This window comes from Nomascus leucogenys, chromosome 18 (genome assembly GCF_006542625.1).
Source record: "Nomascus leucogenys isolate Asia chromosome 18, Asia_NLE_v1, whole genome shotgun sequence".
Taxonomy (NCBI): domain Eukaryota; kingdom Metazoa; phylum Chordata; class Mammalia; order Primates; family Hylobatidae; genus Nomascus; species Nomascus leucogenys.
Window position 1 is genome coordinate 61,460,062 of NC_044398.1, and position 952,495 is coordinate 62,412,556.

The 952,495-nt window shown below is 38.8% G+C and overlaps 4 protein-coding genes and 3 pseudogenes across 57 annotated transcripts; 5 read left to right on the forward strand and 2 right to left on the reverse strand.

Annotated features, from left to right (window-relative positions):
- Window positions 1–2,304: 2,304 nt before the first annotated feature.
- ZGRF1 (zinc finger GRF-type containing 1) lies at window positions 2,305–103,304 on the reverse strand. The gene is made up of 27 exons (XM_030798254.1): window positions 103,277–103,304; window positions 99,539–99,625; window positions 98,339–98,419; window positions 90,437–90,496; window positions 86,621–86,809; window positions 84,061–86,308; window positions 77,171–77,235; window positions 74,045–74,095; window positions 70,664–70,747; window positions 54,340–54,490; window positions 51,566–52,218; window positions 50,729–50,867; window positions 49,520–49,704; window positions 47,916–48,112; window positions 45,584–45,723; window positions 26,200–26,343; window positions 25,440–25,554; window positions 23,806–24,068; window positions 21,250–21,409; window positions 17,836–17,913; window positions 16,757–16,904; window positions 11,476–11,603; window positions 10,501–10,624; window positions 4,043–4,219; window positions 3,772–3,906; window positions 2,819–3,080; window positions 2,305–2,645 (listed from the first exon to the last, which is right to left on the reverse strand). The coding sequence occupies exons 2-27, from the start codon at window positions 99,557–99,559 to the stop codon at window positions 2,488–2,490; spliced, it is 6,156 nt and encodes a 2,051-aa protein (XP_030654114.1). The 5' UTR covers window positions 99,560–99,625; window positions 103,277–103,304; the 3' UTR covers window positions 2,305–2,487.
- Window positions 103,305–103,390: 86 nt separating this feature from the next.
- On the forward strand, window positions 103,391–125,708 carry LARP7 (La ribonucleoprotein 7, transcriptional regulator). Of its 5 annotated transcripts, none has more exons than XM_030798251.1 (14): window positions 103,508–103,665; window positions 105,056–105,111; window positions 112,530–112,733; window positions 114,168–114,268; window positions 114,712–114,795; window positions 114,906–115,070; window positions 115,161–115,254; window positions 115,323–115,673; window positions 115,771–115,915; window positions 117,618–117,769; window positions 118,540–118,658; window positions 121,161–121,320; window positions 122,180–122,271; window positions 125,369–125,708. In XM_030798251.1, exons 3-14 carry the CDS (start codon window positions 112,532–112,534, stop codon window positions 125,447–125,449), a joined length of 1,746 nt encoding a protein of 581 aa, XP_030654111.1. In that variant the 5' UTR covers window positions 103,508–103,665; window positions 105,056–105,111; window positions 112,530–112,531; the 3' UTR covers window positions 125,450–125,708. The 5 variants fall into 5 exon arrangements, with proteins under 5 accessions (XP_030654109.1, XP_030654111.1, XP_030654113.1 ...); XM_030798252.1 differs by lacking the exon at window positions 103,508–103,665 and adding an exon at window positions 103,984–104,025; XM_030798249.1 differs by lacking the exon at window positions 105,056–105,111 and having other exon boundaries at window positions 103,391–103,665.
- A 22,074-nt stretch (window positions 125,709–147,782) lies between these two features.
- LOC115831191 (translation machinery-associated protein 7) lies at window positions 147,783–148,175 on the forward strand. The gene has a single exon (XM_030798133.1). It carries the CDS (start codon window positions 147,812–147,814, stop codon window positions 148,004–148,006), a length of 195 nt encoding a protein of 64 aa, XP_030653993.1. The 5' UTR covers window positions 147,783–147,811; the 3' UTR covers window positions 148,007–148,175.
- A 9,654-nt stretch (window positions 148,176–157,829) lies between these two features.
- Window positions 157,830–158,288, forward strand: LOC100583401 (annotated as a pseudogene).
- A 25,032-nt stretch (window positions 158,289–183,320) lies between these two features.
- Window positions 183,321–873,048, forward strand: ANK2 (ankyrin 2). 50 transcript variants are annotated; one of them, XM_030799039.1, is made up of 51 exons: window positions 305,558–305,760; window positions 394,281–394,340; window positions 665,591–665,692; window positions 687,148–687,246; window positions 689,811–689,909; window positions 722,066–722,164; window positions 726,269–726,454; window positions 726,880–726,903; window positions 729,763–729,861; window positions 731,388–731,486; window positions 739,068–739,166; window positions 745,011–745,208; window positions 747,324–747,422; window positions 747,587–747,685; window positions 754,148–754,246; window positions 763,671–763,868; window positions 767,048–767,146; window positions 767,653–767,751; window positions 772,003–772,200; window positions 776,988–777,086; window positions 777,771–777,869; window positions 781,775–781,873; window positions 782,802–782,900; window positions 792,164–792,236; window positions 800,303–800,447; window positions 803,029–803,040; window positions 807,040–807,142; window positions 807,850–807,953; window positions 813,070–813,105; window positions 819,550–819,774; window positions 821,260–821,358; window positions 822,342–822,496; window positions 824,828–825,039; window positions 825,560–825,764; window positions 828,240–828,336; window positions 830,980–831,208; window positions 832,337–832,462; window positions 835,217–835,339; window positions 837,637–837,669; window positions 839,591–839,612; window positions 842,395–848,649; window positions 850,182–850,256; window positions 852,699–852,830; window positions 854,390–854,533; window positions 856,886–857,171; window positions 858,859–859,150; window positions 861,870–861,962; window positions 862,427–862,510; window positions 862,622–862,786; window positions 864,107–864,289; window positions 870,778–873,048. In XM_030799039.1, exons 2-51 carry the CDS (start codon window positions 394,320–394,322, stop codon window positions 870,790–870,792), a joined length of 12,135 nt encoding a protein of 4,044 aa, XP_030654899.1. In that variant the 5' UTR covers window positions 305,558–305,760; window positions 394,281–394,319; the 3' UTR covers window positions 870,793–873,048. The 50 variants fall into 50 exon arrangements, with proteins under 50 accessions (XP_030654897.1, XP_030654922.1, XP_030654932.1 ...); XM_030799037.1 differs by lacking the exons at window positions 305,558–305,760; window positions 394,281–394,340 and adding an exon at window positions 183,321–183,846; XM_030799036.1 differs by lacking the exons at window positions 305,558–305,760; window positions 394,281–394,340 and adding an exon at window positions 538,759–540,005.
- On the reverse strand, window positions 284,521–286,183 carry LOC100582387 (annotated as a pseudogene).
- Window positions 305,621–315,320, forward strand: LOC100582057 (annotated as a pseudogene).
- Window positions 873,049–952,495: the final 79,447 nt, after the last annotated feature.

The following is a 952,495-nucleotide window of genomic DNA, read 5'->3' on the forward strand; positions in this document are numbered from 1 at the left end:
ATTGAAGTATACAGGTATTCTCTATATCCTGCCCCTTGTAAAATTCATTTCTTTGGCAAACAGAAATCATTCTTTTTAGAAAAAAGCTCTTCCTTCCTTCCTTCCTTCCTTCCTTTCCTTCCTTCCTTTCCTTCCCTTCCCTTCCCTTCCCTTCCTCCTTCCTTCCTTCCTTCCTTCCCTTTCCTTCCTTCCTTTCCTTCCCTTCCCTTCCCTTCCTCCCTTCCTTCCTTCCTTCCTTCCTTTTTCTTTCTTTTTTTTTCTTTCTTTCTCTCTCTCTCTTTCTTTTCCCTCTGTGGCCCAGGCTGCAATCTACTCGGCTCGCTGCTGCCCCACACCACGGACTGCCTGGGACTACCGGCGCGCGACACCACCCCTGCCTGCTTTTTCTCCTTTGGCTGCAGGCGCGGTTTCGCCATGTTGGCCACGCTGGTCTCCAGCTCCTGACCCCGAGTGCTCTGCCCGCCTCGGCCTCCCGAGGTGCTGGGACTGCAGACGGAGTCTCGCTCACTCGGTGCTCGGTGTTGCCCGGGCTGGAGTGCGGTGGCGTGGTCTTGGCTCGCGGCAGCCTCCGCCTCCCAGCCGCCTGCCTTGGCCTACCAGGGTGCTGGGATTGCAGCCCCTGCCCGGCCGCCGCCCCGTCTGGGTGGTGGGGAGCGTCTGTGCTCCGCCGCCCCTCTGCCTGGCCTCCCCATCTGGGAAGTGAGGCGCGCCTCTGCCCGGCCACCCATCGTCTGGGAAGTGAGGAGCGCCTCTGCCCGGCCACCCATCGTCTGGGAAGTGAGGAGCGCCTCTGCCCGGCCACCCATCGTCTGGGAAGTGAGGAGCGCCTCTGCCCGGCCGCCCCGTCTGGGAAGAAGTGAGGAGCGCCTCTGCCCGGCCGCGCCATCTGGGAAGTGAGGAGCGCCTCTGCCCGGCCGCCCCGTCTGCGAAGTGAGGAGCGCCTCTGCCCGGCCGCCCCATCCAGGAAGAAGTGAGGAGCACCTCTGCCCGGCCGCCCCGTCTGGGAAGAAGTGAGGAGCGCCTCTGCCCGGCCGCCCCGTCTGGGAAGTGAGGAGCGCCTCTGCCCGGCCACCCATCGTCTGGGAAGGGAGGAGTGCCTCTGCCCGGCCACCCATCGTCTGGGAAGTGAGGAGCCCCTCCGCCCAGCCACCCATCGTCTGGGAAGTGAGGAGCGCCTCTGCCCGGCCACCCATCGTCTGGGAAGTGAGGAGCGCCTCTGCCTGGCCGCCCCGTCTGGGAAGTGAGGAGCGCCTCTGCCCGGCCACCCATCGTCTGGGAAGTGAGGAGCGCCTCTGCCCGGCCACCCATCGTCTGGGAAGTGAGGGGGGCCTCTGCCCGGCCACCCATCGTCTGGGAAGTGAGGAGCGCCTCTGCCCGGCCACCCATCATCTGGGAAGTGAGGAGCGCCTCTGCCCGGCCACCCATCGTCTGGGAAGTGAGGAGCGCCTCTGCCCGGCCGCCCCATCTGGGAAGTGAGGAGCGCCTCTGCCCGGCCGCCCCATCTGGGAAGAAGTGAGGAGCGCCTCTGCCCGGCCACCCCGTCTGGGAAGTGAGGAGCGCCTCTGCCCGGCCGCCCGTCTGGGAAGTGAGGAGCGCCTCTGCCTCTGCCCGGCCGCCCCGTCTGGGAAGTGAGGAGCGCCTCTGCCCGGCCGCCCCGTCTGGGAAGAAATGAGGAGCACCTCTGCCCGGCCGCCCCGTCTGGGATGTGGGGAGCGCCTCTGCCTGGCCGCCCCGTCTGGGAAGTGAGGAGCGCCTCTGCCTGGCTGCCCCGTCTGGGAAGTGAGGAGCACCTCTGCCTGGCTGCCCCATCTTCACGGAGGCCAGAAGCAATGTGGGGGCTGGACGTGGTGGCTCATGCCTGTGGTCCCAGCACTCTGGGGGGCCAAGGCAGGTTGATCACTTCAGGCTGGGAGTTCGAGACCAGTCTGGCCAACATGGCAAAACATATGAAAAGTACAATGGACGGACCAACCAACCAACTCAGTGACAACAAGGCAGGTCTACCCTGGAGTCATACTCTAATTTTTTCTATTTTCCTCCCTTTCTGATCCTTTATCCCACTTTCTTTTTCTTCCTCTTCCTTCTCCTTCTTCTTTGTCAAATAGAGGATTGAGTTATTATCACTGATCCATATAAAGTCCCTCTCTCATTTATTTTGGTTCCCACCCCCCATTTCTATTCCCCGACTTCCCATGTGCAACCTTCCTAATATGTTTGATACGCATCTTTTTGTTTGTGTGTATTTTTAGAAAATGTTTATTGTTTTTCTGTGCAAAAAAAAATTAATAAAAAAAAAGAAAAAAGAAAAAAGCTTATTTTTATTAGGATTTTACACTACCTTTTGTATACTTTTTTGAAGAACAAAATTTTTACATGTGTTTACTATGTTATTTAAATTTCATATTTTTAATAAGAGGGTCTATAGTAATAAAAATATAAAAAATATATCATGTAAAATGAGTCTGAATTTACATAAATACAAAATATTTACACCATGTCTTTTTGTGAATAAGATTTATCTTTAGATTTCTCTTTTTCACTCTTTTTCTTCTGTTTTTCTTCCGCTTGTTTTTCAAAATAATCTTTAAGGAGATGGTTCAGCTGTGGTTCATACTGGTTTGCATGTTGCAATCCATCTTCCCTTCCTTAAAAAAACATATGACATGAGACAACTATTCTTTATTTTACAGAGGTCCCAATATTACCATGTCAGTTACTTCCCCCAGCAGAGCTGTTTCTGCTTGAAGCACCCCAAGCATTAACCCATAAAAGTCAGTTTGAACTTGAAATGCATGAATTAAACCCATTTTTATTTTACCTTCGCAGTGTTGGATCACTCGTCCCCAAAGTTGATTTTTCCTCAAACAGGCTAAATTTCCCACAATCAACAAATGCCTCTTTCCTCTAGTCAATGCAACATTCATTCTTTTTTCTGAATCAATGAATCCTACTTGTCTTGTCCTTACACAGGACAGAATAACGATCTCCTTTTCAGCTCCCTGAAAAGCATCTACTGTGGACACCTGCACAGTTTTAATATCAGGATGGTGAAAGTCCACAGCACTGAGTAAATGACAAAGCTGTGGAGGAAAAAACAGCAATCATGTAGTAAGAGATTGCGAAGAACTTAAGCCTCTGAACCTGCTCAAAGCAACCACTGTAATTTAACTAATAGTAAATAATTTTCATTTTTATGACTCACATAGACTTGGCTAGTTTCTAAAATGATAGATAAATGACTAGATGACAATATTAATTATGACACAAAATCAAAAGCGATTTATCTATTGCTGGGTAACTCATTTGGATATGCTAATTTGGAGCTGATAAACTAATAACGAAACAGATAAAAAATACTAAAAGGAAAATCTAGTTAGAAGTAATTGGCTCATGTGTACATTAATATTTGGTATCTATCCTTGATTTACTGATAAAATATACTAATAATAAAAGAACATTTTTGATAACAGAGATTCAGTCCCATCTGTCTACAAAGCATACACCATATTTTCTTCCCTCTAATTTGTTTTTTGCATTTTTGCCCCAACAGCTGTAAACTAAATTTAATTAAACCTTGTTAGGTTTACGTTTAATTATACAGAAAAAAAGCCAGACCAAAAAAAAATCAGAATGTTTCTTTTTTAATATATTAATTACAGTACCAAAAGTTTTTCAGGCACCAAACCAACTACTATAAATGTAATATCAAATATGGTAATATGTAATTGTAATATTTAATATATGGCAAATACTGTAATACGTAATACCAACCTTGTACATCTGGGATTTGTATAATGTTATCACGCCAATCATGGAGCCTGCTATTCCACTTGCAATCAGTGATTGAATCAGCTTGAGTGTAAATGTAGCTTCTGCCACATTATGAAAGCTGTTATCTCTTTCTATCTGGAGTAAGAAATAGATCCTAAATTATATTTCCCAGAAAGGCTTTGGAAAAACCAAGTAAAATCATACAAACAACAACAAAATTAAACCAGGAACCTAAACCATGTTGACTGTCATCAACATTAATGTCATTTACCTGTTCTAGTCCTTTAACATTATAAAAACACAGGGTTGGTAGCCATTCCAATAAAGGGCTCCTCTCTATTTCTGTTACACCATTCATGAGGGCTCCTTTGTAAAACAGATCATTAGCAATAGCACTGATTGCAGGATGACAACGGTATTGAGTTCTCAATAGAATTGGCTTGTGACCCTAAGAAATTTAAATGAAGAAAAATAAAACATAATTTTTTTATTCTTCTAGGGAAAGAAAATTATATTTTTAAAATTAAAAATATTGCTATATTATGGTCTTAGGAGATGAATTACAACCATGATAGAATAGACTATAAATAAAAATATTTTTTAAGTTACTCAAAATATGTTCATATTAATTTAGAAAAATTAGAAAATATAAAAGATGTCAACCTTAGACTTATCTAGTAAGTTTGACTCCTAACATTATGGTTTTTTTTTTTGAGATGGAGTCACTCTGTTGCCCAGGCTGGATTGCAGTGGCACGATCTTGGCTCACTGCAACCTCCACCTCCTGGTTTCAAGCGATTCTTCTGCCTCAGCCTCCCGAGTAGCTGGGATTACAGGCACCCACCATCATGCCAGGCTAATTTTTGTATTTTTGTAGAGACGGGGTTTCCCCATGTTGGCCAAGCTGGTCTTGAACTCCTGACTCAGGTGATTCACCTGCCTTGGCCTCCCAAAGTGCTGGGATTACAGGCGTTAGCCACCATGCCCGACCAACATTATGCTTTTATAATATATCTGGAGTTGATCTAACACTAAATTGAAAAGCATCTCTTAAAAAATTAGGAGGTGTCGTAAATATCTCGTTAACTTTCCTCACTGAGTAAAAGCCATTTTTCATTCTGAATCTTGAAAGAAGTTTCAGATTTTATTAATGCATCATAAAATCCAAGTCCTATCTACTTTAGCGCTCTTCGAGCAAAAAGTTCTGTAGTAAATAATGCTCAGGCCAAGCGCAGTGGTTCACGCCTGTAATTCCAACACTTTGGGAGGCCAAGGTGGGAGGATCACCTGAGGTCAGGAGTTCAAGACCTGCCTGACAAACATGGTGAAATCCCGTCTCTACTAAAAATACAAAACTTAGCCAAGCATGGTGGCAGGCACCTGTAATCCCAGCTATTTGGGAGGCTGAGGCAGGAAAATCGCTTGAACCCAGGAGGCAGAGGTTGCAGTGAGCCGCTCAAATGTTAGAGAAATGACTAAATTATGGTATATCCGCACAACATAATACTTAGTGATCAACATATTTATGACAACAGTAATGATTACAAAACTAGTAGTAACAAGGGGAGATGATTTACTATTATGCAAAGTTTAAAAGGCAAGATAGAAGTTATATTTATGGTATGGTTTCAACTACGTACAAATACATATATTTGATACAGGCATATAACCCTAGGATAAAAGATGGAAGGAAAAATAATAAATATTACCAAGAGTTTTCTCTTAAGGGCAGTGAAGTTATTACAGATGTTTTTGTTTTGTTTTTACCTTTTTTCTTTCTTTTTTGAGACAGGGTCTCACTGTTGCTCAGGCTGGCCTCAAACTCCTGGGGCTCACACGATCCTTCTGCCTCAGCTTCCTGAGTAGCTGGGACTACAGGTGCCTGACACCCCACCCAACTTTATCTATTTTTTTCTTTTTTTTCCTTTTCTTTCTTTCCTTCCTTCCTTCTTTTTTCTTTTCTTTTTTTTTTTTTCTTTTTCTTTCTTTCTTCTTTTAAAGAGTCAGGATCCTGCTCTGTTGCCCAGGCTGGAATGCAGTGGTGAGATCATAGCTCACTGCAGCCTCGAACTCCTGGACTCAAATGACCCTCCCACCTCAGCCTCCCAAGCAGCTGAGATTATAGATTATAGGCATGAGCCATCACACCCAGCTTGCCTTTTCTCTTTTCTGTAGTTTCCACACTTTCTATAATGAGTAGTGATTATTTTTATTTCTTTTACTTTTAATAATTGTGAACTAATTCAAATATACAGAAAGCAAAGAAATAATATTATGTCCAAACTTACCACCCAGACTTGACATTAGCCATATTAAGTCATTTTTGTTTTGGCTCTCTTTTTTGTTAGATAAAATATGACATATATAGCTAAAGATCCTCCTTCATTGCTTTCTTCTACCACCTTTCCCAGAAATAACCCCAGTCCTGATTTTGTTTTGTGGACTCATCATACATGTTTTTATATGTTTATTGTATTAGTATGAATCTATAAATAATATATATTATGTACTTTTGAAATTCTCATAAATGGCATTTCACTATAATTATCCCTTTGTGCTTTGTTTCTTTCAATATCCACTATGTTTCTGAGAACTATCTATATGGATCAAGCTCATTCATAATAACTGTTTTTTATTCTACTCTGCGACTAAATCACTTTTTTGTCCATCCCTTATTTGCCCTTTTAGAATTCCCCCAAATAAAAACCTACTTCATATTTTAAAAGGCATTGACAATAGGTACATGAAAAAAGGGAAGAACAGTGTGCAGAGTACACTACCATTTGTTAAAACAGGGAGGGAAAATGTTATGTATTTGCTTACAGGCATAAAATATAACAAGAAAGTTACAAGAAAGGAATGACAGTTTCTTTGAAGGGGAGAGAACGAATGGTTGGGGGACAGAAGGAGAAGTCTTCACTATTTCCATGTTTTTTGGTTCCATTTGAATTTTGAATCATATGACTATATTACCTATTCAAAAATGTTTTAAGAATTTAGATAACTTTTTATTTAAAAAATTTTTTTAGTAGAGGCGGGGTCAGAGCTCTGGTACCAGAGCTGTTGTCGAACTTGTGACCTCAAGTGATCCTCCCACCTCAGTCTCCCAAAGAGCTGGGATTTACAGGCTGGAGCCACCATGCCCAGCCCTTTTTTAAGATAATTTTTTTTTAGTTAAGATTTTTTTTAAAAAGCCATTGAAAATGTCTAATACAAAAGAGGTTGGATACTGACTTGTCACAGAAGAGGTAAAAAGTTTTGCAATCAAATTCAATTACAATTAACAGCTCAAGACAACTGAAAGCTTCGTTCTTTGCAAAACAGAATATAATTCAACTCAAAATTCAATGCAACTTGAAACTCAATCTAGGGGGGAACTTCTTAATTAAGAAGGTAGAATAAAGCTGCCTTGTAGAATCCATTCTCCAATATATAAAGGTACAAAAAATACAAAAACAACAGCAAAGAAAATTCAGCAATTATGCAACAAAGAAAGATTTACAGCCAACCCAATGCCATAGACTTTAAAAAGTACTTGTCATTGAGAAAGAAACAAGATTCTGGGGTGGAAGTGAAAAATGCAGCATAGTGAGCCAGAATTCATATGATGGCAATGGTTTCTAAGAAGAATAATGAGAAAGGGAACGTGAACTTGGCAGTTTTTAGTAGAATTGAAGGCTCAAGAACTGTGTCCCTTTCCCAGAGAAGGGATACTCTTGGGCCTCAGATGTCCTATCACTTTGATGGGACACCACCATAATTCCAGGTACTGAGAAAACAGAGAATACAGATCTGAGAGAGTATCTGACATCCAAGCATGAACACCAGAAAAATGAAACAAGAATGGCAACTATACAGACATAGTGTTTATATAGTTGTATAGTTTCTATAGAAACAGTGTTCTCTCTCTCTTTCTCTGCCATGTGAGGACACAGCAAGAAGGTAGCATCTACAAGCCAATGACCAATGGAATAGAATAGAAAGTCCAGAAATAAACTCTTGTACATGTGCTCAACTGATTTTTGATGATTACATGGGAGAAAAGGATAGTCTTTTCCACACATGGTATTGGGAAAACTATATATCCACATGCAAAAGAATGAAGTTGGACCCTTATCTCATACCATATACAAAAATTAACTCAAAATGGATCAAAGACCTCAACATAAGAGCTAAAACTATAAAATTCTTAGAAGAGGCCGGGTGCGGTGGCTCACGCCTGTAATCCCAGCACTTTGGGAGGCCGAGGTGGGTGGATCACAAGGTCAGGAGATCGAGACCATCCTGGCTAACACGGTGAAACCCCGTCTCTACTAAAAATACAAAAAATTAGCCGGGCGTGGTGGTGGGCGCCCGTAGTTCCAGCTACTCGGGAGGCTGAGGCAGAAGAATGGCGTGAACCCAGGAAGTGGATGTTGCAGTGAGCCGAGATTGCACCATTGCACTCCAGCCTGGGCGACAGAGCGAGACTCTGTCTCAAAAAAAAAAAAAAATTCTTAGAAGAAAATATTGGGGAAAATTTTCATGACATTGGATTTGGCAATAATTTCATACCTATAACACCAAAAGCACAAGCAACAGAATAAAAAATAGGTAAATTGAACTTCATCGAAATTAAGAACTTTTGTGCATCAAAAAACACTATAAAGTGAAAAGACAACCAACAAAATGGAAAAAAAATTGCAAATCATATATTTGAAAAAGGATTAATTTGCAGAATATATTTTTTAAAAAAAACCTCCTATAACTCAACAACAAAAAACCAAACAACCCAATTAAAAAATAGGCAAAGGACTTGAATAGGCATTTCTTCAAAAAGGATATAAAAATGGCGAATAAGCACATGAAAAGATGCTCAAGATCATTAGTCTTTAGGGAAACCACAATAAGATACCCCTTCACACCCATTAGGATGGCTATGATATTCAAAAACCAACAAGAAGTGTTGGTGAGAATGTGGAGAAATCAGAACCCTTGTGCACTGCTGTTGGGAGAGTAAAATGGTGCCACTGCTATAGAAAAAAGTTTGGTGGTTCCTCAAAAATTTAAACGTACAATTATCATATGACCCAACAATTATACCTCTGAGTATGTATTGAACTGAAAGTAGGGATTTGAACAAGTATTTGCATATCAATGTTCACAGAAGATTTTTCACAAGAGCCAAAAGGTGAAAACAACCCAACTATCTATCAACAGAAATGTAGTACACACATGCAATGGAATATTATTTAGCCTTATAAAGGAATGAAATTCTGATACATGCTACAAGGATGAACTCTAAACACATTATGCTAAGTAAATAAGACAGACATAAAATGACAAATACTGTATGACTCTACTCAAATGAGGCACCTAGAATAGGCAAATTCACAGAGCTAGAAAGAAGAACAGAGGTTACTAGGGGCTGAGGGAAGAGGAAATGGGAAATTATTGCTTAACAGTTCAAAACTTCTGTTTGGGATAATGAAAAAATTCTGGAAATGGACAAGTGATGGTTGTACAACATTATGAATGTACTTTAAAGTAATAATAATAATATAGTACTGATACGTGCTGCAACATGAATGAACCTCAAAAAGTGAAAGAAGACAGACACAAAAGGTACATATTGTATGATTCCATTTATATAAAATATCCAAATCCATACAGAGAGAAAGCAGGCTGGTGTTTGCCAGAAGCTGTAGGGAAGAGGAAGAGGAAATGGACAGTTAACCGCTAAATGGGTAAGGATTTTATTTTGAAGTGATGAAAACATTTTGAAACCAGACAGAGGTAGTGGTTACACAAGAAACTGTGAATGTACTAAATGCTACTAAACTGTTCACTTTAAAATAGTTTCTGCTATATAAACTGCATGCTGTAAAGAAAAAAAAGTTTTTTTTAAGAAATTTAAAAAATGGTTTTATGTTAGATGAATGCAATGGTTTGAATGTGTCCCTCAAATTTCATGTGTTGGAAACTTCATCCCCAATGCAACAGTGTTGAGAGGTGGGACTTTCAAAAGGTGATTAGGCCATGAGGATTCTGCCTAATCCTCACAGATTAATGCCATTATCACGAGTGGGTTCCTCATAAAAGGATGGATTTGTGAATGGATTAATGCCATTCCTGGTATATGTGTGTGGGTTAATGGATGAATGCCATTATCACATGAGTGGCTTCCTCATAAAAGGATGAGTTTGGCCTCTCACACTCTCTTGCTCTTCTGCCTTCCACCACAGGATGACAATGAAGCAAGAAGGCCCCTGCCAAATGTAGGTCCCCAGGTCTTAGACTTCTCAGCCTCCAGAACTATAAGAAATAAATCTCTGTTCTCTATAAATTACCCAGTCTCAGGTTTTTCTGTTATACCAGCACAAAATAGACTAAGACAGTAAATTCCACCCCAATTAAAAAATGTTAATAATTTAAAATTATTTACAATGTGAAGTAGTGCTCCGGGTAGATAATAGAGACATTATAGGTTTTTTTGGTTTTACAGCAAAAGTTATATACTCCTACCCACTACTCAAATAAATAGGGAAAAAATTCCTTTTATAAAAGGGCACTTAAATTATAGGGTTCCACTTGTCTTTAAGATGAATACTTTCTACACAACTCCAGTTATACATTATTTTAAGGCAGGACTAAGTCTTCTAATATTTTCATTCTCTATCAACACACACACACACACACACAATGTAGAATCAATAAATGATAATTCCGTAAGAATTTAGCAGTATGTACCATTAAGCAAAGTCGATCAAAAAGAGTTTGTTCCAATCCATTTTCATGAGCTGCATCAGAACCCTGAATAGTAGGAGGTAGCTGTTTGGGATCCCCAACAAGAATCAGCTTTTCACACTCAAACCTAAAACAGAATTTCAAAAATTAATCTAAGCAATTAAAAAGGGTGCATTAACATCATTTATTGCACTGTTTGCCAAAATTGCACTTCGAAATATTCAAATGCCATGAAGTATCCTGAGTACTAATAAAGCTAGTAGTGCTATTAAGCGCATTAAAGGCTTTGAAAAGTTATGCAATAAAGAATCCTTTATATAATTTAGTTGCCCTCCCTGCACATAAAACCTAGTAGGTGCCCCCTGCCTCTGCATGGAATTAATATTTCACAAAGCATATTTGGGAAATGCTGGTTTTTAGAATCCATAAACTCTTAAAATTAAAGTCTTTCTTAGGAGTCATTTAGCTTAAACCCTTGTTTTAGAAGTGAAGTAAATTGGGTTCTTAGGGGCTAAATGTTTTCCAAAATAGGAGTAGGATATAGTGGGGAAAAATCAAAGTTTTATAAACAAACCTATATCTAAATCTGAACTCCATTATATTTTAGAGACCCAGCAAGTTATTTAATCCTTTCATGCTTCAGTATTATTAGTTTTTCTTTTTTTTTTTTTTTTTTTTTTTTTGAGACGGGGTTTCACTCTGTGTCACCCAGGCTGGAGTGCAGTCGTGCAATCCCTGCTCACTGCATCCTTGACCTCCTGGGCTCAAGCAATCCTCCCACCTCAGCCTCCCAAGTTGCTGGGATTTTAGGCACACACTACCATGCCCAGCTAATTTTGTATTTTTTGTAGAAATGGGGATTCGCCATGTTGCCCAAGCTGGTCTCAAACTCCTAGACTCAAGCAATCCACCTGCCTCAGCCTCCTAAAGTGCTAGGATTACAGGTGTTACCCCTGGGGAAAGAATCTTTTAGGTTACCTTGCAATGGGAAGGAGAGAGGTCGGTTCAGTTATCTGACTACACTCATCCAGCACAACTACAGGAAATTTAAGATCATTCATGCATGGGAATGGGCAGGCTGCACAGGTAACTCCAACTACTCGAACCTTTATTACAACAAAAATGTTATTAATTAACAATTATTAAAAGAAAATAAGAGAATGTATTTACCAAAGAACTTGTAGGCTAAAATTAGAGAGTGAGCTAGTCCTAATTTAATTCCTAGCCATCAGAAATCTTAGGTCATCATATCTCCACATTTTTATTATTCCTACATACAAAATGGAAATCAACAAATGTAGGTTACTTAAGCCACAAGCCCATTAACAAGAACAAATAAAAGACATATTTTGATATTCAGACGGAAAGTATCACAATATCAAGCATTTGTAAAATATCAAGGATGACGGCACATATTTTATCGTCTAGATGAGGTTAGACAACATACATTATATCAACACCAGCCAAAGTTCTTCACAAAGAACATTAAATATGCTAACGAAATATTCTTTGCTTAACCTTCAAGCACATTAGTTTTATTTATTTAAAAATGTAAAGATGACTAATTCTAAACAACAGTAAATAAAATGTACTCGTAGCCTGTAAGTATATTTGAATCTTGTAAGTTACACATTATAGCAGCATGCCATTACTCTCAAGGCAAAAAGCTTCACAAAAACTGATTTTTAATCTCTGGAATTAAATGTAAACAATAGGGAAATCTATGAATTTTCTAATTAGATGTAGTCACTGACCTAGTAGCCCGCTATCTATACACACATGTGTACATACACATATACACACGTACACACACACATCTGTACGTATACATATGTGTGTATAAACGCAAACACATAGATATACATGTACATATACAGTCATGTGCCACATAATAATGTGATGTTTTGGTCAATGATGGACCAGATATATGATGATGGTCTCATAAAATTATAATGGAGCTGAAAAATTCCCAGCCCCTAGTGACATCACAACCCTCACAGCACAATGCATTATTCATGTGTTTGTGGTGATACTGGTGTAAACAAACCTATTGTACTGCCAGTCACATAAAAGTATAGCACATACAATTACGTACAGTTCATACTTGATAATAAATGACCATTTTAGTGGTTTATACATTTACCATATTATACTTTTAATATTATTTTAGAATGTACTCCTACTTATTAAAAAAAAAAAAGTTGGCTATAAAACAGTTTCAGGGATGTCCTTCAGGAGGTATCCATAAGAAGGTATTGTTATCATAAGCGCTGACAGCCCCATGTGTCCTATTGCCCCTAAAAGCTTTCTAGTGGGACAAGGCTGGACGCGGTGGCTCAAGCCTGTAATCCCAGCACTTTGGGAGGCTGAGGCGGGCAGATCACAAGGCCAGGAGATCGAGACCATCCTGGCTAACATAGTGAAACCCTGTCTCTACTAAAAATACAAAAAAATTAGCCAGGCGTGGTGGCGGTGCCTGTAGTCCCAGCTACTTGGGAGGCTGAGGCAGGAGAATGGCGTGAACCCGGGAGGCAGAGCTTGCAGTGAGCCAAGATCGCGCCACTGCACTCCAGCCTGGGCGACAGAGCGAGACTCCATCTCAAAAAAAAACAACAACAAAAAACTTTCTAGTGGGACAAGATGTAGAGGTGGAAGACAGTGCTATATTGATGATCCTGACCCTGGGTAGGCCTAGAATAATGTGTGTGTTTGTATCTTAGTTTTCAACAATTAAAAAAAAAAGTTTTAAAGGTAAAAAAAGAAAAATTTTAAACAAAAAAGCTTATGAAATATTTTTGTATATACAAAATGTGTTTTAAGCTGTGTTATTACAAAAGAATCAGTTTTTAAAAATTTTAAACTTTATAAAGTCAAAATGTTATAATAAGCTAAAGTTAATTTATTATTGAAGAAAGAAAAAATTTTAAAATAAATTTGGGGTAGCTTAACTGTACAGTGTTATAAAGTCTACAGTAGGCCGGGCGCGGTGGCTCACGCCTGTAATCCCAGCACTTTGGGAGGTTGAAGCAGGCGGATCGCTTAAGGTCAGGAGTTTGAGACTAGCCTGGCCAATGTGGTGAAACCCCATCTCTAATAAAAATACAAAACTTAGCCAGGCGTAATGGCAGGTGTCTATAATCTCAGCTACTCGGGAGGATGAGGCAGAAGAATCGCTTGAACCCAGGAAGCAGAGGTTGCACAGTGAGCTGAGATCACAACCTGCACTCCAACCTCGACAGAGCAAGATTCCATCTCAAAAAAATTAAAATTTTTTAAAAAGTCTACAGTAGTGTACAGTAATGTCCTAGGCCTCCACATTCACTCACCACTCACTCACTGACTCAGCTACAGTGACTTCCAGTCCTGCAAGCTCCATTCATGGTAAGTTAACTATAAAGTTAACTATTAAAAAGCTATAGTATATATAGTTTTCTGAGGACTTCTAGAACCAAAACTTTGTGGTTATTATTTCTAATTTCTCCTTCCCTCCCTCCCTATACAGGCATATCATTTTAAATATTTTATACCATATTTTCAAAGTACATTTTCTGTTTAGATACAGAAATACCACTGTGTTATAATTAATTGCCTACAGTATTCAGTACATGCTGTATAGATTTGTAGCTGAGGAGCAATAGGCTATACTATGTAGCCTAGCGTGTAGTAGGCTATGCCATCTAGGTTTGTGTAAGCACACGATGATGTTCACACAATGACAAAATTGTAAAACAATACATTTCTCAGAATGTAACCCCATTGTTAAATGATATATGACTGTACTTATTCTCTTCTAACAATCTAAAGATCTATAAAATTATACTTCTTGATAGCAAGGGCAGTTCATACCAACTGACCATATCTTTTTTCAACAAACGGACAAAAAAATATGCTTTACAAATTAAATATTGCCTCCACAGATCCTACAAAATAAGAAAACATTACAACTGCTTTATTTTCTTTAATAATAAATAATATTCACCACACACAATAGCCCTGTATCAGTTAGGTTTTCTTCTTTTGTTAAAAACAAAAACAAAAATCTTAAAGCCACATTTGTATCAGAAATTCCACAGTATTTAAACATTCAGTTCTTTAAAAATGATCAAGCTTTGGTGCCACTCTGAAATATTATTCATTTTATTTAATTTCTGGCAACTATATCTACAAAACAATCTTAGAATGAGAACTCTAAAGTTATGTGTCAAGAAGCATTTTTTAAATTTAAAGAAATATCTAATACAAAAACCTAAAGTATTAAGTTTTCTTTAAAAAATTATGTTATCTTTTAATTTATTATTATGTTGCTGAGATTCTAACAGCAGAAAAGATTTTGTTACTGACCTAGCAAGTATTAATTAACTATAAAGCATTTTTTAAAAATTAGTTTTATCGTGAAGACATGTCACTTTAGAAATGAGTCAGGTCTTCCGGGCGCGGTGGCTCATGCCTGTAGTCCCAGCACTTTGGGAGGCAGAGGTGGGAGGATCACTTAAGGTCAGGAGTTTGAGACCAGCCTGGCCAACATTGTGAAACCCTGTCTCTACTAAAAATATAAAAATTAGCCGGGTGCGGTGGAATGTGCCTGTAGTCCCAGCTACTCAGGATGCTGAGGCAGGAGAATTGCTTGAACCCAAGAGGTGGAGGTTGCAGTGAGCTGAGGCTGCGCCACTGCACGCCAGCCTGGGTGACAGAGCGAGGCTCTGCCTCAAAAAAAAAAAAAAAAAGAAAGAAATGTGTCAGGTCTGAATGCCTGACTAGACCTTAGAAATATGTCAGAAAATTTCTAAAAAAAAATTCCTCTAAAATAGTTTTCATTTGTGAATAGGTGATACAAATGAGCAATAGGTGGTAACTGGGTTTTCGTTCAGAAAATCATTCAAGAAATCATTAACAATGATATATATGAATAATGATTCTTATATATCATTGTTATATTGGGTGAGTAAAATGATAAGTAGTTTACATAAATGACTAATTTGTATTAATTGAACACAGCCAAACTAAGCCTTTCTGGATTTGGTTAAGAAGAGAGTATAGAGTTAACTCTATAATTCAAATAACAGAAAGTTAGTCTGAAGTTTTCTGAGGACTTCCAGAACCAAAACTTGTTATAGATTGGTTATTATTTCCAGTTTCTCCTTCCCGCCCTAGGAAAGTACTATTACATATGCACACCCTTTGCCATGTTACTTGGCAGTGCTTCCCACCAGAGAAGTAGGGGAGTATATTTCCCTGCCTCACTGATGTTAGACTTGGCCATGTGACCTGTGCAAATGGAATGTCAGCAAACATAATATGAACTGAAGCTTTAAATGTGTTTCTGTGATCTGTCCTGCCCTTTTGCACTTCTGCCATCTGTTAGAAGATCATGCCATAGCAACTGTTCTCAGAATGAGAGACTTTACCCATAGCCTCAGGCCAAACCACACCACTTGACCTGTAGAGTCATAAGCTGTTGTCTTAAAGTACTGAGACTGAGTTTGTTAACCCTCATTATTTCAGCAATAGCTGATCAATATAGGGTCCCAAGTAGACTGATTTTCTCAACTGTCTAGCAGAAAGTTACCAATGTGCAAATGGCCCAAGAAGCCAACATCTTTCTTTTACTCCATCCCCATTGCTTTTCCCCATGCTCTCCTTTCATAGGAGGAAGCTGCTGATTGATTTTTTTCTCTTCCAACAGCTGATGCCCAGGCTTCCCTAGATCAAAACTTGATAAAGGAGATAGTGCTACCTGTTACAGCCTGGAATCTTGTGTGCTTAGTCTTGGCTCCCAATACCTGGAAGCTAGCATCTGAGCCTCCTGGATTCTTGGATACAAACAAACACTAAAAATCTTGGCTTTCTTGGACAGCATCAAACACAAATTTCATTTTTACTTTTTACTCAGGGTCAGATCCTCTCCATCACTGTTTCTCCTAGAATACAACTAATTTCATTTAATTTGTAAGGAATCTATTCCCACCTCTACACTTTCCTCTTCAAGCCTATAAAAAGAAAGTAAACAGGGAGAAGGAGAAAGGATGACTGGGTCATGGTGAGTTGGATCTATTCACGAATTTGAAGAACGCTTTGATGCAAACATAAAACATACACTGGGTAGACTATATCCAAGGATCCACATGCATGCACCTTAGTAGAATATAAACTATCACAGCAGTTTGTTTTATTTAAAGGAAATATTATTTCATCAACAGACATAAGAGAATCTGAATGGTATATATAAATCAAGAAACAAATTGAAGCTACTACTTCTTACCTGCTTCAGCAGGGTTCTATTGGTCCCCAGTTTATGCTGCTCAATGCTTTTTCTCACATACACTCTTTCCGTAGAAGTCAGGTCTTCTTTCATTAGTGCATGTAGTTCCTTTAACTGTTCACTTTCATTTTCTGAGCCAGCATGCAAGCTAAAGAATTAAGCTTTAGAATTTACTTTCTTTTTATAGGCTTGAAGAGGAAAGTGTAGAGGTGGGAATAGATTCCTTACAAGTTAAATGAAATTAGTTGTATTCTAGGAGAAACAGTGATGGAGAGGATCTGACCCTGAGTAAAAAGTAAAAATGAAATTTGTGTTTGATGCTGTCCAAGAAAGCCAAGATTTATATTAAAACACTCCTCTTTATTCCATTTTTCATAACATCACAGTAAAGCAAAATACAGATTTTCTTTTTTTTTTTTTTATTGTACTTTAAGTTTTAGGGTACATGTGCACAATGTGCAGGTTTGTTACATATGTATACATGTGCCATGTTGGTGTGCTGCACCCATTAACTTGTCATTTAACATTAGGTATATCTCCTAATGCTATCCCTCCCCGCTCCCCTCACTCCACAACAGGCCCCAGTGTGTGATGTTCCCCTTCCTGTGTCCACGTGTTCTCACTGTTCAACTCCCACCTATGAGTGAGAACATGCGGTGTTTGGTTTTTTGTCCTTGTGATAGTTTGCTGATCCCATTACTGGGTATATACCCAAAGGATTAGAAATCATGCTGCTATAAAGACATATGCACACCTATGTTTACTGTGGCACTATTCACAATAGCAAAGACTTGGAACCAAGCCAAATGTCCAACAATGATAGACTGGATTAAGAAAATGTGGCACATATACACCATGGAATACTATGCAGCCATAAAAAATGATGAGTTCATGTCCTTTGTAGGGACATGGATGAAGCTGGAAACCATCATTCTCAGCAAAATACAGATTTTCTAAGTTAACCAAGTAAAGATAAGCCTTTCTCCATTCTTCAAAAATCAAACTTAAGGTAAGAGTGATATAAAAGTACCATGCTTCCCTCTGACCATTCTGTGACTTCTGGAATTTTGCATTCTTACCTATAAGGTAAAATTGGTTTGGCAATCTTCCTAACACTCCCAACTCTGATAAAGTTTTCAAATCCAAGACCGAGAAGCCTTTAAATAAGAAAACAATATAGATTCTGATTATTTAGGAAACAGAATATAAAGTTTCATATAATAACTGTGTTACTACAACTAATTTTGTGTAACAGTATATTTTAATTATAAAATTTAATGTGAAATACCTAAACTCAAAGTAAATGCAAGTAGTTGGTTTTTTAAATATAATGCATTTTCTAGAGAATTTAAAAATATGCATTATTCCATCTTGAAGGCTCACTAAATGTTCATAAAATGCCAATGTTAGTATTTATCACAAATAAAATTGTCTCTAAAGACAAAATATAGAAAGCAATAGCTATCATATACTTAGCACCAAGATTTGTTAGGAAGAGCCTCTTTACGTATGTTACATTGTTTAACACTCACTACAGCTCTAGATGATATCTCCTCTTAGAGATGAGGACACAAGCTCAGAGGTGAGGTATCATGATTCAAGCCCAAGCAACTCTGTCTACATCCAAGGGTTATGACCGTTCCTTTACATACATTACCCTCCAGTTAGGGCTTTGTGAGGAAGGACCCCTCACCTACACTTCCCTTTTATATATCTTACAGCTCTAGCACTATGCTGGGAACACAGATGGAACTCAGTGAATACTCAACCCTCTGAAACTTCTACTACCTCAAAATGGGAATTTAAAGAGCTGGAGAACTAAACTATAGATCTCTAAAAACAATTTTCCAAAATAATTATGAAACAAACTAGTGTCAATACATGAACAGATTTCGATTTTTACATTTTTCACAGTCTTCACCTTGAAGAATAATAGCAACTTAACAGGCTGAAATACTAGTTTACAATTTTTTTTCCAATGCAAGTTTGGTTAAATCTATAATAATAAGGGATGAAGTCTCCTCAAAGTACTATCCACCCCATACTCCTTCATTTCTTCTCAAGAAACTGTTCCATCCATTACCATAGGAAAACATTGTCTGTTCAAGCACACAATGAGAAGGTTATTTCAGTGTGAAGAAATGTACGAAACCAGACTATAAGCAGTTGAAGCATAGATCCTAATTAGAGATTCACATTTCTCAGGTCCTTATCAGAGATTTAAGCATTAAAGAATCTCTTTTATAAGTTTCCTGTTAACTTTTAGTAGAGTACTTAACCTCCCTCCTCATTCTAACTTCTTGTTTTTTTGTTTTGTTTTTTAATATTGTTTTGTTTTCTAAGAGTCTACAGTTAAATTGTCATCTTGGGCTAAGCAATCTAAAGTTCCTTCCTGTGTAGTCTCCAGGTAACTCCTCATTGTCTTTATTAAAAAAAAAAAAAAAAAGTTGTCCTCAGCCACTCTTTTAAATTGCTTATGAGTGTATACTCGAAGAATCTTTCTGAAGGGAAATTTGAAAAGTATATTTAGAAGCTTAAAAGTTTTCATATTTTTTATTCTAGGCTTAGGATTATTTTCCTAAGGAAAGAATCAGAAATGGATACAGAGTTTTATGTTTAAGGATCTTTGTCATAATATAATTCATACTGGCAAGAATTTGGAAATAATTTACTGATCAAAAATTGCTTAATGTATGGTATAAGAAAATCATTGAATATAATAGAGTTACAAAAAATTATGTTTTCTAAGATTTTTTTTTTTGAGACAGAGTCTTACTTTGTCACCCAGGCTGGAGTGCAGTGATGTGATCTTGGCACAATGCAACCCCCACCTCCCAGGTTCAAGTGATTCTTGTGCCTCAGCTGCCCGAGTAGCTGGAATTACAGGCACGTGCCACCATTCCCAGCTAATTTTTATATTTTTGGTAGAGATGGGGATTTGCCATGTTGGCCAGGCTAGTCTTGAACTCCTGGCCTCAAGTGATCTGCCCGCTTCAGCCTCCCAAAGTGCTGGGAATATAGGCATGAGCCAACTTTTTAAGTAAGAAAAGCAGGACACAAACAACACATACTATTGAATCACAAATTTGGAAAACAAAATGTGTGCGTGTATATTTAAAAATCTGTAAATAAATATAATAAAACATCTGTGTAGTCTGCATATATTCTACCATAAGCATTAACTTGTATAATTATGAAAATTAATTTTTAAAAAGCTTAGGCTTAGAAATAATGACTGTTTCTCCTAATCAAACTTTGCCATTTATGTTGAAATTCAGATCATTAAACATCAGAACATTGGTGAAATATTGTAATACTTCTTTGCATTTTTAATAGTCTTATGCAATCACAAAAATCTTAAAAACAGATTGTCTTCTTTGCATTCCTCTTATTGAAATAAAAAACATAATGTACTTAAATTTGTTCAGCCATTTTACCATTTTACTATCGTGTTCATATAGGCAGATGAACAAGAGACTAATCTATAACTACTGATTCTAGAATTTGATTTTAGCCTACTTCTTTCTTTTTTTGAGACAGACTCTCCCGCTGTCACCCACGCTGGAGTGCAGTGGTGCAGTTTCAGCTCACTGCAGCCTCTGCCTCCTGAGTTCAAGCAATTCTCCTGCCTCAGCCTCCTGAGTAGCTGGGATTACAGGCACCTGGCACCAGGCCAGGCTAAGTTTTTTTGTATTTTTAGTAAAGACAGGGTTTCACCATGTTGGCCAAGCTGCTGTTGAACTTCTGACATCAAGTGATCTGCCTGTGTTGGCCTCCCAAAGAGTTGGGATTACAGGCATGAGCCACCATGCCCAGCCTGATTTTAACCTACTTCTAAGGTAACAGACCCAAGACTCCTAGGTCAGAGACAAAGGACTTTTACTCATGGCACAGAAAGCAGTATAATCATCAACATATCTGCATTGGTTTCCCTTGGTTCCCAGGTCACATGAGGAGACAAACAGCATCCAGGTAGATGCCTGCACGTGCCATGGGTTGAGGAGTAGGGCAAGAACACTGAGGCTGGGGATCCATTATCTTATAACAAGTAATAAGCAAGCCTGCTCTTTGTCCTGGAGGGAGACATTACTTCATCAGTCAAAGTTGCTTATTGCAAATAAACTGTGAGAAATGTGTTGGGTAAGAATGGTCAGGGACTTGCATCCTTAGCATCCCAGCAGGGATGCTCAGGGCCGCTGGCAGACTGCCTCCCCCAATAATACATCTCTAGCCCTACATGTTCTTGGCTGAACTTGAATTTTTGCATGAGTATCACTGTGCCAAAATTTCCAGTTCTGGTTTTGATTTTATCCTACTTACAAACTAATTAGCCCATTACTGTTTCATAGATGCTGGCTTCTGGGTCAGAGACAAAGGTCTTGCATTCTTCGCATAACCAGCAAGAGTACATGGACACTCAGGGCCCATAGTGGGTTGCCTCTCTCAACAATATCCCAAAACATTAGCTACTTAAATGCACTTGTCATGCCTACCCAAGAAGTACTCTGTCAACAGCCACATTAGTAGAAGAAGAAATCAGAAGTTTCCATGGCCTTGCATTTCCAATGGTGGGAGCTTCACTCTTTTCAAACAGCTGTACAAAGAACAAAATCACCACTGCCAGCAAATAACTCTTTCCTGCTCCAAACACACCTAATTATTTTAAAAGAAGAAAAAAATAAAAAGCATAAAATAAATAAATTTCTTTTTTCTTTTTTTTTTTTTTTTTTTTTTGAGACGGAGTCTCACTCACTCTGTCACCCAGGCTGGAGTGCAGTGGCACAATCTCAGCTCACTGTAACCTCCACCTCCCAAGTTCAAGTGATTTTCCTGTCTCAGCCTCCCAAGTAGCTGGGATTATCGGCGTGCACCACCATGCCTGGCTAATTTTTGGTCTCGAACTCCTGAACTCAAGTGATCCACCTGCCTTGGCCTCCCAAAGTGCTGGAATTACAGGCGTGAGCCACTGTGCCTGGTCAAACATAAATTTCTACAGGTATAACAAATATTTCATCCATCTCTCCCTCCTCCATTTAATTAATTAATGTGCTCAAAAAACATTGAGTGTTCACTATGTGCAAAGCACAGGGGATAAATAGATAACCAAAATACTTCCACTTTTAATGAGACCAGCACCTACTTAAAATGATAAACAAGGAATAATTAGAAATAATATGGTAAGTAATATTATTTTGGATCAGAGAAGGAAGAAAATCTATCTCTGTTTTCATGGAGGTGGGAGTACTTCCTAAAATTAAGAAGTAGAACTAAGACTTCCAGAATAAGATGTCCAGACTGCTTAGAGAAAGGGCCATTCCAGGCAAAGCCATGACAAAGCATGTAGCTGTTAAAATAACTTTTCTATATAACCTCTACCAAATAGGCAAGAGATGAGGCTGATAAGGTAGGCACAGGGGTAAATCACAAAAGCTCTGTTTGCTATAGCTAAACAAAGTTTGAATTTTATCTTAAAGGCCAGCAGATGTCATCTAAAGATTTTAAGCAATGGTTGTTTTGTTTTGTTTTGTTTTGAGACAGGGTCTGGCTCTGTTGCCCAGGCTGGAGTGCAGTGGTGCAATTGTAACTCACTGCAACCTCTGCCTCCCAGGCTCAAGCCATCCTCCCACCACAACCTCCCAAGTAGCTGGGACTACAGGTGCATGCCTCTATGTCCAGCTAATTTTTAAATTTTTTTGTAGAGACAGCATTTTGCCATGTTGCCCAGGCTGACCTTGAACTCCAGAGCTTAAGAGAGCTACCCTCCTTGACCTCCCAAAGTGCTGGGATTACAGGTGTGAGGCCAAGCAATGGGTTTGACTTAATCAGATTGTGTTTTAAAAAAAACAACTTCAATGAAAATATGAAGTAAGGCAAAACTAGTGGTAGATCAATTATAAAGTTGTGTGAGATAATTACAACAATAATAAATGTTAACTTTACTAAGCACCTCCCATGTGCCAAGCACTGTTCTAAGCCCTTTACGTATATTAACTCATTTAATCCTCCAACCCTATGAGGTGAATGCTAGTATGATCTCCATTTTGCAGAGTAGGAAATTAAAGATTAAGAGATGTATAACCTGCCCAAAATCATACAGCTAACAAATGATACAGTCAGAACGTAAATTCAGGGTTCTAACTCTAGAGCCCACACTCTTACCCGCTAGGCTATATGGAGGTATGATGAAGGCTTGGATTGAGGGGATACAAGTAAACGGGAGAAGAGGTACTCAATATGAAAGATGGATAGAAGCTAGAAGGAACACATCTCAGTGACTAATCTGATGGCGGGAGATGAATAGTGAGAGAATATGAGAAGGATTAAGAGAGTCACTTAATCTTGAGAGAAAGAAAAATCTAGGATCACTCTCAGATTTGATTTGGTCAACAGGGTGGATATGACATAATTCCTCAAAATAGGACAGAAAAGTAGGATTAGCTTTGGGGTGGAGGTCTATGAGAGAAAATGTGCTACCGAGGCAACAGAGTCCAGATAGAACTATTTACTGTAAGTAGGAGGAAGTAAATTGCCTTCACTGTGACAGAACCAAGCGGTAAGAATAGCTCTAAAATTAGGTAAATTAGAGAAGGAAGGCAGGACATTGAAAGCAGTTTCTGTTATGACCTCCATTTCCTCTTTTAGAAGCAAGATGAAGAGAAAGGGCAAGAATGAGGTTATGAGAAGAATTAAGGTTTGTAATCACTGATATGAAGGATAGAAGAGTGAGCTGACTAGGAATAAATAAAAGGTTTTGCTGATCAAGTTAAGTTTACTACAGGAGAGCAACATGTAAACACCTAGATCAATCTGGATACTTTGACCATAAGCTTATAATGCTACTCATTCATCAGATATGCTAATAAGTCTCCCTTTTAGGGTAGTCAGTTCTGTTCTCATCTAACAGTTTACCAAAGTGGGTACAGGTTTAAAAAGTCTACTTAGAGTTATTCTTGAACCTCATTTGACTAGGAAATTATAAAGGAGCAGACTGAGTTACAAAAACTTACAAATAGAAAACAATTACAATTATTTTCTTTCTTGCTTCTTACCATGTATGATCGTGATAGGGAGGGTATGAGTTTGCAGTTCCTTCACTTCTTCAGTGCTTTCATGTGATGCCATCATTTGAGCTATTTGAATTAGAGCTGTAGCTTGATCCTTGTTTAACTTGTGTACCTGAATCAACTCACTAGCTAACTTCAATGTTGCTCCTAGGCTGAGTAGTTCAAATTTTGTACTGACATTTGTGAAGGCTGGTGGGATAAATTTTCTCTTACTGACTCTTTTGTTACTAACTATAGTTGGCGAAGACCTAATAAAAATGAAGCAAATAAACAATTTTAAAAAATAGGGGCATTTGAAAAAGATGAGTAAAATAATTCATAACTTAGCCATCACTTTGTAGGCATTACAGAGAACAGTTTTTTATGGAAACAAACAGTAAGTGGATATATACTGTAAATGGATACATACTCCAATATCGAGGAGGGTAGAAGAGAACTGACGTTTGTTGAATACTTACTACGTGCTGACACTTTGCTGAGCATTTTACATATTACTTGATGAAATCTTCAAAACAACACTAGGAAGTAGTTAATTATCCCAAACACAGATACAAGAATATTGAATTTTTCCCCCCAATACCACACCACAAATAAGTGGCGGACTGACTTTAAAACCCATGCTCTATTATACAAACCTAACTTAGATAATTAATCTAGCCCTCATTTCAGGTAAAACTACATCACACGAATTGGTCTTATTTCTATTTCCATGAAAATTCATTTCAAATTGGATAAATAACATAATGAAATCAAAGGATATTTATTTTTTTACCTAGGACTTCATTGTAGTGAGAAAAATAAAACATCACAGATAGATAATAATATTCCAAATTGAAAACTGGACTTTTCCTATCATTTTTAATGCATTTAATATAATATCACTTCCAATTTTTTAAAAAGGGATAGGGTGCTTGAGAAATTCAAAATGAGATATGGCTATATCGAGAATAAAATCAGTAGCAATATACACACTGGATTCAAGCTATAAAATGATTCCTTTAAATGTTAAATAATTTGTAATATAAAAATACAGATAATAAAAAATAAAATCAATACTGAAATGATCCTTAAATTATCTCTTGACGAAGTGAAAAAATGTACAGTAACATTTATTAGCTCAAACCTTAATAAACAGATGAAAAAATGCATAATTCCTTTTCTCTCTTTTTTTTTTTTTTTTTGAGATAGAGTTTCATTTGTTGCCTAGGCTGGGGTGCAATGGCACCTGGCTCACTGCAACCTCCACCTCCCAGGTTCAAGCAATTCTCCTGCCTCAGCCTCCCAAATAGCTGGGATTACAGGCATGCGCCAGTATGTTCAGCTAATCTTGTATTTTTAGTAGAGACAGGGTTTCTCCATGTTGGTCAGGCTGGTCTTGAACTCCCGACCTCAGGTGATCTGCCCACCTCGGCCTCCCAAAGTGCTGGGATTACAGGCGTGAGCCACTGTGCCCAGCCCCTTTTCTCTTTTTAACTACTGACAGAGAATAATGTCATAGTCTGAAAAATACTTACAATTTTATTGGCAACATTTATATAATGTACTTTTATTGAATTTTCATATTTACTTCTGGTTACCATTTTTTAATACCAATGACTCAAAGGTAAAAAATGACTTACATTGTTAACAGGTACTGTGTTAGAGGTAGAGTAGCTGGATTAAAGTAGTCCTGAATGTTTTTCAAAGTAGTCAGTTCTGTGCTAGCATTACAAACCAGTAATGCATGGACAACCACTGTACAGAGGATGCAGAAAATAAACATTTGATGTAAATAAAATGGACCATAAAAACTCCGTGTTAAATGTCCACATAACTCAGAGTTCAGCTACTGAATTAAGCACATGACATAAAACAAACCCTTAAACACACACAGAGATCCCAAACTTATATTCATTAAATTACTATGCTATCTGCTCATTCATTTTATAATGGGTATGCATAAATTGCATAATTTAAATCATATTTGGACTTCCACGTATCAGCAAATGAACAAGAACACCTGTTTTGAGTTAGTACCTAGTAGCACAACTTCACAGCCAGCAGTTTCCTTTAATCAACATATCACTTGTGCCATAGAGTAGTGTTTGTATAATTTTTAAACACTTTCTTGCATTTTTTCCTCAATTACTTCACAGAAATATATGGAAAACAGAAAATCAGAATAATCTAATTAGAAAATTAGAACAAAACAATCTCCCATACACCATTCTTCCTCACAGAAATATCTATATATTCAACTTCACACACATTTTTAGGAACTCACTGTACACAATAGTTGAAACTAGAGTTGGGTCCTTTTTGTTGGCTTTAATCAAACAGTGCATCTTACGTCTATCATTCTTTTTAAATTTAAACTAAAATGAGCATAGTAATACTCACTGTTAGTGGGCCAATTAGAAGGGAAATAGCCTTTCAAAGGCAGTATTTCTATCTCATTGATAGATGACGGTCCAAAGAAAGCACTACATGCAATAAAAGTATCCAGCTCAAAGTCTACGGTTTTTGAAACCACCCAAAGATCATCTGAAAAGACAAACATTTTTAAATATTACACAGACATATACAGTATGGTTTTATATTTTTAGAAATTGTATATATTTGCATATGTGTGTACATATATCTATAGTACACATATACATACACAAGATGAGAAGTAAAGTTCTGGAAAGATATTCATCAACTATCAACCTAAAGGTTGGGAGTGCTCCTGAAAAAAAGAACAGCATCAGATTCTGCAATTAATACAGTACCTCTTGAATCACACAGAAAAAGACTAAAGAGATGGCAGAATTACAGGGTGAGGAAGAAGGAGGGCAGAGACATCACATGGGAAGATGAGTTTGCTACAGTGGAAATTCCTAGGTTTTGCATGAACCCACAGAAGGCCTAAGAAGGCAGGACATGGGCTAGCCCATAAGACTATCTTATTAGTCCGTTCAGGCTGCTATAACAAAATATCTTAAATGAGTAATTTATTAAGATGAGTAATATCTTAAATGAGAAATTTATTTCTCATAGTTCTGGAAGCTAAAAAGCCCAAAATCAAGGTGCCAGCAGAGCACCAGTGAATAACCAGTGAAGGCTCATTCTCACTTTGTAGATGGTGCAAAGGGGCCAAGGCACTCCCTTTAACCTGTTATAAGGCCACTAATCCCATGCAGGATTAAGTTATGCAGTGCCCACATGACTTAATCATCTCCCAAAGGCCCCAGCTCTTAATACATTGGCAATCAAATTTCAAAATACGTATTTGGCGGCGGGAACGGAGGGTGGGGAACACGTTTAGACCACAGTAACCACTTAACAAGCTACAAAAAAAGTAATATTGGATTCAGTTCAGGCTGAGAAAACCAACTGCTAGGGCATCAGCAATTGGAATAGTGCCAAAGATCAGATCAGTAAGGATATTAGCAGTTCCAGCAAGCTGAGAAATAATCACAAAACAGCAATATACTATCCCATTTTCACTTTCAGGAAAGCTGACCTTCCTCCTCTCTTGTAACTACTTAGTAATTAGTATGTGAATCTTGTGATATTAAAAGTAGGCACAGGGAAGAACAGGGTTTTTAAAAATGAGAAAGGTGTGGAAGCCCTGAAAGAGAGACTAAACTGGGCAGCGATCAAGACTTCAATACCCAAATGAATCTGAAATTTACTGGACAAAATCTATCAAATTGGATTCATCTTAAATTTTCTCTGCTGCAAATAGGAATGAGAGATTGAAGAAAATAAACTAAAGAGAACCTTAAGACTGAATATATCTAGTAATTATTTAATCATATGCATTTCACAATGGTAACCTATAAGGAACGAAAATGAAAGGTATTAAAGTAAGACTTTCACTTTTAACTGTATATATTTCTTTTCACCTTCATTTTTCATTGTATATATTTATGTATTACTTGCTTAATCTTTTTTACCCCCAAATGCTGGCTTGGAGATTTTTAATTTTTAAAAAATGATCTCAAATGCTTAATTTCTAAAAATGCAACCACTTCATGAATGTCTTCTATGTTATATACATTTAAAAAATAAAAACATACATAATGTTTCTGCACAAAAGTTTCCTTCAAAGGTCACATTATAAATTCTTTTTACTTACTGAATTAATAACATAATTCAAAATATGCAAAACAATGCTCAAAAAAACTTTTGAATTAAAAAAAAATAAAGATCTAGGGGATTCCTGATTCTGGTGTCATCTAAGATGCTGAATTAGTATGATTGTTGGCTTCCTTTCTGTAGAGAACAGAGAGAGAAGTGGAGAAAACATGGAAAACCTCAAGTTGGAAGGCCTGTTTTGTACTGAGGTTTGTGTCCCTGAAGTGATTTTGGCCAAGGGCAGAAGGCCTGTAGAGGAGGAGGGATCAAAGAGGGTGGGGAGGCTCTTGGGGTTCTGTTCTTGCTTCCCATCCCATCCTCTTCCCCATCCCCAATTGTACTGGGACAAATAGGGCCTACCCATCCATAAGGCAATTTATACTTCTGGTCCAGAAATCCTCTGGAGGAAAAAAAAAAAAAAAAATCAGGGCAGCAATACAAGCCCTGTGCCATAAAGTGTGGAGAAAAACAGATCACAGGCAGTCTCTACCTCACCTCCAAACTCCTAGCGCTAAAGAATTCTACAGTCTAAGAAATGATACATCTTAATGTTGCTTTTTCCTTTTAACCAGAGGTTTTAGACTTCACTTTAGGGATTGTTCTGCAGGTAGCTGTGGTTTTCCGGTGCCTGGGGCTCTCCACCCCATAGTTCAGTTACACCCTCAACTCCCTGAGCTCCTTGGAGCTGACCAGATTGGGATGGGCCTTCCCCAACATACACTGCCAGAAAGAAAAGCTCATAACACCAGGGAAAAATGAGTTCACAGGCCAAAATATTGAGACATTCAAGGAACACAAAGACTAAAAAAAAAAAAAAACTGGATTATACAGTCATATAGAAAAGGGAAAGCCAGAATAGATGGACAAATAATTTAAATTTGGCCTGATAAAGAGAGTAAAGAGGTAAAGGAAGATAGTAACAATGTAAAATAATAACAGCTGAGTGCAGTGGCACACAACTATAGTCCTAGCTCCTTGGGAGGCTGAGATGACAGAATTGCTTGAGCCCCAGAGTTTGAGACCAGCCTAGGCAAAACAGTGAGGCCTCAACTCAATAAATAAATACATATGTACATACATACAAGAAAACAGGCCAGGCACAATGGCTCACACCTATAATCCTAACACTTTAGGAGGCTGAGTCAGGGGGATCACTTAAGCCCACGAGTTCGAGATGTGCCAGGGCAACATAGCAAGACCCCATCGCTACAAAAAATAAAAACATTAGCTGGGTGTAGTGGCTTGAACCTGTAGTCCCAGCTAGTCAGAACGCTGAGGTGGGAGGATCACTAGGGCCTAGGAGGTCAACGCTGCAGTGAGCCATGATTGCTCTACTCCAGCCTGGGTGACAGAGTGAGACCCTGTCTCAAAAATTAAAAAAAAAAAAAAAAAAAAAGGAAAAAGAAATGAACAGAAATATTAGGTTGGAAAAATATAATTGACAAATAGCAGGATGAATACATTTGAGGAATCAATAACCGATTCAGATAATCATATTCATGATATTTCCCAGAAGGAAGAAAGGACAAAAATTCAGGAAATATAAAGGAGAAACTAAGAGATTTGGAAGACAGATTCAGAAGTGCTAATATTTAAATAATAAAAGACCTAGAAAGGAGGGAAAGAATAAAGAGATAAACAGGATGCTTATTTGAAGAAATAATGAAGATCCACTTCCCAGAAGTAAAAAAAAGACAGTGAACTTTAGATTTAAAAGGCCCATAATGTGCCCAAGAGGAGAAACAAGGAAAAACCCAGTTAGACACTGTATAGAGAAATATAAGACTATCAAAGTAATCAAGAAAATTCTAAAACTCCCAGCCAGAAAGAGCACATAACACATAAAGAAATAAGAATCAGAGTGCCGGCCAGGTGTGGTGGCTCACGCTTGTAATCCTAGCACTTTGGGAGGCCGTGGTGGGTGGATCAGCTGAGGTCAGGAGTTCGAGACCAGCCTGGCCAACATGGTGAAACCCTATCTCTACTAAAAATAAAAAAAACTAGCCAGGCATGGTGGTGGACACCTGTAATCCCAGCTACTCGGAGGCAGAGGCAGGAGAACTGCTTGAACCCGGGAGGCGGAGGTTGCAGTGAGCCCAGATTGCACCCCTGCATTCCAGCCTGGGTGACGAGAGTGAAACTCTGTCTCAAAAAAAAAAAAAAAAAAAAAGCCAGGCGTGGTGGTTCATGCCTGTAATCCCAGCACTTTGGGAGGCCAAGGCGGGCGGATTACAATTTCAAGAGATCGAGACCATCCTGGCCAACATGGTGAAACCCTATCTCTACTAAAAATACAAAAATTAGCTGTGCATGGTGGTGCGCGCCTGTAGTCCCAGCTAATCAGGAGGCTGAGGAAGGAGAATCACTTCATCATTCAGGAGGCGGAGGTTGCAGTGAGCTGAGATCACGCCACTGCACTCCAGCCTGGTGACAGAACAAGACTTCATCTCAGAAAATAAAATAAAATCACAGTGCCATCAGACTTTCAAACACTGAATACAAGATGACAACTAAGTATATTAAATGTTGGATTAAAATATGTGAAAGTGCCGTTTTTGTAGGTTGAAAGTATTAAAGGAAAAGAACTTAGAACCTAAAATTTTATATGTAGCCAAATTATCATCCAAAAAAAGATAGAAAATAGATCTATACTAACCCAGTGTTTCAAGATTTAGACTAGAACTACTCAAGGTAGGCTGTCCTGAACAGTTTGTTATTGGTCTGTAACAAGAAGCTTGTGCTAGAATATAATCCAATAAATCAACATAATGCTTCCTTCATTCAGAAAGCTTGCTACAAATAAAACAAAATACAGCTAAACTAAACAGCATGCTAATGATATAGGTGATTTACATTCTGGAGCAGCTCCTCAGCTCTCTTTGGGAACCAGTAAGTTTGTGGACCAGAACCAGACTACAGACTCCACCTTGAGTAGCACTAGTCTAGATTTTGTCAACTGGGGGCAGGGCGGGCAAGAGTAAGGAAAGGGATCGGGGAAGAACCAGGGGATGCAGGTGCTTTCTAAGTATCTGTTTTATTGGGGGCAGGGATAAGACTTAAATATCAACTTATTTTTTAAAAGTAAGAAATTATTTTAAAAAGCATAGTAAAATTAGAATAAACAAAAATAATTTAAGATTAAAGAAACTCATATCCAGGTGTCAATTACTATAATAAATTCAACTATTGGGCTTATTCTATTTACAAGTCACATCTTTAAAATTGAGACATACGCTGTTTATAAGAACACCTGTAATATAAGAAGAAAGACAAAAAAATGAAAAAAGACTTATGAAACTAATACTAGTCAAAATAAACAGCATATCTACATTAACAGATAGATTTTTAAGAAAAAATTATTAGAGATGGAGAGGATCATCTCTACATGATGATATAAGTTTACCCCAAAATTAGTAATAATTTAAAACAGATATGTACCCAATAAAATAGCCCTAATATATAAGACGCAAAAAGTAATAAATAGCAGAGAGAGAGTGCACCACAGAGGAAGTTTTCAACCCATCTCCCTTAATTACTTAGATAACTGCCATAAAAAGTTAGCAAGACTATATAGAAGATCTGAACAAGACAATTAATAAGCTTGATCTGATCATTAAAGAGTTCTGTATTCAACAATTAGAGAAAATGTATTTCTCTTGTACTGTGCCATTAAAAAAAAACCTTAATAATATCGCTTCTCAGTCTTTTGGCTAAGATCAAGTGTACAAAAACCTTAGTAGGCCAGTCGTGGTGGCTCACACCTGTAATCCCAGCACTTTGGGAGGCTGAAGCAGGCAGATTACTTGAGGCTAGGAGTTTGAGACCAGCCTGACCAACATGGTGAAAACCTGTCTCTACTAAAAATAGAAAATTTAGTGGGTGTGGTGGTGGGTGCCTGTAATCCCAGCTACTCGGGAGGCTGAGACAGGAGAATGGCTTGAACCTGGGAGACAGAGGTTGCAGTGAGCTGAGATCGTGCCACTGCACTCCATCCTGAGCAACAGAGCAAGACTCTGTCTCAAACATACATACATACATAAATTTAATAAATTTTAAAGAATAATATTATAAAAATCATAATGTCTACCTATTACATATTTAAGTCAGAAGTTAACAATAAGTTAAACTAGAAATTCCTTACATTTTTAATATTAAAACACATGCTAAATGACTCACAGGTTAAAAAAAAAATCATAATGGAAAACTTAAAACAAACAATTATAATGAAAAAAATACTTCAGCAAAAATAGAGGGGTAGGCCAGGCATGGAGGCTCACATCTGTAAACTCAACACTTTGGGAGTCCAGGCAGGCAGATCACTTGAGGTGAGGAGTTCAAGACCAGCCTGGCCACCATGGTGAAACCCTGTCTCTACTAAAAATACAAAAAGTTAGCTGGGTGTGGTGGTGGGTGCCTGTAGTCCCAGCTACTCGGGAAGCTGAGGCAGGAGAATCACTTGAACCCAGGAGGTGGAGGTTGCAGTGAGCCAAGATTGTGCTACTGCACTCAGCCTGGGCAACAGAGCCAGACTATATTTCAAAAAAAAAAAAGGAGTGGTACTTTAAGGAAAACTTACTGCCCTAATAATTATATTAGAGAAGAGAAAAGCCTCAAAATTAGCTAAGTATCAAGCTTAAGATGTGTAAAAAGAACAGTATACTATCCTAAACAAAATAGAAGAAATCATAAAAATTAGAGAGGAAGCCAATAACAATAACAATAAAAACAAAACAAAAACACATTGCTGATCTTCTGATCAATAAAACCAAGTCAGTTCTTCGAAAACAATAACAAAATAAGATAAACCTCAGGCAAGACTGGTCAGAAGAATAAAAACACAATACAGTGGTATCGGAGAATATGAATAAATTTAAGATAAAAATATTCAAAACTTCTACAGGGAAATTTGCAAAACTTTATTATAAGATGTTACAAAAAAATTTTAAATAAACAGAGATATAGCAAGTATATGGTATTAAATCTTTTTTTTTTTTTTTTTTCTGAGACAAGGTCTCACTATGTTGCCCAGGCTGGTCTCCTAACTCCTGAGCTCAAGCTATCCTCCTGTCTTGGCCTCCCAAAGGGTCAGCATTACAGGCATGAGCCACCATGCTCAGCCCTAAATCTTGGTATTTTAAAGATGTCATCCCTTCTCAACTTTATAGGTACGATTCCAGTCAAGATCCCAACACGTTTTTCATGAAACTTGATGAGATGATTCTAAAATATATATGAAAGAGTAAAGGACCAAGAACAGCCAGGTCACATCTAAGAACAAAGAGGGGAACTTCCACTATTTCATATTAGGATTTATGAAGCCATGGTAATTAAGGCAGTCTGGAACTGATACAACAATATACAAATTAACCTACAGTATAAAATAGGGAGTCCAGAACACACACAGCTACTTTAAACTTGATTATATGACAGAGGTAGCATCTCAGATCAGTGAGGAAAAGAGAGACTACTCAATAAAAAATGGTTACTATTCTAGCAAAATTGGTAATTAAAAAGAAATCCCCCAAGCGGAGACCGGTTTTCTCGTCGGATTGCCCATGCACTTGTTGCAGAAACAGCCAAGGCCCAGGCTGTGGAGAATGCTGAAGGAAGAGGACGCAGAAGCAGGACGACCCTGAAAGATTCAGCCTCTTCATCCTCAAACAGGCTGGAGTGCAGTGGCGTGATCTTGGCTCGCTACAACCTCCACCTCCCAGCCGCCTGCCTTGGCCTCCCAAAGTGCTAAGATTACAGCCTCTGCCCGGCTGCCACCCCATCTAGGAAGTGAGGAGCGTCTCTGCCTGGCCGCCCATCGTCTGGGATGTGAGGAGCACCTCTGCCCAGCCACCCCATCTGGGAAGTGAAGAGCGCCTCTGCCCGGCCGCCCATCGTCTGGGATGTGAGGAGCGCCTCTGCCCGGCCACTGTGCAACCTTCCAAGTGTGAAGTGACAGCCTTTGTTGTAGAATGAATGAAGACACTGGCACTGATTATAAAGCACCTTGGCAGCTATCTCAAGTCGTCGATGGTGGAGGTATTGGAATTATAGAAGAAAACAAATACACAAATTTGACTAAAGGCGATTTTGTGACTTCTATTGGCCCTGGCAAACCAAGGTTATTCTGGATGGAAATAGCCTTGAAAAGGTGATATATATATATATGAACGTATCTGATTTTTTTTCCCTGTATAATTCTTACTTTGTGCATTTGATATTCAGTTGTGTTTGTAATCGCAGAAAAATAAAGGCATATATTTTCTTTAAAAAAAAAAAGAAAAAGATGAAACTGGATCCCTACTTCATACCATATACAAAAGAAAAAAAAATCAACTTCAAGTGGACTGAAGATTTAAATCTCATAGCCACCAAAACAGCATGGTACTGGTATAAAAATAGGCACACAGACCAATAGAACAGAATAGAGAGCCCAGAAATAAAGCCAAATACTTAGAGCCAACTGATCTTTGACAAAACAAACAAAAACATAAAGTGGAGAAAAAACACCCTATTCAAAAAATGGTGCTGGGATAATTGGCAAGCCACATGTAGAGGAATGAAACTGGATCCTCATTTCTCACCTTATACAAAATTCAACTCAACATGGATCGAGGATTTAAATCTAAGACCTGAAACCATAAAAATTCTAGAACGTCAGAAAAACCCTTCTGACATTGGCTTAGGCTAAGACTTCATGACCAAGAACCCAAAAGCAAACACAATAAAAACAAAGATAAGTAAGTGGAACTTAATTAAACTATTAGTAAAAAGCTTCTGCACAGCAAAATTAACAATCATCAGGGTAAACAGACAACCCACAGAGTGGGAGAAAATATTCACAATCTATACATCTGACAAATGATTAACACTCAGAATCTACAAGGAACTCAAACAAATCAGCAAGAAAAAACCAAATGATCCCATAAAAAAGTGGGCTAAGGACATGAATAGACAATTCTCAAAAGAAGACATACAAATGGCCAACAAACATGAAAAAATGCTCAACATCCCTAATGATCAGAGAAATGCAAATCAAAACCACAAGGCAATACTGCCTTACTCCTGCAAGAATGCCATAATCAAAAAATCAAAATTAATAGATGTTGGCAGGGATGTGGTGAAAAGGGGACACTTTTACACTGCTAGTGGAAATGTAATCTAGTACAACCAGTGGAAAACAGTGTGGAGATTCCTTAAAGAACTAAAAGTAGAACTACCATTCGATCCAACAATCCTACTACTGGGTATCTATTCAGAGGAAAATAAGTCATTACACAAAAAAGATACTTACATGTTTATAGCAGCACAATTCGCAATTACAAAAATATGGAACCAGCCCAAATGCCCATCAATCAACGAGTGGATAAAGAAATTGTGATACACACACACACACACACACCATGGAATACTATTCAGCCATAAAAACGAACGAATAATGGCATTTGCAACAACCTGGATGGATCTGGAGACCACTATTCTAAGTGAAGTAACTCAGGAATGGAAAAATCAAACATCGTATGTTCTTACTCATAAGTGGGAGCTAAGTTATGAGGGTACAAAGGCCTAAGAATAATACAATGGACTTTGGGGACTCAGGGGAAAGGGTAAGGGGGGCGGTGAAGGATAAAAAGACTACAAATTTGATACAGTGTATACTGATCAGGTGACAGGTGTAGCAAAATCTCAGAAATCACTACTAAAGAACTTATTCATGTAACCAAACACCACCTTTTCCCTCAAAAAATTATGGAAATTAATAATAAAGATTTAAATGTCAAAAACCAAACTGTAAAACATTTAGTAGAAAATATAGGTGAGTAATTGTACAACTCAGCATAGGAAAAGATTTTTAAGATAAGATATAAAAAGCACTGTCAAAAAGAAAAGATTACTAACAAATATGACTATTCTAAAATTAAGAATTTTTATTTATCTGAAGATACCTTAAAGTGAAAAGACATGATCTGATGAGCAGATATTTACAATATACATAATCAACAAAGAATTAATATGAAGAATACATAAAGAACTTCTATAAATAAAAGAAGGTTATAAAGAACCCAATAGTAAAATGGCTAAGAAGAAAGACATGTAACTAAAAAACACGTGAAGACTATTTTAACATCACTGGTGAGCAGAGAAGTGTGAGCTAAAACCACAATGCAATCATCTTATACTCATTTGAATGGGTTGATCATAAGATCTCTTGTACTTAGAATGAGTACAAACTGATACAGCCACTTTGGAAATCAGTTTGGCATCACAATCTAAAGATGTGTGAAGTATGTTCACATGCTGTAAGACAGCATTTTCATTCCTAGAGTAATATTCAAAAGAAACCCATACATGTCTAAAAGACAGTACAAGAATATTCATAACACCCTGTTCACAATGGTAAAACTTAGAAACCCAAACAACAATGAAAACAATAAACAATAGCATGTTTACAAAATATTATACAACAGTCAAAACAAATAATCTAGACTCTAGATTTAAGAACAACAACATGGATAAATTGTAGCAACATACTAACCAAAAAAAGATAAATTCCAAAAGATTATATACAAAATGACATCATTTTAGTAAGGTCTAAAAAAACTAAAAATTTTATATAGCTCTTTAGGAATTCATTTACATAAATCTATACATAAAGGAAAGAAAAATGCTGGTGAGTGCGAGGATCAAAATGATAATTACCTTGGGTTTGGAGAGACAAGATGAGGTAGCGGGGTTAACTTAAATGTAGGTTGGTATAAAGGTACTAGATTTTGATTTGGTTTGTGGGCTCACAGATGCTTATTATATTATTTTAAAGAACTAAGTTACTAATTAAATAACTAAATGAAGGTGAGCTATGTGAGGACCAATGACTAAGAGTAGGTCACAAAATCTCAAATAATAATTAATCCAACTTAGTGTACCTAAGGTCCTTTAAAAACACTCACTGCTGGCCAGCACGGTGGCTCATGTCTGTAATCCCATGGGAGGCCAAGGTGGGTGGATCACCTGAGGCCAGGAGTTCAAGACCAGGCTGGCCAACATGGTGAAACCCTGTCTCTACTAAAAATACAAAAATTAGCTGGATGTGGTGGTGCGCACCTATAATCCCACCTACTCGCAAGACTGAGGCAGAATAATCACTTGAACCCAGGAGGCAGCGGTTGCAGTGAACCTAGATCACGCTACTGCACTCCAGCTTCAGCAACAGAGTGAGACTCTGTCTCGGGAAAAAAAAAACAAGCAAACAAACAAAAAAAAACACTCAATGTTCAAAGAATTTTATTTCCAAATATACAAAATTTGGGGTTCAATGTTGCCAAATTACATAGACAATAAAAGAAGCATCAACCAACTCATTATTACGTATTTTCAGTTTATTTTTGACATTAAATCAGAGCACAGTTGAATCAATATACTTACTTATATGATTCCAAGAACTAATTAAATGTTTCTCATATCCCTTTTAATAAAGTTTTTAAAAAGCCCTAACATTTGGGGGGAGGAGCCAAGATGGGGTGGGGAGGAGCCAAGATGGCCAAATAGGAACAGCTCCAGTCTACAGCTCCCAGTGAGAGGTGACAGCATGCTGGCAGTCGTCACAGCCCTCGCTTGCTCTTGGCACCTCCTCTGCCTGGGCTCCCACTTTGGCGGCACTTGAGGAGCCCTTCAGCCCACCGCTGTACTGTGGGAGCCCCTTTCTGGGCTGGCCAAGGCAGGAGCCAGCTTCCTCAGCTTGCAGGGAGGTGTGGAGGTGTGGAGGGAGAGGCGCGAGCAGGAACCGGGGCTGCATGCGGGGCTTGTGGGCCAGCTGGAGTTCCGGGTGGGCGTGGGCTTTGCGGGCCCGCACTCGGAACAGCTGGCCGGCCCTGCCAGCCCTGGGCAATGAGGGGCTTAGCACCTGGGCCAGCGGCTGCAGAGGGTGTACTGGGTCCCCCAGCAGTGCCAGCCCACCGGCACTGCGCTCGATTTCTCACCGGGCCTTAGCTGCCTTCCCGTGGGGCAGGGCTTGGGACGTGCAGCCCGCCATGCCTGAGCCTCCCACCCGCTCCACGGGCTCCTGTGCGGCCCGAGCCTCCCCAGTGAGCGCCACCCCCTGCTCCACGGCACCCAGTCCCATCGACCACCCAAGGGCTGAGGAGTGCGAGCGCATGGCGCAGGACTGGCAGGCAGCTCCACCTGCAGCCCCGGTGCGGGATCCACTGGGTGAAGCCAGCTGGGCTCCTGAGTCTGGTGGAGATGTGGAGAACCTTTATGTCTAGCTCAGGGATTGTAAATACACCAATCAGCACCCTGTGTCTAGCTCAGGGTCTGTGAATGCACCAATCGACACTCTGTATCTAGCTACTCTGGTGGGGCCTTGGAAAACCTTTATGTCTAGCTCAGGGATTGTAAATACAGCAATCAGCACTCTGTATCTAGCTCAAGGTTTGTAAACACACCAATCAGCACCCTGTGTCTAGCTCGAGGTTTGTGAATGCACCAATTGACACTCTGTATCTAGCTGCTCTGGTGGGGCCTTGGAGAACCTTTATGTCTAGCTCAAGGATTGTAAATACACCAATTGGCACTCTGTATCTAGCTGCTCTGGTGGGGCCTTGGAGAACCTTTATGTTTAGCTCAAGGATTGTAAATACACCAATTGGCACTCTGTATCTAGCTCAAGGTTTGTAAACACACCAATCAGCACCCTGTGTCTAGCTCAGAGTTTGTGAGTGCACCAATCAACACTCTGTATCTAGCTGCTCTAGTGGGGCCTTGGAGAACCTTTGTGTCAATACTCTGTATCTAACTGATCTGATGGGGACGTGGAGAACCTTTATGTCTGGCTCAGGGATTGTAAATGCACCAATCAGCACCCTGTCAAAACAGACCACTTGGCTCTACCAATCAGCAGGACGTGGGTGGGGCCACATAAGAGAATAAAAACAGGCTGCCCGAGCCAGCAGTGGCAACCTGCTTGGGTCCCCTTCCACACTGTGGAAGCTTTATTCTTTCGCTCTTTGCAATAAATCTTGCTACTGCTCACTCTTTGGGTCCACACTGCTTTTATGAGCTGTAACACTCACCGCGAAGGTCTGCAGCTTCACTCCTGAAGCCAGCGAGACCAGGAGCCCACCAGGAGGAACGAACAACTCCAGATGCGCCGCCTTAAGAGCTGTAACACTCACTGCGAAGGTCTGCAGCTTCACTCCTGAGCCAGCGAGACCACGAACCCACCAGAAGGAAGAAACTCTGAACACATCGAACATCAGAAGGAACTAACTCCGGACACGCCACCTTTAAGAACTGTAACACACCGTGAGGGTCCATGGCTTCATTCTTGAAGTCAGTGAGACCAAGAACCCACCAATTCCGGACACACCAGCATGAGCAATGCAGAAGACGGGTGATTTCTGCATTTCCAACTGGGGTACCAGGTTCATCTCACTGGGGAGTGTTGGACAGTGGGTGCAGGACAGTGGGTGCAGTGCACCGAGCATGAGCTGAAGTAGGGTGAGGCATCTCCTCACCCAGGAAGCACAAGGGGTCAGGGAATTCCCTTTCCTAGTCAAAGAAAGAGGTGACAGATGGCACCTGGAAAATCCGGGTCACTACCACTCTAATACTGCGCTTTTCCAACAGTCTTAGCAAACAGCACACCAGGATATTATATCCCGTACCTGGCTCAGAGGGTCCTATGCCCACGGAGCCTTGCTCGTTGCTAGCACAGCAGTCTGAGATCAAACTGCAAGGCAGGAGCGAGGCCGGGGGAGGGGTGCCTGCCATTGCGGAGGCTTGAGTAGGTAAACAAAGTGGTGGGAAGCTCAAACTGGGTGGAGCCCACCGCAGCTCATGGAGGCCTGCCTGCCTCTGTAGACTCCACCTCTGGGGGCAGGACTTAGCCAAACAAAAGGCAACAGAAACCTCTGCAGACTTAAATGTCCCTCTCTGACAGCTTTGAAGAGAGTAGTGGTTCTCCCAGCACACAGCTGGAGATCTGAGAAAGGACAGATTGCCTCCACAAGTGGGTCCCTGACCCCCGAGTAGCCTAAATGGGAGGCAACCCCCAGTAGGGGCAGACTGACACCTCACACGTCTGGGTACTCCTCTGAGACAAAACTTCCAGAGGAATGATCAGGCAGCAACATTTGCTGTTCACCAGTATCCACTGTTCTGCAGCCTCCGCTGCTGATACTCAGGCAAACAGGGTCTGGAGTGGACCTCCAGTAAACTCCAACAGACCTGCAGCTGAGGGTCCTGATGGTTAGAGGGAAAACTAACAAACAGAAGGGACATCCACACCAAAACCCCATCTGTATGTCACCATCATCAAAGACCAAAGGTAGATAAAACCACAAAGATGGTGAAAAAACAGAGCAGAAAAACTGGAAACTCTAAAAATCAGAGTGCCTCTCCTCCTCCAAAGGAACGAAGATCCTCACCAGCAACAGAACAAAGCTGGATGGAGAATGACTTTGACAAGTTGAGAGAAGAAGGCTCCAGATGATCAAACTATTCCCAGCTAAAGGAGGAAGTTCGAACCCATGGCAAAGAAGTTAAAAACCTTGAAAAAAAATTAGACGAATGGCTAACTAGAATAACCAATGCACAGATGTCCTTAAAGGGCCTGATGGAGCTGAAAACCATGGCACGAGAACTACATGACGAATGCACAAGCCTCAGTAGCCGATTCAATCAACTGGAAGAAAGGGTATCAGTGATGGAAGATCAAATGAATGAAATGAAGCGAGAAGAGAAGTTTAGAGAAAAAAGAATACAAAGAAACGAACAAAACCTCCAAGAAATATGGGACTATGTGAAAAGACCAAATCTATGTCTGATTGGTGTACCTGAAAGTGACAGGGAGAATGGAACCAAGTTGGAAAACACTCTGCAGGATATTATCCAGGAAAACTTCCCCCAATCTAGCAAGGCAGGCCAACATTCAAATTCAGGAAATACAGAGAACACCACAAAGATACTCCTCGAGAAGAGCAACTCCAAGACACATAATTGTCAGATTCACCAAAGTTGAAATGAAGGAAAAAATGTTAAGGTGGCCAGAGAGAAAGGTCGGGTTACCCACAAAGGGAAGCCCATCAGACTAACAGCTGATCTCTCGGCAGAAACTCTACAAGCCAGAAGAGAGTGGGGGCCAATATTCAACATTCTTAAAGAAAAGAATTTTCAACCCAGAATTTCATATCCATCCAAACTAAGCTTCATAAGTGAAGGAAAAATAAAATACTTTACAGACAAGCAAATGCTGAGAGATTTTGTCACCACCAGGCCTGCCCTAAAGGAGCTCCTGAAGGAAGCACTAAACATAGAAAGGAATAACCAGTACCAGCCACCACAAAAACATGCCAAATTGTAAAGACCATTGAGGCTAGGAAGAAACTGCATCAACTAACGAGCAAAATAACCAGCTAACATCATAATGACAGGATCACATTCACACATAACAATATTAACCTTAAATGTAAATGGGCTAAACGCTCCAGTTAAAAGACACAGACTGGCAAATTGGATAAAGAGTCAAGACCTATCAGTGTGCTGTATTCAGGAAACCCATCTCACGTGCAGAGACACACATGGGCTCAAAATAAAAGGATGGAGGAAGATCTACCAAGCAAATGGAAAACAAAAAAGGCAGGGGTTGCAATCCTAGTCTCTGATAAAACAGACTTTAAACCTACAAAGATCAAAAGAAACAAAGAAGGCCATTACATAATGGTAAAGGGATCAATTCAACAAGAAGAGCTAACTATCCTAAATATATATGCACCCAACACAGGAGCACCCAGATTCATAAAGCAAGTCCTGAGTGACCTACAAAGAGACTTAGACTCCCACACAATAATGGGAGACTTTAACACCCCACTGTCAACATTAGACAGATCAATGAGACAGAAAGTTAACAAGGATATCCAGGAATTGAACTCAGCTCTGCACCAAGCAGACCTAATAGACATCTACAGAACTCTCCACCCCAAATCAACAGAATATACATTCTTTTCAGCACCACACCACACCTATTCCAAAATTGACCATATAGTTGGAAGTAAAGCTCTCCTCAGCAAATGTAAAAGAACAGAAATTATAACAAACTGTCTCTCAGATCACAGTGCAATCAAACTAGAACTTAGCATTAAGAAACTCACTCAAAACTGCTCAACTACGTGGAAACTGAACAACCTGCTCCTGAATGACTATTGGGTACATAACGAAATGAAGGCAGAAATAAAGATGTTCTCTGAAACCAAAGAGAAAAAAGACACAACATACCAGAATCTCTGGGACACATTTAAAGCAGTGTGTAGAGGGAAATTTATAGCACTAAATGCCCACAAGAGAAAGCAGGAAAGATCTTAAATTGACAACCTAACATCACAATTAAAAGAAGTAGAGAAGCAAGAGCAAACACATTCAAAAGCTAGCAGAAGGCAAGAAATAACTAAGATCAGAGCAGAACAGTAGGAAATAGAGACACAAAAAAGCCCTTCAAAAAATCAATGAATCCAGGAGCTAGTTTTTTGAAAACATCAACAAAATTGATAGACCGCTAGCAAGACTAATAAAGAAGAAAAGAGAGAAGAATCAAATAGACACAATAAAAAACGATAAAGGGGATATCACCACCGATCCACAGAAATACAAACTACCATCAGAGAATACTATAAACACCTCTATGCAAATAAACTAGAAAATCTAGAAGAAATGGATAAATTCCTCGACAAATACACCCTCCCAAGACTAAACCAGGAAGAAGTTGAATCTCTGAATAGACCAGTAACAGGCTCTGAAATTGAGGCAATAATTAATAACTTACCCACCAAAAAAGGTCCAGGACCAGATGGATTCACAGCCAAATTCTACCAGAGGGACAAAGAGGAGCTGGTACCATTCCTTCTGAAACTATTACAATCAATAGAAAAAGAGGGAATCCTCCCTAACTCATTTTATGAGGCCAGCATCACCCTGATACCAAAGCCTGGCAGAGACACAACAAAAAAAGAGAATTTTAGACCAATATTCCTGATGAACATCAATGCAAAAATCCTCAATAAAATACTGGTCAAACCAAATCCAGCAGCACATCAAAAAGCTTATACACCATGATCAAGTGGGCTTCATCCCTGGGATGCAAGGCTAGTTCAACATATGCAAATCAATAAACATAATCCAGCATATAAACAGAACCAACGACAAAAACCACAAGATTATCTCAATAGATGCAGAAAAGGCCTTTGACAAAATTCAACAACCCTTCATGCTAAAAACTCTCGATAAGTTAGGTAATGATGGGACGTATCTCAAAATAATAACAGCTATCTATGACAAACCCACAGCCAATATCATACTGAATGGACAAAAACTGGAAGCATTCCCTTTGAAAACTGGCACAAGACAGGGATGCCCTCTCTTACCACTCCTATTCAACATAGTGTTGGAAGTTCTTGCCAGGGCAATCAGGCAAGAGAAGGAAATAAAGGGTATTCAATTAGGAAAAGAGGAAGTCAAATTGTCCCTGTTTGCAGATGACATTGTATATCTAGAAAACCCCACCGCCTGAGCCCAAAATCTCCTTAAGCTGAAAGGCAACTTCAGCAAAGTCTCAGGATACAAAATCAATGTGCAAAAATCACAAGCATTCTTATACACCAATAACAGACAAACAGAGAGCCAAATCATGAGTGAACTCCATTCACAATTGCTTCAAAGAGAATAAAAACGTAGGAATCCAACTTACAAGGGACGTCAAGGACCTCTTCAAGGAGAACTACAAACCACTGCTCAATGAAATAAAAGAGGACACAAACAAATGGAAGAACATTCCATGCTCATGGGTAGGAAGAATCAATATTGTGAAAACGGCCATACTGCCCAAGGTAATTTATAGATTCAATGCCATCCCCATCAAGCTACCAATGACTTTCTTCACAGAATTGGAAAAAACTACTTTAAAGTTCATATGGAACCAAAAAAGAGCCCACATTGCCAAGTTAATCCTAAGCCAAAAGAACAAGGCTGGAGGCATCACGCTACCTGACTTCAAACTATACTACAAGGCTACAGTAACCAAAACAGCATGGTACTGGTACCAAAACAGAGATATAGACCAATGGAACAGAACAGAGCCTTCAGAAATAATACCACACATCTACAACTATCTGAATTTTGACAAACCTGACAAAAACAAGAAATGGGGAAAAGATTCCCTATTTAATAAATGGTGCTGGGAAAACTGGCTAGCCATATGGAGAAAGCTGAAACTGGATCCCTTCCTTACCCCTTATACAAAAATTAATTCAAGATGGATTAAAGACTTAAATGTTAGACCTAAAACCATAAAAACCCTAGAAGAAAACCTAGGCAATACCATTCAGGACATAGGCATGGCCAAGGACTTTATGTCTAAAACACCAAAAGCAATGGCAACAAAAGCCAAAATTGACAAATGGGATCTAATTAAACTAAAGAGCTTCTGCACAGCAAAAGAAACTACCATCAGAGTGAACAGGCAACCTACAGAATGGGAGAAAATTTTTGCAATCTACTTATCTGACAAAGGGCTAATATCCAGAATCTACAATGAACTCAAACAAATTTACAAGAAAAAAACAAACAACCCCAACAAAAAGTGGGTGAAGGATATGAACAGACACTTCTCAAAAGACATTTATGCAGCCAACAGACACATGAAAAAATGCTCATCATCACTGGCCATCAGAGAAATGCAAATCAAAACCACAATGAGATACCATCTCACACCAGTTAGAATGGCGATCACTAAAAAGCCAGGAAACAACAGGTGCTGGAGAGGATGTGGAGAAATAGGAACACTTTTATACTGCTAGTGGGAATGTAAACTAGTTCAACCATTGTGGAAGTCAGTGTGGCGATTCCTCAGGGATCTAGAACTAGAAATACCATTTGACCCAGACATCCCATTACCAGGTATATAACCAAAGGATTACAAAACATGCTGCTATAAAGACACATGCACATGTATGTTTATTGCGGCACTATTCACATTAGCAAAGACTTGGAACCAACCCAAATGTCCAACAAGGATAGACTGGATTAAGAAAATGTGGCACATATACACCATGGAATACTATGCAGCCATAAAAAAGGATGAGTTCATGTCCTTTGTAGGGACATGGATGAAGCTGGAAACCATCATTCACAGCAAACTATCGCAAGGACAAAAAACCAAACACCGCATGTTCTCACTCATAGGTGGGAAGTGAACAATGAGAACACATGGACACAGGAAGGGGAACATCACACACTGGGGCCTGTTGTGGGGTCGGGGGAGTGGGGAGGGATAGCATTAGGAGATATACCTAATATTAAATGACGAGTTAATGGGTGCAGCACACCAACATGGCACATGTATACATATGTAACAAACCTGCACGTTGGGCACATGTACCCTAAAACTTAAATAAAAAAATAAATTAATTAAAATAAATTAAAAAATAAAAATAAAAAGCCCTAACATCTTAAAAATACGTTTTTTAGAAATGGTCTAATTTATTGTACAATTAGTTTATAATACATAGTACTATTATACTTTCAAAATTTAATATAAAATTCTTTAATATAAACAACTTATACAGCTGTATGTAATGGAGGTACAAGGCTAGACTGAATCACCAATATGATCAGATCAACTTACTTTTGCTATAAGCTGAAGAACTTTCCTTCCGACTCAGCTTAAGATAAAGTTTGGTTTTTGGTTCATTATAAAACTCAGGATTTACAGTAGTAAACTTCTTTAGTTTGCCATACTGTTTTCTCTGAAAATCAAATCCTTTTCTGAAAAGGGAATAAAAAATAAAAATTAATTGTAACATTAAGGTGCAAGTTTTTTGAAAATCTTTAAAATACAGTATGAAAAGAACCAGGGTTTTATATGTTTACCTACTTTCATACATGTATACAAAATATAAATATACCGTATCAAAGTAAGAAAATAACAACTCTCACAGAACTGTCATCAGTTTTAGAAGAGACTGAGATAGAAAAGTATCTAAAAGATAGAACACCTCGTGTGCTTTTCAAAATTTTTAAATTTAATTTTGTTTATTGGTATATAATAGTTACATATATTTTGGGAGTACATGTGATATCCTGATACCTTTACACATTGTATAATGATCAAATCAAATCAGGGAAACTGGGATATTCATCACTTCAAACACTGATCTTTTCTTTGTGTTGGGAACATTACAATTCTTCTCTTCTAGTTATTCTGATATATACAATAAATTATTGTTAACTATAATTTCCCTACTGTATTCCTTTTTTTTTTTTTTTTTTAACACTTTAACCAATCTCTCTTCATTTCCCACCCCCTTTTCTTCCCAGCCTCTGGTAACCACCATTCTACTCTCTTACTTCCATGAGATCTGCATTTTTAGCTCCACACATAAGTAAGAACATGCAGTACTTGTCTTTCTGTATCTGGCTTCTTTCTTTTTTTTTTGAGACAGAGTCTGGCTTTGTTGCCCAGGCTGGAAGTGCAGTGGCATGACCTTGGCTCACTGCAACCTCCACCTCCTGGGCTCAAGCCATCCTCCCGTCTCAGCCTCCCAAGTAGCTGGGACTACAGGTGCAGGCCACCACACCTGGCTAATTTTTGTAGAGACGAGGTTTCATGAGACGACGTTTCATCATGTTGCCCAGGCTGGTCTTGAACTCCTGCATGCAAGTGATTCATCCACCTTAGCCTCCCAAAGTTCTGGGATTACAGGCATGAGACCATGCCTGGTCTTTGGTTTATTTCACTTAACATAATGATCTCCAGTTGCTGCAAATGACAAGATTTCATTCTTTTTTATGGCTGAGTAAGATCCCATTGTGTGTGTGTGTGTGTGTGTGTGTTTATATACCACATTTTCTTTATCCATTCATCCATTGGTGGACACTTAGGTTGATTCCATATCTTGGCTATTGTGAATACTGCTGAAATAAACATGAAAGTGCAGGTATCTCTTTGATATACTTATTTCCTTTCTTTTGGATACATACCCAAGAATGGGATAGCTGGATCATATGATAGTTCTATTTTTATTTTTTTGAGGAACCTCATTTTCTAAACTATAAAATGGGAATAACTTATTCCCATATCTCCATCTTACGGGCTATTATAATAATTACATAAAATAATTCATGCAAAGTGCCTAGTTAGAAGAGGGCCTGGCATATATCAGCTCCGAATAAAAATCTTACTACTAAATCACCATGCAAATAGTCATTATATTTATTTTGAATAATCTAAACTTTTATAAGACACACTTCCAAAAAGTAGCATTCTATTATCCTATAAGCTATGTAGTTCAGACATGCAAATGATCACTTATTTATTATGCCACACTGCTAAAAATTATTCCTACAGTTTGTCGGATAGGGTTTCCCTTAGGATTGTGGAAAACAGCCCCGACTATATATAAAATAAGTTAGAAAAATAGCACCCTGCTAGTTATCCTGATATTGCTCACGTTGTTTGATGTTTAGAGGGAGCCGAAATAACTTTAAAGACTTATTCCCTGGCCGAGCATGATAGCTCACGCCCCTAATTCCAGCACTTTGGGAGGGTGAGATGGGAGGATCATTTGAGTCCAGGAGTTTGAAACCAGCCTGGGCAACATAGCAAGACCCCAACTCTACAAAAATTTCAAATTAGCTGGGCGTGGTGGTATGTGCCTGAAGTCCTAGCTACTCAGGAGGCTGGGGCGGGTGGAGAGCTTGAGCCCAGGAGTTCAAGGCTGCAGTGAGCTAAGGATCACACCACTGCACTCCAGCCTGGGCAACAGAGCAAGACCTTGTAACTATATAATTAAAAAAAAAAAAAAGACTTATTCCCATTTTGCAGGTTTAGAAACTGAGGTATTCCATCTTTTAAATAGTTTTCCTATCTTAATCTCTTTTAAAACTGATGATAGTTCTGTGAAGGCTGTCGTTCTCTTATATAATCACAGGCAATTATTTGATACTATAAAACATACCTCACCAAAAGCTGGCATTCCTCATAAAGTGGTATCTTTTGACTTCTTAAGTACAAGCCAATACTCTTAATATCACTTAAAACCATGCCAGGTTGAGCTCCTTCTTGTATTGAATATCCTGGAGTCACGTCCTCAAGCCATTTAAAGAATTGACATCGATCAGCTTTGGGTCCATCACATGTATAAAAGAGACGACCCTAAGGGGAAAGAAAAAAGATCAACATTTAGTGAAAAAAATGCTTTTATTTTTCAATTATTTTTGTGTTTGTCAAGGCTTCTATGAAGACTGCTTGGCATTACTGTACTCCAGTAAATTAGTCACTATACAACTTAGCTTTATTATTAATTTAAAATTTAAAACCACCTACTTTTCCATTTACTTTCTCTTTATCAAAAGATTACATTATTCTGAGAATAAAAGCTTATTTGAAAATTTGTTTTTCTGATTTAAAATGTTCACTATAAACAACCTGAAAACTGTCCAGAAACACTGAATATCTTATCCATTTATTTCTATCCTTTTTTCTCATTTATGTAAGTACACACACACCACAACCCAACAAGAACACATGTAAATTTTTTTTAAACGAAACTCAGATAATGATACATTTTCTACTCTGTAACCTAGCCCTTGTACCCAACAACATAGTATGAGCATGCAACTATGTCACCAAATAATCTTAAAAAGAAAACAAAGACTTTTAGTGGCTATATTTTAGTCCACAGTTATATCACTATTTATGAATTTTTGCTTTTGAATTTTAAACCTAAGCAAACCATAAGCAAAATTTTGCTTATGAATTTTAAACCTAAATTTAAATCCAAATTTACACACTTAGCTAACAATGCAGTGGGATATGCAAATGGTGGAAGCAAACTGTATTATGAATGAAAGCACAGTTCTACAATGAGTATAAGTCATCAATCAGCATACATTTTACTAACCTGACTTCCTCCATAATACATTATTAACAATATAAATTAAGTCAGCATACTTTTCTATTCCTCTGGCCTTATCTGTTGCTTGTACTGGGGATTACATGGTAGACTAGTTTCAACCTTCATTCCTTTCAGGCTCATTTCTGAATTCTCTAAGCTCTCAGGTTGGAACATATCCCCCTTCTCAGTGATCTCACTGTAACTTTAGCATATTCCTCCTATTTTATCAATTACAGAAGTATGTAAAATTTTCAGCTAGGAACAGTGGCTTATGCCTGTAATCCTAGCACTTTGGGAGGCCAAGGCAGGAGGATGGCTTGATCCCAGAAGTTCAAGGCTGCAGTGAGCTATGATCATGCTACTGCACTCCAGCCTGGGCAACAGTGAGACCCTCTGTCTAAAAAAATAATAATAATAAATAAAAATGCTATACAAAAAGTTCCTAAGCAACTTGAAGGTTAACCTTAACTCATATTTTTGTATCCTAGAGCACAAATCATTCTTTCAATAAAACTTTGAGAATTTAATGTATGTTAGGTACCAACATCTCAAATAGAAAGCTCTTAATCAAGACTCACTCTTTAAGTTTATCATGAAGTAATAGGTATCTAAACCCTTTATAAGACAAGTATTAGGTATGGTAGGGGGAGGGGAAGCAAGAATACCTTATTTGGACCTTCCTTTTTAACCATGACAAGTTTTGCAGGTTGACTATGATGACAGGATGGTACATTATTTTCTACGTTTTTCAGTTTCTCTCCCTTCAATGATGTATAAAATGATATGTCAACTTTTGAAAGAGCTTTGTGCAGGTTTTGTGCTAACCCAAACAGCAATATATTTAGATGTTCTACAAAAAAAAAAAAGAGATAGAGCAGAAAATTAAATACAAAATAATTTTGTTTGTATCACATATGTGCTGTTTGTAGCTAAATTTGAATAGCCTTTAAACAGAGTCATATATAATAGGAATATCCATTTTTAAAAGTTATTTTCTGCTAAATTTAACAGGTCATTTGTAACACTTCTAGTTAAAAAAAAAAAAAAAAAAAAAAAAGAAAGAAAAACTCTTAACTTTCAAAAGATAATACTGGCCAAGTGTGGTGGTTCATGCCTGTAATCAAAGCACTTTGGGAGGCCAAGGCGAGTAGATTGCTTGAGCCCCCTAGGGGTTCAAGCCCAGCCTGAGCCACATGGTGAGACCTCACTTCTGCTAACAATACAAAAATTAGGCCGGGCGCAGTGACTCACGCTTGTAATCCCAGCACTTTGGGAGGCCGAGGCGGCCGGATCACGAGGTCAGGAGATCGAGACCACGGTGAAACCCCGTCTCTACTAAAAATACAAAAAAATTAGCCGGGTGTGGTGGCGGGCGCCTGTAGTCCCAGCTACTCGGAGAGGCTGAGGCAGGAGAATGGCGTGAACCCGGGAGGCGGAGCTTGCAGTGAGCCGAGACTGCGCCACTGCACTCCAGCCTGGGCGACAGAGCGAGACTCCATCTCAAAAAAAAAAAAATACAAAAATTAGCTGGGTGTGGTGGTGTGCACCTGTGGTCCCAGCTACTTGGGAGGCTGAAGTGGGAGGATCGCTTGAGCCTGGAAGGCAAGGTTACAGTGAACCAAGACTGCTCCACTGCACTCCAGCCTGGGCAACACAGTGAGATCCTGTCTCAAAAAAAAAAAAAGATTGTAATTTCCCACTTTTAAAACTCAGTTTTGATCTGAAATTAGAATAAAAGTTACTGTCAAAAACTAGAACATATGAAAAATGAGGTATTTGGTATGAAAATTCACAATATAATGTATTAAACTCTCACAATTCTACTACTTACATGAAGCAGCAATCATGATACAATAAAAACACAACAGCCATACCTATGAGGCAAGATGTGAAAGTCTGCTTATAATGAGCAGGAGACTGAAAAACAGCTGGTATGTGAATTTGCCTTTGGGGAAGATAAGCAGATTTTATTTTCTGCCCACTTGGAAAGCATAGCTCAGAGCCACTTATCTCCTGCAATGGAATAATTCAAGTTATCATAGCAACTCCAGAAAAATACTGTTTACTAAAGAGTAAATTATTTTTCAGACATTTTTTTAAAATATTCATTTTTCTTTTGATTTCTAGGATCCTTGAAAATTACTTTCAAATTTTAAATAAGAAACCAAATATAGCAAGAATAGCTACGAATGGCAATTTTAACCCTAAATAAGAGTAACTTTTCTTATCTGCCCCTTAATAAGTTTTTATATATTTTTTGCTAGGAAAAATTTAACTGATGTGAATGGATCATTATGTATCTTCATTTCTGGTTATGACTATAATAAGGATTATTCGCAATTAACGTGAAATAAGATGCACCTTTACCCTAATGATGACTTAATCAGCAAACACAATTGACAGTCAAAAGTAAAAACAATCATTGTAATGGTAGTAGTGATGGAAACAAAAACAGGAGCTATCACTTATTAAGTACTGATAATGTACCAGACACTGCACCAGATACTTTCAAATAAATCATTTCATTCAATGTTCACTACTATTACAAGAGATTTTAAATAAAGGATGATGTGACTGTAGCTCAGAGTTAGGATCAAAAAAAAGCCATCTGTCCAAATTGCTCCTATGCAGTATATTTTGGTAATTCTTTTGTTGAAATTCAGACAATAACTATTGGAAAAATGCACCACAAGACCGGTACATTTCCTCACCTGTAAATCCTTTACACTGTAGTTGTAGCAGGTAGACCCTCCTAATACATTTTTAATTTCCTCTGTCTTAGAAGTCTGCTTTAAATTCAGAGAAAGTACTTTCTTTCTGGAAACCAAATCTTGACTGCTGAAATTCTGCTGCTGTTGATAGAGCATGCCTTTTATCATTTGCAAATGCACAGAGTCTAAAGAGCTTTCATTGACAGCATCACTCTGTCTTTTACTTGTGTCTCTAAAATGCATTCCAGAAACTGCCTCAGCAAAGAAGCCATCAGTTATTCTCTTATCAACTCTGTTTGGAGTAGTCACATTGCATTGGGATGTGTTTTGATATTTCAGCCACTTGCTCTGAGTAGATATATTATTGAGAAGTGAAACATCCCCTGGAGTCACTTCCCTAGATTCTTCAGAGAAAGAGGTTTCATTTTGGTCCTCAGGCTCAATGCTAAAAGAAAGAACTGCTGACTTTTCACTCAAGTTGAGCATGGGGGAGCCAGAAGACTCATATGTGTTAGAGTTGATCATATACGAATGAGAGTCTAAGTCAGGTGGCCCATCAGTAGGTGGCAAAGTAATAAGTGGAACCTGGGTTCTACTTAATAATGAAAGCCTTTGAAGGTTCTCATTCTCCAGAGAACGGGATTTTTTCATCCCTGAAAGAAAACAGAATGCTGATTAAATAAAAATGTTCTACTAGTTATCACCTAGGCTCTAGAAAACAGTGGGTATACAAAAGCACAAAGTAGCAACTTGCTCTGAAAAAAAAAATCATATTATTTGATTTCCTTAAAAAAAATTAATGGTTTTAACCTCAAAAAATAAAGATTTCAAAGCTTAATTCATATATACTGAAACATTCTTAGGGTTGATGAAGTCCCTCTTTTTCTTCTCCTCCTCAACTAACGATTTTTTTCCTAATTACTAAATTATGTTTATATAGCACTTAACATTTTCAAAGTACTTTAAAGCTAACAACAACAAAAAAATACATCATTCTCATTTTACAAATGAGATTACAAAGGCTTAGCAGTAGCATAACTACTAAGTGGCAGTCAGGATAAGAACCTAGACTAGTTTTTTATATCTACTTTACATTCTTTCTCTAGAGACTGAAGCTCATGGTTCATTTATATGACTATGTGATTGTAACTTCCTTTATATATTTTTACACTCATGAATTATTATGTTACCCTTCAGAGTAAAAAAGATTTTAGCTTTATTTTGATCTAATGGTGTTTGATAAGAGTATAATTCTGGTAAACTCATGGCAAATTCTGTCTGAAAGAGTTTAATGATTCCTTCTGTGTGTCAGCAGCTTTAGTGATATATTCCTAAAAATCTAAGAAGCAGTAAATATTTGTTGAATATATAAACAAATGAATAATACTGCATCAGAATTATGCAAGCTTATAGTTTTTACTTGACAATACTATGGATTCCTATTTTATAATAATGTACCTTCCTGACAGAGTTTCTATTTTGTTGGAAATACACTCTGGAGATCATCTAGAAAGTAGCAGAGCAGTAGGTGAGCCAATGAATATTCTTTTATAAAGTGCTATGTTGTAATTCTAACAAGTCGATCAAGTAACACTGACAGAAAAGTTAAAAATCCATTAAAGTAGGCCGGGCGCGGTGGCTCACGCCTGTAATCCCAGCACTTTGGGAGGCCGAGGTGGGCGGATCACGAGGTCAGGAGATCAAGACCATCCTGGCTAACACAGTGAAACCCCGTCTGTACTAAAAAATACAAAAAATTAGCGGGCGTGGTGGCGGGCGCCTGTAGTCCCAGCTACTTGGAGAGGCTGAGGCAGGAGAATGGCGTGAACCCGGGAGGCAGAGCTTGCAGTGAGCCGAGATCGCGCCACTGCACTCCAGCCTGGGCAACAAAGCGAGACTCCGTCTCAAAAAAAAAAAAAAAAAAAAAAAAAATCCATTAAAGTAAAAGATTCATGGTATAACTGTGAAAATCATCTACTGTTCATTACCATATCACTTGTTCTTGAATACCAACTCCCGTGTATTTGATTCTTCTCTACCTTGTTGCCTTCTACCAACTACAACCATAAAACCTTCTCTAACCCAACTACCAATTCATATTACAAAATTTTTTGTATCATCCATCCAAAATCAAAAAATTATCTACAACTCACCCCTCACCCAACATAAATTCAGAATCAGGGGAAGATATATTGATGAGATTATAAGAAAAGAGAAAAAAAAGAAATTTTAGTGAAATGGATCCTAGAGAATAGTATTATATTCAGCAAGAAGCAGAAGCTGACTCATAGTGAAGGGCCAAAATATATGAAAACCCAGAGTCCTAGGAATGCAAGGGTGGTAGCAGCAGTTGAAGAGTTCAGGATCTCAAAGCAAAAAGAGAAACTAAAAGGTTATGCTAAGGTCAACCAATGGCGTTGATGAGACACTTGCAATGAGTCATTCCTCTGGAACAGGAAGGGGCTGTAAAGGGGGGTCAGATGCTGGAGTTACAGCTGTGAGCAGTACTGACAATGGTAGAAGATACTTTCAGGGGTCTGTGTTGACAAAGTTGGGAGGAGAAACAAGAAGGAACTAGATAGCTAGAAGGAAATATTGTACCTGGAATAGCTATCTATGATAGAAAAAGTTCAAAGGAAGAAAGGTTATGGAAAGGCTTCAAGGGATATGACACTGAATCTGGTTCTAAGATATATTTAGTGTAATAATCTCTCAAATAAAAAACTTCATCTTAAATGAATAAACAGATATTAGAGCAATGTGGTAATGACTACCCTCCAAGTTGAGAAAATGAAGATCATCAGGTAAAGTTCTTGCTTTCAGGGACGTCTCAGAGAATTCTATCATGAAGTCTTCATCTCTTGAGTTCAAAGAAAAGGTAGAAACAGGGCTCAATGTAGAGACGTTTTGTTCTGGTGATGTCACCTATACAGAAAGAAGAATCAAAACTACAGACCAAAATCTTCTGATTTTTCCCTTTAGTTTGAATGAATTCTAGTCATCTATATTATAAAAATAATGATTTAAAGCACATTATGTAGAGCTATGGTGGGAGCAACAACTATAAAACTTCTTCCAAAAAGGACAGAATAAACTTACTAAAATCAACAAGAATAACAGTAAAATACAGAGCATAAAATCTTTCAGATTTATTTGAAGTGGGTCAGATTTTGATTTGGACTGGTCTGGGTTATTAGGATTTGGTCCTGAAGATCAATTGCCATTCTAAGGGGCTCAGGCCAAATTAGACCTCATGTTTATAGCTGTGAAAGTCTAAATCCCTGCAGACTCAAGGACTGAACAGTTTTCTCTTATGTCCTCAAGTCCATAGTTGATCTAAACTTCAAGACATTGCTCCCAAATGAAGTGAACTTGTTAAATATATCCCAGCTATACAGTTCATATGTTATTCTTGTTAGAACAGCATTTAATTTTGCTGCTGCTTCTTCCAGAAATTAATCATCTTAAAATCTAATATGATGATCAAATATACATACAATATATGTATTTGTATAAGCACAGAATAAAAGAATAAAATTTGGAAGAATACATACCAAATTGTTAGAGTGGCTTTTGATGGGAGCGAAATTGGGGGAAAAGCTCTTTTACTTATAACTTCATACTCTTGTAAATGATTTGAACTTGTTAAAATGAGTATGTTAGTGAGTGTATGATATTTTCCTTAATAAATGACAACAGCCAGGCGCAGTGGCTCACTCCTGTAATCCCAGCACTTTGGGAGGCTGAGGTGGGTGGATCACCTGAGGTTAGGAGTTCGAGATCAGGCTGGGCAACACAGTGAAATCCCGTCTCTACTAAAATACAAAAAATTAGCCGGACATGGCGGCATGCGCCTGTAATCCCAGATACTCGTGAGGCTGAGATAGGGGAACCACTTGAACCTGGTAGGCGAGGTTGCAGTGAGCTGAGGTCACACCATTACACTCCAGCCTAGGCAACAGGGCAAGACTCCTTCTCAAAAAAAAATGACAATGAAGATTCAAAGTTTATAAGCTTATATCTATAATTTACAACATTTTCTTGATTGGCTACTGGGTTCTGGGTGCTGTGCTAGGAAACAAAGATGTGAAAAAATACTCATGATCCCTGGACTCAAGGAGTTCAGTTCAGTGGAAGACAGACAAATGGGAAATTACAATCACCACCATAAAAATAGTTTTATTATATTTCTGAGTTCTTACTATATGCCAACACTATATATTTTTAACTTGTTTAATCCTTGTCACAACCATATGAGGTGGGTACTCTTATTTTCCTTATTTTACAACTGGGAGAAGTGAGAAAAGGAGCAGTTAAGCACTTAAATTTGCTTAATTCATCAAGCTTATAAGGGAGTTCAAATCTGGCCAGTCTAGACTGTATTACCTCTTTAATAAAAATAACAGTAACAGGCAGTACTTACTGAGTACAGTATTCTGCTCTGTTCCCCTACTACCCTCTCCAGAAACTTGCCAGAGTTCTTTCTAAAATGTAAGTTCGATTATTTCACTCCTCTGATCAAAACCCTCCAATGGCTCCCAATCTCTCTTTTAAAGTACGAGGCAGCTCTTACAAAATCCTATGCAGCCCTACCTTATCAGCCCTTTACCTCCTGTTTAACCTCACTGCCTATCACCCTCACCCTCACTCACTCCATGGCAGCCTCCTTGCTGTTTTACACACCAGCCATCATTCTTCTGCCCCAAAACCTTTGCTCTTGCTATTCCCTGTGCCTAGAATGCCTTTCCCCTAGATATCTGCATGGCTCTCTCCCTCTCTTCATTCAGATCTCGACTCCGGTGTCGTCTTATCAGAGAGGCTTACCTTGCCTAAAATAGAACTCCACTCCCATGTGCATTCCCTATCCTCCTACCTACCAGTGTCATTCTTCAAGCACTTAAGACACTCTGAGGTGCTGTATATTTATTTATTTTCTGTCTCCTTTAACTAGAATGTAAGTTCTATGAGGGAAAGATCGTGCCTGCTTTATTCACAAGCCTATCTCTAGACCAAGAACAGTGTAATATAACAGGCATTGCTCAAGAAATATTTGTCAAATGACTGATTAAATAAATATGCTCATTTTAAGGAGTTTGCTACATACATGGTCTCCACTTTCTTACCTCTCATTCATTCCTTTTTTTTTTTTTTTTTTTTTTTGAGATCAAGTCTCACTCTGTTGCCCAGGCTGGAGTGCAGTGGTGTGATCTCGGCTCACTGCAACCTCTACCTCCCAGGTACAAGCGATTCTCATGCCTCAGGCTCCTGAGTAGCTGGGACTACAGGCGTGTGCCACCACCCCAGGCTAATTTCTGTGCTTGTAGTAGAGACGGGGTTTCACCATGTTGGCCAGGCTGGTCTCAAACTTCTGACCTCAGGTGATCCACCCGACTCGGCCTCCCAAAGTGCTGGGATTACAGGTGTGACCCACCATGCCAGGCCTCATTCACTTTTTAAATGACTCTAAACTAATTCTTACCCTATTTCATTGAAATTGCTCTTGCCAAGGTCACCACTGACCTCCAAGTTGCTAAATGAAATGGACATATTTCTGTCCTCATTTTATTGGATGTCTCAATAATAATTCACATAACTCTCTCTATCCCAATTCTTGATACAAATATAACCCATTTTCTCCTCTATGCTCTCTTTAAATGAACCCATCCACTCTTATTGCTTTAAACTTTTCTTTGTGCAAATGACTCCACAAATATCTCCTCTAAATCAGACCCATGTACCTAACTTCTTACTTAGCATCTCTATTTGATGGTCTCACAGGTATTCTTTATTTATTCCTATGTATTCACCAAACCTGCTTCTCCCTGCTATGGAGAGAATTATGTACCCACGAAAATGTATCTGTTGAAGCCTTAACCTCCAATGTGATTATATTTGAAGACACGGCCTTTAGGAGATAACTAGGGTTAAATGAGGTCATAAGGGTGGGGCCCTTACCCAACTGAACTAGTTACCTTACAAAGAAAGACAACAGAGAATTCTCTCTCTTCAAATGCACACAAGAAAAGGACACGTAAGGACACGTAAGGACACAGGGAGAAGGCAGCTATCTGTAAGCCACGAAGAGAGGCTCATCAGAAACAGAATTGGCTGGAACCTTGATCTTGGACTTCTAGCTTTCAGACTGTGAGAAAATTAATTTCTGTTGTTTAAGCCATCTAGCCTGTCATATTTTGTTATGGCAACCCTAGGAAACTAATACACTTCCCCATCTTGCTTTACTCAATGAAAATTGCCTCAGTCTGTCCAGTTGTTTTTCTTCTCCCTTTCTTTCACCCCACTCCTTACATTTAATCCAGTAACATCCATGATTCTACCTCCAAGATTTGTCTTAAACCCATCAACTCCACTGTACTTTCACTGCCACAATCCCTACTTCAAGTCACTATCATCAAAGCATCCTCTTAACTGGTTTCTCTGCTTCTACCACTGTGTCCATCCAAGCTATCTTCTATATAGCAGCCAGCAAAAACTTTAAAAATATAAATTGAACCATGTCACTTCATGCTGCATCCTTCAGTGATTTCCCAGTGGCACACAAAATAAAAATCAAAGTTTTGATTTTTATTCTGAACCTGGCCTGAAGACTCTATGTCTATGTCTGGCCCAGCTGACCTGTCCAGCCTCATTAATTACCATTTTCTGTTTCATTCACCACAATCCAGATACCTTGGCCTTCTTTCACTTCCTCAAACTCACTCAACTTCTCAATCTCAGGGAATTTATACATGCTGTTTCTTTGCATGGTATGCTCAGTCCCTCACCGTTGCCAATGCTGGAGAAAGCTTCCTTTATCACCCATTTTATTTTATTATTTATTTATCTATTTATTTTAAGACAGGTCTTGCTCTGTCGCTCAGAGTGGAATGCAGTGCTGGGATCACAGCTAACTACAGCCTTAACCTCCCAGGATCAATTGATCATCCCACCCCTGCCTCCCGAGTAGCTGGGACTACAGTTGTGTGACACCACACCTGGCTAATTTTTAGAGATGGGGATTCCCTGTTGCCCAGGCTGTTCTCACTTGAACTCCTGGGCTCAAGCAATCCTCCTGCTTTGGCCTCCCTTAGTGCTGAGATTACAGGTGTGAGCCACCGTGCCCAGCCTAATCACCCATTCTAAAGTAGATTCCCTTATAATTTGAGAGTACTTTCACAGATTTCCTACATAGCAATTATCTCAATTTATTTGTTTGTTTGTTTATTCTCCTGATTAACATCTCCCTCCCCTGCTGACCTTTAAGGTCATATCTGGTTTGTCCTTCAATCTATACCCAAGTCTTACAAGTCTTCTGATCCACAGAAGGTATTCAATAAGTACTTTTGAATTCTTATTCACAAATTTTATATTCAACAGTAAATTTCAGTCTATTTTACACATGTTCTGCACATTTCTAACAAATATCATTTGTTACTATTGTTGGGACTCTTTTTCTATTATATTTTCTAATTGGTTAGGAAAGCTATTAATTTTTTTAAGTTTTTTGTTTTCGGTTTGGTTTTTTTTTGTTGTTGTTTTTTTTGAGACAGAGACTCGCTCTGTCACCAAGGCTACAGTGCAGTGGCATGATCTTAGCTTACAGCAACCTCCACCTCCCAGGTTCAAGCGATTCTCCTGCTTCAGTCTCCCGAGTAGCTGGGATTATAGGCACATGCCACCACGCCCAGCTAATTTTTGTATTTTTAGTAGAGATGGGGTTTTACCATGTTGGCCTGGCTGGTCTTGAACTCCTGACCTCAAATGATCTGCCCACCTCAGCCTCCCAAAGTGCTGGGATTACAGGTGTGAGCCACCACGCCCGGCCTAATTTTTCATGTTTATCTTGTCTTCAGGTCCTTTCTAAAATCCCTTCTAAACTTCTAAGTTTTAATTGGTTATTTTAATTCTATTTCTTCCTTTATAATTATGCATGTTTCATTTCCGTCATATTGCAAAGATCAAAACATCTTTAAATGACAAAGAAAGCAGTCATCTACATTTTGTTAGATTTTAACAAAAATTCGCAGGCCAGGTGTGGTGGTTCACGCCTGTAATCCCTAGCACTTTGGGAGGGTGAGGCAGGCAGATCACCTGAGGTCAGGAGTTCGAGACCAGCCTGGCCAACATGGTGAAACCCCATCTCTACTAAAAATATAAAATTCTTATGACTCACATTTTTCACATTTTAATATCTTTGAAATAGGGAAACGTTTTAAAAGTGATGACATTTTTACATCTCTATAGCACAGGCAACAGTTGTGACATAGTTATCATTGCCTGTACATGTGCAAATGTATGCAAATTAGTCATATTGTTCATCTTAATAATCACTTAAATATGAATTGGTCTGTGCATTGCTAGTACCAAACACGTTCTAAGTAATTTTGCTGTTTAAATGTCTTCAAAAGATTATACTATGATTTAGCCCTGAACAAAAAATTATTATGTTCATAGAAAGGCAAGAGAACAAAGCAGTGTAATACACAATTAAAAACTGTGCCCAACACAGCATAGTGGCTCACGTCTATAAACCCTGCACTTTGGAAGACAAAGGCAAAAGGATCGCTTGAGGATAGGAGACCAGCCTGGGCAACACAGTGAGACCCAGTCTCTACAAAACATAGATATACATGTTTGTGTGTATGTGTGTGTGTGTGTGGGTGTGGGTGTGTGTGTGTATTAATATATATATATCAAAATATATGTATGCTCAAATAAGCTTAAAAGCATTCTTTCAATAAATATAACGTTAGAAGTCTAAGTGAAGATTAAAAAGTTCCGGAGATCCATTTCAAAGCAACATAAATATACTTAACACTACTGAACTGGTTGAAATAGTAAATTTTATGATATATGGTTTTCACCACAGTAAATATTTTATAATGCTTTTAAAGTCTAGGATATAAAACATTGTGTAATGTTTAAATGACTGCTCTTCTTTCTTAGTGCTATATAACAAACTGGTGTTTTTACAGTGGTAGTATCTCAGAATTTGATAAAAATATAGAATTTTTTGTAAGCCCAGAGATTGCTACGTGCAAGCAATGTCACACTTATTCAACAAAGCACTTATCTGTTTGTAGATCTAATCATTTTGTTTTAGAACATTTTTGCAAACTCAGAATATAAAGCACGTAATCATAACTGATGTAGATAACAATAACTAGAAATAAAAATAATGGACATAAGTTTCTTTTTCAATATGGAATACCTCTAAATTTTGTTCTCCTCTCAAAAAATACAGAGGATGAGAAACAGAAACTCCATCTTTGATGAAACTAAGAAGCAATGGCAATCCTGAATTACAATATAATATTAAGAAGATGGGGAATAGTATAGACTTGGCAATATCAAGAAAATCCAACCAAAGCACCTAGTAAAGGAAAGCCCAATAAGAAGTAAACTGATTTGCCCCAATAACCATAGAAGGGCTCAGAAACTGAAGGCCACAGGTGTTGCTGAAAGTAGGATACAATGGACTAAAATATTTAATAGAAGATTCTAGAAAGAAAATCTAGAAAACACTGGGGGAAAAAGCAACAAAGAAATATTTTTTTTAAAAGTTTCATAAGACAAGTAGATTTGTATTTACAGGATGAAAAGACCCACTGAGTACACTGTATTGATGAAACCTGAAGGAAAGCACATGACAGTGAAATTTCAGAATATCAGGATTTTTTTTTTTTTTTTTGGAAACTGGGTCTCATTCTGTTGCCCAAGCTGGAGGGCACTGGCACAGTCTCAGCTCACTGCAACCTCTGCCTCCCAGGCTCCAGGGATTCTCCTGCCTTAGCCTCCCAAGTAGCTGGGATTACAGGCACATGCCACCACGCCTGGCTAATTTTTAATTTTGTGTAGAGACAGGGTTTTGCCCCGTTGCCCAGGATGGTCTCGAACTCCTGAGCTCAGGTGATCTGCCCACCTGGACCTCCCCAAGTGCTGGGATTATCCAGCACTTTGGGAGGCCACCATGCATGGCCAGGAATTTTTTTACAGTCATTAAAAGTTTCTGTGCCGGGCACAGCAGCTCACGCCTGTAATCTTAGCACTTTGGGAGGCTGAGACAGGCAGATCACTTGAGGTCAGAAGTTTGAGGCCATCCTGGTCAACATAGTGAAACCCTGTCTCCATTCAAAATACAAAAATTAGCCAGGTGTGGTGATGCACGCCTGTAGTCCCAGCTTCTCGGGAGGCTGAGGCAGGATAATCACTTGAACCCAGGAGGCGGAGGTTGCAGTGAGCCGAGATCACACCACTGCACTCCAGCCTGGGCACAGAGCAAGACTCCATCTCAAAAAAAAAAAAAGTAAGTAATTATACAGTAATTAAGCAGGATCACTTGAGGGCAGGAGTTTGAGACCCGCCCGGAAAACATAGGAAGACCCCATCTCTAGAAAAAGTTTTTAAAAATTAGCCAGGTGTGGTGGTGTGCATCTGTAGTCCCAGCTACTCAGGAGGCTGAGGCAGGAGGTTGGCTTGGGCCCAGGAGTTTGACGCTACAGTGAGTTATAATTGTGCCACTGCACTGCAGCCTAAGCAACAGAGTGAGACCTTGTCTCTAATAATAATAATAGTAACAGTAATAATAATTCTAGAGAGAGAAGGCACTGCTAAATTTAAATTACAAAGAAGTGGGCGCAGTGGTTCACTCCTGTAATCCCAGCACTTTTGGAGGCTGAGGTGGGTGGATCATTTGAGGTCAGGAGTTCAAGACCAGCCTGGCCAAGATGGAGAAACCCTGTCTCTATTAAAAATACCAAAAAAAAATTGGCTGGGCATGGTGGTGCGTGCCTGTAGACCCAGCTACTGGGGAGGCTGAGGCAGGAGAATCGCTTAAGCCTGGGAGGCGGAGGTTGCAGTGAGCCGAGATCATGCTACTTCACTCTGGCCTGGGTGACAGAGCCAGACTGTCTCAAAATGTACCCATACACACACACACTAAAAAAAAAAAAAAAAAAAAAAAAAAAAAAGAATAAAAAGAATAAAGCAGATCATATCCAAATTCTACACTAAGTCAAACTATCGATCAAGTATGAAAGCAAAAAAAAAAAACCATTTTCAACATGCAAAGTCTCCCAAATTTTATCTCCCCTTGCTCCCTTTCTTCAGAGGTTATTCAAAGATGTACTCCAGCATAACAAGAAAGGAGACATGGTGTTCAAGATGTAAGCAACTCATGCTAGGAAGGCGGCAATGGGCATTCTTAAGTTGTCAATTATACAGTGCATACTGAAGCATGCAGATGAAAAACCTGGAAAAAATGCCATAGGAAAATAATGGAACTGACACAGATTATGTGAAAAGTATGTGTGAATTCCTGTATTAAGGAGTATTTTATAAAGCTTTTTGAAGGTATGGAAAAACTTTGCCCCAGTATTCAAAAAACACTAAGCAAATTTTAAAAAGAGACAATTATAAACCGGAAAAACCCAAAGTTATAAAGGGAAGAAAATGTAATCATAGTATACCAATTGGCTCAGCAGTGAAAATATTAAAACATTTATAATAATGAAAACATTGAATATATATTTGTCTTAAAGTTATAATATAGCTATTAATATTATATGTGCCTGGAAGAATATAAAGGAGGGATTCAGAAACAACTAACTTTACTGTAGCCACTGTAATCATTAGCTCTTGTTAAAGACAGTGCAAAATCATAATAGTTATTAAAAGCATCAAGGTGCTTTTATTAATAATAATTTTCTTATTAATTAAAAACATTAAGTGAATACTTAAAGAGTTCGGAGCTCCAGAAATCACAAAAAACACTGACAAATCTGATTACATAAATTAAAACATTTAATTTTAGAAAAATCATAATCAGGCCAGTCACGGTGTCAGATGCCTAGAATCCCAACACTTTGGGGGGTCAAGGCAGGTGTATCGGTTGAGCCCAGGAGTTCGAGACCAGCCTGGGCAACATGGTAAAACCCTATCTCTATAAAAAATTTAAAAATTAGCAAGGTTTGGTGGTGTGTACCTGTAGTCCCAGCTACTTAGGAGGCTAAGGTGGGGGAATCACTTGAGCTTGGGAGACAGAGGTTGCAGTGAGCCGGTATCATGCCACTGCACTCCAGCCCGGGCAACCGAGTGAGGCTCCTTCTCAAAAACAAAAAAAATCAGAGTCAAAGCACTAATATACTGGAAAAAATGACAAAGGGTTAATTTTCTTAGTACGTAAAGAACAAAGAGCTCCTACAAATCAAATATACAAATAATACATAGAGAACCTCTATATCAAAACTGTAAAACATTACTGGAAGATATTGCAGCAGATTGAAATAGAGGGAAATATTTTTATAATATTGAAAATTTATCAATAACATATTATAAAAATGTTAATTCTCCCTAAAATTGACATGCGCAATGAAATTTCATCCAAATTCCCAGCTTGTGTGTATGTGTGAAAACCATTAAGCTAGTTCTAAACATATATGCAAATGTAAAAAAATGAGAAGAATAAGGTGGGAAGATTTAAAGATATGTAGAAAGCACATAGGCCAGCCACTGTGGCTCACACCTATAGTCCCAGCACTTTGGAAGACCAAGGTGAGAGGACTGCTTGAGTCAGGAGTTTGAGACCAGCCTGGCAATATAGCAAGACCCTGTGTCTAAAAAAAAAAAAAAAAATTAGCCAGGCATGGTGGTGTGTGCCTACAGTCTCAGCTACTCGGGAGGCTGTGGAGGGAGGATCACTTGAGCCCAGGAGTTTGAAGCTGCAATGAGCCTGTATAATGCCACTGCACTCCAGCCTGGGTGACACAGTGAGATTCTGTTTAAAAAAAAAGGAAGAAAGAAAGAAAACACATACTTTGTGACTTCTGAAATTGCAGACCAAAAAATCAGAAGAGAAACTAATAAGAGACCCTTAATATATGGACCCTTGATTCATGGCAAAGGAATAAAGAAAAGATAGCTTTTTCAATAAATGGTGCTGGGTCAACTGGATATTCATATGGAGAAAACATGTAACTTTACATAAAATGTATTCAATACATAAAAATCAATTACAGGTAAACTGCAGATCAAAATGTGAAATGTTAATTAATAAAGCTTGTACAAGATAATATGAGCGAATATCTTCATGATCTTGAGGTAGAGAAATATTTTTTTTTCTTTGATACAGGATCTCACTCTGTCACCCAGTGTGGTGGCATGATCATGGCTCAAGGCAGCCTCAATCTCCCAGGCTCAAGCGATCCTCCTACCTCAGCCTGCTGGGTAGCTGGGACTAGAGGCACACATCATGACACCTACCTAATTTTTAAATTTTTTTTTGTAGGGACAGAGTCTCACTATGTTGCCCAGGCTGGTCTTGAATTCCTTGCCTTAAGTGATCCTCCTGCTTCAGGCTCCCAAAGCGCTGGGATTACAGGTGTGAGTCACCTTGTCGTCCAGAGAAAGATTTCTTAAACAAGATACAAAAGCACTAATCGTAAAGGAAACAACAAATAAATTACATTAAAAATGATAAACTAGGGCCAGGTGTGGTGGATCACTCCTGTAATCCCAGTACTTTGGGAGGCCGAGGCAATCGGATCACGAGGTCAGGAGTTCGAGACCTGCCTGGCCAACATGGTGAAACCCCGTCTCTACTAAAAATACAAAAATTAGCTGGCGTGGTGGTGGGCACCTGTAATCCCACCTACTTGGGAGGCTGAGGCAGGAGAATCACTTGAACCCAGGAGGTGGAGTGTTGGGAAAAAGCTGAGTGTTGGGAAGGAAACTGAGGTAGGGCTTGCATGACTGACATAATGTCCTCTGGAATGTGTGTAGACTTGCTGGCTCCTTGCTTCTAGCCCTCCTAGGCTCCTATTCCCATTATCTCAAGTAGCAGAACATGTTCCTTATAAATGCTAAACCATCACAGCTGTAGATCATGTGCCTGCCCTTTTGAACTCCACATTCTCACCAACTGTTTCTCTGTTGGATTACCAATAAATAGCGTGGGCTCCCAGAGATTGGGGCCTTCGCAGCCTCCATGATCAGGATGGCCACCTGGTCCCAGCTTTACTTCTCAAACTGTCTTTTTCTCAATCCTTTGACTCCGCCAGACTCCGTCACCCCTACAACCTGGTGTTGGGTCTGATCACCCCAACAGCAGAGGTTGCAGTGAGCCAAAGTCACGCCACTGCACTCCAGCCTGGGCAACAGAGCAAGACTCCATCTCAAAAAAAAAAAAAAAAAGATGAACTAGGCCAGACGTGGTTGTTCACATCTATAATCCCAACACTTTGGGAGGCTGAGGTAGGAAGATTGTTTGAGCCCAGGAGTTCAAAACCAGCAGCAACCTGGTGAAACAACATCTCTTAAAAAACTTTTAAAAATTAGCTGGGCAGCCGGGAGTAGTGGCTCATGCCTGTAATCCCAGCACTTTGGGAGGCCGAGGCAGGTAGATCAATTGAGGCTAAGAGTTTGAGAACAACCTGGCCAACATAGCAAATTGTTAAGCTAGTTCTAAATGTATATGCAACCATACTAAAAATACAAAAAATCAGCCAGGCATAGTGGCGCATGCCTGTAATCCCAGCTATTCGGGAGGCTGAGGCAGGAGAATTGCTTGAACCCAGGAGGCAGAGGTTGCAGTGAGCTGAGATCACACCACTGCACTCCAGACTGGGTGACAGAGCAAGACCTTGTCTAAAAAAAAAAAATTAGCTGGGCATAGTGGTGGGCACATGTAGTCCCAGCTACTTGAGAGTCTGAGGCAGGAGGATTGCTTGAGTCCAAGAAGTTGAGGCTGCAGTGAGCCATGTTCATGCACTGCACTCCAGCCTGGGTGACAGAGTTAAGACTCTGTCTCAAAAAACAACAAAAAAAGAAAAATTTTTGATTCATCAAAGATACCATTAAGACTGAAAAGGTAAGTAAGGGTCAGGAAAGATATTTGCAAAGCATACAACTGACAATTGAGTAGGTATCCAAATTATATAAAGAATTCCAGAAAATTTTTTAAACGATAAGCACGTCAATTAAAAAATGAGGAAGAGGCCAGGCATGGTGGCTCACGCCTGTCATCCCAGCACTTTGGGAGGACGAGGCAGGCAGATCACCAGAGGTCGGGAGTTCGAGACCAGCCTGACCAACATGGAGAAACCCCATCTCTATTAAAAATACAAATGAGCTGGGCGCGGTGGCGCATGCCTGTAATCCCAGCTACTCGGGAGGCTGAGGCAGAAGAATCGCTTGAACCCAGGAGGCAGAGGTTGCAGTGAGCCGAGATCACGCCATTGCACTCCAGTCTCAAAAAAACGGAGCAAAACTCCATCCCAAAAAAAAAAAGGAAGAAAGCTGAACAGGCACTACATCAAAGAGGATAAAGAGATGGCCAATAGGCATACAAAAAAGGCCCCAACCTCACTATCAGGCAAGAAAATGCAAATTAAAACTACAACTGAAGTACCAATATATACCCACCAGAATAGCTAAAATTGAAAACCAAAAACAGTCAGCATCAAGTGTTGGTAAAGATGTAGAGTGATGGGCACTCTGATACACTCCTAACGGAAATGTAAATTATAAAAACCACTTTGGAAACCAGTTTGGCATTATGTACTAAAAGTAAATATATCCTATCCAGTGACTCAATGATGCTACTCCTAGGTAATATAACCAACAGAAGTATATCACGCATGTGCGTATATGTACATGTTCATGATGGTACTTGAATGTTCACAGCAGCAGTATCTGTAATAGTCCCTTAACACAAATAACACAAACATATGAAGAATGGATAAATTGGAATATATTTATGCAACAGAATACTACACCAGCAATTAAAATGAATAAATTATAGCCACAGGCAACAACATAAATGAATTTCAAAATTGCAATATTAAACAAAAGAGGGCAGACACAAAGAATACACTGTGTATGATTCTATTTATATAACGTTTTAAAAGCAAAACTAATAGATGGTTATAAGTCAAGACAGCGGATATCTTAGGGAAAAGTGAAAAGGGTAGTGATTGAAAAGGGGCAGAAGGAGACCTTCTGGGATGCTGATAATGCTCTATTTGTTAAAGGTGGAGGTTATATGAGTATGCTTTGTGGTGATTTACTTATTTCATATACGTATTATGCTATTTTTTCTTTATTTCTTCTAACATGTATTATGCTTTGACAAAAAGGGAAATTTAAAAAAAATCTCTTTGATGAAGACTGTTTCAAATACATGCTTATCATTCTCACCTCATGACCTCTATTTTCATCCCCAGAAATCTGTCTTTGGTAGCATCTAGAGGTACTCAGTGTCATATTTAAAGAGAGAAGGGAAATATCAGAAGAAAAAAAATCTATTAGATGTTAAACAGGTGAGTATTTTCTCTGTATAATCTACCTGTTTGCTTTTGTCACGAATTTACGGTCTTCTCTGAAGTGAAAAGTAATCTGTTAAACTCCCAATCTTAAAAAGGTAATACATCTTTCAAGTAAAATACTTTCATTATTTAGTTTTAAGATATTATGCTTCTTGTCAATTTACTGTACTCATTTTTAACTTATAACTGTACAAACAACTGTACTATTTTCACAAAATGTAGTATTAACATAAAGAAAATGATTTGGCAAAATGCAACTATAAAAATATTTTTACCTGCAAGAAGTCAATCTGCATACACGTGCTAGGTAACTCTGGTGTCTCTGTCATAAAGTTTTCATACTCAGTGCTATCTTGAGATAACTGACTGCATCCTAGCTGTGAGCTGTGTCCTCTGACCATTACACCACTAGTAGCTGATCCTTTTACTTGATGTCCTTGAAACTCAACAGGCTACAGGTAAATTATTAAAAATAAGAACTCCATAACTATATGTTGACATATATATTCACAAAGTAAACACACAGAATATAATACATAATTCAGCTTTTTATTACAGGAACTATTGTAAATAACTACCAGGAACTAATACTGAAAACTGGGAAATTCTCCTATTATCCTAAAACATACGTTACAGGTAACAAATTCAAAGTGCATCGATTTAACTGCATTTAAGTTCAACATTAAAAAGTATGATTTAGGCTGGGCATGGTGGCTCACGTCTGTAATTCCTGCACTTTGGGAGGCCGAGGCGGGTGGATCACTTGAGGTCAGGAGTTCAAGATCAGCCTGACCAACATGGTGAAACCCCATCTCTACTAAAAATATAAAAAATTAGCCAGGTGTGATGGTGTACACCTGTAATCTTAGCTACTCGGGAGGCTGAGGCCAGAGAATGGCTTGAACCAAGGAGTTGGAGGTTGCAGTGAGCCGAGATTACGCCACTGCACTCCAGCCTGGGTGACACAGAGAGACTCCATCTCAAAAAAAAAAAAAAAAGTAGGATTTATAGCCAATGAGGGGGAAAAAATGGATAAGTATAATTTTATTACAAGCATAAAGATGAGTATAATAATAATAGCTAATTAAACTAGAAATATTTAGTTGCTTCTCAATGCTTCCACTATATAATACACAACTATGCATTACATACAATACTATATATTATAGACTTACAACTTCATACTTCAATGAAGTTTTTCCTTATTTCTGTACTAATTGTACTGTAAGCCCCTTGTGAGCAGAGATGTTTTGCTTCATCTAGGTACCACCTATATTTAACACAGTACTTGGTATACAGGAAGCAACCAATAAATAGCCAGTAACGGAAAGGGAAGAATGAGAAAGAATGCAAACAGTATTTCTCTTTACTTAGGGGTTTTGTAAAATATCAGGCTCAACTGCAGGATGGGTGGTGGACTCTCTGCCTCTCAGTAGAAAGATGTGATATCCTACTGCTCTGAGAGCAAAGGCCTAAGAGTGTGATTCCAATGTAGACATGTTCCTTAGAGAGGCTCTTTCACTCAATCTGTTTTCAGGCTTCAAATTGCTTTCTCTGCTGCCCCCTGGAGGGCCCTAGGATTTTTTACTCCATATAAAGTAAAGCCTACCCAAAATGTGGAAAAATAAGACTGTAACAGAGTCAAAGGAATGTAGGTAAAGGATTAATTCATTTGACAAATGACAGTAATATATAATTTGAATATACTCCTATTCAAAAATGAAGAACTGTAAATCACTCATTTGAAAGAAAAATCTAATTTAAATGCCCCTTTAATAGGACTTTGGTGGAAAATATTCTTCTGAATTTAAAAATAAACATTGCAATAAAAATGTGTCTCAACTGTTAAAGATTCTATATATTTCTGCTTCTGCTTTGTCTGATGGGTAATGTATACTCCCCACAAGGAAACAGGTACATTGCCTCCCCCCCTCCCTTTTTTTTTTTTTTTTGAGACAGAGTTTCCTTCTGTCACCCAGGCTGGAGCGCAGTGGCACAATGTTGGCTCGCTGCAACCTCCACCTCCCAGGTTCAAGTGATTCTCATGCCTCAGCCTCCAGAGTAGCTGGGACTACAGGTGTGTACCACCACACCCAGCTAGTTTTTGTATTTTTAGTAGAGATGGGGTTTTGCCATGTTGACCAGGCTGGTCTCGAACTCCTGGCCTCAAGTGATCCACCCACCTTGGCCTCCCAAAGTACTGGGATTACAGGCATGAGTCACCATGCCTGGCCAAAATAGGTACCTTGCCTTCTATGCTGCCATGTAGCTCTCTTCCAGAGGTGTGTTGAGTTTTAGGAGTAGAACTGCTATTTACAAAACCCATCCATTTTTATGCTGTTGTCTTTGTTAATTTTTGATATAGAATAGGTAGCACTACTTAGATGCTGGTTACATATACTTCTATATACTCAGAAGTATAAGTGGTAGAATAGACTACAATAAGTTAAAGGGTAGAAAGATACTCATTTTATTCCCCACAGAGTATTCGTTAATTTTACTCTACATGGCTTTGTATCCAACCCCTAGTGTATCCTATGTATGGAAGGATAATGTAAATACTGTATTATTAGCTCATTAGTAGTACAGAGAAAGTTTAAGACCAAAAAGGGGGGCAGGAGTCATTAAATAGTTTTTCTTGTTCTTAAAACCAGACTCATTTATTATGCTACTAACCTTCTGCCTGTGAAAACTCTGATACTTTAAAAAAAAAAACAAAAAAAAAACAGAAAAGAAAATATAGTTGGTTAAAGAAATCGATGTTCTTCACAAAGTTTACCTTAGGGTCACAGGTTTTTCTCTCTATTTGTTTAGGAATAACAGCTAGAAAAGCAGTCTCTTCTTTACTTCCCAAGGAAGAGAACTAGGATAAAATATGAATAAGTTACCTAGTTAGCTAGAATAGTTTCACAGGTGGTTCATGATTTTGATGGAAAAATAATTGCAAAACTTAAGTTTGCCCTGTGAAAACACACTTGCCATCTCTATCTTGCTTCTCTCTACACACACATACAAGCTAGCTCTCCCTGGCAAAGGGGCACTTTGGCAGGTAAGTCACTATGCTAATTAATTTGAAAACTTAGCATATTAGAAAATTCTGATTCTAAATTTTTAATTAAATCTTTGAACACTAGAAAAAAATGCCAGGTATAACGGTGCAGTGGCTTACGCCTTTAATCCTAGCACGTTGGGAGGACGAGGCGGGTGGATCACCTCAGGTCGGGAGTTCGAGACCAGCCTGACCAACATGGAGAAACCCCATCTCTACTAAAAATACAAAATTAGCCGGGCGTGGTGGCACATGCCTGTAATCCCAGCTACTCAGGAGGCTGAGGCAGGAGAATTGCTTGAACCCTGGAGGCAGAGATTGTGGTGAGCTGAATCACGCCATTGCACTCCAGCCTGGCCAACAAAAGCAAAACTCTGTCCCAAAAAAAAAAAAAAGAAAAAGAAAAAAATGCCAGGTACATAATAAATCACCTTTCAAACCTAATACTATGTTAATGCAAATCATCTATTTTAAAATTAGTAAGAAATGAAGAAAAATTGAAAAGGTGTAATTGACTATTTGAAGAATGAATCATCTCCTAGCAATCACAAAACACAATACTGACAACAGCAACAAGTCATTTTTAGTTCCTCAAGTAACATACAAAATAACCATAATTTTTCATGACTTGGATAGGCACAGAAAATGAATTCAACTACAAAAGTAATTGTTTAAATGTTTAACAAATATGAAAAAAAAACACTTCCCCAATAGACCAAAGAGGTAAAGTAGTATATTTCTTCAAATAATGGTCACTTTAATAACACTTAAGTATAAGCACAACTGCCAACCAAGTAGCTCTTAAAAATATTCAACCTATATTTTAGAATTAGAATTTTCTTTTCTTTCTTTATTTTTTTTTTTTAGAGACAGGGTCTTGCTCTGTCACCCAGGCTGGAGTGCAGTGGCGCAATCGTTGTTCACTGCAGCCTTGACCCCTGGGATCAAGTAATCCTCCTGCTTCAACCTCTTGAGTAACTGGGACTACAGGCATGTGCCACCATGCCACCTAATTATTTTTATTTAAAAAAATTTTTTTAGAGCTGGAGTCTCACTGTGTTGCCCACACTGATCTCAAACTCCTGGCCTCAAATGATAGTCCTGTCTTGGCTTCCCAAAGTGTTGGGATTACCAGTGTGAGCCATTGTGCCAAGCCAGAATTACAATTTTCTAATATACGGTTTTCAAAATTAATTAGCATACTACCTTCTCTGCTAGAATAGCTCTTTTGCAATATGTAGTTAATTATACTTTTAAAAATGAGGCAGAAGTGGCATTAAGGGTATCTTCAGAGAACACGCTGTTTTGAAAGTTCCTTCTACCACCAACATACATAAAGAGGTTGTTTCAGAGAGTTGTAGTAAGAAGAGCCATTATAGGCCAGGCACATGCCTATAATCCCAGCACTTTGGGAGGTGGAGGTGGGAGGATTGCTTGAGGCCAGGAGTTCGAGACCAGCCTGAACAATGTAGTCAGACTCCATCTCTACAAAATAAAAAAATAAAAAATAATTATCCAGCCATAGTACTGTGCACCTGTGGTCCCAGCTACTTGGGAGGCTGAAGCAGGAGGATGGCTTGAGCGCTGGAGGTCAAGGCTGCAGTGAACTGTGACTGTGCCACTGCACTCTAGTCTGGGTGACAGAGTAAGAACCTGTCTGAAAAAAGAAAAAAACAAAGAGCCCTTACAAAAATACAAACGTACTCCTATCTTAAAGCTAAAAACAGATTTCCATAATTTTTATTGCAAAAGACTATTAAGACCTTTTCATTACTGTGGGATGACAGCATATTTTTACTGTCTTGTTAATAAGAGGGGGATCACACTATGTCATATTATGTGGTCCAGGCTGGACTCTATCTCCTCAGCTCAAACGATCTTCCTGCCTCAGTCTCCTGAGTAACTGAGATCACAGGCACAGGCCACTGCTCCTGGCTTCAACAGACTTTTTAAAAATATGTGATATTTAAGTGGCAACTCATTCTAAGGGAAAAAATAGTGATAGTGTTTATCTGTAGTTTATACTCTGTGATACCTGTCCTTAAAAAATTTTAAACCTAGGCCGGAGGTGGTGGCTCATGCCTGTAATCCCAGCACTTTGGGAGGCCGAGGCAGGCGGATCGCCTGAGGTCGGGAGTTCGAGATCAGCCTGACCAACATGGAGAAACCCCATCTCTACTAAAAAAAATACAAAATTAGCCAGGCGTGGTAGTGCATGCCTGTCATCCCAGCTACTCAGGAGGCTGAGGGAGGAGAATTGCTTGAACCCGGGAGACGGAGGTTGCGGTGAGCCGAGATCACACCATTGCCCTCCAGCCTGGGAGACAAGAGTGAAACTCCATCTCAAAAAACAACAATAAAAAAATTTAAACCTTATTTTTTCAAGTGAAAAAAAAAGACAAAAATGTGATCATTTGTAAGATAAATTTTGTAGTTGCCAATTGTTTATAATTTTATATGCATAATCTTGTTACATAAGAATGAAAAATGGCAAATAGCCATAATACAGGTGTTTTCTTTTTATTTTGTTCTGTTTTAGGCAACAGAGCTGTAGGGATAATTGTCAATGACTCATGGGTTTGGTAATGTTTGCAAGTTTGCAAAACTAACTTCATGGTAAAAAATTTGTTATTTAACCAAATTATATTGATCATATAGTACATTTATACTAAATGAATATCACTACAAATGATTTCAAAAACTGACAATATATAATACAAACTTAAATTTATTTATAAACTTAAAATTACATGCCATACCTATATATACAAATATAATTTGGCTAATTTTTTTTTTTTTTTTTTGAGATGGAGTCTTGCTCTGTCGCCCAGGCTGGAGTACAGTGGCATTATCTCGGCTCACTGCAAGCTCTGCCTCCTGGGTTCACGCCATTCTCCTGCCTCAGCCTCCCAAGTAGCTGGGACTACAGGTACCTGCCACCACGCCCAGATAATTTTTTGTAGTTTTGATAGAGATGGGGTTTCACCATGTTAGCCAGGATGGTCTCAATCTCCTGACCTCGTGATCCACCCGCCTCAGCCTCCCAAAGTGCTGGGATTACAGGCATGAGCCACCGTGCTCAGTGGCTACTTTATATTTTAAATAACTTACCTGCACAGACTGAAGTGGTTCACTTAGTTCAACTTCATCTTCTTTTAGTATCTTAGGAATAGAATATTAATTTTAGATAAACTAATAGGCAATAATAATTTAGAAAACAAAAATATAAATTTCTATTAGACTTAAGAAATACTAGGGCTGGGCGTGGTGGCTCATGCCTGTAATCCCAGCACTTTGGGAGGCCAAGGTGGGTGGATCACCTGGGGTAAGGAGTTCGAGACCAGCCTGGCCAACATGGTGAAACCCTGTCTCTACTAACAATACAAAAATTAGCCAGGTGTGGTGGCACACCCCAGCTACTCAGGAGGCTGAGGCAGGAGAATTGCTTGAACCCAGGAGGAGGAGGTTGCAGTGGGCCAAGATGGTGCCACTGCACTCCAGTCTGGGCAACAAGAGCAAGACTCTGTCTCAAAAAGAAAAAAAAAAGAAATACGAGAATACCATCACTAATATGAAATAAAAACTGGCCAGGCATTGTGACTCACACCTGTAATCCCAACACTTTGGAGGCTGGGGTTGAAGGATTGCTTGAGCCCATGAGTTTGAGACCAGCTGGGGAACATAGTGAAACCACATCTCTACAAAAAATATAAGTTAGTTAGGTGTGGTGGCATGCACCTGTAGTCCCAGCTACTCAGGAGGCTGAGGCAGGAGAATCACTTGAGCCCAGGAGGTCAAGGCTGCAGGAGCCAATCACGCTACTGCAGTCTAGCCCGGGCAACAAAGCAATAACATGTCTCAGAAAAAAATACATACATAAAAAGTAAAATCCCGATAAAACAGTATCGTCACTTAGGAAGAATTTAAAAAGCTCGCAACGGTACTAGTAAAAATGAAGTAAAATAAATATTCTAATTGTAAAACATTAAAATTTTTATATTTGAAAATATCATGGCCAGGCACGGAGGCTCATGCCTATAATCCCAGCACTTTGGGAGGCCAAGGTGGGTGGATTACCTGAGGTCAGGAGTTCGAGACCAGCCTGGTAAACAAGGCGAAACCCCGTCTCTACCAAAAATACAAAAATTAGCCACGCATGGTGGCGTGCGCCTATGGTCCCAGCTACCCAGGAGGCTAAGGCAGGAGAATTGCTTGAACCCAGGAGGCGGAGGTTGCAGTGAGCCGAGATCATGCCACTGCACTCCAGCCTGGGCAATAGAGCAAGACTCCGTCTCAAAAAAAAGAAAGAAAAGAAAATATCAAGAACCCAAGAAAGAAAGTTGTTCCTAGCCTTCCAAATAATTACTTCTACTTCTGGAATCAAATCTAAAGAAAAAACTTAAAATGCAAACAATGATTTATGTGTAAAAACATTTATTAAAGTGTTACTTATAATAGCAAAATGCTGGAAATTATTTAAATGACCAAAACAGAGAACTGTTTGTCCAAAGCACAAGATAGCCATCAGATGGATGGTAAATAACTTTTAAAAGGTATGTTTAAGAAGAATTATTAATAATGTAAGATAATACGACGATATTAAGGGGAAAGGATATAAAACTATATACATCAATCTAACCATTTTTTTTAACTGGACACACAAAAAAATCTAGAAACATTAATAAATATTCTGAGAGGTAGAGTAGGTTTTATTTTTTTCTTCACTGTTTTCTAAATTTAGAAAAAAAAAACCAAGATTATTAAAAGGGGAAAAAAAGGACCAGTAACATAGAGAATAAAGTAAGACATAAAATGGAGGCAAGTGAGGCCGAGCCTGGTGGCTCGTGCCTGTAATCCCAGCACTTTGGGAGCCTGAGGCGGGTGGATCACTTGAGGTCAGGAGTTGGAGACCAGCCTGGCCAACATGGTGAAACTCCAGCTCTACTAAAAATACAAAAATTAGCTGGGTGTGGTGGCACGCACCTATAATCCCAGCTACTTAGGAGGCTGGGGCAGGAGAATCACTTGAACCTGGGAGATGGAGGCTGCAGTGAGCCAAGATCGTGCCACTGCACTCCAGCCTGGGCGAAAGAGAGAGACTCCATCTCAAAATAAATAAAAACAAAAATAAAATGGAGGCAAGTGAAACATTCTACTTGCTTTTGCTCCAAACATGTCTGTAGAAAGACCAGTGCCATATAATGAAAGAACTGACCCTCCAAAAGTGCTAACAGCATCCCCATTGAGTGAGAAACACTCATCTAGATGATTTATCCTAGAATTTCAATTCATCTTAATAAGAACTATTATTTTTTATATAACTACCATGGTTCCCAAACTCTGCAACAAGGTACTCTGAGGTGGCACAATGAACTCACAGGAGCTCCACAAGGTGTTTTATATGTAGGGTAACAGTGTCACCTGACATCTGTCTGACACCTAATGAACTACTAACTCCAGGTCTGTTTCTACATCAAATCTTGCTACATTTCTTTCAATGACATTGCGCCTTTGTGAAGCTGGGTTCTGAGAAACTGCTGTGATAAAAAGCAATTATCATGAGAAAATCAATGTGTAACAAGAAATAAGGTGGTGTTACCTAATCTATTCCAAGGTTTGAGAAGTTGTATGGTGCCCAACAGAGGTACACATTCCATTAGTAACTGTGGGGTTTTGTTTTTTCTTTTCTTTTTTTTTGAGATGGAGTCTCAATCTTGTTGCCCAGGCTGGAGTGCCATGGCGTGATCTCGGCTCACTGCAACCTCCGCCTCCCGGGTTCAAGCGATTCTCCTGCCTCAGCCTCCCAAGTAGCTGAGATTACAGGTGCATGCCACCATGCCTGGCTAATTTTTGTATTTTTAGTAGAGATGGGGTTTTACCACATTGACCAGGCTGGTCTCGAACTCCTGACCTCAGGTGATCTGCCTGCCTCAGCCTCCCAAAGTGCTGGGATTACAGGTGTGAGCCTCCATGCCCAGACATGTAACTGTGTTTTTTAACAAACAAAATGCTTACAAAGTTACTAGGAAATACGTGAGTTGCTTAATACTATTAACTACATAATAAATGAAACTGTTAGGTATTTCTTTTGGCTGAGGAAAGCAATGAAAAATTACTGAGATACAGGAGGAGTCATGAACCAAGATAGCTTGGGACTGTATTACTGTAATTCTATTACAAATTATAGAACATTCTTATCAAAATAAAAAAACATACTCTTAGAAAAAAAACCTGTACCTGTTGAGAATCCTTGTGCAGATGAGGAGACTTTGGTGAAATTACTGTAATAAATGGTTTCCTCACTGTAATGGAGAAAAGAAATAATCATATCATTGTTATATATAGCAGTACTCTAAAATTTAACTTATTCCTAAAACCGAAACAAGGAATATAACTTAAATTTTAAGATCAGACAATCTTAGTAATTGTTCAATCTGGAATGTAGCACTTGAGGATTCACTGTACTGTTCTCTGTTTAGATTAAAACATTTTTATGATAAAAATTTAAAAATATTTATAATGAAAGCCTTTTTGTTTACTTTCTAAGTCAATGGTAGGAGTGTTTCCTTGTACTCCTTTTTTACACTAAGTAAAAAATAAATACTAACCCAATAGTTAATAACCTATACTAAAAATGCTAAAAATGAAGTACTGGAGAACTGTTAGGAACAAGAAAGTCAAGACTCCCAGTATACTGTTGCTATGTACAAACATAGAAAAGAAAAACAGAGTCGGGCATGGTGGCTCATGCCTGTAATCCCAGCACTTCAGGAGGCCAAGGCAGGCAGATCACTTGAGGCCAGGATTTCAAGACCAGCCTGGCCAACATGGTGAGACCTTGTCTCTACTAAAAATACAAAAATCAACCCGACATGGTGGTGCACAACTGTAATCCCAGCTACTCAGGAAGCCGAGGCAGGAGAATCACTTGAACTTGGGCGGTGGAGGTTGCAGTGAGCAAAGATCATGCCACTGCACTCCAGCCTGGGTGACAGTGAGATCATGTCTCAAACAAAAGAAAAAAAAACAGCACTTCATACTATTTCTAGTCTATCTTTCCATTTTTACTATGGCTTAAGAAAAAAATTCTATATTCTAAAAAATTCACTCAACAATTATTTTCCAAGTGCAGTGTGCCAGGCACTAGCGAAATGGCAGTGAACAAGACAAAAAAAAATTCCTTGAAAAAAGAGAGACACAAAAGACAAACGAATAACTAAACCAGATAAATTCAGATTATGATACAAAAGGGTATCTCATTGAACAGTGATATGATACAGAATGATTTTTAATACAGGAATTAGGAAAAGTTTCTCATGGGAAGTAACATTTAAGTTGAGATGAAGAAAAAACTCAGCTATGACAAGGGTAAAAGTGTTCGGGTAAAAGGCTGAATACAAAACGGCAGAAAAGTTGGCAAGCCTGCAGGATGGAAAGGAGTGCAGGGTGGCTAGTTTTGCCACCTTATCAGGTATCCATTTAAAAATAGAAATTCTTTTTCTTAAAAAAAAAATACATATTCAATAATCTCTTCTCTTCTAAAATCACAAAAAGACTAATTTTAAAGTAAAAATCATAGCTATAACTAGTGTAAACTTCATTTTTAGGCAATTGCTATTTATGATTTCATTATTTTCCTGCTAAAATTCAGAATAAAATAAAATAAAAAATAATTTTGGAACTTGACATTTCTAACAAGTTTTTTAAAAACACTGGATGAAAACTGATGTTTTCCTTTACTACCTTTGCTCCAGAAAAACATTCTAAATTAACATTTCTAAGCTATATACAATTATCTCACAAAAAATTTAGAGTTTTAACACTTTCACACATTCTAAACTGGTGGCAAAATTTATTCTTCTCTAATTTTGCTTTAAACTTCATAAAAGTATGTTATACTCTAGTGATTCAATCTTCTCAAACTGTCTCAAGCAACCAACTTAATCCTTTTTAGAGAAATATATTTGTATCAAAAAAGCGAATTTAGTCGATCATTACTCATGGATTCTGCCTACTCCCTAAAGTTTATTTGTAACCCCAAATCAGTATTTGCTATACTTTCATGGTCACTTGCAGACATACTTAGAACAGCAAAAAACGAATTGCCTGAAGCGCGTGTTCTCAAGGTAACACTCTGGCTTCTTGTTTTAGCTTATGTTGTAAACAAGTATCTTTTTCATGGTTGTTTAGTGCCACATTTTTCATTTTTGTGCTATTTATTGGTAATTTCACTACTTAAAATGTCCCCAAAGACGCCAGGTGCAGTGGCTCACACCTATAATCCCAGCACTTCAGGAGGCCGAGGTGTACAGATCACCTGAGGTCAGTTCAAACCAGCCTGGCCAACATAGCGAAACCCCGTCGCTAATAAAAAAACAAAAATTAGCTGGGTGTGGTGGCACGTGCCTGTTACTCCCAGCTATTTGGGAGGCTGAAGTGGGAGAATTGCTTAAACCCAGGAGGCGGAGGTTGCAGTGAGCCAAGATCGTGCCACTGCACTCCAGCCTGGGCAACAGAGCGAGATTCTGTGTCAAAAAAAAAAAAAAAAAAAAAAGTCTCCTAAGAATAGTGCTGTCTAGTGTTCCCAAGGGCAAGAAGACTGTGATATTCCTTATGAGGAAAGTGCATATGTTAGGTACATTTTTTATAGGTAAGAATTATATTGCTGTTGGCTATGCGTTCAATGTTAATGAATCAACAATATATATTAAATAAGGTTCTTTAAGCAGAAACATACATAAAACAAGGTTATGTATTCATAAATTAATGAAAATGTTCTGACCACAGGCTTGCAGGAACCTAACCCTGTATTTCCCATAGGAGCAAGGTTTACTATTTACTAATTATGTTTGCAGTGACTTCACAGAACTACTGCAAATAATCAGAATCAACTGTAATTTTCTTTCCAACTTGATGAGAGAAACCAGTGGTTTCCCAAAACTAATTTTTTTTTTTTTTTGAGATGGAGTCTTGCTCTGTCACCCAGGCTAAAGTGCAGTGACACAATCTCTATTCACTGCAACTTCCGCCTCACGGGTTCAAGCTATTCTCCTGCCTCAGCCTCCCCAGTAGCTTAGATTACAGGTCCCCACCACCACACCCAACTAATTTTTTATATATTTTATTAGAGATGGGGTTTCACCATGTTGGCCAGGCTAATCTTGAACTCCTGACCTCTGGTGATCCGCCCACCTCGGCCTCCCAAAGTGCTGGGATTACAGGCATGAGCCACCGTGCCTGGCTACTTACTTTTAATATTTTAGAAAATAAACTAACAATTATCTTCAAACTACATTTCAAAGAATCATTTTAGTAGGTACAATAAGTTATTTATATTTTTCTCAGGAATCACATGAGATACTCAAATAAAAGTTCAATTTTACCTTTTGAAAGTAGTGCATTGCTCATTTACATTCAAATGTATACATTATTTACTACTATATTCCTTAAAATACAATGCTGTTGCCAGTGTACCATAAGGAAAGTCAAAAGATCAATGACATACTAAAAGAAAACATTTACAACATATATCATAAAGGGCTAATATCTCTAAATTAAGAATTAAAAAGCCAACATCCATTAAAAAGCTGGACAAAAGGGTAGATAGAAAAGATAGTTCATGGAAAATATACACAAATTATGTTTAAACATATGAAAAGATGCTCAATTTCACCTGCAGTAGTAAAAACACAAATTTAAAATACACAGAAAAGGTGTATTTAAAGGAGTTCGAGACCAGCTTGACCAACATGGTGAAACCCCATCTCTACTAAAAATACACTATTAGCCAGGTGTGGTGGACACACCTGTAATCCCAGCTACTTGGGAGGCTGAGGCAGGAGAATCACTTGAACCTGGGAGGCGGAGTTTGCAGTGAGCCGAGATCACGTCACTGCACTTCAGCCTGGACAACAAGAGCAAAACTCCGTCTCAAAATAAAAACAAACAAATAAATAAAATAAAATACACTGAAAAGCCATTTCTCATCTATTAGATTGGCAAAAATTCAAAAGCTGGGCAATAAACTATTGGCAAGGCAGTGGAGAAACACCCAGTCTCATATATTACTGATGAGAATGAGAAATGATTAATTCCTATAAAGAGAACTTTGAAGTATCTGTAAAACTACCCATCTATTACCCATGTACCTAGCAATCCTAATTTTAGAAGTTTGCCCTGAAGACACATCTCCAAATGTAAAAAAAAAAAAAAAAAAAAAAAAATCCAGGCCAGGCATGGTGGCTCACATCTGTAATCCCAGCACTTTGGGAGGCCAAGGCAGGTATATCATCTGAGCTCAGGAGTTCGAGGCCAGCCTGGACAACATGGTGAAACCCCATCTCTACCAAAAATACAAAAAATTAGATGGGTATGGTGGCGTGCACCTGTAATCCCAGCTACTAGGGAGGTTGAGGTGAGAAAGATTACTTTAGTCTGGGAGGTGGAGGTTCAGTGAGCTAAGATCATGCTACTGCACTCCAGCCTGAGTGACAGAGACCCTATCTCCAAAAAAAAAAAAAAAAACTATACTTATACAGATATAGATAAGTATAAATATAAATTGAGGTTGAGGTTATTCATTTTCCCATTTGTAAGAGTAAAACATTGGGCATAATATTTTACTATTAGGAGACTAGTTGAATAAATAATAGTGCATCCACATGGCAGATTATAGAGCTATAAACAAATAAAATGAAGATGATTCCTATGAAGTGATATGAAGTAACTTCCAGGATTTTTTTTTTTTTTTTTTTTTGAGAGAAGTCTCGCTCTTGTCCCCCAGGTTTGAGTGCAATGGCTTGATCTCGGCTCACTGCAACCTCCGCTTCCGGGGTTCAAACGTTTCTCCTGCCTCTGCCTCCCAAGTAGCTGGGATTAAGGTGCCTGCCACCACGCCTGGCTAATTTTTGTATTTTTTAGTACAGATGGAGTTTCACCATGTTGGCCAGGCTGGTCTCGAACTCCTGACCTCAGGTGATCCGCCCGCCTCAGCCTCCCAAAGTGCTGGGATTACAGACGTGAGCCACCGTGCCAGGCCCCAGGATATATTTTTAAGTGAAAAATGCAAGGTGTTAAACCATATAAATTTGGTATTTTATTGAATATGGGGAAATAAGAATTTCTATATGGGGATATTTATTTTTACAAAAAGAACCATAAGTATATTGGTTGCCTAGAGCAGGTGGGTAGGAATGGGACAGAAAGTACAGGAAAGGAATCTGAGTATGTTTCTATATAGCTTTGACTTTTAAACTCAGTTAATATTTTACACTGTCAGAAATAAAAATAAATTGGGCCAGGTGCAGTGGCTCATGCCTATAATCCCATCACTTTGCAGGGGCCAAGGCAGGCAGATCTCCTGAGGTCAGAAGTTTGAGACCAGCCTGGCCAACATGGCAAACCCCGTCTCTACTAAAAATCAAAAAATTAGCAGGGTGTGGTGGTGCGTACCTGTAGTCTCTGCTACTCGAGAGGCTGAGGCAGGAGAATCACTTGAACCCAAGAGGCGGAGGTTGCAGTGAGCCAAGATCACACTACTGTACTCCAGCCCGTGCAACAGAGCAAGGCTCCATCTCAAAAAGTAAAATCTATCAATCAATCAGTCAATAGGGATGGACAAAAATAGCCCTCACACAGACTATAAACAATGAACTTAACTCCATTTATATAAAATAACATAAATCATGCTAAGGAAAAAGTAACCCAATTTTTGAACTAGTATTCTAACTCTATACACTCAACAGAATATATTCTGAAAACAAAAACTGCAAAGGATTTGTGAACTTTATAAATTTGTAAAGGTTTCTTACTAGCAGTAATATTGATATAACAATTTGGAAGCTATCTGGTATTGCAGATTTGAGAAGGTATACTGATACTGGGAGCCAGGATCCTTTCATATTGTGAGAGTATAGAAACACAATTATGGGGCTGGGTGCAGTGGCTCACGCCTGTAATCCCAGCACTTTGGGAGGCCGAGGCAGGTGGATCTCCTGAGGTCAGGAGTTCAAGAACAACCTGGCCAACACGGTGAAACCCTATCTCTACTAAAAACACACAAAAAAATTAGCTGTGCATGGTGGCAGGTGCCTGTAATTCCAGCTACTGGGGAGGCTGAGGCAGGAGAATCACTTGAACCCGTGAGGCGGAGCTTGCAGTGAGCCGAGATCGTGCCACTGCACTCCAGCCTGGGAGACAGAGCGAGACTCCGTCTCAAAAAACAAAAGAAAAAGAAATACAATTATGGGCCAGGAGTGGTGGCTCACGCCTGTAATCCCAACACTTTGGGACGCCGAGGTGGGCGGATCACGAGGTCAGGAGTTCAAGACCAGCCTGGCCAACATAGTGAAACCCCGTCTCTACTAAAAATACAAAACAATTAGCTGGGTGTGGTGGTGGGCGCCTGTAATTCCAGCTACTCAGGAGACTGAGGCAGAAGAATCGCTTGAACCCAGGAGGTGGAGGTTGCAGTGAGCCGAGATCGTGCCATTGCACTCCAGCCTGGGCAACAAGAGTGAAACTGTCTTAAAAAAAAAAAAAAGAAAGACACAATTATGGAACGGAGGAAAAAGAACTCTGTGGTATAGGATTGGAATTAGCAGTATCAATATGAACTCACTTTTTAAAAAAAATTATTCCCTAGTACCTGTCCAAAAATGAATAAGAATAGATTTAATTAGCTAAGCATGGTGGTGCATGCCTGTAAACCCAACTACTTGGAAGGCAGAGGCTGCACTGAGTCACTCCAGCCTAGGTGACAGAGTGAGACTGTCTCCAAAAAAAAAAAAAATAGATTGACATATACACACACATACGTACATATATATGAACATTTTTTGACATATATTCACTTAAATGTGCCAAGATATGCTTATATACGCATAGTTTATGGAAGGATGTTCTAGAAGAAAACTGTAGCTAATTCTGAAGGGTAGACTAAGGGATGTGGTTGGATGGGAACTTTTCATTGCTACTATTCTCTATTAATATTGGTTTTACCAAGTACATGTGTTACCTATTTAAACACTATGTAATTCTTTAATGTAGCACCCAGAGCTAATATCTTCTTTCTTTATAGCTCAAAGACCTATAAAGAAAACAATCCAAAATAGACATGCAATTCTAACCTTCAGGACTGCTATCTGGCTCATAGGTCTGTTGAGTTCCTTGCTGAAAGACAGTATTTTTCTTTTTCAATATTTCCAAGCTGTCTAAAGCAGTACTGTGTTCAGACAGTGACTTTAAAATAGAAATGGTATTTACTAATCCAGAAAGTTCTGAAGAATTTCTAGGATTCCAGTATTGTTTGCCTTCTCTGGCAGTTTCAACCTTAACATGGTCAGGGGGTGGACTTCTAATCTTTCCCAAATCTTCAGGTTCAGATATATGTGCTTCTGTGTCTTTGGAAATAAGATGGTTTTTTCCCAGTGGGTAAAACAAAGAATTGGAAGTGTGGGTATTTGATTTATCAAGTGCAATACATTCATAGTGATTCTGATTGGTATTTAATAGTTGGACACTGTTGTCACTACTAGAAGTTGAGGGTAAAATATGTTCATCATTTTTGTCTAAGTCACTTCCCAAAATAAAAGGCTGAGGTTGAGCATCTTCTGAAAATAGATTACTGTTCTCAGCAATCTGATTTTGATTATGAGGAATATGTAAATTCATGTTTATACCTTTAGATTTATTCGGGGGTAAAGCAAAATCACAGTTAATTCTGACTTCTTGAATAGGTTTATTAGCATCTTCTTTATTATCTATGTATACAGCATCAGTCCACTTGAAAGATTCAAAATTGCTCAATGTGTCACTATACTCCTCTATTTCTTTTCCCATGTTTTCAGCTTTACAAATTCCCATGTCAAAACCCACATAAGTTTTATCACAAAACTGTGATGGCAGAGTCTCTTTAACAGGAAATGTCACTGTAGGTTTGTCACTAACAGATGTTAAGAATGGCAAATGTTCACCCTCAATCTCTTCACAGTTTATATTCTCAGACCTCTTTTGAAAACATGAATTGCTATCATTAACCAAAATGTCCTTTACCCAACTCTCTGAATCCTGGGAAATTTTGTTGTTTTCCTGTGATTCCTCCTCAGTGTCACTGGTCTCAAAATTGTTCAGATTAAAAGTTACCTCCAAAAATGGTTGTGTTACATTACTCAGAGATTCATGAATAGTATTAAGACTTTCATTATCCATTTTACTTTCAGAAATCATGTCTGTAATATCATCAGAGATCCTAGAATTATTACTAGATTCAATTTGGAGATGTTTCAGTTCTGGCAGAGATGACTCCGATTGTTCATACTCCTTTTCCGGTGTTCCACATGTATTTATCTCCTGAGCATTTTCTTTCATGAGAACTGATCCTTTAAAGTACCCCTTGTCATTTTGATTAAAAGGTATTTTATTATCTTCTTGAATGTCAGATTCTGATAATGTACCATCATTTTCTGCACTGCTACAAGTAACCTGTAAGCTGTTGCTTTCATTAAATGAAGGAATTTCTAATTTTACTTCCTGATTCCAGGATTGATCATTACCGACTGACTTGTCTACATTATACTTTTTCCCCTCTTCAGCACATGTTTCAAAGAACTGTATATTTTTTTGTAATGAAAGGTCTTTCAAATTAGAATTTATATCATCTTCCTGGGCCTTGGGTTTCCTTTCTGTATCATTCCCATCCACAGTAGAAGAATGTATAGGTGAACTCTGTGAGGATAAATACATGGCCCACCGGCTTTTATTTCTCATGGTATTTTCTGATTGATGCTGGTAGTATAAATTTTCTGTGCTCTTCATCTCAGCACACTTTTCCTGTTGAATTAGGTACTTTGGTTTAGTAGCAATTTTTAAACTTCCTTGTGGTTGTTTTTGAGGAAAATGCTCTGTCATCTCAGAATTTAGTTCCTCACATGAACTAGATGATTCAGACTTCAGAAGAGCTAATATCTGTGCTTTGCTTCTGATGTTTTGTGAAACTCCTGAATAGTGAGATGCCAAACTATCTCTTTTCACAGGCTCATTGGTCAGTAAAGAGTCTGAAAGCTTATTTCCAGAATTGACAGGAGAGCAAAAATAATTTTCTTCACACAGCACTCCTGGGTTAATCTGGAAGGATGGAGAAAAAGCTGAAGAAAAATCCATGGCGTTTCTCTCTCTGTTCTTGTAAGCCACAATGTTCTCAGGGTCTGCCAGTATATTATTTGTATCTTTCTTGCCAACAGTAGGAAACAAAGGAGGCATGCTGTAGAATGGAGAAAAAATAGTAGGGCCAGTTTTCTTAGCCTCATGTGATGCAGCTGATTCACCACTTTCCGTAATAACCATTTTCTTTGGAACCTGACGTGGTCCTTGAAAACCCTGAAAATATTAAAATAAATGTTAGCTGTACCATTACCCATTAAGAAAATGTGAAATGAACTGGCTAAGAAAAAAAAAAGGAAAAGGATTGTTTCTGGTTTGCCTAAGGTAAAGTAATAATTCAGATTTAAAGTTTGTTAAAGTACATTCATTTGCAATAAGATTTTTCAAAGTAGGGTTTATTTCCTTTCTACCTAAGTATACTATGAAGTGCCCTTTGAATGTCAGAGTACAGTAACTTCCAAATTCACTACTTTTTGAGACAATTTTATAAATATATTTTGATGTATTATTTTCCACAGCAAAACTTACAGTAAACTTCCTTTTTAAGCCAGAGGGCTGACATCCAAGAGATCGGCCAGAGGATATAAATGTCCTTGAATTTAAGTCTGGTGCTTCTTTATTGACATTCTGCTTAACAACACCTATGGCTCCAGCAACTTTAACTTCTTCAACTGTGATTAAGTATCGATCACTTTCTAAGTCATCTCCAGGTTTCACCTGAAAGAATAAATGTCAAAATAACATACATCTAATTATTTGATTAGCTATGTATGTATTCCAGGATGCTCACTAGCACTAAGACACAATGGGTGTTCAATAAATAGGTGTTGAACGAATAAGTCAGTAATTAAAGTCTTCAATTATTTACTATTATGTACTCATTAATTATCAATAAGCACAAAAAAGGACAATAATATAATTTTAAAATTTCTCTAATTTGTTTATTCAACAACACATATTAGAGCTAGGTGTGGTAGCTCACACCTGTAATCGCAAGACTTTGGGAGACCAAGGCAAGAGGATTGATTGAGGCCAAGAGTATGAGACCAGCCTGGGCAAAATATTGAGATCCTGTCTCTACAAAAAATTTTTATTTTAAATTAGCACGGGCTGGATGGGATGGCTTATGCCTGTAATCCCAGCACTACGGACACCAAGAGAGGGGGATTGCTTGAAGCCAGGAGGTCAAGACCACCCTAGTCGACATAGCAAGACCCTGTCTCTACAAAAAACTTTTTAAAAGATCAGCCATGCATGGTGGCATGCACCTGTAGTCCCAGCTATTTGGGGGGATGAGGTGGGAGGATGATTTGAGACTAGGAGGTCAAGGCTGCAGTGAGCAGTTTTCACACCACTGCTCTCTAGCCTAGGTGACAGAGTGAGACCCTGTCTCAAAAAAAAAAAAAAAAAAAAAAATTAGCCAGGCGTGGTGGCATGTTCCTATAGTCTCAGCTACTCGAAAGGCTGAGGTGGAAGGATCCCTTGGGCCCAGGAGTTTGAGGCTGTAGTAAGCTATGATCACACTACCATACTCCAACCTGGATGACAGAGTGAGACAATGTCTCTAAAAACAAAATTAAATTAGTAAATAAATATTACGTACTGGGGACCTATATAAGGCCCCTTGTTACATGCTAGGGATACAAAGACAAACAAGAAAAAAATGCCCCCTCTCAAGCAGTTCACTTAGAATCCATACAACTAAGTGTAACTTTTCAAAAATTAGAGTTATTGCCAATTATATATCTTTAAATGAATAAGATACTCATAATTATCATAAATTAAACATTATTATAAATCATTACAGTTGCTTAATCATATTCCAAAAATGCATTTTAATCATGTTAATGAGCAAATGTAGTACTTGCCACCACCTCTGACTGCAGCATAAAAATAAGATTATCGCCAGACGCAGGATTACGCAGACCTGTAATCCCAGCACTTTGGGAGGCCGAGGTGGGCGGATCACCTGAGGTTGGCAGTTTGAGACCAGCCTGAATAACACAGTGAAACCCCGTCTCTACTAAAAATACAAAACAAATTAGCTGGGTGTGGTGGCGCATGCCTGTAATCCCAGCCACTCGGGAGGCTGAGACAGGAGAATCACTTGAACCCGGGAGGCAGAGGTTGTGGTGAGGTGAGATCGCGCCATTGCACTCTAGCCTGGGCAACAAGAGCGAAACTCCATCTCAAAAAAAAAAAAAAAAAAAAGTATCAGCCGAATTTGAAAATACACAAAATCTGTATCAGATTAATATTTTACTAATGAAATGATTTTTTTTTTTTTTTTTGAGATGGAGTTTCGCTCTTGTTGCCCAGTCTGGAGTGCAATAGCGCGATCTCGGCTCACCGAACCTCCACCTCCTGGGTTCAAGCAGTTCTCCTACCTCAGCCTCCCGAGCAGCTGGGATTGCAGGCATGCACCACCACGTCCAGCTAATTTTTTGTATTTTTAGTAGAGAAGGGGTTTCTCCATGTTGGTCAGGCTGGTCTTGAACTCCTCACCTCAGGTGATCCACCCGCCTCGGCCTCCCAAAGTGCTGGGATTACAGGTGTGAGCCACCACGCCCGGCCTGAAATGATTTTTAAGATGAAATAATAGTAGTTACCACCAATCAGACCATATACTAAGATACTGATTCTCCTAGACCCTTTTAAAAATATATAAAAGTACCATAACCACTACTGATGTCATGTAAAATTTCAAAATGAATACTATGGCCAAAAATCAACATCATCATCATCACAGTATGCATTTTAACACATTTAGAATCACTGTACTAGGCCAGGTGCGGTGGCTCATGCCTGTAATCCCAGCACTTTTGGAGGCCAAGGCACGTGGATCACTTGAGGTCAGGAGTTCAAGACCAGCCTGGCCAATATGGTGAAACCCCATCTCTACTAAAAATACAAAAAATTAGCTGGGCATGGTGGCACACGCCTGTAATCTCAGCTACTTGGGAGGCTGAGGAAGGAGAATCGCTTGAACCCAGGAGGCAGAGGCTGCAGTGAGCCGAGATTATGCCACCACACTCCAGCCTGGCCAACAGAGGGAGACTCCATCTCAAAAAAAAAAAAAAAAAAAAAAAAAAAAATCACTGTACTACTAAAACTGCTAGGCACTTTACAGAAATTATTTCTAACCTTCAGACCGACCCTGTAAAATCCGTCTGTGATCTACATTTTACAGCAGAGAAGTTAGACATAGAGAGTTTAGGTGGGCCAGGAAGTATTCAGAACTGGGAAATGAACCCAGAATGACCAACTTTAATATCCTAATTCTTCACTAAAATATGCCTTTAGTTCTCTTTCCATGCTTTTTCCTCTTTGAGAGGAAAAACACAAACTATGTATTTGAGAGAATACTTTATTTATGTATTTATTTTTAACTTTTAAGTTCAGGGGTACATGTGCAGGTTTGTTACATAAGTAAACCCGTGTCATGGCGGTTTATTATACAGATTATTTCATCACCCAAGTATTAAGTCTAGTACCCATTATTTTTCCTGATCCTCTTCCTCCTCCTACCCTCTCTCCGTCCTCCAGTAGGCCCCAGTGTCTGTTGTCCCCCTTTGTCCATGCATTCTCATCATTTAGCTCCCACTTACATGTGAGAACATGTAATATTTGGTTTTCTATGTTCCTGCATTAATTTGCTAAGGATAATGACCTCCACCTCCATCCATATTCCTGCAAAAGAACATGATCTCATTCTTTTTTATGGCTGTATAATATTTCATGGTGTATTTGTATCTCATTTTCTTTATCCAGTCTATCACTGATAGGCATTTAGGCTGATTCCATGTCTTCGCTATTATGAATAGTGCTACAATGAACATACACACACGTGTCTTTATGGCAGAACAACTTATATTCCTTTGGGTATATACCCAGTTATAGTACTCCTGGATTGAATGGTAGTTCTGTTTTTAGGTGAGAGAATATTATACTTAAATGAGAATATGTCACAAAAAATTTCCCACAGTAGACCTCTGCCTATGAAAAAATCATGTAGTAGAATTAGACTCTAGAATCACCTCCTGGGATCAAATCTCAGCCTTCCTACCACTGTAACTCTATGAACATGAGCAAGTTATTTAACCTTTCTGCACTGCACTCCTAATCTATAAAAATCAGGTTTTTTTTTAGATTATAAAACATCAGTTGTAGAGATTAAAGGAAACAATATCTAAAAGGTTTTAGCACAAAGTCTAGCTATAATGTTCAACAAATACTAACTATATTAGTATTAATATTATGACTACACTAACAATATTCATAAAGGAGGTATTTAAAGAGATTTTTAAATAATAACTTAAAAATAAGATAAATGCACTAAAATACCTCAAGGCATTTAAGAAACAGACTCTCCAAACATGCTCCTTTGTCATCAAATAAAATTGCCTGTATGAAAACAAAATAAATGTTAAAAAGGAACAACACAATTATGCTTTTCTTAAACTTCTTCAAGAGGAAATAAGTTATTGTTATATAAGTAATCATATAATGAAAGGATTACATTTGTTGAACTTGGATTTGAAAATGCATCCATTTTGAATGTTTACTATGCATCAGTCTGTATAAGAGAGTAAAGACATTCATAAAAGAAATTCGGGCAACCCGCTCGGGTCCCCTTCCACGCTGTGGAAGCTTTGTTCTTTTGCTCTTTGCAATAAATCTTGCTGCTGCTCAAAAAAAAAAAAAAAAAAGAAATTCAAGAACTTAATTCCTAGCAGGAGGATATTAGAATGAAACTGGGAAGAGGCTGGGCATGCTGGCTCACGCCTGTAATCCCAACACTTTGGGAGGCCGAAGCAGGTGGATCACCTGAGGTCAGGAGTTCCAGACCAGCCTGACCAACATGGCAAAACCCCGTCTCTACTAAAAATACAAGCTGAGGCAGGAGAATTGCTTGAACCCAGGTGACAGGGGTTGCAGTGAGCCGAGATCGCGCCACTGCATTCCAGCCTAGCCAACAGAGCGAGACTCCAACTCAATTTAAAAAAAAAAAAAAATTGGGAAGAAATTATAACTGAAACACATTAAAGGGGACAAACAGGAGACAAGATCATTTTAAGAGATTATTGCAATGGGATGGTATACAGGATAAAGGAGATGATTAGCACTTAAAATAAGATATTGACATTCGGGAGGATAAGACAATTATTTATGAGGTATAATGAATAAAACTTGTTAAATATGAGGGATAAGGGGAGAAAAAAGGATGCTAAGGTGATTACCATTTTCTAGCTTTTCCCTTATGTCTGTAGCCCTTTTTCATAGCAATTTTTCCACTAGCCCCTTTAATATTGGTGTTTCCATCAGTTTGGAAAACAGTTTGGCAATTCCTTGAAAGATTAAACATAAAGTTCCCACAAGACCCAGCAATTCCACTCCTAGATATATACCCAAGAGAAATAAACACATATGTCTATACAAAAACTTGCACATTAATGCTCATAGCAGCATTATTCATAATAGCCAAAAACTTAAAGTAACCCAAATGTATATCAACATATATCTGTATTATGAATGGATAAATAAAACATGACATATTGGGCTCGGTACACGGCTCGTGGTGTAATCCCAGCTACTCCAGGTACTCTGCAGGCTGAGACGCAAGGATTATCTGAGACCAGAAGTTCAAGATCAATCCAGGGAACGAAGCAAGACTCTATCTCTAAAAAATTTTTGTTATTAGCCAGACATGGTGGTGCAAGCCTAAGTAGTCACAACTACTTCGGAAGCTAAGGTAGAAGGATTGTTTGAGCCTAAGAGTTTGAGGCTACAGTGAACTATGATTGCACCACTGCAATCCAGCCTGGGCGACACAGCAAGACCCTGTCTATTTAAAAAAAGAAAATCATGCCAGGCACGGTGGCTCACACCTGTAATCCCAGCACTTTGGGAGGCTGAGGCGGGCAGATCACCTGAGGTCAGGAGTTTGAGACCAGCTTGACCAACACAGAGAAACCCCGTCTCTGCTAAAAATACAAAATTAGCCAGCCTTGGTTGCACATGCCTGTAATCCCAGCTACTCAGGAGGCTGAGGCAGGAGAATCACTTGAACCGGGGAGGTGGATGTTGTGGTGAGCTGAGATCACGCCATTGCACTCCAGCCTGGGCAACAAGAGCGAAACTCCGTCTCAAAAAAAAAGTTATATGGCAATAAAAAATAAAATATATATGAAGATACATGCTTCAACATGGAATAACCCTGAAAATATTATGCTAAATAAGACTTACTCACAAAAGACTACTTATTATATAATTTCATTGATGCAAAACGTCCAGAATAGGTAAATCTATAGAGACAGTAAGTAGATTTGTGTTTGCGTAGGGCTGGGGGCTGTGTACTGAGTAGTAACTGCCAATGAATATGAGATTTCTTTTGGTGGTGACAAAAATATGCCAAATTTAAATTGTGATAATGGTTGCAAAACTGTGAAAATACTAAAAATCACTGAATGGGTGAATCGAAAAGGGTGTGAAGTGTGAATTATATCTCAATGAAGCTGTTAAAAAAAATGGTATTCTTGTCCCTCTATTCTTTTAATTTGATACACCCTCCCTGAGTACTATCATCCATATAAATCAGATCATGCTATGCTCCTGCTCAAATCATTCCCATTTCTCTACAGCTCCTAAGAATAACAAAAGTTCTTTCCATAGCCAGTGAGGCTTATATAATCCCCTTTATCTCCATTCTCGCCCTTGCTCACTCCATTCCAACCACACAAATGTCCTTGTTATTGCCTTTCACTAGACATACATATGCATTTAATTTAGTGGTCTGTCTCCTCCATGTTATTTCCACGAAGTCAGGGATTTATTTGTTTTGCTCCCTGCTGTATTTCTTAGAACAGTGTGTAACTCACTCGGATGCTCAAAAAATATTTGTTGAACAAATGAATCCACTCCAATAGTTTCAAATACCATCTAAAAGCCAAAGACTTCCAATCTATACTAGTAGTCAGGAACTCCTTCCAGAGGTCTGGGTCTTTACAGCTAATTACATGAGTGTTTCTATGATACTTCAAATTTATTTATTTATTTTAATTTTTTTTTTCTTTTTTTGAGACTGAGTCTTGCTCTATCGCCCAAGCTAGAGTGCAGTGGCATGATCTCAGATCACTGCAACCTCCACCTCCCAGATTCAAGCGATTCTCAGGCCTCAATCTCTTGAGTAGCTGGAATTACAGGCACCCGCTACCATGCCTGGCTAATTTTTATATTTTTAGTAGAGACGGGGTTTCACCACGTTAACCAGGCTGGCCTGGTCTCAAACTCCTGACCTCAAGAGATCTGCCCACCTCGGCCTCCCAAAGTACTAGGATTACAGGCATGAGCCACCGCGCCCAGCCTCAAATTTACTATGTTCAGAATGGAACTAAAAATCTTGATTGTTTCCATTCACTTATTTTTCTTTTTGAAATATTTCATTTTGGGAAATAAATACACAAACCTAAAGTCATTCTGGATCCTCCTCTCACCTTCTATATCCAAGATCTAAGAGGCTATGCTTTCATAATTTCTCTATAATCATTCTTTTTCTCTATTGCCATTGCTAATGCCTGCTTGGTCAGACCTCCATTACTTTTTGTCTAGATTATTCTACAGCCTCTACTATAAGTCTCTGAAATCCAATCTTTCATCCTACACAACTTTTACACTGCTGCCAAACCAATCTTTCTAAAATACAAATATGGCTGGGCACGGTGGCTCACGTCTGTAATCCCAGCACTTTAATAGGCCGAGGCAGGTGGATCATCTGAGGTCGGGAGTTTGAGACCAACCTGGCCAACATGGTGAAATCCGTCTCTACCAAAAATACAAAAATTAGCCAGGTGTGGTGGCACATGCTTGTAATCCCAGCTACTCAGAAGGCTGAGGCCCAAGAATCACTGTGTCCAGGAGGCAGAGGCTGTAGTGAGCCAAGATTGTGCCACTGCACTCCAGCCTGTGACAGAGCAACACTTCGTCTCAAAAAAATAAAATAAAATACAAATATGATATGTCACTCTTCTCATAATTCTTCATTAGCTCCTAGGGCTCAGCATACAAAATTCTTCATGACATGCTTCCTGTCTACCACTTTAGCTTTATACTGCATCATTTCCCAATATGGGGCCTTCATTTCAGCTATATTTAAATGCTTATAGTTTCCCACATTTCGTATCATTTCATACATTCATGTTGTTGGGACTAGGATACAATCTTCAGCTCCCTTCCCCCTAACTTGGCAATTTTGTTTACAAAACATAACAAAAAATATATATATATGCTTCATCTGGAAAGACTTCTCTGAACCAGAGACAGATCTAAATGTCTCTACCTTGTAATCTCATAGAATCCTAAACAAACATATTATGATCCTTATGCCCTTAGTCAAAAATTAGATAAAAGTCCCTTGAAGACAAGAATTATAATAACAAACTACCATTCATTGTGTGCTCAGGATGTGGCAGGTACTTTGTTAAGGTCTTTACGTGTTTCTTATTTTAATCCTTAAGACAACTTTATGAAGCATCATTTTCCCCATTTTACAAAGAAAGAACAGAGGCACTGAGAGTACTCCCCCAAAATTATACATCTAATAAGCAAAGAGCCAGAATTGAAACTGAGGTCTACTTGACATTTGATGCTAACTGCTCTTCTACTCTGCATCCACCTATCTTATTTGACTTTTCCACTGTCTACCAGTAATGTTTGTTGGTTGATGACTTATTCAGTGGAAGATGAATAACTTTGACAGAATTTAGATAGAGAAAAGGCATAACTAGCAAGAGAAGAATATAAGCAATAGCCTGCATCTAAGATTGAGGGCGTTATTTAGGAAACAATGAGATAATTAACTTGCCTGGAACACAGAAACTTTCAGGGACTAACTTGAATTTATCTTGTTTTCCTATAACCTACTTGTGTGAGATATATAATGGGCACTCAACAAATGTATGCTATAGTTGAAGATAAAGTTGGATAATAGCACTAGCATGACCATAATAATTTGGAACCAAAAGACAACAAAAAGGATATGCAGAATCCAATCAGATGGCTTTTAAATATCTACAAGATTTTAAAGACACTGGATCTAAGAAAAAGGCAGAATATAAAAGAAAAAGTTATATAGAATAGCATCAGACACTGAATGAATTAGTTTGCGTATTTAAAAAAACATACGGATATGCAAAGACCTGAATATTCATCTATTTAAATTAGAAGAATTAATCACATGACTTGAACATAGCGGTATCAACTATGAGACCACCACCTTTAAAGAGCATAGAATTGGAGATCCTGTTGTTACTACAATTAAACACAAGGTTCGACACATCCCTTGGTGATGGTGTTCAGGTTATCCTGATTATCTATAGCCCTGGGTCTCAAATTTCAATCCAAAATCTTATTAGCAGCCTCAGTTCATTGATATGATAACTCCAGTTTACTTGGGTAACAAGTTTTTTACTCAACGTGAAAGTACCTTGTAACTCCTGAAACATTTAGAACTGGATATAGACATAATGAAGTAATTCAAACCAAAAATATTAACTTTTGAATTATGATCATGAATAGATTTTAGTTATTGGCCAATTTGACATTAGGTAATCCGATATTTAAAATATTTGAGCCAGGCACGGTGGCTTATGCCTGTAATCCCAATACTTTGTGAGGCCAAGGCGGGCAGATGGCTTCAGCTCAGGAGTCTGAGACCAGCCTGGCCAACATGGTGAAACCCCATCTCTACTAAAAACACAAAAATTAGCCGGGCATGGTGGTGGGCACTTGTAATCCCAGCTACTCAGGAGGCTGAGGCAGGAGAATCACTTGAACCTTGGATGCAGAGGTTGTAGTGAGCCAAGACTGTGCCACTGCACTCCAGCCTGGGCAACAGAGCAAGACTCTGTCTAAAAAAAGAAAAAAAAAAAAGCACTTAGTTTTTTCAACTTAAGTTGCTTGAACATTAAGCTAAAACCTTACAGAAAGTAACTGTTTAACTTAACTAGGTTTACAAATTTAATAGGATTACATAAATTGAACTTGAAGGCTTAAGGCAAAATTTAAAAAATTTGCTGTTTTAACAAATTAAATATTAAGAAATAGTAGGGCCAGGTGCAGTGGCTCAGGCCAGGCGCAGTGGCTCACGCCTGTAATCCCAGCACTTTGGGAAGCTGAGGCGGGTGGATCACCTGAGCTCTGGAGTTCGAGACTGGCCAGACCAACATGGAGAAACCCCCATCTCTACTAAAAACACAAAATTAGCCAGGTGTAGTGGCACATGCCTATAATCCCAGCTACTTGGGAGGCTGAGGCAGGAGAATCGCTTGAACCTGGGAGGTGGTGGTGGAGGTGGAGGTTGAGGTGAGCCGAGATTGCACCATTGCACTCCAGCCTGGGCAACAAGAGCAAAACTCAATCTCAAAAACAAAACAAAACAAAACAAAAGAAATAGTAGATAGCTTTTTCTCTACTAAAAAGCTTCCCTCAGTGATAACGTCACAATGACAGATAAGTAAAATAAGAACAGAATATGGGCCAGGCACAGTGGCTCACACCTGTAATCCCAGCACTTTGGGAGGCCTAGGCAGGTGGATTACCTGAAGTCAGGAGTTCAAGACCAGCCTGACCAACATGGTGAAACTCTGTGTCTATTAAAAATACAAAAAGTAGCTGAGCATGGTTGCAAGTGCCTGTAATCTCAACTACTCAGGAGGCTGAGGCAGGAGAATCACCTGACTCTGGGAGGCAGAGGCTTCAGTGAGCCGAGATCGCACCACTGCACCCCAGCCTGGGCGACAAGAGCAAAAATCCATCTCAAAAAAAAAAAAAAAAAAAACAGAATATGGTTATCTTTAATTGCTAGACTGAGGAGTAGGGGCTTCATTCAGGAGGCCACAGACATTGTCAATGTGTCCTATATAGAATTAGTGACTCAACTGTAATAAAGTTCTTTTTTAAAATTAGTAATATTTGGATCACCTGAGGTCAGGAGTTCAAGACCAGCCTGACCAACATGGCAAAACCCCATCTCTACTAAAAATACAAAAAATTAGCCGGGCGTAGAGGTGGCACCTGTAGTCCCAGCTACTTGGGGGACTGAGGCAGAACTGCTTGAACGTGGGAGGCGGAGGCTGCAGTGAGCCGAGATCATGCCACTGTACTCGAACCTGGGCAACAGAGTGAGATTCTGGCAAAAAAAAAAAAAAAAAAAAAAAAAAATAGAGACACAGTAGAATGGAGAATGGTTAGGACATGGGCCCTGGGGACAAAAAGCCTAGGTTCATATGTGGCTCCTCCACCTTCCAGCTTTGATCCTTGGGCAAGCTACTCCATCTCTCTGTACCCCAGTTTCATCTTTGGTAAAATAAAGATTAAAAGAATACCTAACTAGTAGGAGAGTTATGCAGACTAAGTAAGTTGATACTTTTAAAGCATTATGCCTAGCATATAATAAGCAGTTTATAACTTTTTTAAAACTTTTTTATTTACTTTTTTTTTTTTGTAGAGACAGAGTCTTGCTTTGCTGCCCAGGCTGGTCTAGAACTCCAGGTTTCAAGCAATCTTCCTGCCTCAGCCTCCCAACGTGGTGGGATTACAGGTATGAGCCATGATGCCTGGCCTTATCATTTATGTTAGGAGCATTCCAATTCCACTCTTGGAGTTATTTTAAAAACACACAAAAAATTATTATTAACAATAGTCACTCAGCCGGGAGCAGTGGCTCACTCTTGTAATCCCAGCACTTTGGGAGGCTGAGGCAGGCAGATCACCTGAGGTCAGGAGTTCGAGACCAGCCTGGGCAACATGGTGAAACGCCGTCTCTACTAAAAATACAAAAAAATTAGTCAGGCGTGGTGTCGGGTACATGTAGTCCCAGCTACTTGGGAGGCTGAGGCAGGAGAATCGTTTGAACCCAGGGGGCAGAGCTTGCAGTGAGCCGAGATCGTGCCACTGCACTCCAGCCTGGATGACAGAGTAAGACTCTGTCTCAAAAAAAATAAAAATAAATAACAATAGTTACTGTATTGTGCTACTGGATAACAGATCTTATTCATTCTATCTATTAATGAACTATTTTTATAACGCACAAATTAACCACTGTGATATGGGGATCAATTGAAAATCTGTTTTCATATCATTTCAGTGTATGGTTATATCTGACATTTTATCATGTACGGTTTTTTAAATATTCAATCAAAAATCGAGAACCTTGCTCTTGCACCCTGTAGTCAACTGCTTTGTACTCACTTTGTTTCCTAAGTGAGTGATCTTCAGAATTCCATCTTGCCACACTTTTGACTTCTTCATCTTTTGATGAGTATATAGGACCTTATTTCCAAAAATACGAAATAAATGGTTTCCATTTATATATATTTAATGTTACATATTTTATATATCCTTCCTACATACAAAATATATTTAAGGCACCTTTCATCAAAAAAAGGCACATACACCCATATCAATTTTTTAAATTTTAAAAACAAAAGCACAGATAGCATAACAATAACATTAAACATTAATTAAATGAAATTAAAAAGGGAAGGAAAGGAGAGAGAGAAGGAGAGGGAGGGAATAGGGGAGGAAATGGCAGGGGAAGGAAGAAAGGAGAGGAGAAATCTAAGGAAGAAACAAAAAAGATAAATGAGCATTGAAAGTAATTTGAGCTCCCCAGTCATCAGTGGGAAGGGAAAAAAATTACTGGATTACACAGTACTAATAATCTGTGCAGTTCTCAAAGTTTGGTCCAGAGACTCCTGGAGGTCTCCAAGACCTTTACAAGTATCTGTGAGGTCAAAACTATTTTCATGATGCTGTCTTTTCATCCTCACTCCTTCAGGGGTGCAGAATGAAGTTTCCCAGGATTATGTATATGCAATATTGTAAGATTCAATTGCAACCTGAATGTGGAAGAAACAAATATGAGAATCCAGTTGTCTTCCATTAAGCCAAATCATAAATACTTTTTACATTTCTGCTTTAACTTCAGTATGAAAAACATCAATAGACGTAAGACCCTATATACACAAGTTAGTTGGGGTCAATAATTTTCTAAAGTGTTAAAGAGTCCCGAGACCAAATAGTGTGAGAACCGCTGATCTATACAGAAGAGGCGTGCCAGTTCTTCAAGAGAAAGAAATTGTTTCCCTGTCTCACACTTTCAAAGATTATGTTACAAAGGACTTTGTCTAATACTTGATCTTAGCCAAAAGGCTGAAAAGTGATGATTTTGTGTAACAAATATGAATAGTAGGTAACAGATCCTAATGCTAAAAAAGGTATGCATTGTTTATTCGAAATTCAAATTTAACTGAGTAGCCTGTTTTTTGTTTTGTTTTTGCTAAATCTGGCAACACAGCAAGACGTTTGTGAAATGCCTTTAAAAGAAAGAAGGAAGAAAGGGAAAGAGGAAGGGAATTTCACCAAATTGTGAAAAATGGTAAAACTTACAATAAATTCTTGGCTTTCCATTATTTCTTCTGAAGTTATAAACCAGCTGGGTCCAGAAAATAGGAAATATTCAACTATTTATACCACCTAAAATTAAAAATGACATAAAATTTCAACCCTGATTTTTAAAAAATATCAAATATAATTTTTCTCAATAAACTCCTGACCACAGACATGAATCAAAGAGTTCCAAGATTGCCTAACTACCAAGGGAAACAGAGGTGTAATTATCTGTCACTGAGGACACAGTAAAAGTGATACTATGCTGTGAAACAAGAATTTTTTCACAAGCAAAGAAAAAACTAAGTAAAACACATAAACTAATTTGTAATCTGCAAACATTTTTCCAGATGCATAATATGTATCAGAAAACACGAATTTGTCCTCCACATGTTTGGTTCCCTATAGCCCAAATTCAATTTTTAAAGTTTTCTGAATTGCTACAGTCACCACAAGATGGCCCCCTGTGTTTTAAATTTTTCCTTTCATCTCTTAGCATCAATACACCACAGTATCTAGGACCAATTATATAGTACCTCTGCAAGGAAAAATCTTTCCAACACTGATGCAACAGTTACTGTAGTTGTTATGCTATTGAATAAAACTGTTTTTGTGGGCAAATTTGGAAATCTAAAATCACTGATGGTGATCAGTGAAGAAGTAAACAGAAATGCCAAAGAAACATACTTTCTTTTTTTTCCCCTAAGGTGGTTCTAAAGATGTGACCCCTGGACCAACAGCATCATCTGGGAACTAGTAAGAAATGATCTATTAACTCAGAAAGTCTGGGGTTGGGGGCCCAGCAGTCTGTGTTTTAAGAAGCCCTCCAAATGCTGCTGATGGACACTCAAGTTTGAGAATACAGACCTGAAAGACCTAGAAGGATTCAATAAAGCTGTAATTTGTGATTTGAGTTCAGTCCCTCTTTTACACATATAAAATATGCCACTTACATATTATTTATAAGTTACATATATTTATTCAGTACTTACTATTGTGCCAGATATTACGCTAAAGTATTTAAATGGAAACTCTATCCTCCATCTCAAGGAATTTCAGTATGGCGGGGTGATAAACAGTAATTTTAATAAAATAAGGCAGGAATAAGCACAGGAGGGGCACCCAGCTTGGTGTGGATCATCAAACAAGTCTTATTCAAGGAAGTAAAGTCTAAGCTGTAAGCTGAAATAACTATTAGTCAAGGGAAGGCCAGTGAAGGTCTTCCCAAACAAGAACTGCAGGCCGGGCACGTTGGCTCCCAGCACCTGTCATCCCAGCACTTTGGGAGGCCGAGACAGGCAGATCACCTGAGGTCAGGAGTTCGAGACCAGCCTGGCCAACATGGTGAAATCCCCATCTCTACTAAAAATACAAAATTAGCCAGGTGTGGTGGTGCGTGCCTATAATCCCAGCTACTTGGGAGGCTGAGGCAGAAGAATCACTTGAACCCAGGAGGCGGAGGCTGCAGTGAGCCGAGATCATGCCACTGCACCCCAGCCTGGGCGACAAGAGCAAAACTCAGTCTCAAAAAAAAAAATAAAAGGGCGGGGAGGGCGGGGTGGTGAAGTGCAAGAAAGTGACTGGCATCTTCCCTTGACTAATCAAGGTGGTCTGGAGAAACAATAGGTAAGGGATATGCAAATGAGATATGCATACTTGCTTCCTGACACAGGTCACAGGACAGAAACCAAACCTACAGAAGGATTGCCTTTCAGAAATATAACTCCTGGCTGGGTGTGGTGCCTCACGCCTGTAATCCCAGCACTTTGGGAGGCCATGGCGGGTGGATCATGAGGTCAAGCGCTTGAGACCAGCCTGGCCAACATGGTGAAACCCCGTCTCTACTAAAAATACAAAAATTAGCTGGGCATGCTGGCATGCGCCTGTAGTCCCAGCTACTCAGGAGGCTGAGGCAGGAGAATTGCTTGAACCCGGGAAGCGGAGGTTGCAGTAAGCAGAGATCACGCCACTGCACTCCAGCCTGGGCAACAAAGCGAGACTCCATCTCAAAAAAAAAAAAAAAAAAAACAACTTCCACATCCTATCTCCCTCCCCTCCAGCGTACATAAATTGCTGATGCCTAAGAATGCCAAGAAGATAATAGAGAGATCAAGAAAAACACTCCTGGGCTAGATATGCTGTGTACATAGATGAGAATACATGGTACAGACACAGTGCTGGGCATGTGGCAGTTACTAATATCAGATCTGTTTAATAGCTACCATTTATTCAGTGCTACCATATGCTAGAGACTGTTAAATGCTTTATTTGGAGGTTTTGTTTTTGTTTGCTTTTTAACTTTTCTTTTTCTTTTATAGAGACAGGGTCTCACTCTGTCACCTGGGCTGGAGTGCAGTGTTGCAATCATAGCTCGCTGCGGCCTCAAACTCCTGGGCTCAAGCAATCCTCCCAGCCTCCCAAAGTGCTATATTATAAACTACATTATATACATTATATTATGTTAATTATATACATTATAATTATTATGTAATTATATAACTATATTACTGTATTATATAATATATAATTATATGATTATTGTGTGTAATTATACATAACTATTTATTTATTACATACTATGTATCAGGCAGGAATTGGACGAGATACTTTACATATAGTATTTATCAGTCTCATAATCCTGAAGAATAAGTATTATTACAATTTACAGATTAGGAACCCAGTATTTACTAATTTAGGATTACTTATATGCTATTTCGCAATTGCAAGATAAATTCTCCATTATTTTCCTAAATTGAGATATTACTTCTGGAATGTACAGTTTAAAAAGAACTGAGAAGACTGAAACTCTTAAAGGATGGTTAAATTCGATTGTAGGAGAAAACCTCAAAAAAAAAGCTAACTGGATCTTTTAAAATTTAGAAGAGCTCTAATACTTATTCATAGAAAGTCAACACCCTTTCTTATCTTAGCATTAATCAGAAAAAATTATTTTAGACAACAGCATCATATATATTTAAGTGAGATGCAAAGATAAAAGAGTTTTTTCCAAGTGTTCATCTGTCCACGTCTACCAGACAATTTACCTGTTGACCGACTTCTAACAGGTGAAAGATTAATCTCCAAAGAAGTTTTTAAAGACCCCAGATGTTCTGTGATAATTATATACATACATACATACACACAGATATACGTACATACACACATATATATACATATACATTGTGCTACTATATGTACAGACACAATATATATATACATAAAACTCGGTGTTCTCAGTAAAGTATGAGCCATTATTCATTTAATTACAAGATATTTTTCCTTTTGTTTTTAAACAAGGAGTATTTTTTGAACCTAAACCTGAATCTCTAAATAGTTTGGATAACAAAGTTTTGGAATCACGAACTCAACATTGTTAAGAAACCATCCAGTCCAAATAAACAAAGGAAACCCATATCTCATTTGCCAAGATTCTAATAACCATAATCCTGTGTCACCAAATGACAATGGAGACTTGATCCTTTCTCAGTCCTAAATACGAACAGCAAAGCCCTCTTTGGTCCTCATACGTACTCGAAATTGCAAAGCAGGGCCTGGGAAAAACAGTGGAGAGGCACCACTTACTACAAGCAGTCCGAGTAGCTGTGACTGCGACCAACCCAATCCTGGTTCCAAACAGCATCCTTCCCGGTTCTCTTCTTACGGAGCAGAGTCTTTCGTCCCTTCGCCCCAAATCGCTCAAGTCATTCCTAGGAAATCCCGAGAAACACTTCACCTCACCTGTCAAATTGCACAAAATCCACTTTCGAATTTCTCCCGCGAAAGAATGTGACGTCATTAACGCGGGACCTCACCAGATGAGGACCCAAAACTTGGCCCGCCCACCTCCGTCCGAGCTAAAAACCTCCGCTTTCAAATCGCCAATCAAATTCTTCCTTGGCTTCGAGTCTCTCAGCCGGCCGCGCTCTCCGACGCCCAGCCCTCCCGGAACCACCTCGCCTGTGACGTAGGTGGCGCGCGCACTGCTCCCGGGCCCGTCTTTCTCAACTGGGACCGGAAAACATTGTCGCTCATCCTATGACGCGAGAGTAACCAAGACTATCAGGATCCGGAGACGGAAAGGGCTGAAGGCCGCAGTACTTGACCCTGTATTTTGGGAGTCGAACGGAGTAAGTTACAAGCGGCCTATAGGGTCGCACAGCTTGGGCGAAGTCTAATTAACTCTCCGTCCTTTTTCTTGCGGTCCACTCTATCATCTATCGTCCTTCTTACCCCGCCCCCCACGCACGCCCATCAGTTCCTTGGCCTAGTTAACTATGCGCACGCGCAAAAGTCTTCCGGCAGCACTTGTAGTTCCCGTTTTCAGAGAGTAGGGGCGCATAGGGGCCCGGCGTGGGGAGGTTTGGGGCGCGCCCAGCCTCTGACGGCGTCCTTGCGGAAGTACGGGTGCGAGAGAAGCAGTAGTCAGTAAAGAGAATGCCGTATTTCGCAGATTGGAGCTGAGCTGTGGCTGCCAGAGGATAGCGAACGTGAGGATTTATATTATAAAATTATCATCTTCTTTTGCAGGACTCTGCCATCGTCCTCAAAGAGTTAAAAATCCAGTTACGGAAGGGAACTAACACGTGCTAGATATGGCGTGCAGAGTGAGTTAGCAAAGAAACTTGAGAAAACAAATGAGGAGGCAGTTAATTAGATAGGACACGGGGTGGTGGCAGATCTCAAAGACTAAGATGCCATTTAATCTGGGCCTTGAAAATTTAATAAGGAAATTTAGACGAGAAGATTCAGACAAAGCAGAAGACACAGGCCACTACATGTTGAGGGACTTGAATTGTAAGCAGTGACCAGAACAATGATTCTTAACCTGTTGTGGCACACTTCTTTTGAAAACTTAAAGTTATGGATTAGCTTCTCAGGAAAACGTGCATGTACCTAATTAAAACATTTTGCGAGGCTGGGCACGATGGCTCACGCCTGTAATGCCAGCACTTTGGGAGGCCGATGCGGGCGGATCACTTGAGGTCAGGAGTTCGAGACCAGCCTGGCCAATATGGCAAAACCTCGTCTCTACTAAAAACGCAAAAATTAGCGGGGAGTGGTGGTGCACGCCTGTAGTCCCAGCTACTCAAGAGGCTGGGTTGGGAGAATCGCTTGAACTCGAGAAGTGGAGATTACAGTGAGCCAGGATCGCGCCACTGCACTGCAGCCTGGGCCGCTGAGAGAGGCTGCGTCTCCAAACAAACATTTTGCATATAATTTCCTTAGGAGAAATTACGAAATACTTTTAAATAGCAAACACACACAAATGACTTGGTGTCTTGTCTAACTCACTCTTCCAGGTTATCTATGTCTTTCGTGGTCTTTGAACTATTTCTCAACCGTGTAACTCGCTACAGCAACATGGAAATTAGGTTTGTCCAGTAAAGATGCAATTAATTATTGTCCTGAGCAGTATTTATTAATATTAATTTCAACGTTCCTGATTGCCTGTGTACCTGCTTTTTTAATTCTCCTTTGTACTGGTTTTTAACACTTAACTGGTTCCCTTATTTACAGTCAAGCACCACCTACCGACAGACCGCATGTATGACAGTGGCCCCGTAAGATTATAGGTGAGTAGTAGGCGATAGTAGCTAGGTTTGTGTGAATACATCATAGAATAACTACATATTCAATGATGTACTTACTCACCTGACTATGCATTTCTCAGAATGTGTCATTGTCGTTAAGCAACCCGTGACTGTGCTTAAATCTTTACCATGTATTCATTTTATATTTGCACAAGAGTCTTGATTTTACCTTATCTTTAAAATGTATCATTTACAATTTAATGGAGCCCACAAGAATTCTTGTCCAGCCAAAGTTGCATGGACTTCAGATTAAGAATTCCTGAGTCAGAACATAGAGTCCATGGTGATAAATTGCGGGAAATTCTACCAAAATTTAGACAATGTGAGATCAAACATACCTGGGACAAATTAGCTACCTTTGGCCAAGTCACTTAAACCTTTTTGAGTTTTTGTATTAAGAAAATGGAAGAAACTGCTACCTAGTGGGATTGTGAGGATTTACAAAAATGTATATAAAGTTACTGGTATTGTTACCCAGTCACTTTCATTCTTCATTTAAAGCCAGTTAAATGTTACTTTTTTTTTTTTGAGATGGAGTCTTGCCCTGTCGCTGAAAGCTCCGCCTCCCGGATTGACACCGTTCTCCTGCCTCAGCCTCCCAAGTAGCTGAAACTACAGGCGCCTGCCACCATGCCCGGCTAATTTTTTTCTTTTTTTTTTTGTATTTTTAGTAGAGACGGGGTCTCACCTTGTTAGCCAGGATGGTCTCCATCTCCTGACCTCATGATCCCCCTGCCTTGGCCTCCCAAAGTGCTGGGATTACAAGCATGAGTCACCGCGCCTGGCCAAATGTTACTTTTTTTATTTTTAGCAATGTTTTCATAAACTGCATGTTATGTTATGGGAAGGTGCTAAGGAATTTCTAATGTTGCAAGTTTTGACAGAAGCATCACAAAACCAGGTCTGTGTTTTAGATGGGTTATACATAGGCTCCTGTTGAGAATGGATGACTTACAGAACAGTTTATAAACTATTGGCATATTCTAGTGACAGTTGTAGCAGTAGTTGTAGAAAACACTGGATGGAGATGAGAGCCATTTCAAAAGTCAAAACTGATAGGATTTAACAAGAGATTGGATAGAATAATGGTTACTTGTGTTCTATATCTTAGCAATTTGAAGTGCTTTATTTACATTATTTTGGCTAATGCTAACAGCCTTATTATGTAGGTATGATTTTTGTCCATATTTTATAGACCACAGAGAGATAGGGTAACTTCCTCAAAATCCACACAGCTAATAAGTAGTTTGAATGGTTAACTTGGTGGAATATGGCATCCTTAAATAAGTTGAGGATGGTAGAAAGAACAGGTGTGGATAAGAAAGACAATGAGTTTGATTTGGAATGTGTGAAGTGACAATACACATACCTGTTATCACAGGACATTGAGAAGCACAGACTTTGAGGATCAAGACTAACAAAAGTATTGTAACTTCCTGATTTTCTGCAGTCAATATGTAGAGAAGCTAAATTATATCTTATGTTCCTTGCTGTTTAAATCGGAGGTAAATCATTCTGAACCTAAATACTTCAAGCCGCGGGGCGCGGTGGCTCACGCCTGTAATCCCAGCACTTTGGGAGGCCGAGGTGGGCGGATCACGAGGTCAGGAGATCGAGACCATCCTGGCTAACACGGTGAAACCCCGTCTCTACTAAAGATACAAAAAATTAGCCGGGCGCGATGGCAGGCGCCTGTAGTCCCAGCTACGCGGGAGGCTGAGGCAGGAGAATGGCGTGAACCCCGGGGGGCAGAGCCTGCAGTGAGCCGAGATCGTGCCACTGCACTCCAGCCTGGGTGAAAGAACGAGACTCCGTCTCAAAAAAAAAAAAAAAAAAAAAAAATACTTCAAGTCACAAAAATAATCCTTAGGAGAAAGAATGAAGGAGGGTCTCTGGGCTGAGAGATGAGAATGATAAGGAAAGCCTGGCTTCTGGGAAAATTGTGACTTTCTGCGCCTATACATTTCTGTCTACTATTCCTTAGATGTTGGGCTTTGACAAGGAAATGAATTGGAGAGCAGGTAGTCTGCCCTTTATAACTTAGTTTTTTCAAGACAGAAAATTAGCAGTGGAGCCTGCTGTAGTGATCATAGCCTACGTTTGTGTTTGTTCGTTTTTGAGATGGAGACTGAATCTGTCTCCCAGACTGGAGTGCAGTGGTACGATCTCGCATCACTGCAACCTCTGCCTCCTGGGTTCAAGCGATTCTCCTGCCTCAGCCTCCCGAGTAGCTGGGATTACAGGCATGGGCCACTACACCCAGATAATTTTGTTATTTTTAGTAGAGACTGGGTTTCACTTTGTTGGCCAGACTGGTCTTGAACTACTGACCTCAAGTGATAAACCTGGTTCGGCCTCCCAAAGTGCTGGGATTATAGGCATGAACCACTGCACCTGGCTTATTTGTATTTTATTTACATCCCACAACCTTAACAAAGAATTTGAAATGCTTAACACTTTACAGGTACTTTTAAATCTGTTTTTTTTATTCAACAAATACGTAGGTACTGATGAAGTTAAAGTTCCTGCCTTTATAGTGTCTACATTCCGGTGGGATAGATAGACAATAAAATTAAAATTCCAGACCGGGCATGGTAGCTCACACCTGTAATCTCAGCACTTTGAGAGGCCCAAATGGGCAGATCACTTGAGGTCAGGAGTTTGAGACCAGCCTGGCCAAAATGTTGAAACCGCGTCTCTACTGAAAACAAAAATTAGCAGGGTGTGGTGGCAGCTGCCTGTAATCCCAGCTACTTGGGAGGCTGAGGCAGGAGAATCACTTGAACTTGTGAGGGAGAAGTTGTAGTAAGCCAAGATTGTGCCACTGCAGTCCAGCCTGCACAACAGACTCCATCTCAAAAAATAAAAATAAAAAATAAAGTTACAATTCCAGGTAGTGACAACAGGATACAAAGATAAAAAATAGTGACTGAGGCAGTGGACAGAGTTAAGGTCAGCAGGGAGGGAATATTTTAGATTGAGCGGAAAGAGCTAAGTCTCTCTAAGAAGTGACATTTGCAGAGACCTAAGTGAACAAGGATGTAATTTATACAAATAATGGTAAGGAAGGTAAAGGGAGCAGCAAGGGCAAAGGCCCTGAAGTGGGAATGGCCTTAGCATGTTTAAAGAATGAAAAGATGATGGTTATGTTTGGACTGAGCCTGTTGGCAAGAATTGTGATAGATGAAGTTAGAGAGATCCCCAGGCCAGATTATATAGGGTCTAGTCAACCACAGTAAGGTTTTTGGACATTATTTTGAGTGTGATAAGAAACCTTTGAGCTGGGCACGGTGGCTCACACCTGTAATCCTAGCACTCTGGGAGGCCAAGGCGGGCAGATCACCTGAGGTCAGGAGTTCAAGACCAGCCTGGCCAACATGATGAAACCCCGTCTCTACTAAAAATACAAAAAAAAATTAGCCAGGCATGGTGGCACATGCCTATAGTCCCAGCTACTTGGGAGGTTAAGGCAGGAGAATTGCTTGAACCCTGGAGGGGGAGGTTGCAGTGAGCCGAGATCACGCCACTGCACTCCAGGCTGGGTGACAGAGTGAGACTCCATCTCAAAAAAAAAAAAAAAAAAAAAGGCCGGGTGCGGTGGCTCACGCTTGTAATCCCAGCACTTTGGGAGGCCGAGGCGGGCGGATCATGAGGTCAGGAGATCGAGACCACGGTGAAACCCCGTCTCTACTAAAAGTACAAAAAAGTAGCCAGGCGTGGTGGCGGGCACCTGTAGTCCCAGCTACTCGGAGAGGCTGAGGCAGGAGAATGGCTTGAACCCGGGAGGCGGAGCTTGCAGTGAGCCGAGGTCGCGCCACTGCACTCCAGCCTGGGCGACAGAGCCAGACTCCGTCTCAAAAAAAAAAAAAGAAACCTTTGGAGGAGTTTGTGTAAGGAATTGGCATGATCTGTTTTACGTATTTAAATGATAATTCTATCTGGAGAATCAATTATAAGGGAAGAAGATTAGAAGCAGGCAGACTAGAAATAAAGTTCTTATAGTTGTTCAGACAACGCAGTAGTAGCTTGGACCAGGTGCTTATGATGGAGGAAATGAGAATTATTCATATTTGGGATATATTTTAAAGTTAGAGCTAACAGAAATACTGATGAATTGACCATGAGGTGTAAGGAAAAGGGAAATTAAGAATGATTTTAGGGCTTTTGCCTTTTCAGCAATTTTATAATTGGTGTTTCTGAGATAGGGAAAATTGGTGGGAGGGGATTGTTAGCACTTGAGAGTCCTATTTTCACCATGTTAAGTTTGAGATATCCTTTAGATAAACTAGTGGAGGTGTCAGGTGGACAGTTGAATATTGGAATGGGGAGCTAATGAGAGAAGATAGATTTGTAAAGCATCAGCATAAAGCCAATGAGCTTAAAGCCAGGATCCTCAGAAAGAATGAGTGTGTAAATGAGAAGGAAGCCCAGGACTGAGTCCAATTTAGGCATCATGTAAAGGTGTAGAGCACAGTAGGAGAGGTAGGGTGAAAGAAAATTGAGAAGCTGAGATTGCAAAAGGAAATTGAAAAGGAAGAAAACCCGTTTGGAAGCTATATGAAAAAATATTTTCAAGGAGGGAGTTACCAACTGCATTTGCTGCTGAGAGGTCAAGTAGACAGTGGAGCTCATTGAGGAGCTTGTTTGCAGTTTCTCTAGAATGGTGAGGTGGAAAGCCTGACAGGATGGGTTGAAGTAAGAGCATGAGGTGAGGAACATGGTTATGTGGTACTCAATGACACCTCATTGTTTTTCTATTATTAATTCTGACCTATAGTTGTGTTTTATGTCTTAAGCTAGCATCACCTAAATATGTCATTACTTGTATAATTTCAAAATTGGTACTTGATTGATCTACTGAAACCTAAAATGCCAAAATGTACTTCTGTTGAGTTTGATGAGAATGCGTGTTTAGTTGGAGATTTGAGGTGAAATGCATTAAGGGCTTTGTACCCTCTTACTAGATATCACTTTGAAACACATTATCTATTTCTGTTACTATCAGCAGCATCACTGTAGCAGTTGGAGATTCTAACCAGCAGTCAGACTCAAGAGATGCAAATACTGTTTACCAAAGAAAGATACAAGGCAAAAGATAGGGTAGATGCAGCTTCTTCATCCCACCAGAGGCCACCAAGCCATTTACCCATATCTAGCAATTACCCAAATTCACTACTTTTTTCTCCCATTTACCCACAACAGGCATGTATGCCTTCCCTAGATAAGGACCACAGTGTATTTAGGACACTTTGACACATAAAAGTTTTAACCCCTTTTGCCTATCAATCTGTTGTTCTGGTCACATAGGCATAAGACCTCCATGCCATCTAATAGCTGCTCCAAACCAGGTGCAACATGGGAAACAGGTACAACACTCCCCATTAGTCTCTCCAGTTTCCAAGAAGACTGTATTATAGGAGACTGAGGTTACTCTCAAGCAGCCTGTATTATCCCAGGCCTGATATTAATCCTTTGCTCCTATACCACTAATGATTCAATTCATTCAACAAAATCTAGGCACAATTTATTCAACACATTTTTAAGTGACTCTGTGGCAGGGACTGACAATATATCAGTAAACAAAACAAACAAAAATCTCTGATTTCATTGATCTTACCATCTAGGAAGGACAAACAACAAAGAAATAAATTGCACAGTGGTGATAGTAATGTTAGAAGATGATAAATGCTATGAACAAAAATAAGGCAGGGGAGTTACTGTGTATGTATCCAGAAATTTGCGTTATTAAATATGGTTGTGGGAGGAGACCGCACTGAGGTGACATTTAAATAAACACTTGAATTAGGAGAGCAAGCCGTGTTATCTCTAGGGATATGTGTTTCAGAGAGAACAGGTTTAAAAGACCCTGTTAGACATTGCTGGGTTAGCTTCAGGAAGTGCAAGTACTGTATGGCTGGAGCTGACAGAGCAAAGGGGAAGAGTTACTGAAAGTAACTTGAGGAAGGAGGGGGTTAGAAATTGCTGCCCAAGAAATAAACACTGGAATGAGAAGGCCACTTGAAAAGGCTGATTTATGGCTGGGCGCGGTGGCTCACACCTATAATCCCAGCACTTTGGGAGGCTGAGGCTGGCGAATCACCGGAGGTCAGGAGTTCAAGACCAGCCTGGCCAACATGGTGAAACTCTGTCTCTACTAAAAATACAAAAATTAGCCGGGTGTGATGGCAGTGGTGCCTGTATTCCCAGCTACTAGGGAGGCTGAGGCAGGGAGAATCGCTTGAACCCAGGAGGCAGAGGTTGCAGTAAGTTGAGATCATGCCACTGCACTCCAGCCTGCACAACAGAGCAAGACTGCCTCAAAGAAAAGAGAAAAGGAGAAAGAGAAGAGAGAGATAGGCTGATTTCTACAACTTACCAGTTGAATTCTGCCCCTAGAAAGCAGAAATTAACATTTTAAAAATCAAAATTGCCAGGTGCGGCGGCTCACGTCTATAATCCTAGCACTTTGGGAGGCAGAGGCGGGCGGATCACCAGGACAGCAGTTTGAGACAAACCTGGCCAACATGGTGAAACCCCGTCTCTTAGTACAAATACAAAAATTAGCCAGGCATGATGGCATGTGCCTATAGTCCCAGCTACTTGGGAGGCTGAGGCAGGAGAATTGCTTGAACCCTGGAGATGGAGGTTGCAGTCAGCCAAGTTCGCACCACTGCACTGCAGCCTGCACAACAAGAGGGAAACTGTCTCCAAAAAAAAAAAAAAAAAAAAAGCGAATACAGCTTCTCTGGGTGGGGGGGTGTTGTGATGGAGACTGTCCACGTCCCTTAATCTTACACTTTTCACTTACTGACTTAAAAGTGCAGCTTAGGCCGGGCACGGTGGCTCACGCCTATAATCCCAGCACTTTGGGAGGCCGAGACGGGCAGATCACGAGGTCAGGAGATCGAGACCATCCTGGCTAACACGGTGAAACCCCGTTTCTACTAAAAATACAAAAAATTAGCCGGGCGTGTTGGCGGGTGCCTGTAGTCCCAGCTACTCGGGGGGCTGAGGCAGGAGAATGGAGTGAACTCAGGAGGCGGAGCTTGCAGTGAGCTGAGATCGCGCTACTGCACTCCAACGTGGGGGACACAGCGAGACTCTGTCTCAAAAAAAAAAAAGTGCAGCTTAGTGAGATAAAGGTGTAATTTTTTATATTATTCTAGGATAATCTAGCCCTGTGTTTTAAAAGGTACAAAGAAACTAAAGCTATGATCCCTAACATAGGAGGTACATTATGTTTTTAATTTATTAAATATAAAAATAAATTTTCTTTGTCTTCTGACGGCCAAATGTGAGTCCATTATTCTCTCAGACAATTAAAGGCTAATCTAAATATTTAACTATATTAGCTATTGTGGTTATTTAAATATTTACATCTTTTTCCATGTAATTCACAGGAATGGAAACTGAAAGTGGAAATCAGGAAAAGGTAATGGAAGAAGAAAGCATTGAAAAGAAAAAAGAAGTTGAAAAAAAGAAACGGTCACGAGTTAAACAGGTGCTTGCAGATATTGCTAAGCAAGTGGACTTCTGGTTTGGGGATGCAAATCTTCACAAGGATAGATTTCTTCGAGAACAGATAGAAAAATCTAGAGATGGATGTAAGTTTGCTTCAGTAAAGGAACCAATTTTTAGATGTGGTTGCCTTTGAATTTACTTATAAAATAGTATATTCCTTTTTTTTTTTTGAGATGGAGACTTGCTCTATTGCCCAGGCTGGAGTGCAGTGGTGTGATCTGAGCTCACTGCAACCTCTGCCTCCCAGGTTCAAGTGATTCTCCTGCCTCAGCCTCCCGAGTAGGTGGGACTACAGGCATGCACCACCATGCCCGGCTAATTTTTGTATTTTCAGTAGAGATGGGATTTTACTGTGTTGGCCAGACTGGTCTCGAACTCCTGACCTTATGATCTCCCCACCTCAGCTTCCCAAAATGCTGGGATTACAGGCTTGAGCCACTGCACCCAGCCTAAAATAGTATATTCTATAATGTGTATCTTCGTTTCTGCAAGTATGTTCCTTGTAATCTGTTCTGATTTTTATTTAGTGAATGACAATCTTCTAAATAAAGACTGTTGGTAAGAATTTAGGCTATATTAAATAAGCAATTTCAAATCAAAGCTTATAAGTATTTTGGGATTTAATTGCTTCAATAACCATTCATCGTGTGTAACTCGAGAGTGCATTTCACCTAGCTCAATGTTATTTTTTGTGGCAAGGTCTATCTTTTTTCCCTAGGCAAGAATGCAGTGGCTCCATGTCCACTCACTCCAACTTCTGCCCCCACCTCCACCCCCTCAGCCCCACCCAAGCAATCCTCCATCAGCCTCCCTAGTAGCTGAGAACACAGGCAAGCATCAGCAGGCCAGCTTTTTTTTTCTGGCATTTTTAAGAGATATGGGGTCCCACTATGTTGCCCAGGCTGGTCTTGAACTCCTGAGCTCAAGAGATTTACCTTCACATCTAAATTATTGAGATAAGAGGCATTGAGCCACCATCCCCAGTTGCTAAATTTCAAATAGCCAACCATGTGCTTGTTTCTAATAGGATGGGATCCAGGCATCCTCTTTGAATGTCTGGGTATTGCTAAGTAATAATTTGTGTTCAAATCTTAATCTGCAGTTACATACACTAAAATGCGTCATTTTAGGTCGCCAAATATGCAATGCCATTTAGACCCTCACACAATTTTTTTTTTTTGTTCATTTGAGTCTCACTCTGTCTGCCAGGCTAGAGTGATCTCAGCTCACTGCAACCTCTGCCTCCTGGGTTCAAGCGATTCTCCTACCTCAGCCTCGAGTAGCTGGGATTACAGGCGTGCGCCACTACACCCAGCTAATTTTTTGTATTTTTAGTAGAGATGGGGTTTCACCATGTTGGCCAGGCTGGTCTTGAACTCCCCCATCCACCAGCCTTGGCCTCCCAAAGTACTAGGATTACAGGCATGAGCCACCAAGCCAGAGGGGCAGGTTAAATTGTACCAAGTTGAATTGATCCTGCTGATACACTAACATATTAACTTTTTCATTTTCTTCAGATGTTGATATATCACTACTTGTGTCTTTTAACAAAATGAAAAAATTGACTACTGATGGGAAGTTAATTGCCAGAGCATTGAGAAGTTCAGCTGTTGTAGAGGTAAGAATTAAGAATAAGGCCGGGCGCGGTGGCTCAAGCCTGTAATCCCAGCACTTTGGGAGGCCGAGGCAGGCGGATCACGAGGTCAGGAGATCGAGACCATCCTGGCTAACACAGTGAAACCCCGTCTCTACTAAAAATACAAAAAATTAGCCCGGTGTGTTGGCGGGCACCTGTAGTCCCAGCTACTCGGGAGGCTGAGGCAGGAGAATGGCGTGAACCCGGAAGGCGGAGCTTGCAGTGAGCCGAGATCGCGCCACTGCACTCCAGCCTGAGGCACAGAGCAAGACTCCGTCTCAAAAAAAAAAAAGAAAAAAGAATTAAGAATAACTACTGTTTATAGTTTATAATTATAAAGAATGTTAACGTAATGATTATTATATGATTATAGTTTACAATTATAAATAATATTAGTTTGATTAATGTAACATACTATTTTAAAGCTTGATTTGGAAGGCACCAGAATCCGGAGGAAAAAGCCTCTGGGGGAAAGACCAAAGGATGAGGATGAACGCACAGTGTATGTGGTAAGCTTTAAGAACCCGGGTCCCCAGTCAGAAACTGGCACAGAAACAATATAAGTTAAAAATTTATTGACATTGTGAAAAACTCTAATATTGCGATTAATTTATAATAGGAGTTACTTCCCAAAAATGTTAATCACAGCTGGATTGAAAGAGTCTTTGGGAAATGTGGCAATGTTGTTTATATAAGTATACCACATTATAAGTCTACTGGAGATCCAAAGGGATTTGCATTTGTGGAATTTGAAACAAAAGAACAAGCAGCAAAAGCAATTGAGGTAGGTCCAGATCCTAAAAAAAAAAAGAAAAGAAAATACAACAAGTATTAAAATATATAAATATATAAAAACTTTTCGCAATCATTTCAGTTTCTTAACAACCCACCAGAAGAAGCACCAAGAAAACCTGGCATATTTCCTAAAACAGTGAAAAATAAGCCCATTCCAGCCTTAAGAGTTGTGGGTGAGTATTTTTCAATATTTAAATAGATGTAGTTGAAGTAAGATGAACTAATGATGGCACTTTTACAGAAGAGAAGAAAAAGAAAAAGAAGAAGAAAGGCCGAATGAAAAAGGAAGACAACGTCCAAGCCAAAGAAGAAAACATGGACACAAGCAACACCAGCGTCAGTAAAATGAAAAGATCCAGACCCACATCTGAGGGCTCTGACATTGAGTCTGCTGAACCCCAAAAGCAGTCCTCAAAGAAAAAGAAAAAACGGGACAGAGTTGAAGCATCTAGCTTACCTGAAGTCAGATCAGGGAAGAGGAAGAGAAGCAGCTCTGAAGATGCAGAATCCCTAGCTCCCCGATCAAAAGTAAAGAAAATTATTCAGAAAGACATCATTAAGGAAGCTTCAGAAGCTTCCAAGGAAAATAGAGGTAAAACTACAAGGTTTTAATTAGATTAAGTTAAGCTTCTGTTTCACCCATTTCACAGCCCCATGTCTTAACGGAGTGCTTTTTTATTTATTTCAAGATATAGAAATCTCTACTGAAGAGGAAAAGGATACTGGAGATCTAAAAGATAGCTCTCTCTTGAAAACAAAAAGGAAACATAAGAAAAAACATAAAGAGAGACATAAAATGGGGGAAGAAGTTATACCATTAAGAGTACTATCAAAGTAAGTCTGTGGCTTAAATTCTGTCATTGGCTTAATCCATCACCATTGCTAAAGTGCAATTCCAATTTATATTCAACAGAGTTGCATATTAGCAACAGTAATGGCCTGTAGCCAAGAACTGCAGTGTGGGCGTTAACGCAATTGCTGATTAAGTAGGAACCACCACACTCAAACATGGAAGCACTTATTTTTGTCATGTCACAGCAAATGCCTCCATGTTAAAGTAGAGGGGGCCCCTTAACAGATTTAAAAACAGCTTAAATATACGAGATACGGTCAATACAATGAAGTCCTTTTCCAACAAAAAAATAATAAAAACGTAAAAGGAAGACTTACCATCACCAAAACATGGAAGCACTTACTTCTTTAGTTTCAAAGCAAGTACATCCACGTTTAAGTGGTGGGGAGCCCAGTCTTGGAAAAACTTAGAATCCTTTAACCTCTAACAAGCTTAGTAACCTTAAAACACTATAACAAAAAAATTTTGTAACAAAAGGTGTGGTGGCTTGGAGACACCTCCACTGAAACATGGAAGCACTTACTTTTGTTTCACACAGCAGGTACCCCCATGTTAAAGCAAAGGGGATCCGAGAATGAGGTTAGCGTACTCTATGTTTCGGAGTAGTAAGTTGGATTCACTCCTACTAAAACATGGAAGCACTTACTTATTTTAAAGTTACAGAAAGCACTTCCATGTTAAAGTTGAAGGGAGCCCATCCACATACAACTTCTTTGGACTTGAGAGTAGTTAGACTGAGGAGAAAGAAAACAAAATGGCATACCTTTTGAAGAAAAAAATTTCTTTACCTTCCTGAACTAGTTCCCAAAGATTCCTGTTCTCCTCCAGAAGGGTAAAAGGCAGGAACTTCAGCCACTTCTATTTATACTATTCTTAACTCCTGAATTCCTTTTGCCTTTTTATCTCAGAGAATCATTACAAGGGCCTTTTGTTATTTTAATGTCTCAGCTCTCAGGGAATGTATGATCCTGGGTGGGTCTGGATCTTTTTTTTTTTTTTTTTTTTTTTTTTGAAGTATACAGATGTCAATGTTAACAGCTAAAACCATTACCACAAGATATCTTCCTCTTAAAAAAAAAAAAAAAAAAAAAAAAAAAAGAAAATCTCCTATCTGCTTGTTTGATGGCATAGATTAGGGTAACAATGAGTGCTCCCACTGAGCCAAGAAAGGCATTGTGTTTCTATCTGGAGGAACTCTGTTTGAAGAAGCATCTACATGTTAAAGTATGTAAATAAATAGATTGCTTCCACGGGGTGTTTTCTTCTACTTAGAAATTCTTTTTGATTCAAGTAAATACTAAGGAATGTTATCTATGAAATTGGAAGCAGTTTAACAAATCTTTAATCTCGCACTTTTCCCACAGAGATGACTAATTTAGTAAATGTTACTAGTTAAGGAATTAATGCTAAAATTTTACTTTTATAAATTAAAATACTTCAGACACTCAAAAATTTCATTGGAAATCTTAAAACATTTAATCTGAATATTGGGGGAAGAGGAACTCCCTTAGCTTATTTGCTAAATGTCTTTAGAACCTAGGAAATATTTTGAATATGTGTTTAAAGAAACAGGAAAGTTGGGTGGAGGAGTTGCTCCAAGTCATTGTGAATGTATATATTTAGATATTTCCATATTTACTTTTTATATTTAGTCATCTGTTATCACCATTTCTTTCCTTGTAGGAGCGAATGGATGGATTTGAAAAAAGAGTATTTAGCGCTACAAAAAGCTAGTATGGCTTCTTTAAAAAAAACAATATCCCAAATAAAATCAGAGTCAGAAATGGAAACAGACAGTGGAGTACCTCAAAACACTGGAATGAAAAATGAAAAAAGTAAAGATCACTGATAGTTTTGACAACATTATAATGTACTTATATATGAAAATGCTATCTCTGAGTTGTTATAAGATTAATTTTAAAAAACTTGATTATTCTATTTCATTATTAAAACAATTCTTGATTTGTGAAGTTATCCAGATGTTATTTACTCTTGATAAGAATATTTAAAAGGCTCATTTAAAACAATTTTTTAAATAACCTGAGTTTTCTCTACAGTTTTCGTTATTAAGAACATGAGTGCAGAGTTTGTAGACTGAGCAAGTTTGTAGGAATGAAGATTGTACTTTCTCACCTGTTAATTTCATTCTGTAGTATGCACCACAAGCAGGAACAAGTTAAAGCAAAATTCCTATAAATTCAAAATTAGGATACATTTTAAATTCTCATTTCTTGTAAAAATAAATGTTCACGTTTGAATAATAATGTATTTAAAACACAGTATCTTTTAACTTTTTTTTAACTTTATTGAGTAAGAATTTGCTGTTCCTTTGTTCAGGGAGAAGGGGCAAATTTAAAGGCTTTACGAATGCTCTTCTAGCAGTAACAATTTGCATGTAGAATAATAAAACTTTCTGAATTTTATTCATGATATTTTGAAATAAGCAGTATGACATATAACCTTTAATTGTTTATTTTAAAATTAAATACATTTTAAATTATTTAAATCTGCCTCAGGAATTATTCTAAGGTAGTCCTCCTAAGTATTAAATTGTTGTTAAGTGTAAGAGATTTAGTCCTGGTTGTTTTCCTTTTCTAATCAACAGCCAACAGGGAAGACTGTCGCACCCAGGAGAAAGTTAATGCAACAGGACCACAGTTCCTGAGTGGAGTGATTGTGAAGATCATTAGCACAGAGCCTCTACCTGGCAGGAAACAAGTCCGGGTAATGATTTTGAGCCCCTAGGGTATTTGTTCCTTTCTTCTCTTATTATTATTTCCCTGTGTGAAAATGTTTTGCATATGGAAGATAAATCAAGTTAGAATTTGTATCTCTATGGTAAACTACTGTACAGTTTTAATTCCATGGTAACTCTTAGGTTTAATTTTGAAGCAAAATCTAGAGGCTGAAATTCCTCACTGAATCAATTTTATAGTAAGCACAGTTTAAACATCCTTCTCTATAGGAAAATTGTAACTTTTGCTTATTTTTATTGGCATTGATTTTTTTGTATTACCTATGTGCTGATTATCTTTAAAATTTTAATCATAGAAAATTATAGAATATTTTTGAAAACCTATTAAAATTTTGCATGCATGTGCCAAAAAACCCATAGTTCTATATAATTTATGCTACCAATTGCTGTACATACAGGCTTATATTTTTTTGCTTTATACAGTCTATCTTCTATAGCCTTTTATACCACACTGATAAGCAATACTTTCTATTAGGGAAATTATATACTTTTATGTGAGAGTACCATATTTTATTTACCCTTACCCTGCCTGTCACCTATTTAAGTGAATCCTTTTCTTTTTAAAAAGTGTGAAATGCTCTGTAACATACCACATGTTTTAAGTATTTTCTTATACTGACATTCATCATCAGTTAGTATGTTGTTTTGGTTTTACATAGACTCATCAGTCAGGTTTTAACTTGAATACCTTTGAGGTGGTGGTTTGTTTATCTGTAAGCCCTCCTTATCTGAAATACTGTCCTACAATCCTATAGCTGTCACTAAGAAACAAATCTTGATTCTCTGCAATGTTGGTGAAGGATTTGGCCAAATCCAAATTGCTGTTACCAGCTTGCATTTCAGGAGACGGCTGAAAATTGAAGGATGTAAATACTGCTCTGATTAATCAGATCACAAAACATTTAATACAAAAATTGCTCAGAGTTATTTCTAATCAACTCATTACATAACTTCTGTTATTTAAATGGTAACTATATCAATTACAAATTTATCATTTATGATCATCAAAATCATAAAATCAATCCCTGCATTAATCCAGTTAGTAGTTACTTACATTTTGCTGAAACAAAAACTGAGCTGTGTTGGTGGTTACAGCTGTCTGTGACTTGCCCATGTGATTACCAGGCTAATTTGTCATTCTATGGGTTTTAAATTCTAAGGGTTTTAAATCAAGAGATTAGCCTGACATTATAATGGATATTTAGTATATATCTTTTGAGTTGTAGTAATTGAATATGCTCAAAAGTCAGTTATAAAACTCATTACTACTACTGAATACATTCAAATTTCAACAATACTGAATTTTTTACTTGCTTTGTATCTAAATTTGGTACTAATTAACTAGGTAAAGAAGTGGGAAAGACTAGCAAGTGTAAGTCTCTGCAGTTTTTTTTTTTTTAATTTGGCAAACAGTTACTAAATGCCTGTTTTGTGATAGTTTGCTGAATGTTGGGGTGAGTTAAGATCTAGTCCCTGGCTTCTAGAAACTCACAGATTTTATTGTATATTTTTTATTATTAACTGATAAACTTTTCTTATTCTATGATGAAATAACACTTCCAGGTATTGCTCAATTCTTTCCGTAATTCAAACATCTAAAAATTCAACGTCTGAAAATAATCTAAATTAGTTATGTCCTGAAATTTTAGGTCAAAACGAAAGGGAGGCAAGATAAATAAGATTTTTCCCCCCCATTTAGGAATCTCCAGTTACTTCTTTAGCTTTATGAATGGAAGTTGATGAATTAGGAATTAGTGTAACATTCCTGCATAAATGCATTGTATACTCTGTAAAACCTGCTGTGAAAAAAAAAAAAGTTGATTAAGAATGCAGGAATCTGGTTAATTTGCCCTCACAGCAGGCAGTGTAGGTAAAACTTTTCCTTGCTGGGTGACCACAACTTGTTTAGAAGAGGTTACTTAGGTATTTTTTTCAGAAAGTAAGAGCTCTTGAACAGTGTGGAAACCTAGTATTTTAGGTTTGGTTAAACTGTTTTTCATGAGTTGTTATTAAAAGTTGAATGATTTGTACACATATTTTAAAGTCACAGTGATTTTCTACAGGTGAGTAAAAACAAACCTCCCTTAATCCTTTTTTTTTTTTTTTTTTTAATTTTATTCCTTATACTACTCCCAGATGTGAATGCTTCCTGACTTGGGGGTTGAGGGACACTATTTCTGCTTTCTCCTCTACAAATCTGTTGTCCTTATAGAATATTCCCATTCTAGTGCAGATTTTAAGGATGTGATTTCAAGAAAATAAACTAAAATAAATTACTAGAGTTGATATTATTCAAATCTATTTTTAAGAACATGCTTTACAGGAAATGTTTGATACAGGATATTTGCTCGTCATTAGTCTGCAAAATGCTTTATTTACATAATATGTTCTGGCATAACCATTGGAATAGTTTTACAATTATTGTGAAACTTTTTAAATTTTATTTGTCTTTCTACTTAACCCCAATGCAGGATACTTTGGCAGCAATCTCAGAAGTTCTTTATGTCGATTTGCTAGAAGGGGATACAGAATGCCATGCTAGATTTAAAACTCCTGAAGATGCTCAAGCAGTAATAAATGCATATACAGAAATTAGCAAGAAACACTGCTGGAAACTCGAGATCCTTTCTGGTAAAACTTCATAGAAGTTTCCTTTTTTTTTTGTTACCATCCTTATTGTGGGTAATATATTTTCTGAGTTTGGCTAATGAAACTAGTTTTTTTGTTTTTTTGGTTTTTTGTTTTTTTGTGGTTTTTTTTGGTCTTGCTCTGTCACTTAGGCTGGAGTGCAGCGGTGTGATCTCAGCTCACCGCAACCTCCACCTCCCAGTTTCAAGCAATTCTCCTGCCTCAGCCTCCCAAGTAGCTGGGATTACAGGTGTGTGTTACCACGCCTGGCTAATTTTTATATTTTTATTTTATTTTTTGAGACAGAGTTTCGCTCTTTTTGCCCAGGCTGGAGTGCAGTGGTGCGATCTCGGCTCACTGCAATTTCTGCCTCCCGGGTTCAAGTGATTCTCCTGCCTCAGCCTCCCAGGTTAGCTGGGATTACAGGCATGTGCCACCATACCCAGCTAATTTTGTATTTTTAGTAGAGACGGGGTTTCTCCATGTTGGTCGGGCTGGTCTTGTCTCGAACCCCGGACCTCACGTGATCTGCCTGCCTTGGACCCCCAAAGTGCTGGGATTACAGACATGAGCCCCTGCACCAGGCAATTTTTATATTTTTAGTAGAGACGGGGCTTTGCCATGTTGGCCAGGCTGACTTGTGGTGATCCTCCCTCTTCGCCCTCCCAAAGTGCTGGGATTAGAGGTTTGAGTCACTGCACCTGGCGAAACTGATTTTTTTTCTATTGTGTAATATGTATAAAGTAGCATTAAATATATTCAAAAACTGTCCTAGTTCTACTATTGAGAATGTAATGCCTTGAATATGGTTTTTCAGATATGTTCTTCTTTTCATCCATCAGAGTTTTTGTTTGTTTTTAAGGTGATCACGAACAAAGGTATTGGCAGAAGATTTTGGTTGATAGACAGGCAAAACTTAATCAGCCTCGGGAAAAGAAAAGAGGCACTGAAAAGGTAATTGATTCATTTTTGTTTTTTTAGACTAAACTTTCCTTGAACGTTTAATGCCAAAGTCAGTACTAGGTAGTCATAAAATGATCGTAGTTTTGCTATTACCTAAAGAAGATTTACTGAGTATATATACTATGTTTTAGGTTGGGAGGGGAAAAGTCATTTCTCTAGATTTCAAAATGTGTGAAATTGAATTATTTTTCTCACAAGGATACATAATTTTAATTTAGATTTTTTCTTTTTAACCAGTGATATACTTTAACAGTCTCAATTTCTGGCTGCTATGTCTTGTAGTTTGGTGATAAATGATTATAGGAAGATTATCTTCATGGTAAAAACACAATGTATTTAGAATGTAGTTTATAAAGATAGGAGGCTCCATAGATAAGATGGAGAGACTTTATGCATAGTGTTTCCTATAGCAATGATAAGCTTTATTCCTCTTTCTCTAAGATAGTAGGTAATATAAACAAGCTTAAATAATTTAAAGCAAGCCCCTCTTTCAGTAATTTTATTTTTCTGTCACTTAAAATGATACTGGTCTGATCAGTAGTGGAATCACACCTGGGAATAGCCACTGCTTTCCAGCTTAGGCAACATAGCAAGACCCTGTCTCTTAAAAAGTTTTAAAACAAATTATTATACATGTAAAGATTAGTACATTTTAAAAGTGCCTGGAACAAAGTAGGGTACATAATACCTAATATTAACTATAGTCATCAAAATTTAGAAATGTATATTATAAAAGTGTAAGAAAAATGAAAAAGATGAACTTCTTTTTTGTTAGGTGAGCACTTTAAAAGTCTTATTTCCTGTAATCTAAGCTTGTTGATTTGGGGTCATATTTATACAAAAAAAAATAATAATAACTTAAAAAGCAAGTGTTTTTCATCAACCTTCTACCATTGCCCAGAATTTATCGTGATTTGTGGGGAGGTGTGAATTTTGTTTCCTTGAAAGGAGACTGAACTTGCTGTGGTGGGGAAGCCTCCTGTGCTTTCCAAGGATTCTTTCAGGGATATGAGGTGTTAATTTCAAAGCCTGTTTGAGATTATTCAAATGTTAAAATCACTAATCCAGAACTGGTAACTGAAGTGAAGTCACTTTGTTAAGTAATACCCTTCTAATTGGTGTGAAATTTCATTTAGATTTTATATATTTTTAAAAGTAGGAATAAATCATTTATTTTTCATTTTAAAAATTTAGAGCTCATCTTTGACTAGGAAGTTTTTTAAATTGAGTTGGAACACAACTCGGTTATGACGTCAGGATTGTCGTTAACACAATTTGTTAAGTAGCTATGGAAGTAGCAAGTTGACTCTTGTTGTGAAATGAAACGGAGGTTAACACACAAAGTAAGTACTGTGCAAAGCTTGTTGGAAAAAAGGAGTAGACCATAATTAGTTTCGCCAACTTGTTTGCTAGTTAATTCAGCCAATGATTTTTGAGTGCCTTGTGTTAGCCACCATTCTTGGAACCTGGGGTAAAGCCATGAATCACAAAGTCCTCTACTTTCATGAAGCTAACAGATAAACGATATAGTTTAGGTGATGACCAGTGCTAGACAGAAAAATAAAACAGTGTATTGCAGGAGAGCATTGTAACAGCTGAGGTTGTCTGGAAAACTCTTCTGCAAAGGTTATGTTACAGCCAAGACCCTTAGGGAAGTGAGTGAGTAAGCCCCCAGTAAAGTTTAGAAGTACAGCTTTTCAGGCAGAAGCAAAGAAAATGCAGAGACCGGAAGGGAATGCTGTTAGGGACTAGAAGACCAGTGTAGTTGGAGTACTAGGAGCATCTTAGTAATTAATGGAAATTGCTTAGAAAAAAAACTAGTAGAACATCAGTGAATCTGCCAAAAGGTTACATAAATACCTTACTGACCTGACAGCCCAATATTTCTACAGCAGTATTGTATTTGGCCCATAATTGAGTAAAAGTAAAAAAATTCTGGCGCTTAATATTCACGTTATGGGGCCAGGCGCAGTGGCTCATACCTATAATCCCAGCACTTTAGGAGGCTGAGGCTGGTGGATCACTTGAGGTCAGGAGTTGGAGACCAGCCTGGCCAACATGTTGAAACCCTGTCTGTACTAAAAATACAAAAATTAGCCAGCTGGCACGCATATGTAATCCCAGCTATTCGGGAGGCTGAGGCAAGAGAATCGCTTGAACCTAGGAGGTGGAGGTTGCAGTGAGCCAAGATGGCGCCACTGCACTACAGCCTGGGCAACAGAGCGAGACTCTGTCTCATAAAAAAACTAAACTAAAATAATATATTAAACACAAATTAAATTAGTGATGTCTCACAAAAGATCAAGAAGATGAAGGAAAGGTCTGCCAAAAGGGATGTCTCCTACTCATTTTGCTAGCCTAAATCTTTGTAGTATGCCCTATCATTTTGAACACATTGGTAAAAAATAGATAACAGCTACTAGAGACAGAATGAAGCTTATTTCTCTTTGGCTTTTAAAACATTTGAATTCTTTTCTGTATAAATTACTGATAGCAGGTAAAGGCAGAATTTATAAAATTTGTGAACAGCAACATGGGTATGATAGAGTTCTAAACTTCTTTGGATTTTAATTCACCTCAATGATGAATAATAGGTTTTTAGTTTAATCTAAAAGTGAATTCCTTCCAATGGCCATATGGTACCAAACACTTTAAAACTATTTAAATGAATACTCATTAGAATCTATATTTTTTAGAGAAAAAGATTTGCATTTACTCCAAAGTTTAATATTTTTAGTTTTTTTAATCAAGGAAGCTTTTGGAATATTTTAGACATTTTAAACAGCTTTCTTTTTTATTCTGTGTAATTTCATTTGCCTTCCTTAAAAATATTCAACAATTTATGTAAGGGTGTAAGAAATAGGAAATAGCCTTAATAACAGATGTGATTTGTAATTGATTTGACCTCAGCATAATTATCTCATTTGTCATCTTCTCGCTGTTTTTAAAAAATTTCCATTCAAGCTGATAGCTGTGAAATTTTTTCTAGTCATAGTTGTGTGTGTGTGTGTGTGTGTGTGTGTGTGTGTGTGTGTGTGTGTGTTTTGAGTATCCAATACATTTTAATTTCTGATTTATTTCTCTTTAGTTAATCACCAAAGCTGAAAAGATTAGACTGGCAAAGACTCAACAAGCGAGTAAACACATAAGATTTTCTGAATATGATTGAAAAAAAAAAAAAACAGTTCACCTCTTAATACTTCACAAGATACTTGAGCTGTTCTTGGGATATTCACTTTTATTATGGTAGCACTGCATAATTAATGTGTTTTTAATTAAAAGAAATATCTTTGTTCCTCAACTTGTAAATAAGACTTTTTTCTAGAGACAAATACGATGTATACCACAATTTTTTCTTAAATATTTTATTTGTTGAAATTAGATGTCAATGTCAGGTGATTTAGTAAATAAATGTGTTTTGAACATTATTTGGAAATGTGTTGATTTTGTTTTTATATTGTAAAAACAAAACATAATTGCAAAACTAACACTACATGAATATAAAGTTTAGAGAAATGTTTAACACTGAACTCTCCACTGTACTTAGTTTGTAACTTGCAATACCTTCAATACCTTTTCATGTTGATTTATACAGACATGTTTAATATTTCATTCTATTCATTCCACTTTACCTATCTGAGCTTCCATTGAACAATAGACCATAGGGATTGGTTCTAATTAAAATGTTAAATTTTTAAAAGAATTGAGCTTTTTCATAAATCAAGTTAAATGTTTTGTTTTGGTTAGACAAAATAAAATGTACTAGGTGCTATGAGCACAAGAAGGAAAAAATAGAGGAATCAACCTTAGGCAGAACTGAGCTCTGTTATTTTACTCAGGAAAATCACAGGAGTGAAACATTTAAAGCCTTCCCAGAATTGAACTTACTGGGTCCATACAGGACTGGCATCTTAATGTCTTATCAAAATCTCAAGGAAATACTCTGGACAGCCATGGAGTTAATTTCATTGGGCTACAAACCAAATCCTGGATCTGTCAGCTTTATCCAAAATTGAGGGTCTTATTTGGCCACCCCTTTCCATGATTGTGGGGAGGCTACAATCAGGATCTGTTCACTTCTGTGAGCCAGATATTTAAGGAGATTGGCCATCTCACTGGTTGGAGTGACAGCTAATTGCTACAAAGTTAGTGCCATGGCAAGTTCCCACTCACCCACTCCATGAAGTTTTTCTTTCCATGAAGGAAAGCTAGCATATGCATTTTCATGGAGGAGAAGGAAGATGTATAAATAGTTGCTAAGTCCTATTATGAGGATTATAACTAAAGATGCTCCAGTAGATCCAGAATATCAGGAGTAAATTAAGGTTTCAAGAATTCAATTGATGTCAGTGAGGAATGTCTTATGGCAATATGGAGATGTTACCAAGTAAAATTTCAGAAATCTTCCCGTTCGCAGTTTTTAAAACTATCATTCAACAAATATTTATTGAATATCTGTGTTTGGACATCGTAACACTTGAGAAACATTGAACAAAACAAAGATCCCTTATTCATGGAGTTTATATTCCAGCAGCAGATACAGTAAACAAAAATAAGTAAATTCCACAGTTTGTTAGAAAGTGACAAGTCCTAGGAAGAAAAAATGCAAGGGAGGAGAAACCCTATTAATTCTTTCTCTCTCTTTTTTTTTTTTTTTTTTTTGAGACAGAGCCTCCAGGCTGGAGTGCAGTGGCATGATCTTGGCTCACTGCAACCTCCACCTCCTGGGTTCAAGCAATTCCTTGCCTCAGCCTCCTGCGTAGCTGGGACTACAGGCGCATGCCGCCACTCCCGGCTAATTTTTGTATTTTTAGTGGAGATGGGGTTTCACCATCTTGGCCAGGCTGGGTTTGAACTCCTGACCTCGTGATCCACCCTCCTCGGCCTCCCAAAGTGCTGGGATTACAAGCGTGAGCCACCACGCCTGGTCCTCACTTTATGTTTCATAACATTTAATTAAGTCCTACAAAAAGCTATTGCATTGACAACTATCTTTTTAACTTCTCATTGAAGTAAATCATATGTACCAAAAGCTGTACAAAAAGTGTGCCAAAGATCTATGAAATTTTACAAAAGGAATGTACCTGGGTAACTGCACTTAAACAGATTACTTCAAGCCAAAGATGCATGTCAGGGGGGAAAAAAGGAAACACATTATTAGCTGGGCAAGTTGGCACATTCCTGTAGTCCCAGCTACTCAGGATGCAGAGGCAGGAGAATTGCTTGACGCCAGGAGTTTGAGACAAGCCTGGGCAACACAGGAAGACCCGGTCTCTTATTTAAAAAGTTAACCAGGCAGGCGGGATGCGGAGGCTCACGCCTGTAATCCCAGCACTTTGGGAGGCTGAGGCAGGTGGATCACGAGGTCAGGAGATCGAGATCATCCTGGCTAAGACAGTGAAACCCTGTGTCTACTAAAAATACAAAAAATTAGCCAGGCATGGTGGCACATGCCTGTAGTCCCAGCCACTAGGGAGGCTGAATTAGGAGAATCGCTTGAACCCAGAAGGTGGAGGTTTCAGTGAGCTGAGATCGTGCCACTGCACTCCAGCCTGGGTGACAGAGCAAGACTCCATCTCAAAAAAAAAAAAAAAAAACCCAGATGTGGTGACACATGTCTGTAGTCCTAGCTACTTGGGAGGCTGAGACTGAAGGATTGGTTAGTCTAGTAGTTGGAGGCTGCAGTGAGCTATGATGGTTCCACTGTACTCCAGGCTGGATCACAGAGTGAGACTCACTCTCTGAAAAACAAACTAAAATTGTATCAGCCTTGGAACTGATCAGAAAAATGTGATGGCCAGGCATGGTGGCACATTCCTGTAGTATCCTCTTCAGGAGGCTGAGGCAGGAGGATTGCTGGAGCCCAGGAGTTCAAGACCACCCTGGGCAATATAGTGAGAGTCTATCTTTTAAAAAAAAAAAAAAAAAAAAAACCCACAAATGGCCAGGCACGGCGGCTCACACCTGTAATTAATCCCGGCAGTTTGGGAGGCTGAGGTGGGTGGATCACCTGGGGTCAGGAGTTTGAGACCAGCCTGGCCAACACGGTGAAACCCCGTCTCTACTAAAAATACAAAAAATTAGCCAGCGTGGTGGTGCATGCCTGTAATCCCAGCTACTTAGGAGGCTGAGGCAAGAGAATCGCTTGAACTCAGGAGGCAGAGGTTGCAGTGAGCTGAGATCGTGCCGTTGCACTTCCAGCCTGGGCAACAAGAGTGAAACTCCATCTTAAAAAACCCCACGAAGAAACAGATTATTAGCAACCCCTCCTTCAGTCACTTCCCAAGGGAGAACTCAACAGAATGGATTAGTTGTATCCGATTTGTGCTTTATGTGAAAAGAATCATACATTTAGATGATCTTTGGTGTCATTGGTTTGCTCATTACAAGATTGTTCCTAAAAGAAAAAAAAAAAAAATCCATCAAAAAAAGACTATTTACATGATGGTATATTTATACAATGAAATACAATACCCAGCAGTGGTTATGATTGAAGTGGAGGCTGGGTGCCATGGCTCATGCCTGTAATCCTAGCACTTTTGGGAGGCTGAGGCGGACGGATCACCTGAGGTCTGGAGTTTGAGACCAGTCTGGTCAACATGGTGAAACCCCGTCTTTACTAAAAATAGAAAAATTAGCCAGGCATGGTGGTGGGCGCCTATAATCCCAGCTACTCAGGAGGCCGAGGCAGAAGAATCACTTGAACCCGGGAGGCGAGGTTGCAGTGAGCTGAGATCTTGCCACTGAGCTTTAGCCTGGGCAAAAGAACGAAACTCCATCTTAAAAAAAAAAAAAAAAAAAAAAATTGAAGTGGAAAAAAGATGTTCCAATTCAGTACATATGGTATTAGCCCATCTAGGTAAACATATTAAGGAGAATATATCTCCTTTTAAGAAGCATATATCATATATGTGCTGTTATATACATTAAACACATTTTAGAATAATATAGGAAATGAACAGTGGTCCTTTTTTTTTTCTTTTACCACATAGGATGTCCAAGTTTATAACAGTGGTTGCTTTGATGAAGAACTGAAGCAAAGATGGAAACTTTTTTTTAATTTAGTATTTGCGTCCTGTTTGTATATTTTATTAAAAATACATTATTTTATTTAATGTATTTTAAGTAGACAAATGGAAAGTTGAAGAATCTTTCAAATACAATCTTCATGTTTCATATGAAAGCCTTTGTTGACAACCACACAATAGGACGTTGGCCCTTGAACTTAAGGTGCACTGTTGAAAAAGTGTATGAAAATTCTAGGAGGAACTGGCAACCCACTAAAATTGTTCGTTTTAGCTTAGAATCGGTCCATTTTTGCAGTCATCATTTTCAAGCCCTTAAAATAAAATTGGACTGGTAATTAGTATGCATATGTATTACTCAGGAAATCCAAACAGTTTTAAGAGAAAGGAATGAAAAAAAAAAACAGAAAAGAATGTTTGGGAGCTTTAGCTACCATTACTAAGGAAACCAACTCTATTTGCCCTCTCTAGTTTAAAAAAAAAAAAGCCACAAAGTTTGATAAATAGGAAAAAAAGGCTGAATGAAGAAATGAAAATATACTTTTAAATTATCTCAAGTACTGACAAAAGTATAAAAATACAATGACCTGAAAATTCTAGTTAGAAATTACTTTCCCTATCATTTCAATCACTCAACAAAAATTTATTGTGGAAAAAACTAGAAAAAACGTAAGAACAAAAAAAAGGCATCAAAATTCTATACATACTATTACAGTTTTATAACTTCCTTTGTAAAAATTTTTCTTTCAAAAAGCATTCTCTATCCCCTCGAAGTCAGGTTTTTAATCTGTAAAACAGAGATAATATCTACCGTCTCATACACTCTTGGTAGATGGTAATCACTCAACTGCTAGTCCACTGCACCTACGTCTCTCTCTAAAATAGCATTCTTTTTTGGTTTTGATTTTGTTTTTGAGACAGGGCCTCTCTCTGTCACCCATGCTGGAGTGCAGTGGCATGATCATAGCTCACTGCAGCTTCGACTTTCTAGGCTCAAGTGGTCTTCCCACTTCAGCGTCCCAAGTAGCTAGGACTTACGGGCCCAAATGCACCATGCCAGGCTAATTTTTAAAATTTTTTGGCAGAGAGGCTATCCCTATGTTGCCCAGGCTGGATGATGACGATGATGATGATGATTACTATTATTATTTGTAGAGATGGGCTCTTGCTTTGTTGCCCAGACTGGTCTTGAACTCCTGGCCTTAACCTATCCTCTCACCTTGGCATTCAAGAGTGCTGGGATTGGCGGGGCGAGGTGGCTCAAGCCTGTAATTCCAGCACTTTGGGAGGCCCAGGCAGGTGGATCACCTGAGGTCAGGAGTTCGACATCAGCATGACCAACATGGTGAAACTATCTCTACTAAAAATACAAAATTAGCTGGGCGTGGTGGCACATGTCTGTAATCCCAGCTACTTGGGAGGCTGAGGCAGGAGAATCACTTGAACTTAGGAGTCGGAGGTTGTGGTGAGCCGAGATTGCACCATTGCACTCCAGCCTGGGCAACATGAGCGAAACTCTGTCTCAAAAAAAAAAAAAAAAAAAAGAGTGCTGGGATTATGGCCTTTATGACGCCCAGCCAGGCTGGGTTATTTTTAATAGCTGTTTAGTATGCCATTATAGGTATCCATCATAATTTACTAATTAATCTATTATTGCTTGGCTTTTTTTTTTTTTTTTTTTGAGACAGGTTCTCGCTCTGTCACTCAGGCTGGAGTATAGGGGTACAATCACACCTCACTGCAGCCTCAACCTCCTGGGCTCAAGTGGTCCTCCTGCCTCAGCCTCCTGAATAGCTAGGATTTCAGGTGCCACCACCGCCATGACCAGCTAATTTTTTGTAGAGATGGGTTTTGCCATGTTGCCCAGGCTGGTTTGAAATTCCTGGGCTCAGGTGATATACCTGCCTTGGCCTCCCAAAGTGCTAGGATTACAGGTGTGAGCCATCACACCCAGCCTTATTTTAATTTTTCTTTTTTTTTTTTTTTTTTTGAGATGGAATCTCACTCCGTCACCCAGCCTGGAGTGCAGTGGTGCAATCTCTGCGCACTGCAAGCTCCACCTCCTGGGTTCACGCCATTCTCCTGCCTCAGCATCCCGAGTAGCTGGGACCACAGGCACCTGCCACCACGCCTGACTAATTTTTTGTATTTTTAGTAGAGATGGGGTTTCACCATATTGGACAGGCTGGTCTCATATTCCTGACCTCGTGATCTGCCCACCTCGGCCTCCCAAAGTGCTGGGATTACAGGCGTGAGCCACTGTGCCCAGCCGACACCTCAGCTATTTTTTAATATAGAGATTTGGATAACGTCTAGTTTTGTTTTTTTTTTTTTTTTGTATTTTTAGTAGAGACGGGGTTTCACCGTGGTCTCGATCTCCTGACCTCGTGATCCGCCCGCCTCGGCCTCCCAAAGTGCTGGGATTACAAGCGTGAGCCACCATGCCCGGCCTGATAACGTCTAGTTTTACAGAGTGTGCAGAAAATTAACTTAGTTAACAGGTGCGATGTGCTTAGTACAATATCTGGCACGTAGCAAGTGCTTTATAAATGTTCATTGCTATAACAACGAAAATTGAAGCTGAGAGTGCTGGTACGTGCCTGTAGGCCCAGGTACTGTGGATGCTGAGTCAGGAGAAATGGTTGAGACCACAACTTTGATGCTGTAGTCCTCAATGATCATATCTGTGAATACCCACTGCACTCCAGCCTGGGCAACAGAGCTTGATTGATCCTGTCTCAAAAGAAATAAAAATAAAAATAAATTTTTTTAAAAGATGAGAAGCCAGCTGGGGTGGCTCACATTTGTAACCCCAGCACTTTCAGAGGCTAAGGTAGGTGGATTGCTTTAGCTCAGGAGTTCAAGACCAGCCTGGGCAACATGGTGAAAACCCATCTCTACAAAAATTTCAAAAATTAGCCAGACATGTTGGCGTGGGCCTATAGTCCTAGCTACTTGGAAGGCTGAGGCCGGAAGATTGTTTGATCCTGGGAGACGAAGGTTGCAGTGACCTGAGATTGTGCCACTGCACTCCAGCCTAGGTGACAGAGTGAGATCCTATCTCAAAAAACAAAAACAAAAATAGAATAAAACAAACAAAAACAGTTTCCATTAAGAACCAATAAAGGAAAAGGAGAAAAACAAAACTCAATAGTCTCAAATCTACATCAAAAGTCAATTTAGAAAACTACTTTAATATCTATAATATTGAATCACAATATTAAATAATTGTCATCCTTTATGCTTACTGTTGTGACTTAAATAGGAAATAAAAATCTCTCTTCTCCCTTGAAGTTGGAGAAACTGAGGATGGGCTAACTAGCTTAAACTATTTTTTTTTTTTTTTTTGAGAAAGGATCTTTCTCTGTCGCCCAGGCTGGAGTGCAGTGGTATGATCTTGGTTCACTGCAACTTCCGCCTCCTGGGTTCAAGGGATTCTACTGCCTCAGCCTCCCTAGAGGCTGGGATTACAGGCACCTGCCAATGCGCCCACCTAATTTTTGTATTTTTAGTAGAGACGGGGTTTTGCCATGTTGGCTAGGCTGGTCTCAAACTCCTGACCTCAGGTGATCTGCCCACCTCGGCCTCCCAAATTGCTGGGATTACAGGTGTGAGCCACTGTGCCCAGCCCTAGGTTAAATAGTTCTATTGATATTTCCAAAAGTTCAGATTCTTTCTGGAAAGGGAGGACTGCACTAGGAATAATCATAGAATCAAAACTTTCATGCGCAAGAAAGACACATGAGCATCATCTAATAAATATTCCTTCTTGTTACAGATGAGAAACAGGCTGGGCATGGTGACTCATGCCTGTTTACCCAGCACTTTACAAGGCCAAGATGGGAGGATCACTTGAGCCCAGGGGCTCGAGACCAGCCTGGGCAACATGGTGAGACCCCGTCTCTACAAAAACGCATAAAAATTAGCCGGGCGTGGTGGCACATGCCTGCAGTCCCAGCTACTTGCTACTTGGGAGGCTGAGGTGGGAGGATCACCTGAGCCAAGGGAGTTTGAGGCTGCAGTGAGCCGTAATTACACCACTGTACTGCAGCCTGGGTGACAGGGTAAGATGCTGTCTCAAAAAAAAAGGAAGGAAGGAAGGAAGGAAGGAAGGAAGGAAGGAAGGAGGGAGGGAGGGAGGGAGGGAGGAAGGAAGGAAGGAAGGAAGGAAGGAAGGAAGGAAGGAAGGAAGGAAGGAAGGAAGGAAGGGAGAGACTTAGAGCTGTTCAGTTCTCTTGCCCAAAGTCACAGGACAAGTGTAACAAACAGACTCATCCCAGATGTCAGAGTTAGGTGCTGAAGCCAGCAACAAGGAGAAACACCAAATAGTCAAATTTATCCTGAGAAAATATGCCTCGCTGGAAAAATGTATTCTTTAAACCCAGACAGAGCCAATTTTCCCACCATTATTAGAATGGTCCATATTCCTTTAGTTGGACAATAATATGCATATCATTTCAAAGGAAAAATGTGAATCTTTAAACCCTACATCACACTCAAATGTACTTTGATGTTCACTCTCAGAGAAGAATGTGAAAAATCAGGAGTTGGCCAGGCGCAGTGGCTCACACCTGTAATCACAGCACTTTGGGAGGCTGAGGTGGACAGATCACCTGAGGTCAGGAGTTCGAGACCAGCCTGACCAACATGGTAAAACCATGTCTACTTAAAATACAAAATTGGCCAGGTGTGGTGGTGCATGCCTGTAGTCCCAGCTACTGGAGAGGCTGAGGCAGGAGAATCGCTTCAACCCGGCAGGCAGTGAGCCGAGATGGTGCCACTGCACTCTAGCCTGGGTGACACAGCAAGATAGCATCTCAAAAAAAAAAAAAAAAAAGGAAAAAAGAAAACTGAGGAGTCGCAGCCGGGCACAGTGGCTCACGCTTGTAATCCCAGCACTTTGGGAGGCCGAGGAGGGCAGATCATGAGGTCAGGAGATCGAGACCACGGTGAAACCCCGTCTCTACTAAAAATACAAAAAAATTAGCTGGGCGTGGTGGCAGGCACCTGTAGTCCCAGCTACTCGGAGAGGCTGAGGCAGGAGAATGGCGTGAACCCGGGAGGCGGAGCTTGCAGTGAGCCGAGATTGCGCCACTGCACTCCAGCCTGGGCGACAGAGCGAGACTCCGTCTCAAAATAAAAATAAAAATAATAAATAAATAAATAAATAAATAAATAAAATAAAGACTGAGCAACAGAGTGAAACCTCATGTCTACAAAATTAAATATTAAAAAATTAGCTGGGTATGGTTTTGTGTGCCTGTAGTCCCACCTCCCCAGGAGGCTGAGGCAGCAGGAATCTGAGGATGCAGTGAGCTATGATCGCTCCACTGTACTCTAACCTGTGTGACAGAGCAAGACCCTGTCTCTAAAAACAATTAAATAAATAAAAATTAATAAATAACTATCATACTCTCTTCTCCTCCCCTCCCCCTCCTTCCTTTTCTTCACTTCTTTTCTTCCTTTTCTCCCTCTCTGTTTTCCTAGCTGTAAGGTTTTGCTTTTTTTTTTTTTTTTTTTTTTGAGACATGGTCTTGCTCTGTTGCCCAGGCTGTAGTGCAGTGGTGCCATCATAGCTCATTGCAGCCTCAGTCTCCTAGGTTCAAGTCCTCCCACCTCAGCCTCCTGTGTAGCTGGGACTATAGATGCATGCAACTACACTCAGATAATATGTTTTTTTTTAAGAGTCAAGGTCTCCCTATGTTGCCCAGATTGGTCTCAAGCTCCTGCACTCAAGCAATCCTCCGGCCTTGCCCTTCCAAAGTGTTGGGATTATGGTAAACAAACATATCTATTTATCTTGTGACTCCAGTTGATGGGCTTACAGGGCCACAAGAGGAATTGGAATAACGAGAACAGAGAGGAAAATACAAGAGTCATATGCATCCACTAGGGAGGAACGTACCTAGTGACTTTCTTTGGTTTTTATCCTTATCCTTCCTTTCTCAGCATCCCAGTTACACTCCCCCAAACCTGTCCTCATTTCCCAATACTTAAAGAGTTTTGGCCAAAAAGTTAGTGCCGACTCTTAAAACATTTTGAAGTAAATCCATGGGCTCTGCTTTTCAATACATTGCTCTTCTTAGCTCTTACAGTTCTTCACAGGTTTTGAAAGATTTCACTCTGAAATCATTACTTCCTAGGCTATCAAGCCTTGGCAAAATTCCTGCACTGATTTGCTATCCATTAACTCTGCTCTTGATTTAAATTCACCATGATAGCCCAGAATCGTATGGATCCCAGAGTGAACAATTATATCTCAGTATAGATGGATTTTTATGCATGTAGAATATTAAAATTAAAAAGAAAAAATAGGCCGGGCACAGTGGCTCACGCCTGTAATCCCAGCACTTTGGGAAGCCGAGGCGGGTGGATCACGAGGTCAGGAGATCGAGACCATCCTGGCTAACACGGTGAAACCACGTTTTTACTAAAAATACAAAAAATTAGCTGGGCATGGTGGCGGGCGCCTGTAGTCCCAGGTACTCAGGAGGCTGAGGCAGGAGAATGGCGTGAACCTGGGAGGCTGAGCTTGCAGTGAGCTGAGATCATGCCACTGCACTCCAGCCTGGGCGACAGAGCGAGACTCTGTCTCAAAAAAAAAAAAGAAAATGAAAAAAGAGAGCTCAGTGCTGGAAAGTATAGCATCACATTTCCTCTTTTATTTGATATCTTTGGCATATTTAAAATATTAAAAATTTTTAAAGCTGTATTGAGCTTTATTACTGCCCCAATTAAAGAAAATGAAAAGTGAAATTAGATACAGTTGCCTTAAATGAAGTTGATAGCAGATGCAAAAAATACAGCAAGCACGGACTTCCCTGGTTTGACTAGGGTTAAGTGGTACTGCCATTACAGGTCAGTGCTAGTGTAGTGGATTCAGAAATGTAGTACAGAAATACAGTGTTACGATTTGTTCAAGAAAATCTAAATTACTTTGCATGATAGAAATTGGTGTGTTGGCTGGGCATGGTGCCTCATGCCTGTAACCCCAGCACTTTGGGAGGCCAAGGCAGGTGGATCACGAGGACAGGAGTTTGAGACCAGCCTGACCACTATGGTGAAACTTTGTCTCTACTGAAAATACAAAAATTAGCCTGGCATGGTGGCACACGGCTGTTATCCCAGCTACTTAGGAGGCTGAGGCAGAAGAATCACTTGAACCCGGGAGGCAGAGGTTGCAGTGAGCCAAGATCGTGCCATTGTACTCCAGCCTGGGTGACAGAAATTCCGTCTCAAAAAAAAAAAAAGGAAAGAAAAATAAATTCGTGCGTCAGCTGCACGTGGTGGTTCAGGCCTGTAATCCCAGTACTTTGGGAGGCCTAGGCAGGTAGATCATTTGAGATCAGGAGTTCAAGGCCAGCCTGGCCAACATGGTGAAACCCTGTCTCTACTAAAAATATAAAAATTAACCGGGCGTGGTAGCATGCACCTGTAATTCCAGCTACCTGAGAGAGAGAATCTCTTGAACCTGGGAGGTGGAGTTGCAGTGAGCTGAGATCACGCCATGGCACTCTAGCCTGGGTGACAGAGTGAGACTCCATGTCAAAATAATAATAATAATAATAATAATTTGGTGTGTTGGCTGAGCCCAGTGGTTTACACTTGTAATCCACAGCACTTTGGGAGGCCCAGGCGGGTGAATTGCTTGAGCGGAGGAGTTTGAGACCAGCCTTGGAAACATGGTGAAACCCCATCTCTACTAAAAAATCCAAAAAATACGAAAATTAGCTGGGCATGGTGGCATGTGCCTGTAGTCCCAGCTACCCAGGAGGCTAAGGTGGGAGAATCGCCTGAGCCCAGTAAATCAAGGCTGCAGTGAGCTGTCCCACCATTGCACTCCATCCTGCCTAGCAAAAAAGAATTTGATGTGTCAAGGGCTATTTTCTAGCAGAAATAACTTACCTTAGAATGATTTTACACTCGGCCAGGCACTTTGGGAGGCCCAGGTGGGTGGATCGTGTGAGCTCTGGAGTCTGAGACCACCCTGGGCAACATGGTGAAACCCCGTCTCTACTAAAATACAAAAAATTAGCTGGGCCTAATGGTGCACAACTGTAGTCCCAACTACTCGGGAGGCTGAGGCACAATAATCTCTTGAGCCGCAGAGGCAGAGGTTGCATTGAGCCGAGACTGCACCACTGCACTCCAGTTTGGGCTACAGAGAGAGACTCTGTCTCAAAAAAAAAAAAAAGAAAGAAAGAAAAAGAATTATTTTACACTGTGATGCTGGGGTAAAAAGGGCAGAGAGTTGCTAAAGCACATTTGTACACAGACAACAGAAGAAAGATATAATAGTGTAAATAATTATTGTAGGCCAGGCATGGTGGCTCACGCCTGTAATCCCAACACTTTGGAAAGCCAAGAGGGGGCGGATCACGAGGTTAGGAGTTCGAGACCAGCCTGGCTGACATGGTGAAACCCCATCTCTACTAAAGATACAAAAAATTAGCTAGGCGTGGTGGTAAACACCTGTAATCCCAGCTACTTGGGAGGCTGAGGCAGGAGAATCGCTTAAATCCGGGAGGTGGAGGCTACAATGAGCCGAGATCGTGCCATTGCACTCCAGCCTGGGCAACAAGGTGAGACTCCATCTCAAAAAAAATAAATAAATAAATAAATAAATAAATAGGCTGGGCGCGGTGGTTCATGCCTGTAATCCCAGCACTTTGGGAGGCCGAGGCAGGAGGATTGCCTGAGGTCAGGAGTTTGAGACCAGCCTGGCCAACATGGTGAAACTCAGACTCTACTAAAAAAAAAAAAAATAGGGCCGGGCGCGGTGGCTCACGCCTGTAATCCCAGCACTTCGGGAGGCCGAGGCGGACGGATCACGAGGTCAGGAGATCAAGACCATCCTGGATAACACGTTGAAACCCCGTCTCTACTAAAAACACAAAAAAAAATAGCCGGGCGTGGTGGCAGGCGCCTGTAGTCCCAGCTACTCGGGAGGCTGAGGCAGGAGAATGGCGTGAACCTGGGAGGCAGAGTTTGCAGTGAGCCAAGATCGCGCCACTGCACTCCAGCCTGGGTGACAGAGCGAGACTCCGTCTCAAAAAAAATAAATAAATAAAAATTAGAAATAAAATATTATAAAATAGCCAGGTGCAGTGGCTCACGCTTGTAATCTCAGCACTTTGGGAGGCCGAGGCGGGCGGATCACGAGGTCAGATCGAGACCATCCTGGCTAACACGGTGAAACCCCGTCTCTACTAAACATATAAAAAATTAGCCGGGCATGGTGGCGGGTGCCTGTAGTCCCAGGTACTCAGGAGGCTGAGGCAGGAGAATGGCGTGAACCCGGGAGGCGGAGCTTGCAGTGAGCCGAGATTGCGCCACTGCACTCCAGCCTGGGTGACAGAGCGAGACTGTGTCTCAAAAAAAAAAAAAAAAAGAAAAAAGAAAAAAAATTAAATTAAATTCATCACAGGCTGAGGCAGGAGAATCACTTGAACCCAAGAGGTGGAGGTTGCAGTGAGCCAAGATCGTGCCACCGCATTCCAGCCTGGGCAACAGAGCAAGTCTCTGTCTCAAAAAAAAAAAAAAAAAAAAGTGTAAATAATTATCATGTATCTTATTTACAAAAAGTCTTGCTTTAAATAGCTTCTATTACCAATAAATTAAACCCATGGATTTTACTTCTTATAGCCATGTTAATTTGGGGTGTCAGCTTTTGTTTTTGTTTTTGTTTTTTTCATACGATGCTGTAGTTTTTATCACATCACTTCCTCATTTGTGAATATATTATTTCCCTGTGTACTGGTTGCCATATCTCTAGGCTTAGGGTTCTGTGCTTGCTGTCAACTCTCTAACCTCATTTTTTGTTATTCGCTAACATGACCTTCTTCTTAGGCCAAGTTAATTGGCAGATAGCACACAGCACATGACTAGCTAGTTCCTTTTTTTTTTTTTTTTTTTTGAGACAGAGTCTCACTCGGTCGCCCAGGCTGGAGTGCAGTAGCATGATCTCTTCTCACTGCAACCTCTGCCTCTCAGGTTCAAGCGATTCTCCTGCCTCAGCCTCCTGAGTAACTGGGACTACAGGCATCTGCCACCACGCCCAGCTAATTTTTGTATTTTTAGTAGAGACAGAGTTTCAGCATATTGGCCAGCCTGGTCTCAAACTCCTGACCTTGTGATCCACCTGCCTCGGTCTCCCAAAGTGCTGGGATTACAGGCGTGAGCCACTGAGCCTGGCACTAGTTCCTTTCTTTAGGCCCTTAGAAAGACCTGAAATGGGGCCCAGTGCGGTGGGCTTACACATGTAATCCAGCACTTTGGGAAGCCAAGGTGGGCAGATCACCTTAGGTCAGGAGTTTGAGATAAGCCTGGCCAATATGGTGAAATTGAAACCCCGTCTCTACTAAAAATACAAAAACTAGCCAGGCATGGTGGCGCACGCCTGTAATCCCAGCTACTCAGGAGGCTGAGACAGGAGAACCGCTTGAACCTGGGAAGTGGAGGTTGCAGTGAGCCGAGATCATGCCACTGCACTCCAGCCTGGGCAACAGAGCAAGACTCTGTCTCAAAAAAAAAAAAAAAGAAAGAAAAGGAAAAAGAAAAAGAAAGAAAAACTTGAAATGTCTTTCCTACTCTCTGCCAATCTGTATCTATCACTTCCTCCCAGTGTCGATCCAAAATTTAATTTTCTTCAGGGAGACATCCCTTTCTGACCACTTCTTGACTTCCTATTCTCTAATCACTTAAGCTCTGTGGTGCTTCTTAATGTGGTGTTTGTTAATTTCTTCAAGTGACTATTGTCTCTAACAGAACTGGGACTGATCCTTTGTTTCTTTGTTATCTGAGCTGAACTTAGCACATAATGGCACTCAATGCTGTCTTCAAGAGAAGATTCAGATGTTATTACCACTGCTTGTCATAAAAATCAGAATTTAGTTGTTTAATAAGCCATTGAAAAAGAAACATACAGAAAAATAGTAAAGCAGAAAAATGACCAGCAGTGGCTCGTGCATGTCATCCCAGCACTTTGGGAGGTTGAGGCAGGCCAATCACTTGAGTCTAAAAGTTTGAGACCAGACTGGGCAACATTGGTGAAACCTCGTCTCTACAAAAATACAAAAATTAGCCAGGCATGATGGTGCATGTCTGTAGTCCCAGCTATTCCAGAGGCTCAGGTGGGAGGATTGCTTGAGCCTGGCAGGTGGAGGCTGCAGTAAACCAAGATCTCGCCACTGAACTCCAGCGTGGGTAACAGAGTGAGACCCTGTCTGAAAACAAAAAACAAAAAACAAAAAAAAAAAACGACAAGCATATAGATAAACTGATACATGGAAATGTGTACACAAGCCAAGTGAAAAAAAGCAAAAGCCTCCAATCATTTATAAAGATAAAGCATAAATAAAAAATAAACACAAAATAAAAATATCAAATATCACAAAATAGTACATATACACTGATTTCAACTCAGTAAAATATCTATTGTGTACATTTACTTTGTACAATGTAAATTGTACTAGAGATGAAGATGACTTTTATCCTGTAAATTTGTTGGAATATAATAAAAATGAAAACCTAAAGCTGGGCGCATTGGCTCACACCTGTAATCCCAGCACTTTGGGAGGCCGAGGTGGGCGGATCACCTGAGGTCGGGAGTTCAAGACCAGCCTGACCCACACGGAGAAACCCCATCTCTACTAAAAATACAAAATTAGCTGGGCTTGGTGGCGCATGCCTATAATCCCAGCTACTTGGGAAGGCTGACGCAGGAGAATCACTTGAACCTGGGAGGTGGAGGTTGCGGTGAGCCGAGATCACGCCATTGCACTCCAGTCTGAGCAACGAGCAAAACTCCATCTCAAAAAAAAAAAAAACGAAAAGAAAAAGAAAAAGAAAACCTAGGAGATGAGTGACAAAAGTTGTGAGTTCTGGTTCTTTGGTATATATATATAGGAGTATATTTCTTCCCTCTCCCTTCCCTTCTTCCACAAGTCCACAAGAATTGATGAAGCATGTATTCTTTTTTTTTTTTTTTTTTTTTTTTGAGACAAGGTCTTGGTCTGTCACCCAGGCTGGAGTGCAATGGTGCAATCACAGCTCACTGCAGCTTCAACCTCCCAGGCTCAAGCAATTCTCTTACTTCAGCCTCCAGAGTAGCTGGGAGTACACAGGCATGTGCCACCATGCCTGGCTAATTTTTTAGTTTTTTGTAGAGAAGGGGTCTCACTATGTCACCCAGGCTGGTCTGGAACTCCTGGGCTCAAGTTATCCTCCCACCTCAGCCTCCCAAATTGCTGAGATTATAGGCATGAGCCACTGTGCCTGGCTCTAAAGCACCTATTCTGTACGCAGCATCAGAGGTAGATCCATTACCAGGCGATTATTCTAATACTCTTTAATGCTGGAGAACCACTGCACTAAGGCATAGAATACACTAGTTCAATGGTTTTCAAATTTTAGCATGCATCGGAATGACCTGGAGGGCTAGTTAAGCCTGTTGGCTGCATCCCAGGAGTTTCTGATTCAATAGGTCTGGGTTGGAACTGAGCATTCTCATCTCTAATAGGTTTCCAGGTGATGCTGACACACTTTGAGGATCGCTGCTCTAGTGTTTCTCTGATGCTATGTGGAACAAATTATTGCATATCATTTGGCTTCTTCTTGCTTAAGCCCCACATGGTATTCCCTTGTGAGCTAACCTATTGGCTGCCTCCAATGTACCTCCCCTCTGTTTACACTTAATTTTTCTTCCTCTACAGCTTCTATGTAAAAATATCATCATCTTGTAAAATAGAATTACTTCCTGTCTAACTTATCTACACCGAGAGAGAGCTATAATTAAAAGTTTTCCAGAACTGGGCGTGGTGGCTCACACCTGTGATTCCAGCACTTTGGGAGGCCGAGGCGGGTGGATCACCTGAGGTCAGAAGTTCGAGACCCGCCTGACCAACATGGCAAAACCCCGTCTCTACCAAAAATACAAAAATTAGCCAGGCATAGTGGTAGGCGCCTGTAGTCCCAACTACTCGGGAGGCTGAAGCACGAGAATCGCTTGAACCTGGGAGGTGGAGGTTGCAGTGAGCCGAGATAGCACCATTGCACTTCAGCCTTGGTGACAGAGCAAGACTCTGTCTCAAAAATAAAATAGAATAAATAAAATAAAGTTTTCCAGAGCGTTTTTTTTTTTTTTTTGAGACGGAGTCTCACTCTGTTACCCAGGCTGGATTGCAGTGGCGCGATCTGGGCTCACTGCCGGGTTCACGCCATTCTCCTGCCTCAGCCTCCTGAGTAGCTGGGACTACAGGCGCCTGCCACCACGCCCGGCTAATTTTTTTATGTTTTTAGTAAAGATGGGGTTTCACCGTGTTAGCCAGGATGGTCTCAATCTCCTGACCTCGTGATCCGCCCACCTCGGCCTCCCAAAGTGCTGGGATTACAGGCTTGAGCCGCCGCGCCCATCCCCAGAACAATTTTTTAATGACTGCTTTACTTACTATCAAAAGCTAATGTTTAATCCTAGCATTGTGAGACTCTGCACACACCTGAAGTGTTTGGTTTCATCATACCTCTAGCCTCAAACTACCTATCATTGACATATAATCTCTACTGATTTTATCCTTAACTTTGCAGTGGTCTGAAAAAGTAAGAGGAGACTTAAGACCTTGCTTATGTTGTTCTGTCCTCAAAGGTTCTTGAAAACTGACTTCACAAAGACACAGAAACTATAGCAAAGGGCATGCATACTAGTTTGAGAGTGTGTGAGCTATCAGAAGTGAGAAGAATGCTGTCACCACATGACAAATGTTCTTGCGGCAGCTGGGAAGGCATACATAGCTTCCAGTATGATACAGTATATTTTTGTCTGGAGTCACGTAGTCCCAGTCCCTGCCTTTAAATATCCAGGTTGCTCTTTGAAAGGACAGTCCAAATACCAGATCATTTAAGATTTCTAATTATTACATAAGCAATAGAGAATTACAAATCTGTTTCTTAAACTTTCCTATGTCAAGGTTGAAACCAGGAACAACATAATATGTTCCTCATTGATGGGATCTTATTTTGGCAGACTTACACAGTCTTTATTTCATACAGTATGATGTGTCTATATTTAGCTAGTTGTTCCTTTCTGGGCCCTTGAAGTAACTTTTTTTGGCTTTGCTGCCCTTAAAGGAAAAGGAGAGATCTATTAACATGAATGAGAACTGGCCACAAATGGGTTTTTAAAAAGCAATAGAATTCCTGAGATGAGGTTTAGGTTTTCTTCAATTGCCAAAATTAATGCGGTATTGTTGCTGACCCAGTGAAGAGGGTTAGCTCTCTACAAAATGATCAAATAGACAAATTTGTCTTCAGACCTCTAGGACTTCTCTATTCTGACCCCTTTACCTCCTTGGGTGGTGTCACCCTGATTCTCATATCCCCCACATGGTTGTATTTTTATTAAAATACTTTCCGAAATCTTCCATTACAAGACAGAGGTATCATTCATTCATTCAGCCAATATTTAACTTGCAACTATCAGGGACCAAGCATCAGTAACAAAATAATAGATCTACCCTCACTGAGCTTTTACTTTAGTGTCGGGAGATAGCAATAAATAGATGAATACATATATATGTATTGATTATATCAGATGATAATACAGACTATGGAGAAAAATAAAAAGAGGAAGGGTGTGATGGTTAATACTGGGACCTTGTGATAGTGTAAGTTAATACTTAATAAACTCCTGTATCTCCTATTAGTTCTGTCCTTCTAAGAGAGCCCTGACTAGTACAAAGGGTAATAGGGGACTGGGCACGATGGCTCATGCCTGTAATCCCGGCACTTTGGGAGGCCGAGTTGGATGGATCACCTGAGGTCAGGAGTTCGAGACCAGCCTGGCAAACATGGTGAAACCCACCTTTACTAAAAATACAAAAAAAAAAAAAAAAAAAAAAAAAGCCGGGTGTGGTGGTGCATGCTTGTAATGCCAGCTACTCGGGAGGCTGAGCCAGGAGAATGGCTTGAACCCGGGAGGTAGAGGTTGCAGTGAGCCAAGATTGTGCCACCGCACTCCAGCCTGGGCCACAGGGCAAGACTCTGTCTCAAAAAACAACAACAACAACAGCAACAAAAAAGGTAATAGGGAGTTCAAAGGGATGGTGTGTGTGATGTTGCAAGTGTAGTCAACCTGGAGTGGTCTTGGTTAGAAGACAGCATTTGAGCAAAGACCTGAAGGAGGTGAGACAGGGAGCTATTTGTAGTAGGGTTTGAGGGAAGACTTTCAGGCCCAAGGATAGCAAGTGCAAAGGCCCTGAGGTGTGAGTGTGCCTTCTTTGCTGAGATGCAATAAGGAGTTCGACATAGATGGTATGGCATGAACAAGGGAGTCGGTGGTAGGAGATGAGGCCAGAGTGCTGGAGGTCAAATGATATAGGGCCTTGGGGCTCACTGTAAAAAAATTTTATTTTGATTCTGAGGGAGATGAGAAACCATTGGAAGGTTTTGAGCAGAATGACATGGTCTAAAACAACTTAAGGTATGGTCTTTTCCAGGACTGCAAAGTTGTAGAGATAAAATAATGACTATATATATATTATTATGTGTAATATAATGGTAATAGAAACAGCCATCTTATATTGAACAATTAATATGTGCAGGCTCTGTGATAAACATTTTACAAGGAGATTCTGAAACATAATTTCAGAGATAGGAAGATACTTTTTGGTAGGGATGTCTTCCTCCTGAAATCACCTCACTTTCTCTCTTCCCCTGCCTACAGACAAGAGCAGCCAGGCAGTGCCCTGAATTTTGCTGGTGATGTGGGAGTTAAGCTACTCTTTAGTGACAAGAGGTAAAATAAGAAAAAGTTTTAGATTGCACTGTTCCAGAAATATTATTCTTACTGTAAACTCATCATTAAAGAGGAAACCATCATTGCTAAATCACAATTTAAAAAAATGCTGACCAACTTTAGCACTTCATATGCATTCAATGCTATGTGCATGGATTCCTTCTCCTGGATCTTAAGCTCCTTCTAGGATGAGGGCAATTTTTCCCTTTCTAAATTCTTTGCTGGAACCAAGATTTATATTGGGAGTCTCTGACACTGATGACTAATGCAAAGTCTGATATAACTTTGCTGTCAATTCAATCATGCTGGCTCTATGGCAGCATGCTGGAAAATTCCTGGGTCTGGGTTCTACTGGTCATTCTTTGAAATTCTCAGTCCTTTTTTTTTCTTTGCCATGCACTCAAGTAGACTCCATAACCTGGGATATGTGTAAGTGAATGACAGCACTGGGCACCATTTTTCTGTGTTGAAAGACCAGGGAGTGTTCTCTCTCCCTTGCAAAAATTCTCAGATATCTATGCTGGCAAAGAATTGAACTCATGTTTATTATGTGCTTATCTATTTAATTCACTTGCAACAAATACCCATGAGACAGCATTCTAGGCCTGATAAGAAACAAGGCCTTAAAAAACTATCTCCCTGGCACCGTATTAATCCTTTGGAATATATTATTTCATTTAACTTTTACAATTGGAGTTAGGTATTGTTAGCCCCATTTTGCCTAAGGAAATTGAAGTTTAGAGAAGTAAAATTGTTTGATGAAGTTCCTACAAGTAATGAAGTTAAGTGAAGTTAGGTGTAAGATTTCAAGTTTATCTGACATTAAAGCCCATGTTTTACCAGCACAAATGGTAACATTAAAAAAAAATAGATCACAGCAAGAATCACTAAGGAAAAAAAAATAGAATACCAGTATCAAGCACAAAGTCTATATATAGTTTCATTGTTCTGTGGAACGTTAAACATAATTAAACCATTTAAATTGTGTATTACTATGGCAAGAGATCTCTTTGATCTTTTATTGAGGCAAAAATGTTGCCCAAACACAAGAAAGCTCACTAAGGCAATACTGATTACTAGCAACCCTAAGAAATCAGCACTAGCTGGAATGTCTTGGGCATTTTTATTGTAGGGTTAGTACGGAAGAGTGGGAGTTGGGCCTTAGCATGTCTTAATGTGGGTCTCAAGGGCAGGATGGAGGAGGGAGGTAAAGGGCAGGCACTTGGTATTGGGCAGGGGTCCAGATGCAAGATGAGAAGCAACAGCAGCTGAGGACCCAGTAAGAAGACACATGTGCTTCTGAAACCTGTCCTTCCCCTTTAACCTTGACTTTCTTTATCCACTTCCTTTTGCATCCAGCATCAACCTTCCCTCACTTTGTTTTCTGTCCCCTAAACTGAATAGGTAAGGCTTCCTAAACACCTCTGAGGAAAACATCACAAATATATGAAACTTTACTTCAAAGATGCCGCATTTGTTTTTTTCCAAAATGAAAAATTGGGGTTTTCTCCATTTTTTTATGACAAGCAACATGGACAAGTACAGGATAAGTTCAAGGGACATATATTCATACATGTACATAGAAAAAAAGGACATAAAATGGTATATACTAGGAGTAGTGTTGTTGCTTGGATTTTTTTTTTAGATAGAGTCTCACTCTTGTTGCCCAGGCTGGAGTGCAATGGCACAATCTCAGCTCCCCACGACTTCCACCTCCCACGTTCAGGTGATTCTCCTGCCTCAGCCTCCCGAATAGCTGGGATTACAGGCATGTGCCACCACGCCCAGCTAATTTTGTATTTTTGGTAGAGACAGGGTTTCTCCATGTTGGTCATGCTGGACTTGAACTCCCGACCTCAGGTGGTCTCCCCGCCTCAGCCTCCCAAAGTGCTGGGATTACAGGCATGAGCCACTGCACCCAGCCTATTTATAACATTCTTAAGTAAACAGATGTTGCATTTTTATAATTATGAAAGATTATTTTTAATTTTAAAATATGCATAAATTATTACTTACCAATATTTAAGGTGAAAAGCCGACAAGTTGGAAAGACTGTTAGGACAGATGCAGCACCAAGATACTATTACAGATGCTCAAAACAATAGGTGAATAGTTAAGGAAAATCTATAGAGGATCTGGCATGGAGGCTTCTGTAAACCCACCTTAGCTCTGGGAAAGTCTGTGCAGTGAACTTCATGGAGTGCTAAGGGAAGAGTAAGACATCCACTTAGCTTGACAGATCAACTTAATTAAACTCTGTGATGGATGGGCCAACAATAGTCAAAGATAGATCATATTAATATCCAAGTAAATTCCACAGAAAAATGAATAAATGAACAGATGAAAGAAATTAGGTAAGAGAGTTAGTAAAACTGGCTCTCATCTATTGTACATACAATGTGCTAGATGCTGTGCTAAACACTCCACTACTGATCCTTAAATTGACTGCCAAGAAAGGTACCATCATCACCATCTGCATCATTCTTTTACAGCTGAGGATTTCTTTCATTTCTTCGTCTATTCATTTATTCCATAGAATTTTTATAGTCATCAAAAAGGCATGTTCATGAAAACTTTATGGGGAGAAAGGTTAAGTGAATAAGTCAGGATACAAAATTGTATTTATAGTAGAAATGCAAGTAAGTTTTTTAAAAAAATAAAAATAATCTGAGCATTAAAAAATTACTGGAACGAGGGGGAAGGGGCGGCAGGCGCCATGTCCGGCCGCGAAGGTGGCAAGAAGAAGCCACTGAAACAGCCCAAGAAGCAGGCCAAGGAGATGGACGAGGAAGATAAGGCTTTCAAGCAGAAACAAAAAGAGGAGCAGAAGAAACTCGAGGAGCTAAAAGCGAAGGCCGCGGGGAAGGGGCCCTTAGCCACAGGTGGAATTAAGAAATCTGGCAAAAAGTAACCTGTTCCTTGTGCCTGAGGAGATGGTGACCCTTTATTTCATCCGTATTTAAACCTTTCTATTCCCTGCCGTAACATCTTTTGCCACATATAGCTTGAATTAAGTGTTGTCTTGGAGCTGTTGTACATTTAAGAATAAACTTTTGTAAAAAAAAAAAAAAAAAAAAAAATTACTGGAACGAGATCCACCAGGAGTTTAGCAGTGACTGTGATTGAGTGGTGGGACTGAGTAAACAGTTTTTCCAATTTTTAACTTTCTGTATTCCTATGATTTTTAAAAGATTTGTGTTACCTTAGAAGTAAAATCAGGTTGGCCGGGCGCCGTGGCTCACGCTTGTAATCCCAGCACTTTGGGAGGCCGAGGCGGGCAGATCACGAGGTCAGGAGATCGAGACCACGGAGAAACCCCGTCTCTACTAAAAATACAAAAAAAAAAATTAGCCAGGCGTGGTGGCGGGCGCCTGTAGTCCCAGCTACTCGGAGAGGCTGAGGCAGGAGAATGGCGGGAACCCAGGAGGCGGGGCTTGCAGTGAGCCGAGATTGCACCACTGCACTCCAGCCTGGGCGACAGAGAGAGACTCCATCTCAAGAAAAAAAAAAAAAAAAAAAAAGAAGAAGTAAAATCAGGCCGGGGGTGGTGGCTCACGCCTGTAATCCCAGCACTTTGGGAGGCCGAGGCGGGTGGATCACCTGAGTTCAGGAGTTCGAGACCACCCTAACCAACATGGTTAAACCCCGTCTCTACTAAAAATACAAAATTAGTTGGCTGGGTGTGGTGGCTCACGTCTGTAATCCTAGCAGTTTGGGAGGCTGAAGTGGGTGGATCACCTGAAGTCGGGAGTTCAAGACCAGCCTGATCAACATGGAGAAACCCCAACTCTACTAAAAATACAAAAGTAGCCAGGTGTGGTGGCACATGCCTGTAATCCCAGCTACTCTGGAGGCTGAGGCAGGAGAATCGCTTGAACCCAGGAAGCAGAGGTTGCAGTGAGCCAAGATTGTGCCATTGCACTCCAGCTTGGGCAACAAGAGTGAAAACTCCATCTCCAGAAAAAAAAAAGGCCGGGCGCGGTGGCTCACGCCTATAATCCCAGCACTTTGGGAGGCTGAGGCGGGCGGATCATGAGGTCAGGAGATCGAGACCATCCTGGCTAACACGGTGAAACCCCGTCTCTAAAGAAAAAAAATACAAAAATTAGCCTGGGCGACAGAGCAAGACTCCAACTCAAAAAAAGAAAAAAAAAATTTAAATGACATGTTAAGAGAACCATATTGAGGGATAAAAATATCAGGTGCAAAACTGAATATAAAGTATGATTCCAATTATATTATGTTACATATATCTTAGATAATACATAAATTATAAATCAAAAGAAATAATATGTTAAGAATTTCAAAGTGAAATGAATATATGTTAAAATTTCAAGATTTTGGCTGGGTGTGGTGGCTCACGTCTGTAATCCCAGCAGACTAGGCTGAGCAGGCGGATCACTTGAGCCCAGGAGTTCGAGATCAGCCTGGCCAACATGGTGAAAATCCATCTTTACAAAAAATACAAAAATTATCTGAGTGTGCTGGTGGGCACCTGTAATCTCAGCTACTCAGGAGGCTGAGGTGGGGGGATCACCTGAGCCTGGGAGGTCAAGGCTGCGGTGAGCTGTGATGGTGCCACTGCACGCCAGCCTGGGTGACAGAGTGAAACCCTGTCAGAAAAATAAATAAATAAATATTTCAAGATTGTAATACCTTGGTGGAGATTTTTTCTTCACATTTTATTTTTCTCTTAAAAATATCTTCAGTGACTAGTACAATCAGAAAAAAAAGTTCTTGAAATATATGCTTCTAAAATCTACTAAACTGAAAGATTTCTCTGCTGTTATCATCCCAGCATGTACCACATTTACTGGCATTCTGCTAGCATGCAGAAATACTTGACAAATAAATATCTGAAAGGATGAATGAACAAATGAACAGATGAAATAAGATAGTCATGTGCATTCAGGCAACTTGGTTATCTTTTCCCCATGCCTCACATCCAATCCATTTTCAGATTTTGTCAGCCTTACCTTCATAAACAACACAAATCTGACCTCTCTCACCTTGAACACTGGTACCATTATAGTCTAAGCTACCATGCTTGCTCAACTGGACCATTGCAATAGCATCTTAACTGGCACTGCTACTTCTATTCCTGACCCCTACAACCTGTTCTCAATTAAAGCAGGCAGAGTATGACAGAACTTAATCACTCCTCTCTCCTAAAACTCCCAGTGACTTTCAGTGTCAAGCAAAAGGAAGTCTAAAGTCCTTCTAGTGGACCATCAGGCCTGTGTATCCACCGCCACCCCATATCCTCTGACCTCATCTTCTACTCGATCACAGCACTCCCATTACATTAGCTTTTTGTTCTTGTCTTAGGTTCTTTGCACCTGCTTGTCCTCTGCCTGGAATGCTCTTCCCCAAAATAACTGCAAGGCTTGCTCCATCACTTCATTTAGGTCCTGTGCAAATGTCAGCCTATCAGAGAGGACTTCTTAGATTCTCCTATTAAAAATAGCACCATTTCCCCTGTTCACTCCCCTGTTATTCTCAGTCCTCTTACTCTGCTTTGTTTTTCTTCATAGCCCTTATAACCACCTGATATGATGTATATTTACTTGTTTAACATCTATGTTCTCTCATACCCAATGGCCAGAATATAAGTTCTATTAAAACAAGAGCTTTTCCTTTTTTTTTTCTCTGTGACACATAAGATTAATTCCTTATAAAAGTAATTTTTTGAAAACTAAGACACAGGCCAGGCGCGGTGGCTCACACCTGTAATCCCAGCGCTTTGGGAAGCCAAAGTGGGTGGATCACCTGAGGTTGGGAGTTCGAGACCAGCCTGACCAACATGGAGAAACCCCTTCTCTACTAAAAATACAAAATTAGCCGGGCATGGTGGCATGCACCTGTAATCCCAGCTACTTGGGAGGCTGAGGCAGGAGAAGCGCTTGAACCCAGGAAGCAGAGGTTGAGGTGAGCTGAGATTGAGCCATTGCACTTGAGCCTGGGCAACAAGAGTGAAACTCTGTCTCAAAAAAAAAAAAAGAAAAGAAAAAGAAAAAGAAAAAAAAAAGAAAACTAGGACACAAATAATGTCAAAAGATTAATGATATGTTCTCCTCTCTAAATTATCTCAAAGATTGTAATAAGGACATCCTATCTTCATTTCCTTCTTTTTTTTTTTTTTTTTTTTGAGACGGAGTCTTTCTCTGTCCCTAAGGCTGGAGTGCAGTGGCGCGATCTCAGCTCACCGCAACCTCCACCTCCTGGGTTCACGCCATGCTCCTGCCTCAGCCTCCCGAGTAGCTGGGACTACAGGCGCCCGCCAACACGCCCAGCTAATTTTTTGTATTTTTAGTAGAGACGGGGTTTCACCGTGTTAGCCAGGATGGTCTCGATCTCCTGACCTAGTGATCCGCCCGCCTCGGCCTCCCAAAGTGCTGGGATTACAGGCTTGAGCCACCGCACCTGGCCCTTCATTTCCTTCTTAACCTCAACTTTGAAAGCTGAAAGGTTCCAAAATGTCCAATTGTTTTAAAATAATGTGTTAAGCCTAGCTGTACTAAGAGAATTACCAGACATCTGGTATAGAAATTACCATAATGTACCTTGCATACTAACTTATGAATATGTTAATTGCATTACTAAAATATTTTAATATATGGTTAACATTAATTTATAATGCCGATATTTCAAGACCACCTGGTCCCAATTCTGCCGCTGACACTAGCAGGTTGACCTTGGGCAACTTGCTTAAACCAGCTCTGTCCCATAGAAGCATAATGTGAGACACATAAGTAATTTAAATTTTTCTTTTTTTTTTTTGAGGTGGAGTTTTGCTCTTGTTGCTCAGGCTAGAGTGCAAAGGCATGATCTTGGCTCGCTGCAACCTCTGCCTCCTGGGTTCAGTCGATTCTCCTGCTTCAGCCTCCCAAGTAGCTGGGATTACAGGCATGTGCCACCACACCTGGCTAATTTTGTATTTTTAGTAGAGATGGGTTTTCACCATGTTGGTCAGGCTGGTCTCGAACTCCCAACCTCAGGTGATCCACCCACCTCGGCCTCCCAAAGTGCTGGGATTACAGGCATGAGCCACCACGCCTGGCCTAATTTAAAATTTTCTTTTCTTTTTTATTTGAGACGGAGTCTCGCTGTGTCGCCCAGGCTGGAGTGCAATGGCGCAATCTCGGCTCACTGCAAGCTCCACCTCCCGGGTTCACACCATTCTCCTGCCTCAGCCTCCTGGGTAGCTGGGACTACAGGTGCCCGCCACCACACCTGGCTAATTTTTGTATTTTTAGTAGAGACGGTGTTTCACCGTGTTAGCCAGGATGGTCTCGATCTCCTGACCTCGTGATCCACCCGCCTCGGCCTCCCAAAGTGCTGGGATTACAGGTGTGAGCCACTGCACCTCGCTAATTTAAAATTTTCTAGTAACCAGATTAAAGAACATGAAAAGTAACAGGTGAAATTAATTTTAATAATGTATTTCACTTAAGCCAATATATCCAAAATATTTCAACATATAATTAATGTAAACCAATGTTAATGAGATAGTTTAAAGTCTTTGAAATCTAGTGTGTGCTTTACACTTAGATCACAATTCCGACAAGCCGCCTTTTTTTTTTTTTTTTTTTTGAGACAGAGTCTCACTTCATCACCCAGGCTGGAGTGCAGTGGTACGATCTCAGTGGTAAGATCTCAGCTCACTGCAACCTCTGCCTCCCAGGTTCAAGTGATTCTTGTGCCTCAGCCTCCTGAGTAGCTGGGATTAGAGACACCTGCCACCATACCTGGCTAATTTTTGTGCTTTTTCAGTAGAGACAGGGTTTCACCGTGTTGGCCAGGCTGCTCTTGAACTCCTGACCTCAAGTGATCCACCCACCTTAGCCTCCCAAAGTGCTGAGATTACAGGTTTGAGCCACCACGCCTGGCCCAGACAAGCCACGTTTCAAGAGCTCAATTGTTACATGAGCTAATGGATATGACATTGGACAGTACAGACTCAAACTTCTGCCTCAGTTTTCTTATCTGTTAAGTATGTGTAATAATAGTATCTGTCAGCTGGGTGCAGTGGCACACACCTGTAGTCCCAGCTACTGGGGAAGCTGAGGCAGGAGGATCGCTTCAACCCAGGGGTTCAAGGCTGCAGTGAGCTATGATCTATCATGTCACTGTAGTCCAATCTGGATGACAGAGGGAGTCTCCATCTCTTAAAAATATATATATATGTGTGTGTATATATATATATATATATAATAAATCAATTAATTAAGAAAATGCCATCTGTCTCATATGATTGAGTTTGTTAATGGATACAACAAAGTGCTTACGACACACTCAGAATTTTAAAAGTAAAATGTTGTTGTCTGGGCATGGTGTCTCACGCTTGTAATCCCAGCATTTTGGGAGGCCAAGGTGGATGGATCATCTGAGGTCAAGAGTTCGAGACCAGCCTGGCCAACATGGTGAAACCCCGTCTCTACTGAAAATGCAAAACATTATCTGCAGTGGCACATGCCTGTAACCCCAGCTACTCGGGAGGCTGAGGCAGGAGAATTGCTTGAACCCTTGAGGCAGAGGTTGGAGTGAGGTGACATTGCACCACTGCACTCCAGCCTGGGCAACAGAACGAGACTCCATCTCAAAAAAAATAAATAAATAAAAATAAAAATAAAATAAAAAGCAAAACGTTGTTAGTGGCTGGAGGAGCTCAGTGGTCAGAGGCTGGGAACCATCTCACATCATTTCCTTAGCTTGCTTCACACAGGAAGATAACCCAAGACCCTCTGCAAGAGTGACCTGATGGTCTAGGGAAGAGTTTGTTGCCACTCAGAGTAGAGGAGATCTCATGACAGGAGGATGAGCAAAGCTGTAATCACAGGTGAACAAAGCTGTAATCACAGGTGAGCAAAGATCACAGGGGCACTGATAGCACACAATTGAAAAAGATCACAAGATTTGCCCAGTAAAACATTAATGATTTTGTTGAGACGGTTAGTGTTATATCTTTAATGACTGATATATAACCCTATCTTATTTTAGCTCATTTCTGCAATAGAAAGTGCCAAATAAGCAACTGCTCTTAAATTACTATCTTAATCTATTTGCAAACAATTCAGTAAAAAAAGTGTTTTTGGGCCGGGTGTAGTGGCTCATACCTGTAATCCCAGCACTTTGGGAGGCCAAATCTGGTGGATCACGAGGTCAGGAGTTCGAGACCATCCTGGCTAATATGGTGAAATGCTGTCTCTACTAAAAATACAAAAATTAGCTGGGCATGGTGGTGTGCGCCTGTAATCCCAGCTACTCGGGAGGCTGATGCAGGAGAATCACTTGAACCCAGGAGGTGGAGGTTACAGTGAGCCAAGATTGCACCACTGTACTCTAGCCTGGGCGACAGAGAGACTCCATCTCAAAAAAAAAGAAAGAAAAAAAGTGTTTTTATCTCCATTTTTCAGGTTGGGGATTCTATAGATGAAAATGAAAGGAAAATAGCTAAGTTACACAAAGGTTACCCAAATGGACAGAACAAAATTTTGGACCTGGGTTCATCTGTTTCCCAAGCTCATGTTATTTTCACTTACTAAAAAGTACCATAGATTGTGCTAGATATTTAAATCAAATAGAATTTAAAATGTGTCTTTTCACAATACCATGTCTTATCACTATTTCCTATATAGGCATATGTTCAAATATTAATTCCTCTTTTTGTGGATTTTATTTATTTATTATTATTTTTGAGACAAGGTCTTGCTTTGTCACCCAGGCTTGAATGCACTGGTGTGATCATAGCTCACTGCAACTTCAAACGCCCCTGTTCAAGAGATCCTCCTGCTTCAGCCTCTGGAGTAGCTAGGACTACAGGCATGCACCACATGCCTGGCTAGTGTATTTTGTTTGTTTGTTTTTGTTTTTAATGTTTAGTAGAGATAACGTCTTGCTACATCACCCAGGTTGGTCTTGAAATCCTGGGTTCAAGACATTCTTGCACCTTGGTCTCCCAAAATGCTGGGATTACAGGCATGAGCCACTGTAAGGCCTAGCCTTTTGTGGACTCTAGTTTTTAAAATGGTACTACATTTTATTTATTTTTTTTTTTTTTATTTTTTTTTTTTTTTTTTTGAGACGAAGTCTTGCTCTTTCACCCAGGCTGGAGTGCAGTGGCGCGATCTCGGCTCACTGCAGGCTCCGCCCCCCGGGGTTCACGCCATTCTCCTGCCTCAGCCTCCCGCGTAGCTGGGACTACAGGCGCCTGCCACCGCGCCCGGCTAATTTTTTGTATCTTTAGTAGAGATGGGGTTTCACCGTGTTAGCCAGGATGGTCTCGATCTCCTGACCTTGTGATCCGCCCGCCTCGGCCTCCCAAAGTGCTGGGATTACAGGCGTGAGCCACCGCGCCCGGCCGGTACTACATTTTATATATTAATGCCACATTTGTCAAGAGCCCAAAGAATCAGGAAGTAAGGAAGTATTCTGAGTAGGAAAAATAGTTGTCATAAAGTTCGGTGCCCTAGATTCAAGACTATTCTCTTTAAAAAAAAAAAAATTGTTTTTCTTTAATCAACCCCCAAGTGTTTGGACAAGACCAATCTCATAAGAATCTTAAGGGCCTCATTCTGAATCTATTGGTTTGCATTTTGCATGAAGTTACAGCAGTTCTCATGATGTGGCTTCCAACCTTGTAACAGATCAGAATGGTGTTAGAGGAAAATCAGCTGCTTCAGGCGGCATATCAATGACAACTAAGCAACAAGTGATTTCCTGTCAGCACGGAAGGAAACAAAAATTTTAAAGGAAAACTCAAGCCCTCCAAAGAACATTAGTAAAGTGTCATTTAGTAGGGCCAAATGGTCCTGGTATTTTGTAGAAGGCAGAGAGGTTCTAATAAATGTTCCTACATACGGTCGGGTGCGCCTGTAATCCCAGCACTTTGGGAGGCCAACGAGGGCGGATCACGAAGTCAGGAGTTTGAGAACAGCCTGGCCAACGTGGTGAAACCCCGTCTCTACTAAAAATACAAAAAAGTAGCCGGGCACGGCGGCGGGTGCCTGTAATCCCAGCTACTCAGGAGGCTGAGGCAGGAGAATTGCTTGAACCCAGGAGGCAGAGATTGCAGTGAGCTGAGGTCCTGCTACTGCACTCCAGCCTGGCCTGGGTGGCAGAGTGAGACTCCATTTCAAAAAACAAACAAACAAACAAAAAATCATTGTATGTAGGAATAGTTCTTTCTTTTTTTTTTTTTTTTTTTTGAGTCAGAGTTTCGCACTGTCACCCGGGCTGGAGTGCAATGGCGTGATCTCGGCTCACTGCAACCTCTGCCTCCCAGGTTCAAGCAATTCTCCTGCCTCAGCCTCCCAAGTAGCTGGGATTATAGGCACGCACCACCTCGTCCAGCTAATTTTTGTATTTGTAGTAGAGACGAGATTTTATCATGTTGGCCAAGCTGGTCTCCAACTCCTGACCTCAGGAAATCCGCCTGCCTTGTCCTCCCAAAGTGCTGGGATTATAGGCATGAGCCACCACAACCCGCCTACAATAATTAATATAAAAATATCTTGGGCCAGGTGCAGTGGCTCACGCCTGTAATCCCAGCACTTTGGGAGGCCAAGGCGGGTGGGTCACCTGAAGTCAGGAGCTCAAGACAAGCCTGGCCAACATAGTGAAACCCTGTCTCTACTAAAAATACAAAAAAAAAAAATTAGCTGGGCATGGTGGTGGGTACCTGCAATCTCAGCTACTTGGGAGGCTAAGGCAGGAGAATTGTTTGAACCCAGGAGGCAGAGGTTGCAGTGAGCTGAGATCGTGCCATAGCAGTCCAGCCTGGACAATGGAGCGAGACTCTGCCTCAAAAAATATATATATATATTTAGATATATATAAATATATATTTAGATAGATATATCTAAATATATATTTTTATATTATATATATTTTATATTTTATATTATATATATTTTATATATATAAGAGCTTGTAAGGAACCCCGTTAGCTACCATCAAAAGTCTCCATCCATCCATCCATCTATCCATCCATCCATCCAGCATCCATTCACCCATTCAATACTGTATTTAAATGGAATCTGTATCTAGGGAGCTTATGTTCAAGTAGAGGGGAGACATGTAAATCATCACAGTACAGTGACAGTATAGTACAATGACTGACACATAGTAGGTACTCAAAAGTATTTACTGAGTAAGTGAAACAATGCATAATATAGGTAAAATAAGAGCATAAAAGAGAGAAATTTTTAACATGGCAAAACCCTGTATCTACCAAAAAATTTAAAAATTAGGGGGCCTGGTGACATGCAACTATAGTCCCAGCTACTTGGGATGCTGATGTGGATGTCTTCAGCCCAGGTGGTCTAGGCTGCAGTGAGCTGTTATCACGTCACTGTGCTCCATCCTGGGTGACACAGCAAGACCTTGTCTTAAAAATAAACAAATAGTAGGCCGGGTGCATTGGCTCATGCCTGTAATCCCAGCACTTTGGGAGGTCGAGGCAGGCGAATCACGAGGTCAGGAGATTGAGACCATCCTGGCTAGCACAGTGAAACCCGGTCTCTACTAAAAATACAAAAAATTAGCTGGGCGTGGTGGCGGGCGCCTGTAGTCCCAGCTGCTCGGGAGGCTGAGGCAGGAGAGTGGCGTGAACCCAGGAGGCGGAGCTAGCAGTGAGCCGAGATCGCGCCACCGCACTCCATCCTGGGCGACTGAGTGAGACTCCATCTCAAAAAATAAAAATAAAAATAAAATAAATAAATAAATAGCTTGCTGCCACCAACATGGAGACTTTGTACCGTGTCCCATTCTTAGTGCTTAAATATCCCAACCTGAAGCTGAAGAAGCCACCCTGGCTGCACATACCATTGGCCATGACTGTGTATGCTCTGGTGACGGTGTCTTACTTCCTCATCACTGGAGGAATAATTTATGATGTTATTGTTGAACCTCCAAGTGTTGGCTCTATGACTGATGACCATGGGTATCAGAGGCCAGTACCTTTCTTGGCCTACAGAGTAAATGGACGATATATTATGGAAAGACTTGCATCCAGCTTCCTGTTTACCATGGGAGGTTTAAGTTTCATAATCCTGGACCCATTGAATGCACCAAAGATCCCCAAACTCAATAGATTTCTTCTTCTATTCATTGGATTTGTCTGTGTCCTATTAAATCTTTTCATGGCTAGAGTATTCATGAGAATGAAACTGCCGGGCTATCTGATGGGTTAGAGTGCTTTGAGAAGAAATCAGTGGATACTGGATTTGCTCCTGTCAATGATGTTTTAAAGACTGTACCAATCCTCTAATATGACATGTGGAAAAGAATGAAGAGCAGCAGTAAAGGAAATATCCAGTGAAAAAAACAGGAAGCATATTGAAGCTCGGACTAGAATTTCTTGGTATTAAAGAGACAATTTTATGACAGTATTTTTTTTCCTGCTGTCCTATTGCTATACCAATTATGTTCAGTGGCATTTTCTTCTTAGTTTTTCATTTCTTACTCCATATCTACAGCTATAATATCAAATAATTATTTTTTACAACCCCCGTAACATTTTTTGGAGATGACATTTCTGATTTTCAGAAATTAACATAAAATTAAGAAGCAAGATTCCATAAGCTGAGAACTCTGGACAGCTTATCAGCTTTACCTGTGGTGCTTTGCCTTTAACTAGAGTGTGTGATGGTAGATTATTTCGGATGTGTACGTAAGACTGTTTCCTGAACAATAAGATATATGAAAGGAGCAGAAATAAATACTATTCCTAATTAAAAATAAGTAAATAAAAATAAATAAATAAGGCCAGGATCGGTGGCTCATGCCTGTAATCCAAGCACTTTGGGAGGCTGAGGCAGGCAGATCACGAGGTCAGGAGTTCAAGACCAGCCTGGCCAACATGATGAAACCCGTCTCTACTGAAAATACAAAAATTAGCTGGGCATGGTGGTGGGCACCTGTAATCCCAGCTACTCAAGAGGCTGAGGCAGGAGAATGGCTTGAACCTGGGAGGCGGAGTTTGCAGTGAGCCAAGATCACGTCACTGCACTTCAGTCTGGGTGACAGAGTAAGACTTGTCTCAAAAATAAATGAAATTAATAAATAAATTAATTAATAATAAAATACATAAAGTAGACTGGTGTGGGGTGGGGCTGGGGGTAGCAGAGCCCAGAAGAGGGATCTTGAGCTGTGTTTCATAAAAGTAAGGGAAGCATTTGAATAATAGGGAGCAAGATATTTGAAGGCAAAGTGGTGGTGAAGAGTAAGACATACTCAGGGCCCTGTGTGTAGTGCTGGAATGGCTGGTCATGAGGCAGAAGCCACAAGTCAGGACCAGATTGTGAAGAGCTTTGTGTATTAAGCTGAAGAATTTGGATTTTATTGAATCCAGTGTATCCAATCCAAGCATTTACTGAATACTTGGAGTGGAAGGAGAGGTGCCACCTGTAGATTTTTGTTTTAGAAAGATCATTCTAGGATAGATCACAGGATCAGAGTCAGAAAGACCACTCAGGAAGTCCTAGTCCATCTTTAAAATGAGGGGGTGTGGGACTGGGGTGGATGGTGAGAGTATGAATAAAGACAGTGGCAAATGCAAAGACAGAGAAGGGAAGTACTACAAAAGAAGTTGGTATGAGGAGAATTCAGTGACTGTTGTGGGGAAGATTGGAGGGAGAGAAGGAGATTAGGATAATCCCTAAAATTCTAGATTTCATGTGAAAACGCAGAGAAGCAACTGAAGCTGGTTTTGGACACACTGAATTTGAAACGCTTAATGGGTCTGAATAGTTCACTTCTGGAGTATGTGTTATCCTCATCCTGGTCTTTTAGCATTATTATTCTTCATATCTCCATTTGCATGGTTCAAAAAAAAAAAAAAAGAGCACCGAGAAGGAAAGAAACTTTATTTTTTATTTATTTTTATTTTTTTTAGACGGAGTTTTGCTCTTGTTGCCCAGGCTGGAGTGCAGTGGGGTGATCTCGGCTCACCGCAACCTCTGCCTCCCGGGTTCAAGTGATTCTCCCACCTCAGCCTCCCAAGTAGCTGGGATTACAGGAGTGTGCCACCACACCTGGCTAATTTTGTATTTTTAGTAGAGACGGGGTTGCTCCATGTTGGTCAGGCTGGTCTCGAACTCCCAACCTCAGGTGATCCGCCCGCCTGGGCCTCCCAAAGTGCTGGGATTACAGGTGTGAGCCACTGGCGTCCGGCTGAAGGAAAGAAATTTTAAAGGACACAAACTAAAATGTTCCTTGCATGTTCAACTGAATAAAATATTGAGGTAATTATCTTAAAAGTTAACATATAAAGTACTTTTAGCAGAAACAGGAAAACAATTGTTTAGTTATGGGGTCTAGACATTGTTTTCTTTGTCACTGGAATAAATTACTCTCCATTTCTCTCCTGTTCTCTCTGATCTATTTTCGCAAAGTCACATTTATGTACCATCTGCAAACCAATGAAATTTGCTATTCAAATTTTCCTAGTTGGCTATAAATATTCTGCTCCCATTTACAGATCCTTAGATCATATTTTAATTTACAAAAATCATAAAGGGTCAAACACACATTTTCCCATCTAAAAACCTATGTCTAACATTATTTTCTCTCCTTATATTCCCTCCATGATCTCACCAAAAGCTAATACTTTGAAAGAAAGACATTCTATCATATGGCAGAATTCCTTTTTTTTTTTGAGACTGGGTCTTGCTCTGTCACCCAGGCTGGGGTGCAGTGACACAGTCACAGGTCACTGCAGTCTTGAACTCTGCCATTAAGCCATGCTTCTGGCTGAGCCTCCTGAGAAGCTGGGATTACAAATGCAAGCCACTGCACTTAGCTCATAATTTATATATATATATATATATATATATATATATATATATATTTGTAGAATAGTTTTATATTCTAGCTTCCTCTTTTAGAAAAGTGCTTCTTGGCTGGGTGCAGTGGTTCACACCTGTAATCCTAGCACTTTAGGGGCTGAGGCAGAAAGATCATTTGAAGGCCGGGCGTGGTGGCTCACGCCTGTAATCCCAGCACTTTGGGAGGCCGAGGCAGGTGGATCACGAGGTCAGGAGTTCGAGAACAGCCTGATCACCGTGGTGAAACCCTGTCTTTACTAAAAATACAAAAATTAGCCAGGAATGGTGGTGCGCACCTGTAATCCCAGCTACTCAGGAGCCTGAGGCAGGAGAATCTGTTGAATCTGGGAGGCAAAGGTTGCAGTGAGCCAAGATCGCGCCATTGCACTCCAACCTGGGTGATACAGTGAGACTCCTACTCAAAAGAAAAAAAAAAAGATAGTTTGACCTCAGGAGTTCGAGACAAGCCTTGGCAAGATGGTGAAACCCTGTCTCTGCCAAAAATACAAAAAATTATCCGGGCGTGGTGGTACATGCCTGTGGTTCCAGCTTCTTGGGTGGCTGAGGTGGGAGGATAGCTTGAGTTCAGGGGGTCGAAGCTACAGTGAGCCGAGATGTGCCATTGTACCCTAGCCTGGGTGACAAAGTGAGACCCTGCCTCAAAAAAATTAAAAAAAAAAAAAAAGGAAAAGTGCTTCTTGACAGAGTACTATCTCACATTTCCTGCAGCTTTTTACAAAGCTGTTTGAACAATTGTGAGGTTCAAAGTGTCCTGAATTTGCAGTTTTCCTCATCTTTCCTTTTCCTTCACAGTTTCCTAACTCCTCTGAATAGGCAATATCATCTTAATCCACTAAGATAAATTTGTCCTTCAAAAGGAAGTTGTTCTAAACACCAGAGCAAGTCCATAGAAGAGTACTTTACCCTTTTGATCTACTCAAATAGCTGGTTTTCACTTTGGCTCTTCATGTACCGAGCATGCTGCCCTGAGGAAATGGAAATTACCCCAGTGGAGAAGAAGGTCAGAAGCCTCTTCTAGAGATTTCATTCAATCTAGGATTACTATTCTTGTCCCTTAAGGTCAACATAAATAGTGTTGACCAAATGATTAAAATACATACAAACACAGTGGTATTTCCTAACTTTATACATTTCCTATTCGAAAGACTGTCCTGGGCCGGGCGCGGTGGCTCACGCTTGTAATCCCAGCACTTTGGGAGGCCGAGGCCGGCGGATCACGAGGTCAGGAGATCGAGACCACGGTGAAACCCCGTCTCTACTAAAAACATACAAAAAAAAAAAAAATTAGCCGGGCATGGTGGCGGGCGCCTGTAGTCCCAGCTACTCCTAGAGGCTGAGGCAGGAGAACGGCGTGAACCCGGGAGGCGGAGCTTGCAGTGAGCCGAGATTGCGCCACTGCACTCCAGCCTGGGCGACAGAGCAAGACTCCGTCTCAAAAAAAAAAAAGACGTCCTGGGCTTCACCCAGGGCCATATTAATGTGAAGTTACCATTACACTCCTGAATGCAAAAGTAGGCCCATATTAATTTCAATGCAATCTTTGAAATCTTTGCAATCACTTGTATTTAGTTTCTTTCTTTTTTTTTTGAGATGGAGTTTCTCTCTTGTTGCCCAGGCTGGAGTGCAATGGCGCCATCCTGGCTCACCGTAACCTCCGCCTCCCAGGTTCAAGCGATTCTCCTGCCTCAGCCTCTTGAGTAGCTGGGATTATAGGCATGCGCCACCACGCTCGGCTAATTTTTTGTATCTTTAGTAGAGACAGATTGTCTCCATGTTGGTCAGGCTCGTCTCGAACCCCCAACCTCAGGTAATCTGCCCGCCTCGGTCTCACAAAGTGCTAGGATTACAGGTGTGAGCCACCGTGCACGGCCTGTATTTAGTTTCTTAAAATATATTGTGATAGAAGATGCTGTGGCCGGGAGTGGTGGCTCACGCCTGTAATCCCAGCACTTTGGGAGGCCAAGGCGGGCAGATCATGAGGTCAGGAGATCAAGATCATCCTGGCTAACATGGTGAAACCCTGTCTCTACTAAAAATACAAAAAATAAGGCCGGGCGCGGTGGCTCAAGCCTGTAATCCCAGCACTTTGGGAGGCCGAGGCGGGCGGATCACGAGATCAGGAGATCGAGACCGTCCTGGCTAACATGGTGAAACCCCGTCTCTACTAAAAAAAATACAAAAAATTAGCCGGGCGTGTTGGCGGGCGCCTGTAGTCCCAGCTACTCGGGAGGCTGAGGCAGGAGAATGGTGTGAACCCGGGAGGCGGAGCTTGCAGTGAGCAGAGATCGCGCCACTGCACCCCAGCCTGGGAGACAGAGAAAGACTCCGTCTCAAAAAAAAAAAAAAAAAAAAAAAAAATACAAAAAATACGCTGGACGTGGTGGCACGCACATGTAGTCCCAGCTACTTGGGAGGCTGAGGCCAGAGAATCACTTGAACCCGGGAGGTGGAGGATGCAGTGAGCTGAGATTGTGCCACTGCACTCCAGCCTGGGTGACAGAGCAAGACTCTGTCTAAAAAAAAAAGAAGCTGAGCGTGGTGGCTCATGCCTGTAATCCCAGCACTTTGGGAGATCGAGGCGGGCAGATCACCTGAGGTCGGGAGTTCGAGACCAGCCTGACCAACATGGAGAAACCCCATCTCTACTAAAAATACAAAATTAGCCAGGCATGGTGGCACATGCCTGTAATCCCAGCTACTAGGGAGGCTGAGGCAGGAGAATTGCTTGAACCCTGGAGGCAGAGATTGCAGTGAGTTGAGGTCGTGCCATTGCACTCCAGCCTGGGCAACAAGAGTGAAACTCCGTCTCAAAAAAAAAAAAAAAAAGAAAAGAAAAGGAAAAAAGAAAAAGAAGATGCTGTGGTGTCTGAGGTTAACACAGTAGCTGGGACGATAGGCCTGGCTAAATTAGAATCTTCATACCAGACACCACAGCATCGTCCATCACAATAAGGAGAATCCTTGAGACTAGGAGGGCTGCAGTGTGCTATACCAATCACTTGTCTGCACTAAGTTCAGAATCAACATGGTGACTTCCTGAGGGCAGAGGACAACCAGGTTACCTTGGTAGGGGTGTAAAGGCCCAGGTTGGAAAGAAAGTAGGTCAAAACTTTCGTGCTGATGAGTAGTGCAATTGTGCCTGTGAATAGCCATTGCACTCAGCTTGGGCAACATAGCAAGACCTGTATCTTAAAGGAAAAAAAAGATTATAATTTATACTACTCTACAATAAAAAGGAATGAACCAGCCGGACGCGGTGGCTCATGCCTGTAATCCCAGCACTTTGGGAGGCCGAGGCGGGCAGATCACGAGGTCAGGAGATCGAGACCATCCTGGCTAACACAGTGAAACCCCGTCTCTACTAAAAATACAAAAAATTAGCCGGGCGAGATGGCGGGCGCCTGTAGTCCCAGCTACTCGGGAGGCTGAGGCAGGAGAATGGCGTGAACCCCCGGGGGGCGGAGCCTGCAGTGAGCCGAGATCGCGCCGCTGCACTCCAGCCTGAGCGACAGCGAGACTCTGTCTCAAAAAAAAAAAAGGAATGAACCACGGATGCATGCAACAACTAGAATGAATCTCCAGGGAACTTTGCTGAACAAAAAAAGCCAATCTCAGATGGTTACATATTCTATGATTCCATTTATATAACATTTTCGAGATATTACTTTGATAATTTAAAAATTTATTTTAAGGGCCATGTGCGGTGGCTTACGCCTGTAATCCTAGCACTTTGGGAGGCTGAGGCAGGTAGATCACGAGGTCAGGAATTCAAGACCAGCCTGGCCAAGATGGTGAAACCCCGTCTCTATTAAAAACACAAAAATTAGCCGGGCGTGGTGGCAGGCTCCTGTAATCCCAGCCACTCAGGCGGCTGAGGCAGGGAATTGCTTGAACCCGGAAGGCAGAGGTTGCAGTGAGCTGAGATCATGCCACTGCACTCCAGCCTGGGCGATAGAGCAAGACTCTGTCTCAAAAAAAAAAAAAAGCACATATATTAATATTCATAAATGCATGGAATATTATAGAAGAATCATAAGAAACTGGTAATAACAGAAAACCTTGGGAAATTTGGTGACAAAACGGTAGAGGGTCAGGAGACTCACTTTTTACTGTACTCCTTTCTGTATCTTTTGAATTTAGTACCATGTTAATTATCTACTTAAAAATAAATACAGTCCATATGCGGTGGCTCACGCCTGTAATCCCAGCACTTTGGGAGGCCGAGGCAGGCGGATCACCTGAGGTGAGGGGTTTGAGACCACCCTGGTCAACATGGTGAAACCCCGTCTCTACTACAAATACAAAAATTCGCCGGGCATGGTGGTGGGCGCCCATAATCCCAGCTATTCGGGAGGCTGAGGCACGAGAATCACTTGAACCTGGGAGGTGGAGGTTGCAGTGAGCCGAGATTGTGCCACTACACTCCAGCCTGGGCAACGAAGTGAGCCTTCATCTCAGAAAATAAAATGAAATTATATTAAATGCAATTTTCATTTATTTTTTATTTATTTATTTATTTTTTTTTGAGACGGAGTCTTGCTCTGTTGCCCAGGCTGGAGTGCAGTGGCGCAATCTCGGCTCACTGCAAGCTCTGCCTCCCGGGTTCACGCCATTCTCCTGCCTCAGCCTCTCCGTGTAGCTGGGACTACAGGCGCCCGCCACCACGCCCAGCTAATTTTTTTTTTTTTTTGTATTTTTAGTAGAGACGGGGTTTCACCGTGGTCTCGATCTCCTGACCTCGTGATCCGCCTGCCTCGGCCTCCCAAAGTGCTGGGATTACAAGCGTGATCCACTGCGCCCGGCCTAAATGCAATTTTCAAAAAAACACAATAATATGAAACATAAAAGACATTTAAGTTTTCTTTATTTAAACTTCCTACTTAATCTTCACAGACTATTAATGTATTTGGAAACAGTGAACGGCTGTGAATTATAAATCTTTTTCTCTAGTCTCAGTGAGATTTGTCAAAATTCTTTTGGTAACAACTGAAGGGATATGTGATTAGAAGATAAGGGTCTTGTCAGGAATACTTCATACTGATTCGTGATGCAAAGCTGGCCCTGGGCATGCTGTACCTGGCTGCCAATTGTTTGTTGTTTAATCACTAAACAACAGCTAACTAAAAATGGGCCAGGAGCGGTAGCTCACGCCTGTAATCTCAGCACTTTGGGAGACTGAAGCAAGTGGATCACCCGAGGTCAGGAGTTTGAGACCATCCTGGCCAACATGGTTAAACCCCGTCTCTACTAAAGATACAAAAATTAGCTGGGCATGGTGGTGTGTGGCTGTAATCCCAGCTACTGGAGAGGCTGAGGCAGGAGAATCAATTGAACCCGGGAGGCAGAGGTTGCAGTGAGCCAAGACTGTGCCACTGCACACCAGCCTGTGTGACAGAGCGAGACTCTGTCTCAAAAATAAATAAATAAATGAAAGGAGTTAGGCATGTGTCCTCCAAGTGCTAAGTTTTATCTAAGGGACCATAGACACTGCAGCTTCCGTATGCTGCTGTAATCACCTTAGTTTGGCTTCTCATCCTTTGTGGCCAAAATGTATCCTGTGTGGTGATGAGACACAGGAAACTGGTGCCAGGTCCTCCATGGCGCTGCTGCTGTGTTCCCTGTCCAGTGTCCTTTCTGGAAACTAAATTTGGTGCTGACTAAGCCTGTGGTATCTGTGAGCTTGAATAAGTGGAACCTGAAATCCACTCTGGTGGTCTACAGCATGACAATAAACTAAAGGACTGCAGCACTTAGCCAAAATAATAACGAGCTACTTATTCAATCATGAGGGAATACAAAAATACGAATACAATCTTTTATAAACTAGTGATAGAATTTAGCTTTATTGTGCTATGGTTACTCAGTTAACGGGCAAACCCTCTGCAACACTTGTCAGTTACAGATTCCTCATAGCAAATAAGTGGCTGTAGGGAAGAAAGTCACACAAGCATTTGCAAAAATTTTAATTAGAAAAAAGTCTATAAAAAATAGGTTTCGCAGAGTTATGCTTTATGGGCCAAACAGGTTTCAGTTCAGATTAATTTAATCAGGCTTCCTAAATTTGTTTTTTACCTCTTTCCATTCAACAGAGCATAAATATTAAATGCTTATATAAAATACATTTCATTTGAATGCTTTAAATACAATACAAAATTTGAGCACAAAACAATGCATTATGGCCTCATGAAGAAATTTACAAAACATTGTAATGAAAAATTAACAGCTTCAAGTTAAGTAAATAGTACTGTACAAATGCTTGTCCAACAAATGCCATTTTAAACAGAGGAAGAAAACGCGACCAGTCTGGGCAACATGGCGAGACCCTGTTTTTACAAAAAATACGAAAATTATCCGGGTATGGTGGCAAGCACCTTTAGTGCCAGCTACTTGTGAGGCTGAAGTGGGAGGGTCACTTGAACCTGGGTAGCAGAGACTACAGTGAGCCTACATGGCCCACTGCACTCCAGCCTGGGCAACAGAGCGAGACCCTATCAAGTAATGGATAACCCCACAAGACTGCCTTATAGCCTGATCATGGCACCTGGCAATTTGTAGAAAGCAACACTTATAACCCATTTTATCATTCCTGATTGAGCTGTCTGTGCTTTCACATGAGTTTTGAGCTTATTCGTCATCTTGTTGATCTTTCTTTCCAGCCTGGCGGATCTGGCAAACTTGACCATCATATTGACCGCGGATAACTCTTGCTTCATATCCTGGATCTCTGCTTTCATCTGCGACTCCTGCTCTGCATCTTTGCGTTGCACCCTGGACATAAAACAGAAGGATGGGAGTAGGATCTGAAGGACACTGCACCCAAACAGGAATCTGAGCACCAGCAGCCATGCCCAGTGGTTAGCCTTGGCCATGCCCATGTCAGATGCTCCTGGTGGCGTAGGCACCGTTAGCTATGGTAGCTCCATGGGGATCATGTTGGCATCCACCTATATAGCAGCTCTGAAATGATAACATTATAGAAATGATGGACAAAGTGGATGCCAGGGTTTGAGAAGAAGTGTTTATAAAAGGGCAACACATGAGGTCCTCCAGGTGTTGAAACTGTTTAATAACTTGCCTGTGGTAGGTGGATACACGAATCTACAAAGGTGATAAAATTGTATAGAACTTAGTACACACACTTGCAAGTGGGGACAAATGAGTATAAGTAACACTGGAAAAATATGAATAAAACTAGTGGATTGATAACGTAAATATCATGGTTATGGTATTACACTATAGCTTTGTAAAATGTTAACATGGGGATAACTCGGCAAAGTGTGCAAGGGATCTTGCTGTGTTATTTCTTACTACTGCATGTAAATCTACAATTACCTCAATAAAAACCTCAACTCAATAAAAAATGTCAGGAACCCATAGCTTCTTTATATCAATATTGCATCATCATATAATTTTTTTGTTGTTGTTATTTTCTGTTCTTGTTTTTGTTTTTGTTTGAGACAGGGTCTCTTTCTGTTGCCCAGGCTGAAGTGCAATGGTGCAATCATGGCTCACTGCAGCTTCCATCTCCTGGGCTCAAGCGATTCTTTCACCTCGGCCTCCTGAATAGCTGGGACCACAGTGGTACGACACCATGCCTGGCTAATTTTTAAAATTTTTTTGTAGAGACGGGGTTTTGCTATGTTGCCCAGGATCATCTCAAACTCCTGAGCTAAAGTGATCCTCCAGGCTTGGCCTCCCAAAGTGCTGAGAGATTACAGGTGTGAGCCACTATGTTTCATATAATATTTTAATTATTATATATTTGTTATGTAAGGTTTTTGTAGGGTATCAAATATTATAAAAATGAAGTTGATTTACTGATATGGAAACATGCTATATTGTAAAGTTAAAACAAAGGACCTTGTCAAGTAGCATGTATAATATAATCCCCAAAATACACTTGTCTTTGCAAATACATGTGCAAATACATTTGAAAGGATAAAAAAGAAGCACTTTACAGTAGTTACCTCTAGGGCATGGGACTACAGGAATAGGGAGTGAAGGACACTTATTTTTCACTTTATGTGTAATTCTTTCTTTCTTTCTTTCTTTTTCTTTTTGAGACAGGGTCTTACTCTGTTGCCCAGGCCGAAGTGCAGGGGCATGATCAGGGCTCACTGAAGCCTTGATCTCCCTGGGCTCAGGTGATCCTCCCGCCTCAGCCTCCCGAATAGCTAGGGCTGCAGGCATGCCCCACACCCAGCTAATTTTTGTATTTTTAGTAGGGATGGGATTTTGCCATGTTGCCCAGACTGGTCTTGAAACTCTGGGCTCAAGCTACCTGCCTTCCTCAGCCTCCCAAAGTGCTGGGATTACAGGTGTGAGCCACTGGGCACAGCCCATTTTATATGTAATTCTGTAATGTTTGTATGCTATTTACCATGAGCATGTACTACCTTTATAATTAAAATTCTACAAAAATTTCTAGCTTAATAGCAATCTAAAATTTTAATTAAATTTTGTAAAACATTGGGACATACTTGTAAATATGAGGGTAGAAAATGTCTGCAACAACTTCAGGCAATAAGGTAGCAACATGTTGTCACCTAAAGACCAATGTGTTCTTCCAAATTTGGCTGCTCTATAAACTCTGTTAGTTTGAAAAAGCCAAAAAAGACTGAAAAAGGAGAAAAATAATTCTTTTTAAAGTGCTTATGTTAAAAAAAATGCCCAGTTCTAGTGCTGTTTCCATTTGTGATTTCCTCAAATCATAAACAATTATCATTTATTTAATGCCTATATTCATAGAACATGTGCTAAGGTTATAAGTAAGCATATGATACCACCCCGACTTGAAGATGTTAATAACATAGCTACTGGGAAATAGGACATACGCATAAAAGATAAATGACTATACAATAGGCTGGGAGCGGTGGCTCACGTCTGTAATCCCAGCATTTTGGGAGGCAGAGGTGGGGGATCACCTGAGGTCAGGAGTTCGAGGCCAGCCTGATCAACATGGAGAAAACCCGTCTCTCGTAAAGATATAAAAATTAGCCAGGCATGGTAGTGGGTGCCTATAATCCCAAATACTAGGGAGGCAGAGGCAGGAGAATCACTTGAACCCAGGAGGCGGAGGTTGTAGTGAGCCAAGATCGTGCCATTGCACTCTAGCTTGGGCAACAAGAGCAAAACTTCATCTCAAAAAATAATAACAATAGATCGGGCGCGGTGGCTCACACCTGTAATCCCAGCACTTTGGGAGGCTGAGGCAGGCGGATCACAAAGTCAAGAGATCAAGACCATCCTGGCCAACATGGTGAAACCCCATCTCTACTAAAAATACAAAAATTAGCTGGGCGTGGGGGTGTGTGCCTGTAGTCCCAGCTGCTTGGGAGGCTGGGGCAGGAGAATCACTTGAATCTAGGAGGTGGAGGTTGCAGTGAGCCAAGATCGTGCCATTGCACTCCAGCCTAGCCACAGAGCAAGACTCCATCTCAAAAAAATATATAAAATAAAAATAATAATAACTATACAATATAGCATAAGTATTATGTGTATTATATAAGTACTACATATATAAGTAACATACAAGTATTATGTATATCATTTGGTTGCTATAGACAGTAAATTATCCTAGGATGAGGTAATAGCAAAAGTACAGGAAAATCCAATCGTGCTTTGGCAGAAGATAGAATAAATTTGGGATTTTATTTAAGACTGAGTAGACTGATTCAGCTGAAGAAAGGTTTATGTAGAGAAGAGACAGGAAATAAAGTTGGAAAGGAAGGATGGAGTCTTAATGTGAAAAGCCTTGAACATCAGCCACCTGACAATCAGTCTATATTTAATATGAATAAAACTTGGTTCAAGATCCATTTAAGCTAGAATATCTAAATTTCAGACTATTGATTTGTTCTGTGTAGCTGAAACTCCTACCCTTTTAGTTGATTAGTATTAAGATTGTTTTGGACCTTATTTATATTGATTTGAAATGTTTTTTTGGGAGTGGGCCCAATTCTCTTTAGAGATTTATTACCCAGCTGGGCGCAGTGGCTCATGCCTGTAATCCCAGCACTTTGGGAGGTCAAGGCAGGCAGATCACGAGGTCAGGAGTTTGAGACCAGCCTGGCCAACATGGCGAAACCCCGTCTCTACTAAAAATACAAAAATTAGCCAGGCATGGTGGTGGGTTCCTGTAATCCCAGCTACTCGGGAGGCTGAGGCAGGAGAACTGCTTGATCCCAGGAGGCAGAGGTTGCAGTGAGCCAAGATTGTGCCATTGCACTCCAGCCTGGGCGACAAAAGCAAGACTCCATCTCAAAAATAAATAAACAAATAAAAAATAAAAAAAAAATTAGTTTTTTTTTTTAAGAGATTTATTACCCCTTTCAATTTTGCACAGATGCTAGTCAGGTGAAGAAGACAGGTGAAGGTGTTCTAGGCAGATGGAACCCAGGATATGTAAGGCCAGAGTCACAGGCAAGACTGTCTTCTAAGGAGGGAGAATGGCAGGAACACAGCATGAAAGAACAGCAGAAGGAAACCAGCTCAAAAGGCCAGTTATGGAAAAGATTGGAAATGTCATCAAAGTGGGGCTTGGGTGGGGGCAACTAATAGCTTGAAACAATTTTATTATACAGACAATGGATCCAGTAATATTTGCTTAAAATATTATTTGAATGGCTGAATAACATTCTATAAAACATCTCAATATGTGGAAGCTTCATAGTGTATGTACTCAATCCTCTCTTTTAGAATATTTAGCTGATTTCCAGGTTGTTATTGTTTATTTATGTTTTATCTGTTATAACCAGTGCTACAATGGAAATCTTTTTTTTTTTTTTTTTTTTTTTTTTTGAGATGGAGTCTCGCTCTGTCGCCCAGGCTGGAGTGCAGTGGCGCGGTCTCGGCTCACTGCAAGCTCCGCCTCCCGGGTTCATGCCATTCTCCTGCCTCAGCCTCCTGAGGAGCTGGGACTACAGGCACCCGCCACCACGCCCGGCTAATTTTTTTTGCATTTTTAGTAGAGACGGGGTTTCACTATGTTAGCCAGGATGGTCTCGATCTCCTGACCTCATGATCCACCCGTCTCGGCCTCCCAAAGTGCTGGGATTACAGGCTTGAGCCACCGTGCCAGGCCTACAATGAAAATCTTTGCTGGGGTCCATGGTCACCATGTAGACCAGCCTGGTCAACATGGTGAGGTAGAGGTTGCAGTGAACCAAGAATGCGCCATGGCACTCCAGCCTGGGCAAAAAGAGCAAAACTCTGTCTCAAAAAAAAAGAAGAAATGCTGAAAGATTATTTTACTTATAACCGTAAAATTTATTTTAATTTATTTATTTATTGAGACAGAGTCTCATCCTGTCTCAGAGGCTGGAGTGCAGTGGCAGCATCTCAGGTCTTCACGGCCTTCATCTCCTGGGTTCACGTGATTCTCCTGTCTCAGCCCTCCAAGTAGCTGGGATTATAGTCGGGTGCCACCAAGCCCGGATAATTTTTGTATTTTTAGTAAAGATGAGGTTTCGCCATGTTGGCCAGGCTGGTCTCCAACTCCTGACCTCAGGTGATTCACCCGCCTCGGCCTCCCAAAATGCTGGGATTACAGTCATGAGCCACCACACCCGGCTTTTTTTTTGTTTGCTTTTTTGAGACAGGGTCTGGTTTTGTTGCTGAGGCTAGAGTGCAGTGGTGCAATCGTAGCTCATTGCAGCCTCAACCTTCTGGGCTCAAGCGATCCTTCAGTCTTAGCCTCCTGAGTAGCTAGGAGCAGGAGGCAAGCACCACCACACTCAGCTAATTGTTTTTTTGAGACGGAGTATCCTTCTTGTCACCCAGGCTGGAGTGCAATGGCACGATTTCAGCTCATTGCAACTTCCACCTCCCAGGTTCTGGCCTCCCAGGTTCAGGTCCTGCCTCAGCCTCCCGAGTAGCTGGAATTACAGGCAGCTGCCACCACACCTGGCTAATTTTTTTGTATTTTTAGTACAGACAGGGTTTCACTATATTGGTCAGGCTGGTCTCGAATTGCTGACCCCAGGTGATTGGCCCTCATTGGCCTGCCAAAGTGCTGGATTACAGGTGTGAGCCACTGCACCCCACTAGCTAATTTTTTTTTTTTTTTTTTTTTCTGAGACGGAGTCTCACTCTGTCGCCCAGGCTGGAGTGCAGTGGCGCGATCTCGGCTCACTGCAAGCTCCACCTCCCAGGTTCACGCCATTCTCCTGCCTCAGCCTCTCCGAGTAGCTGGGACTACAGGCGCCCGCCACCACGCCCGGCTAATTTTTTGTATTTTTAGTAGAGACGGGGTTTCACTGTGGTCTCGATCTCCTGACCTCGTGATCCGCCCGCCTCGGCCTCCCAAAGTGCTGGGATTACAAGCGTGAGTCACCGCGCCCGGCGCTAATTTTTTTTTATGTTTAATAGAGGTCAGGTCTCACTGTGTTGCCTAGGGCAGTCTCAAACTCATGGCCTCAAGTGATGCTCCCGCCTCAGACTCTCACAGTGTTACGACTACAGGCTTGAGTCCCTATGCCCAGACTCTTTTTAATTTTTTTTTTTTTTTTTGTGAGACAGAGTCTCACTCTGTTGCCCAGGCTGGACTGCAATAGCAAGGTCTTGGCTCACTGCAACCTCCGCCTCCCGGGTTCAAGTGATTCTCCTGCCTCAGCCTTCTGAGTAGCTGGGATTACAGGCGCCCGCCACTATGCCTGGCTAATTTTTGTATTATTATTATTTGAGACAGAGTTTCACTCTTCTTGCCCAGGCTGGAGTGCAACGGCGCTATCTTGGCTCACCGCATCCTCTGCCTCCTGGGTTCAAGCGATTCTCCTGCCTCAGCCTCCTGAGTAACTGGGATTACAGGCATGCACCACCACGCCTGGCTAATTTTGTATTTTTAGTAGAGACGGGATTTTTCCATGTAGGTCAGGCTGGTCTCGAACTCCCGACCTCAGGTGATCCACCCGCCTCGGCTCCCTAAAGTGCTGGGATTACAGGCATGAGCCACTGCACCCGGCCTTTTAAATTTTTAAATAACTATCAGTCTTAGGAATATCTTCCCTAATGCAAAAAGTATATCAATATTTAGAAGTGCTTTTATTTCAAAGCAAAGGGATGCAGATTTTATCCTGAAGCAATAGAAAGCCATCAGAGCTGTTTAAACAGGAGAGTTTTTAAAAAGAAAGTTACTCTGGCTGAAATTATGCTGGGTCTTCCAGGATAGGAAGAATTCTGGGGTCATTATTAAGAAACTACAACAAAACCCTGCAAGAGTGGCTGAAAGCCTCGACTAAAGCCAAGGATACAGAAAAAAATGAAGCAGGAGATTACCATATTAGAATTCACTGGGTGTGGTGAGTCATTATAGAACCTGAGAGATGTAGAGAGGTCTAGGATGACACTAAAGTTTCTAGCTTGAGTCATTTGGTTGATGGTAAGAATCTCCATCTAGGCTAGGAACGAAGAGGATGGAGCAGGTTTAGAGAATTTGTGTAGATGGACACATAGGTAGGATAGATGACAGAGAAGGGTTGCATTTCATTTTAAATCTCTCATATTTTAGGCACTGTCACTCAGCGTGAAGTGCAGTGGCACGATCTCAGCTCACTGCAGCCTTGATCTCACCTGTTCAAGTGATCCTCCCACCCCAGCCTCCCAAGTAGCTGGGACGACAGGTGTGTGCCACACGCCTGGCTAATTTTTGTTTTTTGTTTTGTTTTGTTTTGTTTTGTTTTTAGACGGAGTCTCACTCTGTCACCCAGGCTGGAGTGCAGTGGTGCGATCTCGGCTCACTGCAACCTCTGCTTCCTGGGTTCAAGCGATTCTCTTGCCTCAGCCTCCTGAGTAGCTGGGACTACAGGTGCTTGCCACTATGCCCGGCTAATTTTTGTTGTTGTTGTTGTTTTTTGTTTGTTCGTTTGTTTGTTTGAGACAGTCTTGCACTGTCACCTGGGCTGGAGTGCAATGGTGAGATCTAGGATCACTGCAACCTCCACCTCCCAGGTTCAAGTGATTCTCCCACCTCAGCCTCCTGAGTAGCTGAGATTACAGGCTCCTGTCACCACACCCAGCTAATTTTTTGTATTTTTAGTAGAGATCTCGAGATCTGTCCGCCTCGGCCTCCCAAAGTGCTGAGATTACAGGCGTGAGCCATTGTTCCTGGCCTAATTTTTGTATTTTTAGTAGACGGAGTTTCACCATATTGGCCAGGCTTATCTCGAACTCCTGACCTTGTGATCCGCCCACCTTGGCCTCCCAAAGTGCTGGGATTACAGGTGCGAGCCGCTGCACCCAGACAATTTTCGTATTTTTTGGAGAGATGAGGTTTTATCATGTTGCCCAGGCTAGTCTTGAACTCCCGGCCTCAAGTAATCTACCTACCTCAGCCTCCAAAGTACTGGGATTACAGATGTAAGCCACTGTGTCCGTCCCATTAGAGGATTTTAGGGAGAGATATTAAATGATTGGGTTTATATTTAAAGATAATTTTGAATGACCTGCTAAGAATAGGTGTTAGAGTTATAGGTGACTATTACAATAATCCAAGAAAGAGGGGACTGGTGGCTTGGACTTTTCTAAGCAGTGGTGGTATGACTGGGAAATAGGTTCTGGGCATACTTTGAAGACTTGGCCGACAGAATTTTCTAACAGACTGGATGTGTGTATGAGAGAGAGTAGTCAAGGATGACTCCAAAGTTTTGGGGTGAGCACCTGGAAGGATGCAGTTGCTATTTATTGGGATGGAGAAGGATGCTAGAGGAGTAGTACATAGCTTTACACATGCTTAGTCTGAGATGCTTCCCAGATTCCCAGATATCTAGGTGGAGATGGAGAGCAGCCAGTTGGCAAAAGGGGAAGCTGCAGGGCCAGACATCTGATTTGGGAGTTGTCAGCTATAGATGCTATTTAAGATCATGGGAATGGCTGGGCGCGGTGGCTCACGCCTGTAATCCAAGCACTTTGGGAGGCCGAGGGAGAGTGGATCACCTGAGGTCGGGAGTTCGAGACCAGCCTGACCAACATGGAGAAAACCTGTTTCTACTAAAAATGCAAAATTAGCCGGGCATGGTGGCACATGCCTGTAATCCCAGCTACTAGGGAGGCCGAGGCAGGAGAATAGCTTGAACCTGGGAGGCAGAGGTTGCGGTGAACTGAGATCGCGCCATTGCACTCCAGCCTGGGCAATAAGAGCGAAACTCCATCTCAAAAAACAAAACAAAACAAAACAACACAAAACAGACAAACAAACAAAAAAATCATGGGAATGTGTGGGATTAGCTGTGGAGTGAGCATAGACAGAGAAAAGGGGTCCAAGGGCTGGGATTATGGATTTTAAAAAAGCAGCCCATGAGGCAGAAGGAAAACCAAGACAGTGTGTGGAGTCCTGGAAGTCAAGTGAAGAAATTTATGTCAAATAAATTTTTTTTGAAGATAACTCAGACAAGAACTGACCAAAATTGACCAAAGCAACAAAGACGGAACTGGAGGTCATTATGTTAAGTGAAACAAGCCAGACACAGAAAGACAAGTATTGCATGTTCCCACCCATAAGTGGGTGCTTAAAAATGTGTATACATGCCGGGCACGGTGGCTCACGCTTGTAATCCCAGCACTTTGGGAGGCCGAGGCGGGCGGATCACGAGGTCAGGAGATCGAGACCACGGTGAAACCCTGTCTCTACTAAAAATACAAAAAATTAGCCGGGCGTGGTGGCGGGCGCCTGTAGTCCCAGCTACTCGGAGAGGCTGAGGCAGGAGAATGGCGTGAACCCAGGAGGCGGAGCTTGCAGTGAGCCGAGATCGCGCCACTGCACTCCAGCCTGGGCGACAGAGTGAGACTCCGTCTCAAAAAAAAAAAAAAAAAAAAAAAAAAAATGTGTATACATAAACGTAGAAAGTAGAATGGTAGACAATGGAGATTTTGAAGGGCGAGGGGGTGGGAGGGGGCTGGAGGATGATAAGTTATTTAATGGGTACAATGTACGTTATTTGGGTGATGGATACCCTCACAGTCCTGAATTGACCATTATGCAATGTTTGCATGTAACAAAATTGCACGTGTACCCTCATAAATTTTTACAAATAAAAAAAAATCCAAAACAAAATAGACCAAAGTATATGACAACATGGATCTGAGTGGCAACCCTGACAAGAATAGTTTTGGTGAAATGGTAAGGAGGGAACCTGAAGAGTGGATTTAAGGCAGAAATAGCAAGTACAGACAACATTTCAGAAAAAGTTTTCTACACGTGGAGCAGAAGCATAGAATTACAGAGGGAGGGGGATGTATGCTTATGGGAATGAGCCAGTAGAGAGGGAAAATAGATGATACAGGGGAAAGTGGGAGCCAGAGGGAGAGAGAAGAGGGAGAGTACTTACAAGAATAATGCTCACAAGTAAATTTGCGGAGATCTGATCAAGTGCCAAGTGGAGGGCTTGGCCTCTCATAAGAACATGCACAATTCATTCATGGTAAGAAGATAAAAGGCATCATTCAGCATATGGGCAGATGAATATAATGGTGATGAAACTATGTGGAAGCTCTCTTTTCATTCCCTCTGTTTTCTTGGTGAAATAACAAGGTCATCAGTTGAGAATGAAGAATCCAGGCCAGGAGTGGTGGCTCACACCTATAATCCTAGCACTTTGGGAGGCCGAGGCAGGTCGACTGCTTGAGGTCAGGAGTTCAAGACCAGCTTGGCCAACATGGTGAAACCCCGTCTCTACTAAAAATACAAAAATTAGCCAGGCATGGTCACGTGCACCTGAGATCCCAGCTACTCCAGAGGCTGAGGCATGGGAATTACTTGAACCCAGGAGGTGGAGGCTGCAGTGAGTCTAGATTGCTCCACTGCACTTCAATCTGGGCAACAGAGTGAGACCCTGTCTCAAAAAAAAAAAAAAAAAAAAAATTCAGGGGCAGCACTGGAAGTTTGAGGAGAGAGTTGTTAATGTGTTAATGATTGTCTTGGAAAGTGGGAGAATGAATTTATTAAGGAAATATGAAGGATTACCACACGCCAACAAGGGCCCACTTGAAATTAATGTCCAGCAGCACTGAGACCTCTCAGCATTTTTCTCCAGGTATACATTGCATGGGTGCAGGCTTAGAGTAGATGGAAAAACGGACATAATTGAGATTTCATTTTGCCAGGTGAGTATGGCAGAGGGAGAAAGAGGCAAGTTGAAGTACATACAAGGCAGTGGTTGTAATAATATAATAGTGGTTCATGGAATCCAAATTGAGTTAGGAGGAGGATGGGGACGTGCAATGGAATAGGGATAGTGTGAAGATAGTAGGGCTGCAGGGTTGGAGGTTTTAGTGGGGTTACAGCGTTACTGGAGATAGGGTAGTATAGGAAGTCAGTTGGAAAGAAAGTAAGTGATGACCAGAGAATGGAATGCTTGATAGTGTGGTCATAGAGAGGGGACAAATATCAATAATGAAAAACCCTAGGGTATGAACATGGGAGTAGACAGTGGACATCTGGGGTGGGGTGGAGGTCAAGTCATTGCAGGTTAACAGGGGCATTGTCTAATTGTCTATGTGGATGTATTTTATTTTATTTTATTTTATTTTTAAGATGGAGTCTCATGCTCTCACACAGGCTGGAGTGCAGCAGCATAATCTTGGCTCACTGCAACCTCCACCTCCCGGGCTCAAGCCATTCTCCTGCCTCAGCCTCTCGAGTAGCTAAGATTACAGGCATGCATCACCATGCCAGGCTAATTTTTGTATTTTTATTTGAGACGGGGTTTTACCATGTTGGCTGGGCTGGTCTCGAACTTCTGACATCAAATCATTCACCCGCCTTGGCCTCCCAAAGTGCTGAGATTGCAGGTGTGAGCCATTGCACCCGGCCTATGTCGATTTTTAAAAAATCAACAAGAATTATGACAAGGATATTGCTGAAGAAAAAGAAAGTAAGATTTTTAAGGTCTTCAGGAAATGTAAATGTCTGTAACAAAGAGAAGTTGCGGTGGTCTAGTATGATTTTCAAAGCAGCTGGATTTTTTAGGTGAAGAGGTAGGGACAAGAGTCTAGACGTATCAGTCATAAGCAAAGATGAAGCTCATCCCAGGGTCTGAGAGAGAAGGAGGGCTATTGGAAGATAAACAGCCACCACCCAAGAGGGCTTCAGAGACCACTACAGTAGTCTCCATTTTGCATAGTTTCCTAGTAAACCCAAATGATGCCTTTCCTGGAGCACTCTTCACTGTTGTGGCAAGCAACAAGTGAGACTGAGACTTGAGTCATACCTCAACAAGCCAAGGAGTGCCAAAGTTTTCCAGCAAACCACCAGAAGCTAAGGAAAAAGCATAGAACAGATTCTCCCTCAAAGTCCTCAGAAGGAACCAACCCTATTGTTACCTTGATCTTGGACTTCTGGCCTCCAGAACTGTCAAAGTAAAAATTGAAATACTGGCCAGGCATAGTGGCTCATGCCTGTAATCCTAGCACTTTGGGAGGCCAGGGTGGGCGGATGGCTTGAGCCCAAGAGTTTGAGACCAGCTTGGGCAACATGGCGAAACCCCATCTTTACAAAAAATACAAAAATTAGCTGGGCATGGTGGTGTGTGCTTGTGGTCCCAGCTTCTTGGGGGACTGAGACAAGAGAATCGCTTCAGTCCAGCAGGTCGAGGCTGCAGTGAGCCTAGATCTTGCCACTGCACTCCAGCCTGGGTGACGCAGTGAGACACTTACTTAAAAAAAAAAAAAAAGAAAGAAAAGAAAGAAAGAAAAAAGAAAATACTTTCCTACCTATAATATTGCATTATATCTCTACCCATATCTATCAATCTCAACATCTGTCTCTATATCAACCTATTATGTATCTATTTAAAATGTTATTCTTATGTTCATTTTTTCATTAGTTTGGATTATGTACCCCAGGACACGAGAGATTGAAGACCATAAATTTAGATTTCTGTGTGCCCACTTATGATACAGAGCACTCAGGAGCCATAGCAGTATTATCAGTACTTACTTGCCTCACTAAGCTTTTCTTGATTTTCTGATATGATATAAAGGTTTTCTTTTTTTTGTTTGGTTTTTTTTTTTTTTTTTTTTTTTTTTTTGAGACGGAGTCTCGCTCTGTCATCCAGGCTGGAGTGCAGTGGCTCAATCTCGGCTCACTGCAAGCTCCGCCTCCCAGGTTCACGCCATTCTCCTGCCTCAGCCTCTCCGAGTAGCTGGGACTACAGGCACCCGCCACAACGCCCGGCTAATTTTTTTTTTTTTGTATTTTTAGTAGAGACGGGGTTTCACCGTGGTCTTGATCTCCTGACCTCGTGATCCGCCCGCCTCGGCCTCCCAAAGTGCTGGGATTACAAGCGTGAGCCACCGCGTAACCACCTTTATCTTCAGTCTCCTGTTTTTAGTTAGATATCATTACATAATATCTATGTAATATATCATTACATAATATTACATAATAATGTAGTAAGGACTACAGTATTGAGTATTTACATTGAGCATTTTCTTTTCTTTTTTTTTTTTTTTTCAGACGGAGTCTCACTCTGTTGCCAGGCTGGAGTGCAATGGCATGATCTTGGCTCACTGCAACCTCCGACTCCCAGGTTCAAGTGATTCTCCTGCCTCAGCCTCCCTAGTAGCTGGGATTACAGGCATGTGCCACCACGCCTGGCTAATTTTTGTATTTTTAGTAGAGACAGGGTTTCACCATGTTGGCCAGGATGGCCTCAATCTCCTGAACTCGTGATCCACCCGCCTCAGCCTCCCGAAGTGCTGGGATTACAGGCGTGAGCCACCGCGCCTGGCCTACATTGAGCATTTTCAATGTCTATGTACATTATCTCATTTGCTATTCACAATGATCCTACAAAGTAAGTAATATTATTGCCCTTTCACAGGTAAGGAAACTAAAGTATGGAATTTTTTTTTTTTTTAGACGATGTCTCACTCTGTTGCCAGGCTGGAGTGCAGTGGTGTAATCCCGGCTCACTACAACCTTCGCCTGCCGGGGTTCAAGCGATTCTCCTGCCTCAACCTCCTGAGTAGCTGAGATTACAGGCACGAGCCACCACGCCCAGCTAATTTTTGTATTTTTAGAAGAGGCAGGGTTTCACCATGTTGGCCAGGATGGTCTCGATCTCTTGACCTTGTGATCCACCGGCCTTGGCCTCCCAAAGTGCTGGGATTACAGGCATGAGCCACCACGCCCGGCCTTTAGAAATGTTAAGTAGATAGCATCTCAGTGCTAGTTATCGATGTCAGTTCACCATCTTAACCATCAAGCTACACTGTCCCAATAAAAATTGTCACATTGGGAGACTTGGAGGAATGCTTGCAGAGATTATACTTTTAGCCGGGCACGGCGGCTCACACCTGTAATCCCAGCACTTTGGGAGGCTGAGGCGGGAGGATCACAAGGTCAGGAGTCTGAGACTAGCCTGGCCAATATGGTGAAACCTCGTCTCCACTAAAAATACAAAAATTAAGCCAGGAGCAGTGTCTCATGCCTGTAAGCCCAGCACTTTGGGAGGCCGAGGCAGGCGGATCACCTGAGGTCAGGAGTTCGAGACCAGCCTGACCAACATGGAGAAACCCCATTTCTACTAAAAATACAAAATTAGGTAGGTGTGGTGGCACATGCCTGTAATCCCAGCTACTCCGGAGGCTGAGGAAGGAGAACCACTTGGACCCAGGACGCGGAGATTGAGGTAAGCCGAGATCAAGCCATTGCACTTCAGCCTGGGCAACAAGAGTGAAACTCCGTCTCAAAAAAAAAAAAAGTGATTCTCCTGCCTCAGCCTCCCTAGTAGCTGGGATTACAGGCATGCACCACCACACCCGGCTAATTTTGTATTTTTAGTAGAGATGGGGTTTCTCCATGTTGGTCAGGCTGGTCTCGAACTCCCGACCTCGGTTGATCCTCCTGCCTCGGCCTCCCAAAGTGCTGGGATTACAGGCGTGAGCCACCGTGCCTGGGAGCTAGTTTTCTTTTTTTTTTTTTTTTTTTTTGAGACGGAGTCTCGTTCTGTCGCCCAGGCTAGAGTGCAGTGGCGCAATCTCGGCTCACTGCAACCTCTGCCTCCCGGCTTCACGCCATTCTCCTGCCTCAGCCTCCCGAGTAGCTGGGACTACAGGCACCCGCCACCATACCAGGCTAATTTTTTACATTTTTAGTAGAGACGGGGTTTCACCATAGTTAGCCAGGATGGTGTCGATCTCCTGACCTTGTGATCCGCCCGCCTCGGCCTCCCAAAGTGCTGGGATTACAGGCGTGAGCCACTGCGCCCGGCAGCTTTCTTTTTTTTTTTTCTTTTCTCTTTATCTTTTCTCTCTCTCTCTCTCTTTAACATTTGGAGGTCAAGCCAAAAGAGGACTGAGAATTGATCATTAGATTTCGCAGCATGGAGGTCATTGGGAACCTTGCCAGGAGGAAGTTTGGTCACGTAGGTGGAGGAAAGCCTGAATGGACTACGTTCAACAGAGAACGTGAAGAGAGGAACAGGAGATACTGAAACTTTGTAAAGGCTCTTCCTGAAAGGAGATGTACAGAACTGGAACACTAGTTGAGGGAAGGGAGGCTGCGGTAAAGGAAAGTTTTGCTTTGTTTTGTTTTTGAAGGTAGGTGTATATTTCTACGGAAATCTATAAGAAAGGGAAATTGATGATGCCTAAGAAAGGGAACAATCTCAGGAACGTCATTTTATCTGTAAAAAGCCATAATTCCACCTCAATAGGACAGCTGAGCCAATGAAGAAAGACAGTAATCAGGTTTGGAAGGTGGTTTGCATGTCCATGGAAGCTCTATACCCCTGGGAAACAGTGAGGCAAAGAAAGTCGGCCCCTGTGCGGGATTTATGACTCCCGCCATAGCTCTTGCGCAAAGGTCTGCAAAACATGGTCCGTCTTTTAAGTTCTTCACAGAGCTACAAAAGAGGTGCTCTCTGCCTTGGTGAGGGATGGGGCCAAGTCCCTACCCTGGACGGTAGCTGGAAGATGTTTTCTCACAGTGAAGAAGGTGGGAAGGGAAGAGGCTGGATGTCGAGGGAGGGGGAAACGCCCAAAGCGTGAAGGACACACCGTTTGGGACACTTCATCCATCAGCCCACATCCGACAGGGGTTGAGGTCCCGGTGGCATTTCACACCACATTCACTCCGTAAATGAATTCCCCCTTATCAATAGGGAGTAGTTGGCAGAACAAAGAATGTGTGCGAGTGGAGGCTAGAGGTGGGTGGGTGTGTGGGTGCCTTAGCACAACGCCAGCGGAGAGACAGTGCGGATAGGAAATGTGTGTATAGCATGAATGAAAAGAGCCGAGAGTGAGTGTGGAGATGGGCAGGGAAGAGCTGGACGCGCCCCAACAGCCAGGGGCCTCCCAAGGGAACGTCCGCCAGTGATGCGGGAGCGCCCGCGGAGGAGCCTCCTTCTCCCCACCCACCTCCCGAACTCCGGCAGTCAGTGGTGCATATAGACATATTTCTGGGAGCTGTCCATGAGCTCATCGCTCTCCTGGCGATAGCGGCAGCGGCTAGGGGAGCAGCCTCCTTTCTGCCGGCGCCGCCGCTAGAATAAGCCGGGCAGCTCGCACTTTCAGACCACACGCGCCGGGCGCGGCGCTAGGAAGGCGCAGCTGCCTGCCCAGCCCGCGGCCAAGGTCGCGTCCGACCCCGGCCCGCCGCGGCCGCGAGTCCGCCGGCCGGGATGTAGGTGGCGCGGGAAGGGACTTCGGCTGGGCGAGCAGAAGGCACAGCCGCCCCTTCTACTCTGCGGCGCAGGAGCCGGGGCGGGTCCGCGGGGCGCGGCGGCTGCGGAGACTCCGGGCTGGCGCGGGCCGCAGGCCCTACGCGGAGGAGACCGAGGAGACGCGGGAGACCCGGGCGTGACAGGAGGAAGAAACCCGGAGCCGCAGGAAGATGGCTTCTCCCACCTCCCCGGCCCCGGAAGGCGGGGCCTCCACCCCGCCGAACCCGCCGCGGATTCGTCAGGTGGGTGCACAAAGTGCGGGAGGGGCGCCGGCACCCCATTGTCCTTGCGTCCCCCAAGGGCGGGGACCTCAACCCCAATGCAGCGGCTCCCCAAGGAGCGGGGCCGACACGAGCCGACTTGGCTACATCGCCCGGCCCAGGACCATTCTCTAAACCTCTTTTCTCAGTCTCACTTCACACAGACACACATACAGACACACACGCAGACAGCCCTAGAAAAATACACGTCTTCCAAAACCAGACGTGTAACTTCTGAACGCACGCACACTCACACACACGCACCCCGCAAACTCATCCCTCCCACCCCGCACAGAGGCACACACCCAGCTGTCACATGACCCACTGCAGAGCTATACCGTTAGAAGAAACCAGGGTGCCCCAGGGGGAAAGGTACCCCAGACCCAAACTCCCCGAGGACCTTGAGAAGGATTCCTGGAAGCATTTACTTCCATCCATAGGAGAGCAGGAACCTCATCTAGAGGTTACTCACCATTTCTCAACTTTCGGGCAAAGCTTCACCCAACAACTGCAGCCTTGTATCCTGCATTAGCTATGTAGTACAGAAAACATGTGTTCCTGTTCTCTCCACGTCTATAGAGACACAAACAGCTTCCCCCAGCACTGCAAGGAGGAATGCACGTTTCTTTGACTGTTTGAATAAGCTCCGTTTTCTATTTGTATGGTAATATTAAAACAAGGGAGTACTCCATCTGGTTGTGATCTGTGATTTGGTATCTAGGTTTTTTTCCCCACGGCTACCATTGCCAGGAACTATAGCACTAGCACTTTAGGTTATCACAGTAGTAGCGATTGTGCACTTGCTGTGTTCATGGTAGTGTATGAGTGTGAGAATATGATCCATTGACTGCAAATAGGAAACCTCTTTACCGAAGAGAATTGATTCCTATTTAGAAATAGGGCTAAAATTGGTTGATGAATACTATCTGTGCAGGAAAATAATGCCCAACAGAATGGTCTTTCTCCCTGGTAGTGTGGAAATTTTGAAAAATAAAAGAGACTCCAGGATTAATGAAAACATGACAGTAGAATTGATTGATGCCTAAGAAGGTCTTTGCCACGTTTGAATTTTAATATGTGTAGGTAGTGTTATATTAGGGACAACCTTTGCTTATGGGCATTTTTTAATGCAATGACTAAAAAGTAGTGTGTACAGTTTTTGTGGCAATCTGCGTCCCAAAGAAATTGTTAGGGTTTTAAATCCTTATAGGATCTAGGACTCTAATTTTATGACAATGCATTTTTTATTGCACTTGGAGCTATTGTTTTTTTATTATTTTCTGGAAGAATTGTGATAGCAGATATCATTAAATCTGTATTTGTGATAGTTATGCATTCAAGAATGAAGGTGAAATTATTGTTATTTGCAATATAAATAATATTTTTAAGCAAAAAATTATTTTTATATTTGGCTAAATATATATGTATGCACACATATATAAACATTGAGGAAGTGAAATTTGTTAATTTATTAATAAACAGGATATGTGCACTCAAACATTTCTATGAAATCTTATTCTGTAAAGCACTTTTATTGATCTAGCAAATAATACGTATGAAATAGTTATAGAAAAAATGTGCATGGAAGGTCATTGTTATTTTGCAGACTAGACACCCTATTTAGAGAAGCTTATAATTAAAAGCTGTGTAAAATGACACAGTGCTGCAACATTCAAGTTATTGACTGGTGTCCTCTGTTCAGGCTTTCATTTATATGACCTTACAGTAGCACTGTTTTAGTGATTGGTGCATTAATTTGCATAGGATGTAGAAATAGGTTGCTGGAATTATTGGTCCTTCCTGTCTACCTGATTCATCCAGTCAGGTGGAACAGAAGTACTGACAACCTCTGGCTGCAGAATCACCATTTGCCTGAAAGTGATTTTGAGCAAATTAGAAATAGAAAAACGGAAGGGATAACTGTGTTGTTCTACTAAGTGGTGAAATGTTTTAGGCCCCATTCACATTGTATTTTAACTGTGTCGCTGTTTCCTGGACATATTTTCCCATGTTCATTAATAATTCTTTTTCAAATCAATTCTGGATTGAATTGGAATTAAATTAAAATTGGAATTGTTTTACTCTTTCTGAACCATGTAAAAATTCAGAAAAAGTGTAATTGAGAAAAGCACAGAAGTCCAAAGGAGTAAAGATTTTAATGTGGATTTTTGCAACAAATCTATTGGTCATACTATTAATTATATAATGGAAATTTAGAAATTAAAATATTTTAGAAAAGCTTTTGGTGAATATAAATATAGCTGGCAAATTAGTATATTTAACTACTAATTTCAATGAAACTATGCTGTGTGGGGATTCATTTATTCGACAGACATTTATTCAGCATAAAGTAATGTTTCATGTTCTAAAGATAATGAAATGAAGAGGACAAAAACCCTACCCATTAGCAGGTGTAGGTATTTGAAGCATCAAACTATTTAAAATTTGAATTACTTATAGGGTCCTTTCCACGTTATTTAGACAAAATAGTTATTTATCAACTTTTTGTTTTGATCACTCCTCTAATAATGAGCCTAAATAATACCTAATTTGTATGTACCTAAAATGTCACTGTAGGATTGAATTCATTTGCATTTATTTGCTATATTTCTGTTCTCATTAATTATTTCATATATTATTAGAATTACATATCACAAGCTATATATGTTATTTTTTACAACTTCATATTTTGAACAAAGATTTTTTTTTTTTTTTTGAGACAGAGTCTTGCTCTGTCGCCCAGGCTGGAGTGCAGTGGTGCAATCTCGGCTCACTGCAAGCTCCGCCTCCCGGGTTCACGCCATTCTCCTGCCTCAGCCTCTCCCAGTAGCTGGGACTACAGGCACCCGCCACCACGCCCGGCTAATTTTTTGTATTTTTAGTAGAGACGGGGTTTCACCGTGGTCTCGATCTCCTGACCTCGTGATCCGCCCGCCTCGGCCTCCCAAAGTGCTGGGATTACAAGCGTGAGCCACCGCGCCTGGCCTGAACAAAGAATTTTTTTAAAGCTTTTGGAAAATGCTCATGTAGCGTGAAATATCTAAAGTGGTCCAGTACCTTCACACAGTGTACTTAAAATCTAGGTTTCCAAAAATGAGAAGGACAAGGAAAAATGACCTTTAAGTTCATTCTGCTAAGGGAGAGATAACTTTATCAATGTGCCATCTTTTCAGGCTTCTTAGACATTAGGTATTTCCCTTTTTTTCTTCTTCTTGTAAGAAAAGGAGCATCTTTTCCGTATTTTATATACAGGATAAATAAGTTACAGAAGTTTCACCTACTTTTTCCAATTCGTAAGTCAAATTATTTATGAAAATAGAAAGATTTCGTGGACATCAGCCCGTATTTATTCTTCATTCATTTTCTAACTTTGTAAAAGAAAAGATGAAGAAATGGTTGTTTGGCAACTGAAGTTTGAAATAGTTTTTCTGTATATGTCATATACATTAAAGGACCCATATGACTCTTATGGCCATTTCCAGAGAATTTAAATCAAAGCTAAATGAGTACTTACTCAGATTATGACATACAAGATATATTGAAGGCCGGGCACGGTGGCTCATGCCTGTAATCCCAGCACTTTGGGAGGCCGAGGTGGGAGTAAAACCTGAGATCTGGAGTTCGAGACCAGCCTAGCCAACATGGTGAAACCTGGCCTCCACTAAAAATACAAAAATTAGCTGGGTGTGGTGGCGGGCACCTGTAATCCCAGATAGGAGGTTGAGACAGAAGAATTGCTTGAACCCAGGAGGCGGAGGTTGCGGTGAGCTGAGATTGAGCCACTGCCGTCCAGCCCGGGTGACAGAGCGCAACAGTCTCAAAAAAGAAAAAAAGAAAAGATATATTGATAGCATCTATCTGGACCTTACCATCTTTCTGACAAACGCTGATGGGTGTTATCGTGGCACTGATTGCTGTGAGACTTGGAAGAGCTGTAAGACGGTCTATCATTGGTGCCAGAAACCTTCAGTGTCATTCTCTTGTTTCTTCATCAATCCTTCCCCGTGGTCTCTGGGTATTGGTATCATATCATTTATGGCACCAAACTAGTGTTCCTTCATTCTTTGCTGTGGAAACATTGAGACCTTCCATGTGGTAATACTGAAATATTTACAGTGAGCCAAGCATGGTGCTGAGCGAGACATAGTTTTCACAACAATCCTGTGAAGGAGATATTATTCCCATTTTCTAGACAAGGAAACGTGGGTTTAGAGGAACTGAGCTACATACTCAAGTTCATAGCTAGGAAATTGGAACTTAGGGATTTAAAATGTGGTCTTAACGATGCCTTACTTTGCAATCACTGTTATTTACTGTCTTCTTCTAATTTTCAGGGTTTGTGACTATTAAAGAACTCCTCTGCTACTCCTAGCTATCTATAATTATTCTCATGGAGTTCTGCTTTGAGTTACTTGGATTTAACTATAGTATTTACAGTAGAGTTGAAGTAATTTTCATTACTCAAATCCATCAGGAGAATAGCTTGGGCCGGGCCAGGTGACTCACGCCTGTAATTTCAGCACTTTGAGAGACTGAAGCGAGAGGATTGCCCGAGGTCGGGAGTTCAAGACTGGCCTGGCCAAAATGGTGAAACCTCATCTCTACTATGAATACAAATAAATTAGCTGGGCTTGGTGGCGGGCGCCTGCAATCCCAGCTACCCGGGAGGCTGAGGAAGGAGAATAGCTTGGACTCAGGAGGTGGAGGTTGCAGTGAGCCGAGATTGCGCCACTGCACTCCAGCCTGGATGACAGAGCAAGACTCCATCTCAAAAAAAAAAAAAAAAATGCTTGAATTCCATTTTCACTTCTGTGTTCTCTAAAAGAACATTTTTCCAGCATCATGGTTGCTCAGAGGAGAGACTAAAGCTTTCAGTTACCTTTTGCCTCCACTGGGAGCTCCTCAATTATTTCTGCTGTTTCTATGATGGTCCTGAGAAAAATATTTCTGAGAATGAATGGGTTAATGGAGAATCTTTTTGAACAGGTTATATGTATATGTATATATGCTTACATTTATATTTATTTTTTATTATAAATAGAGGTGATATTTCACTATGTTGTCCAGGCTGGTCTCAAACTCCTCAGCGCAAGTGATCCTTCTGCCTCAGCCTCCCAAAGTGCTAGGATTATAGGTGTGAGCCACTGCGCCTGGCCAGGCTTACATTTTTAAAGGATTTTTCATTCTTTCTTTTTTTTTCTCTTAAGAGTTGGGGTCACCAGGCATAGTGGCTCACGCCTGTAATCCTAGCACACTGTCTCAAAAAAAAAAAAAAGTCGGGGTCTCTCTGTACTGCCCAGGCTATGGGCAGTGCAGTGGGGTGCAGTGATTATTCACAGGTGCAGTCATTCTGCATTATAGCCTCAAAGGCCTGGGCTCCAGGAATTTGCGACCAGCCTGGGCAACATGGCAAAACCCTATCTTTACAAAAAATACAAAAATTAGCTGGGTATGGTCGTGGGTGACTGTACTCCCAGCTACTTGGGAAGCTGAGCTGGGATGATTGCTTGAGCCGGGGAGTTCAAGATTGCAGTGAGCCGTGATCATGCCACTGCACTCCAGCCTGCACGACAGTGAGACCCTGTCTAAGAAAAACACAATAGGCCGGGCGTGGAGGCTCACGCCTGTAATCCCAGCACTTTGGGAGGCCGAGGCGTGTGGATCACCTGAGGTCAGGAGTTCGAGACCAGCCTAACTAACATGGTGAAACCCCGTCTCTACTAAAAATACAAAAAAAATTAGCCAGGTGTAGTGGTGGGCACCTGTAATCCGAGCTATTTGGGAGGCTGAGGCAGGAGAATCGCTTGAACCCGGAAGACAGGGGTTGCAGTGAGCTGAGATCATGCCATTGCACTACAACCTGGGCAACAGAGTGAGACTCTGTCTCAAAAAAATAAAATTAAATAAAAAATAAAATTAAAAAAAAAAAAAAGCACAACAAACAAATGCCTGGGTTCAAGCAATCCTCCTGCCTTAGCTACTCAGGTAGCTAGGACTATAAGCCTGTGCTACTGCACCTGGCAGTTTCTTCTATTATTAATTGCATTCTTTGTATATTTTTGTCAAGATGTTGCATACATACACACACACACATATACATATTTATTTTTATTTATTTATTTATTTTGAGTCAGAGTCTCACTTCGTCCTCTAGGCTGGAGTGCAGTGGCGCAGTCTTGACTCACTAAAACCTCTGTCTCTCGGGTTCAAGCTATTCTGCCTCAGACTCCCGAGTAGGTGGGACTGCAGGCGTGTGCCACCGTGCCTGGCTAATTTTTGTATTTTTAGTAGAGATGGAGTTTCAGTATGTTGGCCAGGCTGGTCTCGAACTCCTAACCTCAGGTGATCCACCTGCCTTGGCCTCCCAAAGTGCTGGGATTACAGGTGTGAGCTACCGCACCCAGCCAAGATGTTTTATATATATATATATATATATATATATATATATATATATATATTTTTTTTTTTTTTTTTGAGATGGAGTCTCTCTCTGTTGCCCAGGCTGGAGTGCAGTGGCGTGATCTCGGCTCACTGCAAGCTCCGCCCCCTGGGTTCACGCCATTCTCCTGCCTCAGCCTCTCCGAGTAGCTGGGACTACAGGCGCCCGCCACCACGCCCGGCTAATTTTTTGTATATTTAGTAGAGACAGAGTTTCACCGTGTTAGCCAGGATGGTCTTGATCTCCTGACCTCATGATCTGCCCACCTCGGCCTCCCAAAGTGCTGGGATTACAGGCATGACCCACCGTGCCCAGCCAAGATGTTATATTTTTAATTTTTATTTTATAAAAAGTATAGAGGATACCCAAATAAAATCAGAATGAAGGAGAAGACATTACAATTGATACCATAGAAATACAAAGGATCAGCTGGGCACCTGTAATCCTATAATCAGGCCTGTAATCCCAGCACGTTTGGAGGCTGAGGTGGGCAGACCATCTGAGGTCGGGAGTTTGACATCAGCCTGACCAACATGGAGAAGCCCCGTCTCTACTAAAAATACAAAAATTAGCTGGGCGTGGTGGGGCATGCCTCTAATCCCAGCTACTCAGGAGGCTGAAGCAGAATTGCTTGCACGCGGGAGGCAGAGGTTGCGGTGAGCCGAGATCGCGCCATTGCACTCTAGCCCGGGCAACAAGAATGAAACATCGTCTCAAAAACAAAAAAAAATTTGTATGGGTTTTTTGTGTGAAGCATGTTTTTATTTCTCTTAGGTGTGCACCTAGGAATATAAATTTTGGATTATATAGTAAATATATGTTTAACTTAATAAGAAACTGTCCTGAGGCAGGCGGATCACGAGGTCAGGAGATCGCGACCATCCTGGCTAACACAGTGAAACCCCGTCTCTACTAAAAATGCAAAAAAAATTAGCTGGGCATGGTGGCGGGCGCCTGTAGTCCCAGCTACTCGGGAGGCGTGAACCCGGGAGGCGGAGCGTGCAGTGTGCTGAGATCACGCCACTGCTCTCCAGCCTGGGCGACAGAGCGAGACTCCATCTCAAAAAAAAGAAAAAAAAAAAGAAAGAAACTGTCAAACTATTTTCCAATGTGACTGTGTTGCTGCTTTTACATTCCTTCCAACAATGAATTAGAGTTCTTATTGCTCTGCATCCTTGTCAACATTTGATGTTGGCATTTTTTTGTTTTAGTCATTCTAATAAGGGTGTAGAGACACTTCTTTGTGGATTTAATTTGTGTTTCCCTAATGACTAATGATGTTGAACACTTCTTATGTGCTTATTTGACATCCTTATGTTTTCTTTTCTTTTTTTTTTTTTTTGAGATGGAGTCTCGCTCTTGTTGCCCAGGCTGGAGTGCAGTGGCGTGATCTTGGCTCACCCACAACCTCTGCCTCCCATGTTCAAGTGATTCTCCTGCCTCAGCCTCCCGAGTAGCTGGGATTACAGGCACCTGCCAGCAGCCCAGCTAATTTTGTATTTTTAGTAGAGATGGGGTTTCTCCATGTTGGTCTGGCTGGACTTGAACTCCCGACCTCAGGCTATGTACCCGCCTCGGCCTCCCAAAGTGCTGGGATTACATGTGTGAGCCATCGTACCCACCCGACATCCTTATATTTTATTTATTTATTTATTTTTATTTTTATTTTTTGAGACAGTGTCTCACTCTGTTGCCCAGGCTGGAGTGCAGTGGTGCAATCTCGGCTCACTGCAATCTCCATCTCCTGGGTTCAAGTGATTCTCCTGCCTCAGGCTCCCAAGTGGCTGGGATTATAGGCATGTGCCATCATGACCAGCTAATTTTGTATTTTTAGTAAAGATGGGGTTTCACCATGTTGGTCAGGCTGGTCTTGAACTCCTGACTTCAGGTGATCCACCCGCCTTGGCCTCCCAAAGTGCTGGGATTACAGGCGTGAGCCACCATGCCCGGCTGAAAAGATCATGTTTTATCTATTAAATTGCCTTTTCATCTTTATCAAAATTCAGTTGACATTGACGTGAGTCCATCTCTGGACTTTATCTTCTGGGTTTCAGTATTTTGAATTTTTCAGATTTTCTGTATGCATTATGTAGATTTAGAAAATCTTAACAGCATTAATATGCTTTTAGCTTGGCTTTAAAATTTTTTTTTTTTTTTTTTGAGATACTGTCTTGCTCTGTTGTCCAGGCTGGAGGGCAGTGGTGTGATGTTGGCCCACTGCCATCTCCACCTCCTGGGCTCAAGCAATCCTTCTGCCTCAGCCTCCCAAGTAGCTGGGACCAGAGGCACATACCACCATGCCCGGCTAATTTTTGTGTTTTTAGTAGAGATGGGGTTTTGTCGTGTTGGCCAGGCTGATCTTGAACTCCTGGCCTTGAGCAATCCACCCACCTTGGCCTCCCAAAGTGCTGGGATTACAGGCATGAGCCACCGCACCCAGCCTTAAAACATTATTTATACAATTTCCCATTTAAACGTCATATGAAGCTACAAGACAAGTACTCATTTCTAGAAGGAAGGCTGTTTATGAAAGTGAACTGCATACAATAAAACTATATCAAAAAATCAAGTGAAAAAAGACAAATTAATATGTCACATCTCATACCCTACTTGATGAATACAGAGAGTTCCCAGAGGCTTTAAAAAAACAATTTCTAGCCGGGCGCGGTGGCTCACGCTTGTAATCCCAGCACTTTGGGAGGCCGAGGCGGGCGGATCACGAGGTCAGGAGATCGAGACCACGGTGAAACCCTGTCTCTACTAAAAATACAAAAAATTAGCCGGGCGTGGTGGCGGGCGCCTGTAGTCCCAGCTACTTGGAGAGGCTGAGGCAGGAGAATGGCGTGAACCCGGGAGGCGGAGCTTGCAGTGAGCCGAGATCGCGCCACTGCACTCCAGCCTGGGCGACAGAGCGAGACTCCGTCTCAAAAAAAAAAAAAATTTCTAAATCAGCTACGTTGAATATGAGCAATAAGATGAGAAATAAATAGGGACTTTAAGCTTCATTCACTACAAGGTTTGGAGACGTTTAGCATTTTATGTTTTTATAAAGGGTTATTATATGGGTAGATTATGGTATATTAAGGAGCTAATTATCTGTTTCTAGTGACACGTATAGCCTTGAGTTCACTAGCCTGTAAACCTAGCTTTTATTGCAAGGATATATAAATAGTTTCAGTTATCAATTGCTACATAACAAACCCCGTCAAACATAGTGGCTTCAAACAACAATAATCATGTGTTTTGCTCATTAATCTGCAATTGGGTGGGGCTTGGTGAGGATATGAGGAATCAGCTGGGGTGACTAGAAGGCTGGAGGTGACTCCATGACTGGGGCAATAATCATCTAAGATTTGCTCAGTCACACATCTGGTGACCAATACTACCTGAGGGTGTCGGCTAGAACACCTATATAAGTCCTCTCTGTGTGGATCTTGGCTTCCTTGCAGCGCGGTGATTGGGTTCCAACAGTAAAAGTCCCAAGAAATTGTGGCAGAAGTAAAAGGCATCTTTAAGACCTAGCCTTAGAAATCGCAGGTTTCTTTTGTCGTACTCTTGGTGAGGCAGTCTCATGGCTTCACCTAGATTCAGTGGTAGGGGACGTACATCCCACTATTCCATGGGAGGGATGGATATTAACATCATATTGTAAAAATAGCATGTGGGAGGGATATTGGCCACCTTTGAAAATATGATCTACCACAGAGTGAGAACTAGGTTAACACAAATAAGCTGGTATCAAACAAGACTTAGCACAGTATTTTTGTCATTGGATCAGGAGGTAACACAGATGTGATAAGAACTAGTTACAAACATTTCACAGGAAATATTTCCTTACTTAAATCTTCATAAATCACTATATGCAAATGCTATAGTTTTGCTGTTTACCTTCCTTTTGATTGTTCAGTCGCCTTGTACTCGGGCTCTGTGCTTTGAGTTTGGAGAGTGTTACACAGTACCACCCTTAGACACAAGCTCTAAGCTCTAGAACTTCTCACTCTGGGCTCCTTCCCACCATACTTTTTCCCACTGAATGAGGAGGGCATGACACCAGGGGACTTGCTCACATAGGGCCCACACTTTCTCTTTGCAGCTATGGGAGGTGGAGGTTTTAGTGAGCCGAGATTGCGCCACTGTGCACTACAGCCTGGGCAACAGAGCGAGACTACCATCTCAAAATAAATAAATGAATAAATAAATAATAAAATGTACAAAATACATTTTGCTTGGTACCTGGCAGTTGGTTTATACTAAATAACTTTAACTATTGTTGTTATATGATAAATGCACAATAAATGTCAGCCTCTTCCCTTCCCCAAGGACAGCACTACAAGGAAGGACAGCCATTTGCCTGGGGATTAGACACAGAAGTCAGAAATGAGGCTTGCACAGCCCCCCTAGTTCCTATCTGAGTAACTCTGAGTAAATTATATAATCTCACCAAACTTTAGTTTTATAATGTATTAAATGGCAATAACCATAATTCCATCTCACAGGTCCATTATTATTATTATTTTCTTTTTTATATATAGAGACAGGGTCTTGCTATGTTGACCAGGCTGGTCTCGAACTTCTATCCTCAAGCAGTCCTCCAACCTTGGCCTCCCAAAGTGCTGGGATTACACCTCAGTTGAAAACTTTTCTTCATTTAACTCTGTTCTTTCCTTAGCTCACTGTAGGTTATTTAGCTTCAGGGTGTTATTAACACGTATGATTTGTTTTTTGTTTTTGTTTTCGTTTTAAATTTCAAATTTTATTTTAAATACAAGGAGTAGATGTGCAGATTTGTTACACGGGAATATTGCATGATGCTGAGGTTTGGAGTACGGATCCTGGCACCCTGGTAGTGAGCATAGTACCCAAGAAGTAGTTTAACTACCCCCAACAAGTACCATTTCTGTTCACTTTTCAGATTCCCTCCTTCCTTATAATTCTTGACAGTAACTTAATATCTGTAGCAACTTGGAAAGCAGATAATCCATATTTTAGATTTCAGATTTGTTAAGTGATTGCACAAAGAGTGTAAGTAACTTGCTCAAAATTACCTAGCAAACAAGTGGCAGCCTGGGCAAGGCCCTAATTAGTAATAATTTGCTCTTTAATCCATGAAACTTTATGGCATTTCAAACATGAAGACAGAAGTTACCAATTACATTTTCAGTTTTAATCATCACTCGATGGAAGACATACTAATAATGTAATCCTCCCTTACATTTCATTTCTACATTATAGAAGGTAGCTGTTAAAATTAGAAACCAAATTAATAATTTCAGATGTCACCTGGAATATAACCAACCCTTGGCAATAATTTTAAAAGATACATTCTTCAGATTTTTCATTGATTTATTATTTTGAGGCAAGGTCTCACTCTGTCACCTAGGCTGGAATATAGTGGCATGATCTCAGCTCACTGCAATCTCCACCTCCTGGGTTCAAGTGATTCTCCTGCCCTAGGCTCCTGAGTAGCTGAGATTACAGGTGCATGATGCCACACCCAGCTAATTTTTTTATATTTTGTAGAGACAGGGTTTCACCATGTTGGCCAGGCTAGTCTCGAACTCCTGACCTCAGGTGACCCACCTGCCTTGGCCTCCCAAAGTGTTGGGATTACAGGCATGAGCCACCACGCCCGGCCGTATTCCTCAGATTTTTCAAAAACAAAGTTATAACTCTATAAGTTATGTTTAATTTGAAAAGCACTCAGAATATTTTAAATTTTTTTCTAAGAAGGACATTAGATCTACCCCTACTCTCAAGAATCTTAGAATCATATAGGAGATGATGGGCTAGTCACGGTGGCTCACGCCTGTAATCCCAGCACTTTGGGAGGCCGAGGCAGGTGGATCACAAGGTCAGGAGTTCAAGACCAGCCTGGCCACGGTGGTGAAACCCCGTCTCTACTAAAATTACAAAAAAATTAGCTGGGCATGGTGGCGGGCGCCTGTAGCCCCAGCTACTCGGGAGGCTAAGGCAGAGAATTGCTTGAACCCAAGAGGCGGAGGTTGCAGTGAGTCAAGATCGAGCCATTGCACTCTAGCCTGGACAAGAAGAGAGATACTCCATCTCAAAAACAAAAAGGAATATCATAAGGGCAATAATAGTGTATAAAATACCGTGGAAGGACAGAGAAAAGTTTATTTTGGTTGAAGGAAATCATATTAAGTTTAATGAAAAAGTTGAAATTTGAGTGGGATATAGGAGAATGGCTTTAATTTTGATAGGTAGAGATTGGATAAAGAGCTTTTCAGATCCAGAAGGAGCAGCATAAAGAGACACAGAGAGATGGGAAAATATTGGAGGGCAGGCAGAATGGTTAGTGATCAATAGTAATGGACTAAAGAGCAAATGACAAGGAGTTACTAGTGAAAGATAAAACTGAAAAAATATTTGGTAGGCTGGGCATGGTGGCTCACACCTGTAATCCCAGCATTTTGGGAGGCAGAGGCGTGTGGATCACCTGAGGTCAGGAGTTCGAGACTAGCTTGGCCAACATGGTGAAACCCTGTCTCTACTAAAAATACAAAAATTAGCCGGGTGTGGCAGCAGGCATCTGTAATCCTAGGTACTCGGGAGTCTGAGGCAGGAGAATCACTTGGACCTGGGAGGCAGAGTTTGCAGTGAATTGAGACTGTACCACTGCACTACAGCCTGGGTGACAAAGTAAGATTCTGTCTCAAAATAAATAAAAAAGAAAATATATTTGGTATAATATCATGGATGGCCTTCAGTTTACTAAAGAATTTGTTCTTTATTCTGTAGAGAAAGAATGAATACCCCTGAAAGGTGTTGGCACCATTAGCCACCTTCCTCCCATCCCCAGATAAAAGCCACTTCCAAATAAAATCATCATCATCATCATCGTCATTGTCGTCATTGTCATCATTATCATCTAATCATGGATGTCATATTTTCACAATCTTATTTAAAATCCAAATACAACTTTTAAAAAATTGCCATTTTCATCAGTTCTATAATATACAATTTAATAAAAACAATATTTTTGGGGCCGGGTGCAGTGGCTCATGCCTGTAATCTCAGCACTTTGGGAGACCGAAGTGGGCGAATCACAAGGTCAGCAGTTTGAGACCAGCCTGGCCAACATGGTGAAACCTCGTCTCTATTAAAAATACAAAAATTAGCTGGGCATTGTGGCGGGTGCCTGTAATCCCAGCTACTTGGGAGGCTGAGGCAGGAGAATTGTTTGAACCCGGGAGGTGGAGGTTGCAGTGAGCCGAGATCATGCCATTTCTCTCCATCCTGGGCAACAGTGTGAGACTACATCTCAAAAAAAAAAAAAAATATATATATATATATGTTTAACCTCTAGACAGATCACGGCATGCCATGCCCCCTTAGAATCTCTGTCTTCCAGGCCGGGCGCGGTGGCTCACGCTTGTAATCCCAGCACTTTGGGAGGCCGAGGCGGGCGGATCACGAGGTCAGGAGATCGAGACCACGGTGAAACTCCGTCTCTACTAAAAATACAAAAAATTAGCCGGGCGTGGTGGTGGGCGCCTGTAGTCCCAGCTACTCGGAGAGGCTGAGGCAGGAGAATGGCGTGAACCCAGGAGGCGGAGCTTGCAGTGAGCCGAGATTGCGCCACTGCACTCCAGCCCGGGCGACAGAGCGAGACTCCGTCTCAAAAAAAAAAAAAAGAATCTCTGTCTTCCAATCAGATTGCCTCCATTAAGTCCCTCCTAAATAAAGCTTCTGGAACTGTCACTGCATGCAGGGTTTTTAATTGAAGGAATAATTTATTTCAAAGGCTGAACAGTACTAGATTTAAAATCATAGTTCTGTTAAGATACTTTGTGTGAATGTAATTTGTAGAACACTCAGAAAAAAAAAAGAATATTATGATGGATATTGCTTAACTGGTTTGGCTCATTTGTGCACAGAATCTTGACTAATATCCAGATATTAAGCCAGGTTTTTTTTTTTTTGAGACAGAGTCTCAGTCTTGTTGCCCAAGCTGGAGTGCAATTCCAAGATCTCTGCTCACTACAACCTCTGCCTCCTGGGTTCATGCCATTCTCCTGCCTCAGCCTCCCAAGTAGCTGGGATTACAGATGCCTGCCACCACACCCAGCTAATTTTTGTATTTTTAGTAGAGACATGGTTTTACCATGTTGGCCAGGCTAATCTCGAATTCCTGACCTTGGGTGATCCGCCCGCATCGGCCTCCCAAAGTGTTGGGATTACAGGTGTGAGCCACCATGCCCAGCTGCCAGATATTTTTTATGACAATACTTGGAAGAGGTTCTTTAATTTAGGACTTTATGAAAGTAATAATGGAATTTGTAGGAAATAACATTCAAAGAATTCAAAGAATTTAAACAGATCTCTGCAATTATTAATACTATCCCCTGGGGTTTTGATATTATTAGTTCTATCCCCTGGGGTTTGGGTATGAAATTCTGTGCCTCTTCACTAGCAAGTCTCAATCCTGTCTGGATTTTCTTTCTTCCATATGTAGCCTGATCACATTCTGAATTCCACATTGTTCTTTCTCTTTAATGTCTATGCTGAGGTTGCTAACATCCTTGTTTTAGGGCCATTATTATTATTTGTACATTAATCTTATTTGCTGCAAATGTGATTACATTTAACTTAAAGTAGTAAGTTTGTTCATCTAATTTTGGGGGTTTTGTTTGCTTCTCTTGCTTTACGGTGTAAAACTTCCATACATACCTGTTAGCCTGATAAAACTTCCATTACATACCTGTTAGTTAGCCTGATAAAAATGTCTCTCTAGCCAGTGTCTTCTGTCTTGAATATGTGTATTTGGCCATGATCATTGCTTAGTGAGCTGTGGGTGATGAGAAGGATATTTTAAGTTACAGATTCACAGGTCATTTCTTGATTAGGGTTTGGGCTGAAAACAGAACCCTTTCAACAGAAGATTGGCACTTCTGTATCACATATGACAGAAGCAGATCCCTTGAAGATATACCCAAATTTAGAAAATTGGAGATGGAAGAGCAGCCCAACAAGAAGCCTAAGAAGAATCAGTCATGCTCCTTGAGAATAGCATTGCATACCCTGAAGAAATTGGAGGAAACGTGAAGACCTGGGTGATTGTCAAGTGCTACATCTGGAATTTATTTTTCCTTTATTTATTTATTTATTTATTTATTTATTTATTTATTTATTTATTTTTTGAGACACAGTCTCGCTGTCGCCTGGGCTGGAGTGCAGTGGCGCGATCTCGGCTCACTGCAGGCTCCGCCCCCCGGGGTTCACGCCATTCTCCTGCCTCAGCCTCCCGAGTAGCTGGGACTACAGGCACCTGCCGCCTCGCCCGGCTAATTTTTTGTATTTTTAATAGAGATGGCGTTTCACTGTGTTAGCCAGGATGGTCTCTATCTCCTGACCTCGTGATCCGCCCGCCTCGGCCTCCCAAAGTGATGGGATTACAGGCGTGAGCCACCGCGCCCGGCTATTTTTCCTTTTAATGAAATTAAGCAAACATTCTTTTGTTTTACCTGAGCAGGTCTAAAAACAGTTTCATTCTTTTAAATGCTTTATTTCACTAGACTAATATACAAGTTATTTGTCTCAACAGTTTTCCTTGATAATGAATGGTATCTTGCCAGGCACTTGGTATTAAAAGCCAGACTCTTGGAAATGTGGTTCTTCAAATCCATTAACCTTTATTCTACTCTTATCATAATAAATGTAGAAGCAGCATGTCATTTTTCTGCAGTGTATTATCTAATATATATTGGGCTTGTGTGACCTTTTTTTTCTGATTGTCCTAAAAGATGCGCTTATTAAACTATTTTCCTACAAGTTTTATTAATACTGAATTTCTCTTCCGCTATCTGTCTGCGCTTTAATTTCATAAGGTTATTTTGCATTAGTTCATTATGGAATTGAGCAAATCAAATAAACTTTTTCTGAGACTGCCCAATGTAATGAATGATAGATAATAATGAACATGAAGGAAAATGATAGATGCATGGTATTTTGATATTCCTTAAATTGTGTGAGCTTGTAGATTTCAGAGTAATAGACATATTTAATATAAATTATAAGGACTAATCACTTCATAATGCCAGTTTATAAGGAAAAATGTTTATTTTATGAATTTATACCACTGAGCTAAACATAATATCTAACAAGCCAATATGCTTTAGTGCTATTGCCTATCCAAGATAGTTACCAAGTATTTGTATAGCTTTGCTAGAAGTGCTTAGACAGTTTTTTAGACAACAATGAATATTCACTTTAAGAAAATATATATTTATAAATATAAAAAGCTAAAATGTACAAAGTACCAGGGCTATTGACTAAATCAGACTGATAATTGGATAAGAGACCTTGTATGCCAACTTAGAAAATCTTCTCTCTCTTTCTGATAAAAACTTGGATGATTATGTAGCTGACTTAGTTCTTTCATCTGACAGTACAAAATGTTTTATGCATGAATGCCTCTTTTATAGACACCTTCTTCAGTTATAAAAGAGAACCAGGAACACACATCCACTTCTAAACATTTGCATTTTCACATATTCTTGCCTTCCTCCTTCCTGTTTCAGAGAAGAATTATCCTGACCTTGATCACATTCTCTCCTGCCTGTTCTAGGACTTTCCTCTGTTTAGAAGGTGTTGTTGTTTTCCGCAATTCTTTTGTCTTCACTAGTTATAGAGATTGGGGCAAGGCTGAGCCTGACAGTGAGGTTAAAGAAACCCAGTTGATGGGGAGACAAGGATGCTTTAGTTAAGTATTTAGTAAGTGGATAGCCCTCATCCTATTAGACTTCTTAATTTTTTTTTGTTTTTCGGACAGAGTCTTGCTCCGTTGCCCAAGCTGGAGTGCAGTGATGTGATCTCAGCTCACTGCAACCTCTGCCTCCCAGGTTCAAGCAAATTTCCTGCCTCAGCCTCCCGAGTAGCTGGGATTACAGGCACCCACCACCACGTTAACTAATGTTTTTATTTTTCATAGAGACATGGTTTCACCATGTTGGCCAGGCTGGTCTTGAACTCCTGACCTCAGGTAATCTGCCTGCCTCGGCCTCTCAAAGTGCTGGCATTATAAGCGTGAGCCACTGGGCTTGGCCTACTTCTTAGCAGTTTTTATTTATTTTTTATTTTTATTTTTGAGATGGAGTTTCACTCTTGTTGCCCAGGCTGGAATGCAATGGTGCAATCTCGGCTCACCGCAACCTCAGCCTCCCAGGTTCAAGTGATTCATCTGCCCCAGCTTCCCAAGTGGCTGGGATTACAGGCATGTGCCACCACGCCTGGCTAGTTTTGTATTTTTAGTAGAGACGGGGTTTCTCCGTGTTGGTCAGGCTGGTCTTGAACTCCTGACCTCAGGTGATCTGCCCTCCTTGGCCTCCCAAAGTACTGGCATTACAGGCATGAGCCACTGCACCCGGTCGCATGAGCCACTGCACCCGGTCAGCAGTTTTTATTCTGTTGACCATTTCCTCCTTCCTGAAGCTCTTCTCATTAGGACTATAGATTACCATTCATATATTCAACATCTGAAATAAAGATGCTTATACTAACTGAGCTTGAGTGTGTGTCAAGCTCTGTGACAAATTCTTTACATGTATTATTTCATCCTCCCATCCATTTGATGAGATAGGACAATAATCACTCTAATTTAAAGAAACCAGGCTTAGTAGTTTGCTGAAGATCATGCAGTCAAGGAAATGGTAGAGAAAGGGGTTCACATCCACACGTGTTAGATATCAAAGCTTGTGTCCTTAAACAGTGCATGTGATACCATCTCCTCATGCCGGGTATCATGTTGGGGCCTAGAAGTACAGAGGTGAAAACACCCCAAATACAGAGGGGAAAACACTTAGTACTCAGGGAACTATAGTACAGTGGAAAAACCAACTAAGCAGATAGAATGTGATGATTTCAATAAAGAAGGTATAATTCGGCCGGGCACGGTGGCTCAATCCTGTAATCCCAGCATTTTGGGAGGCCAAGGCGGGCGGATCACGAGGTCAGGAGATCGAGACCATCCTGGCTAACACGGTGAAACACCGTCTCTATTAAATATACAAAAAATTAGCCAGGCGTTGTGGCGGGCGCCTGTAGTCCCAGATACTCGGGAGGCTGAGGCAGGAGAATGGCGTGAACCCAGGGGGCGGAGCTTGCAGTGAGCCGAGATCGCGCTATTGCACTCCAGCCTGGGCGACAGAGCGAGACTCCGTCTCAAAAAAAAGAAGGTATAATTCAAAGCAGTGGACGCCTCTGCTTGGGGACTTCAGCAAAGGCCTCAAAGAGGAGCTGGTGCTTGAAGGAAGAGTAAGAGCTTGCAACCTGACTAAGATAGAAAGGGAATATCAGAGGAAACAGGAATTGCAAAGGCTTGGAAGTAGAAAGCATATGGCATTTTAGGCATTTTAGGGAGTTATCAGAAGTTCTGAATGGCTGGAGCACAGTTTTGGGGGAGGTGGCAGGATATGCGACTGGTGAGTTAGTCAACAGCTGGATCTTAAAGAGCTGTACTTATTATCATGACTCGTTCATGGTTTTCCTACTAGTGTTCTTTATCATTCTCCTCCATCACTTCCTCTTCCTTCACTTGTTCTTTAAACATTAATGTCAACCAGGGTTCTACTTTCCTTCTCTGATTTTCATCTCACATATTTATATTTCTTCCCAGACCAATTATCCACTCCTGTAGCTTCCATTTCCACCATATGCTGATGTCTCCTCAACAGTATCTTTAGTGTAAACCCCTCTGTTGACCTGGTACTTTCATCTGACTTCCATAAATCTCTTCCTTTATGTCTTGTGGGTCCTTCAAACATAACATGTTTATAAAAGTCTCACTATTTGGTGTCTACCCTCGAGTGCTGTTTTTGGTTTCTTTTCCTCTCTCCATCTTTTCTCCAATCTTTCTTTTTCTGTCCAAGTTCAGAACCACATTGGGTCTTATATGGACTATATTATAATAGTGTCCTAATTGATCTCACTCTCTGCAGTCTCTCCCATTTACAAACTCTCTTGTATACAACTAACACATCTGATCCTGTCACTTCCTAATGGAATCAGTTATAAATTTCCCTAATTGCTACATTATGATGTATTGAGTGTAGAACAATGCCTGTCATATTGCCTGAAATATAACAGGTGCTCAATGAATAATTTAATCTTTTAAAATTTAAATTAAAGTCTTACGTGTGTGGACTAGATAGAAGGAAAACATAGAGTTTGGTTTTATAATGTGCTTTTAATAATTAAGGTATTTCTTTTTTTTTTTTTTTTTGAAGCGGAGTCTCGCTCTGTGGCCCAGGCTGGAGTGCAGTGGCGCAATCTCAGCTCACTGCAAGCTCCGCCTCCTGGATTCACGCCATTCTCCTGCCTCAGCCTCTCCGAGTAGCTGGGACTACAGGCGCCCGCCACCACGCTCGGCTAATTTTTTGTATTTTTAGTAGAGACGGGCTTCACCGTGGTCTCGATCTCCTGACCTCGTGATCCGTCCACCTCGGCCTCCCAAAGTGCTGGGATTACAAGCGTGAGCCACCGCGCCCAGCCTTAATTAAGGTATTTCAAAGCACTTGACTGTGTAACGTATAACTCAAATATTTCTTGCCTAGAGACTGTGTTGGCAAATGGAAAAGTTATTATGCATTTTAAAAAAACCTTACATTGGCCATGACTATTAGAGGACCATCAAGGGAATAACGGTTCCATGATTTAGAAGTTTTGCCTAGCTGTTGTTTTTTTTGAAAAGTACTATGGAATGATCTCAGTATTTAGGAAAATCCTCCACTCCATCCCCACCAGCATCTATTGGCTTCTTTTATTCTCTTGCTGCAGAGAAAATAGAATCCCTGGATCCCCAAGGTTCAGAAGCCCATGTTTGCCAGCTACTCTCAGGGTTGTGTACATGAAAGGTAGGAGAGAGGAAGGATGCTGAAGAAGGGGAGGGAGAGAGATGGAGGATTCCTTTGTGTTTCTTGGAAGAAGGGTTGCTATTGTGACGAAGATAATGGAGGCTCCCTTATAATCTTGGAGCTGATTAAAAGTTTGGCTGCCCTAGCCAGGCACGGTAGCTCACACCTGTAATCCCAGCACTTTGGGAGGCCAAGGCAGGTGGGTCACTGGAGGTCAGGAGTTCAAGACCAGCCTAGCCAACATAGTGAAACCCTGTCTCTACTAAAAATACAAAAAAATTAGTGAGATGTGGTGGCATGTGCCTGTAGTCCTAGCTACTTGGGAGGCTAAGGCAGGAAAATTGTTTGAACCCAGGAGGTGGAGGCTGCAGTGAGCTGAGATTGCACCATTGCACTCCACCCTGGGTGACAGCGCGAGACCTCATCTCAAAAAAAAAAAAGAGCTTGGCTACCCTGAAGACTTCGGCACTGTCTCTACACGCCTGGAAAAGGTCTGAGATTTCAATTTGGAGTGGGAGAAGCAGAAACTAAAGGAAATGATTCTAAAGTTATTACTCTTTTCAAAGGGGAAAGTGATAATGAAATTGTGAATCCTGAAATGAAAGTGCCAGGATTTATTGTGTCTAGCTAGGAACTCATATGCAGGTGTGATGAAAATGGCATCATAAGCATTGGTAGAAAAGATATCAAAAGCAATTCATTGTTTGAGTAAGTGAGTCACCTGGGATCACACTAATCCAAACTCATGGTATCTGGAGGAATCTTTAAAAGTGAGTTTCTTCTAGAGGAAAGATGCAAGCGTCAGAGAGGTAATTTGCATATCTCACAAGCATTATTATCAGACTTCCATTTGTTATCCTTCTCAAATTTAATAGGAAAATATGTAACCTCATAAAAGGTTTTATTTTATTAACTGTATTAAACATCTACAGGCTTTTGACTCTGCAGTCACATTATTCGAGCCATTTCTAAACAGCTGTCCACATTTGCTATGTTCTAAATTGTTTCAAGGCAGGCAGAGACAGCTCCAGCCAAGATAGTTTGCAATTTATCTTGTGTTTGTATTTTCAACTTTCTTTTAATTCATCCTTACCTCTAGCCCCCAAAGCATATGAATTTAGACCACCTAACAGTATGTCCTTGTCTCACTAACTCTCTCTGCAAATGATAAAGTTGTGGTCCAGAGTCACAGCTCTTTGGTGTAAGATCCTGCCTAAAACACACACAGGCACACATACCCCCATACACGAGTGCTCACATGGACATACACACACACCTTTAGGGTGTTTCCACTAACTGTGGCTTAAATCATAAGTGCATTCACTGTTTACCTAACAGGAGGCCAGAAGTTGTTAGTCCCAGGATTGTTGGCTCAGTGGCTCAATAGTGTCATCGATGATTGAACCTTCTCTGATCCTTCTACTTTGCCATCCTCAGGTGATAGCAGTGTCATCCCTTCTGGTCATGAGATGGCTGCCACAGTTCCAAAAATCACATCTTCATGTAATGGTGTCCAAAGCAGAAAGCAAGGTTGGAGGAAGGTGTCAGGTGGTGGCAAAAGGTCTTACTTATGAGGGAGGTAAATCTTTCTTAGTAGCCATCTTGCAGACACTTCCTTTCTTCTAATTATTAGAACTGGGTCATGTGCTTACCCCTAGAAAAGGCCATGTGCTTACCCCTAGAAAAGACCATGTATGATGGCTCATGCCCGTAGTCCCATCTACTTGGGAAGCTGAGGCAGGAGGATCACTTGAGCCCAGGAGTTTGAGGCTGCAGTGAGCCATGATCATGCCACTGCACTCCAGCCTGGGTGACAGAGACTCTGTGTCAAGAAAAGAAAAACGAAAAGAAAAAAAAAGAGAAAAAAGTTCTCTAGAAATGAAGGAAAGAATGCCATGTATTGAGGCTGGGCTCATTGCCATCCAACGAAACCAAGTTTTGGTTGGGAGACATTAGAGAAATATGTAGCCAGTCAACAACTTCTGATACACCTACACAGCTGGAACTAGATTGAATCATAGATCTCATGAACCTGGAATTAAGTTACTGGTTACTCGCTCCTGTTTACTGAATCTTATGTTTAGTTTCATTACTGCAGTGGCAGGGAGGAAAAGTAGTTTTCAAGTTCTTTTCCTTGAACTCCTTGCTTCAAGTGATCCTCCCACTTCAGCCTCCTGAGTAGCTAGGATTATGGGTGCAAGCCACCACCCCTGGCTCCTCAAGATTTTTTTTGTGTGGGGGGAGGGGGGTGGGCAGGATGGAATCTCAGTCTGTCACCCAGGCTGGAGTGCAGTGGCATGATCTCGGCGCACTGCAACCTCTGCCTCCCGGGTTCAAGCAATTCTCCTGCCTCAGCCTCCTGAGTAGCTGGGATTACAAGTGACCACCACCATGCCCGGCTAATTTTTGTATTTTTAGGAGAGATGGGATTTCACCATATTGGCCAGGCTGGTCTCGAAATCCTGACCTCAGGTGATCCTCCCTCCTTGGCCTCCCAAAGTGCTGGGATTACAAGCAGGAGCCACCGCCCCTGGCAAGATCTTTTTTTAATTAGCTGTCTTGTCAAGGACTTGATGTAAATTTCCTGGTTAATGTTTTTACGGTGATCAAAAGCATTGCCACCTAAGAGCATTTCTTTAGAACCTAACAACAAAGGTCACAGTTAGATGATGATCACAGGAACAAACAAATATGGTTCTTGACAACTGATGAGAATGTGCTTTGACAGAATTTATTCTTTAGTTGATATGATATATGCATTACATTACTAAAATTATACTGGGTTTACATTTTAAAATATCAGTAAAGACAAGGATTATAATTTTAGACCCTGGCCGGGCGTGGTGGCTCACGCTTGTAATCCCAGCACTTTGAGAGGCCAAGGCGGGCGGATCACGAGGTCAGGAGATCGAGACCACGGCGAAACTCCGTCTCTACTAAAAATACAAAAAAATTTAGCCGGGCGTGGTGGCGAGCGCCTGTAGTCCCAGCTACTCGGAGAGGCTGAGGCAGGAGAATGGCGTGAACCCGGGAGGCAGAGCTTGCAGTGAGCGGAGATCGCATCACTGCACTCCAGGCTGGGTGACAGAGCGAGACTCCATCTCAAAAAAAAAAAAAATAAAATAAATAATTTTAGACCCTAAAACATTGAAGGGAATCTGTTAGACATGCTCTGTATCATAATTCCTACAATAACTGTTCTCTCATCTTTTCAGTTTGAGTACTAATGCTAATATAGGAAAAATCTTTTTTTTTTTTTTTTTTTTTGGGGGACAGAGTGTCGCTCTGTCACCCAGGCTGGAGTGCAGTGGTGCGATCTCGGCTTACTGCAGCCTCTGCCTCCCGGGTTCAAATGATTCTCTTGCCTCAACCTTCAGAGTAGCTGGGACTACAGGCACATGTCACCATACCCGGTTAATTTTTGTATTTTTTTTTTTTTTTTTTTTTAAGACGGAGTCTGGCTCTGTCGCCCAGGCTGGAGTGCAGTGGCATGATCTCGGCTCACTGCAAGCTCCACCTCCCGGGTTCACGCCATTCTCCTGCCTCAGCCTCTCCAAGTAGCTGGGACTACAGGCGCCCGCCACCACGCCCAGCTAATTTTTTTTGTATTTTTAGTAGAGACGGGGTTTCACCGTGGTCTCGAACTCCTGACCTCATGATCCGCCCGTCTCGGCCTCCCAAAGTGCTGGGATTACAAGCGTGAGCCACCGCGCCCAGCCTAATTTTTGTATTTTTTGTAGAGACAGGGTCTCACCATGTTGGCTAGGCTGGTCTTCAACTCCTGACCTCAGGTGATCCACCGCCCTCGGCCTCCCAAAGTGCTGGGATTAAAGGCGTGAGCCACCATACCCGGCCAGAAAAATCTTAAAAATGTGAGATTATTGATTCATTTGACAAATATATTTTGGATGCCTAATATGTGTCAGGCAGGTTAAAAGTTTTAGGAATGCAACAGTGACAAAAACAAAATCCTGGCCCTCATGGAGTTTACATTCTAGTAAAAGAAAGGAAGAAAATAAAGATATAAACATATAGACACACACACACACACACACACACCATCTCATACCCATTAGAATGGCTACTATCAAAACAAAACAAAACAACCCAGAAAATTACAAGTGTTGGAAAGGACATGGAGAAACTGGAACACTTGTGTGCTACTGATGGGAATAAATAATGGTTTAGCCACTGTGGAAAACATTATGAATGTTCTTTAGAAATTAAAAATAGAATTGCTCTATGATCTAGCAATCCCACTTCTAGAGGGATAAATATACTTCTGGGTATATACACAGCACAATTGAAAACAGGGTCTCAAAGAGATATTTGTCCACTCATGTTCATAGCAGCATTATAGTCAAAAGTAGAAGCAAGCCAAATGTCAGAAGAATGGATACACGAAATGTGGCATATACATACAGTGGAATATTCTTCAGCCTTAAAAAGGAAACACATTTGGCCAGGTGTGGTGGCTCACGCCTGTAATCCCAGCATTTTGGGAGGCTGAGGTGGGTGGATTGCCTGAGCTCAGGAGTTCAAGACCAGCCTGGGCAACAAGGTGAAACCCTGTCTCTACTAAAATACAAAAAAACTTAGCTGGGCATGGTGGCAGGCACCTATAGTCCCAGCTACTCGGGAGGCTGAGGCAGGAGAATCGTTTGAACCCAGGAGGTGGAGGTTGCAGTGAGCCGAGATTGCGCCACTGCACTCCAGCCTGGGCAACAGAGCAAGACTCTGTCTCAAAAAAAAAAAAAAAAAAAAGGAAACAAATTCTAACACATGCTACAACATGGATGAGCCTTAAAGACACAGTCTTTTTTTTTTTTTTGAGACAGAGCCTTGCTATATCGCCCAGGCTGGAGTGCAGTGGCGCCATCTCAGCTCACTGCAACCTCTGCCTCCCGGGTTCACACGATTCTCCTGCCTCAGCCTCCCAAGTAGCTGGGACTACAGACGCGAGCCACCATGCCCGGCTGTTTTTGTATTTTTAGTAGAAACAGGGTTTCACCATGTTGGCTAGGCTGGTCTCGAACTCCTGACCTCAAATGATCCTCCCGCCTCAGCCTCCCAAAGTGCTAGGATTACAGGCGTAAGCCACTGCACCTGGCCAAAGACATTGTCCTAAGTTAAATAAGCCAACCATGATTCCAAATATGCAAGGTACCTAGAGTAGTCAAATATACAGAGGCAGAAAGTAGAATAGTGGTAGCCAACGGCTGGAGGCTGGGGGAATGGGAAGTCGTTGTTTAATGGGTACAGAGTTTCAGTTTTGCAAGATGAAAAGAGTTCTCGAAGACTGGTTGCACAACAATGTAAATGTGAAAATGGCAAATTTTATGCTACATGATTTTATCACAATTTAAAAATATAAATAAATAATAAAAATTTAAAATATCAGGTAGTAAGAAGGATTATGAAGAAGACAAAACAAGGTAGGTGCACAGAGCACTTGGGGTGGGGTGGGTAGATTTATATTTGGTGGTCAGAGAACACTTCCCTGATAAGCAGCAGTCAAGCAGAGATCTGAAGTCTGTGAAGGAGGAAGCACACATCTGGGGAAAGAGCATTTCAGCAGATGTTAAAACAAATGCCAGTGGTAAAAAGTGGAACCAGTTTGGTGTGTTCTAGGAATAGGAAGACAGCCAGTTGTAGCTCAAACATTATAGGAGAGGAGAGTGGTGGAATAAGGTCTCAGAGAAGCGGTGATGGACAGATCATGTTTCGAGTTATGCCTGAGGATGTATAAAGGCATCCTGGTATGAATAAAATGTAGGTATTATATTTCTCTGTAATTGTAGACATAGTGTCTGTTTGTTTGAAGGCAGATGATTCTGTTGACTTACCTCAGACATATTTTCACTCTCTGTACCTCTCTAAATTAGATGAACATTTGTATTGGAGATAGAGTCTCCAAGCTGTATTCAGTATTGTTCTTCTTCCCACCCCCACCTTGCCATTTTTCTAAGGGAATAGATTTCCAAAATTTTCAAGTTGCAGAATGAATGCTGTATTTATAGTTCAGAGCTAAAATTTAAGCTTATTGTAAGAATTCTCTTATTGCAGGAGGCCGAGGCAGGCAGATCACAAGGTCAGGAGATCGAGACTACCCTGGCTAAAACAGTGAAACCCCATCTCTACTTAAAATACAAAGAATTAGCCGGGCGTGGTGGCGGGCACCTGTAGTCTCAGCTACTCAGGAGGCTGAGGCAGGAGAATGGCGTGAACCCGGGAGGCGGAGCTTGCAGTGAGCCGAGATCACTGCCACTGCACTCCAGCCTGGGCGACAGAGGGAGACTCTGTCTCAAAAAAAAAAAAAAAAAAAGAATTCTCTTATTGCAAAAGTAAGTTTAAAAGGTATGGAAATCAAAGTAAAACTTTTAATTTCAGAATTATCAATAATTTATTGGAAAATACGTAATAAAATGTTCAGTGTTTATAAATATGTATCTATAGCTTACTATGAACTTTATATATAAAATTATATAATACATGTATAATTCAGAGATTAGCTGTAGTATGCAGAATAGTTATGGTTAAAATACTATATTCTATGTTGTTTAACTCATATTTTTATATGGAACTAGAGAAAAGTCCTCTCTTAATTATGGCATAATGTGTGATATTGGAGAGAACATAAGATTTAGCCAGCAGAGCCAGGCGCGGTGGCTCACGCCTGTAATCCCAGCACTTTGGGAGGCCGAGGCAGGCAGATCACAAGGTCAGGAGATCAAGACCATCCTGGCTAACATGGTGAAACCCTAAAAAATACAAAAAATTAGCCGGGCGTCGTGGCGGGCGCCTGTAGTCCCAGCTACTCGGGAGGCTGAGGCAAAAGAATGGTGGGAACCTGGGAGGCGGAGCTTGCAGTGAGCCGAGATCACGCCACTGCACTCCATCCTGGGCTACAGAGCGAGATTCCGTCTCAAAAAAAAAAAAAAAAAAAAAGATTTAGCCAGCAGAGATCAGGTTCAAATACACTGAATATTATTGACTAGATGTATAGTCTTTGGAAAGTTATAAATCCTCTCTGAGCCTCAGTTTCATCACTTGAAAATAATATCACAGATTATGGTTGCTGTAAGGATTGAAATATTGTAAATAAAGCATATGGTATACATCCAAGTAATTTTTATAAAATTACAAATTAAACAACCTAATATTACACCTTAAAGAACTAGAAAAAGAACAAATTAAGCCCAAAGTTAGTAGAAGGAAGGAAATAATAAAGACTAGAAATAAATAAATAAATAAAACTAGAAAGATAAAAAAGATCAATGAAACCAAGGGTTGGTTTTTTGAAAAGATAAACAAAATCTACAAACCTTTAGTGAGACTAGGAAAAAATAGAGGATACCCAAATAAAATCAGAATGAAGGAGAAGACATTACAATTGATACCATAGAAATACAAAGGATCGGCTGGGCGCCTGTAATCCTATAATCAGGCCTGTAATCCCAGCACGTTGGGAGGCTGAGGTGGGCAGATCATCTAAGGTCGGGAGTTTGAGATCAGCCTGACCAACATGGAGAAGCCCCATCTCTACTAAAAATACAAAATCAGCTGGGCGTGGTGGGGCATGCCTCTAATCTCAGCTACTCAGGAGGCTGAAGCAGAATTGCTTGCACGCGGGAGGCAGAGGTTGCGGTGAGCCGAGATCGCGCCATTGCACTCCAGCCTGGGCAACAAGAGAGAAACTCTATCTCAAAAGAAAACAAAAAGAAAAGAAATACAAAGAATTGGCCGGGTGCGGTGGCTCATGCCTGCAATCCCAGCACTTTGGGAGGCCAAGGAGGGCGGATCACAAGGTCAAGAGTTCAAGACCAGCCTGTCCAATATGGTGAAACCCCGTCTCTACTAAAAATACAAAAATTAGCTGGACGTGGTGGCAGGCGACTGTAGTCCCAGCTGCTCCGGAGGCTGAGGCAGAGGTATCCCTTGAACCCGGGAGGCGGAGATTGCAGTGAGCCGAGATTGCGCCACTGCACTCCAGCCTAGGCGACAGAGCGAGACTCTGTCTCAAAAAAAAAAAAGAAATACAAAGGATCTTGTGAAACTACAATGGACGATTATAGATCAACAAATTCGAACTTAGAAACAAATTTGATAACCGAGAAGAAATTGATACATTCTTAGACACACACAATCTACTAAGACTGAATCATGAAAAAATTTGAGGCTGGCACAGTGGCTCACCCTTGTAATCCCAGCACTTTGGGAAGCTAAGGTAGGATGATCGCTTGAGACCAGGAGTTCAAGACCAGCCTGGGCAAAATGGAGAAACCCTGTCTCTACTAAAAATACAAAAAATTAGCCAGGCGTGGTGACTTGCTCCTGTGGTCTCAGCTACTCTGAAGGTTGAGGTGAGAGGGTCACCTGAGCCCCGGGGGTTGAGGCTGCAGTCAGCTGGACTCCAGCCTGGGTGACAGAGCAAAATTGTCTCCAAAAAAAATAAATAAATAAAAAGTAAAAAATACATACATATATATACACAGAAAATTTGAGCAGATTGATAATGAGTAAGGAGATTGAATCAATAAAAATTTTAAAATAACAACTGTTGGTGAGGATGTAAAGATGTAGTGAAAAAGAAACCCTTGGTTGCGTGTGGTAGCTCAAGCCTGTAATCCTGGCACTTTTTTGGCACACACCTGTGGTCCCAGCTACTCTGGAGGCTGAGATGGGTGGTCTACATCAGCCCAGGAGTTGGAGATCAGCCTGGGCAATATAGTGGGACCCCATTTCTACAAAAAATTTAAAAATTAGCCAGGCATGGTGGCACATGCATGTGGTGCTTAGGGGATGAGGCGGGAGGATAGCTTGAGTTCCAATGTCAAGGCCTCAGTGGGGCATGTTTGCCCCACTACACTCCAGCCTGGGTGACAAAGGGAGATCTCTCTCAAAACAAACAAAACAAACAAACAGGAACCTAGTAAACAGTTGGTTGGGATGTAAATTAGTACAGTCATTATGGAAAACAATATGAAGTTTCCTGAAAAAAATTAAAAATAAATCTACCATATGATCTGTCAATTTCACTCTTGGATAGATATCCAAAGAAAATGAAATCAGCGGCCAGGCGCGGTGGCTCACGCTTGTAATCCCAGCACTTTGGGAGGCCGAGGCGGGCGGATCACGAGGTCAGGAGATCGAGACCACGGTGAAACCCCGTCTCTACTAAAAATACAAAAAATTAGCCATGCGTGGTGGCGGGCGCCTGTAGTCCCAGCTACTTGGAGGCTGAGGCAGGAGAATGGCGTGAACCTGGGAGGCGGAGCTTGCAGTGAGCCGAGACTGCACCACTGCACTCCAGCCTGGGCGACAGAGCGAGACTCCGTCTCAAAAAAAAAAAGAAAATGAATTCAGTATGGTGAAGTTATAGATGCATGCCTATGTTCATTGCAGCATTATTCACAATAGCCAAGCTATGGAAGCAATTTAAGTGTCCATCAGTGGATGATTAGATACAGAAAATCTGGGCCGGGCACGATAGCTCAGGCCTATAATCCCAGCACTTTGGGAGGCCCAGGCAGGTGGATCACCTGAGGTCAGGAGTTCGAGACCAACATGGCAAAACCCTGTCTCTACTAAAAAATGCAAAAATTATCCGGGCATGGTGGCGCATGCCTGTAGTCCCAGCTACTTGGGAGGCTGAGGCAGGAGAATCACTTGAACCTGGGAGGTGGAGGTTGCAGTCAGCCAAGATCGCACCACTGCACTCCAGCCTGGGCAACAGAGAGAGACTCTGTCTAAAAAAAAAAAAAAAAAAGGAAAGAAAATCTGGTATATATGCACAACAGAATACTATTCAGCCTTTAAAGAAGAAGGAAATCCTGTCATTTGCAGTAATACAAATGAACCTAGAGGACATTATGTTAAGTGAAATAAGCCTGGCACAGAAAAACAAACACCGCATGATCTCACTTATATGAAAGCCAAAAAGTCAAAAACATAGAAGCAAAGAGTAGCATGTTAGTTATCAGGGGTAGGGGTTGGCAGAGAGGGCAAGGATTGGGAAGATGTTAGTCAAAGGACATGAAATTTAAGAATAAGCCTGGCCAATATGGTGAAACCCTGTCTCTACTAAATACATAAAAATAGGCCGGGCACGGTGGCTCACGCTTGTAATCCCAGCACTTTGGGAGGCCGAAGCAGGCGGATCACGAGGTCAGGAGATCAAGACCATGGTGAAACCCCGTCTCTACTAAAAATACAAAAAATTAGCCGGGCGTGGTGGTGGGCGCCTGTAGTCCCAGCTACTGGGAGAGGCTGAGGCAGGAGAATGGCATGAACCTGGGAGGCGGAGCTTGCAGTGAGCCAAGATTGCGCCACTGCACTCCAGCCTGGGCGACAGAGCGAGACTCCGTCTCAAAAAATATATATATATATATTTTTATATTTATATATTTATATTTTATAAATATAAAATAGTTTATATTTATATAAAATAAATATTTATATAAAATGAATATATATTTTATATAAATATATAAATATTTATATAAAATTAAAAATATTTTATTATATATCTATATGTCTATATATCTATATATCTATATATATATGTCTATATATCTATATATCTATATATCTATATGTCTATATATCTATATATCTATATATATATAAATTAGCCAGGTGTGGTTGTGCGTGCCTGTAATCCCAGCTACTTGGGAGGCTGAGGCACGAGAATCGCTTGAACCAGGGAGGCAAAGGTTGCAGTGAGCTGAGATTGCGCCACTGCACTCCAGCCCGGGCAACACAGCGAGACTCTGTCTCAAAAAAAAGAAAAGAAAAGAATAAGTTCAGGAGATCTATTGAACATCATGGTGAACACAGTTAATAACAATATATGTACATATGAAAATTGCTGGCCAGGCGCAGTGGCTCACACCTATAATCCCAGCACTTTGGGGGGTTGAGATGGCGGATTGCCTGAGGTCAGGAGTTCAAAACCAGCCTGGCCAACATGGTGAAACCCTGCCTCTACTAAAAATGCAAAAAATTAGCTGGGTATGGTGGTGGGCACCTGTAATCCCAGCTACTTGAGAGGCTGAGGCGGGAGAATTGCTTGAACCTGGGAGGCGGAGACTGCACTGAGCCGAGATCGTGCCATTGCACTCCAGCCTGGGCAACAAAGTGAGACTCCATCTCAAAAAAAAAAAAAAAGAAAAAGAAAAGAAAATTGCTAGAAAAGTAGACTTTAAGTGTTCTTACCATACACACACACAACAGGATAAATAGGCTAGGCACAGTGGCTCATGCCTGTAGACCCAGCACTCTGGGAGGCTGAGGTGGGAGGATTGTTTGAGATCAGGCATTCAAGACCAGCAGGGCAACATAGTGAGACACTGTCTCTAAAAAAAAAAAAGGGCAGGCACGGTGGCTACGCCTGTAGTCCCAGCATTTTGGGAGGCCGAGGTGGGAGGATCACGAGGTCAAGAGATCGAAACCATTCTGGCCAACATGGTGAAACCCCGTCTCTACTAAAAATACAAAAAAATAAAAAATACAAAAAAAATAAAAAATACAAAAAAAAATTAGCTGGGCATGGTGGCTCGTGTGTGTGGACCCAGCTACTCGGGAGGCTGAGGCAGGAGAATCGCTTGAACCCAGGAGGTGGAGGTTGCAGTAAGCTGAGATCACTCCATTGCACTCCAGCCTGGGCAACAGAGTGAGACTCCATCTCCAAAAAAAGAAAATAAGGAAATAAATAGAAACTTCGCCCCAAAAAATATACAATTAATAATGTCATTCAGATGGGAATCAGTCACACACTTATGATGTCTCTAGACTCTATCTAGAGGGAATTAAGGGTGGAAAGGCAGAGGCATTGGAGGAAACTGTCTGGAAGCCGCATTTGCATAGTAAACATACTGTTTTAGTTAGCTTATATTTTTATTTAGGGCCTCCTGGGGATAAGGGTACCACCGGGCATCACTATGAATTTAGTTATTTTGAAAATTATAGTGTACTCGAACATTCCAAAATCAGAGAAAACGCTGTTATATATATTTTAGTAGTATATATAGTGACTAGCTAGCTGGGCTTGGTGGCTCACTCCTGTAATCCCAGCACTTTGGGAGGCTGAGGTGGGTAGATCTAGATCACTTGAGCTCAGGAGTTTCAGACCAGACTGAGCAACAAAATGAGACCCCAATCTCCACAGAATACAAAAATTGCGGGGTGTGGTGGCACGTGCCTGTAGCTCCGAGCAATTTCAGAGGCTGTGAGGTAGGAGGATTGCTTGAGCCTGCGAGTTTGAAGCTGCAGTGAGCCATGATCGTGCCCCTGCACTACAACTTGGGCAACAGAGTGAGACCTTGTTTCCAAAAAAAAAAAGTATATATAGTAACTAATATATACATGTTTTGTATGCATATAATACTCAAAGTGCAGAAACAAGGTCTCACTGTGTTGCCTGGGCTAGAGGAGTGCCTATGTGGCTGTTCACAGGCACAATCATCGCACACTACAGCCTTTAATTCCTGGGCTCAAGCCTTAGGTTCTCAAGTAGCTGGGACAACAGTTGTCTGCCACCATGCCTGGCTCAGGTATTTTCATAAATATTTCATATGCTGTGGTATACAAGTACCAGCTCATAAGAGCCGATGGTTAAAATATCAGGAATTCTATAAGCTAGTAGACTCATGTTGGTGGCTTGAAATCAGGTAGGAAATTGGTAAATGCTACAAAGCTTTCTTATTCCCAGGCTGGTTAAATATTTACCAGCACATCACTGTGTGTATCAGCTCATTTTACTCTCACAATGACTATAAAATGGATACCATTATTATTCCTATTTTACAGATGTGGGAACTGACAGAGTAGGGATTTTTTTTTTTTTTTTTTTTTAAGAAACAGGGTTTGGCTCTGTTGCCCAGGCTGGAGTGCAGTGGCATGATCATAGCTCACTGCAACCTGAAACTACTCAAACTACTGGGCCCAACCAATCCTGCTTCCCAAGTAGCTACATTACCATACCCAGCTATTTACTTCTTTTTTTTTTTGTAGCGAAGGGAGTCTCCTTGTGTTGCCCAGGCTGGTCTCAAACTTCTGGCCTCAAGCAGTCCTTCCACCTTGGCCTCCTAAAGTGCTGAAGTCATAGGCCTGTGCTCAGCCAGAGTAAGGATTTTTAATTGTAGCAGTCAGGTTCTTGAGTTCATGGTCATAAAGTCTTTGCAATTTTGCTATGGATTGCTCCAAAAGAGGTATTCTCTCCTTACACTATTTTCTACAAAACAGAATCTAGCCTCACAATTGAGTGTTGGGATGCACTCTTAGAAGGGATGCACTCTTAGAAGTCATCTACTTGGGTCTTCACCAACACCAAACAATGTGGTCTACCCTGGACTAGAAAGAGCATGAATCTATGCTTCTAAATAGCACTCAGTGTTTCAGGCTGGGCGTGGTGGCTCATGCCTATAATCTCAGCACTTTGGGAGGCTGAGGCAGGCGGATCACGAGGTCAGGAGTTTGAGACTAGCCTGGCCAGCATGGTGAAACCCCGTCTCTACTAAAAATACAAAAAAAAAGGGCCAGGCACGGTGGCTCACGCCTGTAATCCCAGCACTTTGGGAGGCTGAGGCCAGTGGATCACTAGGTCGGGAGTTCAAGACCAGCCTGGCCAAGATGGTGAAACCCCGTCTCTACTAAAAATATAAAAAAATTAGCCAGGTGTGGTGGCGGGCGCCTGTAATCCCAGCTACTCCAGAGGCTGAGGCAGAGAATTGCTTGAAACTGGCAGGCAGAGGTTGCAGTGAGCCAAGATCCCGCCACTGCACTCCAGCCTGGGCAACAAAATAAGACTCTGTCTCAAAAAAATAAAAAAATAAAAAATAATAATTAATTAATTAAAATACCAAAAAAAAAATTAGCTGGGGATGGCGGCATGTGCCTGTAATCCCAGCTACTCGGGAGACTAAGGCAGGAGAATCGCTTGAACTCGAGAGGCGGAGGTTGCAGTGAGCCAACATCGTGCCACTGCACTCCAGCCTAGGCAACAGAGCAAGACTTGGCCTCAAAAAAAATAATAATACATAAAAAATAAATAAATAACACTGTTTATATCTCCCTGAGACTTGGATTCCTCACCTAAGTATAAATAATTGGGATATGATTATATATGAAGTGCCTCCCACATGTAAAATCCTAGTTTAACCAAAGCCTATCCAATTCTGCTTCTTTGTCCTGGTATTTGGAGGTCCGATATCTGCTCCATATGTAGCCCATAGCTCTACTAGTGACAAAGCATTAGTTCATGAGTAATTTTACTCTAGTTATTTCATACATGTACATATTTTTTAATAGAAATTATGTAAGTTTATGCTAATAACTTACCATGACTTTGCAAATTAGACTTCAAGCTTCTGCGGAAACTGTTTTTTTCACTGATACAGACCCAGCATCCAGCTCAAATTAAACATTTGTGGAATGAATTAAGGAAATTTTCTTCAATTCAATTCAACAATTCAACTTTGATTCAAATCAACAAGAATTAACACCATAGCTATAGGTTAAATATATTGCATAGAAAAGAAAGGAAAAACTGAAGACAGAGACCAATTTTGTTTGTTTGTTTGTTTTTTGAGATGGAGTCTCACCTTGTCACCCAGCCTGGAGTGCAATGGTGCAATCTCAACTCACTGCAACCTCCGCCTCCTGAGTTCAAGCAATTCTCCTGCCTCAGCCTCCTAAGTAGCTGAGAATACAGCCGCCCGCCACCACGCCCGGCTAATTTTTGTATTTTTAGTAGAGATGGGGTTTCACAATGTTGGCCAGGCTGGTCTCGAACTCCTGGCCTCAGGTGATCCACCCGCCTTGGCCTCCCAAAGTGCTGGGATTACAGGTGTGAGCCAACACATCCGGCTAACAGAGATTAATTATATGATGTGGTGTGTGTGTGTGTAAAATACATATTTGCATATATATATATATATATATATATATATATATATATACACATAGTATATCTGTGGAAGGAAACAGAAGGAATAGTAACATTGATTTCCATTAGAGATGAAAAGTGTGAATTCAATTTTAAGCCTACTCACAGTCTCTCCTTAAGAGAACAAGATGCCTACTTTCTAATCTTTTGGAGAAGGAACTGAGCTCCCTAGCTGGCTTACTGATGGGACTTGACAAGTGCTGAAAAATATTAACAGCCAGGCGCAGTGGCTCACGCCTGTAATCCCAGCACTTTGGGAGGCCGAGGCGGGTGGATCACGAGGTCAGGAGATCGAGATCATCCTGGCTAACACAGTGAGACCCCGTCTCTACTAAAAAATACAAAAAATTAGTCGGGCTTGGTGGCGGCCGCCTGTGGTCCCAGCTACTCGGGAGGCTGAGGCAGGAGAATGGCGTGAACCTGGGAGGCAGAGCTTGCAGTGAGCCAGGATGGCACCACTGCACTCCAGCCTGGGCGACAGAGTGAGACTCTGTCTCAAAAAAAAAAAAAGAAAAGAAAAATATTATCTTTAGCTTGGTCAGTAGTGGGAGCATTTCTGCTATTCCCTCTTTCTAGTTAAATTCAGGGCCAAAATGTATTCTTGGGATGGCTTAGAACCTTTCCTTTTCCTGTGTCCAGAGTCATTAATAGTCAAAAACTACTTATTGGAGAAAGTATACTGTGAGGATCCCTGTTAGGGGTGTATAAAATCGATGAAAGGCAAGTTGCCTGCTATCAAGTAGCTGGAATCCCCACGTTGGTGAGATAGAGATGGGTTCCTCATCATTTTTCTTTGGGGATTTCAAGAAGTGGTTCTCTTATATTCTGATGCCACGTATAATAACAATTTATATCATTAAATGTTTTCCCATTATCAAAAGATGTTCATGCTTATTTTAAAAACAGAAATAAGAAGTAATACAGAGAAAAAGAAAAAAAACTTCCATTGTTTTGCAACCCAAAAATAACCACAATTTTTAGGAGACATTTGTTTCCATTTTTACTTTTATAGTATTTTGTTGGTGTGTGTAGGAAGTAATCTGGGCGTTTTGCCCAGTTTGGTTTAATTTTTGTTTATTTGTGAAGTGTCTTAGATTGCATTACACTTATTAGATCATTACTGTTATTAGCTGTTCCTAATAATACATCATAATGTGATCTTATCAATCTAAAATTGAAGCAATAAAAAGTTCATTCCCTAGAGCAATTGCACATGTTGCCTCAATTATGAAGAAATGATACACGCTGGAAATATAATTCTAACTTCAGTGAATTTAAAATTCTGGCTGAGTGAGTGGCTCATGCCTATAATCCCAGCACTGTGAGAGGCTGAGGTGGGTGGATCCTTTGAGCCCAGGAGTTTGAGTCCAGCTTGGGCAACATAGTGAAACCCTGTCTCTACAAAAAATACTGAGGTGAGAGGATCACTTGAGCCTGGGAGGCAGAGGCTGCAGTGAGCTGAGATTGTGCCACTGCACTCCAGGCTGGGTGGCAGAGAGATACTCTGTCTCAAAAATAAATAAAATAAAATAAAATAAAATATAAAATTCCCTGGATGTGGTTCTTTAATCATTTCTTCTCTGTGCACATTGCTTAAGTGTTAGATCAGACTGGGTTCCTTCATATACCCCAATACGTTGCAGCCTCTTCCACCTCCCCAATTTTGCTTATCTCTTCATCTTCCTGTCTCTACCTGTCAACATTCATCATCTTCAAGGACTGCCACCCATCTTCCCACAAGAGGGCTTTCCTTGTTACACTGATGTCATTCACATGACACCAGTGAATCTCTCATTTCCCCAAACCACTGAAGTATTACTCTCTGTACCATTCACGGGGTATGTATATTCTATTTCTTTTTTTAAATTGTGGTAAAAAAAACATACAGAATTTATCAACTTCACCATTTCTAAGTGTACAGTTCAGTAGTATTAGGTATAATCACATTGTTCTGCAACTAATCTCTAGAAATTTTTCATCTTACAAAACTGAAACTGTACTCATTGAACAGCTCTCCATTTCCTCCTCATCCCAGCCCATGGTAACTACTATTCTTTATATTTCTATGAATTTTTCTACATAGGTGACTCGTATAAGTGGAATCATTCAGTATTTGTCTTTTTGTGATTGGTTTATTTTATATAGCCTGTTATATTTGTAGTCTACTTAGGTAGACTATAATTCACATAGTCTGTGTTCCCAGAATCCTGTTCTTTCTTTTAGGTTTCGGGACAGAAATAAAACCCATCTATGACAAGTGCCTTTCAATTAAATCACTGTATTTTTATAATCCCTTGCCTAACTTAATAACCTAATAGCTGCTAAATTTATCTTAAATTTAAATTAAAAAACAGAACCAGGGCTGGGCACGGTGGCTCACGCCTGTAATCCCAGCACTTTGGAAGACCCAGACGGGCAGATTGCCTGAGCTCAGGAGTTTGAGACCAGCCTGGGCAACACAGTGAAACCCCGTCTCTACTAATATACAAAAAATTAGCCAGGCATGGCGGCCTGCACCTAAATAGTCGCAGCTACTTGGGAGGCTGAGGCAGGAGAATTGCTTGAACCTGGGAGGTAGAGGTTGCTGTGAGCTGAGATTGCTTCGCTGCACTCCAGCCTGGACAACAGAGCAAGACTCCGTCTCAAAAACAAAAAAAAGAAAAATAGAACCATAAAGTTTTAGAGAATTTAACAAATCAGTTCTCTAATATTACAGATGAGGAAATTGAGTACAGAGAATCAGGTATATAGAAGCATGTGGCAGATCATTTTTCATTCCCCTTCACAATGGCAGATTTTAGACATCTGCCACTCAGGGAAGAGATTTTTTGTTAGAGAGGCATTTCCTTGCAATAACACTATTTCAGTAGGTGCTGCATGTGTGGTAAGGTTAATGCTCATTCTGCAAATCCTTTTTAGAGGTAACATTCGTGACTGTATCATTTTTCTCCTAAACACTGGTTGGGGGGCTGTCATGTAGTGAGATTGCTGATTGCATCACTAGACCACTAGTCTTGGAGGAGCTCAGCTGAAGCTGGAGAGAAAGAGAATGGAAATGGAGAGAAAGAGAAATAGTGACAGTAATTCTCCCTTGAAGGAGCACAATTACATTGTTCTCATGACTGGCTTTGGTAGTGGTAAGTAGTGGTGGTGGTAGTGGTGGCTTTTTTTCAGAAAGTCCCTCTAGTGTTTTTAAGACCTTGGGCTCTGAAGCTGCATGGTTTGAGTTCAAATTCCGGTTCTGAATCTTGCTCAGCGTGTGACTTTGGCCTGGTTACTTCCTCTCTAACTATCAGTTTCATTGTCTATAAATTGGGGTAATATGTTTAGCATATTGCTGTGGTGAGAATTTATGCATACAAAGTGCCGGGCACATAGCAAATAGTTCATATTCACAAACATGAGTTATTTTTCATAACTAAAAGAAAAATGCTAATACTCTATGATGCTCGATTTAATAACATTAGACTATTGTATGTCCAGGAAATATATAAGTTCTCTCTGTAAATCTGCTGCCTTTCATTGCAGCAAATCTTTGCGTATACGTGCATATAGAGCACATGGTTTGTATTTTATTTCTATGAAATGTAAATATCCACCCATCCTCTATCTCAATTATCAGTTGCTGCATAACAACCATTCTAATGTTCAGGGCTTTAAAACAGTAGCTATCATTTATTTGCTCCCGATTCTGAGATTTGTGCAGGACTTGGCAGTTTGCTTCACATGGCATCAGCTGGAGCAGCTTGAGTGGGGTTGGATGATCCACTTCCAAGGTGTCCCATTCACATGACTGGTATGTTGGTGCTAGTTGGTGGAGTTTGATGGGAGAAGGGGTTCAGTTCTTGCTCAGCTGAGTTCCTCAGTTCTTGCTGCCAGCTGGGTTCTTAGTTCTCTTACATGTGGCCTCACCATATAGATGACTTGGGCTTCTTCCTAGCTTGGTAGTCGAAGGAGTTGGACTATGTATGTTAGGATTTTCTTTCATTTGTACAAAAGGAGGAAGCTCAAGGTTTCTTAAGACTTAGGCCTGGAACTGGCACAGGGCAACTTTAGCTGTATGCTATTGGTTAAAATGTGTCAGATTCAAGAAGAGACGGCAGAAGGATGTAAATAGCAGGAGATTTGGTTCATTGGGGTACATCAATAGAACAAACTACCACACCATTCATCTAACATAAATATTTAGCAACCTTGATGTATAAGAGAATACTCGTTTACTAATTCCACAATTATGTACTGAGCATCTGTCCTGTGCCCAGGTTTATAGTAGGCACTGTGGATACACAATTGAATAAGACATGAGGCTGGGTGCAGTGGCTAACACCTGTAATCCCAGCACTTTGGGAGGCCAAGGCGAGCGGATCACCTGAGGTCAGGAGTTCGAGACCAGCCTAGCCAACATCGTGAAGCCCCGTCTCTATTTAAAAAGTACAAAAATTAGCCGGGTGTGGTGGCGGGCAGCTATAATCCAAGCTACTCAGGAGACTGAGGCCAGAGAATCGCTTGAACCCGGGAGGCAGAGGTTGCAGTGAGCCAAGATTGCACCACTGTACTCCAGCCTGGGCAACAAGAGCAAGAGTCCATCTCAAAAAAAAAAAAAAAAGATAGGCAAGATCCTTGCCCAGGTGGAGCATACATCAGGTAATTAAGCAAGTGATTTCAGTAGTTCCTTACTTAACAGGTGCTATGAGAGTAGTAAGGGCTATATGCTGCAGGTAGCTAGCAGGAACCTTAACCTAGTCTGCAGGTTCAGGAGAGTTCTGAATTGTGAGTTAAAAACTACATTCTAGCTCTTCCTCTGGGCTGCCTACAGAGGTGGCAGCCATCTCCTCCTCGGCATCATGGTCGCCCTCAGAACCCTTGTGAAGCCCAAGATCATCAAAAAGGAACCAAGAAGTTCATCCGGCACCAGTCAGACCCATATGTCAAAATGAAGCGTAACTGGTGGAAACCCAGAGGTATTGACAACAGGGTTCATAGAAGGTTCAAGGCCCAGATCTTGATGCCCAACATTGGTTATGGGAGCAACAACAATGACAAAAAACAAACAAACAAACAAACAAAAAACAAAAAACAAAGCACATGCTGCTAGTGGCTTCTGAAAGTTCCTGGTCCACAACATCAAGGAGCTGGAAGTGCTGCTGATGTGCAACAAATCTTACTGCGCTGAGATCGCTCACAAAAAGCAAGAACTGCAAAGCCATCATGGAAAGTTCTGCTCAGCTGGCTATCAGAGTCACCAACCCCAATGCCAGGCTGTGCAGCAAAGAAAATGGATAGCTCATATGCACGTTTTGTGTTTAAATAAAACCGTAAAATCTGCCAAGAACACAAAAACAAACAAACAAAAAAACTCCTACATTCTAGAAGAGGCCAATGTAAGGAGAGAAGCAGAGTTAAAATAGGCAAAAAAGTCTGATTTGTCTGGATATTTAATGGTTTGATGCACTTAGAAGCATGCCACTGCGCCCAGCTGGAATGAATGCTTTTAAAAGATATTTCTAGGCCAGGCTCTGTGGCTCATGCCTGTTTAATCTCAGCACTTTGGGAGGCCGAGGCAGGTGGATCACGAGGTCAGGAGTCAAGACTAGCCTGGCCAACATGGTGAAACCTCGTCTCTACTAAAAATACAAAAATTAGCCGGGCGTGGTGGCTCGCACCTGTAATCCCAGCTACTCGGGAGACTGAGGCAGGAGTTTCACTTGAACCAGGGAGGCGGAGGTTGCAGTGAGCTGAGATTGCACCACTACACTCCAGCCTGGGTGACAGAGCAAGACTCCGTCTGGGAAACAAAAAGAGATCTCTGCCCACCCATGCTATGCTGAATTACCAATTTACTGATGTTCCCTTAGATGAGAGCCGGGCTCAGTGGCTCACGCCTGTAATCCCAGCACTTTGGGAGGCCGAGACGGGCGGATCACGAGGTCAGGAGATCGAGACCAGCTTGGCTAACACGGGGAAACCCCGTTTCTACTAAAAATACAAAAAATTAGCCGGGCGTGTTGGCGGGCGCCTGTAGTCCCAGCTACTCGGGAGGCTGAGGCAGGAGAATGGCGTGAACCCGGGAGGCGGAGCTTGCAGTGAGCCGAGATCGCGCCACTGCACTCCAACCTGGGGGACAGAGCAAGTCTCAAAAAAAAAAAAAAAAAAAAAAAAGATGGGGGAGGGAGAAGCAATTTCCTCCTTGCTCCCCTCCTATCACTCTCTGATAAATCTGTGTTGTGCTCTTAGCTTTGTCAGTGTAGAGCTAACTTTTAATACTAAAAGAAATAAATATTTAAAGACCAAGACCAGGCTAGGCAACATGGCAAAAACCCATCTCTATTAAAAATAGAAAAATTAGCCAGTCTGTAGTCCCAGCTACTTGGAGGCTGAGGTCATAGAATCTCTTGAGCCTGGGAGGTCAAGGCTGCAATGAACTGTGATCACACCACTGCACTCCAGCCTGGGCAACAGAGCAGAACCCCGTCTCAATACATAAATAAATAAATAAATAAATAAATAAATAAATAAATAAATAAAATAATAAAGTTAAAAATCTTTGTTGCAGGCGGGTTCTTCTAACCTATTTCCATTTCCAAATTCTCCACATCAATCTGGTCTTTCTAAATGTGGTTAGCTATCAGTATTTTAGTTGAAGTTCTGTTCTGATGAGGAAAAAAAAAAAGAGGAAAAGCAGAGAAAAATGACCATTATCAAAGAGTCAAAAGTATTATTCTCTTTTTTATTAGCATTATTTATTTATTTATTTTTATTTTTACTATTTTAGAGACAAGGTCTTGCTCTGTCTCCCAAGCTGTAGCAGTGGTGTCATCATAGCTCATTGTAACCTCGAACTCCTGGGCTCAAGCAATCCTCCTACTTCAGCCTCCAGAGTATCTGGGACTACAGGTGCATGCCACCATGCCTGGCTAACTTAAAAAAATTGGGGGCAGCTGGGTGCGATGGCTCACACTTGTAATCCCAGCACTTTGGGAGGCCGAGGTGTGCGAATCATGAGGTCAGGAGTTCAAGACCAGCCTGTCCAACATGGTGAAACCCTGTTTCTATTAAAAATACAAACAAGTAGCTGGATGTGGTGGTGCGTGCCTGTAATCCCAGCTACTCAGGAGGCTGAGGCAGGAGAATTGCTTGAACCCAGGAGGTGGAACCCAGTGAACCAAGATCTCGGCATTTCACGTCAGCCTGGGTGACAGAGCAAAACTCCATCTCAAAAAAGAAGAAAAAAAAAATTTTTGTAGATGCCAGGCACAGTGGCTTACATCTGTAATCCCAGCAGTTTGGGAGGCCAAAAGTTCGAGACCAGACTGGCCAACACGATGAAACCCCATCTCTACTAAAAAATACAAAATGAGCCGGGCATGGTGGTGGGCATCCATAGTCCCCGCTACTCAGGAGGCTAAGGCAGGAAAATCACTTGAACCCGGGAGGCAGAGGTTGCAGTGAGCCGAGATTGCACCACTGCACTCCAGCCTGGGTGACAGGGTGAACTCTGTCTCAAAAAAAAAAATTTTTTTTAATTTTTTTAGGAACAGAGATCTCACTATGTTACCCAGGCTGGTCTCTAACTCCTTGCCTAAAGTGATCCGCCTGCCTCAGCCTCCCAAAGTGCTGGGATTACTGGTAGGAGCCACCATGCCTGGCGAAAGTATTATTCTCTTAATGGATATTATCACATACTACAACCATAGTTTTTCTAGCAACAACTGTTTATCACGTGCTTCTATATGCAGAGATCCAGTTTTGCCTTCTTCACCCAGGCAGAAATTCTCAGGAGAAAGAGATTAGGTCAACTCCCTTCGATTCATTGAGCTGACTATTTCCACTAGGCTTTTCTCTAACCAACAGGCTTCTTTCCAGCAAGCCCAAGCATCCCTTCAGTTGGCACTCTTCAGAGAGCTCCCTTTTCGTTGCACAGCCATCCTGACAAAGCAAAGCCTGCTCTGTCCATGCTGCCTCTTAGGGCTGGACCTGGGCAATGTGGTCAGGATCGATGGGCCCTCTTTAGCGATAGGGTGACAGAGCAGTCAGTCTGTCATCATCATAGTCAGTGCTTTTATGCCTGTGTCCATACAGACGCCTAGTGTAAGTGTTCCTCATCAATTTTGTTTTGGGTATAACTAAAACTTTTTGTTTGTTTTTCTTTCCACTTGGATTTCATTATTCTTCATTTGAAATGACTGGTTTATAAATCTTTAAAATTGGCATCGGGTTCAGGGTAAGGTGTGGTGGCTCATGCTTGTAATAGCTACTGGGGTGGCTGAAGTGGGAAGATTGCTTCAGCTCAGGAGATAAAGACCAGCCTGGGCAACATAGTGATACGCCGTTTCTTAAAAACAAACAAACAAACACAATAAAATTGGCATTGGGTTCAAAACCCTTATCAAAGCATTCTTCTGATTTATTGATATAAACAATCATAGTACTGTTTCAGTTACCAGATGTTGAGTACTTGGCCCCTTTATTTGAACAGGTTACTGTTTAGAGAAGAGAATGCACACTTAAATAAAACAGGGCTGGGAGTGGTGGCTTGCACATGTAATCCCAGCGCTTTGGGATATTGAAGTGGGAGGACTGCTTGAGACCAGGAGTTAAAACCAGTCTGGGCAACATTTCCAGCCAAATTTTTAAAAAAAAATTAGCTGGGCACAGTGGCATGTAACTTAAGTCGCAGCTACTTGGGAGGCTGAGGCAGGAGGACCTCTTGAGCTCAGGAGGTCAAGCAGTTCACTACTGCACTCCAGCCTGGGTGACAGAGCGAGACTCTGTCTCAAAACAAAACAAAATACTAAAATAAAATTAAAATAAAATATGATAAGTGCTACACAGACTTGGGGAAGACTTCACAGAGGTGAAATTCACTGTGTTGGCACAATGTCTTCAAACTTTTCACTGAATTCTGTGTGTGTGTGTGTGTGTGTGCGCGTGCGTGTGTGTATTAGGAGGGCTATGGAGTTGGGTAAGTGGAGACACACCCTAGATAAGATTGGTTAAGGTAGGTTGTCAGAAGGGCCCTGTTTGCCTTGATAAGTAGGAGTTTGAGCATTATATTTTAGACAATGGTTATCCATAATAGATTTGCAAATAGAGGAATAACGTAATCAGATTTACTTTGTTTCTTTTTAAAAGAAAGTAAAACTAAAACTGAAGAAAAGTCCCCTAAAATGAAATGCCAGATAATCCAAAATTCCATTACAATCATTTATAAACAGGTTTTAGGAGATTTCAATCCTCATTCCACATCATCTTCTTTTTTTTTTTTGAGACAGAGTCTTGCTCTGTTGCCCAAGCTGGAGTACAGTGGCACAATCTTGGCTTACTGCAACCTCTGCCTCCCGGGTTCAAGCGATTCTCCTGCCTCAGCCTCCTGAGTAGCTGGGATTACAGGCACCCGCCACCACTCCCAGCTAATTTTTGTATTTTTAGTAAAGACGGGGTTTCACCATGTTGGTGAGGCTGGTCTCGAACCTCTGACCTCGTGATCCACTACCTCGGCCTCCCAAAGTACTGGGATTACAGGCGTGAGCCACCGCGCCCATCCTCTCATTCCATATCTTCTGAGATCCATCAGGACTACCAAGTTAGGCCAAGGCCCAAATGTTGACTCTGATACTTGGCATGAAGAATATGGAATTTTAATCTTCTTCAGACTGTAAAAGAAAATCTTTTCCTATATTAGCTCAATACAGTGTGTAGTCAATGACGGAGTTATTAGTGAAATAGCTTCTTCTACAGGCTGACCATTTTAATGGTGTTTTATATAACCTTTCCTTTTTGGGGACAGAAACATGAAAGTGCGGGCAGTTTACTTTGGCTGATACCTGACAATTTCATTATGGTAGAATCCAGAATAACCTGCCTTGTTCATTCTTTTAATTATTATTTACATGTTTTCTTTCAGTTCTACAATATTGTTTTTTAACATTAAAAGAAAATATGTCTTTTATAGTTCTCTCCTCTAAAGATAACTTCCTTATATGTATATTGCTTAAACTAACACATGCAATTAGGTTGGTGCAAAAGTAATCGTGGTCTTTCTCTCTCCTTTCTTTCTTTCTTTCTTTCTCTTTTCTTTACTTTTTTTTTTTTTTTTTTTTGAGACAGAGTTTCGCTTTTACTGCCCTGGCACAATCTCGGCTCACTGCAACCTCTGCCTCCCAGGTTCAAGCTATTGACCTGCCTCAGCCTCCCAAGTAGCTGGGATTACAGGCGTGCACCACCACACCCAGCTAATTTTTTTGTATTTTTAGTAGAAACGGGGTTTCACCATGTTAGCCAGGCTGGTCTCCAACTCCTGACCTCAGGTGATCTGACTGCCTTGGCCTCCCAACGTGCTGGGATTACAGGCGTGAGCCACCTTGCCTGGCCTCTTTTATTTTCTTTTTTTTTCTCCACGCAGGCTGTACTGCAGTGGTGGATCCAGCTCACTACAACCTCTGCCTGCCGGGTTCATCCAATTCTCCTGCCTCAGCCTCCCAAGTAGCTGAGATTACAGGCATGTGCCACCATGCCTGGCTAATTTTTTTTGTATTTGTTTTTTTAGTAGAGATGGGGTTTTGCCATGTTGGGCAGGCTGGTCTCGAACTCCTGACCTGAAATGATCTGCCCACCTCGGCCTCCCAAAGTGGTGGGATTACAGGCATGAGCCACCAGGCCCGGCCATTTTGGCCATTACTTTCAATGGCAGAAACTGTGATTACTTTTGCACCAACCTAATAGAAGTTTATTATTCTGTAGCTTTTGTTTCTGATTGAACATCTCAGATAAAATAGCTCACATAGATAGACTTAATGGATACAGAATATTAGACTTCATGAATAATTCTACTCTGGGAGATTTCCATTGTTTCCAGTTTTTCACGTTACCTATGATATTTCCTTAGGATATAATTTTTTTTTTTTTTGAGATGGGGTCTCACTCTGTTGCCCAGGCTGGAGTACAGTGGCACAATCTCGGCTCACTGTAGCCCCCACCTCCTGGGTTCAAGCAATTCTCCCACCTCAGCCTCCCGAGTAGCCGGGATTATTGGGGCGTGCCACCACACCAGGCTAATTTTTTGCATTTTTAGTAAAGATGGGGTTTTACGATGTTGGCCAGGCTGGTCTTGAACTCCTAACCTCAGGTGATCCACCCACCTCAGCCTCCCAAAGTGCTGGGATTACAGGCATGAGCCACCACGCCTGGCCAAGATAAGATTTTAAAAGTAGAATTTCTGGATCATACTAGAGCATCTTGAATTTTAGTATATGTTGTCAAATTATCCTCTACAGTTTTGGCACAAATTTGTATTCCCACTTACAGAATATGAGAGTACCTGCTTTAGCAAATACTTGCCAACATTAAGCTTTTTCTCTCATTTTTATCTTTCCCAATATAATCGTCAAAAAGCATTTCAGTGGGTTAACATGTATGTCTTCATCTGTCATCAGGTTAAACATATTTTTGTAAGTTTATTAACCATTTATATTTCCTTATTTGTGAATGTCTGTTGACAGTCTTTGTCATTTTCTATTGGTGTTTCGCTCTATTGATTTGTAAGCCCTTTTTCTCTATTATGTCATATGTGATCAAGTAATTTTTTCTCGGACTGTAATCCTTTGAATTCATTTATCATATTTTTTTCTTTATTATTCATAAGCAGGCAGTCAATTTATCAGTCTTTTTCTTCCTTCGTTGATTACTTCTTCCTTGACTAATTCTATTTATTTTTTTTTTTTTCTGAGATGGAGTCTTGCTCTATCGCCCAGGCTGGAGTGCAGTGGCGCAATCTCGGCTCACCGCAAGCTCCGCCTCCCGGGTTCACGCCATTCTCCTGCCTCAGCCTCTCCGAGTAGCTGGGATTACAGGCGCCCGCCACCACGCCTGGCTAATTTTTTGTATTTTTAGTAGAGATGGGGTTTCACCGTGGTCTCGATCTCCTGACCTCGTGATCCGCCCGCCTCGGCCTCTCAAAGTGCTGGGATTACAAGCGTGAGCCACTGCGCCTGGCCTTTTTTCTTTTTTCTGAAGACTAATTCTAAAAGAAAAGTATTGGCCGGGCGCGGTGGCTCACGCTTGTAATCCCAGCACTTTGGGAGGCCGAGGCGGGCGGATCACGAGGTCAGGAGATCGAGACCACGGTGAAACCCCGTCTCTACTAAAAAATACAAAAAAATTAGCCGGGCGTGGTCGCGGGCGCCTGTAGTCCCAGCTACTTGGAGAGGCTGAGGCAGGAGAATGGCGTGAATGCGGGAAGCAGAGCTTGCAGTGAGCCGAGATTGTGCCGCCACTGCACTCCAGCCTGGGCGACAGAGCGAGACTCTGTCTCAAAAAAAAAAAAAAAAAAAAAAAAGAAAAGTATTATATACATTCACCTATTATATAGGTCACAACACAAACACATCACATAAACACATCAAACATAAATTCCGACATAAAAACTATCATTCTTTTTTAAATCTATTTTTATTTTTTTACTTTTTAATTTTTATTGGCACATAGTAGGTGTATATATTTATGGAGTATATGAGATACTTTGATATAGGCACGCAATGTGTAATAATCACATCAAGGTAAATGGGGTATGCATCACCTCCAGCATTTATCCTTCTTTTGTGTTACAAACAATCCAATTATGCTCTTTTAGTTATTTTTAAATGTACAATAATTTATTGTTGTCTGTAGTCACCCTGTTGTGCTATCAAGTACTAGATCTTTTTTTTTTTTTTTTTTTTTTTTTTGAGTCAGAGTTTCGCTCTTGTTGCCCAGGCTGGAGTGCAATGGCGTGACCTCAGCTCACTGCAACCTCCGCCTCCTAGATTCAAGCGATTCTCCTGCCTCAGCCTCCTAAGTAGCTGGGACTATAGGCACCCACCACCACGCCTGGCTAATTTTTGTATTTTTAGTAGAGATGGGGTTTCTCCATCTTGGTCAGGCTGGTCTCAAACTCCTGAGCTCAGGTGAACCGCCTGCCCTGGCCTCCCAAAGTGTTGGGATTACAGGCGTGAGCCACTGCACCTGGCCCCAAGTAGTAGATCTTATTCATTCTATCTAAATATATGTTTGTATCCATTAACCATCCCCACATCTCTCCCTTCCCCACTGGCTGCCCTTCCTGGTCTCTGATAACCATTTTTCATTCTATTTCCATGAATTCAATTGTTTTTAATCATTCTTGTTGTTGTTGTTGTTGTTGTTTTTTCAGTAATCCTGTCCTCTCACTCAACTACCATCCCCTTATATAAGCCCTTTAAAGGAATCCACTATATTTTCAATTCTCTAGTGGCTCTTAAAGAGATTTTGGAAGTTCTTAGATAGGATTACATATATTTAGGATGACAATTAAATTAGCAAGTATGGCCAGCTTTTATTGATCATTAAAATGTACAAGAACTAGAACAATTGAAAAATTATATTAATATTAAGAGTAATTTTCTAAATATATTTAAAGAGAACACTATATATGTTTAATTTCTATTAAAACTGCTTTCTTAGCGCTTACATATGATACAAACAAAAAAAAGTTCAAATGTTGTTTGGATTGTGGTGGCAGAGTTATCTTGGGGGTTAGAAAATGCCTAACCCAGCTACTCAGGAGGCTCAGGCAGGAGAATTGCTTGAACACAGGAGGTGGAGGTTGTAGTGAGCTGAGATTGCACTACTGCACTCCAGCCTGGGCAACCGAATGAGATGCTGTCTCAAATTTAAAAAAAAAGAGAAAAAGAAAATGCCTTTTTGAATACAGACCTCCTCCTAACATGCATAATTTTCTGGATAAAGAAAGCTGTCATTATTTTCTTGTATTGAAGTGATACAGATGATGTCCTCCTTAGCTTATCACATGTTTTAGTGTTAAATAATATTTGGTTTCATCTGCAGATTTGCAAAATAGAAACAAACAGTTAACACATTAATCTAAAGGAATATCTTCATTTTAATAACTTCAAAATGGTTTTGAATTATGTATTAACTTACATTTTAATCATGCATAATAGGAAAGCCGGATGAAGCTTATTAAAATTATTCCTTGACGTATTCAATGATAAAAAAGACATGCTTTTGTGATTTTTCTGCAAATACTTCAAATATATTCAAATATCCAATTTTAAGCAGTAGAACTAAGGCTGTAACTGTGGTCACGCATTTACAAAATCCCTAAAACAAATTTCAATTTGTATTATATTATTTCAGGAATTAAGCACAGTTAACAATGGTATCAGACTCACAGCAGATGACATTACCTTTGCATTTTTCTAAGAAAGAAGGGAGCAACACCAACCTTATCTCTTAAGGTTGAGGAATTCCTAACAGTGTAAGTCATAATGAAGAGTATCAACATCCTGAGGTGACACATTCTTTGCCCAAAACTCTGTGGGGATTTTCAAAGTGGGAAATTCTTTTGTGTCTTTGAAACCAGGCAAATCAAAGGAATTTATTTTAATCTGGCTTAAATCCAGGCCAGTGAGTGGCACTAATAAGGAACAAACACATTAGCACCAAAAGGAAATGATCATTAGAAAAGAAATCTTAATCTGTCCATAGCCCACAGGCTGAGATCTCCAAAGCCTTGTCACTGGACTTTAAATGTAAAAATCGCATTCAAATGTGTAAAATGATAATGTACAAGAATATTTACATGTGAAAATTGGTGCTTTATGTGCATAATTGGTTAGCTGAATACTTTTTTGTTGGGAGTAGGGGGTGGCGTTCTCCTAGGAACTCTTGAGCTAGTGAAAGAAAAAGGAAAAGTTTTATGTGAAAGCACTACATTTAAGAGTGGATTCATTTTTCAAATTCAAAGTTAAATATTAAGTTCTGACAATTAAGCAAATTGGTTCTGATCTGATTTATTTTAATGGTGATTCTCTAATTTCTGGTTTTACTTTCTGGAACATCAAGAATATTGAGAATTAAAAGAAGGTGGGAAAGAGTGACAGGACAGGAGTAACAGAAGACATTAAATACCAGACTTTAACCCTCCAGTATCCTAGGGTTGGAAAGGAGAAATATTGTGAGTTAAAAGTGAGAAGTTGGTAAGGATTTCTGAATATGTGATGACTGCTGGGGTTATCAAAATAATCCTAGCAAAATGGGTTTATAGTTTTCTATTCTAGAGAGTTCCTTGAAATGTCATCAGATGTATATTTACTAATTTTTTCATTGATAAAAGGATTTGGCTATCATCTTAGAATATAATGAGTTCTACATTAGCTATTGAGATGTAGTAAAAGCTGTTTTCATACATTTTTTGTTAGGCATCCTCCAAGTGATTCAATATCTGCAGTGCATCAGGAAAATGTGGTGATTAATATTGTATGATGTAGAACACGAAGAGCTCTTCTTTCAAGGAGCTACCTTAGGCAAAAAACAAAGTTTTAAAATCTGGAACTGAACACCACCAAATGTGCCTATACAGACAAACATGCTTACCATGTAATAATTGTTATACAGCAAATTAAAGTCATTGTGGGTTTTATAGAGTAAATATGGCACAAATGAAAAATCAAATTCAGGGTCCTCAAGCAGTGGTAGATCTAATTCAGTCTTGTTAGACTTGAGCCTCCTGTGGAAATGTAGAGAACGTCCTCATAACAAGCCTAATGGAACATATTTCTTTTGGGAATGTGAGTGACCTGGTGTCCTTAATTCCTGGAGAGGTCTAGCTCAATGACATATTATTTTCACCTTTACCTGCTTTTTTTCTAGCATGCTTTATGTTTATCTTATGGCTAACCTATAAGGCTATGCTAATTTTATGCACAGACAGCACATTCCTGTTTGACCTTATCTCCCTTCCTCTAACTCCTGCAGCTGTTGGGCCTAAAGGTCCTCACAGTGTAATTTTGTGCTGGATGTGGTCTGAGAATGGATGAATCCAAGATACCCAAATACATATTTTATGGTCCCCTGAGGGAAGGCAATTGAAAACCAGTTGATTGGAGGACATTTTGAAACACACCCATGCTTTTAAAATGCTTTGAATTATTGGAAACAAGAATTGCAGATATTCAACTTAGTAAACAGCAGCTGGAGGTAGAGATTGTCCTTTAAAATAAAGTCAGTGGACGGACCTATGATTTTATTTATTTATTTATTTATTTATTTATTTATTTATTTATTTTGTAGATGGAATTTCGCTCTTGTCACCCAGGCTGGAGTGCAATGGCGCAATCTCAGCTCACTGCAACCTCTGCCTCCCGGGTTCAAGCGATTCTCCGGCCTCGGCCTCCAGAGTAGCTGAGATTACAGGCGTGTGCCACCACGCCTATCTAATTTTTGTATTATTAGTAGAGACAGGGTTTCACCATGTTAGCCAGGCTAGTCTCGAACTGCTGACCTCAGGTGATCCACCCGCCTCGGCCTCCCAAAGTGCTGGGATTACAGGCGTAAGCCACCGCGCCTGGCCTGACCTATGATTTTAAGTCATCTTTGATCAAGCATGCATCCTTCTATGCTACCTGTACATTGAGCAGTTATCACCATCTGTAATGTTACCAGTGATATCATTGGTAAAGTATGGGAGGAAAAGTCTGAGTCTCAAGAGTAACATGCATGTAGGGGTTTCAAGTCTCTGGTGGGAAAAAATGTCTCGAATGACTTTGTACTCAGGCATAAAAATAGATCCATAGATATTAATGGCAATCACTTGTTTATGGACCCAACTTTGGAATTTTGGGAGGAAAGTTATATTCAGAAAATGTATGGAAACTCATGAGCTCTTTACTCCAAAATTTTTCAGAGTCAGCAGTCACCAACGCTGGAGGGCTTATGAGAGAGATAGTCTCCTAATGAATAGTTACTGGATTGAGAACAGTCACAGCAATGTTTCCTAGGATTGTACCATGATGTTTGTGGAAAGAGAGAATAATGAAGCAAATTTTAGACATTGAGATTTATCATAGAACATCACAGTTGCTAAATTTTGGGATTATCTAGCCGTAGGAAACTTTTTTTTTTTTTTGAGACAGAGTCTTGCTCTGTCACCAGGCTGGAGTGAGGGGCGCCATCTTGGCTCACTGCAACCTCTGCCTCCTGGGTTCAAGCCACTCTCCTGCCTCAGGCTCCCGAGTAGCTGGGATTACAGGCGCCCACCACCACGCCCAGCTAATTTTTGTATTTTTAGTAGAGACGGGGTTTCACCATGTTGGCCAGGATGGTCTCGATCTCCTGACCCCGTGATCCACCCGCCTTGGCCTCCGAAAGTGCTGGGATTGCAGGCGTGAGCCACCGCTCCTGGCATCTAGCTGTAGGTAACTTCTAACACATTTTCTTACATACTTTTTTTTCTTCTGAGACACGGTCTCTGCTGTCAGGCTGGGGTGCATTGGTGCAATCACGGCTCACTGGCTGGGTGCAGTGGCTCAGGACCGTAATCCCAGCACTTTCAGAGGCTGCGACGGGCAGATTGCCTGAGCTCAGGAATTTGAGACCAGCCTGGGCAACATGAGGAAACCCCATATTCACGAGAATCGCTTGAATCTGGGAGGTGGAGGTTGCAGTGAGCCAAGATCGCCCCACTGCACTCCAGCCTGGGCGACAGAGTGAGAGCCTGTCTCAAAAATAAAAAAAAAAAAAAAGATTGTAATATTGTATTTTTACATACCTTTTCTATGTTTAAATGTGTTTAGATACACAAATACTTACCATTGTGTTACACTTGCCTACAATATTCAGTATAGTAACATGCTGTACAGTTTGTAGCCTAGGGAGCAATAGGCTATACTGTTACGGGAAAGGGGTCCCGATCCAGACCCAAGAGAGGGTTCTTGTATCTCGTGCAAGAAAGAATGAGAGGCGAGTCCCTAGAGTAACGTGAAAGCAAGTTTATTAAGAAAGTAAAGGAATAAGAGAATGGCTACTCTATAGGCAGAGCAACCCCAAGGGCTGCTGGGTTGCCTATTTTTATGGTTATTTCTTTCCCTTTTTTTTTTTTTTTGACACAGTCTGCCTCTGTCATCCAGGCTGGAGTGCAGTGGCGCAATCTTGGCTCACTGCAACCTCCACCACCTGGGTTCAAGCAGTTCTTCTGCCTCAGCTTCCCGAGTAGCTGGGATCACAGGCACGGGCCACCATGCCCAGCTAATTTTTGTATTTTTAGTAAAGATGGGTTTCACTATGTCAGTCAGGCTGGTCTCGAACTTCTGACCTCAGGTGATCCACCTGCCTCTGCCTTCCAAAGTGGTAGGATTACAGGCGTGTGCCACCATGCTCGGCCTAGAAGATTTAACAAGATACAGAAACGGAACAAAGAAGGAAGCAGCCACCTCTCTGGTAGCTATTTAATGCATCATCATAACCCAGTTTTCCTGCTTCTCTATCCCTAAATTATTATGCTACATGGTACTATCTTCAGTCCCCAAAACCAACCCCAACCTCTCCCTCCAAGGAAATGTGGCAGTGTAAAAGGTGACCAGGCTTGCAATGTGAGGGAAAACTGCTAGCATTTACAATGCCATATACCAGCGGCAAGCGACCCGTGAAAGAGAAGAAACACTCGGCCCTGAATTTTTAAAATATAGTAGCACAGTTAATAGCACTGGAAATCAGAAAGCTGCAGTCCAGTCCTGGCTCAGCCATTAACTTGCTAAAGGACTAGGCAAATATGTAAATCCATGAGGTTAGACTAAAAGGCGAGTTAAGGCACTGCCAGTTTGGTGATTCTAGAACTTTTCATAACAGACTTCACTAAGTTCAAAGAAAGAAGATATCATTGTGGGCAGGAAATGTCAGGGAAAACTGTGTGGAGGAGCTGTGGATTGGATTAGGCCCTAAAGGATGAGAAGGATTAAGTAGCACGGGGGGAAGGGATGGAATCGGAGGGGGAAGGGGTAAGCAGAAGGAAACAGCTTTAACAAAAATGTAGGAACAGGAATGCACCCAGAGATATGCTAAGGTGTAGAGGGAGTTCCCACCAGATGGCAGAGATCTTATCTCTAAGGTAGGAAGTGAGATCCAGCTGCATAAAGAATCCCAAAGGAGGTGTTAAGGACTTAAGAAGTGGGGGAAATTTTTGGACCATTTCTTATAGGGGATGTGGAGGATGTGCTGGAGTCTCAACAAGGGATGTTGCAGCACAGCTGGGAAACCCTTTTAGTGTAGCCTGTGAAATGTTAGTGAGTTGATTTTACTAATTTTACTATCAGTACAAAGAATAGGGAGAAAGTAGCTTGGAGCATGCTCTGGCGTTTTTGCTAGCATTCCCAGGACTTATTAACCAAGGATAAATGACCACTGAAGCCAGTAGTTCTTATACACATGGCACAACCTGATCCCCACTCCCAGAAATTAGAGGTGTTTTTATGAGAAACTCAAGGGAGAAAGGAGTCCATATTCTCCACCGGACACTGTGTTAGGAGGCTCACACTGGGCTCCTTGTCCTCACTGGATTACTAACATCACTCTCTGCTCTTTACCATTTGCTTCAACTCCATAAACCCTCCTTGAGAGATGTGAGTAGATGCCTGTGCAGGGCAAGCACTCCACTCACCCGGTCCCTTGGCTGGGGACGAGGAGGAGACAAGAGAGCAACTCTGGGGCATTAAATGTTAAGCAGCAAGTGCCTCTTCTTTCTAGTTCAATCCTTTTTCTCCCCCTCTTCAGCTTTTGTTTTTGTTTTTTAGAGACAGGGTCTCTCTCTGTCTCACTGGCTGGGGTGCAACAGCAGAATCCCGGCTCACTGCAGCCTTGATTTAGTAGCTGTGCCTATAGACACATGCCACCAGGCCTGGCTAATTTTTTTTTTTTAACTTTTTTTTGAGAGAGGGATCTGGTGATGTTGCCCAGGCTGGGCTCAAGCAGTCTTCCCACTTCTGTCTCCTCAAGTGCTGTGATCACAGGCCAGAACCAGTGCGCCTTGCTCTTCTCTCCCCACCTCTTTGTTTGTTTGAGACAGAGTCTCTCTCAGTCTCCCCAGCTGCAGTGCAGTGGCAATCACTGCAGCCTCCAACTCGTAGGCTCAAATGATCCTCCTGCCTCAGCCTCCTGAGTAGCTAAGACTACAGGCATGCGCCACGATACCTGGCTAATTTTTGTATTTTTTGTAGAGAAGAGATTTCATCATGCTGCCCAGGCTGGTCTTGAACTCCTGGGCTCAGGTGATCCTCCCACCTCAGGCTCCCAAAGTGCTGGGACTACAAGTGTGAACTTTTGCTCTGGCCTCCCACTCTTCTAAGCAACACCTCCTGGCTATGCTGTCTCTATGACCACTGCCCTTCATTTCATGAATATGCTGTTCAGGAACCTTACAATAAGTCTGGTCTCTCCCTCTTCCCAGGTCTCCATCCCGTATTATTTTCCTCGAGCCTCAGGCCATTTCCTTCAGAGAGCACATCGGTGCCTCCCAAAGCCTCACCAAGGTGCTTCTCCCGGACTCAAGGAATGAGTCTTGCTTCATCTGCTGATATGGAATAAATGTGTATGCAGGTGGTAGGAAGAGTTTTGGAGAAATCTCCAAACCCATAGATATTACAGTTGAGCGCACTAGATAGCTGGATACATATACAGACATGCATCACTTAACAATAGGAATACATTCTGAGAAATGCATCATTAGCAATTGAATAATTGTGCAGACACCACAGAGTGTACCTACACAAACCTGGATGGTAGAGCCTACTACACACCCAGGCTACATGGTATTGTCAGAGGCATTTGAACCAGAGCAACACCATCTTGAACAGAGGCTGCATAAAGTGAAGCTGAGACCTGCAGGGCTGCATTCCCAGAAGGTTAAGGCATTCCTAGTCACAGGGTGAAATAGGATATTGGCACAAAATACGAGTCATAAAGACCATGCTGATAAAGCAGTTTGCAGTGAAGAAGCCAGCCAAAACCCACCAAAACCAAGATGGCCGTGAGAGTGACCTCTGGTTATCCTCACTGCTACACTCCCACCAGGACCATGACAGTTTACAAATGCCATGGCAATGTCAGGAAGTTACCCTATGTTGTCTAAAAGGGGAGGCATGAATAACTCACCCCTTGTTTAGCATATAATCAAGAAATAACTGGCTGGGCATGGTGGCTCACCCCTGTAATCCCAGCACTTTGGGAGGCCAAGGAGGGTGGATCACTTGAGGTCAGGAGTTTGAGACAAGCCTGGCCAACATAGTGAAACCCTGTCTCTACTACAAATACAAAAATTAGCCAGGCGTGGTTGCACATGCCTGTAATCCCAGCTACTTGGGAGGCTGAGGCACGATAATCACTTGAACCCGGGAGGCAGAGGTTGCAGTGAGCTGAGATCACGCCACTACACTCCAGCCTGGGCCACAGAGTGAGACTCTGTCTCAAAAAAAAAAAAATTGTATTATTGCATGGGGATATATAAAACAGCTTTCCAGCTGTTCACAGGTTGTCTCTTCCACTAGACTGGGAACAGCTTGAGGACAGGACAATTACTATGGCATGTCCTCTGCCTGGCATAGTAATTAGTCCCCAGTTAACGTTGGTTCACCTGCACTGAAGCCAAAGCCCCTTTCTGGGCCCCGGTTTCCTTTTGCCATAAAATAAAATATTTGCACCAGATGATTTCTAACATCCTTTCCAGTTCTAACATCCTATGGTTGATCTGAAGCTTCTTATAAATCAAAAGCAGAGGTAGCGAACTGTTAGCTTGTGAGCTGAGTTGGGTCCACATTGTTTTTGTTGTTTGTATTGTTATGAGTCTTTTTTTGGGGGTGTGTATTATGTTAAAAACTTTTAATGGGTTCCAGGGGCTAAAAGTCTTCATATTAAAGTATAGATTTTTAGCTTATCTCCAAAAAACAGGGCCCACTGAGCCTGCTTTCCCTCAGGCAGCCATTGGCTAGAGCACTCTCATGTGGCTGCCACCTGCAAACTCAATTTAAGGCCCCTGTTCCCCAATCTCCAGGCCACAGTATATATTAACTTTATAATCCCTGCTCTAAAGTTGCCCAAGAAAACTTACTAGAAAGTGAGGCAGTAGAAGGGAGAGTGAGGGGGTCATGTAAAGACAAGAGTGGAGATTTGAGGAGATGAAATACTGGAAGAACACATTCTAACCTAGTAACGGTGGTCACCCCTAGAAATAGAGACAGGGGAGGAGGGAGAAAGATGAAGAATTTTTACTTTTTTACCTCAAACTCTTATATCCTAATAATCCACCAGTTGGGAAAATCCCAGATGAAGACTTAAAGGCATATCATCTTAGAAGTAGCTAATATTTATTTTGCCAGGGTTTAAAGTCTGATAGTGGAACACTGTATATGCCTTGTGGCAAGAATGACTTCCTGCCCTGCTTCCGCACCTCAATCCTGCCCCCCTCCAATCCCCTGGGCCCCATCATTAACTTATTAAGAAACTGGATTGTCCTGTGTCAAGTTTCACATTCTGGATATGTCTCATTGCTTTCTTGTGTTAACTTGTTTCACTGTCCTGCCACACATGTTTTTAAAGACTGAATTATGACCTTTCCAATGAATTAGTTAACTGGTAAGGGCTTCATGGAACTATTGTTAGTTGGCTCTGTATTGTCTCACGTGCCCATATGAAGAGACCACCAAACAGGCTTTGTGTGAGCAACAAGGCTGTTTATTTCACCTGGGTGCAGGCGGGCTGAGTCCGAAAAAGGAGTCAGCAAAGGGTAGTGGGATTATCATTAGTTCTTATAGGTTTTGGGATAGGCGGTGGAGTTTGGAGCAACGTTTTGCGGGCAGGGGTGGATCTCACAAAGTACATTCTCAAGGGTGGGGAGAATTATAAAGAAACTTCTTTTTTTTTTTTTTTTTTTGAGACGGAGTCTCGCTCTGTCGCCCAGGCTGGAGTGCAGTGGCGCAATCTCGGCTCACTGCAAGCTCCGCCTCCCGGGTTCACGCCATTCTCCTGCCTCAGCCTCTCCGTGTAGCTGGGACTACAGGCGCCCGCCACCACGTCCGGCTAATTTTTTTTGTATTTTTAGTAGAGACGGGGTTTCACCGTGGTCTCGATCTCCTGAGCTCGTGATCCGCCCGCCTCGGCCTCCCAAAGTGCTGGGATTACAAGCGTGAGCCACCGCGCCCGGCCTAAAGAAACTTCTTAAGGGTGGGGGAGATTACAACGTACATTTATCAGGGTGGGGCAGAAACAATTTACAATGGTGGAATGTCATCAGTTAAGGCTATTTTCACTTATTTTGTGGATCTTCAGTTGCTTCAGGCCATCTGGATGTATACGTGCAGGTCACTGGGGATATGATGGCTTAGCTTGGGCTCAGAGGCCTGACATGTATCATGCCAATAATAATAGAAATGTTTTCTTTTTTTTTTCCTTAAGCAAGTCAAGTGAAGCAGTGGGAGTGGAGAAGGAACAAAGAAATCTGTAACTGGTTATAATCAATTAGTTGTAAACACCACTGCACTTGGACTAGCCTTATTATTATTAAGACACAGTCATTGGCCGGGCGCGGTGGCTCATGCCTGTAATCCCAGCACTTTGGGAGGTCAGGAGATTGAGACCATCCTGGCTAACACGGTGAAACCTAGTCTCTACTAAAAATACAAAAATTAGCCGGGTGTGGTTTCGGGTGCCTGTAGAGGCTGAGGCAGGAGAATGGTGTGAACCCGGGAGGCAGAGTTTGTAGTGAGCTGAGATCACGCCACTGCACTTCAGCCTAGGTGACAGAGCGAGACTCAGTCTCAAAAAAAAAAAAAAAAAAAAAAAGACAGTCTCACTCTGCTGTCCAGGCTGGAGTGCAGTGACTTGATCATAGCTCACGGCAACCTCAACCTCCTAGACTCAAGTAATGGAATGGTCTTCTAATGTCAGAAGGATTGAGTTTTGGCTTTGTTTTCTAGAACTGAAGCCTGAATTAGAACCATTTACTCCCCTTCTTTCATGCAACTCTCAGAACATTTAAGAGGACAACTTGAGACAGGAGGATCATTTATTCCTAGGAGTTCAAGGCCAGCCTGGGCAACACAGCAAAATCCCATCTCAAGAAAAAAAATGCAAACAAAAACAAAACAACAAACAAAGAAAACAGCCTGGCTCATGGGGATAACATGGAGCAAAATGATCTGTTGTTCAATCCTTCAACCTAGTGTGTTATTGAATTTTGCTCTACAATACACTGTGTGCTCCGACATAATTTATTTGACAATATTTATCTATATGACAAATTAGGCCATTAGGGTTCGGTGGCTCATACCTGTAATCCCAGCACTTTCAGAGGCCGAGTAGGGTGGATCACTTGAGGCCAGGAGTTTGAAAACAGCCTGGCCAACATGGCAAAAGCCCATCTCTACTAAAAATACAAAACTTACCTGTATTTTTGTATTTACATGGTGTCAGGCATGGTGGCGGGCACCTGTGATCCCAGCGACTCGGGAGGCTGAGGCAGGAGAATCACTTGAACCCAGGAGGCAGAGGTTGCAGTGAGCCAAGATCAGGCCACAGCACTTCCAGCCTGGGCAACAGCATCAGACACAGTCTCAAAAAAAAAAGACAAATTATTTCTTGTCTATAAAACAAAGGTGGGCATGTTTATTTATTTTTATTTTTTTGAGACAGAGTCTCACTCTGTCACCCAGGCTGGAGTGCAGTGGCAGGCGCCTGTAATCCTAGCTACTCGGGAGGCTGAGGCAAGAGAATCACTTGAACCTGGGAGGAGGAGGTTGCAGTGAGCCAAGATCATGCCACTGCACTCCAGCCTGAGTGACAGAGCAAAACTCCGTCTCAAAAAAAAAAAAAGTAAGAATTACACTTTCTCTTTTATTTAACAACTGTAGTGAAATAGAATGAACTCAAATTGTGGTTTTTCTTTGCCAATGAAGAAGAGTACAGTGAAGACTGAATGTAGGAGTCAGTGTCAGAACGCTGTAGAATTGTGTGTCAAAACACATACTTTGGAGATTTATCCCTTCCTGGTATCTACTTGGCAGGATGTGAGGGTTGAAGCACTTGGCTCTCTCAGGTTGAGCATTATAGGATACAAAATCTAGCTGGGGTTTATGATTTCACCAGTTCAGTATTTTTGGTTCGGAAATAATTTGGTTATCAATTCACATAGAACTAACTAATCAGGCTTTCCGGGAATAGATTCTCTGTAATTTATAAGATACTGCTTTATAACCCAAAATGGGAATCAATTTATTAGTGGTGGGATTGTCTTTCCAATGTCTAGAATAGTAATGTTTATCTGGTATCCAAGTACTTGCTAAACCAAATTAATAATCCACATGTTACTTGGGAGAATTGGTTATGTACATAGGGAGTTGTCTGTGATGGAAGCTGAGGAACTATGAAAGCTTTGTGATTATGAACACTCAAGTAAGAGATTTTTTGAGCTCGGTTGGAAAAATATTGAAAAATTAGATCTTGTGGCTCATGCGTGTAATCCCAACACATTGGGAGGCCAAGGCGGGTGGATCACCTGAGGTCAGGAGTTCGAGACCAGTCTGGCCAACATAGTAAAACCCTATCTCTACCAAAAATACAAAAATTAGCCCTACCTGGTGGTGGGCATCTGTAATCCCAGCTACTCAGGAGGCTGAGGCAATAGAGTCGCTTGAACCCGGGAGGCAGAGGTTGCAGTGAGTTGAGATTGCGGCATTGCATTCCAGCCTGGATGACAGAAGGAGACTCTATCTCAAAAGAAAAAGAAAAGTTAGATCTTAGGAAATTTTCCTAGAACTCATGAGTGCCATCACTTAAAAAAAAATTGTTCTTACATCACCCTGTAATTCCCAAATTATATCATTTCTCTCAATGACAGCAGTGACTTTTCTTTTCTTTTCTTTTCTTTTTGAGACGGAGTTTTGCTCTTGTCACCCAGGCTGGAGTGCAATGGTGCAATCTCGGCTCACTGCAACCTCCGCCTCCTGGGTTCGAGCGAGTTTCCTGCCTCCGCCTCTCAAGTACCTGGGATGGGATTACAGGCGCTCGCCACCACGCCTGGCTAATTTTTTTTTTGTATTTTTAGTAGAGATGGGGTTTCATCATGTTGGCCAGGCTGGTCTCGAACTCCTGAACTCAGGCGATCCACCTGCCTTGGCCTCCCAAAGTGTTGGGATTACAGGCGTGAGCCACTGTGCCCTGCTGACAGCACTGACTTTTCTTATCAGTAACTGTCAAATAGTATTAACAAAAGTCTACATTGATGAATCACCACGTGCTAGGCACATTTGCAGGTATTTTACACATATTAATTTATTTGATCTCATAAGAATCCTGCGAGGTGAGAGCTAATATAATCTCCTGTTTTATAGATGAGGAATTAGCATAGAGAAATAAAGTAGTTAACTTTTGGACAGTTTATCATTTATTTAATAGGTAATCCATGGTTTATGGATTATGAGTTCTTGTAAATTTAAATCATGAAGCTTTTGAGTCATGAATCTCTTATACTTCTCTTCACTTTGCCTGCTAGATTTTAGGGTGAATCTTTTGTGTTTGTAGTCATATCATTATAAAACAGGAATAAAGAAAGGCTGTGGATTGAGAAGTGCTATACGTAAAGGAGAAAAATGTAAAAGCCTTCTTAATTTTGGGTTGTAATCCTTCTAAAGATGGATTTTTTTTTTTTTTTTTTTTTTTTGAGACGGAGTCTCGCTCTTGTTTCCCAGGCTGGCGTGCAATGGCGCCGTCCCGGCTCACTGCAACCTCCACCTCTCAGGTTCAAGCGATTCTCCTGCCTCAGCCTTCCCAGTAGATGGGATTACAGGCATGTGCCATCACACCCGGCTAATTTTGTATTTTTTTTTTAATAGAGCCGCGGTTTTTCCATGTTGGTCAGGCAGGTCCCGACCTCAGGTGATCCGCCTCCCTCAGCCTCCGAGTGCTGGGATTGCAAGCATGAGCCACTGCGTCCGGCCAAGATGGATTTTTTTTTTAGGTGTACTTTTTTGAGTCACACACACATTCTAACATTAAATTAGAAAAATGGAATTATTTTTCCTATTTATAGTCAATTGTAAAATTTCTTCATTTTATTTTTATTAAGTACTTCATAATACACTGCATAATCTTTCAGCGGGAGTAGATGAGCATAGCTGAGTTATTTTCTCATCAATCAGGAAATGCTGTCTATTTTTATTTATTTATTTTTTGAGATAGAGTCTCACTCTGTCGCCCAGGCTGGAGTGCAGCGGCTCGATTTCGGCTCACTGCAACCTCCGCCTCCCAGGTTCAAGCGATTCTCCTGCCTCAGCCTCCTGAGTAGTTGGGATTACAGGCGAGCAGGCGCCACCAGGCCCGGCTAATTTTTGTATTTTTAGTAGAGACGGAGTTTCACTGTGTTGGCCAGCCTGGTCTTGAACTCCTGACCTCACGTGATCTGCCCACCTCAGCCTCCCAAGCTGTTGGGATTACAGGCGTGAGCCACCGTACCTGGCAGAAAATGCTTTCTAATCAATCTTCTCCAAACCCTTTGACAGATACTGTAGTAACGACGCCACGGATTTGCCCCTTTCCGTCAAACTCTGCTAATAGGGATACTGGCTAACTCTTTTTTTCCTTGCCCCAGTTAATGAACTTGTGGATGTGTGCAGTGGCCACTTTGGGGATGAGGAACCTAGTGCCCATGATGGTGATTCTAGGGAGAATTTCGAATCACATAGCAACATAGTTATATAGTGCAGAAACCTTTTAGGACCTTTATAGGTGACCTATCTTCCTATGGTCCTTTTTATATTTGAAATACGAGCCTAAATATATTTTACTCTCTGATTAAATGTTATTTCTCCCTAGTTTTTCTATTTTTGATTTTCATTTAAAAAATACTATGGATTAGGTCTACTATCAGAGCAGTCTTTACAAGATAGCTTTTTTTTAAGAGACAGGATCTCGCTCTGTCACCCAGTTTAGAGTGCAGGGGCGTGATCATAGCTCACTGCAGCTTCAAACTCCTGGGCTCAAGTGATTCTTCTGCCTCAGCCTCCTGAGTAGCTGGGACTACAGGCACATACCACTGCACCTGGCTAATTTACTTTATTTTTTGTAGAGACAAGGTCTGGCTTCATTGCTCAGGCTGATCTCAAACTCCTGGCTTCAAGCAAACCTCCTGCCTCACCCTCCAAAAGCCCTGGGATTACAAGCATGAGCTACCACGCTGGGCCCAAATCTTTCTAATTACCACATTTGAATAGCTATTTTCTTTACCTTCCTAGGAAGTGTTTTCAGACTATAAGAATAAAGACAGAAGTTGCATGAAAATAAGCATCCTCTTTGCTCTGTTCCTTGGTGGTAAATTCCATCTCAATAGTGTTGAGAGGTGGGGGGGTGAGTAAATCAGCATGTGAAAAGTAAGCCATTTTCTCTTTTACTCTCCCATTTTCTGATTTTGATTTGCTTCAGTGGCATCATTCCAGCATTCTCCTGTCCTCTAGACTTGGATATATTTGATTAATAATGATTATTATGGCTGTATACATTGTAGAGGACTTTGTACTTTTCAAAGTGCTTCTACATTCATATATATATATATATATATATATTTCCCTTTCCTTCATCATCTGCATATCAATTCATCACCAAGTTCCAAGTGATTCCATAGCTGTAATGTCTTTTAAATTCAACTACTTAATTTCAGTAGCTGACACTATAAAAATCACAGCATAGTAGGGCTGGAAGGATCCTTAGAAACCACTTAATATGAGCTTCTCATTTTATAGATGTAGAAACTGAGATCTAATGTGGTTGAGTAACTTTGGCAAGATTATAGTTACCCCCTACCCCAGGCTCCTTGACCACTACTTTCAAGGCCATAAATCAATGGTTGACTGCTTGGTTTCACCCCCACCCACCTGCCAACCCCAATTACATTCCATTCTGTATAGAGTTGGGAGAAAAATATTTTTCAAATTCCATATTCTTTTTTTTTTTTTTTTTTTTGAGACGGAGTCTCGCTCTGTTGTCCGGGCTGGAGTTCAGTGGCGCGATATCGGCTCACTGCAAGCTCCGCCTCCCGGGTTCACGCCGTTCTCCTGCCTCAGCCTCCCGAGTAGCTGGGACTAGAGGGGCCTGCTACCACGCCCGGCTAATTTTTTTGTGTTTTTAGTAGAGACAGGGTTTCACCGTGTTAGCGAGGATGGTCTCGATCTCCTGACCTTGTGATCTGCCTGCCTCGGCCTCCCGAAGTGCTGAGATTACAGGCGTGAGCCACCGTGCCCAGCCTCACATTCCATATTCTTTTTTTTCTTCATTGTATTCTTTTTTTTTCTATTTATTTTATTTTATTATTATTATACTTTAAGTTTTAGAGTACATGTGCACAACGTGCAGGTTTGTTACATATGTATACATGTGCCATGTTGGTGTGCTACACCCATTAACTCATCATTTAGCATTAGGTATATCTCCTAATGCTATCCCTCCCCCCAAATTCCATATTCTTAAAGGTGGGCTCTTTCCTCTAGACTTAATAGGACTTCTTATTTTTTAATATATTAAATCAAAAGTCCGTTAAGTGGGTTTATTATGTATTTATTCTTTGTTGTTTTTTTTTTTGTTTTTTTTTTTTTGAGATGGAGTCTTGCTCTGTTGCCCAGGCTGGAGTCCAGTGGTGCGATCTCGGCTCACTGCAATCTCCACCTCCCAGGTTCAAGCAATTCTCCTGCTTCAGCCTCCCGAGTAGCTGGAATTACAGGCGTACGCCACCATGCCCAGCTAATTTTTGTATTTTATTAATAGAGACAGGGTTTCACCATGTTGACCAGGCTGGTCTTGAACTCCTGCCCATGTGATCCGCCCGCCTTGGCCTCCCAAAGTGCTGAGATTACAGGCATGAACCACCACACCTGGCCAATGTGTTCCTTCTTTATAAAGTAAACACATGCATTTTTATAGTAAATGAATTACATTTGAATGTATGTTGTTTTTATAATGTCCTGAAATTTTGGGCATACATATTTTATTTACCCAGTATGCTTGAAATATCTTGAATTAGAAACTGTGCCATTTATTTCTTTTGTAAGCCTTTCTATGGTGTCTTAAACCGTGTTGTGAGTTGGTGCTCAATAAATAAAAATAAAGTTCTCGCCTGGCACCGTGGCTCATGCCTGTAATCCCAGCACTTTGGGAGGCCGAGGTGGGTGGATCACGAGGTTAGGAGATCGAGACCATCCTGGCTAACACGGTGAAACCCCGTCTCTACTAAAAACACAAAAAATTAGCCCGATGTGGTGGCACGCGCCTACAGTCCCAGCTGCTCAGGAAGCTGAGGCAGGAGAGTCGCTTGAACCCGGGAGGAGGAGGTTGCAGTGAGCCCAGATCACCCCACTGCACTCCAGCCTGGGCTACACAGTGAGACTCCGTCTCAAAAATAAATAAATAAGTAAATAAATAAATAAAAATAAAGTTCTCTTCCAAGTTAAGTGCAAAGACAGTGCTTGGAAATATTTCTTTCAATAATAAATGCCTACACAATGCTTGTCATCTTCCTCTACTATACTCATACCGTTGCATGAAAAATACCATATTTTTTCATGCAATTGCCTTTTTTTCTCATGTCATTCTATTCTCCTATAAACTCCTTGAAAGAAGGAACTGAGCCTCCAGTAGGTTCTGAACAACACAGTACGTTCTTAAGAACTATTGATTTCGTCTAACTGCATTGGCTACACCAAGTGTTGTAGGAATATGGAGAAGCACAGAGGAAGGAATAATTAACTTTTCTGCAGGTGATGTGGTGCTAGAGAAAGCCATACCAATATCTGAGTTGACTCTTGAATTTGCTGGGCATGGGGAACAGACATTTCAGGTAAATTACCAAGGTGCGGAGAGTTCCAACATTTTAGATGTAACTTTGTCTAAGATGCCCCAGTCAGTCGGTGTTTTGCCATATTGAAAGCTCAGAACTCAAAGGGCTATTTATTTGAATTTCAATTGGTTACTCAAGTTAAAACAAATGTTTTCTTAATATTTGATTAAGTAGATCATTGGAACATAAATAAATTCAAGAAAACATGTTAGATAAAAGAAAAATTAGTAAGTTCAAATGTCTACTCTTAATAAAACAAGGTAATTTGGTGAATCAGTAACCTCTATTTTAAAATTGCAACAAGGCTTTATAATACGATCCTACTGATTTTTTTACTTTTTCAAGAATTTGAAACATTTAGTGACAATGTTTAAAAATCAGTTTAAAATATTAATCAAAAAAAGTAAAGGCATGTGAATGCTTTTCTAATTTTTTTGTTGTTGTTATTTTAGACAGAGTCTCACTGTCAGGTAGGCTGGAGTGCAGTGGTGCGATCTCGGCTCACTGCAACCTCTGCCTCCCGGGTTCAAACGATTCTCCTGCTTCAGCCTCCAGAATAGCTGGGACTACAGGCCTGCGCCACCATGCCCGGCTAATTTTTTAATTTTTGGTGGAGAGTGGGTTTCACCATGTCGGCCAGGCTGGTCTGGAACTCCTGACCTCAGGTGATCCACCCGCCTTGGCCTCCCAAAGTGCTGGGATTATGGGCGTAAGCCACCGCGCCCGGCTTCTAAATATTTTTGACACTATAACTTGCAATGTATTTTGTTTTTAATACTTAAACGTGTTTCGTGAAAACTATTTTTATGTTTATGCTTCTGAGCTTCTGGTGCCCCCTAGTGGCAATAATTTACTGTTAAAACCTTACGTTTTGCAAATGCTATTACTTGATATAGTTTAATTCTAAATTCAACGTTTCACTGGGGGAAAATTAAATTGTAAACGATGGGAAGACAGTGCTAATTTGGATCAGTGTAAAGTAATAACTCCTAGAAGCATTGTTGGAACATGTGATGAATAATGATTTAAGAAATAAGAGTGGGGGCTGGGCGCGGTGGGCTCACCACAGCCTTGACGCCCCCAGGCTCAGGTGATTCACTCACCCCAGCCTCTTGAGTAGCTGGGACTACAGGCATTAGCCACCACACCTGGCTAATTTTTTTTTTTTTTTGTATTTGAGACGGAGTCTAGCTCTGTCGCCCAGGCTGGAGTGCAGTGGTCGATCTCCGCTCACTGCAAGCTCCGCCTCCCGGGTTTACGCCATTCTGCTGCCTGAGCCTCCATAGTAGCTGGGACTACAGGTGTCCGCCACCACAGCCGGCTAATTTTTTTGTATTTCTTTTAGTAGGTACAGGGTTTCACCGCGTTAGCCAGGATGGTCTTGATCTCCTGACCTCGTGATCTGCCTGCCTCGGCCTCCCAAAGTGCTGGGATTACAAGCGTGAGCCACTGCGCCCGGCCTTTTTTTTTTTTTTCCCCGAGACAGAGTCTCCCTCTGTCGCCCAGGCTGGAGTGCAGTGGGGCGATCTCGGCTCACTGCAAGCTCCGCCTCCCGGGTTCAGCCATTCTCCTGCCTCAACCTCTGGAGTAGCTGGGACTTCACAGGCGCTGGCCACCGGGCCCGACTAATTTTTTTGTATTTTTAGTAGAGACGGGGTTTCACTGTGGTCTTGATCTCCTGATCCGCCCGCCTCGGCCTCCCAAAGTGCTGGGATTACAGGCGTGAGCTACCGTGCCCAACCATATATAGCATTTTCATTGATTTATTTGGGGAATGGTACCTCCTGGTTGTCCTATATCTCTCCCTGGATCTCTCACTCACATCTCTCTCACACTTACAGTTTAACATGATTCCCAAATATCTTCTTTCTGGCTTTTTGTTTTGAGACGGAGTCTGGCTCTGTCACCCAGGCTGGAGTGCAGTGGTGCCATCTCGGCTCACTGCAACCTCCGCCTCCCCGGTTCAAGCAATTCTCTGCCTCAGCCTCCTTAGTAGCTGCGATTGCAGGGGCCCGCCACCATGCCAGGCTGATTTTTTTGTATTTTTAGTAGAGACGGGGTTTCATCATCTTGGCCAGGCTGGTCTTGAGCCACTGTGCCCGGCCCCCTCTGGCTTTCATGATTATTTTTCCTTCCACCATTTTTTCGTCCCATTGACCTCTTTTCTATTTGCTAATCTATATCTCTTTCTGTTCTGATGCTCTCTGTATTTCTTTTTTTTTGAGATGAAGTTTCATTCTTGTTGTCCAGGCTGGAACGCAATGGCCTGATCTTGGCTCATTGCAACCTCTGCCTCCTGGGTTCAAACGATTCTCCTGCCTCAGCCTCCCAAGTAGCTGGGATTATAGATGCCCGCCACCAAGCCCGGCTAATTTTTGTATATTTAGTAGAGATGGGGTTTCACCATGTTGACCAGGCTGGTCTTGAACTTCTGATCTCAGGTGATCTACCCGCCTCGGCCTCGGCCTCCCAAAGTGCTGGGATTACAGGTGTGAGCCACCACACCCGGCCCAATTTCTTTATATTATTTATTGCCTTTCCTTTGTATTTTGTAACTAGTCTCCTTGAAGAGTTATCTTTTTTTTTTTTTTTTTTTTTTGAGACAGAGTTTCACTCTTTGCCCAGGCTGGAGTGCAATGGTGTGATCTCAGCTCACCACAACCTCTGCCTCCCGGGTTCAAGCGATTCTCCTGCCTCAGCCTCCCGAGTAGCTGGGATTACAGGCATGTGCCACCACCCTGGCTAATTTTGTATTTTTAGTAGAGACGGGGTTTTTCCATGTTGGTCAGGCTGGTCTTGAACTCCTGACCTCAGGTGATCCACCCACCTTGGCCTCCCAAAGTGCTGGGATTACAGGGGTGAGCCACCACACCCGGCAATGCTAGGTATTCTTTTAAGCACTTTATAATTCTCAACAATGTATGAAGTAATTGTTATCTCTACTGATGAAATTGAGGTACTGAGATATTAAGCAGCTTGACATAATTGTTCCTGCTGAATATACCTCTCAAAAAAATGAACATTTTTCTATGTAACTACATCAAAGAAAAGTGACAATTTCTTAATATCGTCTAAGATCTAGTCTGTGTTTAAACATCCGCAATTGTCCCTAGAATGTCTTTACAGCTAAATTGTTCAAATCAGGATATAAGTAAAGTTCACACATTGCTTTTGGTTGTTTGCTTAGGCCTCTTTAATCTGAACAGTTCTCTTCCTCATCCCTTTTTTTATGACCTTGCCTTGACCTTGCCTTGTTGAGATGGAGGACCAATTGTCTGCAGAACATCCCCTTTTGAATTTGTAGGATCAAAGCTCTATTTCACTGTTAGCTTGTTTTAGCTCATTTCTGGCTATAGGTGGTCTCAAGCATCCTGTTTGTTTGTCCTTAATCATGTGATATCTTATAACATTTCTTTCTACTCACTTAGCTCTTCTAAGTTCATTAAAACCCTGGCTTGCCTTTTACCTTCTAATACTACATACCACTGTGTTCTGGAACAACCCCCCCCCCCCTTTTTTTTTCTCCTCAGGACTTCTGACATGTCTTTTTAGATAGTGTATGTCTGAGAACTCTAAAATTCTTAACTCTGTGTTATCAGGGTCTGTCTTTCCCCCAACTTCACTGTTCTACATCAGCATAGTACTACCCCCTAGAGGAACTTCTGAAAATTTGTGACATTTTTCATTTGTCACAGTGACAGTGACTGGGGGCTGTACTGGCATATATTGACCAGAGGCCACACTTGGAATCATCCTCAACAACTAAGAATTATCTTACCTAAAATGCTAATAGTGCCTAGGTTGGGAACACTATGCAGTCGATCCTAGTTAACTTACTCTCAGCATGACTGACACAATGTGATACACCAGCACATAGTAGGTGCTTAATAAATATTTGTTGCAGCCGGGCACAGTGGTTCACGCCTGTAATTCCACCACTGTGGGAGGCTGAGGTGGGCAGATCACGAGGTCAGGAGTTCGAGACCAGCCTGGCCAATATGGTGAAACCCTATCTATTAAAAATACAAAAATTAGCCAGGTGTGGAGGTGCACGCCTGTAGTCCCAGCTACTTGGGAGGCTGAGGCTTAAACCTGGGAGGCGGAGGTTGCAGTGAGCCAAGATTGCACCTCTGCACTCCAGCCTGGCCACAGAGCAAGACTCTGTCTCAAAAAAAAAAATTTGTTGCATAAATGAATGCATTTTGAAATTTGACTTTTGTAAAGCAGACTATTTTGCCACAAAAAAAAAAATTCACAAAAGTTAACTATTTTGTTAGAAATCCTTTAATTACAAGTGAGAAACATTCAGCTTATACTGGATTATGTAATTGAAAAGTCCAGGGGTATCTGCCTTCAGAAATTGCTGGATCCTGAGGGTCAAGTGGTATTATCTGTACTTAATCTCCTTTAATTTTTTGACTTTTTTTTTGAGACGGAGTCTCGCTCTGTCGCCCAGGCTGGAGTGCAGTGGCACAGTCTCGGCTCACTGCAAGCTCCGCCTCCCGGGTTCACGCCATTTTCCTGCCTCAGCCTCTCCCAGAGTAGCTGGGACTACAGACGCCCGCCACCACGCCCGGCTAATTTTTTGTATTTTTAGTAGAGACGGGGTTTCACCGTGGTCTCGATCTCCTGACCTCGTGATCCGCCCGCCTCGGCCTCCCAAAGTGCTGGGATTACTAAGCGTGAGCCACCGCGCCCTGCCTAATTTTTTGACTTTCTACTCTGGGTATTGACTTCACTTTCTGAAAGGCTTTCTCCTCAAGGTGGCGCCTAGCAGCTCAAGGCTTATATCCCTCTACCCTCAAGCCCAGCAGAAAAGGTAATTCTCTTTACTCAACAGTTTAAACCCATACTTTAATCTTACTGGAGTTATTTGCAACATCTGTGTGTCTCTAAACCAATCACTGTGCCCTGATGAGATGGGGTACATTGGTGAGTCAGGCTGGATTGTGTCTTTTCCCTCACCCAAGGCAGGAATTGAGTTAGCCCACCTGATCCAGATGCCTTTATCAGAAGAGGGAGTGGATGCTGAGCAGGAAACAAACAACACACATTTCCACTGCACAAACCATCACTCTACAAAATATCAGAAAAATATCCATTCAGTCACTATCACCTGTGCTAGGCACAGATTTTAAAAGTATAATTATGCAATGTAATTTTAATGTAATTATACAGTATCGCTCATATATTTTGAATATCTTATGATGTAAAGCATCATTTCTTTCTTACCACAAAACTAGAAACTAAGGGATGTTCCAAACAAAATTGAATCCTTTAATTAAATTCCACAGGTATTTCTTAAGCCCTACTTTTGGTATCAAATTCCTAGTAAAATAATTGCAGAGCAATTCAAGATAGTATGAATCAAAATGCTAAATTTAATCTGACTTCTAAAATGAGGTGCAGACAGTATGTTCTGCCAGGCACGGTGGCTCACTCTTGTAATCTTAGCACTTTGGGAGGATGTGGTGGGCAAATCACTTGGGGTCAGGAGTTCGAGACCAGCCTGGGCAACATGGTGAAACCCCATCTCTACTAAAAATACAAACATTAGCCGGGTGTGGTGGCATGTGTCTGTAGTCCCAGCTACTCGGGAGGCTGAAGCAGGAGAATCGCTTGAACCCAGGAGATCAAGGTTGCAGTGAGCTGAGATTGTGCCACTGCATTCCAGCCTGGCACTGGGTGTCAGAGCGAGACCCTGTCTCAATAAATAAACAAATAAATAAGACGTGGTACAGCAGTACCCTAGGCCCGCTAGGCTTTGCCTATGGGGAAAGTGAATGGGCAGCAGGCAAATAATATTTATAGACAATGTTATCTCTCTGAATGTATGTTATGAGTATGTAGATGCTGTTGTTAAAAATTAAATGTCTATTAATAGTATTTTTGGCCACTGTTATTTAGCAGATACCAAGAGAAACTCTTTTTTTTAACTTAAAAAGGACTTAATTGCCTCAAAAAGGCTGGGATTTCGGATTCAGGCAATCAAATATTCCTGTTACAGAGATACCTTTTCCCATCTCTCTCATCCTCTTCCAAGTCTGAAATACCTCCCTCTGCCTTTTACTGGAGAAAATCAGAGGAAGAAGAGGGTATGGCTAGAAAGGCAGGTGAAGGAGAAAACAAAGGGAGAAGGAGACAGGGAGAGGGAAAAGAAGAAGAAATATAGGAAGACGAAGTTGATATGCAAGATTTGTTGAGTGGCTATTGTTTAACAGGAAAGGTCATGTGGGCATGAGGGGGCGTTTCACTTTATGTATTGTCCTTTATGTTTACATTGATATTACTCCATAATCAATAGGCAAATACATTTCAGTCCTCATCCCAACTGAACTCAGAAGCATTTGGATACTATTTTTCATGCTTTCTTTCTTGGAATTGTCTTTTTCATTTTTTTGAGATAAGGTCTCACTCTGTCACCCAGGCTGGAGTGCAGTGGCACTATCTTGGCTCACTACAACCTCCATCTCCTGGGCTCAAGAGATCTTCCCATCTCAGCCTCCCAAGTAGCTGGGACTACAGGCTCATGCCACCATGCCCAGGTAATTTTTGTATTTTTTGTAGCGATGGAGTTTCACCATGTTGCCCAGGCTGATCTCACACTTCTGGGCTCAAGCAATCTGCCCACCGAGGCCTCTCAAAATGATAGGACTACAGGCATGAGCCACCGCACCCAGCTTCTTCATTACATGTTGTAATTTTATTTTCTCCTGTAGCAGGAGAGAATACCTGTTTTTCTAGTTACTCTTTAAATGGTGTTTCCCAAAGTTCCGTGTTTTGCTCTTGACAAAACAAACAAACAAACAAAAAACCTCATTCTTTGTGTTCTCAGAGATCAGTTTATGCTGATGACTCAAATTTATGTTGCCAGCCAAAAATTTTATTTGAATTCCAGACTTACATTTCCATCTGATTTATGGATATTTATACCCAGATGTCTTGTAATTATCTCAAAAGTTTTGGACCTGAGCTAATCTTTCTTTATGCACATGACCTGCCTTTGTTCAAAAAGTATGTCAAAAGAGAACCATTTGGGTTCTTATTATTTCAGTTATCTATTGCTACAATAATGCTGCCTAACAAATCACCCCCAAAGCTCATTGGCTTAAAATAATAATAATCATTTATTATGACTGGCAGCTGGTTTCACTTATGCATTATGAGGTTACATGGCTCTGCTGAGCATGACTGGGCTTTCACATGTTGGGGGGCAGCTGGCTATAGACTGGGTTAAGTTGAGCTTGGTTGGATAACTGGGTTCTTCTTCATATGTCTCATACACGCATATTTGTCATGTCCCTGCAGCAGTCTAGCCTGAGCATTTTTTCAAGCAAGCTTGTGGAATATGCTCATGGTGATCATAGAAAACTAAAAGAGATTGGAAAGACTCAAGAACTTTTTCAAGTTCCTGCTTTCTTCAAGTTTGCCAATGTCACACTGGCCAAAGCATACCACATTGCCCAGCACAGAGTCAGAGTGGGGGAAGACTAAATAGAATTATATAATAGGTTAAAGCGTATACATACTGGAGCCCATTTAATTGAGGCCATTAATGCAATCAGTCTACTGTATTTATCGAAGTTAGACTTGGAGTCAACCTTGGTTTCTCTGTTTTTCTTACTTTTTATGAAGTTGGTCATGTCCTCTTCATTCTTCCTCAGAAATAGAATCATTCCTTTCCATCAGTGCCCATCAATGCTGTATAATTCCGAAGAATTTAACCATCACTCTTGTGCTAGTCTATGCTTCAACTGGACTGGGCCAAGGAGTGCCCAGATTAAACATCATTTCTGAGTTTGTGAGGGAGTTTCTGGATGAGATTGGCATTTAAATTGGTGGATTAAGTACAGTAGAGGGCCCTCCCCAGTGTGGGTAGGTATCATCCAATCCATCCAGAGATTGGAAAAAGGCAGGGGAAGGAGGAATTTCTTCCTTTTTGCTTCTTGCCTACTGCCTGATTGAGCGGAGACATCAGCTGTCTTCTGCCCTTAAGTTGGGATTTACCCCAATGGCACCCCTGGTTCTCAGGCCTTTGGGCTTGGACTGGAATTTATACCACTGGCTTTCTTGGCTCTCTAGCTTGCAGATGGCAGATAGTGGGGCTTCTCAGCCTTCATAATGACGCAATCTAATTTCTCATACTCAATTTCTTCCTCTTTCTCTTTATATGTACACTGTCCCACTGGTTCTGTTTATCTGGAGAGCCCTGACTAATACAACTCTCCTGGATTAGTACAATAGCCTTTGCACTAGTGGGTTTTCTTCTCTCCCCTTATCAAGTTCTACATCAAATCACAATAAAACTGGTTTAGTTTCTGTATGAGCCCTGCAGATCCTCATCAGTTGGTCTCTCCCTTCTCAGGCAGCCCGGACCCACAACTCCAGAGATGTTTAAGCCCTCCCACGGTGTGCCACAATGAGGAGCTCCAGGGAATGTGGACAGGCGTGAGCCACCGTGCCTGCCCTTCATTGTTTTGTTTTAAATCACCATTAATTACCTTTACATTTCATTAGTGGTTATCAGATTTGTGTGCATTAGGCTGAGTGTGGTGGCACCTGCCTGTAATCCCAGCACTTTGGGAGGCCGATGAGGGTGGATCACGTGACGTCAGGAGTTCGAGACCAGCCTGGCCAACATGGTGAAATCTTGTCTCTACTAAAAATACAAAAATTATCAGAGCATAGTGGCATGTGCCTGTAATCCCAGCTACTTGGGAGGCTGAAGCAAGAGAATCGCTTGAACCTGGAAGCAGAGGTTGCAGTGAGCTGAGATTGTGCCATTGTACTCCAGCCTGGGTGACAGAGCAAGACTCTCTCTCAAAAAAAAAAAAAACAAGTGCATTATAATCATCTGGCAGGCTCATTAAAACAGATTTCTGAGGGCCATTCCTAGATTTTATGATTAGGTAGACTGAGGGTGGGGGCCAAGAACTGCATTTCTTACTTTCCAGCCCCACACTGATACACTGATGCTGATAGTCTTCTGACTGCACTTTGAAAACTACCTTATTTATAAATACAGTCCTAACTCCTCAGCATAGCAAAGACCTCCATAACTCAACCTTGGTTGTGAAGAACAGGGGATTCTGCCAGGAAGTAGTGACAATGCAGAGAGCACTGTGGGGCAGAAAAAAATGTCTCTTCCTTCTTCCATTTTGAGTGTGTGGCTGGGGCCCCTGTAACAAAAGACAGATTAACAAAAGAAAAGCATACACGTTTATGTATTTATTATTTTTTTTTCTAGACGGAGTTTCACTCTTGTTGCCCAGGCTGTAGTGCAACGGTGCGATCTTGGCTTACTATGACCTTTGCCTCCCGGGTTCAAGCGAATCTGCTGCCTCAGCCTCCCAAATTGCTGGGATTACAGGCGTGAGCCACCACACCCGGCCACATTTATTTGGTATAAGTTTTTGTGACAGGACGCCTTCATAAGGAAATGAAGACCAAAAGAAATAATTAGAACTAAATGTTTTTATGCTGAGCTTGATGAGGTGTGGAGGTCATGGAGAAATATAATAGGAGGACAAAAGGGCATGATCTAATGGGAATAAGCTGGGGAAACTTAACAAGGCTTATTTGCTCAGATTCCTCTTGGTGTCCTGTCTCTTCAGAGATAAGGAAGCCCCTTTCCTCTGGGTACAGAGTGGGCATCTTTCAGATGGGGCTCTTATGAGCTGCTTCAGGAGAAGGTCAGAAAATCCTTCTTGCACATGCTGCTTCTCAGAGTCCTTCAGCCTCAGATATTCAATGTGCCAAGGTGCCTATATTAGTCCATTTTCACGCTGCTGATAAAGACATACCCGAGACTGGGTAATTTATAAAGAAAAAGAAGTTTAATGGACTCACATCACAGTTCCTCGTGGCTGGGGAGGCCTCACAATCATGGTGGAAGGCAAAAGGTGTGTCTTACATGGTGGCAGACAAAAGAGAATGAGGACCAAATGAAAGAAGTTTCCCTTTACAAAACCATCAGATCTCGTGAGACTTATTCACTACTATGAGAACAGTATGGGAGAAACCGCCCTCATGATTCAATTATCTTCCACTGGGTCCCTCTCACAACACGTGGGAACTATGGGAACTACAACTCAAGATGAGATTTGGGTGGGAACACAGCTAAATCATATCAGTGCCTTATTTTGGAGTAGCGTATCCTGAACCCTGTGAGCCCCAACTCAGCCATTCCTCACTGGAGACTCACCTGGGACGCATGTGAAAAAAAACCCACACCTGGATTACCCTCCTGAAATCTGGCTTAAATGAATATCAAGAAATAGTCTGAAGGGAAAAGAAGGTACTAAAGGCAAACAGCCTTATTAGCTAGTATAGCATTACCTAGGAGAAGAAGTGTGTGTTCAAGAGGGGAGTGTTGAGGCCCTTGCTGTTGAGTCCCTTTGGTACCCTCGGCAGGATGGGTTTTGTAAGCAGGTTATGCCTTCAAGTCCATCTTATTAGCTGTTGGTGCAGTTGCTTTCTTCCTCTGCTACATTTGTAAATTGATGAGGTGCTCCATTCTTTCACTTCCACTTAAGGGGTAGGAGGTGATGGTACTGGGGAGCATGTGTTCTGAGGCTGTACAAGAATTATGTGGAAGCTTTGAAAAGACACTTCTCAAAAGAAGACATTTATGCAGCCAAAAAACACATGAAAAAATGCTCATCATCACTGACCATCAGAGAAATGCAAATCAAAACCACAATGAGACACCATCTCACACCAGTTAGAATGGCCATCATTAAAAAGTCAGGAAACAACAGGTGCTGGAGAGGATGTGGAGAAATAGGAACACTTTTACACTGTTGGTGGGACTGTAAACTAGTTCAACCATTGTGGAAGTCAGTGTGGCGATTCCTCAGGGATCTAGAACTAGAAATACCATTTGACCCAGCCATCCCATTACTGGGTATATACCCAAAGGACTATAAATCATGCTGCTATAAAGACACATGCACACATATGTTTGTTGCGGCACTATTCACAATAGCAAAGACTCGGAACCAACCCAAATGTCCAACAACGATAGACTGGATTAAGAAAATGTGGCACATATACACCATAGAATACTATGCAGCCATAAAAAATGATGAGTTCATGTCCTTTGTAGGGACATGGATGAAACTGGAAACCATCATTCTCAGTAAACTATCGCAAGGACAAAAAACCAAACACCGCATGTTCTCACTCATAGGTGGGAATTGAACAATGGGAACTCATGGACACAGGAAAGGGAACATCACACTCCGGAGACTGTTGTGGGTTGCGGGGAGTGGGGAGGGACAGCATTAGGAGATATACCTAATGCTAAATGACGAGTTAATGGGTGCAGCAAACCAACACGGCACATGGATACATATGTAACAAACCTGCACATTGTGCACATGTACCCTAAAACCTAAAGTATAATAATTAAAAATAAGTAAATAGATAAATAAAAATAAATAAATAAATAAATGCCACTAAAAAAAAAAAAGAATAGACATACAGATTCCTATTGCATACATACCAACTGAGAACCTCCAGGATGAGGGCTTAGGATCTGTATTTTAATTTAGTTTTATTAATTTTTAAAGTGTGGTCGGGTGCGGTGGCTCATACCTGAAATCCCAAAACTTTGGGAGGTCAAGGTGGGCAGATCACTTGAGCCCTGGGGGTTCAAGACCAGCCTGGGCAACATGGCAAAACCCCATCTCTAAAAAAATGCAAAAATTAGCCAGGCGTGGTGGTGGATGCCTATAGTCCCAGCTACTGAGGTGGCTGCGGTGGGAGGATCACCTGAGCCCGGGATGTTGAGGCTGCAGTGAGCCGTGATCATGCTGCTGAACTCCAGCCTGGGTGGTGGAGTGGGACCCTGTCTTATTATTAGTTTAAAAAACACAGAAAAATATAAACAGGAACACAAAATTGGCCCATGTTTCCTTTATGGAGATAACCCATATTGACATAAAAAAGCCAAAAACACACATGGGTTTGGAAAATTCACATAGCATTGAAGATATAAAACAAAGTAAAAAGTAAAAACTTCTGTCTTCCCACCTACCCCTAGACTCTTTCCTAAAAGATTATTACTACTTTTCTGTGTTTTTACCTAGGTAACAATTTGTGAATCCACTTTTTTGGGGAAAATCTCCCCCATTAATTATCATGGTTAGCCAGATTTGAGAGATGCTGCTCTGAGGAAATAGACACATTAATGCACTCAACTTGTGCCAAGACAGGCTTCATTAGCCCAGCCTTTATGTGGTAACAGGTACAATATGTATTTCCATTCCATCAGTATCCATCCAGTAAATCTTTATCCGCCTAAGTAAATTTTATTTTATTTTAATTAATTTATTTTTTTGATACTGAGTCTTGCTGTATCGCCTAGGCTGGAGTGCAGTGGCAAAATCTCGGCTCACTGCAACCTCCGCCTCCCAGGTTCAAATGATTCTCCTGCCTCAGCCTCCCAAGTAGCTGGGACAGGTGCCCGCCACCACACCCAGCTAATTTTTGTATTTTTAATAGAGTCAGGGTTTGACTATGTTGGACAGACTGGTCTTGAACTCCTGACCTCGTGATCTGCCTGCCTCGGCCTCCCAAAGTACTAGGATTACAGGCTTGAGCCCTCCCAAAGTGCTGGGATTACAGGCTTGAGCCACCGCACCCAGCCGTAAATCTTTACTGTGGTAAGTGGTGTAAGAGACAAAAATTAATCGCAGCCCTAGTCACGCCCTTAAGAAAGGATCTTCTATCCACGTATTGTAAGATATAAATAACTAACTACCGCTGGGCACGGTGGCTCACGCCTGTAATCCTAGCACTTTGGGAGTCTGAGGTGGGTGGATCACGAGATCAGGAGATCGAGACCATCCTGGCTAACACAGTGAAACCCCGTCTCTACTAAAAATACAAAAAATTAGGCAGGTGTGGTGGCAGGTGCCTGTAGTCCCAGCTACTCGGGAGGCTGAGGCAGGAGAATGGCGTGAACCCGCGTGGCAGAGCTTGCAGCGAGCCGAGATTGCACCACTGCACCTTCAGTCTGGGCGACAGAGCAAGTCTCCGTCTCAAAAATAAATAGCTAACTAACTAACCGACTAACTAACTACCATAAGCCTGGAAGAAATGAAGCTCTCATAGAGGTTTAAGACATTGCCATGGGCAGCAGAAAGAGGACCAATTCATGAGTTCTGGTGGGCAGGCAGCATTTCAATTGCCTTTAAAGGATAATAAGTGAAATGGTAAAGAAAGAGGGGTGGAAACGGGAGGCCAAGTCCAGTCCAAGGAATAGTGTGAGTCAAAGTGTGAGACCACCACATCATGGCAGGAGGCAGGGGCTTAAAAACTTACTGTCCCGTTAAAGATTTGGAACTGTTTATAGACAATGGGACACTTTGAACGTTTTTGAGAAGAGATTTAACAGAACAAGACTGATGCTTTGAAAAATAATACTTGTGGGCAACAGGTTCACAGAGAATCAGGCCTCTGGAAAATAATTTTTAAAGACTCAACTGAAATTTGTACTGATATTCAACACAGTCTCTCCACCAGTTTCCCCCCTTCTCGTGGGTTTTGTACAGCAGGAGTGTGATGGATGCTTTTGTGTTTGGATCAACTGGAGGTGGAGAGGCCAGTTACTGATAATCTGCAGCATAGACAGTGAAAGAGAAAAGAGAGTAGGGCATAAAGAGATGTTCCTAAGGTAGAATCAGAACTTGGTGACCAGAGGGGCCAGTAAGAGAGAAAGACAATTAAAATGGATAATTCCTAAGATTTCACCAAAGGTGGTAGCTTATGACTGTAATCCCAGCACTTTTGGAGGCCGAGGCAGGTGGATTACTTAAGATCGGAAGTTCGAGGCCAGCCTGGCCAACATGGTGAAACCCTGCCTCTACTAAAATACAAAAATTAGCTGGGTGTGGTGGCACGTATCTGTAATCCCAGATACTTGGGAGGCTGAGACAGAATAGCTTGAACCCAGGAGGTGGAGGTTGCAGTGAGCCGAGATTGGGTGACACCCAGCCTGGGTGACAGAGCTAGGCTCCATCACACACACACACACACACACACACAAGAAAAACAAATTCTAAGATTTTAAGATTTCTAGGCTAATAGACCAGGTGAGTGTTGGGTATCGTTAACTGAGAAGGGAAGGTAGGAAAATGGGCAGGTTGTAGGGTAGAGGTTGCTCAGGGAGTTTTGTAGGAAGATGGAAGTGTATCACTTTAAGTTTGAGTTATACTGGGAGTATTCATATAGGGAGACCTAGCGGACATGAGAAATTAGGTCTGAAGTTCACAAAATTGGTCAGAGCCAGGTATATAGGTTTGAGTAGTTGTAGGTCTATAAGGACTGACGTCTTGGAGGAGGATGGGATTGCATGAAGGCTGTGGTTTTCCACACTTTCGCATGTGTAAGAATCTCCTGGAGGGCTTGTTAAAACCTGTTGCAGCCCGGCCACCCTTGGAGTTTCTGATTCAGTCTGGTTGGGGCTCAATAATTTGCAGCTCTAACAAGTTCCCGGGTGGTGCTGATGCCATTGGTCTAAGGACTACGTTTTGAGAAGCACCAGCCTAGGGAACATGTAGTGAGAGAAGAGAACTAAGGGTAGGATTTGGGGGAGTGTTCTGGTTAAGAAGGAAGTGAAGGAAGAGGAAGTAGTAAGGGATACTGTAAGGGAAGAAAAACATCCTTTCCCTTCTACCCTCCTAAGTTCCCAGCTGGGGCCCCTGTAACAAAAGATTAGCAAGAGAAAAACATACAAATTTATTTAATATAAGCTTTATATGACATAAGAATTCTCATATAGAAGTGAATACTAAAACAAGCAGAGTCAAATGCTTATTTACTGAACTGGACAAAGAGCGGTAAATTCTGAAAATGTGATAAGACAAAAAGGCTTGAGCTAGGACAATTCATGGTGGAAAAGTAAAGGAAGGGAAGAGTGAGTTTGACAAGGTTTGTACAGATTTTTCTCAGCCTTAACTCCCCATCTCTCTGGTAAAAATGTTACTTTCCTTCTGGAGTAGGGAGCACATCTTCCATATGGGAATTTTATTTCCTGTTTTTAGGAAGAAAAAGGAAAGGTCAGAACCTTTCTTGCACTTGCTGCTTTTTAAGTGTCTTTAGCTGAAAATAACCCTTGTGCCAAATTGGCATACTTTAGGATGTCATATTCCACTACTCTTCAATACTTACAGATTTGTCTTAGAGTTTTCATCACATTGTGATAAAAATAGTTGCACATTAAATATGTACATTATGCACATGTATTTGCACATTAAGTAGGCACCTATCAGGGACACAGTTAGGAAGTTTCAGAAGAAAACTAGGGAAAGAGAATGCTGTGAATCCCATATATTTGGTCTTTCTAGGAATCCCTCTCACTCTGTTTAATCCCTGAATGGCTTTCATTTGAGAGTCACCCATTTCACACATCCCTCTCATTAACTGAGCAGCTTTTACTCATCCTTGAAACAAAAAAGTCAAACCAAATTTATATCCTATGAGTTGTTTCTAAAAATTGAAAGGATTTTAATTTTTCAAACTATAAGAAAAATAAAATAATATTAGTAACACAAATAACTCAGTGAATGTTGGCATAATATATTCTTCTTAATTTAGTTAAATTGTTTCCATACACAGTTTTGTTTGGAAGAGTGAGCTACAGCTGATGGGCAATATACATATGTAAGGCTTACATGTGCAAAATCACAAGCGGGAACTAGCTCACCAAGTAAATTTTAATTAATTAATTTATTTGTTTATTTTTATTTATTTTTATTTTTTTGAGACAGAGTCTTGCTCTGTCGCCCAGGCTGGAGTGCGGTGGCGCGATCTCGGCTCGCTGCAAGCTCCGCCTCCTGGGTTCACGCCATTCTCCTGCCTCAGCCTCCCGAATAGCTGGGACTACAGACGCCCGCCACCACGCCCGGCTAATTTTTTGTATTTGTTTTAGTAGAGACGGGGGTTCACCGTGTTGGCCAGGATGGTCTCAATCTCCTGACCTCGTGATCCACCCGCCTTGGCCTCCTAAAGTGCTGGGATTACAGGTGTGAGCCACAGCGCCTGGCATGTAAATTTTTAAAAAGCCCTGCTAATAAAGATACTGAAAAATATTCAAAGTAGTTTTAAAAAAACACATCTATAATCTTTTTTTTTTTTTTCTTTGAGACAGGGTCTCGCTCTGTCACCCAGGCTAGAGTGCAGTGGCACGATCTCGGCTCACTGCAACCTCCGCCTCCCAGGTTCAACCGATTCTCCTGCCTCAGCCTCCTGAGTAGCTGGAATTACAGGCATGCGTTACCACGCCCGGCTAATTTTTGTATTTTTAGTATCGGTGGGGTTTCACCAAGTTGGCCAGGATGGTCTTGAACCCCTAATGTCAAGTGATCCCCCTGCCTCGGCCTCCCAAAATGCTGGGATTACAGGCATGAACCACCGCACCTGGCCCTGAAATGTGACTTCTAATTAACTATCATTTGAACAAGCATCTGTGGAGGATACAATGAAATCCATGTGTAGCTAAGGGTTGGGGAGACTGGGATAGAATAACGCACAGTCCTTCTCCTTAAAGAGTTTGTCATCTCTCGCTGCTCTGAAGCAGGTAGGTTGATATCTGTGACTTGCTTGCCCCTTGTGATGATGGTGTCAATTCGAACCAATTGCTGACAAGGGGCGCCAGCCCGCAATAGGATTGTTACCTAGATTATTCGTGTTTGTGTTTAGGGGAATGTGGAATGTGGGAGTGGCTGTTAGATAACCACCCAGTACACCATTGGCTGCAACTACTTTGTTTGTTGAATTTTTTTGTCTGGGGGAAATTGAATGTGTAATAACTTCTGACTTCTCAACATCATCATTTATAGGCAGTACTAGTGCTTTCCACTGATTTCTGACGTGCTGAGCTAGCTTAAACTACCTATTCTTCACATCACATTGGACTTCTAGGGAAATGTAATTTGCACCAAAGTGGTCAGGAATTTGTCCCTGTGCAAGTTTACTATTAGGTTGGTGCAAAAGCAACTTTTAAATATGTCATCATTCAGTTTGAGTGATCCTGCAACCCTTATTTGTTAGTGCTGTTTTCTGGGAGTGCCGAGCCACTGTCTTGGTGAAGTCCTGGTATATTTTTTAATGTACATCCTATAATATATATGTGGGATAAGTAATTTTTTGGATAATTCTGCTTTTTAAAAAAAAGCCACTTTGGCTGGGCACGATGGCTCACGCCTGTAATCCCAGCACTTTGGGAGGCCGAGGCGGGCGGATCACAAGGTCAGGAGATCGAGACCATGCTGGCTAACACGGTGAAACCCCGTCTCTACTGAGAAATAGAAAAAATTAGCCAGGCGTGGTGACGGGTGCCTGTAGTCCCAGTTACTTGGGAGGCTGAGGCAGGATAATGGCGTGAACCCAGGAGACAGAGCTCGTAGTGAGCCAAGATCGTGCCACTGCACTCCAGCCTGGGTGACAGAGCGAGACTCCATCTCTAAAAAAAAAAAAAAAAAAAAAAAGGCCACTTTATTCTTATTGACAAAGAAGTACATAGATTTCTCATTTTCTTCTTATTTACTTACACAATGATCTCAATTATACAAATGTATGAGAGGACTCCTCAGATATTGTCCCTGGATTTAGCACTTTCCTCAAAGTTCTGGAATGTGGAGTACTCTAAATGTTTTATGGACGCATTCACACACATTTTAATTTCAGGACTGTTCAATTGTCTTCTTGCCTTCACCTGAACATATCCTAAAGTAGGAGGAAAATGAAACCTTTATGATAGAGCCTGACATTCTGGTTTCCAAAAACAAGGGGTTTCTTGCAGGGCATCATTATTTCCTTTTTCCAGGAACTCTGCCAGAAGATGGCATTGTGCTCTGAGCCCCCTCCACTGCACTGTCAATAGAAGCCAGTGAGCCAGGTGTGGTGGTTCACACCTGTAATCCTAGCACTTTGGGAGGCCAAGGTGGGCGGATCATCTGAAGTCAGGAGTTCAAGACCAGCTTGGGCAACATGGTGAAATCCTGTCTCTACTAAAAATACAAAAATTAGCCAGGCTGGTGGTGTGTGCTTGTAGTCCCAGTTACTTGGGGGGCTGAGTTGCAGTGAGCTAAGATTGCGCCACTGCACTCTAGCCTGGGTGACAGAGTAGACTGTGTCTCAAAAAAAAAAAAGTCAGTGAAAACTCTGCAGCACTGGGAAAGCCCATTATCCTCAGCAAGGCTGACAGGAAATGAATTTGCTTGTGCATCTCCAATCAAGGGCAATGCCATTAAGGTCTGCAAAACTACAATATCGCAGTCTAAAGATTTTTAAATTCTATTGCTGGCACACCAGTAAGACGCTTTTGTTTCAATTAGACCAAGGGCTGGAAACCTAAGTAACAAAGACACAGTGATTATGGTAGAAAACAGTTATAATTATGAAAGAAACAAGTGAATTCTAATATATGTTGAGTTAGCTGTAGAATATAGGTAACTCTGTATAGTATAATATTAATTTAATGTATAATATGATTCATATATAGAACAATAGCATATAATTATTGGATTAGTCTGTTCTCACACTGCTATAAAGATACTACCTGAGACTGGGTAATTTATAAAGGAAAGAGATTTAATTGACTCCCAGTTCCAAATGGCTGGGGAGGCATCAGGAAACTTACAATCATGGCGGAAGGGGAGAGAGAGCAGGTGTGTGAAGGAGGAACTGTTAGACATGCATAAAACCATCCGATCTCGTGAGAACTCACTCACTATCATGAGAACACCATGAGGGACACTGCCCCCATGATCCAATCATCTCCCACCAGGTCTCTCCCTTGACATGTGGGGATTCTCAGGATTACGATTCAAGATAAGATTTGGGTGAGGACACAAAGCATAACCATATCAATTATATAACTATTTGGTATGCTTTAATGACCATAAATTGAACCATTTTTAATTTTTGATAGTATTTTCTTTTTTAAAAAATATTATTATTTTTTGAGACAAGGTCTTACTCTCATCATTCAGGCTGGAGTGCAGTGGTGTGATCACAGCTCACCGCAACCTCCACCTCCTGGGCTCAAGTGATTATTGTGCCTCAGCCTACCAAGTAGCTGGGACTGCAGGTGCACATCACCATGCCTGGATAATTTTTCTTAGGGAAAGGGTTTCACCATGTTGCCCAGGCTGGTCTCAAACTCTCAAACTCCTAGGCTCAAGGGATCTCTGCCTGCCACCATACCTAGCTAATTGTTGTATTTTTAGTAGAGACGGGGTTTCACCATGTTGGCCAGGCTGGTTGTGAACTCCAGACCTCCGGTGATCTGCCTGCCTACCTTGGCCTCCCAAAGTGCTGGGATTACAGGCATGAGCCACCACACCCAGCTGAAAAGTAAACTTTCCTTATTGAATTTCTGACTTCCGTTTCCACTGTCAATGGTAACTAATCGTGTTTTATATATTCTTTAAGAAAGAAAAAAAGAAAAATTGTCTAAAAAACAGAAATAAGCTCATATTCTTCATTATTTTAATATTAATTATTAATAATATGAAAGAGATTGTCAATTGTAAAGCATGGCCTTATTTGCATCCTGATTTTTAAAAATCATAAAAAACACACAGACTCTTTTTTTTAAGGTGCTTATTACATAAGTATGTTCATTTTATAAAAATTCATCAAGCTGTCTACTTATAAATATTGCAACATAAAGTTTACTTATAAGTATTTATGACAGAAGCAACAAATTTTAACAGTGACTATTTTTGATAATATTAAGAAATTGTTAATTTTTAAAGTGTGATAACAGTATTTGGGGTTTTTTTATTTTTTATTTTTTTTTATTTTTTGAGACAGAGTCTCACTCTGTTGCCCAGGCTGGAGTGCAGTGGTGTGATCTTGGCTCACTGCAACCTCTACCTCCAGGGTGCAAGTGGTTCTCCTGCCTACGCCTCCCGAGTAGCTGGGACAACAGGTGCATGCCAACATGCCCAGATAGTTTTTGTATTTTTAGTAGAGACAGGGTTTCACCATATTGGCCAGGCTAGTCTCGAACTCCTGACCTCGTGATCCGCCAGTCTCAGCCTCCCAAAGTGCTGGAATTACAGGCGTGAGCCACCGCACCCAGCCTGGGTTAAGTTTTTAAAAGTCTTTATATTTTAAGATATATATTGAAATGCTTACTGATAAAATCTAGGATTTTCTTCAAAATAATCTCATATGTGTTTCTGGAAAGGGGATGGGAATAGAAGTGAAATGCTGGCCATGATTTGCTAATTCTGAAGGCAAAATGATTTGAGTCATTATACTATTCTCTCTACTTTTGTTTATATTTCATTATACTATTCTCTCTACTTTTGTTTCTATTTACCTTTTTCCATAAGAAATTGAAACATATTTTCATAAAATATTTTCCAACCATACAAACAGCTATACAAACAATAGTAATGGAATCAAATAGTGCTTACCTATGTGCCAGGCACTCTTTAAGTCCTTTACATATATTAACTTATTTGATCCTTAGTATACCTCTGTGAGATATTTATTATTTTTATCCCCATGCTACAGGTGAAGAAACCAGATTAAAGGCTGGCCTCGGTGGCTCACGCCTGTAATCCCAGCACTTTGGGAGGCCGAGATGGGTGGATCACCTGAGGTCAGGAGTTCAAGACCAGTCTGGCCAACATGGTGAAACCCCCGTCTCTACCAAAAATACAAAAATTAGCTGGGCATGGCGGCAGGTGCCTGTAATCCCAGCTACTTGGGAGGCTGAGGCAGGAGAATCTCTTGAATCTGGGAGGCAGAGGTTGCAGTGAGCTGAGATTGCACCACTGCACTCCAGCCTGGGTGACAAGAGTGAGACTCCATCTCAAAAAAACCCAAAAACAAAAAACCAGAATAAGTAGCTTTTCTTTTCTTTTTTCTTTTTGAGACAGAGTTTCACTCTGTTGCCCAGGCTGGAGTGCAGTGGATCGATCTCACCTCACCACAACCTCCATCTCCCAGGTTCAAGTGATTCTCTTGCTTCAGCCTCCTGAGTAGCTGGGACTACAGGCGTGCACCACCATGCCTGGCTAATTTTTGTATTTTTAGTAGAGATGGGGTTTCACTATGTTGGCCAGGCTGGTCTTGAGCTCCTGACCTCGTGATTTCCCCCGCGTTGGCCTCCCAAAGTGCCGGGATTACAGGCGTGAGCCACCTCGCCTGGCCTAAATAGCTTTCCTAGGGTCGCAGAGTTACTTTGTGGAGCCACATGCATTCATGTGAACACGTGTATTCACTTCTTAGCTTAAGAAACAAAACCTATTTAACATAATGGAACACTACTTGTATGTTGGGTTGGAACATGAGATTGCTGTTTTTGTATGTCATAAATGCATCAACATTGGCAGTGTCACGTGGTTTAACCCACTATCTCTTTCCAAGTGTATCCTCCATTAACTCTCCAGGTAACAACTCTCATCATTCCCATGCATTTCTTTGAACTTGTACTTCATATGAATGTATACCTAACAATAAATATAATTGTTTCTCATGTTTTTAAATGTCTTGATAGCATATTATTGGCATTTTGGTGACTTGCTTTTTGTCTTCAACTTACGTTATGAAATCTATTTATGTTGATATATTTTTATTTTATTTATTTATTTATTTATTTTTTGAGACAGAGTCTCGCTCTGTCACCCAGGCTGGAGTGCAGTGGCGCAATCGGTTCACTGCAAGCTCCGCCTCCCTGGTCCACGCCATTCTCCTGCCTCAGCCTCCCGAGTAGCTGGGACTACAGGCGCCCACCAACATGCCCAGCTAATTTTTTGTATTTTTAGTAGAGACGGGGTTTCTCTGTGTTAGCCAGGATGGTCTCGATCTCCTGACCTCATGATCCACCCGCCTCAGCCTCCCAAAGTGTTGGGATTACAGGCGTGAGCCACCGTGCCTGGCTTATGTTGATATATTTTTAAAACGTATTGTGGTATACTCATACTCTAGCATACTATACAATAGTGAAAATATATGAACTAAAGCTAAACTACATGCTTAGTATCCATTCATGGTATGAGTAAACTAATTTATGTAACCAGCTACCTACTGATGGACATTTTGGTTGTTTCCAGTCTTTTCTTGTGATAAGCAATGCTTCTACAAATACATATGGCATACTTAAATGAGTATGTTAAAAGCATAAACTCCTATAAACGATGGCAGTTAATATGCTTTTCTTTTTGAGATTAGGTCTCCCTTGCAGTACAGTGGTGCAATCATGGCTCACCACAGCCTCGATCTCCCAGCCTTAATCGATCCTCCCACCTCAGCCTTCCAAGAAATTGGGACTACAGGCACGTGCCACTACCCTGACTAAATTTTTTTTTTTTTTTTCAGGCAGAGTCTCGCTCTGTCGCCCAGGCTGGAGTGCAGTGGCGAGATCTGGGCTCACTGCAAGCTCCGCCTCCCGGATTCACGCCATTCTCCTGCCTCAGCCTCCTACAGGCGTCCGATACCATGCCCGGCTAATTTTTTGTGTTTTTAGTAGAGACGGGGTTTCACCATGTTAGCCAGGATGGTCTCGATCCTGACCTCATGATCCGCCCGCCTTGGCCTCCCAAAGTGTTGGGATTACAGGCGTGAGCCACCGCGCCCGGCCCAGGCTGGTCTTAAACTCTTGGGCTCAGGCAATCTGCCCACCTTAGCCTCTCCAAGTGCTGAGATTATAGGCATGAGCCACCACTTCTGGCCCTACACTTTTAATTTAATGGATAAAAATGCAGAGCTAATCATCTTATTTTGCTTTATGAACAGATTTGATTGGATTTTATTTTATCCTTTCTGAAAATTTTCCAAGTGGTGCACACTAATTCTCATGAAAGATTCTCATTTGGTCATACAGAAAAATATATTTCCTCTTAAGAGCAATTATAAGTGTTGATAGACAAAGCCAACAGTACTTTGTGGTTGAGCTGGAAAATGTTTACTCAGTTTGATGCTGTGGCCAATAAAATAAAACAAGAGGAAAATACCAGAAGTATGGGAACAGAGGGAGTCTTTAAAATTATAATATATTATAGCAAGTCACTTTAATGTAGCTTCGGTGAAACAGCTGCTTGCTCTAGAGAAAATCCATTTGGAAGGTTCTGTGCTTGCAGGCTGTGAATGCAAATGATGGAAGAGTTTGTACATCTGGGTTGTTTGTGGGAATATTTAACCTTTTTCACTGCTTACTCTTGGTGCTTCTTTTGCTACCTCCCCTTGATCCTTAATATGTGTGCCTCAGTTTGGATTATTAACAACCCTTCCAATGACTCTCAATGAATGGGTGAAGCTCTTGGCAGTAGTGGCTTTTTCTTTTCTTTCTTTCTTTTTATTTATTTATTTTACTTTTTGTTTGTTTGTTTGTTTTTGAGACAGAGTCTTGATCTGTCGCCCAGGCTGGAGTGCAGTAGCATGATCTTGGCTGGCTGCAACCTCTGCCTCCTGGGTTCAAGTGATTCTCCTGCCTTAGCCTCTCGAGTAGCTGGATGACAAACGCCTGCCACCACGCCGAGCTAATTTCTGTATTTTTAATAGAGACGGGGTTTCACCATGTTGGTCAGGCTAGTCTCGAACTCCTGACCTTGTGATCCACCCTCCTCGGCCTCCCAAAGTGCTGGATTACAAGCGTGAGCCACCACACCTGCCCTTTTTGTTTTTTTAAAGAGACAGGATCTTGCTCTGTTGCCCAGGCTGGAGTGTAGTGGGTGCGATCATAGCTCACTGTAACCTTGAACTTCCGAGCTCCAGCAATCCTCCTGCCTCAGCCCCACAAAGTGCTGGGATTAGGTGTGAGCCACTCTGCCAGCCTGGTGTTGCGTTTTGTTTTTATGTTTCTGAGACAGTCTCTTGCTTTGTTGCCCAGGCTGGAGTGCAGCAGTGTGATCTTGGCTCACTGCAGCCTCTGCCTCCTGGATTCCAGCGATTCTCATGCCTCAGCCTCCTGAGTAGCTGAGATTACAGGCACGCACCACCATGCCTGGTGAATTTTTGTATTTTTTTGTAGAGATGGGGTTTTGCCATGTTGGCCAGGCTTGTCTCAAACTCCTGGCCTCAAGTGATCCGGCTACCTCAGCCTCCTAAATTGCTGGGATTATAGGCATGAGCCACCACACCCAGCCTATTTTGAAATGTCCTAGAAACTTTTTATAATGTTGACCAAAACATTTTGCTTTACAAAATCCATCCTTCTACTTCCTGCTGACAGGTTTGATGAAAAAAAAAATTAAAAAAAAAAAAAACAACGAAATTCATCCTTCATTGTGTGTAAAAATATATGGCAATATCAGGTGTGGGTGTAGATCTCCATCATTTTGTGTGTGAAAAAAAGAAAAGATTTAGAAAGCATCAGCTTGTTATATCAACTAACCACCAGAATTTTTTTCTTTTTTTTTTTCTGAGACAGATTCTTGCTTTGTTGCCCAGGCTGGAGTGCAGTGGCATGATCTCGGCTGACTGCAACCTCTGCCTTCCGGTTTAAGTGATTCTCCTGCCTCAGCCTCCCGAGTAGCTGGGATTACAGGCGTGCGCCACCATGCCCAGCTAATTTTTGTATTTTTACTAGAGACGGGGTTTCACTGTGTTGGCCAGGATGGTCTCAATCTCCTGACCTCCTGCCCACCTCAGCCTCCTAAAGTGTTGGGATTACAGGTGTGAGCCACCGTGCCTGGACACCACCAGAATTTTTAATGCCTTTGGTCATCTGTGACAAATAAGAGTAAAATCAGACTTTTTTTTTTTTTTTTTTTTTTTTGAGATGGAGTCTCACTCTGTTGCACAGGCTGGAGTGCAGTGGTGCGATCTTGGCTTAGTGCAGCCTCCACCTCCCAGGTTCAAGTGATTCTCATGTCTCAGCCTCCTGAGTAGCTGGGATTACAGACACGCGCCTCCAGGCCTGGCTAATTTTTGTATCTTAAGTAGAAATGGGGATTCGCCATGGTGGCCAGACTGGTCTCCAACTCCTGGCATCAAGTGATCCGCCCACCTTGGCCCCCCAAAGTGCTGGGATTACAGGTGTGAGCCATCATTCCTGGCTAAAATCAAACATTTTTCTTCCTGCTATTCAAGTCACATATATATCTTGCAAATTAATTTATTTCTATTTAATCTGATAGGTACTGTTTTGGTTTAAATTTTGTTAAATATGCAATGGCAAAATTAAAGTAAGATTAGATTAAAAATCACTTGTCAGCCTTTTGGCTAAGTTCAAGCATAGATTAGATAAAAAAGACAAAAATACATAGTTGACCTTCAAAGTTCTTCACATGTAAAGACCTCAAACTGTTTCAAAATTACCTTCTGCTACTCCCCTTGATAAATCCTCTATTCAGGGTAGACTTGTGTATTACTTGTTCTTAAAATATGTTACATCAGGCTTTTTTGTTTGCAAGGAAGAGATTCACTCAGATGATTTTAAGATAAAGGGGTTTATTGTAAATACCCAGGACCCAGGCTTTGTTTTCTGGTGTCTTCTTAGAGGGTTGCTGTCTTCCTTTTTCCCTCTCATCAATCCTCTCTGCATTCTCTACTATAAATTCTGGAGGGAGATAGTCTGGACTAATTTCCATTGCCCCAGTAGGAAAAGTCCTTTGAGTAAGTCCACTCCATGGGTCAAGCTGTGGAGAAGCTGCCCTTGGGTCAGGCCCACTCTGTTCCAATCAGTGGCCACTTCTGTGTAAAGAATGAGTAGCACCACTGTCATGCGTAGGCAGTTCAGTTGGAAGGGGGGCACTTTCTGTGTGACCCTGGGATTGTCATATCCAGACCATGTCTGGAGCATCTCACCTCTCTGCATTTGCTGGCACCTCTCCTTTTTGTCCATAGATTGTTCTCCATGAATTTACACATATTCTGAACTTAGCTGAAATCTTAATGGGTTAGGCAAAGCCTGTCTCAAATGCCAGTCTCCTGACATCCTCCATGTATGATCATTATACGATCATTAATGATTAGTGAGTCATTACAGAGGACACATATTATGTACTACCCAATATATTTTTTAAATTATTAATATTATATACTTCATCATCTCAAATACAGCATAAACTCTCTGAGGGCAGGAACCATATTTTGTGTATTTTTATTTCCCTCAAAGTGTTTAGGGAATGGATTCTATGTAATAGATTATGGTTTGGTGCCTTCCGCCATCTTAAAAAAAATCACATTTGCTTTTAAGGAAAAAGTAATGTATACTTATTTGCAAGAAAACAATACTCTCATAAAGAAATTGTTGTGCATGGAGGGTGCCCTTATACAATTATTATACTGTGGTAAAATGGAAAGTTCAGAAAGGACTCAAAAAGGGATTTGAGGGAAAAATCCCCAAGTCTTAGATGAGCTGAAGCCTGAGGTTCTTAGCTTACTAGAAAATCCTTAAGCATTAGAAGACTGGAAATAAAGGTAGCTGGGAGAAAGGCATCCTGAATAGGAAGATCAAAATGAAGGTTTAGCTAAAGTGGTACCTGATGACTAGTTTGTTAGAAATTCTTAGAGGGAAAAGGCCGGGCACAGTGGCTCACGCCTGTAATCCCAGCAGTTTGGGAGGCCGAGGTGGGCGGATCACCTGAGGTTGGGAGTTCGAGACCAGCCTGACTAACATGGAGAAACCTCATCTCTACTAAAAATACAAAATTAGTCGGGCATAGTGGTGCGTGCCTGTAATCCCAGCTTCTCCGGGGGCTGAGGCAGGAGAATCTCTTGAACCCGGGAGGCGGAGGTTGTGGTGAGCCGAGATCGTGCCATTGCACTCCAGCCTGGGCAACAAGAGCAAAACTCCGTCTCAAAAAAAAAAAAAAAGAAAGAAATTCTTCTTAGAGGAAGAGCGCAGAGGACACCATCTAAATCAGCAGATCACATGGCTACCAGGGCCAAAGTTTTGATTTGAGACCAAGGAGGTAGAGAAAGGCCTTGGAAAAAAAGACTTTTTTAACAGGCTGTAGGAGCACAAAAATAAGCATACTCATATTTATTAACTTAGAATTGAGTTTATTATGGAGAGGAGAAGAAATATGGGCTAATAAGGACAATAGTGACCATTGATGGCTTTAAATCAGTGATTTAAAGATGGCCAGTGATTTCCCTCAGGGATATGTAGTATATATCCTCAAGTTCCTATATATTCTAGTAAATCTGTGCCCTTGATCTCTGTGTTAGGGACCAAGTAGTTGGAATTGGAGAAGGTATGCTGCTAGAGAGGAAGGAAGAATAAGGGATGGGAAAGAACATGAAACAAAAGGTGGAAGACTTGAAGGCAAAACCTCTCTCTCTTTGCATCAGAGAAATGTGAAACTAAACCAAAACGAAATATCACCTTATATCTGTTAGGATGGCTACTATTAAAATAAAAACAAAACCAAAAACATACACACCAGAAAATAACCAGTGTTGGTGAGAATGTGGAGAAATTGGAACTCTTGTTGGCGGGATTGTAAAAGGGAGCAACCACTGCTTTTTTGGAAGCAGCATTAGAGAGTTATCCAAGATGGTGATAGCAAAGGATTCACTGAGGAGCTCCCCAGGTACCAAAGGATTAGATTTCATTTCTTCTATATGGTAGAGATAGCTTGCTATAGTGGACTACATAGTTTATCATTGTAGAAAAAAGAGAATAAATAAGAGAAGACTGATTTAGACATTTTTGGAAATAAGAAAGGTGATAAAATATTAAATTAACTTCTACTTACAAGAAGGAATTAATGGATTCTTTGTTTATTAAAATGACCACTAGTCAATAAAAGTAATCTGTGCTTGATAATGTACTAATTTGTCTTCATGAAATTTCAGGGCTCCCACCAATTAATCTTGAAGTCTACCTTGTTGATTTCTGAGCCTGATGACCAGATTTCTAGCAGAGTGAGGGGACTCACAGAAGGTCTTTCTTTCTAGTCAGGGGCCCCATTAACTTTTCTTTTCTTTTTTCTTTTCTTTTTTTTTTTTTTTTTTGAGATGGAATTTTGCTCTGTCGCCCAGGCTGGAGTGCAGTGGCATGATCGTGGCTCACTGCAACCTCTGCCTCCTGGGTTCAAGCAATTTCTCTGGCCTCAGCTTCCCAAGTAGCTGGGATTACATGTGCATGCCACCATGCCGGCTAATTTTTGTATTTTCAGTACAGATAGGGTTTTACCATGTTGCGCAGGCTGGTCTCGAACTCCTGGACTAAGCGATCCACCCACCTCAGCCTCCCAAAGTGCTGGGATTACAGGCATGAGCCATCACACCCTGCCCAACTGTTCCTTTCTTAAGGGGTTTCAAAGGTGGGGAGAAATAAAACGTAGCTTTTCTTCTGGGAAATGTTACATGAGGACTATTTCAGTAAAGTATAATGTCCCTGTATCATTCAATCTTACAGAGTATTTGAGCAGTCTTTCTAGCTCGCAATTTTAAAGAGGGTTTTGAGAAATTTGAGCACTTGTCTAAGAAAGACAGTGCTCAAAGGATGTGGGAAGAATTGTGAAAATATCTGCATCTCTTTATTTGAAGAAAAATTCTATTGACAAGTTTATTTCATATGGCTTCAGAAGGCAGAAGTTGGATTACTGGGTGGAGGCAGCAGGGAGTAGATATCTACTTAAAATAAGAACTTTCTAACATATGAGAGTGGAATTGGACACCTTGTGAAGCAGGGAGGACCCTGTGCTTGGAGTCTTTAAGCAGAAGCTGCTGAGCCACCTGTCAGGAGTATTGTAGAGGGGATTCCCACAGTAGGAGAGGATTGCCCAGATGACCTCAAAGTTTTCTTGAGTCTGAAGGAGCAAGGTAAAGCTGTAGATTTTTGAGCAGCATATATAGGGGTACATATTCGTAAAAAGGTTTCACCTTTTTCTAGGAGCATCTTAGGAACCAAGATCACAAATGTTGGAAAATCAATGTGGAGGTAAAGAAAGCCTCTTACTTCTTCTTCCTCTTTTTTTTTTTTCTTGAGACAGTCTCGCTCTGTTGCCCAGGCTGGAGTGCAGTGGTGCGATCTCGGCTCACTGCAAGCTCCGCCTCCCGAGTTCACGCCATTCTCCTGCTTCAGCCTCCTGAGTAGCTGGGACTACAGGCGCCCGCCACCACGCCCAGCTAATTTTTTTTGTATTTTTAGTAGAGACAGGGTTTCACCGTGTTAGCCAGGATGGTCTCGATCTCATGACCTTGTGATCCGCCCACCTCGGCCTCCCAAAGTACTGGGATTACAGGCGTGAGCCACCGCGCCCAGCCTAGCCTCTTACTTCTAAAGCAGCCTATACTTTGTTAGATAAAAGAAGTAAAAATATTAAAATCTACTTAGATAGAATTCCCACATCTTTATGAGTAACAGAAATAAAGGGAATATATGTATATTGGTTCTTTAAAAGACAAGTTCCTAATAACATTACAGATAGATTGTATGTTAGTAGATGCTGGTAACTACTTTTACAGAACATAAACCACATTTTGTTCTTCAACACATTCTTTCTTTTTTTTTGAGATGGAGTTTTGCTCTTGTTGCCCAGGCTGGAGTGCAATGGTGTGATCTCAGCTCACTGCAACCTCCGCCTCCTGAGTTCAAGCGATTTTCCTGCCTCAGCCTCCCGAGTAGTTGGGATTGCAGGCATGTGCCACCACACCTGGGTAATTTTGTGTTTTTAGTAGAGACAGGGTTACTCCATGTTGATCAGGCTGGTCTCGAACTCCCGACCTCAGGCTATCCGCCCGCCTCAGCCTCCCAAAGTGCTGGGATTGCAGGCGTGAACCACTGTGCCCTGCGACAATACATCCTTATATTTAGTTCCTTTTTTAGTAGGCACTGATGTAAATTTTGCATCAGGTGGGATATCAGAATTGGACCTAGTGACAACTAAACATCTGAAGGATTTGAAAGCATTCTTACTGTACAAGTAGTATTGCCATGGAATTTGAATCCTTTTAGTGTTAAAAAGGATCCACAGTCTACAATGATCAGCATTGTTGATAACTGTAAAATGGTTACTAGGGAAGGATGGTTGTCATTTTAGGTGTTTGGTGTTTACTGTGGGTCTCATAAAAATAAATATTTTATGCTAACTATAGCAGAAAAATATTTTGTCGGATACAAGGTTTATGAGAAACTAATTTCATCTGATACAAGATATGTAAGAAATATAGAGATGCTACACATTCTATAATTTTCCATCTTCCCTGCTTAGTTGAGTTACTACTATTTTAGAAACATGGAAAAACATGGACCCCAAAGAAAGGAGAGGGATAGAAAAATTTTGCCCTATTATAAAGGAAGATGTGAATTTTATTTTCATGGTATGCTATTTCTTTTATTGTTTTATTATAAAGCTGAAACATGCTCATTATAGCATCTTTTGGAAATGAGTGCATTATTTTTAAACCTCCCATCTGCTACCTCAAAACTACATTTCTTTTTTCTTTTTTGGATAATATAAACTTACAATTCCTTTTGATCTGAAATTTTAAAATAAAACCAGAAGAATGTGGTTTACTTCAAGGAGAATTTCAATTTATACTACTAAAAACTTATAGGTATTAAAAATGCAAGAAAAACTTAAAATTAAATTTTGAGATCTTGTGATGCTGTTTGTTAAATCATTTTGTCAAAGAAATTAAAACAAGTTGTAAATAAGTAAAGTTAAGGTTTTTAAAAGTGCTGACTTGACCATTATTAGATTGCTCCATGCACCTATGCATGTAACAGAATTGCACATGTACCCCATAAATTTGTACGAATAAAAAAAGGCAAATCTAAACATGCTTCTTTAAGAAATTAAGGTTTTAATGTGAAATTAGTTATATGAAAGGCCAGAATAATATTTATATTTTTCAGAGAATTTAATGATACTAAGGCATATTCGTTATCAAATAATAATTTAGAAAAGTAATAAGAAAAGTAGATTTTATCATTGTTATTTAGTCTGCAAACCCCTGTTAATAATTTTGTCTTATTATGTCATTACGTACTAACAATTAAATAGGAATTATTATTTTTTTTTTTCTGAGATGGAGTCTCGCTCTGTCGCCCAGGCTGGAGTGCAGTGGCGCGATCTCAGCTCACTGCAAGCTCCGCCTCCCAAGTTCCGGCCATTCTCCTGCCTCAGCCTCTCGGAGTAGCTGGGACTACAGGCGCCCGCCACCACGCCCGGCTAATTTTTGTTTGTATTTTTAGTAGAGATGGGGTTTCACCGTGGTCTTGATCTGCTGAGCTCGTGATCCGCCCGCCTCGGTCTCCCAAAGTGCTGGGATTACAAGCGTGAGCCACCGCGCCCGGCCTAGGAATTATTTTATATTTTGGTTTATCATATTACTGAATAACCAAATGATAGAAACTTAAAGACTGAAATGTACTAAGAGATGATTTTGTTATATACTATCTTTCATAAATGAGAAAACTAAAGTTCAGATAGAAATAAAATAATTTTCTTTTCTTTCTTTCTTTTTTTTTTTTTTTTTGAGACAGGGTCTTACTCTGTCGCCCAGGCTGGAGTGTAGTGGTGCGGTCTGGACTCACTGCAACCTTTGCTTCCAAGGTTCAAACGATTCTCGCACCTCAGCCTCCCGAGTAGCTGGGACCACAGGCACGTGCCACCACGCCTGGCTATTTTTATTGGTAGAGATGGGGTTTCACCATGTTGTCCAGGATCTGGAACTCCTGAACTCAAGTGATCTACCTGCCTCGGCCTCCCAAAGTGCTGGGATTACAGGCGTGAGCCACTGCGCCCAGCCGATAATTTTCTCCATTGAGTAACAAGCAGCTCCTCAGCACCCCATAATCACATTTTATTTGGTTTATAGAGTAACTAATTGTTGAATTTACCCCCATCCAGTGTGTCGGAAGACATTTTACAATGCAAACACAGAACTCTGAAGTGCTTTTGTGACAAAATGTGAATTTCAATTTAAGATAAGCTATAAAAGATTATGAAAATCCTTTGGAAAGTTTTCATGCAGTTAATAGTTTATTTGCACAGATTTCTAATTTGGATGTCTTATAAAATTTGTTGATGTGTATTAAGATTTTGTTTGTAAGGATTTGATGTCCTTAAAGTAGTATTTTGATAGACAAGTCTTCCTGTTTGGAAGAAGAATCAGATCATTTGTTGGGAGATAGTTGATTAAGTGATTAATAGAAGCAGAGTATGTAGTTATCTTATTTGTTTATTGCTGTGTCTATTCCTAGCTAATAAAGTAAAATAATCCCATGACAAACCTGGAAAAGCAATTTAGGTATGATTAAGTCAACAAGGTCTAGTTTGTTTGTAGCAAAGTACAATATGTAAACCTAAATTTATGCTTAGTGATTTTCAGGCATCAAGTTTAATTTCTTTCATCTATATGAGTTGGTCACTCTGTTTTCTTTTTTGAGCCAAGGGAGGTACTGAATGCAGAGATAAAGAAGCACTTTCTTCTGCCATTCCCCCTTCTCTCCCTCCTCCCCAAACTATTTTAACAGAGAATCAGTATTAAGTGCTTTCATCAAAGAATAAACTTGCTGCCAGCAGTCTCATTTGCCTGCCAACATAAAAGTTTGGCTATAGATTTTTGATTTTAGGGTAACACAGCTTTTTCCAGGAGGAGGCAGTGACAGAAATGGACTCTAGGCAACTGTGAGCATAATAGAATAGAATGAGCCTGGGCTACAGAGTCAGAGAATAACTAGATTTGTCTCCTAGTCCAAAGATGATAACATGTTTGTTATGAAAATCAAATGAGGTAATGAATGTCAAGCAACAACAGCAGTATCTGGTACATGCTGCATAATTTTTAATTTTCCCTCTCTCCTCTACAAATCTAATTTGACTTCTTTTGGATTCCCTTGGAGACTAAACTTTGCAATAATAGAAGTAGGGACAGAGAGCACTGGGCAATCCCAGAAGCCATCTTATCTGTAGATGTTATTTTCCAATAAATGTAGAAGAGGGATTGAGATTACCACTCTCCACTGTGCCCCATCCCTAACACCCACTCTAACTGCAGTGTAAATCCAATTAAACTAGATTCCTTGGAGATTCATGTTTGGATATATTACTCAGAGACTTGACATGATGATAACTAGCCCTTCATTCCAGGGAAAGGTAACCCAAGAGTGGCCCCAGTTGCTCACAGAGTCTCAGTGCTCAGGTAAAGTGTATAAATATTTCTCTCAATGAAAGATGAACAAGACCTACAGACCTTAAAGTTAGATAAATGTCAAGATCCAGGTACAGGATTAGAAAGGAGAACTAGATAATTTTTTTTTTTTTTTTTTCCGGAGACGGAGTCTCGCTCTGTCACTCAGGCTGGAGTACAGTGGTGCGATCTCGGCCTACTGCAACCTCTGCCTCCCGGGTTCAAGTGATTCTCCTGCCTCAGCCTCCTGAGTAGCTGGGATTACAGGCGCCCGCCACCATGCCTGGCTAATTTTTGTTTTTTTTAGTAGAAATGGGGTTTCACAATGTTGGCCAGGCTGGTCTCGAGCTCCTGACCTCGTGATCCACCTGCCTCAGCCTCCCAAAGTGCTGGGATTACAGGCATGAGCCACCGTGCCCAGACTTTTTTTTTTTTTTTTTTGAGACAGGTTCTCACTCTGTTGCCCAGGCTGGAGTGCAGTGGTGTGATCATGGCTCACTGCATCCTCAACCTCCCCAGCTCAGGCGATCTTTCCACCTCAGACTCTGGGAGTAGCTGGGGACTATAGGTGTACACCACCATGCCCAGCTAATTTTTGTATTTTTTGTAGAGATGGAGTTTCACCATGTTGGCCAGGCTGGTCTCCAACTCCTGGACTCAAGTGGTCCACCTGCCTCAGCCTCCCAAAGTTCTGGAATTGCAAGCATGAGCCACAGCACCTAGCTGAGATGAATTTAAAAAAAAATTGTGATGAAATATACATATCGTGGCTGGGTGTGGTGGCTCACACCTGTAACCCTAGCACTTTGGGAGGCTGAGGTGGGCAAATCACCTGAGGTTGGGAGTTCAAGATCAGCCTGACCAACATGGAGAAACTCCGTCTCTACTAAAAATACAGAATTAGCCAGGTGTGGTGGTGCATGCCTGTAATCCCAGCTACTCGGGAGGCTGAGGCAGGAGAATTGCTTGAAGCCAGGAGGTGGAGGTTGTGGTGAACTGAGATTGTGTCATTGCACTCCAGCTTGGGCAACAAGAGCGAAACTCCGTCTCAAAAAATATATATATATATACACATATATACACACACACACACACACATACATATCGTAAAACTTACCTTTTTAACTATTAAATTTGTTTTAACTTAAATAGAGATGGGTTCTCACCATGTTTTTCAGGCTGGTCTCGAACTTCTGGCCTCAAGCGATCCTCTCACTTTGGCCTCCCAAAGTTCTAGGACTACAGACATGAGCCACCACGTCTGGCCACCTTCTTTTTTTTTCTTTTCTTTTCTTTTTTAAAATAAAAACTTTATTTCAAATAGGTCCCATGGTATGTGTGATACAACAAAGGCCTGTTGTAACAAGCAGTTTCATTTCAAAGCTGCATTGAAGTACAAATCTGAAAGTGTTTAACAATGATCAATGTCTGCTAAAATGTATATTAAATTGATCAACATACCATTTTTGACATTATTATATATGCAACTCTTTAAGTAGAAGAAGTTAAATTTTCATCACAAAAAGCGAGGATCACCTGACAGTTTCTACAAAGGTAATGAGCTGTGAAATGTATTCCCTCATTTGGCTTTGAAAATACACCCCCAGTTTACTAAGAGAAATTCTGACTTTGCCTAACTGTGTTATTTAACTGTAATTCTTCACTTGTCATCTACTGTTGGCTTCATGGCCACTCCTCTTCCTATCTGATCCCAACGAATTAAATGCTAATGTTTCTCAACTCTTCTGCTAAGGGCAATTTTTTCTCCTACTTTTGTGCACACAGGATTAGTGAGAAATATTTTACCCAAATCATCTTTTACTGCACTCTCTTCTTCCTGTAGACAGAGATCCTATGTTTACTATGAGAACTTCATTCATGGACAGCTTTTGTACTTTTCCTGCTTTTTTGCCTTCTTCTATACATACACCTAGAAGCTGTCTAAGCAGTAAATAGGACATTTCTGGTCCTGTGACGATCTTAGGTACAGCTCCAACTGCACCAAGCACCTGCCCTGCCATTCTATGAACTTTGGGTAAATTTTTGCTCCAACTCCAATAAGACTCCTCTGGAGCAGTGTACTGAGGATCATTGTGTTCTGCAAAAAGTGATACAAGTGTGGAAATGATTGTTTTACAGTGAGTTTTCCTTCAATATTTTTGGGAACAATACCAAGTCTGACTCCTGTCTCCTGGACCACCTTTAATACACCTTTTTAAATACTGCCACCAGTTGTACTCCCTGGTAATATCATCAATATCACAGCCAGGTTTGTTAACATCAAAGGACCTAATAACAATAAGTTGGGGTTCTGAAGTAAAGTCTCTTGGAGGTACTGAAATTTTCTTTACTATATACTCACGGACAACTTCAGGATTGTATTTCAGCTTAGCAGAAATGAAAATAATAGGAGGCTCTTCTGCTACTCTACTTTATATTAATACAATTAAAGGATCTGTTCATACTGTTCTTTAGCCTGACTTTCTTTTACCAAATTAATTTTATTTTACAGAATGAAAGTATGTTTCAGCTTCATAATATCTATGGCAGCCAGGTGTTCAGAGAAGTCTGAGGTTGAGGACAAGATTCATTGCTGGCTATCAACAGAAGGGTCACATCCATCACTGCTGTACAGTTCAACAAAGTAGCCATCAAAATATCATGGCAGGACAGTCAACCAAGGAAACATGTCTGACTAGTTCAAAGTTCCCTTTGGTCCCTGGAATGTCTATAGGAAACTCATCAACGTGTACTACTTCCACAGAATCTGTAACATCCTGGCTGAGGAAACTTGAGTCATCAAGTTTATAAATCTTGGCATTTAGTGTGTCCAAACTTGATAGTAATATTTCTTTACAGTTCATTTTTGAACCTGACAGTGTGCATGACAGAAATAGTTTTTACAATTATGGATTTTCTTTTTTTTTTGAGATGGAGTTTCTCTCTTGTTGCCCAGGATGGAGTGCAATGGCATGATGTCAGCTCACCGCAACCTCCGCCTCCCGGGTTCAAGCGATTCTCCTGCCTCAGCCTCCTGAGTAGCTGGGATTACAGGCATGCACCACCATCCCGGCTAATTGTGTACTTTTAGTAGAGATGGGGTTTCTCCATGTTGGTCAGGCTGGTCTTGAACTCCCAACCTCAGGTGATCCTCCCGCCTCGGCCTCCCAAAGTGCTGGGATTACAGGCATGAGCCACCACGCCCAGCCACAATTATGGATTTTCTATGAGCAACATGATCAATTGTACCTATATTAGTTGTGGCTCATCTGCTTGATAACTTTGTGTAAAAGTAGAGTCCACTCAGTAACATCCTCATGCATAGCATGGTATCTTTAGCCCCACTGGTGTACCACAAGGGTGTGGTAGTGCCAGGACTGGCCATCTAACTTACTCAGGTTGGTACCATTGTCTTGGCTTGTCCATGGTAGGTCTGATGGTGCCTAGAGCCCCTGGTGTGGAGCTCATTTTAACCATTTTAAAGTGTACAGTTCAGTGGCATTAAGTACATTCACAGTGTTGTGCAACCATTACCGTTATCTGTCTCCAGATCTTTTTTCATCTTGCAAAACTGAAATTCTATACCCATTAAAAAATAATTCCCTATCCCCCAGTCCCTGGCAACCACCATTTGCTTTCTGTCTGTTTGAGTTTGACTACTTTAGGTACCTCATATAAATGGAGTCACACTATTTGTCCTTTTGTGACTGGCTTATTTTGCTTAGTGTAACGTCTTCAAGATTCACCCACGATGTAGCAGGTGTTAGAATTTCCTTCCATTGTAAAGCTGAATAATGTACCATTGTATGTATATACCATATTTTGTTTTATCTATTTGCCCATTGAAGGACACTTGTGTTGCTTCAATGGGCAAATGGCTATTGTGAATAATGCTGCATGAACATGGGTACACAGACACCTGTTCGAGTGCCTGCTTCCGATTCTTTCTGGTATGTGCCCGTAAATGGAATGGCTGGATCATACCGTAATTCCGTTTTTAATTTTTGAGGAACCTCCATACTGTTTTCTAGGGTAGTGGCACCATTTTATATTTCTACCAGCAGTTTATGAGAGTTCCAACTTTACATCCTCTCCAACATTTTTTCCTTTCTTTTAAAATTTTTATTTATTTATTTTTATTATTTTATTTTATTTTTTTGAGATGAAGTCTCACTGTGTCACCCCGGTTGGAGTGCAGTGGCACGATCTTGGCTCACTGCAACCTCCGCTTCCTGTATTCAAGCGATTCTCCTGCCTCAGCCTCTCTAGTAGCTGGGATTACAGGCTCAGGCCACCATTTCTGGCTAACTTTTGTATTTTTAGTAGAGACAGGGTTTCGCCATGTTGGCCAGGTTGGTCTTGTAACTCTTGCCTTCAGGTGATCCGCCCGCCTCAGCCTTCCAAAGTGCTGGGATTACAGGAGTGAGCCACCGCGCCCGGCCCACCTTTTTTTTTTTTTTTTTGTAAATAATGACTAAAATGTGTAAAGCAGTAGATTAATCCTTAATAACATGAATTCTGATGTACAACACATAACCTGTCTCAGTTCCTCGCCTAGGATTCACTCACACAGAAGGTTCTTGTTGAAAGAATGAACAAGAATCCACACACCACATGTAAAATTAACTACCTATAGAAAATAATCTAGGAAGCAATATAACACAGCTTATTCATCCATCCATTCATTGGGTCAATGAAATGGAGTATATGCCATGCACGATGTTAATTATTAGGAGTTCAAATTTCAGCAAAATGTGGAGTCAAGACAAATGTGGTTCCTTCTCTCCAAGAGCTCATATTCTGGCCTCTCTCGAGGGAGGAAGGCTGAGTCAGCAGGATATGATAGACCAATTAAAGTATCCTTTAAAAACACCTAACCCTTCCACTCTTCAGACTACATTTTTTCAATACACATTATGATTAGCAATGCTACCGTATTCTAGTTTTGCCAATATGCATTTTGTTTTACAAATTAGTGTATGTACATAGTATATATACTAGTATAGTGAGATATAGTACAAATCTAGCATGTGTGTGTGTGTATGATATATTTATATCTCACAGGAATTTACTTCATATAATTCAGGCCCTCTGGAGTTCTGGGAGTGAAATAAGTCCTAATAGCTGTAAGGTAGTCATTGCATGTAATGAATTAACTTCTCTCTGCATCTAGAATGGTACCAGTTGTTTGCCATCGTTGGGAGAATTGAGAAATAGTCACTCAATTTTTTGTGCTCTGTGTTCAGATGAAGAACCCCTTTTGAGAAAGTCAGCCTCACTGGCTTTTCTTTTCTTTTCTTTTTTGAGATGGAGTTTCACTCTTGTTCCTCAGGCTGGAGTGCAGGCATAATCTTGGCTCACTGCAACCTCCGCATCCCAGATTCAAGTGATTCTCCTGTCTCAGCCTCCAGAGTAGCTGGGATTACAGGCGCTGGCCAACGCAGCCAGCTAGTTTTTTGTATTTTTAGTAGAGACGGGTTTCACCATGTTGGCCAGGCTGGTCTCAAACTCCTGACCTCAGGTAATCCACCCACCCCGGCCTCCCAAAGTGCTGGGATCACAGACAGGAGCCACCGCACCTGGCCGGCTTTTCATTTTTAAATGAAGTAATAAAATTGAGCTTCTGAACCTGCAAAGCTGAGAACTATTCATTGCACTATGGTAATGACAGAATTATGTAGGACACCAAGGTAGTCAGTTAACTCTACAGTGACATTACTGCTTCTGCCTTCTGTGTGAATTCAAAATGAGGAGGGCATATATTGGCAACTGAATCATAGTCTGATTTCCTTCCTGTAGAGGTGGGGAGAATGGGCTTATTTTTTTTGTGTGTGGGATTTATGTGTCTTAAATGCAAATTGTTCCTCAGTAGTCAACAAAATGCTGTAAAAGTCATGCTGTCATTTTGTTCATTATAGTGAAGACATGCACTGAACTGCTTTCCTGGAGGTAAATGTATACATAGTGCCTTGCTCCTGAGGATCTGCATTACTCTTTGTACTTACTTAAGAACTATTTATTGAGATCCTACCATGTCCTTATTACTGTGCTTTGTCCTGATAATACAAAGGTGAACTGATCCTGTGGTCTAGTGGTGGTGGGAGACAAATGAACAGGCAATTATAATTGCTAAGTGTTAATAAATGACGGAGAAGGCACAGGATGCTGTGGTTACACAAAAAGAGACTCCTAACTTAGGCTAAGGGGATTAGGGCAAGGCTTCCTGGAGGAGCTGATAACTAAGTTAAACCTGTGAATTGAATGGGAGTCAGCTAAGTAAAGAGAAAGAAAAGTCTTTCTTGGAAAAAAGAGTACATAGAAAGTTCTAGCATGGGTAAGCATGCAAACTAAGGAAAATAAAAAAAGATGAGTGTGGTTTGAGATCAGATTGTGAGGGTAAGAGATGAAGCAGAGAGATAGCAGGCACGCTCTCAACTAGGATGTTATAAACCCTCTTCAGGATTCTATTCAGAGAGCAATGAAGATCCATTAATGCGCTTGAAGAAAGGTGTATCATAATGAAATTTATGTTCTGGAAAGATAACTCTAGCTGCGTTACAGAGTATGATTAAGGGGAGGGTGAGGTGAAGGTCTGGGAGACCATTCATGATTTTTTTTTTTTTTGCAATAATTCAATAATGAGAAAAATTTATAAATTTGTGTGATATTTTGCAGGATCTGGTGACTTTTGTTGTTATAGGATGTGGGGGAAAAGGGTCACTTCCTGGTTTCCGGTTTGGGCCACTAGGTGAGATGGAGAAACAGGAGGAGTGGCAGGTTTCTTGAGGAAGATGACAAGTTCAATTTTAGGTGGTTTAGATTTGAGGTATTTGTGCAACGACCGAGGAGACTTTCAGGCTGGGAAGTTTAGAGGGAGATTGGAGGACACTGTTGTTCATATTTGAATTGCTGCTCTTTTTGCCAATCCTCCTTTAGGATGCCTCTGTGCAATTAAGAATTAATGAATTAGAGATATTTCCTGTGGAATTGGATCCAAAAAGTACAAAAGGAAGGAGCATGCAGCTTGCTGCTTCTTGGGAGCATAACCGGCTGAGGGTGCACTGTTTTATCATTTTCCACCAGCAGCATAATGCTTGCTCCTTCCCATTCATTTCAATATATGTATTTATATTTTAAATACGCAAATTTACATGTTCACAGATAAAGTCCTTGATGTATCTGTTGATGTGCTTATCTCTGGGAAGTGGGATTAGGTGGAGGAGAGGGGCATTATTACTTTATATAACCTTATATTGCTATGCTTTTTTTGCACAAAGCAACTTACTTTTATGAAAAATATTAAAATTATTAAGTAAATAATTGAGTAGAAATTTTGAGCAAATTGGGTTGAAAAAAATACTTGAAGTGACAGGCAATGTAGACTTTTTTTGAAGAGCAATACAGACAACGTAGGAGTTAAAACAAAAACAAAAACAAAAACAATACGCCTCAAACTATATGGGGCAATCTTCCTGCCCATGATTCCTCCCGAGGTGATACGTTAGGAATTGTGTGCAAATGATTTTTGTCATCCAGTTGCTACTTCTTATTTATTCTTCTGTAGCAATCATCCAACATTACGTCTCTTATCAAGACTGATGCTCAACTGGTACTCACCGGTAGGCTGCAGTGGTTATTTATAGCCTGTGTCTGTTCTGATTGGTCTGATTACTGGCTGTTATTTTAACTGCTTTTTTAGTGATTTATATTCTCTGACACCACTGATTTAGGAAGCCTGTCTTGACATCTGCCTCTTCCTTGATCTCCTTTTAAGTTTCTCCAGTATTCCCTGGAGAATATCTATCATAGTAGTAGATATATAGTAGTAGTTATCTATATAGCATCTATAGTAGCCTGAATAATGGTCTTCAAAGGTATCAGGTCCTAATTCCAGGAACCTTTAAATGTTACCTGACTTGGAAAAGGGTCTTCGCAAATGTGATTAAGGATCTTGATATGGCAAGATTATACTGGATTATCCAGATGGGCCCTAAAAGCCTACTTTATAAGCGATAGGCAAATGCCTTTATAGGAGGCAGGCAGAAGGGCAGATTGACACAAGCACAGAAGAGAAGGCTAGGGAAAGGAGGAGTAGATCGTGATTTGAAAAATGGAAGCCTTGAAGGCTGGAGTAATGGGTGTGGCCACAAGTCAAAGAATGTTGGCTGCCACCAGAAGCTGGAAGAGGCAAGGAGCAGATTCTCCCTCTAGAGCTTCTGGAGGGAGCACAGTCCTGTCGACATCTTGATCTCAACCCTGTGAAACTGATTTCAGAATTTCTACTTGCAGAATTGTGAGAGAATAGATATCTCGAATATTGCATGGAACATACTTATACTAAACAATATATTATTGTTTATCTAAATTCAAATTCAACAAGGCAGGCCTCTTGTCTTTTATTTGGTAACCATATATAGAGACTATGTCTTAATCTCTGTATTGTTTAGCATGTTTGATCAGTGGATGTTTGTTGAATAAATAAATAAAATGACAATTTTGCAAAGAGTTAAAAAGTATTTTTAATATTGAAATTTCCAAATAGTATAATAGACAGAGAATAGTATATTGAATCCCCTTATAACCAAATAGTATAATAGAGAGAATAGTATAATGAAGCCCCTTATATACATTGCAGCTTTTATAATCATTGACATATGACCAATCTCACAGTTTTTTTTTTTTTGTTTTTTTTTTGAGATGGAGTCTCGCTCTGTCACCCGGGCTGGAGTGCAGTGGCGCGATCTCGGCTCACTGCAACCTCCACCTCCTGGGTTCACGCCATTCTTCTGCCTCAGCCTCCCGAGTAGCTGGGACTACAGGCACCTGCCACTACGCCCAGCTAATTGTTTTGTATTTTTAGTAGAGACGGGGTTTCACCGTGTTAGCTAGGATGGTCTCGATCTCCTGACCTTGTGATCCGCCCACCTCGGCCTCCCAAAGTGCTGGGATTACAGGCATGAGCCACCGTGCCCAGCCAATCTCACAGTTTTTAAAACAATACTTTATTCAAGAGAAGCAGCTCTGATGGTATAGTTGTTTGATTTTCTATGAGCATATGTATGAGTGTATGAAGGGACAGGGCTATGGTGGCATTAGCACTGCATTTCAAGATGCTACCTCCTTCAACAAAAATTGAGGAAATCGAGAGTGATGAGCATTTGCATATAGATAACATGAGAACAAAACACAATGTAACTCATTGAGGGAGCTTGTTATAGAATGCCAGAAGATATCGAGGACATGGATGATATTTTCTAAATATAAATTGTAACATGTGAGGTGGGAGGATTGCTTGAAGCCAAGAATTCAAGACCCATATAGAGGACATGGATGATATTTTCCAAATATAAATGCAAATATAAATTGGAATATGTGAGGCAGGAGATTGCTTGAAGCCAGGAGTTCAAGACTCATCTGGGCAACACAGCAAGACCCTGTCTCTACAAAAACAACAAACAAAAAACTAGCCAGGCATGGTGGCACACGCACCTGTAATACTAGATACTCTGGAGGCCGAGGCGGGAGAATTGCTTGAGCCCAGGAATTCAAGGCTGTCGTGAGCCATGATTGTGCCACTGCCCTCTAGCCTGGCTGATGAATTGTGACCCCTTCTCAAAAAAAAAAAAAAAAAATTGCAACCTGGACACAAAAATCGTGCCTCACAGAATGGTGAAGAACCAATCAGAACGGTTAATCAGAACTTTATTCTGAACACCCAGGAAGAATAGGTTGGAGATGTAGAAGTGACTAGCACTGAGGAAGGGTGTGACCAGATCATCCCTGAATGCGAAGTAGCCATGGAAAGGAGGGCTGGGCTGAGTCAGACCACTGTTTGTAGGAAAATTAGGCCTCAAAAAGTCGAATGAAAGACACATATAATTGCATCATGAGGATGTTGAAAGACAAGCAGGTTCCAGAGAAATGGGAAATTTTTTTAAAAAATGAAATTTTACAACTAAGCTTCATATGTTTTTATGAAATGAGAGGAAACCAGAAGGCATTTGCGGCAGTTGTTATTGGTTGCCTACCTTTGTACCAGGTAACGTGAACCAAAATGGGCCAGGCCAACAAGTCAGTCAACATATCATTTTTGGTGCTCGCTATGCACCAGGCACTGATCTAGGCACTGTCGTAAATAAGCTAGACAAGGGTTCATTTCTTCAAGAGCCAATGTTCCTGGGGTGGTGTAAAACAAGGGTGTAGGGACTGTGATAAAGTAAATAGGCATGCAGATTTTTTTTTTTTTTTTTGAGACAGAGTCTCACTCTGTTGCCCAGGCTGGAGTGCAATGCTGCAATCTCAGCTCACTGCAACCTCTGCCTCCCAGGTTCAAGCGATTCTCCTGCCTCAGCCTCCTGAGTAGCTGGGATTACAGGCACGTGCCACCATGCCTGGCTAATTTTTGTATTTTTAGTAGAGATGGGGTTTCACCATGTTGGTCAGGCTGATCTCGAACTCCTGACCTCGTGATCCACCTGCCTTGGCCTCCCAAAGTGCTGGTATTACAGGCGTGAGCCACTGTGTCTGGCCACATGCAGATTTTTGTATCTTCATTTTTAAATTTTTAAGCTTTTAATTATTATGGGTACAAAATAGTTGTCTATATTTATGGAGTAGATGTGATATTTTGATACAGGCATACAATGTGTAATAATCACATCAGAGTAACCAGGGTATTCATTACCACAAGCATTCATCATTTCTTTGTGTTAGAAACATTCCAACATTCCTCTCTTTTAGTTATTTAAAAATATACCATAAATTATTGTTGATTATAGTAACCCTATTATGTTATCAAAACTAGATCTTATTTATTCTCTCTAAATATATTTTTGCACCCATTAACCATTGCCACATTTCCCCCCCTCACACTACCCTTCCTAGCCTCTGGTAATGATCACTCTACTCTCCATTTAATTGTTTTAATTTTTACCTCCCACATATGAATGAGAACATGTGAAATTTGTCTTTCTGTGCCTGGTTCATTTCACTTAACATAATGTTCTCCAGTTCCATCCATGTTGTTGCAAATGACAGCATTTCATTCTTCTTAGGCTGGAATACCACTCCACTGTGTGTATATATACTACATTTTCTTTATCCATTCATCCACTGATGAATACTTAGGTTGATTCCAAATCTTGGCTATTGTGAACAGTGCTGTAATAAACATGGGAGTGCAGATATCTCTTCAATATACTGATTTCAGGCCAGGTGTGGTGCCCATGCCTGTAATCCCAGCGCTTTGGGAGGCTGAGGCAGGAGGATTGCTTGATCCCAGGAGTTTGAGACCAGCCTGGGAAACATGGCAAGACCTGGTCTCTACAAAAAAATAAAAAAAATAGCTAGGCATGGTGGTGCATGCCTGTAGTCCCAGCTACTTGGGGATGCTGAGATGGGAGGATTACTTGGGCCCAGGGAGGCTGAGGCTGCAGTGAGCTGTGATGACGCCACTGTACTCCAGCCTAGGTGACAGAGTGAGACCTTGTTTCAAAAAAGAAAAAAATGAAAAAATATATATACTGATTTCCTTTCTTCTGGATGTATACTTAGCAGTGAGGTTGCTGGGTCTTATGGCAGTTCCATTTTTAATCTTTTGAGGAATCCTCTTTTCTTTGTTTAAGAGTGTGCTGGGAAAACAAAATGAGTCTTCGGGGGAATAATCTGGGTCTTGGGTGGCCCGTTTCCAACTCTCTTCTATCGGATAAAGCTGGTGTTTATTAGCATGGCTTCCAAGGCCCTCTCTGATGGAGCTCTCTTTTAACTACCTCTGCATCCTCATGTCCTGCTGCTCCATACATCTCCATTAAGCAGGGTAGAGCTGTTTCTAGTCTGTAGGCACACTGTGCTGTGCTGCAACTCTGTTCCTGTCATTCTTTCGTAGGGGCCTTCCTGTCTCCTATCACGGTTGCTATTAAAATATCTGAAACTCATTAAGTGTCAGTTGAATTGAACTGAATATGACTTCATATTGTTTTTAAGGAACTAAAAATCTGCTTGAGGAGACAAACATGTATGCAGATACCTTCACAGAAGTGCATTTAAGTCTCATAATGAGTTCACAGTTTTAGATGGTAAGGAAGAATATGGCAGAACACTGAAAATGGGCAGAACAGTTATTATTCTTTGAGGAGAGCTGGAGAATGGCAAAGGTTCTGGATGATGGTGAATTTTATCCATGTTTTTAGAAAGGGGGTAAAATTTGGATTTTGATGTATACTTAGGTTTCATATTAGTCCTCAGCAACATTTAGACTGAATTTTAAAATAGGTGGTTTGTGAGTACTCAGATTAGGGAGAAATAATCAGTAGGAATAAGTTTGGGTTTACAAAGAGCAAACGAGATCAAAGAAACCTTGGTCTTTTCTTTGATAGGTCTCCTAGTTAATAAAGAAATGCTGAAAATCCACTATTTCAACCTGGCCTTGGGCAATTCCCCAGAAACAGCATTTGGTTGCTTTGTTATAGGACTTGGCCCTTTGCTCTTTGTCAGACTGTGGGTGAGACCAAAAAAAGACATGTTTACTAAATTTGCAGATGACTAAGTTTTAATGCTTTGAAAAATAGAATTGGGATTTATAATTGGGCTGAAATGATAAACCAATATTGAAAAGATGAAATCTCATTAGGATTTATATAACCATATATATATAAATAATTCAGCATTCATATGCTTATGTTCAAGAAAATGAAGGTCTATTTTAAGAACAGTCAGTGAGAAAGTTCTAGTGATTTTACTTGACTGCAAGCGCAATGTGAGCCAATAGTGAAGAGTACTGCCAAGACATGGGGATACAAATCTACACTGCATTAATAACAGCTGAGTGTCCAGAGTAAGGGAAATAGTCATCCCACTTCTTTGTGATTCTCAGACCACACACATTTGGAGCCTGAGTCCTTAGATCTGGGTTCCCTATTTCAAGAGGAAATATTGACAAAGTGGAGCATATCCGGAAGTGGGTGAGCAGGATGATGAAGACAGCAAAAATCATGTCAAATAGGAAATGGCTGAATAAAGTGGGAGCATAATTACTCTCTCCCATTATGTGAAAGAAGGAGTAATCAAATATTATGTCACTCCAGAGAGCAGAACTAAAACCAGTGTGGCTGGAGAATTTAAAGAAAGCAAATTATGATACAATACAAAGAAGAAATACAAACTTCAGCTCTTAAAATTTAAGTGGGATTAAGTATTAGTTGTCAGTATTGTAGGGACGATAATTCTTCCCAATTCAATTTTAATGAAAACTCAATAGAAAACAAGAAGACAGAAACACCTGTGATATTTTTGTGGGGCTGGGGGCAAATTCCAAAAATCACCTAGAAAAATAAATAGACAATGATGACTTTGAAAATTGGAAAGAGAAGGTTGGTTCATCACTAGGCTATAATGATTAAATGAAAATGACACTGGTACAGACAAATCAATGGAATAGTTATTTCAGAGATAGACTCTGATATATCAATAACTTAATAGAAAACAAAAGAGGTATAACAACTGGGGACATACAGACTATTTATTTATTTATTTATTTATTGAGACAAATTCTTTCTCTGTTGCCCAGACTGGAATAAAGTGGTGCGATCTCAGCTCACTGCAACCTCTGCCCCCCCCCAGATTCAAGTGATTCTCCTGCATCAGCCTCCCGAGTAGCTGGGATTACAGGCGTGTGCCACCACACCTGGCTAATTTTTTTATTTTTAGTAGAGACGGCGTTTCACCACGTTTGCCAGGCTGGTCTTGAACTCTTGAACTCAGGTGATCCACCCACCTCAGCCTCCCAAAGTGCTAGGATTACAGGCGTGAGCCACTGCGCCCGGCCCAGAGAAACTATTTAATAAATTTTCTAGGACAATTCATTTGGCAACTGGGGAAAGACAAAACACTTCAAAAAAACTTCCTGGTAGTTCAAATTAAATGTTAAATGGTTAGAAATAAATAAATAAGGGCCGGGTGCGGTGGCTCACGCCTGTAATCCCAGCACTTTGGGAGGCCGAGACGGATGGATCACGAGGTCAGGAGATCGAGACCATTCTGGCTAACACGGTGAAACCCCGTCTCTACTAAATATACAAAAAATTAGCTGGGCATGGTGGCAGGTGCCTGTAGTCCCAGCTACTCCGGAGGCTGCGGAGGAGAATGGTGTGAACCTGGCAGGCAGAGGTTGCAGTGAGCCGAGATCGCGCCACTGCACTCCAGCCTGGGCGACAGCGCAAGACTCCGTCTCAAAAAATAAATAAATAAATAAATAAAAATAAATAAAACCAGGCCAGGCGCGGTGGCTCACGCCTGTAATCCTAGCACTTTAGGAGGCTGAGGCAGACAGATAGCATGAGCCCAGGAGTTCGAGACCAGTCTGGGCAATATGGTGAAACCCCATCTCTACTAAAAATACAACAACTGAGGTGGGAGGATCTCCTGAGCCTGGGAAGGTCAAGGCTGCAGTAAGCCATAATCACGCAACTTGCACTCCAGCCTGGGTGAGAGTGAGAGCTCATTTCAAAAAATAAACCAAAAACACAAAAATTAGAAAAATTAGAATCGAGTATTAGAAAATCCCTGCATTTGGGGAGAAATGTTCTGTTTTATTACATTTTACTGTAAAACATTTCAAATATTAAAATAAATAGAGAGGTAGTATAACAAATACCTGTATATTTCTTATCTGGGTTTGCCAATTGCTAACATGTTGTCATATTTGCTTTATTTTTTAAAGCATTTGGAGGTAAATTATAATGTTGCTTTACCATTATGTTCTTTAGTATCTCTAAAGTAAAGATATTTTAATTTTTTGTATATATATATATATATATATTTTTTTTTTTTTTTAGTAGAAATGGGGTTTCACCATGTTGGCCAGGCTGATCTCGAACTCCTGACCTCAGGTGATCCACCTGCCTTGGCCTCCCAAAGTGCTAGGATTATAGGTGTGAACCACTGTGCCTGGCCAAATAAAGATATTTTTCTTAGCTAAGCACAATACTTTTATCATGATCACAGCTACAAAATTAAATAATTCTCTGCTATCTTCTGATACCCAGTATACATCCAGATTTCCTCTGTTGGCCCCAGTGTGTTTTCCAGCCAAGTTGCTGAAATCAGGATCCAGTCAATGACCTGCATGATTCTTAATATGTGGTGAGCTATGGCTTATATTTCTCTGTTAGTTGAGAAAAGTTCTGTTTCCTTCTCGCTTATTTTTTTTTATTTTATTTCATTTTATTTGAGATGGAGTCTCACTTTGTCACCCAGGCTGGAGTGCAATGGTGGGATCTCAGCTCACAGCAACCTCCGCCTCCCAGGTTTAAGCAATTCTCCTGCCTCAACCTCCTGAGTAGCTGGGATTACAGGCACCCGCCACCATGCTCGGCTAATTTTTGTATTTTTAGTAGAGACGAGGTTTCACCATGTTGGCCAGGCTGGTCTCGAACTCCTGACCTCAGATGATCCACCCCCTCGACCTCCCAAAGTGCTGGGATTACAGGTGTGAGTCACCATGCACAGCCCCTTCCTGCTTTTTTGTTGTTATTTTGTTACATTTCTCGCAGAAGAGACTGGATCAATTTTCTTTTCTCTTTCTTTTTTTTTTTTTTTTTTGAGATGGAGTCTCGCTCTGTCGCCCAGGCTGGAGTGCAGTGGCGTGATCTCGGCTTACTGCAAGCTCCGCCTCCTGGGTTCATGCCATTCTCTTGCCTCAGCCTCCCTAGTAGCTGGGCCTACAGGCGCCCGCCACCACGCCCGGCTAATTTTTTGTACTTTTAGTAGAGACGGGGTTTCACCGTTTTAGCCAGGATGGTCTCAATCTCCTGACCTTGTAATCCACCCGCCTTGGCCTCCCAAAGTGCTGGGATTACAGGCGTGAGCCACCACGCCCGGACACGAGACTGGATCAATTTTCTGGTAGAATTCCACCTTCTGGATTTATATGATTGTTTCCTTCTGGTTTCATTTAAATTTTAGGTAACTCTCTGCTGTACTTCCTGGAGACTGGAAATTTTGATCTAAAGTTGTTACTGATGTCAGGTAAAACATTTTTGTCAAGTGTATTTCATGGGTGATGCTGTGAACATTACATCCTATCATATCAAGAGTTGTACAATACTTAGTTGTGTTACTTTTTATGATACTAAGATCGATCTTTAGATTAATGGTAAATGGGAAAATTACTAGATCTCTCTATTATAAAGTTATGATTTTCCCCCCTTGAGACAAGTAAATATTCTGTGTGTTAAGAACTCAGCAGCAGATTAGTATCCAGTGCCTTTATCAACCTTACACTCAGTGCTGTTGGCACCCATTGCTGACTCTTGTCTGAACCAGTTACTCCATTACAAGTTGCAAAATGGTGATTTTTCCAATTGTTAGTGTTTTTGCTTTCATTAACTAAGATTCTTCTAATAGAGTTCGCCTTATTAATTAGAGCTATGTGTTACTCTGGCCGGGCGTGGTGGCTCACGCCTGTAATCCCAGCACTTTGGGAGGCCGAGATGGGCGATCACGCGGTCAGGAGATCGAGACCATCCTGGCTAACACGGTGAAACCCCATCTCTACTAAAAATACAAAAAATTAGCCAGGCGTAGTGGCGGGCACCTGTAGTCCCAGCTACTCAGGAAGCTGAGGCAGGAGAATGGCGTGAACCCAGGAGGCGGGGCTTGCAGTGAGCCGAGATCACACCACTGCACTCCAGCCTGGACAACAGAGCAAGACTCCGTCTCAAAAAAAAAAAAAAAAAAAAGAAAGAGCTATGTGTTACTCCAAAATAGAGTTCCATTTGGAAAAGAAAGAATCCATACTTAACTCTCTCTCAACTAATTTTTGTGTAAGGAATTGGTATAATAGTTACCTCAATGAGGGGCAAATATGTCTTTTCATTCTGGGTTGAGTATCATTAGGACTTTTATATATTCAAGTGTGTCAATCAATTATAGTATTCTTTATGATGCTGTGATAGATTGTATTTACCAAAGCAGGATACACCAATGTATTCAGTCTCACATGGTCTTCCGTGATATTGACACATCTCCATTGCTTCTGCCTGGCACTCTCTTGGGACACATGCTTTTAGTGAAATCCAACCACCCTGAAGCCATCATGTTAAAAGACCATAAGGAAAACAACATAAGAGGTACACAGAGATGATTAAGGAGCCCTAATTATTCCATTCCTCAATGTTCCAGTTCAGGCACCAGACATGTGAGTAAATGAACCCTCAGAAGATTTCATTCTCCAGCTTTTGAGGTGCTCAAATGATGCTAAGTGGAGTAGAAACCAGCTAACCCTCTGAATCCTTCCCAGACTACAGATTTGTGAGAAAAATAAGTGTTTTAAGCTAAGTTTGGCATGACTTTTTACATAGCCACAGTAACTAGAAAAGATGCTTTGGTGAAGCTGGCCTTTGGGGGCTTCTCCACGTTGATTCCTGTCCTTTGACATGACCCCACTTCTCTTCAGTAATTTCCTTGCTTTCTGATATAAGACAATGTGCTAAGCTCATCTTACACATTCTCTGCCTTGTATTTAAAATCAGCCTTTTCCCCAAAGAGCCCTGGTTCTTTTTAGTGAGGAATGGTATTTAGAGTTTAAAATCTGGTCATTGGCTGGGTGCGGTGGCTCACACCTGTAATCTCAGCACTTTGGGAGCCTGATGTGGGTGGATCACAAGGTCAGGAGTTCGAGACCAGCCTGGCCAACATAGTGAAACCATATCTCTACTAAAAATAAAAAAATTAGCTGGGCATGGTGACGTGCGCCTGTAGTCCCAGCTACTTGGGAGGCTGAGGCAGGAGAATCGCTTGAACCCGGGAGGTAGAGGTTGTGGTGAGCCAAGACTGTACCACTGCACTCCAGCCTGGGCAACAGAGTGAGACTCTGCCTAAAAAAAAAAAATAAAAATCTGGTCATTATGGAAACTTTCAATGGAACAAAAACAATGGAAAAATTACAAATGATGACAATAAAACACTTCAACATGTTTCCCAAAAGCAGAATTTAAAGGCAAACAGTGAAGCTCAACAGAATAGACAAGAAACATATTAAAAATTCAGTAAAAATAAAAATCAATGTGGACAAGCAATTCTTAAAAGACAGAACGCTGATGAATAGTAATCATTGAATCATTTTCAACTTTCTATACTATTTTTCCTTTACCAAATTATATTTATTTATTTATTTATTTATTTTTTGAGACAGGGTCTCACTCACGCTGGAGTGCAGTGGCGTGATCCTGGCTCACTGCAGCCTCGACCTCCCAGGCTCAACCCATTCTCCTGCCTCAGCCTCCTGAGTAGCTGGGACCACAGGTGTGCACCACCATGCCCAGCTAATTTTTCTATTTTTCATAGAGACAGAGTCTTGCCATGTTGCCTAGGCTGGTCTCAAACTCCTGAGCTCAAGCTGTCTACCCATCTTGGCCTCCCAAAGTGTTAGGATTACAGGCATGAGCCACTGCACCCAGCTAGATTTCCCTTAAAAGAAATAGGCCTCAATGCTGACAAGAATGCAGTATGAGTGACTCGTCCAGGTTAGAAGGTCAACTCTGCTTTCTGTGGTAATTTAGTGGCCCAGTTTTCTTCTGTTCATTTGCTCTGCCATTCCCCGTTAAAGCTGTGTGGTTAAAGTGAGGTCACAGGCAAATCTGTGTTCTAGCTTGCATAAAGGAAACAAAAGAAGTTTCGGGCAAGCAATGTTCTTTGAGGCAAGAAAGGAGAAATTCTGCTCAGAAGGCCACACTGAGTTGCAAGGGAGCTTGGGAGCTGTAGTCTTTGGGCAGGCAGATATATATCTTGCCTAAACACTATTACTTTGAAATAAGATTGCATCCTTTAATTCAATAGTTCGTTTTCTTATAGTCTTTCCTAAGGAAATAAATGAGTTTCAGAAAACAAGTGTTAATTACCTAATGGACAATAACTCAGCCAACGAGAGAAATATTCAGTATGTTATTTACTGGAGAAGGAAGCTACTTGAGAAGCATCTATATAGTTTTATTAAAGGGTGTTAGAGGCCATGATGAGGAGTTAAATGAGGTGGAAAATGACTGGAGAGTGTTTTTTTGTTTTTTTGGTTTTTTGTTTTTTTGGTTTTTTTTTGAGACAAGGTATTACTCTGTTACCCAGTCTGGAGTGCAGTGGCATGATTGTGGCTCATTGTAGCCTCAACCTCCCTGGGCTCAGGGGATCCTCCCACCTCAGCCTCCTGAGTAGCTGGGACTACAGGTGTGTGACACCACTCCAGGCTAATTTTTAAATTTTTTGTAGGGACGGGGTTTCGCCATGTTGCTCAGGCTGAGAGAGTTTTAAGTAAGAGAGAGAACATTCTGCTTGCTCTATGGAGGACAACTGGAAGCTGTTGCTGTAGTCCAGGACACAAGTGATGATGGTAGCCTGTGCTAGAGTTTAGGAGTAGTGACAATCTTTTGTATATTAAACCTTTGTTAACTCTATAGATTTTGGAAGGAACAGTTTGTCGATGAGGCCACATTTCGCACTTCACTTAGCTCATAATATAAGAAATGGTGGCAAAAGATCACTGTATGGGGGGTGTTCGTAGGTACCTGAACAGTGCTATTTTTAAACTGCCAGTTAATTTTAGCTAGAGAGATCAGCAAAATTCCAAGAAACTAAATACAAAAAGACACCTTTTTTTTTTTTATGATGGAGTCTCAAAGTCTACTATTTTTAGTAGAGATGGGGTTTCACCATGTAGGCTGACCAGGCTGGTCTTGAACTCCTGACCTCAAATGATCTGCCCACCTCGGCCTCCCAAAGTGCTGAGATTGCAGGTGTAAGCCACCACCACTGGTGAGAATTCACTTTCTTTGTCTACTTTAACTGCATTACTTTGTATGTATTTGATTTATCAACTATATTTCAGATATTTGTGTGGAAACAGCATATCCCTAACAAGATTATAAACCCATTGAATATCATGCACTTTGGTATCATTTTCAGAGACTTGAACATAATAGGTGTTCAATTAAATAGTGAGTGTAAAAGAATTAACTCTGTGATATTGTGATATATAAACAAGCACATACATTAATATTCATCCCTAGTTTCTGACACAGAGCTCATAAAACCTTGGTAATTTCCTAGATAATGAGGAGAGATTAGCATAATTTGCTATTCGTAAGGCCCTTTCAACCAAACCTGAGTTTATGCTAATGAGGTGACTCTTGGTGGGGGCAGGGGCCTGCCCTAGATAGCTTCAGGATGGGAGCTCTTTGCCAGAGAAACCAACTTTGTGATGAGAGGATTTAAACTTTCAGATCCACCACACCTCCATAGAAGGGGGGGGCTGAAGATTGAGTCAGTCTCCAATGGCCAATGATTTAATCAACCATAGCTCTGTAATGGGACCTCCATAAAAACAAACCATTAACAATAGGATTCAGAGAGCTTCCGAGTTGGTGAATGTATCCACATGTTGGGACCACATCAAACGCCACGGGGACAGGAGCTCCTGCACTCTGGACACTTGGAGACCTCACCTTACATGCCTTTTCATCTGGCTGTTCATTTGTGTACTTTATAATATTCTTTGTAACAAACTGGTAATAGTAAGTAAAGTGTTTCCCTAAGTTCTGTGAGCTGTTATAACAAATTATCAAACCTAAGGAGGAAGTCAGTCATGGGAACCCCCAATTTGTAGCCAAGCTGGATGAAAGTGTAGGTAACCTGGGTACCCACTACTTGTGATTTTTATTTGAAGTCGGGGGCAGTCTTGTGGGACTGAGTCCTTAACCTGTGGTGTCTGCGTTAACTCTGGGTAGTCAGTGTCAGAATTGAATTAAATTGTAGGGCACTCAGTTGGTGTCTGCAGAAAATTGGGAAATTTCTTGATGTGAAAAACACACATATCTGGTGTCAGAGATGTTCTGTTTCAGTAGAAACAGTAGTAGACTTGAACTGTTTTACTCATTATATAGCTTATTTCCAATGGAGAACAAACGAAACAAGTGCTCGTGGAATCTCATATTGAATTCCACAGTCACAATCCTAGTCATCTCAGGGGAAAATATCACACACTTGGTACAAAGCAAATAGATGAGTTAAATATTATATATTAAACGACAAATTTATTATGATATTAGTAATTATATAATTATTAGATTGAATTATTTCCATAAAAAAAGAACATGCAAATACTATTATATTGATTACAATATCAAATAATGATATTATAGCCTTAATTAACATATAAGAAAATGGCACAATTCACTTTAAATATAAGGGAGAAAGACAAAATAATGAAAACCAAGGGTTTGCATATTTTGTGATTATTTTATAGGAAACAGCTAATTATTAAACTAAGGAAAACTAAAATTATATATTTATTTTTCTACTTAAGAAGTGTCTTGGCTGGGCACGGTGGCTCATGCCTGTAATCCCAGCACTTTGGGAAGCCGAGGCAGGTGGATCACCTGAAGTCAGAAGTTCGAGACCAGCCTGGCCAACATGGTGAAACCCTGTCTCTACTAAAAATACAAAAATTGGCCAGGTGTGGTGGCACATGCCTGTAATCCCAGCTACTTGGGAGGCTGAGGCAGGATAATCACTTGAACCCGGGAGGGGGAAGTTGCAGTGAGCCAAGATTGTGCCACTGCAGTTCAGCCTGGGGGACAGAGCAAGATGGTGTCTAAAAAAAAAAAAAAAAATGTGAATTCTCCTCTCTGCTAGGGGAGCATTATATTTTTTGTAATTTTAGAATTACATCATTTCTGGTCACAGCTGTCTAAGCGGGCTATGATTTTGCTTCATAAAGTCTTATTGATTTTGATTATTCTTACCTTAAAGATTACATGTGCTACCATTTATCCTAATGAAATTAAGATAAAACCTGATTTTGTTACCAGCCTTTAGATTCAGTATTAGACACAGAACATTTTATAAGGATCATTGATAAGGCTCTTACTTCCTTGTCTTATCACAGAAGTAGAATTAGAAGCTCTGTAACAAATATTCAACCCCTCCACCATTTTGATAATCTGTTTTTGGACTAGGTATATAGCAGGTGATCAATAAATGATTATTGAATGAATGAATGTAAGCCTGAATGGATGCTTCTGACTTCCTCTCTGCTTATCTGCCTATCCATCTAGGACTGTACATCTATTTCTGTTGGACTATATGTGAATCCTCTCAAAATAGAATTATTGTATATTGCACTGAGTCTAATGGTTACCTCCCTGAGATTGCCCATGAACTAAACTCAGTGGTGACTAGCTTAAAACACACACACACACCACCTACCAATATTTTATGACTTAAACATATATATGTATATATGTGTATATAGATATATATAAACTCTTATATAAAAGATGATCTACTGAAAGGCGGTGGGGTATGGTGGTGGTAGTGATTTATAGATGAAATCACTCCCACGGCATTGGCATCTTGGCAGTAGCTCATTCCTCAGCTTCCCTGAACTAGGCGTGGAACTCCAGTTACTTCCCATATATCTGATACATTTAGGCTGCAACAAATTCAAGGGCTTTTCTTGCTTATTTTTTCCCTTCTTTTAGAACAGAAGAAACCAGAAAAAAAATATTTTGTGAGAAAACAACAGTTCCTTACTCTGTACCACCTGCTTAAATGCAAACCAAAGGCACCCAAATGATGCAACCCAGGAGTGTGGAAGAGGCTGGCGGATGGGCTGTCACGTCTGGCTGATCTGATGTCAGAGCAGATCATGTGGTGCTCTGTGGGCAGCTGGGACTGGCCCGCCGAAAGCACATGGATTACAGTCTGAGGCTGTAATGGGAAAGTCGGTTCCTGGGCTGCTGTCTCATAGACATCAGCTTGCAGGGAAGCTGGGGGCTCTCCGACTTGCCCTGCTCCGGGGCCCCTCCTGCTGCGTGACTCACAGGCATATTGCAGAGAGAAGCTGCCGCTCCCAGTAAGTGCTTAAAGAAGGTCTTTATTCAGAGCATTTTGGAAGCGGGGAGGAAGTGTTTGTGTTGATAGGGGGTGCTGGAAGCCTTTGTAAAACCCCCTCCTTGGATCTGGGCTGGGCAGCGGCGCTTTCCATGCCATTCTGGAGTTCAAAGGCAGCGCTGATGTGCTGGTTTTGGTTTGTTCTCCATGTGATGTGTTTTTCTGATTTGCATTTTCTCTTTCTGTAATCGTAGGGCAGATTTTTAAGATCTGGTTAAAGTGAATTGATTTATATCAGATTCCCAGCCCCAGAGTGGACTTGGTGTTCCCTGTATGATAAGCAGGGAGAGGGGCAAGAGGGTGGTGGCTCTTTTGGTCAGAATCACTGCTTGTGTTAAGACACTGGCTGTGTCTGTGCCGGAGAAAGTGGTTGCCACCCCTTCTCTGCATTGGGTGAGTAGGTGGTGTGAGAGAAAGCGGGGGTGAACCAGCAGTAAAGAGATTTAATTAGTTTTTGGTAAACAGCAGTGCTATTAGTATATTGCCTTTTTTTATAGTCAAAATTTATATTAAATAGTGTCAGCTGGCAGAACAGGTGCTGGCAGTGGAGGAATGATGGAGTTCTTTCTCCCTTTCCCAGCTAGTGAATTGTCTTTGCTGCATTGAAAGCCCAATTAAGGAGTAGAGAGAAATGTAACAGATGCAGATTTCTGAGCACTGTTTTTTGTTTGTTTGTTTGTTCTTTGGTTTGGTTTTTATTTTTTATTCCTAAAAAGCATCACATTCCCACACTCATGCATCAGGAATGATTCTCACCTCGACGATGTCTTAGGTGTGGCATTTTTGGAGAGCAAAGGAATAAATTCAATAACATCTTTCTCTTCCTTCTAAGCATACAACATTAAGTTTGCTTTAGAGACTGAAAATAAATGTGTGTGGTTGGAAGGAGATATAAAGGGGAATTTAGAAGGACAGATTGTTTATTTGCCCTGGCACTTTTCTGTGAACACTTGATAGAGTTCTAGGTCAAGGTGTATGGTGTCCCCTTGAGGGATAATAGGCAAATAATTAGGTTATGTCTTTAAGCATTGGAAAATCTTTATTTTTTTAAGGAAGAGAACCTAGTCTTTTCTATGAATCTCTGCGCAAACCATAGACTTTGTGGCCAAACACTGATGCCAGAAACCCTTAGGCATTGAAGAAACTTTTGGGTGAGAAAGATGATGGTATGAATGCAAAGAAAATATGCTTAGATGAGTTTTGTCCTTTTTTTTTTTTAGTCTTTTGCAGTATATGGTTTAAGTCACAGAACAACAAACAACAGAAGAGAGCATGCCCCACCCAGTGTTGTGAACATGGATGATTCCCCTCCCATTCTATTCCACTGAACTGCATACACACTAGCGCAGAGACAATTCTAATTCATCTTTTGAACCCTGTATGTTACAGGTACAAGCCATATAAAATGAAGACATAGACAAATGGAAGATCCTCCCACCCCACCCTACTTTCTCCTCCTTCCATATTGTTGAGTGAAGCTATATTCATCTTGGAAAGCGTCTCCATCACTGCTTGTATTTTGTTAGCCATTTCGTGTAGACGAGCACGGTGTGAGGAATTCAGAGGTAGTCTTCCTGATCTGGCCCTCCGTCTCTGCCTAGACCACACCCCCTTTTTTGGCTACATGCCTAAAACTCTGTCTGAAGGGGAGTGTGATAAAATGATGCCCATCCTTGGGCACATGGATTCCTCAGTCACAAAACTGAAGAGCCCTCATTTCTCTGCAGACACACATTTCCTGCTTCTCAGGGTGAAGATACCCATTTAGGGGGGTTTTAGAATTCCTTTTCTTTAAAGATTAACACAGTAATGTGAAAAGAAATGGAAGAAAATTATCCATTTTTCCATCTCACTCACACAACTCTGTTTAATGTCCTGTATTCTCTTCCTGTCTTTATCATCACGTTAGGCTAGCTATGTTTAATGCAGAGGGGCTATCCACACTCCTTCAGATTTCTACTTTTCAGGGAAGGCACCTGTAGTTACAGACTTAGAACTGGACCAGACCCTATTAGGACTGATATTTCAGCCATACTTCACAGAGGGTAAAGCTGGCCAGAGTTACACATCTGATGAGTGACAGAGTTGGGACCAGAACCCAGATTGCCTGACTGCCCAGTGCTCCTTCTGCAATCATGCAACCTAAGGAGAGAACATTTTCTTTAAAAATTAGGTGTTTTTTTCAATTTCTTGGTTTTTTTTTATTTTATTTAGAATGCTGTGTAATTATTAGCATGGTAAAATGACTGTAATTTCACTGTCTTTCCCGAAGAATGTCTTCCAATAGATTGGAAAGTCAATTTTGTGTTTTTAATTAGAGACAGGTTCTTGCTATGTTGTCCAAGCTGGACTCAATTCCTGGGCTCAAGTAATCCTCCTGCCTTAGCCTCGCAAGTAGCTGGGATTACAGGCATGAGCCACTGTGCCTAGCTTTGCCTTTGTTTTTCTGTTTGTTTTTCGAGATAGGGTCTCTCTCTGTTGCCCAGACTGGAGTGCAGGGGCATGATCATAGCTCATGTAACCTTAAACTCAGGCTCAAACAATCCTTCAGCCTTAGACTCCTGAGTGGCTGGGACTACAGGTGCATGCTGCTATACCAGGATAATTAAAAAAAATTTTTTTTTTTGAGACCGAGTTTCACTCTTGTTGCCCAGGCTGGAGTGCAATGGCACGATCTTGGCTCACCGCAACCTCTGCTTCCCGGGTTCAAGCGATTCTCCTGCCTCAGCCTCCTGAGTAGCTGAGATTACAGGCATGCGCCACCATGCCCGGCTAATTTGTTTTGTATTTTTAGTAGAGATGGGGTTTCTCCATGTTGTTCAGGCTGGTCTTGAACTCCCGACCTCAGGTGATCCGCCCCTGTTGGTCTCCCAAAGTGCTGGGATTACAGGCGTGAGCCACTGCACCAGGCCCCTTAAATGTTTTTTGTAGAGATGGAGTCTTGTTATGTTGTCAGGGCTGGCCTGGAACTCCTGGGCTCAAATGATCCTACTGTGTTAGCTTCCCTAGCAGCTGGGATTACAGGCATGCACCATCACACCTAGTTCAGATTGGAAAAATCTTTACAGAGAAAATTAAGTTCTGTTTTCTTAGGAAAGTAGCATATTTATATTCTTTGTGGGTCATGTGATGAGATCTCAAAGACCTGATTGTTATAGTTTTCTAATCTTGGCTTTCTGAGAATGTAGACCACCCTAATTTTTTTTGTTTGTTTTTTGTTTTTTGAGACTGGGTCTCAGTCTGTCACCCAGGCTGGAGTGCAGTGGTGTGATCACAGCTCATGTAACCTTGAACTCTTGGGCTCAAGTGATCCTCTCACCTCAGCCTCTTAAGTAACTGGGATTATAGGCAAGCACCACTATGCTGTCTTCTACCCTAATTAATAAGGGGGATTATTGTTCAGTTATGGCAAATCACATACCACGAGAACATTTAGAAGCTTCATTCTATTTGGGTGGTTTTCTGAGTCATAGAATTTTTTATTTATTTATTTATGTTTTTGAGACAGGGTCTGTCTGTCACCCAGGCTGGAGTACATTGGTGAAATCTTGGCTTAATGCCACCTCCGCCTCCTGGGCTCAAGCCATCCTCCTATCTCAGCCCCACCAAATAGCTGGGACCACAGGTGTGTGCCACCACACCCAGCTAACTTTTGCATTTTTCGTAGACACAGGGTTTCATCTTGTTGCCCAGGCTGGTCTCGAATTCCCGGGCTCAAGCAATCCACCCGCCTCAGCCTCCCAAAGTGCTGGGATTACAGGCATGAGCCACTGCGCCTAATGTTCTCTCTTTATACTAACCTATTCATGGTGACATATTTAAACACTATTTAAGGGGCCAGGCACGGTGGCTTACGCCTGTAATCTCAGCGCTTTGGGAAGCCGAGGTGAGAGGATCACGAGGTCAGGAGATTGAGACCATCCTTGCTAACACCGTGAAACTCTGTCTCTACTAAAAAAAAGCCAAAAAACAAAAATTAGCCCGGCGTGGTGGCCTGTGCCTGTAGTCCCAGCTACTCAGGAGGCTGAGGCAGGAGAATCTCTTGAACCTGGGAGGCGGAGGTTGCAGCGAGCCAAGATCACGCCACTGCACTCTAGCCTGGGTGACAGAGCGAGAATCCATCTCAAAAAAAAAAAAAAGAAAAATAAAAATAAAAAAGAAAAACAACAACAACAACAAAAAGCCATTTAAGGCCGGGCGTAGTAGCTCATGCCTGTAAATTCCAGCACTTTGGAGGCCGAGGTGGGCAGATCACTTGAGATCAGGAGTTCGAGACCAGCTTGACCAACATGACCAAACCTTGTCTCTACTAAAATTACAAAAATTAGCTGAGGGTGGTGGCATGCGCCTGTGGCCCCAGCTACTTGGAGGGGTGAGGTAGGAGGATGGCTTCAAACTGGGAGGCGGAGGTTGCAGTGAGCCAAGATTGCAACCTGCACTCCGGCCTGGGTGACAGAGTGTAACCCTGTCTCAAAGAAAAACCCCGAAAAAATAAAAACAAAACAAACAAACAAAATTTAAAAGATGTTTAATTCAAAATAAAATTTCAGATTAATGTTTTCCCTGTTGAGATCAATGCTAGACCTACAAGAGATTAAAAAAAAAAAATTGTTCATTGAATGATAGAACAAATATATAGAACATTGCAATTCTTGCTTATGAGAATAATGAGATTTAAAAGGTAATCCAACATTATGCTATTCCATAATGTTATTAGAATGCCCATCTGTTAATTATTCAATCTTATTTTGGTAAGGGTAAGACTGCCGCGTATTTGCTTAAAATAATGCACATATGAATAAATGTCATAGATAATTCACCTGTGTTGATGCTATTTGTAAAAGCAATAAACACAAAATTAGATTGGGTGTTGTTTAATTACAATTTTTGGAAATCTCAAATTCAATACAGAGGCTCTCTGATTATATCCTGGATATGCAATAGTCAGTTTCTACTGGTTGAGTGAGGGTATCTCTTCATTGTAGACATTTAACTATAGTGATATATTAGGAGAAATTAGTTCTGGTGGCTTTGAGTGGTTTCAAAAAGAATAATTGGGACACTGTTCTAAACAGCCAGCACTCTCTAGCTCAGAAACAAATGACTGCATGTGTGACATTTCTAAATGGTGACATCTTCAAGGAACCCTCTAAATGGTTACTTATTTTAAGCTTCAGGTTATGGAGGAAAGAAAAAATTAGGCAGGGGATATTAGTTGTTAAGGGTCCTAACATGAACAGACAGAAACTCCAAATAAAGATATCATTTATTTCCAAAAGATGTAACTAAGAGAAAATGCAAAAAAAAAAAAAAAAAATGCAAAGTTCAGTAAAGTGAATAGCTGCTGTACTAATTGTAAATTTCACTCTTTGAGATCTTGGGTGCCTTTAACCAATTCCATTTAGGCAGAAAGCACAAGCAAATATCTCTTGTTGTAAACAAAGCAACAAATTTAAGTTAATGCTAATGCGTTCACAGCCAGAGCCAAAAGTTTTTCAGGGTTATTATAACACACTGGGCTCTCAGCCCATCCATCTAAATGTCCAAAGTACACTAAAGTTATGGATCAGCCCATTGTATATACCATCCCACATGAGAGCCAGATGCTACTGTTTACTGTGCTAGTGACTTAGCCAGATTCAATGTGAAATCTGAGATTATTGTTTGGGGTCCATGGAAGTTATAGATGGATTTTTCTGATCATGGATTTAGGCTTCTATACTTCAATCTGTTTTGATTAATGCCGATTTTTTTTTTTAAGGACAATCTTTTAAACCTAATTATACCCTAAACTTTAGACGGAGAATTTCCTTGTTAAAATTGTTTTCATTTATTGTCTTTGGACCTTGGATGTGTTGTAGGTCTTCAGCATCTATCTATCTATCTATCTATCTATCTATCTATCTATCTATCTATCATCTATCTATCTAGAGGGAGACAGGGTCTTGTTCTGTCACCCAGGCTGGAGGGCGGTGGTGTGATCATAGCTTACTGCAGTCTCGAACTCTTGGCCTCAAGCAATCTTCCAGCCTCAGCCTCCCAGGTAACTAAGATTACAAGACTACAGGAGAATGACAGGACTACAACCATGACCAGTTAATTTTTTAAGTTTTACTTTTCTGGAGACAGGGTGTTCTGTTGCCCAGGCTGGTCTTGACCTCCTGGCTTCAAGCAATCCTCCTGCCTTAGCTTCCCAAAGTGCTGGGATTACAGATGTGAGCCATTGCACCCTGCCTTTAGCATTTTTTTTTGTTGTTGTTGTTAGATGGAGTCTTGCTCTGTCACCCAGGCTGGAGTGCAATGGTGCGATCTCAGCTCACTGCAACCTCCGCCTCCCTGGTTCAAGCCTTTCTCCTGCCTCAGCCTCCCAGGTAGCTGGGACTACAGACATGCGCCACCACACCTGGCTAATTTTTGTATTTTTAGTAGAGATGAGGTTTCACCATGCTGGCCAGGCTGATCTTAAATTCCTGACCAGGTGATCCACCCGCCTCGGCCTCTCAAAGTGCTGGGATTACAGGTGTGAGCCACTGCACCCTGCCTTTAGCATATTTTTATTCTTTGTTTTGAGCATGGAAAAGAAGCTATGGAATTCTATTGCATAGCAACCACACTAGAAAATGTAATTATAATGCAGATTTTAAGATGATTTGGTAAAAAAAAAAAACAGTTCTGTATATATTGATTTAGAAAAAGACTATCCACTGTCTTAAGAAAATGTGGCACATATACACCTTGGAATACTATGCAGCCATAAAAAATGATGAGTTCATGTCCTTTGTAGGGACATGGATCAAGATGGAAACCATCATTCTGAGCAAACTATCGCAAGGACAGAAAACCAAACACCACATGTTCTCACTCATAGGTGGGAATTGAACAATGAGAACACTTGGACACAGGGTGGGGAACATCACATACTGGGCCTGTCATGGGGTGGGGGGAGGGAGGAGGGATAGCATTAGGAGATATACCTAATGTAAATAATGAGTTAACGGGTGCAGCACACCAACATGGCATATTATACGTATGTAACAAACCTGCATGTTGTGCACATGTACCCTAGAACATAAAGGATAATAAAAAATAATAATAAATTTAAAAAAAGAAAGAAAAAGACTATCCACTGTCCTCAGTTGGAAAGAAAATTTCATCATTCAAGACCCAGTATTATCAGATTTTGTTGACATAGTTAGATCCCTTATCCCTTAACCCTATCTGATTTGGTTTATGTCCTTTTCATCCAATTAAACTGGTTTTTGAGGAAGTATCACAAGTAATGATAATACTACCAATAATACTACCAATACTACAAAAGCAACTGTTGTAGGGGAGGAAAGATTTCTTTTCCTCATCCATTGCTAAGTTCATGGCTGAGGCACCTACAATAAAAGACAGATTAACCAGAGAAAATCATAAACCAAATTCATTTAATTAATATGTTTACATGGCATAAGAGCCTTCAGAAATGAAGACCCAAAGAAACAGGTAAATTTGTACATTTTTGTGCTTAGGTTTGATGAAGAGTAGACAGTTGTGGAAAAGTAAGATTGGACAAAGGAGGTGTCATCTAATGGTAATAAACTCGGGGACTTAGCTAGACCTGTGTATTCATATTTGTCTCTGTGTCCCTGTGCCTTTGGAGATAAGAACATTCCTTTCCTCCACGTATAGGGTGGGCACCTCTCCATGAGAGCCTTAATTACTTATTTCACAGGAAGGTCAAAGAACTGTGTTTTGGCTTACTTCAGGGGAGAAAGGCAAGAGAAGGTCAACGAGTAACTTTTCTGCTTCTACTGCTTCCTCAAATGCCAAAGTGCCATATTTTGGGGTAGCATGTCCTGAACCCCATCACTGCTAAATGCTGAGCACTTTCCGCATGCAAGACCCTGTACTAATACTTCGTTTATTTATGGACATTTCATAGACGGTAAGATGAACTTGCCCCAAATGTGTGACTTGTCATTTGAGAATCTAGTCAGTCCAGACTTTCTAAGTCTAAGGCCTATCTCATAACCTGTTGTTACTGTTCTGACTGTAAATTTCTATACAGTTGTGTAGTCTGTTTTGCTTCAGACTTCAAAACCACTTGTGACATCTGTACCAAACACAGTGACAATGGTCTCACTGCAACCTGAAAAGCCAGTTGTCCCTGGAACAGCAGTAACACTGTCCCTTCCAACAGTAACTTTTGAAGAATCTTCAGGTGCAGCTATTTGTCTTCCATCTGTGAAACTTTTTGTTACATCTACTGGGACCACATCTGACAAGCCTGTTATTGGCACTCCAATTCAAATCAAACTTGCCCAGCCGGGCCCTGTCCTTTCACAACCAGCTGGGATTCCATAGGCAGTTAAAGTCAAGCAACTAGTAGTTCAGCAGGCTTCAGGAGGCAATGAAAAACGGGTGGCCACACTTACACATTCCTCAGCATTGACCATTCAGAAATCTGGATAGAAGACGATGCCAGTGAACACCATAATACCTACCAGTCAGTTTCTTCCATCTTCCATTCTAAAGCAAGTTACTCTGCCTGGAAATAAAATTCTGTCGCTTCAAGCATCTTCTACTCAAAAAAATAAAATAAAAGAGAATGGAACAATATGCTTCAGGGATGAAGATGACATCAATGATGTGACTTCTATGGCAGGGGTCAACCTTAATGAAGAAAATGCCTGTATCTTAGCAACAAACTCTGAATTGGTTGGCACACTCATTCAGTCATGTAAGATGAACGATTTCTTTTTATTGGAGCTCTACAAAAGAGAATTTTAGACATTGGTAAAAAGCATGACATTACAGAACTTAACTCTGATGCTGTGAACTTGATCACCCATGCAACCCAGGAACAATTATGAGGCCTTCTAGAAAAACTGACTGCAATTGCTCAGCATTGAATGACTACTTACAAGGCAAGTGAAAATTACATCCTGTATAGTGATACCAGGTCACACCTCAAATTTCTTGAAAAGCTGGATCAATTGGAGAAGCAGAGAAAGGATTTAAAAGAAAGAGAAATGTTACTTAAGGCAGCCAGGAGTCATTCTAATAAAGAAGTTCCAGACCAGCAGAGATTAAAGCAGAAAGCCAATGAGTTACAGCAACTGGAACTTGAACAGATACAGCATAGAGATGCTAATCTCACAGCTCTTGCAGCTATTCGACCAAGGAAGAAGAGACCACTAGAACTTGGAAGTGAGGGCTTAAAAGACAACCTTCTTGCTTCTGGGACATCCAGCCTGACAGTCAGCAAACAGTTGCTTCGTCCAAAAATCACAAGAATCTGCCTCAGGGACTTGATATTTTGTATGGAACAGGAACAGGAGATGAAATATTCTCGAGCTCTATACCTGGCCCTTCTGAAGTGACCACTCCACTCTCTATCCAGATCCTTGCAATTTACTGCCAAGGAAGACACAAAGAGCATTGTTGCACTGTTCTGAAATTTCAATTCCTGGAACATAATCACCAGTACGAAAGAGCAAACAAATGGAAAAACATTTCATGCTCGTGGATAGGAAGAATCAATATTGTTAAAATGGCCATACTGTCCAAATCAATTTACATATTCAACACTATTCCTAAGTGACAACAATATTTTTTACAGAACTAGAAAAAGCTATTCTAAAATTCATAAGGAATAAAAAAAGAGCCTGAATAAACAAAGCAATCCTAAGCAAAAAGAACAAAGCTGGAGGCATTACACTGCTCATCTTCAAACTATACCACAGGCTACAGTAACCAAAACAGCATAGTACTGGTACAAAGAGACACAGAGACGAATAGAATAGGTTAGAGAACACAGAAATAAAGTCGCAAACCTACAACCATCTGATCTTCAACAAAGCCTACAAAAATAAGCATTGGGGAAAGGATTCCCTATTCAATAAACACTGCTGGGATAACTGGCTAGCCATATGCAGAAGACTGAAACACGACCCCTTTCTTTCACCATATACAAAAATCAACTCAAGATGAATTACGGACTTTTTTTTTTTTTTTTTGAGACAGAGACTCACTGTGTCGCCCAGGCTGGAGTGCAGCGGCAAAATCTCGGCTCACTGCAACCTCCGCCTCCTGGGTTCAAGCAATTCTCTGCCTCAGCCTCCCACGTAGCTGGAATTACAAGCGCCCACCACCACGCCCAGCTAATTTTTGTATTTTTAGTAGAGAGGGGAGTTTCACCATCTTGGCCAGGCTGGTCTTGAATTCCTGACCTCACGATCCACCCACCTCGGCCTCCCAAAGTGTTGGGATTACAGGCGTGAGCCACCGCGCCCAGCTGAATTAAGGACTTAAATATAAAATCTGGAACTATAAAAACCCTAGCAGAACACATAGGAAGTATAATTCTAGACACAGGCTCTGGCAAAGATGTCATGACAAAGATTCCAAAAGCAATTGCAACAAAACAAAAAATTGACAAATGGGACCTAATTAAAGTAAATAACCTTTCCACAGCCAAGGAAACTATTAGTGGAGTAAACAGACAACCTCCAGAATGGAGGTTTGCAAACTATGTATCCAGCAAAGGTCTATGTATCCGGCAAAGGTCTAATATCCTGAATCTATAAGGCACTTAAAGCAAAAAACAAACAACCCTATTAAAAAATGGGCAAAGGAGGCTGGGTGTGGTGGTTCACACCCGTAATTCCAGCTCTTTGGGAGGCGGAGGCAGGTGGATCACTTGAGGCCAGGAGTTTGAGAACAGGCTGGCCAATATGGTGAAACCCCGTCTCTACTAAAAGCAAAACAAAAATTAGCCGGGCGTGGTGGCACCTGTAATCCCAGCTATTTGTGGGGCTGAGGCATAAGAATTGCTTGAACCCAGGAGGCAGAGGTTTCAGTGAGCTGAGATGATGCCACTGCATTCCAGCCTGGGTGACAGAGCAGGACTCTGTCTCAAAAATATAAATAAATGAATGAATGAATGAATAAATAAAGTGCAGTTTAAATCCAATGTTTGTTTGTTGGTTTTATGTCTAGATAATCTGTCTAATGCTGAGAGTAGAGTGTTTAAGTCCTTAACTATTACTGTATTAGAGTCTATTTCTCCCTTTATATCTGGGTGTTCCAGTGTTGGGTACATATATATTTACAATTATATTTATTGTATCCTCAGGCCTGGTGCAGTGGCTCATGTCTATAATCCCAGCACTTTGGGAGGCGAAGGCAGAAGGATTGCTTTGAGACCAGGAGTTAGACTAGCCTGGGCAACATAGTATGAGCCCATCTCTACAAAAAAAAAAAAAAAAAAAAAAGGAAGGGCAAAGGACATGGAGAGACACTTCTCAAAAGAAGACACACAGGCGGCCAACAGGCATATGAAAAAAATTCTCAAAACTAATCATTAGAGATATGCAAATCAAAACCACAATGAGATACCATCTCACACCAGTTAGAAGGGCTATTATTAAAAAGTCAGTCCTGGGCGTGGTGGCTCACACCTGTAATCCCAGCACTTTGGGAGGCCGAGGATGGCAGATCACAAGGTCAGGAGATGGAGACCATCCTGGCTAACATGGTGAAACCCCATCTCTACTAACAATACAAAAGCAAAATTAGCTGGGCGTGGTGGTGGGCACCTGTAGTCCCAGCTACTCAGGAGGCTGAGGCGGGAAAATGGTGTGAACCCGGGTGGTGGAGCTTGCAGTGAGTGGAGATCACGCCACTGCACTCTAGCCTGGGTAACAGAGTGAGACTCTGCATCTCAAAAAAAAAAAAAAATTAAAAAAAGTCAAAAAATAACATGCTGGCGAGATTGCGGAGAAAAGCGAACACTTATCTACTGCTGGTGGGAATGTAAACTAGGTCAGCCGCTATGGAAAGCAGTTTGAAGATTTCTCGAAGAACTTAAAAGACAGCTACCCTTTGACACAGCACCTCATCACTGAGTATATAACCAAAGAAACATAAATTGTTCTACCATAAAGTCATATGCACACATATGTTCATTGCAGCACTATTCACAATAGCAAAGACATGGAATCAACCTAAAAGCCCATCAACAGTGGACTGGGTAAATAAAATGTGGTACATACACAACATGGAATACTACAGTCATTAAAATGAATGAGATCATGTCCTTTGTAGCGATATAGATGGAGCTGGAGGCCATTATCCTAAGCAAATTAACACAGTAACAGAATACCAGATGTTCTCATTTATAGGTGGAAGCTAAACATGGAGTACAAATACACATGGACACAAAGAAGGGAACATTAGACACTGGGGCCTACTTAAAGGTGGAGTGTGGGAGGAGAGTAAAGATTGGTACTTTTGGTTACTATGGTTATTACCTGGGTAACAAAATAATCTATACACCAAACCCCTGTAACACACAATTTTTTTTTTTTTTTTTAAGACTGAGAGGTGACAACGTGCTAACAGCCCTCGCTCGCTCTCGGCACCTCCTCAGGCTACAGCGTCCACTCTGGCCGCACTTGAGGAGCCCTTCAGTCCCCAGCTGCACTGTGGGAGTCCCTCTCTGGGCTGGCCAAGGCCGAAGCCAGCTCCCTCTGCTTGCAGGGAGGTGTGGAGGGAGAGGCGCTGGCAGGAACTGGGGCTGTGCGTGGCACTCGCAGGCCAGCATGGGTTCCAGGTGGGCACGGGCTCGGTGGGCCCTGCACTCAGAGCGGCTGGCTAGAGCTGCTGGCCCCAGGCAGTGAGGGGCTTAGCACATGGGCCAGCAGCTGCGGAGGGTGCGCCAGGTACCCCAGCACTGCTGGCCCACCTGTGCCGTGCTTGAATTCTCCCCGGGCCTCAGCCACCTCCCCACAGGGCAGGGCTCGGGACCTGCAGCCCACCATGCCTGAGCCCCCACCCACTCCATGGGATCCCGCATGGCCCAAGCCTCCCCAACGAGTGCTGCCCCCTGCTCCATGGTGCCCAGTCCCATCGACTGCCCAATGGCTGAGGAGTGCGGGCACGCAGCATGGGACTGGCAGGCAGCTCTGCCCACAGCCCCGGTGTGGGATCCACTAGGCGAAGCAAGCTGGGCTCCTGAGTCAGGTGGGGACATGAAGAACTTTTATGTCTAGCTAAAGGATTATAAATGCACCAATCAGCACTCTGTGCCTAGCTCAAGGTTTGTAAATGCACCAATCAGTGCTCTGTGTCTACCTAATCTAGTGGGGACTTGGAGAACTTTTATGTCTAGCTAAAGGATTGTAAACGCACCAATCAGCACCCTGTGTCTAGCTCAAGGTTTGTAAATGCACCAATCAGCGCTCTGTGTCTAGCTAATCTAGTGGGGACTTGGAGAACTTTTGTGTCTAGCTAAAGGATTGTAAATGCACCAACCAGCACTCTGTGTCTAGTTCAAGGTTTGTAAACGCACCAATCATCACCCTGTGTCTAGCTCAAGGTTTGTAAATGCACCAATCAGCACCCTGTCAAAATGGACCAATCAGCTCTCTGTAAAATGGGCCAATCAGCTCTCTGTAAAATGGACCAGTCAGCAGGATGTGGGTGGGGTCAGAAGAGGGAATAAAAGCAGGCTGCTGGAACCAACAGCGGCAACCTGCTTGGGTCCCCGCTTGGGTCCTCTTTCATGTTGTGGAAGCTTTGTTCTTTCACTCTTTGCAATAAATCTTGCTGCTGCTCACTCTTTGAGTCCATGCCGTCTTTATGAGCTGTGACACTCACCGTGAAGGTCTGCAGCTTCACTCCTGAAACCAGCGAGACCACGAACTCACTGGGAGGAATGAACAACTCTGCACACGCCACCTTTATCAACTGTAACACTCATGGTGAAGGTCTGCAGCTTCACTCCTGAGGCCAGTGAGATCACGAACCCACCAGAAGGAAGAAACTCTGGACACATCTGAACATCCAAAGGAAAAAACTCCAGACGCACCATCTTTAAGAACCGTAACGCTTACCGCAAGAGTCCGCGGCTTCATTCCTGAAATCAGCGAGACCAAGAACCCACCAATTCCGGACACAAGACAGTCTCATTATGTCATGCAGGCTGGAGAGCAGTGCCACAATCTCAGGCCACTGCAACTTCTGACTCCCGTGTTCAAGCAATTCTCCTGCCTCAGCCTCTTGAGTAGCTAGGACTACAGGTGTGAGCCACCAACACCAGGCTAATTTTTGTATTTTTAGTAGAGACGGGGTTTCATCATGTTGACCAGGGTGGGTTCTAAATCCTGGCCTCAAGTGATCCGCCTGCTTTGGCCTTCCAAAGTGCTGTGATTACAGGCATGAGCCACAGCACCTGGCCTGTAAGACGCAATTTACTTATATACCAAACCTGTACATGTACCCCTGAACCTAAAATAAAAGTTGGAAGAAAAAAATAGATTTTGCATCATTTTACAGTCACAAAATTATTTTATTTTGCCCAGGAAAGACTATTGTTTCTTCATATTGTGTACTGTGCGCTTACTAAAACTTTGTTGATATGGATAAAAGCAGAGTCATTCAAATTGTAAAGTTATTTGTAGAGTAGTACTGCAGAATTTTAAATACCTCATCCCGATATTGTATGATATTCAATTTCAGAATAAACTAAGTCCTGTAAGAACATTTGGCCCAGATGTTACTAAAAATAATTGTTGCTCTAAAATTTCACACAGAGAATAACATTCCATGGTCTTCTACTGTTATGCACTATTGCTTCATTTTTCCATTTGGGATTGAAAAGGAGAAATTTAGAAAAATATTTTAAAAGGGTATATATTCTTGCTTTATAACTTCCAATATTCTGCTTCAGTTAAATCTAAATTGTTGTAAAGAGACAACTGTATACTTGTGTTTCAGCACTCATCTGTTTAAATTATTTAGAATTTAAGTTGGAAAGAGACAAGTCCACCTAAAGACAGATGGTAGGTAGCATACTATATGTTAGGACATGGAGCTAGTACAAGTAGGTTGGAAGGACAGAAAGTGATCTGTGGCAGCTGGATGGGAAGACTAGCTTTGTTGGACATGGGACAGTTTGAAAGGTGATCTTACTTTCAGTTTGAAGCACAAGAGAAACAGAAAGAGTCTTGGTTGTTCTGATAGTGAAGGAAATTCCTTAGACGTTCTACTGAAGAAAGCCTTGGAATATAGAATTATAAAAAGTTTTAAACAGAATAAGCCAAACATGAGGTAGTGGGTAAGGGGAGGAAATAATACGCTGAAATGCCAATCTTTAGACCACAGTAGCTCTAAAATCTAGAGCACTAGAATATTGGATTGGACAGACAGCTGGCTGGAGATGTCTGATTTTAGAGATGTCAGGGCAATTTTTGCAAGATAAATCTGATAGGTCAAAATTAGAGTAGTTTAAGCAGTGACTACTCTCATTTACATTTAATGATTAGTTTTGGTGATACATGATGCACCTAGGTGCCTATATATTTTTTCTTTTAATTTATGTATGATTTATTTATTTATTTATTTTTGAGAGGGAGTCTCACTCTGTCCCCCAGGCTGGAGTGCAGTGGCGCCATCTCCACTCACTGCAAGCTCCTCCTCTTGGGTTCACGCCATTCTTCTGGCTCAGCCTCCCGAGTAGCTAGGACTACAGGCGCCCGACTCCACGCCTGGCTGATTTTTTGTATTTTTAGTAGAGACAGGGTTTCACCATGTTAGCCAGCATGGTCTCGATCTCCTGACCTCGTGATCTGCCCTCCTCGGCCTTCCAAAGTGCTGGGATTACAGGCGTGAGCCACCGCGCCTGGCCGGAATGATTTATGTTTTAAAATACATAATAGACTGTCCCAAATTCAAAAGGTACAAAAGGATAAATAAGTCTTTATCCCTGGTGCTCCAGTTCTCCTCCTCGGAGACAACTGCTGTTTTTAATTCCATGTGTGTCTTCCGAGTATATTGTATGACTATATATACATAGATATAACTTTTAAAACACAAATTGTAACATACTACATATACTATTCTGTGCCTTTTTTCATTTAACATGTCTTGAAGATTATTCTCCGTCAGTACATACAAAGTTGCCTTATGCTTTAAAGAAATGTTTTATTATGAAAAAGTTCAGACATACACAAAACTAGAACGTATAATGGACCCCCAGGTAGCCATTACCCAGTTCAGAGCATATATCAATATTTTGACATTCTTACTATGTATTAGATGATATTAAAAATTATTAACTTTGTTAGGTGAGATAGTGGTTTGGTGGTTATATTTAAAAAATGTTCTTAGAGAAGCATCTTGAAATATTTATGACTGAAATGATATGTTCTCTGAAGTTTGAGATTTACTTTAAAATATACCAGAAGAAAAAAGTATGTGTGGAAGGAATAGCTTGAACCAAGGCCGAGGCGGGTGGATCACGAGGTCAGGAGATCGAGACCACGGTGAAACCCCGTCTCTACTAAAAATACAAAAAAATTAGCCAGGCATGGTGGCAGGTGCCTGTAGTCCCAGCTACTCAGAGAGGCTGAGGCAGGAGAATGGCGTGAACCCGGGAGGCGGAGCTTGCAGTGAGCCGAGATTGCACCACTGCGCTCCAGCCTGGGCGACAGAGCAAGACTCCATCTCAAAAAAAAAAAAAAAAAAAAAAAAAAAGAAATACATTTGCCAGTCTGGTTCTATCTATAGCTCTCCCTTTTTTGGAAGTATTTAAAAATGAATTTTAGATATTATGTAATTTCACCCATAAATACTTCTGTATGTATTTGTAATATTATAAGGACTTAAAGAAACACTACAAAGCCATTATCACATCTCAGAAAATTAACAGTAATTCTTAGTATAATCCAATATCCAGTCCATTTTCCAATTGCTTTGATTTTCTCAAAAATGGCTTTTTGCAGTTGCATTGTTTATGAGTCAAATTAGGTCCACATATGGCATGTCTTAGGTCTTTCTTGATCTTTAATAATCAGACATTAAAAAAAACAGATCTTTAAAAAACAGACACTTGTTCCTTTGAGAAACTGGCTTATCCGTTCTGTAGAAGGCCCCACCTTCTGGATTTGACTGGTTGTTTCCTCCAGGTGTGGTTCAACTTGTTCCTCTGTCCCTTATATTTGAGTCTTGATTAGATTCAGGTTCAGTATATTTGCCAAGCCTCCTTCATAGGGGGTGCTTGCTCTGCTCCTCCTGCTGTATCATCTCAGGAAGCCTGTATGTCTCATGTTTCACTCTGAGTGATACTAAGATTTAGGAGAGTATTTGGGTGGTGTCAGCCTCATCTGCCATCAACATTTCACTTGATATTTTTGGCATGCAGTGATTATTAATGACTGAGTCCATTATTCCATTAGGGATTACAAAACGGTTTTCAAATTCCTACATTCTGTTTATACTTATTACTTGGAATTGTTCTACAAAGAAGTTTCCCTCATGACTTTTTGATAAACCAAAGTATACAGTTGGCTTATTCTTTTTAACAACCACATAGCATTTTATTGTACTATAATTTAACTGGTCATCTATTATTTAAAGTATTTGCTCTTTTTGGTTTGTTTACATTTTTTTCCAACTGTATTTTCTTGTATACTTATGCATTTATAGTGAAGAGTAAACTATATAATTTTATAGTTATATTTTAATGGAAAAATAATTATCAGGCTTTTTCACTCTGTGTGTATGTATTTAGTATAAATATAAGAGGCCAGACCTGTATTTTAACCCTTGGTTGGTTACTTATTTATCACATGATGATGGGGAAATTATCCTTTCTTTTTTCTTTCCTTCTATTTATTCTTTCTAAGCCTATTCTCTTTTTTTTTTTTTTTTTTTTTGAGACGGAGTCTCGCTCTGTCGCCCAGGCTGGAGTGCAGTGGCGCGATCTCAGCTCACTGCAAGCTCTGCCTCCCGGGTTCACGCCATTCTCCTGCCTCAGCCTCTCCGAGTAGCTGGGACTACAGGCGCCCGCCACCACGCCTGGCTAATTTTTTTTTTTTTGTATTTTTAGTAGAGATGGGGTTTCACCGTGGTCTCGATCTCCTGACCTCGTGATCCGCCCACCTCGGCCTCCCAAAGTGCTGGGATTACAAGCATGAGCCACCGCGCCCGGCTTAAGCCTCATTTTCTTAATTCATATACTGAGAATAATAACCAATTTCTGGAATGTTTTAAGGATTAAATTAAAAAACTATCAAAATGCTTGGTAAAGTTCCTAACATAGAGTAAGTGCTCATTAAAATGAACTTTCTGCTAAAATTTGAGGAATAGATGGAATAGCACATGCAAATTCTGTTGGATAGGGCTTAGCAAACAGATGTTCAATAAGTAGTGCCACTTTCCTCCATTTCTTAATTTTTCCCCAATCTTAGTATTAATGAAGATTACTTTTTTTCCCTAGGCTGTTTTCAGGAGTAATAAATAAATAAACCTTAGGTGCCCTGAGTTTTTTGCTGTGAAAGGTCATTCTGTTGGCCTTTATGGAGACTTAGCTGGAATTGCTGGGTCACAGCTTTCTATCCTGGGAGGCTGATATGGTTTGGCTTTGTGTCCCTACCCAAATCTCATCTCAAATTGTAATGCCCACATGTTGAAGGAGGACCCGATGGGAGGTAACTGGATCATGGGGGCAGTTTCCCCCTGCTGTTTTCATGATAGTGAGTGAGTTCTCATGAGAGCTGATGGTTTTAAAGTGTGGCACTTCCTCGCTGTCTCTCTCTCCCTCCTGCCACCTTATGAAGAAGGTGTCTTGCTTCCCCTTCTGCCATGATTTTAAGTTTCTTGAGGCTTCCCCAGCCATACAGAACCTCTTTTATTTATAAATTACTCAGTCTCAGGTAGTATCTTTATAGCAGTGTGAGAAAGGACTAATAAAGAGAATTGGTACCAAGGTAGTGGGGCACTGCTATAATGATAACCTGAAAATGTGGATGTGACTTTGGAACTGGGTAACAGACAGAGTTTGAAAGAGTTTTGAGGGCTCAGAAGAAGACAGGAAGATGAAGGAAAGTTTGGAACTTCCTAGAGACTTGTTGAATGGTTTTGACCAAAATGCTGATAGTGATATGGACAATGAAGTCCAGGGTAGGGTGGTCTTATAGGGAGATGAGGGACTTATTGGGAACTGGAGTAAAGGTCACTCTTGCCATGCTTTAGCAAAGAGACTGGCGGTGTTTTGCGCCTGCACTAAAGATGTGTGAAACTTTGAACTTGAGAGAGATGATTTAGGGTATCTGGGAGAAGACATTTCTAAGCAGCAAAGCATTCAAGAGGTGACCTGGTTTTTCCTGAAAGTGCACAGTGATATGTGCTCACAAAAAAATGACTTGAAATTGGAACTTATGTTTAAAAGGGAAACAGAGCATAAAAGTTTGGAAAATTTGTTGCCTGACCATATGGTAGAAAAGAAAAACCCATTTTCTGGGGAGAAATTCAAGCCAGATGCATAAATCTGCATAAGTAATGAGGAGCCAAATGTTAATCACCAAGAAAATACGGAAAATGTCTCCAAGGCATGCCAGAGACCTTCAAGGCAGCCCCTCCCATCACAGGTGCAGAGGCCTAGGAGGATAAAATGGTTTCATGGGCCAGGTCCAAGGCTGCTCTGCTCTGTGCAGCCTTGGGACAGGGCACCCTGCATCCCAGCAGCTCCAGTTCCAGCTGTGGCTAAAAGGGGGCCCATGTACAGCTCAGTCTCTTGCTTCAGAGGGTGTAAGCCCCAAACCTTGGCAACTTCCATGTGGTGTTGGGCCTGTGGGTACACAGAGGCAAGAGTTGAGGTATGGGAAGCTCTGCCTAGATTTCAGAGGATGTATGGAAATGCCTGGATGTCCACACAAAAGTCTGCTGCAGCTGCAGGGATGGAGCCCTCATGGAGAACTTCTGCTGGGGCAATGCAGAAGGGAAATGTGGGTTTGGAGACCCCACACAGAGTCCCCAGTGGAGCTCTGCCTAGTGAAGCTGTGAGAAGAGGGCCACCATCCTCCAGACCCAAGAATGGTAGATCCACCAACAGCTTGCACTGTGTGCCTGGAAAAGCGCAGGCACTCAATGTCAGCCCATGAAAGCAGCCTCAGGGGCTGTACCCTGCAGAGCCACAGGAGTGGAGCTGCCCATGGCCTTGAAAGCCCACCCCCTTGCATCAGCATTCCCTGGATGTGAGACATGGAGTTAAAGGAGGTTATTTTGGAGCTTTGAGGTTTAATGACCTCCTGCCTGGGTTTTGGATTTGCGTGGGTCCTGTGGCCCTTTCTTTTGACCAATTTATCCCATTTGGAATGGGAACATTTACCAAACGCCTGTACCTCATTGTATCTTGGAAATAACTTGCTTTTGATTTTACAGGCTCATAGGCAGAAGGGACTTGCCTTGTCTCAGGTGAGACTTTGCACTTAGACTTTTGAGTTAATGCTGGGATGAGTTAAGACTTTGGGGGACTATTGGGAAGGCATGATTGGTTTCAAGATGTGAAAATGACATGAGATTTGGGAGGATCCAGGGGTAGAATGATATGGTTTGGCTTTGCGTCCCCACCCAAATCTCATCCTGAATTGTAGTCCCCACATGTTGAGAGAGGGACATGGTGGGAGGTGGATCATGGGGGCAGTTTCCCCTATGCTGTTCTTATAATAGTGAGTGAGTTCTCATGAGAGCTGATGGTTTTAAAGTGTGGCACTTCCTCATTCTCTCTCTCTCTCCTGCCACCTTGTGAAGAAAGTGCCTGCTTCCCTTTCCCCTTCTGCCATGATTGTAAGTTTCCCGAGGCCTCCCCAGCCATGCAGAACTGTGAGTCAATTAAACCTTTTTTATTTATAAATTATCCAGCCTCGGGTAGTATCTTTACAGCAGTACAAGAATGGACTCATACAGAGGCCCTGCTGCATACTGGGAAATGCCTGCTTTTCAGGCAGTCCCAATCTGGAAAGGCTCAGGTGGAATGCAAACAGCACTTCATTTAACCCTGAGTTGTGGAACTAGAGTGAATGTTCCTCTCCTTCTCTGTCTTGGCCTTCCTACCTCATCCTTGGTTTCCAGTTCATTTTTAGGATTAGAAAGTTATCCTAACAGGCTGGGCGCATGGCTCATGCCTGTAATCCCAGCACTTTGGGAGGCCAAGATGGGTGGATCACCTGAGGTCAGGAGTTCAAGACCAGCCTGGCCAACATGGTGAAACCCCGTCTCTACTAAAAATACAAAAAATTAGCCAGGCATGATGGTGCATGCCTGTAATCCCAGCTACTCGGGAGGCTGAGGCAGGAGAACAGGTTGAACCTGGGAGGCAGAGGTTGCCGTGAGCGGAGATCATGCCACTGCACTCCAGCCTGGGTGATATGCTAAATTATCTTTTCTAGTAACTCACAATACTACCGTTTCTCCTGTGCCTTTGGTATTTCACTTTCTCATAGGTTCTTCATCTTTGTAACATCTCAGGCCTTAGCTTTAGTCTTCAACTTTCCCTTATCAAATAATGGCCAATTTTTCCTCTTTCCTCTGTGGATTTCTGGCATCTTCTCTTCTGTTCCTTTCTCCCCTCCTTTTGTAATCTTTCCATTCTCAGAAGGACCATCTGTCCATGAAGACATTTTGCACCCCTCGTTTGGTAACACTTTGTCCATGCGATGGATAAGGCTAGCCTTTCTCAGCATTACCTCATTTCTTTTTCCTATGTTTCTAGGTAATAGCTGACACACACTGTACTTTCATTCACAGGTCCCAGTTTTAAAATATACAGAAGGCAGAAAGGTTAAGTGATTTGCAAATATGTGCTGAAGATAATATACTGTCAGCACTGTAGACTGGAAAAGAACAATTGGCTCCCTGATGCTCAGGGTCAGGCTTTTTTTTTTTTTTTTTTTTCAATGAAATCTGCTGAAGGAGCATACACATATTTTAGTGACAGCCTGGAAAACAAAAGACATTTTTGGTCATTCTAGTGCATTCCTTCTGTCTATTTTGATGTAAGGTTATTATGAATATGTGCTGAGTCTTTAAAGAGTAGATGATACCAAATATTTTGACAAATTCGAATGGTTTTCCTAACGTATTAAGGTGTGGTTTGGATAAAATGAATGCCATTCTGTGTATTAATTCAGAGTTGGAGCATCAAAAACTGTCACAAAATGGTACTGCTTCTCAAATAAAAGGTGAAGTGTAAAGTAAAGGAAAAACATCAAAGAACAAGGAAGAGCCTTATTTTTTCAATTGTTTTACAATTAATCCATGATAAGTCAGTTCAGATTTCAATGACCAGCTTTAAGGCAATAATGATCCATGTCTGCTCTTTATCCTGGGTATAGAGATTTTTTGATTGAAGGATGACTTTAAAGAGAATTATATGCAACAGTTGAAATTTTGCCTTGCACGTTCTGTGTACCACATTTCTCCTTCAGGGAAAAACCTCTTAAAAATGCCTATTTGTAATCTTTCTTGGCCAGGTTTGTACTCTTGTATATGTTGAGCTATGGCCTATTGTTTCCATTCATTTAATAATAATTGTTGTGATTCATTTGATAATAATTTATTAAGCAACTACTATATGCTAGGTCTTGTGCTATGTGCTGGAGGTACAAAGATGAGTAGGACATGGTCCTGGTCCCTGTCCTTCCTCTAACAGCAGGCTTTAGATCAAACATCTCTGCTTGAATTAACAGGGTTTCCTAGTGTGGTTTGTAGATCAACTGCATATTCAGCTACTGAATCAGAATCTCGGGATGGGCTTAGGAATCTGCATTTTCATCTGATGACTCTTATGCACTGGCCTAGGACATGGTAGGAATGAGGTGGTTAATAGGGAGATACAGTGATACAGCTCATTCCTCAGAGACAGCTTCCATTCAGCTTTAATATTTCTGGGAGTTTCCTCAGAAGGGGAACAATTTGCCTGGCTTGAAGTTTCCTCTGCAGGTGGCAGGCTGAAGTGCTACTGTAAATTCTGGAATGGTGCAAATTCTGTCCTCCAGAAAATCAGTTCTGGATCAAGGGGCAGATTCTGGGTTAGGTTGGGAGTGCTGGATGTGGGGATAAGGGCCACAGGCTTGTATACCCAGAGGGTCCATAATATAGCCCCTGGAGTGTCCAAAGAGGAAAAATATAGCCGACAGCTAATACCATTAGGATTCATTTAGGGAGGGAAAAATGCAAAGATAAAACAATAAGAGTTAACACATATACAATGTCTTATATGCGTAGGTGCTGTGCAAAACACTTTACATAAATTAATTAATCCTAATAATAATCCTATAAGGTGGGTCTAGTAGTATCCTCATTTTACAGATAAGGAAACAGAGAAGTTAAGTAATTTGCTCAAAGTCACACAGTATAAGCCAGGATTCCAACCCAGGGAGTGTGATGCAGAATGTAAGCTCGTTCAGCTGCCTCTTAGAAACATCATCATTTAAAATGAAGAAAGTACAATGGGGGTTTAAACTCACATCTTTCCTACTGTTATACTTGAGTATCCATATCTTTCAGTGTTTCACCAAAATAATACCCTCCCTTCCCCATAGGCTACACAAGGAACACTTCTGGAAGTCCTGACAACTGCCCTCTTGAATGCCTTCAGGGCTGGTTTCTTCTGTTTTAGAGAAGAAATTACACCCTTCCTTTTGCTGTTACCTTGTAATCTAGATGCATATGAAAAGCCCCTTTACAGCAGATCTGGTCCTTCACTGCCTGAAGTGAAGACTGGATGTACTATTTTTAGAGACAAAGCCACAACATCTTAGTCTTTAAGCAAGTGTGTGATACAAGAAGACTCACAGTGCATATTTAGAAGGCTGAACAACTTTTCAGTTTCTTTTTTAAAATTTTAATTGCAGATTGGGTGTCTGAAGGCTTTCATGTTGTATGTTCAGTAAATATGGGTCATTAATAAAAAGTTGAAAAAATGTTAACAAGAGAAAATATATTTGAGGCGAGTCAGGGAGAGTTATGTGACTTGAGTTCTTTTTCAGAGCTATGTAACATTATTACATATTGAGCTGATGATAGACATCTGGCATGCAAACAGATCTGAAGGTGTATTTAATCAGAAGGAAATCTGTGGACTGTGAGATGGTTCTCTCTTATTCTGTAGAATGAAGAGCGAGAGGCTGCCATTTCTTGGAAATTATGCCCAAATGGCCTGACAAGTTTGGCTTTATCCTGGCTTCCTTGTTTGGAGAATTAAACCCACAAAACATTATCTTACTGACCGAATCATTCTTAGGTATAGGTTTGCTCCATAAACTCTTACTCTTTCATTCAACAAATACTCTCGCCTAGCTGTGTCCGCACTTGTAGCCCTACCACAGGGCAAAGTTACTTCTAACTATGGACAGATACATAAAGTTCTCACAGAAATGACTGTCGACCCCACTGAAAATCCAAAAACAAATTATTTTTATTAATTTAATTATTTTCCCATTAAAAATAATACGTGCTTCTTATTAAACAAATCCAATAGAAGAAGATTTCTTTGAAGAGGTGAATGATCTTCACCCAAAATTATTTTCTTTTTCTTTTTCTTTTTTTTTTTTCGAGATGGAGCCTCTTGCTCTGTTGTCCAGGCTGGAGTGCAGTGATATGATCTCAGCTCACTGCAACCTCTGCCTGCCAGGTTCAAATGATTTTCCTGCCTCAGCCTCCCCAGTAGCTGGAATTACAGGCGCTCACAACCACACTTGGATAATTTTTGTATTTTAGTAGAGATGGGGGTTTCACCGTGTTGGCCAGGCTTGTCTCAAACTCCTGACCTCAGGTGATCCGCCCACCTCAGCCTCCCAAAGTGCTGGGATTACAGGCGTGAGCTACCATGCTCTGCCCAGATTATTTTCAATGTTGACAAATATCTGGTGCTTCTCTTAAAATAACATTCCCACTGAAGAAAGCAATAGTTTAAATCTCTGAAAAATAGAGTAATGATTCGTAAGAGTTATTCCTTTACCTTAATCCAGTGGTCCCCAACCTTTTTGGCACGAGGGACGGGTTTCAGGGAAGACAATTTTTCCAGGGACTGGGGGGCGAAGAATGGCTTCAGGATGAAATTGTTCCACCTCAGATCATCAGGCATTAGTTAGAGATTTTCATAAGAAGCTTGCAACTTAGATTGCAAGGGTGCATGTGCAGTTCACAGTAGGGTTCGTGCTCCTATGAGAATCTAATGCCACCACTGATCTGACAGGAGGTGGAGCTCAGGCCTAAAACTCGCTGGCCAACTGGCCGCTCAGGCCCTGCTGTGTGGCCCGGTTCTTGTGGGGCCACGGACTGGGGATTGGGGACCCCTGCCTTAATCTATTAAGCAATTATATTAGTTTCTTGTTGCTGCTGTAACAAAGCTCTATTTAAGACAACACACATTTATTATCTTACAATCTAGAGATCAGAAGTCCCAAATGGGTTTCACTAGGCTGAAAGTGAGGTGCCCGCAGGGCTGTGGGATCTCTGAAGGCTCTAGGGAGAATCTGTTTTCTTGCCTTTTCCTCTAGTTGCCTGGGGACAACCGTCTTCAAAGCACATCACTCCAACCTCTGGTTCTGTTGTCACATCACCTTCTTCCTCTTTGACTCTCTTTCCTTTCTCATATAAGAAGCCTTGTATTACATTGAGTCCACCTGGATAATCCAGGATAACCTCCCCATCTCAAAATCCTTAATTTAATCACACATGCAAAGTCCTGTTTGCCATATAAAATGACATTTAAGGGTTCCAGGGATTAGGAGATGGACGTGTTTGAGGAGTTGGTGTTATCTAGCCTTCATGGAGATGTACAACTCAGATTTGCTAAAAGATTTTGTGTGCTAGAAATTTATATTAAGTTAGCACTTCTTCCTCAACTCTCTTTTTCTGTTTTCATCCCAAGTACCCAAAGCTCTATTAAGATCTCACATTTGATTTATCTGAGAACTCCCAACAGTGGTATGAAAAGGCTGCGAGAACAACATTTTCCAAACTGAAACTCTAGTGGCCCAGCAATGTTAGGAGGTGTTCTATGTTAAAAAGTGTTCTGGGGCCGGGCGCGGTGGCTCACGCTTGTAATCCCAGCACTTTGGGAGGCCGAGGCGGGCGGATCACGAGCTCAGGAGATCGAGACCACGGTGAAACCCCGTCTCTACTAAAAAAATACAAAAAAATTAGCCGGGCGTGGTGGCGGGCGCCTGTAGTCCCAGCTACTGGGAGAGGCTGAGGCAGGAGAATGGCGTGAACCCGGGAGGCAGAGCTTGCAGTGAGCCGAGATTGCGCCACTGCACTCCAGCCTGGGCGACAGAGCGAGACTCCGTCTCAAAAAAAAAACAAAAAAGTGTTCTGATTTAGATAAGATTAAAAAACAAAACATTGCATGTGCCATTCCACCCACCTTCATCTTTAATATACATTAGCATATGGAAAAGGTACTGAGAATTCTATTGTCTGTGACCCAAGTGCGTTTTAAAATGAAATTTTTTTCTTTTTCTCTCTTTTTTAGAATTCTTATGGATTACCTCAAGGAATACCAATGTATTATGTTTGAGAAATGTTGCCCTTAATGTATTATAGTTTTTCATTCTAAAATTTAACTAGGTTACCCTGAAAAAATAAATACAAAAGGCATATAGGAGCTGATTCTAAATATCATCTAAATGACAGTTCTATTTAATCTTCCTTCTACCTATGCAGAACTTAGGTTTTTTTGGACTTTAAAACAATTGACTCTCAAAACCTAATGCTACGAAAACCTTGGTTCTGTAAATAAATATTTAGAATAATGTTACATGCATACAACAATTTTGTGCTAGGCAACACAAAATTGTTCTGAAAAAGTAAGATAATCGTTTGAATGTTTTTCAAGATGTGTGGAAAAATTTACTATTGTGACTAGTATGTCAGACTCACAGGATTGGAATATATCTTAAAAAGCTGTATTCACCATTTCCCTATTTTGAGAAGGTAAAGTGGTCGAGAATGGTACTTAATAACTTACATGATTCACCTGACAGCTCCCGACAATGGTGTGAAGAGGGCCTTCGCCTTCTCGCCTGGGTTCATGATTGGACTACCCTTAGCATAGGTTGGCAATGCAATCTTTGCCAGATAAGACTTTCTTTGTGGCCGGGCGCGGTGGCTCACGCCTGTAATCCCAGCACTTTGGGAGGCCGAGGTGGGCGGATCACGAGGTCAGGAGATCGAGACCATCCTGGCTAACACGGTGAAACCCTGTCTCTACTAAAAGTACAAAAAATTAGCCGGGCGAGGTGGCGGGCATAGTCCCAGCTACTGTGGAGGCTGAGGCAGGAGAATGGCGTGAACCCCAGGGGATGGAGCTTGCGGTGAGCCGAGATCGCGCCACTATACTCCAGCCTGTGCGACAGCGAGACTCCGTCTCAAAAAAAAAAAAAAAAAGACTTTCTTTGCACCTTCCTTGTCCCTTTCTTATGACACCGATTATATTTTATCATACATTATTACTTACATGTTATGGCTTATCTGCCCAAAGTAAAGCTCTTGAAGGCAAGGGCCGTAACTGTACCCCTCATGAGGCCTGGCTTTTCCCTTAGCAGGAACTGTGCCAATGTTTGCAAATGAGTGGCTTAGGATGGAAATTTTAGCAATATCAGGCGTGTACTTCAATCATCCATCAGTTGATCCATCCATGTACACTTTTTTCTACTTAAAGTTTAAGAAACTCACAAAAATATATGTAGAACAAGGAGAAAGCTAAATCAAAATAGGTAAAATACCTAAGGCAAAGGAAAGACAAGGTTTGGAAAGTAAAATGGATTTAGGAGTAAGCCTAGTTCTTAAAAATATTTGTCATAAAATTTCATGCATCTGTAGGGGGAGGACATTGTTTGGTATTAAGCTTACTAGGAGCCAGTGAAGAAAGCAATTGGTTATTTGATTTTTAGTATCCATAAAATTATGATGTCAGTTGCTCACATGAATCATAGCTATTCCTAGAACCAGAATCAATGAGAAAATCCTCTCATGGGATATCAGAAGGAGTTTGCTGAGTAATATAAGGAATAACGTAAAAACATATTCAACTCATCTTTACACCAAGCATAGCAACATATTTCAGAGAGAAATTTCTTATATCAGCCTTGGTTTATATGATAGTATCCCCACTGTGATGACGTAACTTAAATAAGAAGTACAGCTGTAGAAAGGAGTAGACATTGATTCATAAAAATTCTACTATGCTAACAAAATTGCAAAACACTTATCAAACCTTTTTATTTTGGTAAAATCTGTACTTAAAATATGAGTATAAAAGTTCACTAGCAAGTAAAAGAATGTGGAGTAATGCAACATATATTGCCTAATTATTAGAATAAATAAATTGTATAGTATAATCAATTTTCTGAGGTTGGGGCTCAAATATTGATGAACATTACATACTTAGGTGTTTTTTTTTTGCCTTTTCCCTGTATATATAACTTCAGGATGCAGCAAATAGGACTCCTCTCTCTTGATCTCTTCCTGTCTCTGTGGTTCTCCCTTTCTTTTCAGTCTCATCAAAGGGCCTCTGCTCGCCTTTTAGACATTCGTTGTTTATTATTGTGCTCCTTTAAGTTTCTTTTCTTCTTTCCCTGGGTAATCTCATTCATCCTCATGTTTCAATATATGTTGATGATCCCTGCATCAGTCAGAGTGAGGCTAAGCTGCTGTAACAAAGAGGTAGATGGGTCGTTTTGCCCATGAGGTCATCAAAAAACTCAGTTTTCATCTCTCTTGTTGCTCCACCATTCCCTAATGTGTTATCCTTATCTACAAAATCCGGAGTAGTTCAGCAGCACCATGTCTGTGTTCCAATATCCAGGAAATGAAGGTCAAGACTTCCCTCCTGAGGAAGTGGTAAAGAACTCGTACACAACAGTTGTGCTGAAATTACATCGATGAGGATATAGTCACATGGCCATATGTAGCTTCAAGAGAGGCTGGGAAATCAGTAGTCATATACTCTGTAAAAACTGTGAGTATAATAACTTCAAAGAAGAAGAGGAGAAGGGATACAGGGACAAAATTATGGTCTCTGCTCAAATACCTTCAGCCTCCACTCTCTGATACTCCAGGTCTACAGATCTGGCTGCTTTGTGATGTCTTCTGTGTGCCCTGCAGACACTGCAAACTCAGCATGTCAAAACAAAACAAAAACTCAACTAGTCATTTTCTTCTAAGTTTGCTGCTCCTACCACTTTTCTCTCTCTCAGTGGTATTGTTACTTGGTTGTTCGAACTAGAAATCTCAATCATTCTTGATTCTTCTTTATATCTTACTCTCCACAGAAAATTTGTCACCAAGTTCTATTTAATGCTTGAATCTATCCTGCTACCACTGTCTATGTCTATTGAGACCCTAAAAAACTCTATCTTGTATTATTTCAGAAGCCTCCTAACTGGTCTTCAGCCCAAAAATTGTTTCCTTAGGTGACCTGTCCTCTGCACAGCTACCATATTTGTCTTTCTAAAGTACATATGGGATGATTTCATTTTAAAATATCTGTAATGACCTTCCATTTGCCACTGTGTATCTTCTTTAAGTATGATTTTTAGAAATTGACCTCCTTTTCCCCCTTAAAATAAAGCCTATCTAAACCCCTTCAATACATAAAAAAATAAATAAATGCAGAACTTCTTGTATGGCATTGTCCTTAGAGGGTAGTTTGAAAATTGCTGGCCTATAGGATTTTGATTTAGGTTACTTGCTAGTAACTAGAAGGCCCTTCACAGTCTAGTTCCAGCTGACTTTCCCAAACTTACCTGTAGCCAGAATTCTCATCATCTTCCCTGCTCTAGTCACATTGCATTGCTTATTTCTCTCACACATGTCTGGCACTTGTAGGTCTATGTTTGTTCCTGTTTCTTCAGTAATGAGTGGTGTCTGCCCATCATTCACTGAGCACACAATGACTCACCTGAAAGAGCATGTGATTTGGAGCAAGGCAGACCTGGATTAAGAGCTCATCTGTGCCTTAGTTTCCTCATCAGAAAAATAGATTATTTTATTTTATTTTAATTAATGTATGTATTTGAGACAGAGTCTCAGTCTGTCACCGAGGCTGAAGTGCAGTGGCACGATCTTGGGTCACTCCACGTCCACCTCCTGGGTTCAAGCAATTCACCTGTAGCCTCCATCTCCTGGGTTCAAGCGATTCTCCTGCTTCAGCTTCCCAAGTAGCTGGGATTACAGGTGCACATCACCAAGCCCGGCTAATTTTTTATATTTTCAGTAGAGACAGGGTTTCACCACATTGGTCAGGCTGGTCTCGAACTCCTGACCTCAGGTGATCCACCCGCCTCGGCCTCCCAAAGTGCTGGGATTCTAGGCGTGAGCCACCACACCCGTCCAGAAAAATGGATTTAAAAAGAGAATTACATAAAGTACCGAGGCCATAGTAGAGCTTCAAAGTGTCAGTTCCTTCCTTCTCCTTCTCAGAGTCACTTCTACTCTGTAATTTTTTGCGTGAGTACAACAAGAAAAAATAGTTTTCTCCAATCTGTGTTTTTATAGCATTTTATAATGCTTCTGTTATATAAGTTTTATTATTATATTTATTTATGTTTTTGGTTGTCTCACCTGCTGGACTTTGAGCTCCTTGAAGGTAGGAGTCTTGACTTACTCACCTTTGATCCTTAGTGCCTAGCAAAAATAGACATGGAATAAATGCCTATTAAACTGAATTGCATTGAATCGAACTGAAATAAATTAAAGTAGAAAAATAAAGGTCAACCCATTTCCTTGGGTTTGACTTACCTTCCCCAAAAGAATGGAGTTAGAGTTTGATGAATGTGCGAATGCTGTTTTGTAATAGAAAGGAGCAGTCTTCTGATTCTGAACATAAATAGCAACTGCTGGGCTGTGAAACAATCTGCAAAATTGCATTTATCCTGGAGTGTTTTGTTTTGGCATCAGTGGGATAGAATGTAGTTTCATAGTCCATGTTTATTGAACCATGTAAGGGATTTACAGGAGCATCTGCATGGAGGCCAAAGTTAAAGTGGGGCACTGTCCCAAAAAAGTGACATGTAAGACAAATTGATGTATTCAAGCATTCAGAGTTGACAACATAATCTGCTATTTTTATAGAGGACATTTTGGCAGTAGGTGTAGGGTGTTTATATATGTGACAAAACCAAGCTTAATATCCACTCCCCTCAATCCTCTTACAAATACCTCTTCTTTACATCTCTATTTCTTTTAATGACATTAAAAGAAATACCAGTCTTTGTGTTATTCAAGTTTCCAAGTTTGAAATCTTGAAATTCTCTTTTTCTTTTCTTGTGTCCACTTCAATTAATAGTTGCCTAAGCCCAATCAATTCTATAGTAGTTCTTACATTCTCTCTCTTCCCCAGCTCTCTTCACTGCACATACCTGGCTTATTACTCCTTTCTGGATTTCCATTTCTCCTTCTTCTTTGATATCTCTTACCTGTCGAGGCTAGTTAATATGCTGCCTCTAGTTTATAGTTCATAAAGAAAAGTAGCATGTGTCTAGTCATAGATCTGTTCAGAATACTTAGTTTCCTCATTGCTGTCCAGAAATGTCTAAATGTCTCTAAGATCTATCTTTAACTTACTTTTCCAGCTTCATCTTTTGTTCACTTCTTCTAATCCTTATACGGATTTGATGGTTTAATCAAACAGGGTTGTGATGGTTAACTTTACATGTCAACTTGAGTGGGCGAAGGGATGCCCAGATAGTTGGTGAACATTATTTCTGGGTGTCTCTGTGAGGGTGTTTCCAAAAGAGGTTAGCACTTGAATCAGTAGACTGAGTGAAGAAGATCTGCCTTCACCAATATGGGCGGGCATCCTTCAATCTGGTGAGGACCTGAATAGAACAAAAAGGTGAAGGAAGGGTGAATTCTCTTCTTGAGCTGGGACATCTATCTTCTCCTATCCTTGGACATCAGAATTCCTGGTTCTTGGACCTTTGGATTTCAAGATTTACACCACTGGATCCCTCACCCCCACTTTCATTCTCAGGTCTTCAGCCTCAAACTGAGAGTTACACTATCAACTTCCCTGTTTCTCAGGCCTTTGAACTTGGACTGAAGGGCATCAATTTGCAGATGGCATAATGGTGGGACTTCTCGAACTCTATAGTCATGTGAACCAGTTTCCATAAGAAATTTCATCTATCTATCTATCTATCATCGATCTATCTATCTATCTATCTATCTATCTATCTATCTATCTATCTATCTATCTATCTATTTTGTCCATCCATCCATACATCTGTCTGTCCATCCGTCCATCCATCCACCCATTCATCTATCTGTCCATTGTATTAGTTCTGTTTCTCTGGAGAACCTTGATAAGTACAGGGGTTAAGAGTTGTTGTTCGTTTGTTTTTGTTTTTTCATAGTGCCTCCAGTTTTTTAACATTGCCTGTGCTAGTCTTTTTTTTTTTTTTTTGAGACAGAGTCTCTCTCTGTCTCCCAAGCTGGAGTGCAGTAGCACGATCTCGGCTCACTGCAAGCTCTGCCTCCCAGATTCACACCATTCTCCTGCCTCAGCCTCCCAAGTAGATGGCACTACAGGTGCCCACCACCACGCCCAGCTAATTTTTTGTATTTTTAGTAGAGACAGGGTTTCACTGTGTTAGCCAGGATGGTCTCGATCTCCTGACCTCATGATCCACCTGCCTCGGCCTCCCAAAGTGCTGGGAGTATAGGCGTGAGTCACCGCACCTGGCCTGCCTGAGCTAATCTTTTTGCTTGGGATGCACGAGAATGCTTTAGTGACTCTTCTTTGATCATTCATCTCTCCACCATCTTCTGCTCATTTCTTTACATTCACCCTTAAAAAATTTAGTTTCAACTCTGATGTATACGTTGATACTTCTGAAATCAGCAACACCATGTATGATTTCGTTACTTGAGGGACATTACTGAGGTTTTATGGGACCAATAAATAGCACTTGTCCTCCATACCTGAGGTCAGAACCAGTTGAAGGATACACTAGGAGTAAGACAGATGAAGACCAAAATGCTGTCTTCATTAATAATAGAGCTGAAACCAGAAAACATGGCTTATAGTTGTGGAAACTGGACTTCCTAATACTGAATCTCAAATTAGATAGGCCACTTTGAGACTTAAGGAAGGTGGGGTAGAATATAATGCACCCGTTGTTAATAATTGCCATCCAAAGATAACGAGGAGAGGAAATCTCAGTGCTTTCCATGTCCAGCTTTTGCTCCCAAGTTCCCCAGTCAAACTCACATGGGGAGGAGTGAGCGAGGAGGTGGAGTGAGACCAAGGTAGTGACACTTCTGGACATCCCTCCACATGGAGGAAACTTTGGGAGTGAGAAGAGCATTTCTCCCATACCTTCTCTGGCTATCTTCCTGAATATCCCACCATCACCTTAAGTCCACACTCATCACATTCTCCTCAAAGCTACTTTCTTCTCCACTTGCTAGGTTTCACTAGAATTTTGTGTCAGTTTTGATTCACCTTCCCTCATGTGCCATAGAGTTGAATATTAAAGTACAATTACTTTTCTTTTCTTTTCTTTTTTTTTTTTTGAGACAGAGTCTTGCTGTGTCACCCAGGCTGGAGTGCAATGGCATGGTCTCAGCTCATTGCAACTTCCACCCCCCAGGTTCGAGTGATTCTCCTGCCTCAGCCTCCCGAGTAGCTGGCACTACAGGCGCATGCCACCACACCTGGCTAATTTTTGTATTTTTAGTAGAGACGAGGTTTCACCATGTTGGCTAGGCTGATCTCGAACTGCTGACCTTGTAATCCACCTGCCTTGGCCTCCCAAAGTGTTGGGATTACAGGCCTGAGCCACCGCGCCTGGCCACAATTACTTTTCTTTAAAATACTTCTTTTACTTGTCCCTTCTTCAACAGTGCTATCACAAACCTATGATGAAACCTAAGCACCCTGAATAGGTTTGTCCAATCTGTCAGTGTTTTCCTTTGCTTCTAGTTTGCTTTCTAAAGAAGGCTGTTCATAAATCTATTGTATCTTAGACTAGATAGAAACTAGAATTTAAGTCTTCCTCTATTGCTCTAATATGTATTATCCTTTTTACAACATTCTCCAACATGTAACAGGACTTTAGAAAATATGATGGTTTTGGAACACATCATGTTCATTCCTATATGCACTTTTGCCCAGTGGACTTTTTGCCTGAAAAGCAAACCCTTGACTCTTCATATTCTTCATCTTCCAACTCAACTTCCACCCAGATGGCTCTCTGTGTACTCTAGATCACACCTCTGAGATTGTACTTAAAAGTCATTATTTAAAATTAGGAACTTGGTTGTTATCAAATTGCTTGTGTTTCTTTTAAAAAATCTCTTTCCAGCTTATTTTGAAGGAATTCTTATACTTTTTATGTCTGTCCACCCTTTCCCAACATTTCTAGTATAGGCTAAACACATAGGAAATAATTAGTAAATTGTGTGGCTTGATCAATAGAGAATCTTAGGATAGCATGAATTATTTAATATGTTTGAAGTTAAATATCTAGGGTAAGATATAAGTCTTAAAAAACAACAAACATTTCTTCTATGTTTCCTAGTTTAGAATTTCCTTAAATGAACAGATGTTTACACGTATCCTATTTAAAATTCTTCTGATGCATTCCTTGTTGGATAATAATACCCTTTTCTTCGGTGAATCCCAAGTGAGAGTATTGGAATGGAATACTGACAGGAAAAAAATGTTCTCAAGATAACACATGGCCTTAATCAAGAAAGCATCAGAAGAAATGAAGCAGGAATTTGGAGAAAAGACAGATCGTCGTCTAGGCTCATTGATTTTAAAAGAAAACATTCGGGTGCATGTAATATTTAAAGTCACTTTGTGGACCTTCCTTGTTGGAAATTTGTTGCTGTTGTTGTTTTGGAGACAGGGTTTCACTCTGTTGCCCAGGCTGGAGTGCAGTAGCATGATCATGGCTCACTACAGCCTCAACTGCAAATGTGTGCCACCACATCTGGCTATTTTTTTTTTTTTTTTTGAGACGAAGTCTCGCTCTCTCGCCAGGCTAGAGTGCTGTAGCGTGATCTTGGCTCACTGCAACCTCCAACTCCCTGGTTCAAGGGATTCTCCTGCCTCCGCCTCCCGAGTAGCTGGGATTACAGGCTTACACCACCACACCCGGCTATTTTTTGTATTTTTAGTAGAGATGGGGGTTTCGCTATGTTGGCCAGGATGGTCTTGATCTCCTGACCTCTTGATCTGCCCGCTTCGGCTTCCCAAAGTGCTGGGATTGCAGGCGTGAGCCACCACGCCCGGCCTTTTTTTTTGATTTGTAGAGATGAGGTCTTGCTATGATGCCAGGTTTGTCTTGAGCTTTTGGGCTCAAAACAATCCTCCTGCCTTGGCCTTCCAAAGTTCTGTGATTACAGGTGTGAGCCACCACGCTCAGCCTAAAATGTTCTTGATTTATAATGACTCCTATTTATCTCTGATGTGTATAAAAGGAAGTTTCTTTAAAGAAATTATTTTAAAAAAAAGATCTTGTCTTACCTATATCCACACAATTGTTTCCTTTAAGTAAATACAGAATAACTTGAGAAAGGTTCATTTCCTAAGCTTTATTGTTCTTAAATTTCAGTTATTAAAAAATTAGCTAAGTATTATAAATTAGCTAACCAGTGAGTCTTCCATCTTTATGAGTATTTTGGACAGTTAAGAATGGGGGAAATCTAGGAGAAATTGGAAATGTTTCTTAATTCACAAGGTTTGAGAATTGTGGAGAGGATGCCATTTCTAGGAACGGCCACAAGATGGTGTAGAAATAAATGCATTAAACATACATAAGTGTCATTCATTCACTCAATGAACAAACGTTTAGTAATCTCCAACTACATACTAGGAATAATGTTAGGCATAAGAGTTATTGAAATGATTTATTTATAGTTCCTGTCCTCAGGAAGCCTATATTCTAGTATAGGGAGATGTACCTGTAAGAAAATAAAGACAATAGCGCGCGTTATAGGGACTATAATAGAACTATAGATGAGGAGGAATGGGGACCCAAGGGAAGAAGTGGGCACTTCTATAGAGAAGGGGTGAGGAGTGTGGATTTGTAAAGAAAGCACAGAGGAAATGATTCCTAAACAGAACCTTATAAACTTGGTAGGTGGTTACTAGGAAGGACATTGTGTAGATTATAGGATTGAAGGTTGTGTGGCTTAGAAATACAGGACGGATCTTTCGGAGGAAAATACGTGAGTGAAAGACCAAAAATTGACGAAACAATCTGGCATGTTTAAGGAACTTTAAGAAGTTTAATTTGATTAAGGTGCATGGTAGAGGAGGAGACTGAAGATAATGCAGGCCAGATAATGAAAGCCTGACGTGCTGTGGTGATATGATAGCCTTGTTTTAGGGATATCACTTTGATAGTAGTATGGATGATGGCAGGGAGGCAGGGACATGAGCTGGGAGACTATGGTAGCCTCCAGGTGAGAGATGATGAGGGCTGGTACTGTGAAAATGAGAGGAGGTTAAATCCACATGACTTAGTGACTACATGGCTGTCTGAATGAGGAAGAGGTAGTATTCTCAGAAGACATTAAGGGTTCTAGCTTAAGGGAGTGTGATAGATGATTGACCAACATTGGAACTGCAGGAGGAAGACTGGCTTTAGGAGGAAAACATTATAATGAGTTCATAGTGGAGATGTAGTTTGAGGGTTTGGCTGAGGACGGGTAGTCCAGAGGTGACAGCTGGGGTGATGAAAGGGAATGGGAGAAACACTGTTCCAGAGAGAGCTCAATGTGGAAGGAATGGAGTAGAATGGGAGGCAGGGTGGTATGATTTAATTTGGGTTATTTAAATCTTTGTGTTTTTTTTTTGACTGGGTGTTACAGAATTAAGTTGAGGACGTATATAGTCAGACCACAAAACATTTTAGTTTATTATTTCTAAACATTAAGCTCCAATGACACAATGCAATATTAGCATCCTAATATTCTTTCTCTTGATGTAGACCTTGGAAAAGATAAATTGCACTGTTAATAGGAGTACTTCTTGTTGTTTTTGTGACAATTAAATGCCTGGAGCCAGGGCTATGTATTTACAGAAGGACTCACCTCTGGCCTTGTGCAGTTTATGATTCCTGGTGGGTGGCACTGCCTGCTGGGATCACCTGGACAGCAGCACTGCTGGCCCAGAGCTGTGTTCTTCTGTAATCTCTCACTGTCCACCAGTCTGTTCATACTGAAGTGTTGCCAACACTTCTGCTCTATTGTCTTTGTTCATTGTCAACATCTGCTGAAACAACTTTCAGTTATGCTAAATTGCCTGCCTGGGCAGCCTAATCTATAGCTATTGATTATGGTAGTACACTGACAATAGGTTGCATAGGTTTTTGAGAGGTAAATTTATTTCTCTTCCCTGCACCTCCCCAATTGGCCCTATATTTTTAGAGCACAATTTTGTAGAATACAGTCTTTTTCCCCCTGAATGTATATATCAAGTTATAGCAGAAATACCTGTAATGATAGTAACTAATACGTATCTAGTATTTACTATATGCCAGGTATTGTCCTAAGTTCATTACATGTATTAACAATGCTATGACTTAAGTACTATTGTAGGTGACAAAAGTAGAGGTGCAGGAAGGTTAAGTGACTTATCCAAGGTCTCACATTTGGAGAGTGACAGAGCCAGTGTTCAGAATCAGGCAGGCTTGCTCCAGAGTCCATGTCTGGATACAGCTTGATGTGATGGGGCAGCGTTACCTGGAATGTCCTCCCCTTAGGATTTGGGCTGCCCACCTTTGGTCTTTATGTTCCTGCTGTCATTTTAATGGTCTTAGGAGAAACATGAGAAGAGTGTCATATAATTCCATTTCTGGGACTTAATTTATGTTTCATGAGCAGTGGTGAGTGAAGTTTAGATGTGGGTGCCCGCCCAGGAGGTGAGTGAATTCATGATCCCTGGACTTCTGTTTGGCTTGCTCATTTCTATTTGGACTCCACATAGAAATAGATTATTGTATCTTAGGACTTTACATTTTTGGACTGTCATTTAGATGCTTGATTTTGACTATGTCTAATATTCTAAGTGAAATTACATCCTTATACAACTTGTTTTTCTTAAGCTAAATAGTCCTAAGGATACTTTTTTAATAGTGAAAGTACAGCAATTTATTGCAAAGCAAAAGTACACGCTCGAGGAAGGGGAATTCAGGCACACTCAAGAGAGGGAGTCGCACCTCAAGAATACTTTTAATAAAATAATTTTTATTCAAACCAATAGTTCCCAATGTCTTACAGCTCTTTGCAGGCAAGCTATACTTCTTCCTATATCTGTGCCCTGAATGCTTCTTAAAAAGAATTTTTTAAAAGTGTATTATTGGCCGGGTGTGGTGGCTCACGCCTGTAATCCCAGCACTTTGGGAGGCTGAGGTGGGCAGAACACTTGAGGTCAGGGGTTCGAGACCAGCCTGGCCAACATGGTGAAACCCCGTCTCTACTAAAAATGCAAAAATTAGCTGGGCATGGTGGGGCACACCTGTAATCCCAGCTACTCAGGAGGCTGAGGCAGGAGAATCACTTGAACCCAGGAGGCAGAGGTTGCAGTGAGCCAAGATCACGCCCCTGCACTCCAGCCTGGGTAACAGAGTGAGACTCCGTCTCAAAAAACAAAAAAGTGTATTATTAAACTATTACTCAGATACTTGCTAGAATGGTAAGGAAAGACTTTAGTTAGGAGTTGGACTAGCTGTCACAACTGTTATAATAGGGGAGAGAAATTGGGGTCAACTCTTAATATAGCAAAGCCAGTTGAAGACTTACAGCCAATGAGCAGAATTAGGGGGTCAGGGTTGGAAAATTACTGAGGAGACATCAAGGATCAGGGGGTTGTTGCCAAACCAACTTAACAGGAGCTTTGCAGAAGACAGGGCAAGGTAATCAAATATCAAGGATGGAGAGTGAAGAACATGATCAGATATCAAGAGTGGGGGATTCTTTCTAAACTGACTTAGCAAGATTCTTGCTAAAACTGGGCTATGCAGGTCTGGCAAAGATGGAGCCAAAGATGAGGCTTAGTTGAGAAGACAGCTCAGGAGAGCCTGATTAAAGTTTGATCAAGAAGAGAGTCTTTGTCAGTAGGAGGAGGAAAAAGAAGTTTTTCAAAGAAACTTTAAAAGACAATTAACAATAGCCATGTGGATGAAATTCAGTTCTCTAAGAAGGCTGAAATGGAGAAAACTATTGTAAGACTTGTTGAGCATTCACGGTTTTAAAAGTTAGGCAATATCAAGTCATCAGTTTATGTAAGGTTGTTTACCTTCAGAGTCACCATAAACATGTTATGCCAAATGTATTCTCTCTTTTAATGGCCCTAGCACCAAGGACAGGTGTTCATGAAGATTTCACAGGCATATTGAAAAACTACTGGGAAATACTCATCTAGTATTTTCTTGTACATCATTTTTAAATTTACAAGCGCATACTTGCCCGTAATTCCGCATCATGTATATTCCAAGCCTTTCACACATTCTGCAAGGCTCTAGTCAGGGTTTAAAAAGAAATAACATGTTACTATGCTGCAATGATTCACCTCCTGCTGATGAGTCACCTCCTACTGATTAGAAACAGAGTAAGAGAATGCTACCAATCTGAGTTGGCTGGGCTTGAAGTATCATAAAATATGCAGGGGAAGGGTCTGGATACTAAGGGATCCAGTGCTTCTGAAATTTTAATGTGCACAGTAATCAAATCATTCAGGATCTTCTTAACATGCAGGTTCTGATTCAGTGGGACTGAAGTAGGACCTCAGATTTTGTATTTCTAATGAGCTCCTGAGTGATGCTAATTCTGCTGGTCCTAGGACCATACTTTGAGTAGCAAAGACTTAACTCAATAGGAAGTAGAACTAAGTGCTCTTTTGAGCTCTTTATTTACTTCTGTCCACTAAAAGTAAGATTGAATAGTTCCTAGTTTCAAAACGTATATATATGTTCTTGTCACATTGTAAAGAAAACCAAAATTTTAAATTTATTACTTCCAGACCATGGAAATGACTGTTGTTTCAAGGAAATTTAGTGCATTAGTTAAAGGTGTCACTGATTCATCAGTTCTAGTATCCTTTGTAAAGAGGAAGTGTTTTTTGAGTACAAACTCCTAGGAAGTGACAATATTATTACTGACAATAACATTATAATTGATTATAATATTACTGACAATATTTTTACTCACAAAAATAAGGTTAGTAAAAAATAGAACTATTACATCTGTTTTTTTTTTTTTTTTTTTTTTGAGACGGAGTCTCGCTCTGTCGCCCAGGCTGAAGTGCGGTGGCGCAATCTCGGCTCACTGCAAGCTCCGCCTCCCGGGTTCACACCATTCTCCTGCCTCAGCCTCCCGAGTAGCTGGGACTGCAGGTGCCCGCCACCATGCCAGGCTAATTTTTTGTATTTTTAGTAGAGACGGGGTTTCACCGTGTTAGCCAGGATAGTCTCGATCTCCTGACCTCGTGATCCGCCCGCCTCGGCCTCCCAAAGTGCTGGGATTACAAGCGTGAGCCACCGCGCCCGGCCTAGAACTATTATATCTTGAGCACAGACTACGTGCTAGGCATTCTTCAAGTTGCTTTTTATACGTTACCTTTATAAGCTCTTATATCAACCTTGCAAGGTAGATATTATTAAATAATTTTTGATTGATGAGTGAGAAAACCATAGTTCAGAGAGTTAAGGTATCTGTAGTGAGAGAAGAGAAATTTGAACTTGGGTTTCCAAAGTTGTGCCTAATCTATTAGAACTAATTTGGTGGTAGCAATGGAAATAATATCAAAGTTCTTTATTTTCCCAAAAGGATTCTGTTCTTCGCATTCTTAGTTCATGCATTGACTGAAACAAAGGGAAAGTTAGGAGAGGAGACCGACTTGGCAAAATGTTTCTGTCTAGGACTATTGCTGTGAGTAACATCTTTGAGGACAAAGATCAGTCAGAGACTGCTTAACTCTCTTATTTTCTACCTTGAAAATTTCCCTTTTGTTGACCTCCTTTTCACATTGTAGGTGGCTAATCCTTTTTTCTCTTTTCCCCTTTTGCCCAAACTATTTGACCATTCAACAACTGTTGGATTCGTGTGAAAAATATTCTCAGTAGCTTTTATTGGTTAATGTCCTGGGGACATGGGTCTCCTCCCATAAAACCTTTGTGAAACAAGTCTCAATGAAACAACGAAAGCAAGGTTTCAGACCAAGTTCTTCTGTACCTACAAACATTTATTTATTTATTTTTAAAATTTTTTTTTTTTGAGACGGAGTTTTGCTCTGTCGCCCAGGCTGGAGTGCAGTGGCGCGATCTCGGCTCACTGCAAGCTCCGCCTCCCGGGTTCACGCCATTCTCCTGCCTCAGCCTCTCCTAGTAGCTGGGACTACAGGCGCCCACCACCATGCCCGGCTAATTTTTTTTTTATACTTTTTAGTAGAGACGGGGTTTCACCGTGGTCTCGATCTCCTGGCCTCGTGATCCGCCCGCCTCGGCCTCCCAAACTGCTGGGATTACAAGGGTGAGCCACCGCGCCCGGCCACAAACATTTATTAGCAAGAAATTCAGAAGAGTAATACAACTTGTTTGTGCGGTTACCTCAAAAATCCTTTGGCACTCCGTACTCTTCCTAGAACTTTCCATGAAAACCTTGCTCTGAGGCAGACACAAGAAAAGATTACATTAAAAGGAGATTTAACTGCCCTTAGGGTGTAGATTAAAACCAGTGTATATAACCAACCACAGCATCCCCGCTAATGATGCTGAAGTCTTTGGGAGTAAATGATGAGCAATGTGTCAAGCACAGGTTTAAACGGTCACTTGGCCCTTCCTTGGCAAAACAAAAGAGAGAACTTGGCTTTTTCCTTAGTTGTACTTTCTCAATTAATTGTATTTTACATAAGATAATTATGATTGTTGCAATATTTACATTAGAATACTATGTCTTTTAAATTCCTGGTATTCTTACCAAAACCTCCTTCTGGATTTGGGAAGGATGGGAGTTGCTGAGCCCCGTTAGGCATATGTTTTACTGATCTACCTGGTCTCCGCTGCTGCCTCCTGTGTCCAGGAAAGCTCCAGCCCTCAGGGAGGAGAGCTGTCCTGTATCTAAGCTTTTACCCCTCCATTATCTCTTTATTTGTTGCCAGCTTATATGGCTAGAAGCCAGATAATTTAGTTCTGCTTCCTGAATTCTCTTTAATAAAGCTTCTGTTCAGGAGCAAGTCTGTGTGCAGTAGGCATGGGGGCAGCTGCATTGCCTCTTAGCTGTGACCAGCTTACCCAAGCCACAGCTTCTGTCTAGGGCCCCCCTCATGTGGCTGATTGCAAGTTAGATTGTTAAAGAGGGTTAGCACATAGAGATTTGTTTCCTGAATTGATAACCTTTATTACCTGGAAACCGATAATAGAAGGATGATGTTTGAGTTGTTTACTAAACTTGTCTTGGTTTCCATGATGTTTGTTTGCTTTCTAACTCATGTGAACACACTAGCTGATCACTGCTCTGCCAGCAATACAGTGACCATTCTCTACTAAATAAGGGGTATTGTTGCATCAATTGGATGGTATGGACCAGAAAATCTGATAACTCTAGTGAAAGGAGGATTCATACCATTGTGTCATTATTAGAGTGTTCTATAACTGAGAATAAAACATTTATTTGATTAAGTGTCATTTACTGTGCTTCCTTTTCTAGTCAGTTTCTCATCCACACTGTCTTTGGAGCCAGATTTACCATTTAATGGGACCTAAGTTTTTACTGGATGTTTAAAAACAAATTCTTTCTTTTTTTTTTTTGTTTTTGAGATGGAGTCTTGTTCTGTCGCCCAGGCTGGAGTGCAGTGGCATGATCTTGGCTCACTGCAACCTCTGCCTCCCGGGTTCAAGCGATTCTTCTGCCTCAGCCCTCCGAGTAGCCGGGATTACAGGTGCATGTCACCATGCCAGGCTAATTTTTGTATTTTTGGTAAAGACGGGGTTCCACCATGTTGGTCAGGCTGGTCTCGAACTCCTGACCTCGTGATCCACCAGCCTTTGAACCCTAGAAAAAAACTGAGAAGCTTATTTAACTCTACCCACTCAGCTACTAACTGGAAAAGACACTTGAACCCTCTAGGCTTTAAATTAAGTATCTGGAAAAATGAAGCAGTTGGAAAAAATAATTACTAATATTTTTGGGTCTAAAATTGTATCACCATCTTATTTTACAAAATAAAGAAATATTTGCAAAATTAGAGGCTTGCTTAATTAGTGGGTTTAATGAGTACTAGTGGAATATATTAAAAATTAACATTTTAAAGTGGAAAAATTTTAATATGACTTTTTTTTTTTGGTTGTAAGTCTACCTTTTCAGGGTTGGGTGACTGGGGCTATTGTAATTTGGGGCCCTTAGCCATAGGAGCTGCCAAAGGGTACAAAAGAATTGCTTCACTGTTAATTTTGCTGGACTTTTCTAAGGGTAAACAAACTTCCTTTGACATGTACAAGTTTCCAAAGCTGTGCTTTCCTCAGGGAAGGTAGTTAAAGCTAAAAGAGGCAAAGCTTTTAGATTTAATTCAGTGGGTGAACATGAAAGCCATGCATAAATCTTAGAAGAACTATGCTTTGCTGAGAGGCAAAGAATTGTCTCTACACTCTGATGTGGGGATATGCAGGAGGAGCCCAGGAGGTCCCTGTGAGGGTGCAAACCAATTAAGTAAGTCTTGAACCGAAATTGCTTTTTATCATCTGGGTGAGAAGCCACAGATTTAAAGAAAAGGGCTATTGTTTTACAAAGACCTAATTAGCTGGGCTACACTCAAGCTCTTGGGTTTTTATCTTATTAGAGAAAGGAAAGGTTGAAATTGCTTATGGGCTACTTCCTGGGTTGGAATTCCTAGGAATTTGGAATTTCTGAATCATTTTCTAAGGAATACAGAATTCTTCCTAAAGCCGTGTGTATCAGACTAACTGTATTTTCCGTTGAGACTCAAACTAAAAATGCAGTCGCTCTGATCTACTGAAGGTTGTCCTAAATATCTTCTTTACTACAGGCATGCTAGTACAAATACGCTTTAGCCTTCTCAAGGACGTAGACTTTGGAATAAATAACATGTGGGTTTAAAACTCAGCTGTGTAAAATCTCAGCTGTACACCAAGTGGCTATTTGCTTTGAAGCAAGTTACTTGAACTTATATATAAAATTGGGTATCTACAGGAGTATTGAGAGTATTAAATAAAATTTAGTGACATAGTGTCTCAAGGGACCTGAAAGGGCTTCTGACTCTTACATGGTATAATGTTTTAAAATGTGGCACTTTCAGTGTGACAATATTTTATAATAAACATGAATTGCACTAATTCTTCTTTGTTGAAGACAAACAGGCAAGCAACAAAAATGTGGCTAGATAGAGAGAGAGAGAGAGGGAGAGAAACTCTCACAGTTTATGCGAGAGTCACAGTTATGTGGGAAAATGTAGCTAAGAAGACTTTTCCTTATTCTTTAAGAGCATCAAAAAATGGCACCGAGTCCAAACCTTGGCTCATAGACTCAAATCTATAATGTGCCATACTGACTGAGTGCCTGGGGCAAGTTCTTCAACTTCTCTGCCTCAGTTTCCTCTTCTACAAATTGTGAAGATAGTGGTACCTCTAGGGTGGTTGTGAAAATGAAAGGGAAATAAAAGATGTTAAAGAAAGTATCCAGCATGTACTCAGAGCCCAGTAAAAGTTAGTGATCACCATTACCTCCACCACTGTATCAAACTGCTGAGCATTCAATTTTAAAAACAGGAAGGAAGAGCTTTAGTGCAGTAGTGTTTGACAGATTTAAGATACAATATCTTTCCTTAAAGTAAATTTATTTCATTATTTTTTAGCATCTAATTATTGCCCTTTGATTTGATAAAGAGATATAGATGGTTTGTCCCACGAGAACAGTTCTAAGCTACACTTTTTGACATGTTAATCTTCTGTGTGAAGGCTGGACTTCATTATTTCTAGAGTGTTCCTGAACAAGGCAGATCAGAGCTTTAATTTTTGGAATGTTAACAAGGGCAGCTGTATGCCAGAGTTCTAGTTGTTTTTATGAGATTTTTAAAAAAGCACAGAAAGGAAACTAGTGAAAAAAAAGTTTATAGACTCTGGTTTGAATCCAAATCCTTTCAGAAGTGTTCTCTTCATATTAGATGGCAATAAAATTAGTCATTTAAATACTCAAATGTGTGCTTTTATGATTTATAATTGTATTCTTAGATTTTTTTGCAATTATTTCATATCTTTGATTTGGAAAACCTTTTTAAGGCATGAGATAAATGTTTTTTGTATAAATGAAAAAAATTAAGCTGGGTGTGCATGCACCTGTATTCCTGGCTACTTGAGAGGATGAGGCGAGATGGAGTGCAGGAGTTTGAGTCCAGCCTGGGTGACATAGCAAGACTCTCTCCCTTAAAAAAAAATGAAATGAAAGCCATTTATTCTAGAGGATTCAGGAAACTCCAGAGTTTGAATTTTCCTATAAAGGCAGTCTTTATCCATAAAATATGTTGTGCACCCTTAGTGATGAAGTAAAGTATTTGAAATCTATTAAATGCTTTGCCATTTTATAATTTGTTCTAATCTATGCTTATGTGTCTGTCTAGAACAAAGGATTAGGAAACTAACTTATTTCTTTCCCCCAAGCATGCTGTATTTTTTTCTTTGTAAAAATGATTTTTAAGATATTTTAATTTAAGTTATAGTCAGTGTGACTATAGTCAGTGTGATATTTAATTTTAAGTTATAGTTGGTGTGATTATAAATATGAAAATCTGAAGAGTCAATAAGATGCAATAAATTCAAAGATTAGATTTCAGCATTATTTTAAAAATTACAAAATATTGGTTCTTGGAAATTCTTACATCATTTTGTAGAAAACATCTAACTTTAGAGTATCTTTTTTTTTTTTTTTTTTTTTTTTTTGAGACAGAGTCTCGCTCTGTCCCCCAGGCTGGAGTGCAGCGGCGCAATCTTGGCTCACTGCAAGCTCCACCTCCCGGGTTCACGCCATTCTCCTGCCTCAGCCTCCCGAGTAGCTGGGACTGGCAGGCGCCCGCCACCACGCCCGGCTAATTTTTTGTATTTTTAGTAGAGACGGGGTTTCACTGTGTCAGCCAGGATAGCCTCGATCTCCTGACCTCGTGATCCGCCCGCCTCGGCCTCCCAAAGTGCTGGGATTACAGGCGCGAGCCACCTTGCCCGGCCTAGAGTATCTTTATTATTATTTTTTTTGATGTAGTGATGACTAACCAGTCAATTCCATATTGTGTATTGTGAGGACAATAATGAAATATTTGTGAACTAAAGATGGTAAAAAATTAAAAGATAAAATACTATTATTCAAAGAATTACTAAGAGATAAAAGATGATACAGTCAGGAATTTCTGAGAGCCTTACATTTAGGTGGGAATACATGCAACCAAAAAATTGTCTAAATGTAGAGGTCACAGAAAGAATAAAGAGATTAGGCAGGGTATTATAGAGAAGAGCCAAAAATTTTTTGTAGAAGGAAGAAAACAGTTCAAAATAACACAGAAAGATCAAAATAAGGGTTCTGGTTAATGCATGAATAAAATGTATTCATTTAGCATTCAAAAAAGAGTGTGTTCCATTGATTCTCGGTGCCATCCCTTATCACTATGACCTTATGACATTTTGGAAAAGACTAGTAACATTTTCATTAAATGGTAAGGATTTTTATTTTTATTTTTTGAGACGGAGTCTCGCTCTGTCGCCCAGGCTGGAGTGCAATGGCATGATCTCGGCTCTATGCAATCTCCGCCTCCCAAGTTCAAGCGATTCTCCTGCCTCAGCTTCCCGAGTAGCTGGGATTACAGGCGTCTGCCACCATGCCCAGCTAATTTTTGTATGTTTAGTAGAGACGGGGTTTCACCATGCTGACCAGGCTGGTGTCGAACTACCGACCTCAGGCGATCTGCCCACCCCGGCCTCCCAAAGTGCTGGGATTACAGGCGTGAGCCCCGGCGCCCGGCCAGTAAGGATTTTTAAAGTATTTTAAAAAAACGTTTACTTGGTCAAAGGTGATTCATTAGCTCATACTATGTTTTGATATAATATAAAAGCAACGAAGTGCTATGATGATGGCACTTTGAGTGGCTGTTAAGAGTAGAAACCAGCTGGGTGCGGTGGCTCAAGCCTGTAATCCTAGCACTTTGGGAGGCTGAGGCGGGCGGATCACGAAGTCAGGAGATTGAGACCATTCTGGCTAACACGTTGAAACCCCGTCTCTACTAAAAATACAAAAAATTAGCTGGGCATGGTGGTGGGCGCCTGTAGTCCCAGCTACTCGGGAGGCTGAGGCAGGAGAATGGCGTGAACCCGGGAGGCGGAGCTTGCAGTGAGCCGAGATCGTGCCACTGCACTCCAGCCTGGGCGACAGAGCGAGACTCCATCTCAAAAGAAAAAAAAAAAAAGAGTAGAAACCAGAGATTTATTGGTCTTAGAAATAGCATTAGTGCAACATGTGGATTATGTGTACTCTCATCTACCCAATGGTATGAGCACTTCATCTGCTGTCAAAGTAATGGAGAAAACTCTGGTTTAGTGTTAGAAGTCACAATCTTCTCTAGTACAAGTCATGAAACTTAATGTCGGCAGTTTTAAAAACTGCAGTAAAGAAATTAACCTTCTCACCTTTTATTTTATCACGTAACTTTTTGAAAGCTCTATTATTATAATTACAGTGAATTTTGATTTATATAATACCAACCTCACAAATGCAGAAATTCTCAATGATAATGTTTATGGTTTTAAAATGTTTATTCAGGTTTTAAAGACTTCTTCTTTTAACAAGATTTCTGAGTATGTGAAAAGCATTACTATGCCATATAAAGAAAGATTTATTTTAATAATCTCACTGTACTTACTGCCAGTTTTATCCAGAAAAATAGATGAATAAACTGCTTACAAAACAGTTAGGGAAAACAACATGTGGTGTGGAGGTATGGAGGTAGGGAACATGGTGAGTCACATGAATGAAATTTTGTTGCAGTTAGAATTTATAAAAGATGTGGTGATAGAAATTACTATATCTAATCTAATTATATAACCATTAGAAAAATGTAAATATTGTTATATACCTGAGATTTATCTCCAGCCATATATACTTGAAAATTAAAGATGGATAAATTTCATACATTTCTGTGCAGCTTTTTTTTTTTTTTTTTTTTTGGGGGGTGGAGTCTCGCTCTTTCTCTCAGGCTGGAGTGCAGTGGCGCAATCTCCGCTCACTGCAAGCTCCGCCTCCTGGGCTCACGCCATTCTCCTGCCTCAGGCTCCGGAGTAGCTGGGACTACAGGCGCCCACCACCACGCCCGGAGAATTTTTTGTATTTTTTAGTGGAGACGGGGTTTCACCGTGTTAGCCAGGATGGTCTCGATCTCCTGACCTCGTGATCCGCCCGCCTCGGCCTCCCAAAGTCCTGGGATTACAAGCGTGAGCCACCGTGCCTGGCCTCTGTGCAGCTTTATAAAGATCTATTTTTGGTAAGGATGGTCTACTAGGTTTTTTATGTATTTATTCCAAAAATTCATTGCTCTAAGTTCTAAAGAAATTAAGTCCTCTGTTTTTTCTGTAGCAATGTGAGTTTCAATTTTTAAACAATGTTTTGTGTGAAATAAAGATTAATTACACACACACACACACACACAGCCTTACTTCACTTTGGTGTCTCACTGTGCTACATATATGCAGCATTCTGTTTTATTTATTTTTATTTATTTATTTTTTTTTGAGACAGAGTCTCGCTCTGTCACTCAGGCTGGAGTGCAGTGGCGGGATCTCGGCTCACTGCAAGCTCCGCCTCCCAGGTTCACGCCATTCTCCTGCCTCAGCCTCTCAGAGTAGCTGGGACTACAGGCGCCCACCACTACGCCTGGCTAATTTTTTGTATTTTTAGTAGAGACGGAGTTTCACCGTGGTCTCGATCTCCTGACCTCGTGATCCGCCCGCCTCTGCCTCCCAAAGTGCTGGGATTACAAGCGTGAGCCACCGTGCCCGGCCAGCATTCTGTTTTAATAAGAGTCAGCACTACTGTTTTTCTTAAACACACAGCAGCTATAGCTATCTTTTCAGTTGGGGTGCAGCATACAGTGCAGCAAAGGAAAATATCTTTTGGAGTACAGAATACTCTTAATTAGCAGTTACTGGGCATCTACTTTGTGACTGTAATTTATGTCCTCTTATCTCCTGCAAATCCTAGACAAGAAAAAAATCCTTAAATCAACGTGATACAATGGGTGCTGCTTATCAACTGCTAGGTAAGAACATCAAAATCTGGATCACAGTAGAGGTTATAGTAAGGCTAAGATCTTAGTCAACATATGGGAAGGAACCACTTATGTGAGAGTATATAATGACAATAAAGTGAGTGAGTGACTAAACCCCCACTATGTAATAAAAATAACATGAAGTTGAGCACTCTTCAGGTACCTTAAACATAGTTATATTTTCATAACAAACTAAAAGACAGCATTGTTTCTTTTTATTCTTTCATTGTGAGACTTGGTTATTGCAGAAAAATGATAAAACATTAACAAACCACAAATAAGCAAAATGAAGATAATAAAGTTTACTAATCATGTAACTACCCAGAAATGAAAAGTTAATTAATCAATGTTAACATTGGTATAAACTTTTTGTATGTTTTTTCTCGTGGTTTTTTTTTTAAAGGTAGTATTTTGCAGTGCTACTGATGTGAATTTAAAATTTTTTCTTAGAAGTGATTTATGACTGAAGAAAAACTCTGTGTTGGTCCTGCTCAGATTCTTTTTTTCCTTTTCTCTCACAATTCTACATTGTCTACTGATAATCTTTTGGGGTGATGTATTAGTCTTATTCTGTGTCTGACTAGTTATTTCCTCGTATCAATCTTTTAATATAAATTATAGATAAATCTAAGTTTCCAAAATTACTTCATATTTACTTTTCATGTAATTAAAAATTATTTGTATTTCTATAGGTCTATTTCCTAGACTCATGCAGTGCTCTGTTTCTAGTTTCTTCTTGAATAAACTCTAAAAATTATTATGTATTGTCTGTAAGGCAATTCTTTCTACTTTCTTTTTTTTTTTTTGAGACGGAGTCTCGCTCTGTCACCCAGGCACCCAGGCTGGAGTGCAGTGGCGCAATCTCAGCTCACTGCAAGCTCCGCCTCCCGAGTTCACGCCGTTCTGGCTCAGCCTCTCCGACTAGCTGGGACTACAGGCGCCTGCCACCATGCCTGGCTAATTTTTTGTATTTTTAGTAGAGACGGGGTTTCACCGTGGTCTCGATCTCCTGACCTCGTGATCCGCCCGCCTCGGCCTCCCAAAGTGCTAGGATTACAAGCGTGAGCCACCGCGCCCGGCCAATTCTTTCTACTTTCATAATGACCTTCTATTTTGAGGTCTTACATTTTTTTTTCCTTGAACTCTACCTGGTTATGTTTTATCTGCATTGAAAGTATTTTCTTATCTTCCCTAAACACTTGTGTTTCTACCTCGTGCTCTTATTTTATAAAGGCTATTGCTTTTTAAACTTTTAAAAGAATTATATTAAGATGTTTGATCAGATTTTTGTCTGTTCTCTGGTAGCATTTTTCTGGTGAATACTCTTCAGTTGTCATTTATGCCTTATGTTTTTTCCTCCTATTCTTTTAGTATTATGATTTTTGTATAGGTTTTGTTTTTTTAATTGAGATATAATACATATATAATAAAATTCACCACTTTAAAGTGTATAATTCAGTGGTTTTTACTGTATTCACAGAGTTGTACAACCACCATTACTATTTATTATGATTTTCATCCTGCTAAAAAGAAACTCTGTTAGCAGTAGCTCCCCTTTCCCCGCTACTCCCTCATCCCTGGCAATCATTAATATACTCTTTGCTTCTATGGATTTGCTTATTCTGGGCATTTTATATAAATGGAATCATACAATACATGGCCTTTTAAGTCTGTTTTTTTTCATTTGGCATAATGTTTTCTAGATTTATCCATGTTATCATGTATTATTATTTCATTTCTTTTTGTGGCTGAATAATGTTCCACTGAATATAGCACGTTTTGTTTATTCATTTATTAGTTGACAGATATTTGGATTGTTCCCACTTTTTGACTATTATGAAGAATGTTACTATAAATATTTGTGTACAAATTTTCATGTGGACATAACATTTTCATTTCTCTTGGGTGTATACCTATGAGTGTAATTGCTGGGTCATGTAGTAACTCTATGTTTTACCATTTGAAGAACTGCTAGAGTGTTTTCCAAAGAGGCTATACCGTTTTACATTTCCATCAGCATAATATGAGGGCTCTAATTTCTCCATATCCTCGCTAACATTTGTTATTATCTGACATTTTGATTTTATCCACCCTCTCTGTGTGAAGTGATATATCATTGTGTTTTTGGTTTGCATTTCTTTAATGACAAATGATGTTGAACATTTTTTCATGTGCTTGTCAGTCATTTTTATGTATTATTTGGATAAATGTTTGTCTTAGTCTGTATTGCATTGCTATAATGGACTACCACACACTGGGTATTTATAATGAACAGAAATTTATTTGGCACATAGTTCTAGAGACTAAGAAGTCTAAGAGCATAGTGCCGGCATCTGGTGGGGCCTTCATGCTGCATCACCTTATGGTGGAAGGTGGAAGGGCAAGAGGGTACATGAGAGAGAGCAAGAGACAGAGAGCAAATGAGCCAAACTCACTTTATAACAATCCACTCTCACAATAATGAATCCACTCCAGCGATAAAAACATTAATCTGCTCCTGAGGGCAGAGCCCTCATGGCCTAATCACCTCTTAATGGTCCCACTTCTTAATACCATCATTATAGCAATTAAATTTCAATGTAAGTTTTGGAGGGGATATTCAAACCATAGCAATGTCTATTCAAATTTGTTGCTGATTTGTTTAAATTTATTTATTTTTCTGTTATTTTAACTCTATATTACTTTCATTTAAAAAATTAGGGTATAATTGACAAAATGAAAATGATATATATTTACAGTGTATAATGTGATGTTTTGATATATATATACACACACATTGGAAATTGTTAAATCAAGCTAATTAACATATCCAATATTGCCCATTTTTAAGTTAAACTATTTGTATTTTTATTATAGAATTATGAGTTTTTATATGTTATGGATACTAAATCTTTATCAGAAATATGATTTACAAATATTTTCTCCCATTCTAAGAGTTGTCTTTTCAATTTCTTTTATTTATTGTTTTTTTTTTGATACAGGGTCTCACTCTGTCACCTAGGCTGGAGTGCAGTGGCACGATCATAGCTCACTGTAATCTCCAATTTCTGGGTTCAAGCAACCCTCACCACTTAGTTCCCTGGGCAGCTGGAACTACAGGTGTGTGCCACCATGCCCAGCTAATTTTAAATTTTTTATTATTTTTGTAGAGACAAGGTCTTACTATGTTGCCCAGAATGGTCTCAAACTCCTGGCCTTAAGTGATCTTCCTGCCTTGGCCTCCCAAAGTGCTGGGATTACAGGCATGAGCCACCACATTTGGGCTCAATTTCTTTCTTTCTTTCTTTTTTTTTTTTTTGACAGGCTCTCACTCTGTTACCCAAGCTGGAGTGCAGTGGCATGGTCTTGGCTCACTGCAACCTCCACCACCTGGGCTCAAGTGATCCTCCCACCTCAGCCCCGCAAGTTGCTGGGACTACAGGTGCATGCCACCACACCTGGCTAATATTTGAGGGGAATTTTTAGTAGAGATGGGTTTTTGCTATGTTGCCCAGGCTGGTCTTGAACTCCTGAGCTCAAGTGATCCACCTGCCTTGGTATCCCAAAGTATTGGGATTACAGGCTTAAGCCACCACACCTGGCTCTCAATTTCTTAATAGTATCTTTTGACATACAAATTTTTAATATTAACAAAGCCCAATGTATTTATTTTTCTTTTGTTGCTTGTGCTTATGATTATTATGATTATTATTTTATTATTTGAGACAGATTCTCAGTCTGTCACACAGGCAAGAGGACAGTGGTGTGATCTCTGCTCACTGCAATTTCTGCCTCCTAGGTTGAAGTGATTCTCATGCCTCAGCCTCCTAAGTAGCTGGGACTACAGTCATGTGCCACCATGCCTGGCTAATTTTTGTATTTTTAGTAGAGACAGGGTTTCACCATGTTTGCGAGCTCATCTTGAACTCCTGGACTCAAGTGATCCACCCACCTTGGCCTCCTGAAGTGCTGGGATTACAGCCACTGTGCCTGGCATATTATTATTATTATTTTGTTTGTTTGTTTTCTTGAGACAGAGTCTTGCTCTGTCACCCAGGCTGGAGTGCAGTGGTAAGTTCTGGGTTCACAGCAACCTCCACCTCCTGAGTTCAAATGATTCTCCTGCCTCAGCCTCCCTAGTAGCTGGGACTACAGGTGCCCGCCACCAAACCCAGCTAATTTTTATATTTAGAGATGGGGTTTCACTATGTTAGCCAGACTGGTCTTGAACTCCTGACCTCAAGTGATCAGCCTACTTCAGCCTCCCAAAGTGCTGGGATTACAGGCATGAGCCACCTCACCTGGCCATATTATTTTTTAATAATAACAAATTATTCTGCAGTCATCTACAATGCTTGCACCTTTGGTGTCATATCTAAGAAACCCTTGCCTAGTTCAGGCCATGAAGTTATACCTGTGTTTTTGTTTAAGAGTTTTATAATGTTAGTCATTACATTTAGGTCTGTGATTCATTTTCCACTTTAAGTTAATTTTCCATATGGTGTGAGGGAGGGATCCAAATTCACTTTTTTGCATATGGATATTCAGTTGTCCCAACACTATTCCTTGGAAAGATTGTATTTACCTAGTGAATGCTCTTGAAATTTTTTATTGAAAATCAAGTGACCATAGACACATGAGTTTATTTCTGGACACTATGCCACTTATCTATGTGTTTATCCATGCCAGTATCACACTGTCCTGTAGTAAGTTTGAAATCAGGAAGTGTGGTTCTCCAACTTAGTTCTTTGTTCTTCTTTTTCAAGATTATTGTAGCTATTCTAGGTCCCTTACAATTCTATGTAAATTTTAAAGATCAGCTTGTCCATTTCAGCAAAAGAGGCATTGGAATTTTGATAGTGTACTGAATTTGTAGATCACTTTGGGTAGTATTGCCAATACAATATGAAGTCTTCCAATACATAAACATGGACTATCTTTCCATTTATTTAGGCCCTCATTGATTTCTTTCAACAGTATTGTGCAGTTTTCAGTGTACTTTTTAAAAATTTATTCCTAATTTAAATATTTAATAAAATAAATAAAAATATTTGCGTTTGATGCTATCACAAATGGAATAGTTTTATTAATTTCCATTTTGGGTTGTTTACTGCAAAGTGTTTAGGAATAGGACTGATATTTGTATATTGATCTTATATACTGAAAACTTGCTCAATTTATTAGCTTTTAGTTTTTTTTTTCTTTTTCTTTTTTTTTTTTTTTTGAGATGGAGTCTTCCTCTGTTGCCCAAGCTGGAGTGCAGTGGCGCAATCTCGTCTCACTGCAATCTGTGCCTCCTGGGTTCAAGCCATTCTCCTGCCTCAGCCTCCCGAAAGACTGGGACTATAGGTGCACGCCGCTATGACTAGATAATTTTTTGTATTTTAGTAGAGATGGGGTTTCTCCATGTTGCCCAGGCTGGTCGCGAGCTTCTTGAGCTCAGGCAATCCACCTGCCTTGGCCTCCTAAAGTGCTGGGATTACAGGCATGAGCCACCACACCCGGCCTTAGTTTTTATTTTTTAAAGTCGGATTCTTTAGAGTTTTCTCTGTAAAAAATTGTGTTATTTGCAAATAAAGATAGTTTTCTTTCTTCTTTTCCAATACGAATGCCTTTTATTTCTTTTTCGTGCCAAATTGCCATTGCTAGAGCCTCCAGTACAAAGTTTAAAAGTAGTGGTGAGAGCAGACATTATCTTTTTTGAATATGTTCAGGCTTTCACCGTTATGATATTAGTGGTGGGTTTTCCATAGATGCTCCTTATCAAGTTCAGGAATTTCCTTGCTATTCCTAGCTTATTGAACGTTTTTACTTAGAAAGGGTGTTAGATTTTGTTAAATATTTTTCTTTTTTTTAATATTTGCTGCCTTTCTTTTTTTTCTGTTTATATTTTTTCTTTTCTTTTTTTTAAATTTTATTATCATTATACTTTAAGTTTATAGGGTACATGTGCACAATGTGCAGGTTTGTTACATATGTATACATGTGCCATGCTGGTGTGCTGCACCCATCAACTCGTCATTTAGCATTAGGTATATCTCCCAATGCTATCCCTCCCCCCAGATTTTGTTAAATATTTTTCTGAATCTGTTGAGATGATTGTGTAGTTTTTGTTTTTATTCTGTTGATATGGCATATTACATTAATTAATTTCTGTATATTAAACTGACCTTGTATTCCTGAGATAGACTCCACTCGGTCATGATATAGAATCCTTCATATGTACTACTGGATTTGGTTTGCTAGTATTTTATTGATGGTTTTTGCATCTGTATTTTTTTTTTTTTTTTCCGAGACAGAGGTCTCATTCTATTACCCAGGCTGGAGTGCAGTGGTGCAATTGTAGCTCACTGTAGCCTTGACCTCCCTGACTCAAGTGATCCTCCTGCCTTAGCTTCCTTAGTAACTGGGACCACAGGTGCACACCACCATGCCCCGGCTAATTTTTAAATTTCTTTTGTAGAGATTGGGTCTTGCTACGTTGCTAGGCTGGTCTCAATCTCCTGGGCTCAAGCGATCCTCCTGCCTTGGCTTCCTAAAGTGCTGAGACTATAGGTGTCAGCCACTGTGTCCAGTCTTGCATCTGTTTTTTTTTTTTTTTTTTTTTTTTTTGAGATGGAGTTTTGCTCTTGTTGCCCAGGCTGGAGTGCAATGGCGTGATCTCGGCTCACCACAGCCTCTGCCTCCTGGGTTCAAGCGATTCTCCCGCCTCAGCCTCCTGAGTAGCTGGGATTACAGGCATGCACCACCATGCCCAGCTAATTTTGTATTTTTAGTAGAGACAGGGTTTCTCCATGTTGGTCAGGCTGGTCTCGAACTCCCAACCTTAGGTGATCCACCCAACTTAGCCTCCCAAAGTGCTGGCATTACAGGCATGAGCCACCATGCCTGGCGCATCTGTATTCTTAAGGGTTATTCTTCTTTAGTTTTCTTTTCTTGTAATTCTTTGTTATGCTTTTAGTATCAGGGTGATACAGACATCATAGAGTGAGTTTGGGAGTGTTCCCTCCTCTTCTATTTTTTGGGAGAGTTTCTCAAGAATTGGTGTTTTATCTTATTTAAACATTTGGCAGAATTTACCAGTGAAGCCATCTGGTCATGGGCTTTTCTTTGTGTGAAGTTTTTTTTTTTTTTAATTACTGAATCAACTTCCTTAGTTGTTATGCATGTATTCAGATTTTCTATTTCTTCTTTTATTATTTTGGTTGATTGTATCTTTCTAGGAATTTTTCTATTTAATCTGGGTTATCTCATTTGTTGGAATGCAATTGTTCATAGTGTTTACTTGTAATCCATTTTTATTCCTTGTGAGATTGGTAGTAATGTTTACTCTTTCATTTTCAATTTGAGTAATTTGAATTTTCTCTCTTTTTCTTTATTGATCTAAAATAAAATTTGTTAATTTGTTGATTTTTTCAAATAATCAACTTTTGGTTTTGTTGATTTAAAAAAATTCTCTATTTAGTTTATTTCTGCCCTAATATTTATCATTTCCTTCCTTCTGCTTGCTTTGGGCTTAGGTCACTCTCCTTTTTCTATTTTTATAAGTTGAAATGTTAGGTTATTGACCTAAGATCTTTTTTTGTTTATAAAATAGGCATTTACCATTGTAAGTGCACCCTGCTTTCACTGCATTTCTTAAGTTTTAGTATGTTGTATTTTCATTTTATCTCAAAATATTATGTAATGTCCCTTATGACTTATTCTTTGACCCATTGGTTATTAGAAGTATTTTGTTTAATTTCCACTTAATTTTTTAATTTTCCAAATTTCCTTCTGTTATTGGTTTCTTTTTTTGTTGTTTGTTTTTTGAGATGGAGTCCCACTCTGTTGGTTGCCCAGGCTGGAGTGCAGTGGCACGATCTTGGCTCACTGCAAGCTCCACCTCCCAGGTTCACACCATTCTCCTGCTTCAGCCTCCCGAGTAGCTGGGACTACAGGCGCCTGCCACCACGCCTGGCTAATTTTTTTTTTTTTTTTTTTTGTATTTTTAGTAGAGATGGGGTTTCACCGTGTTAGCCAGGATGGTCTCGATCTTCTGACCTCGTGATCCGCCTGCCTCGGCCTCCCAAAGTGCTGGGATTACAGGCGTGAGCCACTGCGCCCGGCCCGTTATTGGTTTCTAATGTTATTCCACTTTGGTTAGAGAATATGCTGTGTATTATTTCATTCCTTTTAAATTTATTAAAGCTTGCTTTGTGGAATAATACGTGATTGATCCTGGAGAATGTTCCATGTGTGAAAGTGATTTAATAAATAAACATTTGAGAAAGTTTCCAGCTTTAATTTTGAAGATGGTAAATATTGATAGATATAATTCACACACACAAAAGCTCTTGGGGTTCTCAATCTTTTTTTTTTTTTTTTTTTTGAGTCAGAGTCTCGCACTGTCTCCCAAGCTGGAGTTCAATGGTGCCATTTCGGCTCACTGCAATCTCCGCTTCCTGGGTTCAAGCAATTCCCCTGCCTCAGCCTCCTGAGTAGCTAGGATTACAGGCACCTGCCACCATGCCTGGCTAATTTTTTGTATTTTTAGTAGAGATGGGGTTTCACCATGTTGGTCAGGCTGGTCTCGAATTCCTGACCTCAGGTAATCCGCCCGCCTCAGCCTCCCAAAGTGCTGGGATTACAGGCGTGAGCCACTGCAACCGACCCACACTTTTAAAAATTATTAAGCCGAGGTGGGCAGATTACGTGAGGTCAGGTGTTCGGGACCAGCCTGACCAACATGGTGAAACCCCATCTCTACTGAAAATACAAAAAATTAGCTGGGTGTGCTGGCAAGCGCCTGTAATCCCAGATACTTGGGAGGCTGAGGCAGGAGAATCACTTGAACGTGGGAGGCAGAGGTTGCAGTGAGCCAAGATCGCACCACTGCACTCCAGCTGGGTGCGACAGAGGAAGATTCCATCTCAAAAAAAAAAAAGTGTGAATAGCTCCTAACACCAAAACGTTTGATAACCACTGACCTAAAGGAATGGTGGGAAATGACTCTGGATAAAAATTCAACTCAGAAATGTTTGCTTGGTGAATGAATATGAATTTTCTTCTGTAATCAGTGGGAAATCAGTGGAGGTTTTTAGAAGGAATTAGTAATTATATCGATTGCATCCCCAGGGCATAGAGCAATGCCTTGTACTTAGTAGCTCAGCAAATATTTGTCGGATGGTAGTCAGAAGTATGGACTGAGAAACTGAGAGACTAGCGGTGGAAACACTAGTTTGTTTTTAGAATTCTAGGCAAAAATGCTTAGATGAATGAAGGCCATTCTGAGAAATTATGTACCAATTCCCTAATTACTTTTTTTTTTTTTTTTTTGAGACTGAGTCTGGCTCTGTCGCCCAAGCGATCTTGGCTCACTGTAACCTCCATCTCCTGGGTTCAAGCGATTGTTGTGCCTCAGCCTCCTCAGTAGCTGGGATTACAGGTGGGCGCCACCATGCCCGAGGTTTTTGTAGTTTTAGTAGAGATGCGTTTTGCCATGTTTGCCAAGCTGGTCTCAAACTCCTGATCTCAAGTAGTCCACCCATCTGGGCCTCCCAAAATGTTGGCATTATAGGCTTGCACCACTGCGCTCCGCCTAATTATGTGTTTTGGGACAGGGTCTTGCTCTGTCACCCAGGCTGGAGTGCAGTGGTGCCATCATAGCTCACTTCACCCTTGAACTCCTGGGTTCAAGTGATCCTCCTGGCTTAGCCTCTTGAGTTGCTTGGACTACAGGCATGTGCCACCATGAAGGCTAATTACATTTATTTGTTTATTTATTTTTTTGTGGAGATGAGAATCTCACTGTTTTGTGCAGGCAGATCTTGAACTCCTACCCTCAAGTGATCTTCCCACCTCAGCCTCCCAAGGTGTTGGGATTACAAGTGTGAGCCACCACGCACGGCCCCTAATTACCTTTAATTTCTGCTGTAATCATTACAGCAAATGTGAAATGTTTCCTGGATATTTCTGTGGATATTTCTGGATATTTGTGTGTGTGTGTGTGTGGTTTTTTGTTTGTTTGTTTGTTTTAGGAGACAGGGTCTCACTCTTCGCTCAGGCTGGAGTGCAGTGGTGTGCTCATAGCTCACTGCAGCCTCGAACTCCTGGGTTCAAGCAGTCTTCCCACTTCAGCCTCCCAAGTAGCTGAGACTAGATGAGCGCATCACCCTCCCCGGCTAATTTTTCTTTCTTTTTTTTTTTTTTTTTTTTTGTAGAGACAAGGTCTCACCATGTTTCCCAGGTTGGTCTTGAACTCCTGGCCTCAAGTGATCCTCCTACCTTGGCTTCCCAAACTGCTGGGATTATAGATGTGAGCCACCACGCGTGGTATATTTGGGATTTTTTTTTCAGTAGAACATTCAATGTCTTACCAACAATTTAATGTGGGTTTTGAATGAATATAATCAATCCGTTTTCAATGCTTTTATTCAGATAAGTTTGTAGTTTGAACAAATAGAAAGTCAAACATATATTCTGAGTACAAAACAGCTTCAAGGCATTCACTGCAGCGATAATCACAGTATCTCTTCTTTAAAATAGGAAATCCTGCTTGGGATTTCTATGTACTTTAAAATGTTAATTTAAATCAATGTAACTTTGCATATACTGTGGGAGTATTTTGAGGTTACACACTGGATTCCAGCAGAAAGCAGCTGGCACACTCAAAATAGGATAAATTAGGGTGTTTTTATGTAGGAAGTATTTACAGAGGTAAATAAAGCGGGTAGGAAACTGCAGGGATGGAAAAAGCAAAAAAAAAAGAAGTATGTGTGGAATGTAGGGCACAGGTTTAGGCTCTAACTTTGAGATAGGATATACCCCTTCCTCTGACCCTATAGGAAAGTGTTAAAAAACAGATGTAGAGATGGATATATTGCCATCAAAAGGTGATGGTAAGGCATTTACTGCTTGTCTGAGACTAGGCTAGAGCTCTTTCCCTGATTCTCACTGTTTGCCCAAGGCCTGTTATCTGGTAACAGAGCAAATTTATCCTCATCTTGGAGCCAAAGAAGAAGTAATTTTTATCATTGCAGGGAAATATCACACCCAATCCATGTGTCATGTCTACTATTCTAATATTCTAATATTCATTTTCCTGTGCACATCAGATACCACAAAGTGCAGGTTCCAGGATCACTGAGGTACCCCTGTCTCCATTAGTAGAGATAATTTGTTGCACTGATAGATAAAAAGTATAGTGTAGCTGTACTGAAAATGACATGGAACTGCTTTCTCAACCCATAATTTTTTTCGCCCAACAATCTCTTCTCCCTTCCTCTGAGCAGATGACTTTCTCCCCCTTAATTGAGATAAATAAGACCTTCAGAACAAAACTCTATTCCTTTCTCCCCATCTTCACCTTTCTCCCTTTAGTTTCAGGGATTAGGTGTTCACCTGGGCTCTGTAGTTCTCATTTCATTCTTATTGCTATTCTACTTTATCATCTATTTCCTCTCCCTTCTGTATTTTCTTTTCTTTTTTTTTTTTTGAGACGGAGTCTTGTTCTGTCGCCCAGGCTGGAGTGCAGTGGTGCAGTCTCGGCTCACTGCAAGCTCCGCCTCCCGGGTTCACGCCATTCTCCTGCCTCAGCCTCTCTGAGTAGCTAGGACTACAGGCGCCCGCCACCACGCCCGGCTAATTTTTTGTATTTTTAGTAGAGACGGAGTTTCACTGTGGTCTTGATCGCCTGACCTCGTGATCCACCCACCTCGCCTCCCAAGTGCTTACAGCGTGACCCCGCCCCCCCCTGTATTTCAACCTCTTTCCCACATTGCCTCCTATTCCTAAGCCTGTAAGACGTTTTCATCCTAAAATGTCAACAGCAACCAGAATGCCCTCCTAAAGTGTCAACAACAACCAGAATGCCCACCACAATAATTAAAGGAGAATGTTCTGCTATCTGCACATCAGTTCTATTGCCTACTGCCTTTCTCTCTCTCTCATGCTCTCTGTCTTTTTGAGATAGCATCTTACTCTGTCATCCGGCTTGGAGTGCTGTGGTATGATTATAGCTCACTGCAGCCTCAAACTGCAGGGCTCAAGTGATCTTCACATCTCAGCCTCTCAAAGCCCTGCGATTACATGCATGAGACACAGCACCTGGCCCCTTATCTCTCTTTTCTTGCTCAGTCAAGCTTCTTTAAAGTATGAGCTACAAAGGACAAGATACAGAATTTTCAGAGCGCAGGACAAATGAAAATGAATGGTTACTTGTTCAAAAATTATTAAGAATTTCAAGATGGCAACCCCAGAGTATTAAACAACTCATGGGGACTGGGGCCCTATGTGACTGCATAGGTTGCCCATCACAAAGCTGACTCAGAATCTACACTTCTCTTTTCTACTTACTGAACTCCCATTCCCTCCTCACCCACTGCAATTTACCTTTTACCTCCCTCTTAATGCTGAAGGTAAAACCTCCACCTTGGATTCTCCACCTAGCTAATATCGTTAAATATTTTTCAGTTCTTATATTTATCTTTTTGCATTAACCTAATCTTCTCATATATTTCTATCTCCCATCCGTAATCATGGTTGCTAAAAAATTACTTGTTGAATGAATGAATGACCAATCTTTGACTCCTGTTTGTTGGATTCTCAGGGTCCTGACTATCTTATCATTTTATGCCATACATCTACCCTAGTTAGTCCCTCCAGGTTTACATGTAAGCTTGTGAGTTTGAAACCTACATGTAAATTGATGACTTCAAACTCTATATCTCTAGTTTTTTCCCTAACTTTAGACTCATATCGTCTATCTATCTATCTATCTATCTATCTATCTATCTATCTATCACCTTTTGCCTCTGAGAAATCTTCTTCTGGCTGTCCAATTGATACCTCAATCTCAGCATGTTCAAAACCAAACTCATTACCATCTCCTACTTGAAACTTTCTCTTTCTGTTGTGGTTTTTTTATTTGTTTATTTATTTAATTTATTTTTTCATTTTTTTTTTGAGATGGAGTTTCGCTCTTGTTGCCCAGGCCTGAGTGCAATGGTGTGATCTCAGCTCACTGCCACCTCCGCCTCCCAGGTTCAAGCAATTCTCCTGCCTCAGCCTCCCTAGTGGCTAGGATTACAGGCATGCGCCACCACGCCCAGTTAATTTTTGTATTTTTAGTAGAAGGGGGTTTCACCACGTTGACCAGACTGGTCTCAAACTCCTGACTTCAGGTGATCCACCCGCCTCGGTCTCCCAAAGTGTTGGGATTACAGGCGTGAGCCACTGTGCCCAGCCCTGATTCTTATTAATTTTTTGTTTTTTAGACAGTCTCACTCTGTCACCCAGGCTGGAGTGCAGTGGCGCAATCTCGGCTCACTGCAAGCTCCGCCTCCTGGATTCACGCCATTCTCCTGCCTCAGCCTCTCCGAGTAGCTGGGACTACAGGTACCCGCCACCATGCCTGGCTAATTTTTTTGTTATTTTAGTAAAGACGGAGTTTCACCGTGGTCTGGATCTCCTGACCTCATGATCCGCCCGCCTCAGCCTTCCAAAGTGCTGGGATTACAAGCGTGAGCTACCGCGCCCGGCCCCTGATTCTTATTTTTAATGGTATATCTAGGCACAAAATGCTAGGAAGGACTCATTGAGGGAGGAATTTATATTTTCTAACCAATGTAAGGAGCTCAGGAAAAATATCAAATTTGAAATAGAACTTCAACTTTGAATAAACTTGGAAAGATAAAAATGAGGTGGAAGTTGCATAAAAGATGAAATGTTTTTTCTTCTGAAAAACAAAACAAAACAAAAAACAAAAAACTAGGGATGGGTTGGAGTAAAAGGATTCCCTGCTCTTGATATATAATTCTCATGTGAGTCCCCCCACCAACATTGAGTGGGACTGACTTGTGAACCTACAGGATATTGCTGAAATAATGAAGTTTGACTTCTGAGGCTCAGTCATAAATGATATTGTGGCTTCCATCCTGTTCTCTTGGACCACTAGCTCTGGAGCCAGCTGCCATGGTGTATGACCTGCACACAGCTCTATGGAGAGGTCTATGTGTTGTGGAACTCAGGCTTCTAGAAAACAGCCCGTGTGAGTGGCCCATCTTAGATACAGATCATCTATCCCAGGCAAGCCTTCAGATACTTGTAATCCTGGCCTACGTGTTGATTCCTGACCCCAATACAGAACCACCCAGCCAAGCCACTCCTGAATCCCTCATCCACAGAAACTGTGAAATAATAAATGTTTGGGTTTCTAAGCCATTATGTTTTGGGATAATTTGTTACATAGTAATAGATAACTAATGCAGAGGATTTTTCATTAGATATATTTTTGTATGTATTGAGTTTTGGAACCATATATCTATAGTTTGAACAGTATAACTAAAAGCAACCACAAAGGGAACTCTGAAAATAAAATCCTTTCCTGAATTCTCCAATGATTTCCCATTACATTCTTATTTAGAATTAAATAAGAATTCTTTGCACTTATCTACCCAGTGTCTATGTGATCTGGCCCCTGCTTCCTTCTTCTGTGTCTCCAGCCAGGAGACATTAATGTTGGTTTCCCTTGACTTCCGTCAATGGTCTGACGTTTCTGAATTCCAGGAATGACAAAGATTATGTTCTCGAAGCAAAACTCTAGCTGCACACCATAAAGCAGCTCTTCAGCAAAAGTGATATGGCCTTCATGTTTTTAACCCAGTAGGACACACACACACACTCTCACACACATACACACATGCTCTCTTACAGCTTTATAGAGGTAAAAAGTAAACAGTATATATTTAACATATGTACTTTGACAAATTTAAAATGAAATTTGAAACCATCAGTATGCTCAAAGGAATGAACACATCTTTTATGCTTAAAAGTTTCCTCCAAGCCCTTTCGTAATCTCTCCTTCCCTCTCACCTCATCCCAAACTAGTTATCTAGACAGATTATAGAGTATTTCCATCGTTACAGAAAACTTATTGGAAAGGGCTTATGTAATTCTTGTAAAGAATACCTCATTTTGTTTGGTTGTAGCTAATCTACCAGTTGTTACAAAGTCAATGAGCATTGGAACTAGTAGTACCTGCGAACACTTCTATCTATTGACAGTTACTGATGACATAACTTTTGAGTTTTAGAGCTCTTTCTGCTGGATCAGCTGAGGTATGTCAAGTTCATACCATTGTGCAGAGTGTGAAATGCCAATAGTAAAGCATCCTCTTCCTCTAGGAAACTAATTAGAGAAGTTAGCTCTGGAGATTAAAAGAAAGATTCATAGTCTTTGATTGAGGTAGAGGAAAAACAAAAAAAACCTCAACTTGCTCCTTCCATTTACTTAGCAGATGGAAGTGTGTCCAGAAATTCTTCTGTGTCGTCTGACCCTTTTTTCCTTTTCTTCTTTTCTCTGTTTGATTATTTAGACCAGGGGTTGGTAACTTCCTTATAAATCCCTCAGAGATGAATGGAATTAGGAAAGGTCTCGTCTGGTCTCTTTCACCTTCACTTGGAGTCCTAGAGTGAGAGGAAAATGGGATAATACAGTCTCTTCTTAGAGAATCCCTCAATTGCTTGTTTCTTGTTACGGAAGTTTATTGTTAAAATTACATGTACAGCCGGGCGCGGTGGCTCACGCTTGTAATCCCAGCACTTTGGGAGGCCGAGGCGGGCGGATCACGAGGTCAGGAGATCAAGACCACGGTGAAACCCCGTCTCTACTAAAAAATACAAAAAATTAGCCGGGCGTGGTAGCGGGCGCCTGTAGTCCCAGCTACTTGGAGAGGCTGAGGAAGGAGAATGGCGTGAACCCGGGAGGTGGAGCTTGCAGTGAGCCGAGATTGGGCCACTGCACTCCAGCCTGGGCAACAGAGCGAGATCTGTCTCAAAAAAAAAAAAAAAAAAAAAAAAAAAAAAAAAAAAAAAAATTACATGTACAGATAAGCTAAAAGAAGAAAGTAAAAATGATGACTATGCTTCTTACATAGAAATAATTGCTAATATTGTAGTCTAAACTGAATTCTCACTCTCTTTTATAAAAATGAAAAAATACTACACATTTTAGTACTTATGTTACTATAAAATAAACATATATTATCAAGTATCTTCTATAGAACAATTTAAAATAACTAGTGGGCTGGGTGTGGTGGCTTATGCCTGTAATTCCAGCACTTTGGGATACCAAGGCGGGCAGATCACTTGAGCTCAGGAGTTCGAGACCAGCCTGGGCAACATGGTGAAACCCCGTCTCTACCAAAAATATAAAAATTAGCCAGGCGTGGTGGCATGTGCCTGTGGTCCCAGCTACTTGGGAGGTGGACTAGGAGATCACTTGAGCCCAGGAGGTGGAGGTTGCAGTGAGCTGAGATTGTGCCACTGCACTCCTGCCTGGGCAACAGAGAGAGACCCTGTCTCAAACGAAAAACTAATGGAATTGTATACTATTGTTTAGCTGTGTCAGCTGCTAAATATTCAAAGTCTTTTTTTTCGAGAAGCTTTGATCCTTGATTTTTTTTTTAAAGACACTTTTATTCAGCATCATGATCAGACTATTACATTTAGCAATCAACAGCATGGGTGCAAAAAAAATGCACATTAAAACTCTTTATTGGAATGCTTTACACTTTCCACAGAACAGAAACTAAAATACAATTAGTCACAAACACAGTTTTTGAGTTTTTTGCCCATACACACGAGCCACTGCCTCAGTCAGTGATGATTTCCATCACTTTGATTATTCAAACTGTTCAAAATAAACTTTTAGGTGATGTTCTTCAGTGTCTTCTTTAATGTCACCAACAAATATCTTTTTCACAGTTAAGTGGCACCGGGTTTTTGAGAATCTTCTCTTGAGACCGCTCTCTTTGGTTCCACAACTATCCCATCCACCTTGTGTGGCTTTGCATTCACGGCTGCCATCTACCTCCTCCACAGTGGCATACGTGACAAACCCAGAGCCCCTGGAGTGCTTGGTGCTTGCATGTCTCCTTACCACACAATCTGTGAGCCTTCTCCACTGCTCAAAAGGGCTCCTCAGGCTCTCATCGGTTGTTTCAAAGCTCAGCCCTCCCATGAAGAGCTTCCGCAGCTGTTCCGGCTCTTTAGGACATGACGGCCCTGGGAAGAGAGACTTTAACGAGGCTTCCTCAGCGGTGTCCACGGGCAGAAAGCAGCCCTTGATTTTTTTTTTAATAGCCCTGTATTTAAGGACAAATATAGATAAGTAATTCCTAGCAATGTTAGAGTCAAGATTGCCGTTTACAAAAGGACGAAAATTAAGTGCCTCTGAAGTTGCTGAAATATTTAGCTGGGAGGGGTGGCACATGCCAGATACTTGGGAGGCTGAGGTGGGAGGATTGCTTGATCTCAGAGTTTGAGTTCAGCCCAGGCAACATAGAGACATAGTCTCTTAAAAAAAATTATTACTAGTTTAAGATGCATTTTTTTATTTTGAATTCTGAATGATGTTTACTAACTTGGAATGGATGGAAACTTGATCTGGGGGTGGGAATGTGCCAGCTGTTCAATGATTCAGAAAAATAAGAATGTTGGTTCAGGATCAGAATCAAAGGATGCCATATCTAATTGAAACTTTGAGAAAATTTATGTAGGCAAAATGAATTATCCAAATTAAAATTAAGCCAAAACGCCAGGTTTAATGCATTAATAATAGAAATTTTTTTAAAAAATGAAGCCAAAAACCTAGGTTCTATTGATTTTATCACTTACCATAGGCAGATAATATTTAATGTAGTTTTAGGAATCCTGAGAATAGGAAGAATATTTCTGGATAAATTCCCCCAAAAAAACACACCAGTGTCTTGTCCAAAGGATGAAAGCCTTTATTAGCTTGTAACAAAATACATTGGAGTGCACACTATGTCACCAGGCTGGACTGGCCTATACCTCCTATTCCCTGGAGAAGAAACTGAATGTCTGCGATGTGCTCCGTGTGGCTACTGGACACTTTCTGGTTTACTTGGTTAGTCTTTTTTTTTCTTTTTGAGATGGAGTTTCACTCTTTTGCCCAGGCTGGAGTGCGGTGGCGCGATCTCGGCTCACTGCAACCTCCGTCTCCCAGGTTCAAGCGATTCTCCTGCGTCAGCCTTCTGACTAGCTGGGATTATAGGCACCCACCACTACACCTGTCTAATTTTTGTATTTTTAGTAGAGACAAGGTTTTGCCATCTTGGCCAGGCTGGTGTCGAATGCCTGACCTCAAGTGATCCACCCACCTTGGCCTCCCAAAGTGCTGGGATTACAGGCGTGAGTCACCGCGCCCAGCCTGCTTGATTAGTCTTGTTCCAACCTGCGGAGTTGCATGTACAGACAGGTTATGATCATGTGTGCTTCTTTTCATTTGCATTTATGATTATAATTATGCAATTTAGTTCAATATTATATGAGCAGATGAAACATATTTGAAAACAAAAGTTATTCTTTCTATGAAAAATGGAATGTTTAGTAAAAACGATAAAAGTGAATCAGGGTGGGCCAGAAAACTGTAACAAGATTAGAAAGAAATTAACCGAAATCTTTAAGGAATCTGTATTCATACTGCCTACATTTAGCTTGACATTTCCCTTGACTTTTTTCCCCTCTCCACTTTAAAAAAGCTAAAATTTGGAATAGACTATCCATTGGAGATGTGGGTTTTGCAAGGAAGAGGACTTAGAACTCCATATTGCAGTCATGCAATCAGAGAAAGGCTGTTGGCCTTTACTCATGAATGAAATGGTAAATAAATACACTTTTAATCAAAGTAAAATGTTTACATTATAAATATATATAAAAATATCATTCATATATATATATGTATATATATATATAATGATTCTCAATTCTTTTTCAGTTTACCAACCAACACCTGGGCCTGATTGTTCTAGATAAGGAATGTGAGCTTATACTATGAATATTTTTAAATAGAGATTTAAACAATTATTCAATGAGGCTTCAGCCAAATTTGGTCTCATAGCACAAATTCCTCTGAGTGACTATGAAAATATGACTTAGATCAATCAATACTTTTGATAAGTAATTATGAGAAACTTGAGATTGTGATAAAAGATTTTCAAATAAGTGATAGATGACAAAATAAATTTGTATCTTTAAAATTTTTCTATAGTTTTGTTATCACCAAAATGAAACAAACTGGCCTACTTTGATTTAAATTATTCTTTTTGGCCTGTGGGTAATAGAATAGATCAGGAGTCTGATTATTTAGAGTAGGCGACCTTTTTGGTAAAGGGCTAGATAGGAAATATTTTTGGTTTTGTAGATCTTGTGGTTGTTACTCAACTGTGCTCTTGTAGCTAAAGCACCCATAGACAATATACAAACAAATCAAAATGGTTGTGTTCCAAGAAAACTTTTTTATGGGTGTTAAAATTTGAATTTCATATCATTTTCATATGTCATGAAATATTATTCTCCTTTGGTTTTTTTTTCAGACATTAAAAAGTATAAAATCCATTCTTAGCTCATAGTCTGTCCTCTGTCCAAAAATAAGTGGAAGGCTGCATTTGGCCTGCAGACCATTGTTTGTCTCCTCTGCTCTAGCCTCATTCTAGCTCTCCAACACTGCCTTTCTCATGACCCTATAACCTAGCTGCTTTTAGTGTCACAGAAACACAGTGTGTTCATATTTGCTTACATATATTTTGCTTATATTTTTTCCTGCTGGGAACATTTTCTGTTCTGTTTTCTAATCCAAAAATCAGCTTAATGTTTCTTTCATGGTAATTTTCACAGCTTCACTAGCCCTCAGGTGTGTCCCTCGCCTCCAAATTCCCTTTAGTACCTTTGATCTTTTTTCATATGATTAGTGTGAATTAGTCTTTTATTATTTCAGATACGTGAGCTTTGATTCTTCTTTTGATTATAACTTCTTAGAACAGAAGCCATGTATTAGACTTCCTCTCATTTCTCTCAGCATAGTACTGGGCACATAGAAGTATTAACACTAGATTGACATGTTTGCTATCAAAATACAATATATATTATTCTTTTATTAAGTTTTAAAGCATTTTTATTTGGGTTTTTGGTCTCAATACTTGCCCTTTTTTTCTCTGTCTTCACTTAATCCTTTCCCACTGACTTCCTTCCCTGTCCATAATCACGCTCAACTCTTTATTTAAAAATTAAATAAGCAGGGCTGGGCGTGGTGGTTCACACCTGTAATCCCAACACTTTGGGAGGCTGAGGCGGGTGGATCACGAGGTCAGGAGTTCAAGACCAGCCTGGCCAACATGTTGAAACCCTGTGTCTACTAAAAATATAAAAATTAGCTGGGCGTGGAGGCACACACCTGTAATCCCAGTTACTCGGGAGGCTGAGGCAGGAGAATCGCTTGAATCCAGGAAGCAGAGGTTGCAGTGAGCCGAGATCATGCCATTGCACTCCAGCCTGGGCAACAGGGCAAGACTCCATCAAAAAAAAAAAAAAAAAATTGGCCAGGCACGGTGGCTCACGCCTGTAATCCCAGCACTTTGGGAGGCCGAGGCAGGTGGATCACAAGGTCAGGAGTTTGACACCATCCTGGCTAACATGGTGAAACCCCATCTCTACTAAAAATACAAAAAAATTAGCCGGGCGTGGTGGCGGGCACCTGAGTAGTCCCAGCTACTCAGGAGGCTGTGGGAGGAGAATGGCGTGAACCTGGGAGGCAGAGCTTGCAGTGAGCCGAGATCGCGCCACTGCACTCCAGCCTGGGGGACAGAGTGAGACTCCGTCTCAAAAAAAAAAAAAAAAAAAAAAAATTAAATAAGCAGCGCAACCTTCCATTGACATTGATACTCATCTATTCCTTACCAAGTTTTTCTCTGAGATGGTATTTTTTGAACATCTAAAAGGAAGATATATACATGAGGTAAGCCCTCGCTTCTGTCTGGGAACACTTTTCTGCCCTGGCACATGGAAGTGGAGCCTCTGCAGAGCTCAGTCTCACTGGGCTGAGGAGGCAGGGATTAGAGTTTGAGTACGCTGAGGCAGCTGGAATTTGCAAGGCAGGTCCTTAGACAGGATGGCAGTCACAGAAGTCTGTTTGGGGACTTGCTGTTCAATATCATTTGCCAAAAGCTGATATGCACGTGTATAGGTGAAGACTCCATGAGGCCTAGGAGAAATTGCCAGCAGCAGGGCTGAGGGCTGAATGGTGATACAGAGGTTGTACTGTGCTGGGAGATGTTCAAGTTCTGGCTCAGCTAGAATATAAATACCACATTAGGTACCTTAAGTGTTCTGTTGAGACACCAAAAAGGCCGCACTCCAGAGTAAGCTATGCCCTAAGTCTAAGTTCAAAACAAATAGACTGGGTGGATGTGGTGGCTCACCCCTGTAATCCCAGGACTTAGGGAGGCCAAGGCGGGCAGATCACGAGGTCAAGAGTTCGAGACCAGCCTGACCAACATGGTGAAACTCGTCTCTACTAAAAATACAAAAATTAGCTGGGTGTGGTGGCGCGTGCCTGTAATTCCAGCTACTCAGGAGGCTGAGGCAGGAGAATCGCTTGAACCTGGGAAGTGGAAGTTGCAGTGAGCCAAGATAGCGCCACTGCACTCCAGCCTGGGCGACAGAGCGAGACTCCGTCTCAAAGCAAACAAACAGAAAACAAATAAACTTTCCCTAAAAAAGAATGTAAAATTGATCCTGATGGAGCCAAAATGATCTACCAATAATTTAACTGCCTTCCAGAAAAAAAGCTCAACACACTTTAAAGGAAGACCACATAATCCAGAATCTCTACCATGTTCACTATATGATAAAAAAAATTACTAATCATGTGAAGAAGTGGAATGAGACATATAATCACAAAAAAATGCAGTCAATAGAAACAGAACCTGAGATGACCTAGATGTTGCCATCTCACAGAAACCTGTAGCGCCTTCTCACAATTTTTTGCTAATGTTTAACACATTCTTCAAGATCTTATTCAAATGGTAGGTTTTTTTCAAGAAGCTTCCCTGAATTCCTCCAACATGAAATAATTTATTTCTCTTTTGACTTCTCACTGGTTTATGTCTCTCCTGTGATACCTAATTATATTATAGTCACCTGTGTATGTATTTTCTTTCCTTGGCTGAGGCCAAGGATTTGTATTTTCTCATCTTTTTAGTTACTAATGTATTTAGCCACCAAAGTCACGTACAGATGGTCTCCAACTTACAATGCTTTGACTTACGATTTTTCAACTTTACAATGATGTGAAAGCTAGACGGATTCAGTAGAAAACTACCTCAAATTTTAAATTTTGATCTTTCCCCAACTGTAGGCTAATGTAAGTGTTCTGAGTTCTGAGCACGTTTAAGATTGGCAAGGCTAAGCAACGCTGTTTGGTAGGTTAGGTGTATTAAGTGCATTTTTGACTTATGGTACTTTCAGTTTATGATGTGTTTATCGGCACATAGTTTCATTGTAACTTGAGGAGCATCTGTAGTAAGCACTCAATAATTATTTTTGAATATATGAATAAAAGATATGTGTTTCATATTTCCCTGTTGTTTTAAAACCATATATACTCTGCAATTTTTGTATTTACTCATGTACAGATAGGTATGAGTGAAACATCCATCTTAATGTTAGTTTAAATTATGAGTTTTCATAGAGGTTTCCATGAATTAGCAGACTAAAGAGATTGGTCTTCTTTCCTGTTGTACAAATAAAAAAAGCAGTTGGTTATTGTTTTTATTCCAGAATATTAAATATAAATTTATTTGTGTCTATCTTCACTAGACTGTAAGGTCCATGAGGCCAGAGACATGGTTTAATATCCCCAGTATTTTCCATTCTTGACACATAGTAAATGCTTAATAAGTACTTATTAAATGTCTTACATTGACTGGTATTTGGCCAAGTTTTGATAAATATTTTACCATTTCATGATAATTTATTTTAAGCCATTTTGAGTGTTTCAAGAAAAGCCTGCAGAGTTTTAAAATAATTTTTCTCAGATATCATAGCTGTACTATAAGGCCTATTAACTATATTTTAACAAAAGCTAAGATAGGTAGTGTTTTCTTTTACTTGTTAGTTTTTTAAAGATGGTTTTAGCTGTCGGTTTTATTGCTATTTATATATATCATATTGACAGTATTTATAAGCTTTCTTTGATAACAATTCACAAGTTAAAAAAAGTCAGTTTTTGGAGACTTGTCTAGCTATATAGAAAGTGGAAATGGTTAATAGAATGTTTATTGTCATCATATTTCTAAGTTAGAATGGACCCTAGTGATTATCTAATCACTATACCCTATGAAAAATGACTTCTAGAAAGTTAAAGTGAGCTGTTCACAAAGTCAGAACGTGCTCATATTTTGTATAACTACTACAACCTTTTAAAACAAAAATATATGAGTGAGATATTTTTTGTATTCTGAAAATAACAAGGGTTTGCATATTAAGATATAATCAATATGAAAACATCTCTACTTCTGGCAAGTTTTAGCATGGTAAAGAGCTTGAAAAAGCTCTGAAATATTTTTTTTTGAAAATTTTTAATTTTGGCATTTTCTTTTGACTCTACATAGAGAGAGTCATGTCTGTTTTATAACCTTCCACTCTCCCCCTGTCTACCCCAAAAGAAACATCCTAGCAATGCTCAAAATGACGAATCCAGCCTTTGTTTCACCAGATTATTTCAATCTGGCACTGGCACTACCACTAGCTTGGTCTGATTATAGTTAATCCACTGCCTACAACATGACAAATGTTTTTGGTCCAAGTTGAATGGCGAAGTCTTTTCAAACAGGGAAAGCAGTTGTCAGCTGTCCTTGTTGTGGTACCAACATGTATCATGTCAGGACAGCCAAACAAAGAAGAGGATGATTCAGAATGCTGACCCGAGTACACTGAACCTTGTTAACTCTGGTGGGTTTTCTGTAAGCCTTGTTAATAGTGATAGAAAAAAGAAATCATAGCACAAACCCCATATTATATTGGTTCCCTTAGACTATATACACTTATCAACTAATATCAATTGCAATTACAAAACTGTGAATTATAATTTCTAGTTTCCCTATAAATGACATATTTCTCCATAAAAATCTCAATTTATTTAAGATTTTCTTAAACATTTCTCCTCTAGTTTGTTAAGCTTGTTTAGTAGAAACAACACCACTTACAGTACTTGAATTTTATGAGTGCTATATCTGTTGGGGTCACTCATTAAAAAAACAAAAAAACAAAACCTTAAATTCTCTTGAACGGTGTGCTTACCATTCATCATCTCTTTTATGGGAGATATTGCCCTTTCTTCTCTTTGGGATGAGTGATGCATGATGCTGTTTCTACAATAGGCAGAATACTATAGAGTATTATATACACTTAGGGATGTATGCTCCACATGGCCTGTGCTCATCCTTCTGACTACAAGCTAGCTCAGTAATTCTGCAGAGGTACACTGTGTAGACAAGAATAAACATTTTCTCCACTTTATTTTAGATGACTCACTTTTTTTTTTTGGTGCTTTTTAAAAAATTTAGATTTTTCTATTTTTTTCTTGTTCTTTTTTTTTGACTGGGTTCCTAATTATTTTCTTAAAAAATGTGAATTATTTCCTTAAAAAATGTGAATTATTTCTACTTTACGAATTAATGTGAGAAATGAGAGTAAAACATGATACTTTCTTTATTAGTAAAGCATATCGTGATCCAATAGGTTTGTGTTGTAATTTCTCCTTGAAAAGAATTGAGTTTATGGTCTTTACTTCACATCCCAGCTGTTGGAGAATTGCTAAATCCATAGGGAGTAGCGTGAGTTATGTAATTGGCATGAATTATTTGAGTTTGAGGAAACACAATTACCACATAATGTTAGCCAGTGCTGGATGAATCTAAATTCAAGGACTCAGGGTTGCAGAGGTCTGTGGGACTGTGATGTTTTCTTTGTTGAGTGCAGTTGTAAATTTATTTGTTCTTTTTATTGCTTGTAAGTAAAAAATACATCATTCTTCAGCATTTTGCCTCATTAATGTCTAGCAAAGACATGCTATGAGGAGAGACTACTTAAAAGATGAAGTAAACAATTAAATAGGCTTAGGGAATGTTAAACTAATAACATTGGGGCTTATAACACATTCAGACCCCTCCATTCTCTTTCACCTCTTTTTCTTCCTTTAAAAACAGTACGAGGAGGTACAAACATAACATTTCTTGCCAAATAGTTTTGTTCTTTCACAGTGGGAGAAAGAGAAAGAGCTTTCTTTATGTACTTTGCTGCTCTGAGATTTCCTTTCCTGTTCCCTCAAGATGAGCCTTGAAACTTGGCTCCTCAGTCTTTGAAGTACCAGATTCTAGAATAAAATTAAATAGTATTCAAGAGCATGGTGTGGTTATGCTACTTCAACCTACATGTGAGGCCACCTACAATGATCAGATATTTGGGCTGTAGAATATTACATGGCCTTCAAAGAATGCGTTCTGAAATGGATTCGTTTTCATACATAATTCCCAATGCAGTAACTCTGAAGAATAAAGTTTGTAGCAGGAATTTATGATATAGATTTCTGGGTTTTTTTTTGTTTTTTTTTTTTGAGATGGAGTGTTGCTCTTATTGCCCAGGCTGGAGTGCAATGGCATGATCTCAGCTCACTGCAACCTCCACCTCCTAGGTTCAAGCTATTCTGCCTCAGCCTCCCTAGTAGCTGGGATTACAGGCATGTGCTACCACGCCAGGCTAATTTTGTATTTTTAGTAGAGACAGGGTTTTTCCATGTTGGTCAGGCTGGTCTCGAACTCCCGACCTCAGGTGATCCGCCTGCCTCGGCCTCTGAAAGTGCTGGGATTACAGGCGTGAGCCACCGCGCCCAGCCTCTGATATACATTTCTATTGGCTCTGCAATGTTAGGTGCTTATCCAAAGACTTTTTAATCCTTCTAAGAACTCCTTTTCATTTACAGCAGAAAAATGAGGTAGTATGCAGGCCAAGGAAAACTGTGTTCCAAAGAATAACTAATCATCTATCTTTTTGACAGTTTTTTATGTTCCGGGTGTAAAGTTACTGTTCCAGGTATTTTCCTATGTAATGTCATTTACTTTTCACCACAACACTGGATTTGGTGTTTTAAACTCTATTTAATAGATGAGATTGAGACTCAGAGGTTATGTGACTTGCCTCATGCCACATAACTAACCAGCAGCAGATCCTGTTCTTAAATCAAGATTCATGACTCCTCATCTTTCATTTTTTTCTTCCTTCCCATGCTTCCTTTGTGTCCCAGCGAATGCATGATAGAATTTGTTTATCTGCTTACAATAAAATCTACAAAATTATTAATCTTGTGCTATTTTCTATTCCAGCCATGTCAAATTATCAATTTTTTTTATTGGAGACAGGGTGATGATATAATTTATTTTTCAAAAGAGGATACTTTTGAGAGTTAAAAGGAGTGCTATTAATTATGCACGGAGAAAGCAAGCTTATATCAAAATTATCCAAGGCAAATTAGAATCTATAAATGCCTTCATTATTTAAAAAGCTAGAGGTAATATAGCTTAGTAGTTAGAAGTAGCAGCTCTGGAGGCAGAGCTAAGTGCAAATCCTGATTCTACTATTTACTAGCCATCTTATATTTGTCAAACTGCCTCACCACTATGCCTCAGTTTCCTCATATATAAAATAAAAATAATATTATTAATACCATTTAATTGTATTTTAAATGAGGTTATACATGCATAGCATTAGAAAAGAGGAAACCCTTGGTAAGTATTGTCTATTATTACGCATGGAGAAAGAGTGATTTCTGTCATTATGCTTTGAGTGGTATCAAAAGACTTGCCTGAAGATAAATAACAGCTTCATTTCTATAGTCAGTCCTTAGAACTAAAGCATAGTTTTCTGAAAGCATTACCTAATAAGTTCTCAATAAATATTTACTAAAGGAATGAATGAATAAGTTATCCCAGAGGAATAAAATGTGCTAGCATCGATGGTTACAAGGATAATTTGTATCAAAAAGACATAAAAATATAGAGATGGGCTAGGTAAGTTTTGATGATAGCAGTGGGTGGGTGGGAATTGGGGTAGGAGAAATATTTAGCACCTGATGATCCTGGGAGAGCTGATTCAGATGGGATGTGGGAGTTCTAGGTGGCTCTGGGCCAGTGAAACAGTTCTGGATTCCAGGGGGAAGGAAGGGATGGAAATGGAAGAGGCCGTTACACAAATGCTATCTACACAAAAATTTTATTGGCGTTATGTGCTAGAAAAGGGGAAATAGCCCTGTCATGGCAGGAACATTTGCCCTTGGAATTAGACTGCCTTTATTAAGCTTGGGTAAGTCCCTTGGGCAAGCAGCCCCAGCTATTTCATTGGTAAACTATACATATATCTACTTTATAGGGCTGTTGTGAGGATTAGAATGAAGTAAGTGTCTGCATGTGTGTATGCATGTATATAATGTCCTGCTTATTATAGAAACTCAACAAATGATAGCTTCTATAATTATTAAGGATCATAACAATTACCCAACTCAGAATTTTGAAGAATTTTGAAGTAAAATGTTTGAAAGCTCTTTATGAATATAAAGTACTTTACAAAGATATGGACTTGCTATGAATGCGGACATTGTCCTGTTTACCAGCTCTAGACCTTGGATGTACTGCTATTAGAAAATAGCAGTATTTCATATTCATATGGTCAGAGTTGTAAAGATTCAGAATCAATGAGACTGATATGCATGCTAAGGGTATTGAAGTGAAACCTTAAGGCATAATTGTTCTTTTTGTTCTTGTTATTAGTTTGTCCTTTTTGAATTCAGTGGTCATAGGATATGGGATATTAGTTTGATGTCTGCAAAACCAATCGAACTCCACATACTTTGCTTCTTAAGCTGTTGCTTTTAGGATGGCCTTTAGTATGCGTAGTGGGTAAATCTTCATGCATTTGCACATTCTAAAAATATATTTTTTATAAGTCTTTTATATCCCCCAAATGGTTATTTCAACTATATTTCAGATAAATAGTTTTTTAAAGTTGCTTTTATGTTCTCCTAAGAACTCATTCTGATATTCTAGCTCCAATCTTATAAACAATCCTGGAAATGTTAACTTCAACTTTCTCAGATGCAAAATGAAGATAATACTACTTTATGTGGTTATTGACTAGATTAATATGATAAAGCATATAAGGTATTTGGGAAAGTGCATTATACCTATAAGTGTGAATATTATTATTATAGTTATTATAATAATAATGTACTTTAAATCTTTTTTTGTTTGCTTTTAGACAGGGTCTCTCACTCTGTTGCCTAGGCCCGCTGAAGCCTCAACTTCCCAATCCCAAGAGATCCTCTCACCTCAGCATCCTAAGTAGGCTGGGACCACAGATGCATGCCACCACACCTGGTTACTTTTTTAAAAAATATTTTTTCCTAAAGATGAGGTTTCCCTATGTTTCCTAGGCTGGTCTCAACCTCCTGAGCTCAAGCAATCCTCCTACCTCAGCCTCTCAAAGTGCTGGAATTACAGGTGTGAGCCACCACACCCAGCTAGCACCTTAAATCTTAATTTGCTAATGTAATTGTGGTTTTTGACATTACTTTTAATGGCAAAACTGCAATTATTTTTGCACCAACCTAATATAAACAACTTCAGGAAACACTGTCATAATAATGACCATTTATCAACCTCTGCATGTTGTATACATTCTCTATTCCATAATGGTCTTGCAAGATTCTTCTCCCCTTTTTAGAGATGGAGGAGACCTCCACAGAGATATAGTTACTTACTCACGGTCATGCAGGCCAGGTGCAGTGGCTCACGCCTGTAATCTCAGCTCTTCGGGAGCTGAGGCAGGCAGATCACTTAAGGTCAGGAGTTTGAGACCAACCTGGCCAACAAGGCAAAACTCTGTCTCTACTAAAAATACAAAAAAATTAGCCCAGCATGGTGGCATGCGCCTGTAGTCCCAGCTACTGGGGAGGCTGAGGCACGAGAATTGCTTGAACCCAGGAGACAGAGGATACAGTGAGCCGAGATGGTGCCACTGCACTCCAGCCTGGGCAACAGAGCAACACTCCGTTTCAAAAAGACAGGAAACGGGAAAATGAGGCTGCAAACACAAGCTTGCTGACCCTTGCCCTTGTGCAGTTTCCACAGCACCACATCAATTCTTCATCTTTAAACTCTGTGATGTCCCATTTCAAAATGCCCTAGTTGGCTTCTTTTTAAAAAAAAAAAAAAAACAAATTCTCTCATTTCTTGAGCACTTACTATGGGCTAGGCATGTAATAGGCCCTGTGATATGGAAGTGAATACAAGCCTGGCTTCCTGTCCTTGAGAAATTCAGTCTAGTGGAGAAGGAGAGCTCCATTCATTTATATAAATAGAAGGAATCTAGTTTTTTCTTTTTAAGGAGATTAAAATTATTGATTGACACAAAATGTTTGTATTTGGTGTTACATATGCATATGTAGCATACATACATATATATTATTTTTATAATTTGAAAACTTTCAAACTTTAAATTATGAAAGTACTTTACAAATGAATGCTGATTATGTTGCTGTTCTATGTAAGAGTTGATGATAATGGAAGGTTGTAGATTTAGTAACACATTATTATGAGGAACTAAACATTTATCTGGGTGTGCTGTAGAATATTCCACAATTTCCTAAAAGCTGGGTCTAGAAAACACAGTAAAATGCAAATACTCGAAGATCCATGAATCCGTGTCATTTTTTATTGGGAGCTTGATGTTATTTTGTATTCTCACCCCTAGAACTCACTGCTCCACTTTTTCCACCATGCCTTGGCTATTTCAGCTTGATTTTATAGGAGCAGAAACAAGAGGGAAGTTTGTTATATTTTAGCTATGATTTCTTTGAGTCACATCAATGAAACATGCTTTAGAACAGCAGAGCTCATAGATATGACAGGGTTGCAAGATCTGAAAGCCAGATTTGAGGTACAGTATTTCTTTTTTTTCCCCCAGTCTTTGACTATAACTAATAAGTGGTAAAATTCCCAGTAATTTGCCAAATGCCTGACAGGGTTAATGAACTGGTGACATCAGGATGCTGGTGCATTAGACACATTTTGTGCAGAAGTTTTGTAAAGCCTCTCCTGATGGAGATGCTTAGAGATGAAGCACCAAGGTGCTGGTAAATGGCCTAAGGGTAATTTGGTTATCCTAAATAGTCTTAAACATATTTTCCTAATGGAAAATTCTTAATGGAAATTTTTGTTGTGGTAAGCATTGAACCACTTAGAGTTGTTGCTCTCATATTCCATTTGTCTGAAAAATACAGATGGCACCAAAAAACCAGACATATTAGCCTAATACCACAGTGGATGACATCAATATAGTACTTAGGGAGAACTTGATACACTCACCATAAAGCCTTTTAATCGTCCCTTTCATAGACTTGGGTAGGCAAGCCTATTTTCAATTTAAAAGAAAAAATAATCATTCAGAGCAGGATTTGCAAAAGGAATTTTCATTCATTAGTGACCATCAGGATTATTTTCCCCACCAATTTCACAATCTTTTAGGTGCTGAACGCCATGGATTTCTCCTCAGAGTGGCAGAAATTTATCATTATCTGTTCTCTGGGGAATTAAATAGATTTTTTTTTTTAATGCTCCACTGAGGCCACAATTTTGCTATTATGCTCAGATAGCCCCAGAGCTTGCAGATGCTGGCACTTCTGTCTTTTTTTCAGATGAGTGATACAATCATGCCAAGAACCCAAAGGAACACTTTTAATTCATAAGCCACTTCATTACATAGTTTGGTTACATTGAAAGTCTGCCTAACATCCCACAAAATCTGTCCTCAAACTAGAGAGTTTATTTTCCTGAGTATTTATAAATTCCAAAATCAAAATAAGAACAAAAGCAGCTCAAAAATAGTTTTCTTGGTTGACAGTAATGTCAGAAAACTGGTCAACTCTGAGAGTATGTGTCAAAGCGAGAGCATTCAAACTGTCTGTGATTCAGCGTTGCTGCATTGTGGCCTCTACATTGCCCCAATTGTGTTGCATTTGTGAGTCAAACTCATTTTGCCTCAGCATGCTGCATAACGAAAGCATTTGTTCTCATTCTCTCACCACCCGCCACCCTACTGCTTCAGTTCCAGGCCATTACACCCAAAGTCTCTGACAGAGAAAAAGGAGCTCACTTTAGAAGACTTGGAAGGGTCAGCAGGATTGCTGGACTTGGAGCAAAGCTCGGACTTAATTTATGTCCATTGGTTATTTAGAGAGAGCTCAGCTGTTTGTACTTTGTTTTCCAGCCATAGGAGGAAGGAGCTACAGTATATGTCTTCAAAAGCTGTTTCTTTTGCCATGTGTGATATAGACTTTGGGCTGCAGGTTCTCTTTAGAGCATAGTCGTTTATTCATCAGGGGCAAATTCTCAAGTGTAAACATGAATTATTCCTACCTTCAGTCTGTTGTTAAGCCCTTTGCTTCATTTAAGCAAGTAACAATTCTGAGAGGTAAAATCTGTGCACTGGAAACAAAATAGAAACCATTTTTACCAGAACAAAAAGAGAAGGGAGAAAAAGAGGATTGAGGAATGTAGCATAAAACTTCTCAGCTTATTGAGATTTCCTTTTCCTTGTAGAAAGGACAGATAAATGTGTGAGTGCTGGTAATGCTTTTCTCAAGTAAAGAAAGACACCTTTGAGGTCTCATTCATGACCTCAGATGCTAAGGAACGAGGTTAAAGAGCTTTTGGTCAAGTTTTTACTGCTGCTATGTGGCTGGTTTGGATAAACACTGTAAATGCCAGGCTCAAACTGCCTGTTTTTTTAGCTGTCATTTCTGCTGTCACCAACCTGAGAACTTCGGGGCTTCTCCCTTTATTCAGCCTTGGAACCACGGCCACAACCACTTACTTACCTTCTCCTTCCAATGAGCCACCACCCTCATAGTGAAGCTGTTCTTTAAAGACCAAACCACCTAGCTCCATTGTGAGGATGCTCAACATATGAACTACATACAGATATGCCGATTAAAGTGAAGCCTCTGTATGAAAGGGGATGATAACTCCTCAATCATGAATTCTTTTCTTCCATTTTCCTTGTCCGGCGCACTCTCCCCTCTGCTTCTTTTCCAGCTGGTGATCTGACAAGTCATATTTCTCTTACAGCCAAGATTAGAGAAGCTCTCTCTCTCTGAGCTTCTCTGATAACTGGTCACTGAGGACGTGGCCAATTCTTTAAATTTTCATTCAGGTAAAACTAAAACCATGGCTCTCTTCAAACACCTTGCATAGCTATAGCTTCTGGTCCCCCATGACAGAATTTGTTTCTTTCTCCTGGGTTTTCCTGGGAGCATAGGGTTCTTTGACCCAGTCTGCCAATATTCCCTTTCTTTGTTCAATGCCTCTTGTTCATGTCTTCATCCTTGTTACTTTTTTCATTTTCCCCTTCTCCACAATAGGAGTTCAAATGGAAAACATCATCTGTCTCAAGCAAAAGTTATTTGCATACGTGGTTATAAAGAAAAGCAACTGATTTTCTTTAACCTCTCAGGATCAGCCTCTTCATTTTTTACATTTTATAAGAGTAGTAAGAGGATTGCCAATCAGAAATTAGATGGCCATTAAAATTTCCTCATCTGTGAAAATGAAGGGATTAAAACAGATAATCTTTTAAGGATCTTTCTAGCCCTAAAAATATCCATGGCACTGATGATATTCTGTCTTTTTATGGGGGAGGCCAGATGGATGCTCAGCTCTCCATGCTGTGCCTCTGCTTGGTGAGTGGCTTGAACATCTGTTTGGGACCTGTAATACCAAGGCATTGCAATTCGCCTTGCTCACCGTTTCAGCTAGCAGCGGCAGAATGCCTCTCCAGAAGATGTCAGCACTCTTGTCTCTGGAAGAGCTTTTTATTCCCATTATTTCCAAGAATAATAAGAACTAGTTTCCTGTATATTTCCTTTTTGAGGCTGGGAGATCTATTTTGTGGTAGTGAAGAAAATATGCATATTCTTCTCAAATATCTAAAAAAAACCAGGTTTACTATTAAATCAATATTAATTTATAGAACATGAACTATAGATCAAAAAGGTGAGAAAATATTTTGACATTTTATCAAAGGAGAAGCCAACCATCTTTATTTTATTAATAGACTTTATTTTTTAGAACATTTGTACGTTTATAGAAAAATTGAGCAAATAGTACAGAGTTCTGGGATTGACTTCTCCCCTTAATTTCTTCTATTATTAACATTTTATATTAGCATGGTATATTTATTGTAATTAATAACAAATTATTATTAAATAAAGTTATTGTGTTATTATTAACTAAAGTCCATAGTTTATTGAGATTTTTAAAGTTTTTAACCAAATGCCCCTTTTCCCTTCTAGGATACTACATTTATATAGTCGTGTCTTGTTAGTCTCCTCTTGGCTGTAACAGCTTCATGGGCTTTCTTTGTTTTTTATGCTCTTGACAATTTTAAGGAGTACTGGATAAGTATATTGTGGGATATCCCTTTATTGAAATTTGCCTGATGATTTTCTCATAATTAGACTGGATTACATGTTTTGATCCTAGAATAAAGTGCCATTTTCATCACATTATATCAAGAGTAGCACTGTGAACATGACAGTGCTGTTGATGTGAACTCTGGTCACTTGGCTGACAGTGTTTATACAATTTCTCCACTGAAGCCAACCATTTTTAAACCAGTGTTGACTATTCCTTCAAATAAAAATTCTAGATTCCATATTTGGAAATTAATTTAAAATTAACTCGAGAAAAAGACCTTGAAAATAATAAAAAACAAATGAAACAGTTCATTTTCTTCTTTCTCCTGTCTAATGAACATAGACCTAAATAACTAAGCTCATGACTTACTCAGACCTTTTTCCAAGAGAAAGAATTTTTTTGTAGTTGACACACCAGGAGATAAAAGAGGAGGAAGCAGAGGATGGTATTTTTCTCTGGGATGTGTCAGCTCCATGAAGAAATTGCTGCCCTACAGACACTGATCCACGACTGTCAGTTCAGATATTTCATTCTGGCTGAGAGACAGTGAAAGAAATGACCACCAAAGAGGGTATTTTCAGCATTTCTAACACCTCACTTAGGGAGGGGAAAGGCATTACCTAAGCCTTGTGTGCTGCTTTCTAGCTCAACTCTAACCAGGTTGATGGGGGCCGTGAAGCCTTTCCTGTGGGTGTAGTCTCATTGTTTTTATTTAACAATGAGTGAAAGCAATAGTACAAAGACTTGAATATCTTTATGCATATTTTAATAATAGTGAAAGTTAGGAAAGCAACTTCTTTAACAGAATACAGATGTGACCTTAGTAATTAGGATTCCAAATACCACATATTGGAGTTAACAAAAAAGGAGTTCCCTTTCAATTAAACTGATTGCTTAAATTTGTGTATTTACATATTTTCTTAGTGACATCCAAAATAATTTTAAACTATTTATAATTTTCTCATTTTGTTAGTTGTTATTTACATTATTACTAAGATGAGCATGCATATACAATTTCTTCTTTTTTCTCCCTCTGGCCCCATAAAAACACAATTTTCTTAACCATTAGCATAGATGAGAGGATTCTAAACAAGGTTTTCTCTGTAGGATTGGGTACAACATAGGCACCTAACAGAGTGAACTATTTTATGAATACTAGAGATAAGTTATAAGTAGTATGAGAATTATATTACTTCTTCTGCATTTCTAATATCCATCACATCTTCTTCAGTTTTAGTGGTAGTGTCTTAGTTCCCATCTTCATTTTCTCTGCTTTTCATCAATTCATCCCTGTAGCCAGAGCAAGTTTTCAAATATTAAACTTAATCATGTCCTTTGTCCATATCTGCACACCATGATGACTCTGGATTGCTGTCATTAGTTTTCCATCCTACATCCCCTATATGATTATAAGATCTGTGAGTGCAGGAACAGTGTCTCATTCACCTTTGAACAAGCCCCTGCACACTGTAGACTCAGAAACCACAGGCTGAATGAATGAATGAATGATATAGCTATTTTGGGAGGTCATCTCTCCATATAGACCAAAATTTTGGTGTTGTTTTTGTATTACTGGCCACATTTCATGAGGCTCTTAGAAAAGTCTTTTGTGGAAATTTTCAAATATGGACCAAAGTAAGGAGAATGATAGGAATCTCATGTATCCACTTAGCTTCAAAAATCGTCATCATTTTACTAATTTTGTTCCATCTATCTTCCAACCCACATTTTTTTTTGTTTCCTTTTTCTGGAGCATTTTAAAGTGAACACCAGACATTATGTCATTTTACCTGTGAATATTTTATTATGCCTCTAACCAGTAAGACATTTAAAAAAACCATATCCACTATGCCATTATTACCCCTCTTTAAGATAGTTTAATATCAAATATCTAATATCCATATCTCCCTGATTATCTCCTATCTCAAACCTGCCTTTTTTTCTCAATTGGTTTGTTCAGATTAGGATCCAAACATGGTCTGTACATTGCTTTTGGTTATGGTGAAGCATTATTTAACCTTCACATATAGGGGAGTGTGATTTATGTCAAAGATGGTAAGTGATGATCTGCATAAAGAATGTATTTCCTGATAGACACTGGGGACTTCAAAAGCGGGGGAAAGGGAACAAGGGAGATATGTTAAAATTTATCTAGTGGGTACAATGTTCACTATTTGAACTTACCTTGAGAAATCCTGCTTTGAATATTTGCTTAAGCCAATATTAACCCAACTTAACACTTTCCTTCAAGTCTCCCTCTTTCCATCTTTCTCCTTCCCCCCAATTTCCATTTCTATTCTGTCCTCTTAATTATGTCAAAACTCAGCTTAAGTTTCATCACCTCTGTGAAGATTACCCTCCACCAAGCCCTTGAATGCCTGACCCACCAATATGCCATTTAGTTTACATTGCCTTGATTTATAAAACCAACTATGGGTAAGACCAAGGCTTTATGAAGCAGGAAAACCTAGATTTGGTTTTCATTCCTGCCATTGAGCAATATGGTGTTGGACAAGAGCCTCACTTTCCTTGTCTACAGAATGTGGATAATAGGAGGGTTTTCATGAGGTTGTTTTGAATACCAGTTGAGATAATATATGTAGTCAATATAATTTTTGGTACTTGGGAACACACTATAAGTTATGAGTTTTTATTATTAACTTTTTTGGTTTAATTATATCATCTCCAACTACATTGGAAGGCACCTATATAATGCCTTATACACTGTTAGCACTTCATACCTTTTTGTAGGGAGTCATTTTTTTTTGGGTATTAGAGCGACCACTTTTAGCCCCTGGGATTTCAACAGCCATCTAACTATTCATCCAATTATTCAGATATGGGTTTTTAGTAGTTGTGATTGGATAACTATAAGGTATAAATGGAAGCATACATTCCAGAAAATAGCCAGAATGTGAGGGAAAGCAACTGTATCTATTATTTAGTATTTTAGTGCTTGTTAAAGTTAGGAGAAAAAAATACTAGGTTAAAATTAGTGAGTCTTCATCTTTATAGGAAGTTTTTAAATAAAGTTTAGGGAGGAAAGAGATGCTGATAAACTGATGCTGAAAGTATCTGTCTAGTTAATTTTTTGTTACAAATGGTTTTCCGTGTTGTTTCTTTGCAACCTCAAAGCAAAATCCCTGCCTTAAAAGAAGAAAAAGGCCAGGCACTGTGGCTCTGCCTGTAATCCCAGCATTTTGGGAGGCTGAGGCAGGCGGATCATGAGGTCAGGAGTTCGAGACCAGCCTGACCAACATGGTGAAACCCCATCCCTACTAAAAATACAAAAATTAGCTGGGCATGGTGGCACGTGCCTATAATCCCAGCTACTTTAGGAAGGAGGCTGAGGCAGGAGAATTACTTAAACCCAGGAGGCAGAGGTTGCAGTGAGCCAAGATCATGCCACTGCACTCCAGCCTGGGCGACAGAGTGAGACTCCGTCTCAAAGAAAAAAAAAAAAAAAGGAAGAAGGAGAAGAAAAAGAGATGTAATATATTTCACCATGGAAAGTTATTCAACAGCCAGAGGCCAGGAGAATCAAATTAAATTGTGAATCTGAAGGCAGCCAGGAAAGTGCCTTTTAAACTCAGCTAAGCACAAGACACTGCATCATTAAGAGAGGAGAGTTACAGACTCACAGTGAAGAGGAGAGCACTTAAATTGCTCTTGAGTTTCCCAGATAAGAATAAACATGTATGCAAAAGCCCAGGAACTGGTTTTTCAGTTTCAAAAGGAAATAATGTGTGTTCTGTCAGTGGAGCTGAGTATTCAAAGGCTCTACAGATCATCCCAATGGGAGCTGAAAGCAAGGACTTGAAGCAGTAGCTTTGTGTCTTTGGCAGTCTCTTGAAATTGGGACTAAAATTAAAAGTAGCTGAGTGCAACCATTTCTAAATGTCAGATGGAACACTTTGCTCAGCATGCCGTGCACAACATTGATTTTCCTATGTTCCACATTGTTGTGTGAGATGTTGAATCAGGTTCCTGTTAGTGCATTCACTAATATAAGAGCTGGAAAGCAACTTGGTCCACAATTAATATTCTGTGATGCTATTGTCTATATGCCTTGGACTTTAATTGGGCCAGGTTTTTGTGAACCTGTTTTATTCTTTTGATACCTGGAGGCTATGTTCTTCTTATTTCAATTTGATTAGTCTTTTTCATAGAAAGTTCTTATGAATGCTTAAATGTTGTCCTTTCTGAATTTGTACTAAGACACAGAGAGGATTGTTCACCACATACGAAGTGAACTATGGGAAGATTTTTTTCAAAGAAGTATTATGGTAGCTATCTGATAACTGTTGTTACATACACAATTCCAAGGGAATTTAAAAACGAGGTTGTGATTTCAGTGTCTGAATACATGTTTATAATTTTAATAGCTCCTATTAAGGTTTATGTGAATGTGGACACCACATCTGTTGAAATTATAATCTTTTAATCTAGACAAAGAGTAGATCAAGTAAGATAAGGGGAAGAAAGAGGACTGTGGGCATTGAACATGGTACATGCCAGAAGGCTATTCCCGGGAGTTCAGAGAGCCTCCTGGAAACTGAAGAATGACACTTCCTTGACTCCATCCATAATAGTTCTAAATATTAATAGTTCACAAGACAGAGAGTGAAAACCCTCTGGACAAGAAAATCCAGGAATTGTTTCACATTGGGCTATGGTCCTCAAACTTCCAACTGCATCAAAATTATCTGGAAGGCTTGTTAAAACACATAGTATTGGGCCCCACTTCCAGTTTCTCATTGGAAGGTGGAGGGGGTCCTGAGAATTTGCATCTCTAATGAGTTTCAAGGTGATGCTCATTCTGCTGGTCTAGCAACCACTGGTATAAGGCAGTGATTCTTGCCATATTTTCCTGTGCTTTAATATGCAGAGGGATCATCTTGGAGAGTTTGTAGAAAGTGTAGTCTTTAAAAATTATACTGAGCTGGGACTCAACACTGAGATTTCCGAAAAAGCACCCTTAGTGATTCTGCTATAATTGGTCCAGGGATCCTAAGCCATTGGATCATTTCTAACACTTAGTATTTGAGTCTCTCATGTTTTCATTACCATTCATGGGCTTGAATGTCAGTGAATGGCTGTTAAAGTTCCAATATGCTTTGAAGAATAAGAGAAAATAAAGTAGAAGCATGGCCGTATGTTAGTGGCTTAATGATACCAGAGGTGAAATCAAATCTCATGAAAGTCTGATATATTGTGATACAATAATGTGAGCAGTTAGCATAACCTGATGTAATATAACAAGATTTTGGCATTAAAAACTTGTTCAATCTCTTGATATTATGTAACGTGTAAATAAATCAAATCTTTTGAAAGGAAGCAGCAAAATATAATAAAAAAAGAAGACTTCTGAGATGGATATATCCCGGCTCTGGCATTTACAATGCTGGTCAGGTCATGTAAACTTTACGATGTTTAGTTTTTCTTACCTGTAAAGGAGACTTAGTAATTCCTATTTTACCACGTCATGAAGGATAAATAGATACGATATATGAGATGGCTGGTGTAGCTTCTGACATATTGTAGATGTTTAACAAATGGCAGTTATAAAAGGAAAAAGAAGGGGTAGGTCACACGCGTCTGTCATTAGTTTTTGTCATTGACTGTTAGGTAGGGAATGCTTATCCAATTTAATACTCTTTGGTCAGCAATTTCAGCCAATGCTTTTTCATGCATTTAGACAGACTCTGAAAGTAAACAAAATCTCTCAAGATTCTTATGAATCTACTTATGATTGAATGGACATTCTCATATTTTTAAAAATCGATTTCTCTTACATATTAACAGGCTATTTTTCATCTTTTATCACATTCTGTTTTGGCTACTTTACTGAACTCTTGAAATGTTCAAATATTTTTGCTTTGCTCTTTTGCATTTATAATAGTGACTTTTTAAAATGAAGAACTCCATCAGTGCCTGCTATAAGCTTATTTTGATTTGAAATATAGAAACTATTCTTAATGATAAATTGAAATGATTTCAAACTTCTAATATTTTCTCTTTTTTATCCTTTTAGGTAAGTAATGAAAAGAGACATGAAGAATTGATATTTCAAATGACCACCATGTTGCAAAAGGTACTTTTGGTATTTTAAATATTACTTCAAAGGAATCTTATAAAAAGACACGGAGGTTAGAATGTAGTTAAGTACTATTTTGGTAAAAACGATTTTTATGGAAACAGATTTAAGGATGTTATAGCATTAACAATTTTTTAATTATAAGAAATGTAATATACTATAAGACTTTTCTTTCTGTAGTCTAGGCAATTATCATTGGTATCATTTGGGACTGAAAAGGTAAATAGATTGTCTCTTCCTCAAGATATTCATTGCTGGAAAAGGGGAGGTGGAGGAAAGAAATCTGAATACAATAGACATAATAAACACATTGAGATTTGTTCACCAAAGTCATCTATTTTCTCTAAGGGCTTATGAATTTATTTTCTGTTATCAGAACATTATCTTCATAATTACTTATAAAATTGATTGCTATAAGGTTGTCAATAAAGTGATTTGATTCTAAATAATTCAAATAGATTGCATCCATGTGGAGAATTCTCCAGATTCTACATTTAAATAAAGGGGAAGGAGGGAAGAAGGAAATATTAGACTTAAATGATAGAATGTAAAAATTCTTAGTCTATTTATATCGCACACATGATTTAGGGAAATCTGCTTGTATTTTTAAGTCATGAATCTCATCTAGAAGAATCTGTTTCTTTTCTAGAAGGAATCTATGAAATATTGTGAAAATCATCTCATTTGGTTACAGAGGAAACAATTACATGGTGAACTATTAGATGAGTTGTATGACACCATTAACACTGACAATCATTCAAATATCCATGATGTTTCAGGTGCAATAAATAATACATGGTGCCTTTGTACTAGATTAATAATTTAATCCAAGAACAGAAGATATTCAAGAATGCCAAAAGAGGAGAAATCAACTTAGCTTTTTAATAAAATTGCAATTTTTAAAGCATTTCTAATTTTGCTTAGAAATTTCCTCAAGACCTTACAAAATTCAGGTCATGTACTATTAAGATAAAAGGAGCAGGGAATAACTTAAAAGTTTATCCTCTTTGAATGATAATTATTTAACATACATTTTCTATACTTTGTGGCTATTCTTTTGAGTGCTAAAGGAGAATTAGACAATTTTATTAATGCTGATAATGAGATAACATTAATCAGCTTGGGCTATTTTCTTTTTGTTTTTGTTTTGTTTTTTGAGACAGGGTCTCCCTCTGTCACCCAGGCTGGAGTGCAGTGGCACAATCATGGCTCAATGCAGCCTCCACCTTCCAGGCTCAAGTGATCCTCCCACCTCAGCCTGCTGAGTAGCTGGAACTACAGACATCCACCACCATGCCCGACTAATTTTTAATTTTTTTGTAGAGATGGGTTCTGACTATGTTGCCCAGGCTCCTCATGAGCTCCTGAGCTCAAGTAATCTTCCCACCTCAGCCTCCCACAGTGCTGGGATTATAGGCATGAGTCACTGCGCCTGGCCAGCTTGGGCTATTTTTAGAAGGGCAGATATTACTTTGCTTTATTATATAATTAATATTATTATATGAATATATTCCAATACATTTTGCTTCATTTGAGACTTCTGGGTATAAAAGCTAAGTCAGAAGTTGGATAGATGAATCTTAGAAGCTTGGAGGAAAGATCTGTGATTATAGTATGATAAAGCAGAACCAATTCCATTTCTTGACAAAGAAGGGAAGAATAATGATTTGGTAGTGAGTGTCAAATGTTGCTGACAGGTCAAAGAAGATGAATGCATCAACAAACCAACTGGAGTTTTACATATAAATGACCTCAGTAACTTTGGCAAGGGAAGTTTCGGTAGAGAAGCAGGGGTAGAAACCAGACCGGAGTAGTTTGAGAAGTAAATAAGAGATAAGGGGATGGAGTTAGCAAAAAAGATAGCTTTTTGAAAATTTTATCAGGAAATAAAAGTGCGGAGAATCCAGCATCTGGATAGGGAAGTTGGGATGAGAGAGTCTTGAACATGTTTACATTTTAATGGGAACAGTGCAGAAGAAGAAGAGAGATTGGAGGTATGGGTTTCTGAAAAGGAAGGAAGTGATGGAGGAGGTGGTCTAGGAAGAGGGATTACCTATAGCCAGTGGGAAGGACAACACGCACATCAACACAGCTAAGGCAATCTCTGTAGGATGCATACAGATACAGATAGATTTGTAGATTTGGTAGGGAAAATTGAAGGGGATGTCAAGAAAAAGTTTGCATTTTCTCTGTGAAGAAGATGTGGCCAGAGTAGTCAGTAAGGATTTGAGGAAAAGGGCAAGGATTGAAATATTGTTTGTGGAGAATGAGAGAGAGAGAGGTCAATATTAGATTAGGCAAGTATTGATGACTGGGAATTTGTAGTATCATCAAACTTCTTAAATTTATAAGTGTATTATGTACATGAATATTACTCTCCAAAAATCAGAAATCAGGGACAATCTGTTTTGAGGGAAGGTATAAGAAACATTTGACTCTTCTTTTCTTAGGTCCTCAGTTTTGGTATGTGTCCTAATAACAGCATTTTCATGGCAAAATTTAAGAACACTTTTTGACCTTGAAGAAAGGATTACTTTAACACTCCAAAATGTATGTCCTTTTTGCCATGGCTGAAGAGAGCCTGCTGCCCTTACCCAGGTGTCCTTAGGTAGGCACATTCTTTCTTCTCTGCTAAGCATTCTTTGGACAGTAGAGTTAGACTGAAAGTGTTAAACAGGCCCTGAAGATGAAAGACTTCAGTTTGCTGACTTTGAATTATAAGAAGGTTAATATGTCCATTTAACTAGAAACTAAATTTCTGCTTCCCATTTGACTTTTAGGAGTGTTTACTTGAAGGCATAGAGCTCTTTATAAGACCGAAGGGATCTTTTAGTTAGGTACTTAAAATTTTTTTTTTTAGCTGCAAAACCATTTTGAAAAATAAAATCTGGCATTAACAAAGAGAACTATTCTGATTGCAGTGGGCATGCGGAATGTGGAACCCACCCACTTATCCCTCTTCTTTCCCCTCCTCCTCATCCTACTTTCAGGAAGTTCCCCTGAGACATCCTCATTGAATCTGGTGGTTCCACTGAACATTGTTTGAAAAGTACAATTCTAGGTGATCACAGCTATATTGAATTTCATCAAAACATGAAATTCTTAAGATAAATTAACTGTCGTTTGAGGATAATTTTTTTCTTTACAATTAAAACAGGCAGGTTAATATCTACTTTAACCTAAAGTATAAATTCTTACCTTATATCGATAATTTTAGTGATAGTAGATATTAATTTTATCAAGGAAGCTCAACAAAAATCACTGCTAAATATATTACAAATCTGGGGTTTGAAAAGCCAAGCCCTCCTTTTAATTAATTTTGCTGATCAAGATTACCAAAGTTCGTAAATGTGGAGCCCTTCACTAAGCTCATGAGTAGAACTGTTCTTCATTATCCTCAAAGGATAGACATATGACTGTGGCAGGGAGGATTAACTGCCTTGATATTGAGCAGCCATGAAAGCATGTAGTATGAGTTACCAGGATGTTGCTTTTCCATTAGGGTATGACTTTGCTTAGGGCTAAAAACATCCATAAAGATGGGATAGAAGTTTTCAAGAAAACCATACTTTTATGTTGGAAAGCAGAGTATTGATAAGGTGGAAAAGCCAATATGAGAAATGGTTAAAAGAGGGTTAAACTGGAGTATGAAGAACTTGCTAACAGAGTTATAAAGACAAATTAAAGAGGGCAGTTTAACTTGAGTTATTGTTAATAGTCAGCAATGCAATGAGGTGGATATTATAACTTGGTTTTATATTTGATGAAATGGAGGCTCATACAGGTTAAGTAACTTGTCAAACTCATACTGCAAATCACCAGCAAATGTGGCAGAGCCAAAATTCAGATCCAGATCATTTTATTTTAAGACCAAAATGGGCTGGTCAAGTCAGACCCAACAAACAGACAGCTAGGATAAGATGTAGTTGAGACTGGGAGAGACATAGCAAGAAAAGGGCTGGTCTTCAAAATCAGAGAGTGCTACTCAAGTCAAATACCTGCAATGGCTCACTGAGAAAAAAGTGGCTTGAGAGTCCAATGAAGGTTTACATGCTTAGAACCTGCTTCCTTTTTAGTTACTTCCTCTCAACCTTCCCTCTAAATACTATAATGATTAGAGGACTGTCTCTGCAGGGCTTAGGACTTATGCCACCAAAAGCTGTTAATATTGAGGTCAGATAGGAAGATCTCTGGCTGGCTGAGGACTCCTCATGGTTTTCCTGACTTTGGAAGTCTGGCCCATTGATCGGGGGTGGGGGGCCCTTTCATTCCGAAACTCATTTCCTGCTGAAGGTGAAGCAGCTCAGTCTCGCCAGTGTCCTTGCCATCTTCTATTCTGTTGTATATCCCTGAACCACACATCAAGATCTGTACCTACTGGCACATGAAATCTTGTTCTAGTTATATAGAAGCAAATCACAAAAGGAAATGAGAATAATTAAAAGGGTTAAATATGAAATCATATGGACCAGATATAAAATTTTGTCTCAAGTTTTTAAAAGTTATTTTCAAGGCCTAGGAGGACCACTGGGATAACTGGAAGAAAATAGCGAAGACTAAACTTTTTAGATACTGGGGAATAGAATACCTTGCGTTAACATGATTATTGATAAGTGTATATTTCTGTTTGCATGTGATGCCAAAAATCTTTTGTATACTTCAGTGGTGTTAATTTCCCATCTACTTGTGTAAATGAGGTGTAATCTTTGAGCCATTTCCTGAAGTGATGGAATATTCACCCTTTGTTCTGGTCAATAATTGTAACAAAATTTGCTTAAATTTGGATAACTGAAGCTTGGTATTTTCTGGAATTCTTTTTCCTGAAGAACATATATAATTGGGAGTAATGATAGAGTTAAGTTTGTTCATCTTAATCCATTTATCAAGTGTTTCTAACCATCAAATCAAATGGGAGATTTCTAGTCTGTCATCTAAACTTAATAGATATCTTAGCCTTGTTTTTTTTTTTGTTTTTGAGACGGAGTCTCGCTCTGCCGCCCAGGCTGGAGTGCAGGGTCGCAATCTCGGCTCACTGCAAGCTCCGCCTCCCGGGTTCCCGCCATTCTCCTGCCTCAGCCTCTCCGAGTAGCTGGGACTACAGGCGCCCGCCACCACGCCCGGCTAATTTTTTGTATTTTTAGTAGAGACGGGGTTTCACCGTGGTCTCGATCTCCTGACCTCGTGATCCGCCCGCCTCGGCCTCCCAAAGTGCTGAGATTACAAGCGTGAGCCACCGCGCCCGGCCTTAGATATCTTATCCTTGTATTACTGTAACTGTATTTTATATGCAGTTCTTGTGATCACAGAAAACAATTCTCTTTTGTTTCCTACTTTTTTTTGTTTTGTTATGTTTTGTTTTGGGTTAAAATGGTTTATAATCTACATTAAAACTCTTTTCTGTCCTTATATAAAAAAAGATGAAAATGAACAATAAACCAAAGTAGCACGGATTTTTCTGAAAGAAAAGAACTGAATTTTGGGGAAACAGTATTCACTCTGTGATGAGTGTTTCTGTACCCTACCTGGAACCAGTTCCTTATTTTGTGGTCAGTCTGTGTATAGCAGAGACTGTGTTGAAGGTATTGGTATCTGATAAAAGTGAACAAAGTTCTAATGAGCTCATTCATTTTTTTACTTTTTTCAAAGCAAAGATTTTTTTCTTCCTTTCCCACAATTTCTCCATTTAATTCATACACATTAATTGTAATTCTAGAAATGCTGGTAATTCTCTGTTGTAGTTACTATGATGGTCATAGAATTAATTAAGGGTACAACAGTAAAATTTGTGTTAATTATTATCAACCATATTCTTTAGTGTTTAAAATTTTGCAAACAAATAAATAATAGAATAAGCATAAGTTTCTACAAACTTATATGAATCACAGTGATCTCCAATGTCTGCGTTTACATGCTTAGAGGCAAAATATATAAAGAAACAGGAACTTAGCCTAATCAGTGAACTAAATCTGAAAATACTGATCTCACAGAAAAGATCATGCCCTCCTCAGCGTGAATCTGGCCCTCTTCATTTTGCTTTCCTCAGCTGGGGCTGTTCAGTGGTGCAAAGAAAACATTGTAAAATGCTTACAGCTTTTAGAAGTGCTTCTGAGTTCTTTAAATAATGGTAAGAGTTGCAAATCTTATAGGACGAACCTATCACAGAAAAGCTTTATTCAGTTGCACAGGGAATGGTGAACTCGTTACTGAGAGCTGCTCTAAAGAGAAATACTTACAAGAAAGGGGTATTGAAGTATTCATTATTGTAAAACTTAAAGAGAACAAATGTGTGTTTCATTGCACATCTAAACCTAATATCTGTAAAGGGGGTCTGTGGCAGCCAGCAGAAGGAGAAAGTGAAATTCTGCAGACGGATAAAAAGGAACTTTCAACACCCAGCTTATTTTTTTGGCAGAGATTCAATGCACTGGGAATTGTCCAGCAAAATGGGTTGCACTTGGCAGATCTGCAAATATGCATATTTCTGCTCAGTACAATCAGGCAAACAGAGACTTCTAGAGGAACTAATTATCTTTTGTCTTTTTTTACCTTAGAAAGAGGATAATATTTGGAAGACAACTATTAAGAGATTTTAGAGGCAATGTTTAAAAAATGTTGAAAGAGAATTCTATATTTAGCCTTCTTTTAAAAAGTTTTTAATACCCATTTGTGCTCCCAAAATAATTTATCATAATTGGCAGAAGCTCAAACCATTTGGTTTATAATTTGAAGACTTTTGTTTATTATTTGCCATTTGCTTTTTTTTTTTTTTTAAGATGTTTTTAGATGGAGTCTTGCTCTGTCGCCAGGCTGGAGTGCAGTGGCACAATCTTGGCTCACTGCAACCTCCGACTCCCGGGTTCAAGCAATTCTCCTGCCTCAGCCTCCCGAGTAGCTGGGATTCCAGGCATGAGCCACCATGCCCAGCTAATTTTTGTATTTTTAGTAGAGACTTTAGTAGAGACGGGGTTGACGGGGTTTCACCATGTTGGCCAGGATGGTGCTTTTTTTTTTTTTTTTTTTTTTTTTAGAGATTATATATCTTGGCTGGGCGCGGTGGCTCATGCCTATAATCCCAGCACTTTGGGAGGCCTAGGCGGGCGGATCACAAGGTCAGGAGATCTAGTTAACCAATCTAGTTAGCCATCCTGGCTAACACAGTGAAACCCCGTCTCTACTAAAAATACAAAAAATTAGCCGAACGTGACGGCAGGCGCCCGTAGTCCCAGCTGCTTGGGAGGCTGAGACAGGAGAATGGTGTAGACCCGGGAGGCGGAGCTTGCAGTGAGCCCAGATCGTGCCCTGCACTCCAGCCTGCGTGACAGAGCGAGACTCCGTCTCAAAAAAAAAAAAAAAAAGAAACTGATGTGGCACTTTAGGGACGGCAAGTGCAGTTCAAAACAAATTTTCCACTTTCTGATGAATATTTTTTAAGTGACAACAATTGGAAAAAAAGGAGGAACCGGTTATGTGAGCCAGTTGTTTCCAAACATTCTTATTTTCTGTGAAAAGATGACGAAACCCTGATACCCTGATAAAACATATTACTTTAGAAGCCATTTATTCCTACTTAAAAGTTCCCAAGCAAAATTTCACTCGTGTAATATTGAATTTAAGAAAATTAATCTAGTTGCCATTTTTTGAGTGGGGTAAGGGGCGGTGTATGTTATGATTTTCCTATCCCTCCCATTTTCTTATCTGTTAAGTGGAGAATCCCAAAGTAAAAATATGTATTCCTAGAAAAGTAACCTGGAAAATATCACACAATTATGAGGGCTTAATAGAGGATAGCCCACACTATGGTTTCTAGAAGACCAAATTTGTGAGCAGCCTAATTTATTATGATATTATTAGGAAGAAGTCAGCCATGTGACCAGAGTGAAGTAGAGATATGTATATGTAAATTAAATAATTTTTAGGTTCTAGTCCCAGTTACTTGGGAGGCTGAGGTGGGAGGATAGCTAGAGCACAGGAGTTCAAGTCCAGCCTGGGCAACATAGTGAGACCATGTCTCTAAAATAAATAAATAAATAAACAAATATTAAAAAATAATTTTCAGGTTCTAGAAATGACTACATCTAGGAAGACATGATGTAATGAATGTTGGTGGGGGTGGGGTGGGGTGGGGGAAGGACTAGATTGAAAATCCCCTGAAGTCTTTAAGGTTTTTTCCAAATTTATAATTTTATGTTATAATATGTAGATGATTGGAATAAGGTACACTACATAGGCTCAGGATGCCTATGTAACCGTAAAAAAACTCATATTAGCTCGAGTGGTAGAGTACAGAGTTCTTCGTATCTATTGTTGCTAGGATCAATCCCATTCTAACATCCAAATTATTTGATAATAGCATAGTGCTATATTAAATATTACTTGAATATTAAAATTTATGTAAATAGCCAGTAATGGGTACTTAATTACCTTTCGGTAATGTAGAGTTTTATGGCAAAATGAAGCTTATTGTAAAGGATTTTGACTAGTATAATTATTTTTCCTGTTGAATATGTAAAGTCAATATTATCAGTCTCTCTGTGTTACCTAGGCTTGCCTTGAACTCCTGGGCTCAAGCGATCCTACCACCTCAACCTCCTGTACACAGTATATTTTAATGTTAAAACAATTGATTTTACTTTGTACTTTTACTTATTCTAAACTTTCTTAATACTGTGTTTCTGATCAGGATTAATTTTTGAAAATACATTTTGAAACTCTAAGTTTTTGAATTTTGCTCAGTTAAGTTTTGGAATCTGTATTTGAGTTTAATACCTTGAATTCTCTGGATGGTTAAAAAATATCTTTATAGCCTCTCTTTCCCTCATTTGTACAAATTTACAGATTGCCTCATCTATAAACTTGTTAGATATGCATCATAAAGTTGTACAGATATACCTATTTTTGTTCAGTAACTTGAAAGCCCTATTTGGAAATCATAGAGAAGTTATAACATAGTGCATGGACTAGAGTTTGAAAAAGATCCAAACCTTATAAAAATGAGTCAATTTGCCATGGAATTTAGATAAATACAGCATTTTGAAATATTTTTTTCTATATATATTTTTAAATATTAGATAACTTTTCATGGATATTTATCCTGTCTTTTTTTTTTGATGGGAATATTTTGTTGAGTAATAGTAACATCTATAATTCTTACTTTCTACTAAGGAACTCAGGCACATCACACTTTGAGATAGTTTTTTGGGGTTTCTTTTTAGGTAGATTTTTATCATCCTCATTTTGTGAAAGCGGAAACTGGGGCTTCTGTAACTTTGTTTGGGTCACATCAGTGGTGGTTCAAGTAGACTTCAAATCCACCTGTCTGACTCCAAAACTCATGCTTTTAATGATGAAGTCAAACTGTAACTTATGTATCTAAATACAGCTATAATTGTTTTATATAAAGATAATAGTGAAAAACCCATTTGTGTCACTGTTATTATATCAGTCATTTACAAAATTGGCGTAGGGTAAAATTAGGTGTGCATATGGTATCTAAAGTGAACTAAAATCTGGCTGGGCATCGTGGCTCACGCCTGTAATCCCAGTACTTTGGGAGGCCGAGGTGGGCAGATCACTTGAGGCCAGGAGTTGGAGACCAGCCTGGCTAACATGATGAAACCCCGTCTCTATTAAAAATACAAAAAAATTAGCCTGGCATGGTGGCACATGCTCGTAATCCCAGCTACCCGGGAGGCTGAGGTAGAAGAATCACTGAACGCAGAGGTGGAGCTTGCAGTGAGCCGAGATGGTGCCACTGCACTCCAGCCTAGGTGAGAGAGCAAGACTCCATCTCAAAAAAAAAAAAAAAAAAAAGAAAAGAAAAAAAGAAAAAAAACGTGAACTAAAATCTGATTTTTCCCTTATTTGCTTACTTTTCTTTCTGTGGTCTGAGGAAAACAAAAGGACCCAGCCCATGTGGCTTCACATTGGGAAGAAGAGGCATCCACTGTTTCCTAAAATTTAGAGCTAGAAGGGGCTGGAAAGAGCCGATCCTACCCCTGATTTTTTAGAATCAAATTCCTGTATCACAGTTGAAATGATTGTCAAAGGTAAGAACATAATGTTTGTCTGTTGGGGGAAAAGTCTGTTGGGGATACCTGAAGGAATACGTGAATTTGAAGATGTGAATTCTATTTTTGGAAAGCTTAATAATGCAGCAGAGGCTGATATAATGGCAAGTGACGGCTGCCTCTGGGGCTGAGTCCCCATGACTACCACTTTCTCCTGAATAATTACTGGAAAATACATCTAGACTAAAGTTTATGACTAAATTTAGGGCCTATATGTTCTGACTTTCCCCAGATAATAAGGCTATGAGTTCTACTGAATTGAACTGAATTACAGAAATTAGATTTTCATGCCTTTCCTAGTTGTTACTGTTCTTTATACAGCTTACATATTTTTTAGAGCAGGGATCTTCTTAACTTCAAGATCCTCAGGGACTCAAAGTTCATGACTGGAGCTCAGCAAATGTACTGGGATAGACAGATAAATGGTATTTGTGTACGTCAAACTTGATCTAAAGACCACTTTACCAAGAACATGAGGCCCAACAGAAAAATAAGACTTTAAATAGATGTTTTTAAAGGATAAGTTTCAAAGAAAAATATAAAATGGGGTCTATTTTAAATTTTAAAGACTGGTAGCAAGATAGTATGAATTATTTTTTCGTTTGGCCAGGCGCAGTGGCTCATCCCTATAGTCCCAACACTTCGGGAGGCCGAGTTGGGTGGATCGCTTGAGTCCAGGAGTTCAACACCAGCCTCAGCAACGGGGTGAATTCCCGTCTCTACAAAAAATATACAAAAAAATTAGCTGGGTATGGTGGCATACACCTGTAGTCTCAGCTACTTGGAAGGCTGAAGTGGGAGGAGCCCTTGAGCCTGGGAGGATGAGGCTGCAGTGAGTTGAGATTGCACCACTGCACTCCAGCCTGGGCAATAGAGCGAGACTCTGTTTCAAAAAATAAATAAATAAATACATAATAAATAAATTTTTTCTTCGGTTTATTTTTGGATTTAATCTTGAGTTTGCTTTCATTATTGAGGCTTTACAATTTTATTTCTGGGCACATGAATTTGCTTAGTATAATTATTATATAAGTATATACTTACTATAACATTTGTCTTTTATCACAGAATTTTATATATGGAACATAAAAAATTAATATATGCAAAAAGTTTTCCATTCCTGTGTAACTCTTTAGTGTTTTTAATTGTCAGATATTATTGATATTTAGATGCTGCATTGAGAAAAACTGTTGTGTGAGTTTCATTAAAATAAAAGGTTATTGTTAAACTACCTAGTAAAAATATATTTGTTTTATAGCTTAAACAGGACCATTTACTTGTGAATTTTGAATGTTACAATTCCTGAATTAATAAACCAGTCACATGAATCTGTAGGATTTTTGTGTTCTGACATGGTTCTGATGAGGAAATGGGCTAATATTAAACCTAATAGTTTATGGATATAAGTGACAAAAATCTGCCTTTTTCAGTTATTGAAAGTTACTGCACTAAATGCACTATACTAAAGCATCTTAATAACTGAGGAGGACTATAAGCCTCAGTGATAGAAAATAGGAGAATGTGGGGTTATTAATCAAAATCACCTTTAATGTGCATCATAATTCTACACCTAAATTACAGTTATGAAGCAGAGGAAACTGATCTGTAAAAACTTGAATAATCAATGCATAAATAAAATTCCTGCCTTTAATCTATTAAATATTTAAGTATTTCAATGAAACATTTGTAGTCTGTATATTTGGTAGCAGTTTGGATAGCAATGTTACTGCAAGTAAGTGTCAACTTTCTACCAAGACCTCGTTCTCCTTAATGGCTGGGATTGAATCCCTTTAATATCTCCCATTCCTAGCACAAGGTCAGACACATTAAAAAAGTAAAAAGCAAACAAAACCCCAAAACTCTGATACACATTTGTCAGATAAATGAATAGATGAGAATTTATGAGACTATCTTCAACTAGTATAATAGCATCAAGATTTTCTATTCAATGTATTTTAATAAGCAATTTAGTGATCAAATTATATATCTTATTATATATAAAGTACTGTGATAGATACTTCAGTGGCATTAAGATGACTTAAACAGGGCCCTAATTTTAAGGAACTTAGAATCATAAAGAAAATATATAGGGACAACTTAAATTCCAGTGCCATAAATGCTATGGGAGCAGAGAGGCATGGTTTGAATAAAGACCAATGGATGTTCTGGAAATTAGGAAACGCATATACAAAGGCAGGGGGATGTGAGAAACATGCAAATTCCAGAGCAGCAAGTCATTCCAGATAGCTAGACTTCACGGTTTGTGGACATTATAGGTTTGAGTTGTGGTGTCCAAGAACCACACAACTACTTTATGCTACCAACTTTCTGCTAAAGTGACAAGCACCACAATGAAAAAGAGCTTCTAACAGACCTTTTATTGATAACTGTGTTGGATCTAAAATGCATTCTTTTTCGTATTACATCTTGGTCAATTCTACAAACTTTTAATGCTCCCAACTTCCAATGTTGTTGCTTGTTCTCCTATTTAGGATTTTGCTTTATAACTTTAGATTTGATGTCCTGAAGCAATATACTTATCCTCCACCACCAACACTGCCATGATGGGAATTCCTGTGGCTGATACAAACTGTAGGACTACGTTGGAGGTAAAATTGGAAAGGAAAAAAGGTGGAGCTCAGTTCATGAGGGACCTTTATTCCATGTGTTACATGTTGAAAGTCTAAAGAGAAAGAAGTGGCAGTGACAATAAACATCAACTGGTTATTAAGATTTATTATTAGACGACATACATATCTTGGGGATTTATCATGGTTCAGCATTGAATCCTTACTTTGTAGGCTCAGAAACTAAGTTTTTCAGTGCACTAAGAAGACAGCAGTCTCTTAGGGGTGAATTCACATTAAGTAACCTCACAGGAAGTGATGTATAATATGGACTTTCAATATGTATTGTCACATAAAATTTGAATAGTTGTGCCAAATTAATTTGATGTTCTGACCTTATGGGTCGATAAAACTATGTGGGAACAAAATATTAGCCAAAAGGTTTTTACATAAGCACGAGACCAGAAGAAGGGGAAACCATAATATAATTTGATTGTCAGTGGCATCAGCCTAGTACCTCAAAGCACTACCTGCATAAAAAAGATTATCTGGCTACCAGGATTGGAGCGCTGGAGATTTGGGGCCTGCTCATTGCTTCCCTTGCTTGGACTGGCACTGTCAACATCTTTCTTCTCTGACCCTGCTTTACCTGTCAGTTCTTTACTTATGCTTTTAGTCAAAGCGTTCTTCTGAGTAGTCACCTATTCAAAAGGTAAATGGGTTTTATTACACAGGCCATCTGATTGATTAGGGGCAGCTTCCTGGAAAAGTCTTGAGAAGGGCTCTGAGCTCAGCCAAGCTCAGTGGACTAGCGTGCTCCTGAGGTGATGGTTGAAGTCTGCCCCGGCTCAGGGAGGGTGGAATGAAGATAGCTTGATGCATTTGGCATCCTTGCATAAATAATTCAGGTTATGAAAGCACCCGAAAGAACATAAGTGGGAAACTGACATCAACAAGTTTTCATTTAGTGAAAAAAAAAAAGATCAAGTCACCTTCCCAGATTTGTCGCACCCACTCTCACTCTGAATGTAAGCTATTTGACAGTAGCGGGGAGACGTGGTGGAAACATCCAAGTCCGGACACTAGTTTTCTATGATCGCCTTCACCATGGCTGCTGCATTTGTTGTCTGAGTGAATATTATTTTTCCTGTTTGAAGAATAGAGAGGGGAATGATGCCACACTCTAACAAATAAAACTAAAAAGCATGGCAGTAATATTAATGATGCAATCTACTGTCTTCTTAAGTGTTTTGAATGTTATTTGGCATATCAACAGAATGAATAGTTTTGGATTGCAAATGATTTTTTGTATCCTTTAATTTTCATGCTATTTGCTTTCTGTTTTTGAAATTTGTTGAAGATTTTCCTTGACAGTTTGTTTTTCTAAATTCCCACTTGTTTGTTTGCTTGGCTGTTGTTTATTTGGCTATTTCTCGAACGTGGAATTCATGTTTGCAGATGATAATATCTGCATAATTATTTGAGTTTATATATACCTAATCAGGGGTGGTAATATGCTCTGCTTTAATTGACCCATGATTACTTCTGCTTTCTATGGAATTTCTGTTTTCTTTCACTTTTTAGTTAATAAAGAGTTATTTATCATTTTCCACATGGAAATACCCTTTTAGGCCTGACTAAAGTAGACCGTTTCTCAGCTTAGAAGAAATTTCTTAGTATACTGGAATATGCATACTAATATTGTCTTCCAGCTTTAGCTCCATATTGACAATTGGCAATAGCATCTTTTGTATTAGATGGATTTATAGGTGATAGTGAAGACTTGTAGCAGTTATATGGAGCAGGGTACAGCATTAAAGCAATTTATTATTTTATAATGTGTACCTCCATTAGCGTTACTCTGCTTTTATCTCTTTCTCACAGTTATTTTTATTTGTAAATGTTCACTATTTTTTAATGTATATAAAAACAATCATTATTTTAAATTAAATACTCTATAGAAACTCACTCGTTGATGGTCATTAGTGTCAGCTGAAGTCTAATGTGTCAGGTAAGGAAATAAAACAATTAGTTTATTTTATGAAGGCCAATTTAATACAATTAATGTATATACTAATTTTCATGTATATTTATTTTTAATGTGCCTAAGTATTAACAGTGTGAAATGCATAGAACTTTCAATATTCTCTTTATTTTTCGTAAGACAAATGAAATAAGTATAATACCAAATTTATTTTCCTTAACAAAACGTAACAAGTAGAAAATTCGTAAACCAGCATTTTATTCAAACTCCCGTCATAGAAAATAATCATTTCTTTGCTTTAATTTTACTAAGTGTTTTGCAAATGTAGCAAAGTGTGGCCAAACTAATGTTCCAGTTGAGAAATACAAATGCGAACTTTAAGTGCATTATATCTGCCATTAAGGAAAATGGAACATCTTAATGCAAGAATAAATATCACTTTGATTAGTGAATCTGTCAGCCTAACTATAGCTTTTCTTTCTTGTAGATATTAATAATTTATTACATTTAGAGTTGAATAATAATTTGTTATATTTAGAGTTGAATAATAATTTATTATACTTAGAGCTGAATAATAACATTATGGAATTTTAGGTTTCTTGGGAACGGCCTTTTCAGAACATTTGGTCCAATAATATTATTTTAAGTATTATAGGAGTAAAAGTTCTTCCTCTCTCCAGTTAGTGGCAAAATTAGGTCTAGAACTCATGTCTCTCACCTCTAAGCCCAGGACTCTTTTTCACCACTCTATATTGCCTCTGATTTATATGGCATGTAATATCCACTAACGAATATTACCACCCCTGATTAGGTATATATAAACTCAAATAATTATGCAGATATAATCATATGCAAACATGAATTCCACGTTCGAGAAGTAGCCAAATAAACAACAGCCAAGCAAACAAACAAGTGGGAATTTAGAAAAACAAACTGTCAAGGAAAATCTTCAACAAATTTTCAAAAACAAAAAGCAAATAGCATGAAAATTAAAGGATACAAAAAATCATTCGCAATCCAAAACTTATAAATATCCTTTATAAGACACAAAGTCAATCTGCATTTGTAATGTTTAATGAGAAGACTCAGCTCATTCTTCTTTTTAACCAATGTTTATAAAACATATTGTGTGCTGGCAACAACTACTGAGATGGTTTTAGGGAGAGACATGATCTCATGACATTAGAGTGGGAAATGTCCATATATACTGCCTTCCTATAGCCAAATAAAATGTGTTTTCTATCAAAAAACCAGTTAAGAAATAATAAATGTTTCCAAAATATTATACATATACCAGAGGATGTAGAATATAACACTAAAGAGACAAAATGCATTTTATTTCTGTGTTTTAAAAATCTGAACAAAGTACAACAGTCTTTAAGGATCTTTGATTGTTTAAACATGTACTTTACTTTTACTTATAAATAATATAAATTGAACATTAATATTTTAAATTCTCTTGGATTTCCACAGGTTTTACCATATTAATTATAAATAGTGTGCAGTTCAGCACAGATAAGCCATTTATTTGCTTACTTTCCTTATATAGTGTGTATTTTCATACTGCCATCAAGGATGGTTTGTTCTATTCTCATTTAGTTGAACCCTCATATTCACTATACCGTATTGCACATACATGTACTTGAGGATCAAGGATGCCCTCTTGAGCCTCACCTGCCACTTTTATTGCTTTGAATGCCAAATAGAAAATAGTTAAATATTACATTTAAAGTTAACCCTAAATTAAAGCTGTTCTATAGCTCATGGATCGCTGATAAAATATTCAGGGAATTTTATTTATTTAAACACATCATGTTATCAGAGTGTTTTTAATGGTGATTAGTCCAAATGAATAATTTTATGTATTATTTTCTTTTTCTTTCTTTCTTTTTTTTTTTTTTGAGGCAGGGTTTCACTGTATTGCCCACGCTGGAGTGCAGTGGTGCAATCTTGGCTCAAACAATCCTCTCATCTCAGCCTTCCAAGTAGCTGGGGCTACAGGCATGTCCCACGACCTGCTAATTTTTGTATTTTTTGTAGAGACGGGGTTTTGCCATGTTGCCCAGGCTGGTCTTGAATTCCTGAGCTCAAGCAATTCTCCTGCCTCGGCCTCCCAAAGTGCTGGGATTACAGGCACAAGCCACTGCACTGGGCTGATTCTGTGTATTATTTTCTTATGAGAAATATTTTCTGCGTTAGGTTTCTTTAGTTTTTTTTTTTTTTCACTGTTCTATAATCTGACATTTCTAAAAGTATAAATTATTTTGAGGATCGTGAGGTACCATTCCTCTAATTATTATTATTTTTTTAATAGGACTAGAAGGAATTTTATTAATTTTTTTTGCACACAAAACAATAAATATTTTCTAAAAATACATACAAACAAAAAGATGCATATCAAACATATTAGGAAGGTTGCACATGGGAAGACGGGGAATAGAAATGGGGGGTGGGAATTAAAGAAAATAAATGAGAGAGGGACTTTGTATGGATCAATGATAATAACTCAATCCTCTATTTGACAAAGAAGAAGGAGAAGGAAGAGGAAGAAAAAGCAAGTGGGATAAAGGATCAGAAAGGGAGGAAAATAGAAAAAATTAGAGTATGACTCCAGGGTAGACCTGTTTTGTTGTCGCTGGGTTGGTTGGTTGGTTTGTCTGTTGTATTTTTCATATGTTTCGCCATGTTGGCTAGGCTGGTCTTGAACTCCTAGCCTCAAGTGATCAACCCGCCTCAGCCTCCCAGAGTGCTGGGACTACAGGCGTGAGCCACCACGTCCAGCCCCCACATTGCATCTGGCCTCCGTGGTAGACCTCCCAGACGGGGCAGCCAGGCAGAGGCGCTCCTCACATCCCAGACGATGGGCGGCCGGGCAGAGGCGCTCCTCACATCCCAGACGGGGCGGCCGGGCAGAGGCGCTCCTCACATCCCAGATGGGGCAGCCGGGCGGGGGCGCTCCTCACTTCCTAGATCCTCTAATTATTTTTTAAAGAGATGGGGTCTTGCCATATTGCCCAGGCTGGAGTGCAGTGGCAATTCACAGGTGCAATCATAGCACACTACAACCTCCAACTCCTAGGCTCAAGCTATCCTCTTGTCTCAGCCTCCAGTGTAGCTGGGACTGTAGGCACATGCCACTGCACTTGAGTTCTAATTTTTTTCAAAACTTCGAGGGAGAATTTAAAATACCATTCTATTTTTTTTTTTGCATTATCCATTATTTTCTCCTGTGTTTAAATGTTTATTATCATGGCTGCTAAGAAAAGTTTATTACTTTTTCATTGTCAAATGTCAAATAGCATGATCTTCTGTGGATACTACTTAGAATTTATAATAATTAGGCTTTAATTCATTTGTCTTTGAATATGTTTGTCTGGGAACTGACAACTGACAGGTACCAGATGGAATAAAACTCTGGTCTGAAAGAAGTTTCTGATGCTGGTAACCAGCTCCAGTGCTGTTTAGCATTATGGCCTTGAACAACTGACTAACATCTTTGGACCTATTTCCTGAGTTGTTAAATGAAGAAGTAGAACTGGATAACTTCTAAAGTTCCTTTTGATTCAAATATCGTAATTGTTGAAATTGTAGGGCTACTCTAACTCGTCTCAGGTGTGCCCACATACACCAGTTTCTAGAACCTTTGGTTTCCTTTAACTGCAGATTTAGAGAGGGGAGACTGGCTCTTTCTTTGAGAGTTTTTAGGACAGAAAGCATTTTTTGAGTAGATCGGTATTGACCTGCACTTTAGTTATCCTCATACTAACCTCTGTAATTTTCTTAAGTGGTTGTTCAATTCTCCTTTTCATGTAGCCCAAGGGTCCTGTATATGGCTCATGGTGTCACATTCAATCTGTGACTGGGTTTTTTTACTATCCACATGGGCTGCATTTAACAAAATAATTGACAAGGAATATTTACCAACAATGAAATCCTGTTCATCCGATTTAGCCCAACTAGGCTGAATGTTGAAAAACTTTTACCTTCAGCAATGTTCTCAATACTCTGTAGAAAAACGATACAAAGAAGTAAAAGACAGGGGATTTGATTTAAAGATACTACAGTGCATATTCAATAATGTAGTTCTGCTGGGAAATATTTGAGATAGTAGCATAGACTGTTTAGCCTTGTGGGACAGAGTGAAAGATGGGGTAAGCCAGTTATTTTGAGCAAAGATTTCATATAGAGCTTATTTGAATATGAAAAGGAAGGTCCTAGAAGCTTGATGTAATAATCAGCGTAGACAATTAAATCTCAATGTTGTATTTAACCTATTTAACTGTGGTCAAAACCTGAAAAATAGCTTTAATTGAAAATGACTCTAATGTTCCTTGTCACTGATACCAACCTTGCAAAACCCAAGCTACAACAGAAGAGGAAATAAAGTTCTTATTTTAGGTTATCTCCTCTGTTTCTATTATTATAAAAGATAAGTTGTGTTTACTGTGTCTTAAAAGAAAAGATAATTTCTTACATAATGCTAGGATTTTTTATCTAGCTACAAAAAATACCTTGAATTTATTATTAGACGCGTAGATTTAAATGTCACAAGATATGTACTTCCAAAATAGAGGTGCAGTTTCATCAATCAGCATACTGTAGTGGACACATTATGCTACCTTTAACATTTTTATATTTTGACATTTAGTAGCACTAGATTCAAAGCTAATCCCACTCAACACATAGCACTAAACTAGACATCGGTGAAATTAAATACATTTATATTCCAATACTTTAAAAATTGCTCTAAGGGATAAAACTGAAGAGTTATTTTAAAATGTTTTTAATGTTGCTGCTTCATTGCCTTTTTCAAATATAATGGTAAAACGTTTGCCCTAGTAGAGTGCTGTATGTAGTGGGTACTTAATCTGCTAACTAAAATGTTAAGCTCTATACTGTGGAATTCCTTTCAAAATGAGGCTGATTATAAAGCTAAATGTTGCTGTATTTTTTTTTTTTAATGAGCACCTGTCTAATGAAATCCCCCAAAATAACAAGCTCAAGTGATACATAAAGTTGGGGAAAAATAACATGAGCTAGATATTTTTGAAAAGAAAGAAAGACTGTCTTTTGCAAATATGAATTAGATATTAAGCAAAAAATTCATGACTGCTCTAAAATTAGAATGTTCATTTTAAGTACTCCCAAAGGGCCAAGTGCTGAAATTTGAACAGTGAAATGAACAAAATGGGAACTAAAATATTAACATTAAGCAATCTCTTGAGTAAAGTTGTAAAAAATAGTATTGGTCACTTTTACTATGTTGTTAAGTTTTAGATATTGGAATAGAGAGGAAGGAGGAATTTGGAAAGGAATATAATAAAACGCCCAGATTCTTGGAATTTGATTCAAACCAAAAGGAAATGATCTCTGAAATTAAGCACAGATTTTAAAATAATAATTCTTCCAGTTGTGAAACACTTTAGTCGCACCTCTGTCTTAATGACTTGGAAGATAATTCTGTAAGTCTCAGTGTAAAAAATGAAGAATGATATATAAAAATGATTTTAAAGTTAATTAAAAAGGTGAAGATATACTGACATTTTAAAACTAAGGGCTCTTTTAGATTTCTTGAAACATCTCTAAAAGATGCGAGCTGGCCGGGTGCAGTGGCTCACGCCTGTAATCCCAGCACTTTGGGAGGCTGAGGCAGGGGGATCATGAGGTCAGGAGTTCAAGACCAGCCTGGCCAACATGGTGAAACCCTGTCTCTACTAAAAATACAAAAATTAGCTGGGCATGGTGGTGGGCGCCTGTAATCCCAGCTACTCGGGAGGCTGAGGCAGAGAATTGCTTGAACCCGGGAGACGGAAGCTGTAGTGAGCCGAGATCGCACCACTGCACTCCAGCCTGGGAGACAAGGCAAGACTCCATCTCAGAAAAAAAAAAAAAAAAAAAAGAAAAAGAAGATGTGAGCTGTATATTTATGGGTAACACTTCGTCTTAGATAACCAGTACATATTCTGGCCACTGCTGGGTGAGAAAACAGCTTTTTAAAAGCTGACTTATCAATATTATGATAGCCCCATTTAGAAGACAATCTAAGGAAATTGTTAAATTATGAAACACTGATGAAATTAGATATTATGTAGCCATTTAAAAGTAGCTTTTAAAGAAACTGTAATGACAGGAAAAAAGTCCACTACCAATAATTTTAAAATTTGGGATGTAAAAATGTATATTCAACATGCTCTCAGCTATATTATTTATATACATAGAAAAATGCAAAAGAAATACATATATGACAGTAGTGGTTTTTATCTGGATACATATAATTTTTCTTCATACTTTAATTTCAAATTTTTCTTACATTAAATATTTATTCCTTTTTTTTTTTTTTTTTTGAGACGGAGTCTCGCTCTGTCGCCCAGGCTGGAGTGCAGTGGCACGATCTCAGCTCATTGCAAGCTCCACCTCCCCAGTTCATGCCATCCTCCTGCCTCAGCCTCCTGAGTAGCTGGGACTACAGGTGCCCGCCACCACGCCCAGCTAATTTTTTGTATTTTTAGTAGAGATGAGGTTTCACCGTGTTAGCCAGGATGGTCTCTATCCCCTGACCTGGTGATCTATCCACCTCGGTCTTCCAAAGTGCTGGGATTACAGGCGTGAGCCACTGCACCTGGCCATTTATTACCTTTTATAATTAGAAACTACATTTTTAAAAGCTTGCTGATTTCAAAGGTCACTGTAAATTACAGTAGTGAAAATAATCATTATTGAGTTTGTGATAAAAGCTAGTTTTTTGAAATGTACAAGGAAGAAAAGAGCAAAGAATGCAAAAAATACCTAGATTAACCTGAAACGGGGGTCAAATGCTTCGGTTTGTCTCTCAAGTACAGCAGTCACTGTCTTAGAAGAATAACATCCATCTGTTTTCTATCTGCTACAGTACATTGCATAACATTTTTAGAAATATGCATGTTTCCTTTTACTATTGATACAAAAGATATATCTGCATAATGTAGATCCTACTGACTATAGAAATTATGTCCTGAAAGAAACATTTCACTTGGTTGAAAAAAATAATAGCTTCAATCTGCAGGTCCCTGCTAATATGAAACTTGGCATAGTCCTCCTAGTTCCCAATGATAGTGATAGTAAACACCTCAAAGAAATTTTTAATTAATAAAATCAAAATGTGTAAGTACACTATAAACATTTTCGGCCTACTTGAATGGAATAAACTTGCAAGAACTTTGGGAGATTATATAGAAGAGTTAGCTGTTACAGAATTATAAGTAGTTTAATTAAAGTTGTAGAGCATGAAATGAGTATTTTTCCTGGATTTCTCTGGTAATCAATCTATTATTCCACAGTTGAATGGAACCATGGTCAGCAAAGGGAGAAAGCTTTAGTGGTCATGAAAAGAAGATTTGGTGATACTTTTCTTTTAATAGAATGTTTACAAGTAAAGTCAGGCATTAATAGTTTGTGTTCTAGACCTCTACACAAAAATTTCAGAAATAACTTGCTTGAATCTTTTATTTTTTAGCCAACAGTGTGTCCCATCTTGGGCTAAAGTGGGGGGAACCTCTATCAGAGTCATTGTAAAAGTTCAGGGACTTGGATTCTGTGACTGGAGAATCTGATTCAGTAGGTTTTCAGTAATGTCAGGGAGACTGTATTTAAACAAAACAAAGCAAAGCAAAACAAAACAAAACAGAACAGAAAGCCTCCTCCAGTCATTTTGGTGTCCAGTCCAAATTGAGAATGACTGGGCCATATGTGCCAGCCATTGAAGATACAAAGAAGTAAGTTATCAGGCAGATCCTCATGTTGTTCATTCTCTGAAGAGCAGCTCAGAGTCTACTCTTTAAAATTGGTAAAATATTTCTTTTTCTAATAAAAAAGATCTTTTCCTGTCATGAACTCTCCTCTCACATGTGGATAGTTTTTATGTCTATTGTCTGAGGTTCTACCATTGCCAGGAATATGAGGGCAAAGAACAGGTCAGTGATTGATTCAATTATGTCAGCATAAATTATCAAAGATCTGAAATGGGCAGAAGAAATCACTGGGTGTCTGTTCACTGGAGTGCTAGGTGTTGTCTAACAGACCTCCAGGAATTATCTGATTCTATAAGGGTGTGCAATTTAATAACTTGTAGAGGTAGATGTTAATTTGTAGAAAACTCATAAAGCAATGAATCTTTTCCATAGAAATGCTAATACACTTTGTCAAGCAGAAATATAATTAATTTCTCTCCTAGAGAAAAGTAATCCCAAACATTGTATTTTACTGCCGTGTAAGATACTAACCGGCTTTACATATATTAGCACAATCGTTTCAGTATTTAGCATATGTGGTTGTCCATATTGTATTAGTCCATTCTCACGCTGCTCTAAGGAGATACCTGAGACTGGGTAATTTATTAAGGAAAGAGGTTTAATTGACTCACAGTTCCACAGGACTGGGAGGTGTCAGAAAACTTACAATCATGGCCGAAGGGGAAGCAAACACATGGCAGCAGGAAGGAGAATGACAGCTGAGCAAAGGGGAAGCCCTTTATAAAACCACCCCATCTGGTGAGAAATTACTCACTATTACGAGAATAGCATAGGCCAGGGGAGGGAACCACCCCCATGATTCAAATATCTCCACCTGGTCCCACCTTTGACATGTGGGGATTAATACAATTCAAGGTGAGATTTGGGTGGGGACACAGCCAAACCGTATCACATGTACATATATCAGATTCACCTTTGAACCGGTTTTCACATCTTACTGATCCTCTCATTAATTAATTAGCTACATAAAATCCTTTACTTATATCATCTTATATTGATATGATAGCTATGACTTTACCATTTTGAAAATGGTGCTTTAGCAACTATAAATCCTTACGTGACTCAGATTTGCCTTTGGAATGGATTTTCCATCAGGGATATTTCTATATCTGTTGCTCTTTCATGTAGTGGCTGTTTTCTTACTCATCACTACATGTCATTGGATCAGGAGATAGGATATATATTCCCTTTGCTCATCGTTGCCCCTTTCAGAAGTTGAGATGATACACTCACAAGTCTTTCTTTGATATCACAACACTAAAAAACAGAAAAAATTGGTACATCATCTGCCCTTGCTTTTTCTGAAAAATCTATTTTTTTCATATTTGTCAAGAAAAATGAAGTATCTTGCAACCATTGGTTACATCATAGTCGTTCTCATGTCTTTTACTAAACTATAGTCATAAACTCCATTGCATTCACTGGAGGAACATTCCTTGCTATCATGGCAACAGGCAAAACATGTCAAAGTGATATGTAACTTGTACATATTTCTCTGACCTGTTGTATGGAGATGTGACTTTGTTCCTGAAACAATTCAAAGATATTCTCTTTTGCTTTCTAGACCAATAAACTTTCTCATACTAAATAAACAGAACAAGAAAAAGCTGTCACTAGATACTTTCCGTACTTAATTAAGAAAACCCTTGCTGTGCCATTAGCCTATGCAATTTATAAGCTCTTTCTGAATTTTCTAACAGTCCAATAGGTTAATTCCATTTTAAAAAATAAAAAAGAAGTACACTTTTGGAATATGTCATAAAAAGAAACATTTACCAAAGAGTAAAATCATCTGTGATAACCTGTTTATTAAATTTTAGAATTCTGATTATAAATACATTTAAAAATAGTACAAATACTGAGAAAATAATACTACACTGGACTTCACATTAAAGTGGTTGCTTTATTTTTTTGAACTCGCTTTTGAAGTAATTATACTTGCCAGAAGAAGTGTCTTTCATTTTTCTAAGCTGATAGAGTTAGAAAAAGTCTTAAATAGAAAAATAGTATGGTACTATAAAAATAGTATGGTACTATAAAAAATAGTATGGTACTGTGGTATGTAGTTATCTAGAATAGAGACATTTCCATTGTCAACCATAAAAATATACATTTTTCTTAAAAGATCTAAGGTAGAATTTTTTGGCAATCATAATTGTTACTGGCTGATATGTGTCTTCTCTGAATTTCAAATGTCGAAGTCCTAACCCTCAGTACTTTAGAATGTGGCTGTACTTGGTTATAGGGTCTATAAAGGGGGTGATTAATTTAAAATGAAATCATGAGTGTGGGTCCTAATCCAAGACAACTGGTGTCCTTCTAAGAAGAGGAAGTTGAGACTCAGACACTCACAGGACAAAGACACACACATGTGTGTAAGAAAGACCACATGAGGACACAGGGAAGAGACAGCCATCTGCAAGCCAAAGAGAGAGGCTTCAGAAGAAACCAGTCCTACTTGACACTTCAATCTTGAACTTTTAGCCCCCAGAATTGTGAGAAAATACATTTCTCTTGTTTAACCCACTCATCTCGTCTTTAGGTTTTTTTTTTTTTAAGACAGAGTCTCTTTCTGTGGCTCAGGTTGGAGTGCAGTGGTGTGATCTCAGCTCACTGCAACATCCGCCTCCTGGGTTCAAGTGATTCTCCTGCCTCAGCCTCCTGAGTAGCTGGGACTACAGGCGTGCACCACCACACCCAGCTAATTTTTGTATTTTTAGTAGAGATGGGGGTTTCACCATGTTGGCCAGGCTGGTCTCGAACTCCCAACCTCAGGTGATCTGCCTGCCTCAGCCTCCCAAAGTGCTGGGATTACAGGCGTGAGCCACCACACCCGGCCTCCATCTTCAGTTTTTTAAATTGAGTTCAGGGTAGAATATGACAACCATCACTCAGATTAATCTGTAAATAGGTAAATTTTTACTTACCAGTTAAAATTTCTTTGACTCCTTTCTTTGGTCAAAGTCAACTTCTGCTTTTAGGAAGTCCATGATTTACACTACTATACTTCTCTTATTGGCTCGAAAATGATTGACATCTTATTTATTCATTAGGTAAATATCTGTTCTAAAAAGGGATTGCAATGAGAAAGGCAAATTGCCTTCAGGATTATGAACAAGTGAAGAAATGAAAAGAGCTTTATGGCAGGGAAGCTCCTGAACTTGTTGGCTTGTTGTGACCGATCTTCATCCATTTTGAGGATTCATTGTGTTACTGTGTTCATGGGCAGCACTGCATTAATCTTTCTTCTCTGCTTCTGTCATGGCCAACATAGGCACCAGCCAGCTGGCCAGGCTTAGTTTTTCCTAAGAAATCTTTTATTTCTTGACCTCAGATGACTGGTCTCTAGGTGAATTCAGAGATAAATGAGGTCTGGATTACAATGAGTGATTGTTCTTGCATCCAGAGTCAGGTGCCTCCATGGTTGTTCTCACTCTCACAATCTGCACTGAAGACTCAGCCTTAGTTCTCTCTCTGTCTGAGGACCACAATCCTAATGACACCCCTCTCTGCATGAGGACAGGCGTGGTGACTTGTTCTGTCTTCTTCCTAGAAAGCAGTAGCCTATACAGATGTTGAAAGAAAAATTATCCTATGCCCAGGTTATGAGGAGTAGACATTGCGCAGTTAGGAGGCTGTGATAGGATCTCTGATTCATAAAGTACAGTCTCTTTGAGTGATTGTCTTGTCACTTGTGAAATAATGAACTTTTTGCTTCCAATGTCACATAATGGAGTTGGTGAATAGGGTGTGCTGAAAGGGTAGAAGAATGGAAGGAGGAAGATCTGATCAGAAATGAAAGCTCCCCTTTTTTTTTACAGCCATTTTCCTACTCATTGAATATGTTTAGGCTGTGTCTGGTGGCTCACGTCTGTAAGCCCAGCACTTTTTGGGGGCTGAGGCAGACAAATTGTTTGAGCCAAGGAGTTTCAGACTAGCCTGGGCAACATGGTGAGACCCTGTCTCTACAAAAAATACAAAAATTAGCCAGGTTTGGTGTGCACACACACCTGTAGTCCCAGCTACTTGGGAGGCTGAGGTGGGAGGATCACCTGAGCCCAGGGAGGTCAAGGCTATGGTGAGCTGAGATCATGCCACTGCACTCCAGCCTGGGCGACAGAGCCAGACCCTATCTCAAAAAAAAAAAAAAAGAAAAGAAAATGTTCAAGTGTTGTTGAGGAGTGCTACCTGTACCCAGGCAGGGGACTTACAGTATGAGGGGCACAGAGGGAAGGCTGGATTTGACTTTGTAAATGGTTAAAAAAAAAAATGTAGGAATAAGACTTAAAGTGATGACGCCAGGTGCAGTGGCTCATGCCTGTAATCCCAGGTCTTTGGGAAGCTGAGGAGAGCAGATCATGAGGTCAGGAGTTTGAGACCAGCCTGGCCAACATGGTGAAACCCCATCTCTACTAAAAATGCAAAAAGTTAGCCGGGTATGGTGGTGCATGCCTGTAATCCCAGTTACTCAGGAGGCTGAGGCACGAGAATCCCTTGAACCCAGGAGGCGGAGGTTGCAGTGAGCTGAGACCATGCCATCGCACCCCAGCCTAGGCAACAGAGCAAGACTTCATTTCGAGAAAAAAAAAAAAAAAGACTTAAAGTGATGAAAGCACAACAGACAAATAACAAGCAGAGCCTCAAGACATTTACATATAGAAAATGTCTCAGAGGAGAAAACAAGTTAGCCAGGCATTGAGAATAACTACCAGAATTTGGTCAGAACACAAGGTCATGGAGGCCTCAAGGTATCAGAGTTGTAGATAGGCAGGAAGTCTGATGATTTCTAACAGTTCCTTCAGTCCTTTCCTCACAGTGATGATAAGAGGTTTTAAACCCAGAGTCGACTCTGCACATGGCTAGGGAGAAAGGCTGGGTGCAGATGATCAGAGGGAATATTTGGGGAAGTGGTTGATCAGAGCAGGGCCGTGGAGACCGGAGTCTTAGTGGTTGGAAATAAGAGGCACCCTGAAAAACTGAGGTCTTCTCCTTAATCCCATTTTATCGCAGACTCAAAGCATAAATCTATGGTTTTCGAGAAGCTGTAGGTTTGCTGTAAACTAATGAAAAGCTTAATTGGATACTATTTATTTTATGTACCTTTCAAAGATTTCTTTCTTTTCTTTTCTTTTTTTTTTTGGTGGGGGACAGAGTCTGATTTTCGCCCAGGCTGGAGTGCAGTGGTGTGATCTTGGCTCACTGCAACCTCCGCCTCCTGGGTTCAAGCGATTCTTGTGCCTCAGCCTCCCAAGTAGCTGGAATTCCAGCCATGTGCCACCATGCCTGGCTGATGTTTTTGTATTTTTAGTTGAGACAGGGTTTCATCTTGTTGGCCAGGCTAGCGTTTCAAAGATTTCGACCCTGATAAGTTCCATAAAGGCTCTTGCCCACTTGAAGTAACTGTAGGTTGGTCTTGATGTTTGGAGAATCATGTGATAACTCTTTCAAACAGTATCCTATGCTGATTTATAACCCCAGTCCAGATGTCTCTATCTTAATAGGAACTGCACATTTTAAACAGGTAGAGTTAATTTTTGCTTATAATTGGAAGTGACATGAAATCAAACGATAAAACCTTATCAGGACTCTAAAAAATTGAGAATTGCTGTTTAATAGAACATAGGTACTGAAGATTCAATTTAATCCATATATTCATATTTAAAAAGACAACATAGAATATTATAGTGCTCCTACTTTTAAGAACTAGCTATTTATCAACAAGTGTTAACTTGTTGTTTACTAAGTGCAAGAGACAGCCTTTAGCCTGATGATAGTGATAAAAATGACATATTTGCTTTGGGAAGCTGACATGGGCAGATCACAAGGTCAGGAGATCAAGATCATCCTGGCTAACACGGTGAAACCCCGTTTCTAGTAAAAATACAAAAAAATTAGCCGGGCGTGTTGGCTCATGCCTGTAATCCCAGCATTTTGGGAGGCCAAGGTGGGCGGATCACCTGAGGTCAGGAGTTCGAGACCAGCCTGACCCACATGGTGAAACCCCATCTCTACTAAAAATACAAAAATTAACCAGGTGTGGTGGCGTGCGCCTATAATCCCAGCTACTCAGGAGGCTGAGGCAGGAGAATGGCATGAACCCGGGAGGCGGAGCTTGCAGTGAGTCGAGATAGCACCACTACACTACACCCTGGGCAACACAGTGAGATTCCGTCTCAAAAAAAAAAAAAAATGACATATTTGGCTGAAATGTCACATGATCTTAACAAGGTAGTTTCATTCTGCAGCTGTGACTTTTTTTTTTTCCTGCAAAGGGTATAAATTTTAGTGTTAATCCAAAGTTTAAGTTGTTTGTAATCAGATTTAGTAAAATGTAAGGCCAATGAGAAAGAGAGTCTTTATCTTAAAAATATTTCCCAGATTACTACATATAATTTCACTCTTTAAAGATCTCTTTCAGTTAGTTTTCAAAATAGTTTAATACTAGAAAACATTAAAATTTCACTCATGAAAATGACTGAAATTAATCAAAGGAATCAACTTCATGTTACTTTTGAAATTCTATTTCTTTCTATATTCAGAATAATGTAAAAGTTAAATGATCCACCAAAATCAGCTTTCCCTTTCTTCTTTGCCTCTGTTATTGTACCTTTTTCTATTTGGTTATAATTTCCATGGTATAGCAGAAATAAGAATGGATCAGAAGTTAAGGGGCATGATTCATGAATAAATTAACTGTAAAAAATGTTTTGGATATAAGCAGGGAAATTTGGATATTAAGTGGGAATTAGTTGATATTAAGAAATTGTTAATTTTGTTAGCTGTCATACCAGTTCATGGTTATATAAACAAATGTACTTACATATATTTTAGAGATGCACACTAAAGGATTTGTGGTGAAATGCCAGGGTGCCTGGAATTTGTTTTAAAATACTTTAGCGAAGTATTAAAAAATTAAGTGAAGCCAATGTTATTAATTGTTAAATCTAAGGAATGGAAATATAGGTGTTCACTTTACAAATCTCCCTCTGCTTTTATATATGTCTGAAATGTTTTGAAATAGAAAATTAAACAAAAACAAAACCAGAGGTAGATATTCTGGTTTCTGACCCACACTCTGTAGCGTTGGATATATCACCTAACCCTTCTGATTTTCAATTTGTCCAATTTTAAAATTGAAGAAAAAAAGAGCCACCTAACTGTGAGGATCAGATGCTCTAATTCATTTTTTTTTTTTTTTTTGAGGCGGAGTTTTGCTCTCGTTGCCCAGGCTGGAGTGCAATGGCACAATCTCGGCTTGCCGCAACCTCTGCCTCCTGGGTTCAAGCGATTCTCTGGCCTCAGCCTCCCGAGTAGATGGGATTACAGGCATGCTCCACCAAGCCCGGGTAATTTTGTATTTTTAATAGAGACAGGGTTTCTCCATGTTGGTCAGGCTGGTCTTGAACTCCTGATCTCAGGTGATCTGCCCACCTTGGCCTCCCAAAGTGCTGGGATTACAGGCATAAGCCACCGCGCCTGGCAGAGATGGTCTAATTCATATGAAAGAACTCTGAAAAAAGTAGAAAGTGATTTTCTAAAATGAGATGCAAATAATTAATGTAAACATAATCACCTAACCTTGTGGAATTTTTTTTTTGAGAAGCAAATTGCAAATTTGTGATAGATCTAAAGGAGATTGACTAAGAGGGTGACCATCTGGAAATGATGTCATGTGAGTATGGTTAAAGATGCTCGAGAGATTGAGCCTAGATGATTTGTGAAAGGGTTGGGGGAGTTGGAGCCTGTTAGTTGTTTTGAAATATTTCAAGTTATGAAAATTCACCTAATGTAGTCCCGGAAGACAGAATTGTGACCAATTTATGAGAGAATAAATTAGAAGATTTGGAATCAGAATTTAGAAGAACTTCTTAATAAAACTTTTGCAAGACAGAATTTAAGTGTCTTGTAAAATAAGATGATTTCCGTAATTGAAGTTTTCAGAGGAAGCTAGTGACCAGCTGTAGAGCTGTGCTAAGGTGTTTCTGTCTCTGAGCTCGAGGTTGGATCCAGCTGAGCCTTGAGAAACATTCCAGCTGTCTGTGGCTTCATGATTCCCTGTTGCTCCATATCTTTCTACTTTTCATTTTATCCAGAACATTACTCTCTCGACATTCTTTTCTTCTCCCTCTGGTCTCCTAATTCCTTTCTATTTGAATTTTTAATCAACTTCTCTATACTTTCAACATTTTAGTCAATTCAGTGGTATTTATTAGATTCCACGACCACATTTCCTCTTTCAGCCCCCCTTCCTCTCCTCAGTATTTATTGTATTTGTTTCTTCATATTTTGTTAAACACATGGTTACAGGATAGAATTAATTTATAATAACTATTGAGCGTTCTCTATGTGTCAGGCAATATTTTTGGGCACTGGAGATTCAGCACTGAACAAAATAAACAAAATATCCTTGCTTTCATGTTGTTTATATTCTAGTGGAAGGTGACAGAAAAATGAAATATATGCTATGTATATGTGATGTATATATTACACTTATGATAAGTGCTACAAAGAAAAATACATGAGAGTACTGGGAATAGGAAGGGCCGAGGAGGGGATTTCTTTATATGGGATAGACAGGAAGGTCATTCTGATTAGATGGCATTTGAGTAGAGATCTAAAGGGAGTAAGAGAACAAACTTTAGATATTGGAGGAAAGAATCTTCCATATCTAGGGAACAATGGGGGACAAAGTCCTTAAGTGAGAACGTATTTTGGTTGTTTCAGGAGCACCAAAGCATTTGCTGTGGCTGGAGTAGGTAAGCAAGGAGGAAGTGTAGGAACCGAAGTCAGAGAAAGAGTGTGTGTGTGTGTGTGTGTGTGTGTGTGTGTAGGGTGCAGTTGGGTGCTAGAACACATAGTGCCTTATAAGTTCTTGGCTTTATTTCTAGTGAGATGGGGTGCCACAGGAGGGCTTCTAACTGAGATGTGACATGATCCAAACTGTATTTTAAATATATTTTCTTTCATTCAGATTTACTGCTTTGAAAAGTGAAAGTTAAGCAAAAATCTAAGTGTAAAACTGTGAAGGCAAATATATAATCTTTGGTTTATTTGAATCACTATCCTTTGAGTACTTCTGATAGGGCAGGCATAGTGCTTAATTCTGGGAGAAAGATGTCTGAGCCAGGTACTTGCCTTTGAGATCATCTGGCTGGTGTCTTTTCTTCTCAGTTCTGTTATTTTTGAAGCACACAATAAGCATAACAATGACAAAGTCAAATCCCCTTTGAGAGTCTTGCACAGTTAATACTGTGAAGAATATAAAAATAGGCCTAACACTTTGGGAGGCCGAGGCAGGTGGATTGCTTTAGCTCGGCAGTTTGAGACCAGCCTGGGCAACGTGGCAAAACCCTGTCTTTATAAAAAATACAAAAATTAGTTGGGTGTGGTGGCACACACCTGTAATCACAGCTACTGGGGAGGCTGAAGCAAAAGAATTGCTTGAACCACGGGAGGCAGAGGTTGCAGTGAGCCGAGATCATGCCACCGCATTGCAGCCTGGAGTGAGACCTTGTCTCAAAACAAACAAACAAACAAACCCAACCAAGAATATAGAAATACACAATAAGACCCCTCAAAGAACTTAACCATCATTCACAGCAAGAGACAAGGAAAGACATACAGAAATTAAAAATTTAAGGTTACAAAGCAACATCAGTGATGGAAAATAGAGAAAGCTAATCTTTCCTGGGACAGGTTAGTCTCAGAGAGACTGTTGCTAAGTTAATCTGTCACTAGCTCAAAATGACAGTCTGTCAGTGGCCACTGTCACCACCTATAGTGTAGGCAGCTTCTGCGTTCTTTTTTTCTGAAGCATTGCTTTGTCTGTCTCTGAAATTATGTTAATTGAAAGTTTGTAAATGGAAGAGCTTCAGCATTGTACAGAACCAAATGGCTGATGACTTGGGAAGTAAGTGTAAAGAGCTCTGGGATGTGAGAAGTAGAAACAATGATAACACTAATAATTAATAGGTATTGAGCACTTTCTATGTGCTAGATACTATTCTAATCATTATCCTTTTTTTTTGTTTGAGATGGAGTCCCACTCTGTCACCCAGGCTGGAGTGTAGTGGCGTGATCTCAGCTCACTGCAGCCTCCGCCTCCCAGGTTCAAGCGATTATCCTGCCTCAGCCTCCTGAGTAGCTGGGATTACAGGCGTGTGCCACCACACCTGGGTAATTTTTGTATTTTTAGTAGAGATAGGGTTTTACCATGTGGATCAGGCTGGTCTCAAACTCCTGACCTCGTGATCTGCCTGCCTCGGACTCCCAAAGGGCTGGGATTACAGGTGTGAGCCTCCACGCCCGACCGGCATTATCCATTTTTAAACTTGTTTTACTCTTGCAAACTTATGAGGTACTATTACTATTCCTATTTTACCAAGATGGAGGTCAATAATCTACACAGATCATGTTCCAAACTACTATACCAATAAAGTTTATTTATAATTGTTTGTTTGTTTGTTTGTTTTTTGAGACAAGGTCTCGCTCTGTTGCCCAGGCTGTAGTGCAGTGGCGTGATCATAACTCATTGCAGCCTCAATCTCCAGGACTCAAGTGATCCTCCACCTCAGCCTCCCAAGACATTGGGACTACAGGCATGCACCATCATGCCTGGCTAATTTTTTTAATTTTTATTTTTAGCAGAGACAAGGTCTTACTGTGTTGCCCAGGCTGGTCTTGGACTGAACTCAAGCAATCCTCCCACCTCTGCCTCCCAAAGTGCTGGAATCATAGACATGAGCCGTCATGCCTGGCCTATTTATAGTTTTTAAGCACTTTTAAAATATTTGTCCAACAAATAGATCTGAATTTGGTTCTGAAAGCTTACAAGTATTCTAGCAGGGGATCGACGGATGGGTAAAGTAGTGATGGGTGACAAAAATCTCACCTTCCATGACTTACCTTTTGGATGGCAGGCTCTATATGGAAGCGGCTGTAAAAGTACTCAAGATATGTGAGTATAGAATTTCTTTGTAAAACCACAATTACTGTCTTTTTTTGAGACAGAGTCTTGCTCTCTCCACCAGGCTGGAGTACAGTGGCACGATCTTGGCTCACTGCAACCCTCTGCCTCCTGGTTTCAAGTGATTCTCATGCCTCAGCCTCCTGAGTAGCTGGGATTACAGGCGCCTGCCACCACCTCTGGCTAATTTTTGTATTTTTAGTAGAGGCTAGGTTTCACCATGTTGGCCAGGCTGGTCTCCAACTCCTGACCTCAGGTGATCCAGCTGCCTCGGCCTCCCAAAATGCTGGTATTACAGGCGTGAGCCACGGCTCCCGGCCTTACTACCTTTTTTTGACTTGGACATTTTTCGGTCTGATTAGTTTGGTTTCCTTGCCTGAAGCACATTCATTATTGTTATGCTCTGAAGAAATTACTATTCTTTAGGCCTAGCCTACCCAAAAGGTCTATTGACTGTGATGTTTTCAGTGGTACAAGAACCCCTCAAATAGCTCATGTAATGGATATGGCTTATAGAATTGAGGTGGTCCTTGGAAAAGATGGCCTCTGCCACTTATTAGCTGTCTTAGTGGCCTTGGGCAAGTTATTCCATCTTTTTATAACAGTTTCCCCAGCTGTGAGGCCGGGCGCGGTGGCTCACGCTTGTAATCCCAGCACTTTGGGAGGCCGAGGCGGGCGGATCACGAGGTCAGGAGATCGAGACCACGGTGAAACCCCGTCTCTACTAAAAATACAAAAAATTAGTCGGGCGTGGTGGCGGGCGCCTGTAGTCCCAGCTACTCGGAGAGGCTGAGGCAGGAGAATGGCGTGAACCCGGGAGGCGGAGCTTGCAGTGAGCCGAGATCGCGCCACTGCACTCCAGCGTGGGAGACAGAGCGAGACTCCGTCTCAAAAAAAAAAAACAAAAAAAAAAAAAACAGTTTCCCCAGCTGTGAATGAAAATAATAATAGAATCTAACTCATAGTGTTGTTATGAGTATGAATGAATATTTTAAAACACTTGGAACAGTTTATCAAACATAGTAGGCACTAAGTTAAAAAAATAAGTTTAAAAATACTATTTACTATATTCATAATTCCCCAAACCATGCATTTTGTCTTAGCCAAAATATCTTGTTAGAATCATGTGACTACATGTGTCCACAATAGCACTTTCACAGAGTTTAAATCATTTCATCTTTATAAGACCCTCTCAGGTGAGTAAAGATGTATTACTCTATGTTTTTCTAATGAGAAACTCAGGTTCATGGTGATTTGGTGAGTTACCCCTGGTCACTCATCTTAAGTGGATTAAAGGTGAACTAAAGCTAGGACTTGAACACACGTCTCTAGATTCCTTCTCCAGACTTCTTTTTTCCATCATTCTGTACTGTTTCTTTTCAGGAGTTCTGTTCATTCGTGGTGAAGAATCTATCTATCTTGGGGTATGATTGAGATCATGCCTGAACTGTCTTATGAGAGAAGGTGGTATGTTCCAGCAATCTACTTTTATGTAATCCTTCTGTATGTTTTTCGTTTTCCCCAAAATGATATATTTTAAGCTGTATTTTGGTCATCCCAAAAATCAAGTAATGGCAAAATTAAAGCAAACAAAAAGAATACATTCCAGTGGAAGCAAGCTAAGTAAATTTTTATTCTGATCAATCAGACAATGCCACCTAGTGGATTACTTCTAAATAGCAGAGATAAGAAAAGATTTAGTGGAGGCATGAAGATATAAGTGAAAAATGCTGAAATAAATGGAGAATGAAGAAAGGGGAGATTTAAGACATGGGTCTGTTTACCACTTTAGAGTCTCTAGTACCCTTTTAACAGCTCATCACTGAAATGTTACCCTAGAATGTAAACTCCATGAAGGCAAAAATTTTTCTGTTCTGTTGACTACTGTTCTCCAGAATCTGGAACAGTACCTGCCACATAGCAGGAACTCAGTGAATTAATGTGAAAGTTGATTTCTTATATTTAAAATAAAAATATTATTTACATTTTTCCTTTCGCTGGAAAATTTTTTATAATTCATATATGAAAACAAGTTTGTCAGAGTTGGTTTTCTTTTTTGTGCCTTATAGTTTTGTACCCTAGCTACTATTGTAAAGTTAGTATGCTAATATTTTGTGAAACTTAAAGCGAATATTTTATTTTAAAATTGTAATGGTTTATGGAAATATTTTCATGGCTATTTTGTTAAGTTTGCTTGCCTCTTAGAAATGAGAAAGCTAAATGACATATTAGTGAAGTCAAATTTAGAAGAAACTATGAATTTTAAAAAGTATCAGGGAATAGTTCATTATTTATTTATTTATTTTTATTTATTTATTTTGAGACGGAGTTTCACTCTGGTTGCCCAGGCTGGAGTGCAGTGGCGTGATCTCCGCTCACTGCAGCCTCTGCCTCCCCGGTTCAAGCGATTCTCCTGTCTCAGCCTCCCGAGTAGCTGGGATTACAGGTGTGTGCCACCATGTCCGGCTAATGTTTTTGTATTTTTAGTAGACAGGGTTTTGCCATGTTGGTCAGGCTGGTCTCGACCTCCTGACCTCAGGTGATCCTCCCGCCTCAGCCTCCCAAAGTGCTGGATTACAGGCGTGAGCCACCATGCCTGGCCAGTTCATTCTTTAAAATTACAATTTTATTTTAAAGTTGGACATTCATTAAAATGACTCATAATTCAAGAAGGGCAAAAAGGCATACTGTGAAAATTCTCCCTCCTTATATCTGTCTTCCAGCTACCCAATGCCCTTCCTGGAAGCCACCAAGGTTACCTTTCCATGTGTTCTTCCTGAGACCTCTTAGGCGTTTGCCTGTTTATGAGCTATTATTATAAGTAGCAACTATACAAATTATACCTATTATTCTAAAGAACAAAATTTGATGTAAAACGTAGAGTTGTTTCAACTATCATAATATGCTTTCAGTTATTAACAAAAATGTCAGTATTTTTTGAATGAAAAATACCATTTGGTATCCCTTTGATTATATTTAAATGATAGTTCTTATTTTAGCTTTGTCAGTTGTTTAAGTTAGTTTTATAATAAATTTGTATTTGTATATAAATTATGCACACAGATTCCCAGTGTGTTGGTTGACAGTTTTACTAGGTCATAAACTTCCACCATGTCATCTCGCATTTCCATGGCCTTAGTAATTTGCTGCAATCACTATAGCAAACAAGAAAAACACCGTTACAGGTATTTTACTTCCACATCAAATATTTATTTGCCTAGTAGGCCAATTTTGGCTTAATTTCTTAATTTTGCTATTAAGAAAATGGTAAAGGGAAGCCAGATACGTATTAATTTGAGAAGCCGTTCTTAAATACTCTTATAAACCTAAAACTGTGCTAGGAACTGTAGAAATCACCTAATTAACTTAGAACATTTGTGGGACAAATTCTACCTAGGGACACACAATAAAAGGAGCTAGTGACATTAAAAAATTTGGCTCTATCTGAACACACACAGAGAAGATCTAATTATTTTTAAAAAATTACAGACATGAGATCACTTTCACTGCTGTACTTGGTTATAATGAGAAGTGATGTTATTAGCGTTTTTCAGACTCTCTCAAATGCCAGAGGCATTGTATAGAAAATTAGAATAGCCATCAATACCATGCTGTTGAATAACTGCTGTAGGGTTTTATTTAGCATAGAAACCTCTGAACAATAACTACAATGCTAGCTCAGTATTTACATTTTTAAACAAAAAGACCCAAAGTGAAGGAATCTATTGCAAATCTGTAAAGTCTTTTTTGCATGAAAAAATATAATTTTTAGTTGAGGCAGCTTAAAGAGCATTGATTTGTTCCTGAGGCATCTATTTTCTCTTGATGAAAGCACAGCCGAACAGGGATTCTCGTGTCAAAGGGTATGATTTATTTATGTTCTGAATCACAGCCGCTAATGCTCACATTTCTATTAAAAACTTAACATCAATGGGAAAAAGGGACAAATACTTTCAAGTTCCTCATGAGGTTGTTGATAAGATTCTGCATTTTTAAAGTTGAGAAAACCCACTGAAAAATTGTGAGAAGAGTTTGGCTACTTTGGCATAAAAGTTACTAAATGCACCTTTGAGATGTTCATATTCTTCCTTTATACTGTACTCTATTAAAATCATATGGGTAGAAGAATAGTTAATATGAGAAAATGTTCATGTTATTTTGTTGCCTAAAAAAGGATATTAAAAAAGAACATTTAAGTATATGAATCTAATTCAGTTAAAAAGATTTATATATCTTTTCATAAAAGATATAGAAAAGATATATAGGTATATATGTATATATAAAGATATATAAATTTATGTATTTATAAAAGATATATAAATATATTACATATAAAAAGTTATATATTAAATATATTATATATAAATACATATTAAAAAGAGTATGAACTATATGAACCTAATTAGTTAAAAAGATATTTTTTGTATATATACATGTATCTTTTATAAATATATCTGTATATATAGATATATAAAGATATGTAAATATATATACTAAACATATATAAACTATATATAATTAAAAACATATATTTAATATGTATATATATCTCTATAAATATATCTATATAAAAGGATATATAAAGATATGTAAAAGGATATAAATATATAAATACATATATGTAAATATATAAATATATATAAATAAAATATGGATATATATATAAAGATATATAAAAGGATATATATAAAGGGATATATAAAGATATCTAAAAGGATATATAAAGATATATTTATAAAAATTGTATGATCTATACACATATATAGTATATATATATCTTTTAAACTTCATATTACATATACATATATGTGTGTATATTTTTTAATGTTTGCACGGGGAAAAACTGGGAAGCTGTACATCAAAATTTTGTTAGAAGTTTGCTGTTTGCCTCAGTTTCTTCATTTAAAAGTGAACATAATAGGACCTACTTCATAAGGTTGTTATAAAGATTAAATAAAATAATACTTATAATATTTATAAAATGCTTAGAACAATAGCTGGCACAAATGATAGCTATTATTGTTCTTTTTATTTTTATGTGTTTGATAAAACTTGTTTTCTTTTGTTTCCTTATTTTCCTAATTTTCTATAATCAACATTACTTTTGTAACTGAGTTATTTAAAAAATATATTATCTACTTCTAGGATTCTTTAGTTCCCAAGCTCTTTTATCCAAATATTAGAAGGGTAAATAGGATCCTATCATTCTCCTTTGCAGCACAAACTGATACTGCAATTAATTATCTGTTTGAGGGTTGTCTTTTCCAGTAAGCTGAAAGATCCACTTGGTGGCGCTGTGTTGTCTTCCTGATTTTTGTTTCCTTGTGCCTAATGCTCTTCCTGTTCCAAGTGAGTGCTCAATAAATATTTGTCGAGAGAATGAAAGTTAATTTTATGTTCAAAGCAATTAATAGTCATTTTGTATTTGTGATTTAGGTTTTTTTTTTTTTTTTTTTTTTTTTGAGACGGAGTCTCTCTCTGTCGCCCAGGCTGGAGTGCAGTGGCGCAGATCTCGGCTCACTGCAAGCTCCGCCTCCTGGGTTCACTCCATTCTCCTGCCTCAGCCTCTCCGGGAGTAGCTGGGACTACAGGCGCCCGCCACCACGCCCGGCTAATTTTTTGTATTTTTAGTAGAGACGGGGTTTCACCGTGGTCTCGATCTCCTGACCTCGTGATCTGCCCGCCTCGGCCTCCCAAAGTGCTGGGATTACAAGCATGAGCCACCGCGCCCGGCCTTTGTGATTTAGTTTTATGTTTTATATCTTTAAATGATATTATGCCCATTTTGTAGATGAGAAAACTGGGCAAACTCACAACAAGCAAGGGGTGGGTCAGGATTTGAACCCAGGTAGTCTTACTAAAGTATACTGCCTCTTATGAGAAAAATGAGGATAAATGACCAAAGCAATACTATACAAGGAATTACATCAATAATATAGGACGTATGTAAAATTTTTATTGGGATTAAAAAGATGAAAGCTAAGAGAAATGAAAGTGAATATGTGGCACATCTAGCATGCCTTATGGTTGGGTTTGTGTGTGTACACATATCAAATGCTTTTCTTATAATTTCGCTAATAAGTTTTATTTGTATCGACTTCAGTTTTGTATTTATTTTCTTGTCTTTTTGTATTCCTTTTTCTTCATAAAATATATTAAGAAAAAAAATTCCTCTATAACTTAGTCCTAACAATATCTTTTTTAGAGGGAGGGGAACTTTTAAACTAACTGCAATCTAAAGTATTATTAACATGAAGAAGTGCTAAATGGAACTTAGTTTTACTTGCCCAACATATAAATGATTAAACTTGGTAACCATCAATCGCTTGCTTCTTCTCTGAATATGAAAGCTGTGGTTAACAAGGTCTTGCTTCCACTCTTACTCCATTTTTGCAGCCGTTAATCTTTCTTTTTCTTTCTCCAGACTTTTGTGAACAGGGGCGTGGCAGAGTCTAAATATGGTAATGAACCTCTCACTCTGAAAACAGATTTAAGCAATGAGATGGGGCTTCAACAGATAGCTGATTCTTCTTATCCTAGATCATAGTTGCTAATGTCTCAATTGTAAAACTTGAAAGGCAAGTGTATTCTCTGCGAGAACTCTCTCTTATAATAAACTATAAGTTCTTTTGCTTCTTTCTTTCCTCCTTTCTACCCTCCCTCCCTGCCTCTCTCCATCCCTTCTTTCTACTGCTTGCAAATATAGGCAGTGTCAATAAACAATTTACTCTGAAGATTGAACAGTTGCTGAAAAAAATTAGAGTGGTTGGAGAATCAGATTCCTGTTACTGTTCTCTTTGCTGTTAATTTTCTCTGTGGCTGTTGTGTGATAGCGGAGGAAGCCTTGACTGTAAGTCATAAGGTCTGAATTTCAGTCCTCAACTCAATTTCTGTATGGTTCTGTCTCCTTATCTTTAAAACAGTCGCATTAGAAATCTAAGGATCTGTTTAGCTCTAAACCCTTCTAATTTTATCATATATTTTGCTACAGATGTGTGTGTGAGTGTGTATACAAGATGGCAATGTCAAGATTAACAGTGTTTCACAAAAATAATAGTAAAATTGAGCCTACATTTTTTTTCTTCTTTCCCCTTTACCTTGTTTCGCTGTAAACATTTGGGGGAGAGGGTAAGGGTAGTGGGAAGGGATTACTTTGAGAGAATATAATTTAATTTATCTTCTGGCACTCTTGTTAATAATTTTTAGTTAAGAAAGCAGAGTTGATATTCAGTAACAAGCTTTATGGATACAAACTTAATTTGTATGACAGATGTAATTTAGATGACTTCAGACTAAACAAAATGGAGATGGTTTTTGGTGGTCCTTAATTACAGAAGCCTGAGCTCTATTTTGCAGAATTTTTCAGTCCATTGAACTAATATTTATATCCAGCAAGGACTAAAAAACACATGTATAAAGGTTATCCACATAGCAATCAGCCATTAAATCCTTTCCGCTTACTGGACAAGCCTTTCACTTATTGTTCCAGGAGGGCCTGGCATGCATCCATTTATTATGGCTTTTTCCTAAGTCATAAATGATATATTGTATTAGCTGCTTTGTACTATTCTCTTGTCTATTTGTTCACTATGATCTTACCCACAGACTATGGTACATGTATTTTCATTTCCAGTTAATGAACAGAGGAAGTGAGTTTTGCAGTTGACAGAACTGCCTAACACAATATTTTCTTTAACTTGGGTAAATTAAACTATCCATTAATTAGAAATTTTTAAAAATGTAAACAGTTTACTTCTTTGTGATCAGGATAATAGGAAGTTACTATTAATAATGAATACATGTAATCAGTGCTACAGTACATAAAAGATATCCGTAACTCCAAGAGTTTAGGAGCTTATTAACCCTAATTTTGTCTTTTATGTCCATATTCTCCTCTGTCCCACCCCCCTTCCCCATTGGGACCTCTAAATGGGTGGATATCTAGGGTTTGTTGTATGCACTGCAGGCTAGTTGTATGCACATGATAATTGGTACGTGATTCCAAGGTTAAAGTTTAGCATAGAAAAAAATGAAAAGATTAGCTTGTTTGCAATGAAGAGAGCTGAGGCAGATAACAGAATAAGTACAGGACTTGTAGAGAACGTAAGAGGGAATGTGAGGGGGAGCTAATCAGTGGACTGACCTTACCTTTAAGGAAAATTATGATCTAATTCAGGTAGCTCTCCCTCTGAGAGTTGATTATCTTTTAGGAAAAAGTACCTTTCTGAAAAAGGCAGTGTGGTATTGAGAGCTGACTTTCTTAGACTAAGAGTGTGATAGGCAAGAATTTATATGAGTTATTACAAAATATTTAAGCAACTGTGTATCAGTTAAAATGGGCTACGTTGTGCTGTAGTAACAAATAGCCCCTAACCTTAGTGGCTTACAATCACAAAGGTGTATCTTTTCCTCATACCAGATGTATCTTGGGTTGGCAGGGGCTCTGCTCCACATTGTCCTCATTTGGGGCAGAGCTTCCACCATCTGGAATAATGCTGCCTGGCCTGGCAGTAGGAACAAACATGACAAAATGTGTTCTGGGTGAAAGAGTTCTCCCTAGAAGTGATGCATGTTACTTTGGCTCACATTTCATTGGCCAAAGCAAGTGTAGGAAAGAGCTGTCCCATCTTGTGCCCAGAAGCAGGAGAACCAGAAATACTGGTGAATTGCACCTCTCAAAACCAAAAAGAGTAAATAATATTTCTGACTACCATTTAGTATCAAGATTTTAAAAGTAATAATTAGGTGAGGAAAAATAGACATAGTGCCCCATTGCAAAAATTATTTAATAAATCGCTGGATCAGAGCTACCTTTTCTGATTGGTAACCACAAGCAGTCATTCTAAGAAGCGGACTTGGGAATGCATCTGTACACATCAGTTTGAGGAACCTTGACAAAACCGAAAAGAATCTATTAATTCCACATAATCACTGCAGAAAAGGCTTATTTCCTTTGTCACTGGGTAAAATAATTCAACACGAGTACATTGACAGACACAGGACACCACCCCTGCCAAGAATTCAGTTCAACAGACTCCAGTTTGAAAAATACAACTATATAGTCTTTATCATGAGTGATGGTTGTCTTACAATGCCCATTTTACAGATGAGGAGCCGAAGCTTTAAGACATTATGTCACCTTTCCCAAGTTACACAGCTCAGAAGTGACAGAGCCTTGCCTAGAACCCATGTTTGTCTGACCTCAAAGTGCATGCTCTCATCCATATACTCCGCTACCTTACAACAAGACTGGCACAGAGAAGTACCTGAACCCTGGGTGGTTCAGGAAACAGTGACTGGGAGAGAGTTAGTGTAGCTGAGTCAGCTGGACCCAGGAGAGGAGGCAATGACCTTGTCACTCCGCAAGTAATCACGCTCATAATCTTAGCAGAACAAAGAAGTTGTTTTTAAATTAGTGATTTTCTGGGCTCAGGCTCCAGAAGCTCAGTTGCCTTTCCTGAACTTTGAGAGGGGTTTGTTGCCTTTCCTGGGCTTTGAGAGGGGCTTGGTGAGCGGGAGACAGGAATATCCCAGAAGACAAACACCAGAGCCTTTCCTGGAAAGGAGCCCATGCCAGCAGAGTCCGCATCCCTGTGCCTGCCTGTGGTGGGGTGGAGGATGGGGTCGGCTTTCAGGAGCTGGAGCACTGGGGAGTGAGCAAGCTGTGATGCTGTTAGCCTGCCGCCTGTCCTAAGTGCGGCCCAAGTCAGAGCAGAGGTGCAGATGGCCAGGGCCTGTGAGGATTCTTGTAAATTGAAGACTGTCTATAATTTGATTAAGGCGCAGACAGCTAGTGGATCTTTAAGGGAGTGTTTAAATCAAATCACCAAACAAGGAAGGTGGAATCTGGGGAGAATTAGAAGGCAAACGTGATGGTGTTCTCATCAATTAGATGCAGCTGTCCATGCACTAGTTCTAACTTACAAATAAATTAAGTTTATACAGGAAACTGGGAGCATATCAGATCAGCTAATTTTGGAATTCATAAGTGTAAAAATCTAATTTTCCTTAAAATTAACTACTAAACAGTGACAGGTACAATGCCAAGTTCTTACACAGACAGTTGTTTTGAATCCATATACAACCTTATGAGGTAGGTATGATAATTCTATTTTAGAGATAAGCTGACTGAAACCTGAAGAGATTCTGTAATTTCCCCAAAGTTATAAAGCTAGCAAATAGTAGTATTCTTCAAACATCTGCTTTCTTTTAAAATGCACTTCCTTAGGTGATTGTGCTCAGTGGATCAATTGTTCTTTTAAGTTGAAGAATAACAGCTTTTCTTAAGATCCCTACTCAACCCATATTTTCTAGACAACCTTTGCCAGTTAACTCTGGTATGAAGCTGATGCAGAAACAACAAATCAGTATTATTTTCTCTTGCATGATTCATTCTTGTGAATGGGTATTGCATGCTTGTTGAGTCCGTATTTTCTTCACATAATATTTTATGCTCTTTGGGGGTAGGAGCCATAACTAAACAGTTATTTAACCCCCATTATTCTTAATGTTGTGCCCTTCAATGAATGGCTGATCTTATGAAGTGTAGTTACTTTATGGTTAGGCATTTTATGTCGCTCATTAAGAGATGACTTATGACCAAAATTTTAATGGAAATCTTTGCTTTGGGATCCTGCTATCACCTAAGGTGCTTACAATTTGTTCTGAGTTATGACACAAAATGACTACAATTATTTACCTATATTTCCATAAGCTTAAAATTTGCCAAAGCAAAGGATGCAGGCATCTGAAACAAAGCTGCAGAGAGAAGATGACTGAAATGTGCACAAATGAAAGTTACAACTGTATTGTTTTCAGACCATTAGAAGGTATATATTTAATATAGATATATATAATAGAGTTTAAAACATTAATATATAAAATGAAAATAAGTGGGTGCAGTTTCTAGTAACTACCCAGAGAGCTAGGGGGAAGCAGCAGAAAGCATGCAGGGCAAAGACTGTTCTTTAGGCTTGAGTTCACAGCCAGGTGTTGTCACTAATAGCTGTGTTACCTTCAGCAATTTATATAATCACTGAAACTTATCTAAAAATATTTACTACATGTTGTATGTCATTCATAACTGCATTGTTCTTCTTTGGATGGAATGTGTGTTAAACATCTAGACCTAAGCATGCATGCAGTGAACAATAATTACTATTATTACTACTGAAGCCCAACACAGGCTGTTTTGATGTCAATGAATACAGTGCAGATGTCATCTTTTCCGTATTTCTGGTGAACAGATTTTGGCAAATAGGAGAACCTTAAGATATTCATTAACCTATGACAAGATTTAAAATATTTCGTTTTATTTAGTGCTCTGAGCACTCTTCCCTCCTTGACCCCTGCCATTTTGTAATACGAGCTTCCTAATGTATAACCTGCAAACCCGCAATTATCACTTTCTTCATTTTTCTGTCCAAGTTAGAAATCAGAGTAGAGAAAGACAGGAGATGGACAAAAGTATTTGTAGGTTGTGGGTAATTTCTCACAGAGGATCAGGTCTGTGCCATCTGTCATGGATACCTGGGCATTAGCAGTCTGTAAGGCTGCTTGAGGGGCTGGCAGCTGCCTTGCCGATTTACAAAAAAACAGCACTTTGGAGAAGCCATATGTATATATATGATTCCAAGTTATATCTTGAACATGTCTACTTTCTACATATCGTTCATTTATGAGAGTTGATGTAAGATTTTAACTGTTTGGATTAAAGTTGAACATGTTTTTTTATGTTTGGATAATGAAAAGTAACAGAAGTTGGTAATTAAAGCTGGGTGGGGCCTGATGAAGGAAGAGACAGACAGATCAATGAGCCAGAACAGAATCCAGAAGGAAATTCAATTACATCATAAATGAGTAACTGCCTTGATTCAATGAAGGGGTTGCACACAGAAAACTTTTTATTTTCCCTCAACATTTCATTCAAACAAGCTCTGCCATCTCTTTTTCCTGGCCCTGGCTATCATCTCAAGTCATCTTATAGCTTTTAAATCCCTGTTTTTGGTAATCAAATGGTCTCATTTTCAGATATTAAAAAGTCTAGGCCATATATATCAAAATGTTATTGTTATATCCAGTTTAATGGCTTTGTCGCCTTTCAGCTCAGGTCTGACCTATGATTGCCTCTGCCCCATATTCTCCTTGTTTTTAGATGTTTAGACTTTATAGGGTTGAGAGAATGAGGCTAGTGAGTAGAGAGATAGAGGCAAATACTTTTCACCTGTTGCTTTCGGTGCTTTCCTGGCTATCAAATGTCCTCTTCATCTCAGGCCTTCAGTTGCTGCCTCTTCTCTGATGCCCCTGGAGTTCTTTGAAGATCTCCCCTGGGATTTCTCCTGTTAACTTTCAGAGTCCCCCTCACCCCTGAGCTTTTACCCTAGGAGGTACAGCTCCAGCCAGTTACCGTTGGGGTCCTTTTGCCCTAGGAGGCAGCAGTGTTATTTGGCTGTGCCTGTCAAGTGAAGATGACATAAGCCTAGATATCTGCTTGAATTGTTTCACTGGTTTCATCTTGAAAGAAGGGACTGGTATCTCCCCAGGTGAGTAAAACTTGCAAACATCTCCAAAGTGGTTCACTTGGTCCCTCCTTTTCCTGTATGGCTTTACTTAGGAAAAGCACCAATAGAGCATTCTTTTCCTAAAATTTTCTGTAAACAAACTGTCTTCTTAAGGAGTCTATAAGCTTTTTAATATGGGATAGGTGTTTATAATATGCTCAGTAGCTGGGTTTTGTAATCTTTTAATTACTGGGGAGATGATGGATCTATTGATTATTTTTGGAACTAATGTGGAAGCGACTGACTTACTAACTCAGTTTGGGGCCTCAGCTTAAATTCTGAGCCAACACAGAAGAGTTTAATTCTACAAATCAAACATGTTGGGGAAATATCTCTCTAAATGACATTGGAATATCTTGCTAACCATTTAGAACAAAAATAGTTGATCTCTATTTGAGTACCACACACAAAAATAAATCTGAGATGGATTAAAGATCAAAATGATAAAACTGCTGGTAAAACAAGATATTGTCATCTTGGTCTGGAATAAGCTTTTCCAAATTTGATGCCAAAGGTAAGAAACAAACAGGAAAAGAATGCCCAATTAGCATTCGTAACAATTAAAAAGTTTCACATGGCATGCACATAACACAAAAGACAAATTTTATAGTGGAAAAATAATTTGCAAAAAGGGTTACTATTCTCAATATATAATGAGATATCATTAAAAAATATAAATATGAGAAAAATGAAGGAATTTAGAAGTAGGCAACTCAAAAGAGAAGAAATGCAGTTGATCAATAAACATAAATATAATTAGATGTTCAGTCTTGCAAATAATTCACTTTTTTGGTCTGCTTGGAATGCTTTTCCCTTTTCTTCACAATTTTTGTAAACCTGATTCCTTTTCACTAGGGTCTTCAGTCTAATGTCCCTCATCTCTGTAACTCCATGCTTCACTTCTTACCTGCCTCTATTTGAATATAAGCTTTTTGAGGTCAGATACCTAATCTATGCCTTTTTTCCCCAGTGCATATTTAGAGCTTGGCCATAGTAGACTCTCAAATATTTGTTGAATAAATGTGTAAACAAATGAAGGAACCGATAGAAAGTAAATGGAAACAATTACATACAGTATTTTCCTATTGTATTAAGAAAGGTTAAAAAAATAAGGCCAGGTGCGGTGGTTCACGCCTGTAATCCCAGCACTTTGGGAGGCTGAGGTGGGCGGATAATGAGGTCAGGAGATTGAGACCCTCTTGGCTAACACAGTGAAACCCCGCCTTTACTAAAAATACAAAAAATTAGCCTGGCATGGTGGCATGCACCTGTAGTCCCAGCTACTCAGGAGGCTGAGGCAGGAGAATCACTTCAACCTGGGAGGTGGAGGTTGCAGTGAGCCGAGATCACACCACTGCACTCCAGCCTGGGCGACAGAGCGAGACTCTGTCTCAAAAAAAAAAAAAAAAAAAAGGTTAAAAAGTAAAAATACCTAGCGTGAGTGAAATAATGTATTATCATTCTTGGAGGTAAAAATTAGCACAGTATTTGGGTAGGAAAATTTGGCAAGTTGAATCAAATTTTAAAATGTGTGCCTCTTTGACAGTAATTTAATGCTTGGAAGTTTATTCTAAGCAAATTACTGAAAAAATGTGCAGAGATACATTTGGTTGCGTAACAAAGTATTGTTTATGATAGGGAAAAATTACTAGCAAATGAGATGTTCATTGATAATCAGGAAATTGATATTTTGTAAAACATTCAAACAACCGAATATTACTTAGTTGTTAAAAATGATGTTATAGATCTGTATTTATTGACGTAAAAAGGTATTTGTGATATAGGAGAAAAAAATTATACTGAGCATGAGTTATTTTGATAACTAGCTGGTATAAAAAAGGTTTTTAAAAAGATCATTTCCTTTTCCAATGTTATTTAATGATTCAAATGAAAAGAAAACAGATGAAGTAATTTCTTTGTAAATTCCTTTTCTTCTAATTTGTTTTTCGGATTATTTTCTTCATTCTTGTTACTGCCACCTAGTGGATGAGGATTGGTTTGCTTTTTTATTGTTCGAGATTACAGTTTATTTTTTTCCCCCAAGGTAGGTTTTTCTAAGGGTTTAAAAAAAAAATCACCAGTGGTGTGCTAGTAAACGTTTTACATCCAGCTATGCAAAGGCATTGTGTACATAAGTATACATTCATAAACTTCTAATAAGCTTTACTTATAAAGGATGCACACAATTTATGTAGGGGGAGCACATATTTTACGAGTAATAAGAAAACAGAAAATACTCTTTATTTAAATTATAAATAGCTAATCGATTATAACAAATTGCTTTCATTGCTTTTTGCTGAACTCCTGTATCTGCAGCAAACCTGTGGCTGCAGTTCAACCATGATTTGACACATGGAGCTGTAGGCCAATTAATTAACCCTTTACCAAATATCATTAAATCTGACATGTGATCTACCAGTGGACTATTTCCCACCATTGTACAAATTATCTTCATTGAACTCAAATCTCTTTCAGCTTTAGCACTAAACCAAACCCTTCTTTATAGTGCTTGTAAATTTATGTTATGCAAATATTCCCACTAAGGTTGATGTCAATCTACCAATGTGAAAACACAGAACCTAGATTTGGGGACAGATGCACAGTAGCACTCCATTGTGTAGTATTTTCACTTTACATATGTGATAGACATAATAGCTTCAAAGCATAGATAATGGTAAAATGTAGTAAATGTAGTAAAATAAATAGGGAGTGATGTTTAAAATGTATATTTAACTTTATTTTCAATATAACTTGTTTGATTATAAGTTTATATAACTTAAATATTAAAACTGGCTTGCAAAATTGAAAATTTAACAGTTGGCTTTCACAATCTTGCATGAGCAAACGCCACACACCACTGAATATAGCTGTTATCTTTGTTTTTTGAGTTTTCTTTATTGTTCTGGGGAAGCTGCAGAGCCATGAAAGAGACCATTCTTTGAGCTCTAATTTGTATCTGAGCAGCATATTATGACATGTTTTATTGTCATCTGCCATTAGTACATGTTAAGGAAGAGTAATCCCACGACGTAATCCTACTCTTCCTTAACATGTGTGTTTTAAGCCTTTGAGCATCTTTTTAAATAAAAGGATGAACATGTAAAATATATATGCAAAGTTCTAAATTATTGAGCAAAATTATTACCATACAATTACTTCAACTAAAATATCTCTTAGAGATACTTTTATAAAATAATCCAAAAGGATTTACCTTTTAATATGCTTCCTCATATTGTCTCATCTGACCCTCCTACAAATCTGTAAGGGGCGTGTTATTATTTTCATCTTACAGGTTAGGAAATGGGGAAACAGAGAGGTAAAGTGACTTGACCAAGTCAAGAGAGACTAGGAGATTATGTTAGTAATGATAATAACAGCAGCAACAGCATCACTACAGAAATTGTTGACAAAGTACCCAGGATATGCCAAGCACTATTCTAAATACACTGCAGTTACTGTTTCATTTAATCCCATGAAACATACCATGAATCTCCACTTTTCAAGTAAGAAACCCAGACCAGAGAGGTAGAGCAATTTGCTCAAGGTTACGTAAGTGGGGACACTGGGGTTCAAAGCCAGGTATATCTGATTCCAGAACTTAACTCCCAGAGGCACTATAATCTCCTGCCTCTCATTATTAATCTGGATTTCCACTATATTCTGCATTCACAGATGCAGGTCTAGAAATGCAGTTTAAGTTTATCCATTCTTTAGGCAAGCATAATTTATATTGAATATTGTAAAAATAGTTATACATGTTTCTATTTTGCATAGTTCTAGAAAGAAATGAAGTTCTGTTTTAAGGTGTTTGCTTCTGTGCAAGATGCACAGGCCAGAGTCTCTTATGACATTCGAAATAGGGAGATGTTAATGATGAGGACAGCCCTGCCTATTGTTCCCAAGCCTCCAGAGACTTCCAAGGCTTCCAGTCCTTACAAGATTGTTGGGAGAATCCCATTATTTGTTTGTGGAGAGGATTACATATGTTTGGTTTGCATTAATTGCAGAGCTTTGCCATTAGCGTTACTCATATGAGACTCTTTCAGATAAATATTAATTTCCATTTAAGGAAATTAAACTTTTGACATTCTCTAGAGGTCTAATTATTGACTGGCTGTTTCCTGACTCTCTACTCTGGCAGAGGTAGTTCTTTTGCCTTGTCGGCACTAAATCTTGACTCCTGAATTTTGACGAGGATTATTACCAGGTGCTTGGTGGTTTAATAAGCATCTCAGATATTGTGAAACTAAACAAACCAGTCATAGAGATTTTATTGACATTGTGCAAAAATCCCAGTTTTTCAGTTTTTTAGGCAGTTGAAGTCACATAAACAGATTATTTATTTATTTATTTCTTCTCTCTCTCCCCTCGCCCCCATCTTTCTTTCTTATAAATGTAAAGGCAGAAAAAAAAGAATTTAGAATATAAGATAGATTGGTACTTTATAGAGCCAGAAAAATGCAGAAGTATTTCTATTTATATTTTAAACTCAAACAAGATTTTAGTACCTAATGGTCATCACTGTGTGAACAATTTAATCCCTTTTTCATAGAATTAAATTTGCCAGTGGATATTGGTGTCTCACCCCTGTATCCTTCCCTTTCTTCTTCCTTTGTCCCTTCATTTCTCCTCCCCTCCCCTCCCCTCCCCTCCCCTCCCCCTCCCTCCCTTCCTTCCTTCCTTCCCAATAACATGTCAGTCCTGGTATTAGTTCCCTCTACAGAGTTAGCAGGGCAAAAAGCTCTTTCATTAAGTTATTTTCTGAACCAAGGCAAGATGTTATTTGGACTCTATTTATACCGTTTACTGTTTGTGGAAACAATGAGATAAGTATTTAATGAAAAGGATTGTGCAGCAGAAATGTGACAGCTCATATCCATTACATAGTTCAAGTATAAGAACACTACTACACACTCTAAATTGTTAGACAGATGGTGGCTTTTGGGCTTCATTCAACAGAAAATAGCACTAATTCTCTAGACTAGCAATTCCTGGGTTTACTACTCATTGATTTCTTAATAGATTTAATTTTATTTCACCATTAACCAACACTTATTTCTGAATAAGTAAGAATAGCAAAATATAAATATATTCTTTGACAAGGTCTTTTTGAATTAGAAAGGCTTTGGTTTTAGAAATGGCAAAGTTCAGAGAATTATCTGGTAGTCTCTCCATTTTTTAATAATCATCATACAATATTATAAATGGAGTTTGCTTGCTGATATAAGTGTAAACTGGAATAATACTTTTGGAAAATAATTTGGAAATATATATTAAAAGCTTGAAAAAATATACAGGCAATAATCAACATCTATGAATCAGTTATAGGGAAATAATGCCAAATTTGTAAAAAACTACGTGACCAAATATGTTTATAATTGTAAAATATGTACATCTTTGGCAAGAGGTGCACAGTTAGAGTAACTATGCTCACATTACAACTATGTTAACAAGAGGCAATAAAATGGAAATGACAATGTAAGTGAAAAATAGGATGAAAATTGTTCTTTGATATAAATCACATAAAGTTCATGAAAAACAAGCTACAGCTTAAACTATTTGTGGAAGAAAATATTCAGTGTGCTAATAGTTGCTGTGATCTACATACTTTTTGTCTTTTTTTAATTTAAAAAGGTCAATTATTACTTTTATAATAAAAATATGAAAAATAATAACGACATTGCTGACCAAAAACTAGACAGCAAAGTAACCTAGGCCTAGTGATTGCACAAATCATCTTTTACTTCTAGTATAATTAAAGATTATGCTCAAGGCAAAAGTGTTAATAGTGAAAGGACTAGAACCTTTGAGATTATATATTCTAAATTTCCATTTGGCATGTAGATATGAGAGCATTAATAGTAATGAAGACTAACACCTTAGCCTTTTAATTCTCAGTTCAAAATCTTTTAAACCAGAAAACATTTTATTGTTAAAAAAAGGTTTTTTTTTTTAAATGAATGTGAATTTATTGTGGACTTGATTGCTTAAAGAACTGTCAGTTTACACCTCGGTATACAGAAAGCCTAATATGATGGGATTCTAGTCTATAGTGTCATGAATGTTACTTATTGAAAACAAATATGCTGTATGTAGTAATATGCCAGGAATAATAAAATATTATGCATGTAATTACCAATATTTATGTGCCAATCTTTGATAATTAGTACGGTTAGGGAGAGAAGGTAAAATGAAGGATTAATATCCCTATTTTGGAAGCTTGTATGGATGTCATCTTGTTTTCTAAACAAATTTTCTTATAGCCAGTATAGGGATTCATTTATTCACTTATTTAATGCGTGCTTATCAATCACCTACTATGTGCCAGTTATTGTGCTTACTGCCAGGAAGTAGTGGTAACCAAAACCACAAAAAACATTAATTTCTTTTCTGCTCTTGCCTCTGAGGTGAGGCATCACGTTTTATACAGTAGTCCCCTCTGATTCTTGGGAATATATTTCAAGATCCCCAGGGGATGCCTGAAACCTCAGACAGTACCAACCAATTGCCATCAATTGGAACACATTTCTGTTTGCCTTTTACCTACAAATTTAATGTCTTTTTCATCTTAACTAAGCACTTATCATGCACTATGGCTGTAACTTTTTGCAGGTTGAGGTACGACAGCACAACTAGCACAAATTTCATTTTCCTTCTTCACAATTCCATGGATAGAACATTTATAGATCTTAGCAATCTCAGCATATGATTTTTTTTTCCTTCTTTAAGTCGAGAACTTTCACCTTTTCACGTAAAGGAAGCACTCTACGGCTTCTCTTTGTGACACCTGAATTGCCAGCATCACTACTCTTGTGCTTTGTGGTCGCTATTAAGTAAAATAAGTGTGACTTGAAAAGAAGCACTGCCACATCCAACAGTCGATCCGATAATGGAGAAGGCTTCTAAGTGACTAGTGGGCGGGCAGCATAGACAGCGTGGATCTGCTGGACAAAAGGATAATTCATGTCCTAAGCAGCACGAGATTTCATCACACTACTCAAAATGGCACACAGTTTAAAACTTATGAATTATTTATTTCTTTCCACTTAATATTTTCAGAACTTGATTGATTGATGGTAATAAATCACAGAAGTGAAACTTCAGATAAGGGAGACCACTGTAAATATTGGGCATCCCTAAAATATTCGTTGGAAATGATCCCTAAGTCACTACTCCCTGGGGTCCTGATGCAGAAACTGAAACTGAATGAAGAGAATGAAGTGGGTAAAGATGTTAAGTGTTCTGGGTATTAATTCAACTTAATGTAAGGTTAGGGAAGTAGGCACTACCTCTACTATTTATTATATGATTTTTTTTTATTGATGTTGTCTCTTAAATTATTGTATCCTCTAAATTATCTGCACTATTGCTCTTGTTTTGAAGATTTAATACTGCATGTTATCAATTTTTTGTTACCCTTTTTGAGTTGACTCTACCTGAATACCATGTTATGATGCATTATTAAGATATGGACCAAATGGTTATTCCTTCTCAATGATAATTATTGTCTTTTGAAATTTGAAATCTTAAAAAAATCTGTTTTGAGGGTACAAGAGAAGATTTCTTTTTCTTTTTCTTTTCTTTTCTTTTTTTTTTTGGAGATGAAGCCTTGCTCTTGTCCCCCAGGCTGGAGTGCGATGGCACGATCTTGGCTCACTGCAACCTCCGCCTCCTGGGTTCCAGCAATTCTCCTGCCTCAGCCTCCCGAGTAGCTGGGATTACAGCTGCCTGCCACCACGCCCGGCTGATTTTTTGTATTTTTAGTAGAGGCGGAGCTTCACCATGTTGGCCAGGCTGGTCTCGAACTCCTGACCTCAGGTGATCCGCCCGCCTCGGCCTCCCAAAGTGCTGGGATTACACACATAAGCCACCGCGCCTGGCCAAGAGCAGATTTCTTATATGCATATATTGTGTAGTGGCATAAAGTCTGGGCTTTTAGTGTACCCGTCACTGGAATAGTGAACATTGTATCCAATAGATAAGACGGGTTATCTTATTGGGAAAAAGAAGACTGAAAATGCAGAGTGGAACCTTAATCCTTAATGAAGCAGATTTTTTTTGAAAACAAAAACAGAAACAAAACAGGCTCCATTATAAGGTGTGTTATTTTCTGAATGAAGCAGTCCCTGCTTTCTTCCTCTGTCCCGCAGATAAGAGGATGCTCCTTGGGCTTTAAAAATTATTCTAAAATTTGTAATGCCTTAATCAATGTTTGCCTAACTGAATTGATGTAAAGATTAAAAAGTGAAGGTTTGGGAACTTTGTGAATAGGTTATGGGAAACACTCGCATGTGATAGGTAGGTATGTAATATAATACTTTATTTTACTTAAGATACTCTCTTCCTGTATTATAACTGCCTTTTATGACCGGAATTCCTACCTTGAATGTATTGATATGTAGGAATATATGTATACTCAAATTTTCATGTTTATAAACAGTGGTGCTTCTATGGAAGTCTTGGCAGTAAGATTAAAGAGTGGAGGTACAAGAAATGTGGGCTAATAGACCTTAAGAAGATTGAGAGAATTGTCAAGCCCAGCTCCAGACACTTGTTAGGCCCATGAGGAGTATTTTTTTGTCAGCCAAATTTGAGAAACTCCCTTCTTGAAATCTGCCTCAGAACTGTCCACAATGACAAATGCTCCTGCAATCCAGAGGCCAAGGCTTAGCCTAATTGAATGTTAAGCAGCTGAAAGAGTTTGAAACCAGAAAAACAGTGTACATAGTGGAAACCCTGATGAGCCCATCATTGTGGTGGTCTCCTGTGGTGGCAGTGATAATAATAATAATTTATTTAAAATAGCCAAGGTAGAGACAAAAGCCTTTGTGTATTCAAGCCAAACAACTCAGATGAATGGCACCCCCCAGACTAACTTCTGAGTAAACCATACTGTGATAACATAGAGCCCATCTGTGTCAAGAATATTGGGAGGTGCCATTAGGCTGGAGGACCTCCATATATTCATATATTGTCCACAGCCTCCTTTTGGCGTCCGGTTGTCTAGATGGGATGACTCTAGATGACATATATGCAGGGTGGATTCTAAACCAGAGGTAGAGCAGCGTTAGTGTCTGCCTTTTTTTTTTTTTTAATCTTTTGGTACCTAATTTCCAAAGCCACTCAAAATGACAAACATAAGTGATCTGATTATTATACCAGACGCATATAAAACGTTTCTATTTCCTTACAAAGTTTTTCTGGCTCTCAAATGTAATCGCTGTTTTGTTTTTTCTGTCGCTGTTTGTTGTTTTAAAGAATCAGAACAAGAACTTCCCTTATTTTAAAATAGACTATTAGTCTCAAACTTTGGGCACATCACAATGTCCCAAATTAGATTGTATTTAATTCAAGACCAAAATTAAATTGATTTAAAATGGACAAACTCTGCTCTCTTAATAAATGTATTCTTTAAAATGGTAAATTAGTGATAATCCTTAACATTGACTATTTTATTTTACCATCGTTTTCCTCAACTACAGCATTCTCATAGTAATAAGATAATTTATTTTATATATTGGCTTGCCAAGTTTCCTCATCTGCCTTTCCCCTTTTTACCTTCATGACATCCCTATGAGGATATTGAGAGATAGCATCATTACTCCAATTTTACAGATAAAACCCAGGTTTAGAAAAGTAATTTGTTTTTTTCATAAGGCTTGAATCAGATACTTTACAAATAACCAGACTTGTAAGGTATTTACAATACTCAATTTCCATGTAATTCTTTTTTTTTTTTTTTTTTTTTTTTTTTGAGACGGAGTCTTGCTCTGTCGCCCAGGCTGGAGTGCAGTGGCCTGATCTCGGCTCACTGCAACCTCCGCCTCCTGGGTTCACGCCATTCTCCTGCCTCAGCCTCCTGAGCAGCTGGGACTACAGGCGCCCACTGCCACGCCCGGCTAATTTTTTTGTCATTTTTTTTAGTAGAGACGGGGTTTCACCGTGTTAGCCAGGATGGTCTTGATCTCCTGACCTCGTGATCCACCCACCTCAGCCTCCCAAAGTGCTGGGATTACAGGCGTGAGCCACAGCGCCTGGCTTCCATGTCATTCTTGTGTAGCAATTTTAGTTTTTAAACTATATTAAAAATTCTTTAGTTTTTGTAAACTATCTAAATAACTGCTTTTGTTTTTGAAACTGGTGGGCTTAATAGAGACAAATAGGTTACAGACAAAATTCCATTATAAAAATATCACTGCAGAAGAGCTCAATAAGAAAACCTATTTCTTTGTCCGGGCAGACAGCCTATAGAAAGTGTCTGATCTAGCTGCAGTGAATTCTGTGGGAAGAAAGCATCTATGGATTAAGAAAAATATCAATGTAACAATAACAACATAACTATTGAATGCTACTCTCATTATAGGTAGGAAAAGGAGAATATAAGGCATGATTTTTTTAGTTATGTGTAGAGTAACAATTATTTATTGTTTCTATCTCAGAAATAACTACTAAAGAGAAACTTTCTTTATTTCAAAATTGCCCAAACAAAGCTACATAAATAAAGATTCTGAATATAGGACAGAATATTTTTCTGAAAGAAAAAGTGCAAGTTTAATAAGTTCCTCATTTCTTTAATGTGTTTTAAATACCTTAGATTAAAATATATTACAGACCAGGCCTTGACTTTAACTGTGCATACCATAGGTGGAGAATACCATTTGCTTTTTGCAGACTATGACTTATATAAACAGAATAAAAGCATGCTACATTTCCCCCACTGTGTTTAGGGCGGTTGGACCATGTGTCAATGGTTCACTTTTAGTTAGCAGTTTTCTCTCCCTTTAAATTATTGTATTGAAGATCTTCAGATAAAAATTGCTAGTATGATTATAATGACCAGAGCTGAGTCAAAATTATTATTGTGATTATTGTGAGAAGTCAAAATAATCACAGTGGTTCTCAACCCTGTCTGCCCAATATAATGACTTGAAAACCTCTAAAATATAATGATACTTGGATTCCAAAGATTCTAATTTAATTTGTTTGATTCTAATTTGATTTGTTTAATTTGTTTGGGATGGGGCCTGGGCCTAGGAATTTTTCCAAGTTTCCAAAGGATCTACAATTTGCAACCAGAGTTAAGAACCTCTAATCTAGTCTGCGGTCTTCAAACTTTGGTTACCTTTAGAGAATGGGAATTTATTTGTTTTTATTAATTTTTGTCTTTGTTTTTGTTTTTCCAACTTTTATTTTAGATAACACATGCAGGTTTGTTATGTGGATATATTGCACTCAGGTGTGAGGATAGTACTCAATTGGTAAATTTTTCAACCCATACTTCCCTCTCTCTACCCTCTAGTAGTCTGCAGTGTCTATTGTTCCCGTGTCTATGTCCATGAGTGGTCAATGTTTAGCTCTCACTTATTAGTGAGAACATGCAGTTGTTGATTTTCTTTGCTTATGCTGATTCACTTAGGATTATGGGCTTCATCTCCATCCATGTTGCTACAAAGGACATGATGTTATTCTTTTTATATCTGTGAAATATTCCGTGGTGTATATGTACCATATTTTCTTTATCCAATCCACTGTTGATGGGCACCTAGGTTGACTCCATGTCTTTGCTATTGTGAATAGTGCAGCCATGAACATAAAAGTGCATGTATCTTTTTGGTATACTGATCTATTTTCCTTTGGGTACGTACCCAGTAATGGGATTGCTGGGTCGAATATTAGCTCTGTTTTAAGTCCTTTTAGAAATCTCCAAACTGCTATCTACAGTATCTGAACTAATCTATATTCCCACTAACAGTGCATAAGTGTTCAATGGGAATTTATTAAGAAAACATATGCTTAAGCCCCACCACCAAGCCTAATAAGTCAGAAGCTATAGGGAGAGGACTTTAGTATCTGTATTTTTAAAAGCTTTTAAGAATCACTGACTTACGGCAAGAGTAGAATGACATGATTTCACTAAACCTTAATTAGAATTAAATTTTGGTATGGAGTCATTCAGCTGTATAAGGGAAATTATTTTCTTTGGGAATCTCCAGTAGATTCCTGCTAATCATTTGTGTGATCAAGTGTTGTATTTATTTATATCTCAGATTTTTTCAGCTGATATATGAATATTTCCTGATTATATACTTTTTCCATCACTTAATTTTTGAAATACTGCTTAATAGTCAATTATTTAGAAGAAATATTTAAATAGGTGGTGACATGTTCCTTTACATTCAGTTAGTTCTGACTCCATTGTCGTGGTGATATGGTTCAGCCTTCTAAGTGATTTCAAGCTTTGCCCTTCTCTGAAAGCAATATGAGAATGTATTTTGATATAATTCTTTCTCTTTCAAAGCCAAGTGTGTTTCCAAATACTTGTTGGTTTTTCTTGGTTGACTCTTAATTTTTAATGATCTTGATGATACTAAAGCCATTTATACCTTTAGAGCTTATAATGTACAAGGCAAAAACATTCTTTTCTGGGAACTTAATCTGTTTCATGCATCTATTATTGCCTACCAACCTCTAATAGTCAAAACAGCATAGCACCAAAGGTAATTACAGCTCTTAGGTTGAGTGAGTTTGGTAAGATTACTTAGATTGTAGTCATTCTTGAAATTACAGAAATAATTTATTGATTCAAAATTTTGATAACTAAAAATAATCCATGGACCACAGTAGAGTAGCTCTTGGACAGTAGCAGGTGTCTTGAGAAGGGGCAGGCTGAATTTTTTTCCCCAAGTGAATCACTATTTCTCTTCATGATATTTTCCAGTCTTGATGGGTGCTTCTATAAAATGGGAATAATAAAGCATTTGCTAAGTTCTTACATAGTTCCTTCAAGGACAAATATAGGTTATAATAACATTGATAAAATATAGAAGCTGAACCAAGTCTCTATAAAATGTGATTATTTGTAAGAATGAGACAATCATAATTCAAAACGTCTAACATTATTTTGAAACACAAAGTGGAAATTTAATAAAAATAACACCAACATACTAAGAGAATTTATTTCTATTATTATTATTATTTTTTTTATTATTTTTTTGAGACGGAGTCTCGCTCTGTCACCCAGGCCGGAGTGCAGTGGCGCAATCTCGGCTCGCTGCAAGCTCCGCCTCCCGGGTTCACGCCATTCTCCTGCCTCAGCCTCTCCGAGTAGCTGGGACTACAGGCGCCCGCCACCACGCCCGGCTAATTTTTTTTGTATTTTTAGTAGAGACGGGGTTTCACCATGGTCTCGATCTCCTGACCTCGTGATCCGCCCGCCTCGGCCTCCCAAAATGCTAGGATTACAAGTGTGAGCCACCGCGCCCGGCCAATTTATTTCTATTATTTACAGTAGCCAACTATTTATAGTTACTGAGTCTTGTAGCCACTTCCATGATTGTACATAGTCATACATTATGTTAATGGTTACATTTTATTATTATTTGACTATATCCCTATTATTGAATTCTTATTTATAATAAAACATGACATTTTCGATTTTTACCACCCTTTTATTTCCAGATGATATTCCTTTTTAAAATTTTTAAGGTTTTAAAAATTTTTGTGGGTACATAGCTGGTGTGTACATTTATGGGGCACATGAGATACTTTGATACAGGCATGCAATAAGCAATAATCACATCATGAAAAGTGAGGCATCTATCCCCTCAAGCATTTATCCTTTGTGTCACAAACAATCCAAATATACTCTTTTAGTTCTTTAAAAATATACAATTAAATTATTTTTTGTACCCATTAACCATCCCCACTTCCCCCACCCTCACCCCCACTACCCTTCCCAGCTGCTGGTAACCATTCTTCTACTCTCTGTCTCCATGAGTTCCACTGTTTTGATTTTTAGCATCCACAAATAAGTGAGCACCTGAAAAGTTTGTCTTTCTGTATATGACATTTCACTTAGCATAATGACCTCCAGTTCCATCCAGTTTGTTGCAAATGACTGAATCTCATTCTTTTTTATGGCCGCATAGTACTCCTTTTTGTATATGTACCACATTTTCTTTTTTTTTCTTTTCTTTTTTTTTTTTTGAGACAGAGTCTCACTCTGTTGCCCAGGCTGGAGTGCAGTGGCACATCTCAGCTCACTGCAAGCTCCACCTTCCAGATTCACGCCATTCTCCTGCCTCAGCCTCCCAAGTAGCTGGGACTACAGGCGCCCACCACCACGCCCGGTTAATTTTTTGTATTTTTAGTAGAGGTGGGGTTTCACCGTGTTAGCCAGGATGGTCTCGATTTCCTGACCTCATGATCTGCCCGCCTTGGCCTCCCAAAGTGCTGGGATTACAGGCGTGAGCCACCGCGCCCGGCCATGTACCACATTTTCTTTGTCCATTCATCTGTTGATTGACACTTAGGTTGCTTCCAAATCTTGGCTATTGTGAACAGTACTGTAACAAACATGGGAGAGCAGATATCTCTTCAATACACTGATTTCCTTTCTTTGGGGGTATATACCCAGCAGTGGGGTTGCTGGATCATATGGTAACTCTATTTTTAATTTTTTGAGGAACCTCCAAACTATTCTCCATAGTGATTATACAAATTTACATTTTTGTCAACAGCGTATTAAGATTCCCTTTTCTCCACATCCTTGCTAGCATTTGTCATTGCCTCTCTTTTGGATAAAAACCATTTTAACCTGGGTGAGAGGATATCTCATTGTACTTTCTATTTGCATTTCTCTGATGATCAATGATGTTGCGCACCTTTTCATATGCCTGTTTGCCATTCGTATGCCTTCTTTTGAGAAATGTCTATTCAATTATTTTGCCCATTTTAAAATCAGATTATTAGATTTTTTTTTCCTATAGAGTTGTTTGAGCTCCTTATATATTCTGGTTATTAATCTCTTGTAAGGTAAGTAGTTTGCAAATATTTTCTCCCATCCTGTGGATTGTCTCTTCACTTTGTTGATTGTTTTTAACTTGACGTGATTCCATTTGGTTGCCTGTACTTGTGGGGCATTACTCAAGAAATTTTGCTCAGACCAATGTCCTGGAAAGTTTCTCCAATGTTTTCTTATAGTAGTTTTGTAGTATGAGGTCTGAGATTCAAGCCTTTAATCTACTTTGAACTGATTTTCATATATGGCGAGAGATAGGGGTCAAGTTTCTTTCTTCTGCATATTGATATCCAGTTTTCCCAGCAACATTTATTAAAGAGACTGTCATTTCTTTAATATATGTTCTTGGCACCTTTGTTGAAAATGAATTCACTGTAGGTGTATGAATTTGTTTTTGGGTTCTCTATTCTCGATGATATTTCAAATCACATTCTGATTGGTTGTAATATTCTGGTTATGGCAAACAGTGTAATTCTATATTTTAACTATATTTTATGTATTTTATAAGAATACTTATTGCCTGATTTTATAAAATTATAAAATAACTTTTTAATGGAAACAAACATTGCAGGACATAAAAGTATTTTAATGACACTTTCAAATTTAGAAAAACTTAATTTTAACGTATTTAAATAGGGCTATATTTTCACATTGTTAGGTGTAGAACTTTAAAAAATCTAAATCTATAAACATCTTCAATTATAATAATTTAACAATCTGCATCAATTAGGATTCAAAGTACTTTAGAAAGAAACTATGACATGTTTCCTTCTCTTTGTGAACATTTATACTATAAATCCAAATTACATTATAAATGTTTGATTAAATTGATATCTTCTAACACTCATAAAAGATTATATCTCATTAAAAAATGAAATATACTAAAATAATTTTTGTTTATGCAGTTCGAGCATAACTCTTTTAATATATATATTTTTCATTATAAAAGTAATTCATAATACTAGCAGAACATTTAGAAAATTATTTGCATTAATCATGATAAATACTGTTGATGTTTTGTTTTTCTTTCCAGTTCTTTTCAAATGAACAAGTGTGTGTGTGTATACACATACTTTTTAAAAGCAAATTTAAAATCATATCTAAAAATTAATCTTTTAACTTAATTCTATAATAAGAGTTTCTTCACGTTTGTAACTGTTCTCAGAAAATATTCCTTTATCAGTGTTGCTTATTTTTCCATTTTAAGTAGTGTTATGGTGAACATTTTTGTACCTAGAATAGATTTTTAGAGAATTAAATATGTCTATATTTAGATATCACAATCATAATCATATGTAAGATCATGGATATAGAAAAGATATTCTATATAAGCCTTTTTAGAACCTATTAGGAAGTTGTTTTAAATGATAAAAAAATCTTGATCTATGATGTTTGATTGACAATGCATAAAATGCTGTAAAACCTTATTAAATACGGTATTACTCCTTCTGACCCTCTCCTTTCAGAATGGTCAAATCTCATTTACAGCTTGAGCGAGCACTGTCAATAAATGTAAGAAAGCTTGATGAGAGCCTTGGGGGGAGCATGTCAAGCAAATTGCTGGTTCCTTTGGTATAAGAGTGATTTTGGGGTGTCCTTAGGACACATTAAGCAGTTCTGAGTAGTAAGAGAAAATATATTCTCTATAGAGAATTTAGAAATTTTCTCAGTTGAACCCTTGATGAAATAAATTCTTATTAATTTTTAATCCTGAAATATGATGGTGTTGCACTGAGTTCCAAGTAAAGAAGTAAATAAATGTAGTGTCATCTGCACCATTGAGGAGGGTGCGATTTGTGAGACTGTGTGAATGATCTTGGCTCCCCCTTGGCAGGCATAAAGACTGGATTAGCTCTTGTGCCTTCCTGGGGCTGGAAGCCAAAAGTCAAGATTAAACTAATCTAAATTTTTCCTTTTACAAGTGAGCAAAATGATGCTGAAGGAAGTTAAACTACTTTCCCAAGTTACATAATCGTGTTCCAGAGCTGAAACTTGCAGTGGCAGAGCCCAGCATAATAACCTTTTCCTTCACCACCATTTAGTTTAGAGCTTCAGAAGTATTTTTCCATTGTTCGATAATCAAAATAGTAACTTAAATGATAAAAGTGGCCCATTATTATCTGGCTTTTATCTTTTAAAAAAATCTGTGAAAAGGGTTACTGAAATGATGTATACTTTCCCAAAGGTGTGAAAACAAAGTTACCATAGGTGTAGCAAAAATTTGTAGTAAGTCAAAAGCGTTAAATGACTGAATGTCTTCTTTAAAAAAATCCTGTCAAATCCGTATATTTTTGATGTTATATCAGTTTTTATTTTAGCTGGATTCTTCATTTTTAGCTCTTTAATCACACTCAGACAGATCTTGAATGCAAAATTGTTAGTGTGGGTGGCAGAAACAGAGAGATAGCAGCTTGCTTATTTTAATATTTAATCATTTCCCCTCTCAGCTTGAGTTGAAAAGACAAAAAGCCTGCGAATATATCAAGGAAGACTGTGGAATCCATTGTCCTTCATAAAGAAAAATCTCCTGATTGACCCATTTCATATACCATACAGACATCTTTTTTCCTGGTATTTGATAGTTGATTACTTCCACTAGTTGGTAAAATTAGATGATTTTTATGTTTTTTGCCCCAACCTCTCACCTTTTTTATTCCAGGGAGATTTGCCCAGTCATGGAATGTGTAACTTTCAGAAACATTGAACTTTTTTTCAATTGCTTATTCATTTGAAGGACTTTCCGATGAACCATTAATTATTAGCAGCTTAGTATAATTCTTGAACTGAGATCTGTATAACTTACTGCACAGGGTTCAAAGAGGTGGTGGTACTGCTGAATAATGTTCAGATGCATTGATCTTCTCAGCCACAGACTTTCTTTCAGATGTTGGGTCTCTGGCTCTGACATCTGTCACTCCCCAGGGACCAGGCCCATCCAACCAGCTGGCCAGTGCCATTTCCCATCTCATCTCCCCTATGCCACACCCTTGGCTGAAGATGATGGCCATCCCAGAGAAAAGAACCAGCCTTTGGTTGAAGAATGAATTGTTCGTGGAACTCTGGGCCAGATTTTTTCTTCCAGCTGTCTCTGGTAAATTTATCCTGCCACCAAAATTAAGAATAAAGGGGTGAGGATGTAGAGTTTTTGCAAAGGCACATTCCCTGTAGAATCATTGCTTTTTGTTTTTTTTTCTCTTTCTCCCTTCTCTTTTCCCACACTGTGACTGCTGTTGCCCATAGCAACCACCATTATAACATTCACAGCAGCTTTTACTACAATGTGAGGGAATCCCAAATTAGAAAATATTTGCCATTTCTATATAGGGACACAATTCTTCATTATTTAATGAGCTTGGCATAGGGTTAAATCATTGAACAGTCTGTTCTGGAGAATTTAATATTTTTACATGCCCTATAGTTGTTCATTTCTCTACTTATACTGATTTTATCGATTGTTTATACCATTTTAATTTGGTAATAGATCCCTAGAGAAACAAGGTCTTTTTGTGTCTTGGCCTCAGATTCATCCCAAAGTCTCAGTTCAGAGTGACTCACTTCCTTACTAAAAATTACACATCAGAATTATTCAGCTAGCCCTGTGTATAGTCCTGTAACTATGCTGAGGGCCTTGTATACGTTGTCTAATCCTCAACATAATTTTGCAAGGTAGATGTGATTACCTATATTCTACTGATGAGAACACTGAGGTTCTGGGAAGTATTTTCCAAAGGCTTTATTTACAGTTAATAAATGATGGTATCTAAACCCTTCAGACCCTAGACACTGGAGCTCTTTTTGAATCCACACTAACTCTGTTAATGAGAATTACTTGCAGTCCCACTTAGTTTTAAAGCCCATAGATATTCCCTGAACACTCTTTTGCCTGGATTTGCAACATCTCATTTCTCTTGAGGAAGAGTCTGCCATTTGCTGACTACCTATCTATAGGCATTCATTTAGGTTGGCCTAGTCTGCAATTTTCCCTTACTTCCAAATTTCTCTCTTTAGTTCTTATCTTCCGCCTTTCTCTCTGATTTATGCCATTGGTTTCCCCCCGGACTTTAATGTCGACACTTTTTGCTGCTTCTACAAGTTCAGACTCTCCAGGGAAGGCTTAAAGAAAATGAAGACTAGGGAGGAAAAGAGTGAAAAGGGGGAAGAGGAGATTGTGTTCTGAGCTTGAGACCAATGCTCTGAAGTGGCAGAATAGGAATTGGATAGCATGGAGGAGAAAAACTCAAGTGAACCGTATCTAGCCAGTTTTTCAAAATATTTTAGGATATCTTGTTTATAGAATATTCATTCTTATATCTAACCCAGATTTGCGCTGTAGAGTGAGCCAGTATCTTCTTGTTCTATCCATGGTAGATATGGATAACAGTTATGCAGCAATCTCCTTTTATATTTGATAATATGTATTATATTTTCTCATATATAAGCTGAGCTCTGTAGGAGTACTTTAGTCTCACTAGTGATTTATCCTAGTGAGACTCAGTAGTGATTTATCCTAGTGAGACTCAGTAGTGATTTATCCTAGTGAGACTCACTAGTGATTTATCCTAGTGAGACTCACTAGTGATTTATCCTAGTGAGACTCACTAGTGATAAGTATGAGAAGACTAATGTCTAATTCCAAACAGGTTTTGATGCAAGCCCCTGTCATTGTTTTATGTAACAATACTGTTAATCTAGAGACATATAATTTTTTTTTTTTTTTTTTTTTTGAGACAGAGTCTCACTCTGTCATCCAGGCCAGAGTGCGATGGTGCTATCTTGGCTCACTGCAACCTCCGCCTCCCAGGTTCAAGCCATTCTCCTACCTCAGCCTCCCAAGTAGCTGGGATTACAGGCGCCTGCCACCACACCAGGCTAATTTTTTTGTATTTTTAGTAGAGATGGGGCTTCACCATGTTGGCCAGGCTGATCTCGAACTCTGCCTGCCTCGGCCTCCCAATGTGCTAGGATTACAGGCATGAGCCACCATGCCTGGCAAGACATATAAATTTAAGAGTAACATATTTGTTTGGTGCTGTCACATACATGCTCATATATGTAATTTCATTTTAACTAATTAATTAATTAAGTTTTTTAAAGATGTAGTCTCATTCCATTGCCCAGGCTGGAGTGCAGTGGTGCAATCTTGGCTCACTGCAACCTCTGCCTCCCAGGTTCAAGCAATTCTCCTGCCTCAGCCTCCCAAGTAGCTGGGATTACAGGTGGGCACCACCATGCCCGGCTAATTTTTGTATTTTTTAGTAGAGATTGGGTTTCATCATATTGGCCAGGCTTGTCTCGAGCTCTTGACCTTGTGATCTGCCCACTTCTTTTAATTTATTTCTACATAGGTTTATTCTACAAATGTTTCAGGGCAGCTTATAACTATATATACACGTATATATCTATATTTATTTAATGGTGGGGAGAGTGGGTAGATTTTGGTCAAAAGTACAAAATTTCAGTTAGACAGAATGAAGAAGTTCAAGAAATCTAAAACTTGTAGAATATGATGCTTATAGCTAATAATGATGTATTGTATACTTGAAAATCAGGAAAATAGTAGATTTTAAGTGTCCCACTGAAAAAATGATAAGTATATGTGGTAACGCATATGTCAATTAGCTTGATTTAGCCATTCCACAATGCATAATATTTCAAAACATCATGTTGCACATCATAAGTATATACAATTTTTATTCATCATTTAGAAATTAATTTAAAATACAGGTAAAAGGGGAAAATATAAATGGGAAATAAAAATCATGATTACATAAAATATCTTAAAGAATACTTTTAAAAAGGGAAAAATCTGACTCATGAAAATTTAAAATGAACACATATCACAAATTTTATTTATTTTATTAATTGATGAGGGAACCAGCAAAATGTTAAAAACTGGTCCAAAGAGCACTTGATTTGTATTAGATTTATTGCAACTTATTATTGCTGAATTAGATATAAAATTGGTTAATGCCCAACAAAGCCATAAAGCATACCTTAGGTTCCACCAGACAGACTTTATTTGCATTTCTACTGCACAAAATCTACAAGGTAACCTGTCCCAACCGAGTTGTAAACAGCCACTAAGTGGAAAGTGAAGCCCAGCACTGCACTAAAAGCATACCTAGTAATCTCATTTGCCTATTTCCAAGATTCAGAAAATTTTTCTGAGAAATGATACAAAATTAGTGTGAGTAACCAAGACCAATATGGAAAATAGAACATAAGTACGTAGGCTATAAGGGCCATATTGTAATTGCTGTTTGAAAAGTGTCGTGAATTTTCTGGCAGCCAAAGTGAATAGAATATATAAAAGGCTAGAAGACTTTATGGTTGGAAAGAAGAAATACATTGGTTCCTTCAGCGAAGGAACATTTTTTCTTTTAAGAGAAAGACAAGTTTATCTTGAGGAGCTTCATATTAGGGGTGGAGGGACAGGGGCTTGGAATTACACATGCCACGGTCCTCAAAAACAGCCTTCTGGCAGATGCAGTAACAGATGTCATAGGGCTATTTCCTCAATGTACCCTATGATAAAAGACTCAGACATAACATTAAAATCCACCCAGGGAAAATGATTCCAGTGGGGCAATGGTGGAGTGAGAAAAAAGTGAGCACAAGATAATTATCTGACTTTAAGGTGTACCTACTTGAACTATCTCTGGCAATTACTCATTATAAAAGAGATGTACAAGAATCACTCAAGGATTGGTGGGCCCCTTTTACTATTCTGCCAAGGGTAGTGTTAAGGGAGGAGGAGTGGTCTTGCCAGGGCAAGAAAAATAAATTGATATTTAAAATGTATGTAGCACAGTGCTTGGTATAAAGTCAGTGTCCAATAGACTGTAGATGCTATTGTGATCACTGTAATTATTATTATTTTTTTATTTTACTTTAACTTCCAGGATACATGTGCAGAACGTGCAGGTTTGTTACATAGGTCTGCATGTGCCATAGTGATTTGCCACACCTATCAACCAGTCATCTAGGTTTTAAGCCCTGCATGCATTAGGTATTTGTCCTAATGCTCTCCCTCCCTTTGCCCCTCACCCCTCGACAGGCCCCAATGTGTAATGTTCCCTTCCCTGTGTCCATGTGATCACTGCAATTACTACTGTTATTATATAAAATTCTCTGTGCTTCTTAGACATCTAAGTTTGGATGTCAGGTAGACTGAAGTTTAGAGGAGAACCTGGGCCTGGTGATAAGTGTTTGGGAGTTGTCAGTGTACAGGTGTTATGTTAAGCTGCGGGAGGGCCTGGGTGAGAAGGGTTAAGAGGTGGCCACATACATAGGACGGTACATATAGCAAATATGGGGTGTGATAGTAATCTAATACCCTTCCGCAAATATAATTTCCTCAATAAGACTTTTTCCAGAAAAAGAAGTCATTATTTGAAAAAGACACATGCACACACATGTTTATAGCAGCACAATTTGCAATTGCAAAGATATGGAACCAACTTAAGTGTTCATTGACCAACGAGTGGATAAAGAAAACATGGTATATATATACCGCGGAATATTACTCAGCCATAAAAATAAATGAAACAATGTCTTTTGCAGCAACTTGGATGGAGCTGGAGGCCATTATTCTAAGTGAAGCAATTCAGGAATGGAAAATCAAATAGGGTATGTTCTCACTTATGAGTGGGAGCTAAGCTATGAGGATGCAAAGGTGTAAGAGTGACATAATGGGCTTTAGGGGCTTGAGGGGTAAGGCTGGGAGGAGAGTGAGGGATAAAAGACTACTTATTGGGAACAGTGTACACTGCTTGGGTGATAGGTGCTTTCAAAATCTCAGAAATCACCACTAAAGAACTTATCTGTGTAACCAAAAACCACCTGTACTCCAAAAACTATTGAAATAAAAGAAATCATTTGCACTGTAAAAAAAAAAAAAACTTTTTCCAGGGAAAGTAACCTTAACCTCAGAGATTGAAATGCATGTATTTCATGATTTTATTTTGAAAATTAAGAAGATGCAGTTTAATTTTCACAAAACTCTAGCAAATAGGCGTGGCAGGGCATTTTTATCACTCTTTATAGTTGGCCAATTAAGATATACTAAGATATAAAAGCAAAGTGATGTGCTCAAGATGTACGTGTATGTAGCAAATGGCAGAGTTAAGTCTTTGACTGCAGAGCTTCTGACTAGTTCAGCGCTGTTCCATCTTCTCTTTCCATCCTGCTGTCTGTTCTCTCTTTACTGAGTTTAGTTGTGTTGCTTTTGATAAAGGATCCAAATGGACATGATCATAGAGAGCTGGTAAGTGTTTTCTCAGATGCTATCCCCTGCCTTCCTTCCCAGCCTGGCTTTCTATGCAAACTTAATAAGCATGTTTCTTCTGCTGTAATTTAGGATAGTGACTGAAATGTTAAATAATGCAGATGCAAGGCCACTTCTAGCTATTGTTTCTTCAGTCCAAATGGTCATACTTTGGGTGATGGGTTGTGTAAAGTAGTTGGTTCTCCATTAAGGAACTGAATTAAAACCTGAAACTTATTTCTTATGGGCCACTGCACTGTTGTTAGGGGTTAGCCACAATCCATCTGACTGGATAGATGGTGGAAAATAAAAAATGTTTTATTACAATCCAAGAAAACCCAAAACTACTCATTCTACAAGCTATTACACTAAAAAGCAAGTCATTAAAAGGCATAATAATTAAAGCAGTGCTGTACACTGACCTTGTCACTTGATTCTCTGAAACACATCAATTGTTTGCAGCATCAGCTTTTGATTTGTAGTGTCTTTGAAAAACAATTTAAATTATGTATTGGAAAGAGGCCAGGAGACCCATCTGCTGGGAGTTTGTCTTTCTAAATTGGGTGCAGTGGGTAGTGCTGAGGGGAAATGACACACCTCTCTTATGAATATTTTCATGAACCTTCTCAGTCTCTAGAGAATCCACCCATGCACTGTTAAATTGTGTCATTTGTGGGAACACAATGACAAGGGCCTAAATTGGAAAGCAATACAGATTTAGCAAGAAAATGTTTTCCATTAAAAGGGGACCCTGCTAATTTCCTGTGTCTAATGTAAAGAGTGAGAGGGATTGAATCAACTACAGCTTCAAATGCTAACCCAAAAGGCCTACTTTCTTTTGTTACTAAATTAACCTACTACCTGGTATTCCATTTAGATAAGCACACATCAAAAAACAGAATTGTAAGATTTCTGTGAAGAGAGGGAAAATGAAGTAAAAGGAAGGAAGAGATGATATAGTTGAACTTGGACCAGAGCTGCTGCTTCTTCCATCTCCCCACTGGAAATCAACAATAGCAGTAGCATTCAGAATTTATTAAGTGCTTTCTATGCATCAGGAAGTGCAAATGGATTATCTCCTTTATCCTCAGGAAAATTTCATTATTTCACTTTGTAGGAAAAGGCAATGAAGTTTAGAAAGATTAACAAATTGGTCTGAATTTCCCTAGCTAGTTTTCTGTAGAGAACTTGCATTCTTCATAGAAATGTCTTCTCTGTTTTTTTTCCTCTCCTCATTTAGCTCCTATTTTTGCCCTGGTAAAAGTATAGAAAAAGAAAAAAAAAAGTGAACACAGGCGTGGCCTATGCCTGCTTGAAAGTAGGAAAGAAGGATTATCGAAAGAAGGGAGAAAATGACATAGAAAGGAATTTTTCGGGTTATCTAAATTGATGCTTTCATTTTCAAATGGGTTAACTATAGTTTCAAGATAACAAAGTAAAACATTTGGTAAAAAATAAATCTGTATTAGAACTGTTACCTACTCTCAGCCCAGTACTTTTCATATATCACGTTGCTTTTCATCAAGTCTGGAAAATGCCCGTTTTTCCCTTTTGAGAAAAATCTATATCGGCACTTACCTGTCTGAGGTTATCTTTTGGTAAAGGAATATACTGCTTGGGAACTTCCATTTAGCTACCTGTAAACTATGAGTGTATTCTGTTGATGTTTATGTTCACTTAGCAGGAATCATAATTTTCCTAAGTTCATGATGATTATTATTTCAACAATTTTATTTTTTGCTAGAGTGAATTTGAAGATGCCAATTGTTCCTTCAAATAAAAAAAACTCTTCAGTACTTTCAGATTATCAACTATGGTTGAGGTACATATGAAAGGTTACTTGAAAGGAAAAAAATATTGGATCTAAAAAACATTTTGGAAAATATTATACACAACTTTAAATGATTTTTCACTGCTTGATGTGTTCAATATTACAGAAAAACGGGTTTAATTAAACTGAAGGAAATAAATCAAAAGGGGAGAGCTGGCTGACAGTTTTATCCAATGTGACCTAGGAATTGAAAGCAAATACCATCAACCACTCTAATTTTTATTTCTTCTATAAATAATATGCAGCAGGACTGGAAGCAAGTAATCTCCTTCTTGCAGTCCTCCATTCCTTTCTTTTTTGCCCAAATGCTTGCCTTTAATTTTGACAATAATCAGGTAACAGATCCCTGAGGCAGTTCCTCTGTATTATGATGATCAGATATATCATTTAAAATATCAGATTATTAGATTAGAGCTCCAGTTCATTCCTTTTAAGGGAATTCTTTAAAAGTGATAGATGGGTACCATCTATGGGTATGTTTGGATATGATCAGTCTGTGTCTGGTTTTAGTTTATGTTTAATTTGTTATTATTCAGAAAGCCTCAGCTGCCTAAGTAGTTGCTCCTATCTTATATTTAATTCGTATTTTTTTCAATTTGAAAATTGAATATGCTCACACATGCTCTGACATTTTTTTTCATTTTATGTCATTTTTTCCCTGCAATCCACGAATTCTCTACGTCTTCCTTTTGTGAGCATGCTGGTGTGAAACAGTTTCAGTGACAAAGCAGCTTAGGAATTAAAAGAGTTTATCATACATAGCCCTAGGTATTACTGGCTGTGGAATTTTTTTTTTTTTTTTTTAGACAAAGTCTCACTCTGTCACCCAGGCTGGAATGCAGAGGCACGATCTTGGCTCACTGCAACCTCCATCTCCCAGGTTCAAGCGATTGTCCTGCCTCAGCCTCCTGAGTAGCTGGGATTACAGGTGCACACTACCACGACAGGCTGATTTTTGTATTTTTAGTAGAGATGGGGTTTCACTATGTTGGTCAGGCTGGTCTTGAACTCCTGACCTCAGGTGATCCTCCCACCTTGATCTCCCAAATTGCTCAATTAGAGGCATGAGCTGCGGCACCCAGCCTGGTTGTGGAATTTTTAGCTAACTACTTCTCTGAGAGGCACATTCCTCATCTGCAATATGGGAATAATTGTAGGGCTGTTTCATTCAGTAGTGTATGAGAACTGCTTAATTATTTTTAAAATGAAATGTAAACTGATAGTAGAAATGTAAGGTGATATTCATGCTGTATTTGCTTTTTTTTTTTTTTCCCTAAAGACATCCATTCCAAACCAGAGAGGCTTGCATTTTTTTTTCCTTTAAGAGAGCTCCCAAAACATTACCGCTTAGTGCTACTTCTTTGTGACCCTGCTATACTTTGAATCTACCTTTACAATGAAGTCTGCCCTTAGAATCTTTACCCACAATGCAGAGATGTTTTTAAGTACATGTTTATATCCTCCTTGGACTCATTTCCTTGAAAGCAGATAGAAAGGGTGACCTCACTTACCTTTGCATCCCTGGCATCTAGTGCTGGGGTTTGTCAGTTCTAAGTTCTTGTAAGTCCCTGTTGAACCAGATTTAATTCAGAAGACTAGAAAGCAGGAATTCTTTGTTCCACTCTTTCATTTGGTTTTCTTTTCTTAAATGAAGTGGGGGTTTGCCTTTCTAAAAGAATGGTTTATACTGGGCCACATGTTTACTGATTTTTATGAAAAGAGAAAATAGTAGGAATTAAATTGTATTCATGTAACTTTCTTTTATCTTTACTGTAATCTTAAAAAAACAAGGAGTTGATGATGTCAAATTGCTTGGCTGTTTTCTGTGTGGAAAAAATTACTTTTCAGTTATTTATTATGAATTACCTTTCTTCTTTAAAGAATATTGTTGAAATTAACAATAGCAGGGTACATTTTTATTCCAACAGGGTACAAACTAATTAGAAAGTACTTTGGGAAATTCGATTTTAAGAAATGTTTTATATTAATTTTAAGATATAAAGAAAATTGAAAAGTGAATTTTAATTGAGTGTAATGTCTTTCATGAATTTCTTTTAAGTGTAATTATTATTTCTAATATCCACCTTTACTCAATTCTCCTTTAAACATTTAATAACCATGAATAAATAAATTTAAAAAAATTTTATTTATTTTTATTTTATTTTATTTTTTTACTTTAAGTTCTGGGACACATGTGCTGAACATGCAGGTTTGTTACATAGGTATACATGTACCATGGTGGTTTGCTGCACCTATCAACCCATCATCTAGGTTTTAAGCCCCACATGCATTAGGTATTTTTCCTAATGCTTTCCCTTCCCTTTCCCTCCACCCACCTACAGACCCCGGTATGTGATGTTCCCCTCTCTGTGTCCATGTGTTCTCATTGTTCAACTCCCACTTATGAGTGAGAATATGCAGTGTTTGGTTTTCTGTTCCTGTGTTAGTTTGCTGAGGATGATGGTTTCCAGCTTCATCCATTTCCCTGGAATGAATGAATTTTTAAATAAGATTCAGGCAAAAAATAATTATTAGTCTTTTTAAAAGTTTGTTTACTGGGCTGGGTGCGGTGGCTCACGCCTGTAATCCCAGCACTTTGGGTGGCCGAGGTAGGTGGATCACCTGAGGTCAAGAGTTTGAGACCAGCCTGGCCAACATGGTGAAACCCCGTCTCTACTAAAACACAAAAATTAGCCAGGTGTGGTGGTGGGTACCTGTAATCCCAGCTACTTGGAAGGCTGAGGCAGGAGAATTGCTTGAACCTGGGAGGCAGAGGTTGCAGTGAGTCGAGATTGCACCACTGCACTGCAGCCTGCGTGACAGAGCAAGACTCTGTCTCAAGAAAAAAAAAAAAAGTTTGTTTTCTGTTAGTTTCATTTAAAATTTTCTCTTCCTGGGAATTCTCAATGTTATTTTGTTTCACTTTTTTGTATCATAGTAAGATATACTTAACATAAAACTTCCTATAAGTGTACAGTGGATTAGGTATATTCACATTGCTTTGCAACCATCACAATCTAGAATTCTTTCATTTTCCCAAACTGAAACTCTGTACACATTAAATAGTAAGGCCCAGTTTCCTGCTTTTCTTAGTGCCTGGAAACCACCATTCTCCTTTCCAACTCTCTGAATTAGGTTATTCTAGTTACATCAGGTAAGCAGAATCATAGTATTTGTCCTTTTGTCCCTGCCTTATTTCACTTAGTGTTATGTCTTCAAGGTTTATCAACATTGTGGCATGTATCTCAATATCCTTCCTTTTTAAGGCTGAATAATATTCCACTGTATCTCTATGCCACATTTATCCATTTACCTCTCAGTGGGCATTTGGGTTGTTTCCATACCGTTAAAGAATTTCCCAGTGACTTAATGCTTCTAAGCCTATAATTTTACCAATTTGAAAATGCCTCAACAATGATGAATTTGACATGGTCATTTGACCTTTTTACTCTAAAGAGACCATAGAATGTGCTCAGGGTGCTGTTACTGGAGCCAACTGTGTAGGCTCATGTCTTGACTCTGTAGATCACTAACGTGAGCTTGAGTAGGTTATTTCTCGGGGACCAGGTGTCCATATTTTGCAATAGAAATAATAATAGCATAACAATGTCACAGGATCCTTTGGGTGCTGCTTTTCCAGCCGGAAACCTCTGTGGTCATCAGCACCTTTGCCTGAGTTTTGCTCAGGCCTGCTGGGCTTGTTCTGCCCACTTGGCCCAGCAGGCTGTGCTTGGCTCGTGCTACCAGCCCAGATCCCATACCTGCCAAGGGCGAGCCAGGTGCAGAGTGGTGAGGGGTGTGTGAGTGAGTGTGGGCTCTGACCACTGCGCACAATCAGGTGTGCCGGCTGCAGCAAGGCAGGCAGCGCCAAATGCTGGTACAGGTGCCAGCTCTATGCGAGGCTGTGGCTGGACCAGATGTACCACAAGCGGCTTCCAAGGTGGGTACCTGGGAACATGGTGGTGCCTGGAAGCTTGGAGAGCTTCCGAGCCCCAAAGATGCTTGGAAGCTGCGGAGCCCCAAAGATGGTGTCACAGCCCTCGCTCAGAGAGGCCCTAGGTCTGGGCTCCCCAAAGGGCTGCAGCTCTTTTCTCCTCATCACCTGCAACCTGGTGAGCAGGGGGCAAGTTTCAGCCCTGTTTGCCTTACAGTTCTTTCAGGCTTGCCAAATGGCAGGTCCCAAATTTTTGGTGGGTTCCGAATTCTTTTCCCATGTCTAGGAAGAATGAGGTATGTGGACAACTGGAGGGTGAAGAAGGCAGAGAGGAGCTTCATTGAGCGACAGAACAGTTATCAGGAGACCCGAAATGGGTAGCCACTTTCTGCAGGCAGATTGTCCTGACAAGTTTAGGACATCCGAAGTGGGTAGCTCCTTCTTGCAGCTGATAGTCCTGCCATCTGTGTGAGTCTAGCTGGGTCCGGTTGTTTTTATGGGCTCAGGAGGGAGAAAGTGCATGTTGATTGGTCCGTGGGGGACCATGGGCGGGCTCGGAAAAAGCATGATAAGTTCTCACTTTCCGAGGCAGATTCTGTCTGGAACTGGCAGCCTGGCCCCAGGCTTCAGGCCCTCCCTGGCTTTAAGGTGAGATTTCTCCGGAAACCCGCCCCTTTCCGCCCAGTAACCAGTCTCCCTCCTGACATCAACATGTAGTCCGCGCGCCCAGCCTGTTTGTGCTGAGGGTTACCTGCAGGCCCAGGTAGAGCTGCCCTCAGCCATTCCCCCGGCCCCTCTTCCACACCCGTCAGCGCCCAAAGTCCAAAGGGGCCGGAGGCAGCAGGGGGCTGGCATGTCATTCCTGCCCGGAGCACGTGCACACCCTGCTGTGCTGCGACAGCACCTGGGCTCGGCCTCAACTTTGCTCCACACCAGAGGGGGCGCCGAGAGTGGGGATAGGCCAGGGAGTGGGAACAGGCACTTCTGAGCCTGCAGGTGGAGGGGCTTACCTGGGTTTGGAGCTGTGGCTGGGTGGCTGCAGCCTGACCGAGAGCGTGGGCTCCTGCCGCAAACTCGGTGGGGTTGGGGCTCCTCCTGTTCTGGGCTCCCTCTGGCCCCATGGAGTGTGCAACCCCGGCCGCACCTCCCCCGCTGCAGCCAGCTTTTTCACAGTGGCCACTCTGGATGGGCTGTCGCTGCCATCAACAATAGATTGCTGTGAATGGCAAATGAAGAAGGACATTTAGTTCTGCTTGTGAAAAAAGTATCACAAACGAGAACCCTTCTTAACTATGTTACCTCAATTCATTTAAACATATATGGACTGAATGCTCTAATCAAAATATTGTGTAAGTGCTCTAGCAAATGCTAACAGGGCTGTAGTCTTTTTCTTTGAGGTGCTCAGGGCAGAATATATTTCTGTTATTACAGCTAACTATAAAGTACAATTTTTAAGTTGTGAAATTTTTAATTGAGAGATATCATTTCAGAATATAGGAAACTGGGAAAGATTTCAGTCATAATGGTAATGTTCATGTGTCAGAAGCAAGCGTGTGTTTCATTTAATTCTTGTGAAAAACACATGTAGCAAATTGGAAGCTTATGATTGGCTGCTTAATAACACATGAGGGCAGTAAGTATCAGCGAGTTTGCCCAAGAACTTACAGCTGATAAGAGGCAGAGTTGAGTTATAAACGAAGATCTGCCTGATTACAAGGCTTGTATACACTTGTGTTCACCATTTCACTACATCGTGCCTCAGGCTGAAAGTGTAACTATTTGAGATGGATCTGGAAGGAGATGTAAGGAAGATTGTGGAGGAAGAACATTTCAGATAACAGTGGCAGAGATGTGCTCAAGTGAAGTGCATGCTCAAGGCTCCACTGGCATATGATTAAGGGAAGGATGAGTTGGACAAGTAATTTGGGTATGAAATTGCAGAGTAGAAATCCTAGGCAGAATGCCAGTTGGTGTTTGAATTGGTAGGCAATGGCAAGATATCAGAGATTTATGTACAGAAATGTCACAGTTGCCTTCATGAAAACTAACCAGTGGAAATACAGGAGATGAAGAGGAGGAGGAGAGAAGCAGATTGAGAACAGTTAGGAGGCTGTTTGAAGAGTTTTATAGGAGAAGGTCTGGATTAGGGTGATAATCTGGAATGAAAGCGACCTTGCAGAAGTGGAACCATGGGATTTAGTACCTTCATGGATGAGAAATAAAGGAAAGAATGACAGACTAAAGTTTCAGGTTGAGAGGACTAGTAGGGTGATGGTTCTTTTAACAGATGTAATAAAATCAGAAGAAGGAACTGGCTTGACAAGAAGGTAGTGAATTCTGTTCTGGTAGTGGAGTATTGCAGTTAATCCTTTTGCTGATATACCTAAGGAAGAAGCATAGGGAAATACCAACTTTAGTGGAAAAGAAAAAAGATGCTGCAGTATTTGAAGGTCTAAAGAAAGGAAGTTTGGGCTAGAGATAAGAATTTGGAATTGTGAAGTAATGCCTCTTTCTTCAAAACAAATCCCCAAATTCCAAGGTTGTGTGGGGGCCAGATTTTGTGACCCTAACAGTATTAATTCAACAATCATAAGATACAACTTCCTGGGTGTGGGGGTATGAAGGGGTTTCTGTCTCTTTCAACAGTAGTCCCTATCAACATGATGTTTATAGAAGCAGTGAAACTTTCATTTTGACACAGAGAACAGCAGTGACCCTTCCCTTAATTCTTTCTAGTTAAACTGAGACAAGGTTTAAATGTTTAAAAAAAAGCTTCAGCAAACTCAGCATTTCTCAGTGTGTTCTGCAAAAAATAGATTTTTGGCCTGTGAATAAAAAAAGAGTTTGGAAATGCCGGAGTTAAAAGAAGGAAAAAAATTTTTAAAATTATGAAAATCTTATTTTATTTTACTTTATTTTAAAAATAAACCATTTTAGAAAAATGGCTCTACTTAGAGGTGAATAATCTCCAGAATTAAATTTTGAGACATGCTTATCATCTTTGACAAATGCTGAAAAGTCAGATTATTCTGTAGAATATCAATACAAAGTAATAAAAAAGGCAGAGTAATCTAATCTGTATGAAGAATATGAATTTGGCCAATTCTGAAAATCCACTCGGTAGCGTAAGCAGATAATTGTTCTCAACAAATGAAGCTTTCTAATTTTAAAAACATATAGTTATTGCTGTGTTCTTGAAAAATAGAATTGAGTTGCTACAAGAAATTTTAAAAAATTATTGAAGTTATTTGGTAAAATATCTTAAGCTAAGGGGGAACTTATAGTGCCTATGTCCTAGAAGAAAGCTGAAGAGAGCTAACAAGAGACCTTCAAAGATTCAGAGAGGATAGAGGGCACTGCGGGTGTGATCTGTGACTCTCATGTGACCAATCAATCCCTGTTGGAAGCTGGGCCCTGTAGATAGGAAAAAATGACATAAAAACTAGTCAAAGTCAAAATTATACTACTAAGAACGTACTGTTTACACCTTTCAGTTAAGCGATTCTAAAAAAAATCCTATAATTTAGTATACATTTTGTGGCTCCTCCTGGTGGTTCAAGAAAAAAAGAGAGATGAAAAAGCTGTTTTGCAATCTGTGCAGTAGAATTCATTCTTTCAACTCGTTATTGGTTACAGAACTGTTTTATACTCTGTTTGAAGAATGCAACAAAATACACCATGGCAACCAGTGTATCTGATGCATATGGCATTTTAGCCACCCCAACAAGACTAATAATATAATAGTAACTAATTTTTATTTCTCTCATTACCTCTTAGCAGTATTTTTAGCCGTATTTAAGCCAAAATTCTCTTTTATTATCCTGAAGAAAAACTGTCATGCTGAATTTTAAAATAACATGAATTTCTGAATGTAATGGGTAAATTTCCTCACATTGTTAACATATTTCATTGCCTTCAGCATATTAGATTCTTTCTTATTTTCTAATTCATATGTATGTTATAAAATAATTATTTAGGTAGTGACAAAAATAACTATGCTCCGTTAGCATTTGGGTTCATTAAATCTCTGTTTATCTGAAGTGCATAGACTTCTAACATTACTGGGTTAAAAAAAAAAAAAAAAAGAGGCCAGGTGCGGTGGCTCACCCCTGTAATCCCAGCACTTTGGGAGGCCGAGGTGGGCAGATCACCTGAGGTTGGGAGATCGAGACCAGCCTGACCAACATGGAGAAACCCCGTGTCTACTAAAAAAAAAATTCAAAATTAGCTGGGTGTGGTGGCGCATGCCTGTAATTCCAGCCACTTGTGAGGCTGAGGCAGGAGAATCGCTTGAACCTGGGAGGCAGAGGTTGTGGTGACCCAAGATTGTGCCATTGCACTCCAGCCTGAGCAACAAGAGCGAAACTCCGTCTCAGAAAAAAAACAAAAATAAGTGCTACAGAAAAAGAATTGAACTCCTTTTTATAAGATTTATCTCTTCCTGTTTTCTCTTTCTCCATATCTTGATGAATAAAATAGAAGGTAGGGTGAGATGGAGCTGAGTTTTAGGAGAGCAGACAGCTTGTCTTTCCTTTTTCCTTCTCTTCATTGCACTTACATGATTCGGTAGAAACTTCAGGAATTTTAGATACTTTGGGGTCATTATTCAGCAACTCAATATTTTGCTGTTAGATGTACAAATTTAATGAAGACAGAGTCTGGTTAACAGAATTTATATTTTCATCATTCTTGACGAAATAATAATGATGATAATTTCACATCCCACTGACTAAAAGCAACTTAAAATGTTCTAGACGAACTTTTGCCTGGGAGAGGCTCAGCCAATGTGGAATCATAACCAAAAGTTTCGTATGCTATGTTCATACTGTGCTTAGAATTATAAAGATCTATTTATTTAATACTTATATCAACTGTATAAAATGGAAATTAGTATCTTGGTTTTTCTTATTGTATGGGGAGAGGATCAGGAGGTTTGGTCAGCGTGTTGGTCTGTTTTCACGCTGCTGATAAAGACATACCTGAGACTGGGCAATTTACAAAAGAAAGGTTTAATTGGACTTAGAGTTCCACATGGCTGAGGAAGCCTCACAATCATGGAAGAAGGCAAGGAGGAGCAAGTCACATCTTACATGGATGGGAACAGGCAAAGAGAGAGAGCTTGTGCAGGAAAACTTCCCCTTATAATAACCATCAGATCTCATGAGACTTACTGTCACGAGAACAGCATGGGAAAGACCTGCCCCCATGATTCAATTACCTCCCACCAGGTCTCTCCCATAACACGTGGGAATCCAAGATGAGATTTGGGTGGGGACACGGCCAAATCATATCAGTCAGTATATAAGCAGTGGGGTAGAGATCTGAGCTATAATTCAAAGCTCAGGTCTTTTTAACTATGACTCTGGCTTCCTGTGTAAAGAATAAAGATGAATGGATGTGTAGAGCCACAGAAATTTACCCAGTCATGAGGGGTTATTGACTATTTTCTAAAATGCTTTGCTGTTAAAGTTTGTACTCATGGTCAGAAGTGAGCTCATGCATTCAAACCTGGGAAAACATTTAGATCATCTTTGGACTGAGGCTGCTCAATTACATTACCAGTGTATGTTGGGGTCAAATGTAGTACATGATAAACTGAGCCCAGTGGACTAACTCCTTCTGTATGGCTTGAGTTCCCCTCCACCTGGTTCAACATTTTGTTATAAAAAGTTATAATATGCAGAAAAGTTGAAATAATTGTATAGTGAATATTTATAAGTCCATCATCTAGGTTCTACAATTAAACTCTTATGTAGCTTACTTTAAAAATAATGGTGATGTCATTCAAAACTGGACTGTCCACCTGTATCTGCTTCTATGAAGACAGACATATCTGTATTTCTAACCTGTCTACTAAATTATCTAAGGGCTTCCCTCAAAATATCCACTTTTAAAATACTATTCTATACCTAACCTAAACCACTCCAACTGAGATATAATTCCAGATATTACTCAGTTGAGTGTGTCAGCAAACTTGTCGTGTTTGATTTTCACAGGTAAAAGATTTGCATTACAATTGAGTTACCACACAACACCCACCTACACCAACACATTACAAATGCTAACTGTGAGTCTATTTGCTTCGCCAGTTCTCTCATTTCTTCTAAGGGTGAAAAATAGGCAATGAGAGCAGAAAGGCTTCTGGGGAAGTCTCTGTCATAGTAGTGTGTCTCCTTTCTGCATCTCTTTTGTGGGTTTTAACAGAAAGAGGCTGCTTCTTAAAGTTTGAATTGAGCACAGTCCTCCTCCATATTTGTCAAGTGGTTCTCATCTGAAGATTTATGAGGGCATTAGTTATACCATAGGGACCTGGTTGGTTTCAATGTTAGTTCTTTGAAGCTACTAGCTTCAGAGGACAATGTCCATATTTTAATTTAGTAATATGAAAGTCTGCCTTTAGTCTCCTTATTCAAGTTTTCGGGTAGACTTTCTGATTATGCTCCATGGTTGTCCCCTGGAGGGCAGGATGTGGGACTGAAGATTCAGGGACAGTAGGCATTGATTAAAAATATGTACTGTGGCAATGGACTTTGGGGACTTGGAGGAAAGGGTGAGATGGGGGTGAGGGATAAAAGACTACACATGGGTACAGTGTACACTGCTCAGGTGATGGGTGCACCAAAATCTTAGAAGTCACCACTAAAGAAATTATTCATGTAACCAAACACCACTTGTTCCCCCAAAATCTATGGAAATAAAAAATAAAATTATATATAAATATAAAATATATAAAATTATGATTCATATATATATATTCTCTGATTCTATGAACTTAGACCGCAGTATATCTGGTTAGTACACTGTGGTCTAGGTTCATAGAATTAGAGAATTCAAAATCCAGGTAAGTTCAGTTTAACTCTCTAGTTTTTTTGATAATTGAGCTGTATGATAAATTATAGCTTCTATATATGAACAGCCAAATTTTTTTCTAGTTGAGTATGTAATTTCTGTACATATAAGTGCTTTTTAACTTTAAAGGCATATTAGAAAGTTCATCTATAAAAATATAAACATAGAATTTGAGATGTTTACAATGCTAGTTTTATATGAAGCCATGTGTTTTGGTAACTCACATGTGCATAAAACTGGCAAATTGTAAAAACCCCAGAAGGTAGCCAAGCAGAGGTTTTTTGTTTGTTTGTTTGTTTGTTTGTTTTTTTAACATTACTCCAGTCAGGGAACTGTTGATTGTGGGAGAAGGAGGATAGGCACAGAAGAAATGGCTTTTGACTCAGGGGAAGAATCTTCCTGGTAACACTCAGTTTGGAAAGTCTTCAGCACATCTAAGATGCCTTTTATACTGTATAACTACAACAGATATCTTTGAAGGAGACGTTTTTATAGAAGGCAGTAGCAGAATGTTTACTTCATAGGAGTTTCACTGCTATGCATTTCCAGTATTTTAGATTTGTAAAATATCAAATGGGGAAAAATTGCTAGAGAAATGGCATAATAGGTAATGGAGTAGGTGTAGCAGTTTAGAGTGAACATTGAGTGCTTGCAGATGGCAACACTGTGCAATGTTCCATGTTCTATGTTCACATTTCACTTAACTTTGACACCTTAGATAGACACTGACACACATGGCATATATCCAATTCCGTTTTTTACATATCAGCTACTTCAGTGGTGTCTAATCTTTTGGCTTCCCTAGGCCACATTGGAAGAATTGTCTTGGACCACACATAAAATACACTAACGATAGCTGATGAGCTAAAACACACACACACAAAATTTCATAATGTTTTAAGAAAGTTTATGAATTTGTGTTGGGCCACATTCAAAGCCATCCTAGGCCGCAGGTTGGACAATCTTGAGCTATCTGATAATTTCAAAATATTGCATAGGTCTGTATTCTCATCCTCTCATCTTGTTCACACTGGGCTGGCATTCAGGGCAGGTATCTGCTTTCCTGTCTCAGACTTCCTCTACCCCAGAGCTTCCTCAGTGGGAACAGAGGGATGGTGGTAAGTGGAATGGGCAGTGCTGGGCTGGAAGCAGGTGGCCGTGCAGCCTGGTGATGTTCTCTATACTCAGCCCAGCTGGGAGACACGGGCAGGAGACAAACAACAACCCTTAATTCTTTGATTCAGGTACTAACCAGATTCAGATTGGAGGCTGAATTCCTGATCTGCCTTTGTTAGAAGGCAGGTCTTTGGGGGAAGGGTCCCAGGTGGCAGGTGACAAGTCTTTGGAGAAGGGAATGCTGGACTAATTGCTTGTGGCAGGACAAGGAAATGACCAACTTGCTCTCAGGTCAGCAATCCCCAGATACCCGTGAAGGTCATACCCACCAGCAGGATTACTTGGCTCTGTGAGAGCAGTGTTGGAAAAAAGTGTAATTCAGGAGTTATTTTTTCCCTGTTAGATTTCTGTAGAAACAACGATAACATATATGTCTATTGCCTAACTTTCAGACATTAAACTTTGTAACAATTTTTAGGAATATATTACTTACAAAAATAGTATACCATTTCAGACTCCAGAACTGACAGTATTAGTGTGCAACAGCATACGATATAGAAACAGGAGAGGTGACTCAGATGCTAGAGCAGAGCTAGCATGACCAAGGAGAGAAATGGGTTCCAAATCAGGATAAAGTGTGTACACTAGCATTTCCTCAGTGTCCAGGTGAGAAGGAGTCAGTGGTTTACACCAGAACTGCAGTGATAATAGCTATGTAAGTGGGACTGCTAGGATATAAGACATATTTTAGAAATTGTTAAAGAAGCATAGTTTACCAAATTTTTATTGAGCATCTACTATTCCAGCAACTGGAATGCAGCATTAAATGAAACAGAAAACCCCTTGCTCTCTTGGTATTAACATAATACTGGAAATCAAGTATACTTGATGGACTTTGTACTTGTTATTCTAGTGACCATTTTAGGAGCGTGTCTTACAGAATTATGGCTGAAGTATCTTGAAAGAGTTGCCTACTTCTTACTTAAGTGGAATTGTCATTGTTACTATGTTCCATTTCAGCTCTCACTGGAGTGGGTTCTGAGATGTGAAAGAAAGGATGATCTGAGGAAATTAATAGAAAGAAAAAAGGGTTGAGCTGAGAAGAAATGCAGAATGTGTACATTCTCTAAAGGGAAAGAAAACAGTTTGCTACAGGCCAGTCCGATGTAGTCACTTCCAGTTCCCAGATTTAGGGATGCAGATGGGAGTATAACAGTGGCTGATAATTTGGAATATATCTTAGCACTTCTTTCTGTTAAATAGTAACACCTGAAATATGTACAGTGCCTCATGACTTACAATCTTCTTTTACTTACTTTATCCTATTGTAACCTAGTAGTAATTGTTTAGGTAAATGGAAAAGGTAATATTAGCTTAATTATGTGCATGAAGACAGGTAGATGGACTAGTAGAAGGAGTTTAGAGTCTTTATTCTACTCATGGCTTTTAACCAGGGCTCAATATGTAAGCGTTTTCTGGGTAACCCAAATGGTAAAAAAGTTCTGATGGTCTCCTAATAGTTTGATGGAAGGACACAGATTTTCGGGGTGTTTCAGGTCCAATGGGAATGATTCTGTTTTCTCTGTATAGACAAATGCTGCTTTAATTTTGTGTAGATATATCTCTAAGTTGTGTTCTTCTTTTTTTTTTGAGACGGAGTCTCGCTCTGTCACCCAGGCTGGAGTGCAGTGGCGCGATCTCGGCTCACTGCAAGCTCCGCCTCCCAGGTTCACGCCATTCTCCTGCCTCAGCCTCCTGAGTAGATGGGACTACAGGCGCCCGCCACCACGCCCGGCTAATTTTTTGTATTTTTAGTAGAGACGGGGTTTCACCGTGGTCTCGATCTCCTGACCCCGTGATCCGCCCACCTTGGCCTCCCAAAGTGCTGGGATTACAAGCGTGAGCCACCGTGCCGGGCCTTGTGTTCTTCTTGAAGCAGATAAAAACGAATGCTAGGACAGAGGTAATTCTATACTTGATCTTAGCCAAAAGGCTGAGAAGCAATTCAAAGGTAATTCTAGAAATCTTGTTCTGCTCATATTTTAAACGAGAAAACTGAGACACAAAGAAGTTATTGGTTTACCAAGTTAAAAATTCTTAATATAGAATTTTAATAATAATAATGTAATATAGCTGAAACTCATATAATTACTTCAATAGGACAATTTAATAATATAGCAGAAACTCATATAATAACTTCAACAGGACAATTATGTTGTAAAATTGATGAAAATGAAGTCTGTAGACACAAACATATGATGAAACATGTGGTCTTACTGATTCATTGACTCCTCTTAGCCATAATATTTATCTACCAAATTTCCTTTTATTTTTAGTGGTGTTTTATATTTATTGCAGCTAATTGATTCTGCAGAGAAAAATAAGCCCTGGTGCCTCTGACAGGTGCAGCAGCCTCGTGCAGTATGTTCTCATTATACTTACGTAAAGTAAGTCTCTACTATCAGATGTTAAGACACAACACAGTGGGGCAAATTTTAAATTAATGGTTTCAGAAAATATCCTGTAGCCTCATAGTGTATCTTGTCAGCTCTCTCAAAGAGTGGACATTCATCGGAGGTCTTAAAAGAGAATGGCAGGAAGTCAGGGAGCTGAAGGTTTAGTAGGAATAAATGGTATGTAAGCCAATATATAGTTGGCTTAGTGTTGTTCTGTGGGATAAGAAATGCTTCTAAACCAACAAATTACAGAAAACATGCACACACATTTTTTTGACTTTGGACAGTTCATAACTGTATCCTTCCAAGATTAAATCAAGAAAATTAACATTTAATTTCATAGCTCAATAGGAATTGTTGAAATTGTGATATTGTAGCAAACTAAATTAATAATTTTTTAAAAAATAAGTCAGGTATTGGCTGGGCACAGTGACTCATGCCTGTAATCCTAATGCCTTGGGAGCCTGAGGCAGGAAGATTGATTGAGGCCAGGAGTTCAAGACCAGCCTGAGAAAGTAGTGAGACCCCATCTCTACAAAAAAATTAAAATTACCTGGGCATGGTGGCACGTTCCTGTAGTCTCAGCTACTCAGGAGGCTGAGGTAGTAGGACAGCTTGAGCCCAAGACTTTGAGGCCGTAGTGAGCCATGATTGTGCCACTGAACTCCAGCCGGGGTGACAGAGCAAGACCCTGTCTCAATAGTAATAAAATAATAATAATAATGCAGGCATTGAGCCAAAACAATAACTTGGAGTCCATTAAAAGGCTGACATGATCAGAGTCTCTCACTAATAGTCAAGGTATAAAAGCCCCACCTCTTAGATATTATTATAGATGACACCCATTCTGAGTCCATTCTCTGATTAAACCCAGGCACTTCTTCCCTGTTTATGTCCAGCACGTTTGTCAGAGGGGTTTTTTTTTATACCTGTCTTGGTGTATCTGAGAGTAACATATCTATGTCTGGGTGTGTTTCAGAGACAGAGATTGAAATTCATCATCTCCATAGCCCTCATCTAGAACAACATTTGATGTTTTTAAATGATAGGCATTTCAAAAAAAGAAGATGCCAATTTTGAGGAGTATAGTAGACAAAGGGCATGAGTCACTGCTTGTTCATGTAAATCTTCTACCTTTATCCCAGGACAGAATATGCTCAGAGCACCAGGATTCTCGTTTTCCCTCCTCACCACCCTCCACGTGCATGGTTGGTGTGATGGTCATTTTGATGTATCCACTTGGCTAAGCAGTCTCCAGTTATTCCATCAAACTCTAAGTGTTACCGTGAAGTATTTTATAGATGTGATTAAAGGAAGACCGCCTAACAAACTTCCAAATTGGATGTTCTTAAATTACAACCAAATTCATCCTAATTTTCTTTCTTTGAAATCCTATTGGGCAAGGCGCAGTGGCAAGGTGCAGTGGTTCATGCCTGTAATCCCAGCACTTTGGGAGGCTGAGGTGGGCGCATCATGAGGTCAAGAGATGGGGACCATCCTGGCCAACAGGGTGAAACCCCATCTCTACTAAAAATACAAAAATTAGCTGGGCATGGTGGTGCACACCTGTAGTCCCAGCTACTCGGGAAGCTGAGGCAGAATTGCTTGAACCCGGGAGGCAGAGGCTGCAGTGAGCCAAGATTGTGCCACTGCATTCTAGCCTGGTGACAGAGCAAGACGCTGTCTCAAAAAAAAAAAAAAAAAAAAAATCAAGAATCTTGTTTTGGAGACCTTCATTGGTTCAATGATATTAAAAACCCTGTAGCACTCATTTGCTGCATTCATGTCTGTATTTGGGGTGCAAAAGCTTGGGGTATCATATTGAGCAATGTGTTAGCTCAGATTTCCATAACAAAATACCATAGATAGGGTGGCTTAAAAACCAGAAATTTATTTAATTCAAACTGGCAGTGTCTTTGCTGGTATAATCCCATCTCTATTCCTGGCTTCTGTGGAGATGGCTGATTAAGTTCATGTGTTACACACACAGTCTTTTAATCAAATGGCTGTTCAACCACACCCCTAGTATTCTCTTCAGAGCAAGCTTTTTTTTTTCTTTTCTTTCCTTTTCTTTCTTTTTTTTTTTTTTGCAATATGGATAGGCTGAGAATTTTCCAAATCTTCAATTTCTGGTTCGTTTTGCTTAATAATTCCTTCCTCAACTGAACTCCTTCCCTTCTCAGTTTACCAGAAGCAGTCAGGAAAAATGAAGTTGCTCCTTCAATACTTTGTTTAGAAACCCCCTCAGATAAACATCCAGTTTCATCACCTGCAAGTTTTACCTTCTACAGAACACTAGAACACAGTTCAGCCAAGTTTTTTTTTTCACTATATAAAAAGGATTGCCTTTCCTCCAGTTTCCATTAATATAATTCCTCATTTCCATCTGAGACCTCAGCAGAATGGCCCTTAACATCTGTATTTCTACATTTTGTACATTATTTTATGTATTCTCTGAGAAGATGGAAACTTTCTCTTTTTCTCCCCAACTTGCCCTCGTCTTTTATTTCTGGGCTTTTGCTAGAATTGCATATAAAATCCATATTTTTATTATGAACCTCAAAACTCCTTTAGCCTCTACCCATTCATTACCTAGTTCCGAACCTACTTCTACTTTTTTTTTTTTTTTAGACGGAGCTTCACTCTGTCACCCAGGCTGGAGTGCAGTGGCGTGGTCTCAGCTCACTGCAACCTCCACCTCCCAGGTTCAAGCAGTTCTCCTGCCTCAGCTTCCCAAGTAGCTGGGATTACAGGCATGAGTCACCACGCCTGGCTAATTTTTGTATTTTTAGTAGAGATGGTGTTTCACCATGTTGGGCAGGTTGGTCTTGAACTCCTGACCTCAAGTGATCCACCCACCTTGGCCTCCCAAAGTGCTGGGATTACAGGCATGAGCCACCATGCCTGGCCTACTTCTACATTTTTAGGTATTTCTTGGTACCAAAATCTGTATTAGTCAGCTTAGGCTGCCATGACGAAATACCATAAACTGGGTGACCTCAAAAACAGAAATTTATTTCCCACAGTTCTGGAGAGTTTGAGTTGTGGGTGCCAGTATGATCGGGTTCTGACAAGGGCTTTCTTTCTAGCTTCTCACTGTGTCCTCACAGGGCAAAGAGAGGGATGACAAAAAACAAGCTCTTTTTGTCTCGTTTTATAAGGGCATGAATCTCATCAAAAGGGCTCCACCCTCATGACCTCCTCTAAACTTAATCACCTTTCAAGGATTCCATCTCCAAATACCATCACGTTGTGCATTAGGGGTTTAACATATAAATTTTGGGAGAAAACAGTTCAGTCCATACCAAGCAAAAATGCGGATGCTTATTTATTAAAATTGACATCTGTTCTTAAAATGTATCTATAATTGCCAAACCTATTCAAATGTGTTATCTCTGAAAGTTTGAATTAGTTGGCCCTTTTCCTGATATCCATTAATTTATTTAATTTATTTAAAATATTTAGTGTGGGGCCTGGCACGGTGGCTCACACCTGTAATTCCAGCCCTTCAGGAGATTGAGGCGGGAGGATTGCTTAAGCCCATGAGTTCGAGACCAGCCTGGGCAACATAGGGAGACCTTGTCTCTACAAAAAATAAAAAAAAGTAGCTGGGCATGGTGGTGTGCCCCTGTAGTCCCAGGTACTCAGGAGGTCGAGGTGGGAGGAATGCTTGAGGCTGAGAAGTTGAGGCTATGGTGAGCCATGTTTGTGACTGCACTCCAGGCTGGGTGACAGAGCAAGACCCTGTCTCAAAAAAAAAAAAATATTTAGTGTATACCTTCTTTTTTTTTTTTTTTTTTTAGACAGAGTCTCGCTCTGTCACCCAGGCTGGAGTGCAGTGGCACGATCTTGGCTCACTGCAACCTCCACTTCCCCAATTCTCTGCCTCAGCCTTCTGAGTAGCTGAGATTACAGGTGCCTGCCACCATGCCTGGCTAATTTTTTTTTTGTATTTTTAGTAGAGACAGGGTTTCACCATTGTGGCCAGGCTGGTCTTGAACTCCTGACCTCGTGATCCACCCACCTCGGCCTCCCAAAGTGCTGGGATTACAGGCGTGAGCCACTTTGCCTGGACAGTGTATACCTTCTATATGTCGTAGATTATTGTGAGTGCTAGGAGCATTAAAAGAAATAAGAGGAAGGCTTCAGGTGCATGAAGCTTACATTCTATTGGCAACTGCATTTTTTTTTTTTTACACAGGGACTCACTCTATCACCCAGGCTGGAGTGCAGAGGCACAATCTTGGCTCACTGCAACCTCCATCTCCTGGGTTCAAGCAATTCTCCTGCCTCAGCCTCCTGAGTAGCCGGGATTACAGGCACGTGCCACCATGCCCGGCTAATTTTTGTATTTTTATTAGAGACAGGGTTTCCCCATCTTGGCCAGGCTGGTCTCGAACTCCTGGCCTCAAGTAATCCGCCCTCCTTGGCCTCCGAAAGTGCTGGGATTACAGGCACGAGCCACCATGCCCGGCTGGCAACTGCATTCTTTAGAGTATCCATCCACACAAACATATTTTCATTGGACAGTCTGGAACATCTCACTTATTGCTAGCAAGCAGGCTTGGATGCTGATGTTTGGATCTGAATGGAGCACTACTACATTAATAAAAGCAGATATTAATCCCAACTTTTTCTTTTATATGGGATTTATTTGTTTATATTTTTAATTGTCAAAGAAAAATTACATATATGGTGCCAACAGTCAACTGATTTTTTTGTCATTGTTTTGATATTATCTGGGAGACAGCAACATTTTTACAGATTCTGTAACCCTTGAACACTTCTATGTTTTTGGCATGTATTGCAATAAATGGATGGACATAATTCCTTCATTGGCAGATTCATAGCAACTAATAGCAAAAAGAAAAGTAATTTGATCTTTTACGAAATTCAAACATTTCTATCTCAGCTAGGTCAACAATTCATAGGAGAATAAGCTAAAAAGTATTGTGGAAGTTTTCCGTACTAATGAAGTTAAAGTACTCAGAATGTAAGTTTTTATGAGACAATCTCCAGTAGTTTAAAAAATTCACTGTGGTATAGACATCGGGCTTTTGGATTTTTAAAAAATTTCAACTTCTATTTTAGATTCAGGGGGTACATGTGCAATCTTGCTATATGGGTATATTGCATGATGCTGAGGTTTGGGGCATGAATGATCTTGTCACCCAGGTAGGGAGCATAGTACCCAATAAGCAGTTTTTCAACCCTTTCTCCCCTTCTTTCCTCCCCCCCCCAGTAGTCCTCAGTGTCTATTCCCATCTTTATGTCCATGTGTACCCAGTGTTTAGCTCCCACTTATAAGTGAGAACATGTGGCATTTGATTTTCTGTTTCTGAGTTAATTTGCTCAGGATAATGGCCTCTAGCTGCAGCCATGCTGTGGCAAAGGACATGACTTCATTCCTTTTTTATGGCTGCATAGTATTCCATGGTGTATATGTACCACATTTTCTTCATCCAATCCACCACTGATGGGCACCTAGGTTAATTCGATGTCTTTGCTGTTTGTGAATAGTGCTGCGATGAACCTACATACAAGTGTATGTGTCTTTTGGTTAGAGTGATTTAATTTCCTTTGGGTATATATTCAGTAATGGGATTGCTAGGTCAAATGGTAATTCCATTTTTCATTTTTTGTGATATCTCCAAACTGCTTTCCACAGCAGCAGCTGCACTAATATACATTCCCACTAACAGTGTATGAGCATTCCCTTTTCTCTGTAGTCTTGCCAACATCTGATATTTTTTGAATTTTTAATCATAGCCATTCTGACTGGTGTGAGATGGTATGTCATTGTGGTTTTTGCATTTCTCTGATTAGCGATGTTGAGCATTTTTACATATGTTTGTTGGTTGCTTATATGTCTCCTTTTGAGAAGTGTATTCATGTCCTTTGCTCTCTTTTTAATAGGGTTATTTGTTTTTTGTGTGTTGAGCTAAGTTTCTTATAGATTCTGGATATTAGACCTCTGTCAGATGCATAGTTTGTGAATATTTTCTCCCATTCTGTAGGTTGTCTGTTTACTCTGTTGATAGTTTCTCTTGCTGTGCAGAAGCTCTTTAATTAGATCCCACTCTTCAATTTTTGTTTTTGTTGCAGTTGCTTTTGGGGACTTAGTTATAAATTTGCCAAGAACAATTTCCAAAAGGGCATTTCCTAGGTTTTCTTCTGGGATTTTTATAGTTTTAGATCTTACATTTAAGTCCTTAATCTATCTCAATTTCATTTTGTGTATGATGATAGGTAGGGGTCCAGTTTTATTCTTTCCAGCAGACATCAGGATTTTGATGTATAATTTGCTTTTATGGAATGTTGGTGAGTATTCCAAATTCTTTGGAACTCTCATACACTGCTGGTGGGAATGTAAATGGTATAAGCACTTTGGAGAACTATTTAGCATTTTCTTAAAAAGTTAAACATGTGCGTACCATGCCTAGCTCTTCCAACATAGAGAAATAAAAGCATAAACCCATACAAAGACTTCTATGCAGATACTTATAGCAACTTTATTTGTAATAGCTCCAAACTGAAAACAACCCAAATGTCTATCAACTGGTGAATAGATAAAAAGGATGAACTATTAATACATGCAATAACATAGATGGATCTCAAAATAATGATCTAGGTGAAGAAGCCAGGCATAAAATGAATCTGTGTTGTATGAAAGATTTTAGAAAATGCAAACTAATTCATAGTGGCAGAAAGCAAATCAATAAGTGCCTGGGAATAGGGATGGGAGCAGGGAGGGCCAGTTTACAAACGAGCATGAGGAAACTTGGGAGTGATGAATATATATGTTGATTATCTTAACTGTGATGATGGCTAATGTGTAAATTATCAAATTGTACGCTTTAAATATATGCAAATTTTTATGCATTAATTATACTCTAATAAAACTATATTTTAAAAGGAAAAGATATTTACTTTTGCACATAGAACATATACTGTGCTTATAGAATGCAATAGGAACAGCACCTTTTATTGCACCATTCACTTTTCTTGCCTCATTATATTTCATTCATCTTAATTCACATAAATTTTATTTACTGATTCATTTTTGATATTTATTTTTAAATTTTGTGGGTACATAGTGTATTTATGGGGTACATGTGATGTTTTGATACAGGCATGCAATGTGAAATAATCACATCATGAAGAATGAGGTATCCATCCCTTTAAGCATTTGTCCTTTGAGTTACAAACAGTCCAATTACACTCTTTATTTAAAATGTACAATTAAGTTATTATTGACTATAGTTACCCTGTTGTGCTACCAAATAATAGGTCTTATTCATTATTTCTTATTCATTATTTCTAATTTTTGTACGCATTAACTATCTCTACCTCCTCGATCCCCAGCCCCCCACTACCTTTCCCAGCCTCTGGTAACCATCCTTCTCCCTATGTCCATGAGTTTAATTGACATAAATTATAGACTTCTCTCCTAATGCTTTTTCACTCTCTGTCTAGTATATCTTCACCAGTTAAGATTATGATAAAGCTTATTTTCCTTTATTTTTCAAACTGCACATGTGTCCCTGCTCTATGGATTGTTTTTTAGGCTTTTAATGTCACTCTTTTTTAAATTGACAAATAAACATTGTATATATTTATGGTACACAACCCGATATTGTGAAGTATGTAGGCCCTGTGGAATGGCTAAATCAAGCTAATTACCACATGTATTGCTTCATGTACTTATCATTTTTGTGTGTGGTGACAACACTTAAAACCTATTCTCTTTAGCAATTTTCAAGTACACAATAAGTTGTTATTAACTAGAGTCACCATGTATAATAGATCTCTTCAATTTGTGAAATTTCTGACTGACCAAATCTGTGATCCCTCTTATTTATATTCCCATCTGCCCCTCCTCCTCTATCACCCAAAAACCACTGATACGCAATTTGCTTAACAAATATCTAACAATATCAACCCTCGCTACACCTTGAAACGTTTCAGATGCAGAGGTGATGCCTCCACCAAATCCCTTTTGTGTATTTTACTCCTCGTAGCTCATTTCTAGTCAAACACCTAAAAAAGAGTCCATGGAACTTCCCTGTTTTGGAGACTGTAGCATTTGTTCTTTTCTTCCAGTATATGTGTGCACAAATATTTTGGTCATATTATCATTCATTTAATTAGTTAATTATTTTTTTAGTTGACAAGTAAAAATTGTATGTGGTATACAACATGGTATGTATATATATGTGTCTATATACACACACATATATACACATATATACAAATGACATATATACACACATATATACACATATATACAAATGACATATATACACACATGTATACACATATATACAAATGACTTATATATATACACACACACACATATATATACACACACACATACACATACACACATATTATAGAATTTTGGGCTTTTTTTTCTAATTGTAGAGTCAGTTTCTCAAAACTTTGGTGTCATTTGCTGACTGTTTTGTCCAATTACATAAGCAGGTGGAAAATTGTAACCCTTAAAGGCCATCTTTTGAGCATGTGGTCCTAAATGAGATGGTCTTAATTCCTCACATTTTATTATCAAAAGCTATTAGAATTATAAAAAGTCCATTAGTTAATACTGATGTTAAGACAGTGTCCAACACACTGTGAGTTTTTCAGAAATCTTAGATAACCCAGTGGCAATAAATAATTGCCATTTTCAAGGCACATTTGCCTGTTTTGCCAAGGGCAAATGGACTCTTTCAAGCAGAAGTCAATTATGTCTGCCTTTTGTAGGTGCAATTTTCCCCTCACCCACTGGGCCCTTAGGGTACAATTCAAAAGAGATTTGGTGCCCAAAATGAGTGATGGTCTTTAACAACTGTTAATACTTAGTACCATTTGCCAGAAGTGTCTGCAACCTCAGTCACATAGTAGCATCCATCATAATGCATTTGCCAGGGGTTTCCAGGATGACATTAAGTAGTAATGTTAGTGAATGAGAAGAAAAGTGCTCAGTGAGCCTAGTTAGAGTTGGTGCTGGATGTCTTACTTTATAATGACTGCTGCATATTTGAAACATACTCATTGATCAGGTTTCCCAAATTGCATTATGCAGAACTCTAGAGGTTCATGAGATATTAATAGGTGGTTGGTTAAAAAAATTAGAGTGTCATGGTTAAATAAATTTGGGAAAGTGTGTTAAATAAAGTTAAGAAGATTCATCTGCTGTGGGATTTCTGAGAACCTTCCATATGTCATTGTGAATTTTGAATCTCTAAAATAAGCATATAGTACACAGCATTGCCTAAACATGTTTGATCACAGCACCCTTTTTCAAAATTTAAAAATATCCAATTGCATCTTGCAGAAAATGAACACTCTTCTAAATTAATTTGGAGAAGTCTTTCTGTATATACTCCCTTTTGTATATGTTTTCATTGCAAATCAAAATGGGAGAGATGGGAAAAATAACTATAAATTTAGCAAGAATAGCCCTGTCTCCATACTTGTATATGGGTAATATATTTAAATATACTAAATATTGCAACACATACATTATACAAAATGCTATACCTGTGCACTTTGTGCCCTTTTAAATATTAAAATAAAACATTTCTTGTCATTATTTCTCTCCAGTTTCCCTCTGCAATACAGAGAGATGCTAATAGATAATTTCTTCATGATTGAGAATATTTTACCAAAATTTAAAAAACTCAAATAATGGTAAGGAATGCAGTTTCAAAAGAGTAACTATAATATAATACCTTATTTTTGTGTATCACCTTACAGTTTGCCAAGTAACCTTGGATATATTATCTTATTTGAGTCTCACAGTCATTCTGCAGAGTAGACAAGCCCAGCATGAGTTCTTTTTACATTAAGGAAATGAAGATCAGAGAGATTAAATCACTTACTGACGATTCCCACAGCCACGGGGCACCACGAAACTAAGCCTGCCATTCTGCCTCTCACCTGACAGAGAAAGGGAGGGGACAAAATTCCTGAAGTGTATATATACTTTTGAAATATTTTGTGCTTTTATAAGCTGTTTTGGTTCACTAAAATTTTGGAATACAAAACCAGTGGTGATTTGCACAATATACTAATGCACTAACCCACCCCGCCAGTTCTTTTCCTCCTCCTCCTTAAAAAAAAAAAAAAAAAACCCAGCGAGGCTCATATGGTCCATTTTCAGAATGCCAATCATAGAGGAAAGGTTTTGGCTAAGGATTTTAATTTTATTTGAACCCCCTGGAATCGTCTTACTTTTCTTGGCAAGCATCATTAGAAAGTTAATTTGAGGAGGTGATATATAGAACGTCTTAGAGATGATTGAACATCAGAGAGTTAAAGGGATTTGTTTAATAACACGTAGGAAAGTAGTGGCAATTAAGAGTGACAGAGAGGAAAAAAACTTTCCCTCTATGCTCTTAAGTTCAGTGGCTAGGAGCCTACACGTGTAACTCATGAAAGACAGATTAACACAAGAAAAGGAATACAAGTTTTATTTTATGTGCATGGGAGTTCGCATAAAATGACGCAAAGAAAAGAAATGAACCCCACAGAAATGGTTAGACTGCAGGGCTTATATACTATTTTAACAAAGAAAAGGGGGGTTGGCTCTGAGGGATGATAAACTGTGGGAAAGTGACTGTGAAATATATGAGTGAAACTAATGAAAGGTAAGGGTTATTTTAGTAAGGTTTGTTTATGCAGACTCATCTTGGTGTCAGCTGTCTGTCTCTGGTGATAAGAATTGCTCTCCTCTTCCTGGTACAGCGAGACGAACACCTTTCACAAAGGGAAATTTATGCTACCTTCACAAAGGGAAGTTTATGTCCTGCTTTTAAATGGGCAAGGATGGGCAGAGAACTCTTCCTGTATCTATTGCTTTCCAACTGCCATCAGCTCAAAATAATGCTTATCCCAAAGTGTCATGTTTTTGGGTGGCTTATCCTGATCCCCTTCACCAGTAAAATCTGGGATTCCTACTTTCATTGTCCAGTGTTTCTCCCATTTTACTACACTGGCCACTGTGTTTATGGAGGAAGATAATCTGGTAAGTGAGTTGCAAGTTTTCCAGGGACATAGAATGATATGAAAAAAATTATGAGAAGTTTAGAAAAGTTGAACATGGTAGATAGAGTTCAGTGTTGAGTAAACAAGGAAAACTAGATTTGTGCACAGTTTTTGGTGAAAGAGTAGAGGCGAATCACATCACCCACCAGCAAAGTAACTCAAAACTGTCATTTCCTTCATGTGGATCCTTGTCATAGTCTTCATGACTGAACAATGACATTAGAATTGTTGATTTTATTATCATCATCCTCGTACCCAAACCATCATCACTGGGAAGATTATCACCAGATAATGACTACTTCTTTGTCTATTTTCCTGTTTTTGAACTACAGGAATAATTCCTACAAAAGTTTGAGCTCATGTCTGAAATAGTAGATATCAGATGCATGTTGAACAGTTTTTTTCTTTCCATTGGATTTTGTCACTTCCTTTCTCTTTTTCCTTAAAAAATAATGTGAGGTTGAGTGCGGTGGTTCACACCTGTAATCCCAGCACTTTGGGAGGCTGAGGCGGGTGGATCACCTGTCAGGAGTTCGAGACCAGCTTAGCCAATATGGCAAAACCCTGGCTCTACTAAAAAGACAAAAATTAGCCAGGCGTGTTGGCGGGCGCCTGTAATCCCAGCTACTCAGGAGGCTGAGGCAGGAGAATCACCTGAACCTGGGAGGCGGAGGTTGCAGTGAGCCGAGATCCCACCACTGCACTCCAGCCTGGGCGACAAGAGCAAAACTCTGTCTCAGAAAAAAAAAAAAAAAAAAAAAAAAAAGGAGAGAAAGAAAAGGTGAAACTTTATGCTTGACAATTAATAAAAATAATTTTATCATAAAAAAGTAAATAATGAAGCAAAACCACCAAAGGAAAGACTATAGTCAAATGGTTGACATATTCTTGAATATCTTGAGAGTGTGTCAGATTAGTATTTAACTTTGACTTCCCTTCCCTGACAAAAAAATTCAAAGCATTTCAGTGTCTCCATATTTCTAATTAAGTGAAAATTATTCAAATATTATTTGGCCTTTGATTCTACTGACCCCTCATTCTTTATGAATTTGACCTGTTTTGGATTCTGGGAGCCCACTGAGTAAATTCCACTTACAGTTCTGGTCGTTCCTCAGTCAGTCTAACAAGGATTCCCTTCCATATGACAGTTAGGAGTTTGAGTTTCTCTAAGCTTCTGTCCTCAGGCTTCTCTCCTCTTGCTCACATCCTGGGGTGAATGGTGATGAGATAAACCATCACAAAACGAGCATTTTGATTATGACAGCGAATCTCAACAGCCTCCAGATGTGCATTTCCATGTAGTTATTTCTCCAGTCCTGACTAGGCACATGCTCCAGCCAGAAAGCCCAAATTCTTCCTTTTATTTCCACATTCGACTATCTAATGTCTTAAAAATTCCACCTCCTAAGCATTGCTCATCCATTTCTTGATCTCCACCTGTACTACAGACCTTTGTAATTTCCTACCTTGAATATTGAAATAGGCTTCTTTTTTTCTAATTTCCAGGCTAGCCCTTTCTGGGGCATTTTGGACTTTCTCTGTTAATAACACTTCAATACCTATGGAGATAAAGTCCAAACACCTTGACAGGACATAAAGCTCTCTTGTGAGTGGGTCCTTGTCCATCTTTTCAGTCTCATCTCCTCCCATTTCCTGTAAGATTATGAGATGTTTCCTCTGGGTAACTATTTGTAGTTCACCAAATCACCTCTTTCTCTCAGGCCTCTGTGGCTCTGTACAGACTCCTGCCCATCTGATGTGCCTTAGCCCATTTCATCTTTTGGGAGACACTTATTCATCCTTCAGGTGACATTCTCTTATGCAGCCATCTGCCATGGGCTCACTCCCGCAGCCTGTTTTTGCAGACATTATTAATGGCAGGTAACACATTATATTTTAGTGGTTTTAGAGACCTGTGTGTTTTATTGTAAAAGTTTGATCTCTTTGAGTATGGAAATCTTATCTTGTAATTCTTTATATCCCCAATTGCAATAGCAATAGAAAAGGTAAGATCCATGAGTATAAACAAAACAAGCAATGTGCGAGTTTTTATGAAACAATTTTTTATATTTGCAAGGTCTCAAAAGAAGATATGAATAAATAGATAAGCATGACATGTTTTTGCTTAGGTAAGTTCAATATCACATAAGTTTTTCCTAAGTTAATCTATATATTTAACATGACCTCCCTGAGATATTACAGATTCCTTTTTTTTGAACTAGACAATACTCAAATGAAAAAAAAATGAATCAAAAATCTATTGAAAAAATACTGGCAAAGGAGAGTAATGTATGAGGGAACTGGTCTGGCCGAATATTTTTAAATACTATAAAATGTAGAATATAGTATGGAATATGAAAAAAGACAAATCAGTGGAACAGAAGAGAAAGTCAAGAAATAAACTGGATACATATGAAGATTGACTATATGATTAAGGTGACATCCCAAATCTGTAGAGACCAATAATTGGTGTAGGGTCTGTGGTCCAGTTTGAAAAAGTGATCTTGTGTTACACCACAGTAAATGGTAGTGAACTGAATACTTAAATGTGGGAAATGAAAGCGTAAAAGAAACACAGTTATGTGTTGCTTAACGGCAGGGCTATATTCTGACAAGTGCATCCTTAGAATGTACTTACACAAACCTAGATGCTATATTGCCTACAACATGCCTGGGCTATGTGGTATAGCCTGTTTCACCTAGGCCATAAACTTGTACAGCATGTTGCTGTACTGAATACTGTAGCAATCATAACACAATGATCAATATTTATGTATCTAAACATGGAAAAGGTGCAGTAAAAATGCAATATAAAAGATAAACAATGATACATCAGTATAGGGCACTAACCATGAATGGAGCTTGCAGGACCGGAAGTCACCGTGGGTGAGTCAGTGAGTGGGTGGTGAGTGAATGTGGAGGCCAAGAACGTTATTGTACACTGATGTCGACTTCACAAACACTGTGCACTTAGGCTACACTACATTTATATTGAAAAGCTTTTCTTTCTTCCATAGTAAGTTAACCTTAGCTTACTGTAACTTTTTGACTTTATAAACTTTTTGTTTTTTTAAACTTTTAGACTCCTTTATAATAACATTTAGCTTAAAATACAGATTCATTGTACAATTATACAATTAGGATATAAAGAAATTTTGTTTTGTTTGTACCCTAATTGTATAAACTATTTTCTATTTAAAAAATTTTTTTTGTTTTTAATTTTTTTTCTTAAACAAAGACACAAACACCCACAGTAGCCTCGCCCTACATAAGATTAGGATCATCAGCATAGCTGCCTTCCACCTCCACATCTTGTTCCACTGGAAGGTCTTCAGGGGCAGTAGCACACATGGAGCTGCCATCTCCTATGATAACAACGCCTTCTTCTAGAATACCTTGTGACAGACCTGTCTGAAGCTATTTTACAGTTAACTTCTTTTTCTATAAATGATGGGGAATACTCTAAAATAAGAGTAAAAAGTATGGTATAGTAAATACATAAACCAGTTACATAGTAGTTTATTATCAAGTTTTATATGCTGTACCTAATTGTATATGCTATTATTTCATACAACTGGCAGTGCAGGTTTGTCTACATCAGCATCACCACAAACACATGAGTAATGTGCTGTGCTATGACATAATGGACAGCTGTGACATCACGAGGTGATAGGAATTTTTCAGCTCCCTTATAACCTTTAGGACCACTGCCGTATATACGGTCCATCATTGACTGAAATGTCATCATGTGGCGCATGACTGTACTTTAATAAGCCATAAGAGAATCTTTTTATACACTTGAAGTGAGTAAATGCTTTCTAACTGAGACGTGAAAACAATAAGCCATAAGAAAGAAGACTGATGAATTCAACTACATATGAATCAAGAATTTCTGCATCATGCAAAGATCAACATAAATAAATTTAAGAAATAAGAAATCAGGGAGAAATATTTGCAACTTGTATCATAGACAGGGCTAATTTACCTAATTTATAAAAAGCTCACATTTCTCAAAGACGTAAAAATAGAACTACTCTATGACCCAGCAATTCCACCATTGGGTATGTATCCAAAGGAAAAAAAATCAGTATATCAAAGGGGTACTCACACTGCATATTTATCACAGCGCTATTCACAATAGCAAAGATTTGGAATCAACCTAAGTACCCATCAAAGAAAGAATGGATAAAGAAAATGTGATATATATATATATATATAATCGATAGAATACTACTCAGCCTAAAGAGTATTTGCTATTTGCTGCAGCATGGACAGAACTGGAGGTCGTTAGGTTAAGTGAAATAAGTCAGGCGCAAAAAGACAAATACCACGTGTCCTCACTCATATTTAGGAGCTAAAACAGTCGCTCTCATGGACCTAGAGAATAGAATAATAGATACCGGAGACTGTGAGGGGTGGGTAGCAAGGAGAGAGGATGAAGAGAGATTGGTTATGGATACAAACATACAGTTAGATAGAAGAAATACATTTTAATGTTTGATAGCAGACTAGGGTAATATGATTTGAATGTGTGTCCCCTCTAAATCGCATATTGAAATGTGATCTGCAGTGTTGGAGGTGGGCCTAGTGGGAGGCATTTGGGTCATGGTGGTGGATCTCTCATGAATGTCTTGGTGCTGTCCTCACAGTAATGAGTGAGTTCTCACTTTACGAGTTCATGCAAGATCTGGTTGTTTAAAAGTGCCTGGCACCTCCTCGTCTTCCCTCTTGCTCCCTCTTTCGTTACATGACATGCTGGCTCCTCTTCACTTTCCACTATGATTGTAAGCTTCCTGAGGCCCCCACCAGAAGCAGATGCCAGCACCATGCCTCACGTGCAGCCTGCAGAACAACTGTGAGCCAAATATTTTTTCCTTTATAAATTACCATTCTCAGGTATTCCTTTATAGCAACACAGAATGGACTAACAAACAGGGAGACTATTCTTCACAACAATATTCTGTATATTTCAAAGTAACTAGAAGAAAGGACTTGAAATCGTACAACACATAAAAATGATAAACAGTTGAGAAGATGGATAGCCCAAACAACCTGACTTGATCATTACACATTCAACATATGTAATAAACACATCTACCTCATAAATACATAAATTATTATATATCAATAAAAGGAGGGAAAAGCTCCCACTTTCAATAAGGCAAAGACTGATAAGCCAATAAAAATAAGTAAAAGAGATGAGAAGATAGTTAGTGGAAAAGGAAATGTAAGTGCCTCTTCAACATGTGAAAGGAGGTACAGCTTCACTCACGAATGTTTAAATACATTGTCATGTTTAAATGTATTTACATGTTTAAATACATTGAGCTCTCATTATTTATCCTTCAGACTAGCAAACATAAGAAGTCTTGGTAATAATTTTTGTTAGAAAATGTGGAGAAACAATCTTTTCTCATAGACTGTTGATAAGAGTATAAATGGGCACAGGATTTCTACAGGGCAATTTGGCAATATCTATTGAAGTTACAAATATACATATTCTTTGATCCAGCAATTTTACATATTATCTAATTCACAGATTTATTTGTAACTGGATTAATGTACTTAGAAATATCAATACAATTTTAAATTAAAAATTAAATAAACTTTTGCTTAAAAACATCTTCATTTCAGCATCTTTTGGTCTAGTGTTATCTTTTCCCTTTTCCTCATCCTGTCTCGTGGTGGGGCAATGTATCTCCTTACATTTGGTTTCAAACATGTAGGACTTTGTCATGAATCCATTATGAACCTGACTGACACATTTCTCTGAAAATTTTATACTTTAAAAATTGTTAACAATTAGCAGAAAAATTAGAACGAGGAAAATGGTTACTCTTCGTATCGTCTATTTTGAAACCAAAAAGCTAACATTTTATTTAGTCTGAGAAAGTAAATAGTCTTAAATCATCGATATGCCATCCATTGCTTTTCCAAAACACCGATATATTTTTTTAAAAAAATCAGTTATTTCTTTTTGGGTACATACTTTGCTCAAATGTTATTTACTTATTTTAACTTACAATAAAAATGGATGAAGTATGTAATACATGAAGCTGCCTGATTTGAGTATTTTGTGCAGTGGTTAGTATAAATATTTTGACCTTCATCTTGTCCTCTGGGGAAAAGAGTAAGCTTTCAGCTTTTCAGAATGGCGTTTTCACGCATATGGCCACGCACTGTGCTGTCCTGGAGAAGCAGGTGGCTAAGTGTGGTTCTGGTCACAGAGCGCCCAAAGATTTATCCTTGCCTGACAACTACACTTAGAAACTGTATATAATCAGCAGTTCCATTACAGGATACCCAAATATGATGTTCTAAGGGCATCAGAGTATGTTTTTTTCCCACGTGCTTCATAGAAAGTGTTTTATTCTCCCCATCTCAGAAGAAAACTATTACTTACAGAAGAGAAAGAGCTCTTGAAAGACTTTGATGTGAGAAAATATGACTTAGAACCACATCACATTAAATTTAAGACTTTGATTGCTAAACAGTGAATACACATACAGAATTTATTGATGGTAAGGAAATTTGTACCTTAAACTACAATTAAGATTTAAAAACAGAAGCAAATAAAAGTGAATAAATAAAGCCATGTTATACAAGCACAGGCATAACTAAAATTAAAACATGTATTAGCCTTCTCACTACTTGCACTTGACTAGTCTTAAAAAAAAACTAGTATTGGAGTGGATTGCAAACTCAGTATGAAACAATATTGTATTGTGGTAGAGATATGGCAGCAAAAAGATGCAATATACAGAAATTGCAGTGTTCTGTTTCTGAATACTGTGTAACTCCAAACTAGCGAACTCAAGCATTCCAGTTCACCTCCTCTGAAATCCTGCAACAACAGCATACACTTTTCTCCTTGGAGCCATCATCCTGTAGTGTGTTAATTCTTACATTTTACAGTAGTTTTACCTTGAAAAAATGGTACCTACACCATTAACTTATTAAACTTTTCCATTTTTTTTACTGAATGAGTTTTTCATTTTGAATTACATTTTTAATGGAAATAAACTAGGGTTATAATTTCAGGATTTCCCAACTGCATAGGACTGTAAACATTATATAAAGCTTTATGTGCTACACTTTATTAGCTTTTAAAGGCAGTTGAGTGGAGTTTATTGTACATAAGTCTCGCATTTGTAGTTAGAGAAAAGCCTCACATGATTACCATCTGTTTGCTTTTGCAAGTGTAGCCCTAGAATTCTGATATGCCAATAGAAATGTTATTTTAGTTTTAGTTCACACCGGAGGTTTTCCACAGGCAATTTAATTCTCCTATTTGGAAGAATATTTATGACCCCTGATTATAAGCCAATAGGCTCAAATTTTGAAATTACTTACATGAAATTAACATATGATAAATGATAAAAGAATTTCAGTTTAACTTATGTTTGGTGCAAAGCTGGAGTTCCTAAAATAAGCCTTTGGTATGTGGTGTCATATGTGAATTAAAAAGTGAGATGATTCTTCTGCAGAAAGGTAATACATAAATGTATCCAAATACTATTTGGAGGACACAGGGGGAAAATGGTCATTTTCCATTTTGTGTCATTAGTGGGATATTTTATTATTTAACAGCCCAGACACTCCGTTACTGAAAGTAAGCACAATCCTTGCTGATGGTAGGCAGATGAGGCTGTGATTCTGTATTCCATGTCTAGGTGGTGGATAGGAGCAGTCCAGTCCAGCTGTCCCGCAGACTCAGCCTGTTCATTGGAGAAAAGGGCTCAGTGACCACAGCTAACAAACAAAAGCAGGGAGATAAAGCAAAAAATCTTGCAGCTGCTGATCAGCTGCTTCACTCATGGGGCCTCAGAGAGAGAATTCAATTAGTCCTAAACAGCATGTTTTAAGTTACAGTACAACACACGTATCCACAGAAGTATACGTGGAAGGCTGTTGGGAACTGATTCTTCCACCATTCTTGAATCAAAGGTTTTAAATTATAAACATGCAGATAAAGGAGAACACTGTTCTGTTTAGGTTTTTGTTTTTTGAACTGCTTGTTTCAGGATGCTATTGAAATCAGAGTAAGAACTAAGTGAGATGGATGTGGTATTAAATAGATTCCTCAAAATGATGGTAAATCCTTGCTATTCTGTAGTTTAAATATATTCTGAAAACTACAGAGTGCCTTGAAGTTTCGAAAACTGTTTTAAATATATATTCACTATTTTAAAATTTTATGTGTTCACTATATATTTTCTCATTCTCCATACTTTTTTAGTTGAAATACTTTTAAATTTATGGCAATAGGTCCAATTGTTAATCTGAAAAAATACATTAAGTACAAAATAGAGTATGGAAAAAACCTGCAAACACCAGGAAATTTAGAGCCCTGAAATATGTCTGGAAATCAGAGAAAAATAAATTGAGAAGGCTTTTCATAAATGTAACTAACCTGCCTTTTAAAAACATGTTTATCCTCTATTTCCCGATCATGAACATCCCACGATTCTAGAGACTTTAGCTGGGTCAGAGGACCCACAGCGCATATTCTCTGGCTCAGTGTTGGACCACTCCTGATGATAAGTGGCTTGGGAAAGGATTTGGATTTCTTGACATTTGACTGTATGTGTCTTCTGTAAAGTAATGCAGAGTAACTCAGTGCTGTGGTAAATCAAGTTTGCAAATACTTAACTGTATATTTTAAAAATGTTTTATCTTTATGGAGTAGGGATGTGCTTTTAATTCTCACCGTATCTTCATTAATGAACCCAAAGGCTTTAGATTCTGTGTTTCCTAAGGCCCCATTGTTGAGAGTACACACACACACACACACACACACACACACACACACACACACACACACACGTGCTTGTGGTATAATATGCCAGCACTTTGGTTTGGGAATTAGACAGAAATTAGCAAATAAGAGAATAATCCTCACATGGCAAAGGGTGAAAAAATTGAAGAAAATATGAAACCACTTCTGGGGCTTTTACCTTTTGCTTTTATTTTGCCTGGTTTCTCTTTTTGAGGGAAATGTATTGTGTGATTCTTATTTGAAGAAATTCTTGATATCAGTAAGATTGTATAATTTTGTAAATATAAGTACCCTGAAAGAAGTGTTTCATGTGATGTCAATCAATTTAATCACTATCCACTTAAAAATTGTTCTCTCTACTACAAAACCAGTACATTTCTGTCATAGAACATTTCAAACATAGAGATAAGCCCAAATGCAAAAAGAGTTACCTCTAGTCCTATCAAAACGTAATACTGGATTAAAAATATTTTAATGTATATATGTTTTAAAAACCTCATTTGTTTACTTATTCATCCATTTATTTATTCAACAAATATATACTGAGTGTAGACTATGTACCTGACATTGCACTAGATGCTGGGAACACTGAAGTGAACAAGACAGTTAAGGTCCCTGCCCTCTGAGAACTTACATCCTAGTTGGGGAAAACAGTCATTAGATATGCAAATAAAGAAACAAATGAGACCATCAATGGTTGTGATAAGTGCTAGGAAGGAAATGAACAGCCTGGTGTGATGGAGAGCCTAAAGAGGAGTCCTCTTTAGACATGGTAGATGGGAACCAATTCAGGAGGTTTATAAATCCATACCCAAACAGAGTATTTTAGGTAGAGAATGCCAGGTGTACACAGTTTTTAACCTGCCTTCTTTCCCACTAGATATAAATGTCACAATTCTTCATATAAAACTCTTGTGGTAATAGATAGCTTAGAATTTTTTGAACCTTTGAAACATAATGTGGTTAAGTACATATATTAGGTAACATTTTCAGCAGTGTCTGGGGCAGCGGGGCAGCAATCTGTAATCAAACACATTAATATACCTCTAGTGAAACAAGAATAATCACACCGTGTGAGAAAATGACTATGCCTAGCCTCACTTCAGATTAGGTTTTGGTGTCAAATGAGTCCTGGTCAGAAAAAGTTTTGCTGCTAAATAAGTTATATATAAACTTTTGATTTTCTGCATGTTTTGGATTTCAAGATCATAGGGGATGGTGGAGCTGTATTTCATAATACAAAACAGCATAATCAATTTAGCTAATGTCACATTTTTATACATCTATACTGTTTCCATTTAGGTTATTCAGGTGAGATAAAATGTTTAAGCTGGGATAAACGTTTTTCTAGCCATATATTTGTGGACACTAGTGATCATTTTCTTAGGATATATTTGTAGGGGAGGTTAAATTTTATCTCTTAGACTTCTTTGGGCCTGAGAATTAAACTGACTTGAGGCAGATTAACAGGAGAAAAGCATACAAATGTATTTAGTGTGACTTTTATGTGACATGGGAGCTCTCCTAAGGAAATGAAGACCCAAAAAAGCAGTTAGAGTTGAATGCTTATATACAGAATTGGACAGAGAGTAGTGGATTGTGAAAATGTGACAAGACAAAAGAGCTTGGCCTAGAGTCGTTAATCATGAAAAAGTAACTAGAAGATAAGGGATAGTTTAACAAGGTTGGTTTGTCAAGATTTTTCTGGGTCTTGACTCCCTGTCTCTGGTGACAAGGATGTAATTTTCCTTCTGGTATAGAGAGGACATCTTACATATGGGTATTTTATCTCCTGCTTTTAGGAACAAAAATGGGGAGGTCAGAGGATCCTTCTTGCACTTGCTGTTTTTTTAAGTGTCTTTAGCTCAAAATAATTCTTTATGCCAAAGTGGCCTATTTTGGGGTGGACTGTGCCACCCTTCACATTCAATTGTTATGTAAGGGTTGTGCAAACAATTTTATGCATATTTCTTATGTAGAAATTTTATTTTATATTTAAAAAATAAGAGTCCTTTCAGAAGGGTTTCCTAATTCTGTAGCTGGGTTGAGGGTTATTATTCTCATAATACCATGTCTGAGGCTCAAATTTCATCATGTTTAAAAGCAACAACAACAACATATTCTTTGGTCCTGGTTGTTTTTCACTGTAATGCCTTTCCACTTGATCCTCCATTTATAACAGAAACTGCATGTATATAGAGATTGGATTATATACCACGAAAATGCAGCCATTCAGGGGAAGGAGGAGAAGGTAATTGGTTTTTATTCCCTATCAAAACAGAATGATTCAGGACCTGGAGTTATAGAAAAGCATCCTCTATTTAATTACCGAACCATGGGCCTTGTTGACAGATTTCTGAGCTGTAATTGCCTTTTCTGTGCCCTCATTGATTTGGTCATGCATCTGACCTTCCGGATTAAAATCTGCCTGGGAATAACTCCAGAATCTAGTCTTCACAGCTTATCCTGTTGAGAATGCCATAGATCTTTCCTTTCAGAGAAGAAACTCCATCAGTTTCTCATATCAACTCTGGTTTAAGCATTTGTGATATCAAGGCCACATGTCTGTTGTATACCCTCTTAATTAAGCATACCCTTTCTATGGCTAGTGCCTGCGGTGTTTCAAGTGAGATACCAGTTTTTATCAAAGCTTTAGAGTCAAAATGTCAAATCATTGCTGTTTGTGGCAAACGTATAATTTTATCACTATATCTGTTAATTTAGCAGAAAAAATATGCAGTTTGAGAAGTGTGTAAAACTTTAGCTATAACAATATGAAATTCAAGGATTCTGCCATTATTTACCTGTATTCCAATAGTCAAATGAAATCCTTCTTTAATTTCTAGCCATACAGAACCTACTTTTATATGTGTTTATTGAATACATATATCACATATTCAAGACCTGGGTGCGTCGTTCATGAGCATGCTATTCCATTGGATCTCACAGGCCTCTCATCCATAGATGCCTATCACTGAGATCTGTATATTTTAGAAATTGGAATGTCAACATTATTCTTCTTAGAATAAGTGAAGGGGCTCTGTGGGCGTGAGTTGTGGCTGGTTGCTAAGAATATCTAATCAGGTTGCATTGCTATAGCAACAGTGTTGCTAGGACTTTAAAGTTTCCCTGCAATCAGTTGGAATTCATAAGTGAAAGACATTGTTTATCTCAGTGGTATTTTAAAGTGATCCTAGCTAGCATAAGGCAGGAATCCCATGCTTTGGAAAGGAATTGATAGCCCCAATGAACTGCGCTCTAGTTTATGATTAGTTCAGAGTATGTAATCTACAGAACCAGGGTGGTAATTTAGCAGCCTGTTTTTCCAGGTGTTTTGATTCTGTAGTTCCCTACCTAGTCAAAGATCATTTCCATCTGACTCTTCCAAGGGTTCACAAGGTTATCACACATTGATAATTTTAAAAGGAAAAGTATCATTTCATATTTCTGTCACAGAGCAGAAACTTGAGGACTCCAAAAATTATATTATTAGTTTTGGTTTATATATTTTTGGTATTTATGTCTTTCCCAAAATGAAAATAGCTCTATTTTTCTAATTATAGTAGCATTTCATACTTATCTAAAATGTAGGCAGTTTAGAAAGCACAAAACAGATAGTTAAAAATCTCCCAGAGTTAACTACTTTTAACATCTTGTTGCAAACATTACATATATCTATAGTTGCTAAATAAAGAGACATAAAACATATATGTGTTTCCTTGGCAGTGGCTTTTCTTAAAGGTAACTTTACATTATATTTTTAAACTGTTTTAAAACTGTCTTTGTGTTTGGTCTATTGTGGTTTCGAACATTATTTTTTCCCCTCCAACATACACTCAAAACGTTGAAATGGTCAGGAGTTAGTCTTAAAGTCAAAAGCCTCTGTGTTTACTAAATATCTGCTTTGTCCTATTCCAAAAGTATTTAAAATATTTAGTTTAAGGATTTCACAAGTCACCATCTTAGTGGAACTTAAAATCAGCATTTTTTTTTTTCTGGTTTTAGGCCCTAAACTTTTGAGTGAGGGAAAAAAGGTTGTGCAACTGTTTCATTCCAATCTTGTATGTGGAATTTGATTCAATTTAAGGAATTAAAATAACTACATATTTTTAACAGGTTGAGCACTAGAGCCCAGAGAGTTGGTTTTAGGTTGGCTGGATATGGGTTTGCATCAGGCATGGACTATAAGTAGCATTCCCTGTCTGTTGCATGTTATTTTATGGAGACCCCAAAATGAAATGAAAAATAAAATGGAAATGAAAAATAAAACAGAAAATCTGAAGATTCCCTAGGATGGCTGGGTAATCAATAAAGATTAAGCTGCTCATAGTCTAAAAGATAAAAAAGCCAACATGTTTGGATAATTAAGTATGGACTAGGCACTGTTGTAAGAGTTTGGCTATTAACTCACTTAAGCTTTATGATAACCGTATCAAGGTTCTATGACTTGCGATAACCCTAGGAGGATTCTATTATTCCCATTCTACAGGTTAGGACACTGAGGCAGAGAGAGGTTGAAAAACTTGCCCAAGTTTGCATGACTACCATGTCTAGTAAGTCTCAGAGCCACAATTCAAACCCGGATCTACCTACAGAGCCAGCTCTTAAAACCACTGTGCTTTATTCTGAAGGATACTGGTTGGTTTGTTTAGGGTAAGTTGGATGTATTCACGGCCTATGATTTCATCCACAGCTTTGCCGGCCCAGAATCTTTTTTTTTTTTTTTTTTTTTGGTCAGCGTATCTAGGGGTGCACTATCTTTCTCAAACTCCATCTTTCTCCAAGTTACTGTAAAGATAGTGAGAAAGTATATATAAAGCATTTAGTACTGTATCAGTCATATAGTGTTCTTAATATATAGGAGCCAATAATCTCATCATATTGGATTTGGGAGACATTGTCTGTATAGATGTGGATCATATAGCTTTTTATCTATTGTTTACAGAGGAGGTTTAAAGATGTTGTTAGAAATAACCCTGGCACATAATAGTGTCTAACTTTGGGCAAATCCCTAACCTTTCGTAAGTCTTCATTTTCTCCTATCTGTGAGAAGATATAATAATACCTAATCTTCAAGGTTGTGATTAAGGATGAGAATAGACTTAGCACCCTAAATAAATAATATGACAATTTTTAAATAGTATGATTAGTTGACATTTCAAAGGGTCTTGCTTTCCTGACCATATGTCCAAACTTTAAGAACATCTACCTTGCAACTCTCTGTGCCCTGCCTACTGAATCTTCAATTGTTGAACTAAGTGTTATGATTTAATATGTTCATGAGGCCATTCAAAATATTAGTATTAGTTTTCCTTTTTGCTTACTGCGCTTAATTCAACTTAATGAATAACGAAAAATATATGGGTTGTAGGATGACATTGAAGCATGTTCCATTTTCCATGCAAACTTTGTGGTCTAATGATTATTGTTACATATGGTGCCATTTCACAAGGTAATTTAAAAGTAGTATAAAAACCTTATAGATTTTGAATTCTCAACTGTGGTATATTTTGTCTCATCATGTTTTCTACTTACATGAATTTTTGCTCATTTATTTTCTGGAGGGTTGAAGAAAATTCAGCATAAATTTAAGAGGCTTTGCTCAAGGTTTGATGAATAACAAATAGCACATTTGGGGAGACCAGAAAATGATTAATGAAGGAGATAATAATGTGGTCATTAAAAGGCAATATTGGCAAAACATACACAAACTTTTTCAGAAAGAAAGATGTAAAACCATTTGAGAGACTCATCAGAGAAAATTCTCATATGGCTTTTTTTTTTTCAAAAAATTTTTTTTCTTGAGATAAAGTCTCACTCTGTTGCTCAGGCTGGAGTGCAGTGGCTTGTTCATAGCCTACTGCAACCTCAAATTCCTGGGTTCAAGCCATGCTCCCACTTTGGCCTCCCAAAGTGTTGGGATTACAGACATGAGCCACTGCACCTGACCTGCTTTTTTTTTTTTTTTTTTTTTTTTTTCAAATTTCCTAGTAGAGGGCAAGTTTCCTGTCATTGGGGGAAAATAGGCAGAGACTGAAAAGGCCTTGGAGAGGTATATACCTCATCTAATAGGTGGCCCATAGAATCATTTGTGGACACTTTCAGTACTCTGGAGGCACAAACTCTTACAGGTTCTTCACCCGCCAAGTTTCTGCTTGGCAGTTTGTGCCTATGTGCCAAATACTGATGCAAGACAGTTTTGGTATAATGCAAAATCATCACATATTTTTGGCAACTATCCTTTCCACTCTGAGCCCTCCTGCCATCTCTTCTCTGCTCCAGGGATGCTCTTCTCTAGGTCTCACATTCTTCACTGAATTGCAACTGCAGCCTTGCATAGGGCTAAAAAGCTGATGAAGACATTAGCTAATTGTGTAATACCTCCCTCCACCTCTTGTGACAAGAGTGTTAACCCATCTCCCCCAACATAAGTTTTGTCCTTTTTTAAAGAGCTACCTTTAGGACACAAAGGAATGAAAATAGGCAATAGGGAAATGAATCCAAGGCAGGGGTGCAGAAAGGAAGCTTGGTTCTGGTTTGTAGAGACACATTCTACTGGAAAGGCTCTAAAGAGCTACTGAGGACAAGATGTGAAGAAGCCACTTTGCTGCTGCCGTTACCCCCTGCCCTCTGAGGCTGAGGCTGAGGAGAATAGGTGATCCTTGACTGCCCTACCTCCCATCAACTTGGAGTGCTTGAGGGGTCACTTCTCCATACCCTGGCCTAAATCCCTTCTCCAGCAGGTGAAGGTGAATTACCACTATCATCTACTATCCCCTTCACTTCATTTTTATGCAATATACACTTAGAAATGTGGTATACCACATGCAAAAATGTTATGAACACCTACAGTGAATAGACAGTTCTTAATTTAATTTAAAGGTATTTCAAGAAGCTTTGTAGCTAATCTTTGACCTCTTGTGTATGTTGCTGTATTTTCTATGCAAGTGTTTGTTCATCTTTGTGTTTTATTGAGTTACATATGAAAATTATTTTATATTCCTTGAGTCCATTATATAGCTTAATTTTCCCAAGAACATGTTTCACTTTCAAGAAATGTCTTGTGTGTGTAGATACTCTGACTCGGCCACTTATCTATTTTGTGAACATTATGGTTGGTGATATAAGCTCTACAGAATTTTTTTTAATTAAAAAAAAAAAGATGAAGCCCAGAGTGCTCCATGCATGTCTTTGATATTTTTTGTTTGAAGAAGTTCTGCAAGACTGAAGCCTCTACTTTGGCCTGTCATAAATAGGAAAAGCTAAACCAACATTGCAGAAATTAGAACTACCATACATTTTCTGCAGACTCTATAATTTAGTCAACTGACTGTCCCTTTGTGAAGTATGCTGCAACTATAAATCTTTTGGAAACCCATATTATTTGGGTTCCATCCAAACCTTGGATTTGCATCTATCATTCACATGCAGAATTTTGTATAGATTTTTGATGTGCCAATTGTTTTAAGTGCACTTGAAAATGGATTAGAAAAACTTGGCGAGTGAACGTAGAACTTCAGCTGCAGCATACAATTCTTATGGAAGTTTCTATTAAATAGGCACTCTGAGCCCAATGGTATGTGATGCAATGGAATTCATACCAATTACTCTGAAAAGCTTTTTCTCCTTACCTTTATTTTAGTGTCAAATAACCCATCATACTTGATCCTCTGATATTGAAAACACTCATTTTCTGAATAATTGGATGTGGTGGGTGTAAGAGCAAAAGACTGCTGAAGAACTCCTTTTGTGGACTTAATGAGATACAAAAAAGAAAGTTCAAAGTAATATGTGTGAAAGCAATGGGAATTCATCACAATTTTTGATTATACTTCCCTTGAAAAATAACAAGAGGAAATGTTTAGTGCATTAGATTTTTAAAGAGCTTTAGTTGTCAGTCAGTCTTGATGTCTGTGTGTTTAAACTGAAAAACCACTGTTCTGTAGCCTGAGGCAACTGGCTGAAATTAATGATATAAAACACAGGCAACTTGACAGGAAGTCATTTTACAAAGCTAGTGGTTGTGACTTGGAGAAAATTTGAAATTAAGTCTATCATGGAGTAAGGGCCATATTTTGAGAGATATTAGTCTTTGACCATCAATCAAAACACCAGCTTACAAATAAAATGCATGATTTTACTTTGGTAGCAAAATCTCAAAGGAACCATTGCGTAAAGAATCAATGTCATAGGAGTTGGTCATACTCTCTTAGGAGAAAAGCCTATGTAAATGGAAGATAAATTAAATTTTCTTTACTATTTGACAGCTTGCTAGTTCAGAAATCTAGAGTTTAGACTTAAGGTTAGCATCCATTTGCACTTTTGCCAAATATGGTATGTGAGATGACTTTTCAGGGTATAGCCAGGATCAACCAAAAGTAAAACTCTAAAGAATATACCAATTCTAGCACCTGCATGGTTTCTCCTCCTATCATCCTGCAGAGGGACAGGAACCTGAGCGTGGGCGGTGTTTCTCTAGGTTGTTCTTGATCATGCTTCAGCCAAGGGATGTGACAACATCCTTCAGATCTTCTTGAAAGGCTAATTTGCAGGTGGTGTCATTCTTTCACTTTTAATTCCTTGAGATATGAATAAACAGACTTGACTTACTGCTTCTGCAGTAAGTCTTGCAACAATATCAATTTCTTGTGTTAATTCTATAATCCTCTGTGATCATCTAATATGCTTTTTATCTAATTTGACACATAATTCTAAGGTGAAGCTGAATCTCCTCAAATATTGGATCCCTCCCCAAATTAACCATTTGAGGAGAACAACTATGCAGCTTCCTTTTTTGAGCATTTATGATAAGATTTTAATGCTTTTATTTAAGGTCGCAATAAAAGGGGTATGTACATACTTACATGTAAAGATACAGGTATGTTCAGGTTATATGTATAAAGAGGCTAGTTAATAATCTACTGCCAGTGATTTTTAACATTTTAAAATATCCCATTAACATATTTTATATTTCTCAATAATATTTAATTAAAAGTTCTTACCAATTCTCTGTCACTACACATAGGATGAAATAGAAACACAGAGCATGTTTTCTGACCACACTTGTAAATAGAATTGTGAGCATAACTTTTTTTATACTTAAAGTTTGCCCTAGGCATATACAAGTCAGTTCTTCTAAGCAAGATACTTTCAGTTAAATGTCGTTATTTGCTTTTGGATAGCCTTTGATCATATGGACAGAAATAAATCAGGTATAATAAAACACACACAAAATATTCCAGAAAGAATTGTATTTGTTTTTGACTAATAAGTAAATACAACTATTTTTCTTGGTTTGTATTAGTTTTTAGATATTTTTGAAAGAATGGATTCAATCTTTTAAAAATTAAGAGCTAATTGATTTATGAACACAGATTAACAATCATTTTGAGCCATTAAAGATACCATCTGTACATGAGAAAATTATAATGGTAATCAACAAAATTTCAGTACTTCCCAGAATCTGGTTTTGAAACTTTATTATGTTTTAGGGAAAAAGCTCCCATTTTTCTGTTTGCTAGATGAGTTAGATCACTCATTTAAAATCTGAAGAGGTCAAATTATTTTTTATAAAGATCCAGAAGAATATTTTATGTATTTCTAAATAATCTGAATATGTTTACATTTTTTTTTTAAACCTAGGCTAGGAAGGGATTACCTATTATCTAACAAACAGTGCAACTGTATAGATAAGGGGCAAACTTCAAAGATTGGGTATTGTTTATTATGTGAAAGATACATTGGTCTTGCTATGATTTGGAAATCCTGGGTAACTGGTTAGGCTTTTCATGATTGACAGCAGCTGTGCAGAAATTTTGTTAAATGCTTATCATTTTAAAAACCTATATGCAAAATATTTCTAATTTTCACTATTTTTTAATGTAAATATTTTTGAGAGTCAAAGAAGATTCTATACTTTTACTTATGAAGTAGTTTGTTGTTGTTTGTTTGTTTCTTTTTTCGGTATGGGGTCTTTCTCTGTTGCCCAAGGCTGGAGTATATAGTGGTGCAATCACAGCTCACTGCAGGCTTGAACTCCTGGTCTCAAGGCATTTTTCCACCTCAGCCTTTCTAGTAGCTGGGAGTACAGGCAAATGCTACTGCCCCCAGCTAATTTATTTTTTATTTTTATTTTTTGTAGAGACACGGTCTCGCCGTGTTGTGCAGGCTGATCTCTAACTCCTGGGCTCAAGCTATCTCCCCACTTTGCCTCCTCAAGTGTTGGGTTTATAGATGTGAGCTATGGTGCCCAGCCTGAGGCAGTCTTAATGATAATTTTTTTTTCTGATCAAAATCTACCAAAATGGCCGGCTGCGCTGGCTCACGCCTGTAATCTCAGCACTTCGAGAGGCTGAGGTGGGTGGATCTCTTGAGGTCAGGAGTTCGAGACCAGCCTGGCCAACATGGTGAAACCCCATCTCTACTAAAAATACAAAATAGCTGGGCATGGTGGTGTGCACCTGTAATTCCAGCTACTCAGGAGGCTGAGGCAGGAGAATCACTTGAACCCAGGAGGCGGAGGTTGTAGCAAGCCAAGATCATGCCACTGCATTCCAGCCTGGGTGACAGAGTGAGACTCTGTCTCAAAAAAAAAAAAAAAAAAAAAAAACTACCAAAACAAGAAAAGAGCTTAATGAATGTATTTGAAAAATAGCATAGTGTAGTAGTCCATTTAGAGGATAAGGATATAAAATCAGGGTATTGCTTTGTGTTCAGGAAACAGAGAAAATAAATGATTTTTCTTTCTTTTTAGACTTTTTCACAGATATTCATTTGTTATGAGGCAGGAGCTATAGCATTAATTAATAAATAATAACAGCATGGAGCATATTCTTTGGAATGCGGTTCATGGCTTCTTTCCTGGGACAGCAGAACAGCTGTTTCTGCTAAATTACTGGAATGTGAGAAGCAGTGATGTAAACCCTTCAAAAGCACAGAGAGGGAAGGGCTTTTTTTTCTCTCTCGTGAATTCCAATGAAAAGAAGCTTTTATCCACAGAGAATTCAGATTGCTCTGTACTCTTGGAGCATAACATTTCTTCTCCCTTGCATATTCCCATTATTCAGCTAGGTCGTTAGTGTGAGTTGTTTTTAACAGCTTCATGGGTCTCTAATGATCAAGCTGAGACCAAGTTTGCCAAAATGACTGACCACTTATTCCATTGATGGATCTAATGTAGTCTCTCACTTTTCACTCTTGTTTCAAGACAATATGGCTTTAAGTAAGAATTTTCCATATATATATATGTATGTATGTATGTGTATGTGTAAGTATATATTATGTGCATACACACACACACACACACACACACACACACACACATATATGCCAAGGAGCCTTATTTTGGGGTGTCGTGTTCTGAGCCCCGACACTGTCTTTGTAAGGAGATAACTTTCTGAAATATATGCAAGTATTTATGATTCATCGAATAAGATACTTTATTACATATTTATGAAAACCTCTGTACTTCTCTATGTGTTTGTTAGTTAATTCATGTTACATATAAATATGCATTAAGTAATCTGAGCCACAGCTTTCGAGGAGCTTGGAATCTAAATGGAAAGAAGACAGAGATGAAATTGTCTTAAGAATTAACTATGTTTTAAAATATTAACAATAACGAAAGTAATGCTTAAACAGCATAACCTTCAGCTTCCCACTTTGAAGCTGGCAGTCCTAGGATGGCTTTCTTCATCATCCATTTCCCTCTTTTTTAAACCTTCAGAGCCTTTAAATGTTTCCCCCATTTGGGTAATTTTATATTAATATGTAAACTTTGACATAAAAATTTGGGGATTCTTTGGTGATTAGGGGTCTAGCAAGTTTGCTTCTACACAGAGAGAGAGAGAGAGAGACCCTCCTTGGGAAGGGAAAATAGGGCAAATTATCAATTTGTCCAATTAGTGTTGCTGGACATATGTATTTCATAATACAAATAAATGTCGAGACTAGTATTTCTTAGCAAATTCAGCAACACAATTCCCATCTTTTATGAAATGCATCCTTTACCAGATTGGAAACTAAGAGGAAAAGCATTATTTCTATTAAAATCAATTCTAGTTTCCCTTCCTGAAATTGGACATTACTTATCTACATCATATTTGATACTTAATTCCAGGATAATTGCATTTTCCAACTGGACAGGGCTCTAGTTCAAACCCTTCACCTTTCACAGTGACTTAGAATGGTTTAGAGATTTATCCAATGCCTCGTTCTTGGTGAGTCTAGCATCTTAGTCACATCCTGTAAGCACTTGATCATTGCCTGCCACTAGACACTGAGTGTACATGGAATTTTAGGGTATAGTTCATTCATTTAGAGCTTACCATAATAGGGAAATTTAGAAAGTAAAACTATAATTGCTACCTATTCTATTAATCTTGCTGACGTTCTAATTCACTTACCTTGAAGAATTTAAGCCAGCAGATTTGGTGTCATAAGAATCATGGACTATTTTTAGCAAAGACTTCATATCACTTTTCACTGACTGGATGGTGCAATGATGAGACTTGAAAAATTAGCCAAATTCCCATCATTGTGTTATCATCCTGATGGGAGCAATGCTGTTGAATTTCAAGAGGTTAGCATAATCAATACAATGAAGTTACAGCAAAAGGGGAGATATCTCAATTATTGAAGTTTTACAAAAATATTTAATGTTTGGATTGATTTTTTTTAAAAAATTGCACATACATAACTCTGTGGAGTGTCTAATAGTCAAAAATAGGTTGAGTGTGATCAGGATAAATGGCTAATGCGTGTGGGACCTAATACCTAGGTGATGGGTTGATAGGTGCAGCCAACTACCAGGGCACATGTTTACGAATTTAACAAACCTACACGTCCTGCACATGTATCCTGGAACTTAAAATAAAGTAAAATAAAATAGAATAAAATATTTTAAAAATAGGTTGAGTATGAATGAGAGGGAAAAGAGAAGTGAGCCCGTTCATAATTACAGGCTAAAGATTATAGTGAAATCAGATCACATCTTACATTTCACATTATTTTTTCTGTACTTAGACATTAAGCCCTCATTTCATTTCACAAACTCCCCACCAATGATCTAACCCAGCAAGATTCTGTCCCTGCATGGGCAGCCCCAGCTACCTCAGCCCCATCTGTCTCCACCTCCCACCCTCCAGTCCATTCCCTTGGCCTCCTCCGTCTTTCTCATGCCCATCATGCATGCTCTACCCTTGGGTCCTTGGTGCAGAGAGGTCTACTCTGCCTGGAATGCTCTATATAGATATGCTTGTGGCTGACTCTCTGATTCCTTTCAGGTCCCTGAAGAAATATCATTTCTCAGAGGTATTTTGTCTGACCACAATATCTAAGCTAGCACCACCTCTGCCATAAGATAGCACCACCTCTGCTTATCATATGTTGCCTGTATCTCCACCAGCAACATTTCTTCTTCATTTATTTAATCGTTGTTTTCTGTCTTCAAGTTCATGCACTACACCATAGGCTCTATGACAGCAGGGTCTTTGTTTTGTTTGTTGCAACATCTACAGCACCTACATCAGTTCCTGACACTTAGTGGATGCTTCATAAATAATTGAGAGATAATCAATGAATTTTCTTCATGAGAAGATAATTTTTTTGATTTAATCATATGTATTTAAAACCCTTTCTGTAGAAGACATGCACAGATTGGGGGAACATATTGCAGAACACATTCTTATTGGGGACCCCTCTATACTACAAGAAGATAATTTTGAAAGGCAACAGTGAAGGAAACAGATAAAGTCCCTTTCTTCCTAGGGCTTACAAAATTTGTTTTGTGTGAAAAGTAGACTTCAATTTAAACCTTCCATTATAGTAATGTTACACATATTCTAGTTCATTAGCACAGTACATAGGCTCATATTAGGCTTAAAGAGACCAAGAAAGAGAATAAAATCCAAAAAAGAATATAGATAAATTCCTTAGTTTGTTAACAGCAGGAAATTATATATTTACCAAAAGAGCATGCTCCTCCATCACAGAGGCAGGGTTTAATAAGGAATAAAATATGTTAATATTTTGCTCTTAAAGATTACCAGTATACCAGACACTCTCTCAGACAGACACAGGTGAGATAGCCTGTTATAGAAATTTAGGATATTAGATTTATTTTTTCTCATTAAAATTTTTCTCTCTCTAGTTACTTAGTTTCTCAATTTGACTGAGAGAGACAAACATTTTTAAAGGATACAAAAATTTTCCTTGATCTACAAAAATAAACACATGAAACACTATTTTGTTTTTTAATCTAGGACTCTCAAGGGAATACTCCTTATAACAAACTGTACCTGCCAGAAGTTTTGTAACTAAGCAATAGTCACATGGTCTGTGGCTAGCAGGATAATTGCAAAGTACTTAAGGACAAATCATTCCCTTGTGTCTTTGTAATGACTGTATAACTTGTTCCTTAAAGACTCTAATGGCATTATGCAAATTTAAATACACTTCTACTTCCCACTTACAAAGAGCATACAATGAATGCCGTATATGAATTATTGTTTGAGGCTAGAAGATAGCACGATTTAGGTTATTGGTTCTATGCATTTGTTAGTCACAAAATTTCAGGTCCTGTGATAGTGATGAAAAGTAGAATGTTTTATTTAAATATTTATCTTTTCCATCAAAAATTTTCTTTTAGATAAATAAAAAGAAGTCTGTCTTTACATATTATAACTACCCATTCGTGTGAATTTTTTAATATAATATTTCGTGGTATTTTTGGTACCTCTCTTTTTGTAGCATACCATTGATTCATTACTCTTGGAGTTTTCTTTTCTACTATAATTGTAAAAAAGCTAAAATTCTGAACATGATCATCTTCTTTTTCTAATTCTTACATCCATAATTCATATACAAGTTCTCCTTAATAGTCTTCTAACTAGTCATATTGACCTTTTCTGCCCCCTTGCCCCAATTTTCCTTAAACATAACAGCAATGTTTTATCTATAGACACCACTCTAAACATGTTGCTGCTCTTTCGTTTTTAACAAGGTAACATGTACAAAGTGGCTACCTTCATACATGATGCCCCTCACCCCACACAATGCACATACTGTGATGTAAAAATTGTGACAGAGGAAGAAAGGTTGTATATGTGGATTTGGGGAATCTGCCTGGGTGTCCCCATATTCCATTTCTTTTCTGTTACTCCCTCCACACACATTTATTTCATGGTAGGCCCATCTCCACTAGTATTTTTTACTTTGTCCAAACAAATGTACATTTCTCTTTGTGCCTTATGGATAAACTCCAAATTCCTGGCACATAATGTTTCTTCTATTCAAAACCTTGCTAAAAATCAATCTCTTGACACTTTCTAAGGCTTCTCTTCAATCATGCCTTCATTCCTTCAAAATGAATGCAACTCTCTCCATATGCAGTTGTAATTAGCTTTGTACATTATGTTTCTTGGCTTCTTGTGAATGGCTAATGAGTACCTCTCTCTTTTTCTCTGTGAAATTTATAAATTTAAATTGCTAAGGAGATCTGAGGGTGGAGGGGAAGGGGGTCTCACTCTGAGATCAGAAATTGTTTTGTGAAAAAGCAGCTTTTGAGAGATGTAGAGGTATGGGTGGTATAACTAACGTGAAGGAGTGGTTGGTATACCTGATAGCTATGTCACTTTAAGAAGTAGGCAATGATATAAAGTTGAACTTATGTAGATTATTTCACTTTCATGGGCATTTTAATTTTCTAGTTTATAAAATGTAAAACAGAAACAGCAGGTTAAGTAAGTAAATGAAACTGGTTGGGCCCAACAATTGCTTGGTTTCTTGGTCATTTTGCACTTTGGCATTCAATAGACAAAGTGTATATAGTACATTTATTTTCCCTCTTTACTATAAGGAAACAACACAAATGCCATAATACGTGGCCACGGACACTTGGGACCCGCTATGTGGAAAGCAAATGCCCTGTTTAAAGTGGACCACTGCAACTTAGCTCTATCTGTTGTTGTCATGTAGGAATGGGAGCACAATATTGACAGATTTGAGTTTTCAGAAGAAGTAAGAGGATTTTTATATGAGATCTCCTGACTTCTAAATGTGAATTCTAACAAAACCCAAACCCCAACCATGTGGACTGAACGAAACACAACGAAGCCATATCCGGCCCACAGATTGCTGTGATATATGTCCTGAAGATCCTTTCTGTGCCAGAGAACTATGATTTTAAATTCCTTGATAACAGAAACTGTGTCTACTCTTTCCTTTTCAACTGTATCAACAAAGCATTTTAACTGGAGATCAACAACTGATCATCAGATATTTTTATCACATCAAAACTTTCATTGGATTGAATTTTTGTAGGAAATTTTGACCTATAGAGGTATTTTCAGTGGACAGGGAGCATTGGTAGTTCTGAGGACAACTATTTATAAGAAAAGGCTCAAATGCTGAACTGTGGAACATAGAAAAGATTTAGTAGCATGCAAAGAAAATAGATTGAAGTAGCTGGAGAGAATGGGATCGTGTCTGGGAGTGCAGGACGATGAGTAGTCAAGGAGAAGGGAGTTATTCATAATAGTCAACTCTGCTGACTGGCCTTTTGAAGGAAAAAAATAAAAAATGATTAGTATAGGGAAGAAGCAATTTGATTTGGCTTAGAGGAGGTTATTGGAAATCTTGGAAAGGGTGGCTTTTTTCAGTAGTTGGGATGGAAGCCAGACTGGAGAAGGTTAAAGGGATTAGAGGTGAGAAACTGGGAGATCTAGAGGTATGCTGCTTTTCCGGGAGGTTGGACACAAAGGAAGAAGGGCTGGGGTGAGAGTGGAGGAATCCATCTGTTTCAGTGAAGATGGCGTGCTGGATATGGGGAATACCTGTGCATGCCTGAAGTTGGATGGTGATACATCCTCTTCATTGTCCTTGGTATCTTGGAAAGTAAGTGATTGTCTCCTTTTGACTTGCTTATCTTGCATATGCGAACCCCTCTATGGTTTGTGAATAAACTATTTTGATAGTTTTTGGGTGGGATGATTAATAAAGTTATGACTCATTATTTGTGTATATTCAGAAGTTCAGTACCATCGCTAACTCACAGATTACAGAATATACACTATCTCTCCTGTGTCTGAAAATCACTCTAGTCTGTAAGCACCTCCAGATCCCTGGAATGAATCCTTAAAGGCAGGTTATGCTTCAATAAAGTTACTGCGGGGTCAGTCTGAGCCAAGAGTGTTCTGTGATTATTTTTGCTGATTGTTCAGAACCTGATCTCTGCCTGTTTACCTGCAGCCCTTCTACTGAGTTCAGTGTCTGTCTTCTTCCTGGGGCCACCATTATTGGAGCGGAACCATATGCTTCTGCCCTGGAGACTGCAGCATTATATCAGGTTGCCAAGAGCTAAGGAAAAGCTCATGTCCCCAGGTGTCTTACAGCCATTTCCTTTTATCCCTATTGAATGTTATGGCACACTTCCATGTTCACAAATTTAAATATTCCTGCCGGCCTATTGTTTGCAGAAAATTAAACATAACTCCTCATTGGGAGGTATATAAATAAATAGAAAATAAATAGAAATCTATCTATTTGTTGAAATTTTCTCAAAAACAAAGCTCACATAGAGGAAGGAGACCAGTGGCTTTATTTAGAAATGGTGATTTTGGATGAAATGATTGATTTTTTTGTTTACAGTACACTATCAGGTTATGTAACATGGTGACATAATTTTGTTTACGTTAAAAATAGCAAAATAAGATCGTGTAAAATGTGGATTCCCCTGACTTCACCATTTATTTATTTCAAATATTCTTCTACTCTGGTAAAGCTATTAAAATAGGTGACTGATGACAATCCATCAAACAAACATTTATTTAACACACACTGTGGATTTTGCCTTGGTGGCAATGGTAAACAATTTGCACATTTGCTTGTATCTAGTAGGGGATGTGAGCAATTAAGCAACTGCAATAGAGTGCAGCAAGTGCCATGATGGGGGAATATAAAATACTATGAGAGCATACAGTAGGCAAGCACCTGACCCAGTGGGACAGAGGCTTCTCAGAGGTAATGACCTTTGGGATGAGACCTGGGGGAGGTGTAGAAGGTAGCCAAACAAATGTGGTTCTGAACAGAGGGGAAAACAGGTGAGACTGTCCAGAGGTCAGTCAGAACACAGCAAGTTAGAAAAATGCAGAGAACATTTGTTATCTCTCGTTCATGCAACAAACACACATATTAAGCACCTATTTTGTGCCAGGCACTGTGCTAGCAGGTTTTGGGATAAGAAACCTAAAATAAATGAGAAGAATAATTTTATTTGAGACAACAAAAAATGTGTATTGTTTCCACAATGAGGAAAAATGATTCATTAACTCCCAGGTTGCAGGAAAGATACCCCAAAGACCATCTACTTCCATTATATATTGCCGTATGTGAACCCAATATACACAGTCTCCTCAGGTAGGGGATTGAAGTACTCAGTCAACTCAATCATTGTGTATTAATATAAGCTAATATCTTGGAATAACATGTTGCTACGTGTTCTGTTAGTGCAACTCAGCTTCTAAAGACCTGATCATATCTGGTGTCAACACAACGGAGTGGATTTAGAAGATTAAAATAAAAAGCTGGATTTAGAGTAACTGAAAAAACTCCAGGCACTTTTAACATATACATAAGTGTGGATTATATATTACTTGCTATTAATTCTTAGAAAAATAATATTTTAAGAAAGCAAAATTATTCTAAAGGAAAGACTCATGATAGGAGGATTTTTTTTTTTTTTTTTTGGAAATGAGGCACTCTGTCATCCAGGCTGGAGTCAGTGGCATGATTACAACTCACTACATCTTCTAACTCCTGGGCTCAAGCAATTCTGCTGCCTCAGCCTCCTGAGTAGCTGGAACTATAGGCACACACCACTTCACCCAGCTAATTTTTATTTATTTATTTATTTTTTGTAGAGATGGGGTCTTGCTGTGTTGCCCATGCTGGTCTAAAGCCATCCTCCCACTTCACCCTCCCAAAGTGCTGGGATTACAGGCATGAGCCACTGCGCAGCCAGATTTGGGTATTTTTAAAAGATAGCTATAAATGAATGTGGCAGGAGTTCTTCTTTAGAGAATGAACCTTGAGGCCTTAAGAAACTACAGTAATTAGTGGGTCTGAGGCCCACCAAGATCCAATGAGTTGAAGTGAACTGCTCAGAGTTTTATACCCACAGAGAGAGCCCGACCTATTCATCTCTTCTCGTTCTTGCCAGTGATTGCTCTCTGTCCATCCATGCCTCAGAATGACTGACTTATCTCGACGGCTAAAAACACCACTCTCAAAATGCCCTACTAGATGAAAGAGGTACAGTTATGGAGATGTCTATTGACCTTTTCTTAAATTCTGTGAGAGAAAAAATAAAACATGAATACCTGGTCATTTGATTAACATCCATACAATTTCACATGGAATTTGACACTGGAATGTATAATATGCTTTACTTTTTAATTTACTTGCTAATAAGATATAGTTTTCCACATGAAAAGTTAATAATTATATTTATTATCTAAAACAAAAATGCAAATGCAAAATCTTGTGTACTATGTGAATTATAAATACCATGAAAGGGCAACAAAATAAGAGTGTATAGAAAGGTAATATTGAAAATGAAGTGTGTGTTTCATCTGTAGAACTAACATGAAATCAGAAAAGAGTCAATTGTTTATATAACAGTACAAAAAATCAAATAATATATTAGGGAAGCCTCAACCATTTAGAAAATGGAACATCTTATATGTGGCTCACTTGCTATCTTCTTAAACAACATGGTCATCTCTAGCCTGGATGAACTGTTTAACAAAGAGAATGTTTGACACAAGAACCTACGTAATTTTCCATAGCTCAATTCCTTACTGATGAGATTTCAAACAACAGGACTGGTTTGGGGCTACCTGGTTAGGAGTCTAGAATATGTCTGTCAGATTTGCCCTTGATGCTCAAATTAGGTAAGATCTCAAAAGATAGAAATAAAACTAAAGTAGTTTTAAAAGCAGAGAATAAAAATCCTATACAGAAAAGTGTGATGCCTTTTGTAATGTAAATTCAGGATTGGACTCAGCGCAAGAAATGAAGGAAAAGAACAGGAAGAAATCTGTTACAAGCTGAATATGGGTCAGTAATTCACTGCCATTGTTTAAAAAAAATCTGCATCATGATGACTGTGGCTTATATTATTTCTATGTTTGTGAATGGCCAAGGTACTTTAAGAACTAAAAGGTAAAACTAAAGAATGTTAAAAAATAATCCAAATAATAGGAAAGAAAGGAAAAGAAGGCCGTAGATGAGTACAAGTTTAAAACATTTCAAAAGATGAGCTGAAAACTGCCTTGTATAGACACTTTTAAGAATAGGAAAAGATTTTTAAGTGAGGGGGATGTTGATCATTTCCACTTTATATTGAGATGGAAGAAAAATGGGCTTGGTGAAAGGAAAAAGACATTTTGGTGGGTTATCAGAGTGATAGATATTATGAGAGACAAAGAGAATAGTAAAATGACCATCCTGGAAAGCTTCACTAAGATAATGAATGGTCATTTTTCTTCGAGATTTAAGACATTTGCTTGCTTGAAAAATACTTAACAGCTGACTTGAATTGTCTGCCAGCTTTGTGACTCTAATTTGAAGTTTGCCAAAAATTCTTTAAAATATATTACAAATTTTAATTTAAAATAAATGGAGGGAAGAGCTATACAACATTAGTATCTGTGAGACTCCTATTAAGATGCATTAGAAAAAAATTACTTTTATAATAATTTATTAATTGGCTCAAAATTTCTCTTTATTGCATTTTTCTGGAGATATTTATCTTTCCCTGAACCATTCATTCATCTTGCCTTGGATCTATTTATTTAAGGACAGAGAGGATGCCTTGGGGACTGTTGCAGGATAATGGGCAGATGGGCTGACTTCTTGCTTATTAGTAAGCTGGGATGATTTGACTCTAAACTTCCTAAGGGATAGAGGCACTTAAAATGAGGTTTACTCAATCATGGAAGTATAATTAAAGTAAAGATATTATTTCATCTCCCTCCCTCCCACCCCATTTCTTTTTTTTTTTGGTATTCTTGTTTGACTTGATGACTTAGTGTTATCACTGATGAAACCTAAAGTAGACCAGTGGTTTGTTCTTTTGTACTTTTGTTATCAGGATGGGACAGATGTAACTGCAGGGTTCAGCAGGAGGTAGCTAGGAGAAGCTTCTCATTAAACAAGAATTGAGAAATCCCATCTGAACACCTCCTCTCCTATTATTTAGTAAATGGAGAACACATGATGAATAAAACAGAGAAATTCTTAATATCAAATGCAAGGGTATGCAAAACTTGCAGGAAACTCTATGTGTGCTTTTCTTCTTTCTTTCCATCTTTTTCTTTTTGAAAACAAGACATTTGTATTCACTCAAGTTAATCATAGTGTGTTTTGAGGTAATCATAATTAGATGTAATTACTGTGTGGTCAAGTTATAGCTTAACTCCTCGATGAGCCCAATTGAGTACTTTGGACATAAAGAACTTCTCAAACCCAAACATCCCAAAAATCCTTGACAGGAATGCTAATACTATCACAAATGAATCAAAGCATTATTGTGACGCTAATTAACAGTTCTACTTACTGTACCACTCTAAGGCTGCACACACTGTTTGAAAAATATATGCAACTTAAATCATAAGCTTGTTTGTTTTTTGAGGGAGAAAGAGATATGGAATGTTTTGTATTCGTGTCTTCTTTTGTTGATGTAATTTTTGAATTGGTTTCTAATATAGAAAAGCTGTTGTTAGATGGCCTTGTCCCAGACCTGGGGCACAAACTGTGTGGAGAGCCAAGGAAGGGCATGGGTTAAAAATACAGAATGTGAGGCAGTGGATACTGTCTTGCCTCTGAGTCCTTTTCCACTGCCGGGTGTTCTTCATTCCCACCTTCACCCTTTTACTGTTATTACAGGGGGATTCCATGCAGAGAGTGTAAACCCTTAAATTTCTGAGTCTGGTACTGTTGGTGTTGGGACTCTGGAAACAGAGTCTCAGGAATGATTATATGGTCCTCACATCTTTCACTTAGCAATGAGTAAGGCTGTAACATGACTTTGGGGTATTGCCAAAAAGCAGCTACTTCTGTTAGTCAAAGTCAGTGATACCAGTGAAAGATTTAAAAATCACTTTAGAGAGAAGGAAAGTACTCTTTTACAATTAAAGGCGTTGTATTTTTTAATATATTATTCAAAGAGACAGTCACCCTGTAGTGTTTTCCCCCTGATAGGATAGTGCTCCTAGGCTGAGTTAGAATACTCACTCAAGTGCTTGTAGATAGATCTTTTCTGAAAATATCTGCTATCAAGCTTTTAGACGAAACATTCTTTTACCCAGGAAAGCATAGAGTTTTTCTAGAGAAATCCGATTTTGGAGTGAGCTTTAGGAGCCCCCAGCTGACATTCACTATATCATAAAATAGCTTCTAGTATCAGGAAAAGCATGTGCATCCATGTGGAATCACAAGCACTACTCCATTTGTCCACATCGGGCCATTTAAGTTGGAATACACTTAAGAAAAATTAAATGGTCTCTCTCCTGTATTTGCAAAACTACATATTACCTGGCCTTAGGAACTTGATAAATAGGGATCCAAGGAATACCATGTTGCCACCAGTGTAGCATAGGATAACATCTCTATTTTGTATTACGTGAGGACAGAATGGCTGAGTATGTACCAGGATTACAACCTCAGAAGTCTTAACTATAGTGTAACCTTCTTATTTTAGAAATTAAGACACTGAAATTCAGGAAAAGTAACTTCCCCATGGTTATAATCCAATTAGTGGTTGATCCAGGAATGGGATTCTTATGTTCTGTTTCTCCAATAAAGCAGACAAAAAAGCTCAAGGTCTGTAATGGCATGATAGGGGAAAAGTGCTCTCTAGGGAATTAAATCTAGGAAACACAGAGAAATACTCAAAACAAAACAAAAGAAGTGTGTGTATGTGTGTGTGTGTGTGTGTGTGTGTTTGTGTGTGTATAAAGTATCTAAACTGCAAATTGGTAAGATGGAATTTGTCACTTTTATTACTGCCATTATCCAATTTTATAAAGAATCCCATCCATGTATGCAACTCTTTATGATAAAAAATAAATGGATAGTTTCCATTTAACTAATCTAACTGCCCATTTGTTACTAGCAGTCGACCCCCATATTGACAACCTCCAGCAATCACCTGCCTTGATTCTCTCCTTCTACATTGCCTCACTCCTACACCATAGATGCCTGGCTGTCTGAATTATAGGTAGAGCTGTCTTAACTATCTTGAACAATGTGTCTTGGCTTGCTGGCTGGGCCTCCACTGCCAGCCAGGTCTCCAGACCCAGTGGGTAGATCTGCTCTTTTCATTTTTCTGTATGTTGCCATGCCCAGTAAGCTAACAAAATAGAATGAGTAATTTGCTGGGAATTACCTAAAAAGTTCAAGAGGAAGAAGCTCTGACTCCCAGGAATACCTGGGTTAAATATTGGAATAGGAATACCTTGAAGATGGTTTGAGATAGGATTCTTGATAGGAACACCTAAAGGATGACGATTATATCAAGAGGGGAAATCAAGATAAGTTTTTACTGGATCACGAGTGTTCCTTAGATTGGCAAAAAAGAGGAATCTGCTGTTTGTTTGTATTTTTATTTAGCTTATAACCTGATGTAGTTTTTCAATTAAACTAGTAATAACTGAGTAATCCTGATTTATCTCCAATCTATTCAATTGATCAAGAAATACAGAGTGTCTGCTTTGTGACCAGCATTACTGGAAAGAAAATATTCATGAGAAAAGACTGCAGACAATATAAAGTAACCTCCTGGGGGTGATTTTAACTTTCCTAGGTTTAAGTGAAAGTGGGAACACATTTTTCAGTGAGAAGAGAGTACCTTTTTATGCATGTCCTTGAGGGCAAGAATCATGTCTAAATTATCTTTTCATCTGTAGAAAGGAGAAGAGAAGCTGGCACTTAGCAGGTGCATAATAATGTTTGCTGAATAAATATTGACAATCTTTCTGGGAAAATGTAGAGAGTGAGTAAATTACCTGATTATTTTCCACTTAATGACATCCTTCTCTTTTCTCCACTTCCTGGCTTAGGCTACCCTGATGGGGAAATGTAGTTTGGTAACACTACTGGAGTATGAAATTCATTTTCCTATGGAAGAAATGTTTAAAGAACAGTTTAGACATGATTAAATAGACATAATAATTATTTTCCATTAGGTGTAGTTGAAATAATAATGATTAGATATAATTAAAAACTGTTTTGCAGAGAACAAATGTTTCTGTGGGCTATCTAGGAACTCAAGTCATATATAATGTAATTTCTAGGAACAAACTTTGTGTTCGAACCTTGAGAACCTCATCGTTTTTCTAACTTGGCTTGACATCAACCTTCCATTTTTTTTTCCTTTTTTCTTAAAAAGTAGGCTTTTCTACTATTCTAGATGTTATGAGTCTGTGGAAGAAATAACAGATACGAAGAGTGGCTTTCACTCAGAATAAAATGATATGTATCAAAAGGTACCCTTTTTTTTTTTTTTGGTGTGTGCTGCAGGTGGGTTGGGAAGGGAGTGTTCTGGATTTATCCAGTTGGAAAGAAAATACAGATGCATATTAAGCAGTTAATGAGAACTAGCTTGTGTGATTAATATAGACAAGAAGTGGCATAGTGATCAAAAGAGAAAGAAAGTTTAATGTAGTTTGCCATTTTTAGAAAAAGCTTCATGGTCAGTTTGGGATTTGAGGTAGGTAGGTTTTAGGGAGATGAAAGAAAATAAAATAGGTATTTTTTAATCTGGAAATTTTTCACCAGCCCAGGAAAATAGGATTTGACGCTCCTCTTAGAAGCTCTGGTAACTCGTCCTTAATAAAAATGTGATCATAATGTATTTTGATTTATCTATCTCCTTTTATAGATATTCTAGTAAAATGCTTGAAGGCAGGAATGTGTAGATGAATTTGGGCAATAGTTGGAGATGTTTCACCTTTATTCTGAAAATGCTGAAGACTAAAAATATTTTTTTATGAAGAATAAAAATACAACTGTCTGGAAATAAGATTGGAGGAGAAAACATGAAGGCAGGGAGATAGCAAATCCTGTTGATTAAAATAATTCAGATAGGAGAGAAAAAGGGGTGGAGCAATAGAGAATGGAAGGAATACCTAAGATGTGTTTCCAAAGAAAAAACAAAATGTTTTATTTACTGGATATAAGAAATTGGAAAGAGGAAAGGGAAAAGCTACTAGAGGTTCAAACATAGATTTTAAAAATTTCTGTCCAGATTAATGGGTAAAACGCCATAGCATTTGCACAACTGCCAAAACTGTTTTTCAGGTCTAAATAATTTGTATAATTACTGTCAGCATTTCTTTGTTCCTTCATTATTTTCCAACTCTATTTGTTGACCTTGAGAAAATTACGTTCCATAGTCTCATATGTCTTCCAATGTCTGTGTTTTCTAGTGGAAAAAGAAAAGGGAATTGAAAACGAAGACAGCTACATTACATTTTGTCTGATATTGAATCACTGGCCATTTAATCTGCTCCTTAAAACTCTCTTTGAGTCATTTTTTCCATTTTGAGATGTAGCTTCATAGATTCAAGGACTTTTAGTAGTAAAAAAAAAGTAGAAAATTATCTGGGAGTTTAGATGCTACATCCAGGACTTGAAACAAACAAAAAGAAAATTATCTAGGAGAAAAATTAGAAAGTAATCACACATTTGAAGAGATATAGAAACTGAGGACCAAGTAAGTTATATGATTTGTTGTGAGTCCTGTTGTCAGTTAAGGACAGCATGGGGCTTAAAATCTGAGTGTGCTGACCTTCAGCCATTGCTTCTGACTGTAAACCATAGTGATTTGGGTAAGACTACAGATAATCTTCCAAATGTTTATAATTAAACTAACTGTTACATCTTACTACACAGATATGTATGCCTGCAGGAAATTTGAAGGAAATCTCATCTAGTTTCCACTTAAATTTAGACTGTGACACAAAGGGCAAATTCACACTTTGCACCACAACTGCAAAATAACCTATATTTTTTGAAACTTTCTGTTGAAATAATGTTCTGTAGATTTCTTTCATTTCTGTACATCTTGCAAGCAGAGGCACGGACTGTCTTTATTCTAGATTATTTTTTTCCAAGATGTTGGTATAGCAAGCAGCACAGAGAAGCAAAAGTCTCGCATGCTTACTAGCCAGTGTCATAAAGATAAAGGTTCCCTCTGGAACAAAGTACACACATACTTATTGCCCACTATAAAAGATTCAGGCTTCCTAAACTCAGGGTCTCTCTCTGGTACACAGCCTGCTGAGTGTGCTGGCATCCATCTAGCCTGTACACATTAATTGGGAGTAGGGAAACTGACACAAATATGCTGATGCTAATGTTGCTTGCAGTGGTGTATAATAATACAGCTCTTTGTTTCTGACCTGAGAGTCTCTTATCTTCTGCCACAATCTATAAGACTGTAGCAAACTAACTTGTTAACTTGCAAGTAGGATAAGATCTCAGCTCCTTCACAGTTCAACACTTTCTAGGCTGACAGTTTTATGGGCCCAGGAAATACTCTTATAATTGGTTAGGCATAAATAAAATTGGAAATGTTGTAAATCAATGGATATAACTAAATTTTTACTTAGATTTCTACAGTTTTAATTAGAACAGCTTAAGGTCTAAGTGTGGCATTAATATTCTGGGTCTCAAGTGATTAGATTTGTGAGATACTATTATACTTAGTTGCTCTCATCAATTTCAATCTGTGTAGCATTAAATGTATTATTATTGTTATACTCTAAATGTTTTGGCAAATTAACAGGCTGGCAAAAGTTATTTTTTTGACACTTATGCAAGATAAACTGGCAAGCAGATACTATGTAGTAATTTGTATAGTCAATGTGACCAAAATAGAAGGATTGCCCATACTTTGGTTCCTAAGTTTTTTTGTGTAGGACTTGATGAAATTTCTTGAGAAGGACTGTTTTTCCTACTTGAATTTGGATACTCTCCAGGTCAGATTATCACCACATTATCAAGGCCCAAGTCACAATTTGTTCTTGGTAGTTAAGCAAATTAAATAATTAAAGTAGATATTTTCTGTTCTAGTGTTACTCTAAGCCAGAAACATGAATAAGACCTAAATAGAAGAGAATAAGGGAATTTGTCAGATATATAGGTTTTGTTAAGGCCCAGCACAAATAACATCCAATATTTATGTAAATCAGAACTAAAGACTAAATTCTAGACTGCAGTAGCAGGTTGCTAACAAGTTAATAAACTTTCTTCCAACTCTATTATGTGTTTAATCATTTTCCTAGTATAGAGTTTGAAGCTAACAAACAAATGTGCTTGCGCTACATGTATCCCTTTTTAGACATTAGTTCAAATTAGTTCTAAGTTATGATATACTTTTGTTTCATTTTTAAGCTTGTTTTTTAATTATCTTTTTTTTGTATAGAATTTAAGGCTGTTAGGAGGTCATATAGATGTTACGTAGAAGAGGAGGGGCCAAGGAGAGTGAAAAGAGAGAGGCTAAAGAAAGTTCAAAAAAAGCTGCACTGTAGTTTAATATGAAAGAATTCTGGTGAATTGATTAGACAGTAGCTCAGATTCAGAAAGCAGGATACGTGAAACTCATCTTTGAAGATCAACAAAGACTTTTTTTTGAGAAGAAATAGTAGAGTTTGACCCAGTAATATGTAATCATTTCAGAAATTCATTGATAACTTTTTTTTTTTAAATGAATAAAGGGAATGCAGAACACTGCAGTTCTGGCTAGCAGAGTCTGTTCCTTTGGGAAAAGACCCCCTTAGTACAGTATGCAAAGTCAGCCTGTCTGCTCTCTCTCTCTGGCCTACTTTACTTGCTGGCCGCCTGTGGCCTAGTACATTTTCCAAGATGGCTCCCCTTCCATATGCTCTTCAGCAATGTGACCTTTCCAGCTATCCCTCAACAAGAGGTGGAGTCAATTTCTTCACCCCTTGAATCTGGAAGGGCCCTGTGACTGCTTTGACCAATAAAATATGGCAGAACCCTTAACTGGATAGGTGCTTGCCATTTCCTGGCCTCTAGGAAGCCAACTGTAATAAAAGAATGCAACTACGTTCAAACGACCATACGGTGAAAACCCAAGCCATGTGGAGAGGCCTTGAAGAATGCAATGCCACATGGGAAGACAGAGAGAGCAACAAGCACCAAGAAATCAGGTATGTGAGTAAGCGTGCCACGGTAGGAGTAGATCCTCCAGCCTGAGCTGCCCCAGCTGGCACCACATGTATCAGAATGAATCAGCCATGTGAGCCCTTCCTTAATCCTTGACTCACAAATTTGTGAGAAACATAAAATTATTTTAAGACAGTACGTTTATGAGGTATTTTGTGAGGTAACAGGTAACTAGAATGCCACCATTCCTGACTGGATGGTAGTTAGAACTTAGAGAACACTAATAGGTAATAAACTCTGTTGATTTTTTTTTCCTAAATGGAAGGAATTGTAGTGGTCAGTCATTAATTATTAATTCACAAGAGTGATAAGATAGCAAGCCGACTTCCTTTGCCATCTATTTTTTTAAACTATAGCTATTTATTTAAAGGCTCCTTGAAGCTTTAATGTTCATATTATCATTGGTTTCCACCATTCTTGAGATTCTTTGGCAAAGGATAACGTTGTGAAAAACAGGCTCATCTCCAAGTTAATCCTTTTTTGCCTTCTTCTCCTTCAATTCCATTATAGAAACCCCTGATCTTAACTTGGGGTATTTTGCAGCATTTTGCAAAACAGCAATAACAACAAAAAATCGTTTTCTCTTATTCAGCTCTCTACTTGTAATGCCTGAAACATCTGAAACATTTCTGTCTCGTAGATGATTTACATATTTTTTTTTCTCACTCTCAGAGCGCTGAGCAATTGCTGGGCCTATGTGTTTGCTGAGGAGTGGGGGCTCCTGAATTCATTTTAGCCGAAAGACACCCCACTAGAATATATTAACACTGGATTAGGAATAAGAAAACTGAGAATTTAGTTCAAAGTGCCTAACTGTATATGCAACCTTGAGTAGGTAACATAGCCTAGGGGGTTCCAATTTTCTTACTTACTGAGAGGTAGGAGCTGGATACAATGGTTTCTAAGTTACCTTCTAACATTGGGATTCTTTGTGTTCTTGTAAATTCCGTCACCACCATGGGTACATATCTTTTAAAATATGATTTACATTTATAATGGACTTAAATATGGAGGCCCTAGGTTATTTGTTGACTTTTTATCAATGGGCCCAGACTTTTTCTTCATTGTTAAAAGAAAAAAATTTGCCATAACTTATTTTTAAGGTGGTTTAAGATAGAAAATGTTGACAGTAATAAAATTAAGTTGCCCCTGAAAAAATATGTCTTTCAAGGACACAACCTGCCCCAATGTGCTATTTATTTGCATTTACAGGAAAACCTAATTATAACAGCTATTTTCAAGAACTAATATCACTGGAGACTGAATGTATAGTAGAGCAAGCAGATGATAATGCGTCCTAAAAAATTGACCTAGCCGGGAGCATGTACATGGTGAGCTCACCCACATTTTGTTATTCTTCAGTGAAATTCTACATTTCATCTAAAATATTGTTGCTGATATTTATGTAAAATAAGATGTAATTAATCACTAGGCTAAATTTAATATTTGTCTCAGGTGAAGTGAGGTGTTAAAATTGTATGTCATGATTTCCAAAGGTTCTCTTTAGATTGGACAGGGTAAATTTTGCAACCAAATTACCTCTTTGGTAAACCTTATGTTGGACTGGTATAAAGGGAAACAAGCAGGTCCCTAACCAATTGCTGCTGCTGCTGCTGCTGCTACTGCTGCTTTGAAATCCATCTCAGTGAAACCTTGATTGAGCTGGTTGCAATTCAGGAAGGAGACATTCCATATTTACATCAGACACAAAGGTCTTTCCTCCCTTAATCATTCACTGAGGGGAGTAGTTGTTTAGTGGACTCATTTCTCTCTGGTCTTTTACACCTTAAGCAAGAATTTATGGCTCCTTAATTTCAAATCATAGCAGGTAAGATATAACGCCACCTTTTAAAGCTCATCCGTGTGAAGATGACCAAGGTATAAAGGCTACTTAGTGAGGTGGCATGAGTCCTGGGTCCTGTCTTCCCTATGCTAACTAATTGTGGTACCTTGAGAGCAGTCCCTAATGTTTTTGGGTCTTGTTCCCTCCTTTGTCAAATGAAATGGATTTCACAAATTATTCTTTGAGAGCCCTTCCCCATGTGAGACTTTCGTGATGATGAGGTCTCTTTCTGTTTAGGCAAGATGCCTTCCCACTGTCCTCTTCTTGTTTCTCACTTCCTCCTAGTGAGAGGTGACGGCATACTGGCAGTCCTCACAGCCCTCGCTCGCTCTCGGCGCCTCCTCTGCCTGGGCTCCCACTTTGGCGGCACTTGAGGAGCCCTTCAGCCCACCGCTGCACTGTGGGAAGCCCCTTTCTCGGCTGGCTAAGGCGGGAGCCAGCTCCCTCAGCTGGCAGGGAGGTGTGGAGGGAGAGGCGCGAGCGGGAACCGGGGCTGCGCGCGGCGCTTGCGCGCCGGCTGGAGTTCCGGGTGGGCGTGGACTTGGCGGGCCCCACACTCGGGGCAGCCGGCCAGCACTGCCGGCCCCGGGCAATGAGGGACTTAGCACCCGGGCCAGCGGCTGTGGAGGGTGTACTGGGTCCCCCAGCAGTGCCGGCCCACCGGCTCTGTGCTCGATTTCTCGCGGGGCCTTAGCTGCCTTCTTGCGGGGCAGGCCTCGGGACTGCAGCCCGCCATGCCTGAGCCTTTCTCCGCCTCCGTGGGCTCATGTGCAGCCCAAGCCTCCTGACGAGCGCCGCCCCCTGCTCCACGGCGCCCAGTCCCATCGACCACCCAAGGGCTGAGGATTGCGGGCACACGGCACGAGACTGGCAGGCAGCCCCTGTGCAGGATCCACTGGGTGAAGCCAGCTGGGCTCCTGAGTCTGGTGGAGATGTGGAGAACCTTTATGTCTAGCTCAGGGGTTGTAAATACACCAATCAGCACCCTGTGTCTAGCTCAGGGTCTGTGAATGCACCAATCGATACTCTGTATCTAGCTGCTCTGCTGGGGCCATGGAGAACCTTTCTGTCCATACTCTGCATCTAACTGATCTGATGGGGACGTGGAGAACCTTTATGTCTAGCTCAGGGATGGTAAACGCACCAGTCAGCGCCCTGTCAAAACAGACCACTGGGCTCTACCAATCAGCAGGATGTGGGTGGGGCCAGATAAGAGAACAAAAGCAGGCTGCCGGAGCCAGCAGTGGCAACCCGCTCGGGTCCCCTTCCACACTGTGGAAGCTTTGTTCTTTTGCTCTTTGCAGTAAATCTTGTTACTGCTCACTCTTTGGGTCCACACTGCTTTTATGAGCTGTAACACTCACCCTGAAGGTCTGCAGCTTCACTCCTGAAGCCAGCGAGACCTGCAGCTTCACTCCTGAAGCCAGCGAAACCACGAGTCCACCGGGAGGAACGAACAACTCCAGACGCCTTGCCTTAAGAGCTGTAACACCCACTGCGAAGGTCTGCAGCTTCAATCCTGAGCCAGCGAGACCACGAACCCACCAGAAGGAAGAAACTCCGAACACATCCGAACATCAGAAGGAACGAACAACTCCAGATGTGCCATCTTAAGAGCTGTAACCCTCACCGCGAGGGTCCGCGGCTTCATTCTTGAAGTCAGTGAGACCAAGAACCCACTAATTCCAGACACACTAGGACTTGTGAGTATAACATTTTTGGTGGTGACAGACTAACGCATCTGTCCACCCCTCATCATCATCTCTCTATAGGACTGCTGTTATAGACTCTTAGATACCTCTCATCACATCCATTCGCTGCTTAGTTCCCATTCAATAACTCTTTATAAGGAATGCTCTTTACAAAAACTTCAAATTTTACCATTTCAATTTCTCTTTAAACCATTAAATGGCTTTGATGGCTTTTAGGTCTAAATCCTGAATCCTTAACATGGCTTATTGAGCTCTTTACTCCCTGCATCTCTGGCATCTTCCCATGCCCCCCTCTGGTTTAATTTAATTGTGCTGCAATAAGCACACATGATATATTTACCAAGGAACAACTGGTAATATCAGGCTGAGGATGTTGCTGGGTGTGGCTTCTCAAATCTCTCCAGCTCTTCATGGGAGATGGGCTCAGTTTGGTGGTCATGGAATTCTTCTTGCCTAGGCATAAAACTGGTTCTTCTATCTCCAAACATATTCCCTGAAACTTCAGAGGAAGTATGTTACATGGTTGCAAAATCTGCCTCTTTTTAGCCATATCACCAGCAGATAACATCCTAGTTTTAGGGAAATATTTTCCATAAGCTAACAGGGCCATCTTGCTACATGGTTCACAAGGTATATAATAATGATTAGCTATGACACATGGGTACTGTATTAGTTTAGGCTGCTGTAGCAGAATACTATAGACTGGGTGGCTTAAACAACAAACGTTTATTTCTCATAGGTTTGAGGACTGGAAAGTCCAAGGTCAAAGTGCAGGCAGAGTCAGTGTCTGGTGAGGGCCCAGGCCCACTTTCTGGTTTGCAGATGACTGTCTTCTCATTGTATTTTCACATAGCTGAGAGACAAATAATTTTTCTTCTGTTTCTCCTTAAGGGCACTAATCTCATGAGCAGTCCACGCTTATGACCTAATTACCTACTCTGATAGTTAATTTTATGTGTCAACTTGACTGGGTTAAGGAATACCCAGATAGCTGGTAAAACATGATTTCTGAGTGTGTCTGTGAGAAAGTTTCTTGGAAGAGATTAGTGTTTGAATCAGTCAACTGAGTAAAGAAGATTCACCCTCACCGATGTGGGCTAGCACCATCTACTCCATTGAAGGTGCAGATAGAACAAAAAGGGAGATGAAGGATGAATTCTCTGCCTTCTTCAGTTGGGACATCCATCTCTTCCTGCCCTCAGACATCAGAGTTTCCAGTTCTAGGCCTTCAGACTCCAGGGCTTACACCAGCCCCTCCACCCTCACCCTGGTTCTTGGAGTCTCAGGCCTTTGGCCTCAGCCTGAATTACACCACAAGCTTTCTTGGTTCTCCAGCTTGGCAGTTGTTTTATTGTGGGACCTCTCAGCTTCTGCAGTGGTATGAGCCAATTTCCATAATAAATCCCCTCATCTATTTATCGCTATATATCCTGTTCTATTTCTCTAGAGAACTCTGACTAATACACCTCCCAAAGGCTTTGTCTTCCAACACCATCACATTGGGGGTTTGAATTTCAACATGAAAATTTTGCAGGGACACAAACGTTTTGTCAGTAACAGATACCTACGTGGGACACTGATAGTCTATGGACAAACATGCCTGCTGATACTTTTAGGCCTAGGATGGAGTCACTACTGCAGGCCTGGCTGGAAGGTACCATTCAACTATGTGGGCCTCATCTCAGTTCTGCCAATGTCATGGTCTGTTCCACCAGAGGGCATTCTCCAGTGCTGTTGTTTTTGCTCGAATTATTCTTTAACTCCCACTTACACCTTCCTTTTCATTTAGATAATTTCTATTTACAGCTCAGATCTTCTCAGTTTACAAGTCACTTTCTCTCAGAGACTTTTCTTGTTCTTTCAGACTAGGTTTGGCGCCCGTGTTTTATGCTTCTGTAATACCTTATTTCCTACAGAGGGTGTTACTGTATTTCTGGTTCTATGACCATCGCTAGCTTTAGATTGTAAGCCCTGTAAGGAAAAAGATTATCTAGTTCATGCCAAAGCCCCAGCAACTAGCATGGGTCCAGCATATAGTAGTCAGTGACCATCCCCCAAAAATCTGCTGGATGAATAAAGGAATAAATAAATTTAGAGGAGAAAGACATAGGTGAGAGGAACGAAAGGATCTCAAGGAGGGAGAAGAAGTACTTCTTGCTGATGCTGATGGTGTAACTACTAAGAACTGGGAGAAATAAATAAAAAAGGCCTCTTGCCTGGCCCATGGTCCTCACTTTAGCTTCCAAGGAGGTAGAACTACTAAATAGAGTCCTTCCAGGTCTTCTATGGAAAAGAAGAAGTATAGACTAACACTAGGACAGACACTTGGCAATTCAGGGAGGGCACTGGAGGAGAGCAGTCCGCAGGCCCAGAAGTAGATCTGACCCCAACTCTGTGTACATTCCAACAAATACCAGGGGCCTTAAAAAAAAAAAAAAAGAGACAGGGTCTCACTATGTTGCTCAGGCTGGTCTTGAATTCCTGGGCTTAAGTGGTCTTCCTGCTTTGCCCTCCCCAAAGCACTGGGATTACAGGCATGAGCCACTGTGCCTGGTTGACCAGGGGCTTTTTTATTGTGAATTTTGGGAAGCTGGATTTTCTCTTTGTTATCTTTATATTCCATATATTTTCCCCACTGATAACAAAAGTATAAAAAAGAAAGAAAAAAGAAGAATTCTTAGGGAACGTCAAAAAAATCATGTGTTTGTTTGTAAGACAGGCAAGCATTCTTTGTTTACATTCTCAGTGAGTCAAGAAGGGAGACCACCATGGTCAGAGCAATGACTTTTGGCAACAGAAAAGGACACAAAGGATTTATTGAGGAAGAGAGGCAGGAGGAAAAGGAAAGTGGACAGAAGCTGCTTTGGGATTGTGATTCTATAGATCTGGCAGGCATTCCTTTTTGCTACCCACCCCTAATAAACAATATTTTTCTCATCTCTTCTGATCTCCCTGTAATTCCTTTTGGTACCCTTTCTTACCAGACTAGTGCCTTTAATACAGGACATAGGATCAATTTTCAATAGCTAAGAATGTTGGTGCAGTGGGAGTATCGTTCACATAATAGACATCCTAAAGTGGAAATATAACTATGTATTCCCTTAAAAACATGGGTAGATATGGTTAGTTACCATAGGCTAGCTGTTTTCATAAACAACACCATAATCTCAGTGATTAAACTCACATGAGAAAAAGTTACTTGTGTCCTATGAGGTTTAATAAAAAAGGGAATAAGAAGGACTATGCTCCACACAGTAATTCAGGGATTCAGCCTTTCCCCAGTCTTCGCTCTTCCACCTTCTAGGTTTTGTCTGCCTGTGTATTCAGCTAGCACATGAATAGAGATTACTCACGGGAGGGTTTATTAACTAGGCTTGAACGTGCTATACACTTCCACCTACATTGTACAGGTTAGAACTAAATCTCAAGGCTGCAACCAACTATAAGGGAGGATGGAAAATATGACTGTACTAGTTTCCTAGGGTTGCCATAGCAAAGCACTACGAACTGGGTGGCTTAAAATAACAGAACTGTATTCTCTCGCAGTTATGAAGACTAGAAGTGCAAAACCACGGAGTCTTCAGGGCTATGTTCCTTCTGAAGGCTCTGGAGAAGGATCCCCCCCTGCCTCTTCCCAGCTTCTAGTGGTTGCTAGCAATCATTGGCATCCCTTGCCTTGTAGCTACATCACTCCCAATTTCTGCCTCTGTCTTTGCATGGCCATCTTTTCTCTGTGTGTCTCTACATCTAGTTTTTTCTCCTCTTATAAGGACACCTGTTCATTGGGTTAGCCCACCCTAGTCCATTATGACCTCATCTTAACAGGATTACATCTGCAAAGACCCTATTTCCAAATAAGGTCACATTTACAGGTGCCAGATATTAGGGCTTGAACGTATCTTTTAGGGGGACACAGTTCAACCCACAACAGTAGTCTAGCTATGTGTCCAAAAGGAAAAAAAATGCTTTGGTGTCCCCTATTGGATCTTTGCCAAGTTAAGATTTTCTACCATAAGTAATAGTGAGTGGGAAAGCCTTTTGAGGGCTTTAGAGAACTGAGATTTTTTAACATAGTTTCTGTGAAAAAATGCGTTTGTAACAACAGACAACTCTTGACTCACAAATGGAGATAATCTACCTGTAAGACATAAAGGCTTATACTTCAGAGAACTTTATCTCACTCAAATAATGTTATGAATTTAAATAGTATGTTAGAGCTCTTAATACTATTAACTCTCATGGTTTAATAAAATAGAATAGGCATATGAAAATTAGAATAATCACCTCTAAAACTCCCTGCCTATAAAATATGCTTAACATAAAACCAATAAAGACATCTTCATATTTCTACCTGGGTCATTGTCATCTGACAGTGGTTTCTGTTCCTGGCATTTTCCGTCTTAGTCTTTGTCCATCTTATACTTTATTAAGTGGCTGCTTTTCATTGAAGCCAGCTATGATTTAATAAAAGAACAACAGCCTTCAAATCTGATGAACTTAAGCTCTATATCTTATTAACTTTCTTACTTTGGACAAGTCACCAAACCCACTTTTTATTTCAGTTTTATCACCTGTACTGTAGTTGACACTAACCTTCTTGTGTGGTTATGAGAATCCCGTAAAGTCACTTAGTATTTATTGAGTATCTGTCATATGCTGGCACTCTTACAGGTGTTTGAATTATATCGAGAACAACAAAGATCTCTGTTCTCATGGAGCTCCCATTCCAGGAGCTAAAAGGGCTTTATGAATTATAAAATGCAAATGTAAGGTATTATCATCATTGCTATCGTGCCTGCAGCAACTCCATTTTCTCAAATATCTGTAAAAATCTTATTTAAAATTATATATAGCTCTTAGATATCAGAAAGTACATAAAGGGAAAGAAAAATCTAAGAAATAAAAAATAATCTTTTAAATGTCTAATTGTAAATAAAAACTCAGTAAATACTGAAAATGTTTCTTTACTGCATTTAAAAATAGTTCCTAGTCCCCTGTTATATGCCATGCACTGCAGTAGGCTTTATGTGGCATGCCAAGATAGATATTAATCCTGCCCTCAAGGAGCTTAGAGTCCAGTTAGGGACATGCCCACTGAAAAATGTACATTAGGATAGGAAGTGAAGAATACTCGGCAGACAGCCACAAGGAAATTGACGGAAAGCTTTCAGAAGAGGAAAAATGACTGCCCAAACACTTATAACATCTTGACATTTTCTACAGAAAATGTCAGAGAGATATTTACCCCCGATGTTGTAATTGATACAATACTACCGGCACCTGTTTAGCTACTGACTGGGATTTTTATTTTATACAGAATGTAGATGTTTACATCTATGTTATACTGTATAGCATTTGGGCAGTACTTTGTACAGGAAGTGCATTGTATACAAGTTTAAGTAATATTTCAGAATGACACTGCTATGGCTTGAATATTTGTGTCCCCTCCAAAATCATGTTGAAACTAAACCCCCAATGTGATGGTGTTAGGGGATTGGGCCTTTAGGAGGTCATTAAGTCACGAGGGTAGAGCCCTCGTGAATGGGATAAGTGGCCTTATAAAAGGGCTGGAGGGAACTAGGTAGGCCCTTTTTGCTTGTCTTTCCTTCTGCCATGTGAGGACAGTGTTCAATATGCCATCTGGGAAGAAGAGACCTGGCCCTCACCAGACAGTGAGCCTGCTGGTGCCTTGATCTTGGAACTTCCCAGCCTCAGAACTGTGACAAATAAATTTCTATTCTTTATAAATTACCTCATCTCAGGTATTTTGTTATAGCAGCACCAACACACTAAGATACACAAGCGGCCAGCAGGGTATAGCAGACTGTCAAACTGAGAAGCCAAAATCTGAGAATTTACAACCATGCACTGTATGTTTGAATGTTGACAGAGGAAGCATTGTTACAAAGGCTGTCAGAACATAATCAGAAGTTACTAATTCATAAACTGTTGAAATACGAAGTACATTTGTTTTCAATTTGCATTGCAGAGGTGATGTCAAAGCAATGATTCTATTACTAATTGGGCTCCCAAACACATTGATTGAAAAACATGTTCTGACTTCAACTGACAAAGAAGAACATTAATAGCATCTCTCTCCTATAGATCCAGTTACGATAAAGGTCTTCCATTTTGCTGCTTCTTTTCGTAGTATAATAGTTTCCTCACATTTTTGCCAAGAAGTTCCCATCTCAGGACCTTTGAACTGCTATTCTGTTTGCCTAGAATATTCTTCCTTCAGATAATTGCTTGGCTTGGTCCCTTCATTCAGATTTCTAAAGAGCATTCCTTAGCACCTTGTGTGCTAAGCACAGTAACATGTGTCTCTCATCACTCCTTATTCTACTTTTTTTCCCCAGAGCATTTGTCACTATTATTTTTGCTTACCACCTAGTTCCACTGTTAGAATGTAAGCACTACAACTGCAAAAATGTTGCCTGTTTTGTTTATCATGATATCCGCAGTAGTTAGGGCAATGTGCCTCTAGTACTCAGTTCCTGGCACATGATAGTCATCCAATAAATATTTATCGAGTAACTGAATGTGTCCAAGCTGAGGCTGCTCCCAAGAAAGGTCAAGAAAGGGGCATCTAATGGGACGAGGTGAGGGAATGAGTGAGGGGTTGGGAGAGCAGGTGGTAGGGGAGTAGGAAATGGCATGGGGATTTCAGTGGGGGCTCTGACCACAGTGGGAGTTGGGCTTCTGGAGGCTTCTGTAGAAGCTCTTTGGGGTTTTGTTTTGACAAGAAAGAGAACCTTTGCCTCTTTGGCCTGGCTGTGTGATCCAAGATACCACTGAAGCAATGGTGAGAGAATGGCATTGGTGGAATGGGTCTGCTGAAACAGGAGGAGGGTGGAGGGAGTGAGGGGCAGCAAAACAGCGTTGACTCTAGATGACGACGTGGAGGGGCCTTAGGGTGGTAAGGCAGAGAGAAAGAGCAATCCTAACAGCAATGGGGAAAAAGGTGAATTTTTGTTGCTGTGTCTGATGGAAAGGTGAGTTCTTAACTGCTGCAGTCATTTTCACATAAATATGTTTCTTAAGGTACACTTTCAGAGTTGAAAACTGTCTATATTTGTAATAATAATAAGATTAGGAATAGCAACACATTTACATAGGCACCTTCCAATTTCAAAGTGCATTTATATACACTATCTTGTTGGTTTAATCCTTACTCTATTTTTACTTCTAAGTATGCTGTGTATTATACTTTACGTTCATTGTCTGGGAATAAGGGCAAGTGTTTAGAATATACATATGTGCATTTGTACAAAGTATATTAGGTTCTGGTTGCATCTACAAGTTTATATATATGTATATATATATATATATATATGTAATTTGTTTTTTTCAAGGCGGAGTCTTGCACTGTCACCGAGGCTGCAGTGCACTGGGGGCAATCTTGGCTCACTGCAACCTTCGCCTCCCGAGTTCAAGCAATTCTCCTGCCCCAGCCTCCCCACACCCGGCTAATTTTTTTTTTTGTATTTTTAGTAGAGACAGGGTTTTATGACGTTGGCCAGGCTGGTGTCGAGCTCCTCACCTCGCGGTTCGCCTGCCTTGGCCTCCCAAAATGCTGGGATTACAGGCATGAGCCACTGTGCTCAGCCTACAAGTTAATATTTTTAAATATACAAGTATGGCCACCTTAATCAATAAGTGGATTTGGGTTTCTTGTTATAAAAACAAGCCCCATTTTTTAAAAATCAAGAACAATTCCAGAACTTTATAGTATACACCCCCTTGAGAGGAGGGGTTGTGTTTTATTCATCAGTCAATAGACACAATTAGGTTAAGAAAACTTTTGAGATCAGTTATAAAATATTGTAACTCCATTCGTTTTTCATGTTTGTATTACTGATAGTGTCTTAGATATTTAACAAGCCTTAATTAACTGCCTTTAATGTGCCATGGATTATGCTTGGTTCTGGGAAATTCGGTTCTCCCCCTACCCAGACACACACACACACACACACACACACACACACACACACACACTCCTGATCTAAAGCTCTTGGCCTATCAAGAAAAGATGGTTAGGTATCTACGCAGTTGTGTAATACATTGTCACAGGTACTCTGTCAGAAGCTTGCATTGGAAAGAGAAGGCGCAGGAGAAGAGAGTGGTTGGGGTTATCTGGAGGTTGGAGAAGCTGTTCTCAAGGCTTTATGACAGAAGTCATCCTTGAGCGTAGTTTCAAAAGATTATATTTTAAACCAAGTGAATGACATCTGAAAAACATAGCTTTCTTATATTCACTTTAGGATATTAATAGCCAATCCTTTTCCTTAAGTAGCCTCTTGACTGGCTAAATGTACCTCTTCACGTTCAGAGACACATTCTAGAATGTTACAGCTTTCTCATTATGCATTGTATCTGTTCCGTGTTGAAGTACCTGTAGGAAGAAAATTAAGTACAGGTTTTGTGTGTGGGTTGAGAGCTGATCCTATCAAGGGTGTGTCAGAAACCAACCAGCAGAGTCCCCAAATCATTCGAGTCCCTGGCATTCTTTTTTCAAGGCTTTCTTCATTGTAACCGGTTCCTGATGGTAATTGGTTGAATCAGATTTAACAATGCATTCAGATAAACAGTTGTGGCAGCTGCTGCCATGGCAACGTCACCGTCCTTACCCTCCCAGTGCGCGCCCCTTCCCCACCCCTCCTCCTCCTCCTGCTTTCCTCCAGTAAGTGCATACTCGCTAGTGGTCTGTACAGGCGGCACGGTTTGATGGCAGAGATATTTTCTTTCCAAACTGTTCAAAATGATGAACGAAGATGCAGCTCAGAAAAGCGACAGTGGAGAGAAGTTCAACGGCAGTAGTCAGAGGAGAAAAAGACCCAAGAAGGTAAATCGCCGGAATTAGGAATGTCTGTGTATAAATATGTATGTGTGTGCATGTGTGAGTGTGTAATATCAGCGAGGCTATGGAAACCGTGGAGCATTATGAGTAACTGTAGATGATAACAGTGCCAAGCCCTGCTTTTTAAAGAGGCAGGTGCAAACTGCTGCTTTTTGAGAATAGTAAAGGAGCCATGGCTCATAATGGATACACTGACTGGAGCATGGTGAAGTGAATAGAGATAAGGTGTGTTCCACATGTGGATTACTGAGGACCATGGCCACTGATGGATACTTCTGGTGTTAACTGGGTAGAGAGAGTCATTTTATTTTTAGTGTTTAAAAGGAAGAGTGTTAAGCAAGGTGGATTGTGAAGCAAAAGGCAGATTTTTGGCCAGATGCGTTTGCTCTATGATGATCCTGAGATGGCTAGACAGCAAAAGCCTTTTGGTTTCATGCTAAGTGTATTCCTCCTAAGGAGAAAAGACTGCTGTGACAGGAGAAATATCATCCCCAGCATGATATTTCTTTGGCTTGCTTAGCTCCTCTGCAGTTTTTCCAGACATTAGTGTGATAGCTCTTTCAATGATAAGAAAAACAGCTAAAGATGTTATGGGGTGGGGGCTCTTGGGCACACAAAGCAGTCTGTAGGATTTCTTACTGTGGCATACATTCCCACACCCTCGATTTTCATGGAAATGATAGCGGCGAGAAACAGTGGGAAAAGATGCAAACTATTCAGCCCCACCCAATGCCAGCACTTCTTTCTTTATGGCCTGACTCCTTCTGGTAAACTGTTGCAGCCTCACAGAGCTTCCCTGAGCCTAACCTCTAAAAGAGATGCTCTATAAATAATTCTCCTAAAATGCATTTATTTCCTGGAGCAATAATATGGGCAGGATATTAGATATGATTGTAATGTAAATGGCTTTCAACGTTAGATGGTTTTGGATTTTGAATAAGCAGATTGCAAAAATAATAAGCATGAACAAATGAATATTTTTCATTTTGCTAATGAAGTTGCATTGTGTTTCAAAATTCTAGATGTCTAGTGTACTAAATGTTTTATAATCTAAAGATTGTAAATAATTTGCAACCTCTGACGTTTAAAAGATCACTGTGTCAGCAAACAAGGGAGTAGTATATTTGTATGGTATCATGCAATTTGATAAAAATAAGCATGTGATGATTTTTAATCATAGCGTAGGGATAGTGATGCAATCTGATAACAGGCAAAAGGATAATTCAGGGCAAGCAGGAACATTGGTAGAATGTCCTTTTCCTTTTGTACCTAAGCATTCCAGATCCTCTAGACCTTGAGGGCATTTTTATAGAGTGTTAGCTAATTGAGCAACATAAAAAAAGAAAAAGAAAATAGAAGAGAGAGCGCGAGCAAGCAAGAGAGAGGGAAAAAGAAAGAAAGAAAAAGGAATTTTTGTTTTAATTCACATTATCATTTCAAAATCCCGTATTTTCTCTCTAAAGTCCCTGTAGTGCTTTAGAAACAATATACTCAGGACTATTAAAGGGGTGGAGAATGAATCTTGAGATTTTTGAGCTCTGAATGATGATACTAACTTCACATGACCAAAGCCATTTTAAAGTCTTTGAGGAGGTAGAGACAACAAAATCATCCTATGTAATAACTATCATATCTTTAAGCTGAATTTTCTCAAATAAATTTATTTTAGGAGTCTTTTTCCAAACTTGCATCCAAAATGAAAGAGCAAGTTTTGAATGTGTGTGTTAAAGCACCATGAATATTGAGTGTTAAAAGGAGTTTCACCTAAAAGAAATTGCTCTTGAAAAAAATGCTAATTACATAATAGATTAGGGGACGCACACACATAAACACACACATACACATCCCTCAGCTTGCCTAGTCAATCAGACATAAGTGGGTCTGAATCTCAGTTCTACCCTTTAATTTTGTGTGTTTGGAGCACATCATTTAATTTCTCACTTAATGAATCCAGGGATTCATCTGTAAAATGAGAATAATTATATATAGAATATTTTGTGAGGATTAAAAATAATGTATATATGATTATTTGAACAGTATTTAAAACAGATAGTCAATGGCAATAGCTTTCAGGTGTTATTCTCTTAAATGGAATTTGTTTATTGCAATAAGCCTTTTAAGAGAAAAATCTGTTTATACTTTTGAGAGAGGCAGAAATGACAGAATCCAATATTGGTGCTTTGCAAAGGCTAGTAGTCATTTTTCAAACTGTCAAAAGTTATATGCTATAATTGGAAACTTTTTTATCTCATACAAATCATTGAGGTTTACATAAATGTACCTTAGGTCTTTATATTATTGTTTCACATTATTTTGCACAGCAAGAAACTTACATTTTCATGTTTAAACACTAGACCATTAAACGTGCCTTGATGAGGACATTAATGATAAAGAGATAAGTATCCCTAATAAGCATAAAAGCTGAGAAAGCAAAAATTGGAGTAAAGTCAATGTCACATCACTTCAATTCAGTTGTTTGTTTTTCTACTAGAGGTTTACATTGAATCTGCTGTGGGATTCTACTTAAGCATCCAGGATTATGGACCACCAAGCTCACTATGGCCTGGGTGTGGATCTATCCTACTGAATCATATTCCTTGAAATCATGCCTCTATCTCTAGTAAATGCGTAACAGATGGGCTGTAATTTACTTGTTTATTCTGTACCTTCCAAAAGTACCTCTTCTGAGGGGCAGAGCTAAAGGGTCTTTTGCCACCAGATCTACAATGTGAGAAAATAAGCTCAAGGAAGAATTTATTTATGTCAGAATTTTACTGAGTGTGTTGAGGATAGAAATTCTTTGAGCTTTACTTAAGAATGTCTATTTTGGCTTCAGTAAGTGAGCTTGTTGGTGCTCTCCACTCAGAAACCACAAGGAGTACACTGGTGGTTGAACATGATGGGTTTATGACTCATTGCCGCGAGGAGGATACACATCATGGGGAACCGTGGGGGCATCTCAGTAAGCGGGTGCCAGGAGGAATGCACAGGATACGGGCTTCAGTTGAGTAATTTGAAAGAGGGTTCAAGAGAGTGGTGCCTCACTCTGGGGATGGGGTACTCCCAGAAAGCAGGAACAATTCTACGATTGTGTATCCCAGTAAGTCTTATCTACAGGAGAACAGGCTAGAGCGTTACTAAAGCTATAGTTGTAAGGAGGCAGCAATCTCATTTGGCAAGAGAGGGAGATGTTTGGTATTTTGTGTCTTGGACAACGTCTTTGTTTTGTCTGTGTTCAGACATGATATGGGAGTGGTGCTGTTTTGGTTTTACTCTGTCATGGTCAGAGTGGCCTTGTCTGATGTTGATGCTTTGAGAAATTTTTTATGTTCAATAGGAGAACATTGAGGCCTAGCTGATAGTACCAGGCCCACTCCTGTAGGTCAGTGGCTGCCTTTCTCATTCTCAAGCTTGAACACAAAGATACCTTTGGAGAGAGAGAGAATTGTTTATTATTGGATACTCTTTAGTACCCAAAGAAAATAAATTGTAGGTAGTAATGTTGTAAAGTAGTCATGAAAACCTTCATCTGATACTTCAACAAAGTTTTCTTAGGGCCAAGATATTTCATATTAACAGATATTGCCCAAGGTGCAGATTTGGGATTGATGTTCTAGTGGTGGTTCAGTGACGAAGAGGAAATGGGGGCTATTCTAATTCTCAACTGGAATCCAGAACTAAAAAGAAGCATTGGTAGCTATGTGAAATGTATCCATGTAAGACAGCTTTGAGCCTACTCTAAATCCCAGACCACTCTATAAAGATTTTTATATTTTTTGAGGCAGGGTCTTATTCTGTCACCCAGGCTGGAGCACAGTGGTGTGATCATGGCTCACTGCAGCATCAACCCACCTGGCTCAAGCGATCTTCCTGCCTCAGCCTCCCTTGTAGCTGGGACTGCAGGCATGTGCCACCACAGCTGGCTATTTTTGTTTTTTTTAACTTTTTGTAGACACAGAGTCTCCCTAAAGAACCCAGGCTGGTCTTGAACTCCTGGTCTCAAGCAGTTCTCTCTCATCCTCTCAAAATGCTGGCATTACAGGCTTGAGACTATAAAACTTATTCCACTATTCCACTATTTTCACAGATCAGATTAAAATAATCCAAGACCATATTTATGTGTGCAGCTCCACACACTTTCCAATTTTGTAGCAGTAACATAGCAGTGGATTTATACTAAAAGAGGCTGTAGGAGATTTTGGTAATTTACATAATTGGAAATGGGAATGCCCAAGCATCAATCACAGGTGACAGCCATCTGAAACCACTAGGCTTGTGAGTTATTCTAAAACTAGTACATGAGTAAATGGTTTACTAACTGTTTTTCCCATTTAGTGGAATAATGATATGAAGATAAAAATAAAATATCAGCACTATTATTTTCAACAGAGTAGTAGGATAAAATGGCTTTATAGGATACCTTATATTTATTGAAGATGCTTTGATCTGGATCACTAAGATATTCATAAGCATTGCAAAATATTTTGAAGGTACACACACACACACACACACACATATTTAATGGCTGTTTAGGCCACTGCCTAAATAGAGAGATGAAAGATGAAAGTGTTGCCAGATGTGTGGTTAAAATGTTGTACCATAGAAATGTGAATGAGGTACATATTAAAAGGTTTATTTTTATAGCAGCCAAAGAAACTATGCCCTTTTTAGTGAAATCAGGTAGTAGATCCAACATTTGGGTGTCCAAATAGTATTGGAGTCAATTAATTTTGAATTTAAAGTTGATGCCTTATCTAGTTCACTGATGTCTACAAAGGCTTCCATGTATAATTTATTCTGAATAATATCCTTATTTCTTCAGTCTTTCAAATAACTTACCATTTGCCCTTTATAAAATACCAACTTATAACCCAAAATAGCATGTGTTGCCTGAAGACAGTAATTCCCCACCACTGAAGGTATTTAAAATGACCATCTGTCAGGGATGATGGAAATTTTTATTGGAAAGAAAAATACCTTATAACCTGGTATTCTGTGATTTTCTTTCGATGTCTTCCTCTCTGTTTCTATTTACTCACCTTTATGATATTAATTTTTTCACTGATAATTTCATGTCTTAGTAATAACTAATTTGTCATTTTTAGAGCAGCATATTTCAAAGTGCTGTCTACTGACCACAACTACCAGAATTACCTGGGTTGTCTGCCAAAATAATTCACTTCTTAGCACCCACTTCAGACCTGCTGTGTATCAGAACCTTTGAGGATTTTTAACAGGCTCCCAACTCTTTCTTATGCATACTCAAGTTTAGAACCATTGTCTTGGCCAGGTGCAGTGGCTCACACCTGTAACCTCAGCACTTTGGGAGGCTGAGGCGGGAGGATTGCTTGAGCCCAGGAGTTTGAGACCAGCCTAGGCAAGATAGCAAGACCCTGTATCTAAAAATAAAAATAAAAATAAAAAATTAGCCAGGCATGGTGGCACATGCCAGTAGTCCCAGCTACTGGGGACTGCTGAGGACACCCAACCCCGGAGGGTGAGGTCATAGTAAGCCATAATCTTGCCACTGCACTCCAGCCTGCATGACAGAGTGAGACTGTCTCAATAAATAAATAAATGAATAAATAGATAGATAAATAAATGAATAGAACCATTGCCTTAGAATGTGGTCAACAGTCATGAAGTTGGGTTATCTTAGAAAGAAGAATCTTTGGCTGGGCACGGTGGCTCAAGCCTGTAGTCCCAGCACTTTGGGAGGCCGAGGCGGGCGGATCACGAGGTCAGGAGATCGAGACCATCCTGGCTAACACGGTGAAACCCCGTCTCTACTAAAAATACAAAAAAATTAGCCGGGCGTGGTGGCGGGTGCCTGTAGTCCCAGCTACTCGGGAGGCTGAGGCAGGAGAATGGCGTGAACCTGGGAGGTGGAGCTTGCAGTGAGCCGAGATGCGCCACTGCACTCCAGCCTGGGCGACAGAGCAAAACTCCGTCTCAAAAAAAAAAAAAAAAAAAAAAAGAAAGAAAGAAGAATCTTTAATTTTGATTAGATGTGTTAGTTTATTACTTGGCTCTTACAGTAACATTTGTTTAAGTCTAGATGGCAGCAGCAATGACACAAGAAAATTTAGAACAACATTTCTTTTAATCTTACTCTTATGTCTGGAATCTAGAACTGTTTTCATATGCTATCTTATTTGATCTTCAGAACAACTCTCATTGAATATTATTACCCCAGTTTCATAGATGAGAAACTGGAGACTCAGAGACTACATACAGATGGTGCTGAAGAGACCATAGACATTTTTCCTACTGTTCAACTAATGACATATTTTGAGCCATTTCTCCTGTGGAAACCAGGTGTAAGGTAGTCTTCTGTGTTTCTTGCAAAGAGTCTGTGGTTATCTTCTAAGATATCCTCCTGATTCTTCCTTCCAGTGTTGCTGCCATTTTGCATCAGTTGATCACATTTCCAAAAATGCTCACTCTTATCTATGGGAATAACATGGAAAAGTAACGTCTTTCATGGCTATCTATGATACTCTCCCAAGCAGCATTCCCAAAAGAAGGGAAACTTCTTTTGCTTCCATTATATTTTGTGCTATGTTGTTGTAGATGTATCCATCAGTCCATGTAGATAACATGTTGGACTTTGAAAATTCACAAAAATGTAAGAAGCAAAACTTAAGTAAACAGCTGCCTTCATGTGGCTTAGGCGTGTTAAATTAAGCCACCATAAAAAGTTCACCCTACTTTCACCATTTTAGCTCTAATTATTCTCTTGAGAAAATTTTGTTAGTATGATATTCTCAGTAGTTGTTCTATTAAAGGTTCTTTTCCATACACTCTTTTCTGAAGTGTTGGAGGTTTCTTTTTCCTTCTCGATAAAGTTTCTAAAGAGACATTTGATTGCACATTAAAATAGACTTGAAATTTTAATCTGTATTTGTTTCTGTCTTGTCCTGATTCAGAGCATGCTAAATTATAAATATGCTTACAGCTTTACTTCTTTCTTGTATTCTGTTCTAATTCCTGTTGGAGGCAGAAACAAAATCACTGCCTATTTTTATCTCATTGGACACTGGTCGGATACATCACAACAAATAAAGTTACCATTTCAATTTCCTTTTGCTAGGTAGAACAGAGATGGGATTGCTACCAAAGGAGACAATCTTTTGATAGAAAAAGTTTACATTTTTTATATACTTGAGACCAAATAAATATGATAGGGTATTTCTTTTTCTTTGAAATTGATACCTACATCCCAACCTGTAGGGAGGGTCATTTTTAAAAAGCTGCAGAGAGAAGGGAAAATATGTTCTAGATAATAATATGCCACAGTCTACAGGGTGACCATCTTCTTAGTCATGAGACCTGGTTTTTATTCATGTTTTTCTGTTAACTCACAGACAACTATCATCTTCTTCCACACACTAATTTGTGTTTGTAGTCATTAAGACAAAGACCTTGATTTCTAGCATTTGCTTAATGAAATTCAGTTTCTAAGAATCAGCTTGTTTTGCTCAGTTTAATTTAGGTGTTTCTTCCGAACACATAGGAAAGTTCCCCCAATTCAACAATTAGTATTGGTTTGCTGAGTGTATAGCACTGTGTTAGGTGCTGTGGCTTGGCTAGGCTAAAAGCCAATGATTGATACTTACATAGAATTCATAATCTGAGCAGACATTTCTATCTAAGAAAAAAGCAATGAGCAATCTACAGAAATATTATAGGTATACTCACACATATTATAAGTAAAATATAAACATGTTGTGCAATTGCCAGAAAGAAACTCTACAGGATTCTGTAGAAGGGCAAGAGTTCAGTGTAATTTTGTTAGAAGAGTAAACCCTATGAGTGGGTGAACAGTAGTACAGAGCCATAAGTTATGGCTAATGTGTGAGTATAAAGGAAGGGGAGACACAGGCAATCTGGATGCAACAGCCTCAGGCATATAATTCCAAATTACAGTAAAGATTAGGAAACTGTTGAGTGATTTGTTGCAGTGCAGAGTCATAACCATTGTGACTGGACTCTGACATGGTTGTCCTTATGCTTTCAGCCTTGGCCAGCTGCAGCTTGCATTTTGGAATCCATCTTGTTTTGATGACTGAGCCTGTGTCCTTCTCCTATTATATATATATGTTTAACCACTCATTTTACCTATGAAGATTTGCCCCATATCTCTGTTTATAGATTATTTCTGCAATCAGTAGTAAATTCCAATAAGTAAGCCTCCAAATTAACAAGACATTCGAATCTAGTAGGGACAATTTTTGAAAGTATCTAAATATTCAGCCTTCTGCCTTTACCTGAAAGAGATACTGGTATGGATAACCCAGGATTGCAATTATCTAGAACACTTATACAGGCACTCATAATACTTTGCATAGCAGCTAAAAACTGGTTTGTCTCTTTGGGTTATTATTTTATTGGTGATCATAATGTTATGCTAGTATAACATTACTAAGGTAGTCCACTTTGCAGGCTGACTTTGAGTTTGCTCTGGATCTTCTGTTGGATTTTCAGATCCTTGAACAAGAAATTCGAGACTTTCCCCTCCTTTCCATTTCCTGGTCTGGCCACAGGTTTCTGTGCAGTCTTCTTTGTCCATTTTAACTGGCAAACAGAGTGACTCATGACCAACCATTTCACTTCTGGCCACCTTTCACATCCTGCTTACAAAATAAGCACAATTATAGCCACTGCCACTTCAAAGAACACACATAGTTAAAGAGAAAGGAGTAAAGGGCTGTTTTAGGAATAAAACTATCGAAACAGAGCTAAGTGTTAGGGTCTGTGTCGATACTAAAAATGGGAAGAAATTAAAAAGAAATTGTGAACCATTCTAGAATGTTTCACCCAGTGCTAGTAAGTGGTACCTTTTTATAAGTATTTTAATGTAATAATATAATGGTTACTGTAATTCTAATATTTGACAACATTCTTAATAATAAGTGTTTCTATGTGGCCAATTGAGCCCAGTTTAGGTGGGAGGTATTCTAGTTTAAAAAAAAATGAAAACTTAAATTCAAAACATTAGGAGAATCATATATGAGAAATTTAGTATTTTCTATGTCAAGATTTTGGTCCTCTTTTTGTATAATGCTTATCCCTAAATAATCCCTTTTTCAGATGTTCTAAATGCTTGCCCAGAATTCAGAGGGTATGGTGGCGAGATGCCTTTCTCTCTTACTCCATAGCACTGTCTTGTAATAAGTGCAGAGGGGTGGCAATACACCCAATGGCCAATAATTTAAAATGAAAATCAGGAAGGAAAGAAATTAGAATAAGCATAGATACTTTCCATTATTTTAGTAGTTTAGAGATGCCATTAGAACTGCTAGAGATATTCATACTACTGTTAAATTAATGTGAATGTCTGTCTTAGTACTTTTGGGCTGATATAACAAAATACTTAGAGTGAGTAGTTTAAAAACAACAGAAATTTATTTCTCACAGTTCTGGAGGCTAGGAAATTGAAGATCAAGCCATCAGCTGATTTGGTGTCTGACGAAGGCCCATTTCCTGGTTCACAGATGATGCCTTCTCTCTGTGTCCTCACATGGTGGAAAAGGCAAGGCAGCCTTCTGGGGCGTCTTTTATATGGGCACTAATTCCATTCATGAAGACTCTGCCCTCATTGCCAAATCACCTTCCAAAGGCCCCAGCTCCTAAAGCCATTGCATTGGTGATTAGATTTCGACTTAGGAATTTTGAGGAAGACACGAACATTCAGATTACAGCAGTCTGCTTTAATGTTCTCCCATTCAGTTAAACCTGTATTAGATTGTGTATAGCCTGGCATGCTTAAATAGTATTTTCTGTAAAGTTGACACAGTAAATACTTTCAGTGTTCTGTGAAGTCAGTCAAATTCAGAAGACTAGCCCTACATGTGAATTTGATCTATGTATACGTTGTTGCCATGAACTATAGTACACATGTTTAATAATTGTCTACTTGATTTATTCTTGGCTTGGTCTACCACATATTATCATTTGTGTAGAAAAGGTGTTCAAAAGAGACTGTGTAAGTAGCCTATAAACGTCAGTTCTGTTCAGTATGAAAAGCAAAGAGTTATCATAATGGTTCATACGGCATTCTTATAGGTCATTCCTCTGTCCCAATAAAGTACAGAGACTGTACTTTGAGAATTCAGAAATTGGCAACACTTTCCACACAGTCTATGATTCATAGTAGGGACTATGAAAAGCTTTAATGTGAATTAGCCATTTGTTTCCATAATTTTAGATTATTCTGAAAAGAGCATTTAAATAGCATTGATAAAATGTTCATGAGCAACACATTACTATACTCCAAGACTCAGAATAAGTTCATATACTGAGGTTTGAGGATGAGTGGTGACTGGGTTTTGGTTTGAATGCTTAGCTATTTAGGGCATAGTGCTAATCTAGCCACCACTATCCCATAAAAGCCAGTTATCTTCATTTAGTGTCAAAGGCATACACTTCACTCTTAACTGAAGAGAGTAGCTGATCAAACTGACACAGCAAAGCAGAGTACTGCCAGATGTGTGCACACCCAACTACATTACCAAAACTAACACACTGCGATTATCCCAGAGTCACTTATCTCCTAATGTGTGAAGGAATTCTGGTCCTTTTTAGAAGGTCATATGAGGGGAAATGATACTAATAGAATGACAGTGAAATAGGGGTCTTCTGTGGCATTGTGATGAAGTCTACCTCAATCAAACCTGTTTGAACACATGGTGTTTTGTTAAATAAATGGAACAATTTCTTTATAGAAAAATTATTTATTAGAAAAAATAGTTCATCCCATTGGAACAGCATTTTTCAGTAATAATAAATAGTAGTTAATATTCATTGAGAGATTAGTATGTCTACATGCTAGTCTACATAGAGTTCTACATAGATTATCTAATTTTATCTTCACAAAAACCTGATGAGTAGATAGTTTATGATTCCATATTAAAGATGACACTGATGTCCAGAGGGGTTTAAAAAACCCTTCCTGCTTGAATCTACATAGCTCCTAAACGAGCTATCCAGGTCAAACTGACCACTCTGCTTATCTCCAAACCCCTGTGCTATGTGAATGCAACAATCTTTTACACAATTAAAATAGGATTAAGAATTAAAGAAATAGGAGTTTTGTTTATGTCCCAAACCTGTTTCACTCATATGCCTTTGCTGACTGGTCAATTGGTCAATGAATCTAAAAAGCTATTTTTTTTTCCAATACAGTTTAAAACAGAAGTATAAATCCAAATTGGAAAAGTTTTTTTATGTAGTTGTTGACTAAGATTATTAGATGCTTTCAGAATATTCAAGCCAGATGTGAATTCTCAGACTCAGCTGTGGAACACTGAAGAATGAAGCTTTATAGTTGGTATTTCCATCTGCACTTCAACTGTATTTGTCAAATGGCTGACACCCTTAGCATAGCCTCTCTAATATAAGGGGGAATTTGTTAGTGAGTTCATGTTGCTTGTCCTAATTCAAAAGGTCACTAATCTATCATGTGCTCCATAATCTCATTACACAGTAGGGACCTCTTTCCAGTTGTTAAAGAACCAGTAGGACTGATCGGCCTATTACATGGGGCAGTCAGGCATTTGTTTACTGGCCCATCTAGAAACTGGTGCTTTAAACTGTTTTTTTGGATGGGTAGGAGGTCTGTTCCATCTGGAACCTTGGTACCTCTTCCAGATGACCCTGCCCCAAGTGGCTTCCATGTTTGATTTGTGAAGGTAGTTCTTGAGCACTAGCAACAGGTTAGGTGTGGTTGGGGAACTTACACTTACTGTAACAACGCCTTGATCAGATAAAAAATTACTGTTGGAATAATTTTCTGAATCACTGACCCTCATCCGGTGTGAGACTAAAGTTCCTTCCCTGATTGCTTTTTCCCAGTAATAATTTAAAGGGATGACTATTTTTAGTAAACTTTATTTATAACTTGTCAAAATGAGCAGAATATTAGCTAAAGGAAGTATGTTTTCCTTTGTGGAGCAATTAATTTTTCTTTTCAAAAAGGCTATCAGGAGATAATTTTTGTAGGTTGCTTATATAACAACATCAATAATTTTAAAAAATTATATACACACATACACACGCACTTACATTATTCTGAGTTTTAGATATGAGGCTCTTGGAAATGGCTTATAAACTTTGGGGATTTTTTAAAAAAGATAAACTGCCATAACCATACTCCAATTTATATTTGCCTGGATATTTGAAGTATCTTCAATAATACTGCTGTTGTTTAGTGCGCACAAAAAAAATAGTTAAAAAGGATGAATAGGATGTAGTATTAGCTAGTAAAACAGAATGACTATAGTAAAAAATAATGTAATTGTACATTTAAAAATAACTGAAAGAGTATAATTGGATTGTTTGTAGCACAAAGGATAAATGCTTGAAGTGATAGATACCCTGTTTACCCTGATGTGATTATTATGCATTGCATGCCTGTATCAAAATATCTCATGTAACCCATAAACACATACACCTATTATGTATCCACACAAATTAAAAATTAAAAAAATTTTTAAAAGCAACTCAAAAAAAAAATTGCTGTTGCCATAGAAAGTTTTTTATAATACACTGTCTTCATTCTAAAAACCTAAGGCCATGCCCTGTACAGGGTTTCGATTCTTGTCTAAAGCAGGATTATTAATTTAGAAGCCATAAATTAAATTTCCAAACATTCAAACAGGCTTCTTTCTCCCCAGGATAAATTTTTAACTCTCTATGTCAGGGTCTATTGGCAGTTTTTTGTTCCAACTCAGGTGTCAAAGGTCATGTGGAGACCATCATGATATGGCCTAATCTATAATTTAAGTATCATGTACATTTCAGTTTAATATTTTAAAATGAAAGTAATAATAATGTGCATTTTAGAATTTTTACTGTTTGAATTGGTGTCTCAAGTTTATTTCAAGGTGACCAATGAACAATGAGTTTGGATCTCATTAAATTCTTAAATTTTCTGGCTGTATAGCTCTTTGTATATTTCTATATGACTACATATCACTCTTTTATAGTATATTCATATAAGATATTTTCTGCACTTTTTTGTACCATCCAGAAGAGCCATATTTTAGGTGGAGGTTATTATATACTTTATGAATTGCAGAAGTAAACAGTTTTGAATAATTCGATACACTAAGAATATATGGTTCCACATGGACCTCCTAGAACATTTTTGACACAAATAATTACATTGCAAGAGTGATTAATACTTATGCAGATGTGGCTGGCTATGTCTTTCAGTATACTGAATGTTTATTGTATGTGAGAATGATCCCTTGCACCTTTTCAAGCACAACTGTCTAGTAAACATTTATTGACTATTTGTCCAATAGGCTATGTAGCTCTGATATTTGATAATAGGATTAATATTTTGCCTTTTCTGTCTACATTACTATACTAATTTGATTATTTTCCCTGGGCCTATCATGATGACAAGGAATTATGTCTGTTGACCTTAAAATGACCTTGAGGAAATGAGGTGCTTATATCAATTTAGTTGACAGATGACAAGTGCCTGTGTTATAGCTGACTGAAAATTCATGTTCCACAGTGTAATATCTATTTGGAATCTAAAATTCTAAAATTGAATATGACATTTAGTAAAAAGATAGCCAGTAGAATGTATATTCATATCTCTGTGTGTGTATGAGTGTGTGTGCATTTGAGCCAAATATTCTCTTTGGATGTTGCTAAATAATGGAAAAAGTTACCACCAAATTTGTTATGTGTTTTAAATGATAGCATTTGGTTATCGTTTATTAAGGGCTCTCAAATCATACCTGCAACCAACATTGTGGATAAGAGAATACTTGGTGACAATCATTATTAAAATAAGAAATTCTTGGAAAGGTGGATTTCAGCATTGCTTTCTCAGAAAACATATGGTACTTGAATTTGCTTTCTTCTCTGTGTCTAGTCAAGGTTTGCATTTCTTTAATGATGTGCATTTGCCCTTTTCCATTATAAAAAGAATTGCTTTTTGCCACAATCAGAAAACCTTTAGTATATTTTATGTGGACATTTTCTCAGTTGGTAGAAGATGGAAGACCAGATAAGCTGGTAAATAGTAATACACATGCATGATAATAGTAACAGATTATTTTAGTCTGCTGGCAGTTATAAGTAGGTATTTTTATACTTAATTTTAAAAATACTTGAGAATTAACAGCAAATGTAAAATTCAGAAAAGAGCTGAATTATGAAAAATGATATTTATCTCATACGAATACATTTTTAAATTCTAAAATAATGAAACTAAACTCTTAGTGTGAATTTAGATGTGAGGCTGAAAATAGATCTCAGGACGGAGACTTTGTTTAAATTCTTGCTAATGTCCAACTAAATACATTTGAATTTATTTAGATTGCAATAAAAAAAAAAACCACCTTCCTGCTTCTTTATTTCATTTGATGTCTCAAATCCCACATTATTTATGGAAAGCTGATTTTAAAATAATGTTTTATTTTTGAGTTGACCTAAAACATCAAACTGAAATTTGATTTTTCCATAAACATAAAAGGACATGTTTTTTTGTTGTTGTTGTTGTTTTTGCTTTTTAACAGATATGTATAATGACTTTCCTCCCAGTGGAAGTCATTTTTGGAAATTTTAGTGATACAGTTCAGTTTAATTGCTGAATTGTTTACAGGTGTTAAAGATCTCTAGCATTGATAGTAGAGAAATTTTGCCTCATTAATTTTTCTTTTTAGGAATTTGAAGCCCTTTAGAATATAACATAAATACATTCTGCTTCAAGTTTAATAGCAGAAAAAGATCCCTTCCACCTACCTCATCATCTATGTGTACACTAAGCTCTCCCAAGAGCACTCTGTGTGACTTACCATGATGATAGGTTTTTGTGTCTGTTTTAATCGTATTTACCATACGCAGGTGCCAATTGTTCTGTGAGTATACACATAACAGCAGGTGGTGCCAGTTAGCATTCAGCCAGGATTAAGGAGGAGGGGCTCTGCATTCCACAGTGCACGTAGCCACCTTTTGTTTTCCCATGACAGAAATCCCCTTCCCTCCCCACCTGCCAGCCCTGCTTATCCACCTCGCTCTAGGAGCTCAATTTGTGGTGGTGTGCTTTTGAAAAAGTACCAACCACCCTTACTTCGAGAAAGTCCAAACGATTGTGCAAAGTATGGCCCGTGTTGTTCTTTGGGAAGTCAATTTTAACTTTTAAGATCTTTGTCATGAAATGACAGTTAATTTTCTTGTTAGAAAGTTCTGTAGAACTTCTAACAAAAATGTTAGAGTTGAAATTTAAACAAATACAGCACTTCTCAAATTCTACAGGAACATATAGATATCACCTATATGTGTATAATAAATATAATATTTTTGTTACTGCATAATCAATATATATGTGAGTGCTGTCTTTTGTGTGTGTATGCATGCAAGTGACTTTTAATGTGTGATTCATACTAATTTTATTTTTTAGAGCATAAACTTTCAGAGCTGAAATTAGCTTGAAATTTCCAGTTTTAACTGTCTTATTATATATAAGGAAATGGAGACCTAAAGAAGTCAAGCACCTTGGCCAGAATCATGTACGTAGTTAGTGGCAGACACGGGCCTAGAATTCATGTCATTTGGTTCCTAGAAAAGTGTTTTTCGTGTTTCTTACAGGTCATCTGAAAGAGCAATCAAAACTAGCAACGGGAGAGAGAATTTCAGTGTTGATTTTGGGAGAGGTACGGCTTTAGCAAAGCCCCTGATCTGCTGCATGAAGGAGACTTGTGGTTACTGGCAGTGAGCACAAGCCATGTTTCTAACACCAAGTGGGGTACTGAGCTGCTATCTACAACGTTATTACACAAAAGCTAATTTCCCAATATTTACTAATCAATTGCTTCATGAGAACTTGTCGTACCGGTGCTCCCAAACTAGGTCTGTCGTTCAGCTGTGATTTGTGGATGGGGCACTATTTTACTATAGTTACTACTGTGGTGTCCCCAGGAAATTAGATGGCTTCACCTGGTTCAGGTATATATTTTATAATACTTTAGGACCATCTTTAATTAGAACTAAAACAAAAAAGGTGGTTGAAATCAAAATATTATGAGGAAACAATATTTGGGTTTGTTGAACCATTAACACACATGTCCTCTAAAGGTGTTTGGTTTAACAGTGTGTGTGTAGTTTTATTTTCTAGTCTCTTTCTACCTTGATTCAAGTACCCTCCGCCCTCCCCCCAGCCCTGCAAAACACACAGGCATGCGCGTGAGCATGCTCTTAGGCCTCTTACAGTTTTTGCAAGCCGACCGCAGGGGCTGGACTCATTCTGTAAGTGTTTGAAGTTCAATTACTATGGTACTCCTATTACGAAGAGTTACTGGTGGGGTGCCTTTTATTCATCTATGTATTTATTTATTCTTCACTTAGCACATTTATTGAATGCCTTTTAATGACCAGACACCGTGCCAAATACAAGATACAGAAATGACAGAGACATATTCCTTGGTCTCAAGAAGTTCACGGTTCATAAAGGCAAACAAATACATAAATAGATGATTACTATATGAGATGATAACTGCAATATGGAAACATACATAGCCTATCATAGGAGCACAGAAAAGGCTAGGCAAGAACTCCTGCAAGCTATGATGACTGAGCTGAGCTTTAAAGAATAAATAGGAGTGAGCCAGGCACAGGTGTGACTGACAGTACTTCTGGGAGAAGGTGGAGTCTGAGCCATCTCATGAGGTGGTGAAAGCAGCCCTGCACATCCAGTGAAGAAGGGCAAACTGAGTAGAGCGTAGACTCTGGAACGGGACCACCTGCTCTGCTGTATGAGAGGTGTGTAACTTTGGGCAAGTAACTGAGCTTCTCTGTGTCTCAGCTGCCTCATCTGTAAACACTGAGATAATTACAGGACCTCCTAATAGGGTTTCTGTGACAATTGTGAGCTAGCGTACATAAAGTGCTTAGAATAGGGCTTGGCGATAGTAAGCATTATGTGAGTTTTTTGTTGCTAGTTTGTGAAGTGAAAAACAAGCAGGACAGGTGAGAAATGAGGCTGGAGGCATTGGCAGGAGTAAGATGACTGTATCTCACGTTTATGAGCTTCGATTTTATGCTATGTAGCCAGAGGGGACTTTGAAAGGCTTAAAAAAGTGGGAAAACATGGCGAGATGTTTTTTTGTCACTCTGGAGGCTGCAGCGAATGGGAAAGTCTGGAGACGGATTTTACCCAGGGAGCTGTAGTGCTAGGGAGACATGATATGGAAATGAACTAAGATGTAGCAGTATGTGTAGGAAGAATAGGGAAATTAGTCTGCTTAGGCCACTGAGTGGACATGGGAGTGAAATGGAGGGGGCGGAGGGGAAACAAGAGTCCAAGATGGCCCCTTGGTGTGCAGTGCTGGTGATTTGGTGGCTGGTGGTACTAGCAACTGACCTAGCTAATGGTAAAGGAGGAGCAGGTACAGAGGGGAAGATACTAGGTCCAGATTTTCACATGTAGGTCCTAAAGTTTCTGATGGAAAAGTCCAGCAAGGATTTGAAGTGTAACACTTGGGAGGAAGGTCAGGACAGATAGAGTTTTAGGAACCATCAGCATGGTGAGGTTGAAATCACGAGTAATAAAATCCCTCATAGGTGGAGGACAGAGTCTTGGAATGACATCTACAGTTACAGAGAAAGCTAAGAAGAGGTCTTCAGGATGGAGACAAAGAAGGTAGAAGAGCTCCTGGGAGGACTGGAAAAAGAACATGGTCATGTTTTGCCCCCAGATATGATTTCCTCACACATGTGTGCCAGGATTAGATTTTAAAAGTATTCTTCTTAGGTTGCACTTTGTCTATGTGGCCCCAAGCATGAGTCTAAAGTTGCTAGTGTTCCAAAACTTCACCCAGGCCACATGGCCAAGGTGAAAATAACTAGTCACATGTTTCTCTCTGGTTAGGTGGAGCAAGTTTACTCTTGCTAATACTGATCACACAGTCACTATGTTCCTGGAGCCACTCAGTAATGCTGGCAGTTTTCCTAAGCATGCTGCTAAAAGTCTATTTATCTAGTTCCTGGGATCATTTGGGTAGCCATTCCCAAAGAAAGCCAAAACATCTCATCTCTCTCTATGGCATTTTTATTTCTTTCTCATTAGTTTCCCCCTGAGTGTTGGAAAGATGTAGGTTGATAGCCACATCTTTGCAACAATCATTATTGCCTTGATGAGCACATAAGTTTTTCCTGCCCTTATGAGTGCATTTCTTCTACACAATGAAAGAATTGTGGAGATACACAAAAATTGAAACAATTAGCTTTGTCTAAACTTGATGTGCTGCATACAAGTGATGATATAAATTATGAAGATAGTGACTTTGTTAACTTTAAATGATTTGGATACTGGAAGTCCTTGGAGGATCTTTAAGCGTATGTTACCCTTGTTTGCTTGTACCATTGAATATGTTGTGAATGTCATACGAACTTGCATCCCATACAAACTTTGGAAAATTTCAACTTTAAAACATATAACGAAAAGCAAATAAAAATATCTAACACCATTTGAATACTTGATTAGAAAATTGTACAGTTAAGCACTTAAATGTAATTTTTAGATTACAGATATAGAGTTGATATCACATAAGGATAAAGAGAATGATTAGAAATGACTCATATGATTGTATATTTTCATTACAGAGAGAAATAACATGGCTAAGAGTCAAAAGCTGTAGACAATAAAGATAATAAACTGTCACTCTAGGTTTAGGGAAACAAAAAAGGTATGAAGTCAAATAAGAGATGTTAGACTGAACAGATTAAGGAAGTTAGAGCTGGGCATGGTGGCTCATGCCTATAATCTCAGCACTTTGGGAGGCTGAGGCAAGAGGATCGCTTGAGCCCAGGAGTTTGAGACAAGCCTGGGCAACATAGTGAGACCCTCATCTCTACAAAAAGTTTTCAAAATTAGCTGGGTGTGGTGGTGCATGCCTATAGTCCCAGCTACTTGGGAAGCTGGAGTGGGAGGATTGCTTGAGCCTGGGAGGTTGAGGCTAAAGTGAGCCATGATAGGGCCACTGCACTGGGCAACAGAGCGAGACCCTGTCTAATGAAAAGAAAATAAAACAAAAGAAAAGAAAAGAAAAAAGAAAAGAGAGGAGAGGAGAGAATTAGAAATGAGGATCAAAGTAAAAAGTGAGGTAAGCACAGAAGAGATTCTGTAGAACAAGAAGGAGAGAGCTGCTGGGGCAGGTAATCAGTGAGGAGAGGAGAACGCACAAGGTCAGAGAGAAATGAAGAAAAGAACATTTATGCCCTAATTAGTGAGCAATTTGTTATAAAACAGCTTTGCCACCTGGAGAGTAGAATTTAAAAATTTATTGGCACGAACTACCAAATCAGCCAAATTAGAGCAGGCCATCTTCCAGGTCTCCAGCACAGGCTACAGTAGACAGTGTGCAATAGCAACCCTTGTCATGAAGGTGGAGAGAAAAGGAAGTGTACTTCAGGAAAGCACGGGCTAATCCAATCAACGAAGATCAGCATAAGGTCATAAGAGTTCCATGTTGCAATCAGTCTTTTAAAAGCCAAAAAATACCTTTTGCCTTTGGCACTGCTATCTGATACCTTAAATGGAGTATTTGGCTACCAAATGAAACTAAATAGGACAGGAAAGAGCTGCTCATCTCTTTATTGCACCATCATTTATACTAAACTTTTCCACGAAAGGGTAATGTTTCTCTTTAACCTCAGGGGCACATGTGAGTCATTGCTCTTTCAGATCCTAACTATCCAGTGATATCTCTTAAGTCACCACTTGTACCTTTAACACAGTTTCTATTCGGTCCTCCTTCTGGCCTCCCGCAAGGACTGCATTAGTCTAGTCAACCAGTAGTGCTGCTGCTGAAGCTACCTATTCCTCATGCTTGACTCTAAGAACCTCTTCCTTTCTTTCTTCTTGTTTTCTAGGCATAGGGATTTCCAGCTTTACAACATGCTATGAATTATCCTCCTCTGTGTTAACGCTTGTGTTAACCTCATCCCAAGTCCTGGGGGATGTCCTGTTCAACCTGCCATTTCACCCATAGTAGAGTTGGTCCACAGTGAAAAGTGGTGAAAAGACTGAAGTCTTTATACCACTTGCATATTTTATTCCTGATCTTGCGTGGACACTTCAGAGAACTGGTGCATAAACTCTCCGCTCCATGCCTTTCTGCTCAGAGAGGTTACATCTTATATTGTCCAAATTTAAATTAAAATGTAGCTTCCTTCATTTGCTTCTCTTGTTTCTTGGTATATTTTCCCTTCTTCTAGACAAAGTTGATCAGCTTTTTATTTTTTTATTTTTTGTACTCTACTGAGATCTATTCCTAGAATGCCAACATTGTCCACCTTTATCATTAAAAAAATGTCTGCATCATGAAACTATGAGTTCTAATTAGAAGGGTAGTGGTCATTTTCTAACCAAAAATTACTTGGCATAATTTACTGTGGGATTAATAAGTATAAATGCATTGTCCCATCTTTGAAATTTTTCTTCTACTTCTGACTAGACATGGCAACTCTGAGTTTGAATCCAAACAAAAATGTACTTACTTGAATTTCCTGGTTTTGGTCCATCATAAAAGCAATAAGTTTGACAGGAAGACAGCCTATCAGTTTACCCTACAAGTCTTATCAGTATAACTTTGGAACCAACCAGTCAAACACTCTTTATTTTGTTGGGTAGCAACTATTCTTGCTTGTTCACCCGATATTACATTTTCTTCCAGCGAAGATCCAGCAACCTTATTCCCTTGTGTGACTTCCCTGATTTCACTTGTGGCTGCCATTAAATGCACTGTGTCTTTTGAAAACACTTAAACACTAATTAAATTAATTTATGGTATATGTCGTTAATATCCCATTTTGCCTTGGTCTTTTCTGCCCAAAACAATAAGCCCCTGAGACATTCAAAATGTTTGTGTTTAGTTGCTTAGTAAATCCTTAGTATCCATCATAACATCAAATCTTGATGACAGTAATGGTGATGGATAAAGGAGAAAATTACACCCCAGAGAAGTTATGAGTCAAGAATGTCTAGTTAGATTTACTTAGAACAAAGTAACAGACAAGATAAAGCCCTAAGAAAAAGTCTGGGTTCATTTTAAATTGAGATGACAACCATCCCATAGTCCTAAAATAATTACTGCTTCTAATATAGACTGCACATGATTTAATTAATTCACATTGTTTTTAAAACAAAACCTACATGCAATAGTTGCTGACAGAAGTTTAGACCCGATGCCTTTTCAGCCAGGATAGGTACAAGCACTGGTGTGTGTGACAGCAGCCTTCAAACCTCATTCAGCAGATGGGATAGTAGGCTAGATAATAAATGGCAATTAGAACTCGCTGTGATAAAGGCCATGGTAATATTGTTAGAGAGTGCTACAGAAATGCACAGTAGTAGTTCTCTACTCAGACCAAGAGATCAGGCAGGGCTTCATAAACATCTCCATGTAATTTGCCTTACCTGGGCTGCTGTCTACCCTGGCTGCCTAGATAATGCTTGCTTCTCTTCCGAGACTCAACTCAAATCCACCTTCTCCTTAAGCCAGATTTATTCTTTCCTTGATCAGCTAACATGCGCAGTGTTCTGTCCCCTACACGCTACCCTCAACCCCAGGAGGATTCATTGCTTCCTTTTAGTTGCTATAAGGGCTTTACAATCTGGCCAGGCTTAGTGGTACACTCTGCTCCTTTCCCATTTTGATTAAAATCTGCACCATAGGGCCAGAGAAATCAGACAGAAGAGCAAGTACCTTGAGTAAGTATATTAGTTCATTCTCATGCTGCTAATAAGGACATACCCGAGACTGGCTAATTTATAAAAGAAAGAGGTTTAATTAACTCACAGTTCCGAGTAGCTAGAAAGGCCTCAGGAAACTTATAATCATGGCGAAAAGGGAAGCAAACACATCCTTCTTCACATGGCAGCAGGAGAGAGAAGAATGAGTGCCCTGTGAAAGGGGGAAGCCCCTTATAAAGCCATCAGATCTCATGAGAACTAACTCACTATCAGGAGAACAGGATGGGGGAAACTGCTCCCTTGATTCAATTATCTCCATCTGGTCCCTCCCACGACACATGGGGATTATGGGAACTACAATTCAAGATGAGATTTGGGTGGGGACACAGCTAAACCATATCACTAGGCATCTAAAAACTCAGCCCTCCACTGTCTGTGTTTCTCTCCCCAGCACTTTTGCCATTACCCTGTAGATATAATGATGGAGCTCTGGCTTCATGATAACTTCAGGGTTACCTGGTATAGAAAAGAGAGACAATAAAACTTGTTTTTTGTAACAATTTTTACGTCCTCAAGCCAGATCCCCTTTCCAGGACATCTCCAGCATGTACGGATGAATCAGAGACCCAGACATAAGGAGTCACTTAAGCAAACCAGAGAAGCATATACTGTTGGAATTTGGGGTGGTGGGTGGAGAGGGGCACTGTTTTTTGAATGCTACAAAGTTCAAATGCCAATCTGTTCTCTTCCTGCTGGACTGCTCTTTGTGATGTTCAAATAAAGTGAGCATGAGATATTCTCAAAGTTGGAAGGAGTCTGTAACTATTTTCTTAGAGGCAGAGGTTTGGATGGGGGACAGGGTGTGAGAGTACCTTGGTTAAATTGTGTAGAGAGGTTCTGAGTTGTTTAGGCAATAGCAATGCCTTATGCAATACTCAGCCAAAATGTGAGTGTAATAAATTAATATAACTTTTTGATGACTTTTTCCCTTAAAATAGACACTTCACATAATTTTTCTTTTTTTTTTTTGCTGTCTCTCCAGCAAGTGTTTAATCTTCATGTGTTTAGATTGTTTATTGTGTGCTATAATTATAGATATTTGAATATTAGAGTGTCCCTACTCAAATTGTTTTCATTACAAAATGTACGACAATTATATTGTGCCATTAATAGACCTGCTTATCTTCTTGACTCTGTCACAATGACAGTGTCTTTTTTTTTTTGGAGGTGAAGTCTTGCTCCATCTCTCAGGCTGGAGTACAGTGGTGCAATCTCAGCTCACTGCAACCTCTGCCTCCCACGTTCAAGTGATTCTCCTGCCTCAGCTTCCCAGGTAGCTGGGATTACAGGCTCCCACCACCATGCCTGGCTAGTTTTTGTATTTTTGGTAGAGATGGGGTTTCACCATGTTGGCCAGGCTGGTCTTGAACTCCTGACCTAAGGTGATCCACCTACCTCGGCATCCCAAAGGGCTGGGATTACAGTAGTGAGCCACCGTGTCTGGCTGAGGGACAGTGTCTTTTGATTCTTGGAGTTTTGCACAACGCCTGGCACATAAATGTTCCTCACTTAATTTATTTAAAAAATAATGACTAAAAGAGCTCTGATTCTTGACTGGACACATGCAATTTAGACTTCTACTAAATAAAAAAAGAACACTAGAATAGAGAACAGATGCACTGGGATTGTGCAGCCAGGAGAAATCAATCTACCTAGATTGCCTGTGTGATTTGAGTGGAACTAGGATGCCAGCCTGAAGCATAGAAAGAATTCCCAAGTATTCTACAGAAGACTATAGGCCAGAGGTAGAACAAAGCAAGAAGAATGGCATTTTTTTTTTCTACAGTCAGCTTTTAAAACAGCACACTCTCTTGTTTCCATGGCAAGAAAATCTCCTAGGTGCATTGCCAGGAGATTCTCCCTTAGAAATTAAAAAGAAGAAAGAAAAGAAGGGAAAGAAGCCACCCATAGTTTTTTGAAAACAGCTTGACTCTCCTGCTGATCATCGACGGCTGCCATGCCACGGAAACACCTCATCCAATGGTGCCCAGGCCGCCTCTACACAGCATGCTGGAAGCTTTTGATTAATTTTGTTTGACAGCAGCAAAAAGTATGCCCTACGTTGGATGCCAGCTGATTATTTCCAGTATGTTTGCTGCTGAAAATTCCATTAATGATTTGTAATATCCATTCAACTTGGAGAGAGGAGAAAAGTGCTTTTCTGAAAAGGGAAAAGTAAATTGGACTCAGTCTTATGGAAAATCCAAATCTACAGAGTGAACGTTTGATGGCAGATGAGTTGAGGAAAATGTCAGCAATTTCAAAATTTTTTTATGTGAAGGATTTGCTCTATTATTGGTAATATATCAGTAGAGAATGTGTTGTGAATAATAACATTTTGATTGATGTGCTTTCATTTTCTTCCCAGTGTACAAATATGGCAACTTTTAATGTTCAACTTGATGTGCATTTATTAATTGCCTACTGTGTTCAAGACCCTTATTAAACATTGATTGAACTGAAATGAGCCCTGGGGGAACCTACCATCTAAGACAGCAATTCTCAACTGTGGCTCCACATTTGAATTCCCAGGGGAACTTGAAAAAATTCTGGGCCCTCAGAAATTCTGACTTAATGGTTCTGAAGTGAGGTCTGTGGCCTCAGTATTTTTTCATATGTCTCCTCCTGTGAATGATATATAATTAGATTTGAGAATCAACAGCTGATATAAAAGGAAGTGAAAAGGCAGTACATGGCCAAGTCCCTATAGATGTGCAAAGGACACTGTTTTAAAATCATTTATCGATTTGAAAAGTATGATGATTTAAAAGGAGAGGAAAATTACATTTTATTGAGGCGGAGAAAAAAACTCCATGAAGGAAGTAATATTTAAGTAGACTTTCAATGTGTAAAATTTTGATCGGCAGAGATAGGTATCCAGGTAGAGGATCAAAGACCAGGATGAGAAAGAATGAGGCCAGTTCTGTGAATACCCAGTGACTAACACAAGGCTAGGAGAAAAGGAGTATTGATTGCTACTATAAAGCATTACCATTAATTTGTAATTTCAGCTAGCTATGAACTCAAATACGTTTATGAAGTAATGAGATAGTTTAGCATTATTTTTCTCATGTGCTACTCCTAAAACAACAGGGTTGAAAAATATGTTTAATATATGGCAAAATAGACATAGATTTAAAAATGCACTTTAGTATCTTGCTATTTGATTGGTCCTCAGATGAACAGCATTGGCGCCACCTGTAAGTTGTTAAAAACGAAGCTAATGCAGAATCTCGGTCCCCACCCCAAACCTAACAAATCAAAGTCTGCATTTTAATAAGATCTTTGTGTACACACTAAAGTCTGAGGAGCACTACTTTAGCATCTCAATTATTATTACATTATTAGCTGTAATTAATTGAGAAGAGTAGAGAAGTATGTTTCAACAAATTAAATTTCTACCTATGTCTGTGAATGATGAATAGTGTTGATATGCAATAGCTTCTCTTTCAATCATATCTTTTTATGTCTGTCACCCTATATATCCCCATATAGTAGTGTACTTATGTGTGATTAATACATCTAAATATATGTTTCTTTGTATAGGTGTTCTCTCCAGTTCCAGTCTTTATGTCTAAAAAGATAACATCTTTTCATTTTAGACCTTGGTAATGTTTTCTGTGCTTTTCAAAAGGATGTCCTCAACATCACCTCTGAAAACGCATTATGATCTCCTGTGCCTCTGCCATCTCATTGCACACTGGTTTCGGTGGCATGTGGCAGATGGAATAGAAAGACATGGGGCTGGGAAACTCATAGATTCCAGAGGAAACTTGAGGCACACAGGAAGCTGGTTCAGCTTGGGCATGCAAACATTATTTACCTCTTTAATCTGAATTAAACAAGTAGCAGTAAGTAATGATTCAGAGAAGTTTTGTTAAGTGGCAGAATATTTTATGGATGGGTATTTTCTTACAGTGCTTCTAACCTAAGAAACGGCAGCCTATCAACAAATAATTATTAAAACATTCCTTTTCCCAAAATCGTATTGGATTTGGTTATCTGCTTAAACACCCTTAGGTTGATAATTAGCAACAAGAGCTTAGTATAATTTAGTTACAAAATCATCTGCTGTTCTCAAACTTTAGTGTGCGATAGAATATCAGTTGATGTGGCTCAAAATAAATACTCCAGATCCCACTGAGATTCTGATTCAGTAATTTGGGGGTAAGGTCCAGGAATCTTTTGAAACAAGCATTCCAGGAGGTTTTGTTGTTGGTACTAAGAATACTACATTTTGAGAAAACAAAAGCAAACAAAAAACACATTGCTTTAAGACAGGGATACCCAATCTTTTGGCTTCACTGGGCCATTAGAAGAATAAATGTCTTGGGCTACACATAAAATATTGTAACACGAACGATAGCTGATGAGCTTAAAAATAATGCAAAAAAATCTCATAATGTTTTAAGAAAGTTTATGAACTTGTGTTGGGTTGCATTCAAATCCATCCTTGGCCGCATGTGGCCTGCGGGCCAAGGGTTGGACGAACTTGCTAAGGCATTATATTCTTAGGAATTTACTATTTTCTTTTGGTATCAGTATTATCTAAACTAAAGCCATGCACCAGGCTAATACCTTAGCTTAGTAAACCATAGATTGATCCACCAAGCTTTTTGAAGGAGGTGATATTAGAAAATGATTTTGTTATCTATTGTAGGATTTCATATTCTAAGCATTGACATATGTAATCTATTGGGCCAGGCACAGTGTAATGCCAGCACTTTGTGGGGCTGAGGTGAGAGGATTACTTGAGCCCGGGAGTTCAAGACCAGCCTGGGAAACATATCGAAACCCTGTCTCTATAAAAAATACAAAAATTAGCCAGGCCTGGTGGTGCACACCTGTGGTCCTAGCTACTCAGGCAGCTGAGGCGGGAGGATCACTTGAATCTGGGAGGTTGAGGCTGCAGTAAACTGTGATAGTACCACTATACTCCAGCCTGGGCAACAGAGTGAGACCTGGTCTCAAAAAAAAGAAAAAATAACCTGAAAAAATAAGAGAGCTGTATTATACAATGCATTAGATTTGATTAGTGACCATGTTGCATTTTTTGTAAGAAAAAATTCACTAACTGTACAGTTTTTACAAGAAACCTATAATAGAATCTGACTTTACTGGTGCTGGATGTTTTCTTAGCTACTTACCATTAAAGAAAGGAAAAAGAAGGAAGGAAGGAAAGAAGGAAGGAAGGAAGGAAGGAAGGAAGGAAGATGAGTAACAACTTATGTAAATAGATGATCATTGCAACTTTATTTATCAATAGCAAAATAAACCTAACTCAAACCATAGGAACATGGATAAACATATTTTGGCATACCCATAGGAGAGAAAAATGCAGTCATTTAAATTAATATTTTTCAAAATATTGAATATAGGAAGATTCTCATCATATCATGTTAAGAGAAGAAATAAGGTGAAAGAAAGTTAATTTTAATAATGATAAAAACATACACATAAAAATTGAGTGGAAAAACAACAAAATGTAAATTGGTCATATCTTAAATATTAAATTGTAGGTGGTTTTAATTTTTTTCTTTCTAACTTTCTGTATAGTCCAAAATATTTTCAATAAGTTTATGTGACTTTTATAATTAGGTATAAAAAAAATTTTAAGAAGTATAATTTTTTAAATCTGGGTTGTTTTAAGAGTGTTTTAGCTTAAGAACAGGTGGATGGACTAAATGAACCTTTTTAACATTGCTTCAGTTCTAAAGACCATCTGCCCAGTCCTATTAACCAGTAACTACAGAAAGAAGTTAGATCCAATTAGTAAAGGCAGAAAGAAACACTGCCTTTGTGAGTTCTGTTTCCCTGTGCATATCTGCCACCTTAAACTAATGGAGCTATTTATTGAGTTCAAGCTGTCCCCAACGAAAGCTGCTTTTTACTTTGCTTCTGTGTAAATCTTGTTCACTTTTTACAACCGGCTACAGAATCAAAGCCAGCAGCTGGCCCTCCATGCTACCACACAGAACAACAGCCTGAGCCCAAGCTTCTGAAGAGCAGGCCTGCCCCGGTATCTTGAATGTATGCCTGCATAAAAAGCAGACACCACCCAGGACGGCTGTATCTGCTGCTTGTGCTCAGGCAGTAAATATGTAAAATAGGAAGCCAAAACACATCCAGGGCCACATCTCATTGAGTGTCCTTGGGAAACTCAATTGGACGTCAGTTTGTCTTTAAAATAGGAATCATAATGGCTTCCTCTGATTATGTCCTGTAAAGTATATAAGTGGTTTATAAGCTACAGTTTTAACATACTAGTTGTTAGGTGATTGTGTTTCCATGTTTTATGTGATTGCTTTTTCAAGTACATACAAATCATGCTAAAGAACAGTAAAATAGCTCAGTCCTCCTGCCACGCCCAGGACTTACGCCACTTTGTAATGTGATCTCAAAATGGACTATAAATGGATGGCCCAGTGGTATTTATTATCACCACTTAAAGTGAACCCATATGCCAGTGGCATATTGAGCTAACAAGCTGTGATGTCATTGGCAGAAGCAGCTCTTCCAGAAGGCAGAGTTGCTGAGGTTTGTCTGTGACATTACTCTATCAGCATAGTGGATGCTGCTTGTCAATAGTAGCCGTGGTGTCGGGGAAATAAGGTCAAGTGAAGCAGTGAGTTACTGGTGACTTAGGGGTTACCACCTGTCAAAAATCATACAGATTATGATTTTTTTTCCAAAATTAACCTGAAATCTCATAGGATTATCACCACTTATATGTTTTGATTCTTCTCATCAGTCCTATGAGGTACTGTTATTATTGCCGTTTTAAAGATGAGGAGACTGAGGTTAGGAAAGATTAAGGAAGGTGCTCAAGTTCACTCATTTGGGTGGTGAACCAAAATTTGAAACCTCCCAAGTAGGCTGACTGCAGAGCCTCTGCTGCTCACCACTTTATAATGTTTACCCATAAATATTCTGAACAAAGTTTAAAAAAAGGAGCACTTAATCACTTAGGAAAACCAACTGCCAGAGAGTATTTTAGGTTTAGCCATTCACATAAAAATAATGCAAACTAGTAGAGTTACTCTCTTCTTAAACTCCTATTTTAATATACAAGTAAGATTTCTAAATCCCAAAGAGAGAATCTTGGAGGATAGTTGCAAACATGAAAAGTTGAAGACTATTTCATTAAACCCATTTATGTTTTTTAAAAAAAGGAAAATTGAAACCTAGAGAAGTTGACTTGCTCCCAAAATTCTTAGAATAAACATGTGGAAACTGCACAAGACCTTAAGGTCCTACCTCCTACCTCATGGTTCAGTGCCCTTCATATGACCTTGTCCATATATTTAAGTAGAGTTACCAGATTAAAGCTTGTACCTTTTCAGTATAGTTGACCGACTCTTCTTGGAATCTATTAAGTTAGTGTTTTATTATGCTCTTCGTTAGCCTCGATTGTTTCCCGGATACAGTCATGGCTTGATTTTGTCACTGCTCCCTTAAACTCGAGATTCTAACCTACATGAACGGGGAGCAATTTTCAGTGTTGTTTTGTGCCTTCTTGCTTCTGGCCGTGTACTGTGAGGCTGTCTTTGAGGCCGTCCCGTAGGTACTCATTCAGATAGAATTGCCTGTGAATTGTTCTTTAAACTTTTAATCTCAGCATCTTTAAATTGCACTTACTTGTTTTAATGTTTGGTTTACTCTTCTAGATTTTAAGTTTTCTGTGGTCAGGGAACATGACTTATGTGCCTTAGTTTTCTTACTGCTCGGCACACTATGTGGCACATTGCAATAAATGTTTTTTAAGTAAATAAGCTTGGAAATAATTATAATTGATTTCTTCTTTTTTAAACTTCTTCGTTGATACCTGCCTTTCTTCTCATTTATCTGAATCAATGTGTCATTATGGAAAGTGATCTTGTTGGAGGAAATAAACATTTCAATTGCACGTGGGCTCTCACTGTACTTTTTCCTCAGCATGTCACAATTACCCAAATTCAATAAAGCAAAAATAATGAACGCTAATTAAAGATGAAAACATAAAGTAGTTTATCTATTAATTTAAATAAAGTGAACCTGTTATCACCCTGAGATTTTTTTTTTTTTGAGATGGAGTCTTGCTCTGTTGCCCAGGCTGGAGTGTGGTGGCGTGATCTCAGCTCACTGCAGCCTCTGCCTCCTGGGTTCAAGCGATTCTCTTGCCTCAGCTACCCGAATAGCTGGGACTAGAGGCACCTGACACCACGCATAGCTAATTTTTGTATTGTTGGTAGAGACGGGGTTTCGCCATGTTGACCAGGCTGGTCTCGAATTTCTGACCTAGTGTGATCCGCCCGCCTTGGCCTGTCACAGTGCTGGGATTACAGACGTGAGTCACCATGCCCTGCCCACCCTGACATTCTTAATGCCTTGATTCTGGAGGATGCAGTTCTTAGTAACCAGGCTGTGGCCCTCTGATGTAACTTTAGAGAATGATTAACATGCCACGTGGTTAGCTGGGCTCTGAGATGATCTCTGTAACAAAGCAGTCTACATTGTTCTCCCAGGGAAGAGATTTGTGTGTGACTTATTGAAGGGGAATTGGTTTTGTTTCTTAGAGTGGTTCATCATTTCACAACCTGTATTTTCCATTGTTATTCTTTGTCACTAGAAGGTTTTAAAACTCAGAAATAATAAAAGAGAATATAAAAACTCTGGAAGCCTCTTAAATTGATTGATGGGAAAATAGTTTAGTTTGTTAAGTGCATTGTCTGGTAGACCTTCTTTCCATACTAGGAAATGGAATGGGATATATACATTCCATTTGAGAATATATACTAAATATAATGTTTGAATACATATTCAAAGAAGTTTGTTGCGTTCATTCCTGGCATGGCCTCCTTACTAGTTTTTCTAACTCTGCCATGTCACCTGTTGTTTCATGGATGAGCAACCTATCGAGTTTGTTCTCCATACCTTTGTCCCTGTAGAACTGTGTTTGGAATCAGGCTTGTTAGGACAGAAAATCAATGGGAATTGTGAAAGAAAGTGAAACCCTGGATGCATTGGAGAGGACATAGCAGAACGGAAAGGAAGAGGGTGGGCATAGGAAAGAGACACAGGAAAGCCCATTAGGGACAGTATAGTAACCTCCACGTTAATCCACTAGTCACAAGTGCATTGAGACTACAAACAAAATTATAAGAGGATATTTTAATTTATAAAATAAATGAAAAACTATTTTCAAGCTCTTCAAAGGCATTACTTACAAAATATGTATTATTCTTATCAGACTCCAGAAATCAATCATTTTGTATATTTTAAAGAATTGGTTTCTTAAAAAAATGTAATAGAGAGTTTTCACTAACTCAGTCTATCTTTTCTTTTAATTAGTTCTGTTAATAAGATTTTACTGCATAGGTAATACCACTTACCACCTTACATTTTTAAACTCAGTATTAACAGTGCTTAGGGAAGCTTCTTGCACATTGATGGTCTTTAATTTTGAAAGGAGTACCTCTAAATCATCGTTAGTTTATTCAAAGAGCTTGACTTCATTCCAGGCTAACCGTCTTTGGTGCCCAGCAAGAATGGCTGGGCATTTTCTTCCTATTAATACAGCTGGCTTCTGTTTAAATGAATTAATCACGAATTCAACTGTCTTGATTCTAGTAGTATGACATTAGGAACCATTTAGTAATAAAGTAAGAAGCTTAATACTTAATGGGAAGAAAGATCTGCTTTTTTAATGCGAAAATTTTATTATCATTCCAGTTCCTGGGGAAAATTTTGCTGCCATGGCAAATATTCTTAGCAGACTCTTGCCTTGTTCTCCTGCTTTGGAATCAGGGTGTTTAGATGATATACCATAAATAGGGACTTGAAATGTAAAGACTGAATTTACAAAGCTATTTTTTTTTTAGCTCTACTTAAATGCTTATATACACAGCCATTAGTATGGTGACCACATATTTTAAGTACTCAATAAATATTTGTTGGATAAATAATACATGAAAACACGTATTCTTTTTTTTTTTTCTTTTTGAGATGACTTTTGCGCTTGTCACCTAAGCTGGAGTGCAATGGTGCAATCTTAGCTCACCACAGCCTCTGCTGCCTGGGTTCAAGTGATTCTCCTGCCTCAGCCTCCAGAGTAGCTGGGATTACAGGCGCGCATCACCACACCCAGCTAATTTTGTATTTTTAGTACAGATGGGGTTTCACCATGTTTGACAGGCTGGTCTCAAACTCCCGACCTCAGGTGATCCGCCCGTCTCGGCCTCCCAAAGTGCTGGGATTACAGGCATGAGCCACTGCACCAGGTCATGAAAACATGTATTCTTTTAATTAATTCTATTAATAAGATTTTACTGCATATAGGTAATACTACTTACCAAATTACCTTTTTTATCTTGGAACTGAATTTGCATGGTCTATATTTTGCATCTAAATATCCAGTAAGTGTGTACAATAACTCAAGCTTCATTTGGTATAAAAATGCCTTCTTATTTCAAACTTGTTTTTTTTCCCCTTTTTGTGGAGAGTGGGGTCTCACTATATTGCCCAGGATAGTCTCAAACTCCTGGGCACAAGCTATCTTCCTGCCCCTTCTTCCCTAAATTTTGGGATCATAGGTGTGAGCCACCTGGCCCAGCCAAGCATGCCTTCTTACTTGTATATAATCATATTTTCAATTTTTTTTAGTGACTATACATTTTACTAATTTATTTAATAATTAGTTTTATATGGCTAATGATGAGATGCATAATTACTAAAACTTAATGAAACATGCATTTAGTTTTAATGCATAATTTTACCTTCCATTTTGTCAATCAGACTTTTGCAAAACCAATTCAGCTTCAATATTTGAAACATATATGAGAGTATCCCTCTATTGTGGATAATAGCTTCACACTAGAATATTTTAAAAGTGAAGAGAGAAAACGTGGCTCAAATAGGCTGACCAATTACTTAGCATCTTGTGAATATTACAAAGAAAAATGCCTTCTAAAATGTGTTTGTATTTTCTTCTTTACATTATATATATTTAGTGTTCATTTTTATATTTCCTGAAAGGAAATATGTAAATTTTGCTATAAAATTAAGCCATCTTTGTAAAAGTGATCCTGCTTAAAATTACAAAATCTGTCTGAGACTCATTTATAAAGGTGTGAATGTATCTGGCAGCCTGGGCAAGTAGTCTGAGTTACTTCCTGATACATACATTTGGCCCTATCTGGAGAGGACTGTACATGTCTGTATAATTTCTTATGTTGTTTTATTTTGAGAGACAGTGTCTCACTTCGTTGCCTATGCTGGAGTGCAGTGATGCAATCATAGCTCACTGTAGCCTTGATCTTCTGGGCTCAAGTGAGTCTTCTGCCTTAGCCTCCCTGAGTAACTGGGACTACAGGTGCTTGCCACCATGCCTGGTTAATTTTTAAAATTTTTTTGTAGAGATGGAGGGTCTTGCTATGTTGGTCTCAAACTTTTGGGCTCAAATACTCCTCCCACTTCGCCCTCCCAAAGCGCTAGGATTACAGGCTTTAGCCACTGCACCTGGCTCTATAATGTCTTAATTCCTCTTGAGTTAGATAGCAGAATTGGCTTGCATCTGGTCTTTATCTTCCTCCAGTTGTAAAATCCAGGCCCATCACTGTTGGGTATAAGGCGTGAGAGAGAGGGGTTACTATTTATTTCACTCAGTGTGTAATCTATTAAGCTCTCCCAGCCAATCAAAATCATGTGGACATTAAAGTTCAAAACCACAACATAGATGCATTCATTTATAGTGACATTGTTGCTTAGGCAACAAGAAATCTGAATCTCCTATTAAACTAGCCAACAGCAAGAATTTAAAATATTTTATTTTATGTATCTGGTATTTTGAATCAATTAATAGAAATTTTTTTTCTGAGAATGTCTTTCTAATAGATATTTAGTTTTCATACAAAGTTTAGGTGACATAAGAGTTATGGCTGATAGCTGCCATAACATAGAAGCATAAAATTTCATGGTTTAGCACAAAACATGCTTAAATTTTGTTCACATAAAATCTAGTGGGATGGTTGTGGGTTGAGGGGGTGAGGCTCTTATATCTTTGATTTGTGATTGTTCAGGGACTAGGATTGTTCAAGTTTATAAAGATGTGTTTACAGGGTCATCTTTATAGAGACTGCTTCTAACCATTGGCTTCTGAGGTCTCATTAGCAGTTGACATCCAGCTGGCCCACTGAGGAACTGAGAATGTGCAGGATGGTGCAGGAGACTGTCACAGGCCAGGCCTGAAAGTGGCGTGCATCTCTTTTGCTTACATTCTGTAACCTGTTGTATGGTCAAACCAAATGCAGAAGGGGTAGGAAAATGAAGTCTTCCATGGAGTAGTCATTTTCCAAAAACAACGCTTCTCTGTGAAAAGGCAGCATGAATTTTTGGTGGACAGCTAGCTTCCTCTGCTATGGGAAGAGAGTGACTATGATTGCTGTATTCAAGCAACAACTGAAAATCGTCAGTGTAATGGTATTGAAAATAAGGCTATTTTTAAAAATGGAAACGAAACACTATTAAATCCATAAATGAATACATTTAGGACTTCGCTTTAGAACTAGAGGAGATGTTATAGCATCAAGTAGAGTCCCATTTAGATGATTAAGGAGATATTTTGGATTTCTGAAATTAAAAATAGTTTTTCCCCTTTTTCCCTCTGGAAAGTAAAAAATAGTTTTTCCCAAGGGTAAAAGGGGATAAACTATTTTTTACTTTTTAAGTAAAGTTCTAAAATTCCCTCTTTCTGTAGTTGCTCAAATAAAACTGCTAAGCAAGATGATTTTCTCTGAACATATATGCAACACATTACCTTGTATTTAGTGATCATGACATATAAACATTCTATGATGCTAAATTAAATTTCTGTAATTAAGAATAACAATATCCAGATAGTGTTTTGCAAAGTACTTCCAAGTCCTTATGCCATTTTAGCCTCTCAATGAGCCTCTGAGAGAGACAGAACAGGTGTTCTTAGCCCCTTTTTGGACAAGGAATATGAGACTATCAGTGTTTAAATGACTAGTTTAAAATTCTTTGGGTTGTTAAGAGTTATAATCCAAATAATCCAGGATTATTGTTAAGATTATAGTTCTCATTGTAATCCTGTAATGTTGTTTTCATTATCTGCGATGACTGGATCTATCTGGACACTAGAAAGGGCCATTCGTATACGTTTTTCAGGTTGTACAATTTATAAAAATGCCCACAAATGCAGTTGATGTGAGAATCACCAAGGTGACTGAAGTAACAGATCAGCATTACTGGTTTATTCATTTTGCTGGTACAGACATATTTTGTGTATTGCCTTTTAAGTATTTTTGGAGTAGAATTCCAAGAGCTGACAAATATTAAGACTTTTTCTTTTCTTTTTCTTTTTTTTTTTTTTTTTTGAGATGGAGTCTCACTCTGTCGCCGAGGCTGGAGTGCAGTGGCCCATTCTTGGCTCACTGCGACCTCCACCTCCCAGGTTCAAGCAATTCTCCTGCCTCATTCTCCTGGGACTACAGGCGTGTGCCCCCATGCCCAGCTAGGTTTCTTTTTTGTATTTTTAGTAGAGACGGGGTTTCACTATGTTAGCTAGGATGGTCTTGATCTCCTGACCTCGTGATCCACCTGCCTCGGCCTCCCAAAGTGCTGGGATTACAGGCGTGAGCCACCGCGCCCGGCCTTGGAATTTGTATTTTAAAACCCATGGACAGGTCAAAACATGTTAAGCAAGAAGAAGATATATCTAAGAGATAAGTTTGTAAAAGTCTTCAATTATTTGAAGGGCCTGTTAGAGAGTGGCTGGCTGTGAGGAACCTGGCTGGGAACACATACCAGCAAAGACCTAAGGACAGCCTGAGAAATTTGGAGGAAGGGGGAACTTTCCTTCAGAGTTGCTAAGCACTAAAACCAGTCACTAGGGTTTTTAGAAAACCTTTAACTTTCTTTTAAAAGGAATAGATTCTTCTGGAACAGTTCATTAGAAGCTCTGCATGTATCTAGGAGGGAAAGGGAAAAGATGAAAAAAATAGAGGACCTAGCAAGATCGTTTTTTAACTTCGAGTCCCCATAGGCTGTAAGTTAATTTACTGACAAACTATAGAAACTATGAAAGATTTTTCCTTTTATATGACACAAAAGCTGGTCCAATGTTATATATTAACTGGTCATTGATCAGAAGAGTATAACAGAAATCATATCTTTAATATAAATATTAAAATTGCCTCAGAACACATTTAGGAACCACTGCATCCTGTTAATATAGACACTGACTACACTTTGCCTGCCTTTTAAATGTAACTGTCTTAGACATTGATAAAAGGCACTCACATCTGCAAGATTCCCCTTGTTTTTTTGTACAATGAAACTCTTTTTATCATAAAATCAACACAATTAAAAATTTGAAAAGAGGTTTGACTCCCATATTACTTTAACAAAATCCCATTTATGTTCTAGTCTTTATTTATATTCATAGATTTTTTTATACAGTTGCAGCACAACAAAAACATACATCATTCTTTTATTGACCACAGGTTGACTTAGTGCCAACTCTCTGGCAGGCCCTGTTCTAGGGCTGGAGACACTGCTGTGAATTAAACAAAGTCCATGCCCTTATGGCAACTATATTCTAGTGGCAGTGGGTGGGGCTAGACAATTAACACATAAGCCAACAGGTAGATAATGTCAACTGGCAAAAAGCAAGCAAGCAAACAAACAAAAAAAACCACGAAGAAAACTGAAGCACAGAAAGGGATAAAGAGTGACGGGGTCTGTTCAAACTAGGGGAGTTAGGGAAGGCTCCTTTGAGCAGGGGATTTGACTGAAGAGAAGGAGTTAGTTCTGTGACTGTCAGGGTAAGTCCATTCCTGACAGAGAAACAGTAAGTATATAATGCCTGAGAAGGGAACTCGCTTGGCATGCTGGAGGAGGAGTAGTGACACCAGTAAGTCTGGAGTGTAGGGAGCAAGAAAGAGTGGTCAGAAGTGAGGTCAGAGGTCAGCAGAGACCACCTGATAAAGACTACTGTGTATGGCAGATATTATGTTGGGTGATAGGAATACAGACATGACCAAGACAGTTCTTAACTTCAAGAAGCTTACATTCAAATAGGCACATAGATGTATAAGCAAATAAACAAGAACAAGTTGTGTTAGGTGCCATTATAAAGAAAGGAGCATAGTGCTGTGAGCAGTGTAACTAACTGCATCAGTGAGACAATGATGCCGAAATGGGATTTGAAGGATGAGCACAAGGTTTCCAGGAAAAGAAGAGAGGAAAGATATTTCAAACAGAGAGAGCAGCACATGGTAAAGTCAAGGAGTTGTGGAACATCCTGGCATGTTTTTGGTTTAGCAAAATGTTTAGTGCTGTTAAAAAAAATGTATATTGGAAAGTCATGGGAGATGAGGGTGGAAAATAGGTTAGAACCAAATTGTAAAGGTTCCAAGTTTAAAAATTTTCCAAAGTTTACAATAAAGTATTCTAGACTGTTTTACCTTTTTCATTTGTGTTACGTTATTCTATAGAAATTTAAAGTTCTTATCCATTATACTAAACTCATTGTTTTTCTCTATTTTTTTCTCTATTATCTATATTATTTAATAATTATTTACTTTAAAAAATGATAGGTTTCCTGGTTTCCTCACAGATGCTGACTTACCACAAGTTCTACAGTTATACATATAGTAACTTTTTAAGGGACTATTTCTTGCTCATGTAATATTACTTTTCAGGAGATTTAATGGATTTTGAATGGCTGTTATTATTGTTTAAAATTTATTCACTTCATTGTCTTGCAACTAGGCTGAAAAGTTTTAGAAATGAATTATAAATAAATTCTAGATTCTGAGCGTAAGTTTTCCCAATGTATTATTTTAACCTCTGAACCTCAAAAGATTTCATTTCAGACTGATTTTATTGGTTCTCTTTTTGAAAGTTGAAGTGTTTCTAGAATTTCTAGAAGAGCCTGTTATTTTTTTTTTATAAGAAATCATAATCAATCCATAAGTGTTATTCACTGGATAGATTTAAGGCTGATAAATTGCTGTGTCCCTTGATGCTCTTCATTAGAATCAGAAGTACCATGGTGAAATAATGTTATGGGAACCTCAGGCTCTGGGGTTTTACTGAGGAGCAGGCAGTGCCCTGAGAGGCAGCATTGGGTCACTGGGAGTTTTCACAGGTGCCTTCCTGGCTATGCTGAGGTCCTTTTGTTAGTGACTGGCAATAATCACGGTTCATTTGGGAATGGGCAAGGGGACAAGCTGGGGAGGTTTCAGCATTTTAGAATATACATGTCTATGCAAACAAAACATGAGCATCATCTTTGATTTTGAAACATAACTTTAAAGTGGAAGCGTTTACCTATAAAAAGTGGACATTTCCAGAGCACTCCATTACCAACAATTGGCCTCACATATCTAAAAACTTGACTGTAGTCTTATTTTAATGGGGCTTATGTAACAAAGCTTGAAAACCTGAGAATATTAATTTTTTGGGTTTTTTTTTTTACAAAATGTTATTTAGAAAAGGACATTTTATGTCTCCAAAAGACAGTGAAACAGAAATCAAATGACTGGAGAGGAACTGGAAAGGAAATTAACATTTATCCGTAGATGGGCCTTTATATATGAATTCACCTAACTGTCACAATTGTTGCACAGACATAATTAGAACCACATTTTTACTGACGAGTAAACTGAGGCTCAAAGTTGAATGACAGGTCTGTGAATGGGAATCCAGATCTTTCTGGCTCCAGTGTCCCTTTTCACACTGCTTCTCCCTATCATGAGTCCCAGCTCTATTTAAACATGTCATTTGATATTTTTGAGCCGTAGTTCTGCTCTAGTTAATTATCACAACGTAACAAACCATCCCAACACTTAATGGTTTAAAACCAACAATTTAAATTCTCTCATACTCCAGTGGGCTCAACTGGCTTTCTTACCTGGTGGTCTCAGGGAAGTATTCCAAAAAAGTGAAATGGAAGCTGCGAGATCTCTTAGGACTTCTAGGCTCTAGAAGTCATAGTGCCACTTCACCACATTCTGTTAGTCTCAGAAAGTCACAAGGCCAGCCCAGATTCAATGATGGGAAATAGATTCTACCTCTTGATGGTAGGAACTGTAAACATTTCATGACCCATATGACATCAGTCACTATTCTTTTCTATCTTTAATTTTTAACACACTGTGTTATGTTGTATTATTACCAAAGCACTGAAGAATGTTAGCAAGTGAAACTTTAGATTATTTGTCTCTAAAATGTGCCTCCTAATTTTGTTCTGCTTTACCATTGTGAAGAAGATATTTGAAAGGAGATAATGAGCATGGAGATGCTTTGAAAACCTATAAATAGAGCCCTTTATAATCTAAGATGTTACTATGATTTATGGAAGATGCTAGTATTTATTGTAGAAATGATGTTTTCATCAATTAAAAAAGCAGATGAAGGCCAGGCGTGGTGGCTCATGCCTGTAATCCCAGCACTTTGGGAGGCTGAGGCGGGTGGATCACCTGAGGTCAGAAGTTTGAGACTAGCCTGACCAACATGGAGAAACCCCGTCTCTACTAAAAATACAAAATTAGCTGGATGTGTTGGCGCATGCCATCATCCCGGCTACTCGGGAGGCTGAGGCAGGAGAATCGCTTGAACCCAGGAGGCAGAAATTGCAGTGAGCCGAGATCGCACCACTGCACTCCAGCCTAGGCAACAAGAGCGAAACTCTGTCTCAGAAAAAGATAAAAATAAAAATAAAAAAGCAGATGAAAAAAATATATGAAACAACTTCTTGTTCATAGGGCATATAATTTTTTCTTCTAGACTTACAGAAGCACTAATGGTTTTCTGAAATGTAATAATATGTGGTGTTTTTTATTAAGCGTTTTGTTGTTTGTGTGTGTAAAGTCAAACAGTGAGTGAAAGTTGAATGGAGTCGGTTTTCCATTCTTTGGGCAGTTAATAGTATTACAGCCAGATGTCCTCATACAAGGAAGTCTGTGGAATCATATCTTGGGAATAGAATGGTTTTCACTAATGCAGAAATCCCTAACTCAAAAGACTTTCCCAAAGAGTGAGATTTCTCAGTTAAATGTCTTTCTAAGAATCTTTCTAACTTTGAATATAGCTTTCATAAAAATCTCAAGTCATTGATAAGCTATAGTTTTATGAAATAAATTATTACTCTCAACTCCTTTTCTAAAATCTATTTTTTTTTGCATCTCAAAATATTATTACAGTTTGCTAAAATGAGTTTTAAAATGGAAAACCTACATAGTGGTATGAAACAGATATCCTCTTGATTACTTCTTTTTTTAAGGGATGGATGGGTGAGACGTCAGAACTTTACTTAGGAAGAGGTTCTTGAAAATTAATCCTGAACTATCTGTTCTTAAATGGCCCAAATAACTGACATTATAAAGATTGAAAGCTTTGAGTTTGGTCCTTTTTGGGAGTTGTTTTATATATACATATCTATTTAAGTTGCGTTATCTACCGTGAAATCTGGGGATTAGAAAATACTTAGACCAAGCCACAGGCATATTCGTTTAGCTCACATTATGTTTTAAAAATTGAGTTAGTTGCCAATATTTTAATCAGAAGCTTTTATATAAAAGTCTTAAATTCTAGCTTCATGATAAAAGTCAGAATATCTGATAATATTGGGCCAGCATTCCCACTCTAATATAATGTTTTGAAGCTGAATAGAAGTTACCCTCGTTAGACGGGGCACATACAACCTGGTTACCATTATTTCCACTTTCCATACTTTTATAATCTGCCTGGTTGTCCTAGGCATTTGAGTTTGAGACAATGACAGAAATGTGCCTGAAAGATTCAAACATGTCTCTGACGTTTGATAAACGAACACAATTTGAGGGCTACTTCTGGGCATGTCAGTGGTACATCAGTGATAAAGGATTGAGACCCTCAGATGGATGGGTGCAAAGAGAAATGAGGAACTTAAGAATTCCATCTGCCACCTGATTAAGCCCTGAATAGCAGTGGTACAGATTCTGCCCATCTTTGAACCATATCATAAAACCTGATTTTGGCAGTAATACTTCAGCACAGATTGCACCTGCTGCTTTAAAAATACTGCTTATCAGTCATTTTTAGCATCATATTGATATCAAGGCCAACACAGCCTAAAATTTTGACTTCCCTCAATGCTCCTGAAAGCTACAAAGAAAGAAGGACAGTAATTATAATCCCAAATTGCCCTTAATTCTGAGCTCAGGAATTTAGGCAAACGAACTAAATAGTAGGCCTTTCTTTTGATCAAATTTTGGATTGGCACAGTCTTTAAGAGATGTGATATTTGATCTGTATTTTTGTTAAAGATCTTGTGAATTCTGCAGTGTTTATCATTATTAAATTTTTTCCAGAGTAGTTATCATTGTCCTACCAATTAGCAATTTTAATGTTGATTAAAAGCAAAACTGTCCAAATGTCTGCAGTTCTGCTTTCTAAAACAGAGAAATGAAATGGATTCACACTACAGAAAATTATCAAAATTAGCTTTTAGTAACAGCAGCTAACATTATGCAGTGCTTATTATGTGCCATCCCTTTGAGATAGATATCCCCACTTTTAGATGAGAAAATTGAGGGATGGAAAGGAGATTAAATTTGTCTAAATTTGCAGAGCATGAGGATTTGTTTCTAGGAATTTGTTTAAAGATTATACAATGCTTTGCGATGGTTATAGTCTTGTTTTATAGATTAAGTGCTTTTAATCACTTGGCTCCACCCTCTCTCAGTTTGCGCTCTCTCAGACACACGTGACAGCCACCACTGAATTTCACAAAGGTCTTTTTTTCAGACACTGTAAGAATGTGCAGGAGTCCATTGTTTTTTGGGCTTTGGGGACATTCTGTATGAAACTTAAGGATTTATAGTCGTATGTGTTGTAATAACAGACAAAACCAAAATTCATTAATATGAAGATTGGTAGAAACTGGATTTTCCTTATAAAACAAAATCATATATTTCCACTTTAAATGTCATTTTTTTCTCTTCTGAGATTGTTTGAATACAGCCAGTGTGTATTCTTAAATTTATTTTTTAAATGTGGTAATGTACAAAGATGAAAATTAAGGTGAGACTATTTGGATTTTTTTTAAGAATGGCATCTGGCCACAGAATTGCAATCCATACACTACGCAATGTAACAAACATACATTACAGCACTTAATATAGTTCAGGCTTGCCTTTGCTTCTGACTTCAAGGACTGAACCATATAAACACAAGGCAGATGAACTAGTGAGAAGTCACTTGGTGTATAGGCAGAAATAATGGTAGAAGTCCTTGTTAATTAAAGTGTCCATGGACCAGCAGCATGGGCATCACCCAGGAGCTTGTAAAAAGCAGACTCTCAGACCCCAGCTTCGACCTATGGAAGCAGAATTTATATTTACATCAACAGATTATTCCTATTCACACTAATGTCTGAGAAGCATTGGGTTAGAGAGATTGGATTCTGCCAGTGTCTGGGAATTAGCTATTCATCTTTGAATGAGTTACTCACTATGCTCTCTGTATTTTAGTTTCCTCCATTTCTTGCTACTTACTACATGTTGATTTAGAGCAACTTAATTCTGTAATCTTCATTTAGTTGCCTATAAAATAGGGATATTAATAATACCTACCTCATATTATTATAAGGATTAAATGGGTCATGAGTGTAAAGTATATAGAATATTGTCCACATATAGTATGTGATTAATATGTGTTTGTGATGGTTCTTTTAGTTATTTCTCTGGTATGCTATATAATCTTATTGATTACATGACAAGTGGAATTAGAAATTTCTCTCAAAATCTCCTACAAAGATATATAAATATCTTTTAAAAATTGAAAAATTAGAAGGAGATAAATTTTCCAAGGGTTAAAGAGCCTAGTGGAAAAAACACTGGAATGGGAATTACACAGACTAAACTCTAGTCCCAATTCTTTTGATCTTGAGCCTGACATTTAACTTTTTTGATTTCATGGATATTATATAAGAATCTAAAATGCCTTAACATGCTTATAGCGCAGTTTTATAGATTTATAGAACTAGCAGTAACCAATTATTATGCATACATTATCTTAATCTATGAGAATTTGTGATAGGGTGTTCAGGTGACTGCTGTTCTGTGACATTATATTGGATACTTGTAGAAGTTTCAGTAAATCCTTCAGATTATTAAATTACTGTTTAAGCTGCAAACACATGTCCTGATTTCCTATATCTAATCCCAAATCCATTATTTGTATAAGAAGTAGTTCGTTTTTTGTGTATTTATATTTATTTTATTTATTTATTTTTTTGAGATGGAGTCTTGCTCTGTCACCCAGGCTGGAGTGCAGTGGTGCAATCTCGGCTCACTGCAACCCCTGCCTCCCAGGTGATTTTCCTGCCTCAGCCTCCAGGCATCCACCACCATGACCAGCTAATTTTTGGTATTTTTAGTAGAGATAGAGTTTCCCCATGTTGGTCAGGCTGATCTCGAACTCCTGACCTCAAGTGATCTGCCTACCTTGGCCTTCCAAAGTGTTGGGATTATAGGTGTGAGCCACCACACCCAGCTAATTTGCTTTCTGAAACTCTGTTTATTATGTAATAATGCCAACACATTTATTCAAGCTTCAAATAAAAGTCAGCTCTCCTCTTCTCTTTATGTCACATGCTCGTCTAGGTGATATATGCCTGAATCATTGCAGGCACACAACAAACCTTCACCAAATAAGACAGTAACTTTACCCTTGTTTTCTGCTCTCCATGAAATAATTCACTGGAATTTGTTGCTTCCCTTTTATGTTAGTAGAGTTTGTACCAAAATATCAACTCTATGATAACAAATAACTTTGAGTTTGGAGCTCATTGTAACTCTTCTTTGCTTGAAAATCTGTCCCAAATTCATAATTAACTTCGCCAGTGTTTACATTGGACAAGAGTATATTGTGCAACTTGTATAAATGAATAGAACTTCTTAGACCTTCCTTAATCTGCAGCTTTTGTTTCTCTTTTTCAATTATTAATGATAAATCTTCCCAGTGAACATGGAGCCAACACATTGAATAAATATTTCAATTGAGTCTGATGTTGATGTGAATGCAAATTAAATTAGGCAATTTTTCTGCTTATTTTAATATATCTGCAAATCATATCCCATTGAAGTGCTTTGTGATGTTTTTTAAAAAAGAGATAAAGTGATCTCTTAAAAACTGGGGAGTGCTGTTATGCTTAAGTATCAGATTCATAAATAAATAAAGACATTTCTTATCAACCTATCTCTGAGACAAAGACTTCAGCCGTTAGAAAAGAGACATTCTCAAAGGAACCATGTTCTTAAATACAAATTTTGATACTTATCTGAAGGGGATATTTGATTATGGATTCAAAACAATACATCAAGCACTAAGAGGACCAGAAGGAATTTATGTGACGGAAAAGAGGGTGCAGCACATGTGTGTGTGCGCGTGTGTGTGTGTGCGTGTGTGCGTGTGTGTATAAACATTGAAGCTGCAGTGGATTACAGTTATCTTCTTGTTAGCAGCTTTTAAAAGATGTAATTGACATAGATATTTAGTGTACATATTTAGTGTAGTATACAATTTGATAAATTCTGACTTATGTATAAACCATAAAGCCATCACTGCAATCAAGATAAAAAACACATTTAGTTACTAAACATATTTAGTTATTGGAATGTCAGAACCAGATTTCATCACCAGCAAAAATTTTACTTTATGTTGCATTTCAAAAATTAAGTTAGATTTGTGTATATTCATTTGTGTTTAGTCACAAAGCATTGTTTTTGTAACTAGTTAATGGTTTTTGTCTTGTTTTTTAAAAAATTTAGGGTGTGGCTGGAATGCATGCTGTAGCATGACTGGCCTCCAGTGGTGTCTTTGAAGAATAGCATCACTGGGAAAGTCAAAGCAACAGGTGAAATTTAAAAGATAAGAGCAATTTGCACATCAGCTAAGATCCTGTGGCACAGTCTAATTGGCAGGGGCTGGTGAAATAGAACATTAGGTCTTCAAAAATGGAAGGTGAGAACTACCCTCTTCCAATGTTGGGATTCCTCAGTGGCAAGAAGTGCTCTGATGCTGAGTGATGCTTGAATGCAGTTATTACTCAGGAATTTTTCACGGAGGAAACATCAAGGTTTATATTGATTTTCTTTTTCTAGAAGAGACTTTTTTTAGGCGGCATTTTTTTCTACTGTGTTGCTTCAAAATATATCTTTATTATTTACCTTTTTTCCTTTTGTGGCTTTTTCTTCTTACAGCTTTTAATTTTGGTTATATACTCCAAGAACTCTAAAACTGTACCTATATGAGTAAAAATTATTACACATAAAATGCGTTTTTGATTTGGAGCCATTTTAATGATGAATTTAGGTGCCTGAGAGTTTGCCTGTGATTTGTGTCAGGAACGAAGACAGGAAGTGTTTAGATTTTGAACTGCTATGTTCTGGCATGTCCTATCTCTTTATTCTTTCTTTCTATTATTCTATTGTTATCCCCAGTAGAGGAAATGTAGAATCACAAATTAGATTATGAGGATTGGGGAGAATCTAAGTTAGAATAAGTGAAACAGATTTATACCTTTCTGTTTATAAGTATAATAATAATTCTTTTATAAAAATATAATTCTTTATCATATGAAAAGGAGAACTAGTTTGTTGTGTAAATACGTTTGTACTCTACATCTCACTGTCTGTGCATGCTCATATTATGTCTTTCTACAGTTTTTGGCCATGCATGTTTATAGTAGTTAACTGCAGGCTCTCATCTGTGCTAATGAGTCTGGTGAGCCACTTCATTGGCTGCCATGTGGAATCTGAGCACATCTTTCCTTTATTCCATGTCCCTCTGGTCTATCACCAGGCTCCACTGGGATACAAACGTGCATATTGTCTGATTAGAACCCTTCTTCCCCATGGTGCTCTGATGAGGGGCTGCCAAAGTAGCGTAGCTGTGCTCCACCGTCTTACAAAGTTCATCCCAATTCTTCCTATAGGGTTCAAATATAAGGAGCACTCAGAAGCTGACCAGGAGTTCAGTGCCTGTGACAGCAGCCAGCCTTTCCTATTTTATGAAGGACACCTTGTCACTGCATGGGTCTCCTTATGAATCGCTCCTTCTTCCGTTTGAATGAGCTGTTTACAAAAGTCTCCCAGTCTCCTCATCAATCAGGATTAATTGATTTGTTAAATAACTGATTAATCACTGGAACCAATGAAACCCCAAAATCACAGTGACTTAAATAAGATAGTAGTTCATTTCTCTCCCACATAAAATAAATCCAGACATTGGTAACCTGGGGCTGGTAAGGCACTCGATGGGCTCATCCAGGGTCCTTCTATCTTTCTTCTCTGCCATCCTTACCATGAGGCTTCCACCTCACGGCCTGAGCTGATGGCTCAAGCTGTAACCATCATGTCCAGCAGAATCACAAAAAGTGGAAAGCAGTATTTATGCTTTATCTTTAACGCCACTTCCAAAGCTGAAAATAACTCTTTTTAAAAAAATTCTATTGGTCATCACATAGTTACATGACCATACTTTGCTTTAGATGAGACTAGGAAATGTATGCTTCAGGAGGACATATGCATCCATGTGCCCAACTATTACTATTATTATTATTGTTGTTGTTATCATTATTATTTTATCAAAGCAAGAAGGGAGACTATCTATTGAAGAATAAGCCTTCAATGCTGTATGTAAAAACATAGAAAAAAAATACTAAGTCAATTTTGCCACAATACTTATGCAAGTAGGTCTCTGGAAGACTCATTCTACCAGTCCACACAATTTATCTAAGTCTGGGCTTAAATTCAAGCTAAGACCTACCCCATTATATTTTGCTTCATTGTAAAGTACCATATGCCTTGGGCAAAAGCAATATTAATTGCTTCCAAAGCCATCAAGGGCTATTTTATTTGGACCTTTCTATGGCAAATATTATCCCTCCTTCAATTCCAGATTTGGGCTAGGATGTCTGTCATATACAGAGTTGTCCAGTGTCACTTTTCCTTTTTTATATCATTAGATTTTCTTAAAGTGAGTCACTCATACTCTCTCTCTCTCATATGCTGGAATAGTCTATATGACGTGACCTTTGCACCAGTTGTGCCAGATAGTGTGCTTTGATGACAAATATTCACTCCCCTAAATTATTCCCACAAAAAGATATAGCTGATTTCTTTTTTTCTGATAGATCTCTGTGCTAGAGTTAAGTTAATTGAACTCATTCAGATTGGTTATGGTTGTCTTCAGGTCACTCAGCAACATAATTCCGTTTTTCTGAGTGAGTCCTATCTTATACTCTGTAAGGTAGATTTGGCTGCTTTGAGCTATTGTCTAAGAGTGGTCGACTCCAGTATGCAAATTGCATCCAATTTATACAGCTTGGGATTGTGTTTTCTTATCAAAGATTACTCTATTTCCTAAACCAAAGGGAAAATAAATTAGGATGGACTAGTGTTAGATAAAAAGCTACTGCTTTTGGTACATGTTCATTTCAGGAAGCACTGTATAAATGAAAACTTTCCAATTTTTGCCCAATGGCTGACTCTGTTTGAAGGGCTATTTTAGACATAATCAAGAGAAATTACAGGCCCAGACGTAGGGAAATCAGAATGCTGCAAATATTTGAGCACTATTAATTATTTTAGCTTTTACAAAGCTAACTTTGAAATTTGAGTTAGCCATTAGCTCAAAGTAAAAAACCCAAAATAGCTATAGATATTTTCCTTTTGTGTATATGTGTGTGTGTGTATATATATATATACACACACATGCACACACATATATATACGTATATGTATATATATACATATACGTATATATATACACACACACACACACAAATCATACATGTATGTGTGTGTATATAAGATAAATAAAATGATAAAATCTAAAATATCTTAGTGGTTTATAAATGCTATTCATGTAATATTGGACAAGCCATGTTTCAGAGTTTCCACTTTCTTTTTATATTTGCCTACTGAGTGAAATTTATAGCATTGAATGAATTTTTTGGAAAAGAAAAAAGATTAAAATCCATCAATCTAAGCTTTTATCATAGAAAACTAGAGAAGATAAAGAACTATATCAACTTAAAGCAAACAGAAGAAAAGAAATAAGAATTACAGCAGATACCAATGAAATTGAAAACAATTGAGTAAAATCAATGAAACCAAAAGCTGATGCTTTGAAAAGATATATAAAGTTGATAAAATTTTAGTCAAACTAACAAAGAAAAGAAGAAAACACAAATTCCTAATACCAGAAATCAAAGAGGGATGGATCATCACCATTGATTCCATGGATATTAAAAGAGCAATAAATAAATATTATGCATAACTAAGATGAAATGGACTAACTCCTTGAAAAGTACAATCTACCAAAACCTATACAAAAAGAAATAAGTGATCTGTAAGTCTGTATCTATGACAGAAATCAAATCAATAGTTAATAACCTTCTAATAAATAAAGCACCAGGCTCAAATGGTTTCACTGATTAATTCTACCAAACATTTAAGGAAGCTATGATAACAATTCTCTATAATGTCTTCCAAAAAATGGAGAGAGAATACTTCCTAATTAATCCTATGAGGCTGGTATAACCCTAATTCTAAAACCCGATAAAGACATGACAAGAAAGGAAAACTACAGACCAATATCTGTCATGAAAATGATGTAAAAATGCTGAACAGAAAGATTTATATACCACATTATCAAGTGAGATTTATTCTGTGTATACAAGGCTGGTTCACCATTCAAAAGTCAATTAAGGTAATTCATCACATCAACAGGCTAAAGAAGAAAAATCATATGATCATGTAAGTGAAGGTAGGAAAAGCATTAGACAAAATCCAACACCCATTCCTCAAAAAATAAAAAGAATCACAGAAAACTAGGAACTGAGGGGAACTTCCTTAATCTGATAAATAACATCTACAAAAGGCCTATAGCAAATATTACACTTAATGGTGAGAAACTAGCTGCTTTCCCCCTAAGACTGGGAACAAGTAAAAATGTTTTCTCTTACTCTTATATTCTATATCATACTGGAAGCTTAGCTAATACAATAACACAAGAAAAGAAAATAACAGAAATATTGGGAAAAAAGAAATAAAACTCTCTTTGTTCACAGATGGCATAATTGTCTATGTGGAAAATCCCAAATGGTCAACAACAACAACAGCAAAGATCTCTTGGAACTAATATTGATGATAGTAGGATCACAGGATACAAGGTTAATATACAAAAGTCAACTGATTTCCTATATACCATCAGTGAGCAATTGGAATTGGAATTTTTCATTAGCACCAAAAAATGAAATACTTATGTGTAATTCTAATAAGACATGTATAAGATCTATATGAGGAGAACTACAAAACTATAATGAAAGAAACCAAAGGAGGTCTAAATAAATATTCCATGTTCATAGATAAGAAGACTCAATATTATTAAGATTTCACTTCTTCTCAACTTGATCTATAGACTCAATACAATCCCAATCAAAATCTCAGCAAGTTGTCTTGTGGATACTGACAAACTGATTCTAAAGTTTATATGGAAAGGCAAAAGACTCAGAATAATAAACACAATATGGAAGAAAAATAACAGAAGACTGACACTACCCAACTTAAGACAATATAAAGCTATAGTAATCAAGACAGTGTGGTACTGGTGAAAAAATTAACACACAGATCAATGGAAAAGAATAGAAAGCCCAGAATAGATACACACAAATACAGTGAACTGATCTTTGACAAAGATAACAGGCAATTCAATGGAGAAATGAGAGTGTTTTCAATAAATGGTGCTGGAATAACTGCATACCCACATGCGACAAAAAGTGAATCTAGTGGCAGATATTATACTTTTCGCAAAAAGTGATGCAAAATGGATGAAGAGTTAAATGTAAAATGTAAAACGATAAAACTTCTAGAAGATAACATAGCAGAAAATCTAGGTGACCTTGGGTTTGATGAGAGTTTTTAGATACAGCACCAAAAAGATAATTCAGGAAAACAAAAATTGATAAGTTGGGCTTCTTTAAAATTTAAAACTTCTGTTTTATGAAAGATGCAGTTAAAAGAATAGAAAGACAAGCCACAGGCTAGAAGAAAAAAAATCTTTGCAAAACACATATCTGATAAAGAAATTATAGCCGTAATATACAAAGAACTCTTCAAACTCAACAATAAGAAAACAAGCAATCCAGTTTACACATATGTAAGTTATCTGAACAGATACCTTATCAAAGAAGATATACAGATGGCAAAAGATGCATATGAAGAGATGCTGGACATTACATCTCATTAGGAAATCGCAAATTAAAACAAGATGTTGTTTTACACTACAAACCTATTAGAATTACTAAATCCAAAACACTGACAATACTGAATGCTGGTGAAGAGGTGGAATAACAGAAACTCTCATTCATTGATGTTAAGAATGCAAAATGGCACAGCCACTTGGGAAATCAATTTGGTAGTGTCTTAGCAAGGCTAAACACAGTCTTACCATACAATCTAGTGATCATACTTCCAGGTGTTTACTCAAATGAAATGAAAACTTAGGTGCACACAGAAGTCTGCGCTTGAATGTTTACAGCAGCTTTATTCATAATTGTGAAAAATCAGAGGCAACCAAGATATCCCTAAATAGATGAATGGATAAACTGTGGTATTACAGTTTACAATGGAATATTATTCAGTGACAAATGAACTATCAAGCCACAAAAAAATATGGAGCAGCTGTAAGGGCATATTGCTAAGTGAAGAAACAAGCCTGAAAAGGCTACATACCATTTGATTCAAACTATATAACATTTTAGAAAAGGCAAAACTTTAGAGATAGTAAAAACATCAGTGTTTTTCAGAACTTTTGTGGGGAGAAGGGGAAGTGATGAATAGATGAAGCAAAAGGAATTTTTAGGGTGGTGAAACTATTCTGTATGATCCTGTAATGCTGTATGATCCTGGAATACATGACACAATGTATTTGTCCAAACTCATAGAACTGTGCAACATAAAGAGTAAACTCTGATGCAAACTATAGACCTTAATTAATTAAAAAATAGAATAAAATCAACAACAAAAACATTTTTCCAAATTACAGAGATTACTATTTATAACATGTTGATGTATCTCTTTCCAAATGTATATATGTAAATGTATCATAATTAGTTTTTTACATACATGAATGAATTTGATATTTCCCCCTACACTGCCAAAAATCAGGCTTTGACTAAATACAGAGTAACTTTTTCCAGAGATAGTATTTCTTCTAGCTGTAAGAAGGAAATATCCTTAATTTCTCTAGGAAATTCAATATGGATCCCAAGGGATGTGTCAAATTCTAGGCATTAGTGGTGGTAACTGGACTCTGAAGATATATAACTTCAGCATTTTTAATTATTAGTATTCCTTCCAATGTTCTTAGGCAACAACAAATTTTTCATTCTTTCATACATTCATGCATTCATTCATCTATCCAAGAAAAAGTTACAGAGCTCAAATAACATGTCAGTTAATGTTTTTTTGGCACCAGGAACTTGTCTTAGTGGAGTTTATATTCCTATGGAGAGAAAAAAATTCAACAAATAAGAACCCAATTACCTATATTAGTAGAAGTTGTGGTAAGTGCTATGAAAGAGGACACAGGTTTGTATAAGAGAGTTTTACAAGGAGACCTAGTTTGGCTTGAGTTGGGAATGCATTAAGGGAGCCTTCTATGACCAAGTTATACTGAAGTTGAGATTTGAAGGATGAGTCAGATGCAAGAATGAGGACAACATTCCAGGCAGAGGGAAGTACACATGCAAGCCCTGAAGTGGGAAAGACCTTAATGCACGTAGGGACTGAAAGAAGGCCAGTGTCACTGGTGTATGGTGAGGAGAGAGAAGCAAAGAGGGTCCAGCTCATGAAGGCTTTGGAGTTGTTACTAAGTTTAGTAGAAATTTATTGGAATTATTTGGGCATTGGCTAAGTGGAAACAATTCTATAATTTGACACTGTTGCACTGAGAGGAATGGTGGAGGGATAGAGTAGAAGTAGGGGAGCTGATAGGATGTTATGGTTATAGACCTGGTGAGCAGCAGTGGTGGCTGGTGACTGTGGGGATGACAAAAAAGGATACGTGGAAGATATATTTTGGTGGAAAAATTTATAAGACTTGGGGATAGATTGAATGTGGACAACTCCCAAGTGTTTGGCTGGGTACTAGTCACTGAGATGGGGAAGCCTGGAGAAAAAAACATTTCAGGGGAAAAAATCCAAAAATAGTATGTGAGACATCAAAGTGGGTATGTCAAATGGGCAGCTCAGAAGAGAGGCTAGAACCGGAGATAGGAACTTTGGATTGAGCACATATATGAGGTTTACCACCATGGGAGCAGATGCTGCTGGTGGGGCGCATATAGAGGCTAAGAAGTGAGGAAGCCCCAGGACAGTTCTGAATTTGAGTTCCGATAGAAAAGGAGGACTCCTCAAAGAAAACTGAAGCAAAGCAGAAAGACCGTGAAAAGAACAGGAGAAAGTTGAGTGCCAGGACTAAGAAAAGAAAATTCCAAAAGAGGAAAGAATGGCCAACTGTGAAGTGCTGTTAAAAAGTCAGATAATATGAGGACTGTCAAATCTCTATGAGATTTGGCAACGTGGAGGTCACTAGTAATTTAGTAAGATATTTCCTAGTATCTTAACCACATACCTAGACAGAACTGAATTTCTAGATATCCTCCTCTTTATTGTTCTCACCTTTTGTTCCAGGACTAACTTCATTTTCAGTTCCTCTTCACTTTCCCAAGTTATTTTCCTATCCATCTATTCTCCTGACTTTGGGCCAATAGAAAAGTATAACACAGGGAGGAGGGGAGGTGGGGAAAAGAAAACAGGACAAAAGTTAATGCAACACGGTATTTAATTTTGTGCATTCTTCACAGAATTGCTTTTCCTCCTTGTATTTGCCTAAGTATTTCGTTTACTTAGAAAAACAAGTATATTTTAATTTAAAATGTTATCTGTTTCATCATGCTCACGTAAATGTAATCCTGTGTTGTCTACTCCTGATGTGATTAAACTATAAATAGAGTTTTCTTTGCAACTTGATTTGCTATAATCCTTAGCATAAAATGAAGATGTCCTTAATGTGGAATGCAAATACTATGATATGGCTTATGTCATGATGACTTGAAACTTTTCATCCTCTTTCACTAATTTTTGTTTAAAACATTCATATAAGAAAAGCCTTGGCATTAAATGCTAAGAAAGTGCTTAGATGGCCAGAAATTGACTGGGTTTGATGGCCTTCATGATACAAAAACATCAACTGTTTTAAAAGTAGTATTATGTAAGACTGAAGATTTCTTTTAAGTGAGAAATGTATTTTGAAATAAAAGAAAAGAATGTCAGTGATGTTTTAATGGCAATTTTTGAAAGTAGTCAAAAGACACTCCAGTATATATTGTCATGAATTTATGACTAATGAATAAAATAATTTAGAATTCTGCTTAGCACTAATCAAAATCCAGTTAAAAGACTGCTTTTGTACTTTTGAAGCACGTAAGATCTTTGGAAATGCATTACTGAATATTATTTGTGCTTTTAATGCTTCATCAACATTTAGGAGTACAAGCTTTTATTGTCAGTGTTTTAAAAGTCAGCTATATAAAGTTGATAGAGTATACATATTAAATATATCCATTAGTCATTCTCAGGAAGTGGAATATGTACACACATCTGAATATTTGCTTAAATATAAAACAAGAGTAAGATGTTTAAGCTTCAATGTAGAATAAAATACCGATATTTGGATTCTAGGTTAAAAAATATTACTTGTGATTTTTGTCCCCCTTGTCCTCCATGCCTTTGATTCCTTCCCTCTGAAGACAGACAAAATCCTGACTTAGGCAGTATTTTTTAAAATACCAAGGGCCTCAGAAACCTAGGGTTTGATAAGTAAGAGGAACAGGTCAAATGCTAAATCTCCTTTGTCCACATTGTCATTCTCCAGCTTGTTGTTCTTTTCAGTGGTGAGGTAAGAATATAGCTCCTACTTAATGTTCCTGTTCCTTAGGTGAAATGCTACTGCCCTTTGTTCAAAAGTTAGATGCTGGGGTTGTTGCTGTTGTTGTTTTCTTCTTTTCTTCCTTTACTTTTTAGATGTTGATGGAGACACGGTAGGAAGTCTGGGCTGGGAAATGAGGTGAAAAAGAAAAGCAATTAGTTTGTCTTTATACAAAATAAAACCTTCTAAAAAACCTTATTATCACAAAAAGAGCTCCACAAATCTAGATAGTTGTTTTGAAGAAGAGAAAAGAATTGTGAAAAACATATATAATTGGGAGGGCTGGGCACAGTGGCTTATGCCTGTAATCCCAGCACTTTGGGATGCTGAGGTAGGCAGATCACCTGAGGTCAGGAGTTTGAGACCAGCCTGGCCAACATAATGAAACCCTGTCTCTACTAAAAATACAAAACATTAGCTGGGTGTGGTAACACATGTCTGTGGTCCCAGCTACTTTGGAGGCTGAGGCATGAGAATCGCTTGAACCCAGGAGGCGGAGGTTGCAGTTAGCTGAGATTGTGCCACTGCACTCCAGCCTTGGTGACAGAGCGAGAGTCCATCTCAAAGCATAACAACAACAACAACAACAAAAACATGTATAATTGGGAAAAAACTGAAAGAGAACGCAGGATCATAAAAATATAGCAAACAAAGTGAATGGGATTTAAAATTAGTGGAATAAGAAATAATGGGTAACAATGAAGAACATAATTGAGGTAATAGTATAGTATCTTGGGACCCCTCCTGGAAGTATCTAGTTATGGACAGTGAGCAGCAGAAACAGGATGTAATTCAATTCAGCATACTTGATGGTTGTGGTAACCCTAGAAAATGACTCCAGGAAATAGGTGATAATCCAATCAGATTGAGAGGCTAATGTGCATGACAGGGGTGCCCTAGCAGACAGGCAAAGCTGAATAGAAATTCAGGAGGAGAGGAATTTTGGCTATTTAGTTAAATTATGAGCAGTTGGTCACAGGCAAATTTTATGAGTAGGTAGCCGTTCTGAAGTCTTAGGCATATAATTAGCCTAGGTTGGAATTATGATTTGACATCAAAGTTTAAACTTTTTTATCTGAACTGAGATGCAAAAGTAAATTGGTCCTGCGTTTTGGAGAATTGTAAAAGAATTCCTTAATCCCTTAGCAAAATTTGGAAGTCAGTATCAAGTGGTGAGGATAGGAAAGTTGAAGAGACTGTGGACCAGGCAAGACCTTATCAGTTGATTTAGGAAGCAGCAGTGACAGAGGCCAGACATGTAACAAGAGAAAAGAGAAGGTGGAAAGTAAGAGACAGTTTTAATTGCTGCAATAGAAAGATGGGATTTTGAAAAGATTAGCTGTATGGAATAAAATTAACCAAAAATTGATCCAAGATTATAAGAAACTATTTCAAGACTCATTAGTTTTACTATTGCTGTCAAACACACATTAAATCATTTTCCATTTGGGTTAGCCATAAGCATGAAGGTTCATTTGTGAAACAATTTCTGTAGAGTATTGTTCCATGATCTGACATGTGTCACAAACTGCGTTTGTACATCCAACTTAAAAGTTGAATAGTCTATGGTAATTCTACCATCATGTTTGAAATTTTCTTACCTTAAACAAAAAGCCTGATCATATTGTATTACTCAAATGTGTGTAAGACTAGATTTAACTTAACGTATACTAGTGTACAGTGTGAGACTGCATAAACAAACTTTAAAGAAATTGGTTATACATATTTTGATTTAACCTACAACGAAGTTAAGAGAAATCCTTAACCCCGTTAGAGATTTGGGAGAGGGATGTGGCAACTGCTAACTTATAGATATTTTGCTAATGCTCAAATTTTACTAGCTTTCTTTCATTCCTATTTTTACTCAAAAATTATATAGCATTTAAATTTATAATTTGTATTCAGTTATTCTAGCTTACTGTTATATGGTATGGCTTGACAGAAAGGACATTGTCTTTTTCTCTTCTGCAAAACAGAAAAATATCCACTAAACACAAAAATATACACAGCAAGTGTTAAAGTAGCCCTCTAAACCTTATGAAGACTTTTAATTCCTCAAATAGTACTTCAGAGCAACTGGATTTAATATCTTTCATCCAGCAGAGGGCTACCAAACTCCATTAGTTTCTGTGAACACACATGACAAAAAAATTCACATGGGTTATTTCAGTGGTTTTCAGATTGTTTTAAGCAGCAGATCCTTTTCTTAAGATAGAGTTTTACAGTATGGAAGTGAGTTACACTCTCTGCTTTAATTGGAGAAGGGCCTCCAAGCTGCCTCTCCAGAAGGCTCAGAGAGGTGTGGAGGATAATTGAAACCCTCCACTCTGACTTATCCAAAAATACACTTCCACATTTAAAGTCAGCTCTTTTTGGGTTCAGTCGTAATCCTGAATGCTGACACCGCATGGAAAATATATAAGCAGAATGATGCCCAAGTTATAGAAGTTCCTCTTCCTGGATTTTGTCTTCAATTATGACTGTAGTTTCTACCATGTGGTTGTATGTGTTGTTAGTTTGTTTTTGTTTTGTTTTGTTTGGGAAAGGTGACATTTCATCTCCAATCTAATGAGTGAGAAAGATGCTTATTCTGACAAATTTTCTTCACAATATTTCATAGGTGTGCCAAGCTGACAGATTGGTTGACTCTGTACTCTTATGTTTTATTCCTGTAACTGGGCCAGTTTCTGCCCTTGACTAAAACTGGATCAATTATAGGAGTGAAATAAAGGTCCATCTCCTGCCTATTTATTACTTTGCTTTGGTAATAAATCTATTTTTAAAAGAACCTATTACAGAGACTTCCATTTGGAATTATGCATACTTGATGTCAAATGGTGATTGTTCTTTGTTGTTTTTTTCCATTCATAACAAAGCTTTTGTGAGGCGTCCCTTTGTTCTGATTAAGGCCTGGTCTAAATCTTTAATAATGAAGCCCATTAACTAAAATGACTATAAATAGCTACACTTCTATCAGGGATATTAAATGTTTTCTCAAGCACACATGCTCACTGATTTTAACACTCATTCCACAGTGTTCCAAGTTGTGTGTTAGATTTTTTTTTCTTGAGACGAAGTTTTGCTCTGTTGCCCAGGTTGGAGTGCAGTAGCGTGATAATCGGCTCACTGCAACCTCAGTCTCCCAGGTTTAAACAATTCTCCTGCCTCAGCCTCCCAAATAGCTGGGATTACAGGCGCATGCCACCACACCTGGCTAATTCTTGTATTTTTAGTAGAGATGGGGTTTTGCCATGTTGGCCATGCAGGTCTTGAACTCCTGACCTCAGGTGATCTACCCACTTTGGCCTCCCAAAGTGCTGGGATTACAGGCGTGAGCCACCGCACCCAGCCATTGTTGGGTTTTATCATTACCAAATAGTCATAAAAAGTGTGAGCTTATTAACGATGCTGACCATTCAAAGTGATCAGCAATCTCTTTGCACACATGCTATCTCTGGGGGTGAGTCTATCTTATTTCCAGTCCATCCATCGTGTTTTGGTCTTGTAAATCTACTTTATTATCTTACGCTTTTATATTCATGTTTTGTTTTGTTTCAGAACAATAATCATAGTCGTATCATTTGTTGATCTGTTACCAGATGTTTTACATGTGCTATTTCACTTGGTTCTGTTAGGTAGATACTGTCTTCATTCATGTGAAATGAGATTGAAGCCCGTAAAGGTGAAGTAATGCACCCAACATAGAACCCAAATTAGGATTCAAAAACCCAAATTTGAGGCCCTCTACCACACAAAGAAGCTTTATTTCATAACAGTAGCAAAACCATTATTTGATCAGTTAATAAAAAAGATGGTTGAAGTGGAGAAAAAACTGATATATGCATAGTTTAAACATTTTATTTCAACTTGAAACATATAAGTTGGACATTCTTTTACCAATGATCTGATGTCCAGTCAAGACCTTTTATTTAAGTATATTTTATTTAAGAAGTTTCCAGAATTTGGGGTATTGCTTTGTGTTTTTAAAAATAAACAATACCTATTTGTAGGCATTGTCTCACTGGTTTGTTATCTGTTAAAGGCAGTCAGTAATTAAAGACACTTGCAAAACAATCTGTTTGTAGAACTTCTAAATATTTTCGAAGCTTCCTCCCCAATCTTTTTGTTTCAGTCATACCCGTAATTCAATAGCAATATTGTACAAACTCCCCTTTATTAAGTTCTTACAAAGCATGCATCTTAATTTTCATAAAGCAACAATTTTTGGAACTCATTTGTATTAGATAATATAAGATTTATTTAAATTATGTAATTGCAATAGCAAGTACAATAGGATCAAAAGGTTTGGGATAAACACACTTGACTCTTGCTAAGCATATAACTTTACTAGTGAAAGAAGAATGTACATATATTATAGAATGGCTAGTAAGCCACAATCTTTTAGTGCATGGTGGGCATCAGTCAGCATTTATAGGGAAAATGGAAACATTTTCTTAAGTAAAGGTTCGCTGAGAGAGCTTCTACTCTGTTTTTCAAGAAATTAGGGGAGAGAGAGAATTTACTCCTTTTCTGTGAAGACATGGGATTTAAGCTGTGTGTATCAAAGGACTTGAAACAGAAAAAAAACTCTACAGATGTTTTTATTTTACAAAGTTAGTTGGGTTAAATATTGCCCAAAGTTTCTACCTGAACCATCAAGTTTGGTTTTTCATAAAAAGCTTTTAATTTGTGAGAAAAATGTTATTTGAATTATTTCAATTACATCTTATTTATCAGATTTTGGTGATGCTTTCGAATTCTCAAATGTTTCAAATTGCAATTCTCTGTTAAGATTTATTACATCATTATCAAAACTTTGTATTAAGAAAAGAGTATAACTTTCTGAAGTCCTGTAGTATGTGTTGTTTCTGCCATTCATTTGATGCTTATATTTCTCATTTGCTAACATTTATAATCATCTGTTCTTATGCAAAGTAGTATGTCTTGGTGGAGAGGTAGTGGAAAAAAACAAAAAACACCCATGAAATAAATCTGTACTCAAATAATTCAGCTTGCTTAACTTCCCAACTAAGTGATACTACTTTGGGGAACCATAACTGCTTTCCTTACTCCATCCCTTTTGTTTCACAGTGCCTTGTTCACAGCTCAATCATTTGAAGTCTTTATAGATCTGTTTCTCTCTTTTGTTGTTTCTGCTGTACACCTGGTTGTCTTTGACATTTACTTCTGCCAGTCTTTGTGGTCACAAGTGACGTGTGGAGCATTTTAAACCAAGTTTGAAGCTTGAGTTTTGTTGTAAGTCTCGGCAATAAAACCCAGGTTATAAATCTGCTGAAGGGCTAGTTATTTATTATTCTGCTCTTACCCTTAGAGTATTGCTTTTTGAGGTCTCAGATGACTGTGAAGAGGGCTCCCTATTGGACTGAGCACCTTGTGTGGACATTGACCTTTGATATCTGCCCTCTTGCCTGGAACTTTTCAAAATAAAAGCTCAAGTTTGCAGGGAAATGCACTCAGGAAACAAAAGCAATTTCCCTGCTTGCTTATCTTTCAGTGGTTCCATTTTCCTTCAGTTTTGCCTAGCAATTCCTTATTATCATTCTGGCTGTTTGTTGCTTTTAAGAAGTTATCTATATTTTATCCAGTATTTCTAGTTTGTTTCAGCAGTAGTGTTTGTCTGAATACCTGGCTCCTATTAGCTGGAAACACGTGCTGTTCATACAGGTGCTTAGTGTTTTGGTTGTTGATGTGATTTAGAAGTGATATAAAGACCATGTCACACAAAAAAGCTCAAACATGCTTTACCTCTGAAAATGTGGTTTCTAAAGAAGATTTTATTTAATTTTATACTTTGGTTTCCATATTTATGGAATATGAGTTTGCATGAGTGGGTATAAAATGAAAAGTGCTGGTCATGCTGTTATTAGTCCGTTCTCATACTGCTAATAAATATATACCAGAGACTGGGTAATTTATAAAGGAAAGGGAGATTTAATGGACTCACAGTTCCAAATAGCTGGGGAGGCCTCACAATCATGGTGGAAGGCGAAGGAGGAGCAAAGGCACATCTTACCTGGCCGCAGGCAAGAGAGTGTGTGCAGGGGAACTGCCCTTTATAAAACCATGGGATCTTGTGAGTCTCACTCACTATCATGAGAACAGCATGGGAGAAACCTACCCCATGATTCAATTACTTCCCACTGGGTCCCTCCCATGACACGTGGGGATTATGGGAGCTACAATTCAAGATGAGATTTGGGTGGCGACACAGTCAAACCATATCACATGCCTAAAGCAAGAAACAAGGAATCTCTAGCAATAGATTTTATTTGCAGGTTAGTTACACAACAGGTGCAAGCATATCTTACGTCTGTTGGTAAAGAAGTGAAAATGGATCATAGAAGCTCTTTCAGAGGGAAAAAAAAAGAGTTAAATATGACAGCATCCAGAAGCATTAATAATCCAGATGTTTACAACTTCATAAAAATTGCCAAGTACCCATGGATACAATAGTCATTTTCACCAGGTGAAAAATGACCAGATGGTAGCACTTCAATTTTCTGGTGCCAACAATGCAGACACAGGGGCATTGTTTTTTGAGTGGTTGTGCTGTTGAAACACGTTTTATAAGTATTCTATATTTATTGTAGTATCTGCTGCACAGGACTTTACTAGCCATAGACTTGGTTGTTGGAATTGCTGAAAGTGTTTATGTTTGTGTTTTAACGGTAAGGGCTTTGGGTTGGGAAACTGGAGACCTGACACTTTATCATTGATTTCATGTTTGAACTATAGTTGATTTGGATATGCTCTAATATTACATTTTGCCATTTTTCTATTGTTAATTTTGAAAAATAAGAAAATATTTTTGCTAATTATTTACTGGCCAAGCATACTGAATTCATGGTCTATAAAAAGTATAGAATAATAGCCCAGTCATTTAAAATCACATTTACAGGCTTTTAAGCATTATTAATTTATATGTAAACACAAAATTATTTTGTGAAAATTTAAGATACACATGGCTTAAATTTAGAGTCACATAAAGAGTAACAATTAAAAATAGTTCTGTCCCAATTAAGAAAAATCAAACTTTTTCTTTTGCAAATAGTCTAATTAAAATATTCTATCAAAAGGTTTATCCAAATGACACATCTAGTTGACATTGTGTAAATGTAAAACTTTCAGGTATTGATCAAACTTACCAATAAAATTGTTTCCCTTGAGATGCTAAAGCTGTTAACATATAATTTCTGAGTAAAAATATAATTACTAAAGAAAACAACAAATTTCTTCATGGATAAAGGCACAACATAAATGAGCACACAAAAGCATCCTCAGTGACCTTGAGGGTTAAGAGGCTTGAGATTGAATTTTCACATTTTAACCACAATTCAGTGCTTTTCATTTGACCAAAGTAAAAGGGCTAAGAAATATACCCAGAGCTTTTATAAAAAGCTGTTACAAACCAAAAGGGGAAGTTATATGTGTTTTAAAACACAGCAATAAATAGCCAGAGGAGTTAGATATTAACTGTAATGTTCCAATCCTTTAATAGACTATGAGGATTTCTTATCCAAAATCAGTATATTTTTTGGAAAAAAAACCTTGTGAGCAATAGAATAAAATATCACTTATGAGAAGAAAGCAGCCCTGAGAAGACATTTGAAGATATTAGTTTGAAACTTGGGCTAAGCATTTGAAGATTTTGAAGCAGCTTTCTATCAAGATGTTAATATTAGTAACTGCAGTCACTGTAGATTATACAAAGTGACTGAAGTGTTCCAGGAAGGCTGAAAAGAATCACTTCTATGGCTGGATTTTCATATCCATGAGGACAAGGGTTTTGTCATTTTTGTTACCAGATCCCCAGTGCTTCATGGCTGGCTCATAGTAGGCCTTTAGTAACTATATTTGATGAGAAGGTACAACCATAAATAGAAGCTGTGTATGCTAATAAGATGGGGACAATGAGAAAGTTTTTATTTTAAACAAAGGATATTTTAAAAGGCAAATTTTAAGTTCAATCCCTAGGCTTTCAGTTTAAGATACTATTATAGTAAATTAAAAGAATGATTTTAACATCCTGGGGCTTTTCTGACTCTGGAATAAATTTCTTTATTTTCTGTCAAAGAGAGCACACAAAATACATTTGATTAGGAAGTTCTAGTGAGGGGATTTTTTCATCAGAAGAGTTTTCACAATTAGCAAATCCAGCCTGTTTACACAGGCAGACTCCACAAGCTAGGCTGTTGCACACTCATCTTTGTCCATTTGGGAGTGAGTGATTGAGACTGGAGTGGGGTTGGGAGGATGCAGGGGGAGACAGGATGTGTATGGAAATGTCTTTTGCTTCTGAACTGTGGCTTTTTCAGTGTTCCCTTCTCTGTACCTTTCCCTTCCCTCTGCCTACTGCAGTGTGGCTGCTGCCTGTAATCCCCAGACTTCCTCTGTCATAATAAACGGAGGTCTGTGGTGACAGAATGGTCACTATTTATGACCTACACTTTGTGCGGCTCTGTCTTCTTTATGTCAAGGGGTGTACAGAGGGTAGCTTTTCATTCCTTGTCTGTTGGCCATTGTTACTAGCTAGAAATTTTCTGTGAAACTTCAGAAGCGTTATGAGCTTGAGAGGCATACATTTGGGGGGGTCTTGAGACTGCTTCTACATCTCCTTCTCAGCCTATGAAAACCACCTGTTTTGATTTGGAGCTGGAGTGTCCTTGCTTCCTTTCCTCAGGCAGGAGTAGAAGGAAGATACCCTTTGGGCATTCTCATTTTAGCCAAATCATCTCCTTGTAGAAACATTCTTATCACAAGAAAGTAGGATCTATTATATTATGAGCAAGCTTTGCTTTGGTAATTTTGCATTATCAAATTGGCTTTTGGGTTTGGCTTCAGGTAAAACAAATTGAGAGTGCTATGCCATTGGACTCACTTACTCAGTTTGTTTTTCCTTACCTTGATCACTCATTAGTCCCAAAAAAATAGAGGAAGCCTCAACTATGGATTAACACCACGAACTTGATTAGAATAATGAACTCTTGGCACATAGTTCAAACATATTTCAAGTGAGCACATTCTTTTTTTTTTCCCCCTGATTAGGTGACGTTTTAACTGTCTTTGTAGTGCATCTGCTTCTCTTTCCACTTAGCACCCACACCACATTTGTGGTAGTGACGATATATGCTGTTCAATTGCATAGCTGCTTCTCCTGGGCAGGACTAGGGAAAGTGAAGGGGGAGATTAAGTTGCATGTGGCTAGCTCAGTTGTTATTGAACGCTGCCTGACTGATGCCTGATGTCTGCGGAGGATTTTCTTTGGAATTTGATCAATGGAGTGCTGGACAGTGAGGACAGCAAATGGCCATTTTATCTCCTGTCTTTAAAATAAAATGTGCCCTCTCTGAAGGGCAGTCTATGCTGGCTCTCAAGTTTAAATGTGGACGGACAGTGTGCTCCTTACCTTTGAAGGCAGACACAAGCTTATCCCATTGATGGTCACGATGCTTTGTGGAAGGAATCAGCTTTTGTTACAAGCTCAAAATTCAGCCAGAATTATATCTCTGCTGGAGGTTTGATGGGAAGAGCCTTTTAATGTGGTGCATGCATCATTTCAATGGCTGTGAGCTCCTGGGATTGGAACCTGGTGCCTTGTCTGTGCAGAGGTCAGCTGGTGAGTATGAGCTACTCTCTTTCCTCAGAGAACTGATACCAATTATTTTCCATTCAAATAGAAATCATAGGTCAGTTTGAGCAACCCAAGTATACAAGAAGGAAAGATTTTAAAAACATCAATTTCTCATCAGCTTACTACTGAATAAGTTAGTTATAAAGAGGCAAAGTTATCACTGTGTAGGAATGTCTAATCTGCCTAGCTTTCTTAAAAGGATTATGTGCTACTATCTCCTATGGGAGCAATCTGTTCCTTAATTAAGGAAAAGAGAAATAAAAATCACACACTAAGAATGGACTTGTGATGAGTTTATTTTATTTAAGAATATTTATACTAATTGTCTGGGATTTCCTGTTTTGTGATTTGAATACTAAGAGCCCTCAATGAGGGCTTTTTGAGTGGGTTCCTTTTCCAAGGTGGGTTGATTTAAGAGCCCCGAACCTTGGCCCTCCTGCCCTTGTGAGCCATCCCAAGGAAAGATACCTGGAAAAAATTATTTGGCTTCTAGTGTCCTCATCTATAGAAACATGGTGACTCTGCTTCTCTGTCACACTTAAAGATATTATGAGAAAATGTAAGCAAAGTAGTGTAATTATGATTCTTAAGGATGTGGCAATCACAGTGCTTTGTGCAATGTGTATGTTGGTCAATCTAACATATAACAAACTAACACCTGGTTCATTACCTTTTCTTTATGAGATAAAGATAAAAAGAGCTGTCGTACTTGTTTATAGAAAGTAAAAGAGTCTTAGAGACTGAGACTGTTAACCATGCCTAAATTTTTTTTTTTACTTATTTCGTTGAAGTTTAAAAAATGTGTAAAATGTATAATTTTCCTGGCATTAGAAAACAACATAATGAAATTAATAACCGTTTGATTTTACAAGAGAGTCCATATTGAGCTCATTAAAAGCCAATGAAATAAAAGGTTTTTTGACAACAGGAACTCCTCACTTTCTTCTCTATCTGTGCTGATGATTTTTCACTTTCTTAATGAGGTTTCTAGAAGAGGAGAGGATATTTTGATAGTGTATCAGCAGGTTCTAAAGGGGCAGTGGAAAGGTCTTGTGCCAGAAGAAGCTGGAGTCACCCTCACAACAGGAAAACCATTGCAGGAGGCTTAGCCACATTTCCTTGGGACTCATGCTATTAAGCTAAATGGACATCCGCGAATCAAGTAAGACTTGCTTGTTGCAAACATTTTTTTAAAAGCAGAAGAAAAGAAAATGCCAGATGGCATTCAGAACACCCTGTACTCCAGTCTTGCTGCTTTCCCCCAACCACCTTCTTTCCTAATGACTGCTTTGACACCACAACAGCTGATTCTCCAGAGTACTTCAGAGGAGAAAATGTTTGAAGTATGCTATGTCAAGTAGTAGATGGTGACTCCCCTGGCCAAGGAGATAGAAGAATCCTCCCCACATCCACACATTATCTTCCCAGAAAGCCTGAATGACTATGTGTATTTCTCTATAAATATGTAAAAGGTTTTTCCGACAAGGGAGTTTGAAGGGCTTAGATACGAATGAAGCTGATTTGTTTTTAGTTTTGTTTTTTTTTGGAACATGAATTTTCAGCTGTTCAGATCAGAGAAAGCTAATGCTCCCCATATATGATAAAAACTGCTCCCTTCTCTCCCTTCCTCTACCCTCTGTAAGTTGACTGACCATCATATCAACAATACAACACTGATCCATGCCATGGTGATTACTGTTTCCTTTGACTTTCGAATCAGATTAAGTGCTGGGTTCTCTATGCTACTGTGGAATGCATTTTGCTTGCTTATGGGATATTTCATTAATCTTACTGCTTTCAACTCAGTTTAGGTAAAAGGAAAAATTATAAATTATGTTATATAAACTATAACATGTACCATCCACATTAGTATTTTCCGTCCTAGAAGAGTTGCTCTCTTACTATCTTTACTTAGTGCAAGAAATGAGACTTTATGCTCTTCGTTTATGGAAGCAGATATGTCATAAGGGTTAGGATACAAAAACATATCATTTTCTAGGAGAGCATTTTTAATGTTATTTTACTCTTTCCCTAACAATAGCATATATGTAGACTCAGATTATATTGTTTTACTATCAATGATTATAGTAATGAAAACCCTTCCCCTAAAATGCAACAGTTGTGTGTATTGGGAAGGAACGTCCATAGTCCTCTATATACAATAGAGTGGTATGATTCTGTCTCCAGCTAAGAGTGAATAACTAAGAAGTGAGCACCATCCTTGGCATCCTATTGGACTTTGATAAAACTGTGGCAGTATATGTAATTGGAATACTATAGAGAACTTCATCTTCTTGAGTTAACAGCTTGTATCCTCTTTCCTCTTTCATTGAGTCTCCCTATGGGGTGTATATACAGCAACATTCAGAAATACTAATCCTCCTTTACTTCATCACATTGCTTTTCAAGTGAATTTGCATTTAACAAAAGCCTGTGTGCCCTCTTTGAGTGATAAAGAGTGGCTTGGGTGGTGCCTGCTTTCCTCTTTCCCATTCTCTATCCCTGCCTTCCTCTCCCTCTTTTGAGCTCCCCCCTCTTTCTCCCAGGAAAACCTCGCTGAGCCCAGATTATATTGTTTGTTCACTGACAGCTCTTTTCTCTGCTTAATGCAGCTCCCTAATTCAGCCTCACGTGGATCTGTAAATGGCACAGTGAGGACCCGGCTACTTCTAGCCCTTCCCAGACCTGCTCACCCCTGTATTACCACGGCAGTGGCAAGTAACTCCAACTGTGCTCCTCTTCTCCCAAAACAGCAACGTCGATTCTTTAAATGAACCTTGGAGAAGGAAAGGGCTGTGAGATGAAAAAGGCAGGAATTCATGTCATGTGCTACAGCAGAGCAGCCGTAGCAACGGCAGTAACAGCAGTAGCACGGCAGCAGCAGCAGCAGCAGAGAGTCCTTTAGCGAGACTGCACCATTTTCTTCTCACCCTGCATAGAGGTGTGGTTGGAAGCAGCAATAAACTACCCACCCCCTAGCAGTTTCACAGAGGTGGCCTCTTCCTGGCTCCAGTCAGAAGACACAGTCTGTCTGGAGGAGTCCCCAAAGATTGTTCCAATTGGTGATGTGTGTCTAAGGACGGCTTTTTCAACTAGTAGGATGCTTCTCTGCACTTGCAGCCACCCAACTGCTGAAGAGCTAGAAGTCTAGTGCTCCGCCTTCCCCCGGGACCATTTCTGAGTGTGGGTGCACACCTATGCCTGTGTGCGTGCAGGTGTGTGCTGCTGGAGGTCTCGGTTTGGGACCTTAGTTCGTTGTAGTGAGTTGTGGGTGCTGCAGAGGCTGGAGCAAGATTATGACCTAGCTCGAGGGCGGAGTGGATTATCTTGTGAGTGTTCTGGCTGCCAGCCATTGCCCTGGTGGGGAAAATCACATCTCCATAGAGCTCTAAAATCACCTGGATTGCTGGGGAGTGGAAACTGATCCTCTGCTACTGCTTCTGCTGATTTCCTCTGCAAAATGGCTCACGCTGCTGCTTCTATTAAAAAAGTTCGAGAGGCTGATCTGGATGAAAAGGAAAAAAATCTTGAGAGAGACAGAAAAAAACAACGGAAAATCCCCAGAGAACGTATGGAACGAAAAAGAAAGGTATGAGGAGCATCCTTTTAACCCTCTTTGTCTGCAGCTCTGTGTAGCACCATCAGCCTCAGAACTGGCAACTTCATCCTCCCTTCCATCATTCCCCTGCACCATTTCTAAGCTCAGTTTGCAGCCTAGAGCTCATGCCTACATTTGCTGCATTGGGAGGAGATGCTTGAGCAGGGTGAATTTCCTTTGCTTTGACCAAGCAAGGCAAAAATGCCTCCACTTAATTTTTCTTTTTCTTGTCTCAATTATCTTTATTTAATCTCAAAGCTAGGTGCTTTATCTCTTTGGGCTACTCTGACCAGGCACAGAAGGAGGGAAGGGGTTGATTTATGGTTAGAGGGTTAAAGTATTTTCCTCTTCTTGTTCCTCATCTCTACTACTATATCTTTAGCAGTGTGTCTTCTCACTGACTGTATATTTGATGTAGACCTCTAGTTAAGAATAAACTACAGATTTTATGTGCTCTCTTTTTCCCTCCTGGAGGTTTACACCAGGTTTTCACTTCTTAGTGAAAGCTGCACTAAGAATATTGGTGCAGTGAGCTGTGTCTCTGCATTTTTAAAATTTTAATTAATTTTTTCTTTTCTATCATTAATCCTTTAATTTTCTTTTCTGAATATGGCAATGAAATCAAAACAACCAAGGTTAAACAAGGGATGAAATGTTGATTCCTTTTACATTGAACTATTGTTTCTTTCTCTTAAAATATTGTTTTCCTTTATAATAGAAATAGTCTTACAACTTGATGGAACTGAAATACTCATTTAGTCAGTGATCTAGATTTATAAAGAAAGACCTCTGTAAATGTTTTAATTAACAAAGTAGGTCACTGAATAATTTCAGAAGATGATAAATGGCATATTACATTAGCAGAGCATTAAAATAGTGGTTTGTACACAAGCTGTTGTTAAACATAGCTCTGGGATTAGGGATGCAATGGGGATCCATATACTTAATAATCCATATGCTCAATGGACTCTTTTTTTCTTCCATAATAGATATGTTTACCTTTCAATTTGGGGGATGTTGTCTTTGCCTCATTTTTGGAAAGACACTTGAGAACCCTCATTGAGTTGAGATCTTACTGCATAGAGATTCATTGTATTTCAGTTTACTACTTATCTCACCACCAGCTAGATCAAATGACTGTTATTAGGCTACAGAAATAAAATTAGCAGTATATAATGATTTCCCTTCTGGGGAAAACTTTAATACTGCTTGTCTGACTTTTAAAAGGCCGTGTTGTTTCAAATTGCATTCTTTTTTTTAGTATCAAAAGTATTATTAGCCATTTTGTGGAGGTTGACTTCCTTCTTGACAGCGACTGCAGTTCTGTTTCTAATGCTCTAAATGGAACATTATTGTATAAAGTAATTTTCTGTGATTATATCTTTTTTATCTTTTGTTCTCCAAAACACAGTATGTGATTTCTTGGCTAGCGGCCCTTGTCAGCATTCAGCTGTGACCTAGCAACTTTGCTTAGCTAGAGTACCATGCATACACCTGGAAAATCATTTGATCTCACTCTGGTTTGTTTCTGTATCTAGTTGAATGTTTTTCCCTTTCCAAACCTTGTTAAAAATAGAAAAACTGAAAAACTGTACTGTTAAAATAAAAGGTGCCAGTTGTTGTTGAGAATCTCAGTTGCTTGGATGTTGCATTGCTTTAGCTTGAATCCAGAACCATAGGCAAGATTATTGGTTAGTAATGTGGTCATATGACAGGATCATCTGGTCTTCACATGTAGATATTATATCTAAGCTAGAACCAGAGTAAATCAGGAAAATAAAGGCATAGCTAGTATTTATCCTTGTTCCTCTTTTTTCATATGCACCTATTGCTCCTCCTCCCTTTTCTACTGCAGATATTTACACAGCACAACAAACTTGCTAAAAGAGTGGGTGTGCTTTTTAGCTATATTATATTTATTTTCTAGATAGACAATCCCTCCCCCAACCCCACCACACACACATACGCACTGAACCAGTTTTCAATTTTTTTTTGAAAGAAGAAAAATTTACCTCATCATCATATCTTAAGGTGTACATCATACCTTAAGGTGTACATACCTTCATGATAGTTCGTGAAGAAATGAAAAAAAAATTGTAGCCTATCAGTGGCATTCTGGAATACCATCTGCAGAAAGTAATTTTAAAATTATCATTGTTTATTTGCTGATGCCACTTTATCATCATAAGGGGAAGCATCAGTTGTAGAGATGATTGAGTATATCATTTTCATATCCATTTGTAGTGCCTCTTACTAATGAAACTGTTTATTTGAAAAATTCAGAGGAGATCCACCCCAATGCAGATAAAAGCCAATTATGGGGCTTGAAAGAAAATAAATAAGCTGATTTTGAAGGATTTTTACCAAGGTAAAGATATTGCACATTAAAATCAATTAAGCAGTCACATTTAATCTTTATTTTAATATTCTTTTGTAAACTTACTGTTAATTAAAAGAATCTTTGTATTATTATTTTGTACTCCTTAAAACATTTAAAATTAATTTTAATTATTGGTAAACTTGAAACATGTTGCATACCTGACTATAACCCCTCTACCAAGTTGCCAGTGGTGTGGTATTAAAACAATATATACTAAGAGATCTACTTTCAACTTCGTTATAAGCAGAACTTATCTTAGAATAATATGTTCATACTTCTTTGGGCTATACTCTGGTTAGCTAATATTTAAATATGGTATAGTACCAAATATCTATTGTATGTGTCATACTGTGTAGAGCTAGAATAAAACTAAGCTTTCAACAGGTAGGCAAAGATTAAAATGAATTAAACTAATTTAGTATGTTTGCTGAAGAGTACATTAATGTGGAATTTTACAAAAATCAGAATATCTCTATTGTAATTATTAGCTTATACTAGCAAGTAATTTCTTTGTATGTCCGGATTTTGCTAGTTTTAATGTTGGAATCTGAGAATTTTAGAATTGAAGAGGATGCCAACAAAAAATGGTTAAGTGATTTATCAGCGTTTTCACAAATTTGCGAGACTTAGTTCTAGAAAGTGATTTCAAGTTTAATATTCTTTCCACAACCAGATACTATTTCCCAACTGTATGTTTTTTAAAATTTGAAAAATACATAATTTTTAGAGAATGAGTAAACAAATTTATTCTTGAAAGTAAAGCAATATTTATTTTATTTATTTTAAAACTTTATTGTAAGTTCAGGGGTACATGTTCAGGATGTGCAAGTATGTTACACAGGTAAACGTGTATCATGGGGGGTTTGTTGTACAGATTATTTCATCACCCAGGTATTAAGCCTAGTACCCATTAGTGATTTTTCCTGATCCTCTCCCTCTTCCCAACCTGCATCCTCCAATAAACCCCAGTGTGTGTTGTTCCCCTCTATGTGTCCATGTGTTCTCATCATTTAGTTCACACTTATAAGTAAGAACATAAAGTATATATTTAAATAATATTTCTCATTTAAATTTATTATCACCATAAATTTTTAAATAAATCAGTATGTTCACCATTTCTCAGCACAAACTACTGTCCAATCAATCATAATGTCTACAACACTCACTGAAATCATATAACTTAAAAGGCAAATGTATGACTAGTTCTTAACATCCTGATGCTTAAAACATTCTGCTTATTATTTTAATTTATACTATTAAAATGCCAGAGTTCACATTTTCTGAAAAAATATTTATGATCATTTATTAAGTACCCATGTGGTCGTGTATCTGACACTTCACACACATCGTGCTGTTAACCATGATAACAGTCCTATATATTAGGTATTATTATCTGGATTTCACAAACAAGAAAATTGCTTAATCACACACAAGTAGCATGTGGCAGAGTTGGGATTTGAATCCAGGTCTGTCTGGCTCTAAAGTTCAGTGGAGAAAAAAAGTAATATTATTATTTGGTCTTGTACCTACACTGGATGTAGATTATAAGGAAATCACTTATTCCACCAATGCTTCAATTTCTTCACTTCTAAATTACCTTCCTACAGCTGAAAGAAATTTAAATACTGTGATAGTAAATTAAATGATGAATTTGAGGGGGAAATTGTGTAAATTCATATTGGGATTCTATCAAAATTGCACCAAAATATTTCACGAGATTTCTTGGAAAATCAATTATTAGAAGTCAACATTTGCTCTTCAAATTGAGGTCCACTACTGGCAATTATAGACTATGATATATAATCATTTTTTGTCACAATTTTATTAGGACTTCAAGATGTATTTGCATATCTACTTTTATTAAACTGATAGGTGATTTTGCATGGGATTAAGCAGAAAATAAAAAAAACTTCCTTTCAAGTTGTTTTCATTTAATTTCACAGTAAAAGGTTCTGATTAGTTATTTGCTTTTAAAAATGTACACAGTTATTATCTTGGTGAGAACAAGACTTATTTCTAGGATAGGCTTTGGGGAAATCTCCACCCCCCCACCACATTCTTCTTGTTCATTTGGTTATTTAATTGATAGCAATGATAATACTTATTGAGTATATATAATAAAGTTCTCATCAAGTTGTAATGGGACATGGAGAAATGAAGATTTTTAAAAGTTATATTAGTATTTTTTCTTAATTTAAAGTGTTTTATTTGCAAGTTGAGAGTGGAATGTATTCTATAACTTTGGAATTGTGTTATAAGAATGAGTTGAAAGTGAACATGAAACATAGTGTAAAACTGAGCATGCTTTCCCTGGTGGTCTCTGGGTGAAGACTGCAGTGTAGGAGGAGATTGGACAGCCCAATCATCCCTCTCATTTTTGAGCCTTCTGCTTGGGCACTCAGCAGCCTGCTTCTGAAGGGAAGTCCAACTCTGAAAGTTGCAACACTTAGTCAAGAACCATGTATGCACAAAGATGTCTGCACACCAAACCAAATACACTATGATTAAAAATACAAATCACAGCCAGAATAACATGGCACTGTATAATGTGTTACATTCTAGAACTCTACAAACATGGGAAATCCCAGTGAACAGTTTTTAAAACCTACATGGAATTGTCTTTATGTTAACTTCCCAGAACCCCTTCATCAGTATGTCAGTATTTCCAGAAACCACATTAACATAAAGTAGATTGGTGCTGTCTTGAGTTTTATCTGGACAGATGCTCTTCATATGTCCTAGTGTCCACTTATATGTGAAAATTCAAAAGTTTTGTTGATTTGCTTTTCCCATTTTGAGTCTAAATAAAAATGTTCAGCCATATCTATTTAAATGTGGTAGCTTCCATAGAACCATTATTATTATTTAAAACCCATTATCTTTTTCTTTATCACTCCTCTGATTTCTTAGCTCAGTTCACGAATCCTTTCTTGGCTAGAATCATTATCTTTAAATAAGTGACTTGCGTTATTAATGACACTCTTCACCAGTACCATAAAGCTGAGTTTTTATTAGTTTTTAATTATAAAGAACCTCTTTTGACCATTGCGTGGGTGACTAATAGCTTAGGGTTACAGCTGTCAAATTTGTGCAATTGTGGCAAAAATAGTCCCAATTGTATGGCTTGAGGTAAGTTTTAAGAAGACAGTTGAATGAAAAAGAAAATTTTAATTGAAAAAAGCTACTATGAGGGAGTTGATTTATTTTTGGAATCTAAAATCTTATACACACTCAATGTAATTTTTTTTCCTATTTTATTACATTAATCTGTGTTCATATAAATGTTTTAATCTTTAAAAAATCAGAATTAATTCCTTCGTTACCTTTATTATCAAACTTAATTTTATTAGTCCCCTTATTCACCAACTGATGGAAAATGATGATATTTACACTACGTTTTGACATCATCATGAATACAGAAAATATTTTGTAGGAAGATTTAAGAGTCAGTGAAAGTACAAGGAAGTTAAGACTTCTACTCATGCCATATTTAATGATCTACTTGTGTTTATATTTTTCCATTATGCCACTTTTTTATTTGTATTTCTCAAAATAATTTCTTCTTTACAATAGTCTCAGTCACAGAGACATTATATACTAAAATAAAGAAAAGTGTAAAGAAGACTTTTCTCAAATTCTGGATTTCTGCATAAATTGCTAGTGAAGTCATCAGCTATTTGAGTGTGACCCTTTTGCTCCAAAGATGAGCTGTGATTTTAAATGTTTATTGTGGAAAGTCTCAATAGAATCATCTGATTCTATCCCATTCATAATAAGTCAGAATCCTGGGGTAGACCAGAAGGGAAAAGAGACAATAATCCGTATATTTTTAAAGCTCCCTTGGTGATTCCAACCAGAGTTGGAAATGACTAGAATAAACATTTCCATTCCCCCACCAACCCCTACTTTACTCCATCTTGAAATTTCAAGCAATCGTAGATTTACTTCTAATAATCAGCATGACTCTAATTTTTTCAGGTGTAGATAGGAGACACCCTGGCAACTTTCTGAAAGTTTAATAAGACCAATTGGTTTAGGTAATAAACAATTAATTCTGAGCACAGAAAGGAGGAAACAAGTGTTTAGGAGATAAGTTGCAAGACTTCATGATCTGCGGTTTGACTAACTTTGCCCTAATGGAATAATCTTCAGGAAATAAGGTTGTGTGTAAATGACTTTTATGTAACTAAGCTCAAACAGGTGGAGAAGTTATCCAAGCTAAGTTTTTAAAGGAAGACCACTACATTGTGAATTTAAAATTATGTCTTAAACAGGTTATGCTGTTTTGAAAGAACTCAAGTTAGTTTCCTAGGGATTTAATTGGTAGCTTAGCAGCCTTGGAGGCCTCAAACCTTTGGAGATGTCAGCACTTCCAGGACTCCTAACAGAAGTCAACAACTACCTTTTGTGTTTTGTACTTGACTTTGATAGATCTTTTCAAAATTATGTAATATGACATTAGTTTAGTAAGAAAGAAGGAATAAGTAATTCATAGATGAGTTATCTCCCCTAATTCTTCAGATATTCTCTTTCAATACTCCTAACTCTTCAACTTCTCACAGTGCCAGGATCTTTTGTTTGTTTGGTTGGTCAGTTGTTCTGTTTCTGTTTTTGTTTTTTTTCATGAAACTGCTCTCTCACTCTCTTTCTGGTTCACCACAGCTTCCAGAGCAGTCAGAAAGGGATTCCTTACTCAGTTGTACAGGATTCTGAAATGTACTTCTTAGCATGTACAGTTGGAATTACTTCTTCCATGTTGCTTTATTTCATTAGTAACTTTGCCAGGGAAACTCTTTTTTCTCTCATTAGAGTTTCATTTATATCCAACTTAGCCTTTTTCTAGAGAAATTATTTCATTGTATATCATTATTATGTTGCTTATCATGGGGGAACACCTCAATAGAAAACAATGCAAGTAGTATTAAGGAAGAGAATATGTGGGCTGGGTGTGGTGGCTCACGTCTGTAATCCCAGCACTTTGGGAGGCTGAGACGTGAGGAGAGCTTGAAGCCAGGAGTTGAAGACCAGGCCAGGCAGCATAGAGAGATCCCCATCTCTTTAAAAGAAAAAAATCAGGGATGTGACAATCATTATAAACATGTATCTTAATCCAATCAATTTATTTGGTTAAGAGTAATGGTGTTATTTCACATTAACCTATATTCTTGGCTTTTTATATATTTTTGCATACAGACTTATTAATTACCAATTTAACTCACTTGTTTATAGTTTGTAAAAAAAAGCCTTCAATTAAGACTGAAAATGACTTCTCTGTGTATTTGAATGTAATTAATGATGGTTTTACCAAAAGTCTAATTTTTAGCGAAAAAACTTAATCTCTGTGTTATTTTTCATAAATAAATAATGTTACTCTCACAAACATGAATTCTAATAATCTACTTTACTTTTATTATTATAAAGATCAAATATTATTTTTTCATTTGGAACCAAGTTTAGCCAATAACCCTTTCAAGACATTCAGCAGGATAAGAGGTGGATGTGAGATCTAAGATTACAAAAAACAGGCAACATACCAGAAAGCTGTTTACTAAGTTAATAAATTATATTTATACAAAATTACCAGATACTTCTAAAGCTCCATAAAAACAAATTCAGGAGACCTGTGCTTAATTCTGTCTACTCACTATAACCTTGAGTAAACAAATGACCTCAGTTTTTGCGTCTATAAAATGATAAGGATCTGAGATTTGTTAGAATTCTTTTTTTTTTTTTTTGAGACGGAGTCTCGCTCTGTTGCCCAGGCTGGAGTGCAGTGGCGCGATCTCGGCTCACTGCAAGCTCCCGGGTTCCCGCCATTCTCCTGCCTCAGCCTCTCCGAGTAGCTGGGACTACAGGTGCCCGTCACCACGCCCGGCTAATTTTTTTTTTTTGTATTTTTAGTAGAGACGGGGTTTCACCGTGGTCTCCATCTCCTGACCTCGTGATCCGCCCGCCTCGGCCTCCCAAAGTGCTGGGATTACAAGCGTGAGCCACCGTGCCCGGCCAGAATTCTTCCTGTCTTTATGCTTCTGTGTCATTTTAATTGTTTCTTTGCTTCCCTTTATTATTATAAATGATTAAGACAGTTGGTAGAATTTCCAGGTTTTTCTTCATTTAAGATAAATTTTTTTTGAGCTGACACTATGTCGTAGACAGAGTACCTTTACCCAAGGAGCTCATAGACCTCCTAGGGTGATAGGAACTTTCACAAATAACAAGAATGAAATGTTAGCTGTGCCATTATATTAGAATTGAGATTGTCTATTTTTGTTTATATGACGCAAGTTTTCTTTAATAGGTGTTACCTGGGAGATGAAATAATGGAAGGAAATAGTTCCTGTTGTGGTGCATGAAATTTTATGGAAGTTATTAAGACAGGATATATAGAAAATGAAGTAATCATATAAAGCTATATGGTTGTTTTGTATTTCAGATACTGATTTGAGCCATTTTGAAGGAAGAAATTTACTGTGGTTCCCTGAGAACCACAGTTGAATTCTCCTGAAGTTTATTCTCACTTTTCTTTTGGGTATTCTGTACACTGATAATACCAGGAGTTAGAAATTCGCAGAGAAATATCATCATTGTTTAATTAATCATTTTACAAAGATCTGATGGCAGTAATGGTAGTTGCCTTTAAATTGCAAGGTGCACTAATAAACAAATGTCCACAGTAAACGCTTAAACCTCAGCAATTCACAAACCTTTCAATTGTACAGCTTAGTGAAAATAAATCTCCTGAGTTCTTCTAGAGGTAGTAGTACAAACTTCCTTATTTATGGCTCCTGCCTCAAACTGGGCCAGAATGCTTAATTAAACCATGTCACATCCTAAAATGACTGAAACCAATAAAATGTAAGTGGAACAGGTTACCTGGAAACAGTAACTTCTTTGAGGACAGAGGTTACTTAGGAAATGAGGAGCTTTCGTTCAGGGTGGTCACCTACAAAACATGCGGCTTCACTGTGGGCTCCGAGGGACAGGAATCAAAGCCTGGGTGTGGGTGGGAGAGAGAAAAGCCATCTGTGAAATCACATGTTACCGTTACTGGGGAGAAGGGAGACAACAAAGGACCCAGTAGCAGATGCCAATTCTCTGACTACAAACACATTATCGAATATAAGGGCCCTTGTATATAACATCAAGCACTCATACTCAGTCTTTCAACACAAGGGGCAATATTTTAGAACTTTCAGCTTTCATACTAGAAAACAGAACCAAAAGATAAAAGAAGACTTTGTAATATGCCAATATGACAAATGTTTTGCCATTGAAGGAAACTTGATAATTAAGACTAATGCCCATTAATCACCATAATTGGCCTTCACACGAGGGCCTTCTGGGTTATGTATTCTTTAGTAAGCTGTATAAGAGCATCTGAAACAATTTAGTCACTCCAGTGATCTTTAAAAGTTTGTAAAACTTTATTTTTGATCAAGAAATTCAGAGAATGATGCTTCTTAGTTTTGATCACATTTTCACTTACAATCAAACAGAAGCTCTTTTAAATTATGCTTGTTTTATTTATCTTTTTTCATGTCATAGGTAAACATTTGCCATGCTTCATTTTTCCATCAAGCATCCTCCTTATTTCCGAAGTCGGTTCAGATGTATATAATATATATAATTCAGGGTATTACAGTCCCTTGGATGGAAGAATTATTTGTTGAATAACTGCTATGAGCCAAATTTTAAATTGAGAAATAAAGATTATTTACTGAGTAAAAAAATATTTTCTCTTAAGTAACTTCCCTTTTAGATAGATATTTAAGGTTAATGGCAATGGGAAAATGAGAGTACAGAGCTAGATTAGGTAGGTATCATAACTTTTAAATTTTTTTCTTTTTTCTTAGCACATAGTAGATGTGTATATTTATAGGGTACATAAGATGTTTTTATACAGGCATGTAATATGAAATAGCTTGTTGCTTTTTAAGAGAGATTGTGGACTTGAGGATAGGTAGTGGTAGGGTTGGCTTAGGTGGAGAGGGTATCTCAGAGGTTGAACATAGAAGCTGGTGAACAGCTTGGCATGATCAAAGTGGAAGGAAGGGGTTGGAAATAAAGTCGGAGCACCTACAGAGCAAAGAAGTAGCTAAACTCAGTGAAGCAAAAAATAAGCAGGTATAGAAGGTTCTCTGTGATGAAGAAAGATTATGAGGGGGAAGTGAGTGTCAAGGTCACCCAGAAGACTGTTATGGTAATCCAAGAGAGACGAACAGGGCTTGGATTGGAATGGTCATACCGGAAAAGCAGCAGGGAGGAAAACAGGATGGTTATCAGCACTCAACTAGGAATAAAGAAAAAAGAGAAGCATGAATAAAAATAACTTTAAAGTTATGTATTTCGATGATATTAAAAAATGATGGTCATCGACAGAAATACAAATTTCATGTGAAAGTCAGAGGGAAAGTAAAAACATTGCTTTATATGTGGTAAGTTTGAAGTGGTGGCAGGATGATGTTTATTTTCATTAATTGCAGAGAGTTTATATGCAAATAGCCAAGAAATAAAAATGTGATCTTTCTCTTTGGGTATAGTAGAAAGAGTATGAAATTTAGAGTTTGGTGTCCTTAATTCAAATCTTAGCTCTACCAAATTCTGGATGTCTGATCCCTGGCCTCAGCTTTCTCATCTGTAAACTGAGTTAATAATGATAATTATATTTAAACGCACACATATATGAAACAGAGTAATTCTAAGGATTAAAATGAAATGACGTTTTTGAAAGCACTTATGTGCATAGTAATAATACTTATTATATCACCAGATAGTCCCCCTTTTTATGTGAGAGGACAAAAGGAAATATGCTTACTAAAAGGATTAAAAATGTCCATGAAAATATCATATGAACTCGTTGTTATTTATTTATCTTTTTTATAAGACGGATTCTCACTCTGTCACCAGGACTGGAGTGCAGTGGTGCGATCTTGGCTCACTACAACCTCTGTCTCCTGGGTTAAAGCGATTCTTCTGCCTTAGCCTCCCCAGTAGCTGGGATTACAGGCACCCGCCACTACGCCCAGCTAATTTTTTGTATTTTTAGTAGAGATGGGATTTCGCCGTGTTGGCCAAGCTGGTCTCAAACTCCTGACCTTGTAATTCGTCCGCCTTGGCCTCCCAAAGTGCTGGGATTACAGGCGTGAGCCACCAGAACTCGTTGTTTTTAATATATACACAGATAGATATAAAAACAAACACATAAAGTTGTATGTTGTGTGTATACAGACATATATTTCCTACCTCCATTCACTTAGAGGGCCTAGAAGCAAGGATACTTCAGTAGCAATGAGCAAACCTAGCCTACATCTTGGTTTCCAAACATAATTTTCCAACAGAAGAAAATACAGCTTCTTGGGAAAATGGCTGATTTGAGTAAGAACAGGCTTGGAAAATGATGGGGCATATCAACCTGAAGCAGCTCCCAATGACTGAATACAGAGAAATCTGAGCAACAACATAACTAATAAAAATAAATAATAACGCATAGAATAAAAGGAATAGCCCTGGGTCTTTACTAATAGAAATAAATAATTGAATAAATAAGTAAATAAGTGGAGGAGAAAGGACAGAGTTTTTTACGGTAGAATTCCAATGAACAAATCTAGAAGAAATACGGAAATTATAACTAGTACAAAGGCAATCAGCAAAGTAGCTTGTGTTTAACTATCAAAAATTGTATTAGCAAATTGTTTTCAACTATAGAATTCGGTAAAAATTAACCCATTGTGTTTAAGTCATCATAAAGGGAAAAAGTTGAGACACAATTGCTTTGTATAACTTGGAATGACTTTTGCTGGCTATTGAACTCCCAGATGTATTTAGAAAAAAAGATTATGTTATGAAATTGCCATTTTTAGGTGTTTATTCTAAAGATAAAATGGAATTACAAGTGCAAAACAGAATTTTTTTTGTTTTTTTAAACGTATGACTGCAAGTTTTACATAAATTATTATTTGAGGAAACGGCACATGCAAGGAGCTTCTATATAGTATGTTAAATGATGTAACCAAAATACCAGAAAACTGTTTTGTTCATAGTACCATTTTTCAAATATCTGAAGTTGGTCTTTATTAACCATATGTCTGCATGATACTGAACATTGTACTTTTGAGATATATGATATTGGCATTGATGCAATGCATTTCTTATTTTACTATTTTATTCTTGATTCCTTTTTGACTAAAATAAACTTAAAAGACCCTTTTTGGAGGTAATGAGTGGAAGTAGATTCTTAAAAATTTGTTGGTGATATTAACTACATCATGTTGAAAATAACAATTGCAACTGACGTTCATTGACCACTTTCTATCTCCCTTCTGTTTTGCAAAATTATAACTTTATTTAGTTTGAATTACTTAGATAACTGTCTATTCTTCCACTTCTTTTTGCAGCTAAGACCTGCCATAAATCTGTGCAGGTATCTGTATAGTATACTGTTTCTGTTTCAGTGTTAATAATTTATAACTGAGACCTATTTCCACTTTGAACTAGGGTTCAGTAGGATGAAAACTAACTTTGTCTTTTATTTATCACACTTGATTGTCTAATAATTTCCATAAGCAGCAGTTGCTCTCCACATACAGATAGAACCCTATAACTAACGAATCTCTCCCTTGGTCCCTCCTAAAAAGGCACTCCATTTCTCATTTTCATTAACTTTGCTACAGGATGGCCAAACTCAATAAAATTTTTTTTTCTGTTTTCTTTGTCTTTAATATTGTCTTTAATATTTCAGTTGTCTGTTTCAATTTATCTTGGTAAAATATTTAGATATGTAATATGTTCACTTTTGAAACTAAATTTTCAGTTTTAGTCAAATGTATAATGATACTGCAAGTTGAGCAAACTGTGATCAAAGACCATGATAGTACCTGTATTAATGTTACATGTGTGTTCTTTACATACCTAAGCAGTATAGTGACAACTGAGTGTGTTTACCTGGAAAAACTTTAGGTATTTTCCCTAAGCCCATGTACTTTGAGGTTTTAATGTGCAGGATGAGAACAGCATCCAGCCAGGAACAGCCTAATGCCCCGATGTCATGGGATTTGACAAGCTTGCTATGCACCTAATAACCATAGGTTTCTATATCACATCACCTTTGCCTAAGACATAATAGATACTCTTCTGATTCTAAATATCCAATACTGTTTTTGTGTCCTAAACTTAAATTTCAAATTTGTCACAAGTTAATTTCCTGAATCAAACCTAGGAAGAGAAGTTTCCTTAGGCAACACAGATTGTACCAATGCATAAACAGTTATTTGAGAATGAAACAGAACCAAAGCTTTGAACACTTTGTTTATGGCTATTTTCAATTTTATAAATTAACAAGGAAATTAAAGATCTTATGGAGGATGAGACAAAAAAATTTCTGGAAAAATATTTTTGTCTTCCTTTGTACCATTTCTATTTAAATGTTATTGTACTGTGTTTCCATCTTAAAGTCACACAAATGTTTAAAAACTATAACAGTTTTTAATGTATAGTTTTATTAACTACTAATCCTCCTGTTTTCAATTCAAATTTCCTAGTCTTTGTAGAGCTTGAAACTTTCCTCTGGGATACATGAAGTCTACTACTTTAGGCTGGCAATCCTCTCTCATAACCCCTGTTTGCGCTGTTTTCCTTTCCCCTTCATCTCGAGCCTTGTTCACACTCAGTGCCTATTGGTGGCATGTTTAGCTGCCCTGAAGCATAGCCTCTGTAACTTTCCTTGTTCTCTTTCGGTTTGACTTTGATGAATGTCACTTAAGCCCCTGCAATGAGAAAACTGTATACACCAGTGACCCAGGCATCTAAATTGTCTGGGAATAGGCTGCATTACTGAAATCTAGGTTCTACTCCTTGTTAGACATATCAGTGTTCCAGTGACTTATAAAACATTTGATCCCTGATATCTGTAGTTTTCTCTTGTTTGAAAGCTGCTAAAAACATGCATATCATTGGAATGCAAAAGTAAAACAAGAAGTAGATGTGTGAAGCTCATTTAGACTTTTAAAAACTGGTCTAAGTGATTACGGCATGTCAAAGTACTTTATACACTCCTAAGTGGAGACAAACCTGTAAAACAGAACACCAAAGGCACAATTCTGTTGCAACAAGCAGTATATTGTAACTGAGTTTAAAGCCCCCTAACATTCCTGCACACTAAAGCACAGTAGATTTAAATAGGATCTTTGTGATTCCACATATCCTAAAGAAGCAGTTTTTCTCTGTGTGAAACCACATGCGTTTTCATAGAAGATTCAGGGATAAAAACACATCCGGGCAATATATAAGAGTGAAATGTATAGACAAAAGGATTAAGTGTTCAAAGGCTTTTTTCTTCTTTTTCCCCTTTCCTCTTTGAGCTCAATTATCATTTAATGCCATAGACTGGATAGGTCAAGAGTTTGACTGAAGAGAGTTATAAAGTCAACTAGGAAAATATTTTTTACCATATAAAAGAAAAAATAGAATACTATTCAGAGATGTCACAACTATCAGACCATATGCTGTAATGCCACTTGATGAGAGGTTTATTTTTTCTAATTAGCTCATTTTGGAGTAGATTATTTGAGAATACCCATCCTTGGAATTGTTATGATATGTATATGCACATATGTATATATGTGGACATATTTATCTGTATTCTACATAGATGTATTTATCAAAATGCATTTCCATTTTTATATGTTTTAATAATGTCTCTCCCTTCACTTTTTTCTCCTGGAGTTTTCAACATATTGAAGTTATAGTATTGCAGTTTTACTACAGTACATACTTCAAATGTACTTAAGGGAATGATCATTTAAATAACATTTGACCAAGGGATAGATCCTTTTAATAAGTATGTGAAATTGATAGAAAGTTTTTTAGATTAATAAGTACTGAAATTTAAGGTATAGAATCATTCCACAGAACTACTTTGTACCCTGGAACTGGACCCTGTGGCATGATGGTAGCTTCTCAGCCAGACAGAGCCCATGAGATAGATGGCTCTGACAGGAATATTTGAGATCTGACATTAGATCTGTGGGTGGGGGGAAGAGAACTGATCTAGAGTAGATCATACTGGGTCCTACAGGGTATCCAGGCATGATATCACATAGTTGCTTCATCCACAATGTAGGAAACAGTCAACACTGGGGTTCTCACTCTGGCAGGGGGATACAGCAATGGGGAATTCCAGCAGCCATCAATACTTGGGAATCAAGCAAAAAGGGGCTGATCATTTGTTCTTGGCCATCATGATACTACCTGTTGATATTGGTTATGGGACAAAGCTTCAGTATTGGGAAAGAAAAATGTTGTGAGGATTCTACCTTGGGAGTTGCACTATTATTATACTTACAAACCTCTTCATGGCAGCCCTCCAGCTGGAGAGATGCACTAGAGTTTTGGTCATCCAGGCCAAATTCAGAAGTAAGAGTTAATTCTCTTCACTGACACCAGCAGGAGAAAAATGGAGTTATGTTTTGAGGGCCACTTAATTATTGGTTGTTTCTAGATATAGGTGAAGGTATAAGGACTTGTTCCTAAATGGCTAGTAAGATAGGAGAGCAGGAAAACTTAGTTTTCTGAAGATGACTTCATTATGAGTCAACATTAGATGGAAGTCGAAAAATGTTTGACTTTTATTCTGAAATTAGAGCTGAATGGATATAGCAGGTGAGATGTATCAAGGGTCCCAGGCATGAGAAACTGATCCAGAGAAGAATAAGAGCATGTAGACTCTATACTCGACTTTTTACAACTATTTATTGTATTATTTAATTCTCACAATGGGGTAGATATTCTAAATCTCATTTTTTAGGGGAAGAAATTATGCTTGAATATTATGCTTGAAAAAGATTTCCCCCCCAAATTTCATGGCAAATAAACACCTTAAGTGACAGACCCCAGACGCCAGATTCCAAAGCCCATGCCTTTTTGCTAAACCATCCTATACTACCATGTAATGTCTGATTTGTAGTATTTTTAACTTAAATTGTAGGGCAGATAATAAACAAACCTTAGACCCATCTGATTCAAAAAGACAAAAAAAAAATAGAGTTGAGGAAAAATAATCGTAGTTAGCTTCCTGTTCAATGCTATATACCAGACACTGTCCTAAGTACTTAAGATGCACTGACTTATTTAATCTTTTCAGCAACACCATGAGGTAGAAATGATTATAACTCCCTTTTGTCAAATGGAAAAAGTGAGTTTTAAGAAGGAAGGAAGAGGTAAGACCCCAGATGACTTGAATCTGTGCTTCTCCAACTGACCTTATAATGCTATAAAGAAGAGTAGCTGGGATGAAAAATATATATCACCAAGTTACACAAAAATATTTCTAACCTTTCAAGGAACAGACAAACGAAATAGCGGGGGGAGTCTCTGAAGAATTATTATGTGATTTACACTACAGCAAGGTCCCTAATAATAAGATCGCAGGAAGAAGAAGGACAGAAGAGCTAGAGTTATCAAGTGCTGAAACCATCTATACTACTAGCACCTCCAATGATCAAAATAGCATCAAGGCCGATTTCTAAGTCTTAGATGTCATCAACAGGAATCTCTTGTTAGAGTGGAAGAGAGGTGAGGTAGGTTCCAGCCCAAAGCATCATATGATTGGCTAGTTTGGAGTTAGTTGACTAAACTGCAATGGAAGTAGCTCTAAAATTTCCTGAAAGTTGTCTTTTTCTTTTTTTTTTTTTCTCACTGCAACCACAGAGAGAACCCAAGGACAAAATTCAAAGTAAAATGAAAAAGGAGGGCTACTGAAGTATTACTGACAACAAATATGAAAAGTTGGGGAGTGCATAGAGATCTCTGAATGCCTCTTTTGCTCTGCTGAACAATGAGGTCAAGGATCTGGAAGACATCTTTATACCATAGGAAAATTGATCCCCCCTTATCTTAGTGTGGAATAATAATAAACTGAACTATGTTCTCCTTGTTCCAGAGCAAGGAGAGAAAAACTACCTTCTACCTTATGAGAGATGTTTTTTAACACTTGATCTCCATATCAGCTAGAATTGAATGTTATTAAAATAGAAAGGGCATATTTCAGTAAAATTGACATTTTAAAATGTCAGTGGTTAATGAAAGCCACCGTCTCTTTTATTGATAATTCTTTTTTTAGGAAGAATTTAGGACAAAATTAAACTGTCATGACATACTTCTTGGTCTACTAAATATAATATGACCTTTGTATTTAGTAAAACTTGACAAAATCAGATTAGAACTTTGCCATATAGTTTGAGTTATCAAAATATGAAGTCAGATCAATTTTATAACCATAGAAACTTAAAAATTGGAAATTCTAATTTTAGACATTAGAAGTGGCATGACCAAAGTTTTATGGTGCCCATTTCTTCAGGATGCATAGTTACTATAGTTAGCATATATGTGAATTACTGATGTTTCATAGTGGCAACGAATGGAGAGCTCCACCTGGGTATTTGAATGGGTTGTTGGTCATGAACACAAGTAGAAAATGCACATCTTTCTGCGTGTATTTATTGTAGGCTGCTAACTGTGGGCATTTTTGAATTTATGAGATGCCATATTATTGGTGGCTGTTGTCTCTAAAAGGTTAGCATTTGCTTTGAAGGTAAGACATGTTAGAAGTAAAGGTACCTATGAAAAATAAAGAAAAACTGTGGAGAGAGGAGCAGGAAGTGAGTGTCATAGATTAAAGGCAATGTCAGTAAAGTGATGGCCACACAGAAGTGACAGCTGTGAGGAGGATTAGATATCACAGTCAGGCAGGGATCTAGTGATGGATCCATCACTGGAAAAGGGGAGCCAATAATGAAAGAATGCAGAGAAGCTCTACAGGTGGAAAGAGTGGAATGAAAAGAGCTTTTCACTACATGTAATACCGTAGAGGCAAATGATGGCCAAACCATAGAGCTGTGTGTGTGTGTGTGTGTGTGTGTGTGTGTGTGTGTAGACATTTATGATAAGAATAATCCTTCTGGACCTCTAGAGAACAATAATTATATTTCCCTGACATTAGCAATGATTACTCTCCATATGTTTATAGTCACATTGATGCATATCCTGAAATATCCATGATGTGATCAACAGTCTTACCTTATGAACCATCTTGTGGTTTGTGGCTACTGATGCTTTTGTGGCCACTGGCATTTTTGTTCTTTTCATTCCTCCTCATGTTCAGATGGCTACCAACAGATTCGGTGCCTGGACCAAAATCAAACATCTGAAAATATAATTATACAAGAACTGACAGAATAGTAATGTGACCAAAACAAAATCATTTTTAATGGTAATTGGATAAATGACTGCAGATTGCTATTCTCGGAGATTCATTAAAGCATTTCTGTGAGTACATCAGTAATAATACGCATTTGTCTCTTTTTATTTAAATGTTGTGTTTGGGCCTGCATATAGTGCTGAATAAATATTTGTGAGAAGAATGAAATAAATGTTTGCATAAACCACTCATATTTTAAATATGTGAAGGAAGTTTTTTTTATTGCTCATTTAGTCAGTAATCAGTTATGAGTGCCTGCTATATAGGGGCACTATCAGGAGTACTAGGGACAAACAGATAAATGAAATATAGTGTCTGTTCATAAAAAGACAATTAAAATACAGGGTAACAATCATCTTGATGGCTGTATGTCCACAGCAGACTCCTAATCCTGTTGGCCAGGTAGGGCTTCCAAGAGGAGTCTTGCAGATACTGTGAGGGAGGGAGATGATCCAGGGGAATAGTTATTAATAAAAGTCCAGAAGAAATTTCAAAGGAGAGAATGTAAAGATGAGATTATGAAAACTGGAATACTGTAGGAAGGTGGTTCGCACCTGTAATCCCAGCACTTGGGAGGAATGCTTGAGTCCAGGAGTTTGAGACCATCCTGAGCAACATGGCAAAACCCTGTCTCTACCAAAAATACAAAAATTAGCCAGGTGTGGTGGTGCACGCTTGTAATCCCAGCTACTTGGGAGGCTGAGGTGGTAGAATCGCTTGAGCCCGGGGAGGTGGAGGTTGTAATGAGCGCCACTGCACTCCAGCTTGGGTGGCAGAGCCAGACCCTGTCTCAAAACAAACAAATAAACAAAAAACAAAAACTGGGGAAAGAAAGATCAGCTCAGATAGGAGTCCATACCACATTATTAAGGATTTTGGCTTTTTTTTTTTTTTTTTTTTTTTTTTTTTGAGACAGAGTTTCATTCTGTCACCCAGGCTGGAGTGCAGCAGTGCAATCTCGGCTTACTGCAACCTCCACCTCCCGGGTTCCAGTGATTCTCCTGCCTCAGCCTCTTGAGTAGCTGGAATTACAGGTGCGTACCACCAGGCCTGGCCAATTTTTGTATTTTTAGTAGAGATGAGGTTTCACCGTGCTGGCCAAGCTGGTCTCAAACTCCTCACCTCAAGTGATCCACCTGCCTTGGCCTCTCAAAGTGCTGAGACTACTGGCTGGCCAGGCTGGTCTCAAACTCCTGACCTCAGGTGATCCACCCACCTCGGCCCCCCAAAGTGCTGGGATTACATGTGTGAGCCACTGCACCCAGCCTAGATTTTCACTTTTATCTTGAAGATTATAGGGAGTTCCTTGAATAGGTCTGAGCTTTGGAAAGATCTCCTTGGCTAAGGCGCGTGGCAAATGGATTGAAACTGAGCAAAGCTAGAACCAGTAAACTCTTTAGGAGACAGTTACAGTAATTCAGTCAGGAAATAAATCACTGACCTAAAATAGTGGCAAAGGGATGGAAAAAAGTAGATTCTGCAGGACTGGATGTATGGGAAAGGTAATGTCAAACACTTCAAGATTGTCAGCTTGGGCAGCAAGGTGTATAGGGCTGCTGGTCACTGAGCCAGAGAAGACTGGACCAGGAGCAGGTTTGAGAAGGGCATTGGCTTAGGAAAGCACTGAGCCTGGTTAAATACTAAAGAACTAGTAGAAAAGGAAAACATTTTTTCTTAAAAATATTATTTAATAATTGCTCTTAAGGAAAAAAAACCCTTAAGTTTTAGAGATTTATCTGCATTTTTAATCATATTTATATTCCTTTCTTCTTCCTCTTTCCTTCTTCCTTCCTTTCTTATCTTCTGGTAGAGAAGATTAATTTTATGTGGACCTAAGTGTGATTTATAAACTTCTGACTGTAAAGATTAAACACATATAAACATCAGCATGAGTGTATTTACTATAGCTTATACAGATGAGAGCACCAAAGTTCAAAATGACAGCTGATAGTGTCCATCTAGAATTTATTTCCAGCAGCATGTAGCTAATAGCAATGGAGCTTAGAGGACATAAGACCACATTAACACAATTTTAAAAGAATGAAATAACAGCATTGGCTTTCTAATATATTTATGACCGTATTTCCAGAGTTTTTGATTGCTTATGAAGTGATTTTGTTTTCAAAAGAAAAGTAGGGCAAGATTGAAAACTTGAAAATAATTCTCCAATTTTCCAGAGAGAACAAATGATATATATTCAGGATATTTATTTCAGTATGAATAATATATGAAGGATCATAAATAATTCTTTATACCTTGAAGTATATAGGTACATTTACTCTAAAGAGATCCTGAAATAAAACCCAAGTGAATGAAGTTGGACAATGAAATTCAAGTTCTTTTTGGAGATCTAAGTTTTCCGTCTTTGAAATAAAATGAATTTAGTCTATTTATCATTCCATAATTGTAGTGCAACTGTTCTTGACTAAATGCACACTCATCATGCTGTTTAAAATAATAATAATACCATATTTTACAGTAACTCTCTGATGTCGGTGCAACACAACTAGAAGAGCCTAGTTGATTCTGTGTTTCAACATAGTACAAGAAAATCAGTTATCCTCATAATAAATCGGGTTTAATTGGTAATTCTAAAATAAATGCTCATATATGCTCTAGTTGAACCAGCATCAGATATTTAGTTTGAACTTAGGTTTGTTATTGACTGATGAATGCCTTACTTCTGCCTGGAAGTGTATTTTCAATGTCTATGTCTCTTGCTTAATTTTAAATGTCGTGTGTATTTTGTAGGGAAAGTAGGATTTTAAAATATTTTGAAATCAATAGATTAAAATATTTGAGTATAGGATTATACAGAACTGAGCTCTGTGTTACAGTTGAAGAAATCTTTTGGTAATGACAAATGTATCAAAACATTTAAATCCATGTGTTGCAGCCCAAAAAGTTTATGAAAGGTTGTTATTTCTCTAGAACCTCTACGGTGAGTATACAAACTGAACATATAAATATATGTAGCTTAATGCCTGTGAACTTTCAAAGGAAAACACTGGCCAAATACTAATAGAAATAAGTAGTAGGAAAGGATAAATGAATATTTATTTTCTACCCTTAGTCATGAATAGTTCATTGGGTCTTCATGGAGGCATTTGCTTAATAGTAAGACATTATTTGGGGAGGTTGATTATAAAGGCTCATTAGTACAATACTCCCGTTTTTCTTGTCTAGATGCTCAAGCAGTGTGTCTAACTACCATGGCATGTGAGTCCTCTTTGATAGATAGGTCTGGACAACCATGGCGTGCAACACATAGAACATAGCCAGGCAGCTTTCTCCCCAGCCTACCATGAACAGTCACACCTCTTCTAAGATTGTTGTTCCTGTGGGCACCAGACTTTGCCCATTAACTGATCTATTCTCATGCTATGCACCATTTATTTTAAAATCACCTTAACTGAGTATTTTTCAGATTATCTCGATCAGCTGGTTGCCAGATGAAAACTTACTAGAAGTGTTTATAAATTATACACTGGCTTAGGCTTCAAAAAATAGCTATTAACAGCCAGATTGTAATGAAGCCCCCATCTTGCTTTTTTATTTTAATCACTTGACCCTCTCTTCAAAAAAGCTGTGGGGAAGCCCCTGCTTTAGTAGTTAACCAGTTTGGGGGGATTCTGTATGCACGTATTTGTCTTCAAAATAAGTAGGAGTGCACAATGGCTAAATTGTTTTATTCACGTTGCATTTCAAAATCCAATCCGATGTGACAGAACATAGAATTAGCCAAATGGCCCCTTAGGCTTGCTTTGGCCACCCTACACTTCTGTCCTCATAGTCTCTTTAATGTCAGTCAGCGACATTTATTGAGTGCCCAGTTTGTGTTGGGCATCGTGTGGAGTAGCCTTCGGAAAGCTATGCAAGCTGTTAGCACTGTTTATTAAAGAATGTTGTCCTTTATGTACCAGAAGTCAAGAGGCAGCAGTCTGGAATGAAAATAATAGCTGGAAGGAATGTAAAATTAAATTGGTTAATTGATGTTTGTGGGCACATGAATAGCTTGGCAATATTCATTTTGATTAATCTGTGTAAAGCATAAACAGTAAAAGTCATTTATATTGACCCCAATTAGAAAAATTATGCCACATGTCCATATAGGGAATTTAGTGTAGATCCATAAGTTATGCAACAGTTTTCCTGATTGATCAGTTATAAACAGGGCCAATTTGTCAAAATCATGAAGTGTTTAACTTTTAGTCAAATAAATTGTATTGAGTGTACCCAAACATGGAAGAAAATGGCATGCTGCCTTGCTTATTGCACAGAATGTTCCAATTTTCTTTCCACAGGTCAGTAATTCCCAAAGACAGGAGAACTTGTCCTTGGATTCATGTGACTATGTGGGCATCGAGAATTCTGCATGCAGTAGGGATAACCAAACATTAATTTAATTAGATAAACGCATTTGAGTGAAACAATCAGTCTCGAATTATAGCTGCCATGATCAAAAACAGGGAGAAGGGCAGACAGTAATCAAAGCAGATTTCTAAATTCAGCAAAGGTAACATAGATCTTACATATTAATGATGATCTGAAAAATATGAAGTATTGACTAAATATCACGTTAAGATAGTTTTTTTGCACATGATAGTTTAGATTAAGAGAAACTCTACATGACCTTTTTAAATTTGTGTGATATTCTTGAATAACCTTGAATCTTGGAAGAGAGAAAAAAATTTAATTCCATGACTCTGAGTGAAACATTCTGATTTGCCACTTTAAAGACTCATGGCAATTTTTTTCAGTCTTTTTAATATGATAGCACTAGCCCTTTAAGAATAAATTAATTGGCCGGGCCCAGTGCCTCACACGTGTAACCCCAGCACTTTGGGAGGCCGAGGCAGGTGGATCACTTGAGGTCAGGAATTCGAGACCAGCCTAACCAACATGGTGAAACCCTGTCTCTACTAAAAACACAAAATTAGCCAGATGTGGTGGTGCACGCCTGTAGTCCCTGCTACTTGGGAGGCTGAGGCAGGAAAATCACTTGAACCCAGGAGGCAGAGGTTGCAATGAGCCAAGATTGTGCCATTGCCCTCCAGCCTGGGCAACAAGAGCGAAACTCCATCTAAAAAAAAAAAAAAAAAGCATACATTAATCAAAACATTTGAAGGAAAATAAAACAGTTGATTTGCAAAGACTTGTCTTACAAAGTCCTATAAAGCTGTCCTGCAAAGCCAGTTTGGGAGAGTAAGAATGTTTCCAGGCGACAGTTAGTTTACAGTTGTTAGTTTACATGTAAAAGATGTGGCAGGGTGTAAGTGAGGCTAATACTCAGCAAAGGTGGAATAAGAGTGAAATGGTCCTCAACTTGAAAAACAGCTCCTGGATATCAACAAAGAGTATGTCACAGTGGTGTTTTCATCCTCCCTGTGAGTCTGCCAGGGAAACACTACTGAGTAAAGCCAGCCCAGAGAATGAGAAACCATGTGATTCCTATCCTTTTTGTCCCCATGCAGATGGACTAAATAGGTGATCACCTTCAACTATGGCCTTGTGTTAGGTGTGTGTTCAAATGTTACATATTCTGTGTCATAGAAGTGAAAAACTTCAGAGCTGGAAGGGATCCAACAACCATAGAATCTAATTTTCTTTTTTTAAAAACAGGAAAATAGAAGCTCAGATTTGATAAAGGTTACAAAAGTCCACACAGACAAATTCATAGTGGAATCAAAACCCGGGATTAGTAAACCCTAGCTAAGAGGTCTTTTCAAAACTGCACTTCAGGAGTTGTGATCTAAGCCTTTAGGTTAAATTATAGAACTGAGGCAGTTATTTCTTCTCCAAGATGTTAGTTTCCTGATGGTTCTGTAATCATGACTTTTTATTTAAAAGGTGAAATTTAAAACTGCAGTGAATGATTTTTAGATTTGCTGTCATAGGGACTTCAGCAGCAACTTTCAGAAGATTAAAGTTGAGAAGCTAGCCTTTGTTCTTAGTCCTTAATCGCTTTTCTCTTATGATGGATTTGAAACGCAGCAATACAGATGAAATAACAACAGTAAAAGTGCCTGGGAATTTAAGAAGACATTGCAAATATGTCACGTCATGGAGGCTTTGAATTTCACTTTCTAAGTCATGTATCAAATTCAAGTATCCTGCTCTAAGTGTGGTCAAACATGCAAATATTTGCTTTCTGAGTAATTTGCCCTAATGACTTTGAAGCATTTTTGAAAAACAGTGGTGACATTGTTCTGCCCTGGCAGAAAGCATATTCCTTGTCAGATGTCCACAGAGATCCTGACTGTCTACTGGCAGATTATTAAAGGATGGTGCTGCATTGTATTTGCTAAGCTTTCCTTCAGTTTGACAAAATGTTATGTATATAGGTTGTCATATCACCCGAGCTTCTGTGCCAAACCTGTCTGGCAGCCACTCTTAGTTAACCACTGGAAGATAGAACTAGAAACGTTTTAACTTCTGCAGTAAGGTCCTCTTCTGCAGACCCCTTACACTTTTATTTTTTATTAGAAAGTATCTGATCATCGGCAAAGTTTGAAGTGATCACACATAGGCAGCTGCTCGTTGGAAATTCTGTTTTCACAGCTATGATGTTTTCCAGGTTCCAGGTTGGTAATTTAAATCTATTCAGCCAGAAAATAGGAAATTTCAGCCATCACAGTAGCACCAGGTGTTTGTATTTGCCTTTCCTTGGCCCTTCCCTGTTTGAGCACTAAGCTTTAGCAGTGGGGTTCAGGGATCACTACATGGCATATTTGGGACAGTGCTAATCATAGGAGTATGGATATTATATTCATCAAGCAGAAAGTTTCTTTATTGGAGAAAGCATGAGATGATTTCCCCGAGATGAAGAAAAAGAAAGAGGGGTAGAAGAAAACAAATACCTAGTCATTTAGGGAAGCGTCTTCCAACAGTTGTCAGCATGTTACTTGGTTGGTTCATACTCTCAGTGGTATTTTCCTTCTTAACAAAGCATTGTAATTTCTTTTCTAGGAAAATTTACCCCAAATGGTGTTAACCTTTTTTTCAAAGGCCAAGAGGGAGATTTATTGAAAATCTGGAAAAGAAATTAAATATTTGTCATACTTAAATATGTTTAAAATTATTAAATCTGTTCCTGTTAATCTGCAAAAAAAAAAAGATGTTTAGGTCAGTGTAGTCCAGTTAAATATTGATATTATGAACTGCGTCCCTATCTGTGGTTGCCTTTTATTCATTTACCTCACAAACATTTAATACTATTGTGCGTATTTAGGTATGGGAGGACGTCGGTCGGAGAAAACAGGCATATCTTGCAAAGAGCGAGAGCCGATAGTAGTCGCAACCTTATTCAAGACGATATTAACACAAATTAAGGGACTAATAACAAAGGTGTAATGAAGACTTGCAGGAGAAAGGAAAGCTTTAAGATGAGCTTTGTAGACATTGAACATGGACTGGTGGAGGAGGGGGAAGGCATGCTTGGCGGAAGAAGTAAAATTAAAGGCATGGCGGTGGAATGGGTAATGTATTAATGAGACAGAAAGATGACAGTAAACAATTCGAGATGTTAAAGCACAGCAAAATTATCCATCTAGCACCTAGGGGCATCTCCTGAATCTGCTGTAGTTAAATATTCCTTTTCCATGTGTAAGTACAGAGTTCCAGACCTCAGCTCCAGAATGAAGTGAGGAGGCTAGAGATAATTTTTAGGATTTACAACCAGTGTTTTAAGTGGACATAATTCTATTTTGAAGATTCTATTGAATGTTTTTAAAATAGTACACTAATTCCAAAAGTGGGCATGAGGGAGTGCATCTCTTTCAATAGCTGGAAAAATCTTGGTTGGCATTCTTTGTTTTGGGTTTATATTCTGAATAAAATAGTTTCTACATATTCAAGAAGAAGCATCTATTGTAAGACTTTGTGGACCACAGACCTTCTCCAGGTTCTAAGAACCTTATAGAAGGAGACAAAAAAGTTAAAACCACATCTTTGTAAAAGAATTTATAAACACACCATTAAACATCATAGCCTACTTAAATCCTACAGTACATGGTTCAAATATGTGGAAAATTTGTTGAGAAACTACCATATTATGATGAATCGTTAGTCTATATAAAATTATTCAGGCAACATGAAAGGCTTTGCTTGATGTATCCCAGCCAACAGTCTAATCTTGTTACTGATTTTGAAGCATCATCTTTGTGAATACTTTCACTTAAAACTTTAACATTTAAAAGGTTTAGATTATGTTCCTTTTAACATGAATGGAGAAATGAGCCCCCTTCCATTGTTGTCATAATGTTTTTGGTTCAGTCAGTAATTTTTAAAACATGATTTTAAGAGATGCCTTCACCTATAGCTGGGAAGTTAAAGTAATTTCACTGAATACTGGCAATGCCTCTCAGAAACTGGATTGTAAGGATGGGAACTTTATAATAAGCAAGATACTTAGGGCTCATAAACTCTGGAATGAAGAGTTATTCAAAACCAGATTGACAAAAAAGCAGCGTGGGGCCCTGTGGAAAGCAACAATACAAAAATGTCCCTCTCGGATTTGAGTGTTTAGGGATTTGTGAACTCAAATCTGAGAAAGGTATTTTAGGAATGTTATTTTTAATTTTAAAAAAAAAAATGGCAAATGGTTTTTAGCTTTAAAAAAAATGACATATTGGAAAGGAAAATTCTGGTCTATCAAATGTAATATGGTTAGTTTCTAAATATCTTCCACATCCTGTTTTCCCCAAATAATTGCTTCCAATTCAATACTTTTTTTAGACATTTAATATTTAATTTATAGCATGTGGATGGATAATACAAAATCTAAGTCTGGACCCTGCACTGAGTAGTTTAAAATGATTTGCAAAATAAGCTGTATATACATGCAAATAACAAATGACGAAGGATAGGACTAATATTCAAATAATTATATATAATAATATTTATATTAATATATTTCATAGGGTTTTAAAACTATACTAGTTAAACTATATAATATATAAAATTTTATATATATAAATATATAGTTTTAAATATATATATATATATATATATATATATAGTTTTAGAGGAAACCCTAATGGAGGAATAAAGCTTAATCCATGTTAGTCCCTCACAAAGCTTTGACTTTGATCATAATTAGCTTTATACAGCATATCTAATGTATATTTGCTATGCTCATCTCAGTGGGAAACAATTTCTTTCAAAAATCTGTAATATGATTTCAAAGATTGGAGGTGTTGAAAGCCATCTTAATTATTGTTTGTAAAGCTGGGGAAAACATTTTCAAAATACTAAAAATTAAAATGAATTATAAATGAATCAACATGTTTGCTCTTACGTGGCACAATCATGAATAATGACAAACTACACAATTATAAAAACCAAAACTTCTATACCAGTGTCAGGTGAGCCATTTGATGGATGTGTTTCCAATGAATATTACATGTTAAAAGAATGGTAAAAGGATGGCTAATTGTTTTATGTAAGAATAATGAGAAAGATAGTATACATAAGCCAAGTAGTTTCCACTTGGTTGAAGCAATTACAAAAATAATTTTTATCTGTTTTGCTGATAAAGCAGATTCATTAAAATATTTAGTATTGTGTGAATAAGAGACAGAGAAGAGGGAAATAAAAAGATTCAAAGGCATTCATTGAGTAATGCAAAAATTCTCATATGTAGAGACATTTTACCCAGCAGGAACTTAAGTCCATGTGTGAGGCAGGCTGCTTGCATGGTGAAAAACAAAACAACACCGCCCCCTCCCCTGCTCTCTCTCTGCCTCACCCCCCTCACTCCATTGACATGCATAGCTGGCCTGGTAGGTGTAAAAATAGACTGGCAGCGCCTGCACTGGAAATGGTCACTGAATGCAGCCTGCAGTTGCCGGGGGTTTTGAGTTGTCTCTGACACCAGCAAGCCAGCTAGCAGATGGGGAGAACTGGTGAGGGGCGTGGAAGAGAACTGAGCAGAGGAGCCAAGGATCATCTTGATGAATTGCCCACATTAGTGTACCCCTGGGAGCCCTGGACAGAGTGCAGAGGGCAAGGACGGGCCCACTGACAGCAGGAACTGTAGAGCTGAGATGGGGAATGCAGCCCTCTGCTCTTCTTGCCATGCGGATAAGAGCATAAGAGCACAAGGAAACATGCAGGAACTGGATAAAACCCCAGACTACTATGGCTGTAACAGTGAGGACATCAAAGAACCTGGAGTGTGGGTAAGTTTTAGGCCACAAAGGAGGAGGAAGGGAGGATGGTGGCATAAGAATCAACAGTAGACCTCATTGGTGAAACCTCTAAACTTCCTGGAAGGAAGTTGACAGAATAAAGCCAATGTGATCAAACCACCTGACTACCTCTGATCAAGTGGCATGCTTTTGCTTCCTCTTCATGTTACGCAGTGCCACATGTTTGTTTTTACTCGGTTGTCTTTAACTCTGAGCTGACATTTGGGAATGAGCAATGACGCTGTCTCTTTAATTTGGAATTTTGTCCAAAGGTGGACATACGTATTATTATAGAGTGACTTTCAGCAGTATTGCAGAGATTCACTTAACGTTCCGTCTGTCAAATTCTTTCGCCTATTTATTCATGTGTAGTTCATTTCTCACTAAGTCACAGAGCATTTTTTTAAGCATATGCTCACTTAGTATCCCAGCTCCAGCCTAAAAAGGTATTTTCCTCTAATATTTGACTAACTTCAGTGAAGAGGTCCTTAAATGCTTTTCTTGTTATGATGATAATAGTTTGTAAAAAGGCTTAAACTTAGTTAAGCAATTAAGTTGACTTTCAGATTTTAATAATTCATAGGCATGATGTGTTCCTTAAAATGGGTACAAAGGCTTATTGTGATTTTTTTTTTTGGCCAGGAATCTCTGAAATATTTGGATTTTCATATTTGCTGGAAAATAAAATTTATCTTTTATCTGTCAGATCCAGGAATTTGACCTTATTGCAAGTTATTTATTTGCATGAAAATAAAGAGCTGTTTGCATGGTTTGGCTGAAACTATGAAACTAAGATATGTAGGATTTCTGAGTAAGAGAGGCAGAGGCGTTTGTACTTGTTATGTACTTGCCTGATATTTCCAGGAGTGAGAACAGAGTCTGAAGCATAGGAGGTGGTGCTCTGCTCTCTTTGGCTTTTACTCTGACCTGGAACAATGTCATCATTTCTTAGCACTGAAACTCTGTCAGACCATAGTGAAACTAAAACTAAAACTAAGAATTTATCAACAAAAACAACATGAAGGGCAAATATTTGCAGTTGGCAGTGAACAGAAAGCCCTGTCATGAAAAAGAGGACAGTAGTTCGGGCATGGAAGTCACGGTAGTCAAAAACAAAGAAAGAAAAGGTGGGGAGGGAGGCAGTCCCGGGGAAGGGAGATCACCCACCGTTAACAACTGCACAGGCGAGGTTTGTAACCAAGAGCAGTAACGTTTCTCCTGGATTATGGTTTCCACTACCCACATCCACCCAGGAGAGCCACTCCGGACTTCTCAGAGCAGTCACTTCTAATGCAGCTTTCTGAACTGAGGGGACAAAAAGTATCATTACTACTAATTCAGGTCCACAAAAATGAGTGTATTTTTAAAAATATACAACCTCATTTCTCTGAATTAATTAATATAGCCTGTTAGTCATTTAATAAAATCTTCTGCTAAAGGTTTTATAGACTGGAGCATATCATGATTGGTGTGACATTGGAAAGGTGTGGTAGAGGTGGAAGTGGACCTGTTTTCTACCTTCAGAAGTGATATTCTGCCCAGAATTTTTCCACTTTGGCCATGGAGAAAAAGCAAAAGTTAATGTTTAACTTAATACCAAGCATGACTTAAGCAAAATATGTGATTCTAGATAGTTTAAGTTGGACTTTATGTCTTCCAAATGAGAATGTAAGACTCACAAACATATGTCAGGGTTTTCCTCTGAAATTAAGTTGGCTTTTACGTAAATCCTTAAAGGACCAAAGATCTGCTCTTATCACAATTGGCTTGGCAGCTCCAAAAAAGAGGAAGCATGCAGGACAGGAGAGAGTGAAGAACAAAATTCAGCTGTTTTTAAATTTTTATTTAGTCCTTGTAATGCTTCTAAATTTTTAATCACAGAGGGGAAAACTGCATCATCTCATTATTTTTCCATGTTCATGTATGCAGATGACTGGTGGGTGTATTCCAAGTTCACTTGTGAAAGAAGCAGCTCTTGGAGATGCCTTATAGACTTTGCCCTGGATCCTAGGGTAACTCTGACACGAGTCAGCAAGGCCTTGTAGGGTCCAAGTAGGCTCCAGAGAGAAGGATGCTTGACCATGTTTTGATAAAGTGCTATTTAGAACAGCATAAAAAATGTATCTTTATTTTATGGTCTTCTTTTGGCTTGTATTTTTGTGATGACATCATTTATAAATTTGCATATTGGTCTAAGTATACTCTGTATTTTTCTTGCACTGAGATCATGTATTTCTATTGTGGTTTCCATAGCGTAACAAATTAATTTGCTTTGTCCCAAGAGCAAAGCCATAAATCTGATGCTTTAATATAGACATTTTTTAGGTTACCTATCCTAGCTGATTTTCAAATTATCACATCCTTCTCTTTTTACCAGTCTACTCTCAGAGATTTTTATTTTATTGCTTCATTTGTTTTTAACAATTTTTCCCAATTGTAGTAGAGAATTTCAGGTTTTTCGTATGAGCTTTTTCATTTTTCTATAAATGTTCTTATTACTTTAGACCATGAACATGAATTCTGGTCTTATTATGAAAACAATACTTTTCTTCTAGCTGACTCAAAAGATAGTAAGTCAATCAGCAAATGTTCACTAAGCTAGGTATAGTTTTGAATGCTGGTAATTTAACAATGACAAGACAGAGTTCCTGTGATATCGGGAGACAGACTTTCAGCATATATATGGGGGGATGAGGAAGCATGGTGCCTAACTGAGAGGGGAATGTACTGGGAATGTTCAAGGGACGGAAGGATGGTTAGCATGACTGAAATGTAGTGATCAAAGAAGAGGACGGATGGCAACGAGGTATGAGAGGCAAGCATGGGCCTACCTTGGCAAAAGTTTGATTTCTTCCTGAACATAATTGAGTCTTGGAAAAGGATTTGGGATTTCATTAGAAGCACAGTGGGAAGCCTCTGGAGAGCTCTAGACCAGGAAATGGTAGGACTTCATTTATGCTTTGAAAAAAATCTCTCTCCCTTTCTCCCCGTCTCTTCCTCCCTCCATTTCCCCCTCTCTTTCCTTGGTGAAGGATGAGTTGAGAATGCAGCAAGAGAAAAAGAAGGGAGACCAGTTTAACTGGTTTCAAGGTTTGCAGCCCTGAAGTGAACAAGGATGGAGGATTGAATTAGGATGTTAACAATGGAGGTGACATTGTAATCAGATTCAGGATGTATTTTTGTTTTTATTGAAGGATTTTGGGGAGATTATAAAAGAAATAGAGGGGTGTGTGTGTGAGAGAATGAGTGAGATGATTCCTTATCTATGAAGCATATCAGTATGTCAAAAGAGTTCAGTTAAACTTTCCTTCAGCTTTGAACTCTAAAAGAATATAAATTAGTTTAAATGGTATAGTGTTGTCTTCTGTAACACTTTTATAAAAGATAAGGAAATTTTGTTCATATGGTTAGTTTTGATATTAACCCTAATAAGAGCCAAAAGTCTAATGGAAATTACTCTGGTAGAGCATTTCAAAAAATACAAAATGATGTAGGATGGTTATGGAACTTTTAGATGATTTATTTAAAGATAAAGGCCTGGCATGGTGGCTCGCATCTGTAATCCCATCACTTTGGGAGGCCGAGGCAGGCAGGTCACTGGAGCCCAGGAGTTCAAAATAAGCCTGGGCATCATGGCGAGACCCTGTTTCTACAAAAAAATACAAAAATTAGCTGGGTGTGGTGGTGCATGCCTGTGGTCCCAGCTACTCAGGAGGCTAAGGTGGGAGGATCACCTGAGCCTGGGGAGGTGGAGGCTGCAGTGAACTTTGATCATGCCACTGCACTCCAGCTTGGATGAGAGTGAGACCCTGTCTCAAAAAAAAAAAAAAAAAGAAATATTGAAAGAAGAGAAGACATGGCTTTCATTCTCTAGGAACTTACAATCCAGTTTTAGAAACAGGGCTTACCCACATGTAATCAATTAACTATAAAAGGTAGTAGAGAATTCAGTGGCTGCATGAGTGATGAAATGAGCCACTATACGATGCCCAAGAAGGAGGGGATCAGTGCAGGCCTCAGTGCTCTGGGAACACCTTGTGGACAGAGCTAATATTTAGCTGATATGGTGCAGATCAGCTGTACCAGTTGTTTACAGTTTGAATTGCTTTCACACAGGCTAATTAAGCAGCTGTTCCTATGAACCCACCAAGCTTCCCCTTCTGAGGCTAGCAGGACCCCATCCTCAGGATTTCCCAGCCTACTCCCATCCTCTAAAGAAGCAAACAAAAGAATAATGCCTGGACTCTCAAGGGGCTTCCAGGACCACCTCCTTCTAGTGCTGTGGCCAGTGTCCATTGGGAGTGGTTGGTGCCTGAGCTGAACTAGTTGTTAAATATTTTTAATATCCGTCCTGCCAGTGGAGAAAGTGGAGCCTGAAGCAGATCTTGGAAGCAAAATACAATCTGGGTTCCTATTGGGAAGAAAGTACACTTGTGCCTTCAGTAAGCATGTATTCAGCCAGGCACGGGCCTACCAAGATGAGTAGGACATGCAAACTTGGCTTGAAGGAGTGTAATCCAGGGATGGCCAAAGCAGGACTTTGAATATTGTGTTCCCATGTCCTGAGAAAGCACAGGGGATTATAGAGTACTTCAGGATGACAACTCAGCCTCAGAGGGTGGCAGAAAAGTCAAGTCCCGAAGCATTATGGGAAGTTCACACACTCAGTATTGGACTCATTAGAAAGACTGGGAAGCAGTGGCTATAATACCATTTCTATTGGACATTTGTGGAACCCCCAAAATTTGGATGAGGCACATAGGCTAAGATTATCAAGAGATTCATAAGTCAAGATTTAGAATTTGAACTATATACTAGTGAAAGGCCATTGACCAAAGGCTGTTTTAGGAGAATCAATTAGGTTGTAGTCTGCATATCATAAGCTCTATTTTCTTTGAAGTTCCTAGGTACTCAGTAAATATTTGTGAAAAAAAATGAATGAATTAACGACTAGGAAATCACCCAAAGTAGCAAATCGATTTATGGGAATTTTCCCACTACAGGTGACATGCCCCCAGATGAAACCAGAGGCCACCAACATTGAAAAGGTGATGGAAGCACAAAAACACTTCTAAAAACAGTAAAGACGTTGGTAACTAAGAAGTTTTAATTATAACCTTCTGCTCAAAAAAGGAATGTACCCTTACTGCAATTGCACACATTACTGGTTGTCGTAGTTCATTTGTGTAGCTACAAAAGAATACCCGAAGCTGGGTAATTTATAAAGAAAAGAGGTTTATTTGGATCACAGTAGTGCAAGCTGTACAAGAAGCATTGCACCAGCATCTGCTTTTGGTGAGGGCTTCAGGAAGCTTCCACTCATGGAGGAAAGGGTAGGAGAGCTGGTGTGTACAGAAACCAGGGGGAGGTGCCAGGCTCTTGTTAATGATCAGCCATCAGGCGAACTCCCACAGGAACTAATACAGCAAAAACTCATTCCTTATTACCAGGATGGCACTAAGCCATTAATGAGGGTCCACCCTCATGATCTAAACACCTTTTATTAGGCTCTGCTTCCAATATTGGGGATCAAATTTCAACTTGAGGTTTGCAGAGTCAAATATTCAAACCATAGCATTGGTATAAAATAGATGTATAAAACATGTTTGCTCTAGAAAGTAGTAGATATTTTCTTGAATTGTTATTCTCTATATCAAGTTGTACATAAAATGCAATGGTTACATTTTAAAGAAATTTGGTGAAGGTAGGCTGGGCGCCATTGCTCACACCTGTAATCCCAGCACTTTGGGAGGCTGAGGTGGGGGGATCACTTAAGCCCAGGAGTTCAAGACCCCTGGGAAACATGGTGAAACCCCATCTCTACAAAAAAAAAAAATTACTGGGTGTGCTGGCACACTTCTGTAATTCCAGCTACTGGGGGCCTGAGGTGGGAGGATCACTTGAGCCTAGGAGGTGGAGGTTGCAGTGAGCTAAGATTACACCACTGCACTCCAGCCTGGGTGACAGAGCGAGTCTCTGTCTCAAGAAGGAAAGAAAGATTACATTGTAATGTTAAGCATTATCTATTTTTTTTTTTTTACAATGAGGTATATCCAAACCAAGTATTTGTATTTACTTGAACTATGTAATAACTTTTGAATAATATCTTTTCTGCTATATTTAATAAGATTAGTTCCACTGTCCCTATAGTGACTTTTTCAAGGTCACCTGTGTGATGATGGAGCTGGGAATACTCTGGGGAGAGAGTCCTCTTTTCAGCTGTATTTTGCTTCCTTCCCACACAGACATCTGCTGTGCCTCTTACTCACTTTTAGTTGCTGTTTTGGATTTTATGCCCCTTTAGTCAAAACTTATTATGCCACAAGATAGATTTATTTGTTTCCTGAATTCTTTATTTTTATTTAAGGTTTCTCTGTGAAATCTTAGGCATATTATATCACATTTGATTGTCAAAATTTTAGGTGTTTGATTTTTCAAAGCTGACCTTCATATCATATTTGTGTGGGCTTATGTGACTATAGTAAAACTTTTTTGTGCCTTTCTTTAATACTTGCTTATAAGAAGTATACGTGTAATTCCAGCACTTTGGGAGGCTAAGGCAGGATGATCACTTGTGCCCAGGAGTTTGAGATCAACCTGGGCAACACAGGGAGACTCTGTCTCTATAATTTTTTTTTTTAAGTTTGATAGTGTGCACCTGTGGACCCAGCTATTTGGGAGGCTGAGCTGGGAGGATAAAGGCTGGGAAATTGAGGCTATAGTGAGCCCTGATTGCACCACTGCACTCCAGCCTACGTGACAGGGCAAGATGCTGTCTCAAAAAAAATAGTAAAAATATTACAATGATTGACAGAAGTGTAATCATTTCAATGGTGGCTTTGAGCTAATGAATTGTTTCTTAAAGCTATGTGAAAGCCAGCTGTGTAATAGTACAGATTATAAATTGAAACTGTGTTTTTGATGAGTTTAAGTGTTGCTGACATACAGTTTATTTAAATTTCGGTCTATTTTTTTTCTGTACTCTTTACCTTCCTCAGTCATCAATGAGTTCCAAAAGGGGGCTTTGAAGTAAATCATAGATTCTGTTTGACACTGTGGGAATTTCCATATTCTAGTACAGCAACTCTATTAAATAAACACATTGTGTACTTAAATTGGATCTCTCACAAATCACAAATAATATATTAGAACTAGAGCTGAAGTATCTTTCTATTTGCTACTTTTGTGTCATACCTTTCTAGATTATTGGCTTTCTGAAGGATATTAGAAAGCATCTTCTAAGATACCTAGTAAAACAGAAGTACATAGAAAAATTTGTGAAAATCTTTCCTTTTTGAAAACCACTGGTTGTTACATATGAACTTTTCCCCAGAGTTACAAAAGAAAAAGATTATTTTTCAGGAATAAAAGACAATTAACAATTTTATATGAGTAAGGTATATATTTCACAGATTTGTCTATACCATCTATAATACATAATCATTTAAAAAATGGCTTATGATATTCAGCTTTTTATGCATTCTTACAGCATACATTTTGACAGATGATTAGTGATGACATAGGATAAAGTGTACTTGGGATTGTGTAATAAATACACAGTATGAAAAGTCTAGTTAATCCTTTATGTCAGCGCCTCCCAAAGTGTATTCTGTGAACTACCACATCAGAAGAATCGCCTGGTGTGTTTTTAAATGATGTAGATGGTTAAGCTTTACTCCAGACCTCCTGAGTTAAAATCTCAGAGGTGAGAGCCAAGAATATTTATTTAACAAGATTAAGCATAGTCTCTAAGTAACCCTTAAGTGCACTTAAGTATGATAACCACTGCTTTGTGTTGTAAGAGGCTGACTTTACTGAAGAGTCAGAGCTGAATATGTAACATCAGCACATAAGAGCATAAAAGTAAAAGAAAACCCTTCACATTTTATTAAGCTTCTTCTTATCCAGGTTAATTCAGTGTATTGCCAAAATTCTATTTAGAGGCAATTAAAGTAGCTGAGACCACATGGGACATGTGGGAATGGAGGATACTCTGCCAGCAAATGAGCCCTTCTGCATTTCTTATGCATCACCTTAAAAGTAAGAAGATGTCTGTGCTGTATCACAATGAAGTTTTAAACCATAGCACTTAGAATAAATTTAAGTTTCACTTCCAAAAACTAATAATTACTGTGTACCTATATAGAGTCCTTTTATTCATTGTTTAACCTTGTCACTTTCCACTGGAAATCCAAGGACTAAGGTACTATAAGACAATGTTATGAAAATGTGTCCCCAAATTTTTTAAAAGTCAGAATTTCATTCCATTGTTGAGCCGTCAGCTTGAACAGCAAGATTGTTCTGAATGATCTGATCCTTCCTTGGAATTGAAGGCTAGTACAATATCTTGGCTGAATCCCACTCTCCTGCTTAAAATGTCATGTAGCACATGCGAGATGATTAACGAAATTCTTCTGGCCTCATTAAAAGTTCTTAATATATTGACTAATGTGAAGTGTATCAAATATTAGATACTCTATATTTTAAAATTATATATAAATCTGTAAAATTAATTATTCAATAAGTTTATTTCAAGAAAGTAAATAATGAATTCTGTAAGTCTACATGTTCTTTCTTCTTGTTTTATAATATATACATAGATTGAAGAATCAGTCTTTTCTCTGGTATTGATTTGTCATACCCACCAATCAATTCTTTAAAGAATTAAGCTGTGATCTAGATGGACATGCCAATTGCCATTCTTATTTTAAATGTAACCCATGCAGTTACAGCTACATGCCAAAACCTACCCACGGACATTGTCAACTAATGGACTGGGCTGCTTCCTGGCCCATCTTGGTCTTAACCACTTCATCTGGCATTGGGAACAGATCTATTCTACCTAGGATCACAAGATAATTTAGAGGTGGAAAACAAGAAGGAAATAAAAAGTAAAGGCAGTAAACACATAAAAGAAATGTATGAATGTCTATAGCAAATTCCATATTAATTATTATCAATAATAGCTATCATTTATTGAGCCCCTATTATCTGCTAGATTCTGTAATGGCACACTGCATACCATTTCATTTACTACTGACATTAGCTTTGTGAACTGAATATTAAAATATGCCTTTATTGGATGCCTACTATTCCAATACACTGTTCTCAGCGACTTATATGTATGACACAATCCAATCCACAGAATTCTGTACATTTTATATACTAGGAAATTGAGACTTTTTTTAGTTCAGTAATTTCCTCAAGGTCTCACAGCTCATGGCAAGTGATAGAACCAGGATTAGAAAGGCAGTTCTAAGCCCATTTTATAATGCTGGCTCTTTAAAGAAAGAGATACCTAAAAAAAGGAGACATTGGAGAAATTTAAAGTGGGTTCTAAGATTTTCCACAATTGGAAAAAATTGCTGACTTGGAATATTTCAAGCAAGATTGTTACTTATGACCCACACTAAAATACGTTTTAGGAAATTAAAAAAATTAAATGGAAGAAAAAAGAAACAATTTTTAATTAATAAATCTATAAGAAAATGAGAAATATTTCATTGACTTCAGGGTTGGAAAGCATAAAATAAATGGAATAAGGATCTAAAAGTGGAACTTCATACTTTTTGATTTCTATAACAAGCTTGAGAAAATTTTCAAAAACAGTGACAAAATGTTATCCTTCTATATAATATTAAAAAATACTTTTGAAACTCTAAAAGGACAAAAAGTGTGAATAGACAAATCAAAGAACAAATGTGGTAGACAATAAATATATGACTAAGTTTTCAAACTCTTCAAAAACAAAAAAGGCAAACCAAAACCACAATGATCTACTTATCAACTAAGCAAAGCAATCTGAGTTTATGATTGTGTTGAGGTGGTCTCTTCGGCAAACATTCTTTTCAGTTAGCAACTCTTCGGCAAAAATGTCTTTTCAGTTAGCAGCTTTCAATGTGTACAATGTGTGCCAAAAATCTACATTCTTTGACACTGCTAATTCACTTTTAGGAATTTAAACAATGGACACAATCAAGACAGGGACAAAGATGTACATTCAGGAGTTTTTACGGTAGCGTTGCTTAAAATAATGAATATTAAAGGCACCAGTTTTGTACAAATGATTGGGAAATGTTAAAAACAATGATAATCTATCCATTGACTATTATATGATATATAAAATATCTTTTTAAACTTTTGAGTGGTATAGGCTATACTAATTTTGTAATGTTTATTTTTAAAAGTGAAACACAGAATATTATTTCAACATCATGAAAGCATTACCTACACAAATGTATAGAGTATATGTAGAAAAATTCTTTTTTTGTTTGTTTGTTTTTGCAACAGAGTTTCACAACCGTAGCCCAGGCTGGAGTGCAGTGTCATGATCACGACTCACTGCATCCTCTCCCTCCCAGGCTCAAGCAATTCTCGTGCCTCAGCCTCCCAAGTAGCTGGGACTACAGGTGCACGCCACCACACCTGGCTAATTTTCTGTATATTTAGTAGAGATAGGGTTTTACCATGTTGCCCTAGAACTCCTGAGCTCAAATGATCTGCCTTCCTTGGCCTCCCAAAGTGCTGGGATTACAGGCGTGAGCCACAATGCCCAGCCTTAATGTAGAAAAATTCTTGAAGAAAACACATCAAAATATGCAGTGTTAAGTTTGATTAATGGGATTATGGTTGCTGACCATAATTTTGTTTTCTTTTATAGTCATTTTCAAATGTCCTATATATATATTATATATATATAAAATGTATGTGTGTGCGTGCACATTTTCACAGTAGAACATGAAATCATCATATATAAAAATATATGTGTGTGTGACACACAAACAGATTTGTCTACTTCCGTTACATAAAGGCTAGGGAAGGCTATATTTTACATATATATCCTTTTTAAGAGAAGGGAGATTATAAGAGCAAAAAAAGGCATTGAAAGGACATAGACATTTTGTAGTTTTGTACAAATACTTTTACGAAGTAAGTATTTCTATGTTTCTTAAGGTTTATAACCTAAATGATTTTTTTTAATAATCCATGCTTTAATAGCTCTTCAATCAATTTGAGGGAGAAAACATTATGGGTTACATTTCTACTACTTAGTTTTTACTGTGAAAAGATTTAGTGTTATAATTTCTTAAAGGTGTAATCAACATTTAAACAGCAAGTATGGTGATTAATTAAGAACAGCTGAGAGAAGTTTCATCTGTCTTGGAAGGGGTCCAGGTTTAAGTCCCACTCAAGGAGATATGTCAATATCAGCTAGTAACAGTCTACATGCTGTTATAGAAACAGAGGGACAAATGTTGTCTTTGAAGCCTACCATTGCTGTGAAGCTTAAAAAATTTTTTTTCTTTGCATGTTAATCCTGATAATTTTGATAGAGATATTGCTCTAGATTCACCTACTGAGTATAATATTGATACAATTTTGAAATAATATAACCATACCCTTAAAAGTCACAGCTCTTGGGTTAGCAACATTAAAAAAAAGAAATCTTGGTATTCCACAGGTGGCAATGCCACATGGTTCAAACTTTGGGCCCTGCCCCTAACCAAAAAAGGGAATTGAGCATCAAGGCAGATCAGAACATGAGCGTTGAGCCAGGAATGTGACTGCAGTAGCTTCATCCCAGGCAGGAAGCAGCAGCCATTCCTATATGTCAGTCAACAGTGGAAAGGTATTTAGCACCTTTGGGAGAACTTGGGGAAGTAGTAATGAATGGTGGTAATGAATGGTGGTCTCTGTGGTAAGACTTACCAGTTACCAATTTCAGGTCTGCCACTTCTTACCCCAAAATATACAGATGAATGATTTAACCTTATGAGGCCTCAGTTTTCTCATTTGGGAAGCTTAAGAAGATTAAATAAGATTATAAATGTGCTTGGAATATAGTAAAGTTAGCTATTAATATTGTGGTAAAAGGTGTGAGAACAAAATATATAAGGTGCAAGGTCTCATTCATTCCCTCAAGGAGCTGACAGTCTATTTGAATAGCCAGAGGGTATACACACAAAAGCAAATTGTATATTGTAGAGTCTCTTGAGTAGACAGATGACTTAAAAGAAAAAGCAAGTTTAGATGGCATGTAGCCTCCTAATTTGATGTTATGTCAGTCCATGTTGTGTAAGAAAAAATTTAAACATTTCAATGAGGAATCACTGAAACTGAATAAATACATACGAATCATGTAAAAATGAAGAATTGCCTTGCTTGCTCAATGCACCTTGTAGCAAGTGTTCATCTTAAGACATAGTGAAAACCACTATAAACCCAATCAAAACACGTATAATTAATTCTCTTACTTAAAACCATAATCAGAAGAGATGGCTTTTGGTCAGACCAAATCTTTGTAATGACTAGAGTATTAGTACAAAATTAACAGTTATATCTATGAAAAAGATACTATCAGTGGAAGAAGCTCAATTACTAATATATCCTATGATTATCATATGTGAAAAAAAATAAACCAAATCTAAGTGGAGCATCTCCAGCTGAAGAGAACTTATCTTGTAGGAATGCCACAGGATTTCAAGGTAGACCCAAGTTCTCACCACGCTGCACATTACATGCTGGGCTCCCATTTTGAAGGTTGCCAATGAGAAATGGCACAAACTAAACACCTTTTATTTGAAATTCTTAACATCTCGTAGTTTCACAATCTTGCCCTTTAATTACTGAGACAATGGTAGCCTGCTACCTTGTTCTTAGTCAAGGTTAGAGATGAGGTATCTATGGTGTTGATTTGGCATTTCAACTAAGTTAAATTTGGTTAATGAACAAGGTCTTTCTGAGTACAGTTTACTGCTTTGCCAGAAAAAGTTCTGTTATCTTTTCATATATCCCAAAATAATCTAACTCTTCAAGTGATTTTTGAAGTTTATTTTTTGAGTAATTAAAGCTAGCATAATCTATATTAACTGTCAGCTTTACATAAAGAAAGATAAGGTAATGTCCTCCCTAAGGTTCTGTTATCATAGTAATCATCATTATTGGCTGATATATTTTAGGCACTGAATTAGGTTTTGGGTATTCTAAGAATTATAAGGCATGGTTTCTACCTTCAAGTAAATTGAAATTTTGTTCTGGAAATGGGATGTATGACTTCCTCTCTCTTTCTCTTTCCTTACACACACACACACACACACACACACACACACACTAGTTTATATTATATTACAGGTAGATATTTGTATAAAAATGTATATGTAAAATGAAATATATAGACTCCCTATGACTGAAGAGAGATACATTTTATGTCCATAGTAATTATAAAGAAAACCACCTTTCTCCTTCGTATCTTGGCCAGTATAATTTTGACATACCAATGATTTCTTTAGAAGGTTAATTGATCTTACTGTAATTACAGGGGATATTGAAATATATTACTGCATGTTTTACATTAAAAAATACTAAGTAGTCAGTAATTCCCCTTTCATGGATAATTTATACAATAATTAAAGTTTATATATTGCTTCACATAAAATCTTTTCCTCACAGAGAAAAGTAAAATTATAGTTTATTTCTTTATTTTTTTTTCCTTTTGTTGAGATGGAGTCTCGCTCTGTCACCCAGGCTGGAGTGCAGTGGTGCGATCTCGGCTCACTGTAACCTTTGCCTCCCGGGTTCAAGTGATCTCTTGCTTCAGCCTACTGAGTAGCTGGGATTATAGGTGCCCACGACCACGCCTGGCTAATTTTATATATATATATATATATATATATTATTTTTTTTTTGTAGCACAGACGGGGTTTCACTATGTTGGCCAGGCTGGTCTCAAACTCCTGACCTCAGGTGCTCAGGTGATCTGCCTGCCTCGGCCTCCTAAAGTGCTGGAATTTCAGATGTGAGCCACTGCACCTGGCCTATAGTTTATTTCTAAAAAAAAGAGTACTAGTGTTCCTATGTAGTTAGTATCAGCAAGAATCTAGTTTCTTTCTGTATTTAATTTATTTAGTAATGTCATAATTGTCATTTATCTATTAACCTAATTAAAGTTAGAGAATGTCGAGCTGCAGAGCCTGTCTAGTCAAGTGTATTACTAAATTCATTAGTCATCCATGACTTCAGCTGTATGATAGTAATGATACAGACACACTTTACTCATTAACCCTTAGAAAGAGTTAAGCATTGTTTGATTTTATTGTGGATATTTGATAGAATTATAAAGGAAACTTAAAAAAATTAATAAATAGAGACAGGGTCTCACTATGTTGGCCAGGCTGGTCTCGAACTCCTGGAGCTCAAGTGATCCTCTTGCTTCAGCCTCTCAAAGTGCTAGGATTACAGGCATGAGTCACCACATCCAGAGAGTAAAGGAAACTTTGAAAAACAAATTTAATCTCAGGCAATGAGTTTCAGGTGAATTAATAAGAGCAGATATAAATTTTGCTAATCAAGGTTTGAAACCAAGTGTTAAAATTTAGTAAGTCTGCAAAAAATTTACTTGATCCCCCAAATTTTCACTGGTTTAATTCATATCGAGCAATGCTGCTTGACGTTCCTATTGGCCAATTTCACCCTGTTGAACATCTTCCCTTATATTGTTTCATTTCCAGAAATACTTCTCCATCTATTCTGTGTCAGGTACTGTGCTGACAGTGGAAATAAAAATGAATAAGTTATGGACTATTTCTACCTTGGAGGGCCAGGCCAACTGGGGATATAGACATGTACACAGATGAATTTGGACCCCACTTGAGCCATGCACAACATCTAGCACAGTGCTATGCTTCTAACTCATTGTCAACACATATTTATAAATGATTGTATGTTCAGGGTGTTGGGGACCCCGGAGTAAATGGACTTGGTCAAACTTGAGGGTAGGTTTAAGGCAGGGTCCTGAAGAAGCTATCCTTGCCTCTGGGAAATAGACTCACAGAGCCCACTTAATACAAATTCCTGTAGAAGTCAAATAATAAAAGACAACTAGTAAAGAATTCTTCATTGTTCCTTAAGCCTGGCTTAAGCCTGACTTTTCTTTTAAAAGAAGATCTTGGGCATCTGGGCTAAAGTTTAGTTCCATGAGATGAATTAACTAACCTTGCTTTTGTTTTTAGTTGTGTTTAAATCAGGAATTTCCTTACTTTTCAAAATTCTCTCTAGAGTTGATGCCAGTACACTTACCCCAACAAATCAAGAATTTGTTTTGAAAGCTGCCTCAGAAGAAGTTCAGATATTCTTTGAAATACAGTAATAACTACCTGGATTTTTATTGATGGAGTTCCAACAGAAGAATTTTGTAATATAAGCTAAGTTTTTTTTAAAGGCAATGCAAGCTACAAATACTTGATTTGCTCATCTTTTTTCTACTCCATGTGCTATGTACTATAATTAATCAAACACCTACCTTTTCAGCCAATCTTCTCTTTTACATTTTAGTGTAAAATTATGTAAGTGCTATACCTTGCATAGAATTCAAATTGAATAGCCCAAACATTCCTGACAATTACAGTTCATAGCACAATGGTAAATTTAGAAAGTTACAGCAGGTCACATCCAATGAGGATAAAGTGGCCTCTCAGTTGTGCCCTGGTCTTATGGGAAAAATGAGAAAATGTCAGCTGCATGATATTAGTATTCTGAGCTCATGAGAAAACTCCTGTACAAAATTTTGTTTTAGTCTCGTGTGTGTGTGTGTGCATGTGCGTGTATGCACTGCAATTCCTTATTTTATTCTCACTGCCTGGTATTTCATTAAATATGTTGATGGGTCAGCATTATTCCCTTCCAGGGGCATTACAAGAGGCCCTTCCTTATTCCTAGTACATTCATGAGCAGAGAAATGGGAAGGAGTGAAGCAAAATCCAGTGTCTACAGAAAAACCGGGCCATCTCCCAGAGGTCACTGTATGGCCTCTATCTTTAGTCCATGCCCATCTCTTGGACTTTTTAGCCTTGCATTTTTAATTCCCTACTCTACAGTGACAGCACTTCAAGTTCAATCCGGTCAAAACCAAACTGTGTTCTTCTCTCCAATTTTAGGGTATTCTGTTCCCCTAAATTATTGATCTTTATTGAAAGTGTCACTTATTACACGCAAAAGCTAGAAGTCTCCAACTTTTCCCTAGTTTCTCTTTTCCATAAACTTTCAAAGTCAATTTCCCCAAGTTTTACAGCTTTTTTTTTCCTATATATGATTAATACTTTGTTTTCACATGTCCCTGATGACACTGCTTATCCTCATCACATGCTAGAGTGGTAATTTTAAAATGGACATTCTGATCTTGCCTTTTCCTGTCTTTTACTTATGGTGTAACACTCAATCTCACTATCAGGACATACAAAACATTAATGGTCTGGGCCCTTCTTTACTTTTAGAATTTTACTTCTTTCCTGTTTCCAATATGATCTTTATAACTCACTTATACTGAATTTATAGTTTTCTCTATACTATGTTCTTTCGTGCCCCTGTGACATTGCACTTGCTATTCCCTGGGCTGGCTATGTTTTCCACCTGACTTACCAGCAGGAACCTTTATCAAATACTATATTGCAATCTCTCTTCTAAACGTAAATAGTAAAATAAGTTTGTAAAACAAACAAACACCTATTGCTTAGACTACTGCCTCTACATGGATCTCCCTGGGTCTACTTTTCCCACTTCTGTTCCTGGTCTATCTTGTAGCTAAAGTTTTTGTTTTGTTTTGTTTTGTTTTGTTTTGTTTTTATACTTCAAAGATCATAAAATCTTTGAGGGGATGAATCATGTTTGTTTCTTCTACATTCAATCCCTAGCATCTAACACAGTGCCTGGTACATAGTAGGTACTTCAAAAATATTTCTTTGATTCTCATCTCAGCTAAATAACTCATTGTTAAGGACAGATTAAATTATTTCAACTATTTATCATAAAATAACCTGCTGTTTGACTGATTTATTTTTGCTTGACAAATTGAAAGCTATAATTTTTTTCCAGTATGTTTACATATTTAGATAGATACAGCTAGATCCTTCCAGTAATTTAATCAAGTCAACTCCGTGAGTTAAACTGGGAAGCAATTTTCTTCTTATACAGTACACATATTACATATTCTTTAGTCTCTTAAAAAATTTTACATTAAAAATATTTGCTGACACTGTTGTGCACCACTGGGCTGGCATGATGGGAGTGAGAAAAGGCATGCCAAATACCTTTATATATATCTTTTAGTATAATGCTGACTTATTAGAATTGGAATTTTTCCTTCTAAAGCTCACCATTTGCACTCAGTGTCCATGTAAATTGTCACAAATATGCAAAAGATGCTGAAAGCTGTGCATCCCCATTTGTGACCCACATACTTTGGAGAATGGGGTGAATGAGTAAGTTCTCAAAAATTATATACACATTAGAAAAATGGGCTTTTGTCATCTTACAGATGGCAATGAACTTTTTTAAAATAAAAAACCAAGCTTTGGCCGGGCACGGTGGCTCACGCCTGTAATCCCAGCACTTTGGGAGGCTGAGGCGGGTGGATCATCTGAGGTCAGGAGTTCGAGACCAGCCTGACCAACATGGAGAAACCCCATCTCTACTAAAAATACAAAATTAGCCCGGCATGGTGGTGCATGCCTGTAATCCCAGCTACTCCACAGGCTGAGGCAGGAGAATCGCTTGAACCTGGGAGGCGGAGGTTGCAGGGAGCTGAGATTGCACCATTGCACTCCAGCCTGGGCAACAAGAGTGAAACTTTGTCTCAAAAAAAAAAAAAAAAGAAAACCCACCTTTATGGAGATATATTCCCATATCATACAATTCACCCATTTATAGTATATTGTCCAATGGTTTTTAGTATGTTCATCGAGTTGTGCAACCAACACCACAATAAATTTCAGAACATCTTTATCACTCAAGAAAGGAACTTTGTAACCATCAGTAGTCATTCTCCATTTCTCTACCCTCTCCCCCTTGTCCTCCCCATGAAATCCTTTGGCCCCAGGCAATCACTTACCTATTTTTCATCTCTGTATGTTTGTCTATTCTGGACATTTTTAAAGTATCAACAATAAGCTTAAATAACAGTTTAATAAAAGGGAGTAGGCTGGGCACGGTGGCTCATGCCTGTAATCCCAGCACTTTGGGAGGCCAAGGCAGGAGATATTTAGGCAAGTAGAGTCAGATGGTCACAGTGTGGTTAAACTATAATTAAGTGATATCTCCTAGGAAAATCAATCATATATGTATATATATTAGACTGTTACAAATGAAAAACCTGTGTTTCCATGTGCATCTTCATGGGGCCACACTAAGATTAACAGTGTGAGAAAATGTACCATGATAGAAAAGTATATGCAAGTTCTTTTAAAATAGTCTCCGTAGTTTATGTAATTGTGAAGCTTTTAAGAATCTATTTTTTGTTCAATCCTGAATAATTTAATACTAAACAAGCAATCTACTTTTTAGTGTGTGCAGCCCTTGGGGTGCAGTGAGCACCTCATCTGTGTTGTGTCACGAAGCTGCTTCTGATTGAGTGATGTCTGCTTCAGAGCAGATGGTCTCTGAGGCTGCAGAATAAGGAGACCAATGGGGATAAAAATGTGGTGCCTACCTCAAGGGGGCAAGAGTAAATTAACACTGTAGGATGCGGATGCGTAGCATAATGAAAAATTGATGAAAGATTTTTTTCACTTGGTTGGGTTTGTTTTTCATATCCTGACAGTTCTAAAAGCCTTGAAGGAGGCTAAGACCTAATTCAGGTTCATGTATCCTAATCCTTAAGTATTGCAGTGGGATGAACTCTAATATATCTTTTTCTCTAAACATCCTGTAATATTTTAACATGCTGATTAGGGAATGAAAAGAGTTTTGTATAGACAATATTTCTTAAAGAAAGAATTAAATAAGCTACTGTTACCAAAGGATCTCAAAAGTTCTCTCTTTTTTCCCTTGACCCAAATGTTGTTATAGGTGGTTGTAATTCAGTTATAAAACCAACTTTTTTTTTTGATGACCAGTGATGATCCAAAAGGAAATTCCTTTGGAAATTTGTGTACAATATGTAAAAACTCTATCAGCTCTTCCGTGCTTGGGCCTATATTCATTTTGGGGCACGTTGACTTTTAGATACTGGCAGAACATTTTTTACAGAGCTATCTAGCTAGTGGAAAATTGGGAAAGAGATTGGGTCTGTGATACAAATTGTTTTAAAAATAAGTTTTTCATTATTTTATACCCAATTAATACCAGTTGGAGATCCTAAAGCAATAACTGAGAGCTATTTAGAATTCAGTCATATATAGATGCTGTGGGTATTATTAAACATCCAATGTGGAGCTGTAAGATTTGATTATTTCTATTGTTGGCCTGAAGAAGTACAGATTTCCATGTTACTTTGGTTATTAAGAATATTAGGGCAAATTATCTGGAAACCATAATAGTCAACATAGGACTTGCATAATATTTTGCTTTCCTTTACACTGTCAGCATTTTGAACATAAAACGATAGGCAGAACTTTTCAAATGTATCTGTTCAACAATATGGTTAGAGGTTGTATGTGGAATTCAACTATGATGTTTTAAGATACCTCCACACCAAGAGGAACCAGTAATAAAAATGAGGGAATCATATTTTTCTAGTTCACATGTTATTCTCTAGAAGTATGATAGACTCTTTAGGAAGGAATATTAACTTTTCCTACAGAGTTTAATGGCTAAAGACATGAAGGTGCTTACCTGACTGAAGCAGTAATGTCTTAAATCTGTGTAGCTGAGGCCTCTCAAAGAGTATCTTATTTCTTGAAAAAATCTGAAGTCTTATATAAGTGTGTTAAGTTTTAACATGGACCTCAAACTGTTATTTAATCTGACATCTGACCTAAAGCTGTAGCAAAATGTTTCCCTATTACTCTGATTTTCTTAGCAGAAATTTGGAAATGTTGCCATACAAGTCACAAATATTTTCGTCTACAAACTTACCATGTTCCTATTCAAATTCAGAAAATACTGACGTGTTCAGTGTTGGAACTTCTGAGTTCTGTAGGCATTTCAGAGTTATCATGACTGGAGTACAAGTAATCAAAACCTATTTATTTTGTTCCTTGTGAGAACTTTAAATTTTAAATTCACCATAAAGTTCAATAGGAAACTAACAGAATAATAAACACCTAAGAAAGTTTTCACCTATCTTTGTTAAAGTTCCCATTTTAGTGAAAGTTTTGGTTGCCTAATTGCCATAAACATTTTAGTAACTGGCATAGTTATAGAGACATTTTATGAAGCCAAACTAATATTAACACAACAAAGTTACCTTTTAAGTCGCACTTCTATTATGTCATGAAATACCAACTACAGATTTCACATTTCTTCAGTTTAATAATTCTTCAAAAATGAGCATATATTTACGCTCATAGAAGTGTGTGTGCGTGTGTGTATATATATATAACACAAGCACTTTCTAAAGTTTTAAAAGCACATAGAGAATGTGAAGTATAAAATAGTTATCAAATAGTTATCAAAGATATTTCATCAGAAATATCTTTTCTAGTTTGTGGTTTTTGTTCCTACTAGTTTTGTTTTTTCGGGTTTTTTTTTTTTGGTAGTAATTCTCATTCACTGGAGGATAGCATCACATTATTAATATTTTGATTCAATTTTCAGAAAAGTAAATGCCATCAAAAAATGAGTATTCAGAATTTTTTAATGTATAAAATTGTCTCTGATAACTTACTTCACTTATATTTATCCCGGAAAATTTAACAACTGAGATCTCTGAACCAGATCTGGTCTTCTTGAATTTGTAGTAAACATGTTAAAGAACAGGGGAGTAATGCTATTTATACAATATATACCAAGGATAATAATTCATGTATAATCAAAGAGAATTGTGTAATTTTTGTAATTACAAAGCCTCATGAATATCAGAACAACTAAAAAAAAAATGCTCCAGAGTTTGATTCTTAGTAAGCATTCTTTTGAGCTAAAGAACAAAATTCTATGTATTTAGTAATCTGCGTTGTCTCTTAGACTGTGCCATAAATATGCAATACAAATTTCATTTAAAATCTCACATAATATAGTCTGCATTTAAAAATTGCCTCCAGTGTGAAAAAAATATAATGCTTTTGAATACTAATTTTTAAATCTATTTACTTCTCTGTGATTTTTGTAATCAGTTTATAAATTAGGAATAACTTATTTTTCAGGACTACCCACATTTAGCTAATTTTTAAATTTTTTATAAAGATGGGTTCTCACTCTGTTGCCTAAACTAGGGTCACCATTTTTTTTTTTTTTTTGAAAAAGTGTTTCACTCTTGTTGCCCAAGCTGGAGTGCAGTGGGGTGATCTCGGCTCACCTCAACCTCTGCCTCCCAGATCCAAGCGATTCCCCTGCCTCAGCCTCCCAAGTAGTTGGGATTACAGGCGTCCGCCACCATGACTGGCTAATTTTGTATTTTTAGTAGAGATGGGGTTTCACCATGTTGGTCAGGCTGGTCTCAAACTCCTGACCTCTAGCAATCCACCCTCCTCAGCCTCCCAAAGTGCTGGGATTACAGGTGTGAGCCGCTGCACCCGGCCAGGTCACCATCTTTTAAAGTAAATATTTTATTTAATTATAGCATACATACAGAAAAATGCATAAATTATAAATGCTCATCTTGATATGTAGGAAGTGTACATACCTGTTAAACTGCACCCAGAACTAGAATGTAGAATTAGAACATCATCAGCAACCAAAAGCCCCTTTCTGACTCTTTCTGAAACTACTACTGATTTCTAACACCATGGATTTGTTTTGCCAGTTTTTGAACTTTAATGAATGGAATAAAAGACATGTTCTTTTTTGTGTCTGACTTGTTTTGCTTAGCATTATCTTTGTGAGATCTATTGATGGTGCATATAGATATGGTTTATTCATTCCTATTCCCACTGCTGTAAAATATTCCAATTTTACTCTCTTTTAAAGTATAAGAGTTTTAGAAAGGAATTCATGAATCTCAACACAACATTGCAAAATAATCTTAATTAATGCTTTGAGAGAGATAGAATTGGTATGCTGTAGGTGGTTCTTATTTTTCATGGTTGGTATCTTAGGGAAAGCATTGATAAGTGATATAATTTATCTAGTGTGCTAGCAAAAATTAGTGTTAAAATGTAATATTAAGTTACGGGAAAAATTGCTATCTTTATTTAAAAATGAAATTTCAAATATAATCTCTTGCTTAAAATATTTAGGTAGAATTTATCTATTTAGTTAAACTTAGATATTGTTATGATTCCAATTCTCAATTTTGTGTTAATAGTTATCTTAAATAACATTCAAAATGTTAGACCTAAAACCATTAAAATCCTACAAGAAAACCTAGGCAACACCGTTCAGGACATAGGCGTGGGCAAGGACTTCATGTCTAAAACACCAAAAGCAATGGCAACAAAAGCCAAAATCGACAAATGGGATCTCATTAAACTAAAGAGCTTCTGCACAGCAAAAGAAACTACCATCAGAGTGAACAGGCAACCTACAGAATGGGAGAAAATTTTTGCAACCTACTCATCTGACAAAGGGCTAATATCCAGAATCTACAATGAACTCAAACAAATTTACAAGAAAAAAACAAACAACCCCATCAAAAAGTGGGCAAAGGACATGAACAGTCACTTCTCAAAAGAAGACATTTATGCAGCCAAAAAACACATGAAAAAATGCTCATCATCACTGGCCATCAGAGAAATGCAGATCAAAACCACAGTGAGATACCATCTCACACCAGTTAGAATGGTCGTCATTAAAAAGTCAGGAAACAACAGGTGCTGGAGAGGATGTGGAGAAATAGGAACACTTACACTGTTGGTGGGACTGTAAACCAGTTCAACCATTGTGGAAGTCAGTGTGGCGATTCCTCAGGGATCTAGAACTAGAAATACCATTTGACCCAGCCATCTCATTACTGGGTATATACCCAAAGGACTATAAATCATGCTGCTATAAAGACACATGCACACGTATGTTTATTGCGGCACTATTCACAATAGCAAAAAGTTGGAACCAACCCAAATGTCCAACAACGATAGACTGGATTAAGAAAATGTGGCACATATACACCATGGAATACTATGCAGCCATAAAAAATGATGAGTTCATGTCCTTTGTAGGGACATGTATGAAACTGGAAAACATCATTCTCAGTAAACTATTGCAAGGACAAAAAACCAAACACCGCATGTCCTCACTCATAGGTGGGAATTGAACAATGAGAACTCATGGACACAGGAAGGGGAACATCACACTCCAGGGACTGTTGTGGGGTTGGGGGAGGGGGGAGGGACAGCATTAGGAGATATACCTAATGCTAAATGATGAGTTAATGGGTGCAGCAAAACAACATGGCACATGGATACATACGTAACAAACCTGCACATTGTGCACATGTACCCTAAAACCTAAAGTATAATAATAAAAAAAAAGTAAAAATATAAACACTTAAGTTTACTCTATCTTCTTCTCCTAACTAAAGCACTTATAGAGTTCACTTTTATGTCTGAACCAATTTTCTTAACACAAAGGCCACTGGATTAAGAACAGTCTTTTGGGAAGTTACATTTACTCTCTCTGAAGATTAGAGGACCTGTCAGTAATTTTCATTTAGTAGCAATCTAAAGAGCTGTTGAAGGACACTATATATGTAGGTTAACCTGCATGCTTGAGCCAGAGTGTACAAATTTATGGTTTATATGTTGGTAGCAGCTGAATAGAAATTGTCAAGTGGGTTTTGCAGTGTCAAGTGTTTTATATCACTTATGTGTTCTGACTGCAAGAAAGTAACTTCTGCAATTCTTTCTAAAAAATCCTAGTATATCCAGCATGCAGTTCTTGGTTGAACCCAAATTGTTGGTTTCGACAAGGTAGCAATAATAATGTGAGCTAAGGAAAGAGCTGAATTAATTAAACAATAGCGCAGTCCTTGGACAGAAGTATAAATCTGTAGGTACAAGCATTCAGATATCACAAAGAGAGTTCTCTGCAGCATCTTCATCACTGGTGACAGATCACACCCAGTTCTGGTTTATTTTGTCCCTTTATACCTGTACATCTCAGTGTATTTTTTTTTTTTTTTTTTTTTTGTGACGGAGTCTCGCTCTGTCACCCAGGCTGGAGTGCAGTGGCGCGATCTCGGCTCACTGCAAGCTCCGCCTCCCGGGTTCACGCCATTCTCCTGCCTCAGCCTCCCGAGTAGCTGGGACTACAGGTGCCCGCCAACACGCCCGGCTAATTTTTTGTATTTTTAGTAGAAACGGGGTTTCACCGTGTTCTCGATCTCCTGACCTCGTGATCCGCTCTCCTCGCCTCCCAAAGTGCTGGGATTACAAGCGTGAGCCACCGCGCCCGGCAATCTCAGTGTATTTTTAAGTACTCTGGTATAGCTTAGGGCTGCTGGCAACACAGTAACGCCAGGAACCTTCACATTTAAAGAAAGTCATGTGTGTGCATCAATAATTTGATTTATTATTGTTATTTTGCATATATCCCTCACAAGAAAAGCCACTAATATAAAACAAACTCAGTAAGTGTCCTCTGTGCCTGTCAGTGGGGTAAGCATGCTCAAATCATCATATTTTTTCCTTAGCAATTCTATAAAGTACATTTATTTTTTCGATAAGGAAATTGAGACATACAATGACCCAAGATCAGACAAGTCACAATTTGCTAGACATGGATTTTAACTTATCCTACATTCCTAGGAAGAGACCTAAAAAATTGTAAAAATATCCCGTATTTTTCTGGTATTCTTATTCAAGTTTCTTTACTAAGTTTTATTTATTTTGTATTGCTATAAAAATGCAGCTCTCAGAGTAGCCAGGTAAATGACCCTGTTTTTACAAAGGAATGACTGCTTCCTAAGAAAATAAGCAGATTCCTCAAATTCCACAAGGAGCATGTGCTTTACGTAAGGTTAGCCAGTCAGCAAATACGTGTGTAGGGCACACCATAAGCCAGAGACTGTGACGGGGGAGGTGTTCAGTGTCACTCTTTTAAGGCTAGTAGGGACTGCTGGTTGGGCCACCCTTTTAGACAAGTGGTTCTCAAACTTGAATAGTCTATTGATTTCTTTTAAAGTATATAAAAAATTATGACCTGCAGTGTTATTTTTATTATAGTGTTAAGTATTAAAAACATAAAACCACATAAAACTCCTTAAATTCTTGTGCCACTATAAAAAAGAAACTTTGACAAATTAAGTAAAACTTATGTAAGTTTTATAGTATTATTCAAATAAGGGGCATAAATTTAATACAATGAATGGAAATGTCTAAAACTAAATTTAACATATTATGTTTAGTAATAAAAAAGATATAACCTCAGAGTTCTGTATTTAATTAGTTTCTGAATTTGACTCCAGTAAAAATAATATAAAGAATACCTTTTTTGTAAGTATGTTGTACAAACTATTCTTAATAACTTTAAGGTGTTGTTTCCTACTTCAAGCTAATAAAACTTAAAGCTATCAGAGAATAGCTTTAAGAGAATATAGTCTTTGAAAGCTCTCTTTATTTTCTTGGAGAGGAAATTACTATTGGGATAGAGTTGTGTACGCAAACCAATAAAAGCTAAAATTGAAAACTGAAAAAATATTTCACTGTGGATTTTCTATTACACTCACTGCTAATGGTCAGTGCAAGTTGGACCATATGAAGATAGCATCTGAGCATATGTTAATATGCTACTGACTGCTGCTGCTCATGCACTTTTGGCTCGTCATCTCCTGCCATGTATGATGAGCAGATTCTCTGACCATTCTTGTCTCTGTACTACAGCAAAATGTTCTGTCTATTATGCATCTGTATATCATTTGGACTTCACTTGTTATGTACCGAGTTATAAACACAAAGACATATACTGAAGTTATATGGTTATACTCACGTATAGGGTAGCCATGTAGAGGACTTGGAATATGCTAATATTTTCTTTATTAGGTTATTATTGAAATATAAGCACAGAATTAAAGAATTAAAAAACTTGTAGCAAGCTCATGGGCCCCTGTGGATATGCCCGTAGAGCCTTCAGGTCAGCACTCCTTTGGGATATAATGTGGCTCTATGAATGCACATTCCTCCCTGCCTTTCATGTCCACACTGCTGGGTGCTAAGAAAGTTGTTCTGTTTTTCTAATATTCAGATACAAGACAACATACAGAACTGTGTCAAGAAGAATTTAATGGGAAATTTTTCTTTCTTGGCCTGAGATGTCACTCCAGGGTTATAAAGGGGGCAAGTTTTAATGACATCCATCTGTTGCAGATTAAAATAGGTGGGGCTCAGCATTGGAATTCCTTGTCCAGAGTTTGACTATGAGCATAAGCACGATTTGTTTTAGGATTTGAGAGTCCTAGGGACATAAAGCAGCAAAGCAGAGAGAGGATAGTCTTAAATTTGTCTGAGACTTTCTCCCAAAGAAGTTGCTTTTGCCTCATTTTCTCTTTATTATGCTTTTATGTGTGAAATTTCCTGGTTGAGCAAAGAAAACAGTCTATTTTAAAAGCATGTTTTTCCTCCTACTTATACTTGATTTAAAAACTCTTGCTTTCATCATAATCAGTTGGGAAACACAGCATGGTAAAAATTGCTTATCTCTCTCCATGAATGTTTGAATCCTCTTTCATCTCTGTATTGATTGAAGATAACCCGGCTAACCACTGTTTATCCAAAGCGCTGTGTCAAGGGCCTTAATCACAGATTGACCTCATTGTAGGGTATGATGTGCTTGTGTCTGTGTGGAAGGGAGAGAAGAATATATATTTCTATGCAGGTATATAAATTTGAGCTTCAATAATGTCAATATTCATACATAACTTTTAAAACCTCATTTTATTTCTGTCTTTGAAATTTACATTCTTAGACTATTTTATAATAATATTTCCATTTAATGCATTTTCTCACTTTGGGGGAAGCTAAAGCCTTTAAAGCGGTTCTAGAAGAATTCAACTTACACAAAAGTCTCCTATGACTCAACTGCTGAAGTGGTCCTTGGCAGAATGGCTCAGATATTACATTTCCATAGGACCCAGACCCTTCAGAACACTGGGAGCATTGTTTGCTAAAATTCTAAGGATTTGCTATAACTTTGACATGCATTCACTTTTTATAAGTTTGATTCTGAAAAGAGAAAACCAGTTATGAAAACTTTTCGTTACTCTGTAACGGCAAAAGCAATCCTCAATATCATGTCCAATCCCCAGATAAGGTTCAAAGATGGTCTATTATATACTCCTCAGCAATACCTGAGGCCCCATCAGACCATCATTGCCACTCTAGGCTGCTGCATTGGTGTTTCTAGGTGTCTCTTCATTCCTTTGGTGTTAGGCTCTTCTTCTGGCTCCACCTGTTCACAGCATTCTTTTTTATAGGAACAATAGAGCAACCTGATCTTTTGCTGAGTTTAATCATGTTAAGCATGTAGAGGAAGGCAGACAATTGGCTTCTTAATGCAAAGCATCCTCTATCACCTGTTTCCTCATTCTCAAATGAATGTGTTTCTAAGTAGTTGGTCTCAGGTCGGCTCTTAATTTTCTAGGTGCGTATAGAGGGATGATAGCTGTGAGGGTAGGGATGGCAGTCAAGAATTTTCTCTCCAGCTGAGGCACTTTATTTAGCAAGTGCCATGATTTATGGGGTAAATATGTAGACCAAAGGCATAACTGTGGTTAATGCAGATGAAATAAACCTAGAGCTCACAGGCTAGGAATCTGTGGTAATATCCACTGTGATACTTTGAAGGTGTGGGATAGGATAGCAGATAAAACTTACAGCTCTGAACTGATAAACATAAATTAAATCTCAGGTCTTCCACTAAATAAATGTGTGTAAATACGTGACTCTGTAAACTTTCTAAATCTCTTTCCTCATCTATTAAATGGGCATAAGAATAGTTTTTTTCGCATAGTATTGTTGTATTTGTGATATAATACATGTGACTCCTTTAGCTCTGTTCCTGACCCACTAAACACTCAGTAAGTGTTACCTATAAGCATCTGCTTTATGTACAAATTGGAAGTACTTTCTAGGAATAACCTCTAATATAATATATAGCACACAGATTTGTTTTGGAAAAACTTTATATACAGGAATAATATGTTCGTATTTTATATCTGTAACCTAATACTATTTAATTTTTGTTGTTTTATAGTAAAATCAATGTTTCATGTGAGATATTAATATAACATAATACACAGTATTGTAACTCACTTTTAAGTGCTGTGACAGCAAACCTGAAGGTAGGAAATCCTTCTGGAATTTAGCATTTGCTGTAAACAGCAAAATAAATTTCATAGAATAGGCATTTAAAAATGAGTCACAGTTCAGTCGCTGCAGCATTGCAGATATTCTTGGGGGCACTCTGCCATTGGTACAGCCTTCAGGAAGGATGAAGAGTGAAGAACAGTGTGATATTAATCATATGATGATGCATTTCTGAAGAATCAGTGCATGAATTCTGAATGTATAGATTTCAGTCACACCTTTCAACTCTTAATAAATAATCTATCTTATTTATAAACATATAAGCCACTTGGTATTTGGGTTAAAAGTGAGGTAATTTAGTTCTATGGTTTTCAGTCTTCCCATGTGTAAATCATTTTAACGGTATGCAAGTAATTCCATATTTGAAACTCCCAGAGAAAATACTTGCATTTCTATCTCTGTACATCACCACAGATCATAATAAATAGCTCTGACCGAGTGTGCCAAGAGGTTCTTGCCAAGTACTTTGTTTGAGGGAGGGAGGCAGTGTAGCCTAGTGAGGAGAATGTTTGATTAAGAGTCATCAAACCTTCATCTCAATTCCTAATAGGTAAATTATGTCCCTTTTCATGCCTCCATTTTCTCTTTAGTCAGATATTATATCACAAAAATTATAACAGTTATGCAGGTGTCTTGGAACCCAACAATATGTTAAGGCTTAAAAGTCAGACTTGATAACCAAGCCAGGGGGCCATGTGATTGTAACTGTGCATCTGGAGCAACTCTCTTTAGGAATTTTCACGGGCAGAATTCAGCTGAGTCTCCCAGCATCCGATTTTGAGAAGAGTGTGGGAAGATGAGAAACTTAAAAAGCAGTTTCCATCCAGAGTGATCATCTTTACCAAAAGATTTTAGTCTGGTATTATGTCAGGTGGTTTAAATTTGATCATGTTTATCCAAAATCACTGGGATCACAAAATTTGCATCAGCCCAGTCCACACCTGCCAAGTAGTGCTATCCCCTTTCCTCAAAGCACCCTCGGAGCTTTCTGTTATTCCCTTCTAATGAGACCAGATGACTGCCAAGTGACCCATACTCAGTGTTCTCTCTCAGAAGCATCTGAAAACCAACAGGAAGGAAAGAGAAAGAAAAAAACCCAGTAGCTTTAATTTCTTTAGCTTTCTGATTCTTTTTTGACTTGATGCTAGCTCAGTATAAAGTCACTAGAATCTTGAAGCTAAAATGAATGAGTAATAGCAGTATTTGGGGCTAGCATCAACACGTCTTCAAATGTGGCTGAAGATTTAGAATAAAGCAGTAACAATTATTTCCATTTTAATGATTCTTTTATACTCTAAAATATTGACTTTTAATGTACTTAAACAACTCTCTAGAAATATTGTGAAGTTGCTACCTTATATAGTGAATGATTATTCAATGTTTTAAACTCAGTATTATTGAAATTTTTCCAACTAAAGCTTTTCTGACTTCAGTGTAAACATTCTTGCCTTTCTGTATTCGATACATTTCTATTTCATCAACAGTTCATTAAAGGTCTTTTATTTTTCTCGCAGTCTGACAGCAATGCAAGCTTCCTCCGTGCTGCCAGAGCAGGCAACCTGGACAAAGTCGTGGAATATCTGAAGGGGGGCATAGACATCAATACCTGCAATCAGGTAAGAACATGGCAGCTGGCTCTGTGTTGTGCAATGAAGAAACACTCATTATATTCTCAGAGCCCAGTATTATTTTTGTCTTTATTAAAAATACTAAAATATCAGTGACTCAGACTTCTGAAACCCCATTTTTTGCCCCCTTACCAACTTTTCAAGCATCAGATGTTTGTGTCTAGAGCTAATGTTGCTGAAAAAGTAGATAGATCAAAAACAACAACTGAATGTTAATTTTGTTTATGAAATGATTTGGGCCACCTTTAGCTGGAATTTTGACCAAGAATGATGTTTTACTTCTTATTTATCATCTAGTAATCCAGACCTTGGCTTCTTTCCTTCTTGACTCTATGCACTTTACTCATGGGAAACTGATTATTACAATTTAGTATAGAGAAATAAGAGGATAAAATTTTCTCCTAATTAATTTTAAAATATGGCTTATAATGAGAATAATTTGAAATTATTATTATAAATGATGTGTCCATTCATCATGTCCATTTGATAAGGACTTTAGAGAATATTACACACTTTGTATATTATTTGGTACCAACGTTGAAATTTTTGTACTATTTTTGACTAAGATTTTTACATCATGAGTTAAAGTGTCTAGTGGACTGCAGTATTCACTTTAATGCTAAATGTTGTGTTGTGTGTTGTGTGTGTGTGTTTGACAGAGACCTAACTAGGAAGTGAATAATTCTGGCTAATTTTAAGTTAAAAGAAGGTAAATGTCACTACTGGATTCTAAATTATGTATAAATTCCTTTTTCTACATCCTGGTATATATTGAACCCAGTTATGTTTACTTTATAGACCACTGAAATTAATAAATCTTTCAAAAACAACTTTTCAAAAACTGAACCTGGTATCTTACCCTCAAACTTACTGTACCCCCTAATTCTTACCTGCTGATTTCCTCACCAATGTGCCATTCCAACCCAACTGTTTCCCATTCCTCATCTTTCCCCCTCTCCAGCCCAGCACTCCTCTCTTTGTTCACCTTCTGCATCCAGATTACATGAGCTCAGATCACCTTGTGGTACTTAACAGAGTTGTCATAACAGCCTTCTTACTAGGTTCTGTCTTCAGTCTTGTCCATTCTAATCAATTCTCCACATAATGCCTTGAGCGATAAATAAAATAAAAATAAGATTACAACACTTCCTTCCTGCCCAAACTTCTATGGCTACCCTATATAGCTACAAATGCCCAGATCAGTGAGGTGGTTGTTTCAAAATCACCTGCAGGCTTTTGCAAAGGGTACAGGATTTCCCTCCTTCCTCTTCAGAGTCACTGGCATAAAGAGCATTGTCACTGATGTCAATATTTCTCATATTTTAGGGGAGTGTGTCTCTTATCATGGAAACATGTTGAGAGCTACTTGATGTTGGGAAAGGCATTCTGCTGTGGCCCTGAGCAGTCCTGCAGATACTTTTAGGAATAACAAGAATGAAAGACTTTGGGATTGCTTTTTATCTGGGCCATTTCTCAGGGTGGTGCTCGCAGTGAGCAACCTTGAGGGATTAGGCGATATCTCCCTCTAGCTACAAAGCAGGCCTGTATGAATCCCCCAAGGTCAGTGTTCTCCTTTAACACAACCCACATGTATATGGGCATCCGTCATTGGTCCTTTGTGTCAACCCTGTTAGATATGGGGGAAGAAAGGGATAAGGAACTGGTGTAAGCAACAGGCTGACACTTGGCTACTGCTTTTGCTCTGAATTACAACGTCCTTTGTTTCTGACCCAGAAGACTTGTGTTTTCTACTAGCATTATGAAACGGTAACCGTTTAGTTTCTAACTCTTTGGTAAGCTAAAATCTCAAGAACTTTACATAGTTCTTAACACTGACCTATGGAATAAACCCAAATTACTGTATTCCAATATGTAAAATCTTCGTATGTTGTGTCTGCATTCCTCCATCTTATTTTTCATTATGAATCATTTTATCTGATTTTTTTGTGTGTTCTTTTGGACAAATAATTTGAAGTTTAGATACATTCGTTACCTTAAGAAAGAAAGAACATTCAAACTCCCATATGGATATATGGACTTATTCTATAAAATACTTATGAAGTTGAATATGAAATATTTATTTATTTTAATTTTATTTTTTTATTATACTTTAAGTTCTAGGGTACATGTGCACAACGTGCAGGTTTGTTACGTATGTATACATGCACCATGTTGGTGTGCTGCACCCGTTAACTCATCATGTACATTAGGTATATCTCCTAATGCTATCCCTCTCCCCTCCCCCCACCCCACAACAGGCCCTGGTGTGTGATATTCCCCTTCCTGTGTCCAAGTGTTCTCATTGTTCAATTCCCACCTATGAGTGAGAACATGCGGTGTTGGGTTTTTTGTCTTTAAGACAGTTTGCTGAGAATGATGGTTTCCAGCTTCATCCGTGTCCCTACAAAGGACATGAGCTCATCCTTTTTTATGGCTGCATAGTATTCCATGGTGTATATGTGCCACATTTTCTTAATCCAGTCTATCATTGATGGGCATTTGAGTTGGTTCCAAGTCTTTGCTATTGTGAATAGTGCCAAATATGAAATACTTAATACTTTTGATGTAAACTTAGGTTTCTTTAAGTAGATTAAATGCACTCCCTAAATATCAATTTGTTAACTTTCTAAATTTGCAATATGCTAGAGAATAGACAATGAAACTATTAGTTCATTTAGGTAAACTTATCATAAATAATGCCAAAAAAGAGAACCCAAGGAAAAGAAAGCTCATTTCAAGCCAAGTCTACTTCACACTGAAGTATGATGAATATATTAATTGTATGAAAGGTCTTAGGGTTATTTTGAGAAAGAATAATCTCTCAACAGTAAATACTCAATTCTTATCATATTTATAGACCATCTTAGCTTCTTGAGTTAGCTTTTTCTTATAGTGGCCAGCCATCCACTAACATGTCACTATAAAAGGAAAGAACATTTATTTCTGTGAGAAGGCAACATGATCTAATGAAGCCCACACAAAATTTAGAGCCCACAGGTTCCAATTCAAGTTTCATCTCTACTTTTAAGAAGTCAGTTCACTTCAGAAAGTGACATTTTTCTAACTTGTAAAACAGCATAAAAACAATACATTCAATGCTTATATCCCTGGGTTGCAATGTAAGTTAAATTATGTAATGTAAAAGGAGTTTCTAAGGTATATGTGTTCTAATTATAATTACTGTATATAATTCACCAAGAATTATACAAATTAAAATTGACTTACACTCAAAATATGAGGTTGATTCTCTTCAATTCCCTGAACTCACCAGGTATAAAGTAAATGCAAGGCCAGGTGTGGTGGCTCACACCTCTAATCCTACTAGCACTTTGGGATTATAGTGGGAGGCTGAGGCAGGAGGATTGCTTGAGCCCAGGAGTTCCAGGCTGCAGTTAACTATGATCGTGCCACTGCACTTCAGCCTGAGTGGGTGACAGAGTAAGACCCTTTCTCTTCAAAAATAAAATAAAATAAAATAAAACAGGCCAGGTGCAGTGGCTCACACCTGCAATCCCAGCACTTTGGGAGGCCAGGAGGCGGGTGGATTGCCTGAGATCAGGAGTTCCAGACCAGTCTGGTCAACATGGTGAAACCCTGTCTCTACTAAAGATACAAAAAAATTAGCCGGGCGTGGCAGTGGGCGCCTGTAATTCCAGCTACTTTGGAGGCTGAGGTGGGGGAATTGCTTGAACTAGGGAATTGGAGGTTGCAGTGAGCCAAGATTGCGCCACTGCACTCTAGCCTGGGTGACAGCGTGAGACTCCATCTCAAAAAAAAAAAAAAAAAAAATTCCCCAAAGTAAATGTGGTCTCATGCTGGTTCTGTATTTTTATTAATAGTATTCAAGACAGTATATTAATTAAACAAAGATTAGGGAAATACAGTGACTAATGTTACCTACTTAGCTACTGTGTATTAGACTTTGTGCTGAGGCTTTACATGTGATGTCTTGTCAGTCAACTGAGATGAAATATTGTGAGACAGGGATTAGCTCAAGTTTACAAATGTAGAAACTGGGCCCACAGTGGTTAAGTGACATTCCCAGGGCCACATGGATCTGTCTGTCTCCCATGTCCAAGCTTTTTTCTGCTGCAGGATATCTTTTTGAGTAGCTATTTGGAGCTGCCCTTCAATGTAATACAGTGGTGATGTCCTTTATCTTAAAGCTCAAAACTTATTTTTAATCTACTACTGCTAATATAAAAATAACTTTATTCATAGGTAGTTACAGGATCTCGTAAGACAAAGAGCACCACCACCAGGATTACTACTAAAACTCAAATACAATATAGAACAGGAAATGATTTCCCGATACCCAGGAAAGTAAAAGAGACAACTATTCAGCCAAACTATTGCTATTTCTAAATATACAATATTCAAAGCTAATATGGCATATGAAAGAAGAAAAGAAAATGTATCCTCTAGTTTGCTGCGAAGCCTGAGTTTCTAGGGAGCATTACAGCATGTAATATAGAAACCAGGACTTTCTGTACTCTGTTGTATTTCTCAATGAAAGGCAATCTGGGCTGCACCAGCTTTCCAAAAATATCACATGTGTTGGCGTGCTAAGACTCCTTAAACTGAAATTTGAATCAATGTTTTTTCTTTATAAAATCGGTTTCACAACTACCATGAGAAGTTTAAAATGTAATTCCCAAATACTATTTTGCTTTTAATCATTTAAATGATATGGGGAAAATTCATATATTTGGCACATGAAAATACTCTAAAAGAATGTCAAATTTTCATTTTTCTTTTTTAAATGATTACAAATATGGTTAACTTTTATTTTGTTTCAAAGATTACCCCAGTCATCTATTTACCGTATTATCTCTTGTACATTTAGAAGAGAAGATAAATCTTAGCGTTCAATTTATTTCTGAAACTCATAAGAACTTACATTCTTTCCTATTACTTATTTAGTAATTTTGCATAACTTAATACTGTTACAAACAAGATTAACATGCAGACATTAAAAATAAACTGTATAATATTTTAATAAAAGTTTATAGCCAGTTACAAGTCAATAAAAACCCCAGTAGTTTCAGAAAGTTTCATCATGTATACAATTTATTAGTTTCACTATAGTGACTTCAAAATGAAAGACTATCACTTAGCATTTATTTAATACAGTCCTGGATGTGATACCAGTGATTAACAGGTCTTAAAATTCCCTGAATTTTGGTCTTGGCCTTTTACCATTGGAGTTTAAAGGTGCAAAATTATCAGTTAAATCCTGTGTTTCCTTTTTTATAAACAGAAGGCAAGGTCGAATATTAATGTTCCTCAAATAGCAGACCTTTAGCAACAAGAAGATACACTCAACAATGACTTTAGCATATGCTCACACAGTATGACTCAGACCATGAAGCATATTTGGAAGTCACATTAACAATGTGGATGCTGGAAACCAAATTCTAGTTTTCCCCACTTAGCAGCTGAGTGACCCTCGGCAGTCAACTTCTGCAGGCCTGGGTTTTCTCAACTGGAGTGAGCATAACAGCACTGAAGTTTTAGGGTTGTTTTGATGATTAAGTGAAATGTTTGCAAAATCCTTGGCAGAGCAAGTACTCAATAAATACTAGTGAAAATGATGCCTATTATAATAACGTAATTTTTTTATATTGATTCTCAACCTAAGCTTTAGAAAAAGTAGCACTGATTTGCACAAGCAGGACAGAACATAAAAGGTATTACCATAGCCTGTATCACCAAATAGGAAAAAAATTATGATTAGTAGCAATTTGGTAAAGTTACTATTTATCTGGGTTCCATTAAACTGAAATATTTATCTGGAACTAAAATCTTTTTCACAAATGCCATTTGGGTTCATCTGGTTTAGACTTCTCTTTAAAAATACTAAAAATAATTCTGTTAGCCTGGGACCTTATAAAAACAACAAAAATGAATAGGGGAGGATTAAATTCATGGAATTAATGAAACATGGAATGAACGATATACAGTTTTCTAACCAGTTAAATTAGGCACAAATATATATACAAAAATACAACTATACAGCTAAATGCTTATTATTGACCCCTCATTTAGAAGAAGCAAAAGGTGATGTTTCCATCTGGTTCTGGTGTGTGGTTTTGGATTCTGTACCATCCTGTAATCTCTTTTGATGCATCAGTGCTGGTCTTTGCTCTATACTGGGTAGTGCTGATTCAGGTTAGAATTGAGTAACACCTGTCTAGTATTTTGAGTACTTAGAATTTTTAGTTTACTTGTTAATATTTGCTCAATGTAAAAGTTAATCCAGTAGAGAGTTTTCATCGACTACTTGCCCCCAGCTCTAAAAAAATCATTCTATTTACAATTAGACAGGTTTATGAAGATTTTGAAATGTGACTCTTCTTTCATTTTAAAAATGCTGGGAGTAGCTTCATGCAAATTATTTCTATGACTGTCTCATTAAGTACTCTCCGCAGTGGTTTAGATTGGAACAGAACACTTTATGTTCCGGAAATTCTCTTGAACACTCTCTTTCTATGGCTAAGCGGCATGGATTTTAATACCTGACTCCAAGCAGCCACTCCACTCTTCCTGGCTCATCTCAGGTAGTAGAATCGCAGCATTTTTTTCTGCCAATCTGAACTCAGGCACGCTATTTGTTCGTCTACTTACTCAAACATGTATTGTGTGTTTACTCAGTGGCAGGATCTGTCCTAGGTGCTGGGGATGGAGCAGCGCAGAGAGACAAAACCTCTGCTCTCATAAAGCTCACAATCTATACAACCTGAGAGAAGAAAAGGCAGTAAGTGACATGGAGGAAAATACAGCAGGGGAGAAGAAGAGAGGAGTGGAATGGGAGCGGTGCATCACTTTAGAGGGGATGGGCAGAAGAAAACCTAAAGAAATTGAGCAAGGAGGCCGTGCATGCTGTGGAGGGAGCACATTTTAGAGGAAGGCTTGACAGGTGAGAGAACCGCACACAGGGAGCATGCTGGCATGTTCAAGGGCCAGCAAGGAAGCAAACCTGCCTGGAGTAGAATGAGGGAGGGGAAGCGTAGGAGGAGGTTGGGGAGAGCAGAAAGCAGCATCGGGTCATGTAAGGCCTTGTGGGCTATTTTAAGAACTTTGGCTTAAATTCCGAATGAGCAGAGAAGTGATTAGAGGGCTTTTAGTAGAAGAGTGACATACACTGATGAGTCTTAATAGTAAGGCTCAGGCTGAAAGGGAACAAGGGCAGAAGCAGAGAATACTTTTGTGATACTTTAGGTGAGAAGTGAGGTGTTTTACAGTAGAACAACAGGCAGGAGAATTGGTGAGAAGTGGCTGGATTCTAGATACATTTCAAAGGTACAGCTGATTTTGTTGATGGAGTTAATGTAGGATGAAGGCAAAGGAGGAATTAGGCATGAGGGTTGAGGTCACAATGGATAGAATGAGAGCTGAAGTTTTATTAACTGAGATGGGGAAGACTGTGTGTGGAGCAGGTTTGAGGGAATACTCAGCAGGTCAGTTTCGAACATGTTAAGTTTGATTTGTCTGTGTGATATCCAAGATATTGAGTAGGCAGTTGGATATATGAGTTTTCTAGGGTCCAGAAGAAAGGTTTTGGCCTAAAGTATACATTTTGGCATACCCAGTGTATAGATAGTATTCAAAACCGTGGTACTGCATGAGGTCACCAAAAGAGAGAGAGTTTATGAAAAATAGAATAGGTTCACGGGCTTGGCCCTGGAGTACTACAATATTTAGAGGTCAGGAAGATGAGAAGCCACCAAGGAGAATGGGAGAGAGTGTCCAGGGATGTAGGAGGAAAACCTGAAGAGTGTGATTTCTTAGAAGCCAAGTGAAAACATTATTTTCAGGTGGATGAAATGATAAACTCTGTAAAATGCTGTTGATCCAATAAGCTGAGGAACTGAACAACAGCCTTAGTAATGGGATGGAAACTGGTGACTTGATCAAAGCAATTTTGGTGGAGTGGAGGGGTGAAAGCTGGACTGGAGCTCATTCAATGGATGACGGGCAGACCAAGGACTGCTTCAAGGGCTCTTTCTATAAAAGAAAGAAGAGAATAAGAAAAGTAGCTGGAAGAGGAAGTGGAATCAAGAAGGCTTTCTTTGTAATAGGAAAGAAATAATAGCTTTGTTTTGCTGATGGAAAAATGTCAACAGGGAAGGAAAAATAAATACTTTGAGAGAGAGAGAGAGATGGAGAATTACTGGATGGTGTCCTTGAGTTGATGAGAAGTGGGGATGGAGCTTGGTGCACAAGTGGAGGGACTGGCTTTTGCTAGAATCGTGGATAGTTCAGGAAAAGGAAAGGTGTATGGGCAGAAGAGCAGGAAGTAGTGTGGGTGCCGTGCTGGGAGCTGGATGTGGGGTGGAAGTTCTAATTGCTTCTGTTTTTTTCAGCGAAATATGATTCTAGGTTATCAGCTGAGAGTAAAGATAGGAGAGGAGGGGATGGAGGTGGAGGAGGGAGAAGGTGTGAAATAATAATCCAGGAGAGTGGGAGAGATAGCAATTGAGGGTAAGACAGTATGATTGGCAGGCAGCATGAAGGGTCTGCTTGAGCATCATGATCAGGAATTTAAAGTGAGTCGAGGTGGCATGTGTGTGTGTTTTTCTGCAGCTACATTCAGACATGGGATCACATGGAGAGTTATATATAGCCAGGAATGTGGTTTAGCTAAACACATATGGCAGAACTAGAGAAACACAAGGGAACTGAGGATGCATATAAGGTAATGAATAAAATAATGATAAAGACTATGCATAGAATTCACGCCAAGTGAGGAGATAAGTGGGCACCGTGAAAAGATGAATAGGCTCTAACTATTAAGGATTGAAGGATTTCTGGAGTTGGATGAGTAGATTAGCAAGAGAGTAAGTGGTGTTCAGAGGGTTGGATGCTTAAAATTGAAATACTAGAGGAAGTTTATAATTATTGGAAAGGAATATGTCTAGAATGTGACCATGGAAGTGAGTAGATAAGGTAGAGAAAAGAAGGAATCATTGGCAGAGAGGAATTCAAGAACCTGAAAACCTGGAGTTTTGGAAAAGTCACCTATGTATATGTAGGAGAAAGTGGCAGTGAGCTAGAAGCTAAAATCTTCAAGGGACAAGGGATGGCATCAAGAGGATACAGGCTGATGACATCAGGAGGTTTAAAAAAAGGAGGAAGAAAAGTAGTTTAAAAGAGCGGTGAGAAGCAAGAAGCAAAATATAGCTCCCCCAAGTTTGGTGATTAATAGGAATATGAAATCCAAAGACACTGCTTCCCTGAAGTCTACTCAAGTGAGGTATGCATCACTTGAACAGACTTCAGGGAAGCAGTGTCTTTGGATTCTAGTTAGAGCAAGAAGCTTAAAAGGGATAGAGAACAGATTTAGCCCAGAGTTTTGCTAATGACTACACCCATGCATTCTAAAGGATCAGTGTGGGAGTTTTGGGAAATGGGAAGTGATAGGAGACAGAATCAGAAAAGGAGGTATACAGAAGTGGAGAGGGATAAGATTTGCAGGGATGATGGTGGAGTTGGTGACTATCATAAACAGGGATAGAGGACATGATACGTTTAGCCCAGCCAGTCCCAAGCAGATAACAATGGTGACATTGTAGAGACTGTCTGGAGAAAGAAGTGGGGGGAATCTATCCAGGAGTCTGTAGAGTTCAGGAGTCCCATCTTGATTTTTGCTGTTGGAGACAAAGAGAGGAAAGATCTTAATGCGAATATGTACTCGCTGCAATTCTTCCAGTATGCACTACAAACACAGGTGGTGTGTGAGATGAGGTGAAGCTGCCATTCCTGCCTAGTCATTTTTCTCCTTGGCTATTTTCTTTGTGCCTTTAAGAATCATCCAGCCCTTTTACAGTAGCTGAGATTTTGCCAACTGATGTTCTCATATTCTGTTTTTGTTGCTGATCATTAATTTTATTATTATTATTATTATTTTACTTTAAGTTCTGGGATACATGTGCAGAACGTGCAGGTTTGTTATATAGGTATACACCTGCCATGGTGGTTTGCTGCACCCATCAACCCATCTCTACATTAGGTATTTCTCCTAATGTTATCCCTCCCCTAACCTCCCACTCCCCAACAGGCCCCAGTGTGTGATGTTCCCCTCCGTGTGTCCATGTATTCTCATTGTTTAGCTCCCACTTATGAGTGAGATGCAGTGTTTGGTTGTCTGTTCCTGTGTTAATTTGCTGGGAATGATGGTTTCCAGCTTCATCCATGTCCCTACAAAGGACATGAACTCATCCTTTTTTATGGCTGCATAGTATTCCATGGTGTATATGTGCCACATTTTCTTAATCCAGTCTATCATTGATGGGCATTTGGGTTGGTTTCAAGTCTTTGCTATTGTGAATAGTGCTGCAATAAACATACATGTGCATGTGTCTTCATAGTAGAATGATTTATAATCCTTTGGGTGTATACCCAGTAATGGGATTGCTGGGTCAAATGGTTTAGTTCTAGATCCGGTTCTAGATCTTGAGGAAGTGCCACACTGTCTTCCACAATGGTTGAACTAATTTACACTCCCACCAATACTGTAAAAGTGATCCTATATCTCCAAATCTTCTCCAGCATCTGTTGTCTCCTGACTTTTTAGTGATCGCCATTCTAACTGGTGTGAGATGGTATCTCATTGTGGTTTTGATTTGCATTTCTTTAATGACCAGTGATAATAAGCTTTTTGTCATATGTTTGTTGGCCACATAAATGTCTTCTTTTGAGAAGTGTCTGTTCCTATCCTTTGCCCACTTTTTGATGGCATTTTCTTTTCTTGTAAATTTGTTGAAGTTTCTTGTGGATTCTGGATATTAGCCCTTTGTCAGATGAACAGATTGCAAATTATTTCCCCATTCTGTAGGTTGCCTATTCACTCTGATGAAAGTTTCTTTCGCTGTGCAGAAGCTCTTTGGTTTAATTAGATCCCATTTGTCAATTTTGGCTTTTGTTGGCATTGCTTTTAGTGTTTTAGTCATGAAGTCTTTGTCCATGCCTATGTCCTGAATGGTATTGCCTAGGTTTTCTTCTAGGGTTCTTATGGTTTTAGGTCTTACATTTAAATTTTTAAATCATCTTGAGTTAATTTTTGATACGGTGTAAGGAAGGGGTTCAGTTTCAGTTTTCTGCATATGGCTAGCCAGTTTTCCCAACACCATTTATTAAATAGGGAAGGCACAGCTTGAGAAGACTTAAACGTTCCTGCCTGCCAGCTCTGAAGAGAGCAGTGGATTTCCCAGCACAGCACTCGAGCTCTTCTAAGGGACAGACTGCCTCCTCAACTGGGTCCCTGACCCCCATGCCTCTTGACTGGGAGACACCTTGCAGCAGGAGCTGACAGACACCTCATACAGGAGAGCTCTGGCTGGCATCTGGCAGATGCCCCTCTGGGATGAACCTTCCAGAGGAAGGAACAGGCAGGAATCTTTGCTGTTCTGCAGCCTCTGCTGGTGATACCCAGGCAAACGATCTGGAGTAGACCTCCAGCAAATTCCAGCAGACCTGCAGCAGAGGGGCCTGACTGTTAGAAGGAAAAGTGACAAACAGAAAGGAATAGCATCAACATCAACAAAAAGGCCACGTCCACACAAAAACCCCATTTGAAGATCAGCAACATCAAACACCAAAGGTGGGTAAATCCACGTAGATGAAGAAAAACCAGGGCACAAAGGCTGAAAAAAGATTCTAAACAGTCTTTTCCACCCTCTGTAGAGGTTTCCCAGTACTTTCCCACCCATCCCTCCCTGCCCTCCTGGATATCTCCTCTCTCTCTCTCTCTCTGTCTCTCTCACTCACTCTCTCTCTCTGTATTGATGATTGTAAAGAAGCAAACAAATCCTATGATCTCTAGTCTTTTCAAGGCCTCTTCTCTTATGGAATACATAGAAGAAAAGAACAAGGAAACCTTATTTTAAAATGGCAACTTCTTCAAATTGGGGATTCTCTTAGAAAAAAAGGAAATTGTGTAGAAGAGAATTCGTCGGAATTAAGCAGTGGTTGTCAGATTGATGTGGGCATGATCAGAGCAACTGTCTGTGAATGAACCTGCATATGTGCAAGTATAGAGCCTCATGTGGCAGTTGTTTTTAGTCCCCATACTCAGTTCATTTTTTACCTTTTTCTTCAGAAATGAAAGGTCTTCAGGGTAGGATAAAAGAGACCAAGATGCAGATGAGCAAGAGCCCATAAAGGCACACCTTGGGGCATTCCCCATTCCATGCCCTACCCTACCCCCTAAACTGTCATTACTTAAAAAAAAAAAGAAAGCTCTTTATGCAGGGTGGAGCGGGCAGAGGGGACAGTTTGAAATAAATCCCTGCACCTTAGTGGGTGTGCAGTCATTGCTGCAGTCAGTGAAGGCTGTTACTGCCCTTGGGAAAAAGAGAATTTGCAGTGTGATATTTCCTTTGAGGAATAAAGGAAGCCAGCAATAGTGCCCATGGGAGTCAGAGGAGGGAAGCAGGCAGAGAAAGCCATTTATCAGAAAGTTGAGAATATAGTTTCTCATCCAAAGTAACCATCAGAAGTTTTTCAAGAGATTTGTTATTCAAGTTCCCTTGGAATTATAAGTTTGGACGCCAAACTAATGGTCACTTTGGCCCTTTTTAACAACTCTACTTTTAGTGAAATTTTTGTGTCTTAAAAAGGCACTAGTTTCTTATTAACCAACTGTGTCCCCAGCGAGCAATTTTGCAATGTGCAGACAGGAAAGCAAGTCCCGCAAACTGGGAACTTGGAACTTTAGCAACCCAGGAAAATTGAGGGGTTTACAAAGAAAAGCTCACAGAGTATACAAATATAAACAGGGTTAAAATTAAAGTTACCAGTGAGAGACACTATCGCTGACTTACATGAACCTATTTGAAAGAATGATTTATACACTAGAATTTAAGCTTCAGTGTCATATAACGACAGGAGCACAGTGTTGGAAAGAACAAGACCCAGGGTTGACACATACAGATATCCAAATAATATTTGATAAATGAATGATTGAGTGAGCAGTGGACATTGGGCCAGCCACTTAAATCATTCTGAATCTCAAATTATCCATTCATGAAGTGGGAAATAATAATACCTGTTATATCAAATAATGTTTTATTGTATGCCTATTACATCCTCATCACTGTGCTACAGTGTATGTGTGACATAATGTGTGTGTGTGTGTGTATATACATATGTACATATGTATAATCTTCACAACATACTTCTCTACTTTAAAAGGAGATGATTGGGGCCTCAAATGATACATATGAAAATCAATTGTGTTGTGCACACTCATTTAGGAAACCAAATTATGGCTCTGATGGTTATATTTAGATAGAATTTGGTTAGCAAAGTTAGGCTAGCCACAAATGATTATTTCAGCCACATGAGAGTAGCTGGATGGACAAATTCTGGACAAGTACTAACAAGTATATTCCTTTTGATTTTGGCTGTAAAGTTTCTAATAAATTGTTATAATTTCTTTTAGATAATTTATAGTCCTATGGGACACTGGAAAGCTTCTAATACTTAGGAAGGTTCTAGTCATGCCTCCTTAAGCATCCACTCTGCTTTCTAGATGGAAAGACCCACATATTATCAAGTTCTATTTACAAACCATCTCTTAAGGCAGCATTTCTTCTACTTTTGGGGGAATTTCTTTTGGTCCCCTAAGAAAATACATCTGTGTGCCTCAGTTTGAGAAAAACTGCATCAAAATTTGAATGTTCCCTTTAAGTGATTCCTTGAAATCAACACAATCAGAAACATGACCAAGAACAAAAACTTACTAAATGTTAATTAAATATGATTATCCAGATGACCCAGAATATGCTTCTATTAATGTTTTTCAGATTGGCTTAAAAATAAACATGTAAGATTTAAAAATTGTCATAGAACTCTGAGATCCTTAATAACAAAGGCTATTTAAATTAAGTCCTTCCTTCAGAATCTAGTTTCCCCTTGTATGTGTTAATGGTAACCAATTTGGGCCTCAGAGAGTGAATGTCTCCTGATTGTGTTTCCAAAGATGGATATATTTATACCTGACTTGTTCATGCACTGACTTGCATTTGCTGACAAAATGTAGAGTACCTGGGTGAATTAAGCAAACTCCTATTTACCTTCATACTGTACACATTATTAATTAGCCCATTTATTTTACAAACATTATTGAAGTAGACCTTTTTTGTGCCAGGTATTATATTAGGTGTAGAGGTTACCAATATTAATAGAATTTGACCATTTCTCATGAAAAAGAAGCCTTGTTGGGAGATAAACAGGAAACATGCAAATACAACAAATTTGTGAAAAGAACCAAATTTTATGATTGCTCAGAGGAGAAAGTGACTAAGCCAGCTTGTGTGTCTCAGACATACCTGAAATTGATACCAAACACCATTTATAGGAATTATTTTATAATGATGGAAAACAGAGTACCAGGGTGTTATTTAGAAGACGCTGCAAAGCTTTTATTGTCTAATGCTCCCTCCTTTCTCTTCCCACAGAGTCCAGCATGCCACATTTGGCTTATTTTTAATTAAAATTGTAAAAAATGTGGAGATCAGAAGTCATTGTAATGCTCTAATAATATTACCAAACTTTTATATGGATACCTTGAAATATAGACTTGGTTTCTAGCACAATGTTTAGCATACAATAAATAGTCAACAAATGTGAATACTTGAATTTAGTTACTATTTATTGAATTTAAGCTATCCCTAGTCTATTAATTTGAAAACTCTGTATCATGTTTTATCTGAGTTTAGTATTTTGTTCAAAAATGTTTCTTTACTTGTGCCTCATTAGAAGCAGGAGGATAGGGCACACACTGGAATCCGCTGTGGAATTTGTTTAGTTCTAGTCTCCCTTTTTGCTTCCTTTCCTTCGAGGTCCTGCCACCTCTTTCTTCTCAATTCCGATGTCACTGTTGGTGCCTGGAGGCATCTCCACTTCTGGCTGTCTCACTGGAGAATTCTCTTGTTTCATGGTACATACTCCTTCCCCTGCTTGCCAACCTTGATAAATTCTATGTCAGTAGGAGAAAGTTCAGGTTTTTAATGCCCTCTATTAAGATGGGTTCATTGAAATGTTAAATGAGTCCGTGATAAACATGCAGAACTAAGATCTAGTCTTTTGGATTGTATCTTTAAAAACTTCTAGAAATTATACTCTTATTACTTGTCATCTGATCTTAGAAACACAGAATTTTGTTACTGTAAAAAAAAAAACTTAAGGGAGAAACCATTCTAAACCCTTTCCTCCATTTTTACTAGGCATTTACTTTTATTTATTTATTTGTCTATTTATTTACTTATTTTGAAGCAAGGGGTTTGCTCTGTCACCCAGGCTGGAGTGCAGCCTCAGCTTCCCAAATAGCTGAGATTACAGGTCACACCACTGAGTCCAGCTAATTTTTTATTTTTTATTTTTTGTAGAGATAGGGCTCTCTATGTTGCCAAGGCTGGTCTTGAACTCCTGGGCTCAAGCAATCCTCCTGCCTCGGCCTCCCAAAGTGCTGGGCTTATAAGCATGAGCCACTGCACCTGCCTAGAATTCACTTTTAAATGCTGAGCTTGGCATGCATTTGACACCATAACATTCTAGAATTCATTTTAACGTTTTTTTTTCTAATTTTGACATATTTGGACATTAAACATCTACAAACCTAAAATAAACAATTTTTAGAGACTGAGATATTTTCTATTAGAAAATAGAGCTAATGAGAAGTTGAGGTCTAAAGGAAATAAAATAGGATTATGATGCAGAGGCCATTGGTTTTTGTGTTACGGAGGCCAGGGAGGCGAAGAGGGGAGGAGGTTTAAAAGTGCAGTTTCTGAGCCAGAATCACCAGGTAGTTGATAACTCAAAATGTTCAGTTCAGGATTATATGAATTAATGCAATTAAGCGCTTAGAACAGAACGTGACACAGAAGAATAAACTCTGATACATTTTAGCTATTATTTAAATGATTTGCTGCTCACTTTTAAATTTAATTTTTACATTCCTTTAAACCATGACTATTATAATAAATAGTTCAAATAATTTTTCTTCTTTGAGTCTTAGATAAATGTTTTGTTCTTATACATGTTAAGCCAACTAGTAAATAAATAATTTACCTATATAATCTTATAAAAATTAATTTAACCAAAGAAATGAGAGACCGCATGAAAATGGCATTTACATAGGAGAGTTGAGGCTGGGTGTGGTGGCTCACACCTGTAATCCCAGTACTTTGGGAGGCCGAGGTGGGAGGATCACCTGAGGTCAGGAGTTTGAGACCATCCTGGCCAACAGGGTGAAACCCCGTCTCTACTAAAAATACCAAAAGAATTAGCCGGATGTGGTGGCATGCGCCTGTAATACCAACTACTTGGGAGATGGAGGCAGGAGAATCACTTGAACCTGGGAGGCGGAGGTTGCACAGTGAGTCAAGATTGCACACTGCACTCCAACCTGGACAGCAAGAGCAAAACTCCATCTCAAAAAATTAAATAAATAAATAAATAAAGTTGAAATGTTCAGTAGTAAAATTGCAAATCTTTAAATTATTGACAAGGGTGACTACTAATAAACCAAGCTCCTTTTACCCATCTACTTCCTAGGTTTTATTGTAATTCAAAATACTTTTAAAAAATACATCACTTTTGCATACATTAATACTTCTGCTAGCCTACGTAAACGCATGTTGAACTCAAAAATGCTCAATTCATCTCATCACATTTAGCCAAATCTTAGTGATGGAACATTGGCAGGGCTGTGGATGGGGAGAGCAGGAATATATACATGTATTACTGTTTGCATCTAACTGGGAAATAATAATACTTTACATTTGTTTTTTACTTCATAAATTACAAACAGAATTAACCTACATTATTTGATACTCTTAAATAACTATCTGAGGTAGGCAAAGTAGGACATTTCCCTTTTTTACTATTGAAGAAACCTTAAATCCTATTGTTAGGACTAGAGAGACAGCACAGGAGCTCAGATTTCCTTTTGTCCTGTGCCCGTGTTCTTCACTCTGCCATTGTCTCTCTCAGAACCCCAAATGTGGACATGATTTAGCCAATATTCTCAAAATGAAGAATTCTGCTTCATCCCATTGTCAGTCCTTTTAATTTCATCACAACACCCATCTAAAATGAAAATTAAGTTCAGAAAACTCAAATAAGTCTACCAACACAACAATTTCTTTTCTTTTTTAAAAAATTTTAAGTTCTGGGATACATGTGCTGAGTGTGCAAGTTGGTTACGTAGGTATACGTGTGCCATGGTGGTTTGCCGCACCTATCAACCTGTCATCTAGGTCCAACAAAACCATTTCTAAATGTCCATTATCCTCCCTTAAGTGATCTTTGTGGGTGCCAATGTTTTATTTATTTGATCTAAAAGGACATCTAGCTTCCCCAAGATGACCTCCTGTCTCAGGTCTTGACTAAACTTCTTTAGCTTTTTTGCAATCCAGAGCATGCCTGTATGTGCACACACACACACAGACGTGTGTGTATAAAAAGTTTCACCAAAACCCCCCAAAATCAACAGAGTCCACCCACAGTGCACTCTGTTTTTCTTTATGCTACTTCGTGATTTGAACCATGCTGATTAGCAGTCCATTAGATTGAATTTATAACCAGTTTATGCATCGTGACCTACAGTCTGAAATACTGGTTTAGCATTTAATTATTTTAAATAAAAAAGCATGGGTCTGGAAATCAGATAGATCTGAGTTTGAATTTTTTGCTCTTCCTCTTATAAGTTGTAGTGATCTTTGAGGCAAATCACTTGACTTCTGAGAATTTTAGTGTCATCATCTGTAAAATATAATAAAATATGCTGTAACGGATGTAAAATGTAAAATATAATAATGATTCCTATGTCATTAACATTTCTTATTCTTTCATCAAATATTTATTTCTCAGCACTCATAACCTCTTCATTTTTCTTGATTTTAGTAAGATTCTGAAGACCAATTTTTATAGTTTTTTCTTCTCCCAGACAAGTGCTCTACCATATTCAGTATCATTCTCTATATTTTAGGGATTGTATTATTTAAAAACAAAAAAACAAAAAAACAAGCGTTGATGGGGCTAGACAGGGAGAAAAGATCAGTGGCCAAAAAAAGGGAGCTACCATCCAGGGGCGCTAGACGGGATTCCACTATGGATGAAGTGGAGATCCTGGTGTGGACTATAGAGAGTGACATCTTCAAAGTATTCTTATTCTAGCCCTTTTTCACTATGAAATAATCAATAACCTGAACAGCCAAATTCCAAATCTCATTGTAAATATTTTTAAATTAATGAAGGCTTAGTAAATACCACATTAAATTATCATTTGGGAATTTAAAAGAAACCCTTGAAGATCTGAGAGTAACTAATAAAACAGATATCCTCTTGGATCACCTATAGTTTGATGTACTTTGTTAAATCAGAAACCTGTGGAGACCAGCCAAGGACACAGTCAGTTCAGTTAAATGTGTCTGACAAAGATGGTGCGTTGTGTGCTTTGCTTTTCCTGATCTTCATAAAAAAACTAAATCCTTAATCCCACCACAGTGAATAAGTACCCTTTGTTTAGAGAAGCCGCTGTGGAAGAGAAGGGAAGAGTGCAGATAAAAGACACATTGGTGTAAGGAGTGAGAATGGATAGAGAACATGTATATGTGTCATTTTCATTTTTAATTTGATTCTTTCTTCATCGTATAGATTATTTCTTTTGCCAATGTCGTTTATACTAATGGCACAGTGAAACTGTAGTAATATTTCACAACTATTGGTATCTACATTTATGGCACGTATTTCATCTTGAGAAGAGTTCTTGGCTTGGGGGAATCTTGACACTGAAGTCCATTCAGAGTGGTGGTGAGGACTGAGAGGCCAAGTTTCACTTTCCTTCACAATTACTGCCTTTGGATGTGTCCATTTTCTCTCTATCTCTTTCTTCTAACCTCTTTCAAAAACTTTCAAGAACTCATATATTTTAATTGCCTTCTCCAAAATATTTACATTTTCATACAATTAAAGATGTTATATAAGTTAGTTGTACTTTTCTGATATGCAAAAGACTTAGACTGTGAAACTCTTAATTCAACATGTGACGTATGCAAAGCAGGGCAGACAGAGATCTGAAAATTACATCATGGACAATATATGCTACTGTGTAGTTGATTCTCAGTTGTTTAATAATAAGTATTTGGGGGCCAAATATTTATGGGGATGAAAATTACATAATGTGTCCTTTACTTCTCCCTTAGAACCTAGCACTGAGAGCTGAACACTTAGTGGGTACCTAGCAAATGCTTATGGATTAATAAATAAGTTTGTATTAATTATGAACTTATAATAAGGTGAAAAACAGTTTGATGGATGATGATGCAAACATTTAACCTTCATGTAAGTTTAGCCATATCTTCTTGAATCTGTTCCTCAACTTTTCCAAATGGACTCCTCTGTGGTTTTTCTATATATGTCAGAAACACTCAAATGGTTCCATGAAAATTTTTATTGGCTATCCGTTCTACCTGGGGTCAGCCACTAGCTTTATATGATCATAGAAAGGCAGTCAATGGGGAAAGTATTTCATAAAATCAGCAAGAGAAATAGTGAATAGAGCTTATTATAAATCTGATTATGAACAAAATGTTAAAATATTGCTTTATAAAATGTGATAGAAGTGCTAAACAAAAAAGATAACTTTGTTCTTTAGGATTGATTAATATGCACATGGTTGTTTCAGTGTAGCATTACCGTCTTTTTTTTAAATCTACCTGGTGTTTTTGGCCATTTTAATGGTATTATATAGAAATAGCATTATTCTGAAGTTGTGGTATCAAAGATGATATCACGTCTGGAACTCACAGATCTGCAAAGCCCAATATCTTGCTCACAATAAGAGCTCAATAAATATTTGCTGATTGTTTCAAAAAACTAAGTTCGTATTATTTTATCAAAATTAACTTACATAAAGTCAGTATCAATGACTTATCAATAGTATCCTGCTTTAGTTGTTTCCTATTTGGTATGCAGCATATATAAAATTGTGAGATATTTAAATCATTGCTAGAAATGAGTCTATAACCTGACATAGTGAAACTGATAGATATGTAGAACATCGCTGGAAGTGAATCTATACCTTGATGCCACTTCCCCAAATTATAATGTTAAAATTATTCCCTCATAAATTTACATTTCAGTAGAAGACTGTTAGATAGCACATCTCTGAACTATAAATCTGATCATATTGCATATCATTGTCATGTCTTTTGCCTCTAAATTTGGAGACCCTATCAAGAATATCAAGATTGTCTTTGTTCTCTGACTCTAGCATCATAACAAGATCATTTTATTGACTGATTTCAACTCAGTGGTCAGGAATTAAAAATATTATTATTATTACTATTAAATGTCACAGTGTAAGAAGGACAGTTTCTATAACCTTCATATTTAGTACAACTTTTTCTTTTTTACATTCTGAGTATGACTCACAGTCATTCTTAGATAAGTACTCTTCTATAACAATCTACATAATGTAAATAATTTCTATATTCCATTTCAATATCCAACAACATTTATGATTAGCTTCTGAGATTATTTATGAAATAACATTTTGTAGCATTACTTGGGTCTATATGATATGTGTAAAACAGTGTATTTCAATTTGCATGTGAAAAATGTTAAATTATTCAGTATCAATATTAGAATACTGTCTGTATAAGACAAGTGAGATATGGAAGCTAATAATTGGCACCATATACCAGCTGCTAAACTGTCACTTTATTTCCATTGCTCTGTTTAAGGCTTATATCATGTCAGTTGAAGACTTTAATCCTTGTTTTGAAGATGAAGAAACTAATATTTATTCTATTTTTCAGGTTGAATTAACTTAATGTTTTCCTCTTAAAAATTTGTTCTTGATTTTTAAAATCATATTAATTTTCTTCTAAGTTTTTTCCAAATTGTTGGTCAGTATTTTGAGTCACTGAGTAGCTAGAGTGAGTTAGTTATAATATTAATCAAGGTATAACTGTTGTCTATAAATCCCAGGAGGTGGGGAGTACATCTTCGTAAGTGTGAATAGCGCTTAGCAGAGTGCTGCTTTGAGATACGAAAGGACTGAAAAAATATAAAGCTGTACATGTTCCAGAAAGTGTACAGAATTTTATTTTGCGCCAGTACAATAAATGATACAAAATTGTTCTCTTTAAGTCATTTAAAAAATTTAGAGATTTCTTTGTTTAAAAAAACTTTGTTGAAATGAAGTTGATAAAATCCATGTTTCTAATGAATACTTACCTTATTGCCTCTCTGAATCAAAAACACTGAAATTAGTCTCTCTTAAATTAATAGATTCAAGATTCTAAGGCAAAAAGGAAAAAAAAGAAGAGATCAGAGTCTGTCTGTTCTCTGGGTTATATGCTTGAGTAGGATCAGGGCACTATTTCTCTCATTACTTCACTTCTTAAAGCCTTGTTTGTTTCTTCTCTCAGAATGGACTCAACGCTCTCCATCTGGCTGCCAAGGAAGGCCACGTGGGGCTGGTGCAGGAGCTGCTGGGAAGAGGGTCCTCTGTGGATTCGGCCACTAAGGTAATATTCGTGCTGGTAGAACTTTTTTTCCTTAGAAAAGCAGAAATTATTTAAAGCTTTTCACTTTTATTTATCTTTTTAGACAAGGTCTCTTTCTGTTGCCCAGGCAGTAGTGTAGTGGTACAATCACGGCTCACTGCAACCTCCACCTCCTGGGCTCAAGTGACCCTCCCACCTCAGCTGCCTGAGTAGCTGAGACTACAGGCGTGTGCCACCACACCCAGCTAATCAAAAAAAATTTTTTTAGTTTAAATGAGGTCTTGCTATGTTGCCTTCCTGGGCTCCAGCGATCCTCCTGCCTCAGCCTCCCAAAGTGCTGGGATTATAGGCATGAACCACCACACCTCACCCACTTAAAGCTTCTTTTCCCTCTTGCACATTTCAGAGGTTGGCTAGAACACCAAGATTCTTAACCTGCAGAATTAAAATTAAACCCCCCTCCATTAAACTCTGCAGAGTGAATTGTTTCATTTAAGGACTTATGGGACATGAGTCTGAAAAATCTGTAAACCTAGTTTCTAAAATTTTATCTTTCCCCTTTCGATTCACAAAGAGGACGAGATTGACATAATCCTTTGTAGACAATAGCACCTGTTTTCCTACGGTTAATTCATTTTTTAAAAATAAACTGATGTGGGAAATTTCTCTATGGAAATGAACAAGTAATTTTAAATGTATACATTCAGTTTGGTATGAGGCTTTGCACAATCCTTTATACTCTAATAAGAAAAGAGATTTTGGGTCATGGATTGAATTGTTAGGGTAATATTAGATTTTATCATCATAATGTGTTTGGTAAGGAAATTGGACTCATTTTTAAAGAAATGCACGGGACCCTTGGTAAACCAGAAACTGTTCCTTGATGCTGCTTTTGCTAAAACATATTTGAACTTGTCGAGGATTCATTTCATAAACAACAGACATTTAAAAAACTATTATCAGTGGCAACAATCTTTGTCTTTTGAAGGTAAAATTTTATTTGGAAAAATAAAATTTTTGCTAATCAGAGCCAAGCCTGCTGACCAAGCCTTGAGTGTGATAATATGGCTGTGGAAGATGAAGAGAGAGAAGTCAGACACTCTCGTCTCTAGATGGGACACTAGTCTAATCTGGAGTAAACAAACAAACAAAAAAGTACAAGAATAAATTAGAAACATGGCCAGTTAATGTGGATTTCCAGCGCCTCATGCATAATTGCCAAAATGTGCATTGGTTCTGCTTGTAGTATAGTAAACAGCAATTCTAGCTGAAATTAAAAAACAAAACAAACTAACAACTGTCTGGCAATTCCACAGAAGTAAACATGTGAATTCACTATATGCAATAAATTTCTTACTTTGAACATTAAGAGGGAGTAAACATTTTTAAAAACATTTCTCTCTGGCACATCAAATACATTTTAAACAAATAATTTAAAGAATATCTATTTGAAGCCCAGTACACTGGCTCACATCTGTAATCCCAGCTACTTTGGAGGCTGTATCGCGAGGAGCACTCACGTGAGCCTAGGAGTTTGAGGCTGCCACTGTACAACCCCACCAACATCTATTATTTTTTGTCTTTTTAGTAATAGCCATTCTGACTGGTATGAGATGGTGTATAGTTACCATGTTAATATAGTGTATTCATTAAGCCAATTATTTTTGCTTGCTTAAGTGTTTATTACTATTCTTGTTTTTCTTTTCTTCTAAACTCTATTGATATTTTAAAAATTAGGCTTACTTTTAATCATAGATTAGAATTGTAGAATTTCCTAGACAAGAATCTCACTTAAACAGAAAAAACTGAGGCCCCCAAATATTTAGTGAGTGGCTAATGCTCCCACAGTGAGCTGGAGACAGAAAGAGAACTAGAGTCCAAACTTTATGGCTTGGAAGCTACTGGTTTCTGTTTTGTTGTTGTTGTTGTTATTTATTTTAATCACATCATAGGTATTTTAAATCTCTTGGCCTTTATTTTCACAAAAGGTTTAAATTATTTTTCATTGGTGTTGGTGTTGTGGCTAGTAAATTTTGATGTAGCAAATGGTAGAAAATCATTAGTACTGTTATGATTTATGTAAAATTTATTTTTCTTATTCCCAATGTATTCTCAAGTGCCCTAGTAGCTGCAAACATAACTAGAAGCAGCTCATTTCTCTACCACTAAAAATTCCTAGGTTTCTTTGCAAGGTGAAAGAAACTCAATGTTTCAGTAAGCTTTTTTTTTTTAGTTTATATTTCTTTGCAGTAGGATTCTTTAGTTGTTGATTAAATTGTATGAATCTCATGAAATATTGACACATACACACACACCCCCTGCAAATTTTTGATTCATTGAAAACACAGTCATTCCGTGTTAACACTAAACCAATATTGTGAAAATAGAAAAGGAAGACACTATATGAGGTGGCCAATTTTTTTTTTGATGGTAAAAAATAATCTCTTTGTAAGTGGGCTACTATCTTGATAAATAACAAATTTTAATCGGTTAAAGTGATTAGTAAAGTTGAAAATGCCTGCACATTTTGATTTCTGCAAAATTCAGAAACGTTGAACATTTTCTATTTTGTTTCTCCAAAACAGAAGGGAAATACCGCTCTTCACATTGCATCTTTGGCTGGACAAGCAGAAGTTGTCAAAGTTCTTGTTAAGGAAGGAGCCAATATTAATGCACAGTCTCAGGTATTCCATTCAGATTTTCCCTGATGTACATACATTTAAATTAGAACAGTTTTGTGAAATTGATTTAATGAGTTTAGCTAGCTGTTCTACTGATAAATTTATTATAAGTACTTTGTTACTTATTTTAGCCAAATAATTTTATTAACTTTTATGATGAAGCTTATTTTTTCAACATATAATCTCCCTTTTAATGTAACTTAACACTTGACAAATGTAAGTCTATCATTGTCTCTAAGTATTTTTCAAAAGAATACAAAGTGATTTTTTTCAGAATGACAGTGACATCTGTGAAATATGAATTATTCATGCAAGTTTAGTGTTACTCTATAAAAGTATTCTGTTTCCGTAAATTTAAAATATTCTTGAAAGATTTACATTCCAGTGGAAAATCTGCCATAAGATGGGAATAACACTACTTTGGTCACTTTACACCCCTAATGTGAGCTTTACTAATAATAAATAGGAAATGTATGGTTTTAAAATGAAATTAAGAAAAAATTAAACAATAATTATTTCATCAAAATTGTACTATAAGCTTGATCCCATTTTTTTTTTCTGGTGGAAAAGGGGAGAAAATGTTGTTTTGCCCAAAGCGTTACTCTTGATATCTATTATATCATGTACGCATGTGGGGATTGAGAAATATATCTTTATAATAAAATTCATTCTCTCTATTTTTAGGGTTTTCTCTTTTGCCTTTCTGATAACACAGACTATATCATGGAGGATATTAGCAAAATAAGCCAGCTCTGTTTCATCTATCTTTGGGATAACCTCACCAGCCTGCCTTTGAAAGCCATTGTGTAGGAATATGTATTAACTGTATAGTTCATTCATTAATTACCTAGGCATGGCTCTAGTTCTATAGATGGCACAAGTTCTGGACCTAGAAAATACAAAAGGCAATGGTTAAATCAGCCCTATTTTCTTTGATTTTAATTTTGGGAAAAACCAGTTGAAATTATGATAGATAAGACATTATTTTTATCTTTGTAATACCATGCTATTTTAATTAGTCATGTTTTTTTCCTTACAACTCAAACATTCAGTTGGATGCACATCAATGTTTTAATATGTATTGAGAATATGCCTTAGTCTAAAACCCTTATTAGATGAAATTTTTATAATTTGGTACCATCTGTAAAGAACATCTGTATATTTTATAAAGTACAACAGCATTTTAGGCTTGGAGAGAAAGGTCCCTGCAGAAGCTACTGCTCCACCTAAGTGATTCAAAACTTTTCTTTTTCAAACTTTATTTTATTGAGATTCAAGGGGTACATGTGCATGTTTGTTACATGGATATATTATGTAATCAAATAGTGAACATTGTACCCAATAGTTAATTTTTCAACCTTCAGTCCCCTCTCCCCCTCCCCACTTTTAGAGTCCCCAGTGTCTATTATTTCCATCTTTATGTCCATGTGAACTCATTGTTTAGCTCTCCCTTCTAAATGAGAACATGCTGTATTTGACTTTCTATTTCTGAGTTATTTCACACAGGATAATGGCCCCCAACTCTATCCGTGTTGCTGCAAAGGATGTAATTTCATTCTCTTTTATAGCTGCCTAGTATTCCATGGTGTATATGTACCACATTTTCTTTATCCAGTCAACCACTGATGAACGCTTAGGTTGATTCCATGACTTTGCTATTGTGAATAATGCTGCAATAAACATAAGAGTGCAGGTGTCGCATGTTCTCACTCATAGGTGGAAGATGAACAATGAGAACACATGGACACAAGGCGGGGAACATCACACGCCAGGGCCTGTCAGGGGTTGGGGGGCTGGGGGAGGGATAGTATTAGGGGAAATACCTAACGTAGATGACGGGTTGATGGGTGCAGCAAACCAATATGGTACATGTACACCCATGTAACAAACCTGCACGTTGTGCACATGTATCCTAGAACTTAAAGTATAATAATAATAAACAAAAGAGTGAAGGTGTCTTTTTGATGTAACGATTTCTTATCCTTTGGGTAAATACCCAAAGTGGTATTGCTTTGGGTATTTACCCAAAGCAGTAGTGGGATTGCTGGGTGTAATGGCAGTTACGTTTTTAGTTTTTTGAGCTATCCCAATGCTGGAAAACCTTTCTTTATATCAAGAGAACATCTTTTTGCTTTAGACAGGTTTTCAGACTTTAGTCTGCATCATAACCACCTGCATGGCTTGTTGAAACCCATGTTTCTAGGCTCCTCCCCAGGGTTTCTGATTCAGTTCTGGAGTGGAACCTGATAATTTTCATTTTTTACAAGTTCTCAGATGATGCTAATGCTACTAGTCCAGGGACCACATTTCTGAACTACTGCTTTAGCAAATGTAAGGGAAAACTGGGTGTAAGATATTGCAGTAAGATTCACAAGGTATAGATTCAACTACATGACTGAATCAATAATGTACTTATAAATCATGAAAATGAAAGCCTGGTTAAATTCAGTTGTTCATTGGAGGTTCTCCTGACTTTGACAGGAAATTCACCTATACATTGGTGCTGTTAAAATCTGTGAAAAGACCATATTTTACTTTCCTCAAAATGACAAATATAGTGTTGTTATAAAAGTTGACTAGTAGCAAATGCTGCCAGGTAAATGCTTGTTAAAAGCTACGATGCCAATTATTACACAGTAGTTATTGGAAATGTATATGCTTTGGAGGCTTTTCAAGGAGAACAAGCTAAAACCATTTAATCATAACTTGCTTTCAGAGTCAATGAGGCTTTTCTTTATAAGGTGTAAACATGCCAAATTATAACAGATCTTAAAAGAGGCGTTGTATCATTATTAAGATGTTAAAATAATCCTATTTGAAATTTATACTATTAGGTCCATTTAAGATTTATATTGCAGGGGATTCTGACAAATAGCTTCAAACTAACGTTCATATTGTGTGAAAGTTTTAGAGTAAGAAAAATTATTAATCAAATTTTAGAATTTTTTCTGAATGTTTTTCTAAGTCTTTTGATAAGGCCTATGACATTATTTCCTGTATTGAATTTATGTACCCATCATTAATAGTTGAAAAAAATTATTATTACTTAGAATATTTTATAATATAATGATTAAAATTAAAATACATGAATTTATATAAGAGGGTTGATTATTTTGCCCCCGTGTGTGAGCCAATCCCCAAACTGATGGTTTCAGGGCCATTGAGGGCTGATTTGAGTTCCTCCACAGATATTATTTCTCTCACTACTGTCTTTTGTAAGATACAGGATTCTTTATGTGACAATATTGGGTGTCAAGTGGATGGATGGGAGACATGCTTATGGCAGTTAAACAATCTCTTCCTTCTGAGAACCAGAAAAAGGACGTAGGGAATCCTTAATGTACAACATAATGTCTGAATTTTGTATTCAAGTGATACCTTCTTCCACATCTTTCTAAGAACATAATTTAAACCATTGAAATGCAGAATAGTCTGAAATTATAGGAACATCGGCAGCTGCTTAGTACTATGCCTTTGGCAAACTTCCGAGTTATTTGGAAACAGACTGCTAAAGTTATTTTTGAATTAAGAAGATAACAAATTTTCTGAAAAAATCTTCAAGGAATATATTCAGTAAAATTTTCGGAATTATAGGTTATGGGGAAATACACAGATTTTTCTGCATTTTGCATATAAAGTATGAGATTCATGTGAGGCTTACCTCCACATGACATGGTGCCAATTTTGGTAGAGAGTGTCCTTAGTTCATTAAGAGTTCCAGAACACCAGCTGGATCAACTTCAGTACTTTAAATGGTATAGTGTAATTGATTTAGTAACAATGAACAAATGTTTATTTTTGTTTCTTTGTTCAACAGTGGTATCAGTGTGGTCTCTGCTGAGCCAGTTCTTGTGTGATTTTAAGTATTGCCCCTCACCATGTAGCTCTCTGGTTTGGTTCTTTGGTATCCTAGATTCAGTGACATGGAGGTCTCATCCATGGTGCCGGAATTATGGAGTTAGAAGTCAAATTATAGAGTTGAGGAATGTTATTTGCTTTGAAGATGATTGTTTGCTTTCTGAAAACAAAGTCACTTGCAGAAAATCTTTAGTAGGCATCTTATCCTCTAAATAATCCTACATACATGATGTTGGGATGATTTCCATCTAAGCTGTATGGGACATTTGTTTGGTCACTTTGATAACCTGTAAGTCTGTTAGACTCAGAGACATGACTTTTAAAAAACCTTCTCTACAGACCTCAAAGAATAATTTTTAAAATTCCTTTTTCTTCTAGCCCAAATCCTATTCAGGTCCAAATAAGCTGATTTTCTTAAAGTAGAATCCATGTAAAAGGTTTAAGATGGAATTTCTCACTTAATATTTTTTATGAACTATAAATGTCCTGCAAAATGTTCAAAAAATGAAAGATATTCTGCTGTTACCACCAAGGAAATCTGGCTTTAGAATTTCCCCCTTATTATTTTCTCTACAAAAAAATATAATTTTTAGTTCTCATATAAGAGAATTTTTTCTTTAGATACTTATTATTAATATATTCTCTAATTATAAAATCATTAAAATCAGAAGGAGCACTCTAATAAAGCAAAATTGTTTTTAAAATGTTTTTTATTATTACAAAGCAAATTGGTTTATATAATGTATATTTTTACATGGTAAAAAAAGGTAAACTGGATCCTAGACTAGACACCATCATCAAAAATGAGAAGCTAAGCAAAATTTTGGAGAATGGGTATGGTAAATTTCCCTTTCTTTTAGGAAAATATGACTTTTTTATAGAAGAAGGGAAGGGCTAGAAGTTCTCATGAGGCTCCTCAAGAAGTTTGTGTCTGGGGCGGTCAGTCTGCATTGGAGCAAATTCCAGTGTCACCAAACTACAGCCCAGTAATAATATGTTGCATTCAGACCCTTAATTTTAAATTGTATTTTTATTTATTTAATCTCATTTATAATTATGTGAATCAACAATGAATAGTCTCATTTTGGACATGGAAAAATTTGAGGCACAGGTAGGAAAACCAAGGTCTCATAACAAGTAGTGATGAAGCCACAAACCTGTGGTCATTGGTACGGACACCTTCCTTCCAAATAATCCTAGGCATACCTCAGTCTTTCCCACTAAACGGTTTTACACCTTCTACTTGAATTAGGGAAGTCCAAAACCCTGCTTGCCTAGGCACTTAGATGCTGCTATAACTAAGAGCCTTCCGCAAAGCTAGGCAACTAGTGAGTAAAGAGATTCAGGTGTACTGGGAGGGCGTATCCATAATCTGGGCTTCATTCCACCATCCACCTCTTAGACTGTTCTTCAATCAAACAAAATTTTTAACATGTGTAAGACTTGGCCGGGCGCAGTGGCTCACGCTTGTAATCCCAGCACTTTGGGAGGCCGAGACGGGTGGATCACAAGGTCAGGAGATCAAGACCATTCTGGCTAACACAGTGAAACCCCATCTCTACTAAAAATAGAAAAAAATTAGCCGGGCATAGTGGCGGCCACCTGTAGTCCCAGCTACTTGGGAGGCTGAGGCAGGAGAATGGCATGAACCTAGGAGGCGGAGCTTGCAGTGAGCTGAGATCACACCACTGCACTCTAGACTGGATGACAGAGCAAGACTCCGTCTCAAAAAAAAAAAGACTTAAATATAATTTCTGAAATTGGTGATGTCCTTTTCATTTTTCTTATCTGTCTCTACATTCTTCTACTTGTTCTTGGAATTTCTTGTTTCTGTCCTCTCATAAGGACTCTAGAAACAGATTTGTTTTCTTTTCATCTCATTTTAATATCAAGTGAGTTCAAATAAGATGTTCTCACTTGGCATTTTTGATATCATATCTTACTGGAAATTTATTTCCATTTTTATTGGTTATTTTTGCCTGTTTTGTGATTAATACTCTGTTCTTTCAATCCTGAAAATATTGTTTCAAAAGAAGGCTTTCCTGTTTATAACTCGAGCATGATTAGGTGATTATTTTATTAGCTTTTGGATTTCTACAGACCACGACTATTAATGCCAGTTGGAAGATCATATCACCATTGGTTACACCCCCAGATTTATGGGGGTGCATGCACCCACTATATGCAATGATAAATGTCTTTTCAGGTGTGGTTTCCAATAGTTTTTTCTTCATTGGCCCTAACCCATTGTCACCGATAATGGAATTGAACTGTGAAGAGGAAGGAAACCCACACAGTTGGCCAGCATGCCCACTACCTTGAATTGCTTCCATATGGTCGTAGAGCCGTCCATGGCTCTGAAAGCAAAAACTCGTAATGGAACATTCTGTTCTGTGACATATGCACAGAGACACACACATACACAGATGCACACATATGCACATACACACATACACACACAGTGTATAAAGTGGGATCTATAGTCACAGATTTTTTAAACAGGTTTTTTCAGGGTTTTTCCCCCAAAATATATGCATATGATTCTTTCTCTTTTTTAAAATTTAATTTAAATTTATTTTAAGTTCCAGGATACATGTGCAGAACATGCAGGTTTGTTAACATAGGTAAACATGTGCCATGGTGGTTTGCTGCACCTATTAACCCATCACCTAGGTATTAAGCCCAAAATGCATTAGCTAGTTTTCCTGATGCTCTCTCTCCCCCGCCCCCTGACAGGCCCCAATGTGTGATGTTCCGCTTCCTGTGTCCATGCGTTCTCATTATTCAGCTCTCACTTATAAGTGGGAACATATGGTGTTTAGTTTTCTATTCATGTGTTAGTTTGCTGAGGATAATAGCTTCCAGCTCCGTCCATGTTCCTGCAAAGGACATGATCTTATTCCTTTTCATGGCTGCATAGTATTCCATGGTGTATCTTTCTTAATAAGGGTCTTGTTTTTTTTTTTCCATTGGGAGTATTACTATCTGTAATACAAATCCTTTGAAATTCAGATGAAGGCAGGTACTTGCATTTGACAAGGAATAAAAAAGAAGTCAGGACACTTGTGTTTTTGACTCTGAAAATCAGGCCACTGGGTGATTACAAATTTGCAGGGGCATCTGTGCTCCTCAGCACTCCAAGTTAAAGAAAATATGCTTTTTCCAGTTCTCCATATGCTTGGGAAAAAGATGAGAATTGATGTCTTTAAAGTATTTTCCAGGCTGGGCGCAGTGGCTCACGCCTGTAATCTCAGCACTTTGGGAGACTGAGGTGGGTGGATCACTTGAGGTCAGGAGCTGGAGACCAGCCTGACCAACATGGTGAAACTGAATCTGTACTAAAAATACAAAAATTAGCTGGGCTTGGTGGTGGGTGCTTGTAACCCCAGCTACTCAGGAGGCTGAGGCAGGAGAATCACTTGAACCTGGGAGACAGAGGTTGCAGTGAGCTGAGATTGCTGCATTGCACCCCAGCCTGGGCAACAGAGTGAGACTCCATCTCAAAAAAAAAAAATTTGCTGAGAAAGACATTACTATTCTCTATTCCAGTAGAACTCCAACATTAAAATTACTACTGTACAAAGTGTGCACATGCACACACACACACATCCTAAAAGACAATAATATTTTCATTTATAATAAAGTAATTTTTCAACTTTTGAAATAAAATTAATACAATTATATTTTGCGTTTATGCTCATTTATCTGGGGACAGATGGTATGGAAAGGCTGAATCCTGCTTGTCATTTTATTCTGAAATTTGAATCAATAATAGACATCATCACATCTAAAATCTTTGGTAGATGTCTCATTTATTTATCACTACACAGGCCTATCCAAGTCCAATGTTATTACATTTTAAAGGAACTAAATTTGTAGTCAGTTAAGACTTGTAGGGAGAAAAGTAAATGGTCTCCAAGTTCTGTTAATAGAAATAGACTTCAAATTTTACATAAGAGTTACTTCTTTTTCTCCCCTTCTGAGTTAAAATGAAGGATAAGCTACCCTGGTAGCAAATGGTTAAAATAGTACTGTAGCATTCTGCCTCTTACCTCAAATCTAACAGCATTAATGTGTATATTCCACAACAACTAAGAAGCTAGGTGAAACCTTCAGGAACCAAAATGGTGATCCTTTGAGGCAAGGATCACAAAGCCAAAAAAAAAAAAAAAAAGTAAAAACATGACACGAATTAAAACTTTCCAATAGAAACTGATTGGAAGTAATAATTCACGCACTCACTCACTCAGCAGGTATTTGGACATCCAGTGTGTGCCCTCGAACACTTGCTAAGGCTACAATGATGAGGTGGGCAGGGGGCGGAAGAAGACCTAGGAAGTGGTAACTGAACTTCTTTTATAAAAGAAAGTGTTAATGCACACGTCAGGGGTCAGGGGATGAAGTGTGCTATGGGCAAATACAATCATACATGCAAGAACCTAAAAGAAATGGGCTATCTGGAAGCTGAAACATCCAGGGGAAATGCAGTGTGTGAAATGAAACCTGAGGAAGAAAGTCAGATCCTGAAAGATTTTATGAGCCATATTATGGTTTTCGTTCTAAGACTTGTATCCTAAGCCCAATGTGAGGCTGGCTTGCGGGTGGAACAAGCTCAGGATTCTGTTTTGGATTCTGAAAACATGACCCTGGTGCAGCTTGGAAAACAAGTTGAAGGGAGTCAGGGGCAATGCAAAGCAAATCATTTGGAGACTGTTGTCATGATCTACTCCATATAAGAGGTGATGTTAGCTTGGAATGGAGTAGTAGAGGTCTGGATGATGGAGAAAAGGGGACTGTTACAAGATTGATTAAGGACCAGTTTCAGAGCACTTGATGATGGTGGCCTATGGGAGCAGAGGAAGACAATAGTGTCAATAGATCTCTCCCTTGCCTAACAGTATAGATGGTAATGCAACACTATAATATAAAACAGTGGATAAAGACAAAGATTTGTCTGTTTATTTTATTTTATTTTTTTTAAGATGGAATCTCACTCTGTCACCCGAGCTGGAGTGCAGTGGCATGATAATAGCTCACTGCAGCCTCAAACTCCCAGGCTCAAGCAACCCTCCCACCTCAGCTTTCTGAGTAGCTAGGACTACAAACATGCACCAACATGCTGAACTAATTTTTAAATGTTTTGTGGAGACAGGGTCTTGCTATCTTGCCCAGACTGGTCTTGAACTCCTGGGTTCAAGCAGTCCTTCCACCTCCACCTCCCAAAGTGCTGGGATTTTAGGCATGAGCCACTTTGTTTCTGGTTTTGTTTTTGGTTTTGGTGAGGAGAGTAAGAGATCATGAATTGCATTTGAACTGCTTGTTATACATCCCTAAAAGAAATGTAAGTGGTTATTACGTCATTTGATGTAAATGGTTATTAAAGCAGTGGACTCAAATGAGACTGCCGGAGCAGTGAAGACAGTGAAGAGGCAAAGGGCATACTTCCCCTTCATCCTCTGAAGGCTGGCTAAAAATCAACTAACAGAAAGGCAGATTAATAGGAGAAAAGGAATACAAATGGATTAACGTACACGGGAGCCATACAAAACTATAACAACTCAAAGAAATGGCCAGATGATTGACACTTTTATACCATTTTGAGGATACAGAAAGAATAGGGGCCTGGAGCATGGCAAAAGAAGTTATGGGAAGGAGAGAAGGCGAGGTCTAGCTAACAAAGGAGGTCTTGCTGTATAGATGAAACCTCACCAGTAGTAGTAGGCCTTGGAGAAAATAGATGGTGAATGTTTCTTTCAGACCTTTGAAGGTGTCAGAATCTCGGTTCACTTTTTCTAGATCCAGACAAGGGAGGGCCCTCAGAGAAAGCCTGGCTGCATCAATGCATATTCTCTACAGATGCAAATCTCTCCCACAGGACAGCTTTGCAGGGCGACTTCTTTTTAGAGGCCCTCTGAACGGCCATCTCAAAATATGTCAAAGAAGAATATTTGTTATTGAACCAAACTGGGGCCCACTCGCCCTGTATAGTAATACCAGATATCCACACCAAGGTTTGCAGCGGGAGAAAGGAAAGTGTTTATTGGCAGGGTGCCTAACAAGGAGGATCAGGCAGCTCGTGCTTAAATCCTGACCTCCCTGATGGCTTGCAGGTAAAGATTTTTAAAGGCGGGGGTAAATTTCAGAAAGCAGAAGTTACAGACAAAATTGTAAATCAAAACATGGAGGTTCCACATTGGTTTTGGCCTAAAAGGTCAGGGTATCTTGAAGCGAGGGACTTACAGGTCATAGATTTTCTGATTTGCAGTTGGGTAAGGAAGAGAAGCTTTGTTTAAAAATGTAGGGTCAGCAGAAAAGAATGTCAGCCTGGGTTCATGGGTGTGACTTTTTTCAGGCCCCTCAGGAGGAAATGTAAAACAAAGAATGTTGGCCAGAGTTCAGTCCCCCGTTCCCCCTTACTGCGGGCTTCTGTGCCAGCAGATCTATTTGGTGGGGGTCTGGGTTTCTGAGAAAGAACTCAGAGATATATGTTAAGATGTTAGCTTTTGTGCCTATAGGGGAACCAAACATCTCATGATTCTAGCTTCTTTGGCTGCTATTACCTTCTTGCTCATCAAGTTTCTTATTTACTTCTCAGGGTTAGCTACGTGCCTGGAATTCCCCCTGAAGGAACTCAAGATTTTCCTTTATTTCTATGCTTGGGGAGCCTGAAGGTCCCTAAGAGGGGGTCCCTACTCTGTCTCCTATTTCGAGGATAAAATATTTTGGTTTCCTTTACCAGCAAGAGATAGAAGAGGGTTTATGTTTTAGGGACAATTTTCACATTGAAGAAAATAAGATGAAGAAAATTTGAGGCATATGTCAAAAAAACTGAAAAAGTTATAATAATTGACCAGAGGACTTTGAGTCCTTAGTATAAAATGAGTAAAAAGTAGCAGGCTTGGAAGAATTAAAATAAGAGCTAATCAAGTCCAGTGATATCAGCATTTGATTTAAACCTGGACTGTCTTCAGTTTAGCAGTGGTTAGGAGCAAGAATCCAGAGTCAGATAAAGTAGATTTAAATCCTGCTTCCATCATTCACTAGCCTTGTGACCTTGGTCAAGTTACTTCCCACTTCTGTTCTTCAATTTGCTTATCTGTAAAACAGGTAAGGAATAATTACAGTACGTAAAATTGAGTTTTTGTCAGGGTTGAAAGAAATAATTATGTATAACGCTTAACACAATCCTTAGCACATAGGGGCAGTCTACGTTAGTTGCTGTTGTTATATTTATTATTTTCATTGTTAGCTTCATGAGTATGGGAAGGCTATTATACTACCTTGGTGGGAAGCACGGGATCAGTTTTTGTTGATTCTTTAGGTCCTGAATTACTTTCCCTCCCTATTTATTAGATTTATCGATTCTTAAGAATAAGAGGACAAGGAAATCTAAATTTTCATTCAAATAATTCAAAGCTAAATTTGCATTCAAGTAAAGAATATTGCATTCGAATAAAGAATATCAGAAAGAAGCAGAGGACAGCAGTGGAAATAAGTATTGCTCGACAAAATCTATAAGGACTGTTGATAGAAACCTGATAACTGATGGAAAAGAGAGACGAAGAATAAACCCAATTCTATACATTCAACTGTATCGAGATAGTCAGATCAGAGATTTAGAACTTCTATTCACAGGCAATTATAATCTGCCAGACTAGGAAAGGATTCTTGCATCAATGTGAGCACAATGTATCGAGCTAATGACAATTTGTGCATCCTTCTTGTTCATAGCTCACTAACACTTGACAATTGGACCAGGTGCAAAGGCTTGAGAGGTGGCAGCTCTTTTCCTTCTTTTGCGTAATGTGCCATTGATTAATATTCAAACAGCTTGCATTTTGGAGTAAGTCTCCACAGACAACATCATCTAAGATGGATGTTTTGGTGTTCTTCCGATTTCCTGAAGTTTTTTTTAGAAAGATCTCAGCCTTCTAGGTTAGCATTGTGCATTGTGTTTTGACCAAAAATTGTGGAAGCAATAAAATGTAGACAGGGTTTTAACTATTTTGAAGATAACTTTTCCGTAAATAAATGCAAATATTTTGCTTTACTTGGGGGGTGTGAGCCTCTTACATTCTTCACATATTATACTCTTAACTAAATCACTTCAGTGTATAACTGGAAGGGGCTATTAGAGACATTGTGTCCATAACACTTATTACAGGAATTTGAAATTCACAGGGTCAAGTGTCTCATCCAAATTTGTGTCTTCTGATAATCTGGCTAAATACTCCATATGTTTTAAATATTTGTCTATCTATCTATCTGTCTGTCCGTCTATCATCTATCTGTCTTAACTTCACAAGTAACACGAATATATTTTATTTTAAGCAATCAAAACAATGCAAAAGTATATGGAGAACAAACCTAATTCTCCATTCCCAACTTTCGAGTACAATGGCCTTTCTCAGAAGTATTTTTTTGTTCCTTTCTATACAGTTAAATTCTCTTTATACTATATTATCATGCTTTATAAACAATTACATCTTTATTGCTCCTTAATGGAGTTCTCCAGTTATATGTATCTAAAATCCTGGAAAGCATGAGTGAATTTATGGACAATATTTTATTACAGCTTAATACATAATTTACATAGATGTCAGGCATTACTTTCTTCATTTTATACAGAGGAAACTGAGAGTTTAGGTAACTACCTATGTACCAAAAGTGATTTGATTTAAACCCCAAACTTTGATTAATTACATAATCATTCTTGAAAGATGAAAATTGGAATCTGTATTATATCTTGTTTTTTTCAAAGTTTTCATATTTGGTGCAATTACTAATAACTTTTTTCCAGATATTATTCTTTAGTATTTATTTCCTTTAATTGGGAAGATATGCAAAGCCCAATAATTGACTGAACATGGTAAATATAAATTTGTATGCATGTACAATACAGTTAACTATAGCTGTTAATCACTATCTATGTGTAATAATTGGAATCCTCTGGTTATTTCTACTCTTTACTGTTAAAGCTATGAAGAAGAAGTTTTTAAGACTTTAAAATGGCCAGCGATCTCTTTTGACATTGCCTGAGGTAGGCAGCATAGTGAAATGGATAAGAATGCAAATTCTGAAGCTAGGTGCCCAAATCCCAGAGGTCAAATTCCAGCTCTTCTGCTTTCTACTCATGTAACTCGTGAGCTCTTCTGCTTTCTACTCATGTAACTCGTGAGCTCTTCTGCTTTCTACTCATGTAAGTGTGTCTCAGAGTTCTCATCTGTGATAGGGAAATCATAATAACAGTACCTTCAGCAAACGGTTGTTGTGAGATTAATCCATGTTCGGCATTTAGAACAATGCCTGGCAACTCTAAGAGCTCAATGACTGTTAGTTGTCATTGTTACCAAATTCAGCACTAGTGCAGCCATGCAAGACCAGCCATTCTGTATGCCCACTGCTGCCTTTTCTTGGCACAATGAAGAACGTAACAAAGTCAGTTTGTGTGACTGGCTTGTTTCACAACCTCCTTAGAACGCTGTCAATTTGAGTATATGAAGCTGCATTCACCTAAACACGATGCCTAAAGACCCTCAAGTAATTTAATTGTTAAAACACTTATCGTATAGAAATTGATCTCCTACTGACACTTGAACCTTCAGGCTAATGGGAAAAAGAATGAGGATTCTCATCTTAGATGGTCTGGATGGTGAAAATAGAAGTCCAACTAACAAAATGTGTTTTAACCAAATATTATTTTTGAAAATCACTTTCAGAAGGTAATTCTAAGTCTGGAAAATTCTAAATGGAATATCACAGACCTAAAATGTATTGTGTTTACATTTGCTTGTGTCATAATAGTAAAATGATTTTTGAAGTGTCTATAATATAATATACCTTAGTAAGAACAAAGTGTCAGTGAGGCTAAAGTCACAAGTTTAAAAATGTGAAGAACCAACTTTAAGTTGCTATTTAAAAGATATTTTTGATTATATGGGCTAGGTTTCTATAAATGTAAAGTTCCATGCAACACCTGCTATTTGGGCAAATACTATGTGGGCAGCTGTCGCAAATATGTCTTGAGAAGGGCTAATTGGTCATACTTTTATGGATCAGTGTAGTATTCCCCTATAATATAAATCTTTGATTCAATATTTTAATATTCAAGTGATTCATTTATATATGTAAATAATTTACATTGATTTAATTTAAATTTTAATCTGCAAATATGCCCTCTGGAATCAGCCTGATATTCCTAGTTGGCTAGTTTTAAAATTTTTAAATTAATTCCACATTAAATAGATCAATAGATTAAATTTTAGTAATTATTGAAAATTATCCAACTAGGAATATCAGGTTCTTTGCAGAGGAAATATTCCAAAAACCAGTGCAAACATCAGCATTCTCATTAAAGGCAGTAACAAGAAAAGGATTCCTGTTTGTGATACTATTTGACATTGGAATCAATCCCTAGCCAATGCAATGAAAAGAGAAAGAGAACTATGAATATAAATGGAAAAAGAAAAGACAAAATGCTGTTGTATACAGAAGTTATGATTATTTAAATAGACAATTTGGAAAAATCTACAAATCAATTAATAAAATATTTATTACATTCATTAATTTATTAAGAGCCTGTTGCTTTTAAAATTCAATACCATGAATCACAGAGTTGTTTTGTCATGGTATTTGACTAAGATTTTCTTCAGCCTAAAGGTCGACACGAATCATTCTGTAAAAAAATTATTACTAAGAGTATTAAGCAGTAAGTTTTTATATGTGAGCGTGGTAGGTTAGGACTTTAAATATCCTATCTGAAGTTAGAGTCATGAGGCACAGGTCAAGGCATCAGAGTGTGCTTGCATGACTAACTTCAACTATATTTTTTATTCTTTTCAAATCACTGGGAAATTTTTGTGTAATAATTTTGAAATGCCATGAAATCATATCACTGTGAAAATACACATCATTTCACTTACAAAAAGTGGCCCTTTAGAATGGTGGATTTGCAGGAATCAAAACACATGTGAACCAACAATGTCATCAAAAGACATTCATTAACTATTTTATTGTGTAGGAGACTCTCCTGTATGTTGTCTGAACATAACTGGGTATAATCTTTTAAATCATACCCCTTAAAAATGTTATGTTTAAATAACATATTAACTGGAAGATATGAATAGCAGGAAACATACGTAATATAATAATACCTTCACATTAAAATAAAAAACAACATGGGAGAGCAAAATAAAGACATTACTAAGTGAGGTAAATGCAGGAGCAGGGCAAATCCCACTCTACTTCTGAAGAGAAGAAAGGTAATGAAATATGTTTCATTAATCCACTATTTGTGTGACCTTGGGCTTATTACTTAACCTCTCAGTGACTCCATTCTCTATCTGTGAAGAAGGGATAATAGTATTTACTACATGGGGTTGATATAGAGATTAAATGGGTTAGTACACTTATAGTGCATGTAATAAGTGCAATATAAATGTTAGCCACTCTTCTAATTATTAGATATACTTGTATTATCTACTTAAGTTATTGAAGAAATAAATTGATTGGAGTTGAGAACAGTATTGCCCAAAATGACTAATTCTCCATTGAGACTGAGAGATTATTATTTTCTGGAGTGGGGAGTGGAGAAAAGATTGTACAGAAGTTTCATCTTTTGTGATTAGCAGCATATTAACTTTACCTTGGTATAACATAGTTTTGGAACACAGGGCATGAATGTGAATAATTTGAAAAAGGATTTGCTACAAACAGCCAGAAAAAAACAAATATATTCATTAACTATATACCATATGCCAAGCACTGTACTAGCTCTGAGGATGCAACAATACAGTCTTTGCTTTGCTTTCTTTACTTTTGGTAGTTAAACAGTCAAACTAAAAAAACAAAAACAAAAACAAAAAAAACCCACTTTTTTTCTTGTGTTATCTTCATCTTCAATTTTTCTATCTTCTATTATTTTATCATAACTAATATTTTTAATTCCAGTATTTACTTCACAAATTCATTTATATACGACTTAATAAGGAAAGGTATTCTTTGTCTCTTCTTATACATGAAAAGCACATTTTGAAGGCTGAAAATAAAGGATTATCTACATAGAAAAAGCCTTTTTTCCCAACTGTTAAATCGGGCTACTCTGTCATCATTTTCTTGTGGTATTTCAAGTTGCAGATTCTTAATCTTCCACCTTACACTAGGAGCAAGCATTTCTGGCATAACAATTTCTCACTAATATTTATCATCATCTTTCAATTGACTGAGAAAGTGACTAAAACAGTATAAATCTTCATAAATTATTTGTCAGTTTATTGTTACCTCCTGATTTTATAGTCAAGAACTGTTTGAGGCCAAACTACAGAATACTGTCAGCAACCTCAGACAATAAACACTTTCTCAAAGCCTATGTGTAGCACAGTTTATAACACCAGGAAGGGGAAGCACTATATATTGACATATCTGATTCTAAGTTTAGACTTTTAGAGGTGCTTACATCTAAACACCCTGATTCTGTACTTAGAAGAATTGGTGAATACTCACTTGCCATAGCTAAAAGAAAGATAAGGAGGTAAGAATCCTGTTGATTGCCAATGAAATGCCTTATGAATACAATTAGGCCTGTTAGGGCATCATCTTTTGAAAGCACAATAATAAATATCATTTCAGAGGCCACAATAATTATTGTTTTGTGCAGTCTTGCTCCAGAAAACGCATCTAACAGATCATCCTCATCAGTTTTTGGGGGTACATTTTGAAGCCAATATATCCAAGAAGAACAACACTCAGAACATATTTTTGTTTAAAATCTGGCTCTGAACAGAAGTATAAGGAGTGAGCAGAGCATACTTAGGTCCTTTTAAGTAAGAGCTTTGAGGAGTAATACCTTCCCTTAAAGTTATTGGGGCCCAATTTGTAGCTTTTGTACTTTGGGGTCAAGAATTCTATCCATCCAGATTTTTAAGGCAGTTCAAACACATTTTTTTTCTTTTTAAAGGAAAGCCTTGCTATAGAACGTCTTTGTTGGAATGAGGCAGCCTCTGTGTCAGTAAGGGTACATCACACTCTACAGTTTTCATGATTTGCATGAATCAACCTTGCCACATCATATGCTAATCAGAGCTTATTCCTCTGATGAAAACTTACCTTCATGTAATAGCGATTCTTCTCTTGACACATATGAGAATTCTTCCAAGGAACAGCCACAGGTACACTAGACAGCCAACTGTGTGTTCTCTGTCCTTTGTATTAAATCATCATTCTAGATGGCCAAAAAAAAAAAAAAGCAAGTTCTCCTTTCTCAAAATATGAGAACTCCCATCTCTATCACATTTGCCTTTTTTCTATGGCTGCCAAAAGCCCAGGTGTTCAATTATTGCACCTCGTTCATTCTGAGTTCTGGTTACCACCACTAGAAGAGTACAACTAAAGTTTGTTCAGGGTTGCACTTATAGCCTTATCTTGACTGTAGGTATATATTTTAACCATACATATATATAAAGTGTTTCAAGTAGCCTTAAATTTTTGAATGTGAGTATATTTCAAGGTATAAATTATGACTAAGTACTCCAAAGCAGTGGTCACCAAGGACCGATTTTGTTGAAGACATTTTATCCATGAGCAGCGGATGGTTTCAAGATGAAACTGTTCTGCCTCAAATCATCAGGCATCAGATTCTCATAAGGGGCTCGCAACCTAGACCCCTTTCACAGGCCGTTCATGAGAATGTTTGTGCACCTGTGAGAATCTAATGCCATCTCTGATCTGACAGGAGGTGGAGCTCAGGCGGTAATGCTTACTCCCCCCCACTCACCTTCTGCTGTGCGGCCCAGTTTCAGTACGAGTTCATGGCCTGAGGGATGGGGACACCTGCTCCAAAGGACACTAAGTCTCGGTATGGAACTGAATGGTTCCGTGTGTTGTCTACGTGAGGTTTTGAGTCAATGCGTTGAAGATGTTCATTCTTTGAGGTTTTATCTTTGGCAAGTTGTGAATTAGAATTCGTTAAGCAGCTGCTAAATATTGAGTATATCACTTTTGTGTAGTGTATTTTTCTTCTCCATCTCAGCACTGTCTGGGCACACTGCCTGCTCTAACTCCCTAGCAGCTTTTAAAAGACCTTGGATAAGGGTAAGCCAGCACAGACAAAAACCCACACTTAGTAATGGACAAGTTCTATAGTAAGACTTTCATTGTGCTTAAATTGCTCTGTTGTTCAAACATTATAAAACCTATTTATAACCCCAGGTCTTGTTTTAATGCTCTAACCTTTGTTGGTATTATACATGTAATATGATATGAAACAAGACTTTGATTATTTCCAAAACTGTTAATACCAGACATGGAGTGAGATAGCATTATAATTCTGACTACTGTTGAGAAAACATAGCAACTATTTTAGAATCAAAAAAATGAACCTTTTACGTTGGAAAATTTTTTTAAAGTTGGAATCCCCTTGGAATGTGTCAGTATATTTGTGTCAGAATGCATGTTTTAATTTTTGAATTGCACTGCAAAGTTATCTGTCAGTTTAACAGTAATCATTAAATGACCAAAAAAAAAAAAATGACTGACATTGATGAAGAAAGCAATAACTTCATTTGATTGGAGATTTAGATTTTCTGGGTGTATATCTCAGGTAATAAAAAGTGCTATACTGCTACCTTCTATATTTATTAACAAAGCCAAAGCTACTAGCCGCAGTTGACAGGATTATAGGAAATGTGGCTTTAGATGAGTTGGTCTAACCAGATCACACAGTGTTTTGATGTTAGATGTGTTCTTAAAAACTTGGAGCAGCATTTTATTTTCTCAAAGACAGTTAAGTAGAAATAAGAAAACTATTTGGTAGTCATTCATTTAAATAATTTTTGGGGGTATAATGCATGAGAGAAGTAAAAGAGTTATTGCTTATTCTGAGTGGTTAAAAAGTGGGTAAAAAAGTCATTTTTTTATCCTTATTATATTGAATCAACCTCAAAATGGTAGAACAATAACCAATTAAGTTAATACTGTAGCTTAATGCAATATAATTATTTCAGGTTTATGGATTTTGCTCTGTTGGGGGAAAATAAAAGCACCCTATAGCGATTGTTATTGACTTAATTTTCTCGATGCCATAGGCCTATACAAAGTAGTCAGCGGTTTTGCTTTTGGAGGTAACACATTTTCTCTTGCTTCTAAGTTACTAGGTCATGTATGAAATTGCTCTAATATACCTATTTTAATACACTGGCTACATGCTGAGCAAATTATACTACATACTGAAGATCTGAATCTAGTAATCTATGTTGTTAGACAATTTGAAAGTCTAGAAAACTTTCTTTAAAGAAATCTACCAGGGAATTAATTTCTACCCAATTTCAATATTCAAATATTTATTAACTTTACACTAAAGTTTCTTCTCTGACATTTAGACATTTTCATTACTTTTATAACAAATTGAGTACAACTGTAAAATTTAATTTTTATTATTTAAATTAATTATGCATATAAAAATAAAGGCACTTATATATTATTATAAAATTTTATGTGATATACTAAGCAGCACTTAATCTAAAATAAACTTAACATTTCTATTGACAACTTAAATAAAAGCATTATATATACAAAAATAACAATGAAGAAAAGCCTACTACTGTATATCTTATTTTGTGTTTTCCCCTCACACAGAAAAAAGTATTTTAAAATCTCATCACTTGCAAGAGCAAATTTACTTTCTTACTGAAAATGATCCACCTGCTTTTTTGTAGTTTAACCTCATACTTGAAAATCTATTTTAGATTTTCTCTGCAGATGTGTCTCAGGGTCACTAAATAATATATTTTAACCATAATAATATTAAATTATGTTTTTCTTACTATTATTTCTGTGATGTGTTTTATGATACTCTTCAGATTTCCTGGAAAATGCTTCCTTATAAACTAATGGCAGTGGTACAAACTACATTTTGGTATATACCAAAGTAGGATATACCAACTAGGATCCCTTCAATCTCAAATAAGAAAAACAGCTCCTCATTAGATAAACAACAAAAAAGGGGTTTTCCTGGCTTTCATAAATAAAATTTTAAATGGGTATGATGAGCTCTAAGATTGCCTCCTGCCCATCCGGTGGCTCATTCGTAACCAAGGACTCAGAATCTTTTTTCCTCTTTGCTATAATTTCTGCAGTGCCAGTTTGTCCTCATCTGGCTTTCCTTGTGGTCCCTGGAGCACAACCACAGATTTTCTTGTTCAGAGTCAAAAGAAGGGAACACATCTGTCCTAGCTTTCCAAAAGGGAATTCGAGTTTGGTTGATTGAACCAGCTTAATTATCTTGCCCAAACTTAAACCAGCATTACAAAGAGACTGTAATTTGCTGATTGGCTTAAGTCATTTGATAACCTGTCTGGGCCTAGAAGATAAGGAGAGAAGTTCAGCTTTAGTGTAATTATGTGAACTTTACTGGAATTATGTGGGGAAACATAGGTACTCTAATGAAAAACCAGGATACTTCCAAGAAAGAAAGAGGATCCTGGGTAGGCACCTGCGAATACTCACTTCTATGGCTTGGATATTCCATTTTTAAAAAGTTGTATGTTTTCTTTCTTAAAAAAAATTATTTCTTTTTAAATTTGTTTACTTTCTCTATGATTTTTAAAATATTCATTTGCTTTCTTATTTTTTGTTTAAAAATCCAAAGACATAAACAACAGAATTATTCCATCACGGCTTAACAGTTTAGCAAGGTATTTACTCATTTTTGCAAAGTGAAACAGAGAGAGAAAAATATTTTGGAGTTTAAGTGAGAATAAATAAAACATTACTAGCCATCTCAACTTTTCTGTAGAATGGGGTGATGGTAATTCAGCTATTAAATTTAAATGTTGAATAAAGGAGAAAAACACAAATCTAAGTCATCTATAATTGTCAGGAACTAAGGAAAATAAAGCTAAAAGTAAACTTTTAGTCAATCAACGGCTATTTATTGGACACTTACTATATTCTCAGCACAATGCTGATTTCTATGGAGGATTCCAATCAAGTGTAAGAGAAGAAGCTGCTTTCAAGAAGTGTATAGGCTACACACGAAGTCAAGGTGAACACATAAGAAACAAAGGCAAACAACAGAAGACACTATATGATTTGGTACTAAATTATATGGAACAGACTATGTACTAGAGAGGAAGATTTGCAATAGCCTAGATTTTGTTAACGAAAACCTCACAGAGGACTGGAGCCAGGCATTGACTCGTAGATAAGGTCTGCAGACAGGAAAATGAAAAGGAAGACTTTGCAGAAGGGAAGATTAGTAACAACAATGTGAGGAGGTAGAATTGAGCATGGTGAGTGTAGAAATAGTGGTGAGACAGGTTGGTCTGGAGCAACATCACAATATGTATTAAAGGTTTGTTTTCCTTATAGCTTACTGAGTAAAATGGGGCAAGGATATAAAAGGTCTTGATCTTCAGTTACTGTCTATGAAAACTGATCTCCAGGGCTGGGCGCGGTGGCTCAAATCTGTAATACCAGCACTTTGGGAGGCTGAGGTGGGCAGGTGACTTGAGGTCAGGAGTTTGAGACCATCCTGGCCAACATGGTGAAACTCTGTCTCTACTAAAAATACAAAAATTAGCAGGCATGGTGGCACAGGCCTGTAATCCCAGCTACTCAAGAGGCTGAGGCAGGAGAATCGCTTGAACCCGGGAGGTGGAGTTTCCAGTGAGCCGAGATCGTGCCACTGCACTCCAGCCTGGGGGACAGCGTGAGACTCCGTCTCAACAAAAAAAAAAAAAAAAAAAAAAGAAAGAAAGAAAAAGAAAACTATCTCCAGTCACAGTCAGTAAAATGACAATGTAGATAAGTCGTTTGTTGAAAATAGATTTTAGGAAGATTAATTCAGGTTGATGTATAGGATGCCCTGGAATGAGTAACTGGAAACATGCAAAATAGTTCAAATGCTTTCTTGGTAATTTATCCATGAGAAGCTGAAAGCAGGGATCATGGAAGACTCAGAGGGAATACAGTATTTTCTTTCTGTTTGCTGGCAATAACCAGACATGGTATAATATCACCTGTGGAATTTGCTGTTAAAACACATGGCAGAATAGTGTAGTTGAAAGAACATGAATTTTGGAATTAGTTAAACATGGGTTCGAATCCCAGCTCCATGTTTTAAGTAATGTGAAACTTCAGGCATGCTTCTTAATCCCTGTGAATGCTAATTTCCTTGAGTCATATAAAGACAGAGTATTTGTTTCAATGGACTGCTGGCATTAAATAAGAAATGTAAAGTGCTTAGACTTCTCTCTTCTTACTAACACCACCCAAATTTCTTACCCACTGGAAATAAAAACTGGAAGAATTCTTATGCCTAAGAAAACATTTGAACATTCTTCATCAAGCAGGTCATAGAAATTCCATAATGTCACAAGGCAGAGCTTTCCAGCTCATCCCTAGTAAATGGCTTCGGTGAAAGTAGAAGAAAGTTAATTGTCCAATTACTAGATAAAAGTACAGGTGTTCTCTGAAATATTTTTTTTTTTTTTTGCAACAGGGTCTTCCTTTCTCATTCAGGCTGGAGTGCAGTGGTGCAATCTCGCTCACCGCAACCTCTGCTTCCTTGGTTTCAGCAATTATCCTGCCTCAGCCTTTTTGAGTCTGAGGCAATTTGATCCTTACTGAAAAGGTCAGCTGAGGGAGTAAAAACAGTAGTGAGTTTGGATACCTTTAGGGTTCAGATCTTGGTCTCACCACTTGGTGTGTGCTTGGGTGGATAACTGTGAGCCACAGTCTCATTCGTAAAAGGAGCCTAATAGCATAGTTGTGGATGTAAAACAGGATGACATAGTAAACACTTGATAAAACTTAACCTCCCCAGAAAGATTAAGGACATTAGTCATTTTAATGTCATTGGATAGTTTAACTATGAACTAATCTTTTAATCATCTTTGGAGAGAGGAAAGTAGTTAAAGTAATTTATAATATCCTAACCCTGACTAAGAATTGTCAAATTCAGATTATCTGAGAAAATGTATATGACACTTTAATTAATAGGATGCCTTCTTAACTATTAATACTAAACAAGTATATAATCATATATTTTGTCCTTTTCCCTTAAATGCTCCCCCAGAGTACACAAAGTAGTCTTTATTTTTGTGACTACAATTAATACCCATTGGTTTTTTACATCCTTTGCAGCTGTGCATTCACAATATATTTAGAGAAATAATTTGAATCATCCTGACCTTAAAGCTTGGTGACAATTTGGGGATGTTTTCCAACTTACCTTTCATAATGCTAATTCCAAGGAAGAAGAAGATGCATAGTATCTGGGATGGGAATTAGATTAGTATTTCCCAACCAGTGCTAACTGGAGTCTGTGAAGATCCTCCTAGCATGTCACAGTTAAGGCTGCTGAAGAGTTCTGCTCTGTGAAGAAACTTAAATCTTCTCATTGACCTGCCTGCAAAAGATGGGGTGCTTCTTCAAAAGAGGAATTCTACTTACAAAATTTGAACCCAGATCTTTCTGTAACCGTTTTTATTTCCTACTGTTGGACTTGGTTATGTAACTTATTGAGTGTGTTTTCCAGTAAATATAGAGAGTATATAATACTCTCAGGAAACTGGAAATAACACATGGAATTAAGGGTATTGTAAAGATTTAGAGCTGTAGATTTTAGAGGTTCCAGGTAAGATAGCATTTGAAAGCTAAATGACTACAAAATTTGAAAATAAATGTCTAAGATATGAGTTTCTTTTCCAAACAGAAAGGAAGCATATAAGTTGTAAGAGATGTGGTTGGCAGGGTAGGTGAGGGCCAGATTATGTAAGACTGTATTAGACTTTATATTAGTTGGCTATTGCTGCATAACAAATTATCCCCAAACTTAGTGGGGATATTATTAGCTTAAAACAGCAATAAATATCATCACAGTCACTGTGGGGTGGTGGCTTAGTTGTGCAGAGTTTCTCATAAGGTTGTAGTGAAGATGTTAACCAGAGCTGAACTCACCTGAAGGCCTTTCTAGGGCTAGAGGATTCTCTCCAAAGCTGATTCTTTCACGTTTGGCATGTTGGTGCTAATTGTTGATAGAGGGGTCAGTTTCTTCCCCCTGTGAGTCCTTCCATAGGCTGCCTCAGTGTCAGCATAACACAGCAACTCATTTCCTTCAGAGAAGATAATCCAAAAGAGACAAGAAGGCAGAAGGGCAGTGACTTTTAAACCTTGGCCTCAGAAATCATGCACCATCAATTCTGCCATCATCAGTGCATTAGAAGCAAACTATTCAGATGTCCTCCATTCAAGAGGAGGGAAATTTGGCTCCACTTTTTGAAGTGAGGAGTGTCAAAGAATTTGCAGGTGTATGTTAAAACGACCACAGGTATAAAAAGGAATTTGAATTCTGTTTTACTTTATTCACTTATGTAACAAATATTTACTGAACACCTACTAAGTGCTAAGCATTTTTATGGGCACTAAATAAAGCCTCTCAGAGAGAGTAACACTTAGGTCGAGGCCTGAAAGATGAAGAAGATATGGTAAGAGTTTCCAACATCTCTGCACTTGCTGTATCTGTTCACCTCCTATTCTCTCCTGAACCTCTGTAACTGGCCAGTCTACTTGGTGGTTACTCAATCTCTGGGTTAAAAATTCCTCAACTGTAAAATGGTGACATCTGTTTCAGCTGCAACATTTTCATCTAGGAAAATACGGCAGTTTCTTTTAATCATTGAAATATATTTTATAAGCTTAGCAATGTAAGATTGAAAGTAAGAACAAATAAAATGAGTAGTTTACACAGATATTTTATGTAATCATTTGAAATTTCCATAATCATTTTCTACTCTTGTGATATATTTTAGAGAATGTGAATTAGCTTATGCATCATCTATGAAATTACCTAAGGTCTATCTTTAGCTGAGTGGTAATATTGTAGTTTTCTATATTAAGTGGTAAAATTGTAGTTTTCTATATTAAGTTCTGGCTGAGAGATCTTTGAATTTTTTTTTTTTTTTTAAGGCCTGTAAGAATTCTTTTCAAGATGCATTCTTGCATTGGCTTTTACCCACGCTAGTAATTTCTCTTACTGTTCTTTCACTATTCATTAGACTCAGGTTTAGAGGACAAAATCCCCCAAGTGAAATATGTGTCTGCAGCAAAGACACTCATACTTCCCCTACAAACACATCTTTTGAGAGACAATGGAGCAAGAAGAGAAAAGAACAATAAAGAACATTCCACTTTCTCTGTATCTGCCATCCTGATTTCGTTTAGACCTCCTGATGTTCTCTCTGATCTGTGTGCATGGGCCATAATATACCTTCTTCAGGGAATTAATTGCTCAGTCTTTAGTATTCCAACAGCATTTTATTCAAGTTTCTCTTTTGGAAATTATAGTATGTCTGGAGCCTTAAATGATTCTATATAGATGTATTCTGTGAATTGTCATTTTTTTACTCTTGAGAGCAGGACACCCCAGTGCCTAGGAATAATTTTTAGAACAAATCTGGTGCTATAAAGACTGTTGAAAATGAATAGTAACATTGACTCTTATATTAAGATAAAAGTAACTTTATATGATCACTCTTTTTAAGGCAAACAAGTGATGAATCTTCATTTGTGTAAAGGAAGAATAAAGTTATGCATGCCAGGAAAATTAAGTCTGAAAAGTTAAGATTCTTTAAAATTGATAATAATGACAATGCTTGGAGTTGAAGTTCTTGTCCAAAACATTGGTGTTAAACCCTTCATTACCTAATAATGACAATGCTTAGAGTTGAAGTTCTTGTCCAAAACATTGGTGTTAAACCATTCATTACCTTGTATATTAACAGTATTTTTCTCTGTATAATTTCTTTGAAATGACTTACAAATATCAATAAATTTACTTGCTTTAAAGATTTTCCAAAAGCTTCGTTAAATCTACATCTGATATGTAAAAATATAAATACTAGCTCTTGCACATTCAATTTGCCAAGATAATCCAATTACCAAAAGGAATTTTCACCATTGGCTAAAACCTGATTACTGGTTTATAGTTATATTATAATGTAAATGGGAAGATATTTTTGTAATAAGTGTTTGAATTCCCTAAAATACAGCATGATTTCTATATTTGAAGGAAAGCATTATAGCTGTTTAATAAACCTGAGAAGTATTATCAATGACTGATAAATAATACAGACTGAATGTGCTGCTCATCTTCCTAATCATGAAGCAGAGTATAAATAAATGAAGAGTAAATTACATTTTAAAATACTAAAATCATATTAGTACTTGTAATTCTCACTTCTTGGGATTTAACAAACACCTGCTTTCCACTCCTCTGGACTATAGTCTGGCCTCCGTTTTCCAATGTATCCTCCCCATTCCTCGCCAAGTAATATCTTTAAAAAGCAAATGTGTCTGTGTCAAACCCCTGTACAAAAACCAATTCCTCGCAAGACTTTCAGAATAAAATTCAGACTCCTCAGCAAGGCAGACAGGGACTGATCCCTGCCTATCTAAGCTGCTTCTCCCCAGTAACAATGCATTATTTGTCAGTTTCCGTATGTCCTGTGTTGTCTCATTGCACGGTGTTCCTTCTCTTTCAAATACCTTTCCTACTTCTGTGTCTTCAGTGTCTTCCAGCTGTTACTCCCAGTAACTTCCTTCAGATACCATTTCCTTATCTAGTTGAATTATGGGTCTTTCATCTGTGTTCTCTTTATATCCAGCACATAATTTAAAAAAACTAATTATAGAGGTGTTCACTAAACAGTAATACAGAATTTTGCTAATTTGTCCATCTCAGTCTCTGGGCTGTGAATCTCAAAACAGGAACCTTGAATTTTGTCTCTGAATCATTAATGCTGAACACAATGCCTAGCAGTGAAAAGTCACCAAACATATTTTTGTTGAGTAAATATAATGAATAAGAAATAATTCATAGTTTTCTATGGACAGGAGTAATGTTCAAACTATTTAATAACCAGTTGCTAGGGGCACCTGTTGGTCACACCAGAACTACTGTAACAACTGGTAATGCCGTACTTATTTCACCCACCCAGTATCAGCCTGGGTTGTGGATATCTTTGACTGTTTTATACCAAAAAGGAGAAAATGCATCTATTTTCATACCTACATGCAACCAGAGACTTTTTAGAAACACACAGAGACATAAGGTGTTGGAAAGCACCTGGATTCGTATACGCAGAAGCCAATACAGTTGTGTTCTTAAGCTATTAATATGTGATGATAAATGCTTTCCTGTAAAGTTTACAATGGTGTTAAAGTGCTGCCATGCCTTGTCCTAATTACTCGGAGGCATGTTTCACATTCTCCAGTGGGCTGTTTTTTGTTGTTAAATACCAGTAAGTTAAGAGAGAATAATTTCCACATTTTAAGGACCTGTAGTAAATCTTTATTGCCTTACTTCACATGTTTTGTAACAATAAACAACTCTCCGATCTCCCAACCAAAGCTTCCTTCATCTTTTATGTACACTATTGCAAAGGGTACTGCAGGAGCTGATTGACAACCTACTTCCATTCTTGTCTCCTAGCACCCCAAGCCAAGGCATCTGTTTTCACCAGAATGAACTTTCTAAAATGCAAATGTGATTATGGTACTTACTACCAAAATACATTCAACTTTTCTGCATCACCTATAACAAACTTTTCAAGGCAATTTAAAAAATGTGCTTTTAAAAAAATGCTCATTTTTGGGCTTTGCACGTGGAGACTCCAATTCAGTAGGGATGAGGTGGTAGAGTGGTACCTAGGCACTCTTAAAAGCTGTTACAGGAGATTCTATCACACAGCCAGGCTGAGGAAAATTCATCCACAGGATGGAGTCCTAATACTATTACAGGAAAGAGACTATTCAGTAACTGCCACCTGCCTGTCACTCCCAGATCACTTATTAGCTGCAAGACTTTGGCTTAATTACGTAGGTATTTGAGCCTCAGCTGCCTCAGTTTGAATGATAATAGTACAAATGTTGCAGCACTATTCTAAGTATTAGATATAGTATTAGGCCATTTATCATCCAAACTGAGGCACTATTAATAATTACTTCAGGATACTATGATAAACTTGAGCTGTCCCAGACAAAACAGGGCACTATAATTTGAGGAGATACATTCAAAGCATTTTTTACAGTGGATATAACAGAAGCTCAATAAGTCACTTTCATTTTTATCATTCTTCACATTTGCTCCCCTATTCTGCTGGAGGCTGTAGCACACCAAGGTCATGGTGCAAGGCACACATGTGATGTTTGTGAAATGCTCTAACCAAGATCTTGAATGTTTGTCTATCATTAGTCTTCTCCCCATATACTTGATACTTTCTTCCTTGATTTTTTTGTTTTGTTTTAACTTTTTATTTCCATAGGTTTTAAGGGAACAGGTGGTATTTAGTTACATGAATAAGTTCTTTGGTGGTGATTTCTAAGATTTTGGTGCATCCATCACCCGGGCAGAATACACTGTGCCCAGTTTGTAGTCTTTATCACTCAGCTCCCTCCCACCCTTTTCCCCCAAGTCCTTAAAGTCCATTGTATCATTCTTATGCCTTTGCATCCTCATAGCTTAGCTCCCCCTAAAAGTGAGAACATGCGATGTTTAGTTTTCCATTCCTTAGTTTCTTCACTTAGAATAATGGTCTCCAATTCCATCTAGGTTGCTGCGAATGCCATTATTTTGTTCCTTTTTATGGATGGGTATTAGTACATGGTATATATACATACCACAGTTTCTTTAACCACTCATTGATTGATGGGCATTTGGGGTGGTTCCATATTTTTGCACCTGTGAATTGTGCTGCTATAAAAACGTGTGTGCAAGTATCTTTTTTGTATAATGACTTCTTTTCCTCTGGGTAGATACCCAGTAGTCTCCCTTGATATTTTTTATAAACCTTGATATTCCCCTCCTTTTTTCTAACTTTAGCTCATCTCTTTGTAGGTCCCAGGACAAGGAATGCAAAACAGTCCTGCTTGCAATATATTTTTTTAAAATTAAAAGCTACATATCAAGCTAAAAAATGGTTAAGTATCTCCCACTTTGACAGGTAAATCATGACAGGTCCAAAATTAGACATCTTGGAATGCTCGGAGTTGCAAACAGGACTGTGATGAGGGCAATGCCAATCCCGGGGTCCTACTACCCAGTCCCCTTTCTACTCCTATCCCTGACTCCATCTGCGTGACAGGAGCATCACATGTAAGGGTGTGGACACACCAACCTGCACATATTCAAGCTTTGTTCATCTCCCATTTTTACCTTCCCTAGCAAACAACTTGAAAGCTGTGTATTATATACCTGTTGCTACTGTAACAAATTACTACAACACCAGTGGCTTGAAACAACACAGATTTATTCTTTTTTTAGTATTGGAAATTATAGTCTTACAGAACTAAAACCAAGGTGTTGGCATTGCTGTTTCCTTCCGGAGGCTCTACGTGAGAATCCCTTTCCTTGCCTTTCTCAGCTTCTAACGCTGCATTCTTGGATCATGGCCCCATCCTCCATCTCCAAAGCCAGCAGCGTAGCATCTTCTCTCCTCTTTGCCTTCTGTCTTGCTCTTGTAAAGACCCCAGTGATTACATAGAGCCTGTTTGGATAATCCAGGATAACCTCCTCATCTCCAATTTTTTAACTTCACATCTACAGAGTTCCTTTTGCCAAATTAGGTAGCATTTGCAGGTTCCAGAGATTAGGATGTGGACATATGTGGGGGCCATCATTCTGCCTCCCGAAGGGTGTGCATACCAATGGACACTTGAGAGGATGAACCCAAGGAAGAAGTGTGAGTGAGCACTGGAGCCACACTTGGGAACACTTAGGCAGGGATTCTGGTAATGGGGGAGCTGTGGGGTCATGGTGAGCATGTCTTCTTGGCCCTCAGGATTCTTTGCTGTGCCCAGCCAGAGGAGGTCCCTCTAAAGCTCAGGACCCAGGGCAGGGTCCTTTCTCAGGCAGGGACCTCAGCATGGTACATCTCCGTTCTCCTGCTGATCTGGCGACCTCTGCCTGATTCCCTTTCTCTTGATCTATCTACAAGACTGTCAGAGGAAAGCATGTTAGCAAATTGTTTTACTCTATTAAAAGTTCTTTTTCTCTTATTTTCATCCCTGCCTTTTGCTTGTCATGAAAGAGCCCCATTCCACGCCCACTCATTGTTTTTAACCATCCTCACTGGCTTTCCCTTCCTTTGAATCTCTAATTCTATCCTTCCGCCACCTCTTCAGTGTTCTTAAAATACACAAGATTTCACCTGCTTACTGTGTTTTTTTTTTAAAATATGCTATCCAGCTAGCAAGTTATTCCTGAATCCTACAACATTGTTAATTCATTCCTCTTGTATTTCTTTTTTAGTTCTAAATTTTCGTCCAACATTTGAAGCCTGAAGAATTTCTTCTATAATCTAATTTAAAATCACTCTACTTGGTCTACTTGTATACTCTATATTTTGCTGGATGTTGGCCATTTTAAATAATGTTTCCACACTTATACAATGTATACAGAAGAATTTTTATTTCCAAAAAAGTATCTTTAAAAAATGTTTTCTCCCTGTAGTCCCAGCTACTCTGGAGGCTGAGGCAGGAGAATCACTTGAACCTGGGAGGCGGAGGTTGCAGTGAGCCAAGATTGCACCACTGCACTCCAGCCTGGGTGACAGAGCGAGACTCCGTCTCAAAAAAAAAAAAAAGTTTTCTCCTCTTTTAATTTTTAAACATCTCTGAACGCTGATCTGTGTTTTTACTTATTCTCGTTAATGCATGGAAAGTTTAAGGAATCATCTATGTTTAAGGTCTGACATGGTTTTGAGAGCTTATGAATTATTTCACAAGAAGGTTTTGTAGGTTTTTTCCTTAATGAGACATTACATATTCCTAAGGCTCTGATGAAAAGAAAATTTGCCCATTCAAATTTAATTTTAAACTCATGTTATACAATTTCAGTGATTTTAAAAATCTATGCCTATAATAATGTTATAATATTACCATAGTGTGTGCTCCATTAGGGTGCATGTGTCTGTCTTATTTATCACTGTAGCTCAGCGATAGCCTAGCCACCAGTAGCTGTATTTTAGTAAATAACTGTGTAAGTGAATGTGAGAATGAATGATAGAATTTCAAAATGGCTTTAAAAAACAATATAAAGATGTTCCATATAAACCATGCTACCTCAGTCAGAACACTGAAATATAGACTTTAACATTTTCTTTTTTTTTTTTTCTTTTTTTTTGAGACAGGGTCTCGCTCTGTCACCCAGGCTGGAGTGCAGTGGCGCGATCTCGGCTCACTGCAATCTCCGCCTCCCGGATTCAAGCAATTCTCCTGCCTCAGCCTCCCGAGTAGCTGGGATTACAGGCATGTGCCACCATGCCCGGCTAATTTTTCTGTATTTTTAGTAGAGATGGGGTTTCACCATATTGGCCAGGCTGGTCTCGAACTCCTGACCTTGTGATCCACCCACCTCGACCTCCCAAAGTGCTGGGATTACAGGCGTGAACCACCGCACCCAGCCAAGACTTTTACATGTTCAATCAAATTTGTAGTCTCTCCTAGCCTATTCTGTTATGAGTCGTAAATTACTTCACTAAGGGTGCTAACCAAACTCTGTATATTCAAGATGACCATGGTCTGTTTAAACAGTTTATGAATGATAAATACAGAAGACATTATATAGATGTTATTTTATAAAGATGCTATAGTGATAATTCCATATGTTATGAACTTATACAGATGCTGAGATACCAAATATGCTAAAGACACTAAGATATCTTTTTTTTTTTTTTTTTTGAGACAGTCTCACTCTGTCACCCAGGCTGGAGTGCAATGGCCTGATCTCAGCTCACTGACCTCTGCTTGCCAAGTTCAAGCGATTTTCCTGCCTCAGCCTCCCGAGTAGCTGGGATTACAGGCATGCACCACCATGCCCGGCTAATTTTTGTATTTTTAGTAGAGACGGGGTTTCACCATTGTCCAGGCAGGTCTCGAACTCCTGACCTTGTGATCCACCTGCCTCGGCCTCCCAAAGTTCTGGGATTATAGGCATGAGCCACTGAGCCTGGCCACTAAGATATCTTTAACACAGTGTTAGCTGATGAGAAATGTGACTCTGGTACTGAAATGAAGACAGGAAATGAGGGAAACTATCTTCCTTAGCTCTTTTTCCTCATTGCTTTAGGAATTGTGTATGGGGCTTGGTTCACTGCGATTTTGTCTAGCTTTATAATGGTAAATATGTGTATAATTTATTCAGTATGAAAGTATTTTATATAGCTTCACTATGTCAAAGGTTTACTTCATAGTGTTCTCTCTCATACAAATGATTGAAGATATCTTTTTTTATTACTTGTCCTCAGAATGGCTTTACTCCTTTATACATGGCTGCCCAAGAGAATCACATTGATGTTGTAAAATATTTGCTGGAAAATGGAGCTAATCAGAGCACTGCTACAGAGGTAAGACTGTCAGCCCTAAAGCCTTGAATTCTTTGATCTTAATGTCCATATTCTTTATATCAGGCTGCAAATAATCTCCATTACTTTGTCTAAAATATGCTAGGAATGTTCATGTTACTATTATAATCGCAACAGTGGCTGTGAACAAATGACTCAGGTTTGTGCACAGAGTTCCATCAGTTTATGCCTTCATTTTGGATTCGTGTCTATTTATTCTTGCTTAAAATCATGCTTCCATTAATTTTCCATCCTCTGACCTTTTGGGAGGTTTGTACCATTCTAAAATTCGATTACAGTAAATTCTACTCATCTCTTTTCACCAATATTTTATCTTTGTTAGGATCCAATATAATTCCTTAAAGAAACAATTTTTTTATCATCAGAAATAATTCGTAAGTATCTGTGTTAGCACAGTTTCATGAGGAATGTCACTAAAAAAAAACCCTGTACCTTATTGAAGCACAAATTATGGCACATGGTTGTGTGACTGATTATGACAACAACTGAATAGAATGTTCAAAATCAGTCTAGTTTTAAAGAGTTCCAGGACATCTGGACATAAGAAGTGGGAGTGGGCAGGGACCCTGAGAATATCAGTTTTCTTTCCTAAGCATTTCTTATTCCATTTTCTTTGTATTTTCCCTCTCATTTTTGCTTAGGCAGATTAAGGAGCAAGTTCAATGGCTGTCTGGGGCAGTGATTTCAAGTGATGCTCCAGAAGCCCTTGTGCTTGGGGCCACTGGAAGGTTGGGAGTGGGCGACATGGAAGAGGAGAGGAAGAGAGCTTCCCTGAGACATGCCTCTTCTCACCTCTTTCAACCAGAGTATATGGGCTTGGCTTTTCTTATTTCATATTTTGTGGCCCCACTGATAAAATTTCAAAACTCCTGGCCTGAAGTGAAAGATGACTGGTGGATTCTTGTTACCCAGAAACTATCTTAAGATAATTTTTAATGTCTAATATGCCTTCCTTTCTGGACAATTAAGTCTTGAGGACATGAACTCCCTTCTATGCTGCATTAGAAGGAGAAGTTATTAAAATGTAATAAATCGTTTTCCAGTCCCTTTGGGAGAAAACTTTTTATGGAGCCAATTGCAACAACTTTCTGACAGCTTATTCTCATTAGTTAAAAAAAAAAAAATCCAAGAAATCACTGTTAATGAGACCATGTTTTCTACCTATGACTGGAAAACACAACTACCCAGTATGAAATGTTTTTGAGTTCTCTATTCAATACACACAGATTTTATACTCTTGCCACTTGGATAGAGTGTGATTTTTATGATTTGGGACCTTTTTTTTCCCAAATCAGACACTAGTTCTGTCCATGAGTACCATGTGAATATCTTCAGGCAGAGCTCAGGTAACAATATGAGACTGCATCTTTGCATCAGGGCCTCTGAGAAATATACCAAAAAAAAACTATATTTGTTTTATTTGATTTTGATTTCCTTGAAAGCAGAATCATTTACCAGATGAAACCTTTATGCTACAGTGCTTCTATTTACCAAATAGACTTAAGGTTTCTAGTGTAGGATTTAGGAGAACTCAACTCGCTGGCATTCCCAGCTGTCTCATAGCTCCTGGCTCCTTTGGTCAAGACCACTGTAGCATTTCCCATTTGGTTCCAAAAATACCCTTTTATGTACATTGCATCAGTAGAGGCCATGTTACACTCTGATCCCCAGAAAGTGAAAATCCTCTCTGATTCCACAAGGAAATGTGGCTTTTGCAAATAAATCATGTGAGGTTTTAAATTCTAGCTTAGACACATTATATACCTATTATTTGTTTCATTTTAGACAGTCATTTAAATAATTAAAATTACTTTTTTCAGATTGAATGTATAAGCTTAATTGATTAACCTCTCAATGCCTGCACTAATGGTTATCAAAAAACACACATGGACAAATCTTTACATATTCCTTTTTCGTGCATCATTCTGTAAAAAAAAAATAATGTTTTTACAGGGCTGTATGGTTGATTACCATTTGATATCCTGTGTTATATTGCTAAATACCTTCTACAGTCTTATGTGCCCATGTGTCAATATGCCTAAAGAAGGGACTTGCCCTGAGCTGGTTGGTAGCTAATTTGCAAAAATTAATGACTAATCAAGACATTATGATCACTTTAAAGTCAAATAATTGTGAGATTATTCAATGTGGCAATGAAATTCATGACTGAGAAGAAATATTTAAATTTTTAAAATTTCCCATAATTATGGCACTTAGCATTGGTAAATAAATGATGAAAAAGGAAGCTACCAAACTTTAATATGGATTTCCTTTTAGTTGAGGCACTTGAACAAATCATTCCAAATGTTTAGCCTTGTCCCATGCAGTACAGATTAGAATGAAATCTACATGGTGAAGATCCAAGGTTAAATACTCAGAAGGGAGTTCTCAAATCTCTCCAGTACCATTTTTATACAGTATTTCTCTACTCTCTTCCTTCTTCCTAAATGTTACCAAAATTAAAGGCCAAAAACTTTTTAATGACATTCTGTTCTGTGAGCAAATGCCTCATCTCTAAGAAAAAGATGAGTTTCACACTCTTTTAATATAAACTATCACGGTGCTGCAGGAGGTAATACATTTAAATATGTATTTGATAATGAGTCTGTGCTTTTCTCATTCACAGAGCATTTAATTTGTGCCAGACAAAGTTCTAAATTCAGGCTACTATTTTTCATCTTAAGATACTACATGCTTTACTCTTCCATTCTGTGAAGTAATGTGTTGTGTTTAAAATTCAGTTATTATTAAAAAAATTATTATTGCTGGTACTGCATACATGATACAACACACTTGAGGAAAATTATTTTTTCCTCAGAAGTCTGCAGTGACTTTAAAAAAATTATTATTGGAAAAAAATGGAGTAGTTAAATTGTGGTAAATTACCATTGTCTCTAGAATGCAGTCCTGGGTTCGAGCGATTCTCCTGCCTCAGCCTCCCAAGTAGCTGGGATTACAGGTGCATGCCCCACATCCAGCTAATTTTTTCTTTGGTATTTTTAGAGGCGATGGGTTTTCACCATGTTGGCCAGGCTCGTCTCGAACTCCTGAACCTCAGGTGATCTACCCGCCTCAACCTCCCAAAGTGCTGGGATTACAGATGTGAGCCACGCCACCTGGCCTAGAATGCAGTCTTTCAATTTACCATTCTATTGCCCATATTTTTTTCTCTATGTGAATGGAAACTTCTGACTTTGAGACTTGTTTTCCAACTTTTGTGGATTAAGGGTGTTTTTTTTTTCTTTCACATAAGTAGAGCCTAAAATATATAATTTTTTGATGTACATGTCACCTTTCCAGGAACTGAATACTTGTTTCTAGAGAGAAAAAGATAGCTTTTCAAGTTTTCTAGCATGATTATCTGTAACTAAGTTTTCTCTACCTTTTCACTTTCCATGCTACTATTTTTTAAGCTGTCTTTTTAAGTTTAGAATTGAAAAACAGGTTTTTCTACATTACCTAGCACATGTAATTTTATGTCTAAATGGTCAAAATAATATAAAATTCAACTATTAAGAGCATAATTAATACATTAGCCTAATTTGCCAGAGTTTTAGATCATATTGTTCCCTAAACTTCCAAAATTGAACTGGTAATAGACAACTCCATCCCCAGAGGCTTTTTTCCCTAACCATTCAGAGATGTTTAATAACCTGCATAGTCAATCATATATTTTATTTCCCTGTCTCAGTCACCATATCTTTGATTCCCGGTCAGACTTGGTCTCCATTCTTTCTACCCTTCCCACTTTTCTGCTTTACCTACAGAGGCATTATTTAGGATTGGTTCTCACTTTTGTTTTTCGATTGTAACCGTACATTTAAGCATATCCTGTATGTAGTATGTTTGTTAAGGAATGTGGATGTTTTTCAAAATGTATAGAATAGAAATTAGGAAAGCCATCTGATTAAACTATTCCATAATATGATGGATAACTGGTTATAATCTGCTTCTAATCTTCCCAATAATATTTTATTCTTTTGGTTGTCAATCTTGATCATTAAAGATTAGAGCCATCATTGCTTAGAACTAAATCTCTAGCATCTAAAGATGTTAACAGACAATTTTTACCTTCTATTTTACCAGGATGGCTTTACTCCTCTAGCTGTGGCACTCCAGCAAGGACACAACCAGGCGGTGGCCATCCTCTTGGAGAATGACACCAAAGGGAAAGTGAGGCTGCCAGCTCTGCATATTGCCGCTAGGAAAGACGACACCAAATCTGCTGCACTCCTGCTTCAGAATGACCACAATGCTGACGTACAATCCAAGGTACTTAAAGCTGAACACATTTGTGGAAAGGAACTCTTTGGCTGCCAGACTCCTCCTGGGGGATGATAAAGAAGTAGGCCATGGTGATAATGCAAAATTATTTCTGGTCATAAAAAGAGATAAATGACATTCAAAGGTATTTCAGAAAGAAGGGGACCATCTACAAAATTAAATGCAAGATAATTTTCTTTAAAAGATGAGGTTGAGCTTTTTAGAAATCTGCTTTCTTATTCTGTTTATAGTCACAAATAATAGAATTTAAAAGATAAAATTGTATTGTGTATTGCTTGGGGATGTCTTCTTTCAGTAGAATGCATTTTGGCATGTTGGAACAGTATACCCAATTGCAGTGAGCAGATTGACTGTTTCCGTAATTTTGCATTGTGTAATATCTTCCCTCTTTCTCCCAAACAACACTGCTTCAGATGATGGTGAATAGGACAACTGAGGTACAGTATTGTGGTTATACCAAAATTTACCTTGTCTTTATTTTTAGTTTTTGCCCAATTAGAATAAATGCTCACTAATTCATACTAATGATTAGAAGTTTGATTAATGGGAAATTAATTTGAAAACCTTTCCCATAATGAAGGCAAACTGATAATTCAAAGATATTTAATGTAACATATATTTGAAGCATTATTTTTATCAGTAAAACTATTTAAATAGGCTATTAGAGAATGAAATGAAACTCTTTCTTAACATATAGTTTAATGAGTGAGCTTTACTATTAACTTATTGTCAAGAAGATATATGATTTTATTTCCTTAATGAGAATTCTCAGGTTAGAGTTTTAAGGAAGTGAAAATTTGGGAAGTTTCTCTGCCACTGTGTTTTGTCTTTTTATCTAATTGCTGTTGCCCCCTTTTTTTTCTGTGTGCTCTTTTTCTTTACCACATTTATATAATAAATGATGTTATTGAGCATATCAAGAGCAGACCAATTGCTTTTTCTTGTAAGTCTTAAAATACTTGTCAGAGAATCGTATATTTTCCACATTCCAAAATAAGTCACATCAATCAATAAGAACATTAAGTTCAGAAGTCTCTCAGTATGGTGTGTTTGTATATGTATGTATTTAGTAGTCTCTCCTTGGCCGTTGCTACAGAGAGAGACACTAACACAGACATTGTTGATGTATATTACACAAATTTACCTACACTCAAAAACAAGTGACTTTTTATGTAGGTCCATTATTGTTTTGCTGAGGGGATTCTTTAGACTATCATCTTGCTTGATGACTAGGTTGTGGACTTTTGAGCATTCTCACAGAGTATACTTGAATTATTTGTGTTATTTCTTTTGTTCCCTATCTTTGCATGGAACCTAGGTCAGAGACAACGGAAAGCCCAACTGTTTGGTGAACTTGTTCACAACTGGAACCATACAATTTGATATCTTAATAACTAATTTCAATATCTTTAATTTCTTAGATGCTTTTTGGTGATTATTTAAGATACATTTTTGAAAGCAGTATTGGCTTTAAACATTGTGAAAGCAGAAGTTTGGGTGGATTTTTACTGAGTTATAAATATTTGCCTGAAGACAATAGAGTAAAAAGAAGAGAAACCCCTTCGTCTAATCCTGTAGAAATGTGAACTCTGCCTCCTACTTCCATGTTAATCAGGGAAGAATTCCTCTGAAGGGCTGATACTAGTTTTGTGCTGATCCAAGATTGACAGCCTGGGTATCATTATGAATGATCAATGAGGCTGTATCAGACAATAAGTTAGTTTATTTTTGCAAATGATATTACTGTATTTAAATACTTTGAAAATGATTCACCCAGCCTCAGTATGTTTTTCTGAAACTAAATTGTAACATCAGTAATAGACATACACTCAGGATATGTCTGAGTGACAGGAAATATCAAGATAAAAATGAAATGAATTTAGTCAATTATTTCCTAAAATATAAAAATTTGACATTTTATAAAATAACAGCCAGGTTGGGAGCTGATTTTCCCCTCCATTTTGACGTGAATATTGGCATTATGTAAATGCAAAATAAAAATATCTTGATCATAGATATGGGATTTGGATTAATAGTTACTGTTCTTATTTTGTGTCTTGCTTCTCTCTAAGTAAGAAATTATTTGTATCTAATGTTGCTACAGTAATAGCACAAATTTTCATTACCTAAGGTATCTGAATGCTTATTTAGGGTGTTTTTAAAACAAAGTCACCAAAGCCTATATATCAACTCAATAGAAAAAAAAGGTTGTAATTTTGAAAATATTTCTTAAAACAATACAGTAAACATCGTAGTTCATTTCAAGTAAAAGAGAGCAATACCAAGTAACCCAAAAACTGCAAGATGTGATAGCCAAATAACAGTTCCTATTTTTCCCATAATCTTTTGTTAAGTAGTGAAAATTCTGGAGAGTAAGAAAAATTATCAGATCTTTGTGTACTTTAATAAGAAAAGAGTTAATATGCTTCTGTAGCAAAGATGGCAACAATTTTCAACTAGATTTTCATCAGAAAAAGAAAGAAAAGGAAATATATTTTTTTATTTGATATTTTCAGACTTATTTTTTAAACATTTTGAGAGTAAACAGTTCTGTAATGCCCATATAGTTGATTTAACCTGGTTGGTTAAATTACATTTTATTGTATTGATAAAATTTGTTTAACATTCACAATTGGAGGGAGCTGAACTTTTTTCTTCCTTTTATATTTCTATTGATGCCAAGTATATTGTTTAATTTTTAATTATTTCATCATGATAACAACATAATCTTGCTACACAGTTGTAAAAGGGTATAGGAATATCATGACAGTGTAAATGATGTGGAACAAATTCTATATCCTTTGTAAGAATTTTTCAACATATTTTCATGCTTCCAAAAGTATAATGTCAACCAATACTGCTTTTTTAAAACAAAAATAAAACAAAAACACTGGTTTTCTTGAATCTTCTCTGAAAAGACATTAAAAAATTCTTTGATATGTTAATCCTATGGCTGAAACCTTACGTTGTTTAATCATATTCTGGTTTTCTTCAGTATGCAAAACCAACTTAAGAAACATTGTTTTGTATAAACAACAACTCTTATAAATAGATAAATATTTAAGATAATTAAAAATATGTCATGAATATTAAGCCAATAAATGTAGAATATTTATTTACCTTTTTTATATGTTCATGTACCACCTTATAACATTAAGATTTAAGATCTTACTAAAGCATTTATTATTGCTTATATATTAGGTAGACCGTTACCATGTGACTTTCTTCACTAATACAATGGCTGCAACATAGAAAAGTGAAGCGCTATACTGATTATCATATCTTTGCTTTCATAGAGTGGTTTTACCCCTTTGCACATAGCTGCACATTATGGAAATGTCAACGTGGCAACTCTTCTTCTAAACCGGGGAGCTGCTGTGGACTTCACAGCCAGGGTATGGATTGAAATTGTTTCTCATTCTAGATAGCAGTAAATGAATATTTTAAGAAAGTAAAAAGGAACACCAACGGCTTTATTAAAGATTTTATTTCTTTTTCCTTACCTGGGTCTGTGCTGGAGATACTAGATTTTTCATTCTCTTTTTTTAAATCACAAGAAGTCATCTTGGCTTAAGCAGAAAATAAAAATGTTGTAAACTCATGCACAAATTATTTCCAATAGTTAAGGATGACATTAATTCTGACCGGTATGAACAGTTATATTTAACGATCATGCCATGAATCCTGATAAGTCATGTCAATAAATAATTAAACTGTTAAAATGTTAACTATAAAATATATAAGTAGCATGTCTTATGATGACTATAGGGCACACAATTTGATAGGGAATTGTTTTTAGTGAATTGAGAATTTGTTCAAATGAAGTCTTACTAAAATACAGAAAAGGTGTCACATTGTTACATGTTTCATGGTATGCTTTTATTAGAAAGAATTCACTTACATGATAATGGTATATATCAGTATAGTTAATATACAGTTAATGCAGAATATGAATATTCAAAAATTACAACAGACAAAAAATCAGGTACATATCCTTGCCATAATGATGACATGTGATAGCCAATAAAATAAATAAATATAATTTGTATGTATAATGTTTTTGTACTAAGAAGTCATCTGCACTGAAACTATGTTGTGTTATTTTCAAGTTGTTTTTCTTACTAAATTGTTCTGAAGGAGATATTTGTTTGTTGTTGTTGCTGTTTAGAGACAGGGTCTGGCTCTGTTGCCCAGGGTGAAGTGCAAGGGCACGATCATGTCTCACTGAAGCCCTGAACTCATGGGCTCAAGCAATCCTCCTGACTCAGCCTCCTGAGTAGCTAGGACTACAGGCACACACTACCATGCCTGGCTAATTTTTAAAAATTTTTTGTAGTGATGAGGTCTTACTATGTTGCCCAGGCTGGTCTTGAACTCCTGGCTTCAAGCAATCCTCCCACCTCAACTTCCCAAAGTGCTGGAATTACAGGCATGAGCCACCACACCCAACTTGAAGGAGATGTTTTTAAGAATCATTTTTATATTGGATATTAATACCCAAATATTTGTATTCTGTTTTTAAGAATCATAAAACTTAACATGTCAGACTCTTTAAGTGCATGGTGTTATAGAAAGAAAGACTTTACACTAGGGCCCTATCTTAGGTAGATTTTAAATTTTTGTTTCTGTTACACTAAAGTGGTCCCTTTGTCTCTTGACTGCAACTTGTACATTCAATACATACTTTGTAGTTATTGACTAACTTAGTTATGCAGTTTCGTCCCATTTTTCATTCTCTAACTATATTGTTTTGTGGTTTGTGTGATTTTTGTTCCTTAAAAATCAAAGACATAGAAAGAATAGAAACTGTGGATCAAATTACCATATAGGTCACAACTTCCTTTGTGGCCTTTAACACAAAGGCATTGCCATCATGCCCTATCATACCCATCAGCTCTTGTTTGGTCTTTCTGTGGTGTAGAATGGAATCACTCCTCTGCATGTGGCTTCCAAAAGAGGAAATACAAACATGGTGAAGCTCTTACTGGATCGAGGCGGTCAGATCGATGCCAAAACTAGGGTGAGTGTCTCTGTTCTTTCAATTTTCTACCATTATTATTTCTTTCAATCCTCATAGAAGGCACCTCAAGACACCAGGTCATTAACATAAGCAATGTGTTTTCAAGGAAATTGCTTTATTGGAATTGATTTAAATCTCATACAACATTTAAAGGGTTCATACCATAAAGTGAAATTAATATTTGCTCATAAGTGCCCAGAGAAGCAAAGTGTTGGTCCCTCAATGAGATAGTTTTTCAAGTTTTGGCTTAGTGATTTTCTGGGACCAAAGATCAAAGATTAGGCTTACACAACTCTCTTTTGGGTAGTTATAAGTATCAAGAACCCAAACTAATTACCATACATTAAGATTGAGAATGTGGCTTTTACACAAAATATTTTAGTACATGTTTACAATCTTTTGCTTCTAAGTATTCAATTCCTAATTCATTTTTCTTAAGCAGCTATGCTATACTGACCTGAGCAGGGGATTTGCTATTATAGAGAACAGCATACAGTTAGTATACTATACCTTTATTTATGTCATTTTAGTAGAAGTGCTATCTTTCATTTGTTTCAAACTTAAGTAAAATATCATTTCAAGTTTGCAATATACTGCAAATAGATAACACAATAGACGGTAGAGTTCAGTTGTTAAAAGTGCAGAATGAAGGCAAACTGCCTGATTTCGAATCCTATTTTTACTATTAATAAGTTGTATTATATTGGCAGTTTACTTACCTTCTCTGAACTTAGGCTAATAATAACACACCTACTTCATAAGGTTGTGTGAGAATTAACTCTTAGGTATATTACTTACCATTTTTGAAAAAGCAGAGTAAATTACCTAGTTCTTCATAATATTTGATAATATTACTGATGTTATACAATATGTAGTTATTTGCTTAAACATGTAAGGATTATTTCAATATTAATTATCTAGAGTAGATTTAGTTAATCATAGACTTCAGCAAAACTTCAAATGTGCCTATAATACAAAAATGTTAATATGTGGTATAAAAAGTCTATGTTAATATGTGGTGTAAAAAGCCTATGAAAGATGAAAAATAGAATATGTCTCTTATAGTATTTAACTTCACTTTGTTTAATTCTGAGACTTCATGTTTTCATAGTCCCAGCAGTAAAGATCAAATCTAGTTTCCTTGCAAACCTGGGGGCTAGCAAACACTTTTGTTTAATAAACTTTATCATCTGTAAGCTTCCAGAATCTATACCAGTCCCAGACTATAAATTATGGTTTTTAATGACCTCAGGAAACCTTGCTTTCTTAATCTTACTTCTCTAAAACTTTTGGTCCAGAGTGGCTACATCACAACACGTGGGAGTTCTGGAGAGGTTTGCGTTCTGTCAAATCTTTGCTGTGGTGTCCAGTGTCTTTGCATCAGAGTTTTATATGGTTTCTACATTTTGCTTAGTAGGCATGCCTTTTTCCTTACCATACTGTGAGTATGCAGAATTTGGAACAGTATGCGTTATGTTGCATGGTTTGCTTACTTTTTCTTTATATTTAAAGGAATGAGCTTTTGCGCATTACTACATTACTAACATCATTACTAACATTACCAATGTATTACATTACAAACATACTTTACTAACATAATTTCTTCCTATATACTGCCTTTATGAGATTACCACTGGAAAGAAAGCATTTTGGAAATGCAAAAAAATTTTTATTTTGGCCAATGTCTTAAGGATGCACATTGCTTTTATTAATGCTTTTTGGAGTATTAACTCATTATTGAGATAGTTGATTTTGTTCTTATTAATCAACACTATTTACTTCATAAAAGTACTCTAATTTGTGTGGCTTACATATATTTGGGTATACAATTAAAAAGTCTAACTCCAAATAGACAGTGTATCTTCATAAAAAGAGTACTAAGAAATGAAGAGAAATGGATTCTTATACTAGTTCTGTCATAGTGCAGCCTTTAGATACAGCAAATAAATTAAATTTCATTCAAGGATTTAAAAAGAGTAAAATAGGTTTTCTAATTGTATACATTGTATAAACATTCCGTTCATTTATTTCTTAAACAAATAACTATTGAGTTCCTACTTGGTGCTGTGAACCCTGAAGATACAACAGTTAACAAGACAGAGTAGGTTTCTAGACTCATAGAGATGCAAGTCAATAGTTCAAGGAATTAAGTTAACAGTCTCCTTGTAAAAGTTTAGTAATAGGTTCTTAAAAAACAAAACAAAAAAAAAAACAAACCAAAAAACCCTTGATTTGTAGCATTGCCTTTGCTGGTTTCCATGGTATAAATACTTCTACAGTAGTCAGTTTAGAGCTAGCAACATGGTATCACTAAATGTAGAATTGGAAAGAGGTGTGCAAAAAGTGGCTCTCCTTATTTCATATGAGCTGGTTCCAGAACACCCCAGGATTAGCTACCATATTGAATGGTTGCACTGAACTTTTTTTTTATTATTATACTTCAAGTTCTGGGGTGCATATGCAGAACATATGGGTTTGTTACGTAGGTATTCACATGCCATGGTGGTTTGCTGCACCCATCAACCTGTCATCTACAATAGGTATTTCTCCTAGTGCTATCCCTCTCCTACCCCCATCCCGCAACAGGCCCCGGTGTGCGATGTTCCCCTCCCTGTGTCCATGTGTTCTCATTGTTCAACTCCCACCTATGATCGAGAACATGTGGGGTTTGGTTTTCTGTTCTTGTGTTAGTTTGCTGGGAATGATGGTTTCCAGCTTCATCCATGTCCCTCCAAAGGACATGAACTCATCCTTTTTTATCGCTGCATAGTATTCCACGGTGTATATGTGCCACATTTTCTTTATCCAGTCTATCGTTGATGGGCATTTGTCTTGGTTCCAAGTTTTTGCTATTGTGAATAGGGTTGCATTGGTCTTTTTTAGCACTAAACTTTCCCCCCATAAGTTGAAATACTTCTTCATCAGTTAAGTAGAAGGATTTTAAAAGCATTGCTGAGTTCTTTTCATTCTGGCTACAGCTAACAGACATATATCCCTCTTACCAAAGGCAAACTCAAGTAGGAGGTAAATACTGAAATCAAGGACTGTGTGTTAGAATTGGGAGGCCAATTCTGGAACTATAATATTTGATTACTAAAATAAATGAATATGTTTTGCTTTTTCTTTTGCCTTTTGAAATGTATTTAAAAATAGAAAAATGTTTATATTAGTTAGTTATCATGCAGCTATGAAGAACTGCCCAAGACTGGGTAATTTATAAAGGAAAGAAGTTTAATTGACTCACAGTTCTGCGGGGCTGGGGAGGCCTCAGGAAACTTATAATCATGGCGGAAGCAGAAACAAACACATCCTTCTTCAAATGGTGGCAGAAGAGAGAAATAGGTGCCCAGTGAAGGGGGCAGCCCCTTATAAAACCATCAGATCTCATGAGAACTAACTCACTGTCACAAAAATAGCATGAAGGTAACCACCCCATTATTCAATTACCTCCCATTGGGTCCCTCCCATGACACATAGGGATTATGGGAAATAGAATTCAAGATGAGATTTAGGTGGTGACACCTAAATCAAAACATTGATAAACTATATCAATGTTTAATTTGGTTTTGACTATATTTTTAGAGAATATAATAAAGCTTCTACGTATGAAATTTTTTTTTTTGAGACGGAGTTTTCACTCTTGTTGCCCAGGTTAGAGTGCAATGGTGTGATCTCGGCTCACTGCAACCCCCACCTCACTGGTTCAAGCAATTCTCCTACCTCAGCCTCCCAAGTAGCTGGAATTACAGGCATGTGCCTGGTTAATTTTGTGTTTTTAATAGAGACAGGGTTTCTCCATGTTGGTCAGGCTGGTCTCAAACTCCTGACCTCAGGTGATCCGCCCGCCTTGGCCTCCCGAAGTGCTGGGATTGCAGGGATGAGCCACCACACGCAGCCGGAATGTTTTTAAAGTATTATGTTTTCATTTTGTTGTTGTTGTTGTTGACATCTCAATTTACCCCAGCATTTAAATTAACCACAAATATTCTGAATTTAGTATATTCTGTCAAGGATCTTACCCTGATCTTCTCATTATTTTTCTCATTCATAAGGTTTTTATTATCTAGAGAATAGCAAGATCTGTAGAGGCTTTCAGATAATTAAGAAACAAATATTACCCACAGTTATTTCTTGGCTCTCACCACCATTTTGGCAATCGTTGAGACATTTTCCATCTTGTTGGCATTCTCATCATTGACTACTGTCTAATGTGAAACTCTAAGACATTTGCACCAGAGCCTTTTACTGGTATCTGAAAGACCTCATTTCAGTGTGAAAACATAAATTTTATAGCTAGTTAAAATGAAATTATAAATTTAGGCTTTATTAAAGGCATTATTCTTTTTTTTTGTTTTTAAACTTATTTATTATTTAAATGTGGTGATACCCCATATTAGGATTATGTTTAAAATATTAAAAAACATATTTCAATGCAAACAATAAAAAGTGTACAAAAGCATTAAAGGATGATGAACAAAAAACACATAGGGAAAAGGAATCACCCTTCTTACTTGTTATTAGGTGTAATGATTAAAGCAGTAACAATAATGGTTGTCAGTTGTCATATGTGTATGTTGTTCTAGGCACCCTGCTAAGTACTCTACAAATATCGTCTTATTTTATCTTTCTAACAACTTATAAAGTGTGTATTATTTTCTTGTTGAGAATATATGGAGGTCTTCATTTGAGAAATGAGACTACCAAAGGGAAAAATGAATTATGTAACTTGACCTAGGACACACAGCTTGGTAATCAGCAGAGCCTACCCATGTGAATACACAAACTTCAGAATACATCGTTGAAAGAATGACCTAAGCAGAGAGGGGGGAAAATATGAAAAGATAAAGAAACTACATAAGTGGCATCCCTCCAGTGTTGATTGATTTACCTTTATCAGAATTATCCACATCATGGTGGAATTATCAGAATTATCCACATCATCAGTGCGATCAATTGATTCTAGAGAAAAAAAAACAAAAAAAACCCAGAAAAAACACAAAGGGTCTCTGGAAGAGGGAAAAATCCATAACCCACAACTACAAACTTAAGAATTTAAGTAAAAAGATTTTAGAATACAAAAGCTTGAAAAGAATTTTTTTGGGGCATTAACTTTATAATGTGCTTTGTAGAAAATATTCAAAATCTAATCAAATTGAGCCTGTTGGGTAACTTGAATTTGATGTCATCATCCACACATCTTATAAGCACAGACACCTTGCATCATTAAATGTAGGATTTGGAACTAATTTAATCCTTATTGTTCCTTGATGTTCTTGTGGGTATATTAAATGTTCTTCATAAAGCTCCTGTTGTTACTCTGAGAGTATTTTGGAGGTTTCAACATGATTACACAAAGACTATTTCATGTAATTTGCAGAAAGCAATATGCTGCCTTTTCTAAAAAAGATGTAAGGTGGCGTTCCCTCCTTCATCTTTCAAACAAGGCTTGCAAGTTAAATAGGGTGAGAAACATCATCTCCACTCTATGTATCATGAAGCTGAGCCTTAGAGAGATTCATCCATGGTGACCGATTTGAGATTCACTGCAGGGTTCCATGGTTCCAAAGTCCACACACTGAACTGTTACATATGATGTCTCTGTTCACCATGTGGGATTCCTCAAACCCTAGGTTTCCACAAGGCCCTCACCAAGAATACGTTTGAGAAACCATGCTATATCTAATTGTTAGGTAATTTATGTAGCAACTAATGCTCTGTAGTTCCACCACAGGGTGGTTTTATCAGGATACAAAAGTGTAATCATTGTCATCACTTTGCTGAAACAACTCTTTTAGGCTCCTATCTGGCAAATTTTAAAATAATGTAGCATTTCAACTACACTAGTTAAATACTTTTTTTTCTGAGAAGGCAGTCTTTTCGTGCTAATTCTTAGGTACCCAAAACTGCAAAATCTGTTTTGGTTATTCAACATCTTCATACTAGCTAAATGGATTTCACAAAGCAAAGAATCATTATCAGTCAAGGTCCTAGCCAAAAACAGAGGCCCAAATTTGATCATTTGATTAGAGATTATTGAAGGGTCTATTTATGATATTGTGTAGTCTGTAGGAAAGAGACAAGGGACAAGGGACAGTGTAGAATCCCAGGGCCTAGCTAGTAACAGCAGGACTCAATACCAATGCTCGACCTAAAAAGTGAGAAGTACAGGAGGCCCCCAGAACTTCAAAGGAGAGAATTGTGTGGAAAAGCTGCTTTGGCAGGAAGGTAAACTTTGGTAAAGACACACAGCCGGATTTGGGAGGTCTCTCGAAGTCCCTTTCATGTCTTGCTGCATTGGCCAAACCTAGTTGGAAGCCAGAGGACAAGGCAGCTCACTGATGTCCGCTAGAGCGGCCAGTCTGTTGGGACACAGAGCAGAGAGGAGAAGGGTAGAGCATAGGTCTGGAGGGGCAAACAGAAGACATCTAGCATAGAAAGCCCAGTGTTGCATCAGAAAGAGTGTTGCGATTCAGAGGAATTCTTTTTGTTTGGAGTAAAGCATAACCTGGAGAGATGGTCCTGGAAGTAGAGACACAAACGAGAGGCCATTCGAGTTCTGGATAAATCAGAAACTGCTGAAATCCTCTTAACTGCTCACCATCCATTCTCTGTGATTTACCCACCTTCTCCACCTCTGTCCTTGGGACAATCTTTTTTTCTTTTTCCTTCAGCCTCAAATCACCAGTAAATTTACGTACTCAGTATTTCATTTTCTCTGTCACTTCTTGCTCACCATTAATTACATTTTGCCTCACATTTCCCACCCACTCTGCTTTTTGGCCATGCCACCCTAAAGAGAAATAAAATATAAAAGACAGAGACCACTTGGGAATTGCTCTGGAATCAGAGGCTATCCCAGAAGTGTTAAGATCAGAAAGTTTTATAAATAATATAGCATACAATTCTGCCATATTTTATTTGATGAAGTTAGAGTTCTATTTATTAATAATGAAGTTCATCTTTGGGAAGCAATTATGTGATCTCTAAAATGTTGAAATGTATGTGTGAAAGTCTTTAAAATAGTCTAAAAAAATGACCCTTCACTTTTACAAGCATTAGGAAGCATTTTAGGAGAACTTATGAAAGTGGTGACAATTCAAAAGAGAACATATATGAAAAAATTACACTAAGAAAAATTTTTAGGTAGAAGTATATTAGAACAAACAAAATGAAAACAGTATAACCTAATATAATCCCTGTTTTCAGTTCCAGGGAGCAGAGCTTTAAAGTTCAATAAATGCCACATACTGTGCTTTTCCATCTTCTTGAATACGCAGACACACGACCAGAAGCCAATTTCATTACACTGACCCTCTGTCCACACAGGGGATCTCTCTTGCTTTCTCCCTGTCTCTGTTTTGTTTGTCTTTCCCTTTCTCTGTCTTGTTCTCTGTCAAGATGTCTTTCTGACTTGTTTTCTCTTTCACTCATCTTTCTGGTCATTTAACAAATTGCAGTTCTATTACTGATTTTATTGAGTAATCAGGATTGAGTTTAGGAACTCCCTCTTTATGGTTGCAATAGATGAAATATGGATTTTTTTAAGTGAACTTGGGCCTAATTCTTTAATTCTTTTGGCAGGATGGGTTGACACCACTTCACTGTGCTGCACGAAGTGGGCATGACCAAGTGGTGGAACTTCTGTTGGAACGGGGTGCTCCCTTGCTGGCAAGGACTAAGGTGAGTCATTATGAGTAAGATGGGATCCTAAGAAATCTTTAAGTCACTTCATATATTATCTCTATTCTTTCTTAAATTGAAGCATCAGGCAAGAATTTTCTAGTTCTTTAATAATTGTGTGCTAGGAATAGGAATATGTATCAAACCACTTAAAATTTATTAAAATAAGCAGATATATGCATTAAGATGTATTGAATGTGTGCCTTCAAGTTTTTTTCTATATTTTTACCTGTTATTCTTACTGCAGATGGAAATCTGAATACATCTGTATTTTAAATATAAATGAGAATATCTCTTAGATTCTGAGTCTAGATTTTTATGATTCAGATGACTATGAAACATATATAAAATTATCTTTTAAAGCAGAACAATTAGCAACACAAAATGAATCTTTTTGCTCATCCAATCTTTATCTCTTAGGCAATACTAATAAAAAGTAATTACTCAACAGTGGCATTGGTTGATTATGTTGAAGATTAGTAGAGGTGATTTGGAAAGCACAAGTTGCAATAGGCCACCTACGAAGAACTATTAAACAAGCATATTTTCTTTATGACATACTACATCTAGCCCTTTTTCCTCTCGTTTTATCAATATGCTCAAACATGGGAGAAGCACTTTTCCATATACATGAACACCACACTGTGAGTTGGTTTGCTGAAGATTTTTCATTATCAAATGTATTTTAAATGCTTTTATTATTGTATAGTTCTCTATTATCCAACCCTACATTGGGTTATCAGAAAATATTTTGAGACACGAATTGAAGATACTCATACAGAGCTGATTAATGTGATATGCAGCAACCTTGGATCCTTAAATACAACACAAAGTTAGACAAAGGGCACTTGTTATATTTTCTCCCTATTCCATTCCACCTCATACCACCGCCCCCCACAGAGTTGGTATCAACTAATGCTATTGCTAGGGTAAGCTGAAGAAACTAAGGCAATTGACAGAAACAAATATTTTTCAATTTATATATAATTGAAATCATTTGAAACAAAACTAGCCCATACATTTAAGACATGTGTAGAATGAACTCAATTTGTAAAGATGTGCCCACATGCCATAAAAGAGTGGCTTTAAATCAGTAACATATGAAGAAGAGAAATAATTATCTGCATTATTTTTATTCTCATACCTATACTGTGAATGTTGTATAGATCTGTCTTTAAAATGCAACAATTTGGGCTGGGTAATGCAGAGATAATTATGGAAAGTTTTGATAAAGAAACATTGAAATTTAAATGGAAATAACAAAATTTCAGACCAATTATGTTACAACCAATACAAAAACCAATATCAGTTGAAAATAGGCATATATGCTTTACAAACCATAAAATAATCTTATCTGCAGAGTTTGCTTGTAATTGTCATGTCACTAATGAAGATGGCAGGTTACCTAGATGGAATTTTTTTTAATGTCCTTCCTGTAAAATCAAGTATCATTCAAATATAAGGATCCTGCATAAGGGGTGTCTGAGTGTACAATTATATTCATGTATTCATGCATCCAACTATTATATAATATTGAGTAGATATAATTTGCCAGGCAAGTGTTCTGGTCACTAAGGCACCATCAAGATGAATAATACAAAATCTTTTTTTTTTTTTTTTTTGAGACAGAGTCTCACTCTGTTACCCAGGCTGGAGTGCAGTGGCGCGATCTCGGCTCACTGCAAGCTCCGCCTCCTGGGTTCATGCCATTCTCCTGCCTCAGCCTCCCAAGTAGCTGGGACTACAGGTGCCCGCCACCACGCCCAGCTAATTTTTTGTATTTTTAGGAGAGACGGGGTTTCACCCTGTTAGCCAGGATGGTCTTGATCTCCTGACCTTGTGATCCACCTGTCTCGGCCCCCCAAAGTACTGGGATTACAAGCATGAGCCACCACGCCCGGCCATAATACACAATCTATAGCTGCAAGAAGCTCAGAAATTAGTGGGCATGATAGAAAAAAAAAAGATAATTATTAAAAATAGAGATATGTATAGGGTAATAAACACAGAGAAGATGAATTAATCAGGTTGGAGTGAGGGGATACTGCTCTCCTGGGAGTGGAATAGGTGCCTAATGCTAGACTATTCTCCCTCCCCTTCTGTATTAGTCCATTTCACGCTACTGATAAAGACATACTTGAGTCTGGGCAACTTACAAAGAAGTTTAATGGATTCACAGTTCCACCTGGGGAGGAACTCACAATCACGAGGCTGAGGAGGCTTCACAATCATGGCAGAAGGTGAAAGGCACATCTCATGTGGTGGCAGACAAGAGAAGAAAATGAAAACCAAGTGAAAAGGCTTTCCCCTTATAAAACCATCAGATCTTGTGAGACTTATTCACTACCACGAGAATAGTATGGGGGAAACCGCCCTCATGATTCAGTTATCTCCCACTGGGTCCCTCTCACAACACAAGGGAATTATGGGAGCTACAATTCAAGATGAGATTTGGGTGGGGACACAGCCAAACCATATTACCTTCCATAAAAACTCCTAGTTTTAAATCACCCATTCTTTCTTCTGAAGCAACTGTCTAAGTGTCACCCCCCTCATTCTTTGTCAATTCTAGCTCTCAGCAAACTGTGACTCCTCACCACAACCCCTTCTTATTCTTGGTGACTTTAATGATCTTGATTAGAGCAGTAGATAATTCTTCTAGTTGGCCTCTCAGTTAGGTAACTGTAAACCCTCTATCTATTTCTGTGTCTAACTTCACACTTGCCAGCCCCTCCTATGTTTCAGCTCACTCTCTTCAGAACCCCAATTCTGAAATTCTTTTATTTGCTTGGTCCTTCAGTTATAGTTTCACTCTTCCTCATTCACATCATGCCCTTACCTCTGCCCAGCACAAATTTCATAGTCATTTGTGCTACTCCCTCACATATTTATACTACCTACATTTCACTCAATTAAATTCAACTCACATTCATGCAACCAAATGTGGCTACAGGAAACACCCAGCCACACTAACTGTGCTCATTTTAGATTCATGATCACTAACCTCAAGTCAGCTGGTAATGCTGCCTGACAATCTCGCTCTATTTTCTAAGTCTGTTCACTCTCGATCCCTGCTATCTGACCATTCTATATTTTCTTCAAACTTCTTAGACTTCTTTCCTTGTCTTCATTTCCCATAACACTGAGAGAATTCAAGCAATTGGAATATAATTTCCAGAGACTCCCACCTCCATATCTATCCATATCTACCCAGTGACATGACTTGGAGCCCATGTAGTCTACATTCTCTCCTGTTACTATCATCTGGTGTGATTGCTTGGTCCTGTCTTCTCAAAACACTTTCTTTATTTACCTTCTGGGACATTACATTCTTCTGACTTTCCTTCTGTTTTCCTAGCTGCCACTTCTCAGTCTCCTTTGCTAGTTCCTCCTCATCTCTCAGGTCTCTGAATGTTAGAACCTCCAGAGCTCAGTCTTTGTATCTTTTCTCCATCGACACTCACTTGCTATGAAATCTCATGCAGTTCTATCTTTAAATAGTACCTGTATGCTGGTGCCATGAGTGTGCATCTCCAGAATTCCATATGTAGATGTCAGCTCCCCATTGCCACTTGGATGTCTCCTGGGCATCTCAAATTTAGTAAGCTCAAAAATTAAGCACTGGATATAATACCCACCCCTCAACCCAATCTTCCTGTTATCTTTCTTATCTCAACAAATGGCCATCTAATTTTTTTAGTTTCTCAGACCAAATACCTCATGTCATGTTGGACTCTTCTTTTTCTCACTTTCCACATTCTGTCACCAAACACTGTCACCTCTTCTTTCAAAATGTATCACTAAGCAGCTTGCCAACAATCTCATTACCACCACTCTGGTCCAGATCACCATCAACCCTACCTGGAGGACTGCAAGAGGCCCCAACTTACTTCCCTTCTTTTGCATTTTGTCCATATAGTCTATTCTCAGCACAGCAGCAAGAGTAATCCTGTTGCCCTAAATCTTCCAAAGGCAACCCATGTATCTCTGAGTAAAATTCAAACCTGCAAGATCTCTTACCTCTTTGAATTCCTACTCTTATCCATCCTCCTCATTCACTTGCCTTAAACCACATTCTTCTCCTTACTGATTATTGATACCTATCATGCCAGTTATAATCCTAACACAATATATTTGTACTTGCCTTTTCTCAGCCTTAAGTGTTTTTCCCCCAAGTCAACAAGACTAGCTCTCTTACTTCCTTCATGTCAAAACTCACCTTCTCAGTGAGGCCATTTCTGGACATCCAATCAAAATTGCACTCACGTACACCAACTCCCTAGGCCATTCTGTGTTTTTGTTTTCTCCTTTCCATTGATAGGCCATCCAACATACTATATACTTTAATTCTTATTGTTTTTAAATTGTATGTCTGTCTTCCACACTAGAATGTAACCTCGATGGAGACAGGGGTTTCCTGTCGTGTTCCCTGCTGTATCCACAGCACTTGAACAGGGCTTGAGTAGGTGCTAAGTAAATATGTGTAAAATCAACAAAAGATTAGATGATGAATATTTTATTTTCCACATAAATAACCTTCAAACAGGTAAAACAGCATCAATGAATGATAATTTTTCAAAGAAACATGCAACACTCCAGTCCAAACATCGTCAAGGCTTGAATTTCTTCTACACTTTGCAATTATCTTCCCCTCAATGCATAAATACTTCTCATCAGCCTGTTGCTCTTTTCTAAACTTATTTAATGAACTTCTAAACATGAAAGCAATAATTATGAATGAAGATTATTTCAAAATATATGAATAATTTGTAAGTCACATATACTCTACCACAATTAAGAATTAATATATTTGTTTTTGTTGTCCCTCACTGTTGAAATCACCTTCCTTGTTGAGAATATTGGGTGGGGGGCCTTTTCTGGTAAAATATCCACATACAGTTTCTGCCTTATTGAATGTAATGACTGCCAAACTGGATACTTGGCCAACAATCCTTTTTCTAGTGGCCATATTTGCATTGGTATTAAGAAAAGACAATAGTCCCATCTCTTTCATAGGCAAATTGTTTTTTTAAATTTAGTTTTTTCCTAAGTTTGCATATTGTTTCCTGACAGTTTATTTATTTAGCTTTAAAAAAAAATGACAGTCTTACCGAGTGTGACGAACAGTGCATTATCCTGCTTTCTTGTGTTCCTGCTGTTGCCCTTGTTCTAGAATTAAGGCTAAAGCTGTTTTGTCCATATTAATGATGACAAATTTAGATTATCCTCAAATGTAAAAGTTGTGAGGTCATTGGTACATGGCCCACATTTGCCTCACACTCTTCTAGCCCTTACCTACCTGTTTTCTCCAAGACCAATTCAAGTAGTTTCCTAATACTATAGGTAAAAGGAATCGTAAAATTTCAGAGGAATATGGATCTAAAAGATGATCAAAGTTTCCATACCTCCCTGACCCGCCCACTTGCTTCTCATTCACCCACTTCCCTCTGTATTTATAAGAAATGCAGGCAGAGACATTAAATGAATGCAGACTGCTATGCATGGAGTTGGATACAAATAACTTAAGCATTAGCTATTATCTATTTTTCTGTATTTAATATTACCCTAATAACTGTAAAATCAGGCTAAATTGCCACACATACCATTCATGACAGACATACTAATTTGCATTTTTGTCTATGGTAGCATAATTATGAAATTAAATTATCTCTTAGTGTTCATCTCTACGAAATATAGTCTGCTATATATTCTGATGTCAAATGGAAATTATTTTTTCCCCTGCCACTAACTGTGTTAGAGATCAAGAATCAACTTTGCTGTATTTTGGAACCTGAAAATAATGGGAAAAAAATGCACATTATTTTGTTTTCTTTTAATGTGCAGAATGGGCTGTCTCCACTACACATGGCTGCCCAGGGAGACCACGTGGAATGTGTGAAGCACCTGTTACAGCACAAGGCGCCTGTTGATGATGTCACCCTAGACTACCTGACAGCCCTCCACGTTGCTGCACACTGTGGCCACTACCGTGTAACCAAACTCCTTTTGGACAAGAGAGCCAATCCGAACGCCAGAGCCCTGGTAAACTTGGCCCAGTCCACATTAACTGAATACAGATTGAGACAAACAAACCCACATTCATTGACCAACATGCATACACCAGCAATGCATGGTTACAGATACGTAGTTAATCCTGCTAAATTTGTCACTCTTCACAATCAGCCTGTCTACTTCGTACGTTCATTGTTTGCTAGCAAATGCTGGTGAGCAAAGATGTATTTAAGAGAACACCAATATAACATTTCTGAAACTAGTGAGTTGCAAACAGATAGATATGAAACCTTTGGAGTGATAAGCAGTTTTAAATGGAAAATAGAAGTTGAAAAATAGGAAATTACAAAATGAATTCTAGATACCTCTAGATAAAGTTAGAACATGAGTGTGAAAGTTGAATTTATTAATCTCTTTTTGGAAAAAAAAATTAATGGTGAATATATTTGACTATGTAAGGGGGTATAAAATGTAAGCCTATGAAGAGTTCCCTTGAAAATTTTCATTGTTGACTTGATTACTCAACCATAGGCTAATAGAAAAGCTACGTCTAGTGTGTTACTGCTTCAGGGAGCATTTTATATACACCATTTCAGGAATTGCTCAAGAGAAAACTGCAAGAGGCTGTCCCTAGAGCAGCTTTATGTCTCCCCAGTTCTGATATTGAATAAATCTTCCTTGCTTCACTTATTTTCTAACAATAATCATTGGAAGTATTAGACACGTACTAATTTATGCCTCTTGTGTCCTAATTCTCAAACTAAAAGTAAATCCTTTTTTCTATATGTTTACATGGTTTGTGTCTGTTAAAATTGGTCTTCAGACAATCAGTATTTAAGCTGAGAAACCATCATTAGAATCATCAAATATTAAAAATGATTTTTATGAGAATTTTTCCATTGGAATCAATTTATTGATAATTACATGGGAAGTGAATATATTTTCCAGATTATGTGTAATTATGTGAAAACATTCATTTTGTCTAGGGAGTCAAAAACATTAATTTTTAATTGGATAGTGGTCAATAAGCTTATAAAATATCACAGCCTGTTAATTGCAAATATTTTAAGTGCTGCATGTGCATGTGGCTATTTTTATCTGGCATGTTGTATAGCTCATGAACAGGGGAAATGACTTAACCACTTAATTATGTTTATCACTCTATTGTGAAAAATAAGAAGTCATCAGCTTAAGTAAGGCCATATGCCTTCCTGAGAACTGCTAGTGTGTATAAACATTGACTGATGATTGGTCCATGTTGGGACATGCAAAATTGTTAGCTGGCAGAATAGACATAACAAAGGAACGTTGTTGAAATAAAAAAACTATAATACATGATGAGTAAGCGCGGAGCCATTTAACACATTTTACTTAATTTGCCCCAATTCCTGGGCATTAGCCTAGTTCGCCAAGTTAGAAAGTACCTGACAGACTTCTTCCCCACATTTCTTTACCCCTAGAGCTACCTCCTTGCATTTATCCCAGAAATTCTCCATACATTACATGAAAATATTCAAGAACTTAACAGTCATTTCTTTATACAATAAAATTTATCTGATTGGCATATATGTTATAAAAATGATGTAAAGATATAGCTTCTGTATGTAAAAATGATCAACATAATGATTTCTGCTGACTTGAAATATGCCCTTTATAAAGAAAGTGGTAGCAAAGTTGAAATATTTCTTACAAAGCCAGTATATTCTTAGATTTTTTAAGTAGATGAATAATTCTTATGCTCCAAGAAATGGCCCTTCAGAAAAATATGTGCTTATCTTCAATTCATCTTCAAGTCATTTAATAACTGGGACAATCAATATACCTTAAAACATCTTAGAACTTCTAAAATATAATTGCTTCTCTGTTTTTCTTTCTTTAAAGAGAAGAACCATGTATTTTTCTTCACTTTTGTTTTCTCTGTAACCACACAAACAGAATTATGTACAGGCCCACCACACATAAGTGAAGTTCAGTGCCTACAGGAACACATCACCATTTTTCTTTCCAAATTCCAACACCTACAGGGATTGAAGAAATGGTAATATTATGTGACGATGTAACATTATTGCCTGCAATGTGCCAGCATGGAGTTGTGTGAGAATTGTTTCTGCATGTTTTCAACTAACTTGATTGTCTTTTGCACAGAATGGTTTTACTCCACTGCACATTGCCTGCAAGAAAAACCGCATCAAAGTCATGGAACTGCTGGTGAAATATGGGGCTTCAATCCAAGCTATAACAGAGGTAGAAAAATGTTTTAGCTAGTCACAAAGCATTCCTTCTCTTACTCCTTCCTCCCTTTCCTTTTTCTCATCTTCTGTCCTCTTCACTCAAGTTTTATTTATCTGAAGAAGCCCCAAAGCCCCACCGGTGCAGAGGAGTAAAACTGCTGTTGCTTTGTTTCGCAGTCTGGCCTCACACCAATACATGTGGCTGCCTTCATGGGCCACTTGAACATTGTCCTCCTTCTGCTGCAGAACGGAGCCTCTCCAGATGTCACTAACATTGTGAGTATGGCTTGGGTCAGAATAACCCCAGGGAGGAAGAGCGAGAGGAACAGAGATTGTGGGTGTGTGTATGTGTGTTTGCGTGTATGTCATCAAAGTAAGCAACCAAGCTTTGAGAAGGGCCCTTGTAATAATATATTATTGAAATAATCACCAGAACTTCACTGAAAAGAACCTGGATAGGATAAGAGGTGTTATAAACTAAAATGGAAGCTATGAAGTGAGACAGCTTAAGACTCTGGGTGTAGGTGGATTGAACATGCATCTTAAATGCATTTATTAAAACAAAATACATTTTAAAAGCTCCTCTGAAAGTGAATGGATAATTGGGTCGAATAGAATCTTCAGGGCTCAACCTAGTTGCTTGAGGGAATTGTATTCCAGGCAATTTTCACAGAAACATCAAATCATTACCATAATTAATCTTAACAAAAGATTAACCAGAGATAGATCAATATCGGAGACTTTTACTTGTTGTCAAACTCTTCCTTCTTCAATTACATGGATTTCCCATTTTGTAACATTACATTGATTTTTACTTTTGATTTGATCTGATTTGCTAGAGTGGAGGCTTCTCTTAGCTGAAAGTTATACCACATATCCTGGAATGAATGTTGGTCTCCAGACCACTTTCATTCAATCAACAAGTACTGGATGTCTCAGAATTTTTCTATGTAATCTAAATTAGGATTTTCACTTCTAATTTCTTTGTATATCTCTCATTTTCTTGGATTTTTCCCCTTTAAACTTTGGTCATTGTATCAGGATAGATCATTGAATGCAAATGTTCTCCTGAGCAAGAGAACTTCCTTGCACAAGGTGCAGGCATGTATTTGAAGTTCAAGAAGGGCTAGTAGAGTATTGAGATTCACTTGTGCACCAGAAATAACTCTCTCAAAATAAATATTAGTGCTTATTATTAAAATGAGCTATGTTTTCAAAAGCAATTGATTGGCACTTGTTGCTAATTTTTGGCATCTCATTCCATTTAAGCTGTGAAAGAGAATGTCCAATTTCACTTTTTATTTGTATTCCCTCTCATATTTCTTTTTTTCTGTATTTCACACACCGTTTCCACAGTGAAGTTTCTGATGGCTAGGAAAATCCATTGTGAGAATTAATTCAATTGATTTTAAAAATTATTTAATACTCTCTCCATGTTATTCAGTAATTGGAGCATAAAATCATTGAAGAATTTGAAGTCTATATTTATAAGTTTTCTTAATTATAGCTTGTTGGTCCTAAGGTCATAATATTATATGCCAATCTTTATTTACTCCATTAGACATAAGAGTAATTTCACAATGTGCCAACATAAGTTTAATTTCTAGTCATTCTTAGAACTTTAAAAGCAATCATCATCCCCCCCCTTTTTTTTTTTGAGATGACTACCTTTTTTTTTTTTTTTTTTTTTTTAAATTGAGACCTGAACAGACTTACTTACAGGCCAGTAACTTTAAAACAAAAAACAAACAACAACAACAACAACAAACAACAAAAGAAACAAGCAAAAAACCTCTGTGTTCTTGCTCACCTTTTCCTTTTTTGTCTCCGCCTTTTCTTATTTGCATTCCAATGCCTATAGGATCAGAGGAGCAATAGTGACATTGTTACAATATGTTATCACATTATAATGCTAACATGTACAAGAATATTCTGTGGATTGCTTGATTGCAATCCCCTAAATTAATCTCTTTTAGTGGAGATTTTTACAAAATCTTCAAAGAATAATCCATATAAAATGGTTGTGGAATTTGTGGCCACTCTTACTTTGCTTCTTCACTGACCAATTCCAAATCTTCAGATGGTTATGGAGTTATACTCCCTTCTGTTAAAAAAGTTATATGGGGTACATATATTTTCAAATAAACATAAAATATTAATTGAAACAAACAATTTTGACATGTTTTTCAGGTTGTTGAAGACTTTCAAATTGGACAATCGTTATATTAAACTTTAGCTTCCAACTGTTGGTCATTTAAAGTTCTTCATTTTATCTGTTCATTTGTCCATTATATTATCTTTCCATCCAGCTCCCTCAAAACAAATTCTTGAGGGGCACATGCCAATATAATTTCCGTGTTTTCTAGTTATGTTTTGTAAGATATGTCTTTCAGGAAGCAGATACCTATTGATAGGATTGCCAGGTAAAATATAGGACTCTCAGTTAAATTTAAATTTCAGATGAAAAATAAACTTTTGTATATGACCCATGCAATAGTTAAGACATAGCAAAATAATTATTTGTTGTTTGTCTGGAATTAAAATTTAACTGGCTGCCCTGTACTTTTAATTGCTAAATCTGGCAATCCTACATTTAGAGGAATTTAACTTTCTCTAGCAATGGGATGCCTGTGAAGTTGTGTTTTCTCAGAACATGAGGATATAGCTACTGGATCCAAAATTCTTTGCAAGTTGATGAAGAAACCGTGTGAACACTGACTGCCTGCTTGCTGTGTCAGAGTTGGTCACTTCCTGACTCTAAAACACCCCACCCTTGGAGCCTTTGTGTGTTGCCTGAAATCATGTTGCATTTTTGAATGCAATGCTATTTGTTGTGCTTCGATGCTTTTCAACTTGATGCGCACGAAGTGGAAGTCAATGTAGCCCTGTCAGCAGAGTCAGTTTTAACAACTGAGGAGAGTGGCATGAAACTTAGTACCTGCTTTGGACATGAGCATACCCATTCTCTTGCTAGTCTTGTTTTTGCCTGAAAATTCACTCCAAGTGTGAGGTGTACCAGTAACTCAATCATGTATAGACATTTTTTTTTAACTGAAAATCTCCTTTTCCAGAAGGTTTATTAATATGCTTTGAAACTTAGAATGCCGAACTGCCAATTACAACACATCCATAATCCAAAGTATTCATCAATAACCATAGGAATAGAAAACTAAGCATTTTAACAACTATCAAGAAAGAATGCAAGGTCTTACAAAGTTTTATCTTCCTTCCCATAAGAAATCAGTGGACTAATGGTAAAGTTCACACATTATATTATGCTTAAAAACTTCCGCCAATCCTTAAATTTCATTAGCTTGAGATGAGAAAGACAAGGCTATTAAATAAAATAGGGTGCCTGACAATCAAGAAATGGAAATTATTTATTACAACAATATATCCTGACCTTCATTTTCTTATTTGTTCTTATATATAAACAATGGTAATATTAATATAAAAGACGATTAAGGGCAACTTACAGTAGAAGTCCATTATGCCAGAGGCATTAGATAATAATTAAACAAGACCATTATTATAAAGTGGAGAGACCATGTATGTGTTTATACATAACCTTTGTTTGAATTTAAGCCTTAGTGCTTTAAATTAGATTCTATATCTAACTCATCAATTTCAAGTGTGTAAAACCCATAAAAAAAACTTAAGTATAAAGTAAAGGCTTTAGAAATATTGGCCAGTATTGGAAACATTTCAGATTTTGAAAGCCCCGTATTGATAAAGCTTGGCTTAAAAAATAAACATGAAGGCCAAGTGTGGTGGCCTGTAATTCTAGCTACTTGGGAGGCTGAGGCAGGAGAATCACTTGAACCAAAGAGGCGGAGGTTGCAATGAGCCGAGATTGCACCACTGCACTCCAGCCTGGGGGACAGAGAGAGACTTTGTCTCTACATAAATAAATAAATAATAAACATGAAAATTTGTCATTGCGTAGGAATTCCTGGGACCTCTTTGACTTTTAACTTCTTATCAGGAAATTTATTCTTATCGTCATTTGTACCAAAATTAGTAAAATTGCTAGCCTTTTATCAGACCTAGAAATAGCATAAAGATTTGAGGAGTATTGTTTTTGTTTTTCTGAGACACGACCTTGCCCTGTCACCCAGGCTGGAGTACAGTGGGCAAGATCATGGCTCACTGCAGCCTCAACCTCCTAGGTGCAGGCTGTCCTCCTGCCTCAGCTTCCCAAGTAGCTGGAACTACAGGCATGCACCACCATGCCTGGCTAATTTATTTATTTATTTTTTTAGAGAAGAGATCTTGTGGTGTCTCCCATGCTTTTCTTGAATGCTTGGCTTCAAGCAATATTCCTGCCTTGGCCTCCCAAATGCTGGGATTACAGGCTTGAGCCACTGCAACTGGTCTTGTTTTGTTTTGTTTGAATACCATCGGCCCTCTGTATCAGTAGCTTCTGTATCTGTGGGTTCTAAATCCATGGATTTAATCAATCTTGGATTGAAAATATTTGAAAAAATAAAAATAAAAAACTACAATAAAAAATAACACAAAAATTTTTAAAAAGTACAACAACTATATAGCATTTACATTGTGTTAGGTATTACAAGTAATATAGAGCTGAATTATACAGGATTATGTGCATAGGTTACATGCAAATACTACACCATTTTATATAAAGGACTTGAGCATCCATGTATTTTGGTATTGGTGGGGGAAGCAGGGGACCTGGAACCAATCCCTCACCAATACAGAGGGACAACTGTAGTTAGAAGATTTTAGCCTTGCTGGGCACGGTGGCTCACACCTGTAATCCTAGCACTTTGGGAGGCCGAGGCAGGTGGATCACTAGGTCAGGAGTTCAAGACCAGCTTGACCAACATGATGAAACCCTGTCTCTACTAAAATTACAAAACTTAGCTGGGCATGGTGACAGGCACCTATAATCCCAGCTACTCGGGAGGCTGAGGCAGGAGAATTGATTGAACCCAGGAGGCCGAGGCTGCAGTGAGCCAAGATCATGCCACTGCACTCCAGCCTGGGCAACAGAGCAAGATTCTGTCTCAAAAAAAAAAAAAAAGAAGATCTTAGCCTCATCTGTTTAGAGACAGGTTTTAAATGATATAGAAAACAAGTTAGAAATCATGATTGTCTGTCCAGGGGGGAAAAATCTTGCCATACATCTAAAGTCTGAAGATAAATATTAGCATTCCAATGATACATCGTTTTATAAAAGAGCATACTCCAGATACATTTACTTTACAAAAGTCTAAATCTGTTATCAGAAAATAAGCCCATTAGAGGATAAATGAGTCATCAACAAAGAAGAGAAAATTAGAGTAGATACCAATTTAGCGCTTTCACAATCAAATCATTTGACATGAATTTCTCATAACTTCAAAAGAAATGGGTCTCTAAAATACTGAGAAAAAATTAACTGTGAAATATGTGCCAAATTAAAGTTCACCTTAAAGTTTCTAGATTTAAGGGTTTGTTGTACAAGGAATCAGAAGAAATTATTCGCTGCAGTTTGTCAATTACTACAACCAAATTTAAAATCAATTTAATTTGGAATGGTTTACTTGGTTGAAATCAGGCTTATTTTCTAGAACAGTTGTGGTAAATCAATCTGTAATAATTTTTATAACCAATATCTTATTCTAACTGTAAAATTACTTGAGTGAATGAAACCCTGCCTTCTTTAGAACTACATATGGTTTTAAAATATGCTGATTTTTAAAAATCTCTCTCTTAGAGACAGTAGAGTAAAATAACCTGCTACTTGATGAGAAAATTCTCTTAATCAAACCCTTGTTCTTCATGCTACACCTAAAGCCACCCTTTCCCGACAAGTGTGTCATATTTTGGTGTAGAACAAAGATACTTGAGGCATGATGCATGGCCTACCTCAACAGATGACGCTGCTGACAGTCACTTTATTCATCTTTCAGTGGCTCTCTCAAACAACTGTCTATAATTAAATATGCTCATTAATCTTAAATAGGGGACCTCCTGGGCAAATCAAATTTCTTGTCTGATCCGTTTTTATCTAGTCTCATAACACAAAAAAATCAGATACAAAATAATATTTTATTTTGGAAGTAAATTTTGAATCTTGTAATGATTTATTTATGGTACAAGTGGTGTTAATTTTTTGCGACATGTTGATCTTCAGCATCTAGTTTCTCACTGAAATAGATTCCAGTTGTGATCACATAGTTAAGTGAGACAATGACAGATTTTTAGGTTTTTAGGGTAAAAGAAACTTCATCACCAAAATCAATTTAAAGGGATGCTTAAGCGGCTGATTGTGAAGTTAAACAACTCGAGAGTATCTTGGACGTTCGGATAAATTTACTACTTTGTCATGGACTTAAAAAAAAAATAAAATAAACATTTGTTTTATCCTTGTAAAGATGGAGAAGAAAAACACAAAAATTAGCTGGGCATGGTGGCATGCACCTGTATTCCCAGCTACTTGGGAGGCTGAGGCAAGAGAATCCCTTGAACCCTGGAAGTGGAGGTTGTGGTGAGCCGAGATGTTGCCATTGCACTCCAGCCTGAGCAACAAGAGTGAAACTTTGTCTCAAAAAAAAAAAAAAAAAAAAAAAGATACAAATCTGTATTTTCCAGACTAAATAATTACGCCTTTTCATAGGTTTCTTAAATCCTTGGATAGATTGCTGAATTTCACAAAAAGGGACAACTTTATTCTTTACCATCCAGAGCAGTGGGTTAATTTATGATTTAATGATCTTTGTTCCCTGGCAGCGTGGTGAGACGGCACTACACATGGCAGCCCGAGCCGGGCAGGTGGAAGTGGTCCGATGCCTCCTGAGAAATGGTGCCCTTGTTGATGCCAGAGCCAGGGTAGGTACTGGTGCCCTGAGGTTCTCTTCTATCGCGGCGCCTGAGTTTCATCCTTAAGAGAGGATGTTGCCCTTCAGTTCCTTGATTTGGAAATACCAAGGACTGTAAGTGAAAGGATCAATTCAATAGCAGTTTTCCAGGAAAAAAAAAGAAACATTATTTAAGCAATTACACACTATGAAAAATGCATCCGAATTTCAGAAACATTAACATTTGAAAAAATGTACAACTTATCATCTAAGAAATACATCATTGACTGATATTTTAATACTTTTTTAACCTTGGAAAGCACTTTCTCATATCTCTTTATTTTCATGAATTTTAAAATTTAACCTAAAGTATTTAGATGCTATACATATTAAAATTTATTTCTTACCACTTTCCACAGTCATCCCTCACTAGTTACATAAAAACAAGTTATTCTCAAAGTTTTAATGTTTTCCCTTCATCTGTTTGCCTTCCCTCCTTTTTATGATATTTACTTTTCTTCTTACTCTGATTTTACAAATTTAGACATTCTGTATTTCCACAGTTCCAAAATAGAATTTGGGCACTGAAGATTGCTTGATCAGACTTGTCCCATTTCTAATAGCTTCTAATTCCTTCACAAGTTTCTTTTTCCTTCTTTTTCTGTTTTTAAATCTTACTTCCCAATTTATTTTCTCATCTTCCTTTACATGGAATACACCAGAATACACTGAATACACTATCAATATACTGTACCTTCTATTTCCTTTTCCATGTTGTTTGGTTAACTTTTGCACTGACATCATTGAGATTCTCATGTTAAATAATTTCCCTCCTTCTTCAATATTTGATATACCTAAGTTAGAACTCATTTCAGTTTGAGTTGCACCATTATAATACAGTGTTATCTTGGAATGAAAGCATCTGGCTATGGTCATATAAATTGTAAGTGATTTCAGGCAAGTCACTTCACTTTCAAGTCTTTCTTTATTATTATACTTTAAGCTCTGGGATACATGTGCAGAATGTGCAGGTTTGTTACATAGGTATATATGTGCCATGGTGGTTTGCTGCACCCATCAACCCATCATCTACATTAGGTATTTTTCCTAATGCTATTTCTCCCCTAGTCCCCTACCCGCTGACAGACTCCAGTGTGTGATGTTCCCCTTCCTGTGTCCATGTGTTCTCATTGTTCAGCTCCCACTTATGAGTGAGAACATGCAGTGTTTGGTTTTCTGTTTCTGTGTTAGTTTGCTGAGAATGATGGTTTCCAGCTTCATCCATATCCCTGCAAAGGACATGAACTCGTTCTTTTTTAAGGCTGCATAGTATTCCATGGTGTATATGTGCCACATTTTCTTTATCCAGTCTATCATTGGTGGGCATTTGGGTTGGTTCCAAGTCTTTGCTATTGTGAATAGTGCTGCAATAAACATATGTGTGCGTGTGTCTTTATAGTAGAATGACTTATAATCCTTTGGGTATATACCCAGTAATGGGATTGCTGGGTCAAATGGTATTTCTGGTTCTAGATCCATGAGTAATTGACACATTGTCTTCCACAATGGTTGAACTAATTTACACTCCCACCAACTGTGTAAAAGTGTTCCTATCTCTGCCAGGTGCAGTGGCTCACGTCTGTAATCCTAGCACTTTGGGAGGCTGAGGTGAGCAGATCAGGTGAGGTTGGGAGTTTGAGACCAGCCTGACCAACATGGAGAAACTTTGTCTCTACTAAAAATACAAAATTAGACTGGTATGGTGGCATATGCCTGTAATCCCAGCTGCTCAGGTGGCTGAGGCAGGAGAATCACTTGAACCCGGGAGGCGGAGGTTGCAGTGAGCTGAGATCGTGTCATTGCACTCCAGCCTGGGCAACAAGAGCGAAACTCCGTCTCAAAAAAAAAAAAAGCGTTCATATCCTCTCCAGCATCTGTTGTTTCATGACTTTTAAATGATCACCATTCTAACTGGCATGAGACGGTATCTCATTGTGGTTTTGATTTGCATTTCTGTAGTGACCAGTGATTATGAGCTTTTTCTCATATGTTTGTTAGCCACATAAATATCTTCTTTTGAGAAGTGTCTGTTCATATCCTTTGCCGACTTTTCAATGGGGTTGTATGTTTTTTCTTGTACATTTGTTTAAGTTCCTTGTTGATTCTGGATATTAGCCCTTTGTCAGATGGATAGATTGTAAAAATTTTCTCCCATTCTGTAGGTTGCCTGTTCACTCTGATGATAGTTTCTTTTGCTGTACAGAAGCTCTTTAGTTTAATTAGATCCCATTTGTCAATTTTGGTTTTTGTTGCCATGGCTTTTGGTGTTTTAGTCATGAAGTCTTTGCCCATGCCTATGTCCTGAATGGTATTGCCTAGTTTTCTTCTAGGATTTTTATGGTTTTAGGTCTTACATTTAAGTCTTTAATCCATCTTGAGTTAATTTTTGTATAAGGTGTAAGACAGGGGTACAGTTTTAGTTTTCTGCATATGGCTAGCCAGTTTTCCCAACACCATTTATTAAACAAAGAATCCTTTTCCCATTGCTTGTTTCTGTCAGGTTTGTCAAAGATCAGATGGTTGTAGATGTGTGGCATTTTTTCTGAGGCCTCTGTTCTGTTCCATTGGTCTATATATCTGTTTTGGTACCAGTACCATGCTGTTTTGGTTACTGTAGCCTTCTAGTATAGTTTGAAATCAGGTAGCATGATGCCACCAGCTTTGTTCTTTTTGCTTAGGATTGTCTTGGTCATATGGACTCTTTTTTTGGTTCCATATGAAGTTTAAAGTAGTTTTTTCTAATTCTGTGAAGAAAATCAATGGTAGCTTGATGGGGATAGCATTGAATCTATAAATTTCTTTGGGCAGTATGGTCATTTTCATGATACTAATTCTTCTTATCCATGAGCATGGAATGTTCTTCTATTTATTTGTGTCTTCTCTTATTTCCTTGAGCAGTGGTTTGTAGTTATCCTTGAAGAGGTCCTTCACATCCCTTGTAAGTTATATTCCTAGGTATTTTATTCTCTTTGTAGCAATTGTGAATGGGAGTTTACTCATGATTTGCCTCTCTGTCTATTATTGGTGTACAGGAATGCTTGTGATTTTTGCACCTGGATGTTGTATCCTGAGACTTTGCTGAAGTTGCTTATCAGCTTTAGGAGATTTTGGGCTGACATGATGGGGTTTTCTAAATATACAGTCCTGTCATTTGCAAACAGAGACAATTTGACTTCCTCTCTTCCTATTTGAATACGCTTTATTTCCTTCTCTTGCCTGATTGCCCTGGCTAGAACTTCCAATACTATGTTGAATAGGAGTGGTGAGAGAGGGCATTCTTGTCTTGTGCCACTTTTCAAAGGGAATACTTCCAGCTTTTGCCAATTCAGTATGATATTGGCTGTGGGTTTGTCATAAATGGCTCTTATTATTTTGAGATATGTTCTATCAGTACCTAGTTTATTGAGAGCTTTTAGCATGAAGGGATGTTGAATTTTATCAAAGTTTTTTCTACATCTATTGAGATTATCATGTAGTTTTTGTCATTGGTTCTGTTTATGTGATGGATTACATTTATTGATTTGCATATGTTGAACCAGTCTTGCATCCCAGGGATGAAGCCGACTTGATTGTGGTGGATAAGCTTTTTGATGTGCTGCTGGATTTGGTTTGCCAGTATTTTATTGAGGATTTTCGCATTGATGTTCATCAGGGATATCAGCCTGAAATTTTCTTTTTTTGTTGTGTCTCTGCCAGGTTTTGGCATCAGGATGATTCTGGCCTCATAAAATGAGTTATGGAGGAGTCTGTCTTTTTCTATTGTTTGGAAAAGTTTCAGAAGGAATGGTACCAGCTCCTCTTTGTACCTTTGGTAGAATTTGGCTGTGAATCCATCTGGTCCTGGGCTTTTTTTTGTTGTTAGGCTAATTACTGATTTTAGAACTTGTTATTGGTCTATTCAGGGATTCGACTTCTTCCTGGTTTAGTCTTGGGAGGGTGTATGTGTCCAGGAATTTATCCATTTCTTCTAGATTTTCTAGTTTATCTGTGTAGAGGCATTTCTAGTATTCTCTGATGGTAGTTTGTATTTCTGTGGGGTCAGTGGTGATACTCAAGCCTCTGTAATGGCGGATGCCCCTCCCCCACCAAGCTGGAGCATCCCAGGTCAACTTCAGACTGCTGTGCTAGCAGCGAGAATTTCAAGCCAGTGGATCTTAGCTTGCTGGGCTCCCCTGGAGTGGGATCCACTGAGCTAGACCACTTGGCTTCCTGGCTTCAGCCCCCTTTCCAGGGGAGTGAACCATTCTGTTTCAGTGGCGTTCCAGGCGCCACTGTGGTATTAAAAAAAACTCCTGTACCTAGCTCGGTGTCTGCCCAAATGCCATCCCAGTGTTGTGCTTGAAACCCAAGGCCCTGGTGATGTAGGCACCGGAGGGAACCTCCTGGTCTGCAGGTTGCAAAGATCATGGGAAATGCGTAGTATCTGGGCCAGAGTGCACCATTCCTCATGGCACAGTCCCTCACGGCTTCCCTTGGCTAGGGGAGGGAGTTCCTGACCCTTTGCGCTTTCCAGGTGAGGTGAAGCCCCACCCTGCTTCGGCTTGCCCTCAGTGGGCTGCACCCACTGTCTAACCAATCCCAGTGAGATGAGCCAGATACCTCAGTTGGAAATGCAGAAATCACCTGCCTTCTGTGTTGATCTCACTGGGATCTGCAGACCGGAGCTGTTCCTATTCAGCCATCTTGCCAGCCTGTGGCCACTTCCAAGTCTTTATCAGTAAAATATGAGGGTTGGACTCAGAAACTCAAAACTCCTTTCCAGACTTTCTTAACATTCTTTGATTCAATGAATTTAATAGACATTTTCTTGTAACAGGTTCCACAGATCTTCATGCAGAATCCAGTGACACACGGGCAGCCTTAACATTGCTCTTGTTGTCTTGGTTTTCATCTGCCTTTCTGTCCATTGTCCACATAGTGTAATTTATGTTCTTTGGTAGTCATCATTGATCTATTATATTCTTATCTATTTAAAGCTTTATTCAACTATGAGCTTCCCCTGCCATAACATTTTTCTGGTTTCCTTTTAACATTACCTGGCATTCAGCTATTTTAAAAATATTTCTATGGCCAACCAGTGCACTCTGAGTATTGTATACTTTACTGGAAATTGTGTTGATGTTCCTGTAAATTTTTTGTAATTCATATTTAATAATGAAAGGGTTTCCCATTTCTCTCTCTTAAAGTAAAACCCCTTAATGTTTATCTATTATTCAAATTAAAATTTCTACTTTTTATGGCAATTTATTCATTTTCATGTATCTCTGCCAAATTTTTCTGTATTGATATAACCCATTATTACAGCCTTTTATCTTTTTGGATACCCTCTGAAGCCTCTTCCTTAAAAGCACCACTGGCAACAGACTCTTTCCCTTAAAGTACTAATTAATTAGTTAATTTTACACAAAGATTTCATCAATTCTACTTTTTTACTTCTCTTTTGCAACTACATTTAGTATCATTATATACATACATAAATACCTTTTAATTCCTTATTCCTTCTAATTTAAATATCAAATTTCATATGTTATCTTTTGTTTATTTTTTTTCTTTTCAGCTCTACTTCTCATTCTAAGCTACAACTGAAATCCCTTCCCTATAGTATTTTCTATTATGAACAAACAAAAATACTGTAGCCTTGTGAAGCAGTGCTCCCTAAAGGCCAATATGCATACAAATTACCTGGGCACCCTGCTAGAATGCATATTGTAACCCAGTTCTGCATATTTAACAAACTCTCAGGTGATGTCAGGGCTCCTGATTTTGGGATTATGTTTCAAGCAGCAAGGAGTTAGGGTTTTCCTGTTCGTAAGTCCTATTTTAAAGTGTACTTTCACCATGTGTGTTTTATTGTCATTTAATACTTTTAATGTGCTCCTGGGCCTCTGATTTAGTTAACATTTGAACAGTGCTTTAGAATTCATCAATCATTTAAACACAAAGTATCTTATTTGATACCCAGAGCAATCCCGTGTTGTAGGGTGGCCTGGGGTCCTGAAATTCAAGATTGTGCTGATTAACCTGTGGTGACAGAGTTAAGATAAGAAAAAGATTTCTCCTCTGATTCTGCATCTTTCTCCTAACTCTTTCTGCTAACATCATTACCTCCCACTTCAAATGTAAAGAGAGCCCTTCTCTCTCCCATCCAAACAAACCACTGGTTTCTAATTAGGTACATTCTCTCCCTAAACTTATGACTATGATCAGGATATAAGATCAAGCTTGGGCCCATGCCCATTCATGCGGCACATTTATGAGGTGGGATAAGAAGACCAGCAGCCCTTCTAGAACCACATGGAGTATGGGATGTCCATTTCCCCCAAATGAGGGATGGATGTCCCAGAAGAAGGGTGCAGGGGGTATTGGGCAGAAAAATGAACACATATCTGCTATTTTACCTCTTGATTTCCCACCGCACACATGTGCGTGCGCACACACACACACTTTTGGAAACTTCCTCTCTAAACCTAATAACATTGCTTTAGAATTCACCCTCTCCCGAAGAAGAGATAGTAAAAAATTGTGCGCAGCTACTACATTGAGCTCCAAGGTCAAGATCGCTGGGTAGTTCACAATCTTCTCAATCAGGTTTAGAAATAATATCTCATGGGGCTAAGTCATATGTTATATATTCACAATATATAACAAAAGAAAAACCATATACTCATAATAACATCTGTAATTTTTAAAGTTCACGCAGAACACTCTATTCACCAGTCCAGAGCATAAGACACATTTTGCTGGACAGATGAGAGCAGGGACTACAGTGGCCTCAGTTCCTCTGTCAGCCAATGTGTTTGCACCCAGGTCCTGCTCTCAAGAAGGTCCTTCCTTGTCCAGTGTCCTCAATGGACATTACTGAGAGGGCCATCAGAGCCTGACCGTCTGGGAGCTCTCTTGCTTTAGGAGCTGGTTCTGTTGGCACAATTACGGGGGCTTGGCATTTGCTTTAGGGATCGAGCAATCCCAGGGGTCCTAGGCTTAAACTCACTTGAAACTTAGCTCATTTAGAACTTTAGTTAGATACTAGGAGATGTGGCTCCTGGGAACCCTGTTAGCTAGTAACTAGTAATAGGAATTTTATCAAATCTTTGAAGTTTATCCCAGCCAGTGTTATTTTTCTCTTTGAAAAAGGAGCTGGGGCTCAGCAAGTCTCCAAAGTAAAATGGTAGACTGCAGTGGCAAAGCAGAGCTCATCTACTTCCGGTCCAGGCTGTGTCAGCCAGTGATGCTTTATGATGAGGGAATTGTTGCCTCTCATTTTTGGAATAGGTCTGTGTGATCAGGCTTCCCCCATTTCTTTACCTTTTCCCATGAATCTTTTCTTCTGCACTTTCCCAGTTCTTTTCCCTGGTTTGAATTAGCATTACCCTGAGGCAGTAAATTCAGCTTTTGCAATTCAGCAGGGAAATAATTGGCCAAACCTCAAAAAGTCTTATATCCCTGTGTACAGGTTGAAAGGTTTTCTTTGCAAAATTTGCGTGTTCTTTCCTTTTCCACTTTCAGGTAGAGCTTTACCAAAAATGGAAAAAAGTAGGCAAGACATCCTATTTTTTAACTTTTTTTTTTTTAAAGACAAACATTAATGCTATACAGTCTAAGAACCAAGGATCAATAGTTAATAATTAACCAATTATGTAGCTACCTCTAGTCAATGATTGCCACTTCTCAGCTATGGATTAAAGAGTCATCATCACTCCAACTATCCGTCTTATTCATGGAAAATCTGTTTTAGAGTGTGTCATTTGCAATACCCACCCACCTTTATCAAATTTTGCAGGACATATATCTGAGAAGGGAACCCCAGAAACAACAAATGTTCATCATAGCTATTCTCAAGTTCCTTGGTTTTTAAATTGTTGTTTGTTTTGCTAACCATTTATTTTTATAAATAACAATATGTTCATTTTATTTATAAATAAAAAATGTTTATTCTCCCCATTCCTCTATTTTTTCCTCTGTATTTCAGAGAAATTTTATCTTCTAATGTGTTGTCAGTATCCTTTCCTACTGAGAGTCACTTTGTTCCAAAAGGTCTGTTAGTGGCCATCTTATTGTAGTATCTATTTCCAAAGAATGTATAGGCAGAGAAATGTCTTTAGAATCCAATGCCCTGAATTAAAGTTCTGTTTTAATAGCTGAGTAACCTTGGACAATCTTTGAGAACTTGTTTAATTTTTCTTAATATCGACCTGGAAAATGGTCTAATAATACATTTTATGCTTTCCTTTTAACTCTCTTAGGAAGATGGGTCACATATGCATTGTACATGAAGAAAGCTTTTCAATTCCAAATGTTCACAAAATTTCAATTCTAGTCTAAAATAATCATATTACTGTTATTTATGTACTTCTTACTACCTTGGAATTCATGCAGTGCTATTTTATCTCTTACTATAGCTCCCTTTCTTTTTTCTTTTAACTTTAAGATACTGCATGTTTTTGGATAGATCTTCCTTCCTCTATATACTTTTCTCCATTCATTCTTAGCCCTGGAAGTCCGGTTTTCCCTTCCTCACTTTTATTATGACATGCCCTTGGGCAGATAGTAGCAATATACCTCTTTTTATCACTAAAGTTACACTCAATTTTCTTTTTACAAGAGAGTGGTCTGGCCTGGTTCTCTAAACACTGAAAACATTATTTCCAACTACACAGCAGAGTCAGGTGATTTTCTTGAGCCTCCTGGAACATGTCCTTCCTGTCCCTTAGACCCAGCTATATCCTCTGTTTTTAAATGGAAAGCACTTGGCAAATAGTTCACCCTGTTTGCTTTTTGCCAGAGTCCCATTTCATTTTTTAAGTTCTGGATGCAAGTTCCAGAACTATCTGCAGCATTTTCTGAAACATCTTTTAAAACCAGATTACAATATCTTCTTTGTGCACTGTTCCTCCTTGAAGAAAATGACCAGCATTTGTATCCTTGGCTTGCTGAATGGAGTAAAATCAAAGATTTTCCAGCATCCCCGGTTCTTTTTCTTTGAAAGAGTTCCCAGAATAAATCCTGCTTCTAAGTGAAAACTCTTGGATGAGAATATAGGTCCTAGGACTTTTGGACTAGATTTTATTCTTATTCCAAACCATCAGTTAGTTTATATTTAAACATAAGTGAGGCCTAAAGCCTTAATGAGTTGAGAAATATTTTGGGATGCTCAGAAAGCAATGATCAAGTTCATGGAAGTATATGCTTTTTAAAAATCGAAGGGAGAATTTGTGACCAACCGGGTCACTGCTGTAGCAAAATATAAAATATGCCATGGTTAAAGCAGTAATGATTTTATTTTAGGTGGGGTTCCTAGAGATTCCAAGAAGGCATCATGAAATATGTGAGTGAAACATATCACCAGTGAAGTTCTGTCTGCCTGGCACTAACTTTTTACTTGACTTGAGTTGTAGGAGGAACAGACACCTTTACATATTGCCTCCCGCCTGGGTAAGACAGAAATTGTCCAGCTGCTTCTACAACATATGGCTCATCCAGATGCGGCCACTACAAATGGGTACACGCCACTGCACATCTCTGCCCGGGAGGGCCAGGTGGATGTGGCATCAGTCCTGTTGGAAGCAGGAGCAGCCCACTCCTTAGCTACCAAGGTAAGGAGAATGACATCATGAGAACATGGACCAAGAGGATTCCTAAGTCATGGCCTTTCTGCTCTACCACATAAAGAATCAAGAGGGTAGATCTCCTTAGGCCTTGACTTACTTCCTTCTCTACATATTTAAGACTCATTGTCTAGATGATTTAAGGGAATTGTGAGATTCCATGTATCTTCAATAAAGAGTGCTGAATTTCATTCTAATTAATGCCAATGTTTCTAGGATAGGTATCTAGTACTCTAAGATGATTATCACTTTTTCTTCTCTTTTATTATAAAATCCACAATATATTCTTAAGACAAAGATAAATGAAATTCCTAAATATATTGAACTGGTAATACTAATGAGGAAGCGGGTAGTCCATTAGATTGGCAGTACTATATTTGCTGTGAGTTGTAGTACCAGATCGAAGCTCACTTTACTTATACATTTTCGCAACCCTACTATTAGCCACCACTTATTTGACATTCTCATTCCCATATTAGTTTCCAACTTTACCAACTACACTCTTGCCTGGGTATTTACAGTGTTTAAACAGAGCTGAGCTGGAAAATCACACTTCCTTAGTTGTTATTGACATTGAGCAAAGAGTTTTACTTATGTTCCAAGTTTCATGACGGGGCAGAGTAATTTTTCCCATGCTTTATACATGCTATTTGACATTCATAATTTGGAGATGACTTAGAATAAAACATGAATATACTCAGCTAATTAGAGCAAAATTAATTGAGCCAGTGCAAGTGAATTTGTCGTGGGGCAAAATAATTCCCACAAATGTAACAGTGATTCAGATTAATGAAAGGACAATTTCAATTCTCTCATAATCAGTAGGCATAAGTACTGCATCCAGGGAGAGGGAAAGTTGCAAATTTAAACTGAGATAGTGATGTGGCATCTGTCCTTTTATAAATAGGAGCAGCCCACTAGCTGTTATGGCTTATCTGGTTGCCTGTTATGACTTACCTGGTTGCCTATGGCTGTAAAAGGTATTTTGATATAAGAAATTGACAATTATTGAAGCTCTGAACTCTGAAAAGTTGAAAGGATTTTAGAAGTTCTTAAAAAAAAAGAAACTAAGCAACAAATGTAGTAATAACCTGAGAGATTTGGTGATTGTCTTATCAGAGGAGGGTGTAAATCATCAAAATTAAGATACATAAAATACAGAAATAGATAATAAAACATAGTCTCTTGTCTTTCAAAGATATTTAGGATTTAAAAAATATAACTATATCCGTGGTAAATTAGGGCAATAAAATAGAATAAAATGTTAAACAGCATTTTTTTTTTTTTTTTTTGAGACAGAGTCTCGCTCTGTCGCCCAGACTGGAGTGCAGTGGCGCAATCTTGGCTCACTGCAACCTCTGCCTCCCGGGTTCAAGCAATTCTCCTGCCTCAGCCTCCCAAGTAGCTGGGACTACAGGTGCCCTCCGCCACACCCGGCTAAATTTTTGTATTTTTAGTAGAGATGGGGTTTCACCGTGTTAGCCAGGATGGACTTGATCTCCTGACCTTATGACCCACCCACCTTGGCCTCCTAAAGTGCTGAGATTACAGAAGTGAGCCACCGCACCCGGCCAAACAGCATTTTAAGAGTTCAATTGACTAGGGCTGAACAGTGGTTGATTCATCATTAAAGCCATTTAAGAGGGTAAATGAAATCTTGGTGAGATTAACATAAAGGAAGAAGGCAGATGTATGACTCAAGAGATGCCTTCTAACTTTGGTTTTGTTATTCTACAGTAGATTTTATGTAGTTTTGTCTAATAATCATTTCCAAACTTATAAGAGTTGGATCACTATTCTAGCAAGGCTTTAAAGATAAGGAGTTTATGTTTTCTTCCTCATCATGTAGTTAGTCTCAAAGAACTCTGTTTCATCCTGAGTATCACGCTAATCATTGGGTGCATTGAGTGGAGGGAGGAGAGCTCTAACCACAAATGCTGGTTTATATGGACAATGCAAGAAGGAATAAATACTTCCTACGTTTGTCCCACACTTGGAAAAAACCAGAAGATTCACTGTCTTCCAAGAATTTATTAATACCAAATGTTAAAAAAAGAAGCAAAAAGAAAAACGTCATCTCATTTAAAAATAATTTGTCCGGAGACACTGAAAGGGCAATATTGCTTCTTGGGGGATATTCTGTGTTTATGATGGGGGCTTAAATGGTCCCAGGATAAGCCATGGCTTAGAGCACCTAACCCAGGCATATTTGCTATGTGTTTTACAGGCCCTGGTTGGTGTTAGAATTCCCCCACTCCCACTGTAGTGCCAGAAGAGCATGTGGTTAAACTGTCTGGCCAAGAGGATGGATTTGACATCATGGTGTAGGAACTGTGCCATCCTCGAGATTTTAGTCCAGAGATTTATCTGTATTTATACCACACTGCTAATTACAGAGTAAGGCCATTGGTTAGGCACGGAAGACACTGAATGTACACATATCAACATGTGTAGGAGAGCAGGCCTCTAAAAAAAGCTTTAAAGCTTCAGTGTGTTTAAAAGTCTGGTGTTAATCAGCCCAACATCATGCCAGAAGTAGAATGTATTTTACAAAAGCAATTGGTCTTTTAGACAGTGTGAGTCTTTTGGGAAAGGGGGCAAGTCAGGATGGGAGTTTCTTTTTAATAGTACATGTTTTTTGTTCTATAGACCATTTATCTTGCCATTTCTGCAGAAAATATGTCAACTAATTCACGAATACTTGTTTTTACTATGGCTGCCAAAATATCCTAAAATTTAAATGAATTTGGAATTCAGGTGTTATAAAAAGGATTGAAAGAAAGAGAAGGAGGGTTGGAGAGAAAGCAGCTGTTGTTTCAATTCTATTAATTTTAGAGGCAAGAAAAAGGCTTTTTTTTCCCATTCACAAATTGGAGCCAGTTTACTGACACTAGTGGCTTTTAAAAATCCCAAACCTATAAAGTCAGATTTCAGTCTCCAAGCCCTTAAAATAAAATTTCTTTTGTTCAGTCTATCAAGCCAAACTTTTGTATGTTAAATTTTATTCTTTTTCTTTGTCCTTGTTCATGGCTAACAGATTTAATGCTGCCAGTATTTTTTCCAAATGAAGAATCAGTATACTTTGCTTAATATGTTAACAAATAAAAAGATTTCGTGAGGAGTTATAACAATAAATATGATTTTACTTTTGTTTCTCACATTTTCAGAAGGGTTTTACTCCCCTGCATGTAGCAGCCAAGTATGGAAGCCTGGATGTGGCAAAACTTCTCTTGCAACGCCGTGCTGCCGCAGATTCTGCAGGGAAGGTAAAGATTCTCTATATGTTATAATTATGTAACAGTGAAGATGCTAGATTAGGAGATCTGTAAAGACATTTTTCTCACTTCTCTGAAAGGAATGTGAGAGCAACTGATGAAACTATCCCAAATAGACATGGTGGCGATGTCTTCCACAACCGTCCATGTACACACTGATTCAGAAAGCATTTTGAGCTGTGCCTCAAAGTCTTGTCACAACAGCCCCAGAACGTCTCTATATTAAAAAGAATCCCTGCAATGTTAATGTAGTATTTCTTACATAGCAGTTTAGACCTTTATACATCGTGACCCTCAAGATCCCCTTTGCTGGTGGTATGCTCATTTTCAATTTTAGTTATGTTTTTAATATGAAAATTATTAGGGATTTGTTTATTTTCATTCTTTTTTCTATTGACTATATTAATTCATTAACATGAATTTAATCAATATCAGTTTCCAGGCATCTGGTAGCTTCAGGGCAGCTAACCCTAATTTATTAAACACACCCTTTACAGAATGGCCTTACCCCGCTCCATGTTGCTGCTCATTATGACAACCAGAAGGTGGCGCTGCTGTTACTGGAGAAGGGTGCTTCCCCTCATGCCACTGCCAAGGTGAGGACCACAGAAAAGGATTTACAGACGTAGGGTGTAACTATCGCCTGAAAACACATGAGAATTGTGTTAGAAAACACATGGTATAATATAACTGCGACTAGTCCCAGCGATAGTAGCTTTTGGTATTGACACCCTTTTTTTCCCCTTGTATTTCTGCCAGTTGCGTCTTGAAAATCTTTTTTAAGATTTTTAAAGAGTCAGCAAGTATTAAGGGGATGTGCCTATAAACCAGTAGAGATGAATCTTATTGCTAACATTCTGTGTGTTAGAGAATGAAGTCTGAATTTTGAGAATTGAGAAATAAAGTCATTAACGTGTTTTCTCTTCTCTCCTATAAACCAAATGCTGTGATGAAAATGTCCTTTTATACTCTCATTCTTTCAGACTTCAAACTTCTATTTGTTTCTTTGTTTTTTTTTTAAATGTTTTACGTGTGTTAACTGTAGCATGGATCCCTCTAAGTCCCTAGATTCAGAGGTGGCGGGAGGATGCCTTTTGGGTGTATATCTAGCACCAAACTCCGAAACAGCTCCAACTAAGACTTGTACTTATGGACAGGGCATTTCCCACCATTCTAGCTGGCCCCTTATTACACTGAAAATATATATGAATGTCGTGTAATGCATAAAGTCCTCATTGCATCTTTCGTTCATTAATTCAGCACACCTATTTTGAGAACACATCAGGGTTTATTTAAAAAATATTGATTGTAATGGGAAAATATTTATGCTATATTAGACAACATAATAAAAAAACTGCCACCATTTATTTGCCAAACACTAAGCCGAGCAGTTTACAGGCAATATCTCATAATAACCCTATGAGACTGGTATTCTAATGATCTCCATTTTGCAGATGAGAAAGTGAGATTTAAGTAGGTTAATTTTCCAAAGTCATATGAATAATAAGTGTTAGAGCTTGTACCTGTGTTTGACCTCAGGCAGACTGGCTTTAGAGCCAGTGCTCTTAACCACTAGGTCCTTTGTGCCCCAAAGCAATAGAGGGAGATTTATTCCACTTCTGTTATACAAATATATACATATATACTCATATGCCTATTTAAATTTTATACATATTATAAATATAAAATAGGATATATACATAAAATATGTTCTGTATAATATATATTTTATATATAAATAATATAATTTCATAAATATATAACTTTGTACACATACATACATATACATCTACATATATTTATATCTTTTTGATGCCAATAAGCAGTTTACAATAAAGTACTTGAACTGTCAAAAGAGGGTGCCAAATGTTCATAATTATCCACACTGTTCTTACTCCTTTTTTTCTACAACCTCATCAATTCAGCACATATTTTATGTCTTTCTTCACACTAGATTATAAGCTACTAGAGGAATGTTTATATCATATTCATTTGCATATCTATGAGATGTTTAATAACATATGTGAGTTCCCAGTAAATTTGGATGAAAGAATGAAGATTGAGCAACTATGGAATAAAAATATACCTGCTCACTTAACATGCCAGCATTTTTTTTTCCATTAGCTTTCCAGGCTGACCATTCTCAACATAGATACAAAAGACTTCATAAGTACTCATGAGTACTTTCATTGAACTCTTACAATGTGCAAAGAAAGGATTATAGGTACTCAGTGGGAGGTAAAATTGTAAAACGTGTGTTCTCTTTCCACAAGGGTCTCTCAATCTACTTGCAAGAGAAGACCTAGATTATACAATAATGTGTATGGTTTTCCTAAAGAGACAAACATAGCCTTGATTTCTAGCCTCTACCCTGTGTGGTCCTTAATCTTAGGCATGCACGTACCGAGTTCAGAAGATGACGTAAAGCATTTCTCTACTCCAGAGTCCACAGTAGGATGGGTATTCTGGGAATGCCTCTCTAGTGTCTTTCACTTATCTGCCCCAGCCTGTCAGTGAACATGAGCCCTTCATCTTTGGGGCCACTCCTAGAGGGCTCCAGATGGTAAGATCCCCACTGTAGTCTCCACTTTAGACTCTCCTTCTGCTCATTATAATGTCCCCTCTCCTTAACACACACAGTCCTTTGGCCACGAGAACTTTGCTTCTTTCCACCAGAGTCCAGAACCTTCTCTTAGTCTTTATTGGGAGTGGTGCAATTATTTGAGTCCAAAAATGTTTCCTCTTTGTGGAGTAAGAGGGCTTTTCAGATCTTGTAGGTTGAGTATCTACCAGGCAAACCTCCTCCATTGCCAGAATTGACACCTTCTTTGATGATCGCTTATGGTGTTTTGCTAAAATATCCCTTTACCTAAACTTAGTAGAGATGAAGGGCTCATGTTCATTGACAGGCTGGGGCAGATAAGTGAAAGACACTAGAGAGGCATTCCCAGAATACCCGTCCTACTGTGGACTCTGGAGTAGAGAAATGCTTTACGTCATCTTCTGAACTCAGTTACCCCTGTAGGCAGGGGGGTAACTGAGACTATAGAAACACATTGTAGCAAAAAGAAGTTGACTAAACTTATTTGGTCCACAAAAATCTATGTGCCCTTTTTTTCAATAGAGTCTATGGACACAAATACAGTATTTTGAAGCATCTGGGACCTCTGATCAGATCCTGAAGAGGCTTCCAAGCTGAATTTCCTTCAGTTGCTTCAGGAGAAACATTATTTGTCAAAAATGAAAGATACTTATTCTTGCTTGGAGAAATGGGGACAGAGTAGATAATGTAGGATTGTGTGAGGATCAAGATTTGATGATGGCTCATAAAGACGTTTAAATTCTCAAAACACTTTTTTATTTTTTGGTATACTTTGCATTTAGCTTTAAGGAAATAGCATGACCTAAAAATACCTCTCATGTTCGATTACAGGCTCAAACCTGTAATCCCAGCACTTTAGGGGGCCAACGTGGGCAGATCGCTTGAGCTCATGAGTTTGAGACCAGCCTGGGCAACATGGTGAAACCCTATCTCTACCAAAAATACAAAAAAATTAGCCAGTCATGGTGGTGTGTGCCTGGAGTCCTCGGTACTTAGGATGCTGAGGTGGGAGGATCACTTGAGCCCAGGTGACTCAAGTGAGGTTGCAGTGGCTGAGATAGCACCACTGCACTCCAGTCTTGGTGATGGAGCCATACCTTGTCTCAACAAATAAATAAATAAAACATCTCATGGTAATCTCACAAGAAGCACTTGATCATTATGCTGTCTTTCCCTTCAGCCTGTCACTGAAGGGAAAAGCCACTGTTTTTAATTTCTATCACACATTTCGAATGGAAAATTCTACCAGATTTGATAAAGAAAAGGAAATAAAACAATATATATTGCAGACTTACAGTTGTTCCACATGTTTTTCTTTTAACTAAACATGGGGTTTAGAGTTTTGTTCTTGTAAGCAGAGTATGAGTTATCCTGTCCCTCTCCACAAACTCCCACCCGAAATGAGTAGCCTCATATTTCTACTTTCGAAGAAGCAGCAGGTTATAAAGAAGGGGAGATCTAGGATTTGAACGGACCACAAGATTAATATAAGCTAATTTTGTTGTTGAATATATTTTAAATTAGAATGCAACCCATTAAAGACAGGGATCATGTCATGTTCACCATTGTATTCCCACACCTAGCACACTGCTTGGCATATTCTAGGCACTCAGTAATATTTGTTGAACCAGTTTAAAGTAGAATCCAAACAGAAGCATATTAGTTGGAGTATTATAGTAAGATAATAGAAACAATTCCATTTGATTCTTTACATTATAACCATATGTGAAGTGTAGCCTTGGTTCCAGATAGTACACATAATTCAAGAGCAATATTGACAAACTAGAATCAGCTCAGAACAGGTCATCCTTATAGGGAGAGATCTAGAAATGGCACTTCCATCAGGAATGGTTGAAGGAATGGAGAAAATTAGCCTGGAAAACAGAAAACTAAAGGTGGATATGAAAATCATCCCCAGGTATGTAAAGGATGGTCATGTAGAAGAGGAACCTTGCTTATTCTATGTTGCTCTTCAGGAGAGAAGCAATATTATAAGGAGACAATTTTTAGCTCTGGAGCTTTGATGTCTATATCTGTCTTACAGTAGAATGGGGTGCCTTGTGACTTTTATTGTAGAGATTTGGTTATTGTTGAATGGAAACGTGATGAGTAAGAGTTTGGATTAACTGTAAACTCACTTTTAACTCTTCTATTGATTAGAGATTTTTATTTCCTTTAGAGTTACCTATTAGAGCAACTGTTAATCTTACTCTATATGCATGTGTTTTATTTTTGTTTTTTTTAGAATGGCTATACTCCGTTACATATTGCTGCCAAGAAGAATCAAATGCAGATAGCTTCCACACTCCTGAACTATGGAGCAGAGACAAACATTGTGACAAAGCAAGGAGTAACTCCACTCCATCTGGCCTCGCAGGAGGGGCACACAGATATGGTTACCTTGCTTCTGGATAAGGGAGCCAATATCCACATGTCAACCAAGGTATTCTGTCCTTTCTTGCATCAATCAAGAGTGTTTTGGATGCATGTAAACAGGAACCAATCACAGACAGTTTGGAACAAAAAGAAGCAATGTATTAAAAAGAAACAGGGATATCTTACAGACCCCAAGGACAGGAAGGGAGTCAAGCCTTTATGAGAGATTAGAAAACCATAAGGAAGCAAGGGAGAGAGACTCTCTGTATGGCAACACTTTGGCTTATTGACTTTTCTATGCAAGTCAGTTTCATTCATCTCTATAGCCCCGCTTTCCTTGTTTCTCTCTGTGTGTCTAAAGAGGCTACCCTGTAGCTCCCAATGTTAACATCACTATAATTGCTCCAGTGTCTGCTGCTCCTCATTCTAAATTTCATATATATATAGAGAGAGAAAGAATGCTTCCATCTGGGGTTTAGCTTAAACAACTGCCTCTAAGCTGGCAGGCCCATGTTCACCACCCAAGGCATTCTTTAGTCCTGCTGGGCATCTGAGGCACCTCTGGATAGGAGAGAGGAAACTCAATAAAATACAGATTTTTTTCAGTCAACTTAGGCCTAGCTTGAGAGGTTTGGTGGTGGTGGTGGTGAGAAAATCTTTTTTTTTTTTAATAAAGCACATCAGTCATTTTAGCCTTTCTCCAGGGATTGGCCTCTATAGACCTCCACATTAATTATAATAGAATGGCAGTCAAAGATATAAGGGAAAAATATTCAAATATAAAAATATATATTTTTACAAGTATATGTCTTTTGATATTCATCCATCCATCTAACTTTCTATCTTAGATAAGATAGATCTTAGATCTATAGATCTAGAGCGATAGATCTTAGATCTATAGATCCATCTATCTAACTTTCTATCTTACACTTATATATACTCTGCTGTAGTCAGCTGCTGAGAAACACAGAATTGGAACCTGTATTTATTAAGTTGGTTTGTCATTTGATGTCTTGATGCTTTTTGTAATATGTTATATGGGCTTAGTGAAAATTAAGTTTCTTAGCTCCTTCCATAAATATACAAATACTCTATGTTTTCTACATTTCATTGTTAATTGGTACTTTTAAAGTATCAGTGATAAGTTGGTCTTAACAACATTTGTAAATAGGTTATGTGGCATGCATCCTTTAGGAAGAGCTATGAAACAGGCAGGTTGCCTGGAATACTTCTGCAGTCCTAGTCTATTTCCTTGTCACTCAGAAGTGTTCCTGTACATCCCCTGCTCTTACCTACTTCTCTGGCCTTTATAAAAAGTCCCTACAAATCCTTTTTTAAAGTATGATGAGAGCAAATTATAAGGTTAGTCTTCCAAAGGATAGTTGCATTTTTACAAGAACGAACATGATAAAGCCTTATAGTGAAATTCTGTGTATCAGATGGACAATCATTACAGTCTAGGGCATGGACGTCCTTGTGACTATTGACGTCATGTCATTCAGGTGGTCATTTACCCTGTTGGAGAAAATGTGATCATGAAGCATAGAATATTTTATTTAATATTAGTGTATGAAGGGGGCATGTGTTTACTCTGTTAATAACAAGTAAATCTTCATTTGAAAATAAGCCAAAGAAATCCATAAACAATTCAGCAGTATTTTGAGTAGGATTAAAATTCCAGATAGTTCATGAAACTGATCTTACAGTGCTTCTGATGGTGTTATTTTTAATTTATAAAAATGACAGGTACATATCTGAAATCAGTTCACTGTGTCCTCCTTTATGGTATTCTTCTAAATACATTACTTTCTTTGACAGTGTTTTAGCAGTTAGCAAATATTTAATGAGTATTTTTGAGTTGCACACTCAGCAATGAAGAAAAACATTCAATTTTGAATCCCAAAGTAATTTTGTTGTCTTTATAACAATGATTTCAGTATTATATGTGAGTGGTGTCCTAAACACATAGTATGTTTATCACTAAAGTAAAACTTTAGTAAGTTTACGCAGATATATCTGAATAATAATATAATATACAAAATTTACATATAAAACATATAACCTTGCCTTTTGGTTAGAATTATAAGATAATGCAACTATAAAAATATCTCAGATAAGAAGCAAAACCGATAAAAAAATTTCCCATTGCTTTTGAAGAGAACATGTATTCTTTTCTTTTTAAGGCCAACTCAATAATTTCATACTCTCCAAATGATGATTTCATATTAAGAACTATAATATAGAAGTGATATTATAATCATTGGCCAAACACCATCTATCATAAAATAAAACCAAAAAAGATCAGTCATTGAGTCCACCAGTGTGTCTTAGGAAATAAACTACTTTTTTTGAAAAGAACTTCTTCAACACTTTCTATTTTCTTTATTTATTAGAAAAGTTTTTTTTTCCAGAAACCTTTCAAACAGTGTTTTTCCTCTATTCTCACACTACCACACAACAATCATCAACACAGAAGACTTCTGTGACCAAATGTGGAGAGGTTTTGCCCACATACCAAGTAGCACACACCAGCTGGGTGTCCTCCAATTCAGTTCCAACACTGTCTATCTGGAGAGAGTGTTAGATCCCTTAGTTGAGGGCTCAGTCCCCAAAACTGCCCTCTGCACAGACACCAATCACAAGTCTGGGCTTCTGAACTTCTGACCGACTGGCTTCAAGTTGGGGTTCCCAGGACACTCCCTTTGAGTTCCATTAATTCCCTGGAGTGGCTCACAGAGCTCACAGAAACACATTCACAGTGCTTACAGTTTCTTATAAAGGCTATTACAAAGGATGAAGATGAAGAGACACATAGGGCAAGGTATGAGGGAAGGCACACAGCTTCCATGCCCTTCCTGGGCGCACCACCCTCCACAAGGAAGCTCCATATGTTCAGCTATCCAGAAGCTCCCCGATCCCTGTCCTCTGGGATTTTATGGAAGCTTCATGATGTCAGCATTCATTCCCCCAGGATATAGGATGGGACTCTCTCTCTCAGGAGGGTCTTATGATCTACAAATGCTGGGGGAAGATTAGAGCCTAGCCTAAGGGAAAGTGAAAGGAGGCTGGGGGAAGGTGGGAGATATTTTGTTTCCTGAGGCCTGCCCCTGAGGCCTAAAACGCACAATGTTATAACGAAAGACTATAATAACGGATATGGGAGTTATGAGACAGCAACTGTGGACAAAAACCTATATTCACTGCAGTTTACATCCTTTGATTTGGATATGCAAGTTTACCACAATAAACTGCAGAGATTTCCATACTGGTTGTTAGTTTGTAATCTTGCATTGTAGAAAATCCATTCTGCAAATAGAGTAGAAAAAAGCACACATATTTAAAAAGTCATCAAAAATGTCTTTGAGATTTGATGATCACTTCATGTGATGATCACTTCAATAACATTTTTAAACAGACTATCTCTGTAAAGAGAAATATTCTGTTTGTTATTTTAGTAAGGAGAAAATTAAGAATCTTGTTTTATCCTAATATTCAGATTTTTTATACATTAGGATTAAATAATATTTGCTTAGAAGTGAAGAAAATTTTAATAGAAAAGGATATGCCTTCTATCTCACCCTGTGTTTTACGAAACTCAAAGTCGAGCTCACCCAGAGCTCTCAGGATTAAAAAGCTCCAGGCCCACAAGGAAAAAGCCTCCTCTCACATTTTAGAATGGTTTTCTCTCTCTAGGTTTCACTTACATTTTTGAAATAAGGTTAGTGTACTTTTTGATTTCCAGAAGTAGCACCATGGCTGGAGATCATGAATTTTGAAGAACATGGCTTAGCTTTCTCAGCCTAAGTGCTAATGCAGGAGAGTGGGCCTGAAAAGTTGTGGTCAACAGGGCTGGTCAATTTTAATCAGATGTGAACCGGGAAGAGGTGCTGACTCAGAGCCCAGGTAGCCACCTCAGTCTATAGCTGCAGGATGTCCAGGAAGAGCATAAATATACTAGGCATTAGAACAATAGTGAGGGGAGAGAAACATACAGTATAAATATACTGTAGGCTAGAATGTAAGCTCTATAAAGACAGAAACTTTTGTTCACTGCTGTATTCAAGTGCCTAGAATATGAACACTTCATGACATATGAAACATACTCAAGAAAACACCCGTTAAACAGGTAAATGATGTAGTAAGGCTACCAGAGTGTGGCATTGGCTGAATAAGCCACTTTCCCCCATCTTTTCTCCATGCCTTTCTTTTTTTATTATAAATTCATAACTGTACCTTAATTGGATATTCAAATAAACAAAATAATTACTTGATGTATATATACCAAACATGTTGCATAAAACTGAGCAGTTTATGGTGCTATATAAATAATGAGGTTACTTTAAGGTAATGTTTAGAGGAACCTCCTGAAAAGTATACTTTCTTTGGGTGCCGGAGAAAGCTTTTCTGAAGTCATTTCCTGTAACTGTCCATTTTTTACACTGATGTGATATTCTGTTGATAAAATATAGATGATTATTATGCTTATAAAATAGGTGTAATAGTTGGTTGATCAGATATTTAAATAAATAAGTTGGTACAGCAGGACATCCAGATGGATTTGAAATAAATGCCATTTGAAAGCTTATTAGCTGTGCTATTTTAAAGTCTCACATCATAATATAAGAACCCACTATAGAAAATGTAGTTTGCCTGATGTGTTGACTGACTTAGAGGACATGTCTTAGATGAAACATCATTAATTTAGAGAGTTTGCCTTAAATATCAGAAGATATAGTTTCTGGGAAGAGGCTACGAGTTTTCCAGGATATTTTCAATATTTTTTTCATAATATTATAGATGATGCAATGTATTATCTTCTTCAACTGTATCCCTTTGGTTCCATTCTTTCTGTAGAGTGGACTCACATCCTTACACCTTGCAGCCCAGGAAGATAAAGTGAATGTTGCTGATATTCTCACCAAGCACGGAGCTGATCAGGATGCTCATACAAAGGTAAAGCAAATCATTCTCAGTATTGTGACAGGTTCTGGCTGGGATGATTCCCAGTAGCCCCCATTCGGGTCACCCCATGTCCAGGGTTTTCCCCTCTCCAGAGTCCATTCTGAAATATAAACTAATCATAACCCTCTCTTATGCACAAATCTATGGTGACTCCCCATTTTTTGCTGGAATCAAGTCCAATGGATAGCATGGGGTCAGGACTCTTTGCAGGAAGACTCCAATTTTGCAGCCTTAAGTCTACCCTCTCTCTTACTGCTTTAGCTAGTTCGCATGACTTGCTGTGTTCCTCCTGTATTTGCTCATCTCCATGCCCTTGGTCTGGAAATGGATTTTCCCCTTCTATGCCATAAAATTCTTACCCATTCTTTAAGCCTGCTGTAGCTACATATTTCCTGCATCTCCTATCAGAGTCACTCTGTCTTTGCTGTTTTCAGATATTATTTGTGCCTCTCTCTTAGTTCTTTGCAGATTAAGTCACCCACATCTGATCTCTCCTGCTGATATGAAGTTCCTTGTGGTCAGGGGCACATATATAATCTGCTAAATAGTATCTGTAGTCAAACTGAATCCTATAATAACTGATACTCTACCCAGTCCTTCTCCTCTGGGTTATTAACCACTAGAGTAGTAAAGTTTCTACTTTATCTATTTTTAACTTTTTATTACTATTTACAGCTTGGTTACACACCTCTAATTGTGGCCTGTCACTATGGAAATGTGAAAATGGTCAACTTTCTTCTGAAGCAGGGAGCAAATGTTAACGCAAAAACCAAGGTAAAGGACTTGTGATCATTTTAAATTCCTATAAGCAAAAAGTTTCAGCCATCTGGATGCTTCACTAGTTTACCAAAGCTACAAGTGTATTTTTTTCTTCCTTTTTAGTTCTAAAGTGATTTTGAAGAGGTGATGTAGTTTTGCAATTATTTGAGAATTTTCATTCTAATGACCTTTGACAGCCATGAAGGTTAGCTCCAGAACTACTTCTGTTATAAAGTTAAAGTAGCTGACATTGATTTAACAACTTACTGCAGGATACAATAGATGCTTGCTAGAACATCTTGATGTTCTGGCAGATTTCCTTTACATTGTTTCAGGGCCTTGTCCCCCTCCCCTGACCCCTTATCCTCTCATGAAGAAATACAGACAGACAGCCTAGGCTGCATGCCTTTCATTTTTAATGAACTCTGTCACATTCAGAACATCACATGGACATGCTCAGTGAGGCAATAATGTGTAAGGCCTGGGCTGGAAGTTCTCAAGGATAATGCAGAGCTGACTTGATCTCAACAGTTTCCCCAGTGGCATTCGAAAGGTCCTATTCAGCAAAGCAAGGTTGGAACATAACACTTTACTTCAGTGCACTCAATTTGGTTCAAGGTGAATAGAAGTTCATATTGTAACTGTGGCTATTATGCAGAATATAACTTGCAGCTCCAAGTTCTTTGATCCAAAGAAATATTTATTTGCACATTTATTTAAGTTCGTATATCAGAAATTTCTTTTTCTTTTTTTTTTTTTTTTTTTTTGAGACAGGGTCTTACTCTGTTGCCCAGGCTGGAATGCAATGGCACAATCAGAGCTCACTGCAGTCTAGAACCTGGGCTCAAGTCATTCTCTTGCCTCAGGACTGGCTAGGACTATAGGTGCGTGACACCATGCCCAGCTAATTTTTAAAAGTTTTTGTAGAGATGAGGTTTCACTATGTTGCCTAGGCTGGTCTCGAACTCCTGGGCTCAAGCGAAATTCTCCCACCTTGGCCAACCAAAGTGCTGGGATTACAAGTGTGAGCCACCAAGCCTGGCCCAGAAATTTCTAACTGCAGCTATTTGAATGGGCTCAAGTAAATTAGTGTGAGCACATTTAGGACTTTTCAAAGCCATCATTCAAGATTCTATAAATTAAAAATATACCGAAGATTTATAAGTCAGTTTTTATATTCTCTTAGAAGCAGAAACAAAATCATTTCTATACATAAGCATGTTTATAGCTAATTTAAAATAAACTTATTTTTAAACTATAAATAATACTATTAACATTTAAGATTTAAACTTATAATCTTACTCTAGCAAGAATAGCTTGCTGCCTAGTTTCTGACCAGTTCTTAAGTTCTCATGAAATTGAACTTTGAGACTTATTTAAAGCCTCTAATATGAATTCTCAGGCATTAGCTCCTAAAGCCTTTTCTGATGAGCCAGCTCCCATATAAGCACTCCAGGAAAGACATTTTTGTTGGAATCCAAGTATTCTCTTGAAATGAACAAATGCAACAGTACAGTGAGGTGTTGGCAGGGCTTGAAAATGCTTATCATATTTTCAAATGTTTCATTGTTGAAATGGTTATAATATTTAGAAGGCTAACACTACATTGTCTAGAGAATATCAATGGTCTCCCTGGAGTTTGACCTGCATTGAATGAAGACTTGATTGAAAGAAAAATCTCATTTTATCATTTCAGTTTTTTTTTTTTTAAGTGAACTAAGTTGCTTGCACTGTAACATTTGGAACCATATATCTTCAGGGAAATGATACAAACCTCAAAGGACAGTCTTTTAATAAACTCAGATTTTTTTTCACATGAAAATGACATCTTTGGGAAAGGAATTAGGTTTTCTTCCTCATATCTTATGTGTAGCTGTAGTTACTAAAAATGGATTCATTACTTTACAAATGTAAACATATATATTAACTTTACTCTGTAAACTCTCATGATGTGGTATAAAAGATTTGGCAAAATTAACTTGTTTTATAAGACTATTTGTTGCTTAAAATTAGAATGAAACCCTGTTACAGCAACTTGGGACAAACCAGACCTAGTTAATCATATATTTAATTTGTGAAGAGGGTTTAGAACAGCACATGAAAAAAATTTTATTTATTAAAGACACTGTGAAGACTATAGAGCTCTTCAATTAGAAAAACAAACAAACAAACAAAATGAAAACAACACCACCAAAGTGTTTGCTAACGTTTTCAAAGCTAGAAAAGAAAACGTATTCATGAACAACTTACCTGATCCTTCATCAGACTTGAAATCTTGGCCATTTCCATTTTTCAAATGAGGAAACTGGGGCATAGAGAGGATTAAGGGTCTGCAAATAATTGGTAGCACTGGGTCTAGAGCTCCTAGCCAGATGGGCCTATGACAGTGGATTAAGAATCAACCAAATGTTTATGTAAACACTTTTGAATTGCTCCAGACTTGCCTGGCAAATATCCTTACTGGGGATTTCAGGTAAAGGTTAGATTAAATCAGGGCTGGGGAACATTTTTGTGGCCACAATGTCCACTGATCTATTGAGGGCAAGAATGTTGCTTTCCATTATTAATTTACATATATTTATAGATAATTTAGGTTTATTTATATATTGTAGTGATATATTATTTTATTAATTTACACGCTAAGTTATTTAGCACATAGTGTGTGATTAGTAAATGCTTGTTGAATGAATTAACTTGGCTGATACTGAAAAGATGAACTAATTCAATGGATTTAATGGATGTAAACACAATGAAAAAAAAGAATTTTTACGAAAAGAAGTATCGCTTAGTGTGTTCTCCTCAAATGTCCATGGATTATCTGATTTGACCGCAGAGTCCCTGTAATAGCCAAAGGCTTCTTGGAGTCCCTGTAATTGATTTATATTTTCAGGTTTCCTGGGGTCATCCCATTGTAGGGATTTATAAGGCAATGTAAGACTTCCAACATGACAGAGCTGAGGATGTGCCAAACTTAGAGACACTTAGGTAACCCTGATACATATGGGCATGTTCCTATGGGCAGACAGAATGCAGTGAATTTATAGGAGAAATCATGTAGCACCCACATATATAGTAGACAGAACAAGCAAATATGTATGTTGCTCGCAGGACAGCAGTGACATTGGATGAAAGGGGTATGTACACTTAAAAGCTTAGAGTATGAAAGGGCCACTCAGAGCCCAGGACAATCGGGTCTGAAACATATAGATAAAATTTTATGAGAAGCAAAGCAGGTGGATTTTAATAAATAATAGCCATTGTCTGGTAGCCATTGGCTGTCATGGTCTTCTGCACAAGACCTGAACCTCGCCCGATTGTAGAGAAATTACTTAACTTTCTTATTTTCAGTTTCATCATGTCTGAAATGGGGAGAAAAGCTGTTCTTGGAAAGGAATATAAGATTCAGATTTACTTTCAATGATTTGGAATCCCTAAAGCTAAGCCAAAGGTTAATTATTAGGAAAGTCATGATGAACAAGCAGTGGTTTATATGACCCTCTGCAGCCTTCAGTTAAAAACAATTTTAACTCTTGTTTCCAAGGGAAGAAATCACAGTGATAATGCTCTTTCTTATTTTAAATCTCTCAGCTCAGCTGTGAGCAGAAGTCGACTGCACCCACCCCCTTCACCTTCTTAAGGGAGCCCTCCTTTTTAATGCTAACTGGTTAAAATGTAATAATAGTTATCATTTGGAGTCTGTTAATCTTGTTTCATCAGCTGGTTTCTTCTCTTTGCTTAGCAGACCATAAGGTGTGAGGGAGTGTTTGCTGCTGAGAAATGGGTTGCTGATAATCTTGGGCTCCAAATAAAGCATCCGTGATGGTTTTGTTGTAAATAAGACTATTCAAAATGAAGGCTAACCTAATTTTCCTCTCCTTCTGCAAATCGGGTGCTGGGCCTGCCACCACTGTCCTCCACAGAACGGCTACACGCCTTTGCACCAGGCCGCGCAGCAGGGTCACACGCACATCATCAACGTCCTGCTCCAGCATGGGGCCAAGCCCAACGCCACCACTGCGGTAAGGCAAACGCCACTACCCCTCACCACGCTTTCTTCTTTTTCCCGTCTTGCCCTGGTGGCTTCTTGTCTGAGCTGAGTGAGGTCAGATTCCTCCTCTTTAAATAAGCCCCCTGGACTCTGGAAAGCCCCAGATTTTTGGGCAGGCTTTCCAGAAGTCAGTGTGACTTCCCCAGAAGTGCTTGCCCTGGGAGGGAAAGCAGTCAGCCTGACTCTTTGGCTCTCTCTGGAGACGGGGGCCCTCCGCTTGGGCTGCTGGAACGTGCTCTGCTTACAGCTGGCTCTCAGATGTGAGCACAGATTGACCCCCCCGCCTCGCCTTCTTAAGGGAGCACAGTAAGGGAGCTGCTGGCTTAAACAAAGCTCATTGGGTTGTGGAGCCATTGAAATGTAAACTAAGCGGTGCAATTAAACGAACTGGGATCCCGAGTGGCCCGGGTTGGATGCAGCCTGAATTGCTTGCTTGTGTTATTTTGCTGCACAGTGAGCTTCTGCACAGCTGTAGCTAAATATGTTACCGTGTTCCCTATGGTAACATCTTACCTGCAGCAGATGGCCTGACTTCTGATGAGGGATAAGTGTACCTGGTACTTGCTAACAGGTTTTGGAGGCGTCATGAGGCACTTTCTTAAGCGCAATACGGTATTTGTAGCAGATACTTGACAACCTTAGGGTTAAAGCGTCAAGTGCTTCTTATTAAAAAGAGCAAGCAGATGCAAGCTTGTTGTGTTACCATGGTGACCTGGGCTATAGTCTGAAGAAGTTACAAAGACAGATTTAGACGTAATGGTAAAAACTAGTGATTTTCCTAAGCTGTGCCTTGTTTTGGAAGGGAATGCTGGCTCATGCAGAGCAGCGGGTGAGCTCATTGGCTCACATCGCAGTCCTCTCTCTTATTTCTCACTCTCTCTCTTTCACTCTCTCTTCAGAATGGCAACACTGCCTTGGCGATTGCTAAGCGTCTGGGCTACATCTCCGTGGTCGACACCCTGAAGGTTGTGACCGAGGAGGTCACCACCACCACCACAGTGAGTATAAGTGACTGGTTAGCTTCAGCCCTGTTATCTTCGTTTTCAAACTAAATACATGTACAGTCCTTTTTCACTCACAAGATGTTTGGAGCTTTTAGTTTTGAACTTCTTTTTGTTGAATGGATTGTAGCACATACATAGGCGTATGCAGAAGTAAATGAATTCACACAAGGAATACAGGGCTTCAGCTTCCTTTACTCAGCATCTATCCCTATAAAATGTGTGAATATAGTTTTTTTTATTTAATTCCTTTTTCTGTGCCTGGCTTCTTATATTCTGGCTCCTCTGCCCTTTTCCTTTACTTGTGTGTGACACCTACCGCTGGCAAAGCGGTAACACACTCCACTGCAAACTTATCTTAGCCAGGAGGTCAGGCCAGCCTCTGGAAAGACCCTGCTCCTCCCAGCACTGTGCTCATGACTGGATCAAATGGACTCCCAGTGAGAGCAATTCATCCTTACTTTGCATCTTATTTCTGATTATTATTTTTTAATTTGAAAAGAGAATTCCTTGTGCTTACTAGGTAAATTGTGCCTGTATTGTGAAAAAGTATATTTTTAAATTTTTTATTTTCTCTGTTTTGAATACAACTGCTGACTCTTCATGACAAATCAGTGATTATCACTGGCCTTTGCTAGAGAAACTCTAGAAGAGTAAAGACCATGATAATATTGAGTCCTAATGCTCCTGTACCATTCAGTGGGAGCAAAGTTTAAAGGAGGCCTCCTGAGAGGGGGCTCCTACCTGAAAGTGGAAGTGCTATTATATTTGTATTTATTCATTCACTAACTTTCTACTTTAAGCATGGATTAGAGAATGGCTCTTTAATTTATCTCCATAAATAGAAAAGTAGAAGAACAGTACAACATGAGAAGCTCTTCAAAGACAATAAAACCACAAATGAACAAAGAAAGAATTCTGAAGGAGGTTCTAGTAAATGCTCCAAACCAAAAATGCATATAGAGTTTGAAACGCTTGGTTTTTTTGACAGATGTGAGGAAAAAGAAAGGAATTTTGTTCTTCAGGCTGACAGTAAGTTCCTGTTGACATACATTGAAGTGATGGAATACAGTTGGTTTAACGTGCAGTTTTAGGCAGAGTGGCCTATGATTTATTAATGAGCTGCAAGGACACAAACTGAATTTAGATGGGAGAGAATAGCACTGCTTGTTTTCTGAAGCAGAATCTTAAAACCTTTGGCCAGTTCACCGCAATATTTTTAAAGATTTAAAGCATAGCTTTAATAAATTATATAGGAGAAAAACAGGTCTTGTCACTGCCTAGCACCATACTTGTAGGTCACTATATTTAATGGCTTTTTCTTATTTTATGATTTCTTATACCAGGAAAATCTTCATATTAAGGGCCTACACATATATGCCACTTCATTTGATATCTTTAAAACAAGGTGAACGTCACAACACATGAAGCCTTTAGTGGCAAGATTGGCCAAGCACACCTGTTTTGCCATTAGAAGTCATGTTTTCTCTCAACTTTTTACCTTTTCCCTGTTCTGGGGATAATGTATGTTTATTTTACCAAGTTATCACTAGATGGCAAGCTTGTATCTCTTGCTATCTTGTACCTACTTTGCTTCCATTCATTTCATTAACTGATTTATTCCTTCATTATTTATTGGACATAAAATATGTGCTAAGTTCTGTGCTAAGTGCTGAAGAATTATCAGTGGTGAAAACATTACTCCTCCCCACCAGCAACTTCAGTGTCATGAGAGTAGAGAGTAAGACTCAGGCTTGGTAAGAAAATAAATTCATATTTTACTCAACAAAACTATGGAACTTATATGTCTGGTTTCAAAGAGATCTCAGGTTTATAGATATTACTCAGGTGAATGACTTCAAAGATCTCTATTTAAAAAGAAGAGCAAATAAGCATTCTCTGGTTTGTCTCTAAATACTGTAATTGCTGTCTCTAAATAAGTTCTCAGTGTCCTTGTCAGAAATCAGATACAAGATCATCTCGCTACCACATCTAGCTCTGGAAAAGATGGGATGAAAATTCCTTTTAGAACCCTCTGTGAGCTTTTTTTCTTTTCTGGTAACTATTATTCTCTACATTCTGTAGCTGAGCATTGCTCCATCAAAAGTCGCTATACTTAGAATTCAAGTTTCTAGGTGAAAAGCCAATAAAAATAGAAAACATAACAGCATTTCTGCTTTCAGTTAGGACACTAAGAAATCATTGTCCACATGAACTAAACAAGTATCTCTGTTATCTAAATGGATAGTTTTAGTGGTTACGGGTTTCGATGCTGGTCTCTCTTCACTGTCTGCTGCTCTTTGAACTGGTTTCTCTTATAATTGTGAGCTTAATTGTTTTGTGAAATGGAATTTTGGGGTAAGGATTGAAAGAATAGACTTATTCTCATGTATTCTGGGAGTCTTCTTACAATAAACTTCCTCTCTTTGGAAAGAGATTTTCAATCATTCTTTTCCCACATAATATTTTTTCCACATAATGTATTGTTAATGATATTAAAAACAGTAATATTTAAGTTTAAAAATATGTAAGGCATTGAGGGAAGATCTAAGCTTCAAATTTAGGTTGTCGGGTTTTGAAGCCCATGTTCTTAACCTCTCAGATATAACTGACTTTGGTTTTGCTGAAAATAGCTTAATAGGAATTTTGTGAAGAAACTGTTTTCACCTAATTTTCAACAAAAAGAAAAACCACTTAAATAGTGCTCTTTATTGATTTTTGTGGGAGTGTGATATTCAATATCATTTTCTAAAATCTACAGTCACTAAAAATAATTTGAAACTACTGATGATAGCACAATAGACAACTTAATAGTTAAGTAAAATTAATAAAAGTTAATGTTATTACCACTTAAATGCAACAGTTGCATTACACCTGCACAACTGACATATTAATTTAACATGAATTGGATTTGTATGATGTGCCATATGAGCAACCATGTAGTCCTTTTGATCAAAGAAAGTTTCCTTTCCTATTCTTCCTTTTGAGTTCTTTACCCCAAAGTATGAATAAAGTCATTGTGTAGAGACCAGAATAAGGCAGTAGTTTGTAAAGGAAAAACCACTTCTGTAGAAACTTCTGAGACATTTTGGAATCGTGGTTTGTTTCCTTAACCTTTGCTTTTCTAACTTTACTTTGTGAGATAGAGCAGGGAACATGAGACATTTTAGCATTCTCCTGGGATTACAATCACTATATGTTTGCCAGAATGGATATCAGAATGGTAGAGACACATTTCTGGTGACAGAAGCCAACAAGCCCAATCCACTAATGCAGCTTGGAAGAACTGTGACATATGACTCATCCTTCCACTAATTGATCAACCATCATCAATTATTTCTATTATTTGTATAATCTTGAAGTGATTGTGTTTTATGTTGCATATAATTGGTATGCAGACCATAAATTACTGAATAAATTAGTAAAATAAAAATATTATATTATATTATTACTTGAACACTAGGGAATAGTTCAGTAAACTACAGAAAATGTGAATATTCTAAGTCCTAAATCTTACCTGATGCCATAAGTCAGTTAACATGAAAATCAGGGGAGGAGGGGATAAAGAGGAGTTGTCTAATGGGTACAAAAATACAGTTAGATAGAAGGAGTAAGATCTAGTGTTAGGCAGTACAACAGGCTAACTATAGTTAACTAAAATGTTTATTTCAACATAACTAGAGAAGTGGATTTGGAATGTCCCCAACTCAAAGAAATGATAAATGTTTGAGGTGATGGATATCCCAATTACCCTGATTTGATCATTATACTTATGTTTATATGAAAATATCACTTGTACCCCGTAAGTATGTACAACTATGTATCCATAAAAATTTAAAAATTTTAAAAATAGCCATAAAAATGGCAATACAATAAATACTTGTAAAGTCATTTGACACCTTTTGAGGTAGAGCCAAGATCTTTTCTTTAAATATAGGTCCATCGATTAGAAATTAAATTGCCATTCTTGCACAAACAATATCAATACATATTATATTATGTATATATATGCTGTAATATGTATATTTATATGATATTTGTATGTTCTGTATACTTTCCTTTTCTTTCTTTTTTTTTTGAGACAGGATCTCACGCTGTTGCCCAGGCTGGAGTGTAGTGGTGCTATCACGGTTCACTGCAGCTCAGGTGATCCTCCCACCTCAGCTTCCAGAGTAACAGGGACTACTCGGGAGTAGTAGGTGGGCAGGTGCCACCACTCATGGCTAATTTTTGTATTGTTTTGTAGAGACGGGGTTTTGCGATGTTGTCCAGGCTGGTCTCAAATGATCCACCTGCCTTGGCCTCCCAAAATGCTAGGATTATAGGCATGAGCCCCCGCTGTGTATTTTCTTAAAAAGACATACTTTAGTGCAGAATCTTTTTAAACTCTTGACATGTTTTTTCAACCTGTTATAATTGTCTCAATTACATCTAATTGGGTATTACTTTCAGTGACTCACCTTTGTTAGGACTTTAAAAAACATCTACCCTAGTTTTTCTAGGAAAAAAACAGTATTTACATAATATTTAATTTAGTTATTAAAGTTATATTAATACGTATGATTGATGTAAGTATGTTTAGAAACAAGTTTAGCTTGAACTCTACTGATGGAAGCTATGGATGTGGGCATTAAAAGGTGGCATCATAACCAAGATCACTCAGTATGCTGTGGTGGCTTAGTGATTATGTGGTATAAATGCAATTGTTGACCACGAGGATTGACTGAGTGAGGGTTGGCTAAGTGAAGATCAGTTAAACACACAGTTTCTTTTGCATAGAACAAATCAGATACTGACTACTATTTGTAAAGCAGAACGTTAAGAACTCCTACTTTATTTTCTACATTTTTCATATCATGATTAACAATATAAATTCATTATTAAATCTCTCTTCCATCTATTATATACTATTTCTTTTGCCATATTATCCGATTTAATTATATCCCATTAAGCTTGTACTTAGTATCCTACCCATTTTAACTTTTAAAATAGTTCCTAATCTTGACCATAGTATCTTGGATTCTGTAACAGAAAGAGATGTCCATGATCATTTCACTATAGCCTTGTTTTCTATGTACTATTCAGAGGTAGTTGCATAAAACCATGTTTATGTTTAAATAATCAAGTTTTCAAAGGACATATTGTTTAAAAGGAAAATATGTATTCATTTCTTGTTACATTATACATATGTAGGACTACTTATTTGCCATCCATTCAACAAATATTTACTGATGGCCTTCTAAAGGTCAAATACCTTCTCATGTATAAATGATATTATATTTACCACATTGCATATTGAGGCCATTTTTAATATCTATACAGAAAAATATCCATGACCAATATGATCACAGTGTATTACTTTTTCTGTTGCCACATATATTTGCTGATAATTCTGATAGCATTCGGTGACCAAACTGAAGTAAATTATTGTTTCCACTCTTACAAGTACAAAGAAAATATAGTCCCATTATCAGCACCTGAAAATAGAAACTGAGACTACCAGGCAATGAAACTTAATCATTTAAAAAGTATCTCCAACAATAATTTTCAAACAGAGAATCATCTCCTTATTGAAATGTTTACTACGAAGGACAAATACTCTAAAACATTTCTGCAAAACTTAACTTTCTAATACAGTCTAATATAGTAGACATCCTTTCACATTTTTAAATATTCCCAAAAAGTTGAATAAAGGTCAGCCACGGTAGCTCACATCTGTAATACCAGCACTTTGGGAGGCCGAGGTAGGTGGATCACCTGAGGTCAAGGATCAGCCTGGCTAACACGGTGAAGCCACATCTCTACTACAAATACAAAAATGAGCCATGCGTGGTGGTGCACACCTGTAATCCCAGCTATTCGGGAGGCTGAGGCAGGAGAATCGCTTGAACCTGGGAGGGAGAGGTTGCAGTGAGCTGAGATCGTGCCATTGCACTCCAGCCTGGGCAACAAGAGTGACATGACATCTCAAAAAAAAAAAAAAAAAGTTGAATAAGATGTCATAGTAGGGTAGTCTTTGTTATATTTTAAATGCAAATCATTTTCCTGCAATTTATACACTTTCCCTAATACAGGAAAATGAATCTCAAATTGAGCTGCGCAATAAACCCACCTAAGGAACCTTTAAAAAATACCCTGGTCCCTATTATAGCTGGGCCCAATCCCTATGGATTTTGATTTAATTGGTCCATGATGGGACCCAAGCAACAATATTTTTTAAATTTTTCTAATAATTGCAATATGTAGCTATAGTTGAATACCACTGATACAGAACATGGACTATAATTTATTGGTGTTAAATTTCTAAATTAAAATTTATAATATTAAAATAATAATCAAATTGTATATTATAATAGTCTTTTTGAGTTTGTTCATTCAACAAATATTTATCAACCACTACTATTCTCCAGATTTTTGGATGGATACTTTTGTTTTTCCTGCAGCATTTAGTTTGCTTTCAGTGAATAAGACACTGAATAAAACTATTTAAACATCACTAGAAATATGCAGGCCAGCTGAATTTACAATCCTTGTCTCCAACTGTGCCTTCATGTGAGTAGCAGAAGACTTTCTTTACTTTCTCTGTTTCTTCCTGTCTTTTAACTAAAATTCCACCCAAAGACAATCCATTTCATCATGATATGGATTTTAAATTTATTTTTTGCATAATTTAGTATTAACAAGTTTTTGATATATATTTGAAAAGCTCCTACTATGTTTCAGGTGCTGTGGAAATAATCTTCCTCTTAAATGACTCACATCTCATGTGGAGGCAGATAAGCAGAGAGGGCACACACAGTGCATAGTGCATGACACAGCACACACGATGCTCTAGGAGTACATAGCAGCAGATAAACACAGTTAAACAAAGACATTCACTGGGGAGGATCAGGGAATGTTTCTCCAAGAAAGTCACATCTAACCTGAGCCAAGAGAAGAGGGGAAAGAAGATTTCTGGTAAATGAGAGAATATGTGGAAAAACTCAGAGGCATGAGAGAACATGACCTGTCAAAATAAAGGCAGCTCAACACAATCGTAGCATGGAATGAGAGATGAGGCCTTGCTACCTCTCCCACTTCCCTGAATCACAGGGCTCTTCTGAGCCAGTTTAATCAGTTTTCTGAAGAAAACAAAGAGCCACCGAAAAGCTCATGCAGTATCACATTATGGTCACACAGATCTTATATATGTATATAGTCAGAGTTGCTCAGTGGCATTTGCTTAACCAGTTGAATTTCTTTGTAAACATATTTGAAGTTATCTACTGCTTTTGGAAAGAAAATAATTTTGATTTAAGTGGTCCATGATGGGACCCAAGCAACAATATTTTTTAAATTTTTCTAATAATTGCAATATGTAGCTATAGTTGAATACCACTGATACAGAACATGGACTATAATTTATTGGTGTTAAATTTCTAAATTAAAATTTATAACATTAAAACAATAATCAAATTGTATATTATAATAGTCTTTTTGAGTCTGTTCATTCAACAAATATTTATCAACCACTACTATTCTCCAGATTTTTGGATGGTTCATTATAGCCTTTCAAACAATTATCTAACATCTAGGTCAAAGCCTAAAAAACTAGACAACCTACTTTTTGTACTTTGGTAGCTTTAGTTGAAGACGTTACTCTTATGTCAAGGGATTCATTTTTTTTTTAAGTTTCCATGACAGTGTCAATTGATGCCCTTAATGTATTTTCACTACAGAAACTGAAGGTTTGAATTTGAGACTCAATAGTCTTTAGGTGATGCTCAAAATAATGAGATTTGGATTTTTATGTTTTTGGGGTACACATATCTTTTATTTATTTATTTTAGTTGGCAAATAAAAATTGTACATAGTTATGGTATACAACATGATGTTTTGATACACACACACACACACACACACACACATTGTGGAATGGCTAAATCAAGCTTATTAACATATCTATTACCTCCACATACATATCCTTTTTTTTGTGATGAGCCCACTTAAAATCTACTCTCAGCAATTTTCAAGTATATACTACATTGTTATTACCTATAGTCTCCATGTTTTACAATAAATCTCTTGAATGTATTTCTCCTGTCTAACTAAAATTTTGTATCTTTTAACCAACATCTCCCGAATGCTCCTCCCCCTTCCTTCTCCAACACCTGGTCACCACCAGGTGTCTATTCTGTGCTTCTGTGAGTTTTTTAGATTCCACATATAAGTGAGATTATGCAGTATTTGTCTCTATGTCTGGTTTATTTCTGTTATTTTGAAAAATCACTGGTATATCTCGTGTCTAAAATAGTGCCAAGCATGCAGTAGACATTCAAAATTTTCCTTGAGTGCATGAATGATTATAAAAAGTCCAGAGGCTCTTCACTTTTAAGATGCACTTAATACTGAGTTACAATAATCATAATAAATTATGCTAGCTAATATTTATGGAGTGCCAACATATGCCAAGCACTATTTTTAGAGCTCTTGCATATATTACATCATTTAATCTTCACAACGATGTTATGAAGTACTTTTCTATCCTTTATTTATAGTTGAGGAAATTGAGGCACAGATAGGTTAGGGGACTTGTTAAGGCCTTATAGGTAATAAGCGATGAAGTTAGAATTTGAACCCAGGCAGCTAGACTCAGATCCTTGTCTCTTAACCTTACACTGTACATGAGGAATGAAAGGCAGTGGATTGACAACCTTGGAGAGCTATTGCATAAGGCAAATAAGCAACAAACCAGAACTGTAGCCCAGTGAAATATTAAAGAGATGATTTGATTCTCTGATCCCAGAAGAGATGTGTCATATTTTCTGCCCAAATAGTTTATATCTTTCACATTATTTAAAACTTCTTTTCTAATGGCTTTGCTTTTAATACATTGCGTATGTTCATTGCTTCTTTTTAAAGCTTTTCTGGAAATGTCGCTTAGTTCATTTTAGGGAAGCTTTGAAAACATCAATCTACTTTCTCACTACAACTAATTATTATTCATAATACCATTGCTAAAGAATTTATTTTTCAAATGAGAACTCAAAATAATAAACTGTTTCTTGTACAACTTCTCTGGCATAAATGATCATTTATCTTCAAAAAGAACAAATGAGCTTTCATGAAAGCAAATTTCCAAAATATACACGTGAGAAAGATGCCGTAGTCATGGCTCGATGGCTTGCTGCTGCTGTTGAGTGTGGCCTCCTATGTGATGCTTTTCATCTTTGGTTTACTTTTGGTTTCAACTTGAACATTAATGATTTTTGTTTTTCCAGACTATTACAGAAAAACACAAACTAAATGTTCCTGAGACGATGACTGAGGTTCTTGATGTTTCTGATGAAGAAGGTAAGACTTCTATTCAATCTTCTATGATACCTGTCATGTTCTTACACAAGGGCAAATCACTCTTTTTTTCAGAGACCAAGCTGGTTATGTGGATGACAGAATCTTAACATTTAAAGTCACGTTTTCACCTTTGTTTCAATACATTTACTTTTGCCATGGCAGCGGGGGCCAAGGGGCAGTTCTGATTAGTATATTTTTTTCTGATATTATTTCTTTTTCCTAGCATTATAATTAATGGCTATTAAATAATATGACTGGAAAAGGGGAAAAACTGGAAACTGGCCATGTGTTAAAATAGCTATATAATAACACGATTGTTATTAAAATATGTTTGAATTATGTTAAAAAATCTTTTTTTATTCAAATGCCTTTAAGTAAAGACTTTAAAGTATACTCCATCAATAAGTGTTCTTCAATTGCGAAATCTCTGTATTCTGGTTGGTTCATAGGTACAGAATATATTTTAAGCCCATAGGAAAAGAGCCTTATAGAAGTTTTAAAAATAGTATAGCAGGAAGTAGTACAAATACCACAGAAGAATGTATTATTTAAGTCGGAAAATATCCCCCCTATAATTTCAGAGTTGATGAAAAATGATCTCAGGCAATGGCTTCCTAAGTCCTGGGAAGCCTGCTTTCCAAAAAGGAGCAGTGGGGTCTGCCTGGAGTGGGTGTGTGACATTGGGCTAGAGCTGGAGATGGGCCAGCTGGAGGGTATCCGGCTCCCTATCTCTGCTTCAACTAGAGTAGCTGACTTTTCTTCATTTTGTATTTTGAACTTCCATGTAATATTCCACTTGGATAAAAAAAATGTGCTACTAAAAAATCATGAAAGCAGCATATAAAATTTGCAAGCATTTCTTTATGAGAAGATAGAAAAGAGAAAGAAAAAAAATCACACAACCAAGTTTCAATAGTGCAGCTATTGGTCCAATGAACATGATTGAAAAATTACCACCATATATGTACATGAAAATGTATGTTTGAAAAATTATTGCTATTAAGAATGGCACTAGGTTTAATACTCATTGCTTTTACAGAGAAATATTAAAGATGTTTCTTTAGGTTCTTCAAGATAAAATCATAAGATAAAACTTTACATTGAGATGCCCTTATTTAGAACCAACTTGTTGAATCACCTATTAGTAATAGGTATTGAGTTTTCTCAGCTTTTATAAAAATTTGTGACAAGAATGAACAAATGTTGGATCAGTGTATTATTCTGAGTAAATTCAAAGGTATTACCAAGGCCAGCAGTTCCAAATATTTAGTATAATTTTGTGTTCTATCTTAATACTTGCCAACTAGTTCTCAGAATTCCTATATGCATATCATGTTTTGTTTTGTGGGATCATCTTTATTATCTTTACTTGTATGTTGAACAGCTCTTAAACAGTTTGGTGACCACTTTATTGATGGGGAGGCACTTAGTGATTCAGGTACCCTTAGAGGATATTTTTGGAGTGAAAGCTTTTCTTTGCTTTTGATTTTTCTTAACTGGATAGAACAACTTGCTTAAATCTGTGTGCCTAATACTAATCTGTTTCTTTTGAAATAGCATGTGTAATATGAGTGGAATTGTATATGTGTGCATTTGAGTGTGTGGATTTTATTAACTTAGAAGCCTAAAGTCATGAATTGTTTGTACTGTTAATGATTTTGCAACTATTATTGAGAACTGCTAACATAATTATATAATCTAATGAACATTATATAAATATTTTTCCACAACTAATATCTTTTCTTAGAATATTAATTTAGAGAAAAGTAACTCTTTTGTTAGTTGACGTTGAGCTAGCGTGAACATGATAATAATTAAGTTAGACTGCTTGAAATGAATGCAGTTTGTATCACCCCCTTGGTTGATGATATATTTTAGGTGTGATTAAAAATATATTAATAGTTATGTGATTTTTAATATAGCTAAGAATAGAAATAAAGTAACATTTAAAAATGATTTCGGGTGAATTTGGCATATAAGGAAAAATGAATAATGTAAGATATTTTACCTAGTAAGAAGTTTCCAAAGTACACATGGTACCACTTTAAGCAACTCTATTACATGAAAATTTAAATTTATAAATCAGATAAATTGAATAGTGATTATTTAATTTAAAAATAGCCATTTATTTACAAAATAATTGCTGGAGAATTCCATTAGTTAATACATTTAAAGTATTTAATATTGAGTTTATAAAAGAAATTTATAAAAAATAGCCTCTCAGATCTGCCTGTTGCATTAAATAAGTTATAACAATCTGTACTTTCATTATTAAAAATGTTATATATTAAATATTACTGGTGATAAGAACTCTTGGTTTGTGAAGAATATTGGTGAATGACCAAGATTATCTTTTGTGGTAAGAGAAGTCCATTTTTAGAAATAGCCAAAACTTAATAATATTTCTTTCCCAGAAGAAAATTTAAGTTGAATAATTTTCATGTAAAGGATCTATTTGAGTATTGATAAGTAACTTTTTCATGGAAAGAATTAGTGTGAAGGAAACTGGCTGGTTGACATTGCCAATGCCAACCCTTTAATGTTTTGTGAGGTTAATATGTTTTTATGAAACCTGCTATCATCCACGTGGACACAATGCAGCCACATATATTTGAAAATTATTAGCTAATCCCTGTTTTCTCTACAGTCTATTGTTTTATTAGTAGTAATAGTGTATCGATACCCAAAAAGAGTATTCAAACTCTTGCCATTAAGAATGGCACTATGTTTAATACTAATAGCTTTTAAGGAGAAATATTAAGTATGTTTCTTTAGGTTCTTCAAGATAAAATCATAAGGTAAGACTTTACATTGAGATATCCTATCAGGCTAACTTGCTGTATACATATTAAAGTAATCCACAATATCCACTCATGAATCCAATTAACAAATAATGAATATGATGTTATTGTGTGGAAAGCTCTATAACTGATGCCACAGTGGAATCAAAGGTGAGCATGAGGCATGCCTTTAGGAAGCCTATATGGAGAAATAATGTATATATTAAAAGAAGTATAATGTAAGGCATTATGTTGTCACTTTTTCATATCCACTTGGGGAGATCAGGAGCTAGATATACCTAATACAGTCTCATGAACGTGCTAAGAGATGAGAGATTAATAATAGGGCACATATATTTTAGGGATTAGATAAGGAACAGTATGGGAAAGTCTTGAGATAGGAAAGTACAAGAGAGAGACACAGAGTAGCAGAATCCTCCAGTCATTCGGTCTGCTGACGCATAAAAACATACCAGGCTCAGTTGTGGACTGTTTGAATTCTTAACTGAAAAGTCTGGGAAACACGATACCTTAAAGATTTCAATTAATGACGAAAACATTTAAAACTGTTTTTACAAAGATTTAACCAGCAGTGGTACATAGAAGAAGTTTATTGAGAAGAACCTGGAAGGAAGCAGAAATCTAAGAAAAGAGAAAGCATTTACTAAATGTAATGCTAGGTACATGTTTCATTTAATCCTTATACCATCCCTGTGACACAGGCTGTGGATATCATTCCACATATATGTATATATTTTTTTTCAGTTAAGGAAAGATTTATTTTTAGAGAACGAGGCCTAGAGACATTAAGTAGTTTGTTTAATAGCACGCAGCTATAAAGTGGTGGGTGTGGAATCAAAACCTAGTATGAAAACTATTGTAATACCACAACCATGATATAAATAACATCCTTCTGGAGGAATATGGCAGGGAAATGCAAGGAAAAGACAGAAATGGGAATTCAGTCTAAGAGAATTATAGCATCCAGATTTAACCAAAGATGTGAAGGTAATCGTCTAAGTCTTCGTAGGATCGTTGAGTTGATCCCTGTCTTCACTGACTCGGCTTCCCAGCCATAAATGATGAGGTGGGGCTCAGAGATTTTGGCATCTGTATAACCAAAATGCTCATAGAAATGTGACTCATGTATGCCTTATCCTCATGGATTCATGAGTGGGTGGCTTGTGCATTTATCTCTGCTAGTACTCTGGAATGATGTGTACTAGTAATCAAGAGAACTCCAGACTGGCTGAATGTTGGGATGAAATATAGAGGCGCCTTCTCCTTTGAAACACTCGCTTCTGTTGCGAACACTTAATGCTCAGTGGGGCTCTTCATCTTGGGTTTTAGCCCTTTTTCCATGTCTCAGCAGGAATAATACTTGCTTGAGAGGGAGTGGGTTCTGTAATGTTTCAGAGAATCTCCTTGTCAGCATCATGAGGGGTTGTCAGAAAGGGGAGCCATTCCCCTTTTTTTTTTTTTATTTGAGACAGAGTCTCGCTCTGTTGCCCAGGCTGGAGTGCAGTGGTGTGATCTTAGCTCACTGCAACCTCCATCTCCCCGGTTCTCCTGCCTTTACCCCCACGAGTAGCTGTGACTACAGGTGTATGCCGCCATGCTAATTTCTGTATTTTTAGTAGAGACTGGTTTTCACTATTTTGGCCAGGCTGCTCTCAAACTCCTGACCTCAGGCAATCCACCTGGCTTGGCCTCCCAAAGTGCTGGGATTACAGGCTTGAGCCACCGCATCCGGCCGCCATTCCACTTTAAGTTATTCCCATGCTATTGTCACCTGTGTCCTACAGGGGTTAAATATACCACTCACTATCACTGAGGAATCTTGTGTTTTCTGGGTATCAAAACATCAATTGTACATAAAAAGCCTGCAGTACACTGATGCTTTACAGTTAATAGAAAACATTTTTCATAAAATTGTTTGGAAACATTGGACAATAAAACAACAAGAAAAAGCCAAGTCATAAACCTGGGAACCATCATTCTATTAAGTGAGTAAATAGGTAACAATCAGAAGGAAGTTATTCCAAGTATAGGAAATAATAAAGAAATTCATTTTAGGCTTGTTCTATAATGTAAAAACTAAGGGTTGCTTTTGGTTTTGTTTTGTTTTCACATTGAATAAGTAAGTTAAAAAAAGAAAGTATATAATGATTCTCTTAAAGCTGCCTGAGTTGTACAAAATTATTTCCAAGTCTAATGGCACTCTATTCAAACAAATAAGAGCTAAAGCTTTTAATCTGAATATTATTTTAAATCATCTTTTCTCCCCCCTTGGCTTGGGCAAGGAAGTAGTTGTGCTATTTGCTCATGTAGGGAATTTTCAAAGAGAAGCACATTGACAAGGGGAGGGGTAAAGAAGATGAGTTCTGCTGTTGTCATGCTAAATCTGGGATGCTTATAGAAAATTTAGGTGGAGAAGTCCAGAATGCAATTGAAATATAGATGCAAAATTCATGAGAGGTCTGGGACCAATACAGATCTCTGTATAGTTAGTGGACCTCTAAGTCCATGTGATAATATGTGAAATAAGAAGAAAGGGCAGATGAAACTATCAACATTTAAGAGAAGTAGAGAGACAGGGAAGAAAGACTCAAAAATATAGGGGGAAGACCAGGAGAGATTTGTGTCAGAGAAATTAAGGAGAATAGTTTTCCAAAGAAGAAATCACTTCTCAGCCACTGATTAATTGCTGAAATTAGCAAGCATCTGCTTGACAAGTTTGTTAACAAACAGGAATCAGAGTGTGAAATAAAGAAGGTCCAAGAGTTTGGGAAAGAAGCTACCATATTTCAGAGATGGCAGAAATATGGATGTTTTATCCATAGAAGGGGAAAGACCTCCATAGAATCTGTAACAGAGGAGAGAAGGTTGAAGATGAAGGGCCTAGCAGACAAGGTATCTAGGAAGATGGGAGGGGATGAGGCTTTGGAGGCAGGGATGGGCCAGCTTTACACTAGCAGAAATATTCTCACCCACCATGGGAAGCAAGAATATGACTGTTATTTCAGGGGCTCATTAAATACATTTAAAGCTTTGATTTGTATGCAGAATTTTCCAGTTATAGACCAACATGGGTAATTTTTTTCGAAGTGATTTTTTACATTCTGTTAATTTCTACTTGCATTCACTTTCCATCTTTCACTGCTGGTATGTATTACTGAATAGCATGATTTATATACAACTAACTGTCTTCGAGAGAAATTTTATATAGCACTGACAAGATTAGTCCCCAGAGAGGTGGCTTTCCAGCTAATGCCAACACTGGGATAGGATTTAGACACTGCTTTCAGAATTTAGGGACTTTGCTTCTTTGGGTCATTTCTCTCTGAGACATAATCAAGACATTGACTATATACCTAGGGCCACCATAGGTGTATATGAAAATGCTAAAAATTCACTTTAAGTAGCACTGAATCTAGCAGCTGCCTTAGGCAGATAGCATCATAACAAAACCATCAAAATGCACAAAATAAGGGAGAATGTAAAGGACATTCACTCATGAACTCAGTGTAATCAGAGGTGGCTTTTTGTTTGTTTTTTGTTTTTTTTTGAGACAGGGTCTCACTCTGTTGCCCAGGTTGTAGTGCAGTGGTGCGATCATGGCTCACTGTAGCCTCGACTTCCTGGGCTCGAGCGATTCTCCCACTTCAGCCTCCCAAGTAGCTGGGAATACAGGCGCATGACACCATGACCTGCTGATTTTTAAAAATTTTTAGTAGAGATGAGGTCTAGGTGTTGCCCAGGCTGGTTTCAAACTTCTGAGCTCAAGCAATCCTCCTGCCTCAGCCTCCCAAAGTGCTGGGATTGCCGGTGTGAACCACTGTACCTGGCCAATCAGAGGTTTTAAATTTTTCTCGTCACCAGAGTCATAAAATTTTGATATATGTGATTAAAAATATACTCTTCAAATGTCTTTATCTTCTAATAAGATTCTATTCACACGAGAGAGGAAGGCTGGGTTCCTGTAGTTGATTTGCATGTTCTACCTGATCAAACGCTGTGTCTTGCTCCTTCAGATGCAGTCATTCCAGCCAGACTCTCTTCTTTTATCTTTACCTTTCTCACCTTTTCTTTCTTCACCCTTATAAACCTTCCTCACCCTACCAAGATGTAACAAGAGGGAAAGATAAATGGGAGAAATAAGAAAATTTGAAATGTAGGCCCCATTTTATTAAGGAGTTTTGTGGATTTTTAAGAACCAAGAAGTTAAAGCTTATTTTGAGTTGTATTTATTCCCTGTGACCATCTTGGCTGCTGAGAGACAGCGGCGAGAACTGGCAAATTAGGAGAAGCAAGATGAAATGCAAAAGCAAATAGACTCTGAGGAGGGACAGGATGCTCGAACCTGAGTAGTATTCAGAATTTGGTGCTGGAATTTTGGGAAGTACGGGAGGGGTAGAAGACTGGTGGAAAGAAAGAGTATATAAGCAGACTGTTTTTTTTTTTTTTGAGATGAGGCTCACTCTGTCACCCAGGTTGGAGTGCAGTGGTGCAATCTCAGCTCACTGCAACCTTCACCTCCTGGGTTCAAGCAATTCTCCTGCCTCAGCCTCCCAAGTAGCTGGGATTACAGGCATGCGCCACCACGCCCAGCTAATTTTTGTATTTTTAGTAGAAACGGGGTTTCACCATATTGGTCAGGCTGGTCTTGAACTCCTGACCTCAGGTGATCCACCTGCCTCAGCCTCCCAAAGGGTTGGGATTACAGGCGTGAGCCACTGCAGCCAGCCAACTTTTGGTTTTTAAATAATCTTTTTGGCTTTTTGCAAGGGATCCATAATATGCAGCTTGCACTGTGCTTGTATTATGTGACAGATTCTGTATTAAACTATCCCCTTCACCTTTTCATGAATAAGAATAGATGTAGTCTCCTGAAATGTTAATAAAACTCATATTTTTTTCTGAAAGTAATGTAGGCTTAATCCTAAAGCAGACTATGCCTATGTTTTGATAAATCTATAATTAGAATTCATCTTAGAAGTTTTTTCTCCTAGAAGTAAACAACAAGGGATATCCAAACTTAATATTAAAAGAATTAAAATTCAAGTGATTACTTCTTCTTGGTAGGTACTAAGAAAATGAATCAAATGTTGTTTCTCTAAGTTTTAGCACTGTATAGTTGTTTGGTGGTGTTCTGTGTTCTAGTGTGCAGTGCAGTTTCATCAAAGTCAAGGTAATGATGTTGGTGCATTTCACAATCATGACCATATGTTGTAGTTGATATTACATTCAACAAATAATCCTGCTTCTTCCTCTGATTGTTTCAAGGTGATGACACAATGACTGGCGATGGAGGAGAATACCTTAGGCCTGAGGACCTAAAAGAACTGGGTGATGACTCACTACCCAGCAGTCAGTTCCTGGATGGTATGAATTACCTGCGATACAGCTTGGAGGGAGGACGATCTGACAGGTATCTCATAAAACTTGTAATTGATGTCAGCCAGAAGTATCTGCAACATATTTTTTATGATGATGATAAAAGTGTAGATGCAATTATTGAGCATTTAATAGGTACCTTATTAATCTCAGCAGTTAGCATGTTATGTTTTTCCATTGTCTAACAACTTTAAGATATGCCCATTTTAAAGAACAGAAAACTGAGGCCTAGAGAGCTCAAATAACTTGGTAAAATGAAACAACTAGTAAGAAGCAAAACCATCATAAATAAGAGCTCTCATCATTTAAATGTGGGGTTTTTCATCACTGGCCACTTTTTCCTCAAATTAAAAGGACAATTTTGCCTTATAGACATTCTTACTGAGCGGCATCACAGACACTTTGAATACTCTTCTGCCCCCACTTTTTTGTTAGTAACATAATTTCTGTGAATAAAGTATGTTGTGAGGCTGAGTTAAAAAGAAATACATTCAGAACAAAACTGCCTGGAACTGACTTTTTCATGAAAAAGAATCTGAACAGAATCCCATGAGAGCCTGGATACAAGAAATAATCGGAGCAAAATCTGAGGGAGCCCAGCGTTAATAGACAAATCTGGGAGGTTTATATAATATTCTGAGATATATGATCAGTGCTACTTTTTGTTATTATTAACTAGTACAACTGGCACTTGTTATTTTTTTATGCAAGTTAGGTAATGACATTCTGTGGTTCCTTATCGAAAGTATGACTGATAAGTTAGGCCATGAATATGGATGTCAAAACTGGGTGCAGTGGCACGTACCTGTAGTCTCAGCTACTTGGGAGGCTGAGTTGGAGGATCACTTGAGCCCCAGAATTCAAGTCCAGCCTGGGCAACATAGCAAGACACTGTCTCTTGAGACAAAAAAAAAAAAAAGTAAGTTTGTCCACGTAGTGTAATGTGTTCTGCTAATCAATAATCTCAGGTTTATAGTTTTAAAGTTGGCACTATTTTAAGCTATTTTATGAATATCCAGCATAGAGTCTAAGAAATAAATACCTTAAAGTCTAAGTGAATAATTAGCAAAAACAAACTTTTCTTGGGCTTTTTCCTTGAGCACCAATGCTCCCTTCCACTATCTTTTTTTTTTCTTTAGGAAGATAGGCTTGCTAACTTCATAGTCTAATGGGGTGGGAGAGGGCATAAGCTAGTGGTACACATAGAGTGCCACTGAAGCCCTGAGGCTCTAGCTTCCTGAAGCAGATGAAACCAAACTGAAACCAAATAATGAGTAACAATGGTGAGGAAAAGTGGGGAGGGCATTTGAAGCCTTAACAAGGTCTTGAGCAAAGGCTCACAGGCTGTATGAGAAAAAAGGGAATGCAGTGTTGCTGGAGTGTAAGTGTGGAGGACGGGAATTATATTTGCATAGCAGGTGGATCCTTCTGCCAGTGAGAAAGAGGATGAATTTTAAAGGAGAGTTTCAAAGGACTAAACCTGGAGATTGCAACCACTGTGAGAAGCAATTGTTCCTGTATTAACTGCAGGTGTCATGAGAGGACTAGCACTCTAACCTTGGTGATAGTCATGGAGAGAATTTCAGAAATAAAAAATTTGAGAGTTTTTTTGAGATGTGTAGGAGGCAAAACTAGTCAGATTTCATGATGAATTTCATGAGTTAGGTGAGGAAGGGGAAGGAGATTAAACTGAGTCCTTGGCTTCAATAACTCAGATAAAGGGTGCTCCCAGAAGGAGGAGCCCCTCTGGAGTTCCATAAGCTGTCTTCATACATTGGTAGATTTGGACCTTATACTCTGAGATTCTTAAAAGATTTCAAATTTGAATAAAGTGTAATGTTTATGACATTGCACAAATTGATGATAATCTATGAATAGTCTTATTACTGTCAACCATAAAGCTTCTATTTTTTGCATGGTCTCCCTTATTAAGAATAAGTACTTGGGCCGGGTATGGTGGCTAACGCCTGTAATCCCAGCACTTTGGGAGGCCGAGGCGGGCGGATCACGAGGTCAGGAGATCGAGACCATCCTGGCTAACACGGTGAAACCCCGTCTCTACTAAAAAAATACAAAAAATTAGCCGGGCGAGGTGGCGGGTGCCTGTAGTCCCAGCTACGCGGGAGGCTGAGGCAGGAGAATGGTGTGAACCCCAGGGGATGGAGCCTGCAGTGAGCCGAGATTGCGCCACTGCACTCCAGCCTGGGTGAAAGAGCGAGACACCGTCTCAAAAAAAAAAAAAAAAAAAAAAAAGAATAAGTATTTGATTTGATCTGTTTTTCTTCTTTCAAAGTACTTAGGTTGAGGAAGAATTTAGAATAATACTTTCCATAAAACAGGATGGATGGCTTGAATGCTCCTGCTTAAATTCAATACCTTTCAGCACATAAGGTCAGGGGACATGAAACAAACAAGACATACTGTGTTCTCCAGGTCTCCACTTGCATTTCTAGATCACTAGATGGATTCACCATTTCCAAAATAGAATGACAGGCAGCATCTCATTTTCATGGTCTTCATTTTTAGTTTTGCTTAGGCAATTCAATATAAGTTACCTTTTCTCAGTGACCATTTTTTCCTTTGCATTATTTCTTTATTTGAATTGCTTTCACTAGCACCATGCCCAGGTAGGTATTAACAGAGCATGGAAACAAGCCCTTCCTAGATTTATCCACATTTCCCTGCTCACTGCTCAACCTGCGTGTGTGTGTTGCCGGGGGAGGGGGGAGCAGTGGGGGAGTGAGGGGGTGCTTATATTCTAGAATTATGGATTTATTCTAAAATAAATATTTTTATGTGTTAAACTGAATAACTAGCTGAGCTAGAAGAGATGAATATATTACTAAAATGAAAATCTGTGACATGACCCAGGTATTGCTTTGTTTCAACAATCACAGATGCACCTGTGATTGATAACACATTAGCATGGCTTTCCCCAAACAACCCAGAATAGCCTATGTGTAGTTGGAGAAGATAGAAAAAATATTCTGATGCCCAAAATATGCATAGATATGGAAGAATACAAATACATACAATTTAATGTACATTAACTACAAATACAACCAAGTTATGATTAGTTGGATTTTGCATCTGTTTTATTTTATTGTAGCTTACAAATTAAAAATGCTTTCCAAATTCAATGTAAAATACTAAATAATAATGAACCACAGAAGCTTCTTCATGTCTTAAAGCAAATTTATTGAAAATTGTGGATTTCTACTCGTTCAGTAAAGTTTGCCACTCCATTAATTGAATGTTTAATAAATATTACAGTTTACCAAGATAGTAATTATTATACTTTTCAATAAAATTACACTTTCATATCACCTATTATGTGTCCGTAAAGCAGTTGTACCACAGTAAAATAAAAAGTATAAACTAAGACCATAACAAAACCCCTAGTACATCCCCTAGATGAACAGCAAGTAAAACTTTACACTTCTATGGCTATGTTATTATACATTTATTAACTGAATAGCAGAACGATTGACTTAATGAAAAATTGGCAACTATATTGGAAAATATTTAAACTTGTTTTTAATGTCTTAAATCAGAGTGAACAATTTCTGATCCAAGGGCCTAAATTATCCAGACCTTTGTCGTGCTGGTTATATTATTTTAGTGAGAATAATTCTTTAGTTATTATTATTTTAGAGAGAATATTCTTTTAGAGAGAATAACTTCTCTGGTGTTGGAATAGTCCATCTTTATTTCATTTAAGTAGATTATATGACATCATTTTTTAAAAAGTAGTTAGAAATGATACACATTGATTAAACAACCAATTAGTATTTCAGAAGGCAGTAAGTAAGTAGAGGAGGCCAGAATACAACCCATAGAAAGGTAGAGACACTCCTATATATGGTTTTGACTTATTCATTGTTGCTCCCTGTCTCTGTCCAACTTTTCTCACTCTCTGTGTACATATCCTAATATCTTTCTCTAATCAATTTTTTGTGGTTATATGTCACTTTGTCTCCTTTCTCTTCTTATCCCTGTGTATTTCTTTCCTGTTGGGGTTTTAGAAAAGACGAAAAACACCAACACCTCTCTATTCCTCTCAGTACAAAACCAATTGAGAGATAGACTCAGGTATCAACTAAATGGATATGAAAATTTCACTTGTATGACTGATGTACTGATTGCAAAGTGCGACTTTACTTTCATAGCCCAGTGGGCTCTTTAATACCACATTCCTGAAATAGACAGACTTGTCTACTTAGCCATAGTCACTCCTTGAGGGTGGCAATTGAGACCTGATTGATTCTTTCAAAGTTTAGACCTTTGCAATCTGGCAGCCACGTCACAAGGTTTTATTTGAGGTACCATTATTTACCATTCAGTTTGTTCTCATTCAAGCTAAATTTTCATTTTCCCTTTGAGACCGATGCTTCTGCTATTCCAGAAGACGGTTGATTCCATAGACAAGCCGTACTAGAAATAGAAGAGGTTGGCTCCTCTACCATTTTCCCTTCCTTAGCCAAAGTCAAAACAAAATAAAGGTGAATAGAATTTAAGAGTTGCTGATCTAGCCCGGGCGCGGTGGCTCACGCCTGTAATCCCAGCACTTTGGGAGGCCGAGGTGGGCGGATCACGAGGTCAGGAGATCGAGACCATCCTGGCTAACACGGTGAAACCCCGTCTCTACTAAAAAAATACAAAAAAATTAGCCGGGCGTGGTGGCGGGCGCCTGTAGTCCCAGCTACTCGGGAGGCTGAGGCAGGAGAATGGTGAACCCGGGAGGCGGAGCTTGCAGTGGGCCAAGATCGCGCCACTGCACTCCAGCCTGGGCGACAGAGCGAGACTCCGTCTCAAAAAAAAAAAAAAAAAAGGAAAAAAAATTGCTGATCTCGTGCCACCTGGTACAAAACACATCCGAGTGGATCTTAACTATCTTTGTGATTTACAACAGGAAAACAAGTTATCCATTCCACCAGCTGAGACAAGCTTTTGCTGAGATTAACCCTTTTCCCAATAATCTAATCCGCTATCAAAAGCTAAATGTAAAACCATCTGTAATATAAGTAGCCTCCAATTGCTGGAGCTAAAACTCTTGTTGATGAAATTACTAAGGCTCTGTCAAGAGCCTCAATCTTCTCCAAGAGCCTACATAATATAAAATAGTTAATTCTCAAGTTATATTTAGATTTTGTTTTATTATAAACACAGATTTATGTATGTGTAAACGGAAGGGTCAGACAATCAACTCTTTTTATTCAGGTCATTTACCCTTTAAGACTTTTTTATGGAATATACCTACATGTAAAATAAGAAGGAGAAGGTCCTGGATTACTATGAATTACCTACAAAGTGATGATTTCCTGAAAGACAATTGACGAGGGCTATGTTGACACCTCATAGATATGATAGTACATGGCTTACAAAATTAAATATACTTGCAAAATGAAGATGGTTTCTACTAACGAATATGCTAATTTAACATTTAGTCCATAATTCTACAGTGCTTCACTGGCCAAACACCTACTAGCTAAAAGTAAATGAAAGTTTGCTTCCATAAATATTGTGAAAGCTTGTTTATCTCTTTTTTTTCCCTTATGGGCTTTGGGCTAATATTTTGAACACAGATCTTTAATACTTGAACTACAGTGTATAAAATATAGCTTATTTAAGATACCAATCTGTCATTTGATTTTACAAATTGATTTAAAAGGAATGAGATTGCATCTATGCAAATGTCAAGTTTTACCTATTACATCTGAGTATGTAATTTAGAACTTTGAAATTCAGATTTTTCAAAAATGTAATGCATGGTTTATCAAGGCCTAAATCCCATTTTGAAGCCAAACCTCATTTTTGGTCAGTGGCCATTGGCAATTTGTCTTTGTGCTGGCAGGTGTGTCTGTGTTCTGGGCTGGAGCTTAGAAACAGTTTCTTGTGCTCATGCATCTCATCACCACGGCAACCAACACTCTGGTGCTTCAGTCACCACACACAGGACATGCAAAGGGGACAGTGCTCTCGTTTGAAATAATAGCATTGTTGGAGTCACCAGAGACAAACAAGAGGAACTCCACTTCCGCAGGAAGCATGCATCTGGCCACAGTTCATTTCACTCTGTACCTTCCAGGGGAATGCACCAACATTCAGTCATTCACAGTTTAGAGAGGAGGAGAAAGAGGCATAGAGAGAGAATGGAAAATAGTGAGCGAAAATGAAACTGGGCTTTCATTTTGTTCTTCTCTCTTAGGGCCATCTACTTTCCTCCTTATATTTTTCTTAGTTGCAGAGAGATTAACATTTAACACAGATTTAAGCAATCTATCCTGGAATTATTTCCTGTGTGAATTTCTTGTACTGGCAGTAATAAACTACAGTTGCTGGTTTCAAACATTTCTGGGAAGAAAATGAATCAGATTAGGAGTATCAAATTTTAACTTCTGGATTCCCTTGTGCTTTTGCCATTGAGCGGTAGGAACCTGTCAAAGGATGTGTTAGTTCAGCTGTTGGACAAAAAGGTAGGACAACACAGAGACTTGTGTGCCCCTGGAAGTTGCGCTGTTAGCTAATAGCACGCTTTTTTCACTCTCCTGCTCGGCTCATCATTTTGTCATCCCAACCCTGCTACCGCTGTTGGTATATGCCATGGCCTCCTGCCAACCTACCAGCCTTCGATCCTTCAGTTCCGACAGGTCTCACACTCTGAGCCATGCCTCCTACCTGAGGGACAGTGCCGTGATGGATGACTCAGTTGTGATTCCCAGTCACCAGGTATGTGACATTTTGCCTTCATGTCTTTGCTTTCTGGAGAGCTTTTTAACATTATTGGATGCTAGAAATGTCCTGAGAAAGTTTCTAATTCCCCCAAAATCATTCCCAATTCGGTTGAGAAGCTAGGATAAGAGATTTGAGGGTTTTCCTAAAACATGAAAAATGTTCACTAGATTTTTCCAATGAGCAGTGTTTTTCTGAAAAGCATACTGCTTATTTCTTCAGCTATACTGAATTCTTCTGTGGAGATTATATATGAACATTATATTTTTAAAATAAAATCTCCATTAAAGGAAAAAGTGAAGTAGGATGCATTTAAGGTATAAGACGAATGGTACAGGTTAAGTTATATCTTTCAATATTTAAAATTGTTAGCTATGAGAAAGGCTTAAAATTTATTCTGGAATATTTTAATTTTAGTTATGATTTTATCACTTTTGGTGGATTGGGTATAGGGAAATAGATGGATACCTACTGTCTTCAAAGATAGTTACACGAATGTAATCTTATATAATCTATTTAAATAATGCAGTTTAAAAGAGAATGCATTTTAAAAGATTCATTGTAAATACATTGGTTTTATATTTTTAAGTGAAAGTTTTTCTAGGTTATACCACTTTCCAGTGATGCCACTTTTTATATTTTGTAATATTTTACTTTAATTGAAGCAAAGTGTGTTTATTCAATCCAGTGTTCTTTGTGTTTAGGTGTCAACTCTAGCCAAGGAGGCAGAAAGGAATTCTTATCGCCTAAGCTGGGGCACTGAGAACTTAGACAACGTGGCGCTTTCTTCTAGTCCTATTCATTCAGGGTGAGTAAATCAATATTATGTATCCTGATCAAGAGGTAAAAAGAGATGGGAGTGAAAATAACAGCTTTGTCTAGTAGCTTTAGCTGGTGGCTAGCTTTACAGTGGAGGTGCCCTTTGTTTAAACTTGTAAATAACATTGCTTTATCCAACATGGACTCTATATCTACACCAACAAACCAGCAAAAAAGATTGAATTCAGCATTAAAAAAACTGACTATTGTTTTAAAACAACTAGTAGAATTGCATCAAACAGCTTGCTACCTAACTGGAATATACTAGTGGCCTTCCTACTATTCACGTACTGTCTTTAAGACATCTTAAAAAGAGGGGCTGAATCATTTGATTTCTAGAAAGTTTCTATTTATTAGGATTAGCTGATTGGTTCAATGAAATAAATGCCTTTCTCAGATGCTAATGCATTTAAAATAATGTTACAGAGGCTTGAACCACACAAATATATAGAGGAGTTTATATATTGTTTGAAGTAGGGATATAAACAAAAAGGGAATTTGAATGCAACCAGTTCGGTTCTCAGTCATCTTTTTAAAGTCATTCAGAGAGTATACACACCACTGTTGAAACAATGCTGCCTGTTTTTATTAACTCATTAAAAAATAGGAGTTTGAGTCATACTTTCAAACATACTTAAAGTTGTTCTTAAGGTATTCAATTATGTGGAATATAAATTCTTTAAGAAGTTTTAAATTGTAACACTCTTCCAATTTCTTCCTTACATATTAGTAGTTTGCAATAATATAGTAATATCATAATTATATATAAAATTTCTATTTTTTATTTAATTATTTTTAAAGCCCTATTTATATTCTATATATCAAAATGCAATATTTTGGTTTTAATTATTATCCCCAAATCCTTATCCATAAATCCCAGAACTATTTTGAAAAGTAGATCCTTTCTTATTTTTATTATTCTAAAATATTCTTTATTCAGGAAAGAGTTCTAAGATATTTTAGTTAAAAATTTTAGACTTCTTCAACTAATCTTATACTAAGTAAAGGTTCATACAATAACATAAGTTATATAGTTATTGAAAACAATCCTAATACTCTTTTCCTTGTTAAATAAGTAGAGGCTAGTTCCTGATGCAAGAGTTATTCATGAGAATAAAAAACAAATTACACTTCATTCAAATTTACTTACTTTTTTTGAAAAAAAAAAGCTATAAATTACTAAAATAATACAACATTGCATTCTGCTAATGAACTTCTTCACAGTGATAAGAAGGAAAAAGACCTGGATGTAGAGTATTGTAGGATCATAGATAAGAATCTAGAAATCATAATGAGGTGTTTAAAGTTCATATGCAGCATACAAAGTGATGAGATGGTTTTAGGTAAAATGTAATTGACTAATAATAACTGAATTTACACAAGAATCTGTGCATGCCAATACTTCGGTTTTCAAAATAAATCATTGATATTTTGAAAAAGAAACTTTTAAAAGAAGTTCTTTCATTACTGAAGGGCAGTAAAATAGTCTAAGTACCTCAATTACACCACAATTGTGTACAACTAGATACACCTATAAGTAATTATGGTGCATTACTTATGATGAACCAACAGCATCCAGTAGTTAAAGATGAATTATGTGTTAAGATAAAGATCTTTAAATTCATAGTCTTTAATAAAACAGTTTTCCTATGAATCTCAAGCATTTAATACTGACTCTGGATAATTCTCAACTTTTGCTGTGCATTAGAATCACCTAGGAGCTTTAAAAAATACTGGTGCCAGCCAGGCGCAGTGACTCACGCCTATAATCCCAGCACTCTGGGAGGCTGAGGTGGATGGATCATGAGGTCAGGGGTTTGAGACCAGCCTGAACAACATGGTGAAACCCCATCTCTACTAAAAATACAAACATTAGCCGGGCGTGGTGGTGCACGCCTGTAATCCCAGCTACTCAGGAGGGTGAGGCAGGAGAATCACTTGAACCCAGGAGGTGGTGGTTACAGTGAGCCTAGACTGCACCACTGCACTCCAGGCTGGGTGACAGAGTGAGACTCCATCTCCAAAAAAAAAAAAAAAACAAAAAACTAGTGCCCAGGCCTCAACCCAGATCAATTATTTGGAGGCCTGGCATTGATAAAGTCTACAAGCGCCAATAGTACAGATGTTTTATATAAACTGTTAGGAAAAACTTTGCTTAATAAGGCTTTGGTTATTAGAGAGACCTAGTTAATTAAGGTATACCTAGTTCTCTCTAATGTTCTTTATTTCTTCCATTCACTTATGTATTCATTCTTCACACATTTGTGTAATTCTACAAAGTACCTGACATTGTGCCAGGTACTAAGAAAAAAGCTAAGTAACATCTAGCTTCTGCCTTTAGAAAACACACTATATGTATGTTGTTATTTAAAGGCAGAAGACACTTAATCTGTAAAGAGAGAGAAACATCGTGGTTAATAGTGTGCTTTGGAGTCAGACCTGTCAGAATTAAATCCTGACGCTGACACTCGTATGTGACATCAGGCACAAGTTATATAAAAATCTCTGAGTTTCAGTTTCCATATCTATAAGATGAGTGTTATATTATTGATCCCATAGGGGAGCTTTAATAACTAAATGCTTTTTAAATAATTAGCACTTTGCCTGGAAATAATAAGTGCTCAATAGATTATAGCGATTAGTATTTGTACAATCCCCATACACATGTTCCAGATCTTTCGCAAATTGCAAATCCATTAAGGAAAATGTATTATGACTCCTCTAAATGGCAGCGTCAATGTGGTGCAATTCACAATAGTAACGTTTGACTTACTGTTATTTTTATTCAGGCAAATTATTCTCTATTAGTGTCTTTATTGTTTCAACAAACACGATGCATTTGATGACTCTAACAGAATGGGTTATTACTATTGAAAACTCGATGATTCTGAGTTTCTTGGTATTTGAAAGCTACCATGATGTTAATGTATACGAGTAACACTCATCATACCATGTCATGTAGCAAGATTTTTTTGTAGTTTTATTCATTATACACCAGGTTCCTAAATAGTAGCTTTTATTTATTTTTTGAAGAACTTAGTTTTTCTTTAATTAATTGGGTGGATTCTTAAGCCACTTCAAGATCTACCCAAAATGTAAGGAAAAAAAAAAAAGGAGACGAAGTCTTACTCTGTCACACAGGCTGGAGTGTGGTGGCACAATCTCGGCTCACTGCAACCTCCACCTCCGGGGTTCAAGTGATTCTCCTGCCTCAGCCTCCCGAGTAGCTGGTACTACAGGTGTGCATCACCGTGCCCAGCTAATTTTTTGTATTTTTGGTAGAGACAGGGTTTGCCATGTTAGCCAGGCTGGTCTGGAATACCTGACCTCAGGTGATTCACCTGCCTCGGCCTCCCAAAGTGTTGAGATTATAGGCGTGAACCACCGTGCCCAGTCAAAAAACAGATATTTTGATATAGGTGATAATAAAGTTAGTTTTTTATGCACATGCCACTGATTTGTACATATAATGTTCTGTTAAATTTAATAAAGGGATTTTACATTAATAGAAGACACCGTTTCTACCAATAGGCAGTATTGGTGATTTTATTTTACCTCTATTTTATGTTTCCAGTGACTAATGTTCATGACTAGAGAACAATAGGTATCAGCGATTAAAAAATCAGTATCAGTATTAAAAAATCTGTTCTGCTCAATACACACAGCAAATACCTGGCAAAAGAAAGATTAATATTTGCTGTTTATTTTAAAGTATTGTTTTCAGATTCACAGTGACTCTAATCAACAGTTATTTCTAGTATCCTAGTCATGATCATAACAACATAATCTTCGGCAAGAATTTTAATTTTACAATTCTTCTTATTTCATAAGTGCCTAAGGAATTAGAAGATGTAAGACACAATTCTTAGCAGTAGCTAGCTTTGTAAGTCTTCTTAAATATTGTTATTCCAAAGGTCTTTAGTTTTTGTAGTGTTTTAATTACAGTCAAATGCCAACAATTAAATGTCAATTCATTAAAATGTCCTACACAGTCATACATTAACTGGAGGTCTATAAGGTTGTCTTTTAAAGAACTTCTTTTCATAAAAACATGTTGAAGGCAATTTTGTTGTTTACCTAAAATTGCTCCAAAAATAAAGTCTATTTTAAAAATCATCTTGAAGATATTCTCTCAAATAATGGGATATTTGAAATGCAAGGAAGTCAAGGCTCTCACTTGGCAATATTAATGTTTATCTAATATATACGGCAGTTAAGTTAGTTATTCATGTATTTCACAACACCCTAGGGTTGTTTTTTTTTAAGATACATGAAGGTAAATTCTTTTAGATGAGGAAAGCTTTTTCATAATAAGTAGCAAAACAAGTGTTTAGTAAGGTTGGATTTCTGGTCCATTAAGCATGTATACTTTTGTATGTCATTAGGGTTGAAACACAAGAGAATCTTGTGAAAGCTTATGGAGGGTTTTACGGAAGAGCAGATCATAAGTAGAAGAGGAGTGGAAGGTAGAACTATAATGTGGGATTAGACATTATGACCAATGAGGAAGACAGCAATCTCTAAAGCAGGAAATGAAGTATTGACAAAAGCACCAAGACTTTGTTTGCATAGCTTTTTTTGCTATACTCTAGTAGGTAATTGATATTACCTACCCTGCCTTATAGTTTATGCTACTGTTTGTTGTTGATCTATACTTTAAATTATGCCTTTTCTTTTTGCATTTCTTCTGTGATAGCCGAAAAAGTTATTATCATTATTTTTAAAGTATTAAATGTATAAAACAAAAACCTTTGCGTCAAAACTGTGTCCATCAAATCAAAGACTTTATGTTTTTCATCATAATAACCCTTGATGTTTCTGTAGCTTCTTGGACACTCAGATTTTGTTAAACGCCCTCACAAGCCAATGCTGACCAAGGTTAAAAACCCATATCCAGTGATTTCATAACATCCCCAGTTCTCTAAACTGGGAGTTGCCACAAAGCCCCCATACCTTGCTCTTCTCGAGCTATATCTCATTTCGATTTCCATTTGTTTTCGATGAATACTGTATTGGTGTATAAATAATAAGTCACTTCTGAGTTCCTTCCTTATATTTCACTTTATCCGTTCCTTTTCTGTGCTAAAGTATCTATTCTGTTGCAGCCGCGCCTCTCCATGTCTTGAACGTGACAACAGCAGGTGAACTACTGCATAATTCTTTCTCTGAACATGTTGCCTATTCCTCTCCCCCTTTTGCCATCTCCTTCTGCGTATTCCTTGCCTCAGGATGCTTTAGTGTGAAGATACCTAGCCAAAGAGCTAGAAAGATTGATATTCTCCAAATTGTGGCTATTGCTGAATTCCCCTTTCTCTGTGATGAAGAGAAAGTGGTATTTTTAATTTCAGTGGAAATAAAGTGGGGCTGTTCCAGACTTACTGTGGACTGCCTATCTTGGTCATGGGTCTCCACATCTCCAGCTTCTTTTGTGAGAAAAAGTGCTACATAGAGATGAAAAATGTTGTTCCCTACAATTATGCAAATTGGTCAAGCTATTTTAGGGTTTTATTAAAGGTTATGATTTTAAGTGGCACTTAGCAGAGGGTTTTTTTGTTGTTCTGGGTTTTATTTTAAATACCCTATTCTAGGTGAGGCAAAGGCTGAAAGTGTATTAATAGTGCATTTCCTTGCTAGTACTGCTATAAATGCAACCTTTTGATATTTTAGAAATTGTACTTTAGAATGACTAGTGTTCTAAAAATACCCATTATTCTGTTATTTATTTAAAGTTATTTTTAAAGGTTCCTATTAGACTGCTAATTATAGTATTTTTATTATACAGCCATCCATTATGGTACTACAAATTGTCAGTCTACAAAAAAGACAGTTTTATATTTTTATTTTTGAAAACTTTTATATACATCCTTATACTTTTTCTCAAATACACGCTATTGTCTTTCCATACATGAACACAGTGGTTGATAAACAATTGTTTGGTGATTTTAACAAATTTGAACCACTTTTTTCAAAGCCATATCCAAGCAATTTTTAAGTTTATAGAATTTGGAGAATTAGGAAGGAATTAAGGGAATTACAGAGGAGAAAGAGCTCATGCTATGGTTTTTCTCACAGTACCTCAGAAATCAGATTTAATCTGAGGCCGTCTTGCTATGTATATGAGGATCACTGAAGCACTCTGATGATTTTTTTTCCTGTTCTTTCAACTAACTCTGAATGCTGCAATTTCCCCCCCATTCCCATCCCATGGTCCTCAAAGAATTAAAAATAAAACTAAAGGAATAGTAACTTTGGGGGTGGAGGATGTAGTCCTCAAATGACTGGATCATGGTTTTCTGCTGCCTCCTCTGAAGCATGTACTGTTTAGCTAATCAAATTGTGTATTTGTAGGCAAGTCATCTGCATAATAATGGTTGCTTTTGCTTTTATTCTTTTTAAATTGTGATAACATTGTATCTCACAATTTAGAAAACTTCAACAAGAGTTTCTACTTTGCATGATTGCTGAATTTCATTTGGAGAGTAAGAGATGCAATTAAAGCTGAGTGTTACATGATATTTTTTGTATGTACAGTCTTAAGTCAATGTTTAGTGCAGTGTGTGTACACATTTTCTGCAAAACAGCTGTTTTAACCATAAAGCAAAAATGATATATATTTCCTGAAGTAATAGCAGTTTATTTTCCAATTAGGAATTCTTTCAGAGCATCTGAAATGAAAGATTTAAGTAGGTTTCCTAACCTAGTTAACAGTAAACTGTGCATATAATTTTAATACTGGAAGGCAACTTAGAGGCTATTTAGTATAAGTATCCCATTTTATGGATAAGAAAACTGAAATCTAAAGATGTTAAGTGACTTACCTGAGGTTACAACATTAATTCAAGATAGAGATATAACTAGACCCAGGGAAGAGCATGGTACTTGCTGCATTCTCCTGTGCTTTGTGTTAATAGTATTTTTATATCTTATTTAAGTAAACTTCATAAACTAATAAAAACTTCATCATCATATTAAACTACTTAGCATAGTTCCAGGTTCATTGTAGGTACTCAATAAAGGTTAGTTTCTCCATTCGTTTTTCAAGTGGTATATTGTATTATGTTTAAGATATTTAAAATATGTAAAATCCTGTAAGTGTAGAGAAAGGAAAATGATGGGAACAAGCATTTATTGAATTCCGTATGCTTTACCCACACAAGATTTCTCACCATAACCTTAAGTGGTAACAGGATTATTTTTCATTGCCAGGTGAGGCTTCAATCTTAAAGATCATAGATGACAGGCAGAGCCATGAATCTGTATTACCACCTCCTCTAAACATATTTAATTATATATTTTTACTTCAATTATTTTCATCTCCAAATGTTTATGGGGATTATCTTGTCCCATTTTTAATCTCCTGCAAACTTGAGAAAAATCATATTGATTCAGTCAACTCTAGTATGTGAACGACTCATCTCGCGACTCACACCTTCTACCCGTTCTCATTTTCCTGTGGTACATAAAAGTACGTTTGCTTACAATTTGTTTTTTGCTTATTTGCAGTTGTTTTTTACGTGGTAGAATACCTGTCTCCTAACTCTATTACCTGTCCAAATAGTGGCACTTTTGGGTATTCTGATATTTTTAATGAAAATGCTCAGATGCTTACCCAATTTTATATTATCAACTGTTGGGATTCACTGATAAGCATACTGACTATTGTCAGTAGACTTTTCATCAACACCTAGCTATAAACTTGAGTTATTTTTCCTATTCCCTTTTATTTAAAGAAAGGACTTCTTTTATTATGCAATTCTGTAAATTCAGCATTTTTATCAGTTGTTTGGCAATTACATTATTTGAGTCTAATTTGTTTAGAGTATTTTCTTGCTAGATTTTATAAACAGTTTTACTTATTTTGACTATTAATATTTAGCTTTTTTATATCTTCCATTATTTTTATTTCTTTCTTGACATCTTTCTGTTTTACTTTCTTCTCTCTCTTCTCTTTCTCTTCTAAAGAAAATTTCCTCACTACAACTTGGTGGGTTTTTTTGGTTTGTGTTTCTTCCTTTAGTTACTTGATAAAAACAAAAAGTCTTGTTTTCTTTAAAAATTTAATTTAGGCCAGGCACGGTGGCTCATACCTGTAATCCCAGCACTTTGGAAGTCAAAGGCAGGAGGATTGCTTGAGCCTAGGAGTTCAAAACCAGCCTGAGCAACATAGGGAGACCCCATCTCTGAAAACAAACAAACAAACATTAGCCAGGTGCAGTGATGCTGCCTGTATTGCCAGCTACTTGGGAGGCTAACATGGGAGGATCGCTTGAGCCCCGAAGGTCAAGGTTACAGTGTGCTATGATAGCACCACTACCCTCTAGCCTGGGTAATAGAGTAAGACCCTCTCTCAAGGAAAAAAAAATTGTTTTTTCTCTGAATTATGCATATTGGCACCTGAATTTTTCCAATTTGCTTTGGATTTTTGTGCAATACTTAAATATTACTTTCCAGGTTTACAATGACACAGAGGTACTTATAGATAAATTTATCTGCTTGCAGCTTCAGGCTTTAAGTGCTTTTATTTTGATTTTCCCATCTTTGGTCTTTCTTCATATAATTTTCACTTCTATTAAAACGGTTTATTTTGTTAAATTCAAACTTCTGGTTTTTGCTTACTCTCATTTTCTACTAGTCCTCTATCAAAGGAAATCAATTTATTAGGTCTTTCTATATATATTAGAGCAGGAATAAGCCTGTAGAAGAATATTTAACATTAAGGATAGTCGTTCCCAACTGCTTTCCTACATCTGAATATAGTGATTCGAATGAATTCTGACTGCTCTGATTGTCCAGAGACTAAAGAATTAAATTTCCTCCTACGTTAGCCTTAGACCTAAATATATACAGCTCCTCACGTCTTGCCGTTTTCACTATGTTGTACATTCGCTTATTCAACAGTTATTTATTGGCTGCCTGCTAAGTGCTCCATCCACATTGTGCCAGGCTCTAGAGGACACAGGAAGAAATATGGAGAACATGTTCACTGTTATTATGGCACTTTTATGGCTCCCATGTGTGGACTTAGTCATTTCTCAGTGACCAGGAAAGTAAGCAGTTCCAAGTAATGACGAAACCATCATGTGACATCTGGGGCTTACACCATGAACTTTTTGGCAGCAGCTGCTGTGTCTTTACTTTCTGTATCCTCAGTTCTTAGCAGGGCACTTGACAATAGGAGGGTAACAAATGTTGCATTGAAAGGAGCATAGAAACGGAACTATAGAGCAAGTGAGAACAAAAAGAGAGTTTCAAGAGACACAGTCAATGACACAATCAGGGCAAGTAATCTAACCTGTAGTTACTTAAACATTGTTACAGTCAGGAACTTAGCTACTTCAATTCACTCTTTAGAGAATGGGCCACCAGAAGATACTCTACATGTTCTTCTATCAAGGCTCCATGTTATATAGGCCATAAGCCATCACGGGAATAAATGTAGTGGAGAGGTTATAGCACACAACATGAGTGTGGAAACTTCCTAAATGCCTTCAAAGGTATAAATAGTACTGAGGATTGATAACATTAAGCAGATGTATTATAATAATTCCTTACTAGTTTGAGTTCCTGTCTGTGCACCAATGGAGGCAGCAACCAAAAGATTAAAAAAAAAACAAAGGAAATATTAATCTTAATTATCAGTGAGTCAAAAATATTGCAATGAATTTGGAAGTAGCACTAGTTGAAACTTGTCACTTTTTGCTACTTTTTTACAAAAACCAACCTAAGTATCCTACTCAAATAAGAACAGTAAAATGGAAAGGAAAACTTTACATCTGTCTAGAAGTGTTACCAGTATTTTCATTCTTTTGAGCAACAAATAGTTCATTTAAAAGTCAAATAAAAAAGAAAATTTTAAAGAATTCATACTGGAAGACTAGTAATAAGAAAAGTGGCAAATATTTTCTCATTATGTTTTGGTAAAGACCAGAAACATCAACACTTCAGTACTGAACTGTTGATTGTACTTCCCAGTTTTTACTCCTTCCTGAAAACTTAAGCGGGCTAGGTATGAATGGAAGGTCTAGCCTGGCCCCTGCATGTGGGAAGGCCTGTGCTGCCTCTTGTGGTCTCATCCTGCATGACGTGCTTCAGACAGGCACTCTGGGCTCCTTCGCACCCATTTTTATTACTAGCAACAGGATTTCTGTTTAATAGCATGTTTAATGAGTTCTGTGTTCCGCTTTGAAGAAGATGCTAAGATATTTTTCTTCATTTATCTAAAAATAACATAAGTGTTTTGTGTTTATATCCCATAACTTACTTCGATAAAATATCTTTCAAATGTTTTAAATGTCATGGAGGCAATATCTAGGTGGGACAAATCCATTTGGTTCTGTGCTGAGCAGATTATAAGCAGAGACATGATACACCTATATGTTGCTTTCCTCTTCCCATTTTGGTGTAAAGATCTTGCAAATGCAATGAAAATTTGAAAAGACACTAATGTAATTTGTGAAAGAGAGTACACACAGTTTGTATGTCTTTGTATACGTATACACAACACTTAGATTGCTGTGTTGTTTAATTTTTGCTCCTTGACACAGTAAGTGCCTGAGAGACTTTAATGAGTGTTAATACCAACAAAATGACAAGCATTCAAATTAACCTGGATCAGGATCTGCTAAGACTATCCCAAAGGAAACAACTTCAAAGTTAAGACAAACCTGTTTGTCTTAAAGACACTTAAAGAAACCAAGTCATCTTGGATTATAGTTCTCCTTTTTCATGAACAGTTAGCCTAGAAGAAAAGGAGAAAAGTTAATAGGGATGCGGTTAACATTTCTAAATTATTAGCTATAATTTTTTACATTCAATTCATTACAATTTGAGAAAAATCATGATACAGATGATACAGATACCCTCCAGCAGCATGAGCCCAGGGTTTCCCACTCCTGAAATTTCACTTCAAAAATGGTGTAGAGGGGGGCCTACTTGTTCCCTATCCACCTGCTCTTCCTTTCAGTTAGAATGGTTTGGCAGAGAGATTCCTACTCAATAAGTAAAAAAGTACATTTTAACCAGCAAATTGGTTCAATTCAAAACATTTAATTATTTTGCTTTTCTCCTCCTTTAGAATATAATCGGTTAAAAATCTACATCCTGGGTAAGATGATGTTGGAACAGGATGCAGAAAAACTGCAATTTGGTCTTTCCTCTCTGCTTTGTCCTTGTATTATTTCAACATGTAGATTTTTTAGGATGTACATGTAAAGAAGCAGAAGTCTTTCCATTTATAACAAAAGGAAACTTGTCAATTGTTCTTTATGTAATTTCATTCCATTTTCCTTCAAAATCAATTAGGCTTATTTTTAATTTACAGTTTATATTGAATATCACCATTGTCAGCAAAAATTAGAATTCTTCTTTACAGATTAAAATAACATAAAAATTAGAACAACAACAAAACAGAATTAAAGGCATTGGTATAAAGTAAAATAACTTTTAAAAACGAGCATTTTACCACCATGCATTTAAATAAAAAAGAGAGATTTTGAGACAAAGCATTATGAAAAACAACTTGACAAAGCTTGTTCATCTGCCCCCAATATTTTAAAACATATCTAATCTTATATTTTAATTTTTAGTTTCCTGGTTAGTTTTATGGTGGATGCCCGAGGTGGTGCTATGCGAGGATGCAGACACAATGGGCTCCGAATCATTATTCCACCTCGGAAATGTACTGCTCCAACGCGAGTCACCTGCCGACTGGTCAAGCGCCACAGACTGGCAACAATGCCTCCAATGGTGGAAGGAGAAGGCCTGGCCAGTCGCCTGATCGAAGTTGGACCTTCTGGTGCTCAGTTCCTTGGGTAAGGGTTTCTGATAAACCTCCCACTTAGTCACCGATGAGCTTGTGTCCGCTACATGAAATCACTAGGATGGAATGGAAAAAGGTATGTCAAACCATTTTGAAAGAGGATCAGCACCAATGAAATTTTTAAAATTGGAAGTAGCACCTCAATGCTTGACTCCACTTACACGCCTCTTATTTTAAGGCATTAATGAGTTAAACATTCAGGTTGAATACCACTTCTTCTTTTTGGATGTAATAATAGCTGCCAGACCCCCAATGTGAATAACCAATATTTTAGCCGATGGTAGGTATTATTTTCTCATCTGAGAATTAAGTGGTAAAGTCACAAAGAAAAAATTCTGCTCTGTTCCAAACATAAATGTAAATTCTCATGTAGTTATGAAACAGATTCATTATCTTTACTTTGGAAAGCAATGTTGCCTTTACAGAATACCTACAAATTTAATCAGTGTGATTTTTTTTTCAGCCATCAAAATTGCTACCTTGAGCCTTATCGTTACATTGGTTATTTAGTCGCAGTTTATATTAAGACAAATACATCAAGACTAACTTCCACCATGCTCATTTTGGCAATTTTGAGCAGAATTTAGCATTTCTTCTTTCTTCTGTTTGTTTGTACGGCTGCTGTTATATTAAGTGGCATTTCATTGTGCCAAGAAATGAATAGCTACAGCTGAAATTAACAAAAGGATGAAGTTTTGGAGGGGGACAAGTTTCAAAATATTTTGAAACAAATCAATTGTATTTAAGTCTTGGTGCTTGAAATACTGGGAGAAAATCTCTTTTACTTTGCCGATGTCATACTGGGAAGAGGATTTCTTGCTTTAGAACTCAGGAAATGTTCTAAAGCTTTGTAATTTGGACCAAACTATTAGCAGATTGCTCCAAATTATGTTCACACCTGAAAAGGCGTGTGTTTATATTTCCCAATTATAGCAACCACCTCTCATGTCCTCCAATCAGACAGACCAGAGCTTTACAAGGAGCCTGTGAAGTTCTGGGTTGCATCAGAAAATGCCATTATGTTTGGAGTAATTCCCCAATGATTCTTTTCATATTCTGTGTCAGACCCTGTTCCCCTCATGCTCAGATAGTTTAGGCTTTTTAATAATCTTCAGATCTGTTGGGGAATATTCATGAAAACATCTGGCGTCTGTACAGGGCAGAGTTTTCATTATATTCCCAACAGCTTGTCTTTCTTGTGGAGCATTTTTTCCCCCTTTTTGGCTAGTGCCCTGGCGGTGAACCTAATTAGGGACAGACTGGACAGCTAAGTGCTCTCCTTGCACAGACGCGCCTCCATTGTACACTCTGGGTCTCGGTTCCTTGCTCTTTGTGACCAATGGAGGGGGCAGAACCAAAAGCAGTGTGAAACCAAAGTTCACCCTGTGGATCAGCTGGCGACGCTGGGGTTCTGTGGAAGACAATACCTGAAGCTTACCTATGTTCTTTCTTTCACTGCTGCTTTGGATGTACTCAGTAAACTTCACCTGCCAACGGCTCCTCCCCCACTTAATGAGGGAGAAAGTTTGGTCAGCCGCATTCTTCAGCTGGGGCCTCCTGGAACCAAATTCCTTGGGTAGGAGTGACTTAAAACAAATTGATGGCTGCTGGCCCCCCATTCTTCTCCTTCTTCTGCAATATGATTTCTCTTTTTTGTCATTGTGCCCATGACATGTCCCTCTCTATGATTTAAATTCTGTATAACCTATCTTTAGTGGACCATTTCTGACCCTTGTGGTATGTGACTTTTATTTTTGAGTGATGTTTTTATATCTCTTCCCTTAAAGTGCTGTGACCTTCATTTTCGTTTAAGCATGAGATCTGCCTAGTTGTACTATGTGCTAGTTATGATGTTGTTATGATGAATTTGGAGTCTGTATCAAAGCAACCTGGACCCAAAAATCAAAACCCTCTATATATTTTGAGAACGAATGTGACCTAAAAATAATAGGGCAGTGCATGTTCCGGATCCTGAATATAATAGGCATTGGACACAACTGGGCTGTCTGCTGAGGGGCTCAATTAGGGCCACACGGTGTACACATGCCTATTGTTTCCTTGAATGAAGAAAATATAAGCAAAAACCATGAGTGCATGGCTCTTTAGTTCACAAGTAGTCAACTTTCTGACATCTCCTCATTTACGACACATCAAATTATGCAATGTGTGAGCCATTTTCCTCTTAAACCATTTCGTCATTTTGCACCTTGTCGAAAATGTTTTAGGAGATTGGCAGACATCATAGATATGCATGTACATTTCTTTTGGTTAAATGTGTTCTACTTACATTTATCAAAGGAGAAGTTCCAGAATGCCACATGCACTCACAGGGAAACATTATTTGGCTTAAGGTAGCAGCATGTACCTGAGGATTGGTGCCCCTGAGGTGGAGTGCTACTGTGTGACCATCTGCTAGCCAGTGGGCTCCAGGGGATGGCCCACTATGTCCCTGTCCCCAGCAAAAGAAGAATTCCAGGTCACTTTGCAACAGAGTCGAGGTGCTTGTCTTGCTGTTGGTTAGCTCCTGTCCACACTGAATGTTCTGCATTGCTATGTCAGGCCTGTGATCGTGGAGATCCCTCACTTTGCGGCCCTTCGAGGAAAGGAAAGGGAACTGGTGGTCCTGCGCAGTGAGAATGGGGACAGCTGGAAAGAGCATTTCTGTGACTACACTGAAGATGAATTGAATGAAATTCTTAACGGCATGGATGAAGGTACTTTCAAATCAAGCGTTTTAAAAGAAATCTAAACTGGAAGCATGAAAATGATTCATTTCTTTCTTATGACCTAGGGGTGTGTGTGTGTGTGTGTGTGTGTGTGTGTGTGTGTGTGTGTCCCTTGTGGTATTTTACTACAGCAGGTAATCTGCTTTGCTCCTGTAGTGATGAGTTGGAATGCACAATACTTTTGCTTAATCTTACTCCTGTTACATTCAGGAAAATAAAAGCCTTTAAGATATCAAACATCTCATTAAAGAGATGCAGCATGCTTCCATTTTTAGTGTAAACTTTTTTGAGCCGAAAACGAGATAGAATAGATATTGTTGTTTCATAATGAAATGAACTGATACTGGATAATAAATCCATGATTTAAAAAAATGCCTAACTTGAAACATTAGATATTTAAGATACTGATAAAAAGTGTTAAGCTATTCTGTTGGAAAACTTACATCTACCTATAACTAGTAAGTTATAGAATACTATAATTTTTAAACTTTCTATTATTAAGGGGGTAGGAAAATTAAGTTCATTCAATTTCCTACCTATAATTCAAACAGGGTGTTAGCCAGGGTTGAGTTGCATACACACACATACACATCTAGTTTAGGAACGTAGTTTTCCAGTAGAACTTCAATTGCTGTAAATCTCAACTCTGTCTTGGGCTGGATAAGGTTGTAATATCTCAGTATGAAAAGAGGAAAGCAGCTCTTCCTCAGGTCTCCATAGTTTGCACAGAGAAAAGGTCCTAGTCCTAATAACAGAATTCACATTCAACTTTAAGTAACTACACAAATAGGGCAAGCTCTTTGCCTGCATGCCAGGAACATACCAAGTTTTGTATAGAGCTAGACACTCAAGAGCAAGTATAGCTGTTTATCAAGTTCTTGAGTCTTCTGGCACTAGTTTCAGATATGGCTTATGGATAGGAAAGAGTAGCCTGACCATAGCTTCTTTACCATTTCTTTCTACATCCTACCAACATTTGAATAAGAATAGAGGCCAGGCTTATCTTTTCCAAGGGGTGGATGGAGGAAGAAATTATGCCCTCTAGACATGTTAAGTCAATATCTTCTAAGCAAAGTAAAAAGATCAGGGTTTTTATTAATAAAAATTGTTCCCTACAATATTTAGCTGCTTCTACTTCTTGGAACCATTCCTTTTGCTGACATTTAGGTTTAGGATATTTTCCTCTGAGATATTTACCTATCAATAACACTGCCAGTGAGCATTGGTATCTTGCCCTTGGATGGGGACCCACTCTGTAACTTTATTTATTTAAAAATGAGCTTTTTACATGGGTATTAATAGAAAGTTAATAGATTAATTAATCTATTAATAGAAAGTTAAAGATTTGTGTATGTCTGGAAATTTTAAAAATAAATATAGGCTAGTATTTGTCAGTGCATCAGTCTTCAATTGTGTGGAATCAGATCCTAGGACTTTTTACTTTTACTGTCTAGCTATGCCCAATAATCAAGAAAAACATAGTTGCTGTTCCTGCCTCTATAATGAATTGTAAATGATTTCTAAAAATGAACAACTTTCCATCACCTCTTAAAATTCAGTGATCCATGTAGTGCACATTTTCTACATTTAAACTAGTTTGATTTTTTTTGTATTGCCCTGAATATCTACACTAATGTAATTTATAAAGAGCCCATGATCCCATCCTCTTGATGTTAAATGTTATTTTTGGAAATTTAATGGCATCAGGGAAATATTGAAACCCTGAATTCCTAATCACTGATTTTTTAATATCCACAGTGAGTATCTCAGACACAACCCTTCCACTGGAGTAAACTCATAAACATGAATCTTACTCTTCCAAGATAGATTTTATTCCTGCACTATTCCCCTGAAAACCCAAAGGGCTGTGTTACTTCTTAAAACCACAATAACTTGGATTTCAGCTAACTTTGAAATTTGCAAAGAGAAGGAGTCCAGAAGCAACTTCCTTTCCATCACATGAACCAGGAATAGAACAGGTTCATTTCATTCCATACTTGCCCTCATGGCTCTCATTTCAAAGGTGGCCCTGCAATGCTGCACCTAGAACTAAATGTTTATCTTTCTCAGTGACCTGGAAAGTCACTGAGAAGAAAGGAAACATGCAAGCTAAATGCTGACAGATCTTGAAATATTGCAATTTTTTTGTTTTCTGGTGTTGTTAGGATAGCCTTGCTTTTTAAAATTTTCCTGTTGTTTCAAAAAAATGTGTTTTGCTGGCACTTCTGTTCATTATTAACCAAGCGAATGAGTTGGCTAGAATGCTGTCAGAAGGAAATCTTTGCTATGTGAATGAAGGTGGGTCATTTCTTGTCTTAGTACTGGATAGCCCAGAAGACCTAGAAAAGAAACGAATCTGCCGCATCATCACCCGAGACTTCCCACAGTACTTTGCAGTGGTGTCTCGTATCAAACAGGACAGCAATCTGATTGGCCCAGAAGGTGGTGTACTGAGCAGCACAGTGGTGCCCCAGGTGCAGGCCGTCTTCCCAGAGGGGGCACTCACCAAGCGGATCCGTGTAGGCCTGCAGGTATGCCCATGTTAGATGCAAATGATCCTAACAGGATTCTATTCTAATGATTAAAAATTAGCTTTGTCAAGGACTGTTACCTTTGTTTTGTAATCACACCAAAAAGGAAGGTAGCATTAATAGTAGAGTTGAAGTCAAAATCCATATTTATTGGTTACTAATCTATTTAAAAATTCAGCTTATATTTGGACAATTAACCAAAATTAATCTCCAGCTATAAATGTTTTCTTCTTGTAAAATAAAAAAAGAAATTAGCTTTTAAATGAGAAATAAATTGTTAAAGAATCAGATTATTCCTAGTAAGCAAGAGCTGCCATCAGAGATCATGGATCTTACAAAATTTTATATGAGTGCTTAGTAATAATACTGAACTTATGATTGCCATATTTGAAGTACACCAAACTTATTTGTAAGATAAAAAAATACTTTGGGTAAGAAATTTGAAATTAAATATAATGATTCATTCTTTATTTGAAAATATATACATAAATATATATGTGTGTGTATTTACTTTGAAAAGGCTCAACCTATGCACAGTGAGCTGGTTAAGAAGATCCTAGGCAACAAAGCTACCTTCAGCCCTATAGTCACTTTGGAACCTAGAAGAAGAAAGTTCCACAAACCAATTACCATGACCATTCCTGTCCCCAAAGCTTCAAGTGATGTCATGTTGAATGGTTTTGGGGGAGATGCACCAACCTTAAGATTACTATGCAGCATAACAGGTGAGTCACATATGACTATGTTCGTAGAGAGTTCTGAAAAAAGAAACTTAGATCATTGTAAATATTAAATCACCTTTGTCGTAAGATGTCTGCAGGGTCATATGCATTAATTCAGGGAATACATTTTAATTAACTAGGGAAATGAAAGGGGAAAGGAAACAACTATTATTTACTAAATGAAGTCTGTATGCCAAACTGTTAGATAGTTTATATGCGTTTTCATTCTAATCTCCACAGTAACCCTGTGAGGAAACTTTAACCCCATGTTGCTGAGAAGGAAACCATGGTTGAAAGAAGTTCTATAACTTGCACTATAAATATTTGGTGGTGTTGGGATTCGAAACCACACCCATATGTCTCCAAAGTTCAGGCTTCAAGCCTTCATTGAAGAGATCACTAAATCTGCTGGAAAAAAAAGTAGTATCTTGAGTAATTATACCCAATAGTTCAAACCAAACTGTTATGTTATGGAATTGGTTATGTCTTTATCATTGATCTATTGAACTAAGTTTAGAAAAACAACTTAAAGGTTTTCAGTGATTAACTGATTTTTGGTCTTTTCAATTGGTGGTTGTGTAGTTGCTTTCAGACAGCTACCAAACTCTCCAAAGACACTCCCAGAACGTTGGTAGTCTCTTCATAACAATGCCAACACAAATAGTGAGAGGCAAAAAAATTCACATGAATAATCTGTTCTAGGGCTAAATAATTTAACTGATAATTTCTCTATTTATCAATAATTACATGGTGTTGGTATTCAGTAAATATTAGTACTATTATTAGTAGGAACAGTAATCATCCCTGGATGTTTTTGTATTGTTAGAATTATTTTTTTCATTTCGCTTTTGTATTGGCAGAATGTTCACCTTTATTTTGTTTTCTTTAATTCACCCTTCTTACTCATAACATTTCTTGTAGTTATGATAGAGAACCACGGGATTATTCCATAAGTTTAATAAGACAAAATTTTAAAATATATATACTACAATGAGTGGGGGGAAATCATATGCTTCACTTATGATCTCTTTCCCAATTGCTCATTTTTGGTTATGACTATCATTTCTGGGTATCTTTCCCATAATTCCAGCCCTGTAGGTATATGATTAACCTTCTATAATGTGCAATATAATGTCATGGATGTGAAACAGGTGAGGCAGAAGAATATCTGTGATACGCCCTGCCCTTATAGTGATTAACTAAAGACACTCTAGGGGCCTAAACACCATCTACTCTATTTATTCCAGCCCAATGTCTTTAGACAGGTTTCTCATAAACATTTCTGAAATTTAATTAAAATTATTTTGAAAATTAACAAATAATTTAATGTATTAATTGTTTAAATACCTAGACATTTGAGCCTTTGTATTTTTCTGTGTCATATAGTTATGCTGAGTATGTATTTTAAAGGCCTACTAGAATAAACTTCCATAACCTTCTTTGATAACTTGTTCTCTTCTTTAAGAAACTTTAGAGTCAAGACTTTTCTTCATTTCAAACATATATTCCTCCTATAGCCCTTTGAACTAAAATTTTGTCCCTATCTATGTGATCTTAATTTCTCAGTAGAAATGAAAGACAGGTAGTCACCATTAGCCTTCATGGTAGTTTTTCAATGTACAGGGGGCCATCCTTTGACATTCATTTGTTTTTTCATTTACCTTGCAATATTTGTTGAGCTCTTACTATTTCACAAACATTTTTTGGCCAAACTTTTATTGCACATTGAGAGGAATTTTTTTGAAAACAATTTCATAAAATATGAAGTTTGAAAACAAAAGAATATTTAGATTGTTCACTATTTTATTTTTTTATTGTTATTTTTTTTTTTTTGAGACAGAGTCTCGGTCTCGCTCGTCGCCCAGACTGGAGTGCAGTGGTGCAATCTCGGCTCACTGCAAGCTCCGCCTCCTGGGTTCACGCCATTCTCCTGCCTCAGCCTCCTGAGTAGCTGGGACTACAGGCGCCCACCACTATGCCCGGCTAATTTTTTGTGTTTTTAGTAGAGACAGGGTTTCACCGCGTTACCTGGGATGGTCTCGATCTCCTGACTTCGTGATCCGCCCACCTCAGCCTCTCAAAGTGCCGGGATTACAGGCATGAGCCACCGTGCCCGGCCGATTGTTCACTATTTTAACGGAGCGTTCAGCTTTTTAGTTCGTCAAAAGATATTTAAAAATAATCAGCTGTATACAATTCAAAATTATCTTCAGAGCCTAGCAATTATAATAAAAGCTTCACAATGTCAGGGAGAGAACAGAAGGCTTAATAAACACTTATTCAAATAACTACCCTAAAACTTAGTTTCTTGAGTGGTAGTGTGTCATTTTTTAGCATGTAGATTTTAGTCATTTTGTTTTCAATGTGTCATTTTGAGGGGTGGGATTGGGCTGGTGAACACAGAACCACAAAGACTTTATTTTAGAATCTAGAGTCTGGAGTTTTGCCTGATTTTTTTCAACAATCATATTATTTCAGGTGGAACCACCCCTGCTCAGTGGGAAGATATTACAGGAACTACGCCATTAACATTTGTCAATGAATGTGTTTCCTTTACAACAAACGTGTCTGCCAGGTATCGTTATATAGCACAGAAAAGCCCACTGTGCTATGTTCCCCTCCAAAAAAACTTCCCTTTGTTTTGTTTTATTTTGTTTCTTTATTGTTTAAAAGTTATTTTTTCATTGGATTTTAAATATGGTCTGCCTTTGCTTTTATATTTTAAACTAGATCTGTCAGCAAATGGAATAGTGATAATACAGTAAAAAAGTATTACCAATCCGATTAAAATCTAAGGAAAAGGAGCGATTGTCTGCTTTGCCTGTATGATTCTGACTTAGTCAGTAGCAGCTGCTGCTTTTTCCACTTCCAAAGTCCTTAGGAATGATAATTTCCTGTTGTTAGCAAAATAGCCTGAACTACTTTTCCAACAGAATGATAACAGCACAAATCTCACCGTGGTTTGTCTAAAAGGCTTAGAGGCTTCAGTGGCTCTTATACACATTTCTTATTTATGTATTACATATCTTTAAAATGGTGAAGCTATCTAGTTTTATTGCTTATGCACACATTAACCCAATTGATTAAAGTTAGTTCCCATTCCTTTGGTCTTTAATTGATTGCTAAGCATTGCTACCTCTCTTTAACTTGACATTACAACAACTTTGTGACTTAAGTAGGGTAAGAGACATTATGTCCATTTTACAGATGAGAAAACTGAAGTTGAGAGTAATTAAAACGTACATTTCTATTTGGGGTGGGGGAGAAAAGATAAAAGTGCGCAAATAGTTAAGTAATGGCATAGCAATAGTTGGGTGTGGTGGCACATGTTTATAGTTCCAGCCACCCAGAGGCTCAACTATTGAGTCTACAGTTCTGTGTTTCAATGTGTTTTGCCAATTTAGCATCTATACTGTAATCCAGAAGATGACATGTTCTGAATAAGAGGTACAGACCAGAGGGACTAAAAGAATGAGAGAAGGGTGTTCGAATTGGGATAGCTAGAGAGGGTATCTGAGAAGAGGTGACTCGAGACATGTGTTGGAACCTAATGGGCAGATAAAAGTGAAAAAGAGGATAACATGAGCAAAGATGCAAAGATAGAATGAGAAGGTGTAGTGGGGAATAGCAACAATTATCCATGTAGTCTATAATTCAAAAATAATGCTTGAGGCTGGGCCTGGTGGCTCATACCTGTAATCCCAGCACTTTGGGAGGCCAAGGCAGGTGGATCGCTTGAGCCCAGGAGTTCAAGACTAGCTTGGGCAACATGGTGAAACCCTGTCTCTCACAAAAAAGATACAAAAATTAGGTGGACATGGTGGCGCACACCTGTAGTCCTAGGAACCAGGGAGGCTGAGGTGGGAGGATCTCTTGAGCCCAGGGAGGTCAAGGCTGCAGTGAGCCATGATTGCATCACTGCACTCCAGCCTGGGCGACAGAGACGTTGTCTCAAAAACAAAACAAAACAAAACAAAGCAAAAAAAAAAAAAAAATCTAGGACTGTTGGTTGGCAACACTTTATAAAAGGTCTTACAGGGTAGATTAAGAAGTGATAAATCACTGCACTCCAGCCTGGGTGACAGAGCAAGACAACGTCTCAAAAAAAAAAGAAAAAACACCTTTGGAAGTATAAAATAACAAAATGAAAATATTTCCATCTAATGACCTCAGCTTTCTTTGTGAAGTTAGCTCTCTTGGAGCCTGTGGTGAGGGGTGAAGCTTAAAGAGTGTCATAAGATTTAGTAACGTTACCATAGTGAACAAAAAATTGCCAGTCAACGTCATAGACTTAGTTGAGGCTGGAAATCATAAAGTCATTGTAGCCAATAATTTCTTTTTTTTTTTTGAGATGGGGTCTCGCTCTGTCGCCCAGGCTGGAGTGCAGTGGCGCAATCTCGGCTCACTGCAAGCTCCGCCTCCCGGGTTCACGCCATTCTCCTGCCTCAGCCTCTCCGAGTAGCTGGGACTACAGGCGCCCGCCACCACGCCCGGCTAATTTTTTGTATTTTTAGTAGAGACGGGGTTTCATCGTGGTCTCGATCTCCTGACCTCGTGATCCGCCCGCCTCGGCCTCCCAAAGTGCTGGGATTACAAGCGTGAGCCACCGCGCCCGGCCGCCAATAATTTCTTCTATGAATTATATTCAGCAATATAATAGGAGTTCTGGAGCAGGTTTTTAAAAACGGTTGGGTTGATTCCACTTTGGTGATTAGAGAGTTCCTTGGAAAAGAATAATGAGGGGAGGAAAAGCTGGGTAGATTTTGTTGAAAAGAGTTTCAGGAAATGAAATGACAGCTAGGGAGGGGGGATCAAGGAAAATAGAAAACCATGCAGTGAGATCCTTGTCTTATGTCTGCTATTGAGTTCACTCCACTAAAGGATTCCAAAACACTAAATATATAGCTCAGAAAATTGAATATTCAGAAGAGTTTCCAAAAAAGAAAATTAGAAATACAATGTTTAATAGTTGATCTTAAACCTGATATCTTTCTCTCTTCTCTTCGCTCCCTTCTGCTTTCCCATCTTTCCTCCTCCCTTTCCTTTTGTTCCTGTCTTGCTATTTCTTTCCTTTGGCTTTCTCTCATTATCTCCCTCTCTCACTTCCTTTTTTCCAAGAAGCATTTGTTGACTACTTTGATCATATTGAAGGAACTGATTTTATTTTTCACATGGTATACTTTGAACTTTAGATAACTGACTTTATTTATTTTAATAGGTTCTGGCTGATAGATTGTCGACAGATCCAGGAATCCGTTACTTTTGCATCACAAGTATATAGAGAAATTATCTGCGTACCTTATATGGCCAAATTTGTAGTGTTTGCCAAGTCACATGACCCCATTGAAGCCAGGTTGAGGTGTTTCTGCATGACTGATGATAAAGTGGATAAGACCCTTGAACAACAAGAAAATTTTGCTGAGGTGGCCAGAAGCAGGGATGTAGAGGTACTGTACCAAAAATAATAATAATAATTTATGCCATGTTGTTATGCCTGTATTAATAGATTACATTTCAAATATCATTTAATAAATAAAATAATTAAAAAGTGAAAGACAAGTTCACATTTTGGTCAGTTAGAAGGTCAACATCCAAAATCTGCCATTTTTAGCCATTTTGGAGCTATTCAATAGGAATGATCTGTGTATGTGAGAAGGTAAGATGATTCCTTTAAAGATTATTTGAGGAAAAATTATGAGTTATTGATAAACTCAAAGTATGTAAGTGACTGTAGTACTTTAGATGTTTTTAGCTTTCTTTGTTGCCCTTATTTTTTAATAGTAACTAAAACAGTCTGGGAAGTATATCTTTTTGCATAAATGTTGAAGCAGGGTGTCTAGTGCTTTTCTACGTTACTTCTTCTTATTTCAGAATTTTCCATCAGTGTAGGTCTTTGGGCGTTGAAGTCCAGTAACCTGACCTATTGTGGTGTCAAATAAGGGCCATGCAGGCCAGGCGTGGTGGTTCATGCCTGTATTCCCAGCACTTTGGGAGGCCGAGGTGGGTGGATCATCTGAGGTCACCAGTTCGAGACCAACTTGGCCAACATGACAAAACCCCGTCTCTACTAAAAGTACAAAATTAGCCAGGTCCATGCCTGTAATCCCAGCTACTCAGGAGGCTGAGGCAGGAGAATTGCTTGAACCCGGGAGGCGGAGGTTGCAGTGAGCCAAGATCGCACCACTGCACTCCAGCCTGGGCAACAGAGTGAGACTCCGTCTCAAAAAAAAAAAAAAAATTACCCAAGCATAAGTTTACATTTAGGATTTAAATGTATTTTGGGTTTGTGGAATAATGGGATACAGTTTTTGGAACTGTATATAATAGGATATAGTTTATAATGGGATACAGTTTTGGAATATTAAATGTCACCATGCATTAAAGATTCCCATTACTAGTAAGAAGAAAGAGTGCTGGACATGCTGTGTCACAGATAGAATGTCAGTTGTCAATTTAAAGATGGTTGTATGTGTATCATAAGAATTTAAAGTTCCAAGTAGTACTACCACTTCTTTGTGTAAACAACAATTATAATTGCAGCTACTTTATTGTTATTTCTCTCTGTTTTCACTCAGGTGTTAGAAGGAAAACCCATCTACGTTGATTGTTTTGGCAACTTGGTACCATTAACTAAAAGTGGCCAGCATCATATATTCAGTTTTTTTGCCTTCAAAGAAAATAGACTTCCTCTGTTTGTCAAGGTAATATATACATGGAATTTTGTGATGCATTTTTTTCAATATCAAGGAAGAATTTGACTTCCTTTAGTAATAGAAAATTTTTGCTTTTCAGTCATCTTCAGAGTTTTCTTTTTAACCATATTTGTAACATTTTACAGCCCTGGGAAACCAATCATTTTTATTTTTGAGGTTCAAAGTCAACCTGAATTTTTATAGACTATATTTAAGGATGAGAACAGGACAAATAATAGCCAACTCATTAATTAGGCACAGTGACCAGTATTTTCCAAATTTGAAGGAAAGCCTATTTATCTATTGTAACTTTTAAATATTTATGCTTAGATTTTAAAATATATGTGAACTTCACAAGTGTGGAGATCAAGAGTTCTATGTGGCAACTTTTTATAATAAAATCTCTCAAAAGACCCAGCATCTCACTTAAGCTAATAAATTATCTGTGATAGAGTTATAGACTTGATATATTTTCATAAATTCATTCAATAAACAGCATGGAGACATTTGTGTGCACCAGGTATTTGTTGTCTCTGCTTACAGACAACAAATCCCTAATCCAAGTTAGGGATTTGAGGTGATATATGCAAGTTTCATTTTAGATTCCAATCTAAAAGGGACCACATATGAAGGAATAAGAGATTCAGGAAATAAAAAGGAGGTAATAATTCTACTCTGCATTATTTTCCAAACTCATTTTTCTTCTTGTTTCTCACAATTCATTTCACTAATCCAGAGGTCCTAATGCTCAATCCTCTTAGGTATAGGCTGGCTTCTGTCGTTTTTTTTCCAGTCCTACTTTACCTACTCATTTCCAACTGTTCATCAGCAATGACTCTTTTTATTTTAACCCCTTATTATTTTTCCAAACATGTGTCTACAAACCTCTTATTAAGTTTTCCCAAGATCTCTGCTGAGTCTCTCTTTGTGCCATTTTTAGTTCAGTTGTTTTGCCTGACTGATGATAGATTCTTACAGATCACCACATTAAGCAGTAACTGCTCAGGGGTAATGGATCCATTTAACATAGACAGCTATATAATTAAGCTAATGTTTGACATCATTGGTGTGCAGAATCATTCTACAAACAACCCAATACAAAATGAGGGAAGTGCTTCAGTAGACATTTCTCCAAAGAAGATACACAGATGGTCAATAAGCATATGAAGAGATGTTCAACAGCGTAGGGAAATCCAGATCAAAACTATGAAGAGATACCACTCCATACCCATTAGGATGGCTATTATTAAAACAAACAAACAGAAAATAAACAAATGTTGCGAAGGATGTGGACAAATTGGGGCCCTAATGCATTGCTGGTGGAAATGCAAAATAGTGCAGCAACTTTGGAAAACACTAGGGTTTTTCCTCAAAAAGTTAAATATAAAATTAGTATATGATTCAGCAATTTACTTCTCTGTGTACACCCACAAGAATTTAAAGTAGAGACACAATTACTTGCACACCAATGTTCTTAGCAGCATTAGCCATGGTAGCCAAAATGGAAACAACCCAAAAGTCCAAAGGTCCACAAACAAAATGTATACACATGCAATGGAATACTATTCAGCCTTTAAAAGGAAGGAAATTCTAATTTATGCCACAATATGGTAAATGAAATAAGCTAGACACAAAAGGACAAATATTGTATGGTTTCACTTATATGAGGTACCTAGGGTAGTCAAATTCATAAAGAGAGAAAGTATTTTTTTAATTTACTTTTTTGACCTCTCCACAAAGTGAAATAAAGATAGAAAGTAGAAGAGTGGTTGCTAGGGACAGGAGAAGTGGGGAATGGGGAATTATTGTTTAATAGATGCAGAATTTCAGTTAGCAAGATTAACAAGTTCTAAAGATGGAAGGTAGTGATGATTATACAACAGTGTGAATGTACTCAATGCCACCAAACTAGACACCTTTTTAGGTTTAATCATTTTTATGATTAAAATGATAAGTTTTATGTTACATACATTTATCACAATTTTTTTAAACAGGAATGAAATTCTAACACATGATGCAATATGAATGAACTTGGAAAACATTATGCTGAGTAAAATAAGCCAGACACAAATACTATATGGCTCCATTTCTACATGTTCCTAGAATAGGCAAACGTATAGAGACAGAAAGTAGAATAGAGGTTATTAGGGGCGGGCAAGAGGGCAGTGGGGAGCTATTGTTCAATGGGGACAGTTTCTGCATAGGATGAAAAACATTCTGGATAGAGGTAATGATTATACAACTTTGTGAATGTGCTTAATGCCACTGAATTTTCTACCTCAAAATAGTAAAAATGGTAAACTGTATGTTATGTATATTTTACCGTAATTATTTTAAAAGCTGAGTAAGTTCTGAAGATCTAATGTACAGCATTAAACTATAGTTAATTGTATGTAATGTATTATATACTTGAAATTTGCTAAGAGAGATCTCAAGTGTTCTCACCACAAAAAAGGGGCATGAGGTGATTGATATGTTAATTTGATACACTAATCATTTCACAATGTATACATATATCAAATCATCACATTGTACACCTTAAATATATGCAATTTTTGTCTACCATACTTAAATAAGACTGAAAAAGAAAGCTGATTTTTAAAAAGGCTTTCCAAATGGTAATAGGAAAAGAGAAAGGAAATCCTTTGAGTTCTTACCTAGCATTAACAAATGAATTTTACTTTCCCCTTTCAAGCATCATCTAGTTAAAGTAAATACTGCACATCAAATATGGGTGAAGCATGTATGTCCTTCTTGTTCAAGGTACGCGATACGACTCAGGAACCTTGCGGACGACTATCATTTATGAAGGAGCCAAAATCCACAAGAGGCCTGGTGCATCAAGCTATTTGCAACTTAAACATCACTTTGCCGATTTATACAAAGGTATGGTAAAATCTGCTATAGTGCAATTCAGGCAGAGTAGGAATTGATTTTTAAATCTTGTTTTAGGTCAGTGCAAAAGTAGTGGCAAAAACAGCAATTACTTTTGCACTGACCTAATAAAATGAATACCAACAAAGACTGATTGAAACCACGTGTAATAATCACGTTTGATTCTCTGTCAGATTTATGATTTCCACTTAAGAAAAAACGTAGTGCCACCTGATTTCACGTTAAATGCACTTTGATGCAAAAATTCTATTAATACACATTGGGCATGCAAGTAAGAAAATTTGGCTTCAGATTTAACTTTTTGAAGAAATTTTTAAAACTAATTGGCTTTTCTTTATTATTGTTTTCATGTGCTTTCCTGAGACCATACTAGTACATTTGGCCCTGTGAAAATATTAGAGTTCATCAGCTTCTGTTTACTACCAATTCACAGGTGGCTTACATATTATTAAATTCAGAGTTGCCCCGTGGTATTTTATTTTTTCTAAGTAATTAACTATTAATCTTCTAACTTATCATATTTTAAGAGCATATAAACTAGTGTGATGGTGCACACCTGTAGTCCCAGCTACTCTGGAGGCTGAGGTGAGAGGATCACTTGAGCCCAGGAGTTCAAGGGCAGCTTAGGCAACGTAATTTGTGTAAATTGTTGGTTAAAATAAAAAATACTAGAAATAGTTGATTAGTAAAAAACATATCGCCATGTTATGAGTAGATTTAAAACATTGTTGAAAAGGAGAAATACATTAATTTCTGACCCCAAGTCTACCTACAGGAATTACTTTCTTTTCAAACCTCTCCCTGTCATGTAATTCCTTGAATACTCTGATGAAATCAAAGAAGACAACTAAATCAATTAAATTGTTGTGGATAATTTATGTTTCATTCTTTTAAATTTTTTTAACCAATATTTCTTTTGAATAGGAAGCTCCCACATGGCAATCTATAGGTGGATGCAGAAGTTGTCAGTGTCTATATAACAGGTTGGGAAGGGTGATGAGTGGTGACTGCTGAGACCTGGAGGGGAAGTAGGGATATATTTAAAATCCTAAATCTTGACATCATAAAACAAAAAATGTCCTATACTTCTTTTTCCCCACCACAATTGTTAAATTTTATATTTGCTTAATGAATTATTCTTGTAAATAGAGATCAGCCATATAGAGAAAAGCTCATAGCATTAGGTTTGACATTGTAAATTTTTATTAAATCAATAAAATAAAATATTATTTATATATTTAAATATACATGTTATTCCAAGAATTAAAATATAGAAATGGGTATATCAACCCAAATGAGCATAGTTTCATTGTATTTTGATGGTGCAGAATGTATTTTGGGGTTTGTATTGCTGATTAGTAGTGAGTCAGTGGAGGCAGTATGCCAATAAGAACCACAAAGAAATATGTACTGCTGCGGGCAAGCCACCTGAGTGTTAAAGAAAGATGACTGAGCTTTGGCTGATTTCATGAGCTTTCAGTGTGCTCTAAGAGAAAGCATTAACTTTATTATTACATTTTATTTCTAAGTCAAGACATACCAGACACAGCTATTAATAGTCCAGTACAATTAGTCCAGTACAAATAGTCCAGTACAATTTTCTAATTCCTAACTCAAAAAGAAAAAAAAAAAAAACCCAGACATTGTACATTGAAAATATACCTTAGTATTTAGTAGCTCTTGGCTGGGCACCATGGCCCACACCTGTAATCCCAGCACTTTGGGAGACCAAGGCAGGAGGATCGCTTGAGTCCAGTAGTTCAAGACCAGCCTGAGCAACATAGCAAGACCCTGTCTCTATTAAAAAAAAAAAAAGAAAAGAAAAGAAAAAAAAGAAAGAATTTAGTAGCTCTTTGTTAGAATAATGCTTCTAAATATTGTCTGTGTATTGAAAATTTTCCACCATATGCTTATTTGTAGCTTTTAATATTTTCAACCAATATCTGTAATGATTGGGATATTATCATCACTATTTCTAAAGACAGATGCCATCCAGTTCATTTAAGGTCAAACTTTGAGACTTCTGTGGTGACCTAGTATCTGGAATTAGTATATTTATAATATTGGTTCTTTTGTCTCTTGATTCTACAAACTTTGTATTTAAGCCAATCTTCTTTTCTGCCTGTCTTCCATAAGCCGTTAGTAAGAAAAAAAGAATGTGCTGACTGTATGCTTGCCTGTTGATGCTTGTTGAAAGGGTATTTATTTACTCTTTCCTTTTCTTCTAAATACTCTCTACTCTTCCTTCTCTCTTTTTTCCATCTTGCATGGCATCTTGGGGCGGAAAGGAATCAGAGTCAGATCAAGAACAGGAGGAAGAGGTAATTTTATGACAGTGTCACTTGTTAACGGCTGTGTCATTGCTGTAACCACTAATAACAGCACATAGTTAACCTGTGTTTTTAGAAGGGGTAGGCGGTTCTTCTTAGTAATTAAAGGGGCACAATTTCACTTAACCTCTCTAAGCCTCTGTTTTCTCATCTTGTGGAGCAACTTAAGGGAATAGTAAAGTTTCCCTATAAATTGTTGCCATGTCTCTATGCAATACTATATTTCTCCACTAACTACTGAGAGCTAAACCATTATCTCAGGGGTTCTTAGTCAGAAGACATCTAGTGGTTGAAACTCTTTGTATACCAAGACATTATTAATGTCTTAATTTTTAATTAAATGTCTTAGTACATTAAAAATGTACTAAGACATTATTTGCCTTTTAAACTTCTATATCCTCACAAACTATAGAGGAGTCTTCCAGAGGCTATACTACATGTGATGATATTGCCACTCTGGCAATTAATGGAATGTATGCTTGCATACTCTTAGGTTCTAGCACTTTCTCAGCCTTCATTTGTAATACGGATATCTATTTATACATATCACACACCATCAGAAGTTTTTCAGGCTCCTCAGTAATTTTTGGGAGTGTAAAGGGGCCCTAAGACCAAACAGTTTGATAAACACTGAGACCAAAAAACTTTAAGAAGCATATAGTTGATTCCTTAGACTATAATAATGCAGAACTATGCTAATAATAAGAATTTCTTATAAAGTGGGATCTTTACTAAGTGTTGCACATGCCTCATCAATATTGATCTCTCACAACCACCTATGAGTTGTTTGTTATTAAATACTACATTATTGATGAAGAAAGCAAGTCTTAGAGAGGTTACCTTGAATAAATAGCTATATGAATTAAACCTGCTTCAATATTTAAAGCAAATGTGTGTTTGTCTCCGTTATAAAGATCTGAAAATGCCCAAATATTATAATAGAAATGAAAAACATAATTGGAAAACTTAAAATAATATATTTGTTTCTAAGATAGACAGATGCATATGTTATTTGTTATATGTAAATGTTTTCAAATATACTAGTTTTCTTTTTTTAAATGTTATTCCAATGCATTCAAAATAAAAAATATAATAAATACCCTTATACCCACCAGCTTAAAATGTAAGCCCTTATCAGTTCAGAAGATGCCCCGGCTTCATTTTTTTTCTGATACCTTGCAATGGAGCAGGGTGAGAGGGGTGACTATAGACTCACTGTCCTGCTGCACATAGCCATATACACAACCGACTTAAGACCGAAGTCATTCTTTCCCTCAACTGCACAGTCACTCTTTGCTTCACATACTCCATTTCCTTCCTGTACTCAGTGACCCTACCACCACAGCTGTTAAAAATGACAGGGAAGCCAATTTTGCCATGTTCACAAATCACTTTTTTCTGTTAGATGATTTTCCTACTGAATACTTTCTGGAACTATTTAGGGCAATAGATCCAGTTCATATTCTTTTCAGGATCTGGAATGCTGGCTTATTATTAATGATAATGAAACTAATTCTGTAGAACACATCACCCTAGCGTTGCTGTTTGTCATCCTTTCCTTTATCTCCACTAAATGGATACTTATTATTTAATACTGACTTCACCCTTTTTCTGACGTATTCCCTAAATATGTATTCCAACATCAAAACCAGCCTGGGTCATATCTTCCCAGGATTAACATGCTAGAAAGGATTTTCTACCTGTAGTGTCTAGAAAACAGAAGATTTTTTTCAAAGTCAGGATAAGAATCATGGAGACTCTCAGGAAAAACTGTAGCAAATGACTCTGACCTTCCTATAGCTATGGTGTCACCCAACATGTATAATTATGAATAGGAGCTTTTTGTGCACACCAGGGGCTATGAGCCAAGGCAGTATTTGTAACCATTCAATTTATGTATGTTTTCTTTCAGATCGATATGACATCAGAAAAAAGTAAGAACTTAAAGAAAATTGAGTTTGTTTGAAAGCTGGCTACCCTAAAAAGAAGCATGAATTAAAATGCAAGCTAGTTGCTATTACTAACCACTATAGTAATTAAATTTTTATATTATCCTTATTAATCATTAATATATTTATAAAAGCAGCTTGGCCAGTTAAATTACAAATATACCTAATTTGCGAGCTAATTAGCAGTAAAATGCAATGATTATTCATCTAAGCATTCACTTTCTTTTGACATCCTTGTTAACCCTGGTATTGCTGTTATGCTTGTTTAGAAACCCACCCTACCGTTTTGTCCATTTGTTAACATAACATTGTCATCTCATTATTTTTTAAGCACTGACATGACAGTATCACTTTTTATGTAATGCAATAGTGACTTCTGTAGAGAGCTCATTATTTTGGTAGGATACACCTGCAAAAGTGATACTGTCTAATAGTTCTTAGCTGAAGCTAACCCCATCCAATGCCTGCCCCCTTCCCCATCACTCTTTTGCACTTTTTACTGTGGTGAAGTGTAACCAACGTCTTTAGAGCTGAGGTCTAACAGACTTCTGTGAAAACTTTCTGGAAAAAAACCACAAAACAAAAATAAACAAAAATGAAGAGCCAAGAATGCAAAAATTAAAACCCCCTGGATAAAATTACTAATCACAACAGCATGTTATTATAGGGTTAATTTTAAATAATGATGCAAATCCCAAACCTGATCTAGTAGAGAGAGAACTGGTTTTGACAGACCTTAAAAGAGCTATCTTAGAACTCATTTCAGGTTTGTAATATCCAATTAAGATTTTAGTTTGTTGGACTATTTCTAGTGACTCTCTGGCTTCTTGTGTGGAAACTCCAGTTGAATTTTACAGATTTCTGCTTTTGTGCCCCAAATGCTTTTTAAAAATCTGATTTTTAAAGTTTATTGAATATCAATAAACTTTATTTCAGAGTTTATTTTGATTTGCCCTATTTCACAGTATATTCCCAAAATGAGAAAACTTAGAACCATGTTTAATATGCTCATCTGGCCCTACACAATGATCTGAGGGCTTTTTTAAAGTCCTAGGACAATGTAATTTACTACTAAGTTATGGAAGTTGCTTTGAAGCATTATGTTAAAGCATTATTCAGATCTAGAATATTTGAGATTCTGGATGTTTTCATTGGTTTATATAATTGAACAAATTTGTATTGGTATAAATTATTTTAATAAATTTATATGTGTAAATTCACATAATGTATCTCCTCAACAAATACAGATTCTCCCAAGAGAAGGCACTTTTGTTTATATGATATATCACATTGCCTTCATTGATTCCTTTTTTTTAAGTGATTTTACTTTATTCTCTCACTTTCTTCTTCAGAACTACTCCATTTATTTAAATGGCCTCTTATTTTGCTCCCCTGATACAAACTAGTAAGAATTAAAAATTAATTCATCCATATGGCTCAATTGTTAAAAAAAGAAAAAGAATGTTACCATGTTGCTATAATGCCATGGATTTTCCTGAAGGATTTCTAGGTGTTTTGAGTGTTTTAGAAGTTTTAAATACAGACTCAAGTTTGCTTTTGTTTTAAAGATAATCATTAAATAATCTTCATCTAGGTATAAACTAATCTCTAAAGAAGTGCTCTGTGGAAGTGATTCTTACCTGAAGTCTTTTTATGAGTACATTTTAGAAGAGTTTACTGAGTTTTCTTCCTTAACCTTAATGGGTGTAAGCCCCCACAACCTAAGCCTCAGTATACCACCTTCAGCAGCTTATGCATGGACTCGTAGGGAAATAAGTACACTTCGCCACAGTAATGTTTTACATATCTGTTCTAAATTCCCGCCATCCTCCTGCCCATGCGTTTCAGCAAGGCCGCCTCTCCCAGCAGTTTTACTCCACCTTTGCTTTGCATGGAAATAACTTGGCTTACATAAACTGTGTGTGTGTCCCGTGTGACTGTCTCTGACTTGGGTTGCCATGCATCACATTTTAACTTTGGACTCACTTATAAGTTTAATCACAATTATTGTTTCTGTTGTTTTTCTTTCCTTTCCTTTATTTCCCTCCTTGGTCTGTCCATTCTGTGTCTAAACAAGGAGGTTGCTCCAAGGAAAGGACCATGCCTCGTAGCACCAGACTGTTTGTTTCATTGTTAGGTGTGAATTTCCCTTAGATGAAATGCCGGTTTGCAGCTGATTCAGATATATTTTATATAGTGTTTGTATATTGGTAGAACTTAACATACTGAATTTCAGATTTTTATATGATTAAAAATGTATATACATCATTAGATGTTATTCTGAGCTTGCTACTACTGGCTTTCTCCTAGAGGAAATCAACTTTCTGCAATTTCTAATGCTTTTTTTCTTATTTTTTCCCCATGGTTGGTTTTCTTTTTTTTTTCAACATTGATCTGTAACATCTGAACAATCTTGAGATATCTCTGTGTAATTTCACTGCGTTCTTTGTTTTGATATGTAGTGTTTTTGTGTGTGTGTATGTGCGTCTTGTTTTAGCTTTGTTGTACGTGTGGATGTGCTACAAGTGAGAAAAATTAAGCAAGTTATTTCCTGCTCATTTTTCCTTTTCAGTTGTTTTTTTTTTTCGTTAGCCTTGCTTTGCTCTTGTACCCTGAGGCCTTGTGGATCTACCATTCCCAGCCCATTTTGTTGCCCCTCCCACCACCACCACAGGAAAAGACGCTGTGTCGTTTCAGTCCTGATTACATTTGCCAATATCTTTTTTGATTTCCATTTTACTTTCAATGTTTTTCATTCACATCAAAGATGATGAGACAGAATCTACAGAAACATCTGTCCTGAAAAGTCACCTGGTTAATGAAGTTCCTGTCCTAGCAAGTCCGGACTTGCTCTCTGAAGTTTCTGAGATGAAACAAGATTTGATCAAAATGACCGCCATCTTGACCACAGATGTGTCTGATAAGGCAGGTTCTATTAAAGTGAAGGAGCTGGTGAAGGCTGCTGAGGAAGAGCCAGGAGAGCCTTTTGAAATCGTTGAAAGAGTTAAAGAGGACTTAGAGAAAGTGAATGAAATCCTGAGAAGTGGAACCTGCACAAGAGATGAAAGCAGTGTGCAGAGCTCTCGGTCTGAGAGAGGATTAGTGGAAGAGGAATGGGTTATTGTCAGTGATGAGGAAATAGAAGAGGCTAGGCAAAAAGCACCTTTAGAAATCACTGAATATCCATGTGTAGAAGTTAGAATAGATAAAGAGATGAAAGGAAAAGTAGAGAAAGACTCAACTGGGCTAGTGAACTACCTTACTGACGATCTGAATTCCTCTGTGCCTCTTCCCAAAGAGCAGCTACAGACAGTTCAAGATAAGGCAGGGAAGAAATGTGAGGCTCTGGCTGTTGGCAGGAGCTCTGAAAAGGAAGGGAAAGTCATACCCCCAGATGAGACACAGAGTACACAGAAACAGCACAAACCAAGCTTGGGAATAAAGAAGCCAGTAAGAAGGAAATTAAAAGAAAAGCAGAAACAAAAAGAGGAAGGTTTACAAGCTAGTGCAGAGAAAGCTGAAATTAAAAAAGGTAGTTCAGAAGAGTCATTAGATGAAGACCCAGGTTTAGCCCCTGAACCCCTTCCCACTGTCAAGGCCACATCTCCTTTGATAGAAGAAACTCCCATTGGTTCCATAAAGGATAAAGTAAAGGCCCTTCAGAAGCGAGTGGAAGATGAACAGAAAGGTCGAAGCAAGTTGCCCATCAGAGTCAAAGGCAAGGAGGACGTGCCAAAAAAGACCACCCACAGGACACCTCCAGCTGCGTCACCCTCTCTGAAGTCAGAGAGACATGCGCCAGGGTCTCCCTCCTCTAAAACAGAAAGACACTCTGCTCTTTCCTCTTCTGCAAAAACTGAAAGGCACCCTCCAGTATCACCATCAAGTAAAACTGAGAAACACTCACCTGTGTCACCCTCTGCAAAAATGGAAAGACATTCACCTGTGTCATCATCGAGTAAAACTGAGAAACACTCACCTGTATCACCCTCGACAAAAACTGAAAGGCACTCTCCTTTGTCATCTACAAAAACAGAAAGACACCCACCTGTTTCGCCTTCAGGCAAAACAGACAAACGTCCACCTGTATCGCCCTCCGGGAGAACAGAAAAACACCCGCCAGTATCGCCTGGGAGAACAGAAAAACGCTTGCCTGTTTCACCCTCCGGAAGAACGGACAAGCACCAACCTGTATCAACAGCTGGGAAAACTGAGAAGCACCTGCCTGTGTCACCTTCTGGCAAAACAGAAAAGCAACCACCTGTATCCCCCACCTCAAAAACAGAGAGGATCGAGGAAACCATGTCTGTTCGGGAGCTGATGAAGGCTTTCCAGTCAGGTCAGGACCCTTCTAAACATAAAACTGGACTCTTTGAGCACAAATCAGCAAAACAAAAGCAGCCACAAGAGAAAGGTAAAGTTCGGGTAGAAAAAGAAAAGGGGCCGATACTAACCCAGAGAGAAACTCAGAAAACAGAGAATCAGACAATCAAACGAGGCCAGAGACTCCCAGTAACGGGCACGGCAGAATCCAAAAGAGGAGTTCGTGTTTCCTCCATAGGAGTTAAGAAAGAAGATGCAGCTGGAGGAAAGGAGAAAATTCTCAGCCACAAAATACCTGAACCTGTTCAGTCAGCGCCTGAAGAAGAAAGCCACAGAGAGAGCAAAGTCCCCAAAGAAAAGATGGCTGATGAGCAGGGAGACATGGATCTACAGATCAGCCCAGATAGGAAAACCTCCACTGACTTCTCTGAGGTCATTAAGCAGGAGTTGGAAGACAATGACAAATACCAACAATTCCGCCTGAGTGAGGAGACAGAAAAGGCACAGCTTCACTTAGACCAAGTACTCACTAGTCCTTTCAACACAACATTTCCACTCGACTACATGAAAGATGAGTTCCTTCCGGCTCTGTCTTTACAAAGTGGTGCCTTAGATGGCAGTTCTGAAAGCCTAAAGAATGAGGGGGTAGCCGGCTCTCCGTGTGGCAGCCTGATGGAGGGGACCCCTCAGATTAGTTCAGAAGAAAGCTATAAGCATGAGGGCCTAGCAGAGACCCCTGAGACGAGCCCAGAAAGCCTTTCTTTCTCACCAAAGAAAAGTGAGGAGCAAACTGGGGAAACAAAGGAAAGCACCAAGATAGAAACCACCACAGAAATTCATTCAGAAAAAGAGGATCCCACAACCAAAGACATTACTGGTGGCTCTGAAGAGCGAGGTGCCACAGTCACTGAGGACTCAGAGACCTCTACTGAGAGTTTTCAGAAAGAGGCCACTCTAGGCTCTCCCAAAGACACAAGCCCTAAAAGAGAAGATGATTGCACAGGCAGCTGTAGTGTAGCATTAGCTAAAGAGACACCTGCAGGACTGACTGAGGAGGCAGCCTGTGATGCAGGTCAACGTACCTTTGGTAGTTCAGCCCACAAGACACAAACTGATAGTGAGGCTCAGGAATCCACAGCCACCTCAGACGAGACAAAGGCCTTGCCGCTGCCTGAGGCTTCTGTAAAGACAGATACAGGAACTGAATCAAAGCCTCAGGGAGTCATTAGAAGTCCCCAAGGGTTAGAACTTGCACTCCCTAGCCGAGATAGCGAAGTCCTCAGTGCTGTGGCTGATGACTCATTAGCAGTGAGCCACAAAGACTCGCTGGAAGCCAGCCCTGTGCTAGAAGATAACTCTTCACACAAAACCCCTGATTCTCTGGAGCCAAGTCCTCTGAAAGAATCCCCTTGCCGTGACTCTCTGGAAAGCAGCCCTGTTGAACCAAAGATGAAGGCTGGAATTTTTCCAAGTCACTTTCCTCTTCCTGCAGCTGTTGCCAAAACAGAACTCTTGATGGAAGTGGCCTCTGTGCGGTCCCGGCTACTCCGAGACCCTGACGGCAGCGCTGAGGATGACAGTCTTGAGCAGACATCGCTCATGGAGAGCTCAGGGAAAAGCCCCCTTTCTCCTGACACCCCCAGCTCTGAAGAAGTCAGCTATGAGGTTACACCCAAAACCACAGATGTAAGTACACCAAAACCAGCTGTGATTCATGAATGTGCAGAGGAGGATGATTCAGAAAACGGGGAGAAAAAGAGGTTCACACCTGAAGAGGAGATGTTTAAAATGGTAACCAAAATCAAAATGTTTGATGAACTTGAACAAGAAGCAAAGCAGAAAAGGGACTACAAAAAAGAACCCAAACTAGAAGAATCTTCTTCATCTTCTGACCCAGATGCTGACTGTTCAGTAGACGTGGATGAACTGAAACATGCAGGCAGTGGAGAGAATGAAAGTGCTGTCCCTGTGTTAGTAACTTCGGAAAGCAGGAAGGTGTCTTCCTCCTCAGAAAGTGAACCTGAGTTGGCACAGCTAAAAAAAGGTGCTGACTCAGGCCTTTTACCAGAACCAGTGATTCGAGTACAACCTCCTTCTCCACTTCCATCAAGCATGGACTCCAATTCCAGTCCAGAAGAAGTACAATTCCAGCCTATTGTTTCCAAACAATATACTTTCAAGATGAATGAAGATACTCAGGAAGAGCCAGGTAAATCAGAAGAAGAAAAAGATTCTGAATCCCATTTAGCTGAAGACAGTCATGCTGTTTCCACTGAGGCTGCAGACAGGTCTTATGATAAGCTAAACAGAGACACTGATCAGCCAAAAATCTGTGATGGCCATGGATGTGAGGCCATGAGTCCTAGCAGCTCAGCCGCTCCTGTCTCTTCAGGTCTACAGAGTCCAACTGGTGATGATGTTGATGAACAGCCAGTCATCTATAAAGAATCATTAGCTCTCCAAGGCACTCATGAAAAAGACACAGAAGGAGAAGAGCTTGATGTTTCTAGAGCAGAATCTCCACGAGCAGATTGCCCCAGTGAAAGCTTTTCATCTTCATCCTCTTTGCTTCATTGTTCAGTATCTGAAGGAAAAGAATTAGATGAAGATATATCTGCCACATCTTCTATTCAAAAAACAGAGGTCACAAAAACTGATGAAACATTTGAGAACTTACCAAAGGACTGCCCCTCTCAAGACTCATCCATTACTACTCAAACAGATAGATTTTCCATGGATGTTCCCGTGTCTGACCTAGCTGAGACTGATGAAATCTATGATCCCCAAATCACTAGCCCTTATGAAAATGTCCCTTCCCAATCTTTTTTCCCTAGTGAAGAAAGCAAAACCCAAACAGATGCAAATCACACCACAAGTTTTCACTCTTCTGAAGTGTATTCTGTTACCGTCACATCCCCTGTTGAAGACGTTGTAGTGGCAAGCTCCTCTAGTGGAACTATTTTAAGCAAAGAATCTAATTTTGAGGGCCAGGACATAAAAATGGAATCCCAACAGGAAAGTACCTCGTGGGAAATGCAATCAGACAGTGTCTCTTCGTCTTTCGAGCCTACTGTGTCCGCTACAACAGCAGTTGTTGGTGAACAAATAAGCAAAGTCATCATCACAAAAACTGATGTGGATTCTGATTCTTGGAGTGAAATTCGGGAAGACGATGAGGCCTTTGAGGCTCGTGTGAAACAGGAAGAGCAAAAGATATTTGGTTTGATGGTAGACAGACAATCACAGGGTACCACCCCTGACACCACTCCTGCTAGGACCCCAACTGAAGAGGGGACCCCAACAAGTGAGCAAAACCCATTTCTGTTTCAGGAAGGAAAATTGTTTGAAATGACCCGAAGTGGTGCCATTGATATGACCAAAAGGTCCTATGCAGATGAAAGTTTTCACTTTTTCCAAATTGGTCAGGAATCCAGGGAAGAGACTCTCTCTGAAGATGTGAAAGAAGGGGCTACTGGGGCTGAGCCCCTACCACTGGAGACATCAGCTGAATCACTAGCACTTTCAGAATCAAAAGAAACAGTGGATGATGAGGCAGAGTTACTTCCAGATGACATGAGTGAGGAAGTAGAGGAAATACCTGCGTCGGATGCTCAACTTAACTCCCAAATGGGGATTTCAGCCTCCACTGAAGCACCTACAAAAGAGGCTGTTAGTGTAGGGACCAAGGACCTCCCCACCGTGCAAACAGGTGATATATCTCCTCTGTCTGGTGTAAAGCAGATATCCTGCCCCGACTCCTCTGAACCAGCTGTACAAGTCCAGTTAGATTTTTCCACACTCACCAGGTCTGTTTATTCAGATAGGGGTGATGATTCTCCCGATTCTTCCCCAGAAGAACAGAAATCAGTAATCGAGATTCCTACTGCACCCATGGAGAATGTGCCTTCTACTGAAAGCAAATCCAAAATTCCTGTAAGGACTATGCCCATTTCCACCCCAGCACCTCCATCTGCAGAGTATGAGAGTTCACTTTCTGAAGATTTTCTGTCCAGTGTAGATGAGGAAAATAAGGAGGATGAAGCAAAACCAAAGTCCAAACTCCCTGTCAAAGTACCCCTCCACAGAGTTGAACAGCAGCTCTCAGATCTAGACACCTCTGTCCAGAAGACAGTGGCTCCTCAGGGACAGGACATGACAAGCATTGCACCAGATAATAGAAGCAAATCTGAATCTGACGCTAGTTCTTTGGACTCAAAGACCAAATGCCCAGTAAAAACCAGAAGTTACACTGACACAGAAACAGAGAGCAGAGAGAGGGCAGAGGAACTTGAATTAGAATCAGAAGAAGGGGCCACAAGACCAAAGATACTTACATCCCGATTGCCAGTTAAGAGCAGAAGCACTACATCTTCCTGCAGGGTGGGCACGAGCCCCACAAAAGAAAGTAAGGAGCATTTCTTTGACCTTTACAGAAATTCCATAGAATTCTTTGAGGAGATTAGTGATGAGGCTTCCAAGTTAGTGGATAGGCTGACACAGTCAGAGAGGGAGCAGGAGATAGTTTCAGACGATGAAAGTAGTAGTGCCCTGGAAGTATCAGTAATTGAAAATCTGCCACCTGTTGAGACCGAGCACTCAGTTCCTGAGGACATCTTTGACACAAGGCCCATTTGGGATGAGTCTATTGAGACTCTGATTGAACGCATCCCTGATGAAAATGGCCATGACCATGCTGAAGGTATTTGCCAGCCACCGGGATTCCCTGTGCTACGCATGTCATAAAATTGATATAGTTTTTTTGTATGTTTGTTTTATTTGATGATTTGTGTCTCATTTTCTTTAAGCTTTCTGTAGTGGCTAATGTGTTTGTGTAAGCCCTTTGTGTTTTGTGCTTTCTTTGTATACTCTTGTCTAAGAAAACAATCTCAAGATTGAGTAATGAGAATGCTTATGGAAAACATAAACATAATAACCAGGCAACAGTGATCTTGCCTTTCTTTAGCCTCTGCACGTAATAAGGCCATGCGAGCTTTGAGTTTTGTTGTTCTGAAGTCCCAAGCTTAGACTCAAATTAAGCACTTTTGCACATAAATATATTGTATTTTGTTTCATAGTATGAAGACTCATTGCTTTTCTTCTTACCTTTGCATACTTTAAAATAATTTGTACTTACAATTTTGTAATCATTAGGAAGCCATTTGCTTGAGAAGATTTCACATAACATGAAATTCTAATTGTTGTGGATCTGTTTTTGATTCAGAAAGGTTGGATTTCAGATACCATTGGTAAATACTTTAAGCAAACAAACCTAAGGTAAAAATATGTTTTTCATTTATGTGGTAGATGAATGTGGAATATACTCTCATTAGATGCGGCAGACAACAAAAACTCAAACTTTGCACAGTTTAAGTTGACTGTGAGGGGATGATGGCTCTTTGACTTATAAAGAAGGAAACCATAGATGGCTTTGAAACGTAGCCTGTGTTCTTCCAGTATCTCTACAATGAAGACTGTCATTCTTAAATTGAAGTTATACAAAATTTCCTACACCATGGTCTAAAATGCTGCCTATCAATCAGTGGGAGTTAAACATGAATGGGAAAATTATAGTTTATAGGAGTGAGTAGTATATAAGCTTAATAGCAAGAAGGCAGAAACTTTGCCCAAAAGACATATATGCATACAGATACAGTATACACATAAAAATGCATATGCTTTTATCCTCGTTTCTCCAAGGTCACCAGGACCAAATGCTGTTTCTGGCCACACTCATCAGGATGGCCTGATCAGCTCATGATCAACATCTCTTGTGAATCTCTGATGTGATTCCTTTCAGACATGACCTGGAAATGATCTATCCCTCCACAAGCAATAATAGGAGGTCCTAGCCAATTGCTCCACTTCTGCATCCCAGTTATGATTTCTCTGGTGTTTCATGAACAAGATGGTGGTCTTCTTGGTGGGCAGTATTCTCTCCAATAATTTAAAAGAAAAGTCATAAGATTACTAGAAATCAGCAACTTATATAATTATGTCTAGTAACTAGTCTTGATTAAAGAGATATGGAAGCAGATGGTTTTCATGATTCATATTAGATCTATTCCCCATTCCACCCCGGAAATCAGACACACAATATGATCTGAAATGTAGTATCTAGTTTGCGCTTTCAAATATTTGGAGAAGTGACTTCCTTTCTTTGAATGAATCAGTACTGTGGTTCCTCTCCTGTCATAGACAACCTTTGGCCATTCTGTTTTTGACCTTCTCCAGATCCACAGGATGAGCAGGAACGGATCGAGGAAAGGCTGGCTTATATTGCTGATCACCTTGGCTTCAGCTGGACAGGTAAAAAGAATGTGACCCAGGTTTTCAACAAAACCTGACATAGATGCATCAGTCAAGTGTCATTCACAGCATAAAAGGTACCCCCCACTTTCTTGAGAAAGAATATATGAAAAGAAGAATAAACTAAGAACTAGAAAACCTGGGCTCTGCATCAGCTAATGGTATAGCCCAGGGCAGGCCTTTTATCATCTCTGAAATTTAGAATAATAGAACTTTCTATTTGAAGACTTAGAGAATATACCAACCTTCAGGAACCTCCGTCGGCAGTTGTGGATATCTAAATTTGGGGGAGATTATTATGTTTCAAAATCATTTTTAGATGTAATTTTTATCAAATTTAATGTGACATTTAACCAGGGCTCCTTCTTTTAGATACCTTATGTCAAAAATCTTCATAGTAAACAACACTAAAAATTGCTTTGGGTAAGTGTTAAAACACACATGAATGAGATATTTCACTATTATTTTTGAGAAATGAGAGTGTTTAAGTATAGAAATTTTATGTTAATAATTTATTAAGGAAAAGTGAATTCTAAAATCAATATACTTTATTTACGCATTATGATTTGTAGGTTTTAAAAACTATACATTTTCATCTACGTGTGGCTTAACCTATTAAAGCAAGATTCTCAGTCTGGCCTTTTTTTTTTTTAGTATCACTTGTGACTACTTCAAAGAGACAAACATTGTAAAATAATATTCTTCTCCTTTCCATTTCTTAGATTTGGTGATGAATAGGAGCCCATAATACTCATAAAGATAACTACTAATTTAGAGTACATGACTGGAAACAGGAGAAGTGGCCACTTTCTCACTTTTAATAATTTTAAAGTAATTCTTACATACTGATCAGACTTAACTAATTCGGGGTTTTAGGGGAGAGAATGATACCAAACTATCCGTGATTTACTTACTAGATAACATTCAGAATTATTTATTTTGCTTTTTAAATACGTTTGTATCCATACCTACAAAGTAAATGCAATATGTATATATTTGGTAAAAATTCAAATCCTACCACCATGTAGAATGACATAAAATGAAAAGTAAATATGACTCTCACACCTACTTCTGTCTTCTAGCTGTGTGCCTCAGAAGTAACTGCTAATACTTTCTCATGCTTTTAGAAAAAATATACAGTGCCTATATTTATGCCTGTTATTTAAAAGTAAGAAAAGTTTTACTGAATAATATTCCTCATAAGTAGTCTGTTAACATATACATATGTATTTCATTCTTTTAAGTGGGTATTTAATTCCACTATATGGAGGTTCCATAATTTTATCAATGGCCTTTGTTGATGGGCTTTAGGTGGTTTCTCAGTAATGGCAGTAAATATTCTTGTGCATTGGTATATTTTTGTGAGTATATCTATAGGGCATATTCTTAGAAGTAGGATTGCTGGGAAAAAGATACATATATTTTTAATTTTGAAAGATATTGTCAAACTGCCTTCAAAAGAGGTCACCCTATTTACCCACACACACATACACACACCCCATAATGTATAAGCATCCATATGTAATAGTTTTTTGTTTGTTATTTTGTTTTTGTTTTGTTTTGTTTTATAGAGACAGGATCATGCTCTGTTGCCTAGGCCAGAGTGTAGTGGCACAGTCATAGCTCACTGTAACCTCAAACTCCCAGGCTCAAGTGATCCTCCTGCCCCAGCCTCCTGAGTAGCTAGGACCTCAGGCAAACACTACCACCCCCAGCTAATTTTTTAAAATTATTTTTTGTAGAAATGAGGTTTTTCTATGTTGCCCAGGCTAGTCTTGAGCCTCTGGCCTCAAGCAATCCCTACCACCTCAGCCTCCTAAAGTTCTAGGATTACAGGCATGAGCTACTGGGCCCACCCAATCCATATGGAATGTTAATAGCAGAATTCAAAGGAAAACTTTGTGTCTTCCTCCCTGGGTCAATTAATGCTTCCTCGAACTCTTATTCAGTTGACATCAAATCAAAGAAAGGCATTTATCCAACCACCATAATATAGCTACAACTAGTATTTATCAAAGTATCCAGAAACAGGATTTATAATACTCAAAACATCACCTGTGTTAATTAAAGGGAGAAACGTTTTTCTCTCTTGTTATCAGTCATTTATTTTCCATTACCTTGCTTAAAAATATAAGTATTAATGATCTCATTTGCATTTTTGAATCAAATGGGCCTGAATTATACATATCTTATCATCGCTGCGTCACACTTACTATTTTCACTATGCAGTGATCAATTCTATACCCAGTTTTAGGGAAAAAAGTCCATAATTAGTACTAGATGAACAAAGGCATATAAGAGTCACTTCTAATATGTAGAAATTAAAGAACCCAAATACTCACCACAATATAAAGAACACATCATTTACAAAATCACAAAGCAAAGTGTAGAGACTGAAACCTTGAAGTTAATGTGTTTACAAAGTAGTATTTTATCTTCTAGAATTAGCAAGAGAACTGGATTTCACTGAGGAGCAAATTCATCAAATTCGAATTGAAAATCCCAACTCTCTTCAAGACCAGAGTCATGCACTGTTGAAGTACTGGCTAGAGAGGGATGGGAAACATGCTACAGGTAAGTGGGGAACTATATGTATATTGGGCTAAAATTGGACATGTCTTGCTCAACAACCGCATCTTGCAAATTCAGTAATATAGTAAAGAAGCAAATGCCATTAATCTGCAGTACAGCAGGTCCTTGAGTAATATCATTTTGTTCAATGTCATTTCCTTATAACATTGATGAGAAAAAAGAATCAATTCCCAGCAAGGCCACTGTCTGTGTATAGTTTGTGTATCCTCCCCATGTCTGTGTAGCTTTTTCCCCAGTACTCCAGTTTCCTCCCACATCCCAAAGATGTGCACATCAGTTTCACTGGTGTTTCTACATTATCCCAGTCTGAGTGAGTGTGGGTGTGTGTGAGTGCCCCCTGCAATGGGATGGCATCATCTCCCAGGTTGGTTCCCATGCAAAGTGCTCTGAGCTGCTGGGTTAAGTTCCAGCCACTTGAGACCCTGAACTGAATAAGGGAATTGGGAAAAGAATGAATGAATTGATACAAATTGTTATCAAATGAAAATGTGTACAGTGTATGATAATTATACAAATGCATGAAATAAATGATGCCTTAAGAAAGTACTCAGCGAGCCCACCATTATTGTTTGTTTATGAACGGCATGGTGGGAGGAGGTGCTCCTTACAATTTTCACTTTGCAAAGATTTATTCCTTGATTGAACCCCACCACCACTATGACCGCCATCACTCATTGGTCCTCAAAAATGGAATAATTATCTTACTTATGTTTATTAGTCTTTCTTAAATGTATGTGTAATTCACTTTCACTTCAGTGTTTAATATTAAAGTGTTTGGGTTTTTATTTAGAAGTTTGGCAGTGTTTTTGTGACCAGAACATTGTTTTCTAAGAATCTATCAATGATGTTGAGTGAGAGCTTAGTGAACTACTGTAAACAAATGAGAACAAGCTACAGTCACTTCTGAAGTATGCATGTTGCATGAAAACTCTTGCACGATATGCGTATGAACAGCATTAAATAACAGCCCTCACTTCTAACAGTAATGTTACTCAAACCCTAATATTTTTTAAATATTGATAAGTGGACACAATTGCTTTACTTAGCATTGTTTCACTGGTAGTGCGTTACCTTCTGTTTCTGCTTCCTCTACTCATAAATAACATCCAGTCTACATTTATCATTCCTTCTCTTTACATTCTTCTGAGTAGGATTGTCAGATTTAGCAAATAAAAACAGAAGGGCGCCCAGTTAAATTTAAGTTTCAGGTGGTCAGCAAATACATTTTTAGCATAAGCACATCCCTTGTAATATTTGGGGCATATTTATACTAAAGAATATTTGCTTTTTATCTGAAATTCAGGTATGGTGGGTGTCCTGTATGTTATCTGACAATTCTACTTTTAGGGCTTGTGCCGATGCTGTGCCACTTTTTTATGCATATCTCTTTTGTCTGTTGGCTTATTTTTACAAAGACTTTTAATTAGGCTTTGATTGTTTTTTTCTGTACAGATATCAAAAATTTAGTAAGGCAGTTGAGCGAAAGAGATTTTTAAGAGTACCTCTCAGATGTAATAAATGCTGTTTCTTTAATGTGTCAGATACCAACCTCGTTGAATGTCTCACCAAGATCAACCGAATGGATATTGTTCATCTCATGGAGACCAACACAGAACCTCTCCAGGAGCGCATCAGTCATAGTTATGCAGAAATTGAACAAACCATTACACTGGATCATAGTGAAGGTCAAACTGTGTGTGTGTGTGTGTTGTGTCTGTGTGTGGTTAACTGAGGCACTGGACCTACCGTCTTTTTTTTTTTTTTTTTTTTTCAGAAGGTAGACCATGGCCTATGGTGATCATATGTTCTTTTCCTTGCTGCCTTGAGGCTTTCCTCCCTGTTTTACACACCCTCTCACCTCCACTTCATGCTCATTCTTTGTTATTTCACAGATAACAAAATGATCCATTGAATTCCCTTTCCTCAGTTCCATGGTGGCACTTCTTACACTTGTATTTTTTTATGCTACCTTAGCCGCATATTTCTAGGCTCACAACTAGGACTACATCACTACCAGTGACTGTACATTTCCTCTTTTACTTCTGCACCAACAGTGCTTCATACCCTCGGGGACCTCCAGCCATTGGCCCTACCACCTTTTCAGTATTAAAGTTTCCCTAACCTATTCTCATTCATTTGTGGTCTCTAACACTGTTTTTTTTCTTTTCTCTCTCTCTCTCATCTCTATTTTACATGTTGTCTTCTTCCTTCAAACCTCCGACACTGTCTCTTTTCTTTATTTATACCCAGCTGATGACCAAGCTTCCTATTTCTTAGAAAATATGGGAATAATCAGAAGCAAATATCTATATTTTTCCACCACAAATCTACCAACATGAATGCATCTCAATGCATATACTTACTCTACCTTCCATCCTATTAAAATGGATAAAATTTCTTCACTTTGCTAAAGCCATCATCTCTTGTTTTGTACTAGATTTCATATCCTTTTACCCAATCAGGGACTCCATTCCTGCAAGTATCCCTTTTGGCTTCCTACCACTAGACCATACCCAACAGCATTAAACCATGCTTTAATAGATCCCATCTTTAAAAACAAAACAAAGCAAATTACTCCTTTTACCCTATATGTCCCCCCTGTATTATTGCTGTTACTCCATCCATTTCATAGGAAACCTCGAACAGTCTGAATTTCCTGTCTCTGCTTCCTCTCTTCCCATTCCCTCTAGAACTCTATAATTCACTCTAGTCAATCTTATAAAATTCACCTATTGTTTCCTCATTGTCAAATCTAGCAGGCAGTTCTCATTCTTCAACTTACTTTGCCTCTGAGTAACATTTGGCATGAATAGTGAAGCCTTTCTTCTTAAAACATTTTCTTTACTTAAATTTCATGACGTTCTCATCTTTTTTTTTTTTTTTTTTTTTTACTTTACTGGCTGTTTCTCCTCAGTCTTTTTTTCCTATGGCAGGTTACTTCTCATGGATGTGAATGATGATGTATCTTAATGTTGAGCAAGAGCCTCATAGCTTGTCCTCATCTCCCACCTCTCTCTCTATCGCACTGTTCCTGCACGCCTGGCCTCCTTGCCATTCCTGGAGCACCCTCTTCATTCTCCTGTTTCAGGGCCCTGGTATTTTCTGCTCCCTCCACCCTAGCATGTTCTTTCCTCAGATCAACATATACCTTTTTCTCTCACTTTATTTAGGTCACTGCTCAAATATCACCTCCTAAGCAGAGCCTTTCCTGACAAGTCTATTTAAAATACTAGCCCCATTTATCCTCTACCTTTATCCTGGTTTACTTTTCTCCCAATATTTATCATAAATATATATCTGCAGAAATGCAACTTCAGTGGGGACAGAGCTTTTTATATCTTATATCTTGTTCACTGCTATATATCCAGCATCTAAGCAGCACATACTACATAGTTGATGCTCAATATATATCTGTGGAATAAATGAATCAATAGATGAATGCCAGTCACTCCTCTGCTAAACATCTTTCAATGACTCCTCACTTCCCTGGATATAATGAAATTCCTTAGCCTGTCATAAAAGACTACATAAAAAGAGTACTATCCTTATAGTGCTAGAGTGAGGATTAATCAAGTTAATACTTGCAGAACGGTGCCTAACATGGAATAAATTTTCAGTATGTATTAGCTATTATTTGTTATGATGATTATTAACTGTACTCTTCTTACTCTTCAGATTCTGTGCTTTGACTATCTCAGTCAATTCCCACTTGCCATTAGGTCTCCTTGGCATGTAACACACTCTGCATTTTCTTTCCAAATTCTAACCCCATGTTAGGTGCTCCCACACTCATTGACTGGCACCTATGACCCAGTTGCTCTGCACTGGAATTGACCCTTACTTGCATGGACTCTTCTATATGATCAGTATCTTGAAGGTGGACACAGTGTCTTCTTCATCTTTGTAATCCATGGGCCCATCTCAGGATGTAGCACATTTATCCTCTTGTTTTTTTGTCCTCTTATATTTATTACCTAATAAATATCCATTCAATATAGGTAAGCTTCAACTAAATACTTAAATCATTCTCCCTTTAGGGTTCTCAGTACTTCAAGAGGAGTTATGCACTGCACAGCACAAGCAGAAAAAGGAGCAAGCTGTTTCTAAAGAAAGCGAGACCTGCGATCACCCTCCTATCGTCTCAGAGGAAGACATTTCTGTTGGTTATTCCACTTTTCAGGATGGCATCCCCAAAACTGAGGGGGACAGCTCAGCAACAGCACTCTTTCCCCAAACTCACAAGGAGCAAGTTCAACAGGATTTCTCAGGGAAAATGCAAGACCTGCCTGAAGAGTCATCTCTGGAATATCAGCAGGCATATTTGTGAGTTTCCAAAGAAAGCCTGTCAAATGTAATACCAAAGAAACAGGCTAATGTGGATGCCAGGCATATAAAAGCATAATTAGTTTTTAAATAATTTTAAAATGACCCTACCAAACACAAGTGCCAGAGCTAAAGGGAAAAAAAAAGCGTTAACATATAAGAGACATAATTGTGACAGTGTTTGGGGCACAGACCTACAAGAACCAACTTCCAGAGCTGTGACTTTGAACAAGTCCTTAAGTGCTTTGAATCTCCATTTCCACATCTGTAAATTATAGTAATAATACACACTTGACTCATCTCACAGGGTCAAAAGTGTGTTTATGAAAGCTTCATCTAAACTGTAAAATTCCCTGTAGATGACACGGCCATGACTTAAAATATTGCTGCACCTCATTTGCTCTGTAGCACCTCATTTGCTCTGTAGCACTTCAAATATGGAGCTCATCGTGCCATTGCTGGTTAGGAGTATGATCACTGATGATGTACATACCACAGCCAATGGTGCATTTCAGCCAAGCTATGAGGGGACTAACCATAAAAATATAAATGCAATGCAAACTAGCCACATAGAATAAAAGACTATTAAAATGAGTTGGAATAGAGTTGGGGTGGGAATACAGAGAAGTCTTCTGAAGAGCTTCTGGCTGAAGGAAGCTGCAGAGCCTAATTTGGCTCAGAATTTAAGTTCCGGCCTTTATGGAAGCCAAGGAGAAAGAGTTGTTTAATTGACACTGATTGTCCAGAAAAGAAAACAAATTGTGAGAAAGGCCAACATATTCCTAAACCTGAAGTCTGAGAATAGGGTGTCATGAGATTGTATCAAAGCATTTTGCTTGTCATTTGGTGAGTTTTGTGGTCATTGACATGAGAAGAGGATGAAATGAGTAATGAAATTATCTCTTCTTCCACTGAGCCACCCTTGCTCCATCAACCTGTAGGTTTTAAGGGTGAGCACGAAGAAAATATAAGGAAGAAGGAGAAGGACCAAGGAAAAGATGGGAAGAAGAGGAGAGGATAACAGAGAGACATTTTAGGCATTTAATATCTATGGAGTGAAAGATTGCACTAAATACCAAAAGAAGGCACAGAAAAGGCCAATAATCTTATTTAGTGGTTGAGGTTATCAAAGTTACATTGGAGTAACTCCAGACTATATCAGTGAAAAAAGTTTCCATATTTAATAATAGATGCCTCTATTATTAAATAAAACAGTTTTTCAGAGGTACAATAAGAATTTCCTTGTATTTATACTTATGATAACTATATTAACATGGGGATTTATGTAATTCTGCCAAATTTTTATTCTTGCTTCAAAAGCCTTATTATCTACAAATACTTATGTAAAATTCCTCACATCCTCAATATCACCTTGAGTTATAAAAGAAAAGATGAAACTATAACTTATATACATTGTAGAGGTTGGGTAACTGTAATACATTTTAGGATAATTTTGGTCTTTAGAATAATACATCACTCTCTGCCAGTGCTAGATCAATGAGCTACAACTCTGTATCTTGTCATATTATTTTTCTTCAAATGTCCTTTCTTGGCCAAATGTACAAAAACTATTTTGACTGTCATAGACTATGGAAAAACCAGCTCCATCTTGCCTTTCGATTTCCTTGCTTGAGCAGGAGGTGAAATGCAAATGTCCCTGAAGTCTCATTTGGCTTTTTCATTCCAGTGTGACAACTCCAGGAACAGAAGCGTCAGAGACTCAGAAGCCTACGATAGTACCCAGCTCTCCCAGCAAGACACCTGAGGAAGTTAGCACCCCTCCAGAGGAGGAGAGGCTGTACCTCCAGACCCCAACATCCAGCGAGCAGGGAGGCTCTCCCATCATACAAGAACCCGAAGAGACCTCAGAGCACAGAGAGGAGAGCTCTCCGCGGAAAACCAGCCTCGTAATAGTGGAGTCTGCCGATCACCAGCCAGAGACCTGTGAAAGACTCGATGAAGATGCAGCTTTTGAAAAGGTAAGACATTCCTCTCCACTTTCTCGCCCACCTGTAACAAAGCTACAAATCTTCCAGTTTCCATTTCTCTGATGGTTTATCTTTTTCACCTCAAAACAAAAAAGTTAACCAAATTAATTAACCTGGCACATGGAAACCCTCAATCCCTTTTAAAATCTGAGAGCCAGTGAATCTTGAAGATATGGTGCACGGTTCCAGTGCTAGTGATTTGACCATAAGCCCTGATCTTATCATTGGAAAGTCTTTTGCTAAGAAAAATGAATACGGTGGTGAACCAAGGTATCTGGAGGAGCTTTTCAAAATTAGTAAACTTGGGCATGAAAGCTGGTGGCAGAGACAAACAGCACCAGGTAAGTCAGCCATGGGATGTGCTGGGACCAGCAGGCTTGTTAGATCTCTGGCCTGCCAGGTGATGAGCACACCGACTGTGGATATTGGGTGGGGTTTAGCTGCCAAAATAAATTTTTCTCATTAGAGGCCAGATGATTTCCAAGCGAGATTTGTTTTTTTAAGATTTATTTTAGGAATGACCGAGAAAAAGAACATTTTACCTAAACTAAATGTCCAAATGCCTGACAGTGGCATAAGATTGCATCATAGCGCTTTCTTTGTCATTAAGTGAGTTTTAAAATTGTGAAGAGGGGTGGGGACCATGTTAAGAAATTAACCATTGGCCGGGCGCGGTGGCTTATGTCTGTAATCCCAGCACTTTGGGAGGCCGAGGCAGGCGGATCATGAGGTCAGGAGATCGAGACCATCCTGGCTAACATGGTGAAACCCCGTCTCTACTACAAATACAAAAAAATTAGCCGGGTGTGGTGGCGGGTGCCTGTAGTCCCAGCTACTCGGGAGGCTGAGGCAGGAGAATGGCGTGAACCCGGGAGGCAAAGCTTGCAGTGAGCCGAGATCGCGCCACTGCACTCCAGCCTGGACGACAGAGCAAGACCCCGTCTCAAAAAACAAACAAACAAACAAACAGAAATTAATCAACCATTTATTCTCAAAATGTGGTCTATGTAGTTCACATACGTCAGAGTTGATTGGAGAGCTTGATCCCTCCTCAGAAATCCTGAATTAGAATGAATCCCAGGGTGGGGAGAGAAAGCAAGAATTTGCCTTTTTAAATAACTCCCCAGAGGATTCTCAGCCACAAAAAAAGTATGAGAATCTGTTTGAATTAAACTTAATTTAATATAAATTAAAGCATATAAATTTTTTTCTTTTAAAAAGTAATAGAATTCAAAAACACTTTATATTTCAAAGTGTTTTTAGAGCATTAATATAAAGCTTAGTAGTAAAAGAAGAGTTAAATGAAATAATTGAAATTTTCGGGGGCAAATAAAGTGAAACAGCATGTCTTTGGGCTTAAGACACACATTTGTTTTTGTTCACTGTAAGAATGAGATCTGCTGCTAGGAATTATCTGAAATCATAACTAAAATTAGGAAAGATCCAGGCAGATGAGAACTGTGTCCTGATTTTGGCAGTTTTCTTAAATAATAAATTCATGCCATGAATGAATTTTTATTCCAAGTTTGCTTTTGCATAGAATTATTCATCTCTCAAATTCTTGGCTTGAATGAGTACTACTAAAAATGTTTCATACATGTTATCTGGGCTAAAAGTTACCAAATTTAGCCTAAGAATCCATAGGCTTACTGAAGTTAGACTTGAAACAATTATCTGGATAATACATATGTTTAATCTATACTAAAGGAATACATTTGTATAAGTCATTCTGAATTTCACATAATTTATACAGGCCTGTTTGACTTATTCTTGATGAGTATCAGGCATTTCTCTTAAGTTTCCCATGTGGACCCTCATTTCTCATAACCCTAACTTGGGCATCCAATTTTAATCACTTCTCATGCCAGCCATATTTCTAGGCAGTAGATTCCTGATTATACTTAAAATATAATTTGGTTTAGAATTTACATGTCTTCCATTAGCAGAGACAAATGTAAACATATAACTTGAGTTTTACAGTATGTTAAGTAAATCTACTTGAGCTTTCTCTTTTTTAAAAACAAAATTTCATTAGGGAACAGTAATTCAATATATGACTCCTAAGGTAATGTGTGCTAAGCCAAAATTATGTTTTTTGCTTTATCTCTGGCTTTTGGCCAGAGCCCTAAAATACTACTGACCACTTTATCTCAACTTCTCTGCAGAATTATTCTAATATTATTCATAGTTTTCCTTTTTTGATGCCAGGGAGATGCACTATTGGTTAGATAATAGCTACAGGAAACTTTGACTTCCTGCAAAAAGTTCTGCTAGAAACGGGGTATTCCTATACCTTTGGGTGAATAATTCCAAGCCTAAGCACAAGTGTCAGTGGCTCGTAAGTGTTTACTGAACTGCTTAGGGTCTATGTTTACAGTCAGGCTTTTTTTTTTAGGAGTTTAAGTAAAAGAAGTCACATGAGCAAGCGGCTTATTATTTTGGAGAGATTTTGACAGATGGGTTCTCCAACAGCTCTCAGAATTCCAGAATTTTTTTTCATTTATTGAACAACAACAAAAAAAAGAAACCAAAACACTCTATTTTTGTTGATGTCTGAGACCAGCACATACTTGTTTTCACCTCTACCAACTTGTCCACCAAAGCCTCCATGAATAAAAGTTTCACAATACAATGTAAGCTAAAGAAGAAACGAGTAGTGAAGTCATTCCTTAGCATGTTAAACAAAGCAATGCTTCCATGCTTCCACCAGGAGCTAACAGAGGAATTAGGGGAGCTGGAGGCCAGCTCAGATGAGGAGGCGATGGTAACTACCAGGGTTGTCCGCCGGCGAGTGATTATTCAGGTACCCGCTGTTAAATTACTGCACGTCAGGGACAGTCCTGTCCCCATATTCTAAGAGTGATCAACCTGGATCAATGAAGGCTTGGCATGTTCCTTAGGTAGTGCATGGCCATTCAAAAGCAGACCCCTTAACTCTCATAAGTTCTGTTTGCAAAGAAATGCAGTGGTTCCAGCTTTCCTCCAGGAGAGCCACCAAGCAAGAGCAAGACTTGGCTTCTTCACTTCCACCCACCTCACCTCTCGCTTTTCTATTTTTGTTGAAGTTTTATCTAACTTTGGTCAGATTCTCCTAAGCATGTTATTACCCACTTGAGTTTTTCACTAGTTGACAGGATTTTGTATCTCAGCAATGCTTCTCAACATCGCCTTTGATTTTCTAACATTCCTCACATTATAAGCACTTGGGAGTAGTTCCTCAGAATTGGTGCCAAACAGCGCAGTGACCCTTTTCTCTCAACTGTTTAGGGAGACGATATGCCTGAAATACCCCCAGAAACAGTCACAGAAGAAGAATACATTGATGAGCACGGACACACTGTGGTAAAGAAGGTATTGTCTAGTATATCCTAACAGGATTGATTACAAACTTCCTGTTTAAAATTTATCAATTCCATGGTACTGTCACACAAAAATAAGATACACAAATGAAATACATTTCAGGTTACTAGGAAAATCATTAGGCGGTATGTATCCTCTGAAGGCACAGAGAAAGAAGAGATTATGGTGCAGGGAATGCCACAGGAACCTGTCAGCATCGAGGAAGGGGATGGCTATTCCAAAGTTATAAAGCGTGTTGTATTGAAGAGTGACACCGAGCAGTCAGAGGTGAGACAACCTGATTCTCTAAAACCCATTTGATGGAGAGGAACAAAATAGAGCTCAAAAAAGATGAATGAGTTTGTTTATTCATATTTTCCTCACTTCTCCCTTTCATATGGCAGTTTGCTTTTGTTGCACATTCACTTTTTTGTTTTCATGATTCTATGTGATTTTAAGACAGCCATCAGGGAGACTTCTAGGCATTATATTCATTGTTTTTGTTTGGTCTTTTTAAAAATATCTATTTTTTATTTAATTCATGGTTGACCACTGCAGAAATCCAAAAGTCAAATTTTGAAAGAATACAATCCTATTTGCTGAGCAAGCAGTATACTGTGGAGACACGGTGTAGAAATGCACTGTGGTGCTTGTGCCTGGTTGGCACACCAGCCTTTGGAAAGTCACTCTAGATAAATATTTGATATTCAGATTTCTGCATTGCAGAGTTACTAAAATCAGGATCTAGAAACTCTTTGATTTATCCTTTTTGTTTTTTGTTTTGAGACAGAGTCTCACTCTGTCACTCAGGCTGGAGAACAGTGGCATGATCTCAGCTCACTGCAACCTCCACCTCTGGGTTCAAGCAATTCTCCTGCGTCAGCCTCCTGAGTAGCTGGGATTACAGGCACCCACCACCACACCTGGCTAATTTTTGTATTTTTAGTAGAGACAGCATTTCACCATGTTGGGCAGGCTGGTCTCGAACTCCTGACCTCAAATGATCCACCCGCCTCAGCCTCTCAAAGTGCTGGGATTACAGGCATGAGCCACTGCACCTGGCAATCTATACTTTTATTTATTTCTGTTTTACTTCCCTCTTTCAGGGACATATTTACTTGTTTCAACAAATAGTTTGTGAAATTCTCACTATTTTCCATTCATTCACATCCTCAAAATTTTATATTATACACATGAGATTATCTAGAAATCTACTTTTCAGTTTCTCGTAGCTTTTAGACCTCCTCCTTTGAGGGCGAATTTTATCTTCGTAATACCAAAAGAAATTATTTAAACATGAGAAAAGAGAGTTTCTTCACATATTATTATGTCTGTATTATACTGAGCAGTTTCTTATTCACAAAACTAATAACTTTTTGTTCAAATGACTAATTAAGATTGCTTTGGTGTTGTGGAGATACAGTCATGATGTAGATATTACCAATAGGTTATAGTTTGTTTTTTTCTAACTCTGCTTCCCATTGCTGTTTTCTGGAAAGCCAGTATGTAACATTATAGTTTTGTCCTTTGTTTTTTAACATAGAAAAAATTCATCATAGTTACATTTGGCAATCAGACATTGTCTATTGTGTGTCCTTCAATCATTAGGTCACTTTGTGTGAGCCCAGCATTTTGTCCAGTGCCTCACAATTTCAGGCTGAGCCAGTGGAAGGCCGTAGAGTCAGCAAAGTTGTTAAAACAACTGTGGTATATGGAGAGAGGATGGAGAAACATCTGGGGGATTCTAGTTTAGCCACTGATCTTCCTTCAGCCAAAGATGACTTTGAAGAGGTATAGAAGCATCATCATTTGTCTTTTTATGTGTGTGTTTTATGTTGCTTTGCATTTGAAAAGAAAATCATTTGTCATTGTGTCATTCTATACATGAATTCATGGAAAGGTGCAGAATAATTCAAGAGGGTAGAACTCCTGTTTGAATAACTTGCAGAGTAACGTTTCCTTAAACTGTGGTGTTCATTGGTGTCACCTTAACAGCTTTTAAAAATCCAGATAACTAGGATTTGCTTCTGCTGAATCAGACTCAGAATCTCTGGAGCTGGTGTATGATTATACATCTTGTTTAAAAGTCACAGAAGTGTCTTGCTTTGTCAATTAATAAGGGAAAGAAATAAACACATTGCAAATTATATTTGCTAGCCAGTCTTTTCAAATATAATCTGTGATACACATTAAAGAAAATTCAGATATATTCCATGTCCATAAATTTTAAAAGCATTTACAATTATTTAAGTTCTGGTTTCCAACAATTAGAAAATGAGTCCACAGTCGGCCGGGCACAGTGGCTCATGCCTGTAATCCCAGCAGTTTGGGAGGCCGAGGCAGGCGGATCACAAGGTCAGGAGATCGAGACCATCCTGGCTAACATGGTGAAACCCTGTCTCTACTAAAAATACAAAAAATTAGCCAGGCGTGGTGGCGGGCACCTGTAGTCCCAGCTACTTGGGAGGCTGAGGCAGGATAATGGCATGAACCCGGGAGGCGGAGCTTGCAGTGAGCCCAGATTGCACCACTGCACTCCAGCCTGGGCGACAGAGTGAGAATTTGTCTCAAAAAAAAAAAAAGAAAAAGAAAATGGGTCCACAGTAACAGATCCACAAACTCTTACTAAAATCCCCAAATTCTGAAAACCAAAACAAATTTTGTAAGTTAATTTGGAAGTGAAACTTGAAATAAATTGGCATGGAGCTATTATGACGTGAAGCTTTTTTATTCTACCTAGAGTGAATGTTTTAGTGATATAAAAATGGGTTTGATTACAGGATGCCATCTTCACTCTGGAGTATTAGTATTATATAGTACAGTCATGCATCGCTTAACCCACTTATGCCAGAGGTTGCAATTTTTAAAATTTTTGCATGAGTGAAAAATCAGACCTTGGTGATGACCTTGAGCAGTAGGATATAAATAACTTCCACATGCCTAGCGTTCACTAGGCATAAGTGGGTTTTAATGACAGGGATATATGCTGGGAAGTGCATCATTAGACAACTTTGTCATGGTGTGAACATTGTAGAATGTCCTTACACAAATCTAGACGGTATAGCCTACTATACACCTAGGTTATTGGTATAACCTATTGCTCCTGGCTACAAACCTGCACAGCATGTTACTGTGCTGAATACCGTAGGCAATTATAACACAATGGTAAGTATTTCCCTATCTAAAAATAGAAAAGGTACAGTAAACAAAATAAAAGATTAAAAATGTTCTACCTGTATAGCATACTTACCATGGAGCTTGCAGGACTGGAAGTTGCTCTGGGAGAGTAGTGAGTGAGTGGTGAGAGAATGTGAAAGCCTAGGACATTACTATACACTACAGTAGACTTTATAAACACTGTACACTTAGGCTATGTTACATTTGTTTAAATTTTCCTTTAATTTTTTTAAATCTTCCTTCTGCAATAATAAACTTTAGCTTACTGTAACTCTGACTTCATAAGCATTTACATTTATTTTAACTTTTGACTCTTTTGTAATAGCACAAGTTAAGATGCAAACACGTTGCACAGGTGCATTAAAAATTGTTTTTCTTCATATCCTTGTTCTATAAACTTTTTTCTGCTTTTAATTTTTTTAATTTATTATTTGTTTTTACTTTTTAAGGTTTTTTTTTTTTTTTTTTTGGCTAAAAACAAAGACCCAAGCATGTACATTAGCCTAGGCCTACACAAGGTCAGAATAATCAATATCACTGTCTTCCTTCTCCACATATTGTCCCACTGGAAGGTATTCAGGAGCAATAACATATGGAGTTGTCATATCCTAAGAAAACAATACCTTATTCTGCAATACCTCCTGAAGGACCTGCCTGAGGCTCCTTGATAATTAACTGTTTTTTAATAAGTAAAATGAGTACACTCTAAAATAGTGATAAAAAGTATCACTTTTATAATACTTTTATAATACTTGATAATGATAATAAGTGACTGTTACTGATTTATGTATACATAAATTTACCATACATAAACCAGTAACATAGTCATTTATTATCATTCTCAAGTATTATGTACCCTACATAATTAATTGTATGTGCCGTGCTTTTCTATGATTGGCAGCTTAGTAGGTTTATTTACACCAGCATCGCCACAAACATCTGAGTAATACATTGCACCATGAAGTTAGAACAGCTATAGCATCACTAGGCGACAGGAATTTTTTAGCTCCATTATAATCTTATGGGGCCATGTCATATATGCAGTCCATTTTTAACCAAAATGTCATTATGTAGCATGTGACTGTATATGCATTATATTACCTTGCTAAAATCCAAAAGGGACAAAAAATCTAAATTTTGAAACACATCTGGTCCCAAAGTTTTGACTAAGGGATTCTGGGCATGTGCAAACATCTACAAAGTACTTTTGCTATTGGAACATTTTGACACTAAATGCTATATGTGTGTCCTCTACTATACCCATAATGTATATCGAAATTATATATGAATTCATTGGAATATTAGAAGCAAACCTCTTAAAATACTTTCAGTTTTCACATTTTGACAACTGACAATCTTGAATGGTCAAAAATGAATTATCTGTGTTATACCATTTGGGCCTTGTTTGCTTGTTTTTGCCTCTGGTTATTATATTTATCATTAAAATCTCCACTGTAGAAAGGAGTTGGGTAACGCAAGGAGGAAATTGAAAGTCAATCCATATGGATGTTGCTTAGCAGCTTTTGTAAAGTACAATAACAAATCTCCCTCACAAATGAGAGAAACTAAAAAGACTTGTTAAATAAAACTCCCAACTTAGATCTGCTTCTAGGAATTATATTTATTTATCCTTTCAAGTATATCTTTTCATACTGACTATGAGTAAAGCAAAGCAATAGATTGTTTGAAAGTCTGTAGTTTATGATGAGCTTTGTCTTTTCTTTTCTTCTTACTTCAGGCTTTGAGTTACGCAGGTAGCCACATGAAAGTCCACTTACCCAGTTTAGTAGAGAATGAAATCCTGAAAGAGGATGGATCAATAATTAAAAGGTTTGGGTTAGCATGGGGTGATGCTTTGCCAACTAACACCATAAAAATTTTTCCAATTTTAAGAAAAGAAGGGGAGAATCCCTACATCTACCCTAAAGAGGATAGAGAACTGCCTACTCTCCTGTATTATAATACTTTGATCAAGTAATGGATCTATTGAAGTGTCATCCCTGAAGTATCCTCTTGATACTTAAACATAATACTAAGTCATAGCAAGAATGAGACTCATGCTTACACAGTCTGACTCCCTGGGTTTTAGCAAGTCATCAACTTAGTTGAAGCCAGCCTGATGGTATTCCTTTGTGTTGATAGATTCAGAGAGCATAGGAAGAAGAATCTAATCGATGGATCACAAATTAATTTTGTGACCAGCTATATTCAGCTCAATCTTAGTAAATCATTACTTTGAATGGTATTTGCTTTAACAGCTGCTTTATGATTCTGCATGTGAGTGACAAATAACATAAGCATGAGTTTGATACCCATGAAACAAATATACCTAGCGATGCTGAAACCCGGGGCTTTAATGAGTTAAGCAAGTGTCATGAAAGCAGTAAGCAGCACATTTTTACACTTATACAAGGGGGCTGACTGTGAGGCACACTGGTCTGCCCAGGTCTCTGTTATGGATTTGATGTATAAACTTGGGCACTGTTCCATAGATCTACTCTGCCTTCTCACCGGTCCTCTAACAGCACTGTAAGTACTGAGATTAATAAAATGTGCTCAGCTTCTCAGTGAAAAGACACAATGGAAATCCAAGTTACAATCGTGCTTTTCACTTCATTGAAAAGGGGAGAGAGATTGTCATTCAGAATATGCTACAGAACTATTTTAAGCCTTTAGAACATAATAATTAGAACAGCAAAATTAAAGGTTCTGTCTCAATTCCACCCTCCAATCAAATGGGAAAAGAGCGGCAGCTAGGAATTTAAAAGAGTGTAATTGCTCTCAGAACTTAAAAAATGCTACATGAATTAAGGATAAAATGCCTTTTATACTCTCAACTTTTAAGTCTTTTATTCAATTATTCAGATGAAACCACATAATCCACGCATGCCCTAACATCATGGGCTCTTCAAACTGGAATAGATTTAGAGATCAGTTAATCCAAAGTTCTCAATTACAGCTGGTGAATTTGAAGCCAGGAATATAGACAACTCCATAGAGTTTCCACAGCTAGTTAGTTGCGGAAACTAGTTAGTTACAGAACTCTATTTATGATGTACAACACTTTATTTTGTACATTGTTAAAGACATCATATACATATGCATATTTGGAAACACAGTGGCTTACGTTTGCCTACACAGAATATCACGAAATGTCCTATAATGGAGGCTTAACCCCTGGCATCAATGCTATAAAGGTTTCTACTAGCTTTTAGCAGAAATAGTCAGAAATGTGCCTTTTTGAAGAAAAAAAAAATGGTTGCTGCGTATTTAGGAAAACATCAGATTTCAATCATTGGAATCAAATTTGACCTTTTCATCGGCAAGAACAAATTTAAGTTTGCTCCCAGATGCAGAACAATTCATATAGTATTAAAGGAAAAGGGAGAGTAGAAGAACATAAGGGAAGAAGGAAGAAGGAAACAAGGATGTCAAAAAAAAAGCTGAAAGTATTTTGGCTGAAGTAAGTTATTTTTAAAAATCAGGATGATTGTAACAAATGCATAGAGGTATGGGATGATGGCAGAACTTCCAACTTCTGAACAATGAAAACATATAAGGAAAATGCTGGCTAAAGCTACAAAAACTGATCATTTCCTACAGAGGTTTTAAGTGAAGATGCATAGTGTATGGTTATGGACTCAGGCTCTGGAATCTTTGACTCTTGGTCCCACTGTGTGCTAACTCTGTTATTTTTTGTTTGGACTATTGCTTAAATTCTTGGAGATTCAGTTTCCTTATTTGTTACAATAATAGTGTCTGGCCCATACAACACATTCGTCAAATACTTGTGGAATGAGGACCTGCATTTAGAAGTATATAGTGAAAAAGGCTGCTCTGCCTATGGAGTAGCCATTTTTTATTCCTTTACTTTCCTAATAAACTTGCTTTTACTTTACTCTAACAAAACAAAGAAGAATATATAGTGAAAAGAACTGAGAATGAGCAAATTACTTTTAAGTACAGTTACAGGAAAATATTAGTATGACTTAAAATTAGTATGACTACAGAAAAGTTATAGCTCCTGGCCCAATGCGGTGGCTCACGCCTGTAATCCCAACACTTTGGGAGGCCAAGGTGGACAGATCATCTGAGCTCAGGAGTTTGAGACCAGCTTGGCCAACATGACAAAACCCTGTCTCTACTAAAGATACCAAAAATTAGCTGGGTGTGGTGGCACGCACCTGTAGTCCCAGCTACTCATGAGGCTGAGGCCAGAGAATCACTTGAACCTGGGAGGCAGAGGTTGCAGTGAGCCAAGATCGCACCAATGCACTCCAGCCTGGGTGACAGAACGAGACTCTGTCTCGAGAAAAGGTGTTATAGTTCCTTTTCTCAAGTAACAACAGTCTTATGAGGGAGGCAAGTAAACAACAGACTGTCAAATGGCAAGAAATACACAAAATGAGCAACAAACGTGAGGCTCAGAGAGTCTGGAGGAAGCAGTTGTCTCTCAATGGCTTTTCTCTTTTCCCCTTCCTCCCCCGACCATCTCCATATGAAGCCTTAGAGACCTGGGCAGATCTTCATCTTTTGTTGGTAGCCACCTTCTTAGATATTGATAGACTAATATTTTAGTTTTTAAAGACATATGCCTCATAAAAAACTTCTCTGAAAACATAATTTTGGGAAGTTTGGGTCAGGGTGTGACCATAAGGTTTAAGCTGGCAGCTGAGGTGTTTCAAATAAATTAAAGTTTTTTTTTTAGCCTGTCAAAAGGTACTTGTGGTACTATTTCAGAATTAACCAAACTCTATTAAGTAAGGGCTACTTAATCAAACCATGAATGATTTTATGGTTAGTTTTTGAGAAGATCAAATTAAAGCATGGTTTCATTTATTTTACATTTTTCTTAAAGATTTAAAAAATACTCCTTGTTCCAAAACACATTTTTAAAAAATCTCATGAATCTTTTTAGAGAGGGGAGCCATGTTTAAAAGAAAGACATAAAAAGATGTCTATAGTTTGTTATGCTAATAGCTTGGTGTGCAAACATCTAAAGGTAAGACATTAGGTACTCAGTGTAATGGTCACCTTCATTCCTAACAGCTGCCCTCTGGCAGTGAAAAGAGCATAATTCTCTCTTGTCTGCTTTTCTCCAGGACAACAATGAGTAAAGCCATCACACAGAAGAGGGCTGTGGTGAAGGACCAGCATGGAAAACGCATTGACTTGGAGCACCTGGAGGATGTACCAGAAGCACTAGACCAGGACGACCTCCAGCGCGATCTCCAGCAGCTCCTTCGGCATTTCTGCAAGGAGGACTTGAAGCAAGAGGCCAAGTGAGGGGCTGCCCATTTCTCACACCAGAAACCACACATTCACTCAATATGCAGCTTCCTGTTTCAGTAGAGGAGTGACCTAACTGGCCTAATTAATGGGATACCCCGATATTTCCACTGTTAGCAAATATACGGCATTTTGTTTTAGTTTTCCCCCATCCTCTTTAACTATAAAGCTAATTTGTGACCAAAGATGGCATCCTTCATACTGGATGCTGTATCCCATACTTTGTTGTGTCTGTGCTAACCTGGGAACTGGCCACCTCCATTGTTCTTTGCTTCTGCACAAGATCCATGAAAATCCATTGATCAGAAGAACTTCACCTGCAGACCTCTTCAAGTGACACTATATAGGAATCCTTCCAAGGAATATCTATGTACAATGTATATAGCTGAAATGCTCAGATGAACAACATGTTAAAATTAAAACCACTGCCTATTGTAACTACACTGGGCATCAGAATAAAAGGCCTCTAGAAATTGCTGAACAATGGTTAAGATATTGCTAACACAATCGAGTGATAATACAGTTTTACTGCAAAAGAAGCACTTCAAACCTATTATGTCCTTAGAACTTCCAGAGTAGCCACTGCTCCCAGTTAAAGGTGGGTCAATAGCCTTGCAGAACTGTCCTGAGAAGTTGTTGCTGGTGCTGGCCAGCCATGGCTTAGGACTCTCCAACAGCCACTCTGAGGGAGGGGAGAAGGGAGCAGAGGCCACGCAGAATGAAACGATGGGGTATTCAGTTGCTAGCAGCTACATTGTGTGGCATTCTAGCATCTTCAGGTCCTTAGATTTTGGACAAGTTGGCAGGGTATTTTAAAAGCTATAACTACTGTAGTTTTCCAGTTTTCATTGCTGCTTTAGCAAACCATGCTGTCTTACGGTGGTACTTCCTTCTGGCCACTGCACTGTAGATAATTCATTGGAAACAAGATTTACCCACTACATAAAAGGTTAAACTCCTTCAGTATGTTGGAGTGGTTTCTTTTTTTTTCTTTTTTTTTTTTTCAGGTTTATATCTTCTCTAATACCTGCATGTGGCGTTTAAAAATCAAGACCACGGTCAAACCCCTCTTCTAATCACATTAATTGTTTCCATTCTTTTTACCCTGAGTGAGCACTTTTCACTTTCCAGCTAGGTCTGTTTTTCAGCTTGCAGACAAGATTGAGAAATCCTTGAAAATTTGGTTTTGGTTAAAATTTTTGGTTTATTTATTTGAAATCAACACTCCCTTGGAAACTCTTAAGTGCATTTGTGCACTTCTGTTTGTTTGTCTCAAAGAAGGGACTGTAACAATCTGAGTAATTTCCATGTCCTCTTCCTTATTCCTCTAGTGGTTGAAGCTGTGTAGCATTTTAACATATATATATTCACAAATATATTCATATAAACAGTATACATTTTGAATCAGTCATTTGTTAAAGAAAAGTATATTCAATGAAGATGAAATTTAAATAAAAAAGGACAGAGTCTATCCTCCAGGGATTGAACATTTTCCAATTATCTGGTCTTTTCCTGTTGTGCAAAAATGACTCATTGCTCCGAATGTCAAAAACAAATGCGACAAACAATGGCACTTCATCATTTAAAGTAATGTTGCCAAGAGAAAAAATTTCCTGGGAGGGAGGTTTCCCACAAGCCAAATCTCCTAAGCCTCAAATGCTAGCACTTTTTGGCAGTTGGATAGGAAATGAAACATTCTTTGGCAGCCAGAATAAGAGAGGCCGATGGTGAAACTTTTTGAGACACCCTATGGCCTTCTTGTCAAAACCTTCACTGGAGCTCAAGAAAAGCATTTCTGTTGTGTTATTTGCAGTGCAGATGATGTCTGTGTAACAACATAATGGTTATTCACCTTTTTTTGATTTTGATTTTTGCTGTGTTATCAAAAACTTGAATACTGTGAGAAGAAGTGAATTTTCAGTTGACGAATCAGCATCTTGTTCCCATGGTGATAACACTAATTGAATATATCTATGAGGGCATGTATTAGTTAATGGAAAAAAAAATACAACACTAACAATACATAGCTGCAATGTGTACAATGGCTGATTTAATTAAATAAAATGTACAAGTGTTAAATGTGGCAACAGTGATTTGTTCTTCTTTATCATGAATCTGTGATTTCAGGAGAATAAGAGGTTTTAAAAAGATGAGCTAGACTTGAAACCAACAGAAAGACACAAATTGCTTTTTTTCTTATGGTTTTCATTTAGTCGCTGAATATGCTATATGCCTGGCACTGGATTAAGCACTGGGATAAATAGATTTTGCCTCTGCCCTCAAGAAATTCTTATTGTTCTTGTTATGCAAAAGGAGAAAATAAGGATTTTTGTTTTGGATCACTACTAAATGAAAGAAAATAGGAATTTGGGGACTTGCAGGGGATGAGAAAGGGTAAGTGGGATTGGCAGCACAGCAAGACTAGTTTGGTCCTCTCCCATGAGGCCATGGCTGTCACTAAATACTTTCTGCCTTTGGGAACAGCAGTTGGATCTGGAGTTTTCTTTCTGTCTTAGAGCCTGAGAATTTAAAATTAAATGGATATATTAATATAAATGAAGACAGGGTATGACTATGCAAAATCAAAATCAGTTGTGTGTGGAGAGTTTTGTTTCATTTTTTGAAAAAACCCTTTACTGTTGCTATAATATTTTTTACAGTAAAAACAAAACAAAAAAGACATGATTTAGAAATTGAGTAGGTTTTATTTAAATCTTATCTGGTATGAGACAGGAAGCTCACTGCATCTGATTTCTATCCTTCGTTGATTTACAGGCCTTCTGAACTTAAAATACCAATTCTGCTTGATATTTTTCAAAGAAAACAGAGTTAAAAATAATTCCAAAGTAGGAGCATCTGTGTGATCATCTCTGTCCCTCTCATTTGTTTAATGTGCTGCACTTTCTACTTACAGGAACTCTGGGCTTGTGTTACTTGGGTTTGATTAAGGAAATCAAAGCATCAGAGAAGATTCAATGTCTTCTCATGTTTAATTATTTGCTGTGCAAAACCCATTTTTGTAAAAGAACTCCAGTGACTCATATGCCGTTTTACAGAATTATACTTAAAGGTAGGGTGGGGGAAAGTTCCAGACTGAGAGAAGATTATGCACCACTCATAAATCATTTGTATTAGTCATGAAGAGGTGAAAGTAACATATAAGCACTCTGAAACAGGCTTGAATTGAATTTGAAGTTAGTTTGCCCATGGAGTCACTTGATTTATGTCAGCATGGAGAGTCTGGGCTTGGGCAAGTAGTCAGGCAAATGAATAAATCAGATAAAGAGAAGTTAAACGTAGGTCTAGTGAGAACCAAAATCACTACGAGGTTTTCCTGAATAACAGAATAAAAATGAACTGCTTGCTTTCATCATGCTCTAAAAGAAAATGTTTCAAAGTCTATATCTTTGGTTGCCACCTCTGCTTAAAAACTGTCAGGCCTCTGAGCCCAAGCGAAGCCATCGCATCCCCTGTAACTTGCACGTATACGCCCAGATGGCCTGAAGTAACTGAAGAATCACAAAAGAAGTGAATATGCCCTGCCCCACCTTAACTGATGACATTCCACCACAAAAGAAGTGTAATGGCCGGTCCTTGCCTTAAGGGATGTCATTACCTTGTGAAAGTCCTTTTCCTGGCTCATCCTGGCTCAAAAAGCTCCCCCACTGAGCACCTTGTGACCCCCACTCCTGCCCGCCAGAGAACAAACCCCCTTTGACAGTAATTTTCCTTTATCCACCCAAATCCTATAAAACGGCCCCACCCCTATCTCCCTTCGCTGACTCTCTTTTGGGACTCAGCCCGCCTGCACCCAGGTGAAATAAACAGCCATGTTGCTCACACAAAGCCTGTTTGGTGGTCTCTTCACATGGACGCGCATGAAATTTGGTGCCATGACTCGGATCGGGGGACCTCCCTTGGAAGATCAATCCCCTGTCCTCCTGTTCTTTGCTCCATGAAAAAGATCCACCTAGGACCTCAAGTCCTCAGACCCACCAGCCCAAGGAACATCTCACCAATTTTAGATCGGGTAAGCAGCCTCTTCTTACTCTCTTCTCCAACCTCTCTCACTACCCCTCAACCCCTTCTCCTTCACCCTTAGCAGCAAGTCCCGCTTTTCTGGGGGAGGTGCAAGCTCCCCTCAGCCCCTTCTCCTTCACCCTTAGTGGCAAGTCCCGCTTTTCTAGGGGGGAAGAACCCCCCAATCGCTTATTTATGCACCCCAACCTCTTATCTCTGTGCCCCAATCCCTTATTTCCGCACCCCAACCTCTTATATCTCTGTGCCCCAATCCCTTATTTCCACGCCCTGACCCCTTTCCTGCTTTTCTGGAAGGTAAGAATTCCTGAACCCCTTCCCTCCATGTCTCTATGCTCTCTTTTCTCTGGGTTTGCCTCCTTCACTATGGGCAACCTTCCACCCTCCATTCCTCCTTCTTCTCCCTTAGCCTGTGTTCTCAAGAACTTAAACCTCTTCAGCTCACAACTGACCTAAAACCTAAATGCCTTATTTTCTTCTGCAACACCACTTGGCCCCAATACAAACTTGACAATGGCTCTAAATGGCCAGAAAACGGCACTTTCGATTTCTCCATCCTACAAGACCTCAATAATTTTTGTCGAAAAATGGGCAAATGGTCTGAGGTGCCTTACGTCCAGGCATTTTTCACACTTCGTTCCCTCCCCAGTCTCTGTTCCCAATGCGATTCCTCCCAGATCCTCCTTCTTTCCCTCCCACCTGTCCCCTCAGTCCCAACCCCAAGCATCGCTGAGTCTTATCAGTCTTCCTTTTCTACAGACCCATCTGACCTCTCCCCTCCTCCCCAGGCTGCTCCTCGCCAGGCCGAGCTAAGTCCCAATTCTTCCTCAGCCTCCGCTCCTCCACCCTATAATCCTTCTATCACCTCCCCTCCTCACACTGGGTCCGGCTTACAGTTTCGTTCCGTGACTAGCCCTCCCCCACCTGCCCAGCAATTTACTCTTAAAAAGGTGGCTGGAGCTAAAGGCATAGTCAAGGTTAATGCTCCTTTTTCTTTATCCCAAATCAGATAGTGTTTAGGCTCTTTTTCTTCAAATATAAAAATCCAGCCAAGTTCATGACTCGTTTGGCAGCAACCCTGAGACACTTTACAGCCCTAGACCCTAAAAGGTCAAAAGGCCGTCTTATTCTCATTATACATTTTATTACCCAATCTGCTCCCGACGTTAAATAAAACTCCAAAAATTAAATTCCAGCCCTCAAACCCCACAACAGGATTTAATTAACCTCGCCTTCAAGGTGTACAATAATAGAAAAAAGTTGCAATTCCTTGCCTCCACTGTGAGACAAACCCCAGCCACATCTCCAGCACACAAGAACTTCCAAACACCTGAACTGCAGCAGCCAGGCATTCCTCCAGAACCTCCTCCTCCAGGAGCTTGCTACAAGTGCCAGAAATCTGGCCCCCAGGCCAAGGGATGCCTGCAGCCCAGGATTCCTCCTAAGCCATGTCCCATCTGTGCGGGACCCCACTGAAAATCAGACTGTTCAACTCAGCTGGCAGCCACTCCCAGAGCCCCTGAAACTCTGACCCAAGGCTCTCTGACTGACTCCTTCTCGGCTTAGTGGCTGAAGACTGACGCTGCCCTATCGCCTCGGAAGCCCTGTAGACTATCACGGACGCCGAGCTTCGGGTAACTCTCACAGTGGAAGGTAAGCCCGTCCCCTTAGTCAATACGGAGGCTACCCACTCCACATTACCTTCTTTTCAAGGGCCTGTTTCCCTTGCCTCCGTAACTGTTGTAGGTATTGACGGCCAGGCTTCTAAACCCCTGAAAACTCCCCCACTCTGGTGCCAACTTGGACAACACTCTTTTATGCACTCTGTTTTAGTTATCCCCACCTGCCCAGTTCCCTTATTAGGCCGAGATATTTTAACCAACTTATCTGCTTCCCTGACTATTCCTGGACTACAACTGCATCTCATTGCCGCCCTTCTCCCCAGCCCAAAGCCTCCTTCGTGCTTTCCTCTCGTATCCCCCCACCTTAACCCATAAGTATGGGACATCTCTACTACTTCCCTGGCAACCGATCACATGCCCATTACCATCCCATTAAAACCTAATCACCCTTACCCAGCTCAACGCCAATATCCCATCCCGCAGCACGCTTTAAAAGGATTAAAGCCTGTTATCACTCGCCTGCTACCGCATGGCCTTTTAAAACCTATAAACTCTCCTTACAATTCCCCCATTTTACCTGTCCAAAAACCGGACAAGCCTTACAGATTAGTTCAGGATCTGCGCCTTATCAACCAAATTGTTTTGCCCATCCATCCTGTGGTGCCCAACCCGTACACCCTTTTGTCCTCAATACCTTCCTCCACAACTCACTATTCCGTTCTCGATCTTAAAGATGGTTTTTTCACTATTCCCCTGCACCCCTTGTCCCAGCCTCTCTTTGCTTTCACTTAGACTGACCCTGACACCCATTAGGCTCAGCAAATTACCTGGGCTGTACTGCTGCAAGGCTTCACAGACAGCTCCCATTACTTCAGTCAAGCCCAAATTTCATCCTCATCTGTTACCTATCTCAGCATAATTCTCATAAAAACACACGTGCTCTCCCTGCTGATCATGTCCAATTAATCTCCCAAACCTCAATCCCTTACAAAACAACAACTCCTTTCCTTCCTAGGCATGGTTAGTGCTGTCAGAATTCTTACACAAGAGGCGGGACCGCACCCTGTAGCCTTTCTGTGCAAACAACTTGACCTTACTGTTTTAGCCTAGCCCTCATGTCTCCATGCAGCGGCTGCCGCTGCTTTAATACTTTTAGAGGCCCTAAAAATCACAAACTATGCTCAACTCACTCTCTACAGCTCTCATAATTTCCAAAATCTATTTTCTTACTTGCACCTGACGCATATACTTCCTGCTCCCTGGTTCCTTCAGCTATACTCACTCTTTGTTAAGTCTCCACAATTACCATGGTTCCTGGCCCAGTCTTCAATCCGGCCTCCCACATTATTCCAGATACCACACCTGACCCTCATGACTGCATCTCTCTGATCCACCTGACCCCATTTCCCCACATTTCACCCCATTTCCCCACATTTCCTTCTTCCTTGTTTCTCACCCTGATCACACTTAGTTTATTGATGGCAGTTCCACCAGGCCTAATCGCCACACACCATAAAAGGCAGGCTATGCTATAGTACAAGCCACTAGCCCGCCTCTTAGAACCTCTGATTTCCTTTCCATCGTGGAAATCTATCCTCAAAGAAATAACTTCTCAGTGTTCTGTCTATTCTACTACTCCTCAGGGATTATTCAGGCCCCCTCCCTTCCCTACACATCAAGCTCAAGGATTTGCCCCCACCCAGGACTGGCAAATTAGCTTTCCTCAACATGCCCCAAGTCACAAAAACTAAAATACCTCTTAGTATTAGTAGATACTTTCGCTAGATAGGTAGAGGCCTTTCCTACAGGGTCTGAGAAGGCCACCGCAGTCATTTCTTCCCTTCTGTCAGACATAATTCCTCAGTTTAGCCTTCCCACCTCTATACAGTCTGATAACAGACCAGCCTTTATTAGTCAAATCAGCCAAGCAGTTTTTCAGGCTCTTAGAATTCAGTGACAGACTAAAGGTCTTTTAAAAACACACCTCACCAAGCTCAGCCACCAACTTAAAAAGGACTGGACAATACTTTTACGACTTTCCCTTCTCAGAAGTCAGACCTGTCCTCAGAATGCTACAGGGTACAGCCCATTTGAGCTCCTGTATAGACACTCCTTTTTATTAGGCCCCAGTCTCATTCCAGACACCAGACCAACTTAGACTGTGCTCCCAAAAAACTTGTCATCCCTACTATCTTCTCTCTAGTCATACTCCTATTCACCGTCTCAACTACTCATACATGCCCTGCTCTTGTTTACACTGCCGGTTTACACTGTTTCTCCAAGCCATCACAGCTGATATCTCTTGGTGCTATCCCCAAACTGCCACTCTTAACTCCTTCTTAGAGTAGATAGATGATCTTTGCTGGCAGGGCACCCTCCAATACTTCCACCCTGATGAAGTTCTATTCTTTACTTTTATACTCACTCTTATTCTCACTCCCATTCTTATGCCACCCTCTACCTCTCCCCAGCTATCTCCACCACACTATCAACCTTTCCCATTCTCTCCTAGCTGCTTCTAATCCCTCCTTAGCGAACAACTGCTGGCTTTGCATTTCCCTTTCTTCAGTGCCTACACAGCTGTCCCCGGCTTACAGACAGACTGGGCAACATCTCCTGTCTCCCTACACCTCTGAACTTCCTTTAACAGCCCTCACCTTTACCCTCCTGAAGAACTCATTTACTTTCTAGACAGGTCCAGCAAGACTTCCCCAGACATTTCACATCAGCAAGCTGCCGCCCTCCTTCGCACTTATTTAAAAAAACCTTTCTCCTTATATTAACTCTACTCCCCCCGTATTTGGACCTCTGACAACACAAACTACTATTCCTGTGGCCGCTCCTTTATGTATCTCTCAGCAAAGACCCACTGGAATTCCCCTAGGTAATCTTTCACCTTCTCAATGTTCCTTTACTCTCCTTCTCCGAAGCCCAACTACACACATCACTGAAACAATTGGAGCCTTCCAGCTCCATATTACAGACAAGCTTTCTATCAATACTGACAAACTCAAAAATGTTAGCAATAATTATTGTTTAGGAAGACATCCTGTATTTCACTCCTTCCTTGACTACCTTCCCCTTGCTCGTCAGACTCTCCTCCCAGGCCCTCTTCTTGTTTACTTATACCCAGCCCCGAAAATAAGTGAAATGTTGCTCGTAGATACTCAACGTTTTCTCATACACCATGAAAATCGAACCTCCCCCTCTACGCAGTTACCCCATCCGTCCCCATTACAACCTCTGACAGCTGCCGCCCTAGCTGGATCCCTAGGAGTCTGGGTACAAGACACCCCTTTCAGCACTCCTTCTCATCTTTTTACTTTACATCTCCAGTTTTGCCTTGCACAAGGTCTCTTCTTCCTCTGTGGATCCTCTACCTACATGTGTCTACCTGCTAATTGGACAGGCACATGCACACTAGTCTTCCTTACCCCCAAAATTCAATGTGCAAATGGGACCGAAGAGCTCCCTGTTCCCCTCATGACACCAACACGACAAAAAAGAGTTATTCCACTAGTTCCCTTGATGGTCGGTTCAGGACTTTCTGCCTCCGCTACTGTTCTCGGTACTGGAATAGCAGGCATTTCAACCTCTGTCACCACCTTCTGTAGCCTCTCTAATGACTTCTGCTAGCATCACAGACATATCACAAACTTTATCAGTCCTCCAGGCCCAAGTTGACTCTTTAGCTGCAGTTGTCCTCCAAAACCGCCGAGGCTTTGACTTACTGCTGAAAAAGGAGGACTCTGTATATTCTTAAATGAAGAGTGTTGTTTTTACCTAAATCAATCTGGCCTGGTGTATGACAACATAAAAAAACTCAAGGATAGAGCCCAAAAATTTGCCAACCAAGCAAGTAATTACACTGAACCCCCTTGGGCACTCTCTAATTGGATGTCCTGGGTCCTCCCAATTCTTAGTCCTTTAATACTCATTTTTCTCCTTCTTTTATTCGGACCTTGTATCTTCTGTTTAATTTCTCAATTCATCCAAAACCGTATGTAGGCCATCACCAATCATTCTATACGACAAGTGTTTCTTCTAACATCCCCACAATACCACACCTTACCACAAGACCTCCCTTCAGCTTAATCTCTCCCACTCTAGGTTCCCACACCACCCCTAATCCCGCTCGAAGCAGCCCTGAGAAACATCGCACGTTCTCTCTCTCCACACCACCCCCCAAAAATTTTCGCCGCCCCAACATTTCAACACTATTTTGTTTTATTTTTCTTATTAATATAAGAAGGCAGGAATGTCAGGCCTCTGAGCCCAAGCCAAGCTATCGCATCCCCTGTGACCTGCACGTATATGCCCAGATGGCCTGAAGTAACTGAAGAATCACAAAAGAAGTGAATATGCCCTGCCCCACCTTAACTGATGACATTCCACCACAAAAGAAGTGTAAATGGCCGGTCCTTGCCTTAAGGGATGACATTACCTTGTGAAAGTCCTTTTCCTGGCTCACCCTGGCTCAAAAAGCACCCCCACTGAGCACCTTGTGACCCCCACTCCTGCCCGCCAGAGAACAAACCCCCTTTGACAGTAATTTTCCTTTACCTACCCAAATCCTATAAAACGGCCCCACCCTATCTCCCTTTGCTGACTCTCTTTTCAGACTCAGCCCGCCTGAGCCCAGGTGATTAAAAGCTTTATTGCTCACACAAAGCCTGTTTGGTGGTCTCTTCACACGGACGCGCATGAAAAAAACTATATGCTCCTTCCTTCGTTTAAGGTATCATTTCTCTTTCTAATCTAATTGAAGCTAGAATTACAATCATAGAATGAATCACCAAAGTAAGAAAATCTTTTAGATATCTGTGCGGCGGGGATGGGGGGGGTGATGTCCTGAACACAAATTAAAATACTCCTATTGGGTTATACTCAGGCCTTCTGGGAAAAACAAAAGTACTCCCTGGCTTTAAATTAGTTCCACAGTATGAAGTAAACAGTGCATATGAATAGACTTTGTATGGAGCTATTATCTATGGTAAACAGAGACATTTGGCAGTGGCACATGTAATAATTCAAGACATGTCTTCAGTCACTGGAGACATTCAGTTGTTCAGTTCATGGAATGTTTCTATGAGGCAATGTGACAAATTGGTAAGTGTGTTATCTTACAGTAAGACCTAGATTGGAATCAGTCCAGCTCTGTCTAGCCCCCTTCCGTGACTTTGTAAAGGTTTACCGACTGGATGACAATTTCCTCATCAGTAAAATAGGAGACACTGCTACTAGCCTTGGATGCATCTCACTGCTTCAGGCAGGGAAGGTCAGCCAGCCCTGGCCTGTCACTCCTTAGTGTAGAAGAGCCCCTGTTGCATGAGTGTCCTTTGATGTCCATTCATTGTGGATCCCTGTTTGTGACCCTCTGCCTCTTTGTGTAGGAGTCAGCCTCAGGGTAGGTGTTAAAGGCATTAGCTTACCCCTCTAGGTTAAAAAATACAGTTAATCTTTTCCTATTATAATGGGAATCACAGGGATGTTGTCAGTTAAGCCCTTCGATTCACCTCCCATTTGGAGGAAGGATTCTTCAGGATCTCTTTTTGTTTCTTCAATGGGCCCTGTATTAGTCAGGGTTCTCTAGAAGGACAGAACTAATAGGATAGATATGTATATGGGGAGTTTATTAAGGAGTATTAAATCACATGATCTCAAGGTCCCACTATAGGCCGTCTGCAAGCTGAGGAGTAAGGAAGCCAGTCCGAGTCCCAAAGCTGAAGAACTTAGAGTCCAATGTTGGAGGGCAGGAAGCATCCAGTGTGGGAGAAAGATGTAGTCTGGGAGGCTAAGCCAGTCTAGTCTTTTCACATTTTTCTGTCTGCTTTATATTCTGGCTATTCTGGCAGCTGGATTCGATGGTGCCCATCCAGATTGAGGGTGTCTCTGCCTTTCCCAGCCCACAGACTCTAATGTTAATCTCCTTTGTCAACACTCTCACAGACACACCCAAGATCAATACTTTGCATCCTTCAATCCAATAAAGTTGACACTCGGTATTAACCATCACAGGCCCTTATAACTCAGTTCTGGTTTCCATTCCTTTTTCTTCCCCCACACTCTCTATTTTGAGGTGTTTTTTTTTTTTCTTGCTTGTCAAAACTGACTATGGAATTGGAGAGAGTCACTCAAACTCCCCTACTGAATGGCTGTGCCCCCATTAGCAGCAGGCCCTCCACAGCTGCGGCAGAGCATTGCGGGCAGGGCCTGGGCTTGACTGGAGGTGGCTATGGACACCTCAGCTGTCTTTATGATGTGCAGAAACAACTGAATCATGATATCCACAAAAAATACACATACACACTGTGCCAGTTTTTCCTGGCTGTTGATCAGAACTCAGACCTCGTCTAGGCTGTGCTACAGAACTTACATGGCACTCGTACAGCAGCAACTTCTGGATGAAAGGTGCCTTGTGTGAATTTTTCAAGTGACTCACAGATAGGTGATACCTTGGAGCCTTAGAGAACCACCATAGCATACCCTTTCTCCTCAAAGAGTCAGGGAGATAATTTAGAGTCTATTGTTCTAACAATCCAATTTGTGTTCAGATTAATGTAGTAGTTTCCTAGGGGTGCCATAACAAAATAGCATGAACCAGATGATTTAATCAACAGAGAGTCATTTTCTCACAGTCCTGGAAGCTAAAAGTCTAAGATTGAAATATGAGCAAGATTTTTTTTTTTTTCCTGAGCTCACTCTCTTTGGCTTGCAGACCACCACCTTCTCACTGTCCTCACATGGACTTTCCTGTCTGTGTGCCCACATCCCTTATGTCTCTGTGTATGCCCAATTTTCTGCATTTTATAAGGATGCCAATCATATTGAATTACAGCCAAGCTTAATGGCCTCATTTAACTTAATCACCTTTCTGAAGACCCCTATCTCCAGATGCAGTCACATTCTGAAGCAGTGTGTGTTAGGGGCTTTGACAAGAATTTGGAGGAGGAGAGGACACAATTCATCCCCTAACAATTGGGCTTAATCCAAAAAACAAAGCCCTCTAGGTATTTTAAGAAGGAAGGGATCTAATGCAGGGGATTAGAAACTCACACCAGTGTCGGGAGTGCCACAACAATGAAGGCAGGTATAAACCAAAAAGGATCTGAGACAGGTCGCAATCAGTTTAGAAATTTATTTTGCCAAAATTGAGGACATACCTGGGAGATAGGTCTGTGCCTTCTTCGAAAATAATTTTGAGGGCTTCAGTATTGAAAGGGTAAAAGTAGACTGGAGGAGGAAAAGGAAGGGTATGATCACACTACTAAATTCACATGCTGCAAGGGAAAAGGAGCAGGTAGGGGAATACTCAATTATGTATTCGTTTGGCACTCAGTAAATTGGCGCTTTACATAGAGTAGCTACCCATGGGGATTTTTAACCTTTTATTGTAGCTATCTGCTTAGAAACAAAATGAAAGTCAGTGTCTTGCTTGACTCAGCTTTCAGCTTAATTTTTTCCTTGTGGCATAGTGAATTGGGGGTCCCAAGCTTTTATTTTCCTTTCACACAGAGGAGCTACTACTGCTATGAAGAAATCCACCAGTGCAGAAATCAGAAATCCAAGCTGCCACTGAAGGGCTGAGATTCACGTAGCAGCAAAGTATATGTTTCTTAGGAGATAGCCCATATATGGCTGCAAAAACACTCCATGTGTCTTCTGCCAGAGTCCACGCACCTCTCCCCAGCTGCTCCCAAAGGTATAATTATTTTTCTTCTCTTTCCTTTTCAATTCTTGGGCAAACAACTTTCATCGGCAAAATCAAATACGTAACCCCACTGGAAAGGGATTCCAAAAACTGTATACCTGAGGTTCTTCCCCCAACATGCAGGGAAGAATGTAGAATAGGTCCAAAATGATGCTCAGCTGCTAACAATCAATCACAGTGGCGGAGCCACAGAATAACAGTCTTCATCCATCCACTAATGCATGCAATTCAAGACCTACTATATTTTAAACATTGTGCTAAGTGCTCAGGGTAGACTGGGCCAAGATCATGGCACAGTGGATCACTTTTGCTGAGTTTTCACTATTGCCAGTTACTATTCAATGCACTTCTTTCATCTCCATCACAATCCTAGGAAACAGATCCAGGTGAGGAAACTGAGGGGAAAAGAAATTGAATAACATGCCCCAAATCATGCAGATAGAAAACGACAAAGCTGGCATAAGAACTCAAGCAAATGGCACCAACAATAAACAACACTCCATCTTTGAAAAACACAGACCCTTCCCTTTGAATTTATAAACTTGCAGCAGAGACCTATTGAACTGATCATTTAATAATTAATTAAAAATTAATTTTCTTCTGGAAAAATTTCTTCTTCTTCTGGAAAAATATATTTATACAGGGAAACAGACCTTATTCAGTAACTTTGTCATTACTATTCTGAAAAATCTCTTTCTTGCTTCTCAAGCCCATTTTCTCTTCCTTATCTGCTTCACATTTGGCGGATGAACTTGATGCTGTTTTATAAGAAAGTAGATGTCAATGGGCACGAATTACTACAATGCTATATTAGGGTTCTCTGGAAAAACAGAACCAATAGTGTGTATGTGCCTGTGTGCGTGCATGTGTGTGTGCACACACATATGAAGAGATTTATTGTAAGGAATTGTTCCACGTGATGATGGAGTTTGAGAAGTCCCAAGATCTGCACTCAGCAAAATTAGCAGAGCTGATATAGATTCAGTATGAAGGCAGGTTTGAGACCCAAGAAGAGCCAGTGTTTCCGTTTGAGTCTGAAGGCAAGAAAAACTAATAGCTGAAGGGCTGTCAAGCAAAAGTTTCATCTTAGTTTCTTTTATTTATTTTTTGTTGTTGTTCTGTGTAGGTCTTCGATTGATTGGGTGAGGGCCACCTGTATTAGGGAGGGCAGTCTGCTTTACTCAGTTCACCCATTCAAATGTTAATCTCATACTACAAACACACTCACAGACACACCCAGAATAGAGTTTAACCAAATATCTGGGCACCCCATGACCCAGTCAAGTTAACAGTAAATTAGCCATCACAAATCCCTTTTCTATTACTACCTCCAAAATTGTCTGTATTTACATGAACCCTACTACTCATTGTTCTCACAAAGAATGCTCTCTTGTCTCCTGGATTTATGGCCTGTGTCCTTGCTATGGTCTAAACATTATGTTCAAAATTTGTATGTTAAAATCACCCTTGCAATGTGATGGTATTAGGAAGTGAGGCCTTTGGGAGATGATTCATATGTTGAAATCCTCAACCCCAAATGTGATAGTATTAAGAGGTGGGGCCTTTGGAAGGGCTTCACCTTCATGATTCGGATTAGAGAGAGAACCCGGAGAGCTAGCTAGTTACTTCTGCCATGCGAGGACACAGTGAGAAGGTGCCATCCGTGAACCGGAAAATGGGCCCTCACCAGACACCAAATCTGCTGGCATCTTGACCTTGGATTTCACAGTCTCCATAACTGTGAGAAATAAATGTCTGTGTTTATAAGCTGTCCAGTTTATGGTATTTTGTTACAGCATCCCAAATGGACAAAGATATTCTTGCTGTCCCCTCCCCGTCTCCTGTGGCCTTGCTCTGTCATGGTGTGCTCACTGATGATGGCTTTCTCTCCCAGCCTATGAGCAAGCTTACGAGAAAAATAGATTTATCCCCAAATCCTGTCTTTACACCTAACTAATGCTCTCTTTCTCTCTTTTCCTTTTCCTTTTTTTCTACATATACTTTCCTGGTTTTTCATTACTCAATCCTCCTGCAGTGTGGCTTCAAAAAATGCTGAACAGTAAACACATTAGAAACTATGAGATATGGCTAAACAGAGGTCAGAAGAAAACTAAAAGCCTCAAACTAGGGTTCTAATTCCTGTGCTGACAGTGGCCAGACAGGAAAATAATATGTGAATTGTCTGAACATAGAAAATCAGGAGAGGGGCTGGCCTATGGCAAACTCAAGAGAACATGCCACATATTATATATATTGAGGTAAATAGAAACCTTCAATTTATGAAGGTTTCAATGTAGAAAATAAAAATGTGAAAACGCAAAATACATCTAAGAATTACCTTTTGAAATAATGATAATGGCTAGTAACATCATCAAAAGGTAAAAGAGAAAGTAGAAATATGCAATGATAAAAAAGAGAATGGAGGCTGAGTGCTGTGGCTCATGCCTGTAATCCCAGCACTTTGGGAGGCCAAAGTGGGAGGACCGCTTGAGCCCAGAAGTTCTAGACCAGCCTGGGCAATGTGGTGAAATTCCATCTCTACAATAAAATTTAAAAATCAATGAAGTGTGGGGATGTGTACCTGTGGTCCCAGCTACTTGGAAGGCTGGGGCAGGAGGACTGCTTGAGCCCAGGAAATTGAGGCTGCAGTTAGCTATGATCATACCACTGCACTCCATCCAGCCTGTGTGACAGAGCGAGACTGTCTCAAAACGAACAAACAAACAAAAACAAAAAAAAGGGGGGAGGTAATTAGAGAGGAAATAATAGATAATAGTAAGAAAATGTTACCTTATTTTTTTGTAAGTAAATATAAAAACTTCAATAAGAGAGATGATTTTTAAATGATAATTACTAAAATCTACCACAGAAGAGATAATAAAGGTAAACCCCAATAACCATAAAATAATTTGAGTGAGCAAATATTTAACCCCACAAGAAAGAATGAGATCTAGGTGCTGTCACAGATGGATTCTCTTAAACTTTCGACACACAGACAATTTTAATACTGAAACCACCAGAGAGCCCCAGGAGAAAAATTCCTAGTTTATATTGTTTTAACACAGCAAGTATATCATTGGTACCCAAACTGGGCAAATTACATCAAAAGAACCTCAAAATAATACAACAAAAATTCTTAGACCAATTTCACTAAGGAATCTCTTTACAAAAATTACAAATAAAATATAATATAATTGAGAATTCATTTTAAAAACAAACTATAAACAAATGGTTTCATTCCAAGCAAAAATAGTTTATTAGTAATAGCTATTAATGAAATTCCTCACGTTGGAAGATTAAAGGAGAAACAACCACATACGAATGTTTCCATAGATGGCCAAGAGGCATTTGGTGAAATTTAGCATCCACTTCATGTCCTTTTAAGAAAGTAGGAAGGGATGTATTCTTCCTGAAGGCAATCAAATTATGTATGTGTATGTATGAATTGCATTTCCTTTACAAATGATCTTATGTGAAGAGCACTTAAGTTACAACCATTTTAGCATAGCTTTTGCAATAATTTGCAACAACAGAAAAAACCTTATCTCTGATTTCTCACCAAGCACAACCACCTCTCCTCTTGCCTGCCTTGTGCTGGCCCTCAGCATCACCAATTAAACCATTCATTTTTATTGTTTTGGTTTTTTTTTTAAACAAAGATGGGGTTTTACCATGTCACCCAGGCTGGTCTCAAACTCCTGGACTCAAGTGATCCACCTGCCTCAGCCTCCCAAAGTGCTGAGATTACAGGTGTTAGACACACATCTGGCCTACCATTCCTTTTAAAATTGGTATCTAAATTGTTGGCTCATCTGTTGATAAGGTGATATCAATTAGGGAGTATTTATGAATTCTTTCTTGTAAAAAGGCCGAAATCCTCATACATTTATTAAGAAACAAAGAGAAAGCAAATTGAAGATTCTATTGTCACATAATACAATTAGAAAGAATTTACTTTTAAGATGTAGTTCACAATTGATTTTGATTTTAACTAGAATTTGTGCTTCATCAGGAATACCTTTTACTTCATGCCTTTTTGCCTTGTAACTTTTTTTTTTTTAATTTAATTACGGGAACTAAGGAGGGGACACATGCTCCTCACACCAAAATTCATCTTGCTTGAAGATGAACACTGGGAGCATTTCTGTTTTAAAACTGAGAATAAGACAATAAAGTCCCCTCTGTCCTTAGTGGCGTAACATTAAAGGCAAAGTATTAAAGGCATAATATTAATAAGGAGGTATGACTCAATTCAATAGAATGGACAAAAAACAAGAAATACAGTATAAAAATCAAAAAAAGAAGAGGTAAACATTGTCAATATGCAAACGATGTTTGTGAATCAGGAAAGCCAAAAGGAATCAACTGAAAGAAAAATTACTGTCAACCATTTGGTCACTCTTTTCAACTCATCAAAGAATATGTCTAACTTTCCTTAACACATACACACACACACACACACACACACACACACACACATCCCTCCAAATTAAAAATAAAAATGAAGGGAATTTTATATATCATTTACAATAGAGACTAAATGCCTAGTTATACATTTAGAAAGAGCCTATTTTAAAATGTTTAAAGGTTTTACTTCCATAAATGGATGGACTTGCACTAACATATATATAGGCATATAACAATTTAAATACATCAATTCCTTCTTAATTTATTTCTTAATTTAATAAGATCACCGTAAAATTGCTTATAGGATTTTAATTTGAGTTGATAGGAAGAAAAAAACAAGCATGCGAATTAATCAAGAAGATTCTATGGGTAAGAAAAAAAGGAATGTTGTTGTCACCTGACTCAGTAGACCTACCAGATATTAAAATATATTTTAAGCCACTGTTTGTAAAACAGTTTAGTACTAGAGTAGCAAGTGACAGCGAGAGCAATGAAATAGTATGGGGAATCCAGAGAGAAAAAATGATCCGAAGTCAATGGAAATTTGGCACATAATAAAAACAGCATTTCAAATGAAGCCTAGACACTATAGTGTTAGGTCAAATGGCTACTAATTCGGGGCAGGAAACAAAGCTGAATGTGATGCGTTACCTTCACCAAAATCCCTTATAGATAGCTCAATTATTTACATGTAAATTTTTTTGTAAAGAACCCGCAAAAGTAATAAAAGAAAGCTTAGGCAAACGGTATATTACCTTTGGTCAGGAAGATCTTTGTAGGCAAGAAAAAAATCATGGGTGGAAAAAAGTAATACATTTGACTATATAAATATTTTAACTTTCCATGCAGAAAGAATATTATAAGCTAAATTAAAAGATAAATGGAAAAGCATAAATTTACTGTCCAAAAAAGTCTCATATGCCAACAGTTTAACAGAAAAAAAAGCAAACAATATGAACAGGCTGTTCACATAGGCACACAAAAACATTCAAATGACTTGTTTACCTGGGAAAATATCCCAGTCTCATCGATAATGAAAGAAATCATAAATCAAAACATTAAGATGCAACTTTTTAACCTATCAATTTCGAAGTAATTACAACTTTTATAAGACCAAGTGCTCGCCCAAGAGTGGGAAAACGGGGCACTCATAGGCCAGTGGGAATGAAAAATTATGCACAAAGACAACACCTTTCAGAATTAAATATTTAGAAACTCCTTTGATTCAACAATTCTACTATAAGGAATTTATTGATCATCTCCATGCAAAAGGAAGATATTGTACCTTTTAAAAAATCATAGTAAAAATATTCAAATTTTATATCTATAACAGGATGCATAAAGGAACATGTATAGCTGTTATCTTCAAGTTATGTCTTGGCCCGAGCGCAGTGACTCACGCCTGTAATTGCCGCACTTTGGGAGGCTGAGGAGGGCAGATCACTTGAGCTCAGGAGTTTGAGACCAGCCTTGCCAACATGGTGGAACTATGGTCTCTACTAAAAATATAAAAATTAGCTGGGCGTGATGGCGCATGCCTGTAATCCCAGCTACTTGGGAGGCTGAGGCTTGAGAATTGCTTGAACTGGGGAGACAGAGGTTGCAGTGAACTGAGATCGTACCACTGCACTTCAGCCTGGACAACAGAGCGTCTAAAAAAAAAAAAAAAGACATGTCTTATATGAGTAAGTAAGGTCCAGAGGAGGTGGCAGAGCACGTACTCACATTTGTGTAAAATGTAATTTATGTGTAAACAGGTGGATTTATTCATAGTTGTTCTCCAGGTCTCTATAAAAAGGGAGACGCATCAAGTACTATGTAGTTTCTTTCTTGCCCCTTCCGTCCTCCCTCCTTCCCTCCCTCCCTCTCCTCCTTCCTTCCTTCCTTCCCTCCCTCCTTCCTTCCCCCCCTTTCCTTTCTTCCTCTTTCCCTCCTTCCTTCATTTCTTCTTTCTTGGTCTTTCTTCTTTATCTTCTCTTTCATCATATGCTATTTAAAGGAGGGGTAGATGATCTAGTTATAAATAATCAAATACAAGCAGAAATAGATACTGGCAGTGAAATGTTAATATATAAACAACACTTTGGTTTTAAAGAATTGGAGAGGTGAGTTAAACATAGGAAAGCTGTAAATACTCAAAAAGAGCAATACCTTACATGATTTGTATGAAAAACATGCAGCTACTTGTAAATACAAATAATAAAAACATCCAGTAGTTTTGACTTTCACTGCATTATACAGACAATACATACAGACTTTGTAACATGCCTGGTGAGCCTTCTGCAAATAAATGGCTCCTGTGGTATTGTCATTTCTTACCGTATAGAAGATAATTTCCCAAACTAGCCACTAGAGGGCAGCAGACAATCAGTCATTTGCCTTAGGAGTGGCTTCCACACTAGACTGGAACTTTCCGAGACCCGGAGCTTTGTAACTGGAAACATTGCTGAACTTTTCTAGATCACAGTTTCACCTGTAAAATGTGGAGAGACTTGTGGACTGGCTGACTCTAAAACCTTTGCCAGCTCTAACAGGCCGCGATTTTAACACATCGTTGTATTCTCATAGTGACCATTAAGTTAAACTGTATTAAAGTTCAACCATCAAACAAACAAAAACTAAGTTCAAATGTGTTTAGATGTTATTCCTTCTTTCAAACATCGCTAACAGTTCTTGAGAGCCTCTTATGAGCCAAATAGTGCTCTAAGCACTTTGCTGGCATTGTCATTTACAAAACACTCCTGTTGAGGTAAGTGCGGTTCTGGTGTCCACTTTGCAGATGAGGTTGGTGATGTACACAGAGGTGGAGTAACTTGTCCGAGGTCTCACGGTTAGAAAGATAGGTCCAGAATGGTAGGGTCACATTTGTAACTGCTCCGTTACACTAGGAACTATTAGTGCAATGAAAGGCAATAAAATGTCTTAAGAAAATGGTAATAATTGCATCTGGCTGGCAATTCAGTTTTTCCCTTATAGAAAATGACTTTCTTGGGAGCGTTTTGGGGTACAGAATCACATAATTGGACGCTATACCTTATTACTTAAGTAATATTTTCTCACCGTAAAAGCAAATAATAATTTACAACCACTGTTGATCTCTGGGCTAATCTCCATCATCCCCCTTCCCCATCACCCACCTCTCAAACTCCACCAGCAGTGGGTGTAGCCTCAGGCAGTGTTCCCTCCGCAGCTGCCTCCTGCTCCACTGCAGTTCTCACACCTGCTCCCTGAAATGTTTCTTCCCCATCCCGTGAGAAGCTCTTCCAAGAAACACCGCAAGTATGGTCTCCCCACAGATTTTCTTGTCTCTACAAGGTCGTCTAAGGTGCTCTTTCTTGCGTCTCTCTACTTCAGCAACAATCTCACTGTAGTATATTCACTTTGCTGTTTTCCCCACCAGAATTCAGCTCTTTTATGTCAGATCCTTTCTCTGTTTTCATCTTTGTACTCTAAGGTATAGCATAGTACTTGGAATATAGTAGATAATAATTATTTACTGAAAGGGTACATGAAGGTGTGAATGCACACTTTCCAAACCTTTGCTATGAGGACTTTTAACCAATCTGCATTTTACATAGATTATTTCTTTTTCTTGCCAATGACCTTAATGGTTTTGGATAACTTCAAATAATTCTCTGACTGGGTTCGTTTAACTGTTTGCAATGACAATTCTTTTGTTATCTTTTAAGTCATTCTTCCCAGGTACTGTTGGATGCTGAAAACTGTATTAACCATCTTCAGGTACAGCCAGGTAATTCTGAGAGCCAGAATTAGATCTTAATTGCAGAGGGGTAGGATTGCCAAAACCAATACTGTGTGGTTGAGTCCTGATATCTACTGGAGGCATTAACAACTCATGTGAAAGTAGAGAAGTAGCTATTTATTGATTTTTCTTTTTGAGACAGGGTCTCGCTTTGTTGCCCAGGCTGAAGTGCAGCAGCATAATCACTGCAGCCTCGACATCCTGGGCTTAAGTGATCCCCCTACCTCACTCGGCCTCCTGAGTAGCTGAAACTACAGGTATGCACCACTGTTCCTGGCTTTTTTTTTTTTTTTTTTTTTTGTAGAGATGGGGTTTCGGTTGGCCTCGAACTCCTCGGCTCAAGCAATCTGTGAACCACCATCCCCAGCCTACTTATCAATTTTTGAAGAAATAATTAAAGTCAAAGTCACATAACTTTTACGCAGAAACACCTTGTATACACCAGAGAGTCACTGAATTGAAAACCTTCTTGCTGATGCTAAAACTTTGCTTCTTTTCGCAGGTACTCGGGATTCGGGCTAATATTATGCCTGAGGGTTAATCATTGACCCCTCTAGAGTCAGCTCTGCTGGCTTTTGTCTGGTTGCAAACCAGTCTTTGGATCTGCCTCCAACCTTTGGTGCTTTTTTTGTAAAATGTCTTACTAAAATGGATGCCCTTCTATTCACCAAGATATATGGCATCAATGCTCAAAATACTTTAACCCTCATAATTTTCTACATTTAGAAATGTCTCCTTGACCTATGTTTTTAATAGCATCTTATCCCACCTCCTCTTAATCCTTTTATCTCTCTAAAACATAAATTTCTTCCTCTTTGCCTAAAAAATATGCTTAAACTTTTTCTAGCCTAAACTGAAATAACCTTCAGTAGAATTCGGTATTTCCCTGAAATACATTCCGTTTCTCTCTCCATTCATGCCAGGATTTTCAACTAACATTCCAGGATAGTGGGGAGAGCCTGGAGAAATGAGAAACTGCGTGAGCAAAACCAGGGAGGAGGGAGCACGTAAGGCACATTCAGGGAAGTTTTGCTGCTGGAGGAAGTTAGTTTTGGCGAATGATCTAGTTTTGGGTAAATCTGAAAGATTTTTTAAAAACTTAAATTGTGGAAATTCTTGAATGCCAAGCTGTGGAGTTTGGATGTTATGTGTTTGACCATGTACAACCACAGCAGAAATGTGCTCAGCAAAGCCCTGGGTGAAATGGATTTAAGGGGTTCAGATGGGAGACACAGAAGCTGCAGTGTGGTCTAAGAAGAAGGCCCTCACCAACCCTGAGAAGAAAGTTAAAAGCCTGGTGATGTTATTAAGATGAAACTTCTTGAAAATAAGATTATTGGAAAACAGAATGCTATTTACCAAGGATGGGGTTTATTAATATAAGCTGTAACTGGTATTCAGAAATGTGTTTATACCTGGGCTTTACACACAGTTGAAATTTTTAAGTGAGTGTTACTATATGTGAGGTGGATGTTATTTTGCAAAGGAGAAACGTTTTCAAAAAATGAAGTGGGCTGGGCGCGGTCGTTCATGCCTGTAATCCCAGCACTTTGGGAGGCTGAGGTGGCGGGATCACGAGATCAGGAGATCGAGACCATCCTGGCCAACATAGTGAAACCCCGTCTCTACTAAAAATACAAAAATTAGCTGGGTGTGGTGGCACGGCCTGTAGTCCCAGCTACTGGGGAGGCTGAGGCAGGAGAATTGCTTGAACCCAGGAGGCAGAGGTTGCAGTGAGCTGAGATTGCGCCACTATACTCCAGCCTGGCAACAGAGCAAGACTCCGTCTAAAAAAAAAAAAAAAAAAATTAAGTGAGAGGGATTCGGAGGCACAGTGTAGCCGTCACTGCCATGTGAGAGTGTGTGTGTTTGTGTGTGTTTGTGTGTGTGTGTAGAAGAGAGAGAGATTTGACCAGCACCCCTCACCCATCCTATTCTCCTTCTCCCTCTGGCTCTCTGGAGCCCTTGGGCTGGCTGCTGGCTCACCAACACTCTGTGTTGGGGGCAGCCTCTCCTCGCTGTGTCTTCATATCGAGTCCTTCGCAGGCTGGCTCAGAACCAGTCACCCTGAGCTGCTTTGTCCACTTGACTCTTCTGCGTTCTTAACCTATAAGTATCTGGAAGCTCAGGCCATACCAAAGTAGACCTGCCTCTTTTCTTTGCTCTGCCACCACAGGCCACTCGGGACTCCTCTGGCCTGAGTCAGGCTATCTCAATTTCCCAAATCCCACGGGACACACGCCTATCTTTGCATGTGGCCTCCTTGAAGCTCCGCAGGCTTAGCTGGGGGCATGAAGGAGAAATTCACAGGACATCAGCAATCTCTGCAAGGTACTCCACACCACCAGGCCCAGCTCTACCCTAACCTTCCCCTTTTTGCTAGATTCTTCCAATGTGACTGATGAGTTAGGGTTGTCAAACTGGTTTCACAAACTCTTAGCCTGTCCTGCAAGGGGAAATGGTTAAGCACCTAGAATTATTAACCTTCAGGGCTCCACAAAAACTTCAGACTCTCAGTCAACAGGAAAAGTATCATTTAGCATCTGATACACACCTCCACCACCACATACACATAACGCACATACACCTACACATATATACACATACACACACCCTACACATATGTACATACACACACCTACACATATATACACATACACACACACTTACATATATATACACATACACATGTCTACACATACACATATATACACATACATGTACACATCTACACCTACACATACACACACCTACACATACATACACCCCCATGCATACACACACATACACATAACACACAAACATATACACATATACACGTACATATACACACACACCTATGCATACACATACCTACACATATATATATACACATATGCCCCTACCTATACACACGTATACACACACACATACCCCACACATACACGTACAAATACACACAAATACACATATACATATATGTGCCTGCATATACACACAAACACACACGTATACATACACACACCAATGTATACACATACAATGTACATATAAACACACACGTACACCTACATGCACACACACACAAACGAAAGGCTAGATGAACAGTAGTCATCTTTGAGCACAATTAGTTCTTAGACTTTTTCTGTGTGTATTTCTGTATTTTCCAAGTTTTCTCCCTTGAAAATATATTACCTGTACAAGTAACAAAATAGTAAATATTTCAAAATATAAGTAAAATAAATTTGTATAATACATCTAATGTGGTTTGGCTGTGTCCCCACCCAAATCTCATCTTGGATTGTACTCCCATAATTCCCACGTGTCGTGGGAGGGACCCAGTGGGAGATAATTTGAATCATTGGGGCAGTTTCCCCCATACTGTTATCATGGTAGTGAATAAGTCTCACCAGATCTGATGGTTTTATCAGGGGTTTCTGCATTTACATCTCTCATTTTCTCTTGCTGCCACCATGTAAGAAGTGCCTTTCGCCTCCCGCCATGATTCTGAGGCCTCCCCAGTCATGTGGAACTGTAAGTCCAATTAAACCTCTTTTTCTTCCCAGTCTCAGGTATGTCTTTATCATAGTGTGAAAACAGACTAATACAGTAAATTGGTACCAGTAGAGCGGGGCATTGCTGAAAAGATACCCAAAAATGTGGAAGTGACTTTGGAACTGGGTATCAAGCAGAGGTTGGAACAGTTGGAGGTTGGAGGGCTAAGAAGAAGACAGGAAAATGTGGGAAAACTTGGGACCTCCTAGAGACTTGTTGAATGGCTTTGACAAAAATGCTGATAGTCATATCAACAATAAGGTCCGGGCCGAGGTGGTCTCAGAGGGACATGAGGAACTTGATGGGAACTGGAGCAAAGGTGACTCTTGTTATGTTTCAGCAAAGATATTGGTGGCATTTTGTCCCTGCCCTAGAGATTTGTGGAACTTTGAACTTGAGAGAGATGATTTAGGGTATGTGGCAGAAGAAATTTCTAAGCAGCAAAGCATTCAAGAGGTGACTTGGGTGCTGCTAAAAGCACTCTGTTTTAAAGGAGAAACAGAGCATAAAAGTTCAGAAAATTTGCAGCCTGATGATGCCTTAGAAAAGAAAAACCAATTTTTTGAGGAGAAATTGAAGCTGGCTGTAGAAATTTGCGTAAGTAACAAGGAGCCAAATGTTAATCCCCAAGACGATGGAGAAAATGTCTCCAGGGCATGTCATAGGTCTTCAGAGCAGCCTCTCCCATCACAGACCATGAAGCCTAGGAGGAAAAAATGCTTTTGTGGGCCAGGTCCGGGGTCGCCATGCTGTATGCAGCCTAGGGACTTGGTGCTTTGCATCCCAGCTGCTCTAGCCGTTGCTAAAAGGGGCCAAGGTACAGCTCGGCCAATGGTTTCAGAGGGTGCAAGCCCCAAACCTTGGCAGCTTCCACATGGTGTTGAGCCTGCGGGTGCACAGAAGTCAAGAATTGAGGTTTGGGAACCTCCACCTAGATTTCAGAAGATGTATGGAACTGCCTGGATATCCAGGCAAAAGTTCACTGCAGGGGAGGTGCCCTCATGGAGAACCTCTACTAGGGCAGTGTGGAAGGGAAATGTGGGGTCAGAGCCCCCACACGGGCTCCCTACTGGGGCACTGCCTAGTGGAGCTGTGAGAAGAGGGCCACCATCTTCCAGACCCCAGGATGGTAGATCCACTGACAGCTTGCACTGTGCACCTGGAAAAGCCACAGACACTCAAGGCCAGCCTGTGAAAGCAGCCAGGAGTGGGGCTATACCCTGCAAAGCCACAGGGGCAGAACTGCCCAAGACTATGAAAACCTACCTCTTGCATCAGTGTGACCTGGATGTGAGACATGGAGTCAAAGGAGATCATTTTGGAGCTTTAGAACTTGACTGCCCCGCTGGATTTTGGATTTGCATGGGTCCTGGAACTCGTTTGTTTTGCCCATTTTCTCCCATTTAGGATGGCTGTATTTACCCAATACCTGTACCCCCATTGTATCTAGGAAGTAACTAGGTTGCTTTTGATTTTACAGATTCATAGGTAGAAGAGACTTGCCTTGTCTAAGATGAGACTTTGAACTGTGAACTTTTGGGTTAATGCTGAAATGAGTTAAAACCTTGGGGAACTTTGGGGGATTGGTTTTGAAATGTGAGGATATGAGATTTGGAGGGGCCAGGGGCAGAATGATATGGTTTGGCTCTGTGTCCCCACCCAAATCTCATCTTGAATTGTACTCCCATAATTCCCATGTGTTATAGGAAGGACCCAGTGGGAGATAATTTGAATCAAGGGGGCAGTTTATCTACCACTGTTCTCATAGTAGTGACTAAGTCTCACGAGATCTGATGGGTTTATCACGGATTTCTACGTTTGCATCTCTCATTTTCTCTTGGCACTGCTATGTTAGAAGTGCCTTTCACCTCCAGCCATGATTCCTAGGCCTCGTCAGCCATGTAGAGCTATAAGTCCAATTAAACCTCTTTTTCTTCCCAGTCTCAGATATGGCTTTATCAGCAGCATGAATACAATACCTTATGCTTTAGTCTAGTAAAACTACTTAGAGAGAGACCACTTTCTCCCTAAATGACCCATTAGATCCATTTCTGTTTGTGAAACTTTATAGTTTTGTTCTTTATCTTGCAAAAATACTAATTTGTACATTAAAATCAGTGAAATATGTATATATTTTAAATTAGCATATATTAAAAAGGAGACCTTACAAATGTGCTGATTTACATTTGGTTGAAGTTCAATTTCGGGCATTATATTGCATTAGAAATTGTTTTGGTTCTTAAATACTTACTTAGAAAATCTGATTGGCCAGGCATGGTGGCTCACGCCTGTAATCCCCGCTCTTTGGGAGGCAGAAGGGGGCTGGTCATCTGAGGTCAGGAGTTCAAGACCAGCCTGGCCAACATGGTGAAACCCTGTCTCTACTAAAAATACAAAACTTAGCTGGGCGTAGTGGTGGGCACCTGTAATCCCAGTACTCGGGAGGCTGAGGCAAGAGATCACTTGTATCCGAGAGGTGGAGGTTTCAGTGAGCCGAGATCATGCCACTGCACTCCAACCTGGGCAACAGAGCAAGATTCTATCTGAAAAAAAAAAAAATCTGATTAATGCATAAATGTTTTTCTTTTCTTCCAGATAACTTCAAAATAACCCCTGAATCACAGACGTATCAACAAAATACGTGAATCACACATCAACAAAATCTCTTTCCTATTACAAGACTAGGGGTTCTGAATATTATCACAATTTTGATTTGATGTATCACAGTCTTCCACCTTGTCACTGTTTATGAAATTCACCCACTGGCGAACCTGAATTTGATCAACAACAACAACAAAAAAAACTGAACAAATAATTAAAATGTATATTGGAACTTTCACTTTCAAAAAACATTTTGAAAACAATTTTTATAAACCATATCTGAACCTGAGTATATGTATAAGGATGTTAACATTCTTTCTTTTTTATATTTTTTTCTATTCCTGTGACAGATTACCAATGTGAATAGTCTTCTTAATTATCTATTCTGGTTACTATGGGGTTTGACAGTGATAATGGATCATGTCGCCTGTGCTATGAGTTCTGAACCAAATGGGAAGAAAGATGGAGGAGTAAGTATCAGCTTCATTTTAGTAAATAAAAATTGGATTAGGCATTGATTTGAAACAAAAACTGGGATCCCTACTCCTTCCCCACTTCTTTGTACTGACTTTTCCACCCATGGCAAGAGCTCCTCTCTTTGGCAGTTTGAGGAATAAAAATATAAATACCATTCTTACTACCAAACACATTTGAAATCTTTCTTCCTGTTGCTAAAAATGAAGGTCTCTAGACAAAATGAGGAAATTGGTGGATCGCCTTTCTCAGTGCTTATGGTGGTTATTTCTTTTTTTTTTTTTTTTTTTTTTTTGAGACGGAGTCTCGCTCTGTCGCCCAGGCTGGAGTGCAGTGGCGCAATCTCGGCTCACCGCAAGCTCCGCCTCCCGGGTTCACTCCATTCTCCTGCCTCAGCCTCTCCAATTAGCTGGGACTACAGGCGCCCGCCACCGCGCTCGGCTAATTTTTTGTATTTTTTAGTAGAGACGGGGTTTCACCGTGGTCTCGATCTCCTGACCTCGTGATCGGCCCGCCTCAGCCTCCCAAAGTGCTGGGATTACAAGCGTGAGCCACCGCGCCCGGCCCTATGGTGGTTATTTCAATAGTGCTTTACTAAGGATTTATTTCCTTCTTTTAGATTAAATGAATGGAATTAATGACCATCAAAATGAAGAGAGTGCATCACGAAGATTTTTAAAATAAGAATTCAGTTTCAGGACAGCACAACAATGTTTGTTAGTCTTCCTGTTTGGCTTAGGAATGAATAGAGTAAACAGATGATATGCCATCATCCCCTTCCCTATCAAAGGAAGATCTCGTAACTGAGCTATCCCAGAAACAACCTGAGTCCTGCAACAAATGGAAACTGATGAATAGAGGTCTTATTTGTTTCTGGCCCAGATTCCTCAATAATGGTCCAAGATTTTATGCAGAGAACAAAGATTTGTTGTTGATCCAGGGTTTTGTATTAGGAGCCAATGCGAATGAAAATCTAAGAGCTGAGGAGAGTTCAGTGGTCTCTCGTTGTTGGGGAAGAAGGATAGGAGAGAAGATGAGGAAGAAGGCATCTCTATTCTACCTCTCTGACATAGCTCATGTTCTCCTCCAGCCCCAGCTCCTGCAGTAAAGGAGGTCGGCTCAGCCTTCTGAACTCAAATCTCCCAGAATACGGGCAACTCCAGATGTGTATGTGGAGGTAAAGTTCATTTTAAAGGAAAAATAATTCTATCTATGCCCCAGAAAATTCCTAATGCCCAGCGCATAGTGAGTGCTCAATAAATGCTGTTCTACTAAACTGAAATAGTTCCACTAACCTAAAATGAAATAGTTTAGAGTGAGCAGCAAATCCCAAATTAGTCCAAAAGATCAAAACTTATTTGGAAGCAGGTACAAATCTGAAAAGTATCCACCACCATCACTTTGTCCAGTAGGATCCAATGGCCATAGTGACCCAGAGCTTGATTACCAGATATGAGCTCCACCTCACTCTGTGGGAAGCCCAGCTGTAAGCACCGGAGGTCTGTTAACCTCTGGAGGAGAAAGGACATCGTGTACATTCACCAGCACATGGTGGGTGCCCAGACCATACAGTGGAGTTCCCTGAAACGTGCCCCAGAGAACAGCAGTCACTCATGGAAGCTGTTTCCTCAGGAGGCGAGAGAAGCCAGCCCATCCATCCATGTAAACATGAGGAAGATGGAATTTGGCCTTACTAAGTCTGTCATCATTCATGCAAAGTTGTGAAACACACAAAGGTCACTCTCGCCCAGTCTTTCAGGGTCCTGGTCTCTTCTCTGTTTATGTATTCCTCCCTTTTCAAATGTCCTCTCCTTCCTGACTCATGCTATAATCAGTTCTCAGTAAATCTCTGAAGCATCTAAGAACAAATTACTAAGAAAGCATAATATTTTATGTATCCCAGATAGATATGTCTTTTATTGGGGATGAACAAAGAAAAAAAGCCTTAATTCAAAGGAGTATATTTTCAAAAGTGAAATTGCAGGCAGGGTGTTAGGATAGGCTAAACTGTCATCCCAGATTCAAACACAATGGAATTTTATTTCTCATGCACCTAACAGTCCAGTGTGGATATTTGGGTTATTGGACGCATTTCCTTTATGTGGTCATTCAGAGCCCCTCTGGTGAGGCCTCTGGTTATATGCAGCCAGTAGTGGAGGGGAAGGAGAGTGTGGAGGCCCAGCTGCTGTCTTGAGAGCTCAGATTCAGGAGAAGCATAACCATCTGGGCTGATTGTTCACCGAGAGAACTTAGTCACATGGTCGCCTCCTTTGCCAGTTGCTGTTGTTTTATTCTAGAAGTAAAGGAATATGGATTTTGGCAGACAACCAACAGTCTCAGCCCAAATCAACAGCCCAGAGTGTGGAGATCTGTTGCTTGGGAGGGGTGCAGACAAAGAGGAAGATGATCTTCTTCCTAATGTGCCTTCAGCTGTGTCCTGTAGCTCCTCATCACCTTCACCTAAGCTGAAGCCCAGTGCTGCTGATGCAATGAACTCCCAGGAGTTTTCAAATTTACTAACATCATTTTAACTTTCTGTGGCTCAGCCTAGGTTTGTAACAGTAGAAAGGTACAACGTGGACCTGCATATCACTGGCCAGTAGATCTTTGAGAGCCAGCTCCTCCAGGTTCCAAGCAGACCCTGAACTCAAGGGTAAATCACCAATGTCCTGAGATGGGAAGGTGCGGCTTGATCCCACTCACTAACTCGAAGCCTTTGCTTTGCTGGGGATCATCCAGGCTACTGACTTCTCCTTTTCCCTGGTTTCTTCTCTTTTCCCAGACAAGTTGCACTGCTGATCATCAGCAGACAAGTTGCACTGTTGATCAGCACCTGAACCAGGTGGTGCCGAGAAGATAGAGATGATGAAATAAACATCAGCTTGGTAATTACTTCTTAAGCCTGATGAAAATAGAGTTGACCGGTTGCAGCTGAAATGTAGTTAAGACTGTGGATAATCATCCTTTATCTCCTCCTGGTCTCATAAGCACTGATGCTTGAGAGGTGTCTGGAAGATTATGCAGTGCTCTAAATTTATCACATATTCATGTTAAGAAGAGTTTAATGCGTTTTTCTGTGTATAATGTGTAACCAGAAATAATTATAACGGTGAAGATTTATTGAAAGATTATGTGTCAGGTATGATCTTAAATGCTTTAGGTACATGGTTTCATTAAATTCTCTCCACAACCCTGGGTGGTAGATACTTTTATTATCCCTGTTTCATAGTCAAGAAAATTGGGACATGAAGGGGCTTCCTGACTCACCAAATGTGCCTACCTCCTCGGCGGCGAGGCAGTGCTCAGAGGCAGAGACCAGGAGTTGAACCTTTGCACTCTTCATCCTCCCTACTCCAGTAGCAGACTCTAAATGCTCATTTCTAAAGAAAATAGGGTGCACATATTTTTCTTTTGAGAAAGTGAATTAATCTGTGAAGTTCTCTTGCCTCCATAGGATTAGAATAGAATGAAGTATCTACCCAGGAGTCAAGAATTCTATGCTATGTTGCTGACTCAGCCATTAAAGCAATTTTCCCTGGACGGTCTTCACCAAATGACTGGGAAATAAAATGTCATGGAATTTAGACCACCCATATACCCCCAGCCCACTATAAGGGGAGAAGAAAGCTAGCAGCAAATGAAAATGGAAGCAGAGGGAAGAAGCCATACCATCACCCTTGTTCCTCCATCCGGAGGCAGAATAGATGCTGCTTGTGCCATCACTGTTGAATTAGTTTATGAAGGACACCTCCTGTGAGGTTAAATAGCAACTGTGGGCTGACATCACATGTTGTACTAAATCCTCTTCTGCTCTTTCTGTTCTATAACTCAAAAAATGGTAAACACTCCTCTAGCGAGTGCCAAAGGAGGGAGCAATAGCTACCGAGCAGGCATCTCAGTTCACCTGGGGACACACCAATAGCTGTGCCTAATGATAATATCAGAAAGCCCAATTAAACTCCAGAGAGTTCCTTTGAGCAATCACTGACAGGGCATTGACTTCTGTATTTCCTCAGCAATGCAGAGCACCTGGAAAAGGGCTCATTAGCTACAGGAAGCCTCTTTCACTGTTCAACTGCACCTCCAGCTCAGAAACATGAAACTCTTGGCGGGTAGCTCTGTCAGCAGCTCAGGGGAATCTTTCCTTTGGTTTCAGTTCATAATATTTGACAACCTCTGCAGTCACCTGTGAAGAAGCTGAAAATCCACGGTAAGAGGCAGCCAACTCACCCGTTCATAATCGTTACAGGCAAGTGCACTATTTATTGTCCTGTTCTAAGCATTGCAAAGCACTTTTGAGAATGCGTCTCTCTGCTCAGATTTTTTTTGTGGTGTTTTTCCTCTTCAGGGATTGCCCTTTTGTATGTTTGGTTTCGTAATGCTCCCAAAATAATGTATCACACTTACTGTCGCTATTTGTTTTGGCACATTTGATTTGCCCTGCAGAGACGTTTTATGATATATTTTCCTAGATATATAAATTAATTCCATTCATAGTGAGTGACTACAGAGATGGCTGCAAAGCAAACTTTCAATCACACAAGTGTCTCCTTTATTTAGTAAGTCTTTATTTACGACCCACAGTGTGCCTGGCACTCTTTTAGGTCCTGAAAATAGAGCAACAAAGAAGAGGCAGAGATGCCTCACCTTACAGGAAGGAGAAATCTTCATAAAAAAATGAATAAAATATATAACAACGAAGAGGATAAAGGTCCTATTGAGATGAACAAATCAGGGAAGTACAATAGGAACTAGAGCAGAGGGGTGGGCTTGTAGTTTTGAACAGAAGTGGGCAGGGAAGGCCTCTCCAAGGTGACTCTTAGCAAAGACCTGAAGGGGGCCAGGGAGACAGCCTTGCAGCCACCTGGCCAATGGTGAGGAGAGCGGCTGAGCAAAGAGAGGCCTGAGTGTGGGGATTTGCATCCAGGTGGATTCCTTTTGATCCTGGTGTTGCAAAGGGATACAGCTGTATAGTGACTGGCCATTCTCCTGACTAAAACCTATACAATTAACTAACTGGTTTGGGAGAATAAAATATTGTGAAGAACTCATTTGGCCTTAAATGGCCATGTTTGTACAAACAGATCTGACTGTTTTATTGTAAAAATTTGAATTCTGAGAAGATAAAATATATTTTATCAAATAGCTGATTTAACTATGTTTCTTTTTGGAGCAATTATTTTTATGATAAGTAACAGAAAAGGTTACTATACAGAGAAAAATTCAAGAAGGTATGAGGCACTGATCAAATAAATTCAGGTAAAAGTCTTCCTTCGATGGCAAACAAATCTGACTTGATTTTCTAGCTTTTATCAGTTAAATACATCTAATAATTTTAAAGCATTTCATTTTGGAAGCCTGAAATGATCCACATCTCTGACTCTGCTATTATTAATCAAGAATATACCTCCACAATTTTGTGTGTATGTGAAAGCAAAAATTCTTGTCATCCCTTTCATATCTCAATAACCCCACTGGGAAATCCTTCGGTGCTTATGCAATCATTATCCTCCTCTCAAATATGAGAAGCTATAGGTGAGGGAAAGGGTAAGAAAGCAAGGATGCTGTAACCCTTTAGCAGGTTTTGCTCAATGATGACACTGCCAAAAGCCCAGAGAGACTAGCTGAGCATCCCCCAAGCCTATCCTATGCATTCAGAGAGGGGACCCCACTCTGCTCTGGGCCTATAATGGGCACATCACACTCTCAGATTCTTTGAATATCAGTACAGTTTCTGCAATCAGAAAGCATTTAGAAAACTTTTCAAAGTGGACATAATGATTTAGTCTTCAGAGGTCAAAGTTTGGTCCTATTATTTTGAGTAAGTGACAGCACAAGGAAAGCCAAAGGAATGAGCTCCAGGAGTTCTGGCAATGCCTGGAAGGTTCCAGATTGGGCTCTGCACTCGGATCAGGACTGACCATGGAGGTGCTGCCTCTGCAGAAGCATCTAGCCACAGAGGCGAGGACCCTTCAAGCATTTTAAACCTCTCATTTTAACATTGCCGAGTTCCACCTCAGAATTTGTTTTCTTTTCATTTTCCTAGCTTTTAAAAGCACATTTGGCATTTTTTCTTGGTTTAGGACAATAACACTGAAATTCTTTTTTTTTTTTTTGAGATGGAGTCTCGTTCTGTTGCCCAGGCTGGAGTGCAGCGGCGCAATCTTAGCTAACTGCAACCTCTGCCTCCCTGGTTCAAGCAATTCTCCTTCCTCAGCCTCCTGAGTAGCTGAGATTACAGGCACCTGCCACCATGCCCAGCTAATGTTTGTATTTTTAGTAGAGACAGGGTTTCACCATGTTGGCCAGGCTGGTCTTGAACCCCTGACCTCGTGATCCACCCACCTTGGCCTCCCAAAGTGCTGGGATTACAGGTGTGATCCACTGTGCCTGGCCAACACTGAAATCTTTGTTTGTGGAGACTTTAGGATAATCTGTCAGGATTTTTAGGGTCTTCATGCTCTCCACTGGTTTTACATTTTTTCTTTGTTTTCATGTGTTTGCTTTTAATTCAAATTGCATTGTGTGGCTTGTCAGCTAAATGGGTTATCTCTATCTAGTGTGTTGTTCTTAATGATTCTCTGTGGCATACTTTCCATTTCTCACTCCCTGATCACCAGAAGCTAATAGCAGTAGAACTCTAAACAAATGAGCCACTATTTCCAAGGGACCATTTCTGCCAGCATTTGATTATTTTTGTATTGTGTAAGGTTGTTGCCTAGGAAGTTTTTATTTTCTGTAACCACACTTTCTATGGTTTCTTGATTTCATAGATGGTAAAAAAGAAAGCAGTTTTGGGTTATATGTATAAAAATTATCTTTAAAATCCTCAGTTACATAACATATAATTTCTTTATTTTATTTTATTTTATTATTATACTTTAGGTTTTAGGGTACATGTGCACAATGTGCAGGTTTGTCACATATGTATCCATGTGCCATGTTGGTGTGCTGCACCCATTAACTCGTCATTTAGCATTAGGTATATCTCCTAATGCTGTCCCTCCCCGCTGCCCCCAACCCACAACAGTCCCCGGAGTGTGATGTTCCCCTTCCTGTGTCCATGTGTTCTCATTGTTCAATTCCCACCTATAAGTGAGAACATGTGGTGTTTGGTTTTATGTCCTTGCGACAGTTTACTGAGAATGATGTTTTCCAGTTTCATCCATGTCCCTACAAAGGACATGAACTCATCATTTTTTATGGCTGCATAGTATTCCATGGTGTATATGTGCCACATTCTCTTAATCCAGTATATCGTTGTTGGACATTTGGGTTGGTTCCAAGTCTTTGCTATTGTGAATAGTGCCGCAATAAACATACATGTGCATGTGTCTTTATAGCAGCATGATTTATAATCCTTTGGGTATATACCCAGTAATGGGATGGCTGGGTCAAATGGTATTTCTAGTTCTAGATCCCTGAGGAATCGCCACACTGACTTCCACAATGGTTGAACTAGTTTACAGTCCCACCAACAGTGTAAAAGTGTTCCTATTTCTCCACATCCTCTCCAGCATCTGTTGTTTCCTGACTTTTTAATGATGGCCATTCTAACTGGTGTGAGATGGTATCTCATTGTGGTTTTGATTTGCATTTCTCTGATGGCCAGTGATGATGAGCATTTTTTCATGTGTTTTTTGGCTACATAAATGTCTTCTTTTGAGAAGTGACTGTTCATGTCCTTTGCCCACTTTTTGATGGGGTTGTTTGTTTTTTTCTTGTAAATTTGTTTGAGTTCATTGTAGATTCTGGATATTAGCCCTTTGTCAGATGAGTAGGTTGCAAAAATATTCTCCCATTCTGTAGGTTGCCTGTTCACTCTGATGGTAGTTTCTTTTGCTGTGCAGAAGCTCTTTAATTTAATTAGATCCCATTTGTCAATTTTGGCTTTTGTTGCCATTGCTTTTGGTGTTTTAAATTCTTGTTGTGAATCACAGAAGAATCTTTTAATGGAACTAATCACAGGTGCTTTAATGTAAAGCTTATAGTAAACAGATTTTTTATGAGCTAAGTACTGTGTCCTAGGGTCCATTTAAGTTCAGTGGGTGAACTAATTATAATGATATGATTTGAGCCTGCTGAAAATAATTTTCCCAACCTGTTTATTCATTTAGAAAAGCTCCTAACAATGGACAATGACTTTTAACCTGTGGAAAGATATTTGGTTGGATCCTATGAAACAGCCATTTTTGCAGGTCTGAAATGATGAAATATCAGCAACTTCATAGGGTTAAAATAGTGTACTAAAAATGACAGGAGAACTTAAGAAGAAAAAATACAATAACCTAGACTCATGCAAAAACCTGGAGAAGGGGAAGAGAAGGGATGTGTAAGAATAAAATAAGACAGTTCAGCAACCAGGGGCCAATCTGCATTCCGAGTGCTCTTTTGCCTTTGTTCAAAATTTAATAATGTCTTGCTTTTGTGGAACATTTTTATTTTAATTTAATTTAATTTTATTTTATTTATTCGAGACAGGGTCTGACTCTGTTGTCAAGGCTGGAATGCAGTGGTGCAATTTTGGCTCACTGCAACCTCAACTTTCTGGGCTCAAGTGATCCTCCCACCTCAGCCTCCTGAGTAGCTGGGACTACAGATGTGCCACCACGCCCAGCTAATTTTTTATTTTTAGCAGAGACAGGGTAAGGTTATATTGCCCATGCTGGTCTCAAACTCCTGGACTCAAGCAATCTGCCTGCCTCAGCCTCCCAAAGTGCTAAGATTACAGGCATGAGCCACCACTCTGGATGAGCATTTATAATGAGCTAGGTACTATGCTAACTGCTCTCTCTATGTAGCCTATATATGCTGTCTAAAGAGACATTATTCATACATTCCATGAGGTATTTTAATCATTTTCCTGGATAAGTGAATTGAGGTGTCCAGAGTTGAAATAACTTTCCCAAGTCCAGGCAACATTCAAATCTAGTTTTGTCTGATTGTAAAATTTCTGCCCTAAATCATGATGCCACTTCATCTTGTAAACAGGAAGCAGGAGAAAGCCTTGGTGCTCCACTCTTAGTATTAATATCAAGAGAGAATCTGTACCAAAGAGCAAATTCAACACTGTTTCTCTTTTTCTGGCTTCTTCAGGGTTTTGCCTCCTTCTTTATGTATCAGTGCTTTAAACCACCAGGTGTTAAAGTCATCAGATTTTAAATGAAATCATTCCATTTCCTGTTATACCTCAAAGCTTAGATTCTGTTTTATTTACAGTTAGACTCTCAGTTATAAAGGCTGTGCTTTCTTTTTCTACCAAGGATGCATCAAAGGTAGAAAATGGCTCAGCTGCAAGCACCATGGATGGGTAAGATGGAGCATGAAGTTTCTAAGGGGATAGAATTTTCCTCCCCTTTTCTTCATGGGGTTGAGAAAATGTCTTATTGCCTCCTTCTGGTGTCCAGATGCATTAGGCACATTTTAGGAGATGGCGAATAATAAACTGCCAAATCATCAGATTTCCTCTTCCAACTTTCACCTGATTCATATTTTGTCAAATAAATAAAAATACAGATATAAGAAGAGAAACAGTGGGAAAACAAAGAGAGAAAATGTTTTTAATAACATTTGTAGGTTTTTGAGCAAATCTATATGTAGTTTCCAAATGTAACTTCAGTTGTGAAAGGTTAGATTCAGAATCTTGACGGATGTGAGAATGGTTTTAACCCCGCAACACACACCACTCCTTCATGTTTCTGAGTCTGCTCTTTACCTTGGACATTTTATATTTGGGAGTTTAAGATGATTTAAAAAAAAAACCTCTTTCCAACCAATTCTTCTAGAACAAATCTAGTGAAGCAGATGCAACGCAAGGTGGAGACACTGGGAACTGGCTGGGCTGCTGGGTGAATTCCACTACAGAACCAACACCACCACAGAAACTAGGAATTTCCCTAGAACCATTTAGGAGAACTAGCTCTACTTCTCCAGGAGGTTAGTTTATTGATTCATCGCCTACTTTAGGTCAGGCAGTTTGCCAAGAGCTGTAGATACACAGATGATTGTGACATAATTCCTCCTCCTCAAGGAGAAATGAGAATGAGATTCAGACAAGTGAACTGTCAGTGATGCAATTCCAGATAAGGGCTGTCATGGGATGAGGGGAGCGTGGGGTGCTATGCTTCCCCAAAGGGAGTCAGAGGAAGTGTCTGCTGGAGGCATCAAAATTAGGGCTGTGTCTACGCTGGAAACTTAGCCCTAGTGGGGGCTTGTATTTCTCAGTTTTCCTTGCCTACTAGGTGAAAATGTATTTAGCTAGGGCACAGTGCTTCTGGCCCTAATGAGGTACTTCTCTTTGTGGGCAATATTTTTGTGATTGATAAAATAAATGCATCTTCCTCAATTCACACCAGGCAAATGTGAAGAGAGGGGACAGGGTGATGGGCCACAGAGAGGGAGAAATGAGTACATCTCTGCACATACAAATGCTTTTTCATCTATATGTTGTTATCTGTACAAAAATAGCAATCCACAAGACCCGTTGTAATAAAGGAATTACAGGGCATCAAAGAAAAGAGGGTGTTTTCTGGGCTTGTTTAAGCATTGATGCTCATCTCTACCATTCAGGAAAAAAATCCATCAGGCTTTTATTCTGTTTCTCAATGCCTAATGGACTACATGAAACTCAATTTCTGTACAGCAAGTTGGCCATAAGAAGTACTTAGCAGACAATTAACATCAGCAGCCAACAACTAGGGTTGGTTAAATATCTACTGGCCTGGGGCAATACTCATGAGTGATATAAGTAATCTTAAAAGAAATCAGTTCTCACCCTCTTGGTTTATGTTTCTTTTTTTTATTATTATTTTTTATTTTTGAGACAGAGTCCCGCTGTCGCCCAGGCTGGAGTGCAGTGGCGCGATCTCGGCTCACTGCAGGCTCCGCCCCCCGGGGTTCACTCCATTCTCCTGCCTCAGCCTCCCAAGTAGCTGGGACTACAGGTGCCCACCACCTCGCCCGGCTAATTTTTTTATTTTTAGTAGAGACGGGGTTTCACTGTGTTAGCCAGGATGGTCTCGATCTCCTGACCTCGTGATCCGCCCGCCTCGGCCTCCCAAAGTGCTGGGATTACAGGCGTGAGCCACCGTGCCCGGCTGGTTTATGTTTCTTAAAATGGGATCCAAGGATCAGCTGTATCAGAACCATAGAGGGTACTTGTTACAAATACGCGTTCTAAGATCCCTCTTCCAGATCTTGATTCAGAATCTCTTTAGGTAGTAAACCCATACAAGAATTTTTTTTTTTTTTTTTTTGTCTCACTCTGTTGTCCAGGCTGGAGTGCAGTGGCCCAATCTCAGCTCACTGCAACCTTTGCTTCCTGGATTCAAGTGATTCTCCTGTATCAGCCTCCTAAGTAGCTGGGATTACAGGCATGCACCAACATGCCCAGCTAATTTTTGTATTTTTAGTAGAGATGGGGTTTTGCCATTTTGGCCAGGCTGGTCTCAAACCTCTCACCTCAGGTGATCCACTCACCTCGGCCTCTCAAAGTCCTAGGATTACAGGCATGAGCCACAGTGCCCGGACCTATGTATGGATTTTTTAAAATAAATTTCTCAATGATTTTTATGCATGCCACAGTTTGGGGAACACTACTATGGCAGTTTACAATCTTAGAATGCAATCTGGAACAGGCATACACATAAAGCAAGAATGTACAAAGGGAAATATGAAAAACACATTTAATCCATGGTAATAAACGTAGATTGAAAGAGAAGAAATAATACTCATGACACTGCAGTCCCAGAAACCATTAAAACACAATTAGATTTTTCTTGTTAAAAAGAACCAACTACAGAGATGCTAATTGCTGACTAGTCCTAGATCCAGGAGCTTTAAATTAATTTTCTAGTGGGCTTACCTGGCTCTTGAACTACGTATATATTGCTAGGGGTAAGTTGAGGGACTATCTTAGAAGCACCAGTGGCACCTTGGCATAAATACACATTTCAGACCAGGGCAAATTTTACTCTACAATAACAGCCAGGATCTGGGTTGAGGAGGCATCCTTTCTCAACCAGGAAGAATTGCACAAATTTTATCAGTAGTTTTACAGGGAATTTTCTCAATTGTCCAAACATGGGTTAATGGATTTGCAGATTTAGAATCCCACCTCTCCTTGGCCACTATTCATCTCATCACTGATGCTGATGTTTCTCTTCTTCACAGCCCCTTCCCTCTTCCCTGGGTTTAAGGACTATATATTCCTAGAAGTCCCTGCTAAACAAGTAACTGCAGGTTATAATCCACAGTGGCTAAAGCTAATTTGATGAATGAGATAATTGAAAGACAAAAAAACAGAAGGCTCAAAAGTCTGCATCAAAGTTCTTAGATGTTCACATTGTACAGAAAAAAAGAGTGATGGGGAAAGGGTAAAATAAAGGAGAGGAGAGAGAGAATTATGCAAATATGAAAAGAAAGCAGATCGTGGGACTGGAAGCCTCAGGTGACAGTATCATTTTTAAAAGGTCAAACTTGGAAAGGCAGACATTGTAACCAGTGATTCGGAATCACATTGCCTCTTTTCCTTCTTGTTTATGGGTTGAAATGTGTCCCTCCAAACCAGAATAAAATCCCAACCCCCAGAAACTGTGAATGTGATCTTATTTGGAAATAAGGTCTTTGGCAGTGATCAAATTAAGATGAGGTCATCAGGGTAGGCCTTAATCTGACTGGTGTCCTTATTAAAAGAGGGAAATTTGGGCACAGAAATAGACATGGATAAAGGAAAGACATGTAAAGACACAGGGAGAAGGCCATCTACAGCCAACGAGTGCCTGAGGCTGCTGGGAACTAGGAGAGATCTCACAGAGCTCAGGAGAAGCCAATCCTCCCCGCACCTTGATTTTTGCACTTCTAGCCACTCTAGAACTGTGAGACGATACACTTTTCTTGTTTAAGGCATCCAATTTCTGGCAGTTTGTTATGGCAGCCCAAGGAAAAAATACATTTCTTGAAAATTATATTTAAGAATTAAAAAGAACAAATCAGAATGCTATCAAGATAGAAAACTTTGCTCTGTATGACTGAATTTTCTAAGCAAGTTTTGTTTTTGTAAATGAATTGATAGAAAGTAAGAGTGGGCATATAAATGTGATAGACCGGGTTATAACTAAAAAAGTTGATGTCAAAATTTCTGATAAACAATGAAAATAAAAAGTGGGTCTTGTTATTCTCAGGCAGCTTGGTGTGGACCGATGGAGCTGAGGACTCTTACAAACTGGCACAACCTCCTCTTTTTCCATTGAGGAAACTGAGACCAAGAACGATTAAATAACTTGGCCAAAAAATAGCTTTTAGCTTATAAAGCAATTACATCGGCTGTATAAACAGAAGCTTGACTGACCAGAACTTTTCAATATACTTTATTACACAACGTAATTGACTCAAGAGACAGGCAACTTTGTCTGCCAATATGGTTTCCAAATCATTCTAGGAGGCAAGGGCATTATATTTCTTCTGTGAGACTTTCAGATACAGTGAATAGCTGCATGCCATGTTTACTCAACTGAAAGAGGCAGGGTGATGATTATTGCCACCCTCATTACATTTGGGTTTCTTCGTTTGTTTTTAATTTTTATTTCCATAGGTTATTGAGGAACAGGTGGTGTTTGGTTACATGAGTAAGTTCTTTAGTGGTGATTTGTGAGGTTTGGGTGCACCCATCACCTAAGTAGTATGCACTGCACACAGTTTGTAGTCTTTTACCCCTTAATTCCTTTCCACCCTTTCCCCATGAGTCCTCAAAGTCCATTGTGTCATTCTTAGGCCTTTGCATCCTCATAGCTTAGTGAGAACATACGATGTTTGGTTTTCCATTCCTGAGTTACTTCACTTAGGATAATAGTCTCCAGTCTCATCCAGGTTGCTGCAAATGCCATTAATTCATTTTTATGGCTGAGTAGTATTCCATTATATATATACCACAGTTTCTTTATCCACTCATTGATTGATGGGCATTTGGGTTGCTTCCACATTTTTGCACTTGCAAATTGTGCTGCTATAAACATGTGTGTGCAAGTATCTCTTTCATATAACGACTTCTTTTCCTCTGAGTAGTTACCTGGTAGTAGGATTGCTGGATCAAATGGTAGTTCTACTCTTATTTCTTTAAGGAATCTCCACACTGTTTTCCATAGTGGCTGTACTAGTTTACATCCCCACCAGCAGTGTAGAAGTGTTCCCTGTTCACCACATCCATGCCAACATCTATTATTTTTTGATTTTTTGATTTTGGCCATTCTTGGAGGAGTAAGGTGGTTTTGATTTGCATTTCCCTGATCACTAGTGTTGTCGAGCATTTTTTCATGATTGTTGGCCATTTGTATATCTTCTTTTGAGAATTGTCTATTCATGTCCTTAGCCTACTTTTTGATAGGATTGTTTTTTCTTGCTAATTTGTTTGAGTTGGTTGTAGATTCTGGATATTAGTCCTTCATCAGATGTATAAATTGTGAAGGCTTTCTCTCACTCTGTCGGTTGTCTGCTTACTCTGCTGACTGTTCTTTTTGCCGTGCAAAAGCTTTTTAGTTTAATTAAATTCCAGCTATTTATCTTTGTTTTTATTGCATTTGCTTTTGGGTTCTTGGTCATGAAATCCTTGCCTAAGCCAATGTCTAGAAGGATTTTTCCAATGTTATCTTCTAAAATTTTTATAGTTTCAGTTCTTAGATTTAAGTCTTTGATCCATCTTTAGTTGATTTTTGTATAAGGTGAGAGATGAGGATCCAGTTTCGTTCTCCTACATGAGGCTTGCCAATTATCCCAGCACCATATATTGAATACGATGTCCTTTCCCCACTTTATGCTTGTGTTTGCTTTGTGGAGATCAGTTGGCTGTAAGTATTTGGGTTTATTTCTGGGTTTTCTAATCTGTTCCATTGGTCTGTGTGTCTATTTTTATACCAGCACCATACTGTTTTGGTGACTATGGCCTTATAGTATAGTTTGAAATTAGGTAATGTGATGCCTCCAGATTTATTCTTTTTGCTGAGTTTTGTTTTTGCTATGTGTGCTCTTTTTTGGTTCCATATAAATTTTAGGATTGTTTTTTCTAATTCTGTGAAGAATGATGGTGGTATTTTGGTGGGAATTGCATTGAATTTGTAGATTGCTTTTGGCAGTATGGTCATTTTCACAATATTGATTTTACCAATCCATGAGCATGGGCTGTGTTTTCATTTGTTGGTATTGTCTATGATTTCTTTCAGCACAGTTTTGTAGTTTTTCTTGTAGAGGTCTTTCACCTCCTTGGTTAGGTATATTCTTAAGTATTTTATTTTTTTTTGCAGCTATTGTATAAGGGGTTGAGTTCTTGATTTGATTCTCAGCTTTGTTGCTGTTGGTGTGTAGAAGAGTTACTCATTTGTGTACATTAATTTTGTATCCCAAAATTTTGCTGAATTCTTTATCAGTTCTAGGATTTTTCCAAAGGAGTATTTAGGATTTTCTAGGTAAACAGTCATATCATTGGCAAACAGTCAGTTTGACTTCCTTTTTACCAAGTCGATGCCCTTTATTTCTTTCTCTCGTCCTATTGCTCTGGCTAGAACTTCCAATACTATGTTGAAGAGAAGTGGTAAGAGTGGGCATCCTTGTCTTGTTCCAGTTCTCAAAGGGAATGCTTTCAACTTTTCCTCATTCGGTATTATGTTGGTTGTGGGTGTTTCATAGATGGCATTTATTACATTGAGGTATGTCCCCTGTATGCTGATTTTGATGAGAATTTTAATCATAAAGGGATGCTAGATTTTGTCAAATGCTTTTTCTGCATTTATTGAGATGATCATGTGATTTTTGTTTTTAATTCTGTTTACATGGTGTACCACATTTATTGACTTGCATATGTTAAGCCATCCCTGCATCCCTGGTGTGAAACCCACTTGATCATGGTGGATTACCTTTATGATAACGTTGTTGGATTCGGTTAGCTAGTATTTTGTTAAGGATTTTTGCATCTATGTTCATAAAGGATATTGGTCTGTAATTTTGTTGTTGTTGTTGTACCTAGGTGATGTTCTTTTTGCATTGAATTTCCCAGATGTTCTTTGAGCTTCTTGTATTTGGATGTCTAGGTCTCTAGCAAGGCGGGGGAAACTTTCCTCAATTATTCCCCCAAATATGTTTTCCAAACTTACAGATGTTTCTTCTTTCTCAGGAATGCTGATTATTCTGAGTTTTGGTCATGTAACATAATCCCAGACTTCTTGTAGGGTTTGCTCATATTTTCTTATTATTTTTTCTATGTAATTGTTGGATTGGGTTAATTTGAAAACCTTGTCTTTGAACTCCAAACTTTTTCCTACTGTTTGTTCGATTCTATTGCTGAGACTTTCCAGGGCATTTTGCATTTCTATAAGCGTGTCCATTGTTTCCTGAAGTTTTGATTGTTTTTTATTTATGCTATCTATTTCATTGAAAATTTCTCCCCTCGTTTCTTGTATCATTTTTTTGACTTCCTTAAATTAGGCTTTGCCTTCCTCTGGTGCCTCCCTGATTAGCTTAATAACTAACCTCCTGAATTCTTTTTCAAGTATAGCAGGGATTTCTTCTTGGTTTGGATCCATTGCTGGTGAACTAGTGTGATTTTTCGGGAGTGTTAAAGAACCTTTTGTCATATTACCAGAGTTGGTTTTTTGGTTTATTCTCATTTGGGTAGGCTCTGTCAGAGGGAAGGTCTAGGGCTCAAGGCCTGTTGTTCAGATTCTTTTGTCCCATGGGATGTTCCCTTGATGTAGTACTCTCCCCCTTTTCCTAGGGATGTGACTCCCTGAGAGCCGAGCTATAGTGACTGTTATCTCTCTTCTGGATCCAGCCACCCAGCAGTGCAGCAGGCTGCAGGCTGGTACTGGGGTTTGTCTGTACAGAGTTCTGTGTTGTGAACTGTCTATGGGTCTCTCAACTGCGGATACCAGCATAATATTTAGGGTGTCTTCTGGGTTCTGCAGGAGCAATCTGCTTCCTTCAGAGAGTCTGTGGGTTCTCTTGGCTTTCCTGATTTGTTTCTGCAGTTGTTCTGGAGCAAAAGTTCATGATGTGAACCTCCACATGGTGTTCTGTCCATCCAAGAGGGAGCTGCAATCTACTTCTGCCTCCCATCCGCCATGATCTCTCTCACATTTGCTTTATTATATGGTTTGAAGGTGGCATTTAAGATAATCAAGTAATGTCTACTGAACCTGAAAAAAAAATAAACGCCTGTCTGCCCTCTCTCTTTCTATTTCTTCCCTCCTCCTTCTTCTTTTTCTCCCCCTCTCCTTCCTTCCTCTCTCTCTCTCTCTCTCTCTTATCATTAGGTGATAAAGCAGGGTCTGTTTCAGACTCAATTAAAAGTCATGAAAAAGATTTTTAAGATCTCAGGCTGGACAGCTGATAGAGCAAGGAAAAATAGGAAGGCTTCAGTGCTGTAAGTAGAAGTGAACTGCATTTACTGAGGCCTCTGTGTTTAGAAAGACTTTTTGAATGTAGTTGCAGGATATAAGAATCTTATAATTTGATGGGCAGTGACTTCATATCTGAACTGTGTCAATATTTATAAACTGTACTGCCACATCATGGAGTGTTTTTTCTGATAAAGGCTTTTAACTGTCAAATATTACCTTGATTTGTCACTTGGCTTCAATTTTTAGTAGCTATGCTATGAAATGTGGATTTCAGGTATACCGTCTCACTAATTATGGCATTCGCTGATAACTTCATACATAAACATATAACTAGAACAGATATCTGTATCTTTATCAATGATAAAGATTATCTATTTCAGCCTGGGCAACAAAGTAAGACTGTATCTCTACAAAAAAAATTAATCAGCTAGGTGTGGCAGCATGTGCCTGGAGTTCCAGCTACTTGGGAGGCTGAGGTGGGAGGATTGCTTGAGCTCAGGAGGTCAAGACTGCAGTGAGCTATGTTTGTACCACTGCACTCCAGCCTGAAAGACAAAGTGAGACCCTGTCTCAAAAAAAGAAAAAAAGACTATCAATTGATATAAAAAACTATCATAGCCCCTCTCTGACAATAACTTTTTAAAAAACCTTTTTACTTTGGAAAGAGTTTTATATATGAAAACTACAATGTCTGGGGTGAAAATATACGGGATGGGATTAAAAGCACATTAAACACTACAGACAAAACAATAAGTGAACTTATTGAAACTATACAAAATAAAGCACAGAGAAAAAACTGAAAAAGTATTGAGCAGTACATCAGTGTGCTGTGAGCAATTTAAATGGCCTAATAAATATGTAATTAGAATCCCTATAAAAGGTATAAATAGGAGAAAGTTTAAAAATATTTGAGGAAATTATTGCCAAAAAATTTTCAAATTTGTTGAGAAATATAACCCACAAATTCAGAGGCTCATGAACTCCAAGCACAAGAAACAGAGTGATACATGAACATGCATCATAATCAAGTTATTAAGAACCAAGCCAGGCATGAAGGCATGTACCTGTAGTCCAGGTTCTCAGGAGTTTGAGGTGGGAAGATTGCTTGTTCCCATTTCTGGGCTGTAGTGCACTATGCCAATCAACTGTCCACACTAACTTTAGTATCAGTATGGTGACCTCCCAGGAGCAGGGGACCACCAGGTTGCTAAGGAGGAGGGAACCAGCCCAGGTCAAAAATGGAGATGATCAAACCTCCTGTTCTCATCAGTAGTGGAATCACCCCTGTGCATAGCCACTCACTCTAGCCTCAGCAACATAGCAGTTTCTGCTATTTTTCTCAAAATTGGCCCACTGTGTGAATTCCAGTGGCTGCCTCTTAGAGATTTGGGGTTCTTCTGGTCTCAGGTCCATCATAGGCCTAATTGTTTTCCTCTGCTTTTTTCAACACAGATGTTTATGCTGCAAGACTTTGAAACTGGAAAGTGTTCAGCCCCACCAGATTTTAATTTTGGTTTGTAGGTGATAAAAGTTTGCCTGATTTTTATCAGTCATGGATGTTTTCTGTGTTTTAAGTTATGCAAGCCTAGTCATAATGTCTGTTTTTTTGTGTGTGTAGATATATGTACACACACATATATGTATGTATTTTTATTGTGTGTGTGTATATATATATATATGTATTTTTATTTTTGGTGGATGCATTAGCGGGGAGATTAAAAATCTATGCTGCTTGGCCAGGCATGGTGGCTCACACCGGTAATCCCTGCACTCTGGGAGACTGAGGTGGGAGAATGGCTTGAGCCCAGGAGTTCGAGAACAGCCTGGGAAATATAGGGAGATCCGGTCTTTACAAAAACATGTTTTAAAGAATTAGCTGGGCATGGTGGTGTGTGCCTGTGGTCCTAAATACTCAGGAGACTGAGGTGAGAGGATTGGATGAGACTGGAAGGTCAAGGCTGCAGTGTGCCATGATCAGGCTACTGCATTCCAGCTTGGGTGACAGGGAGAGATCTTGTCTCAAAAAAAAAAAAAAAAAAGTGTGCTTCTTCAATATGACACAAAATGCTTATGCAAGAAAAGAAAAAATAGATAAGATGGACCTTATCAAAATTAATAAAAACTTTTGTGTGTCAAAGGACACTATCAAGAAAATGAAAAGATGACAAAATAGAAGAAAATATTCGCAAACCATATATCTGATAAGGGTCTAGGATACAGAGTATATTTTAAAAAAATTCTTAGAACTTCATTATAAAAAGATAAGCCACTCAATAAAAAATAAGCAAAATATTTGAAATAGATATTTTTCTAAAGAAGATATACAAATGGCCAAAAGCACGTGAAAAGATGTTCAGTATCATTAAGCATTAGGGAAATGCATATCAGAACCATGAGTCACCAGTGTACTCCTACTATAATGGCCATGAGAAAACCTGAAAATATCAAGTATTTTCAAGGATATGGAGAAATTAAAACCCTCATACATTGCTGGTAAGAATGTAGAATGGCCCAGCCACTGAGAAAAACAATTTAGCAGTTCTTCAAAAGTTAAATAGAATTTCTAACTATATGACCAGCAATTCCATACCTATATATGTGCCCCAATGCATTAAAAAATATATATACATACCAAAACTTGTACATGATTTTTCACAGCAGCAATATTTATAGTAGCCAAAGAATGGAAAGAATTAAGATATTCATCAATTGATTAGTGGATAAACAAAAGTTGATATATCTAAACAATGGAATATTACTCAGCCACAAAAAATAATGAAGTACTGATACATACTGCAATATGGGTGAACCTTGAAAACATTATGCTAAGTGAAAGAAACCAGACAGAAAAAGACATATGCTGGGTGAATTAACTTATATGAAATGTCCAGAATAGGCACATCAATAAAGAAAAAATTAGAGTACCAGTTGCAAAAGTATGGTGAGAGAAGGGAAATGGGAGATACAGGGTTTTAAATATCCTAGGATAGTCTTTTCTAACTTCAGATCTATACCATTTTTCTTAAGAAATTTTTTCTAACTACTAATTTTAAGGCACAGATCTTAAGCAAAAAAAGTTTTATTTTTCTTTTTTTTTAATTTTATTATTATACTTTAAGTTTTAGGGTACATGTGCACAACGTGCAGGTTTGTTACATATGTATACCTGTGCCATGTTGGTGTGCTGCACCCATTAACTCGTCGTTTAGCATTAGATATATCTCCTAATGCTATCCCTCCCTCCTCCCCCCACCCCACAACATTCCCGGTGTGTGCTGTTCCCCTTCCTGTGTCCATGAGTTCTCACTGTTCAATTCCCACCTATGAGTGAGAACATGTGGGGTTTGGTTTTTTGTCCTTGTGATAGTTTACTGAGAATGATGGTTTCCAGCTTCATCCATGTCCCTACAAAGGACATGAACTCATCATTTTTTATGGCTGCATAGTATTCCATGTTGCCACATTTTCTTAATCCAGTCTATCATTGATGGACATTTGGGTTGGTTCCAAGTCTTTGCTATTGTGAATAGTGCTGCAATAAACATATGTGTACATGTGTCTTTATAGCAGCATGATTTATAGTCCTTTGGGTATCTACCCAGTAATGGGATGGCTGGGTCAAATGGTATTTCTAGTTCTAGATCCCTGAGGAATCGCCACACTGACTTCCACAATGGTTGAACTAGTTTACAGTCCCATCAACAGTGTAAAAGTGTTCCTATTTCTCCACATCCTCTCCAGCACCTGTTGTTTCCTGACTTTTTAATGATGGCCATTCTAACTGGTGTGAGATGTTATCTCATTGTGGTTTTGATTTGCATTTCTCTGATGGCCAGTAATGATGAGTATTTTTTCATGTGTTTTTTGGCTGCATAAATGTCTTCTTTTGAGAAGTGTCTGTTCATATCCTTTACCCACTTTTTGATGGGGTTGTTTGTTTTTTTCTTGTAAATTTGTTTGAGTTCATTGTAGATTCTGGATATGCCCTTTGTCAGATGAGTAGGTTGCAAAAACTTTCTCCCATTCTGTAGGTTGCCTGTTCACTCTGATGGTAGTTTCTTTTGCTGTGCAGAAGCTCTTTAGTCTAATTAGATCCCATTTATCAATTTTGGCTTTTGTTGCCATTGCTTTTGGTGTTTTAGACGTGAAGTCCTTGCCCATGCCTATGTCCTGAATGGTATTGCCTAGGTTTTCTTGTAGGATTTTAATGGTTTTAGGTCTAACATTTAAGTCTTTAATCCATCTTGAATTAATTTTTGTATAAGGTGTAAGGAAGGGATCCAGTTTCAGCTTTCTACATATGGCTAGCCAGTTTTCCCAGCACCATTTATTAAATAGGGAATCCTTTCCCCATTGCTTATTTTTGCCAGGTTTGTCAAAGATCAGATAGTTGTAGATACGCAGCATTATCTCTGAGGGCTCTGTTCTGTTCCATTGGTCTATATCTCTGTTTTGGTACCAGTACCATGCTGTTTTGGTTACTGTAGCCTTGTAGTATACTTTGAGGTCAGGTAGCGTGATGCCTCCAGCTTTGTTCTTTTGGCTTAGGATTGACTTGGCGATGTGGGCTCTTTTTTGTTCCATATGAACTTTAAAGTAGTTTTTTTCCAATTCTGTGAAGAAAGTCATTGGTAGCTTGATGGGGATGGCATTGAATCTATAAATTACCTTGGGCAGTATGGCCATTTTCACAATATTGATTCTTCCTACCCATGAGCATGGAATTTTCTTCCATTTGTTTGTATCCTCTTTTATTTCATTGAGCAGTGGTTTTTTCGTTCTCCTTGAAGAGGTCCTTCACATCCCTTGTAAGTTGGATTCCTAGGTATTTTATTCTCTTTGAAGCAATTGTGAATGGGAGTTCACTCATGATTTGGCTCTCTGTTTGTCTGTTATTGGTGTATATGTATGCTTGTGATTTTTGTACATTGATTTTGTATCCTGAGACTGCTGAAATTTCTTATCAGCTTAAGGAGATTTGGGGCTGAGACAATGGGGTTTTCTAGATATACAATCATGTCATCTGCAAACAGGGACAATTTGACTTCCTCTTTTCCTAATTGAATGCCCTTTATTTCCTTCCCCAGCCTGATTGCCCTGGCCACAACTTCCAACACTATGTTGAATAGGAGTGGTGAGAGAGGGCATCCCTGTCTTGTGCCAGTTTTCAAAGGGAATGCTTCCAGTTTTTGCCCATTCAGTATGATATTGGCTGTGGGTTTGTCATAGATAGCTCTTATTATTTTGAGATACGTCCCATCAATACCTAATTTATTGAGAGTTTTTAGCATGAAGGGTTGTTGAATTTTATCAAAGGCCTTTTCTGCATCTATTGAGATAATCATGTGGTTTTTGTCTTTGGTTCTGTTTATATGCTGGATTACCTTTATTGATTTTCGTATGCTGAACCAGCCTTGCATCCCAGGGATGAAGCCCACTTGATCATGGTGGATAAGCTTTTTGATGTGCTGCTGGATTCGGTTTGCCAGTATTTTATTGAGGATTTTTGCATCAATGTTCATCAAGGATATTGGTCTAAAATTCTCTTTTTTGGTTGTGTCTCTGCCAGGCTTTGGTATCAGGATGATGCTGGCCTCATAAAATGTGTTAGGGAGGATTCCCTCTTTTTCTGTTGATTGGAATAGTTTCAGAAGGAATGGTATCACCTCCTCCTTGTACCTCTGGTAGAATTCGGCTGTGAATCCATCAGGTCCTGGACTCTTTTTGGTTGGTAAGCTATTGATTATTGCCACAATTTCAGAGCCTATTATTGGTCTATTCAGAGATTCAACTTCTTCCTGGTTTAGTCTTGGGAGGGTGTATGTGTTGAGGAATTTATCCATTTCTCCTAGATTTTCTAGTTTATTTGCATAGAGGTGTTTATAGTATTCTCTGATGGTAGTTTGTATTTTTGTGGGATGGGTGGTGATATCCCCTTTTTCATTTTTTATTGCATCTATTTGATTCTTCTCTCTTTTCTTCTTTATTAGTCTTGCTAGCGGTCTATCAATTTTGTTGATCTTTTCAAAAAACCAGCTCCTAGATTTCTGAAGGGTTTTTTGTGTCTCGATTTCCTTCAGTTCTGCTCTGATCTTAGTTATTTCTTGCCTTCTGCTAGCTTTTGAATGTGTTTGCTCTTGCTTCTCTAGTTCTTTTTTTTTTTTTATACTTTAAGTTTTAGGGTACATGTGCACAACGTGCAGGTTTGTTACATATGTATCCATGTGCCATGTTGGTGTGCTGCACCCATTAACTCATCATTTACCATTAGGTATATCTCCTAATGCTGTCCCTCCCCCCTCCCCCAACTCCACAACAGTCCCCAGAGTGTGATGTTCCCCTTCCTGTGTCCGTATGTTCTCATTGTTCAATTCCCACCTATGAGTGAGAACATGCAGTGTTTGGTTTTTTGTCCTTGCGATAGTTTACTGAGAATGATGGTTTCCAGTTTCATCCACGTCCCTACAAAGAACATGAACTCATCATTTTTTATGGCTGCATAGTGTTCCATGGTGTATATGTGCCACATTCTCTTAATCCAGTCTATGGTTGTTAGACATTTGGGTTGGTTCCAAGTCTTTGCTATTGTGAATAGTGCTGCAATAAACATATGTGTGCATGTGTCTTTATAGCAGCATGATTTATAGTCCTTTGGATATATACCCAGTAATGGGATGGCTGGGTCAAATGGTATTTCTAGTTCTAGATCCCTGAGGAATCGCCACACTGACTTCCACAATGGTTGAACTAGTTTACAGTCCCACCAACAGTGTAAAAGTGTTCCTATTTCTCCACATCCTCTTCAGCACCTGTTGTTTCCTGACTTTTTAATGATGTCCATTCTAACTGGTGTGAGATGTTATCTCATTGTGGTTTTGATTTGCGTTTCTCTGATGGCCAGTGATGATGAGCATTTCTTCATGTGCTTTTTGGCTACATAAATGTCTTCTTTTGAGAAGTGTCTGTTCATATCCTTTACCCACTTTTTGATGGGGTTGTTTGTTTTTTTCTTGTAAATTTGTTTGAGTTCATTATAGATTCTGGATATTAGCGCTTTCTCAGATGAGTAGGTTGCGAAAATTTTCTCCCATTCTGTAGGTTGCCTGTTCACTCTGATGGTAATTTCTTTGGCTGTGCAGAAGCTCTTTAGTTGAATTAGATCCCATTTGTCAATTTTGGCTTTTGTTGCCATTGCTTTTGGTGTTTTAGACATGAAGTCCTTGCCCATGCCTATGTCCTGAATGGTATTGCCTAGGTTTTCTTGTAGGATTTTAATGGTTTTAGGTCTAACATTTAAGTCTTTAATCCATCTTGAATTAATTTTTGTATAAGGTGTAAGGAAGGGATCCAGTTTCAGCTTTCTACATATGGCTAGCCAGTTTTCCCAGCACCATTTATTAAATAGGGAATCCTTTCCCCATTTCTTGTTTTTGTCAGGTTTGTCAAAGATCAGATAGTTGTAGATATGTGGCATCATTTCTGACGGCTCTGTTCTGTTCCATTGATCTATGTCTCTGTTGTGGTACCAGTACCATGCTGTTTTGGTTACTGTAGCCTTGTAGTACAGTTTGAAGTCAGGTAGCGTGATGCCTCCAGCTTTGTTCTTTTGGCTTAGGATTGACTTGGCGATGCGGGCTCTTTTTTGGTTCCATATGAACTTTAAAGTAGTTTTTTCCAATTCTGTGAAGAAAGTCATTGGTAGCTTGATGGGGATGGCATTGAATCTATCAATTACCTTGGGCAGTATGGCCATTTTCACGATATTGATTCTTCCAACCCATGAGCATGGAATGTTCTTCCATTTGTTTGTATCCACTTTTATTTCATTGAGCAGTGGTTTGTAGTTCTCCTTGAAGAGGTCCTTCACATCCCTTGTAAGTTGGATTCCTAGGTATTTTATTCTCTTTGAAGCAATTGTGAATGGGAGTTCACTCATGATTTGGCTCTCTGTTTGTCTGTTATTGGTGTACAAGAATGCTTGTTATTTTTGTACATTGATTTTGTATCCTGAGACTTTGCTGAAGTTGCTTATCAGCTTAAGGAGATTTTGGGCTGAGACAATGGGGTTTTCTAGATATACAATCATGTCATCTGCAAACAGGGACAGTTTGACTTCCTCTTTTCCTAATTGAATACACTTTATTTCCTTTTCCTGCCTGATTGCCCTGGCCAGAACTCCAACACTATGTTGAATAGGAGTGGTGAGAGAGGGCATCCCTGTCTTGTGCCAGTTTTCAAAGGGAATGCTTCCAGTTTTTGCCCATTTAGTATGATGTTGGCTGTGGGTTTGTCATAGATAGCTCTTATTATTTTGAGATACGTCCCATCAATACCTAATTTATTGAGAGTTTTTAGCATGAAGGGTTGTTGAATTTTGTCAAAGGCCTTTTCTGCATCTATTGAGATAATCATGTGGTTTTTGTCTTTGGATCTGTTTACATGCTAGATTATGTTTATTGATTTTCGTATGTTGAACCAGCCTTGCATCCCAGGGATGAAGCCCACTTGATCATGGTGGATAAGCTTTTTGATGTGCTGCTGGATTCGGTTTGCCAGTATTTTATTGAGGATTTTTGCATCAATGTTCATCAAGGATATTGGTCTAAAATTCTCTTTTTTGGTTGTGTCTCTGCCAGGCTTTGGTGTCAGGATGATGCTGGCCTCATAAAATGTGTTAGGGAGGACTCCCTCTTTTTCTGTTGATTGGAATAGTTTCAGAAGGAATGGTACCAGTTCCTCCTTGTACCTCTGGTAGAATTCGGCTGTGAATCCATCAGGTCCTGGACTCTTTTTGGTTGGTAAGCTATTGATTATTGCCACAACTTCAGAGACTGTTATTGGTCTATTCAGAGATTCAACTTCTTCCTGGTCTAGTCTTGGGAGGGTGTATGTGTTGAGGAATTTATCCATTTCTTCTAGATTTTCTAGTTTATTTGCGTAGAGGTGTTTGTAGTATTCTCTGATGGTAGATTGTATTTCTGTGGGATCGGTGGTGATATCCCCTTTTTCATTTTTTATTGCATCTATTTGATTCTTCTCTCTTTTCTTCTTTATTAGTCTTGCTAGCGGTCTATAAATTTTGTTGATCTTTTCAAAAAACCAGCTCCTGGATTCATTAATTTTTTGAAGGGTTTTTTGTGTCTCTATTTCCTTCAGTTCTGCTCTGATTTTAGTTATGTCTTGCCTTCTGCCAGCTTTTGAATGTGTTTGCTCTTGCTTTTCTAGTTCTTTTAATTGTGATGTTAGGGTGTCAGTTTTGGATCTTTCCTGCTTTCTCTTGTGGGCATTTAGTGCTATAAATTTCCCTCTACACACTGCTTTGAACATGTCCCAGAGATTCTGGTATGTTGTGTCTTTGTTCTTGTTGGTTTCAAAAAACATCTTTATTTCTGCCTTCATTTCGTTATGTACCCAGTAGTCATTCAGGAGCAGGTTGTTCAGTTTCCATGTAGTTGAGCAGTTTTGAGTGAGTTTCTTAATCCTGAGTTCTAGTTTGATTGCACTGTGGTCTGAGAGACAGTTTGTTATAATTTCTGTTCTTTTACATTTGCTGAGGAGAGCTTTACTTCCAACTATGTGGTCAATTTTGGAATAGGTGTGGTGTGGTGCTGAGAAAAATGTATATTCTGTTGATTTGGGGTGGAGAGTTCTGTAGATGTCTATTAGGTCCGCTTGGTGCAGAGCTGAGTTCAATTCCTGGATATCCTTGTTAATTTTCTGTCTCGTTGATCTGTCTAATGTTGACCGTGGGGTGTTAAAATCTCCCATTATTATTGTGTGGGAGTCTAATTCTCTTTGTAGTTCACTCAGGACTTGCTTTATGAATCTGGGTGCTCCTGTATTGGGTGCATATATATTTAGGATAGTTAGCTCTTCTTGTTGAATTGATCCCTTTACCATTATATAATGGCCTTCTTTGTCTCTTTTGATCTTTGTTGGTTTGAAGTCTATTTTATCAGAGACTAGGATTGCAACCCCTGCCTTTTTTTGTTTTCCATTTGCTTGGTAGATCTTCCTCCATCCCTTTATTTTGAGTCTATGTGTGTCTGTGCACGTGAGGTGGGTTTCCTGAATACAGCACACTGATGGGTCTTGACTCCTTATCCAGTTTGCCAGTCTGTGTCTTTTAATTGGAGCATTTAGCCCATTTACATTTAAAGTTAATATTGTTATGTGTGAATCTGATCCTGTCATTATGATGTTAGTTGGTTATTTTGCTCGTTAGTTGATGCAGTTTCTTCCTAGCCTCGATGGTCTTTACAATTTGGCATGTTTTTGCAGTGGCTGGTACCGGTTGTTCCTTTCCATGTTGAGTGCTTCCTTCAGGAGCTCTTTTAGGGCAGGCCTGGTGGTGACAAAATCACTCAGCATTTGCTTGTCTGTAAAGTATTTTATTTCTCCTTCACTTATGAAGCTTAGTTTGGCTGGATATGAAATTCTGGGTTGAAAGTTCTTTTCTTTAAGAATGTCGAATATCAGCCCCCACTCTCTTCTGGCTTGTAGAGTTTCTGCCGAGAGATCAGCTGTTAGTCTGATGGGCTTCCCTTTGTGAGTAACCCGACCTTTCTCTCTGGCTGCCCTTAACATTTTTTCCTTCATTTCAACTTTGGTGAATCTGACAATTATGTGTCTTGGAGTTGCTCTTCTCGAGGAGTATCTCTGTGGCGTTCTCTGCATTTCCTGAATCTGAATGTTGGCCTGCCTTGCTAGATTGGGGAAGTTCTCCTGGATAATATCCTGCAGCGTGTTTTCCAACTTGGTTCCAGTCTCCCGGTCACTTTCAGGTACACCAGTCAGATGTAGATTTGGTCTTTTCACATGGTCCCATATTTCTTGAAGGCTTTGTTTGTCTCTTTTTATTCTTTTTTCTCTAAACTTCTCTTCTTGCTTCATTTCATTCATTTCATCTTCCATCACTGATACCCTTTCTTCCAGTTGATCACATCGGTTACTGAGGCTTGTGCATTCGTCACATAGTTCTCGTGCCATGGTTTTCAGCTCCATCAGGTCATTTAAGGACTTCTCTGCATTGTTTATTCTAGTTAGCCATTTGTCTAAATTTTTTTCGAAGTTTTTAACTTCTTTGCCATTGGTTCGAACTTCCTCCTTTAGCTCGGAGTAGTTGGATCTTCTGAAACCTTCTTCTCTCAACTTGTCAAAGTCATTCTCTGTCCAGCTTTGTTCCGTTGCTGGTGAGGTGCTGCGTTCCTTTGGAGGAGGAGAGGCGTTCTGATTTTTAGAGTTTCCTTTTCCCCATCTTTGTGGTTTTATCTACCTTTAGTCTTTGATGATGGTGACATACAGATGGGGTTTTGGTGTGGATGTCCTTTCTGTTTGTTAGTTTTCCTTCTAACAGTCAGGACCCTCAGCTGCAGGTCTTTTGGACTTTGCTGGAGGTCCACTCCAGACCCTGTTTGCCTGGGTATCAGCAGCGGTGGCTACAGAACAGCAGATATTGGTGAACCAAAAATGCTGCTGCCTGATCGTTCCTCTGGAAGTTTTTTCTCAGAGGAGTACCCGGCCATGTGAGGTGTCAGTCCACCCCTACTGGGGAGTGCCTCCCAGTTAGGCTACTCATGGGTCAGGGACTCACTTGAGGAGGCAGTCTGCCCGTTCTCAGATCTCCAGCTGTGTGATGGGAGAACCACTACTCTCTTCAAAGCTGTCAGACAGGGACATTTAAGTCTGCAGATTTTACTGCTGCCTTTTGTTTGTCTGTGCCCTGCCCCCAGAGGTGGAGCCTACAGAGGCAGTCAGGCCTCCTTGAGCTGTGGTGGGCTCCACCCAGTTCGAGCTTCCCTGCCACTTTGTTTACCTACTCAAGCCTCGGCAATGGCGGGCGCCCCTCCCCTAGCCTCGCTGCTGCCTTGCAGTTTGATCTCAGACTGCTGTGCTAGCAATGAGCGAGGCTCCTTGGGCGTAGGACCCTCTGAGCCAGGTGCAGGATATAATCTCCTGTTAGTTAAGCCTGTTGGAAAAGCGCAGTATTAGGGTAGGAGTGACCTGATTTTCCAGATGCTGTCTGTCACCCCTTTCTTTGACTAGTAAAGGGAATTCCCTGACCCCTTGTGCTTCCCGGGTGAGGTGATGCCTCACCCTGCTTCGGCTCATGCACGGTGCACTGCACCCACTGTCCTGCACCCACTATCTGGCACTCCCCAGTGAGATGAACCTGGTACATCAGTTGGAAATGCAGAAATCACCCATCTTCTGCGTCGCTCACTCTGGGAGCTGTAGACTGGAGCTGTTCCTATTCGGCCATCTTGGCTCCACCACCACAAAAAAATTTTAACTGACATGTTCAAATGGAAGATTACGTAAAGCTTCTTATACGTGAGAATAAGAATTTGAACCCTACAATGAGGATATGGAAATAGCAAAATAAAATAAAATACAAAAAAGCAAATTACAGAAAAATGTGTACAGTGCGCCAATTCTGAAAATGGAAAAAATGACCAGACAGTATTATCCATTGTTAACGAACACATCTGAATGCATGTGGAAGTATAAAAATTGAATTAGTAGGATACACATCAGACGGAAGTAGAGAACAGGACTAGAAGAAGTGGTTAGATAGAACTTTAACTTTTCTCTTTATTTATTTTGTTTAAAAATGGACAAAGCGGCCGGGCGCGGTGGCTCATGCTTGTAATCCCAGCACTTTGGGAGGCCGAGGTGGGCGGATCACGAGGTCAGGAGATCGAGACCACGGTGAAACCCTGTCTCTACTAAAAATACAAAAAATTAGCCGGGCGTGGTGGCGGGCGCCTGTAGTCCCAGCTACTCGGAGAGGCTGAGGCAGGAGAATGGCGTGAACCCGGGAGGCGGAGCTTGCAGTGAGCCGAGATGGTGCCACTGCACTCCAGCCTGGGCGACAGAGCGAGACTCCGTCTCAAAAATAAAAAAAAAATAAAAATGGACAAAGCAAAATACATCTCTCTGGGTATATACTCACATAATCCTCACAGCAATCCTATGAAGTGGCACTATTATTATCCCCATACAAGAGATAAGGCAGAAATCTATGGAGTGAATGAAGAGCATAGGAACACACCCAGGGTTACACAGCTAGTGATAACAAGGCTGGAGGCTGCTCCCAGATCTAGACTCATTCTTGTTTATTTTGAATTGTTGAATTATTTATTTTATTTTGAAGAGATTTTCTGTAAAAGAAAGCAGAGAAATGATACAGTAACTGAAGGGATTTGGTGCCAAGAATGGTATGTTTTTTGTTTGTTGCTTGTTTTGAAATAGGAGAACATGCAGTATGTTTTAAAACTGATGGAAATGATCCTTAAAAACAGCAGAGAGTGTCCGGGTTCAGTTGCTCACACTTGTAATCCCAGCACTTTGGGAGGCTGAGGCAGGCAGATCACTTGAGGTCAGGAGTTCGAGACCAGGCAACATGGTGAAACCCCGTCTCTACTAAAAATTAAAAAATTAGCTGGGTGTGGTGGCATGCACCTGTAATCCCAGCTACTTGGGAGGCTGAGGCAGGAGAATCGCTTCAACCTGGGAGGTGGAGGTTGCAATGATTTGAGATCATGCCACTGCTCTCCAGTCTGGGTGATAGAGGCAGAATCCATCTCAAAAAAAAAAAAAAAAAAAAAAAAAGGTGATGACACCGGAGTGGGAGGGGAGATGGGAAGCAGTGCCCCAGAGGAAGAGCTACCTTAGAAGGAAACACTGGAAGGCCTTCCATTTAATAGGTAGAAGGTGGGAAACTATAATTTCCTACAGACAGGAAAGTAGATTTTTGGATGGACAGTGTGGAACAGCAAGTAAAGTCTTCAGTTTAGTATGAGGATAAAGGAGACATTAAATTGGGCTTTTGAAGAGATAGGAGAGATAAGAAATGTAGTTAGGGATTGAGACAGAGAAGAATTAGCAGGCTAAGGAAATGTAGGCAGATTGATAGGAACTTTTGAAGGCCCACTAGAATTTTTAGTTACAAATTTTAAAATAAGACAAGTCATCATAGTGGAATATTTTTCTCCTGCCATGATCAGCTGCTTGAATGCTGGTACTGAGCATGTCAACAGTTGAATTTAGTCAGGTTAGGCAAAGCAATTATCCAAGAGTGCAAATGAGTAGATACATGTGTTAAATTTTGAAATATTAATCAAACTTTGCCAGCTGGACTGAAGAGGAGATTCAGGTAGATGGAACCAAATATGCAAAGCTATGAAAGAGTAAAATGTTATAGTGTGTTCAGAAAACTACATGTAGTTCCATGTTGTTGGTGCAAAAAGTGGACATGCAGGAAGGGTGTCAGGAGACAATACTACAGACAATAGTGGCCTTGTGTTTTCTGCCAGCAGGTAAATCTACTAAAATATCAGATAGCAAAAGGAATCCAATGGCATATATGGTAATAATATTAGAATTTACAACAGAGAACTAACGAAGGGTTTTAATTAGAAGGATGATTCGTTTTGTATTGTAGAGAGATTACCCTGGCAGCAGTGCAGCAATGTGGATTCTATACTGGAGTTGTCAAAGATTGCACATGTGGTTTCTGTGGTAGGCAAAGTAATGGCCCTTCAAGGATATCTACCTCCTAATACCCAGAACCTGGGCATGAGTTACTATACATAGCAAAAGTGATTAAGTTAAGGATCTTGGGATGGCTGGATTACCTGGGCGGGCCTAGTATAGCTACAAAGGTCTTTATAAGGGGAAAAAAGAGGCAGAACAATTAAGAGAAGGAGATGAGACTACAGAAACAGAGAGAGAGGGAGGTATATTTGAAGATGGTGTACAGCTGTCTCTGAAAATAGAAGAAACCAAGGAGTGCAGATGGCTTCTAGAAGCTGGAAAAGGCAGGAAAACAGATTCTCCTGAGAGCCTCCAGAAGATACGCAGCCCTTCCAACACCTTCATTCGAGCCTGTGAGACTTCTGACCCTCAGAACTGTAAGAAAATCAATAAAAGTTGTTTTAAGCCACTAGGTTTCTGGTAATTTGTTACAGCAGCAATAGAATTTCAACTAGGAATTTATTGCAGTAATCCAGGTAATGATGGAGACTTCTGAACAACAGTGAAAACAGCAAACTCACTGGGTAATTATTAGAGATGTGACCAGAGAAAATTAGTGTTCTGATGTCCAGATCAAAAAGAAATTGCTATCAAAGAGGGAATGTGACAGATGAGTAATTTACTGCCATAAATCATTTTTTTCCCTCCACAGTACAATAATGTTACTAGAAAGTTGCTGCCTAGAAAGAGACTACATTTCTCCATTCCCTTGCAAGTAGGGATCATGCGGCTTGTTGGTGCTAATGGAATGTGAACAGAAATGCTGGGTGTCACTTTTTAAAGTCAAATACCTAAAAACAAACAAACAAACAACAAAAAAACCCAAAACAGATGTGCATTCTATAGTCTCCCATCCACCATACAGTAGGTAAGTGTAGAAGATTCCAAGGTTCTGAGTGGCAGAGCAGCAGAAAGGTGCAGAGCCACAATTTAAAAGAAGGTCCCCAAATCTCCGCATGGAAGGTCATCTGCTGACCAGGAATGCCTACATAGGTCTGTATGATAAGGAAGATATATACCCTTCTGGTTTTGTAAGTCATTGATTTTGGGGATTTATTTATTTTCATAAAAAAATGGTATTGCAACTGGGATACTATTTTAACAGAATCCTAAAATATGTGTCATTATTGAGTAGATAAAATTGATGTAAGATGTTGGAAAGATGGAGAGCCATGCTATGCAGTGGCAATAAACTTGAAAAAACTTGGCTGACAATAATAAAGGAGTACTTGCCAAACTTGTAGCTCTAAGTTAGAATGTTTGTGTTAGCTTGTTACTGGCCATATTTAGCAAGTTATTTGAAGAAAGATGAGCTTAGACACAAATTGACACATGTGCAAGCAAAAGTGAAAGGGAATAGAGAGAATCCAGTTATTTGGGATTTCTCACAATTGGAAAATCTGCATGATTCTAGAACTCAAACAGGAATAGATAAAACTGAATAAAATTGAATAAAATTGAACACAAAAAACCTTTACTTTTCTCAATTAAACAGAGTGACTATATTTCTCCATTCCCTTGCGAGTAGGGATCATGCGTCTTGTTGCATGAATTCCTACCACAGAGCTGGTTCAATATCTCATCAAGAAGAATTTCAACTTTGCCAAGGACCAATGACTACTGTGTGACTCTCATTCACCCCCTCCATCATTGCATTTCCCAAATGTCACCAGATAACTAGTTAATAAAGCAAAACTAAAAATTCTTAGAACTTACTGCAGTAAGAGAAAATGCCATCTTGATGGAGGCTTAGCAGTGTCTCAGAAGGGAGAACTCAGAAATGGGACATTTACAGGGTTTCAGAGTCTGGGATCAATTGGTTAAAGGCAAGGTCAAGGTGGAGAACCATTTGAAACAGGGCAAAATACTATGTGATATAATAGTTTAGGAATGGCTGATGCAATTGAAAGAAAGGTCTTAAACCAAAGCCTTTCTACGTAAGCTGTTTTTATAAGCGAGCCATTCACCCAAGTGAGCAGACTATTGTGTTTGGGGGAAAAATGATCTGTGGAAATTTCCTGAGGCAAACTATGAAGTTGTTTCTTGATTTACAGACTTATCTTTCCTAGTCAAAATTTTGCTGGAACAAGCAACAAATTGTGGCCCACAATATTTATCTAAATAATATTGCCATATAAGGCATTAATTCTCACACTTCTAGCTATCCCATTCATGCCGCTCCATGATAGGGGGTCAGAGGTGCCTTTTAACTCAAATGTTGCCAACTTGGGAGGAGCCACATTCAAGCCTGGTGGAGAGAACGGCTCATGACCTAGCAATTTAGGATTTTGACGATGTAGTGATTGGAGGAACCATCTTACATAGTGTACTCTTACGTGGCTCCTTGGAAAGAAAGCAGTTGTATTGTCTTTAGAAAGAAGTTTGCACGTGGATATTGGCTGCCCAGCTTGGTGGACATGTAAGAAACACTTCATGGTCCACTTACATGGTGGACCATGTAAGATCACTAAAATATGTGCTTCCCTTCCATTGAAAAGAATTATCACTGAGAATCAGCTGCCCATCTACAGACCATGTTTTCCAGCTTCCTGTGTGACCAGGTGGAGCCTTGTGATAGTTCCCAACAGTGTGAATGTGATTTGAGTGGAGATGATGTGGGCCACTTTCAGACCTAGAATCTGTAAAATAGGTGTGCATTTTCCATTTTCTCTTTCTCCATCTGGCACAGAAAGCGGAGTATTTTGGAACTTTAGGAGAAGGCAAAAAAAAAAAAAAAAAAAAACAGAAGAAGCTAGATCCTTGAATCCATACATGGAATGTTGCCTGCAGACCAGACGGGCCCACATTGGTTTGCTACATGTGAAAGAAATAAACTTCTGTTGGGTTAAGTCACTGAGCGGTGGAAGCATATTTAGAATAGTAGGTAGCAGTATCCAGGTCGGGCACGGTGGCTCACGCCTGTAATCCCAGCACTTTGGGAGGCCGAGGTGGGCGGATCACAAGGTCAGGAGATCGAGACCATCCTGGTTAACATGGTGAAACCCTGTCTTTACTAAAAATACAAAAAATTAGCCGGGTGGAGTGGTGGGCGCCTGTAGTCCCAGCTACTCGGGGGGCTGAGGCAGGAGAATGGCGTGAACCCAGGAGGTGGAGCTTGCAGTGAGCCGAGATTGCGCCACTGCACTCCGGGCTGGGCGAAAGAGTGAGACCCTATCTCAAAAAAAAAAAAAAAAAAAGAATAGTAGGTAGCAGTATCCTAGCTAATACATGGGGATATCATAAAATATAAAATGTATAATATGAATTCATAGAGTGACATTTGATATATTAATTGAAAAAGCAATACAAAGACATACTTATGTAACCAAGTTATTTTTTGTAATAACAGAAAAGCATCTATTATAAATAGAAGAAACAAGGAAAAATATCCATTAAATCTTCATTAATAAGAATTTGTGAATATTGTGGTTATTGATAATTTCTATCTTATTTATGCTTTTTTGAATTTTCCAAATGCTCTATACTTAATATGCATTACTTCTGATATAAGAAAAATAAGAATTTTTAAAAAGTTGTCACTATTAATAACCTTTTCCAGATTTGGGCTTGAAGATGCTCTTTGTTCAAAAAGCAACTTTTTAAGTCATTTTTTCCAAATGACAGTGTCCAGTAGGTAACATCATTATAATCTTTATTAAAGCAAAGTTTAAGAAGTGTAAGGGCGAAACAACAGTTTTTCAGACATGAGTGACCTAATACTGTGACTCCTAATTAAGAACCATCATTAGGGCAAGAAATTCGTTCCTGAAAGCATCTGGGATCAGAGAGGAGTTGCTGGTAGTGGTATCTTTCTCCCCAGAGAAATGCTGAAGTGTCATCCAATTCTAACTACCTGTGAAAACCTGCTTCCTATCACCATGGCAGCAAGGCGGATCGTCTTGATTAAAAAGGTTTCTACTCTCAATCCCATGAGGGTAAAATCAGCACTTGCAAACGCGGATGAGTCATTGCTTTTGGCCTCATTAATGTGGTGTAGCTCTTCCGTCTGCTAACAAAAAACATTTAACCAAATTAATAAAATGATGCAACCAAGCAGTGAGAATTCCAGCAAGCAATTCCAAAGCCTAACTTTGCTTTGGAAGTGGAGAAGGTGAGCTTTTTAGCAAAACAACAAAATAAAACAAAAACAGCTATAGAAAAATACATTAACCCTTAAATGTGCGTGTTCTTCGGAGCCAAAACTATCTGGTCGTTAGAAGAAAAGATTAAGTATAAGTATATACAGTGCATAGAAAACCAAAGCAGTATTCCATTTAGTATTGTAGAACAAACAACGTTGTTATGATGAAGAGTTCCTGGTAGAATGTGGCCTTTTCAGAAGATAATTGGAGACAGAGGGGAGGATGTCTTCCTGCTGCTGAAACAGAAGTTGAGTAGACAGGAAATAGAAACCCTAGCGAACAGTTTTGCATGGAGAAGAGCCAATTAGGCAGTTGAAAACATTCTGGAAACAACCATGTGGCTTTTGAAACCATGTTTTATTAAGAGAAAGAACATAAAAGAGATTGAGATGGACCAGAAAAAGAAAATGCAACTGTTCAAGTCAAATTTAACTGTGAAAGTAAGGATTCATGATCAAATTTTCCCAGGGTTAACAGACACACACACATACACACACACACACACACACACACATCACTGCACAGAAAATACAGCTTTCAAATTAGATTTTTTTTTCTCTCTTTTCCCCCTAACCATACAGGCAGACTTCAGCACTAATAGCTAATGAAGCACCATTTTTTTTTTGTAAAGATGACACTCTAAAATTTCACAATTTTTAATACAGCAACTGCCAATATTCTTATATGAAGACTCTTGCTCAGATTCTGGTTCCAAAGAGAGCATCTTTGAAATGGAGCAAGATGACGGCTGCATGGTTCTTCAGTGGAAAGGCTCATAGCTTGTTAATAAGAGTTACAAAAAGCTAAGAGTATCTTTAGAAAGCACAGTGAACATATCTTGTTATTTAAAACATTACAATGTAGATCAATTTGGTAATAAGACAGCAAAACAGAAGAAAACACTGAAGCTGAAATACACAGCTACAAGTGAAGCTGGAGAGCAGCTCAGGGGGTGTCCTGAGGTCAAAGGCATACTGTAGATGAATTACAGCAAGTGAGTCCTCCGTTGCTCTGAGCAAAAGCAGTCATGATTTCTCAGACGCAGCCTGGAAGAAATCCAATAAAGTAAACAAAATAGATTCAGGGGCTCCAGAGACCTCTAATGAAATGGGGTTACTGAAGAGAAAATACCAAAATGTGAATTGTAAACTAAACAAGTGCAGGAAATAAAGAGGCAGTGGCCATGTTTAGTCTGAAATGTGCTGATCGATTGAATTCACATTTCCTACAACACTCTGATTTTGCTTGGGTTGGATGGATGCTTGATTTTCCACAGAACAGAGCATGGCAGTAGTCAGTAATAAAGGGCACACTAACACGGCAAGATTGATGGCAAAATACTTGTGGAAATTACAAGATTGTTTTAAAACAATCTGTGGTGCATAAGATCTACTGACAGCTGTTGCCCATGGTCCATGCTAAGGACTACTTACTAATCTTTTTCTGATTTTTCTGGGACATCTACCCTACCTAGGAAATCCAGACAGGTCTCTCTCTCTAGCTCAGCTCAGCAGTGTCTCTCTCTCTCTCTTTCTCTCTCTCTCTCACTCTTTCTCTAATTTTACCTTAAATAAGGGCTTCAGAGGAGAACAGTTGTTCAGATTAAATTGTGGATGTTGAGTTTATTTAGTATTCCATCTGTGTAAAGATGAAGGCAAGAAATTCCTTCTCGTTCATGAGATACTAAGATTAATAATTATTTAAAATATTCATTTTACTTACTCAAAAATTGAACTGTGTAAGTCCCAAGTAACATAGGACAAAGGATGTGAGACAAGTTCAGATCGTTTATATTTTTCTCTCTTGGTAAATATCTCATTGGGATAGTATGGATTGGTTAAAACCTGGATTCAAAGATTTGGAGAGTCAAGTAGTATTGAATTCCTATGTTGTCAAAGATTGTTCCATAGCGTAGTAAATGAGTAACAATCAATTCTCATAGTTATCCTTTGAATTTCCCAGATTCTTTTTTACCAACCCAGGATCATATTTGTCATACTGTGATTAAGATGTGTGAAAACGTGCTTCTCTGAAGTGTCTCGTATCACTTTCCACCAAGGGCCATAAAATGCCACCATTCTGGATGTCTCAGTTTTATGGTTTTAAAGCAATTCCGGAATCAAAGGATTAGAGATAAGGACTCATGATCAGCGTCATCAAGTGGTTAATCCTTCCCCAATATCACCCTCATCCAGGAGTCTTCCCAATTGGATTACCAGAAAGGCAAGAATAAATTAGGGGCACAAAATGTTCATTAGGATCAACACATGTGAAGAAAAGGGGATGAACCAGAACTTGATATAGGAAGAAGCTGAACTGCAGTGGAGTGGCAACAAACCTTGGCTAACCCAATGAGAAGCTCTCAACGGAGTATGGGCCTTCAGAGCATCCCACAACAACTTGAAATAGCTGGTCTTTAGACTTTTGGTCCGTCATGCTATGTGGGCTGCCCCAGAAGGGGCATGGCCTTGATTCTTTGTAGCTGAGGCTGACTTTGAAGAAGCTGACAGCTGTAGGTTGTTTGAATATCACACTCACCACAAGCTGAGAGCAAGACTTTGTTTGAAGGAGATTTGGGCAGTGCTGCTTCTTTATCAAAGGAGCTTTTAAAATTTCTTTTTAAAAATAGTCCACTCATATGTCCACACAAAAACTCGCAAATGGATGTTTAAAGCAGCATTACATATAATATCCAGAAAGTGGGAACAACCCAAATGTCCATTAACTGATGAGTGAATACATAAAATATGTATCCATACAATGGAAAAATATTTGGCAATAAAATTAAATGAAATATTGATTGACGCTACAACATGGGTGAAACTTGAAAGCATAATGCTAAATGAAAGAAGCCAGCTACAGAAGACCACATATTGTATGATTCTATTTATATAAATAGCAAGTCTATAGAGAAAGAAAATAGATTAGTGGTGGTTGCTTAGGACTGGGGTGGGGTTGGAGTGGGAAGTGATTGCTATTAAATAAGGGGTTTCTTTTGGGGATGATGAAAATACTCTAAAGTTAGTAGTGATGCACAACCCTGTAAATATACTCAAACCATGGAAATGCACACTTTAAATGGGTGAATTTTATAGTATGGGAAGCAGATTTCAATAAAGCTGTTTTAAAGTCACCATTAAAGTAAGGTAGGCAATGTGCTTCCTGCTTTCCTCTGAACATGTTCCGCTAATCATCATTATCATGATTATCATTGTCAGCAGCATTATCATCATCATTAATATTTATTAGGCACTTGTACCAGGCACTCAATTGAAATGCATTGTATCCATTATCTTATTCTATAACAACCGACTTTTATTACTCCCATTCCAGATACAACTGAGGTTAGAGAGAATTGGGAAATTTGCCTAGGACTACAGAATGAGTGATATCAAAAGTATTATTTAATCTCTCTGATTTCCGATTTGCTCAAAACTTTAATATCTGTGTTTTAGGAATAGATCAAAATACTTGTGTTAATTTAGTGGCACTGTCCTCAAATTAACCTCAAAATGATATGATTTTGTATATTACATGCCCTGTCCTCTGTGAAGTTTAAGAGAGTGTAAGTCACATCTCCTAATTATTCATTTCATTTTTATTTGGACAATTAAGTTCAAATAGATTTCTCTACTTCTGGAAACAATTAACACCCCCACTCATAATAAAATCATTATTTACTGGCATCTAGAGAAATCTGAAGGGAATCAGGCAGTGGCACAGAGTGTTTTCTATTGGAAGAAATTACATTTTCTTTCTCCTTTTTTTGTTTTTTTTGAAACAGAGTCTCACTATGTTGCCCAGGCTGGAGTGCAGTGATGTGATCTTGGCTCACTGCAACCTCTGCCACCTGAGTTCAAGCGATTCTCCTGCCTCAGCCTCTCAAGCAGCTGGAATTACAGGTGCACATCACCATGCCTGGCTAATTTTTGTGTTTTTAGTACACTGGGTTTCACCATATTGGCCAGGTTTGTCTCAAACTCCTGGTATCAGGTGATCCACCTGCCTCGGCCTCCCAAAGTGCTGGGATTACAGGCATGAGCCACTGTGCCCGGCCGACCTTACATTTTCTTTGCATGTTGTTATGATGAATTGTAGAAGACCAAGGCACTGAGAATAGAGTCATAGCAATGTGTGTGGAGTACTGAATTCTCTAAACTTGTAGACCAGTAACTTTTGGTTTGTTTTTATGGACGGCTGCAAACTTCTTGAGACATGGTATGGGAGTGTGTCCGGAATTGGTGGGTTCTTGGTCTCACTGACTTAAAGAATGAAGCCGCGGACCCTCGCGGTGAGTGTTACAGCTCTTAAGGTGGCGCGTCTGGAGTTTGTTCCTTCTGATGTTTGGATGTGTTCAGAGTTTCTTCCTTCTGGTGGGTTTGTGGTCTTGCTGGCTCAGGAGTGAAGCTACAGACCTTAGCCGTGAGTGTTACAGCTCTTAAGGTGGCACGTTTGGAGTTGTTCATTCCTTCCGGTGGGCTCGTGGTCTCGCTGGCTTCAGGAGTGAAGCTGCAGACCTTTGCGGTCAGTGTTACAGCTCATAAAAGCAGTGTGGACCCAAAGAGTGAGCAGTAGCAAGATTTATTGCAAAGAGCAAAAGAACAAAGCCTCCACAGTGTGGAAGGAGACCCTAGCAGGTTGCCACTGCTGGCTCGGGCAGCCTGCTTTTATTCTCTTATCTGGCCTCACCCACATCCTGCTGATTGGTAGAGCCGAGTGGTCTGTTTTGACAGGGTGCTGATTGGTGCGTTTACAATGCCTGAGCTAGACACAAAGGTTCTCCATGTCCCCACTAGATTAACTAGATACAGAGTGTCATACAAAGGTTCTCCAAGGCCCCACCAGAGTAGCTAGATACAGAGTGCCGATTGGTGCATTCACAAACCCTGAGCTAGACACAGGGTGCTGACTGGTGTGTTTACAAACCTTGAGCTAGATACAGAGTGCCGATTGGTGTATTTACAATCCCAGAGCTACACATAAAGGTTCTCCACATCCGCACCAGACTCAGGGGCCCAGCTGGCTTTACCCAGTGGATCCCAGATAGGGGGTTGCAGGTGGAGCTGCCTGCCAGTCCTGCACCCTGCACCCGCACGCCTCAGCTCTTGGGTGGTCGATGGGACTAGGCACCGTGGAGCAGGGGGTGGCGCTCATTGGGGAGGCTCGGGCTGCACAGGATCCCACAGAGGGGGTGGGAGGCTCAGGCATGGCGGGCTGCAGGTCCCAAGCCCTGCCCCGCAGGAAGGCAGCTAAGGCCTGGCAAGAAATTGGGCATAGCGCCAGTGGGCTGGCACTGCTGGGGGACCCAGTACACCCTCTGCAGCCGCTGGCCCGGGTGCTAAGCCCCTCATTGCCCGGGTGGGCAGGGCCGGCCAGCTGCTCCGAGTACGAGGCCCGCCAAGCCCACCCCCACCCAGAACTCCAGCTGGCCCGCAAGCGCCACGTGCAGCCCCATTTCCTGCTCGCGCCTCTCTCTCCACACCTCCTTGCAAGCTGAGGGAGCTGGCTGCCGTCTTGGCCAGCCCAGAAAGGGGCTCCCACAGTGCAGCGGTGGGCTGAAGGGCTCCTCAAGTGCTGCCAAAGTGGGAGCCCAGGCAGAGGAGGCGCCTAGAGCGAGGGAGGGCTGTGAGGACTGCCAGCACGCTGTCACCTCTCAGGAGCATTCCTTATACCACAATTTTATCTGACAGAAAGTAAGACTGCCAACAAATGACTTCACGGGACACAGCCTCAAAAAATGTGCCCTGGCCATTTTACTAACGGTACTCACTCAAGCGCAATTTTAACCTGCTGTAGTTTAGAAAAAATGAGTTCAGAATCCGTTGTTGGTGGATGTGCTTTACCCTGGAGCAAACTAGTGTCTGAGGAACTGTGAATTTCATCTGGAGAAAGTCATTCCAATATACTCCAAGGAGGATTATTTTTAAAATAAAATAACTTTTTGGTGATACAAATAACTTTCTAATGATTTCTTAGATAGAATCAAATACAAATAAATTCAGAGATTTGAAGTTACTGTCACCAAGAAAAAAAAGACAAATTACACATATCATAAATGTAAGAGAGATCCTCACTACTGATCATATGGATATTGAAAGTATAATAAAGGAAAACTATGAACAGCTCTATGCAGGCAACTTTGATAACTTAGAGAAAATGGACCAATAACTTGAAAGACACAAACCACCAAAACTCACACAAAGAGAAGTAGAGAACCTGAATAGGCCTAGATCTATTAAATAAATTGAATCAATAATTAATTACCTCAAAAAAAAAAAAAAAAGAAAGCACCAGGACCATGATTTCCCTGAAGAATTCTACCAAACATTTAAAAAAGAAATAATATAAATTCTCTACAATTTCTCCCAGAAAATAGAAGCAGGGTGAACACATTCTGTGAGGCCAGCATTACCTTAACACCAAAACCAGATAAAGACACTATAAGAAAGGAAAACTATACACCAATATTTCTCAAGACTATAGATATAAAAATTCTCAAAAAAAATTGAATCCAAAAATTATAAAAAATATTTCTTTAGACACACACACATATATTCTTGAATATTTATATTTAATATGCTCAATTTTTCCTCTACCTTCTTCAATATATGAAATATAATTGTAATACCTGTTTTGATGTCTTTGTCTGCTAATTCTGTCATTTGTGTGCTCTCCGGATGTTTCTTTTATTGGTTTTTCTCCTGTCATGATTCACACCTGATGATTTTTTTTTATTGGATGCCCGCCATAGTAAATTTTACCTTATTTGTTGCTGGGCACTTTATACTCCTGTAAATTATTCTTAAATTTTTTTTCTGGGTCTCCGTTAAATCACTTGCAAACAGTCTGATCTTTTTTGAGACTTGTTTTTAATATCATCAAGTGGGATCGGAGAAGCCTTTAGTCTAGGGCTAATATTCTCCCACTATAGGGACAATACATTTTTGAGTACTGCATCCCATGCCCAGTGAATGACAAGGATTTTTTTCTCTGGCTGGTGAGAGCACAAACTATTCCTGGGCTTGTGAGAACTCCAGGGATCTCTCCAGTTGTGTCCGGAATTGGTGGGTTCTTGGTCTCACCGACTTCAGGAATGAAGCCGCGGACCCTCACGGTGAGTGTTACAGTTCTAAAGGCGGCACATCTGGAGTTTGTTCCTTCTGATGTTCAGATGTGTTCGGAGTTTCTTCCTTCTGGTGGGTTCATGGTCTCGCTGGCTCAGGAGTGAAGCTGCAGACCTTTGCAGTGAGTGTTTCAGCTCCTAAGGGAGCACGTCTGGAGTTGTTCGTTCCTCCTGGTGGTCTTGTGGTCTCGCTGGCTTCAGGAGTGAAGCTGCAGACCTTCGCGGTGAGTGTTACAGCTCATAAAAGCAGTGTGGACCCAAAGAGTGAGCAGTAGCAAGATTTATTGCAAAAAGCGAAAGAACAAAGCTTCCACAGTGTGGAATGGGACCCGAGCGGGTTGCTGCTGCTGGCTTGGGCAGCCTGCTTTTATTCTCTTATCTGGCCCCACCCACGTCCTGCTGATTGGTAGAGCCAAGTGGTCTGTTCTGACACGGTGCTGATTGGTGCATTTACCATCCCTGAGCTAGACATAAAAGTTCTCCAGGTCTCCATCAGATCAGTTAGATACAGAGTATGGACACAAAGGTTCTCCATGGCCCCACCAGAGCAGCTAGATACAGTGTCGATTGGTGCTTTCACAGACCCTGAGCTAGACACAGGGTGCTGATTGGTGTATTTACAATCCCTGAGCTAGACATAAAGGTTCTCCACATCTCCACCAGACTCAGGAGCCCAGCTGGCTTCACCCAGTGGATCCTGCACCGGGGCTGCAGGTGGAGCTGCCTGCCAGTCCCGTGCCGTGCGCTTGCACTCCTCAGCCCTTGGGTGGTCAATGGGACTGGGCGCCGTGGAGCAGGGGGTGGCGCTCGTCGGGGAGGCTGGGGCCACACAGGAGCCCATGGAGGGGGTGGGAGGCTCAGGCATGGCAGGCTGCAGTCCCGAGGCCTGCCCCGCAGGAAGGCAGCTAAAGCCTGGTGAGAAATCGAGCACAGCGCTGGTGGGCTGGCACTGCTGGGGGACCCAGTACACCCTCCGCAGCCACTGGCCAGGGTGCTATGTCCCTCATTGCCCAGGGCTGGCAGGGCCGGCCGGCTGCTCTGAGTGCGGAGCCCGCCAAGCCCACGCCCACCCGGAACTCCAGCTGGCCCGCAAGCGCCACACGCAGCGGCGGTTCCTGCTCACGCCTCTCCCTCCACACCTCCCTGCAAGCTGAGGGAGTGGGCTCTGGCCTTGGCCAGCCCAGAACGGGGCTCCCACAGTGCAGAGGTGGGCTGAAGGGCTCCTCAAGTGCCACCAAAGTGGGAGCCCAGGCAGAGGAGGCGCCGAGAGCAAGTGAGGGCTGTGAGGACTGCCAGCACGCTGTCACCTCTCACAGTTAATTATTTCAGGTGTATTTTTCCCTAGCCTTGCTAATCAGTACTCAGCCGAAGGCTAAAGGAGAATCCTCTGCAAATCTCCACAGCATTCTCCATGCAGTTCTCTTCTCTCTGGCACATTGTCCTATGAATTGTAGCTGCTTTGACCTCCCTGTTCTCCCACCTCTATCTCTTCAACTTGGGTACTTGGCTGAGTAATGCCTGGATTTTACCTGCCTTGTGCTGTAGGCTGGAAATCCTCTGGCCTGTATGCTAGGGCAATTGCCAGGCTCACCTTGGTTCTTCCTATCTCTGAGGGATTCACTGTCCTGTGGTGCCTGATAGCCAATGTCTGAAAACGATTGTTTTATAGATTTTGTCTTTTTTGAAGTTATTTCAGGGAGGAGAATAAATCCAGCCCCTCGTACTCCATCTTGGCCAATTTAAATAATTTGGGATGCTTGATTTCTTCTCCACCTCTCCCCCGTCCTCCAAATGCTATAGTCATATTGTCAATTACTATGTTTGGCGACTGTTTTTCCCTCTCTGTTTCTGTCCAAATCTATTTTTCATCTTTTTCTATTAATCAATATCTACTTGTCCTTTGTTCTTATTCTACATTTAATTATCTATTTAACACCCAAATTACTGTTAATAGTTCATCATCAGAAATGTACTGGAGGAGGGTGGATTCCAAATGGTCTGTCCCCTGATTGTTAAGACTTTAGGTACATGGTTACATTTCTGATAAGTTACTCTATACCTCTTTCTTATTTTATCTAGTACAGAAGTTCTTTTTTTTTTTTTTTTTTTTTTTTTTTGAGACGGAGTTGCTCTGTCGTCAGGCTGGAGTGCAGTGGTGTGGTCTCAGCTCACTGCAGCCTCCACCTCCCGGGTTCAAGTGATTCTCTGCCTCAGCTTCCTGAGTAGCTGGGATTACGGGTGCCCACCACCACACCCAGCTATTTTTTTTTTCTGTAGACATGGGGTTTCACCCCATTGGCCAGGCTGGTCTCGAACTCCTGACCTCAAGTGATCCGCCCATCTTGGCTTCCCAAAGTGCTGGGATTACATGGGTAAGCCACCGTGCCTGGCCCACAGACATTCTTAAAGTGTGATTCAAGAACATCCCTGGGTCCCTGAGACATTTTCAAGGATTGCAAGAGGTTAAAACTGTTTTCATTGTAATACTAAAACCTTAACTTCCTGTTTCATTCTTATTCCTTCACGAGTGTACAGTGTTTTCCAGAGGCTCTATAATGTGTGGCAAGGCTGGACACGGTGGCTCACACCTGTAATCCCAGCACTTTGAGAGGTCAAGGTGGGTGGATTGCTTGAGTCCAGGAGTTCAAGACCAGCCTGGGCAACATGGCAAAACCCCATCTCTACAAAAGATACAAAAATTAGCTGGGTGTGGTGCTGGTGCATGCCTGTAGTCCCAGCTACTTAGGAGGTTGAGGTGAGGGGATCACCTGAGCTCAAGGAGGTCAAGGTTGCAGTAAGCCATGATTGAGCCACTGCATTCCAGCCTGGGCCACAGAGTAAGACCCTGTCTTAAAAAAAAAAAAAAAAAAAAAAAGGAAAAAAAAGTATGGTGACATCATTCCTCTGAGAGCTAATGGACAATGTGCTTGAATATTTTTGTGTTTTAAAACTTTTTTAGTTTTCATTTTTTTAAATGGCAAATATCAATAAATATAACCTACACAGAGAAAACCTTTATGAGGTTATGAATTACGTTTAGGAGTGTAAAGTGGTCCTGGGAAGAAATTGAGAAACATTGCTCTAGGTTTCATAAATTCATCCTGTTTCCATCCCAGTTTTTAAATGGACAATGGCTATTCCATTTCTTGGGATTTCTCACTTAGAAAATTAGCTGTTAGATTGGATAGCATCTATAAGCTATCCATTTATCTGGGCTTCTGAAAAGGAATCATTTCCTTTTCTTTCTTTCTTTCTTTCTTTCTTTCTTTCTTTCTTTCTTTCTTTCTTTTTCTTTCTTTCTTCTTTCTTTCTTCTTTCTTTCTTTCTTTCTTTTTCTTTCTTTCTTCTTTCTTCTTTCTTTCTCTCTTTCTTTCTTCTTTCTTTCTTTCTCTTTTCTTTCTTTCTCTTTCTTTCTTTTCCCTTCCTTCCTTCCTTCCTTCCTTCCTTCCTTCCTTCCTTCCTTCCTTCCTTCCTTCCTTCCTTCTTCTTTCTTTCTTTCTTTCTGTTAATACCCATATAACAAAAATAACAGCTAAGGTGGGGTTATAAAGAAAAATGGATCCTTTTGCATTCTCGTGTCATTCTTTCTGATCTGTATAGTAGTTCTGAAACCGATAATTTAGGCTGAGTAGTTCTATCAGGACTTTCGAACCTAAAAGATATGTAAGAAATGAGTGTGTGGATTTTAAAGGTCAAAATGAAGAAACGACGACAACAAAACTAAAACAACAGCCTCAATAGCAAGGCCCATGTATAGGAAGATCTGGAGAAGAATGTAATCAGTTGAGGACAGCATCTCAGAACTAAAGCTATGAATAGCAATATTGTTCTGGAATCTCCCTCCTGTGTGGTGCCTTGCACTTGTTGCCAGAGCCAAGCATACTGGCTTAAAAAAGCTGCAGATGACTGGACAGTGCAAAGGACACTGGACATGAAATGAGGAAACCAGGATTTGTGATAAAATTTTGCCACTAAGTTAGCTTGGGTATGTAATTTTATCTTTCTGGTAATTTCTGCACTATAAATCATAACTATTTTTGGAAGTTAAAATGGAATGGATGACTCAGTATTTTTGCCTCTGGCAATTTCCCTAAGGAAATAAGTGTCTGTGCAAAAAAATTGCCTATAAGAATTACTTAATTGGCTTATTGTTGGTAGCATAAGAAAAAAGTACATGTTCAACAATAGGTGATAAATAAATTGTGTATCATTTAGATACACAGATTCCAGTGAAGCCACTAGCCATAACAGAAGCATATTTTCTGAAATAAAATTTATTGTTTATTATATGCTGGTAAGTGAAAAAGCAAGTTACATAAAAGAATGTATAGTATGATCTTGTATTTGCTGTATTTAAGTAATTGGGAGAACAGAATACCCTCTTTTCCTTTATGCAGATGAAGAATGATATGAACAAAAGATACTCAGCATTTCAAAATCTCTCTTATAACATCATCATTAAAAGTATATAGTGCTCCACAGTTTTTCTGGTAAGCTTGAAGGGAAAGTAGAAAAGAAACCAAATACACTAAAAATGAGAGAGGACATTGATGATCATGGGGCAGCCGGCAAAGTTTTTTTTGTGGATGAGAAACACAATGATGGGATTAACCCGAAAGAGAAATATACTTGAAGTTTCATGTTGCTGAGACCTGGAGCTTCGAAACTCTCATCCCCTTTTTCCCTCGTTTCCTTTTCACACTTTCCTGCCAAGTGGCATTATAACATCAGCGTACAGATCACATTGAGCGAGGCCCAAGATGCTTCTCCAGCCTCAATGTCTCAACCCCGAGAATGGCTCTTGGGGAATGAGTAATAAATCAGATGGTGAAATCTCCCATGGCTAAGTGTGACTTGTTCCAAAAGTAGAGCATGTTTACTTGGGTAAGTTTTAAGAAGGAGTTTTGTTGGCTAAAGCATGAATTCCTCAGAAGGCAGTGGAGCCAAGTTAGAAACTAGATATGATCCCAAAGTGAAATCTTCCGGGAAAGGGGCTCTCTCCTTCTGGGAACATGTTTTTTTTATCACAGTGCCTGTAACATAGTGGCACCTTAATCAATGTTTCCTTTAGTTCTTATCTCCTGCCTGCAAGGAAGTTTTGTTTAATTTTGTTTTTCATCTCTACTTGCTAGCCAAATGACTCTTTGCCATTCTAAAGTGCCTCTTTTTCCATATCTCCTCATATGTACCTACATATACACGGTGTATACATTGAGTTTTCCATCTTTTAGTAAAATGGGCCAACTAATTTTCTTAAGAACTGAAAGAGGGAAATGCAGGAATGTAAACTTGATTGTCATTTTTTAAATTAGTCCTCTTAGCCCTATGCCTTAGAGGGAGTTCTTTCCTCGTGGTGTGAACAACAAAGCATCTACTTCTTTCGTTTGGGGGTGAAAGGGTACTCATGACAAGATTAAAAGAGCAAATAGGAGAGGAAGGGAAATTCTGAAAATTAATGCTTTTATAAGGCTGTGGTGACTAACCAACTCCATCTTCAGTAGAATGTCTCTGAGTCACCTATGATGAGCAATGATATTGACAAAAAGAAGCATTGTACACATAACACCACCTAATCACAAATTACTTAGCTAAATCCTTCTTCCCACACAACAGCAATTGTTTCTTCAGACCCTGGAGGAACAGGTTCTGTGGGTGAACTAGCTGCTTGTTCTTTTGTTCACTTTGCCAGGCAGAATCAAGTGGGTGGATTGTGAATAAGATCATTGATGTTTACTTGGTTGCTAGTCGCCCCACGAGCTCACTTTCCTATTTTACTTACTTAAAGTAATATAACAGAAAAGCAGAACTGAAGAAAATTGATCACTAAATGCAGTTTCAGGTGCTAAGCAGTCTTTTCATTGTTTTTAAAAAATTTTCATTGAAGTTAGGGCAGGGCAAAGATAGTATCATCTAAAGGTGATACAGAGCACTTCTGGCTTAACGCACCCTTCTTCCAACTGGAATTCCTACAAGAACTTTAAACTGAGTGAGACGTTTAGTTTCCTAGTCCCAAATCATTATGTGATGAAAAACTATCCAGCACTGGCTGGGCACATCAGGAAGCTACAGCAAGAGTGAATGCAACAGCGGATAAAGTTTAGAGTTTGAAGAAAATAACAATTTCTTTCTTCATATATTATTTTTTCACAACTCTCATTATATCCATAGAATAACAACCTTAAAGGGGACAATACAAACATAATTTGTTCTGACTTTTCCTGATTCCAATGAGTTCCCAAACTCTTTCTTGAAAAAAGCAACACAATCCAATCTCTAAGTGTCCACCCTCCCCTGAACACCCATGGTCTAAAAAACAGTAGCTCATACTTAGCTGAGGGTTAGGTTCTTATTAGTCTAAGCCCAATAGTGTGTGGCCTGTGATCCAGTTCTGGGCCAATTGGGCTGCTAGGAAATGTTTCCTTGCTGAGGATGGGTCAGGGGAGGTGTGGAGAAGAATTGAGCAAGCGTTCCTCTTCCAGTGGGTGTTGTCCTGTCTGGATGTGACACGAGGAGCCAAGTCATGCATTTTGGGACCTCAAGGTCGCTTAACCTGGAGGATACAGTCTCCTCTCTTGCAAGGGCAGAGCTAAAAAATGGAAAGAACCTGGGTCCTTTTTTTTATGTTGTTGAAGTTACTGAAATAAACAGCCAGAGCTGACTCATCTCTCTCTTGTTGAAGTAATGTATTTTCCTTATTATTTAAGGTGTTTGGAATCTAGTTTCTGTTCCTTACAGCTTAAGAAATTCTAAATGTGTGCAATGATGGCTAAAAGTTATTTAGCTACAGTAGAGTTGTTCTTTTTTCAGTTGATTACGATGTAAGCAATATACAGCTCTTGGAATTACTCTGAAGCAAGTCATACATGTGCTGGGAGCCTCAGGTTTTTCAACTGTGAAGCAAGAGAGCAATTCATTCACTTATTCAGCCACAAATATTTATTAAGCACCTACTATGTTCCAGATACTTCTAGGAGTTGGGAATACATCAGTGAACAAAACAGATAAAAATCCCTGCTCTTGCTGTGTGTGTAATTTAGGAGAGGAGACAACTGACAAATAACATGAATAAAATGAGGAAAGCAGTATGTTAAATAGTATGTGCCAAGCAGAAGAAAATCAGGGAAGATATAAGGTGCCGGTGGGGGAGGGAGTTTGAAATCTTAGATAGGATTATCAGTGAAGGCTTGACCAAGAAGGTGACTTTATTTTGTAACGAAATAAGAAAGTGAAAGAGCCAGCCTCTTGCCTCTTGCCTTTCTGAGAAAGAGTATTTCTAGCACAGTAAACAGCAAGTGTAAAGGTCACGAGACGGGAGCATCGCTGGCACATTCACAGAAGAGGAAGGGGAGAAAGTCATGGGGAGAAGAACATCAGGCAGAACTCACTTTGTCTTTTTGAGTGAAAGCAGAAACTATCAGATGATTTTTAGCAGAGAAGTGAGATGCTTTGACATTTTTTAACAAGTTCATTCTGGCTGCTGCATTGAGAATTGACAAAGGGCAGAAGCCAAGAAACTGTTAGGAGGATATTTCAGTAATATAGATAACAGGATGATGATTTGATTCAAGAGAGGTAGCAGACAGTATTGTGAGAAGTGGTCACATTCTGGTTATGTTTTGAAGGGGTTTTAAATAGAAAGAGAGGAATTAAGAATGATACCAAGATTTCTGGTCTGATCGATGGAAGAATTGAGTTACCCATCCTTGAGATATGGAAAGAGTTATAAGAAAGGGTTTTGGTACAGACTATCAGGCGTTCAGTTTATGAGATGTTAAGTTGGCATGCCTATTAGATGTATAATGTAGATTTCCAATAGGCAGCTGAATATATATGTTTGGAGTTTAGGGGAGTGATCTAAGCTGGAGATATATGTTTAAGAATCATTAATATAATTTGAAGCCATTGAGATTAGATGCAGTTACCCTGAGAGAGAATGAAGATGAGTTCCAAATTTAAAAGTCAAGCTGGGCATGGGTGGCATGTGCTATTGTCCCAGCTACTCAGGAAGCTGAGGTAGAAGGGTCACTGGAGCCCAGTTCAAGGCTAGCCTAAGCAACACAGCAAGGCCTTGTCTCAAAAACAGACAGAAAAAAAATAATGAAAACAAAAATTCTTCCAAATGTAAAAGTCAGGTTGATGAAAAAGGACCAGTCAGAGACTGGGAAGGAGCATCTATAAAGCTGGGAGGAAAATCAGGCAAATGTATTGTTTGAATGACAAGAGAAGAATGTTTAAAGATTGAGACAATGAACAACTCTGTCAAATGCTGCTGAGAGATGAAGTAAAAATGAGGACAGAAAATGGATCCTTGATTTAACAACATGGTAGTCATTGGTGACTTAGAGAACTGTTTTATGGAGTGGTAAAGGTAACTGGAGTGGGTTTAAGAGAGAATGGGAGGAGAGAAATTTCAGACAGCAATTTAGGCAAGGCTTTCAAGGAATCTGGCTATAAAGAAATGGGGCACTGGTGGATACAACCAGTATGGAGGAAATTATTTATAATGACAAGGCGAGGTGAGGAGAGTTGCTAGAGCAATACCTGTGAGCAGAGGTGGTGGCCTTTGTCAGGTGCATGAGCTATTTACAAACAGTAATAAGAGAGAGAGCAGGGTGCATACACAGAGATGCAGAGATTACTTCATTTCTTGCAGTGAAATAAGCAGCAAGGTCCTCACCTGAGTAAGGATAGGGGAAGAAATGTTGGAGGTGGGAAAGTACATGAAGTCTGAAATAGCTGACAGGAGACTGGAAGACAGAATGGATTAGGGACATATGATTTTTGGGCAGCCTCTGGGGCTTACTTGAGGGAGGTCAATGGCCATGAATACATAACAAGACATGTCAGCACAGGTGCACGTTTTTCCAGCTACATTCAGCCATAGGATTATGAGCATGGCCCAAGCAGATAAGAGGATGTATCCATGGTTGTGAGTTTCCAAGGGTGTGAGAAAGTCCAAGGAGCAAGTGAGTTAGGTTCTACTAGCCTTTTAAAGAGCTAACTTAGATTAAGCCCAGACTACATTATGTGCTAGCAATTGAGTCAGGCCATAGTGCAAACCATTATATCCCAAAGCAGTTTCTAAACATCTGGTTATAGATAGAAAATTACTAGAATTTGTATAAGTATTTCACAATTTGTCCTGGTCCTGCCTAGAGACTCAGCAATAAAAATTACCCAACAGTTCTTGGCCATTGAAGACTTTGAAACTAGGACAAAATAAACTCATTTTACTGTAAAATAGCTGCAGATCCTCCTTTTAAGAAATTAAATAGTACCACAGAAACACTTTGTGCTTTGTGTTTTTGTGGACCTTGATTTTCTTCTTAAAATGAAGTAAAAATAATGACAAGCATTTTAGTAGCAGAGGCCTAGCAAGAAGACAGCTGCCTAAGTAGCATGGTTTTAGGGATGCTGAGAACAATCCCTCTACAAACCAATGCCCATACCTGTTCACTGGGGCCTGAGGTGCCAACAGAGGTGCCCTTTGGCTTTAAGAAAGGGGTCAAAGCTGGCTGGGCGCGATGGCTCACGCCTGTAATCCCAGCACTTGGGAGGCCAAGCAGGCGGATCACTTGAGCTCAGGAGTTCGAGACCAGCCTGGCCAACATGGCAAAGCCCTATCTCTAATAAAAATACAAAAATTAGCTGGGTGTGGTGGCATGCATCTGTAATCTCAGCTACTCAGGAGGCTGAGGCATGAGGCTTGAACCTGGGACGAGGCTGCACTGAACCAAGTTTGTGCCACTGCACTCCAGCCTGGTGACAGAGTGAGACTGTCAAAAAAAAAAAAAAAAAAAAAAGAAAAAAAGAAAGAGATCAAGTCTTCAGTGTCCACAGGAGCCAGCAGCAAACTCATGGGGCAGGCGTGAAGTATGTGTGTGCCTGGTGGGGATGGGGGAGTGCCTGCTCCCTTCTAAAAGAGGCAGCAGCTTCTCTGACTGTTGCTGTAGTGAACACAGAACCAGTGGGGCAGACCTTACACTTTTTCAAATTAATTAAGCCAGAAATCTTGGCTTGAGCATGACATATCCAATTTTTAAATGTTGGTGACATTTAAAAAAACATAAAAACACTTTTTACGGACAAACAAGAATTCTTTTTTTCTGCTGTAAAGCAGCAAAAGCCTAAATGCAAATCCTTCTGGAGTACAATTACTGCTTAATCTGTTATCAACTTTTCCTACTCCAGTCT

Bases quoted from the DNA above. Each gene is read 5' to 3' on its own strand.
- ZGRF1 (XM_030798254.1), bottom strand. From the start codon at position 99,559: ATGGAAAGCCAAGAATTTATT. The intron at 24,069-25,439 runs GTAAGTCATTTT...CATTTTTATTAG, and splicing joins ACACAGTACCTGTTAACAAT to GTCTTCGCCAACTATAGTTA. The intron at 3,081-3,771 runs GTTGGTATTACG...TTTCCTCCACAG, and splicing joins ACAAATCCCAGATGTACAAG to CTTTGTCATTTACTCAGTGC.
- LARP7 (XM_030798249.1), top strand. From the start codon at position 112,532: ATGGAAACTGAAAGTGGAAATCAGGAAAAGGTAATGGAAGAAGAAAGC. The intron at 115,255-115,322 runs GTGAGTATTTTT...GCACTTTTACAG, and splicing joins TCCAGCCTTAAGAGTTGTGG to AAGAGAAGAAAAAGAAAAAG. The intron at 122,272-125,368 runs GTAATTGATTCA...ATTTCTCTTTAG, and splicing joins AGAAAAGAGGCACTGAAAAG to TTAATCACCAAAGCTGAAAA.
- LOC115831191 (XM_030798133.1), top strand. From the start codon at position 147,812: ATGTCCGGCCGCGAAGGTGGCAAGAAGAAGCCACTGAAACAGCCCAAG.
- ANK2 (XM_030799035.1), top strand. From the start codon at position 606,954: ATGGCTCACGCTGCTGCTTCTATTAAAAAAGTTCGAGAGGCTGATCTG. The intron at 822,497-824,827 runs GTACTTTCAAAT...TTCTTGTCTTAG, and splicing joins TCTTAACGGCATGGATGAAG to TACTGGATAGCCCAGAAGAC. The intron at 825,040-825,559 runs GTATGCCCATGT...TACTTTGAAAAG, and splicing joins GGATCCGTGTAGGCCTGCAG to GCTCAACCTATGCACAGTGA.